Below are 1153433 nucleotides of genomic sequence, written 5' to 3' on the forward strand. Positions count from 1 at the left end.
GACTTCCATAGTGGCTTTACCAGTTCACATTCCCACCAACAGTGGGTTAGTGTCCCTTTTTCACCGCATCTTCTCCAGCATCTATTGTTGGTAGATTTCTGAATGTGAGCCATTCTAACCGGGGTGAGGTGAAACCTCATTGTGGTTTTGATTTGCATTTCCCTGATCACTAGTGATCCTGAACATTTTTTCATAACACTGACTTTCAAATAAACAAATCTTTAAAAAATGCAAAGTATGGCTAAAAATTCAATAGATAAGTGAAAAATGGAATTTTCAAAGTATTCGAGTAATTCCTTTGGAGGTTTAAAGGAAAATTTGAAAAACAGAAAACAGAGAATTGGAGCATAGTGTATTTGAGCACTGAAACTATTCTGTATGATGTTATAGCTATAAATGCAAGTCATTATACATTGGTCCAAACCCATAGAATGTATAGCACCATGAGTGAACTCTTAATTAACCTACAGCCTTTTGGGTAATAATGATGCTTCAAGGTGTTTCATCAGTTGTAACAAGTGTATCACTCTGTGTTATGGTGGGTGATTAATAATAGATCATGCATGTATAGGGGCTTAGAGAATATCAGAAATCTCTTGATCACCTATTAAATCTTGCCGTGAACTTAAAGACACCCTAAAAATAAAGTCTATTTAAATAAAAAATAGGGCTAATATAAAACAATAAAATAATAGACCTAAATACAAGCATATCAAGAAATGTATTAAATGTCATTGGGCAATTTACAGGTTCAACTTCAACATGAAAAGAAGATGAAAGTCATCACTCCTGTCATTACAAGTTAAGCTGGACATCCCAAAAATCAATGCTTTTTCTTGGACTCATGAGAGAGTAAGAGTCACAGGGCAAACCACCACCCTGAAGTCTGGAGAGACAAGTGAATCCTAATTCATAGCTGAGATTGTATCACCTGGAACAAAAGGAATGGGAGCTATAAACTGGTAGGAATATTTATATAGAAGTGTTGATGAATTGCAAGGCTAAGTATGGCATACCATGAGAGTAAAAACTTCTTGATGGCCTCAGTCTCTTGGTGACCCAAACATTCATGAGTTTCACCTCCAGGAACACTACAAGATGATCACAAAAAGGTTCCTTCATGGCCTTGGCAAGTGTGGCCGGGGGAAAGTTTATAATTGTGAAATAAGTTCAGAGACTTCTCTAAAACAACTATTCCCAGGAAAAAAGGCTTTGTGAGTCTTAATTCAGAGGAAGCTGACTGCTTTTAATTTAGGTCTAACTTTCTTGCCTCTCTTAAAGTAGAAGAAAAACAGTCAATAAAGGTCATAGCTTCAAGGTAACATGTTGCAGCCATGTAAGAGTATTTAAAAAAAAAAAAAAGAGCTATACTACTGGAAAACAGTCACAAAGGTCACAAGTGTACCAAAAGATTAAAGAGTAAATGTAAAATCCTTCAGAATCTTACCACCATATTAATAGGCTCCAGTATATCAGCTAAAACAGTTGTAAGATATTAACTCTATCTAAAGAGTCTAAGAGAAATTCATAGGGCAGCTTAAAGACAACAGAGTAAATAAGTCCAAAGTCATGAAGAATTTGAAACTTCTGGCATATACAGCTACTGTAACTTTTAAATACAGCCCAAATCCTAACTATATTAATAAAACCTCATACTCAAATTCTGTTATCTCAGTTCCTATTATCCAGTGCATCATGTATGATTTCAAAAACACACATACTACATATCATGCTAAAATATAAGAAGAAACTTAGTCTGAAAAGACAGAGCAAGTATTAGAACCAGATTCAGATAGATTTTGAAATTATCCAACAAGAAATTTAAAATAATTAATATCTTAAGGACTCTAAGAGATAAATTAAATAACATGAAAAAATGGGCAATATAAACAGAAAAAAATGGAAAGTTTAAGAATCCAAGAAATGCTAGAAATAGAAAACATTATAACCAAAATGAAGAATGCCTTTGATGGGTTCATCAGCAGACTGGACATGCACAAAGAAAGAATCAAAGAACTTGAATACACATCAACAGAAATTTCTCAAACTAAAACACAAATAGAGGGAAAAATCTGAAAACAGTGGGACAAATGTTAAAGATGCCACATAGTCATAAGTGAAATATCATAAGACAAAAAAGAGTGATAGAGGGTGGATGGAATGGCAGGAAAGAACACAAGAAATATTTGAAATAACAAGGCCTAAGAATTTTCCAAAATTAATAACAGACATCAAATTAAAGATCCAGGAAGTTCAGAAAACACCAAGCAGGGTAAACACCAACACACACACACACACACCCTACTAGGCTATCATATTCAAACTGCAAAAAACTGAAGTCAAAGAGAAAATTTGTAAAGAGATCAGAAGATAAAATTTCCATCTGCTGCTTCACTCCCCCAAATGCTTACAATAGCCCAGGATAAGCGAGGCTGAAGCAAGAAGTCTAGATCTCAGTCCAGGTCCCCCACATGGGTGGCAGAGACTAAGGACTTAAGCCATCATCTAACACTTCCCACAGTATTCATTAACAGGAAGTTGGAACCAAAAGTGGTGCCAGAACTTGAACCCAGGCATTCCAACACATGATGCAGAATACCCAAGTGGCGACTTCATTGCTGTGCCAAAAACCTGTCCCAAGAAATTCATTTAACTTGCTAATCTTTTGCTGAGGGTGTCTGTATCTATGTTCTCAGGAGAGATTCTCTTCTCAGATTTTCTGGAAGAGATTGTGTAGTATTGGTACTATTTCTTCCTTAATACTTCACAGCTGAAAGCATCTGGACCAGGTACTTTCTATTTCATAATAGAAACTTTCTGTTTCTTGTTAACTAAGTTTTCTTAATGTGAGCCTCTGTTTGGGTGACCAATTTCTCATTGTGGTCTTGCTATATTGTGTCTTTTAAAATATTGGTCAATTTCGGCCAGCGGCGCGGCTCACTAGGCTAATCCTCCGCCTTGCGGTGCTGGCACACCAGGTTCTAGTCCCAGTCGGGGCACCGGATTCTGTCCCGGTTGCCCCTCTTCTAGGCCAGCTCTCTGCTGTGGCCCGGGAGGGCAGTGGAGGATGGCCCAAGTCTTTGGGCCCTGCACCCGCCTGGGAGACCAGGAGAAGCACCTGGCTCCTGCCTTCAGATCAGCATGGTGCGCCGGCCGCAGCTCGCCGGCCACAGTGGCCATTGGAGGGTGAACCAACAGCAAAGGAAGACCTTTCTCTCTGTCTCGCTCTCTCTCTCACTGTCCACTCTGTCAAAAAAATATATATATTGGTCAATTTCATTTGTTATTAAATTTGTGAGTATAGATCCTCTGAGATTTTTTATCCTTTCCTCTACAATTTGTCAGAGAGTTTTTGCTCCTCTACAACATTTAATGGGAGACATGAATTTTCATAAGGGTCCAAGAGCAATACAGCAGTTTACTAGACTTATCTTGCAGGGATCTTGCCATATGTTAAATTCTGTATTATGAGATAATGTTCTCATGTCAAAAAAGCATATAATGACTCCCTCCATGAACTCTCCCAGCACATGACCAGCTAGTTCTTGCTATAATTTGTTTGTAGGATTAGTCTAGTGATCAACAGAGTTGGTGGTAGATCCTGAGGTGAACCAACATTCTTTGGCTGCTTGCCTCATAGTCCCCAAGAAAAGAAGATTCTATATTCCTACAATGAGGACCTGGTGCCATATCTGCAAACCCAGAGAAAACAGGGGAGTCTCTGGGTCAAGCGAATCTCCATAGATCACTTCCTATTAAGTGTTAGCATCTCACTGGTTCCCTGTCAAGGAACCATCATCAGCATGGAAGCCTTAGCTAGGCTGAGAATTTACCTTCTCTGAACTTCTTTTACTTCTAAAGATTAGGTCCTGGGCCTGGTCTTCCTTTCTATCTGTCCTCTACTAGCAGAAAAGTAGATGACGTTGAAGGCTACCTATGAAGACATCTAACTGCTGTACTTCACTTTAAACAGGTGACAGATTGTCTTGAGCCTATAATTCCTAGTTTTTCCAAGTTAATATGGTAATAGCCACTTGACTTCCTATTCCTTGTACTTTAATTATCATCTCTGTTCTGTATTCCAAAGTGATTTATAAATCTGTGCAACATCTCTCATTATATCTCCAAGCGGACATCTCAGCAATTGTACTTCTACTGCATGCCACAACAAACCATCAGCACTGGTGATGAGATAATATCCAGCTGCCATGACGAAAGTGATCCAACTTGGAAACCCGATTCTTAGAGTCAGCTTCCTAGGAACACTTCTGGAAATCGCTGCATTGTGTTGGATTCCCTAGAAGCAAAGCCCAATACAAGGTCTTGCAATACATACAATCTGAGAGAGTACTCTTCAGGAAAGATTCCTATAAAGGGACAGAGTGAAGCAAAATTGGATAAAAGGATAAAGAGTAAAGCAAGCATGTGGTGTCTGGTAAAATCCGGCTATGGCTTACTCCCCAGAGGGAGGCTTAGAAGTGTACCCCACACCACAGGATCGACCCTTACATTAGTCCGTCAGTGACTGAGGATCATCCCCAGAGGCAATGCAACTCCCTAGGAGCAGTGGTTCCCAACAGAAGCTGACAAATCTCTGGAAAAGGTAAGCAGCCACAGACCATGAGCAGCTGACACAGCATCTAGAGGCATGGACGCACTGCCTTGCTAGAAGGGGATCTACTGCAAGTGATGAAAAGAGAGTTTTTCCATACAGAGTGCCAGAAAAACTGGATATCAGGTGACTGAAAAATAATAATCTTGAGCCTTCTTCCTATCATACTAAAACATCAATTCCAAATAAGTCGTATATACATCTATTAAAGGTAACACAATAAAAGTCCATATTCTTAGAGTAGTATAGGATTTATTAAAAATTACACAAAAAATTTAAAAAATGATTCGTGATATGGGTAATTTTTTTTAAAGATTTATTTATTTATTTGAAAGAGTTACACAGAGAGAGAAGAGGCAGAGAGAGAGAGAGAGAGAGAAGTCTTCCATCCACTGGTTTTCTCCCATTGGCCACAATGGCCACAGCTGTGCTGATCTGAAGCCAGGAGCCAGGAGCTTTTACCAGGTCTCCCACACAGGTATTCCTGGAGCTCAAGGACTTGAGCCATCTTCTGCTTTCCCAGGCCATAGCAGAAAGCTGGATTGGAAGTGGAGCAGCTGGGACTCCAACCAGCATCCAAATGGGATGCTGGCACTGCAGGCAGCAGCTTTATTGGCTATGCCACAGTGCCGGCCACCAGGTAATTTTTTTTAAGATGGAAAGATTTTCTTTATTAATGACCCCAACTATATTTCTTTAGATATAGACGTTTTGAACTCACTTAGAGAAAACAAGTTAAGATTGCATTATCCTGCAACATTATCCAGTAATATATTGCAAAGCAGAACAGCTCGGAAAAGAGAATTGAAGGGAAGGGGAATGAGGGAAGGAAGATGAAAGAAAAGGAATTAAGTTGATCTTTTTTTTTTTCTTTTCTATTCTTGGGAACTATGAATCCTTGCAAGCACATTTCATTTCTGCAGATTATTTTCCAAACATGTACAAAATGGAACCAAAACGGAGAATCCGTTAAGAACCTGAAGAGGTGCAGCATTAAAAGCTACGATTATCCAGTAGCAAGTGTTCTAGCTTCAGTCTGTTCCCAAGAGTTAGCTAGTTGAAAACATCTTCCCTGTGACTGTTTTCTTTTATTTATTTATTTGACAAGTAAAGTTACAGACAGTGAGAGAGACAGAGACAGAGAGAGGCCTTCCTTCCGTTGGTTCATTCCCCAGATGGCCACAACGGCAGGAGTTATGCCCATCCAAAACCAGGAACCAGGTGCCTCCTCCCAGTCTCCCATGCGGGTGCAGGGGCCCAAGCACTTGGGCCATCCTCCACACCCCACCCCACCCCCCCGCCCAGGCCACAGCAGAGAGCGGGACTGGAAGAGGAGCAACCGGGACTAGAACCGGCACCCATATGGGATGCCGGCACCGCAAGTGGAAAATTCACGAAGTGAGCCACAGATGCGGCCCCCTGTGACTGTTTTCATTTCTTGTTTCTCAGCATCTGGACATGCATGCTTCAGTACCTTGAGGAAGTCAGCCTTTTTACCCACATACGTGTGTGAATACCGGCCTCAGAGCGCTTAATGTGGTAGTGCAGGTAGTCCTGGAAAGTGTGGATCAGGTTGATGGTGTTATCTCGGGCACTGAGTTGGTGTGCTGTGGTAACAGCATGAAGGTGATATAGCTGATGTCGCCCACAGCAGCTTCTGTGACTTTCGGCTCCAGAGGCGGCTCCCTGTAGCTAATGAGGACCTGGGGGGCTGTGTGACTGGCTCTGTGTCCTTCTTGAACTCCTGCATGAACACCTTTCCAATGACCACATCATTGCCATCCTTAAACATGGTGCTCAAGACTACTGTGCCTATCCTTTTTAGACTCAACACACATGGGCTCTTCATCCCTACCCTGGGTAACTGCCCTGCTCCCTCCTTCTTTCCCTCTTCTTGGAATTGGAAGTATTTCTCAAAGAAGCAAAACAGTTTCTCTTCAACATGCCAGCTGGATGTACAATGGAATCCTTGGCTGCAGGCAGATTTTCAAGGTCATATAGCAAAGAGACATTATATCCTGATTCCGGATTCACCAAGAAATTCCCATACACCCGTTCAATAACTCATCAGCACCATGTGCCTGAAGTTCTTTGTAGAATTTCAAAATACTGACCATCACCTTTGCTTTGTCTCCATTAGGATGTGAAATATGATAGAGACTCCATCAAAATCTACAAATGTTACTCCTACTGCTTCTGGTTAGTTTCCGGGGGCCGCGTTCTGGAACCAGAGAGCGAGTGCCTCCTCGATGATGTTGCTGTTCACCACTTGCAGGATCAAGGCGGCGGCTGGCCCCAGAAGCCTCAACCCACCTGCGGTGCCACAGCCGTCGCTGTCGCTGCCTGCGCAGCCTCACTGCAAGCCTGGTCCCTGCCCAGCCCCCGGCTGCAGGCGGCCACTTCCGCTCTCGAAGTGGGTAAATTTTTTACATTTCGAGACATCATTAAGAGAATGAAAAGGTAAGCACAGAATGGGAGATGATATGTGCAAGGTATAACTCCGGGAAAGGACTCATATCTGGAATACACGATGCATTCCTATAAAGTAATTAAAAACGAAAAGATTTAAGCAATATTTTTGACAATAAACATGTGAAGAGATTTCACAAAGGAGGATATCCTAATGACTAATAAATATATTAAAGGGCTCTCAAGTTCATTAATTATCAGGCAAATCTAAAACCTCTATATATTCATCTGAGTGAGTAAAATTTAAAAGAACAATAATGTAAGTGCTGGCTAGGATGTGGAAGAACTGAAAGCCACATTTCTACTTAGAGAATAAATTACTATGACTGCTTTGGAAAATTGTGTATCCGTATCTATAAAAGGAGAATATTTGCCTACTCAATGCATAGAAATTTTATTCTTAGGTGAAACACTCAATGGAAATATGTATGTGTGCATACAAAGGGGCATGTCAAGAATATTCATAACTATATTATTCAAAACAGCTGGAAACTAAACTAAAATGCCTTTAAAGAGTAAAATAGGTAAGTATATTCATATGATGAAATTCTACATAGTAATTAAAGTTTACAAATTACTACCACATGCAACAATATAAATGAATCTCACAGAAAAAAAATTTTGAACAGTATAATTCCACTTATAGAAGACGTAAATTATTAACTCTAGGGAAGAAATAGAAGATAATGGTTAGGAAAGGCACATGAATATTGTCTGGATGTGCCATGCTTTTTACTGTTTATTTTCTGAAATCCATCATGCTGTACAATGAGGATTTATACCTTTACCTATATGCATTTTATATTTCAACATAGATTATTTTGAAATAAAACATAGTGGAATTGCAGTCAGTAAATTGCTGCTTTCTAGTTTGGCCCAGCAATACAACTTATTTCACATTAATTTTTATATTTCCCAGAAACTCTCTTATGCTTGGTACATAAAGGACACTGAATAAATAGTGGTTCCCTTTTCTCTTCTTCTAAAAAGGATGAGAAAGACTTGAACAAGCTGTAAAAGAAGCATAGCAATACAACTTTTAAAAAAATGTTTCAGGGGGCCAGCGCTGTGGTGTAGCAGGTTAAGTCTCCACCTGCATCACTAGTATCCCACATGGGCCCCAGTTTGTGTCGCTGCTGCTCCTCTTCAGATCCAGCTCCCTGTTGATGGCCTGGGAAAGCAGTAGAAGATGGCCCAAGTGTTTGGGCCCCTATACCTGCGTGGGGGACCCAGAAGAAGCTCCTGGCTTCAGATCAGCCTGGCTCTAGCCTTGCAGCCATTTGGGGAGTGAACCAGCTGACGGAAGCCTCTCTGTAGCTCTACCTCTCAAATAAACAAAATCTTTAAAAAAAAAAGTTTCAGTTCTGATACTACAATCTGTAATTGTTATTACTTGTTGGATAATTGCATTTTACAAAGCCTTTATGTATGCTCTCTCTTCATTCATGTGATGGCAAAAATGAATAAGCCAGGATTAGCACTAGCCTGGAAAGGGATGGAATCTGGAGGCCAGCCATACCACACAAAATTGTTGTAAAGTGGTCTCATGGCTTGGGAGAAAATACTGGAAAAGAACTAAATGCTGTTAACTCGTTTTCATCTCCCAAGTGTGTCCGGAGTAGTCTCTTGTTTCCCTCATCATCTCATGTTTCTCTGCACCCTTCTCTCCATCTCTCCAATGCTGTTCCCTTTTCTTCCTATGAGTTTCCCTCCTCTTTTCCCTTTATTTCCTTTTTTCTTCCATATCCTCTACAATCACTCCATGGAGACAGTGGTGGTGATATTATCCCTAAGGCTGCTTCTGGGGAAGAGTGTCTGTTCTCATCATTTTCTATTTCAGATACTGATTTTAATTTTTTGACTAATTTTTCTCAGCACAAATAGAGTATAGTACGTGACAGAAGTGGCTAACTGTCCACCATCCGTAATGGTGTCTTTAAAAAGTGACTAACCGGCTACAACATTTCCCAGTCTCCCTTGCAGTTAGCTGAGACAAGATACATGAGCTCTAACCTATGATAACCGAGTAGAAATGGTCCATGTCAGGCCAGTTCGTGGGGGAACTTGAAGCATTCATATGCGGAAGTTGCCAAGGTTTCCATCAATTAGGATTCCTAAAGGACTATGGTTGAAAGCTACTGCCCAGATTTCCCCTTGCCCAATAGTAGTATACAGGCAAGAAATAAACTTGTACTTTATTTTAGACATGTAACATATATGTACTCACACACACACACACACACACACACACACCTGGAGGTCTACTTTTTTAAAGCACTTGGCCCACCTTAACTGATATAGAGTGTTTCCATATCTTTAGTAATTGTTTTAAGTCCCAGGCCTGCTGGGTTATAGGCTTTCTGTGAATATGCCTGTACATGGGGTAGACTAATTAATTATTCACCCCAAAAGATGGTCTCCTTTTTCTTACAGGGAACAGAGCTGTTATGTATCATCAGTACTTTGCCTCTGAGTCAAAGAAAAGGCCTGGAAAATGCCAATTAATTCTTGTAGCCCAAATAAAGAATGGATGGTGTATCTTTTCTCTTTAGGTTTATATTAGCATCTTGACTAAGGCTTTCTATCAAGTGGCTTTTCTAACAGAGTTCTCTTTTCTAACAGAGTGCAATAGTTGAAAATGATGATAGGATTCAGCAATATTTCATTCTGAAATGCAATGGTTTCCTGATAACCCCAACTTAAGAATTTTATTTTCTGGTTTGGAAACCAGGACCAGTCTTGTTCTGTGTAAAAAAAAAAAAATCATTTTAAAATAAAAAGGAAGAAATTCTGAATAGCTTGGTGACTGTCCCACTACCTAAGCCTCTTGCTCAGTAAAACAATGCCAAGAAATTCCAGTGGCTTGGTGCACATGCAGCTTGGCCACTGCTTTATATTTTAAAGGTACATGAGGTGCTGTTACGCTGGACCCAACTGGTCCAAACATAACCTTGGAGAACCAGTTTGTGTTGACTTTAACTCCATCCCAGAGACATTTGGAAATCTCTTGAAAACTTAATAATGAATTGTGGGTAGAAATCTGATAAGGTACTTAGGGCAACAGAGTTAATTCCGAATGAATTTATCATAATTAGTTTTGCCACAATAAATGTTAAGGGAATTAGAACGGCTTAGGCCAACCATTTAGAACATCATTGACATAAACCAAAGGACCCAAAGTACAAAATGTTATTGTGAGGCCACACAGATGATAGTGTGCAAAGTGTCACTGATCTCCAAGTGCCTCCATTCGGCATCTGAACAGCCCCACTGTTTACAACCCAGCACTTATAACCACGTGGTAGGGTACATTCCATAGCTCCCTCTGACAGGATAATTCCAATGTGTCATTTCATAAGAATACTGAACTAGACCCTAACTTGGCTAATTCTTGAGCACTCCAAATTCTCAAGAGGTTGCTTCTGATGGGAATCTGGCCCCAAGTGCTCTGAAGTGCTCATGCTTAACCTCTACAACTCGACCCAGGAACTATCTAGCCTGAGTTTCATGTTCAGTCCAGTCGGTCATCCTGGGCTAACAATCGTGAGGGTACATTGGTAAAGAAAAATGGAATTGACCAAAACTCAAGGCTAAAACTTTAGGCTACTGATCATTAGTGAAGGATCTGGTGTGTGATCTTAGGGCCATGATGGCACCAAGACTGTGGGTATTGACAAAGTCCACAGTAAACCCTTCACATACCAGCTCCATTCACACACACGGTCCCCTGAAATGCCGGTAGTACTGATATAAGAATGCCCATTCATAAACTTTAACTGCCTCAAAAACAAAGGCTACAACTCTTTCCTCTAGAAGATTTCTTAGATGAACAAGTAGGAGTTTCACCAGAGAAGCTGAAGTTCCTTTATACAATATTCTAAGTGAAATATGGTTTTCTTATCTTTTCACAAAAATGTTATTATAAACTAGAAAATATGAGTAAGCAAAAAATGTGAATTTGTATTTCTACCATCTATAGAGAACCACTATTAATAATTTTAGGCATGTCCTTTTAGCTCTACATTCTTCAATGCAGAAGCCACTAGCCACAGGAGGTTATAGAGTAGTTGAAATACAGCTAGCCAAATTGAAATGTGCTTAGTGGTACAATATGCATTGGACTTCAGAAAATGTAGAAAAATATGTAATACCTCTCATTAACATACTTTTATCAGTTATATTAAAATAATAATTTTACATTCACTTAGAGTATATTTAAATATATTTATAATTATAATCTCATTGTTTTATTTACTTAAATAAAATATTTACATTTAACTTCCCTTGTTTCCTTTTACTTTTTTAAATGTGACAATTAGAAAATTTTAAATGACCTAAATAGCTTGCATTTAGTATTGTATTTGTATTATTTATTATATTTCTACAGAATAATACTACTCTAGAACTTTTCTTATGCATTTAAGGAAATTTTTCTTATTCATATAACCTCTTTATGAGTGTTATAGTATATGTGCATTTTTGTTACTTCACTTTTCAGGTTTAATAATACTTATATATCAAGATACTGTGTATCAGCAAATACATATTACAACATTATTTTTAATAATCAGATATACAGTTCAGCATTATATTGACAACCTTAGTTTATTCAACCAATGTATTTGTGTTGAACTTTTAGGTTATTTCAATTTGGACATATTTCAAAAAAATACGAAGAATTTCTAAAATCAAAATCACTGTTTCTTCTGTCATATTGTTCCCACTCTTCTTTTTTTTGACAGGCAGAATGGACAGTGAGACAGAGAGAGACAGAGAGAAAGGTCTTCCTTTGCCGTTGGTTCACCCTCCAATGGCCGCCGCTGCAGCCGGCGCACCGCGCTGATCCGATGGCAGGAGCCAGGTGCTTCTCCTGGTCTCCCATGGGGTGCAGGGCCCAAGCACTTGGGCCATTCTCCACTGCCCTCCCTGGCCACAGCAGAGAGCTGGCCTGGAAGAGGGGCAACAGGGACAGAATCTGGCGCCCTGACCGGGACTAGAACCCGGTGTGCCGGCGCCGCCAGGCGGAGGATTAGCCTAGTGAGCCGCGGCACCGGCCTGTTCCCACTCTTCACCTTCAGGATAGAATGATTGTCTAAGAGTCAATGATGATGTTTTCATTTTATATGCATTTAAGTAAAAATTACCAGACAGATTTTTCTAAGGCACATCTGGAATATCTCCAGAAAAGATTTCACTTGTTACAAAACTGATTGTAAAACTAACCCTTATATAAATTAAAATGTATGAGTAAAAAATAGACCTGAGTTCTAATAGACTAATCTAATTAGATGTTTAATCACCCTCAGGTTTCTCAGTTTTTTTCTGAAAACTAATTTATAAAAAACTGCACTGATTTTAAGTAAATAAGTTATGGAAGCTCTCATGGCCTGGTCGTACAGCAAAAGAGAAGGAACTGAGTCTGTCTACAAATCCTATTGGTGACTCTGGTCACTACTGGTTGACTGATAAAGGTGCAAAGATGACCCAAAGATTCCCCAGCAAAAAACTCAGTAGTATTTTAAAACTTTGTAAAATAAAGTTTCTCCTCTGTTATTTAGGAATTTTGTCCTCTCTTCCTCTGTGCTATGAATTGAATGTATCTTCCCAAAATTCAATGTAATGGCTTTAAAAGGTAGGGCCTAAGGAATAGTTAGCTCATAAGGGTGAAGCCTCAAGAACAGGATTAGGACCCATAAAAAAGCCGTGAGAGAGCTTGCTTTCTGTCTCTCTCACTCTGCTCTCCACCATTTGAGAATACGAGAAGATGAACACCATCTCTCAACAGAAAGAAGGCCTTCCCCAAGAACCCCACCATGCTGACTCCCTACCTCGGAGTCCCAGCCTTCAGCACTGTGAGAAAGATGCTTGTTGCCTGGGCAACCAGTCTAAGGTGTTCCGTTACATCAGCCTACACTGACCGAAGCACTCTGTCTCAAGTTCCTCCAAGTTCTCAATGCAAGGCAACATCCCTGTGTATTTCAAAGAAAGATCAATGCTAAAAGGAATAGAGGCAAATGAGAAATTTGGCTTCTAACCAAAAAAAAAAAAAAAGACGATGACGATGATGACTTGACAAAAAAAGTTCTGAGATTTTAATGTGACAGAATGGAATCCTAGAAAGAAAAGCTCAATGTGACACGAAGAGGCAGGAGCAGCCTGAGAGCCAGCATCAAGAAATATTCATCCGCTTCCTACTCGGAGAAAAGCTGCAGAAACACAGAACAACTCTCATCCATAGGCTTTTTCTCCAAGGTCATCAGGTAAGCAACAAGCCAAAGGCCCAACAAGCCTACTTGATCTGTCCCTAAGATAGCAGCCTACTTCCCCATAAGAGTTGTACTATTAGAAGGAAAAGGAAAAGAAAGCTCGTCGTTTCACAATATTTGACAACCTCTGTCTTCTACCCAAAAAAGAGGAAAGAACAATAAAAGTAATCCATCCCAAATAACTGTCCCTGAACTACGGATGGAAGCTACAATAGAATTAATAAACTGGCTTAGAATAAAAAGCACTGTATAAATGCACCTACTGTCTGACCCTACTCAGGGGATCACACTCTACTTCAGTAAAATGCAGAACAGTTTAAGGTTAACCCTAGACATTGGACACTGTTTAACTGTGCTCTGTAAACGTTTTACAAAAGTAAACCACATGTGTTTATTCCAAGCATTTTAAATGTGGGCAGAAATAAAATCCTAAAATCTTCATTGGTACTGCATCCATTTTAAGACAGTAAATAGAAGAGAAGTACCTATAAACACCCCCTCTCTTAAGTATTTCTAGCTTTAAATACAGCATTCTTTGTTTCTATTTTTCACTGCATTTTTTTTGTTGTACCATGTGAAATGTAGGTCAAGTTGTTGGTAAGTGCTGGATAAAATCTGTTTATACTAAAAGTAAATGGTAAAATCCTTCCAGTTGGACATAGTTTAAAAATATTACTCCTGCTGATGTGCTATTCAGGGTATCCCCAATAGATTTAAATGCTGAGAAATTCTTAACATAAAATCTGGATGCTATATTTTAATCACAATTATATAACTCTCCCTTGAGAGAAAATACATAAAATTCACAAGACCTTCTACTCCTGGGGACCAAGCATGAGGAGCACAGTTGAAATCTTATACAGGTGCCTGTGCTTTATGCTCATTAAGTCATGAAAGAACCCACATGTTAGTAGGAACAAGAGGTAGACTATGGACTCAATGTTTGTGTCACTCCAAAGTTTAAGTCCTAATATATAGCATGATGGAATTTGAATGTGAACCCTTTGGGGGATAAATAGATTTAGATGAAATCCTAAGGTTAGAACCCCTATAATGGGATTACTGACCCTATGAAGAGAGAAAGCAACCAAGGATCTCACCCTGTCCATCACGAGGATGCAGCAAGAAGACTTCCATCTGAAAGCCAGAAAGAAAACACACACAAGGAACCAGACCCTGCCAGCACCTTGATCTCAGACTTCTAGCTTCCAGAACCATGAGGGGGGAAAATGCCCATTGTTTATATCACCTATTCTGTGGGAGTTTGTTATAGTGGCCCCAATAGAATAAGACAAGGTGAAATTGCAATACTGAGGACAGGTCAGACATGTAAAAGCTACTGTTGAGCCGGCGCCGTGGCTCAATAGGCTAATCCTCCACCTTGCGGCGCCGGCACACCGGGTTCTAGTCCCGGTTGGGGCGCCGGATTCTGTCCTGGTTGCCCCTCTTCCAGGCCAGCTCTCTGCTATGGCCAGGGAGTGCAGTGGAGGATGGCCCAGGTGCTTGGGCCCTGCACCCCATGGGAGACCAGGAAAAGCACCTGGATCCTGGCTCCTGCCATCGGATCAGCGCGGTGCGCCGGCTGCAGCGGTGGCCATTGGAGGGTGATCCAACGGCAAAGGAAGACCTTTCTCTCTCTGTCTCTCTCTCTCACTGTCCACACTCTGCCTGTCAAAAAAAAAAAAAAAAAAAAAAGCTACTGTTGACTCCAGGTGAAATTTTTCCTAGTTCATATTAGAATCATCAACATACATTGCTTTTCAAGTAGTAATTTTTGAACAGTAGCATACAGGAAAGCCTCAGTGTTGTCACATGGTAGCAGTATAAGAAACCAAAATGAAGTTCCTGGCTCCTGGCTTTGGCTCAGACCAACCCTGGTTGTTGTGACCACTTGGAGAGTGAACCAACAAATTGAAGATCCCCTTCTTTCTCTCTCTCTCTCTCTCTCTCTTTCTCCCTCCCTCCCTCCCTCTATTTCTCACTGTTACTCTTTTTAAAAGATTTATTTATTTGAAAGGTTGAGTTACAGAGAGAGAGAGAGAGAGAGAGAGAGAGAGAGAGAGGTCCTCCATCCTCTGGTTCACTCCTCAGATGGCCCCAATGGCCGGAGCTGCACCAATCTGAAGCCAGGAGCCAGGAGCTTCTTCCCAGTCTCCCACGCAGGTGCAGGGGTCCGAGGACTTGGACCATCTTCTACTGCTTTCCTGGGTCATAGCAGAGAGCTGGATCAGAAGTGGAGCAGCCAGGATTCAAACATGCACACATATGGGATGCTGGCACTGCAGGCGGCAGCTTTACCCACTACGCTATAGCACCGGCCCCCAAATAAATAAATCTTAAAAAAAACTTTTTCCCCAAAATAAGCTTATCTTTTTTTTAAAAGATATATTTATTTATTTATTTGAAAGAGTTACAGAGAGGCAGAGGCAGATCGAGAGAGCGAGAGCAACAGAGAGAGAGGTCTTCTATCTTCTGGTTCACTCCCCAAATGGCCATGACCATGATGGCTGGAGCTGGGCCGATCTGAAGCCAAGAGCTTCTTCCGGGCCTCCCATGTGGGTGCAGGGGCCCAAGGATTTGGGCCATCTTCTACTGCTTTTCCAGGCCACAGCAGAGAACTGGATCAGAAGGGGAGCAGCCGGGACTCAAACCGGCACCCATATGGGATGCTGGCACTGCAGGCGGCAGCTTTACCTGCTATGCCACAGTGCCAGCCCCAAACTTATCTTTTAACTACATTTTTCTAGGAACATTTTTAAATATGCACATGTACACACACACACACCTTCAGTTTGTCTGATACTCTTTTGCTATATTAATCCCAATCATGAGTTTTTATGCAATGTATACGATGTCTAAACAGATAGGAGTGGTTATTTTTGGTGAAGGGGCTGAATTATTTGATTCCCAAGTTTTTCCAATGTACCATCATCACTGTCACAGCTCTTACTTAAACCATTGTTGTCTGTAACTGTAGAATTGTGGAGTGGAATCATCCAGGTGCTGCCACGTGGCAGGACAACATTCAGAGTAACTCTAGACCCTAGGACAGATGCTCTTCTGGCTAAAATCTTCTGGTTTTGGGGCCGGTGCTGTGGCATAGCAAATTAAGCCTCCACCTATAGTGCTGGCATCCATATGGACACCAGTTCAAGTGCCAGATGCTCCACTTCCAGTCCAACTCCCTGCTAATGTGCTGAGGAAAACAGTGCGTGCTCCTACACCCATGTGGGAGACCTGAAAGAAGCTCCTGGCTCCAGATTGGCTCAGTCCAGTCATTGCAACTATTTGGGGAGCGAATCAGTGGATGGAAAATCTCCATCTCTCCCTCTCTCTGCCTATAACTCTGCCTCTCAAATAAATAAAACTTTTTTAAAAAATCATCTAGTTTTAGAGTAACCTTGACCTGAATCAAAAATTACTTCTCTGGCAGTGTTTTTTGGGTGTTCCATAGAGTAAAGAAAGGTATCACCAAAAATAAAAGCTCTATCATGATAAAAACAAACCAATATATAAATCACAATGGAAAAAAATAATAAAACCTACCAAGGAAAAATATGTGATGCCTAGAGTTTTACTAAGTAGGCATGGATCTGAGGTTCGTGGATAGACAAGGTATAGTCTTCAACTGTTCCTAAATAAGCTAATGCTCCCTAATCTCCAGCCATTTGCTTCTAACATGTGCTAAAACCAGCACCACAGTCCTGTAGAGAGCAGAATCTGTATTGGTAAATGACAATAGCTTTCCGTGGGAACTCCGCTAGTCCTGGCTCTAGTCCTGACTCAACCATGGACTTGCTCACCTAAAGTCTTAAATGAAGATGTCGCTTGTGTTTAGAGAATAGGGAGCACAATGCTGAGACTATAATGAAGGAAAGATTAGAAAAAAATAAGTTGCCAGTTGCAGTATTTCCTCCCAGTGCTTGTCTAGGTTATGAGCCAAATAAATTGGAGACCTCTAATTTAAAGGACAGGAAATGAAGAAAGTCTGCCCCTCTTATAAAAATAGAATCACATCCTTCCTGTGCATACTTTAAAAATAAATATTTTACTTGCTTATGGTGATTTAAGTGCCCTTCACTATTTTCCTTTGGAACAACTCTTACCATGGCTGAGCCACCCTCTCACCAGTAAACCTCAGCACTCTGGCTTGCTATGTTTTCTCAGGATTTCAGCATGGGTGGCCTGGGAGCAATGAGTCACTGGATTCAACCTGGTGTTGGATCTACTAGGAGATACCAAGCTGTGTTCCAAGATTGGGGATCCCAATTTGTCAGCTCATAAATGTCATGGGCAAATCCAAGGGGAGGTGCATCAAAGACCTTCCTCCAAAGGGGGTTCATGTTTCTGAAGTTCTCTATTCCCTACCAGTACAATAGTAAAGAAGGGATGCCAAACCCTGAAGGAACATAGCAGGCAGCTGAAGTACAAGAGCATCAGTCTGAGTTCTCTGCTCATCAGCAGTTTTGGAACCACAGAGCACAGCCTCACTGAGTTCTGCATTCCTTGGATAGCTTCTAAGAGCCAAATAGCATGCTAAGTGCTGAGCAGACAAAAATTAAAAGAAAAAATGGTAGGTCCCTATCTTCAATAAGCTCACCATCCAAAAGGTTTTCTCACATTTTTACTTAATCATTCTATAGTTGTAGCTCTTACATGTATGTATATGACCCATTTTAAGGTAATATTTTGATAGGATTTGATGTAAGGGTTGAGGTTCATTTCTTTGCATACAACTATTCAATTCCTCCAGCACCATTTGTTGAAAAGTTCACTCTTTCTTCCACTGGATTATTTAGATATCTTTTCTAAAAATTAATTGACTGCACTGTAGAGTCTATTCCTCGACTTTTCTATCTCATTGATTTATTTATCTTTAGACCAAAACCATACTTCGTAGGTTATTGTGGTTTTATCATCATTCTTAAAATTAGATCACATAAGTCTTCTAATTTTGTTCATCTTTTATTTATTTATTTATTTATTTTTTGACAGGCAGAGTGGACAGTGAGAGAGAGACAGAGAGAAAGGTCTTCCTTTGCCGTTGGTTCACCCTCCAATGGCCGCTGCAGCCAGCACACTGCGCTGATCTGAAGCCAGGAGCCAGGTGTTTCTCCTGGTCTCCCTTATGGGTGCAGGGCCCAAGCACTTGGGCCATCCTCCTCTGCCTTCCTGGGCCACAGCAGAGAGCTGGACTGGAAGAGGAGCAACTGGGACAGAATCCGGCGCCCAGACCGGGACTAGAACCCAGTGTGCTGGCACCGCAGGCAGAGGATTAGCCTAATGAGCTGTGGCGCCGGCCCCAATTTTGTTCATCTTTTTAAAAATTATTTTGATTTGTCTAGATCCTTTGCATTACCACATAAAGTATATAGTCAGCTTGTCAAAAAGAGAGAAAGAAAGGATAGCCTGCTGGTATTTTGACTAGGTTTTGAGTTGACTTTATAAATCGATTTGAGTAGAACTAACAACTATACTGACCATTTTTTACTCATGAACATACAAAATTCCATTTTAGTCACTATACCTGTGTCATCCTTCTAAGTATTTTTTGAGATTTTTTTTAAAGAACAGCATCTCTAACAGACTCTGCTATATAATATACAGTATTGAAGGCATAATTGATGTGTAATAAGTGCCAAAAGTTAATAACACTATCTCAGAAATTGTGCAGACATAAGCTATATGTTATAACAAATAATAGCAAACTTCAGTTACTACATGCAAACTGTGACAGTAGGCTTTTTTTGCTAAAATACCTTCTGATATGTTGTTTGGTCTCTACGTATTTGCTGACCTTGGATTATATAAATAAGATGTCTGGTTTCACTTTTACTTGAAGGATCTGTACCTTCATTCTCAGTCTTTCTATTCCTCAAAAGGTAGGACCTCTGTCCATATATAAACTGTTTGCAAAATTTGATCTGGAATAGCAAGTAATAGTGAAACCCCAAGACTCCACATCTAGATTCTTTCTAATGGAAACAAGAAGATAATGCATCTCCATAGCTGTACTTGAGTATGACACTTGACTAAGATTAATATTCGACAAGCCATATAGCATAGACCCAAACGATCAGAAAAGATGCCCATCATACATAACCAACCAAGAGAACAATGTAGTTGCAATGTAGGTGACTATAAGCTTGGTTCACAGATATAAGGACAACCTTCTCAGTATAACCTGGGGCATTTCATTGGAAGTGGACTGAAATTTAGTGAAACTTCAGTGTGGACAAAGAATGTTCTCAACTGCAGACAACTCCTCCTGCTTCCCAGCATCCTTGGACTACTTTCTCTACAAATCCAGAATGGTTCCATGCTTCTAAAATTTCTCTCCAACAAATCTCAGAATTATAGGCTTTCTGTCCTGAGACGATTCTTAGAAGTCAACTAACACAATCTCCTTGTTTCACAACTGCAAAACTTACCCAGTCATATACCATAGAGTACTGATGCAGAAATTGCAATAGAATTCAAGCTTTTTACCATTCATTACCCTCAGTAGCCACCACAGGGCACAAGCCACCACAGGGCACAATATCATAGAAATTTGTCTGAACATATGAATATGTTTAGGCACTAATTTTTTTAATTTATTTGACAGGTAGAGTTATAGACAGTGAGAGAGAAAGGTCTTCCTTCCATTGGTTCACTCCCCAAATGGCCGCCACAGCCAGCACTGTGCTGATCCGAAGCCAGGAGCCAGGTGATTCCTCCTGATCTCCCATGTGGGTGCAGGGCCCAAGCACTTGGGCCATCCTCCACTGCCTTCCTGGGCCACAGCAGAGAGCTGGACTGGAAGAGGAGCAACCAAGACAAGAACCTGGTGCCCATATGGGATGCCAGTGCCTCAGGTGGAGGATTAACCAAGTGAGCAACAACACCGGCCCTATGTTAAGGCACTAATTATCCCAGGATAGTTCTATTACTTCTTTCTTTATAATTACACAAATCATATATAAAATTTCATATTTTGAAACTTAAAGATTATAGAAGTCTTTACTATGTCCATAGAAAATTCTTATTATGAAAAATGCATAATTTCAGAACATTTTGCACCAAAATAAACTTGCATATTAATTCCATTTGCTTTGAACTTTTCGAGGTACCCTCATATACAAATCTCCCTTGGTCCTACAAAATCCCTCTTTTTTAAAAAAAAAAAAGGTTTATTTATTTATCAGAAAGGCAGATTTACAGAGAGGCAGAGGCAGGGTGGGTGAAGGGGAGGGAGGTCTTCCATCTGCTTGTTTACTCCCTGATTGGCAGCAATGGCTGCAGTTGAGCTGATCTGAAGCCAGGAGATAGGAGCTTCTCCTGGTCTCCCATGTGGGTGCAGGAGCTCAAGGACTCAGGCCATCTTCTACTGCGTTCCCAGGCCATAGCAGAGAGCTGGATCAGAAGAGGAGCAGCTGGGACTTGAACCAGCATCCATATGGGATGCTGGCACATGTGGGCTGTACCCGCTATGCTGCAGCACTGGCCCCACAAAATCCCTCTTGTCTCCCCTGACACACCTTTGTTCTGTGGTGGGTGTGTGCCTTTTTCCCCTTTGCATTTCATGAAAGTAACTTTTTGTACAAGCAAACATTTGGTTTATCCATTCCTGTAAATGACTTGGTATAAAGCACTAGCATTTCAGAAACCAGTGCCAAACATATTATGTTTTTCTTTGGTTTTTAATCATTCGAATTTATTTAATTTTTAAATTTTTATTTATTTACTTATTTGCAAGGCAGCGAGACATAAAGAGACAGACAGCGATCTCATCAACTGGGTCTCTCATGGTCAGGCTGAAGCTAGAAAGTGTGAATTCAACCTGGGTCACCTACATGGTGGCAGGGACTAACTAGTTGAGTCATCACCTGCTGTCTCCCAAGATGCATATTAGCAGGAAGCCAGAATCAGGAATAGAGTGGAATCTGAACTCAGGCACTCCAATATGGATGGGATGCAGGCATCCCAAGTAGCATCTTAAACACCTATCCAATTGCATGTCACATATTGCAATCTTAAAATAGCAAACACTCTAGTGGTTGCTGATGCTTGTTCTCTGGACTTGATAAAATTGTAAATATTTATGGAGTACATGATTCTAACTGCCAGTGGATCCCAATACAATCCCATCAAGGTGGCATGTACCAATGCCATCTCACTAGTCCAAGTGATCAATTTCAGTTCACAATTGATCACACTGATAGGTCTAAGAGTCAAAGGGATCACACAAACAAGACTAGTGTCTGCTAATACTAACTGATAGAATCAAAAAGGGAGAGAACGATCCAACATGGGAAGCGAGATACACAGCAGACTAATAGAATGGCAGATGTCCTAAACAGCACTCTGGCCTCAGAATCAGCCCTTAAGGCATTCGGATCTGGCTGAAGAGCCCATGAGAGTATTTCAGGCAAGGAAAGACCTAAATGGAAGATCTCTGTGAGTGAGATCCCAATGGAAAGAATGGGCCATCAAAGAAGGAGGTACCTTCCTCTGAAGGGAGGAGAGAACTTTGACTATGACCCTGTCAGAATAAGAGCGAAGTCGGCGAACTCAAAAGGCTTCCATAGCCTTGGCAACTCATGACTAGAGCCTAGGGAGATTACTGACGCCATAAACAAGAGTATCAAATTGGTAAGTCAACAACAGGAGTCACTGTGTACTTACTTCTCATGTGGGATCTGTCCTCAGTGTGTTGTCCAATGTGAAGTAATGCTATAACTAGAACTGAAACAGTATTTTACACTTTGTGTTTCTGTGTGGGTACAAACTGATGAAATCTTTACTTAATATATACTGAATTGATCTTCTGTATATAAAGATAATTGAAAATGAATCTTGATGTGAATGGAATGGGAGAGGGAGCGGGAGATGGGAGGGGTGTGAGTGGGAGGTAAATTATGGGGGGGAAAGCCATTGTAATCCATTAACTATACTTTGAAAATTTATATTTACTAAATAAAAAATAAAAAAATAAAAATGAAAAAAATTTATGGAGTACAATATGATGTTTTGCTGTATGTATATATCATGGAATGATTCAATCAAGCTCATATACCCATCATCTCGCATACTTAACATTTATGTGGGGACACCATTTAAACCTAGTAATGTAGAACTTTTAGTTCTATATACACTCAGTATACTATTACACACAATATAGATCACTTAACCTTTAAATATTATTAAAAATTATAATTTTAACTTTTTAATAATTTGGAGGTGATTTTGAAGTAAATGACATTACAATCACCTATCATTAGTGATTCAGTTTGTATGTCTGTTTGTTTTCTTACCATCTTGGACATCTGCCACATAACTGCAGTGTGCCAGGTGGTCAGTTATCCACTCCCCACCGTATCTTCCTCCTAGTATGCTTTCTACAGCATCACAAGGAGAAGGCCCAGAAATACACCCAGAGTCCCTTTTAACCATGGGTCCAGGTTAAATTCTGTCAGTTAAATGAACCCCCACAAGACCGAGAAGGCAATAGAGAAGAAACTAGTATTCTCTGGCAGTTTTGTTATTATTACGTATTTACTTACTTTGAAAGGCAGAGCACAGACAGAAGGAGAGAAAGCCAGGAGCCAGGAGCTCCATCCAGGTCTCCCACGTGGGTGGCAGGGTCCCAAGTACATGAGTCCTCATCTGCTCCCCAGGTGCACATTAACAGAAGTTGGATCAGAAATGGAGCAGGCAGGACTCAGACACTCTAAGACGCAGGCATCCCAAGCAGCAGATGAATCTGCTAGCCAAATGCCTACCCTTCGCCAGCAGTTTTGCAGGCAGGCATGTGGGCAAATGAAGAAGATGGGAGTTTACAGCAGCTACCAAGAAGGCTCCAGAAAACCACCTGCTACCTGGTTTGTAAAACAACCTTATGCAAAGCAAGCATTAATGCAAGACTCTTGGAAAGACAGAAATTCCAGGGCCGGTGCTGTGGCATAACGGGTAAGGCTCGCCACCTGCAGTGCCAGCATCCCATATGGGCACTGGTTCAAGTCCCAGCTGTTCCACTTCCGATACAGCTCTCTGCTATAACCTGGGAAAGCAGTAGAAGATGGCCCAAGTCCCTGGGCCCCCACACCCACATGGGAGACCCAAAAGAAGCTCCTAGCTCCTGGCTTCGGATCGGCACAGCTCCAGCCGTTGCAGCCAATTGAGGAGTGAACCAGTGGATAGAAGACCTCTCTCTCTCTCTCTCTCTCTCTCTCTCTCTCTCTCTCTGTCTCTCCTTCTCTGTGTAACTCTGACTTTCAAATAAATAAATAAATCTTAAAAAAAAAAAAAAAAAAGACAGAGGGCCAGCACCGCGGCTCACTAGGCTAATCCTCCACTTTGCGGCGCCAGCATACCAGGTTCTAGTCCCGGTCGGGGCGCCAGATTCTGTCCCGGTTGCCCCTCTTCCAGGACAGCTCTCTGCTGTGGCCAGGGAGTACAGTGGAGGATGGCCCAAGTGCTTGGGCCCTGCACCCCATGGAAGACCAGGATAAGTACCTGGCTCCTGCCATCGGATCAGCGCGGTGCACAGGCCACAGCATGCCGGCCGCGGCAGCCATTGGAGGGTGAACCAACGGCAAAAGGAAGACCTTTCTCTCTGTCTCTCTCTCTCACTGTCCACTCTGCCTATCAAAAAATTAAAAAAAAAAAAAAAGACAGAAATTCCAACCAGTTCTCCAAACACAGGTTTAATTCTTGAATCAGATAAGGCCATCAGCACCAATGTCTCATAGTCCAACCTACTTCTATATCCTATTTCTATATCCTATTTCAAATTTCTTTACTATTGTTTATTTGGGGTTTTTATTTATTTTTATTTAGATGAAATTTCTTTCATTTGAGTACGGAGAGAGAGAGAGAGGTCCCATCCACAGGCTCACTCCCCAAATGCCCTGAATGGCTGTGACCCGGCTAGGACTGGGACCAAAGCTACACGAGCCAGGAATTCAACCCACGTCTCCCACGTGAATGGCAGGAACCCAACTACTTGAACAATCACTGCAACTGCTATAGTAGAAAGCCAGAATCAGAAGCCAGAGACAGGCATTGAACCCAGGCACTCAGGTGATGGACAGGGCCGTCCTAACTGGCAGTTTAACTACAAGGCCAAATACCTACCTCACTAAGATTAATTTCAATTCAATATCACTTTGGTTAGTTATAAGGCAGCACTGCAAATCCCCTTCAGGTATTTCTTAGGGACATTGCTGCATATATCGTCTCCTATATGAAGGTCCATTTAGAAATGTCTTTCAGAACTAGTTGCCAAGGGAAAGATTTGCACATATAAGAAACTGATAGGTTAATCAATTAACTAATCGCTTTGTTTGCTAGGAAAATTAAAATAAAATTTTCACTCAGTTTTCAGAAATTATGTAGAACACAAAGGCTCTTTTGGGTTCTATCATCCTCGGTTTTTACATTCTATGTGAATTAATATTTTTCCAGGCCTGTATTTTTAAATTTGTTTATATTTAACCATACCTCTCCCAATTTTCAAAAATATAGGTAGCCCAGTCTTGGTCAGAACTCATCACTAAAGAAGTAAACTTGAACAATATTCACTAGTTTATACTCCTATTTATGAAAATCTTTGGGTTCCAAAAACCATGCCAACTCTACCCCAAATCACGTGTTTCTACAAGTCCTCAGTGGGTGTTTCACATGCACTCACGTGCGTCTGTTACCTCATCAGGCACTGGGCACCACAGATATGTACTTCTCCCTTCAAGCAACAGTCTAGATGAGTGTTCAGGTCAGCAGAGCAACTCACCCCTTCATGATCATTCTGGAACCTAAGCTGATGGCTGCTCTGCCACTTTAAACACAGGACTTCCAAAGCTGCCCTGAGTGTCAACATCCCATCCACTAAAGATGGTAAAAAAAAAAGGTGGCTCCATTGCCTGCAGCACCCACATTGCATATGAGCACCAACTCAACTCCCTGCTGCTTCACTTCCAATCCAGCTCCCTGCAAATGCACTTGGGAAAGCAACAGAAGATGGTCCAAGTACTTGGGCCTATGCCACCCATGTAGGAGTCCTGAATGGAGTTCTAGGCCCCTGGCTTCAGCCTGACCCATCACTGGCCATTGTGGCCAATTAGGGAGTGAACCAGCAGGTGGAAGATATCTCTGTATGTGTTCATGCGCGAGTGTGTGCGCACGTGTGTGTGTGTGTGTGTGTGTGTTTGCCTCCCTCCTTCTCTCCTCTCTCCTCCCTCTCTCTCTTTCTCTCCGTAACTCAACCTTTCAGATCAATAAATAAATCTTAAAAGAAAGAAAAAAGGCATAGAAAAACATGCATGGGAGATTTTTACACATCAAACCTAGAGAATTTAGTCACATGACCACACACAATTTCAAGAGAGGTTGGGAAATGGAGTGCGGCCACATAATAGGAAGAAGAGAATTTAGGTAAATAGCTAGTGGTCTTCTCCACAGCATATTTTCTTGTAGTCATTTTGCTGTATTAGTGACATATTCTATTTTGCCACAAATTATTATTATGAGCATTTCCCTGACATCTTCAAACACTGTTTCAAAAGATAAAACATTATTTCATCTCATATATATACCAAAACTCATTTACCTACTCTCTTACTGTTGGATATTTATATTTAGCTTCTTTCCAATTTTTGTGGTTTAATAAAAGAAGTTGAAACACAAATATTATATAATAATATTTGGCAGCTTCTCTAAAGTTTCTTAGGATAGATTCCTACAATTACAGGAACTACGGGGTCAAAGGTTATACACATTTAATGAAGGTGCATTCTTCCCATTTCATGTTGTGAGTAGAGTGGGGCCAGGAGAGTGAGGAGTGAGGTAGGATTGTTTAATCACACTCAGGTAGAATGCAAGAGATTTTCTTCACAATTATCACCCCTCTAGTTGTCAAGATCTCATCAGGATCTAAGAATGTCCCAAGTTCACATAAAATCAGATGGGAACTGGGCCTAGTCTCTCCTAGATAATCGCTGGGAGATAGGCTAAGTACTGTGCCTCCAAGATGCTCACAAATGCCATGTTCGCAGCCTGGGTTATGCCTAACAATCACTAAAATGAAAACCAAATGATCCAGAACACTGGCTTTGCGCCCAAATGATTTCCCAGGTGCTAGCAATTGACATCCTCAATTTAGTGTAAATTAGAGCCAACTCCATCCCTATCTGCAAAAAAATCTCTCCAGGTCTAGTGCCTCTTCACACTGCCATATACATTTTTAAGTATTCAGCAATGTATAGATATTGGCAAGCAGTTTCAAATCCATTATGAAATGCATCGATCTACAAGTAAATAAGTTAGAAAAATTATAGACCATAGAATAGGTCTCAACAAACAATAGCCCACAAGCCAAGCCTGGTCTGCAGTCTTTGTGAATAAAATTTTATTATAACACAGCCACATGGATTCATTTCCACGCTGTCTGTGACTGCTGTCTATTACAGCAGTAGAGTTAATTAGTTGTGATAGAGACATTATGGATGGCCTCCAAACTTTAAATATTTACTATCTAGCCTTTCACAAAAAAGGTTGCTGACCCTCAGTCTAGAATCCACATTGCAACTACTGAACCAGGTACTCAGACATTTCTACCCCTCTGTTGAGCTTGTTCAGCTTTATATAACTTTCTTCCCTTACTAGTGAACTCCTGGATGACATTAGTGCATTGTCAATGCCTCTGGCCTCCTTAACATCAGACCATTTCCCCTACTTGCCATAATTAATTTTTTAAATTAATTTTAAATTCCTTAATTTTGGTCCTCAATTTACGTGCCCATGCTGTTTTAGTCACTGAAATTAATAATGAACTTGCTAAGTGGCATGTTTCTCTCTGGAAACGAAGGACACAAGTATTTCTTAATGTATGGTGAGCAGCACTATTGATATTTCTCTTTCTCTTACTCCTAGTAAATATTATGCTGCGTCTGTGTGGTCACAGTCATTTCCATCACAAAAGACTCTACAAATGCAGGATTACCTCATCCCCATAGAAACAAAGGAGAAAGGGAGTTAGGCTGAAGGGAAAACTAAAGTAAAACCATCTTTAGGGATATCAAAGGGACTTAGAAATAACAAAGTATATTTCTTTCAAATAAATATGCCCTTTTTCAAGAGATTGTTGTGGCAGAGAAAACTATCTACAGAGTCCTAAAAATTGTCATTCAAGGCAAAGGAAAATAGAAAGGATCCTTAAAACTAAAAATCAATTCAAGAGATTCTAAAATTTAAAATATTTAACTAAATCAAACTAAATAACAGCAGAGCAAGCACACAGCTATTTAAAAAGCACATGTAAATTTGCAAGATACTTCTGTCTCCTACTTAAACAGCCAGTTAATCACTGTTTTCCAACTGACGTAACAAGAATGTACTTGCGTGTATTATTTACAAGACCAAATACATGATTAATAAAAAGACGCAGTTTAAAATACCCTCTTTTAATGTTTTTGTTATACAAGTGGACCCAGATTTGTGATTAAAACTCGTCAGAGCAGCATGTGAAAAAGTTCTATGAATCATTAGTGATTTCCTGCCTTGCCCCTTTCCAAAGTAACTCATCCTTTCTCCTAACTGAAAACACATAAAAAGTTGACAACTATAAAAAACCATGTAGAAAAAGGCAACTTGCTTTTTAAAAAAAATTATCTTAATCTCTAATAAAGGTCTTATTACCTAAATGCTCATATGTCACTTAAGTCCTTCCTGGAGGTACAAACGTGATTCATGATCTAACATGGAGATAGTTGTAGAAAGAGCCCCTTCTGTTTAATGAATGTGGAACCTCTTGCGGACTGTGGACGTGCTGCTTTTGTTGGCATGCTGACTTTTTAAAGGTGAAATAGTCCCGGTAGCTTTAACTAAAGATTTGCGTGGGGAGAAAAAGAAGGACAGAAGAGTCTCCAGAGACTTCTTTGACCTACGGTGGCCCTACAGCTTGATTAAAGTCAAGGGTTGCTCAGTGAAAAAACAATTTTCAGATCTTCACATAGTGTTGAAAGACAGATCAATTTGCAAGTCTTCATATTCAGGAGTGCGTCCCAAACTAACATCCAGCTTTTTGGCTTTTTTTTTTTTTTCTTCTACAAACTCTGGGAATTGGATATTGAATTCATTTTCTGCCTCCATCCAGCCCTTTCTCAGCATACCCTTTATAAAGTGTAAACAGTACCGGTTTGGGGCAAAAGTATGAAGACAATGTCAGTCTTTGGCCTCCCTGAGCTTCCCTTTCAATATTTCCTTCTTTAACTTCACTCTTTTCCTCAAGGAATCTAGCACCCCACGCTAGGCCCAAATATGAATTATCTATTGCTGTTTAACAAATTACCCAAAAAGTTGGTAGCATAAAACGATAAGCATTTATTACCTCGCACAGTTTCTGTGGGCCAGGAATTTAGACAAGGCGGTTCTGCCTCAAGATTTCTCTTGTGGTTGAATGCGAGATGTCAGCTGAGATTGCTATCATCTGAAGACTTACTTCCCCGAGGCTGGAGAATCCATCTCCAGTATAGCTCATTTACCCGACTAATTAGCGCTGATTGTGGCCAGGAGGCCTCACTTCACCACAAGAGCTCTCCCTATGACCTCACAACATGGTTTCTCCCAAGTGCTCTGGGAGATCTCCCAGAATGCTATAGGGGAGAAAGGCAGAAGTCTCAATGCCCTTTGTGACTTAGCCTTGGGAGTCACCCTTGAGAGTCATCTCCACAATGCCCTGTTGGTTTCACGGGTAAATTTATTCAACATTGAGTGTGACAAACAGGAAGCCATTATCACAGGGGCTGTCTTGAAGGTTCCCAAAGAGGCCAGGGGTAGGGAATGTCTGGCCTGTGAGCCATATAAGCTCCAAGAAATAATTTGGTCTGGCCCTGCTAAGGCAACTGCAGGTAAGAATGGAAATTCAATAAATCTACAGCAGGTTAATTTTTACGTTGATAATTCTGTATGGCCGGTGAGTGATGTTATAAATATCCGAATGCCCTTTGGCAGAAAAAAGATTCCCTACCCCCACTTAGACCCTAATGACCCCAGGCCTTCCACCTTGTCCGGCCTCCCTTTGTTTTGTCCTCTCTACGTGGTTTTTTCAACCAAAGCAAGTTATCTTATGAGTTTACTCTGCTGGTTCCCTATTCTTTACTGCATGGCTTTGCTGATCTGATAGATTACGTTTTGCTTTTGTGTTCAGAGAATGGTGCAGAGAATGCTGCTATCACACATTCTCCTTCATCAGAAAATTTATGAGCCACAGTTTCAACTGAGCACTGACTGTAGTGGAGACAGCTCAGGTAGGGGAAATGCCATTACTACATACAGGTGAGGGGAGTGCCATTAAGTCCTGGAAACTCTCACCATGTGGGCCTGTACCTGTGTCAACAATTCCCTAGTCTGAGTTTGTAGGGACAATTTGGACAATGGGATGATTCCAGTCACAACATGTTTCTAATCCAGCTCTCTGATCAGTCCCTGTACATGTTTTGTGTATCCTCAGAGCCTAGCAGAGTAAGAATACAATAAACATGAGTTGAATGAAAGAATGGTCCAGACAGACTTGGTTTCTGAATAAACGATATTACTGATGTTGTTTCATAGAAACACAAGTGGTATAGCTTCAAGAAACAAGAGCAGAGGACAGGCAAAAGAAAAAAATATGTTCAAAACACATTGAATCAAAACAACACAGTTACTATTAGAAGAGAACAATTAGAAGTAGAGCTCTCTGAAATTAAAAGAAAGCCAGCAATGGGATGACTTCATTTGAGTTATGTCTTTGAGATGAAAAATAAAAGAATTACAAACAGTAATTACCAGAGAATGACAATAATAATTTCATTTCATAAGCATCTAACTTGGGCCATGTACTTCACTTACATTATCAATACCTCTTTCAACAACCCAACCCTACATTACGGATATGAGGTGCCTTATTCACTAAGGAGAAACAAGAATGAGGCAAATGGCTAAGAGTGAGAGATCTGGAATTCAAACCTAGGTTTGTCTAACTTCAAAGCACAAAATACTTCTCCAACACTACACTAACTGATTAAGTAGCCCTGTGGGGTACCCACAACCTGTATCAGAGTGCCTAGTTCAAGTCCCAGCTTGTGCACTTTCAATCCAGCTTCCTACTAATGAACACCCTGGGAGACAACAGGTGATGATTCAAGTACTTGGGTCCCTGGCACTCATATGTGAGTCCCAGATGGAGTTCTAGGCTCATGGCTTCAGCCTGACCCAACTCTGGCTGTTGAAGAGAGGTAGGAAGTGCACCCAGAGATAGAAGGCCTCTCTACATCTATCTCTCTATTTCTCTGCCTTACAAATGAAAATAAATATTAGGGAACAACAAAAAAAAAAACAGATTGACTGACCTCTTCAGCCCTCTGTCACGTGCCTTGGCTCCTATGTCCAGGCGTTGTCAGACTGGTTCAGGGCCACTGTGGACTTGCCCAATAGGCAGTGTGCCAGAGCCAGAAACTTGCATGGTTCATCCTCGACCATATTGCTTTCTTTCTTTCTTTCTTTCTTTTTTTTTTTTTTTTTTTTTTTTTTTGACAGGCAGAGTGGACCATGAGAGAGAGAGACAGAGACAAAGGTCTTCCTTTTGCCATTGATTCACCCCTCAACGACCGCTGCAGCCGGTGCACTGCAGCCAGTGCATTGCACTGATCCAAAGCCAGGAGCTAGGTGCTTCCTCCTGGTCTCCCTTACAGGTGCAGGGCCCAAGCACTTGGGCCCTCCACTGCACTCCCGGGCCATAGCAGAGAGCTGGCCTGGATGAGGGGCAACCGGGACAGAATCTGGCACCCAGACCAGGACTAGGACCCGGTGTGCTGGCGCCGCAGGTGGAGGATTAGCCTAGTGAGCCGCGGCGCCAGCCTGCTTTCTTGAAAACTAGAAAAAATATGATTGGATTAAAATTCACCTTATTGCTGAAGTCTGTAAACTACAGTGCTGTGTAAAATTTGATTGGAGGAAGGAAGAGAAGGCTGAAATATTTACATTTCTTTTTTTTATCTGAAATATGTCACTACCTGGTGACTGGCTGTGCCACGAGGCCCGCAGCCAGTGAATAAGGTCAGCAGTTACTCTTCCAGAACTGTAGCACACTAAGGCAATAGCCAATATCCAGGTGTGACTATAGCCTGGATTACATTTCTTTAAGAGCAATAAGCTACATTTACTTTTCTCTCCATTCGTGTATAGATATATCCAAAGAGTCGAGCTTTCTGTATACCATCTTTTTTAAAGATTTGTTTATTTATTTGAAAGTCAGAGTAACGGAGAGGTAGAGGCAGAGAGAGAAAGAGGTCTTCCATCCACTGGTTCACTCCCCCAGATGGCTGCAATGGCCGGAGCTGCGCCAATCCAAAGGCGGGATCCAAGAGCTTCTTCCCAGTCTCCCACATGGGTGCAGGGGCCCAAGGACTTGGGCCATCTTCTACTGCCTTCCCAGGCCATAGCAGAGAGCTGGATCAGAAGAGGAGCAGCTGGAACTAGAAATGGCGCCCATATGGGATGTCGGCACTGCAGGCGATGGCTTTACCCGCTATGTCACAGTGCCAGCTCCTTCTGGATACCATTTTTTACATTGCGTAACAACATTCATCTCTATATGACAGGTCTAAGCTGCAATAAAAGATTTTAATGAGAAGTAGAAGAAAAGGAACTATACTCCAGGCTGACATGTGGCTACCAAGCATACAACTCCAAGGGGGAAAAAGATCATCAACCAATATAGATTTAGATTTTAAGAATGCAAGAAACATAATGTACTGAACACTATCATTTGATTACTCAGTGTTGAATAACACTAAAATCCTGAAGAAAGGAAAAGGAGAAAAAAACGAAGAAATCCTCTCCAAGTGGATTACCAATTTGTTTGCAAACTAATCCTCCAAGGCAATGAGGAAGAAAGAGTAGCATTTGATTTCCTAAAATTTCATAACAAACTTTTGAGTGTGTTTCAACTCTCTCCTATGCATGTCATGGAGAACTTGTTTTAAAACTCAAAGTATCTAAACTTTTAGTAACTTCTGCATTTCATCTTTGCCGTGGCATTGTGGAGGATGCAAGAAGACTAAAATTTGCCTCTTTCTTTGACAACAGCAGTTCTCAAATTTGAGCACACATCCAAATCATCTGGAGAGACTGTTAATTAAAATGCAAAGTGCTGTCCCTCCTCTGCCTGACTGAGGAGGTCTAAGTAGAAGCCTAAACAAAGTACAGCGCTAAGGGCTGATGTTGTGGTATGATGGGTAAAGCTTCCACCTGTGGTGCCAGCATCCTAAATGTGCAACTGTTTGAATCCCAGCTGTTCCACTTCAGGTCCCGCGAATGCACCTGGGAAAGCAGCAGAAGATGGCCCATGTGCATGCTTGGGCCCCTGCACGCACATGGGAGACCTAGAAGAAGCTCCTGGCTCCTGGCTCCTGGCTCCTGGCTTGGGATTAAAAGGCACGAGAGTGTAGAGGTTTGCCACAACAGTCAAAATACTACTTGGGACACCCACAACCCATATTCCATATTGGAGTTCCTGGGTTCGAGTCTTGGCTCTGCTCTCTATTCCAAATTCCTGCTAATGCATACCTGGGGAGGTAGCAGGTGATGATTCAAGTAGTTGAATCCCTGCAAGTCACATGGGAGAGCCAGACTGAACACCTGAATAGTGGCTTCAGTCTGACCTAACCCCAGCTGTTGCAGGCATTTGGGGAGTGAACCAGAAGATGGGAGATTTCTTTCTCCTCCTCTCTTTCTGCCTTTTAAAATCAATGCATTTTAAAAATAAACAAAAGACAACAGTGTGCACATTTGACTGGTGCAGCAAGACTAGAAGGAGGAAGCCAGCTAGCTAGTAAACGCCACCATCCGGGCTTCAGGTAATAAAAGCCTGAGAGAAACGAAGGCAATGTAAATCACAGTGGAGAGACCACTGGAAGAGCTGGAGAACTTGATCTCCACCTGACACAGAAGGACAGGGGGAAGTCAAGGTTGACTGAGGTTCTGAACCCTGTGCCTGGGAGGGAAACTGTAACAAAACATTTCACTCTGCTGGACCGTGCCCAACGATTTCTGCTGACAATATAATATCAGAAGGTACTGACTTCCAGGGAGGAATGGGAGAGTCTATTTTGGCAAGTTTCAAACCTTCCCTAATCTTACAGGGTCAGGATTTCAAGGCTGAATCTCATTTGTGTCCAAACCTATTTAAACTCTTTAAGAAGTGATTTCCTGTTTTAGAGAGGAAAAAAAATGTATATTTTAAAAATTATTCAAAGGGCTTAAATACTTCTTAGACATCAAACAACTCAAGAAATAATATTTTGATGATTTAAGTAAAATTAATAAAAAACATATGGATTGAATTTCCTTTCAAATACACATCATGTTTAGAAAGTAAGGGTAAGGCTGCTTCAAAAATGAGTTTTCTCTTTTATCAAACCCAAAATGGCTGAAAACTCTTCAAACATTCAAAATCTAGCCAGACATATCTTACCCTGGTGGCTGTGCTATTGAATATCAGAATCTTTTGGGCTATTTTACCTTTTTAGTCAATGAATCATGACATTGGTTTCCAAAAGACATAATATTTATGGACTGTTTTGACATATATATCTGCAGAATAAAACCATGCAGTTGAATCAGTTGAATGCTCCTATGAGAGCTTCCATACACATCCGTGAGTGCCCATTCTGTCAGTAACCTATGATTATGATCATGGCTTTCACATTTGGCAAGACAGCCTGTTCTGAGTAAATCCTCCTCCCTGAAGAGCCATGGGACAGCTGACTAGCTTGTTAGCTGTGGTTCATTTGCACTACCCCAGCCTATACACATACACACAGCAGCAGCAGCAGCAACAGCAAAATTGCTGGTGTTATGGTGCAGCAGGTTAAGCCACTGCTTGTGACATCTTGTGACTCCCCTATCAGAGTGCTGGTTCAAGTCCTGGCTGCACTATTTCCAGTCCAGCTCCCTGCTAAAGCTCCTGGGAAAGCAATGGAAGATGGTGCCCCTATCACACTCCTGGGAGAACCGAATGGAGTTCCTGGCACCAAGCTTCAGGCTGGCCCCAGCCATTGCAGCCATTTGGGGAGTAAATCACCAGATGAAAGATGTCCTTCTCTCCCTCCCTCCCTCTCTTTGTCTCTCTCTTCCTCTCTGTCACCCTGTCTTTCAAATAAATAAATATACACGTTGTTTTTAATTGCATGGCTTTTGTGTCTTATTACCTTATACTTTCTGATTTGTTCTCCCTTTAGCACAAATTCCATTACATTCATCTTAGACCTTGGCCTTACCCAGATCCTATAACTTACCTTCCCTACTCCTAATCTCCCCTTCCTGATTCTTCTGTTGCACTCCCTCACAGCCCTGATCCTCATCTGCAAAAGTAGATAATGTTGGGTTATTCACAAGATAAACAAATCCATAATTTATCCATACCTGAGGAGAAGGAACCTTATGGGTCACTTAGTTCAGCCCCCTTGTTATCGGCCAAGTGAAGAGAACTCCCATTGGGACACAGCTGGTCAGTAGCCAAGCCAGGCTTAGAGTGCAAGTTTCCTGATTTCCTATCCAATTTTTTCCCATTACACCACACTATTTCTTGGACACCTGCTTTTTACAAGTGACTGCATGACTCCCAAGTGACTGTCCTTTTCTATAAAACAAAAAGGAACCATTTCGCTGACTTATTGTTCATCATTTTGCTCCCAACTTTCTGTAAAACTACTTCAGCAAAAATATTTATGGTCAGCCTTCCTAGAGGATACCATGGGCAAGGAAGATAGCATTGGTCAGAAGAGTACCTCCATGGTGTTTGTATCATGGTTCATGATTTACTATTGCTGACTCAACCAGTGTCTGTAGCCAGGTCTCATCAACACAGTTTAGGGCAGTGGTTCACAAATTGGAGTGATTTTCACTACCCAGAGAATATTTATCAAAATCTGAAGACATTTTTTGTTTCCACAACTGGGGATACTATTGGCAGCCAGTGGGTGGAGCTCAGAGATGCTGCTAAACCTCTTTAATGCATGGAATAACTACCACACCCCCCCATGACAAAGAATTATGTCCCCAAATAGCAAAGAGCCGAGCTTGTAGGTCCTGATGTAGTACATGAGCTGTTGTAGACATCAAACAAGAATTGTAGTATTGTCTTTAGAGTCAAGGGTAGCAGCCAGACCCTTTTGCATTGGAGCACTCTGTGTCACGCTCTGTACCAGGTACTACTGCCAGATTTTCAATCTGATCATCTTTCTGCCTGGATATTAGGAACAGAGAATACTGTAGCCCTGCAAAGTCCTAGACATAAAGAAAGATAGTCTTCAGCAAGATATGTTCCTGGGCATGCTACCTTACAGTCAGATAAAACACTGCACCCATTGGAGAGTATGAAGTGTCTTACCCATTCCTGGGATGAACAACAGCAATTTGGACCTGATAAAGAACTTTCAAAAGATGAATGCTGTGTCGGTGCCGTGAAGCCATCCAAGAATAACTAGACAGGCATCTGTAAAGAATACTTTGCAAAGTGAAAAATGGCCACATGGTTTCTTTTGTTGTTGTTGTTGTTGTTCTGCCAAGTGAAAAGCAAACTATGCTTTAAATATTTCAAGAAAGAAAAAGCTCCCTTTGATACCTCTCATTCCCTTTCACCAAAATGTCATCCTGTGAGGCTGGGTGCTATCCGGGATGTATCAAAAGCCTCTTTTATCAGTGTTATTTCTACTTTGAACACATTCCTTTAATTTAAGTCAGTATGACTGGTTTGTATTAAACTATTGGAAATGTTCTTGGGTTTCAGTCTGATAGTAAATCCATAAAAAAGCAAATGGCTTTTCCATTTCCGGGAAATCTAATTAAATGTTGTGAAAACAAATGTGCTCTGGTGTGGTATAGAATGGAATAATGTTGAAGAATAAATACTGGGTTTCTGTTATTCAGTAAGCTCTTTGAACTCTGGAGAATGTGAGAAAAATACCTTCCCAAGCAAGGGGACTGGAAACACAGAGATAAGAAATGACAAATGCTCCCTCAAAACTACTCCAGATTCTCCACACTCTACAAACCTAAATCAAATTAAGGAAAACCTCCTCTACAGGCTCAGGTAAAAGATCTGTCCAACCGGGGGCCATATTTTGTATCTGAGGGATTTTCTCTCCCCTGTAGGCCCTACCAGAATCCTCAAGTGAGAAAATGTGTGGGGGGTGTGTGTGTCTGGGGCTTTTATCTCCTGCACCCTTCCCCCATCACCACCACTTCACACTCAGTCCAACTTGGTATTGGTGGATCCCGCCACAAGATGGCGGTCATAGTTTATCTTTGTTTTCAGCATCTATTTTTGACAAAATATTTGTGAGGTTCACTGGCGGTGCCATTGGGGTGTCTTTGGAAATGTATATAGTGTTGTAGTGTCCCATCACCTTAGTGCCTTTCTTCCCAACCTACCTATCATCTAAACAAAGCATAGGTACTTGCTATGTAAACACAGCCTCATGGCAAGGTCTCTCCTAACCAGAGTGCTGCTTATACACCCATTCTATAACTGAAATTCAATGCCCATCAGTGACATTTATATTTTTACAGAAAATAATATCCCTGTGCCTTATGGCTCACAATTTACAAGCTATTGCACATGCTATTGTATTTCATGCTTTATCACGTTTCTGACACCCTTCCCCCACCTAGAGGGGCTTTACTGAGTGCACAGAGCTGGAAGGCAGGCATTTTGTGTCTTTCTGTGCTGGCTTGACCAGGAATCCTGGCCACCTCTTATCTGCTTTTTGGCCTATTTCACTAAGATTATGCTTTAAAAGATATATGATTACCTCTCCTGTCAACCTAAATCCCTGGGGAATTCATTCTCAGTAAATTTGAACCTCTCGCCCTGCTTTCCACTTGAAAAAGAAAATTATCAGTGACTTTTGTACAAGTAAGTTGAGTTTTATAGTTTTCCCTAAAGATACCCAAACATCAGCCCTGTTCCTGAACAGAAGTAAGGCAATTACTAGCCTACTAATTCACTCAGGTCTCTATGGTTCTCCTTAAGAAAGTGCGGCACTGGTGTGCTAAATCATGTCCCTGATTCAGCTGGCAAATAGAGATCTCAGATCTCCGACAAATAGAGATCTGGCAAATAGAGACCTCAGGAGTGTGGGCCTCTCCTCCTTGCCTAAGTAACATCCAAGTCACATCCTGTCTAGTCCTTTCTCATAATGCCACTTGGCTCTGCTGTGTCTGTGTGACTCTGTCTGTGTGTGTCTGAGTGTAGCTGCTTGAATGTGCACAGCAGGAGGTCATAGAAGTTGTCAAAGCGTTCTGATCTAGTTGAAGGAGGGCAGCATTGCAATTAAACACTAAAAGGCACTAAGTGTTGAAATACTAAATTACCTGAAAGAATCTTTGTTCGTAGTTCCCTGGTCTTCAGAATTAGTTCCATGAACAGTAATTTCTAACTTAAATTTGTAAAGAACCAAATATACAGATAGAACAGTAAGCTGAAAAACAGCATCATTCAATAAATTGTATTTAACACTGGAGAAATGAAATTTCACGCTCTTTGCAAACTTTCTCCCTCTAAGATGATTGATAAGCAACCCTACAATCCAATATTCTTATGCATGCAATTTGTGTCATGTGACATCTATAACATTTTTACTGCACTTATTTTCTTTGCAAGTCTGCCTTCCCTCTCACCATTCCATGGGTATGAGAGCAGGGACTCGATATTGTACAACTACAAAGTCCCAACACCCAGCACAATGCTGTATAAAGCCATTGGGTGATAAATGCTTGTTGACTGAATTGAACAATTGACTCTGAAGTGCCAGTTCATGTCCTGGCTGCTCCACTTCTGATCCAGCTTTCTGCTATGGCCTGGGAAAGCAGTGGAAGATGGCCCAAGTCCTTGGGTCTCTGTACCGGCTAAATTAAAAAATGAAAGTTTATAGACTGGGCAGTGATATCTTCAAACATAAAACATTTTGAAACTCACTGGGGTGTTCAGTCTCACCACTTACACAGTGGTTAAGATACCAGCATCAGGTATTGGAACACCTGGGTTTGATTCCTGGCTCTGGTTTCTGATTTTAGCAGATGCAGACTCTCAGGAAGTGATGAGGACTAAGTGTTTGGGTTCTTGCCACTCACGTGGGATTGAGATCCACGTCCCAGCTTCAGCCTCCCAGCCCTGGCCACTGTGGGCAGAGAGGGAACCAGAAAATTGGAGAACCTTCTTTCTCTCTCTCTCTCTCTCTCTCTCTCTCAAATAATAAAACTAAACAGATAAATAAAATAGAAACCAAATTTTCTGTGTAGAATACCTTCTGTTGACAGTATGACTGAAAAAAAGATCATTAACTCTCTATATTAAATACAAACCAAAGCAATAGTGAAATATTTTTCCACCATCAGATGACTTTAATAACTATTTAAATATTAAGTCTTGACAAATGGAAACAAGCATGCTCAAATAGTGTAAATTGATTTGACAATATTTACCAAAATCTAAAATGTAAAAATGTGAGATAGGCATTTGGCATGGTGTTACCCACTTGGGATGCCAACGTCACATGGTGCAGTACCTGGTTTCAGTCCCAGCTCCTCTGCTTCTGATCCAGTCTCCTGTTATTGTACATCCTGGCAGGCAGCAGATGATGGCTCAAGTATTTGTGTCCCTGTCACCCACATGTGACACTTAGATTGAGTTTCAGGGTTCTGGTTTTGGCCTGGCCCAGACCAAGACCAAGCTGTTTCAGGCATTTAGAGAGTGAACTAGAAGATGGAAGATCTCTATCTCTCTTTTTTTCTCTCTTAGCCTTTCAAATAAAATTAAAATGTCTGTACAAATATGCAAACCCTTTGATCCACAATTCCTATTTGAGGAATTCACATGGGAGTAAACTCAACATGTGCATAAAAGTAGGAGGTTCAATAAAGCCTAGTTTTCCCACTCCTGGGAATTTATCTCAAGGAAATTAAATCAGCATATGAAAGTTATCTGTGCCCCCATGTTTATTGTAGCTCAAGTCACAATAGCTAAGACAAGGAATTGACCCAAATGCCATCAACTGAAGACTGGATAAAGAAATTATGGAATATGCACACTATGGAATACTACACAGTGGTAAAAAAAATGTAATCTGGTAATTTACAACAAAATGGATGTATATGGAAAACATCATACTTAGTGAAATAAGTCCCAAAGGGACAAATACCACATGTTCTCCTTGACCTGTGATAACTAATAGAGCACCTAAAAGGCAATCTGTAGAAGTGAAATTGATACTTTGAGAAGCAATAACTTGAACAGCCCTTGTCTTGACTGTTGAGGGATAGTTTTTTTTTACATATATACTATTTGTTGAATTATTTACTTAACATACAGTGTGTATAAAGTCAACTGAAAATAGATCTCAGTAAAAAATAAAAGTGGGAATAGAAGGAAGGAAGAAGAGGAGTGAGAGTATGGATGGGAGGGCGGGCACAGTGGGAAGAATCACCACGTTCCTAAAGTTGTAATTACGAAGTGTATGAAGTTTGTAACTGTAAAGCTGTACAGTTCTGTATATATTCCTTTGGACTTACTTCTAAGGATACAGTTTAAAAACTTGCCATGGCACCCCAAATCCCTTTAGGCTGGATGGTAAAAATACCATCTTAGGTGTTAAAGTAATCTAATGGATAGGATTAAGTGTCTGATAATAGTAACAGAATTTAAAATGAGTGGATGCTCTAACATGGGAAGCACAGCAAACTTATAGAATGACAATCACTTTAAATAGCACTCTGACCTCAGAATCAGTCCTTAAGGCATTCTAGTCTGGCTGAAAAGCCCATGAGAGCATTTCATGCATGGAAAGCCAAGACACTGTGGCAAAAAATGCCTTACATGAAGGACCTCTGTGGGTGAGGTCCCAGTGGAAAGAAGTGGTCATCAAAGAAGGAGGTATTTTTCTCTGAAGGGGGAGGGAACTTTGCTTATGGCCTTGTCTAAATACTGACAGAGTTTGTGGATTCAAAAAGCTTTCATAGCTTAGGCAGCTCATGTCAAGAGCCTCGGGTGATCACCAACGTCATACATAAGAGTGTTAATTGTTAAATTAACAACAGGAGTCACTGTGCACTAACTACCCCTGCAAGACTTCTGTCCTCAAAGAGTTGTATTATAATTATGTCTAAGTGCTTACAAAAGATGTGTCATTCTTGGGTGCTTCTTTAAAGTTAATTAAGTTTCTAAAATAAAAAAAAAGAAGTGAAATTAACTTCAAGATGCAATGACTTTGAACAGCCCTTGTCTCGACTGTTGAGGAACAGTTTTTTTTGTTGTAGTTGTTTTATGCAAATTGTTGAACTCTATTTAGTATAGAGTTGTTCTTCTGTGTATAAAGTTAATCAAAATTGGATCTAGGTGGAGAATAGGGATGGGAAAGGGAGGAGGAGGAAGGGTGGGAGAGTGGGTGAAAGGTCAGGTATGGTGGGAAGAATCACTAGATTCCTAAAGTTGTACTTATGAAATGCATGACGTTTGTATTCCTTAAATAAAAGGTTTCTTTGAGGGGAAAATCAATTAAAAATAAAGCATGGTTTGTTATTGAACAAAATGGAGAAAACAAATGTCCATTAATAAAGAAATGGTAAATAAATGAGAATGCATGCATATTATGAATCATTGAGACAGCATTTTTTTAAATGAGGTAGACCTCTCACTCATTTCAAAAAGCTTCTGAGTCTCATTAAGTAGAAGAGCAAGTTGCAAGCTCCCCTTTTCTCTCTTTGGTGTGTGCATGCACACATCCATGTGTATATGTATGTGAAGTAGACTTACTGAAAAGAGCCTCGAACTGGACACAAAGGAAGGGGCATTATAGCAATTCAAACAATGTCAGGCCCAATATGTTATTCTTCTTTGCATTAAAGCATCCCACAAGGATCTGTTTACCAACTGCTTTATCTCCTATCATACTGTAGCCTCTTGCCTACTCAGTGGTTTAGCTGTCTTTCCATTTTGTTTAAAACAAAGTGGATGTATTTACATATGTTATAGTGAAATTCAATTGTCTTTTTTTTCCTTGTCTTTGTCATTTACTTTTCTGTTTTTGTAAATAATTGATTGTGATCCTACTTTCTCCTTAGATTCATTCAGCCCATGACAGTGGCTGGGAACATTCAATATGGCTGAATAAGTGGATGGATAAATGAGCAAACACAGGCCCCCATTTTGTCTTAGCTGCCAGAATCTCCCCAGGTGTTAGCTGAAGGTAGGTTTTACACCTCAGCAAAGAGAATGAGAAGGAGGTCTTTGTATTCTAATAACAAATTATGAAAGACAGAAAATAATTTTAGCATGGGATTGTGTTGGTTACACACCTTCAGTAAAATATTCATTGAATGAATAATAAATCTCTGGTGCAAGAATTGATATGAAGGCAGTATTTAGAGAGGATAGGCCTTTGCTGAACCTTATAAACAATTATTTGAACAGTTCAGGAAGATACATAAGAGAAAGTTGAAAAACTACTAGCAATCCATCACTTTTACTCCCACCTTTCTTATTTTTTTTTTTTACTTAACTAATGTACAAATACATTCTTGTTTTAGATTCAAAACATGGAGTTTTTTTTTTTAATCAACAAAAGCTAAACAGCTCTTACTGCTCCTATTCCCACTCTCTTTCCAGAGGAACCTTCCAGTTGGCTGGGCAGCTTTTCCAACACCCTTTCCCTCTATGCATTTTACAGTTTTGTATGAACACACACTCATATTTTTGTTGTTTTCATTGGCCTGATCTACAAGGGGAAGATGTCCCCAAGGAAATGACTAAGTGGAGATCCCACATCTGAACCTTATTGTTGGAAGATCACTGTTGGGCAACTAGTGTTGTTTAAGTAACTCCTGAAATTCGTATATCTAGGACTCATGCAAAATGAAGGTGAATGTATATATGATTTCCTTCTACCCTGTTGGAAAATTGGTATTGCTACCTTCATCCTTGGCCTTTTGCATGCTTAAAAAAGAGTATTTCATGGTGGATAGAAATATGTAAGTGAAATAGAAATTGAGATTGATTGAGAGGCCTAGAGTTGGCAATAGAGGAAACAAAGAATAAGAGAAATTTGGAAGAAGGGAAATAGGAGCCCAGTTAGGCGACTAGTAACCAGGGGAAAGAAGTAGCAGCTGAGGGTTGATATATAAAACAGTAGGCAGAATATGATGGATATTTAGCAGGTAAGGCAAAGAGGACTTGGTGAAAAATGAGGTAGGGAAAGGATATGTTGAGGTTAAAGCCCAGAGTCCTTGGTGACCAAATGAATGGTGGTGACTTTCACCAAACACAGGGCACTGGTAGAGAAGCACTGGGGCTGGAAGACAGGCATTGGACCTCTTGACAGTCTTCAATATGTCCTAATCGAATGGTCTATAAAATACCCAACTAGAGATGCTAAGTAGGAGCTCATAAGAGCCGTGTAGGCTGGAAATACAAGCACAGGCATCACTGATGTTTAGACATGTGGCTGATGTCAAGTGGAACAGACAGGTGCCAAATAGAAACAGAAATGAGTGGTGGTCAATGACAAAATTACCCAGTTAGAACAGGACCAGATCTGGTAACCACAAAGTCCATGGAGACAAGGCCCAGCTGCCCTCTAGTGGAATTCAAGCCATTTGAACAGCCACAATCAGAAAGACATAGAGCTGATTTTCAGGTTTTTGAGCAGGAGCACTGCAGGCTCACAGAGGAGGAAACATTACCTCGAGGCAGGACACTTACCTCCCTCCAGAAGGCTCTCAATAAAATGAGGTGTCTCTAATAATGGATTTTTTTCAAAATACAGCTAATTATTATTAGTCATTTTGAAATATGCATCCACAATCCCTTTTCTATAATTCAAACTTCTAAAACTTTCCAAAAAAAAAAAAAAACCCACAAAATTCTTTTCTTCCTAAACCCAGTTAATGGGAAAACTTTACTTGATATGAACTCATTTGGAGGCAAAATCTGACCTGAGTTTCCATGACGCTTTTGTATTCTTCATGTATCCCCCTAACTGGGAACACCACACATTTCATTACAAAAACTTGACTGACCAGATGAAGGTGTTATACAATATGATAGATGTAGCTTATTGCATTTTTAAAACTCTAAAGTCTCTTACAAATATCTCAAATCTAACAATGCTAAGTCTCAAATGTATGAGGTTTTCAGCTCAAAAATTGGGCAGATAATCAGCAGCAGAATATACCCTATCATTTTAATTTTTAATCATAAGAATGTTCAAAAAGGGAACGTATCCCTGCATCATGTAAACAAATGAACAACATTCAGACTCCAGTAATCTAAAATTCAACAGTACAGTAATAAGGAAATCTCAGCATACAGCATAAGCAGATTCTAAGCAGAAGCCATTCAATGAACAGCCACTGCCCTGATGTGTGTGTGTGTGTGTTTTATGTGTGTTCGCATGTACACACCTGCATGTACATCATGCCTATGAATCAGGAGACACAGACTGTAGGTGCCTCCACTCTCCCAGAGCTACAAGCAAAGGCAGGGGCTCTCCCTGCTGTGGTGCCTTGAGGAAGCATACAATGCAGTGGACTTAGTAAGACCTGAGATCCTGTATCTAGTTCTCTTCTTCACACATATCTTAAAAAATTGAGATCATAAAATCGAAATGAAGATTCTATATAATATTTTTCCCTTTAAAAAGTACATATAAATAGTAATAAGCATTTTCCACTAAAACCATGCCAAGAACAAAATACTCTGTGCTCTGAAAGGGCCCTCACTACTTATTATGGAAAAAATCTATGATAGTCTCATTCCTTGTGCTCTTCCGATAGTTTCATGGCCCAAGGCCAGAAGCAAGTCAGGACAGAAATAGTGTCAAAAATTTTTATTTTATCTATGTCTTCTAAAAGCAGAAAAAAGTGCAGGATTCTTTCTCACAAAAAGTAATTTTTTAATATAATTTAGAATTAGAGACTTTTATGTGATGTTGATTCATTAATTAACCACATACTTATTGTGCAGTTACTAGGCACTAAGCATTGTCTTCAATAGGATGCAACGCAAAGTCCTCCTAAGTTGTGTGGAGAGTGAAGAAGCCAGATGGCATTACCCCCACCTTACAGCTACAGAAATAAGATTGAGAAGGATCTATATGTCCATATAAAGGAAGTAGGAGCGTATGTTGCCTCCAAGCCCTGTGCTCTAAGTCTGTACCTACTAACCCATGGTGCTCACAGCAATGCACTCCCAAAGGCCAAAGCAGACATCAGAGAAGGCCCAGAAAAGTTGCAAATACGAGCAAATGAGAAAGTCCCAGAACCAGCCAGAACACACACAGCCATGTTCCAGAGTGAAAGGAACAACACGATGGACCCAAACAAAGAAGCCACAGGGGAGGGTTTGGGGGAAGGATTGTGATCCCATAGCCAGACACACCAAATCCAAATCTGGATTATTTTTAAATCCGCTCCTAGGATGGAGAGGGTGGTAATATTCATTTGTGGTGAGTATATTTATTATGATTTTCCTCCAGGGTTTGCCTTAAGATGAACATTTGAGAAGAGTTTTCTACTGAAAAATAGGAAGTAATCCCAAGAACAACACACCTTGATTTTTCACAGAGTCCCTTTTTCCTTGCCAAGAATCTCAGAGCACTTTGGAGGGCACCCGATTTCCAATGAGTAGTAGCTGGATAGGAGGCGCTTCCAGAGCCTCTTGGAATTTCCTGAAGGAAGATAAAGGCTGCGAAGGGGTCATCAAAGGCCAGACACACTGTGTAAAGTCTGTATTCCTGCATATTTTGCAGACAGGTAGGGGAAGAGCTAGAGATGTTACAGTTCTGTAAGCTTTTGGCTCCCAGGGGATTGTGATGGGCCAAAAATTCAGGTAAACAAAATACCAGCTGAAAACTCCTCTACAAGAATGCTTTGGAATATCACACCTGGATTTTGGCTCCATGCCACCACAAACAGAGTATGTGGGCTTACTGGCATTGAAACAAGAATATCCGTGGGAGAAATCAGGGGAGTCGATGGCTTAGGGGCCTGATAATGGGCTATGTTTTGCCTCGTATCTTCTGGCTCATAGTCAGCCCAGGTGGAAAGTGACTAAAAATGGCTACCTCACTGTGGCCTCTGGGCTTGGTCCTTTCTACCTGGTAAACAAGGATCTACCTCCATCAAACAAAAGACCCAAAAGAGAAACTTGGAGCAACTGTCTAACAGATCTGCCAAGAACTCAATGGGCCATAAAAGAAAAGAAAAGAAAATAGTAATAGTAATAGTAATAAACCAAGAGAAAAAAGAAAGAAAAACTGGGGAGGTGGGGGATAGTGGGGGATTAGGCCTCCTTGCCTTAACAGGTGGCTGGGAGCTGGCACAAAAGCTGCTCTTGGGGAAAGCCCGTGTGGGTCTTGAAGAAGGGCTTTTGTAAGGAAGCAGTCAGTCGGGGCCTGAGAAAGCCAGTTACTCAGTTACAACACAGAGGGCAGTCTCAGCCTCATGTCACTCTCAGACAGGAGAGGACACAGTGCTAGCGTTAATTGAATACCTCACCAGTGCATTAATGGTGGACGTCCTCTCATCACGTGTCCATTAACCTGTCCTTCGTTTCCAGCCTCCGGGGCCACAACCCGCTTTTCAGATCAGCATTTCTCAGCCTCCATGCTGTTGCTGTTTTGAACAGGATGATTCTTGGTGGCTGCACTGTGCACTGTTGGACAGCATGCCTGGCCTACCCACTAGATGAGAGTAGCAACCTCCATCTCCCCAGACCTCAGAACAACCCAAAATATCTCCAGAAATTGCCAAATAGCCCTGAGGGACAAAAGCACCCCCAGTTAAGCATCGCTGTCTGAGGAGAGACCAACTGGGATGCTTGAAAGAGCATGAACCCTGAGGCCAGCAGTGGCCTGTGTTTGGTGAAAGTCACCACCATTCATTTGGTCACCCAGGACTCTGGGCTTTAACCTCGACATATCCTTTCCCTACCTGAGGCCAGCAGACCTGGGTGTAGGTCCTAATCTCATCTCCTGTCTTCACAACTTGGGAAGTTATTGGCCACTGAGCCTCAGTGTCCTTGTGTGTGCCCTAGGATTAGAGGAGAAACATCTTGGCACATGGAGGGTATCCAATTTCCAGTGTCCTTCCCTCCTGCTCTCCACAACCGTCTCAGCTTGGAGACCGTTTCACATCATTCTCTATCATTTTATTATTCTCTCTCCCACTCCTACTCTTCATCGAATTCCTGAATTCTTCTCTGATATGTCCTTATGGCATAAACTCTGAATTGAAATCAAAGGAGGTGGGCTTATGCCTCAACTTTGTGCTTACTTGCTACATGAACTTGAACGAGTTATTTAATCTTTTTTTGATTCTCATTAAATCAGTGTCACTATCTTGGTATCCACAAAATTGTATGCTTAGATGCCTGACCTGGCCCACTGTTCTTTGTGAGCCATGGGCCATATGGGATTGCAGACTCATTTTTCTTCACTCAACCAAGTTGGTATCTTACTAAAGTGATTCTCAAGCATGCCTATGCATTAAGACGCTTTGTGAAGAGCTTCAAAACAAAACACAGAGGCTCAAGGCATCACCAGCGAGTGGGAGGTCCAGCGTGGGGCTCAAGCAGCTGTCTTTTTTTTTTTTTAACTTCTTAGCTGATGCTTATACAGGATTGGGATTGAGATCTACAGTCCCAGACTCTCCAATCTTTAGTGCACCTGCTCACCGTCTCTAACTCATGACTAACTCAGCTCCCTCCCACATCCAAAGCAGTGGCCAAATTATTGCTCTACTTGGATTGCTCCTCCAGATTTTCTCAGCCAGTCCATGGTTTTTGTTTTTGTTTTTTGTTTTTTTCCTTTTTCAAAATTAACTCCTCTTAGCAAGCCTTCCCACTTTCCTCTGGTACTAGGATTTGCTCATCCAAGAAAATTCTTAGGACATGTATGATACATTGTACTTAGAAATCAAAATTTATTTTAAAAAAATCAGCAATTATACAGTATTATACTTGGGATAAAAATCTGGAAGAACTTCTTCCAACATCATCACAAATCAGAACATTATTTTTTTTTAACTCTTCACTTTCAAGTACTGTCAAAGACAGTGTCTGAGCCATGTAAGAAGGACCATGTTAGGCTGGCGCCATGGCTCACTAGGTTAAGTCTCTGACATTCTTACTAATCTTACTATAATACTCCTCAATCTAAACTATGCATTGAAATCATGTGGTGTGGCCGGCGCCGTGGCTCACTTGGTTAATCCTCCGCCTGCAGCGCCGGCATCCCATATGATCACTGGGTTCTAGTCCCGGTTGCTCCTCTTCCAGTCCCACTCTCTGCTGTGGCCTGGGAGGCAGTGGAGGATGGCCCAAGTGCTTGGGCCCCTGTACCCACATGGGAGACTAGGAGGAGGCACCTGGCTCCTGGCTTCGGATGGATGTAACTCCTGCCGTTGTGGCCATTGGAAGGAAGACCTCTCTCTCTTTCTCTCTCTCTCACTGTCTGTAACTCTGTCAAATATATATATATATATATATATATATATATGTGTGTGTGTGTGTGTGTGTATATATAAGGACCATGTTATTAAAGTCACCAAAACAAAAATTCTACAGTTCATCTTCACCAATACACCTTGCTCACCATTTGGCTCTAATTATCTTTTAGACTCTTCCAAATATCAAACCCCCCATTAAAGGATGATTTATTATTCTGGACAATATTCAAAAATTGTACCACATGGTCTAAACACAATTTCAAAATGGTTTTGAGCAACAGCAATATTATTAGAATAAGTATGTTAGTTTTCAAAGTTGATTACTTGGGTGGAAACATTCATTTAAATAAACAAATTATGACACATTTGCTTTGTAAAAAGTTCTCACTATGAGTCACAACATCTTAACACTTTTAAGTTTAATTACTATTACCAGTTTGAAAGCTGTTTGATTCGCGCTGAGGTTCTCAATGAGGAGACATTTGGCAATGTCTGGAAACACTCTCATTATTACAACGTGGAGGGTGTGGGGTGCTTCTGACATCAAGAGAGTCCAGGATGTTACCAGTCAACATCCTCCAGCGCACAAGACAGCCTCCCTCACTTTTCCCAAGCAAGAATGGCTCAGCCAAAAATGCAATAGTGCCACTGCGGAAAACACGGCATTAGATGTCTCCATGGTTCTGGGATGCTTTCTTATATATTTTGATCCACCTCTCTGTCTTAAGTTGAAATTTATTCTTCATCATATGTGATATAGGCAACAGGAGAAGTACTATGTAACTCCCTAGGATTTTTCCCCCTGGTGATTGGACATTCCTATTAATCAGGAGTCATTTCCTCAAGAAAGTGTGACTGACAACAGTATGATATTGTGATTGGGGGTGTGGACTCCGGAGCCAGCCTGCCTGGGTAGAAATCTCAGCTCTGTCATTTACTAGCTATATGACTTGGGGCGATTTACTTAGCTTCCTTATACTCTCATTTCTTCATCTGCAAAATGAGAATAAAACTCTCTTCTCATATCATTTTTGTGAAGGTAAAATAAATTTTTAAGTATTTAGTGTCTGGCATGTAAGAGGTGCTCAATAACTTAGCTATCAATATTATATTTATTACTATTATTATTAAGTAAACATCACTGAAAAAATTACAATGCTAAACATTTTCAGAGTGTAAACCAAAGTAAAGTGATTAGCATTGGCAGGGCATTATAGCAATGGCCCTCAGTCTGTGGACATTAGAATCACTCAGTGCAGGGTTAACGTTGTGGTGCCGTGAGTTAAGCTAGCATCCCACATAATTCCAGGCTTCTCCATGTCCCATCTAGCACCTGCTAATGTACCTGGGGGAAAGCAGCAGAAGATGGCCCAAGTGCCTGGGCCCCTGCCACCCTCGCGGAGACCTGGGTGGAGTTCCTTAGCTCCTGGCTTCAGCCTGGCCCAGCCACAGCCATTGCAGCCATTCAGGGAGTGAAGAAGCAGATAGGAGATATCTCTCTCTCTCTCTCTCTCTCTGTCTCTCTTTCTCTCAGTAAACAAGCAGGGGATAGAAGATCTCTCTCTCTATATATATATCTCTCTCTCCCTCCCTCTCTCTGTTATTCTGCCTCTCAAATAAAATAAATAAATCTTTTTAAAAAAGAATCACACAGGGAGTTTTCAAAAACATGAACAAACACCATCCAAGCTACACTTTAGACTAATTACATCAGATTTCCCTGGGAGGGGACCCAGGTATTTCTACTGTCTTCAAACCCACCACATGATTTTTTTTTATATTTGACAGGCAGAGTTAGACAGTGAGAGAGAGACAGAGAGAAAGGTCTTCCTTCCGTTGGTTCACCCCCCAAATGGCCCGCTACAGCCGGCGCGCTGTGCTGATCCGAAGCCAGGAGCCAGGTGCTTCCTCCTGGTCTCCCATGCGCACGCAGGGGCCCAAGCACTTGAGCCATCCTCCACTGCCTTCCAGGGCCACAGCAGAGAGTTGGACCGGAAGAGGAGTAACCGGGACTAGAACCCAGTGCCCATATGGGATGCCGGTGCCACAGGCGGAGGATTAACCAAGTGAGCCATGGCGCCGGCCACACCACATGATTTCAATGCATAGTTTAGATTGAGGAGTATTATAGTAAGATTAGTAAGAATGTCAGATAAGAAGGGGGCATATTAAGAAAAGAAACAAATGCTTGTGAAGGAAGTAAAAGAAGAAGAATCTTTGAATTAATGAATAAGTTTAGATTAAGAAATAAGAATACAAAAGTTCCTACTTTTTTAAAGAATTTACAACCCCTTTACCAATATAATATACAAAGTACCATGGGAACAGGGAGGAAAAGGCCAGGGTCAGCTTGTGGTAGTAGCTTGGACCACTGCCGGGCCAACACCCAATATGGGTGAGAGTTTGAGTCCCAGCTGCTCCACTTGTGATCCATCTCCCTGCTAATGACCCTGGGAAAACAATAGAAGATGACCCACATGTTTGGGCCCCTATACCCACGTGGGAGACCCAGAAGAAGTTCCTGGCTCCTGGCTTTGGCCTGGCCCAGCCCTGGCTGTTGTGGCCATTTGGGGAGTGAACCAGCAAATGGAAGATATCTCTCTGTCTCTCCCTCTCTCTGTAACTCTTTAAAATACATAAATAAATAAATTGTTAGAAAAAAAAAAAAAGGAGCGACAATGCCAAAAATCCCAACAGAAATCTGAATACTATAGACGTGTATGTTGATGTCTTTCTTTTTTTTTTTTTCTTTAATTTTGCCTTCCACTCAAACTTCAAAGCTAACCACTAAAACAAGTGTTTCCACATACTGGAAGAAGTTTTCAGTATGTACATTTGCCTCTCCAAAGGCCTATTAAACAGATCAAATCCTAACTGCAAGAGCAAAGCTACCGCCACTCACTCCGACCCGGCATAAGCCTCAATATCTTGTTTTATTTTTCTTTGTGCATCCTATTATGGACCTGTATAACAATGCAAGACCACCACACAGGGCGGAGAGGAGCTTCAATTGTAACAGCTGTGGTCTCAATGCAGGAACCTCAGCCCACTGTGAAATTCTCCATAGCTCTGGATCACAATTAGAGCAACACCTGTGCAAAACAGGTTTTTTCTGATCCCCTAGAAAGCCCTCTATTTTATGCAAGCCCAAATTGTGTTTGTTGTTCTTAAGCCATTTCTCTGCCTCGGAATTTGGACAATCACTCAACTGCTCCATTTCATCCCTCTAAAGCAATCCAGAGAGTTCATGGGAGATACATCAATGAGTCAGTTCATTCCTGCCTCACCCGACCCTTCCCTATGTGACTCCCTGGGCAAGATAACTTTTACAGGATGAAAAAGAATATCCTTGGTCTCTGCTGCATAAAGGCTTTTTATGAAGTCAAATCTTCCATGGTGTTGATGGCACAGGGGAAAACTGGGTGGGGGAGGATGTGATTCCTCCATTTCTGCAGGACCTAGTCCACGAGTGAAAGAGGCAGAACTGCATGCCCCAAAGGAAATGGTTACCAAATTGAGGCGATCAGTTACGCTAAAAAATTTCTGTGGTTTCTGTTTGAAAAGGGTCAGAAGAAAGTCATTCTTGGACACTACTGAAAACGTGATTAAGACAACTCTTCAGAGGCCCACAATAGGGACAGGAAATGTCAGAATCAAATTTTCAGGCTCAATTATTCATCTAATAAATAAATTTTGAAGATGGGTTTGTCTTATGAAAGTTGAGAAGTACAGTGTTTAGCAATTATGCAAACCCTGAAGACTTGGCTCCTTGAAACCATTTCTGTTGGTCTTGGAATGTTCTCTGCATCCAAGTAGCTGACAAAGTTTTTTATTATTATTATTATTAATAACACAAGACTTTAAGAAAGGTATGAGATCTTTGAGTGAGTAAAGAGACTCTGGCTTAATTCCATTTTTCCAGTCTTACTACGGACCCATGGCTGCTGATTTTCTACTTAAGTTTTGCGCTTGTGTCTTTTCTACTACTAATAATTCATCATTCAATTCAGGATGAATTTGAAATCTGGATATTGAATCTGTTAAGAAGTCTTACAGAAATATTTGCACAAAGGAAAATCAGTTGAAATCTTAGTAGGTGATAATTGTAATAAGTGTCCTCCTGGTATGCCTGGCCCCTGGAGGTGTAGCTACCCAATAGCTCTGTGCTGTTTCACATCCATCGCAATGTATTACAGTATGCATGCATCCTATGGAAACTTATAATCAGGTTTCTTTTGCTCTCATGGTCCTCATTGTTCAATGATCTAACACGATGATATGTGAAGCCTTGAAAAAAACACCTGCCCTCTAGGGGCTTACATTTTTAGTCATTAGAACATGCTGGCAGTAGCTGACAATAAGTGGATTTAAATAAATTGCTTACTACGTGCTTAGTATCGTGCTAGATACCCACAGAGGTTTCAAAGGTATAAAACATGCGTCATCCTCACAGATGACACAATGGAGTTTCAGAGACAAGACAAATGCTTGGGGCTGGCACTGTGGCATAGCGGGTAAAGCCACTGCCTGCAGTGCCAGCATCCCATATGGGCACTGGTTCAAGTCCTGGCTGCTTCACTTCCAATCCAGCTCTCTGCTGTGGCCTGGGAAAGCAGTGGAAGATGGCCCAAGTCCTTGGGCCCCTGTACCTGTGTGGGAGACCTAGAAGAAGATCCTGGCTCCTGGCTTTAGATTGGAGCAGCTCCAGCCATTGGGGCCATCCAGGAATTGAACCAGCAGATGGGAGATCTCTCTCTCTCTCTCTCTCTCTCTCTCTCTCTCTCTCAATATGCCTCTGATTCTCTGTAACTCTACCTTCCAAATAAATAAATAAATATTTATAAAATAAAATAACAAACAAAAGAGAAATGCTAGCAAGGAGATCCACAGAGATCAGAAGGATCAGAGAAAAGTTGAAGAGGAGGTACGCCTTTAGCAAGACTTTGGAGAATTGATAACATTTGGGTGGAAGGAAGGTATTTAAGTAGAAGGCTAAGGTAACCAAAGATATGAAGGCAAAAATGAGTATGGCAGACATGTGGGACTCCAAGGAGATGCCCCCTCTTCAATTTTCTTTTGGTCATATTAGATCTATCTGATGGGCACAAGATCCAAATTGAGAGAATTGTGGTTCATCAGTGTGGACTCCCTACGGAAACAGAAAGACAAGGGAGCCTTTGAGTGAGGGAATATTGATAGTTCAGAGGACTGAAATGTCTGTGTCTGTCTAGAAGGGAAAAAATAGAAGAATCATGATTATAAAACAGTGTATAATGAGCTACCATGGGAACATATAGTCCAGGAGCCAGGAAGATTCCCAGGAAGACATGTCTCCTTTCATTCAGCAAGGTGTTCACACACACACATCCATCACGTGGACCTGGTTAAATTTTATTGCCAATTATACAGAGTGTAAGAGTGAAGAATACTCCAGATGATATCTAAGTTTCTCGATATTCAATCTGGTCCTGTACACTCCCTTCCATATGCTTCCATCATTGTATACTAAGCCCATTCATTGGCATCCACCAAAATCCATTCATGCTTAAGCACTTCTTGAATTCAGTACTTTGGTTATAAATTGGGACATGTCATGCATACAAGTTGCATTTTAGAATACATGACCTTCCATCATTCAGGTAGATCCACCAGCTCTTGTCTCTCCTTTCCTTTTTTCCAAGAACGAACACATTCTTTGCTTGTCCAGCACAAAATAATTCCATCCACATCCTTGAACTCTGATTCTGTACCTCCAAGCACTTATCTGAACAGATCATTCACCATCTATTTGAATTCTAGTGAATGCAATTTTCTCCGTTTTGTTATAGAATAGAATGATGATTACCAGGACTAATGAGAAGTGGAAATGGAAAAATGATAGCTAAAGGGTGTAAAATTGGCACAGTGGGTTAAGCCATTGTCTGCAGTTCCCGCATCCCTTATGAGCATCAGCAGTTCGAGTCTCAGGTCCTCTGCTTCCAATCCAACTCTCTGATAATGGCCTGAGAAGGCAGTGGAAGATAAACCAAATCCTTGGGCCCCTGAACCCATGTGGAAGACCCACAGAAAGCTCCTAGCTTCAGCCTGGCCTAGCACTTGCAATTGCAACCATTTGGGGACTAAACCAGTAGATGGAAGATCCCTCTTTCTGTCTCTCCTCTCTCTCCCTGTGACTCTTTCAAATAAATAAATATTTAAAAATTAAAATAAAGGGTATAAAATTTCAGTTATGTTAGATAAATACATTCTGGAGATCTACTATACAGCACAGACCAACAATTAACAATACTCTATTATATATGTACTTAAAGTTTGCTAAGAGGATAGATCTCATGTTACCTGTTCTTATCAGAATACAACTAATAATAATGATAAAGGGGAGAAACCTTAGGAGGTGATTAAAATGGTTATTGCCTTGGCAGTGGTGATACTTTCACAGTTGTATAATTATATGCAAATCATTGAGCTGTAGACCATAAATTTGTACAGGTGTTCAATCATACGGCAATACAGTGGGTTTTGTAAAAACTCTTCCTGTGTACAGGTGAAAAGGGGAATAAGTGTATCACAGCTTCCAGCATATTCTCCTCACTACACACACACACACACACACTCACGGAAAGGTTTAGGAGATCAGACAAAGCACACTGATGAGTTGCAGTAGTTCCCCTCACACCATTGCTTCTCTTCCCTCCACAGCCCTGACTTACTCTTCTCCTAAGGCCTCAGAGAAAAGCATTCTCTAAAAAGCCTCTCAGAATCCTCTTCTGGCTCTTTCACTTCATTCATTTGAGAGGTTGCTCCTACTCAGACCAACCATGCAAGGTCCACTCTGGCAGCAGAGGTCTCCAAAGATCCTAGAGAGAGGGACTTCTGTGAATCCACCACTACTGTTGGCTTTTTTTTTCTTAAGATTTATTTATTTGTTTATTTGAAAGGAAGAGAGAGGGGCAAGCACTGTGGCACAGTGGGTCAAGCTGCCTCCTGCAGCACCAGAATCCCATATGGGCATCAGATCTAGTCTCAGCTGTTCCATTTCTGAACCAGCTCCCTGCTGGTGTGCCTAGGAAAGCAGGGGAAGATGGTCCAAGTGGTTGGACCCTTGTACCCACATGGGAGGTCCAGAAGAAGCTCCTGGCTCCTGACTTTGTTCTGGACCCTCCCAGGCCATTGCAAGCCATTAAGGGAGTGAACCAGTGGATGGAAGATCTCTCTCTCTCTCTCTCTCTAACTCTGCCTATCAAATAAATAAAAGAAATCTTAAAATATATATAGTGAAAAGCGTAACAAATTTGTTTAAGAAAGAAAGAAGAAAAGAAAGGAGAGAGAGATCTTTAAAATGGCTGCAATAATTGGGCCAAAGCCTGGAGCCTTGAACTCCACTCAGGTCTCTTGTACGGATGGCAGGGGCCCAAGTACTTGGGCCATCCTCCACTGCTTTCCCAGACACATTAGCAGGGAGCTGGATAGGAAGTGGAGCAGACAGGACTCGCACCAGTGCTCATGGATGCCAGCATCACAAATGGTGGCTTAACCCAATGCACCAAATGCTGGCCCCCAGCACTACAGTTAATATGGTCAAAGGCACTAAGATTTGAGAGTCCTAGGAAGTAGGTGGAGCTTCCAGCTCCACCATGTTCCACATTTTCTTCACCTAAGAGTGAGAGACCTCCCTGGATCTCTGAATCCTGTCCAGGGGAGGGATAGTGTAGACACCTTGCCTTTGGCAAGCTGCTCCCTCCAGGCCCTTGCCCACACACGAGAAAGGGTTAGAGTTACAAAGCACCGTTGCTCAAGGTGCTGCAGCAGGTTACCTCTCTACCCATTTTCTCATTTCTTGGCATTGATTTCTAGAAAAGCAAGGGTTTTCCATGCTAGTAGAAGTCTGTCAAAAAACTTTTTCTTCCACTGAAAATCACACTATAAGGTGGTTCTCAACTCAAAGTTGATGAAGCAGGAAGTCTGATGAATGTTCTTCCATCACATACATTGACAGGAGCTACCACCAGTCTTATGTGTGAGGTAGCATATTCCTGGCTTCTTCTGAAACAACTAATATCAAACAACATATTTTCATTCTAAGGCTATCTTGTCTACCTCTAAGCAATTTCCAAAACTTCATTCTAAATTTAAATGGAATTTCCAAAGTCATCATGATTCATGGCAGATCCCACAGACCCCTAATCTCCCTGCTTGATGCACCCTGCAGTTTAAAAGTCATGATGATGCCATACTCTTGGTTCACTTTGCCCCTTGATTTGACAGATACCGGACAGAACACCAAAATTAAATGCAGATGTCAGATGGGAACTCAGGAATCTGTTTGAATTAGGACAATCCCCAATTCTCCAGGACTGTGAAAGGCAGTGCTCTGTGCTTCCTGCCAGTGCACAGGCCTGGCTTCCTTAGGCTTCTGCTCTGCACTCCCACACATCAGTCCAAGAAGGACGCTGAGTCTGCTCACTGACTTCTACAAAAATCTACACACATCCAAACACATTTTGAGTTGAGAACCTTTAGGAAGACTTAGAACTGTTTCACAGGGAAGGATCACACCCCACTTTTCTCCATTTTTCTTCTTTCTCTTTCTCACTCCACCCCCAAACTACCATTCCTTTGCTATCCACAAAACAGTCCTGTGCTCAGTCAGAATCCCTAGCTCAGAGAAGAAAGCCAGTTCAGTATTGAACCTATTCTGTTGGAGATGACTATGGATCAACCAGTTTGGGGTGTCCAGCTACCAACCAAATGTCAACTGAAAAACATTCTCTCTCTCTCTCTCTCTCTCTCTCTCTCTCTCTCTCTCTTTAGATTTATTTACTTAGTTAAGAGGCATAGTTATAGATAGAGAGAGGGAGATACAGAGAGAGAAAGATCTTCCATCCACTGGTTCACTCCCCAAATGCCACAATAGCTAGAGCTCGGCCGATGCAAAGCCAGGAGCCAAAAGTTTCTTCTGGTTCTCCCATGCTAGTGAAGGGGCCCAAGCACTCAGGCCATCTTCGACTGCTTTCTCAGGATATCATCAGGGAGCTACATCAGAAGTGGAGCAGGGGCTGGCGCTCCACTAGAGGGTAAAGCTGCCACCTGCAGTGTGGCATCTCCTGTGGGCACTGGTTCTAGTTCTAGCTGCTCCACTTCTGATCCAGCTCTCTGCTATGGCCTGGGAAAGCAGTGGAAGATAGCCAGATAGTTGGGCCCCTGCACCAGCATCAGGGACCTGGAAGAAGCTCCCAGCTCCTGGCTTCAGATCAGCGCAGCTCTGGCTGTTGCAGCCATTTGGGAAGTGAATCAGCAGATGGAAGACCTCTCTCTCTCTGCCTCTGCCTCTGCTTCTCTGTAACTCTTTCAAAAAATTTCTTTAAATCTTAAAAAAAAAAAAGATGTGGAGTAGCTGAGACTAAAACCAGTGCTCATATGGGATGCCAGTGCCACAGGCAGAATTTTTTTTTTAACAGATAGAGTTAGTCAGTGAGAGAGAGAGACAGAGAGAAAGGTCTTCCTTCCGTTGGTTCACCCCCCAAATGGCCACTACAGCCCAGCGCTGTACCAATCCGAAGCCAGGAGCCAGGTGCTTCTTTCTGGTCTCCCATGCGGGTGCAGGGCCCAAGCACTTGGGCCATCCTCCACTGCCTTCCCGGGCCACAGCAGAGAGCTGGACTGGAAGAGGAGCAACCGGGACTAGAACCTGGCACCCATATGGGATGCCAGCACCGCAGGCGGAGGATTGGCCAAGTGAGCCACGGCGCCGGCCCCAGCACAGACGGATTCTTAATCTACTATGCCACAGTCTCAGCCCCCAAAAAAACATTCTCAATGTCAATGAAGATCAATGCTCTCCTGTTGATTGCACCAATTTCTTGTTCACTTGATTCTTATGCCCCGAGCTTTCTCTATGCATTTTAAATATTGTTCCATTTGTTTTTGTGAATCAGTTCCATGAAGGGAACTTTTATTTCACCCACTATAGTATAAAGTCCCTACAATCAGCCATAGGACTTTTTCTTTATCTTCCTTCTCTAACTTCTGTTATCATCATGTGCTATACACTGTCAGCCAGCACTGTCAACTGTGTGACCTGCTAACTAGGGAAGAGTCCTTGTAATTGGGAATTGCTTCAGGAATTCTGGAGTTAGATATTGTAGAAACATTCGGAAGGGGGATACTGAGGTGACTTGGCTTTGGGGAAGGAAGAAACAAGAGAAAACATGCAAGAAGGGAACAAGAGAGAAAGAATATGGAAGCAGAGAACACGGGACTTTTGAAGAAGAAACAAGGACATATGTCAGGTTAGTCGGGGCAGGCTGAGCCTCTCTACTTGAAACCCATGGGGAAAAGAGTCCTGCTTCAAATATTTTTAGCTGGAATCAGCAGAGCAAAGCATAGGATTGGCAATAGAAGTTGAATTGATTAGGTTGAACTAAATCATGTTGCTAATATGCAACTGTTTTTCACCTATGGAGATAATAATGTCATATGACTCAACCATATCTAACTAACCAGGAAATTCAATTTCACAAGGGTAATGGAAAATAATTGTTGGATATATGACTCTTTTTTTTTTTTGCTTAGCATTTGTAAGTTGAAAATACAAGCAAACACTAAAGTTATTACTTTAAAAAAGACAAAAATCAATTGTTTTCACTTGCCTCTACTTCTTTTATATTTATATGCATGGATTCAAATACATGCTTTACATTAACCGTGTATGTGTGTTCTAACAAGAAATGTACTATATAATTCCTCTAACTCTCCAGCAAGAGGCTATTAGGAGGGCCAGGTAAGGTCTTTTAATTTGCATATATGTATGCTACAATATGTCCAAAGCCCATGAGAGTAGAGTGGAAAAGAGGTCACTTTGATGGGCATTCAGGCAAGGCGAAGGAATAAAATGACAAATGAGATCTGTGTCAAATTTTTTTCTTTGTCTTAAAAAATGAAAATGGAGGTGCAGTGGGGGAAGGGATTTGCTAGAATTAAACATTTAAAAATCAATAGAAGAAATCTGTGATCAAATGGAAACACAATTCTTATCAGATGAAAATATTGCCCATGGATGCATAGACATCATTCTTCAACACAGCACACTAATGAACTGGGATTCTGAGCCAGTGAGTATGAAGAATAATAATACCATAACTATATATATGGCTGGCTTGAGAATTTCTGTTTTGCAATTTTACTTGCTCCAAGAAATGACAAATTGAGGTTTAACAAATACAATAATTTTTGGTCTTTGTTTATTTCTTTTTAAAGGAAAAAGAAAGAACAAAAACTTCACAGTTGGGAATAGAAAATACCTCATGGATATGGGTTTTATTGCAAGCTCTGCGTCTGAGTTAAAGATGTTAATGCTGAATTCGCCCACCAAGATCAAAACTCCTACAAAACTCTTCCAGCTGCAGCATTTATGGCTCCAGGTTTTGTTTCAGAAAGTGAGGAATATGTTCCAGGATTATGATCTTATTTCTCTTTCTTGCCTGTTGTAAGCATAACTGTAGCCTGCACTTTTAATGCTATGGAAATGTTCAGTTGGCATTGTTTTTCCCACAGCCATGGAAACACCTGCTTCCAAATTAATTTATAATCTATTTTACACCTATGGCTGCAAGCCACATTCTAGCTTTTTTTTTTTAAGAATTTTGGTAAAGCATATAAGAACATTTATAATGTCTGCTTCTTCTCCTTTCTGTTCCTCATGACATAATGTTGGATTTTATACATTTCATATTATGTCCAGCTTTTTAAGATGTTAATAATATGTAAAGATATGTGATATGTCAGAATATATGTAGTTTTTTCTGGGTCTTTTAAAGCATATCCCAACACAGATATTTTACACTGCTCACACTTTTCTTGACTCTCATCCCAATTTCTCCTTTTATTTGGCCAGACTAAACCACGCAATAAAATATCTTTTGAGTTACTTTAACAAAGGAAGAAATCTGAGTGTGCCCACAACCTTACTAACTTCAAATATGAGTGATTCACTTCTGTAGAAATATGTATTCCCCGCTTAGCTTTTCTGGTAAGGTAAAGAGAAGAAGTCTTTAATACATCCCAGGTGATGCTGTGGAAGAAGGATTATGAAACTCAGCTTAACTACTGTTTCCTTGACTTGGCTTTACTCTATTTATCAGTTACAAGGGGCACAGTATTTCATAACTGAAACAATATTTAAGCTACATTAAGTATTACACTGAGATGGTATGGGACTGGTACATGTTAATTTTTAAATGTATCTTAACATATTTTTTAAAATATTTTGGGGCAGTAAACATTCCTTTCTCAAAACAAAGAAACAAAACTGAATCAAGTTCCCAAATCAAGGATGAATCATAATTGATGAGCATCAAATTAAAAATTATCACTTTCTTCCTTCCCCTTCTGAAAGGTGGTCTCTGTAGCATAAAGACACAAATATTTTCAGTCCCTAAAAGTTTCATGTGGCACTGTTTTAAGACAAGAAGCTTTTGTTGCCATCAAAGCCATCATTTGTGATTATTTAAATCCTCCTATCAGTTAATGAATAGGACAAAAATGGAGTTGACTAATTTTTTAAATTAGTGTCTATTGTGGCAAAAATGTCCTACATGAAGGACTTTGAGGGGTGAAACCCCAGGGGAAAGAAGTGGTCATCAAAGGAGGTACTTTTCTCTGAAGGGAGGAGAGAACTTCCACTTTGCATGGCCTCGTCTAAATACTGATGGAGTTTGTGAATTCAGAAGGCTTTCATAGCCTAGGCAGCTCATGTCAACAGCCTCGGGTGATCACTGACATCATACATGAGAGTGTTAAGTGTTAAATTAACAAGAGTCACTGTGTACTAACTTCCCATGCAGGACATCTGTCCTCAAAGAGTTGTATTATAATTATGTCTAAGTGTTCCCAAAAGACATATCATTCTTGGGTGCTTCTTTCCACCTGCGGTGCCAGCAACCCATTTGGGCACCAGTTCAAGTCCCTGCTGCTCCTCTTCCAATCCAGCTCTCTGCTATGGCCTGGAAAGCAGTAGAGGATGACCCAAACACTTGAGCCCCTGCACCAGCATGGGGGACCTGGAGGAAGCTCCTTGCTCCTGGCTTCTGATCGGCTCAGCTCTGGCTGTTGTGGCCATTTGGGGAGTGAACCAGTGGATGGAAAACCTTTCTCTCTGTTTCTCCCTCTCAATGTCTGTAACTCTCTCAAATAAATAAATAAAATCTTTCTAAAAAATAGTTATAAAGTTAATTAAGTTTCTAAAAAAAGAAGTGAAATTAACTTCAAGATGCAATGATTTTGAACAGGCCTTGTCCCAACTGTTGAGGAACAGGGTTTTTTTTTGTTTGTTTTGGTTTGCTTTGGGGATTTTTTGCTGTGCAAATTGTTGAACTCTTTACTTAGTATAGAGTTGGTCTTCTGTGTATAAAGTTAATCAAAAATGGAAGAAAAAAATTAATGTCTAAAGGACTTGTAACCAATATTACACAGCAATCCTTTTTTTTCTCATTAAAATTTCAAGCAATAGAATACACATTGATTTTACTAGAGATCATTAGTATTTAAGTTTTTTGCAATGTGAGATATAGGTCTCAATCATTTGAAGTCTCATGGGATTACGTTGTTGTTGATGTTGCATCACTGTTGTTTGTCATGTGGGCCTGCAAGTTCACACAAGAGTGTCAACAGAGGATGTCTTTACAATGCACAGACTTAGACTCATAACCCAATCCCTTTGAGTCCTGAAGCATTGTTGCTTCACTTGTCTACCTTTGCAATCTTTTAAATTAAGAAGGGAAAGATTCTAAGGCAGAAGAAACAAATAACAGGTACATAAGGAGCCTTGACTTTATAGGAAGGGATTAGCAACACTATCTTGTAAAATGATGAGAAGTCATTGCCTAATTGGTAAGCCATGCCCTTCAGAAGACAATATTAGTCACCTATTTATTACTTTTTCTTTCATGTATTATATTTATTTTTCCCGGCTTAAAGAGCCTTCATGCCATGCCACATTGACTAACAGTGATGGATTGGGAGGCTAGATTGTAAAACCTCAAGACTTAACTCTGACTTACAGAGACATACAAGAGTACTTCAAAAGGTTCATGGAAAATGGAATTAAAAGATAAGTTTATTTTGTTGCAAAAAAAAAAAAGATCCATGCCTAGGTTTTTCATAATATGCATCTTCCATTTGAAGATGCTCTCATATTGTAACAGCTTTACAGACCACGGGTAGATGAGTTAGTTGTGAAAATAAACCTTTACACTCTTTCATATGTGTAAGGTACTTACTGTTTGAGTCACTGTCATTCTATTAGCTCATTTTAGTTAGAGAAAATTAAATTTTACTTTGGTTTCCCATTATGGGGGCAACAGAATGGTTCATTGCCTTTTCTGTTGGTATTTTTCTTCCAAATTTTTACAAAAACTCTTAAGACATGACTAGGGGAAGATTAAAACTCTGGTACAGGAAGACACCATTGAGGACTGATACCTTTTGATTATCACCTACAGTGAAACATCTGTGAGAACCAAGTTCTTCTCCTTCCCTGCCATTCTCTCCAAGGAATTCTCCTAAAAACGGGCACACTACAAGGTTGAGTCTTCAGGCTGCTGTCAATCCCTGCTTTTTTAAGGAATCTTGATGGATAAAAGCCTCTATTACCATAATAAGCTGGTGGCTCCCAAGTCCACATTTCCCATCCTAATGATCCATAAGAATTCTTGGCCTAAGCTTACATAATGCCACTAATGTGTTCAAACCTCATCATTTCCTAACAAACAACTCCTTTTCCAAGTCCCCTACCTTAATTATGCATTACTGTAACTCCTTTGCATACATCCAAACTCATTTTCCCCTTCTCTCCATTATTTTTCTTCAAAAAATTAACCACCAGCTAATATACTATGTATTTTATTACAAACCTTGATGATGTCTTGAAAAGATACTACTTGTTCCCCCAAGGCCATTTCCCATCATCTCAATCTTTTTCTACCTTTCTCCTTCTTGTAAGAGGTTAGAAGCCTTCCTTGTTTATATTCTTATTATCTATTTGTCCCTCAGTTGAACATAAGTTCCATGAGGTCAGAGAGTTATCAATGCTTTTGTCCACTGGATGCCAGCACTGAGAACATAGGAGGAACACAAGACGGTGGAAATGCATAAGTGAAAGAACAAAGCCACAGTGCTTTCTAGGACCTCTGGATCACAAATGTTACAATTATATTTCAATCTGGATTTACATCTGCCCTGCACATCTAATCAGTTACAGAGTCCTATGACTTGGCCTTTCAACATTTTGTTTCCACCAAGTCCAAACCCTAAATGCTTCAGACGTAGATTTAAAACAAGTCTCCAGGATCTCTCCATTTCAATTACTTCTTCCAGATGAATCTTTCTAAAGCTCTAGTTTTCATCACTCTACAGATTCTAAAAGCTTCCATACAACTTCTAAAATCCCCATAACCTTGTCTTTGATACATTCTGTCTTTACTGATGCATTCGATCCCAATTACTACTCATCATTCTTCTTTCTCACCCACTTACGTTGAACTTCTGACTAGCCACCTCACATGAAATGTTCTTTCCTACTTCAAGGCTTTTACTGCTAGATACATGTACTCCCTTCCCACAATTTATCCAAATTCTATAAATTTTTTTTGAAATCCAATTCCCTGTGTTCCACTGGGCTCTTTGAAACCGTCACCAAAAACCACAGCCCATACTGATTCCTGCTTGTCTGGCCTCTGGAAATACATATCGTCAGCGTCTCATAATCCATCACTCTGTTAGTCAGAGGTTTCACAGCTTCCCTGGGCTCTCGGGTAAGATGATAACACAAGTAAAGCTGAATCATTCTTATCAGAGGTCTTAAATCAGTGCTGCAATCTACAGAAACCTACATCCAAAACCCCAACATACACTTGAAAGCATCTTGAATTTTTACTGAGATTTTTCAGGTAGTTAGCAAATATCTCAATGTTCCACATTTCCCCTCATTATCTCTGAAGTCTTCCTAACAGTTATTCAATTACCAGTGGGCTCTCTCCTTCTCATTTATATTCTCTACCTGTAAAACTCTAGTCCACGTTGCTTTTCTGTTTCTTTCATTGTCACCTTGCGTATCAACCCTGAATCTTTTATTATTCCAGGAATGGCTCTGCCCTCTGTCTCTTGTATATCGATTTAGACTTTTGAGGTTCTTTCCAATGTTATATACAGATATTAACCAAAACAAAATCCCAGCCCCTACAACTGTTGAAATAAAGAGGCATCATCCTCCTTCAGAAGTAGAAACAGAAGAAAAACCATCAGTGTTTAATAGGCTAACTTATTTTATATTCCTGTCCTACTTTTCCTCCAGTTAAATCTTGGTGGGTTTCTGAAAAGGGTGCACTACTTGTTCTTCCTAGGGCATTTCCATCAGATCCCAACCCCCTCCTGCCTTTCTCCTTTCTCCTCCTCCTTTCTCTGTGATGTTGGGAGACTCATCTTAACAAGCATCATTGTGGGATAGACCAAGCTAGACAATGACCTCTCTAGCCCGAAGCTCCTGCTGCATGCACCCCACAGGCAGTAATCTGTGATTTCCAGACCTCTGACTCCCTCACATGAGTGCCCTGCCTAGGCCAGCCCCTCCCTCCTGATGCTTTGTCCTCCGCCACAAAAAAAGATAATCAAATATCCAAGTGATTTTCTCACAGTTTCATGACTCTGCTGTATCTGTGGGTAAAACAGGCTACAATGTGACCATGGAGCCACCTCGGTGCCACTGAGTACTGCAAAACCCAAACCTGAAGGTGTCTGGCCATGGAAATACTCCACAACAGAGCAGGAGAGGAAGAAAACGGTAGGCCATGCAAGTGGAAGGGCAGTGGTGAATGCAAAGGCTATTTTCACGAGTACACAGAGGACGCCCACAGACATTTTCCATCATAACAGAGGGGCACTTTGGAAGCGCTAAGGTCTGTCAATACAGACAGCATAGGAACAGAACTAGGAACACAGTGATACTGTTCATGTGATTCCTATTTTATTCCTTGGCTCTGCAACTGGGAAAACAAAGTTGCATGGAAAATAAAATAATCACATCCATATCAAAGTGCTCTTGTAATATTTACAGTATGTGGAAAGTATGAACCCTGAGCCAGGCACATAGTAGGAGCATAACTGTTCTCTACCTACTACTCCTCTTCCCAGACACCCCTGCCTTTCCAAGTGAGGGCTCCATATCTTCCAAGAATCTATCCATTAAAAAATATTCATCAGGCACTTACTAGGCATTGGAAATACAGTAGTGAATAGGACAGAAATAACTGTAGCTTACAAGCAAGTTAGGCACAGAGCAGGTGCTTAATAAATATCTGTGCATTGACAAGACCAATCCTAATAGTCTCATCTCCTCCACTGGAATCTGCATGTCCCAGAGTTCTCTAACCAGGATTTGCTATCACAGGAAGCAGTTAATGTTGACTTAATGCTTAAGGATAACCAAGAGATGGAAATAAGAATAAGTATCCTGGGGAAAAATAGAGAGATGAGAGACCTAGAATAAAAATGCATTGCTAAAATGTCCTTCCACATCAATAGGAAGTAAATCTGGTAAATTCTAGGAGGAGTAGTATCAGGATTTACCATATCAACCCATGCCAAAATCCATCATAAATCAAAGTAGGAAAGGTCAAATGAAAATGTTTACTATTGAGATTTATCATCATTGTATGTATATTATTCAAGCAATACAAGTTAATTTTCCACCACAGTTTATAAAAACTTTAAAAGGGTTCAAATTGGGACCAGTGCTGTGGTGTAAGTTGGTAAAGCCTCTGCTTGCAACAACAGTATCCTATGTGGGCACCAGTTGGAGTCCCAGCTTCTCTACTTCCAGTCCAGCTCCCTACTAATGCCCTGGGAAAAGCAATGGCAGATGATCCACGTGATTGGGCCCTTGCTGCCCATATGGGAGACTTAGATGAAGCTCCTGGCTCCTGACTTCAGTGTGGCTCAACCCTGGCCATTGTGGTCTCTAGGGAGTAAACCAACATATGGAAGCTTTCTCTCCCTCCCCCTCTCTCTCCCTCTCTGATTTTCAAGTAAAATAAATCTTTTAGAAAAGAGATCAAAGTATAATTGGGCTCCATTTATACAAAGGAGATTGAACAAGGTGAAGGTTTACGGGACTGGCATTGTGGCGCAGCAGGTAAAGCCACCACCTGCAGTGCTGACATCCCATGTCACAATTTCAAGTTCCTGGCTACTCCACTTCCCACCCAGTTCCCTGATAATGGCCTGGAAGAAGCAGCAGGAGATGGCCCAAGTGCTTGGGCCCTGCTACCCATGTGGACGACCTGAAAGTTCCTGGCTCTTAGCTTCTGGCTTCAGCCTGGCCCAGCCCCAGCTGTTGTGGCCATCTGGGGAGTAAACCAGCAGACAGAACACATTTCCCTGTCTCTCCCTCTCTCTCTGTACCTCCATATGTGTGTGTGCATGTTTGTGTGTGTGTATGTTTGTGTGTATGTATGGCCTTAAATTTTAAAAAAGATCAGCAAATTGCTGTTTCTGTGATTTTCTAATATCTTATGATCCATTTGGCACAAAACAGCCTATACTATAAACCATATATTCTTTGGTCTTATACTCCAACAAAACATTTTTTCATTCAACAAACTTTTATTGACTATTATCATGAACTCTTCTATTTCCTGGAGAGATGATAATGATTAAGCCAAAATATCATGTAACACAGTGTCTACAGCCTAGAGGGGACAAAAAAGAAATACAACAACATGTCAGCAGTGATCAGTGAAAGAACAGTGAATTCTTCCTAGGGAAAGGAGGTGATCAAAATGTCCCAGGAAAAGTGGTTCTTATTAAGTCCTGAAAAATAAATAGGAATTTGTCAGGTAGATGTGAATAGAGGTAAGGAATACCATCCCAGGGGCAGAAATCTGAGGAGAGACAGATTTTGGACACCACACAGAGTAGCTGTGTATATTTGTCCCAAGTGATGAAGTTGCCATCAGTTAATATTTTCAATAATGGACAAGTAAGGATTACCTAACTCATCTCTGTATTTTCTGTAGATCCCATGGCACATAGTATGTGACCAACAAAGATTTCTTCTTTGTTGCACTAAGACTTGACCCTCTGTGAAAGTACTCTGAAGAATTTTTAAGGTGAGAATGACGTAACTAGGTTTGGGTTTTAAGAAGTATTGCTGAACATCTCTGCAGAAGGTGAGCTGGAGGAGAAGAAGCAAGCAAGCAAGGAGATAAGTTTCAAAACAACTACAAGAAATGATGAGACCTGCACCAAGGCATCACTGGAAGTTGGAGAGGATAGAAGAATTTGAAAAATGATTTGGGAACTAGAACTGGTAGTGCCACGTGACTATTAAAGATGAGAGGTGAGGCAAGGAGGGCAGCCTCGAACAGCTCCCAGGTGTCTAATACCCAGGAGAATACTGTGCTTCCAACAATATACGAAATACAAACAAATATGAAACTGTTCACCATAAACACAGTCACATGTATGTATAATAAAAGTTCTGAGCTAAATAGAAGACACATGTTGGAAAGGTTGGGATTGTTTTATAATTCATTTATTCATTCAAAGAATATTTAATGGGTTCCTGTTCTATATCACACATTATATCCAGTGGTGATTGGGGATATAACTGTATGGAAAAATATATAGTCCATACCTTTGTGGAGCTTATGGCTTCGTGTAGAAGGTAGGGTATCAATTATATCATAGGCAGATAGGCGATAAGACTTTAAAAAGCCTTATTAAGAAGATTCTCCTTATCCTGAGAGCAATGGAGGGCTATGGAAGGGTTTTTAAGACCAAATAAGATTTTCACTTAAAAAAGATTACTCTGGCTATTGTGCAGTGGATTATGGTACACTAGAGGATCCAGGCCAGAGGCAATTGAATCTTTTTTTTTTTTTTTCGTTTTTTTTTTTTTTTTTTATTTGACAGGTAGAGTCACAGACAGTGAGAGAGAGACAGAGAGAAAAGTCTTCCTTCCATTGGTTCACTCCCCAAATGGCCACTACAGCCGGCGCTGTGCTGATCCGAAGCCAGGAGCCAGGTGCTTCCTCCTGGTCTCCCATGCAGGTGCAGGCGCCCAAGGACTTGGGCCATCCTCCACTGCCCTCCCGGACCACAGCAGAGAGCTGGATTGGAAGAGGAGCAACCAGGACTAGAACCTGGCACCCATATGGGATGCTGGTACCACAGGTGGAGGATTAATCAAGTGAGCCACAGCGCCTGCCCTGGCAATTGAATCTTAGATTCCAAAGAATGGTGCTCACCAGTATTGGCTATTTTGGTTGTTTATAGCCAGTTTCCATACTTATAGGTCCATGTCTTGTGCCATATAAGACTTTCAATATTTCCTCTATAAACCCACTGCTGAGGCTGATGTTGGTGGTATAGCAGGCTAAGCCAACTATGATGCCAGCATCTAATGCTAGAGTGTAGGTTCAAGTCTCAGCTGCTCCACCTCTGATCCAGCTTCCTGCAGATGCATCTGAGAAAGCAGCAGAAGATGGCCCAATGAGTGGGTCCCTGCCACCCATGTGTGAGACCAGGACAGAATTCCTGGCTCCTGATAGCATCCTGGCCTAGACCTGGTTATTTCAGCTATTTGGGGAATCAACCAGTAGATGGAAGATATCTCTCTCTCTCTCTCTTTCTCTCTCTCTTTTTCTCTCTCTTTCTCTCTCTCTCTCTCTCCCCCACACACACACCTCCCACCCCATCTTCTCTGTCACACTGCCTTTCAAATACATACATCTTTTTTTTATAATCCACTGCTAAGGAGGTGGTGGTGATGGTGATAGAGGGAGGTACATGAAAGAGGTTTCTGGGAGGTAGAACTCATCCCCTTTCGGGAAGCCAACAAGATTTACCCCTGGTTACCAACTGCCTCTGGCTATTGATCCAGGGTGAGTTAAGTGTAGTAAGGATACAGGAGGGCCAGAAAAGAGCCCACCCCCTTGGCAGCAGTAAAAGGCCATGCTGGGAAGTGCCCACCCCCTTTTTTATTTCTATTTCCCCCAGGCACTTGGCCACTTCCATCTCAAGGAACAACACCACTTAGCCTTTTGGTTTATAAATGAAGAAAATTAGGCTTTGAAAGTACATAACATTCCCAGACCAGTTCATCTATTGTAAAACAAATTGTCAGATTCTTGTTTCATTACACAGACAGGCCAAAGATTTGGTCAATGCTGCACGTAACACATGTTGCTCTCTGACCATCGTGATCAAATCCAAGCTGAATGTTTTGTCCAAGTCTGTTGCCTCTCCTTCACTCTGCCTTATGTTCCTTGGGCTATTCACAGTACCCAAAGCAAGTAGAGCAAATGAAACTCACCAATTTGTTGCTTATTGCAACTCAACTCAGATAAAAGTCTCAGCTGATAGGGGGATAATTAAACCTTTGTTCTAAATGAGCTTATAGGATTATCTCCAGCTTTTAGCTCTCCATGCCATTTTTGTCCCCAGGGATCAAATATAATCTTATGTTGGCTAGAAGCAGAACTTGGCAAGCAGGGAGCTAGCAAAGAAAAACTAAGGCAAAAATCAATAACTAGTCAATATATTCTTATGCAGCAGCTGCTTCTTGGAAATCATTGCACTACCTTTTACAGAGAGTATAAGCTGTTGTACCCTCAGGAAGCACACAAGCTTGATTTTAAAAAGGAAGAATAAGAAAGAAAGAAAGAAGAGAGAGAAGCACAATTACTAAGCCATATGCAAACTGCATCAATTGAAGCACAATCAATGACTTTTTTTTTAAGATTTATTTATTTCAGAGCCAAAGTGAAGAGAAATGTATCTTCCACCTGCTGGTTCACTTCTGAAATGGCCGTAATGGATGGGGATGGTCCAGACTGAAGCCAGGAGCCTGGAACTCCATTCTGATCTCCCTCAAGGGTGTCAGGGGCCCAAGCACTTGGGCCATCTTCTGCTGAATTCCCATGGACATTAGCAGGGAGCTGGATCCAAAATGGGGCAACCGGGACTTGATCCTGCACCGATGTGGCATGTAGTGCACAGGCCACTTCTCATCCTGCTGCACCACAACACTGGCCCCACAACCAGTATGTCTTTGAAGGTCCTAAAGGGGAGGTGCAGTTTAGGGAGTGGCCAGAAATATGTCTGGAGCTGTCAGTGTTGGCAAGTTGTAAAAGGGAGACAGCCCAAGATTGAACAAATGAATTGGGACAGCAGAAGATAAAGGATGGGGCTTTTTGGCCTTTGTAGGGGTCTGGGAATTTGGAGAGAGGTTGAGGGTGTTTTGTTTGGTTGGTTGGTTGGTTGGTTGGCTGGCTGGCTGGCTGGTTGGTTAGTTGGCTGGCTGGTTGGTTAGTTGGCTTTCATATATATTTTTATCAGCTTAACTGGAATGTTTGGAAGAGAGGTAAGAAGAAAGGAAAGGCCTACATTTTCCACTCTGGTAGGAATTTCAGTTTTAAGAAACCTTTTTCTACTTCTATGTAAGAGTCCTAATCAATCTTTACTCTTTTTCAACATTCCAAATGCTGTTAGAGGTTCACAAAAGAACCTTGAAATGGAATTTCATGGAAAAAGCTCCTCTGTGTGACACAATTATGAGAACCCCTGGAATACAATATACACGAGTAATCCAGAGTGTTCCTGCAAAATGGAATTCAAAGAGAAATTTATTTTGGTACAAAAATGTTTTTATCCATGCATGTCTTTTCATAGCACACATTTTCCTGAGCTTTTTCGAGAACCCCCTATGCAGGGATTTCAAACGTCTTCGCACCAAAACAAATGAATCTTTAAATTCCATTTTCCATGAATTTTTTGAAGTATTCTCATATATGAGAGATTGTGACTTCAAAGGTGAAATCAATCAGAGATTCACAGGTATAAGATGTTCATTTTCACGTTTTAGTTAGGAGATTCAAAAGGGAAGGAAGAGTAGGCTGCCTCAGAAGTTCTCTGTGCCAAGGATATGTTGATTTCTGGGGGTCTCAGAGAGTAAGGAGACAGGAGAATTCTCATGCAACTCTAACCAACAGAAATTGCTAGTGATGGGAAACCCATTAAGAAGCTAGAAAGTTTTGTTGTCACCAGAAGCAGGATATTGCATAGGGGTTGGCGCTGTGACGTAGTAAGCTAAGCCTCCATCTGCAGGGCGGGCATCCCATAAGGGTGCTGGTTCTAGTCCCAGCTGCTCCTCTTCCTATCCAGCTCTCTGGTATGGCCTGGGAAAGCAGTAGAAGATGGCCCAAGTACTTGGGCCTCTGCACCCACGTGGGAGACCAGGAGGAATCACCTGGCTCCTGGCTTTGGATTAGTGCAGATCCAGTCATTGAGGCCAACTGGGGAGTGAACCATCGGATGGAAGACCTCTCTCTCTCTCTCTCTCTCTGCCTCTCCTCTCTCTGTGTAACACTGAATTTCAGATAAATAAATAAATCTTTAAAAAAAAGAATCACAAATCCAAGAAAATGTAGGCAAGTAAATTGAAAACAAGGCATTGTGGACTACAGGTAATGTGGAAAGTTTTCATACAAAAGTAACGTGAATAATAATAGCTCTAGTCTTGAGCATGTATCATTACAGGTGCTATGCTTGGCACATTTCTATATTATCTAATTAACTTTTTACAACTCTATGACAGAATTATTGTTTTCAGAGCTACCAATAAGTAGGGAAGAGGAGATTCTGAGCCTAGCTTGAGCCTGAAATCCACTCTCTTTCCACTGAAGTCTTAGTTCATGGGAGCTATTGAGGTGCTTAGTACGAACTAATATACAAAAGACAGGAAAGAAAGAAAAGAAGGTGGCCAAGGTGGCCCAGCAGATAAACACAGGCAAGTCTAGATGGAAAGCCAGAAGAAGTAGACGCTGCAAGTGTAACTGCAGGTTTTGAGCATTCATAGTAAAGAGACTAAAACATGGAAGTGACCATGAGAATGGATTGGAAGGCTTTAGGAAGATAAGGAAGAGTGGGAACACAGACAAGAGAGATACTAACACAAAGAGAAGGTGGTGAGTGTCCCAGGGCTGGGTTCCAACATGACAGGCATACTTGGCTTGACAAACCGGAAAGTGCCTGAAAGAAGAAAGCCTGGATGGAGATGAAAGGAAAGAAACAGACACACCCACCTGCTGGAAAACAGAAATGGACCTACAGCAACAGCAGCTGATACCCCGCATTTTCAAACGGGCTGAGCTCTAACACAAAGGAGTGACAGATTGTCAGCAACTGTTTTCAAAAGAAAGCCTATGATCACAAGATCCAGGACATATCTGGATCTACACCACATGTCACTGGGGCCAGCACAAATGAAATGTCTCCACCCCTAGGGGCTCAGTTATGTTACGGGAGTTTATCTCCGAGAATTCTTTGTTTTCCATGCATTCTTGTGGTCTAGCACTGCCATATCCTAAAGAAGGTTTTCATGTCTCTCATTTTCCCAGCGAGTGAAGTTAGTCATAGAACCAATGATCAGAGCAACCCTAACTCTGCCAGGGTCTAGCCCTGGACAGGATCATGAAGAAAGCCAAGCCCCAGTGGGAGATATCCAGCTCCCCTCATCTCTGCCTCCCTCCTTCAGCTCTGCATCCTCTCCCCTCCCTCCTTTTGTGCCTACTTTGTGTTCTTAAGACTTTAACTCTCAGGTAGCTCTCCATGCATCATTTCAGTGATTCTAGAACTTCACTAGGTGTAGTAACCACTCTGGCTTGCCCATCTCTCTGCCCGGAGATTCTGTCCCAACTGGTCTGGGTGGGGGCCCTAAGTCAGTGTTTTTCATAGACCCTCAGGTGTTGCTGATGGAGAGAAGCCACAGATGGAGCAACTGCATTGGGGTGTTTGTTGATGATTAAAGTAATCATTGTTAATGGCAGAGGTTTTAACAAAGACTCTTGACTGGAAGTGTTTAAAGCTAAAGATATTTATCTCCAGTGGCAGGATGTTGGCTAGGGAAAGTCAGAAGATCCTCTCTGGTACTTTCCAATTGATCATGCATGCTAAAAGGAAAAAAAAATGTGCAGTCTTTCTTTGTAGCCAACAGAAACATTTCACGTCATTCCACTGACCTTATAGCCTTAAACACTATCAATATTGTCATTTGAAATCATGATTTTGACATTCCTTTGATCAAAAAGAAAGCTGCTTGCAAAATGTTACAGAATGGGGACCAGTGCTGTGGCACAGCGGGTTAAAGCCCTGGCCTCAAGAGCCAGCATCCCATATGGGCACCAGTTCTAGTCCCAGCTGCTCCTCTTCCGATCCAGCTCTCTGCTGTGGCCTGGGAAAGCAGCAGAAGATGGCCCAAGTGCTTAGGCCCCTGCACCCACATGGGAGACCTGGAGGAAGCTCCTGGCTCCTGGCCTTGGATCAGAGCATAGCTCTGGCCATTGCGGCCATCTGGGGAGTGAACCAGCAGATGGAAGACCTCTTTGTCTCTACCTCTGTCTGTAACTCTGTCTTTCAAATAAATAAATCTTTTTTTAAAAAGTTACAAAATGAAAATAAAATTAGAAATTTTTTTCAAAATAATCATTCGACCTATAAACAACCAGTGTTCAAACCAAACTCTCTAAGGGGCAACTACTCATAAAGTTGGCCCTTGGATCTTCCCTGCCCCAGTCCCTGCAGGTCTCCTGGTGTGAATACCTTTGTCTGCTTTGATGGTTGAGATAAATCCACAGCATCATCTGAATATTTCCCCACGTGTCCATACCAAGTAGGATTGTACAGAAAATAGAACTTATTGTGTAATTTAAAGATGTTGCCATTTTTTTCTGTTGTATTCAGAACCAAACGTCAAAACCACAAACACCTCATAGTAAATAGCCATGTCTCTATTATTCATAGTTTAATTGTTCTACCTTCCCTTTTCCTTTCATTGATTTTATCTTGGCTTATCCTTTTCATCCTTTTTGTACATTTATAACTACCCTCAAAACCCAGTCCTTACTATTTTGAGCAAATATTCGAAAGGGAAAAAGTAATAAAGTACTCAATGTGTATTCTATAAGTCACATTTGACCTTTATTCTCATCACTGCTCCAGAGAAATTCAAGAAACAAGATGAATTGTCATTCAACCTTGATTTTCAGACACATAATTCTAGGACATCCCTCCCCTTGTCTCTCCCCAGAGCGCCTACCCTTGAGCCTAAATGCCAACAAGCTACACTAGAGGGCAGCTTTCTAGATTCCTGACATGTGAAAATTAATTGACTAGTACTACTTCCTATTAGTTATCCTTCCTTCTCCAAAAATATCCCATTAGTTAGGAGAAGAGAGCAACAGAAAGAGTGTCATAATTCTAAAGACTATATTTTCAGTGCTATTTTTCCCTGATACAAGTCCTAAATTTGGAAATTGTTATTTTCCAAGAACCTCTAAAAATCATATTTATGACATATGGATCACTTTTTCCCCTGGAGCAGAATTCATTTTTTCTAAAAGTTATTACTTTATAAAACCAATCATGAAGTGTTTAATCTTTGCATCATGTGCAAACATGTGAATGAAATTAATATTGGAAAGTAAAGCTACAGATTGTCATTTTTAAATAATTTATCTCCAATAATAAACCTGATATTCTAAGAGCTACTCCTTAATTTTTAGAAAAGTTGTATATATTAATGTGTATATTCCTATAATATCCTGAATATAAATTTGACAAATTCAGGGAGTTTGTGTTTTGGTTGGGGTGGGGGGAGCTGGTAGCAGGAGCAAAGGACCGACACTCTGAAATTTCTGTGTTCCTTCTTTAGGCAGATGCCTGAGAATCTGAACACACGTAAATCTTTAAAAGATGCCAAGACTGGGGCAGGCATTTGGTCCATCAGTTAAGACACTTCTTGAGATGTCACATCTCATATTGGAGTCCCTGGCTCGAGTCCCAGTTCCTCCACTTCCATTTCAACTTCCAGTTGATGCACACCCTGGGAGGCAACAGATGCTGGCTCAAGTACTTGGGTCCCTGCCACCTACGTGGGAGACATGGATAGAGTTCCTGGCCCTTGGCTTCAGCCTGGCTCAGCCCAGGCTGTTACTGGCGTCTGGGAGTGAACCAGCATATGGAAGATCTCTGTCTATCTGCCTTTCAAAAAAAAAAATGAAAAGAAATTTTAAAAATTCTACAGGACAAGATTCTTTAACAATTTTTGAATTTGAGAAGGGAAATCCTACATAGCTTCCACCCATTCATAGTATTGCCAAGAAATCTTTAACAGCTCTTTGAATTGGGTCAGGGTTCTTTCATTCATTAAACAGTATTTATTCACTACTTCTTATGTGCCAGAATGGTGTCAAAAAATCAGCAACGCATTAACAAAACAAAAGTGACCTTATCATCTTCAATTGGTTGAGAAACATTTAGGAATGTGATCAAAGTAATTCTCAGACTAGGCAGTCACAGGTTTAGACAACTATGTATTTCAAATATTTTGTCCCCTTGGAGATAACACGAATTTCTTTCTGTTTTCTTGTTTTTCTTTTGTTTTTTTCTATTTTTGATAGCATGAATTTCTATAATGTAACTTAGTCTAGACAATGAAAATATATTAAATCATAACTGAAAAATTCTTGTCTTAAAGCCAGTTGCTCAAGGACAAAACCATCTACCTATCTTTGAAGGTGCTATAAAAAATGAACTGGGATATAGAAATTCTAACATATTTGAAAAGAGCCACACTGTATTATATAATTATTCCTCCTAATTCGCAGACCCTAGTTCAAACAAAATATCAACATTAAAATTATTCATAGATTTCACTAAACTACAATCCAGAAATAATCTTTATTTATGATGCTTTTAGGGCACTTCCATGTTGCTTTATGTCAGGGGTCCCAAGGAGTGGATGTGAGGTCATACACACTTTCATGAGCACCCAATGTGTGAGAAGCAGTGTAGTCCAGTGTTTAAGAGTAGGGGCTGTGGGCCTCATTTCCGGAACTGACTCCCATCTCTGTGCAACCATACCCTCCCTATGCTTCAGTTTTCTCCCCTTCTTATAAAAAGATTTCTGCCGGCGCCGCGGCTCACTAGGCTAATCCTCCGCCTTGCGGCGCCAGCACACCGGGTTCTAGTCCCAGTCAGGGCGCCGGATTCTCGCCCAGTTGCCCCTCTTCCAGGCCAGCTCTCTGCTGTGGCCAGGGAGTGCAGTGGAGGATGGCCCAAGTGCTTGGGCCCTGCACCCCATGGGAGACCAGGATAAGTACCTGGCTCCTGCCATCGGATCAGCGCGGTACGCCAGCCACGGCGGCCATTGGAGGGTGAACCAAAGGCAAAGGAAGACCTTTCTCTCTGTCTCTCTCTCTCTCTCTCACTGTCCACTCTGCCTGTCGGGGAAAAAAAAAAAAAAAAAAAAAAAAAGATTTCTAATAGCCCTACCACATGAAATTATTCTGATAATTAACACTACTACTACAGTGGCAGGCATTTGGCACAATGGTTGAGGTGCTACTTGAAACAGAAGCATCCTGTGTTTCTAGAGTGTCTGGGTTTGAGTCCCAGTTCCTACACTTCCAATCCATCTTCCTGTTAATGTGCACCCTGAAAAGCAGCAGGTGATGATTTAAGTATTTGGGTTCCTGCTACCCACATTGAATTCAAGGCTCCTGGATTCTTCCAGGCCCAGCTCCAGTTGTTGAAGGCATTTGGGAAGTGAACCAGCAGATGACAGATATCTCTCTGTTTCTGTCTCCCTCTGTGTCTCTCTGTCTTTCAGATACATAAAATAAATAGCAATAACACTATTTATTACTACTGTAATAGTAGTAGTAATGCTATTAATACTACTATAACTCTCACAGCAAAAAGGAGCCTGGGGAAATATAATGACTAAAGGTCATGTGGTATTCTGGATGGATTCTGGAACAACAACAACAAAAGTATGGACTTCTGCTAATAATATTATTTCAGTATTAATCATTAACTATAACAAATGTGCCATACTCATTAAAATGTTAATAATTGGTAAAGTGAGTGTAAGATATATGGAATCATAACTTTTCTGTAAACCTCTAAAATAAGGTTATTTTAAAAAGTAAAAATTAGAATTAGAAAAAAATTGTAATAGTGCTTTAATTAAATTTACAAGACTATATGAGCCACAGTAGGCATTCAATAAAATAGTAGTAATAGAATCCAGAAAAAGCATTTAGGCAAAATTGTGAATTTCTATTTCCTTATGGTTTTATGTATTTATGTATAAATACATAAAGCTCAAATAGATATCAAATAAATTTGAGATTCAGAGTTATAGAGAGAGGAGAGTGAGAAGGAGGGAGAAAGAGAGAAAAATGTTCCATCCACTGGTTCACTCCCAAAATGGTTGCAATGGCTGGGACTAGACCAGGCTGAAGCCAGGAGCCTGGAATTACATCTGGGTCTCCCACATGGGTGTCAGGGGCCCAAACACTCAGGTCATCATCTGCCACTTTCCCGGGGGTGTTAGCAAGGGCCTGGATTGGAAGTGGAACAGCCAGGACTTGAACCAGCACTCATATGGGGTGCTGGCCCCTTCCTTATGCTTTCTGTTTTATTTCTATTGCTACTTTTGAGGTTTTATTTTAAAAAAAAAACTTTAACTATAAACAAAACTATTATTTAATTTTCCAGAAACTTATTGTTTCAGCATTATATAGTAAAGGGATTAGTGTGCCAAAGACTGTATTCATTATAGTGATAGTATGTTTGAGGCAGAATTGTATGTGGTGTGATTAGTTAAATAAGCATTCCTGAAATGTCAACAGCACCTGTTTGAGAAGCTATGAATTTATTCCATGAGTTTCCATCTGAACTGTTGTTTTAATTTCTAGGTTATAATTTTTATGAGCATTTTATAGTAACAAGTATAGATCTAGTCATGTTATATGACCTTTCACTGCTTTCTGTTGTCTACAGGATCAAGTCTTCATACATCATGTAAAGACCTGAACGGTTTAACCTTCCTAGATTATCAGTTTCCTGCCCCACAATCCTATGCTCTTCAAACATTTATGTCTTTTCTTGTGCTTTTGTCTGGAATATTTGTATCTCCACTCTTCTAATAAAGTTACTCATCTTTGAGGGTCTGTTCCATTTGGTATAAACATTTCTATTCCTTCAGAAAAAAAATTACTCATTCTTTTATCTTCCCATAGCATTTGTCCACAAAGATTATGAGAGTTACAGTCTTCTGGGGTATATTGAGTATGACTTATTCATCTTCATATTTATTTTTTGAACTGGATTTACTAAATTCGAATGACCCTTTCTTGGGAGCACAATGATTGTGACTAATTAAATGAATCCACACAGAATACCTTCCTGTTCTAAATTCCCCTAAACATTATGTATACCCTCTGCATATAATGTACTATATACATTATATATACTCATGTGGGTTGAGGTTGCTTTGGGATTAGTTCATTACTGTTTCACATCCTCACTCTACCTGAGACTCTCTACCATGTCTTCACTCTCTAATGAGATGAGATAAACATATCTATTTCTGTTTGTGTTTCTTTATGAGTCAAAAACATAGTCATATTGCTACGTATTTATGAGCTTGGGCAACCATCATTCAATATCCAAAGACTTTAACGCTTCCTGTTTAGTCTCTTCAATTTTATCTCTGAAAATTGCCAATACTCAGGGTTCCCTCATCTGACCCAGATCCTGCTGGAATTATGTTTATCATTAAGGAGTAAAGATCCATTTAAAAAGTTGTATACCTTTATAGAGAGATTTGGGTGTCTTCAAAGATAGCTAAAGTTGACCAATAAACATATGCATTATTTCTTTACAAAATTAATATACTTATTACAAAAATTCAAATCATACCCAAAAGTAGAAAGACAAATCCATCTTTTATCCCCTAATATAGCAATTTATTGTATAATAAATGATATCTTCTCATGTTGTATACATTAAATCTCTCACATATATCAAAAATGTACTTTTTCTAACTTTTTACATATAAATTCATATTATAGTAACCACTCCACTTACTAAATGATAGGAATCTTCTTATCTTCATATCTTTTATTTTTATTTTGACCAAACCATATAAATGTATTTAGAAAGAGGAGTTTTGATAAGAAGTAGAACGTTGAATATGAAATATGGTAAAGAAACAAGTGCCCAAATCTCAAATCTGTCTTACAGACATGTTTTTTTCTTCAATGAACCAAGGAGGCCAAGTTCTGTGATGTCAGAAACAATCCTCATAAAGCCCAGAACTTAATTTTTGAACTTAAAATTAATCTTGGCCCACTTTATTTCCACACCTTTGATGCTACTAGTTCAAGGCCCTACATTAGACCAGCTCATACTCCTACACCAGATTCTTAACAAGCAGATATCTTGATGAGAGAAACTCCCTAAGCTCCTAAAATTATGATGAAGCCAGCATGTTAGATTTGATGGCAGACTTTGCTAAAGCTATGAAATCTGCTCTCTACCACCAGTTGAATTTGGTACATCTATTTGTGCAGTGTGCTAGACAAAACCATGCTTCTAAAAGCCAGAATCAGACTATGCCCAGCATCCTCTTAAAAACGAAGCCAGCACAGAAGGCAGTATCATGCGCCGTTGGTGCAATCATTCAGGAACTTCTATATATTCAATGACTTTCCTTCTAAATCCAAAGCACAAGAAAATACACGAGATTCCATGGGACTGTGTCCTAGATGATGCACAACCATTCCCATACAAAACTCTAGCCCAAACCTAGGTTGGTGTGGTCACCTCCACAGAGGAAACTTTCACAAATTCATTGGGCAGAGCCTTAAATGCAAATTCCACTTTCTAGGAAATTTGTTGTTCAGAGATGCATAGGCAGCCTAAAAAACAAAGTGCTTGTCCAAAAACCAGCCTTTCTGGTGGAACTCATCTCCAAGAGGACCAAGATGGGACACTAAGCAGTCAGTGGAAGTAAAGTGTTCAGCATCAGCATCTACTCAAAAGAAGAATGACAGCAGGCTGAACCCTCCCTCACTCCCCCTTGCAGTCTCCCCGGCTTCTGTCATAGGCCACAATAGGCATGAGTGGAAATACAAGAGTGCCAGAAACTAAGATCCAGTCACCCTATTAGCATCTGAGCTCTGCTCTTTGAATCTCTGGCCTTGGGCATGTGCACTAAACCACAGCAGCTGCACCTACCACAAGCCAAAGGGCTTGATGAAAAGCAGAGCCAAGAGGAGGGAAGAGGGAAGAATGTGTAGAAGTTGGACAGTTAGGGAAGTGGCGTGTCCTTTGACTCCTAGGACACTACAGTGGTCAACAGATCAATGCTGCCCACTTCAAACCTGGAGGAGCTTTTTGTTCGGTGAGATTTCATGCAGCCCCAGAGGTGAAGAGACAAAGCCACCAATGTGGCATGCAGCCAGACTACATGTGTGCTCAGATGAGACTGGACTGTGCGTCATTAATCAGGCAGCCTTGGGCCCCACTCACACACACAGATAGTAACGCTGCCAGGGGCAGCCATCATCTAATGCCAAAACCAAAATAAATGCTTCAACCTGAAATATAGACGCAGGCCAAGACAGGTCCCTCCGGAACTTTGAATTCTTTTCATGGCCTAAAGATGACTGATGGTGATGACGCTGCAGTCTGTGGACATATTACTATATCTGCCCTCATTTTTCCAGGACGTGTTTCTGATACCCTTGATTATTCTCAGTCTTTGCAAATGTCATTTTTCCTGAAGTTTCCTCTTCACTTTCTGGGTTGTCTCAGAGATTTCCCGGAGCTCTCTTTCATTTCTGTACATGTAGCATGTAAGCTTTCATTGTTCAGCTACCTGAGCATTTCTCCCTGCCCCAAGCTCCCCCCACCCTGTTTCACCAGACTGTGCTAGTCTATCAAGATGAAAACAACACTGACACTCGGAACAAACTTCTCCTGTCAGATGCATACAGGGGACTCTCTGTTGCACAATCTGCACTTGTCCCTCATGCAATAGAGATTCAGCTCGCAGATACGAGATCCAGACTGTAGATCAGAAGGGAGACTGACTTCTGCCCTTCATTTGGGCCAGAGAATACTTATCTCCTTCTCTTCAACTTCTTCTCAAGTTGCAGTTCGACCTGGGGAGATGTAAATATGTAAGTAAAACCCAGGACCACAGTCACAGGTTATCCCTTTCAAAATGCCAGCACTTTTCAGTTGCCTTATCACAGACTGATTCAGCTCCTCATTCATAAAGGGCCAATAGCAAGAAAGGCTGCTGAGTGTGTGGCAGGACCGCAGGAGCTACCTGCATAGTGGGATCTTTTTGTTTTGACACATTGGTGAGCGGGATGGGGCTGTGGGCAAAGTTTCTAGGTCTCTTTCTTGCAGCCACAGGCTGTCCTTCATTCACAGTACTGCTGAAGAAAACTTTTCTGGGGCAGACATATCCTAGGATTCTCCAGCAATTGTTGTCAGTGTTTAATATTTATCAAACACCTAATACTGGAGCTGGCATTCTACCACATGTAACTTGCATCTTGTTAGAACTTTCTAGGAGGGAAAAATTACTTTAGCTGAAAGCTAAAAGCTGTTTTGCTATGGTAAAGGCAACAAGAATACACATTCCTCAAATATCTCTAATTGCTTCCCATAACACAGTGCAATTTTTTCTACTCCTTCCATTAAGAACAGTCATTAGCATAATATACTCCATGAGTATATCTCTATAGTAATTTTTTTAAACATTCAGCTAAGCCTGCCAGTATCTTGGAGTGAAAACAGAAGTCATCATGTTAAAGCATATTTTAAAGACTTTTTTTTCAGAAAATGTATATTATAATTGGAAATAAATTGACTCGTCTTCAACCTGCACAATCTTAGTCTTTGTCTCGGTTCCCTGCCTTTCTCTTCCCCAGCACCCGAGGTTGGAGCCTCTGATGAGCTCCATCTGTAGAGCCCGAGCCTGTCCCCTCTCCTGAAATAGGAGAAGGCAGCACCAGGGAGTCCTAACTTCACCATTCCTAAAGGGCTCAGGTCACTTTTCCAGACCCGCGGGCCTTTCATCCTTTTCCTATACCTTTATTGACAACCTGACCCCAAAACCGGCCCAAAACTCAGTCTGGTCTACAAGCCAAGAACTCTAAAGCTTGTCTATGTCCTTCCAACCTTCCTTCTCAAAGCAGATCCTACATGTTGTCAGGGAGCATGCAAAGGAACAAGTATTTCTAACGCCCACATCTTCCAGTGCACTGGATCTCTGCTGGTGAGCCACCCGACTGGCCTGGTATTGGCGATCTCCTCCATCATTCCATTAATACAAGGAAAAAGCTTGAACGGTTATCCACTAAAACATGAGCCAGTTATCTCTGGGAGCTAAAGAGACACATAATCTCAATTTTCTCCCTTATTATACTGTATTTTCCAAATGTTCTGCCCTAACCCATGCTACTTTTATACTAAACAAAATGTATGTTGGGTTGTGTTATAACTTTGCCAAGTCATACCATTCCCCTTCTCTTGCGTGTCTGCTTCGGTACATTCTCTCCTCCCTTTTCCAGACCTACGTTTGGTGAAAAAGAGTTTTTGCTGTATAAAGGAAGCCAAAAATCTAAAGACAAAATCCTAAGAGAAAATGCTTTCTAAAAATATTTTTAAATCTTTTGTAAAATAAAAGGGTGAGGTTTTGAATCCATAAAGTGTAGAAAAAATTAGTGATTTAATAATGATACAAGAAATTTAGATGTTCATGGCATCGTAAGAAATAAAAAAAAAAGTGTGTTAAAAATTAAATTAAGGGCCGGCGCCACAGCTCAATAAGCTAATCCTCCACCTAGCAGCACCGGCACCCCAGGTTCTAGTCCCAATCGGGGCGCCAGATTCTGTCCCGGTTGCCCTCGTTCCAGGCCAGCTCTCTGCTATGGCCCGGGAGTGAGTGGAGGATGGCCCAAGTCCTTGGGCCCTGCACCCCATGGGAGACCAGGAGAAGCACCTGGCTCCTGCCTTCAGGTTAGCGCCGTGCGCCAGCCGCAGTGTGCCAGCCGCGGTGGCCATTGGAGGGTGAACCAACGGCAAAAGGAAGACCTTTCTCTCTGTCTCTCTCTCTCACTGTCCACTCTGCCTGTAAAAAAAAAAAAAAAAAAAAAAAAAAAAAAAAAAAATTAAAATAACCTAAAGTTAAAACTGAATTAGAAAATGTAAATCAAAATCACAAAGAAGGGAAGCAGGATGCAGGGAATCATACACTGGACCCAAAGCCAAAGAACCCTCAGCTGTGGAGTCTTCCCCGCCACTCCCATCGCCACCCCCTCTCCCACTGAGCTTTAGTCAAGACAGACTTTTCTGTGTTGATGGGGAGCTACCAAATTGTAACCTCAAGGTTTTGCTCTACTTGGAAAGTGTGTTTCCTTACAAAATAGGGATTTTGTACTACATATTCTATAAGCCATGTTCCTCTATTGTATCCATCCGTAACAGAGTTCACTGTTGTATATTTGATTTCTTTAGTCTGCAATTTACAAGTTGCCGTCATTCATTTCCTCATTGCAAAATCTCTTTATATAACTTTAGTTCTAAGTAGAATTTACTTTTTTTTTTTTTGACAGGCAGAGTTAGTGAGAGAGAGAGAGAGAGAGACAGAGAGAAAGGTCTTCCTTTTGCTGTTGGTTCACCCCCAAATGACTGCTACGGTCAACACTGCGCCGATCCAAAGCCAGGATCCAGGTGCTTCTCCTAGTCTCCCATGCAGGTGCAGGGCCCAAGCACTTGGGCCATCCTCCACTGCACTCCCGGGCCACAGCAGAGAGCTGGCCTGGAAGAGGAGCAACCAGGACAGAATCTGGCGCCCCAACCAGGACTAGAACCCGGTGTGCCAGCACCACAGGTGGAGGATTAGCCTAGTGAGCCACGGCGCCAGTCAGAATTTACTTTCAACAAAGAAAAAAAAGAAAACCACAATGATATGTAACTTTATATGTAATTAATATGGCTATAATCAAAAAGACAGTTTATAACAAGTGTTACTGAGGTTATCAGACATGGAAACACTCATACACTGATGGTATTAGTACAAAATACTATTTGGAAAATAGTTTGAAAGTTTCTCAAAAAGCTAAACAGAATCACCATATGACCTAGCAATTCCACTCTTAGGTACATACGAATATTCATGAAAGTCTTATTCATAATAGCCAAAATGCAGAAACAACACAAATGTCCATCAATGAATGAATAGGTAAGCATGTATGTATAGCCATTTAATGGCATATTATGTGACTATAAAAAGGAATGAAGTGGGCCAGTGCTGTGGCATAGGGGGTGGAGCCGCCGCCTGCAGTGCCAGCATCCCGTATTTGTGCCAGTTCGAGTAGCTGCTCCTCTTCTGGTCCAGCTCTCTGCTAGGGCCTGGGAAAGCAGTAGAAGATGGCTCAGGTCCTTGGGCCCCTGCACCCGTGTGGGAGACCCAGAAGAAGCTCCTGGCTTCTGGCTTTGGATCGGCACAGCTCTGGCCTTTGCAGCCAATTGGGGAGTGAACCAGCGGATGGAAGATCGATCTCTCTCTCTCTCTCTCTCTCTGCCTCTCCTTCTCTCTGTGTAACTCCGATTTTCAAATAAATAAATCAATCTTTTTTAAAAAAAATGAATAAAGTACCAATACACTAGGCAACATGAATGAACTTTGGAGATATGATGCTAAGTAAAAGAAGTTGTTATACAAAACACCACATATTGTATGATTCCATTTATAGGAAATGTCCAGAACAAATAAATCCCTACAGAAAGCAGATTAATGGTTACCACAAGGAAAGAAAGAATGCAAAGTAACAGGAGTACTGGCTTTCTTGCTGGGTGATGAAAGTGTTGTAGAATCAGCTGATCTGGACGGCGCCGTGGCTCAATATGCTAATCCTCCGCCTTGCGGCGCCGGCACACCCGGTTCTAGTCCCGGTCGGGGTGCCAGAATCTGTCCCGGTTGCCCCTCTTCCAGGCCAGCTCTCTGCTGTGGCCCGGGAGTGCAGTGGAGGATGGCCCAAGTCCTTGGGCCCTGCACCCGCATGGGAGATCAGGAAAAGCACCTGGTTCCTGGCTTCGGATCAGCGTGATGCACCGGCCGCAGCGCGCCAGCTGCAGCGGCCATTGGAGGGTGAACCAACGGCAAAAGGAAGACCTTTCTCTCTGTCTCTCTCTCTCTCACTGTCCACTCTGCCTGGCAAAAAAAAAAAAAAAAAAAGAATCAGCTGATGGTGATGGTTGTACAACTCTACGACTATTTTACAGATGGCTAAATTCTACACTTTAGGAGTGAATTTGGTGGCATGTAAACTAGACCTCAATAAAGCTGTGTTTTTAAAAAACTAAACTGGGATATCAGTATAAATTTATGATTTTTAAAATACATTTATTCTAGCTCTGTCCATTAAAATTTCCCAGAAGCAACATGACAAGGAGCATCCCTAGCACCTAGATTATAGCCTTTAATGTCATCACCCAATTAAAAAACAAACAAACAAAAGAGATCCTTGGGAAGTGACTGATTCCACACCTAGGGCAACAAAAAATGTAAGGTCAGTATTGACAATTTGTTCAAGAAATTCTAAGATTATTGGGGTTGTATGAAAAAGATATAGAGGCTCCCTTAATGGGTAGTCCACTGGTCAAAATTATAAGATCGAGGCAATAAAAGAACAATGACTGTAGGTGATGGCAAATCTGTGAATATTCGTGAGTCTGTAGCATGCGTGACTCTTCTGAGGGCCAGTCTTTGAAAAGGGAGTGAGAGAGGAAGCAATAAACAGAAACCATCATTTGTCAGTTTATCAGGGATAGGCCTTCAACCAACACCTTACTATGAAAACATGTAAAGGGGAAAAAAAGAAGCATTTATTCTGCCCCTTAAGTTCCAACCAGGCTTCAGAGTAATCAAAGAGCCCCATCCATAAATACACGTCTATTTGTCAGACGTTTTTCTTTTATATTATACATTCATACTTCTTATATATATTTAAAGTATGAGGGGTCTTCAAGAAATTCACAGAAAATACATATTATGAAAAAGCCACATAGATTTCAAAAAATTTACATCAAAATAAAGTTATCCTTTAATCTGAAACTTACACAAAGTTTTTGAAGTATCTTCACATACACACCCACTGATATTTGATCAGACACTGGAAGGAAGGGAGGGACAAGCCACTTAGGCATTCACAGGAAAAGTCTGTCAAGTAAAAGAGCAACAGGTGCAGGTTTCCGAGGCAGGAGCACTTTTGGAGACCAGTAAGTTCAGAGAAAGGAAGGAAGGAGAAAGCAGATGATGCAGTCAGAGAGGCCGCAGGGGGAAATGCCTCTGAGAATCGCCTAGAGTAATGATCGGTCCAATCTGCAGGAAACTCGGGCCCATTTTCACTCTGCTAGTGTATGCGATTGCCTCCTAGCTACCCCTGATCACCTGCATCTTTTTGCCTGAGGACAGCAAACATGGATGCATGATACACCTCCACTTGGTGCTCAAGGCAGAGATCACTGATGAGCTATACTTTTAGAAACCCTTTATGGGGGCTGGCTCCATGGCTCACTGGGTTAATCCTCTGCCTGCGGCACCAGCATCCCATATGGGCGCCGGGTTCTAGTCCCGGCTGCTCCTCTTCCAGTCCAGCTCTCTGCTGTGGCCCGGGGAAGGCAGTGGAGGATGGCCCCCAAGTGCTTGGGTGCCTGCGCCCACATGGGAGACCAGGGGGAGACACCTGGCTCCTGGCTTCAGATCGGCATAGTTCCGGCCGTGGCGGCCATTTGGGGAGTGAACCAATGGAAAACAAAGACCTTTCTCTCTGTCTCTCTCTCACTATTTGTAACTCTGCCTGTCAAATAAATAAATAAAATCTTAAAAAAAAAGAAACCCTTTATGTTCTCATTTGATAAAATGTACCTATTTCCCACTCCTGGTCTATACTACTAACATGTAAGCCTAATTGAGCCACAAAGTCTATATTGTATAAAAAATATGACACAGCAGTGATCTCATCAATTCTTCAAACCTGTGAACAGAATCTCCCATCCTCTTAGAGCAGATTCCATGAAGTAAAGCCTGAAAGAAAGTTTAACTAAAAGTGTTTATTTATTTATTGTAAAGGCAGAGCAACAGAGAAAGAGGAGAGAAAGAGATAGAAAGTGAGAGAGAAAGAGATCTTCCATCCTCAAACAGCTAAATAGCCAGAACTGGGCCAGGCCAAAGAACTCTATCCTGATCTCCCAGTTAGGTGGCAGGGACCCAGTAACCTGGGCCATGATTAATTGTCTCCCAGCATATTAGCATAAAACTGGATTGCAAGCAGAGCAGCCACAACTCAAACAGGACTCGGATATGGACTGCCCACGTCACAAGCAGTGATTTAAAGCACTACACCACAACTCTGCGGCCCCAGATATAAGCTGTTTACTGGAGCATGTTACTCAACGGCACCTAATGAGGAAAAAAGGGAGAAGGGAAGGTGCCGGGGTGCAGGTTAACCACCACTTAGGATGCCCACATTCCAGACCAGAACGTTTTGCATCAAGTCTCACCTTGGCTTCAGATTCAGAGTCCAGCTTGTGCGCATCCTTAGAGGCAGCAGGTGGTGAGTCAAGTACTTGATTCTCTGCCACCAGGTGGGAGACCCAGAGTTCCTGGCTCCTGAATCCAGCCTAGCCAAATCTCTCTCTCTCTCTCTCTCTCTCTCTCTCTCTGCCTTTCAAATAAATAAAAAGTAAGCTTTATTTAAAAAAAGAAAAAATGAAAGTCAACACAAAATGGCATTACTGAGCTGGCCACTTTCATGATGACGGATTGCACAATCACACAGAGTAACCTGACATTTTTCACAGGAATAAAGAGAAAGCATTTGTCCAGGGTGTTCCATTATTGATGATAGTAGATGAGTTGTTCTGCAGAATGACCCATTTTCTGGATTTACCTGATTATTTCCCTATGATGTAGTTCCTCTACCTTCTAAATTTACCGTAAATGGGAAATTAGAGATGATACCTTGATGAGGTCCAACTTACTCATATTTGGCAAGAATTCTTCATGAGTGAAGCTATTTCTGTGTATTATATACATCAGGGCACACATATAACTCATAGCCCCATTACAGAGACACAAAGATTAGCCACTGCACTTGGATGATGATAGCTTCATCCCTCTAATATATCATTGTGATCTCCCCCTTGAAATAAATAAGTAACCTGATCACTTTGGAACCATGTAAATGTCAATTCCCCATCAATCATTCAAGGAACAGTTTTTATAGCAATTGGTTCTCATTTGTACTCATTAAATACTGTGCATACTCAAAAAGTATTGTTTAATGTGTGAATAAATGCCAGAGATAACTGTGGATGGATTTTTCATTTTCTATTATCTTTTCACTTATCTGATTTGAAAGGCAGACAGACAGAATATACAGAAATCTCCTATCTTCTGGTTCACTCCCCAAATGCCCACAATAGCCAGGGCTGGACCAGACCGAAATCATGAGAAAACTCAACCCAGGTCTCCACGTGGATAGCAGGGACTCAAGAACTTGAGTTATCCCCTGCTGCTTCCCAGGGTACACATTGCAGGAAGCTGGAATGGAGAGCAGAGCTGGATGGACTTCAAACCCAGGCACTCTAATATGCAATGCACACAACTCAAGCTGCCGCTCACCCACTGCACCAAATGCCCACCCCGTCCATTCTCTTTACCTCCGCTGTAGGTGTTGCATCCCAGATGGCCTTTGGAGGCTAAGATTGGTCTATAGAAATCAAAGATTTCCAAACAACTGTGTATCCCAAGATAGTGCTTGGACCCTTTTCATACCATTATCATGTAAATTTTAGATCTTGTGTTGCTGCTCTCCTTTAAAATTAACCCAGAAACTGCTTGGGGAAACATAACCTTTCTTGGGTATCAGTTTACAAAACAACTTCGCATTGTCTTTCATTTGTTTGGTTAATTCATTCCAAAGTGCTTGCTGTTCTTGGTTGTAATTTGTCACATCTAAGTAGATCTTGCTGTTTCTTGGGTCAGAAAGGAAGATGGACCAGTGTTACCTGTGAGACATTTTATCTACAAAAATGTCACTGACCTTTTAGGGCATCAAACGTCTTTTTCATTCCCACAGTATCCCTGAATCCAAGACCCAAAAAGAAACTAGTCCCTCTTCCACTACTCCCTATACCAGGAAATATTACTGCCCACTCACTTATTCAGACTGAAATCCAAGATTCATTAGACCCAAACTTTTACAAAAATTAACATAATCTGTATGACCAACTTCTCCATTCTCCTGAATCTCCACTCTTCTGAAACCTAGTGCTTGGATCATCACTAGACTTCTTTTGCTACTTCAAATGACTCTTTTCTTGCCTCCTGAGCTTCACAAATACTTTATCCCCATTTCCCACCAAGCATCAAAGTCTCCTAACTAACCATTCCTCAAATGTTAAGATCTCAGTTAAATGTCATCAGGAAGATTTTTCCCTTTCTTCATCCTACTGTGTTGTACTTAGTTATTTAAAATCTGCCTTCTCTTTTATCCTAAAATATTCAAGAAAACTACAACTATATTTGTCTTATTTGTTTCCTTATCCCATCAAAGAGTCTAAAGAACATAATAGACTTGCTGTACTTCCATATTTTGTGCAGCCCATCTATAGATTTCATGATTAACAGTAGAAAAAACATCTCTGAAAATATCTTAAGCTGTTCAGAATATAGTAGTAATTATAGAATTGTTCATTTTATTTGTTATTCCCCGAGAAGCCCAAATTGCAATTCCTTCCAAAAAACAAAGCTGTCAAATGCTCCTAATTCAGCCTCCCCCCTCCAAGTTTTATGAAGAAAATGATGATTAATAATACTTACCTGGTAAGGTAGCTAGGAAAAATAAAGTTGACATATTACATATGTCTAGCATGGAAACGGCACTCAATGCATGGTAGCAATTACTAAAGAATAAAATAATAGGTACATATCAGAGTGTGTGTGTGTATGCATGTGTATGTGTGTGTGTGCATGCGTGCTGAACTCTGTCAAAACAATTGTTGTAAAATGATGACACTGGTTAATTTCTTTTTTTAAAGATTTACTTTATTTATTTAAAAGACAGAGTTAGAGAGGTAGAGACAGAGAGGTCTTTCATCCGCTGGTTCACTCCCCAGATGGCTGAAAAGGCTGGAGCTGCGCAGATCCAAAGCCAGGACCAGGAGCTTCTTCCGGGTCCCCCATGTGGGTGCAGGGGCCCAAGGACTTGGGCCATTTTCCACTGCCTTCCCAGGCCATAGCAGAGAGCTGGATCAGGAGAGGAGCAGGGGGCTGGTGCCATGGCTCACTTGGTTAATCCTCCGCCCGTGGTGCCAGCATCCCATATGGGAGCCAGGTTCTAGTCTCGGTTGCTCCTCTTCCAGTCCTCCTGCGAGACCAGGAGGAAGCACCTGGCTCCTGGCTTCAGATCAGTGCAGCCCCGGCCATAGCAGCCATTTGGGGGGTGAACCAACAGAAGAAAGACCTTTCTCTCTGTCTCTCTCTCTCTCACTGTCTAACTCTATCTGTGAAAGAAAGAGAGAAAGAAAGAAAGAGAGAAAGAGAGAAAGAGAGAAAGAGAGAGAGAAAGAGAGAGAGAAAGAGAGAAAGAGAGAGAGAAAGAGAGAGAGAAAGAGAGAAAGAGAGAAAGAGAGAAAGAGAGAGAGAGAGAGAGAGAGAGAAAGAAAGAAAGAGAGAAAGAGAGAAAGAGAGAAAGAGAGAAAGAGAGAAAGAGAGAAAGAGAGAAAGAGAGAAAGAGAGAAAGAGAGAAAGAGAGAAAGAGAGAAAGAAAGAAAGAAAGAAAGAAAGAAAGAAAGAAAGAAAGAAAGAAAGAAAGAAAGAAAGAAAGAAAGAAAAGAGGAGCAGCCGGGACTAGAACTGGTGCCCATATGGGATGCCAGTGCTTCCGGCCAGGGTGTTAACCCACTGCGCTATAGCGCTGGCCCTGACACTGGTTAGTTTTCCTAAGACAGTCTAATATGTGGAGTTATACACCTGGAAGAATATTCTGAGATCTGAAAAGTCCTTGGAAAGCAGTAGACTGGCAGAATAATCATCCCAAGTACAAGTGTTATATTTCAAAGTTAGGAATCTTAATCTGGATCCATAAAACCCTAAAGGATCTGTGCATGGATTTCAAAGTGTCTATGACCTCCTTAAAAATGCATATGGGGCAGGTGTTTGGTGTAGCAGTTGTAACAACAGCAGGGACTCTCACATCTCATATCAGAGTGCCTGGTCAAGTTCTGGCTCTTCCATTTCCAATCCAGTTTCCTGCTTATGTGCATCCTAGGAGTCAGTAATCAATGACTCAAGTACTTGCACCCCTGCCACCTCTGTAAGAGACCAGCATTGATTTCTGGGCTCCTGGCTTTGCCCTAACCCAGCCGTGGCTATTAACAGACATGTGGGAGTAAACCAGAAGATGTAAGATACCTCTATCTCGCCCTCTCTCTCTTTGATTTTTCTTTCTTTCTCTCCCTTTCAAATAAATAAATATTTTAAATGAATGCAAAGCTTTGAGTGGGTGTGCATGTGTTTGTGTCTGTGTACTATTCTGGGGAAATGGTCTATAGCTTTCAATTACTTCTCCGCTGGGCTCTGAGCAAGAAAAAGTTAAGAACTGCTGCCTATTTCTTCAGGAAATCTGGTGCTCTGGCAAAAATGAAAATGTTGACAATGTGATCGCTGTGTCATCTGGCTGGCCAAAGCAATGTTTTCTGTTAAAGCAGAGTAGAAGTCTTGGGGCCAAAATGATCTCAACTAAATGGTTCTTCTACATTATGTTTCCATCTGCCCAGCATGTGAGCCATTAACACATGCTTCCTGTTGATGATTTTCATATCCTTATTTGTAAGGAAATTGCACTGAGACCAGTTCAAAAGAATAATTTATCTAATGTATTAGAAAATAAAATAAATGAACTCTTTATATACACTAATAATTTTATGTTGCTAAAGAGTGACTATTTATGGGAGATAAAGCATACACTGACTAAGATGTCATCTACTAGTTTCCATAATATATATATTTCTATTCTAGTCCAAAAAACAGCAAGTCTCAGCCATGTGTTGAAATAATTTATTTCAACACTTAATGCATCATCTTTCCTGTATTTCCACATGTTGTGTCATAAGCATTTGACCTCAACCCATTGTTAAATATTTAATAGTACTGTTGGATAAACAATACAAAGTATTGTTTACTTTTGAATGTGCCATTTACATGAAAAAACTAAGCCAATACATGCTATAAAAGGTACACATTTAGGTTGTGATACTAACCCTCCTGGAAGACAGAAAATGAAATATAGGGGGAAGCAAACTACAGAGAGGATGAAATGAATCAGGAACAGCAATGACAACTGAACAGATGCCATAACTCTCCAATAAAGAATAAAGGCAGAGAGAAACTGCCACCCAAGGGCTGGCATAATAGAAAATGCATGTTTCCACCTCTCAAAACTTCAGCACAATAATGAATTGATTTGAGTAGGAGTCTATTTATAGGAAAATGATTAAATACTATTCCACAAATCAACCAATAAAGGGTCATTTTTGACTCTCCCTGAGTTTAAACCTCAGCGTGGCAGAGTTGTATTCACTGAAAGGAGCAACTATGGTACAAAAGAAACATGGAAAGAATGCATGCAACAAATTTTGGTGAGTTAACACACCATTCCTGGAAAAAATGCTCTATTTATGTTCTTTTGGATTTATCATATCCACTTAGTCTTAGGGATTATGAGGAAAAATAACAGCCTGTACCAAGGAATCTTTATAACCCATTGAGTTTCTTGGAGATGCTGAACTGAAAACTGTATATAATATCCTACTTCAACATATGTTTTCCAATGACAATGAAAATACAAAATGGATCCACAAGCCATAGTTGATATAAATTAAACTTAAGTAAATGAAAAGATACACCATGTTCACAGTTTTGAAGTCTCAATAGTGTCAACATATCAATTCTCCTCCAAATCGATCTATCCTGATCATAATACCAAGCTTTAACCTTTTTTTTTTTTTTTGAAGCCAATAAAGAGATTCTAAACATTATTTGGAGATGCAGCTAGGATATCCAAAGTGACCTTGAAAAAGAAGAACAAAGTTGTAGGAATTATAACATCTGGTACACTTAACTATAATGTCACAGTGATCTAGATAGTGTGGTACTATCTAGGGTGGCTTAAGATCAACAAATAGATCAACGGAATAGAGCAGACAGCTCAGAAATAGGTCCACACTTATGAGATTATTTAATTTTTCTCTTCATTTTATTTAAAAGGCATGGAGAAAGCAAACAAGAGATTTTCCTATCATTGCTTCACTCGCCAAATGCCTACAACAGTGAGCCAGGAGCTAAGAACTCTATCCAGCTCCCAAATGGCTGGCAGTGACCTAAGTACTTGAGTCATCATCTGCTGCCTCCAAAGATATGCATTGGCAGGAAGCAGGATCATAAACGGAGGAACCTGGACTTGAATCAGGCACTCCAATATAGAATGCAGACATCCAAGAGATGACTTAACCACTGCACCAAATGCCTCCCACTCCCCATTTGATTTTTTACAAAGTTACAAAAGCAAGATACAAAATGGATTTGGAACAAATGTTACTTTGAGTAACAATGACTATGGTAGCCTATTCTGCTACTATAACAAATACCTTGGACTTAGTAGTTTATAAACAGAAATGTCTTGCTCACAGCTAGGAAGTCTAAAACCAAGGCACCTGGTAAGGCAGCTTCTCTGCTTCCAAGGTAGTACCTTGTTATGTCCTCCTTACTGGAAGAAGGGTGACGTGCCAAAGCAGAAGTGCTGGCATTGTGTCACCATAGGTTAAGCCACTCCTTGGGACACCATATGGGAGGTCCTGGAACCAAGACCTTCTTCTGTTTCCCATCCAGCTTTCTACTCATGTGTGCTAGAGATAGCAGATAACAACCCAAGTCCTTGGGTTCCTGCCACCTATACGGGAGATTCAAATGGAGTTCCTGACTCCTACCTCCAGCCTGGCCCAGCTCCAGCATTGTGGGGATTTGGGGAGTGAACCAGTGGATGGAAGATCTCTCTCTCCCTCTTTTTTTCTCTTTCTTTGCCACTCTGCATTTCAAATAAAGAAATGAAGAAAGAAAATAAAGCGGATAAAACTGCTAGGAGCCAGAGTTGTGGCACAGCCCATTAAACTACAGCTTGGAGGGTCCAGCACTGTGATATAGCCAGTAAAGCCACCGTCTGCAGTGTCAGCCTCCCATATAGGCACCGGTTTGAGTCCCATTTGCTCCACTTCTGATCCAGCTCTCTGCTGTGGCCTGGGAGAGCAGGAGAAGCCCCTGCACCCACATGGAAGATCCTGAGGTAGCTCCTGGCTCCTGACTTCGGATCAGCACAGCTCTGGACATTGCAGCCAATTGGGGGTGAAATCAGTGGGTGGGAGATCTCTCTCTCTCTCTCTCTCTCTCTGCCTCTCCTTCTTTCTCTTTGTGTAACTCTTGACTTTCAAATAAATAAATAAATCTTTTAAAAAATAAACCACAACTTGGAACAGTCCCATCCCACATCAAGAATGCCTGGGATATTGAGTTCCTCCTCTACCTTTCAATCCAGCTCCCTATTTTTTAAAAAAGATTTATTTGAAAGGCAGAGTCACAGAGAGGCAGAGGTAGAGAGAAAGAGAGAGAGGTCTTCCATCTGTTGGTTCACTCCCCAGATGGCCACAATGGCCAGAGCTGTGCCAATCCGAAGCCAGGATCCAGGAGCTTCTTCTGGGTCTCTCACATGGGTATAGAGATCTAAGGACTTGGGCCATTTTCTACTGCTTTCCCAGGCCGTAGCAGAGAGTTGAGTGGGAAATGGAACAGCCAGGACTTGAACCGGCACCCATATGGGATGCCTGCACTGCAGATTGAAGCTTTAACCCACTGCACCACATCGCCAGCCCCCCAGCTCCCTATTAAAGGAACAAGCATTCATTCTCTCCTCCCCCCCCCCCGCCCCCTGCTCTCATTAATAAATACGCAATTAGCCGACGCCTTGGCTCACTAGGCTAATCCTCCGCCTTGCGGCGCTGGCACACCGGGTTCTAGTCCCGGTCAGGGTACCGGATTCTGTCCCGGTTGCTCCTCTTCCAGGCCAGCTCTCTGCTATGGCCAGGGAGTGCAGTGGAGGATGGCCCAAGTACTTGGGCCCTGCACCCCATGGGATACCAGGATAAGTACCTGGCTCCTGCCATTGGATCAAGAGCGGTGCGCTGGCCACAGCACGCCAGCCGCAGCGGCCATTGGAGGGTGAACCAACGGCAAAAGAAGACCTTTCTCTCTGTCTCTCTCTCTCACTGTCCACTCTGCCTGTCAAAAATAAATAAATAAATATGCAATTAAAAATGAGAGTGAGAGGCTCTATTGCATAGTAGGTTAATCCTCCACCAGCATCCCATATGGGCACCGGTTTGTGTCCTGGCTGCTCCTCTTCAGATCCAGCTCTCTGCTATGGCCTGGGAAAGCAGTGGAAGATGGCCCAAGAGCTGGGTCCCTGCACCCGCATGGAAGACCCAGAAGAAGCTCCTGGCTCCTGGTTTCAGATTGGCCCAGTTCTGGCCATTGAGGCCATTTGGGAAATGAACTAGCAGATGGAAGAACTTTCTCTCTGTCTCTCCCCCTCACTGTCTGTAACTCTACCTCTCAAATAAATAAAATCTTAAAAAAAAAAAAAGAAACATGATCAAAAGCAACTGTACCAACTAATGATTGCAACAATGAATAGACAAACAGTAAAGAATTAGTTAAGTGTTCAAACCATTGCTACTCTATGGAAAACTAAAATGAGGCAGCAGAAAGCCAAATATACAAAAGTAACAACAGCGCAGCAACCCTCCTTCAAACAGTGAATAATCCAGAAAGGTGGCCTTTACTTTGATTGACACGTTGTTTTGAACATGAAGTGAGGAAACAGAAGAGCAAACAGGGGTTGGCCCCTTCACACTTCCCACGCAGAAGAAAGTGTAAGTGGAACCTGGGTTTAAACGCCAAAGGTCACACTTTGATATTTTCAGTCATACCCAAATATAGGAATCATCTGTATTGGGACCTATGATACTTCAGAACTTTCTATTAATCCAATGTAACTTTCCTATCCTGAGGCATAATTTGACTTGTTTACTAAGGTTTATTTTAATAGCTTAATCAGGTTGAACTTGAATACGCTGACACGGCTGGTTAAGTGAGTATGTACCACATCTTTCAGTTGACTCCTAGACACTCAAAATATTTCTAAAATTGGAAGAGAAAATGAGGCAACAAAAATGTCACACAGAAATAGGTAGTATCAAAAAGAAAACACTATGAGTGCATGACACTACATAATACCAAAGCAACAGTGAAAAGAGAAAATTTCAAATAATCAACTAATTGTTATCTCAGTACCATATTAAAAAACATATTTTGAATGATTTTTTTAAATCAACTGGCAGTTTTAACATATTGAGCAAACACCATTTTTATGTACTCACATTTCTTTTCAATTCTGCCAATACAGAACTAGCAGCCTCCAACCCCCACTCAAATCCTTATTGTATCCTATGAAGTTGCACAACGCCCAAGAGCGTGACGCACTAAGCAACTGTTTTTGTACCTAGAAGGACAAAACCTGATTTTAAAACCCTTTCAGTCTATTTCTCAAATGCTTAATTTCTGCTGTCTAATTAAGATAGACCATTTGCATTTGAACACTTATTTTACAAAACACCTAACTTTAAAAAAGAAAACTTGACTTTTAACATTTTTAAGGCAAAAAGTAAAAGCTGCTTCGTTCATGACTTTCAAATGGTTCATGCATAACCTCAGCCCACTCCCTCCATATTTCTCTTAGGACTGAAATTTAACCAGGTCAGTTCTGGACTTAAACAACAATTCCGTGTGAGTTCAAATAGCTACCTGGGGAGTTAGATTGAATCATTTGCTAAACTCTAATATTTTAAATTTATAAACTTCAGAAGGAAGATAGCTTTTGAAGCTGACAAAAAACAATCAGAGAACAGTAGTCTTTTTGTGTGCTGCCCAGAAACTCAGTTACAAAGTGGTCCTATTGTGTTTCTCATAATTTACATTCACTTTTTTGGCAGACCAGAAAGGAAAAAAATAAGAAGTCAAATTTGGAGGCATACAATAAAAATGAAAAACAGCATTTTTATTTTAAAATGTCCCTTTGACATTTAGATATCTACAACCCCAATATTTAACATTTCCAGGCAAGAAGACAGCACAAGAAGCCACAGCTGTTTCTCTGTGACGTCACTGAACAGGTGTGGTACCATTTCATTCCACAGAAATTGGCTGGATCTCTGGCTGATGCCCACAGGAGGCCCATATGGAACCATTGTAGACACAGGTCTTGTCTCTTTCAAGATGGCCCACGAGGGAAAAAAAAAAAAAAAAGATGACACGGATCCTGGTGCCTGAACTGTGCAGATGGGAGTAGACATTCTCCCAAACAGATCAATACTATCCAAGGTGCAGTTGAAAAACAGGATGAGCTTGTCTCGTTAAACAAACACCAAGCGGCTTATTCACAGGGCAAAAGAAACCCTGCACTCCTGTTTTCCACAGTGTGTTTGCCAGTGACCTCAGCCCTGACCTGCACGCCTTCCCTGTCTGTGGTGGGAAGCAGTCTTGCCTTGGGTCTTCCTCTGGCACTAGAGGACTCCCAAAAAAGTTGGTGTTTCTTTTATAGCGAGAGCTACTGTGTCTGCTTTGGCCTGGCCAAGACAATTACGCGATGCACAAACTGATCAATGTGGTTGATTTAGTTCAATGACTGGTCTTGAGCATTTGACATTGCACAGACAAGAAATGAAACAGATAGCATTTTTACATATCACCCAATCATACTGGAATGATGTGGCTGTATCTTGGATCAAATTAATTTAGAATATTTCTTATGACACCAATCGTTTCTATCTACCAAAACTAAAGTAACTGGATAAACCAAGTACTTTTACTCCAATGACCAGGTAAATATCTTTACGAAGTCCAAAAAAACTGCTTCTATTCCCATTTTCATCTTGCCACCTAGCCCCTCCCCCCTAAAAAAGCAGTATTTGTGTAGACATGTACAATCTTTCTGTAACAACTCTTTATATGTGTATGTATATACGTAAATGGAGAACTAAATCTGATAAGAACACCCAAGTTACATCAGTATCTTCACTGCTTAGGTTTATAATAGATGGGGAAATTATTATGATCTTTAAAGCGATCTTCCCAAAAGTCCTGAAAAATCAGCTGTGAATTAAAATGTGACCTTATATTCCTCTAGGCAGGAAGACTTGATACACAAGTGGACACGTGTAAAATGGAAACGTTTTCTATAGCCGCTGTGTGGAAAGTCTAAGAAAAAGAGCCCAGCTTCCAGGGGTCACTGGCTGATTCAAGATCAATATGTTGATTTAAACGTAGGACAAATATAAAATCCTGTAATGATGCGAGGGTCTTAAAAACGTTTTAGTGGCTCTTGGTAGCAAAGCCACGGAGGCAGGATTCCGTTAACCTGCTTCAAACAAAAGCTGCTTCTCTCGCTGCCACTGACAGACAAATCTGTGCAGAAGGAGGAAAAAGTAACAATACTTGTTAGCGCCTCTCTTTCCTTGAAGTTTTCCCAGGGAGGAAAAGTACAGGAGGGGAGAAGACTAACTCTCCCTGCAGCACAGCAGCGTGCAAGCCCTCTCTCCACCTCTGTGAATAAAGGAGAAATAAATTCAACTTTGGAACTCTGCCATGGAGTGGCGGCTCCTGCAAAGGGGGCAGTTTGCTATTAATTGTTAATGTCGTCTGCCATTAGAGGGCACTAAACAACTCTACATTAATGCGTTGGAGGGAAGCGAGACAAGGAGCCGGGAAAAGAAAGAAGGGAGGGAGACGAGGGAGGGAGGGCATGGGCAGAGTCGGGGAGAGGGAGGGAAAGAGAGGAGAGAGGGACGAGGGGCGGCAGGCGTAGGAGGACCGGGGAGGAAAGGGAGGGGACGGGGCGGGGGGGAGGGGGGGGCGGGACGGACAGACAGACAGACTGGGAAACACAGCCAAACTGAATCTGGGCAGATTAAAAAGGACGTGCAGCTCCAGCGCCGTCTGAAGTGCGCCGAGAGCCAGCCTCCCCCGACCGCCGCGCCCCTCCCTCGCGTGCTCACGACGGTAATTATAAAGCGAGAGGCGGCGGCGGCGGCGGCGGTGGCGGCGGCGGCGGCGGCGGCGGCGGCGGCGGCGAGGTCACCGTTTTTACCAGCCTGCTGCACCGAAAGCGCGCGGTGCAGGTGCGGCGGCCGCGGGGCTTTGTGATTCATGCGCCCACTTTCAAAGGGGGGCTCGGGCCCGTCTGAGAGGCACCCAAACAACTGTCTTCTAATATTAGCACGGCTGTACTTCGGGATCTATTATAGTCTGTCCAGACAGATCCCATTGTAATGGGATCTTTTATTAAAAGATTAGCACTATCTCCTGCAGTTGGTGGAAAAAAATCTGTTATCACTGAGTTATTTGCAGTTGTGGAGGGGGTGGGAGGGGGGTGACGGAAGATGGGGGTGGGAGGGCCTGGGGAGGACTGGGGGAGGGGGGCGAAGGAGGGGCGGGTTTGAAATCCGTAGAACAAATCCCAGTGACCTGCGAATGTCCAAGAATTTTGTCTGCATACTTCGCTGTCTGTTGTCCTACGGGCTGGAGAAGCGAAATGAATAGCAATTTAAAAGGCAGCTTTGGAATAAACAATATAGCCTTTTCCGTGAAGTAATCGCTTTATATAAAAGGAAATATCGCCTCCTCAGTTTCATTCAGCGGTGCCAAAAATGTTATAAATGAGAGACCCGCCAACTTCCAGTGAAGAATGCCAGGCACTGTACTTAATAAACTGAGGCTACAGAAGTTCATTATCGATGTTGCAATCTTTTTTTATTCGCGGGGGGGGGGGGGGAGGGAGAGAGAGAGGAGAGAGAGAGAGAGAGAGAGAGAGAGAGAGAGAGAGAGAGAGAGAGAGAGAGAGAGAGAGAGAGAGAGAATCGAGTCTGGAGCCGAGCTGGAGACGAGAGAGACAGAGACGCACAGGACAGAAACTAGGGGAGTCGCCGAGCGGGGAGGAGGGGGCAGACCGCCTACGTCGGCGCCCCCGCTCGGGGCTCCGACTCCAGACGCCCGGGAAGTGAAAGGGGAGAGAGAAGAAAAGGGACAGGGCGAGACTGCACCGGGGGGGAGGCCGCGTCTGAGGTGTTAAACATTTTTGTTTGCTACTCGTGGAGACCCGGGGCTTGCGTCTCCGCGCTGCTCCGCCAGGGTGGAAGGTGCCGGGGCCGGGGTTCCCAGCGACCCCTCAGGGCCGAGAGCCGCCGCCGCCGCCAAGTCCAGCACGCACAGACCCAGACACAAAACCTCCCGCCGGGTCCCCCGCGCCCAGGCTGTACGGGAGGCTGGCAGGGTCCGACCCCACCCTGAGCGAGCGAGGGCTCTCCAGCAGCCCGCGGCTCTCCCGGCGTCTGCAAAGTCTTTTGCCAGAGCCGAGGAGCGGAGAAGCAGCGGCGCGGAGACCAAGTGCCGGCTTCCCCGCTCGGCCCGCCGCCCGCTCCAGCGCCCCGCGGCGCACACCCGCACACACACACACACACACACATACACATACACACGCACGCACGCACACACGCCACCCCGGGCGCGGCGCGCTGCCCGCAAGCGGCGGCGTGCAGGACATGAAGTGGGTGTTCTTCCCCGCTCCCCACCCCCGAGCGTCGCCCCCACCCCCCGCCCCGGCCGCCTGCCCCCTCCCTCCCGCTCCTACGCAAATAAGAACTCGGCGATTCCCCTCCTGCCGCTTTGATTTCGGGCACCTCCGACAGATAACTGGGAAGGGTTTCCAGAAGGTGGGAAATGTCACCTGATTCACAGTGAACTTTTAAAAGCTCCCCACCCCCAAGGAGCCGCGCACACCCTCGCTCGAGGCCGCCCTCCCACAGCCCCACACACTGGGAGACCGCCCACCGCAAACCGCGGAGACCCCCGTCTAGATTTAAAGCGCGGCTGCGCCCGGCTTCTGACGTCCATTGAATCGCGCGGGCGGCCGGCTGTGAGCGCGGGGCTGCGCCCGGATCTCTGCGCCCTCCGCCGCTCGCCTCCGAGACGCGCGCCGCTCGCACCAGCCGCCCCGCCGCCGCGCCCGCTCCCCGCGCCGCCGCGCTCCTCGCCCCGCGCCTGCCCCCAGGATGGTCCGCGCCAGGCACCAGCCCGGCGGGCTTTGCCTCTTGCTGCTGCTGCTCTGCCAGTTCATGGAGGACCGCAGCGCCCAGGGTAAGCGAGGGGAGGGGGGGATGCGCTGGGCAGGCTGGGCTGAGGGCAGGGGGCTCTACTTTTCCGTGGTCTGTTCGCCCCAACGCTGCTCTTGGAAGATGTTGGACCAAGTTAGCGACTCCGCGATGGAGAGCAGTGGGGAAACACCAAGGCAGTGACACTTTGGGACCGGCAGCGGAGTTGGGAGCTCGGCTCTCCTTTAAAAGGAAAAGGAGCAGGCTGGAGTCTGCCTCAGTATTAGGGTTAGATGCTCCGAGTTCTGGCCGGGATGACTTGAGATGGTATCTCCGGGGTTGGGGACCAGCATCAGTAGTAGCCTGCGGATTTCGGCCGCCCGGTTTGCAGTCTAACCTCTGTGCCTCCCACGTCTTTTGGAGACTTTTTACAATGACCTGGGGCTGCGGAGACACTGAATTTTCTCCGGTGGCTTGGGGGACGTGGTTTCAGAAAGTTTGCCCAAACTTGGAAATGTGGGTGCTGAAAATTTTCGAGGGAAGTAGCTTTCTGCCTAATGGATGCTTCTTCCAAACCCCCTCCCCCAACCCCGCAAAAAAAAAAAAAAAAAAGTCAAATTATTACCCGGGAGTGTTGTGAGTTACTTTACAGGTTTTTTTTTTCCCTCTTCTTTGCTTCATTCCTCGGACTGTTAACTTTTTGTAAAACAGCGAGCAGCCCACAACTGATTTAAATGCTAAGCTGTATCAAGAGTAAATCTCTTAAGTTTGTCTTGTAAAAATAGCTGTTTCTTTCCATTAGTCTTGGGCAGAATTTTTAAAATAATACTAGCAGCCTGTGGTCCAGTTATTGTTAAAGTCTTACTTCCTGACCCAAATCTGGGTGTTAAAAGAGGGGAAGGGGGAGAGATTCCTTGCACAGGTTTCTTCGTGCTAGGTGGGAGCTAGGTGTACGGAGCCGGGACCCGGCAGGACGCTCGCCCCGGGCCGAGGTGCCCTGCCCGCGTGAGCGTGAACGTTTCCAGGGTGTGAGCGACCCCGCCGTCTGCACCGCCCTGCGCCCGGCTGCCCGCGTCCAGGGACGTGGGCGCCAGGGAAAGCAGCCCTCGGAGATTTCGAAAGCTCCCGGTGGCCGCGGGCGTGCTCAGGGGCGGCGGATTGCAAAACGGGCCCGTCGGGCGGGCTGCGCCTCGAGGCCGCGCGGGGCAGCTCCGGATTGCTTTTTTGCTTTCATTTTTCGCAAGTGCCTTTTTGCTTGATCTGTTCCTGCGCGTGCGTGCGTGTGTGTGTGTGTGTGTGTGTGTGTGTCTCCTTCTCCTCTCTCTCCCTCTCCTCTCCCGTTCTCTCACTTTCTTAACCCCTGTCACAAATAATTCCCGTGCCGCCTACATGAAACCAACATGTAAAAACATCCGTCGCATCCTGTTTTTGTCAGGTTCTTTAATCTGCCCTTCGAGTCGCTGCAGGTTATGAAATGGGACGAATAAAAGTAAACAGTCTAGTAAAAGTCAATGCAAGCTGCACGTGTTGTGTCTGGGTCACTGGTTAACTGACATTGATATGGCTGGGGCGCTCTGGCTTCTGCCTCGCCCTGCCTCCCCTTGTCTGCCCCCCACCTCTGGGATCAGGGCTTCCCCCCCTCCTTCCCAACCCCTCCACCCCCTCCTATTTATTTGCCGCGCGTCTCCCCCGCCGCGCGCCCTGCCCTCCCTGCACCACGCTCACCCCCTCCCTACGCCCGCCGTGTCGTCTGTGCTCGCTCGCCCGCCGCCTCCCTCTCCCCGTCCCCCGCCGCTCGCCGGCGCATCCACCTCCCACCCCCGACTCTTCACAGCTGGGAACTGCTGGCTCCGCCAAGCCAAGAACGGCCGCTGCCAGGTCCTGTACAAGACCGAGCTGAGCAAGGAGGAGTGCTGCAGCACGGGCCGCCTGAGCACCTCGTGGACCGAGGAGGACGTGAACGACAACACGCTCTTCAAGTGGATGATCTTCAACGGGGGCGCCCCCAACTGCATCCCCTGTAAAGGTGGGACTCTTCCTCCCCAACCTCAGACCCTCAGCAGAGGGCGTCTTACCCTGGGCTTCCTCACTACCTGCCTTGGGGGGGGGGGGGGGGACTGGAACCAGGAGAGCTGTGTGGGTGGGCTCCTCCTTCCTACGCCCAGCTCTGAGACGCCATTGGGAGCCATTCCTGCCTGTCACAACTCTACGCAAAACAGAGTCCGCGGAGGTCCCCGGACTTCTGAGCCACGTGTGGAGACAGATTTGGGTATGGGGCGCTGCCCCCCTCCAACCCACTAAAAGAGGGCCTGGGGGCTCCTGAGAACAAACTCAGAGCTACAGGATTGCACAAGGCACCAGCACGACCTCCGGGCTGACCTACGGACCGCCCGGCCCTGGTTGTAAGCCCTACCTCTTTCCAATCCATAGAAACGTGTGAGAACGTGGACTGTGGCCCCGGGAAGAAATGCCGGATGAACAAGAAGAACAAACCCCGCTGCGTGTGTGCCCCAGATTGTTCCAATATCACCTGGAAGGGTCCCGTCTGCGGGATGGACGGCAAAACCTACCGCAACGAATGTGCACTCCTCAAGGCCAGGTGCAAAGAGCAGCCGGAACTGGAAGTCCAGTACCAGGGCAAATGTAAAAGTAGGTCCCGCCCTTCCTGAGCAAGCCCTCAGCTCCCCTCCTCGGAGCTCTCTACCTACCGTAGACCCTCTGGAAGCCCCGTAGGGGATAGAGTAGTCCACAGGAAGAGCCTCATAGCGATGCTAGTGATAGCAGGTAAAGGAACTACTTTTGTAACTTGTGAAGACATAGTGAGAGTACTAAAGGGACCGACCTGGAGTCGTAGATTTTCTCTGGAAAACCACAGGACTCCCCAAGTGCCTTTTGAAACTGGATGCTTTAATTCCATAATTGCCTCCGTAACATCAACTGCTCACTCCTTGGGGGCCACAGGTGCCTATTAATGTGTGTTTCTCTCTGTGTTTCAGAGACCTGTCGGGATGTGTTCTGTCCAGGCAGCTCCACGTGTGTGGTGGACCAGACCAATAACGCCTACTGCGTGACCTGTAATCGGATTTGCCCTGAGCCTACCTCCCCGGAACAGTACCTCTGTGGGAACGATGGAGTCACCTACCCCAGCGCCTGCCACCTGAGGAAGGCCACCTGCCTGCTGGGCAGATCCATCGGACTGGCCTATGAGGGAAAGTGTATCAGTAGGTATTCTGAATGCAGGAAGGAAAAGCAGAGAAGGCAGGATCAAAAAGGCTGGCTCTCTGGTGGTAGCCGCTGGGTTGAGCAATAAAGAAGGCTGCGGGCCTCCCCAGGCACATGCTTTCACCAGAGGGCGAAATACTCCCTGCTTTGAGTAAACCCTCATGATCACAGCATTCATTCATTCCTCTCGGAAACTTGTTTTCTGGAAGCACTGACATCTATATTCAAATGCCTGCAAAGTGCAGGAAAAAATGTTCCATCTCAGAAAACTTCAAACTCTCAATTTTACACTTTTTTTTTTAAGTGCCAGACTTGCTGGAAGTGAAAAATAATTACTTAACAGTTCCTGAAATCTGTTGTCAGATTCTAGTAATTGATGGAACTCTTTTTTAAAAGACCCCACTTGTGGGAAATAATCAGACACACTTAATTCAAGGATATTCTGAAATCCTGTTCCCAAAAAAAATTTATTTTCATGCACTACTATTGTATGTTAGAAATGGGCTGGGGAGGGTGGGAGTGTGTGTGTGTGTGCGTGTGGGTGTGTGCACATTTCACTTTTATTATCAAGTATTTTTGTGTAACTTCTTCATTACCCTCCCCCGTAAGTAATAATACAAAAGTGATTTTTTTCTGTTTATTGATGGGATTAGAGAAAGAGAATGGGCAAGTCAGTTTACTCATCACAAACACATTATATCCTAGAAGCAAAGTCCTGTGAAGACATCCAGTGCACTGGTGGAAAAAAATGTTTATGGGATTTCAAAGTTGGCAGAGGCCGGTGTTCCCTCTGTGATGAGCTGTGCCCTGACAGTAAGTCCGACGAGCCTGTCTGCGCCAGTGACAACGCCACTTACGCCAGCGAGTGTGCCATGAAGGAGGCTGCCTGCTCCTCAGGTGTGCTGTTGGAAGTAAAGCACTCCGGATCTTGTAACTGTAAGTGTGGTTTTTAACCTTGCTGCAATTTAAGTCTCTCCCAGGCAAGCCCTGGGGAACGGACACTTAAAAAGCACGCAAACCTCCCCACGTGAGCCTATTTGTATTCCAGTTAGGCAGCTGCTGAATCTCACCAGCAATTCCGTGACCCACAAAAGATTCTCTGCAATGTTTCCTGGCTTTTAGGACTTTTAGGATGGTGATCATCAACAGGATGGCCTCTGAAAACCTATTTCCAGTTGTTTACCCATAATTCTTTTGCTTTAGTAATGTGCTTTGCTCTTTGCCTTATTAACACTTGAATCTAAACTAACTGCTTCAAAAGTTTCAGGTTTTTTTGTTGTTTTTGTTGTTGTTGTTTTTACCAAAGACAGATATCATATCACACATGGGCTGCTGCTTTTTGCAGTTGCCTCTACTAACTCTGATTAAGGACCCAAAGCAGTTATAACTAGAACACAAGAACGCTTTTTATCTAATTTCAGGAATCTGCCCGTAAAACCTGAGCCATTGATTCTTCAGAACTTTCTGCAGTTTTTGACTCCATAGATTATGTTTTTTTTTAATTAAACTTATTGCATAACAGCAGATGCCAAAAACAAAAAATAAAAGCATCTCACTGCAAGTCACTTAAAAACGCAACGCTGTAATATGGCTGTATCAGAGGGCTTTGAAAACATACACTGAGCTGCTTCTGCGCTGTTGTTGTCCATATTTAAACAACAGCTCCCCTGTATTCCCCCATCTAGCCATTTCGGAAGACACCGAGGAAGAGGAGGAAGATGAAGACCAGGACTACAGCTTTCCTATTTCTTCCATTCTAGAGTGGTAAATCTTCCACCAGTGTTCAGTGTTGGCATAGCCTATGAGCAAAAAAAAAAAAAAAAAAGAAAAAAAAAAGAAAGAAAGAAAGAAAAGAAAGAAAAGAAAAAATATATTGTCCATACTGTAAATAAGTGTATGCTTATTTATTTGGGGGGGAAACTATACATTAAAGACCTTTGTCCTAAAGCTCTCTCCCAGGCCACCTTGCTACTCATTGGACATGGAGAGGCGGTCATTTTGAGGTCTACTGGATGAGGCCCATAGTTGAGACTTGTAGACATTTATTTATACTGTGTCATGTTTTTATAATTTATACATACAATGTCTGGTTGACTGTACACCTTGTTTTTGAAGAAATTTATTCGTGAAAGGAAGAGCAGTTGTTATTTATTGTGAGGTCTCTTGCTTGTAAAGTAAAAGCTTTTTTTTTTCCTTGTAAACCATTTAAGTCCATTCCTTACTATTCACTCACTCATCTGTCTCCCTACATTTCACTGTTGTTAGACCCTTTTCCACTTTTAACAAACTTGCATGTCTGTTTCCGTCATGTTTATTTATTGGATTTTCTGCTGCCTGATCTGTACATACATGGTCCCTCGGGTTTTGTTTACAAGGAATCTTGACTGACCAAAAGGCATTATAACTCTGACTCAAATACAAGGTACAGAGGATGTGCATCTTTGCGGAAACTCCTAATTCAGTTCTCTTGTTAGGATGAAGATGTTTGAGAGAAAGGGGATGACAGTCGCTTTAGAATCCTAGTGATGTACTCTTATGATGTTAGAGATCCAAAGAAAAGGAGTGATGTGGGTATCAGGAGACTAAAGGAAGGTGGAGGCTACACATTCAGCTTCTGTTTGGTGTCTCCTTTAAACTAGCTGGCTGTACCTTTTAAATTAGCTCTTTTTCAACCAGTGTGTCACTCAAAGTTATATTGAAGCTTTATCAGTTCAAGTTTCTTGCTTTTCATAATACTTTTTTCTGATGCAATTTTATATTTTCAAACATGGCAAGTTAAATATAAATTCATTTAAATATATAGTTTTGTACTTTTCTACCATGTAAATGTGCAATGTATATAAAAGTTATAATGTGTATTTGTAAATAAATGATGAGTGAAAAAATAAAAAAATTTTAAAAAGCCAATAGCCTCAATTCCTGATGGTGCAAAAGTGGTTGTTTGGGCTTTTGGTAAAATTGTACATGGTAACATTTACTATGGATTACAGTGACTTTGAAAATAAGTGGCAAGGCCAACAGAAGCTTGGAATTTGGAATATAAAGGGATCTGAGGTGCAGTAACTCCTGTGTGGAGTCACACATGCATGTCATGAAACACACTGAGGAACATTCAAGATGTGGACCTCTCCCTGTGTTGAACCAAGCCTAAAGTTTTCTCTTTAAAGCAACCATCTTAGCTTAGTCTTTCTTATTTACAAGCTCACTGCCATCGGCAGGGGTACCCTATAACCTACTTTCCTTATTAAGTAAAGTGCACCTGTGGTGGGTGTGTGGCACAGCTCTTAAGTCACTATTTGGGATACCTACACACTGGATCAGGAGTGCCAGGAGTTCAAGTCTTGACTCTAGTCATTCGAGCTTCCTGCTAATTCTCATCCAGGAAGCAGCAGGAAATGGCTCAAGTATTTGAGTCCCTGCCATCCACATGGTGGATCCTCCTAGCTGTTGTACACATTTGAGAATTGAACCAGCAAATGGGAAATTTCTACCTCTTTGCCTTTCAAACAAGTAAAAAATTGTTTAAATAACGTGAATCTTAGATCTTTGCAAAAGCCACACATCACAAGGAAAAGTAAAAACAGACTGGTAATATTTGACAGGCACATTCTAGAAATCAGAGTATCAACTGCAGAAATAGGCATGACAGTCTTGGAATTCTAAACACTTAGTGAGGTAAGGATGAGAATGGAGATTTTCACAGTGTTATGCATGATTCCTGGGGATTCGATCATGAAATCCATAAGAAAGCATGTCAGTGCTTGGCAGTTTTTGTTAGATACTATCACAGCCATAGGACAGCATTGGGAGTATCAGTGGTCCCGTGATACACTGTAATACATGGGCTACATAAGTAGTTTCTCACCACAAGTTTCCTATTCAGTGTGCTACATAGTCAAAGCCCAAGAATATTAAAAATATCAAATGCCAGCAGTTAGAAAGTCTGAGTAGAGACTATGAAAGGGAAAGAGCAAAGAATTTTCAATGTTACCAAAATTACTTATCAAATAGATTTTTTTTCTTTCAAAGTGTTTTAGTCTTTTTTTTTTTTTTTTTTTTTTTTTTTTTTTTTTTTTGCCAGGCAGAGTTAGACAGTGAGAGAGAGAGACAGAGAGAGTTATAGACAGTGAGATTACTCCATTTCTTTTTCAAGTTTTATTCCCTTGTGAAAACTGTTTCTTAAGAATAATCACCAAAAACTATTATGTTTGCAAATGTTGACTCTCCACTGTGGTCACCAAATGAGAACTTTGGTGGAGGCAGAGGAGTTTTTGGCAGGCAGAGTCTGTATTAATGATTAAGAGTCTAGGGTTTTATTATATACCCTCCCTGGGTTGCCAGAAAAAGAGAAGCAGAAGTGACTAAAACAATCAAGTTGCAATTAACCCCAAGAAGGCTGAGGGTTAGCGGATGAGCCACCCTGGGGAGGGGCTCCCAGGAAAGGAGTCAAGACAGAATTGGTTTCACAGCTCTTCCTGGAATTGATTTGTTACTTGGTCCCAGGATGCTACAGACACTCAAAAGCTGCCATTGGTTATTGGAGTAAAAATGTCAAATTTAGCAGGCACCAATGTGTGTCTTGGCAAGGGGGAGTGACAAAATCAGCAGCTTGCCTTTTAAACAACATCCAGATTATTTATTTAAGATTTTTATTCCATGCTTGTCAGCATCAATCATTCCTCCTAAACACCAAACCGTATCTCATTTTCCTTCTTGGAGTTTTCTGCTTGTCCACTAATCCTGCATTAGGCTAATTAGCAGTAAAACATTTTAAATTAAGTCTCTTAAAAGTATATCAACATTTGGGGCGAATGCTGTGGCACAATAGGTTAATCCTCTGCCTGCGGCGCTGGCATCCCATATGGGTGCCGGTTCTAGTCCACTTCCAATCCCACTCCCTGCTATGCCCTGGGAAAGCAGTAGAAGATGGCCTAACTCCTTGGGCCCCTGCACCTGCATGGGAGACCTGGAAGAAACACATGGCTCCTGGCTTTGGATCGGCACAACTCTAGCTGTTGCAGACATTTGAGGAGTGAACCAGCAGAAAGAAGACCTTTCTCTGTCTCCCTCTCACTGTCTGTAACTCTACCTCTCAAATAAAATAAATAAAATCTTTTTAAAAAAAGTTTATCAACATCATTAGATTATTGTTAGAAATTCAGTGATGACCAAAAAAGTCTAATTTACTTAATAGAAATACTTTCTATTAACTAGTTTTAATTAGTATGACTATATCCTAATCATCATTAGGAATTACACAAATATAAATAATTATAAATCTGATTTTCATCAGCTTGTCCTCAAGTATGATAAAAGTAAAATCTCAAGTATGATAAAAATAAAATATGGCATAATTAAAATAATTCTGAAACAGAACTGCTAGATGCAGTGTATGACTAGACTGGATCCTGTTCCTTAGGAGAAAATGCTATAATAATATTGGGCCAATTCATAATAAAATCATAATACTATCCAAATATAAAGTATTGCATCAAAGACAAATGTACTGAAATTGATTGCTGTGGTTATATAAGAGAATATTCCTAGACTCAAGAAACATTCACTGAAGTATTTAAGAGAAAAAGTCCCAAAATACATGCAATTTATCCTTAAATGGCTTAGGATAGATTTTATCATTTTTTTCCATCCACTCAAATATTCAAATAACAAAATGAAGTCAAAAAAAATCTGAGTACAAGGTTTATGTAAATTTTTGGTACTTTGTTTTTGTAATTTTCCTGTAAGTTTGAAATTATATCCTAAAATCATTATCAAAGAGAAGGGGGATTGGGGCTAGTGTCGTGGCTAAGTGGTTTAAACTACCACCTGTGATGCTAGCATCCTGTATGGGTGCTGGTTCAAGTCCTGCCTGCTCCACTTCAGATCTAGCTCCCTGTTAATGTGCCTGGGAAAGCAGCAAAAGATGGCCCAAATGCTTGGGCCCTTGCCATCCAAGTGGGTAACCTAGATGAAGCTCCTGGCTTCTGGCTTCAGCCTGGCCCAGACCTGGCTATTATGGCCATCAGGAGAGTGAACCAGCAAAAAGAAGAAATTCTCTCTCTCTCTCTCTCTCTCTCCCTCTCCTTCTTTCCCATTGCCTTTCAAACAAATATAAATGAATAAACTTTAAAATAAATAGTATAAGTCTTATTAAATTTTAATACAATTTTCCACAAAAGGACCATAGACCCCTAAGATTGTAATAGGGAAAATTCTATCCAAGTGATCAAAACTTCTAACATAAATTATGTAAGGACTAGATACAAATCATTTAATTAATAAACTTATTTGTTAAGAAACATTTTTTCAAAACCTAATTCCTAAGATTGGCACATTTCTGCTTTTCCCATTCCACTTTCCATTCAGGCACCACACAATTCTTTTTCAGCCAAAAGCCGTCATGTAAATAGACTCCAGGCGTGCCTGCCCTACGTATTCAGCAGACCTGCCCAGACATGCCCAAACCCCAGCTTCTATTTTGCTGGAATCCCCCCTCGAGAACTGGATGGTCCCTAGGGTTTGCCGTCCTGGGACCTCAGATGTCTTGGCTGGTGCTATCAAGATTCCTGTGGCAGAGTCCTTCAGACACTTGAAAACATATTCTCTGGATTAGACCAAATGCAATCCTGGCAGAGCTATAATTTGTCATTTTTCTATTTTAAGAAGGTGGCCATGGAACCAACTGGCAATGTTGGGAGCCAGATATACTCCCACCAAACATCTCTTGCATTCATTCCTGAAGGACTCACCTCTGACTAAAGAGAATGCAAGCTTTTCTCAAGTAGTTGATGGCTTTGCCCCCTTAGAGGCAAAAGCATAAGCCTAGTAAGGATCCCATTGATTCCAGTTTCAAAACAAGATTGTGACAGAATTGTAGCTTTTCCAGTACCAAAATGAATAAATTAAGTAGCAGGATGATTCCATGGGCATGGCACAGCCCATAAGCAGTGATGCAGTTAAAGACAGCTCCTTAAGGTTGCTGTGGGCTCAGAGCTCAATGACAGCAGGAAACAGACGGGTATCCTAAAGAACGAGTGCCCCCAGGAGAAGTTACCAAAATGGATTTACAGCAACTTATTCATTGGACATCTGGAATTAAGACCAAGTCAATACAATTCCCTATAAATAACGCCGTTTAAGGTGCGTGGATGAGTAGCATCAGCATGGCCCAGGGACACATCAGAGCACTACCCCAGAACCAATAAACCAAATCCACAGAGGGTAGGGCTCAAGAGACTGTGTTTCAACAAGCTGCCTCAGTGCTTCTAATTAATTTTAAAGTTGGAGAACTATTGTCTGAGAATCATTTCAAACTCTGAGTGAGTCCCTAATACCCATGCAGGACACCTGTTTCCTCAGCCTTTGCCGGCCAGAAGTCTCATATATAGCTTGGCTCTTTGCTATAGGGAATATGCCTCATGGTGGTAAAGACTCCTGGCCACAGACATCACTGGATATATTTTTCCTAACAGAATATTCTCACCCTTGTTTGCCCCATCTACCAAGAAACTGAAGGCCATTCTTAGCAATCAGACCACTGACATTGCAGAAAATGTTGACATCAATCCAAATAGTTACTGTGAAGTGTCCCAGAGGAACCCTGCAGAGGGACTTCAGTCGTATCAATGTGGAGCTCAGCCTCCTTGCAAAGGAAGAGAAGCATCCCCAGTCTGATAAATGGTAGGGAAGTAGAAGGAATTGGTGACCATTTGCACTGTCAGTCATCATGTGCAGAATATGATCGAGGGGTTATGCTGGGCTTGCACTACAAGATGAGGTCTGCATTTGCTCACTTCCCTATGAACCTTTTTATTCAAGAGAATGGGTCTCTTGTTGAAATCTGAAATTTCTTGGATGAAAAGAACATCCAAAGGGTTAGTTGAGAAAAAATAATCAGTCCTTGAAGACAATGACATTGAACATGTCTCAAATTCAGCAGACAACAACAGTTAAGAACAAAATTTTTGGATGGTATCTATGTCTCTGAAAAAGGAACAGCTCAGCAAGCTGATGCATAAGATCTAAAGGTGTCCAGCTACAGAAATAAGAATTGTAACAAAAATTATAAATCTAATTTATGTTAGTAATGCGAAAGAAATCTACTGACCTACCAGCTTAAAAAAATAATATTCTCATCCTCCACTTTCCAAAGGGAGACTCTCCCAGTGAAACTTTAACTGGGCTGGTAAGAGTTGTGAACTTGCTTCCACCACCCCTGTGTAAAGTGGTTTGTCTGCTAAGAACAGACTAGGATTTTGAAGGAAGGGTGGTGCTATTCCAACCCTGTACTCCCTTACATTGCCCTTTGGCCCAGTTCCCCTCTGTGGCATTACAGCTTCTTGCAGGAGTCCTGCCTCATCTCTTAGGGTAGCACTTCAGCCTTATCCAAGGATGTCACAGCCGCTACACATCTCACCCACCTCTTTCAAGAACAGAAAGGCCTCAGCAACCAACTGCACTAGAAACACTGGCTCCAGACAATTGCAAATGAACTTCAAGAGTCACATCCAACAGCAACATCCCAAGACCCAGGACCTGAAGCAACAGCAAAAAAGCCCCTCTCCATTGTCCTGCCCAGAACTCTAGCCCTCCTGGCCTCAAAGAGTTTCCTACCTCAGTTGCTTCAATGACCTTCCTCCCAAATCTTAGTTCTGTGAATTCCTATTTTTCCATTCCCTCTGGCCAAATCCTAATGGTAAAGCAGTGAAATCCACCAGCTCCACACCTGTACCACTGCTGTTAAAGATGAGATTCCCCAGAAGTACAAGCGGGAGCCCCTACATAAGGATGGAATCTAATCCCAACTGGGCTAACCTCCCAGCAATGTTTCATATACTCAGATGTCTCTCATTCCCATTCCCCTCTCTGACATTTCCAAACCTTTTCATTTCCAAACCTTTTTTTTTTTTTTTTTTACAGGCAGAGTGGACAGTGAGAGAGAGAGAGACAGAGAGAAAGGTCTTCCTTTTGCCGTTGGTTCACCCTCCAATGGCCGCCGTAGCCAGCACGCTGTGGCCGGCGCACTGCGCTGATCCAAAGGCAGGAGCCAGGTGCTTCTCCTGGTCTCCCATGGGGTGCAGGACCCAAGGACTTGGGCCATCCTCCACTGCACTCCCTGGCCACAGCAGAGAGCTGGCCTGGAAGAGGGGCAACCGGGACAGAATCTGGCGCCCCGACCGGGACTAGAACCCGGTGTGCCGGCGCCGCTAGGTGGAGGATTAACCTAGTGAGCCACGGCACCGGCTCCAAACCTTCTTACTCTCCTCAAACAGCAAATCCCCTCTGACTCCACTCACTGTCGGCAGGAGAACCTTAGCTCACCTGCCTACTTAGAAAAGAATTCCCTACCCCAGCATCCTCCATTGCTGTCATGAACCTTTGGTTTGCTCAACTACATGTTACTTCTAAGTTTATTCTGTTAAATCTCAGAGAATCTTATTTTATATCTGGTTTTCCACCACATCTCCTCCCTTCTCCCTTCAGCAGCCTTCCCTCCATCACTTTGAACTTCTAAAGTGGTTTTATTCACATCAACCCATAACTATGCTTCCTAATTTTAAAAATAAGATATAGAAAAATGAAATAATGCACTTAGTACAGTTTGCCTAATTCAGGGTATATGTATATGTCTGCAAGCGTGGGAGTATGCTTCAGCCTTGGTTAGACCTTTAAAAGGAAGCTGTCTCTCTGGACACGGCTCTTGAAGAAGTCACCACTGTGTCTCCATTGCCTCACCTCCTTCTCTTTCCCCAGCCCACTGCAATTTGTTTTTTTCTTGTACTTATTCTTCTAGAGAGTTTTGACAGAGATTGCCAGTGACTTCCAAGCTACCCAGTCCAATGGACACAATGGACACTATTCAGTCCTTATCAAACAGGGCCTCTCCTCCAATTGTATGCTGTTAACCATGCTCTCCTCCTGTCATTCCCCTGACTTTTGTATTCTCACCCCACTCCTGTCTCAGCATTTCTTCTTTAGGAGCTCATGCCCTTCTGATCAGTAAAGAAGGGATCAAACCCTGGCAACCCATGGGTTCTATCTCATTTTTGTTTATCCCACAAACATGTAAAATCATGAGCAAGCTGGCAATATGTAAACCTTAGAAAATGTCATCAAAAACTTAAATTCTATTTTATCTTGAAAAACTGACAACTGGGTATCACTGGGCTTTGGACACCACCCAGGCACAATCACCAATAGCAGAGTGGGGTAAGCCCTCCCTAGCTCACTGCACTTCTCTTTCTCCCATTGTCTTGTGTCTGTTTTGCTTCATTCATCCACATTTTCTGTCTGCCCTTTGTAGGCCAAGATTTCCATTCAGCACTCACTTACTTTTCAATCCACACAGTCTTTTCTGTATTCCTCAGCATTCTAATGCCATTAAGCTTGTAACTGCAATCCACACACTGGTGACTAGGTCTTTGTGACGAACTCTCATCTGTTACTAAGCTTCAGATCACGTTTGCACTTCCATGATCAGGATACTCCACCTCAACCACAGATGCACAGATGTACTACCCTGCCAGAGGAGTGCCCCTCACCCTGCTTACTGCCTCATGCAGATTCCCTACCAACCTACAGCTTACAGCAGTACATCTGATTGGAGATTACATCTCTACAGGGGAAGCTGAGAAACGCTGAGCTACTTCAGTTTTGAGTTGGGAAGGTGAAACTCAGCACAGACAAGAATAAGTTTGTAGAGAAGGTATCTAGTGATCTTGGCAGCCACAGTAAAAGGTAGATACTACCAGATAATCCAAATACAAGACAGCTATAAGGTGGTTAAAGGGGATGGGCATTTGGTTCAGTGGTTAAGATGCAGCATGGGATGCCCTCAAAGCTCCTGGGTTAGAGTCCTATCTCCACCCTCCCAGCTTCATGATGATGTTCATCCTGGGAGGCAGCAACTGATGGCTCATGTAGTTGGGTCCCCATAAACTATTTCAGTTTCTGGCTCCTGAATTTGGCCTGGCCCAGCCCTAGCTCAACCCTGGGTATTGTTGGGAATGAGTCAACAATGGGACATGTCTCTTTTTCTGTCTCATTATCTCTTGATTAATTGTTTAAATTTTATACTGACAGAGAATCAGATTTAAAAAACAAAAAAAAAAAAAGTAGAACTGCAGGTGAATGCAGCCACAGGGAGAGTCTAAAATTCATCAATATCAGCAAAGTTGAAGAGTATTTTCTCAAAAGAGTTCAACAACTGGGAAAAGCCTTTCACAGTCTACCACAAGTCAAATGCTCCAGCCAGCGAGACCCCATTCTGCAAACACTGCATTGTTTCAACAGAGAACAGGGACATCAGGAAAACACAGAAACATTTCCCAAATAACAAACAATAGCAATCAACATTCAGCAGAATGTTTGCAAACAAAAGCTTCCTCCACTCCAGTCTTTAGAGAACCAGTGCAGGTGTTTACAAATATGCCTTTGAGGAGCCCGAATTTAATGTCAAGCAAAGGCTGATGGAAAATTAAGAATTCTCAAACAATAGTAAAGAGCCTTGGATCAGAAAGTCAGATCTAAGTGCTGCTGACATGTGCCAGAGATCTAGTTGGTAAAAGACACATGACCATATCAGGATAAACATTTCCCTTCACCAACACTTAGGGACAGAGAGAATGAATAGATTGTGAGAGTTATTTCGTTTGCCTTATTGAGTATCTGTTCAAAATCTTCTTGAAGTGCTTTACATCTTATGAGCAAAAATGATACCTAAATAAAAACCTGTGTCATTATTTTATTTTATGACAGCAGTTTGGAGTTCAATTTTTAAAAACTTACATTTGACCTCAATATTAAACTAATGTAAAGTTTCAACAATCAAAATGAAAACATAGCCAGGTTTGTATTGAAATGTAATGTCAATACAAAATTGAGAATTTGTCAGAGAAAGGTTATACTTTTAAAAATTGCTTAGAAATCAAGAACATACCATCTACTCGAGATAACACATTAGTGAATGCCAATTCTGATAGTATTGGGGAGAAATGGGGGAACAGGACTGTAAATATGCTCTAGAATTGGTGGTGGTGATGATTCTACAACTCTGCAAATATATAAACATCATTGACTTACGCATTTTAGTTTTTTTGTTTTTTGTTTTTTGTTTTTTTTTTTTTTTGACAGGCAGAGTGGACAGTGAGAGAGAGAGACAGAGAGAGAAAGGTCTTCCTTTGCCGTTGGTTCACCCTCCAATGGCCGCCGCTGCAGCCGGCGCACCGCGCTGATCTGATGGCAGGAGCCAGGATCCAGGTGCTTTTCCTGGTCTCCCATGGGGTGCAGGGCCCAAGCACCTGGGCCATCCTCCACTGCACTCCCTGGCCATAGCAGAGAGCTGGCCTGGAAGAGGGGCAACCGGGACAGAATCCGGCGCCCCAACCGGGACTAGAACCCGGTGTGCCGGCGCCGCAAGGTGGAGGATTAGCCTATTGAGCCACGGCGCCGGCTCGCATTTTAGTTTTAAAAGTTTGTTTATCTTCATTTTATTTGAAAGGCAAGAGAGATAAAGACAGAAACAGACAGCATAAGATCTTTCATCCACATTTTCACTCCTCAAATGCCTACAACATCCAGGGCTGAACTAGGCCAAAGCCTGGAACTCAATCTGAATCTCCCATGTGGGTGTCAGGAAACCAGGTACTTGAGCCATCATCTGCTGCCACCCAGGTGTGCATTAGCAGGAAGCAGGATGAGAAGCAGAGAAGCTGGGATTTGAACACCTGCTTTGATATGTAATGTGGGCATCCCAAGTGGCTTCTTAAACACTTTGTCAAATGCCTGCCCCTGAATAACACAACTTAAATGGATGAAAGGGATAGAATGTGCATTGTGTCTTGATAAGGTATTACTTTAAAAAATTATCCAGATAGTTTAAGTGAAAGAAGTTCATAGTTCCATCTAATTTTAAAATTTTGGTTTTTTATAAAAATCAATTTATAAAAGATACACATTAACATTTTAAATCTACATTTTAACATATTCTAGTTGTGTATACATATTTACTTTAGATTTTGACACCCTTAAATACTAGTTTTATAGTATTAACTATAAACATTAAAATTATAGCTCTCAGGGCTGGCATCATGGGGTAGCAGGTTAAGCCGAAGCCTGCAGCGCTGGCATCCTATATGGGCACAAGGTCAAGTCCCAGTTGATCAACTTCCAACCCACCTCCCTGTTAATGTGCACAGGAAAGCAGCAGAAAGATGGCCCAAGTTCTTGAGCACCTGCACACACTTGGGAGACCCAAAGAAGTTCCTAGCTCTTGGTTTCAGCTTGGCCAAGCCCTACCCATTGCGGCCATTTGGGGAGTGAACCAGCTTTTGGAAGGTTTCTATTTATGTCTCCTTCTCTCTCTGTAACTCTGCCTTTGAAATAAATAAATAAAATTATAGCTCTCAAAAAATTAGTCATTTTTAACTTCAATAAGAAAAAACTAAATCATTTAATAGGCTATGAATGTCACATATATGTCATACTTTATAAGATTTATTTGAAAAACATCAAGAGAGAGATCTTCCACGCACTTCCATGTCACTCTCCGAAGGCCTAGAACAGCCAAGGCTGGACCAGGCTGAAGCTAGGAGCCAGGAACGTCAAGTCTCCCACATCAAGAACCTAGATACTGGCCTGTGCTGCGGCTCACTAGGCTAATCCTCCGCCTTGCGGCGCCGGCACACCGGGTTCTAGCCCCGGTCGGGGCGCCGGATTCTGTCCCGGTTGCCCCTCTTCCAGGCCAGCTTTCTGCTGTGGCTAGGGAGTGCAGTGCAGGATGGCCCAGGGCCCCAGGGGAGACCAGGATAAGTACCTGGGTCCTGCCATCGGATCAGCGCGGTGCGCCAGCTGCGGCGGCCATTGGAGGGTGAACCAACGGCAAAAGGAAGACCTTTCTCTCTGTCTCTCTCACTGTCCACTCTGCCTGTCAAAAAAAAAAAAAAAAAAAAAAGAGAGAACCTAGAACCAAGATACTTGGCCCATCATCTGCTGTCTCCCAGTACATTAGCAAGTAACTGGATGGGAAGTAGAAAAGACAGTACTGAATCCAGCGCTCTAACATGAGATGCAGGTGTCCAAAGTGACAACTTAGCGCACTGCTCCACAACATGCGCCCCATCCCAGTTTTACTACTAAAATAACTGCAGGGGCTGGGGAGGGAGGCACGGGGTAGGCCTGGTATGTGCCAAGGTACAGCATGTTAAGTCACTTAAGACACTCCACATCTCACATCGGAGTGCCTGATTTGAGTACTTGCTGCTCCACACTTGTATCAAGCTTCCTGCTGACATGCCTGGGAGGCTGCACATGATGACGCAAGTATTTGGTTGCTTGCCACCCATATGGGAAATCCAGATGAAGTCCTAACTCTTGGTTTCAGCTCGTGGGCATTGGAGGAGTGAACCAGCAGATGGAAGATCTCTCTCCTTCTCTCCCTCTGTCACATTTCCTTTCAAAGAAATAAATCTCGTTAGTAATTAATAACTGGGGCCAGTGTTGCAGCAGAATGGATTAAGTTGGTGCTTCCAGTACCAGCACCCCATATCTGAGTGCCAATTTATGCTCCTGGTTTCTCTGCTTCCAATCCACCTCCCTGCTAATGTGTGGGGAAGCAAAAGATGGCCAAAGTTCATGTGGGAGACTGTGATGAAGTTCCTGGCTCCCGGCTTTGGCATGACCCAGTTCTGGCTGTTGTGACCATTTGGGGAGTGAACCAGTGGATGGAAGATCTCTGTCTCTCTGTATCACTCTGACTTTCAAATAAATAATCTAAAAAAAAAAAAAAAAAAAACCAAACTGCCCTGAGATGTTGGGAAAAGGAGTCAGAATTCTAAGGAAAAAAAAAAAAAAAAGATTTAAAGTGGGGCCGGAGCTGTGGCACAGTGCATTAAAGCCCTGGCCTGCAGCGCTAGCATTCCATATGGGTGCCAGTTCGAGTCCCAGTTGCTCCATTTCCAATCCAGCTCCCTGCTAATGCACCCGGGCAAGCAGCAGAAGATGGCCCAGGTCCTTGGATCCCTGAACCCGTGTGGGAGACCTGGAAGAAGCTCCTGGCTCCTGGCTTCAGATCAGATCAGCCCAGCTCTGGCTGTTTCGGCCTTTTGGGGAGTGAAGGAGTAGAGGGAACACCTCTCTCTCTGTCGCTACCTCTCTCTGTAACTCTTTCAATTAAATAAAATGAATCTTTAAAAATTATTTGAATTTATTTAAAGATTTAATTTACCAATGTAGACTTTTATTAGCATCACTAAAAAAATGCATGAACTGGGAAAAATGATAGGTTTCCTGGATTTTTTGAACTAAAAACTTCTATTGCCAAATTCATACAAATATCAGGCATTTGGTACAGCAATAAACACAGTGCTTGGGACGACTGCAGCCCCTATTAGAGTGCCTGCGTTCACTTCCTGGCTTTGCTTTGGATTTCAGCTTACCGCTAATGTGCACCCTGGGAAGCCGCAGGTGACTGGGTTCCTGCTACTCACAAGGGAGACCTAGAGTGAGTTCTTAGCTCCTGGCTTCTGGCTGTTGCAGGCATTTAGGGAGTGAACCAGCAGATGAAAGATAGATCAATCTCTCTCTCTCCCTCACACTTTCAAATAAAAATAAATAAATAATAGCCATTGTGCTTTTAAAATTTTGTTGTGAAAATTTTACCAAAGGAAAGAAAGTTTTATTTTTTATTCATTTATTTGAAAGGCAGAGTTACAGAGAGGCAGAGGCAGAGGCAGAAGCAGAGCAAAAAGAGAGAGAGAGAAAGAGAAATAGACGGAGAGAGAGAGAAAGAGAGACAGAGAGAGAGCAGTCTTCCATCCACTGGTTCACTCCCCAGATGGCTGCAACAGCCATAGCTGCACTGATCCAAAGCCAGGAGCTAGGAACTTCTTCTGCAGAGAATCTTCTACTGCTTTCCCAGGCCATAGCAGAGAGCTGGATCAGAAGTGAAGCAGCCAGGACACGAACCAGCACCATTATGGGATGCCAGCACTGCAGGTGGCGGCCTCAACCACCACACCACAGTGTCAGCCCCAGGAAAGGAAGTTTAATCTACTTATATATTAGCACAGTCTTAAGGCGATTCATTATGTTATCATGAATTTTTAATGGTGTGCTGCTAATGTGTGTCATCATAAAAGTTGATTTTTTTCCCATTTGATCATAAAGTGATGCTGGAAAAAGAATTATGAATAGTTTAATCTATAGTAGTATTTTAATTTTACTTGAAGTATAAACTTCATTTTGGGAATGAGAAGTTTGCAACATTTTTTTGCAAATAGAGTTGTATACACTCATTCCACTGAGAGCAAATTATTCCATCTATAAGAAAAATTTTCACACTTAAAAATATGCATTTGTTTCTACTGAGAAACTAAGTAGAAAATTAGACCCTACCACCTGAATGTTAATTTTCTTTAACTAATTAAAAATTAATTTCTCAAATTGCCATTTTTAAATTGTAGCTTTCCTTTTCAGAATGTGAAAGGAGAAAAGAGTTAACAATGTCATTTCTCCTTCAAACACTCTTACCATATTCACCAATTCTATTCAGATTGTTATTTAAAGTTGGATGTACACTTACTTTCTTCAGATTTTAATTTGCTAATTTCTTTGAGGGGAAAAACTTGAGAATTTATGCAAGCACTTTGTTGCCTATCTAGAATATTAATTATATAGCTTGAGATAGGAGATGCAACTTACTATAGCAATGATGCAGATACATATATAATAATCAGGTATTCAAGAACGTCTTTCCTTAAATCCCTATCTCAATTCACATAGGACTCCTATAATTACCCACAGCCAGATGGGGTTTGGACAGGTCAAGGTTACTATCAGTTCACCTGTCAGAAAACAGAGACACACTGCTCCACGTTTGGATCTTCCCCGAGTTTTAATCCACTGTTTAATCCACATCCACTCCCCATTCATTCTCCACCCGGCCTTCTCGTGCTCTGTGCCCTGGAAGGCTGAGCCCTGGAGACTGCATCTCGCATGCCCCTGTAGGAGCTGGTTTCCCTATAGATTTGGACTGGGCACTGAGAAGACAGCAGATGAGCAGAGTGGAGGGATGGGGGGTATTTTTTTCTCCTCCTCTCGTTCAGCACCACCACTCCGGCTGAGCTACCATCCTCCAAGTCTGCCCAGGGGAAGCTTTCTTGAGCTCCAGAAACTCTGTCCTCCTGCTTCCATTCAACCCTTACCAGCCTCCTCCCTAGGGAAGGCAACATCTTGATCCTGGTCTCTAGATACTTCACATCCACTTTTCACTGCAGTACCCCAGTACCCCTGCCCACTGAGTCATCCTATACAGACCTGATTTTTCGAAGGCTCAGTCCTTAATTCATATAGGAAAAGTGACGAGGCAATGCACAGGCAGAAAATGGTCCCTCTTCCACAGTCTGAAATGACTGCTTCTGTTTGATCCACCTCGCTTCACACCGTAACAACACTGCTTTTGCTGACAGTGTTTCTAAATGTTGGATCCTTACCCAACATCAGAAGCTCCACTTCTGATCCAGCTCTCTGCAATGGCCTGGGAAATACTTGAATATGTGCATTTATTCTTTTGTACCTAATTTAGAGTGTACAGTAGTTCCTCAGATGTGAAATAGGCAGCAAAGACAGACAATTTCCACTGAAAACCAGAACAGGATTTCAGGAGGCCTCTCCAGCTGTTACATTAGCACACTCTGATTTTAGGGCTAACGCAAGCTATTCTACCACCTTCTGTTCAGACTTGTGTTCAGAACATGCTACCAATTTGTCTGAAAACATTACTTTTTCCTCTGTGCTTTTGTGACTAGATCCGCTCTAAGCACCCTTTCCTTGCACAACTGAGGAGGAGACTAGACTCGGAACCGGCCACATTTTCTAATGAACAAGGGAAGTTACTCTGTGTATATTATGGGGAGGATAATTATAATGAGATCAGTAATATCATAGTCAGTGTGTGAATTATCAGAAGCTAATAAATTCCATTTGCTAATGCAAACATTGATTGCTTTAAGTGAATAAACATAATTTTGTATAACAAACATTCTAACACATACTGTTTCTTACAGTAAGCATACTTCAGCACACTCTGAAACTAACATGGCCTTAAATTTATGGGGTACAAAGTCAAGCAAAAAAAATCCTATCTTTAGAAGCTTCAGATAGTAGAAATCTTCCTGCTTTTGCTTAGTCAACATTCAGAAGGAATCATCATTATGTTTAAAAGAGATGAAATTTGTGTTGTTTAAAGTATAAGAGCATTGCTCCTCCCCTTACCAGTCATCTGATCATTACATTCTTAAAACCACCAAATATAAGCACTTATTTAAAAGAATCCTTTTAAAAAGCTTTAAATGGAGACTGCATACGCATGGCTATGGAAGTGAAAAGTAACAGAAGAACACCAAGGAGAAAGCACATTTGTCTCCCACCCCTATGCAAGCTCCCCACCCAAGAAGCAATGAATGTTCCACTTCCTATTGAAATGGGAATACTGAAGAAGTATTCAGTGCATAATCAAGCAGGTGCCTGTATTTTTGCTTTGTTTTATTTTGCTTTGCTTTGTTTTGGTAGTATAATAGAAATTCAACTGTGCAATTTGCTTCGTCCATTTTTTGTACCTTATAGACTGCTCAACATCAGTATGGAACTGGTTTTATATTTTAAAGAAGATGCCTAGCTATCCTGCACAAATGTAACATAACTTAGTCTATTTATAAACATTTAGCTTGCTGCAAGTATTTTGATATTACATACAATGGTATCCCAAATATGTGAATTAATATATACCTTTATATATCTACATATATGCACATATTATAATTAATGCCTTGATTATAATTTCTGAATCATAGAATAGATATGGCTTACATTTTTAAAAATGTTTATTTATTCATTATTTTCAACTACTTGAAATGCAGAGTGACACAAAGGGAGGCAGAGACAGAGAGAGAAATCCACCATCTGCTGGTTCATTCTCCAAATGCCAGCAACAGCCAGGACCAAAGCCAAGAGCCAAGAACTCTATCTGGGTTTCTTATATAGGCCACAAGGAGCCAAACACTTGGGCCATTATCCACTGCCTTTCCAGGTGCATTAGCAGGAAGCTGGACTGGAAGTGGAGTAGCCAGTACTTAAACCACCATGCCAATATGGGATGCAGGCATTGCACCACAATGCTGCCCCCAAAAGCATATATTCTAAAATGACCACACAAAGTCTGAAGAATCTTCATAAAATGTACAAGTAAAGAATATGGTAATGCTATAGTAAAAAAATAATAATGTATAAACGTTTCTGTTTCCTATTATTCAAATCAAAGAAGGATTTTTGCAGGATTTTTTATAAAATATATTTTTGGGGAAAGTTTACCAATTTTATAGAATTACTAGTATCATGATATTCATCTATGTATAGAATTACTGGTGCCATGATATTAATTAGAATATCTAGAATTGTGATATCTGAGTCAAAGTACCACAAATGCAGCAGCTTCTAACAGTGCCCATTCATTAGATTAATCTAATCTAATCTGTAGATTAACAGTTCAGGCATAGGGCCAGCACTATAGCATAGGTCAAGCCTCCACCTGTGGTGCCTGCATCCCATATGGGTGCTAGCTCAAGTCCTGGCTGCTCCACCTCTGATCCAGCTCCTTGCTAATGTAGCCTGGGAAAGCAGTGGAAGATGGCCCAAGTGCTTGGGTCTCTGCACTCACATGGCAGACCAAGAAGAAGCTCCTGCCTCCTGCTGTTGTGGCCATTTGGGGAGTGAGCCAGTGGATGGAAGACTTCTCTATCTCTGTAACTCTCTGAAATAAAAGATCTTTCCAAAAAAAAAAAAATAGGCCTTTCTCTAACCTTAAAAAAAAAGAAGTAGTAGTTCAGGTATGACATGGGTGAGTAAGATCAAGCCTCAGGATAGTTCAAGGTTGAAACCAATATGTTAGCCAGTCTGTGTTCTCATCTGGAGCTCAGTGGCCTCTTCCAGTCTCACATGGTTGTTATAGAACCAATTTCTGTGAGGTTGGAGGGCTCAGTTCTCAATTTCCTGGCTGGCTCTCAGCCAGAGGCTGCTCTCTGCTCCCTTTTCACGGCCACATGGCCTCTGTCTTAAGACACAGCAACAGACTCTCAGAGACGATCTATATTTCCAACCTGTAACGTCACCTGTCTCTGCTCCCTAGATGCAGATTAAAGGGAAAACGCTATTACGTCAGGCCCCCTTGAATAATCTCTCAGTTTTAAAAGCAGCAGATTTGGAAACTTTGTGACTTCTGAAAAAAATCTTTTCTTGGGTCAGTGCCATGATGTAGTGGGTAAAGCCACTGCCTGCTGTGCTGGCATCCCATATGGGCGTCAGTTCAAGTCCTGGCAGCTCCACTTCTGATCCAGCTCTCTGCAATGGCCTGGGAAAACAGTAGAAGATGGCCCAAGTCCTTGGGCCCCTGCACCCATGTGGGAGACCTGGAAGAAGCTACTGTCTCCTGGCTTTGGATCAGTGCAGCTCCAGCCATTGAAGCCATTTAGGGAGTGAACCTGCAGATAGAAGACCTCCCTCCCTCCTTCCCTCCCTTCCTCCCTCTCTCCCTCTCTCCCTCCCTTCCTCTCTCTCTCTCTATCCCCTCACCTTCTCTCTGTGTGTAACTCAAATAAATAAATAAATGTTAAAAAAAATAAGAATAAAAAAATCCCTTCACAGCAGCACCTGATTGGGATTTGACTGAACAACTGTGTATGTTGGGAGCCAGAGATCTCAAGGGCTGTTCTGGACTGAATGTTTGTGTCTCTACTTCCACCCCCGAATTCACATGTTGAGACCCTGATCCCTCTATGATGCTATTAAAAGGCGGGGCCTTTGAGAAGTAACAGGTCATGAAGATGAAGCACTCATGAGTGGGATTAGTACCCTTAGATAAAAGACCCCAGAGGGGCCAGCGCTGTGGCATAGTGGGTAAAGCTGCCACCTGCAGTGCCAGCATCCCATTATGGGCTCCAGTTCAAGTCTCAGATCTTTCACTTCTGATCCAGCTCTTTGTTTATGTGCCTGGGAAAGCAGTAGATGGCCCAAGTCCTGGGGTCCCTGTACCCATGTGGGAGATCAGAAAAACACTCCTGGCTCCCCACTTCAGATTGGCCCAGCTCTGATGTTGGGGCCATTTAGGGAGTGAACCAGTGGATGGAAGATATCTTTCTCTTCCTCTCTCTCTTTCTCTCTCTCTCTGCTTCTCTGTACTCTTTCAAATAAATAAATAAATCTTTAAAAAAAAAAAAAAAAGGACCCCATGGAACTTTCTCATCCACTCCCCATCATGTGAGGACACTCTATGAAGCTGGCAGTCTGCAGACCAGAAAAGCACCCTCCCTAGAATCTGAGCATGACCCTGACCTTGGACTTCTAGCTTCCAGAACTATGAGATGTCTGTTGTTTAAGCTGCCAGGTCTGTGTTCTTTTTTTACAGTATCCTAAGCAAACTAAGACAGAAAGCATTTTAGAATTTTTCCCACTATGTATTATTTTAAAGATAAAAATATTTGTTATTTAATATATCACCATAATTTTTCACCAACATTTTCATAATATATCACTTAAACTATATAATCAATTAAAATATATTCTTGGGGATTTTTTTCTCTTTCGCTCTTTACTTAAACTACTCTACTTGTTTTTCAAAGTTCTGGAATTACTTACCCAAACATATCCCTTAGTTGAGAACACATTTTATTCAGAATTTTCTCACAAAGATATAAAAGTACATTTGTTGAGATCCTTTAATGTTTATATTCATGTATTTTAATCAACTTTGGGAAATTTTCAGCCATTATGTCTTTTTTTATTTTTAAAGATTTATTTGAAAGTCAGAGATACACAGAGAGAGAAGGAAAGGCACAGAGAGAGAGAGAGAGGTCTTCCATCTGCTGGTTCACTCCCCAGTTGGCCATAATGGCTGGAGCTGCTGCCATCCAAAGCCAGGAGCCAGGAGCTTCTTCCAGGTCTCCCACACAGGTGCCGGGGCCCAAGGACCTGGGCCATCTTCTACTGCTTTCCAGCAGACAGCCGGATTGGAAGTAGAACAGCTGGGACTCATATGGGATGCCGGCACTGCAGGCGGCAGCTTTACCTGCTATGCCACAGCGCCAGCCCCCAGCTGTTATTTCTTTACACATTTTCTTGCTCTCTTTTCTTCTTGGACCCCACAATTTATATGTTGGTTTGCTTGTTAATCTTCCACAATCTGTTTAGGCTCCGTTTACCTGCTTTCAATTGTTTATCTTTCTATTCCTCAGGCTCCATTGTTTCCATTGTCCTTTCTTCAAGTTCACTGACCCTTCTGTCTTTGAATCGCTCTAGTGCATTTTAAACTTCAGTGACCGCACTTTGCAACTCCAGAATTTCCTTTTGTTTTCTTTTTAGGTTTTCTATCTGCTTGTTAGTATTTCCATTTTATTTGTGCATTGTTTTCTTTGGTTTCTACACCTTTTGCTTTAGTTCTTTGAGCATAGTTAAGTGTTTAAAATATTTGCCCACTATACCAGGCCTTTTCTTGAATATTTTCTTTTTTTTAAACATTTATTTATTTATTTGAAAGTCAGAGTTACACAGAGAGAGGAGAGCCAGAGAGAGAGAGAGAGAGAGGTCTTCCATCCACTGGTTCACTCCCCAATTGGCCACTACAGCCTGGAGCTGCGACGATCTGAAGCCAGGAGCCAGGAGCCAGGAGCTTCTTCTGGGTCTCCCATGCAGGTGCAGGGGCCCAAGGACTTGGGCCATCCTCTATTGCTTTCGCAGATTACAGCAGAGAGCTGGATTAGAAGTGGAGCAGCCGGGTCTCAACCTGGTGCCCATATGGGATACCAGCGCTTCAGGCCAGGGCCTTCATCTGCTGTGCCACAGCGCCGGCCCCCGGAATATTCTCTACTGATTTTTATTCCCCCTTGAATGGCTCATACTTTTCTGTTTCTTTGTATGTTTTGTGATTTTTTTGTAGAAGACTGGATACTTGAATCTACTGACGTAGTTATTTTGGATATCAGGTTTTCTCCTCTCTTCAGGGTTTGTTGGATTTTGTTATTTTTTTAATGATTGATTGCTCTTATTTATTTGAGAGGCAAAGAGACAGAAAAAGACAGGGAAGTGTCCTATCCACTGGTTCACTCCCCGTATACCTGCAACAGCCAAGACTCTGGCACATCAAAGCTAGGAGCCAGGAATTCAGTCTGATTCTCCCACACGGGTGGCAATGCCTCAATTACTCAAGACATCATCTGCTGCTTCCCAAGATGTACAGCCAGCAGGAAACTGGAATCAGGAGTGGAGCTGTGATCCGAACAAAGGCATTCCAATCATGGCCTATGGATGACCTAAGCAGCATCCCAACTGCTATGTCAAACATTTGCTTTTGCTTATCGGATTTTTAGTATTTTAAATGCTTGTTTATTTTCATCTAGTTGGAAGGCAGAGTTACAGACAGAGAGAGAGACAAAGAGATATCTTCCATCCACTAGTTCAATCACCAAAATACCCTTTGTAGCCGGAACTGGGCCAAGCCAAAGCCATGAACTAGGAACTCTGTCTGGGTCTCCAATGTGGGTGACAAGGCCCAAGCACCTGAGGCATCATCTGCTGCCTCCTAGGATGCTAACAGGGAGCTAGATTAGAAGCCGAGTAGCCAAGACCCCAGTTGGCACTCTGACACGGAATGTGGCATACCAGGTGGCATTTTAACCTGCTGCACCAAAACACTTGCCCCTTCGTTAGTTTTTAATTGTTGTGTGTTGTCTGTGTCAAGGACCATCCTGGGGTAATTACTGAAGGTCTCATCAGGCCTCGTCTAAGGTTGTACCTTCAAAAAAAAGTATTTATTTATTTAAAAGGCTGAGTTACAGAGAGAGAGGGAAAGTCAGAGCAAGATAACTTCCATCCACTGATTCACTCTTCAAATGGCTGCAACAGCTTCAGCCAGGCTGAAGCCAGGAGTCAGGAGCTTCATCCAGGTCTCCCACATGGGTTGCAGGGGCCCAAGCACTTGGGCCATCTGCTGCTGCTTTCCCAGGCCAATAGCAGGGAGCTGGATCAGAAGCGGAGCAACCGGGACTAGAACTGGTGCCCATAGGGGATGCCGGCGCTGCACATGGCAGCTTAATCCACTCACAATAGCACCAGCCCCAGCTTGTGTCTTTTCTTGGGCTTGTGCAGCCACTTATAATTTTCCAAACATATGCAATTGCTTTTAAAACAGAAGATTTTATTTATTTGAAAGACAGAGCTACAAAGAGAGGTAGAGACAGAGAGAGAGTTCTTCCATCCGATGGCTCACTCCCAAGATGGCTGCAATGGCCAGAGCTGCGCTGATCCAAAGCCAGGAGCCAGGAGCTTCTTCCAGGTCTCCCACATGGGTGTAGGGGCCCAAGCACTTGGGCCATCTGCTGCTGCTTTCCCAAGCCATAGCAGAGAGCTGGATAGGAAGAGGAGCAGCCAGGACTCGAACTGGGGCCCATATGGAATGCCAGTGCTTCAGGCCAGGGCTTTAACTCGCTGCACCACAGCACCTGGCCCCGTATTGCTTTTGAATGTCCTAGTCTTTAATGTCTTGCTCCCAAAAGTAGGAAAAAAGAGAAAAATGAAGGGAGGCCAAGGGGGTACAGGCTATTTAAATCCCCTAGAAATCACTTTCACTTAAGAGATAGAGTTGCAGCAATAAAGGGAGGTGCAAAACACTGACTGCCAGCAGCATTCAGTGACCAGAGCACAGATCTGGAGGACACGGTACTTTCTGCCCACCGTAGAGCCATCAAACTATGCTCAGGTTGCTATAGGAACATGTTCCTGTCTGCCTGCCTCTGGCTCAGGGTGAGGGCTGGGTAACTGCTGCTATACTAAGAGCTGAAATTAACCCCAATTTATGGTCCAAGCCTCCCCCCTAAAAACTGCAAACTTTCAACAGACTCCAGATTTCCAAAATAGTTACACCAGACAGACTGCCAGTGCAAGTACTGTCTAGAGAGGAGCACAGATTCCTTGTGCTTCCTAACCAACCACCTTCCCAGCCGTTTATTTGGCTGCTTCTTTATTTTTTAAAGATTTTATTCTATATGGAGCATATTTTTTAAAAAAACATTTCAAAGTAATGACTTTTTTGTGCAGAGATTTTATTTTAAAAATTCCTCAAAACATTTACATTTATTGAAATTTCCCTTCTCTAAGCTGATTTTCAGCACACTTCAGATTCCAACGAAGGTTATAGCCCCAGAGTTTTATCTGTACTGTGAAAAAGTTTATAAAACTTGCAATACTTTTTACAAGATACGTATTATCTATTCACTGTATACACATAACATGCTCCCTCAATTTCATCATTGACCTAGTCATAATAACACTCTAGTTCTTCTAGGATATCAAAAAGTCAAAGCTTTTTAAAAACGAATTTCAGATTTTCTCAATAGTTAAAAGTTTATCTGATGTTTCTGAAAATATATGTAGGATGAGATATAAGAAAGGGCATGCACTTTCCCTAAGCCTAATTTTGATGTCTTAAAAAAATACACATTCATTATATAACATTATTTAGGCTGAAAAGAAATGTAAACGAATCTTTAATCCATCAGTCTGCACTATGAACACCTAAGGCACTCAAGAACTTAAGATTTTGTGCTTCCTTTGTTATGAAGCTAAATATTACGAAATATAAAATCTGACCCAAATCTTGACTTCTCCTTAATGTGGAATTTGAAAAAAGAAACTAAATCAATGTTTTATTTGCCATCATTCTAAGGAACAATGCTTGCATCAGCAAACCTCTGGTCACTGGAGATAAGAGTAAGTTCACCTCATTCCTTCTATTATCAATATATTCGTATCTGCTGGGTTCCAAGTTTCCCAGTTTATAAATAATGTCCATGTTGTTGATTATAGCTGACACACCACCCAAAATAGTGTCTGGCCCACAGTGCCTCCTTAATAGATATCTGTGGAATGACTGCATTCAGTCTAACATAACTCATCATTACATAGATTTTTGCATGTAATTCTTCACTCTTATAAATTACCATTTTTCAGGGCCAGCATTCAGTGCCCTTAGAACTGAATTCCTTAAGAAAAGCAAAGAAGTGTTTCTGGTCAAATTATTATTTCAGCACACACACAAATGAAGAGCTTAAAGAGAATTTAGTTAGCGGGGTGTGATGGCAATCAGAGTTGAGTAGGGAATGACAGATTAAAGCACACAGAATACTATATTTCTAGGTACTTTTCCCTGATGAGTCAGCAATCCTACACCATCATACACCACACTGACTTCGCCACAGTTGGAGTGGACAGGCCAGTATGTTTCTTGGCTCAAACACGGTGAAAGCAAAGGCAAAAAAAAAAAAAAAAAAAAAAGTGAGGGAAATGTCTATTTCATCTTTTGGTGAATAGCTTCAGCCCATGATCACTGCATATTGTACAACTGAGGGTGCTCCGAAAGAGCCATGCATGGGAATAATTTTTGAAGTTCAAGGGCTTGACGAATAACCTTGGAACTAGAGAAAAATAAACGGCAAATATCAGAGCCTTTTAGGAGTGGTGATCATTCTGGACTTCACTGTGGCTAGGAAGAAATGACCAAGTTTCCTGACCGGTGGTTGGAAGAACATAAGCCCAGGAATATTTCTCAGCCTCAGGATATTTGAATAAGATGAAATCAAAACTATCAATGCAATATAAAGAGTGTAATCCCATATATAATTATCTATTTGCAGTTAGCACTTCCCTGACTATAATGGCATCCCTGTGCTAACATGTATGACCTCATTAAAACGACTATATTTGGCTACTTTTTAAATTTTAAATTGAACCATTACAAATGACTTAGTTGACTCAATTCAAGCAAAGAGTAGTTTGAAGGACTTAATCTCAAACTCAGCAACTGAGAGCACACTAATCTGCACGCTTAATCATTGCTAGGTTCACTCACAGCAAAAACAATTCTCATAACTTTTGCTATATGAGTTGAAAGGTACCCAGTGTTACTTACAAGTGCAGGAATTACAAATTTCTTTGCTTTTAATGAACTAATTCTGTCCCTGAGTCCCCACTGCCAGTGCTAATTGAAGAAAAATGTAAAGTCTAGTTAAAATTAGCTGTGCTCTCTAGCATAACGTATCTTAACTAATCTGTAATGTTGAGTCTCTCTCAAGCATATTTCTTACTGCTGGAAGGGTCGCTTTTCCCTCTCTCCATTGCCAAGATGATTCCTAAGCAGAGAAGGAGCCCTCGATGTGTTTGTGACAGTGGGAAGGAGCAGAACTTGTGGTGTGTGTGCTCTTCTCTTGATGGTGCTATCCACTACAGTAAACACTAGTCACTAGGCACATATGGCTGTTGAGCACTTGAAATGTGGTTAGACCAAATTAAGATGTGCAGGCAATGTAATATATTCACTGGATTTCCAAGACTCAGTATAAAGATTATTAGTATTTTTATATTGATTACAGGTTGCAGTGAAAATATTTTGCATTATGGGGTTAAATAAAATATGTTAAGGATTTAAAAAATATTTTTTTGCTTTTGCTTTTTAAATGTGACTACTAGACAATTTTAAATTACAGTTATACAGGCCAGTGCTGTGGCATAGCAGGTAAAGCCACTGCCTCCAGTGACGGCATCCCATATGGGTGTCGGTTTGAGTCCCTGTTGCTCCACTTCCGATCCAGCTTTCTGCTATAGCCTGGGAAAGCAGTGGAAGATGGCCCAAGTCCTTGGGCCCCTGCACCCACATGGGAGACCTGGAGGAAGCTCCTGACTCCTGGCTTCAGATCGGTACAGCTCTGGCTGTTGCAGCCAACTGGGGAGTGAACCAGCAGATGACAGACCTCTCTCTCTTTCTGCCTCTCCTCTCTGTATAACTCTGACTTTCAAATAAATAACTAAATCTTTCTTTAAAATGATGCTGTTAATTTTTTAAAAAATTGAAGTTGTAGCTTGCATTGCATTTCTACTAGACAGCACTTCTCTGAGTCTTCTGTCTTCAGTGTAGCTCAGTTTTTTCCTCAGTGGTAGCCACTGGCATCTGCTAAGAAGTGTCTGGGCCTGCAAGGTAACCACTGCAGATGACCACTAGCCCTACCAGGGTTTCCAGTCCCAAGTGTCCCACCCACTCCAGCTCTCACTTAACCACCCGAGCCACTTTGATCTGCTCATCCTTGCAGCCTACCTGCTTCCAGTACACGAAAGTCATAGACTGTGGACAAAATTCCAGGACCATCTATCTGGAATCCTCCCTCTGCATCTGTTCACCTTCCATTCCAAAGCGGTGGGGCTCCAGCAGGGAAGCACAGTGCAAGCCTGGATGTTCTCAGATTCCCCCTCAAGCTCTCTGGGTTTGCCGTCTTCTTGCCACATGCCTGGTTTGCCCAAGGAGCAGAAAAACTCATCAAATCCCTCAGCAGCAGTTCCACGAATGTTGGTCTTCTCTCTGTTTTTGTCTCCCATCTCAATCTCTCAGCCCTTCTCCCATCATATAAAATTTCCCCTTCCTCTTCCTGGCTGATGGGTCATTCCCATCCATCATGTTCTCCATGCCATTTATACTGTGGATTGTGGTGAAAAATCTACAAAATGAGTGCATGAGATCCGGCTGTTAATAGTCAAAGAGAGCTTTTAGAATATTAAGCCACTGAGCTCTACTGGAGAAGGTCATATCATCATTCATATTGGTGATATAATGCTGGATTTTCAGTTATATTTGGACTATAAGTATTTCCTGAAATCTTATGATCCCCTATATAGCAATTGCTTCTATAAAATAATAAACTATTCCATCCTTTATTTTATGCTAAAATTATCTGTTGCTATATAATTTCTGTTTAATTATACATAGTAATTTGTTAAAAGATTTATTTATTTGAAAGGCAGAGCATCAAGGGAAGAGGGAAAGAAAGAGCGAGAGCAGGGGAGAGGGTGGGAGAGGGAGAGAGGGGGGGAGAGAGAGAGAGAGAGAGAGAGGGAAAGAGAGAGAGAGAGAAACATATCTTCTATCTGCTGGTTTGCTCCCCAGAAGACCGCAACAATCAGGGCTGGGCCAGGCCAAAACCAGGACATAGGGAATCTACTAAGTCTCCAACATGGTTGATAGTGGCTTACATACTTGGGCCATCCTTCTTCCACTGCCCTTCCAGGTGCATGGGCAGGAAGTTGGATGGAAAGTGGAGCTTCTAGGACTCTAACCAGAACTTTGGTATGGGATGCCATGGTTGCAAGCAGCAATTTAACCTGCTGCACCACAATGCCAACCTGACACACATATTAATTGAAAAAAACTGAAGCAGTACAAAAAATTCCAAATAAAAAAATAACCAAAATACAAACACCTAATGATAATTGCTACGAACACTTTTGTGAGTATCTTTCCAGATACTATTCCAGGTTCTATGCTGGTAATCAATTTTAAATAAATGTTACCATTCTATAGCTGCTGTTATTCACTGATAGACTCCAGTGGACACATTTTTATATGAATTAATTCCTATATTAACTTTTGTGGCCAAGCAGTTTTCCACAGTAGGGTTCTGTCCTACTTTTTTCATCTACTCCTATGTTAAAGGACTGCAGAGCAGGAGGTAAAATAGAAACAGAATAAATTTTCTGAAATTTATTTAATTTCTTGGCTGTTCAGTTATATTTCTTTGGTAACTAATAAAGTTGAATATATTTTCATATTTATTTGCCAATCATATTTATGTATTCTTCACCTATTCAGATTACTGTTTTCTACTGGTTTAATGCATTTGTTCATGTGTACACTATCAGTATTAAACTTTTGAGAGATAGTGATTTTTTCATCATTTTTTATTTTCCATTCAGCTTGCTTATACTATTCTTGACAATAAGAATGTTTTCAAATGTAACGCAATTTCTTGTGTGTGCCAATTTCTGAACAATAAAATATAAACATGTGGGGCCAGCATTGTGGTGTAATGGGTAAAGCCGCTGTCTGCAGTGCCAGCATCCCATAAGGGCACTGGTTGGAGTCCCAGCTGATATGCCCAGAATTCCACTAAAGTCTCCATCATGGGTGGCAGGAACCCAAGTACTTGTGCCATCTTCCTCTGCACATTAGCAGAAAACTGGATCAGAAGTGGAGCAGCCAGGCTCAAACCCATGTTCATACAGGATGCTGATACTGTAGGCAGTAGTCCCTCTTTACATTTAAACCATTAATTTATTTTAGAGTTTGTGGGGGTTTAAAAGTAAGGATTTAACTTTTCTCTAAACCATGATCCAATTGTAAAAATGTCATTTGATGAATAAGCCATCTCTTGTTTTGAATGCAACTTTACCTCCTGGTAAATGCCCAGATACAAGATGTTTGCCAAAAGTTCATAGAAAATATGTCTTACGGAAAAATACATACATGTATTTCAAAAAGTTTTGCACCAAAATAAATTTGTCTTGATTGCATTCTCCATTAACTTTTTGAAGTATCCTTGTATATTTGGTTCTATTTTTAGATCCACAAGATTTTTCTATAAATCTGCCCTTTTCTGAGCCACTAACATACTTTTTTTTCTATTTTAAAGATTTTATTTATTTATTTCAGAAGTAGAATTAAAGACAGAGTGAGAGAGAGAGAGAGAAGTCTTCTATCTGCTGGTTCACTCCCCAAATGGCCACAGCTGAAGCGAAGTGAAGCCAGGATCTTCTTCCAGGTCTCCCACATGGGTGCAGGGGCCCAAGCACTTGCGCCATCCTCTACTGCCTTCCCATGCCACAGCAGAGAGCTGGATTGGAAGAGGAACAACCAGGACTCGAATTGGCACCCACTTGGGATGCTGGTGCCACAGGGCGAGGATTAAACTACTGTGCCACAGCACTGGCCCCTGACATACTGCTTTTAAAACTGATGGCTTGGGCTGGTGCTGTGGCTCACTCGGCTAATCCTCCGCCTGCGGCCCTGGCACATCAGGTTCTAGTCCCGGTTGGGGTGTCAGTTCTGTCCTGGTTGCTCCTCTTCCAGTCCAGCTCTCTGCTGTGGCCCAGGAGTGCAGTGGAGGATGGCCCAAGTGCTTGGGCCCTGCACTCGTGTGGGAGACCAGGAGGAAGCACCTGGCTCCTGGCTTTGGATTGGTGCAGCGCCGGCCATAGCTGCCATTGTGGGGGTGAACCAACGGAAAAGGAAGACCTTTCTCTCTGGCTCTCTCTCACTGTCTAACTCTGCCTGTCAAAAACAAAAACGAAAACAAAAAACCTGATGGCTTAGCCACACATTTTAATGTATTGTTATGCTGTGGGTTGTCTCCCGCAGAGGTTAAACACACTAGTATTGTGTGGCAATAAGAATAGAATTTATTTAACAGGGAATAAACACCAATTATTAGTGTGTGGGAGGCTACTCCACACAGAGGAATACCCCTGTACCCACATGGGAGACTAGGAGGAGGCACCTGGCTCCTGGCTTCGGATGGATGTAACTCCTGCCGTTGTGGCCACTGGGGAGTGAATCAATGGAAGGAAGACCTCTCTCTCTTTCTCTCTCTCTCACTGTCTGTAACTCTGTCAAATATAAATATATATATATATGTTATATATATATAGAAGGACCATGTTATTAAAGCACCGGTTTCTAGTCCTGGTTGCCCCTCTTCCAGTCCAGCTCTCAGCTGTGGCCCGGGAGTGCAGTGGAGGATGGCCCAAGTGCTTGGGCCCCTGCACCCACATGGGGAGACCAGGAAGAAGCACCTGGCTCCTGGCTTTGGATTGGCGCAGCACCGGCCGTAGTGGCCATTTGGGGAGTGAACCAATGGAAAAAAGACCTTTCTCTCTCTCTCACTGTCTATAACTCTGTCAAGACAAGAAAGAAAGAAAGAAAGAAAGAAAGAAAGAAAGAAAGAAAGAAAGAAAGAAAGAAAGAAAGAAAGAAAGAAAGAGAAAGAAAGAAAGGAAGGAAGGAAGGAAGGAAGGAAGGAAGGAAGGAAGGAAGGAAGGAAGGAAGGAAGGAAGGAAGGAGGACCCAAAGAACAACTTCTTGCAGAGTTTTACATTTAGGATTACTTTGTTCTTAAGAACCATTCTTCTCATGGGCTCCCTCTTAGTCTGTCAGCTTATTCTCCATTCCCTTTGTGTGTGTGTGTGTGTGTGTGTGTGTGTGTGTGTGTATGTGTGTGTGTGTGTTTTGACAGGCAGAGTGGACAAGTGAGAGAGAGAGAAACAGAGAGAAAGGTCTTCCTTTGCAGTTGCTTCACCCTCCAATGGCCGGAGGCTGGTGCGCTGTGGCCGGCGCACAGCGCTGATCCGATGGCAGGAGCCAGGTGCTTCTCCTGGTCTCCCATGGGGGTGCAGGGCCCAAGTACTTGGACCATCCTCCACTGCACTCCCTGGCCACAGCAGAGAGCTGGCCTGGAAGAGGGGCAACCGGGACAGAATCCGGCGCCCCGACCGGGGCTAGAACCCCGTGTGCCGGCGCCGCAAGGCAGAGGATTAGCCTAGTGAGCCGCGGCGCCGGCCTCCATTCCCTTTGAAAGATTCACTTTCTCTTACCACAGAACATAGATCCTTCCTCAGGGTTCTCAGGTTCTTTTTGTACCCTGCACACTATCTAGGAAATTCTCATGTGCATCAGTAATTTAAAATGCTGATGACTTACATGTGTGTGCCTCTAGCCAAGGTCTCCATCTCTACTTCTAAACTCACATAGCCGATTGCCTACTGGATGTTTTTCATTTGCTTGTCTTACAAGCATTTTAAATAATCCTGGCCGGCGCCGCGGCTCAACAGGCTAATCCTCCGCCTTGCGGCGCCGGCACACCGGGTTCTAGTCCCGGTCGGGGCGCCAGATTCTGTCCTGGTTGCCCCTCTTCCAGGCCAGCTCTCTGCTGTGGCCAGGGAGTGCAGTGGAGGATGGCCCAAGTGCTTGGGCCCTGCACCCCATGGGAGACCAGGATAAGCACCTGGCTCCTGCCATCGGATCAGCGTGGTGTGCCCGCCGCGGTGGCCGTTGGAGGGTGAACCAACTGCAAAGGAAGACCTTTCTCTCTGTCTCTCTCTCACTGTCCACTCTGTCTGTCAAAAAAAAGCTAAAAATAATCCTAACTGAATTATTTGTTTTTCCTATAAGCTGCTTCTTCTCTTGCAGTTTCTCTATCTCAGTAGATGGCAGGGTTATACACCTAGCTGTCCATTTTTTATCTCTCTCTCTCTCTCTGTCTCTCTCCAATTACATGTAATCAACTATTAAACCCTATCCTTTCAACTTCAATCATCTTACCAATTTTGCTTCTTCATCCTCACTGTAACTTTTTCAAGCCATGGTATTTTTCTCTTCTAAAATATTGCAACAGTGGCCAGCATTGAGGTGCAGCCAGTTAAGCTGCTGCCTGCAGCACCAGCATCCCATATGAGCACCAGTTAGAGTCCAGCTGCTAATGTACTTGGGAAAGTAATCAAAGATGATCCAAGTCCTTGGGTCCCTGTCACCCATGTGGGAGACCTGGGTGGAGTTACAGCCTGGCCTAGTTTCAGCCTGGCCCAGCGCTGCTCATAGCAGCCTCTTGGGGAGAAAACTAGCAGATGGACAGTCTCTCTCTGTAACTCTCATAAAAATCTTAAAAAAATAAAATATTGCAACAGCCTCCAAACTGTTCCATCTTCATTCTACTTTATTAGTAATCAAATAAAATCTGAAATAATCATGTTTCTAGTGAGAAACACAGATGAAAGAAACAATGAAATAAAATTTTAGCATATTGGATTCCCTTTCTATAACTTACAATACAAGTCACCACACCTGGTGGTATGAAATATTAGAAATTTATTCTTTTATAGAGTCCAAAATCAAGATATTGGCAGTACCATATTCACTCTAGACTTTGGGGATAGTTCAATTCTTACTGGTTTCATCTTCTGGAAAAATTTATCATACCACTCCAAATCACCTTCTTCACATTACCTTCTCCCTTTTATACATGAGATTCTATTTAGGAACCTCTGGAACAACTCAGGATAAACTCTTCTGTCAATATCTTTAACTTAATCACATATTTTGCTATGTTAGGCACCACTCACTGTTTTCCCCTGAAAGGCAATAGTCACAGATTCCAGGAAATGGAATATAGACATATCTTTTGGGGGGCACCTCTATTCAAGTCATTATACTTATCAAATTAGTAAGGCTTTAAATCAAATGAATATTCAGTGTATGCAAGACAACCACAAAGCACACACACACACAGCTGAGAAGGACATAAAGTGGTACAATTCTATTCAATGCAATATGGCAGCAGGAATCAAGACCATTAAAAGCATTCATATTCTTGTCTAATAATCCCTCATGTAGAAATCATAGACATATGTTTCAATATGAACAATCAGAAGATTCCAATTTATATATACATAAAATTTTCATAGCTTTGGAGAAAAGACATGGAAAAATACATCAAAATATCCCTAGTAGTTGCCTTTGCATGATAACATTATGGACACTTTTTATTATAGTTGATGATATTTGCATATTTTATAATGAGCATGCATTGCTTTAATAATCATGTTTTACTTTCAAGTTTAATCATATGAAATGTGAATTGGAGATTGTTCACAAGGAAAAAATAAATGACTAGTCATAGAAGTTCCTCAATTATTTTCCAAAATATTCACAGTCTATATGGCTTTATCTCCAGATCCAAAGCAAGATAAAATCCCGATAAAATAGATGATGAAAGCCAAAGTTCTGGGGGTTCCCAGGATTCAGGCCTCTCTAAAGAAGATTAAAATTAGAGCAAGACAAGCTTCTGTGCTATGATCTACAAGGACCAGCATGTTATGAGGATAAAGCGTTCTTAAGAAGTCATCTTAGGTCAGCACCGCGGCTCAGTAGGCTAATCCTCCACCTTGCGGCGCCAGCACACGGGGTTCTAGTCCCGATCGGGGCGCCGGATTCTGTCCCGGTTGCCCCTCTTCCAGGCCAGCTCTCTGCTGTGGCCAGGGAGTGCAGTGGAGGATGGCCCAAGTCCTTGGGCCCTCCACCCCATGGGAGACCAGGAGAAGCACCTGGCTCCTGCCATCGCATCAGTGCGGTGCGCCGGCCGCAGCGCACCAGCCGCGGCGGCCATTGGAGGGTGAAGCAACTGCAAAGGAAGACCTTTCTCTCTGTTTCTCTCTCTCTCACTGTCCACTCTGCCTGTCAAAAAAAAAAAAAAAAAAAAAAAAAAAAAAAAAAAAAAGGAAGTCATCTTGGTCACATTTTTTTTATTACCTAAAGGCAAGCTGCACTGTAGAGAAACAGGCATTCTAGAAGGAGGAATCCAGTATTTCTGTTGGGTTTTCATGTTCTTAAATATATCAATTATATTTGACAATGTTCTGCAGGTTAAGTGACTGAAGGAGAGAGTCCATGAATTCCCTCTTGGGAACAATTTAAGAAACAAAGGGGAAACTGTGTCTTTGATTCTCTATTAAAATTTGTTACATAAAGCTCAAAATTATTTTATGATTCTATTTAAGCAGATTCCTGTATTAACTTTGCCTTATGATATTAGTAATGAAATAATTGTAAAGCACAAAGCTATCTCTATTAAAACTGCCATGAAAAATATTCAAATTCCTCCCACAAAAAGAAGTTTCCTAATGTGCCAGATACAAGTAGAAGTAATGTGTTTAACCCTCATCATCACCTTAAAAAATCATTAGCTCAACAAGACAAATGCCTTTTATGGAAGGCCAGCATATAAGGTTCGACATAACCTGAAGACACCAATTAGCCTTAAAATATAGTTACAGAGAATTTAGTTAGTGTGTGCTTACTTAGTCATTATTAACTTCGTCTCTTCAATGCATTACTCAATAAAATCACCAAGAAGCAAATATCTTGCAGATCCTGTCTCAGGAAGCCTTAGAAGAACTGATGGCTTTCCCATTCAGGACACACAAAACATCTTAAGGATTAAGACAATTGTGGTCAAAAGACTCTTCTCTTCCATTATGTAAAAAGATCCTCAAAGCCTTTAACCTCAAGAGATTATGCAGAAAATGTGCATACAGTTTCCCTAGAGGAAATTCAGTTTGGGTGACTAACTCCATGAGAAGGTGAAGCACAAAGAAAGGGAAGAGAATAACTGAGGAAGACTTGATTAAAGTTGGACAGTTATGCTGAGAATTGAGATCTAGTCAGGTGCATTTATCATCCTCAGGACTGTAGTTATAGTTCCAAAAGTCATCTTTCCAGGGAAATGACCATGCAATAAACATGGTACTTACATAGAGTACATAGCAAACAATCTATTACTTGATGGACTTGGTAAGGATATTTGGGTGTACTTATAACCTATGAAGGGAATTATTTAAATGGAGATTGGGATTTTAAAATAAATGACAAAAATACATACACATTTCAAATATACATAAGTATGTGAATATATACACTCATAAATGTGTGCAAGGACTGTGTCTTTCCCATTCTTCAATTGAAAAATCAAAAGAAGACAGAGGTAAACCTGAGAAAGCTTAGCTTCAAGAGATTGATGAGAAATTAAGAAAGGCCCTACCTGGGAAAGCAGTGGAAGATGGCCCAAGTCCTTGGAGCCCTGCACTCATGTGGGAGACTGGGAAGAAGCACCTGACTCCTGGCTTTGGATTGGTGCAGCTCCAGCCATTGCAGCTATTGGGGGAGTGAACCAATGGAAAGAAGAACTTTCTCTGTCTTTCCCTCTCACTGTCTGTAACTCTTCCTCTCAAATAAATAATAAATAAATCTTAAAAAGAAAAAAGAAAGGCACTAAGACAATACTTATATACATAGAAAGAAAGTATAAAGTCTAGACAACCATTAAAAATGATTATATAGACATATATTTGTTGGCTCTGACATATTTCTTCTTATTAAAAAGTAATAGAACACCCTGTCTGATGTGTTCCTATTTATGTGAAAGTGTTTATACATGTATAAAATGTTTCTGTTGTTCGTTGAACACCCAATAAGTATTTTGTTAAAAGAACAGGGATCATCTCAAAGTAGTTAAACCTGGAATGAATTTTGCTTCTTCCTTTTCCTTTTCTCTATTGTTTTATTTATTTTTTAAATAAAGATTTTGACAAGTAGGACAAAGATTTGCTTTTTTCAAAAAGGAGAAAACACAAAGAAATAACATCACATTATTTATATAGCATGTGGTTCAGTAATGCAATCGTTTTGAAACAATATTCGTCATTCAATTTGGATTTCACTCAACTTCATTGCACTGTTCCAGGTTCTGTCTTTTTCACAAGCCAAGTTTCAGAGAAGGAAGAATTTAGATAAGGACAAGTCATGATGACAACAGTGCATAAATGAACTCCCAAAAAGTTAGGAAGAAAAAAAGATTCCATATTTCTGTGTTTTAGTTCAAGGTTTTCCCACTTTTCTGCTGAGCACACTCACAGTAAAGAAGATATCCATAAGGTCATTTCAACCTCCAAAGTTCTCTAAAATCTTATGTTTGCTCTAGACAATTATGAAATTTTGCATTGTATTTCTTTTTTAAAAATATCTTATTTATTTATTTGAGAAGTAGAGTTACAGACAGTGAGAGGAAGAGACAGAGAGAAAGGTCTTCCTTCAGCTGTTTTACTCCCCAAATGACTACAATGAACAGAGCTGTGTGGATCCAAAGCCAGGAGCTTCTTAGGGGTCTCCCATGTAAGTGCAGGGGTCCAAGCACCTGGGCCATCTTCTGGTGCTTTCCCAGGCCATAGCAGAGAGCTGGATCAGAAGAGGACTAGAAGTGGTGCCCATATGGGCTGCCGGCACCGCAGGTGGAGGCTTAGCCTACTACGTCACAATGCTGGCCCCAATTGCATTGTATTTCATAATATCTTTTGAATTTCTAATACAAAATAAGGTTTAAAACTACTTAATTTGGAGTAAAACTGATGCTCCTATATAGAGTAAGCTTGACTTTTTTTTTTAATGGCTTTTGAATGCTTGGTAGGCTGAGAGGATTGGGTGCCCATTCCTCTAGAGAAGCAATTGCAGTCTTGCAAATGCAGCGTGTAAGAGCCGCACTGCCAACAGAACCGCTGCTCTTGTGAAATAAGGCTCCAACTTTGCCTAGGGCTGCCCAGCACCTGATGGGAATCACTGAACATGGACGGGAAACACATGATGAGTTAGGCATCGAAGTCATTCGCTTTTATTTACTGTTACTTTAAGAAATAGTGTTCATTTTACCCGTTCTTTTTAACCTACAAGTCCTAAAAATTTAAATAGTTTTTCAAAAATGTAAAACAGTAGGTAAGCAAAACAAAGTCACTAAGTACTCGTTGAGTACTTTGAATTTGACACATCAAAAAAAAAAATATAAAGCTGAGACCAAGTTTTTATTTCAAAGGACTTTATATGTGTGATGATGATCTTCTTGTCATTCTGTCAATATTGACAGCTTCACTGCAGATTTTGTGGTAACATTTAAAACATTAACAGACACTCAGCAGTAAATGAGTAAGCCCCTGATATTCATAAATCACCTACCAAATAAAATTTAATTTTAAAACAAGGTATTTCCCCTTCCTTCTCCAGAACGACAAAACTTAGAGTTTGTCTCTATCCTCCAGAAAATAATATTATCCTTTCCAGTACACTTTTTTTGCTCTTAAGAAACATATTTTCACAATCCTGAAAATTAAACAAAAAGAATAATTTTAATAAAGACGTCGGACATTCAAAATCTATCCATAACTGATCATTCTTCTTATTTCAAAAGGAAAAAGTAATGACCCTGTATATCTCATGAAGAGGGAGGCGAGGAGCAATAAAGATACCAGCTGATGAACATTAAATTAAAACCACGTGGAAACTTGGCAGGAGGCTCTGGAATACAAAAGCAGAATTTAGAAATTACTCTTTCTGAATTTTGGTAACTGAGCAATCAAGAAAAATAAGTTCCATGTCGTTGTAAACCTGTGCAGTTCAAAAACTCTAAAATAATATTGGCTTTTGAAGGAAGGAGAGTACAAGCTAGAGCTGCCAGTTTGGGGCAGGTTTTCAGGGCTAAATGGAACCTTTAATGGCTTCTTTTTTCTTTTGCAATTATTCATTTCTTGGGTTCAGTGAAACGTGTTGAATCCCAAAGAATGATCTTGTTTTTTTTTTTTTCCTAAAAATAATACAGTCCTACAAAATAAAAGAGAAAAAATTTAATCTACTTCTAGCTAAAAGAGCATTTGTAAAAGAACTACAAGTTTTTTTACATTCAAAAGTTACTCAATGTAGTAAATTACTGTATCCTATTTTGGCACCATATTTAAATTGTCGGAGCCTGAAAAAGTAAGTGCCAATGCTTAATTCAAAGAGATATTTATCACATTCTCTAAACTGATGGGAAGAATACACAGACACAATAGGGATTACAAGTCTCTTTGATGAAGTCTCCGTGATTGGAACCTGTTTTTTCCTCTTTCATGGAACAAGAGATAATTGCTCTGAAATAAATATTTCCCTTTTTGAAAAATGATTCAAACAAGAGATAATTGGACAAAATAACGTACTGCGTACATAGTTAAGGTAGAAAATAATAAATAAATACAAACACACACCGAACACTAAGATTACATCTCTGCTTTCTATTTTCAAAAGAGAAAAGGTAATGAGCAGACAGCCACTTGTAATTTACAAGCTGAAGTCTTCCTTTGACAACCCACAGATCAATTAAATCCTCTTCAAATTAGTTTTGATGTGTTAATGTGGGAGTCCCCCACCTCCTGAGGTTTCCAGGCACTGTTACTAGATTTTTACATTGGCTTTCCATTGAATTGTTTCTAGTGTTTTGTTGCATGTTAATACAAGGTCATTTGAAACTATGTAAATACAGGGAACAGTAACTCTAAAGCAGATTATTCTTCAGTTGGCTTTGTTTTTTCACACTGTCTTCTGCCTTAGACTAGCTAATAAAAGCTAGAAAAGACTTGGATCTTGTTGAGCTTTTCTATAGCTGTGTTTGCAATCTTCAGCAAAACTTAGATTATCAAAATGTAGCAGGTGACCACATTCCAATTACCACAACTTGTTCAAAACCACCGATTATTAACCTTAATCTGTCACACACAAACATTTACCTCTAACATAGTAACTAACAGATGAAGAAAGAATATTTTAAATTTATGACTGGGTACTTCTTTTCACATATGATGGAATCCAAAACAATCCCTCAGTTTTATCTGACAGGGAATTACTGTCACGTTTGCCTCCCCAATGCTTCCTGTTGGGGGTGAGCGGTCTATTCTTCAGCATGACAAAGTCTGATTTCTGAATGGCTGGTGGTGTCAAAGGGCCATTCGTATGCTAAGCCTTTTAGTGGCATGGGATAGCTCCATCCTGCTTCCCTCAATTGTTGCAATTGGGCCACGTGACGAACTGATGATTTCAAGGCAAGCTTTGGAATCTTGATGTCTTCCAGAAATTAATATTCCTTCTGGTAAGATAATCTATTGACTCCTCTAGCTCAATTTTTAAATGTATGAAAAGAGGCACAGCCTTAATGAAACTTCTGAACCTTGAGAAAAGAGAAGCCTCTTCAAACAAAATTGCTAGCTTCTCTCATAATTAGGCTTTAAGACTTTAAAAACAAGTTTAATCTGTTGGGAGAACCTGTTGATAGCTTTCATCATGCTCTTCATAAATTTTAAAAATTCTACAAAAAATGGTGAGAATTAGACTGACAGCAATTTTTCAAAACTAAATCAACCATGCAAAAATTTTGAGTACTTTTTTATATAATTAACTCTTTTATCACCCAGTACTAAGTTTTTTTCCTTTCTTGAAATACTATTTTTGTGTTTATTATCCAGCATCCACAGTACATTAGAATAAACACAAAACAATCATTTGAAAACAGATTGGCTGTTTTTTTTATTAGATGAGTATACTGGTTGATTCCTTATGTTTTATAATTATTCACATTTAATCTGAAAATCATTGTTTGTTTAAATAGCACATTCAGCTCCAAAGATTTGAAAGAGAATACATTTTAGGCTGTGATTCCAAAGGAGCAGATTACAAGGCAAAATTGATCAGTTTCTTGGCCTTCAGAAATGAGATCCACATAGAGTGTGTTAATTTGCTTGTGTGTGCATGGGGGTGGGGATATCCCAAGAGTATTAAACCACATACATATTCAAAGGCAGAGAGAAAACAGTTTGCCAAGTCCAGCGCCTAGTGTTTTCTAGATTACTGATATTTATATTAGACTCAAATTTGCTTTTATTTCTAGTTGGTGAACAGCTAAGAGCTGAGCAGGTCTTGCCATTTCTGTGACATAGGACATCAGGGACTGACTGGCTTTTTAGAAAACCTAATCCCACAGCTAGTACACCCACCTTTGCTCCCTTCCAGTTTGGTATAATTATTTGACTGAGTTTCAGCTAATTATGTCAAGGCAGCGAGGTAGATATTAGCCTATGTGTGTAAGGAGGGGCTGAAAAAAATGAGAAGTTTTAAAGAAAATAAATGCATGTGCAATGGAATGAGGAAACAAGTGTTTAAAGCAGAACCCAGCTTCTTGTCGGGCTCTCCTGGCCCAAGATGTTCTTGCTTATCCTTTATCAAAGAGTTCACCGACTTGAGGGAGCGATACAGCAGGTCCAACAAGGTTATAATCACCGGCATGAAGGAGTCGTTTGCTTCTCCAATAGATAAGAACGCTGATGCCCAGTATTGTCCGGAGGGGTTTGTTTAGAGCGATTCCACATCCAAAAATCTCACACCCAGACTTTTCCCAGAAGAGGGAGGAGGGGAGGAGAAACGGGGGCCCATAAGCCTGTCCATAAAAACCCCAGTCTGAATGCAGACAGGGCTCCAAGTCCTTTACTGAGACACCTGCCTGGGCTATCCGATGTAGGGATTTCTATCTCTTCACTTTTTCCAAAACAGTGTGCTAAAATCGCCTGCTCATTCATCAGCCACATTCTTAGTCGATACAAGTTGTGTGTGTGTTGGGGGATCGAATTAGCGGTAACATCTTGGTGCGGGCTGCGCCAACACTGAGTCTGAGGAGGCGATCCCTGTTAGCCATCACAAAGCACACCGAACACTGGAGCAAATGGAAGGGTTTATTGGGAAAAACGCAGCAGACCGGAGGGGTGGGGTGGCGAAGGGAGGAGGAAAAAAGGGGAGACTGTGAGAGAGAGAGAGAGAGAGAGAGAGAGAGGAGAGGAGCTAGTGAGGAGAGAAGAGAGGGGGAGAGGAGAGCAGAGGACAGGAGCCAAGAGAACAGGAGAGAAGAGCCGAGAGCCACGTGTTCAGGAACAGGCCCTTTTAAAACTTTGCCCGAGGGCGGGCAGGGAAGCAGGAGCGGCGAATCCCATTAGGATGGGGGTGGAGCTTGTTGACTACAGCGGTTGGGCCATGTGGCCACCTGGCTTTCAGCAATGGGGGTGGGGGGAGCCAGGGCATAGGATGTAAATCAGGGTGTAGATCGGCCAGAACAATCCCTCTCAGCTATTTTTCCCCTTTCCTGGCATCTCTGATTTCCTTTCAGGACAAGACTCTGGATGCGCATGGCGGGGGGAAATTGGAAAGAGGACTGAACGGCTCAGGCCAAGCGACTCCTCCGTGACACTTGAAAATCTTCCGGGGGAACCCAGCTGCCGATTGCCCGTCGAGGATGCGGAGGCTAAGAGCGAATTCCCCTTTTCCTGTCACTTCTGCCCAAGCGTCTCTCCTCGGTGGAGGGAAGGTGAAACCCTGAAGTCCCGCTTGAGCACGATCCCCTCGGAGCGGCCTTCGGAATGCTGCTGGTCTCTCTCTGTGCCTCCTCTCTACCACTTTGGGGGTTTTCCCAGGCGAGTCTTGGAAACGGGGTCCCCCTGTCCAGCTCGCAGCTCTTGCTGTGGCTTCTGTTAAATGCCTGCCTTGTAGCAGCATGTTCCATTCCGGTTTTTCCTTTTCCTGGATGGGGAGGAATTCATTGTAGACAAGTCGTTTCCACGGCCCACCTTGAGAGGTGGCTAGCTGGGAAGACATGTGTCATCATCTCCCGCTGCCCTAGCACCTCCTCTGATTGTCTGGCGGCTTAAGTGGCGGGGGTGAGTTCTTGCCACCTCTCTAAAATGTGGATGTAAGTGAACAAACTCCAGTGGGCAGCTCATCCGTGGCACATCTCCTCTGGCCCACTGTCACTTTTGACAACTGTTTTGCAGCTGCCTGAACACTTGTTTGTCTCAGAGACAGTCTCAATCAGTTGACTGTTGACCAGGTGTTGTTGGTCTGTTGTGTTTATTGGGGGGAAAAAAACACCCAGGCTCAAAATCAACTTAAAATCTAAAGTGACATCTTTGGTAAATAACAATCTCATGCATAAAAATGCCAGAGTAATGTCTCATGCTAATTTGGTTCAGCTGTAACTGGACACTGGCTTTAAAGGGATTTCTCCCTTTAGGATCCAGGAAGATCACTGCCTTGAGAAATTGCTAAGTAACTTGCCAAACTTGTTTTGTAATTGGATTCAACAGGTCTAGCCAAAATCACAATGCATGGTCAGAGATCCATCTTTATAATCTCTAGGATGTATTTTGCAAAATCATAATTTTTTAGTTTGAAACTATAAAAGAAAGTGTTTCACAACAGCACTGCTTAGTCTCATACTTCCTAAGATCAAATAAACAGCCACTTAATAGACCTCAGTCATGTCACAGTTTTCCAGCTAGAGCCGTTTTATTAAAAAAAGTAATATTCTGTATAAATATAACTTTTTAAAAAGATATATTTATTTATTTAAAAGGCAGAGTTACACAGAGAGTTAGAGGCATAGAGAGAAAGAGAGGTCTTCCATCCACTGGTTCACTCCCCAGACAACAGCAACAGCCAGAGCTATACCGATCTGAAGCCAGGAGCCAGGAGCTTCCTCCAGGCCTCCCACTTGGGTACAGGGGTCCAAGGACTTGGACCATCTTCCACTGCTTTCCCAGGCCACAGCAGAGAGCCGTTTCAGAAGTGGAGCAGCTGAGACTTGAACCAGCACCAGGGTGGAATGCCGGTACCGCAGGCGGCAGCTTTACCTGCTATGCCACAGCGCTGGCCCCTAAATATAACTTTGACCTTAAGAATAGTTCACATAAAGTATGATATACTATCTCAAAATCTTAAGTCATCTGAGTGTAATTGCTAAGTATAAATTGGATAAAGATAAATAAAATAAACGTCTTTAAATGCAAACTCAGGTACTCAGCATCTTATATTCTACAAAAAAAGACAGTTTGGGTTTGTTAACAAGTAGGTTTTCATGAATTGTCCGTATATGACAAAGTGGGCCCCAGAAACTCTTTCCTGGTTCTGATTCTATTAAATTGTTCCAAATTATGGGATGATTTCATGTGCTAACACTTATATTCGAGATTTTTGTTTCCCATTCTGGTAACCAACAAGAGACACAGACTTTGTATTCTACTGAGGTAATCTCTCATTTTCTCTATTGTCTTTCTTAAGTTCTGATTGCTTGGAAAGAGCTGAGTTTTAAGCGTTAAGGTTGTTTTGGATATGTACTTATTTTGAAATATTTGTGTGATCACTTCATAACTGAATACATCTGATCTATAACTGGTTGAATCACCCTGACTAAATGGATGGATATTATTTCACAATGTTGAAGAATCTTTTTGATCACATATGTTAAGCCCTCTTGGCATCTTTGACAGGCTTCATAAAAATCAAAGTTCTAAATTCTTAAGACTTTTATATTTCCAGTTGGGCCCTTGAAATGTCAAAGGAAATATCTCTCATTTTGTAGAGATAATAAGTAATTAGAGTACCTGGGTTATATTAAAGGTATAATTAAGAAGTGAAATGGTGTAGTGGGTTAATCCTCCGCCTGCAGCGCCGGCATCCCATATGGGTGCTGGTTCTAGTCCCAGCTGCTCCTCTTCCAATCCAGCTCTCTGCTATGGCCTAGGGAAGCAGTGGAAGATTGCCCAAGTCTTGGGCCCTGCTACCCATGTGGTAGACCTGGAAGAAGCTCCTGGCTTCAGATCGGCGCAGCTCCAGCCACTTCGGCCAACTGGGAAGTGAACCAGTGGATGGAAGACCTGTCTCTCTCTCTCTCTCTGCCTCTCCTTTTCTCTCTGTGTAATTCTGACTTTCAAATAAATAAATCTTTAAAGAAAAAAAAAGTGAAATGATCCTAAAGTTTAAGTTATGCTAATGTAAAAATCGTTATTCATGTGAATGTTCTAGAAACTAAATAAAATTTTATAAAGTTGTATAAAGTCCAGACAACAGGGCTGTGATTCACTATCTCTTTGTTCCATTACGTATTTAACAGTTATAAGTAATGGGTTGATATGCTGATGTCATGTGCTAATCCTTTTCATCAAGGTTTTTCTGTTTGTCTCACCAACTGAAATAAGAATTTCATGCATCTTAGGGGAATATCTCACATGTTTTTCTGTTGTCATTACTGGCTCTTGATTGCTTGGGAAAACAGAGTTTTAAAGGAGTTAGCATTATCTTCCTTTTTAAAAAACATGTTTGAGTGATTATGGTAACTTTGATTAGATTTGCTCCATAGCTTTGGCTAAAATACTCAGGTTAAATGGATTATTCTTTTTTTTTTTCTCCAGAAACCTTTCATTTCATAAACTTCCTACATTTCATAATTACAACTTTAGGAACATGGTGATTATTCCTGTTATACCCACCCTCCCACCCACTCTCTCATGCCTCTTCCTCCTCCCTCTCCTTTTCCCACTCTTATTTTTTACTAAGATCTATTTTCAATTAATGTTATACACATATGATTAACTATGTTAAGTAAAGAGTTCAATAAATAGTATGAAAAAAAACCTTGTTCCTCAACAGTCAAGACAATGGCTGTTCAAAGTCATTGCTTCACCAAGTGTCAATTTCACTTCTACAAATTGCCTTTTAGGTGCTCTATTAACTGTCACAGATCAGGGAGAATATATGGTATTTGTCCTTTTGCAGTGGCTTATTTCACTAAGTATGACGTTTTCCAGCCTCATCCATTTTGTTACAAACTACTGGATCTCAGTTTTTTGTTTGTTTGTTTGTTTTTACCGTTGTGTAGTGTTCTATGGTGTACATATCCCACAATTTCTTTATCCAGTCTTCAGCTGATGGGCATTTGGGTTGATTCTATGTCTTAGCTATTGTGAATTGAGCTGCAATAAACAAGGGGGTACATACAACTCTTTCATATGCTGATTTCATTTCCCTTGGGTAAATTCCCAGGAGTGGGATGGCTGGGTCACATGGTAGGTCTATATTCAGATTTCTGAGGTATCTCTGTACTGTCTTCCATAGTGGTTCCACCAGTTTACATTAAATGGATTCCTCTTGCAAGGGTCTAAGATCTTACTTTGATAGCTTTTTGAGTTAATTTACATTGTGTAAAATACATTGTTGGGTTGTAAAATGATACCAAATTTATGCTATACTTATATAAAGGTCTGATGTTTTATGTGCCAGAGGAAGTCACTGACTAAAAAGAGGGGAGAAAAAGGCCAAAGAAACAGCCAGGAAATGCCAGGTCAAATATAAATCAAACGGAGGTCCAGTCAAAAGGAAAGGAAATTTCCAAAAGATACTTAGAGATGACTCAAGACAGATTGTGCAGTGGATACTAGATAGTAGAGTTCCGGAAACCCAGAGAAGTTCTTGTATGGGTCACCTAGATATTAGTTCAGCCCAGCAACTCAGGCCCTGTCTCTCTGGCTATGTGATGGACACTTGTGAAGTCCAAGGCTCAAGGAGTATGCCACATGGTAAGCACCAGACAGGTCAGAAAGCCCGGGAAGGCAGGCTAAGCAATCAGTGAGGCCTGACTTCTTGCCTCATTTCTCCTCTATACTCTTCTAGACGGGAAATTGAATCTAATCAGAAGGACCCTTCATGAGGCTATATGGCTTGATCTCCAGATATCGTAAAATGAATAACTAGCCTTTTTTCTGTAATAATGCCTGGTCACATATAGGAGACCAAATAACATAGAAAAAAAGACACAGAGAGAATTTGAACTATGATATTATTTTATGGCCAGATATATTCTGTTCTGGCCACAATAAGTGGGCAGAACTCCCCTTTTCAAACCAAACTAAGGAAGAGATAAAGTTTTATTCATAACTTCAAGATTTAGAGACAGGTTGTGTGGGGTCATCATTATGTTTGATCATACCTACGTCTTTCTAGACGTAGCTCACCTCATATGTACTGTCTTACCTCTTGGGGGTAAAAAAAAAAACTGTCGGAACATGCCTGTGACCATGGATTTCTAGCTCAGGCCACAAAGATTAGGGATGGGACTGAGCACCCCTTTGGCTAACATCCTAAAGGCTGCCTCCATGGTCTAACTTTAACATAGACCAGGAGGAAGACAAGCAAGCTGGGCAGCAGGTACAATGTGAGGATAGGTGGTGGGCCAATTAAAAGCTGCTTTACACAGTGTTCTGCCTTCAAGGAGACCCAACAAGGCCAGTCACCCCCAAATAGCACTTGTTTTCAATGTGGGAAGCCAGTGAATTGGACAAACAGCTGTTGTGACAGAAGCCAGCTTCTGCAGAGCCCTGTCAGCTCTGCCAAGAGCTAGGCCACCAGAAACAGACTGCCCTGGGATCGAAGGACTCTCAGGTTAGAGCTGAAAAAGTCCTTTACTCTGCCCAGCTTCCAAAGTAACCGTCACTTGTGAGGGGACACCTTAGGATCAGTTGCAGGCAGGACCATAAATTTCCTTTCAGAGATACTGCCTATTCTGTACTGATCTATTCAGGCCATCCAGGTAATGAGAATCTAGGGGGTGTCTTTCCTAAGCAGGTTCACACCTCCCTTGTAATGTCTCTTCCAGTACCCAGTGTGAAGAGATAGATAGTTCTGATCTCACATTTACCTGGCCAAGTTTTAAAGCCTACCTGGTTATTATTGAGCTCATCTTGTCAGTTTCTATTTGCCTTTAAATGGATTAACAAACAGGGCATAAGGCAACAGCTAATCTGGACAGTGTGGCCACAAGGTTTATATACAATGATACACCTCTTTGGGCAAGCTCTCATGGAAAAACTTAACCTATTTTTTTGAGGAGGGAAAATAATACCATATTTAGATGATTTGCTCATCTGTTCCCCCAACCGAGACTCCAATTTTGGACATTTGACTAACACAGTTAACTTTCTTTTTTTTTTTTTTTAAGGTTTATTTATTTACTTGAAAGGCAGAGTTACAAAGAGGTAGAGGGAGAGAGAGAGAGAGAGAGAGAGAGAGATGTCCTCCATCTGCTGATTCACTCCCCAAATGGATGCAATGACTGGGGCAGTGCTGATCTTCGGATCAGGAGACAGGAGCCTCCTCTGAGTGTCCCACATGGGTGCAGGGGACCAAGAGTTTGGGCCATCATTTACTCCTTTCCCAGGCCATAGCAGAGAGCTGGATTGGAAGCGGAGCAGCCGGGACTTGAATTGGAGCCCATTTGGGATGCCAGCACAACAGGTAGTGGCTTTACCTGCTATGCCACAGCGCTGGCCCCAACACCCTTAATTTTCTTGTAGAATGGGGCTCCTGGGTATACAAGAAAAAACACAACCGGTCTTTCAGGAAGTGAAGCAATTAGTGCACATCCTCATCCTTGGGGAACAAAGACTGACCCTGGTGAGAATACTAGAGCCCCTGTGCTGGGATTGCTAACCCCAGCCCTTCAGAGCAGGCAGGCAGTTTGATGTGCTGACTGCTGCCCACAGAGGTGTCTTCTTCACCCTTCAAAAATGTTTTGGGCCTAACTAGATAGGTGCAAAAACATGTTTGTACATTCTTGGACAAGGCCAGACAACTTTAGGACCAGGCTGAACAAGACAGACATTTCTAGCCTAATATCTGGTCATGGAAATTCTGGCTTGTGGGGAGCAACTCGGACTAGACTAAGTTACTGGAATTAAGACTTATTCTATGCATCTGCTCTCCCACAATATGGCGCTGGGAGAGGAGGAAACAGCTTCTGCACAGCTGCCTCAGTTCAACCAATAAGCAGCAGGACCTGCTCTTGATTGGAGGAGAGCAGCGTACTCGGCGTGTGGGTAGCAGAGTTGGGATTGGCGGAAGAGGACTATAAAGGAGGAGAGAGACAACATGCACCAGGAACATCTAAGAGGAACATCTATCTGAAGGAACACCTGTGCAGCCCCCGAGAGAGCCGGCTGGCGGTGTGCCGCTCCCCCGCAGAAGTGGGGAAAGTGGCAGGGGGAACCGCCCCTCCACGGAGGTGGAGGGACGGTAGCCAACCCGGGAAGAACCAGCAGCAAACCCGGGGAGGGCCGAGCAGACAAAAGAACAGTGCAGGGTCCTGTGTCGTTCCTCCACGAAGACGGGGAGCGACATAATGGTGCCGTGACTCGGATATGAAGCCTAGGCAGGGTTTAGTGTCGTTCCTCCACGAAGAGGGGGAGCGACACTGGCTATTGCCCTTCATTGGCCCTTTAGCTTTCATACTGTTACTGCTTCACTTTATACCATGAGTCTTTAATGCCCTCATTCATTTTGTCTCCTACAGAGTGGATGCCACCCAACTCCAGATGGTTGTGAGGCAGGACTTCTAGCCTACCCCAGTCCTCAGGATAGCACAAGACAATCTTTTCCAAGGTCACCCTCAAATACCATAGAACAAACAGCAAGAGATGAACACCCATAAAACACTCTGTGCCCATGTATCACCTTGAAGGAGATACAGAAATTGAGATATTCATCCATGTACCCCCATAAGGTTATGGGTTACTTCTCTTGAGGAGGGAACGTTAAGGTAGCTAGGTCAATACTAACCTATGTGTGCTAGAGGGAGCCAATGAAAATAAGAAGTTTTAAAGAAAATAAATGTATGTGCAATAGAATGAGGAAACACATTCTGAATGCAGGGACCAACCTCTTGTCCATCTCTTCTAGCCCAAGGTGTCCTTGCCTGTCTTTTATCTAAAGGAATTCACTAACGTAAGGGAGCGATACAGCAGGTCCAACAAGGTTATAATCACTGGACTGTAGGAGTCATTTGCTCCTCCAATAGATAAGAACCTTGATGCCCAGTATTGTCTGGAGGGGTTTGTTTAGGGGAATTCCAAAACTCACCCACCCAGGCTTTTCCCAGAAGAGGGAGGAAGGAGAGAAGAAACAGGACCCACAGTCCGAAGGCAGACTGGGCTTTCAGTCCTTTACTGAGATGCCCGCATGGTGTATCAGGTGTAGAAATATCTGTCTCTTCCCTTTTTTCTATAAACTACACTAAAATCACCTTCTGCTTGTTCATGGCAGCATACTTTGTCACCAGTAGAACAAGTTCCTGAGGTTCAAATCAGTAGTTACAACTGGGTGCAGTCAATTAATAAGATGTGTTCCACTATCAGGTTTGGCCCATAAAAGTCTCTCATTTGTGATCTTTTATTCCCATTCTCCACATGCCAATCTGGTTCAGGCCATGGTGGCCTGTGATGGAGAGACCTGAGCCACCAGACAGAATGAGCCCTGGCTCCAGAAACACTTTAAAAAAGAGCCACCAGTCAGGAATTGGATTTTATGTGAGTGAGGATTAATAATAAGCATATTAATAATAATAACATTATTATTAATATCATTCTCAATAATAATAAGCATATTATTTTTGAATCATTACACATATTAGAAGTGGTGTATGGCTGAAAACAAGAAATTTCATGGCATTGGTTTAGTGATTGGACATCAAACAATGAAGAAAATGATAATGGAGACTGGGAAGATAGAGAATTATGATATCCAGAAACAAACACACTGCAAAGCTGTTTCAAAAAAAAAAATTGAAGGAAGAGATGGAAACACTGAAACTAGCACTGGTGGAAGAGACAAAAAAAGTTAATAGTGGTTGCTTTTAGCAAGTTTGTCACAAGAGGCCAATATGCTCAGAAAAGAATCGGACAGTTTGCAAACAGAAAAGAAAACAGTTAAAGACAGTCCAGAGATTTGGTTCATCCAGGGATTGAACTGCTCCTAAACCTTAGGAAAGAAGAAAAGAGACAGAAGAGGGGGGAGGGAGGCTTGAGTACAAATGGCCATAAGGTGACTGTGGGTGTTAGTGTACCCAGGATAGTTTACACCTGTTGTTTCAACCAAAATATTAATAGCATGACTACAACTCACTCAGAGGCAAAAATTAAATTACAGGTGTGGCCTTCCTACCTATAGTCAAGGTATCCTAAAGGAAGTTGGCCAGGTAAGAGAAGAGAAAAGGATATTTCAAAGAAGGCCAGGGACTATCACCCCAAAATATGGCAGCCTGATATGTTGATTATTTTAAATGAAAGAGAAATGCTGGAAGAAGCTTTCCTCTGATTTCTCCTTGTCCACTTAAAACTTGGACTTGCCAAGGGAGAAAATAATTACTGCTGGTTCCTTCTTTGAGTTTAAAGACAGAGAGCTGGCATCATGGCTCACTTGGTTAATCCTCTGCCTGTGGTGCTGGCATCCCATATGGGTGCCGGGTTCTAGTCCCAGTTGCTCCTCTTCCAGTCCAATTCTCTGCTCCTCTTCCAGTCCAGCTCTCTGCTGTGGCCCGGGAGTGCAGTGGAGGATGGCCCAAGTGCTTGGGCTCCTGCACCCGCATGGGAGATCAGGAAGAAGCACCTGGCTCCTGGCTTTGGATCAGCACAGCGCCGGCCATAGCAGCCATTTGGAAAGGGAACTAGCAGAAGGAAAACCTTTCTCTCTGTCTGTCTCTCACTGTCTATATCTCTACCTGTCAAATTAAAAAAAAAAAAAAAGTTACAGATAGCGTTAGAGCCAGAGAGAGGTCTTCCATGCGCTAGTTCACTTCCCAGATGACCAAAATGGCCAGAGCAGTGCTGATCCGAAGCAAGGAGCCTAGAGCTTCTTCCAGGTCTCCCATGTGAATGCAGGGGCCCAAGGACTTGGGCCACCTTCACCGATTTTCCAGAGAGAGCCACTGCAGAGAGCTGGATCAGAAATGGAGCAGCCAGATCTCCAATCGGCGCCCATATGGGATGCTGGCGCTGCACACTGAGGCTTTAACCCACTGTGGCACAGCACCGTCCCCCCTTGAGTCTTTTTTTTAACTAAACTCATCACAGGAGGAGAGATTAAATCCTGTCAATATACCTGGACAGACATTTGTCACACACCATTGTTCTCTATTTCAATCGCAAAAGTATCATTTACAAATCATGGTGTGTCCGAGAGACAAACAGACTTAGTCTCAGGCCATTATATGTTCTCCAAACCCATTGATCTCCCCTAGACAAGCACTCACTATTCCCCTGACAGTCCCTGTTCTCTCTTTCTCCAATGCAAAGGAAGTATACAGGCTTCTGAAAAATTTGGGGCTAGTGAGTAATTACACTCCTGTGATTTTCCCCTGTCCTGTGATTTTTTTCCCCTCTTCTGCATGTTAGAACATTTGTAAAGTGTCACCCCCCCTCTTCACGGAGGAACGAAACAGGACCCTGCGCTGTTCTTTTGTCTGCTCGGCCCTTCCCGGGTTTGCTGCTGGTTCTTCCCGGGTTGGCTACCGTCCCTTCCACCTCCGTGGAAGGGCGGTTCCCCCTGCCACTTTCCCCACTTCCGCGGGGGAGCGGCACACCGCCGGCCAGCTCTCTCGGGGGCTGCTCAGGTGTTCCTCAGGTGTTCCTCAGGTGTTCCTGGTGCATGTTGTCTCTCTCCTCCTTTATAGTCCTCTTCCACCAATCCCAACTCTGCTACCCACACGCTGAGTACACTGCTCTCCTCCAATCAGGAGCAGCTCCTACAGTTTATTGGTTGAACTGGAGGCAGCTGTGTAGAAGCTGTTTCCTCCTCTCCCAGCGCCATATTGTGGGAGAGCAGATGCATAGAATAAGTCTTAATTCCAGTAACTTAGTCTAGTCCGAGTTGCTCCCAGTTGCTCCCCACAGTAAAGCTTTTCCATTTAATCTTTGTCAGTTTATTACAGCGAACCTTTAAAGGTGGAGGGAAAATTTCCTTTGCTCCTACAATAGCATAAAACAATTTTTGATTGCTGTGTAACAAGCTACTCTGAACACACTAGTTTAAAAGGCAAAATTCATTTGTCTCCTCATGACTGTGCAACTGGGGAAGAGCTTGGTAGGGATGTCTTGTTTCCATTCCATAAGGAATTAGTTAGGGCCTTGCAGTAGTTGTGTTTACCTGGAATGCTATTTATCATAAGGGTCAAGGAAGCAAATAAATGAGGCCTGAGAACTATGTCTAAGAAGGCCCTTTAAGTGTGGTCACTGATCCATGAACATAACTGAAAAACACATAATTTATAAGTCTTCTACTATTTTGAAGGCATTGAACTTTCAACACAATCACAAGCTGAAACTTGCACACCAGGAGCGAGTGGTAAATATGAGCAGTAACCAAATGCATTTATGTTTTCTTTTTCTTTTCTTTTCCTTTGCTACTGTTTTCTTATTTACTTACCGAGTATACTAGTGGAGGATGCAGGTCAAATAGGTACTTCTCAGCGGTCAGGATCATGGAGAAGGGACTATCCACCAGTAGGAAGAGTTGGGGTCTAATCAAAGTATTATCATACTTCCTGCTGAATAAAACTTCAAAATCGAAAAGACCAAGGATAAGTGGGTGTCTAACTCTTTTCCTTCCCAAATATGAGTATTTATTGCAATTCCACCATTGTAATTTAAGTGAACATGTTGACGGCAATGGGAACATCAAGATTGTCTTTTTAGTTCACGTTGATAGGCTACGAGTTGGCGCACCTACGTGGACAAGTTGTGGATACACTGTCTACATTAAATTGGTTTGTTTTCCTTCCCTAGGAAGCAATTGAGTGCTTCCCATATGTAAGGGGAGAAGAAGAAAAAAAATAAACAGGCACAGAAAGACCAGTGCAGCATGAGCTCACTCATACATGGATTCTGAAGCTCCAGCTCCCTGTTAGTGCACCTGGAAAAGAAGCAAATAATGGCCCAAGTGCTTAGGCCCCTGCCACCCACGTAGGAGACATTCAGATGGAGTTCCAGGCTCCTGTCACTGATCTTTGGGGAGTGAACCAACAGACAGACGGTCTCTCTCTTTTTCTCTGCCTCTTCCTCTCTTTCTGTAGTTCCACCTTTCAAATAAATAAATAAATAAATCTTTTTAAAAATAAAATAAATAAGTGGATCTCATAGAAGTTGAGAGTAGACTGATGGTTACCAGAAACTGGGGAGAGTAGGAAGAAGAGAGGGATGGGGAAAGGCTGATAAATGGATACTAAGTTACAGATAGGAGAGAGAAGCTCTGGTGTTCTGATCAGCAGGAGAGTGATGACGGATAACCTTTATGTACTGTATATTTCTTTTTTTATTTTTTATTTTTGACAGGCAGAGTGGACAGTGAGAGAGAGAGACAGAGAGAAAGGTCTTCCTTTTGCCGTTGGTTCACCCCCCAATGGCTGCTGTGGCCAGCACGCCGATCCGAAGCCAGGAGCCAGGTGCCTCTCCTGGTCTCCCATGCAGGTGCAGGAGCCCAAGCACTTGGGCCATCCTCCACTGCCCTCCCGGGCCACAGCAGAGAGCTGGACTGCAAGAGGAGCAACCGGGACAGAATCCAGCACCCCGACCGGGACTAGAACCCGGTGTGCCGGAGCCGCAGGTGGAGGATTAGCCTATTGAGCTGCGGCACCGGCCCATGTACTGTATATTTCAAATAAGCCAGAGGAAAGGGTTTTGAATGTTTTTGACACAAAGAAAGGATATGAGGAGATAAATGTTTTTACTGATATTTAACCATTGTACAACATATACATGTATTGAAAACCACATGGTATCCCATAAATATGTATAGTTTTTAGGTGTCAATGTTTTAAAAGTGGAGGTGCTGCATCTGGTGCAGCATTAAGACGCTGCTAGGAGGCCTGCATCCTGAATCACAGTGCCCGCATTTGGATCCTCACTCTGGTCCCAGTTCCAGCTTCCTGCAAAAGCACATGCTGGGAGGCAGACGTGATGGCTCAAGGATCTGGGTCTTGGCCACCCACTTAGGAGCCCTGGATGGGGTTCTAGTCTCCTATCTTTGACCTGGTCCAACCCTGGCTATTGTGGGCATTTGGGGAGTGAATAAGAGGATGGAAGATCTCTGTCTGTCTCCCTTAGTCCTTACTACCCCCCTTTTGCTTTGGAAATAAATAAAAAGCAAATAAGGTTTTTTTTGTTTGTTTGTTTGTTTGTTTGTTTTGACAGGCAGAGTGGACAGTGAGAGAGAGAGACAGAGAGAAAGGTCTTCCTTTGCCGTTGGTTCACCCTCCAATGGCCGCCGCGGCCGGTGCGCTGCGGCCGGCGCACTGCGCTGATCCGATAACAGGAGCCAGGTACTTATCCTGTTCTCCCATGGGGTGCAGGGCCCAAGGACTTGGGCCATCCTCCACTGCCTTCCTGGGCCACAGCAGAGAGCTGGCCTGGAAGAGGGGCAACCGGGACAGAATCCGGCGCCCCAACCGGGACTAGAACCTGGTGTGCCGGCGCCGCAAGGCGGAGGATTAGCCTAGTGAGCCGCGGTGCCCGCCAGCAAATAAGTTTTTAAAAAATATTTTTAAAAAATAAAAATTTAAAAATGAATCTGTATTTTGAACGCTGAACAATGGCAGACACAGAGAGTGAGAATATTTAGTTATTAGTATATTGGTTCTGTAACAAAATCATAATAATAAAAAAAAAAAAACAAGCCTAACACAGAATAGCTAAAGAGATCCATCCATGAGAGACAAACAGAGAACAGAGGGGAGGAGGTGGTGGAGGCAGAGCATGAGAATCAGAAACATCAGTCTGGAGGCGGATATTGGGTGCAGCGGTGAAAACACAGTTTGGGATCTCCTGATGAGCAGTGCTGTGAGCAGATGTGATTCAGCTCATCCGTCGTCCTTTTAAGAAATCTTATGTTGAAAAAAATTCTGACTGACTGGAACTTTACAAAAATAGCACAAATAAGGAGATCCAAAGTGGCTGAATAGGTGTACCCACACTAACTTCAGCTGCTCTTGGATAAAAAAAAAAAAAGAACAAAGGAAGTACCATGTTTCCAGAGGTCTGACTGATGGGAATTTTTGGCAAAGAAGTGTAAAAATAATGCATATTCCATGGGACAAGAGGAGAGAAGACAGAAATACCACTGTAGCACAGCCAGCTGCCACCTTGAGCCGCTATCTTACCATGTCAAGGTAGAAAGAAATCACCATGTACCCCATGACTCACAGCTGTGGCAGAGAGGGAATTCCACAGTCAGCTAGTGGTTTTTATTTCAGCCTGGGGAGCTGACTGGGATCTGAGCACCCACAAGGCTTGGAGCAGGGAAGCCACATTTCTTCTCTCCCTTCCCCCCACTTCCAGAGAGCGCCGTGCTACGCAGTGAAAAGTCACGCAGCTCACCTCTGTCCCACTCCTACCAGCATCAGAGCCTGAGCCAGGGCAATATGCAGGGCGAAGGACAGATCCCCTACATTCTACAGCTGCGGGAGTTTTCGGGCATTGGCCCCAGAGCTACACCCGTGCATTCTACGTGAATCAGGGGGATTCACCTTAGCTTCTGGGGGCAAACACCAGAAGCAGTCCATAAAAATATTTGCTGGAAGGTCTGGGTAATGACCCCACTAAACCCTGCAACACCAGGACGGTAACAGTTCTAAATTTCTCATTGCCACTGAAATCTACCCTGTGGACCTAAGGAAAGAACCTACCTGCATTCCACCATGCTGGACTCCTACCCTCCAGAGCAAAATGTCCTGTGTACCTTGTAATCACCCTGTAGGACTGGAGCAAGGTTCAATTCACATTCCCTAGGACTAGGGAATTCCCTGGACTCCTACCCTCCAGAGCAAAATGTCTTGTGTACCTTGTAATCACCGTGTAGCAAGGTTCAATTCACATTCCCTAGGACTAGAACAAGGGCTGTTGGTGTTATAATCCACAGCACCAGTTGGATTCTCCTAGCAGGACCTGAGGAAGTGTCCATCCTCAGCACATAGTCCTAGAGACAGAGCAATTGGTGCTACAAGCCCAAGTACCACTCAGACTTGCCAGTAGAAGAGACAACCATCCTTGTCTCAACACCAAGGACAAGGCTCTGGCTATCACATTTGCCAGGGAGACTAACAGTGAACTCTGTGGACCAAAGATACACACCATAGGAAACCCATACTCATCTCAAAGCCACAGTTCTACACCTATGAACTACTGCTAACTAGTCCACTGTGTCACTTATAGACACAACTGACACTGATTAAGACAAAAGAAATCACTCAAAGACTATAGTCCTGGGCACACCTAGAACCAAAGCCAAAGCAACAAGCCAAGTGATACCCTGCATTCCAGCTAAGCTATAAACTCTTTTTTAATAAAGCCTACTCCATTTAGAAGGGACAATTACACCTGCTGTGCAGATATTAATGTAGGGACACAAGAGACATGAACAAGCAAAGTAGCATGATATCTCTAAAAAACATGACAATCCTCCAGAATTAGATCCTGAACTGAAGGATATCCATGAAATGGCAGATATAGAATTCAAAATAATGATTGTAAGGAAACTCGATGAGATGCAAAAGAATATAGATAGACAGATAAAGAAATGAGGAAATCAATGAGTGATGTGAATGGAAATATTACTAAGGAGATAGAATTCATTAAGAAGAACCAAATAGAAATTTTGGAGATGAAATCCTCAGTCAGTGAAGCAAAAAATATGGTTGAGACCTCTGATAATAGACCATGTGGAGAAAAGAATTTCTGACTTACAGGACAAGACTTTTGAAATAACCCAGACAAAAACAAAAAGAATTAAAAGGAATGAAGAAAGTCTACACAAAATATGGGGAGCCATTAAACAACCAAATATTCATATTGTAGGTATTTCTGAAGGAGAAGAAAAGGAAAAAGGTGTTGAGAACCTGCTCCATGAAAATAGTTGAAAATGTCCCCCATCTTGAAAGAGACGTGAACATCCAGATACAAGAAGCTTAAAGCACAGTAAGCAGACTCATTCAAAACATATCTTCTCCAAGGCATATTGTTGTCAAGTTGTCAAAAGTTACAGGAGAGAATTCTAAAGCCAGCGAGAGAAAAGCATTGAGTTACATATAAAGGAAAGCCAATCAGATTAACATCAGACTTCTCAGCAGAAACCATACAGGCCAGAAGAGAGTAGGATAACATATTCAAGGTCTTAAAAGAAAAAAACTTCCAACCAAGACTATTCTATCCAGTGAAGCTACCCTTTAAAAGTGAAGGAAAAATAAGGCATTTTCCAGATATGCAAAAACAGAGAATTCAGCATCAGCAGACCAGACTTATAAGAAATTCTGAAGGGCATCCTGCATTAGAAGTAACCAAGAAAGCACACGATACCACCAAATTGACAGAGCAAGTATAATCAGTATCCAACCAAGAAAATGGCCAGTCTTAGTTCCTATCTATCAATACTAACATTGAATGTAAATCAATTAAATTCTCCAACCCAAAGACTTAGATTGGCTGAATGGATAACAAACCAAACCCCTTATATGCTGCCTACAAGACACTCAGGTCACAAAGACACACAGACTGAAAGTGAAGGGCTGGAAGAAGGTATTCTAGGCAAATAGAAACAAAACAAAACAAAACAAAACAAACACAGGAGTAGCTGTCCTGATACCAGATAAAATAGACTTTAAATCAAACACTGTAAAAAGAGATAAAGAAGGATATTATAGGGACCAGTGTTGTGGTGTAATGGGTTGAACTGCTGTCTGCAGCACCTACATCCTATATGGGTGCTGGTTGGAGTCCCAGCAGCTCCATTTCCCATCCAGCTCCATGCTAATGCCTGGGAAAGCAGCAGAGAATGGCCCAGATCCTTGGACCCCTGCACCCATGTGGGAGACACAGATGAAATTCCCAGCTCTTGACTTTGGCCTGGCTCAGGCCTGGTAGTTGAGGCCATCTGGGGAGTGAACCAGTTTGAAGGCCTCTACTTTATCTCTCCCTCTCTCTCTCTGTAACTCTGCTTTTTGAATAAATAAAATAAATCTTTAAAAATAAATAAAAATAGGGCATTATATTTTGATAAAAGGTTCAATTCAGCAAGAAGACATAACAATCGTAAATACATATATACACAACACATGAGCATATATATATTTATTTTATATATATATAGCAAATATTAGTAGCAAAGAGAGAGATAGACTCAATACAATAATAATGGGTGACTAACACTCCACTCTCATCAATGGATGGATATCCAGACAGAACATAGGAGTTGAAACATACTATCAAATGAATGAACCTGACAGACATTTACGGACATTTCTCCCAATAGTTACAGAATACACATTCTTCTCATCACACATGGAACAGGATAGAACACATATTAGGCCACTAATCAAGTCTCAGAAGATTAAAAAGATTGAAATCATACTATGTATCTTCTCAGACCATAAAGGACTAAAACCAGAAATCAACAACAAGAACAATACAACATTGATAAATACTTGGAAATGAAACAACATGCTACTAAATGATTAATGAATCATTGAAGAAATTAAAAAGAAAACAAAAAACTTGCTCGAAATAAATGAAAATGAAAACACAACATATGAAACCTGTGGGATACAGCAAAACAGTATTGGAAGCTTATAGTATTAAGTGTTTACATTAAAAAACAGAAATGTCTGAAATTAAAGATCAAATGATGCATCTTGAAGACTTAGAAAAAAAAAAAAAACAAGAAGAAAACAGAACCCCAAATCAGCAGGAGGTGAGAAATAATAAGGATCAGAACATAAATAAGTGAAGTTGAAACTAAAAAAAAAAAAAAAATAGATCACCAAAAAGTTGATTGTTTGAGAAACTAAACAAAATAGATACATCTCTAGCCAGACTAACAAAGAACAAAAAAGAAAAAACTCAAATAGATAAAAATAGAGATAAAAAGGAGATTTTACAACTGATACCACTGTTATACAAAGAATCATAAGCAACTACCATGAAGAACTATATGCTGGGGCCAGTGCTGTGGCATAGCAGGTAAGACCATGGCCTGCAGTGTCAGCATCCCATATGGGCACTGGTTTAAGACTCAGCTTCTCTGCTTCCGATCAGGCTCTCTGCTGTGGCCTAGGAAAGCAGTAGAGGTTGGCCCAAGTCCTTGGGCCCCTGCACCCATGTGGGAGACCTGGAGGAAGCTCCTGGCTCCTGACTTCACATCGGCACAGCTCCAGCCATTGCAGCCAATTGGGGAGTGAACCAGCAGATGGAAGACCTCTCTCTCTCTCTCTCTCTCTCTCTCTGCTTCTCCTTCTCTCTCTGTGTAACTCTGACTTTCAAACAAATAAATAAATCTTTGAAAATAAGGAGAATTATATGTTAATAGACTAGAAAACCTCGAAGAAATGGGTAAATTCCTGGGTACATATAACTTACAAAGATTAAATCAAGGAGCTGTAGACAGCCTAAACAGATCCATAACAGCCAATGAGATTGAAGCAATAATCAAAGTCTTCCATTAAATAAAAGTCCAGGACCTGGTGACTTTACTACTGAATTCTACAAAATATTCAAAGAGGAAGTAACTCCAATACTTTTCAAACTATTTCAAAATATGAACAGGATGGAACTCTACCAAACTTTTTTTTGAGGCCAGCATCACTTCAATACCAAAACCAAAGACATGACACAAAAAGAAAACTATAGTTCTATATCCTTAATGAACATAAATGCAGATTCTCAACAAAATACCAGCAAATCAAATTCAAAACCACATCAATAAGATCAAGAGGATTTATCCCAGAAGTGCAAGGATGGTTTAACATTGTTAATAGCAGTATTGTTCACAATAGCCAAAATTTGGAATCTCTCAAGGTGTCCATCATCAGATGAATAATGAAAATGTGAAGTATATACACAATGAAATATTATTCAGCTATTAAAAAAGCTTTTTTTTTTTTTGCATTTGCAGTGAATTGGATACAACTGGAGGAAATCATGTTGAGTGAAAAAAGTTGGTCCAGAAAGACAAATAGCATAAGTCCTTACATGTGTGAGCAGATGATGGCTCAAGCTGGAACCCCTGCCCACCACCCATGTGAGAGTTCTGGATAGAGTTCTAGGCTCCTGGCTCTAGCTTGTCCCAGCTCTGGCTGTTGCAGGCATTTGAGCAGAGAACCAGTGGAGAGATCTCTTTTTCTCTTTCTCGCTCTCTCTGTCTCGCTTTCATAGATGAAATTAAATTAACATTTTTGAAACATAGATTGGCAGTTCTCATGGAGTGGAAGGACAGTTGGTGATCTATTTTTCTTCCACCTTGTTATCCACTCATCATAGATCTTGAGCTCTTATCTTCATGTATGGATTTTCACATTTATATCCTGGCAGCTTGAAGGCAGAAACAAAAGGCTGGAATAAAAGATACAACTGCTAGGCCCAGTGCTGTGGCACAATGGATTAAGCCACTGTCTATAGCAACTGCATCCCATATGGGTGCCAGTTCAAGTCCCTGTTGCTCTACTTCCAATTCAGCTCCCTGCTAATGTTCCTGGGAAAGCAGCAGAAGATGGTCCAGGTGCTTGGCTCCTGTACCCACTTGGGTGACTCAGGTGAAGCTACAGGCGCCTTGCTTTAGCTTAGCCCAACCCTGGCTATTCCAGCTGTTTGGGGAGGGAACCAGCAAATGGAAGATATTTCTCTTTCTGTCTCTCCTTCTTTCTCTGTATTTATTTCAAATAAAATAAATAAATCTTTTTTTTTTAAAGACACAACTATTACCTCTGTTTTAAGAATATTTCCTTGAAGTCATCACATAATGCTTCTCCTTGTGGTCAGAACTTAGTTACATAGATATTCATAGCAATAAAAAGGCTGAAAAACTGAAGTTTTTATTCTGGATATGAGTAAACAGTAGCAGGGTCTATTACCAAGGAAGTAGGGAGAAAATATATTAGGGTAGGATATTACTCTATTTGTTTGATTTAAAAATACTCATTTTCTCATACTTTTCCTTTATGAAATAAAGATACATAACTTGCAGTGTTTAGCTGCTGCCCTTTTTTCTTTCTTTATAGTTTATGGTTGATGATATGTTCTATTGGAAGAAAGATGGTAGTATTTTGCCAAGACATAGAATACTGAAGGGGAGGAACAGATTTGCTTGGGGCAGGGGCAATGGAAGAAACATCTTTAGATTGGTGTTCTGTGTGTTAGGGCTAAAATTAAACAGTGGAAAATTTTTAGAACTAGAACTCCAAAGTATGATGATGTCAGTGATAGGATTCAGGTAGGAAGTTCCTTAGTTCATAGGGATTTGGATTGTTTTTGTTAAAGACATTTATTTATTTGAAAGGCAGGGTTACAGAGAGACAGAGCCAGAGGTAGAAAGAGAGAGAGAGAGTTTTCCATCCGCTGGTTCACTTCCCAAATGGCCACAATGGCTGGAATTGAGCTGATCCAAAGCCAGGAGCCAGGAACTTCTTCTACGTCTCCCATGTGGGTACAGGGGCCCTAGCACTTGGGCCATCTTCTACTGCTTTCCCAAGCCATAACAGAGAGCTGGATTGGAAGTGGAGCAGCTGGGACTCGAACCGGTGCCCATATGGGATGCTGGCACTGCAGGCAGCAGTTTAACCTGCTATAGCACAGTGCTGGCCCAGTGGTCTTTGTTTTGCAAAAATAATTTCAAGTTGCAGTTTTTCATTCTAGGATAAAATTATTTCATTTGTTGTGAAAGCCTCAGCAGCCCTAATAGATAGCATGATGTATTTTTTTAAGATGACAAGGTATTAATTCAAAGTTTTCAATTAAATTGGCAGTGAAAAATAAGATGTGATTTAAAAAAATTATCTGGTAGCCCATAAATAGTGGTGGAGTTTCGCCAAATCTATAGTGATTGTATGTGAAACTCCTGATAGAAGTATTTGTTGTTGCTGTTGTTTTTAAGATTTTATTTATTTATTTGAGAGGTGGAGTTACAGACACTGAGAAAGAGAGACAGAAAAGTCTTCCTCCTTCTGTTGGATCACTCCCCAAATGGCCGCAATGGCAGGAGCTGCACCAATCTGAATCCAGGAGCTGGGTGCTTCTTTCTGGTCTCCCATGCAGGCGCAGGGGCCCAAGCACTTGGGCCATCTTCTACTGCTTTCCCAGGCCATAGCAGAGAGCTGGATTGGAAGAGGAGCAGCTGGGACTAGAACTGGTGCCCATATGGGATGCTGGTGCCACAGGCAGAGGATTAACCTACTGCACCACAGCACTGGCCCTGAAATACTTGGTTTTAATGTATTTTTTTTTTCAGGATAATTTACTTAAGACTCCTGTGCAAGGGGAAAAATTAAAAACAGACAATTTCGGATCCACTGTAAATTTCACATGCCAGATGAAAGACTAAACTAAATTTTTTTTTGGCCACTATGCATGGGAAAGAATAAAAAATAAAGTCAATTCACATTTTAGTTCTCCTATTTAAATTATAAAATAGTATTTGGAATAGACATCCTATTAAGCTTATTGGTAGAATTTACAATTTGGGTGAAATTGTAAAAAAATAAATGCACATAGCAAATGATATCTGTTCCATTCTCAGATGTATGTACTATATTTGAAATAAGAAGGCAAAAGTGGTTATTAATTTTTTCAATACCGGCCTGGTAAAAGGTAGATTGATGCTATCAGGTCTCTGGTCAGCAGCACCGATTCCCAACACTCACTATTCCACCAAAAGCTTCAGGAAATGAAACCTGATCAAAGGTAAAATTCTGAAAACCAGTAAGATTTACAGACTCACATTAAACATAATAAGCTTTATTATGTTAAAGAACTATATTTAAATAATTGAGTACGTAATATATGACACAATATTAAGTTAGATAAGGTAGCTCTGTTAACTCATTCATTCATTTATTCTACACATCCTTTGGAACCTATTATGTATTAAGCTACTGGAAAAATGATCAGCAAAGAAGGATATGATCCTTCAATTCAGAAAATTTTACTTTCTGGAGAAAGGGTCCATTAAAATGGAAGCCTGGGTGGTGTTGTGAAGGAGAAAGATATGGTCCTAGGGAACTCTACACAAACTTTGACTTGCTCAGATTTCAGAGAAGTATTGTTTGTAACAGCATTGGGAAAAAAATGGTTTTGGCCACAGACAAGTGGCCACATGTTTTAACACATTAAAACATTTATTATCTCCTACTGCAGGAAATCTGGCAGCATGTTAATCAGGGTTCGTTTACAAGTTGGTTGCTGTTGGCTCTGTGAGGTCTTGAAAGCCCTGGACTCTCCCTGTCTCTGTTGCTCCATCCTTTCCCATTGTCTAACTCTGTGTGCTTGTCCCTTCATGCTCTGAGGGTGCCACAAATCGAGGCATTTGTACTCATGGAAGTGCATGCAAAGGCAGGAAGGGACACATTTCTCCTTGTGTGTCTCTTCTGTTCTGAAGCCTTTTTCCCCCCATAGGCGTATTTCAGCTCCCACTGGCCTTGGGCAAGCACATGTGCTACCAGTTGTAAGAGATCACGGAAAGCAAGTATGTGGTTATTTTCATCTCTATATTAGGATCAGGCTCCGTCAGCAAGCAGGTGGTGGTGGGGTGGATCCTGCAAGGTCCTTAGAGTTCTACCACAGGGAGTGACCTGAGGGAAGTGACTCAGAGCTGTGATCTGAAGGGCAAGGGGAGTGATGAGGGAGGAGTAAGGAAAAGCACATCACAAGAGTGAAAGGCTCAGGGGCTGCGCAGCTGGTAGGCATAATGTGAATTAAAACTAGAGCGAGAACGGCACATAGACTGCCCAAAGCCTATCAGACCACATGAAGGTATTTTGTCTTTACCCTGACAGCAACGGTTTGCCATTGTAGGGATTTATAGAGGTGACGGGACATCAATCAGAGGCTAAAATTAATTTCATGACCTAGTAGGGACATTGCAAATGGCTAAGAAAACATGAGAAGAAAATCATGTAATTCACTAATTATTTTAAGCAAGAAGTTAAGCAAGAAGTTTTTTTTTTAATTTATTTTTTTAACGATTTGTTTTTGGAAGACAGTTACAGAGAGAGGTAGAAACAGGCAGAGAGAGGTCTTCCATCTGTTCACTCCCCAAATGGCTGAAATGGCTGGAGCTGAGCCGATCCAGAGCTAGGAGCCAGGAGCTTCCTCTGGGTCTCCCATGTGAGTGCAGGGGCCTAAGGACTTGGGCTGTCCTCTGCTGCTTTCCCAAGCGTATCAGCCGGGAGCTGGATCAGAAGTGGAGCAGCCAAGACTTGAACTGGCGCTCATATGGGATGCTGGCGTTGCAGGCCAAGACCTTAATGCGTTGTGCAATAGCACTGGCCCTGAAATTCTTTATTTGATCAATATTTATTGGGGGAATTTTAACACTTCTTCCTGGAAGCGTGACTGTGAAGAGAAGGAAAAGTTGAAGTCCAAAGCTGAAGGGAGACTGATGTTGTCTACCCAAGTTTCCCCTTTATTTTATAATTCACATTTGTCACAGAAATTTCATAAAATACTGAAATTGAGCAAACATGCTAAGGAGGAAAAATAAAGCAGGGCAGGTGTATGGAAACTGTGGGTCAAAATTACAGAAGGGATGATCAGGAACAGGTAACGTGAGGAGAGATCTGGAAGAGATGAGACTCTCGGAAGCAGAGTATTCCAAACACAGGGAACAGCTCCTAGGCGTGACGGGACATCAACTGCAAAGACCTTCGGATAGAAATGTGCCTTGTGTATTCCAGGAATCTCAAGGAGACCCGTGGGCTGGACTGCAGTGGGTACACAGTAGTAGAGTATAATAATGTCAAGGAGCCTTTGGGTGCCCTACTGTTCTGAGCTTCAGATGTCATCTAAAGGCCTTTGACTCTGCCGAGGCAGGAAGCCCTCGGGTTTTGCACAGAGGAATGGCACAATCTGACTTCTGTTTCGCATCTGACGGCTGTGCAGAAGCTGTTGGGAGACCATTGCAAGCATCCATGTAAGAGGTGGTGGTTTTCTGGGTCAGAGTACTAACAACAGAGGTAGGGAAAACAGTCACATTCTGGACGCATTTTAAAGATTAAAGAGGAAGGTAAAAGAAAGAGAGGAATTAAGAATGACTCCAAGGATATTATGAATACCCAAGTCAGGAATATATTAATAATATGAAATCATTTCTCAAGAACATCTGTTAAAGTCTCTCAAAATTAGCATTCCTCAGAATATCATTTGGGAAATGAGGTTAAGGATACTAAGTGAATTAAAAGCTGCGCCAAACTACTGAGGATCACGTTAGCTAGCACTCCGCTGGCAATAACACAATTGTCTTAGGTTACTATTCTGTTTAGCTCATTAGCTAAAAACTTGACTCAGAAAAATGATCCAAAATGGGAGATAAAATTAAATGTAAAAGGTAAAATTGAAAACTTTTAGAAGAAAACAGGAGAAAATCTTTAGGGCCTAGAGTAGGTGAACAGGTATTTAGATGACACCAAAAATACAATCTATACATTTTAATAAGTGAATAAACTAGACTGTATTAAAATTTTAAAACAATTGTTTCTGTGAAACACCCTGCTGAGAGAAAGAAGAGATATAGGCTGCAGGAGGGAAACATATTTCTGAGCTATATATCTGATAAAACACATCAGGAACAAAGAACTCTTAAGTGGAACTAGAAAACAGGACAAAGACATGAGGCATTCAAGTGAATAGAATATACAAACGGCAAATAAGCACATGAACAGATCGTAAGTCACTGGGCAAATGCACATTAAGGCCATAATGAGGTATCAATACATAGTTTTTTTCTTTATTAAAATTTATTTATTTGAAAAGCAAAGTGAGAGAACTCTTCTATCCACTTTCCAAATGGCTACAACAGCTGGGTCTGCAAAAGTCTGAAGCCAGAAGACAACAACTCCATCTGGGTCTCCCATGTAAGCTGCAGGAATGGAAGCACTTGAGCCATTGTCTTCTGCTTTCCTGGTGCAATAGCAGGGAACTGGATTGGAAAAGGAGTAGCTGTGGCTGGAACTGGCACTTCAATAGAGGAAGTGGGTGTTAAAAGCAGCAGCTTTATTTGCTGTAGCACAGTACCTGCCCACTAAATACTTGTTATTTATGTTATTCTTCTAAAACAAAAATAATGACAATCCCAAACTCTGATAAGGATATGAATAAAATGGATCTCTGTACATTTCTGGTGGAAATATAAAACAATACAGTTATTCTGAGAAATAGTTCAGTAGTTTCTTTTTAAAATTTTTTAAAATTATTTCTTTTTAAAGATTTATTTTATTTGAAAGGCAAAGTTACAGAGAAAAAGAGAGAGAGAGAGAGAGGTCTTCTGTCCCACTGGTTTACTCCCCAAATGGCTGCAACATCTGGGACTGGGCCAGGACAAAGCCAGAGGTAAGGAGTTTCTTTCCAGTCTCCCACCCGGGTGCAGGGACTCAAGCACTTGGGCCATCCTCTGTTGCTTTCCCAGGCACACTAGCAGGGAGCTGGATCAGAAGTGAGGAGCTGGGATTCAAACGGGTGCCCATGTGGACATCCAGCACTGCAGGCGGTAGCTTAATCCACTATGCCACAATGCCAGCCCCCAGATTAATTATTTTTAAATTTTCATTTTATTTTAGAATGAGAGAGATTGGCTGAGATAAAGACAGCTTCCATCTGCTGGTTCACTTCCCAAATTCCACAACGGCCTGGACCAAGCTGAAGCCAGGATCAGAAACTCAATCTGAATATCCCATATGGGTGGCAGGGACCCAAATAGTTGAGCCTCCCAAGGTGTGCATTAGCAGTAAGCTGGACTGGAAGCAGAGTAGCCAAGACTCAAACCCAGTCACTTTGATATGATGTATGAGCACTCCAAGAGGCAACTTAACTGCTATGCCAAATGGCCACCCCAACTAGTTTAAAAACTAAATATACTTGTACCATATGACACAATTACACTTTTACATTTCTTATATCTGAGAAATGAAAATTTATATCCACACAAAAATCTGTAGGTAATTGCTTGTTGCAGTTATTTGTAGCAGTCAAAAATAAGAAATAATAAAAATGTTGGTGAATGATTAAACAAACTGACACATACATACCACAGAATACTACTCTGCAATAAAAAGGAGTGAGCTAATGACAGATGGAACAAGTTGGATAGATCCCTAAGCCATTATATTGAGTCAAAGTAATGAATTTTAAAAGATCAGGGGCCAGCTTGTGGTATAACAGACAGTGGCATTCCATATGGGCGCTGGCATCTCGGAAAGTGGTGGAAGACAGCCCAAGTTGTTGGGCCTCTGCACCTACATGGGAGACCCAGATGAAGTTCCTGGCTTTTGGCTTTGGCCTAGCTCAGCCCTAGCTGATGTGGCCATTTGGAGAGTGAACCAGTGGATGGACGATCTCTGTCTCTCTATATATACCTCTGCCTTTCAAATAAATATATATTTTTAAAAAAACTCAAAAGGTCACATTTGTAAAATGCAAAAATTATAAAATGGAAACACAGCGGTGGTCACGAAGAATTAGAAGGATGGGTTTTACTACAAAGTAGTGGCCCTAGGAGATCTTTGTGGTGATGGTGTATCTCTGTATCTTGATTGTGGTGGTGGTTAAACCAACAATTGACATATTTAATAGGATGACATAGGACTACACAAATACTTTATGTTAACGTCAGTTTACTGGCTTTGATGTGATACTAAAATTAAATAAGAGGTAATCCGGGGCTGGTGCTGTGACGTAGCGGGTAAAGCCACTGCCTGCAGTGCCAGCATCCCATATGGGCGCTGGTTTGAATCCTGGCTGCTCCTTTTCCAATCTAGCTCTATGCTATGGCCTGAAGCAGTGGAAGGTGCCCCAAGTCCTTGGGCCCCTGCACCTGCGTGGGAGACCTGGAAGAAGCTCCTGGCTCCTGATCTGCCCAGCTCCAGCCATTGTGGCCATTTGGGGAGCGAACCAGAGGATGGAAGACCTCTCTCTTTCTCTGCCTCTGCATCTCTGTAACTGCCTTTCAAATAAATAAATAAATAAATCTTTAAAAAACAACAAAAAAAGAGGTAACCTATGGGGGAATCTGGGTGACAGGCACACAACACCTCTCTGTACTATACCTGCAACAGCTGTAAGTCTTTAATTCTCTTTTTTAATAAAGTTTTTAAAAATATACTTTAAAAATTTATTTGGAAGGCAAAGTTACAGAGAGAGGAAAAGAGACAGGTCATCCATCAGCCAGAGGTGAGCCAAGCTGAAGCCAGGAGCCTGGAGCTTCTTCTGGGTCTCCCACATGAGTACAGGGGCCCAAGGATGTGGGCCATCGTCTGCTGTTTTCCCAGGTGCATTAGCAGGCAGCGGCACAGGAAGTGGAGCAGCCAAGACTCAAACTGGTGACCATGTGGGATGCCAGCATCGCAGGTGGAGGCTTAACCTGCTGGGCCACAACGCCAGCCTCTCTGATTGTTTCAAAATAAAAGATTTAAAAGAAAAATCCCTTTGGCCATCTTTCCATTGCTTTTCTTTCTTTCTTTTTTTTTTTTTGACAGGCAGAGTGGACAGTGAGAGAGTGAGACAGAGAGAAAGGTCTTCCTTTTGCCGTTGGTTCACCCTCCAATGGCCGCCGCTGCAGCCGGCGCACCGCGCTGATCCGATGGCAGGAGCCAGGATCCAGGTGCTTTTCCTGGTCTCCCATGGGGTGCAGGGCCCAAGCACCTGGGCCATCCTCCACTGCACTCCCTGGCCATAGCAGAGAGCTGGCCTGGAAGAGGGGCAACCGGGACAGAATCCGGCGCCCCGACCGGGACTAGAACCCGGTGTGCCGGCGCCGCAAGGTGGAGGATTAGCCTATTGAGCCACGGCGCCGGCCCCCATTGCTTTTCTTCCTCCGGTTCATTTGCTCTTTCCTTCATATGTTGAGCTTTCCTTTTGATTTAATAATGAAGAATCAAATCATTCACTACTCTCACGTGAATCCTGTTCATTTAATTAAGATTTTGTTTTCCTGTGCTTAATTTTAAAAGCAGGGACGCTCTAATTCTTTAAAATAAATTTCTTAAGAAACCAAAACCCACAGACTAACCTACTTTTTATTTTATGGGAGCCACAGTTAATCATTCTTTAAGGTCAGTAACCCACAATACAAAATATTACCAACACTTGTCTCAGTGATAATTTTCTTTCTTTCTTTTTTTTTTTTTTTACATAGAGCATTAGGATATATAGTGTATACGGATTACAAGCACATATTCACGATGTACTGCGGAAATAATGGTATGAATATATGGTTTTTCATTTTAAATCTACACTTTGACCCCCAAAAAACCTTTTGCGAGGCCATGTGTCCAGATTTTTGGTTTGGAAAACATGATATCATTGCAACTACAGAACACCAAACTAAAGACAGCCCTGTCCCGAGGGCCTGCAAACAGAATCTGGCAACACTTTGGAAAAGTACTACTTTAGGTTCTCAAAGACCCAAAGAGCCCTCTGGCTCTCACAGTGGGCTCAGCCCCAAATATTCTGAGGTCTTTGAAAAATTATGAGTTGCAGGTGTTTTTCAAGTATTTTCTTCTGCTCTTTTCATTATCATTACCAACAACCAACAAGGATTATACGTTTTGACGGTAATATTTCCACTCAGTGCACTTCTGCATTTCTCTCCCACTCACTTTTTTTTTTTTTAATCTCCTCAGACCATACCTTTTACCTCTTTTCTAAACCATAGTTTTTTTTTTACAAAAGAAAGCAAACTTCCACGGGACTCCGTCAGGTTGCGGTCGCACCGGCTTGAGAACGAAGGAAGTTCGATCCTTGCGGCGATCCGTCCGCCCATCCTGCCGTTTGCCTGCAGCAAGATGGCGGCGGTGTCAATGTCAGTGGCGCTGAGGCCGGCGTTGTTGGGGAGAAGGGCAGCGGCGGTAGTTGCCGTTTCCGTTTCCAAAGTTCCAACCAGGTAATGGAATCGCCAGGCTTCTTTTTTTCGGACTTCTCAAGCCCCTCCATGTTTGTGGGGTCCCTTGGTGGCTGAGTCCCGGGGAGGCGTCCGGGCACACGTCCTCCGCTGACCCTTTCCCTGGGAGAGGGCGGGCGGACTTAGGTTCGCTGGGCGAGTGGGGCCGGGAATGCGAGGAGCGCGAGGAGGGCTGCGGCTCCTTGGAAACTTTTGGCCTGTGGCCGAGGGAGAGGGTCTGTGGGGTGCGGTTCTGTTCGCGGAGCTTGGAGCCGAACCCTAGCCCCCGCAGGAGGGGAGGAGCCTCGCTGATTTTGTCGCCGCTTTCCGCATCCTTTCCGTGTGTCACCTGCCGCCCCCCCCCAAGTCCTCCCTGGAGGATAAGGCTCCCGTCTCCCTTCCACGGCTTTACGTGGTGTTGATTGGGTGTATGAACAGAGAGCTTATTTTATTTATCAGTCCGCTTGGGAGGAAAACTTGTTTGGAATTCAGCGTTAGTAAAATTGTCGGTGCTGTTAGTTTTGGAAGGTAATTTTGAAAAGGCTTGTGGTGATGCCCCGAGGTTTCCCATGACATTTGTTAAAGCGTCACAGAAATTCAGGAATGGGTGTCACTGTTTTTGCTTTGCAGTTTTATGATTTTTTCCCCCTCTCGACTGCTTTACTTCATCCTCTGTTTCCTTAGTTCTCCGAATTTCCCTAAACTTATTACAGTACTAATACTGTACATACCTGCCTACACATATTCACATTGTATCTGAAAAGTATCGCTTTGTTGCTGTTTTCACAGCCTTTAGTGTATAAACGTGAACCGTGCCTTGTATTTGGTGTGTGCTGCCTTCGGTGGAGACTGATGAGAACAGATGGAAAGACTGGATGGAGCTGTGACGCTTGTGGGAGGTTAAACATTGAAAAGAGGGTCTAACTGGATGCTAAGTTAGTGTTAAGTAAATGTAAAGAGGAATAAAGAGAAAGTGTTCATCAGAAAAATTTGGGGAGGTGACTTTTACTAGGTTTTAAGTAGTGGGTGTTGGTTGGGAAAGAAGCGGTGTCCTGGGTAGGGTCAGTGGCTTATGAAAAGGCTTGAAGGCAACAGTAGAGCAATACTTACACAGTGTGGAGTCAGGGGAAAGTAAGAGGGCTAAGGCTGGGGAAAGGTAAATACGTTTGTAATTAAGCATTCTACCTGTGGGGACCTTCAGGAATGGGAAGTGTGTATCTAAGGTGTAAGGCACCACTGGTTAACTCAATGCTGGTTTAACGGTGACCCAGCTTAGTTTGTATCTCCCTGGATATTATTGGGAGTAATTTTGCATTCCCAAATAATAATGTACTTCTAGTAGCTGTAGAACTGAAAACAGGTTTGAAGGGACCACTAACACATGGCTAATAAAACAAGCAGGCGTATGTAAATTTAAGTCTCAGCCATTTTGTCAACAATTATGATGACTGAAGTTAAGAGGATATTACATTTTGGAGACTGGGGATAATTATTACTACATATCCAAACTTGCCTGTGTGTTATAAGAGATTTGAGGAGGCGTTATATATGGCCTTAAGCTGTTGCTTTCTGTGCCCCCATCTGGTATTGGAGAACCAGTTAGAGTCTCCAAGCTGCTCCAGTTCCCATTTAGCTTCTCTGCTAATGCATCATAGGAGGTAGAGAATGATGATGGCTCAAGGATTTGGGTCCCTGACACCCACCTGGCAAATCTGAATGGGGTTCTGGGCTCCTGGCTTCTCCCTGATCCAGCTCTGGTTGTTATCGGTGTTTGGGTAATGAACAGCAAGTGGAAACATGCACACTCTCTGTCAAATAGTTAAAAAAAAAAAAAAACTTAAAAAGATTTGAAAAATATTTGAAAATAAAATTTTGCTTTTATAAGTTTTTTATTTTTTTAAAATTTTATTTATTGGAAAGGGAGAGTGAGAAAGGGAGAGAGAGAAATTTTTCATCTGCTGGTTTAATCCCTAAATGCCCACAATAGCTGGGGCTAGCCCAGGCCAAAGCCACGATCCAGGATCTCTATCTGGGTCTTCCACATGGGTGGCAGAGGACTCAGTTACTTGAGCCATTATCTGCTGCTTCCCAGGCACATTAGCAGAGAGCTGGATCAGAACCTGAGCAGCTGGAACTCAAACTGGAATTCCCACAACACCCAGCCAAGCTCTTTTTTTTTTTTAAATTTTTATTTATACTATGTGATGTTTTAGTACATATAAACATGGTGTAATGACCCATCATGGCAAATATGTTTCTTCAAATTTTATTTATTTAAATTTTTAAAAATTTCTTAATTTTTTATTTTTTCAAATTCTCATAAATATAACCTTAAAACATTTAAAAGCCAAGGAAAACAATTTTTAAGTACAAGTTAACATTCATAAATTTTTCATACACTTTTCTTCTTACCCCAGAAAGGTTATAATCATCTCACTTTGAAGGAATTTATGGTTCTTTTTCCTTTTATGTTATTTGCTTGTCATCCTCAAACATACTTTTTCCATTATGATTTTAGAGTATTGAGGATCTGAAAAGGTTGACTGGAAAGAGAGCCAATTAAAAATTCACTCTAAAATTTATCTTATTGTAATGCTTAGAAATACATTTCCAAATGACAACATTTCAAATCTCTTGACTGAAATATGGGAGGGTGGAATCAGTATAGTAGGTGGTAAGGCGGGGATGAAGGAACAGAAGAAACGGAACATCAGTGGAAGGAAGCAGTTGGTTGCTGCATTAACTTACCTGAATTCAATTGCAGAATATCAGTAAAAAACAAAACAGATATAAAACAAACCAACATTTACACATAAGAGAGGCAAACACTATTTAAATAGCAGAGGTAATTCAGCTGATATACTCGCTGAATTTGTGCTCTTGAATAAGTCTGTTTCCATGGCCTTCTCATTTCCCTGGATTGAATGTGAGAAAAGAGAGCACTGGATAGGTCTTCTACATTTATTCTTAATTTCCTAAGTGATTTTCCAGGGTAAATTTTAACTATTTAGAAATATCTATCAGCCAGATAAATTGGCACTTTATTTCAAAGTAGCAGTGTTTAAGACTCAGGCTATCGGATACAATGTTTTTATTTATTGAGACATTTGTTTATACTTATTTCACCCAGCGTTTTATCATCAAATTTTAGAATAATGCTTCTCAATTTGCACTAGGTCTTGTGTTTATCACAAACATAGTTCTTAAGGTGTTCAGAAGTGTTAATGATTGTGCTGGGAACTAAGAATATGGGACTGCTTACTGAGGTTTTTTTTATAGCCCAATTTCTGGCTTTATTGTGTTGCTGTATTATTATTTTTTTCCAAAACTATGTAAGCCAGTATGAAATTGATTCCCCAGAGACCCCCAGTGAGGAAGTGGTCCTCAGACTGTTGAATTCTGTGTATATTACACCTTGGTGGGAAACAGGCTCAACCCAAATCTGAGAATCATTTAGTACATTTTAAGATAAACAGATTGGCTTCCACTTCAGATAAGCTGGATAAGTGAATTGCTGTCTGAGGAACAGTTACTTCTGCTGTCATTGTAACACATCAAAGACAAGTTATGAAAGCTTGAAATGTTTTGCAGGTGTCTTCTAGTAGATTTATTTTGGTTATTTTTCTCATCAGAAAATACCCATGCTTCATTGGCCATTAGCAGACATCTTTGTTGAATTCTTTGGAAAATTGAATTTTTCAAAAATACAAAAATTAGAATAATGTCTGACACATAGTAAACCTTCTAATTTTATTATTGAGTTAAATAGCCTGAATTTTGTGATAGATCATAAGATACTCATAGTTCCTGTTTCAGGATTACAAATCTTTAACCATTGGCCAAGTGACTTGCTTTGGATATTGAAATGTGAGTGGAAATGTATTTGAAGCCAAACTGAAGCTTTTTTATTAAAAAAAAATAAGATTTATTTCTTTATTTGAAAGTCAGGGTTACACAGAGAGGAGATGCAGAGAAAAGAGAGAGGTCTTAACATCCATTGGTTCACTCCCCAATTGGCCGCCATGGCTGGAGCTGCGCTGATCCGGAGCCAGGAGTTTCTTCCTGGTCTCACATGTGGGTGCAGGGGCCCAAGGACTTGGGCCATCTTCTACTGCTTTCCCAGGCCACAGCAAAGAGCTGAATCGGAAGTGGAGCAGCTGGGTCTTCAAATGGTGCCCACATGGGATGCCGGTGCTTCAGGCCAGGGTGTTAACCGGCTCTGCCACAGCACCAGCCCCCCAAACTGAAACTTTAAGAATTGTCCCATGGCCGGCACTGCGGCTCAATAGGCTAATCCTCCACCTGCAGCACCGGCACCCCGGGTTCTAGTCCCAGTTGGGGCACCTGATTCTGTCCCGGTTGCCCCTCTTCCAGTCTAGCTCTCTGCTGTGGCCCGGGAGTGCAGTGGAGGATGGCCCAAGTGCTTGGGCCCTGCACCCCATGGGAGACCAGGATAAGTACCTGGCTCCTGGCTTCGGATCAGCGCGGTGCGCCGGCCGTGGCGGCCATTGTGGGGGTGAACCAACGGAAAAGGAAGACCTTTCTCTGTGTCTCTCTCACTGTCCACTCTGTCAAAAAAAAAAAAAAAAATTGCCCCATATTTTGCCATGTTCCTTTTTCCTCTAATGCGAAATGGTCAGATCCCAGGTGTGACCTGCTCTTTTAGGCCAGCTCTTGGGATGAAGACAACATGCAACAAAGCAAAAAAGTAATTCTTGTACTTAATATAAAATAACAGTTGAGTGATAAATACCTATTCTTATAATCCAGAAAAATGTTTGGCTTGTTAGTTACCCAAGTATAACAACCTGTACTCTTTTTGCATAGACACAGACACATGCACGCAGGCACACACACAGGCACTTAGTGATGGGGTCATAGGGTTTTAGAGAGCTGGAACAATTTTGTTTATTTTAAATGTTTATCACATAGATGAGTAAATAAATACTTAGAGATGAGTGATTATGAAGAAAAACAGGAAGCCAGGGTCAATATTTCTGTTACTAGCCTCATCAGGGAATGTTAGGCATAAATAAATGTATAATACATAAATATGAGTATGATCTTTTCTAAATGTTTCAGTGGTTTGAATTTAGGAATTTCTTTTCTTTTTATTTAAAAGTTTTTGAAAATGTTTTGGGAAAGGAGAGAGAAACAGGGAGAAAGAGAGTTAAGTCTTGTTGAATTGATCCCTTAATCATTACATAGTGCCCTTCTTTTTCTCTTTTAACAATTTTTGAGTTAAAGTCTATTTTTTCTCTTAGCATGGAATATCTTTTTCCATCCTTTCAGTTTCAGTCTCTGTACATCTTTGTTGGTGAGTTGTGTTTCTTGTAGGCAGCAAATAGTTGGGTTTTGTTTTTCAATCTATTCAGCAAGTCTGTGTCTTTTAACTACAGAGTTGATGACATCTATATTCAAAGTGACTATTGATAAGTAACAACTTTGCCCTGCCTTTTTTCCATAAATATTTCTTACTTTATATTCCCTTTGCACTTTTTTTACTTTTATTTATTTTTTATTTAATAAATGTAAAATTTAGGAATTTCTGTTAACTTGACTTGTGTATTGAAGTTATTTCATAATAGATCTTGAACTCCTATACTTTGATAAATGTCCTGACTCGTCTTTTCTATTCAAATTTTTGAAAACCAGGGAGTAGAAATGAATTAATTAATCTTGGAACACAAGAGCTTTTTTTGTGGGAAGAGTAGCTAACTCTACCTAAAGTTTTTTAAAGATGATAATAAATGAGTCTTTTTTTTTTATTTAATGAGCATAAATTTCCAAAGTACAGCTTATGGATTACAATAGCTTCCTCCCCCCCCCCCCCCGTAACTTCCCTCCCACCCACAATGCTCCCCTCTCCCACTCCCTCTCCCCTTCCCCTTCACATCAAGATTAATTTTCAATTATCTTTATTTACAGAAGATCAATTTAGCATATATTAAGTAAAGATTTCCACATTTTGCTCCCACACAGAAACACAAAGTGTAAAATACTATTTGAGTACTAGTTATAGCATTAATTAAACACCTCAGAGTAATTGTGTATTAATTACAGAGTTCAACCAATAGTTTTAAGTAGAATATAAAATAAAACTTTTGTATTGTTGTGGCTCCCCACCCCGCCAACTTCCCTCCCTCCCGTGGCCCTCCCCTCACCCACTCCCTCTCCCATCCCGCCCTTCATCATGTTTCATTTTCAATTATCTTCATATACTGAAGATCAACTTAGTATATACTAAGCAGGGATTTCAACAGGCTGCACTCACACAACCAAACCAGGTATAGGGTATTGTTCGACTAGTAATGTTGTTTTTGAGTTTCATAAACACATTAAGGACAGAGATCCTACATGGGGAGCATGAACCCAGTGACTCCCGTTGTTGATTTAACAATTGGCACTCTTATTTATGATGTCAGCAATCACCCGAGATTCTTGCTATGAGCTGTCTAGGCTATGGAAGCCCCTTGAGTTCACCAACTCTGAATTTGTTTTAATGAAGAAAGATGGAGTAACTTGGTTCATATGTAATAACCTGCTAGAAGAGGTCTTTTTGGGGTGTCATGAATATAAAATTCAGCCACATCACAGGTTGCTTGTACTGAATACAAACAGTTTCAGATGGGAAAACTTCTAAAATCTATTGCATTCCTTAGTAAAAGTTGAGAATTGGGATTTTTATTTTGGGCATAAATTAGTAATAGCTCATATTTATTTCTAGCTTACAGTTTTTCAACCACTGTGCTGAGGATTTCACTTAGATTGTCTCAGGTGTTCTTACCATCCTTTTCCAGATGAGGAAACAGGTACAGAACTGAAAGTACTTAGCTTTCATTACTAAGAAATAGTCTGATTTAGCAGTCTAAGCCAATTTGTTGATTTCTGCAGTGAGGAATAGTGTGTCTGATAATAGTAAATTGAAACCTCAAGGTTTTTCAGTTTTTTCTTTCTTTTAGCAAGGGTTTTTTTTTTTCCTGAAATTTTTATTACTATAAAAAGAACATATTTTATGCTTTCCATAGGTACAGTTCCAACAAGACAACCATACTTCCCTCACTCCCCTTCTCCCTGCAGTCCCCCCTTCCCTCCTCTCTCTTCAGTTTTTGCAAAACCATAATTTTAATCCACTCTGTATTCACAGGCTTAATTTGCCACTAATCATAATATTCAATAAATAAAAAGTGGGAAGACCACAATTCATAAACAAGGGCTGAAAATGACAATTGTATCCGAAATGACCATTTCATTCCTATACAGTTTTTGGTATTCTATATTAACTGCCACAAATCAGAGAAAACATATGATATTTGTCTTTTTGAAACTAGCTTATTTCACTTAGTGTAATGGTTTCTAGTTGCATCCATTTTGTTGCAAAAGATGGGACTTCATTCTTTTTTATGGTTGAATAGTATTCCATAGTGTATATATAACTGCATTTTTTAAATTCAGTTGTCATTGATGGACATCTGGGTGGATTCCTTATCTTAGCTATTGTGAATTGAGCTGTAGTAAACATGGGAGTACAAGTTTTTTCTTTACTTGAGAGACTATCTGATGGTCTTTACTTTTGCTCCCCTGAACCTGTTTTATGGGGAGTCTAAGGATTTTTTTTTTCTCCAAATTTCATTATTATTTCTGGTGCAGATCTTTTTATAGGTGACTTGATTTTTATCTTTTTTAAAAAAATCCTCTTACATAAAGCCTAATACATGTATTAATGTATGCATTAAATAAGGTATACTGAGAATATTTTTTTTTCTCTTTTAGCGATCATTGGTTTTATTTTGTTGCCTTTAAAAACTACCAAGTGACTACTATGCTTTCTGAGTTCTTGCATCTATTTTGTAATAGGATCGTACATACTTCCTTGACTGGTCTGCTTTTCTTTAGCAGTTTCACTGCATCTTGTCATTTATCATGAGCTTAAATATCAAGTGACTAAATCTATTAGGATTTTATAAAATCTGTAGACTAAATGAAACTCTGGTTGTTGAAGTGTAGATTGTTGGGATTAAAGCCTTGACCTCTTTTAAGGTTGACGGATAATTATATTTAATACATGAGCTCTTGGGGCTGGCGCTGTGGCATGGTGGGTTAAGCCTTCACCTTCATCGCTGGCATCCCATATAGGGGTGCTGGTTCAAGTCCGGGCTACTCGACTTCTGATGCAACTCCCTGCTAATGGCCTGAGAAAGCAATGGAAGGTAGCCCAAGTGTTTGGGCCCCTGCACCCATGTAGGAGACCCAGAAGAAAATCCTGGCTCCCAGTTTAGGATTGGCTCAGCTCTGGCCTCTGTTATCCATTTGGGGAGTGAACCAGCAGTTGGAAGAACTCTGTCTCTGTCTCTCCCTCTCACTGTCTGTAACTCTGGCTTTCAAATAAATAAATAAATAAATATTTTTAAAAAAAATACAGGGCCAGCACTGTGGCATGGCAAGTAAAGCCGCTGCCTACAGTGCCAGCATCCCATATAGGCACTGGTTCGAGTCCTGGTTGCTCCACTTCCAATCGAGCTCTCTTCTATGGCCTGGGAATGCAGTGGCAGTTGGCCGAAGTCCTTGGGCCCCTGCAGCCACGTGGGAGGCCTGGAGGAAGCTCCTGGCTCCTGGCTTCAGATTGGCACAGCTCCGGCTATTGTGGCCATCAGGGGAGTAAACCAGTGGATAGAAGACACTTCTCTCTCTCTCTCTCTGTCTCTCTGTCTCTCTGTAACTCTGCCTTTCAAATAAATAAATCAGAAAAAAAAAAAAAAAAGAATACATGAGGCCAGCACCGTGGCTCACTAGGCTAATCCTCCGCCTGCAGCACCCTGGGTTCTAGTCCCGGTCGGGGCGCTGGATTCGGTCCAGGTTGCTCCTCTTCCAGGCCAGCTCTCTGCTGTGGCCAGGGAGTGCAGTGGAGGATGGCCCAGGTGCTTGGGCCCTGCACCCGCATGGGAGACCAGGAGAAGCACCTGGCTCCTGCCATCGGATCAGTGCAATGCGCCGGCCGCAGCGCGCCGGCCGCAGCGGCCACTGGGCAGTGAACCAATGGAAAAGGAAGACCCTTCTGTCTGTCTCTCTCACTGTCCACTCTGTCAAAAAAAAAAAAAAAAAAAAAGAATACATGAGCTCTTACAACTTTCCTGTTTTAGTTTGCAGAGTGAAAAAATCCTGGAACCTCATTGCACTTGAATTTTGCAATGACCACATTTTTCATAATGGTTTTCATTAAATATTTGAAAATTTTACCAAACTAAGCTTACGTCTTTTGTCCTTTAAGTAACGACATAAAGCAATTCAAAATTCTTATTTCAACTTCTTTTGTCAGTAACATTTTGATAGGTAAATACAATCGTAGATTCTTTAGAACCAGTTTAGTTGCTCAACTGACCTTTTTTCCTTGTCTGGACTCACTAGACTTAATTTTTCATTTTTATGGGATCATTCTCCAGTTCAGTGCTTGCTGTACATCAAAATCACCTATTGTGTGCATAAAAATATTCAAATGCCTTGGTCTCAGTCTATATTGGTTCAGTAAATTTAGGTTGAGGCTTAGCTGTATATGGTGATTCTGGTGGGAAGGTAGGTCTGAAAATTACTTTAAAAAACAATTGCCACATTATATCTTGAAAGATTTCAGAAATCTTCTATTCCTTGGGAGGCATATGGGGGGATTTTCAGAAACAAATAAAAATGCATCTGTGTTTGTATGTTTTCCTAATCTAACTTGAATTTTGTGTGTTTTACCCACACTGTATAGAGGCTTTTTCTTGGAGAAACTGCTTAGAGGCAAAGAAGGCATTTTGGAGAAAGCAGGCCATGTTCCTCCCTCTCTGGAGACTCTTGTTCTTCCTTTTGGAAGGGCTCAGGTTTAATAGAGCACAGCTGTTGAACTCTGCCCTTCAAAGTTTTAAGAAGAAAGTGTTTTATCCTTTAAAATGGAAATGCTTTTTTTAGGGAGGTGGTCTTTGGTTGGATATAGTTCCTCTAAGAAAGTTTCTTGCTTCTCTAGAGTTCCTTTGTTTTAGTGATTTCTTAGAATTGTTTCAAAAGTTGAGCGTACTGTTTCTGAGAATAAAGATCTGGCTGCTTTCTTAGCATATTGTGCTATATCCTTAAAGAAAATTACATGAAGAGTTTATTTCTTTGTGTTTTCTAGGACTCAGAAATATGTTCTTCGCTTTATTCAGCCACTCCATACATAAGTAAATGGTCCTTGAATAGGGCTTACTAGACAAAAGATCCTGTTCTAGATGACCGTTCAGCAAGCCATATGCTTCTCCTAAAAATGTCAGTCTGTCTTGATGAGCTTTAAAGTGAATACAGATGTTTTGGCTGTTTTGAGGACTACCACTCTTTGTATGGAAAGAGCACTTCTTTTTCAAGAGGTTTCATCAGTATGCTTATAGAAATTTATGAAATTTATAACTTTTGTCTTTTAAATCTAATTAAATTAGATTTAATTAGGCATTAATAATTTGAATTGAATATTAAGACAAACAAGATTTTGAGAAATTAAATACATCTCATAATATGGCTTTTGTTAAGATTTTATATTTAGTCAGCCTTTTAAAAACTATGAAACTTAAAGGTGCTTTATGTATTACTTTCATGCATTGAGAAGTGATATTTTGGGAGCAAGAGATAGCTTATTAGATGTTCAGTACCTTCTAACCTCATAGGTTAACTCTAGAAGTTTTAGTTTATAGATTCATATAATGTTTGAGTTGGAAGAAAACTATAGGGTCAGTCTAATCCTTAAATAATCTCTAGAAGTATAGTAAATTTCTGATAACCCTACACAATTCTATATTTTTAGAACTCATTGGTAATGTTTGTCTTTTAAACTATATAGAGCAAGTCTAATCCCCTCCCATGCATTTGTTCATCCTTTTAGAGAACTAAAAACATTTGTCATCATGTACCTCCAAACCTGTGCTCCAGACCGATCATCTCCAATTTGTTTACTCCTTATTTTTATTCCCTGCTCTCCTGAAACCTTATTTAAGGAATACAGACTTAAAGTGTTTCATAAATACAACTTTAGGAATATAGTGATTCTTCCTCTTTATTAATGACCAGATTTTCTGATACTTTAGTACCTCTGAGTATTCCTTAGGATATTTTTCATTTGCCAGGATCTTTTATATATATGAATATATATAATATAGACTATATATTTATATGTGCATATATGTAAATCTGCAGGCTTTACCCGCTATGCCACAGTGCTGGCCCCTTGTATATAAATATTTGATATTATAAAAATAAACATATTTATAATATACAATATATAATATACATTATATAAATATAATGTATAAATATATATTCAATATTATAAATATATATAATTTCTATTTAAATGAGATGAACAGAAAAGATAGTTTAATGACCTGAGATTGAACTAAAGAAAAAGTTGACTTTATGTTGGGTTAAAAAAAATACTAGTTTTTAAACTGTAAAGAGAAATTCACTTTTTTCCTTTTGGTAAATAGTTCTTGAAATTTTAACATATGTATAGATTTGTGTAACCACCATCATAATCAGGTACAGAACAGCTAAAGACTTTATCATCCCTAAAAGACTCCTTTATGTTATCCTTTCCTGACCCCTGTAATCTCTGGCCACAGTTATCTTTTCATTTCTATATAAGTTTTGTAATCTTAGATTATAATATAATTGGAATTATATGGTATACAACTTTTTGAATGTGTCCAAGTTGTATCTATTGATGAATTATTTATCCCTTTTTTCTGCTAAGACATACTCTATGAGAGTGAGAGTGTTCCACAGTTTGTTTATGCATTCTTCTATTGAAGAACATCTGGATTATTTCTAGTTTTTGGAAATTATAAATAGAACTGCTGTAAAAATCTGTGTACAGGATTTTATGTGAATGTGATTTTGTTTTTTCTAGAGTATGTATCTAGAAAGGCAACTCCTGAGTTATAGTTTGGGTAAGGGTATGTTTATAAGAAAGATCAAATCATCCTCCAAAGTGGTTGTATCATTTTCCTTTCCACTAGCAGTGTATCACAGTTAGTTGTTTTGTATCCCTGGTGCATTAGTATTGTGAGTTACCATTCTGACAATGATACTTAATTGCAGATTTTTATTTTATTACAGCCTTATTGAGCTGGATTTCATGTATCATAATATTTACTCATAAAATATACAATTTGATGCCTTCTGGTATATTCACAGTTGTGCAAATTTTAGAAATTTTTCTTCACTCTACAAAGAAACCTCATACTTCTTAATAGTTGCTTCCTGGTTCTGTCTTCACTGTCAGCCCTAGATAACCAGTATACTTTCTGTCTTATACATTTGTTTATTCTGAATATATATACAAATAGAATCAAATAACACTTCTTTTTTAAAGATTTATTTATTTATTTGAAAGGTAGAGTTACAGAGAGGCAGAGAGAGAGAGAGAGAGAGGTCTTCCATCCACTGGTTCACTCCCAAGATGGGGGCAATGGCCCAAACTGCGCTGATCCAGAGCCAGGAGCCTCTTCCAGGACTCCCATGGGAATACAGAGGCCCAAGGACCTGGGCCATCCTCTACTGCTTTCCCAGGCCACAGCAGAGAGCTGGATTAGAAGAGGAGCAGCCAGGACTCAAACTGGTGCCTATTTGGGATGCCGGCACTGCAGGTGGTGGCTTTACCCACTAACACCACAGCGCTGGCCCCAACACATGATTTTTTTTTTTTTAAGATTTTTGAGTTACAGAGAGAGACAGAGAAGCCCTCCATCCACTGGCCCATTCCCCAGATGACCGCAATGGCCGGAGCTGCGCCGATCTGAAGCCAGGAGCCTCCTCTGGGTCTCCCATGTGGGCGCAGGGGCCCAAGGATCTGGGCCATCCTCTACTGCTATCCCAGCCATAGCAGAGAGCTGGATCGGAAGAGGAGCAGCCAGGACTAGAACCCATGTCCATATGGGATGTTGGCGCTTCAAGCCAGGGCTTTAACCCGCTGCGCCACAGCGCAGCTCCCATGTGATATTTTATAATTGACTTTCACATAGCATGTTTTCAAGATTTCTTTAGGTTATGGCATATAACAGTACTTTATTCCTTTTTATTGCTGAGTAATAATTATGCATGAACTTACCACATTTTACTCATCCAGGAGTTAGTTGCTGGATATTTGTTTTTTTTTTTTTTTTTTTTCTTGTGCTTTTTGGCTATTATGAATAACCTGTGAACATTTGTGTACAAGTTTTTCTGTAGCTGTGTTCTCATTATTTTGGATATTTACCTAGGAGTGGGATTGCATGATAATGGGGAAACTGTTCAACCTTTTGAGTAAGTGCCAGACTGTTTTCTGAAGTAGGTACACCATTTTACATTCCCACTAGCAGTGAATGAGGGTATCATTGTGTCACATCTTCTGCAACATTTGTTGCTATCTTTTTTGTTACTGTAGCCATCCTGGTTAGTAGTATATCATAATAATTTTTCTATGTATTTCTATGATGGATAACTTGGGGTTTTACTTATTTTTTTAAAGATTATTTATTTATTTATTTGAGGGGCCAGCGCTGTGGCAGAGTGGGCCAAGCCTCTGCTTGTGCGCCGGTATTCCATATGGGTGCCGGTTCCAGTCCCGGCTGCACTTCTTCCGATCCAGCTCTCTGCTATGACCTGGGAAAGCAGTGGAAGATGGCCCAAAAGCTTGTGCCCCTGCACCTGCATGGGAGACCGGAGGAAGCGCCTCTCTCCTGACTTTGGATTGCCCTAGCTCTGACCATTGCTACCATTTGGGGAGTGAACCATGGGATGGAAGACTTTTCTCTGCCTTTCCCTCTGTCTATGACTCTTCCTCTCAAGGAAGTAAATATATATATTTTTTTTTTTTTGGAAAAAGACTTATTTGAGAGGTAGTGACAGAGAGGAAGACACACACACACACACACACATGCGCACACACATACACAGAAAGAGAGAAAGAGATCTATCTGTTGTTTCATTCCCCAAATGGCTTTCAACAGCCAAGGCTGGGCTAGGCTGAAGCCAGGAACCATGTCTCCCACATGGGTGACAGGAACCCAAGTACTTGGACTGTCTTTTACTATCTACAGACAGCTGGATCAGAAGCTGAGTAGGTGGGACTTGTACTGGCACTGTGATGTGAGATGCCTGTGTCCCAAGTGGCTTAACCTGCTGTGCCACAGTGCTGGCCCTAACTATATTTATTTATTTATTTTCCCCAAAGAAACCTTTTAGTTAAGGAGTACAGATTTCATAATTACTTTAGGAATATAGTGATTCTTTCCGGCATAGCTGCCCTCCAACTATTTTAATATGTATTTTTCTAAATTGCTAATGATGTTGAACTTTTAAGTGTCTGTTCATGTCTTTTCTCCACTTTTTTTTTTTTTTAGAGAGCTAGCATTGTGGCACAGTAGGTTAAGCTACCGCCTGTGACACCAGCATCCCATATGAGAACCTGTTCACTACCACTCCCCCCACCCCCAGCTCTGCTTCCCTGCTAGTTTGGCCATTTGGGGAGTGAACTGGCAGGAGGAGGATCTCTCTCTTGCTCTACCTCTGCCTATGCTTCTCTGTAAACTCTTTCAAATAAATAAATATTTTAAACAATTTCATTTTCTAGTTATGTATTCCTGTGTGTAGGAATATGATTTTAGAATGTTGACTTTGTGTCCAGCAAAACAATGGGCAATTTCCAGAGTTTTTTTGTGATCATCATTTTTTTTCCTGCTTCTTGAGGCCCAGAGCTTCTCTAGCAGAAGTGCTTGCTTCTGATTTCCAGCTGCATTAAGTTCAGACAGGGGACTCTTGAAGGAAAAAATAGGTAAACTCACTGCTCATCACTTCAAATTTTCATTATCTCAGATCTGCTTGTTATTTACTTTTTTTTTTTTGAAAAAGATTTATTTAGTTATTTATTTGAAAGGCAGAGTTACAGTGAGGCAGAGGCAGAAAGAGAAGAGAGAGGTCCTCCATCCTCTGGTTCACTCCTCAGATGGCTCCAATGGCTGGAGCTGTGCCGATCTGAAGCCAAGAACCAGGATCTTCTTCTGGGTCTTCCACGCGGGTGCAGGGGCCAAAGGACTTGCACAGTCTTCAGCTGCTTTCCCAGGCCATAGCAGAGAGCTGTATCGGAAGTGGAGCAGCTGAGAGTAGAACTGGCACCCATGTGGGATGCCAACAGTGCAGGTGGTGGCTCTACCCTCTATGCCACAGTGCTGGCCTGTTGTTATTTACTTTTGATAGCCTTCAAATAGCTGTTCCATGCATATTATCCAGATTCTGTGGTCCTATTCAGTGGAAGTAACAGGGTAGAATGCCCTTACTATGTTTTACCCTGAGGCATAATTGGTTAAATTGAGATGGAATACAAGGTGATGGCAAGAGTCTGAGCTCTTGAAGTGTGGCTGAAAGACAAATGGGCCAAGGAAATGTGACATGGGTGCCAAAGGTGTCTGGTGTAGACTGTCTTGTAACTTGATACTTTGTAACCCGCTTTTCTTGAGGGCTTATACAAGGATTCTAATAATTATGTGTTATTGAACACAGGTACAGAGATAATTGGCTTAAGTATGTTACTTCATTTTATTAAAGTGAGTGACCTCATTTTAGATGATCTCTTTAGAGTTATATTATAATTTGATATATTCCCGTGATTGTAAAATAATTCATGCTCATTGATATATACTTTATTCACCTGTTCTGTAGGACATGACACAAAATCTAGAATTTGAGGTCTTACAATTCACTTAACTATAAATAATCATAGAAGTTCTCCAAGGAAGTGATGATTTCATCCTGTTCCATATTTAAAGAACTAATGATGGGCTTGGTACAGCACTTTGGATGCATTCCCATCTGTTCTTACTATCACTTGTTGGGCCCCCACAAACAAATTGGCGAAGCAGATTGACAGCAAGTCTTTTTCAGGAAGTCTTGAATACTGCAAGAGATAAACTTATATAGTCATTGACTTAATAGCCATGTGTTATAGGCCTTGCAAAACGATCAAGCTTTTCTTCGCTTGATTCAGTGGGTTAAAAGTCCTAGCCTGCAGCTCCATTATCCCTTATGGTTACTGATTGGAGTCCCGGCTGCTGCACTTCCTGATCCAGCTTCCTGCTCATGTGCCGGGGAAAGCAGCAGAAGACTACGCAAGTGCTTGGACCTCCATACCCATGTGGGAGACTCAGAAAAAGCTCATGGCTCTTGGCTTCCACCTGGCTCAGTCCTGGCTGTTGGGGCCATCTGGGGAATGAACCAGTTGATGGAAGATCTCACTGTTTCTGTTTCTCCTCTCTCTATATAACTCTTTCAAAACAAAACAAAACAAAAAAACAGGAAAGTATTCCAACATGTTGTTCCTTGAAGTGTATGTGGATAATAGGATGTTGCTGCAGAACGTGAAGTCAAATGCATGCCAACCTTCCAGTTTTTTAAAAAAGGGCAAAGAGTGAGTTAATTTTTTGGAGCTAAATAAGGAAAAGCTTGAAACCAACGTTAATGAATACTCCTTATCATATTTTCTGAAAATATATCTAGCCATCAGCTGTTTAAAATTTGTAAATTTTTTTTTTACAAAGAAGTGTGGAGTACGGAGGATTATACCCAACTACCACCTGATTATAAGTGACAATAAAATATTCTACTTAAAAGAAAAATAAGACTAATGACAACAGAATATCCCTATACTGTGTGCCATGTTTAGTAGAAGATCTCAGCAGACAAACATCAACCTGTAGTACTTTCTTTGAATTTGAGGATGTAAAAGATAAGACTAATTTCCGCCTGCCTAGATGATCCTTTCCTCTGGGTGAGCCTATGTTTTCTGTTTACCAGTACTGCCTAAAACAATTGAGCATTGACAGAATTTTCTGCAACAGCTGCCATTTAGGCTCTTGCTCTTGTCCCATTCTGCCTGTGACTGTTTACTATGATTACTACTATGGTGGTAGTCTTAGATACATGCTTGATATCTAAACATACTCTTTTAGTGCATAGTTAGCACTGGGCTGGATACACTGTACATCCAAGGTTATTTCACTTTTCCCTTAGTTGAGACTTAAAACATTGTTATTCTATTGTTGATTTTAGTTACTACTGGAAGTGCTCCCTGATTAGGGCTCATGTATTTATTTTTGTCCCAAATTCAAACTTTTGGCTTTCAGTTCAAACTGTTGATGTGGCCAACTTCCTTAGTAATCTCTTACCAGTGCCCTTAACTCTATCTTGGAAAAACAATGCTTTTAAGTGATTTTTCTATTAACTCCTGAGATTAGCCAAGTTATTAGGTATACTCTTATATTTCCCATTCTTGAACTACTTTGTTGGATCCATCATATCAGTCTAGCATGGTTGTTAGGCTTTTTTTTTAGATTTATTTATTTATTTATTTGAAAGAGTTACACAGAGAGGTCTTCTATCCCATGGTTCACTCCCCAATTGGCCACAATGGTTGGAGCTGGCTGATATGAAGCCAGGAGCCTGGAGCTTCTTCCAGGTCTCCCATGCGGGTGCAGGGGCCCAAGGACTTGGCCATCTTCTACTGCTTTTCCAGGTCGTAGCAAAGAGCTGGATTGAAAAAGGAGCAGCTGGGATGCTGGCTCTGCAGGCAGTGGATTTACCCTCTATGCCACAGTGCCAGCCCCCTTCTCTACCTTTTTATGTTGCCTAGATTTCCATCTTGAATTTTGTCTTATATTACTTATAGTATTTTATTCACAAGTATATAAAATAATTTTCTTTTTTAATTAATTTTTTAAGGAATACGAATTTCATATGTACAACTTTAGGAATATAGTTATTCTTCCCACCATACTTGCCCTTCCACTCCCCCTCCTCCTCCTTTTCCCCTCCCCAATACCATTCTCCATTAAAATTCATTTTCAATTAACTTTGTACACAGAAGACCAACTCTATGCTAAGTAAAGATTTTAATAGTTTGTACACACATGCACAGACACACACACACAAACTGAGAACAAGTATCACAGTTAACTCTCATAATACAACTCACTGAGGACAGAGGTCCTCCATGGGGAGTTAGTGCACAGTGACTCCTGTTGTTAATTTAACAATTAACACTCTTATGTATGACATTATTGACCACCAGAGGCTCTTGATATCAGCTGCTTAGGCTATGGAAGCCTTTTGAATCCACAAACTCTGTCAGTATTTAGACAAGGCCATAAGCAAAGTGGAAGTTCTTTCCTCTCTTTAGAGAAAAGTACACCTTCCTTTAATGGCCACTAAAAGAATTTTCTGCAACTGGATTTTTCCAGATTGTGACCTCCCATGCATTCCTCATCCTTATGCTGTCTGTCTTTGGCATCTACTCTTTCACTGAAATATCTTTCGTCAAGGTCACCAGTAACCCTGTTACCAAATAGAATAGGTTCTTCTCAATCCTTATCCTATATGAGCTTTGCAACCCAAAAAGATGACTTTCTTATTCTTGAAAGATTTCTTCTTTTGGCTTCTGTTTTGAATTTCTCTTTCTCGGTTCTTTTTGAATACTCATTGTCTTTTACCCATTTATTGAACTATCAGGATTTCATAGTTTGTTTTATAGCTCTTTACTCTTTAACATGTTTTAAATTATATAATACCTTATATATACCTGAATACATGTAACATATATTAGGAAACATACTAGTAGAATGAATTATTGTGAACCTACCATTAATTTATTTAAAGATTTATTTATTTATTTGAAAGGCAGAGTGACAGAGTGAGACACACGCACACACAGAGTGAATGGATTTCCATCTCCTGGTTCACTCTCTAAGTGTCTGCAACAGCTAGAGCCAGGCCAGGCCAAAACCAGGAGCCAGAAACTCCCAAATGGGTGTCAGGGTCCAAGTACTTGAGCTATCTTTTGCTGCTTTCTTGGGTGTATTAATGGGAGCTGGATCAGAAGTGGAGCAGCCAGAACGCAAAATGATTCTTCAGTATGGCATGTGGGCATTGCAAGCAGTGGCTTAACCCCCTGCCCCACAGTGATGGCCCCACCCACCATCTAATTTAAGAACTAGAGAATTATTAATAACTAATCTCAGTGGTAGGCTGAATAGAGATCCCCCAAATATGTCCATGCTCCAATCCCCATAACCTATTATTGTTACTCTATAAGACCAAAAGGACTTTGCAGGTACGATTAAGTTGATGCTCTTGATGTGGAGAGATTATCCTGGGGGTGCACATTGTAATTATAGTAGCCTCTTTAAGAATAATGCAGGAGGAATTAGAGGGGAAGGAGTGTAGAGTTGGAAACCGATTGGAGTGATATGAGTCAACGAATGCTATCAGTCTCTTAAAAGTTAGCAGAGACAAGGAACAGCTTCTCCCCTGGAACTTCCAAGAACTAGCTCAGCTGATACATTGATATTAGCCTTGTGAGACTTATTGCTGATTTCTCGCAGAAATGTAAGATAATATAATTTTTTGGTCTTAATTCACAACTTGTATCTCATTACCATGACTTCATTTACTGTTTACACTAAAATATGGATTTTTCACTCAACACATATACATGAAAACTGAAAAAAAAAGCTGAACTATTTAAAATTTTAAAATGAAACATTTTAAAATGAAAAATGAATACTCATTATTAGTGATCATTCATTCTTAGTTAACAAAAAAAAAAAAAAAACACACCAAACAACCAAATAAACCAAAACAAAACACTGAAAAACAGTAATTTGTTCTGGTGCTAGAGGACTGGCTTATTTTTTTTTCCAGATTTTTATTTGTTTGAGAGGTAGAGCTACAGACAGAGAGGGAGAGGCAAATTTTGCTTCCACTGGTTCACTCCCCAAATGGCTGCAACAGCCGGAACTGGGTTGACCTGAAGCCAGGAGCTTTTTCCAGGTCTCCCACAAGGGTGCAGGGGCCTAAGTGCTTGGACCATCTTCTACTGCTTTCACAGGCCATACGCAGAGAGCTGGATCAGAGAGAGAGTAGCTGGGACAGGAACCGGTGCCCATATGGAATGCAGTCACCGCAGGCAGAGGCTTAGCTTGCTACACCATGGCACCAGCCCCAGGACTGGCTTAAGAGATAGTATACGGGTCTCTACTGGGGTGACGATGGAAGATTTCCTAAAGTGTGTCCAAGATTAAGTCTTGCTTTTGCAATTCTTGGCTATCTAATCAGTGCCTGACAATGACTTTAAGACCTCTTTTCCATTTAAGAGGCAATTCTGTGTCTTTTTACTGAATTCTAGACACAAGGATCTTACACAGCCATCTGAAATTCAACATTTCTGAAACAATTTAATAATAATTATTTCTTCCACCACTCCAGTCATTTTCCTTCTTAGTTACTATCAGTAACACCTAGCCAATTATTTAAGCCATATAACTATGTACTTCAAGTAGCTGTGGAAACAGTTAAAAGGTAAGTTTATTTTAGTGGCGGTTTCAACATTATTTTCTTTGAGGAGTATTATTTAACCTCATAAGTTTAAATCAAATACTAATCCTGTATAATTTTAGAGCCCCATATTCTTACCTCCATGTTCTCACCTCTTCCTAGTACTTAACTATGCTTCATTGTTAATGACTATTTACTCATGTTTTCCTCTAAACTTAAGTTCTTCCATATTAGGAATTGCTTTTTTTCCCACCTGTTTTCATTGTATAACATAGTTCTCAGCATATGATACTCTAAACATTAGTGGAGTAATTTGATTATGGAATATTGTAGACATTTGAAAGGATTGCTTGCTAGTATCTCCATAATATTGATAGCATATTAGCATTTTGTTTTCTTATAAAATAACAGTGCCATCATTCCATATGGGTGCTGGTTCAAATCCCACCTGCTCTACTTTCAATCAAGCTCCCTGCTAATTTGCCTAGGAAAGCAGCGGAAGATGGCCCAAGTACTTAGGCCCTTGAACCCACCTGGGAGACCTGGAAGAAGCTCCTGGCTCCTAGCTTCCCATCAGCCCAGCTCCAGCTGTCACAGCCATTTGGATAGTGAACCAGAGGATGGAGGATCTCTCTCTCTCTGACTTGTCCTCTCAAAAATTTTAACTATTGTGGAGGGTAATGTCACAGATTACTGAAAAGCAATGACTTTTATAGTTTTGTGATGCTTCTTGCTTATTTTGTACTGTTGAATAATAGCATTGCAGACTTTATCTTAAGGTAATATTTACAAAAATGTGTTAAGTAGAATTCTGTAATAAAGACAGTTTTTATATGATGTAAGTTTCTAATAGAACTCCAATTTTTTTTTGAAAGAATGGAAATATATTGCAAATTTAAATAATTGCCAAGAGGAAAGTAATATTTTTTTCTGGTAAAAGTAACACTGGGGGCTACTTGTGGTGTAGTGGGTAAAGCTGCCACCTGCAATGCTGGCATCCCATGTGGGCGTCAGTTCATGTGCCAACTGCTCTACTTCCAGTCCAGCGTCTTGCTAATGGCCTGGGAAAAGCAGTGGAAAATGGCCCAAGCATTTGGGCCTCTGCCACCCACGTGGGAGATTTGGAGGGAGCTCCTAACTTCTGGCTTTCTCCTGGCCCAGTCCTGACTGTTATAACCATCTGGGGAATGAATCAGAAGATGGAAGATCTCCCCCCCCTTCTCTGCCTCTGCCTCTCTTTTTGTAACTCTGATTTTCAAATAAATATATCTTTGAATAATTATTTTTAAAATAGTAACTCTGATGTTATTATGCTGTAGATTTTGGAATAGAGGGTGTTTGGTATACAGAAGGAATCCACACTTAGGAGAGCGAAAATTATAAATTAGATTATTTAGTTCACATGAAACAAACCCTTTGAAATTTGGTTTGATGTATTCAGTTCTATTTATTTTAAGAATAAAAGCATTCAGGTGCTGGTGTTATGGCAGAGTGGGTAATGCTGCCTCCTGCAATGCCAGCATCCTCTATGGTTGCCAGTTTGCATCCCAGCTGTCCCACTTCCCATTTAGCTCCCTGCTAATGGCCTGGGAAGGCAGCAGAAGATGGCCCAAGACACCCACATGGGAAACCCCAATGATGTTTAGCCCTGGCTGTTGCAGTCATCTGGGGAGTGAGCCAGCAAAGGTGTCTCTCTCACTCTGTAACTCTGACTTTGAAATAAATAAATCCTTAAAAATTTTTTAAAGACAATCAAAAATGGAAACCATTAGAGTTTAAGGTATTTTTGAATATTTGCAGGTATTGTTATCTTTTACCACTCATTTAATTTACAGGAAGAGAATTGGGAAAAGGCAGATTATGAAGCACTGGTGGAAGTAACAGTTGGAAAGATGAGCAATTCATGGCTTTTCTAACAGTTTAAATGACTGGTTATGTGGTACTATATACCTACATTTAGAAATAAATTATGAACATGGTTGCCAAGCAATATGCTAGATGTTTTTTAATTGCCTTTTCAATCCTGGGGTGTTGGGTGCTTAGTGAAAACAAAAGTGTCTGGATGGTATATGCATCATTGTTAAGGAAGCTTTTTTGAAAATCCTGCTGTATGCCACCATACCATGTACTCTCCTATGCACAGTTCTTCCTCCACATATAGAAAAGCACCTCATGTAATTTTGTCTTAAAAATTACCATTAGTAGGCTGGTGCCGTGGCTCACTAGGCTAATCCTCCGCCTTGCGGCGCCGGCACACCGGATTCTAGTCCCGGTCGGGGCGCCGGATTCTGTCCCGGTTACCCCTCTTCCAGGCCAGCTCTCTGCTGTGGCCAGGGAGTGCAGTGGAGGATGGCCCAAGTGCTTGGGCCCTGCACCCCATGGGAGACCAGGATAAGTACCTGGCTCCTGCCATCAGATCAGCGCGCCGGCCGCGGTGGCCATTGGAGGGTGAACCAACGGCAAAGGAAGACCTTTCTCTCTGTCTCTCTCTCTCTCACTGTCCACTCTGCCTATCAAAAAAAAAAAAAAAAATTACCATTAGTGTTCAAACCAATGGCATTGAAAATAGTGTACATGTGTCTGATATCTCCCAATAAACTCTAGAAAGCTAGTTATTGGATCTAGTGTTGTGTGTGTGTGTGGTTTTTTTTTTTTTTTTTTTTTTTTTTTTGGACAGGCAGAGTTAGTGAGAGAGAGACAGAGAGAAAGGTCTTCCTTTTTCCATTGGTACACCCCCAGTGGCCGCTGCAGCCGGCGCACCGTGCTGATCCGAAGCCAGGAGCCAGGTGCTTCTCCCGATCTCCCATGCGGGTGCAGGGCCCAAGCACTTGGGCCATCCTCCACTGCACTCCTGGGCCACAGCAGAGAGCTGGCCTGGAAGAGGGGCAACCGGGACAGAATCCGGCACCCCGACCGGAACTAGAACCCAGTGTGCTAGCGCCACAGGCAGAGGGTTAGCCTAGTGAGCCGCGGCGCCGGCCTGGATCTAGTATTATGCATGACATAATACGTGTTTTCAGTAGATAATTGATCAATTGAGAATTGAACTTAAACTCTTGGGGCTATGTTGTTAAGAATATATGGTTGACAGAGGCTAACTGGGCTTTTAAACAGAAATTATTTTGTAGTTGATAAGAATTCTTAACAGATCTTTCTTTAGAGTGTTTTATTATCTAACTAGTTGCTAAGATGACTAAAATATTTTAAAGTTAAAAACATGCTTGGTGAATTTTTTAAACTTTTTTAAATAAAATGAACAAATTTCATATTTCGTATATACAGATTTAGGAACATAGTGATTTAGATGAATATTTTTTAAACAATGGGATGTTTTTATGAGAAGTCAATGGAAGTACTGGCTTCTTGTCTCATCTTGTTTATTAGATTGATTTTGTGATTAAAATCAGATGGCATATACAATTCTGATAGTGCTTCTTATTAAAATATCATTGATTTAGGCTTTTCATTATTAAAGGAAGTCAGTGGAAATTTTAATTACCATACTCAGGTTTATTAGTCTGTAGTTTTATTGATGGGATTTGGATAAATCTTATGTTTGAGGTTTTCTTAAATGATTTTAAAGCCTATAAACTATAAGTTGAATATCAAGCAGGTTGTTTTTTCATTAAAGTAGCCACTGTGAAGTTTTTTTTGTGTGTGTGTGTGTGTGTGTGTGTGATAATTCATTTGTATTGGGCTTTTTTGGGCATTTATTCACTTATATTTCTTGTTACATTTTTTGATGTTGATAAAATCTGGATTATATTTTTGTATTTTTGTTTTAAAATTTTATTGGAATTATTTTTTGAGATAAAATTAGATTCATGAAGTTAATAGACATATATTATTTGTGAAAATACTATTTTCAAGGGGTGACATTGTTACTTGCAATGCCAAAATCTCATAGTGGAGTACCAGTTCAAGTCCCAGCTGCTCTGTTTCCAATTCAGCTCCCTGCTAATGCACCTTTGAAAGAAGCGGAGGATGGCTCAAGTACTTAGGCCCCCACTGTGCATGTGGGAGATCTGGATGGAATTCTGGTTCCCTGCCTTTGGCTTGGACCAGTTGTGGTCCATGTGGCCATATGGAGAGTGAACCAGGGAATGGAAGATCTCTCTCTGTCTCTTTTCTCTCTCTTGCTCTGGCTGTCAAGTAAATCTTTAAAAAAATTTTTCAAAGTGGCACTGCTCTGATGAGTAGTGGTACTTTTTTTTTTTTTCAGTTTTTCTCTTATTAATAATAACTCATCTCCAGTTACAGGAATTTATTGTTGAGTCTTTGGTTTGTGTCATTTAAAAGTGATTTAATAGGCCATAGGTAGCAGCAATTTACGGTTACTGTTTATAGAAGTGAATTGTTTAGTTATTTTTTATCTGAACTTTTTTAAAGTTAAATCTATGTGTTAGAGTTGACATGAATTTTGTGGTTAAGCTAATAAAAGCTTTTAAAATTTCTAAATGGAATTTAGTTGTTAATTTATCATCTTTAGTTTCTCAGAAATAATGATTGCTTATTTGCTTGGAGAACTGTGCTATTAACATTTACATCTTTAATTTTCTCAATAGCTCTATGAGGCACCATATTGGTTCACTGAAAGTAGTGTTAATAAATTGGCAAGAATGGTCACCAGTGTAGTCAGGCAGTGGTGTTCCTCATGGAGAGGTAGTTCGTAGGCCCTATGATGAGAATTTTGGCTACTAACACTGACTGCATACGACCAGTAGTCTACAGTGGGACGAATCAGGTCAAGCAACAGCATCTTCCACCAAGTTGGAGATCTTAGATCCAAATGGAACTCTATACTTTTATGTGTTACAGGGATGGGGGGTGTCTGCCAAGGCAACTGTAGGTGGGACTTGAAATTATTATAAATCTGTAGCAGGCTAATTTTTAAGCTGATTTTTTTGTATGGCCCGTGAATGATATTATAAATGTCCAAAGGACCTCGGCAGAAAAAAGGTTCCCGGTCCCTGCTCTAAAGTCTAGGCTGCTGAGCTTGGTAAATTGTGAAACTTTGTTCAGTGGTGCCCAGTTTTCTAGCCAACTATATATTCCAGATATTGCTCATTTCATCAAGGAAGCATAATTTCAGTTTTTTAGTGATTGATTTGAAAGGCAGATTTATCCAGAAATTCTTTTATACAAAGTTTGATAATGGTATTTGAAGTCCATGTCCATAAATTGCCACTTGTAGAACATAACTAATTACTCCTAGGATGTAGTTTAAAATTAACTTGTACACATTAGATGGTACTAGTAATACTGAAGACGATGTTTTTCTTCAACAGCCAGCCTAGCTAAACATTTTGGGAGCCTTGACCGCTTACCAAGACTTTATATACATTGTCTCATTTAGGACATAAAGTAAGCAGATGCCCTAAATAAAATATAATCAACATTATTTTTCAGTATAATATTTTTAATATATAATGTCATAGAATTCTGTATTGAAAATAAATTAGCCCACGCCACAGCTCACTAGGCTAATCCTCTGCCTTGCGGCGCCGGCACACCAGATTCTAGTCCCGGTCGGGGCGCCGGATTCTGTCCCGGTTGCCCCTCTTCCAGGCCAGCTCTCTGCTGTGGCCAGGGAGTGCAGTGGAGGATGGCCCAAGTCCTTGGGCCCTGCACCCCATGGGAGACCAGGATAAGTACCTGGCTCCTGCCATCACATCAGCGCGGTGGCCATTGGAGAGTGAACCAATGGCAAAGGAAGACCTTTCTCTCTCTCTCTTTCTCTCACTGTCCACTCTGCCTGTCAAAAAAAAAATTAAATTAAATTAAATCAAATTAAATTAGATTAAATTAAATTAAAAAAAGAAAAAAAAGAAAATAAATTTTATATGAGTTTCCTTCTTATCTCTGTCCCCCACCTATTCATTTACCATTGCTTTCACCTCGTGCCCTCCACCACATCCCCTGCCTGCCCACCCCAGATCTTTGTTGCTAGATTCTCGCTTTTGGAGCTTCTTCATGCATATTTGAAAAATTACTTTATTCTCTATTTTTTACAGATGAAGCATATTAATCATAATTTTCATTTTTAATTTTACAGCATATTTTTAAAATTTTCAGTTAAAAATTATGAGTGCAATGAATCCATAAATGTACCACGTAGAATTAACATTGCTAATATTTTGCTGGATTTATTTTGCTTATTTTACATTTCTTTCTACATAATGATGAGGGAAGTGGGTATACCTGAGCCATGTGAAGCAAATTGTGAATATCATGGTAGTCTGTCCCTAAATACTTGGCAATACTTTAAGGTTATTTACCACCCAATCATAGAGGAATATTAAGGGAAGGAGTGGCAGGATTGAATTTAACTATTTGATTAGATGGATGGAAGGTGCCTTTGAGGAAGAGAAGACTAGAGGCAGGGAGGCCGATTAACTTTTGCATTAATGAAGATCAAATAGAAGATTTGCTAGTACTTCCTGGTTGATTGGATGAAAAAGAAAAGTTCTGGAAAAGAAATATTCATCTTACGTAGAGTTCTTTCTTTTCTGTTACAACTAAATGAGTTGGTTTTGTTATTAGAAGGAAAGAAATGAACATTTGTTTCTGCCTATACCAGACATACTCCGTGCCAATTACTAAACATGTTATTTAATTCTACCACTAATTCTGTGAGGTAGCGATATCTTCATTTTTGCAGATGAGGAAATTGAAGTGCAGAGTTGCAAAGTAACTTGCTCAAGGTCATATTGCTCTTAAATGGCAGATCTGGAATTTTGGTATGGATCTGAGTAACTGAAGTCATTACATGACAGTTTTCCAGTTTGTTTCATGAAGTGAAAAAACTATGAATGTTAGTAAATTTTTTTCTAATTAGTAAATTATTTTTCTAATTTAGTAAATGTATTTTATGTTTTTAATCATGTGATCATTAGTTTTTAAAGAATAGTATGCCCAAGTGTCCCAGATTTGCCAGTGGACAAGACAATTTATCCTTTCAAATTTTTGAAAAATATTTTATTTATTTGAATGGCAGAAATACAGAGAAAGAGCGGTAAAGACAGAGAGAAGTATCCCATCTGCTGGTTCACTTCCAAATGGCTGCATCAGCCAGGGCTGTGTCAGGCCAAAGCCAGGAGCTTCTTCCAGGTCTCCTACTTGGGTTCAAGGGCCCAAGTACTTGGGCCATCTTCCATTGCTTCTTTGAGGCCATTGGCAGAAAGCTGGATCGGAAATGGAGCAGCCTGGACTCAAACCAGCGCCCAATTGGGATGCCGACCTTGCAGGTAGCATCTTTAACTACTATGTACAATGCTGGCGGAAACACTTTATCTTTGAAGCCTAAGTAACACTAACTAGCTTTCTATTTTTGATACAGTGTTATTAGATGGTAATGCTAGTGGGTTCAAATATTGTATCTTAATTTTGGCATATTTTCTGTGACTTTATTTACTTTTTTATTTCAAATATATTTATGATACAAACAAAATCCCTGTGGCTTTATGGCTAATACATTGTAGTTTTAAGCCAAGATTCCTAAACTGATGAAAGAAACAAAAGTTGGAATACTTTAAAGTGAAGAAAAATGTGTAGGGCCAGCACTGTGGCGTAGCAGGTTAAACCACCACCTGCAGTGCTGGCATCCCATATGGGCGATGGTTCGGGACCTGGCTGCTCCACTTCTGATCCAGCTCTCTGCTATGGCCTGGGAAGGCAGTAGAAGATGGCCCAAGTCCTTGGGCCCCTGCACCTATGTGGGAGACCCGGAAGAAGCTCCTGGCTCCAGATTGGCATAGTTCCCACCATTGCAGCCAGCTGGGCAGTGAACCAGCAGGTGAAAGACCTCTCTGTGTCCTTCTCTGCCTCTCCTTCTCTCTCTGTGTAACTCCGACTTTCTAATAAATAAATAAAATCTTAAAAATAAAAGAAAAATGTGTGTCCTTTTTTAAAAAATATTTTTAAAATTAGATGGTGAATGGTCTAAGATGAAACACTACCATCAAAACTGTTGTGCAGCAAGTCTTTTTTTTTTTTAAGATTTTTTTTTTTTATTTGAATCAGGCAGAGTGAAAGAGAAGGAGAGGGGGCAAAAGGGAGTGAGGAGTGAGGGTACAGAGACAGTATATATCTCTGGTTTATAATACATATCTGCTGGTTTACTCCTTAAATGGTCATGCCAGCCAGCTCTGGGCCAGGTTGAAGCTAGGAGCCAGGAACTCCATCCTGGTCTCACGTATGTATGACAGGGGCTTTAGTACTGGGGCCATCTTCCATGACTTCCCAGATTCATTAGTAGGAAGCTGAGTTGGAAGCAGGGCAGCTGGGACCAAAATCAGCAGTCCAGTCTCGGATGCTGGTTTTGCAAAGACTCAAGATACAGCTTTTTAAAAGTCACATCTTGATTCACTTGAAAATAGTAAACTCTTAAGCTATAGCACCCTCAGCTTCAAATGGTCAGTTTAAAACAGACATTGTAGAACTTAAGTTTTCACAGGGCATTCTCTAGAGAAGCCATGAATAGAGAATTGGTCATCCAGATATTATCAGTCAGGGTACTAAAGCCCAAAATACCTAAGGCTTAAAATAGCAAAGATAGATAGATAGATTTATTTATTTATTTATTTATTTATTTATTTATTTTGACAGGCAGAGTGGACAGTGAGAGAGAGAGAGACAGAGAGAAAGGTCTTCCTTTGCCATTGGTTCACCCTCCAATGACCGCCGCGGCCGGCGCACTGCGGCCGGCGCACCGCGCTGATGCGATGGCAGGAGCCAAGTACTTATCCTGGTCTCCCATGGGGTGCAGGGCCCAAGCACTTGGGCCATCCTCCACAGCACTCCCTGGCCACAGCAGAGAGCTAGCCTGGAAGAGGGGCAACCGGGACAGAATCCGGCACCCCGACCGGGACTAGAACCCGGTGTGCCAGCGCCACAAGGTGGAGGATTAGCCTAGTGAGCAAGATTTATTTATTTTTCATACAGCATGTCCCTGTGGAAAAATGAAGAATTCTATTCTATGTCCTCATTTGGGAATTGAGACTAACCACTGTTGTTTACTGTGACATTGACTTTTAGTAGCTACTGTACCTTTTAGTAGATACTGTGTCACTTCTTGTATTTCATTGGCTAAAGTAAGTCACACTGCTCACATCTAACTTCCATGAATTATAATTTTGCCATATGCTTAGGAGACTTGGAATGTTGGTACACAGCCCTGATAACTAGCGTTAAGACCATGAAGGATATATAACATTATGCTTAACTGATTAATAGAATCATTTTTTTTTTTTTTAAAGATGCCAGGTAGCACACTAGATAGTTAACTAAAAAATTTCTAGGGGCCAGCACTCTGGTTTAACCGATTAAGCTGCTACCTACAACGCAGGGATCCCATTTGGATGCCAATTCAACTCCTGGCTGCTCTACTTCCAATCTAGCTCCCTGCTAATGGCCTGGGAAAGCAGTGAAAGATGGCCCAAGTGTTGTGTCCCTGTACTCATGAGGGAGATCCAGAAGAAGCTCCTGGCTGCTGGCTTCGACCTGGCTGTTGCTGCCATTTGGGAAGTGAACCAGCGGATGGAAGATCTGTCTCTCTCTCCCTCTGTAATTCTGCCTTTCAAATAAATAAACTAAATCTTTTTAAAAAAATGACCAGTAGTTATTTAGGAGTCAGCTAGTTCAAAAGATTTTTTCTCTTTTGTGTTTGCTTGTAACATAAACCTATTAGTAAAGAAAGATTCAAAATTATCAACTATTTTTAAGTAAAATATGTTGAATAATGGGCCCACTGTAAGGTCTGAAAAATCATTAGGGTGTTAATTAGTATGACATACAGTAACAAAAAGGATCACATATTTTCTGTTATATAGATTTACACTAAAAGTTTTTTTAAAAGTGTGTAATGGTGGAAAATTTGCTATACAAGGAAGTACAAATGAATGATCTTATTGAAATTCAAAGCTTTAATATAGACTTCTAAAATTTTGTGAGATGAGAGTGATTAATATATACATAGTATTTCTGCATATGTCCATAAAAAGGCAAAGTTATAAATTTTCAGCTTTGAAAAATTTTTGTGTATACATTCCTCTTTGTTGGTGGCATAAACCAGAGTTCAATGATTTCTTCACAAAATATGCTCTTTCCTTTAATGTTTTCAAAGTTGTGGTAAAATATACATAGTACAAAATTTACTATTTTAGTGATTTTAAAGTATAATTCAGTGGCATTAAGTACATTCACATTGTTTTGCAACAGTCACCACCATTCATTTCCAGAATGTTTTCATCTTTCAAAACTGAAACTCTGTACCCATTTAAACAGTAACTCTCTATTTTCCTTTCTTCTCAGGACATGGAGGTGACTATTCTACCTTCTGTCCCTGAGTTTGAGTATGCTAGATAATTCATATAAATAGACTTAACACACTGTTTATTCTTTTGTGATTGGCTTATTTCACTTACCATAATGTCTTCAAGGTTCATCTATGTTCTAGGGTGTATCAGATTCTGATTCCTTTTTAAAGGCTAAATAATGTTCTGTTAACATGTGTACACATTTAGTTTACCATTCATCTGTCAAGTAGGCACTGGTGTTGACTTCATCTTTTGGCTACAATGAATAATGTCATTGTAATCACACATGTGTCTATACCTGTGTCAGCTCCTGAATTCAGTTTGTTTGGATATGTATCAGAGAGTAGAGTTGCTAGATCATATGGAAATTCTATTTTACATACTTTGAGGAACTGTTGCACTGTTTTCCATAGGGGCTACAACAGTTTATATGTCCATCAACAGTGAATAAGGGTTCCAGTTCTCTACATCCTACCAATAGTTGCTTTCTGAATTAAAAAAAATTTTTAGTGACAGTAGCCATCTTTTTTTTTTTTTTTTTTTTGACAGGCAGAGTGGACAGTGAGAGAGAGAGAGAAAGGCCTTCCCTTACCGTTGGTTCACCCTCCAATGGTTGCCGCGGCTGGCGCACCGCGCTGATCCGAAGGCAGGGGCCGGGTGCTTCTCTTGGTCTCCCATGGGGTGCAGGGCCCAAGCACTTGGGCTATCCTCCACTGCACTCCCTAGCCACAGCAGAGAGCTGGCCTGGAAGAGGGGCAACTGGGACAGAATCTGGTGCCCCAACCGAGACTAGAACCTGGTGTGCCGGCGCTGCTAGGCGGAGGATTATCCTAGTGAGCAGCGGCGCCGGCCAACAGTAGCATTCTTAATAGGTATGAAATGGCTTTTCTTTGTATTTACCTAAATTTTTGTCTGAATATATGATTTCAGTACGACTAGATAATACCTTGGAGCATAATTGTTGATCCTATATTAAGACTGTGTTTCATTTTTGTTTAGAAACTGCCAGACTGTCGTTCAGAGTGCCTATACCATTGCATTCCCATTAGCAGTGAATAAGACTTGTTCCTCTCATTGTTACCAGCATTTGTGTAGCCAGTGTTTTAGATTTTAGTCTAATAGGTGTATAGAATAGGTGTCGTCGTTTTAATTTACAATTCTCTAATGACATATGTATAATGTTGAGTACCTTTTTATATGCTGTTTGTCATGTATCTTTTTTTAAGATTTATTTAAGTTTTATTTGAAGGGCAGAGTTACAGAGAGGCAGAGGCAGAGAGAGAGAGACAGAGAGAGAGTTATCCACCCGTTGTTCACTCCCCAGATGGCCGCAATGGGCACAGCTGTGCCAATCTGAAGCCAGGAGCCAGGATCGTCTTCCAGGTCTCCCAAGCGAGTGCAGGGGCCTAAGGATTTTGACCATCTTCCACTGCTTTCCTAGGTCATAGCAGAGAGCTGGATTGGAAGTGGAGCAGCTGGGACTCAAACCAGTGCCCATATGGGATACTGGCACTACAGGTGGTGGCTTAACCCACAAAGCCACAGCGCCGGCCCCCCATATCTTCTTTGGTGGAGTGTCTGTTCAGATGTTTTGCCCACATTTTGAGTTGTTTCTTATTGTTGAATTTTAAGAGTTTGTATATTATGAGTGCATGTTCTTTATCAGATAAGCTTTGCATATATTTTCTCCCAAATTGTGGCTTGTTTTCTCATTCCTGCAACAATGTCTTTCACAGACCAGAAGGTCTTTTAGATTTAATGAAGTTCAGCTTACCCAGTTTTCCTTTATAGATTATGCTTTGATCATTGTATCTAAAATCTCAGTGCCAGGGGCCAGCATTGTGGTGCATCAGGTTAAGCTGTTGCTTGTGACCCTTGCATCTTTTTTTTTTTTTTAATAAAGACTTATTTATTTATTTGAAAGTCAGAGATTATACAGAGAGAGGAGAGGCGGCAGGGGGTAGGGTATCCTTCATCCGCTGGCTCACTCCCAAATTGGCTGCAATGGCCGGAGCTGTGCCAATATGAAGCCAGGAGCCAGGAGCTTCTTCTGGGTCTGCCACCTGGGTGCAGGGGCCGAAGGACTTGGGCCATCCTCCACTGCCTTCCCAGGCCATAGTAGAGAGCTGTATCAGAAGTGGAGCAGCTGGGACCCGAACTGGTGCCCATATGGGATGCTGGAACTGCAGGTGGCGGCCTTACCCACTATACCACAGTGCTGGCCCCCTGGCATCCTTTTTTAAAGTGCTGATTGGAGTTCTGATTGCTCCACTTCTGATCCAGCTCCCTGCTAATGTGACTAAGAAGGCAGCAGATGGTGGCCCAAGTGCTTGGTAGACTTGGTAGACTTGGATTGAGTTCTGGGCTCCTGGCTTTGACCTGGCCCAGGCCCAGCTGTCTGGCCATCTGGGAAGTGATCTGTGGGGAGCAACTCAGACTAGACTAAGTTACTGGAATTAAGACTTATTCTATGCATCTGCTTTCCCACAATATGGCGCTGAGAAGGGAAACAGCTTCTACACAGCTGCCTCCAGTTCAACCAATAAACTGTGGGACCTGCTCCTGATTGGAGGAGAGCAGCGTACTCGGCGTGTGGGTAGCAGAGATGGGATTGGTGGAAGAGGACTACATAGGAGGAGAGAGACGGCATGCACGAGAAACATCTAAGAGGAACATCTAAGAGGAACACCTGTGCAGCCCCCGAGAGAGCCGGCCGGCGGTGTGCCGCTCCCCCGCGGAAGTGGGGAATGTGGCAGGGGGAACCGCCCTTCCACGGAGGTGGAAGGGATGGTAGCCAACCCGGGAAGGACCAGCAGCCAACCCGGGAAGAACCAGCAGCAAACCCGGGGAGGGCCGAGCAGACAGAAGAACAGCGCAGGGTCCTGTGTCGTTCCTCCACGAAGAGGGGGAGCGACATGATCTAGTGCATGCCTGTCTTCCTGTGACTCTGCCTTTTAATAAATAAGTATTTAAAAACAAAATAAAAAAAATCAGTGCAAAACCCAGGTTACCTAGATTTTTTTCTTATATTATCTCCTGTAAGTTTATAAATTTTGCCTCTTACATTGAAGTGTGTGATTCATTTTCAGTTACATTTTTTGAAAAGTATACAGTCACTGCCTAGATTAAATTTTTTTGCATGTGAATTTTTGGTCTTCCAGCATCAGTTATTGAAAAGATTTCTTCATTTTATTGCCTTCATTCCTTTTTCAAAGATAAGCTGACCAAATCTCAGTAGCATACTTCTGGGCTGTTAATTCTGTTTTATTGATCTGTTTGTTCTTTAGCCTGTACCACACTTGAGTACCATAGCCACATCTTGTTGGCTGTTCTATATGAGCTCTGGAATCAACTTACTAATATCTACAAAGTAACTTGCTGGAGTTTGGGGATTGTGTTGAGCCTATAAAGTAAAGTTGGAGAGAGTTGATATCTTAATAATCTTAAGTTTTTCTATCCGTGAATGTGGAACGTGCCTTCATTTAATTAGATGTTCTGTGATTTCCCTCATCAGAGTTTTTGTTTCCTTCCTAGAAGTCCTATACGTATTTTGTTGGAATTACATCTAAATATTTATTTTGGTGCTAATGTAAATAGTACTATGTTTTTAATAGCATATTCAAGTTGTTGACTTTGGTGTATTATCATTGTAATCTACATCCTTGCTATTGTAGTCTCTTATTAGTTTCAAGAGGCAAATTCTACTTCATTGGTTTTCCAAATTTTCTTGTTTATTTTTGTGAAATTTTCATTTCCAGAATCATATACTTCTTATAAAAATTCAGTTCAGATTTATCAGATATGTCAAAGTACAGCAACACAATTCCTTCATGGCATTCCACTCCAGTAATTTTTTGTGGCCGTGTATTTCAATGATTTGACTCACATAATTATGAATTTTTCTTTTTTTGTGTGTGCTGTGATATAATTACTGTCATCATCATTTCTTAGTTATTCCCCTTATTTTTACTTTATATATGTTGATTTTGAAAACCAACCATGATAACATGGGTATATTTCCTTCTCCTTTACATTTTTCCATCATACCCTCTGTATTAGTTAACTTTTTGTTATTACAACAAATACCTAAGGTGAAGGAAGGAGATTTATTTTGGTTCACAGTTAAAGAAGTTCAGAAATCCAAGCCAGGATGGTCCCATCATCCTGGTTTTTATGAGGGTAGAGGCTGGCAAAGGCAGTGAATGTACAGAAGACTGATCATAAGGGAAACCAGACAGCTGAAAGAGGTAAGTATCTTGCTCACACCCACCCAAGTGGTCTCCTTATAGAGCTATCACGATTCCATCATGGAACTTCACCCTTGCACCCTAACCCAGTTCTATCAATTCCTAAAGGCTCTAGCTGCAGACACTGTAATTAGATTAAATTCTTAATCCTTTTTTAAAAAAATGTCATTTAACAAATACAAACTTTATGCATTTAATATATACAAATTTGCAGTGCCAGCATCCCATGGTGATTCTTGCCCTCTACCTCTCGCTTATCCATACTCCCACCTTTCCTCCTCCTCCCTCTCCCTTTTCCATTCTTGTTTTTAACAGAGATCAATTTTGAGTCAATTTTATACTCATAAGATTAACCCTAAACTAAGAGAGTGCACTAGTCTTTCAGCACCATTAATGTAAGACTTTGGGATTTAATAGTCTGTTATGTTGGAAGCCAAATCATATTCAGACTCCAGTTTCATTTTTAACATTCTCCACTACCTTGCCCATATTCTCTTCCTTATAACTCCTCAATTCCATTCCAAAATCTGGAACGTGAGAATAATTACTCTTATCCCTCTTGCATAAATCTTCCCTCAGTGCATTAGGTGACTTTCAAAAGATTAAGTGTGGCTTAATCACTTGAGCCATCACTGCTGCCTTCCAGGTCTTCATTATCAGGAGTGAGAACCAAGCAGTGAACCCAGGCACTATAATATGGTTTGTGGGTTTCTTAACCTACTTCTTAACTGCTAAGCCAAATGATCACTCCTTTAACTTAATTTCTATTCTGTATATTATCCCAAAATGTTAAAAATGGCCCCTTAACCCCTTTTATTTTCTCATTGAAAATTTTTTAAAAGATTTACTTATTTATTTGAAAGAGTTACATAGAGAAGGAGAGGCAGAGAGAGAGAGAGAGAGAGAGAGAGAGAGAGAGAAATCTTTGATCCACTGCTTCCCTCCTCAAATGGCTGCAATGGCCAGGGCAGGGCCAGGCTGAAGCCAGGAACCAGGAGCTTCATCTGGTTTTCCCACATGGGTGACAGGAACCCAAACACTTAACTAGACTGGCTAAAATCCTGGGCACCAACCATTTCAAATATCAGCAAGGATGAGAACAAAAAGTCATGTTTGTTACTGATGGGGTTCCTGATGGTACAGGCACTCTGGAAGACAGTCTTTCAGTTTGTTACAAAGGTAAACATAGTCTTAGCATAGGAGCAGTTGTGCTCCCAGATATTTACCCTTATAAGTTGCAAAGTTATGTGCACACAGAAATAGGTACATCAGTGTTTTTAATAAAGTTAATCCAAATGTCTATCAATAGATAACTGGATAAAGAGAATGTGGTGTGTTGGTAAGTTTTTGAAAGATGTTACTATATCTATTTTTTTTTTTTTTTTTTGACAGGCAGAGTGGACAGAGAGAGAGACAGAGAGAAAGGTCTTCCTTTGCCATTGGTTCACCCTCCAATGGCTGCTGCAGCCGGCGCACTGCGACCGGTATACCGCGCTGATCTGATGGCAGGAGCCAGGTGCTTCTCCTGGTCTCCCATGGGGTGCAGGGCCCAAGCACTTGAGCCATCCTCCACTGCACTCCCTGGCCACAGCAGAGACTGGCCTGGAAGAGGGGCAGCCGGGACAGAATCCGGCGCCCCGACCGGGACTAGAACCCGGTGTGCCGGAGCTGCAAGGCGGAGGATTAGCCTAGTGAGCCGCGGCGCCGGCCTACTATATCTATTTTTAAAGAAAAATGTTATGAGTTGAATTTCTATGGGGGGATTAATAAAACAAGCAGGAGCTCTGCCCAGTTTCACTTATTAGAAGCATTTGTACTATTATCACTAGGAGAAACTTTAGAGCTGTAAGTTCTTTATTTTATAAGTTTACAAGGAAGTGCTGAAACCGGGGTTAGAAATAAGGTCTCTTGATTCCATCACCAGAATATTTTTTTCGTCTTAAAGGGAACTTACACAAAAAAGTAAATATAATAATGACTTGTATATTTTAATAATAGTAATTGATAATAACAGCCCTCAGGAGTTTATTCTGTGGGCTCAGAATTAAGGTTGATACTTGAGTAATCTGGAAACGTAAACAAACCAATCAACAAAACAAATAGGACAGAAATAAAAGCACTCCTGAGACAAACTTTTTCTGGAGTTTACAAAATAAGCACTGAACTGCACATTAAATAAAATTATGATTTCCTTTTTTTAAGATTTATTTATTTGAAAGGCAGAGATGCAGATAGAGAGAGAGAGAATCTTCCATCTGTGGGTTCACTCCTCAAGTGGCTGCCATGGCCTGGGGCTGGGCCAGGCTGAAGGCAGGAGCCAGGAGCTTCTTCTGAGTTTCCCACATGGGTGCTAGGGGCGCAAGTTGAGCCATCTTCTACTGCGTTGTTCTCAGGCCGTTAGCAAGGAGCTCAGGTACTCCATTGTGGGATGCATCAGTGTTAACTGCTAGGCTAAACACTTCCTATAGATTATATATATATATATATATTTTTTTTTTTTTTGACAGGCAGAGTGGACAGTGAGAGAGAGAGAGACAGAGAGAAAGGTCTTCCTTTGCCGTTGGTTCACCCTCCAATGGCCGCCGCGGCCGGCGCGCTGCGGCCGGCGCACCGCGCTGATCCGATGGCAGGAGCCAGGAGCCAGGTGCTTTTCCTGGTCTCCCATGGGGGTGCAGGGCCCAAGCACCTGGGCCATCCTCCACTGCACTCCCTGGCCACAGCAGAGGGCTGGCCTGGAAGAGGGGCAACCGGGACAGAATCCGGCGCCCCGACCGGGACTAGAACCCGGTGTGCCGGCGCCGCTAGGCGGAGGATTAGCCTAGTGAGCCGCGGCGCCGGCCCCTATAGATTATATTTTATAGGTACAATTGATTAACGCTATGTACAAATTGATGCTGGACCTCTGTTGTTACCTTATCTATCTAGAACTGAAAGAAAAATTGATTCTGTTAACAATTACTCAGTTTCAAGGTAGTTACTCAGAACAAGACCTGGTATAACTTACACCAACACAAATTATATATGATTTTTTTTCTGAGGAGTTTTTTCTGAAATAAATTATATGTTTGTCTCTATATCTATATAAAATGTAAATACAATTTTAATAAATGTGACTATATTATGTATATATAATGTGAATATAAAATTCCTATTTATGATCTCTATATTCTAGCCTATCTTAAATGTCTTTCCTAAGAAAAAATTTTAATTGTGATTTTTAACTTTCTGGTAGTTTTATTTAACATTTTTTAAAAATTTGTGTTACCTTTTGCATACACCTTGATAAAAATGAGTTAATTTTCTCTCTGTGTTTTTGTTTATAATAAGTAGTTCACCAGGCCATCAAAGAAGGAGGTACCTTTCTCTGAAGGGAGGAGAGAACTTCCACTTTGATTATGGCCTTGTCTAAATAAGATCGGAGTTGGCGAACTCAAGAGGCTTCCATAGCCTTGGCAGCTCATGACAAGAGTCTTGGGTGATTACTGGCGTCATAAACTAGAGTGTCAGTTGTTAAATCAACAACAGGAGTCACTGTGCACTTACTGCCCATGTAGGATCTCTGTCCTTAATGTGTTGTACTACGTGAATTAACGGTATAACTAGTACTCAAATAGTACTTTATACTTTGTGTGTGTGTGGGTGCAAACTGTTGAAATCTTTACTTAGTATATACTAAATTGATCTTCTGTATATAAAGAGAATTGAAAATGAATCTTGATGTGAATGGGATGAGAAAGGGAATGGGAGATGGGATGGTTGCGGGTGGGAGGGAGGTTATGGGGGGGGAAAAGCTACTATAATCCAAAAGTTGTATTTTGGGAATTTATATTTATTAAATAAAAGTAAAAAAAAATAAATAGTTCACATTGGTTTACAGAACATGTTATATAGCTTTATTCTTAAAATTAAAATTATTAATAAAATTAAATATATTCTTAAATTATATTTTGCTTTGTAAATTTAAAAAATTTACTTGGATTACAACTAACAAACACTAAAATTTTATCATACAACTTGAGATAATTGTTTAAATTAAACTTGCTGTGTATTCAAAATTGTACAGCCCAAAGAACAGAGTTTCATATAATTTGCATGATTTTGAGCCAACAAGTCCCTAATTTAGAGAAACAAGTTCTCATCTTTGTATGTTTTTCTTGTAATATGTGAATTTGGTTGAGTCTTCAAAATTTATTGTGTAATTGGGCTTGATTTCTAGAATAAATAGATTTTAAAAGGTTCTTAATTATACTTCTTTAATATTATGTCAACAACAAAGTGTATTTTAATTTTGTATAAATAAAATAGCTTCCAAGTACACCTGTTTAGTGTCTATGTATTTCTGAATGGAGCATTAACAGTGATAAAGATTATATAATATGTTAAATTTGGAATTCACAGTTTTTTGAAGATATATGTTCATAAAGCAGTGAAGCCCATTGTACAAGGCTTATGAGCAATCTAAGTTATCTGATTAGTGAATAGATTAAAGTGTGCATATAAAGTTTTGCATGTTATTAGGGATTATATTGTATTAAAAATGGACCGAATGCTATATATGAAAATTTAAACCATAATTGGAAATACTAACTTATTTTTGCAGAAGAAATCTACATAAGATAGCTTTAAGCCTGTAAAACTTTAAAATGTTAAAAATGTTATAATCTAGGAAAAAGTATGACATTTATTAGTATATGTGACAATGTATATGTGGAATGAAAAGACTGTTAGCTTTAAGTAATTTGTAGGGGATGAGGGTGGAAAGATTCTGATATCAAAATGCCAGATTCTGTGCCTGTTTTACTTCTAACTTAATATTGTTGTTTTCAACACTGTGAACAGGATACAAGACTAAACTAATAACATAAGTTAAAATAATCATATAAGTAATTCCTGTTTAAACTACTTTAGGTTTGAAATTAGAGTGAAAAAACTTTTTCTTATAATTCCCCCTCCCCACCCTACTTCTGATGCCATCACTTAGGAATCAGCATTCCAGAACAGTTGGTCTGGCTTTGCATGATTCTGCCTGGTCCTGACAAACCAGCCACTGTATACTCATAGAGAGCAATACAGTACTTGTCACTGGTGGCCTTTCTATGACAGAGAGCCTGTAGACTGACATAAAGTGCAGCCTGTTGTGAACTGTCAAGTGAGAGTCTGCCAAAAACCCAGCAGACAGAACTAATTGGGGAGAGAAAGGACTTTTGTGCCCTCTTCTCTTTCTTTCCCTTCTTTCATTTTTTTTTTTAAATAAGACAGATATTGTAAAGTAGCTTGTTTATGTAAGATTTGTCTGCTTCTCTTTTCTTGTTGCATGGATCATTTTTTAACTTCAAATCTTGCACTGCAGGTTGTTTAGCACTTCCACATGGAGGTTGGTGCCGGACCAAACTCGAGAGAAACAACTCATAACAGTGGATGAAAAATTGGTAAGGATTTTCCAATACACACTGCTATGATTCTGCCTTCGGGGTTACTTTTGTACTATAGATATTCAGTATGGTATTTTGGGTTTTTCTAGGAAAGCTACTTGAATTTCTAGACTATGTATACATTTTAAAAAGAAATATTTGTCATAGAAAGATAATTTAAGCATTCTACATAAAGTCATGTACAACTATTAAAAAATAAAAATTATGGAAGGATTCCCTTTTTGTGGCATTAATTAGTATCATTTGGAACACTTTCACTTTTGTAATGAGTGTATCCTTTTTTCTCAGTTACACTCCTATAATAAAGTTGTGATATACTTACCAGTATACTGAGTTTTCCTAGACCTTTTCTATTTTGTTATGTGTATGTATATGTACACACACACATACACACCACCATTTGTATATATGCATGCAATTGAATTACAACTACCAACACCTTAATTTTGGCAGCCATTACTTATAGCATTTTTACTGTGTAGGCTGTTACTTTAGGTGTGATTTGTTATTTATGCTTACCTTGTACAATAACATAAATTTTATGGTGTTTCTAAGACTTCTGTAGAAATGTATAATGGTATAGCATAATTTTCATTTTATATCTGATTTACTGTTAACAATCAAATAAATGGATATGTTTCTTAACTATTCCCCATCTAAATGTTGTACAGTCTATCACTTTGTAAGCATAATCTAAATAATAGGTCCCATTTAAATTTCTTTTTTACTATTAAAGATACAAACAGGTAAGCTGGCTGACAATTTGGAAAATTCATATCTTAGGCCTCAGGCTGGTTGGTTTTATTTTCAAGTTATTTCTTTTCTTTTTCCTTTTTTTTTTTTTTTTAAGATTTATTTTATTTATTTGAAAGGTCAAGTTACAGAGAGGAAGAGACAGGGTGAGAGATGTCTTCCATCTACTGGTTCACTCCCCAAATGGTCACAACAGCTGGGGCTGGGCCAGGAGGCAGGAGCTTCATCCAGTTCTCCCACATGAGTAAAGGGTCCCAAGCACTCGGGTTCTCCACTGCTTTCCCAGGCACATTAAGAAGGAGCTAGATCAGAAATAGTACAGCAGGGACATTAACTGGAGCCCATATGGGATGCTGGTGCTGCACATGGTGGCTTAACCCATTATGCTGGCTCCTCAAGTTATTTCTTAAATGAACCTACTGACATTTCTAGGCTATGTCATCTTACAGCTAAATCATTGCCATAGTTTGCTAATTTATCTCCCTCGGACTCCTTAATCTTTTATGATTCATTTTCTACAAGATAGGCAGAATGGTTGTTTTTTAAAAAAACTTTTATTTACTTGAGAGAAAGAGAGTGAGAGAGAGACACGCACAGAGACAAAAAGAAAGAGCTTCCATCTGCTGGTTCATTCCCCAAATGCTTGCATGTCTGAGGCTGAGCCAGGCTATAGCTGAGAGCCAGTAACTGGAACCTAGTCTAAGACTCCCTCATGGGTGATAGAGACCCTTACCTGCTGTCTTCTAGGTTTCTGGAGCAGAGATTCAAACCCAGGCACTATGAAATGGGATGCATATGTCCCAAGTGACATCTTAACTGCTATACCAGTCTCCTACCTTGAGCATAGTCTTTTTTTTTTCTTTTTCTTTCTTTTTTTTTTTTTTTTTTTTTTTTAAGATTTGTTTATTTGAAAGAGTTACAGAGAGCGGAAGAGACACAGAGAGAGGTCTTCCATCGGTTGGTTCACTCCCCAGATGGCTGCAATGGCTGGAGCTGAGCCGATCCGAAGTCAGGAGCCAGGAGCTTCTTCTGGGTCTCCCACGTGGGTGCAGGGGCTTTATCAGGCCATAGCAGAGAGCTGGATCAGAAGAGGAGCAGCCAGGACTAGAACCGGCACCCCGGGCTCTAACCCACTGCACCACACGCTGGCCCCAGTGAGCATAGTCTTTTCAAAATGCTTGTTTTGTACCTTTTTATGTAAAATTCTTGGGTCTTTCTGTTCCTTTAGAATAAACATTACAATCTTAAGCTGGACTTTTAAAAAGGTCCTTTTTTTCTTTCTAGAAAGATTTAGGCGTTATTATTTGAAAGGCAGAGTGAGAGAGGGAGAGACTGATTCACCCTCCAGATGATCACAATAGCCACGGCTGGTCTAGACTGAAGCCAAAAGCCTGGAATTCCATCTGAATCTCCCATGTGGATCCTGGAACTCTACCTGGGTTCCAGAGGCTGGCACTTGGGCCTTCTGCTTCTTTCTCAGGCAAGTTAGCAGGGAGCTAAATTGGAAGCAGAACAACCAGTGCTCCATCTGGCATTGCAAGTTGTGGCTTAACCTTCATATGTGCCACTTCATCTGCCATAATACCTGGCCTTTGAGAACTTGCATGATTTAGCTGCTGTTTTCCTCTCTAGGTATATCATCTACCACTGTCTTAAATTCTGTGCTACAGCCACACCAAGCCTGCATCAGGGCATTCAGAGTTTGTATTCCTACTACCTGGACCTTTTTACTCTCCTCAAGTCTTCATCCATTTACCATTTCTTTTTTCTAAAGATGTTAATGAAACACCAGTTGCTTAGTTTAGTATAAAAGAAATAAGATCATAGACAGGGGCTGGCGTCATGGCTCACTTGGTTAATCCTCTGCCTGCGGTGCCGGCATCCCATATGGGTGCTGGGTTCTAGTTCCAGTTGCTTCTCTTCCAGTCCAGCTCTCTGCTGTGCCCCAAGTGCTTGGGCCCCTGCACCCACGTGGGAGACCAGGAGGAGGCACCTGGCTCTTGGCTTCGGATCGGTGCAGCGCCAGCCATAGCGGCCATTTGGAGGGTGAACCAATGGAAGGAAGAAGACCTTTCTCTATGTCTCTCTCTCACTGTCTAACTCTGTCAAATAAAAAAAAAATAAGATCATAGTATGTGTGAAAGGAGGAAGATTTTCACATCCCATGTGTTCATTAATTAATGAGAGCACAAATCTCTGTCCCCCCCCCCTTTTTTTTAATATATTTATTTATTTATTTAAAAGAGTTACAGGCAGGGATCTTCTATCCACATTTTCACTCCCCAAGTGGCTGCTACAGCCAGGGCTGGACCAGGCTGTAGCCAGGAGTCAGTAATTCTATCTGGGTCTCTAAGGTGGGTTGCAGGGGCCTAGGTATTTGAGTTATCTTCGGCTGCCTTCCCAGTCACATTAGAGGAAGCTGGATAGGAAGTGGAATAGCTGGGACTTAAATTTGCTGCAGTTGCAATCTGCGGCTTAACTCCTGAGGACACCATCTCTTTTAAGTCCCAAGAGGTTGCCCAAGAGCTTATTTCAATGTTATGGTTTATTTTCTATAAAACTCTCAAATTTTAGAGTTCATTAATAACTCTTCTAAGTTCCTTTCTTTCTGGTTTAAAAAGTTAGTGAATCAGCCAGGAATACATTGTTCTCGGGGCCAACATTGTGGAGTAGTGGGTAAAGCTGCTGCCTGTGATGCTGGCATCCTGTGTGGGCACCAGTTTGTGTCCCAGCTGCTCCACTTACGATCCAGCTCCCTGCTGATGGTTTCAGAAAAGCAGCAGAAGATGGCCCAAGTGCTTAGGCCCCTGCCACCCTGTGGAAGACCTGGAGGAAGCTTCAGGCTCCCAGCTCCTGGCTTCTGCTTGGCTGAGCACTGGCCATTGCAGCCATTTGGGGAATGAAACAGCAGATGGCGGATATCTCTGTCTCTGTCTGGCTCTCTCTCTCTCTGTGTAACTCTTTCAAATAAATAAATCTTAAAGAAAAAATATGTATATGGCTTTCAACAAGGTTCTATTAAGCATACCAGAGAATTATACAGACTGATTTAATTTCATGTTTTTAATTATGTCATAAAATCATTTGTATATTTTTGAATCTTGTAGATTTTGCCCAGGTTTGTTACATTGTTTTTGAAATGTACCAGTCAAAATGTCAATATGATATTCTAACTGAAATCAGTTGAAGTCTTATATGTAGTTATTGATAGTTATTGAAGTAATGTTTAATATGGATAACTGAAACGCATAGTAAATTTTCAAATGTGATTTTAGCCATTCATATAGCTTTGTATTCAATTAAAGTGTTAAATAATCCATTGATAACATAATTCTAATAAAGGTTTCATGTCTTTTTGTTCTTACAACACCCTCTAATGGAGGGCTTGGTAACTAGCATCATGACAAGACCAGTGATTTAAAAGGGCACTTCTAGAAATGCTGAGTAATCGGAGTTCATTTATTTTACATTTTAAACAATAAAAAATTTTATATAAAGTGTGTATCTGTATTATTGATAACATTTTTCAAAATCTGAAGTAAATTCTTCTGAGTATTTTAAATGACAGGGAAACAGAATTTTATGTCACTGTTATATAATGTTTACCGTTTTATTGCCTGGGCGTCTAGTAGGTAACAAAATAAATAAAAGCTGAACTGCTGGAGGGAGATGATGGTTGGGTCACAGTATGTGTGAGTGAAGCCTTCCCCAGCTAGGCTTCTGAGGGTGGTTAGTCTTCTGTCCTTTTTTATTACACTGAACAATTGGTTCTCCAATTTCTCTTTTAAAAATTTCTGGTTAACTGACTCTCATTCCTTTGTGAGGCTGCTCTTTTTTTATTACTGATTAGCTATAATTTTTAGAAAGTTTTACTTATGGAGAGAACAGAAGCTTTGCAACAAATGATGATGAGATAATTATATATTTATATGTAAAAACTCTTCACCCATACCTTGTACTATACACAAAAATTAACTCCCAGATCCTAAATATAAATCCATGATGCTACATTTAAAACTCAAAAATTTTTATTTTCTTTTTTCTAAGATTATTGTAAGAATTTTTTTTGAAGGCCGTCGCTGTGGCTCACTTGGCTAATCTGCCTGCGGTGCCAGCACCCCAGGTTCTAGTCCTGGTTGGGGCGCCAGGTACCAATCCCGGTTGCTCCTCTTACAGTCCAGCTCTCTGCTGTGGCCTGGGAGGGCAGCAGAGGATGGCCCAAGTGCTTGGGTCCCTGCACCCGCATGGGAGACCAGGAGGAAGCACCTGGCTCCTGGCTTCGGATCGGTGCAGCGCCAGCCATAGCGGCCATTTGGGGGGTGAACCAACGAAAGGAAGACCTTTCTCTCTGTCTCTCTCTCACTGTCTATAACTCTCTGTCTCTCTCTCTCTCTCTCACTGTCTAACTCTGCCTGCAAAACAATTTTTTTTTGAAGATTTATTTATTTGAAAGACAGAGTTATAGAGGCACAGAGAGGTCTTCCATTTGCTGGTTCACTGCTTAAATGACTGCAACAGCTCAAACTGGGCCGATTGGAAGCCAGGAGCCAGGAGCTTCTTCCAGGTCTTCCACATGGGTGCAGGGGCCCAAGGACTTGGGGCATTTTCTACTGGTTTCCACGCCATAGCAGAGAGCTGGATCAGAACAGCCAGGATTTAAACCGGCACCCATATGGGATTCCAGCACTGCAGGCCGTGCTTTGGCTTTACCTGCTATGAGAAGCACTGGTCCCCAACATTTTTAATTTCTAGAAGAAAGTGTAAGAGAAAATATTTGTAACTTTAGGTTAGTCTGATGGTTTTTTGAATACACACCAAAGCATGATCCACTTTAAAAATTCTGCTGTTTAAAAGGCAGTGTGGAGAGAATTGAAATACAAGCCACAGTTTAGGAGAAATTATTTGGAAAATACATATCTAAAAAAGGAGTTGTAACTAGAAAATTCAAACAACACTAATAAAAGGAACCAGGCCCAAAAGACTGTATGCTGTATGGTTCCATATATTTGACTTTTTTTTTTTTTTAATATTATTTATTTGAGAGGCAGAGTTAGAGAGGGAGAGACAGAGAGAGAGGTCTTCCTTCTGTTGGTTGACCTCCCAAATGGTCGCAGTGGTTGGAACGGGGCACCAATCCAAGAGCTTCTTCTGGGTCTCCTACATGGGTGCAGGGGCCAAGTATTTGGACCATCTTCCACTGCTTTCCTAGGCTGTTAGCAGGGAGGTGGATCGGAAGCGGAGCAGCCAAGGCTTGAACAGGCACTCATATGGGATGCTGGTGCCGCAGGCAGAGACTTAACCTACTGTATACCACAACATTGGCCCCTTATTTGACTTCCTCCCCTCCCCTCCCTCCTTCCCTCCTTCCCTCCTTCCCTCCTTCCCTCCTTCCCTCCTTCCCTCCTTCCCTCCTTCCCTCCTTCCTTCCTTCCTTCCTTCCTTCTTTTAAGGATTTATTTATTTATTTGAAAGGCAGAGTTACAGAGAGGCAGAGACAAAGAAAGAGGTCTTTGTTCTGCTGGTTCACTCCCCAAATGGTCTCGAGGGCCATAACTGGCCCATCCAGAGCCAGGAACCAGGAGCTTCTTCGTGGTCTCCCACGTGGGTGCAGGGGCCCAAGCACTTGGACCATCATCTTCTACTGGTTTCCCATGCCATAGCTGAGAGTTGGATCGGAAGTAGAGCAGCTGGTCTTTTACTGGTGCCCATATGGGATGCTGGTACTGCAGGTGGCGGCTTTACCTGCTATGCCACAGCAGGGACCCCTTATTTGACTTTCAAATGGACAAAACTCTAGGGGTAGGAAATTGATGAGTGGTTGTCAGCACTGGATGTCTGAGGAGTTATTAACTGTAAAGGGAAGTGAGGAAATTTTGGAGAGTGATATAACTGTTCTTGATTAAGGTAGTGATTCTTCTTTCAAACCCATTTTTGTAAAAGAAAAAAATATAGTACTGTATATTGAAAAGATGAATTTTACTCTTTGTAAATTGTATCTCAATTTAAAAAGTAGGAAAATGCTATTTCTTAATTTGTTCTTCTACTTCCTTTTTTAAATCTACTTCCTTATCACTTCTATTCGTTGGTTCAACATCTGTCCTAATAATACATAGGGCATGCTGTTTTCTACATGACGATCTTCTGTATATTGAGCCGTTTGGTACCATGAATTACTGATTCTTAAAGGGTGTTCTGTAGGGTGCCTAAAACCTTTTCAGGAGGCCACACAGGCAAACTCTTTTTCATAATTATATTGTGTCTTTATTTGCTCTTCTCACTGTGTTGACATTACATTGATAGTGGAAAATAATACTGTTAAAACTATTGGCACCTTTGCACAACAAAGGCAGTAGACTTGATCTTTGCTATCAGTCATTGCATCCTGCATTTCTTCGCAGAGTTTTATAAACTAGTTTCATAATGTCCTGAATGAAGAAAAGCTTAAAAAAATTTTAAATTTATTTTTTAGAGAATGAATTTATTTACTTGAAAGAGACCCTGGGGGAGGTTTGGGGTGGGAGTTGGGGATGGGGAGAGAAAGAAAGAAAATATCTTCATTCTTCAGGTGGACTCAATAGCCAGTCTGGGCCAGGCTAAAGCCAGGAGCCAGAACCCCATTCCTGGTCTTCCACATGGGTGGCAGGGGCCCATCTGCTGCTGCTTTCCCAGGCATATTAGTAGGGAGCTGGATCAGAAGCAGAACAGCTGGGACTCAGCAGGCATTCCAATATGGGATGCTGGCATTGGAAGTGATAGTTTAACCCGCTATGCCACAACAAGGGCACTGAAAGAAGTGAAAACTTTTAAGTCTTTTTATGTTTCATCTAGCAAAACAGAAGTATGTAAAGCCCTTTGGCTCTTTTACTAGACTGCAATGGCTGTCTCCAGGGAAAGCCTTTGTTATAGTTGAGTTATTGCAAACTGAATTGTTTTTACAATTATGGTTATTCAGTCTCCAGTACTTGGCAGACATTTTCTCAGAATTGACTCTGTCACTTCATGGAAGTGTTGCTCATGAAAAACTTCAAGCTTTCAATCAAAATTAGAAATTTTATAGAACCTGATTCTGCCACTGATCTGAACTTGACATTTTCCTAGTTCTTAAAGACTAGTGGACTTTTTGATAATGTTAACAAATGTGATCTTTGAACTTGTGTCATGAGGTATGGTTAACATTTGAAAGATCTGTAGTCCATTACTTTCTATGACAAAAGCATGATGTTATAGAATCATGCATGTGTAAAAATTTTCATTTAAAGTACAAGATACAGTGATAGAATTTAATGAACCAATTGTGAAAATATTAGTTCTAAAGTATTACTCCTTTTTATAATATGAAGGATACCAAAAAAGTTCATGGAATATGAAATGACAAGGTGTTTGTTTTGGTGCACAAAATTTGAAATGAGTATTTTCTAAAAATGTATAGGAAATACATATTACGAAAAATGATGGATGGGGCTGGAGTCATGCTGCACCAGGCTCCTGGCTTCAGTGTGGTCCACTTCAGCTATTACGGCCATTTGGGAAATGAACCAGCAGATAGAAGATTCTCTCTCATTGTGTTTCTCCCTAACTCACCATAGTGCTGCCTTTCATATAAATAAAATAAATATTTAAAAAAGGATAGTTGGATTTCAAAACTTTTTGCACCAAAATAAACTTAATTTGATTTTCCACCAACATTTTAAGTGCCCTCATAAATGTGTGAAGATGACTTTTCTTCATATTTTAAAATCAAAATACCTAGGCACAGCAATTTGAGTGCAAGAACAGGTGTTAGAATTTGGCTGATTTCTACAAAAGACCAAGTTCTTGGAAAATGCACATTATGGAAAAAGTATGCATTGATTTCCAGAAAGTTTTTGCACCAAAATAAATATACCTTTTAATTCCATTGTTTCATGAACCTTTTGAAGTATCCTAGTATTAAGCTAGACATTTAAAGAGATTTTCAAGAATGCAAATGAGTGCCATCCTCAATTTTTTAGTTTTTGCAAACATTAAAATTTTGTTTATATTGATACATAATTGGCTTAAGTATATATTTTAAGATTTCCTCTATTTTAGTTTGTTGTATGATGTATATCTGTAAATATTAACCATATGAACAAAACCTCATTGGAGTCCTAGTAATTTTTAAAGACTGTAAAGAAGTTTTGAGACCAGAAATTTTGTAGATTGTTCTCATAAGCCTTCTTTTTTCTGGGTTAAACATTCCAGCTTGATTTATTTCACATAAGTTCTAGGTAATTAATCATCTTGATTACCTTCCAGTTTGACTGAATCTCTTTAAAATGTTGCCAGGATTTCTCATGATACTACAGATGTGGTCAAGGGAGTGGTGGGGATTATTGCCTCTGTTCTTTTCAATCACAGTGTTTTAGTAAGGCCACTTAAAATTTAGGTTCTCTTCTTATGTGGATTTCATGGAGGGTTAAAACATCAGTTCCTTTTCTGTGCATTATCAAGTTATATTTCTTCCATCTTGAGTTATAAGCTGTGTATTATTTTTATTATTCTCAGACTTACTCAAATAACATGTTACCAAGTGAAGCTTAATTTCTTTTTTATTGTTACATCTTGCAGACAGAAACTAATCTAGAGAGGATAATAAATCAAAGGAATTCTCAAAGTTTTGTGGATGTCTGTAGCATTATAAGTACAAAGAAAAATTTGTTTTCTTCTGTTTGTCAATTGTGTATTGACAATGTGTATCCTGGTTTTTTTTTTTTTTTTTAGGCATAAAATGTAGAAAGGAAAAGTCTGCCTAGCATTTTCTAGAGTAAAGAATCCATTCTCTTATTTTGAAACTGTGTACAATGTTAACATTGTTAGAGAACAAATCTGTAGAGAATAAGATTTTAGTAATTCCTGGATTCTGTTAGTAAATAATTTTAGAATACATGGTAAATTTGTAATCAGTCAACTTTGAGTGTCTTTTTTGTCTGTTATATATAAACTATCTAATCTTTTCATTTACTCTTGGAAAGAGTAAGAATTTGAATATACAAAGAGTAGATGGCAGTGTCCTTAAATGATCCTGTAAATTTATGTTTAAAAACACAATGTTTAAAATAAAGAATTTTCTGTAGGTTGCACCATTTGAATTTCCAAAAACGTGATAATTTCCTACAAATAATAAGGAAAGCTTACACATGGTGGTTTGTTTGGCTCTTGGTTTTTATTGCAGGAGAGACTGTGCCATGGAGGTTGGGTAAAGAATGTTTTTGCCTTTCTGCATTATTAAGAGGGTAACTTTTTTCCCTTTATGCCTCCCCCTGTGCACCAATCTCCTTTCAGTTACTTGAATGCCCACATCCAATGAGCATGTGCATATTGTCTTTTCATATTTATTTTGACTATACAAAAGAGAGATGTTAAATTTGCAATACATTTTAAAGATTTTGAGTATTGTTCCCCTCAAAAACCAGCCAAAACATAAGTTAGACCTACCCAGGTATACTTTTGCTTTTTAACCATTTTTATTACCTCTTTTTTTACATAATAATTCCTTGTTTGTAACAATTGCTTTATAGTAACTATTTACTACTAAAAATATCAGTACTAAAAACAGAAAAATACCCTCATGAAACATAAGAACAGCTTCAAGTTATTAGTAGAGATGATAAAAATTAGCTTTTACCATTTGGACATTACAATAGTTTTGTAAAAATTATTACATGTAAAAATTACAACATTATTATGTTGACTGCTGTCTTTCTTTCATTCTTCATTTATTAAGTACTTAGTGAGTACTCCTGTATACCAGTTACTATTCTTCTATGTTTGTATTGACTTTGAGCTTATTTTGTTTAAAATCTATTAAGCACCACCATTTTTACCTTTTAGAAAGGTTTTATGGTTATTTACACAGGCATCTTCGACTTAAATGCATGTCTGAAAGCAAACTTTTTATTTAGTAATCTGTAAATCTAAAATCTTTTGAGAAGGTATGGAATGGGGAAGGACAGCTATCATTTCAGAGCTTGTTGGAGAAATTATAGTATATAGCTATTGTAAAAAAATTAAGATTTTCAACATGTTATTAGTCTTCTGTTAATACTTTGATTTAAAATTAGGTAATACTGTAAAATAATTAAAATTGGTGTCTGTTGCCTATTTATTGTATTTTACTACTTGACAGTCTTCCAAATAACAATGAACAGCAGTTAAAGCTTTTGTACTTGCTGATACCTGCAGTAAATAATTGCTATTTGATTAATAAGCTCATGGTACTGAGCACATGCTCAGCCATTGGAATTTTAATATTGCAGTTTTAGAACGTCTGTAAGCAGCAACAACTTAATAGTTTTTTTGTCACACTAATAGTTAAAAAATTGTTTTTCATTGCTTGAACTTATAAGAAAATTGACTGTTTTTGCAAACTTTCAAAATAAGACATCATTTACTACATATGTATGTGTTTTATTTTTTCCTTCTAAAAATTTACAGATGAAAACTATAAATCTGCAAACGAATTAAAAATGGCTCATTAAGAAGTGACTTGCATAGAAAGAAACTTTAATTAAGAGCTTATATTTGCTTTGTTTGCTTTTTTTTTAAGGGGTCAGTTTTCTCTTGGGAGATTACTTTCTTTCAGTGTATGACGGTGCTATCTCTGCTAGATTGGGGTTATACAGCCTTCTAGCATCTCAAGTGTCTGTTTTGTCTGGACTTTACTCACGCAGCATTCTTGTGCAAAAATTTCAAGCCTTTAGTCTGGAGCACTGGGTCAAAGGATATGTCCCTTTGAAGGGTAGACAGGAGTTTTTTATGTTTTATTCACTAAGTAGTATTTCATTTTACATCAAAGAATAGTAGCTTTTGAGAACCTACCATGGTGGCAGTTTTTTCGTTAAGACTCACTAAACATGGGTAATGTTTCTTAAAATTTGTCAGTCTACACAAATGCTATATCCTTTTGCTTAGATAAGGTTAAACCATTAACTAACTGTTAGTTTGCCATATATTTTATATTTTGACAGCAAATGTAGTTTTTAATATGTACGTTCCTATGTTAGGTTTGACACTAACCACAAGCTGATGGAAAAAAAAATTGGTGAATAGCCTTTAAGATTGCTTAAAATCCCTAAGGAAGTAGTAATGTCTAGTGATTTTGGAAGTGTAAATTTTATAATGAGGTGATCATTCTTTATTTGGCCTTTTTTAGAACTGGGTATGTGTATATGATACTGACTTTAAAAAATAAAAGTTTAAGTAATGAAAAATTTTAAGACTTGGTAAACTAGAAGGAATTATTTTTGCATTTTTTTCTAGGTTAGTAAATATTTTGAGTCCAAATAGTCATAGTAAACTATATATTATGAAATTGTTAAATTGCATTTCATATTCCTAATACAAGACATATATACTTAAGCATATAGACTAACAGTAAAGCAGTTTGTTTCCACGTTTATGGTTAACAAATGCTCTTAAATTAGAGAAAATTTTTCCACGTAGTTATGTGATCATTTAAAATAGAAATGTTTCTATTCTCATGACGCACTGGTTTTTTTAAATAAAACTTTTGTTAACTTTACCTTTAGCCATGATAATCATTAAAAGAAACCACATTTTATTTCTTATATACAATTGTTTCTAAATAACATTGTATGTGGAATTTTGTTTTCTAAAATATATGTCCAATTCAAATCAATTATTTTACATGTTATATGCTTATTTAGTAAGTATAAAATATTATGAAGTAAATGAATATTAAAAATAATAGTTTTTATGTATAGACCCAAACCTTAAAACTTGAGAATTATCTTTCTATATTGTTTAAGGAATAAAAAAATCTTTCCTCTGTAGTTTTCAGCCATCTCTATTATCTCTGATTCTTCAGCAATTAAAGCAGATTTATTTTCCTCTTTGTTCCTACTTGGAATACTTGAACAATGCTGGGGAATTGAACTGACTGGAATGTTTTATCTTTCAAAAGCTTTAAAGTTCTATGTACCAATTAGCAAAATACAGTAAAGGTTTAAACTGTTAATAGCCACAACATCTTTAATGCATAGACCTGTAGTATGTGGGGCGGTATAACAGTTCTCCATTGTATGTCTCTTTTAAGGAGAGTAACTGTGTCAGTTCTTTTCTTGCTTTACTACCTGCTGTGTATGGAAATTGTGTATAGTACTTGACGCTTTCAAGAATTTAAAATTCTTGCATGTTATTATGTAGGAGCTTTGGCTCTCAATAAGGAAGAATTGATAATATTTGGATTTTTTAAATAAATTTTTGGTCATATTTTAGCAACTATACAATTTATATATGATAATACATTATCATTATATTCTTTAATGAATCTGGAAATAAGTGGTACATTATCTCCTTGTAAATTGCTTGTCTGAGTTTTCCCATTTAACTGAATATAATTATAAACTAATCATTAAATTTATATATTAGAGTATACAGAGATACTTGATGTTTTATACTGTATTCCAATGTAGGTTTTGGGAGTTTTGTTTTGATCCCTTTCATAGTTGAGAGAATTTTGCTTTTAGAGTTAACAGCTTTTTTAATTGGTCAGCTTGCCAGATAATTTCAAAACTTAAGCATTTATTCAAATACCTGCCACAGACTTGTTAAAGCTTTGTGCCCATCATTTCATATTAAGTTCCCAAAGAAGTTAGGGGTGAGAGGAAATAAAGAAATAGTAGCATCTTTTAGTGATTTCCCCCCTGCATATCATCTGCCTTAAGGAACAGAATTATAGCAAAGAAAGGAGAATACAGAACTCAGAATTTGAGACTATTAAACTTTGATTTTAAACTTTGACGACAGAAATGTACCAAAATATTGAGCTGAGGATGCTAATTAAAATCTATCAATTAAAAAGATTTTTTAGTTGGGTAGTTTGAGCTTTAACATCAAAAGAATAAAAACAAAATTTCTGGTTTAATAAGCATTATAATATATTAAATCTTCAAATATGGCTGATACGACTTGGGATATTTCTTGAGGGTTAGTAGTTTCTTTCTTTTTTTTAAAGATTTATTTTATTTATTTGAAAGAATTGCAGAGAGAGGTAGAGCCAGAGCCAGAGAGAGAGAGAGAGAGAGGTCTTCCATGTGCGGGCTCACTTCCCAAATGACTGCAACGACCAGAGCTGAGCTGATCCAAAGCCAGGAGCCAGGAACCTCTTCTGGGTCTTCCATACAGATCTAGGGGCCCACTGACTTGGGCCATCTTGTACTGCTTTCCCAGGCCATAGCAGAGAGCTGGAATGGAAGTGGAGCAGCTGGGACTTGAACCTGTGCCCATATGGGATGTTGGCATTGCAGGTTTGGGCTTTAACCCACTGTGCCACAGCGCTGGCCTCAAGGGGTAGTAGTTTCCAACTAGGACAATCTGTAGTTGTTTATAAAGGTCATTCCAGAGATTTCATACTTTGTTTTTATTTATATATTCATCAATTCATTCATTACACATTTTTGAATACTTACTATATTATCATATTCTAGTCCCTGATGATATAGCAGTGAACTATGGACACTGTTGCCCTTGAAACTTATCTGAGTATTCTCATGTGTTAAGTATACAATCACCTTCATTTGTAAATAATTAAATATGTTTCCTAGATTTATGAATGATGTAGAAAAGATAAAGCTAGGTGATAGGGTAGGGAGAAGCTGAGGACTTAATGGGATAGAGATTATTTAAGAAGGACAGAAAAAGTCACTTTGAGATGGTGTAGTATGTGAACTGAAATCTAATCATGAGAAGAAGCCAAATACTTGAAGATTCTAAGTAAGAGCATTTGAAATGGTCGAAAAAGCTAATGACCAAAAGTGAAAACTAGGTTAAAGTATAAACTAGCTGGCAGCTGGTAGCTGGTAGCTAGTAGCTAGTAGCTGGTAGTAGACAAAGAATAGAAGGAAAACTGTGATACAAAAAGAAAGGGAGAGAATGATATAAAAAAGCATGGACTGATCAGGAAAGAAGGCCATATAGACCCATGATAAGAAGTTTGAATTTTAATTACAGTGGGAAGTTTTTGTAGAGTTTTAAGTAGAAGCATGATTTGATCTGATTTGCTAATCAAAAAAGCTGGAGAATTACATAGCTATTATAATTAAAGGTCCTTTCAGAACAGCTCTAGAGACATAATGATAGTTCATTGCTGTCTTTTTAATGATTATTTATTATTATTTCTTTGAAAGACAGAGAGGGATAGAGACACTTTGTACCAGCTGGTTCACTCCCCATATACCTGCAATAGCCAGGGATGGATCAAGCTGAAGCCAGGATCTAGGAACTAGATACAGAGCTCCCATGTAGATGGTAGGGACCCAAGTACTTGAGCCATAACTTAATGTGTCCCAGGGTGTACAGTAGCAAGATCTGGATCTGAAGTGGGGGTGGGAGTTGACTCCAGGTACTTGATATGGGATGTGAGTGTCCCAGATTGTGGTATGATTGCCGCAATGCCCCCAAGCCTGCCACTCGTTCATTGACATTTATTCAGATGTTCTTTTTTATGTTTGTGAAATAAATTTCATAATTTTCATAGAGTTTTGCACATAATGATACTAGTGATTCAATTCTTAGCAATCATGTTTTAGAGAAGCCCAATTTTTGTCTTTGCATTTTAGATTTTACAATTTGGCAGTTTTTCCTATTAAATAATTTTGTGAAATTGAAATTTCTTTTTGATACAGATCATATTGAAATCTGGAATGATAAACTCATCTCTCCTCATTCCTGACTCCTGTAATACTCCCCCTGCCCAAAATATGGGGAGAAGAAAGTTAATGGAGATTTGTCATAGTGGCAAATGAGGATAAGGAGAAACTGATTGAGCTGCTGTCCATCAGGTAGTTGCTGACATGTCCCAACTGCATTTAAGCTCTGCATCTCTCTTTAGTCAGTGGTACTTATGTGACTTCATTATTATTTTTTTTTAAGATTTATTTATTTATTTGAGAGGTAGAGTCACAGAGAGAGGGAGAGACAGAGAGAAAGGTCTTTCATCCGCTAGCTCACTCCCCAAATGGCCATAATGGCCGCAGCTGGGCCAATCAGGAGCCAGGAGCTTTTTCCTGGTCTCCCATGTGGGTGCAGCGGCCGAAGCCCTAACTTGGGCCATCTTCTGCTTTCCAAGGCCATTGCAGAGAGCTGGATCAGAAGAGGAGCAACCGGGACACAAACCAGCACCGATATGGGATGCCAGCACTACAGGCCGAGGCTTAGCCCACTACGCCACAGTCCCAACCAATGACTTCATTCTTAATTTTGATTCTATTTCTTCTTCCTCGGCTTCTCCTTCTCATCTTCTTTCTCTCTGCTTCTTGAAAATTGCCTCTCTTCACAGTATTTTTATGGTTCTTTTCTTGTGTTTGTTATTCTCTGTCCCTCTTCTGCTGACTAAATAGGTGCCAGTTTTATCTCTCTCTCTGGCTGCTTGTTTTCCCCCTCTTCAGCTATCATTCCTATTTCTCTCTCTCTGCCTTCCTCCTCTTTTTACTTGATTTTGGCTCTCTGATTCTTTGGCTGTCATCATTCTTTTCTTTATAAAAGATTTATTTTTTTATTTATTTCAAAGGCAGAGTTACAGAGAGAAGAGGAGAAGGATGAGGAAGGGTGAGGGGGAGAGAGAGAGACAGACAGACAGACAGACAGACAGAGATATCCTCCATTTTCTGGTTCACTCTCCCCAAATGGCCACAATGGTCCTAGCTAGGCCATGCCAAAGCCAGGAGCCAGGAGCTTCTTCTGGGTCCACATGGGTGAAGGGGCCCAAGCATTTGGGCATCTTCCACTGCTCTCCTAAGCACATCATCAGGGAGTTGGATCAGAAGTGGAGTGTCTGGATCTGGAACTGGTGCCCACATGGGACGCTGGGGTCACAAGCAGAGGCTTAATTGTTACACCAAAGAGCTGGCCCAGTCATTCTTTTCTACTCAAGTGTCTTTTCTATTCCTCTTGTTCTTTGTTTTCTTCTCTTTTCCACACTTCTGCTCCTTTTGTCTTTTTTCCTTTACCTCTTTCTTTCTCCCTGTCTCCCAAAATGGCTAGGAAACTACATCAGAACTAGAAGGGAGAAGCATTGATAACCAAATGTTCTAAGTGCTTTTTTCTTTTATTTTCTTATTTCTCCTATTAAAAATATGAAATTTTTTTGAGATACATAGCCACTGGAAAAACAAATGCCATGATTACTACATTATTTCATTATTTGAAATTTTCACCTTAGAAGCATGAGATAGTGGAAAGATACAAGATTTATTTATAGATTCAGCCTTAGATCTCTAATCCCTTCTCTTAGCTGTACAACCTCAAGCAAGTTACGTAACCTTTGTGAAAGTCCTCAGATTATAAAATGAAAGTAGCTTATCAGTTTAGAGAGTTAGTTGAGATTACCTGTATTAAACGAGAAGAGAACACAGTGTGTTATTTATATTCACCATTTAATAAAAGTTCTTTTCTTCCCTTTTTTTCTTATTTGAAGTTGTCAGAAAAGAGTAATAAACTAGCATTTTAATTGTTATCTTTAACTGTTTGTGAGTTAATTGAGAAGACCGAGTCATATCTGCTATTCGGATACTGAGTTCTAGGGTATCACCTCAGCTACAGTGCTGTTGTATCAGACTTATGCTAATTTGTGCTTATATGTGTATTTGTGGTTGGTACTTGTTTTTGTCATGCAGTTTTCCTTTTGTATTAGCTAAGTCATGTATATAATTCTGTCTCATGTTTTTGACAATTGTATAATTCTTTAATTGTGAGATTCTTTGCTATATGGGCTACTTCCATAAATTTGTGGAAAATGAAATTAAAAGCTAAGTTTATTTTTCATTCAAAAATTTTGAAATCTCTGCGTATAAGAGGTCTTCAAAACATTAATGAAAATTCATATTATGAAAAACATATGCTTTGATTCTAAAGGTATTTTATTGCACCAAAACATTTTGAAATTCTCTTGTGTAACTCTTTCCAGTTAGAAATTCCTCCAGCTATTTACTTTTTAAATTTATTTTCATTTGAGTGGCAGAAAGAGAAACACAGGTAGCTCCCATCTGCTGGTTCACTCCCCAAATGCCCACAGTGGCTCAGGCTGGGCCGTGCTGAAACCAGGAACCTGGAACTCAGTCCTCATCTCCCATATGGGTAGCTACTACTCAAGTACTTCAAGCTATCACCAAATGCCTCCCAGGATATGGATTAGCAGGAAGCTGGAACCCAAAGCAGAGGTGGGACTTGATTCCATACACTCCAGTAGGGGATGCAAGTGTCCCAGGCGGCATCTTTACTGTTGCACCAGATGTCTACCCTTGCTCCAGTTTTCTTATTCTTAGTTTTGTATGGTTTTAGTTTTGCATGGTAGGTATCCTTATTTGTGAGTTGATATTGAAGTTTGACCCTTGAGCATATACTGGAATCTTATTTTTTTTAATCTAGTTTCACAGTATGCTTTTTAATTTGATGTTTAAAACATCTACATGCAGCATATTCATTGATATGGTTAGCTTTAAATTTAGCATCTTGCTGTTTGTTTTCCGTATGTCCCATCTGTTTTCTTTTTCCTTCATTTTTTCAGCAATTCCTTTAAGGGTTACAATGCGCATCCTTAACTTTGCATAGTATATCCTAAACTCATGATATATCACTTTGTATATAACAAAATGATTTAAAACAACACTTAAGGTATCACTCCAGTCCTTTTTGTTAATGTTGACATACATTTTACTTACACACATGTTAAAAACTCTGGTAATTTTTTTTGCTTTAAACAGTTATCTTTTAACGAAATTAATAAGTGTGAAGAAAAATAGTTTATATGTGCTTACAAATTTACCATTTGTCTTGCTCATCTAGATACGTATTTCCACCTGGTATCCCTTTCCTTCAGCTCAAAGAACTTCATTCATCATTTCTTATAGTACAAGTCTGTTGGGACATAATCTTTTAGCTTGTGCCTAGTTGGAAATGCCTTGGTTTTGCTTCTACTTTTGAAAGTTCTTGTCTAAGCTTAGGCCGCCATTACCAAATACCATAGACTGGGTGGCTTGAACAATAGAAACTTATTTATCTTGGTTCTGAAGTCTAAAAGGCCCAAGGTCAAGTGCTTATATGGTAGATTTCTGTTGAGGGCTCTTCTCTAGGCATGTAGAAAGCTGCCTTCTTGCTATGTATGTGTACTTATTCAGCCAGGAAGGAGTTAAAGAAGAGATCAAGCTCCCATCCTCATAATCTCTTTTAATCCTAATTACCTCCCCTATATCCCATTCAAAATACCACCACTTTGGGGGTTAAGATTTCAACATAGAAATTTGGGAAGGACACAAACATTCAGTTTATAACAATACTTTTCATTGGATATAGAATTCTAGGTTGAAGGTTTTTATTTTAGCACTTGTTTAAAATTTTTAAAAGATTTTTTTGAAAGGGAGAGCTAGAGAGAGGTGGGTAGAGATAGATCTTCCATTTGCTGGTTCATTCCCCAAACGGCTGCAATGGCTGCGGCTGGGCCAGGCTGAAGCCAGCAGACAAGAGGTTTGTCTGGGTCTCCCACATGGGTGCAGAGGCTCAAGGACTTGGGCCATCCTCTGCTGCTTTACCAGGTGCATTACCTGGGAGCCAGATCGGAAGTAGAACATATAGGACTTGAACCACTGCCCATATGGGATCCCAGCGTTGCAGATGGCAGCTTTGCCCACTATGCCACAACACTGGCCCCTGTTTTAGTACTTTTAAAGAGGTCATTCCAGTTTTTTCTTTAAATTGTGGTTAAATGTACATAACACAAAAAATTGCCATTTTAACCAGGCATTTTGATGTCCATGCATATGAAAGGAATTTAAAAAGTTCATGGATTTGCATAGAAGTAAACGTTTAATTTTTATGCATGGATTTCAATATTTTGTACAGAAATCAACTCTTTTAATTTTACTGTCCACAAACTTTTTGAAGTACCCTTGTATATATCACATTTTGTTTATCCATTCATCTGCTGATGGACATTTGGGTTGTTTTCTGCCTTTTGGCTATTGTGAATAAAGCTATGAACATGAACATTAATGTCCAAATGTCTGTTTCAGTCCCTGCTTGCAATTTTTTAAAATAGGTATCCCAAAATAGAATTGTTGGGTCATATGGTTATTCTGTGTTTAACTTTTGGAGGTACTGCCATACTGTTTTGCACAGGAGCCATACCATTTTACATTCCCATTGCAATGGACAAAGGTTCCATTTTTTTCCACATTCTTGCCAACGTTTGTTATTTTTCATGTTTTTTATAGCAACATTGTAGGTGTTGTGAAGTATCTCATTGTGGTTTGGATGTTATATATTTTATTTTTAAAATTTTGTTTATTTGAAAGGCAGAGAGAGAGATCTTTTGTCTGTTGGTTTATTCCTCAAATGGTTACAGGAGCCAGAGCTGGACCAGGACAAAGCTAGGTACCTGGAACTCCATCTTGGTTTCCCACATGGCAGACACCCAAGTACTTGGGCTGTCATCCACTGCTTTCCCAGGTTGTTAGCAGGGAAAGTAGAACATCTGGGACTCCAGTCAGCTTTCTGATAAGGGATATAGGCATTGTAGGCAGCAGCTTAACCCAGTGCTTTACAAGGCTGGCCCCTGATTTTATGGTTGTTAGTGTTTTTCTTTTTGTTTTAAGATTTATTTATTTATCTTAAAAGCAGAGCAACAGAGAGAAGAGAGAGAGGCCAAATGAGAGATCTTCCATCTACTGGTTAACTCCCCAAATGACCACAACAGCTAGGACTGGGCCAGGCTGAAGCCAGAAGCCTGGAACTTCATCTAGGTCTCTTACATGGTGGCAGAGCATATTAGCAGGAAGCTGGATCAGAAGCGGAGCAGCCTGGACTCAAACCTGTGCTCCAGTATGGGATGTCAGCATTGCAGGTGTAGCTTAAACTGCTGCCAATATTATGTTCTTGATGATTAGTGCATTAGTTAGATTTTTGTCACTATAGTGAAATACCTAAGAGAAGCTAACTTTATAAGGGGAAAAGTTTATTTAACTCACAACTCTGGATTTTCAAGTCCAGAATCATGTGGCCCCATTGTTTGGCTCCTGATGAGGTCAGCAATGGTAGATCACGAAGTGTTGGCAGAAAAAAGATCATACAGAAGTGAGGAAGCAGAGAGAGTGGTTGGATCCAACTTGGCTTTTTTTTTTTTTTTAATATTTTATTTATTTGAGAGACAGAGTTACAGACAGTGAGAGGGAGACACAGAGAGAAAGGTCTTCCATTCACTGTTTCACTTCCCAAACGGCTGCAACACCGGAGCTGAGCCGATCTGAAGCCAGAAGCCAGGAGCTTCTTCATGGACTCCCACATGGGTGCAGGGGCCCAAGCGTCTGGGCCATCCTACACTGCTTTCCCAGGCCACAGCAGAGAGCTGGATTGGAAGAGCAGCAGCCAGGACTAGAACCGGCACCCACATGGGATGCCGACGCTTCAGGCCAGAGCATTAACCCACTGCGCCACAGTGCTGGCCCCTCCAACTCAGCTTTTAAAACCAATTGTCTCATGCGAATGACCTTACTAGGTTACCCACAATGATTCAATCTTCATAATTAGGTTAGGTTTTTATTCTCTTTGCCACTAACTAACCACGTTGGTTAAAACATCTGTGTGAGTTTGGGAGCCATAGCCAGGAGTCAGGATACCACATTTTTTCAAATGGGTACAGGAGCTCAAGCACTTGGGCCATCCTCCACTGCTTCCCAGGCACATTAGCAGGGAGCTGAATCAGAAGTGGAGCAGCCAGGTCTCAAACCAGCACCCATATGGGATGCTGGTGCTGTAGGCAGTGGCTCAACCTGATGTGCCACAGTGCTGGGTCCATGATTACTGAGTTAGTTAGTTAGTTTCTTTCTTTCTTTCTTTCTTTCTTTCTTTCTTTCTTTCTTTCTTTCTTTCTTTCTTTCTTTCTTTCTTTCTTTCTTTCTTTCTTTCTTTCTTTCTTTTTTTTTTACAGGCAGAGTGGACAGTGAGAGAGAGAGACAGAGAGAAAGGTCTTCCTTTTTCCATTGGTTCACCCCCAAAATGGCTGCTGTGGCTGGCGCACCGCGCTGATCTGAAGCCAGGAGCCAGGTGCTTCTCCTGGTCTCCCATGCTGGTGCAGGGCCCGAGGACTTGGGCCATCCTCCACTGCCTTCCCTGGCCACAGCAGAGAGCTGGACTGGAAGAGGAGCAACTGGGACAGAATCCGGTGCCCCGACCAGGACTAGAACCTGGTGTGCCGGTGCCGCAGGCGGAGGATTAGCCTGTTGAGCTGCGGCGCCGGCCAGATTACTAAATTTCAGAATGCCTCAGTTAAACATACTGGTTTTCACTGAGAGAATATTTGTCATTAATTTGTTTATACAAATTTTCTTTTATTTGAAAGGCAGAGAGAGATCGATCTTTCATCTGTTATGTTAGTTTACTTCCCAAATGTCCACAACAGCTGAGACTGCCCTAGGCTGAAACTAGGACTCTGGAACTTAATCCAGGTTTCCCTGTGGATAGTAGGGACCCAAGCACAACTTCGCTTTCAGTTCTTCATTGTAGAAAACAAAGATTGTTTCAAGTGTTTCCTTATAAAAATGAAAGGAAAATAGAAGTCTTTCAAGAGATATACCTGAATTAAGAAGAAAAAGTGTTTTATACATATTTTTTTAAATGTGGCATTCTGTCACTAAAATGGCTTCTTAGTAGACTTGAGTTACCTATGCCATCCACCAAATCATGTCCTACTGTAATCTTTTTCTCACCTGTCACTATTTGTGGTTGATACCTCTATAACAAAAGGCAGATTTATAAGAGAAAAGCATAACAAATTTATTTAACCAAAGTTCTATGTGACATAAAATCCTTAAGAAATGAAGGCCCAAGGCAGGCATTTTGTGCTATTAAGTTGCCACTTGGGACCACATTCCATATCCAAGTGTCTAGTTTGAGTCCTAGCTTGGGATAACTTGCTGGTATTGCATAGTCAGCAGTTATGTGATGACTCAAGTGTGTTGGTCCTTGCAACCCCTGTGGAAGAGAAGAATGAGTTCTAGCGTCCTGGATTCTGCCTTGCCCAAATGCACCTCTCCTCTCCCTCTCTCACTCTTTCCCTCTGTTCCTCTCCCTGCCTTTCTCTGCCTCTGGCTTTCAAATAAAATGAAAATAAATAAAAATTAAAAAGAAATAAAGAATCAAAGAATCAGGGAAAACTGGGTATTTTTATGCTTAGTGTTGGTGAATAATTTTCATGGTTAGTTTCAATGAAGAATTGACAGTTATGCAGACATATGATTGGGCAAGAGGGTATGACTTAATGGCAGTAAGCCAGGAAGAACTTGGCAAAATGTGTAAAGATTCTTCTTGGCCTTGGGTATATAGGGCAGTGTTCTGGCATGACAGTATTAAGACCACTTTCAAGTGAATGGCTCAGGGAATTTTTTTCTCATCATTCTTTAAGGGAAAGGTGAGAGAAGCTCAGAGTGACTTCTGAGGTGCCATATTTTATATTGTGTGTTCTAAGCCTGATCTTTAAAAACATAAATGCATAAAGTAAAAATCTGAAAATATTAGCAATTCCTATATACTTACAAAGAGATTGCACATTTGTATGATTTCCCTAGTTTTGTTTTGAGGAGTTAATTAGATTTTAGAGGAGTGTTTTGTTTGCATGCATGTTTCTTACTCGTAGCAACTCTTATAAAGGAATATACCAATTGGGTCAATTTTGAGGAGATTTTGTTAATTTTAGTTTGTTTTTACATGTAAAACATCAAATTTGTCCTTTATAGTTTTGTATGGAAGAACACATGCTAAATGAAGCTGGCAATGTGGCACAGCAGGTTAAGCCACCGCTTGCAAGTGCCAGTTTGAGGGGTGACTCAGATGGAGTTCTGGGCTTTTGGCTTTGGCCTAGCCTACTGCAGCTGCTGGGGTAGTGAACCAGCAGTTTGAAGATCTTTTTTCTGTCTCTTCTGCTCTGTCACTCTGCCTTTCAAATAAATAAATCTTAAAAAAATACATACACATTAAATAAAGTTGAGCCAGTTAATATAGACCTGTTTTCTCTTTGCCTTGAGAGCATAAAAGAGACATTGGCCTACCCATACTTTCTTGGTAGCAATATAAAAATTTATTTCTCTTTTGAAAAGTAATTTGATAATACTTCAGGGATCATAGAAGTTCTTATAACCTTTATATTAGTTAATTCTAGTCTTAGTGCTTAACCTTAAAAGAATTGTTACCTAGATCTGCATTGCAAACATAAAAACAATTTGATTTTTTTTTTAAGATTTTATTTACTTATTTGAGAGGTAGAGTTACAGACGGTGAGAGGGAGAGACAGAGAGAAAGTCTTCCTTCTGTTGGTTCACTCCCCAAATGGCTGCCATGGCCAGAGCTACGCTGATCCGAAGCCAGGAGCCAGGTGCTTCCTCCTAGTCTTCCATACGGGTGCAGGGGCCCAAACACTTGGGCCATCCTCCACTGCTTTCCCAGGCCACAGCAGAGAACTGGAATGGAAGAGCAGCAATCAAGACTAGAACTGGCGCCCATATGGGATGCCGGCGCTACAGGCGGAGGATTAACCTAGTGCACCATGGCGCCGACCCCAACAATTTGATTTTTTATTATAAAGCAATAGGCTAAGAAATTGTGGCATATTGACTTAATAAATTATTAAGACCGTTGGCCCTGTGGCACAGTGGGTTAAGCCACTGCCTACAATGCTGGCATCCCATATCCTAGTGCTGGTTTGACTCCCAGCTGCTCCGCTTCTGATCCAGCTACCTGCTAATATGCCAAGAAGGCAGCGGAAAATGCCTGAAGTACTTGGTCCCCTGCCACAAACATGGGAGACTTGGATGGAGTTTCATGCTCCTGATTTCGATCCTGCCCAGACCTGGCTGTTGCAACCACTTGGGAAGTGAACTAGCAGATGGATAATCACTCTTCTCTCTCAGTTGCTCTGCCTTTCAGGTATATACATACTTTTTTTTTTAAGGTTTTTTTTTTTTCTTTTATCAAGACTGAGTAACTAAATGGGAAAAAAGTGATGTTACTTGAAAATAATCATATCTGTTAAATGGATATGTATTTGAATAGTTGGTGATCAGTAGTACAGGTAAGAAAACATTTGGGGCCAGTGTTTGATTCAGCCATTAAATTGCTGCTTGGGACCCCTGCATCCTGTATCAGTGTGCCTGGTTCAAGTCCTGGCTCCATGAATTCTGGTCCAGCTCCCTGCTAATGTACACTGTGGAAGGCAGAAGACCTGGATGGAGTTACAGGCTCTGTCTTTTGGCCTGTCCCAGCTCTAGCTATTGTGGGAATTTAGGGAGTAAACAGCAGATGGAAGGTCACTGTCTCTCTGCCTTTCAAATAAAATGAAAACAAATAGATGAACAAACAGTTGCTGGGTTTGGAGCATATGGATATATATTTTTAATTTTCTCTTTAATATTTTAATAGTACCTTTGTAAAATCATAAATATCTTGAAATAATCATTGCCCACCTCCGTCCTTGGTCAGGTGCTTTCTTATGCCTTTCCACCCTTAAAACCAAATATTTGACCTCATGGCATTCATTACACTTTATTTTGTATCCTGACTTAATCCTTTTAGACAGTGATATGAAGTGGGTTCTGTTGTATGTGCTTTAGAGGAGAAAAGTGACAAAGTTCTTTTTTTAAATATGTATATACTTTTACTTACCTTTCAATGCTTTTATATATATACATATATATATATTTTAAGATTCATTTATTTATTTGAGAGGCAGAGTTAGATTCAGAGAGAGAGGTATTTCACCCGCTGGTTCACTCCTCAGATGGCCACAATGGCTGGAGCTGGGCCAATCTGAAGCCAGGAGCCAGGAGCTTCTTTTGGATCTCCCAGGTGGGTGCAGAGGCCCAAGCACATGGGCCATCTTCCACTGCTTTCCCAGGCCATAAGCAGAGAACTGGATTGGAAGAGGAGCAGCCCAGTGTCCAGTATTTTAATGTCTTGTGCATGCTGAAAAATACATTGAGTAAATGAGAAACAGCCTTTTTGTTGGTGAAATTAAGTATATTGCATACATTATTTAGTCCTCATTACCATAGTAAACAAAGTTTAGATTATGAAACAGGGGAAGTCTATTGATTTGCCCAAAGTTGAGAGTATTTTAACCCATTTTATTTTCTTTTTTCAAGATATTTATTTATTTGAAAGAGTTACTGAGAGAGAGAGGGAAGGACACACACACACATACAGAGAGAGAGAGAGAGAGAGATCTTTCTTTGGCTGGTTCACTGTCAGAAGGACACAACTGCCATTGTTGAGCCAGGAGCTTCATCTGGGTCTCCCACATAAATGGCAGGGGCCCAGACACTTGGACCATCTTCCACTGCTTTTCCTAGGCCATTAGTAGGGAGCTGGATTGTAAGTGGAACAGCCAGGACAGAAACTGAACCAGCATCCATATGGGATGCCAGCCTCATAGGCGGTGGCTTTACTTGCTGTGTCACAGTGCAGGTCCCCCAACCTAGTTTTGACTCAGCCCTTTGTTCTTAGCAGTTGCTCTACTCTGTCCTGCTCAGAATGATCTAGGAGTAAGAAAAACAGTTTCAGGTGGAAAAACCTCTCTCTTAGTTTTTATGATTAGCATCATCCTATGATCTAGTACTGTCTTATCTACAACATTCCATTTAATACTACAATATGATTCCATGATAGCTTTGCCCCATATGCAAAATATAGCAGATGTCTATCCCAGTACTTGCTTCATTACCTGGTTGGGCTCCTTCATTAATTTGTTGCTTTAACAAACAAAAATTGGTTATTATTTTTATTATATCTGAATCCCTGTGGCCAGTAATTTTTTAGATGTGTAAATATCTTTCATAATAAATAAATATGATTATGTTATATGCCAACTCTTTATACTTTTTAAGCTATAAATTTATTTTGTTTAATGTCCAAATTTTTATGAGACCTTTCATGAGTTTATTTTAAGTTATCTGTGGTTTACTTGAAAGGAAGTTTTTATTACAGATCAAAGATTAATTTTCTTTAACGTGTCTCATGAAGTAGAATATAAAAACAATCAAGATTTAGATAGGTCTTAGTTCTAGTTAGCAACTAACAGCCTGCAGAACACATTTTCTGTAAGCATTGTTTTTACTTAGTGTTCCAATTTTGTGCTTTGTTAAAACTATTTAACATTGATCTTTTATAATATAATTTAGTGAACTTGTTACAAAATCTTGGGAAAATTTTTTGCTTTTTCTAGGTGTATTGAGAGATCTACCAAAATTCATCCAGAAGTGCAAAAACCCTTTATTTCTCTTTATGACAAGTGTAAACTGTTAAGGTTAAGTGGGTGGGGCAACCGGAAGTAATTACTAAGGCCAGTGGCATTTTTGTGGTTTAATAAAGGCAGAAGCTAATTATTCAGTTTTTATTTAAGTGAAATGGTGCCAAAAAGGAGGTTCCTGCAGAGCAGCTGCACTTCTTCAGTGTTACCCTAATTTACCAAAGACACAACTGTCACAAACAAAACTTTTAAACTTGATATATAGCCACAAAAGTAAGGAGGCTTTTGTTTGGAGGGCATGCAGAAGAACTCCTTTATACAAATCAACAGGCAGATGACGGACAATGATGAAAATTTGATTCTTTGAAGTCATAATAGTCATTGAAATGTGTGAAATTCTGGTATTGAAAAGAGAGCGGCCAGCAAGACTCTAAATCCTGGGTGGTTGCAAGAAGCTTGCTGGGAGGTTTTTCTGCATTTTGACACCAACTTCCCATTGCTTGTTCCCTGCTTCCTTTGTTAAAAAAAAAAAAAAAAAGTTGAATTCACACAAGATAAATGGGGACAGTTGATAACCGAATCATACAGTTTTTATATAGAAAACTAATATTTTATAATGGAAATTGGTATTTGGGGGAATAAAGTTCATCTACATATACTGGCATGTAATTTTTAAAATTCTTCCATTTAATTAGTTGATTTATTTCACAATTCTATCAAAATTTCAGTTATTCTAAAATTTAAAATTGTAGAAGAGATGATGCTGGAAGAGTAGAACTTTGGAATTATGATCCATTTTTATCAAGGCAAATTTTGATTAGAATGTCCTGTACTCTGAGAATTGTTTGCTTATATTACAGTTTTTTGAAATAGCATATTGTACTCAGGTTATATTTCTGAAATTATTAATATAATGACATTGTTTAATTATAGGAATATAGGACTCATGCTTGACCCAACTGTTAAAAATTCCAAGGTGTCAACATTTGTAAATCTGTGTATATTATCTATAGGGTATTTTGCTTTATTGGAATTTACAGATGATTATTAAGTGCTAAGTCTTGTGGTCCTTTAGGTATCAGCTTGAAAGCTTCTCATATCTGATGTAACTTTTTTATAATCATTGAAAATTTATGAACTATTTATATTTTTTGTAAGTTGAGTCACAGGTAGCTCAGTGAGGACTTAACAAGGGAAAAAAGCATGAAGACACAAGTAGACTTCAAATAGGGCCTCATAGTTCCTTTCAAGTGTTACATTGTTTTAATGGAATCTTGGAGTGGGAGCTTTAGCCCATTGAAATGTCTCTTAAAGAACAGGTTCTTCTGTCACTAGCTGAAGCTGTGTGGATGAAATGATAACAATAGAGTGTCGTGATGCATTTTAAAAGTGTGAGAAATCAGTTTGTCTAGACTGAGAGTGTGCCTACAGGGACTAGGAATTTTAGAGCTTCTGTGCCCTTTAGGTGTCAAGTATGTGAGAGATGCCAAGCCTTTTTATTCTCTTTGGCAACAGCTGCAGTACCTTACATATCTCTTGCAGGCAAAAGTAGTGATTCTGTGTTGGGACAATTTGGGCTCCAAAATACAAACTCGATTGTTTAAATGATAACTTTAAGTTGGGGGAAAATATCAATAAACATTTGGTGTAATTTGAGAAGACAGAAGATAGGTAGGTAGTTCAAAACATTAAGAGCTTATTAGTAACATTTGTAGCCACTCATTTTGCAAATGTTTTCTATCCTAAAATCCATCTGTCCTTTTTCTTTATGTATTGCCCAAATCAAGAAATAATATTTGTTTTTTCAAAGCTTTACTGCTTTGAAAAATATTTTGGCATATAGGCATTGAATGTGGAAGTATATAACTGAAGTCCATTTCCTATATATCATCTTCCTGAGTTAACTAATATTAAGAATGTGTTTTATATAATTAATTTAAAGATGAGTCAAATAACTTATAGCCCTAGTTTTTATTAACTTAGTTCAAAATGTCAGGGTTGCTGTAGAAATTGGAAAAGATGTCCCATCCCATAATTCTGTGTTATACTGTTTGTTTATACCCTACTTCAAATATAGCTAAGAAAATATATTAAACTAAAGATATATAATATTAAATAACAAGCTAATTGACAGGTTGTAAATACTATAGAGAATTCAAGATGGAAGTAAACATTGAGGATTTTTAGGAGCAAATTCACTTCAAGCTCTTATGTAGAGGAATATACTTTAGAAAGTCATTAAATGTAATAACAAGATTTTTTTTTTAGTTGAACATGACAATTAAAAATTATCAACTAGAACTCAATATTCATACCTTTTAAAATTATATACCAATTGTACTCATTTTGTTTTTACTTTATCTTAGATATGAATAAACTTAAATGTAAGCACATATTATGGATATTTTGAAAATTCATGCATAGTTTTTCATAATTCACATTTTTTAGTCATAATTCACATTTTCATGAACTTTTTGAGAACTCCTCATATGTGTGGCTTTCAAATTATTTTTGCACAGACTTGCCTTTATGTCAATTTTCCACAAACTTTTTGAAGTATCCTTGTATTTGTATAAATACTTATATGGATCATTTTGACAGTTTCTCTAGACAAGCTGTGGCAAAGTAAGCCACACCTAATTATTGATGCAGGTGGAAAGGTATTGTGTTAAGCAGAGGATTGGTTGCCAACTGAAATAACTTTAAAGAATTGTTGTTTTAATCTCGTGGGTAGAAAGACTAGTCATATCAGAAATGCACTTAGTATTTTCCTAGTACATATTGCAGCAATAAATATTTATGCTGATTCTTTGGTTCATAGCATTGAGAAACAGTCTTATTAAGTCTTTTGTTATGGTTAAATAAAAATTCACAAAATGGGTTAAATTGTTTAAAATATTTTTAAAAAGATTTTAATTTATGTATTTATTTGGGAGGTAGAGTTAGAGAGAGAGGGAGAGTCAGAGAGAGATGTCTTCCATCTGCTGGTTCACTCCCAAAATGGACACAACAACTTGAGCTGAGCCAATCTGAAGCCAGGAGCTTCTTCTAGGTCTCCCATGTTGGTGCAGGGGTCTCAGCAGTTGGGCCATCTTCTATTACTTTCCCAAGCCATAGCAGAGAGCTGGATCAGAAAAGGAGCAGCCAGGACACAAACCAGAGTCCATATAGGATGCTGGCACAACAGGCAGAGGCTTAGCCTATTACACCACAGCACCAGTCCTTGGGTTAAATTTTCTAAGCTTTAAGTTTGGTATAGTCATTTTCATGTTTTTTTGTTTGTTTTTGTTTTTGTTTTTGTTTTTTTCTCACGTGGTGCAGGGGCCCAAGGACCTGGGCCATCCTCTGCTGTTTTCCCAAGTGCACCAGCAGGGAGCTGGTTTGCAAGTGGAGCAGCTGAGACTTGAACTGGTGCTCATATGGTATGCCGGAGCTGCAGGCAGTGGCTTAATGCGCTATACCACAGCACCGGCCCCCATGCACTTTATTTTTAACCAGTTATTTAAAACTTACTTTAGTAAGTGAACAGTGATTTTACAATGCTTTGGAAGAGTCATATGTTTCACTCTACTATGATTTTATATCAGTGAAGTATTTTACCGTTACTAAATGGAAACTTAAATTCTGAATACTTTACTGTTTTGTATCCTGACTGCCTGTATGTTTTGATAAATATATCTAATTTTGGGACATGATTTTGTTCATTTGCCAATTGAGCTTTTGTTAATTGAACAAGTATAGAACAAGAGTTAAGAAAGTTATTGGATTTTTTTTTAAAGATTTTATTTATGTATTCGAAAGTCAGTTACATAGAGAAGGAGAGGCGGAGAGAGAGACACTGGTTCACTGGCTACAACGGCTGGTGCTGAGTCAGTCCGAAGCCAGGAGCTTCTTCCAGGTGTCCCACATGGGACTTGCTTTCCCAGGCCAAAGCAGAGAGCTGGATTGGAAGTGGAGCAGCCAGGACTTGAACCAGAGCCCATATGGGATGCCGGCACTGCAGGCAGTAGCTCAACCGCTATGCCACAGCGCCGGCCCCAAAAGTTATTTTCATTTCACATTTCTTCAAATATTGTGCAATTTTTTTTTTTGACAAGCAGAGTGGACAGTGAGAGAGAGACAGAAAGAAAGGTCTTCCTTTTTCCATTGGTTCACCCCCCAGTGGCCCCTGCGGCTGATCCGATGGCAGGAGCCAGGTGCTCTTGCTCCTGGTCTCCCATGCTGGTGCAGGGCCCAAGGACTTGGGCCATCCTCCGCTGCACTCCTGGGCCACAGCAGAGAGCTGGCCTGGAAGAGGAGCAACCGGAACAGAATCAAGCACCCTGACCGAGACTAGAACCTGGTGTGCCGGCACCGCAGGCGGAGGATTAGCCTAGTGAGCCACGGTGCCAGCCAATATTGTGCAATTTTTTTGGCTTGCTTTTGCAGAATAGATTTGATATCTTTCTCTCTTCAGTATGTTTCAGCAAAGATAAATTAAAATGCTAATAAATTATGTACGGAAATATTCATGTCTCCCTCAGAAAGGAAGCAGTTTGACACAGTAACTATCGGTAATACTTTGTTCTGCTTAAAATTTACTTATTGTACTACCTTTTAATGTTCCCTTATTATTTCTGCTCTGACTAGTTACACCTGCTAACAAAATAAGATCATATTGACTATAGTTCTTCTAGCAGACTCTGAAGAAATGTTTTGTTAGACAAAAAGGGCTAACATGTTTTATAACCCTTTTCTGTCTCCTTCCCTTCATTTTTTAAATTACCCCTTTCTGGCTATCCCTTTTAATGTCACCTTTCAGTTTCCAAAATAGCAGTTTTGGGAGCAGGCATTTAGCCTAGTGGTTTTGACATGCACACCAGATTACCTGGGTTCTAGTCCCAGCTCTTGCACCTGACTCCAGTTACCTGCCAGTGCAGGCTAGCCAAGGCAGTGGTGATGGCTTGAGCAATCAGGTCTCTGCCATTCGTGTGGTAGACCTCGGTTACATTCCTGTTTCCCAGCTTTTGACCCAAGCCCTGATCCAGCCTCAGCTGTTGCAAGCATTTTGATAGTGAATCAGGGGATGAGAGTCTCACTTTCTTTCTCTTCCTCTCAAATAATAATTATTTAAAAATTTTTTTTATTTGACAGCTAGAATTATAGACAGAGAGAGGGAAAGAGAGAGAAAGGTCTTCCTTCCGTTGGTTCACTCCCCAAATGGCTGCAATGGCCGGCGCTGGGCCAATCTGAAGCCAGGAGCCAGGTGCTTCTTCCTGGTCTCCCATGTGGGTGCAGGGGCCCAAGCACTTGGCCATCCTCCACTGCCCTACAGGCACAGCAGAGAGCTGGACTGGAAAAAGAACAACCGGAACTAGAATCCGGCGTCCATATGGGATGCCGGCACCGCAGGTGGAGGATTAATCAAGTGAGCCACGGTGCCGGCCCCTCAAATAATAATTAAAAAAAAAAAAAAATTGCCGAGGAGCCAGCACTGTGGTATAGCAGGTAAAGCTGCTGCTTGCAGTGCCGGCATCCCATGTGCGTGCCAGTTTGAGTCCCGGCTGCTCCACTTCTGATCCAGCTCTCTGCTATGGACTGGGGAAGCAGTGGAAGATGACCCGAATCATTGAGCCCCTGCACCCATGTGGGAGACTGGAAGAAGCTCCTGGCTCTTGGTTTCAGATCAGGGCAGCTGTGACCGTTGTGGCTATCTGGGGAGTGAACCAGTGGATGGAAGACCTCTCTCTCTCTCTGTTTCTCTCTGCCTCTACTCCTCTCTCTGTGAAACTCTGACTTTCAAATAAATAATCTTTTAAAAAATAGCTGATTGATATGCTAAAATATCATGATAGTAATGAGATAACCAGTTTATAATACTTACCCAATTCATGAACAAACAGGGAACAACAAAGGTACATCAGTGAGTATGTAGCCTGCTTAAAACCTTTGTTCACTTATTTTTCTATAGGATATCACAACTTTAACCGGTGTTCCAGAGGAACATATCAAAACTAGAAAAGTCCGGATTTTTGTTCCTGCTCGAAATAACATGCAGTCTGGAGTAAACAATACAAAGAAATGGAAGATGGAATTTGATACTAGGGAACGATGGGAAAATCCTTTGATGGGCTGGGCATCAACGTGAGTACTTTAGTTTGCCATGAATATTGTTTTCAGCTTTCTTTTGTGTGTTTAGAATTTTCTTTCAAATATATTGATTTCTTTTTAATGTATAGTTTATGACAGTATCAAGAAGTTTGTTGAAAAATAGAACTAAAAATAAGTTTATTTTGGTGCAGATTTTTTGAAATCCATGCATAGAGGGATCTTCAGGAAGTTCATGAGAAACACATTGTGAACAGATTATGCATAAATTTAAAAATTTTTTGCACCAAAATTAACTTGCCTTTAGTTCCATTTTTCATGCACTTTTTTTTTTTTAAAGATGTATTCATTTACTTAAAGGCAGAGTTAGAGGGAGAAACAGAGATCTTCCATCTGCTGGTTCATTCCTCAAATAGCTGCAACTTCCAGGGCTGGGCCAGGTCAAAGCCAAGAGTTCTGGAACTATATCTGTGTCTCATGTGGGTCGTAGGGGCCATGTACTTGAATCATGCTCTGCTGCCTTCCCAAGGCACCAGCTGGGAACTGAATCAAAAGTGGAACAGCCATATGTGATGCTGACATCACAGACAGTGGCCTTACCCATTATGCCACAACACAGGCTTGTCCATGCCCTTTTTGAAGTACCTTCATATTTTTTTAGACTAAGTATCACTACACTCAAAAGGTATTTATTGTATAAACATTAATATTATAAGCACTGTAAACATGATATCCAAACATTGAATAGTAGTATATGATAATAATAGTGTAGCGGTGTTAATAATTTAATGACAATTTAAAACTTATTTTTAAATTAAAATCAAATTTCTTTATAATATAGTTATATAGGACTTAGGTGAGTTTAGGGATTAGCTCATTTAAGGGAGACTTACAAGTTCCTAAGAACTTGTGATTAGAAATATTTTTCACTGCGCTGGAATAAATTCTTGTGGGGCCAGTGAAGTCAGTGACTTACATCTTCATAATGAGATAAGACCCAACTGTTAAATAGCAGGACTGCCTCAATTTAAATAAAAGAAGCTGCTATTAGAGAAAATAGTAGCCAGATGAAATAGAAAACTGTCATTCTTATTTAGATTCATAGGACATTTTAGGTGTCCAGACTCCAGTTGAAGGTAGTTACCAGTTTAAATTTTGTCTTGTTTTTAAAAAGTATGAAATTTATATCATTTCCAACCATCCTACTTTGGGGTTTGTTTTGTTTTTAAAGATATTTGTATTTGAAAGAATTACACAGAGAAAAAGAGACAGCTTCCATCTGCTGGTTCACTCCCCAAATGGCCACAATGGCTAAGGCTCGGCCAGGCCAATGCCAGGAATCAAGAGCTTCTTCTGGATCTCCTACATAGGTACAGGGGCTCAACCGTTTGAGTTTTCCCAGGCGCATTAGCAGGGAGCTGGATCAGAAGTGGAGCAGCCTGGTCTTGAACAAGTACCCATATGGGATGCTGTTGTCACAGGCAGTGGTGGTTTTACCCGTGATGCCACAGCGCTGGCCCTTATCTGGAAGTTTTTTTTAAAAAACGTGCCATGTTGTAATTTAAATATAATTATTTTATTAGCAAAATTATATAGGGTAGGTTTAAATTTTTTTAAAAATTTATTTGAAAGGCTGAGTTCAGAGAGAGAGGGAGAGACAGAGATCCTGCATCTGCTGGTTCACTCTATGAGTGGCTTCAACCAGATCTGGGCTAGACTGAAGCCCAAAGCTTCTTTTGGGTCTCCCATGTGGGTGGCAGGGGCCATCCTCTGCTGCCTTCCCAGGTGCATTAGCAGGGAGCTGGATGAGAAGGGAAGGCAGCCAGGATTTGAACTGGTGCTTATGTGGGATGCATGTGTCGCAGGCAGTAACTTAACTATGTCACAATACCAGACTCCTAAAATGTTTTGATATCCTTTAGGTTTTATGTTTCATGTACCAAATGAAGTCTTTTTATAAATTGCATGCTTCTAGAGATTGAAGGTCTTTATAAGAAAGAACTTTATCCATACTGATGATTAAACTGTTATAACATATGCGTCTGTATCCTTGACTCATTGTAGTAGTGCATTTTCAGGTACTGCAGCAAGTCAGTGTTTGAGTATTTATGCCTTGTATAAATTGTTTCTAGGTAAAACACTTCATAAAAAAATATAAGTTTGGTGTGGAGGTGGAAAAGTAGTACAGTTTCTTCTCATCTATTGCAAGATTCATTGCTGATGAACCTGTATCAAAAAAGAAAATAACATGTACAAATTCATTTAATTTAGGTTTTATGTGACCCAGAGCCTTTGGAAATGACAACCCAAAGAAACAGGGAAACCAGTGTATTTTTATGCTTAGGTTTGATGGAAAGTGGGCATTTGTGCAGAATTGTGATGGGTCAATTTGGGTACGATCTGAGAGGAATAAGTTGGGGAAACTTAGCCAGTCCTGTGGATTTTTCTGTCTATGTTCTTGCATCTTCAAGGATAAGGACACTCCTTTTCTTTACATATAGGACGAGTACCTCTAGAATGAGGATCTTCCTACCTACTTCAAAGGAAAGTCGGAGAATTCTATTATAATCTGCTTCAGGGGAAGGTCAGAGAGGTCTCCCCATTTCTGCTGTTTTCTCAAATGCCAAGGTGCCATATTTGGGGTGGCACATCCTGAATGCCATCAGTAGATTGCTTAAGTAAGTTTCACTTTGCTGTGGCTGCACCAAGGCTCACAGTTATGATTACAGTGTTGTTTAGAAATAGTACAATTAATTTTTGAAATAGTAATTATTTAATACTTTGCTGCTTTAGGAGTAAAACAATAACTTCCTGTTTGGCATGAATATGGCAGTGCTGCTTTGGTTACATATTGATTGAAAATGATTGAAAAAATGATTGAAATAAGTTATATGACATATTTGGAAAAATACATTTTGAACAAAATTTTACCTCCCAAAGCAAAAAAATATATTTTTGAAATGATAGGACTTGTCTATAATGGGTTTGACTGAGGCATTGTTTTAGAATTTTGAGTATTTGCCGGCGCCACGGCTCACTAGGCTAATCCTCCGCCTGTAGCACTGGCACCTCGGGTTCTAGTCCCGGTTAGGGCGCCGGATTCTGTCCTGGTTGCTCCTCTTCCAGTCCAGCTCTCTGCTGTGGCCCGGGAGGGCAGTGGAGGATGGACCCTGCACCTGCATGGGAGACCAGGAGGAAGCACCTGGCCCCTGGCTTCAGATCGGCACAACACGCCGGCCACAACACGCCAGCTGTAGCGGCCACTTGGGGGGTGAACCAACGGAAAAAGGAAGACCTCTCTGTCTCTCTCTCTCTCACTGTCTAACTCTGCCTCTCAAAAAATAAAAATAAAAGAATTTTGAGTATTTAAGAAAACTTATATCTAATATTATATATAATATTAGTTATTACTTGAACATACTGGATTCTGACCTGTTGTAAAATATTTTAAACCATTTGTTGTAATCTTGGAATTATACCCTGAAGGTTTCTTGCAATTAGCTATAAATTTTAACTAAGAAATACACCTGTGTCCCAGATAAGTTAATGACTTCATTTTATTATTATATATCTAATATTAATAGGTGGAATATAGGAAAAATATTTGAAAACTGACTAAATAAGTCTATGTTGATTTGTAATAAAATTTTAATGGGAAAAAGAAAGTTAATAATATGTGAGTTTTTGCTATTGGTGAAAGGAATGACTTTTAGGCACGTTAAAGAGAAATGACTGGAGCCAGCTTTGCAGCATAGTAGGTTAAAGCCTCTGCCTGTAACACCTGCATCCTATAGGGCACCAGTTCGAGTCCTTGACTGCTATACTTCTTCTTCTTCTTCTTTTTTTTTTTTTTTTTTTTAACACAGGCAGAGTGGACAGTGAGAGAGAGAGAGAGAAAGGTCTTCCTTTTGCCGTTGGTTCACCCTCCAATGGCCGCCGCGGCCGGCGCACCGCGCCTATCCAAAGGCAGGAGGCAGGTGCTTCTCCTGGTCTCCCATGGGGTGCAGGGCCCAAGCACTTGGGCTATCCTCCACTGCACTCCCTAGCCACAGCAGAGAGCTGGCCTGGAAGCAGGGCAACCGGGACAGGATCCGGTGCCCCGACTGGGACTAGAACCTGGTGTGCCGGCGCCGCTAGGCGGAGGATTAGCCTTTTGAGCCGCAGCGCCAGCGACTGCTATAGTTCTGATCCAACTCCCTGCTAAAGTGCTTGGGAAAGTAGTGAAGTATGGCCCAAATGCTGGGCCGCCATACCCATGTGGGAGACCCATATGGAGTTCCAGGCTACTGACTGGTCTGACCCAGCCCTTGCTATTGTGGCCATTTGGGGGAATGACTGATAAATACATGATCTCATTCTCTGGACCAGCATTGTGGTGTGATGGGTTAAGCCACTCACCTGCAATGTCAGCATCCCGTGTGGGTGCCCATTTGAGCCTCAGCTGCTCCACTTCGTATCCATCTCCCTGCTAATGTGACTGGGAAAGCAGTGGAAGATGGCCCAAATACTTGGGCCCCTGCACCCACATGGGAAATCTGGAAGAAGCTTTTGGTTCTTGGCTTTGGAGCAGCCCAGCTCTGGCTGTTGTGCCCATTTAAAGAATGAACCAGCAAATGAAAAATCTTTGTCTCTCCCTCCGTAATTCTGTCTTTCAAATAAATAAGTCTTTTGTATAGTCATTTCCCTTTTTTTTTTTTTTTTTAAAAACTATACCTAAAATATATTTGTTTCCAAATCCACAGAATTTCCCTAGTATAGAGGATCTGGGACTTAACTGTATTCATTTGTTCTGTTATACTATCTCTGGCTAGAATCTACAGTGTGGATGGAATGGCTTGGAGGACTTAACAGACACCTCACCATGATGATGTAGGCATGTCAGAGACTTAGATGTATGTAGCATAAGAAACACTACAAATGTAACACCTACAGAGAGAATCTGTGCATGCCTTTGGAGTGGTTTTTTTTTTTTTTTTTTGGTTTGACCAACTTACTATTAATACATAGATAGAAAAGGCTACTTCTTTGTGTAGTAAAAGGAGTGCTAATAGAAAAAGCAAGTTTTCATGATTTTTTTTTATGATTTATTTATTTCAAAGTCAAGTCCCATCTTCTGCTGCTTTCCCATGAAACAGCAGAGAGCTGGATTGGAGGTGGAGCAGCCGGCAATCAAACCAGCACCCGTATGGGATGCCAGGGTGTTAGCCCACTGTGCCACAGCGCTGGCCCCCATGGTGGTTTTTTGCTAGAACTTTAAAAACATAAATGGTCTGCTATACATTTTTAGTGGAAAGAAGGAGGTGTTATCATTGTGAAATGAGCTTTATGACTGTCAACATGGTTTTAAAAAATATATTGAATAAATTATTAGTACCTCCTTAGCATTTTTTTTAAAAGCTTACATTTGTTCACATGTAGGATTTTGGGATAAACATGCTTGATCTTTGTTTTTAAATTTTTTTTTTTTATTTGACAGGTAGAGTTATACACAGAGAGAAAGGTCTTCCTTCCATTGGTTCACTCCCCAAATGGCCTCTACAGCCGGCGCTGCGCCGATCCGAAGCCAGGAGCCAGGTGCTTCTTCCTGGTCTCCCATGCAGGTGCAGGGGCCCAAGTACTTGGGCCATCCTCCACTGCCCTCCCGGGCCATAGCAGAGAGCTGGACTGGAAGAGGGGCAACCAGGAATAGAAACCGGTGCCCATATGGGATGCCAGATCCGCAGGCGGAGGATTTAACCTAGTGAGCCACAGCGCTGGCCCCTGTTTTTAAATTTTACACGAAAGTTGTGATACTTTTGGTTTTATTTTAATGTTTTAGTTGAGAGACAGAGCTTCCATCTGTAGTTCACTCCCCAAATACTGCAGTGGCTGAGGTTAGGCCATGTAATTCAATATGGGATCCAGGCATCCTAACTGCTATCTTAGTCACTAGGCCAAATACCAATTATTGTATTTGGAAGCCGGCAGTTGGTTTGATACCTGGCATTACTTCATGACTCCAGCTTCCTGCTAACGCAAACCCTGAGAGGCCAAGGTGAAAGCTTAAGTAATTAGGTTCCTGGCACCCATACAGGAGACCTGAATTGAGTTCCTGGCTCTCAGTTTCTACCCCAGCCCAGTCCTGGCCATTGTGGGCATTTGGGGAGCATTCTTCATGTTTTTTAAAAATGTGTATTTTCTGGGCCTGCTCTGTGGTGTAGAAGATTAAGCTTCCGCCTGCAGTGACAGCATTCCAGGTTCAAGTCCCTGCTTTTCCACTTCTGATCAAAAGGAATAAACCCTGACTGACTTTGTATCTCCTTTGGTAAAATGTGATGATTTTCTTACTATGCATTTTTCTAATTTGTTAAAATTCTTCTTACTTTGTTTTTTTTGACAGGCAGAGTTAGTGAGAGAGAGCCAGAGAGAAAGGTCTTCCTTTTCTGTTGCTTCACCCCCCAAATGGCCGCTAGGGAGCCAGGTGCTTCCTTCTGCTCTCTCATGCGGGTGCAGGGCCCAAGGACCTGGGCCATCCTCCACTGCCTTCCCGGGCCACAGCACACAGCTGGACTGGAAGAGGAGCAACCGGGACTAGAACCCAGGGTGCCGGCGCCACAGGCGGAGAATTAGCCAAGTGAGCCTTGGCGCCGGCCCTTACTTTATCCAAAATAGCAATTAAAAACTAAAGTTAATTTTGCTTATGATCTTCCTTATACTGTCACTAGTTCCCCTGACTTTTGAAGGGCTTCATTTTTGGAGGCAGATTGTTTTCTCTTTAAATAGTTAATTATTTTTTCTTGCTTTATTTCATTGACTAGAATTTGCGGACTGTTGAATATTAACAGTAATAGCCAATATCCTTATTTCCTTTAATAAGGAAACTAGCTATTTGTCCATTCATTTCTTTGAGTGAGAGACAGACTGAGTTCCTGACTGCTGGATCATTCCTAAATGTCTTCAATGTCAGGGAGTGGATTGGCCCAAAGCCAGGAGCCAGGAACTCAATCCAGGTCTCCCATGGAGGTGGCAGGAACCCAATTACTTGAGCTGTCAACACTGACTCCCAGTGATCTGCATTAGCAGAATGGTCGAGTCAGGAACAGTGGCAGGCTTCGAATCCAGGCACTCCAGTATGGAACTTGTACATTTTTTTTTAAGCTTTATTTATTTAAAAGTCAGAGTTAGAGAAAGAGGGAAAGAAACGCAGAGGGAGCTTCTGTCTGCTGGTTCACTTCCCAGATGCCTACAACTGCCAGGGCTGGGCCAGGCTGAAGCCAGGAGCTGGGCTCTTCTTCCAAGTCTCCCACATGGGTGGCAAGAGCCCAAATACTTGAGCCATCTTCTGCTGCTTTTTCTAGGCCATTAGCAGGGAGCTGGATGGGAAGTGAATTAGCCAGTACATGAACTGGTACCCACGTGGGCTGCTGGCATTGCAGGCTGTGGCCTTACCCAGTATGCTGGCCCTGGAACTTGTACATGTTTAACCACTGGCCCACATGCCTGTCATGTCTTTCCTTCTTTATTAGAATTGTTTCTGGTGTAATAAAATGGACAAAGTTTTTTCCTAATTTTGACTTACCAATGTTTTTTAAAACATTTAAAGGTATTTTTTAAATGCTTTTCCCACATCTGTTTAAGGGTATTTTCTCCTTTAATCTGTGAACATGTAATGAATTTAAATATATCCTTTGATCTAATTAGGTATTTTTGAACGGGGCATGAACTTACACCTTTTAAGTATACTACTTGATTTATTAATATGCATTTAAAATTTCTGTATTTAATCAGTCTGGTATTAGTCTGGGGAGATTTGTTTTGTGTGTGTGTACTTAGGCCATCCGCAACTGCTTTCCCAGGCCATAGCAGAGAGCTGGATTGGAAGAGGAGTAGCCAGGACACGAACCAGCGCCCATATGGGATATGGGCACCTCAGGTGGAGGCTTAGCCTACTAGGCAACAGCACTGGCCCTAGCAACATATGGTGCTAGTGTTTGTAATTGCCTGATGCTCTGACATTCCTTATTTCAGGAATATTTCTATTTTATTATCAAAGAGAGATGGAAACACACTCACATACTTCCATCACTTACTTTTCTTGCTTTCCCTCTCTCTGTCAGTTCATTCCCCAAATGCCTTCAGTGGTGGGGCCAAGCCAGAGCCAGAAGCCCAGAACTCAATTTAAGTCTTCCACATGGGAAGCAGAAACCTAACTACTTGAGTCATCACCGCTGTCTCCTAGGGTCTGCCTTAGCAGGAAGCTGGAATTGGGAACTGAAACCAGGACTCAAACCCAGGTCCAGTGTATCTTTGTTAAGCCATACGCATTTAAAAAATATTTCTGAAGGGATGGCAACAAAACTATTCATTAAAATACTGATTTTAGACTTTTTGTCCTCTATTTTCTTTATAATATATCTCTGTATCTTACCCTATTCTATTTGTAGAAAGTTGAGTTTCTAACCTCTAAATTGTGCCTGTCAAAGTAATAGCATTCAGGGCTACATATAACAACTAATATTACTTATGCTGAAAAAAATAAGCTAAGCCTTAGTTTTATTTATTTTATTTGAAAGGCAGAGTTGCAGAGAGAGAAAGGTCTTCCATCTGCTGAGTCACTCCCCAGATTTCCTCAACGGCTGGAGCTGTGACAATCTGAAGCCAGAAGCTTCTTCTGGGTCTCCCACATGGGTGCAGGGCCCCAAGGACTTGGGCCATCTTCCACTGCTTTCCCAAGCCATAGCAGAGAGCTGGATCAGAAGTGGAACAGCTGGGTCTCGACCTGTATGGGACGCCAGCGCTGCATTATCCGCTATGCCTCCGCATTGGCCCCCTCTATGCTTTTCAAATAAACAAACCAAAAAAGTATTTCTATGTTTTAAAATAGGTATCTTGGGAGTGGAGGGGAGCATTGTGATACAGCAGGGTAAGCCATCCCCTGTGATGATAGCATCCCATACACGTGCATTCCTGGCTGCTCCACTTCCTATTCAGCTCCCTGCTAATGGTCTGGGAAGGTAGAAGATGTCCTGAGTACTTGGACCCCTGCCACTCATGTAGGAGAAGTAGATGGAGTTCCAGGCCTCTGACTTTGGCCTGGTCCAGCCCCAGCCATTGGAGCTATGTGGAAGTAAACCAGCAGATGGAAGATCTCTCTCCTCCTTCTTCTCCCTCCCCGTGTATAACCCTGTATTTTAATTGAAGAAATAAACCTTTTTTTAAAAAAAATCTTAGGTGGAAAAAAATCTAAAAATTAGACTTGGGATATGAACATTTTTACGTGGTTAAGGTGCTCCTTGAAACACCTGCTTCTCAAATTGGAGTGCCTGGATTTGAGGCCCAGCTCGAGTCTCCATTCCAGTTTACTGGTAATGCACATCTTGTGAGGTGGTGAGTAATGGCTTAAGTACTTGGGACCCTGCCACTCACATGGAAAAGTGGATTGAGTTCCTGGCTCTGGGCTCAGCCCTGTATGTTCCAAGTGTTTAGGAAGCAAACCAGTGGATGGAAGATCTTTTCTTCTGTCTCTGTGTCTCTGCCTTGAAAATAAAATGAAAAAAATAAATAAATAAAAAAAATTTTTTAGATCATACTTGAAATAGAGCAAACACTATATTATTTGGCAAGCCAAATATGGCTTTAAAAAAAAAAATGGGGGCCCGCACTGTGGTGCTGCAGGTTAAAGCCCTGGCCTGAAGAGCCAGTATCCCATATGGGCGCCAGTTCAAGTCCTGGCTGCTCCTCTTCTAATCTAGCTCCCTGCTATGGCCTGTCTTAGGCCCCTGCACCCATGTGGGAGACCTGGAAGAAGGTCTTGGCTCCTGGCTTTGGATCGGCTCAGCTCCAGCCATTGTGGTCACCTGGGGAGTGAACCAGCGGATGGAAGACCTCTCTCTCTCTGTCTCTCCCTCTCATTGTCTGTAACTTTACCTCTCAAATAAGTATCTTTTAAAAAAAATCTTTATTGAAATATATCATTCAGAAAAATATACAGATCAGAAGTATACAGGTCCCTAAATTTTTACAACCTGAACCTACCTATGTGACTGATAGTACCAAGACTGAGAAACAGAGAATTTCCAGTACTTCAGAAGTCCCCTTTTGGGGCCAGCATTGTGGTCCAGGGGTTAATCCATCACCTGCAATGCTGGCATCCATTATGGGGGCCAGTTCAAGTCCCAGATGCTCCACCTCTGACTCAATTCCCTGCTAATATATATACCTGGGAAAGTAACAGAAGATGGCCCAAGTGCTTGGGCCACTGCCCCTGACATGAGAAACCCAGATGGAATTCTAGGCTCCTGGCTTCAGCTTGGCTCAGCAATTGGAAGCTCTCTTTTTTCCCCTCTGTCTGCCTTTCAAAGCAATCAATCAATCTTTTTTAAAATAATAATAATAATAATAAAGTACCCATCACATCCCATGTTCCTTTCTAAAAGGTAACCACTATCGTGAGTTGTAATAACATAGATTAGCTTACCTAATTTTCTACTTAAGAGAATCAATCTTTTATGTTCTCTTCTGTGACTAGCTTTTTTGTTTATGTTTGTGAGAATTGTCCACTACTTACTGATGAGCATTTGTATAGCTTTCAGTTGGGATTATTATGTATAATATTAAAGTGAAGAATTTTGTACATACCTTTTGTCTAATTTTGTCACTTCCTATTATACTATTGTGAAACATTTGTCATCAGTTAATCAAAAACAATTTATTTGAAGTGTTAAAAATCTATTAATTCTCTGCTTACTTATGCTTCTCAAGTTGCTGACAGTAGCAATGAGATTACTGTAGAGGGTTGATTTTATGCTGTGTTGGGGTAGGTACATTTCAGCTTTACCCCTAGTCTTATTTCTGGAACATAGTATCAAAAATAAAATGGCATGGTCTTTCTGAGTGTTGCTTAAAAAAAAAAAAAAAAAAAAACACAGATTCAGTCTCCCATGTAGCATAGACTTTCTGAAATCTGTTCACTTCTTTCAGCCTTCACAGTTATAGTGTTAGAGCCTTCCCAGTTCATGTGCAGTTTAAAAGTTCCCCGCTCTTTGTGTTCTTCCTTTTCACTATTATTTCCCCTAAATTTGCAGCTCCTCTGATAGTCCTGCACTCTATCCCCAGACTTCTTGTGCTGAGAAGACTATGCTTTCTTCTTGAGTTCCTCTTGCTGTCTGGGCAAGAAAATACCTTTAGGAGAAAAAAATAAATATAATCCAGTCTGGTTCCTTTTTTTTTTTTTTTTTTTAAAGCATTGAATTCTCTCCTTATTTTCCTGCCTTTAGCTACTTTCTGGTCTTCTTAAAATGTCTTTTTGCCTTTTCCAGAGTTTATAATTATTATTCATGTAATTGTTAGCCTGTTATATCTGATATAAGCAATTCTTTCATTACCTCAGTTGGAACCCAAGTAACTGAGAATTGAGCAAATGAAGTCTAGAAATAAAAGCACAAATTATATTTAGTGGAGATTGAAAGAGAAATTACACATAATTGGAAGAGCATAGGGTATGAAAGTCTTGATGGAAAAGGTGAACCATGAGGGATGGTAGGGATAGACTACCATATGTAGAGATAGTGGGAGAGATTCTAAGTGGAAGGAACAAATTGAATTAATAGGAAAGTACAGGATGCATTTAGAGGAATAGTTAACAATCTGATTTGACCAATTGGTTACTTGGGAAATTACTTAAGGCTAGAGAAGGCCAGGCAATTGGTACAGTGGTTAAGACACTGCTTGGAATTCTCACATCCCATACTGGAATGCCTTGGTTCAAGTTCCACCTCCCCTCCCATGCCATCTTCCTGTTAATGTTCACCCTGAGAGGCAGCAGGTGGTGACTCAAGTAATTGAGTCCCCTCTTCCCATGTGGGAGACCCAGATTGAGTTCCTAACTTCTGGCTTTCACCTGGCCCCACCTTGGCCATTGCAGGCACTTGGGTAGCAGACCAGCAGATTGGAGACCTCTATCTCCCTCTCTTTCCCTTCCCTTTGTTTCTCTACTTTTCAAATAATTAAAAAAAAAAAAAAAAAAAGGCTAGAAACTTTTTGAAGTTTTTGAGTTGAGCAGTGTGTTTAGGAATTGAACTTCAGGAAAATTAATCTGGAAGCTTGGTGAAGAGTGGATTGGAATCAGGAAAGCATGCAGATTAGTGGGGAGGGCATTATAGTAGTTCAGGAAAGAGAGTGTAAACTGGTGGTGGCAATATTCCTAGGAAACAGCTAGAAAATATAGGAGGAGGAGGAGAATGGAAGAATGGGAAGAGTGATTGGAAGAACGGTGGCGTTGGTATCTTTGCAGTTGGAAATCTCTCATATTTAACACCAAAAAAGAAAATATTATAATGACTTTATTTTCTAAACATCTTTTTTACAGGGCCGATCCCTTGTCCAACATGGTTCTAACCTTCAGTGCTAAAGAAGATGCGGTTGCCTTTGCAGAAAAAAATGGTATGTTTGGTGGTCTGTTTTGATTTCAACATCATCAACATATGATTTCATTTTCTTCACTTTAATTAAAGTCATCCAAGGATACAGATTTTCTTTTGCAAGGAAGCTTTCAATAAATCTAATCAAGTGATTGTTAGGCTTCGTTTCATCAGAATGCTCACCTTTCAAAAAAGGCAACATAAAATGGAATGCTTATGTAATATTAAAAAAAACTATTTAATTTGAAAGGCAAGGAATAAAAACTCCCTAACACATTTCTTGCTTATGAATGCCTCTGCGAATTTTTTACATAAGATTATTTAAATTCTAAGCCAAGGTAGTTTATTTCAGTTTTGACACCTCTGTTTATTAAGCTCTGTCTTACTTTGAGCCAAAAATCTAATTCCTATTAGTCCATCTCTTCAGTTTCTTGAAAATTGTTATCATAATCCTCTAAAATTTCCTTTATGCTTACATATCTGCTTTTCTAGATATGGTAGGCCTAATATTAAGCATAATGGTAACTGTATAATTATATTAGTGCATCCTAAGTGTGTATTATGGTCCTTTAAAGTTTGTGGAAAATTGAATTAAAGGAGGCAAGTTTATTTTGGTGCAAAAATTTTTGAAATCTACGCATCTCAACACATTTTTATGAACTTTTTAAAAGATCATTTGTATGCATGGATTTAAATATTTTCAATAATTTACCTTTTATTTCATTTTGCTAAAACTTTATTTTTTAAGATTTATTTATTTATTTATTTATTTGAAGTGCTGAATTACAGACAGGGAGAAGCAGAGAGAGAGATCTTCCATCTGCTGGTTTACTCACTAGATGGCCGCAATGGCCAGGGCTATGCTAGGCTGAAGCCAGGTGAGCTTCTTCCAGGTCTCCCATGTGGGTACAGGGGCCCAAGCACCTGGGCCATCTTCTGCTGCTTGAAAGTAGAGCAGCCAGAACTGGAACCCATGCCCATATAGGACACTGGTGCTACAGGCAGCGGCTTGATCACTACACAATAGCACCAGCCCCCTCACTCATTGGTTTTGGAACAGCCACCTTCCATCATTGGTTTGTGTTGATCTTACTATCAATACAAATGCAAAATGTCATTTTGCATATCATTTGCTACTATTAAGCTAACATAGGGTAGTGAAAAGAGGCTTGAAATCAGACTAGTCTGGATTCTAATCCTTGCTGTATCACTAGGAAGCTATATTACTCTGGATTAATTTCATAATGGACCAAGTGCCCATGTTTCAACTGTGAAGAAACATGTTATGAAGTGGGAATACATGTTACAATGCCCGACACATAATAATCCTTAACTGTTAGTTTTGATATTCATAATCTTGGGGCCTGCGATGTGGCATACTGGGTAAAGCCACCACCTGCAATGCCAGCATCCCCTATGGGCGCTGGTTTGAGTGCCAGCTGCTCCACATCCAGTCCAGCTCCCTGCTGATGCCCCTGAGAAAGCAGAAGATGCCCCAAGTGTTTGAGCCCCTGCACCCACATGGGAGGCCTGGAAGGAGCTCCAGGCTCCTGGCTTCAGCCTGGCCCAGCCCTGGTCATTGCACCTATCTGGGGAGTGAACCAGAAGAAGGCAGATCAAGCTCTCTCTTTCTCTCCCTCTCTGTAAGTCTGCCTTTCAAATAAATAAATAAATAAAAATGAAATTCAGATTCCTACCATCTGGTATTGCTATTGTTATCTCCCTGAGATTTAACTGCATCACTGTATATTTGTACTCAGTTCATTCTATTTGATAAAACATGTTAGAAAATCTCCCAAATTTAACACAGAAGTAGATATTCAAGATCTAGTTGGTCAAAATGAATTTAATTTAACCATCTATTTGAATGATTTGGCTAATGGTTGTTTAAGTACATTGTTATAATGAGGCAGTATAGAAATGCAAAAGATTATTAGTATTATATAACATATTTGACATATAAATGTGAAATCATCATATAGGTTGCTATTTCCCCTCCCCCTCCAATTAGTATATAGCTTATAATTAAAAGTCAGAGGCCAGACTACATGGGTTTGAATCCATGTTGACTATGAGTTTATTAATGTATAAGTTATCTTCAGAAAGTTAATGGAAAATGTGTATTATGAAAAAGCTTTCAGGGCCAGTGCTGTGGTGTAGCAGGTAAAGCCGCTGCCTGCAGTACCAGCATCCCATATGGGCGCCGGTTCGAGTCCCGGCTGCTCCACTTCCAATCCAGCTCTTGACTATGGCCTGGGAAAGCAGTAGAAGATGGCCCAAGTCTTTGGGCCCCTGCACTCATATGGGAGACCTGGAAGAAACTCCTGGCTCCTGGCTTCGGGACGGCCAGCAGCTCCAGCTGTTGGGGCCATTTGGGGAGTGAACCAGAGGATGGAAGACCTCTCTCTCTTTGCTTCTCCTCTTCTCTCTGTGTAACTGTAACTTTCAAGTAAAATAAATAAATCTTAAAAAATTTGAAAATCCAGACATAGCTTTTTCTTTTCTTTTTTTAATGTTTTTAGAGATTTGTTTATTTATTTGAAAGGTAGAGTTACAGAGAGGGAGAGGCGGAGGTGGAGGCAGAGGCAGAGAGAGAAGTCTTCCATCTGCTGTTTCACTCTCCAAGTGGTGGCAACAGCCAGTGCTGGGCCAGACCAAAAGCCAAGAGCCAGGAGCTTTATTTGGATATTCCACATGGTGACAGGGGTCCAAGCAGTTGGTCCATCTTCTACTGCTTTCCTAGACACTTTAGCAAGGAGCTGGATTGGAAGAGGAAGAGCCAGGACTTGAACCAGCACCCATATGGGATGCCAGTGCTTACAGGGGACAGCTCTACCAGCTATACTACAGCTCCAGCCTCTTGAAAAAAATTTTTTGGCATCAAAATAAATCCCTACTAACTTGTTACAACATATCTGAAAAGGATTAGTTTCAGGCACTAAGAAGGATGGTAAGACATTAGTTTAAGAAGAGTTCCTATCAGAGCAGTTTGAATTCTGCTAAAATTGGAGTGAGAACAAACATCAAATTTATGGTAAAGCATGGGTGAAAGAATGGAACAATCATGATGCTTTTCATAATGCTAATAGTGACAGTGCCTCCCCCCATCAGAAGTTTACAAACGGATGACTCATTTTAAGAAAGGATGAGACAATGTGAAGATGAATTTGTGGGGGGAAAAATTCTTTTCATGCTCTAATTGAAAAGGACCAACGATTAACAGCAGAAACAAAATAGTCAACACCACAGACACCTTAATTGGTTCAGTTTACAAAACTATGACTAAAGTAGACAAACTTTTACTGGTTGGTACCAAAACTGTTGTGCTTGGATCAGCTGCAGTCAAGAGCAGAACTTTCAGTGGAAATTTTAAATAAGTGGGATCAAGATGCTGAAGCATTTCTTCCAAGATTTGTAATAAGAAATGAAACACGACTTTACCAGTATGATCCTGAAGACAAAGCACAATCAAAGCAATGGTTATTAGGGAGTGGAAGTGGGCCAGTCAAGAGCAAGGGGTCATAACAACAGTTTTTGGTGGGATGCTGAAGGCATTTTGCTTGTTGACTTTCTGGAGAGGCAAAGAATGATAATATCTGCTCATTAGGAGAGTGTTTTGAGAAAGTTAGCCAAAGCTTTAGTAGAAACATGCCTGTAAAAGCTTCACTAGAGTGTCCTTCTCTACCATGATAATGTTCTTTCTTCTTATAAAACAAGGGGAATTTTGTGAATTTCAGTGCTAACTCTTTAGGCACGCCCTTTACAGGTCTGATTGGGCTCTTTGTTTCCTAATCTTTCAAAATCTTTAAGGGGCACCAATTTTTGTTCAGTTAACAAAGACTGCATTGACGTGGGTAAATTCCCAGGACCCTCAATTCCATAGAATTGAACTAAATGGCCAGTATCACCACTTACAAAAGTGTCTTGAACTTGATGAAGTTTATGCTGAGAAATAGTTTTTATATTTTTTAATTTATTCTTTCTATTTGAAAGGGTGACAGAGAGGGAAATATCTTCCATTCCACTGCTTCACTGCCCAAATGCCCATAAGTGCTAGACCAGGTTAAAAGTCAGGAGCCCTGAATGCCATCCAATCTCCCATGTTAGATAGCAGGGATTTAACCACTTGAGCCATCATCTGCTACCTCTCAGAATCCTATTAGCAGGAAACTGAGTTGGAAACAAGAATAGCTGGGACTTCAACCAAGCACTGCGATACGGGATTCAGCAGTTCTATGGGACATCTTAACCTGCTGTACCACAAGCCCACTTCTCAAACACACACCCTTTTTTAAAAAATTTTTTACTTTAAATTCCATTTTTCCATGAATACCCGGAAGTAACCTATTTCTGATGAGAACTGCTGTGAGGATTACATGAAGTAATAAAAGCAAAATCTGATACACAGTATATAATTTCATATAAATGTAACCCATAATTAGTAATAGACTTCTAGAAATTTTTTGGTAAAAAAGCTTAAGTACAATTCCTTATTAACACTTTCTTGCTAGATTCCAAATTTCTTAGTCGTGTAATTATTCTTAAATCAGTCATAGTCATTAAAATAATATCTAAGGGGCCAGTGCTGTGGCACAGCCGGTTCTAGTCCTGGTGGCTCCTCTGTGGCCTGGGAAAACAGTAGAAGATGACCCAAGCACTTGGACCCTTGCACCCGCATGGGAGACCCAGAAGAAACTCTTGGCTTCTGGCTTCGGATCAGCCCAGCTGCAGCCGTTGCAGCAATTTGGGGAGTGAACCAGCAGATGGAAGACCTTTCTCTCTGTCTCTCCCTCTCACTGTCTGTAACTCTACCTCTCAAATAAATAAAATCTTTTAAAAAAGTATTTTGATTTAAACTAACATTATCAAAATATTAATTTTTTACAACTATAACATAGTTCTCAAAAATAGTTGCTAATGTTTCCCATCTTTTCAGCCTACTGTATTTGATGTCTGACACCTTGAAAATTATTCATTTGATGTCTGTAACAAGTTTAATAACAGGAAATCTAATTGAACTGTTAAGTCCTTGGATAATCTCACTCTAAGTAGTCAGGATTGCATGACTACAGTTGCCATGTGAGTTGCAGGGTGTGAACTAACCACTGCTGTCATTGGAATCTGTTGCCTTTCCAATATCGCTGTCTCCCAGAGAAACAACATTAAGTAACATTATCAAAATATGTAGAAGATATAACTTGAAAAAGCTTAGTGAATAGTAACTTTTAAAACTATAGACTAACAGTGGATCAGGAATTTTAACCTATGATACAGCAGCAACTCTAATTTGATCATTACTTTGTCCTTCAGTACCTAGCACAAAATCTGATGTGTAATGAAGAGTCATTATCTGGTGAAATTAATGACTTTCTAAAATATAATTGTCTACTCAAGAATTTGAAGCCATTCTGATCTACTGATGAAGTCCTCAATGATTATTCCTTTCTTGAATTCACTATGGTACTTGTGTAATCTGTTTATTTAACTTTTAGCTATATAATATTTTAAATAGATCAGTCCTAGTTCTTCTGCTATGGTGGTGGTAGGGAAATTTAAATAAATGCCATTGAAGTGTTGAGAATCAAAGGGTAGGGGATCTTTTCCAAATTTCACAACATTTCCTTCTCTCCCCCTACCCCCACATTCTGATCCCTTCTTGGTTAGTTAAAACTGGTGAAGGACATAGAAATAGACCCACCCTCTCTCTCCATACCTAACATCATTTTGTTGTGACTTGGTGCTTTTGAAGGTTGGGTGAATCAATGTTCGGGAAGTTAAGACCTTAAACAGAAAAAAATGGTGCAGAAGCACTGATATGTAAAGACTGCCAGGTGAAGAGGCCAGTAACTAGTATTCTGACTCCACAGTTGTCTGCCTCACAGAAGAGCTTGAACATGTCATACTTCTCTAAACTTAGTGTTTGAGAAACCTGTGTCTTCATGTTTGAAATCAGAAGTTGGATTAAGTAATACTCAAAAGCTATAGACCTTAGGCATGGATGTTAAACTCATGCAGCAGCTCAGCTATGTCTTTATTTCTTAATGTTTAGCTCAGTATCTACTCATTACATTATCTAGAGAGAAAAATGTATTTTTGTTATATAGATGATTCTGTGTTGATAGTAAAATCAAGCAAAGTTTATGCATTTGTGAGCTTTAAATGTTTGCCTTTCAGTAGTATTTAGAGATAGAAGGTTAAGCTAAAACTGCCACACCAAAAAAGATAATCTGTACACTTAAGTACTATTCTAGAACAATATTAGACTATTCTAAAACAGTATCCTTTCATTTCCTTCTCAGTTTCATTTCCTGTGGGTCAGGTATTTGATAAGTAATTACGATTCCACATAGTATGCCCACATTCCATATGAGAATGCCTGAGTTCAAGGCCCAGCTCTGCTTCTGATTTCAGCTTCCTGGTAATTTGCACCAGGTGATGGCTCAAGCAGTTTGGTCGCTGCCACTCATATGGAAGACCTAGACTGAGCTGGAGCATTTAGGGACTTAACCAGTGGATGGAAGATCTATTTTACTGTTTCTCTCTTGCTCTGACTTTCCTTTCAAATAAATGAAAATTATTAAAGATTTTTTTGTTTGTTTTTTTGACAGGCAGAGTGGACAGTGAGAGAGAGAGAGAAAGGTCTTCCTTTTGCCGTTGGTTCACCCTCCAATGGCCGCCACGGCGCACCGTGCTGATCCGTTGGCAGGAGCCAGGTACTTATCCTGGTCTCCCATGGGGTGCAGGGCCCAAGGACTTGGGCCATCCTCCACTGCACTCCCTGGCCACAGCAGAGAGCTGGCCTGGAAGAAGGGCAACCGGGACAGAATCCGGCGCCCCGACTGGGACTAGAACCCCGTGTGCCGGTGCCACAAGGCGGAGGATTAGCCTAGTGAGCTGCGGCGCCGGCTCAAAGATTTTTAAAAATAAATGTTAACTGAAAGTCATGACCATTACTTCACTGGACATAAAAGATTGTATTAAGCAGAATCAGTAAAATGAGGAATAAGATTTTCAGATTCAGTTTTTTTCTAGCAAACGTTTAATACCTGCAAATTATATTTTGAGACTCATAGACTCTACCTGTGAAACTCCAGGCTAGTTTTCAGAAACTATTTTATCTATGTTACCTTTTCCTGATCCCTTTTCTTTTGCCCCTCTCCCACTCATAGTAGGTCAGTTCTCTCTTCCTTTTAACTTCCACAATAATTATAATTTTATTTATGAGACTCAGGTAACATATATCAATGTCATCATTACAAAAGCTACATTCATAAACACGAAATCATGGGCTATACTATACTAAGTGCTTTTCATTCATTCTCATTTAATCCTCACTACAACTCTATGAAGCAGGAACAGTTCTCCCCATTTTATAGTTCACGGACACTGGTGTTTCGAGGCATCATTAGCTAACAAGGTCACATACTGTAAGGATTTTTTTTTGTTTTTAAGCAGTTTGGTTCTTTCACTTAGATATTGTCCATGATGTCTTTTCAGCTACAGTGGTAGAATTGAGTAGTTGTAAAAACCTAAAAACAATTACCCCTTGGATCTTTACAATTGATGTTAGCTTACCTCTGTTCTAAACCATTATATGTACTACCTCAATAATATGAGACTTTTATAAATCCCCCAAATACCCTTTATTCAAGTATCTCCAGTGCTCTGTAGTTAATAGGCAAACTCCTCAACTGATAATTCAAGGTTCTTCACAATAAAAGGACTGTCACCAAAGTTCTACCTGTATTTGACTAAGCCCCAACTCTTCTTATATACTAAACTTGCTATATAAACTTTCTGCCACCTACCCCTCCTACATATCATTCCCTTTCTCATTTTTGTCCCTACCTGTGAAACTCCAGACTAGCCTTCAGAAACTATGTTCCCTCCTTTCTCAATCCCTGATCTTTTTCCCTTTTTCATTCCCACTGAATGAATTCTTTTTAACTTCCACAATAATTTTGTTCTGTTCTTACAGCTGTTATAGTATGATTATATATAGTATGATGTTATTTATTACACACACATATGAATAAATGTATAAATTTCTGAATAAAATACAAAAAAGGTTACATACATTTTTGTATTTTATTCATTCAGAAATATATTAAATACCCTTTTGGATATCAGCACCTTCTTGCTAGGCTCTGGGGATAGTTAAGTAAGGCATTATTACCACCCTGCTAAAACTATAATACTTTATCTTGCCTACTGTTTATAATCACTTTTCAAGGGAAAACAGCAAATCCCATTTATCTTTATCTCAATGTGGTAAATTTGGGGGCTAGTGCTGTGGTACCACCATCCCATATGGGCACCGTTCAAGTCCCGGCTGTTCCACTTCCAGTCCAGCTCCTTGCTCATGCACCTGGGAAAGCAGCGGAGGATGGTCAAAGTCCCTGGGCCCCTGCATCCCGGTGGAGACCTGGAAGAAGCTCCTGGCTCAGCTCAGCTCTGGCTATTGCGGCCATTTGGGGAATAAACCAGTGGATGAAAGACCTCTCTCTGTCTGTCTGTCTCTCTCTCTGTAACTCTTGAAAATAAATAAAATACTGGTGAATTCGAATAATAAATTTAGTGATGTTGTAAACTATTCAGATTATATTTTAACCTTTTATGTAAATCACTTCTACTTTAACCTTTATGTCACTCACTTTAGAAGAACTGTTAATTCTCTCTAATTAGAAATCTGAAGATGGGGCCAATGTTGTAGCACAGCAAGTTAAGTAACACTTGCAACACTGCCATCCACTTTCAGAGCACTGGTTCAAGTCCCGGCTGCCCTGCTTCTAATCTAGCTCCCTGTCAGTGCACCTGGGAAAGCAGAACAAGATGGCCCAAGTACTTGGCCCCCTGCCACCTATGTGGGAAACCTAATGGAATTTGGGCTCTTGGCTTGTTGCAGCCATTTGGGCATTGAACCAGCAGATGGACGATCCCTCTCTCTCCCTATCTCCCTCCTTGTCACATTGGCTTTCAAGCAAATAAAAATCTTTAAAAAAGATCTGAAGAAAGAAAATCTATAAGAATGACTGGCAATTTTTTTATTAGGGTGAAAAGAATTTTCCTTTCTCCCTTTGAAAGTTTAATAATTGAGTCTGTGAAATAAACAGATTAACAGGAGAAAAGGCATACAAATTTATTAAATACATGCATACATACAAAATAGGAGATGCAAAGGAGGGCAATGTGGTTGAGACGTCTATAGCCTCCAGAGCTACAGAAAGGAATAAGTGCTTTGGGATTTCTGAGGGAAGATGGCAGTAGGCTGTGGGAGGGTGAAGAGAAGAAACACAAGGTGGTTTTACTATGTAGATGAAGACTTAAGTACTAACCCTCCCAAAGAACAGCTGTGTCAGTCTCTGGTTGAGGCCCTTCAACCTTTAGTTTTTTTCCTGTGATACTGAGATCTTGTCTAATAAAACAAGCCCAAGATCAGTCATACATCTCTTAACTGATGGGGCCCAGGTTTCTGGATTCCAAATATAATAATTCCTCTGTGATGCTATGATGTTGGTAGATTTAAGAAATTAATCTTATAGATCTGCACTGTCCAATAGGGTAACCACCAGCCAAACATGGCTATAGCATTTGAAATATACTATAGTGGATTTCAGAGACTTAGTATGAGAAAAACAGTGTATCTCAATTTTTATTCTATGTTAAGACATTATAATCATTTTTGTTTTTTAAAAAAATTCGTTGCTTTATGAGGGCTACTAGAACATTTTAAATGTATAGTTCATGTATTTCTATTGGACAGCATTGATCTAGAGTACTTTTCAATATACAAAATATACATTATATTCATATTCTCAGTATCGACTGATATATACTCTATAGTTGATATGAGAAATAGGAAAAATCTTTACTTGGAAAAGTTAAAATTTTATAATTCTTAAAAATGCAGTTCTGTTCTTCAGTTGCTCTTAGTGTGAATTAAGGATAAGTGGAAACTTTTATAATAGTGAAGTATAGAGAGAGAATCATGAAATCCCAAGTTGATCACTTTTCAGTTACTTAACAAAATAAGGTCTTCTACACGTCTTTTTATATGAAAATGTTCTCATCACCAAGACTAAGAGAGGTTCTTTCTCTTCCTATTGATAATTCCTGTACCTGCTTACCATCCCTCCCACCCTCTATCCCCACCCTTTTTTATGTAGCTCTCTTTTTCACCATGCCTCACTTTCTATGGAAAGCTAGTTCTCTGAAATTGGGAGAGGGAAAGAAGAGAAGGCTGAGTGTCCCCTGTTGCTTCTTTTTTCTCCTGCCCTCCCCCACTCTTCCAACTGTTGTCTCTCTGCTACTCCCCATCCCCCAAGGTACTTACACAGGATGCAAAGAAAATATAAATGTCTGTGTCTTTTGGCTTCAACCCCAGGGCCGCCTCCTATGAACAACTCCCTTTAGGCTCAGCATCTATTCCAGGGGAACTCTTCAAAGATAACCTTTCTTTGCAAAAAGAGGGACCAAATATCTGAAGATTTCTCTGAAATGTAGATGAACTTACTTCAGTCCTTTGTATGCTGCAAAGACCCACCTTTCTCACCCTTGTGGCTTTTGTCTTTCCTTGTGTCATGTGAAGGACAAGGAAGAAGAGAAAGCTGCATCTTGGAGAGAGGAGGTGCAAGACAGCTGTGGAAAATTTGGATGGTAGAAGACTAGGCTCTACTACCATTTACATGCTAATGAAAACCAGAAATGCCCTTTTTTCCCCTTTTGATCTGATTTGAAACTTTGTGACTTTTCTCTGGTATGTCATTTTACCCCCTTGTGTTATTCTCATTGTTGTTAGCTGTAAAAACTCTTTGAAATTCTTAAAATGAAGGGTTTCTTTCATGAATAGGAGGGCAGAGGACACACTGTGAAACTGCTTTCTGTTAACAATGGGTCTGCTGGGAAAGAAAACCCACCTCTGAAGTAATGGAAGGTATAGACAGGGAAGGACACAGTCAGGTGGGTGCCTGGATCCAGGAAAATGGAGAAATTATTGGAGATGTAGCCCAGGATTTAAAATTTGTGAACACAACAGAAAGTCTGGACTTCCACCTAACTTAACCTTTTATAAAGGTCTCAACTCCCATCTATAAATCTCTTAAAAAAATTTTTTTAAACCAAAGAATCATTACTATCACACAGATATAAAACTTAAGAATTTATTTTAATGATATAAGATAATTAAGCAGATATTGTGTGTTCAAAGTATATGTATAAACCAGTACACAAATGTATTTGGAATAAAAGAATGTTGAAATGAATTACACATGGGAGGGAATTAAATCACTACCAGTAGGAAGAAGGTCATCATTTACCTATATCTCAACTATTTACAACTTAAAAAAGTTGCCCTAATAGCTGAAAGACAAGAAATTGAACTAAAACTTAATAACTTGGGAAGGTATGATACAAACAATACATAGTTTTCCTTTGAAGTAATTTTTTTCTCTTCTTTCCCCCTTTTGATAAGGAAATGTCAACAAGATAGTATTAATGATCACAAAATATGATTGGTGTGATATTTGTCCTGAATGTTCACATAAGCAGCAGAAAGTATTAATTTGCCATATAGGCTTGCTTGCTTTCTTATGAGAGAGAGAGCCCACCAGCTTGTTCAGTCTCCAAATCCCCATAATGGCAAGATTTGATCTGGACTGAAGCCAAAGCCCAAATGCAATCCAGATCTCCTATGTGGGTGGCAAGAACCCAACTATTTGAGCTATTACTGCTGCCCCTCAGGGTCTGAATGGTAGGAAGCTGAAGTCATGAGCCAGAGCCAGGTACTGAACCCAGGTACTATGATGTGGGATGCCGTTGTCATAATTGGCATATTAACTTCTAGGCTAAAATCTACCCCAACATAAGCTGGGATTGCTTTTTTTGTGGGGAGGGGGCAGAAGTAGTGATTCCAGCTTTGCTGAAATTTTCACAAAGGAATCTCAGATTGGACTTTAAGTCTCTTAAGCCAAGAATTTGCCATCAGATCTACCAGGGTACCTGTTAATTCCAGGAAATCTCTTTTCAACTTCCCCCAGATATCCTAAGGCTACCTATAAGGCTGGGAACCCTTAGGCTTGGTACCAGGCACTTTTTTTGGAAGGACTTCATGAAGTCAATCTTAGTTCCTTAAAATTGTCTATTCATATTTGAGTAAAAAGGCCTCTCTCAAATATGTCACTCCAGGTAAGACTTTGGTTACATAACCATTGTTTCCAGTTACCTCCTCGTGAAATGGGAGACAGATTGTTATTGAAATATGCAGATAGATATATTACCACAAAATATTTGGGAAGTTTCCAAATTCTGGAATAGTCACATGGTTCAAATGAGCTATCATTTACAAATCCTTTTTGACTCTATGGATATCTTGAAAGTGTTGTGGGAATGTTTCCCAGTTGTTTTATTCCAGGCCTATGAGATGTGAATTCAAAGCAGGGACATAAGTACAAAAATGGGAGCAGGATTTATTTAAAAAGTGATTACACTTTCAGATGATGGTGTGGGCAACCTCATGACAAGAGATGCTTGCCATGAGAGGGGAAGAGGGAGAAGAGAGGGGGGAGGGGGAAGGGGGGGGGAGACAAAGCTGCCCACAAGGAGAGAGAGTATCTGAGTCCAAAAAGAGAGACAGAGTCTGATGTTGTGCCTCTGATGAGACAGAGCAAGATTCCCCTCCTAGTCCAATGGACTCCTTTATGGGGTAGGGGTGGTACCCTAATCGAATATCCCAAGCAGGGTGGAGTTTGGGTAGGGTTCAGTGTACCTGATGCCTTCTGGATAAGTTTTCATGGTGTCTGCATCTGGAGCTCATTTTACTTGTGCTTCGTGTGTCCTCTTGTTGCTGGAGGTGACTTGGGTGCGTTGTAGCAAGGTGAGTATGCTAGATTGGTCTACAAGGGAGTGGAGTTAGAGTGCAAGGCTAGAGACAGGAACTCTGGAAAATCTTCCAGCTCTTTTATTCCCTGACTGCTTGCCTAGCCCCATATCAAAAGGACTCCGTTAAATGTTAAAAAAAAAAAAAAAAAAAAATTGGAATGTTAAAATGTCAGCAGTATTCCAGACATAAAACTATAATCAGCCATCATCCACTTCATTCAGTACTGTATAATTAACTTTTATCCCACTGGATCATAAATTTTACCGCTTCTCTCAACTAAGTCCTAAAAACCCTGATTGAGTACACTGGTATGCCAGTATTGTGGCAAAGTAGGTTAAGCTGTTTCCTGTAGTGCCAGCATCCCATTTGGGCACTTGTTCGAATCCCAGCTTCTCCACTTCCTTTCCCTGCTAATGTACCTAGGAAAGCAGCAGAAGGTGGCCCACGTATTTAGTGGGCCCTGCCACCCTTGTGGGAGACCCAGATAAAGCCCCTGGGTTCAGCCTGGCTCAGCTGTCCCAGCAGATGGAAGCTAGCATTCTTGCTTTCTCTCTCTCCCTGTCTATTTCACTGTAACTCTGCCTTTCAAACAAAACAAATAAATATCTATTTAAAAAAAAAAAAAAAAGCCTATCTCAGAGTATCTTAGATACTCTACAGGGCCTCCAGACCATCTTTCTCTGTTGAAGAGGAGTCATTTTGGCCTGTAACTGATTGCTAAGAGCTTTGAGGGAAGCTTCAGAGTAAAACAAACCAAAACCATAGCTATAGATGATTATAAAAAGGCACCAGAATAACTGTAATTTTCAAAAGTGAAATATGTAAGGGTATGTATAAGAACAGAACTTTGACAGCCCAAAAAATTGTAGACAAAATATACATAATTTTAGACTGTTTTAAAAAAATATAAAAACCATTCATCTAATTTATAAAAATGGATGAACATACTATATAGGTAGAAAGGTGTGATACCTATCATATGGCTCACAACCAGTATTCCTGTAACAAAAGAGACTAGTAAAAGAAAAGCATAGCAGATTTATTTAATCAACATTTTTCATGGGAGCCTTTGGAAATGAAGTCTGAAAGACAGTGAAATCTCTCCAATCTCATGCTTAGGTTCAGCAATATAATTGGACTCCAAGGGTAATAGTAGTAACCTTAGTGATAGTAGACCGAGAAGGGGACCCAACAAGGCCTGTCTGCTTGGGTTCTTCGAACTCCATCTGGCCCTTCTTCCCTCCAGGTGTAACAGGGCAGGACCACTTCTGCACAGCTGGGCAGGGGGTGTCACATGATGTATCAGACAAAATAGGTGAGAGATTTTCTTTATGGTTCGCTTTACACTGAAATGCAGGGAAATATTAGTATTTCAGAGTTTTGGGGCTGGCTTTTGGGTAGAGGGATTTTAATGCCTATGACCTGCCGAGGAATTTGTTTCTATGCTTCTAGGGTAAAAAAAAGAAGGACAAAAAAGGGCTGGAGACCATAAGAAAGATCTTCCTTCTGACCTCCTTTCCTTCTATTTTGAAGTTCCCAGAATGCCAGAGCCCTATACCATAGGGTTTTATTGTCCTGAGCCCCAACTACAGCGTTTACAGAAAAAAAAAAAGTTTTGAGATAGGAATATGCCAAGCATTTATGAAAAATATATAAGAAATACCAAGCAGAGAAATTTAGTAAGTCTGGAATAGGGCCTAAACATCTGTATATTAATAAAACCCAAATAGTGAGATATATTCCCAGTTGGTGTTCACTGACCTCAAAGAGCAATTTAAACTAAAACTGTGACCAAATTAATGTTTAAGAGTATCTGAAAGTACAACTGATAAACCATACTAATTTTTCTATTACCAGGCAAAGCAGTACAGTGAAGGCAATGACAAATCTCTTGCCATTTAGCACATTTTAGAAATATTTATTTTAATAACATTCTATCAAGTGTAACCTTAGGGTAACTAAGAATCTCTTGTGACGTGTTAACTCTTCTTAGCAGCTCATCAATAGAAACGTACCAAAAAACCTAATTATCTTTAGTACTTCTCTCCTAATAAAATGAAAGCATGTGTATCTTTGTAATTTTTTAAAAGCCCTCTGTTGAATCTGAGAGAGAATTTTAGGTGCAAGGATTCTGAAAATTTATTTTGCATTTAGGATTCAGTTTTGGGAAGGCAAAAACAGAAGTTGCTAGGAGATGTGAACGGTTAGAATAGGTATAGAGTCATGAGTGTCTGAGATGATATTTCAAAGTCACTATGAAACATAAAAATAATCATAGAATGTGACATAACTATAAAGAACCTTGGCTTTTGCAAATGACTAGGGACTTAAAGTCAGCAAAAAGCTTATGAGGGTATTCTGACAAACTCCATAGGATCTTTGCATTCTAGGAAGGTTAGACTACAAAAGAATAATCTTTCATATTGTAATTATAGTTGAAGACAGTGAACTATTGAAACAAGCCTATCAAAATTTGCTGATTTCAACATTTCAGTGTTTCAGACTTATTTTTCTTGTATACAGTGTAATCCAAGGCAAATAAAATTTCTTCAAATCTTAAAGATTTATTTGGAAAGCACAATGACAGAGAAGGAGGGAGAGGCAGAGGTCTTCCATCAGCTGGTCAACTCCCCAGTGGCCACAACAGCCAGGGCTGGGCTAGGCCAAAGCCAGGAGCCAAAAACTCCATTCAGATCTCCCACACGAGTGGCAGTGGGCCCACACATTTGGACCATCTTCCTCCCAGGCACATTAGCAGAAAGCTGGGTTAGAAGCAGAGTAGCTGGGACTCTAATTGGCATTGTAAGCAGCAGCTTAATCTGCATACAACACTGGCTCTCTTTCTGCAGATTTTGTGTAACATTCCATATCCATTCTTTTACCATTCTTTCTCATTGTGGCACAGAGTCATTTCCCTGTAGAATATAACTATTGTCCCTTAATAAAAATACATCTTATTACTTGCATGTAAAATTTTGTTATCTCCCAAGGTTATGCTACTGCTATTGTTCCTAGTATAGTTTCATTCATCTGTATTAATTGTATCTTCTAACCAATGTAATTTGATCATTGAGAAACGGATGACTAGAGTATAACAGTTTTCAGTTAACTAGCAGAACTCATAAACACACAGAACAAAACTTTACAGCTGTATACATTCCTTATACTGCAGCTTCTCCAAGTGACAAAAATAAATGCCTTCATTAACAAACCCAAAGGTACAACCTCTTGTAACATGTAACAATAAAAAGCAAAAGTGCATAGTAGTTACAGGGGAGAAAAGATTTCACAGCCATCACTGTATTTATATCTGAGACCCATATAGCAAAAGACAAATTGAAAAGAGAAAAGCACCCAAATAAATTTAAAGAAATGTGACAAGAAAACCTTCAGAAATAGCAAATAGGAAAGCCTGGGTATTTTACACTTAACTTGATGAAGTACATACAAAAATATTTCAGAGGGTTCAAACAAAAATGGGATTAAACTCTGTTGGTACAAGATTTTTCAAATTCATAGTTTTTTCATAATATACATTTTCCATGAACTTCTTAAAGACCCCAGTATGCATAGATTTCAAAAATATTTGAAATTAATAAATTTATTTTTAATTCCATTTTCTGTGAGCTTTTTGAAGTACTCAAAGTTGTACAGAAATGGTTCGACAAAGAGTATGATCAAATGGTACAAACTGGTGGGGACTGAGAACTTAACCAGGTCCAATTGTTCATATTCTCTGTGGCATTCCTTTCTTCTTGGTGCAAGGCACATGCAGGTCTTACAACCTCTTTCAGCAGAACACCAGAGAGTTCTTTTATCACCTACTTGAGCAGTCATAGGCAGGAAAAAGTTGAAGTGGCCTATTCCCGATTCTGCTGTTTCTTCACTGCCAGGGTGTCATGTATTGGGATACTGTGCCTTGAACCCCATCGTAATCAATGGTTTGATAGTCTGTCTTATTCAGAAATCATTTAGGTATCTAATAAATATTTGTTGATATTGTTTGATTTTAAATTATTTAACTGTCTCAGAAATCAATTTCTAAAATAACATACTACAAAACATAATTATTGTGGAAGCCAGAATAATCACTCAATTTAGTTCAACACAGATTTATATTTTTTCATGACTATGACCATTGAAGCAGAAGTAATGCTAACTTATTTTATCAATAAACTTGTATAACATTAGGAAGAACATATCTGAGTAGAATAAAAATCTTGTATGTAACACTGATAAAAATGGCTACTTTCCTCTGACTTATTTAACCAAAATAGTTTACCAAAGATTTACCTATATTTTGTGAACAGGAATTCTTAAAATGTTTTAGTTCATTCCTTTAAAAAATACTTTTTTTGACAGGCTGAGTGAACAGTGGGATAGAGAGAGGTCTTCCTTTTTTCCGTTGGTTCACCCCTCAATGGCCACTGCGGCCAGTGCACCGCGCTGATCCAAAGCCAGGAGCCAGGTGCTTCTTCCTGGTCTCCCATGCAGGTGCAGGGCCCAAGGACCTGGGCCATCCTCCACTGCCTTCCCGGGCCACAGCAGAGAGCTGGACTGGAAGAGGAACAACCGGGACAGAATCTGGTGCCCCGACCAGGACTAGAACCCAGGGCGCTGGTGCCGCAGGCAGAGGATTAGCCTAGTAAGCTGCGGCGCTGGCCTAAAAAAGAATACTTTTTAAAAATATTTATTTACTTGAGAGACAGGGTGAGAGAGAGAGACAGACAGAAATCCTTGATCCACTGGTTTATTCCCCAAATTCCCACGACAGCCAGTGATGGGCTAGGCTGAAGCCAGGAGCCTAGAACTCCATTTGGGTCTCTTACTTGGCCAGCAGGATCCCAAATACATGGGTCCACCTTCTGCTGCCTCTCAGACACTCACATATGGAATGCAGGTGTTTCAAGAAGTGGCCTAACTTGCTGTGCCATTACACTCCCCCCCCGTAATAAAGAATATTTCTTAGTTCTAACATACTGAAAGTATTAAAAGTTAAATTTCCTTATTTTCTGAGAGTATTAGGATTCTTCAATTCATATAATTACTATTTTTCTCTATAAGCTAATCAGAACAGTACTCCTTTAAGAGATATTACAGGCTGGCGCCGAGGCTCAATAGGCTAATCCTCTGCCTGCGGCGCCGGCACACCGGGTTCTAGTCCCAGTCGGGGCACCGGATTCTGTCCCGGTTGCCCCTCTTCCAGTCTAGCTCTCTGCTGTGGTCCGGGAGGGCAGTGGAGGATGGCCCAGGTCCTTGGGCCTTGCACCTGCATGGGAGACCAGGAGAAGCACCTGGCTCCTGGCTATGGATCAGCGTGGTGCGCCGGCCACAGTGCACCAGCCGCAGCGGCCATTGGGGTGTGAACTAATGGAAAAAGGAAGACCTTGCTCTCTGTCTCTTTCTCTCACTGTCCACTCTGCCTGTCCAAAAAAAAAAAAAAAAAAAAAAAAACAGAGAGATATTACAAAATCTAATTTATAAATGCCATCTAGAGGTAGAAAACCATTACCTACACAACACAGAAGTTATAGACATGGTCACACAGAAAGCTTGTAACTTCAATTCTGAAATTTTAACCATGGGTTAATAATAAACAAAGAATTAGGAAATTTACTGGCCCCTACCAAAGAGCTGTTCTCTTCTCAGTGAGTACAAATTCTTAATTGAATTGTGCTAAAAAATAAACAGAAAAGACTAACCAGATTCTGTCTCTTCTCACCAACAGAGAATAGGCCTCTACAAACCATTAATCTGTTTTCAGGGATCATCAAATAGTCATACTGTAAGCCAATTTCAGAAATAAGTAGCAAAATTCAAAATTATAAAAGCAAAGCAAAATTCTCTTGCTGTTTTGAATTCATCTCTTAGAACCAAGGTGCATGGGCTTAAGACATAAGGTACATTGTTTCTTTGGTGGAAAAGCCTGCCTACCTTTGGTGAGTTTATTAGATGTGTTGGTGAGACCTCCAAAACTGGTGAGAGAAAATTTCCAGAAAAAATAGTCATGACTCTAACATAGATATAAAATGAACATATATTGAAAAATTTTACTTATATAACAGAGCCCAGGCATATGTTATAACCAGTTCAGAGGACAAGTTAAGACAACACAAATTTATAGAGTGAAGAAATGTTGAGGCAAATTGCAAACAGACCAAATTGGTTTTTTGAGGGGGAGTAGATTCAATCACTATAAGATATGACAAATTATGTATCTACCAATTATAGCCAATTCTCCTTATAGTATTCATATTCTGTAAAGTCACCACAAACACTAAATCATCAAAATACTGAAATATTGTTCCTCGTGGCAATAATACAATCAGATTCATGAGATTTCTGCAAGCTTTTGGTTATCTTTTCATGAACTGCTCAATATGAACCTACTTTTATAATGTGTTTTTGTTTAAAGACACCTTATTTAATATCTGCTGTTGATTCATCAACATTTAACTTATAGCCAGCAGCACTGTAACTCATGCATGAATAAACTTTACCTAACACATATACTGGCACATCACAACCTTCTTATGCTTATAAACACTAGTCAAAACTTCAGCACTGTGCTTGGGGAGGGGGTGGCGTTTTACACTATGAAATTACAAATAAGAAGCACAAACATGTGGAACTAAGTAGATCAAGAAAAGTATGCTTGTTTACAAGATGAGAGCTCAAACAGAATACAGAGTGTTACCTTGTGTGACCTTAGCTGGGAACATGTGTATTGGTCAACTCAAATTTTTTGCTGTTGTGTATGTGGGTCACAAATGACCACAGAAATACCAAGTATTGATTTTGGGATTACAAATAAATTTTAGTAGGCATATTTACAGATACAAATAATGGGGATTATTTGTACCTATAACACAAAGACCGTTTTTCATACTCTTTCCTTTTAAACTCCAGTCCCTGGGGGCCAGCATTGTGGCACGACAGGTTAAGTTGCACTTAAAATGCTGGCATCTAGTATCAGGGTAACAGTTCAAGTCCCGGCTGAACCATCCTGCCAATGTGCCTGGGAAGTTCTTGGGCCACTGCTACCCATGTTGGGAGACCTGGAATGGAGTTCCTGGCTCTGCCTTGGCCTAGTTCTGGCTCTTGTAAGCTTTCAGAGTGAACTAGTGAATAGAAGATCCACATCTGTCTTTCCCTCTGTCACTATGCCTTTTTTTTTTTTAATGATTTATTTTATTTATTTGAAAGAGTTACACAGAGAGGTAGAGACAGACAGAAAGGTCTTCCACCCGCTGGTTCACTTCCCAAATGGCTGCAACGGTCAGAGCCCCAAGGACTTGGGCCATCTTCCACTGCTTCCCAGGTCACAGCAGAGAGCTGGATCGGAAGAGGAGCAGCCCGGACTAGAACTGGCATCCATATGGGATGCCAGCGCTTCAGGCAAGGGCTTTAACCTGCTGTACCATGCCCCCACTATGCCTTTCAAATAAATAAATCTTTAAATAACAGACCCATTCTTTGACTGTCTTGTGGTTAGGAAAGATGTCACACTTAACTGCAAAGGCTCCTGAGAAGTCCCTGTATAGAACTCTGAAAGCTTTTGTGTCATAGTGGGAATGTTTTACCTGGTATGGCCTAGTGAGAAATTCCTAGTCTGATCTACTAAGGGTTAAATATTAAGTAGGATTATGGGAATCCCTGTATAGCCCAATTCCCACATGAATAACACCAAAATCTCTTGGAGTCATTTTTTCTATTTGTGTGTTTTCTTTTTAAGATTTTTATTTATTTGAAAGGCAGAATTAGAGAGAGAGAGGAAAGGAGAGGGAGGGAGGGAGAGAGGAGTGGGAGGATGGTTGCATCCACTGGTTTACTCCCCAGATGGCCGCAACAACCAAGGCTGAGCCAGGCAGAAAAGCCAGTAGCTTCAGTGGGGTCTCTCACATGGGTTGCAGGGGTGCAAGCACTTGGCGTCTTCCACTGCTTTTTCCAGGCCATTATCAGGGTTTTGGATCGGAAGCAGAGCAGCCAGGACACAAACTGGCGCACATGTGGGATATCAGCATCACAGGTGGCAGCTCTATCTGTTATGCTACCAATACCTGCCCCATGTGTGTTTTTTTCCAGAAAAATGTGTTAACAACCAACTTTCACATTTACTGTTGGAGTACAAAAGCTGGAGTTCACTAGTATTCTGATTCATTCTATGACAAATTCTCCATAGTGTTGTTCTAATTACTGCTTTGGAAATAATATTCTAACAAGTATATTATTTGAAAAGATAAAATTTAAGGAGCTGACCACTGGCTATCACATCAAAGATTTTGTTTTTGGCGGGACTGGGGTGGAGTGGTGCCACAGAAATGTCAGAGCTACAGCAGGTATGTAGAATATTACTAATTGAGTAAATATTTCAGATACTTCATGTTTTAACCTCTGTGCTAGTTTAAAACATGTAATTTTCAGCAAAAGAATTGTGTTGCTGCCATATCTAAAACCCTGTTGTATCTCTTCTGTAATATTTTCTAAAGATCTAAGATTCTTATAAATTGTTTTGAATCTTCCCTCCCTTCTACTCATTAGACACTTGGTAATTTCAAAGTTGAAAGACTTTAAAATTAAAATTTTGAATTTTTCTTTTTTCTTCCTGCTTTTTTAAATTATACAAGATCTTTCAATAAAGTTCATAGAAAATGCACACATAGTTTCATTTTTCATCAAATCTTTGAAGTACCTGCATATATGAGGTTAATACTTCGCGTCCTGCCAGATATAATGTAGGTACATAGTCTGGAGAGAAATTTTGAAATCATGTAAGTACCAGTATACCTCTCTTTAGCCTCCCAGAGCTTTGTTGTTGTGATCCAATGCTAAAGTTTACATTGGCTGCTAGTTATGTCAACTTGTGCCGGATTACGTGGTAGTTCTTTTTCTGTGCAAAGATCACGAAACTCTTTACTTCTGACCTAATGGCAGAGTTTGAGCTTAGGTTATTAGGGGAGAAAGACCTTTCACAGGTTGTGAGTCAAGGTTACTAGAGGTAATACGTTATTTCACAAGCTTATGAAGGGAATGATGAATGCTTCCTTATAATTTTGCATTACTGAACCATAAAAGAGATAGTTCTATACCAAAAAATCAATGTAATTTATTTTTTTCTGTCTCATACACAGAATTTAAGTTAATTGCCATGGTCTATTTTGTTCAGAAGCTAGTATGTTGATTTGTTTTTGCATTTGGAAAGATTACACCAAATATTCATATTACAGGAAATAGAATATCCTATCAACAGTGGAGACATCAACGAAACTGGCATATTTCTGTAAAAGAAATTGGGCATGGGATATTAAAAATCACATTTTAAGTTTACCAGAGCATTTGCCAGAGGCATGTTTCTGATACTAGGGTTTAATGTTCAAAATATTTTTGTGAAAGCATTCCAATGTGTGAAACAGCAGAGAGACTCAGCTTCCCATCATTTAGGTGCTGGTGGTTGGATTTGTGGCTAATCCATGCCATATGGCTATTCTTCTCGGTGGGAAGTGACGGCAGCCCTGGGAGCTGTACCCCATCCCTGGGGCAGCTGCCCTGGACTCAGTTGCTTTGATCTTCTTCTGTTACACAGCTGGGAAGAGCAAAGGCTGGTTTTCAGTATCGTAACAGGACAACATATGGGACCATTGTCTTTGTAGGCTACACCTTCATTTTATATAAGCATTCTTCAGAGAGTGCAAGTGTTTTCACTTCCATGATCTCATTCAGAAGCACAAGTCTAGGTTTTGTTTAAAAAAAAAAAGAAAGAAAGAAAGAAAGAAAGAAAGAAAAGAAAAGAAAGAAGAGAAAACAAAAAACACACTTACCCTAGGGTTGAAAGAGATATTCTTTGAAATTTAAACATTTCATAAGATTTCATTCCTAAATTCCCACATACTATTCCTTACAGGATAAATATATATATATATAACTTTTATTTAAGGAATACAAATTTCCAAAGTACAGCTTATGGATTACAATGGCTCCCCCCACCCCATAACTTCCCTCCCACCCACAACCCTCCCCTTTCCCGCTTCCTCTCCCCTTCCATTCACATCAAGATTCATTTTCAATTCTCTTTATATACAGAAGACCAGTTTAGCATATATTAAGTAAAGATTTCAACAGTTTGCATCCACATAGAAACACAAAGTGAAAAATACTGTTTGAGTACTAGTTATAGCATTAAATCACAATGTACAGCACATTAAGGACAGAGATCCTACATGAGGAGTAAGTGCACAGTGACTCCTGTTGTTGACTTAACAAATTGACACTCTTGTTTATGGCATCAGTAATCACCCTAGGCTCTTGTCTTGAGCTGCCAAGGCTGTGGAAGCCTTTCGAGTTCACCGACTCCCTTACAGGATATACTGCATTCTTTCTTTTGAGAAACAAGTTGCAAATGAGAAATATTTCTCATAGAAAAGATTATAAGTCATGTAACTTGCTCATTGTTCAGTATACACATTTGATGTTTTGCAAGTACTGTTACTCTTACAGATATTTTTCTTTTCTTTTTAGCTAAGGTTTACTGTGCTTGCTCCAGTAAACTTTATGTTCAAGTGTAGTAGAACCAATATATTTGTTCTTCCAGGCACTGTAAGGTAAACACTTTGGAGGTAGATGCTTGGAAATGTGATAAGGCTCTTAGTGGTATCTCTCCAAAAAGCAAAATTCAATTATGATCTGATAACAGCCCTTTGTTGAAAAGTTTTCTTCAGATGAATAGAAAATCCAAAGGGAGACGTATGTAGATTCTGACCTTAGTTTCAGTCTTTCTTTGGGATTTGTCATCAGACTTCCTCACACTCTGTGGTTTTGATCAGAGAAGCAGAGTTGCTTGTTGTTTTTTTGAGAACAAAGTTGTTTTCTACAGAGGAATATGAGGAAAAAACCTTTTTTTTCCCTATATATGATCACAGTCATGGTTGTTTGTGGTAGAGCAGTAATGTAGATGGATCCTACTAGCAAATGCTCGTTTCTTCGATTTGTATTTTGTTTGTTTTTCACAGGGTGCATTGCCTATCCACATACTTCTACTTATTGTTATCTCCATCAACAGCAACTATAATCTAACTCATAATTCCCAGGAGCCAGTTCACTTTCTAGTTATTAGGAGAAAACCAGAACCAAGGTTTTTGTTTTTGTTTTTGTTTTTCATGTGTATACAACTCCAGTCTTCTTACATTGCAATGACCCTGACAACATTTTGAAACTCCATAACCAGAACAGATAATAGATTTATGTCTCAGTTCTGATGTAGTAAAAATAATTCTTCTTTTCCCTGGAGACTGAAAGAAAACCAAGTGAATAGGAGAGTGGTTTTCAGGTGTTGTGTATGCTACTAGTTCCTAAATATTTCCAAGTGCTTTCTCATTTCTTCTGCATTTCCTCTCATAATGTATTTGAGCTGGAGAGTGTGTGTTGAGAGAATGAGGGTGGAAAACATAGGTTCTTATCCATATTTAGCAAACAAGATCATGGAGGTCTTGGGTAACTTGCCAGTGATCATTATAACCAACAGGTTCTAACTAGAAACCATTTCTTTCCTCTGCAGTTGCAGGGGAACATTGGGGAAAGGCCCTGTTTTCCAAGAAGTCCTGAAGTCTCTTCGAAATATTTTCAGAAATGAAAGGAAAAATAAGATCCAAGAGGATATATATTGAAAGTAAATTAGGCTGGCGCCGCGGCTCACTAGGCTAATCCTCCACCTTGCGGCGCCGGCACACCGGGTTCTAGTCCCGGTCAGGGCACCGGATTCTGTCCCGGTTGCCCCTCTTCCAGGCCAGCTCTCTGCTGTGGCCCAGGAGTGCAGTGGAGGATGGCCCAAGTGCTTGGGCCCTGCACCCCATGGGAGACCAGGAGAAGTACCTGACTCCTGCCATCAGATCAGCGCGGTGCACCAGCCGCGGTGGCCATTGTAGGGTGAACCAACGGCAAAGGAAGACCTTTCTCTCTGTCTCTCTTTCTCACTGTCCACTCTGCCTGTCAAAAAAAAAGAAAAAAAAAGTAAATTAGTAGAATAGGTGAAAATTGTAATTCCTAGGTTTTTGTGTGTGTGTGTGTTTTTTTTTTTTTTTTTTTTTTTTTTTTAAGTAAATTCAGTTTCACCTATGAGATGGTTAGGTGCACAGCTTTAAAGTCAACCTGGGCTAAAATCCTGCCTTTGCTACTTATTAGTCTGTGACATTTTCTTGTTTTTTTTTTTTTTTTTAATTTATTTTATTTATGCTTTATTTTTCCTTACAGGTAAATAGAAAATTAAGGTATAATACAGTGCCTCCCTCATGACCCAAGCAACCTATAAACTCAATAAAAATCCATTTAAAGCAGTTAGCATAGGGCCTAATACTACAGCAGGCATGTTCTTGCCTCAGAGCCTTTTCAATTGCCGTTCTCTCTGCCTAGATTCTCTTTTCTAAAATATTCATGTGGCTTCCTTGTGTGTTTACTCACTTATTACCTTCTCAGAAGAGAGGGCTCCCCATCTACCCTACCTGAAATGTTTTTTCTTTAGTACTTATTACTATATGTGTATGTGTGTGTGTGTGTGTGTGTATAGTTTAAATATTTTATGGTTTAGCACCTAATACAAGAATACTATGCATATACTTATTAATTTCTCTTCCTTACTAACTTAAAGAACTTTGGTATTCTTTTCTGTTTCATTCATTGGTCTTCTTCCAATGTCTACAAACAGTCCCTGACACAGAGTAGGCAATCAGTAATGTAGCACCCACATCCCATATGGGCACTAGTTTGAGTCCTACCTGCTCCACTTCTGATCCAGTGCCCTGCTAATGCTCCTGGGAAAGCAAAAGGTGGCCCAAGTGGTTTAGCCCTTGCACCCACATAGGAGACCCAGAAAAAGCTCCTGGCTCCCACCTGCCTTTGTTCTGACCATTGTGGCCATTTAGGGAGTAAACCAGACGATGGAAGATCTCTATATCTCTTCTCTCTTTCTGTAACTGTGCCTTTCAAAAAATATTTTTAAAAAATATCTTATGAAGAAAAATAAAACAACCTAGAAAATAGAAGAATGAATTATACTTTTGGGTAGGGGAGGGTAATTGATTTTATATATTCCCCATATTTTAGAACTGAAAAACAGGACTTAAAGAAGATGTAGACATAAATAAACCTATTATAAACAAAATTTTCAATACCAAAAAGGCTTTGAGGAGAAAATAAATGTTTTCAGAAATTAGGTTCAGCTAGGGGTTCTCAGTTTTCTGTATAAAAATCTTCTGGAATTGATAAAGTACAAATTCCAAGACACACTGCAGACTGTTCTGATCTATTAGGCCTTTAGGTAAGCCTACGAATTTGAACTGTTAGGCAGTACTTCAGTGAGATTCTAATTAATGCAGCTAGCCCTTGAAACAAATGTTGAAAATGTTTTTTGAGTTTAATCAGTAGCCTGACAAAATCCAGGGAGCTAAATCAGACCTATCATGGTCTAGTCCAACTCTGTAATTTATGTATATTTGTATATAATATGTTTTTCTGTATCATTTGAGTTCTAAACTATTGTAAAGGCATCAGCTTGTAGAACAATAGAGATGGGTTATATTATTCAGTGTTCATCGTTGCAAATATTAAAGAAGTGACATCTAAAACTACATAGAGAAATCTGAATTTTTACATGAAATTTTTGCTGAATAATTGAGCAAGGAATACTAAGCAAGGAAAACTTCAATCATGGGTTACACGTTTAATTTGATATATTGTAAGTCATCTTCAGGCAATGTCTTGACACTGGATAAGGGAGCAGATTACTAAGTTTAGATTTCATTTGTGTTGACGTTTCCTCCTGATGATAAATAAACACTGAATTATAAAAGTTAGCCTTTGCTTGCTGTGTTTTTCAGGTATCCTCTTTGGTGCTGTTCTTATGGGTTTGTTTTTGTTTCTCCCCACTAGGATGGAGCTATGATGTGGAGGAGAGGAAAGTTCCGAAGCCCAAGTCCAAGTCTTATGGCGCAAACTTTTCTTGGAACAAAAGAACAAGAGTATCCACAAAATAGGTTGGCACTGACTTTATCTCTGCTCTTGACTGTGAATAAAGTCAGCTGTGCAGTATTTATAGTCCACATATAACACATCTCTTAATCTCCTAATAAATTTGACCTTTAAACTACAAATACATTTTGTGGTGTCTATTTTAAATGTTTTTTGATGTCTCAAAATGAGCATGTCATAATTTCCTATATATAGATGAGATTTGAGGTGATCATACCTCTAGGAAATCTTAGTACTTAACAATCTATTAAAAGGAATGCATGAAATCAGCTGCAACATTGAAATTTTATGCTTGCTTTTTATATCCGTTCCTAAGTTATTAGTGTTTACAAACTATCAACAATCATTATTAAAATCCTGTCTTAAAATTTATTTTGTTCTCTCATAGAGAAGTACACAACAATGTAGTCTGATAAGCCTAATCCCAAATCTCCTTATTATTGAAGTTCTTTTTAATTAGAATTATGTATTTTCTAAACTTCTGTGAGCCCAAAAGAATTGTTTTTATACTAATTTTTGTCCGCAGATCAGTGCTCTTTGATTGTGAGGGGTCCCAGTGAAGATTTTATATTCTTAAAAATTTAAAGCCTCAAAATAAAAACCAGTTCATTGTTGGGGATTTTTAGTGTTCATTCTTGTTTTTAGAAAACATAAGCAGATACATGCTTTTGTTATTTGTTAATAATTTAGTATGAGCTGTCAAGCACATGATCTTGTTAATCTTTCAACAAACTTTTTATACTAACCATCATGAAGCCCTATTCAGGTCAACACTACTGTTTTCCCATTTTGCAAAGACAAAACATAAATCAAAGCTTACCTCTATTAAATAGTCTGCTCAGTATCACATAGGTCCTAAATAACAAAACTGGGACTTGAACTCATCTATGTCTTCCAAGACTACTCTTAATTACTGTAGTTCTGAATAAGTGAGGTTAATTAATCCCAGACTTTTTGTATTGTTAACATTCTTTAGTGACTCAAAAGTTATATACTAGATAGAAACTTTCTCAATTGTATTTATTAAGAACACTAACAGCACATTGATCCAGCTCAATAAGAAAACAGAGTATAAAGTTGTACAATTTTGTTTTGGAGATTATATTTTGAAAAATATCCTATTTCATCCTAACAATCTATTTCTAGGCAAACAGCCTGTGGATATACACAGAGGTAAATGTACAAAGATATTTATTGGAGAATTGTTTCTGATAGGTTGTAAGTTGAAACAATCTAAATGTCCACAGGAAGAACAGAGTTAAATGGGCTTTTATACAGCTGTTTAAAGGAACAAGTGCCAGGTTTTTAGCCTAAGTGGTTAAGACACCAGTGTTTAACCTAGTGGTTAAGACACCTGGGTTTGATGCTCAGCTCTGGCTCGACACTAGCTTCTTGCTAATGCAGACCCTGGGAGGTAGCAGTGATGTTTCAAATGATTGGGTTCCTGCCACCAATGTGGGAAACCTTGATTGCGTTCCCAGTGCCTGGCTTCAGGCCTAGCTGTGAGCACTTGGCATTGTGGAGTGAACAAGAATAAAGTCTCTCTCTCTCTCCCCCTCTTTTTCTCTCCCCCCTCATTCCCCTCTCTCCCAACTTTTAATATACTATTTGAATATACTACTACATAAGTTTTTTAAGATTTATTTGAAAGAGAGAGAGAATGTTTGCCATCTACTCGCTTACTCCCCAAATGGCCGCTGAAACCAAGAGATAGGAGAGTTTTCCAGGTCTCCCACCTGGGTGGCAGGGTCCCAAGGACTTTGATCATCCTCTGCTGCTTCCTCAGGCTCATTAGCAGGGAGCTGGATTGGAAGAGGAGTAGCCAGGACTCAAACCAGTATCCATATGAGATGCTGGCACTGCAGGCAGCAGCTTACCCCTTGTATGCCACAGCACCGGCCTTGATGTATTCTTTTTATAACTATATATAATATAAAATACATGAAGTCAGCTTGCTGAAATTCATCTGTGGGCCATCTTAAGGCTTTACTGGAAAAAAAATTACATTTTAATAACTATCATTTTAATATTTTATGTCAACTGAAAGATAAACTTTGAGAAATGATAAAATATAGCTGTTAAGGAGTTTTAGAGGGGCCAGCGCTGAGGCGTAGCAGGTAAAGCTGCTGCCTACAGTACTGGCATCCTATGTGGGCACCGGTTCGAGTCCCAACTGCTCCACTTCTGATCTAGCTCTTTGCTATGGCCTGGGAAAGTAGTGCAAGTTGGCCCAAGTCTTTGGGCCCCTGCATCCACGTGGGAGACTGGAAGAAGCTCCTGGCTCCTGGCTCTGGACTGGCACGGCTCTGGCCATTGCGGCCAATTGGGGAGTGAGCCAGTGGATGAAAGACCTCTCTCTCTCTCTCTCTGCCTCTCCTCTCTGTAACTCTTTCAAAGAAATAAATAAATCTTAAAAAAAAAAAAAAGTTTTGGAAAATTCACAAATACATGGAAATTAAAACAAAATGCTCCTGAAAAACCATTGAGCCAAAGAGGAAATTAAAAAGGAAATTAAAAATATGTTGACACAAACAAAATGGGATCCCAGCATGCCAAAATGTATGGGTACAGCAAAAGCTATTCTGAACTGAAAGGTTATAGCATTAAATACTTACATCAAAAAGAGATTAAAAAATTTAATGTTACACTTAAAGGGACGAGACAAACAGCCCAAAATTAGTAGAAGAAAGGAAGTAAGGATCACAACAGAAATAAATGAAATGCAGACTAGAAAAACAATAGAGAAGATCAGTGAAACCTAGAAGTTTGGTTTTTTGAAAAGAAACAAATTGACAAAGCTTTCACTAGCCTAAGGGGAAAAAAGAAGACTCAAAATCACAAATCAAAGAGGAAACATTAAACTGATACCACAGAGACAGAGGAATTTTCAGAGACTGCTATGAACAATTATGTACAAATTTGATAACTTAGAAGAAATAAATGCCTAAACACAACCTACAAATACTGAATCATGAAGAGCTAGAGAATCTAAACAGACAATTATGAAAGAGACTGAATAAAAATCTCCTTTAAAGAAAAGCCCACGATCTGATGGCTTCATTGCTGGATTCTACCCACACTTTAAGGAACTGATAGCATTCCCATTCAAATTCTTCCCCAAAAATTGAACAGGAGGGAATACTTCCAAACTCATTTTATGAGACCAGCATTACACTGATGTGAAAATTGCAAGCAAATATCCCTGACCCCTGAGCAGAAGTGGCACCTATCCACCAGGAACTTAAGGCCTCCAGCACACTGGCACAGCTGTATTCCCAGCTGAGGCATGGCTCTGTTCCTTAGGAACCTCAGGCCTCCTGAACCACACAGTGAGCAGCATTCTCTATCCACAGGTGCTCTGAGCCTCCAACACGTCATTGCAGTTTAACCTGGCAGCACCACAGCTGATATGGCACTCAGTACCCAGGTTTCCAAACACTCAACTGACCCATGTATCTATGCTTTCTAGTGCTGAGTAGCAGTGGTGCCTTCCAGGTACCTCAGCGTCTGAATGGCCATATTACCATCACCTGCCTAGAATTAGAGTAGCCCTCTGCAGTCTAAGATGCTAAGGTACTTGACTCTCCAAGGAATGTTCCCTGCTCCTCAGGGCTCAAGCCACAACAGCAGCTTACTATTCCTAGGTTCTTGATGCTGATGCACTGGCCTCACAGAGCTTGGGCTACTGTTTCACCATCCCAGGATCCAGAGCCATGACTACATGACATCTCATAGCTTCTCTGCCCACTGCACCCAACCTGACCTGCCATTGTGCCCTGCTGGTTCCAAGACTTAAATTGCAGCTGTTCCCAAGTCTCCAGAGTACCCCTTCTCCCTGGAGCTTTGCCAGGGCTATGCCCTGTCCCCACAGCCATATCTCAGCCTCTGGAATTGGAGCTTTAGAGAATCAGACACTGGCCTAGTGGGAAAACTGGGTGAATTTGTGACTTGGAGAATAAACCTGCACCTCAAGTGCCTATCAAAATGCTGCAACATCTTGAGTCCAGGAACCCAACTCCACACCTGCTCCAGTGCCACTATGGTTGCCTTTGAGCCATATTAGACCCAACACCAGTTGAGGTCTCCCTCAGCTAAGATTCCCTACTATGTAGAAGACAAAAACATAAGAATCTTTGAGGACCTGCTCTAATAATCTATGCAACCACTGTCACTGCCCCCAAACTCCTGCAATCAATGTTAAATTAATTGCATCCAAAGAAGCAGCCTCGTCTCTGCACCACTGTGCCCACTTGGAACCAGAGCCATTGCACCATGCCCAACTGGTACCTACAAACCCATCTGCAGGTGAAAGTCTTCCACACAGTAGCCACTCTGAAAACTGAACATCTCCAGATACACGGATATGAATGCAGGAACACAAGAAACATGAAAAAGCCAGGAGACACAAAACCACCAAAAGAACAATTCTCTAGAAATTGACAACAAAGAAACTGACTGCTTAAAAAGGAATTCAAAATAATAATCGTAAGGAAACAGAAAATTATACAAATAAACTAATCAGGAAGACAGTTTATGATCTGCATCAAGAAATTTAACAGCATTAAAAAAGTGTTGAGCTCAAGAAAGCAATTAATGAATTGCAATTGAGAACATAAACAGGCTATATCAAGCAGAAGTAAGGATCTGTGATCTTACAGGTTTTGAGTGACTCGGGAAAAAAAAATGAATGGAAAAGTAATGACAGCCTTTGGTACTTATGGGATGCCACTAAGCGAAGGTCTGCATTATTGCGGTTCAAGAAGAGACAGAAAAGATAGAAAAGTACTTAATGAAATCATTGCTGACTTTCCAATTCTTGGGAGAGATGCACATATCCAGATCCATGAAACTCAAAAATCCCCAAATAGTTCCAGCCAAAGAGGTTCTCTCCAAGGCACATTATAATCAAAGTGTCAAAAGTCAAAGGCAGAGAGACTATTAAAAGTAGCAAGAGAGAAGTGTCAAATTGCATACAAAGGAATTACTATTAGACTGACTACCAGTAGATTTCTCAGCTGAAATCTTGGAGGCCAGGAAAGAATATGACGAAATACTCAAACTGCTGAAAGAAAATCCTGTAAGAACAACATACCCAGCAAAGCTGTCATTCAGAAATGGAAATGCTTTAGGGAATTCAAGTGGAAATGAACAGGATGTTCATTATTATCACGATTACATTTGAAGGTATAAAGCTCACTGGTAGAGGTGAATAGTAAAATTGGAATATTCTAGTACTGTTATAATAGTTTGTAAATCATATCTCTAGTGTGAAAGTTAAGTCAGAATGGTCAGGAGCTGGTGTTGTAGCCCAGCGAGTTTGGCCACCACATAGGATGCTGGCTTCTCATACCACAGTACTGGTTTGAGTCCTGACTGCTCTTGTTTCCAGTCAAGTTTCCAACTAATGCACCTGAAAAAGCAGTGGATGACGGTCCAGATAATTGGGCTCTTGCCACCTACATGGGAGACGCAGATAAAGTTCTGGGCTTCTGCCTGGCCCAATCATTTGGGGGAGTAAACAAGAGAATGGAAGGTCTCTTCTCTTTCTCAGTCTCTTCCCTCTCCCAATGTCACTCTACCCTTAAAAAAAAAAAAAAAAAAAAGTCAAAATAGTAGGAAATAACTAGAGGGGCTGGCATATGGGTACCAGTTTGAGACCCACATGTGTCACTTCCAATTCAGCTCCCTCCTAATGTGCCTGGGAGCAGCAGAGAATAGCCCAATTCCTCATGCCCCTGAACCCATTTGGGAGACCTGGATGAAGCTGTCCCAGGTCTGGCTGTGGCAGCCATATGGGGAGTGAACTAGCAGATGAAGGCACTCATGCACTCTCTCTCTCTCTCTCTCTCTCTTTTCAAATTAAAAAATTTTAAAAAAAAGACATACATAGACTGAAAGTGAAGGGATTAAAAAGATACTTCATGCAAATAGTAACCAAAAGAGAATAGAGGTGGCTACACTTACATCTGATGAAATACACTTTAAGTCAGTAACTATCACAAAGGTCATTATTTAATGATAAAGGGGTCAGTTCATCAAGAGAACTACTTTAAATATGTGTGTACCCTTCATTGGAACACCTAAAAATATAAAACAAATATTGATGGGTATAAAAAGAGAAATAGCAACATAATAACAGTAAGACACTTCCGAATCCTTCTTTCAACAATGAATAGTTCAACCAGACAGAAAACTAATAAAGAAATACTGGCCTTGAATTGATATTTGATTAGGACCTAACAGAAATCTACAGAAGTTTCCATCTAATCAACTGCAGAATATGCATTTGTCTCCAGTGCACATGGTTTGTTCTCCAGCATATTTCAGATGGTGGACCACAGAACAAGTAAATCAACATATTAAAATAGTATGTTGTGTCATTTCAGACCACAGTAGTGTGAAGCTAGGAATCACTAAAAGGTTGAATCTTGAAAAATTCATAAATATGTGGAATTAAACAACATCCTCCTGAACAAACAATTGGCCAGAAAAGAAATCAAAAGGTGAATGTTGAAAGTCTTGACACAAACAAGAATAGAACTTAGAAACACTTATGAGGTGCAACAAAAACAGTTCTAAGGGGAAGTTAATAGTATTAAACCCTAAATTAGAAGAAAGGTCTCAAGTACTATACACTACACCTCAAGAAATTAGAAAAACTAAATTCACAGTTAGCAGAAAAACATAAAAAATAGCAAAACATAAAAATCAGAACAGAAGTAGAGGACAAACTACAGAAACAATATGAGTAGAAAGAACTAAAAAATTGAATTGGTTTTTAGAAATTGACAAACCCTTAGCTAGTCTATGAAAAAGAATATTCAAAATAAAAAAATAAAAAATTACAACCATATCAGAAAGAAAAAGATAATAAGGGACTATTATAAACAATTATATGCCAACAAATTGGGTAACCTAGAGGAAATGGGTAAATTCCTATGCAAGACAACCTAATAATACTGAAAAAGAAGAAATATAAAGGCTGAACAAATTAAAAACTGAAGAAGTGATGAAAAACCCCCCAGTGAAGACAAGCCCAGAACCAGATGACTTCATAGCTGAATTCTAGCAGTCACTAAAAGATTTAGTATCAATACTGCCTAAGTTCTTCCAGGTAAAATGAGAAATACATTCAAACATTTTATGAAGCCACCATCACCTTGATACTTAGGCCAGAGACATCACAAGAAAAGCAAACTACAGGCCAATTTCTCTGTTGAGCATTGATGCAGAAATCCTGATGAAATGCTAGCATACTAAATCCAGCAATAATCCAAAAGATTATACATCATGACAAAGCATGCAAGGCCGGTTTGCCACATGCAAGTCAGCCAGTGTTGTACACCACATTAGAAATGAGGAAAACCATGTGGTAACCTCCCTCCATGGACCCAGTGGAAGCATTCAACAAAGTCCAAAATCATTCCTGATTTACTGAAAGCCAACACTTTCAGCAGGTAGAAAAGGAAAATTCTTAACATCCTAAAATCCATTTATATATCTTCCCACTAAGATCCAACATGAGGCAACCATGACCAAAGTATTGTTCAGCATTGTACTGTAAGTCCTGGCAGGAGCAATTGTGAAAGAAAACGCAAAGGCATCTGCATCAGAAAGGAGGAAATAGTATCTCTGCAGATGACATCTCCTGTATGTAAAAATCCTCCAGAGATGCCCCATAAGCCATCGGGATGGGTAAGTAACTAAGTGCAGGATTAAAAGTCAACATGTAAAAATCAGAACCTGCTTTATACTCAGAGGCCTCATTGCAAAAGAAATCAAAGAAAGCAGTCCTATTTATGATAGCACCCAAAAAAGTCAGTTACCTAGGAATTAATTACCTAGGAATCAATTTACAAACCATATTAATATCCAAAATCTATAAACAACTTATATAACTCAGTAACCTAAGAATGGGTCAAACATGTGAAAACATTTTTCCAGATTACACATAAAAGTGGCTAACAGGTGGGGCAGGCATTGTGGTGCAACAGATAATGCTATAGCCTGCAATGCCAGCAGCACATATTGGCACTGATTCATGTCCTGACTTTTCTACTTCTGATCCAGCTCTCTGCTAATGGCCTGGGAAAAGCTGCAGAAGGTGGTTCAAATATTTGGGCTCCTACCACTCAAGTGGGAGACCTGGATGAAGCTCCTGGCTCTTGGTTTTGACCTGGCCCAGCACTAGCTATTGCAGGCCTCTGGGTAGTGAACCAGTGGATGGAAGCTCAGTCTCTCTCTGTGTAACTCTAACTTTCAAAATAAATAAATAAATCTTTATATAAAAAATGGCTCAACTTTATTTATCAAGGAAATAAAAATCAAAACCACTATGAAATTAACAATTCATGCCTATTTGGATGACTGTTGTCAAGGTCAGAAGGTAAATGTTGGTGAGAGTGTTGATAAAAGGGAACTGTTGTCCACTGCTGGTGGGAATGTAGATTGGTGGAGCCATTAAGAAAAACAATATAGAGGTCTCTAAGGAAATTAAAAATAGAACTACCTGGGGCCAGCATTGAGGCGTAGTGGATAAAGCTGCCACCTCCAATGCCATCATCCTATAACACCATGGGTTCATGTCCCAGCTGCTCAACTTCCAATCCAGCTCCCTACTCATGCTTCAGGGAAAGCAGAAGATGGCCCAAGTGTTTGAACCCCTGCAACCCACATGGGAGACCTGGAAGAAGCTCCAGGCTCCTGGCTTCAGCCTGGCCCCAACCCCTGTCATTACATCCATCTGGGGAGTGAACCAGCAGATGGAAGATTTATCTGTCTCTGTCTCTCTCCCCCTTCCTCCCTCCTTCTTTTTCTCACCTTCTCTCCCTCCCTCTTTCTCTGTAACTCTGCCTTTCAAATACATAAATAAATCTAAAAAAAAAAAAAATACTGTGTTACCCAGCAGTCCCTCTTCTAAGCATATATACAGAAGAACATGAAAGAAGTGAAATAACTACCTCATAAATTAATCCGCACACCTATGTTCATTGCAGTACTATTCATAATAGCTAAGATATGGAAACAAGCCAGGGGTTTGTTGACAGACATATGGATAGAAACCTGGTGCATCCACACAATGGAATAATAAACACTAAAAGAGATGGTCATCTTATCATTTCCTTTAATGTGGATGAGGCTGGAGGATATTATGCTCAATGTAATGAACCAGTCATAGAGAGAAAACCATTGCATGATCTCACTTATATTATGGACTCTTAAAAAAAATCAACTCTGTAGATCAAGAACTAGCAATGGTTTCTGAGGATGGGCCAGGCAGAAACGGGGAGATGCGGGTCAGAGGATAGTAAGTGCAGATATGCAGGATGAGCAAGTCTAGAGATGTAACATACAACACGAGGACCCTAACAGAACTGTACCGTGTGTGGTTATTTCTTTAAAAGATTTATTTGTATACTTGTATGGCAGAGTGACAGAGAGGGAAGGAGGGAGGGAAGGAGAGAGGGAGAGAGAGAAGACGCTTCCATTTGTTGGTTTACTCCAGATTAGGCTACTTCCCAGGTGTATTAGCAGGAAGCCAGGTAGGAAGCATGAAGTAGCGGGCAATGAAACCAGGCATTCCCACGTGGAGTGCAGGCATCCCAAGCAGCAGTGTAGTCGGCGGCATCACAGTGCCTGCCCTCTGTATGGGATTCATGCTTAATGAGATTCCAGCTGCTCTTGCAGGGAGTGGGGGAGGGGAGTAGAGGTTAAAGTAGTAAGGTGATGGAAATGTTAATTTGCCTGAATATAATGACCTTTTTACTATCTGTGTACATGGTGATTGCATGTTCTTTGAACATATACTCAGAAGTGAGATAGCTGAATCCTCTGGTAACTTTTCACTAAGTCTCCATACTGTTCTTTACAATGGCCGGACTGATTTCAGTTCCCACCAGCAGTGTACGTGAGTTCTCTTTTCTCCACATCCCCACCAGTTCGTTACTGTTTGTCCTTTTAGTAACAGCAATTCTAAATCATGAGATAACCCCTTTTTTTATATTTCCGTAATGGCTAATGATGTTTAGCATTTTTCTGTTGACTATATGAATTGCTTCTTTTGAGAAGTATCTGTTCTTTTGCCCATTTTTGTTGGGTTATTTAGATTGCTGATACTGAGTTTTTTGAGTTCCTTATATTCTAGATATTAATACTTTGTCATAGGAGTAACTGAACAAGTCTTTCCCCAATTTCTTGGTTTGTTTTTTCACTCATTGTCTCCTGTGCTGTGCAGAGCCTCTTAGTTTGATATAATCCCATTTATCTAGTTTTGTTTGCTGCCTGTGCTCTTGGGATCTTACCCACATACTTTAGTTGTCAATATAAAATGTAGCACTTATTTCTCTTGTTACTCTGATAGAACTAGCTTTGAAGGCAACCTCATGCATTGGCTGAAAAATTGAGAACTGTTGTTTCTTTGTATTATCTGATCCTTATTTAATCAATGCCCAACTATTTAGGGGTTGTTTCTATTTCAGTGCTGCTGATGCAGTGACTTTTATGGTCACTTCTAATGTAATGTATAATTTGATTATTTCTGTATGACTAGCATAAAGGAGACCCCATTTGTTGTAGATTTTGCTTTATGGATATTTTGAGATAAGACATCTAAAAAGAAAGAATAACATGGATGGCTCTCCTTTTTATGATGTCTGTCTTATGCTAAGGCATCCTGTGATATAAATTTTTTAATTTAAAAAATATTTACCAGTGGTCTTCAAAAACTTCTTTGAAATCACATGTGAAAAAACTTTCAAAATAAATAAATAAATCTTTAAAAAAAAAGTGGTGCAGCCAGGACTCAAACTGGTGCTCATACGGGGAGCCAGCTTTGCAGGCTGCACTTTAACTTATTGTACCACAATCTGGAACTGTCTACACACTTTCTGGAGAAATTTCTTATGTAATAATATGTCCTCAAAGAATCACTTCTGAAGATATAACATTAACAATAATTGGACAGTGATCTTGAGTTTGATCGCTGTTATGATGTTACATGACAGATTTCTCCATCATAAAATACTTAATCTAAGGGTTGGCAATGCTTTGAAATCACTCAAACCCTATTTACTAAGATTTCACCTACTTGTTTTAGTGTCCTTTGATCACCAAGTTGCAAAATGGTGCCTTTCTCATACTATCTTTTCTTTTGGATTGTCTAACTGGCACCACTAGTTTCTGTCCTCTTCCTTATTGTGATTATCATTGGCTTTTGGATTCTTCTAAAATTCATATTTGTTACTTCCATTATGTTTAATGTCCGAGATTTGGCCATTGAGAGCTCCTTCAAACTGGCTCTTATGTCTTCATTCATTTATTCATCCATTTCTGAGTACTTGTTTCTGGAACAGTATTTTTTAGGCTTACTTGTCCATTCCCTTCTCAGACCTGGAATCAGTCATGTCTCCAAGGAAATAATACTTACTTTTAGTGAGAAATAATATTTAGAAACCAAGAAGAGCCGGCGCCGTGGCTCACTAGGCTAATCCTCCGCCTTGCGGCGCCGGCACACCGGGCTCTAGTCCCGGTCAGGGCGCCGGATTCTGTCCCGGTTGCCCCTCTTCCAGGCCAGCCCTCTGCTGTGGCCAGGGAGTGCAGTGGAGGATGGCCCAGGTGCTTGGGCCCTGCACCCCATGGGAGACCAGGAAAAAGCACCTGGCTCCTGGCTCCTGCCATCGGATCAGCGCGGTGCGCCGGCCGCGGCGGCCATTGGAGGGTGAACCAACAGCAAAGGAAGACCTTTCTCTCTGTCTCTCTCTCTCACTGTCCACTCTGCCTGTCAAAAAAAAAAAAAAAAAAAAAAAGAAACCAAGAAGAGAGTTCTGTGTGTTCTCACTGCTGCCTTGATCAAACCATGTAGTGGAGACATACAGACAGACAGACAGACTGACTATGTAGTAATGATTTCCAGTTCCAGCCCAGCAGCTCATAATTCCACCTCTCTCCCCTTTTCTCCTCCGTTTCATAGATTAGCACCCTTCTCTCACAATGCGATTCCTGGTTTCTACCATTAATGTATTAACTCATTTATTCTATCCCATAGTACACGCAAGATGGATTTAAATGTTACTACTCTAGAACTACCAGTGAAAAGCTGCAGATAAAATTCAGGTTTTTTTGTAATTCTTTTTGTTCCTAGAAACAAGTTTATAAAGGAGATAAAGTATTGTGTCCCAGATTACTTGAATTAACTAGATACTTGGTTGAGAATATAGTATTGTCAGAATTCATATACAGAGTAACCTAAAAATCAGAATTTCCATTCCTGTAGTCATTTGCACCATGACTGGGATAGTCCTCATGGAGCAAGGCAAAGTGAAGAAATGTTGGAAGAAATCTTACTCAAAATCGACATCTGCAAAAACCAAAGAATAAGATACTTTTTAGTTTTCCATTATTGTGTAAAACAAAACAAAACAAAACAAAATTCTTAACATACCCTATTTGATGAAGCATTTGTTTTCTGGTGTGATTTGGTTTTCTGTTTATAAATCTATGCATGGGAGGATGAGTTCAATTCTAGTTATACTGAATGTAAGATAGCAAAGAGCTATCCAGCTGAAGATGCTTGTGTAGCAGACAATAGGGATTGTGGAACTTAACAACCTGGCTAAGAGCATGGCCTGTATGGCAATAATTAAAGCTATGGCAGTGAACGGGGTAATAAGGACAAGATTAGGAGGAAGAGAGAGGTCAAAAAACAGGCTTTCAGAAACAAATTCCAGTAAATGAAGAGGAAGAGGTGATAAATAAGGAATAGAGGAGACCAGTAAAAGATTTTTTAAAATGAAAAGAACAGCTCAAGGTCTGCACGTCTCTTTATAGATTACTAAGTGCTTTTGGAACTCAAAAAATGATACCCCAAACCATGATGCTTTGGCATGCTGAGTGCTTAGATCTGAAGGATGCTGGAAGGCTCAGAGGCAAGGTACAGCTCACTCTTTCCTACCTTCATTTTCCCTTCAAGGCTTGTCACAGAAACCAGAATTCCTTTCCCTTGACACAGGTCATGGAAAGTAGATCTCTCCCCGAAAACAAGCCATCAAATCTGAAAGGTCAGTCTGACTATCCCCCCCGAAAGTGGGTCATAGACCTTCGGGGACAGGTGTCTACCTACACCTGGAGGAAGGGAATGCTGCAGAGAGGCCAGGAAGAATCTGAATGAACAGCCTTCACTAAGTTCCCTCCGTCGACTGTGGTTAATTCAGACCCTTTTTGTCCAATCATGTTTCTCCACACCTCTCCACTCCTTTCATCAGACTTAGCATAAAATACATAGTTTTCCCTAGTCTTCATTTCTGAAGTTTCCATTGCCACATAAAACTTTGTCAGATGAGGGTGCTATACTTTTCCCTTGTTAATCTATCCTTTGTTAAAAGAATGTCAGCCATGGCCCTTGCAATGGGTAAGGAAACATTTTCCCCTTTTCACCCCCACAGTGTTTAAAATCAAGATTACTGGGATATCAGACATGGAGATTAAGGGGCAAGTGTTGTGGCGAAGGGAGCTAGGCCCCATACAGGACGCGCACATCCCATACTGGAAAACCTACTCTGCTTCCAGTCCAGCTCCCTGCTAATGTGCCTTGGAAGCTGCCGATGATTGCTCAAGTACTTGTGTCTCTGCCAAAATTTGTGGGAGACCTGGATGGAGTTCCTGGCTTCTAGCTTCAGCCTGACGCCACCCCTGCTCTTCTAGCCATTTGGGGAGTGAACCAGTGAATACAGAGTCAATCTCTGTCTCTGTCTTTCTGCGTCTCTCTCTACCTTTCAAATAAATAAATCTTTTAAAAATGCAAATGGAGCACAATCAGATGCTACTTCATGAAAAGAATATAGTTCAACTAGTTAGTATAAGGTTTGTTCAGTCTTCATATTAGTTTCTTACAATACGGAACACCACAAATTCAGTGTTACAACAGTTATTCTATAGTTTAGGAGGTCAGAAGTAAAATAATCATTCACTAGTCAAAATGTGTGACTGAAGGAAATTAAATGTTGTTTAAAGTCGAATAATATCATCAGAATAATTTAAATAATCACCACTTCAGGATGTGTATGATTTTTTTATTTCCTTTACAGTGATAGAATCCATGAATGGTTGCAAGTTAGTCTCTGTGATAGAGATTTTTTTTTTCAGACAGGCAGAGTGGACAGTGAGAGACAGAGAGAAAGATCTTCCTTCCGTTGATTCACCCCCCAAGTGGCCGCTACGGCCGGCGCTCTGCGCTGATCCGAAGCCAGGATCCAAGTGCTTCCTCCTGGTCTCCCATGTGGATGCAGGGCCCAAGGACCTGGGCCATCCTCCACTGCTCCCGGGCCACAGCAGAGAGCTGGACTGAAAGAGGAGCGACCGGGACAGAATCTGGCACCCTGACTGGGACTAGAACTTGGGGTGCCAGCGCCTCAGGCAGAGATTAGCCTAGTGAGCCATGGCGCCAGCCTGTGAGCAATTTGTCTCATATCTTCCCAAATAGATTTTCATGAAATTGTGATACTGACAAAAACATGAGCCAACCCATCTAGAAATGATACTATTTCAAGAGAAGTCTAAAATTTTGAAAACCAAAGATAATCATTCTTGATACCAATCTATAACCTTTAAATAGGGGGAAAATTTTTGAAATTATTCTCAGAAAGGGCTTTCTGTGTGATCCTTGATACTTGCCACAACTAAACGGCGTACTTTAGTTTTGCTTACAGAAGTGCAGTTTACGTAAGGTCACCCAGGACAGTGCTTTGAAGAATTATAAATTACACAAATGCAAGACAGGAAATGACTGAGCCTTATGTAAGAAAGAAGAAAATTGGTAGAATTGAGAAGGGCCATAGCAGACCAAAGAGGACTATTAATTATGTAAGCAATATGGAAGTGCCTGGGGGAATAAACAATGCAATGTCACTCTTACTAACCAGGGGTGTGGAACCTTTTCTTTCTGCCAAGAGCCATTTATATGTTTATAACATCATTCATATGCCATACAAAATTATCAGCTTAAAAATTAGGGGCCAGCACCATGGCGCAGTGGGTTGATCCTCCGCCTGCAGCTCCGGCATCCCATGTGGGCACCGGTTTTAGTCCTCGCTGCTCCTCTTCTGATCCAACTCTCTGTTGTGGCCTGGGAAAGCAGTGGAGGATGGCCCAGGTCCTTGGGCCCCTGCACCCACACGGGAGACCAGGAAGAGGCACCTGGCTCCTGGCTTTGGATCAGCACAGAGCGCCGGCTGTTGCGGCCATTTGGGGAGTGAACCAACAGAAGGAAGACCTTTCTCTCTGTCTCTCCCTCTCACTGTCTGTAACTCTACCTCTCAAATAAATGAATATTTTTTAAAAAAATTAGTCCTCTATAGATTTGAGTCCTGACAAGGCCAGACCAAATGATTCCATGGCTTCAGCCTGGACCAGCCCTGGCCAATGTGGCCATTTGGAAAAGTGAACCAGCAGATGTAAGATTCTCTCTGCCTCTGTCTCTCCTCCTCTCTCTATAGCTCTGCTTTGCAAATAAACAAAAAAAAATTTTTTAATCTAGAAACAGATCAACTTTATAGAGAAATGAGTGTTAACAACAACTGCAAAAGATGAAATTCGATGCATTCCTGACACTGTACACAAGAATAAATTCCAAATGGAAAAAAGAAAGGAAGGGAGGGAGGGCCTAAGTTCTGAAAGAGAATGTGGGTGAATTTTAGTTATAATTCAAGGCTTTTAAACTATGGCCAAAACCCATACATAGTAAAAGAATAAACTGATAAATCTTTGGAATTATAAGAAATCATAGCCAAGTAAAAGCAAATAAAATTGGAAAAATATTTGAAAACATACCTTACAGTTAAAGTGTTAGCCTTTAAAGTGATAGGGATTTTTAAGAGTTGAGTGGAGATGGGGCCGGTGTGTGGCAGAGTAGATTAATCCTCCGCCAGCGGTGCCAGCTTTTCATATGGGCACCGGTTCTAGTCCCGGCTGCTCCTCTTCCAATCCAGCTCTCTGCTGTGGCCTGGGAAAGCAGTAGAAGATGGCCCAAATCCTTGGGCCCCTGCACCCACATGGAAGAGCAGGAAGAAGCACCTGGCTCCTGGTTTCAGATTGACGTAGCTCCAGCAGTTATGGCCATTTGGGGAGTGAACCAATGGGAGGAAGACCTCTCTGTCTTTCCCTCTCACTGTCTGTAACTCTACCTCGCAAATAAATAAATAAAATCTTCAAAACAACAACAAAAAAGGGTTGAGTGGTGAAAGAACAAAAATGCGATAGAAAAATAGACAAAAGTCACAGTTTTTATTTATTCATTTAAAAGAGCTAGAGAGAGAGGAGAGGGATCTTCCATTTGCTGGCTCACTCCCCAGACATCCACAACAGTCAGGGCTGGGCCACATCAAAACCAAGAGCCAGAAGCTTCATCTGGATGAAAGTGGCCCAAACATTTGGGCCATCTTCCACTGCTTTTCCCAAGCCATTAGCAGGGAGCTGGGTCAGAGTGGAGCAACCAGGACTTGAACTGACAGACAGGATGCTGGGCTTCACTGGCTATGCCACAAGACCAGCCCCAAACAATTTATAGGAAGAGACATAAAAATAGACAAACAAAAATAAAGATGTAATTTCAATCACAATATGGGAATGTGCCATTTGAAATTACTCTCAAATGCTATGTTTTGCCCATCTGGTGGGCAAAAAGTCAAAGCTTAGTGATATACTTTGTTTTTGAGGCCTCACAGAAATTGTCATTTTTTTAAAGATTATTTATTTGAGAGAGCGAGAGACAGAGAGACAGACAATGAATACCTTCCATCTGCTGGTTCACTCCCCAGATGGCAATAACAGTCAAGGCTGGGCCAGGCTGAAGCCAGGAGCCAGAATTTTCATATGGATCTCCTTTGTGAGTGCAGGAGCCCAAGAACTTGGGCCATCCTCTGCTGCTATCCCAGGTCCCGTAGCAGAGAACTGGATCAGGAATGGAGCAGTCGGGACTCTAACCAGTGCCCATATGGAATGCCAGCACTGCAGATGGCAGCTTAACCCACCGCGCTACGGTGCCTTCCTGTACATAGTCCTTCCTGTACATTGCCGGTGGACATTCTAAGTGATTCAACCTCTGTAAAGAGGAACTTAGCAGTATCTAGCAAACTGTGTAGATATTTATTCTTTGACCCAGAAGTCATACTTGTAGGAATCTGTTGTGAAGATACAACTCCAACACATATAAAATACAACTACAGAAAAATATAAAAATATATACACAAAGTGATTATTCACAGCATTAAATGTAATTTTAAAATACTGGAACCTATGAAAATATTAAATTGATCAATTGATACAAGTTACAGTTAGATAGAAGGAATAAGTTCTGGTGTTCCATTGCATAGCAGGATGACAATAATTAATATTATACTGGGGCAGGCATTTGGCACAGCAGCTAAGTCACCACTCAGGACACCCACATCCCATGCTGTGGTTCCTGGTTGAAGTCCTGGCCCCTCCAATTTTGTTCCAGCTTCCTGCTAATGAGCAACCTGGAGCACAGCAGTTGATGGCTCAAGTGCTTACATTCCTGCCACCCTGGTGGGAGACCCAGATTGAGTTTCAGGCTCCTGGCTTCAGCCTGCTCCAAGACCTGGCTGCTGTGAGTATTTAGGGAGTAAACCATAGGATAGCAGATCTTTGTCTCTCCTTTTCTACCTTTCAAATAAAATGGAAATAATGATGCATTTTTTTTAAATGTACTGAATTTTCAAAATAAGTTGAAGAGAGTATTTTGAATGTTCTCACCACAAAGAAATGTGGGATGGCATTGTGACATAGCAGGTTAAGCCACTGCCTGCGGTGCCAGCATCCTATATAGGTGCCGGTTCGAGCCCTGGCTGCTCCGCTTCTGATCCAGCTCCTTGTTAATGTGCCTAGGAAAGCAGTGGAGGATGGCATAAGTGCTTTGGCTCCTGTACCCATTTTAAAAAATGTGGTATCACAGCTCCTGGCTTCTGCCTGGCCTGGCTGTGGCCATCGGGGCATGAACCAGTGGATGAAAGCTCTGTCTGTGCTTCTCCCTTAATAACTCTGCCTTTCAAATAATTAAAAAGAAATGATAAATGTATGGCACAGTGGATATGTTAAGTAGTCTGTGTATTAATCAGCTTTCCTTTACTATATGAAAATAAAACTGTTTATCTCACAATTTTGTAGGTTCAAGAGCATTGTGCTGGCATCAGCTCAGGTCTAGTGAGGGTCTTCTCAGTGGTAGGTTGCCCTGTCAGTGGCTGGCAATGGCACTGACATATGCAAATAAATGATCACATCTTGATACAGGAAGCCAGAGAGAGCTGAGTGGGGCCTAACTCGGGCTTTTACAACAACCTTCTCATGAGAGCTACCATGGAGTCCCACATGAACTACTTTAATCCCTTCTGAGTGTGGCAGCCCCAATGTCCTAAGGACCTCCCACTAGGTCCCACCATCTCAACATTGTCACAGCGAGGCCCAAAACTCCAACTCATGGGCCCTTTGGGGATAAACTATGCGAACTGCAGCTCCTTGATTCGATTAGGACAGCATGCATCCATGTGTCAAAATATCAGGCTGTTCCGCATAGACAAGTGCAATTATTAAATGGCAAAAAAATTAAAAATTGGATGAATCAACTAGGGACCATACATACAACTAGGTAGCATGGACTACTTTTCAAAATGAAAGAAAGTTTTGTATAAACTGATATAGATTTCTAATGGATAGATTCTACTACGAAAACAAGTGCAAAGGGGCCACTGTTGTGGCTTAATGAGTTAACCTGCCGTAAGTGAAGCCAGCATCCTATTCTGGAGCACGGGTTTGACTGACAGCTGCTTTGCTTCCAGTCCAACTCCTGGCTAACACCTGGCAACGCAGCAGATTATAGCCCAACTACTTAGACCCCTGTCACCAAAATGGGAGACCTGAACAAAGTTCCTAGCTCCTGGTTTGGCTTGGCCCAGTCCTGCCCCTAATGGCCCTCTGGGGAGTGAGCCAGTGAATGAGAGATCTTTGTTTCAAACTGTCACTCTGCCTTTAAAATAGATAAGTGTTTAAAAGTGAGTTCAAAACTATGTATATAAAATACATAAAAATATAAGGCTACCATAGGTATACATACACATAAGTATATTCAGTATTTACATGAAAGGACTTCAAAATGCTCATGGAAAATAAAATCATGAAGCTTATCTGGTGCAAATTTTTTGAAATTTATGCATTATATTCTCATACTACACATTACTCATGAACTTTTTGAAGATTCATGTTTATGTGTAAATCTCTGATGGTATTTTAGCGTGACAAAGAAGACAAGGCAGAAAACAGTGAAAATCTTTACCTCTAGGGGATGAGAGTGAGTATACCTAGGTATGCTTTGCCATATTTTTGTGATTTGGGGGAGCATGGTGATATTCTACATGTTTAAAAAATCAATAAAGATGAGAGGGAAAAACACATGTCTCAAAATGTACAGCAAAGTGAAACAAGTGCTCCCACGTAGATTTCAAATGAATACCATAACTATATAGCAGAAGAATAGAAGAAAGAACTTATCCTAGTTTTGGAACACAGTATTTGACATTAGAGCCACAGCCTTGGATGGGTCAGGATAGTGAGAATTTCACACAAATCCTTAACTCCTTATTTTGGTGGGGGTGTTATATATAGTGGAGTGGGAAAAAATTGAAACAAGTTTGGATATAAAATGAACAAATGAATAAATGCACAGATATTGTTGGGAGCCAAAGCTTTTCACTGAAGAAGGAACACACCAGGAGTCTCCAAAAGTTTCATAGAAAGTGAGTATCATGAAAAATTGTTCATGGATTTCGAACATTTTTTGCTCCAGAATAAGCTCATTTTTTAATTCTATGGGGAAGGAAAAGAATTTTCTGTAGAATGAATTACCAGTATAAACTCATGATTTCTAAAATATGTATTTGTGTATAGAAATGTGTGTTTGTATTTTTACATGAAGAGTTTTCTAATTTTGTTCACTAGAGAGCAAGAACAAGGCCACCCAAGCATTACTTTGGTCCATCTAGTATAGATTCTTCTTTCTTCCCTGAAATGAATGAGGGCTTCTCAGAATGACCGAGTCCAGGGCCAGGGCCAAGTAAGTGCAAAGCAGGCAGCCAAAGCCAGAATTCACAATTGGGATTACATCAAATTGAGAAGTTTCTGTACTGCAAAAGGAACAGGAAACTGAAGAGGCAACCGACATAATAGGAAAAAATATTTGCAAATTATGCAACTGATAAAAGATTAATAACAGAATCTACAAAGTGATCAAGAAACTCCACAACAACAAACCAACCAACCCACTTAAGAGATGGGCCAAGGACCTCAATAGACATTTTTCAAAAGAGGAAATCCAAATGGCCAACAGATACATGAAAAAATGTTCAAGATCACTAGCCATCAGGGAAATGCAAATCAAAACCACAATGAGGTTTCACCTCACCCCGGTTAGAATGGCTCACATTCAGAAATCTACCAACAACAGATGCTGGTGAGGATGCGGGGAAAAAGGGACACTAACCCACCAATATTGGTGGGAATGCAAACTGGTAAAGCCACTATGGAAGTCAGTCTGGAGATTCCTCAGAAACCTGAATATAGCCCTACCACATGACCCAGCCATCCCACACCTCAGAATTTACCCAAAGGAAATTAAATTGGTAAATAAAAGTTATCTGCACCTTAATGTTTATTGCAGCTCAGTTCACAATAGCTAAGACATGGAATCAACCTAAATGCCCATCAACAGAAGATTGGATAAAAAAATTATGGGATATGTACTCTACAGAATATTATACAGTAGTAAAAAAAAAAATGAAATCCGGTCATTTGCAACAAAATGGAGGAATCTGGAACACATCATGCTGAGTGAAATAAGCCAGTCCCAAAGGGACAAATATTATATGTTCTCCCTGATCTTTGACAACTGAGCACCTAAAAGGAAACATGCAGAAGTGAAACAGATACTATGAGAAACAATGACTTGATCAGCCTTTGTTCTGACTGTCGAGGAAACAACTTACTATTTTATTCTTATTAGTATTTTCTTGTTCTACTTAATACCATTGGTTGAACTCTGTAATTAACACACAATTATTCTTAGGTGTTTAAATTTAACTGAAAATTGATCCCTATTAAAAATAAGAGTGGGAGGGGCTGGCACTGTGACACATGTTAATCCTCTGCCTGTGGCGCTGGCATCCCATATGGGTGCCAGTTCCAGTCCCGGCTGCTCCACTCTTTTTGTTTGTTTGTTTGTTTGTTTGTTTTGGACAGGCAGAGTGGACAATGAGAGAGAGACAGACAGAAAGATCTTCCTTTTCCGTTGGTTCACCCCTGCAATGGCTTCTGAGGCCGGCGCGCTGCGACTGGCGCACCTCACTGATCCGAAGCCAGGAGCCAGGTGCTTCTCCTGGTCTCCCATGCAAGTGCAGGGCCCAAGAACCTGGGCCATCCTCCACTGCACTCCCAGGCCACAGCAGAGAGCTGGACAGGAAGAGGAGCAACTGGGACAGAATCCGGCACCCCAACCAGGACTAGAACCCGGTGGATTAGCCTATTAAGCTGTGCTCCACTTCTGATCCAGCTCTCTGCTATGGCCTGGGAAAGCAGTGGAGGATGCCCTAAGTTCTTGGGCCCCTGCACCCGCACGGGAGACCAGGAGAAAGCACTTGGCTCCTGACTTTGGATTTGCTCAGCTCTGGCCATTGTGGCCATCTGGGGAGTGAGCCAACGGAAGGAAGAACTTTCTCTCTGTCTCTCCCTCTCACTGTAACTCTATCTCTCAAATAAATAAATAAATAAATAAAATCTTAAAAAAAAATAAGAGTGGGAAGAAGAAAGGGGAGGAGACGTACAGTTCAGCACGTACTCACTCGGACTTACCCCTAATGTTAGAGCTAGAAATATGCCATGGGATTCCAAATCCCATTAAGTTGGCATGTACCAATGCCATCTTACTAGTTAAAATGATCAGTTTAAGTTCATAACTAATCATGATAGGATTAAGTGTCAAAGGGATCACATAAACAAGACCAGTGTCTGCTAATGATAACTGATAGAATTAAAAAGGAGAGAACAATCCAACATGAGAAGCAGGAAACACAGCAGACTCATAGAATGGCAAATGCCCTAAACAGCACCCTGGCCTCAGAGTCAGCCCTTAAGGCATTTGGATCTGGCTAAAAAGCCCATGACATTTTCTCAGGCATGGAAAGCCAAGATACTGTGGCAAAAAAATGACCTAAATGAAAGATCTCTGTGAGATCCCAGCGGAAAGAAGGGGCCATCAAAGGAGGTCCCTTTTTCTGAAGAGAGGCGAGAACGTGCACATTGATTATGGCCTTGTCTAAATAAGGTCAGAGTTTGTGAACTCAAGAGGCTTCCATAGCCTTGGCAGCTCATGACAAGAGCCTCAGGTGATTACTGACATCATAAATAAGAGTGTCACTTGTTAAATCATCAACAGAAGTCATATGCACTTACTCCCACATAGGACCTCTGTCCTTAGTGTGTTGTACTATGCAAATTAATGGTAAAACTAAAATTCAAACAGTAGTTTATACTGTGTGTGGGTGCAAACTGTTGAAATCTTTACTTAGTATGTACTAAGTTGATATTATGTATATAAAGATAATTAAAAATGTATCTTAATGAAGAATGAGAAGGGAGAAGAAGTAGGAGATGGGATGGTTTGTGGTTGGGAGGATGGTTATGGGGGGCGGGGGGAAGCGGCTATAATCCAAAAGTTATACTTTCAAAATTTATATGTATTAAATAAAAGTTTAAAAAAATATGTAAAACCAAGTAAGTGCAAAATGAGGTTTGAACATTTTGATACATCAGGAAGAAAACACTACAGAAAATTATGCATAAGAATCCAACTTTCAGAGAATAGTCAAATTTGTACAAAATGAACAGAAAAATTACTATACAGTAATGAATATAAACACTTGTTGGGGGGATAGGAACTCATGAATTTGTACTGATAATATACAGAGATAAAGAATCAGCGTGTCCACCAGATGAAGCTTCTGGCTCCTGATTTCAGCCTGGCCCAGTCCTGGCCATTGCAGCCATCTGGGAAGTGAACCAGCAGATGGAAAATCAACTTTCTCTCTAACTCTTTCAAATAAGTAAATCATTTAAAATATATAATTAAAATCTAACAAAAGGAATGAGGTGTCTGGAGAGGCCTTACAGGCGAATACCAAGCATAGGTGGTGAATCTGTAGAGAAAGCTAATGACAGGCAAGCAGCTGTTTGCAACTGTTACAGACAGGACTGGGCTGGGCAGCAGGACTTCATTCTGAAATGTCTGTGTGAGAGACTTGACAGATCCTCTCCTGAGAGAAACAGGATAAAATCGGACGCATACAGCAATTAATATTTTTAAAATTCTCTGGGAATTCATCAGAGGTAATATGGCAAATTTAAAGGCATTTTCTTAAGAAAATCTGCATCTCAGAAAGAAAAGTGGGAGTCTTTGTCATTGATGCTAGAACTGCTCCCATTTTCCTCTTCCCCACATCACAGACATTCACTGCTCGACAGGTCAGGCAGTCCACCTGTGCCGGCTCCAGGTCTGGGCTGGAGGCTCCACTCCAGGAGAGGCTGGAGCAGATTGAAAGGACCAGTGACTATTTTTTTAAAGGTTTTATTGATATGAGAAGTAGAGTTACAGAAAGAGAAGAGAGACAGAATGCAATCCATCAACTGATTCACTCCCTAAATGGCCACAATGGCCAGAGCTGAGCCAATCCAAAGCCAGGAGCTTCCTCTGGGTCTCCCATGTGGGTGCAGGTGCTCAAGCACTTGGGCCATCTTCCATTGCTTTCCCAGGCCCTAAGCAGAGAGCTGGATGGAAGAGGAGCAGCCAGGACATGAACCGGCACCTATATCAGATGCTAGTGGTTCAGGTGGAGGCTTAGCCCACTGTGGAAGCACAGTGCCAGCCCCCGGACCAGTGACTTTCATCCACTGCCATGGCCACGGCCCCACCAGCTCTGGCTGTGTGCAGTGCTAACTTTACAAAGAGCAGAGTACAGAGAAAACCTACGTCTGGGAACATGGTCTCAAACAAGGGGATGATACCTAAGAAAATAGAATAGGGGTTCTAATCCTGAAATCCCCATAGAAATACAAATACAACCACCTATGGATGAGAATAACCTCATTAGATCCCAAGAGTCCAACTGAGAGGTTCTAGCATCCCTTCAGAGAAAAAAAAAATCCAAACATGGATGCAACGAAGAAGCTAAGAAGATTGGCTTCGCTTTGCATGCATCACTCCTCCCTTACGGTAGCACAGTTCAGTGCCAAGAGAGACCCTTTTGGTCCATGATGTCCTTGTAGGGGGAAATGAGAGTCAAGCAAGTGCCCAGGCTCCCTAGTCCTGTGGGACACTGCCCAGGAGGCCCACTTCTGTCTTGCCCCAAACAGAACACTGAGGGGCTTGACATGGCTGAATAGTCAGGACAGCTATTCTCAGGGAACTGAGGTATGGGCTCTGAGCAAACAGCTCAATAACCACTGCAGGTCCTATCAGTGACTGGTGGGCTCTACTAGGAACCTCAGCCATAAGGCCCTAGGTACATTACTTGTAGACTCCCAAATAACCAACAAATGTGCCCCATGCTCTGTGCATCACCTCCCCTTTCCCTGTGCCTAGTACATGCAATCCTCGGCAGATTGCATTGGGGTACAGGCACGACTGAGTTATATCTCCCATCCAAGTACTAACCAGGCCCGACCCTGCTTAGCTTCCGAGATCAGACGAGATCGGGCGTGTTCAGGGTGGTATGGCTGTAGACATGTTATATCAATGACACTGAGGCAGAGGAAGGTGCAGACCTTAACCACCACCAGGGCACAAGCTATATAAAATATACAGAGGCTTCCAGTAACAAGCCTGGATTTGCAGAGTGAAGAGAAGGCACAGTATCCCAAGATTTCCACAAGATAAATGAAGTAGGTACATCTATATGAAAGTTCTGAGAGACTCCTAAATTCCCTAGTCTGGCTACTTGATGCAGGTATTTCTTTGCTGAAACCAGTCAGTAAAGACCAGAGAAAGGGTAGTATTGCTGTGCAGTGGGTTAAGCCACCATTTTGGATGACTGCATCCAATATCAGAGTTATGGTTAAAGTCCCAGCTACTTATGTTTCCAATCCAGCTTCTTGCTAGGGCACCTAGGAGGGAAGAAAATGATGGCCCAAGTACTTGGGTCCCTGCTGCCCACCTTGGAGATCCAGATGGTGTTTCCAGGCCCCTGGCTTCTGCCTGGCCCAGCCTTGGCTCTTGTGGGCATTTGGGGGAGTGAACCTACAGGTAGAAGATTTCTCTCTCTACCCTCCCCCCACCTTAGTACTCTGCTTTTCAAATAATTTAATTAGTTGTATAAAAAGATTGGAGACAGTGACTGCTCATTCAACTGAGAAGAAAGCAATGCAAATTTTAAAGAACACAAAAAATATTGAGGTAACATGACACTACCAATGGAGCAAAATAAAGCTCCAATAGCTGACCCCAAAGAAATGCATATGTATGCATTGCTTGACAAAAATTCAAAGTTAGGGGCCTGGTGCTGTGGCGTAATGGGTAAAGCTGCTGCCTGAAATGCCGGCATCCCATATAGCACCAGTTCAAGTGCCAGCTGCTCCACTTCGGACCCAGCTCTCTACTTATGGTCCCGGGAAAGCGGAGGAAGATGGCCCAACTCCTTGGACTCCTGCACCCATGTGGGAGACCTGGAAGAAGCTCCAGGCTCCTGGCTTTGGATGAGCTCAGCTCCAGCCACTGCAGGAGTTAACCAATGGATGGAAGACCTCTCTCTGTGTATCTGCCTCTGCCTCTGTAACTCCACCTTTCAAATAAATAAATGAATCTTTTAAAGAAATTCAAAATAATCACCGTAAAGAAGTTCAGTAAGCCTCAAGAAAACAAAGATAGACAACTAATAATATCAGGAAAACTACAATTTATTCAAAAAAGAGATAGAAACCATAAAAGAGATCCGAACAAATTCTAGAACTGAAAAATGCAATGAACTTGGAGAGGGCATCGTGGTGCAATTGGTTAAGCTGCCACTTGGGATTCTCAGGCCCCATATTAGACTTCCTGGAATCAAGTTCTTCTTCTGCTTCTGATCCATCTTCCTGCTAATGTACCTGGGAGGTAGCAAATGATGGTCCAAGCACCTGGGTTCCTGTCACCCAAGTGGGAGACCTAGAAGGAGGTCCTTGCTCCTGGCTTCAGGCTGAACTGGAGCCAGCTGTTGCAAGCATTTTGAAAGTGACCAGCAGATGGAATATCTCTTCTTCTCTGTTTCTTATTACTCTTCCTTTCAAATAAGTAACTAAATACATCATTATGGGAAGATAAAGTCTCTTCCTTTAAAGACTGTAATGAACTAGAAAGTACAATGGAGAATACCAACAACAAACTTGATCAAGCAGAAGTAGTACAAACTCAAAGATCATTTGAAAGTAGTCAGAGAAAAGCAAAGAAAAATAGTGAAGAAAATCCATAGGAGTAGTGAGCACCATCAATCAAACCATTATATGCATTTTGGATTCTTAGAAGGAACAGAGCAAGAAAAGTTTATTTAAAGAAATGATGATCATGAAATTCCCAAATCTGGGGAAGGAAATGAATATTCTGATGCTTAAAGCCCAAAGAACTTTAGAAAGACTGAAGTAAAGACTTCAACCTTTTCACCAAGACACAGTATAAACAAATTGTCAAAACTTAATTAGGGGCCAGCACTGTGACATAGTGGGTCAAGCCACTGCCTGCAGTGCCAGCATCCAACATGGGCACCAGTTCAAGTTCTGGCTGCCACACTTCTGATCCAGCTCTCTGTTATGGCTTGGGAAAGCAACGGAAAATGGTCCAAGTCTTTGGACCCCCACACCCACATGGGAGACCCAGAAGAAGCTCCTGGCTTTGGATCAGTGTAGCTCTGGCCAATGCGGCCATCTGGGGAGTGAACCAGTGGGTAGAAGATCCCCCCCTTTCTGCCTCTGTCTCTCTGTAACTCTGCATTTCAAATAAATAAGAATATAAATCTTAAAAAAAATTTATTTATAGGGGTCAGCATCATAGTGCAACAGATTAAGCCACCAACTCAATACCAGCATCTCACGTGAGCCCTTGTTTGAGTACCAGTTGCAGCCACCTGGGGAGTAAACCAGCAGATGGAAGATCTCTCTCTCTTTCTCCCTCTCTCTCTCTCTGGTTCTTTCTCACTCTCTGTAACTCTGCCTTTCAAATAAATATTAGAAGTCAATGACAGGTACCAGAATTGTGACATAATGGGTTAAGCTGTGGCTTGTGACACTGGCATCCTAAATGGGCACCGGTTCATGTCCCAGCTGCTCTACTTCCAATCCTGCTCCCTGCTAATGGCGTGGGAAAAGCAACAGAAGATGACTCAAGTGTTTGGGTCCCTGCAACCTATGTGGGAGACCTAGATGAAGCTCCTACCACTTGGTTTCTGTCTGGCCCAGACTCAGCCTTTGCTGTTATTTGGTGATTAAGCCAGTGGATAGAAGAGCTCTCTTTCTCTGTGTCTCTCCCTGTAACTTTGAATCCCAAAATAAATACATCCTTTTATAAAAGCCAATGATAAAGACAATCTTGGGAGCAGCAAAAGTGACTTGTCACATGCAAGGGTACCCCTTAGGACTATAAGCAGATTTGTCAATAGAAGCCTTGCAGGTTAGCAGAGTAAAAAATCTGCCAAACAAGAGTACTTCACAGCAAAGCTGAACTGCAGAAATGAACGGGAGAAAAGAGTTTTCCAGATTAAAGTAAGGGAACTCATCGTCACTGAAACTCCCTTAAAAAGGCAGGGCTCTTCAAGGTGAAACAAAGGGACAGAGATTAGCAACATGAAAATATAGAGCTTCCTCATAAAGGTAAGTGTGTAGGCAAATACAGAATATTCTAATAATGTGTGTAATCACTTTTAACTCCAGCATAAAAGTTAAAAGAAAAATATATTAAAAATAATTATACTTATAAAAACTCGTTAGTGGATAGGCAATACAAGAAGATGTAAATTGTGATGTCAAAAGCATAAAATGCAGAAAGAAAGTCAAAGTGTATAGTTTTTATAAGAAATCAAAGTGAAGTTGTCAGCCTAAAATAAATTGTTACAAGTGTATGATGTTTTATGTAAACCTCATGGCAACCACAAAGAAAAAAAAAGTTGAACTAGATGCATAAAACTTGAAAAGAACCAAACCAAACCAAAAGAAGAAAGGAATCGAACCATACCACTACAAAAAAATCCAATCACAAAGCAACACAGAAGAGAGAAAGAAAGGAACTAAGACACTATAAAGCAGTCATGAAACAACTAGTAAAATGGCAATAGTAAGCTATTACCTACCAATAATTACTTCAAATGTACATGGATTAAAGTTTCCAAATGAAAGGCATAACATGGCTGAGTGCATTAAGAAAAATCTCACTTTGGTATTAAAGATACACAGAGACCAAAACTGAAGGGATGGGAAAAGACATTCCATGCAAATAGTAAACAAAAGAGAACAGGTGGCCATACTTCATCAGACACAATAAAGCGTAAGTAAAAAACTGTCACAAGAGGCAAAGAAGGTAATAATTATAATTAAGTTGTCAATTCATCAAGAGAAAATTGCCAATATGTGCACTCAATATTGGGGCAACTGAAAATGTAGGCAGCAGTACAACAGTACAAGGCTAGGGGACTTCAATGCCCTGCTTTCAGCAATGGATAGTTCATCCAGACAGAAAATCCATAAAGGAGCAGACTTGAACAATACTTGGAACCAAATGGACTTAGCAGAATTATTCAGAGCATTCCATTCAACAGCAGGAGAACACACACTCTCCTCAAGCACTCATAAAATATTGACTAGGATAGATCATATATGAGGCCACAAAACAAACCTTAAACTTAAGAAGATTGAAATCATATTGTATTTTCCAACCACAATAATATGAAACTAAAATCAATAGGAAAATTGAAAAGTTTTAAATGTGGAAATTGAACAACACATGCCTAGACAACAAATGGGCCAAAAGGAAATTTTAAAATATGTTGAGACAAAGAGAATGGAAACACAATATACCAAAATTTATGGTATGCAACAATAGCAGTTCTAAGTAGAAAGTAGACTTGATAAATGTGTGTATTTATGCATCAAGAAAAAATTTAAATACACAACATTATTTTATATCACACAAAACTATAAAAAGGACAAATTAAGCTCAAAGTTAGCCAAAGAGGGAAAATAATGAAGACTAGAACAGAAATAAATGAAATATAAGCTAGAAAAAGCAATAGAAAATATTAACAGGAGTTGGTTTTTTGAAAAGATAAACAAAATGGACAAACCCTTAACTAGCCTAAGACGACTCAAATAAAATTATAAATGAAAGGGAAAATATTACAATTGATTCCACAGAAACACAAAGGAACATAATACTATGAATGATTTTATATCAACACACTGAATAAGCTAGATGAAAAGGATACATCCTAGACATATACAATCTCCTAATACTGAATCATGAAAAAACAGTAAACCTGAGGATACATAGAATGATCAGAGAGATTGAATCATCAGTAAAAAACATTGTAACAAGGAAAAGCTCAGGACCAGATGGCTTCATGGGTGAATTCTATCAAACATTCCAGGAATTAATGCTAATCTTTCTCAAATTCTTCCAAGAAAATGAAAAAAGGAAACATTTCCAAACTTATTTTATAAAGCCAGTATTATCCAGATATAAAAGCCAGACAAAGACACTATATGTAAAGAAAATTACATACCAACATGCTTGGATGAACAGAACTGCTAAATCTTCAACAAAACACTAGCAGAACAGATTCAACAGCACATTGGTCATAATTGAGTGGAATTTATTCCTGGGATGCCAGGATGGTTCAACACATGCAAATCTACACATGTAAAATGCTACAGTACTAGAATGTAAGATAAAGATGTGATCATCTCCATAGGTGCAGGGAAAAAACGGTACTTCAAAACATTCAGAATCAATTAAGGACAAAAACTCTCAACAAATTAGACATAGAAGGAACATACGCCTCAACATATTAAAGGCCATATCGTTACCACCATACTCAAAAGTGCTCACAGTTACCACCATACTCAAAAGTGTAAAGCTGAAAGTTTTTCTTTTTGGATCAGGTCAAGGAAGCTCCCCTTTGCGATTTCTATATAATAGAATACTGGAATTTCTTATCAGAGCCACTGGCAAGATTAGGAAATAAACATCATCTAACTCAGAACAGAAGAAGTATAATCATCTTTCTTTGCAGGTGATATGATCTTTATTTGTTTTAAAAAAGAGTTATTTATGTATTTATTTGAAAGGCAGAGTTGCACGCAGGGAGGAGAGGCAGAGAGAGAGAGAAAAAGATCTTCTATCCACTGGTTTACTCCCTAATGGGCTGCAACAGCGGAGCCATGCCGATCCAAAGCCAGGAGCTTCTTCTGGGTCTCCCACATGGGTGCAGAGGCCCAAGGACTTGGGCCATCTTCTACTGCTTTCCCAGGCCATAGCAGAGAGCTGGATTGGAAGCTGAACAGCCAGGACTTGAACTGGAGCCCATATGGGACGCCAGCACTGCAGGTGGCGGCTTTACCTGCTACTCCATAGCACCGGCCCTATAATATGATCTTGCATAAAGAAAACCTTAAGATTCCACCAAAAAGATGTTAGAACTAAAACAAAAAAGTTGCATTTCTATATACTACAGTGAACTGTCCAAGAAAGAAATGAAGAAAACAATCTCCTTTATAATGACATCAAAAAATAAATAAGTCAAAATGCCAAGAAACAAGTTTAACCAAGGAAGTAAAAGATCTGTCTACTTAAAACTATGAGACATTGATAAATTAAAGAAGTCAAAATTAATGGAAAGATATCCCATGCTCATGGATTAGAAGAATTAATATTGTTAAAATGTCCATACTACCCAAAATGCCCTACAGATTCAATGAAGTCCTCATCAAAATTCCAGTGATTTTTTTTCCCCACAGAAATAGGAAAGATAATGATGAAATTCACTTTTAACCACAAAAGACCTCAGATGGCCAAAGTCATCTTGAGCAAGAACAAAACCCATTGTATCATACTTCCTGATTTTAATTTATGTTACAAAGGTATAATAATCAAGCACATAAATAAGCTATTTGCTGGATTTATCATGAAATAGATTTAATGCATGCTTGATATCCTCAAGAAATAAGTTATACAAAGGAAGAAATAAAAATTAATTTCTAGAATAAAATTCAAAATACTATAGGATACATTTTAATAAAGCAAATGAGTACTCACCCAAAATAAATCCACAACCCATATTACTGGCATAAAAATAGACATGTAGACCAATGCAATCAAAGAGAGAACACAGAAATAAAAGCACATGTATACAGGTCAATTAATCTTTGACACAGTTGCCAAGAATACAAATGAATAAATAGTTTCTTAATAAATTGCATCAAAAAAACTGAATATCAACACCCAGAAGAATGAATGTGGACTCTTCAGCATACACAAAAGTAAAGTCAAAATGTATTAGAATTAAACATAAACCTACGACTATGAAAATCCTGGGAGAAAACTGGGAGATAGTTCCTTGACCTCAGTCTTGGCAATGTTTTTTGGATGTAACAGCAAAAGCATGGCAACTCAAGCAAAAATTAACAAAAGGGATGCATCAAGCTAAAAGACTCTATTCATCTAAGGAAGCAATCAACAAAAGAGAAATAAAAAGGCAACCTATGGAATGGGGGAGGATATTTGAAACCTATGTACCTACTAAAGATTATTATTTAAAATATATAAAGAATATCTACAAAATAAAAAACAATAACAAAAAAAAACCAACCTGATTTTAAAACAGTTTTCCAAATAGACAATATTTCCAAATAATTTTTCTGAATAGACAGTTTTCCAAAGAAGATACATAAATGGCTACCAGTTATAAGAAAAAATACTCAAAATCATTAATTAGGTAAAATTAAATTAAAACCACAATGGTATATATTACTTTATACTTGTCTTTTGTTCTCTAAATAGCCATCTTGACAAGTGCTGGCAAAGATGTTGATAAAGAGGAACCCTGGTACACCATTGATGACAACATAAATTGGTACAACGTTTGTTGAAAACAGTGTGGATCTTCTTCCAAAAATGAAAAATAGAATTACCAGGAGACCCAGCAATCCCACTTCTGGCTATTGTTCCAAAGAAATTGAAATCAAGATGTCAGAACTACCTGTGCTCTTTTCCTCATTATTCCATGTAGCAATATCCACAATAACAAAGACATGGAAAGAACCAGTTAACTATCCACTGATGGATAAATGTATAATAAAAATGTAGAATAATATACCCAAAGAATTGTTGTTATGGGGCTGGCACTGTGGCATAGTGGGTAAAGATGCAGCCTGCAGGGCTCACATCCTATATGGGTGCTGGTTCAAGTCCCTACTGCTCCAATTCCAATCCAGCTCTCTGCTATGGCCTGGGAAAGTAGGATACAGCCAAGTCCTTAGGCCCCTGCACCCACATGGGAGACCCAGAGGAAGCTCCTGGCTTCGGATCCGTGCAGCTCCTGCCCTTGTGGCCAACTGGGGAGTGAACCAGCGGATGGAAGACCTCTCTGTGTAACTCTGCCTTTCAAATAAATAAATAAATCTTAAAAAAATTTTTTTGTTGAGCCTTTAAAAGGAAGGAAATAATGCCATTTACTACAATGTGGACGAACCTGAAAGACATTATAGCAAATGAAATAAGCTAGACACAGAAGGACAAATAAATACTATATGATCTCACTAATATGTGGAAGCTGAAATTATCAAACTGATAGAGGCAGAGAGTGAAATGGTTATTGCCAGGGACTGAAGTGAGGGGAAAATGGACAGATGATGGTCAGGGGGTGCACAGTTTCAGTGATACAGGATAAGTATATTCTGAAGATCTACTCTACAGCATAGAGCCTATAGTTAGCAATATCATGTATAAATACACAATACAATACATTATACACTTCAGGTATGCTGAGCGTAGACCTTATGTTACAGGTTCTTGCTACTCACTCCATAAGTAAGAGAAATAATAAAGGGATGGGAAGAGATTCTGGACATGATAAAAATGGGTGTGGCCTTGATTGTGGTGTGTAAGTGTCCTCATCAAGTTATATTATGAAATATATACAGCTTTTTACAGGCCAGTTATTCTTCAGAAAGTTGTTTTTTGAAAACAATAATAAAGATCACCGTAGTAAACAATCAAGGAAGGCTCATAGCACTGTGTTACTAGCAAAGGCAAATGCATGTTACAATTAGAAATTTAAGAGAGGGGTGCAGGAGAGAGCCAGAGAACCTGCTAAGACCACACTCACTCATCACTGGACTCTTGAAAAGATACGCACAAGAGCAAAGCTGCGCCTGAGCACAAGTCCCTGGCTGAACACAGGACAGACTTGTAAGCTTCCTGATCTTTGAAAGTACTCCCCAGGCTACCCACAGAGCATATAGGAAAGAGTGGAAATATTATTGGCTCAGTGAGCTGGGACCAACTGTTACCACTGTGCTGTTTGGATCCAGATGCAAAGCTTAGTAGGGAGGAAGGAAGGCAAGGGAAGGGAAGTAAGAGAGAAAGAAATGCACAGCTAGAAAGATGAGAAAGAAAGAACAGAAAGATCAGGAAAAAAGAAAAGACTGAGCAATGACATCAGAGATTAAACATAACAGGGAAAACACAGTTCACAAAATTAATCCATGAAAGTCCATAAAAAATAAAGAAGAAAAAACCAATAATAACAGTAAGTTCAGGTAGGGGCACAGAAAGAGTAAGAAGTCAAAGGTACTATATTATATAAAATGTCTGGTATTAAAAACAAAAAATAGGTCATGCAAAGAACCGGAAATGTGTACCACATAGTCAAGAGAACAGAACTGGTCAAGTTATTCAGGCCTTTAAGTTCACCAAGACGTTGGAGTCAAGAGACAGACTTCAAAGCAACTACAGTGCACCACATGACAATGTTCCAGTCAATGACAGAGTGCATTTATCATGGCAGTTGGCAGCAACCACATGTATCTTATGTTAACCATGTCTCTGGACTGAATTTTTTCTCTTGCACTTTATTTATTTGTTGTTTTTGAGATTTATTTATTTGAAAGGCAGAGTTACAGAGAGAGATGGATAAGAGAGAGATGAATGAGAGAGAGTGAGTGAGCAAGCTTCCATGCACTGCTTCACTCCACAGATGGCTGCCATAGCCATGCTGGGCCAGACTGAAGCCAGGAGTTTCATCCGGGTCTCCTACACTGGTGGTAGAGACCCAAGCACTTGGGCCATCTTCTGCTGCTTTTCCCAGGCCATTAGGAGGGAGCTGGATGAGAAGCGGAACAGCCGGGAGTAGAACTGGCACCAATATGGAATGTCAGTGTCATGGCTGGTGACTTTACCCACTATGCCAAAACACCAGTTCCTCTTGCACTTGATTTAATTTCATATTGTTTTAATCATCATGGGCCCCTAAAAATACAAACTCCATGGCTGATGTTGCCAGTGATTGGCCTGGAAATGACATTAAGTGATTACGGATTATAAAGATGGAAAATCAATGGTCTTTTGATTGCCAATCAACCATGCTCCATTCTACCATTCTACTTTGTTCTCGAAGAATAAGAACAAAGGAACAGAAGCTGTTAAAGTATCTGCTTCACTGGTGGGTATTTGGCTGCTTAAGTCAATTGGGATGCCTGTGTCCTATATGAGCACATGGTTTGTGTGCCAGGCACTCTATTTCCTATCTATCTTCCTGCTAATGTGTAACTTGGGAGGCTATAAAAGATGGCTCAGGTGTGTGGGTCTCTGCCACTCATGTGGGAAACCTGGATGAAGTTCCAGGATCCTGGCTTTGGCCTGGCACATCCCTGGCTGTTGCGGGCATTTGAAGAGTGAATCAATGGATGGAATATCTACCTTTGTCTGAATCTCTGCTTTTCCAAATAAACTTTTGTTAAAAATGCTGATGCTGCACATAGGAACATCAGGAAAAAAAGGATCTGCTTCAATGAAGGCATCGAGAGTAACAAAATTCAAGAAGGGCCTATATCAGATATGGAGGAGCTTCTAATAACCTGGACTGAAGGTTTTTAGTGGGTAAAGCTGCCACCCGCAGTGCTGGAATCCCATGTGGGCACCGGTTTGAGTCCCAGCTGTACTACTTCCGATCCAACTCTCTGCTATGGCCTGGGAAAGCAGTTGAGGATGGCCCAGGTCCTTGGGCCCCTGCACCCACATGGGAGACCTGGAGGAAGTTCCAGGCTCCTGGCTTCAGATCAGCCCAGCTCTAGCCATTGCAGCCATTTGGGGAGTGAACCAGTCAATGGAAGACCTCTTTTTTCTCTGCCTCTGCAACTCTGCCTTTTGAATAAATAAACCTTTAAAAAGAAAAAGTAGGAAGAACAAGGTCTCCTTTAAAAAACATGCAAGCATGCAGGTTCGTACATTTGGTGTATGTGCTTGGCTGAGGAGCCAATGGAGTAAAGATATCATCTGTAGTATTATGACTGATCGCCTCTGAGTCAGAATCCCACCCAGGCGGAATAATATAGCAGTGCCAAAGGAACCTTGGTTGGCCTTGGATAGCCAGTCCCCTCCCCCCATCCCCGCCAGCAGCCCGCCCCGTGTGTTCGCCTTGGCGGCACATGGAGCGTCCCTCGCTGTGAGTCTGGACCCAGGGTCCAGTGCAGAGAGCCCTTCATCCCAGGAAACGGGGAGCAGCTGGAAAGGGGGCCACCTCGCCCGTCACGCACTGTACATTCCTGGGGAACCTGGCGCTAAACCATTCATAGCGGACCTGCTTCTGGGTTGGGGTTTCATACGCAGCAGAGCACCTCCCCTGCTGCAATCTATTGAAAGTCAGCCCTTGACACAAGAGTTTGTTAAAAAAAATAAAAAAAGAGCGAGCGAGCGAGAGAGAGAGATAAGAATAAAGAAGAAAAGAAAAAGTAAAAAGACATAAAAAATAGAAAAAAATACAAAACAAAAAAAACAGTCATGGAAGAATATTCCTGTCTAAAATCTAATGCTAATGGCTAAAGCAAAATCTGTTTGCAAAACTGAGCAAACATCTGGGCCCAACTATGATGCTGAATTTAATGCTAGCTCTGAGTGGTTTAAATGATTCAGGAATTGTTAGTCATTACACAATGTGAAAGTGAGTGGTGAATCTGCATGTATATAGATGTGTTGTTGGCTGTATCATCAGGATTTGTCTAAGTATATTCTATGGTACTCATACAAGAATGAAATTGCCTAATGGAACATTTCTCAGAATTCATCCTCATCATTAAGTGATGCATAATTCCAAACATGTTTAAAGAATGAATGTAATCCATATTTAATGCATTCAAACAAAGTATTATAACAATGATCAATCAAATAGGACTGTTAATAAAGAGATTCTTTTTTTAAAGAAACAAGTGGAAATGCTAGAGGTGAAAAGTACCATAACTGAAATAGAAAACTTACTTGAAGGCTCACCAGCTGATTTTTACTGGCAGAAGAAAAGGTCAATGAACTTGTAGATAGATCATTAGAAATTGTTGAATCTGAAGAACAGAAATAAAAATAATGGACATGCATGAACAGAGCCTCAGAGATCTTGTGGGATAATATTAAGCCTAAGAGTATAATAGAAGTAACAGAAGGAGAGGAGAAAGGAACTACATTGGTTCATGTGTGCCATACCAAATTACCACAAACTCAGTGGCTTCCAATAACACTAAATGATTTACTTATTACCTGTAGTTTCATTGTTAGAACTGTAATATAGGTCATACTGGGATAAAAATCAAGGTGTTGGAAGAGTTGCATTTGTATCTGAAAGCTCAAAGGGAAATTGTTTCCTTTTGTCTTCTGTCCCCTCCAGAATGCCCCTCCATCTTTTTTTTTTTTTTTTTTTTTTTTGACAGGCAGACTGGACAGTGAGAGAGAGAGAGACAGAGAGAAAGGTCTTCCTTTTGCCATTGGTTCACCCTCCAATGGCCGCTGCGCTGTGGCTGGCACACCATGCTGATCCGATGGCAGGAGCCAGGTGCTTCTCCTGGTCTCCCATGGGGTACAGGGCCCAAGCACTTGGGCCATCCTCCACTGCCCTCCCTGGCCACAGCAGAGAGCTGGCCTGGAAGAGGGGCAACCGGGACAGAATCCGGCACCCCGATCGGGACTAGAACCCGGTGTGCCGGCGTGGCAAGGCGGAGGATTAGCCTAGTGAGCCTCGGCGCCGGCAACTCCCCTCCATCTTCAAAGCCAGCAATGTTTTATCTCTATGGCTATTGTTTTGTAGTCACATTCTTTCTCCAACTCTGACCTCACCCGCCTCACCTGGGAAGAGTTTTTTTTTAAAGACTCATGGTTAGAAAGAGCTCACTAGATAACTCAGGATAACCTCCCCATGTCAAGATATTTTCTTCTGTCAGTCAATTTTTTTTTATTTTTATTTATTTGACAGGTAGAGTTATAGACCATGAGAGAGAGGCAGAGAGAAAGGTCTTCCTTCTGTTGGTTCACTCCCCAAATGGCCGCTACGGCCAGCACCGATCTGAAGCCAGAAGCCAGGTGCTTCTTCCTGGTCTCCCATGGGGATGCAGGGGCCCAAGCACTTGGGCCATCCTCTGCTGCCCTCCTGGGCCACAGCAGAGAGCTGGACTGGAAGAGGAGCCACCAGGACTAGAACCCAGTGCCCATATGGGATGCCGGTGCCATGGGCAAAAGATCAACCAAGTGAGACACAGCGCCAGCCCCCTGTCAGTTAATCTTAATCACATCTGCAAAATACCTTTTTCTGTGTAAGGTATCACAATTGTGGGTTCTGCAAATTAGGACATGAACATAGGGTAAGGGTCATTCTGCCTACTACAAAATCAAGAAAAAAATATTCTACGTAAAAATGATTGACCACTTACCAAATTTGATAGAAAACAGTAACACATCCAACAAGAAGTTCAATAAAGTCTAAATAGGATAAGCACACACACAAAAATTCAATACCTTGACAAAGACAAAAAAGAAACTAAAAGCAACAAGAGAAAAACAACTTATCAGGAAATAGGAAGCATAATAATATTAAAGCTGATTTATTAGGATGGCCGTGTGGCGTAGCAGGTAAAGTCACTTCCTGCAAAGCTGGCATCCCATATGGGTGCCAATCTGAGTTCCAGCTGCTCCACTTCCTAACAGCTCCCTGCTATTGGCCTAGGAAAAATAGCAGAAGATGGCCCAAGTGTTTGGGCTCCTTTGGGAGCTTGGATAAAGCTCCTGGCTCCTGACTTCAGCCTGGTCCAACCATCTGGGGAGTGAATCAGCAGATGGAAGCTCTCTGACTCTCCCTTTCTCTTTTTAACTCTGACTTTCATAATAAATAAATCCTTTCTTTTAAGCCAATTTATTATCAAACAACAGAGGTCAGAATACAGTCGAATGACTCACCCAAGTGCTAAAAGAAAAAATATCCCACGTCCAGCAAAATACCCTTTGAAAAATCAAAACAATGGTACGGTTATATTCAGGTTTCTGAGGAATCTCCAGACAGACTTCCATAGTGGCTTAACCAGTTTGCATTCCCACCAACAGTGGGTTAGTGTCCCTTTTTTTCCCACATCCTCGCCAGCATCTATTGTTGGTAGATTTCTGAATGTGAGCCATTCTAACCGGGGTGAGGTGGAACCATGTTGTGGTTTTGATTTGCATTTCCCTGATGGCTAGTGATCTTGAACATTTTTTCATGTGCCTGTTGGCCATCTGGATTTCCTCTTTTGAAAAATGTCTATTGAGATCCTTGGCCCATCTCTTAAGTGGGTTGTTTGTTTTGATGTTGTGGAGTTTCTTGATTTCTTTGTAGATTCTGGTTATCAACCCTTTATCTGTTGCATAGTTTGCAAATATTTTTTCCCATTCTGTTGGTTGCCTCTTCACTCTCCTGACTGTTTCTTTTGAAGTACAGAAACTTCTCAATTTGATGCAATCCCAAATGTTAATTTTGGTTTTGACTGCCTGTGCTTCTGGGGTATTTTCCAAGAAGTCATTGCTGGTACCTATATCTTGCAGGGTTTTTCCAATGCTCTCTAGTAATTTGATGGTGTCGGGTCATAACTGAGCACCAAAAAGGAAACCTGTTAAAGTGAAATGAACACTATGAGAAACGGTGACTCGATCAGCCCTTGCCCTGACTGTTGATGAACAACTTAATACGTTATCCCTCTTAGTATTTTTTTTGTTTATTTGTTCTACTTAATACTTTTGGTTGAATACTGTAATCAATACACAGGTATTCTCAAGTGTTGAAACTTAACTGAAAAGTGATCGCTGTTAAATATAAGAGTGGGAATAAGAGAGGGACATGTGCAATTCGGGACATGCTCAAGCTGACTTACCTCAAACGGCAGAGTTAGAAACATACTAGGGGATTCCAATTCAATCCCATCAAGGTGGCATGTACCAATGCCATCTCACTAGTCCCAGTGATCAATTTCTGTTCACAATTGATCATAATGATAGGACTAAGAGTCAAAGGGATCACATAAACAAGACTAGTGTCTGCAAATACTAGCTGATAGAATAAAAAAGGGAGAGAACGATCCAACATGGGAAGCGAGAAACACAGCAGACCCATAGAATGGCAGATGTCCTGAACGGCACTCTGGCCTCAGAATCAGCCCTTCAGGCATGTGGATCTGGCTGAAAAGCCCATGAGAGTATTACAGGCATGGAAAGCCAAAACACTCTGGCAAAAAAAAAAAAAAAAAAAAAAAAAACCTACATGAAAGATCTGCACGAGTGAGATCCCAGCGGAAAGAACAGGTCATCAAAGAAGGAGGTACCTTTCTCTGAAGGGAGGTGAGAACTTCCACTTTGACTATGACCTTGTCTAAATATGATAGAGTTGGTGAACTCAAAAGGCTTCCATAGCCTTGGCAACTCATGACAAGAGCCTAGGGTGATTACTGATGCCATAAACAAGAGTATCAATTTGTTAAGTCAACAACAGGAGTCACTGTGCATTTATTCCTCATGTAGGATCTCTGTCCTTAATGTGCTGTACATTGTGATTTAATGCTATAACTAGTACTCAAACAGTATTTTTCACTTTGTGTTTCTATGGGGGTGCAAACTGTTGAAATCTGTACTTAATATATGCTAAACTGATCTTCTGTATATAAAGAGAATTGAAAATGAATCTTGATGTGAATGGAAGGGGGAGGGAGAGGGAAAGGGGAGGGTTGCGGATGGGAGGGAAGTTATGGTGGAGGGGAAGCCATTGTAATCCATAAGTTGTACTTTGGAAATTTATATTCATTAAATAAAAGTTAAAAAAAATAAAAATCAAAACAAAATAAAGTTACCAAATAAGACTGATAGTAATAAATTCTATCAGACACATCTTAAAAGAAATTTTGAAGACCATTCTTCAGGTTGAAAGGAGATAGTAATTTGAATCTACACAAAGAAACAAAAGAGCAGTAGTAATGTTATTTTGAAGGTACTTAAAAATTCAGGAAATTTAAGTATTTATCTACTTCCTTCTTAATCAATATTTTAATTATGAAAAAATTATAGAATTATATTGTTGGGCATCTCTAAAATGCAATACACAAGTATATGACAACAATAGAACAGAGGAAGTTGTAGGGAATAAGGCTATATTGGAAAAGGAAGTGATACCAACTAGTCAATTGAATCCATAGAAATAAATGAGAAGCAGAAATAGAAAAATATGAATGACTTCATAAACATATGCTATCTCCTTTCCTTAGCCTCCTTAAAAGATACTAAACAATATTTATCATGCTGTTTCACTGTATATATAACACAGAAGTAATACATATAAGAATAATAGCACAAGGCGGGTAGGGAAGGAATGAAGCTACTACTTCGGAGCAAAGTTTCTCTATCTTACTAGAATTAAGTCTCTATCAATCAGAAACAGATTTTTTAAAGAATATTTATTTATTTGAAAATCAGAGTTACAGAGAAAGAGATCTTTTAACTGCTGGTTCATCTCCAGATATTGCAACCAACACAGCTGGACCAGGCTGAAGTCAGGAGCGTCATTATGGTCTCCATGTGGTTGCAGAGAAGTTAACACTTGGGGCACCTTCCACTACTTTCCAAGGTGCATTAGCAGGGAGCTGGATTGAAAGCAGAGCAGCTGGGACTTGAACTGGTGCCCACATGGGATGTTCATGTCATGGGCAATGGTTTTACTTGCTACACAGCAGTGCTGGCCCCCAGATTTTGATAACATACATAAGCCCCAAAAGAACTAAAGAAAATGACTCAATATATTTTAAAACTTAAGAAATTAAAAAGTTACATAAGAAAATTATCACATAATCCAAAAGACTGCAATGAAAGAAGATTAGCGAAACAAAAAGACCTAATGCTTATGCCAAAAAAAAAAAAAAAAGAAGACTATTTCAATAATAGCATTAATGTGAATGAGTTATACACTCCAAAGAAAACAGAGACTGAGGTTGGCACTGTGCTGTAGCGAGTTAAGCCACCACCTGCAACACTGGCGTCCCATATGGGCACTGGTTCGAGTCCTGGCCGCTCCACTTCCCAGCCAGCTCCCTGCTAATGAGCCTAGGAAAGCAGTAGTGGATGGCTCAAATCCTTGGGCCCCTGTACCAGTGTGGGAGACCCAGAAGCTCCTGGTTCCTGGCTTTGGTCTGGCTCAGCGCAGGCCGTTGTAGCCATTTGGGGAGTAAACCATCAGATAGAAGATCTCTCTCTCTCTTTCTCTTTCAAAGAAATAGAAGTCTTGAAAAACGACAAGTGATATTCTCATGCTAGAGTAAAAAAAAAAAAAAAAACCAAAAGATCCTATTCTATTGTGTTCCAAGAGATCTACTTTAGAGTCATTAAAATACACACACACACACACACACACAGGTAGAAGTAAAGAAATGTCAAAAGATATCAGGCAAACCAGAGTCATAGGCTCACTGAACTGGCTATATTAATATTGGACAAAGTAACCTTTCAGACTAAAACTTGTTATCAGAGACAAAGAGGGAAATTTTATAAAAGGACCAATTTCTGATGAAGATATAGCAACAACCATATATATCTGTTTGGTAACACATCTCCAAAAGAAGGAACAAGTGACAGAATTCATTGAAAAATAGCAATTCCACAGTAATAGATGGAGATTTTAATAAGCTATTCTTTCAAAAAATCATTTAAAAATATTTGTTTATTTGAAAGGCAGATTGAGAGAGAGAGAATTAAACAGAAAAGAAAGCCCACATCAACCAAGGTTGGGCCAGGCCGAAGCCAGGTGCCAGGAACACCATCTGGTTCTCCTAAGTGGGTGGCAGTAACTCAAGTACTTGGGCCATCATCCTGTGTCTCCCAGGCACATTACCCAGAAAGCTGGATTGAAAGTGGAGTAGCTGGGACTCAAACTGTACTCTGCTCTGGGGTGGGTGATCCAGGTGATGACCTAACCTATGTGCCACATGCCTGCCTCAATAGCCTATGCTTGATCATGGGTAGAACAAATGTATGGAAAATCAGCAAGGATATGAAACACTTAAACAACACTATCAACCAACTAGACCTCAACGACATCTGTAGAACCATCCATCTACCAGAGCAGAACACAAATCCTTCTCAAAGGCACATGGAACATTTTCCAGGAAAGACCATATGCTAGGCCATAAAAACAAACCTCGGTTTAAAAGGATTGAAACCATACAAAGAATTTTCTCTGACCACAATGGAATTAAATTACAAATCAACAACACGAGGAAATTTGGGAAATTCACAAATATGTGGAAATTAAACAACACATGTCTAAATAACCCACAGATCAAAAAGAAATAACAAGGGAAATTAGAAAATACTGAGCTGAGTACAAATACAACCTACCAAATTTATAGGACACAGCTAACACAGTGTTGAGAGGGAAATTTATAGCTACAAATGCTTAATAACAAAGATTTCAGATCAATGAATTTTCTATCTTAAGAAACTAGAAAAATGTGAAAAGGGGTAGCGTACAAATGGACACAAGATTTTTTTTGGGCCAATGGAAAATATTCCAAAACTAGATTGTGGTGATGGTTGCACAACTCAGGAAATGTACTCTAATTGTGCATGTACAGAAACTGAATTATAGGATCTGTTAGAAAAAGATTGGATCATGTAAGATTCATCGATGGACAGTCAATGTGGGAGAAAACTCTGGTAAGTAGAAAGATATTTGCAAGGTCTTAGACTGTCTGCTCACGGGTCGCTTGTTCACTGCAAGGGAGAACAGGAAGTACTGCAGTGAAGAGGCCAGCAGCACCTTGATCGATTTGTCAAAATTAGCATCTCTAGGCAACATCAGATGGACAGCAGATGTGATACCCTCAGGGCACAATATCAAATGAGGAATGTTCTATTAAAGGAGAAAAAGAGTATATTCTTCAAAAGAGTCTATGTAATAAAATGTGAACAAGAGTCTACAGAAATGTTCTAGATTAATGAGGCTAAGGAGACCTAACTACTAATGTAATCATCTCTGACCTTACACTGGGAGAAAATGTTACAAAGCGCATTATTACCTTTTTGATAAAATTGGAATACAGAAAAGAGGTAAAAATACTGTAATCAGGGTGAGAATGACTAACCTTGATCTCCACACTATAACTGTAAAATATTTTTGGGGAATTCACACTGATATATTTAGGAATGAAGGACCATACGTATGTAATTTATCCTCATATGATTTAGAAAAATTTCATCTCCTCTCTATGCACATATATTCACATGTGTGTGCATGCATGTGTGTGGGGGGAGGCAGGAAATCTGAGAGCAAGCACATGATAAATCAAATGAGATAAAATATTAACAGTTGAATTAACGTAATGAGTATATGGTTTTTTTTGCATTACTGTGACTTTTGCGACTTTTCTATAAGTTGTTTTATAAGTCTGAAGTTATTTCCAAATAAAAATTTTTTAATTGAGAAAGCCAAAAAACTGATTTATATGAGTTATATCAATGTTCACATTATAAATTAAAACTAAGAAATATTTATGTTTTATTAAGTCATTTAAAAATAAGCTCATTAGTGGTAATGTAAGGGACATTTTTATGAAATAAGTATACTTTTTAAAAAAAATTTATTTATTTATTTGAAAGAGTTACACAGAGAGAGGAGAGGCAGAGGGAGAGATCTTCCATTTGCTGGTTCACTCCCCAATTGGCCGCAACGGCCGGAGCTGCGCCAATCCGAAGCCAGGAGCTTCTTCCGGGTCTCCCACACGGCTGCAGAGGTCCAAGGACTTGGGCCATCTTCTGCTGCTTTCCCAGGCCAGAGAGCTGGATCAGAAGAGGAGCAGCCAGGACTAGAACCAGCCCCCATATGAGATGCCGGTGCTTTAGGCCAGGGCGTTAACCCACTGCACCACAGCGTCAGCCCCGAAATAAGTATACTTTCAAAATCAAAAATATATTTAGTGAGAAATGTGGTATTGCTTTATTGTTTTTGCAGATCTGTTTGTGAGGCTTAATAAAACACAACAGGATTCACAAATTTGTTTCTGTATCCAGTGTGATCTAATCTGTTTTTGATGGACGTATATAAAAACATCTAGCCTACAGGTATGTAGGTGGAAAAGGAAACGGCTTTTTTTCTTTTTTTTTTTTTAACAGATAACTGTGGGTATTTGTCACATGACAATATTTTAAAGATTAGTTATAACATGGAGTTAGAAACCATATCAGTGGGGGCCGGAGCTGTGGTGTAGCAGGGTAAGCTGCCACCTGCAGTGCTGGCATCCCATATGGGTGCTGGTTCAAGACCCGGATGCTCCACTTCCAATCCAGCTCTCTGCTATGGCCTGGGAAAGCAGTAGAAGATGGCCTAAGTTTTTCCAAGTTTTCTAAGTTTTGACATTTTTTTATGAAATAAAAAAGATAACATTCATTAATAGTAGCACCAGTCTGGTCAACATTTAATAATTGGTAAAAATTTCCTTATATTCACATTTTCAAGTGAAAGCTCAAGGTTTTCATTGGCTAAAATATTATCAGTTGTTTCTTTGAAGTGACAACTCCATTTATTTTTGAGATAAATATCTTCCAAATACTCATCCAAATATAGTTTATTTATTGGATAGTCTTTCAAGTAAAAATAATTTCCATGAAAAAAGCAGCTAGTTCAGCATATATCCACAATTATCACACAAGCACTTTTCCTTGAAACAACAGTTTGTAAGAAATGCACTCCTTGGGGCCGGCACCATGGCTCACTTGGTTAATCCTTCGCCTGCAGCGCCCTCATCCCATATGGGTGCCAGGTTCTAGTCCCAGCTGCTCCTCTTCCAGTCCAGCTCTCTGCTGTGGCCTGGGAAAGCAGTGGATCCCCATGGGAGACCAGGAAGAGGCACCTGGCTCCTGGCTTCGGATCGGCACAGCGCCAGCTGTGGTAGCCATTTGGGGAGTGAACCAACGGAAGGAAGACCTTTCTCTGTCTCTCTCTCTGTCTATAACTCTGTCAAATAAAAAAAAAAAAAAAGAAAGAAAGAAAAAAAGAAATACACTCCTCATTTCATTACACATCATGTTGATATTTAAATAGTTTTATTGTTTCATCAAAAACATCTTTGAGTCAAATTACTGGCATTTTTTTAAATGACTAATGGTGCATTTAGTGCTATGTCTTGATTCATGTTCAACCACCAGCAATCTTCCTCTCCTTTAAAGAATATTTTACTTACAAATAATATGAAAAATATTTTCTCTTGTTAATAGTATGGTTTTGTTTTCATTATGGATTTTTTCACATAATTATGAAAGTAGAGAAAATATTTTAACTCTTCATAGGTTCTATTTTGATTAAACTGGCATTACTATTTTTCCATATTTTCTATCCTATCACTCACGTAAAGAACAGTGTAAACATCACCGAACTTCATCCTTACAAGTATATATCTAGTCCCTATTCAAATTTCTCTACCACCATTACTAAAAATCTTTCTACTGTTGGTTTATTGCTTTTGAACAAATCCAATATGAATTATTTTTCAAATAGACTGTCCTACACTATATTGTCTCCTTCCTTGTTTCTTCATACTTTCTATAAACTAAAAATTCAATCTAAAGAGTCAGTACGATTCAGGTCTAACATGTTTGGCAAGAATATATCACAGTGGTACTGAAATAAAGGCTTGTAAAACAAGGCAAAAACCCATGTTTCTTAAAGGGTTCCATGGTAGTTGTTGGTATGAGTAGGTGTCCACAGCCTTGCTTTTTCTTCTTCAGGAACTGTGCAAGTCAATCTAGAGTTGAAAAGATATGAAAGAATACCATAGCTCTACAGTAACTTGTCAGAACTGGAAACTACCTTCATGATAGAGATCTAAGCTAATTGGTGTACCCAGGGGCATTCAATTGTTTAGAGGAATTTCACCAGAAGATTTTCTTAGTTGTGGTCATTAAGAAAATATATTGTTTTTTCCAATTGTTTTCTTTCATTAGTCCGCCCAAGTATCTTTAAAAAATGATGATTTGGTGATTTTCCATTTCATTAGGAAATATCTTCTAGTGTTGGATACATTGAGGACATCTTGTAGGTAATTAAGCGTTTGTAATTTATTTATAGAGTGTTTTAAAATCATTGGATGACAGATTCTTACCTATACTGTCACTGTGCTTTCCTATGGGTGGATGTGCACAATGTTCTGAATTAATGACCTTGGTGAAAAGAAATGTAAAGACCTAAAACTCACATCACAGTTCCCGCTAGCATCAGCATAATTAAGATTCTATTCATTTTCTCACAGTGAAAATATGCTCACGGCTGATACTTGGCTTACAAATACTTAGCCCAGAGCAATTCTTTTTAAGAAAAATCTAATTAAGTTAGTCAGTAAAAGGGGAGGGGGGGTTAAAAAATGCTGATCTGAAACCACCAAGAGAATTTTTTCCATTTCAGAAGTCTTGTCATATCTCACAGTGGTGCAAAGGTAAGTAAATTCTTTGGATTTGACTACTACAGGAAAGAAAACTCTCATTTCAGTCTCTTCCTATGCAGGCTGAGCGAAATGCTGTGGAGTCAGAAGTCTGAGTGCTGACACACCACCAACAGCAGAGAACTCCACATCATGCAACTCTGTCTCATGAGCAAAGCTGCTTAAAATATTTGGTAAGAACCACCCTCAGTTCTGTGCATAAGGTATGCATGAAGCATAAATGAATTCCATGTTTAGACTTGGATCCCATCCCCAAGATACACCATTATGTATATGTAAATATTCCAAAGACTGCAGAAATCCAAAATCTGCAACACTTCTGGTCCTAAGCATTTTGGGTAGGGAATACTACAGCAGTACCTGTCCACAGTCCCCAGGTGGACTACCGCCCATAGAGCAGTCATAGCGCTTTGCCTGCCTTTTTTATTTGGATAAATTTCCAACACCACAGCAAACCACTTGGATCTAGGTGGCAGCAGTAAAGCTTTAGGGGTTGGTGCTTATAGAAATTCACACAGTTGAAATCTTTACTTAATGTATGCTAAACTGATCTTCTGTATATAAAGAGAAATGAAAATGAATCTTGATGTGAATGGAAAGGGAGAGGGAGTGGGAAAGGGGAGGTTGCGGGTGGGAGGGACGTTATGGGGGGAAGCCATTGTAATCCATAAGCTGTACTTTGGAAATCTATATTCATTAAATAAAAGTTAAAAAAAAGAAAAAAAGAAATTCACACAGTTGCTCCTATGGCGGCTACCAATCATTTCACTTGAAAATTGCATTTTTCTAGGAGAAAAAAGGAGAATTCCATCACATACAGCTCAGGTTGAGAAGAAACACCCTCTCAATGAGACTGAAACGATGCCCAGTGCTTACATGCCGCTGCGTTTAGCTTGCAGCTCTCCCCCAGAGCTCTGGTCTGGAGATGGATTATTCTCCTTTCGCAGAGTTTAGATTCTGAACCAGTGATTTGCTCCAGTGGCCACAGTGAGTCACAGCCCATATAAAACTCTAGGATCAGCAGGAGGGGCAAACCTCTGGTCTGCAATCTTTCAAAGTCACACGCAGAACTTCCTGGGCTGCGGGGAAGAGGAGTGAACAAGTTCATGGAAACCACGTGTCTCCTTTTTCATTCTGGTATTGTTTAATCTGGAGTCGCTTGGAATAGACACATGGTTTAAGGACAAGGCAGGTCCTCTGCGCCTCTGCTTTGCTTCCTTTTTCCTAGTAACCCATAGGGGCTGAAAGCAGTGGCAGAAACACAGCTTACCTTTCAGAAAACAATAATCATCCCCTTTCTGAGAAATGCAACCTGCTTTCCTATACACAACCTTGTCAGTACGTAGGACAACGTGCTCAGTGTTGTGGATGGAGAGGTGCTAGCACCAGAGACAGGCAGAAAAGGGAATTACTTAACACACTAGCTGGGACAAAGTTAGAGGAAAAATGCTACCATGAGAACAGCTTGACAGGGCTTTCTGTCAAACAGTACCATCTTTGAGATTATTTACTTGGATCAAATTCCCCAAACAACAGGCAACAAAAGCAAAACTAAACAAATGGAATTATAGCAAACTCAGAACTTCTGCCCAGCAAAGAAAATGATCAATAGAGTAAGGACACATCGAATAGAATGGGAAAGATACTGGCAAGTTACCTATCCGACAAAGGATTAACATCCAGAGTACATCAGCAACTTAAAAAACAAAGCAACAAAGGCTGGCGTCGTGATGTATCGAGTAAAGCTGGTGCCTGCAGTGCTGACATCCCACATGGGTGTCAGTTCGAGTCCTGGCTACTCCACTCCCAATAAGCTTCCTGTTAATGCACCTGGAAAAGCAGCAGAAGATGGCCCAAGTGCTTGGGCCCCTGCACCCATGTGGGAGACCCATAAGAAGCTCCTGGCTCCTGGCTTCAGATTGGCGCAACTCTGGCTGTTGCAGCCAACTGAGGAGTGAACCATCAGGTGGAAGATCTCCTCTCTCTGTGTAACTCTTTTGAGTAAATAAATAAATGTGAAAGAAGATTATTTCTTTAAAAGCTAGAGCATGAGAGACAGACAGACAGACAGACAGACAGGCAGGCAGGCAGAGAGGCAGATCTTCTATCTGCTAATTCACTCCCCAAATAGCTATACTAGCCAGGGCTACCCCAGGCCAAAGCCAGGAATCCCATCTGTGTCTCCCAATGAGTAGCAGGAGCCCCCAAGCACTTGGGCCATCATTTACTGCCTTCTCAAGTACATGAGGAGGGAGGATGTCAGAAGCAGAGTAGTCAAACCAGCACTCTGATATGGATGCCAGTATCACATGCAGCAGCTTTGACCTGCTGCATCATAAAAAAACCAGCCCCTAGCCTCTCATTTTCTACATATCTTTTCACTGGACCTACTCCCTATATAGCAAGAATAAAACAAGTCAAGTAGCAAGCATTTGGCCTAGTGGTTGAAAAGTCACTTGAGACACCTGCATCCCATACTAGAGTGCCTGAGTTTGGATCCCAGCTCTGCTTCCAACTACAGCTTCCTGTCAATGAACAACCTGAGAGACGCAGATGGTGGCTGAAGTGGTAGGGTCCCCAAGACCTATGTAGGAGACCCAGACTGAGTTCCTATTACAGGAATCTGGGGAGTAAACAGCAGATGGGAAGATACCTCTATCTCTCTCTTTCAAGCAAATAAATATCAATTTTATTTTTTTAAATATTTATTTTGAAAGCCAGAGTTAAAGAGAGAAGAGACAGAGATATCTTCCATCCGCTGGTTCATTCCCCAGAAGGCCACAACAACCAGGGCTGGGCCAGGCCAAAGCCAGGAGCCTCTTCTCGGTCTCCCACGTGAGTAGCAAGGAACTGAACACTTTGGCCATCTTCTGCTGATTTCCCAGGCCACTAGCAGGGATCTGTATCTGAAATGGAACAGCCAGGACACAAACCTGTGCCCATATAGGATGGTGGCATCTCAGCTGGGGGCTTTACCTATTATGTTACACCAGCCCCAACAATTTGAATAAAAACCAAGTCAATACAATTCCTAAGAGAATGTAAACTGATACCTATTGAATACTATGTAACCAGATGGGCTCTGATTGCCTAAAATGTAATAAATTATTTCATCCTCACAGTGATTCTATGATTTGCAGGTTAGAGTGGCACAGGGGTGTTCATTACTTTGTCCCAGGTCACAGATCATTAGCAGCAAGGCAGGGCCCATGAACCTGCACAGCAAAGCCATTTTCCCGACCATAACGCTGTGGCCTAGGTAGCCTGAATTCCTCTTCACAGTGCTTCTCCCCATCCTGCCCCATCCCAAATACTACAAATGTACAACGTACCAAAAGTAAGGGCTTTAGCTAAGATTGAAGGGCTGACATTAGTACTCACTCATTGTCTTTATCCTAAAGTGCCAACATTCAAAAAGCTCTGAAATCCCTAAGGCTTTTGGAGCTTCAGAGAGACCTCATTTGGCTGTGAAACCAAAATTATTTTATATAGTTTTATTTATTATACTGGTATAAATATTCACACATGTCACAGAAATAATTAACATATTTGATTACAGACCCTAGTCAGATCTTGCTGAAACTACTATGTAATATGAGGACAGTATGTACACTATATTTTTAAAAACAGATTTCAAAAGATATTTGGCCCCAGGAGTATCTGAATTGTGGACACGTGGGACATACCTTGTTTTCAATCTCATGATTTAGGAAAGGGAGAGGGTTTAGGTAAGGTCTGGAAAATACATTCAAACACACAAGAAAGCATGTGCAGAAAAATTTTATGAATGTAACTAGCACTGCCACCTACCTAGTTAGTTGCAGAGTGGGAATGAGAGCCCAGAAATTGAAATTCTGTCCCCCAGAGCTCCTGATACACCTCCCAGGCATGGCTTCGTTGGCTTAGGTGAGAATTTGGAGCAGCTGCAATGGACTGACCAGATCATGCCAGAAGCTTAGACCTGTCTAATTCAGAGCTTTCCTTAGGGGCACAATGGAAACAGCAGGTGGTAACTTCACCTAAAATTGTTGCCACATGTTGCCAGTGTGCTCAGAAATTCTATTTTAAGATTCTTTTTTTCCTACCAGTCTAATGCTGCTGAACTCTGCATTTTAGGAAAAATGTATTTATTTGAAAGGTAGAGAGAGAGAGAAAAGGATAAAGAGAGAGAGAGAGAAAAGGAGAGAGTAAAGAGAGAGAGAGAGAGAGAGAGGGAGAGAGAGAGAATCTTCTGAAATCTGTCCACTGCTTCACCAGGCCAAAAGCCAGGAACCAGGAATTCCATCCGATCTCTCACATGGGTAGCAGAGGCCAGAGTGTTTGGGCATCTTCTGCTGCCTTCCTAGGTGCATTAGCAGGGAGCTGGATCAGAAGCAGAGTAGCAGAGGCTCGAAGTGGCACTCTGATTTAGGATGCCAACATCACTAAGTACCGGCTTAACCCACTGCTCCACAACACTAGCCCTAGGAATCTGCATTTTAACCAATAGTCTAGCATTCCAGGATAGGGTCCCCTGACCGTGTTTTCTTTAGAGCACTCATCTCAATCAGAGCCTGCCTTCCAGGGCTGCTCTGTCCCATGACCTCAGGAGCACCCATTCAGGTCATAGCCTCTTTGTGAGCCCTGGAGCTAGGCAGGGTCACAGCCTGTGAAGCACTACTCTGTGCCTCTTTCATCGGCAGACACACTTCCCTTCCCGATCGTCCACTAAGCTGGGTTAGGGCACCAGCAAGGAAGAGCCAGCAAAAGTGAGGAAAGTTCTTTGAGCTCTGATGAACTTCAACAGAATGCTGGAATCAGGATATATAGAAAATAGCTATTTTAATTTCAGCATACTTATGTTTTGTCTTTCACAGTTAAATGTTGTTTTTACTATTTCCAGTGCTTCAGCCTTTGAAAGATCTTAATCTAGCCCCATTGACATCCTTTCAATCTTTCCTTTTGTCAGTCTCCCCTTACTCTTTACCACTTATCTATCAACTTCCTGCACAAACTAACCCTCCCTTCAAACCACACGCCTCCAAAGACAAAAAGCCATCTGGTCAACCACCTCCTGACCAGTGCTGACTATCCAAAACACCCCAGACTGTTCTGGCTTTGCATAATCTAGTCTGCGTTTCCTAGGCTAATAACTGGGCAGAATTTTAGGCCCTGGGCCAGCTAGAGAAACATGTTTAGATTATTAGTTTAGGTAGATTTTTTAAAACACTTTTCAAGTCATACCATGTATTTGCATCATTATTCATGAATATTGACAGAACACCTAATTTCTACTTATACAGGGCTGGAAGACAACATTTATATAAGATTTGTGTTCAAAGCCCTCCTTCCCATCAGAAATTTGCACAGAGCCAAATAAAAGGCTTTTCTACGAGCAAAAGACAGCCACCTCCCAGTTAGAATCAGCTCTATCTTGATTGCCAAATCTTGGCACTGCACTGTGAATTATTTAGAGAGGCAACATGTATACCATGTCAATGGATAAGTCAGCATCCTGGAGAGTATCAACGCTCCACAAAGACACAAAATGTCATCCCTTCTCCACTTGGCTCAGGCCTTGGAGGCCATTAGACATAGCTACTGGCCCTTGAAGCCTGGGACTATGTCATTTGATCTGTCTTGAAAGTTCTGGGCCAAGGAACATCATACAGGTAGTCCCACAAATGAAAAGGAGAATCATGACAGAGCTACTAAAATCCAGCTCACAAGGAGAAATTCAAGAAGCAGCTGAAGGGATCAAAGGATGGGGGCCTGGTGCAAATGAGGAGTGGCAGGAGGCTTAAAATGGATTAAAATTCACCAGGAGCATCCTGAAACAGGGCACCAGGCAGCACAGTGAATGGGGAAAAGCAAGCTCAAGTGTAAGACAATTTCTGCTTAAGGTGGATTCTTCCCATTCCTTACAAGAAAAACATTCCCTCCTTCATGAAAATAACATGTTCTCACCTAGAAGGGCACCTTTGCCAGAACAATCCACGAATTCATGCTGCTGGCACCAACCTTCAAACCACATTCAAATCCTATTCTGGTCTTGGAATTAAGAAATCAGAGCTCCTATTTTCCTGGCTGTATTTAATGAAAAGCAAATCACCCACTTGGGATGGAGTTGGGGGGATGGTTCATTGTTCTTAAGCACACAGATGTTGATCTTGATGAAAAGGATTCTTTAGTGGGAAATTGACAGAATCTAAACAACTGAATTGGGTGAGAAATATATATGTCTATAATTATGTTAGGCCTGCTCTCCATGTCCAAAGTCCAGTTAATCACATAGTTTATGATCAAAATACATGCACTGGAATGCAACTGTTTTCACTGGTACACTGGACTAGCCTTATGTGTAGACAAGTACACCTGCTTGCTTTTATGAGATCTCAAAGTTGTTAAACAATTATCAGTGACTTATTAAGCAATAATTATTATAATATCTACGAATGTTGAAAATGTGAGTTCCAAGTTCTGATGCCTTCAGAATACTTGCTTTGTGAAGGTGGCTCTCCACTTACTTAATTTTAAAAATAGAAAAATAACCAATGCTTCTGAGTACATCTGACTGTATTGCTGTATGTATGATGTATTCTATGGCACATTAAAGTAAATTTCCTGACTCACATGGAGAAAAAGCTGACCGAACTGATCAGTGGGTTTTAGTGTTTATGCAGCTGAATTGTATTTTGCTTATTTAGAGAGACTACGAGGTGCTGTGGCGCAGCGGGTTAACGCCCTGGCCTGCAGTGCCAGCATCCCATATGGGCGCTGGTTTGAGACCCGGCTGCCCCACTTCTGATCCAGCTCTCTGCTGTGGCCTGGGAAAGCAGTGGAGGATGGCCCAAGTCCTTGGGCCCCTGCAACCATGTGGGAGACCCGGAAGAAGCTCCTGGCTCCTGGCTTCGGATCAGCGCAGCTCCGTCCATTGTGGCCAACTGGGGAGTGAACCAGCAGATGGAAGACCCCCCCCCCCGCCTCTCCTCTCTGTGTAACTCTGACTTTCAAATGAATAAATCTTTAGAGAGACTATGAGGGGACTTCAAAAAGTTGGTGGAAAATGAAATTAAGAGATAATTTTTGGTGCAAAAAAGCCTCTGAAATTTGGGCATAGGTTTTTCATAATACACATTTTCAAAAAACTTTTAGAAAACACCTTGCATCATATATGAACTGATCAAATACTTTGTGGTAGAAAGGAAAGGAACTTGTATTAGTCAGGGCTATGTTAACAAAATACCACATTCTAGGTTGCACAACAGAAACGTATTTCCTCACAGTCTGGATGCTGTCTATCTGTGACCATGGTAGCAGTGGGGTTGGTTTCTAGTGAGGCCCTTTTTGGCTTGCAGACAACAGCTTTCCTACTGCTTCCCCAGGTGGCCTTTCTGTGCGTGTGTACTCCTGCTCTTTCTCTTCTTATAAGGACACCTGTCCTGGGGGAGCAGGATCTCACTCTTAGGGCCTCATATAACCTTACCTACATCCTCTTTTTTTTTTTTTAAAGATATATTTATTTATTTGAAAGGCAGTGAAAGACAGATCTTTCATCCACTGGTTCACTCTCCAAGTGGCTACAAGTGACTAGAGCTGGATCAGGCTAAAGCCAGGAGCCCAGAACGTCATCCAGGTCTCCCTCGTGGGTGTCAGGGGTTCAAGCACTAGTGCCATCTTCTGCTGCTTTCCCAGGTGCATTAACAGGAAGGTGGATTGGAAGCACAGGAATCAGGACTCAAACCTGGTGCTCCAAAACAGGAGGCCAGCATCGCAAACAGTGATTTCACCCACTGTGCCACAACACTGGCTCCCTCAACTACCTCTTTTAAAAATTTTTTTAAAAAAGATTTATTTATTTGAGGGGCAGTGTGAGAGAGAGAGACAGACAGACAGACAGACAGAGATGAGACAGAGATCTTCCATCTGCTGGTTCACTCCCCAGATGCCTGCAATGACCAGGGCTGGGGCTGACTGTAGCCAGGAGCTCAAGCATGGGACTTGAACCAGTGCCCACACAGGATGCCTGTGTCATAGCAGCGGCTTTACTCTCTACACCACAGTACCAAAGTGCCAGACCCCCTCAACTTATCTCAGGGCTAGTGGTTTGAGTCCTGGCTGCACCACTTCTGATCCAGCTCCCTACTAATGCACCTGGGAGAGCTGTGGAAGATGGCCCGAGTCCTTGGGCCCCTGCACCCATGTGGGAGACCCAGAGGAAGCTCCCAGCTGTTGGCAACCATTTGAGGAGAACACCAGCAGATGCAAGATCTCTCTCTCTGTATCCCTCTTTAACTCTGACTTCCAAATAAACAAATAAAAAGACCTGATCTCTAGGTGTAGTCACACTGGGAGTTAAGGCCTCAGTATATAAAGCAGTAATCTGATTATTTGGGTCTTAGCATATACACAGAATTAAGGCTATGCTTCATGCTCTGCCTGCTTTGCTTTTGTAAAACTGAAGCTTAGTCTTAATTGTGATGCATGGAAATAGACTAAAGTCAACAAGAAAGAATTATGTCCATTAGTCAGGGAAAAAGAAAAAAGTACTCCTTAGTGGTGAGAGGGCAGAATTCCCACGGCAATGAAACAGCACGTAATTTCTGTCCTCTTGATGCCATAGTAATATTTTTGTGGTCTTTAATTTGCTGCATGTTCTCATCACTGCAGGCTCTATACACAGAAAGTGTTCCTGTTTTCTATTGCCTATGCCCACTGCTAACTTAAGACTGGGTCTCACAAAATGGCTAGCTGTATATTCCTCTCCTATGGCCCAAACACATCCCATATAAATGGCCAAAGTTAGAATGTAATGACATGAAAACACTGCTCAGTGTCTAGTTGACGGGTGGCATGATTCTTAATACATAAAAAGTACTTTCCAAATTATGCTTCCCATAGAAGTTCCCAAGAATTTCTAAGCTGCCTTCTCTGTTGTGGCTAGACATTTATGGGAATAAATGCTCAGAAAAAGGCATAATAAGTTTCCTGAGCTTGCTTCTGCTGTCATCTTCAACCCCACTCATGAAAAGTGTCCGACTAGCCTGAAGAGCTGAGGTGGACTGCACAAAGTGAGACTGAAGGTCAAGTCCATGTTCGCCTCACCAATGGGCTTGTGGTGCTATTAGCCTAGTTATCTTCTCCTAAGGAGTAGGAAACTCTCCCAGTGGCTTTTCCTATCATTATCCCAGCGCTTCTGAAGTTTTCAATCCAAGAAACAAAGGGAACATAGTGGGTAAACATTTTTAATAATAATGGCTAAAAAAATAAGGGTAAAGTAAATAAAGGATAATAAAATATAACAGAGATAAAATTTGGAAAGAATATTGAAGATGCTAAATTTTACACTTGCCAACAAGAGAGGGGGAAAAGAAGCACCAAAGCAGTGAACCTGAGTTCAGGGATCTCCCCCAGCAGACTGCCCTGTGATCACAGCATCCGGTCTTAGGGTGGAGCAAGGACAAGTCAGCAGAGAGAAGAGGAAAAAGCTCCAGTTAATCTAACAAGGCAGGGTCAGGGCACCATCACAACCCCACTGTTGAGGTCATAAGCTCCAGCCTCAGACAGAGCTGGAATTAAATCCCAGCACCTGTCGCTCACCAGCTATATTGCCCTAAACGTGCTGGACTTCTCAGTGCCTCAGCCGCCTTTTTCTGAAACACGGGATGATGGTAGTGTTAAGGAACTCAGTTTTGTGAAGACTGCATGGTGTATGTCCAGTGCTCAGACTAGGGCCCAGGCCACAGGGCTCACTAAACATTAGCTCTTTATTGACATCTCCTTTGAACAATCTAGCCTGTTCATGGATTCAGATATTACAGAAATAATTTGGATAACAGGGACAAGGAAGCAGTGTGACTCAGACCTGCTGAGCTGTTGATACATCTAAGAAAATTACTCCCAGGGGAAGTAGAATAAAGAAATGGAAAACATAAAAGGATATTAAAATAAATGGAAGATAGACCTAATAGACTCGAAATACATGTGACAAGGTTTGCACAAAGGGAGAATATTTCAAAAGAGTATGTTTTAGAATTTTGCAGAATGATTAGAGATTTTCCTTAATTTGGGAAAGCAAAGGTCTTGAGAGGAATAAATACATGTAAATTCACATTTACACCCGTGAAATAACAAAAATTTCCTCGCCAAAGACATGGGTTTCCTACCTAAAAATGGTCATTAAAATAAGATAGAAGAGAAACGAATATATTTTCAAAGTCTGAGAACAATTTTCTGAAAGAACCACTAGTGGATAGATTTCTCCAAGACAGAATTGGAAACAAGAAGAAAGGAGCAGGTAGCAATGATGAACTAATGCATTTATAAATATATATGAATGCTATGACTTGGGTGTGGTTTGTCCAAAGGTTCATGTGTTGGCAGTGTGGTTCTCAGTGTGGCTGTTAGGAGTTGGTGAAGGAGTGGACATTTGATGCAGCTGTTAAGCCACTGCTTGGGACACCTACAACCCATATGCAGTGCCTGGGTTCAAGTTATAGCTCTGCTCCTGATTCTAACGTCCTGCCAATGCATACCCTGGAAGGCAGCAGGTCATGGCCACCCACGTGGGATATCTGAAATGAATTCTGGACGCCTGGTTATTGTGAGCATTTGGAAAAGCAAACTTACTGGATGGAAGATCTCTTTCTCTCTCTGCCTTTCCAATAAATTTAAATGAATTAATGAAATTTTAAGACGAGTTATTTTTTAAAAAAGGGAGCTGGCATTGTGTTGATGTTGCAGGTTAAGTTGCTGCTCGCAATGCTGGCATCCCATACTGCAGTGCTGATTCAAGTCCTGGTTGCTCCACTTCCAATCCAGCTCCCTGCTACTTCACCTGGGAAGGCAGTGGATGATGGCCCAAGTGCTTGGGCACATGTCACCCATGTAGAAAACCAGGATGGAGTTCATAACTCTTGGATTCATCCTGACCCAGCTCTGGCTATTGCCGCCGTTTGAAGAGTGAATCAGCAGATGGATGATCTGTCTCTACCTTTCTCTGTGTTGCTCTGAATTTCAAATAAGTAATTTAAAAAGTGCTGGTAAAATCTTTAAGAAGTGGAGCCTGGTGGAAGGCCTTAGAGCACTAGGGGACATACTGTCAGAAAGGATTAATGTAGTTCTCATGGGATTTTAATTAGTCCCCTGTTTCTATCTCTGGTTTCCCATCTTGCCATATAAATTCTCTTTCCCTTTTGTGGCCCTACCATGCCATCTACCATGATGTGACACAGCCAATGGGTCCTTCACCAAAATCTGGGTTATGCCGTTTGGCACCAACACCAAAGCTCCAGGCCAGCCCCTGCAGATCCAGGGTCTATGCTGGCTACTGTATCAGTCCAATCATAGGTTCCAGGCTGGCCAGCACCAAGGCTCAATAGGCTAATCCTCTGCCTGTGGCGCCGGCACACTGGGTTCTAGTCCCAGTCAGGGCGCCGGATTCTGTCTCGGTTGCTCCTCTTCCAGTCCAGCTCTCTGCTGTGGCCCGGGAGTGTAGTGGAGGATGACCCAGGTCCTTGGGCCCTGCACCCGCATGGGAGACCAGGAGAAGCACCTGGCTCCTGGCTTCAGATCAGCGCAGTGCGCCGGCCACAGCGCGCCGGCCGTAGTGGCCATTGGAGGGTGAACCAATGGCAAAGAAAGACCTTTCTCTCTGTATCTCTCTCTCTCACTGTCCACTCTGCATGTCAAAAAAAAAAAAAAAAAAAAAAAAAAGTTCCAGGCTGATCCCAGTGTCCCCAGAGTTTAATCTTGCTCCAGTAGGCCCAGGATCCAGACCTGCTACAGTACACATCAGTCACTTACATTGTATACTGAGGCTCTAAGACCACCTCTGTAGAATCAGTTCCCAGCCCTGTGCTCAGGCTGGGACGCAGGCTCAAGGCCTACCCTAGTGCCACGCCAGGCCCTGTGGACTAGGGTTTCAGGGTCACCCTCCCAGACATAAGCTTCAGGTCCATCTCCACAGACTTAATCAACAGGTCCATCTCAGTGGATCCAAGCTCATGTTCCTACTCCACAGACCCAGGCACCAAACTCGTGCACCTGGGCCAAACTGCCTCGGGATTCCAGCAGTAAGCCCATTGGCAGGACGTGGCAGACAGCATTTCTAGAATCTCTGGATGGGCTGGCAAAGGGTTTTCCCCAGACAAAAACAGACTGCCAAAACTGAAATTAGTCCCTTATCTTCAAATGCATTGCCACCAGTGCATAGCCAGAAGGAGCAAGATCAACTAGGGAAATAACACCACCCAATAACAATGAAATAAAACACAGCAAAGCAATGTTAGATAAATGTGAACTGCCTGGCAAAGAATTCAAAATAACCATTTTAAAGATGTTTACTGATCTACAAGAGACAATAAATATATAAACAAAATATGAAAAAAAATTATAGTGCTAAAGAACAAAATAACTGAACTGAAAATTTCCATAGAGAACTTCAACAGTAGATGTAATCAAATAGAAGAAAATTGAGCTCAAAGACTAGACATGTGAAATTACCTAGAGGTACTAAAAAGAAAAAGAATGAAGAGAAATGAGGAAAGCTTATGGCATTTATGAGACAGTACCAAAAGAGAAAAGTTTCAAATTATATGAATTAAGAAAGAAAGAAAGAAAAGACTTGAGAGCCTATTTTTAAAAATAGAAAACATAGGATCAGCATTGTTGCACAGCAGGTTAAGCTGCTGCCTGCAGTACGAGCGTCCCATATGGGCCCTGGTTTGAGTCCCAGCTGCATGGCTTCCAATCCAGCTCCCTGCTAATATATCTGGAAAAACAGCAGAGGATGGTCCAAATGGTTGGGCCCCTGCACCCGTGTGGGAGACTCATAGGCCCAGCCCAGCTCTAGCTGTTGCGGCTATTTGAGAAGTGAATTACTGGATTAAAGATCTCTCTCTCTCTCTTCTGTTAAAGTAAATAAATCTTTTAAAAAAATAGAAAACATTCCAAATCTGGAGGAAGATATAAATACCCAGATATTCAGTCACAGGTTTCTAATTAGAGTCAATCCAAGATTATATCAAGACACACTATAATCCAACTCTCAAAAATCAAACAGGATCCTTAGAGAAGCAAGAGAAAGAAAGACATCATATTTAAGAGAATTTCAATAAGGCTACAGGCCAGGAAAACGTGGGATGTTAGTCAGAACAATCCCAATCAAGAACACTCAGTGGAGCTCTTTTTTTCATAAAAGTAGGAGAAGGTAAAGACTTTGCCAGACAAAGAAGACGGGGTTTCCCACCACCACACCTGTATTACAAAAAATGCTGAAGGGAGCTCTTTAAGCTGAAAGAAAGGATACTGATTAGTAACATGAACTTATATGAAAGTATAAAACTAAATGGTAAAAATAAAGCATACCATTAGTGTCAAAGTTAAAAAGTATCAAAAATAACTTCAGCTACACTGTTAAGGGACATAATATAAAAAAGAAGTCATGACATCAAAAACATAAAATGAGAAGGAATGGGATAAAATGTAGAGATTTTTCTTTATAAAGTTAAGTTGTTATCAGTTTAAAACAGCCTTTTAGGAGATAGTTGATGTAAGCCACTTGGTAACCACAAAATAAAAACCTAGAGTAGACACACAGAGAGAAGTAAGGAGTCTACATACAAATCAACAAATGTGAGACACTACTTTAACAGAATAAAGATCAAAACTCATTTGACCACTTCAATGAATGCAGAAAAATCATTTGACAAAATCCAATATCCTTTCATGATTTATAAAAAAAAAAAAACTCTCAACAAATTATATATAGAAAGAATGTACCACAACGCAATAAATGCCATCTATGGCAAACCCACAGCTAAAGTAATACTCAATGTTGAAAAGTTGAAAACATTTCCTCTAAAATTACAAATAGGAAGATAACAATGTTATCTATCATCATTTCTATTCAACATGGTACTAGTCATAACAATTAGGCAAGGAAAAGAAATGAAAGTCATCCAAATTAGAAAGGAAAAAGAATAATCTGTCTTTCTAGATGACATGATCTTACATATAGATAACCCTACAGAACACACACACACACACACAAAATCATGCTAGATCTAGTAAGTTCAGCAAAGTTGCAGGATATAAAAATCATTGTATAAAAATCAGCAGTATTTCTATACACTAACAAGTACCTGAAAAATAAATCAAGAAAAAAATCCCATTTGCAATAGCTATAAGATGTTTAAATAGGAATAAATTTAATCAATGAAATGGAAGTACACTGAAAACTATAAAACATTGCTCAAAGACATTGAAGATGATACAAATAAATGGGAAGCTATCCCACATTGATGGATTGGAAGAATTAACATTAGTAAAATATCAATACTGATCCAAGATGGTTGAATAGGGTATACCTACACTAATTTAAGCTGCTCTGGGACATGAAAAGAACAAAGGAAGGGACTATGTTTCCAGGGATCTGATGAGGGACATTTTCAGTGAAGAAGTGAAACACACACACACACACACACACACACACACAAAGACCCTGTAGGACAAAAGGAGAGAACACACAGACAGCACTATAGCCAGCCGTACACGGTGCAGTCAGCAGCTGGCTGTGAGTTGCCATCTTATTATACCAGTGTAGGGAGAAATAGCCCCAATGCTTGCAGTTTTAGCTGAGAGAATTCACTATCACCCACTGACTTTTACTTCAGCCTGGAGAGCTGGCTGGCAATTGGCAGGCTTGGAGCAGGGAAGCTGACTTGTTTCCTTCCACTCCCTCAGTCCTTCAGAGTGCCATACTTGGCAGTGAAAGTCACCCAGGGCTACTCTGTTCTCCTACCAGCACCATAGTCAGAGTCTGGGCAATGTGTTGGGCAAAGGATAGATCCTCTGCATCCTACAACTGTGGGAGGTTTTGGGGCATTAGCCCCAGAGCTATGCTCACACTATGTGATCAAGAGAGATACACCTTAGCTTCTGGGGGTTAACACCAGAAGCAGCTCATTAAAAAAAAAATTTACTTCCACCCTAGGAGATCTAGGTAATGACCCTGCTATACCCTGCAATACCAGGACTGTGACAATCCATTCTAAAGTTCTCAGTGCCGCTAGAATCCACCCGGTGGGCATAGGGAAGAACCCACCTCCATTCCACCTCTCTGTATAAATACCCTCATGAGTCAAATCTCCTGTATATCTTGTAGTTACCCTGTAGGACTGCAACAAAGTTCAGTTCACATCCAGTAGTCCTAAGACGAGGGCTGTTGGTGTTATAAGTCACAACAGTTGGACTTTCCTAGCAGGACCTGAGGAAGGGTCCATCCATATTACACAGTCCTGGAGCCATAACAATTAGTGCCACAAGCCACAGCATCACTCAGGCTTGCCAGTAGGACAAGGTGGTAGTCACCCCATCCCCTTCGGCACCAAGAACAAGGCCCTTGCTATTACATTTACCTCTCTCTCTCAGAGAGACTGACACTAAACTCTCTGAGGACCAAAGATACAACCCAAGGAAACCCTTATTCATCTCAAAGTCACACTTTTATCCCTACAAAGTGCAGCAGACTAGTCCACTTTGTCAATTATAGACACGGTTGACACGGAGCAAGACAAAACACTGAGCAAGACAGTCAAAGACTACACTCCTGGGCTCACCTAGAAACAAGTCAAAGGAACAAGCCAAGTGATACCCTGCATTCCAGCTAAACCAATTTTTTTTAACAATAAAAGCATAATAAATCCTGTTACAATAAAACCCATAATAAAGAAGGGACAAATAAACCAGATATAGGCAGACTTCAACAGAGAGACATGAAGAGAGTAGCATGACAGCTCCAAAAGAACACAATACTCTTCTAGAATTAGATCCTGAACTGAAGGAAATTTATGAAATGACAGATACAGAATTCAAAATAATGATTTTTAGGATACTCAGCAAGATGCAAGATAATATGGATAGATTAAAGAAATGAGGAAATCAATGAGTGACAAGAATGAAAAGATTACTAAGTAGATAGAACTCATTAAGAAGAAACGAATAGAAATTTGAGATGAAATCTTCAATCAGTAAAATAAAAATTATAATTGAGAGCTTTAACAGCATAATAGACCAAGTGGAAGAAAGAATTTCTCACCTTGAGGATAAGAATTTTGAAATAGCCCAATCAGACAAAAATGAGAAAAAATAATTAAAAAGAATGAAGAAAGTCTATGCAAAATATTAGATACCATTACATGACCATATATTTATTTTATAGGTATTCCTGAAGGAGAGGAAGAAAAAATGCATTGAAAATATGCTAAGTGAACTAATAGCTGAAAAATTCTCAGGTCTTGAAAAAGACATGGACTTCCAGATACAAGAAGCTGAAAGGACCCAAGAAGCTCAACCAAAAAAAGTCTTCTCCAAGGCATATTGTCATCAAATTGTCCAAAGTAAAAGACAAGGAGAGAATTCAACAGATAGTAGGAGAAAAGCATCAAGTTACATATAAAGAAAACCCAATAGGGGCCGGTCCTGTGGCTCAGCGGGTTAACGCCCTGGCCTGAAGTGCCCACATCCCATGTGGGCACCGGTTCTAGTCCTGGCTGCTCCTCTTCCAATCCAGCTCTCTGCTGTGGCCTGGGAAAGCAGTAGAAGATGACCCAAGTCCTTGGGCCCCTGCACCCGCGTGGGAGACCCTGAAGAAGCTCTTGGCTCCTGGCTTCAGATTGGCGCAGCTCTGGCTGTTGTAGCCAATTGGGGAGTAAACTATCCGGTGGAAGACCCCCCACCCCCGCCTCTCCTCTCTCTGTGTAATTCTGACTTTAAAATAAATAAATAAATCTTTTTAAAAAAAATAGAAAAAGGAAAAAAAAAAGAAAAAAGAAAACCCAGTAGATTAACATCAGACTACTCAGTGGAAACCCTGCAGGCCAGAAGAGAGGTGGATGAAATATTCAGTCTTAAAAGACAAAAACTTCCAATAAGAATATTATATCCCAAAAAGTTATCCTTTAAAAATGAAAGAGAAATGAAGTATTTTCCAGATAAGTACAAGCTGAGAGAACTCACCACCACCAGAGCAACCTTACAGGAAATTTGGAAGCGCATTGTGTATTAGAAGTAAACATCATGAAAACAGAGGACACCATCAAATTCACTAACAGAGCAGATAGAATTATTACCCAATCAACAAAATTACAGGCTTAAGTTCTTAGCTATACTATCCTTGAGTGTAAATGGATTAAATTCACCAACCAAGAGACTTAGGTTTGCTGAATGGATAGAACACCATGACTTTACTATATGCTGTCTATAAGAAACTCGCTTCACAAAGCTACACACAGACTGAAAGTGAAGGGTTGGAAAAATATATACCAGGCAAATGAAAACCAAAAGCAAGCAAGTAGGTATAGCTCTCCTGATTTCAGATAAAGCAGATTTTAAATCAAAAACTATAAAAAGAGATAAAGAAGGACATTATATTTTGATGAAGGATATTATATATGCACACAACACAAGACCACCCAGATATATATATATATATAAACAGACTTCAATACAATAATAATGGGTAACTTCAACACCCCACTATCAATGGACAGATCATCCAGACAAAAAAATCATTAAAGATACATCAAAGTTGAAACATATTATCCAGCAGATGGACCCAACAGACATTTATAGGACATTTCACCTGACTGCTATAGAATGCACATTCTTCTCATCAGTACATGGAACATTTTCTAGCATAGACTACACATTAGGCCACAAATAAAATCTCAGATTTTAAAAGATTTTAAAAGACCATCAAGGACTAAAACTAGAAATCAACAACAAGAAGAAAAATAGAACACTCACAAATACTTGGAAATTAAACAACCTTCTACTGAATGTTCAATGGGTCATTGAAAGAACTAAAAAGGAAATAAACTTTAATGAAATGAAAAGAAAAACACAACATGAAAACCTGTGAGATACAGCAAAGCAACATTAATAGGGAAGTCAGTAGCATTAGGTGATTACATTAAAAAGCAATGTCTCAAATAAAGGTCTAATGATGCATCTTGAAAATTTAGAAAAATAAGAACAAACCAAACCCAAAATCAGCAAGAGGAGAGAAATAATAAGGATCAGAACAGAAGTAAATGAAATTGAAACAAACTAAAAAAAGAAAATACAAAAGATCAACAAAAGAAAAAGTTGGTTTTTTGAGAAGATAAATGAAGTAGATAAATCTCTAACCAGAATAACAAAGAAACAAACAAAAAAAAATAAATAAATAAAATTAGAAATGAAAAAGGAGACATTACAATTGACACCACTGAAATACAAAGGATCATAAGAAATTATTTTAGGGGCTAGAACTGTGGTGCAGTAGGTTAAAGCCCTGGCCTGCAGTACCAGCATCTGATATGGGTGCGGGTTTGAGTCCTGGCTACTCCACTTCTGCTCCAACTCCCTACTAATGTGCCTGGGAAAGCAATGCAGGATGGCCCAAGTGCCTGGGCTCCTGCACCCACACAGGAGACCTGGAAGAAGCTCCTGACATCAGATCAGATCAGTTTCAACCGTTGCAGCCATCTGGGGAGTAAAGCAGTGGATGGAAGACCTCTCTATCTTTCAAATAAATTTTAAAAAAGAAACCTTAAAAAAAAAAAAAAAACTACTGTGAAGAACTATATGCTAATAAACTGGAAAACCTCAAAGAAATGGATAAATTCCTGGATTCATAAAACCTACCAAGATTAAAGTAGATAGACAATGGAAAACAGACCCAAAACAAACAATGAGATTGAAGCCGTAATCAAAAGTCTTCCATCAAGGAAAAGTCGGGACCTTATGGCTTTACTACTGAATTCTACAAAACACGCAAAGACAAAGGAACTCCAATACTCTTCAAACTATTCCAAAATATTGAACAGGATGGAATTCTGCCAAACTTTTCATTTCTGCATTACTTTGATACCAAATCCAAAGACACAACAAGAAAAGAAAACTATAGACCTATATCCTTAATAAACATAGATGCAAAGATTGTCAACAAAATACTAGCAAATTGAATACAAAACCACATCTAAAAGCTCATACATCACAATCAAGTGGGATTTATCCCAGAAATGCAAGGATGGTTCAATATTTGCAAATCAATAAACATCATAAATCATGTCAATAGAATGAAGAACAAAAACCTTACGGTCAATGCATAAGATGCAGAGAAAGCATTTGATAAAAATCCTGCAGAAATTAGGTACAGAAGGATAGTCCTCAAAATTGTAAAGGCTATATATCACAAACAGCCAATATCATACCAAATGGGGAAATGCTTTTCCCCTCAGATCTGAAACAAGACAAGGATGTTCACTTTCACCATTCTTATTCATTATAGTACTGGAAGTTTTAGCAAGGGCAGTTATGGAAGAAAAAGAAATGAAGGGCATCAAAATTGGAAAAGAGGAACTCAAATTATCCATGTTTGCAAATGACATGATGTTGTACATGCAAAGGCCTAAATACTCCATCAAAAAACTGTAAGAATTGATAAACCAATTCAGTTAAGTTGCAGGTTACAAAACAAACATATAAAAAACAGTAGCTTTTTTGTATGTTAATGATGAGCTCACAGAAAGAGAAATCAAGAAAGAAAACCCATTCACAAAGATCTCTACAATGAAAACTATCAAACACTGATGAAATTATCCAAGACACACAAAAATGGAAAGATATTCCTTGCTCATGGATTGGAAGAAGCAATATCATTAAAATGTCTCTACTACCTAAAGCAAACCGGATTCAATGCAATCCATATCAAAATACCAATGGCATTCTTTTTGCCTTTTTTTTTAAAGATTAATTTATTTATTTGAAAGGCAGAGTTACAGAGAGGCAGAGGCAGAGAGAAAGTTCATTTATCTGCTGCTTCACTCCCCAGATGGCCACAATATACTACCAAGCTATAGTAATTAAAACAGGTTGGTACCAGCATAAAAACCAATATATAGATCAATGGAAGAGAATAGAGACTCCAGAAATTAATGCACTTATATACTGTCAACTGATTTTTGACAGAAATACTCAGACCATATGGTGGAGTAAGGATACTCTCTTCAACAAACGACACTGACAGAACTGGATGTTTATATGTATAAGAATCAACATAACAGAAGTCAACTCAAGATGGATCAAAGACCTAAATTTAATACCTGAGACTATGAAGTTCCTGGAAGAAAATGTAGTGGAAACACTTCGAGACAATTGGTGTGTGGGATGAGTTTTTGGAGGAGACCCCCAAAGCACAGGCAACAAACGCAAAATTAAACAAACGGGACTGTATCAAACTCTGAAGATTTTGAACCACAAAGGAAATGATCAGTAGAGTGTAGAGACATCCAACAGAATGGGAAAACATATTTGCAAGCCATCTGACAAAGGACTAATATCCTGAATGTATCAGCAACTTAAAAAACTTAACAAAAGAAAACAGCAACAAATCTAGTTGAGAAATGCGCAAAGGATTTCAGTAGACAGTTCTCAAAAGAAGAAATACATATGACCAACAAATATTTGAAAAAGTGTTCAACAAAGGTCACTAGCTATCAGGGAAATGCAAGTCATAACACCTTATCCCTGTCAGAATGGCTAAAGTCCAAAACAGAGAGAGTTACAAATGTTGGTCAGAAGGAAAGAAATGGCCTTCAAAGGAGGTACTTTTCTCTGAAGGGAGGAGAGAACCTCCACTTTGCTTATGTGTCTAAATACTGATGGAGTTTGTGGACTCAAAAGGCTTCCATAGCCTCGGCAGCTCATGACAAGAGCCTCCCTTGGGTGGTCACTGACATCATACAGAAGAATGTTAATTATTAAATTAACAAGAGTCACTGTGCCCTAACTCCTCATGCAGAATCTCTGTCCTCAAAGAATTGTATTATGAGAGTTAACTATAAAACTTGTTCTCAATGTTTGCGTGCGTGTCTATGTGTGTGCAAACTGTTGAAATCTTTACTTAGTATAGAGTTGCTCTTCTGTGTACAAAGTTAATTGAAAATGAATCTTAATGGAGAATGGGACTGGGAAAGAGAGGGAGGAGGAGGGGGGGTAGGAGTGTGGGTGGGAGGGCAGTAATGCTGGGAAAAATAACTATATTCCTAAAATTGTAGTTATGAAATTTGTATTCATTAAATAAAAGGTTTCTTTGGGGTAGAAAATTGAAAAAATAAAAAAAAAAATGCTGGTGAGTATGTGGACACACTGTTGGTGGTAATATAAAATATATATAAATATAAATTAGTGTAGCCACTGTGGAAAACAATGTGGAAATTTCTTTAAAAACTAGAAACAAACTTGCTATATAATACAGCAATCCCACTACTGGGTATATACCCCAAAGACTTGAACACAGTGTATCAAAGAGATACCTGCATCAAAATATTTAATAGCATCACTGTTCACAGTAGCCAAAATTTAGAATCAACTAAGGTATCCATCATCAGATGAATAGATAAATAAAATGTGGTATTCATACACAATGGAATAGTATTCCACTTTGTTTTATACTTTTGTCAAACTAATGGTTAAAAATGTCATACTACTATGGTTTTAATGATCTGTGATTACTTTAAAATTTACTGTATATTGGTGAAATTATCACTTTTCTATTCAATTATTGTTTATGGCCTTTGTTAATATTCCAACTAACCTAGGGTCTTTTTTGCTTTTTACCTGTTAAACTTCTTATTTGGTGAAGTATTAAACCTTTTTGCTGTAATATAATTTTAAAATATGTTATCTCAAACAGTATTTAAAAAAACAGAAAGGGAGGAAGACAGACTTGGAGAGAAAGAGGAGGAGGGAGGGAAGGAGAGAATATCTTATGTTCTTAGAATTTTATCTATAAATCATATTGAATCTGTTAAAAACCAATTAAAACTTAAAATTTTTAAATTTTATAAACAGAACACTGATGATAGAAGAGTGGACATTTTTACTTGACCTCAAAGAAAAAACTTTTAAGACATCACCACTATGTGTGGTGTTTGATGTGTGTTCCATTATCACATTCAAAAGGATTTTTTTTTTTAATCATGAGTGACTGTTAAAAAATAATAAAATATCCATATTACCCAAAGTAATCTACAGATCCAATTCAATCCCTGTCAAAATTCCAATGAAATTTTTTACAGAAGTTGAAAAAAATTTCAAAATTCATATGGAATCAAAAAGAACAAAAAGACCTCAGTTAGCTAACAGTCTTCCAAGTAAACAGTACAAAGCCAGAATTATCACTAATCTGACTTTAGTGTATTCTACAAAGGGATAGTAGTCAAAACAGCAAGGTACCAGCATAAAACAGATAAATGGACCAATGGACAATGGGGATTTCATAAATAAACCCATACATTCACTTTTTTTTTTTTTTTTTTTTGGACAGGCAGAGTGGACAGTGAGGGAGAGAGAGAGAGAGAAAGGTCTTCCTTTGCCATTGGTTCACCCTCCAATGGCCGCTGCGGCCGGCGTGCTGCGGCCGGCACACCGCACTGATCCGATGGCAGGAGCCAGGTACTTAGCCTGGTCTCCCATGGGGTGCAAGTACCTGGGCCATCCTCCACTGCATTCCCTGGCCACAGCAGAGAGCTGGCCTGGAAGAGGGGCAACCGGGACAGAATCCGGCGCCCTGACTGGGACTAGAACCTGGTGTGCCGGTGCTGCAAGGCGGAGGATTAGCCTAGTGAGCTGCGGCGCCGTCCTCATACATTCACATTTGATTTCCACAGAGGCACCCAAGAGCACAGAAAAAGGACAATCTCTTCAACAAATGGTGTTGGAAAAACTGGATATACAGATACAGAAGAATGAAATTAGACCCTAATACTACATATAAAAAATAAACTCAAAAAATCTTAAAGACTTAAATATAAGACCTTAAGTTACACAATTCCTAGAAGAAAACAGAGGAAATATCCCATGACATTGCTTTGGGCAGATCTCTTGGATATGTCCCCAAAATCCAAGTAAAAGAAGCAAAAATACACAGGATTACATCAAACTACAAAGCCATTGCAAAGCAAAGAAACAATTAAGAGAGGAAACAATTTATGGGTTGGGAGAAAATATTTGCCTAACATCAAAAATGTATTTGCCTAAGATCCAAAATATAAGAATCTCAAATGACTCAATAGTAAGAAAACAACCCAGTCAAAAAAGAAAACATACAAATGACATTATTTGAAAAAAAAAAAAAAAAAAGGCTCACCACTGATCATCAGGAAAGGCTGGTCAAAACCACAGTGAGATATTACTTCCTTCCTATTACAATGCCTATTATCATAAATGCAAAACACAACAAATGTCAAGAAGATATGGGGAAATGGGAACCTTTGCAAACACATGGTGGGAATGTTAAGTTAGTACAGTTGTGGCTGGCGCCGCGGCTCACTAGGCTAATCCTCCACCTTGCAGCGCCGGCACACCGGGTTCTAGTCCTGGTCGGGGCACCGGATTCTGTCCCAGTTGCCCCTCTTCCAGGCCAGCTCTCTGCTGTGGCCCAGGGAGTGCAGTGGAGGATGGCCCAAGTGCTTGGGCCCTGCACCCCATGGGAGACCAGGAGAAGCACCTGGCTCCTGCCATCAGATTAGCGCGGTGCGCTGGCCGCAGCGGCCATTGGAGGGTGAACCAACGGCAAAAGGAAGACCTTTCTCTCTGTCTCTCTCTCTCTCACTGTCCACTCTGCCTGTCCAAAAATTAAAAAAAAAATTTTTTTAATTTTAAAAAAAGTTAGTACAGTTGTTATGGAAAAGAGAATTGAAGAGTCCTCAAAAACTTCAAAATAAAATATCACATGATCCAGCAGTCCTGTTACTGAACATATATCCAGAGGAAATGGAATCGGGATTTCATACAGGTATCTGGACTCTAATGTTTATTGGACCATCATTCACAATGGTCAAGATATGGAGTCAACACAATTGTCTGTCAATGGATGAATGGATAAAGAAATTTGTGGTATACATACACTATGAAATAGAATTCATCGTGTAAAAAGGAAATTCTGTCATTTGCAGCAATCTGGCTGAATCTGGATGGCATTAAATGAAGTAAACCAGACACAGAAACACAAATGCCATGTGATCTCACAACTATGTAGAATCAAACTCATAGAACTAGAAGAATGAAGGTTACCAGGGAGTGGGGGTGGACTGCAGTGCAGTTGGAGAGATGTTGGTCAAAGGATATAGTTTCCATCATGCAGAGCAAGTTGAAAAGATCTATTATATTACATGCTGACTATAGGTAACCACAGTGTATTTTCTTGAAATTCACTAAGGCAGTAGATTTAAGTATTCTCATCACAAATATTCATAAGTACATGAGGTAATACATTTGTTAAACAGCTTGATTTAGCCATTCCACAATGTATAGAGATATTCCAAAATGCAAAGTTTTATGCCATAAATATAGTTTTATTTCTCAGCTTAAAAAACTTTTTAAAGTAGCCATACAGAATAAGTTTTCCATCTTAAAGTCAGAGTTGTGTCTGAGCTTGGACCTAGGTAGTGGCAGCAAAAATACCCCAAGAAAGGCAGCACTGTCTGTAAACACAGAGCCCGCTATAGGGCCTCCTTCAGGAAAATGGTGAAGAAATTCAAAGCAGCCAGCACAGGGAGCACCCTCAGGAGAAATCAAGCTGAAGAGCTCTGCGGATCTGGCATGGTGGGTCTTGTGTGAAAACGGTAGCTGGCGGTGCATGGACACATAGCACCGCTTCTGCCCTCACAGTAGTCTGCAGTCAAGAGATTGAAGGAACTCAAAGACTAGCAGAAGGCTGGTCCAAGTGCAGTGGTGTTTACAAAGCCTAGCAGAAGCACTGCTCTTTGAGACTTCAGTAGCCTATGATCACTGGGTTGCTTTACATCACATTTCCTTGGCTTGCTGTCTTAATTAGACGTTATGATTTACAATGAATCAGTATTGCTTTTTAAGAATGAATCATGGAGTGAGAGGACTGACATTGTGGTGTACAGCCGACTATGATGCTGGCATCCTATATGGCTGGCTCCACTTCCAATCCAGCTCCCTGATAGTATGGCTGGGAAAGCAGTAGAAGATGGCCAAAGTGCTTGGGCCCCTGCACCCATGTGGGAGATCTGGAAGAAGCTCCTGGCTTCTGTCTGGCCCAGCCCTGGCCATTGCAGCCATTCTGGGAGTAAACCAGCAGATGGAAGGCCACTGTCTCCCCTCCACCCCAATAGCCTCTGTCTCTGTAACCCTGCCTTTCAAATAAATAAAATAAAAACAAAAACACAAAACATGGAACTTTTAGTCCTAATTTTGTTGGGAAAACATGTAGAAATGAATTATCATAAACCACTATTTTCGGGGCAGAGCCAAGATGGCAGAATAGTGAGGGCATGCACTGATAGTCCGGGAAAAGATAGTTTAATAAAAGTGGAGTTACCATAGTCTCAGGAAAAGGCTCAGTGAAAAAACTGCAGAGGAAACTCTTCCGGATCTAGTGGATGTGACACGGAGGACCTACGGGGGTAGCAAGGTCGCCCACTGCGTGGAAGCCCAGCCACAGAGTCTGCGCACCACAATGCCAAACAACAAATGCAAAAACCGAGGTAACAAGAACAAGGAAGACACTATGATGCCCCCAAATGAAAAAGACACCCCAATTTAAGATTATGAAGATGATGAGATAGAAGAAATGCAAGAAGCAGATCTCAAAAAATTGATAAGAACATTAAGAGCTCAAAAACAAATTCTTGAACTACAGAAATCCTTAATGGACAGGATAGAATATCTCTCTCGCAAAAATGAAATATTAAGGAGGAATCAAAATGAAATGAAACAACTAGTAGAACATGAAACTGTGACAGTGAAGAGAAATCATAATGAAATGAAGAATTCAATAGATCAAATGACAAACACATTAGAGAGCCTTAAGAACAGAATGGGTGAAGCAGAAGAGAGAATATCAGACTTAGAAGACAGAGAACAGGAAAGTATATAGTCAAACCAAAGAAAAGAAGAGGAAATTAGAAATCTAAAAAATATTGTCGGGAATATACAGGATACTATTAAAAAAAAACAACATTTGGGTTCTAGGAGTTCCTAAAAGCATGGAGAGGGAGAAAGGATTAGAAGGCCTTTTTAGTGAGATATTAGCAGAAAATTTCCCAGGTTTGGAGAAGGACAGAGACATCCTAGTACAGGAAGCTCATAGAACCCCTAATAAACATGACCAAAAGAGATCCTCACCACGACATGCTGTAATCAAACTCACCACAGTGAAACATAAAGAAAAGATCCTAAAATGTGAAAGAGAGAAACGTCAGATTACTCTCAGAGGATCTCCAATTAGACTCACAGCGGACTTCTCATCAGAAACCCTACAAGCTAGGAGGGAATGACGAGATATAGCCCAGGTACTAAGAGAGAAAAACTGCCAGCCCAGAATATTCTATCCTGCAAAGCTCTCATTTGTGAATGAAGGTGAAATAAAGACCTTTCATAGCAAACAAAAATTGAAAGAATTTGTTGCCACTCGTCCAGCCCTGCAAAAAATGCTTAAAGATGTGCTACACACAGAAACACAGAAACACAGCCATCAATATGAAAGAAGGTAAAAGAAGAAAACCTACCAGTAAAAGATCATAGGAAGCTCAAAGCATATACTAGAAAATATCTTTGGGAAAATGTGGGGAGCAACTCAGACTAGACTAAATTACTGGAATTAAGACTTATTCTATGCATCTGCTCTCCCACAATATGGCGCTGGGAGAGGAGTAAAACAACTTTTACACAGCTGCCTCCAGTTTGACCAATAATCTGCAGGAGCTGATCCTGCTCCTGATTGGAGGAGAGCAGCGTACTCGGCGTGTGGGTAGCAGAGTTGGGATTGGTGGAAGAGGACTATAAAGGAGGAGAGAGACAACATGCACCAGGAACATCTATCTGAAGGAACACCTGAGCAGCCCCCGAGAGAGCCGGCCGGCGGTATGCCACTCCCCCGCGGAAGTGGGGAAAGTGGCAGGGGGAACCGCCCTTCCACGGAGGTGGAAGGGACAGTAGCCAACCCGGGAAGAACCAGCAGCAAACCCGGGAAGGGCCGAGCAGACGAAAGAACAGCGCAGGGTCCTGTGTCGTTCCTCCACAAAAAGGGGGAGCGACAGGAAAATGGCAGGGCAAAGTCACTACTTATCAATAGTCACACTGGACATTAATGGACTCAATTCTACAGTTAAAAGCACAGACTGGCTCAATAGATTAAGGAACAAAACCCATCTATTTGCTGCCTACAAGAAACACATCTTTCCAATAAAGATGCATGAGACTGAAAGTGAAAGTTTGGAAAAAGATATTCCATGCCAACAGAAATGGAAAAAAAAGCAGGTGTAGCCATATTAATATCAGACAAAATAAACTTTAACACAAAAACTGTTAAGAGAGACAAAGAGGGACACTATATAATGATTAAGGATTCAATTCAACAGGAAGATGTAACTATTATAAATGTATCTGCACCCAATTACAGGGCACCAGTTTATTTAAAAGATTTATTAAGGGACTTAAAGGAGACTTAGATTCCAATACAATAGTATTGGGGGACTTCAATACTCCACTCTCAGAAATAGACAGATCAACAGGACAGAAGATCAACAAGGAAACAGCAGATTTTTAATCGACACTATTGCCCAAATAGATCTAACAGATATCTACAGAACTTTCAATCCTACATTTAAAGATTCTACATTCTTCTCAGCAGTGCATGGAACCATCTCTAGGATTGACCACATACTAGGCCATAAAGCAAGTCTCAGCAAATTCAAAAGAATTAGAATCATACCATTCAGCTTCTCAGACCACAGTGGAATGAAGGTGGAAATTAGCAACGCAGGAATCCCTAGAGCATATGCAAACACATGGAGACTGAACAACACACTCCTGAATGAACATTAGGTTATAGAAGAAATCAAAAGAGAAATCAAAAACTTTATGGAAGTAAATGAGGATAACAACACAACATATCAAAACTTATGGGATACGGCAAAAGCAGTGATAAGAGGAAAGTTTATAGTAATAGGTGCCTACATCAAGAAATTGGAAAGGCACCAAATAAATGAGCTTTCAACGCATCTCAAGGATCTGGAAAAACTGCAGCAAACCAGACCCAAATCTAGTAGGAGAAGAGAAATAATTAAAATCAGAGAAGAAATCAACAGGATTGAATCCAAAAAAAAAAAAAAAAAAAAAAACTGAAAAAAATCAGCCAAGCGAGGAGCTGGTTTTCTGAAAAAATAAACAAAATTGACACCCCATTGGCCCAACTAACTAAAAAAAAGAAGAGAAAAGACCCAAATAAATAAAATCAGAGATGAAAAAAGGAAACTTAACAACAGATACCACAGAAATAAAAAGAATCATCAGAAATTAGTACAAGGGCTTTTATGCCAGCAAACAGGGAAATATATCAGAAATGGATAGATTCCTGAACACATGCAACCTACCTAAATTGAACCAGGAAGACATAGAAAACCTAAATAGACCCATAACTGAGAAAGAAATTGAAACAGTAATAAAGGCCCTCCCAACAAAGAAAAGCCCAGGACCAGATGGATTCAGTGCTGAATTCTACAAGACATTTAAAGAAGAACTAACTCCAATTCTTCTCAAACTATTCAGAACAATCGAAAAAGAGGGAATCTGCCCAAATTCTTTCTATGAAGCCAGCATCACCTTAATTCCTAAGCCAGAGAAAGATGCAGCATTGAAAGAGAATTACAGACCAATATCCCTGATGAACATAGACGCAAAAATCCTCAATAAAATTCTGGCCAATAGAATACAACACATCAGAAAAATCATCCACCCATACCAAGTGGGATTTATCTCTGGAATGCAGGGATGGTTCAATGTTCACAAATCAATCAATGTGATACACCACATTAACAGACTGCAGAAGAAAAACCATATGATTATCTCAATAGATGCAGAGAAAGCATTTGATAGAATTCAACACCGTTTCATGATGAAAACTCTAAGCAAATTGGGTATAGAAGGAACATTCCTCAATATAATCAAAGCAATTTATGAAAAACCCACAGCCAGCATCCTATTGAATGGGGAAAAGTTGGAAGCATTTCCACTGAGATCTGGCACCAGACAGGGATGCCCACTCTCACCACTGCTATTTAACATAGTTCTGGAAGTTTCAGCCAGAGCCATCAGACAAGAAAAAGAAATTAAAGGAATACAAATTGAGAAGGAAAAGTCAAACTATCCCTCTTTGCAGATGATATGATTCTTTACTTAGAGGATCCAAAGAACTCTACTAAGAGACTATTAGAACTCATAGAGGAGTTTGGCAAAGTGGCAGGATATAAAATCAATGCACAAAAATCAACAGCCTTTGTATACACAAGCAATGCCATGGCTGAGAAAGAACTGCTAAGATCAATCCCATTCACAATAGCTACAAAAACAATCAAATACCTTGGAATAAACTTAACCAAGGACATTAAAGATCTCTACGATGAGAATTACAAAATCTTAAAGAAAGAAATAGAAGAGGATACCAAAAAATGGAAAAATCTTCCATGCTCATGGATTGGAAGAATCAACATCATCAAAATGTCTATTCTCCCAAAAGCAATTTATAGATTCAATGCAATCCCAATCAAGATACCAAAGGCATTCTTCTCAGATCTGGAAAAAATGATGCTGAAATTCATATGGAGACACAGGAGACCTCGAATAGCTAAAGCAATCTTGTACAACAAAAACAAAGGTGGAGGCATCACAATACCAGATTTCAGGACATACTACAGGGCAGTTGTAATCAAAACAGCATGGTACTGGTACAGAAACAGATGGATAGACCAATGGAACAGAATTGAAACACCAGAAATAAACCCAAACATCTACAGCCAACTCATATTTGATCAAGGATCCAAAACCAATCCCTGGAGTAAGGACAGTCTATTCAATAAATGGTGCTGGGAAAACTGGATTTCCACGTGCAGAATCATGAAGCAAGACCCCTACCTTACACCTTACACAAAAATCCACTCAACATGGATTAAAGACCTAAATCTACGACCTGACACCATCAAGTTACTAGAGAACATTGGAGAAACCCTTCAAGATATTGGCACAGGCAAAGAGTTTCTGGAAAAGACCCGGGAGGCACAGGCAGTCAAAGCCAAAATTAACTATTGGGATTGCATCAAATTGAGAAGTTTCTGTACTGCAAAAGAAACAGTCAGGAGAGTGAAGAGACAACCAACAGAATGGGAAAAAATATTTGCAAACTATGCAACAGATAAAGGGTTAATAACCAAAATCTACAAAGAGATCAAGAAACTCCACAACAACAAAACAAACAACCCACTTAAGAGATGGGCCAAGGACCTCAATAGACATTTTTCAAAAGAGGAAATCCAAATGGCCAACAGGCACATGAAAAAATGTTCAAGATCACTAGCAATCAGGGAAATGCAAATCAAAACCACAACATGGTTCCACCTCACCCCGGTTAGAATGGCTCACATTCAGAAATCTACCAACAACAGATGCTGGCGAGGATGTGGGGAAAAAGGGACGCTAACCCACTGTTGGTGGGAATGCAAACTGGTCTAGCCACTAGGGAAGTCAGTCTGGAGATTCCTCAGAAACCTGAAGATAACCCTACCATTCAACCCAGCCATCCCACTCCTTGGAATTTACCCAAAGGAAATTAAATTGGGAAACAGAAAAGCTGTCTGCACCTTAATGTTTATTGCAGCTCAATTCATAATAGCTAAGACCTGGAATCAACCCACATGCCCATCAACAGTAGACTGGATAAAGAAATTATGGGATATGTACTCTATAGAATACTATACAGCAGTCAAATCAATGAAATCCGGCCATTTGCAACAAAATCGAGGAATCTGGAAAACATTATGCTGAGTGAAATAAGCCAGTCCCAAAGGGACAAATATCATATGTTCTCCCTGATCGGTGATAACTAACCGAGCACCAAAAAGGAAACCTGTTAAAGTGAAATGAACATTATGAGAAACAGTGACTTGATCAGCCCTGCCCTGACTGTTGATGAACAACTTAATATGTTATCCCTCTTAGTATTTTTTTTGTTTGTTTGTTCTACTTAATGCTATTGGTTGAATTCTGTAATTAATACACAGTTATTCTTAAGTGTTGAAACTTAACTGAAAAGTGATCCCTGTTAAATATAAGAGTGGGAATAAGAGAGGGAAGAGATGTACAATTTGGGACATGTTCAAGCTCACTTGCCCCAAATGGTAGAGTTAGAAACATACCAGGAGATTCCAATTCAATCCCATCAAGGTGGCATGTACCAATGCCATCTCACTAGTCCAAGTGATCAGTTTCAGTTCACAATTGAATTAATGATAGGACTAAGAGCCAAAGGGATCACATAAACAAGACTGCAAATACTAGCTGATAGAATAAAAAAGGGAGAGAACGATCCAACATGGGAAGCAAGATACACAGCAGACTATTAGAATGGCGGATGTCCTAAACAGCACTCTGGCCTCAGAATCAGCCCTTAAGGCTTGTGGATCCAGCTGAAAAGCCCATGAGAGTATTTCAGGCATGGAAAGCCAAGACACTCTGGGGAAAAAAAAAAAATGACCTAAATGAAAGATCTCCGTGAGTGAAACCCCAGTGGAAAGAACAGGTCTTCAAAGAAGAAGATACCTTTCTCTGAAGGGAGGAAATAACTTCCAATTTGACTACGACCTTGTCTAAATATGATCAGAGTTGGTGTACTCAAAAGGCTTCCATAGCCTTGGCAACTCATGACAAGAGCCTAGGTTGATTACTGATGCCATAAAAAAAAGAGTGGAAATTTGTTAAGTCAGCAACAGGAGTCACTGTGCACTTACTCCTCATGTAGGATCTCTGTCCTTAATGTGCTATACATTGTGTTTTAATGCTATAACTAGTACTCAAACAGTATTTTTCACTTTGTGTTTCTATGTGGGTGCAAACTGTTGAAATCTTTACTTAGTATATGCTAAACTGATCTTCTGTATATAAAGAGAATTGAAAAATGAATCTTGATGTGAATGGAAGGGGACAGGGAGCGGGAAAGGGGAGGGTTGCGGATGGGTGGGAAGTTATGGGGGGGGGAGCCATTGTAATCCATAAGTTGTACTTTGGAAATTTATACTCATTAAATAAAAGTTAAAAAAAAAAACACTATTTTCATCAGTGTCTCATGATACGGTAATGGTGTAAGAATATATAAACCTTAAGGTTTGTCTTATAATTCTATTCTTTTTTTAAAAAAAATATTTATTTTATTTATTTGAAAGAGTTACAGAAAGACGTAGAGAGAGAGAGAGAGAGAGAGAGAGGTCTTGCATCCACTGGTTCACTCCCCAGATGGCCACAACAGCCGGGGCTGTGCTGATCTGAAGCCAGGGCCAGGAGCTTCTTCCAGGTCTCCCTCATGGGTACAGGGACCTAAGGGCTTGGGCCATTTTCTACTGCTTCCCCAGGCCATAGCAGTGAGCTGGATCAGAAGAGGAGCAGCTGGGACTAGAAACAGCGCCCATATGGGATGCCAGTGCTTCAGGCCAGGGCTTTAACCCGCTGTGCCACAGCGCTGGCCCCTATAATTCTATTCTTGCCAGTTGGACTCTTTTGAGATATATTGGTACAGATTACAAACTATTGTTTTATAATCAGCTAATGTGCTTTTAGAAGTGTTTCTAGGCCAGTGCCACAGCTCACTAGGCTAATCCTCCGCCTAGCGGTGCCGGCACACCAGGTTCTAGTCCCAGTCAGGGCGCCGGATTCTGTCCCGGTTGCCCCTCTTCCAGGCCAGCTCTCTGCTGTGGCCAGGGAATGCAGTGGAGGATGGCCCAAGTGCTTAGGCCCTGCACCCCATGGGAGACCAGGAGAAGCACCTGGTTCCTGCCTTCGGATCAGCGCGGTGCGCTGGCCGCAGCATGTCAGCCATGGCGGCCATTGGAGGGTGAACCAACAGCAAAAGGAAGACCTTTCTGTCTCTCTCTCTCGCTGTCCACTGCCTGGCAAAAAAAAAAAAAAAAAAAAGTGTTTCTAAAGCTGTAGGATATACTAAATGTTGTGAACTTTTTAAAAACAGAGTACCTCCTTAGGCATAAAAATATCACATTGAGTAATCACAGGTATCACATTGAATAAAAATGCAACTATATTCTGTACCAAAGATGTACACCTAAAATCTTGTGATACCAACAGATTAAAGTCAAAGGATGAAAAAAATATGTGCTAATCAAACACACATTTTAGGAAGAAACCTGAAGTACAAATATTAATATCAAACAAAACATACTCAAGACAAAATGTCCACTACTGGTGTCGCTGGCTAGTACTTACAACATAACACTCTTCTAATTGCTTTATGTCTTAAATGCATGCAACGATCTTATTACTCAGGCATATTATTACCCTTATTTCTCAGATGAGAAGACAGTTTTTTTTTTTTTTTTGTTAAGATTTATTCATTTATTTGAAAGGCAGATTTACAGAGAGAGAGAGAGAGAGAGAGAATCTTCTACCCACAAGTTCACTCCTCAAATGGCCACAACAGGCAGAGCTGGGCTGATCCGAAGCCAGGAACCAGGAGTTTCTTGAAGGTCTCCTGCATGGGTGCAGGGACCTGAGTACGGGCCATCTCCTACTGCTTTCCCAAGCCATAGCAGAGAGCCAGATAGGAAGGGAGCAGCCCATATGGGATGCCGGCACTGCAGGCGGTGGCTTTACACGCTATGCCACAGCGCCGGCCCAGAAACAGTTTCAGAATGTGTAACTCAGGTAATCTGGCTCAAGACTCCATTCTGTTAATCACTACATGAGCAGAGCCATCATTTAATGGAAAAGGAAATTCACCAGAAATCAGACTCTTCTGTCCCTAACACTTAGTCTCAAAATATTCAAAGTATTTTGAAACAGAATATAAGGAATAGCTGACAAATGTGCAATCATGGTGGAAATTTCAAGAGAAATTGATAAATCAAGTGATCCAAAAAATAAATCTTTGAAATATTTGATTACACAGTAAGGAGTTTAAGAATAAACACATGGCCGGCGCCGTGGCTCACTAGGTTAATCCTCCGCCTGTGGTGCCGGCACCCTGGGTTCTAGTCCTGGTTGGGGCGCTGGATTCTGTCCTGGTTGCCCCTCTTCCAGGCCAGCTCTCTGCAGTGGCCAGGGAGTGCAGTGGAGGATGGCCCAAGTGCTTGGGCCCTGCACCTGCATGGGAGACCAGGAGAAGCACCTGGCTCCTGGCTTTGGATCAGTGCAGTGTGCCAGCCGCAGCGGCTATTGTGGGGTGAACCAACGGAAAAGGAAGACCTTTCTCTCTGTCTCTCTCTCTCACTGTCCCCTCTGCCTGTCAAAATAAATAAATAAATAAATAAACACAGAGAGAGAAAGCCTTAACGAAATCTGAGTGGATACAGAAGTAGGTAATACATGGAATTTTGATAAAAGTTGAGTACATACTAGGTCAAAAGTATCATATAATGTATACAGATATCAAATAGCACATAAATATGAACGTGTACACATGTGGTATACATATTATATACAATCTGTTGGAAACAGTTTTTACTCTGACACTACAATAATCAACACAGAAGATGTCTATAACCTCCAAGTGTGGCCTCACCAGCCAGCATGCAGTTAATTTTGCAGTGGTCACCTGCTGGGTATCCTTTAACCCATTCAATTCTGACTTGGTCTTCCTAAAAACAGGTCCTGCTAGGAGACACAGGCCCCAAGACTGAGCCCCCACACACCTCATTTCAGACGCCAATCACAACCCCATGAGGTTTTACCTGTGCTTTTGGCTTCCTGGCTACAAAGCAGGGTTCCCTGTCCCCCTCTTTGGGTTGGATTAGTTTGCCGGAGTGGCTCACAGAACTCGGGGAATGCTCACATTTGCCAGCTTATTACAGATGCTATAACAAAGATACAGATGAGGAGATGCATGAAAAGTGTGGCAGAAGGGACAGGAGCTTCCCATGCCCCCTGAGAAGGCACCGCCCTCCAGGAGCCTACATGAGACCAGTTATCTACAAGTTCCCCCAAACCAGTGCTTTTGAGTTTCTGTGGAATCTTCAACGATTTGTTTAATCGTTGATGGCCAATGGTCATCAGTCGACCTTCATCTTTTCTCCCTTCTCCGGATGTTGGGGACTAGGATTGAAAATCCTGATCCTCCAATCCCAGCTGTGGTTTTCTGGTGAGCAGCCACTTTCCTGAAGCTACCTAAAGGCTGGTCAGATGTCAATGGCATACAAAGACACTCATCGTTTTGAAGATACAAGAGGTGTTTAAGAAATGAGAAAGAAGATAAGTATGTCACAATATCACAAAGTATATTTAATCTGGTCACAAGGCAATACATTTAGAAGTCATTTGCAAAAAATCAAAGTCAACTTCTCCAAAATATTTTTGGGAAGTTTAAAGTAACCATCCTTAAGTAATTGAGGAATCAAAGAAGAAATAACGCTAGAAATGTGAAATCAGAATAACAACAAAAACTCGATTAACACTTATGCGATGCTGCTGATGTCATATTTAAAGAAAACTATAGCCTTAAATATGTATGTATGAGTGTGTGAGTGTGTGAGTGTGTGTGTGTGTGTACTTAAAAGTAAAAATTGACTGGAGCTGGCATTACTGGGCAGTGGGTTAAGCTGCTGCCTGCAAAGCTAGCATCCCATATTTGAGAGCCAGGGATAAACTCTTGCCTCCCTTTCCAATCCAGCTTCCTGCTAACGAGCAGCCTGGGAGGCAGCAGGTGATGGTTCAAGTACTTGGGTATCTAACGTGCCTGGGAAAGCAATGGAAGCTGGCCCAGTGCTTGGGCCCCACCACTCACATGGGAGACCTGGATGGAGTTCTGGGACGCTGGCTTCAGCCTGGCCCAGTCGCAGCTGCTGGGGGCAATTTGGGGAGCGAAGCAGAGGGTAGAATATTTCTCCCTCCTTACTCCACTCCTCTCCCCACAACTGTGTGCCTTTCAAATAAATTAAAAAAAAAAAAAACTTTTTAAAAAGAAATGCATTTCCTGTCCCAAATGCAGTGACTAGTCCCAAGGAAGGCAAGAAAATAGGCAAAAGACAATTGCTGGTGCACTTCTCCTTTAGTGAGGAAATCTCGGAACACCTTGTGGGGTTCCCATTCCAGTCTCTCCTGAGGGAGGAATGTGTGGAAAAAAAGGACAAGTGAATTTTGCCGATTCTAGGGTCATAACTTATGTGAGTCCTGGGAGAAACACCACTTCGCATCTCTGGATAGGCAACGCACCTACACCGTAATAAACAGCTACTGCAAAAGCAAAATTTTAGATATACACAAAGAAGCAAAGTAATCCAGAGGTCAATGTTTTCCAGGAGCAAAGAATTTGAAGATAGACAACTAAACTCCTTGAGGCTATTTGGTTTAGAAAATACATTCCATCAGCTTCTATTTACATAACTGTTTTCAATGAAGGCAAAATATTTCTGGAGCTCTTCACTGGATAACAAAGTGCTCATAGTTAGCTGCTGTTCCATATCATCATTTATTTCATTTGAAAACACCAGTGGCCTCCCCTGGGTGCGTTTCCATCCATTGTAGAGGGAGGAAGTGGAGAGGAGAGATCTGAAGCCACAGGAGTAAGTAAGATAACACACCCTGTGTTATCCCCAGGGCGTGACAAAGATTCGTCCCGCAGGAGACTCCAGGCATCCCACAGCTCCTCTTTCCTTGCTAACTGCTCCCTTGGATGTGCTCACATGATGTCAGGAACAGAAAAGCCAGCCACGACCCCTCACTGGTTACCAAGGGCACAGGAGGCCTTCTTGACCCAGAGCTCCTGTCTGAGGCTGCCACTTCCCATCCGGACGCTCTGACAGCCGCAGCGACACCTGTACCCCTGCATAGCCTCCATTTGGATAAATGGCTTCAATTTCCTCAGCCATAAAGCAGGGACAGCAAATGATTATAATTTATTATATTGTGTGGCTTATTGTGTGGATTAACCAAGAGAAGTACCTTTATTATTACAGTGAGAAAGGCCCTGGCAACCGAGTCTGGCACACAGAACACCTAATACTTGCTGAATGAGTAAGGCTATGTGAATGGATGGATCTTCCACCTACCTCTAGAAAACCCAAAAGTTTCTCCTCTAATTTCCCTGAAGCCCGGGCCACTCTTCTAATTACTAGAGGGCTCAACAGGTAGCTGGACTGTGGATTGCAGTTATTAAATAGTCAAATGTTTACCCCTAGCCTAAAACTGAGCTTCTGCTTGAAGTGCAGATTGTATAATTACAGTCATTTTAAAAAAAGATTTATTTATTTGGAACGCAAAGTAGTAGGTAGAGGGGAAATAAAGGAGGAAAAAGAGGGAGGGAGGGAGGGAGAGAGGTAGAGAGATCTATCTATCTTCTATCTGCTGGTTCACTCCTAAAATGCCTGCAAGAGCCAAGGCTTCGGTCAGGGTAAATCCAAAAGCAGGAGTGCCATCTGGGTCTCCCACATGGTTGGCAGGGATTCAACTACTTGACCCATCACCTGCTGTTTCCTAGGCACATAAGTAGGGAGCTGGATCACAAGTGGGATTGGAACCAGGACTTGAATTGTCACTTTGTATGGGACGTGGGTGTCCCAAGCAGGCATTTAACCCACTGTGCCGCAATGCCTGCCCTCAGCCTGTTTCTCATTGAAATAAAACTTTGTTTCCTTTGTCCCCACTGTTACTCAGAACTTTTCTGAACACCTGTGGAGAAATGTTTAATTCATTTGCATGTCCTAGAAGTCTTTCTCCACTGGGAGGGCTAAGATGAGGGATTTCAACACACTACTCAGCCAGTCTAGGTTTCCTGAGCAAACAAAACTGGGGTTCAGTCCCCTGCCCCCAGCCTCCTGAATAGGATAGTGGCAAACTGGGCCCACCTGCTCGCCATTCCCTGGTCTCTGCAAGGCCATCCTGGTGGAATTCTGAGTAGTTGCTCACTCTTATTCCCTGCCAGACCATGTGTCCCCGGCACCTACTCTGTCTCATCCTGCTTTTTAAAATGTTTTTCTATTTTCATCTGCTTGAAAGGCATAGGGAGGGGGGAGTATCATCTAACTGCTGGTTCACTCCTCGTAATGGTTGACAACAGCAAGGGCCAGGCCAAAGCCAGGAGCCAGGAACTCTCACATGAGTATTGGGGGCCCAAGCACCTGAGCTTCATCTGCTGCCTCCCAGGAAGCATTAGCAGGAAGCCAAGTAGTAAGCAGAGCAGCCGGGACTTGAACCAGCACTGTGACATGGCAGCTTTACCCACTGTGCCACAATGCCCACTCCACTCCATTTGCTACCCTTTTTTTTTTTTTTTTTTGACTTGCTACCCTTTCATAGTCAGACCCATAGCCTCTGCCCTCTGAGCTGAGAGCTGGGCACCAGGTGGGGCTGACATGGGACTCTCAGTATGGTTGGCATGGGGGAATAAGTGGGGTGACAGGGACTTCTTACCCTCTCACTCGCCATCTCCTTTTGCAAACACAGACCACGGCTGACAGACAGGAAAGCAGCTTTTCAGATGGCCCAGGGTAACTCACAAATGCTTCAAGCACACCAGGCTCCGAGAGCAGGTGGGGCCACACACTCCCACCCTGTAAGTCTCCCTCATGCCATAGAACTTGGCGAGCTGATGTTGGGGGTGCCATCAACCCCGCTGTCACCAAATAGGTCCTCCCTTGCTTGTGATTGTTTGTGCTGGCTCCCCGGTCAAAGGTTGGGATGCTGCCTCCGAAGGATCCACCCTAGGTCATTCACCTGGCCAAACTGTGGCTGCAAGATCAGGACAGGGAGTTTCCTGGTTTTTTCTCAAACACAGAAAGTAGGTCATACACTAGATGGCCCACAATAACCAATGTCAGCTGCATTTGTCTCACCATCCTCTGTCTGGTCCTCATTCCCGTCTTCTGAAAACACAATGCCCTCACTACCTACCCCTGTAGATCATTCTGGAAGCTGGGCTCCAAGCTCCTTCTTCAGCCATGGTGCATGGTTCACCATCCCAGGCTCTGTGACATGCCTTCTAGTTTGTTTCCAGAAAGTTTCCTTGTGCCAGCTTTGAAAAGAAAGCAGCTCATCCTGACAAGCCAGGAAGGTAAGCAGCCATCTCTCTGCTTGCCAGTTTCCCTGCTTTGAAGTTTAGCCCGTGCTTACAAACTGTGTGCGATGTCACATCAGCTTCTTCCCTTCCTTGCTCACCCACTCACTGCTTTGGGAAATTCAGGGGCCGCGTCCAGGTTGCCAGAGGCACAGGTTTTCCAGAGGTCATATGTATTTCTTCACATAACCAAGACAAGCCCTCAAAGAACGCATGGATGCATAGGTTTTCTGCATGCTAAAGTGCCCTCAGAAACTGAGAATTAAATTCATCATTGTTACGTGGACTTTGGGGATGGATATTTAGTGCAGCAGTTGAGGCGCCACTTGGAATGCCCATGTTCACATAGCAGAATGCCCAGGTTTGAGTCTTGGTTCTGTTTCTGATTTTAGCTTCTTTCTTTCTTTGTAAAGATTTTATTTGAGGGGCCAGCACTGTGGCGCAGCAGGTTCACGCCCTGGCCTGAAGTGCCGGCATCCCATATGGGCACTGGTTCTAGTCCTGGCTGCTCCACTTTCAACCCAGCTTTCTGCTATGGCGTGGGAAAGCAATAGAAGATGGATCAAGTCCTTGGGCCCCTGCACCCACATGGGAGACCTGGAAGAAACTCCTGGCCCCTGGCTTCGGATCAGTGTAGCTCCGGCTGTTGTGGCCATCTGGGGCGTGAACCATCGGACGGAAGACCTCTCTCTCTCTCTCTCTCTCTCTCTGTATAACTCTGACTTTCAAATAACTAATTAAATCTTTTTTTTAAAAAAGATTTTATTTGAGAGAGCAACAGAGAGAGAGGGAGGGAAATAAATGTCTTCCATCGACTGGTTCACTCCTCAAATGGCTAAACAGTCGGTGCTGGACTGATCCGAAGCCAGAAGCTTCTTCCAGGTCTCCCACATGAGCACAGGGGCCCAAGCACTTGGGCCATCTTCCATTGCTTTTCTAGGCCATAAGCAGAGAGCTGGATGGGAAGAGGAGCAGCCGAGACATGAATCAGTGCCCATATGGAAGGGCAGCGCCACAAGTGGAGGGTTAGCCTACCATGTCACAGTGCCAGCCCCAAGATTCTGCCTTCTTTATAACATGTACCCTGGGAGGCAGTAGGTGACAGTTCAACTAGTTGAGTCCCTGCCACCAAAATGGGAGACCTGGATTGAGTTCTTGGCTCCTTGCTTTAGCCTGACCCAGCCTTGGCTGTTGTGAGCATCTGGGAAGTGAGCCAGTGGATGGAATATCTTTGTTTCTCCCTGCCTTTCAAATAAGTAAAAATAAGTAAATAACTTTTTGAAGAAATCATCCACTGATGGAGAAGATGCTTCTACCTCCCTCCATGATGAGCACCAGCGAAGGCTTTGTGTTCATGCCATGCCCCTGCCAACATTTGTTTCCCAAGCTTGTCTGCTTGTATCTGTGTGCCCGTGCCCTGGCGTGCAGCCAGGCTACCAGCTCTGAAAGGGTAGACGCCCGCTGCATGCAGACTGCTTGTCTCCTGCGTACAGAGGAGGACAGCAGGACACCAGAACAGCTGCTGGAGGGGAGAGGAAGTGGGCAGCTGCAAGCAGGGTGGTCAGAAGAAATGCCGCAAAGCTGCCCCGAGACTCAACACAGCACAAAGCGCCACATCTTCACAGAACAGAGCAGGCAACGCAGCTTGTGATGAGACAGTCAGGAATATGGGATTCCTCTCTGAGCAGAAGGCTGTGTCAGGAAATGAGTCAAAAAACAGAGAGGCTAAGGGAGGTAAGGCCTGGTGTCTGCTGACAGCCGCGTCTGTGAGCACATCAAAGGCCCTCTTCTCTGTGGGCCCCCGTGGGAGGGTCTTCCGGGTATGTCAGCACCCACAGGAGAGGAGCACACGGTTTAGATGCTCTGGCGTTTAAAGGAAAGGCGGCATTTCAAATGCTTCCAGTTCTGTCCAAGTGCTTCCTGGTACATTCACTCTCCTTACACCACAGACAGCATGCAAATACTGGGGGCAAGGTCACAAGGAACATTGGAGCAGATCCCTTGGCATGACTCTGGAGCCCAAGAGCATATGAGGTCAGGCTATTTCATGACTTTTTAACTTCACCTACTTTGCAAAAGGGTTTGAGTATCCTTACAACAGAATTTATGTGCAGGGACCGGTGTTGTGGTACAATGGTTTTTTTTTTTTTTTTAGATTTATTTTATTTATTTCAAAGACAGAGTTACAGAGAGAGGTAGAGACAGAGAGAGAGGTCTTCCATCTGTTGGTTCACTCCCCCAGATGGCTGCAACGGCCAGAGCTGCTCTGATCTGAAATCAGGAACCAGGACCTTCTTCCAGGCCTCCCAAGCGGGTGCAGGGGCCCAAGAACTTGGGCCATTCTCTACTGCTTTCCCAGGCCATAGTCGAGAACTGGATTGGAAGTGGAGCAGCCGGGTCTTGAATCAGCGCCCAAATGAGATGCCGGTGCTTCAGGCCAGGGCGTTAACCCACTGCGCCACAGCGCCAGCCCCCAAGGTGCAGTGGGTTAATTTGCCTCCTATGATGCCAGCATCCCATATAAGCACTGGTTTGAGTCCCAGCTGCTCCACTTCCCAACCAGAAGTCTGTTAATGCACCTGGGAAAAGAACAGAAGAAGGCCCAAGTGCTTGTGCCCCTGCCACCCATGTGGGAGACCCAGATGGATTTCCAGCTTCCTGGTTTCAGACTGAACCAGCTCTGGCCATTGCGTCCATTTGGGGAGTAAACCAGTAGATGGATTATCTGTCTCTTCTCTTTCTCTAACTCTGCCTTTCAAATCAACCAACCAATCAACCTTTTAAGAATAAAGCTCATGGAAAATATGTATTTTCTTCAAAAAAGAATTTAGGTGCAATAAAAATCTAAAACTATAAACAACAGAAAAAGATAAAAGGCAAAGACAAAAAGACCAAATTCAAAGGGAAAAAAAACATACCAAGAAGCACCAGAAAATGAAAAAGAACTGTGGACCCCAAATCCTAGCCTGGGATGCTAGGTGGATCAAATCTAATGGACAGGCTAGCACTGCGGCTCACTAGGCTAATCCTCCGCCTGTGGTGCCGGCACCCCGGGTTCTAGTCCCGGTTGGGGCGCCGGGTTCTGTCCCGGTTGCCCCTCTTCCATGCCAGCTCTCTGCTGTGGCCCGGGAAGGCAGTGGAGGATGGCCCAAGTGCTTGGGCCCTGCACCTGCATGGGAGACCAGGAGAAGCACCTGGCTCCTGGCTCCAGATTGGCGCAGTGCCGGCCACAGCAGCCATTTGGGGAGTGAACGAAAGGAAGGAAGACCTTTCTCTCTCTGTCTCTCTCACTGTCTAACTCTGCCTGTCAAAAAAAAAAAAAAATCTAACAGACAACTCAGCAGGTTATAAACTATGGACCAGGCAAACATTTCCCTGCCACTGAACTGTACCTATTAAGAGGCAGTAAGCAACATCACTGAAGCAGTTCTGCACACACACACACACACACACACACACTATGTAATACGGATATGAAGAGGAAGAAGAGTGATGGCTGCCTCCCCTCCCCTACAGCTTTCCTGGTGTTCTCTATAAGGGGGCTCTTTGAGAGTAGAGAAACACGACGCAGCAACCAAGTTTTCTGGTGATCCACAAAGTCACCCAGCATTGCAGGCTGGGCTCTTGGCCTGTCCACCGCCCAAACTATCTTTTATTAACTTTCAGATGCAATGGAGTCCATTAGTTTGAAAGTTTACCAAGTAAAGCAATGAACTGTAAAACTCTTTAAATGTTCATGCCTTCCCATGCATAAACATTTCATTTTTCACACACTTTTTGAAATGTTGCAAAGAGCCTCCATTGATCCAACTATCCCTCAAGAACACCCCTTGCTCCATCTCGACTGTGGGCAGAAGCCATTTTGCTGACAGTGTAAACCTGAGGCACCTGACAGATCCCTAGACTCACTCGGGTTGTTGATGGGAGGTTTACTGCCGTAGGCCCTGGGCCATGTTCCATGTGCGCACTCAAGAATGCACCTTGCACAGAGGCCCCTGGGCTGGTCAAGGCCTTTTTTCTGGAAGGCCTACCCAGTCTGTTCCACTAAGTCATGTAAGTATATGACAAAATATGCCACTGACAACCTGGCAGAGCCTGAGGGCAGGGCTGGATTTCCAGTGCCCCCAAAACACTTTATTTGAACACATGAGCCTATCAGGAAAGACAGTGCAAAATTAGTCAACGCACACTGGAGACTTATCAGGTATTACCTGACTGGATGTCATTGCACATTTTGTAATTAAACCATAGAAGCCTGGGGTTGGCGCTGTGGTGCAGCAGGTTAAACGTTACCATCCGCAATCCCATATGGGTGCTGGTTCAAGTTCTGGCTGCTCCACTTCTTATCCAGCTCCTACTAATGTACCTGGGAGAGCAGTGGAGGATGTCCCAAGTCCTTGGGCCCCTGCACCCACGTGGGAGACCTGAAGAAGCTCCTGGCTCCTGGCTTTGGGTCAGCCCAGCTCCGGCAGTTGTGGCCATTTGGGAAGCAAGCCAGTGGATGGAAGCTTCTCTCTCTCTTTCCCTTTCTCTCTCCACTCTCCCCTCTGTAATTCTGACTTATAAATAAATAAAATAAAACATAGATGTTCCTCCTGACCATGTTCCCTGTGATTGTAATTGGGAAAATGTGGACGGGGCAGCTGGGCAGTGACACTGACAGTGACATATAAAGTGAGAAGGACCAGTGAAGGACCCAGCTGATTCTAGATTGGGCCCCAGCGGGTCTCTATTCACACACACACAAAAATATATAAACAGGATGGAAGGTGTGATCAAGAAAGAAAGAAAAATAGAACAAGATAGGATGGAGTGAAACAAGGTAAGTTCTTAGAAAAGTCCAAGTTCTTCACTATCATAGCAAGAGTTTTAAACACATGGTGCTGAGGGCAGGCATTGTGGCATAGCCTGTTAAGTGCTGATTGGGATGCCTGCATCTGATGCCACAGTGTCTGAGATCAAGTCCCACCTCTGCTCCCAATTCTAGCTTCGTGCTAATGTACATCCCGGGAGGCAACAAGTGATAGCTCAAATAGCTGGCTTCCTGCCACCCATGTAGGAGACCTTGGAGTTCCAGGCTCCTGATATTGGCCTGGTCAAGCCCCAGTTACCACAGGCATTTAGGGAGTGAACCAGCAGATGGAAGATCTGTCTCTGTCTTGGCATATTTATACCTGGACCTTAATAGGAGATTTAGGACATGGGGTGAGGGGTGGGGGAAGCTCTTCAGTCCACGACAGTAAACTTGTAAAGTGTCCATGTCGTTCCAGTTTCCATCCTTGGAACCTGACATTGTCCACAGAGCCAGTGGCAGGAAGTATGTGACCTAACCAATCCCACACTTAGGGAGCACACACACTGTGATTCCAAGAGCTCCTGGACCTCACCAATCAATGGCCGTCTCCAGATGGGCCTGGGACAAGGGCAGAGACTGTAGAGAAAGTCACTGGTTTCTCCTCCCTGTCTATAGCTGGGAGGCAGTTCTAACAGCACACTGCTTGTAGGTGAGAGCCCGTGTTGGGAGGTCTGCGTATGGCAGGTGTCGAGCCCTTCATCTTCCCCGGGGATAAGAGCCACAGAGTGATTGTTCTCTCCCCCTAACTGGAGGTGGAGCTTGCCCAGTCCTGTCTGTCTGCAACAGTGCCCAGACGTGCTGACCCTATCAGAGGAAGCAAAAGGCAGTGGAGCTGGGGCCAAAAACTAGCTATCTCCCGAGATTCTCATTCAATTCCTTCCCCAGTTACCTATTGAGAAACTTCTGAGTCCAGAGTTTGGCTGGTGCTAAGGGGTGGATGGCAAACAGCACAGTCGGCTGCCCAAGCCACCCAGGCCGGACCAGCCACATGGGCGATTACAATCTCGAGAGCTGGCCCTTTCTAGAGTAACCGATCACACAAAGCCTGTTTGTTAAAATCCTAGACAAAACACCTGCCCTCGGGGGCTTAAGTTCCCTTTGTAGGATTCCTTATCTTTTTCTTAACTGTAATATTAGAGGTTGCCTCATGCTGATGCTAGAAATTTGCATTTCATACAAACCCCTGGGTGCTTTGTATACTCAAAGTGTCAGAACATACACGGGAGTGAGTGTAGCAGTTCCACATGAGCACCCTTTAAAAGTGGGTGTTCATCTAAGTCTTCAGGATCCATCATTCGAATATTGACCAAGGTCGTCATGCTGTCAGGGCCTGACACAGTCACGCTCCCTTTGGGGTGAGTCATCCTTTGAGAAGAGGTTGATACACACAACAGCACGTCTGTTCCCTACAGGTGAGGCGAGACGGACAGCAATCTACCTGTCCAATTAGTGCTTTAATCAGATTGATGGCCTGGTTTGCCAGGACTGATGTGGAGGGTGGCTCTTTGTTTTAATGAAAGTTTTGTCAGGGAGTCCAGGGCCTCTGAGAGAAGCAGCCCTGGCGCTAGTCGTCCAGAGGTCTACTTTATAATCCTTGCAACATGGGAAAAGGCCCGGCCTCGCGGCCAGCAGCCATCTGGGGTAGGGTGGGAGCTGTGGGAAGCGCACACCTACTAATGGGAACAAGATAACCCATCCAGAGAGTGATCTATGCTGCTCACGAATGGTTTTTTGTGACTAAGGCTGAGTGTGTTAAAACTATATGAACTGTGAAAGATTTTAGTGGAGGACGGGCGTTTCGCGTCTTAGCAGGATCCGTCTGTACCTGCTGGCATAAATCACCTCCTGCTGAAGGGGCTGGGCCCACAGCTTTCTCAGACACCTCTCGTTAGGGGAAGGCTCGGGCTCACAGCGAGATCAACACCAACAAGAAAGGCTCTCCAGGGAAAGAGAAAGAGGAAAGACCCTGGCCCCTGCCGCCAGCGCTCCTCTGAGCGCCTCCTTCCAAGGCAGAGCCTGGGCCCTGGAAGCCAGAGGCTCTCCCCCCAAAAATCCTCGGGTCTGTCCTTTTTTCACCACCTCGGCACCCCGCCTCGCAACACACAGGCACGGCCAGGCCCTGGGCCAGAGTAGCTCGTGGAAATCTGGATTCAGCAGGCACGCCTGCAGAGGGGTCCCTCTGGCCATGCCAGGTGCCCTCTTGCCCCAGTCGTCACCTGCTTCCAATGGGATTTAGAGGAAGACTGGCAGGGAAGGAGAGGGACCCATCCAGACCTCGCTCCTCTTTGCCAGCGCCTGGCTTCCGCGCGGCAGGTGGGATATCTCCCGTGGCCAGACTTCCCAGGGAATGCCCGTTTCCTTCATCTGCCGGTGACCCTGAAGCTGGCTTCTCTGGGGGGCCACGGATCTGCCCAAGTGTGTGTGTGGCCCAGCCTCCAGGGAGCGCACCAGCTACACGCCTGGGAGGAGGGAGGACCTGGCCAGCTGCTGCCAGCCTCCACCAGTCTTGTTGGGCAATAGGGCCAGTGAGGATCTGTTTGGGGGACCTGAAAAGATCCCCCTAAATCCGGGGTGACCAACTCAGCAACGCAGAGGTTACTCTCCAGGGCATGGGGGTTGGAGGATGTGGGACGCGGCCGGACACTCCTCTCAGCTTGGCTGATGGAGATGTGACCTGGCACCACTGAAAAGCTTCAAGATTAATGGAGAAAAGGCGAAATCTGACAGCTTTTCTGCTGGTTTCGGTCCTCCTGGGTGGGCCGATTGGTCTTGAATGTCACTAGCTACTTAATCTTGTGTATCTGAAGCAGCCTGGCATGGTTGGGGAGCCCGGCTTGCTCTGGACAGACGTCAATGGGAGAGCAGATAAAAGCAGACTGCATCGATTTTCTCCATTAAGCCTTTCACCAGGCACTTTCTGACTGCAAAATAATTCACAACCATCCTGCAGGGGATGCTCCGGCCACACCCATGGCGTCCTGGCAACTTCCTTGACCAAGCCGCTCCTGTTCTAGACTCTGCCACTTCTTGCTCACCAGTTTCATGTGTGTGTGTGTGTGTGTAAAACTCGTGGCCTTGCTTCCTCTTCCTAAACCATGGGTGCCCACTCAACCTGATGGCTGAGCAAGTAGCTATCTGGAGATACTGAGCTACATGCACAGCGGCGCCCAGGGAGAAGGAGGAAGGAAAGATCCCCTACAGCAACCAACATACCTGCATACGTGCACCAGCCCCCCATAGGGTGCAGCTACTCTATCTAAAACATCAACCCAAGAAAACAGACTTAAAATCAAATGATGCTTTTTACATCTCGCTTTCCCCAACTGAACAACTAAAGTCATTCAGCTCAAGTGCCAAGCACTGATGGAGAAAGAAGAAATGAAATGACAGTGTTTGCAGAGGTCACCAAGGTTAGTTTCTTATACAGAAAAGATAGGAATGTGTTTGTGGTTACTGCAAGTGGTAACCGTGGGTCTGGTCTGGTGTGAGAAGCCTCTGCAATGTCTTCCACATGCCAGATTCTAAACATAATGGTTTATGAGGAACCTGTCATAAACCTAAATAATAGCTCCAATCACAACTGAGTTCCCGTGGATGTATTTCAGATCGTTCGCCCTGACCTTTTCATCGCTCTGATTCTTTAAACCCGTGAGCATGGTTGAGTACATCATCAGGGGATGACTATCCAGGGTCGATGGAAGCCAACAGAGTGGATACTAACTGTCCAGAGCCTGGCATCTGAGAGCAAACGAGACTCCCCACACTTTCAAACACCGGAGAAAGCCACATTCTCCCATGTCTGAACTTTGCCACCTTGCGAGCACACACAGGACGATGCAGAGTGTCTTCCTGCAGCGTGTGATTGGCTGGGGTGAAAGGTCTCTGGGAAGCAGAACATTGGAGTAAACATACACAAACCTCATCATAAAACAGACTAATTCTCCTGTCTGCCTGGGGAAGACAGAAGACATAAACGGAGCCCAACGCCACAGCAAAGTGTCACACGGCTCTTATTATGTCTTTGACATATCACCAGGTAGCAGGCTATTTTTAAGTTACCAGCTTCTCTGCTCTGGCCAAGGAGGTCTGCTTAAAGGAAGCTACAGGAAGCTACTGATAGGTTCCGAAAGGGAAAATGAAGTGGGAAAGGAGTGTGCAGTTTATCAAGCAAGCTCATTTCAGCCATCCTCTCAACTACAAGGTTACACGTGATTTTAGGAGTTTTTCTCTTTTAAAGGCACAACCACCAATAATACCAAAGTGTACGACTGGAGCTGAGTGAAATGACATCGAGACCAAGGTCAGTCCGCATGGCACAGAAGGAGATGCCAGGCCAAGGCTTGCTTCCCTATGCCATACCTGCAGGACGCTGGGGGTTATTGGCCTGGTCAGAGCCTAGAAGGGTACTGGGTACAGCTTGCCTGAGTACCAACGAGCAAAACAGAAGGAAGGAAATCTGTATACCAATGCAGGGAATGGAACGGGAGAGACTGCTCACAGAAAGGGTCATGTTGCCTGGGAACTGACTGTGGGCATTTTTCAGCCTTCTTGCTTGAGATGTTTAAAATAATGCCTCCCTTCTTCCAGGCTAAAAAAAGAAAAACAGATGTGCAGCCATGGACAAGAACCAGGTGAGCTCACGGGACAGGAAACCCAAGTTCCAGACCTAAAGCTGTTGCTGGAGTCTCCAAACCGCAGATTCGAATGTACTTTTTGCATGAAGGGTAGAGGTCAGCACACTCAGGAGCCAGGAGATGCAAACAAACACCACTGAAGTCACTCCATGGCTGGGATTCCTGGCAGACTTCAAGGGGTCCCTTCACAGCTCTGTTTCTGCCACTGTCATTTTATCTTCAATGAGCTCCACAGGTGGCAAATACAAATGTAAATTAAATTATGCTATTTCTCCCAGGACCTCTTGGAGAGAGTGAAGCCAGGACTCTTTAGACAGTGCGATGAATCTGCGATGTGAATATTATAAAGATGGAACTGGGAAGAGATGCATTCAAAATGTTTGCTTGGTTGCCTACAAGGCTCCTAGCTCCTCAATGAGATATAACCTAGCAGATGAACAAATAGGCTCCCCCACCTTCAAATACCTTACCAACTGGCTTGCTTGGTTGCTTTGGGATAGAGGTTCTGAGTTGCCCAGAGTGCCCATTAAAGACAAATCGTGCTGAGAAAGGTGCCAGACACATCCATTGATCCAGCGAATAATTTTTAGCACCTACTGAGTAGCAGAGACTGTACTGGGGATATAGCAGTGTTGACAACAGACATGGTTCTTGTCCTCAGGGATCTTAAAGTCTATCAGGGGACTCACCTGCTGGATTAGGAATGGCATGTATGAAGAGCTGTCAAAGAAGGGGGGTGCAGGATGCAGGGAAGTTTAGCTTGGGAACACTGAGGGACAATGTTGTGATATTCTGGAAGGAACAGAGACGTGGAGGCAGAGACAAGCATAGCACGCACAAGAAACAGAAAGAAGGCAACAACAGCTAGGACATAAAGAGGGAGGGAAGAGTCCTGTAGCACTAAGGAGTCCAGAAGGGTGGGCATAGTTGTGTCACAAGAGACCTGGAGGAGAGTGTCGGAAAGTTTAGTCCCCACTGAGAGAACAGGAGGCCACGGTGGAGTCTACTTCCAGAGGAGAGTGACATGATCAGATTTGGGCATCAAAGACTTGCTGTGACTGATGCGTGAAGAACGCATGCAGCTGAGTCCAAGAGGGCTCCGGGAAGTTATTGCCAAAGTCTCAAAAAGACAACACAGGATGGGACCAAGGCTGTGGCAGCAAGACTGGAGAGAGGTGGGCGTATCCTAATGCCTGCAAAGAAGTTTACAGTGAGGATCTCTCAGGGCACAGAGACAGGGCTTAGGCAAGCAAGAGAGCTGTGTGATGATCACATGCAGTCCTTAGAAGGTGGGTCTTGGCACATCCATCCTGGAGATGGTGCAATGGGGACAGGCAATGGAAGGTGAGGAGGATAAAGAGATGCACTGGATATAACTGCCCCACTTCATTGTTTCCAACACTTATGTTAATCGTTATGCTAAAAGAAATTTAGTTACAGTAGGAAAGGATTTCAGACTTCTTTAAACCAGGAAAATTACTGTCAAATTAGGTACAAAAGATTGGATAAAAATAATCTAGACACATATCGAGTTTCCAGAGAAAATTATGTTTGGATCCACCTTGATGAAGTGGAAGAAGAATTGTAGGTGACGCATTATGGATAGAGCTGAGGCAAGAAAGATTGCTTAGAACCCCAGTCAGAAGATCTGCATGAAATGACTACCCATTTTAGTCTTACCTAAAAATTGCTAACCATTTTGAACATCAGAAATAGTTAAATATTAGCAATTTCATGTTTATGGGAACCTAATATACATACTAAGAACACAGCCTTAGAGGTACAAGTATATCTTTTTGTTATATAATTGCCTCCTTGAGCCAATTTTCTTGCAATTATCTGCTTAGCTGCATCCTAACTACCCGAAACTTCTACCACGACACTGAAGGTGCTGATATGACAAAGCCAACTCCAAGTGCACACTGCTGAGTCTCTGTGATGATGAGGGAAACCAAAGAGGATCACAAACCCAGCCTTTCCAGGAAAGCTGTTTGCTCAGCCACACCCGATTTCACCAGCACTGGTGAGGAGGAATTGGAAATTGCGAGAACCTTCTGCAGATTGTTAATTGCCTGCTGTATAAACATGGTAAACCTTTTAAGTTCACTCTGCAGTATATGCACACAGTTCTTACTTGATGCTCTATTTATTCTCTTTTAATACATTGGCATCTTCTGATGTCCTGAAAGAGTCGCTAGCTATTGTCAGCAATGGCAGTGTGGGCTCCTAGGCGAGCTGTCCCCTTAGAGACACTGCTTTACTGGGGCCCATTTGTCAGAATTACACCTACACAGGGAGGCAGCCCAGCGAGAAGAGTTACTCATCAAAGTGACGTCAGATTTTTAATGACAATTACTTTACACATTTATCCTGAGCTCCACGGATGGAACACAAGGGATGTGAAACACGTGGACGCGGTCACACAAGCGTACTTTCAGCAGGAAGGGATAGTTAGCTTTCAGCAGATTCTCAAAAAATACCTTTCCCTAAAAGGCCAAGAATCCTCTATGTAAGAATCTGCTCCGTGCAAGGACATGAATGAGCCTTGAGTATGTAACGCTAAGTGGAAGCAGCCTCCTGTGTGTCCCTATTCATGTGCAAGTCCACACCCAGGAAATCTATAGAGAGAGAAAGAGGGTTAGTGGTTGCACAGGGCTAGGTTAGGAGTGAAGGGGTAAGGACAGAGGGAGATGAGAGTAAAAGGCACAAGGTTTCTTAAAATTGTGGCATGTTGTTCATATCTATGAATATACTAAAAAGTATAGAGTTGTACAAGTACATGAATTGTATTATATTTGAACTGTATCTCTATAAAGACTTTAAAAAAAGCATTGGTATAGACTTGGAATTTGCCAACATTTTTCCTGTTCTTTATTTTGAGGCATTATTCTTCCAAGGATTATTAAGTGAGCCTCAGAGTCTTCTTTATTTTTTATTTATTTTTATAGGCAGAGTGGACAGTGAGAGAGAGAGACAGAGAGAAAGGTCTTCCTTTTGCCGTTGGTTCACCCTCCAATGGCTGCTGTTGCCGGCACACCTTGCTGATCCGAAGCCAGGAGCCAGGTGCTTATCCTGGTTTCCCATGCGGGTGCAGGGCCCAAGCACTTGGGCCATCCTCCACTGCACTCCCTGGCCACAGCAGAGAGCTGGCCTGGAAGAGGGACAACCGGGACAGAATCCGGCGGCCCGACTGGGACTAGAACCCAGGGTGCCAGCGCCGTAGGCGGAGGATTAGCCTATTGAGGTGCCGCGCCGGCCTCAGTCTTCTGATGCAAGTCCATTTCCCACAAAGCTGCAGCTGATACCCTGTCACAGGATAAAGGGCAAAAAGCCCAGACCACTTGTTAACCTACAACCCATCTTGAACAGACTGATTTTACTGTCCTATTCTGAAATAAACATCATCTATCAGTATAATTGTGAGTAAGGCATTGTATGTGAAGTACCTAGCACAATTCCTGGTGCATATTAGATGCTCAATAAAAGATAGCAAGCTTTTGAATCCTTTGTATATTAGCATTGACTCGGGTTCAAGTGCAGTAATTTTGTTTAACCTTGTTGACACATTCATTCCCAGTATCATTGGGAAGTCCATCTAGCTTCAGGAACAGCTACCACCAGGGATTCAAGTGACTTCTCAGGACACTGCATCCCTCCTCTTCCACTGGCTTCATCCTCAGTCTTGCTTTCTGCATGTGCTGGCCAAGTTGCCAAAGCTCCAGGCTCACATTCCACAGGAGAGCAGCACAGATGGAGGAGTGCAAACCTCTGTCTAGGCAGTGCCTACAGAAGTTCTGGGGAAGACTCTCGTGGGCCCAGCTAACATCCATCTCTGAGCCGGGGAAAAGACTTGAATTATGTTCTATCTGTGAATGGAGGATGGAGCAATTATGTTTTCTATCTGTGAATGGAGGACAGAGCAGTCTCCAAACCAATGTGTTTCCTATCTAGAGACACTTATTCTCTTTCCCAGGCTGTTTTTTCCAGAATGAATGGTGAGGCAAAGAAATGTTAGAGCTTTTCAGTTACTGATCACCTACCCCGCAAGAGGCACTTGTCTCTCTTTCCACATTCCAGGTATTATGTGCACAGTAATCTCCAGACAGAGAGCCTGCTAGATGCCAAGGCTAACGAGAATCCCGCAATCAGTTATACCCATCTCGTAACAGCAGTAATCCCTTCCCGACGGCTTCAACCAGCTGAAGTCTGGAGGAGACAGCTTTGCAAGAAATGTGGATAGAATTATGCGACACGGGTAATTTTACTTATTGAATATTTGCTCCGTTGTGATTGAAGCAAAGACAACAAGAAAGCACAAATGAATGTTTCAGGAAGCCCCTGCAGTGCTAGGCAGGGACTGATGGGAAGAGGCCGGCAGTGGGTCTGCGTTTGCCAATGGCCAGGCCTTGTAGAATAGAACTCTGGTCTAGCTGAGGGTCAGCCCACTGGGGGGCCGACATGGGTGTAAATCAGATGCATGACATGGTTCATCCTTCAGGCCGTTTTGCGGGCTGTTTGGATTTAATTTGTGGGTGTCTTTTCTTTCTTCCCAAAAGCAGACTTCAGATCATAGAGGAAACGCAAGGCTCCAGGATGCACTGCTGAGCTGTGACTCCAATCTGGCTTTGAATCCTTACCTCCCACTTTTTCTTTTACCGACGTCATACCAAATAACTGATGTTTGTTGGTTATGTCCGTCTTTCCCAGTAAGAATATAAGCTCCAGGAGGGCATCTAACTTTGTCTTCTTTACTGCCATATTCCAGGCCCTGTTCCTCAAAGGTACTCAAATATTTGCCGAATGTGTGAATTTAGAATCCATCATTTAGCATTTCTATTTTCACACTTACGTGGTTGATACAGAACAGAGTTTAACACCAGTATCTGAATGTTTTTTCTTCATCTTCTCCCTACTCCATCTGCCCAGAGAAAAGTTTTGTCTTTATGTATAAAACACCTGTACTTAGGTCAGCATACACTCTTCCCTGCTCTAAGTTTAATGCGTAAACTCTGTGGAATAAGTTCTCTACCTTATTCTTATGCTCCTGCTATTAAAAAAAATAAAGGATCTTTTTTTGAATATTCAGGGGAAGTGTCTCCCAACAATGCCTGCTTCTAGAAAATAAGACATACATGTACTTTGGCTGTTACTATTTTCTTCTGTGGACTTCAAAATACTACGTTGAGGGGCCAGTGCCGTGGCTCACTTGGTTAATCCTTCGTCTGCAGCACCGGCATCCCATATGGGCGCTGGGTTCTAGTCCTGGCTGCTCCTCTTCCAGTCCAGCTCTCTGCTGTGGCCTGGGAAGGCAGTGGAGGATGGGCCCCTGCACCTGCATGGGAGACCAGGAGAAGCACCTGGCTCTGGATCGGTGTAGCTCTGGCTGTAACAGCCATTTGGGGGGTGGTGAACCAACAGAGGGAAGACCTTTCTTTCTGTCTCACTGTCTAACTATCTGTCAAATAAATAAATAAAAAATACTACGTTGAAACTCAGAGCTGGAAAAGGACTTCTTTGTCCTCAACTATGTGAAACAGAACAGAACAGAAGTTATCATTGCTGCCCAGGACATGGCAACTTCTCACTGGTTCAGCACAGCTCCCTACAGTATCTCCTTCTGTGACTGACAACCCTTTTTTGGGCCCTCCCTGCATTGTAACACCTCTGTGTGGTGACCAAACTGAGCACTCTTGCTTTCTCTGCAGAGTTTCACACACCTTTGCTTAATGCACGATACACCGATTTCACAGTCCAAATTCAGGCAGGCGATCTCCAACTCGAGGCTCATAATCATGACCCCTACATGGGAAGTCCTTGTATTCAGATCCTGCTGTCTAAAGCCTGTTTCCTGCCTGCTCTTTCTTCAGCTGCTATTTAATAGAGGCTTTCCTGGAAAGGGGAGGCTACTCTCATTCCCTCTGTAACTGGTGAATGATGCTGAAGAGTTTATTTGGAGAAGACATGCAGAGTTAGAAGTCCAAATACAGGTCTGAAAGTGCCAGTGAAATAATTTAAATATAGTAAGATCAATTGGAATGAAAATTTCAGAGAGCAACAGAGAGAAATATTTCTTCCCAAGGAAACCCTGGCATGTAGATGGGCAAGTCAGGCCACCAGGTGATATTGCAGCAGCACTGAAGGTAGGATAGCCACTTCCAGGGAGGGCTCTAGAGAGATTCAGCCCTCTTCCTAGCCGTCCATGCACTTTCCCACTTCCTCCCATATCCCCTGACCCCCGTGTGGGGAACTGGGAGGGCAGGGCTATCATAACCCAGGCTATGGCAGCCACGGGACAGAGGAGGGACATGCAACCAGACCAAGGAGCAATCCCTTGGTTCTCAGTGCTTAAATCCAACCCAAAAGATTCCTAAATTCAAGTTTGGCTTTGTTGACCTCAGACTTTGGGGAAAGGGACAGCTCGGTAGAATATTGAATTGTCTGGTCCCTAGGGAAAACCAGATACATCAGACATTCATGGACCAGTCACCATATAAGGAATTCATGTGACTGCTCTCACTTTGATTCTTTGCACACTTGGCAATCTTCTCATCAGAGTTGGCCTTCTTGTATCTATTGTTTTGGATTTAAACAAAAGACTTGACAGAAACTGGCTGAAATAAAGGATATTATTTTCTCAAAGGAAGAGTTGTCCGAGGTATGGCAGGCCCAGGGTTGGTTAGTTCAGAGGCTCAATATTGTCATCATCAAGCAAAAGATTATTTTAATAATTCTGATCTGCTGTCCTTGGGGAGTTGGCCTCAGTCCTAGTTTGTCTTCCATGGTCAAAAGATGGTGGCAAGAGTCCTAACCAGAACATCCTTACACAACCAGATGTGAGGGCTATAGTGAGACTTACATTTCTTTGTGACCAAGAAAACTTTCTCAGGCCTTTCCTTACTCTTCTCAAAACCTCTTTATTCATCTTATTAGTCATAACTTTTTCCATAGCCTTGTCTAAGCCAGTTGTCAGTAGGGGTAATGCAATCACCACAATTAACTTGGACTAATCAACACTTTTGGTCCTGGGGTGGGCTCAGCTTTCCAAAAGCCTATGGTCATACATGTATGTATCAGACTTCTACTACTAAGAAAAACCTGGGGACAATGGCTATTGCATATGATTAACTATCTGCCATTCCAAGAACATTTCCTGCAAGGAAAGATGCATAAACGGAGAATAACTCTCTGGTCCCCATGGCAGTGGTGTCAATACTTTAAATTGGTATTCTTGCTTGCTTAAAAGTTTGATTTCTCTTCAGAAGCAAAGCAGAGCTCCAAGGAGGAAGAGGTGACATGTTAAACTTCAAACCCCTGATGACTATCAGATCTGCTGTCTTACAGCATGGATGGACAAGTGCCTGGCAATCAAGGGCTGCATGGGGTGGACAAGAGAAATGGGAAAAAAACAAAAAACAAAAAACAAAAAACAACCCTTACCTAGTAAAACATTTGCCAAATTCCTGTTGAGGGCTCTTGATACTCCAGGCACTGTGCCAAGCAGATACCAAGGAGACAGAGCATAGTGTTGCCCCTATTCCCCTAGAAATCTACAACAGCCTCATCACTCTGCTTTGGGGTAGTCTTTCTTATGAGAACCAGACCCAATCAGACTAGGAGCCCAAGACACTTTGGCCTTATGACTGCCCAATCAGTGAGCATGGCTCGTCTTCTCCCAGCTAAGACAGAGGGAACAGGTAATATTATAGCCGAGCATGGCTAGAGAACACATGCAGCATATTTCAATCCCTGGGTTTGTGGCTCTTACCAGTAGACAAAGCCAGCTCTACTTGCCCCATTCTATATGAGTCAGGTCCCAATCCCTGTTCTCTAGCAGAAGATCAATGGCATTTCTTTGGAATAATATCTACGTATATAAGACAGCCTTAAAGTGGGCAAGCAACAAGTTGGGTAAAAGGTGGAAGAGGAAAGAGCAGGGTTCCAAGAGGGAATGAGCAAGGCTGCAAAACAAGAAAGCCCATCCTCAGGAGTGGACAGGCAATGAGAGCTTATACACCGAACCCCTCGTAAGGCAATGGGAATATTAATGAGCTCCAAGCAGCCTCAAGAACACAACCCCTGTAAGCAGTAATGTGGGGGCCGGCGCTGTTGCATAGCAGGTAGAAGCTACCGCCTACAGTGTCGGCATCACAAATGGGGGCTGGTTTGAGTCCTAGCCACTCCACTTCTGATACAGCTCTCTGCTACAGCCTATTAGAGCAGTAGAGGATGGCCCAACTCCTTTGGCCCCTGAACCCTTGTAGGAGACCAAGAAGGTGTTTCAGGCTTCGGATTAACCCAGCTCAGGCCCTTACAGCCATTTGGGGAATGAACCAGCAGATGGAAGGCCTGCCCCCTCACCTTCTCTCTCTGCCTCTGCCTTTCTGTAAAAAATCTTTAAAAAAAAAAAAAAAAAAAAGCAGCAGCAGCAGCAATGTGCTGGCCCAAAGAGCCTTACTTAGTAGGCATTTGGGCCTTGCGGGTGTATTATAGTAAGCAGACAGGGTAGAATTCTGTTATTGTCACCATGGTTAAAAGTAATTTGAATAAACTAGACATACTAAAGGGAAAAATAAAGTGAATTCCCAGAAAAATAACCACATCTATTACTAATGCCCAGTGGGTAAGTTATTTAAGTGATTTACTGCTGCCCATATGGATGCGGATATTTACCCAGGCAATGATAATTAGTAGCATTGTCCAGAGAAATTTACCCCTGGAGATGTAAACAACAGAAATTTACTGGAGCTTCTAGTTGGGTATAAACCACCATTTGACTTCATATTTTTTACTGATAAAGAAAATGAACAGAACACAGATTCTATCACACAAACCAATACTTAATAGCCATCCTTGTGGGAACTACTATTCCCCTCCTAATGCTTATGCAATTAGGATGAGGTTGCTAGCTGGCAGTATATGAACATGTGTGAACTGGAACACTATGTAATGAGACCACCAACCAAAACAAGCTCAAAGACTGAAGCTGAACACTTCGGCTCAAAGAAAATATTATAAACCCAGGAGTCACAGAGGGTGAAAATTCAACACCTGATGACAACTCCAGTAAAGGCAAAGGAGACATTAGCTTCCTTAACATGTCCCAACTTTCCCGCATACAGAACATGGAAACATGTAGTCACATGGTAAAGTGCACATGCCACCACATGAGACATGGGAAACATGATGACAACGATGACATCAGGACCTCGGAATTTTCCAAACTCCTGAGAAAAAAATAGTCTGTTAAGATCCCCTAAGTCTTAGGTGACCAATGTGAAAATGAGGCAAGATGTGAATACACTGTAGGCCCTGAGGGAGGGAGGGGCCACAGGGTAAGCTAATTTTTAGCAAGGTCTTAAAAATGTCTTTTTTAAAATTTAATTATTTAAAAGGCAGAGTTACAGAGAGGCAGAGGCAGATAGAGAGGGAGAGGTCTTCCATCTGCTGGCTCACTCTCTAAATGGCCATAATGGCTGGAGCTGCGCCACTCCGAAGCCAGGAGCCAAGAGCTTCTTCCAGGGCTTCCTCAAGGGTGCAGGGGCCCAAGGATTTGGGCCACCTTCCACTGCTTTCCCAGGCCATAGTGGAGAGCTGGATCGGAAGTGGAGTAGCCAGCACTTGAACCTGGGCCTTATGGGATACTGACACTGCAGGCAGCAGCTTTATCCACTATGCCACAGCACCAGCCCCCAAAATATATCTTGAAAATAGGGTGTTGGCTGTGATGTAAAAAAACTGTAGGCAATGATATTAAGATACAGGCATATAGGATGTGTGAATGAGAAATGTGTGCATGAGGGAAGAAACTCAGCCAGCCTTGCTCACCATTGACTCTTTGGTATTTAGAGCTCTGCCTGACACCTAAAAGGTGCTTAAAAAGTTGGAGCCGGCACTGTGGCATAGTGGGTTAATGCCCTGGCCTGAAGCGTCAGCATCCCATGTGGGTGCCAGTTCTAGTCCCGGCTGTTCCTCTTCCAATCCAGCTCTCTGCTATGGCCTGGGAAAGCAGTAGAAGATGGCCCAAGTGCTTGGGCCCCTGCACCCATGTGGGAGACCTGGAAGAAGCTCCTGGCTCCAGATCGGCACAGCTCCAGCCATTGTGGCCAATTGGTGAGTGAACCAGCTGATAAAAGACCTCTCGCCTCTCTTTCAAGTAAATAAATAAATCTTAAAAAAAAAGTGTCTGAGACCAAGTGAATGCTGAATGCTGACTGATCAGCTGGCCCAACGACCCCTGCATCCCTTCTGCTCTTCTGCAGTGGACTTCCCTCCAACTCTGTCACCCAAGGCCATACGGTCACCCCACCTTTCCCATTCTTTCCTTCGTATTTACTTTCGTCTCATCAATTTATGGGGTTGCTCAGCAAATGTTTTGACTCCAATTGGGAAAACAAGCTCAGAGTGCTATCAATGTCACCTGACCCAGACTCCCAAAACAAGCCTAGCATGGAAGGAAATGTCAACTCAGAGGATTTGGTCTGCTTTTCAGATCACATAAGGCTTCTCCAAACACTTATCTGGAGACCGAATCTGAGCTTCTTCCTGTCTTTCCCGAGCAGCCTTCCTCCCAAGGTGACCCCCGCCCAGTGCCATTCCCACCTACGGTGACTCCAGAACTCTGGAAGACAGCCGCTCCGCATCACCTAAAACCAAAGTGCGTAATTAAAATGGCATTAAAGCCAGGGGTATTGTAACAAGTCACAGCTGAAACCTTGGATCGTCCATTCCCTCCAGCAGCGATGCTCCAACGAGTCAGTTGAGATGCAGATGCTAATCTAGCAGGTCGGGGTGGAGCTTGAGAGCCTTGCAGGTAGCTCCAAAAAGCTTCCGGCTGGAGCTGGTCTCCAACCACACTTCTGTAGCAAGGCCCCGCTTGCCTTGAAATTCCCTTCCACTGGATTAGTGGAGTTAAGAATCAGCTGGGGGTGTTCTAAACACACCAATGCCTAGTCTGCAAGCCCAGGATTCTGACTTAATTGGTTTGGAGTGGACGCAGACATAGGCTATCTCTCTTTCATGTCCCAGAGTATTCTAATTTGCCCCCAGTTGAGAAACACCATGCAAAGTAGCATTCATCCTCAAACTTCTGCTTCTACATGGAGGTTCAGCTGTCCTATGAAGATATTAAATTCCCATTGGTCTGATAGGTTAGCCAACCGCGGTTACTGGGAGGTTAGAGTGTGCACAGGGCCCTTTGGTACCTCAGCTGAGTCTCACGGCCCCACTCTAAGCTCCTCCAAGCGGCTGCAGCCCAGATTTCTGAGCCAGTTCTCTTGGTGACCTCACCTGCTGTCCTTGGCATTGAACCCCCAGAAACCCAACCTGATTACTCTCATGCCTTGGCTCACGTGTCTGGATTTCTCAGCTCCAAAGTGCTTACTATCGAACAAGCCTTTTGCATTCTCTCCTTCCCTGTCTCCAAGGTCTCTTCAGCTCTGACACAACCTTTTCCAGTTTGCTCCCTTCCACCCATGTTTCTTTTCCTGTGAGGCTATTTGTTCCCACCAAGTGAAATCAGGTGGTAGGCAACTAACCTCCCCGAAGTGGGCTCCCAAACTGCCGTCAGCATGGGCCTGGCTGTCCCTACGTCTCCTCTGCTCTTTCATTAGCTCATTTCCCTCCGAGCACTGTACTAGGACAGGGACACACAAGAGCACTCTTTCCTGCCCTGCCCTACCTCCACGTACACAAGTCTTCTCACTTCCCCCACTTCAAGGCTTATGATCCACCTCTTAGCCATTCGTAAGGATATTTCACTGGGCAATGTGGCAAAAGCCATCCCATACCTAACACCACTGAAATCTACTCACTTCCTCTAGCCTTTGGAGCTTTGTTTCCTAGAAACTGTCAAGAATTCATGAGCTTCAGGCTGTGGATAGGTAGTTAAGGAATGGGATCTTAGGATCTGCAGGAAAGGGGTACCCTACTCCCAGGCTCGGAGCCCACCCCTTGTACTTCCCCCAACCACCAAAGCCATTCAGAAGTGGAGAAAGCTAGAGGCCCGCTAGTTGTCCTGTTTGAGACAGCTCTGTGTCGCTCCCCCATTCGCGGAGGAACTACACTAGACCCTGCGCTGTTCTTTTGGCCCGGCTCTTCCCGGGTTAGCTGCCGTTCCCTCATTCGTGGAGGAACGACGCCATCCCGGGTTAGCTGCCGCCCCCCTTCTGCAGAGGAGCGGCACACCGCCGGCCGGCTCTCTCAGGGGTTGCTCAGGGGTTCCTGGTGCAAGGTGTCTCTCTCCTCCTTTATAGTCCTCTTCCACCAATCCATGCTCTGCTACCCACATGCCAAGCACGCTGCTCTCCTCAGCTCCTGCAGCTTATCAGTCAAATTGGCAAGGCAGCTGCGTAAAAGTTGTTTGGTCTCTCTCTCAGCGCCATATTGTGGGAGATCAGATGCAAAGAATTAGTCCTAGTTCCAGTAATTTAGTCTAGTCTCAGTTGCTCCCCACAGCTCTGCCTCTCCCCACCCCAGCCCTCAGAGACCTGGAACTAGAACTCACAGCTTCTTGGTGCCTGTGAAAAGCAGGCGCATGGCCTCCTCTTGGAACAGCTGCATTTTTCTTGGATGTGGAAAGAAGAGAACAGAATGACTTGGCTCAGTGGGGGAAGTTTGCTCTCATCCCTGAAAACTTTTATTTGTCTTTCCTCACTTTGTTGCCCCAAATCTTCCATCCCCCAGCCAGAGTGTTCAAATTCATATGTCTGTATATGCTGAGACAATTCTGAATGAATGAATAGGTAAATACATGCAGTCAAAAGGATGACCACGTTTAAATGCACACCCCGCAGAAAGCCCAATAAATGTTTAGTAAGCATCAGCGTGTGCTAGGACTGGACGCTGAAGATAAAGTGGTGAATAAGATGGTACAGCTCTTGCTGTCTTCCAGCTTCCTGTTCAAGAATAAATTTGCATGATTTCATGTCCCAGAGCCTGTGCACCCGAGGGCAGCATTATCTGGGGTGGAGCTGACCATCAACATGGATCAGCGAACAGCACCAGGCTGACAGTCCCCTGCCTGCCCCTGGGTTCCATGGTCTAGAGTGAAGCCTTGCGTCTGGAGGCAGGGGCTGATGTTGGTAGCAGTTTCCCTCATCCCAGTATAGTTGAAGCAGTATTCAACTAGTAGATCTGTCTTCTCAGCCTGGCTTTGATTGCTCTTAGACGTATGTTCCTAGGGGAGAACTATTAAATATAGATTTATTTCCTCATTTTTTGGTAGAATAAGAGTTTCCTCTTACAGAGCCTCCCTGAGAAAAGGTGCAAGGGGGTACATTTTTTGAGCCTCGTAGTCTGTCTTCATACCAAGGACAAAGCAGTGAATCACAGCATAGAAGACTGGCAGGAAATCGAAACCACAATGAGATATCATCCCACTCCAGTCAGAACGGCCACGACAAAAAGGCACAAGAAAACAAAACAAAAAAGTGGCCAATGCCAGTGAGGATTCAGAGAAAGGGGAATCCTCATACGTGTTGGTGGGAATGTAAATTAGGACAGCCTGTGCGGTCTCTCTAAACTAAACTAAGGGGTGGGCATTGTGGAGCAGTGGATTAAGCTGCTGCTTTGGATGCCCACATCCATAGGATCGGAAGCAGTGCCAGCTGCTCTGCTTCCAATCCAGCTTCCTGCGAATGCATCCTGGGAGGAAACATGATGCCTCAAGTACTTGGTCCCTGCCATCCACATGGAGGATCTGGATGGAGTTGGGGGATCCTGGCTTCAGCCTGGCCTGTCTGGTTGTTGTGGGCATTTAGGAAGTGAACCAGTGGATGGAAGATATGTGTCTCTGTCTCTCTCCCTTTCTGTTTCTCTGCTTTTAAAGGAGATAAATAAACCTTTTAAAAAGATTTATTTTATTTGAAAGACAAAGTTACAGAGAGAGAATGGAAGAGATATTGTTCATCTGTTAACTCACCCTCCAGATGGCCTTGATGACTGGGGCTGGGCCAGGCCAAAGATCTGGAACTGCATCCAGATCTCCTGTGTGGATGGCAGGGGCCCAAGCATTTGGGTCATCCTCTACTGCTTTCTCCGGTGCATTAGCAGGAAGCTGGATTGGAAGTAGAACAGCTGTGACTCAAACTGGCGTTCCTTTGAGACGCTAGCATTGCAGGCAGCGGCTTAACCCACTGAGCCACAATGCTGGCCTCTAAATATAAACACTTTTAAAACAACGAAACCGGGGGGGAGAGGGAGGAGGGGGGAGGAGGGAGACATCTTCCATCTGCTGGTTCACACCCCAAATGGCTGCAGTGGCTAGAGCTGGGCCAGTCCGGAGACAGGAGTCAGCAGCTTCTTCCAGGTCTCCCATGCAGGTGCAGGGGCCCAAGCACTTGGGTCATCTTCTACTGCTTTCCCAGGCCACAGCAGAGAGTGGGATCAGAAGTGGAGCAACCAGGACTTGAACCAACACCCATATGGGATGCCAGCATTGCAGGCAGTGGCCTTACCTGCTACGCCACAGTGCTGGCCCCATCTATTTACTTTTAAATGTCACCTTTTTTTTCTTTTAATTTCAATGAGAGCTTTCCATATAATTTTTAAATAATATCTTATTACAGACAAAATATTGTATCTCTCTGAAAACTAATCATGGCCATTAAACACGTAGAGTTTTCCTCGCTGCCTGGAGTTTTGCTTCCCCTGAGCTGCTTCCTTGTCATGTCCTTGTCGTAGTATCTGTGTTGCATTACAAGGCTTCAAGGATTGTGAAAAGTTACTGCCGACATTTATATCCAGTTATACTTTTACACCAATTATGTAGGTTTTACTCCTTGCTTTGCCATTTTTAATTCTCACTGCCAGTCTTTTATCCTATGACTTAGTTCTTTGTTCTTGAAATTTTAATTTTGATATATCATTTAGTAAGCTGGACTACCTCCTCAATTTTTTAAGATGCAACACATAGGAAGTACATTTCTGGAATCTATCTTAGTTTAGAAACACACCTCCGTTGCTTTAACAGATGAAAACAATGAGGACAATATTCTTGGTTTGTAAATTTTCCCTTCAAAATCTTGTTAACAGAGCGCCATGATTTTTCTGGCATTTACAGCTGCAGACACAAGTTTGAAAACTTGTCTGATTGTGTGCACTTGTGGGCATATCTTTCTGTCTAGATGCACGTAGAGTTATTCACTCATTCTTGTAATTTAAGGTTTTGGTAGGATTTTTATTTTTTTAGAATAAGTTTTGGCTGAACCTAGGGGCCTTTTACATCTGCAGATTCAGGAATGTTTTTTCTTCCTTGAAAAGCTTTCTTTTTCATCACGATTTGGACATCATTTCTGTGCTAAAGACTCCAGTTTCTTTTTCAGGGAATCTGCAGCTCTTAGTTGGTTCTCTGTTTTCTCGGAACAGTCCCTGCCTAACCACCATCTTCTGTTGCATCTTAAAACACTTAACCCCAGTTTTCTTGATTTTCTGGAAGAATTTAAGGTCTTTCCCCATATTACTGATTACTGCTGATTACAACTCTGATGCAATTATTTTAAAAAGATTCGTTCATTTATTTGAAAGGCAGCAGGTCTGGTGTTACAGCATAGCAGGTTAAACTGCTGCCTGTGATGCCAGCATCCCATATGGGCACAAATTCCAGTGCTGGCTGCTCCACTTCCAATCCAGCTCCCAGTTAACACACCTGTGAAAGCAGCAAAAGATGCCAGTACCCACGTGAGAGACCCAGAGTTTTAGGCTCCTGGTTTTGGTCTGGCCCAGGCCTGGCCATTGTAGCCATTTGGGGAATAAAGCAGTGGATGGAAGATCTCTGCTTCTCCCCCCCGCCCCCTCTCTGTAACTCTGCCTTCCAAATAAATAAAATTAAATTAAAAAAAAAAAAAAGAGTTGGTGGTGGGAAGAGAATATCTTCCATCAGCTGGTTTACTCCCCAAGTGGCTACAATGGCTAGGGCTGGGCCAGGCCAAAGCCAGGAGCCTGGAACTCCATCCAGGTCTCCCACATGGGTACAGAGGCCTAAGCATTTGGGCCATTATCTACTGCTTTTCCAGGTGCATTAGTAGGGAGATGGATTGGAAGTGGAGGAACTGGGCCGCAGCACACACACAGGATGCCACCGTCACAGGTGGTAGCATAACCCATTACGCCACAATGACGGCTCCAGTACTTTATTTTTTTTCCTTTTTTTCTTAGAAAATTTTTATTTGATGAATACAAATTTCATAGGTATAGCTTTAGAAATATAGCAGTTCTTCCCCCCATACCTGCCCTCCTACCGCCAAACCATCCCATCTCCTATTCTCTCTCCTATCCCATTCTCCATTAAGATTCATTTTTAATTATCTTTATATACAGAAGATCAACTCTATACTAAGATTTCAACAGTTTGCACCCACAGACACACAAAGTATAAAGTACTGTTTGAAGACTAGTTTAACCGTTAATTCTCATAGTACAACACATTAAGGACAGAGGTCCTACATGAAGAGCAAGTGCACTGTGACTCCTATTATTGATTTAACAATTGACACCCTTATTTATGACATCCGTGATCATCCAAGGCTCTTGTCATGAGCTGCCAAGGCTATGGAAGCCTTTTGAGTCCACAAAATCCATTACGATTTAGACAAGGCCATAATTAAAGTGGAAGTTCTCTCCTCCCTTCAGAGAAAAGTACACCCCTTTTTGAGGGGCCCTTCTTTCCACTGGGGTCTCACTCACAGAGATCCTTCATGTAGATCATTTTTTGCCACACTGTCTTGGCTTTCAATGCCTGCAATGCTCTCCTGGGCTTTTCAACCAGATCTGAATGCCTTAAGGCAGTACTTTCTTATTATTTTCATTTTCTGTCATACCACCTGATATGCTTATTGTATTATGAGCTCTTCATAGCATTCTCATGTATGCTTTTCCTCCCTATTTCATGTAGTACTGAGGATGCTAATTATTTTCTAAAAATTCATTCTTACAATCATTTTTATTACTATGCAGTCCTCTACATCATTGGTTCTACAGGTATCAAAATTGTCAGAGAAAAATGCCCCATGCTGGGAGATAACAACCCAACAGGCTACGGCTGATAAAGGTAGTGTCCAGATCTCTAGCGGTCTGTGGTTCACTGGAGTGCAAGGTCTATGACCATCGGTGACAGAGGGATGTGCACCAGCATACAGCACAGTTCTTGCTCACTCAGTCATGCACTGCATTGGCTCGGCTGGAAAGATGTGGCAAAATGTGCCCTTATTTGCAAGGCCTTAATCACTGACGTGCTGAAAACTCTGATCCTTTGTGAGCATAATGCCAGAGCTTTGGGCCTCAGCCCCTGTGTAAGAGCTGCATGTGAGGCACCAGCACCAGCATTGCTCTCCCACTGTCAGCCTCCAGCAGCGTCCATGGATTAACACACGCCAAGTGGAGAAGGGAGCCCATGTCTGTTAAAGGACAGGCACTCCACACTCAGCAGGCTTCACACTCCTTGTTGTCTATGAACAAAGATGAAAAGGAAAGTGGAGGACAGTGTGTAAGGTCACCCATTTCTTTCTACTGAGGGAGTAGCACTGCCCCATGACACAAGGGGACGCACAGGGAGCTTGTGGGTATACTGGGGGGTTATTTTCTCCTTCAGTCAGATCCAGCAGCTACACTAAAAGTCTCACTCCACTTCCAGTTTTGTTTAATGTTAATCTATTTTCATCTTTATTTGAGCCTGTATGAATATATCTTTCGAATTGGAAACAGAGAGGCAGCATCAACTGCTGCTAACTAAAGAGTCAATCAACAGGAATCAGAACTTTTACCAGGAATGAACTCAAATGAAAGTCGGGGTGCCAGGGAAAGGGAGAAAAAGTGCAGGTAAGGAAATGAACGTCCTGCCAGGTGTGTGCCAGTATCTGAGTACCTGTGGTTCCGGACCATTCCTTTTGCTTGTCTTTCTTTTCATGTGTCACATAGGAGCCATCCCACCCTCTGCTCTGTCCCTTCCCAACCACACTGTGTCTGGAGGGAATTTCATGCCCAGCTCTAGAACCCAGAGCCCTTTGGCGGGATCTATCCTGGCCCTGGGCAGTCGACTTCAATCTGCCTTTCTCAGGTAGATGCCTACACTGCTACTTTCTATGAACTTTCTATGCACACACTTTTCCAATTACCTCCCTTGTCTCTCCTCCACCCCGCCTGGCTTCTTCATGCAGCTGTCATCACTTAGGTATAGACTTCGTGCTTATGTTACTTGTGCCTATCCATTCTATTCATCCGATTTGCACAGTTAGACTGCACGCTCCTTGACCAGAGGGACCCGGTCTTCATTTCCTTTGTAAGTTCTCACAGTCTGATGTGTGCCCACACAGGGAGGCCCCTCAAATTGAGATGACTGCATGTTTCCTTTTGCACATTCACCCCCAACTGTAATCACAGGGATTTTTTCTCCCCTCTGTAGCTGCTGTTTCTTAATCACTTCTCATTTCCTTCCCCATTAACTTCAGTCCTACAAGGTTTTCAACAGAAGTTAGAAAAACTCTCTTCTCCACTTGCATCTACTCCCTGTGACTTTATGCAAGTTATTTAGCTTCAGTGAGCTGTGGACTCTAATATATCTTTGTAAGGGATGGATGGTGGGAACAAGATGGCTTTCCCAAAGGGTTCCTGTTTGCTCCTAATAGTAGTGAGTACACACTGTGCTCCAGGTCTGCCCAGGTTTTGGAGCTCACCATCGGTGATTTTGTTAGTTCTTGTCTTTGGGCAGTAGAGCACATGTTGACTTGAGAGGTCTTCCTGTGTTGACAACATGAGGGCATGGCTATTCAAATGGGAAGCCCTTGTCTGGATACGAGTCAGATGGAACTTTGTTTCCTGGATGTCTGAGAATTCTGGAGGCCAACAGTATCTCTTCTGGGCTTCCTTATTCACAGTTTGGTGTTGGAAATGAACTCCCAAATGAGAGCATGGCTTCCACCTGGGGTTCAAGCTCCCACTTAAATTCCTTGTCTGGAATGAAACTCTCAAATTGGTAATAGCATTGCAGCCCTCGTACAGTCATACAATATTTCCTATGCCTGCCGTTTCGTTCCAAAATATTGTGTACTTAGCCTTTATCCTAGGGTAGCTCGGTGGTGTCATATTCCTTCCAGTAATAGCACTGGCGTTTCCAGCACCTGATTCCAAATGAATCATATATGGTCTTATTTCTGAAATTGACATCAATTGATGTTAGGCCTGGGATTTATGTAATAGCTCAGATGTTTATGAGCACCATCCCAGTATGGCCTCCTCTCAAGCCCTGTGTCCTCTCCAATCAGGGTTGAGTTACAACTGCAGGTCTGGACTGCTGGCTGGAGCCCCATTTCATTTCTAGACATTCAAATCTAAGTCTTAGCACAATGCCTGGTACAAAAGAGGCACTAGGTGAACATTTGTTTAGGAAAAGGAATACATGAGCCCATGAGGAATCTTGCTGGGAAATTACTATGTTCTAATTGCAGGATGAAGTATATGGAGAGACTGACTCCTGACAGCACATGATAAAAAGGCCAGTTCCCTCATTCTCAAGTGTGAGAATGCGAAGGCTGGGATGCAAAGAGGGTTCCAACCTGCTAAGAAGTCCTGTTAACTTGACTCTCCCCTTGCAGTTTCCTTTGGTGCCAGCTCCAATTGGCATTCCTGGACGTTCCCAGCAATAGCATTTCCTAATGGTGGGAATTTGTTGCCCTGGGAACAGCAGCCACTCCTGTAAAATATTGTCTTCTATGTCCCTGAAGATCCTTCATGTAACTTTGTCAGCACCACTCCTACAGAGGCGTCCAAAGCTGAAGAAGTGCTTTTTGAGCAACTTCCATTTGTTGCTACTCCAAGTCCTCTGCTGCCTTGCAGCTCAAAGTGTGGTCCATGGATTGGCAGCACTGGAATCACTTGGGAGCTTGTTAGAAATACAGGATCTTGGACTGCACCCCAGACCTACTGAAACAGAATCTGCATCTTAACAAGATCCCAGGTGTTTCCTATGCACATAAAAGTTAAGAAAGAAACATGTCCCCACTACAATTCTGATTCAATAGGTCTAGGGTGGGGTCCAGAACTCTGCATTTTGGAACAAATTCCCAAGTGATGTTGATGCAGCTGGACCATCCTTTAAGTAGCAAAGCTTTACATTCATCAGGGAAGAGTGTGTAAACCCCCCTCCCACTCACCACCATCACCTGTGGTTGCTCCCAAAGGCAAGGCTCAGATAATTGATGCTCCCTTAGCCTAGGACATGTTCCCCAGTTCCAGCTGCACACCAGCAATCACCTGGCCAGTTTTTGACCTATTGACACACTGGCCCAGCCCCAGAGTGTCTGGTTTGAAGGATGTGCAAAAAGACTGAAGCATTGGAATTGTGTGGCAATTCCTTACGTGATCCTAATGGATGTAGAACTACTGGCCTGAAACAATCCACCATACTCCCTACTCTCCTTCCACCAAATTCTTCGACTCCTCATGCAAGTCTAATCTCTTGTATCTGGAAGAATTTAGGTAGACGCCTAATTCCTTTTCAGTTCCCAATGACTACAAGAACACCTGTGTAAATCAAATTCTAGAACTCCTATGTAGATCTGCAAAGAAACGCTCATAATAACTTGTGGGTGTGGAAGAACGCTTCCCTTTCACAGTCTTCATGAGGCAACTCCAAGAGCAACCCTGATTCTACAGAAAGCCTGCCAAGGCCTACCTGCTTCACAAGTTGAGGGCAACTCCCCAGGAGAAAAATGTAAGCGTCCATTTCTGGTGCTCTTCCAAGTCTCCTCCTCAGCCTTCATGCAGGCCATCTATTTCTTCCCCCTGTCACTTTGTTATCCACTATATCCTCATGGCCTTTTCAGGACCATTTCCACAGGAGCTCCAGGCTCCCTTCCATTCTTGGGGCTCTGCAGGAGTTGAAGGGTGCTATTTCCCTTCTTTCCTGCTCCACGCCCCCCTGTAACTGAGTTGTACACAAAGGACACCCAGAAATGGAGGCTAGAATGTGCACGCCACAGTTAGTAAGTCAGACTGGAGCGCGCTGCCAGCCGGAGGCCCCAGCTACCTCCAGAGACTCCTCACATGGCTCTCCCTGACATTTCCCACATAAACTTCAGGCCTTCTCTCAGCTCACCGGAAGTCCAGTGCCAGGAATCTTCCAAATAGCCAAAGATCATCCTCGAGAGGCTTTTTGGAAGCTGAGAGTGTTGTCTCCTGGCCTCCATCCCCAATTCGCCAGTTAGAGCAGTAGGACAAGAAAAGAGGAAGTCATTTTCCCAGCATGCAAAGAAATGGCGGCAACATGCCTTCTGTGGGGCCAGGATGGGAGACCCCTACCCCACCCCACCAGGGGGCGGCCATCTTGCTTACCATTGCTACAAGGCAGGTGTTGGGCCTGCCAATCCTGATGGAGCCCCGGCGATCCCGCGATGAAACACCAGCCAATCAGGCTTTTGCCACTGTGCTGGGGTTTTCCAAGGGCCAGAACTCCCCTGCGGTCACCGTGAGAGCGCCATCAGTCGCTTGGCTAGCGTGACAGTGGTTTCGGCAGACATGATGCTCTTGGGGAGGGCCCAATGCTGGTTCCCATTTACAGTGGAAATATGGAGTGTTCTGAAAGACGTTTATTTCCCTCGCATTCACTCGCACTCCAGCAGCAGCATTTTGTATGGGCCAATGAGAACCTGAAGTCACTGGAGGCAGAGCCGCTCGGTGTCAAGTCGGTTTCCAGTAACATGATTTAAAGGGGGAGGGAGAGGAGGAGAAAACACAATGAAAACCAAAGGAAGGGGCAGACTTTGAAGAAGTCACAGGAAAGACTGCAGAGCTTAATTCCAGAGGAACAATAGGAGTCCGAGCCGTCTCTGCTTTACTGCCTGGAAATGTGGCTGCGAGAAGTCAGGGGCGGGAGGGAGCCGGCGCCCGCAGCAGGGACAGCTTGGGTTCACCGCGCTGCTGACATTTCGCCAAGACCCAGCTAATTGTTCATGATTGTTTTCTTTTTTTCACATTTACTCATATAAGCTGGGGATGTCTCCCAGGCACCACAGATAGAATTAGAGTCGGGTTTCTGTTTCTCAGGCTTGGGCTCCTCTGGAAGATCAGCAAGAGAATAGAGATCTTTGCTTTTAAAAATATTCAAATGATTTCCTAGAAGCACCTTCAAAGTCAACAGGCATCTGTTTCCTAAGAAATCATTTGCTACAAATGAAGACTAAAAGAAAAGTGGAAAGGCACTGCTGTGAAAGGTGCAGGAAAATAGAGGCGAGGTGGCTCTTCTGTCTAATTAATCACAGAAGGCATTGCCGTCTCCCTGACCAACTACACTTGGAGTCTCCGTTGAAGCTGTTGCTGTTGCAAATGGCTGTAGTAAGGAGAGTGAAACTGCCTGATCCATTGCCGTAAACAGGCCCTGTCTTAGGGCTTGTGTGTTTGTTTTCTTTCCTTTTATCCCTCCAAACAAAAATACTTAAAATTGTAAATGGGGACTTCTCACTGCACAAAGCTTGCATCATCTGCTTAAAAGCTGTGGCAAAATCATCTTCTGGCACAAGTTGTGTAGCCTTAGACAAGTCAGGCCCTGGTGTGCATCTTTCAGCAGAGGGATGGCTCTCAGATTTACCCTCTGGTGCATCCGAGCCAGTTTGCTGAATCATTTTGAACTTGGCACTGGGACCTGGGACCAGGGTGCAGAAAGGTAGAGAGCATGCAAACTGCCTTAAGGATGGGTGCCCATTGCTACCCCATGAAGGAATGCCCCACCTGCAGTGGACAACAACCCCACGCAGTGGACACACTATCGTGCTGGTCCCTGTAAAACCTCTGGGCAATCATCAGCTAATCTCATGGTTCAGCTGTCCAAAACATTATCTCCTTCCTCTTAAAGTGCATTTCCCAAGCTTCCCATTAGTCTCTTCGTTTGTAATGAGTAGATCAAATGTATTTGAGAGGAGATGAAAGGAATTTAAATGAGTTAGATCTCATATACTAACTGGGATTGGCTTTATCTGTGTACCAGGAAACTTAGAAGCCAGAAAGTTGAAAAGACCCTAAAGGTCAATCGATACCACACCGCGGCTGTAGATCCATGGCAGATATGGGAAGCTACACGACATGACATACAACCCATTCTTTTTTTTTTTTTTTTTTTTTTTTTTGACAGGCAGAGTTAGACAGTGAGAGAGAGAGAGAGGAAGAGAAAGGTCTTCCTTTTTCTGTTGGTTCACCCCCCAAGTGGCCGCTATGGCCGGCGCTTTGCGGCTGGTGCGCTGCGCCGATCCGAAGCCAGGAGCCAGGTGCTTCTCCTGGTCTCCCATGGGGTGCAGGGCCCAAGGACTTGGGCCATCCTCCACTGCCTTCCTGGGCCACAGCAGAGAGCTGGACTGGAAGAGGAGCAGAGAACTGGACTGGAAGAGGAGCAACTGGGACAGAATCCGGCGCCCCAACCAGGACTAGAACCCAGGGTGCCGGCGCTGCTGGTGGAGGATTAGCCTAGTGAGCCACGGCACTGGCCACAACCCGTTCTTAACCAGGTCTGATACTGCCCGACTTCACTGAGAATCACTGGAAGCACCGCTGCAAATTAAAAAAAAAAAAAAAAAGTCTCTTGGTTAAGGAGCGGCGCTAAAGCAGAGTGGAATTTTCCATGAACAAAGAAAATAATATTCAAGCTTATATCAAAGTAGAAACAAATTTTTCTATGAATAACATCTGAGTCTGTCACAAGTACCATTCATGTCTGGGTTTATAAATACCTCAATATATTCTGAAACACACATTAATGTCACACACACACACACACACACATACTCAAGGAGGAGGTGGGAAATGGCTTCTTTTCTGGGAATATCATTGGCTTGTCTTCTGAATGCAAGCTATCAGGGGCAGGCATTTGGTACAGCTTATCAGAGTGCCTGGGTTCAAGTCATGACTCCATTCCCAATTACAGTTCCCGCTCACACACAGGTGATGGCTCAAGTACTTGGGTCCCTGACATCCACATGGGAGACCCAGACTGAGTTCCCAGTTCCTGACTTCAGCCTGCTCCGTCCCCAGCTATTGCAGGCATTTGGGGAATGAATCAGCATAAGGGAAGATTTCTATTTGTCTGTCTCCCTCTCTGAGTTAAAAAGATAAACTTTAAAAAAGAATTCAAGTTGTAAGTCTGAAGTCACGTGTTTTAATTTCAAGAATCTAAGGTTGGGTTGGTATGCGACATATGTGTTTCCCTATTGCTCTTTGCTTTTGCTAACTAATGTAATAATATCCTTAGGCTTGAGCCTGATCTATGTCCATTGTTGGGGTTCTGATGAGCAGCTAGGACAGCCTAACCAGACCCATGTGCGTAAGGACCATGCACCTCCTGGGTGAATGAAGGAAACAGAATCAGGAACACTAAGCCTCCATCGGAAAATCTTCGTGGTCAAAAAGGAAGGCTGTTGGGTGATCTACGTTTGTTTCATGGCCCCACTGGGCTCACATCTCATTTCTGGGGAAAATAGGCTGAGAGTAGACCCTGGAAGCGATCTATGTGGTAGACATTTCTTGTTTTTCTGCTTGATGACCACCCTCCTCCTTGTCACAGAATTCAGGCGGGGCTACCAACCACGGTTCTTCATCCCAGGGCTACAGTGATCGGCCCAGGGATTGGCATGTGCCCCCACCATAGTCAACAGGCTTTTCTCTGGGATCTTTCCTGCAAGAGCTCTCTGGATGCTGGGGTTCTGGAGCTTTGAGGACATAGACCCAGGACTGGCAGTCGTGTCTACGTTTTCAGTATCATGGGGACAAGTCTAAGGGAGAAAAATTTCACACAGAGAAAGAAGCAAAGACCAAACATGAAGAGCAAAGCAATGGGCTTCCAAGGCAAGCTTTTCTCCCCATGCTCTTTTCCCAAGTTTGGTTCTATCAATCAATAAATGCTAATCCTTTTGGCTAATTTAGGTTTCTAAATTGAAATTTATTTTTGTCTGCTACTGCATGAAATATTGCACTGTTTGAGAGCTTTTCTATCAGAGGATTCACAAAACCCTCCTTGCATGGGCCTTTGTAAAACCTGTACCTTAGCAACAGATAGAACATACAATTTATCAAACAAATGAGGACACTTCCAAGAATAAAAAGAACACTATGAACAATTGTATCAGGACAACGGGCATAAACTGGAAATTTTTGGCCACTCCAGCAGTGGATCTTGTTTGAACCATGTGTTGTGGTTATGCTCAAAAACAAACAAACAAACAGCAACAAAAATCAGAGTTCCAGGTGGGGAATTGAGAACCAAGTTGGTGGTGGTAGACTAAGTTGGAATGGATTATTCGTGAGTCCAGATAACAATCAAGAAAACTCTTGGTGGCAATTGTGTAAAGTTTGAGGCCCTGTACTATTCTGGTGTTATAAGTATGACTCCATTTGTGCCCTTAGCTGCTGAGAGCCGAGGACATTCAGGTTACAAACCATAAAAACAGAGAACTCGGGCCAGCTCTTCTGGAACAAAGACGGCTCTGTGTGGACTGTGTTCCTTTCTCTGAGAAAGTCTCTCTGATGCCCAGGGTGAGGCCCCAGAAGCCACAATTGTAGGATGTGACATTGGCCCTTTGTCCATAGTTCATTAGGCCAGTATAGACTTTGACCCAAGTGGGACCAATCAAGTTCTCCTCCCAAGAATTGGGACTAGTTAATAGGTAGTTAATCTTCGAGTGGCTGGGAAGATAATATGCTGATCCAGGGGCCTTGGGGCAGCCACATTGTGCTGTGTGACCAGAGAACCAGAGAAAGCTGGTGTGTGGTGAGAGAGAAAAGGAGAAGCAGATGCTCTGAGAGCTTCAGAAACGAAAGACAGAGTTCATTCGTGGGTTACTGACAAGCTTCCCAGGCCTTAGGCTCTCGGGTTGGGCAATATTCCTGCTGTTGGGCTCCACGAAACACCCCTTATCCTTATACCACCCCCCCAACATTTTGCTTAAGCTAGCTCAAATTCATTTCTATATCTTTCATCCAAAAGTGTCTGAACAAATACCAGGAAATATCTTTTTGATGATTTTAGAGCTCACATACTCCCTCAACAGTTTATGGGCCAAACAATTCCCTCTCTGTACCTTACGTTCAAATCCAAATATTGATTTGTTCCTTCTCTAATTGAAGCAGCACATTAAAAGAAAGTACAAAACGAAAAAAAGAAACATGGTCCCCATACTCTGAAGCCACATGGGATCCACATGGACTTAATTAGGGCAAGAGACAAACAGATAAACATTCCGGGGTGCCTCCTTCCCATACAATATTTCATAACAGGGTACCAGCATGTAAAATTGGGATGTCAAGAACAATTTGGCTAACTTGCTCACTCAATTTTTCCTAAGGTAGACAAGTGCTGAAACACAAAGATTTATGAAATTCTAGCTGAAACACAGACAGGGCTGATCCTAGGAAAAATTGAGAAATAAGTGGGATTTGTTAGTGTTTCCCCAACTCTTTCGCTGCTTGTCTCCCATTTCAGCCTCTGCTGCCCCCCTGTTCACTTCTGCCAGAGGGAAGGTGGCTGACAAAACACACTACTGTAAGGTGTTGGTGATATGTGTCCTTCCAATGAGGTGTGTTTGCATTTTTCAAGAGTCTAGAGAGACCAACATGAAACTGACAAAATTATTCTCAAATGTGGCTTGTTTGCTCCATTGCTAACCAGCAGAGGAGCTTCTGTGTCGAATCATCCCCAAAACAACTCTGCTTACATATGAAGCCATCAGCGGCCTTGGTAAGTAAGGTGCATACAAAATCAAGAGACAAAATTCTAAGCACTTTCTATTAGTCAGTCTTACGGGATTCTACCTTTTAGTTCCTTTTTTGAGGCCCACATCCCAGGTCAGAAGCTGAAAATGGAATAAGAATGATCGGGAGGCAAACCATAGGTTGCAGTGGACAAGAATCCCAGAGCGTGTGTGTGTGCACGTTTACTAGAGTTGGCTAATGTGTGTCTGAGTTGGGGCGGTGGAGAGCAAACACACAGCTTGTCAAAAGCGTAGGTTCCTAGGGTGAGCGCTGGGTTCACAGTCGCAGCATGCACTGGATGCCTGCATCCCATTGAATAGTGACTGGATTCAGTCCCAGCCCCACTTCCAATTCCAGCTTCCTGCTCTTGCACACCCCGGGAGACAACAGCTGAAGGCTCGAGTAGTGTGCTCCTGCCACTCGTGTGAGACCTGGATAGGGTTCCAGGCTCCTGACTTTGGCTTGGCTCAGTCCTGGCTGCTGCAAGGGCTTTGGGTGGTAAACCAGTGGTTGGGAAATCTTTGTCCTTCAAATACATTTTAAAAAATTAAAAATAATTTTAAGTTAAAAAGGTACAAGTTCCTAGACTAGAAAACTGTGTCACCTAGAGCCATACGAGAAAAGGGACCCATCCTATAATGTCCTGCAACTCTCAAGCTCCTCTTCTGTAACATGAACAAGATGGGCTCTTCCTGCAAAAGGTCAGAGCTCTCAGGCTGTGAGGGTGGCTAGTAGATTGCTGTTCCTCCTGCGCTGCCAGGTTACCAGCAGGAGTGACTGAGCTACAGTGACTAAGCCATTGCTCCCACAGGGAAGAGAGCCAGATACCTCCCAGCCTTTAACATACACACAAGCATGGGAGCCTGTGCTTAGTCCCAGGAGAGTGCCACTGCCTAGAGAGCAGGGGACCCCCACCCCATGTGGTAGAAAGTACTGGAGAAGCCAGAAAGACCCAGGGGGGATGGAGAGTGACTGAGCTGAGGGTTTGCATTTGCTTGTTGATGACAAGGACCCAGCACAGAATCAGATATTGGACATGAAAGTCTATGTTGTACTTTCAACTGGGACTGGGGAGAAGCCTGCTACTCATTCCTTGCCCAGTGGAATTGACCTTGGAGAAGGGTTATGTCCCACAGCTCCTGGCTGTGGGTTGTTGGTGTGCAAAAGCAGCAGGAATACTGAAAGCAGATCCAGAGGTGAGTGTTTGGCTTAGTGGTGAAGCTGCCAGTTAAGATGCCTGCATCCCATATCAGTGTGACAAGATTCTGCGCCCCAGTCCAGTTCCTGATAATGCGTACCCCTGGGGCCGGCGTGTGATGACTCAAGTCCTTGTGTCCCTGCCAGCCATGTGGAAGAACCAGATGGAGTTCTCAGCTTCTGACTGCAGCCCCGCCCAGCCCTGGCTGCTGGGAACATGTAGGGGAGTGAACCAGCAGATGGAAGAACTTTCTCTCTATTTCTGTTTCTGTCCCTGTCTGTCTGCTTCTTTCTGACTCTGTTTTTCAGGTAAAATAAAATAATAAAAATAAATAAATAAAAAGTAAAGCGAATCTAAGGATGGACCAAAGACTTGAAGTCTATATCCATGGCACTTCAAAAAGTCTCCTAGATGATATAAAATTGTGCAGCCGCTATACAAAACAGTGTGGTTTCCAAAAAGCTAAAAATAAATCAAATTGCCATATCGTCCAGCAATCCTACTTCTAGGTATGTATGCAAAAGAATTGAAAGAACCGCCTTGAATGCAATTCATTACAGCGTTGTTCACAGTAGCCAGGGGAACACCAAGTCTCTGACAGAACGAATGAACCAAATGAGTACACAGACATGCAACTGAATACTATTCAGCCTTCATAAAGAAGGAACTCCTGCTACATGCTACAACATGGATGAAACTTGAACACATATTCCAAGTAAGATTAGCCAGTCACAGAGAAATCAGTACTGCATGATTGTGTTTATACAAGGACTGTAAAGTACTTGGACTCATGGAAATAGGAAGTAGAAGGGTGGTTTCCAGGAGCTCCAGGTGGGGGAGAGGAATGGGCTGTGGCTGCCTGGTGAGGATAGTTTCAGTTTACCAAGGTAAGAAAACTCTAGACATTCGTTGCACAGCAGTATTAAGGCAGTTAACGCTACTGAACCATACATGTAAGAATGTGGTAAGAAGACGGTAAACTATATGTTAGGTGTGTTTTGCCACAGTTAAAACAAAACAGCAAAAACCCAGCCCAGTGATCTATCCGGAGCAAGGAGAGTTTCTGGTTTTGAAGGGGCGGGGCTGAGTGAGCCCACCTGGAAGTGCTTTTCCCCAGTAGAGAGGGTGGAGAGGGTTGCAGGGGTCCACCTGCTGTGGGGAATGGACACGACCAGCAAAACCAGGCTGACGCTGGGGCAGGTTCTGTTTCAGGAGCAGCCCCAGAAGGCGCCCCGTTGCTGGGCCTCCTCCTTCACGAACTGGGAAGTAAACAGAGATGGGAGGCTCCCTGTTCTGGGAAAAAGCTAATCAAATGATCCAATTGCTCCTCATTTGCAACCCCGAGAGAGGTACCAGGAAATGCAGTTTTGGCTGAGAGAAAGATGGCCGTGAATAAGGGAGGCTGTTACAGAAAACCGCTCTTTCCTCCCAGCTCCATCCAGACTATAATCTTTGCATGCTGACCCAGAGTGGGTATCAGCCAGGGCCTTGGAGTTAGACCCAGGCTCAGGGAACCCAGTCATGCAGCCTTGCGCCTCTGCGCTTTGGAAGAGAAACTGTCTTCTATTCCCACCCCGTTATTTAGTGTTTGGGAAAGGACCCAAAAGGAGCGAGGAGGCAGGGACAAGGGAATCACTGCAAAGGTGGCTGTGGCATTAGGAGAACCGCGATGAAGTCTGTAAGTCCAACCCTCACGAACAGATGCTGGACAGATTCCCCGGGGAGGCTCTTGGCTGGGGCCGGAGGGAGGAGTAGGGGCTGCAGAGAGATACGCTTCTCCCTCCTGGGAAGCAGCAGTCCTGTGACCTTGTTTCAATCTTTGGTAATGAACCGTTTCAGAACAACTGAAGTCACTGGAGTCACTGATAATTACATAAATTTTCTCTTTTCACTTAAAACTCTTAAGTCTCCATCCACCAAGGCCCATTTTTAGTAACACACTGAATCCTGCCAACAACCCGGAGCTGATGGTGTCTTTACACTTCTAGGAATTTCCAAGGACATGGGGGGCAGAGGGAGAGTGGGGTTCAGGCTGCCAAGGTGGATGTGGACATGTGCGACCCACGCGAGGGGCTTCTAAAAGGTCCGAAGGTCGGGAAGGTCAAGGGTCAATGTTTCCTAAATTGCAAAGAACGAGTGTTCCCCACCCCCACCCCGGAGTCCTTTGCACTGGTTTTTTCCCCCTCTAACAGCTTGAAAACAAGATCCCCATTTCACCTCCACTACAAGGTGATCTAGTGCCAGGACTGTTTTTAATCACTCTGACCAGTCCCCAGGGCCACATGCATGCAGTATCCAAAAAGGCAAGCATTTGGAACTCTGAACCCCACCCCCCTGAGACAGCAATAGGACTCTGTGATGATATGGTTTATGGAGTCTCATTTTGAAAAATTTGAAGTACTTACAATGAAAGATGCTGTGCAAACATCATTGGATTTGCCCCAATTTCTTTGCTATTGATTGCTTTGGATGGCACTAAGGTTATATCAGAATACAGCCATAAGGGGAAGAGGCTTTTGGACAACCAAAATGTATTTCCCCCACAAAGCGAATCTGCAGTTAACCCTTTGTCCAATGTAAGCAATGAGAGTCTTGCACAGTGTTTCCAAAATACTGAGACAAGTCTAACACAAACACGCTTATGCCCTGAAGTGAGGCTATTACACATTTTGTAGCACCTGCCATTTTTATACCATGATCTCCTATAGCTAAGCCCTACTTTTTGTAGGACACTAGGTCTTAAGGTTCAGACTCTTCCTTCCCTCCCAAGGATAAAGGCCCATCTTGCAGGGCTGGGGCTACTCTTCCTTTAGGGCTCTGTTGTCTTCAGGAAGCCAGCCCAGAGAGAAATGTTGCACCAAGCCTTGTACTGGCTGACCTCACTGTGTGCTTATGACCCAAGACCTCAACCTTTGCAGTCCTAAACTGCCATCTCAAATCCATTAGAGCTGATGGGTGAAGTGAAGCTCATCAAACTACTCAAGGATCAAGACAGTGGTCTTCAGTGGGAACCACATCCCAGACAAGATTGTGCAATTAGACACTGGAGGCCGGCTGACCACAGGTCAACACCTGGCTAGTCTGTTCCAAGGCTCTCCTGAGAAGTCTGCAGAGCTCTCAAAGCCAGTGGGTTATGGCTCAGGCAATGATATCAGATGTAAGGTTGCTCTTTCTGCCACAAATCCATCTGTAGTTAAACAAGATGGGCTAAACTGGGCTAATTACTTGCTCAATTTTGCATAGCCATGGTTAGGGATGCAACAAGAAATCTGCTCTCAGATCTCTGGGGAACATTCGAATCAAAGACTACAGAGATCAAAAGTCCTTAAAAGAGCCATCTGGGAACTTTTGTATGCTGACAAGTTTGCTCTCTCTCTCTCTCTTTGTCTCACACACACACACGATGATAAACAGATACCACAGAATTCTGGGAAAATTCAGTAGCACATTGTAGCCTGATGAAAAGTCACGAGCTCTCTAAGGTATATATCATATATCATTTATAAGGCACTACCTGCACCCATCCCCCAACCACAGTCAGTGATTTTCATGGGAAATGCGTCAGACACTTACCTGACAGTCTAGTGATGTGCTGGGTCACAAAGAATTAAAATCTGTAAGAATTATAAAAATAGCCACCATTTTTTAAATACTCGGAATATATGAATTTTATTTATTTATTTTTTATTTTTATTTTTTGACATGCAGAGTGGATAGTGAGAGAGAGAGACAGAGAGAAAGGTCTTCCTTTTGCCGTTGGTTCACCCTCCAATGGCCGCCACGGCTGGCGCGCTGCAGCCGGCGCACCGCGCTGATCCATAGCCAGGAGCCAGGTGCTTCTCCTGGTCTCCCATGGGGTACAGGGCCCAAGCACTTGGGCCATCCTTCACTCTGGCCACAGCAGAGAGCTGGCCTGGAAGAGGGGCAACCGGGACAGAATCCGGTGCCCTGACCGGGACTAGAATCCAGGGTGCCGGCGACGCTAGGTGGAGGATTAGCCTATTGAGCCGTGGCGCCGGCCAAAACATATGAATTTTCTAAGCAATTGATCTTCATAAAAATTCTGTATCTTTATCTTATAGATAAGAAAACTGATGTTGAGAGAAGTCACTTGTCCCAGGACAGAAAGCTTTTAGGTAGGGCCCATAGGAAAATGGTTTGGCTCAGAGGTTAAGGCACCTCTGCAGACATTGCATCCCCTATTGGAGGGCTGGTTCGAATCCATCCACTGCTTGTGATACTGGCATCCCCTATCAAAGCACCAGTTCAAATCCCACTGCTTTGTTTCTCAGCCAGCTTTCTGTAAATGTACCTGGGAAGGCAGCAGAAGGTAGCCTAAGTACTTGGGCCCTTGCTACCCATGTGAGAGACCCGGCTAGAGTTTGTGGCTCCTGGGTTCAGGCTGGCCCAACCCCAGCCATTGTGGCCATTTGGGGAAGTGAACCAGAGGCTGGAAGATCTCTCTCTGTCAAGAAGTATTTTTGGGAAAGTTACTCTTTATCTTTGAAAGCTTTGCCCATTGGACGTTTTTCCATATTATTTTCAGTAGTAGTGGCGAACTTCTACTCACCCGTGACATCTCAGTCAGACCTGCCTCTTCTTTGTGAAGACCACGCCTGCCTCTCCTAGGCTGATGTGTGTGCCCTTTCCTCAGTATGCCCAGACACGTTATACAGAACTTCAGTGTGGTGTTACTCTTATGCATTTCTTTTTAAAAATCTTTATTTATTTATTGGAGACACAGAGAATGAGAGAGAGACTTCTCATTTCCTGGTTCATTCCTGAAATGCTCTCCAGGTCAGGGACTGGAGCTGGGAGTGGGAAACTCAATCCAAGGCTCTCACGTGAGTGGTAGAGACCCAATCATTTGAGCTATCATCATGGCCTCCCAGGTGCATCAGCAGGAAGCTGAAGTCAGAGCAGAGCTGGGCACCAAACCCTGGGGTTTTGATATGGGATGCAGCTGAAAGTGCTAAGCCAAATATCCACCCACACTAATCGTACTCTAATTATAACTGTTTGTATGCTTGCCTCTTACTGAAAACTCTGAATGTCTTGGTGGCAAGATCCACGGCTCTGTGGCTTATTACCCTGGGACTGACATAGCATTTGCCACAGTTAACACTCAATAAATATTGCTATATGGGTGAACAAGCAGTTCCCATCCCTAAAAAGTATCAATTTTTCAATAGGGACAAAAATACTAGATTGAACCACATGGAATTTTCTCAGTTCCAGTTCAGAAAGAGTTAACTGTGGGCCCTTCTATATATTTCAATCTAATAAGTCTATTATAGTAGGTGTAACTATTCAGAAACATGGTTGGTTTTCAAACAGATATATTAAAATTCACACATCTAATTTGTTGATGTAAAAATTGTGTCATTCTTCTTGAAAAACTCATTTATTTTTGTAGTTCTGGAATATTTACTCCTTTATATTTATTCAAAATTGGCTGGTCTCTGGAAGACCTTTCATTAAAACAAGTATTTATCATAAGATGTTTGGCATGCTTGGAAGATAAGTATCACACAATGGTTAAGAAGGACTTTCTAGGTATTTATCTTAGGCAAGTTTTTTTTTTTTTTAAGATTTATTTATTTATTTGAAAGGTGGAATTACAGAAGGGGAGAGAGGCAGAGGCAGAAAGAGAGACATCTTCCATCCACTGGTTCACTCCACAAATGGCTTTAACAGTAAGGTCTGGGCCAGACAGAAGCCAGGATCCAGGAGCTTCTTCTGGGTTTTCCATGTAGGCGCAGGGGCCCAAGTACCTGGACCATCTTCTGCTGCTTTCCCAGGCACATTAGCAGGGAGCTTGATCAGAAGTGGAGGAGCTGGAACTTGAACCTGTGTGCATATGGGATGCTGGCACCGCAGGTGGCAGCTTTACCTGCTACACCACAGCGCCAGCCCCAAGGAAAGTTTCTTCTCTCCATTCCTTCCTCATCTTCAAAAGCAGGATCAAAACTGTATCCATTTCCTAGAGTTGCCACAGGGATGGAGTGAGTTTACTACATAGTGTTTAGAACAGTGCTCAGTATGGATGAAGAAGAGTGAAATAAACATATACTGGCAAAGCAATAAAGCGCGTGGGGAGCCAGAAATAGAAACTAAATAAGTGGGTATAACCAAGACTGCATTTCTGCATGGATACTTCTCCGACAGATTCTGCAAATCAGTAAATTTCCCCATAGAAAGTGAAGCACATTGAGGGTGAATGAATTTTGCAGTTTTCTGGGTATCCGAAGTCTTGTCATTGACTCCTCCATGTGGTACTGCGGCACGAAGATTCTTGCTGGTGTCCTTTTACAGCTCGATGCACCCTCATTATACAAATCCAAGTCCAGCTGTGGTATTTGCAAACAATCAAACTGGCGTCACCAATCCCCTTCTTCCTTTCTCTCCAAAGTTCCTGTCTTTCAAACAGTTTTAAAATTCCATTACTAAATTTCCTCTTGCCTTTTAAATATATTACACATTGTGTTACGTATTTGTGGTTGAGATAATCACATGGATCCATTTGTTTTAAATTAAATCAGCTTAAGCTATAAAAGTCTCCAAGTGTCCTGGTGAAGGGTTGCTCTGCCTGCAATATGGGCAGAGCCTAAAGCCAAATCGTTAGGAGCTAATTTGTTAGAATCATAATCTACTTGCACCTTTTGAGCACTATCTGTCTAAATTCCTTTGCAGAGATGAAGTTCAACACAACCCAGTAGTGAGGGGTATGTTAAAATTAATGGGACCACTTCTAAATGATAACCAGATCCAGCACCCATTCTTTATGGTCCATGTTGGATACTGTCACACATTGTTCCTAAACCAACCTCAAGTTTGGGGACAATTAAATAAAGAAATTAAGTCCAATGTATTCTCAATTGCAAGTCATGAAATGTAGGGAAAAGAACAAGCCCTCTAGATGTATAGGACAGGAACTAATTATCAGGAACAAAGTAGTAACAGTGGCTTAAATCGCCTTACCCAATATGTCTACTTACATACATAAATAGTATTTTTCATATATATGTGTATATACATATGTATAGACCTATTTTATATACATTTATATAACTTGCTGCAAGATACAGAGCTGTTCAAAAGCTATAATTGAAGATTGATTTCATTTAATTTTGTTTGAGAAGTAGAGTGACAAAGAGAAAGAGGAAGAGGTAGACAGAGTCATTCACAGATTCACTCCCCAACTGCCTGCAATGCCACGGCTGAGCCAGGCTGAAGCAGGGAACTGGGAATTCAGTCTGGGTCTCTGGCCTGGGTGGTAGGGGCCCAAGTATATGAGCCATTAGCTGCTGCCTCCTATGGTGTGCAATAGCAGGAAGCTGGAATGGGGAGCAGGGATTTGAACCCCTGAACCCCACTGTGGGATGTTGATGTTACAAACAGCATCTTAACCCCCCAGGCCAAATGCCTGCCCCCTAAGGTTTAGTTCTTTTTTTTTTTTTTTTTAAGATTTATTTATTTGTCTTGAAAGTCAGAGTTACACAGAGAGAGGAGAGGCAGAGAGAGGGAGAGAGGTCTTCCATTTGATGGTTCACTCCCCAAGTGGCTGCAACAGCCGGAGATGCACTGATCTGGAGGCAGGAGCCAGGAGCTTCTTCCCAGTCTCCCACACAGGTGCAGGGGCCCAAGGACTTGGGCCATCTTGTACTGCTTTCCCAGGCCATAGCAGAGAGCTGGATGGGAAGTAGAGCAGCCGGGTCTTGAACCGGCACCCATATGGGATGCTGGTGCTTCAGGCCAGGGCTTTAACTCACTGTGCCACAGCGCCGGCCCCTAAGGTTTAGTTCTAAAGCATATGCCTCATGTAGTCATTCACATTGCACGATGGGTGGTGTTAAGGTGGTAGGTATGTGGTCACAGCCATACTGCTTGCTGAGCTGTTTTTTTTTTTTTTTTTTCAAAATTACATCTTAAATATCCCATGATGTAATTCAAGTAAAAAGAAAATATATTAATTCAAATATGTGAGATGAAGACAGTCATTTGGCTGAGCTTACTGGTTGAAGAAAGGGAAATGAAAGGCAGACTAGCATGCTATCACCGTCACACAATGAATAGTTAGTGTCTTTATCACCTATAAGTCTACAAAAATATAGAATGCAGCATTATCCACAACACGGAAATTCTCTCCCAGATGAGATCTGAAGCGTCTGTTTTATTTTGCAAATAAAGTCCTGATGAAAACTGAGATTTGTGTCTAAGAAGAGAACTGGAGTTGAAGAAAACATCTGTCTGTTCTCATGGCAGTGTGCTTAGAAGGAAACACATTTGCCCATCACATTTGGTACTGTTTGGAGCCCCTCAGCTCTGTTTGAAGCTTTCCATCTCTCAGGAGCCTCCTCCCTGTCCACACACCCACATCATCACTTTCCAAGGCAGTGGAAGTTCTGTAAGGAAAGCAGAATCTAGGTTGCGGGAAGGAGCGTTACTTAGAAATCCCTGGTTCACCCAGCAGTAACCGAGCTGCTCCATGGTGAGGAAGAAGGGTGGGTGTCACAGTGCTCAGGGGAACCATTAGATGAGGTCCCTAGTATTCAGCAAGTGAGAACCTTGGACTTGGGCTGCTCAAGTCAGGGTCCTCTCTTTTTGAATACTTCCTGTGCCTGGATTTGGTCCAGAAGTGAAATTTTGAAAGTAGATTATGAAAACTAAAAATCAAACTTATGCATAGTAAAAGAATACCAAAAATTAAACTGGGAAAAGTATTTGCAACTTGAACTACAGATAAACATTTTCAAGATCCTCAGCATATTAAAGTTTATAAAAACAGAGGAAAAAATCAATTACTTTATAGATAAATAGGTTAGAGACATTAATAGTTCTTGGCTCTCAGCTATATGAAAAAATGCTAAAGTTCATTCAGAATGAAATAAATGCAGATTAAAAGTAAATGGAACTGCTACTTCTTAACAAATACAGCTACCAGAAGGGTAAAAAAAAATTAGATAAAATATTTTGCTGGGGAAGGTGTACACAAATATTGACTCTTTTTCACAAAATGTAAAACAGTTCAAACCTTATGGAAAGGAATTTGGCAAAATCTAGCAAAGTTCTACGAGTGTTTATTCTTTGATTCATATCTTTTCTTCTATGAATCTATACCATCAATATATGTACAAAAACATGAAAAGACATATTATGAGGATAGTTCAGTTTAGTATGAGTTTAAATAACAAAAGATAGGAAACAATTCAACTAAGAGATTGAATAAACATTGGTACTTCAATTGGTGTGGATGAGAAGACATCAATACATATACATGGGGCCAGCGCTGTGGTGTAGCGGATAAAGCCGCTGCCTGCAGTGCCAACATCCCATAAGGGCGCCGGTTTCAGTTCCGGCTGCTCCACTTCCAAACCAGCTCTCTGCTGTGGCCTGGGAAAGCAGTACAAGATGGCCTAAGTCCTTGGGTCCCGTGTGGGAGACCCAGAAGAAGCTCCTGGCTCCTGGCTTTGGATCGGCACAGCTCCAGCTGTTGTGGCCCATTGGGGAGTGAACCACCAGATAGAAGACCTCTCTCTCTGTCTGTCTGTCTCTCTGCCTCTCCTTCTCTCTGTGTGTAATTCTTTCAAATAAACAAATAAATTTTTAAAAAATACATATGCAAATGCTTACATAGTATAAAATTAAAGACTCCTCAAAAAACAAAATGAAAGTGGAGGGAATACTTCCTGTCTCATCCTATGAGTGTAGCTTTGCCTTGTTATAAAAACCAAAGACATCACAAGAAAGCTACAAATCAATATGTCTTATAAACACAAAAATCCTCAACAGATAATAGCAAACCAAATTGTAACCCATAACCAACTTGGATTTCTCCCAGTAATGCAGGTTGGTCCAAGGTTTAAAAATTAAGTAATGTAATACACTGTATGAATAGAATAAAAAACAAAAACCACATTACCATCTCAATAGACACAGAAGAGCACTTGAGAAAGTGCAATGTTACTTTGAGATAAAAACACTCAATAAAATAGAAATAGAAGGGGATGTTCTCACCCTGATAAGGAACATCCATATCATACTTAATAGTGAAAGATTTCCCTTGAGATCAGGAACAAGATGAGGATGTCTTCCCATATCACAAGATCATACGGGAGATTCTAGCCAGAGGACTTAGGAAAGAAAAAGAAATAAAAGTCACCTAGACTGGAAAAGGAAAAGTAACACTATATCTACTCGCAAATGGTATGATCTTGTACAAAGAAAATCCTAAAGGTTTAGTTAGGAAAAAAAAAAATTAAGGCTAATAAATAATTCCCACAAGGTTGTAGAATACGGACCAGTATACAAAAATGGAAAGATAAAGATAAGCCATGTTTAATGGCTACCTTTATGGGAAGGACAAGACAAGACAAGACAGAGAGAACAGGCATAAAAGCTCTATTTCTTTTTTTTTTTTTTTTTTTTTTTTTGACAGGCAGAGTGGACAGTGAGAGAGACAGAGAGAAAGGTCTTCCTTTTGCTGTTGGTTCAACCTCCAGTGGCCGCCGCGGCTGCCACGCTGAGGCCAGCGCATCACGCTGATCCGAAGCCAGGAGCCAGGTGCTTCTCCTGGTCTCCCATGGGGTGCAGGGCCCAAGCACTTGGGCCATCCTCCACTGCCTTCCCTGGCCACAGCAGAGAGCTGGCCTGGAAGAGGGGCAACCGGGAGAGAATCCGGCGCTCCGACCGGGACTAGAACCCGGTGTGCTGGCGCTGCAAGGCGGAGGATTAGCCTATTGAGCCACGGCGCTGGCTAAAAGCTCTATTTCTATGTTTACACCTTGCATTGTAGATTAGATAGCAGAACAGTAAACTCTGAAAAATATTCTACATATTTGTAAGGACAAATTTAAGCTAAAGCACTGTACTTTCTGACTACATGTCATTATACATTTGTCCAAACTCATAAACTATGTAAAACTAAGAATGAACCTTGATGTCATCTGTGGCTGGTGGTAAAGATGTATCAGTGTAGGTTCATATCCTGTAACAAATGTGCTACTCTGGTGGGGAATATTGGCAATGGAGAGCTTATACATGTGTAGCCAGGGTATTTAGGAAATCTGTATCTTCCTCTGAATTTTGCTGTGAACCTAAATCTGCTGTACAAAATGAAGTATATTTTTAAAATGACAACCCTCTCAAAATTGAAAAGAAATTAAAACAAATGACCCCAACCATGTACCAAATTGGCAGCATATTTGTACACAGAAAAACTATTTCAATGACATTAACATGCAACAATTCAGTGTATATCCTAAGTGAAATGTACCCCAAGTGGGGGAAAAAAAGAGTTTTAAGAGCTGGTGCTGCGGCTCACTAGGCTAATCCTCCGCCTGTGGCGCCGGCACACCGGGTTCTAGTCCCGGTTGGGGTGCCAAATTCTGTCCTGGTTGCTCCTCTTCCAGTCCAGCTCTCTGCTGTGGCCCGGGAAGGCAGTGGAGGATGGCCCAAGTGCTTGGGCCCTGCACCCCATGGGAGACCAGGAGGAAGCACCTGGCTCCTGGCTTTGGATCGGCGCAGTGCGCCGGCCATAGGGGCCATTTAGGGGGTGAACCAACGCAAAGAAGACCTTTCTGTCTGTCTGTCTCTCTCACTGTCTAACTCTGCCTGTCAAAAAAAAAAAAAAAAAAAAAGAGTTTTTAAAAATACTCTGCCTTTAAAATATATATATATATTTAAATCAAATATATATATATTTTTTAAATCTTAAGGTGTTTTCAGTAATCATGTTTTTGGTGGTAGTGCTAGTTTTTAGAGAGTTGTGGGTAAGCTGTGGAATAAAACAAAGGAATCATTGTATTGTGTCATTAAGAACTAGGACTTTGCAATAATAGAAGGATAAATAGGTGACAGTTTCATAAGTTCAGCCTTGGAGTTGAATTTTAATTTGGAGCATGAGTTATTAATTCATAATCCATTTTAACTGTAAGAAATAAAATCTTTCCTGATCTGTGTCCTTTGAAAGGGCCTAAAAGTAATGATGAACCCAATAACAGTACTCCTAGCGCTCAGACTGAGGTCCCTAAATATCACTTCTAATGGAGCAGGGCCAATGCTAAGTCAGCAATAGGAAATGCAAAAAGCTGGCCTGCCACACTTTGTTCTGCGAGAAAGCAGTGCAGTTATCAAATACTACTGGGCTCATTGGTGGGTTGCATTTTGTTCCCACAAAATACAGGGTAAGGTCTAAGCCCTTTAATGCTGTGAATGGGAATGAGAGAAATTTGGACACAGATCCAGAAAGGGAGAGAGCACCTTGTGATGACAAAGGCAGAAACTGCAGGGACACATCTACAAGTCAGGTAAGGCCAAGGAGCGCCAGCAATGCTCAGAAGCTAAGAGCGGCATGAGACAGATTCTCTCTCAGGGCTTCTAGAAGGAACCAGCCTTGCTGACTTCTTGATTTCAGATTTCTCGGCCTCTCAGCTGTGAAGCAGTGCATTTCTGCTGCTTCCCGTCACTCGGTTTGTGCTGATTCGTTACAGGAAACGAACACAGGAATGATGTCAAAGAGACTGGGAAGCTAACTGGAAGGGGCAGTCGCTGGCTGCACACAGAACACTGCGAGCATCGATAATAATAATTCCAACAGAGTGAAATAAACAAACCTATCTTGTTCCAAAGTCACATTTATATTTTAAAAGAAAAACACCTGGGGGTGGGCCTTTGGCCTAAACTGTTGAGACACTGGTTAGGATGACCAGTCCCACATTGGGGTACCTAGTTCCATACCTGGCTCCAGTTTCTGACTCCCCCTTTCTGCTGCTACAGACTCTAGGAGGCGTGGTGATGGCTCAAGTAATTGTGTCCCTGCCTCTCAAATGAATTACCACATTGCTTGAAAAATATGAAAACATTAACTGGACAACTTTGGAGGCTACTAGAGAACCAACTAAAAATTTTGATAACTTGTAAGGGAAAGAATCAAGCATTTATTCTGCCTTTCTTATATGAACAATAATGCTAGATAACCAAAAATGGAGGTGAAGGGAACTTTATGTATGTATTCCAGCTAATATATGATATGCATATCATCATTTTGCAACTTGGAAAATGATGTAATGGATCTAGGCTACAACCACCAATGGCTGTTAATGAAGTGAGCGACAAACAGGTGGCTTGTTATGGAAATATACAACACTGGGATATAGTCTTATGAGGAAAAGTAAATCAAATAACGTAATCAAGACTCTAGATCCAACCACCAATTTACAGAGAGTGCTAGAGATAAATGAAGTTACTAAAAAAATACTGTGGGAATGCAATGAACAAAATGTAGAAAAAATTATACAAGAAAAGTGGTTTATTGCATAAATAAACTGCAAGGAAAAACAAAAACAACACGGTAAGGGAAATCTTAAGAAACGTGAGGGGCGGGCATTGTGATTCGCCAGGTCAAGCTGCCACTTGGGACCCCTTTATCCCACAGCGGAGTGCCAGTTTCAGTTTCAGAAACATGGATTCCCATGGGACCGGCGCTGTGTTGTAGGGGGTAAAGCCGCCACCTGTAGTGCTGGCATCCCATATGGGCTCTGGTTTGAGTCCTGGCTGCTCCACTTCTGATCCAGCTCTCTGCTATGGCCTGGGAGGGCAGTAGAGGATGGCCCTGCACCTGCATGGAAGATCCGGAAGAAGCTCCTGGCTCCTGGCTTCGGATCAGTGCAGCTTTGGACCTTTTGGCCAATTGAGGAGTGAACCAGCAGATGGAAGACCTCTCTCTCTTTCTCCCTCTCTCTGCCTCTCCTTCTCTCTGTAACTCTTGCAAATAAATAAATAAATCTTTAAAAAAACATGAATTCCCATCCAGTTTTCTACTAATATGTTTGGGAAAGAAGTAGTTGGGTCCCTGCTACCAATATTGGAGACCCGGATGGAGTGGCAAGCTCCTGGTTTTGACCAGCCCCAGCCGTTGCAGGCATTTGGGAAGTGAATCAGAGGATGAACGATACCTCTCTCGCTCACTCTCTGTGTCTCTTTCTGTATCACTCTGCCTTTCAAATAAATATTTTAAAAATCAGAAACTTGAAAGACACAAACTGGTTGCAATGAGTGGAACTTACCCCGTATCCTAGCTCTAATAAAGAAACTAAAGAAATACTTATGAGATATCCGGGGAAATTAATTGGATGTAAAAGGAATCAGTGATGCTTTTGAGGAGGGATTATTTATATCTAAAGAAAATGTCTTATATTTCAGTGATAAGTGTAACAATATCTACAGATCAAAAGATATGAGGTAATAGATTTGCTCTAATATAATTCATCAGGATGGTGGGAAGTGGGCAGCATACATGTAGAATTAGATTGGACATGTCTTTATAGTTGGTGAGGTTGGGATGCAGAAGTTAGATGTCTCTCGGGACACCCACCTTTCATATCAGAGTGTTAGCTCTTGCCCAAATTCCAGCTTGCAGCTAATGCATATCCTGGGATGCAGCAGGTGATGACCCAAGTATTTTAGTCCCTGCCACCCACATGGGAGACCTGGGTTGAGTTCTGGTGCCTGGCTTGAGTCCTTCAGTGTGACCCAGCCCTGGCCATTGCAGGCATTCAGAGAGTGAACCAGTGGATGGAAGAGCTCTCTCTCTTGCTTGCGCTCTCTCTCTCCTCTCTCTTTTTGCCTTTCAAATACAAATTAATTAATTTTTTAAAAAGTATTGAAGATAAATACATGATAGCTTATTATACATTTATTTCTACTTCTGAATATTTTAAATATTTTTTCATACTAAAAAGTTAAGGAGGAAAAAGAGCTGGGGCCTCTGGCCACTGAGAATTTGTAATTCAAAAGTTAGAGGAGACAGGCAGAAAAGGCCCCGTGGCGAGGGAAGCCCAGGTGCCCACTTCCTGGCGGTGGCTTTCTCCCGGTGAGTGACAGTGAGAGTCCTGCCCCGGCTCTCAGGACCACTGAGAAGCCTACGTAAAGGCTGAACATGTGTCAGCAATACAAAGTGCTAAGTGTTTACCAATAGTCATCGGTAGGCAGCTGTCTGTATCTTTCTACTGAGTTCAGACTCAGGGCCACATCATTCCTTTGGACCTGTTGCCCTGGCTCTTAGACATCAAATAGATCCAGACCCCTGACTGCCAGGCCCTCAGTCAGATACCCAGACCACCCACCCATTTCCCATGGCAACTTACATTGCAGAAAAATATTTATGGGAAGACACCTGCTCCCAAGGTAAGAAAGATCCAGCATTTGAGCTGGAACCATTTTCTCCCATCTTAGATTTTAGCCCCTCGGCCATGAGCGGAAGGCACGACACGCTGAGGTTGCCTCTCACAGGAGAAGGCACAAATCCCACCCAAGAGCGCCATTTCATCACAGGAGGACCCAAATCTGCAACAGGGACTCCTCGTTACCAGAGTGACACTTTGAAAACAATGACTCACTAACGGAATAAACACTGATGGAGTCAGACATCCTGGCTGTCAAAGCAGCCATTATGATTAACAGGCTCACAACACACGCCTATCAATGGGCCCCTCATTACTGGTGTCTCTGAGGGCTTTCTGGCAGCACTTTTCATTGGCAATTAGTATAATTAGCAATAATCACAATTAAATTTGGGATCCCTAAGGCCCTTCCACGAGATTTCTCGGTCTACACAAGCCTGTAGAGTAGTATCATGTCACGTATGATTATACCCATTTCACAGATAATGAAACAGTTCTGTAGTTTTCTCAACATTCAGCAAGTTAATGAGGAATATGCAGAAGGAAGTCCTAAATGTGCCAGTCCACATGAGGATTTTACTCTCACACAGCATCTGTGAGTTGAACTCAAAGGGTTCCACTGAAATAGAACCCTTTAAATAACAAAGCCATGTTAACGCAAAAAAGAAAACCAGTAAAAGGCATGTTCCTATTTGGGGTCTCTAAGAAATGATTCCAAGCTTCCCTTCAGAGCCTGGGTCTTCATTCTATGAAACTGCTTTTGTTCCCGAGCTAGATGCTGGGAGTTGCTTTCCGGGCTGCTACACACCAAATGGCAAATGTTTCCTTAGTCAGATGCAAAGTTAACTCCAAATGGATCACAGATCTAAATGCTAGAGCTAATACTACAAACTTTCTTCAAGAAAATATAGGAGAAAAAAATCTTTGTGATCTTGGGTCAAAGTTTTCTTAGATAAGTCACCAAAAACATGGGCCAAACAAGAAAATATTGATAGACTGGCCTTTGCCAAGATTTCAAATTTTTGGCCTTCAAGTCATATTGTTAGGGGCCGGTACTGTGGCGTAGTGGGTTAACGCCCTGGCCTGAAGCGCCGGCATTCCATATGGGCATCAGTTCGAGATCCAGCTGCTCCACTTCCCATCCAGCTCTCTGCTATGGCCTGGGAAGGCAGTACAAGGTGGCCCAAGTCCTTGGGGCTCTGCACTTGTGTGGGAGACCTGGAAGAAGCTCCTGGGTCCTGGCTTCAGATCAGCACAGCTCTGGCCGTTGCGGCCAACTGGGGAGTGAACCATCGAATGGAAGACCTCTCTCTCTCTCTGCCTTTCCTCTCTCTGACTTTCAAATAAATAAATAAATATTAAAAAATCATACTGTTAAGGAAATGAAAAGATAAGTCACATATCTGCCATCAATACACACATACATGCAAACAGAGACCCCACAGTACTTCAAAATGTCTGTGGGAAAAATGGAGTTAAGATAGGTTTATTTTGGTGCAAAAATGTTTGAAATCCATGTGTGGTTTTCCATAATACACATTTCCCACAAACTTTCTGAAGGACCCTTGAATGCACAGATTTCAAAATTATTTTGCTCCAAAACAGTAAATCTCCCAATGTTTAAAAACATGGATGGGGCCGGCGCTGTGGTTCACTTGGTTAATCCTCCACCTGTGGCGCCAGCATCCCATATGGGCGCCAGGTTCTAGTCCCGGTTGCTCCTCTTCCAGTCCAGCTCTCTGCTGTGGCCCAAGAGGGCAGCAGAGGATGGCCCAAGTGCTTGGGCGCCTGCACCCGCATAGGAGACCAGGAAGAAGCACCTGGCTCCTGGCTTCAGATCGCCGTAGCTCCGGCCATGGCGGCCATTTGGGGGGATGAACCAATGGAAGGAAGACCTTTCTTTCTGTCTTTCTCACTGTCTAACTCTATCTGTCAAATAAATAAATAAATAGATAATAATAAAACATGGATAAAAGATTTGAACAGACACACCACCCACCAGGACATACTCACAGCAGGTAAGTACACCGAGTGACACTTAGCATTATTTGCCAGAGAGAAAGGCACCTTTGTGTGTATAATCAACTTTTTCTTATGTGTTCATTCCTTGCATCTGGAGTACTCCTTGATGACAGCCTTGGCCTGAGATTCTTTGCCACAATCCTTAATTCCTACACCACTACAACCAACCACTTTATGGGGAATGTCCTTCTTGGTCAATTTTACGGAGATATACCTCTTCCCCTTATTTCTTGTCACCAGCCTTATTTAAGTTGATTGGATGTTCATTACAAAACACCTCCACCAATGTGACATGCACAGGATTGTCCTAGTTGGATGCAAACACACAAAGATGGGTTGGGGCTCGTCTAAGGTTTTGTCAGGTTCACAAAGTCCACACGCTAGGCCAGCAAGGAGGAGAACGGTCTGTAGCACCTCTTGAAAAGCAGGATGAGCACCCACTCTACCTTCAGGGACAAAGTCCTCCTCGGCCATGGCTCTAGGTTATGAGTGATGGCCAAGTCTTGAATGCACCCAGGTCTCTGCCTCCCCACAAGTTGGCCATGGAAGGGAAAGAGAGAGATGCACATTAAACTGTGATGAGCTACCATCATACACCTGTAGAATGACCACAACTAAAAAAGACTGACAATACCAAGTTCTGGTGAAGACGCAGAGCAACTAGAAATCTTGTTGATGCGAATGCAAAAGTGGTATAGTTACTTGGGAATGAAATTAAAGTATCTCTTATAAAGTTAAACATACCTGCACTTTACAGCCAGCAGTCCTACACCAAAGCATTTACTAATGAGAAATGAAAACGTATCCACACAAAGAGATGCATGTGAATGTTATAGGAAAGATACATTCATGTGTGTTCCAAGTCGGCCTTATTTATAATAGCCCCAAACTGGATAAACAAACTGGTTCGTTCACAAAATGGAAACAAATCACTGATGCAAACAGTACATGGATGCATCTCTTGGTGAGAAAGACCAGAAACACAGGGCTATGTACTGTTTGATTCCATGTACGTGGCATTTTGGAAAAGTCAAAGCTCTAAAGACAAAATCAGACTAATGGTTACCAGAAGCTAGAACTAGCAGGAAGAGATTGATTTTAGGGGCACTAGAAACCTTTTTTTTAAAATTTAAAAAAGGAAAGTTTATTTGAAAGGCTGAGAGAACGAGTGAGCGAGCTCCCATCTGCTGATGTACTCTCCAAATGCCCTCATTAGCTATGGCTCAGCCAGGTGGAAACCAGGAACCAGGAACTCTATCCAGGCCCCCACATTGGTGACAGAGACCCAAGTACCTAAGCCAGTCTATGTGCCTCCCAGGAACATTAGCAGGATGCTGGATTGGAAGCAGTGCATCCAGGACTGAAGCCAGCACTCCAAGATAGCATACAGGGATCCCAAGTGGCAGCCCAACCCACAGCAACCCAACCTGCTGTGCCAAAATGCCTGCCCCACAAGGGAGCCACTGAGGTGAAGAGAATGTTCCAGCTCTGGACTGTGGTGGCAGTTGCACCACTTAGGTGTTTGGCAGACTTGGAGAAGGGAATACTTGCAAGAGATTATCAATTTATCTAAATTATTGGTATCAACTTGGTACCAAAAGAATGTTTACTGAACACCCAATTCAGTATCTTTTGCAAGGTGCTGCAGAAAAGTGGATAAATTCAGAAATATTATGCTCTCTGAAGGACTCAGGGGTAGGCCATGGGAGACGTGTGAAATCAACTGCTATGGTCCTGCAAGGGCAACTGCAGGCAAGACTGCACATCTAGCACATGTATAGCAGCCCAGGTTTTAAGTTGATCATTTCCTATGGCCCTAGGCAGAGAAAAAGTCCCCCCTCCTGGAGCTTTAGATGACAAGATTCAGCATTGATAGAACAGTGAGTATGTTCAGTTTCTGGTTTTGCATGAAGGGAGCCTGGAAGTAGTCAATCCTCACAACATATAGAAAGCAAACCAGCTAAAAAAGCAACAGATTCCTCTTGCAAGTCCCCAAGACTGGAAAGACAGAGTCATGGCCTGATGGAGCAGGGACTCACAAGTAGAAATGACCATCAGGAGAGGGTAGCTGAGCAGGAAAACCTGAACCGTGATTGATACATTATTAGAAACTCGGTGAGGTCAAGTCTGAGAGTTGAAACCTCAAGGGGCACTCAGTGCTGTCTCACACTGTTGGGGGATTCACCTCTCGGAGCCGGGCCAGGTTCCCACAGTCAATATCAGGGGAAATCCCGTGCAATTTCAGCAACAGGAAGGGAAAATGAACGATTTTGAAATATGGCCCAGTTCTTAGCAAGGCCTGCCCTCACGAGAAACATTTAATTGGAATCTAACCTGCTGAGGTATTAGCAGACACTAACTGATCTTGGGAAAGGGAGACACCTAGCTCCAACCCACTCTATCACCTCATCCCAACCTGGTGAAAGGGGGGACGACAAGAAAGCTGAGAAACATTGGAACACCGCCCAGGCAAAGGCTCACATGTTAGGACTGGAGCGTGCTCCCCGCTTCCCTACACCTGACCACCACGTTACTAACCGACTCTTTACTGCAGTTCTTCTTATTCAGAATATTATGTCCACCTATTAAGAAAAAATACCAGGGCTGGCACCGTGGTAAGGCTGCCACCTGTGACGCTGGCATACCATATGGACCCTGACTGGATTCCCAGCTGTTCTACTTCCGATCTGCTCCCTGCTAATATGACTGGGAAAGCACTAGAAGATAGCCCAAGTGCTTGGGCCCCTGCACCCACGTGGGAGACCTGGAAGAAGCTCCTGGTTTTGGCCTGGGCAAGTCCTGGCCATTTGGCTATCTGGGGAGTGAACCAGCAGAAGGAAGACTTATCCCTCCCTATAACTTGGCTTCCCTCCCTCTCTCTGTAACTCTGCCTTTCAAATAAATAAAAAGTAAACCTCAAAAAAAAAAAGGAAAAAATTACCAGGTATACCATGAGGCAAAAACAATAGTTTGAAGGGACAGAGCAAGCAAAGGTTAGACAGGGCAGGGATGCTGGAATTATCAGACTGAGAATTTAAAACAACTATAAATAACAGGCTAAGGTTTCCAAAAGGTAAGCACGAATGGATGAGCAATACAGATAGATGAAAATCCTAAGACAGAACAAAAAAAAAAAAAAAAAAGAAAAGAAAAGAAAAGAAAAGAAAAGAAATGCTAGAAATCAAAAAAATCAAAAACACTGTGAAAAAAAATGCCTTACGAATGCCTTGGAGGGGCTGACTAGTAGACTAGGCACAAATCAGGAAGAATCTTAGGCCTGAGGGTATCTCAATAGAAAGCTCCAAAATTGAAAGCAAAAAGAATGAAGATTGCAAAGAACCAGAACAGGGGCTGGTGCTATGGCATAGCGGGTAAAGCTGCCGCCTGCAGTGCTGGCATCCCATATGGGCGCTGGTTTGAGTCCCACTTCTGATCCAGCTCTCTGCTATGGCCTGGGAAAGCAGTAGAAGATGGTCCAAGTCCTTGGGCCCCCTGTACCCACGTGGAAGACCCAGAAGAAGGTCCCGGCTTCTGGCTTCAGATCAGTTCAGCTCCAGCCATTGTGGCCAACTGGGGAGTGAACCAGCAGATGGAAGACCTCTCTCTCTCTCTCTCTCTCTGCCTCTCCTCTCTCTGTGTAACTCTGACTTACAAATAAATAAATCAATCTTTAAAAAAAAACCATAACAGATTATTCAAGGACTTTGGGACAACTACAAAAGATATAAATATATATAATAGAAATATCAGAAGAAGAAAAAGGAGAGGAGGATGTATTTGAAATAATAATGACTGAGAATTTCCCCAAATTAATGTCAGACATCATACTACAGGTTCAGAAAGCTCAGAGAACACCAAGCAGGGTAAATGCCAAAGCATCTGCACCAAGGCATATTATTTTCAAACTACAGAAATCAAAGATGAGAAAAACTCATCTTATCATAGAGGACTAGGCATGAAAATTATACCTGAATTCCCCTCAGAAAACATGCAAGCAGGAGGAGAGTGGCTGAAATATTTAGAGTATTGAGAGAAAGAAAACCACTAATTTAGAATTTTGCAGCCTGTGAAATCGGAAGACCAAGGTACTCTGGCTAAGCTGGCGGAGGCCATATGGACCACTACAGTGACAGATACCATTAGATTCACTATCATCAGGAGGCAATGTTCCGAGTCCAAAATCTGTGGTTCATGGAATCAAGCCGGAAAAGGCAAAAGCTAACGAACTCACCACAAAGCTGGGACACATGTACACTGTTGAGTTTCCTATACCTAATAATAATAATAAAAATTCTCTTCCAAATTAAACAAATGGTAGAAAACAGGGTGGAAGACAAAAATTGGGGAACAGTAAAAGGGCAATAAACAGAAACAGTAAGAAAGATGGCAGATACTAATCCAGTGGCATTAATAATCACTTTGAACATCAGTGGTCTAAATGTGCCAGTTAAAGGACAGAGATTGCACATCTAGATCAAAAAAACAAGACCAAACTGTATGTTGTCTACAAGCAATGCACTTTGAAAATAAAGACACAATAGTTTAAAAGTAAGTGGATGGGGCTGGCGCCGCGGCTCACTAGGCTAACCCTCCGTCTTGCGGCGCCGGCACACCGGGTTCTAGTCCCGGTCGGGGTGCCGGATTCTGTCCCGGTTGCCCCTCTTCCAGGCCAGCTCTCTGCTATGGCCCAGGAGTGCAGTGGAGGATGGCCCAAGTGCTTGGGCCCTGCACCCCATGGGAGACCAGGAGAAGCACCTGGCTCCTGGCTCCTGGCTCCTGGCTCCTGGCTCCTGGCTCCTGCCTTCGGATAGGTGTGGTGCGCTGGCCGCAGCGCGCCGGCCGTGGCAGCCATTGGAGGGCGAACCAACGGCAAAAGGAAGACCTTTCTCTCTCTTTCTGTCCACTCTGCCTGTAAAAAAAAAAAAAAAGTAAGTGGATGGAAAAAAATATACCATGCTAACCCTAGTCAAAGAAAGCATTAGCAGTTATATTAATTTCAGTCAGAGCAAACTTTGAAATGAGTAAAGCGGAGTGGGAATTTGGAACCATGTTTGCAGCATTACTTAGGATTCCCATATCCCATGCAGGAGGGCCTGCTTGGATCCCAGCTACTGTATTTCTAACCCAGTTTCCCGCTTATGTGTACCCCAGGAGGCAGCAGATGATCGCTCAAGTACTTGGGTCCTTTCCACCCATGTGGGAGACCTGGAAGCATCTCCTGGCTCCTAGCTTCATATTGGCGCAGCTCCAGCTGTTGCAGACAACTGGGGAGTGAACCAGCGAATGGAAGATCTCTCTTTCTCTCTCTCCCTCTCTCTCTCTTTCTCTCCCCCCCCCACTCTGCATCTCTCCTTCTCTCTGTGTGTGTAACTCTTTCAAATGAATAAATAAATCTTTAAAAAAAATGAGGATGCTGGGCTAAAGTTCTTTATTGTCTTCCAACACTATATTTGGTAATTCTATGATTTAAGAGAGAGGCAAGAAGTATTGCAAAGTACTGTTACTTAGTTGAAAGAGCTGAGAGTCACACTGCCATATTAGCACATAAAACACAAAATGCAATGGACAGGGACCCTATATCATCTAATAAGCCCAATTATTTTTTGAAGGGAAGCACAAGAATAAAAGTAAGTTTACTAAGTGTCGCCATTACAACTGATTTTCTTCTTCAATCCCTTGGGTCTGTATGAATTTAAATATACCCCAGAGTAGCATTCAAAGACAATAGGTATATCCTAGAAACTGCATGGATGCTTTGCTTAGCTAAATAAAATATTTAAACTGTAATGTCTACAGTAAATCTGGCCAGCGCCGCGGCTCACTAGGCTAATCCTCCGCCTAGCGGCGCTGGCACACCGGGTTCTAGTCCCGGTCGGGGCGCCAGATTCTGTCCCAGTTGCCCCTCTTCCAGGCCAGCTCTCTGCTGTGGCCAGGGAGTGCAGTGGAGGATGGCCCAGGTGCTTGGGCCCTGCACCCCATGGGAGACCAGGAAAAGCACCTGGCTCCTGGCTCCTGGCTCCTGCCATTGGATCAGCGCGGTGCGCCGGCCGCAGCGCGCTGGCCGCGGCGGCCATTGGAGGGTGAACCAACAGCAAAGGAAGACCTTTCTCTCTGTCTCTCTCTCTCTCACTGTTCACTCTGCCTGTCAAATAAATAAATAAATAAATAAAAATAGATAAATGTCTACAGTAAATCTTATAATAAGGCACAATTTGTTTTTAAGAATTAACCTTCCAAGGTCAATTACTTACAGGTTTTAACTTACTGCTAATATTAGAAAAGGGACAAGATAAAGTTTTTAAATAAATTTGCCTTGAGACTACTATCAAATTCTGTGTTGGGGCCTTGTGTCAGTCCCCAGGGGTACCTTCTAAACGTCCAAACTCCTGTGAGCTCATTAATGATCAACCTCATGTACTTTGTACTGAAACAGATGAAAATAATGGTTTCCATTACACTATTACAAATGGCTAGACATATGGAAGATCTATTAGGTGGCAGGAATTGTGTGCTATGGAGTCACTTGTGTGCTGTTTGCTCTCACGGTAATCCTGCAAAGTGAGTATTACTCCAATTTTCCAGACGAGGAAACCAAAGTTTATAGAGTTTCAATGACTTGCCTACATAACGAATACCAGAACGTGTTGTAAACTGAGGCTACTGTGATGTCAAGTCCTGACTCCACCCATTCTGGAGAAGAAGAAATCTCCCCAAATTGTTTTTACTTCCACTCTCTGACAGGCAGATGGAAAGGTAGAGAGACATTTCTCTTCCTTAGATGTTAATTGTCACTCCTGTGCTCCCTGGAAGAGGAGAGCCGTCGTACTCTGAAATATATACATGCAGGACGTACAAGGATGACATTGTGAGGGAAAATGGTGCTTTGCTCTGTGTTTACGATGACAATGCAGCCATTTTCATACATAGAAACAGCTTCCTGCTGTAAGAGAACAACCTTCTCTTACGCTTCCCGTACAGTCGCCCTTAGCATTAGCTTCATTCTGCTGGCTCACGCACAGTGGGTGGGAATGCGAGTCCCAGGCCTCCACTCTGAGTGCTAGTGTGTGCTGGTGATGATACGGTCTCCTTGAGGTAGGAATGCACTGAGAACTCCACAGAAGAAAATAGCTTTTCCTTCTGGCTAGTAGACGAGAAGCGCCGCCCCATCACATCAAAGGTACCCATGTTCATCCGCCTACAGTGAGGCTGTGGCCATCCATCTGCAATGTCACCAACTCGGCAGCCCAGCCAGCCACATCTGGAAAAGTGAAGTGAGCTGCAGAGTTGACACGTGTTAGGGAGAACTCTGAGCACGGCGTATTGACAATAGGCGAGCACGGTGCTCCTCCCTTTAGATGCCTCAAACGTGGGCAGTTATTTGACTGTTTAAGCTTCAAGGCTTAGGTAACTCGAGGAGGAGACTGTCTGTATTATGGCCAACAGCAGCTCTTTAAGAAGCGAGACATGACAGGGCCAGAACAGAAGGTTTGTTAATGAGATCCATCAAAGTGGTGACCAGCCCAGGGCAACCAGGAAGGCATCTGTGAAGGGCCTGGGGTGGGCACACTCGAAGAGGACATAGGCATCTGGGAGCCCTTTACAACACAGTCCACACACCACACAACTCCTCATCTTCTTTCCCAGAGTCTGGCAAGCTTCTGAAGCCTCAAGCTCTCCGAGTGATGGCACCCTTACCATGGACTTAGCAGTGGCTTCTCTAACTACCCTGGATGGTTTCAGTTTCCTATGTCTAAATTCCCAACACGACTTTCACATCAGGAGCTAAGACTTTTTGATTTTATGATTTTTTTGGGGGGGGGGGGGCTGGTCACTCCAAAATACCCCCAATGGCCAGGACTGGGCCAGGGCTGAAGCTGGGAACCAGCAGCTCAAACCAGGTCTCTCACGTGGGTGGCAGGGACTCAGTTACTTGAGCCATCACTGCTGCTTCCTAAGATGTTTGTTAGCAGGAAGCTGGAGTCAGGAGCTGGAGGCAGGTGCACCAATGTGGGAGATGGGCATCGTATAACTGGCATCATAATCACCAGTCCAAATACTCACCCCAGCTTTTGTGGCCTTAGAAGACACTGCACGGCACACCCCTCTTGTTCTAATTTGGCACCTATACAACAGCCTGGTACAAAAACAAAGAAGTAGAAAGACAAACCTGCAGTAGCTCTGCTCTTTCTCTTCTCCACTAAGGGAGAAGATCCTCATTTACCCTAAAGCCTTCTCAAATATTCTTACTCATGGCCATGCATAGATGCTTTCAATTGGAATACTCGTTATTTTAAAAGTATGTTTTCTCTTTGGAGCACACAAGCTCACAGCACCCCCTTCCTGATACAGGCTCACAGGAATGTGAGGAAAGAAAGAGAGGTGTGTGGCCAGGGGAGAGCGAGCGACCAAGTGATTCCTGTGCCTTTCTACAGAAGCCTCTGACTGCAAGGCAGCTCCAGTGTGCATTCAGCTCTTAGATCCTTGCTCCTGGTGGATGAGCGCTCAGATTCTGCCTCAGTCTCTAAGTCTCTCATTCTCCTTGCTGCTGCTCTGTGTTTTCCTTCAGCAAAGAACCATTTAGAACCCTTTACCATGGCCCACCTCAATGCCCACAGGGGTTGGTAAGGCAGAGACTCTTTGTGGAAGGGTGGACTCAATGTAGGGATTATTCACTCCAATTCAATGAAGGGAGGCATGGACCGAAGCCCAATAAGCAAGACCTCTCCTTTTTCACACACAGAATGAGGGAAGATGCTTTTTAGGAAAGCTTCACTTACTCTCTTTTTCTAGGGAACTGTGGGTAAATATAGCTACCCAAAGGACTGATTGGACTTTAAAGCTCAGGACAAGCCCATGTGAGGGGCAGGTGGCAGAACTGGAATTCAAATCTGCATCTCCTAACACAGCTTGCCCATTCTTTGCATTTTCCTGTGTATCCAAAAAGCTGTGTATCCTAAGGCCAAACTGTGGGGGCAGATGGATGAGCTCTGAGCAGCTCCCCTCTGTGTACCTTTTCTTGGATTTAATCTAAAGACGTGATTTTGACTGAAGGAAAAATTTCATAGTAAAAAAAAAAAGGTGGTCTTGTCTATTCTATGTGACCTCCAATTCTAAGAAGATTCTACCAAGATAAAAATCTAGAAAGGCATTCTTAGGTGTGGACTAATATCCTCACTGGAGACCTATTCTGGTCCTATATATTCAAAATGCCTTATTACACCAGAAGGCATCTTCTCACTGGGTCATGGGCTCACGCACGTTCCCAGACACCACCACTCCCTCCCCTGAAGAACTGAGGGAGTTTCTGATGGATGCTATTGATGTAGCAGTCTCCCTAAGAATAGCAGAGCAGTTCCAAGTGTGGGCTCTTCTTAGCCAGCCAGGGCTTGCAGCTGGCTCTACCATTTATGATGTAACCTTGGGCACCTTAAAAACAGTGCAAAACCTAAACCAACCCATTAGGTGAGATAGGAGTGAAGATTGCACTAATATAGCTAGAACACACTGTAGTTGCTCATTAAGTACTTGCTGTTTTTTCTCAGGGGATCCAAGGAGAAGTTCTTTACATCTGGTATTGGCTTCTAAACAGAACAAATGGGCTCAGTCTCATCAGCCAGGTACTCTAAGATCTTGGCTTAGACCAGTAAGTTGTTGTTGCTTTAAATAATGGTGTTTGGGACGGAGCTGTACCCACAGTGCAGTCAACCCAGTGGACTTGGCATATGAGCAACTCACCTCTGGAAAGGAGGAAGCTGGCAAAAGGCCCCTGCTTCCCAAACTTGTGGTAGAGCTGACAATGGGAGCCGGAGCGCTGTTCCACACCATCAGGCAACTGCAGTCCTTGGATCTGTTGTAGTTGGCTCAGCTGAAACCCACACTTGCAATTTTCACACTATCTGTAAACGTTTAATTCGAAAGGCTTTCCTATTTAATATCAAACAAGTGAGAAAAAAATTTCATCAGCTCATTAGTGCAGTGCCAGACTTCCACTGGGGTAGGGCGGCAACTGGAGCTCAGCTGTGCGGAGGCCTCCTTAGAATTTCTCAGATGGCTGAATGGAGAGCCATACATCAGCCTACTGAAACCCCACAGGCCATTTGGTTTAAATATTAAAGTTCCTTTGAGGTTAAGTAAGTATTAGAACCAGAAGGAAGGCAGGTTTACAATCTGTCAGCCTGGGCTCCATATGCAGCAATTGTCACAAATACACTTCTTTTCAGCAAGAGGGGCCACTGCTGGCCCCAAATCTCCCCAACTCCATTTCCCAGTCAGAACTAGACTTTTCCAGTCCCATCAACCTTTGCCCGAGGCAGCTTAACCCACAGTCTAGACCGACCGGCTGTCCAATAGAAAAATAATGGGAGGCACGTGCCATTTTAAATTTTTTAGTGGCCACATTGTAAAAAGAAGTCAAAAGAAACAGGTGAAATGAATTTTCACAATATATTTTACTTAATCCACTATCACCCAAATCCTATCATTTCAGCATGTTATCAACAGGGAAGTTATTAATGAAATAGTTGACATTTCCTCTTGTATGGATTCTGGGCAATCTGGGCTGCATTTCATTCTTACAGCGCACCTCAGCTGGGACCAGCCACCTTCCAAGTGTTCAATAGCTACCGAACTGGGCGGGGCACGTCTAGACTCCAGACTGGATTAATCCCACACATTGCAGCGCATCCTAAAGCTGCAGGCCATCGGTGAAAATGCTCAGCAGAATCTGAGGAGGGCTCTCGGGACTCTAAGAAGAACTGGGGGAGGTCCTGCGAAACAGAACTCTGTCACCGCAGTGCCTGGTGAAGTGCCTTTGTTTGCAATAACTTTTATAAACATCATGGCCTCTCTCCCCTTTGTTTCACAGTTCGGGGACCCAATTTATCTCTGATGGACAAGAGTATTATTTTCTCAGCTGCAAATCATGTTAATTGGGCAGCAGATAGATGGGAATGTGGAGTAAATACCCCTAATACCTTGAATGCTTTTGATGACTTTTCCAGCTCCCTACTGTAGGGAGCGTATTGAAGGGAGAGAACAGCCCCCTCTTGCTGCGAAGCATGACAGCCCCAGCACGCTGAAGGGAGGTGGGGTCGTGAACACATTCCAAAATGAATGCATTGCAAAGTTCGGAGCCCCTGCTCTTTGCTTTTATTTGGTACTCAGATAACTTGGATCATTCGGCTAGAGTAAGTGCAAAAGGAGCAAATTATCAAGAGTCTTCCAGACAAGATAAGGTTTGGAAGTTGCTGCAGCCCAGAGCAGCAGCTGGTTAAAGCACTCAGGTCTTTGCAGGGAAATCATCAGGCCCGTTGCTTTTCCTCCTGTAACACTTTCAGTCTGTACGCTGCCAGGTCTCTGGACGCCTAAGTAACCCTGAGGCAAGATGAGAGCCTGTCTGTCTGTTGTAAAGTGGGAAAAGAGGGATTGTGAAAGCGAGGGGAAGGCGAAGCAGCAATCGCAATCGCAGACCCAATCTTGAGCAGTGTGGTGTTTAGAACAAATAATCTCTGTAAGGTAAAAGCACCAGAAATTGGTTTCCATCAAATGATTTGTCCTGCTACCCATTGGAACATCTTCTAAAACCCAAAAGTGGGTATAGCGTAGTTGGACACGTGTGGGCTTAGAGTAAACAAAACCCTCCTCACTAGAGCCTTCGAATGTTTTTCTTCAGAGTCCTCAGTATGACCCTGCTCCTAGATCTCAGCCCACTTGCAGAGGCCCCTCTGTGTCTCAACAGGGAGGAGGGAGGACAGAGCTCCGTGGCCCTCAGCATCCTGGGGTTGGACTCAGAGCGGTGGCCAGGCACAAGGCTGACACAGGACAGGCTTCAAGTCCTTGGGAAAGTTTTCAAAAAATTTTCTTTATTTCTTCCCCTTCACCACTGGTTACCATCTTCTGCCCTCTGCTGCCCAGGAGCACTGACAAGTCAGAATCATCACCCACTCACAGATTCACTGACATGGAAGACCTAGTTGCATGGCCCAGGAAGGAGCATTTGCAGGATTCCTTAGAGCTCTTTTTGTGCCAATTGTCTGTACACCACACCTCTAGAAAACCCTGTAGGATGGCGGCTGGAGTGATGTTCTTTCAATGTTGATGGTGTGAGATAATATCAGTGTGTACTTTTTTTCTTCTGCACATTCAAAAGGTAGTATTATACTTTTAGAGTTGTGCTCTATATAAAGAAACACACCTTGCATTTTTCTGAACCCCAGAAGACAACAAGATCATCAAAAAGACATTGGGGCTGGTGCTGTGGCGCAGTGGGTAAAGCCACCGCCTGCAGTGCTGGCATCCCAGATGGGCGCTGGTTTGAGTCCCGGCTGCTCTACTTCCGATCCAGGTCCCTGCTAATGTGCCTGGGAAAGCAGTGGAAGATGGAATAAGTCTTTGGGCCCCTGCACCCACGTGGGAGACCCAGAAGAAGTTCCTGGCTCCTGGCTTTGAATTGGCCCAGCTCTGGCGGTTGCAGCCATTTGGGGAGTGAACAAGCAGATGAAAGACCCTCTCTCTCTCTGTCTCTGCCTCTCTGTAACTCTGCCTTTCAAATAAATAAATGATTTTTTTTAAAAAAAAAGACCTATTATTTTGAGTTTCAAAGGCAACTTTAGAGGGCACCTAGACTTCATCCTGGGTGAGGAGGGTACGGTGGCTAATGCCGCCTGCCACACTCTCAGGGCCTCCCTCTAGGCATGGATGGGTGCCTTATCAGGAGTCAGCATCTGTAAGATGGCAGCAGCTCAGGAGTATTCAGTTAAGAGGAGTGGTCCCCATCAGAGAACGACTGGCACATCTTCCCTCCTGGAGTCTATACGTGCCAGAGAGAGGGAATCAGCTAACAGGAAGTAGGCAAAGTAGATCACACACAGCCAAGGCGCACCAGTAGCACCTACGCGAGTGAGTGCAGTAAACAGCAATTTACCCTGCAAAAACTACATGTAGAGAGACTTCAGAAACTTCATGGAAAAGTGCAATTAAATGATAAGCTTATTTTGGTACAAAAAATTTGAAATCCAGGCATTTTTTTCCCACAATATGCATTTTCCATGGACTTTTTGAAGACCTTTCATGTTATAGCAATTACAAGAGCTAACATTTAAGCTAACATTTAAGCATCTGCTAATGTGGCAGACAAAGTGCCAAGTTTTTCACTTATGGTATTTCATTTAATCCATAAAAAATCCCATCGTTATATCATATGAAGTGTTAATAATCCCATTTTACAGATGAGGAAACCAAGCCTTGAGAAGGCTAACAATTTGCTGAAGTTTAGAAGTGTCAGTGCTGGAATTCAAACCCAGTTTATTTGTTTCAGCGCCCCTAGGTATACTGAGAGTGGTACTGACTACATCATTTGCATGATTAAGTGAAAATGAAAGTGTGGGGCCATGTGTTCAAAAAGCAGAGGGAAATGATGTTGACACAAACCTGTTTCCTTTCTTCCAAGGTCCCGATGTTGCCTGGCCATGGTTATTTCTATATTTATTCAATGTGATTCTAAGTCAAGAATATTAGAAGTCAACATTATTAGCATAAATTTTACCATTCCTTTTTATATCGCACAATGCTAGTTTTAAATGCCAATTGTAATTCATATTCAGAATCACTGAAATTATACAATTCTTATTTCATATCTCACACATGCCTTTGTATTTTGCACAAAACTAACTCATCTGTTTTTGCTTCACTTCTTGAAAAATGCAAATTGCACTAACATTCTCTGCCTTGGGCAACTGACGAGTAAGAAAGTACTGAAAAAACCCAGACCTACAGATTGTCCCATCTTCTGCCTCCTACTATTTCATTGTTTTCAGTGGAAGTGGCTGGATAATACAGGCTAGAAACCAATGAGGAAAGGCTATGCTAGGCTTATTTGGTCACCTATATTTCCCAGAATGCTGTTGCTTTGTTTTTGCACTTGGAGCAAATTCAGGTTTGGACAGAAAGCATGGGCTCTGGAGGATGTTGGCATCTCTTTGTACCCAGTCATAGACTCAGTCCTCCTATTTTGTGCTTGATTTGAGTCTTTCTAGACTTCTGCACGTTGTGTGGCATTCTAATGGGACATTGGAAAGGCTATGCGTGAACAGACAAGGGCATCTCTTCTACCTGCATGTAGGCTCCATTGTTCCTTGGCTTCAGGTGCAAACCACAAGTTCAATGATGAAATTATTAAGAATACCAAGATGGTGAAGAACATTAAGCCAAACATAGGGTCCTTCTGAGCACAGAATGCTGTGTGATTGTATACCTGAGAAGCTTAACCTGAATGGGAAGATGACTGATAAGGCAGATCTTGTTGGATGATGTGTAGTACTATTGCATCTTGAGATACACTGTTTTTTTGACCTCAGTAGCTCAATGATGCAGCCCAGAAATGGACTCTTGCTCACCTTAGTTGTTGATGGGTTTATTCTAGTATCTGGGGCAACTTGAGTGTGTTCAATAAAGGTCTTTCTGAATGAGCTGTGGGACTCCTCAGGCCTTTGGAACGCTTTCCTGTGGAAGCAGCACCTGCATAGCCTCCACTCACCTGCCAGCAGCACTATGGGATCTACCCAGGCACCCCTGGGAGAAATCCTATCCTGTCATCACTGTTCAAGACCATGGGGCTCTGCCTTGATAGGCAGGTAATAAAGGCAAAGAGGCTGATTTGCATGTTCTCTCTTCATTATCTCTGCTCTCAGTTTGCCTTCAGTAATATCCTTGTTTTTCTCTTTGACAGAAGTTTTCCCGCTCAATTTTTTGAGTTAACACACTTTAGACTTATCCATTACCTGCAATGACTCTAAAGCTTCCCCCTTCAAACTTCCCCTTTTTCTGGTTGCTTTTCCTAAACAACTGCTTTGATGATGCCACTCTTCTTTAAAACATTCAGTGACTCCCTACTGCCTACCACATTTCAACCCAGTGCCTCATTCTGGCACTCAGGGTCCTCCGTGATCCGACCTAGCCTTATTTTCCTTTGTGGTTTTACTCTTTCTTTTCGGGCAGGACACTAACACATGTGGTCCTTGCCTCCATTCTGACTCCACTACATTTTTGCTTCCTCTCCCTCATTTCACTTTTTATACAATGGACTCACCACAGCAACATACATAATATATATTGCATATCTACCTTGTGGTCAAGATCATGCAATAGGTGGGAGGGAAGTGTTTGAATTGAACAATTTAGTGTGCAATACTAATTAGCATTCACTTTGTCCACTTTTCCAGAAAATGATGACCCAAGTTGTTTTGTTTGTTTATCATCTAGCTAAAATGCAAAAGCAAATTGAAACAAAATTTCATTTTTTACCTATCCAATCAGAATAAAATCATTCAACAGCCCATGTTTGCAAGGTAATAGAGTAATAGAAGCCAGAAGCTATTCACTGGTAGGAGTTCTGAACTGGTTGGCACATCTTATGTCATACAACTGTTTACATATTTTGACTATCATACTGTTCAGATCCTATAATTCTACATGTATTTTTCTAAGGAAATCATCAAGAAATGAGCACAACAGCATTCAAACAGAAATTCAAATATCCACAAATATATAGCCAGTTAAGTATTGGTATTTTTAAGCACTAGGTAGCCATTAAAAATTAGGTTTTAGGAAAAAAAAATCAACAACACAGAAAAATGCTCCTAATATATGAATGAATAATATATGCAGAGTAAGATCCCAGTTTTCCAAAAGCACATAGGAAAGAAATGGAAAAGATTTTTCACAATGTAATGTGACTTCTTCTAGAATTACAATTACTTTTATTTTCTCCTTTATAATCTTTGTATTTTCTCCAATGAGCATAGATTTATTTTATAATCAGTGATGATAAAACTCACCTTTATGCAATTCCAGTCCTATGGAAAAGAATGTATAATGCTTGAAACTCTTGTCTTCAACTTGAAGTTGCGAACCAGTCAGCAATATTCAGGACATTGTCTGTATTAAGTACTGTAGATTCGAAAGGTCAACAGAGACATAGAATTGCCTATGACATGCAAGCTGATGACCCAGGAAGCACCAATGACCTCCAACTAAACAAACACATTTAAGTAGTAAATATTTAGTCCTGCGTACTTTATCAGAGTAAAATTTATCACTTTTTCCTTTCTCTAGCACAGAAGGCCCAATGCCATGCACGTAATATACTTTCTTTCTTTCTTTTTCTTCTTTATTTATTTGACAGGTAGAGTTATAGACAGTGAGGGAGAGAGAGAAAGGTCTTCCTTCTGTTGGTTCACTCCCCAAATGGCCGCTACAGACAGAATTGCGCCGATCCAAAGCCAGGAACCAGGTGCCTCTTCCTGGTCTCCCATACGGATGCAGGGGCCCAAGGACTTGGGCCATCCTCCACTGCCCTCCCGGGCCACAGCAGAGAGCTGGACTGGAAGAGGAGCAGTTGGGACTAGAACCTGGTGCCCATATGGGATGCCGGCGTTGCAGGCAGAGGATTAACGAAGTGAGCCATGGCGCTGGCCCAATATACATTCAATCGATGTTTGTTGAATGACTAAGCAGTTAAATGATGGACGACAGAGGCTTTGGAGGTCACTGGAGGGGGTTGTATTTAGCTGACCTAGAGAGGTCCCATGACCAGGGAGGGATGGGTTTCCGAGAGCGATGTTGCTGCAGCCATTGTAAGTCGTAAATCCTTACCATTTATAACTTCCAACCTACCTCAGCTGCTGCACGGCTTTCTACCTGAGAAATGCAAAAGGAAAATTGCTTCAAACACGTTACAGGAGTCATAATAGTCACCATTTACTGAACATTTCCTAAGTATCAGGTACTCTGAGAAACACTATATATATGTTACTTAATTCTTACGCTAACCCTTAGTAGTGGGTATATGATCTCTACTATGGGTGAGAACAATGAAACACAGACATGTTAGTAATCTGTCTGATGTCATGTGACTAGCAAGGAGTGATGCAAAACTCTAAGCCAGTACTGGTTGACTCCAAAAACCGTGGGATTAGTCACCAACTGCCAAGTTCTTTCTTGGAATCAGGACAGAAACTATCAATGGTGATTAAGATGCCAGATTATGGGCCAGGGTTGTGGCATAGCAGGTAAAAGCTGCTGCCTGCAACGTTGACATCCCATATGGGCACCAGTTGGAGTTCTGGCTCCTCCACTTCCAAACCGTCTTCCTGCTAATGAGCCTGGGAAAGCAGCCGAAGATGGCCCAGGTCTTTGGGCCCCTGCACTCATGTGGGAAACCCAGAATAAGCTCCTGGCTTTTATCTGGCCTCACCCTGGCCATTGCAGCCATTTGTGGAGTGAATCAATGGATGGAAGACTTCTCTTTCTCTCTGCCAGTGCCTCTTCCCCATATTACAAATAAATAAATAAATCTTTTTTAAAAAATGCCAAATTAACAGTCATTTTTTCCTCCTATTTTTTCTTGGTGTTAGCTTCAATTTTAGCTACCCCCGTGAGTGTGCAGTGCTATCTTAGGTAATTTTATTTGCACCTCACTATTAATAAAGTTACTGACCTTTTGATATTTCGTGCCTGCAAGTCCCTTGCTAATTTCCCCATTAAGTTGATTTTTTTTCTTACTGATTTACAAGAGTTCTGAACATATTCTGGCAACAGACCTGGTTTTGCATTGCAAATATCTTCTGTTCTGTGGCTGGCCTTTTTATTCTCTTCTATTTCTATTTTCCTCCTCTCTTTCAAAAACTACTTGGGGAAAATGTCATTTACACATTCAAAAACAGCAAACATGGTAACATTTGTTACCATCATTTGCCTTCAATAGTTTTCACTCACAGCTATTCTTTTAATATTTACTTATTTGAAATTCTGCTTTACAGGGAGAGAGAGAGAGAGAGAGAGAGAAGGAGAGAGAGAGAGAGAAAGAGAGAGAGAGAGAGAGAGAGAGAGAGAGAGAGGTCTTCCATCTACTGGTTCACTCCCTAAATGGCCACAAAGGTCAGAGCCAGGAGCCAGGAGCCTCTCCTGGAGCTCCCAAATTGGTGACAGGGGCCCAAGTACTTAGGCCATCCTCTGCAGCTCTTCCCAGGCCAGGAGCAAGGAGCTAGATCAGAAGCAGAGCAGCTAGGACTCGAACAAATGTCCATTTGGGATGCCAATGACACAGGTGGTTGCTTTACGTGCTATGCCACAATGCTGGCCCCCAATTTTTAAAAATTTATTTATTTAAGAGATTAGATAAGCAGATGGACAGATAGAGTAGTTTTCATCTGCCAGTTCCTTTCCCAAATGCCCACAATGGCCAGCACTGTGGGAGGCTGAAGCTGGGTGCCAGGAACTCAATCCAGGTAGCCCACGTGGGTGGCAGGGACCCAAATACTTGAGCCATCTCATGCTGTTTCCCTTTGTACACATGAGCAGTAAACAGGAATTGGGAGTAGAATTGGGACTCAAACCCAGGTACTTCCATATGGGATGCAGGAGTGCAAAGCACTGGCTTCAGCATTAGGCCAAACAGCAGCTCCTCGTGGCCATTCTTGGATCATCTCTCATCCCCACCCAATCCTGTTTGTGCTACCACCTTCATTACTCTGAAGTAAATTTGAGCTTTCATATTTCATCCATAAATGTCTCAGTATGTGCCACGGATAAGGACTCCTTTAAAAAGTATACAACCACAACTCTACTACCACACTTAAAAGCTACTTGTAATCAAAGACTTACTAATTGACAAATTACTTAATAAATGTTTAAATTTCTCCACTTTTACCTCCTGCATTATAGTAGTTCGAGACACACTCCAAGGAAGGCCCAATCTGTGCAAGTGTTTGATGGTACTCTGAAATCTCTTTTGGTTTATAGGTTTCCTCCCTCTGTTTTCTTTCTATTCAAGAAGCCAATTCACTTGTCCAACTGAATTTACAATAGTCTGGATTTTGATTATTGCATCACCATGTGTCACTTTACACACTCCTCTGTTCCTGTGTCTTCTGCAGATCGTTAGAGGAAGACGATGGATCAGACAGATGCAGGTTCACTTTCTTTGGCAAGAACACTTCCTAGGTGGTATCGACTTCTTTCTTGAAGCAGACAATACCTGATTGCTTCTTTCTTTGTGATGTCAGCAGACATTGAAGGGCGTTTGTCAGATCAATTATTCCATTAGGGGAAGACACCCAGTTATAAACCATTTATTTTAATTAAGCTCTGATTTTATATAACTTCAATGAATTCTATTTTATGTAAAAATTTGGGCAATTTGACAGTTACAAATTGGGGCTTGCACTGTGGCATAGCAGGTAAAGATGCCACCTGCAGTGCCAGCATCCTATATGGGCACTGGTTCAAGTCCAGACTGCTCCACTTCTGATCCAGCTCCCTACTAATGAGCCTGGGAAAGCAGTAGAAGATTGCCCAGGTGATTGGGCACCTGCACCCATGTGGAAGACCCAGAAGAAGCTCCCGGCTTCTGGCTTCGCCATGGCCCAGCCCTGGCCTTTGTGGCCATTTGGGGAGTGACCCAATGGATGGAGATTCTGTCTCTCTCCCTCTCTATACCACCGCCTTTCAAATAAATACATAAATCTTTAAAAGAAAGAAAGAAAACGAAAGGGAGGGAGGGAGGAAAGAAACTAAATGGAAACAGAGGTTTGTGTTTCAGTTAATTTTTGTGAGCTGACCTGGTCTTCCTGGCTAGTACTCAGTGAGGGGGTCTGTGGAAGCATTCTAAGGGGGCACATCTCTCATGGGGTTTGGAGGCATTGAGGGAAGAAGGTACGGACTTGAGGTGTGCAATGAAATGTTGGTACAGATTTTGCAAAACTATTTAAAATTTAAAATGCAGTGACTCCTGCTAAAGGAATAAGTTTACCCAAGTACTATCTTGAAATGCTAACAGGTTTAAAGGGGTCTCTCAAGTTTCCAGTCCTCAATGAGAGAAAAAAACAAAATGGCCCCTTGACCAGTTGAAATTCACTGCTACCTGTTTAGGTAACAAACAAACAAAACAAATCCAGGGAGCTATCAAGCTTACAGGCTACTGCCCCTGTCTGGGGACGTGAATTGTGGCATGCCCCTACACAGCAGCCAGGGGAGAGTAAGTGTCCTCTTGGAGACTCAACATTTAACATTTCAAATATCGATCATTTGTGTGATGATCAGACAGACAGGAGGATGAGACAAAGCTGTTTTAGAGAAAGAGGTAGAGCTCTTTGAACATAGGCATGATGAAAAGCACAGTAGGCAATTGACAGGGTTTGGTTTTGCACTTTAGAAGCACTTTTGTGTGCTAGACACATGCTTTGTTATTATAGCAGTAAAATAGCAGAATAAAAGGTGCTAGCTTTACAGAGTTCTATTTAGAAAGATGCTAAAAAGGAGACAAAGCCTTTTCTATGTAAAGTGTTTAGATTTCTGGTTTCATTAATGGTTTCAAAAGAAACCAAAGAACACTCAGAAACAATTCTAAATTAGGAGGGCTCACACTGAGGGATTAGGGCTGAAATTCTAGAGAAGTCTAGATTTTCAAAACCTAGAGATTCAAACTGCAATTTTAATACAAGATGCACCTCCCCCCCTCCCAATTCTCTAGGTTCAGAGAAATAATCCAACTTAACCAATGTTTCAGGAAATAAAATCCTACAGAGGTAGGATCAATGTCAGGTTTATTGCTGTATACCTTAGCATCTAACACAATGTCTAGTACAAAGTATGTGTTCAACCAAAAATGTGTTGAACGAATGAATTAAAACCCTGAAATTATAAAAAGTCAAAAGCCTTGCTTGCAAAACAAAACCCATACAAAGGACCCTGGCACTTTCAGTCTCTGTACAAGCTGTCATTTCAAAAATCCTGTCACAGCTGCTTCATAAAAGTGTTGGGTTGATACACCCCATGTCGAGAAAGCTGTAAAACAACTGGAGAAGGTCCAGAGCCAAACCTGACTTGCTCCAGATTTCAGAGAATGACAGCCAGACTTACTGTTTGCATTTCTGTCTCTGCCTTTAGGTGAGCAGTTTCCGTTCCAACACAATCTTCCCATTTTTAATTTACTCTGATATTTATATGTCTAATGATTTAATATCATATCACACGAGTCTGGCCTGTGGGGTGCCCCTGACACGCATTTTTCGGATTGACCTTCACATATATTATACATAAACCGGCCAGCAACCCTCTCCACACGAGGCACTCAGGTAGGGATGGTGGTTTCCCTTCTCTCTCCAGAAACAGCCTTCGCCACAGACTGTTTAAAACCAGCTCCCCACCCCCACGTCTTCTGTAAGCTTGTCCAGACATGGGGTCCATCATTAGGCCAGGTCTTCCAGTCATTCCGTTGCTTGCAAAGCAATCATTTATAGGCGTTTGGTGTTTTGTCTGACATCTGTTTGATGCTGGAGCTCCAGCCTTTGTCTCAATGAATCACTTGTCAGGGAAGGTTGTGGCATTCCAGGCTGGATTTCACACCTTCGGGAAGGGTTGCCTGTGATGTAAGTGATCTTAGGCTTTTGGAACAGACCCTCCCCCCCCCCCCCCCGCCCGCCCCCTATCCCAGGAGGAGACAGGGAAATGAGGGAGAGCGGAGAGCGGGGAAGCTGATGCTTATTCAAGGGAGGCTGACTTTGATTTGTCCCCATGGGCTGAGCCAGGCTTTCCTTCCTCTCCGGGGACCACCTCCGTGGGTGGAATGCTGTGGCTAACCAGGCTGAAACATTTGGGTTCCATACTTGGGCAGCATAAGAGGAAGAGACTTCTTCTAAAGAAAGAAGGGAGGAAAGAAAGGAGTCTAGCCTTGCTGGATGGTTTGCAGAAGATGGTGTTTTCTAAGAAAGTGTACCCAATTGGTTCTTAGAGAGAACTGGAGTAGAAGAGGGTGGGGATGGGGACATGAGTTGGACCGGGTTATAAACGTGGCTGAGCCGGGCCAGCTATTCCGTCTAGGGGGTCTCTCTCCTTATCCTCCCGAGTGCCAGTGACCTAAGACACATATGGTGAGTGATGGTGCTTTGAAAACCACCAGGCCCACGTGATGCCCTGGGAAACAGTGAGCATCACTGACGTGCCCATGTGTGATCCAGCCACTCGGGGAGCACAGCACGAAAGGGAAAGCACAGCTTAAGGCGAAGAGTCCTGCAGTGGCCTTTCCAAAACAGGACCTTGCGAACAGGAAGTGCTTCCTGGGGCAGAGCTGGAAGAGCTGACGCGATCATGGAGAAACTGTGACGGGAACATCACGGACGTTTTCCTTCACTCCGTTTTATAAGGAAAGGAGGGTGCGGGGCAAGAAGCACAGCTGGAAAGATCCTTGTCTGCAACTTTTTAACTCTTTGCCTTGGTTTCACAGAAATCCACGCGGGAAAAGGTTGTCACAGCCATTTGACTCCTGAGAATGGGAAGCCAGAATTCCCAGATTTGATGAAACAGTGGGTGGAAGCGAAGTGTCTCATTTATGGTTTTAATTCAAAGAGGATAGGGAAGGGGAGGGGAAACTGATATCCCATCTGAGCCTTCTGAGCCTTCCAGGAGATCCTTTTCATGTTCCCAAATTAGTATGGGGGGTGGGGTGGGTGCCAAGACCTGGGCTCATCAGTCACTTCATGCATTGGAGCTGGAAAACATTTAACCCGGAGATGCAAATCTTTAATCACACTGACTCTGTGGTGACCAAAAGTTGTGAACCCTTGGGAGCCAGGAATTCCCAACACGACGTGCTAATACCATTTCACAGCATGAACTCCAGATCTCCGGGAGCCAGGCTGGGAAAGGAGGAAAGGCAGAGCCTCTGTGGCCTACGGTTTTTGCATAACAAAGTCAGTCTCTTCCCCTCCGAACACACTGAAAATGAAGGATCCCCAAGGGCTACTCCTACTCCCAGCCCCACCACCCCGCACCTACCTTTTCATTTCTGTTTGGGCCACTGGGTCAGGAGGTTAATGAAAACGTACTCTAAACTCATCAAGAAGATGAGCTGGGGTCGGGGGATGAATATTAGATTTCCATTCAAGTCTGAATATGCAATCTGCACATGAAGACAACCTCACCCTCACTGCTTCAAAATTTTCCCGTTCTGCTAGGAGAGGTCTGAGATGGTTAAGAGCCGGGGACTCTTTGGTCAGTAAGCGTCAAGATAAAGTTGCATTTGAGACCAAAGGAGAGCTGTGATTTCCTTTTCTCCTCTCTTCTTCCATCCACCTATCATTTGCTTTTTCTTTCTTTCTCTTTTAAAGAGAATGCTTATCCTTAAGGATAGACCTGGAAATGCAGAGTAATTCCTCTTGAGTCACTGAAAACATATCTACTTATTGCCGAAGGGTATGCTCACCACTGAAGGAAACAGTTCACTGCACCAAACCGTGCCACTCTCAGAAACTTGGTTTATAGCAAGTATTAGACGGTGATCCTTTGAAAGATACTGCTCTATATTAATGTCAGGTCTGTCCACTCATCCTGCTGGCTCCAAAGAAAGTGAGTTGCTGCTGAGGACAAATCAACTGGAAAAAGACACTTTTGGTTTAAGGCTTTCACAATGGCTTCAAAAAGAGATGGGAATTAATCATTTGTTTTGACCCAAGAGCAGCAGAACTTATTTTGAAGACTTAAACAGGCAACACAAATATAAACAGAAATCTGTGTCTCCCAAATGCTGAAGCTGAAAGGAGTCACTCTGAAAACATCCATTCTACTCAGTGTTTATTTTCATTTGGAGATAGTGGAAATCATATACAAATCAGGGACAGTATGGATTCTTCTTCTCTGGCAAATGTCCACATGACTCTGTTAACCTCTAAGTATAGATACAATAGATTTTCTTTTTATTAGAAAGACAGGGCAATATGGCAGTTAATTAGCAACCATTACTGTAAACTACAGTAGATACAAAGTTTTATATAAATTAATTGCCATTATAAAAAAGGCAACTGCTTTAGCTAAGAAGGTACAAAAACTGGTAACTTCCATAAATATAACAAGAAGCTAAGTGAAGAAATACATAACAGACTGTTTTTCCTATATAATATTTGAATATGCAAACTAAGACACCTGTGGCACTTCACTCGAGAAAGTAGGAAGATGACAGCCACTCCCCCCCACTCCCCCCCACCCATCTACCCGCACCCATCCAGGCCCCTGTCCCCATCCCCCACCCCCCACCCCCATCCGTAGATTTCCAAAACATGACAAATTCTAGGGTTACAAGGACAGGATGCCACACGGAAGCAGCAAGCAGGCGAGCTCCGACCTGCTAGACAAAGAAGGAGTCTTATTGACAGTTGTAAAGCATTAGGCGTCAGACAGAAACTTGTCAAAAACAGCTGTTGTTGGGTACTGATTGATAATGTTTTCATTCTGACGGCTGCAGACAATCCTGGGTCTGAGGGGAAGCCCATCCCTGGCGCGCACATGAGAACACACACACACACACACACACACACACACACAGACAACGGGAAGTCCTTTAACAGATGGCTTAGGAGCACTTAGCCACAGTCTCTTAAAAAGACAACATCCTACATTTAATGAACTTGCAGGGGAAGCCAGACCTAATCGTCACTGATTCTGCATGGAAGATGAGCACAACGGGACAAAACAAAATCAGGAATTGTGTCACTGGTCATTGGAATAGAAGTTTTGTTCTGCTCACAGATTATGCAGTGCTAAAAAATACTCAAGGATGCTCAGGATGAAATTATGTGTGAATCACTGTGGATCTGCTTTTGATCCACACTATTAAAAAAAGGCTTAAAGAAGTGTTAGGTGTTTCAAAGGCAATGATTTCATTAAAATCCACTTACAAGATGAAACCACAAAAACTGTATTTCAATGATGTCAAGTATATCTTCTGAAGGATTAAAGGTATGACATCAGCTTGTAATGCGGCATGAGTCTGTGGTAGGTGGGTATCAGTCGATGCAACTGAGAAATTACAAACATGTTTTATTGCTCAGGTGTGGGAGCGGTTGTCTCTGGTTTGGCCACTTGGTATTGTTTGTGGCCACAACTCTACAAATGTGCCCAAAAATATTTCATCTACGAATCTCAGGATCCACAGATGACTCCTGATCTAGAAAAGGTCAAAAGCTCTAAATTTTAGTAAAACTGTACATTTATCTCTAGGTCATTTTACCATTTAAATTAATTGGCAAAAAATGAGTTCCAAAGATTGCATCTGAGACCAGAAAAGACTTATTTGCTGCAGTCCCAGCACATTTTTAAGGGCACATTGAACCCCTGAAAATAGAGGTTAATAATAGAAATACTGATAGACCCTTACTGACTAGACGGAGGCAACAGACTCCATTCAACTACATTAATACTTACTGAATGAGTACACACATGATTCTTTTGGGCCCTTCATCAAATCCACACCGGCCTAAAACCTTCACCAGTATAAGCCATACTTGGTTTGCCCGTTTTAAAAACTGTATTACTTTAAAAATTATTTTCTCTATTTTGATCAAACACTGATTTTTAGAAAAAGATACTTATATCATGTTGAGGCTTGAATTTATGCAGTAAAAAAATACTTCAGGACTTATCAAATGCATTGTGCCTAAATTTGTCTCCAAAAGTAAAAGCATGTCTTTTCTGTTAAGAGAGAAGAGTGAGACTCCAGACGTAATTAAGGACACATCTTGTCCTTTATGTTCTTCAAAGCTAATTTTACTATGGCAGATATTCCTTTGTGATGATTAATGGAAGTTTTTGGTGCTCAGTTTTCTCTTATAGTCCCTGACATCAATATAAAAAAAAAAACCCTAAAAACCAAAATACGATAAAATAAAATAAAAACTTTAAGAGAGCTTAAAAGCGATATGCATATTACATGAAGCCCCAGTCATACAAGACTCCACTCCTTTCCCTGGGAAAGTGAGAGTTGTTGAGTCTCTTACAGGGGTCTGATTTCTGCGAACCATGATTCCATTCATTTTAGCACAGAGGATAGAAGAGACGCTTAGAACAGAAGGAAGAGACATGCGGCGAAGATAATTAGTGGTAAACAGAGAATAAATTCTCTCTCAGTAGTGTGTACTTGACATTAATGCTGATGAGGACGATTCACCTGATTTACAGAATATTCACTTGAAAAGAGAGATGAAAGTCTGAAACAACTAGAGAAAAATAGAGACAGAAGCCATTATAGTCTTGATACCAAAATGAAATTCCAATGAGAAGCTAACGTGATAGGCTCCAGGCCTTTGGGGGACCTCTTTTCTTTGCTGGGTTTCACATTCGTAGAGCCTCGTGGTCTTTGTCTTCTAACAAATTTATCAACTGAGAGAAGCTGTCCTTCAGCGCCTCCACGTCATCCAGCGAGCAGGGCTGCAGAATCCAGCGTTTCCCACGTGCAAGTGGTTCAAGTTCAAAATATTTTTTGATCTTAAAGGAGGAGAAAAAAGAAAAGATAAATATGTTATGAATGATCTGAGAACCTTTCCCAAATGAAAACTCTGAGGGATGAAGCAGGTCGAGGGGATCTCAATGAGGATTTGTGTGAGTTGTGAGGCTGAACACTTCCTGGGACCCTGACCACAGCTGTCCTCATAAGCAGTGGGTTATATGCTGTGACCGGGAGTGTTTTTTCTTGGGCTGAATGACCTGTTCACCCATTGCACCCATGCATTCTTAACAGCATGGGAGGTCTGACACAGTCTGAGAAAGGATGACATGTGTGATGGCACAAGGCAAAACACACAGCAGACACCAAAAAGATCCAATGTAATCAAAAGGAGACTAGCAGAGTACTTTTTGCTCTCACTCTGCTGACTTACTAAATTGGTACCGGGCCGGCGCCGCGGCTCACTAGGCTAATCCTCTGCCTAGCGGCGCCGGCACACCAGGTTCTAGTCCCGGTTGGGGCGCCGGATTCTGTCCCGGTTGCCCCTCTTCCAGGCCAGCTCTCTGCTGTGGCCAGGGAGTGCAGTGGAGGATGGCCCAAGTGCTTGGGCCCTGCACCCCATATGGGAGACCAGGAAAAGCACCTGGCTCCTGGCTCCTGCCATCAGATCAACGCGGTGCGCTGACCGCAGCGCGCCGGCCGCGGCGGCCATTGGAGGGTGAACCAACGGCAAAGGAAGACCTTTCTCTCTGTCTCTCTCTCTCTCACTGTCCACTCTGCCTGTCAAAAAAAAAAAAAAAAAAATTGGTACCAACCTACTGTGTGTATAGGGTCAATTACTCCAAGATTCACATTTTCAACAATCAAGCACATAAACAAAAACTAATCTAACTAATCTCTCTCTTAAATTTCTTTATCTTGGAGACCTGGCAAAGTGTTTGTTAGGAAGAAGAATAGAAACTGAGATGTGGGGAGATGGGGAGAGAGGGAGAGAGAATATGTGTGTGTATAAGTGTGTGTGCATGCATATATGTGCATGTATGAATTTACATAAACTTGCATACATACATAAAGTCTCTCAGCTTTTTTCCTCAAGACCTTACAACAGTTACATGGGGTGGTACATTTGCTATCTTAAAAACCTGTTCAACTAATAATGACTCAAAAGTGACTCCTACTTGCTTGGCCAGGAGTAGCATCCAGTACCACCAACTTGTGACCGTCAATAAATATCAAACTGTTCTGACTTCCAAAAGTTTTGATGATCTTCTCTCAAAAGGTAGGATAAAGTACAATTCATGAAGCTGGTGATCCCCACACACTACATCTTTGTATTTCTCACTCAGAAAGGTTTTCCATAACAAAATACAAGCAGTAGCTATAGCAGAAAAAGGCAGTATTCAAAGATATTCTTGGTCAATAAATTTCATTAAATCCCTTGTGCCATGGAAAATTTCAGTCTTGCTTTACTCAATACTTGACCCAGAAAAGATAAAAGTCTCAACCTTACGCTATTTGCAAATACGGTTTCACATTACCTTTATCATCACAAGCATCAGAATGTTGTTAATAACAAACACCAAACTGTTATTAATATGAATGTATTTTTTTCCATATGAACAAAAGAAATATATAAGAAACATCAACTTCTTAGGTTAATTTATGAACCAGAAATGTGATAATATTTTAGACTTCAAGTATGTCTAAAAAGTCCTCCTTTAGATGTCTGAAAAGTCATAATAAATATTAATTTTAAAAAGAAGCCCATGAGAATTAAAGGACTCTCATTAATTCTGACTCTGAAGAGTAATGAAAATTGCACTTACAGATCAGGAAATGGGTACACAATCACAGAACAATGTTTTTGCCCAAAGTATTTTACAGATCAAGTTGTTAAGCAGATTTCTGCTTACTGAAAACACAAACACCATTCTTTTAGTTTCTTTTCTTTAGCATACTGAAAATAATTTAGGACCACGAGAATCTGAAACGACCTGTGCAGGGACCAACCCTGCCCTAGGGAGGGAGGAACTGCCAGCCAGGCGACCAGGGAGCCGTTGGCCAGCAGGGGGAGAGAAGAGCTGGCAGGAGGCACAGGTAGGGAAGGACAATTACATTCACTGCTGAGGAGTGGGCTGCTCCAAACTGTTTAAAATCCTAGATGTTAGCCTTCTTACTTCTCCCGCAGACCACACCACTGAAGGCTGAAGCTGGGACCACTGTGTTTACGATGCAATCTGCTATAGGGGAACAGTGCGTCCTACCCGATCCAGAAGAGCATGTCATACCCAAGGCCCGAGACAGGAAGGAGTGGTACCCTTCCCACACTGTGTAACTCCAGATGCCAAAAACATAGCATTTCATATATTGCTAATAATTAGGAGGAAGGCTAGTGACAAGAAATAGTATTTAAATTTAAAAAAGACAATTACTTGTATCTAACATAATATTTTTCCAAGTGGTTCATTCAAAATTACAGAGATTCCAGTAACATATTTATGGCCAACCCGAAAACAATGTTAGATTTAAATGATCATGTTAAACTGGTAATTTGGAATATTTTATAATACAGAGCAGACATTTAAAAAAAAAGATTTAGCTGCCCTTACGACATCTGAGAATCCTCATACAGCCTCTCATGTAGGCACTCTGGGACGACAGTCAGGATGTCTAAAGGTAGATATGTTTCAGAAGTTGTTCCTGAATACTGAACACGAGCAGGAAATGGGAGCTGTGATGACAGGGGTGGGTCACCAGAGGAAGGAGTCTAGTGGTGCTGAACTGACGAATACCGCTGGGGAACTTGAGATTTTTGAGACCCCCAACCCAAGTGGACACCTAACCTGGCTTCCAAAGGATTCCACAGCTCTACATGTATAGCGTCAATTTCGGAATAAGTTGCAGCATTCCACTGACACTTAAGTCCAGTGAGAGAGCGACTGCTGCCAGGAACACGGCTTTGCATGAGCTGGAGTTTCACGTTTCTAAGCAGAACGACCGCAGGCGGGAGAGGGCATAATGAAGACATAATGCTCCATTTCAACCTTTTTTTTTTTTTTTTTTTTTAGGGCAACATTTTTATTTTGTGGTCTTAGTCTAATCAGAACTTCAAATTTTACTTCCTTCTGTATTATCACAATAAAAATTACACACAGGCACACTGGCTTTTTCCACCTTTACTTTTTTTTTTGTCCTTGTGATGTATGATTTTTAAAGAATGGTGTTTAAGTGTGACCAACACACGTCACCTGCCTGCATCTGATATTGTTTGTAAAGTTAAAAAACACTGCCTCTGACGCAAGGTTCTTTTTTTTTTTTTATGATGGACGTAAAGCTTGCAAAGATCATTCTCTTATCAAGATCAAAATGCAAAACCTGACTTCTGAGAAAATGAACCTAAGTCTATGGAAGACTTTACCAGCTGCTTAAATGTCATGGTCAACTGGAAACTGCTGGGACAGGGAGCCACTGCTTGTTTCCCAGTGGGTTTTGGCGATGGCACTTGGGGGAATGACATCAGAATCCAGCTGCCTGGCAACCTGTGGTCATTCAGCTATTTTCGGGCGAGTCACAGAGAGTGGGCATGTGTCACAGAGAGTAGCCATGTGTCCACCCTAGAGATGGGGAAACAAAGCCACCCTAAGTAGCCAACCTATTTTAGCTTTGCCATCAGAGCCCTTCTTCACACATGCCTGTGCAGGGTGATTTGCATGATTGCATTCCATTATTCACACATCGGCGCTTCCTGTAAAGTCTTCCTATCACAGAGACGCATGGGCACCACCTCATTACTGCTGATGTCTGCAGCAGCTGTTAAACCTGTGAGACATTACATAGCAGAGGAGACCCAGTCATTGGCCAGGGGGTGTCCTTCATGTTTCCTTGAGTGGTGAAATCATCCAACAGTTCTTTCCTGGTTACGGGCAGAGCGGTGGGGTTGTAACGATGCGCCCTACTGCCCTGTTGTGACCTTGCTTCAGATTCAAAAATTTTACTTTCAATCTGGCCTACCGATTGTAACTAAATTTCTAGAAAGCCTGGAAATACTTTCTGAACCACAAAACCAGATCTTCCCTTTTTAAAAACCTGAAAGGCTCATTTCATTTATAAGACTAACTGGTTTTTCAAATACCTGTTAGTGAACCATATACACAGTGTGTACCCAGAGGTGACCCAGATTTCCTTTAAGCACTTTAGGGAGCAGGGGGATGGAACAGTCCAGAAAGGGTTTACTTAGTGTTTTTATGGGAGACAGAGTTAGGTTCTAAGCTCAAATATTTATAAAAAGAGCTTTGACTCACATGAATGTGTGGCAAGACATTAAAAAGAGAGTCCGGGTGCTTGACAGTTCTTTATTGTACAGGGCTGTGCAAGCCTAATAGAACACAGCACCCGTACTTCTGGGGAGCTCAATGCCTAATAGCACCAACCAATCATTGCTGAAAACTACCCCTTCACCTGCCATATGCAGAACGTCCCCTGGGGTAGTCTTGTCCCTTTGGGGAACTACTGGTCTAGTCTGTGTGAAATGCAGGTACCTCAACCTCTCCAGAAGCTATTAGCTTATTCTTATTCTACATAGTTACCACTGGAGATGAACAGCTGGATGCCTGCTTCACCTATACTTCCTGATTCCCACCTCCACACAACACACAAACACACACGTTGTTCATCCAGGAAAAACTAGTGGATCACAACTGGCCTATCTTCTGTTAGTGGGTGGTTGCACTGGGTTACAGGGAGTCAGAATCCATCTAAGGAACTTTGGAAATTACTCACCTATTTTTACTGATTTTTATTATTGCTGCTAATTAAGAGACAGAGAGAAAGAGCTCCTCTACAATGACTGGGGCTGAGCCAGGCTGAAGCCAAGAGTTAGGAACACATTCCAGGCTACCCACAAACCCAACCACTTGAGCCAGAAGCTGCTGCCTCCCAGGGTCTGCATTAGCAGGAAGATGGAATCGAGGGTCAGAGGCGGGACTCAAATCCAGACACTCTGATACAGGATGCAGGCATCTTAACCACCAGGCCAAATGTCTAACCAGCTTAAGAAATTTCTGTCCTGAAAGTTGGCTTTCTGTAAGTTCATGCACTAAGCCGCCATCTCTTGAATGAGGTTGAGTAAGCAGGCATGGGCATATGCTAATGAGCTAGGTAACTGGCATTTTCTGTACCAACCCATGGGTTTCCACTGATGAGAGAATACTGTGAAACAACAGCCTGACCAGAGCACTATCCTCATCTGCACCCCCTGGCTTATGCTGCACAGTTTAGGAGCTGGCGTTGAGGCACAGTGCATTGGGCTGCCACTGTGATGTCAGCATCTCATAGGGGCACAGGTTCATGTTCTGGATGCTCTACATCCAATCCAACAGCCTGCTAATGGCCTTGGAAAACAGTGGAGCATGGCTCAAGTGTTTGGGTCCCTGCCACCCATGTGGGAAACTCAGATGAAGCTCCTGGCTCCTGGCTTCAGCCTAGCCCAGCCCTGGCCATTATGGCTATTTGGGGAGGGAACCAGTGGATAGAAAATCCGTGTGTGTGTGTGCGTGTGTGTGTGTGTGTGCGTGTGTGTGTGTGTGTGTGTCTCCCTCTCTCTCTCTGTAACTCTGCCTTTCAAATAAATTATATATATATATGTATATAGTGTTATGATTATGTAGAACAGTTCATAAATCATGGAACTCAAAGTGGATATCTTGACAGAGGGCTGGTAGAAGAAACATTAGAAATTAAGGCACATTCTTTTCTCATCTCTGGAAAGGGCATCAGGTCTCATGAAGGGTACTAGGCTGGCATCAACTGACAGTTATAAGTCGGTAGTTGATGCAGATAACTGGTTGAGGACCACAAACAAAGCCCAGAAGGCCAGGAAGGGAGCTGCTGTTGTGGGGTTTGATAGGGAGAAAGGCAAGCTGGAGAAAGGCACAAGTAAACAAACTCAACTACCTCCGAAAACAGTTTTTCACTGGGATCTCTGTTGTGGTTCTGTGGGTTGTCACCATTTGAGATGCCACATTCCAAATCGGAAAGCTAGTTTGAATCCCAGTAACTCTACTTCTCATCCAGCTAATGAATCTGTAAAGGCACTTCTTTGCAGAGTGTATTGTTAAACACTGAACGGCAACATCACTGAGTGTACCCATCTCCTATGTGAATTTGCAAGGGGGCCCTCCAGCTTTGCTGCCTTCATTACAGAAGCTCATAGAGCAGGCTTAGCTTGGTAACCTTCCCCAAAGTCAGAGAGGACTTTGCCCACACCATGGCTCCAGGACGGGTCTGGAGATAAAGTGGCAGGACATCATTAAGATTCTTCAGAGTGCATTCTTGGCAGCTTGTTCAAAGAAAGGTTAGTCTAGAGAGCAGCAGCAGCTGTTCCCCCTTTTCATTGTGCTGCTTGCAGGATTTTGAAATCCTTAGAAAAACACTAAATGTGTCATTAAAGGCAGGAATAAATAATACAAATAAAACCAATATGCCGCAGTTCCAGAGATATTACAACACAGGATGGATATATTTATTTTTTACTGAGTACTAATAAGGACCAGAAAATGACAACTTGATGTTAACCAATATCACAATATTACTTTGGGAGTGCATATTTACTAATGGGTGATTGATTTAAAGAAGACTGTGCATAATATCAAAGTATAGTTTTCATAAGACGACTTCCTCCTCAAGGAAACCAAAGTTAAGTGCAGCCAACTTGACCTTGGAATAATTAAAAACGATACAAATGACTGCAGATTATTTACCTGTGACTGAGCCTTGTCCTTATTATCAGGCTACTTTCTTTCTTTTTTTTTTTTTAACAGAAAGCTTTTATTTAATAAATATAAATTTCATAAGTACAACTTTTGGATTATAGTGGTTCTTCCCCCAATGCCCACCCTCTCTCCCCCTCCCCCATCCCATTCTTCATTAAGATTCATTTTTTAATTATCTTTATATACAGAAGATCAACTCTGTATCAAGTAAAGATTTTAACAGTTTGCACCCACACAGACACAAAGTACAAAGAATTGTTTGAAGACTAGTTTTACTATTAATTCTCATAGTACAACACATTAAGGACAGAGGTCCTACATGGGGAGCAAGTGCACAGTGACTCCTGTTGTTGATTTAATAATTGACACTCTTATTTATGACGTCAGTAATCACCCGAGGCTCTTGTCACGAGCTGCCAAGGCTATGGAAGCCTCTTGAGTCTACAAACTCCAACATTATTTAGACAGGGCCATAATCAAAGTGGAAGTTCTCTCCTCCCTTCAGAGAAAGGTACCTCCTTCTTTGATGGCCCGTTCTTTCCACTGGGATCTCACTCACAGAGATCTTTCATTTAGGTTTTTTTGTTTTTTTTTTTTTTTTTGGCCACAGTGTCTTGGCTTTCCATGCCTGAAATGCTCTCATGGGCTTTTTAGCCAGATCCGAATGCCTTAAGGGCTATCAGGCTACTTTCCGAGTCCGTAACTTCTGACGTGTCATACATTCTGACAATAATTACAGAGAAACCCAGCCTTCCATTGCGCAGGAGAATTTTGCAGGCCCTGGAGTGGCCAAAGGAAATGACCCCATTTGCTTTCTGGGTAGGACCTAGGATCTGAGAAGCACTCCTATTTTGCTTACTCTGCTAACCCAGCTGTACAGCACAAATGACATTGATTTTCTCTTTGGAATGTTCGGGGTGTGTGTGTGTGTGTGTGTGCTTGTTTTACACTCCTAATAGACACCACTGTTAGGCACGGGTGCTTCCTGGCCTCAGGGACCAGTGGGAGATCTCCAGGATTCCCAGATCTGCAACTTCCTACTCCGTGTCTTCTATCTGGCCCTCCATAGCCTGAGCGATTCCTGCCTGCAAGCCTCAGCTCCCACTCCTGCTTCCGACGCATGGCGCCTCCATGCACAGGTGGAAAGGATCAGCCCATAAATGTTCTCTCCTCTTTTAGGACCCAGCTGAAGTCCTCCTAGCACCTCTCTCACATCCGTCAGGAGAAACTTTCAAAATTACAGGAGACCCTAGTCACAGCAGTGACTGTTGGCTACCTCTCCTGCACGCAGGCACCGTACATTCTCTGCGAATAAAGTTCTATTGGAACACAGCATTTTCATTCACTTAAGTTTTTATCTGTGGCTGCTTTCATACCACAGAGAGGAAGTTGAGTGGTTGCCATGGAGGCCTATGTCACACAAAACCTAGGTTATTTACTACCTCACCCTTTACAGAGAAACATCGCCAAACTTGAGCCTGCAGCATTCTGTAGCTTTCTACTCGGTCCGGCAAGAGAGCACTTAGGAGGGGCCTGGGGCGTCAGGCTGTGTGGATTGCAGTCTGACCTTATCCTCCCAGACCCTCTCTTCCCTGGGCTGGCTCCCACTTCACTGGGACAGAAGATTTGGCTTTTCCAACCCAGCGAGGCTCCAGTTACCATTCAGATGTTCTGAATTACATCTACTAGGCAGAAGGGTCATCTCTCAGCAAAGCCCTATTTGATTTCCTGTGTTCAGCCTGGCTGTCTACTGTAGAGACATCCTAAAGGCCCCACGGACTAGCCAGGACACAGCCAGCAACTCCCCTAATGCTAGACCCCATTAGGTACAAGGTCTGTGACCTGTCCATTAGAGGTTTTTGATACTCTTAAGGATGATCTTTAACTCTGCCTTTCTTTTCTTTTTTAAAGATTTATTTACTGGAGCCGGCTCTGTAGCATAATAGACTAAGCCTCGGCCTGTGGCACTGGCATCTCACATGGGAGCCGGTTCATGTCCCAGCTGCTCCTCTTCTGGTCCAGCTCTCTGCTTATGGCCTGGGAAAGCAGTGGAAAATGGCCCGAGTGCTTGGGCTCCCTGCATCGGCATGGGAGACCCAGAAGAGGCTCCTGGCTTTGGATCAGCGCAGCTCAGTTTCGGCCGTTATGGCCATTTGGGAAGTGAATCAGCGGATGGAAGACCTTTTTCCCTGTCTCTTCCTCTCTCTGTCTATAACTCTACCTCTCAAATAAATAAATAACATTTTTTAAAAATTCTTTATTTGAAAGGCAGAATTACAGAGAGAAAAGAGGAGACAGAGAGATCTTCCATACGCTACTTCACTCCCCAAATGGCCACAACAGATGGGGCTGTTCCAGGTTGAAGCTGGGAGCCAACAGCTTCTTCCAGGTCTCCTATGTTGGTGCAGGGGACCAAGTACTGGGCTATCCTCTACTGCTTTCCCAGGCCCATTAACAGGGAGCTGGATCGGAAGTAGAACAGCCAGGATTTGAACTGGTGCCCATATGGGATGCCAATGCAGCATGCCATGGCTTGCTGCAAATGAAATGGGCTATCATTTCATGCAACTTAACATTCTCATCTCAAGTCAACGTGGGTTGGTTTTCAACTAAAATTTTTGGAGACAACTGTTGACAAGTTAAGCCTTTAAAAAAAAAAATAGTTGTAGCAACACAAACCTTACAATCTTCAAAGGTGATTGTTTCCTCCTGGATACAAGTTATCATTTCCGATTCCATATCTCCTCCCAGAAGCAGACATCCTGCCTAAGACTGTGATTTCCTGCATGAGTTGGTTGAACTTCAAGATTGTTTTATTTTGTTTTTTAGAAAATTTTGTTGTATTTAATAGAGGTAGAGCAGGAGTGAGCGAGCTCCCATCCACTGATTTACTGCCCCGAATGCCTGCAATACTGGGACTGGGCCCAATCGAAGCCAGAGCCTGGAACTCAATCAATGGATCTCCCACATGGATGGCAGGGACCCAACTATTTGAGTTACCACTTGCTGCTTCCTAGGGTGTGCATCAGCAGAAGGCTGGAGTTAGAAACACAGCCAGGACTCAAACCCAGGCATTCTGATATGTACGCAGTCATCCCAAGTGACATCTTAACAGTAGCACCATTCACCTGCGCAATTCTTTAGGCCATTTAAAAATGCATCTCGAATCTTAACGAAGAATGGGATAGCAGAGGGAATAGGAGATGGGATGGTTTGCAGGTGGGAGGGTGGCTATGGGGGGAAAAAACCGCTATAATCCAAAAGTTGTACTTTCAACATTTATATTTATTAAATAAAAGTTGTCTAAAAAATTTTAAAAAAAGGAAAGAATAAATTGTGGATGTTATACCTACAAGACATTATATCCTTATTGCATTAATATTTAATAATTTCATGAAATATGTGAGAAGAGTATTAGCTATAGTTAATAGACTAGGAATCTTCTCCTGCCCCTAAAAGATCCAGAGAACTTCTATACACTGAATGAAAATAAAGGAATTCTTGGCTTTAAAAAAAATGCATCTCCATCTGGATGTATAGATATTTCATTTTCTTTTATTGATACATAACTCACATACTGTACATTTCACCTTTTAAGAAAAATTTATGTATTTATTTATTTGAGAGGCAGATTGGCAGAGAGAGAGGCAGACAGAGAGATCTTCTATCCACTGGTTCATTCCCTAAATGCCTGCAACAGCCAGGGTAAAGACAAGCTGAAATTGGGAGACAGGAACTTCACCCTTGTCTCTCAAATGGCTGATAGGAACCCAAGCTCTTGGGTCATCATCCACTGCCTCCCAGGCACACTAGCAGGAAGCTGAATGGGAAGCATGGAGCAGCTAGGACTCAAACTTTTGAAATGGGATGCTGACACGAGTGGTAATATCAACTGCTGGACCACTACCCCCGCCACAAACTCACCCTGTGTACATGTACAACTTAGTTACTGTTTTTAGTACATTTCCAATGTTATGCTACCACCATCACCATCTAATTCCACATCACCCAACAAGCAACTCCTTCACTATTACCAGTCACTCTTCAATTCCTCTTTCCTCCAGAACCTTGGCAAATAGGATTTTACTTTGTCTCTCTCTGTACTTGCCTATTCTGGGCATTTTGGTAATGGACCCATACAATATACAGCAACTTGTGTCTGGCTTCTTTCACTTAGCATCATGTTGCCAAGGTTGATCTATATTGTAGGATGTGTTTCAGTACTTTATTCTTTTTTTGTGATTGAATGATATTCCATTCTAAAAATATATTCTTTTCTGTTTATCCATGCAGCAGTTTATGGAAATTTGGGATTATTTCATTTTTTCGCTATTATGAACTATGCTGCTGGGGCAGGCATTGTGGCATAGCAGGTAAAGCTGAGGTCTGTGATGCTGATGTCCCATATGGGCACCAGTTCGAGACCTGGCTGCTCCATGTCCAATTGAGCCCTCTGCTAATGCGCCTGGGAAAGCATTGGAAGATGGCATAAGTGCTTGGGTCCCTTGCAGGCATCTGGGAGACCGGAAGAAGCTCCTAACTCCTGACTTGGGCCTGACCTAGCCCCAGCTGTTGTGGTCATTTGGGGAGTAAGCCAGTGGATGGAAGATCTCTTTCTCTGATTCTTCCTCTATGTAACTCTAATTTTCAAATAAATAAATAAATCTTTAAAAAACGGAATTAACAATTATGTTACTATGGACCTTCATGTTCAAGTTCTTATGTAAATACATAATTTCATTTCTTTTGGGTCTTATCTAGGAGTGGAATTTCTGGGTTTCAGGTCAACTCCCATTTGTCAGATGTTTTTTACATCTTCTGAGATGACATATTTTTGCTTCTCTAGTTTATTAGTGTAGCTTATTGCACTGATTGATTTTTTAAGATTTATTTATTTGAGAGGTAGAGTTACAGAGAGGAAGACAGAGAGAAAGGTCTTCCATCTGCTGGTTCACTCCCCAAATGGCTGCAACAGCCAGAAGCCAGGAGTTTCTTGTGTGTCTCCCACGTAGGTACAAGGGTCCAAGCACTTGGGCCATCTTCCACTGCTTTCCCAGGCCACAGCAGAGAGCTGGATCGAAAGAGGAGCAGCCAGGACATGAATCAGCACCCATACGGGATGCTGGCACCATAGCAGAGGCTCAGCCCACTATGCAGCAGTGCCAGCCCCACACTGATCGATTTTTATATGCTGGAAACATCCCTGTATTCCTGGGATAAATCCTACTTAGTCATTATAGATATAATCTCTTTTTTAATGTTGATGAATTCATTTGCTAGTATTTGCTGAGGAATTTTTCTAATCGCTAGTCATAAGGGCTATTCGTCTGTAGTTTCCTTTTCTTGTAATGTTTTTGTCTGCTTTTCATATCATGGTTATCCCAGCCTCACTAAGTGAGTTGGGAAATGTCACCTCTTCTGTTTCTGAGATAGTTTGAGAAGGGCTGATGTTAATCCTGATGCTTGGAATACACAGCAACAGAGCAGTGTGGTCCTGGGCTTTTCTTGTGGGGAGTTTCTTACCTACGAATTCAGCGTCTTTACTTGTTATAGATCTAGTCAGATTTTCCTGTTGTTCTTTATTTCAGTAGCATGTGTCCTAGAATTTTTTACATTTAATCTAGGAAATCTAATTTGTTGGCATGCAATATTTTTTCATGGTATCTTTTTATAACTTCTATTTCTATAAGGTTGGTAGTAATGTATACTTTTCCATTCCTAATTTTAGAAATTAGAGTTTCCTTCATTTATACTTTGTTAGTTAAGATTCATCAATTATGTCAACCTTTTCAAAAGAACTATTGGCTTTATTGATTTTCTCTATTGTTCTCTTAATCTCTATTTCATTTATGTCCAGTCTAATTTTTATTATGTTCTCCCAGCTGCTTGCTTAGGGTTTAGTTTGCTTTTCTTTTTTACAGTTTCATAACATTGAGCATTCTATTTAAAAAATTTTGTTTCAAACTACTTTAACTTTGTTGATTATAATAGATGGAGCTCTATTACTTTTCATACTTTTTTTTTAAATTGACAGGGCTACAGCTCTTATCAATATAAAAATAAAATCCAATTGGGTTAGGCATATCTCACATTTTGATTGCTTTTATATTCACAAGAGCTAATAACACATTGCAAATTACAATCAGAATGTTGAACAATCTAGCTTTCAATCAGAGACCAGGACACATAACCTTACAAATCAGGGACAGAAAAATCCTCCTTACTTCTTTGCTCCTTGCATTTATTTAACCAATTCCATATTTTAGAGTCTGTTAACTGTAATACTCAGTTTTTGTTTAAAAAGATTCATTTATTTTGAAAATCAGAGTTACAAAGAGGGAGGGAGAGGGAAGGAGGAAGGGAAGGAAGAGGATGGAGGAGGGGGAGAAAGGTCTTCCATCCACTGGTTCACTCCCCAGATGGCTGCAACAGCCAGCGCTGGGCCAGGCCAGAACCAGGAGCCAGGAGCCAGGAGCTTCATCCGGGTCTCCCATGTGGATGGCATGGTACCCAAACACTTGGACCATCTTCCACTGGTTTTCTCAGGTCATTAGTGGGGAACTGGATTAGAAATGGAGTGGCAGGGATATGAACCGGCACCTATCCGGGATACCAGTGTTGCAGGAGGTGGCTTGACCTGTTACACCACAATGCTGATCCCATAACACCCACTTCTTTTTTTCTGGGGGGGGGGGGGGGGGGACAGGCAGAGTGGACAGTGAGAGAGAGAGACAGAGAGAAAGGTCTTCCTTTGCCGTTGGTTCACCCTCCAATGGCTTGCCGCGCTGCGGCCAGCGCACCACGCTGATCCGAAGGCAGGAGCCAGGTGCTTCTCCTGGTCTCCCATGGGGTACAGGGCCCAAGCACTTGGGCCATCCTCCACTGCACTCCCTGGCCACAGCAGAGAGCTGGCCTGGAAGAGGGGCAACCGGGACAGAATCTGGCGCCCCGACCGGGACTAGAACCCGGTGTGCCTGCGCCGCAAGGCGGAGGATTAGCCTATTGAGCCACGGCGCCAGCCCAACACCCACTTCTAACACCAACTGGGAACACCTGAAGAAGCCTGTGGTTGAAGGGAACAGAACACCTAACTGAAACTGGCCTAAAAAGATGAAGAGGATTTATTTGTTTACAAAACTGAAACATCAGGGCTGGCATTATAGCACAGTGGGTTAAGCTGCTACCTGCAATACTGGTCTCCCATACTGGAACGCCTGTTTTAGTCTTGATTCCTCTGCTTCCGATCCAGCTCCCTGCTAATGCAGCAGAAGATGGTCCAAGTCCTGGGGCCCCTGCCACCCACACAAGAGACATGGATGGAGTTATGGACTCCTGGCTTCAACCTGGCCATCTTTCTCTCACTCTTTCTCCTTCTTTCCTCCCTCCCTCTCTCTCTCCCTCCTTCTCTCTACCCCCTTCACTTTGTCACTTTGCCTTTCAAATATATAAATGAACTTTTTAAAAAGATTTATTTATGTATTTGAAAGTCGCAGTTACACAGAGAGAAAAGGAGAGGCAGAGAGAGAGGTCTTCCATCTGCTGGTTCACGCCCCAGTTGGCCACAATGGCCAGAGCTGTGCAGATCCGAAGCCAGGAGCCAGGAGCTTCCTCCTGGTCTCCCACACGGGTGCAGGGGCCCAAAAACTTGGGCCATCTTCTACTGCTTTCCCAGGCCATAGCAGAGAGCTGGATCCGAAGAGGAGCAGCAGGACTAGAACCAGCGCCCATATGGGATGCCGGCACTTCAGGCCAGGGCTTTAACCCGCTGTGCCACAGCACCAGTCCCTGAATAAATTTTAAAGTAACTTTATTTATTTTATTTGAGAGGCAGACACTGAGTGGAAGAGGAGGAAGCGGAAGAGGAGAGAGAGGAGAGGAAAGGAGGGAGAGAGAAGGAGAGAGAGACTGATCTGTCATCTGTTGGTTCACTACTCAAATGCCAGGAGTGGGTCTGGGCCAGGCTGAGGCCAGGAGCCAGGAATTCAATCTGGGTTCCCATGTAGGTGGCCAAGTACTTGAGCCATTACTTGCTATCTCCCAGGGTGACCATTAGCAGGAAGCTGGAACAACGAGCAGAGCCAGGACTCAAACCCAGGCACTCCAATATGGGATGCAGTGATCCCATGAGGCAACTTAGCCAATAGCAACTTAGCTAACAGCTAAGCCAGATGCCTGCATTGCATTCCAGATGTGGATAATTATTCTCTTTCTCATGGGCATGAGTCCTCAGTTGCTTGAGAGAACAGACAATGAGAATACATCGTTTTACTGCTGTAACACCAGACACAAAGATCATACTCATCTACCTTTAGAAGTTACATTTAGGGCTGGGTGTTTGGTGCAGGGGTTAAGACACTGCTTGGGATGCCTGCATCTCACATTTGAGTGCCTGGTTCAAGTCCCGGCTATGCTGCTTCTGATCCTGCTTCCTATTAAGGTGCACCTTGGGAGACAGCAGTGATGTCTCAAGTACGTGGGTCCACGCCATCCATGTGGGAATCTAGAATGAGTCCTGGGCTCCTGGCTTTGGCCAGGGCCAGAGATGGCTGTTGTGGGGCATTTGGAGAGTGACTAGTGGATGGAAAATCCCTCTCCATCTCTCTTTCTGCTTTCAAATGAGATGAAGATAAATAAATAAAAATTTAAAAATAGATACATTTGAATAGCTGAACTATAACGAAGACTATAATATTTCATCCCATATAAAGTATCAGCAAAAGAAGAAAACTTAATATTGGAGAGAATTTACTACTCTTTCCAGTTAATCAGGGCAAGGTTTCACAAAGGAGGTGGGATTCCAAGAATAGTTCCAAAACTGCAGGTCTAATTGAATTTAAACTCTATTATACATATGCCTACAGGCAGCTGCAACGAACTGTTTTCCAAACAGAAAAGTAAACAACTGATCATGGAAAAGAGAGCCACTCCAGAAATGAAATCTCAAGACCCATAGGACACTCAGCTTTGGAGCTATTCCTTTAATCTGTGTCCAAACCAAGCATCTAATTCTTATCTCGGAGAATGGAAAGCACTGACAGATGCAAAGAGAGAAGCATCAGTACACTTTGCATGCAGGTGCAGGCATCTGACTTTTCAATAACAATCTATAACGTAGGTCATTCATTACAGAGGCAGCCACGCTTCAACAACAGGTCATCTTCATCCCTCCCCTCCTCTCCTCTCCTCTCCCTGCCCGTCCCCTCTCTTCCCCTCCCCTCCTCTTCTCTCCCTTCTTTCTCTAATCAAATCCACTCCATTCTTCACAAGAGCATTCATTTTTGGTATCAAGCACTTTCTGGGTCTCATATTTGATTCTGTATCGTCTATGTTTGGGATACTATCCAGTTATGATTTACATTTATTTCAAGTAAGCAAACAGTACACGAGGGAAGAAAGTTACCCACAAAAAAACTTTGCTGGCAACAGGACAGGATTGTTAAAAAGTCCTACCTCTACGGGTGAGAGTAGCCCAGTACGTACTAGACAGGACAGTGAGTGAGTTAATGAGTGAAAGCCCCAAACTCCTATCAGGACAACCAATTAGCTTGTCTGAAACACAGGCTCGTAAAGCTATCAGTAGCTTATAAAATGGTCTGCTACCCGCGAGTAAAATGTTATTTCAAATGGCTTGCTTAACTAGATGCATTCACCATGAAATTGATTCTTTTAAGTTTTTTCCCCCCATGTAATAGCCGTTAACTGTGCATATTGAAATGGCTGGGCGGGAGGGAGAGTGGGTGGATATCCTGGTATTATAAAGTGCAGGTTGAAGATATGCGCTCTATTTAAAATGAAGTTAAGGGGCACCTGACAAAGGAAAACAACTCACCTATTACCAACAATTGTGTCTGCTTCAGGAACTGAAGTAGATCAGCACAAAGAGAGGATTCCTTCTTTGCCTTGTTAAAGTTTACGTTAGGACTGGGATGTGCTCCAAGGGCATTTCAGTGCTGCGAATCCACATTTGCATGCCTTGTAGAAAGGCCTATTTTCTTACCACAGCCTTGATTCTGCAGAATGGCATGACTGAGAAGCCCTGAGTCGGGTGTTTTCAAATCCAATAAGTGCTTCAGATTGAACATCAGATTCCATTCCCCGACGACTTACTTTATAAAACATTTGAAGTAATTCGATGTTAGCTGACACATGAACAAATTCTTGATCCTGTTTCACATCTTGATTTTTTTCAAAGTCTATTGTATATTTTAAAACACGTCTTTGACTAGGCCCCATATTCAACATCTACTGTTATACAAGGCTCCACGCCACAAATACACTCCAGTCAATTTTCACCTGATCAGGCAACTAAGAAAAAAACGTTTTGATTTTGCTAACTCTTCTCCCTGCTTATTCAAAATTGGTACCCCAAGATACTTCATTTAACTGCTATCAGTTGGCCAACTCAAGGAATTCTCTGGCTCAGCAAAATATTAGGGAGAAAATACATTCAGTCACTGGTTAAAGATTGCTAAAGACACAAAAGTCTTTTTAAAAACAGTTTATATACTCAAGCTTCCTTGGCTTTTGTAACAGACTATATGCCCCCTCCCTCAGTCTTATCACTGCTGGCTATGAGGAAGCAATGGGCAGTAATAGCAATTCAAAATATTCATATATGGAACTCAAATAAACATGTTCCATATCAGCCCTGTGGTACTATGGCAGCACTCTGTCCTAACAACGACAACACTGGGATGTTGGAGCCAATTCAAATTCTTGGGCCTTAACCAGGAGGCAGACAAATATGGCAAGCTGCACGTTGCTCAGCCGCCAATGGAGGGTGCCAATGGCTCCGTCCAGATGCAGAGATATTCAAGGATGTTCCTGTCAGCAGTTTGTCCTCTGGCTACAGCAAAGAGCCACCATGGAAACACTGGGAGGAAAAGGAAAAACAGGAGGGTGTGGAGAGCAGGAGGGGAGAGGGACAGAGAAAGCCAACAGCCACTTCCACAGCATGCGAGAGCAAGGCGAACAGGTAACAAATGGCCCTGTGACAAAGTGCCATGTTGTTAGCCACAGGGAGAGAATCGATTTCCCTGCTGGCAACATAGCCAGGAGCCTGATATCCTGGCAACTGAGAAATATGAGCTTGGAAAGTCGTTTGCAGGCAGTCTGAGGCAAGAAAAGCTACGTGGTAATCCGTCCTGAGGAATTTTAGCCAAAAAAACCCACATAGGACTAGTTGAACTCAGTCTAAAGCCTGTGAAAGACAAGTCTGGAGAACATTACGATCAGATATAAAGAGAACAGCAGAAATGAAGGTTCAAAAAGCCATTGATGGGATTTATCAGAGCAATGTTAGGGGTCTCGTTGCCATTGGACAGGCAGAGGAAACCACTGGTTCTCAGCCAGGGGAGGGGAGCGGTAACTGTACCCCCCAGGTGACACTGGACAACGTCTGGAGATATTGTGGGCTGTCAGAGTTTGGGGGAACCCAGGGAGTCTTGGCTATTGGCATCCAGTAGATAGGGGCCAGGGCTGCTGCTGAACCCCCTACAACCACGCCAGGGCTGGCGTTTCTAACACAGTGAGGTAAGCTGCCGCCTGCGAGGCTGGCCTCCAACATTAGAGCACTGGCTCTGTTCGAGTCCTGGCTGCTCTGCTTCTCCTCCAGCTCCCTGCTAATGCCCCTGGGAAAGCAGTGGAACATGGCCCAAGGACTTGGGCCTGTGCCATGCATATGGGAGAACTAGCTTCAGCCTGTCTCAGGCCCAGCTGTTGGGGCCAACTGGGGGAGTAAACCAGGAGATAGAAGATCTCTCTCTCTCTCTCTCTCTCTACTTCTCTCTGTGTAACTCCGCCTTTCAGATAAATAAATCTTAAAATAAAATTTTAAAAACCTCACCAGTGCCAAAGGGGAGAAAGCTTGCTCGGACGTAAACTTGTCAGACAAAAATCCAGGAACAAAGGCCCTGTTGATTCAATTCATGGTGTGGCAGCACAAACTGTGAGGCCACCTCCCTGGAAGCAGGAAGATCTAGGACCATGAGTCACAGGAGGCAGTGGGCGGGCTGAGGGCTCTGAGCCTCCCACTCTGTCCTCCTTTCTTGTTCAACGTGAACAATCCGCACAGTAGGTCTCTGCGGGGCCCACTCACTACACAAACGGGGCCGCGAAGAGCCACCTTCTCATGGCGCAGACAGTGCCTTGGGCTCCACAACACAGAGAACAGAAGCTCCAGTGCACGTGGCACTTTTGTGGCAATGAAAGGGACCGATAGCCATTGAGGAAGAAAGCCATGACGACAGGTAGAAGTAAATGACGTGGAGACAGAGAGATCAGCAATAACATTGCCAAGTAACTGACCCGGGAGAGGGGCTGAAGTCATGATGTGGGTTAAATCTAAAGAAGGTATCGATTAGGACAAATCTTTAAGACTATTGTATAGGGCTACAATCAAAGCTCTCTTGATCAACCTCCACTGAATCTTCTAGGAATAATGGACATTTCCTTGTCCTGGTACAAGGCAACACTTGATGCTGCTGACACAACGAATGTTTGCAGCAACTAAGTCTTTAGAGAAAGGATGGGGAGGGAAAGGTGCAAATCCCTTTACGAATGTCTTTGACATACGGGTCTGTTTTGAAGCTGAAAATTAGGAAATATGACACAGAACTCTGATTAGAAGCTGCAGACTCAGAGAAAAGGCCTTGGCCCAATATAAAAATATTTGTATTATTTGTATGTTTTATGTTAAATCATTTATGGTCTATATGTAATTTTTAATGACGTTCCACTATAACCGATTCTTGATTAACTGTTCAACTACCGGTTCAGATCAAGCCAAAAAAAGTAGACTTCTAACTGTGTATTTACTGCTGTAAATTTTCAATCACACTTCTCATCATGTCTGAATCAAAAGCCTTCTCAGAGGGGAAGTCATTAACACCCACTTCAGTTTGAAGTTTAGAGTGTTATATAAAAACATGTCCACTGTCAGAATCAATACTCGTGTCTACCACTTCAAATCTTTTTCTGAAAAAGTATACAGTATAAATAAATAGAATTAAAATACTCAAACCCACTCATATACACGGACCCACATCCCTACTTTTCTTTTTGAAAAATGTTTCTTTTGAAATATTCACATCTCTGAAAGTGTTATGGTTGTTAACTGGATCCTTCATTATTAAATGTTGTTTCCTTTAAAATGATTAAACATTATTCTGAATGTATTTGTAAAAAATGTTTAAATAGAATTTATGACCATTTTCTAAACCAAGAGACAGAACAAGAATTCTGAAACATGGCCACCAGGAAAATTTCCCTGGGCTTTTCTTAACCAGTGCCTGGGTTACTATTTTCCACACTCACAGTTCTGCAGGGAGCAGGCCACCTTAGTCCCTGCATAATACCTATTTTACCTTGAAGCTGTTGAATTCCCTTCTACCCTTACCACACCAATTCTTCCACTGATAAAAATAACAAGTCTATAACAGCACTTAAAAACAAAAATCATGGGGTGGGTGTTGTGGTACAAAGGGTTAGGCTGCCACATGCGATGCTCAAATCCAGTATCAGAGTGCCTGCTAAGTCTCCTCTCCACCTCCAATCCAGGTTCCTGCTCGTGAACACCCTGGGAGGCAGCAGAGGATGACTCGAGTACTTGGGTCCCTGTCACCAAGTGGGAGACCCGGTCGGGGTTCCTGGCTGGCTTCAGTCTGGCTCAGTACTGGTTATTGCAGGCATTTGGGAAATAAACTAGCAGATGGAAGATCTCTCTCTTCTCTCTAGCTCTGCCTTTCACATATATAAAAATAAATAAACTTTAAAAAAGAAAGTAAAAATCACATCTGTCTGGTAAATTATAGTTCATGCTAACTATTTTTGCCACGAAAGTAAGTACCAATAATAAATACTATACAATGGTGCATGCAGGTATATGGCATTTAACTCTCCACAAATTTATTTTTACCAGATGAGTTATGTGACATCTTGTCTTCATCACCTTTGGCATCATGGCCCTCATAATTGGGTTTGTACACTTCAGGTTCCTATTCAGGGCTTCTACTCCGTCACCCGGAAAGCAGAAGAGATGCAGTGTTCAAGAAATCAGGTTTTGAGAAACAAACTCTTCCTATCTGATCGCAGCTTCTCATCCAGACACACAACACATGTAACCTGTATGCTACTTAGCGACTTCAGAGCAGCACACGGTTCTCATAAAACAAATGGGAAAGTTGAAATCTCTTGCAGCTGCTGACACACTTGAGGGCTAACCTTTTATATGAAACCACAGATGCCAAGTATGTAGCAGTTACAGGCTGATCTACGTTTGATGCCATCAGGAGAAGCAACCTGATTTGTTAAACAGGTAGAGGGGTCTGGTAGAATCTAAGGGTCAGAAGGCTTGGATCAGCCACAAAAGTACCGTGACCTGAAATGGGGGGATCTGCCTTGCCCTGACATAACCACTGACCCTGTGTGTCGCCAGGGGATGGGACACTTCTAGGCAACCTGGAGAAAGAGAAGGTCATTGAAGAGAGAATGATGTCCAATCCAATGGTGTATGTTCTGAACACGAGGTGGAGAAGGAAGTGAACTGAACTGGCTGTGCTCTTTCTTGTTCTTCTCACTCTCTCACAAGTTAGGTTATTAAGCCAAGAACTTACTTAAAACACAGACAGACATAATTTATTAACTAGCACTTATGGAAGAACTGAAAACAGTTCCCCACTTGAGTAAATTACTCTATCCTTAGAGGCAAGGGTCAACTTGGAACAGCTTGCAAGGCTACCTTAATCGTTTTTATGAAATATTACAAAGTAGACTCTAGTATATAGTTCAGGCTGAAGAAATTCATTTGTGCTGTATCATAGATGTTTCAAAATACCTCTGTAGCTGCACAAAGCATAAAAAGCTCCCTGGAAGATTATGAACCCCTTGCACACCCAATATTCTCCACTCCCTCCTCCCTTGTCCCCCAATCCTTCCCATCTGCCAGCTGGGTTTCATTTTAAGAATTTCACACTGAATATAAAGTGCTATTTTGACCATGTGGCTGCAGAAATGTGAATTTATAGTCTATTCAGCTCTCACGCAAGTGATTGACAGAGAGGGGATTAACCAACTGGATGTGATGAGGCTGTTGCCTCTTCCTTCAGGTGACCTAAGTTTCTAGGCAAGGATGGCCACCCTTGCACTGCTTCATCAAGGCTGGTGAGAATATGAGCTCCTAGCAGGGCACTTACTTTCTACTAAATGGCCACTACAAGGGGTCTTCAGAAAGTTCATGGAAAATGTGTACTACAAAAAAAATCATGTACAGATTTCAATTTTTTTCCCACCAAAATAAACCTTTTTAATTCCATTTTCCATGAACTTCCTGAAATCCTCTCCTATAGCTTGGAACACTATCTTCTATGTCCCTATACCTCCCATGTTCATTTATTTTCCCACCTAAACACCTAGAAAACAGGAATAATAAAGTTGGCTTTCAAGACAACCAGGGTGGCCGGCGCCATGGCTCAATAGGCGAATCCTCCGCCTGTGGCACTGGCACACTGGGTTCTAGTCCCGGTTGGGGCACCGGATTCTGTCCCAGTTGCTCTTCTTCCAGGCCAGCTTTCTGCTGTGGCCCAGGAAGGCAGTGGAGGATGGCCCAAGTGCTTGGGTCCTGCAACCACATGGGAGACTGGGAGGAAGCACCTGGCTCCTGGCTTTGGATCAGCGCGGTGTGCCAGCCACAGCGTGCTGGCCGCAGCTGCCATTGTGGGGTGAACCAATGGCAAAGGAAGACCTTTCTCTCTGTCTCTCTCTCTCACTGTCCACTCTATCAAAAAAAAAAAAAAAGTAAAAAAAGACAACCAGGGCAATGATGTCCCTCTGCTAATACCAGGTTGAAGAGGAAAAATTTTTTCAAAGTGTGTGTGTGTGTATGAGAGAGAGAATGAGAGAGACAGACACAGAGAGAGCGTGTGTGTGTGCCTGTGTGGGCACAGTGTTTGGATTTCTTGGTGGGGAGTAGACTAGAGGAAAGGGGAGTGGAGAACAGGGTTGAAAGGCTGGCTTAGACTTCCTTGAATAGATCTTTCCTCTTTGCACTAGCAATGCCTAACAACTTGCACATGGCAGACTCCGCATATAGTATTTCAGAGACTGCTTGGAAGTTTTGAGCATCTAGAAATGTTTCCATTTGCTACTGCTTAAGTACCATTGCCATTTAAGCTTTTCCACATAAAGCAATCCTGTTTTTTTCAACAGTTCTTCTTTCAGCCTTCTTATCCTCAAGCATAATCATAGGCATGAAAGGGATGTTATAATTACATATTCAGATTTTCTCAATCTGTTTTTGCCCCTTTAGGGTCATGCTGTCTCTGGGATTCTGTACACTGATTAAATACATTGTAAGTAACACTATAAACTAGACAGTCTCCCTGTTTGAGCAAAGTTCAAGCAAAGTAGATTCAAGCACTGATTTTTGAGAAGGGTGCGTAGGATGTGTTTAGATTGGACATTGTGATACTGGAGCCAGCCTCACAATTAATGAGCATATCTAAATTTGTATTATACACCCCAAAGTTGACATCAGATGAAACATTACATCATCAGAAAAATACATGTTTATCACATCCTGTCAAGTTTTGTTCTGTTCAGAACAGGGAAGGGTTTGTTCACAGATGGGGTCTTTAGCCTCTACGTTATTTGGAGAGGGATAACAGTGTTTCCTCTCCTTTCCTTCAGGACAAAACAAATAAGTACAGTATAAAAAATAAATTTAATTAGGAGAAAATTTCTACTGTTTGCCAGCAAAATAAATATGGCTCCATTTAAAAAATCATTAATATCACACATTTAAGTTTTAGACACCTATGAGCAGTCAAAGGCTTCTGAGCACAGAGAAAATAAAAGAAACAACATCAATTTGATGCCACTGGATAGTAACTGGGGAGCAAATGCTAGGGATAAGTTAACTTTTTATTTCTATCAAGAAATTATTGGACTTAAAGAATAAGTGCCAACAGTTTTTGTACTTTAAAATCCTAATAAAATGTGGCAATGGGTTAAGCTATTTCTTGGACACCCTTATCTCATATTACAGTGCTTGGGATTGGGTTCTGTCTCTGCTTCTGATCCAGGTTTCTGTTAATATGCACCCTGGGAGGCAGGAGATGAAAGCTTAAGAGCTGTGTCCCTGCTACTCATGTGCCGCACCTGGATGGAATTCCTCCTTCCTGGCTTTGGCCTGGCCCAGCCTTGAATATTGCAAGCATTTGCGGAGTGTACCAGCCAGGGATGGGCGCTCTCTCTTTCTCTTGCTCTGCCTTTCAAATAAGTAAATATGAATAAATAACATTTGATAAATAAAATGAGGGGTCAACACTGTGGCGTGGTGGGCTAAGCCTCTATCTGCGGTGCTGGCATCCCATATGGGTGCCAGTTTGTGTCCCGGCTGCTCCACTTCTGACCCAGCTCTCTGCTATGGCCTGGGAAAGCAGTGGAAGACGGTGTAAGTGCCTGGGCTCCCTGCACCCACCTTGGAGACCCAGAAGAAACTCCTGGCTCTTGGTTTCAGATCTGCCCAGTTCCAGCCATTTGGGGAGTGAACCAGCAGATGGACAACCTTCCTCTGTCTCTCTCTCTCTCTCTCTGTAATGCTGCCGCTCAAATAAGTAAATGAATAAAATCTTTAAAAGAATAAAAAAAAAATGAAACAGAACCTATGCTCCAGGAAAAATTTTTTAAAAAGAGTAAAAAACACACATATAAACAAAAGAAAGAGCAGAAAGAGAATTTAAGAAGATAAAAATAGGCTGTATGCAGAGACACATACAGGAAGGTAGGGTGGTCACAGTGGAGCTCAATAAACTTTTGTTGTATGAATGTCATGAAAACAATAGCTAACAATACAAAAATTCTCCTCAGATGACAATATCTACACACATGACAAAGAAATAGAACTGCTTTTAAACCAGTAACATTAAAACATTTGGATTTTTATCTTACCTAAGCATTTTTGGGGGCTTTAAATTTTAAGCCAGTAATAATTTCTTGTATTAGAAGAAACTTCTGGAAGGTGAGTGACCATCCAGCCAGGCAAGAACACCGCCAGACTGCAACGATCATGTACAGATTTTTCATCATCAGTGGTACCAGCATTTTAGGAAGTGAAATCTCCTATGTTCTCCTATCAGACCCCATCTCTTAAAGGTCCACTTACCTCCACAGAATGTCTGATGCTATCCTTGAATAAAGCTCAAGTACAGCCTGCTGAAGGCTATAATCATTCTACTCCATGGTATTTTAATACTACAATCTCAGCATTATTTAATGTCACCACAAGAATTTCAGCACTCTATTTACTACAAAAATTCTGTCATGGATCACTCCTTAGATCGCTCAGTGCCTCCTGCAGAAAAAGCCTTTGTTGAATTGTACTAGAGGAGCTTGTATTTTCCCTGTGGAGGACACAGTCTTCCTCTTTTCCAGTAATGAGCAAGAGGCCACAGATCATGAAGTGCTCTTTTTTCTTTCAAAAACTCAGGGTGCTAAACATGCAATCCAACTGGAATGGTGATCTGCTCCATAGGATTGGCCTTATTCTAGTCACCTTTTCTTTGTCCTGGTCTTCTTCAGTTTCAATTTTTTATCATTACTATTTTCATGTGAGTTATTCTAAGTATTTTATAAACAGAAGCAGTAGACTATACAAATAAAGTGATAACCTCTATTTAGAGTTGCATAGTAACATCCATTCAGTTGTACCCTTGTAACGCCATTATTAACCTCACCAGTCTTGAGTCATTCTTAATTATTTTGGGTGTATCTTAAAAGTGCTTGTCAATACAGGGACTGTGGATTCCTTATCAGAATTGTCTCAGTAAAGAAAACTCAGCTGAAGTCGACTGAAGAATGGAGTTTACATAGTACAGAAGGAAGTTCAGTAGAACAAACTCCTTATAGTAATATCCAAAGGATCACTCAATTGTTTTCTTGCACAAAACAAAAGATGCTTAAAATATCATTTTTCAGAATGCTTCCCTCTCTCTCTTTCAGCGGTAGTAGTGTTTTCATAGAGTTTTTTCTTCTTCCTGTTTGGTGGAGTCTTGGAATTCTGACTGTACTGTCCAGCTCTTACCATCTAAACTAGATATCAGATGTTATCTGGCATTAATGTCACATAATCAAACACAACAACACATCAAGATAATCTTTCAGGATAGTGAAAGCGAACCTAAAAACAGCAAAGGGTTGGGGCCAGTGCTGTGGCTCACTTGGTTAATCCTCTGCCTGCAGCACCGGCATCCCATATAGGTGCCGGTTCTAGTCCCGGCTGCTCCTCTTCCAGTCCAGCTCTCTGCTGTGGCCCGGGAAGGCAGTGGAGGATGGCCCAAGTCCTGGGGCCCTGCACCCGTATGGGAGACCAGGAGGAAGCACCTGGCTCCGGGCTTCGGATTGGTGCTGTTCCAGCCATAGCTGCCATTTGGGGGGTGAACCAACGGAAGGAAGACCTTTCTCTCTTTGTCTCTCTCTCTGTCTATAACTCTATCTGTCAAATAAAAAAATAAAAAATAAAAACATCAAAGGGAAGGTGTCTTGAGCCCCAGGACTGTGGTCAAATTCTGTGAGATAAATTAAATCCATCTTTATAACTTTTTCATCTTCCTTTCCAAGAATCTCTTCCAGCAATCTCTTCCAGAAATATATAGACCTCACCATGAGTCAGTTTCTCTTTAGTTAAAAAAAAGTTCCTCACTATACCCCACTGAAGAAGGCACTATTGTCTTTGCCTTTTTATTTTTCATGTTAAATTTTACTCATTTATTTATTTTTATTTAAAAGGTACAGAAAGGAGACTGAGAGAGAGAGAAAGAAAGAGAGAAAGAGAGAGAGAGAGGGGAGAGGGATTTACCTTCTGTATCTTGGCTTACTCCCCAAACGTCCACAACAGCCAAGGCTGGGCCACACCCAAGCCAGGAGTCCAGACTCCCACTTGGCTCTCCCACATAGTTGGGCAGGCACCCAGTAACTCAAACCCTTACTTGCTGCCTCCCAGTGTGTGTTACAGCAGAAGCTGGAATTGGAAGTGAAGCCAGGACTTGAATTCAGGCACTATTACTTTTTTTTCAAAGGTAGAACATCAGCTTTGGAGAGATTAAATTATGTGTCCAAGCTATTGGGGCAGGACATGATACTAGTGGTCACCCTAAGAGACTGTGCATAGTACAACTACTCTGCCTGTCAACATGGTGCCTACTGAGACACTACTAAAAACAAAGACATGGGTCTCAATGAAAGTTCTCCCAGTGACTAATGGCAGGAAATGAATTACAACAGTGGAAAACTTCAGCCACTTGTAATTGAGATGGGATGAGATCTGACTGTGGTGTCTCCTGAAGTACCTTAAAAATTAGCCCACCTAAGCAGCCACTCCTTGAGAACATACAAAGTACTTTCGATCATAGAATCATGTTTAATACCTGTATGTTCTTCACTGCAATCTTTGCATTACCCTCTCCTCCAAAGGGCAGAACTGAGCGTACTGACACATAAACAGGTTGATAACAGCCAGGGTTGATGGGTGGCCTCCCATATATAACACAGACTTTTCAAGAGGTCAAGGATTGGTGACCTATTACGGAATCCTGGGTGATCTGGATTGAGCCTATCCATTCAATCAGCAGACTGTCATCAAAGTACTACTATATGCCAGATAGTCTTCCAGAAATGAATGACGCCACGGCAAACAAAGAAGAAATCCAAACTTCTGGATGCATATGTTGTAGTGAAGAGAGAAGGACAGCAAATGTATTATATCAGTAAAGTACTACATGGTATGTTAACCACTGCTTATACAGGGAAGATGAAGCAAAGAAGCTGAATTGGATATCTACAATACAAACTAGGATGGTCACCTCTCAGTCCTCACAGATTCCCATGTCCCTAACTTGCTAGCCAAACTGGTTTTGGTTACTCCTTAAACCCACCCTCCCCTTCTCATATATGAGCTTTCTCTTCAAGGCATTTCTTTCTCCTGGAAGGCCCTTGGACCTGTATGCATGTGGGTGTTAGTGTAACATAACTATTAATTGGATTAGAGCCTAAACTTCCACGCTCACATGGCTTTTGGGTAGTTTCCTTGACTGCTCTGAGTGTTTCCTAATTTGGAAAATGGCTAAAATAATAATTAATAATTAATACCTACCTCACAGGATTCATTGTGAGGCTCAAGGGAATTAGGATATATAAGGGGCCTACAACAGTCACTAGATCTATTCCATTCCTACTATTATTATTACTAAAACTATGTGTGCTTTGGACCTAACTCAAAGGCCACTTCTCAATCTCTAAACACAATAGCTGAAGGACAGATTTCCCTTCTTCAAGATCCTTTGGACCTGGATGTCATCATTTCTATGGCAGTTATCCTGTATCAGTGCAACTACTCAAACCATCTGGAGAAGAAATGTAGAGAGAGCCCTTCCCATCCATAAAGTCACACCCTTGAGGGAGGGCTTACTCTGAACTTACACTTTTAACCTTCCTTGTCTCCTTTTATTCCCTTCTGTTGAGGCTGTGAAGGAGTTTATTCATACATACCTGAGAATGTGGAGGGCAAGGACACAAGAGAAACTGGAACACACACACACACACACACACAAATTAATAGTTCCATATTTGCTAATTAAATTGAAATCTACCAACGTATTTGATTTCTTCCTCTGAGGAAAGTTTATATGGGGTGCAAAGACGGAAGGACATAGTACTGAGCTCCAAGGATTTACAATCTAAATTGGGTAGAAAGCTTAAGAAAAAATCCTTCTAAACAACTTGAGCCACAACCTTACTTAATCTAAGTCTCAAAGGGCTTCCTGTCTCCCAAGATAGACCATGTCTTAATTTTTACACCTCCGGACTGCTGTTTATAGAGCTAATCCACAATGGAACTTTCCTCCCCTGCTCTATAACTTCCTTTTTTCTGTTTTCCTTGATCTCACAAGTTTTACACGAATATGCTCATCGATCCATCCATCTTCCTGCTCTCCTGCTCAAGTGCAAATTCTCCAGGATGAAGGCAGATCTCATGACTCAGAGAGTTCTGCCCAAAGCAGGCTGTCATTCCTCTTGGCAAATCCCACATCTGGAGCAGGGCCTGGAGGGCAGATGCTCAGCGAGAGTACACCAACGGGAACAGAGTGAGCTGTTAATAAGAAAAGCCAAGGGGATCTCATCCCTTTTCTTCTTGCGTCGCTTCGCCTTGCCTTCCAAGTAGATACGCTGCAGCACAGAACTGACCAAGCACGACTACTGGAGGGAGGAGGCACACACATATTTCTTAAAACAGGATGGGCAGGATTCTCTGAAGCTCTCCTTTATCAGTTTGTTGAGGGCTTTATTATACGCCAGGCACTGTGCAGTAGGATGGAAATACAGTCCTCAAAGAATCTGTAGGCTACTACTGGGTGAAAAAAAAGCAGTAATTCAGATGAGGAGCTGCTTGTGTAGAACAAAGCACCAGGAACACAAAGGAGGGTGTGAGGTGGACCTGCCTGGACAGTCGCTAATCTGTTCAAGGCTCATGACATTCACAAATTATGAGAAAATAATACAAAAAGGACTTTCACACTAAGGTGTCAAGTCTAGCACTTAACAGTTTAAACAATGTCTGCATTATTTTATCTTGCGGTGAATATGTTTTCTGAGTGTTCCTACCTTTGCGACCCAATCAATAAGAGGTGGCTATTGCAGCTGCCTTACTACTCATATTTTCAGATGCGCCAAAAAAAAAAAAAAAAAAAAAAAAAAGGAGGCAGTCAAAGAAGAAATTGAAAATATGCCGCCCCTTCACATTTGCCTTTGTTCTTTTAGAATGATGTTGATCCAAGTACATGCGTCTCACCCAGGGCAACATACATTTTGAACTAAGAGTTCAAAAACATTTTGACTCTGAGTAAGAAAGATAAACTACTTTATTCTCAAGGTGCCTTTTGACTTCCAAGGTGGTTCACCTACTGCTTCCCAACTTGGCTTGTGTTCTAAAGTAGAAAAGCTGAAACTTACTCATGAAACACCCAGACCAGATTTAACTAAGAGATGACCTTAAACACTCAACCTGGCTCTACAGAGGTGAAGAGTCCAAATGTAATATGGAAAGGGAAATGAAAAATTTGGTGTTAGAAAATAAAGTATTAGTTTTTTAGGAAAGTTTGTACTACGAGAGAGTCAGGGGATATATTTCTTAAGGGTTCAGTACTAAGCTGACCCAGCAAATGCAGGGGTAACCTGGAATATTCTAATAGAAAAATAAAAGTACAGAGAATCTCCTGTTTAAAATAATAATAATAAAAAAAAACAACAAAAGGCAGATGACTAATAAAGACTAAACTTCACATCACAAAGAGGCACAAGGCATTAATTTGAGCAAATGAAGACCTAATAGGTCATTTAGGAAACTATTTCAAATACCCTAACATTTGATGTTTTACAACTTGATTTTCCTTGCATATCAAACCAGAAGAAACCCAAAGCTTTGATAATCGGCCCACTGATATTTATATGAAGGAGGTCATTACAGAAGAAAGGCACAAAGCTTCAGTTTGTTCTGGATTCCATATCCTAGGGGAAAGACAACAGCTTTCATTTTCTTCTCCACCCTCCCCCTACTCCCACCCCTTCCTTTCCCCACCCCCTAGCGGAAAGGACCGGTCATTTGTTCTCTGGCCGGCCCTGAAAGTAAGCAGATAAGGGAAAGTGGATATGTGGACTTGCCTGAGAAAAGCCTTTTAGGTCTGATAATAGTAACTGACTTGAGCACTGCAGCTCATTAAGTGTGTCTCTGATATCACTTCAGATACGAAGATTAGTGGAACATACCAACAGATTGAATCATCAAAAAATTCCTTTAGGAATTTGAACATAGAAGACTTGATGAAGAATTACTCCACAGCTCAAGCCTCTATGGGACCCCAGTAGAGATAAGACCAGACACCTTTCAGCCAAGGGCTTCATTTTGGATGCTCAAACTGGGACTGTCCTGCTAACATCATCCGGGTTGATTAGGAGTCTAAATATTCTCCATGGGCACCAGCTAAACCCACAAAATCTTAAGTCTCTGCCTTCAGAGAGTGGACAAATCAAGAACATAAACCCATCCTGGGAGAGGCGAGTCAGGGAACAGATCTCTTTTTTTAAAATGCATCCAGTTTACTTGCTTAAATCCTATTGATCCAGAACATGGCGCTCTTCAAGCCCCTGGCTTGAGAAGAGCAGCTACAATGAAGCTTTTCTGATATTCAGGAGAGGCTGCTGGATCGCTTCCTTGCATTGCCCCTAGAAGGATTGCGCATGGCTCTGATCCCTCATTTATCAAACTCCTTCACCAGAGGAGAGAAGGGGCCCTTTTGCTCCTTATTTTATGAGTCTGGCAGGAGTGAATTGGCAATCAAAACTGAAGCTAAATTCCTCAAAATGCTTTTGGTAAATAGACATAAGACAGCACTGTGCTTACACATATTGCGTATTCTGAGCTATCAATCTGAAACTGAGACTCCAGCGAGACTCTGAACCTCCCATTCTTAGAAATCACATGGCATATGCAATAAGAACATATGGCCATGAGATAGCTGAAGCTTCAATTTGTATCCCAGCCAAGAAAACTAGACACCCAAGTGTATAACTACTAATGAATTAAGGAATGAAGCAGAGAAGTTGCTGAGAGAAGGAAAATATAGAAAAAGGAGTTAAAGAAAGCAGACATTTTAAAGGTATCTGGCAATTGGGTAACATCTAAAAATATTTACATCAACGTGATAATGAGAGTGATTTAGATTTGGGGGAATGGGGAGAGGAGAAACTTTTTAAACTCAGCAGAATTTCAACAATTATCAATGATCATAAAGCTTTCTAAACATGAACAGGATTGCATACTAATAAATATGAAACTGTGAAGTAACAGCAACCTAGGCTACTGGCATTTAGCAAGGGAGACCAGAGTCTAAGTACCTGCAAGAAGGTGAAGTATACAGAACAGATTTTTTTTTTTTTATTTGAGGAGGTGGGAGGTGGGGCTGGGCACTGTGGTACAGCACTTTAAGCTATCACTTAGGATGTCAGCATCCGTATCAGAGTGTCCGGGATGGAGTCCTGCCTCCACTTCCAATCTAGCTTCCTGCTAATGCACACCCCAAGAGGCAGCAGACGCTGGTTCAAGTATCTGGATCACAGCCATCCATGTGGGAGACTCGGAAAGAGGCTGTGGCTTCTGGCTTCAGCTTGCCCCAGCTATGGCTGTTGTGAGCACTTGTGGAGTGAACCAGTGGATAGAAGATCTCCCCTCTCTCTCTCCCTCCCTCCCTCTCTCTCCCTTTCCATAAATAAAAAATAAATGAACACACTTATAAAAAAAACCCACAAAATTGGGAGATGCTGTGTGCTGAAAGTGTCATCCGACATGGTGAACAGTAAACAGCAAAAGCTCGCCTCCCTGCAGCCACTCAGCTTGGAAGGAATCAGGGAGACCACTGAAATGAATGTGAAATGGTCTGTAGAACCCGAAGTATTCACAATAGAAGCCACAAATGTGAGACCAGCTACCCGTTGTAAAATTATCTGTGTTCCCGCCAGAGGTACTCACACTCTACTGGGCTGTGGAATCGCCTAAAACATTGATCCTTCTTATGAAGAGAAGGAAACAAACGAACCTAGTGCATATTATCAACAATAGTGGGAGGGGGGAGAAAGCAACAGGATGTGAAGTGAAAGGAAAGGTTTGTGTAGCAGGCCCGTGTGTGTACTTTGAATAAACAGCTAAGGTTTTGCATTCAAAGACCTGTGGCAGCCACTGGCATGGTCCATCAATCCAATGGCATGGTGAAAGCAATCAGGGTGTGTAGCGAGCAGGTTGGGCTCTGAAAGCCCGATGTTTGGGTCATCCCACTTGTTTCTCATAGCAACCAGTGAAATCTGTGTTAGAGTAGTAGCCTCCGTTTCTCTTTTTTGTCTTGTTCTCCTTGAATTAGATCACTGTCCAATCATTTTGTAATCATGTAATCCTGAACAAATCATTCCTGTCTTTAATCTGCTAATTTTTAGAATAGGGAAACAGCAGCTGTCCTTTAAGGATATTGGGCACAAATACAGTGAAGGTCTTCAGCACAGTAAGCTCCCTAATAGTGACTGTCGCTGTGTAAGTGCAAACCCATGTAAGGGACATTCACAGTTTTAAACTTGAATTTAAACTACAATAATAAAAGCATTCTGCTTTCTCTTTATGGTGGAAAGTAGTACAAATTAACATGAACTAATTTTTGTAGATGATTTCACTGAAGAAAGAAGTGACAAATCAATGCATATAAAACAACAAAAGCAGAACTACTCTGACTAAAGCAAGAGTGGGATCCCCGTGGAGCCGGCGCTGTGGTGTAACGCAAGAGGCTGCCACCTGCAGTGCTGGCATCCCATATGGGCACCAGTTCGAGTCTTGGCTGCTCCACTTCCAATCCAGCTCTCTGCTATGGCCTGGGAAAATAGTAGAAGATGGCCCAAGTCTTTGGGCCCCTGCACCCACGTGGGAGACCCAGAAGAAGCTCCTAGCTTCTGGCTTTGGATAGGGGCAACTCTGGCCGTTGCGGCCAATTGGGGAGTGAACCAATGGATGTTAGACGCCACCCCCCTCTGTAACTCTTTCAAATTAATAAATGAATCTTTTTTTTAAAAGAATGGGGTCTCCAGAACCAGTGTACAGTATTACACTGATTGTCAACACTGCTCTATTCAGAATTCTTTTTTTCTTTTCAAAAAAAAAAAAAAAGTTTGTCAGGTGTAGAATTCAGTTTTATGGACAAATTAGAACTTTGGATTGAAAGTTAACAAATACAATATCCCTTAAAACAAGGTAAATCCAGCCACTTCCTGTTTCACTTAACTTGCATTGTAGCACCATTTGCTTTGCTACTTAATTGTTGATCCTCAGCTGCCAGTCACTATATAATTAAGGAGACGTGATGCGCCTTAATTTGAGGTTTTGGCATGTCTTTCTCCAAATTTTAATTCTCTCTTGCAAGTCTGAAGTCTATCCAGCTTTGTTTAGTTCAATCAACATTTAGTGTCCTCTTGTCTGTGCTTGGTAATGAGCCTTCAAACATGGTTCAGATCTGGTCCCTGCACTAGGACCAGAAGAGGGATCCTAAATTTCATAATAAAAGAATGATTGCTCTATTTGAGTTCATTTGACCATGACTACAATAGCTTTGAGAAATCACTCTGGAAGGTCTCCTAACTTTCTATGTAAATAACACCTAATACAAAGGGAACATTTATGATACTTCAGGAGTATGGTGTGGGCCCTAATCAAGCAGAATGGATACTGGTGGCAGTGCTGGAACATCATTTTAGGGGCTCCCTGCCAAGCCATGAATGACCTCTTTGGTTGTGGGACAGCCCAGGAGGTCCCAGGGAAGTCAGATAAAGAGGAAGACGCTCAGAGGGCTGGGCCAGGATTTCAATACTTTAACAACTGCTACACGCACACAGAACATGTACAGTGATGCTTGCTGAAAGAACGTGGCCTTGATTCAGGGCAGGTGAGGAAAATTGCACTTGTGAACAGCAGCTCCTTAGGAACAGGGCAGTTACTCTGCCATCGCTGTGGGCAAGAGTAGAGCCTGCACCAGACCCACAGGAGAACAAGCACCTGAGAACTGTACTCCCTTGAGGACTCTGACTTCCTTTAGAGCGTTTCACCTAGAGAAGCACGCAACACAAGCTGCTGACAGAATAACCGACACCTATTGAATGTCCAGTGTTTGGGAGCATGTTCTGGGAAACTTATAAAGAAAATACAAACGACCTGAACTAAACTAGCAATTATTTTGATGATTGATGAAAATGGCAACCTTCTGGAGATGGAGAGGAATGTATAAACATGATTACCCTCCCAATGAAGTCTTGTGAAGCAATAGGTAACGTCCAACCTGGTGGGGTCAAACATGGTTTGGAGTGTGTGGAGTGTGAATCCCTCCTTCATTGTTGAAGTTCTGGTCTTTCTCAGCTGCCGGGGGGGGGGGGGGGTCAGACAGAAACCTCAAAACAAACAAACAACCACCTCCCACATCTGAATAAAACTCCTCACGTCTCCCCAAATGAAACACGTTTGTATTGATTGTGAAGACCATAAACCTTTACATCTGCATGAAATATGATGCAGCTGCTCCTGAGAGGCAAGCTGTCCCCACCCTTGCAAAAAGCTACTTGGAAAATGCTCTTTGCATCCTGGAGGTGAATTACACATCCTGAAATTTGTCAAATACACAAAACCTTCCCAAGGAAGGGCGGTTTACTCAAAGGCAGCTCACGTAATAGTGACCTAGACAGAGGCAATCTTTCATTTCTGGAATATTCCTGGGTTTGTCAAACTAAAAATCTCCTAATATCCAAAGAAAACCGAGGTTTACTTTTTAAACAATCTTTTTAAATAAAAAAGCCTGTTTTTCAGAACAAGTAACAGCCAAGAACTAAGAGACATACAAGGGTATTCAAAAGTTAATGGAAAAATTAAATTAAAACCCAAGTTTACTTTTACATAAACCAAATTTTAAATCCAAGCATAGATTTTTTTCATAATACACATCTTCCCTGTACACATTTGCAACTAAAGCTTAAGATTCTATTTGAAAATTACTGAATGAAGATTTTCAATTAGAAGGCAGAGTGCATAAATGAAACGTGGCTACGAGTTCTCTTCCTGGTGTTAGATTATGACTTTCCGGAAAAGGAGGTAATAAAAGTGTCGGGGGAAAGGTATTTGTCTGACTTTGTGTCAGATTTCCTAGGGCCCACGAGCACCTTGAGAAGTAACAGCTGGGAGGAGCAGACTGGGAGCGTTCGCAGCATTTGGAAAGTTGCCATGATGTCTCCTTAGCTTTCTTAAAATGCATTCATTTGGTATTTGTCTTTTACTTTTATTAGCTTAAAACATTTTAGCAGATTGTCACACAAACGACATTATGGGAGATATTCACAATTTTGTTGATTACTCTTCAAGCCTTTCTTAGTGTTACTTTAATTATTCTAAACAGCATTTTGAAACTGTTTAGATGAATTGAAAATAAGATTCACTCCCAAGAACTGATATGGAAAAGATATTCTTAGAGCCGGAATTTTAGAGCCAGAAGGGGACTTACAAATCATGTTCTTCAACCCTCTCGCTTTACAGCTGAGGAGACCAGACTTCAGTGGGTAAAATGACTAAACTCAAGGTCAGCCAGGAAGGCTCAGGGCAGGAGACTAGACCCCTAACATTTGGTCCAATTTGCTTTCTACGAAGGCCCACTGCCTACTGCTTGTCTGGCATTCCCATTCAGAGGCAGTTCACTGTACGAGACCCTACCCTTCTTCCCTAACGCGGGGCAGCAACCAAGTTGTTCTTGGCTCGCAGATCACTTGTTGGGAGGCAGGAGGACCTGCAGGTCTTTCCCAAAAGGACACATGAGTACATGCATCTACTTGCCCTCCCCCTCCTTTGTCTGTATACACTTCTCATTTTCTTTCAATTCATACCAAATTCAATATAATTTGTGAGCTCCAAATACCCAAATCAGTGTTTGTAAGTTTAAGCAGAAGAAGGTCAGGAAACTGTTAGGAGACGTATTAGACATAACCAGGAATTCAAATCCTTCAAAAGACGCTTATTACTACTGAATTCTTCTACTACAATTCAGAAAACGTTCCTTCTTTTCAATATTTCTTTAAAAAAAATGTAACCCTTAACTTACTTGCTCTAAATTGCACCTATTTCAACTTTTTCCTTGAATCTTTTGTTTCTTCTATTGCTAACTTGGGAAATGGTGCAAATCACTTTGCTTTTTTCTTTGGAGAAAAATGATGGCATTGGATATTATAAACATAACACAGTGCTAATTTTGTAAGTTAATACATTAAATGTAGTTTTTATAGCTAAACCAAATCAATATTTATAATATTGGCTTTAAAACTTTTAAATCATGAAAAATTATTTCTAATGCAATCTAACTTAACTTAAATATGTCTAATAAATACATTTTCTGGTTGATATGAGGGTTGGGATCCAGCAAATTTTATACATGTACATACTCATACATTATATATATATAAAAAATAAATCTTTAAAAATAGTACTAATTATTTATTGGAAAGGCAGAGTTACAGAGGCAGAGGCATAGAGAGAGAGTCTTCCATCTGCTGGTTCACTCCCCAAATGGCCACAATGGCTGGAACTGGGCTGATCTGGAAGAAAGAACTTCTTCCAGGTCTCTCACATGGGTGCAGGGACCTACTTCTACTGTTTTCCCAGGCCATAGCAAAGACCTGGATCAGAAGTGGAACAGCCAGGACTTGAACCAGTGCCCATATGGGATGCTGGCACTGCAGGTGGTAGATTTACCTGCTGTGCCACAGCGCAGGTCCCTATAATTATTATTATTAACCTCGATGTCCCTAGTCTTTGTTGTTGCTAATTACAGAATGAAATAAAGACATTCAAAAAACATCTGAATATACAAAGGGGAGCTTCAAAACCTTCATGGAGAAAAATGGAATTAAAAGTTTATTTTGGAGGGTGGATCTTTGACCTAGTAGTTAAGACTGTCATTAAGATGCCTGCATCCCATATTGGAGTTCTTGGGGATTCCATTCATGTCTCTGTCTCCCAGTTCCAGCTTCCTGCCAGTGCATACCCTAAGAGTCTGTAGAAGACAGCTCAAGTAGTTGGAGTCCTGCTACCCATATGGGAGAACTGGAATGAATTCCTGGCTCCTGGCCCTCGTTCCTGTACACTTAAGGTCGTTATTGGCATTTGGGGATGACTCATCATTCTCTCAATCTCTGTCTCTCAAATTAAAAAAAAAAAAAGGTTATTTTGGTGCAAAAACTTCTGAAATCTATACTTACAACACATTTTTAAAAAGTTCATGAACTCTGTAATTAACACACAATTATTCTTAGGTATTTAAATTTAACTGAAAAGTGATCCCTGTTAAATATAAGAGTGGGAATAAGAAAGGGAGGAGATGTACAGTTTGGGACATGCTCAATCAGACTTGCCCCAAATGGTGGAGTAAGAAATGTGCCAGGGGATTCCAATACAATCCCATCAAGGTGGCATGTACCAATGCCATCTCACTAGTCCAAGTGATCAATTTCAGGTCACAATAGATCATAATGATAGGTCTAAGAGTCAAAGGGATCACATAAACAAGACTAGTGTCTGCTAATACTAACTGATAGAATCAAAAAGGGAGAGAACGATCCATCATAGGAAGCAGGATACACAGCAGACTCATAGAATGGCAGATGTCCTAAATAGCACTCTGGCCTCAGAATCAGCCCTTAAGGCATTTGGATCTGGCTGAAGAGCCCATGAGAGTATTTTAGGCATGGAAAGCCAAGACACTCTGCAAAAAACCAAACCAACCAACTAACCAAACAAAAAACACCTAAATGAAAGATCTCTGTGAGTGAAATCCCAGTAGGAAGAATGGGCCATCAAAGAAGGAAGTACCTTTCTCTGAAGGGAGAAGAGAACTTCCACTTTGACTATAACCTTGTCTAAATAAGATCGAAGTCAGCGAACCCAAAAGGCTTCCATAGCCTTGGCAACTCATGACTAGAGCCTAGGGAGATTACTGACGCCATAAACAAGAGTGTCAAATTGTTAAGTCAACAACAGGAGTCACTGTGTACTTACTCCTCATGTAGGATCTCTGTCGCTAATGTGTTTTTCAGTGTGAATTAATGCTATAACTAGTACTGAAACAGTATTTTACACTTTATGTTCTGTGTGGGTGCAAACTGATGAAATCTTTACTTAATATATACTAAATTGATCTTCTGTATATAAAGATAATTGAAAATGAATCTTGATGTGAATGGAATGAGAGAGGGAGCAGGAGATGGGAGGGTTGCGGGTGGGAGGGAAGTTACGGGGGGGGGGGGAAGCCATTGTAATCCATAAACTGTACTTTGGAAATTTATATTTACTAAATAAAAGTTTAAAAAAAATTTAAAAAAGTTCATGGAAGATGCAGGCTATGAAAATACTATGCATGGATTTCAAATTTTTTTTATAGATTTTTTTTTTTATTTTGACAAATAGGGTTAGACAGTGAGAGAAAGAGACAGAGAGAAAGGTCTTCCTTCCGTTGGTTCACACCCAAAATGGCCGTTATGGCTGGAGCTATGCCAATCTGAAGCCAGGAGCCAGGTGCTTCCTCCCGGTTTCCCATGCGGGTGCAGGGCCCATCTTCCACTGCCTTCCCGGACCACAGCTGAGAGCTGGACTGGAAGAGGAGCAACCAGGACTAGAACCCAGTGCCATATGGGATGCTGGCACTGCAGGCGGAGGATTAACCAAGTGAGCCACGGCACCGGCACCTGGATTTCAAATTTTTTACACCAAAATAAATGTATGTCTTAAGTCCATTTTCCCATGAACTTTCTGAAGTAACACCATAATCCAAATATCATTCTGTATTGGGAAAATAGAAACATGCTAGTTGTTCTAACCTAAGGACTTTAATACAGAAGAGTAGTTACAAAGGTGACAGAAATACTAAGAATCCCAACCAAGTTGGTGAAGCGATCTAGAGACTGTCAATAGCAGGAAGCCAGTAATATCAACAGGGGTGGAGGCAAGCGAGGAGATGGTGACTTTATTAGATCACAGAGGCTGGGGCCATCCGGAGGAACTTAGAGCTGCAGCAAGTTCATCTTGTTATGACAACTGGACAACATCCTGTCTGTTTCTCCTTGTCCAGACTCCATCAGAGGCATAGTGGTAAGGTAGCAAGGGCAACGTAATTTGTAGAAGGGAGAGGAATAGACATGCTAGCAAATTAACAATGGCGAGCTTCCTTTGCTTCCTCAAACTGTTCTATACTTATCAAAATAACAGTTCAGCTGAAACCCATCCACTTAATGGAAAATCTCCTGTGGAAATGGAGCATGTCTATTTCATGAGAATTATCCCCCCCCTCCCTGCCCCGGCCATGCTCTTCTCTCTATTTGGTTTCACTAGAAGAAACTATTATGTATAGACATATGTAAGAGGCTTCCAAAGGAAGTTGTTCCACTGGCTAGGAACACCCTGACCCCCAGAGATTCAGCAGAACCAGAACACAGCATCCTCAAAGTCACGACTTCATGTGATGAACTCTTTAGTCACACCTTTGGTTAACCATCATGATCTTACAAAAAAGAAAAAAAAAAAGTATTCCTACCTTCTCAGCCCCCTCATATCTTTCTCCATTTAATTTCCTATTCATTGTAGTAAAATATACACAAACTTTACCATTTCAACTACTGTTTAGGTGTTCAGTTCAATGGCATTTTCATGCAACCAATACTGCCTTCTTGCTTAATCTCTTAACTTGCAGTGAATTCACCAACAGGAACCCAACACAGCAAAAATCGAACCCAACCTTCTTTTTCAATCCTTCTCTGTTGTTACCTTTATTAGATCCCTGTTTGTCAAGAATGAAACCGTGGGGCTGGTGTTGCGCAGCAGTGGGCTAAGCCACTGCCTGCAACACCCGTATCCCATAAGAGCACAGGTTTGAGTCCCAGCTGTTCCACTTGCAATCCAGCTCCCTGTTAATGCCCCTGGGAAAGCAGCAGATGACAGCCCAAATACTCGGACCCCTGCACCCAACTGGGAGACCCAGATGAAGTTCCAGGTTCCTGGCTCTGGCCTAGCCCAGCCCTGGCCATTGTGACCATTTGGGGTATAAACCAGTGGGTGGAAGATTCTCTCTCTCTCCCTCACTCTTGCTCTGCCTTTCAAATAAATAAATAAATCTTTTTTAAAAAAATGAAAAAGAATGAGGCCTTCACATTAACTATATTGGCTGTCTATCCCACTCTTGACTAATTCCATCCTAACCATATCTTGTCCTTGCCAAGTTACAAATGTAGACAGAGACACACATGTACACACACACATAAACATATGTTGCTTCTCCTTTTTCTCTTTCTTTAGCTAAAAACTTTTTTCCATAAGTGGTTATTCATTTGGACCTCTTAACTTTCTGTTTAACCACCTGCCATTGGCCCCAATTTGTCTTCTCTGAAATCACATCTTAAAGAAGACTCTGCATGAAGTTTCCCTAAATCCCATTTAATTTCCATCTCTTTCTTTTTTATTTTCTTTTTTTTTTTTTTTACAGTATTTACTTATTTATTTATCTGAAAGGCAGAGTCAGAGTGGGAGAGACACAAAACCTTCATCTGCTGGTTCACTCACAAAATGGCAACAATAGCCAGGACTGGGGCCAGGCCCAAGCCAGGAGCTAAGAACATCAACTGGGTCTTGTATATGGGTGCAGGGGCCCAAGCACTTGGGCCATCACCTGCTGGTTTCCCAAGCACATTAGCAGGGAGTTGGATCAGAAGCAGAGCAGTCAGGACTTGAAGTGGTACTTCAATATGAGAGCTGCGCATGCGGTGCTACAATGCCAGCCCCATCCTCTTATCACTAGTGCTTTCTATCTCAATCCAGTGCACGCCTGCAAGCACTGAATACACATGAACATGTCTAGGACTGGGTTGTCTTCCCTGAAAAGTGGTACTGACAAGGAGCTTGAGGTCTTGTTAGCTGTGTTTGGAGCTCAAAAAAGTAGGTAACAAATGGAGAATGTAGGACCAGCTAAAGTCATGTGCCATGTGAAGTTTCAGTCAATGATGGACCACATATATAGTGCTGGTCCCAGGAGATTATAATGGAGCAGAAAAGCTCCCCTCAATTTCTGTAGAATCCTGGTAGTGCAATACATGTGTTTATAGTGATGCTGATCAACAAACCTACTATACTGCCCAGTTTATAAAAGTATAACATATGGAATTACTTACATAATACCTGGCAATGATTTATTGGTATCACCATGTGCTATATTTTTTTATCATTGTTTTTGGGTGTACTCCTCCTACTTATCAAAAAAACGCTCACTGTAAAACTGGAGGCCAAGTGTGCCAGCATCAGCAGCCTCATGCTTCTTGCTTTCCTTTATCTCTTAAAGCCACAAGAGGCCACACTGAGTAATTGGTCTGTGCCACATACATTGGCCTTACGCACATGCACCATTCTGTATCTGCACCATTAAGAAATGGCTGCATGATACATTTCTCAGAATGCTATCCCCGTTGTGAAGCAACATATGATTTATACACAAAGGTGAGAACTGAACCTCATCACAAGTCCTAAAATCAATGATTTGAATGATGGCTATGGCAATTCAGGACAGTGAATAGAGAGGAGTGGTCTCCGGAGCCTGTCAACCTGGGTTCAAATTCTGATTTTGATTTTTACTGACTACGTGACATTTGTACTTCTCATCCTGAGGTTCAGTTCCCTCATCTGTAAGACGGTGGTAATAACAGCCTGGACCTTTAAGGCTGCTGTGTGGACCAGGTGAGTGGCTGCAGATAAAGCATGTAGGCCAATGGCTGGCATGCAGGAGACACTGTAGAAATGTTGGCTAACACTGATCTCTGCTCTCAATTCTCAGCAGAGACAGACTGAGAGTCTCTAATGTCACTAGAGCCTTCATAGAGGAAACAGGATTTGAGACGGGGCTTTGACTGTAGTTAAAATTTGCATAGGGGATTCTGAATGCCAGAAAAGTATCTGGAGATGGGGAAAGATTTATGGGTATACCATTTAGACATCACCTGACAGCAATCTATTAGAGTCAGCACTATGGAGTAATTTGTTTTTAATTGCAACTAATTTAAATTGCAAAGTGAAGATAAGCATTTTGATAGAAAATAAGTACCCCTGTTCAGGTTATGCTCTTTCTATAGTGGATCCCTCAGCTTTTCACATCTTTCTTTTAACTTCTAATTCTTCAGCCTCACTATGAAGTGTGAATAAATAAAGGATTAAAACCTAGCAGAATGTTTCAGGTTAAAGAGAGGAAAAGGCTTTGCCACATACTCTTTATAAGTGTAAGACATAAATTTAGACTCAACTTTGAGGACTTTTATAAATAAATAGAGCTGGTTACCCAAATTCTACAAATTATCACTAAGGTTCACTCCTATTTTCCCTGCCTTTGTCTGTGTCCCTTTCTAAGTGTTTGGACTTATTTATGGGCAAAACCTGAAAAAATATCACAAGAACTTTATTATTCCAGGAAGCAGCTTCCTGGTGATTGGTTCGAGAAGATTATCAGTAATGCTTTTGCTCCCAGGAATTTACATCATATAAAACTCACTGCACATTCAGAATGTAATGATTTCCTACCATAAAAACTGTCTATCATCCAATCACCCATATCAGCTTGGATGTCTGCTTTAAGACTGCCAGTTTATATAGGGTCCAAGTACTTATACTTTAGCAAAAGCACTGTGATTTTTTTGTTTCTGAATTTTCTTTCTTCTGAAAACAGAAATACAACAATCTTTAAAGTTTTCATGAAGTTAAAGGGAAACAATTCTCTTAGTTTCACTTACCAGAGTCATTTAACTCTTTGCTTAGCTAAGCATTCGAAAGAATCAATACAAAAAACATGAAGATTGGTTAGATACCAGGAAAGAGGGACAGAGAGAGGAACTGAGAGTAGATATTATTTTCCCTTTAATAGAAATATATTGAAGCTAGCTAGACTGAAATTAAAATGATGGAAAAAGATATTCCGTTAACAGAAACCAAAAAAGAGCTGGTGTAGCCATCCTACTATCAGACAAAATAGACTAACAAAAAAACTGTAAAAACAGACAAAGAAGGACATTATGTAATAATTAAGGGATCAATTCAACAGAAACATGTGACTAAGATAAACATATATGCAACTAATTACAGGGGACCTGGCTATTAAATAGAAATGTTAATGGATCTAAAAGGGCACATACATCCAATAGTAATGGGGAACTTCACCCACTTTCAGCAATGGACAGATCAACCAAATTAGCAAGGAAACAACAGAGGTAACTGACACTATAGACCAAATGGGCCTAATGGATATCTACAGAAATTTCCATCATACAGCTGCAGAATACACATTCTTCTCACCAGTGCATGGAACTTTCTGTAGGACTGACCACATGCTAGGCCATACAGCAAATCTCAGCAAATTCAAAAAAATCGAAATCATGCCATGCATCTTCTCTGATCACAATGGAATGAAGCTGGAAATCAACAACTCAGGAATCCCTAGAGCATATGCAAACACATGGAGACTGAACAGCATGTACCTGGATGAACAGTGGGTCATTGAAAAAAATCAAAAGAGAAATCAAAAAATGTCTGGAAATGAATGAAGACAACAATACAACATATTAAAACTTATGGGATGTAGCAAAAGCAGTGTTAAGAGAAAGGTTTATAGCAAGTGGTGCCCACATCAAGAACTGGAAAGGCACCAAAAAAAATGAGCTATCAGTGCATCTCAAGGGTTTAGGAGGCTGGCACCATGTTGCAGTAGGTTAATCATCCACCTGCGGTGCTGGCATCCCATATGGGCACAGGTTCTAGTTCCAGCTGCTCCTCTCCCAATCCAGCTCTCTGCTGTGGCATGGGAAAGCAGTAGAAGATGGCCCAAGTGCTTGGGCCCCTGAACCCACTTGGGACACCAGGAAGAAGCACCTAGTTCCTGGCTTCGATCAGCACAGCTCCCGCTGTTGCAGCCATTTGGGGAGTGAACCAACAGAAGGAAGACTTTTCTCTCTGTCTCTCCCTCTCACTGTCTGTAACTCTACCTCTCAAATAAATAAATGAAGTATTTTAAAAAAGGATCTATAAAACAGCAAACCAAACCCCAAATTAGCAGAAGAGAAAAAATTAAAATTAGAGAATAAACAAAATTAAAAATACACAGAAAAAATACAAAAGATCAGCAAAATGAAGAGTTGGTTTTAAAAAAAATAAACAAAATTGACACACCACTGGCCCAAAAAAAAAAAAAAGGAGGGAGAAGACTCAAATAGACTCAAATAAAATTAGAGATGAAAAAGGAAAGGTACCAACAGACACCACAGGAAAAAAAAAATCAGAAATTACTACACAGAGCTGTATGGCAACAAATCATGAAACCTTGAGAAAATGAATAGATTCCTAGACACATACTACCTACCTAAATTCAGCCATGAAGAAACAAAAAACCTTAACAGACCAATAACCAAGACAGAAACTGAATCAGTAATACAGACTCTCTCAACAAAGAAAAGCCTAGAACTGGATGGCTTCATTGCTGAATTCTACCAGACATTTAAAGAAAAACTAATTCCAATTCTTCATAAGTTATTCAATTCAAAGGGAAGGAATTCTCCCAAACTCCTTCTATGAAGCCAGTATCACTTTAATTCTTAAACCTGAAAAAGATACAATAGAGAAAGCGAACTACAGACCAATTTCCCTGATGAACACAGATGCAAAAATTCTCAACAAAATACTAGCCAATTGAATCCAACAACACATCAGAAATATCATTCACCCAGACAAAGAGGGGTTTATATCTGTATGTTGGGATGGTTCAATATCCAAAAGTCAATCAATGTGATACATCATCACATTAACAAACCGAGGAACAAAAGCCTTATGATTATCTCAATAGACGCAGAGAAAGCATCTAATAAAGTACAATAGCCTTTCATGATGGAAGCTTTAAGAAAACTGGGTGTAGAAGGAACATTCCTCAACACAATCAAGGCAATTTATGACAAACCCACAGCCAGCATCCTGCTAAATGGGGAAACGTTCCAAACATTCATATTAAGATCCTGAACCAGACAAGGATGCCCACTCTCACCAATGCTATTCAATATAGTCCTGGAAGTGTTAGCTGGAACCAGTAGGCAAAAAGAAAAGAAATCAAACGGATATAAATTGGGAAGGAGGAAGTCAAACTCTCCCTGTTTGCAGATGACATGATTCTATATACAGGGCATCTAAAAGACTCCACTAAGAGGCTGCCTTGCCCTGACAGTGAAGTTATATGAAATACTGGTGGTTGTAATCATTTGAGAAAATCAGAACCTGAATGTATATTTTTAAGTGGGTCAAACAGAAGTCAGGATAATTTGTAAGTACCCTTTACACATTCAAAGACTGCCACCAACAAATGAGCATACTAGAGTGGATATTACATACAGTAGTTATGGTACCAGTTGGAACACGGCATCTCCTGATGGAGTATGGTTTAAGTCCCAGCTCTGTTCCAGATTCCAGCTTCCTAGTGTACATCATGGGAGGCCACAGGTAATGACTCAAGAGCCTGTAACCCAGGTGGGAGATCCAGATGGAGCTTCTTCTGTCTTTTGGCTATGAACTGGCCTAGCCCTGGCTGTTGGGGGCATTTTAGGGAATGAACCAGTAGATCAGAGATCTTTCTCTCTGACTCCCTGCCTTTCAAATAACAAATAAATAAATAAATAAGAATTAAAAATGAGCATACTGAAAACTGTAATACTATCATTTGCCCAATATACATTTATGCTAGCAAATTTTACTAATCCACTGAATCAGAAATAGGTAACAATTTCAAAACCTGCTTTTCTCCTATTGTGTAATATTAATTCCCATTTATTAAACTTAGTTCCTAAAAAGATAATTCTCTTATTTAACAGCATTGTCAAAACAAAGACACTTTGGGAATGGCAGTGCTAAGGAACTTGGTCATTGGTGATATGGTGAAAGGCCTGGTGGACTGCCCATTTTAAATGGAAGGATCACACCATTTGGAGCGGAGGCACACGCTGATCTGACTTCTCAAAGGACTCCAACAAGAAAAGAGTGGCAGAATGCAAGCAGAAGCAAAGGTACCCTGGACCTTCTACGTGTTCCACTGCTGACAGGAAAAAAGCAAAGCTAGGGAGGAACTTGAGAGTAAGGACCCACTTGCTGATAATGTGAAGTGTTCTCTTACTTCACACCCTTTTCTTAGGATAAGCTGACCCAATTCTTATGCTTCTTTTTATATTAAACACTAATGGGGAGCCAAATACTTTACAGGGAGTTTTGGATTAACAACCAATGATATTAAATTCCTGGAGAACCTGGCATAACCAAGATAGATAACATGCATTCCTCAAATTAAAAATAGACATTGCTTCTCCGAAGTAGAAGGGATACATTTATGAGAAAGGAATTAGAAGGTATTGCTTTTGGAATTAGGGATCATTTCAAAGATAAGTCAGCAAAGAACAAACTTGAAGTTGCTCAACCCTCCAGGAAAATATTTTTGGAGGTCAACTAATAGACATGCTGACTATGTAAGACATTCCTATGAACAAGAACCAAAGAAGAAATTTCTGTTTCCTCTAAATTATCCAGTATCATTTTCTGGAAGCTTCTAATATGCAAGTAGTTTCCCTTTAGAAAAAATGTACACCAGTCTAAGGAATTAAGGAATTAAGCCATTCACACATCAGTTTCAATCAATGAAAATCTGTTTGAATTAAGAGCAATTTAATGAAGGGAAAAGACCATGTTACAGATTCCTTGAGGAATTCTGGACACTGAATTGATTTTCTTTCATTTTCTTTAATTCTACCTAAAAAGGATTCATGAGAATAAGTGAGGTTCCCAACAAATGAATAAAAGAAAAGCTGTAAACAAGGAGGGCTTTATACTTTCCATAAATCAATGCTTTTATAAATCTCAAATTATGATTATAAATAATCTTAAGATTAGATTCTGTGATAAGGAATGTATTTCATATTTTTTAGTGTACAAAGAGGAAGAAAAATTAATGACAGCTGTATTCTATTAACAGATTGACATATTTTATAATGAATAATTTAGGGGAAAAGAAATCTCTCAAATTTTATCCTTCCTTCAACTAGGGTTGCTGCTTCTAGCCCAACAGGCTGCACCATGCCAGGGTACCATGCTCCTACCACTTAAAGATGTGCAGAATGCAGTTAGTTTGTTGTTTGCTAAAGCAATTCACTGTCATTTTACACTCTTGGAATAACTAGCTTAAAGTTTAATGAAAGATGAAATAATTTAATTCCATCGAGGTAGATAGTATACCTGGTATAGCCCCTGAAAACCCTTTAGGGAGATTGCTCATTTACTGGTTCTGTTTTTTAAGGATTTATTTATTTGAAAGACTAAGTGACAATGACAGTGACAGTTACAAGTTACAAGGCGGGGGGGGGGGGGGAGGGAGAGAATCATTCATCTATTGGTTCATTTCCCCAAAAGCTTGCAACAGCATGCCTGGGCCAGGCTGAAGCCGAGAGCCAGAAATCTCATCCAGGTCTCCCAGGTGGGTGGCAGAAACCCAAGTACCTGAGGCTATTATTAGCTGCTACTTTCCAAATGTATTAGTAAGAAGCTGGATCAGAAGCGTGTAGTAGCTGGGACTGTATCTGGTATGGAATGTGGCCACCTTAAAGTCACAAGCAGTAGCTTTACCTGCTATACCACAATGCCTGCCCACTCTATTTTTAAGATTTATTTCATTTATTTGAAAGGCAGAATTACAGTGAGAGCATGGAGGGGAGGGGAGGGGAAGGGGAGGGGAGGGGAAAGAAGGGGAGGGGAGAGAGATAGGGATAGGGATAGGGATAGGGATAGGGATAGGGATAGGGAGAAGGAGAGGAGAGGAGGGGAGGGGAGGGGAGGGGAGGGGAGGGGAGGGGAGAGGATGGTTCATCCACTGGTTTACTCCCCAGATGGCTGCAATAACCAGAGCAGCACCAGGCTGAAGCCGGGAGCCGGGAACAACATCTGGGTGTCCCACATGGATATCAGAGGCCCAAGCACTTAGCAGTCCTCCACTGCCTTCCCTGGTGCATTTGTAGGGAGGTGGATGAGAAGTGAAGCAGTGAGCCTTCAACCATCACTCTGATACAGGATGCTTAATCCTCTGTGCTAGGGCACCAGTCCCCATCTTCTTACTTTTAGCTTTGAGAATAATTTCAACACTAGGCAAGTGTGCCCCTACTGGATCTTGCATTAAGGTAAGCCACAGAAATAGACACAACTGTTACGAGTGCCGTATCTATCTCCCTCATCATTGGCACATTTACTTTCTTCCACCTTTGCTACAGGAATAATCCAAAAACTGTATACGTTTTGCTGTACAGTTTGTTACAATTTCCTCGACAGCATAAAAATCCGATGAAAATCCAACAAAATGATATTGACTAAATTGACTCAATTCTAGTATGTAGGTTTTGTTAGTGTTTACCTTTTGTTTTTTTCAGTCATTGTCTCCCAAATAAGCTTGCTGGCTAGGGGATCGGGATTGGGTCCTATATATCTTCTGTATTCTCTGTACACTTGTCATAGTAGCTATTTGATTTTTTAAAAAACTACTTTTGGCTTTGGCAGGACTACTCCAAACCACGTAAAGGCCTACATCTGCCACTGACACATATGGTTATTTTACATGATGCATGACTTCTGGAAGTTAGTCAATACTTTGCTAGATCTTAAATTTAGTTTTGTTGCTTGTATTTACTTGATAAACTAAGTAGGGGCAGACATTACAAAATGAAGAAATAGCTATATTACAAAAAAAATCATAGCCATGAGCAATTCCAAATAAATTTAAGGAAGGAAACTTAATTATAAGGCAGGAAACTTCTGCTTATTAAGAGAAACAAGGATGAAGAATGCAGAAAACATATGCTTTTGGGGAGGAGAGAAGAGAGTAATAGAAAACTGCACTTAAAATACTCTGGGTACAGATTCCCTCAAGAGAATACAAACTAAACGGAACTGAGCAACACCCACCAGTCCTTGGCCCTGCCAACAGCTCCCTCTTTTCAGAAAAGTTTTGCCAATGGCCTTCACCTTTGGCACAAAGATTTGTTACAAAGTGGACCTGCTATTCCCAATCCCAGGCTTTTTGTTTTTTTCTTCCAGCATTTGAATAAATCATTCAAATGCCTTCTGGCTTCCATGGTCTCTATGAAAATATATCCCTAAACTGTACATCATGTGTTGTTTTTCATTTGCTGATTTTAAAGTTTATTCATTTATTTTCATCTACTTGAAAGGTAGATGGAGAACAAGAGTGAGAGAGAAAGTGGTATCTTCCATTTGCTGGTTCATTCCCCACCACGTACCCATAACCACCAGAGATGGGCTAAGCTGAAGTCAGGAGCCTAGAACTCCAACACATCTCCCACATGGGTAGGAGGGGCCCAAGGACTTGGGCCATTAACTGCTGCTTCCCAGAATGCATTTGCAGGAAGCTGGATAGGGAGCAGGAGCAGCTAAGACTTACACTAGCATTCTGATATGGGATGCAGACATCCTAAGCCACCACACCACAATGTTCACCCCAATCCCAGGCTTTCTAATTGATAAATAACTGAGGGAGCATACAATCATTATAAGTAGATTACCATGTGGGTAGAGGAATGAACTTATATCAATGAAGTGGTGCTACAGTAGGGGCAGGTATAGTTGTGCAGTGGGTTGAACTGCTTGGGATGCCTGTATCCCATACTGGAGTACTGGTTTGAGTCCTAGCTGTTCCACTTCAAATCCACCTTGCTGTTAATGCATTTTTGGAGGCAGCAGATAATGACTTAAGAACTTTGGTTTCTGCCACCCACATGGGAGACCTCAATGGAGTTCCTGGCCCCTGGTTTTGGCCTGGCCCAGCCTTGGCTGTTGCAGGCATTTGTGGAGGGAACCAGCAGATGGAAAATCAATCTCTCTCTCCCCGTCTGTCACTCTGCTTTTAAAGTATCTGAGAAATAAATAACCATTCAAAGTCTCTTAAAAAAATACTGAGGCTGGGGTTGTGGCATAGCAAGTAATGCTGCCATCTGTGAAAGTGGCATCCAATATGTGTGCCAGTTTGTGTACTGGCTGCTCCACTTCTGGTCCAGCTCCCTGCTAATGACCTGGGAAAAGCAGTGGAAGTTGGCCCAAGAGTTTGGGTCCCTGCTACCCATGTGGGAGACCCAGGTGAAGAATCCTGGCCCAATGCTGGCCATTGTAGCCATCTGGGGAGTGAATCAGTGAATGAAGATCTCTCTCTGTCTCTCCTTGTAACTTTAACTTTCAAAATTGATAAATAAATCTTCAAGAAAAACAAAACAAACAGCAACAACAAAAAGTACTAGGTGAAATCCAAGATTGGAAACACAAGCCAGGAGAAGGCCAGTGTTTGGGTCTTTATCGTAGACTGCTATGTTGGGGGTATAAGTGATGCTGAGCACAGCATCAATGTGAAGTTAATGAAGGCATTGAGATTTCAGCAAGTGGTTGACAAGAACAAATCCAGCCACAGGAAACTGACACCTGCAAATAGAGGTTAAATGAGAGATCCTTATAGAAGAAGAAGCCCAAGAAATTACACAGAAAAATGTAGAAAAGGAGTGGAGACAAAAGACAATTATCATACCACAGTCAGTTTCTAATCTAGGCCAAGCAAATGCCTATTCTCATCATCACTCTCATGTCCCAATGCCTCCAGATTCACTGAGTGCAACTTGACTTGAGAAGATTTAATATATAAACAGGAAAGCTTAAAGTCACAATATCAGAGAGCTAATGCTATAACTTACAACAAAGAAACAAATCCACAACTTCTATTTACAATAGTACCAAGTGTTTTTGCTCTACTCTTTGTACAATAATTTTAAGGCCAAACCCTAGAGCTGTTGACCAAAACAATAACCCCACCCCTCTTTGCTTCATACTAAGTGTTCCAAAGTTTGAGCATAGTGGGATGGGTGAAAATAGCCTGTGAGGAAAGGGATACAATCAAATTGAGAGGGAAGGAATAGTTCAAATAGCATCACCTCATAGATCTTGACCATAAGGATAGAATTTTTCTTTTATCAGTAAATATTAAGAAAAAATGTATTAGAACAAACATTTTCGAAAACCTTTTCTAGGGGCAGGTGTTATGGTGTAGTAGGTTAAGCCTCTGCCTGTAGCACCAGCAGGCACTGGTTCAAGTCCCAGCTGCTCTAATTCCAATCCAGCTCCCTGCTGATGGTCTGCAAAGCAGTGAAAGATGATCCAAGTCCTTGGGCCCCTGCACCCATGTGGGAGACTTGGAAGAAGCTCCTGGCTCCTGGCTTCAGATTGGCCGAGCTCCAGCCATTGCGACCATTTGGAGAGTGAACCAGTAGATGAAAGATCTTGCTCTCAGTCTCGCCCTCTCTCTGCCTGTAACTCTGTCTCTCAAATAAATAAATAAATAAATCTTTAAAAAAAAAAAAAAGGCTTTTTTTGGGGTCAGTGTTGTAGTGTAGTGGGTAAAGCCACTGCCTGGGATGCTGGTATCCCATATGGGCGCCGGTTAGAGTTCCAGCTGTTCCACTTCCAAACCAGCTCCCTGCTAATGTACCTGGGAAGGCAACGGAGAATGGCCCAAGTGCTTGGGCCTCTGCACCCATGAGGGGGACCTGGACGAAGCTCTGGACTCCTGGCCTTGGCCTAGTATAGCCCTGGTCTTTGGGGTCTTATTCAGTCTCTCCTTCTCTCTGTAACTGCCTTTCAAATAAATACAAATAAGTTTTTCTTTTTTAAAAAGTTCAACTGCTAAAAATAAAAATAGTCCCTTATAATAAGAATATGTACTTTCTTCTAAGTTGCTTACTTGGTACAATTTTAGAAGATGATGCCTGATATATTTTCACAATAACATCTGCAGGATATTTCCAAATTTTTGGCCTAAATATCAATGCCCAAAGGCTAAATCTAAATTTTCAATATTCCCAAAGTTATATAAATGAACGCTGTGTGGGCAGAGTCCTGTAAACTCTAACTGAAAATCAGACTAGATTGGTAAAATACTTTTGCTTTTACTCTGACAATTTTCATGAAAAGGAAATTATTAAGATTTCCCTTAGGGTTCTAAATAAATATTTAAATTACTGTAATTAAAGACTTTCTAATAGATGTTCATAGAGATGTATGCTACAATTAGTAGGTGGATCTAGGTAATCTACGAATAGATTCCCTCTGGAGTATTGTTTAGCTCTTCCTACAAATCTCCATTTGTCTCAACAGCACACAGTGCGATGAGCTGCTTTTATGGTCCCATCATACTTGGAGGTGGAACATCTGCAGATTCTATGAAGATAAATGCAAATTCCTGGATGCTAGTGAAGCTGCCATTAGCTCAAGGCTTTCTCATTGTCATTTCATGAGAAATCCTAAGTATGTAACTGCACACAAACTCAAAAGTATAATTTCTTATTGTTTAACTGAAATTCCTGGGAGGGCAGCAGATAAATGGAGGAAAAATGGAAACGTGGCCACACAGAGCTCTTAAATAAACTGAACAGCTACCCAAAGAGAGGAGATTTAAATAAATGTACACTAAACTCTTACCACTAGACACATCCATCTTTTCCCTATAGTTTGTAAGATCAGTTTCAATAGAAGGCCTTGAAGGATGTTACTGCCCATTCTCCATCTATTAATAGAATAATGTAGTAGTCAAAAGACTTTCAAACCATAAAAGCATCATTCTTTCTAAAGTTTCTGGATGCCTGCCCAAATCACAGTCATATTTTCATATTTGTCAGCTCAAAGAGACTCTTGTATAATAGCAAATAAAAATTAAGTGTTCACACTGGGCTTCAAAGCAGAATTCTTTCAGTGATGATGCATGAAGCACAGTATACATCTTTCTTTAGGAAGGTTTATGGCCTCAAATTCAATATTCAAACCGGGCACATCACAGAGTTACAACATCCTGGGACAATGCCTTCTATGATCCCATTTTCAAAAATCAGGCTCATTATGCAGAAGAGTTCTCACATGGGAGAATCCACGGTCCGTCCACAGAGGTGACAATTTTCAGAGCTGTCCTTAAAGAAGACATGGAAATGAACACATGGGACAGGGATAAAAAGAAAAGAAGGAGACTGGATCACGGCTAAGGCTCCTTTCCCAGTTGGTGGGTACAGAGCGACTTCAGAGTAGAGAATTAAACCCCTCAATACATGAATCTGAAAAAAAAAAACAATGACTCCATAGTACTAGTCCATTGGGCACTACTTGCTTGGCAAATGGACCCACAGCCTAACATCCTTTTGGGACTGCCTCCCCACTCACTGCAGGAGCTGCGCCTCTGTATCTTCTCTCACCCAGGAGCAGTGTCTGCTATTACACAGATATAGGGGGCACATAGGGGACAGATGTCGGTGATAAGTAGTGATTTCATAGGCTTTGAATTATGGACAAGAAAATTAAACAGCAGCAGAATCCCATCGAGCTGCTGGCCTACTAAGGGTGTAACAGTGAGCCTGTCCTCTTGGGAGATGCCAAGCATGCATCATTTTTTCGCTTTAACACGGTTGTTGGACTTACACATTTGTGTGGAAGGCAACCGGAAATATCGAAAACCTCAGTGACTGGGATGGTGCCCAGCGGATAGTGAGCTTTCAATGAGCTGTTGAAAGAAATCCTTTGAAATGCGGTGGAATGTTTTGTGGATTCCTGAGTAAATTTGGGGGTGCTGAGGGCCAGCTGGCAGGGGCAGGAATTTATTCAAGTATGATTTGCATGTTCATAGCCTTATTCCCCCAAAGCAAACAGCAACAATCACCGCAAATCCTACATAATCTCAGATTTATTTGTAATCTCAGAGAAGAAAAAACAAGGGGAAAAAATAAGAAATCATGTATGAAAAATTACACTTTTAGAGTAAGGTATGCATCCAGACCCACTGAAACATTAGAAAAATAAAATAACTTCATGTTAAGCCTCTCTTCTTAGAAATAATGAAGATAAATAAGCAGTTGAGGCAAAAGCTACCATTTACTTCACATTTGCACATTTGTAGTGCTGTGCTTCTTTGTGTATTTATTCTCAACGACTTCATGACTCGGACTCGTTTGCCCATGGCATAGTGGAACAGGCCTCAGAGGGAGGGAAGTTAAACTCTGTCCAAGGTCACATGGCTGGGCAGCGAGAGTGCCGAGGTTCTGTGATTCCTGTGCATAACCACTACACTATTTGTCTGGTTTGAAAAAAATCAGGATTGGGCCAATTGTAGGGAGCTGCACCAGTAAGAGTTTCAATCCTGGCTTTGCCATTTGTTGTCTGTATGATAATCAGCAAACCTCTGACAAATAATACCTAGTTCTCAGGGTTGTTGTGGGGATTATAAACATGTTTACAGTCTCTGATAGCTGCCACTGCTGCTGTTGTTACCATTACTGCTATTACAAGGAAAGCAGAATTTTGAAATTCACTGTACACTGACTACCCAGTTCTTTCTGTTTATCAGTGCATTTCACTTGCAAAAATACCCGAGGACGAGGGCCAGCTGAACAAGGGGAGTTCCTCTTCCTGTGCTGGAGGAAAACTGAGACCAGAGTTCCATTCTCCTGCTTCTTTACCCATTGCTATCCCCCCCCACCCCGCGCTACCTCTCATTTGTTTTATTTTAAAAAGACCAAACTAATCCCAAACATGGCTAATCAGATCCAAACCAAATAAGGAAAGAAACTATCCCTCCTGTGCAGGGAACCATAAAATAGGAATGCAGAAAACACAGGCTTCTGGACAAAAATCAACAGGAAAAACTCAATACTCTGGGTACAAATTACCCCAAGGGAACACAGACCTGATAGAATTGGAAAAAAAAAAAAAAAAAAAAAAAAACCCGAAAAACAAAAAACACCCACTGGTAATGAACCCTGCCAAGAGTTCTCCCTCCCTGGAGGCTCAATGTCAATGTCTTTCACCCCTGGCATGGTGACCAATTACAAAATGAGCCTTCCACTTCTAACCACAGATGTCCGAAATGACAAATGACGTGTCTGAGAGATAAAAGGTTATCAGGCAATAAGTACAACACACACACACACACACACACACAGCCTGACATGGAGCTTTCAAAATGCCTCATTTGGTTTTCAGCAGTTACACTGGTTTTTCTTTTCTAGAATAACTCCTAGGTCAGAAGTTTAAACAATATTTAATACTTCAGAGGAAGCACTGACTCCCTAGATGGAAGTGTAAAATAAATATCAAAAAAAAAAAAAAGCATAACATCAACTGTACACCAAGTCTATGCAATCAGGGGTAGGCTATTAAAAGGGGGGGGGGGGAGCACATGGAGGTGGGTGTGGTTCACTTTAAAGGACATCCCTTGCCCACACAGTGCAACCATAATATCACCACCACTCTGGGATTAAACAATTCCTATAGCCACTCATATCAAGGTCAGATCAATGTTCACATCCATGCTCATGAGAGTGGAAGTAACACCTGGCATTCATTAATAGACACACACATAATGATGGGATGCTGAAATGATTTTTCTCTTGATCTTAAGGCTTGTTAAGTACCCTTAAATAATACAGTTTCAGAATTTAGGAGAGTGTATGACATTTTATTTTGCTTTCATTTATACATCTCTTCCAATCTTTTAAATTCATTAATTTTTAAATTCATTTTGAAAGGCAGAGAGCGAGATACACACAGAGATCTTTCATCCACTGATTCACTCCCCAAATACCCACAACAGCTGGGATAGGGGCAAGCAGAAGCCAGAAGCCAGGAACTCAACCTGGGTTTCCTACGTTGGTTGCAGGGACTCAAGTATGTGAGCCATTACCAGCAGCCTGCCAGGGTGCACATGAACAGGAAGCTAGAATTAAACGCAGACCTCAGACCTGAACCCAGGCTCAGATATGGGATAAGGGAGTCTGGAATAGGGTTCTTATTGTTATAACAAATGTCTACCCATTTATTATTTTTTTCTGTCTTTTTTTAAACTTTTATTTAATGAATATAAATTTCCAAAGTACAGTTTATGGATTACAATGGCTTCCCCCCTCATAACTTCCCTCCCACCCACAACCCTCCCATTTCCCGCTCCCTCTCCCCTTCCATTCACATCAAGATTCATTTTAAGTTTATTATTTTTTAACTTAACAATTGATAGGTATTCCCCCTTCTCCTAGGATAAAATTATACTTAAAGAACAACAACAAGGAAATGAAAAGGCAAATGCTTAGCTCATGTTCCATATAGCAGTGCCTGGGGCAGGGAGCAGAGCAGGGACTTGAACCCAGGTACTTTGACATAGGACGCAGGCGTCCCAAGCACTGGCTTCACCACTGCACCAAACACCTGCCCCAGTAAGCACACTTTAAGCACTATCAACTGATTAGGTTTAGAAAGAGCTTCAAACACATTTGTTAATGTGAATAAAAATGTAGTTCACATTTTTTTCAAGTATCTTCTCCTTTCCTTCCAGTTATGGAACTATTATTTTTTAGTCACTTTTCTTATCAAAGTGTTTGCTCTAGGAGCTAGCATTGTAGTGTAGTGGGTTAGGCCATCGCCACATAGGCGCCGGTTCAAGTCCCAGCTGCTCCACTTCCAATCCCACTCCCGGCTATTGCCTGGGAAAGCAGCAGTAGATGGCCCAAGTCATGGGGCCCCTGCTCTCGCATGGGAAGACCTGGAAGAAGCTCCTGGCTCCTGTCTATGGATCAGCGCAGCTCTGCTGTGGCCAACTGGGGAGTGAACCAGCAGATGGAAGACCTCTCTCTCTCTTTCTCTCACTCTGTCTGCCTCTCCTTCTCTCTCTCTGTCTGCCTCTCCTTCTCTCTCTGTGTAACTCTGACTTTCAAATAAATAAATAAATCTTTAAAAAAAAGTGTTCACTCTTTTCTGTATGTTCTCATAGTCATATTTCACGCTGATAACTCATATTACTGTTGTCATCTTACTGACATTACTGTTCCTTACTTAATGTCATTAAGGTTCTTCTCTGTAGAAGTTTCTGGACTGAGGAAAATATTCAGTCACACATTTCAGTTTTGTAAAAGAGACGTTTAGATACCCTATCACTCACTATTCCAAATATTCTGTATATTTGAAGTCTGTGGGTTGATAATCATAAAAGACTAAAGTATTACATGATTCTAACAAATATGAATAGAAATCTGTGTTTTAGGTGCTACCCAGAAAAAAATTGATTTTCCTTGAAAATAAAAAGGGCATAACTTTAAAAACTAGAACAACCAGTGCTACAGTACTACTTAATTCCCACAGCAATGTAGCAGATTTGTATTTTCTTAATTTGTTGAAGAAAGAATATCATAACCTTGTCCCCCTACTTCTGAGTACTTCAATATAAAAATCAAACTTTGAAAGAAATCAAGAGTAGAAACCAAAGTTCCAAAGATGACTAAGAAAAAGTCAACTACTCTGATGGCAGAGTCATGAAGTAACTGGAGGCAGAGGAAATATTTGAAGCATTTCCCTCAGTATGGCATGCAATTAACAGGAATTCACTTATTATGAAGTTCCTGTAGAACGTTACATGTCCCTAGGTTATGTACAAATTTATTTTCATTTTATTGGAGAGGAGGAGAGAGAGAGGCAGGGAGAAAGGGACCCATCTTCCATCTGCTGGTCCACTCCCCCAGACATCCACAACAGCAACGGCTGGGCCAGGCCAAAGCAGGAGCCCAGACTCCATCCTGGTCTCCTGTCCGAGTGAGAGGGACCACGCACTTGAGCTTTCACCTGCTGCCTCCCAGGGTGTGCATTAACAGGAAGCTGGATTGGTAGTGAAGGAGCTGGGACCTGAAGCAGGTACTCAGAAAAAAGATGCAGCCATTCCTAGTGGCGACTTAAGCCAGTGAGTCAAACGCCTACCCTTCTTTACAATCATTGTAGACATAGAAATTACACGTCATGCTTCAATGTTTAACAGAGAACAATGCACATATGAAAAAGAGAGAAGGAAACATGTAGACTTCACTTATACCCACAAATGCTAGAACATTTATGCTTAAAATGAAAAATATAAAAAGCATTTGTGTGATGTCAATTCTTCTGATCTTCAAATAATTTAAATGTACATTTAACAACAAATAGTTTAATGATCACATCATGCAGCTGACTTAATTCTCAAAATGTCTTTGTACTTTTATTGTTCTTTTAAAGCAAACAATTTAATCAAAAATTGGTGAAGCATTTATAAGAAAAAATTTTATTATATTGCTCATTAAAGCTTACCAATTAATTACAAAGTTTAGTCACTGGAGTTCATTTGAACTGCTAGTGAGAGGAACATTTTATAACTTATTTTCATAATAATGAGTAGATTTGGAAAGAGTTTTTTGTAAAAAATTATTTACTTATTTGAAAGAGTGACAGAAAGAAAGAGGGGGAAGGAGGGCAGGAGGCAAACAGGGCAAAAAGGAGGGAGGGAAAGAGATCTTCCATCTACTGATTCATTCCTCAAATGCCTGCTATAGCCAGGGATGGGCCAGGGCAAAGCCAGGAGCTAGGAACTCCATCTAGGTCTCCCAAGTGGCTGGCAGGGGCTCAAATACTCAGGTCATCACAGCTGCTCCCAGGGTACATGAGTAGGCAGCTGGTAGGAAGCAGAGTGGGGCTCAATTCCAGGTACTCTTGTATGGGATGAGCTATCCAGGTGGTGGCTTAAGTCATTGTGCCACAACACGCACCCTAGATTCCAGAGACTTTTACTTTATAAAATACCAGTGTTTTAGTTCCGTGTTATTTGCTAAGGCAAAGTATTAGCCATTTTTTTCTTTTACTTTCTCCTTCTCCTTTCCCTTTAATTCTATATGATAAACAAAAACAAAAACAAAAAACCCTTGGGGCCGATGCTGTGACATAGTGGGTGAAGCCACAGCCTGCAGCGCCAGCATCCCATATGGGCATCGGTTCGAGTCTCGGCTGATCCACTTCCCATCCAGCTCTCTGCTATGGCCTGGGAAAGCAGTACAAGATGGCCCAAGTATTTGGGCCCCTGCATCCATGTGGGAGACCCAGAAGAAGCTCCTGGCTTTGGATCGGCGCAGCTCCAGCCATTGCGGCCAACTGGGCAGTGAACCAGCAGATGGAAGACCCCTCTCTCTCTCTCTCTCTCTCTGTAACTCTGACTTTCATAAAAATAAATAAATCTTTAAAGAAAACAACTTAAAATATGAACAAATCCAACACTGCATATGCTTTGTCATGACCAAAATCTCTCCCTCTAACATGAACACACACACACACACACACACACACACTACCCAAAATCCTTTAACGACTGAGTATGTATAAAGAAATTACATGGAAAACTTGTTGTCCTCAGAAAAGAACAGAATGGAATCAGTAATAAATAAATTTCCACATGCGAGGAAGATTTTTCTTTGTAGAAGAGGTCGGTAAGTTCATGCAGAAAAAACCCACAGAATGGGCTTGTCATTAGAAAGAAATGAAGCATGAATTATTGGGTTTAAATTGTTTTCTTAAGGAGTCAAAAAAGTTTTTCAAGGGCTTTAGCCAAGTACATGAAGGTAAGTGGTGCCCACTTCTGGTTTTGCCAAAGAACACAATTCTTTTTTTTTTTTTTTTCCAGAAACTTTAAACTTTAGTGGCTTTGGCAAAATGAATATCTAGCACAAGGACCTGTAGAATGTTTGCCAGTCCACGTCGCATCCGAACTGTCAGGCAACGGCAGGAAGATACATGTCCCTGACAAGGCACAGGCTCTTTATCTGGGAGGGTTCCTCTTTGAGTTGTAAGTGGCCTCTCCCATTCTTCCCTTTCCTTATAGAGAACTTGCCTCTCCTCAGGGTGCGCCTTCCCACAGTTTCCAGCATCAGATAAGGAAGTCAGAGAGCCAGGCATCGTCAGACCACTTAAGACCCAATTAAGATAATTGTTATTGCTTAAAAATTTAAAAAAAAATACTTATTTTTATTTACTTAAAGGGCAGAGAGACAAAACAAAAAGGGAAAGATTTTATATCTACTGGTTCACTCCACGAATACCCACTACAGCCAGGGCTGGCTCAGGCTGAAGCCAGGACCGTGGAACTCAATCTGGGTCTTCCAAGTAGGTGACAGGGACCCAAACACTTCAGTCATCATCTGCTGCCTCCCAGGGTGCACATCGGCAGGAAGCCGGATAGGAAGTGGAGGAGTTGAGACTCAAAGCAGGCATTCTGATATGAGAGGTGGGTGTCCCAAGGGGCAATATAAACTGCTGTCCCAAATGCCTGACTCAAGAGAGTTATTGCTTCTAAGTGTGATGAAGAGCCACTAGAGAGTTCTGAGCAGGGGCGTGACATGGTTTTATTTACATATTTAAAACACCTACGTAGCCAGCACTGTGGCTCAATAGGCTAATCCTCTGCCTGCGGCGCGGGCACACCGGGTTCTAGTCCCGGTCGCTCCTCTTCCTGTCCAGCTCTCTGCTGTGGCCCGGGAGTGCAGTGGAGGATGGCCCAAGTGCTTGGGCCCTGCACCCCATGCGAGACCAGGAGAAGCACCTGGCTCCTGCCTTTGGATCAGCGCAGTGCGCCGGCCGCAGTGGCCATTGAGGGGTGAACCAACGGAAAAATGAAGACCTTTCTCTTTGTCTCTCTCTCTCACTGTCCACTCTGCCTATCAAAACAAAAACAAAAACAAAAAACACACCTATGTAAAGAATGTGGAGGGCAGACAAGAGTGGAAGGCGAGAGATCAGGTATGAAGCAGATGCAGAATTCAGGTAGCAAAGACTGGACGAGGGTGGTGACACTGTACATGAAATCAAGTCTATTTTCACGATGAAGGCAACTGGCCTTGCTCATGTGAGTAATGAAAGCAACTGGTGCCAGGGAACTAGGTCAATGGAGAAAAGGGAGACAAAGATGTACTTTTACTGAGTTGGAAAACAGTGGCAAAGGAGGGTTGGATTTGAGTGTAGGTAGGCTTGGGGAAGTCAGAAATCTTTTGGCCTTAAATATAAGATGCCTCAGACATACTAGTGGAGAAGCTGAGGAAACGCAGGAACATTCTGGAGCTTAGCAGAGAGCTTTGGCTGGAGATGTGAAAGTCATCACAAGGTATAGGAGTCATCAGTGTAACTAAAGGAAGATCATGCAGATGTGTATGGGCAGAAGAGGTTCAAGAAATGAGGCCCACAGCTCAACACTCAGATGTCAGGACATGTGTCGGAGAAAGTGCAGCTGGTGAAGAGAGTGGCTGAGGAAAGACAGAAGGACCCACCTTGGATGGTTCAGTGGTCAGGTCATAAGAGAAATAATTGACTGGTGTGGCCTGATGAGGAAAAATAGAAAGGGAGGAACTGGAGGCAATGAAGAGACAGTAAATCCTTTTTCCCAGATTTTACCATAATGGTGTGCTTGTGGAGCCAAACCAAGGAGCTGGTTGGAGTAGGGATGGATAATAAAGGATTATGAATAGGGCTGTATAATAGCTTGTTTGTGTCTTCACTGGAATAATCCACTAGAGAGGAGTAAAAATTGACAATACCAGAAAGAAAATGTAACTTCAGTAGAAAGGAAAAAGGGCACAGTAAGAGTGGATGCAGAAGGCCAGTGGAGTTGGTAATGGGAAGATAAGGGTTCTTTTCTGATGGTTTTTACTTTCTCAGTGAAATAGGGTGTAAGATCATCCCTTGAGGAAGGGGAAATGATGATGGTTTAAGACAAAGGAAAAATGATGCAGTAGCCCCTCCGAATGTGGTTAGGGTCTTCAGGGAACTTGGGACCAAATGAGCCTTGTGGTTATCAATTTAATGGAAATCCATCCAGAAGCATTTTAAATGTTCCCTTCTGCCATGTTCAGTTATTCAGATACAGGTGTGGCGTAAATGGGTTGAAAAGATAGGTAAGTGTTAAAGTTTTAGTGCTTGAAATTGCAGTTTCACAGGGGGTGCAGCCACTTGTCTTGAAGGGGTGCAGAGTGGGTGGTTGAAGCGAAGTCAAAGAGTGGTGACAGAAAGGCACTCAAGGAGTCCAGGGAGCTGCATGATTTGCCTACTTCAGTGCTGGAGTTTCCAGGAATGACAGACTGAGACATAGGAAGAAGAGAGAAGCTAGGTGTTCAAAGCCTTGAGCAAAGAGTGGCAGAATCAACAGGAAGCTGTCGAAACCGTGTCCAGGAGGGTGGCTAATCATTCCAAGAAAAAGGGATTTTTAATTTTTAAAAATTAATTAAAATTAATTAATTGGAAATTATTGAGTTGCTTTTATTTATTTGAAAGACAGAGCGACAGAAGGAGAGTTGGTGAGGGGCAGAGAAATTGAAAGCTTCCATCTGCTGGTTCACTCCCCAAATGCCCACAAAGCCAAGGCTGAGCCGAACCAAAGTCAGGAGCCTGAAACTCTGTCCAGGTCTCACATGGATGGCAGGAATCCAAGTCCTTGAGGAATCACCTGCTGTCCAGGAAACAGAATGGGGACTTGAACCTAGGCACGCTTATAAGGGCATCCCAAGTGGCATTTTCAAGGCTGTGCCAAACACCTGCCCTAGAACTGGGAATTTTAACTGGAAGCAGAGTGCCACGCAGGTGGCAGTAAGGATGCCTACAACCTCAACTCCAGGTACTGCATTGGCATGGGAGATAAAGGGAGTAACATGCAAGCAAAGGATAAAAAGTGAATTAAAATTCTTACAGGAATCAGAGTCTGAGACCTCCACCATAAACACAACCATGCCTGACACACAGCCAAACTCCTAAAAGGTTTGATCAAATACTTGGGTTTTGACTAAAAGGAGTTGCAAAGCATTATCAATTTCACAGTCAAATAACCTAGATATGGGGCTTTAGGAAAAATCCAGAAGGGAGTGGTTAAATTGAGTAAGAGATTTGGAATACATGAGGGAAAGGATGAAATAGACATGACCTAATCCTTGAGTAAGTGGTTCCCACTGCACTCTCAGCTATTTGCTATCCCAGTACCTTATCTCTTTCCTTGATTATTTTTTTGCTTATTGTTTTTCTATCTTCTTTTCTAGAATTTCTATTTCCTGATTCACCAGTCCAAGCACAATTTCTTTTTCTCATCATTGTATTTCTAATAGCCCAGCAAAGTAAGTAGAAAATATAAGGTGATCAAAAGACATGAAATGAACAAGACAGAGGTAAGAAAATATGATTAGAAGTAGTCCAATTAAGTTACATTATCAGTTTTGTTATGAGTTCAATACTTCTATGGAATGGGATTGATACTTTGGAAGGGCAAGAGATAAATAGACAACAGATCCAGGAGCGTGCAATCTTGTGGGCCCAGGGCTAAACAGTATTTGATCAAGCAACACATTTGGAGCAGCCAAGAGGGATGTGGGTCAGTTCCCTCTCCTCCACTCAGCCATTTGATTCATGTTCATCTCATCCCTAAGCTGGCTCTGTTCTGCCCACGGGTCTCCCGTGTGCTCCTGCTCCTGTCCTAGCACATCATAGCTAGGAATCTTCCACACGCCTGACTTCTGCACCACCATCACTTCGCAGATGCAAACGAGTGTGCCACGTGAGTTACGACGTGCACTGACATCAGACCGTTCATCTTTCAGATTATAAACACTTAGAAGCAGGGGTTTGTAGTCTCCTTAATATAATCTTTGGTTAGTTAACTCAGTTTGTTTAGGTCAAGGGTGAGGGTTTAACCACCAAATGAATTATTTAATTTTTCTTTGCTCCATCTCAAACTATCACTTATTCAGGCATTTTCAGCACTCTGAGAGGTGTTTAACAGAGATAGAATAATATGGGGCAGAATTCACATTTGAATAAAAATTTCTGACTTTACTATTGCAAACATCATATGTTAAAATGAACAGCCCTGAAATTCCAAAGCACCTGAAAAATGGGTTGAGAAAACAAAAAGGTTTATATAATCTAAAATTCCCAACTGCAGAAATATGTAAATATATATTTAAACTTGAAATATATGGCCATTCCTATTAAATGTAAAGTCAAATAAATTTATGTTAAAGTAAAATGTGGTCTTCTCCTTCCACTAACCATAAACACAGAAGTTTAGAGCTAGGAAGGACCTTGCAGGCCAGCCTGCTCACGCAGCGGGGGAAGGAGCTACAGCTCAGAGAAGGGTTCCTGAGCTACCAGCACCAAGCAAAGCCGACGCAGGAGCAGGGAAGTGGGAACCCCACCAGCTCTGACCCTCCAACAAGTTAGCATTTATCCTGATTTTCTACTCTTAGCCAGATGGCACTGGGCAACTTCCTCTTTCACACTTCAGTTTCCTCCTATGTGAATGAGCGATCCTATCACTATGGTTTACTGAGAGGCACAGTGATGATTCAAAGTGCTATCAAGGCAGGCACTGTGGCACAGCAGTGTAAGCCACAGCCTGCGACGTTGGTATCTCATATGAGAGTGTCGGTTTGAGTCCCGGGTGCTTCGCTTCTGATCCAGCTGCCTATTAATGCACCTGGGAAGGCAGTGGATGATGGCCCAAATATTTTGGCCTCTGCCACCCATGTTGGAGACCAGGTTGGAGCTCTGGGCTCCTGGCTTCAGCCTGGCCCAGTACCAGCTATTGTGACCATTTGAGAACTGAACCAGCAGATGGAAACTCGCTCTCTCTTTCATACTGTTACTCTTTCAAATGAATAAATACACTCTTTTTATTAAAAAAAAAAAAACTGATACCTAATATAAAGTACCTAAAATCAAACTTCTGGGTTGAAGCCAGCATTATGGCACAGCAGGTAAAGCCTCTGCCTGTCACACCAGCATCTTATTTGCGTACCAGTTCATGTTCTGAATGCTCCACTTCTGATTCCATCCCTGCTGATGGCCTGGGAAAAGCAGCAGAGGATGGTCCAAGTGTTTGGGCCTCTACCACCCACATGGGGGACCTAGATGAAGCTCCTGGTTCCTGGTTTTGGCCTGGCCCAGCCCTAGGTGTTGTGGCTATCTTGGGAGTGAACTGACGAATGGAGGATCTCTTTCTTTCTGTAACTCTTTCAAATACATAAATAACTCTTAAAAAACAAACAAACCATGCAAACAAAAAGAACAACTTCTTGGCTAAAATGACAGAATAATGCAAGATTATGCACTCCTTCCCCTAAACCCTGATGGAATAAACATAAAATCACTATTAAAAAAATTTAAAAAAACCAACCAAGTTAAGGAGAAGATCATACCACAATCTTTAAATATGGTGCCCAGGAGAAGAATCTAAGAAAAAACAAACGATTGCATTGGAGATATGAGAGGAAAAATAGGTGGATAAAGTCCAGAAAACTATCGTTAACAGCATCCTGTTTGGGGAAAGTGGAAGCGAGGTAGCATTTTGGCAGCCTGGGGAGAAGATGGGAGAATCCATACAGAGCAAAAACCCTTCCCTGACATCACAGGATCTCCTCAGACACAGAAAAGCAAATCAAGCATTTTGGGTTTCCATGCCTGGGAGGAAATGAGAAGAAGTAAAGAGAGATGAGTCATAATCTAGCAAAGCTAAGTAATTACAGCCAAACTCTATTATGACACTACACAGAGGAGTCCAGCAAATTTAATCATGTGTATGGGATCTCATCTTTGTGCTGTTAATGAAATTAGGACAAGGGCTGAAACGAAGGAAAGCAAGGGGACATCCAATTGTGTTAAAGCTGAGTTTGCGTTAGCATGAGGTATGCCAGTCTACATTTGGGTTAACTGTCCCTTAAGCAGGAAACAAGGGGTTAGACAAGGAGAAGAAATGGGATTCATTAAGACTGTGTGTGTATATGCACGTGTGTTTTGGGTAGGGGGAGAACAAAGGTGAGAACTCCAGGTAAAGTTCCCTTTTCTCTTTGTGGATTAATGATGCCTTGGTGAAAGTTGTACACAACTTCCCATTTCTTTGTTAGCTGGGAAAGGGGTAAGAAAGGCACAGTTAAGAATGGTCAGAAACACCTGGAGCTGGCCTGCTTGGTTAAAGCCAGAAACAATGAGGCTCGCTATCCCTTCCTTCGATTGGAGGAATAATCTGTAGCCAGAACGGACAAAATCCCCAATCCACACACTCTAAAGAGATCTGGGTGTGGAGATGAAGCACAAACCTCACTGGACGTAGTAAATGAGGAAGAGCAAAGCCCAGATCCTACAAGCAAATGCTTACAGCTCCAGTCCAGGAACTCAACCTCTTCCCCAGGATGCGGATCCCCAGGTCAGTTCTGCAAACTGAATGAAGCTCTTGGACAACACACACTGGTCAAACTAGAGAAGGTAAAATGAAAGACAAGGGTATTTCACCAACACAATAGAGCCAAGAGCTACCTTGATGGAACTATTCATCTTAAACTTCAGTCTAACAAAGAGAAAAGGCCAGAACAGCTATAATAGAACTTCTGGGGCAAAGAAACATCAAGGAAATGGGAAGGAATGGGAAAGAAGCAGAACTCACTTTAGAAAAAAAAAAAAAAAAAAAACACAGCCGGAGCCAGCATTGTGGTGTGGCTGGTAAAGTCGCCATTTGCGATGCCAGCATCCCATATGGGCACCAGTTTCAGTCCCGGCTGCTCCACTTCCCATAAGATCCCTGCTAGCATGCTTGGGAATGTGACAGAAGATAGCCCAAATGCTTGAGTCCTTGCACCCACGTGGGAGACCTGGGAGAAATTCCTGGCTCCTGGCTTTGGTCTGGCTCAGACCTGACCATTGCAGCTATTTGGGGAGTGAACCAGCTGACGGATGCTCTCTCTGTCTCCCTCCCCAGTCTCTTTATGTGTAACTGTGCCTTTCAAATAAATAAAATAAATCTTAAAAAAAGAAAAAAATCAGCATTCTCCAAGTCCCCCACCCAAATCCTGATGAGTGTATCATGGCACAGGAGTAAAGAAAACAGAAATTAAATGAAACATCAACAATGAAACAAGTTAAAAGAATGCGATAAAAGAGAGGCTGCAGAAGGAAACAAGTAATGAACACAACAAGACTATCATATCACTAATAAACAAATGACAAAGAAAAGAGAATAGGCACCATTGAAAAAACTGGTGACATGTCAAAACACCATGGAAGCCTCAGATAACGACAGCGCAATTAAGGCAATTCAGGAGAACAGAAAATGACAGATGAATGTAAGTATTTAGCATACAGCTGAAACTTCATAGCAGGTTCCTTAACAAACATTAATTAATTTTCCCCTCACCTAATTGCAATCATCATTTGGGTAAAAAAAAAGTTTTATGGTTCGTTTTGCTATTGCCCTTGTATGCAGGTACACCAAAAAGTTCGTGGAACATGGAATAAAAAGATATATTTGATTTTGCACAAAAATTCTGTAACCCATGCATACTTTTTTCATAATGCCCATTTTTCCACGAACTTTTTGAAGACTGTGTGTGAGAGATTCAATAACCTGACAGGTTTTGTGAAATCTGTCCTGTTGTTTATTTTCTAGCTTAAAGAGATCTGGTATTTGTGTAACAGTGGCTCTCCCAGAGAGAATACACTCCTTCCATTCAGTGAATATGACAGAGAAGTCTGGAAGCAATCTGGTAATACAAAACTATTGGTTTATACTTTTGGAGCCTTCACCTAATAGATTTCCAAAGCAGCTGTAGTTGTTAAAACAGTGAAGTTACTACTTCCAAGGGGACATATTTTTATTAAGAGAACAATTAGGAGATTTCATTTGTTTTTATATGTTTTAGCTTTTTGCATGTGTGCGCTTTTTGCAAGGTGTGCCCACCTGCTAAAACACATTTGTGGTAGCGTGGAGGAGGTAACGTGCAGATCAGTGCTCACTCATTAGTCCCTCCCCTCAGTCAGAACTCAGTGTGTTCAGAAGCACTGGGTTAAAGGCTTTAAGGAGACAGGCTACTTGGAAAATAAATGTACATGAACTAGAACTACAGCTCAACAACACACATACACAAATAGACACAGACACACACCACAAATCACTATCTTTCTTAAAATATTTTTTAAAAGATTTATTTATTTATCTGAAAGTCAGAGTTACATATAAAGAGAAGGACAGGCAGAGAGAAGGAGAGAGAGAGAGGTCTTCCATCTGCTGGTTCACTCCCCAAATGGCCACATCTACTGGAGCTGCGCTGATCTGAAGCCAGGAGCCAGGAGCTTCCTCTAGGTCTCCCACGCTGGTGCAGGAGCCCAAGGTCTTGGGCCATCTTCTACTGCTTTCCCAGGCCGTAGTGGAGAGCTGGATTGGAAGCGGAGCAGCCAGGACTCAAACCGGTGCCTATATGAGATGCCAGCACCACAGGCGGCAGCTTTACCAGCTATGCCACAGTGCTGGCCTCACATCACTGATCTTTCATAGCCATTCTCCAGATAAGTGGCTCTTAAGTTTTAAAATTTTTCTTTAAGTGTACAATTGCTCTTGCATGCAATTAAGACTCAAGAATTTTTTTTTTTAATTAAAATAATTCTCAGGGCTGGTGCTGTTGGAATACTGGGTAAAGCCGCCACCTGCGGTGTTGGCATCCCATATGGGCACTGGTTCGAGTCCCAGCTGCTCCACTTCCGATCCAGCTCTCTGTTATGGACTGGGAAAGCAGTGGAAGATGCCCCAAGTGCTTGGGCCCCTGCACCCGCGTGGGAGACCCGGAAGAAGCTCCAGGATCCTGGCTTCAGATCAGCCCAGCTCGGGCCGTTGTGGCCATTTGAGAAGTGAAACAGCGGATAGAAGTCCTCTCTCTCTCTCCCTCTCTCTGCCTCTCCATAACTCTGCCTTTCAAATAAATAAATCCTTTAAAAAGTACTTAGCAAAACAAAAGGTAGATGATGTCTATCACACAGAAAGTGCTTGATAAACATCAGTTGGAAGAATAAACCTCAATTGCTGCAATACAATACTTTCATCCCTAGTGGATTTAGCATCACAGCATCTAAGTTTCCAACTACCATCAGTGCCCTCCATTGCATGTTGCTCACAGGCCAGCTGCCAGAAGGAGCACTCAATTCAGCTCCAGAATTCTGTAGGCTAAGGTACTTTGTTCACACATACACCAATGTAATACAAAATAAGCCATTATGTAACTAGAAATGAATAATGAAGAAAACATAGCAATCTCACTTCTATTTTCAAGTGAAAAATAGGAAGCTGCCGACTTAAAAAGTTGTTTCTCAAAATGGATCTTCCTGTGGATTTATAAAACAATCAAGGGGCCAATCTTTCCCTCCCAACTATTAGGAGGTGTAGTTTCTCAGTCATTTAAAATGCTAACGTGGAAGACAGCGTGCACGTGATCAAACACACTTTACTCACACACAGCATTAATGGGCTTGCTCATATTCCAAAGATATGTCTTCCTGAACACTGGTTTGTTTCAGAGTTCTCACTTTTTTGGAGAGCTTGACTTAGTCCAAAAAAGCTATGGCAGGAATACAAAAGTTAACCTCTTAAGTTTTGAAACAGAACAAAAGGCAGCATATATTCCGAAAGGAGATTCTATCATATTAGCTTAAAACACTGATCCATATGCTCTCGATGAAAGGTTTCCCAAGTTTGAAATACTATAAGTAACTCTCTTTCCAAAAGATTGCTGCCTACATGAATTGTGAAGAAACAAAACTTAGGAGTAAAGAACAACAAATGAATAATGAAGAAGGTACATGCCTTCGCTCAAGACCATACAGCAATCAAGCATCTTGTTTAGTCCATGTGCAGATATTCGTTGGCAAATGTTAAAACGACCCAGAAGAAAAGGAGCCATTAATATGAAAAAATAAATGATAATGCAGTACACATGAATGTTATAATTTGATGAATATGTGAAAGAACCACTTAGTAATGAAAGTATAAAGTACTCAAGTATTTAAGGGGAGGCGGCACTCAATACTGAGGAACTGCTTCCACTAAGCCAAGTGGGGATTTCTAACAACAAAAGCATGATGGTGGTCCACCCCGTGCAGCAGCGAGGGTGCAGCATGTGAGAAGAAGGGCCTGAGACAGAGAAGGAATCTAAGCGATTTTCTATTCTGGTGGCTAAGTCACACAATCTGCTCACAGCGTTTTGTTATTTGATTACCATCCAAAGAGATCTTGCCTCCAGTCTAGGGTAAGCATGAGGCAAGATTTCAACTCATGCTCTATCGCTACCAAGTCCAGGCAACAAATTAAAACAGTCCACTACTATGCTGATGGTTGCCATAAAGAGCTCTTCCATCCAATCTCCTATGCCTTTCTGTCTCACAAGCAAAGTTCATGTAAACCAGTAGGTCATAATGAATCCTCAAATGTATTCCCACAGTGATACTTGGAACATTTTCCTTCTGGACTTTATCAAACATAATGTTCTAAGCATTATGAGTGCTCTAAGGTATTCTTGAATAATAACCCACACTGCAGAGTGAAAGTAAGTGGCAATTAAAATCCCAGAGACAGAGGAACACTGAAGACTGGGAAATAACAGCATCTGTTACTGACAATTGCTGGACTGCTGATCTAGCTCGGGGGTCAGCAAACTCTGCAAAGGGCCAATTCCCACCCACTGCCTGTTTTTGTACGGCTTGCAGAAGCTAAGAATGGTTTTCACAGTTGGGGAAAAAAATCAAAATCATCATAGTATTTGGTGACATGTGAAAATTAGATGAAATGTGAATTTCAGTGTTCATCACTAAAGAGTCCCTGGAGCACAGCCATGTCCATTTGTTTACAGACTGTGATACTTTGGTGCAGCACAGTTGAGTAGTTTGAACATTGAGGATGGCCCCGGATCGGACCCTTTACAGAAAAAGTTTGTGGACCTTGAGTTTGATCAGAGCTTCTAATACCATTTGTGGAAAAGTATATATATTTTTTGTGCCTGTTTGTGGATCTATCCTGGATCTGAGCTATGCTTTCGTGGAATACAAAATCACTCACTTGGACACTGCAACAATGAAAAATTGCTTTAAATTTCTTAAATGGTTACTCTAAATGCAGTTATCTCCTTTCATACTGGTACAAATATTCTGAGAACTGACCCCAGTCCACAGACCATATTTTATTTATTTCTAAAATGTATTCAAGAGGTAGAAAGAAAGAGAGACAGAGATAGAGACGAATAGAGACCATTTTCATCTGCAGGTTCACTCCCCAGATGCCTGCAGCAGCCAGGACTAGACTAGGCCAGAGCTAGGAGCCAGGACCTCAATACAGGTTCCCACATGGGTGGCAGGAACCCAGTTACATCAGCCATCACCACTGCCTCCAGGGTCTATACTAGAAGGAGGATACAATCAAGAACTGGAGCTGGGAATCAAATCAAGGTCGCCTGATGTACAACATAGGTATTCTAGCCAGTGTCTTAATCTCTAGACCAAACAGTTGCCTCCAGAGACTGTACTTTTAATGTACTCACTGATGTAGATAACACAAGAATACCTTTATATAACTTTTCGGAAAACCTCACTTTTCCCCTACATATTTTCAATGACATGACCACTGAAAATATCAGTAAATAAATATTCATACATGTGGATTAAAACCAGTTTTTCCATAGGTATTTTTCCTTTGAGTGTTTATTTTTATTTACTTGAAGGGGGTGGGGGGAGACCTTCTATCCACTGGTTTACTCCACAAATCCCTGCAACAGCTACGGCTGCACCAGGATGAAGCCAAGAGCCCAGAACTCAATCTGGATCTCCTACTTGGATCATCACATTTTGCAGGACTTAAAAACGGGCACTCTGATATGGGATGCAGGGATCCAAAGTGGTATCCACTCCTTGCTTTGAGTGGTAAGTTTCGAAATTATACGTGTTGTTTTACCTTTATCAATTGCCACATTATATAGTCTTTTACTATTCTCTTAGGCTTTGGATAAAAGAAGAAATAATTCAAGTTTCATAAACAAAACAATTAGTACAAATATTTTTTGAACATTATGTGCTGTGATGGTGTATGAAAGACACTCCCTGGTTTTAGTTTTGCATGTAAAAAAATCATCTCTATGAAACTTTTCTTTATTGGCTCAAAGTTAGTAGTAGTTTACTTTCGAATTTCAGTCTTCATCTCTCTAGGGAAATGCTTATTTTAATTCTACTGCAATTTTTGTTTAAGAAATGAAAATAATTTCTAAACATTTTTAAACATTAAGAAAGATGAAACTCCATTGTTATGGCAATGGATTTTTTTATTATTAGGTGTCAGATGACAAAACATTCAAAAAAGGAACAGCAGTGGGATTTTATAGTGACAGGAGAAAGGAAAATCTATAAACAGGAACCTAAGGTGTGTTTAAGCATGTGAAAACAGCAAATAATTCCTAAACCTGGCTTATTAGATGGCAAATAGGAAAATGTGTTCTTTATTTGTTGTTACATAAGAATGTTGCTGCTCACCAAGGATATTTCAAGATAGAGGTAATATAAAATTGAGCTTTCACAAATATCCACTTTGCTACATAGCTCCACTGTCACCAAACAGTCTAAAGAGTAAGATATGGTAGATGCTACGGTGCAGCGGGTTAAGCCACTGCTTGGGGTGCTCACGTCCCATAGGGGAGTGCCTGTGATAGTCTCACCTCTGCTTCTGATCTAGCGTCCTGCTGATGTGCCTACCTGGGTTCCTGCCATGCATGTTGGAGACCTGGGTGGAGTTCATGGCTCCTGGCTCTCACCTGGCCCAGCCCCAGCTGTCGGGGTGTTTTGGAGGAGTGAGCTAGCAGAAGATCTTGTTCTTTCCATCTCTCCCTCTATTTATCTGTTATTTTGCCTTTTAAATAAATAAACAAATAAACGCTAAACAACAAAAACTAGCAAGAATCACTAGGTCTGAACAATGACATAGTGTTTACAAATATTTGTATGTATGCTCAACAGACCATTGTATTAAAGAGATGCAGCTGTGCAGTTTAAAAAGAAAATTGCAACTTGATTGGAGCCCTCATTTTGCCAATTACTAGGCTCAAAGATCCAGTGGAAGTTACTTAACTGCTCTGAGCCTCGGTTTCTTAACTGTAAAATAAATGAGGCTCTTCCTACCTCAGAGTAATTAAGCAAGATAATAAAGTGCCTTGGAAATTATAAAGCAGCTATACAAACATAAGAGGTTATTACTATGAAGCAGAAAACAGAGAATCTTATTGTACTCATATATTAGAGGTATTTATAATTTTCTGTAAATAAAATTATTTTATATAGCAAAATAGATTGAGTTGTTTGTACACTTTAACACTGTTTTGTAACATGGTGGCTTGGAGCCGGGAAAATTTTGAGGTAAACCCTCACTACACAAATTATTGCACAACATGTTAACTGAGTGTAGTGTGATCAATACTGTTGATGGTTAGGGTGCTGCAGACGTAAAATAGGAGGACCTTGTAAGTACAGAGAGGGTGGGGGGCAGGTGGGAGCCGTGGGAATGGGTAGGAGCACAGCAAATGACTTTTTCACTCTAAGACTCGAAAGAAGAGGAAGCATTAAGCCAAAGGAATGTGAGAGCAAAGTTATCATCCAACATATTATGGCATTCTGCCAGTGTCACAGGTGGTGGCTTAACCTGCTGCACCACCATGCCAGTGCTGGGGAAGGACTTTGCCATGTTCTGGCCTGATGGCCCTCCCTGGCTCAGCACTGTTCTTGAAGTCTTCATTCGCAGAGTAGGAAGGAGCCTGGTCCATGGCTCTGCCAGAAGTAGAGCAGACCCTAACAGAAAGAACTGTGTTTGTCTGTTCTAAGCTAGCCCGGGACTCTGAAGAACCAAGGTAAGGCGCACCTCAGAGCTCACGCAGGGTACAACATCTCGCAAAGCCAACGAACAATTTGCAACTGCCTGGGACAAGACAATAAGACCGAGCTATGTAACAGAATGCCAAAAGCCTGGGAGAAGGGGAGGAGAGAGTTTCTTTGAGAAAGTAGGGCAGTTATGAGTGTCTTTACATACTGGGGAATTCATAGAGTCATACCCAGGACTCGAGGAGAATGGATGTTCAGAAAAGACCCGATACTTTTTCTGCCATGGACCTTTCTTTCTCTTGACTCCTTAAATTAAAAAACAAAACACTGACAGTACACAGACTAAAGGAACAGAGACCACAGATACCACATAAGACAAGAATGCAGGCCTTACAATATTTTAGAAAAGTCACTAAACAGCTATAGCCAAAAGGATACAACAAAAACAAGTTCTTAGGAGGGAGAAGACTAATAGAGTCACAATATCATGATTTCGAAAATGTAGAATTTTTAACAAAAAATTATACAGCATGCATAGAGAGTAAAGCCCACTTATAGGACACATTGAGACATTCCCTGAGGATGACAGGCATTGTGCTTACTAGGCAAAGACTTTGTAAGTCAGCTGTCCTAAATACACTCGGAAAGCTAAGGGAACGTATGAGCAAAGCACTCAAGGAATCAAAAGGATGGATGAAGAGAGACTATTAGCAAACATTATAAAAGGGAATCAAATTCTGCAGCTGAAAAGTATAATAACTGGAATGGAAATACTCATTAGAGGATTTCAACAGCAGATAAAAGGACCAGAGAACATAAAGAGAAATCAATTAAAATGATGTAGACTGCAATGGGTTTTGTGGCTTGGTGACTTAAGCCATGCTTGGTTTGCCTGCATTCCATAATGGAGTACTTGGGATTCAGTCCCATCTCTTCTTCCAATCCAGCTTCTTGCTAAGGCATACCCTGGGAAAGAACAGAGTGGCTCAAGCACTTGGACCTTTGCCACCCACTTGGGAGAATAAGATGGAGTTCCTAGCTCTTGGCTTTGGTCTGGCCTACCTCTGGCCATTGTGGGCATTTAGGGAGATAATAAGAGGAAGGAGGATCTCTATTTTTGTCACTCTGCCTTTCAAATAAATAAATAAAAATAAAGAAAGTAATACACTTTAAAAAAGATCAGGGGTCCAGTGTTGTAGTGTAGGGAGTTAAATTGCCACTTGGGACACCCTGCATCCCTTATCAGAGTGCCTGGGCTTGAGTTCTGCATCTCTGCTTCCTGATAATGTTGGTCTGAGAACCTGGATTCCTGCCACCCACATGGAAGACCTAGAGGAATTCCCGATTCCTGCCTGCAGCCTGGCAGGCACAAGCAGACAGAAGAGCTCTCTATCTCTCCATCTATCTCTGTCACTTTGCCTTTCAAACAAATAAATACATCATTTGAAAAAAAGGAAAAAGAATGAAGAACAACTTCAGAGACTAAGACATGTGGAGGACACCACACCAGAGTACTAACATACACATCCTGGGAAACCCAGAAGAGACGAGAGAAAGGAAAAGAAAATTGTTTGAAGAAATAATGACTAAAACCTCTGCAAACAGGGCTGGCGCCATGGTTCAGTAGGCTAATCCTCCGCCTTGCGGCGCCGGCACACCAGGTTCTAGTCCAGGTCGGGGCGCCAGATTCTATCCCGATTGCCCCTCTTCCAGGCCAGCTCTCTGCTGTGGCCCGGGAAGGCAGTGGAGGATGGCCCAAGTGCTTGGGCCCTGCACCCCATGGGAGACCAGGAGAAGCACCTGGCTCCTGCCTTCGGATCAGCGTGGTGCGCCGACCGTGGCGGCCATTGGAGGGTGAACCAATGGCAAAAGGAAGACCTTCCTCTCTGTCTCTCTCACTGTCCACTCTGCCTGTCAAAAAAAAAAAAAAAAAAAAAAAAAAAAAAAAAAAAAAAAAACACCTCTCCAAACAGGATAAAATACAGGACACTAGACAGGTAAGAATCTCAATAAACTCCAAGGATTAATACAAAGAGATATATACCAAGATATATAGTAATCAAATTATTTGAAGTCAAGGAATTTCGAGAGAGAGATTTTTAAAAGCAACAAGATGGAAGCAACTCATCATATACAAGAGGTCCTCAATAAGGTCAATGGAAGATTTCTTATCAGAAACCACCCAAAAAGGAGTGAGATGGCATTGTAAAAGTGCTCCAAGACAGTAAAGTGCCAACCAGGAATTCTGTATCTGGTAAAACTGTCCTTCAAAACATTGCAGAAACTAAGATAGTTGCAGACAAAGGTTGAAGAGATTTGCTGCTAGTAGACTTGCCCCACCAGAAAGCTAAAGAGAATCCTTTAGGGGGATATAAAAGAACATTAGATAGTAAGGCAAAGCTATAGCAAAGAGATAAAGAAGGCCATTAAAAAGTAATCAGTAGCTAATATAAAACCCACAATCATTCCATTTTAGACTTTTTATATTTATATCCTTAATGATTCAATCCACAAATGCATAGCACAATGATTTAAATCTATGTTAATAGAAACATAATATATAAATGCAATGTGTGAGAAAAACATAAAGGGAGGGGAGGATAGAATTGTACAGGAACAGAGTTTAGATATACCATTAAGTTGGTTTCAAGTCAAAGTAAATTGTTGTAAGTTTAGGGCATTATGTGTAATTCCCATTGTTACCACTAAGAAAATATCTAAAAAATATACATGAAAGGAAAACAGAAAGGAATAAAAACTGTACACTTCAAAAAATCAACTAAATATAAAAGGTGGCACTACTGGATTAAATGAGGAGCAAAAAATTTACAAGATGCACAGGAACAAGGAACAAAGACACTGAAGTCCTTCTCACCAATAATTACTCTAAATGTAAATGGATCAAACCCTCCAATATAAAGGCAGAGATTGTCGGAAATACTGATTATAAGAAACTCACTCTATATCCAAAGACACACATTGGTTCAAGTGAAGGATAGAAAAAAATTCTGTGCAAATATTAATGAACAAATAATTGGATGGTTATACCAATATCAACCCAAACAGATCTTAAGCCAAAAAGTTTGACAACCAACAAAGAAAAGACATTATTGATAAAAGGGTCAATTCATCAAGAAGAAATAATAATTAAACATGTATACCAAACAACAGAGGTCCAAAACATATGAAGCAAACATTGACAGAAGTAAGGAAGAAATATATATTTCTACAATAATAGCTGGAGACTTTAGCATCTCACTTTCAATAAAGGAAATAACATCTAGACAGAAACTCAATAAACAAAGAATTTGAGCATCATCCTAAACCAGTTAGACATAATAGATACAGAAACACATACATACACATGTACATAACAGTCCAACCAATAATATAATACATATTCTTCTCAAGTGCACATGGCATATTCTCTAGAATAGACCATGTTAGGCCACAAAAGAGTTGGTAAAAGTCATTAGACTTTCAAGTGTTTAAGAAATTATTATTTCTATTTTCAAATAAATGCACTGGCTAGTAAATTTATAACACAAGATATGTAATTAAGATAAATGACTGCTAGGATAATACCTATGCAAACTTATCTGTGAAAAGATGGGGTACAAATCCCCAAATGACACTTCCTATCTATGTGCCAGGCAGTGGAAAGTCAATAGTGAATAAAGCAAACATGAAATCTGTGTCCTCCCAGAAGTCATCTTGTGGTAGGAGAGATGATCAATACATATGCTAAGAAATAAAGACCTTAGTTTCAGGTTCTAATAAGTTCTATGTAGAAGATAGGGCAATCGTGGGAAAGAATACCTCTGAGGCTGGCTCTTGCTAGAGTAAAAACGGGTAATAATCCTCTACCTCTTCCTCTGGCACTAGCTGTGGAGGCATGGTCCTGTCCTGGGGCCTTTATACTTACTGCTCCTGCTACCAAGAATGTCCTGCACTGGCCTGTACTATTCCAGCCTTTGCTTATTCGTCACCCTCTTAGTGAGGCCCTCACTGCTCATCCTTCTCAAAAATTAGAATCTTCCTTCTGCCCATACCTCATTCAACTAGCATTTCCCTTCCCTTTCTCTTTTCTTCTTCTTTAAGATTCATTTATTTTGAGTCAGCATTAAAGAAGAGAAAGGAGAGAAGTGGAGAGGAGAGAAGGGGAGGGGAGCAGAGCAGAGCAAATAGAAATCTTCCATTCACTGGTTGCAGTGCTGGGCCAGGCTGAAGCCAGGACACAGGAACCTCATCTGGGTCTCCCATGAGGGTGGCAGGGGCTGAAACACTTGGACCATTATTTGCTGCTTTTCCCAGACCATTTAGCAGGAATTTGGATGGAAAGTGAAGCAGCCAGGACATGAACCAGTGCCCACATGGGTTGCTGGCATTGTAGGTGTTGGCTTTACCTGCGATGCCACAATGCTGGCCTCTCCCTTTCCTTTCTCTTTGCATAACCCAACCATTGGCATTTGTCACCATCAAACATACGGCTCGTTTTACTTTGTCATCTTCTTTAACACCTCTGTCCACTCCTGCACTGAAGGTTCCTCTACTGCATTGACAAGGACAAGGGTTGGGCTTGTCCTGGTTACTGCAGTATCTCCTGGGTCTAGAGTGGTGCTGGACATGTAGTAGGTACTTGGCAAATATCTGCTGAAAGAATGCATTAGCAGAGCTGCCAAGCAGCCAGATGGATCTATGAGTCTAGGGGTCGAGTGAAAGGGCTTGCAGCGGAGACAAAAGCTTGAAAGTCAAAGGAGGTTAAACTGGATATTATTCTCTCCAACTTAAAGATGTGGAAATTGGTTTTGACAGAGCAAATGAGTACATCTAATGTACACACCATCTCCTCATTATCTCCAAAGCTCAAGTAAACCCAGCTGGTAGAGGAGATAAACATTTTCCTGGCACAAGTTCTAAAGGGAATTTAACATCTGGACATTTGAAAGTAAGAACACTGAAAAACATAATGAAATAATGTATGTTTAACAGTGATTTTCTTATTGTGACCCTTGATGACAGCTCAGGTCAATAGGAAAGTAAATGTACTTCCTTGGAAGATTCTTGCAGTCCAAGCCAGTGAGGCTAGGGCACAGTGGTTCTTGAGCTCCAATCTAATGTAGGGTAGAAGTTAGAAGACTTAACAGAATAGAGGTGGCTTGTCCTCCCTTCTACTCAGTTTTCAGAGGAGCATCCAGTTCAAGGTTGATCTCCCTGGTGGCTATTTTGTGTTGCTCAGTGAAAGGGAACAATATGCTTTGGGCATTAGGTGTCCAAGTTGCAAAACTGATCCTTTATCATAAACATCATTATGTCTGACTTGTTTTCTTGCCATGGGAAGCAGTCACTTCATCTGTTCATAATGATTAGGGCTAAGTGCCTCGTCCAAGTTCACAGGGATAGTGGCAGAGTTGAGGCTTGACCGTGATTCTCCAAACTTGCAGCTCAGGATTATTCCACTGCATTGGCACCTCTGTGCCTTTTACACTTACATATTACAAGAAGTCTGGTATCATTTCCAGAACACTGTGAGTGGGATCCTGGGGCTGTCTTTGAGCACCTATCATTGTATGAATCAGAACAAGCTTGCTGCTGTTAGGGGTCCCTTGTATCTTGTCCTTATACCACAAGGTCCAAGTGTTAGGCTCCAGACATCTGTCCCTTGCACATTCTCCATCTACTGCTAGTCAAGGACTAGGAAATACAAGAGACAAACAGGAAATAAGATAACTGCAACATAATGTTCCAGGCAGGCTTGCAATTTTTTTAAACAGGGCAGAGAAAGTGGGAGGGAAGGAGGAAGAGAGAGAAAGAGAAGAAACAGAAAAAGAGAGATCTTGTACCTGCTGGTTCATTCCTCAGATGCCTACAACAGCTGTGTTGAGCCTGGCCAAAGCCAGGAGCCAGGAACACTATCCGGGTTTCCCACATGGGTAGCAGAGAACCAAGTACTTGGGCCATGATGTGCTGTGTTCCCTGGAGCATAGCATGAAGCTGGATCAGAAGTAAAACTGAAACTTGATCAAGCACTCTGATCTAGGATGCAGGCACCCCAAGCCATGTGGCTAAATCTACTGTGCTACAACATGTGCTCCTTAAAATTTTTTTTTTTAATTATTGTTTGGGATAGAAAAAAGTTTCATAAGGAGAGTTATAGATTTTAAAAATCATGATGTCCACAGGGGTCAAGAGCATGACCTTGAACATGACACATCATTTCTACTGATTTATTATATTTTACAACAACATTTATTAGTTATTGGTGACGCACAAAAGCTTACAAAATAAAAATTTTTTTGCCTAAACTCATCACCCAAATGACTGAAATAAGAATTGATTTTTAAAAAACCATTTATTTATTTATTTGAAAGGAAGAGTGATAGAGAGAGTGAGCCAGAGACAAAGAGACAGAGAGTTCATCTGCTGTTTCATTCTCCAAATGCCTACTACAAGGTAAGAGGGAGAAACTCTCTCCAGGCTCCCCCAAGTACCTGAGTAATCGCCTGCTGCCTGCTAAGCTGGGCATGACCAAAAGCTGGATCAGAAACAGAGTAGCTACAGTCACAGCCAGACACTCTCATATGGAATACAAGTATCCTAAGTGGTGGCAAATGTGGTTTTAGTTTTTAAAAGGAGGGGAATACATGTAGTTTAGGAAATTCCACCAGTAGGGAATGGTGTTATGGCACAGTGGGTTAAGCTGGTGCCTGAAATGCTGGCATCCCATATGAGCACGGGTTTGAGTTGTGGCTGCTCCACTTCCAAGCCAGCTCCCTGCCAATGCACCTAGGAAAGTGGCAGATGATAGCCAAAGAGCTTAGCCCTCTGACAGCCACATGGGAAACCTGGATGAAGTTCCGGGCTCTGGCTTCAGTCTGGACCAGCCCCAGCCTTTGCAGCTATTTTGGGAGTGAACAGTCAGATGGAAGATACCTCTATCTCTCTCTGTAACTCTTCCTTTCAAATAAATAAAAAATAAATAAACATTAAAAAATGTCAACAGTAAAGAAAGGCATGAAATAGATGTCGAAGTCTAATGATCTTCTACCAGCCCAGTTCCATTATGCAAATTAATTACTAATAATTATATTTCTGTGTATATATTTCTGTTATATTTCTGTGTATCCTTCTAGGAGAAAAAATGTACATGTTTGTGTTAATATAATGCATGTATATTTTCAGAAAAACCTACACAAAACAACTCATATTGCTCCGACTTCTACAACTTGCATTTTTTGAGAATTTTATCCTGAGGATCCTTCTATAGCAGCACATAGGAATTAACCATGTTTCTTTTCCAGGTATTGTATGGTGTTCTATTGCACAGAAGTAATGTAACTAATTTAATTAGCTCTGTAACTTGTGGGCATTTGCTTATTACTATTACCAGCAATACTTCAATGAACATCTTGTAGATGGAGCTTGACAAACTTTTGCAAGTATTATCTCCAAGCAAAGTTATTGGGAGTACAAGTACAAGGTCAACAGGAACATGCATGGATAATTTACACAGTTTGTACTCTAGCAAATAGTTGGAGAATCTAACATCCATAATACCTTCAATTAAAAGGTACATGAAATTAAAAGTTACCTTGTTAACATAAACTGTTTTTATGTATTCAAGGGACTCTGTCTTTGTGGCTACTGGGATTTACATGGTAATTACCACTAAGGACAACACAATGTATCCGGAACTCCATGTTACCAAACAACATGAATTCACAGAGAAAACAATTCATACTCATTGCTATAGAACCACCCACAGGAATGATCCTGGGTGTTGGAAGCTAGCCCAGTATGTATAATTGGAACCATTGCAATAGTGTGTAGTATATGTTAGTTTTTGAACAGTAAAGTTCATTTTGAAATCTATCTGAATCAGCTTATTAAAAAACTCAAACTCAAAATATTTCTCCATTTTCTCCAGGCAAGGGTTGATCAGAAATATGAATCAAATGTATATTCCATTTTCCTCAAAAGTAATGAGAAATAATTAACAGAAGTATTCAAGTTAAATGATGTGAAAAGATTTTATCATTTGACTTCAGCTCATTTAAATTAGTTCAAAGGCCTGAAGGATATATGAAGGGTTTAGGTTGAATTTTAAATTATGAAGATAATTGTCCTGTGAATAGCACAAGAGAGGAGACAGTGGAAGGTAGTGATTAAGAGAGAGAATTATCAAAATAAATTAAGAATAACAAGTGAGCACTGTAAAGCTACATCTTAGCTTCTTCTATCTTTGAAAGTTGTATGACTTATACAAATTTCTTAACTCTCTATGCTTAAAATGAGGTAACTCTCATATGCCATAGAGTGACTGCCTGGGCTTCCAAAAAGGTAATGGAAGAAAAACCTTCAGCCTGGTGCCTGGAGTCAACAAAGTACTACGTGCACGTGGACTGCCACTAATCTGCTGCCACTATTACCCCAGGATTGAGTGGAATTGAAAAAATGGAAAAGAATGTTCCTCAGGGTACAGGCAAAAAAGGCTGGGAGAAATTTGACAGCAGACAATTTAATTAGAACATTTATCCCATTCTTCAAATGAAGGACAAGCATGTTATCTCTAAAGAAGCAGATCAGAGGTAAGCTTGTGAGATTTCCATATTATGGCTCTGGTTTTCCAAGACTACTGCAGACTTTGGCATGGTAAAAACACATATTGAAACCCTTCTTTTAAAGGATTCCCTTAGCTTCTTTTAAAACTAAAGAATTGAAATTGGTAAGCTTTGGGTGAAAAAGACCAATGCGCTATTCAAGCTAGCATGGGAAATCATGGGATCTTCTGACAGAAGAGGTAAGGTTTAGCTTCATTTCTTCACCCAATTTTAGGAATTCCATGGACAAGAGCTTCATACAAAATGAAAATTCAAGAAAAGAAAATTAACTCTAAAATGTAAACTTGACTATTTCACATCCTTGGTACTTGAGTGCCATGAGAATTCTGGCAAAAATGGTTAGTTCTGCTCATCAGTCAATTTCCCTTACTTTTCAAGTCTCTAACTATGAAGATTTATGAGATTAGACCTTGCTATTTCTCCCCGCCCCCATTTTATTTTTATTTATTTATTTATTTATTGACAGGCAGAGTGGACAGTGAGAGAGAGAGACAGAGAGGAAGGTCTTCCTTTGCCGTTGGTTCACCCTCCAATGGCCGCCGCGGCCGGCGCGCTGCAGCCGGCGTACCGCGCTGATCCGATGGCAGGAGCCAGGTACTTATCCTGGTCTCCCATGGGGTGCAGGGCCCAAGGACTTGGGCCATCCTCCACTGTACTCCCTGGCCACAGCAGAGAGCTGGCCTGGAAGAGAGGCAACCGGGACAGAATCCGGTGCTCCGACCGGGACTAGAACCCGGTGTGCTAGTGCCGCAAGGCGGAGGATTAGCCTAGCGAGCCGTGGTGCCGGCCCCCCATTTTTTTTTAAAAGAATAATTTATCTGTATTGTGGCCATTCCCCCAAATGGCCACAATGGAAGGAGTCTGGCAGAAGCCAGGAGCCTGGGATTCCATCTGGATCTCCCAAGTGGGTGGCAGGTGCCAAAGCACTTGGGCCATTATCTGTTGCCTTCCTAGGCACATTAGCAGGGAGTTGTCGTGCAATGGAGCAGCAGGGGCTCACACTGGCACTCCAGTAAGGAATGCTGGTATTGCAAGTGGCAGTTTAACTTCTACTTACCATGATGCCAGCCCCAATTTTTCTTTTTATCTTAAAATTGCCGATGAGAGATGGGAACAACATGGGTCACTTAGTATGACAGCTGTCTGAGTTAGAGGGATTTTTCCCCAAGTAGACTGGGTATGGCCACAGAATGCTTCTCAGCCATGTCTTACTCACCTCCCCCTCCTCTTGTTCAGTAGGTGAACTTTTCATCCCTTTTACAGAATATTCCCTTCACAGAAGGTCTTCAGCAACATCAGTTAGTATAATACTCTATTGCAAAGTCATTCTACTTTTTTCTTTTAAGATTTATTTTATTTATTTGAAAGAGTTATAGAGAGAGGTGGAGACAGAGAGAAAGGTCTTCTATCCGCTGCTTCACGCCTCAGATGGCCGCAATGGCTGGAGCTGCGCCAATCTGAAGCCAGGAGCCAGGAGATTCTTCTGGGACTCCTACATGGGTGCAGAGGCCCAAGGACTTGGGCCATCTTCTACTGCTTTCCCAGGCCTTAGCAGAGAGCTGGATCGGAAGAGGAGAAGCTGGGACTTGAACCGGTGCCCATATGGTATGCCGGTGCTTCAGGCCAGGGCTTTAATCCGCTGTGCCACAGCATCTGCCCTCTTTTTCTTTTTTAAAAGTTTAATATATTCTTCCTTGAGAAAGATACTAAAATTTACTTCTACTTTGTTTTTAATATTTACTTAAAACTAACAGGGTCTCTGAGCAAGTAGGGATTGTTACAGTTCTCTAATCTTTCTATTTTTTTTTTTTATTATTTTTTTTGACAGGCAGGGTTAGACAATGAGAGAGAGAGAGACAGAGAGAAAAGTCTTCCTTCCATTGGTTCACCCCCAAATGGCCGCTATGGCCAGTGTGCTGTGCCGATCCGAAGACAGGAGCCAGGTGCTTCTCCTGGTCTCCCGTGTGGGTGCAGGGCCCAAGCACTTGGGCCATCCTCCACTGCCTTCCCGGGCCACAGCAGAGAGCTGGACTGGAAGAGGGGCAACCGGGACAGAATCTGGCACCCCGACTGGGACTAGAACCCAGGGTGCCGGTGCAGCAGCCGTGGCGCCAGCCTCTAATCTTTCTAAAGGAGAAAGCTCTTCCACAACATTCTTGGCCATTAGATACTGAAGTCTGACCTAGCAATCTAGCAAAGCAGAACTTCTCTATGAGGGGTATATTGTCATGGTAAAAAAAAAAAAAAAAAAAAAGGCAAAAAGCATGGGATGAAAATTCAGGATAGCCAGGGTTACAGGTCCATCCCGCTCCTCAAAGTTAGCCACTTATCCCACTTATCCCATTCTGGACTTTGGTTTTCTTATCTATAAAACATGAGAAGTGTTATTTATTAGTCCCTAAGAATGCTTTGAGGGAAGACAGTTTGCAAAGTATTTCATTAAAAACATTTTTACGAGAATCAGAAAGACTTAATTGTTAGGGATCTGCCTTCCCATGCCACCTATTCCCTAGGCCTGGGACACACAACTAAGTTACATATTTCACTCACCGGTTCCTTAACACTGAAAACTGGTCATCATATCTGCCAAAAGTACTTTTTTCATCAGGCCTAGAAGATCCCTTAGAATATATTCTTGTTTGTATACTATTAGTATATGCTTTAGTGTCTTAGCAAGTGATGTGTTGGTTTAATGGACAGCAATTACTTATGGTACTTTAGTGGAACAGAATTATTGGGAAGTTGAAATTTAATATTATTTTGGCAATCTGCAACTGATGGACAAAAGGTAACAATTAATTACTATTTCTATGAGCCAAGGTTTTGCTGTCTGTTGGATTTGAAAACGCTGAGATGGGGACACTGTGTTGAAACACAGTGAAAGCCTTAGAGACCACAGAAGGGAGTTGGGCTCTTGGGCCTTGAATTAAATGGGCCATGCACTGTGCATTTTGGGATTCGGTTTCTGGTTTGTTGGTTTCCTTGTATCCTTCCTCATTTTTGGTCTGCTATTACTCGACAACTGCTGCCAACGGACCTGACTACAGCAACTCATCTTTCTTCTTCCAATTTCCTGCTTCTGATCTACTGTGGGTTTGGCAATCAGATAACCAAACATTTTACAAACTCATCTAAAATTAGAGTAAATGAACTGAGATACCATTTTGTATCTATACAACTGGTTAAAAATATAAAAGATTATTCTTGTAGGTGTAGGGAATATAGACATACTCATATTTTGCTAAGGATCATGTATAAACTGGTATTAACCCTCTGGATAACTGTTGGACAATCTATTTGTAAGGCCTCCAAACAAAGCAAACCCTCAGACTGACAAATATCACATGCAGGAATCGAGGGGTTGGTGTTGTGGAATGGCAGATTAAGCTGTCGTCCTGTATCAGAGTGCCGGTTCAAGTCCCAGCTACTCTATTTCCAATCCAGCTCCATGTTAATGTGTTGGGGAGGAGGTGGATGATGGTTCACGTGCTTGGGCCCCTGACACCCAGGTGAGAAACCCAGGTGGAGACCCTGGCTCTTGGCTTCAGCCTGGCCCAGCCCCAACCATTGTGGCCATTTCAAAAGTGAAACAGTAGATAAAAGATTTCTTTCTTTTTCTCTGTATGCCTTTCAAATACGTTTAAAAAAAAGTTTAAAAAAGAAAATAATGGACAAGAAGAAAAAAGCATATAAATATGGCTCTCTATAATGATGAAAAATTGGAAAGATTCAATATATCCACAATTACAGCACTGGTTATACAAACTTTGCTATAGCCATATAATAAATTTCATGAGAAAATGATATTTCAGGTTTATAATTATCAACAGAAAAGTATGAAATGCTATGTTGGAAGAACATAAATGAGTCTGCATATTATGATCCCACTTGAAGAAATTATTATATACATTTAAATGGAAAAGGCTGCAATATTATAGACAAATATTAGTTAACAGTATATCTTCAGTTTATTAGAATTTCAGATATTTCATTTAAAAATATTCGTTTACCTGTATTTTCAAACTTTTCAAAAATATTAATACTTTAAAGCAGGTTTAGACTTCTAATTAAACATGATGAATTCATCACACAGGTTTTCTTCTCTTTGTAAATATCCCACTAAAATGACACTGAAGACTCAGGAAAGTATTAAATGATAGGGTAGGTCAAATGGGAGGAGCTGAAAGCAGCGATTTCAGGCATGAAGATGGAGGAAAAAATTGGCTGCTTTGAGGAAAGTAAGGGTTTGATGAAACACAGTCACTGGAGGTGGAGGGGAGACAAGGGCATCGGGAATCATGCATGGCATATGGGCTGGCGAGCTGGTGGTGCCATTCACTAACTGAGAAAAAGTCAGTAGAACAACAGGCAAACGTGGGTTCTGTTGTGCAGACCTAACTTTGAGACGCCTGTGGGGTGTCCCCCAGGACACGGGATCCAAGCACTGCCCTTCAGCAGACAGATGGGAGAGCCATCTAGAGTGAGTGGTAGTGGAGGTGAGGGTGGACCTGGGGTCACACTGGGAAACCCGTCCAGGGTCAGGAGCCAGGGCGCGGCAACTTCAGCATGTGAGAAGAGGAGGAGGAAGTGCAACCAGTGCAGGAGACGCACCCCAAGTCACCAGGTAGTAGAACATGGCTGTCAAAGAAGCTACGAAAGAGGACAATAGAGAAGTAGGACTGAACAATAACCAAAACAGGTACAAAAGAGAGAAAAAAAAGGTGAGAGAGAGAGAGAGAGAAACTGGCATGTGTCCACTAAATCTGGAACCAAAGAAAGACACCTGAGAAACCAGTTATGATGCAGGGCTTGGGATGGGGGTGGGATGAGCAGCCAGACTCCTGGGGTAGAGAAGTAAAGAGAAGATGGGGATGAGACTGCTGACGGAGACCATGGTTCCAAGAAGCTTAACCATGACTGGAGAAGGAAGGGATGTGAGTGGCTTCTTGCAGAAATTAATCTGAGGTCAAGGTTTGGGTTTTGTTTCTCTAATGCAGGAAAAAACTGAGCGTGCCAAACAAACTCGTATGTGGCAGGATGTAAAAGGATATTCTATAAAACTAGTCATCTGAATAAATTAATATAGCTTTTAAGTGATCACTTAACATCTTATTCAAAAAACAGTAGTGGAACCTGGCATACCTTATCTTTTACTGTTAATTCTTCTTTTATTTTACAATTACCTATAATTATGCAAGTATACATAAATCTATAATATCAAGTGCATTTTGAACATTTTGGGGGAGGGCAATGACAAACATCCCAAACTCAGAAATGTAAAAGCATCTTCATCGAGGCTGGGTTCATTGAAAACAAACAACATAATTTCATAGGCAAGTCAAATACGTACTTTGACCTTGATAAGCTGGGTGTAATTTCAATGTTAGTAAGAAAGCAGCCAGGACAGCATCCTGGTGATCTGATGGAACCATGGTCTTTCATAGTGGCTTTAGCTCTTGATATTTGACATCTGAACCTGATTCCTTCTGGGTGACCTAAACCCATTTTCTATCTTTTAAAAGACTCACGTGGGGCCAGCACTGTGCCTTAGTAGGCTAAGCCTCTGCCTGCAGTGCTGGCATCACATATAGGCACCAGTTGATGTCCCGGTTGCTCCTCTTCCAATCCAGCTCTCTGGCCTGGGAAAGCAGTGGGAAGAATGCCCAAATGCTTGGACCCTTGCACCCACGTGGGAAACCCGGAAGAAGCTCCTGGTTACAGATCAGCCCAGCTCCGGCTGCTGCAGCCATTTGGGGAGTGAACCAGATGATGGAGGACCTCTCCCTGTGTTACTCTGCCTCTTAAATAAACAAATAAAAGATCTTAAAAAAAAAAAAAAAAAAGACTATGTATGTCCTAGTGTCTGTAGTAACTACTTGTTTACATAACAGGCATGCTTATTCTACCACAGCATATTTTTTAAAAACTGAAATACTTACAAAAGCACTATTAGGTATTCAACAATTTGAATTCCCCAGTTAGAGAGATGGAGCCAGATAGTATCATACTTTTTTTTCTTTTGGTAACTATTCATGGCAGCACTTCAACTCCTTTGCTTTTAATGTGGTGTTCTGTGCAGTTAGTTTTTCTTTCTGTGTCTATCTTAGAAAGATGGATTTTCAAAAATTAAAAACATGTGACAACAGTGATTTCAGCACTTTTTGCCAGAAGCAAAATACAGCGTGAAAAAAAGACAAAGATTAATTAATTGAGGTCCATGCTCTGATGAATCAGACAGAATTATCAAATGGATGAGAGCAGGTCTATTCCTATTTCCAGTCATCCTTTTGCTTAATATTGAAAAAAATTATTTCTATTTTAACTGTAATACTCTTAACAAAATCCAGCAGGAAATATGCAACAAGATAGTAATCTCTAAATTTTGTGAGTTGAAATTTTCCTCAGGTATCCAGATTATCTGGGAACAAGAAAGCTTCAAGAATTTTTATTTGTTTCAATAATAAAAATTGTGAATGTCCCAACTATAGCTATACTGTGAGCTAAAACTTTATTGTTAAAAACAAACCACGTTTATTCAAGAAGCTGTGGTGGTAACACAAGGTGGAACAATTAAAATATGACAAATTAAGATGACAAGAGCATACCTAAATGAAAATGTGGTTTAATGTCACAATGCATGGAGTATCTCTTGGCATTCTTTTAAGGTGGCCACAGGTTGGAAAGAAGTGAGAGACCTGCAAGAGCTAAGTCCAAATTGTGGATGCAGGTCCAAGAAGCATCTAGTTTAGTGTCTTAGTTGTACACAAAGCTTTCAAGAAATTCCCCCAAAATGTTGTCAAACATGGCTGTGAAAATATATGAAATGAGTTTCTAATTTTAGTTTTTTTAAAAAAAAAGCTATTGAAGATAAAAAAAATGTTAAATATAATTTAAAAAATTCTGAGTACTGCAACTAGTGAGTTGTTTTGTGGTTGTTCTGCCAATTACAAGCGGACAAGCAAAAAATTCACACAATCTGAGGGGACTTCACAAAGTTTGTGGAAACACGGAATTACAGATAAGTTTATTATGGTGCCAAAAAACTGAACTCCATCCATATAAGGTCTTCAAAAATTCATGTAAAAACACATTTCATGAAAAAAATAAGCATGGATTTCGAATCTTTTTGCACCATGTTAAACTTATCATTTAATTCTAGTTTTTCATAAACTTTTTAAAGTACCTTTACATAACTCAGCTGGTAGAATGCACTTGAAACCAATTTCACTTTGATTTGAATAATACATTGAACAAAATTCCAAGTTTCTATAGCTTACTTCCGCTCCATCCTTGGTCTCAAACTTTATAGCCCTGTGTGTGTGTGTGTGTGTGTGCACTCCATATTTATTGGCTGATATGTGGTCAGCAATTCCTTAGTGACACACTTGCTCTGTTTCACCTTCTTGCCTTGAACTACTCCTTAGATTTAATTCATGGTGATAGAGGTAACTCAAACCAACAATGATTTTGTATTGACAGGCTGGGGGACAAGTTGACTTTTCTTAATTGAGCCCTGAAAGTCTTCCATCTCACCTTGAGCCATTTACGTATAGCTTGCCAACCATCGAAGTTCTTATAACTAGTTTACACAGATGCCAGACAAAACACAGAGAGGATTAATTGGAATGATCACAAATTCATTCCTTCTGAATAAATTAAAATATACTGGCCAACGTCAAAAGGCATTTAAAACAGAAAAACCTGAATCTAATCAAACAAAACAAGCTTAGTTGTTTTTGATGTTATGGTTTGGAGACATTTCCCTTTATAAATAATAGAAAAATTACCTAGGGAGAAAAAAAAGGGGGGGGGGGAGTTTGATAGCATTAAGAAGGGAGTCTTGCACTGTTAGAACAACGCCTCAGGAGACAAAATCTTCTGTAGCTGCTTTAAAAAAAAATTATTGTTACAAGTGATAAGTGATAAGAGTTAAAAGTCTTAAAGAAAAAAGTGAAGACTCAAACTATTGGCTCAGCTTTTAAATTATAACATTGAACAAATCAAAGTCAAAGTGTAAAAGCCCAGAACAATACTGGGAGATGAGGGCTTTGGTCAGATGTTAGACAGACTATCCAAACAGCTGGAAAAGATGTTGATTCTCCTTGGGAAATTTGTAATGTATTTGACTCATGTTTTCATGGAGCTATGGACTGTCCTAGGGGGTTTGAAAGAGAGAAAACTTGCCAAGAACTTTATCTGGAAAATGATAGTATTTTACCAGTTTTCCAATTAGACAACAAAAGAATTTAAAGAATAATAACAAAAATATTCAGAATCGATAAATGCTACCTCTGCAGCCACAGAGAAGTTACTGAGTAAACTACTCTAATTCATTTAACACACAACTATTTCTTACAAATGAATCTACACATCAACCCAACATGAAGTGATTTACAGGCAAAAGATGGGGGCCTTCCATTCCAAAAGTTGGATGATACCTTAGATTTTGTGTTTGGGCTGCACACACTTTCTCGACAACGTGCTCAATAACAAGTCTCTTTACGCATGCCTTGGCACAACTCAGCTAATAGCTGTGGCTGAGAGGCCAGAAAGGGAATCTTTGGTCATTGCATTCTTGCTGATGTGATGCAATTTTTAGTTCGCAAATCCCTTGCATACACTTTGCTCAATTTCGTAAAGGTTTTTAATTGCTTGCTTATCAACAATTGCAATATTTATATCCCCAAACCAGTGGCAAAGATGGATTGGGATCATCCCTTACACACTCTGAAGTATTTATGGCTAAAACAGCATAACGTCTGGGGTTGAATTAAAAATAATAGAATGTGGAAGACAGAAGTGCATGAGGGTATAGATTAAATAAAGATATCTGTGAGTTGCTGAACAGGGTGATGGGTATTTGATTACACTGTTCTCCTGACTTTTACAAATGCTTCGAATTTTTTCTGGTGAATTTTTTAGAAGTTAGAAGAGATAAGCTGGAATACAAAAAAGATTACCTCTTGGCTCATAAATAAGTGATTTGACAAAGCAGGTCTTTCTCTTACATTTCCCAGGGATCAATCACCTGACCACATGGACAGGTGATATTTTTTTCCCCCGAAAAGTATAGCTCCCTTATTCTGAATCATAAATTCAGTGCCACAATTATTGTGATTATTTTAATTCATCTCCCAGAAGCACAATATAGTAGATAGAGTACAATGAAGTTTGAGTCAGAAAACTCAGGTTCTGAAGTTCCAGCTGCACTGTCAACCACATAACCTTGAACAAGCCATTTTATGCTTGCTTCACAAAGCATTAGACAATCTAATTCCAACAGATGATATTTTCTGTTTGTTTTTTAAAAAACAGTGGAATTTTGTCAATTTCCTATGGATCCAACAATGTAAAATAGCATGGTTATGACCATTTTTTTTTCTTGTAGAGACTTTAGAACCAGGGATCATTGTCCCAGAAATATACTATTATGCAGGTTTAGTAATATCATGGATCAAAGCATTTTCTATGCAGCATAAAATAGGAAGTTGTTTCAACATGCAAATAATAAACAGAGGAGGTCCTTTCCTACAAAATCAGTATTATCCCAGGATTTCAGTATCAATTAAATGTAAGCAACAGAAGCAATATGAAGGCACACGGCTTCCCTTCCAAGCTTTCTCGATTGGAGCCGATTTCTACAACTGTTCCAATCTACCAATTTTCCCTTGTTATTGTCAAGTTTGTAATGGCTTGAAAATACTGGAAGTAAAATGTCTAGAAATATTGTTTTTCACTTTATCACATCCAACTTGTTTGTGAAACTCTCAGACTACCTGAAGAAACAGCTACAGAAAAATCATGAATGCAGCGCATAAACACCATTTGCTGGATGCAAATCACAGTGATAGCTAAGGGGTTCTAATTTGCATGCATAGCTAAAGGCAAGAAAACTAAGTGTAAAGGTTCATGAGACAAATGTGAAAATATAAAATATAAAATGTGAAATTCATATGGTTATAAAATGGCTCTAAAAATTTAATATCAAAAAACCACACATATACCTAAGTTAACTCATGTTAAATAATTGCTCTAGTTTCTTTGAAGGGACACTTAAAAAGGCATAATATGGTGAAATGATACAGTCATTTCTGATATCCATAAATAGTGCTAAGATATTTCCAATGATTTCTCCCTGTTGTATTTGTGGGCAAATGATAATGTCTTAAAATTTTTATGCTGATTTAAAAATTGTATTAAATGGAGCTTCAAATTTTGTGAATAAATCATGGTTACTTTCCCAGTGCCACAATCGAATTGCTCACTTTGTAACAAGCTATACAATTCTAAGGTTGAGCAGTAAACACTTTCAGTCCTCCAAAAAGCATCCTATGGGGATTATTAATGGAAAAGCAGCACAGTTTAAAAGATATGACTGGCAATAAAAGTTCCAAATGCATTCACGGTCCAAATTTTAACAGCAAACAATCTATTCTGATCATTCCAAAGCTACTGAGACACATAGTTCTTAAAAACAACCACAGCCTTGATACTCATAAAGCTACGCAAAGACCTCCTTTTAGGTGTAGGTTAATTTCCTATATATTCAGTTTCTAAATTAACACTATTCATTACTTTTTATGCTATGAGTTGAAGATGAACTCTAGAGCCCTATTTTTAAATAAAAAATGCAAATATATGGAGGGGACTCAATATGTAAAGAATTAATTGTCTCTTCACTTCTCAAAAAGTCTACTGTTTTCCAAAATCAATGAAATGAGTGGGGAAACCAGATTCATAAAGATGATTATACGCCGGCGCCGTGGCTCAATAGGCTAATCCTCCACCTTGCGGCGCCGGCACACCGGGTTCTAGTCCCGGTCGGGGCACCAGATTCTGTCCCGGTTGCCCCTCTTCCAGGCCAGCTCTCTGCTATGGCCAGGGAGTGCAGTGGAGGATGGCCCAGGTGCTTGGGCCCTGCACCCCATGGGAGACCAGGAAAAGCACTTGGATCCTGGCTCCTGCCATTGGATCAGCACGGTGCGCCGGCTGCAGCGGCGGCCATTGGAGGATGAACCAACGGCAAAGGAAGACCTTTCTCTCTCTGTCTCTCTCTCTCACTGTCCACTCTGCCTGTCAAAAATAAAAAAATAAAAATAAAAAAAAGATGATTATATAACTATTTTGGTTTTGATACTGAAGTTAAAAATTTGTAACCCAATGTAACAGCTATTTTAGTCATTTGTCCTGATACACGTAACACTAAAGAAGGAATACTATAAAGCTGTTAAATACCCAGTGACTTACCCCATTGATATGATGAGACTAGTTATTAGGCATTTTTTCAAATTGATTTGTAAAGTCACTTAACATCTCAATGTAAAACTGAGTTAAAAGTATTCATACATTTGAACTCAGCTTTGTTCAAATTCACAATATGTGCACAAATTTCAACAATTTTTGCATCAAAATAAATTTATCATTTAATTACAATTTCCGTGAAGTCTACCAGGGCCACATCAGTAGTCTCAGGTGTACTATCAGCAGTCTTTAACTCACTTGACCATTCTTCCTCTCTCATTCTTCTTCCTCCAGCCTCCACATACTCCTGGGTTTCCTTTTGCTAAACTAGCCAGTTCTTCCCTTTCTCCCTTACCTCTTGGGTTGTGGTCTCCTGGGGGTGAGTCCTGAGGTCTCTCCTGCTCTCCCTCTTCATTTGTTCCATTGGCTCTGTCTACCTGTCATTTCCATTTCCATGTCTAACAGGTAATGCAGCCCCATACTTGGTTTTCCTGAAGTCCCACACCTGCATCTCCTAATGTTTCAAGCAGCTTCATTTTCTAGTTGCTTGTACCCTCCAAAGTGTCCAAATCATCTTGATTCTTCTTTCTCTCAAACCACACATGTAATCTGTAAAGACATTCTGTTGGCTCTCCCATTTTCAAAGTACCTTGATTGCTACTACTCTGGTCTATACTACCATGACTATCCTCAGCACAGATTAGTCCAATAGCCTCCTGACTGGTCTCCCTGCTTCTAGGATTGTTGCCTTGTAATCTATAGAAAGAGCAGATATTTTTTTAAGCACATATGTCTGCTCATGTCACCCCTCTATTCAAGTCCCCCAAAGGCTGGCCATGTAAATGAGAGTATAAACCAAAGCCCTTGTATGTCCTTTACGTAAGGTCTTACGTATGATATAAAAGGCCTTGAGCCTCTCTTCATTTTACAGACTTGACCTGCTCTTAAAATCCCTTGTCCATGCTTACCAGGCATGGGCCTTGCTCTTCAAACACACCATTACTCTTGTACCTCATTATTTGGTAAACGTTCTATCATCTTTCTTAAAGCTTTGCACCAATGTTCTCTCCCGAATGTGGTCTCTCTGGATGACCACCCTACATCAAATTGTACCCCCCACCAACCTCTAAGTCCCTGCCCTCTCAGTCACCCTCCCTTGCCCCAGCCTTCTCCATTTGACTTATTAAAGTATCACCATCTGACCTACTATATGTTTATTTGCTTATAAACTCTGTCTCTGGCAATCAGAATACATGAAGGCAGGACATTTTGTGCACTGTCCACAGAAGTGCATCTTACAGAGTGGCCACTTTAATAAATAATTTTGAATGCATTAATAAATCGATGAACAAATGACACTATTTTTGGCAGAATAAATAGTGGTACAAGCAATCAGGACTTAGTGTACAAGTCACCCTCAATAGTCACTATTGCCCTTAACTCTTCTATCTGCCATCAGCCTGCACAATGTGACTGTGTCCCACCAGACATCTCCCCAGGTAACAGAGGTTCAGGGTTGAGAGATCTTGGAAGAAACTAAAAGTGAGCAGCATAATTAGCACGCCTCTAGCTCCACTCTTAGTAGAACTGGCCTTGTGGTCTAGGAACCTGATTCAACATAAATAACACTGTTGATAAGCTAGACTTTTTTCCTGTAGAAACAAATCACCCACTGACTTGCCAACTGACTGGTAGATTGAGTACAGCCTGCCCTTCTGCAAGGTGCTGTCAATGCACCTGCCTCTCGCCCAGGTTGAGCTCAAGAGAAAAACGAGCAAAGTCAGCTGGCTGCCAAGTGGTTGAAAGAGCCTGGTTGAGATTTCATAGGGTTACTAGGTGATGATTTTTCCACATTAAGTTTGCCCTGTGGTGTAGTATATGAAGCATGCCCCCACCCTTTTGAGGAATTTCTCCCGTATCTTAGTAGACACAAATTATTTTGAAAGGAAACAAAAGTTATCCTGTACTCAATATTTTCTGTTTGCAGACAACGTATCTGCAGCAGAGGTCAAAAGCATGGATGTTGGAGGTAATGGCAGAATTCTTAAAGTCAGGACTTAGCACTTGAGCCCATCCTCTTGTCTAGCCTTATCCTAGCAGAATAAATTAGGGATATGCCATCATTTGCGCATGTGTTGTTCTTGTATAAATTCAAACAGGCCAGGCATTGTGGCACGGCAGGTTAAGCAGCTGCTTGAGATGCTTCCATCTCATGACAGAGTGCTGGCTTCAGTCCCAGCTACTCTGCTTCCCATCCAGCTTCCTGCTAATGCACCTGGGAGGCAGCAGGTGCTGTCCCAAGTACTTGGGTCCCTTACACCCACATGTTAGATCTGAATGGAGTTTCTGGTTCCTTGCTTTGGCCTGGCGAAGCCTTGGCTGTTGCAGGCATTTGAGGAGTGAACTAGTGGATGGGAGATATCTTTTTTTTATTATTATTATTTTTTTGACAGAGTGGATAGTGAGAGAGAGAGAGAGAGAAAGGTCTTCCTTTGCCGTTGGTTCACCCTCCAATGGCTGCCGCGACTGGCGCGCTGCGGCCAGCTCAGCGCGCTGATCCGAAGCCAGGAGCCAGGTGCTTCTCCTGGTCTCCCATGGGATGCAGGGCCCAAGCACTTGGGCCATCCTCCACTGCACTCCCTGGCCACAGCAGAGAGCTGGCCTGGAAGAGGGGCAACCGGGACAGAATCCAGTGCCCCGACCAGGACTAGAACCCGTTGTACCGGCACCGCAGGCGGAAGATTAGCCTAGTGAGCCACGGCGCCGGCTAAAGATATCTTTCTGTCTCTCCCTTTCTCTGTTACTCTGCCTTTCAAATAAATAAATCTTAAAATGCAATCACTCGGGGCCGGCGCTGTGGCTCACTTGGTTAATCCTCCTCCTGTGGCGCCGGCATCCCGTATGGGTGCCGGGTTCTAGTCCTCATTGCTCCTCTTCCAGTCCAGCTCTCTGCTGTGGCCCGGGAGGGCATTGGAGGATGGCCCAGGTGCTTGGGCCCCTGCACCTGCATGGAAGACCAGGAGGAAGCGCCTGGCTCCTGGCTTCGGATCGGCATAGCGCCAGCCGTGGCGGCCATTTGGGTAGTGAACTAACGGAGGGAAGACCTTTCTCTCTGTCTCTCTCTCTCACTGTCTATAATTCTACCTGTCAAGTAAAAAAAAAAAAAAAAATGCAATCACTCAACAAATATTTAGGTAAATAGGCATGTCAGGCATTGTTCTATTAGTTAAAATAATGATCAACAAGGTATGTGCTTATAGAATTTAAATGTTCAACTTTTTAATAAATTTGACGATTTAGCTTCTGCCTTGTTACACACAGAATCTGAGGCAACTATAAATCTAGAATTAAGTGAAATCTGGTTGAACCCTGAGACATTCCTTGGTGATCATTGGGCATGCATCCAAGACCTAGAAGTAAAAAAAGACTGCGACCTCCCTACTGATATGAAGTATTTGTTCTCTTTATGTCTTCCCATTAGAGAGTAATGGGCCCTAAGAAGGTCAATGGCAACAGTGAGAAAAGTCCTCTGGTTAATGCACCTCTGAGTGGTGGGTGAGGCATCAGGGTAGCCCTCGTGAGTTGACTGGACTGGGAGCAGTTGTTGTGTACATCTGATTACAATGAAACCCACGGCCTCTCCCAGACTGAGCACATTGCCTCTTTTGTTCTCAACTCCCGTAATCTCAATCTTTCCTCCTTCCCAGCGTAAGTATTTCCTTTTCTTCCCAGTCTTGTTCCCATATCAATTTATAAAAGCACAAGGAATGAGGTAGGCAGAGATGTTGCCCAAGAGATCCATGAGCAGTTTCCAATGAGCACGTTCACGAAGAGCACCTCCAGCCCCAGCCAGCTGAGACTTGATTTGGTGACTTTCCATGGCTGGAAGGAACACAGTGTCACTAACATGACCGCAGCACTCAAAGATGGCTTGCCTACAAAGGGTTCCCCTTGTCACACTACATCTCTAAAATGTTCTCAAGGCCCTTAGGCTTTAGGGACACCCCAGATCCGTGGTGAGTGTTTGGCACAGCCATGCAGTGTTATAAGCAGCAGCATCCTAGGGACCGTGAAATGCTCCATGTCAAATCCTGTCCCCTCTCTTGGCAATACAGTGACATTATTTAGTGTCAAAAAGATGCTAGGAGCATCTAGGCCCACAGGGTGTGGCAATGCTAAAGTCCTCTTGAGAAAGACTTGAAAGGAAAAGAGTCCATATGACTTCCCTGGGGCATGGCCAAAGCCAGCAGAAACACAACCATCCACAGAGCTTGCAGGTGGGTGGGTGAGTAGAACATGTTGACCTGACCTGCCCAAGAGTGTGGATAGGTCTAGGAACATCAGTACAGCTGTTTGGCCAGAATTCCTGGCTCTGTGTAGGTCATCTGGGTGTGCAGCTATAATAATAAAAAATGCCAAAGGGGAAATTGAGAGGCCATACCTTTCTATCAGAGAAAGCTACTCGTCATCACAGGCACATCACTCCCTTTAGCACTGACAATTTGCATGTCCTAGACTTAGCCTGAATGCCATCAATGTTCTATTCATTAGAATGAAAGAAAGTGACTTCTTGATTCTTTAGTCCATTCACCTTTTAACAAATACTATTTGGACATCTTCCATGTCCCAGGTAATGGTCTACTTATAGGCAGCAGAATGCAAATCAGACATCCTCCATGAATGGAGGGTCTGGTGTGGTGGGGGTGAAAGAAGGGATAGACAGGCACCTGAGTACTGAAATAGCTGGGTAAGTGACAAGTCAAAGACATGCCTGGGCTGAGTGTAGAGTGTCAGGGAAGGGTGTGCAGCATTTGCAAATGCTCCACGAGCTGAGTGATGACAGGACCCATCAAGAAAATGACAACATGGCACTGGTTGTCCCAGGCGGTGAGCCACAGGGGCTGGAAATAAGAGAGATGGGCTATGGCATAGAGGGCCTTCTATGCTGTAGCAAAGACTTTGAACTTTTATACTCAAGGATAAGGGGAGCTACTTAATTGGATTTATTTATTTTTAAAGATTTATTCATTTGAAAGGCAGAGACAGAGATATTGGTGGATTAATTGATCGATTTATCCTCTGGTTCACTCCCCAAGGGGCTGCAACAGTTGAGCCTGGGTTAGACTGAAGTCAGGGGCCTAGAAATCCATCTGGGTTTCTCACTTGGGTGATGGGAGCCCAAGAATTTGGGACATCTTCTGCTGTTTTCCTAGGCCATTAGCAGGATTGGTAGTGGAGCATCTGGGACATGAATCAGGATTCTGGTGTCACAGGTGGTGGCTTTATCTGTGACACCAAAGCACTGGCCCCTACACCATAATGCCTGCCTCTCTGCTGGAGTGTTTACACACAGTGGTGCCTTGATACATCACTGGATTATGGCAAACATTTCATCTGTTCCTTATTTTTTTTTTTTTAAGATTTATTTGAAAGGCAAAGTTAGAAGATTTTTCTTCACTAGTTCACTCCCCAAATGACCACAATGGCCGGGGCTGGGCTAGGCCGAAGCCAGGAGCTTCCTCAATGTCTCCCACATGGATTCAGGGGCTAAGCACTTAGATCAGGTTCCTCTGCTTCCACAGGCACATTAGCAGGGAGCGGGACTGGAAGTGGAACAGCCAGGACTTAAACTGGCACCCATATGGGATGCTGGCGTTATGGGCAGTGGCTTAACCCGCTATGCCACACCACTAGCCTCTGTTCCTTATTTTTACAACAAATACAAATGAATTAACAAGTGACTAACAAAAGAGTTCTGGTATACTTTATCTTCAAATTACAATGTGAATATTGCAAAATTTGAAACACAGGCAAGAAAACTGCCCTACTAATGATGGAATTTTTTCTTTCTAAATTTATCAAAGCAGTCTTTTTGCATTGTGATTTGTTTTTTTGAGAAGTTAAAAGACTGTTGGCAATAACTTCACTTCTAAGGTTAATTCCTATTTAACCTGAAAGTTTTTCCAATCCAATCTGTGTCATGAATACCTGGTCTGAGTTTTTATGAAATATAGATCAATATAACCTCAGAACTTAGTTCCACACATTTTGGCCAAAACAAACTAACCCAAATGATTGCCCCACAGATAGAAGATATCATGTTTTGAAAGATACCAGCACAGAATATAAGTATTTCAAACCCAAGCTCTTTGATGACAAAATTAGAGCAGCAAAGTGTTATCAAGACTCTGGAAATGGGGTCTGAGAACAATGAACTTGAGTCAGGAGAACCAGCGTCCACTGCATGACCTTTGCAAGCGCCCCCACCCCCACCCCAGGACTCCTTGTCTTCCTCTTTTTCATCACACAGTTGTGTAAAGTATTTTATGCTCCTTAGATGAAAGAGACAAAGTGTACCACTTCAGTGGAAAGCCTGAGGCTTCCCATTTAGAATAGGAGGAAGGAGTCACTAGCACACAACCACGCCAGAGACAGACACTTCAGTGGTTTTAGTCCCCAGCTAATACAGAATAAACACAAATCTAAGGGTGGGGGGCACACGGCCCAGCAGTTAAGACACGGGTTAGGATGCTCACTTCCCCCACTGGAGTTCCTTGCTGGAGTTCCAGTGCCGGCTCCTGATGTGAGTGACCCTGGGAGGCAGGCATGAGAGCGCCTCAAGTCAGGTCCCTGCCATGCATTTGGAAGACCTGGATTGATTTCCCAGCTCTGGGCTCCGGCTCCAGCCAGTGACAGCATTTGCAGAGTGAACCAGTGGATGAGAGTTCTCTCTCTGTCTCTCAAATGACAATAAAAAAACAATCAAAACTAAGGTCTGGATCACATGTTGCCAAACACTGCAATGCAAAAAAAGAGGGGCTGAGGACAATGCACAACCACAGTCTTTAAGTGCGATGTTACTTATCATCTGTAGCCTGAGAAAACAGTGCTCAAAGGTTCCTGCTCACTCAGCAATGCCTGCAAGTGACTTTGCATTTCTAATAACCACATGGCATTCACATGTATGTGGAATAGTGGTATCTTTGTGCTGTGACAGCTCCTCAGTCACAGCCTACCACTCCTGACACTAAACTTTAATGCTGTGGCATTCTGAAGTCAATGTTGGAAACATCTCAACTTCACCAAAAACTTTGATTTTACTCTCTGCTCACTAATTCATCCACTGGTCACACTGTTTAGAAGGAAAGTCATAGGCCAGAGGAACATTCAAGTCCATTATTTTAAAAAATTTTATGCCAGAAAAGTCTTCCTACAGAAAGGAACAAAGTACCTTAAGAGGCAACTCGTGTAGAAAGCCACGTAAAACAGTCAAAGAAGGCAGAAGCGCCGCCAGTCAAGGTTAAGATTCCATACTTCTCACAAGGGGGTTATGAATAGTGTGTGTGAAAAACGTATCAACAATCTCCTTCGTAGATAGAGTGGCTTGTTAAACACCAAGCATTACACAAACACTAAGTGGTTCATTTTAGGAATAGAATATTAATTTCCAGCACCACACAGGCATAACTGCAGGAAGATTCTGTCTCTGTTCAGCCAAGCAGTAATTTCACATTACTGTAATGCTATGGCCCTCCTACTAGCTCCCTACTATTAGCTCAGAGTCCAAACCTTCAGAATAGCACACCTAGATGTGGGGGAACCTGCGCTGTCAATGGGTGAGGAAAACAGATGATTCTGTTACAATATCTGCCATTTATTGGTCACTTCCTAGGTGCCATGCCTGTATAGTAAGATGCATAAATACATAATGGTCAAGTCTCACAATGAAACACCTCTTTTCATCTCTATTTTTAGCAAGGGTGCCGAGAGCACAGAGTTGGAGAAAATTCTAGCTGACCTGATTCCAAAACTCCTTTCTTCATGATACTCACACTGTTTCCTATTAAGTGATAGGCACTCAAAACTGGTAGAATTTTCTCCAGCAATAGATAATGATAATTTGTTCAGCATTGGCCTGGCAACTTCATCTCAGCATTACATTTTAAAGTCTTGATTCCAGTTTGTTTCCTCAACTACTGCTTGGAACCTACAATTTGTCCCATTGGATACTACTGATTTCTTGGATGATAAACAAATAATTTCCCAAATTATCCTATGATGCAATTTTCTTTCTCCAATACTCATTTAGCAAAGATACCGAAGAAACTCAAACATGTGCTATGTTATCTCTACCTTCCATCTGCCTGCTTCCTAATGGAAGTTTGGAAAGCAACCTGCAGCCACTCTTCTAAAAACATTTATATGAAAAGCAGAGAGACAGAGAGATCGATCTTCCAGCTGATGATTTACTCCCCAAATGCCTCTAACAGCCAGGGCTGGAGCAGGCTAAAGCCAGGAGTTAGGAATTCAATCCAGGTCTCCCGTGTGGGGAGCAGGAACCTAACTATCACCTGTGGCCTCCTAGCATGCAACTTAGTTAGAAGCTGGAATTGGAACTGTTTCTTGTACCCATTGGTGTCTTTAAACTTTTTGAAGACAGAGGGAAATTTTCCACCCACTGATTCACTCCCCAAATGCCTGCAATACCACGGCTTTGCCAGCCTGAAGCTGGAATACTAAAACTTAATCCAGGTCTCACGTGTGGGTAACAGGGACACAAGTACTTGAGCCATCATTTGTTGCCTGCCTCTCAAGAGTACGCATGAGCAGGAAGGTCTGTTGGATGCTCAAGGCCTGGTGTTAAGCCTAAAGTGTAAGCACTATCCTATCCTACCCAGAACAGAAACACACATTGTTCTCATCAGAAGAGAGTCGTGGTTAAATTAAGAGTTGGATGGAGAGAGACAAGAAATTATCAGGATTTGCTACTCCATATTTTTTTTTATTTGACAGGTAGAGTTAGTGAGAGAGAGAGAGAGAGAGAGAGAGAGAGAGAGAGAGAGAGAAAGGTCTTCCTTCCATTGGTTCACCCCCCAAATGACCGATACAGCTGGTGCTGCGCCGATCTGAAGCCAGGAGCCAGGTGCTTCCTCCTGGTTTCCCATGCGGGTGCAGGGGCCCAAGCACTTGGGCCATCCTCCGCTGCCTTCCCGGGCCACAGCAGAGAGCTGGACTGGAAGAGGAGCAACTGGGACTAGAACCTGGCGCCCATATGGGATGCCGGCGCCACAGGCGGAGGATTAACCCAGTGAGCCACGGCGCCGGCCCTGCTACTCCATATTAACTCAACTCCTCACTTCCCTTGAATTCACTTTTAATCTGAGAGCCAAGTCGTGAGTCATTCAAGAACCTTTTGGATTTATGAGCAAAGCTCAAACAATGGATTAAGTTTAGAGTACTCAATCTCCTTTCCTCAAACAGATGGTCTCCTCCAATGTTTAAGAAAAAGAACCACCACCCAAATCAAGGCTTTCCATTAGCACCCTGACAGGCACAGCTCACGTGCCCTGCACCTGTGCCCAGGAAGAACAGCGGAAGGATGGAGACTACCTAGGGCAGTGGTCTAGACTGAGATGGCCCCCAGCTCCTTCACAAACGACTCAGGTTGAGTCTCAGAAGTCAAGACATCAGGGGCATAACAGCTGGATCCAGCCAAACAAATAAACAAAAACATAATTTTCTACTCCATGTGTTCTTTTTAAAACAGTTTTAAATATGCTAGAGGAAAATGAGATATAAATATTAGTATCATGAGTTATTGTGGCCTTAAAGTTGCTGCCTTTAGGTTTTCTTATCTTTTTATGTAACCCTGCACAACACTAGACATAGAGGAACCTTGAAGACCAGTCCTTGTCCGAGAGTGTGAACAAATGAAAATTCTAGTGCCTGAGTCTTTCCAGGGTGCACATCAGGACTCGGGGCACACCGTCTGCAGGCAACTGATACTCTGTGAGCTGCGGGACATGCGTTCTAGTACAATCCTGGTGAAAAATAGACATTCTTCACTCAGGACTCCGAAGACTGGAAAAACAGTAAGTTGCAGTATCTATAAGGACTTGTGGGAGAAATCACGGGGCGTTTTAGAAGCTTGGCCAGGAGGCAGGACTTGTAGCAGAGGAGAAACTACTTGAGGTTTATGAGCTGGTGGGTTTTGAAAGGGGAATTCTGGAGCAGGGAACGAGGGAAGGGAGGAGGAGAGAATCTGGATTACTCGGGAGGCAGCGGACAGAGAGGAACGCCATGTCTACTTTAGACACTCCAACGTTTCTCCCACTGCTTCATATCCCCAGATTAAGTGCTTGAAGGAGCTGGGCCCATCATTTTACATGCAGAGCACCTAAGGGCTAAGTTTGAGGGACACCGAAGATCCATGAAAGAGGGAAGGCAAGAGCAGGAGCTTCTGAAAAGTTGACCCCAATTTTGAGTACTGGTAAGCATGGCCAAACTTTCACATATGCAGAAGGTAATCACATAACGCCTAAGTAGTCTCTCTAGACACAAAAGTTACAACTGTCCAATTTTAGTTTCTTCTATGAACTGCCAGTTAATGAGTGTATCAGTTGGTTCTTATTCTTTTCAGGATGGTGAATGATACCACATAGATGTTAAGTAGTAGACAAGCTAATGTTTAAGGTAGAGACTTCTGTAACTATTTGGGAATTCAGAATTGTTTATGTAATTTCTAGGTTCTTATCTGAGAAACTGGTAAACCTACTTTGAGTTCTCAGTTGCATGTAAGGACATTAGGTTCTTTTTGCAACAAAATACACTCACTGTTTAATGCTACTTTCCATGAACTGTCATATTTTTAAAATCCATTTTCTTTAAAAATATCTTTAATTGATGAACTCTCTTTGTATCTTAAGGAAGCATGGAGAACTCAACGTTAGACCCGCACTACGGGATTTCCGAAATTCTCCGACTGGGGCTCTGGCCTCCACAGCAGGTGAAGGCAGGCTGCTGGAGTCACCCTCAGCAACTGTACTTACAGACTTCCTTCCTCTTAAAAGAATGCCAGGTGTGCTCTGCCTCACTCCTGCTTCCCAATAACTGCCCCATTTTGACAATTTGCATTTTATTTTGGACCCGGGCAACTATAATTGTAAATTGGTCTACTTTCTTTCATCTGAGGCTAGCAGCAAATCATTTTTAATAGCCTTTAATTCTCCCTTTTAATAAGATATCTGCATTGGGCAGTGACTCAACCATGTACCGCCGTGGGCTAGGGTGGATGAATCACAGAAAATGGATGGAGGAAACCCATTAGGCAATCTCACTCAGCACTCTGCCAGGCTGACAGCTCCCGGCCTTACGACCTCTAGGACCAGTTCACTTCACTCTTTACTGGCCTCCAAGAATAAAGCTGCTAGCCCTTTTGCCATAGCTGCTTCCATAATTTGGAAGCCCATACTCCCAGACTGTATCTTTATCATCAGTGTACCCCTATTTCACCAGAAAGCTTGGGGCTCACCCAGACGATGGGCAAAAAGTTCTCCTTGTCTGTTTGGAGGCAATCACATACTCCAACATTGACCACCTTGGATGTCAAGGGGCAATGGAACTATATTAAAAAAAAAATGGCTTCTTACATTTCTTAACCTTTATTGTAAAAACTAGAAAAACACTCCTATCATGGACTTCATTTTTAAAGGCTGCTGTCTTTTATATGCTTTCCAGTTCTTTGTTCGGTCTAATTCTCTTCTTTCTGCTTTCCTCTGAACTCTTTCCAGCTGTTCCACATCTGGAATTGAGCTGCTCATAACTGAACAAACTATTCTTGGTGTGGTCTCACTTGACGCAGATAAACTCTGGGTCTCATTTTCCCTGCATCTTTCTTATCCTGCTAGCTTCTTCCTTTTCTTTCTTTTTTTTTTCTTTTGCTCTTCTCTGATGTATTTCCTTCTCATTTTGCAAACCACACTTTGGACATTATGTTCTGGGTAGTCGTCATTCAATTCAATGCACTCAAAAATGATGGTAATGATAAAAATCTCTTTTCAGACAGAGTGTTAACAGAGTGATGCTTTTCAGGATTTCCGTTTCCCACTTTTCTACAGTTAACATCTCTCATCAGTCACCACCACCTCCACCTTCATTGTTATGGTCACTGTATTATCTTCTTTGTCATCACTCCATACAGTAACCACTCGTTAATGGGCCTTACTCATTTCCAGCCAAATGCCACCTATTCTACCTACATCTTGGCTATGAGTATTTTCCCGTGTTGATTTATTATTTTAGTTGCTAACGTTAGATTATTCTGTCTTCAATTTACAAATAAAAAACCTTGTCTGCATTTTAAGCCCAACATCTTCCAACACTTATTTCTTCACTGTCACAGTGATTCCTGCTACCATTACAATATTCAGAAGTAGAAAGAACTGAACCTGAAGCTGGGCCACTTCCCTTCATCTTTCTTTATGACCACTTGTCCTGCCAATTTTTCCTCACATATGTAGAAATCCAACTTCATTGATAGCATGACCTCGCTAAGGGACCCTGGTTTTTAAATAGAAGACTTTCTACATCTTTGTAAAACAACAACAACATCAACAACAACTTCCTAACTTCTTGGTGAGAATGGAAAAGAAATGTAGCCAGTTTAATAGTTTAGTCCATCTGATTACACAGAGTGGGCGATGTGCAAGTGTCACCCTGTAATACCAAGGGTGCTCCCAATGCTACAGGAATCCACACCACCAACTGACAATTCCCCTCACTCAGAACAGCAGGGCTTCCTCACATACCCACCCCTACTTCCACCCCACCCCCACCTCCAGTTAGGCTGGGCTCAGATCACCCCCAATCACTCACTTTGGGAAAATACACGTAACATAAAATTTACCATCTTAGCTCCTTGTAAGTATCCAGTTCAGCAGTATGAATCACATTCACAATGTTGTGCAACCATCACCACCATCTATTTCCAGAACTCTTCCTTTTGTAAAAATGAAGCTTTTACCCGTCTCCCTACTCCAACCACCCCCATTCTGCTGGCTCTTTGATTTTGACTGTTCTATGCACCTCCTGGAAGGGGCACCACACAGCGTGTATACACCCCGTCTCTTTATATGACTGGCTCATTTCACTTAGCATAATGTCCTCAGGGTTCATACATGGTGTAGCACGTGTCTGAATGTCCTTCCTTTTTAAGGCTGAATAATATTCCATTGTACAAACATACCACTTTGCTTAGGTATCCATCTACTGATGCGTACTTGGATTGTTTCTGCATTTTTTGTATTGTGAATTATGCTGCTATGAACATGAGTTTACAACAGATCATTTTATTTTCTATTTTCAAACATACACAATAGCAGAGTAACTGATAAAATTGACCCTCATATAGTCAAGATAATCTTCAACATCTCCAAAGTCGAAGACCCTCCAGATTTCAATTCGTCTTCTTCAAAGATTCCGAGACAGTCTTCAGTTCTTGATGTCCGTTTTTAGGAATTTTCCAGTGTGCCTCGGGGATGGCCCCCCACTGTGATGAGTCTTTGGATCTCATCACCACAAATCCTGTGTAACCGCAGAACTAAGAGAACACATGTCCTTGTCCAATTTGCTAGTGTTTTCTTTTTCTTCTCCCATCATTTACAATGCTGCCAGAAGTTCTAAATAAAACAATACAGTGCCTACCTTCTTTCAACCCAACTCTAACACATGCCATTTACCTTGAATGTTTTTGCCCAAGTGGCTGTAATGGCAACTTTCAAATGACTTAAGGCAAGATTTTAGAATAAACAAACAAACAAGATAATGCTAGGGAGAGAATGCCAGCTGACAAAAGTAAGCAAAAAAAATTTGATAATTATTTTGGGAGAGTTCATTTTCTATTTTCTATTTTGACAGTCCTTTGTTATTTTGATTTTCATCAGTACTTCTAAGAGCTAAGAGCTCAGCTGAGAAGATCTCAAATTTTAAGGTGCATGAACATCAATGTCAAAAGTGTGGAAGTCCAGGTCTGACTGCAGAGATGTGAGTGCGCAGTTCTGGGGTGGAGCCTAGGAATCTGCATCTCAATCAAGTACTGCAGAGAGTTCTGATGCAGGTGGCCCGTGACTATGCACTGAGAAACAAACGTCAGATGATCAGGGCTGGCACTGTGGCGTAGCAGGTAAAGCTGCCGCCTGCCGTCCTGGCATCCCATATGGGTGCAGTTTGAGACCTGGCTGTTCCACTTCCAATCCAGCTATTATGGCCTGGGAAAGCAGTAGAAGATGGCCTCAGTCTTTGGGCTCTTGCACCTGTGTGGGAGACATGGAGGAAGCTCCTTGCTCCTGGCTTCGGATGGCCATGGCGACCATTTGGGGAGTAAACTAGCGGAGAGAAGACCTCTCTCTGCCTCTCAAATAAATAAATAAATCTATTTTAAAAAAATCAGAGAATCAGATGAGGAATACCAAGTCCTTAGAAGAATTCTGAAAGGGCCAGCATTGTAAGGTAGCAGGTAAAGCCACAGCTTGTAGTGCCAGCATCCCATATGGGTGCCGGTTCCAGTCCCAGTTGCTCCACTTCTGATCCAGCTCTCTGCTACGGCCTGGGAAAGCAGTACAAGATGGCCCAAGTCCTTGGGCTCCTGTACCAGTGTGGAAGACCCAGAGGAAGCTCCTGTCTCCTGGCTTCAGATCAGCCCAGCTCTAGCTGTTACAGCCATCTGGAGAGTGAATCAGCAGATAGAAGAACTCTCTCTCTCTCTCTCTACTTCTGCTTTTCTGTAACTCTGCCTTTCAAATAAATAAATAAATCTTAAAAAAAAAAAAAAGAATTCTAAAGAGGCAGTTTTTTTTCCTGTGGGGTAATGAGGGAACATGTTCACAGAGACAGAATTTGAACTTTGTCATTTTCATTCAAACACTTAGCCATTGGGGGAAAAATTATTAGGAATCTAGTATGTCTCAAGTTGTGTTTCAGGAACTAGAGCTAATGTGTTAAACAAGCCTGAGAGAACTCCAGGCTAACTGACCCAAGAGTCTACATGGGCAGGATTTCAGGAACAAATAGAGGGGGGCATGGTATCAAGGAATGTCTAGTTTGGGGCGCAGTACTGTGTAGAACACAAAAGAAATCAACATACAGCGCCTCACCCAAGGAACTGCAGCTGGACCTCAGAATCTGTGGTTTATTCACTGGCAGATTCAGCCAACCGTGGATGGAAAATACTTGAAAAAAAAATTGTGCCTGTACTGAAAATATATGGACTTTTTTTCCTCTTGTCTTTATTCTCTAAACACATAGTTTGCATTGTATTGGGTATTATAAGCAATCTAGAGATTATTTAAGGTATACAGGAAGTTGTGTATTACATTATATGCAAACACCATGCCATTTTATATAAAGGACTTGAGCAACCTTGGATTTGGTATCCACAAGGGTCCTGGAACAAATCCTCCAAGTTCACCAAAGGGTAAGTATTTTCAAGAGTTATATGCTGATTTGCTTTGGGTAGACTTGAGCTAGTACCTAAAGTGACACATTAACTGGGAGGTGAAACTGAGACATGAGAACCAATAATAATATATATCACTAACTTTAATTGTGGGTAATAGACTAAAAGAGCCAATGTGTCTGAATTTAGTGTTCAGCTTCCTATAATCAGAAGGGCTCCATGGAGAAGGCAGACCTTAGAGTTCTGGGTGCCAACAGAGACACTGGGCTGTCTTACACTTCTTTTCAGATACATAAGTGCTCTCTTGCTAGCCAGTACAGTACTGATCCCGGGTCAACAGGATTGGCATCTGTCGCTCCCCCTCTTCGTGGAGGAACAACACTAAACCCTGCCTAGGCTTCATATCCGAGTCACGGCACCATTATGTCGCTCCCCCTCTTCGTGGAGGAACGACACAGGACCCTGCGCTGTTCTTTCGTCTGCTCGGCCCTCCCCGGGTTTGCTGCTGGTTCTTCCCGGGTTGGCTACTATCCCTTCCACCTCCGTGGAAGGGCGGTTCCCCCTGGCCACATTCCCCATTTCCGCAGGGGAGCGGCACACCGCCGGCCGGCTCGTCTCGGGGGCTGCACAGGTGTTCCTTCAGATGTTCCCCTTAGATGCTCCTGGTGAATGCCGTCTCTCTCCTCCTTTATAGTCCTCCTCCGCCAATCCTAACTCGGCTGCCCACACGCCGAGCACGCCGCTCTCCTCCAATCAGGAGCAGCTCCTGCAGCTTGTCAAGTTGGTGAGAGGCAGCTGGGTAGAAGCTGTTTACTCCTCTCCCAGCGCCATATTGTGGGAGAGCAGACGCACAGAATAAGTCTTAATTCCAGTAACTCAGTCCAGTCCGGATTGCTCCCCACAGATCCCCCTTTCTTTTTATTTTTGGCGTTGATACGCGCCTGTCTTCGGTGTCCCGCGGCACACACTCTGCTCTACTTGCTAGAGTTGCCACAGGCTCTTACAAGTCCTATCAATCAGGCAAACCGAATCCGGGTCCTCTCTTCGCCATGTTGTGAGGAGGTTTTTAGGCGCTGATGCATGCCTGTGTTCGGTGCCCTGCAGCGCATGCTCTACTCTGCTAGAACTGCCTGCAGGTGCTTACAAAACCTATCAGGCAAACCGAATCCAAGCCTTCTCAGCGCCATATTGTGGGGAGGCTTATTGGTGTTGATTCGTGCCTATCTTCGGTGACCTGCAGCTCATACTCTGGTCGAGCTGCCTGCTGGTGCTTATCGCCCTAATCAGGCAGACCGAATCCAAGCTCTCTCATTGCCATGTTGTGGGGTGACTTATTGGTGTTGATAACGTGCCTGTCTTCGGTGACCTGCGGCGCATAAGCTGCTAGCCGCCCGCAGGTGCTCACCACTTCCCTAATCAGGCAGACCGAATCCAAGCTCTCTCATTGCCATGTTGAGGGGAGGCCTTTCTATTTCTCTATTTCTCTATCTCCGGGCATTCCTATTTCTCCCATTTTACTTCTATCTTCCAGCATTCCCATTTCTCTCACTTTACTTCTAAACTTCTGTTTCTCTTATCCCTGTGGCTTCCTGGTGCCTCGCCCTGCCGGCAGGCTCCGCCCCGAGGCTACTTCTCCGCGGCTTTCCGGCTGAGCCGCTTCAGCCCGCTTTGCGCGCACACTCCGCAGTCTCGCACTTAACCCTTTTGCGTCTGAACCACGGCCTCGCGCCAGCCCCGTTCCCTATCTATTCACGCCCCGTGCTCTCTCTGCACGCGGCGGCTTCCGCGAGTAACACAGCGTAGCTTACGTGTCCGCCACTAGCATTCAATCTAAGTTCCCCGGGCTAGCCTGGCGAATTCAACCCAGCTTACGTCTCCGCCCCACGGTTTGGCTTCCCGTCCTTTGCTCCCCGGGCTAATCAGACGGATCCCAATCTGGCTTACGTTTCAGCTTCTGGTTTCAACTTTTCGCCCCCTATTCCCGGGCTAACTTGAGAATCCCAAAGTGGCTTTCGTGTCCGCCTTGGCCTGCCCCCCACGGCTTCAATTTCCCTAACATTTTTCTCTACCCGGTATGTTTCCCCAAGCTTTCCTCCAACAATATTCCTCCTTCATTTCTCCTGGCCTCTCCCCACAGTCCGTATCCGAGTCTGTTTGTTCTAGCTTTCACTTTCGCTTTCGACCTTAGAGATTTCTCCCAGCTTCCCCCCATAGTCCGTATCTGAGTCTATGCCTAGGCTTTCAATAGCTTCTTCCGGCACCTTTTTCGTCCGGCTTTTCCCTAGGCTGTTTGCTAGTCTCTCTCTCCAATATTTTCCCTAGGCTGTTTGCTAGTCTCTCTCTCCGATATTTTCCCAGTTCTTCCCGTTTCTTCCCTCCTAAGTTTCATATCCGTCCTAAGTTTCCTATCCGAGTCACGGCACCATTATGTCGCTCCCCCTCTTCGTGGAGGAACAACACTAAACCCTGCCTAGGCTTCATATCCGAGTCACGGCACCATTATGTCGCTCCCCCTCTTCGTGGAGGAACGACACAGGACCCTGCGCTGTTCTTTCGTCTGCTCGGCCCTCCCCGGGTTTGCTGCTGGTTCTTCCCGGGTTGGCTACTATCCCTTCCACCTCCGTGGAAGGGCGGTTCCCCCTGGCCACATTCCCCATTTCCGCAGGGGAGCGGCACACCGCCGGCCGGCTCGTCTCGGGGGCTGCACAGGTGTTCCTTCAGATGTTCCCCTTAGATGCTCCTGGTGAATGCCGTCTCTCTCCTCCTTTATAGTCCTCCTCCGCCAATCCTAACTCGGCTGCCCACACGCCGAGCACGCCGCTCTCCTCCAATCAGGAGCAGCTCCTGCAGCTTGTCAAGTTGGTGAGAGGCAGCTGGGTAGAAGCTGTTTACTCCTCTCCCAGCGCCATATTGTGGGAGAGCAGACGCACAGAATAAGTCTTAATTCCAGTAACTCAGTCCAGTCCGGATTGCTCCCCACAGGCATCAGCTAGAAATATCATCATGCTAGAAATGCAGGACATCAGGCCCTATCTCTATCTCCTGAGCCAGAACCTACTTCCATGACATCACCAAATGCTTCACACACACATTCAACCTTGACAAGCACTATGCTTTCCAGGCCCAAGTTGAGACGGGCTACACATAGTAAAAACAGGGCTTGGGGTTCAGCTGAGAGGCCACAGCGGATAATACTGATACTGGTTAAGAAAAGAGAGACAATATGCTTTACCCATAAAAGCAGATGATCTTTCTGAGTTGGAAGAAAAAAAAAAAAAAAAAAAAAACTAGGAAACCTTGGGCCTAACACTTGGGAATCTCTTACTACCAGATTAGACAAGACAAAAAAGAAGTCAGATGTGGTAGGGAACAGGGTGGAGGGGTACAATCCTGGGGGAAGGAGCTGGAGTGGCCCACGGTTCAGTGACAGAGACCGATGGTAGAGACTAAGCATGGGATTCAGGTATGGCTCAAAGGAAGCCTCGTAGTCATCCCAAAGGCAGTGAGAAACCAGCTAGGACACTGAGGTAGGAATCTGATGTAATTTTGAGATATGGTCCAAGATACAAATGTAAAAGGTCAACTTTTCTCTAAAAGGTAGGTTAACAATGCAGCATACTACAGATTACACGTAAAAAAATTGTCATTGAAATGGATGTTGAACTGCTTACAGAACTATGTAGGTAGGATGACAAACTCTTGAGTAAGTCGATCTAGTGTGAAATCATTATATCCCTCTCTTCTCCCCATCAATCAATTCTAGATTCTTCCTTCCATCTAATTTGAGGAAAAGCTATTCACTCACTTTTGTTTTTCAAACTTCATGAGATGTATTTTTTTTTACTTTCTTTTTTATGGTTTAAATATTTATTTAAACAGTGGGTTAAAAGTCCCAGCCTGTAGCACTGGCATCCCATATAGGTGCCGGTTCTAGTCCTGGTTACTCCACTTGGATCCAACTCCCTGCTAATGCCCCTGAGAAAGCAGCAGAGGATGGTCCAAGTCCTTGGGCCCCTACACCCATGTGGGAAACCTGGAGGAAGCTCCCGGCTTCTGACTTCTGATCAGCTTAGCTCTGGCTTTTGCAGCCATTTGGGGAGTGAACCAGTGAATGGAAGACATCTCTCTCTTTCAAATAAATAACAAATTTTTTTTTGACAGGCAGAGTTAGAGAGAGAGAGAGAGAGAGAGAGAGAAAGGTTTTCCTTCCGTTGGTTCACCCCCCAAATGGCCGCCACAGGAGGCGTGCTGCACCGATTTGAAGCCAGGAGCCAGGTGCTTCTCCTGGTCTCCCATGCGAGTGCAGGGCCCAAGCACTTGGGCCATCCTCCACTGCCTTCCTGGGCCACAGCAGAGAGCTGGCCTGGAAGAGGAGCAACCGGGACAGAATCCGGCGCCCCAACCAGGACTAGAACCCAGAGTGCCGGCGCCGTAGGTGGAGGATTAGCCAAGTGAGCCATGGCTCCAGCCAAAATATTTTTTAAAAAAGTTACAGAGAGCAGGACAGAGAGGAAGGGAGTGGGGAGAGAGGGAGAAAGAGCGAGGGAGGGTAAGAGAGAGAGACAGAGAGAGAGACAGAGAGAGACAGAGAATAACGATTCTTCCATCTGCTGGTTCACTACCCCGATGATCACAATGGCCAGTGCTGGGCCAGGCCAAAGCCAGGAGGCTGAAGCTTCTTCCAGGGACCCAAACACTTGGACACTTGGACCATTTTCTGCTGGGTTTCCCAGACCATCAGCAGTGTGCTGGATCAGAAGTGGATGCTGGCATTGCAGGCTGCTGCTTTACAAACTATGCCACGTTGCCAGCCCCTTTCTCACACATTCCTTCCAGAGCCAGTGCTGCTAAGCTTTTAACCTGGCTCCCAGTCCCAGACTTCCTCCACTTGTTTTCTGAGTAGCCATTCACTCATTCTGAGCCTTTTTGAGCACCTTAAAAATCTCTACAGCGGGTGAGAAGGAAAGAAAATAGATTTTCTGGCCAAGGAATCTTTAATGAAGAAAGGAGACTCCTATGAGACAAAAGTCATGTGTCCTTTCATTTAGAAGTGAACTTGAAATCCTTTCAGACATCAGTTAAGTTCAACTATAAAACTGGAGACATTTTAGCTACTACTTCAGGTTCTCAGAAGAATGAAATTAATTTAGTTAAAAGTGCTTGACGCATCATAGCTGCTCAATCGACATATCATCAGGAATGGCGCAGAAAAGAATGGGTTGAGCATGTCATGGTTATTTGGTGGTAACTTAGACATAGCTGTGACTCCAGATTCTCAGTAGTGGGCACATTTTGTGTGCCTACAGTGAGCAGGAGATTCTCCAAAAGACAGCTTTAGGGTATACTGTCTGTTTATCTGGATCTTAATGGTAGACTGTAGGGGGAACATGAAGCCAAAGTCTGTTGAAGAAGAGAAGCTTTACTGGATAAAGAGGAGGGGAGAGACCCTCAATGCCATCTAAAGGTGCCGCTTGACAGGCGAGTCCCCTAGGAATCCAGAGCCACCACCAAAGTGCAATGGTTGGCATCCCGACCTTTGGGAGGAGCAGGGAATTTGTGAAAGGAACCGTGCAACAGCGATAAACATGGAACACTGATCGAGCATGTTCACGGTCATTCAGAGACATCAAGAAATGAACATGAGACAACCTCATACACCTTCGTTGTCTCCATGAGTTTCAGTTTGTTCATCTGCAGGCACGGTGGACGAGCTAACCTTTAAATGGTCCTTCCGGCTTCATCACGATTTGGGGAGGAGAATGGATAATTGCAAAAGAGCACAGCTGATACCATCAGTCAGACCTGGGCTGGACGTCAGTTTCTGCCACCCATCAGGCAAAGTACTGAACTTCCACAGGTCTCGACTTTATCCCTCCTAAAATGAAGAAAATAGAACGACCCTGGTACAGCTATGGAAGGGTAGATCTTTTTTTTTTTTTTTTCAGTTCGTGGAGAGGTGAGCTTTTTTTTTTCTTTCCTTAAGATTTATGTATTTTTTCGAAGACAAAGAGTTACATAGAGGGGGAGATACAGAGACCTTCCATCGGCTGATTCACTCCCCCAATGGCCACAATGGCCGGGACTGATCTAGGCTGGATCAGGAGATTAGAACTCCATCTGGATCTCCTACATGGGTGGCAGGGGCCCAAGTACTTGTGCCATCTTCTGCTGCATTTCCCAGGCATATTAGTGCGAAGCTGGATCAGCAATGGAGCAGCCAGGACTCGATCCAATGCCCACATGGGATGCTGGCACTGCAGGCAGCAGCGTGACCATCTGCACCATCACACCTGCCTAAAGTGGTACATTTGTGGAACAGTGGTTAAGACGCTGCTTCAGACATGCACATCCTTTGACAGAGTGCCAGGGTTTGAGTCCTGCTCTGCTCCAGATTCCAGCTTCCTACGGATGCACATTCCAAGAGACAGCAGGTAATGACACAAGCATCTGTGTCCCTGCCACCCTCATGCAAGACCTGGCTTGAGTTATAAGCTTCTGGCTTCAGCCAGGCCCAGCCAGGCCTAGCTGTTACAGGCATCTGGGGAGTAAAGCAGTGAGTGGAAGATCTCTGTTTGCCAGGTTTCAAATAAAATAAGGTGTACTTTCTCTTATAAAAATATTCACAGAAAATATGTTAGGAAAAATTATGGGAGCAGACATTTAGCCTAGCAGTTCAGAGGACTGGCGTCTCGCAACGGAGGGCCTGGGTTTAAAAACCTGCTCTGGCTCTTGACTCCAGCTTCCTGCTAATGCTGACCCCAGGAAGCAGCAGGGATGTCTCAAGTGATTGGGTTCCTGCCACCCACATGGGAGACCTGGATTCAGTTCCTGGCTCCCAGCTTTGGCCTGGCCCAGATGGAGCTGTTGTGGGCATTTGGGAGAGTGAACCAGCAGATGGGAGCTCTTTTTTTGTGTCTGTCTCTCTTTCTTTGACTCTCAAATGAATATGTAAAAAAATTTTTTTGAAGTGCAAAGGAATAGAAATTTTGAGTTCTGCCCTTTAAAAAAATGCACAGGGATTTCAACTTTTTTTTTTTTTTTGCACCCAAACAAACTTATCTTTTACTTCCATTTTCCAGGAACTTCTAGAAGCACTCTCATATCCCATAACTGACTAAAAGGCAGCTCTTTAGATTTCAAAAGCATTCTTTGCTTTACACACACACAGACACAAAAGATTCTGCCCGTGCCCCTCTTGCAATTGAGTCGATGTTCATTCTGCATGAGACAGACTTGTAGGATATTTGGAGCTGTTTACACACTTACACACTATTTAATATAAAACCCTCCAAAAAGCCTTACTGAGCAGGCGTGCGTGCATGTGTATTTAAAGCTTGATGGTCAGCCGTATGAGGTTTACCAAGATGTGCAAGGTTCGGTTTCCTGTGCTTGAGAAACCCACAATCACTCGTCTCTGTAGGAAGGCAGGGACACACTGCCATACGATAGAAGGCATTATTTTGAGGAGGAGAAATGAGAGATGCCTTCTCCAGCAGTGTGAATTAATTAATGTTTATAAGGAACTTGGAGATGCTTGTACAAAAGGCATTTTGAAGGTAAACATTTTTAAGGGCACTTCATTCTGTAAGGCTGGATTAAGAGGAGGGAAGTAATTAGCATGTTGTGAGGAAAGAAAAGTTTTTCCAGAAGGCACACACAGAGATGTAGCCCACCGAAAAGACAATACTGAAAATCCATTCCAATTATAAAAGATGTGTCTGGGGTAGGTTCTCGGTGTCCATGAGAAGCCAGGTAAAATCTGGAAATACACATTATTCAGCTCATGGAAAGCCGAGGTCTTCAGAATGAACAAGTCTTAAATAAGTTTTTGCAAAAGACCAAATCAACTTAAAGTGCAAACAGCCTTACCAAGACCTAATTTCTTAAACAATTAGCCTCGTTCCCAACAGGATCAAACACAAGCTCCTGAGCTTGCTGCATTCAAAGAGAATCTTGATTTGAGCCGAGTGTGATCTCCAGATGCAACACAAACCTTCTGCCCAGAGCTCCATGGGAAAGCATTTTCTGGAAACAGATGCACCTTGTTTAAAACCAAAGTTTTGTTTCTGAAAAAAATTGGGTACAAATGGAATTTTTAAAAATTGAATCATATTCCAAATGCCCTGGGGAGGCTCAAATCACAGGGAACCCTGTCATGAATGCTTTTGCAAGTGAAGAATTATTTTAGAAATTGAAAAAGCACCTCTGATTTATTTGTTACATTGATTTTTAGGGGGTTTTGTTTTGTAATTATATGCTTGCCTTTTGTGGCTTATTTTGAATAACTTTTCTTAAAAAAACCATTTTCCCTTTTGAGTATTTACTTTTGAAATATTCCCTTTTTCCCCTCAAGTGTAACCTTTAATAGATTCAAGGGCTAATTCTCTTCTGTCTACCCCTGCCCCATGGGAATAAGTCCATTTTTGAAATGGAAACCAATGGGATAATTGAATTTACTGGCATTTATTTTTTGGTCCAATTACATCTATTCTACTTGGTAGGAACACAACTCCTATTAGGTCTACGTGGAAGGAAAGGTATCTGGGGCATGGTGCTCCCATTAAGATGTCTGATTTGAATGGAACCAAAAGACAGAAGGGATGGGGCAGAACCAGGAGTTCATGAGCCTGTGCAGAGTATGCCCGCAGACATATTTGCCTCAACTTCCAGAGACTGAGCAATGTCTCACAGCTGAGCAGAGATTCCAAAACTTTGATTCATGAATCAATTCCTTAGTCATAGTCATTTTTTCATGGTGCCCCTAGGACAAAAGAAATACCTAACCATTCATATACTGAGTAGTTAAGATAAAACAACTGCTAAGTAGCTGTCCTAAGAACTTAGTAACAGATCGAAAACATGGTACCCATAACAATTACTAACTAAAGAATGTGCATACCTATGGCGCACTGCACAACCTCTTAACTCTTGGAATCAGATTGGATACTGCCACTTTCATTTCCTTTTCCACAATAATTGTCATGCAGTACTTGCTTTTTATCATGTTAACCTCTTTGGAATGATATGACATCATCAAAAGGAATGTAGCGCCATCTAATGTTGAAACTGTGAACTACCTCGTGATAGTAGTTCACTGTATCTGACAAACATCAATTATTTCTTTTCTTCTAAAATTTAAAATAACCTCTATGAGTTGACTGTGGGACCCTGGGGTGCCTCGACACACAGTTTGGGAATTACAAATTTAGCAACAAGGAGACCTTTCTTTTGCCCGAATGACTGAACCGTGTCAAGATTTCACTATCTGGGCTTGATGCTGTGGCGCAGCGGGTCAAGACGCCAGCTGCAGCGCTGGCCATATGGGCACCGGTTCGAGTGCTGACTGATCCATTTTCAATCCAGCTCCTTGCTAGCGCACGTGGGAAAGTAGTGGAGGATGGTCCGAGTGCTTGGATCCCTGCACCCACGTGGGAGACCCAGAAGAAGCTCCTGGCTCCTGGGTTCAGTCTGGCCCAGTTCTAGCTGTTGCGGCCATTTGGGGAGTGAACCAGCAGATAGACAGTCAATTTCTCTCTTTAACTCTGCCTTTTGAACAAAATAAAAATAAACCTTAAAAAAAGATTTCAGTATCACACACACACATACACACGTGTGTGCACAGAATTGCTTATTTGGACAACTAAGCCCCAGTGAAAAGTACCACTGTCCCAAATAGGGAGCAATTTTAGAGCTAGTACTTTGATGTCAGTTATCTATCCGAATGCATTTAAAAAGAATATACTTGTAGATTCAGTTTTACGTCCACGAATTTCTATGTGGCAGGTGCTTTGATTTAGTTTACATGGGAGGAAGCGTTACTTTCTCGTGTAACTGAAGTTTTGCTCTGTAATATAAGCTAAGGCCTGCTGTCAGCAACATGACTGCGCCCACCCACCTCCACTGCGAGGGAGAGATGACGTGTGGGGGTGCCATGGCTGAAAGGCATCCGTACACCGCACGACAAGGGTCCAGAATGTGGCCTTTACTTGTGCAAAAGATATTACAAGCCCAAGTTCAAGATGACGTCAAGAAGGAATCTTCTTTTCCACTGCCAGGCACTTCTCTGTAAGCACAAGTTGAGGCTGATGACGGCGGAGGATCCCATTCCTGGTCTTTCTCCCCGAATGCTGACCCTTCTCCTTCCTCTCCACACAGCCTCTGTCTTTCCCTGAGCTGCCAAGAGATACCACAGACTGAGTCATAATGATGTCTCTGCTGTCCTCTCACAATTTCCTTTTCTGCCTTTGAAAACAAACTGCAGCCTTCCATTAAACTATTACCTTGCCCATTGCAGCTTCCGGCGTGTTCACTTGACATTGCTTTTGCCCTGGGGTTCTGCTCTCTCATTAGACTTTTGTCTGTCTAGGCCCTTCCTCTTCTCTCTCTCCTACTTTGCAGAAACCTCCCACACAATGCTAGGTAAGAGCGATTTAACAGAAGGCCCTGGGGTGGCATAATCAGCTATGGTGATTAGAGTCGGGTCTTGGCTGAATCCAGGATTAGCGATGGGTGTCTCCTCAGGACCAGGGCTCTCTGCAGGCCCAGAAGAGCCGAATGAGAGGGAAGACTCCATTAAGTTTTGTTAAAGTGTGGCACTTTTTAATCAGCAAGGATGAAAATGAATGCAGTTCTAATGGTAGCACGCCCATCGTCAAGATGTTTGTGGTTCACGGTGGCAAGGAAGCTCACAGGCCCTAAGCCAACCCGGTGTGGGTAAATGAAATGAGCTGAGCGAGGGAAAACACCACATTGATAAGGAGATCACAATGCAATCAGGGAAGACAGCAGCTCTGAGGGCCTGGACTCCTTTCTTCACCATATTTGTATTTTGTTACTTTTTTAACATTCTGTCATGTAGTATTCCATGTCAGGAATATTTTAGCTCATATAATGACATTTAAGAAAAAAAAATAGCAAAAAACCTAGAAGCCTTTTCCAGTGCCAAACTCATTTAGAAAGTTTAGCTTCTGACTAATGCAATGATGCAATGTAACAATACCAAATTCTTTCATAATATTTAGGGGTAAGTGATTACTTGTGGAAACTGTAATGTTTCCTAACAAACCAAGTGTTTCAGGGACAGACCACCCAAATGTATTATTATATAAAGATGTCAGTTACATAATTACACGAGAAAACAACACATTTTACTTTTTTGTTTTTTAACAACAATTATCCTCTCTGGGGAAGATGGGCTGAATTAGACGCTTAGCAAAGTGCCTCCGAGGGGCTCCAATTATCTTAGACACATTTGAGCAGGAACCTTGATAATGTACATTTAACATGAGGAGAATGAAAATTCCTTTTCTTCTCCCGATCCCCCACTCCGGTCGTGTCTGAAGTGACTGTGCTGAGACCACCAACAGTGAAGACACAACTCCATTTTAAATGGAGACCATATACCACTTGCTGTACTGTAAAACTTTTTTTAAAAATTATTTACAAGACCTTCAACTGATGATATTCACCAATATTAGTCATTTAAATGAAAATGCACACACACATAAACACCTAGCTTTCTTAATGGGCACCGAGCAATTCTTTAAATGTAACTGGGACTGCTTGAAATGTGTGTGTTTACTTGCCTTTAATTCAAATGGTATTTATAAACATCTGTGTACACGAGGGATGAACAATAAAGGGTTTTAAAAATGACTGTACTGCTTATGTATAAAAGACTCAAATACTTGCTTTTAGCATTTGATGCCTCACTACTCGGGATTCTGGCAGACACACGTAATAAGTGTCCAATAGAATTATGCTAGTAACATCCAAACTAGCAGAAGAGCTACAGATTACTCATCTTTGAGAGGAGGTTATCACAGTTTATCAGCAAAGATGGCCAAGGAAGAGGATGTTTTCGCCACGGTACTCAGAGCTTCCCAATGAGAATGCCACAGGCTCTTGAGTTCTTCCTTTGGTGGAGCTGGCCTTGTGGAGCTGGCCTTGTCCGGGCATCCCCGGCCTCGGCCTCCAACATGCTACTAAGGCCCCTCGGCCTCTGTGATGACCCATTTTCACTGATCTCCACAGCAGGAACAGAACTTTCTCCCATTGGAATCCACTAACCCAGTCTCCCAAATCAGAATGACAATAAAGTCCACTAAAGCTTCATTATGTGGTTTAAAAAGGAGGAGGGGGTGGAGTATTTCTAAATAATTGCATGAAATCTTCAAAGATTTCACAGAAAATGCGTGTTATGAGAAAACAATGCATAGATTTCAAAAGTTTTGCATGCCAACTTTATCTCTTATTTCCCAAAGACTTTTTGCAGTCCCCTTCTGTTTGTGTCCTGCGGGCAGGCACATTATCAACGATTCTCTCAAGACCTCTTCACAGGAAGACCGTGACACAGGCATGCCCCATCCACGGAGTCCAGGTTCCGTGGAGAGCGGTGAGCCAAGAATCCAGCTTTCTGACTCTTCCAGTTAACTGCAGCCAGCTCCTAGCTCGGGACGATCGCGGGGACAACTGGAGAATGGTGTCTTCTTGCACTGATGTGGCATCTACACAAGGGACTTCTGACTGGAGAAAACCCAGCGCCACAACAGAATGGATGTGTGTGTGTGTGTGTGTGTGTGTGTGTGTGATCACACCCAACACAGTAACACTCCTGGAGCTTCTGACCGGCAACAAGGACCTCAGCATTGTCGGTCAAAACCCAATTGGCAACAGACGACATAATTGTAGCATCAGAGCACGTGAGAAAGGGAAGCAGCCTTGGTGATCATCTATCTGATCAATAGAATAAATAGGGTTTTGAGTGGTTATGCAGTCTTCAGTCACAGAAACAGGAGGAAGGAGGCTGACAGGGACCACAGGGCAACAGGGAGTGTTTATGGTCCTCACCCCCAACTTAACCATAACAATGCCACTTTAATCTGTTTTTCTAATTATCTTAAGTTTTACTTTATGGGAGGGTGGGGGTTGGAACTGGTGGTGTGGAAATAAATCTCTGCTTAAAAAGACAAAAGGTGAATTTCTAGTCTATTGCCAACCATGCTGAGAGCCTGGTGTGGATCTTGCAAAAATTTTGTGATTAGCAAAAGATGTTTAAAATGCTGAGTCTCATCTCTCACCTTAACTGCTGGCTGGGACCACCTGGGAAAAAGAAACTGTGATTTACCGATGGACGTGCTAGAAGAGGGACAGGAGGCTCGTGCTTCCCTGCTGGTTTTCCCATTAGTGAGCTGCTAAGCCACTTACCCTCCTTGCACCTCAGTTTCCTTGTCTAGAGAATGAGAACTGGGCTCCAAGAAGGCATTCCTGGCTCAAAAACTCTGTGTTCTATGAACAAAACTCTGCAGGCTCTCTGTGAGGGGGGCTGAGCTGCCCTTCTCCCTGCTTTCCCCATCTGTTGAATAACCTCTCTTTTCCAAAGGAGGAAAAGTGTCCAGGGACATCAGCAAAAGACAAGCTTTCATGCAATCTCACCCCAGGATAATGGAATGTTTACAGACAGGCCGGCTGGCCTCAGCCCTTGGTTTCTCTCCTTTTATCTTTCTAATCCTCCTTTCAATCTGTCACCCCTCACATCTCTTTCCTTCCTTCTCAGCTCTCCTCTAGTTAAGGTTAACATACCTTTAAGTGGCTACTGTACACAAGGCACTGTGGTTTAGCACTTGTGTTCCTAAAATCAACTGAACTTGAGAACTGAGGGTAATAAAGCAGCCATTGATTAATCAATTCACTGAGGCACGTCCTGAGCTGCCTGTGTTCAGGCACTGGACTAGACAAAGCAGCTGCAAAATGCAAAGGGCTGATGCCTGCTCATGGTCTCAAAGGAGAGACAAACATGGGTCATGGGTCCAGTACCAAGGAGAATAAGGACCACAGTGTCGAGGAAAGCGAGGAGGTCAGAAACAGCAGAGATGACTGGAAGGAAGGAAGGGACTCCGATGGGAGTAATGTTGGTGCGATGTGGGCACGGGCATGTGAGGAGTCAAGAGAGAGGGGGCAGCACCAGCACTGAGCTGCCACGAGGAAAGCCAGACAGTGGAAGAAACCTCCCAGGGAGAACGGCTCGAGAATGGAGAGAAGGCTATAGGACGCAACCTGGCACATGTCTCCAACTCAGCGGGTAGAGGGGAGAGGAAAACGAAGTGAAGACAGAGAGGTGAAAGGTAGGCAGAGCAGAAGCACGAAATGCCAAAATAAGCCAAGGAAGTGGAGGATTTCGAAAGAAGTGTTCAAAGATAAACATGAGCACAAAAGGGCAGAGAAGGGAGAGGAAGGGTGTCAAAAGATTCACAGTAGGTTGAGAAAGACCTTTGAGAGGATTTTTTTTTTTTTTAATATTTTCATTTGGAAGGCAGAGAAAGAGAGATTGATCTTTTATCTACTGTTTCATATTCCTTGATGCTCACAAAAGCCAGGACTGAGCCAGGTTGAAGCTAGGAGCTCAAAATTCCATCTGGGTCTTCCCACATGGGTAGCAGGGACCCAACTATTGGAGCCATCACCTGCAGCTTTCCAGGGTACACATTAGCAGGACGCTGGAGTGAGAAGGGGAACCAGGAGTTAAACCCAGGCACTCCGATACAGGATGCAGGCTTCCCACGTGCTGTCCTAACCACTGCTCCAGACACCTGCTCTGCGAGACTGGTTTTACTCATATCTACATTGAGTCCATGAGGATCTTCCTCAGAGAAAACTAGCAAGAAAGAGGAATTAGAGACTCAAGGACTACTTCTTCTTCCTTTTAATTTTTTTATTATTATTATTATTTCGCTTTTGAGTTTGGAGGAGTCTTGAACAGATTTTTAGGTCAAGAAAGTAAGAGATATGAGCCAAGGGCAGCACTGGGGTGCAGCATGTTAAGTTTCAGCGATGCCTGTCTGAGTGCCAGCTACTGCTCCTCTGATCCAGCTTCCTGCCTGGGAAAGCAGCAGGGGCGGGCTCAAGCCCCTGCCCACCGACATGGGAGTCCTGGATGAACTCCTAGATCCTGGCTTCAGCCTGGCCCAGCCTTGGCTGTTGCAGCCATTTGGGGAGTGAACCATGAGTGGAAGATCTCTCTCTCTCTCTCTCTCTGTCTCTTCCCCTCTCTGTTGCTCAGCTTTCAAATATATAAATCTTTAAAAGAAAAAGATTAGAAAGGAATCGGCTACACATTATCTCTTCTATATCCTAACAAAAAAACAAAGACCGCCAACTCTAAATCAAGCATCTTCAATCTTTTGAGCAGGATTTTTGGTCACTAGCTCTGTGTGGTGGTGGTCGGGGTGGGGTGGGGTGGGGGGTCCACAGGAATAAAACAGACACTGAGTCTACCTGCAGCAATGCCTGGATACGAGGTTATCACAACGGGGGGACATTCAGGCTGGCCAGTAGGGTTGTGACTAAAAAGGCCAAAAAGCCACCACCAGAAAAGTTGAAACAAAGGGAAAAGGAGAGGCTTATGTGTCTACTGATATAGAAAAAAGAGCCATTAGTAAAAGGGGTCTTCAACAAATTCGTAGAAAATGAATATGAAAAAACTGTGCAGGGATTTCACAAATTTTTTGTACCAAGATAAACTGTCTTTTAACTCCATTTTTCCATGAGCCTCCTTTTTAAAAATTATTTATTTATTTATTTGGAAGAGTTAGAGAGAGGGAGAGACAGAGAGAAAGAGATCTTCCATCCAATGGTTCATTCACTAAATGGCTGCAACACTCGGAGCTGGGTCAGATGGAGGCCAGGAGCTTCAACCGGGTCTCCCATGTGGGTGGCAGGAGCCCAAGCACTTAGTCCATCTTCTGCTGCTCTTCCTAGGCCATTTTAGGAGCTGGGTCAGAAGTCGAGTAGCTGGGACACAAACAGGAGCCCATATGGGCTGCTGCTGTTGTGGGCAGCAGCTTTACCTGCTAAGCCACGACACTGGCCCCTCCATGAACCTTCTGAAGTACTCATATATGAAGACACTTTAGGGGCCAGAGTGGTGGCGCAGTGGGTTAACGCCCTGGCCTGAAGCGCTGGCATCCCATACGGGTGCTGGTTCAAGGCCTGGCTGCTCCACTTCCGATCCAGCTCTCTGCTATGACCTGGGAAAGCAGTAGAGGATGGCCCAAGTCCTTGGGCCCCTGCACCTGTGTGGGAGACTCAGAAGAAGCTCCTGGCTTCAGATCGGCGCAGCTCCGGCCATTGCGGACAGTTGGGGAGTGGACCAGCAGATGGAAGACCTCTCTCTCTCTCTGCCTCTCCTCTCTCTGTGTAACTCTTTCAGATGAATAAATAAATCTTAACAACAACAACAAAAAAAGACACTTTAAGGAAATGGGTTTCAAACATGTACCTCAAGTCCAAGTCTCAACTGCAAATGAAGGGTTGGTGCTAAGTTTCCTCTCAAGGGAGCAAATCAAGGTAGAGGGTTTTAAGTCATACAGATATAGGAGCTCACTCATTCATTTATTTTTTATTTTAAAATTTCTTCTTTAAAATTTATTGTATTTATTTGAAAGGCAGAGAGACAGACAGAGATCTCTCCCATCCATTGGTTCACTCCCCAACAGTCCAGGCTGGGCAATACCAAATCCTGGAAACAGGAACTCAACCAAGGTTTGCCACATGCCAATGCCTTTAGCTATCATTTGCAACTTCCCAGGGTGTGTATTTACAGGAAATTAGAATCAAGAGCACAGCCAAGACAAGAACCCCAAGTGTGGCCTAATTTCTGAGCCAAACCCCCACCCAGGAGTTTATTGCACAATGAATACTGTTTCTCTAAAATATTACTGGGAAGGCCAACCGGAAGTGGTGACAGCAGTAAGCAGAATAGGTAACAGTATTTCCATAATCTATAATACAGTATGTTCAGGCACTCATAGATGAATATATATACAAACCGTGTGTACCAATCCATTTTACATGAACTGATTCCTTTTACTTATTTTACTTCATTTGCTGCTCTTAGCTCTATAAGGGAAGTGCAGTGAGGTTAAATAAAGACCACCACAAGGTCATCTAAGTAATAAGTGGTAAAGCTAAGACTTCAAACAAGTTGCACATAACTCCTGTGTCTACTTTATACTTCAGGTCAGATACCATGCTGGTACTTGGCTACCATCACCATCCAAACCTAATTCAGAAAGCACGAGTTAGTGATGGGCCACCTTTTCTTTCTCCTTAAGCAGGAGGAAAGTTAAGAAATTTTGGGTTGGCGCCGTGATGCACTAGGTTAATCTGCCGCCTGTGGTGCCAGCATCCCATATGGGTGCCGGTTCTAGTCCCGGTTGCTCCTCTTCCAGTCCAACTTTCTGCTGTTGCCTGGGATAGCAGTGGAGGATGGCCAAGTTCTTGGGCCCCTGCACCCACATGGGAGACCCAGAGGAAGCTCCTGGCTCCTGGCTTTGCATCAGCACAGTTCAGGCCGTAGTGGCCATCTGAGGAGTGAACCAACGGAAGGAAGACCTTTCTCTCTGTCTCTCCCTTTCACTGCCTATAACTCTACCTGTCAAATAAATAAATAAAAATCTTAAAAAGAAAGTTAAGACATTTTTAAAAGATTGTATTTATTTATTTATTTCAAGGTAAAGTTACAGAGAGAGAGAGAGAGAGGGGCAGAGAGAGGTCTTCCTTCCATTGGTTCACTTCCCAAATGGCCACAATGGCAGGAACTGCACCGATCCAAAGCCAGGAGATTCTTCCTGGTCTCCCACGTGGGTGCAGGGGCCCAAGGACTTAGGCCATCCTCTACTGCATTCCCAGGCCACAGCAGAGAGCCAGACTGGAAGAAGAGCAGCCAAGACTAGAACTGGCGCCCATATGGAGGATTAACCTACTGTGCCATGGCGCCAGTCCCGACATTATACATTTTTAAAAGTATGCATTCATTATTAAAAAAAAAAGAAGAAGAAAAGAAAAGCCCCCTGAGAATAGTCACCCATATTTCCAAGCTCCAAGATTCTGGATGGCAAAGCCTGCAATTAAAGTCTACCAGACAACCCAGCCTATCTGTAGGTACAAAATAACTACCATATTTCTCCAAGTCTGCTACATCCCCTACGTCTTCACACCCAATTCTCTCTCAGCCCATGTAGGAAATAATCTCCTCCAAATCCAAACCCCTAAAACACGTACTTACCAAAAATTTACCATTTTGAGGTGCAAGAATTTGCATGATTTGTATTCCATCTTGATTTGCATGTATTCATGTTTCTTTATATAAGGCCATTTTTAAAATTAATATGTATTTATTTGAAAGGCAGAGAAAGAGAGAGAGGGAGCAGGGGAGAGAGAGAATCCAATTACTTGAGCCATCACTGCTGCCTCCCAGAATCTGCATAAGCAGGAGGCTGGAGTCAGGAGCCAGAACTGGGTAGAGAACCCAGGTACTCTGATGCGGGATGTGCGGCCCTTGCCTGCCTTTTGAACAGTAGGTTTTTATTTTGCACTAGGCCTTGCAAATTAAGTAATCAACCACACCTGTAACCCTTCAGCCCTTCAAATGTGTTTGCACGCTCGGATATCCCACTCACCATTCTAGCTTCCCTTTTGTTCATTCTTTCTGTTACAGATCCTCATAGATAATGTACTCCTTTTGAGGGGAGAGCCATAGTCTTTTTCATTATTGTATCTCAAGCTTCCTATACCCAAGTGACAAATACAGTGCTGGGGAACACAGAAGGTACTTGTTAAATACTGGTAAACCAATACATCACTCCAATTAAAGAATTCTTAATTATTTCATGACGATCACCATTACCTTTTCTAGGACATAAAATCTGCTTGGTGGGGCTGGTGCCCTGGTGTAGTCAGTTGGGGTCCTAGCTGCTCCACTTCCGATCCAGCTCTCTGCTATGGCCTGGGAAAGCAGAAGATGGCCCAAGTCCTTGGGCCCCTCACCCACGTGGGAGACCTGGAAGAAGTTCCTGGCTTCTGGCTTTAGATCAGCACAGCTCCGGCACTTGCGGCCAACTGGGGAGTGAACCAGCTAATGGAAGACATTTTTCTCTCTCTGCCTCTGCCTCTCTGTAACTCTGCCTTTCAAATAAATAAATAAAAACTTAAAAAAAAAAATTCTGCCTGGTTTCCAGAACACTATAAAATGCTAACATCCTCTTTGTATGGAAGCCTCTTCCTTATTTGTGTGTAGGAAAAAAAATCCCTTCTTATTAATAAAACAACGATCAGTGGCAGGGTATTCAGTTTGTTTGTAAAGGCTTTGTTTCAACTTTTTTGCTCACTCTGAGCATCAAATCATTTTTTGAAGGCTTATTGTGCCAGCATCCTCAGTTCCAGAACATGGCAACTGACTTTTCCTAAAAGTGGACGCAGCTTCATGCAATGCTTAATTTGAGTCCACAGACGGATCAGGGAACATCCCCAAATGCTTATGGGTTAGGGGGAGCACATGCAACTACCAGCCACTAGCGATCCAGAGGCAAATAACCACAGTCAAGTTACCACCTCCAATTCTCAGCACTGTTCCACCTTGTGCTACTGCCAGGTTCCGGTGCTGAATTATTATTATTATTTTAGATTTATTTATTTATTTATTTGAAAGGCAGAGTTACACAGGTGGGGGGTAGGGATCTTCCACCCTTTGGTTCACTCCCCAAATGACTGCAGTAGCTGGGCCTGCATCAGGAGGAAAGCCAGGAGCTTCATCTGGGTTTCTTACATGAGTGCAGGGGCCCCAGCACTTAGGCCATCTTCTGCTGCTTCCCCAGGGGCATTAGCAGGGAGCTGGATCTAAAGTGGAACAGCCGGCCGGCGCCTCGGCTCACTAGGCTAATCCTCCGCCTTGTGGCGCCGGCACACCGGGTTCTTGTCCCGGTCGGGGCGCCGGATTCTGTCCCGGTTGCCCCTCTTCCAGGCCAGCTCTCTGCTGTGGCCAGGGAGTGCAGTGGAGGATGGCCCAAGTCCTTGGGCCCTGCACCCCATGGGAGACCAGGAGAAGCACCTGGCTCCTGCCATCGGATTAGCGTGGTGCGCCAGCCGCAGCACACCGGCCGTGGTGGCCATTGTGGGGGTGAACCAACGGCAAAGGAAGACCTTTCTCTGTGTCTCTCTCTCTCTCTCTCTCACTGTCCACTCTGCCTGTCAAAAAAATAAAAATAAATAAATAAATAAATAAATAAAGTGGAACAGCCAGGACACTAACGAGAGCCCATACGGGATGCCAGCGCCATCACAGGCAGTGGCTTAACCCATTACAGCACAATGCTGGGCCCCTCATGCCGGTCTTTATAAGTATCCTTATAAGGATATACTCTGTTTCTTACAACTCAGGTTCATTACAGATGATATACTCAAGATAAATGCCACAAGGAGCAACAAACCTTCACATAATCCACAAATCCTGTGGATGGAGTCACAGGACACTAAAAAAAATATGGATTAAATTGGTTAAGTATCTCACAAGACTCCAGGTTCAACAGATTTCTTTTTCCCATTTTGGCAAGCATTGAGATAAAGAATTCAGAAATGTGTCCTTGGCTCCTATGAGACGTGGGAGATCCAGGACACACATGGAATAAAATGAAAGCCAATTTAATAATGGTGTCCTTTACCCAGTGAGGAAAGGGGACATCCGTTGTCCTCAAAATACGAATGGAGGGACACAAAACCGAAAGGCCGTGGTTGAGGAGCAAAAGGAAGTGAGCCGGGACAAGCCACGGCACAGGTAATCAGTACTCAGAACAGCGGACAATTCACAAGGTGAACTGGATTTCGGGGAGGTATCCCACGGGCGACAAGAGTCTCAGTTGCAACTTTTTCATTAGCTTAGAAGAAGCTGTTGATGTTTAACATTAGGGGCAATAATCTAAGAAGGACCAAATGTACACTGTGTTGAGATATTTTAGGCAGAGTAATCAAGACATGGAGAGCATACTTTATTCACACTGTGACTAAACCTAGCACACTGCCAAAAAATAGGATTTGGAACAAATTTTGGAATAGAAACTACTCATCTGTTTTGCAAAAAAGAAATCAGAAGCACATCAGCGTAATCAGTAATTTTAAACTTGCCTATTAAGTCAGGACACTGATCGCTAACAGATGCATATATTTGCAAATTTCTTCAACAAAGTTGACAAGCTCTGTATCAACAGGTCTCTTACTGCCCTGGAATCTATGTTTCAGAACTCCTAATTGTGCATGCTCCTAATGATTCTTGTTATCTTTGTTAATTTTCTATTGACCAGTCAGAAAATTAAGTTGTGAAAAAGCCCAAAGAGAGGCTTAACACAGGTCTTGGCAGTTAATAAACTTCTGGACCCAAGGTCAATTGAGCTCAAAGGATTTGCACTAAGCAATCAATGGGAAATGTCCTGCCTTTGGAATGCCAGTCTGGAGAATAAATGCGTAAACACTCTGGGTTTGCACTGTAAGCATCCTGGCAGTGGGCATGGGTTTTAAAACATATTCTGAATGGGCAAAGGGGCTCCCAGACTAACTCAGCTTGCAGGTCATGAATGAACTTCTCTTGGAAGTTACAAATATAATATAGTAGTCCCCCTGATGTATGGAGTATACATCCCAGGAGCCCCAAGTAGATGCCTGAAACTGTGGACAGTACCATGGCTAATTTCTTTTCCATCTAACCAAGCACTTAGCATGCCCTGTGGCTGTATCTTTTGCAGCGTGAGGTACCAGAGCAAAGCTAGTATAACTTTCTCTCTCTTTCTTTACAATTTTATGATTAGAAAATTCATTTTTTACCAGTGATCTTAGCAATCTCATATCTGATCTTTTTTTCTTTCCTCAGGAAGCCTAGAACTTTCACCTACATGAAGTACTGTGCAATTTTCTTTGACATATCCAGATCACCATCATCATCACTCTTGCACATTGGGGCCATTAAGTAGAACAAGGGTTAGGCGCACAAGCATTGTGATATCAAATATCACAACAGTCAATCTTATAAGTCACTGAGATGGCTCAGTGACTAACAGGTGGGTAGCATATATAGCATGGATACACTGAAGAAAGGGATGGTTGACGTCACAGGCAGGATAGAGGGGGACCATGCATGACTTATCCTACCACTCAGAATAGTGTAGAGTTTGCAACTTAGAGACTGTTTACTTTTAGAATTTTCCACTTAATAACTTCAGAACATGAGTGACCATAGGTAAGGACAGAAAATGAAACCTCGGGTGAGGAGAGGCTACTACAGAACTCACCACAGAAGGGAAACATAACGTTCTCAACGGAGAACTTATCTAAAGGTGATGTGAGAATGGAATACTGGAGACGCTGCACATGTAAGTCAATCTCTTCACTTCTAATTCCAGCAGGAACACATTGGCTGGGAACACCACAGCACATAATGCAACCCCTCTCTCTCCATCATCCCACCTCACACTAGCCAGACATTGCTCATAAATGGATTTTTATAAACAGTTGTTATGAAAGGAATACACATATTGGAGCTCCACGAGTATGCTGAAACTCTTTTGTGAGAATTTTGAAAATTCCCTTTGAAATCAAACTGTTGTTTCCCAAACAATGCCTGAGCTATGGAAACAGGAATAAACTGCCAAAGAATTCACCTGTGATGTTTGTTTTCTAAAGTCCAAAGAGATGGGATGTTGGTCAGAAATATATTTTGCCTTTGGCCTGGAACTACAGAAATTCATAAACATTTTCATTGTGCACCACCACCCCCCAACTTAAAAACAGAAAGTAAACAAATAATCTGCAAAAAAAAAAAAAATACATTTCATGAAGTCATTTCATTAAAAATAAGAACCAAAACAAATAATGAAAATTGTTAGAAGCAAAAGTGTCAGTCAATAATTTTCAATAAAAGCATGCATATCTTCTAAACCAAAATTGAAAGGAGGAATATCAAAGTGAGTCTATAAATAGAGATGTGTACAGAAATCTCTTCACAGTTTCTCTCTACCCCATCTCAAAATTTCACTGAAAACACTTTTTGTCATGAAAATCTTCCTTTGTCACTGGCTTCTTTCGTATTTGGAGGGGACCTAACTTTATCTAACTTTACCTTCTCTTGGGCATGTGTTCAGGTCTTCCCAAGCACAGCCACCAATAAGGTAGTTCTACTATTATCACCACATTGTAGGTGAGAAGCTGAGAGAAGTTGAGATTGAATAACTGGCCTAGCAGCTTGGGTGGCAACCTTCCTTCCACTGAGTTAGCACTCTCTGTCTCGTCACAGATTTCCGCATGCTGGCAAACCATTTGGAAGAGTTTAACACTATTATATTTAGAGGACACTCAGTAATGAGACTGGATTGTTAAAATTCTGTAAACAGGGGTGGTGCATTCTGTGTGTGTATAGGATGGGTTACACCTGAAGTTTGTTTCAATTAGTTTATATATAGAATAAAATAAATTCATATTTTATTGAGGGCCTATAATGTGCTGGTCAGTGTATGATATTTCAATCCTGTGAAATAAGTATTCTCTTTCTGGTTTGTAATTCTAATATGTGCTTGTTTTGTAAATAGGTAAGAGAACAAGGCTTAATAAGGCTAAACAAACTATAATGTCATTCAGGAAGTGAGTGGCAGGAGGTAAGACACCCCACCCCAATCATGTTGGCTGGTATCCAATGCCATCTGATCTTCGGTCTCAAGTTCCCAAAGACCCAGAAAGCTACATTGTTCACAGGATCCTGTGTGACCCCAGATTTTCTGCCTAGCACTTCTTATGGTAGGGTGTATAATGATCTTCCTCATATTTTGTCTTACCCCTTTTGTAAGGATACTCCATTGATTGAAGAATACTTCATTCATTGTAGGACTACTTCATTGACCCTGACACTAACAAATATCTTTAAATTTAGAAGCAACTGAATCCAGAAGCTAGTACTATCAATGGTTTTAGAGCATATGAAGGGTCTTCAAAAAGCTCACGGAAACGCATATTAGGAAACAATTATCATGGATCTCAAATATTTCTTGCATTAAAATTCCATTTCTCAATGAACTTTTTGAAGTGATCCTGTATGTCCTCTTTGATAATTATGGCCACAGTGATTTCTGGCCTATCATTGAGGTGACATTTCATAGGTACATCCGGAGATATAAATTGTTAAATAGTTTTACCCTCAGCAGCCATTCCAGAAATACGGAAATAAAAGTACAGCTAAGTATTTCAAACTTCATGACTATGATTCACTATAAGAAATACTTTCATTTTTAAAATATTTTTAAAGGACTTGAGCATTTTTTTTTTTTTTTTTTGGTAAATGTTCATTTATTGTCAGCTACTTAAAAGGCAGGTGGAGAGGGAGAGGGAGAGGGAGAGAAATAGAGATATCCTCCATCTGCTGGTTTGTTCCCCAAATGCTCCCAATAGTCAGGGTTGGGCCAGGCCAAAACCAGGAACCCAGAACTCCATCTGAGGTTTCTATATGGGTGGCAGGCCACCATCTACTATCTCCCTAGATGCATTGGCAGGAAGCTGAATTGGAAGAGTAGCAGCCAGGATTGCAACCAGCACTCTGATATGGGATGCTGGTGTCCCAACGGCAGTTAACCCCTTACACCAAAATGCCTTTTAATACTTTTAATGTTGAGACCCAGTAATATGGATATATGTATGCAAATATGAATGCATAATCAAGAAAAAAACTGTACAAAACAATGTGTTCTCTCACAATAACACGTTTTTATATTTTTCTATTCAATTCAGTTTTTTCTTTCAAACACAAAAATCACAAGTCTTTACATGACTCCCTAATCACATTGCAACCAACAGCTTGAAAAACAGGGATCGAGAACATACTGTTCCAATTTTAATTAATATTTTGTGCAGAATTGAATCAAAAAGTCTTGTTCAGACAAAATGAATAATATTTATTGGTTTCATTCGTCTGGTCTAAATGTGTCTAAAATGAGGCTGTTGTTGCTGTTAGGTGGGGAGTAGACACACTCCCTTTTCACCAAGTGCATCCTGTCGTGCCTTTTGTACCAGGTAAGCGCCTCGCCCACTTGAAAGTTAAAGAAAATGAGCTTTCTACTCCCTCTGAAAACCGCATGTCTAATGGCTGCTTTTGCTTTGCTTGATTTCATTTTGTTCTGAGTCTTAAAATTAGTTTTCTTCATGAAGGGAAACTGAACTTCAGGTCTGCTGTTTCCAATGTACAGTTCTCCCTATTAAAGATATGCACTGACTTGAGCTCTTTTCCAGTTGTAGACACATCTGTAATCCTCTTGCTATTTTTTTTCTTCTGTAAAAAGATTTATGTATTTATTTGAATGGCAGAATAAAAGAGAGAGGGAAAGACAGAGGCAGAGACAAAGAGGGAGAAAGAGACCTTCCATCTGTTGGCTGACTCCGCACATAGCTACAATGGCCAGGACACACAGCCAGGCCGAAGTCAGGATCCTGGAACTCCATCCAGGTCTCACTTGTGAGTAGCAGGGGTCTAAGCGCTGGGGCCATCTTCCACTGCCCTCCCAGAGGCATTAGCAGGGACTTGAATTAGACCTTCTATGGGATGCTGGTGTCACAGTGGGTGGCTTAAACCTCTGTTCCACAATGCTGGGCCCCACTTGGAGTTTATAAAATGAATAACCAATGGTTGGGGCAGGCTCCGTGGTGCAGGTTAATCTTCTGCTTGCAGCGCCGGCATCCCATAAGGGTGCCGGTTCTAGTCCCAGCTACCCCTCTTCCAATCCAGCTCTCTGGTATGGCCTGGGAAAGCAGTGGAAGATGGCCCAAGTGCTTGGGGCCCTGCACCCGCAGAGGAGGCCGGGAGGATGCACCTGGCTCCTGGCTTCGGATCAGCACCGCTCTGGCCGTTGCAGCCATTTAGGTAGTGAACCAACGGAAGGAAGACCTTTCTCTCTGTCTCTCCCTCTCACTGTTTGTAACTCTACCTCTCAAATAAATAAATAAAATCTTTTTTAAAAAAAATGAATAACCAATGGTGTTTTGATAAACCTGGCTAATATCTTTGCTACCTTGGAATGTAAGTGACTGGCCTTCTAGATTTGAATCCATAGATTTTCTTGCAAGATGGGAAGACAACCACATCCCTTATCATAGTGCCTGGGTTTGAGTCTCTGGCCCTACCTCCAAATCTAGCCTCCTACAGCAAGTGATGGCTCAAGTACTTGAGTCCATGACACCCACACAGGAAACCTGGATTGAGTTCTGGGCTTCTGGCTTAAGCCCAGCCTAGTTTAGTACTGGCTACTGCAGGCCATCTGGGGAGTGAACTAGCAGATAGAAGATTTCTCTTTGTCTGCCTTTCAAATAAAATAAATTGAGCATATACCTATATCTGTATCTATATCTATTATTTGTTTATTTGAAAGCATAAGTTACAGAGAGAGACTGAGAGAGAGAGAGAGAGAGAGATCTTCTATTTACTGGTTCACTCCCCAAATGGCTACAACAAGCCAGGAGCCAGGAACTCTCCCACATGGGCCCCAAGCACTTGGGCCATCTTCCACTGCTTTCCCAGGCACATTAACAGGGAGTTGGATCAGAAGTGCAGCACCCAGGACTCAAAACAGTGCACATATGGGATGCCAGAGTCACAGGGGGCAGCTTCACCTGCTGTGTTATAACACTAGCCTCATGATCATAAATAAATATTTATTGACTGCATCTCAGACTTTCATCCTAATATGACATGTGATCCTGGCCTCAGAGAAAATATTTTTTAATAAATTTTACAAGAAAAATAGGAAAAGTTTATTTTTTGGTATGTTATTGGGGTTTTAAAAACATTTTAAGTACAGGGTAATACTTAACTATTTCTCATTTTACATGCTTGATATTCTTTAGTTTTTTTTTTTTTTTAATACATGGTTAGACGTTAGATCAATGGAAAGGGAAATCGAAATTAACATAGGAGAGAAGTATTACCCTATGGGTACACGGACCACTGCTGCCTCTCTCTTTATGCACACTCCTTCTGAGAACACACAGGAGCCCAGAAAAGATGCACAAGTCAGAGTCCTCCGTTACTTAAGAATCTCTTTCCAATCAAAAGCAGTCCACAATACTGCGTCTCTTTCCTGCCGCACCACTGGGAAGAAGCAGGGTAAATTATAGGGCAACACTGGTGTTCGCAGGAGACACAGGGTTAAACCCTGCAGGAGCCTTCATACGCCAGTGAGTCATGGAAAAACTCAGGAGACTGGCTCCTGCTTCGGTTCTGCTGTCTCCAAAGGCAGCTATATTTGATTGTCCTGCAGCTGATGGAGCCGTCTGTGTCAGAGCAGCTACATAACTCCTATAACTCAGAAATGGACTTTCTTTTTTTTTTTTTTTTGCGATGTTGTGAAACTTGCTTAAATGCCAAAAGACCTCTGGGCACATACACAGCATTTTACAACACTTCATGTGACAGTGCAAAGAGACGAATCAGCCCCCGCAACAGGAATGGAGAGAGAGAGCATCTAAGAAGGTGCGTCCTGAAAAGCGTCAGGAGGACCGTGAACCGTGGCCATGATGCGTTTTAACTCCATCCCCGTGGCTACTAATGCACTGCTATGATTAAATGGATTATGAAAATGGTGCGGATGGCTCAGACCTCTGCACCCAAAGCGCTGGGCTATGTCATCCAAAATCTGAAAAGAACAAAACACTCTTCATAACAAAAGTTCCCTCAGACTTTTGACCTCTCTATTTCTGGCATCTCACAAAGCGAGAGCTTGCAGGGGTTGGGGACGTGGCCTCCGATTGCCAACCGGGGCTGTGTCTGTACACTGTCTTGTTTACTCATTTCTTGACCCACGCCAGAGACTGTGCCTTTCGCTCCTGCCGGGGTTCTACCAGATGCGACAAATCACAGGGGTGCAGTTTGCCTGTGACTCTGTCATGTGAACACGGGAAACACTGGAGCCCGTTCCCACTCTCTGAGCTTTGTCTTTTTGTTTTCCACCGTTCCCCCAAATGTGTGTTAACTGCTCCAGAGAATTTGCCCAACAGTTCAGTCTCCTTTTTTTCGCCTGGAGTAAAACCTCCAAGCTTACGCGAACACAACAGAATGCTGTCATCGATGAGAAATAATTTTGCATTTCCTTATGTACCTTGGCATTGGCACGTTAGTATTGTGGCTGATTGGAGGTGGGAGACGCAATTTATTTTAAGAGAAGAGAATCAAATGCTGCAACTTACTCCTCTGTTGGTTATTTTGAGGCTGTGAAAATGATCTGATCATTTCCATTAGCACACCTTGGCAGTAGCATTCATGTTGCATTAGAAATAAAAGTCCTGTCAGACTTTGTGAACCAAAAAGCAAACGGCGCTTCATGCTTTATATACACGCAAACAAAGCTCCACGCCCACTAATCTTCAATGGCTCAGATGAAAGTTTTCTTTGCATTTCCTGTATGCACCACCGTTATTCAATTGCCTGGTCGTGAAGTTGCTGTCAACATTTTAATCACTTGAGGGAAGACAGTAGTGCTGGCCGGAGTGGAGCTACTACTACGTATGAGTGTGTGCACCCCTGTTTTCCTCACCCATCGGCCTGAAATCACACATCATCAGCCTTCTGTAAGAATTATAAACTTCACATTCTAAGATTCACTTCATTCATTCAGGCGTAGGTTTGCCCGGCTTTATTAAAAGGCATATCATTCCACCACTGCAAATTTGCTTTGTTAAGCGATGCCTCATTTCTTTCAGGCTTTGTATTACATTCTCAGGGTAACTCTTTCAGGTCAGAAACAACTACCCTGAGCTCGCAGGCTGCTTCAGGCACTAGTGCTTAAACCCAAAAGGCTGTGGATCCTGCGCGCAAACTGCTTTGTCCTCGTCCTCTAAGAGACGAAGGCAGCAAGCACAGAACTGACTTTCGCTGTACGACAGCAGTGGCTGCGTGATGAACTCCTGCAACTTCCACGTTAAGACACACTTGATGAAAAATGGGTCCGAATTGGAGGCTCGCTAGCAGTCTCGTGTGGCAGCCAGGCTGACCCTCAGTAATCTGCGGGAATGACAGGAGGGGAGACAAGGGTCGACCTCAGAGCTCTGGCCACCCCAGAGGAGAGGTGGGAGAACAAGAAGGGAGCAGAGGGGGGAAGAAAAAAACAAAAGTAAAAAAGGAAGGGGGGAGATTAAGACAGACAGACACACACAGCCCAGAAAAGAGGGAGACGGCTGGCTGTTGTGAAGGGAACTGCACCCACTCAGAAGGCCGATAGGGAGGAAAGGAAAGGCACCTGAAAAGCACCCAAATGCTATCCCACTTGTTTCTGCCTGAAGGACAGAGGCACTGAGATGGAAAGTTAGCTCCTGGAGACTTGTGGCTGACCCGCCATGGGTGCTCATAACAGCACCTCACATTGAAAACCCACATTCTGCTGGCGCCGTGGCTCACTAAGCTAATCCTCCGCCTTGCGGCGCCGGCACACTGGGTTCTAGTCCCGGTCGGGGTGCCGGATTCTGTCCCGGTTGCTCCTCTTCCAGGCCAGCTCTCTGCTGTGGCCAGGGAGTGCAGTGGAGAATGGCCCAAGTACTTGGGCCCTGCACCTCATGGGAGACCAGGATAAGTACCTGGCTCCTGCCATCAGATCAGCATGGTGCGCCGGCCGCGGCAGCCATTGGAGGGTGAACCAACGGCAAAGGAAGACCTTTCTCTCTGTCTCTCTCTCTCACTGTCCACTCTGCCTGTCAAAAAAAAAAAAACAAAAAAACAAAAAAAAAAAACCCATATTATGAGTGTCAAAGCGCTGAGCAGTTCCACACGTAACAAATTAGGCTGCGTGAGCTTCAAAGTCACTGCTGTAAATATACAATGGAGACACAGAAGGCAAAAGACTTGCTGAGTCAGGGAATTAGTGGAAAGAGGCCTAAACCCAGCCCGTATGCCAGAGGCTGGAAATGGCCCGGCTGCCTGGGAAGAGCCTTTGGTTGTGCATAAAAGAGCATCTAGTATCCAATATCTTCATTATTAAAAATTATTTGAAGGCAGAGTTACAGAGAGAGAGAGATCTTCCATCTGTTGCTTCGGGGTTAGGCCAACCCGAAGCCAGGAGCCAGGAGCTTCATCTGGGTTTCCAAAAGGGGTGCAGGGGCCCAAGTATTTGGGCCATTTTCTGCTGCTTTCCCAGGTGCATTAGCAGGGAGCTGGATCAGAAGTGGAGCAGCTGGGACACGAACTGGCATTCATACGAGATGCCGGCTTCACAGGGAGCAGTTTAACCTGCTGGGCCACAGCGCTGGCCCCAAGCATCTAACATCTTAGTAGACAAACCAGATATTGCAAATTTAACGTAGTATTTCTGAAGCACTGTAGGTGAAGCTGCTGCTTGACATGCCTGAATCCCATACTGGAGTACTTGGGCTCAAGCCCATCTCCTGGATTCAGTGCCAACAGTGAGTATTAATCCCAGTTCTGAATCGTTAAAGGCGAGACTTCATTACAGGTTAGCGGTGTGCAGGAGAGTGACAAGGAAGAGTCAAGGAGCTCAAATCAAAGAGAGAAACTTCAGCACGGAACCCACAAAACAAAGTACCCCAACAAGGGGTATGGGCAAGTTATAGAGTCTTCATTCCTGGTGATCTCAATATTTGCGTATCTGAAAGGATGAACAGTATCTTCTCTCACATATCTTCCAGAGCTATTATTTCCACTGAAATATTATGAGTATAAAGGCATTTTGTAATGTATGCATTCCATTTTAGGTAAAGTAGTGGTGCATTTTTATATGAAATGTGGTATTTTGTTACTACCTCTTTATAAATACTACTTTATTCTAGTTTTTTTAATCTGAAAGGGAGAGCCACACACACACATTTGGGGGTGGTAAGAGAGAGAGCGAGTGAGTTTATTCTCTAGTTTATTCTGCAAATACCTGCCAAGAGCCAGGGCTGGGCCAGGCTGAAGCCAGGAACCTGGAACTCCATCCAGGTCTCCCATGTGAGTGTCAGTTACCCAAGCACTTGAGACTTGACCTACTACTTAACAGTATATGCATTGGTAGGAAGCTGGATGCCAAGTAGAGTAGTTGCGACTCTATTGGGCACTCTGATAGGAGATGCTGACATCCTAAATAGCTGCTTTATCCATCTGCTGGACCACAGCACCCATCCCATGGGGAACTTTTTAATAAAGTTTCCTTAACTATTTGACACAGCAGAGTTTCAGATGGTCACATTCAGTTTTCCTCAGTTCTACTAGACTTTTTTTTTTCAAAGATTTATTTATTTATTTATTTATTTGAAAGTCAGAATTACACAGAGAGAGAAGGAAAGGTAGAAGGAGAGAGAGGGGGGTCTTCCATCTGCTGCTTCACTCTGCAACTGGCAACAACAGCTGGAACTGTGCTGATCTGAAGCCAGAAGCCAGGAGTTTCTTCCAGGTCTCCCACATGGATGCGGGGGCCCAAGGACTTGGGCCATCTTCCACTGCTTTCCCAGGCCATAGCAGAGAACTGGATAGGAAGTGGAGCAGCTGGGACTCGAACCGGTGCCCATATGGGATGCCGGCACTGCTGGTGATAGCTTTACCTGCTACACCACAGCACCGGCCCCGAATCTTCAGTTTTATCAGGGATTTACATGCACCAGAATTAAATTTCCCTGCGCTTCCTTAGAAACATTACTCTGCATTCTTTGTCAGGTAGTCTATACAGGGTTTCTTCAGGGAGTTATTCCAGCCTTGGCCCAGCGGTTTAGTTCGGAAACACCCTTCCAGGATCAGGGATCCCGCACAGTCTGTCTTGTGTGGTCCCCAAGCCTGAGAATGACGGCTGCAGGCATCCCAGCGTCAGGGGCCACCCTGAGCCTGGCACTGCCACTGAACTGGGCTGGAAGTCCATGGCCGCTGAGGCCTGCTATAGTACCAGAACACCCGCAGAGCCCCAGGCCACTGCTGTTGGCTGGTGGTGATGGAGACTGTGAAGACTGAAGTAGCTGCAGGTCCCCACCTGGTGCCAGGGCATTGGCCTTGGAATCCGGGGCCAAGGTCTGCCCAGTGCTGGGTTTAACTATGGCAGGCCCAGTGTTGGGGTCTAAGGGAAAGCTCTATGCTCACTTCCCTCCCTGTCTCCATGCTGTGCCCGGGCCTGGGGGAGGGAGGACAAGGTTAACACAGCACTGTTCTCATTGCCTTCCTCAGTGCCTCTTCTCTTATCGCTGTATTATAACCAAGTCTCTAACCTGAGAATTTCCGTGCACGGATGACTGCTAGGCTGGACATTTCTGTGAGGGGATGACTACTGCAGTGTCCCACACCACCAGGTTACTCTACCCTTCTCCCTTGTCGATTAGAGGGCTTGCAGTGTGGGCGGGTGGGAGGGTGGGGTGGGAAACAGCATTATGTTCCTAAATCTGAATATACAAAATACATGAAACTTCTATAACTTCAATAAAAGAAAAAGAAAACAAGGCTTGGTGTGTGTGCGCACAGGCATGTGTGTTCTGGAGGGCTATCTTGCATGCACTGAGTTTCTTCCCAATATTTGTCATTCTGTTCAAGTAATTCTCGCAAAATCCCTGGGAGTAGACACCGAATGTGCGGAAGTTATCAGATACCCGAGATCGCGGGAAGAGTGCAGGCGTGGGGATGGCTGACCTCCTGGCAGAGCCAGCTTCATTCAGGGTTGTACACCTGAACACCCACAGTGGGCCTGGCACCCGCAAGGGCCAGGTCTGGCTTACCATGTCAGCCACTGCTGTGATTCTTACATTTGGAACAAGAACTCCCCTGTTTTCCTGTTGTTCTAGCCCTCCTGCTGCCCAGTCCGTACCCCAAGTCAGTTCATTCTCAGGAAGAGCGGTAAACACCAGTGGGCTTCACATTCCCCCGCAGGCCTCTGGCACGTCCTCTGCTGGCAGCGAAGAGTATCACAGCGCCCCACAGACTCACTCCAGTGCCACCCCGTTACTTTGGACGTTAACCTTTTCATGATGTGCCTGCCCTACAGGACAGTCTTCTCTCTCCTTTGGAGACATCAATTTCTATCTTCAAAAATATCCTTTCAAAATACATTCTCATCTTTTGCACTGACAGCCACAGTGGCCTACTGAACCTCTTTAGAATGACGAGATCAATCGTCCAGTCTCAGGGACCTGCCCCCTAAAAGCCTATAGTCCGGACACTGCACTCACTTGCCATGACGTCAACCCTGGTGCACTGTCTGCTTCTGCCCCATTCTGGCATTTGATTCGATGTGTTTTTGTGTGCCCTGCCCGGTGTAGCCAGCTCTCTGGAGGAACTACCACATTCTACCAACCATGGAATTTGTGCATGGACTTTTCACCAACACATCTGAATTGAGAATCAAGTGAGCCTAGGCAGAGCAGCCCTGGCCAAGTCTTTTTTTTTTTTTTAAATTAACGTCAAATGAACTGAAGTGACATGGGGGGAGGTCCAAATGTGTTCCAGCCTTGGTAGCTTGGTGCTGGTTGGCCGGGCTCTCCTGGTGCAGAGGCACTGGCCCATAGTTGTCTCCCCTGTTGGAGTGAATCCAGCTTTACAGAAGCATCAGGGGCCAGCAGCCAGCAGGCTCTGAGCTAGGACAACCCTAACACTGGGAGCAGCTGCAAGGTCCCCAGCCCACCTCGCCACTCCCACACCACCCAGGAGCATGGTCCCTTGATGGGGCAAGCAGTGCCTTTGTGAAGGAAACCCTCCCAAAGGGGAGTCTGGAAAAATGAGCCAGAAGCAGTAACTGACATCTTTTGAAAACTAGTTTTTAAAAGGTCTTTCCCTTCCCATTCCATCTGTTCTCTAACCCTTCCATTAACCCCCAGAGCCTCTTGTTCTTGCTCCCTTCCCAGAACTTAAGCAAGACACAAAAGACACTCTCACATCCCTCCAAGTCAAGAAACCAGGAATGGACTCGGGTATGTCTGTGGTGAGCCTGGGAAGGGAAATTAATAAACCTCCACATTACCCAGATAGGCAGACACCATACACGATTGAGACGCATAGGAAAAGTCCAAAATGAGAAGCATGGGAAATATTTTTAAATGGGCAGAGTTCAGAAGAGCTGAATTATCTACACAGTCACCCAGCTTGTCATTGTCTGAAGACGCACAAGGCTTTTGTTCATCATTTTAAAGAAATCAGGATTCAAATCCAATGGTATCATTGAGTTTACCTGAAGCAGGAATACTTAAATGTTAAGGCTTTAAAAAAAAATAGCACAAGCACACACATATTTTTCTGTGAGTTTTACTTTCCAGGTTTAGTGGAGTGATTTAGAATTTGTCACCTTTTGTCTTTTTCAGCAGTATGTCATTAAGTCTTTAATTTGGTGTTTCCTGTAGTCTGCGGTAGGATATATGCTATTTTAAATCTCAGGATTGCAGACATAGATGGTGGCTAAAGATCTGTGAACCATAAGTAAATTCTTATAAGGAACATACAAAAAAGATTGTTCTTCAGTCAGACTTAAGCCATTACTTTTTTCTAAAGAAGAAAAGGCACAAGTTAAGAAAAAGGCACCGTCAAAGACCTTCTGCCCAAATGTGCATCTCCATGAAGTTTCCTGCTGAGTGCCTATGAATGCACCCTGATCTGGGAAAAGGATCCAAATAGGATTTCAAACATCCAAAAATTTTAACTCAAACATTTAGGTATTTCACCATGCTGCTAGTCATTCATTCACTGATTTTTTTTGTCTTAGTTTAAAGAGATGCTAAACAAAAGGAGGGAGCTCTACATGTATTTACATTCCAAAACTAAGCTCCCCTCACCATCCCCCAAGTCTGTCATCCCTTCACAGCTAAACAAACCGTAAAGTCTAGCCCTGCGTTGGTGAAGAGAAGCAACAAACACAGCAAGACAGTTTCTCCCTTTTCTTCAACAACACAGAGCGAAATACCCAGAATGATGAAGCTATTCTAGTATCCAACGTTGTTTTCAATCATTTGCACACTTTATGGCAAGTATGAAGCTAAACTGTGGAACAAGGACAGACCCAGACCCTTTACTAGTTTGGGACTATTGTGCTCGCTCCTCTTAGTTTTTGGCCAATGGAAAGCTTCTGGCATCTTCACTACTAAATATGTCTATCAGCTTAATGCATGATAATGGTGAATTTATGATTTTAAGTACAAAACGCCTAACTTCCTGAACAAGATAAATATTTTTATTTTTTATGTTACAATGCCCTTAGTCCTGTTGACAAATAGAAACCTTTTGTCATCCAACAGTGATTTTATTTATGACTGTATCAATGTATGTCAAAGGTGAGTGAACTAAGCGTTGTTCATTAAGTCCACATTTGCTGGGCAAAAGGCTAAAGTAATTAATCTCTGGCTTTCTTTATTTTTAAGAGGCTCTATATTACTATTTTGAAACGCTTTATCTTAGCAAATGACCTTAGAATCTACATAAGCAACTCAAAGTGAGTGCTTAGTAAATTAGCAGAGGAATATACCTGTAAGTCTACCACTTGCTGGGAGGATTTCTTAAGGCCTTCGGTGAACATGATGACGAAGAACGGTCCATGAGTTAGTGAATTCCCTCAACTTGTGAATGTTTTTACAAATTCTCAAATTTCAAATTCAGCTATTCCACATAGTTTGAGTTCCCAAATTTGAAAAAAAGAGATGTCAATATTACAATATGACATTCAACTCGTGTCAACATAGCCTCATAAACACATACAATTGAGTCTGTCAAAAGTCTAGAACAAAAGTAATATTTCTAATTGAGTTGTTATAAATTGAAAAATCAAGCATGAATTTCAGCACTGTCTACCTCCTAGACTTATAATTTCAGTTTTTCACAAAATACCTACAAAAGCATTAAACCCTTTCATCTATAGCACACTTGACAATTATTCTCTTCTTCTCACATCTGAAAAGCAAAAGCAGTTCTCAAATGTGATGTGTGTTCTGAGCTTTGTTAAAACTAGTCTGACAAAAACTAAATATCTGTATATTTAAAAGAAATATAACACCAATATTGAAACATATCTTATCCTTAGTGAATCTTATCCTTAGTGAAAATATTCTTCAGAAATTAAGAGAAATCAGGACCTTCTCAGATAAAGGAAAACAAAGAATTTGTCAAGAGCAGATCTACCATGAAAGAATGTCTTGAAGCAGTCTTTAAATAAACAACAGAAATGATAAAAGAAAGAAAATTAAATATTAGGAAGAAAGAAAAATGGAAAGAGTAAAAAACATGGATAAATATAACAGAGTTTACTTCTTTTGAAATGATTTTGTTTGACGGTTGAAGCAAAATTTCTCACTCTGTCTAATGAGGTTCTCAAATAAGAGAATAAAAAACAAATAGATATTAGACCTTAAAAATACAATAATGAAATTAAAAACTCAATGGGTGGGTTCAACAGCTACTTGAAGAGGTCAGAGGCCAAAGCATTTGAAGACTGAACAACAGGAGTTACCCAACAGAACAGAAAGAAATTAAATTAAAAAAAAAAAGGTATTATTTAAGATAATAATAGTATAAATGAGGAGAGTAAAGGGATGTACAGAAAGATCAATCGGCTTTGATAGATTTTGGATTTACTTTTAATATATAGAACACTAGATACACTTAAAGACCTTACAGATAAACACAAATGAAATCAGAAACAAAGTTAAAGTACTCCCAGGAAGGCAGGGAAGAAACAATACAACAAAGGTAGAGAGAGAGTTAAGAAAAAAAGGAAAAAACTAATATAGAAGATGAAAGCACTATGAATGATGGAAAACAGTGGGTTACTCTAACAGGGTAGCATTGAATCTTGATTACACAGGTCTACATGTGAAAAAAATATTACACAGAACTATATATACATGCTATACAAATGTCAGTTTCCTGCTTTTGATATTTTACTAGACAACATCATAAAATGTAACCATGGAGGAAACTGGGTGAAGGTGTACCTGAAATTGCCTTTAAAACGTCCTGTGATTCTTAATCATTTCAAAATAACAACCAAAGACAAATAGGAAGTAAATCAATGGCAAATACAAAATATCAAGCAAGGTGAAGGTCATGGTTCTTTTGTTGATTTATGAAAAAGAATGAATGCATGATTAGTAAGTACTATAAAGTTGAATTTACCCAGATTATTAATACTTTGAATTATATCAGACTTAGTAAAATGACGATTTTTTTTTTATTTGAGAGCTGGAGTTACAGACAGAGAGAAAAGGTCTTCCTTCTGTTGGTTCACTCCCCAAATGGTTACTACAGCTGGAGCTACACCGATCTGAAGCCAGGAGCCAGGTGCTTCTCCTGATCTCCCATGCAGGTGCAGCAGTCCAAGCACTTGGGCCATCCTCCACTGCCTTCCCGGGCCACAGCAGAGAGCTGGACTGGAAGAGGAGCAACTGGGACTAGAACCTGGTGCCCATATGGGATGCTGGTGCGGCAGGCGGAGGATTAACCAAGTGAGCCACGGCACCGGTCCTGACAAATTTTAAAAATTGTTATGTGCTATAATTTTGCCATTTTAAGGTCATTGTGCCATTAACTCAATGTACATAATTATTATGTCTTCAGAAATAAAATAATGTGTACAACTGGGATCCTAAGAAAGCCTACGCATTATTCTACAAATATGCAAGAACAATATGTTTATACTCATCAACATTTGTAACCCTATTTTCCTATATTTAAATGGCATATGATTGACTAGAGCAGCGAACACCGTATTACTTAATAATCTGGATAAAGAATATGTACTGTCAAGGTAAAAATATACACATAAAAACACATACATATGTACATTTCTAGCTAATGTAAATACTCAGGGAGTAAAGTATAATGTATTAAATTCACAGCTTTTTGAAAAGGTCATATAAGGAGAGGAAACTTTTAATATGCTTTTACTAAATAAAAAAATTTCATGAATGGACTCATTATAAAGTAATACATAAGTGATAAAAGTAGACTATGAAAATATGTGCTTATGCATATATTTATAAACATTTTTAAAGAAATATAAATACCCTCTTTTTTTTTAAACTAATACAGACAATGGAAAGAAGGCTAAGTTCACAGGCTGACTTGATATCTACAAATAAACAAGAGAACATTTTCCTGCCACTAAATGGAAAAGGTCCATGGATGAAACAATCCTTTCTTTGTGAAGCAAACAGAAAGTAAGGAGAGCAATGGAAAACTGAAGTTTATCCTCACCTGAGTTTTCTTATATTTGCTACAGGATATGATTATAGAGAGACAAAGAAAAAAAAGCAAACAACAGTCATATATTAAAAGCATTTACAATGCCAAGAACAGCAAACCTAATACCATGGCTTATGAAGGAGACTCTATAAGGAAACACAGAATTTAATTCAATTTCTTAAAATTAATTGGAACCTTGAACATAAGATGTTAGATGGATAATACAGAACCTAAGGCAAATTTCTAATATCCTTGTATCATGATCACATTTTCATGAACAAGGATTTAAACATTAGAAAATGTCCTGTCCAAAAGATACGAAGTTCTTTTTGAGTGAAAAGCAATGCAAAGTGATAATTACTCTTTGTCCTTTCTCATTTTAGTGAGAAAGATCCTGTTCTTACTGGCAAGTTTGTTTGTTTTTGGTCATTATAAAATCTGATCACACCAGTGAGAACACAATTTCCCAAGGATAAATTGACAAGGAAGAGATTTTGATTATTTTAAGCTACCAGAGCACCATATTTTAAGAGCAATTAATTTCTGTGACTATTTTACTTGCTGCAAACACAAGATTTAGTAAGAATCTTCTTGGCACTTTTCCTTAGAAATATTTATAAAACTTTTCAAATTGTAGTTCTTAGTATTTCTTAACAATCCTCTTTGGCAGAAATATCATCTTCCTATTATATCTCAGCTTCCATCAAGAAGCAGAGGGCTTGAGGAATAAGTTTCAAAAACAAACAAGAAAACCCACATATATTTTCTGTACCAAGGTTACAGCCATTGTTGGAGAGGCAATTAGTTTCCTATGTTGGATTATTTTCTTATAGTTTTTATTAGTAACAAAGTTAATGCTGAATTTTAGACTCATTAACTTGTTTCAACATTGTTTGGCACATAGTAACTACTCAATAAAAAATTGCAGCGTGAATAAACACATATTCAGCATATTCTAGAAAGTAAAGTCTCTTCCAGAGACTGGAAGATCTGGCGATCTGTCATGTAGCAAACTTATGAGTCTGAACATTAAATAGGGGAAAAAAGAAACTTTCTTGGGGCTCGTTAAGTGGCAGACTTCCTAATTAGCTAACAGAAGCTAACTGGGACTGCATGAGACATGAGTAGGGCTAAGGTCATCCATCACAATAAATGTTGCCTCAGCCATGGTTGTCATTTGTTTTTGGAATAGGGTCTGTTCCTTCAGAATAAAGATAAGAGACCAATAAACAAGTCACATTAGGGGAAGGGACTGGGTATCTGAGAGTTGTAGCAAAGAGGTAAACTGAGGTGCCAGAGTTTCTGTCAAGAATCTTCTACAGTTCCTACAGGCAGCTATGTCTAAGCACCAGCTGCAAAGTGTTCTTTTTATAATCTTTATATAATCTTTTTAAGATTATAAACCAGAGGAGGTATTGTGATACAGTAGACTATGTCCCCACTTGGGATGTCTGCATCCCATATCTGAATGCCTGGGTTCCAGTCCTGCCTCGGCTTCCAATCCAGATTCCTGCTAATGCACACCCTGGGAGGCTGCTGAAGGATTAGGGTTCTTGCCACCCAAATGAGAGATCCAAATTGAGATTCTGACTTCAACTGTTGCAGGCACTTGGGGAGAGAACTAGCAATGGAAGATATCTTGCCCTCTCCCCTGCCCTCACCCCCACACAATGCTCTTTCAACTAATAGGGCTTACTGCTGTGATGCTGTGGGTTAAGCCACCACTTGCAACACTGGGATCCCAGATCAGAGCATGAGCTCAAGCATCGAATCCTCCAATTCTGATCCAGCTCCTTGCTAAGGCACCTGGAAAGGCAGTGGAAGCTGACTAAGTACTTGGGACCCTGCCATCATGAGGGAGCCAAATGGAATTCTGGACTTCGGCTGCCTTGGCTGGGGATGTTATAGCACTTGGGGAGTGAATCAGTGGATGGGAAACCTCTCTCTCTCTCTCTAACTCTTTCAAATAAATAATTCTTTTTTTTAAAAAATAAGCATGAGTCAGATCAAAATAGTGAAGCAAATGGTGGGCCATGCTGTTGAGGTTGACAGTTTTCCATAATTGTATAATTGAAAAATTATCTTATCATTTAACTTTTCTAGTGTTCAGTAAATAATAACTTTAGACTTGGTGATATTCATAGACGACTCATAACTTAATTGATTCCCATTTAGCAAATACCATATTCTGCAGTTCAGTTAACAGAGCTGGGGAGCAGAGCCTCAGGGGTTACACCTGAATTTCACTGGGGAAGTTTGAGTAATTCATATAAGGACCCTCGCCATTCACAATGGCCTCCCAAGTGGCTAAGACACGGTATGATGCAAACTGCTTTTCCAAAAATTTCTATAATACTGAGTTTATCGCTTTTTTTTTCTATCTTTGCAGCAAGATATTTAGTACTATTGACCTTCAGCAGGGTCCTATTGTCTATAAATACTATACGGCTCATTGCCTTCATCCAGCTTCCCTTGTTCACAGTGGAAGAGTGATACAAGCCAAAGACACTCAAATGAATTTTTTAAAACACCGCAAACTCACTCATTTGAAATGAACAGTAAGGGAACTGTAACAACAAAATGTACTTGAGTTCATCATAAGTGAGGTCATCTCACATAAATATCTTAGACTTAATGTGTCTTAGGCTGTCTCTGTCTTCCCTAGCTGTGGTTTGTGCAGCTTGTAGTCTTGATTTTTTAAGTTTATGACCTTTTTAATCTTTTTTTTTTAAGATTTATTTTACTTCAAGGTGTAATGACCGGGGGCGGGGGGGTCTTCCATCTGCTGGTTCACTCCCTAGATGGCCACAATGGCCAGAGCTGTGCTGATCCCTAGCCAGGAGCTTCCTCTGGGTCTCCCACATGGTTGTAGGAGCCCAAGGACTTGGGGCATTTTCCATTGCTTTCCCAGGCCATGGCAGAGAGCTGGATCAGAAGTGGGGCAGCCAGGAACAGTATCAGTGCCCATATGGGATGCTGGCACTGCCGGCAGTGGTCCTACCCTCTACTCCACAGCACCAGACCCTCTTGCTTAATCATTTTGATTTTGTGTATGTCAGCTACCACATCCAACCCACCCATCGCAGTGACAGGGGACATATTTACTTACTCCTCTTGTGGATATTCTATATGACCTACTAACCAAATACCATATGCTAGCTCTTTAGGATGAACAATGTGAACAAACTCAACCCCTGTATTCTGGGCTAACCATTCTGAGTACAGAAATATACATTATTAATATGTATATTAAAGTACACTTTACACCAGTATCAACCAGCTGGTAGTAATAAATATTTGTTTTTTTGAGGAGGCAATGAAAATTTACATAAATGATGATGCATTATACCAAGTTCCATAATAGCCTTCAGTCAAAAACAACTGTTGGGGAAGGCATGTGGTATGGTGCTTAAATTGCTGCTTCAGATGCCCATGGTCTATATGGGAGTGCCTGGTTCAAGTCCCAGCTTCACTACCAATCCAGCTTATTGCTAATATGCACCGTGACAGGCAGCAAGTGATAGCTCAAGTGTTTGGGTCCCTGCCATCCACTTAGGAGAGCAGGTGCCTGAGTTCCAGGTGCCTGGCTTAGGCCTGGCCCAGCCCCAGCCCCAGCTGTTATGAGCATTATGGGAAGTAAACTAGCAGATGGAAGATCTATGTTCGCCTATCTCTCTGCCTTTCAAATAAAATGAATGCTAAAGTTTAAAAATTAAATAATTTGCAATCTACTCCACAGATGTATGTATTATACTTTCACAGTCCTTTCCCAATACCAAGCCCCCCTAAATGTTTATCCCAGTGCCTCAAACCTTTTTTCATTAAGTTGAGTCATTTTTCTTTTCCCATTGGAAATTCCTGTCTTCAATTCACGATCAAGAGAGCGGTGAGCCAGGCTGACAATGTATCTATAATTTCTACCTTCCTGACACAGTCTATTTGTTTCTTTAGATTTTATCAACATGTTGAGCTGATTTTTTTTTTCTCATTAAACTTTGTTTTAATGGGCCTCAAAATTCTGTAACAGATTTTTGGCTAAGTTGTTTCCATTAAAAAGTACTGATTTTAGAAGCTAATAACTTAAAACTGCCATGCACAAAAAAACCCAAATGGTCCACAAAACGGACTGCTCTCCTTCTGAAGGTTTCATGATGCATTATCACTGACCAGTCTTTTACCATTAACCTTAAATGGCTAATTGAGTTAAACAGTTCCGCCGATTCCGACTGGGGTGGCAGGTCTTAGGGGTAATACACATTTAGCCTTCCGAGGTTTCTGAGCAGACTTGGCGACCTTGCCAGCCCCAGCAGCCTCCTTGTGCTGTTTGATCACACCCACAGCAAGTGTCTCATATCATGCACAGCAAAACGATCCAGAGGAGAACCCAGAGAAGCTCTCAACACACATGGGCTTGCCAGGAACCATATCAACAACAGCAACATCACCAGATTTCAAGAATTGAAGACCACCTTCGAGCTTCTTCCAGACGTGGAGCTGATTTTAAAATTCCACATTGCCCAGCACTTAAGTGGCACTCAATCCACTGAAGGCAAAGAGCAGGACTGGGTCTTTCTGGATAAACTGAGTGTAGGCAGACAGAACTATTAAGTATTTATGGGGAGGCCAGTGTTTGTGGTGCAGCAGTGACACCAGCATCCCTTAGCAGAATGCCGGTTCAAGTCCACTTCCAGTCCAGCTTCCTGCTAATGCACCTGGGAAGGCTGTGGAAGATGGTTCGAGTTCCCCTGCTTGCTTTGTCTCTCTCTCCTCTTCCTTTCAAATAAATAAATAAACGTTTAAAAAATTGTGGCTGTAAATAACCATCAAACTTCAAAATGTCCATTTTACTTCAATACATTTCTTTTTGGTACAGCCCTTGTCTCTAGTGTTGAGGAACAGTGTTTTTTTCTTCATACTATTTGCTGAATTCTTTACTTAGTGTAGAATTAACCATATGAGTAAAAGTAAACTGAAAGTAAATCTTTGTAAAAAATTCAGAGTGGGAATAGGAGAGAGAGGAGAAGCATGGGAGGGAAGTATCACTATGTTCCTAAATCTGTATATATGAAATACATGAAATTTGTATACCTTAAATAAAATCTAAAAAAAAATTTTTCAGGAAAAAAAGAATTTTTGAGTTGTCCAAAAAATTTAAAAATAATAAATAATTTATGGGATAGAAAGTAGGCTGCATGAAACAGTTGTTTCAAATTATAGTGTTTTTAGTCAGACTGCTCAGAATCAAATCTCAGCTCAGTCTCTTACTTGCTATATAATGTCAAGCATTTTCCTTCAGGAATTTTCTGTTACGTAAGATAGGGATAATAACAGTAACTATTTAATTAGGTTCTCAGAATTAAATGAGAATATGTTTCTTAAGAGATTGGTACAAGGTCTAGACAAATAAATAAATATATTTAGATTTATTCGTTGCTTTGACAGGCAGAAGGTTGGAATGAGAGCAAGAGACAGGCAGAGACAGAGAGCTATCGTCCATCCACCAATTCACTCCCCCAAATGGCCACAAAAGCCATGCATGGGCCAGGTTGAAGCCAGGAGCCTGGAACTCAATCTGGGTCGCCAGTGGGGTTGGCAGGAGCTCAAATGCATTAGCAAGAAGTGGATTCTTATCAACACTCTGATATGGGATGCCAGTGTTATAAGTGGTGGCTTAATCTTCTGTGCCACAACACCAGGCCCAGAAAATATTAATATATAAAAACAGTTACAACCACCACCATCCCACCTAAAGAAACACAGTGAAGATTAGTCACAATCCAGCTCTCAGTTTTCAGTCGCAATTTGCAAGTATTAGAAACCCTCACTCTCCAGAAATATGACCTACCAAGCATATATCTTCAGAAAGTTCATGGAAAAGAGATATTGTAACAACTATGCATGGATTAAAAACTTTTTTTGGGCAGCCCCGCGGCTCACTAGGCTAATCCTCCGCCTGCGGCGCTGGCACTCTGGGTTCTAGTCCCAGTTGCTCCTCTTCCAGGTCAGCTCACTGCTGTGGCCCAGGAAGGAAGTGGGGGATGGCCCAAGTGCTTGGGCCCTGCACCCCATGGGAGACCAGGAGGAGCACCTGGCTCCTGGCTTCAGATTGGTGCAGCACACCGGCTGCAGCGGCCATTTGGGGGGGTGAACCAACGGAAGGAAGACCTTTCTCTCTGTCTCTCTTTCTCACTGTCTAACTCTGCCTGTCAAAAAAAAAAACAAAAAAAAAAACAAAAAACTTTTTTCACCAAAATAAACTTCTCTTTAATTCTATTTTTTCTACAACCTTTAAAAAAATAATTATTTGATTTTATTTGAAAGGCAGAGTGGCAGTGAGAGAGAAAGCAAGAGACAGACAGAGAAACAGAGAGATATTCCATCTGCCAGTCTACTCCCCAAATGACCACAACAGCTGTCTGGGTCTCCCAGCTGGTGGCAGGGGCCCATATACTTGGGCCATCTTCCACTGCCTTCCCAGATACATTAGCAGGGAGCTGGATCAGAAGTGGAGCAGCTGAGACTCCAACCATCTTCTGATACGGGATGCCAGCATCATAAATAGCAGCTTAACCCGCTGCACCGCAACGCCAGCCCCAGCTATCATTTCTTAATGAGAAAGTGCATCAATAAAAACATAGGCAGAACATCAGCTTGGAATAAAGATGAGCATTTCAATGGTATGCCTTTGGCTTTAAAAAAAAAAAAAAAAACTTGAAAACATCAAAAACAAACGGATGTGATAGGGAGGGACTGAGGGACTGACACCTGTGAGAATGGTATCTGAAGCTGGACATACAAAGATCTGAAGGAAGACAGTTCCAGAAAGAATCAGATACATAAGGCAGAAACAAACTTGACTTATACAAAGAATAGAGAGAAAAATGGTGCGATGGGAAAAAAGGCAAAGAAGCTGCAAACACATGACATTAAACTTCATGCTTAGATTTGACTGTAGGGAGGATGCACAGCCTTTAAGTGGGCTGCAGCAAGATTACACCACAAGATCAGAAGAACGATCCTCCGCCCGGGGAAAGGGTGACGAATGCTAAAATAGAAGTAGAATCAGTTCTAATATTTGAAACATACGAAGTGTTTGAAATGCCATGCTAGATAAGAAGAAGACTGGAAAGAAATGATGTAAAAAGATGAGCATGATTCTCATCAACATGCTGAATTTAAGAGGAGGTCACACAGAGGAGCCACATGGAAAACGCTTTGAGTGCTCAGATCTACAGACGTGGCAGCTACCCTGTCCGGATGGTCCACATAAACGTGGCATGATGGAGCAATTCCCCTATCAAGGAGTCCCACATTGGCCCTGGGAACCTAAGACGCTGGTGAGAACACGTGACTGATCCTAATGTTCACAAAGGTTTAAGTTTTACTACTGAGCCATTCATAGCGAGAAGAAGGGTGTTGTGCCACACAAAGAATTTTCCAATAATCGCTATTACTTATTCAAACAGACATTTAAGACTATCTGGACAAAATGAATACCTGTACGCCCCTCTTATGCACCACTTGGGAAAGATAACCCGACGCTCAGGCCATTAAGGTAATGCCATCTGGTTCCTGGAGCCACCAGCTCACGTGTCATCTTGGCCACTCATTCCAAGCAGATGAATGGACTACATTCTTTTTCATCATGGGCAGATTTTGGAAGAGGGCTTAAGAAAACATTCAAGTTTTATCTTGTATAGGGACGTTGTAGATAGAACACACGGCACTTGTGAGAAAAGAGGATTGTCCTAGCCTAGATAACATCAGCCAAGCTCTAGAGGCAGTATCTTAGGGGGAACATACCATGTGACTTGTTGTTTTGTGGAACAGTTCAGTTGAGAAAAAATGTTATTTTATATAAAGTTTATTCAGAGCTGCATCATTGAAAGGCCCTTCGGAATGTGCCCCACTGCTCCATAAAACCAACTCCAAAATATACCACCATTCACTGCAATCGACATTGGCAGAGCTCTCTTTCCATCCAGATTTTGCAAAATGCAAAACCTAAGTGGATTTTTCCACTACAAGACACCACTCACATCTCTCAACACAGGCATTAGGCTTGTAATCCCAATTACAAAGCTTCTTCACATTCTTTTGATAATCAAAATTGTAAATTCTGGGACCAGTGCAGTGATATAGCTGGTGAAGCTGCCACCTGTGGTGCTGGCATACCGTATGGGCATTGGTTCCAGTGCTGGCTGCTCAACTTCCAATCCAGCTTCCCTTCTAATGTGCCTGGGAAAGCAGAGGCAGATGGTCCAAGTCCTTGGGCTGCTACACCCACGTGGGAGACCTGGAAGAAGCTCCTGGGTCCTGGCTTTCATCCATTTGGGGAGTGAACAAATGGATGTGATTTCTCTCTGTCTCTGTCTCTCTCACTCTGCCTTTCAAATACATAAATAAATCTTTTTAAAAATTGCAAATTATTTGCTTAAAAAATTCTATTTTCTGGGTTGTTCAAATAGATTGAATTGAAAATTTTGGTTGACTTTTACTTGCTAGCATTATTTGGATTCAGGTAGTATGTCTGTATACATGTACAAAACACATAGGTTTTTTTTCATGCATGTGAAACTTTGAATTTATACCTGTATCAGATAAAACACTGTATCAAATGGTGCTTGGAAAATGTTTACTTCAACAATTGAAAATAATTTAAAACCTTTTGGATTTTGTGGATATTTTGTTAAGAAAATACTAAAGAAATTGAGACAGAGCTGTTACATAGCAGGTAAAGCCGCCACCTGCAGCATCAGCATCTCATATGGGCTCTGGTTAGAGTCCCAGATGCTCCACTTCCAATCCAGTTCCCTGCTAGTGCACTTGGGAAAGCAGCTGAGGCAGGCCCAAGTGCTTGTGCGCCTGGCTCCTCGCTTTGGATCAGCTCAGCTCCGGCCACTGCAGCCATTTGGAGAGTGAACCAGCAGATGGAAGACCTCTCTCTCTCTCTCTCTCTCTCTCTCTCTCTCTCTCTCTCTCTGTAACTGTCTTTAAGATAAATAAAATAAATCTTTAAAAAACAAAGTTTATTTATTTGAATGTCAGAGCTACAGAGAGAGAGGGAGAAAAAGAGAGATATCTTCCATTTGGTGACTCACTCTCCAGATGGCCATAACAACTGGGGCTGGGCTGAAGCCAGGAGGCTAGAGATTCCTCTGGGTCTCCCACATGGTTAGCAAGGGACCAGGTACCTGGGCCATCTTCTGCTATCTTTCCTAGGCCATCAGCAGGGAGGTGGACTGGATACAGGCTACTGGTGTTGCAGGCGGTAGCTTTACCCCCCACACCACAACCCTGGCCCCAGGATGATTCATTGTTAAATGATAATTTACACAAAGGATTCATCCTATATAAGGAAGAGTATAATTTCTTGTTTTGCAACTTTTATAATTATAATTAAGAAGTAAAACTGAGGGGATTATAAATGTCTTATAAACAACTTCTTATTTACCAGAAATTGGTATATTTTTAGGTCACTGAAAATTCCATGTTTTAAAACTATTTGGGAGGCAGAGAGACACAAAGAGTACACAGTTAAGTGCTCCCACTTGCTGGTTCGCTCTGAAGATGCCTGCGGTGCCCTACGTTGGGCCAGGCTGCAGGAAGGAACTGGGAAACATAATCCCGGTCTTCCTGGACAGCCGTGATCACTGGAGCTGGGCTCTTGGCAGGGACTCAGCTACTCGAACCCTCGCTTCTGCCTCCCAAGGGTCTGCCTGGACATGAAGGTGGATCTGGGACCTGGTGCTGGGACACAAAGTGACGCACTGCGATAGGGGACACGGCAGCTTCACAGCAAGGCCGAGCATCCACCCCAAATTCTAGTATTTTAAATGACATTGAGCCTTCTAAGCCACAAAAGAGAAAAATAAACACAAGATTGAAAATGTTTTATCCCTGATATATAACACACTATTTTTTTTTCAACTCAGTGTTCTCTTCAAGTACCAAACTTGTATTTCTCAAATATTTCAAAGAAATTGATAAACATTTGAAAGTACACATTTATGAAATTGCAAGGATCCTTATACTTTCTATATTTTTTAATGTAAGATACACTGAACTTAGAAATATTTCTCCAAATAAATGTTTACATAGTTTTCTAAGAAAATGAGGATCAATTTAATAAATATTTATATGAATGAAACATTAAAAAGTAATAATTCATTTTTCAGCCACACAAATGAAAGATAATCTCTCCAGGACACTAAAAACCAGACTAAACCAAGATATTTCAAAGATTTTACTATACTTGACCTAGGGCTCTTGGCAACCATTGAGAACCTCAGCACAATTATATTTAGCAACAAGATGCTGAAGTACACTTGAACATTGATGACTACTTAAAATCTTTTGTATTTATTTCCATTGCATTTGTCATAATCTTAAAAATATCATATTTGCAACTCAAGGGGACATCATACTATATAAATAAACTGAAATAAACCTATCATTTATTCCCATTGTTTCTCAGAAGCAATACAAACATTTTAATTTGAAGCTTTCCAAATTTTGCAAACATTATAAGGCCTTTCATCAAGGGATTAAATTATCCACCCTAATCCACAAACTATTACAAATCTAGAAATAATTTTTATACAATAATCCATTTTAATTGTTTAATCAATACCTATAATTTCAAATCCATCACACTTTGGTAGCTAGCTGGATATCTTATATATGTAATTAATTTAATACCCAATAATTTATGAATGATTACAGCACTGGATATTTTAATGAGAGCACATATAAAGTTCTCATTGTGACTGTAATGATATTGCTATAATTCCTAAAGAGTTTTTGCTTATTTATAACTTGCTCAGAGAGATCAGGAAAATTGTATTTTATCCAAATACTATGCAGAGCAATAATGGTGTAATGAAGGCATAAGATTCTCCTAGCATAATCTGATTCTCTGCAGAGCAGATGTAGTTAGTACTTAGCAGTCTAGACTAATTATAAACAGACTTATTTTAAAGTGTATTTCTACCAATACTCTTGTGATGGCAGGCAAATGATTTCCAAATTGACAACTCAAATGTCTCAAGATGATTTTAAGTTTACTTGATTAAAATGATAAACTGTTAAGATGTACGTAAAATACCTAACAGAATTATTCCCAAAACTCGGTTCCACAAGAGTCCATCAAAACTCATGAATAAACCCTCACTTAAGTCATTGAAAAAACCGAAATACATTATAGGCAACTGAATTATTAAATACTAGAGTGAACCAAAATGGAAATTATATAAACAAGACTTCCATTTTTTGCCATCTCACTCCATGAATTTACATGTGAGATGAAGTGCTAAATCAACATTCATACATCTACACTTGTCTTATTTGTAAAAGAGAGAGAGAGAGAGAGAGAGAGCGCGCGAGCCAGAGTATACTCACAAATGGGCAGTGAGAGATGATCATCATCATTGCCACAGAGTCATACCCCATTTCTAAACTATAAATGCATTTGGGAAAAATCAAAGACTTTCATTATAGTCACACAAAACAAGCATTGAACTCTTCCTCTATGCCTAGAGCATGCTCTGAGAGGCAATGAACTTCTTTGTACCCACCATAAAACCCTGAGATTACTAGAGATTGCAAGAGATCAACCTTTAGGTCCCTGGGAGTCCAGAAATCATAAGGGTGGGGAAGAGGGATTACTCACCCAGCCCTCCCTCCACACATGTACTCTTCCACCAATTCCACTCATTCACCCAGGCATCTACCTACCCAACCAAACACACCCAGCATTTATAGGATCCTGCACTATATGGTGGGGACAGGAAGGTAACCTTAGTCTTTAAGATTAGTTTTAATCAGGGGAGAAACACCTGAAAGGTTAGTTGATGAAAATAACGATTGAGAAGAGGAAAGGAACGAAAATTGAAATCACAGTAGGGATGTAAGTAAGGTTGTATACACATTGTAAGACAAGATATTCAGCTTCATGTGTGTTAAGTTTCTGTCACTCATTTACCTCTTAGATGGGAGGTTTCTACTGAACACAATGCAAAAGGATGGGCAGAAAGAAGGACTGCACAATTCTTTGCAATACAAAGAAACTACTACATACAGTTAGGAATGAACAGAAATTTAGTTTGAAAACTATGCTTGTTTTCTAACTTTCGTATTTCAATATTCAGAAGACTAATGTCCACAGGAGAAGACACCACAGAAGACGACAAACTGTACATGCAAAATTGAGAAGTAATGGTTGAAATTATAATCCATTTATTCCAATTCCACCAAGAAGTACAGATGAATTAGGGAGTTTAACTTATTTGACAAACATCACATCTTGCCTTATGTGTATTCTCCCTTGAGTCAAAGACAAGCTCTGACAAAATTCGAATTTTTGTTGTCCCATATTTTCTTATCTTTAAATTTCATCATGCATTAAAGTCCTATTTGGATTTGTCTGGCACCAATGCTACATTATTCCTAGCTAATGGCATCTGGCAGATAGTAATCAGACTTTTAAAGTGACCAGGGGTGTATCAGCAATTCACTGCCCCTCTCTTAATAACACAAAGTTAATATTTAAACAAATGAATTCTAACACACCTAAAGTTCCATTGGGATGGGAAAATCAAATATCAGGTCTAACAAACATAGGAACAATAGGATCATGAGAATAAACCTATAATTTTCAGAGAGAATGTCTACATTATTTATTAGAAAATTATCTTCTTGAAGTTTTCTGGATGAAATACATGCAGCTGAAAGTTTGGATTCTATGTCCATGGTTCCCACAAAGCACAAACAAGGCTTGGGAAGCAGTAATTTAATGAGATTCATCAGCACAGACACAGTAACTGCATCCACAAGGGTTTTAAAATCTTGAGAGCCAAACACAGTTTACAACATATCCAGCGAGTTTCAGGATTATAATGAAGTTTTGGAACTGCTTCAAACTACCTATGGAAGATGGAAAATATCTTTGAAAAAAATTTTGGGTGCCATGAAGGTAACAAGAAAAGAAGGGCAGAGGGAGAATTATGTGTAAATCACACTGGGAAATTGCTCTAAAACTTCTCTAAAATGCACCAGAATCTGACTGTCAAATAGTGATGATAAGCTCTCCCAGAAAGAAGGCTAACAGTAAGGATCTGTGTTTTTACTTTGTAACTCCTATTGTCTAAGCCAGATTCTCCTAAGGACCTCCTTGTGTTCCAATTACTGCATCACTGCCAGCGAGTGTAGAGCAGAGTTGGTCACTCCTTTGCTAAAGTCAGCCAAGAGAATATTCTATTGGAGAAAGTAGCATACGCCTCAAAGGGTTGGAAGCCAAGGGAAAATCTGAGACACACACAAGACAATAATATATAAACCAATTAACTTAGCCTCTGAGGGAAACAATCTTCACTTTCATCAAATTGTGTGTTATCTGGCAATATAAATTGCAAATCTATTTATAGAATAGTCAGGCTAAATCTTTTATTACTAAAACAGAAGTAGTAAGTGTCGCTCCCCCTCTTCGTGGAGGAGCAACACAGGACCCTGCGCTGTTCTTTCGTCTGCTCGGCCCTCCCCGGGTTTGCTGCTGGTCCTTCCCGGGTTGGCTACTATCCCTTCCACCTCCGTGGAAGGGCAGTTCCCCCTGGCCGCATTCCCCACTTCCGCAGGGGAGCGGCACACCGCCGGCCGGTTCTCTCGGGGGCTGCACGGGTTCCCTCAGATGTTCCCCATAGATGTTCCCGGTGCATGCCGTTTCTCTCCTCCTTTATAGTCCTTCTCTGCCAATCCCAACTCGGCTGCCCACACGCCGAGTACGCTGCTCTCCAATCAGGAGCAAGTCCTACAGTTAATTGGTTGAACTGGAGGCAGCTGTGCGGAAGCTGTTTACTTCTCTCCCAGCGCCATATTGTGGGAGAGCAGATGCATAGAATAAGTCCTAATTCGAGTAACTTAGTCTAGTCCGGATTGCTCCCCACAGATCCCCCTTTCTTTTTATTTTTTAGCGTTGATACACGCCTGTCTTCGGTGTCCCGCGGTACACACTCTGCTCTACTTGCTAGAGTTGCCACAGGCTCTTACAAGTCCTATCCATCAGGCAAAACCGAATCCGGGTCCTCTCTTCACCATGTTGTGAGGAGGTTTTTAGGCGCTGATGCGTGCCTGTGTTCGGTGCCCTGCAGCGCATGCTCTGCTCTGCTAGAACTGCCTGCAGGTGTTTACAAAACCTATCAGGCAAACCGAATCCAAGCCTTCTCATTGCCTTTTTGTGGGGAGGCCTTACTGATGTTAATTCGTGCCTGTCTTCGGTGACCTGCGGCTCATACTCTGGTCGAGCTTTGCTGGCGCTTACCGCCTTAAATCAGGCAGACCGAATCCAAGCCTCCTAATTGGCATGTTGAGGGGAGGCCTTATTTTTCTCTATTTCTCTATCTCCGGGCATTTCTATTTCTCCCATTTTACTTCTGTCTGCCAACATTCCTATTTCTCTTTTACTTCTAAACTTCTGTTTCTCTTATCCCCGCAGCTTTCCGGCACCTCGCCCTGCCGGCGGGTTCCCGGCTCTGCGCCGCTTCAGCCCGCGCGCCTCTCTCATCTGCGCAGCTTCCCGGCTTTGCGCGGCTCGGCTTCGCGCGCTCCGCGGTCTCCACGCTTAACCCTTTCGCGTCTGAACCACGGCCTACGCCAGCGTTCCCTATCTATTCACGCCCCGTGCTCTCTCTGCACGCGGCGGCTTCCGCGAGTAACACAGCGTAGCTTGCGTCTCCACCACTAGCATTCAATCTAAGTTCCCCGGGCTAGCCTGGCGAATTCAACCCAGCGTACGTCTCCGCCCCACGATTTGGCTTCCCGTCCTTTGCTCCCCGGGCTAATCAGACGGATCCCAATCTGGCTTACGTCTCAGCTTCTGGTTTCAACTTTTCGCCCCCTATTCCCGGGCTAACTTGAGAACCCCAAAGTGGCTTTCGTTTCCGCCTCGGCCTGCCCCCCGCGGCTTCAATTTCCCTAACATTTTTCTCTACCCGGTATGTTTCCCCAAACTTTCCTCCAACGATATTCCTCCCTCATTTCTCCTGGCCTCTCCCCACAGTCCGCGTCCGAGTCTGTTTGTTCTAGCTTTCACTTTCGCTTTCGACCTTAGAGATTTCTCCCAGCTTCCCCCCGTAGTCCGTATCCGAGTCTATGCCTAGGCTTTCAATAGCTTCTTCCGGCTCCTTTTTCGTCCGGCTTTTCCCTAGGCTGTTTGCTAATCTCTCTCTCCGGTAATTTCCCAGTTCTTCCCGTTTCTTCCCTCCTAAGTTTGCTATCCGTCCTAAGTTTCCTATCCGAGTCAGGTTTTCTATCCGAGCTAGGTTTCCTATCCGAGTCACGGCACCATTATGTCGCTCCCCCTCTTCGTGGAGGAACGACACTAAACCCTGCCTAGGCTTCATATCCGAGTCACGGCACCATTATGTCGCTCCCCCTCTTCGTGGAGGAGCAACACAGGACCCTGCGCTGTTCTTTCGTCTGCTCGGCCCTCCCCGGGTTTGCTGCTGGTCCTTCCCGGGTTGGCTACTATCCCTTCCACCTCCGTGGAAGGGCAGTTCCCCCTGGCCGCATTCCCCACTTCCGCAGGGGAGCGGCACACCGCCGGCCGGTTCTCTCGGGGGCTGCACGGGTTCCCTCAGATGTTCCCCATAGATGTTCCCGGTGCATGCCGTTTCTCTCCTCCTTTATAGTCCTTCTCTGCCAATCCCAACTCGGCTGCCCACACGCCGAGTACGCTGCTCTCCAATCAGGAGCAAGTCCTACAGTTAATTGGTTGAACTGGAGGCAGCTGTGCGGAAGCTGTTTACTTCTCTCCCAGCGCCATATTGTGGGAGAGCAGATGCATAGAATAAGTCCTAATTCGAGTAACTTAGTCTAGTCCGGATTGCTCCCCACAGTAAGGGTCAAAGAATGAAAAATCCTAGGAAACACATTTTTTCCAAAGGCCATTTAATATGATTTTGATACAGATTACTTTCTTGTCAATGATTCTTTTGTCTTTCTTAAACTACATCTGCACAACCAACTAGGTCATCTTTAGAGTCAACTACAACATTGCCTATAAATTTAATTTAACATCATAATATCTATAACTATCATAAACAGGAGGCAGGTGTGACCTTATTGTCACGCTAGAGAGACTGAGCACCGGATGGATGGGTTAATCGACTTGCTCCAGGCTAGATACAAGGTCTGAGTTGACTACAAGCCCCATAGGAGCCACAAGTATGACCTGGCTATTAAAATATTATTACAATCATATGCTCTTTAAGTAGTAGTCATTTCAAAACAGGCAACAGCCCCATTCACTGCACAGTGTACCATTCAATCCTTCTTTGAAGAAATTATTAAAGTTCTGGATAGCATAATATGAACAGTTCCCAGTAGGAACACAGAGCATCCTAAGAGGGCACCAGAGACTCACAGCCTAGAAACTCTAAATAAGAGAATTAGAAATGATTTGCCGGGGCTGGCACTGTGGCACCAGCATCCTATATGGGCACCAGTTTGTGTCCTGGCTGCTCCTCTTCTAATCCAACTCTCTGCCTATGGTCTAGGAAAGCAGCGTTAGATTCCCTAGTGCCCCTGCACCCACATGGGAGAATGAGAAGCAGCTCCTGATCAGCTCAGCTCTGGCTGTTGCGGCCATTTAGGGAGTGAACCAGCAGAGGGAAGACCTTTCTGTCTCTCCCTCTACCTGTGATTCTACCTCTCAAATAAATATTTTTTTAAAAAAATGATTTGCAGAGAGGACAGTCAGAGAACTGAAGAGCTGTATCTAAATATTCAAAGGACTGCCTGGTGAATCCCCCAATCATTGATTGTTCACTAGGAAAGTAAAGGGATGAAGGGTTTCATTATTTTGTTTTAAATGCAGTGAGAGCTACCAGAAGAGAGTGCTATCCTTCCTAATCTAGTCTGCTTCTTACCATGAAACTGTTCTATTCTGCTGTCAGCTTCTTGGTTCAAGAGACTCCTAAATTGGGAAGATAGATGAGAGACTGCACATGCAAGAACCCTGTCTTGGGTTGTTTAATGTGGCTACAACCAAATAATTGAGACTGGGTCATTTATAAGAAAAGAAAGAAATTTATTTCTTACAGTGGCGGAGGGTGGGAGGTCCACCAGACTGGCTTTGGCATGTGATGAGGGCCTCCTTGAGGCATCTCAGCCTGGTGGAGGGTACCACGTGGCAAGACAGAGCACACATGACAGCGCAGGTCTCTCCTCTTCTTACAGGCACTAGTGCCATCAGAGGGGCAACTTCATGACCTCATCCAATCCTAATCACCTCCCAAAGGTCTTATCTCCAAACCCCATTAATATATCAATTTGGCGCTTAAGCATCTCACATATGAACTTTTGGGGGACACATTCAGACCATAGAAATCCCTTATAAACGTTAAGATTCTGTTACCAAGTGTCATAGAATTAGGCAGAGAAGGAGCCAAAATGAGAAGCCAGTTCTAGGCAGATTAGTTCCCCCTTCTTCCTTCAACATCTGTACTCCTGGAATGCTGCATTTCCAGGTCTCCAATTTGTCCATGCTGAACCACTTCACAGAATGTCCAGAACTCTCTAGTAGAGGTGATGCTACAAATTTGCTTTAAAAACGTGACAACTCCTCTTTCTCCCTAGGACAAAGCCCAATCTGTCTTAAAAGACATATTTTGGCCGGCACCGTGGCTCACTAGGCTAATCCTCCGCCTTGCGGCGCCAGCACACGGGGTTCTAGTCCCGGTTGGGGCGCCAGATTCTGTCCCGGTTGCCCCTCTTCCAGGCCAGCTCTCTGCTGTGGCCAGGGAGTGCAGTGGAGGATGGCTCAAGTGCTTGGGCCCTGCACCTGCATGGGAGACCAGGAGAAGCACCTGGCTCCTGCCATTGGATCAGCACGGTGTGCCGGCTGCGGCCATTGGAGGGTGAACCAACGGCAAAGGAAGACCTTTCTCTCTGTCTCTCTCTCTCACTGTCCACTCTGTCTGTCAAACATAAAAAAAAAAAAAAAAAAAAAGACATATTTTGGTCTCCATTTCTGGGTCTACATGGTCTCCGATCACTCTTTCCTAACTTCCCTAACTTTTTCTAACTTTGCTAATTTCCCATGCCTTGGTATTCCACAGCGAGACAACAGGGCTAGTAGCTCTATCTCCAGGCTGTTCTCCCTGTTTCAAAAAGGCAACTTAGTTGCCTCTTTTCCACGTGGAATTCTATAAAAATTTTCATTAAAAAAAAGGGGGGAATTAGTTTAAGAAAAGCCACTGCTCTAGATCCAAGAGAATGTCCTGGTATGTCTGGCAGCACTATTCGCTATATACTTCCACGCCTTCCTGCCTTTAGACAGCATCCTCGTGCCTCTTAGCAAATGCTTGTCTACCCTTTGGGCCTGGAATAAACCAGCAACCTCCTTTGTGAAGGCTTCTTCAGTTCCCTAGCCTGATTCATCTGCTCTTCTCTGCTCCCATTCTACATCCACCTCTTGTCTAGCATTTCATGCCTTGTAAAATAGCTAATATTGGGCAACTGTGTATTTCCCACAGACAATTAGCTTTCCAGGACTAGCGGTATCTTTCTTTATACTTGTATCTCCCACTGTTTTGGAAATAGTAGACTCTCAATAAAGATGTGAGTGAATGGTAATCACTGATTTTCAACCTGTAAGCTCTGACATTCTACGACTTTGCTCAAGATGGAAACGAAGTTTGAACAGCACGTACAGTAATATTTTCTTTCTATTTTTAAGTCATATCATTCATAATCCTTGAATTGGAAATGTGAGTTTGTGATCAAGAAGAGTGGGAAAGGATGGAAGCTTTCTGGAGGAAGTAATCTCTGACACGATGTCAGAAGTCATGGAAACAGTGTCCTAATCACACTGTCAACTCGAAATATCTTTTTCCAAATCTAGCAAATAGATTTCTGTTTGTCTACAGACACTGCACTTCCACCGCAGGGGAAGAGAACATTTACTACCATGGGCTAGGTAGGTACTGAAAGGCACAGGACATGTATCCTTTAATGTAACACAGCACTGCAAATAAGATTGGCCTGTTATTTCCAAGGTGTAAACAGTTACTATGAAGCCTGGAACCATTACAATTATTCAGTGTCTTAATACCAGTAAATTCAGTATTGTCACTTCTACTGCATCTGAACTACTGGCCTATTCACTTATTTGTCCACCCATGGGTTCCATTTATTAATTTGTTCATGAAATTTATTAAGTTCCTAAGATGTGCCTTTAGCATATTAAAGTTTCTTGCAAGTACATGACTTGGATAGATTGAAAATAAGTAATTTCCAATTCCAAGCTACTTTGATTTTGAATTTAGAAGCAGATTATCATTTAAATCAGGACACATTCTGAATTCAAAACAAGATAAAAGTGCTATTTTTAGAGAAATAAACACTGGATCCCAGCTATATTTTATTTTCCTATGACTTTTTAGAAAATATTTATATATTTATTTGCAAAGCAGAGTTAGAGAGGGAAAGAGAGAGAGAGAGAGATTCTCCATCTACTGGTTCCCCTGCTAAATGGCCACAAAGACTGGGGCTGGGTTAGGCCAAAGTCAGGAGGTTGGAACTCCATTTAGGTTTCCTATGTGGATGGCAAGAACCCAGGTACCTGGACCATCTTCTGCTGCCTTCCCAGGGACATTAGCAAGAAGCTAGATTGGAAGTGAGGCATCTGGGACATGAACTGATGCTCATATGGGATGCCAGCAGGAGGAGGCCTAAACCTGCTACACCACAACACCAGCCCCTACATTTTATTTTAGACAATAATGTACTCCAAATAGGAACGTTTCTACTCAGATCATTTTCTCGGACTTTAATTAAATGCAGTATTATTAATGCTTTTAAATACTGGTCTGTGTATCTTGTTGTAAAAATCATTACCATGAAAATTTTAAACTCTACAGATAGTAGCTGATTTCACATACAAAAAAGTTCACAATTTCAAATTTCAATTGCTTTTAATTAGGCATAATTTTATTTTAAAGTAATTTTTAACAAATTTAAGACAATTTTGGATTTAAGATTTCCTTTGTATTTTGTTTGTTTTAAAGTGCACCTCTCTGGCCAAGATTTCACTAAGCCAAATTTCAGACATAGAACACAATTTAGAAGTTTCCTCAATTCAGAGCAATTGCAGCAAACCCAGTTATATCACTCCTTGTTAGCTCAAGGATTTGGCTATACCAAAAATTTCATCATGTTCCTGGAAATGTAACTGATCAAAAATAGGCAAAGCCTGATTCACTATACCTTACCTGCACTGATATTCCCTACCAAACACTGGTATGATAAAGTAGTTACCTGGATATAAAACACAAGCATAGTTTTAATAAGTAGATCATCATTTATGGTAACTATAGTTGGATAACAAAGTGATTGTTTGAAAGGCTAAACAGTGGGGCTGAAGAATAGTGGGAGACCCGGAAGAAGCTCCTGGCTCCTGGCTTCTGATTAGCGCAGTTCTAGCCGTTGCGGCCAATTAGGGAGTGAACCATCAGATGGAAGACCTCTCTTTCTGCCTCTCCTCTCTCTGTGTAACTCAGACTTTCAAATACATGAATAAATCTTAAAAAAAAAAAAAAAAAAAAAAAAAAAAAACTTCATCTAAATGTGTCCAAAATTCTAAACTCCAAAATTCTAAAGATTCTAGTTTTGTGCTCTACCCATTTATTGCAGGTGTTTAAATGTGGTTTCATATCCACTGTATCAGATACTTTCTGTTTAAACAGTATATGATAGTAATTTTATTGTATTGCAAAGGGAGAACTTTTGTAAGAAGGCAACAATTTAAGTTAACCATTTCTTGATATTTCTCATCAAGATAACAAAAGCCAACCCATGGCAAGGAAATGCTCAAAACAAATTTTTTTTTTTTTTAAAAAGCTCTCTTCAATTTCCATAGTTTTCTCTTTCTGTCCTACTCTGTTGAGACTTCCTGCATTTACCTGTGGCTGACTCCTCTCCTCTTTCAAGGATACCCACTAGAATAAGATTCCATCTGTAATAAAAAGAACCACTCAAATTATCTAAATTTTCACATAATTCAGTGTTCCATGGAGACTGAGAATAAACAGATCTGAAAAGAAAGAGTATTCCAAAGTCACATTCTTACTGAGTAGCTCCTACGTAGTCTCATGAAGGAAAGAAAGAAGTAAGTGTGGTTCTTGCCAATGAGGAACACATGACTCAACTTAAAATAGGATAAAGGTGCTTTAAAAATAATTTTAAAATTATTTTTAATTATATATTAAATATATTATAATTTAATTTAATTATATATTTAATTATTATTTAAAAAGGGCAAGACACATAACAGCTTGAAGAAAAAATAGGAAAGATCCAGATATTAGATGATTAATTATCATGCCAATGGTACAGGCAATGCAGTGTTTTAGGATTTGGAGGAAAAAAAGATGCTAGAACAACTACTCAGAAAAGTTATAGGAATGATGACATTGACTTTAAAAAAAATTTTAAAGATTTATTTATTTATTTGAAAGGCTGAGTTACAGACAAAAATGGGGGGGGGGATATTAAGTGAGAAAAACATTCCATTTGCTAGTTCACTCCCCAAGTGGCTACAATGGCTGGGGCTGGGTGAGGCTGAAGCCAGGAGCCTAGAACACCATCCAGGTCTCCACATGGGTGGCAGGGCCCAAGCACTCAGGCCATCACCTGCTGCTTTCCCAGGAGCATTTAGCATGGAGCTAGATGGAAGTCAGGACTCAAACCTGTGCTCCAACATGGGATCGCAAGGGTCACAAGTGGCAGCTTAACCGGCTGGACTACAGTGTAGGCACTGACTTCATTGATTTTAAAGAACGATTACACTCAGTTAAGTGGATGAAGGGCAGAAGGCAAGCTCCATAGCAGTAAATACGTAAGGCCTATTTGTGAATGGTAAATAAGCCAGTCTGGCTGCAAGAGTGCTTGGTTAGGAGAGGAATAGTTGGCACAGACAGCACAGCAGGCTGAAGCCCAAGTATGGAATGCCTGGAGATCTATGTTCAGAAGTCTGAACGTTCTCACTGAGTGCTCCCTGAGCTCCGGGTGTGCACAGTGCATTACACAGACACTGTCATGTTTGCCTCAGGAACCCACAGAACCAGGTACTTGGATCAGGGGGCTCAGTGGGTTGAGAAGACTTACTCATTGGCGAAGGAACCACAATTCAACCTCTGATTCTCTGGCTCACAAAGTTAGGTGCTCATGGCGGTGGGGCACAGCAACTTGTTGAATGAGTGGATGATGTGAAAAATTTAGTATTCTACGAAATATACTGTAGCTAGCTGGTATTAAGGGATTGTATCAAACAGAACTGTCAGGAAGTTGTACTTAAAGGTTCAGAAACGCAAGGGAGCTTGATAGTTCACGTAAGTGGAAGTCACCAGCAGGGTTAGCCTGAACATCAGGGAATCAGTATCTCAGCCATGATCTGCTACGGGCGCTGTATGCTTGACCTTTGCCTTACCCATGGTGGATGTGGTGACTGGACAGGGAGCAGAGAAGGGGGAGAGCAGCTTACCACCACATCTTTGTATAAAATCTCAGGCAAGGATTCAGATTGGCCATTTCTGTGGCAAGGAGGGAGATGAGTGAGAGTAACAGCACAGCTGAATTATAAAAATCTGTGGAGGCAGCAGGACATCACAAGTAAAGGAGAAACTGTTTTCGCAAGACAACGGAAAAGGACTGCTGGAAAGGCTCCAGTTATTCATGGCAGCCAGTAAACACTGAAGGCAAACGAAAGCCCGGAGATAAGATAAATGTCTTCCATGACACAAGCCCGTAGAAATGACATGGATTATACATTTAATTACGTTATCCTAAGTTAATCTATTATCACACAGAGTTTATAATTTTTATTTATATAAGCATTATTTATCATTCTAATGCTAAAACAATTTCCAAATTTCTTCTACATCTTTCTCTAATGGTTTGAGTATCTTGTTGTTAGCAATCACTTTGAAAGAGATGATTTCAGTTTTGTCTCTCATATGCTTTTATAGTATATTACTTTGAAACACAATTACGTTTCATTAAAATTGCATATTTCATCATGTCTGTGTTCTTTTTTTCTCTGAGTCTCCCCTAAAGGGACCATCAGCCTATTACAAGGGTGCGTGTGCAATGGGGAAGAGGAACTGGTCAGGCCCTAGGGGAACTGTTGGATACTGATTCTGAACTGACGTTAATTCCAAAGGACCTAAAACATCACTGTGTTTCAACAGTCAGAACAGGGACTTACAGAGGTGAGGTGGTCAGCGCAGTTTTAGCTCAAGTCAGCCCCACAATGCATCCAGTGGATCTCTGAACCTTACAATTTTTCTAGTTCTAAAGCGCAAAATTGCGACAGACATACTCAACAAATGATAGATTCCCCATATTCTTTTTTTTTTTTTTTTTTTTGACAGGCAGAGTGGACAGTGAGAGAGAGAGACAGAGAGAAAGGTCTTCCTTTGCCGTTGGTTCACCCTCCAATGGCCGCCGCGGCCGGCGCGCTGCGGCCGGCGCACCGTGCTGATCCAATGGCAGGAGCCAGGAGCCAGGTGCTTTTCCTGGTCTCCCATGGGGTGCAGGGCCCAAGCACCTGGGCCATCCTCCACTGCACTCCCTGGCCACAGCAGAGGGCTGGCCTGGAAGAGGAGCAACCGGGACAGAATCCGGCGCCCCGACTGGGACTAGAACCCGGTGTGCCGGCGCCGCTAGGCGGAGGATTAGCCTAGTGAGCCGCGGCGCCGGCCAGATTCCCCATATTCTTGAGAATAGAGACTCTTGTATTCTCTCTGCTATTTTATGTGGTTAAACTTAAATATTTACTCTGTTCAGATCTAGTTCCTTAATTCTATATGTAATATATACTTGAGAGAATACTTAAGATATTTAAATATTTTTTAAATAATATGTTCATAGTTTTGGCATACTGAAGAAAGTGAGTATTCCTTTTTTTTTCTTGAAAGATTTATTTATTCAAAAGTCAGAGTTACAGAGGGAGGGGGAGAGACAGAGCGAAAACTTCCTTCTTCTGTCTGGTTCACTCCCCAGATGGCAGCAATGGACAGCACTGGGCCAGGCCAAAGCCAGGAGCTTCATCTGGGTCTCCCACATGAGTGACAGGGGCCCAAACACTTGGGCCATTTTCCGCTGCCTTTCCCAGGACATAGCAACTAGAAGCTAATTCAATTAGATTCATCAATGGTAGATAAACCATTTGATAAAACACAGATTTTTAAACTTAGTCTGTATTTGTAAATATAAAAGATTTATTTATTTGAAAAGCAGAATGACAGAAAAAGGAAGAGATCTTCCATCTGCTGGTTTACTCCCCAAATGGCCTTAAGAGCCGAGGCTGCTCCAAGCTGAAACCAGGAGCCAGGAACTCCATCAGGGTCTCCCATGGGAATGGTAGGGACTCAAGTAGTTTAACCACCCCCTGCTGCCTCCCTGGCACATCTGCTAGGAGCTGGATCAGAAGTGAAGCAGCCAGGACTCAAACTGGCTCTCTGATGTGGGCACCACGAGTGGCACCTTCACCAGCTGCATCCCCACGCCTGCTTCCTTAGCCCACAATTTATGCTGAACAACTTGCTTCCAGTAAGAATGAGTAGAAAAGTTGAAGCTAAGGCTTATCGGAACAGACCGCATACCGGTGTGCTCCCCCGGACTATTCCGCTCTCCTATGCCCCCACCCCAGCCATGATCAGGGAAGCTGTTCCGTGTGTTAGTTAGCGCTCTTCCTCATCTGGATTGACTTCAACTATGTGACAACAAAGAACTCCAGCACCAAAACAGCAGCAGCTACACAGCCTCCACATGACAGTGTAATTTCTCCTGCCTCCAGGCAGTGTCTAGCACTGAGGTCATAGTCTGTTTACTTCGATCCGGTGCGATCTCACGCTGGGAGGGATTTAACTCTTACGCATACACAGGGGGATGATCTCCCGGCTCTGCTTGGCTCAGAGCGGGAGAGGAAACTGTGCACTGCTTTTTGCGGCTCAATCAGCCCCTGAGCAAAAGCTTCCTTCCAGCTTTCCGAGATGAGAAGGAACACTGCGCTCTCTCAGAAAATGCGCAGCAACACAGTCATCAGAGCCAACACAGAAAATGCGGGGTGGCTGAGGAGTATGGGAAACTAACCTCGGAGGTTTCCCACGTGAGAGAATGTTAGGCTCTCTTTTCTGATGCTTCTGCAGGGGGAAGTCACACTTGAGCAGTTAAAGAGTTTTTGTGAAAGAAAATTTGGCTAAGGATATCACATGTATGTATTTAAAACTATGCTAATTCTCAAAACAGTCTAAGTGACCACAAACCTTTATAAATCGGTGTTCTAGAACCTCTCAGTCAGGAAAACTCAGTAGTCTTGAACATCACCTCCTATCTTAGCCATACTCACCCAGTAATCCCCACGTCTATCAGATTCAACCTCTCGAATATCGCTTTAGCTGTCTCTTCCTCTCCATTCCCCCAAGCCTACCTTCCAGGCCCCCATAATCTCTTCCCTGAGCTTTTACTAGAGTTAAGTCACTTCCTCCTCTGCTTCAGGGCTCTTTCCTAATGTTCACTCTCTAGATGATGAACATAATATCACAACTCAGTTTAAATGGATTCTAGGAATTCCTCTACCCAGAAATTTACGCCTGGCACAACACAGGCATGCAGTAAATATGTGGTTATTCATTGAGTAACTCTCCCCTGTGAAGCGTACATAGAAACATTGAGCATCACTTTTTTTTTTTTGGACAGGCAGAGTTAGACAGTGAGAGAGAGAGATAGAGAGAAAGGTTTGTTCACTCCCCAAATGGCCACTACGGCCAGTGTGCTGCGCTGATCCAAAGCCAGGAGCCAGGTGCTTCCTCCTGGTCTCCCATGCAGGTGCAGGGCCCAAGCACTTGGGCCATCCTCCACTGCACTCCCGGGCCACAGCAGAGAGCTGGACTGGAAGAGGAACAACCGGGACAGAACCAGTGCCCCAACTGGGACTAGAACCTGGGGTCCCGGCGCCACAGGTGGAGGATTAGCCTAGTGAGCTGCAGTGCTGGCCAAGCAAATAAATTTTTTATACCTCCCCATACAGGCAAAAAAGCATTAAATGATGCTAAACATCACTTTACATTAGGATATTGCAAAGTAAAACAAGGAATGCCACTACATACTTATTAAAATGTCTAAAATCCCAAACACAAACAATACCAACTGCTAGCAAGGATGAATGGCAACAGCAATCCACAGTCTTTGATGGTGGCAGTACAGTACGATCACTTTAGAAGACAGTCTGACAGTTTTGAAATGTAGTCTGAACATACAATCCAGCAATCATTCTAGGAACTGATGAAACAACATGTAACAAAAAAAAAAACTAGAAGCCACCAAGATATTTTCCAATAGGAAAATTGATTAAACAAACTATGATATAACCAGCCAATAAAAATAAGAAAGATGAATCTTAAATAGATACTGCTAAGTCAAAGAAGCCAGTGTTGTGGTGCAGCAGGTTAAGCTGCCTGCAGTGCTGGCATTCCACAGTTCAAGCCCTGCCTGCTCCACTTCCAGTCTAGCTCTCTGCTGATGGACCTGGGAAAGCAGCGAAAGAAGGGCCATGGGAAACTTGGATTGAGTTTCAAGCTCTTTGCTTCGCCCTGGTTCCAGCTGTTGTGGTCATCTGGGGACTGAACCAGCAGATGGAAGATCTCTCTCTGTCCCTATCTCTAATTCTGACTTTCCAATAAATAAATGAATAAACAGGAAGTCAGACTAAAAAAGCTATGTACTGCATTTTCCCAATTATATAACATTCTGAAAAAGACAAAAATATGGAGGGAGCAAATATCAGTGATCACCAGGGCTTCAAGATATCAGAACCAAGTAAATAAAGCAACTTTTTTTATGTTGGTGAAACTATTATATGTAACACTGTAAAGGTAGATATGTGACTTTAAGTAAGCATTTATCAAGTCCATAAAACTTTATAACAGCAAGAGTAAATCCTAATGTATGTTAATTAAAAAAAATTATCCAGAAGGTCAAGGGATCCCAGGATGAAATGCAGAGAGTGACAAAAGAATATGAGTGTGTTAGAAATATACGAAACAACCTCACTAAAGTATACTGAAGGACCAGATGCTGACCTAGGCAATTCTGGAAATAAGTGGAGTCTGCAAGAGTAAAGAGAAAAGAAACTGTATGGAAGAATTGTTTCCCATGGGGCATGGATGAACAATTTTGAAACCACTATCCATGCCTATTGGAAACAAACAATTAAGTAAATGGATGGTAGACAGTGGAAGCCAAGTTTCTCACTATTGGAGTGAGAGGTTATAGATAAGCAAGGTAAAAGGCTAGAATGATCCATATGGGGATGAATTAGAGCTGAAGACATCAGCATGAACTCATATTTAATGTAACATAAACACAGAGGATTACATACAAAATATTTATGGATATGTGTATACACAGGGCTTAGTATATATTCATATATATATATATATATATATATATATATATATATTCCCTTGCTTTGTCAGCAGAGAGGGCTTGGAGACAGCAATACCCCAGCAGCCCTGAGTCTACCAAGCACCAGGATCTTGATTCCTTATTCTACACTCCAGTGTAAGGAACTTCAGCTTTTTTAAAACATGGCTGACTCCAGGGCTAGGGCAGAAGGTGAGTAAGGGCACTTTGCAGTGTCACAGACTTAGGAAGTTACAAAAACACAAAAAACTGGGGCCTGTGCTATGGTACAGCAGGTAAAGCTGCCACTTGCAGTACTGGCATCCCCTGTGGGTGCCAATTCGTTTCCCAGCTGCTCCACTTCCAATCCAGCTCTCTGCTATGGCCTGGAAAGCAGTAGAAGATGATCCAAATCCTTGGGCCCCTGCATCCACCTGGGAGACTTGGAAGAAGCACCTGGCTCCTGGCTTTGGATTGGCGCAGCTCCAGCCATGGCAGCCAACTGGGGAGTGAACCAGTGGATGGAAGACCTCTCTCTCTCTCTGCCTTTCTCTCTCTGTGTGTCACTATTTCAAAAAAATAAATAAATCTTTAATTAAAAAAAATACAAAAAACTCCACAAACCCCATTTGAATGAGGGCATGTCAAAGCGATACAGGTGCCAACCAAAACAGTTCCTCATTCCAAAGATGGAGTAATTGAGCAAGAACATAAAAGTACTGGATTACAGTTCAAAAGATAAAATAAGCATCCATGAATGTCTACTGACATAATAACTGAACTACAAATAAAAAAATGATAGAGAAGCCATAGATCTTGTAAAAGAGCTTCAAATAATTTATGCAGATACTCCACCCTTGAGGAAGTACGGCATAACTCTATATCCTTAAGCATGACTTTCTCCCAAAAGTACCATTGAGGCAGGATCGCAGGGAGGAAGGAATAACTTTAGGGTGGAGAAACATGACAGATATTGCCTGAGCCAGGTGAGCAAAGTCAGCTTCAACACCTGGATTAAGTTCCCGTCTTCTGGCTTTGGCCTGGTCCAGCCCATTCCTGGTGACCATTTGGGGAGTTAACCAGGGGATGGAAGATCAATCCCTGCCCACCCTCATCCCCTCCCCACAACGTCTCTTTCTAGTTTCTATTGCTGTACCTCTCAAATACATAAATACATTTTTACCAAAAAGAAAAAGAAATCACTACGCTGAATTGAATGTTGGTTTATCTGTCGGTATTTTGATTTAGTCTTATGTGTACAGCTTAAAAGATACTGTTGAATTCTGTGGCATATGTAAATGGCCTAGGGTTGAGTATGGGCATGTGGTGTGGCAGTAAGCCACTGCTTGAAACGCCCACATCCCCTGTCAGAGTGCCTGGTTTGAATCCTGGCTCCATTCCGATTCTACCCTTCTACTGATCCCTGGGATGGAGCAGATGCTGGCTCAAGTAGCTGGGTCCCTGCCACCCATGTGGGAGACCCAGACTGAGCCCCTGGCTTGGGCCTGGCCCAGTCCTGGTTGCTACAGGCACTTGGTGAATAAACCAGCAGAAAGGAAATCAATCTTTCTCTGTCTCTCTGTCTTTACATTGTCTTTGAGATGCGTCTCAGTAAGTAACATTAAAAAGATTATTACAGGGGGCCGCAGCTGTAGCGCGGTGCGTTGAAACCCTGGTCGGAAGCACCAGCATTCCATATGGGAGCAGATCTAGTCTCAGCTGCTCCACTTCAGTGCAGCTCTCTGCTAGTACGCCTGGGAAAGCAGCAGAGGACGGCACGAGTCCTTGGCCCCCATGCGGGAGACCATTTGGGGAATGAACAGTGGATGGAAGACCTTTCTCTCTCTCTACTTCTCTTTGTAACTCTTTCAAATAAATAAAATAAATCTTAAAAAAATAAGATTATTACAGTATTGTTTATAAAGGCAAAGTCTGGAAACAAATATCCCAGAACAGATAAAAAGCAAACTAATATTTCACACAGTAAACTATTACATAGACATGAAAAATATTAACTACATTCAGCAATGGGGCAAACTTTAGATAAAGAACACTGTGTACAATAAGGTTTCCACCTGATGCAGAGAATCATATGCCAAATGGCCACAACCTACCCCATCAATCTCACTTTTTTTTTTTTTTTGACAGGCAGAGTGGACAGTGAGAGAGAGAGACAGAGAGAAAGGTCTTCCTTTGCCGTTGGTTCACCCTCCAATGGCCGCCGCGGCCGGCGCGCTGCGGCCGGCTCACCGTGCTGATCTGATGGCAGGAGCCAGGAGCCAGGTGCTTTTTCCTGGTCTCCCATGGGGTGCAGGGCCCAAGCACCTGGGCCATCCTCCACTGCACTCCCTGGCCACAGCAGAGGGCTGGCCTGGAAGAGGGGCAACCGGGACAGAATCCGGCGCCCCGACTGGGACTAGAACCCGGTGTGCCGGCGCCGCTAGGCGGAGGATTAGCCTAGTGAGCCGCGGCGCCGGCCGATCTCACTTCTTTATAATCTACATCCCATCTACATCAAACAACTTCTCACTGTTCTCTAAACATTTCATACTCCTTTGTCTTTTTTTTTTTTTTTTAGATCTTTTGATTCACATAGTATACAAGTATATAGATCAATGGCTAGCAGTCTACTGAGAGTTGGGCAACCATCACCATAACCAACTTTGGAATACTTTCATCACACCCCAAAGAACCCCAATACTAGCAGCCAAGCTCCATCTCCTGTTGACCCCCACACTCTCAAGACCCTAGGCAACCACCAATTTACATTCCTTCTCCATGGGCTTTCCTACTGGGACATTTCCTATCAATGGTGACCTTTGTAAATGGCTTCCTTCACGTGGCACAGCGTTTCCCAGGTTCCTCTGTGTTGTGGCAGGTATCAGCACCCTCTTCTTTATTACCAAATAGTATTCCATTGTAAGGACAGACACACTCACCTTGGTGCATCACTTTCTTTTGTCATTAGTGGCATTTTTGACAGCCATTGGGAGCATTTGGGGGAAGGGGAAGGGTCAACCAGTGATGGGAGCATTCTCTCTTAAAAAAATAAAAAAAACCCACACACACAAAATTTATTGTAAGACTGGTCACAATTAAAACTGGTGATGCAGGCTGGCACCGCGGCTCACTAGGCTAATCCTCCGCCTTCCGGCACCAGCACACCGGGTTCTAGTCCCGGTCGCTGGTCCGGGCGCCGGATTCTGTCCCGGTTGCCCCTCTTCCAGGCCAGGGAGTGCAGTGGAGGGTGGCCCAAGTACTTGGGCCCTGCACCCCATGGGAAGACCAGGATAAGTACCTGGCTCCTGCCATCGGATCAGCGCGGTGCACCTGCTGCAGCACGCCGGCCGCAGCAGCCTTTGGAGGGTGAACCAATGGCAAAAAGGAAGACCTTTTTCTCCCTCTCTCACTGTTCACTCTGCCTGTCAGAAAAAAAAAAAAAAAAATGGTGATGCAGGTAATAACACAAAACTATGCCTCTTTTTAAAATAAAGATGTATTTATTTACTTGAAAGTCAGAATGACAGAGAAAGGAAGAGACACGGAGAGATCTTCCACCTACTGGTTCACTCCCCAAATGGCCTCAACAGCCAGGACTAGGCCAGGCTAAAACCAGAAGCCCAACAATCTATCTGGGTTTCCCATGTAGGTGGCAGGGGTCCAAGTATGTGGGGATTCTTCCTAGGCACATTAGCAGGGAGCCAGGCAACTGGTGCTCACGTGGGATGCTAGCATGGCACGCAGCAGCTTAACTGCCATGCCACAATGGCAGCCCCTATACCATTGCTTAAAAAGAATATTCTGTTCCCACCATATGGTTTTCGTTAGAACGCATGTGGTTATTTACTAAGGAGGGGGCTCACCTCCTATCAATGACACATAGCATACTCAAATTGTAGTGACTCCTACACAGAGAGGCTGTACGTCACCGTGAAGCAAAGGATGCTCTCCAAATTCCAAGAACTGGATGCCAGGAGACTATTTAGAATACACCGAAGTTTTAATTCTGTCTCTGTTAATTTACTATTTGCCTTTTATCCTAGGCAAGATCCATTTTCAAAAAGTTCCCTTGTACTTCGTTTTTTTCCACAGAGTTTTTAAGCTTGACTGTTTCACATGAATTATTAAGGAACCATGTATTTATCGAATGCTACCTTAGACTTGGCATCATGCTAAGTGAAGTGGGACCAAAAAAAAAAATGGGACCTTGATCTCCAGGAGCATATGTTCACATGGTGTGAGATAAACAAGGAGGGAGCAGTGAATACATAACATGTGAGAAGGAAATAGGTGCCACAAAAAAGAAAGTAAATAGGAAGGGAGCTGCAGACGGAGTGGGGCCAAGAGCACCAGGAAAGGCATAGAAGGAATAAGGTTCTGTGGGGGCAGGCGTTTGGCGTAGCAGTTAAGCTTGGGACACCTGCATCTCATACTGGATTGCCTGGGTTCAAGTCTTGGCTCTGCTCCCAATTCCAGCTTCACGCTAATGTGCACACTGGGAAGCAAGCAGGTGATGGCTCAAGACCTTGGATCCCTGCCACCCATGTGGGAGACCTGGATGGAGTTCCTAGCTCCAATCTTAAGCTTCCCCCGCCCCGACATTCAAATAAATAAATAAAATTAATAAATGAATATTAAAAAGAAGGTGACAAATGGAAGCCTTCCTAAAGGAAGCAGGAGGGCAAGCCCTCTGGGCAGAGGGCAGGGCAGGCTCATGGGCTTGAGGTGAGCTTACACTCGTCAGGTTCAAGGATCAAGAGCAGCTGGAGCTGAGGGAGTGGCAGGAGGAGCTAGAAGAGGAAGCCAGTTTAGGGACAGACTCTGGAGCACACAGGGCCACTCATCACCAGAGAGTTTGAATGGAGGTGTGACACCATCTAAGTCACACTGTAGACGCCCTTGGCTTAGTGGCAGAGGACAGAGGAGCAGGGGTGGGGGTTCAAGGGGTGTGCAGTCCAGGAGCACGTTAACTCTGTTATCACTGCACGTGAGAAATGGTGCTGGCAGCCCTGGGCCTAGGGAGACAGGACTGGGTTCTGAGCACATTTTGAAGAACAGTTTTAATAACACACTTCTATTTTTCACAACACTTCCCTTTCTTAAATCCCAGGTCAAAAACTACTGCCTCAAAGAAAGGCTTTCTATAACGCCCTGGTCTTCAACCACACATGGAACCCCTTCTGTTTTTCCTTAATCTAAACGTACACTTACTCACTTGCACAGACTAAAGGTCATTGCTATCTCAGCCTAATACAAACACATGGGATATTAAGTTGGTCGAGTGACACAACAACATAGATGCTTCCTAAGAGATGATAGTGAAACAGGCATAAAAGGCTCACACATGTATTCAATGTAAAAGGATTAACCCTGGAGCTGGCACTGTGGTGCAGAGGGCAGAACTGCGCCTATAGCTCCGGCTTCCCACATGGGCATGGGTTCAAGTCCCGGCTGCTCCGATTCTGATCCAGCTCCCTGCTAATGCACCTGGAAAAGCAGCAGAAGATGGTTCAAATGCTTAGGTTCCTTCCTCCATCTGGTGGGAGACCCAGAAGAAGCGCCAGCTCCTGGCTTCATCCTGGGCCAGCTCCAGCCATTGTGGTCCTTTTGGGAATGAACCACCAAATGGAAGATTCCTCTGTCTCTGTCTATGTGTCTCTGTCTCTCTCTGTCCTACAAATAAATAAATATTTATATTAAAAAAAAAAAGACCAATGCTTATCTGATCAGACCTTCCTTTTTGCTACCATCTTCACAGTGAAGTGAGATAATCTTGAGAATGCCAACAGATCAGCCAAAATTGAACTTGTGGGATCTCAGCTGGGTTCTGATTTTGCATTCAATATAATGGGTGGTGTTCAAGTCATAGCTTAAATAGCTGTGTTTAAATAATGGCAAGGGGGCGAGTGCTGGCACCGGTTTGAGTCCTGGCTGCTCAACTTCTGATCTGGAACCCTTCCGGTGCACCAGGGAAAACAGAAGAGGACAGCCCAAGTCCATGGGCCCCTTACCCACATGGGAAACCTGGAAGAAGCTCCTGGCTCCTGGCTTCAGGTCAGCCCAACTGCAGCCATTGTGACCATTTGGGGAGTGAACCAACAGATGGACACCTCTTTCTCTCTCTCTTTCTGTAACTTTGCCTTTCAAATAAATAAATAAATAAATAAATCTAAAAAATGGCGAGAACCGGGGTTGGTGCTGTGGTACAGCAGATTAACACCCTGGCCTGAAGTGCCGGCATCCCATGTGGGCGCCAGTTCAAGTCCCAGCTGCTGTACTTCTGATCCAGCTCTCCGCTATGGCCTGGGAAAGCAGTAGAAGATGGCCCAAGTTCTTGGGCCCCTGCACCCGCATGGGGGACCTGGAAGAAGCTCCTGGCTCCTGTCTTTGGATCAGCACAGTTGCAGCCATTGTGGCTAATTGGGAAGTGAACCATCGGATGGAAGACCTCTCTTTCTGTCTGCCTCTCCTCTCTGTGAACTGCCTTTCAAATAAATAAATAAATCTTTAAAAACAAAATGGCAAGAACCTGCTCATTTTACCACTTGGCTAGAAGACTATGATGCACCAGTATTATAGTATCTACGTAAAAACTCAGAGACATATGCATTGTTTTCCAACATGGAAACTGGGAGAAAGAGCACATAAAGGTCTGGGTAGATATCTACAAATGTTTCAACACTGCTTACATGTACAGAATGATGGCTGCACCCAGAATGGGAAAGCAGAGTGACTGAAGGAGACTTGATTGATGGGAGTGTGCCAATGTACTTTTCAGAATGAATCACTGTTCCACTGTGTTGTCAACTTTTTAAGATTTACTTATTTATATGTAATTTGAAAGTCAAAGTGACAAAGAGAGCAAGAGTGAATGAGTGAGTGATTGAGAGATCTTCTATCCACTGGTTTACTCCCCAAGCAGAATCAACACACAGAGCTAGGCCAGGCCAAAGCCAGGAGCCAGGAACTCCATCCTGGTTTCCCACATGGGTGGCAGGGCACAAGTACCTGAGCCATCAACTGCTGCTTCTCAGGTGCGTTCACAGGCAGCTGACCCTGAAGCAGAGGAGCTGGGACCGGAACTGGCACTCTGATGTGATATACAGGTGTCCTCGGTGGCAGTTTTATCTGCTGCACCACAAAACTCACTGCAGTCAATTAATATTTTAAAAAGGACCGGGTTAGTTCTTTTACTTTCAGCACTACAGAATTAGATAGCACTTAGAAACATGTCGGGGGCCAACACTGGGCAAAGTAGGTTAATCGTCCACCTGTGGCGCTGGCATATGAATAAGGGTGTTGGTTCTAGTCCTGGCTGCTCCTCTTCCTATCCAGCTCTCTGCTGTGGCCTGGGAAAGCAGTAGAAGATGGCCTAAATGCTTGGGCCCCTGCACCCACATGGGAGACCTGGAAGAGCTCTTGGCCACTGGCTTTGGATTGGCCCAGCTCTAGCTGTTGTGACCATTTGGTGAGTGAACCAGTGGATGCAAGACCTTTTTCTCTGTTTCTTTCTCTTTCTCTCTGTAACTCTACCTGTCAAATAAATAAATAAAATCTTAAGAAACGAAAAAAAAAGAAACATATGGGGGAAAGTTTTGTGGAGAATCAGCACTTATATTTCATAACATAAGTCGTCTTTGAAGTAGCTATAACACATTTCTTTCTAAGCTGAGAATTCAGTTCATGAAATGAACCTTGGCTATGTTCATATTTTAGATTTTTAACAATGACGAATATAAATGTTCTTAACAACTAATGTCCTCTAGCACCTACTATGCGATAAGCAAATCTAGCCAGAAGGCAAAGGGTTAACAGGATGGGCTAACAGAGAAAAGAAACTGAACCCAGGAATGAAAATGATGCAGGAAAACAGGAAAGCCAGGTTCCTTACCAAGAAGCCCTGGGAAAGAAACAGCCAGAAGGAAACAAAATGGCCATGGTAGGATACAGATTTTAGCAGGGCTCAAGGTAGAGAAATCCAGGACTTGGATAATCAGTTTCATGAAACAGTTTCTCTGAAGTTGCTGGTTTCCTTCTTTTATGTTTAGATTCTCAGTTATGCAATCAAATTTCCTTAGCTCTCATAGTAATCCTGTCCCAGTCGAATCATTTTACATAACTTCAAAAAGAAATTCTTCATGCAGGAGGCATGGGACGTTAGCAAGCACAAAACCAAGAAGTCCCAAACAGCAACAGCTGATGGTGACGGCTGTGCGAGGCAGGCTCTGGGAGAGTGCATGTGTCACGGGAGTCCAGGGGACTTCTGCCTTGCAGAAGAGTGGGTGGGGAAGATGAGCTGGGGACGGTGTGGCTTGACAGACATTTCCCAGGAAGGATAAGGCTACTGCACTTGGTTTCACTGTGCTGCCAGGGTGTTCTGGGAAGCAGGGAAGAGATTTGGGGAAGCCAACAAAGGTCTCCGCCCCACGCTTCCATGCCTTTTGCCATGCACACACTAGTTCTGCCATCCCTGCTGCCCAGCTGTCAGACACGCAGGGAACAGCCACCTGATTCAGGAAGAGTTAAGGCAAAGCCCCAGGGAGTTGCACCTGTCTCACACAGTGCCCTGGTCAACTCAGAGGGCACAGAAGCACTGAGCGCATTTCCTACTTGGAGTCTAGTGGAGAGAAGCACTGATAGGACAGACTCTGAATTCAATCACACGAACTTGTTTCTTGTTATTAAGTTTCACTCGCAACTGTCTCAACGAGTTAGAATAACTCATTATTTTTTCACCCAAAGGGTTTGCCTGCTACTTCTTGTTTTTATCTCAATTAATTTAGTGTCTGCCGGACTAACACAAATTACCACTTCCATGTCTTGCACTTTTGATTTAAAAATAAAGTTAATTTGGGAGGTGTTTAAAGCTTTATTAATATTTATATGGCCATTAGCGGTGGCTATGTTTCTAACAGGCTTCTTTTTAAAATTAGAAATTCTCCTTCCATTACTGTCTCTGGGCTGCAGCATTCCCATTGTGACCACATTATTTTTTACATTTTGCTTAGGTACAAAGTGGAATTTCACATAGGGTCACAGAAAAAATTCGTTTGGGTTTTCCTTTCATTTATCTTGCCTGTTGTGTTCCGTGAGTCGGACTTATAAATACATGTTTTTCTCCAACTTCCTTCAAAAATTCCAAGGCAAACCTTCCCCCCATGGAAGTGCACAGGTACACCCAGGATTATTCACCATTGGTTCCTGTGTTTCTAACCTGAACCTGGGCTGGGCAAGTGTCAAGAAGTATCACAAGTATTTCAGTATGACAAAGAAATACAGAAAAATCGATCATCCCTCAGAAGGAAGACAGGTTCCAAAGGGCATGGTCTAGACCAAATAACATAGCAACTGCCCTGCCAGTCCCACCCCAGTATATATAATAGTGATTTCAATACAGTAGGGAACTACGGAAATTCCAGCAGGACATGTGACCACCTATGGAAAATAATAGGTCTTGAGTGTGTCCACATTTAACAAAAGAAAATTAAAATTAAATGGATTGTATCTAGAAAAACAAGGATTAAGAAAAGGGCAGCACTGAAGTCATTTTTCAAAGTATAATACCAGTTTCCCTGAATTTCTGCATCCTATGTCTTGCTGGATATGTGACCTCGGTTATGTGACATGATTAGTCTGTGCCTTGATTTCCTTATTTGGGAAATGAGGATGATATTCATACTGTTCCCACTGAGGTTTTGTGAGTACTATGAAGTTCATGGGGGGCAGGTGTTGTGATGCAGCAGGTTAAGCTGCTGCTTGGGATGCCCACATCCCATATCAGAGCGCCTGGTTTGAGTCCTGGCTACTCTGCTTCTGATCCAGCTTCCTGTCAATGCATTTGGGAGGCAGCAGATGATGGCTCTGGCTCTAGTTCTTGAGTCCATACCACCCATGTGGGAGACCTCGATGGAGCTGCTGTTCTTGGTTTTGGCCTGGCCCAGTCCTGGCTGCTGTGGGCATTTGGGAGGGAAGCAGCAGATGGAAAATTCTCTGTCAGTCTCTCTACGCTTTTCTAATAAAATGAACATAAATGCATTTAAAACATTTTTAAAGATAGTACCTTAAGACATTTCTACCAACAAGCATAGACTTAAACAATTTGTAGATGTTAACTGCAAGATATAGAGGTTTAGGGGCCCATGTTGTGGTGAGCAGTTTAAGCCGCTGATTGCAATGCCAGCATCTCATATGAGTGCTAGTTCCAGGCCCAGCTGCTCTGCTTCCAATCTGGCTCCCTGCTAGCGTGCCTGAAAAAGCAGTGGATGTCAGCCCCAGCACGTGGGTCCCTGCCATGCATATCAGAGATTCAGATGGAGTTCCAGGCTTCTGGCTTCATCCTGGCCCAGTCCTGCCTATTGCAGTAATTTGAGGAGTGAACCAGAAAATAGAAGATCTCTCTCTCTCCTTCTGACTCTGCCTTGAAAGAGAAAGAGAAAGAAAGAGAGAGAGAGAGAGAGAGAGAGAGAGAGAGAGAGAGAAAGGGGGGGGAGTTTAAATAGTTTTCTCTCGTGCTACAAAGAAAAAAAGGAAAACCGAGGACAATTACAATTATGTACTCTTTAAGGAGGACATTCCTATCATGTTTAGTAATCATCTGTCGGCCATTAATGCACAGTTAACTTGGCATGTTTCATGAATTGCTCAGAGCTATGCTAGCCGATGGTGGCTACTTGCTGCATCTGGCTATTGTGCATTTAAAATGTGGCAAGTATAGTCTGAAATGTACTGAAAATATAAAACACACAACACATTTTGAAGGCTTAGCATGAGGAACTTAAAATATCTTAATAATTTTTAATACTGATTATTTATAAAAATGACATTTGGAAATACTGAGTTAAAATAAAATGTAATATGAAAGTCAATTTTCCTAGTTGTTTTTGCTTATTTTAGTGTGGTTATTAGGAAATCTAATTACATAGGTGACTCATATTTGTGGTCTGCATTATTTTTGGACAATGCTGACTTAGATCAAGGAGGAAAATGATCCATACTACTATTACTATTATTTTTTGAAAAATCATTTTATTTGAAAGGCAGAGAGATAGAGCAAGAGGTCTTCCATTTACTGGTTCACTCCCCAAATGCCCACGATTGCCAGGGCTGGGGGATGGTGAAGCCAGGAGCCTGGAAACCAGTCCAGGTTTCTTGTGTGGGTGTCAGGAACCCAAGCACTTGAGCCATCATTTGCTGCCTCCCAGGGTGTACTTTTGAAGTGGAGGAACCTGGTCTCAGATTATGTACTCTGACTGGGGATGTGGGTGTCCCAAGTGGCAACTAAGCCACTGAGCCAAATACCTGCTCCTACTATTGCTGCTCTAGCCATCAGTTATTAAATATTTACTCTGCTAGATGTTTTCAATACATTCTTCTTGGCAGCACAGCAGCTCTGATAAGCTATGTTTCCTCTCCTTTTAATGATGGGGAGATGTTTTCAGAGTATATATTGCCCCAAATCACATGGCTAGTCATATTCAGGGCAGGAATGAATTCGTGCTTGTCATATTCCAAAGCCGGGTGCTTTCACTGTCCTGGGGCCACTTGGAGCTCGAGGCCAAAATACAACAAAGCCCCACCATGAGCAAGCAGAACCCAGAGCACCTCCCCACGGGGCATCTTGCAGCAGGCTCGACACTCCAGTCTTATTTTAAAGCACAGGTTTCCATACAATTTACAGACAAATTGAACAAAGTATTATCTCCTACAAACAGAGCCATTCTGAGTCCATTTTAATTTAACTTAAGCCCCCATCTGCCAACAAACAGAAAAAATTCATAGGCAACATAGTACACATTAAAAGGGAAAATTTTTATTTAAAAAAGTATATCCAGGCCGGCGCCGTGGCTCACTAGGCTAATCCTCCACCTTGCGGCACCGGCACACCGGGTTCTAGTCCCGGTCGCTGGTCCGGGCGCCGGATTCTGTCCCGGTTGCCCCTCTTCCAGGCCAGCTCTCTGCTATGGCCCGGGAGTGCAGTGGAGGATGGCCCAGGTGCTTGGGCCCTGCACCCCATGGGAGACCAGGAAAAAGCACCTGGATCCTGGCTCCTGCCATCGGATCAGCGCGGTGCGCCGGCTGCAGCGGCGGCCATTGGAGGGTGATCCAACGGCAAAAGGAAGACCTTTCTCTCTGTCTCTCTCTCTCACTGTCCACTCTGCCTGTCAAAAAAAAAAAAAAAAAAAAAAAAGTATATCCACAAAGTTGTGACTTGCCATGTTATAAGAAAATCAATAGCAGACTAATTCAAAAGTGCTCATTTTGGGGCCTGCATGGTGGCACCTCAGATGCTGGTTCAAGACTGGGCTGCACCACTTCTGATCCAGCTCCCTACTGACGTGCCTAGGAAAGCTATGGAAGATGGCCCTAGTATGTGGGCCCCTGTACCCATGTAGGAAACTCAGAAGCAGCTCCTGGCTTCAGCCTGTCCCAGCCCCAGTTGTGGCAGCCATTTGGGGAGGGGAATAGTAGACAGAAGATCTCTCTTCCTCTTCTCCCCACCCCTATAACTGTGCCTTTCAAATAAATAAATAAATCCTTTTTTTTTCCTTTTAAGATTTTATTTATTTATCTGAGGGGTAAAGAGACAAAGGTCTTCCATCTGCTTGTTCACTTCCCAGATGGCCTCAACAGTCAGAGGTCAGCCAATCAGAAGCTAGGAGCCAGGAGTTTCTTTCAGGCCTCCCATGTGGATGTAGGGACCCAAGGACTTGGGCCATCTTCTGCTGCTTTCCTAGGTCATAGAAGAGAGCTGGATTGGAAGAGGGGCAGCTGGGACACGAACCAGCACCCATATGGGATGCTGGCACCACAGGCAGGGGCTTAGCCTACTACACCATAGTCCTGGCCCCAGTAAATAAATCTTCTGGAGAAGTGCTCTCATTCTGATCCCTAGTTACCAGTAGAAAATGCTTACATACTGATTGGAAAATCAAAACACAGTATTATGCATATACTTATTACCGCTCTATAAAAGGTCCTGTATATCATGAATAAATGTGACCAGAAAATAGCTTTCTATTAGGGTCATTCTCAAATGGAGAGGTAGTGGCAATTTGGTAACAAGGAGAGATAGTTTTGATTGTCACAAATCAGAGGGTACCAATGGCACACCTAGGTTGAGGATGCCTTTATACATTGTATAATACACAAGACATCTCCCAAAGAAAGAATTATCCCGGCTCCAAATGTCAGTTGATGTTGTCAAGATTGAAAAATTCCTGTATTAGTGTCATGGTATTATACGTTTCCTTCTCCTCTATTTTCTAGATTTTTATTAGGTTCATTGTGTTACAATGTAAAAAAATATATAAAACATAGAAAAATTATTACTAAAATCAGAGTAAAAATAGCAATAAATCATAATCACTAACAGAAAGCGATTTTATAGACTGTGGTGTGTGCAGGTGATAAAGGAGCGTCTACAAATATGACAGCAAAATTATTTCTTACATTTACCAGAAATTGTTCTATTAAAAATGTGTCTCAATGACACATGTAAATTACATGTAGATTAAAATTTGGTCATGTTTGCTCAGTCACTACCCACCATATTAAGATGACTGCTTCAACATCTAACAGGAAACTGGCAATTCTTTCACTGTTGGGACAGCATTTGCTAAACATCAAAATATTGTTCTCGCTGCTTTGAGCGAGCAGTGCTTCCTGGGTGTTATTATTACTGAGACTGACAATGGATGCTGCTGTTCACACTGCATTTTAGAAAGAGATAGGGAGGCTTTCTCATGTCTGCATCATTGTGATGAAAAATAGAGGCATAAAAACGGGCTTGTATAAGTTCTATTTAACAGCTACTCATTTTGTGAACAAAGCTGCTTGTACTAACAGATTATCTGATTAAAGATTTCACAAAAGTATGTATGTATATCATGCTTTGCAGGCAGGAAACAGTACATCTGCAAGTTGCTACTACTCTTTTCTCAGCTCATTCAGGTACATCAACAAGGGGATTTTAGAACAAAAATATCTGTAGGAAGTACCTGTTTAAATAGCTTTACTGATGCTATAAAGAAGATCTCATCACCATCCATCAAAGGGTTGTGCTAGTCCTCTGGCCTGAGCACATTCATGAGCTCTCACTTAAAATTCCCAACAGTGAACAAGCCAGTTTTTTTTGTTTTTTTTTTTTTTTTTTTCCCCTCTGAGCACTAACTATAGTCTTTGTAAACTCCAGCAAGTAGCCACTGCCTGGCACACAGTAGGCACTCAAATGTTAGGTGAATGATGGAACACGTGTAATCTCACACCACGGGCCATTCAGGATTGTACTGAAGCTCCTGGCAAGGAGTCTTGTAGGTTTCAGTTTCTTAAGTTTCACTCACAGATTCATTCACTCATCAAAAATTAAAACACACTTCGAAGCTCTTACAGCCTGTCACACATTTCGTCTGTACACCCACAGCTTTCTGTGGTAACTGTTTACAAATCTCTCTCTTGCACCAAAGTGTCGGCATTTCAAGCTCAGAGATTATGTTTGGACACGTTGCTGCCTAATATGATCTCTGATGTACAACTGGAGGATGAAGATGCGACGGCTCAGAGAACTAGCCAGTGGTCAGAGTCGAAAAGTGGGAGGCTGACTCACTCCAAACTACCTTCTTTGCATTTCACCAGACTGTACAGACAACGGGACTGGAGGCAGTGGCAACAATGGAGTAAGAAGTAAAACAAACAAACAAATGAAACAATTATAGATGTTAGGCAAGGCAAGACACCAATCAATGGATTCTAAGATACTGACTATGAGAAACAGCACAATTCAAGAAACTGATATGGACAATTGGCATAGAGTGGAACTGATGGGGTGACTGTTTTGTTAGTGACGGTGACTGGTAATGACCAACCTGTCCCATCCACAGTAGGATTTCAAGAGATATTTCCTGAAACTTATAGAAATATATATAGAAAACCATGACAATCTGAGCCATTCTAGATGAAAGTTTTCCTTCTTTTTTAAAATTGTTACTTGTTTATTTTCATTTTATTTGAAAGGCAGGGAGTATGGGATAGACAGACAGACCCAGAGACAGAAAGAGACAGGTAGAAGGAGATCTTCCAACTGCTGGTTCTCTCCACAAATGCCCTCAACAGCCAGGGCCAGACCAGGCAAGACTCAGTGTGGGACTCTCATGTGTGTGGAAAGGACCCATATAATTGAGCAATCAGCTGCTGTCTTCCAACGTGCACATTTGCAGGAAGCTGGAGCAGAAGAGGCAAAGTTGAGATCTGAAGCAGGAACTCTGTCTGATACAGGACGTGGGCATCCCCCAGCTGGTGACTTAACTGCTCTGTCACATACCTGCCCCTAAAGGAATTTCTTGAGGGGAGAACTTAAATCTTTTGTCTGTTTCTGTATCTCCATGAATTGTTAGAAGAATGAATGACTATGTGAAATGGCCCCTGACCTAAGGACAGACTTCAACAGGTAAGTCAAAGGAGACGAATCCTGCAATAGGCAGCAAAGTGTCAGACTGCAGCATTAACCTCAAGAAAATCGGCAACAGTTTCTGTGGCAACTAACTACAATGATCCAAGGATACAAAATGGGAATATTTATCAAGAGCATGCCATCTCATTGTTACAATACCCTAGACAGGCCCTCATGAATCTAATATGTTAATGTTGGTATTATTAGGATTCCAAATGGCAAAGTAATTAGGGGAATGGGTTCTGGAGATAACTGCCTGGGTTTTTAGCTCAGCTCTGTCACTGTCTAGCTATGTGGCTTTAGGCAAGTTACTATGCTCGTCTGTAAAACAAGGCCAGTGACGGTGTGCATCTCATTGGGCTGTCAGTAGATTAAAGGAAAGCCATACAAAGCAAACGAGTAGCACGGAACACAATATATACATTTAAGAAATGTTTGCTCTTAATACTATAGTTGTTTTTAAAATGCTATATTAACATAAAATTTTGGGGGTCTCTTTAAAATGACATTCTGAAATTATTTAGATGAATCTAGTATTTTGGGACATTTTAATAAGAAATTATGAAGTAAAGGTAAACACATATAGATGGTGGCAATGATGATAGTAGTAACATTCTCCCCCTTTAAACGTAATTATATGATTATGTGTGTGTTTAAAATTGTATCTTTAGATACACCAATGTTTTCAGGGAAAAAAAAGATGAGCAGCATGTAGAAGATATAATTTGAACATCTCAAATTTGCAAAGAACTGCGAGTCATTCACAAAAGATCTCAAACTGACAAGGAATCCTAGGCAGAGTAAATGACAATTACTCATAAGTCTAAACCAGACTTTTTTTTTCCCCTCCAAATGTGGCCTTTTTTGGTTTACAAAGCCAGATCCAAGTCATGGCATTCACGTGGGAAACCTGGAATTCCTCAAGGCCTTCGTGGTTTTCTCACAGTGCACTTTGGTTCAAAACTGCCCACTGAACTGTGTCAGGGAAAGTGGTAGCTGATGAGAAAATAGAATGACACATGAACTACAACAGTAATGAAAGATAGACATCACTCTCCAACCTGCACATGGACAACTGCTTCCGTCTTCCGGTTCCCGAGACATTCGCACTGACACTAGCCAGTATTTTACCACTATTATAACCCTAAGTTTCTGGATATATCTCTTGAAATCCGACCATGGACGGGACAGGTTGGTCACTACCAGTCACAGTCACTAACAAAACAGTCGCCATCAGCGGTTCCACCATCTGTTCTCCAGTCCCCTCCACACATGGGCTTGAACAGATTTTGAACTGGCCAAGGTCACCGCACAGCCAGCCTCCACAGATGGGGCCAGTGTGAAAAACCTAATTGCAGCTGTGGATAAACACAAACAAGGACACACATGGTTGGCAACAGCCCTGTCTAGACATGACGGTGGCACAGTGTCACAGAGTACAGAAAGCAAGGACATGGTTTCAAGGTAACTATCTCTCGGGGACATTACGACATGGAGGAAACGCTATCGTCACGTGCTCTCCAATTCTCCAAGATCTTTGAGTACCGGTTTTAGAGATCAACAGGGAAGTCATGTATATATTTTCTAAAATTTCAAGGGAAAAAAATGCCTTTCTTCAATAAAAAATATATGGTTTGGTACTCGGCACAGCACCATAAACCATGTGAAACTCACAAACATGGCCTACACACAGCACAGAAGATATCTGAGTTAGTGAAAGAAATGAAATGTCCTCTTTCCACATACTTATTTCATCTGTATTAAGATTTCCTTTTCCTGGTTTCTTTTCAAAACAAATTCCTTGCTTGGAAACTTTGTTGGTACATAGACCTTCCGTTCTATACTCCTAAGCAATTCATCAAAATGGAATCACACTGAAGTAGGTATCCTGGATTTTCCCCCTTGAAGCCTATATGGCCCCTGGGGATCTGGACTGTCAATATCTTTTCTAGAAGACACTCACCATGTCTGGTCACTCAGGTTTAGCCAAACTGGATATGCATTGCATTTTGAAAAGCTGTTAAATTTAAAATAAGTTATCAAGTTGGTGCTATTTCAAAAGATTGTTGATAAAAAAGAACATTTAACTGTAACCATACTGAACAGACAGTTGATTATAGAAAGACATGTCAGTGCACATATGGCAGTCGGCTAAATTATGCACATCTGGATTACTTTTGGCAAGAAACATAGCTAAGTGTCTACAGCCAAGTTTAGCAATCTGTCACTAACAATATGTACATTTATTTTAAAATGTCAAGGGCTCAAAGTCATATTTTCTATTTCTTCATAAACTTTCCAGCTCTTCATAAGACAGCAAACAGGTGACAAAACACATTGCCCAAACTGCCAAAGGCTGTATAAATAAGGGGTAATTTTGAACTTCTCACCACATATACAAGAGAACTCAAACTCTGAAACAAATGCATGTGTTGTGGGATGTACTGAAATACAGATTTCAAGTAAGGGTGTTACAATTTTACTCTGGAAGTTAGTTGAAAAGGGCTTTCCTATAAAAATATGGCTGGCCCCTACATGGAGTAGTAAAGAACAGAACACACCGAGTAACGCAAATAGAAATACTCTGATGGCATTTACTTATACAAGGAAAAGACCAGTGTCTCTGTGATTATCTCAGATTAACTTTCCTTTTTCCTATTGCCAATTACTGACATCATTCAAACCCCAAAGAAATGTTTTCCTACTTCTAGTCTCCTTGATTAAAAGAAAAGCCAAGAGACATGAAGGTGGCTCAAACTCGCAGTAACAAGAAATTTTACAATTGAATGTATGAGTATCAGCCAGGTGGGAATGCAGCAGTACCTGTAAGCACAAAACTCATCTTGACTTTCATGCTGCTTGCTAGTGATTTTAACATTCCAGGCTTCTTAACAACTTCAGTGGGAATGCCAAGATAGATCATGGAGACCGGGTGGGGCCCCATCATCCCAGGTGTTGCCTTCCAGTCTCCTTTGTGCTGCCAGCAAAGAAAACCCAGAGTGGAACTGCTTAATTCACACAATGATGTGATGTGTGATACACATTTTGTGTCAGCCTCTTTTGTAGCTCACTAATTTGGCAATTTCACCACTGATCAACATCTTTTTACTATATGCTAGGTCTATATTATAGCATTGTCAAATGGTGTATGTTGGAGGCTGGGGATTCTGTGTCTAAATCACAGAGATTGGTATTCAAACACTAAACCTATTGTTTACAGCCTGAGCCTCAACTACAGAGTGAGGATGGTGGTGGTGGTATACACCCCATGGTGCGGTTGGGAGAACTAAGTGCTTCATACTTAGAAAACATCCAATATTGTTAGTTCTGATCATTATCATTCCTGTTCTCCTCCTTAACATGACAGACTGGGACGAATATAGCTCACAAACTACAGATTGCTGATAAAATGCTGTAAGTCCTAGAGAAAGGATTTGAATGACCAAGAAGAGAAGAATAAATGAGAATTCTAAGAGAAACATACCTTGTTAATTATTTTTATCTGCTTTTGTAAAAAGTTTGACACATAAAGGTCCTGAAATCTATATGAACCTAAATGACTTTCTGTAACTGGATGGATAAAAGACGATTTGCTTTGTTGGTAAGAAAATACACAAGCTGTAGGTTTCTATCACTCATCAATTCAAAGAGATTTCAAATTCAATATTAGTAGAGATAGAAAGTAAAGTAAGTCTATTTCCTTCTTAATTTTGGCCTTCTAAATTTGATGGCACAAGTTAATTATTAAATTATATTTGGTACAAAAACTTCAAGTAAAAGACATACATAAGCAGGCAGAAAAGTAAAAAGAATTTGAAATTAAATGAATCCACTTGTCCAAATTCAGTTTTCAATATTTTATTCTCTTATTCCCTTATTCTCTTATTTCCTAGAAGCAACTTGGGTCCGGCGCTGTGGTATATCATGTTAAGCTGCCAAATGCAATGTTGGCATCCAATATGGGTGCCAGTTCGAGTCCTGGCTGCTCTACTTCTGATCCTGCTAATGTGCCTGAGAAAGCAGCGGAAAAAGGCCTAAGTGCTTGAGCTCCTGCATCCTTGTGGGAGACCCGGATGCATCTCAAGGTTCCTGGCTTCAGCCTGACCCAGCCCTGGCTGTTGCGGCCATCTGGGGAGTAAACCAGTGATGGTAGATCGATCGATCGACTGAACGATCTCTCTCTCTGTCTTCCAAATAAATAAAATAAATCTTAAAATGAAACCAGATGAGCCAACAAAATTCATGGTGTTGAGACCAATGTAGGAATAATCTTTTCTTCTTTTTCTAAGAAATATTTAGCTAAGCTTTGTCATAACAAAAACTAAATAGGGAGAAGTTAAAAGTACTGACAAACTTTGTGCCTATTAATACACAGTCATTCACTTACTGGAGCTTTTCCAACTCTGACCTGCTACTGAACGGAGTGCAAAACAATGCAGTGCTACCTTCTCACACTACGATGTTGAAGGATGTGTGCTACTCAGAGGAAGAAAAGCAATGTGTAGGAATATCATAAAAGTAAAGCAGAAAACACAGCTTCAGAGAAGCAACCTAAGAGGGTCTTACCATGCCCAAGGAGAGAATTCCCCTGCCAGGGTCAGCTGTTAGGGCACTGGTTAAGACGTCATTTGGAATGCCAGCATTCCCACATGGGAGTGCCTGGGTTTGAGTCCTCTACTCTACTTCTGAGCCAACCTCCGGCTAATGCACACCTTGGGAGGCCGTGCTCGAGTGGTTGCGTCCTTGCCACTAACAGGGGAGACTTGGCCCGAGTTCTGGGTTCCAGGTTTTGGACTGGCCAAGTCCTGGCAGGTGTAGGCATCTGAGGAGTGAACCAGTGAATGGAAGATTCCTGTCTCTGTCTTGGTTTCTCTTTCAAATAAAATAAAAAATAAAAATTCATTTAAATAGTTATCCTTTTTTTAAGAAAAGAAAATCACCCTGCTAAACAGTTCACTAAACTTCTCACTGAAGAGACATCGACACAACTACATTTTGACTCTATTAAGTATTCCCTAGAAAAAATGAACTCAGAAGCTGTGTCATAAATGTGAAGAACTCATATCGAAGCAACTTCCCTTCCAAACAACCAGACATCGAGTACTGAAAAGATCTAGAAGAATGTAGTGTTCAATGTCAGATCCTGTATGGAGAAAACTGATGTTCCTATAGGGTTCCCATTATTTAATTAAAATGTATAGGTAAAGTCTGGAATCTTCAAAAAAAAAAAAAAAAAAAACTAACCTAGATAATGGGTCATTGCAGAATCTTTACCACCATTCAGGTCTCCCCCCAAAATAATTTATTTTATTTGAAAGGGGGAAGGGAAAAAGAGAGAGAATTCCTCCATTCATTGGTTCTCTCCCCAAATGTCCACAATGGCTGGGTCTAGGTCTGCTGAAGATGGGAACTGGCAGCTCAATCTAGGTCCCCCACATGAGTGGGAGCTGGGAATTCAGTCTGGGTCTTTCTTATGGGTGGCAGGGCCCCCAGCACTTGGGCCATCACCTGCTGTTGAGTGGTTGTGTATTAACAGGAGGCTAGAATTGGGAGTGGAACTGGGAGTTGAATTCAGGCACGTTGATATGGGAAACAGGAGTACCAATGCGCTGTCTAAACTGCTGTGCTTAGACCAGCCCCCAACACTTGAGTTTTGAATATTAAACCATAATTCAGGAGTGCTCTAGTATTTGGCAAAGATGTGAAATTTTTACTTCAGGACAAGGGTACATAGGTAGAGAGGCTCTATCATAACCTCAGATTTTCAGCTACATTTCTTCAGATATTCTACAATAAATGAATACTTGTGAATATTTTGGTGGATTCTGGAATCTGAGAAACCATTCCTTTCAAAAGATGTAATTAATAAAGCATTATGGGAAAAACACATGACAATGTCTTTCTTGAATCATTCTAATTTCATTACAATGAATCTAAATATTCTAAACTAATTATTTTTTTCAAACAATAGCATTTCCAGTATTTAAAGGAACTGCCCTCCTAAGAGTCTTTTGAATTTAATTTTATTTGTCCATTATTTATAACACCCTCTTAAGGTTAACAGAAACAAAGCAAGCCCTGTGTGTTACTCCTCATGCCTGAACTGCTGGGATTTTTTCATTATTGAGCCCAACTTGCTCCTAAGCATCAATGTCATAATCAACTCAAAATCTTCAGAATAGCTTTTGCTTGGGATATTTATTATGCTTCGTTCAAGAGCTGGTTAAGTGAGAGCAAAGTTTGGAACACATAACAAGTCAAGCAGCAAAGTGACTGTGCTGACATATGTAACTTATGGGCTAACTCCAGGTGAGGACAGAAACTTGAATGGCCACGAGGCAAAGCTTGGAGGGACTTGTTGGCTCAGTTACTTTCTTCAAGGATGAGTGTTACCTTAATCTTCTACCTACATGTATATAAGAAGGCATACTACTGTACTACAAAATAGCTGTTTATTTTAAGATTCATTTATTTGAAAGGCAGAGCTACAGAGCGAGAGGCACAAGACACAGCGAGCTTCTATCTGTTGGTTCACTCTCTGAATGGTGGCAATGGTTGGGCCTGGGTCAGGCCAAAGCCAGGAGCTTCATCTGGGTCTCCCACATTGGGGGCAGGGCCATCTTCTGCTATTTTCCAAGGTATATAAGCAGCAAGCTGGATGGAAGGTGGAGCAGTTGGGACTCAAACTGGCATCCCCTGCACCAAAATGCCAGTAAAATGAAAAATAGTTTTAAAAGTCTTAGTCTATTGTAAATACTCAGCTCTTGCCAATCTGACCACATAAGACACAATTTCCTCCAAAATTGCTGACCTCTGTGACACTAGGAGCTGAAATGACTATTCTCATTAAGAGTAACTGTACACTTCCTAACAAAACAAAGTGCCCTAACGAATGTAAAAAATTAAATCATAAAAAGAACACATATAAGCTGATTCACTATCTTAGAAAAATCGGGCCGGCGCCGCAGCTCACTAGACTAATCCTCCGCCTGCGGCGCCGGCAACTGGGTTCTAGTCCCTGTTGGGGCGCTGGTTCTGTCCCGGTTGCCCCTCTTCCAGGCCAGCTCTCTGCTGTGGCCCGGGAGCGCAGTAGAGGTTGGCCCGGGTGCTTGGGCCCTGTACCCGCATGGGAGACCAGGAGGAAGCACCTTGCTCCTGGCTTCGGATCGGCGCTGTGCGCTGGCCGCAGCAGCCATTTAGGGGGTGAACCAACGGAAAAGGAAGACCTTTCTCTCTCTCTCTCTCTCACTCTCTCTCTCTCTCACTGTCCACTCTGCCAAAAAAAAAATTGGTACCATGAAAATCAACTTAACATAATTTAAAAATTTTATTATAATCAAGTGTTTTCATAAATGTCAACTTTTTAGTAGTATATTTCAATGAAAAGTAAAAAAAGAGGTAAACAATTTTTAAATGAATTTCTATTAATATTTTAATTGAAAAGAGCTCTGTAGTTTACATATTCCATTAAAATGTCAGATTTTTTTAAAAAATAAATGATATTTACAGATAAACCACAAGTAGTATTTTAAAAATTTGTAACATTAAATTATAATTCCCAGATATAAAATGATCAGAATGAACTTGTCTGTTGCTATTCATGTATGCCCTAATCCCTATACTATAGCATTATTTTTAGTTCCTGAAAATAAGTTGGTTTTTTGTCATCTCATCACTTCACTATGATTTCACCAGATAATTATGCATTGAAGTTCATTGCTCAAAGCATCCATTGTTGAGCCAAACCAAAACTACCCAATTCAAGAACTGCAAAATAAAGAACTGAAACAAAACTGGATATAACCATGGATCTTAAAAGAGAAGCAAGCAGTAAGCAAATAAATCTCAATATTAAGTGGTAATATAAAATTCCATTGCTTGAAAATTATCCTTTTTACTTTCAAACTTAATATCAACTTTTTGAAACGTATTGAATAATCTTTCCTCTTATTTTTAAATATAGGAACTGTTAAAAACAAAAGGAATTTTTTAAAACCTCCCTTTGTAGGTGTCCTTTTTAAATGAGTAAGATAGGTAGGTAGGCAGGTAAGTAGATAGGCAGGTAGGCACAAACATGGATGTCTACAGGAAACTGGACAAACAGTATAGGCAGTGATATAAATGTGTTAGAATACCAAAAATGCAAAGTAAAATATGAATTTATGTATATTAATTTAACCTTTTAGGAAACAAGGTTCTGTGAACTCTTTCCTTATTTATTTATTTGAAAGTCTGAGGTAGAGAGAGAGACCCAAGGCCACGAGCTTCATGGGGGTCTTCCACAGGGTTTCAGGTGCACAAGAACTTTGGCCACTTCTCCATTTTTCAGGCCATTAGCAGGGAGCTGGATCAGAAGCAGCAAAGGGGCTAAGCCTCTGCCTGCAATATTGGCATCCTATATGGGTGCCAGATTGTGTCCCAGCTGCTCCTCTTCCAATCCAGCTCTCTGTTGGTGGCCTGGGAAAACAATCCAATATGGCCCAAGTGCCTGGGCTCCTACACCCACATGGGAGACCTGGAGGAAGCTCGGGATTCCAGGCTTTGGATCAGCCCAGCTCCGGCCATCGCGGCCACTTGGTGAGTGAACAAGTGGATGGAAGAAGCCAGGAGCTTCTTCTGGGTCTCCCATGAGGGTGTAGTGGCCTAAGTACTTGGGCTACCTTCCATTGCTTTTCCAGGCTCATTAGCAGGGAGCTGGATTGGGAGTGGAACAGCTGGGACTCTAACCGCTGTCCACATATGATGTTGGCACTGCTTTAACCCGCTGCACCACAGAGCCAGCCCCTATCACTGACTTTTTAAGTAGGCATTTGGATGTGGCTACAAAATCATTTTTGTTTCAATTATGTCCTCACAAACCAAAGGCCGAAAGTTTTATATTTCTGTTTTCTAAACTTCATTTGAAACAATCATGGAAACATTCAAAACCAAGTATTTTGAGTAGCAAATTCAAACAAATATTCATATTTAAAATAGTTTAAAATTCATAAAATACAAATATGACAGGGAAAAAAAACCAAGAAGTTTATTCATCAGAACAAATTTGCAAGAGTCACTACATAACTATTGTCTTTTTTTTCTTTAAAGATGTTTTAAAATAGGTATTTTTTCCTTAAATATCTTTGAAAAGCAGAGAGATCTCACATCCACTGGTTCAGTCCCTAGATGCCTCCAACAGCCAGGGTAGGAGCCAGGAACTCATTCAAGTCTCCCCTGTAGGTGGCAGGAATTAAACTACTTGAATGTATCACCAGTTGCCTCCTAGGGCGCATATTAGCAGGAAACTGGAATGGGAAGCAGAGTTGGTGTTCAAACCCAAGTACTCTGCTATGCGATGCAGGTGTCTCAGGTAGAAACTTAGGTGTTGTGCCCAAGTGCTTGTCCACACCCTTTACATCTCCCATGTCCTATCTGCCTTGTCCTTTTAAGGGTAAAGATGGAACAACTTTCTTTCCATTAATTAAGAGATGGTGACCTGAAAATTTTTAGAATTTCAAGTTTGTAAGATATTTGGGTTCTGGCAAGTCCGAAATATTGGTGCCAGATGGAAGGTTTCTGGTGAGGGCTCTTTCCTGGGGTGCAGACAGCTGCCTCCTTGTGATGTCATCATAGAGAGGAAACAGATCCTGTCTGCTTTCCTCTTCTCGTAGGCCACCAATGCTACTGGGTTGAACCTCACTCCAATGACCTCACTTAACCTTCCCTACCTCCCAAAAAGCTCTATCTCCAGATATAGTCACCTTGGAACTTTGGACTTTACACAAAAATTTGGGGAAGAACCACAAATCAGTCCATAACCTAAGTCAAATATATATATCCTCACGTCACTCATGACAGCATGTTAGTTTTCTTTTGTCTGGTTATTGGTTCTTGTGTGACTTCCATTTAGCCTTAGCTTAAAAATTTTAAACTGAAAAAAAAAAAAAAATTCAGTCTACTTAAATAACTCCTTCTGTGGGTGCTCTATTAATGAGCCGGGGAGCAATTAGTAGAATGGAATTGCATCACAAGTCTATTAAACTTTAGGAAGAATGACCTAAAGCACTTGGAGTCCCTGACGACCATTCCATTTGAAGAGCTGATGTTTTCAAGATGGACACCAAGAATCCCCTTAAAGAATCTCAATTCTACAGGGTTTTTCATGCACTACAGTGAGTGATCCTTGTATTCTAAAATGAAGATTTCTGGGATGGGCATTTGGTGAGCAGTTAGGCTGCCGGTTAAGATGCATGAGTCCCATATTAGAGAGCCTGTGTTTGATACCTCTGGCTCCTACCATCAGCCTTCTGCTAACACGGGCCCTGTGAGGCAATGGGAACGACTCAGATGCCTGTCCCCAAGTTCCTGGCTTCAGCCCCAGCATTTGGGGAGTAAACCAACAGATGGGAGCTCTTCTCTAATAAACATAAATAGATAATGAGTTTTTCTTATTCAACCTGACCCCTGAATACAAATTGACTACCACAGTCTTGGATACCTGTAGAAACAAAAATATACTAGGGTTGGACAGAAAATAGTATGACAATTCTAAAGGATGTAAAGGGTATTTTGATTCTGGTTTTCTACTTACCGTCTGACTTTAGAATTAACTATCACAGTACTCACTGAATTGCTAAGTTTTACTCCTTTGAAAATCACACATACATATACATGTATATATAGACATTCATATTTGGAAGGAAAAATGTCATAAAACTTTAAAATTATCATGACAAAAAAGCGTTTCTTCTGACTCCAGTTGCTGTTCAAGTTGAATATAATCTGTCTTTTCTAGATACACAAAAGCAACACCATCTACTCAATGGCTATCATCTAAGACGGGAAGAAGGAAGCCCTCACACCAACTGGTTAGCCTCCTCTCCAGTGATTTTTTTTTCCTGTTTCTGAGAGTGAATGCTCTTATACCTTTAATGCTGCAAAGAAAGCCGAGGCACCAGCTAACACCAAGGATTTGGGCCATCTTCTACTGCTTTCCCAGGCCACAGATCCAGCAGAGAGCTGGATGGGAAGTGAAGCAGCCAGGTCTCAAACCGGCACCCATATGGGATCTTCCTAGATCTTCCTCAAGTCCAAAATTTAGGAAGGGGAATCATGTGCAGACATCACCTTTTTATTATATGCAAATGAGTCAGAACTTTGCATTGAATAGCATCTTAAAGAAACAGCCCATGCTGGGAAATTGAGCATGTTAGAAGACCTAGATTTTAACTCATTTTGCCATTTCATTCCTGACTCTGCATGAGTGGCTTTTTCTGAAAACATGGTTAAAGTGAAAAGACTGACAAAGGCCTACATACCTTCATATTTTAGAATGGAGATGCAAGGGTGCTTTAAAAACCTTAGTGGAAAATCAAGTTAAAAGGTATGTTTGCTTTGGTACACACTATTTTTGAAATCCATGCAGACTATTTCATAACATGCATTTTATCATGAACTTTTAGAAGACCCCTTGTATCTGAGGGATTCATAAAGAAGGTTACATAAGTAAGTGTGGCATGTCTAAAAGTTTGGATTTTGCACAGTGTATTTCTTTTTCTCAGTAGTTATGTTTGACAATGGAGCTTAATTTATCAAGGAAGAAATAACCATGCTGTCTTTCTACTGTCAAGAGAACAAATCAAGGAATTATATTTCATGAGCAATGCCTTCCAATTAAAATAGAAGAAAGGAAAGAGAAAAGCCATATATTCTGTTGAGTGTTTGTGTAGCAAACACATAGTGCCACTGTGGCTATTTAAACAATTGAGGCTCAGAGAACTAGAGAGAATTCCTAATGCAATTGAAACCAATTCAATGGTACACTTTAATTTTTAAATGTTTTTCTTGAATATTCTATGCTATGGGGATTGAGTGCTCATTTGATTAACTTGTTGCAGGGGTAGTTGTGCAAGAATTCAACATGCTTTTGCTAGACACTGCCCATAAAATGAATCTGAATATATTTAAATGTGATACATATTTCTGCCTCAGGTCAGAAGATTTTCATGAGAAAATGTCTCCAATTGTAGCTAAAATCAAAGGTAAATATCACTTCCTCCTTACTCAGATTCTTTTAGGAACATATTTATTTATTAGTGCTGCACCTATCATTACTAACAATAAGTATGTATAAGTGCTGTTACTATGAATTGTCAAACTTGCAACTCGAATACTTCCTAAAGAGGGCCGGCGCCATGGCTCAATTGGTTAACGCTCCGCATGCGGCGCTGGAATCCCACAGGGGTGCCAGGGGTACTAGTCCCGGTTGCTCCTCTTCCAGTCCAGCTCTCTGCTGTGGCCCAGGAGGGCAGTGGAGGATGGCCCAGGTGCTTGGGCGCCTGCACCCGCATGGGAGACCAGGAGGAAGCACCTGGCTCCTGGCTTTGGATTGGCACAGCGCGCCGGCCGTAGTGGCCATTTGGGGGGTGAACCAACGGAAAAGGAAGACCTTTTTCTCTGTCTCTTTCTCTCTCACTGTCTATAACTCTACCTGTCAAATAATAATAATAATAAAAAACTTCCCAAAGTGATTATAATTAAAATGTATGACTATAATTAGGTATAACCATGCGTTCTGCATAATATCTAATGATTTCTGAGTACTATTTGATAGAGGAGCTTTTCTGTTTCAAAAGGCAACAACTGGGGCAAGCATTTGGTACAGGAATGAAGGCCACAGCTCGGATGCTTGCATCCTACATCAGAGTACTGGAGTTCAAGTCCGGGCTCCGCTTTGGATTCCAGCTGCTGCTAATGCACACTCCCATGTGCGGCAGGTGATAACTCAAGTCCTTTGGTCTCCGCCACCTACCTGGGACACTCGGATTAAGCTCTATGCCCTGGCTTTAGTCTGGCCCAGGTCCAGTCCCAGCCCCAGCTGTGTGGACATGTGGGAAGTGAACTCGAGATTGTCTGCCTGTCTCTGTCTCTCTGACTTCAAACAAGCTGATAATTTTTAAAAAAAAATTTTTTTTGACAGGCAGAGTTAGAGAGAGACAGAGAGAAAGGTCTTCCTTCCATTGATTCACCCCCAAAATGGCCGCCACGGCCGGTGTGCTGTGCCGATCCGAAGCCAGGAGCCAGGTGCTTCTCCTGGTCTCCCATGTGGGTGCAGGGACCCAAGCACTTGGGCCATCCTCCACTGCACTCCAGGGCCACAGCAGAGATCTGGACTGGAAGAGGAGCAACTGGGACAGAATCCGGCGCCACGACCAGGACTAGAACCTGGGGTGCCAGCGCTGCAGGCGGAGGATTAGCCTAGTGAGCCGCGGTGCCGACCGATGATAATTTTTAAAAAGGGCGACAATACTTCAGGAAAGGTTTACTACTGCGGTCAGCTGTTGGTTATTTAATAAAGATTTCATACACACACGCTATAGTATGATGCAGTAGGGAGGTGGCGGTGGGAATGGATCATACAGACAGGGTGACGACCGTGGGATCTCCGTGGGGGTAGTACTCCTCAAACTGCCCGTGTTTATCCCTCAGCCAGGGCGCTATGGGAACCAGGGGCTGATCGCCCAGTCTTCAGGAGGAGTTTTCTCTCCGAGGACACCAGGAAGTCTTCCAGGAGGCCCATTGGAAAGGAGCCAGAAGAGGAGCAAAGGACCAGGCGCACGGCCAGGGACGTCCCTTGAGTGCTCCTGAGCCTTTTTCCTTCGTGGGAGGAGCTGGCACTCAGGCTGTGTGACCAAACCCACTCGGGGCCTGCCACGTCTTTCAGCTTAGGAGCAGATCAGCGCTGCACAGATGGCTGCTGATAGAGTGGCTGGGTGGGGTAAGACTATTCTTGGGCTCAGCTAATCTTAGAGATCTGGAGCGTCCCAGAGGGGTGGAGGAGGATCGTTCCGGGGCCACCACAGCAGTGTTGACTTTCTTCGGAAAAGATCCAGAGGCCGTAACTTAAAGCAGTCTATCTAAATTCACTTATTTTTTTTTTTTTTTAAGGGAAAGAGTGCAATGGAAAAGAACAATCCTTCTGCCCACCCTCTGGCCTCACAGCTGCCCCTCCAGTCTTCCAGACTGAAGACTGTCCCCGCCTTTGGGCAAACCCTGTGTGCACCCACACTGCTCTCCAGAGTCAGATCTGCCTAGGGCATTAGTGCACTGTGAGCTGAGGGGGCAGGGCTGGGGGCTCTCTGGAGGCCAAAGTGCTAATGCTCGGTAATTTTACAAACATGAAGACAACTTGGCCCACCTGCCAAGGGTGTGGCACCGTGTTCTGGCAAAGAGGACTGCAACTGATTTCACTCATCCCAGCGAATTCTTAGGGTGGAATGGGAGTTGAAAAACAGCATCTTGGAAGCTGGTAAAGGGACAAACATGATATGAAAATGATTGGGCAGGAGGGGTCCTATTTATGAATCCTTAGTGAGGCTGTTTTATGGTTCAGATATTATTGCTTTGGCTAACATCCAAGAGTACGTATACAGAGATTTTAATAAAATAACCATGAAATCTGAGAAACTATTACACTGAAATTATAGACGAAATATTTCTGGGATACTACACTTTGGGGAAGGCTAGATCCAATCACTTTGGGTGAACTGAAATGATGCTGCTACCATGTCTGGTCTCTGCAGAAAAGGGAATTGGCACTGCAAGTTAAACTGTTTTAACCCCAGGGATCTCCGGGGTGCTCAGCAAAGTACTGGCAGTCAGAACACGTCACAAAACAACCTTTAGTTTCATTTAATGACATTTAACTGGTCTCGGGATTCAGTTTGAATATTTTATTTATTTGAGAAGAAGGGGGTAGGAGAAACAAAGTCAGAGAGTGGCATTTCCCATCTGCTGGTTCACGCTTCATACAGATGCCACAACAGCCGGGGCTGCACCAGGCCAAGTCTAGGAGCCTGGAACTTCTGATAGCTCAGGGATACAAGTATTTGAGCCATTAACTTCTACCTCCCAGCAGGAAGCTGGAACTGGAAAGAAGGCCAGGACTAGAACACTGGGACTCTGACATGGGAGGTAGGCATCCCGGACAGAAGCTTAACCATTATACCAAACACCTAGTACCCGTCTCATATTCTATTTAGCTTTCCTATAATTCCATTTTTTTACCCATAGACCTTGCTTCCTTATTGTTTGCTATAGTTTAGAGCAATGGTATTCAAAGTATGATTGGAGGAACACATGAGATAAGCACAGAAATGGAGAATAAGATTTTAAGACATTTTTGCAGCAAGCAATTTAATACGGTTGTGACTCATGAGTATGTTATCTGTGGTTTCAACTCATTGAACAAAAAACCCATAATATGGGTTGGCTATGAATTAAGGGGAAAAATGGATCCTTCATTACAAGTAGCTTTATTAGTGTTGGTTTTTAAAACATTTGGCAACTGTGTGTAAAATATTTTAAATTGCCCTTTGGCTATTCAGATGCTAATTGGTATGGAATTTGTTAGGCTAACACTTTTTAAAAAGTATTTATTGATTTTCATATACTTGAGAGGCAGAGAGAGAGACAGATTCCGTCCCCTGTGGTTCACTCCCCAAATGCCTGGGAGAGCCCAGACTCCATCTAGGCCTCCCTTGTGGGTACCAGGGTCTAAGTACTTGAGCCATCATCTGCTGTCTCCCAGGACGCATCAGCAGGAAGCTGAATCAGAAACAGAGGTGGCAGTACTTGAATCAGCACTCCAATATGGGATGAGGGCATCCCAAGTGCTGGCTTAACCTACTGTACTGCAAGCCCCAGGCCAGCAGCTTCTAACAGGTACCCTTAGATACAGAATAATGTTCTTGGCATTTGGAATATTCCAGTTGTGTCTATTGTCTTTGGCAGGTTTTCAGCTAGGTCAACACCAGCAGTGGTGAGCATGGTTTCGAAGAAAGAAAAGGGGACTGAGGGATTTTGGGACAGGCAGACTACAAATAACCACACACAGGCCTGACTGTCCTGAGACTCAGGGTACGACACACAAGTTCTGTCATTTGGACACTTGGGCTAACCTGGCTCCAGTCGAATGAATACTTCGACAGATGATCACTTTGGAAGTTACAAATTCCCCCTTTACTTGCTCATCAGTTCTACAATTCTATAAATGCAAATATCCTACCCACTCACAGGAGCTTTAGGGAGGTGTTTCATGACCTGAAAGAAGTCTTCAAGATGTAGAGGCAATGACAGGGCAATTAAACAAAAATAATTAATGTGTATGTATTTTGTAGAGTTTGCCTGGACATTTATCAGACGTGAATTTCATCAAGCTTTCAGTTGAAGAGATTTTGTAAGTGGTGACTACTAACTCTGATTGTAGTGCATTTTATGATTTCTCTGGACAGCATAGAGGGGAAAGGAGGAATAGGAAACATATTAAGCCTCACTCTATGATCATTAGTTAATCCTAGCAGATACTCTGTGAAATATGCATGCTAACTGGCTGTAACACACTGATCCACTAAGCAGGAGGAAAAAAAATCAGAATGTGTCCAATAAAGATAAGGTATGAAGACTAAAGATGAAAACTCTCAATTTGGCCTTCTTTTTCTGGTCATTATGTTTGCTTTTCACAAACTTAAAAAACCAAGTCCCTGTGGACGGCTGACTTAATGATTTGACAACAATAAAATAAAACAAAAAGCCATAAGATAAGATAGGGATGGGGAATTTATATAACGCATAGGTAACATATTTGATAGCCAAATAATCCTTATGGTTTTAATGACTTTTTAGATCTTTGTTTAAGGCTGAATTAATAGATTCCTTCCATTATAACACTGAGTAGAGGCAGGCATTTGGTGCAGTGGTTAAGTTGTCATTGGGACACTCATATCAGAGTACATAGTTCAAGTTCAGTTATGTCCCTGGGACCCAAGTGGGAGACCTGGATTGAGTTGTAGATTGATGGCTTCTGTCTGAACCATCCTTGGCTGCTGCAGGCATTTGGGGTATGAACCAGCAGATGGAAGATATCTTTCTCTTTGCCATTCAAATATTTAAAAATAAACAAAAATTTAAAGAAGGCAATGTCTTACAACAAAGTTAAGATTTAAAAAGAATAGCATGTGTAGAAATAAGATGTTTATGAAGTCAGGATCAAATTACAGATTCTATCATCTAGTTTCTAACTAAGCCATGACTTTATGCTATGTAGGCAATTTGTAGTCCTAGATCTCCTTAAGAGCGAAAACCAAAAGCATGTGATGGTTGGATTCTTTGAATTCCCCATATTCAGAAAGCAGCACCTCTGGTTTGGACAGCTACAAGGGATGGCAGAGGGACGAGGCCACAACTGCATTTACCACAAATATTCCAGTCTGCTAAAATATAAACATGTGACTTGTTTCCATTGGCATTTACCAGTTTCACAAAGGCAAAATTGGAAGAAGCCATAAACATTACCTTCCTGGTGTACAGACAACAGAAAGGAAACTAATTCAAAAGGAAAATCAGAGGCCTATATTTTGGGTATTTGTTAATGGATTATATAGCCACAGAACCAGAATACATCCTAGGCTCCAACCAATACAACTTTCTTTTAAAGATGCCACAGAAGTAAAGATAAGACACAACAGATCAAGAGAAGAAAGCAACTGGTTCTGTAACTGGGAAATTGTAAGGACAAGGATATTTATCCATAAAGGTAAAAGATTGGGAAGGAAGCTGTACTGAGAAGGTCATAAGGGGTTATCAAAATGGGAGTCAGTATATGTAATTAAAATGGTAGAAGATGGGAAATAAATGGTTGTAAACTAAAAACATGTAAGATTAAATGAACTTGCGGTGCCGGCACACCGGGTTCTAGTCCCGGTCGGGGTGCCGGATTCTGTCCCGGTTGCCCCTCTTCCAGGCCAGCTCTCTGCTGTGGCCAGGGAGTGCAGTGGAGGATGGCCCAAGTGCTTGGGCCCTGCACCCCATGGGAGACCAGGATAAGTACCTGGCTCCTGCCATCGGATCAGCGCGGTATGCCAGCCGTAGCGTGCAAGCCGCGGTGGCCATTGGAGGGTGAATCAACGGCAAAGGAAGGAAGACCTTTCTCTCTGTCTCTCTCACTGTCCACTCTGCCTGTCAAAAAAAAAAAAAAAAAAAAAAAAAAAGATTAAATGAAACAAAACTGGACAAAGTGTGTACATACGGGGCAGACAGTGGGTTAAGCCACTGGTTGGGAAGCCCACATCCCGGTCTATATCCCATACTGGAGTGCCTAGTTAAATCCTGGCTACTCTGCTTCCACTCCAGCTTCCTGCTAGTGTGTGTCCTAGATGTGATGGCTCGGGCACTTGGGTCCCTCCTACCCACACTGTGGACCCAGATGGAGTTCTAGGATCAAGGCTTTGGTACGTAATTTGGTAAAGTAAAATAATGTTATTCTGAGTGCCATAAAAAAAAAAAATGGACATTCTTCTAATTTCATCTCTGCTAACCCCCAGAGGAAGCTGGCTCAGCCCACAGTAGCCCACAACTGAACTCAAAGCCCCAATAATGTAGTAAATGATTACAATCTACCCCTATGGCATCTATTAACTTTTCTTTAATCATGTTTTGTCTCTCTAATTAGACTGTAAGTTAATTAAAGGTAGGGAATTTCTGACATTTCTTCTGTAGCCATCATATCTAATATGATGCAGGGCTGATTAAATATTAGATAATACATTTAATTTATCACATTAATAGGTTACTATTAATAGGGGAAATCTCACAATCCTTTCAATAGTTACAGAAAAAACATTTGATAAACTGGCACTTTTATTAATAAAATCTGCTTTACAACAGAAAAGGACATCTTTTAAGAAAATGCCCTGCATGAGTCACTATATTAAAGGCATTTATCTAAATAAGCAAATGCCTTGCAGCAAACATCATACTTAAAGAAAAAATGCTCAAGGCATTCCTTGTATCGTGGCAAAGTGGGTTAAACTGCTGCTTGTGATGCTGGCGTCCTGTATCAGCTACTCTGCCTCTGCTGATGTGCCTAGGAATTCGGTAAAGGATGGTTCAAAAGCACACAGGCCTCTGCTGCTCCTGAGAAACCAGGATGGAGCTTCTGGCTCCCAGCTTTGGCCTAGTCCAGTCCCAGCCCTACAGCTATTCGGGGCATGAACCAGCAGATGGAAGATCTCTCCCTCCCTCCCTCCCTCCCTCCCTCCCTCCCTCTGTTTCTCCTTCTCTGTCATTCTGCCTTCCAAATAAATAAGTAAATCTTGGTGGGGGGTGGTAGGGAGAGGGTAGACAATGCTTTTACTGTCCAGGAGATCAGAATACTTGTTGTCACCAATCCTATTCAAAATGTCAATGAAGGAAGACAAGAAAAAGTAATAGAAATAAGAAATGAAAAGGAACAAGCTCTCATTTGATGATGAAATCAACAATGATGATGAAACTAATGTTATACATAAAAAACCGTAAAGGTCAGATAATACCATCTATTGACAAGGATATAGACAAAAGGGACTTCTTAGCTGCTGTGGAAAATGGCAGTAGGCAGTAAGGTTGACTAGGCATGTTATCTTGTAATCTGCGCCATCTTAGGTATATATTGTTGAAAGATGGTTGTGTATAGACAGATGATGTGATAATATTCAAAGCAGCAGCAGTTGTAATAACCACACAACATAAACAACTCAAAAGTCCACAGAATGGATGAACTGTGATGTACTCATAGGTCAGAGTCTCCTACACTATGGAGGAAGAAGAAACCAGTCTCAGGGGTGAATGTGGATGGATGCCAAGAAAACAATTATGGACAAAGATAGAAAATTACATATGAATACATCTGGTGTTATTCCTAATTTATAAAGTTCACATCCTGGGATAACTGTTACAATAATCTATTTGGAGACGCATCTATGGGTGGCAGAAGTATGTAATGTAGGAACTAAGCAACAAAAAATTCAAGGCAGTGGTTACTTCTGAGTGGGGAGGTAGCAGGACACATGCAAGGGAGGGGCACAGAGTAGAATAACAAGGCACCAATGGTGTTCTGGTTCTCTCTATTTTAAACATTCACCTCCAAATTTTACTTATTTGAAAGGCACAGAGGGACAAAATTCTTCCATCCTCTGGTTTACTCTCCAAATGCATGCAACAGCCAGGGCTGGGCCAAACCAAAGCTAAGAGCCAGTTACTTAATCTCAGGCTCCTATGTGAGTGGCAGGAACTCAACTACTTGAGCTATTGCCTGCTGCTTCCCAGGGTGCACTGCCAGGAAGCTAGACAGGAAGTGAAGCTGAGACTTAAACCCAGGCACTCTGATATGGCATGCAGGAGTCCCAAGTGGCAACATATCCACTGCCCCAAATCACTACCCTTATTCTTTTTAATGGGTGTAATAAAGACACCAGCATTTAATTTTTGTTTGTTTTTAAATATTAATTTATTCAGAATTACACACAGAGAGAAGGAGAAACAAAGAGAGGGCTCTTCCATCATCTGGATCACTCCCTAAATGGCTGCAAAAGCTTGAGCTGAGCCAATCAGAAGCCAGGAGCTTCTTCTGGATCTCCCACCTGGGTAAAGGGCCCAAGCACTTGGGCCATTGTCTACTGCTTTCCCAGGCCATAGCAGAGAGCTGGATTGGAAGAGGAGCAGCCAGGACATCCCATATGGATGCCAGTGCCACAGACAGAAGTTTAGCCTGCTATGCCACAGTGCTGGCCCCGGCATTTGTTTTAATGCCATTCTTTAAACCATATACGCATCTTCCATATATATCACATTTCTCATATGTTTTGCAGGGAAGAAAGAAGGAACAAAATAAAGGGAAAGGAAGTAGAAAAAAGAAAGGAAAACAACAGAGAAGTTATAAAATCTTTGAAATGCAGAGAAAGGAAGGTCTGCCACAGTATCCTCTTTAGAAGGAATATATCACTGTGTACATTGCTGTAGCAAGACTCATGGGCACCAAAACGACAAGCGGCTGTAACAAGCCAGTCCAATGAGGACTAAAATTAGACTCTTTTCACTAAACTTGATGAAGCACTTGTCACAATACAGATGTTTTATGGCTGAAAGCCTAACTGAAAACACTGGTATTTTCTTATTTGAAAAACACAAGTTTCACCAGATTCAATTTCCTCTAAAATTCTTAAGTACTACGCTGGAAATCAGAGGAATTCACTTTCACATTTCTTCAATTATTTGTTATTATAAAACAAGGATGTGCATAAGACCAGGGGGACAAATGTACTTTTTTCTTCTACACTTTGGAAATCTGCAAGGTACTACTTTTATGTATGACCATCTACCATAAAGAGGTCTAATTCCAAATTGTACTACTGAGAGGAGAAAAAGGCAATTAAAGTGTCAACACTCATGAGATCAGCCAAACAACCTTTTGGCAATGGCTAATATAAATGTTTTCATAACCTATGTTTTGTAAGGTCACTATTCCAATTCCATAATCATACATATCTCTGCTTTTGGAGACTTTCTTAGGTTTTAAAGGGCTGGAGACTGTTTCTCAAACTTGAGGTCAGTAGAGAAATTTTAAGCTTGGAAATCCCCAGTAAATCTAGAGGGCTCTCCCCCTATTTGCATATGCACGAGGGAAGGCGGGACCAGAGAGGATGTGGAGAACAGATCCAGGGACGGCCTGCAGAGCATATGTTCCCGGAACCCAGTTGTGGGCCTTCTCCTGGACCAATAAAACTCCATCTGCTACAGGAGACTAACTGTTCCCCAGGTGGTGCGCCCACCTGTCAACTGACAGTTGGGCTCATGCCACGGAGAATAAGGGCAGACACATTTTGGCACAGGTCTTTGGCGCATTTCTTTAACTTAATGGCTGAGCAACACTTGAGATGAAGAGATGAGGAAACACAGAAAAGAAAAAAAAAAAAATGCCAGGGGCCACACTGGTCCCAGCTAGGGAATCCAGGTCACGCCTAGAAAACAGGCGTCTGACGGGGTATGGCATGGACGGTAGGGAGTGGCAGGGAATGGTGCCAGTTCTGCCGTTCTGGGCTTGCCAGCCCTTGGCAGGGATCCTGAAGAACTAGACATCCCAAGTCAGACACATTTCCTCACATTCCTTTCCCTCCCCTGCCTCGAGCTACTTAGGGACTGCTGAAACTTTTTTTTTTTTTAAATAACAGTAAGATATGAAAGCTATCCATGTTTACCCTACACTGTTTAAGTCTAAATGCATGCAAAAAAGGAGGCTCCTTGTAAAGTTTACTCCAAGTGATGTCCACAACCTTTTCTGGAATTCTTTCAGCATTTGGCTTCCGAATCCTTGGACTATCCTTGTCAATAACTTCAGTGGTGAACATGCTTGCTTCCAAATAGTAAATTTTATTTACCAGGGCTATGTAAGCAGGTGTTCAGTGAATACATATTAAATACAAGAATAGATGGTGAATGATACAAACAGGGTTCTTAGACAAATTCCTAACTAAAGGGTTGATGAGGTATGGAATATACATTTTTTTTTTTCATTTAAAAAACATGTGTTTTGTGGTATGGTTCATATGCCAGAACCCAGAGGAGCCATTCAAGGGAGGAACAGAATCCCAGCTGAGGTACCAGTGACTCTCCAGGTGGTCCTGGATGACAGCTTGTCAACCGCTTTATCTTTGTGTTACTCCTTTCAGAGTGTGCACCCATGCTTCCATGTTTGCTTCTGTCTTCTACTCCTTTGATCAACAAAGCGCCAGGCCTCAGCAAGCTACCCTCTCCCTTATTGGGCTGGGTTCTAGAAAGATTTCTGTTCAGGTCTTACACAAAACCCCAACCTAGTAGATCTTAATATTACCTTAATTTTGTTACATTTCAGCAGGAAATGAATTTTCAAATCTAGGTATTTTGGTCTCATTCTCTTTATTTGAAGAAGAGATAGGGACCAGTGCTGTGGCGTAGCGGGCAAAGCTGCTGCCTGCAGCACCCGCATCCCTTATAGAGGTCGGTTTAAGTCCCAGCAGCTCCACTTCCGATCCTGCTCTCTGCTGTGGCCTGAGAAAGCAGTGGAGGATGGCCCAACTTCTTGGGCCCCTGCACCCACGTGAGAGAGCCAGAAGAAGCCCCTGGCTCCTGGCTTCAGATCAGCGCAGCTCCAGCCGTTGAGGCCAACTGGGGAGTGTACCAGCGGATGGAAGACCGTCTGTCTGTCTCTCTCTGCCTCTCCTTCTCTGTGTAACTCTTTCAGATAACATAAATAATCTTAAAAGAGAGAAAAAGAGAGAGAGAGAGAGAGAGAGAGAGAGAGAGAGATAAGGCTCCCATTTGTTGGTTTACCCATCATTAAATACCTTCAATGGCAAGGAATGTGAGCCAATCTCCCAAATGGGTGGCTGCCCTGTCTGAATTGCTAGGAGATGGGAGCCAGGAGCTGAAGCCAGCAGTCAAAATCAGTTACTCTGACAGGGGAATGTGTGCATCCTAACCAGCATCTTAAGCATTAAATACTCATCCCCAAACCTATGTATATAAAATAGGAAAATAAGATCCAAATTATTTCATTTTATTATATCACTTTTTCCAACACATCATAAATTTTGAAAACAGCATTCTAGATGCTTTCTGTGTATCTATTACAAAGTCTTACTGCTGGGGCCAGCACTGTGGTATGGCAGATAAAGCCACTGCCTGCAGTAATGGCATCCAATACAGGCACTGGTTTGAGTCTGGACTGTTCTACTTGTGACACAGCTCCCTGTTAATGCGCCTGGGGAAGCAGCAGAGGATTGTCCAAGTGCTTGGCTCTTGTACCCTCGTGGGAGACCCAAAAGAAGCTCCTGGCTCCTGGCTTCAGATTGGCCCAGCCCTGGCCATTGCAGCCATTTGGGGAGTGAACCAGTGGGTGGAAGATATCTCTCTTTCTTCCCCTCTCTCTGTGTAACTCTTAGAAAATAAATAAATAAATCTTAAAAAAGTCTTACTGCTTCACAGTTACATCTCATATATATGCATGTGTGTGTATGTGTGTGTGTGTGTGTGTAGGCACATTTACCTACAGACTTATAAAGGACGTATTCATAAAATATGAGTGATGAACAAACACAGGCCATGCTTTCACGTTAAAGATGCAGCCCTTAACTTAAAAAAAAAAAAAAAAAAAAGACATGTAATTAACTTCTTGGTAATCACCGAGAATTGCATCTATTGTTGAATACAGATTTTCCCAGAAGTCTTATCTAGAGAGATCACTCAGTTCTAAGGTGACTTCTCCATAGCTCAACTAAGGTGTCATGGCAAGGAGCCAAATACCAGGTCCATAGTGTTCTCTGAATCCTGATGGAGTCATCCAGAGACCAAGCCAGGCACCCAAACCTGGTCTGACATGAACTGAGAAACCTTGGGTGACACGTGGCCCCAGGGTAAAGATGCGACACAGCTGCTTACTTTCTTGGCATGCGCTTTGGCACATAATCACCAACTCTACCTGACTGCTCCCCTTCCTAAAAGACCTAGGATTTTTAGCAGATGTTTCCATTCCCAACATGCAGAGGCAGGACACATATGTGACCGTTTTCAATACAACTATGCTTCCTATATATATTCTACCCACTCCAAGACTGAGATATCAACTTCTTTAATAGGAAAGTGGTTTCTAGAAAACAAACAAAAATGATTTTGGCCTGCTCTCTTCCCTTAGTGTCATTTGTAAATAACTTGTGTGATTGGTAGAGCTTTAGAATGTATCCTGATGAAAACCAAGAGTTTGCTCTAAAAATCAGATTATCTTAGGTATAACTTATATGGATGAACACACACACACACAGTTTTAGAAGTCTACATTCCCCCATGCAGATGTGTTTTCAATGTGGTCTCAGAGTAAAGGTTCAGTCTGTGGAACAATTAGGAAAACAGATGAAAGGCATTTCAGATGATTACCCCAGAGACACAATAGTTCTCAAAACTTGAGACATGTATGCCACACTGGGCTGGTAGATACATTTTTGACATTTACCACCTGCTTAGCAAATGTCACACCAGTTAATCTTGATATTCTCCAAATTTCTGACTACCTAGAACAGACCATGTCTACTTTTTAATTGTCACATTCTTCCCAATTTATTAAATGCACTTCCATGTCTTAAAGTGTAGGGGGCAGAGGTAGAATCATCCTAATAATTGAATCAAATCTTGTCAGAAATACACAATTATGTTTTATTCTAAAAATATTAAAGATTTTTAATTCACAAATAAAACATGGAAATTGTCAACTCAGATATAGCGTAGCACAAAATATATAATGATGGAGACTACACAAAGGTCACACAGCAGTAACAATAACAAAAAAAGCACATGGGAGCACTAGGGGATGTAATTCAGACACATAATTTAAATAACTAGCACCATTTCTCTTAAACATCCTAATAAAACATTTCAAACATTTTTAGAAATGCTACATTAATAATTTCCTGCCATCACCTAAAGGGCTCATTTCATCCATCTCTATCACCTCACTATAAAGCAAACAGTTTTGAAAAATATCTACTTGGAATGCTGGACAATGAAAGGGATTTACTCCATACTGCCTACTGCTCTATATCCAGCATAGAGGACATGCTTGGCCCATCACTGGAATTGAATTAATTTATCTGAAAAATACTTACTGAGCATCTATGTTTAAGCAGCAGTACCAGGCACTTACGGACACATCATTCATCAAAACAAAGATCCCTACCCCAGTGAATATTTGCTGAGCTACTAGCAGGTAGATCAGCAACATCTTGAACAAGAATGACTATCTCTGGCATAGAGATGTGGTACCACTATATGACCAAAAGAAGGCAAGTGGTATGGAAATCAAGACTCTAAACCTTTCTGGGAGCTAAGAAATATTTTTTAATGCCTTTATCCTTTCGTGGGCCTCTGAGTTTTTATAGGATGAGGGGGAAGATTCTAGCTATCTATTGCCACTTTGAAGTCAAATAAGTTGATTTAAAATCCCAGTCCATGTTTCCTCCATCACTGTTACCTGGGTAGTAGTGGGTATGTATTTAATAAGAAGTACCAAAGAAAGAAGCCATTATCTAATGCAAAGCCTGCCTTTTTAACTCTGTTATGGTTATTTGTGTCCCATTTAAGCATAGGAAGATTTACCTTTACAAACTTATAATCCGCTTTAGAATGGCTAACAATTACCAAAATATGGCGTGTTGTTTTCTATCTCCTTGCCTTTTCTTCACTTGTTTTCTCTGCCCCCTGAGGCCTTGTCTACATCCCCCTTCCCTTCTTGTCTCTTATTTCTTCAATTGATGAATGAACAAACACATGAATGAATGGGGTCTGAGAGCTGCTAGAGGCGGGTTACAGCCAGCAGAGCTAAGAGAGGAAGCTGGGTGTTTATAAAAATGGCTTTAGGTGTCATTAGTTCTCTGAAGCAGTCTTGTGTTATTTCTAAAAACAAAGATGGACAGGACAGTAAGTTAAGCCCAAATCAGCAGGCCTTCTCGCCCAACTACTGGAATACAATAGCCATTCTGTTTTACAAATATATAAAAACATACTTGGCTTAGTTTCTTTAATGGATCACTCTCATTTCAATTGAGCTCATGTGTAAAAAGGGCCTATCTGCAAATTGGCTGCTGGGGCTGTCCAAGTAAACAAGAAAATTCCAAAGAGGAAAAAAACTTGAATCACAACTTCAAAGTAAAAAAGTTAAATTATATTTTAAAAATCAAATTAATAAAATGTTTTTTGTCATATTTTTAAAAATTCAACAAGAGACTATTGTGGTGAATTGAAAGAAGTGTATGCTTTGAAGTCCAAAGATTTGGGTTGAAGACAATAGTCAGGTCTTGCATAATTTATCGCTTCATTACTGTGGGCCTTAGGTTCTTCATTTACAACATAGATAACTTGATAATACTGCACTTACCATAACAGTCAAGGGAATTATCTGATACAACATGAAGCATATTTTCCGCTACACATAATTTAGTCTTTATTCCTTTCAGTTCTTCCTCTGTGTCCCCTAGTCCTTTTTATACTTTTCCAATGCCTTTTACTGGACTATATCTCAATTATCTGCTACGTGTAGGTGACTTGAAGACAGGGACCATCTTATTTGCCTCTAATTCTTTGCACAGTGCTAGGCACAAAGTAAATGCGCAAAAAAAAAAAAAAAAAAAAATAGAACACAAGTTTTTTTAAGTAAATGTTGAAATTTAAAAACCACTCAGGTCTACTTAACATCTGAACCTAGGAAAAGTCCCATTTGCCAGTTTGAAGATAGGCAGGCATATGCACAAACAGGACAGTTTCTGTGGATAAAGTATTCATACTCTAGTTTTTAAGTAAGGCTCAAATTTAGTATATTTTATGTATCCTTATCCTGCTGAACAAGATTCTCCTTAGCACAGGCAAAGCACCTGAATCAGGACTGTAAGTGGAGGCCCATTCATCTTCTGGGCAACTTTGTGCTAAAAGAAAACATTCAGCTTACATATGTTTCATAGCTCCAAGGCAAGAACTAGCCATGGAGCTTGAGATAAAGGTTACATACATGGCCATTAACATTGCTATTTGCTGTGGTTTCCATTTATTTAAGTATTTTTAAAATTTTGTCTACTTAACCAATGAGGACTCTATTTATTTTCATTTGTTTGAAAGGCATAAAGACAGAAGAAATAGACAGAGAAATCTTTCTGCTAATTCAAACCCCCAACCCCACCCAAGCACCTGCAACACCAGGACTGCACCTGCAGTTCTGCAGGTCCAGGGCAGACGACAGGAGCCCTGACCTCAATCTGGGTCTCCAAAATGGTTGGCAAGGACCCAGGAACTTGAGCCATTATCTGCTGTCTCCCAGAGTGCAAGTTAGCAGGAAGTTGGAACCATAAGAGGAGTCAGGATTCAAAAACCAGGGACTCTGAAACAGTATGCAGACATCCCCAATGGTGTCTTAACCATTGTGTCAAATGCCAGCCCCTTGGTTCCCACTTTTATCTCAAATACAAGGTTTTAGATTTTATGTACATACATAGTTACACACACACACCCACACACATGTAATAAAATCAAGAAGCTAGCACTATCAAAACATCTTTAATCCCGTAAAGAGATTTTATTGGTAAGTCTTTCAAAAGTGATAGTCAAATAAAAGCAGCATTGTGATTAATAACCATAAAATCTTGTGTAGTATATGAACTTCAAAGTTTTTTTTGAACATAAATAAAAAACTTTTTAAGTCAAGAGGATCACTTTGTACTTCCTCTGATAATATTTAAGTTGGGCAATTTGCTACAACCTGGATTTTTTTGTTAAGTCATCTACTGTCTTCCACCCCAAAAGGTCTAAACAACAGCACAATATCAAACGCACTGGTTTAAACTGGAGGTGAAGGAAAAGGACTTTCAAATCATCTACTTCAGTTTTACCAGTTATCCTGGTGATGGTATGTCACAGGGAGGGCACGCCAGCAGGTGCACCCAGGTCCACACAAACGCCCCTGTGCAGGGATGTGAACTGAAGTGCTGTCTCCAGTTTGAGCATGCTGAGTTCACAAACACCCTCGCACAGCACTTCCAGTGGAAAGCGCGGGCACATCTCACAGAGGGTCAAGCACAGGGCATAAAAAAGTGCAACAACCTCACTCAGTGTGGCTTCTCTTTCCCATCGGGGCTCACAGTAACACAGGGCAGCCATGACAGGATGCACCAGCAAAAAAATCATTGAGGGTCACGCAATTATTTCATAAAAACAGGGAGGACTGAGGAACCTGTGATGGTGCCCTGCTTGCTGCAATTCAAAGGTGAGTTAAAACCGGCTTGGGGATTAATAGCTTTCAGATCTCTGAAAGCTTTCTAATACCAGGATTTTCAACTTTGCAATTTAAGGACAACCCTGCTGTTGGCCTTTCCTGACCTGTTGTGAAGTAAATCAGGCAAACTAATGTGGGCTAACAAGTCTTTTTCACACTGTTCCATCACCCTGCCTCTCTTTTCTCCCCAGACATCCCTTTCTCCCACTCTCTGTCTCGCCATCCTCGCTCAAAGCGCACAAAATGGCCACTGTAACCCTGCATTACTGCTCATTAGATCACAGGTTAGTCAAGTGGAACTGCCGGGGCTTCCCAAAGGAGAGCTAGACTTCAAAAATCTGTCCATGTCAAATGAAGAAAAAAAACCCTGAGCGTAGGGTCACCCAGATCAATGATCAAAAGAAACTGAGAAAGAAGGGGGGGAGTGCTGGTGGTGAGGGAAGCACACCCTTTTTTTGTTGTTGTTGTTGAAAACACACAGGTCTGATTGATTAGCAGAAGTACAGAGATGGGATGGGTTTTCCACCTCTTGGGCCCTGTTTGCATTTTTAAATGAAGTAATTTGTTTTCATCAGGTCCTGTTGGTTGTTAAACTTTGGACTGTGAAAAGTTCTCAATGAATCCTTAAAATCTCCCCAAAGGAAAACCTGCTATGAGAAATTCCAGTTTTTAGGACTTACATGTTAACAAAAACATTTGAACAGCACACACACACACACACACACACACAAATTTAAAAAACCAAAGTAGTCCAGCCTAAATGCTAGAGAAGACCCTGTTTAAATGTGAAAGTGAGAACAAGTGTGACATAAATTCTAAAATCAGTCCATAACCTCTTGGACCTTCAAAGAGAGGAATTGAGCCTGTCAATCACTTCATGAGACACACAAGTGACAGGCTGCAAAACACTGGCTTCTGGAAAGCCACGGAAGTCTGCAGGTAGGCCCACATGCTGTTCAGTCATGTCGCTCATGTTCATGCTTTTTCAAAAGCTATCGTTCAGTGCTGGCTTTTCCATTATTTTTTCAAGACGACTAATTGAATGTTACTGCAAACTTGATATTTTAGAAATTAAGATAGAATGATAAATCTGGAACATCTTAAAAGAATAAGATTGGCATTAAATTTTCCAAGTGAAAGTTACCAAAAGCTTTGATTTTCCCCATTTCCTTACAACTACAGAGGAATATATTTTATCAGCTGATGATTTTTTTAAGTTGCTGACAATACTCAGTATGTGAATAAAAACAAAATAAACTGATTGCTTATAATTTAATCTAACAAAAATTGTAAGGGTTGTATAAGGTTTTCATTGCTCTTTTGCTTTTCTTTGCATTTTTAAAATTTATTCTTAAAGCACTCTCCAAAGAGTATAAACATATTGTGCCTAAAATGATTCATTTTCCCTATCTCAGTGGTTTGCATTTAATATGCACTCACATGGCACTTTAAACCAGGCACCGTTTAAAGTGCCTTATGGAACATTAACCCATTTAACCCTCTTTACAACCCTATCTGGAGGAGGAAGAAAGTGGCGGAGCCACAGTTAATAGTGATTGGGCACTCTGTGTGCTAAATCCTCATTTAATCACCATCATTCACTCTGAGGTAGCTTCTAAGGCTATCCCTATTTTATAGATGAGGAAACAGATTTAAGTTTTTGCCCAGTATCACTTAGCTGGCAAACAGTATGAAGGATTTAAATCCAGAAGGTCTGGCCTCAGAGTTTTATTGCTTGTCATCTCCAAACCCCAAGTGCCAAGTTAAATATCCGTTCAGTCAAACATGTATATATCCCACGACCCAATAGGTCCAACTGTACATGTGTACACTTGAGTAATGCTTGCATATATACACCAGGAAATCTGTACAAAGATATCAATCAACAGCTTTATTTATAAGCACAAAAATGCAGGAACACTCTAAAGTTTATCAATAAGGAAATGAATAAATAAAATTATGCCAAAGTCATGTCCTGGAACACAGTATATCAGTGAAAACAAGTTAGATTTACATGCACCATTTGGAAAAATCTCAAAAATATAATGAAAAAATCACAATGAAAAAACATAAATCCTTTAAGATACCTCTTTTGCAAATGCTTAAGACACATATCATTATATTATATTATTTAGAGACACACACATAGGTTAAGTGAAAGTGAAAAACTGCATTCTGCAAAAGATCAAAATCAACTTGAAGACAATTTGCTTCTAATGAAGGACAGAGAATATGAAAGGAACAGGGAAGAGAAAGGGAGGAGTTTTTAAAATATCCTTAATCATTTTTTTCCTTTTAAGGAAAGATCTCAAACTACATGGTAAAATGTTAACATTTGCTAAATCTGGCTGTAGGGTGGTAGACCTCGCCTGTTGTACTATTTATTTGTATGTCTGAAATTTTTCAAAATAAAAATAATTAGATCGGGGCAGGCATTTGGCTTAGCAGTTAAGGTGCCAGTTAAAATGCCCACCTCCCATATGAGAGTGTCTGGGTTCAATCTATGGCTGTGCTTCTGACTCTCGCTTCGTGCTGATGCAGACCTAGGGAGACAGCAGTGATGGCTCAAGTAATAGGCCTCCTGACACCCATGTGGATTCAGTTCCTAACTCCCACCAAGCTTTGGCACAAGCCAGAGACCGCAGAGCCCACTCTGTCTCTCTTAACCTCTCAAATAAAAAAACAAAAAAGTTGGGAAGCAATGTATAGTTATTTAGTTGCATATTCATGCAATCACAAATGAACCTTCCTAGTGAGATTAGTGTGCTTGGTTTCTCAAAGCCCCCTCCCATCATTTGACTCGATAAATTGCTTAAACTTCACCAAGTTAGAGATTAAATTATTAAAACTAATTTTAAGATGATCTTAATATCTTACTGTATCTTAGAAGCACCAAATTTAAGACCATTCCATTAATTAATATAGGGTCCATATTTCATTATGTTGTTAGGCAAAATGTATTAAGTTAGTGTTTCTAACCTTTTTGACATTGATAAAGGAGGCTACAGAGCTGGGAATTAAAACTCCACAGGGCACATGAATACAACAGAAAATGACTTTTCAGTATTTTGTACCTTCTGAAAATTGTACCATGTTTTTTCTTTAATAACAGATTATTCATGAAAATAATTGGATGGGTTTTTAAAGATTTTGTAGTATCTGATAGAGATCCCAATGAAATGACATACATTTCCTGTAGAGTATTAGTCACACCATGGTAACTGACAGAGAATGGATTAATTAATCTTAGCTATGATTCTTTACAGACAGACATATTTGTGAACAAACTGGGCTGCAGAAGAGTTGTTTCTCTAAGTTAACCTAGTGAAAGTAAATCTCAGATTACATGCATATCTCTTGCTTTAACATCTTAAAAATGTGACATAACTTTTAACAATATACATTTTTCAGTTCACAATTACCATGGCTGTGGGGAGCAACTGGGAGCAACTCGGACTAGACTAAGTTACTGGAATTAAGACTTATTCTATGCATCTGCTCTCCCACAATATGGCGCTGGGAGAGGAGGAAACAGCTTCTACACAGCTGCCTCCAGTTCAACCAATAAACAGTAGGAGCTGCTCCTGATTGGAGGAGAGCAGCGTGCTCAGCGTGTGGGTAGCAGAGTTGGGATTGGTGGAAGAGGACTATAAAGGAGGAGAGAGACAACATGCACCAGGAACATCTAAAGGGAACACCTGAGCAGCCCCCGAGAGAGCCGGCCGGCGGTGTGCCGCTCCCCCGCGGAAGTGGGGAATGTGGCAGGGGGAACGGCCCTTCCACGGAGGTGGAAGGGACGGTAGCCAACCTGGGAAGAACCAGCAGCAAACCCGGGGAGGGCCGAGCAGACAAAAGAACAGCGCAGGGTCTTGTGTCGTTCCCCCACGAAGAGGGGGAGCGACACATGGCTAAAGAATCGTAAAAACAAAATCTTCAGTAACAGGAATCAAAATTAGAATAAGCAATGAAAGGACTGTATTTTTTTTTCCCATTTTTAAAATGTTTTAACTTTATGAGAGAGACAGAGAGATCCCATCTGCTGATTCACTCCCCACATGCCAAATGCCAAAAATGGCCAGTGCAGGGCCTGGCTAAAGCCATGAGCCAAGAACTCAATCCAAGTCTTCCACTAGGGTAGCAGAAACCCAATCACTTCAGCCATTACTGCTGCCTCCCTGGGCAGCACTTGCCCCCTATAATCTATTATTAAGAGATGAAACTACAAGATCATAGATTTGAAGTAAGCATGTTAGCAAAAGGCAATGTCTAGGACTTCATGTGACATTTATCTGGATACCCCACAATTCCATTCCATGCTTTCTGCACCTACGCTGGTAGAACTAATGTTCTAAATAATTCAAGTCATTGAAAAGTCAGTGATAAGAAAAAATGCAAAGGATGTCCAAACTAAAGCTTAAAGAAACCCATCAAAGTTACTATAAGAATATGGGAAATCAGTAACATTTTGTACTGCCCCAAACATGCAGAAACATACACATTTATAGCAATGCAACTATTTCAACTTTACAATAAATTTGACAAGTACCACTCTGTATGAAATGATTCCAGAACTAAGATCTAAACCTACCTGCATTAAATGAAAGAAAAAACACTTTCTTAAAATTCTGTGTCTTCATGTTTTTGGGAAATTAGAGCATTTGTATGGGCAAAATAATGTGCTTTCACATAGTAACAATAACAGTAATGAAGGTACTATGCAGTTCACAATTATACTTTTATCTCAAAATCTTTTGACCTCTTTTTCAGGATCTGTCTAATGATTATTCACTCTTTCATGCAATATGCTGAAGCATGATGAGAGAATATCTTTCTTTTATAGCACCGTTAACAATTGTAATTCTCCAACCAGCTGTTCTCCAAGGATTCCCCTTGCCAAGCTCTTATTTTTGTTTCACTATTTCTTTGTTCTCCTTGTCTAAACTATACACAAGTTACCCAGATTTTCCACTCTGGTCCCTTTCAATAAAGACTTGTTTTGGCTTGACAAATTATTAGTCATAACCACAGTCTAAAAATAAATAATGTATTATAAATTCTACACGTTAAAATTGTATCATTCTAGGCAACCTCCAAATTGTTTGGCAGTTCATACGTAAAACCTTCTTCACATAAGGTTCAATTGGTTTGCTTCTCACTGAAAACAATCCAGCTAGTCAAAGAAGCTACTTACCCATCTAAACCTTTTAAAACCCCACACCACACAACTGTATTTCAGGTGTGGCAGGAACTAAACTCAAACTATATATTCCATGCTATTAGCACAATTGAACCCAGATACATGTATATGTTAAATTATAAGCCTAAATAAGACTAAATGAAACCCTACTTGACTCTTTCCTATCTCAATCAAGAATACTTGTGGTTTTTTTGGCATTCTTTTCCAAAGATAATATATATATATATATTTACATATATATTATGTAGAAGCTTGGATTTTAGAATTTCTAGTAAAGCAAGTAATTCTCACTTCGCTATTAGATACTGTGATATCAAACACAGCAAAGACTAATAGGCCCAGTCAAGAGAAAACTACCTGGTGGCTTCAAAATGACTCCCATAGCTCCATTAGACTCCAATAGAACACCTTGTTGGTATTCAAAGTCTGTAAGATACGTCCTCTCCAAACCACTAGTTAACTCTTTTCTTTAAATATATGTATCAAAGTGAGTTTGTGCATATTTAAATGGCAGAGTTGTATCCAAATCTGGAATTGTACATAAGATACTACTTAATGAAAGAAAAAGAGTGACAGGCCATACATACCAATAAACCAAAGTGTGGGGTTCTATAAGCACATTTGTTAGGTGCATATTAGTTCATTTCTGTGACAGTGTATGTACACTGGAAGAGTGTCCACTTCTAAGATGCTTCTAACATGCTGAGTACATTGCTTTCACCAAACGCCCAGGTAATTCATAGGCAAAAGAAAAAAAAAAAAAGAAGAAGAAGAAGCAAGAAGAAAAAGCCTTTCGTAAATAGCAGAGTATTCCACTCATCTCACAAGACGAAGGCGAATATCCCGCAGTACATGTTTTCTGTTCTTGGAGGAAGAAGGCCAAAACCAGGTGATTTACATATTTGTGCTAACACAGCAGAGCTTCACTGCCGAAAATGAACTGGTTTTCTTACCTGCTTTTTCCAGGCTTTAAGCTAAGGAGGTCTGCCTCATTAGGAACCTTCTGGTTCCCCAAGACTTTCTGTAGTCTAGCTTTGCTGTGATTACTGGTCAAAACCTTTAATTACAGTATATAGTTTGTGCAGCTGCCTGGAAATTGGTCTCAGGGTCAGTGGCTCTTCCCGTTCCCCTCTGTCCATTCTTTGGAAGCAATATTGCTGAACTGAAGGCATTGTTCCAGCTTTCTGGTGTGCTCTGTCTGCTGCACACTGTGAATAGCTTTGCGGTCACTCCAGCAATTGGTTCTTCAACTGCCTTTAGGTTGTCAATTGTAATTCATTGGCTCCAGGCACCTTTTCTCTTTTCATTCTCTTGAGGTCTTTTATTACTTAATTTGCAATAATATTAGAGAATGTCTTCTTCATACATGTCACTAATGCTTAACTGATTATGAGGCTGGGGGTAATATCTGGCTTTCATACATTTGCTTGTTAAAATGTTTCAATGTTTTCCTTATCTCGATGACTTGGGCCAATCTGGCAGTATCATTTAAGGAATTCTGCTTAATCCTGCAGTCTTCTCTCTAAAGAATAACCTAAAGAATTCTCCTTAAGATATTCTTAAGTTATTTTGACAAATTCCCAAAGATGTCATTTCTCATTTTTATAATAAGAATTAACCTTTCATATTTTCTTCCCATATTATGCTGTATTCTTTCTATTATTTGAAAATTATAATTTTGAGCTCTACCAAATTCAGAAATAGATAATTAAGAAAGAGATAAATGTTTTTCACTAGAAATTACACATATATTTCAGCACCTTTTAAGGAGACCTAGATTTATTCCATAGGCATCTTTTTTAGAGATTATATAAGAAAACATTCAGATTATGGGTTCTGGTACTTCTGCATTACAGAATCAACTGGAAACTTTATTTGCTTATTCATTTATTTAAGAGAAGAATAAACAAATATATTTCTTGATCTATTAAGAAAAAAAAATTTAGTGTAGTATGTCTCAAATCCTCAGTTCTGGATAAAATCCAGCAGATTAACCCCTCTCATTATTCTCAGCCATCTGAGAGCAACCAAAGGTATTTTTAAGCAGACACTATGTAATAATCATAATGATAATAATTATCATAATGATAATAACTAACGCTTATTGTGCTTTTTATCTTCAAAGTACCTTACTGATGTTAACTATGTGTCTATTTTCAAATTAATTTAACTCGACAAATGTTTTATTAACTTCTAAACCATGGAATGTTTAACTGAGTTTTATTTTGCAAATGAAACAAATAATATAAGGGCCAAGGAAATGGCACCATAAACATTTGCCTCAAAATCCTTCATTGCCTTTGTTAAATGGAGACTAATGAAGTGCTAATTTCTACAAAATACAAAATTGGAATATAGATATAAAGAGTGACATTCACCTATAAAATCCCTCAAATACACATTGCTTCAGAAAACCAGAAAGAAGTCAATTAATAATTTTGGAATAAAATCAGTCCCTAAATTTACTAGTTATGATTCTTATAGAATTATGATTTAAATTTGTATATGAAGAAAGTGTTTAAATATAATCATGTTTAAAAATCTTGCTAAGTTTCACTATTGTAATAAATGACATTATGAATTAAAAGGCTAAATTTATTTTTTAGAGCTTCGTCATGTACAGTCTCCCATATATAGATATAAATAATAAAAGGTAGCTTGTGATGTTAGGCAATGAAATAAGCTCCATATAGTTAAAATATGGGCAGTTATTTAAAAATATAAGAATATGATTCAGTCAAAATATCCCTTCATTTTCTCTGAGGAATTTTGAGAAGAGAACAGTAACCAGGAATGCTGTTAAACAAGGTCCTCAAGTGGAAAAACACAAATGTAAGTACATAAAAATATATAAAATCATATATTTGTAAATATGTTAATGAGATTAAAGCTTCTTAAAATTATTATCATGGTTAGAGTGGTGAGGATCCAAGCAGCTGTAGTCTGTGAACAAAGTTCAAAGTTCAAGTTTGGTGTAAAGGAAAGGTAACATTTTCCATTCAAAGATGAACAGAGGTGAGTTGGACTGATTCAAGAGAAAAAGAAATCTGGGTCAATTTGACAGAGTTAAGCCAGTAGGAAATTACATGTGTTAAACTGGTACAGCTACTGTGGAAGACAGTATGAAGATACCTCAGAAAATTTAGACCTACCATATGACCCAGCCATCCCACTCCTGGGTGATCACCCAATAAACGAAATTAGCATATGAAAGAGTTATCTGTACCCCCATGTTTATTGCAGCTCAAATCACAATAGCTAAGGTATGGAATCAACCCAAGTGTCCATCAATTGAAGACTGGATAAAGAAATTGTGGGATATGCACACCATGGAATACAACACAGTAGTAAGAAAACAAATGAAATTTTATCATTTGCAACAAAATGGATGAAACTGGAAAACATCATACTTAATGAAATAAGCCAGTCCCAAAAGGACAAATACCATATGTTCTCCCTGATCTGTGGTAACTAATAGAGAACCTAAAAGGTAATCTATAGAAGTGAAATTGACACTTTGAGATGTGATGACTTTGAACAACCCTTGTCTTGACTGTTGAGGAACAGTTTTTTTTTCTTTCATACTATCTGTTGAACTCTTTTTTTATTATAGAGTTACTCATATGTGTATAAAAGTTCATTGAAAATAGAATGGGAATAGGAGAGAGAGGAGGAAGAGGGGTTGGGAGTGTGGGTGGGAGCCTGGGTATGGGGGAAGAATCACTATGTTCCTAAAGTTGTATTTATGGAATACATGAAGTTTGCATATATTAAATAAACGGTTTCTGAGAAAAAAAATAAAATGGCACACAGATACAAAAAAAAAAAAAAAAGATTGGGACAGGTGCTCTTTCAAACAACATATGTGGAGCACAGAGACACAAACAAGCATACATGGAGCTTACAATCCTAAGGAGTAGGCAGAAAAGCTAATAGGCCATCAACTCTAATACTGTGATTTGCATGAGCTCAGATTATCATGGGAAATCAGGAGGAAAACACTGAACCCAACCATGGGTGGTCAATAAGATTTCTTGATTTGCTGCAGTCTTTATATTTTGGAAGATTTTTCTTTGCTTTTCTATTCTTTTTATAATTATTTGAGAGGCAGAGACAGACAGTTTCCAACCACTGGTTCACTCCCCAAATGCCCACAACAGGCAAGGCTAGACTAGGCCAGGCTGCGACAGAGGAAGTGAACTCAAGCCAAGTCCCCCCCAGCTTGGGTGCCAAGGACCCAGCCACTTGAGATGTGTTATAATCCTGAGGGAAACAGGAATGGTGAGTGTGACTGAGAGAAGAAAACGGAATCCACTTACACAGCATATTAACATGTAAGATCTGGGGGAGTTTCACTTGATTGCAGAAGGAATCAGAAGACTGCACAGCTTTTAATATAGGTATCCTGAAAGATTAGATAGGAAGTTTGCTCTTTCTGGTCTGTGTTGAGAAACAGGGAGGCAGGAAGAGCTCTGGGGGAATGGAAGCTCTTAGAATGCACCGAGAAGCTGCGAAGGCATAGGGGGTGAATAGGACGCTGAGATATCTGGATTTGGAAAGCAGAATAAGAACTGACAGAAGTTTCAAGATTTCCCAGCCTTACATAAAATGAAGCTGTGTATATGACTGAATAAAGGAAAAAAGTGGAAACGAGTGGGGATTTTGTAAGAGAACATAATGAATTCTTTTTTTTTGGACACTTGTTGTCATATTGTGAAATGTATTGTTGTTACTCCACCTACATAAGTTTCTGGATAAAAAGGACCTTTCATATGAGGCACATTTGTTACAAGACACTGTATTAGTTCTTGGTAGACATAGCACATTCTCATCATACTGCCTCACGGATGCAAGAAACGCAGGTATTCAGTGGGAAGATTGGGAAGATGAGGGTGGCTAGATGTAGACTGCATATAAAAAGAAAAAAGTGAATGAATGCATGAGAAACAAAATAGTCTGGCTGTTCTGGTGCTCTCAGCTTAAAAGTTGCTCTTTAAAAAATACTATCAGTCTTTATCACAAATGTATTGTTAGTTCTGCTTTTCTTATAGGTTAGAAAACATTTTAAAGAGATAATGGACTCATTGAGTAGAAAACTGACTTCTAAACTCCTCTCTTTGTTTCCCCAAGATTTAGTGCTAACAGTTTGGAGTACATCTGTAAGGAATGGATGAAAAATAATTTGTATTTCTTATATGATTTTAGAATAAGTATATGTCCCATAAGGGAGTTTTCAAACCGCTCACACCAGAGGTATGCACACTGCTGTATATGAAATCAAATCAGTATTTTAAAACGCTGCCAAGAGGCAGGTCAAGATACTCGAGAAACTTTTAAGATTTAGAGTAGATGACACTTTCCAATGATCATTGTGCAAATATACATTTCTCTCCAAATACAGAAAGTCACAGTAAATTAAGCTCAGGATTTTACATGCTTTAAAAAGTATTTGCCTTTTCTAATAAGAGGTTTGTCACACAAAATGGGAGAAGGTATTGGCCAATTCACAGAGCTACCAAAGAAGAACTGATCTCAACTATAAATAAAACATTGAAGCTAAAGATTATTTAGTGACACACACTGAAGAAATGGAGGCGAGAGTTTACAACGTAGAGATATGCATTTTTAAGTAATTATAACTAAATAGGACCACATTAGCACCCTCTTCCAGAAGACACTGACAGACTAAAATGTGAAAACTAAAACTACTCATGACACATTGAATATCAAATGTATTGTTCAAAAGAATTTGCATACTTATAACCAAAATAAATCACGGTCTAAAAAACCAGCCATGTTTATATCACTACAAATCTGCTTGCAAATACTCTTCTCTCATTCGTATTCCACTCCTTTTCAATACAATCCAAGTTCTACACACATTACCTAACAAACTATTACTGCATGAAAATTGAGAGATTCTGATCAACAAATTTTAACTTTAATGCTCACACTCTAATTTAGAAGCTGATTTTCCTGCTATAGCGGATCAGCCAAGAAACCAAGAGAGTCATTTGACCTTACAATTCCACTTCAAAAAATCTGTTTTGTAGTTTTTCTATTTCTCAGCTAACAGTTGCTTTAACAGAATGTATTCAACAGAAGAGTTAACACAGTGCTTTTGATGCACTATTTCTGAAAATGTCCAAATTAAGGATACAGATAAACATGAAATCAGATAAGAGTGCTGCAAATATGAACTACTTCTTTCATGTTAACAAAATGTGTTATTTTATGACATGGTAATGCTTAACAAAATGAAAATAAATTTTAAAAAGCCAGGAGGTACAAGAATCACAATCAGTGGAGAGGGAAAATAGGATTACATTTATTGGCTTCTCTATCAACTTAACTTCTCATAAAAGCCTCCTGATCTATTAAATAACTTCAGAACTGAAGTATGCTCTCCTGTGGGAGCTGTAAAACAAATTAGATGCAATTACAACTCAATACAAATTAAAAAAAAAAAAAACCTGTTTACCCTTAAGATTTTTTATTTCATAGCTTTTTCAAGTAAGTTAGACCAGAATTTCCTCTAACTTATCAAGTGAGACACTAGACATAATTACAGATTTTTCTAGTATGCTTTCTATAGAGAAAAATAGTTGATAGGAGTGACTTTTGGAAAACTGTGGTAACTACACCTCCCCAAAGTGAATACAACAAACATCTGTTGCAAGAATTGCTTGGCTTTCAGACAGTATAGAAAGGGTGTTCTTTTTCCCAGTGTTTTACTTTTTGGCTCCCCCCCCCTTTTTTTTTTGTAACAAACAGCTTATGTGTTAAAAAATACACGTTTCCACTGTCAATTCTCAAGATAGAAAATCCCAACATTCTGGTAACTTAAATACAGGTCATTACAAAGTATATTACAGAAAGGAGGAAATATGCAATGTACAAGATTGCTTGCTTCTGAAAAGCTAGTAGCAAAACAACCAGGCACATTGCCCTGTCTGCGGGATACACAGTGATTTTAACTATTGTCTTTGTTTCTTAATGCAGTGCTCCACACAAACATGGTGATGCTCATAACAGGAAGACTAAAAATAGAACTCCTGGATAATTTTTATCCTATGTTGGAATGTCAATGATAATTTAGCTTTCTCCTTTGGATGTCATTGGCTTCCCTCTATTTCTGAAGTCAACAATATCCTGAGATCTTCATTAAACAAGTAAATTCTTCAACTTTTACTCCAGTGACAGAATAAATAATTGCAAATTTTTTGTATAATGTATGAAGCATAAAATCTAATAATTTCAACAAGAGAAGGGGATGCATCAATAAATCTTTATCATTCACTGTCTTTTCTTAAAGTCATTCAGTGCTTTTTGGTAACCTGAATGCAACTTCCTGGATCCTGAAAGGATAGAATGATGCCTAAAATTCAAAAGTACTTTGTAGAACAGAACAATATCTTTGGAAATTCTACAAAGTGTACACAATTTAGCAGGTACAAGTGAATAAACTGTTAATAAGCAATAAGGACCCAAGATATGCAAGAAAGAATAAAAAAAGATGATTACTTCTAACTGCATTTCAAGCAACAGGTGACTTTGCTCACTTTCAATCTTCTACTCACTCTTCTACCAATGCTTGGCCCAACCGTTCTGAGGTTATTGTTTGTAAAACACTTAATATTCAGTTCTACAACTCCATCTTTATGTTCACAACAAGGTACTGATTTAATTATTGAAACACTTCTGGGAGTATTTCAAGAAGGCATTTTAACCCACTCTAAAGAGAAGTCTCTTTGACATCAAGAAATGGGAAAAGGGAAGCTTCCCTTTCTTTTCGAGCCAAGCCCAAGTAAACGTGACCATTTCATCATGCATCCACACACTCCAAGGCCATACTGAAATTTGACCCTATATTCCATAATATACATAATATACATTGTACCTGTACAGTAGGTGTTTATACAATCATAGAAAAAATACTTTCAAAATAGTCCTCAAAGTGTAATGCCATTACACGCGAAACTTTTGAGAAAAGTCAACTTAAAGTCAATACTAATAAAAGGTAAAATCAGAGTCACATATGCTCCATAATATACAAATTGAGCATCATTTCCAAACCATGTCTATGATTATATTTACAGCTGCTCATCTCAGTGAAAGAAGAACCACAAAAGGGGGGAAGGGTAGTTACCCTTGTCCTAGTAGAGACAGCTGACACACACAAGACATACACAGAGGACTTTAATTGCTGGAAGATTCCTGTATTGGATGTGACAATCTTTAATGCCTATGGTGAGTCACGACCAAGAGTCACACATCAGGCTTAAATAATACATTTGCCCAATTATTTGAAATCTAAGGAAAACAGATAAACAATTTCTTAAATTTAAAAGCAAAAAAGGAAAAGAAAAACTCTTTTCAGATATTACAAATAACTTGAATAAATTGATTTGAAGTTATAATGGTACTTGTGCCATATTTCTCTATCCAATATTATGTTATATTAACATGTATTATATACTTATTGCCTATTTGTAGTCTGTGATACACACATATGTATTTTGCACAATGGATATCAGAGTAATAATGTACTTTCAGCAAAGTATCTTATAATCATAATCTAACACTCCTAGCTACCCATCAACACATACTATTATTTTCATTTTATAAGCAAGAAATCTCATGTTGAAAGTTAAAAGATTTATCTAAGGTCCCAAGAACAGATCAGAAAGGCACCACAGTTACAATGCTTAAGATCTGAATGCCATTCTGGATTGGTTTCTATTGTTATTTTTTGTTTTACTTAATATTATTTATAAGGTATTTTTCTAACTCTATAAGGAAAAAGGTGTGAAATCTTTAATGCTGGAGGCAACTAAAGACAGACATGGACTGTTGGTTTAATATAAGTCCTTGCCTTCTTTATTATTTTTGTAAAACCTAAATAAAGACTCTCTACATATAGGCTCCTCTTCTTAGTACTTCAAAGCAAATTATCCAAATTAATCCCTCCCACATTATGAAAATAAACTGCATGATTCCTATTTTACAGGAGAGAAGCCAGGCACAGGAACAAAGCTATCTGCCTTGGGTTACACACATGAAGGCAGACCATGCTATGTCCTTGGCTCCTTGACTCTTTTTCAGACTAAAGAGCAATGTCATTCCAATGAATCATCTTATTCCAAAATCAACTGGAAGCACACAATTTTCTGAAGTTACAGGTATAAAGCTTTGATTTCCTGTACTTAGGTTAGAATTCATTATAATTTAAGTTTTAAAAACTGTTCCAGAATTTCATTACTTTAGAACCATAAATCAGTTCAGCTGAGGCTATGCTAATTATTTGTCCAGAATCAGCCTTATGCTTTATTAGGAGGGATACAAACCAAGAAACGAAAGGAGGATGAAGCGCAGGTCCCAACCAGAATGTATTTGGTGGCGTGGAACTTACAAGAGAAGACATCCATTTTCAGTCTGGTTGATTACAGAAAAGGAGCCACTGCTCTAGCCAACAGTGAGCATATGAGAGACACAAGAACCTGCATTTGAGAGCAACTGATGCATGGTAACACACACGACACAGTCCTTGAAAAGTTAGAGGAAAATGAACTAAGTCAGCGAGTTAGAAAACAAATGTTAAATAACCAGGCCATTAGCCTTTCAACACAGATCAGAAAAATACCCAGATACATCCTCTAACTTTTGCTGAACAGGAAATAAATAATCTGTTCTCTTCAAGTAGGGTTAAGTATGTAAAGAAGTCTTCTTAGATTGGTCAAGGTTTTCTGTGTCCTTGAAAACAACATGCTAGAATATCCCTAATTGTATGCATCTTTCCACATTCCCACGTGGCAGCAAAAGTCCAACAAACAAGGTAGACAAAAAGTGACAACAGTAGCTAATGAGACATACCTCTTGTATTGAGCGAGCTGCTGGCTTGTCTTGATGATTGGCCAATATTAAAAATGGTAAAGTGCATAACTGCGGGTGCTGGAGAGCTGAGTGCAGTTCATTTCTGGCAGTTTCTAAGTCATCCTCTGAAGAGGCGCTATCTAATACGAATATTACCCCTTGAGATCCTTGGTAGTAGCGGCTCCAGTATTTCCGGATATTATCAGCCCCTGTCAAAAACAAAACAAATTTCCTTTTTAAAAATAGCTTTAAGCAAATGAAATGTATTCACAACAGTCACCCCCTACTGGCAATTTATGTATTGGTTCAAAATTAAACACTGGAAGTTGGCATGGTGGAACAGCTGGTAAAGCCACAGCCTGTGACACCAGCATCCCACGTGGGTGCCAGTGGAATCCGGGCTGCTCCACTTTTGATCAAGCTCCCTGTTGTGGCCTGGGAAAGCAGCAGAGGACGGCTCAAGGGCTTGGGCCCCTGCACCCATGTGGAAGACCTGGAAGAAGCTCCTGGCTCCCACCTCTGGAACAGTCCAACTCCCAGCTGTTGCAGCCATCTGGGGAGTGAACTAGCAGATGGACAGTTTTCTTTCTCTGTCTCTGCCTTTCTCTCTCTCTCTCTCCTTTTAAATAAATAAATAAATATTTTATTTCCTTTAAATTAAGCACTGAACTCTGTGGTATGGATATCAAGAATTCAGAAAAGGCAGAGATGATTGTGGATGAAAACGAAGGCATCAGAATTGACAGGTAGACGTGGCCTTGAATAAGAATGTAAGAGTTTGAGTCCTTCATGCATTGCGTATCAAAATACGTGAGAGAGAGCAGAATGAAACTCAGTTTAGACTTAAACTCAGAAGAATATTTTTGGACTTCATTTAGTAGTTTTAAATGGACTTCACTCTACACACTGAGTATGAACTTAACTCAGAAAGTAGCGTGACCTAGATGTTTAACAAAGCTTCTTCCCATTCACATTAGCATGGTGATATTTTCTAATAGAGCTGGTGCTGTGGTTCCAATATATCTCCCCAAAATGCATGTGTTGGAAACCTAATCCCCAAATTCATCTTAATGGCACTTGGAGGTGGGGGTCAGAAGAGGTCCTGAATGAGGGGACCCCGTGATGGGATTAATGGCTTTAAAATGAGAAGACACACCCTGGCTTGCACTACTCTCCCACTCTCTTGCCATGTGATGCCTTCCACCACATTATGAGGCAGCAAGAAGACCCCTACAGACGTAACTGCCTGATCTTGGACTTTCCAGCCTCTAGAATTGTAAAAAAAAAAAAAAAAAAAAAAAAAGATTCTTTATAAATTACCTACTTTGTGATATTCTGGGCAGAAAATGGACTAAGACAAATTGCCAGTTGATATGGAAAGCTTTGTTTCATCTGACCTAGAGTTATTAGCACAATTTTATGGTTATGTTGCTAAGATTTGTGAACAACTACACCTTGGCCTTTGCTACATTTGTTTAAATCCCCTGGGTTTGTAACTCATAGGGAGCAATCACACTCACAGCCTCCATGAGACAAGATGTTTCTAGAACAGGCACTATGGTTCTCCTCAGCCAGAACACCTCCTATTCCTCTTTGCATTTCCAACATCTAGCATAGCATAACCCCAAGTACATCCCAGGAATGAGGACATGAAATATATTTTGAAGCAAAAAGGGATTCCAGAAACTGTCCAGTCCCACTCTGAGGAAACCAAGGCTGAAAGAGGTGAAGTGAGTGGTTCTCAACTATGTCTTAGATTGTCACAAAACCGGGACTGGCATCTGAGGTAGTGGATGACCTGCCAGGAGGAATATGTACATTTCCAATTACATCATGATGACTATTTTTATTTAACTCATGGTATTTGTTCATGAATCAAATGAGCAATCATCTTGGGCTATGTATGTGGGGGAGGGGTATTTATGGTATATAATAAAAACTAGATATGAAGGAATTTTACCAATGAACTACATGTGATCAAGTCCTCACCAGTTAATAACTATGTTTTAGTCATTTATTGAACATCTACCTCCTATGTTTGACACACTATGCTAAGTGTTAGGGATATAAACAGTGGTGGCCGTAGTTGGTTTTCAGTAGCTAGCAATAGCCACTTGTGTGTATCTCTTCTCAACTCTGTGATCAGTGATATCATATTGGTGGCTTGAAATCAGCCAGGACGGGAATAGTGTGACCATGGAAATCTGCAAACACTACCTATCTGGGCTTTTCCTCCCCCACAGGGAGCCAACACCTTACTCTGTGGCACTGAGAAGCTCGTGTTTTCTGGGAGAAATAGAAAACTCAAAGGTGGTAATGCAGCATAATCATCACTGTTGCAGAGGCACTCACTAGGTGCTCTGGGAGCAAGACATCAGGCATCTCATCCAACACAGAGCAAATCTTTTCAAACTTTCTTAGCAGTACAAAGGAGCTAACATTTCTTGAGCACCTCCTCTAGTCCAGGCCCAGTGCTAAGCATTTTAAAAAACAATAGCTCATATAATTCATATGAATCCAAGGAAGGGGGTGTTACTGAATCAGGGTTTGAAACTAAATTCAGGTCCTAAAATTTAGGATATTCACCGTGATGCTACATTGAAACAGCAAAGTTTCTAAGGTTGGTAAACTTAAATATGCAAAGGCAATGAGCTATGAGGAGGGTTGGTATATATCAAGGTAGGGTCTGAAACAAAAAACAAAAATAGAGAGGAAATTTAAGCTGAAGATTATTTACTATGGAGGACAAATTGCATAAGTGATGGTGGGACTAAGGAAACAACAGGGGTATTGAGCTGGGAGCAATGTAGGTCAGGTTCCCTAGGAGCACAGCCTGACTCAGATAGCATTTCTTGGGCACCTGATGATCAACAGAGTGCTGTGAGGGAAAGCCAGGGGTCGGGAGGAAAGAAACAAACTAGAATAGTGGAAAAAACTAAGCAAAGATATGGTTTCAGCAATCTAGCCTCAGCTTGCTCCCAGGAGGAACTCTAGAATGTGGGTTAAACCACAGAAGTTGTCCAGTCCAGAGGCAAGGGGGCTGGGCTGCTACACCCCTGTATAGTCATTGGCCATGAGCCACCCCTGGGGAAAAGGAGGGGGTTGGGGCCTGATCTCATAATCTCTCAAACATATTTGGTTGAGGCAATTACTGTCAGCCAAGAGCAGGCCTCTGGAGAAGGGTACAGGTGTGAGTCATTAGCAGCCAATACTTGAAGCAGCTGGGAGATGGATGCACTGGCCCAGTAAAGGAGATCTGGGTAGGATACCAACAGCATCTGCTACAAGCTACATCCAGACACTATCCATATGCTAGAGGCTCATCTATAAGCTTGAGGGACAAAAGTGGAAGCACAGTTACCCAGTGGTAAATATTTAAAGCAACAAAAATATTGTGTGCATATGTATCTGTATGTATGTTGTTGCATTACTAACACACATATGTAGCACACAATTTTCATCTAGTATGCATATATGCAATATATGCTTTATTGTAAATCCCATAGAGTCACCTAATGCTTACAGAATGCTTTCACTGATTTTGTATCCATAGCTAACCAATGGCTGCAACTGAAATAGTGCTGTTCTGACATGAGTGGTAGTTACTGTAAATGTTTTAGATGTATTATCTCACATACCTAAGACAATCTGATAAGGTAGGTACTGTTGTCACTTTATAAGGAAACCAAGATACCAAAAGTTTATATAATCTGCCCAGGTTTACACTCCTAAAAATCATTCAGGTCTAATGTGATTGAAATACTGAGATTGATGACCAGAGGCGATGAGGCTAGAGAAAGGATTCTACTATCACATAAACTAGGAGGGAAAGAGAAATGGAACCAGCTGGTATGAAAGACACTTAAGTACCTATATTTCTATTAGTGCCCGGATGGGAATATGTCCAAGAACATTTCCCAACTAATTAACTCAATGAATAGTTATTAAATACCTATTTCATACAAGCCAATGAGCTAGGGCTTAAAGAGGTATTTAGAAAACTATTATTCCTCTTGCTCAAACCCTCTAATCCTGGAAAGCAACAGTAACTATAATGAGGCCTGTAAATCTATCACAGGAACAAATATGGCCACACATTAGCTGGTGTCCAGGGAATCAGTCATGAAGAGAATATTAGTTGAATACTTTAATGGAACTTGTCCATGGAAAACACTGGAAATCCAACTCATGCGGTCATCTCTTTCAGCGAAAAATTACATTTTCATTTGCCACATTTAGGAGTACACAAGGCACCTGAAAATAGTGAAACAAAATGGCAATAAATCCAATGACAGTATTGGTGGGTGAAACAAACCCATAGAAACATTGAAACTATAAAGAATGTCTCTTACATGATGTACAAATAATATATTATTAATAACATAAAGACTTTTTTTTCTTTGATCTCATGCCACACAGTTTTCTGGGCAATACTGGTATTTCTGACTTTCATTACAAACAGAACTTGGAATTCTAAAGTTCATTTTGATCTCTTGAACAATGGTTCCAGCAGTAGGCTAGAACCAAAGAAACCAGCAAGGAAGTGAAGAGTGGTGTAGAGTTGTTCAGCATGGTTTACTGGGCCACAGTTTAGTCACCAGACTAAAATGAGAAATGGCTGTGTCATGACCCAACTGCCAGATGCCTTGAGGAGGGAGCTGGATTCAGAAGGCTAAGGACACCTGTCGGATGGCCAGCTCCCAACATTCCTAACCTCAAAATCAAATCCAAAAGGAGTAACAAACACAGGGCATGGCATCCAACAGAACTCTGAGGTCATTCTAATTCTAATGACCACAAATTGTGTGCTCTGTCTCATTTTAAACTACAATTGTTTTATAAAATGCTTAAGTGTCAAACTCACACTGGTCTACAATGTGTACATTTAGGTTAGAAACAAAAACAGAAACAAAAGAGTAGTCTTAGCACTAGAGAGGTGTGGCAAAGAGTACTGCCAAACATCCTAATCACCCAAGGATATTTATTACCTTACTACAGTTTTTAAGGAGCCCACAGGAATTGAGAGCTCTTTCTGACAGCAAACAGAATGAGTAGAGGAATGAGGTGTGCAATTGGCACAGCAATCAAAGACACTGCCTGGGATTACCATATCCCATATGGGCTCTGCTTCAAATTCCACCTTCTTGCTAATGCATATCTAGAGTGGCAGTGAGTGATGGCTTTAAGTAGCTGGGTCTCTGCCACCCACTGGAAGACCCACACTGTGTCTTCAGCCTAGCCAACCCCAGGCAGTTGTAGACATTTGGAGAATGTACCGGCAGATAAAAGCTCCCTCTCTCCCTCCCTTCCCTCCCCCCCTTCCCCTCTCCCTCCATTTCAAATAAATAAAAACTTTAGAAAAGTGAGATGATGGAAGCCTGACATGTTCTCCTCGTGTAGGTTCATTTCTGGAGCACACTACGAACGTTAACAACATTCGTTATTCATTAATCCACACATCCAACAGATACGTTCTGAGTCTCCTGGCATCATCCTGGGTGCTGGAGACCTAACAGTGAGCAGATAAAAAACTTCAGTCTTTCTACTGTACATAGTAGAGCCAGCCTATGATTACAGGGTTAAAAATGCCAGGTGTTCATTTTTTCAGCTCCTCTCTTGGAGCAGCAAGATTTGGTTCCCACCACCTAAATTTGCAAAGAGCTTCTTGAAAAGACGTTTCTCTCCACCTCCCTGTTAAAGTTTGTGGATTTCACTGGTGATGCTTTGAACAGCAGTAGCTAAGTAGCAACCTTGAAGGAGACATACCTGCACACTGAGGATGTCAGAACAGGAAGACAGAGCCTGGATCCTTCTGACACTACTGAGCAGCAGAGTCAACCACCACCATTATAAGGACTTCTCAGTGAGCAGAGTAAATGGCTGATTATTCAAGTCAATTTTGAAGCCTATTTTATCATAGACAATCAAAGAGATGCTGAGATCCTTCATGTAAAGTTAAAAGACAATGAATAAGTTTCTTAAGAGTGCTTCTTTGTAAGATGAACCCAATGAATTAAAAAATAGGGATATTCAGGGATCAACAATAAAGAAATACAGCTACTCAAAATTACCCGTATGGAAAAATCTCATCTCTATACCAGGGCTGCCCAACTGAAATTTCTGCCATGATGAAAATATTCTATATCTATGCTTTCCAATATGGTAGCCACTAGCCACAGGTAGCCAGTGAGCACCTGCAATGTGGCTGGTACAATTAAGAAACTGAACTGTCTACTTCATTTAAAGTTAAAATGCCACACATGGCTAGTGGCTACTGTACTGGACAGTATTTTCAGTAACAGATTGTTGACGAGTCACTGCTGGAAACCACTGAGACGGGAGCAGTTGCAGAGGTCTAACATTGTCTCTGAATGGAGGCACACAGAACCTTGCGGGCACAGGAGGGGTTGTCGTTACCCCGTCCAGAGATGGCTTCCCAGGGAGCAGCTGCCACGGGCTTATGCAACAGGCCAACCTGGACGGCTGTCAGCCACCTGTGGCAGCAGAGTCAGGACGACAAGGTCAGATCATCTCCTGTTTCCATCCTCTTACCACAGTCTTAAGAAATTATAAGGGAGTAAGAATAATTTCCCTCTGGAACACTTAATGAGATCAGAGATGCATAAACGGAGCCAATTCGGGAGAACTTGAATTGTAAATGGCCTTCAAATATTGGTGAAGGGTGTAGCCTTGTAACACAGATTACCTCAGCAGCATGACTTGAAGAGGCACAGTTTCCAGCATGGGGAGAAAATGTTTGAAGAGAGGAGGGAGAAATGTAATTATTTATTTATTCATGCAGTTATTTATTTTAATTTTATTTGAAAGAGACACAGAGAGACAGAGGAAACAGATCTTTTATCCAATGGTTCACTCTCCAAACGCCCCCAACATGAGGAGAGCCAGGAGCTGGCAACACAGTCTTGGTCTCCCACAAAAGTGGCAGGGAATCAAGCACTTGAGCCAATGCTTGCTGCCTCCCAGGGTGGGCATCAACAGGAAAGTGGAACTGGAAGCAGAGCTGGGACATGAACCCAGACAAATTAATAACTTTAAACTCTTTGGATCACTTCTGCTACCATAGAACCTCAGTCTTTTGGTTTGACGGTTCTTTTAATTATTTTTAAAACGGTTTTATTTATTTATTTGAGAATTACAGAGAGAGGGAGAGACAGAGAGAAAGGTCTTCCATCCACTGGTTTACTCCCCAAATGGCCACAAGGGCCAGAGCTAAGCCAATCTGAAGCCAGGAGCTTCTTCTGGGTCTCGTATATGGGTACAAGGTCTCAAGCACTTGGTCCATATTCTTCTGCTCTCCCATCCTCACTTTAATCTGTCTTTAAAAAATGAAATACTGGGGCCGGCGCCGTGGCTCAATAGGCTAATCCTCCACCTTGCGGCGCCGGCACACCGGGTTCTAGTCCCGGTCGGGGCGCCGGATTCTGTCCCGGTTGCCCCTCTTCCAGGCCAGCTCTCTGCTATGGCCAGGGAGTGCAGTGGAGGATGGCCCAGGTGCTTGGGCCCTGCACCCCATGGGAGACCAGGAAAAGCACCTGGATCCTGGCTCCTGCCATCGGATCAGCGCGGTGCGCCGGCTGCAGCGGCGGCCATTGGAGGGTGAACCAACGGCAAAGGAAGACCTTTCTCTCTGTCTCTCTCACTGTCCACTCTACCTGTCCAAAAAAAAAAAAAAAAATGAAATACTGGTGTTGACATTGTACGTAACAGGTAAAGCTGCTGCTTGCAAAGCCAACATTCCAGATGGGTACCAGTTCAAGTCCTGGCTGCTAAACTTCTGATCCACCACGCCAATAATGTCCTGGGAGAGTGGTGGAAGATGGCCCAAGTGCTTGGGCCTCTGCTACCTCTGTGGGAGACCCAGAAGTTGTTCCTGGCCTCACATTAGACCAGCCCTGGCCGTTACGACCATCTATGGAGTAAACCAGCAGATGGAAGATGGATCTCTCTCTCCCTCTATAACTCTTTCAAATAAATAAATAAACCTAAATAAATAAATAGAACTACAAAACATTGAAATGTTAAGAATTCAGGAAGGACTAAGTCATAAATATTTAAACTGAAACTTCTATTCAGGCTTCCCTCTACCTTCAAAACACACAGAAAAAATATAGGAAATTCGTCACTTCCTAAATGGTTGATAACAAAGCACAAAAATGTGAAGACTTAAAGTCAAGTTTTCTTTCTTTTTTTTTTTTTTTTTTTTTTTTTTGACAGGCAGAGTGGACAGTGAGAGAGAGAGACAGAGAGAAAGGTCTTCCTTTTTCCATTGGTTCACTCCCTCAATGGCCACTGCGGCCAGCACACTGCACTGATCTGAAGCCAGGAGCCAGGTGCTTCTCCTGGTCTCCCATGGGGTGCAGGGCCCAAGCACTTGGGCCATCCTCCACTGCACTCCCGGGCCACAGCAGAGAGCTGGCCTGGAAGAGGGGCAACCGGGACAGAATCCGGCGCCCCGACCAGGACTAGAACCCTGTGTGCCAGCGCCGCAGGTGGAGAATTAGCCTATTGAGCCGCAGCGCCGGCCAACTTAAAGTCTAGTTTTCTAAAAGGAGGAGTATTGTCCTATTTTGTTTTCCAGAGAAAACAAAATGAAATAAAAAAACTAAAACCACTTTTCTTCAGGTAATCAAAGAGTTTCCAGAGAAATGGGAACTGGTGAGCTCTTGATGATAGCCAAAGCTGGGTCTGCATGCCTGAAGGAGAAGCACCTCTCAGCAGCAAAAACCACTGAACTGAAAGTCTCATCTTCAGACTCCCAGCGAGACCTGCCGTGGACATCCACATGGGAACTCAAGGGTGATTACTATGTAGGCATCGCCTGCCCCAGGACAACTGCCTACCACATCAGACCCAACCTCCTAAGGGGTTTAGAGATAGCAGCTCACTAACCCTTTAGTATTGTATGGATGAAGAGACTGAGACAGAGGAGAGGTATTCTGTCCCACATCCGGCTAGTAAGTGGCAGACGTAGGATCCAAAGACCCTGGCCATTTGTTCCACTACACGGTACTGCTTCCCAGAGAATGAGAGGTGCCACGCGCGAGGGAATAAAGAATGGAGCGTGGTGAGTGTGCCTATTTACAAGGTGTGCCCACATGCTTTAAAGAATGGGAAAGGTACAGGCTGCTGGTTTATGGTCTGATGCCCATGGAAATGGGGGTGATGGGCTGAGCACCAGCAGGACTTCCTTCACCTACCCAAGGAATAGCTTTTAGACCATTTGATCAACTGCTGGCCCAGTAGCAGATCACAAAAAATATAATTCTGTGGAAGTATAAACCAAGACCAAGACTTGGTTTATGTAACAACCATATATTTTAGGGTAGAAGACAGGCAATAACATTATGCAGCACTTCCCAAAGTGTGGTCTTCCAGAACTTTTCCGGAAGCTCAGGAATTCAAAACTACATTCATAATTATACCAGGATTGAGTTGGTATGTTCACTAATGGTGTAAAATCAATGATGAGTAAAACTCTTTGCAATAGCAACAGCATGAACAGCAGTACTAGCACCAAACTAGTAGTCACAATTTTTATTTTATTTTATTTTTGACAGGCAGAGTGGACAGTGAGAGAGACAGACAGAGAGAAAGGTCTTCCTTTGCCGTTGGTTCACCCTCCAATGGCCGCTGTGGCTGGCGCTGTGGCCAGCGCACCGCGCTGATCCGAAGCCAGGAGCCAGGTGCTTCTCCTGGTCTCCCATGGGGTGCAGGGCCCAAGCACTTGGGCCATCCTCCACTGCACTCCTGGGCCACAGCAGAGAGCTGGCCTGGAAGAGGGGCAACTGGGACAGAATCCGGCACCCCAACCGGGACTAGAACCCGGCGTGCCGGTGCCGCAGGCGGAGGATTAGCCTATTGAGCCGCGGTGCCAGCCGACAATTTTTAAAAAGTTCTTATTTATTTATGAGAGGCAGAGACAGAGAATGATTTCTCTTCAGCTGTTTCAGGCCAAAGCCAGCAGCCGGGAACCCAATCCAAGTCTCCCTGGTAGGTGTCAGGAACCCAACTACTTGAGTCATCCCAGTGGACACAGGAGCCAGAGCAGGGTGCCAGACCCTGGTACTGCAACACTGCTTAACTGTTGGGCCAAACACCAGCCACCAGTCTGCAGTAGCAGGAAGCTGGAGTCAGGAGCAGGGGTCAGAATCAAATCCAGGTAATCTGATGAAGAATGAGGGTGTCCCAAGACCTAAGCGAAACACTGGTCCCTTCACTGTATTTTTGACTACCACATACCTACAGGGTAGAAAGCCAGTTTCATCTACAAATTCCCTTAGTAGTGAAAGTTACCAATTGTATTAAATTAGTTCTTCAACACATATTTTTCAAGGAAAACCTAGAACTTTGGAACAACCGTCTTCATCGTGTGAACCTGACAGTTGATCAATGATGACACCAGCAGTGACATTAACAAATATTGGTAAGGCAATTTGTCAACATGTTGAAGATCTGCATAACTCAATGAACCAAGATTTTCCAAATGACCAGTGCATGGATGTTGTTGCAAAACCAAATGGAAGTTAACTAACTGAGCATAAAATGTTATTAATGTTACTTTTAGATTCTGCATGGTAACTGATGTCTACAACTAGCATCTGTTGAAGAATTTTGGTGCAGTATCAAAGACGAAAGTTAACAGTAACCTAACCTAGTTCTAGTCCCGGTCGGGGTGCTAGATTCTGTCCTGGTTGCCCCTCTTCCAGTCCAGCTCTCTGTTGTGGCCCGGGAGTACAGTGGAGGAGGATGGCCCAAGTGCTTGAGCCCTGCAGGAGAAGCACCTGGCTCCTGGCTTCGGATCAGCGCAGTGCGGAGGGTGAACTTTACTAATGGTAAAGGAAGACCTTTCTCTCTCTCTCACTATCCGCTCTGCCTGTCAAAACACACACACACACACACACACACACACAAACAAAAAACAACAACAACAAAAAAACTGAAGGGTTCTGAGACCCTGGAGAGGGTTTAGAACTGCAGATACTCATTGTCTGTAACATGCAAAGGAAACAATCAAGATCTACCAAAATTTAGGCATAAGCCTGGGTTACCTTCCAGCTGGAATAAAATACCTTGAGCTGCCGTTATTCTCACCCTGATAGTTCACATCGAAAGATAGAGAGCTAGAATTGGGACTACAATCTCAAAACAAAGAGGACCATACAGGAACCACACTCATCTCCTGGATCTCATTACATTCTAATTCCAACCAACTAGACACACATTTTCTTGCCTACAAAGATGATTACAATGAGTATAGCCCAGGAACCCAAATTAAACTGCACACTTGCAGGATATAAGGCACAGCCTACCTTTCACAAAACAAGCTGATTATCCTAATTGCCCTCTTTCACCTTGTCCTCCATCAATATGTATTCTAGATGCTTGTGATTCTCAAAGCACTGTTCTACAGCATTGCCTTCAGTGTCAAGTCTAACAATCCTACTTAAGGACTATGCCTACTTTCTGACATCTGGCCACCTCTAGCTCACCCCGCTATATTCTCACTCTGGTTCACATCCTCATCACCTTCTATTTGGCTCACCAGAATGGCCTTCTAACTGGTCTTTCATGGAGACAATTAAATTACAAATATCTCATTGCCTTTCTCTATACACTCCTTTCAATACACACTCCAGAAACACCCCTTCTCTCTCCCTTGGACCAGACCCAAGTCTTTCACCCTTATGCATTTGGTTTTGTCATTTTTGCTGCCTGAGTTCCTACCATGTCAGTTCTCCCCAAAGCTCTTACACATTCAAACCATTCTTCGTTCTTCAAGAGCCAGATCAAATGTCACTTATTCTACCAGGCCCTCCCCGCTCTTTCAGCTGGAAATAATTTCCCTGAAACTTTTGGTCTATTTCTCTTGGTTCTGCTCATAACACTTTCTTCCCTGTAGCACAGGCATCTAAATATGTATTTCATCTTCCTGATGAAACTGAAACCGTATGGGAGTTAATGTGCATTTATGTGTCTACTTCATCTCCAAGCTCTGAATGCATTGGTACCAATTTTGACACATAATGAGAACTTAATATGTTCAATGAGTTAATCTTTTACAAACTATTGATTTCTTTTTTTAAATGCAGAATATATAATTTAAAAAGGAAATCATTTTATGGCATACAAATACCATATCTTTTTAGTTGTTGTTGTCACTTTCTTTGTGTACAGCTATTAGCACTTAAGTTTTATATTTCTACAAAGAAACAACCCAGTTCTGCAAGACATCTCTCATTCAACATGTACTACTATGAATTTCTTGGAGTCGGCTGTTTAGTATGCAGCGTAGGAGTACTTGGGATAGACATCTAACTCCAGCTCCTGACTCCAGCTTCCTGCCGATGCAAGTGGTGGTAATAGTTCAAGTCATCAGGTTGCTACCACTCAAGTAGGGAGACATGGACTGAGTTCTGGGCTTCCAGCTCCAGCCTCAGCTGCTGTGGGTATCTGGGGAGTGAAACAGTGGATGGGAATTCCCTTGTCTTTCCATCTCTGCTTCTCCTTACCTCTCAAATACATCACTAAATAAAAATGTGACAAAATAGTTTCTTAAACACATGCACAATAAAAGTTCACTCTGCTGCTCACTGCCTGGCTTTTCTGAGAGTCCTGTTTTAGTATTTAAAAATGTTTAGCCATTGGGGCTGGCGCTGTGGCACAGTGGGTTAATGCCCTGGCCTGAAGCACTGGCATCCCATATGGGTGCGGGTTCGAGACCTGGCTGCTCCACTTCCTGCCCAGCTCTCTGCTACGGCCCGGGAAAGCAGTAGAAGATGGCCCAAGTCCTTGGGCCCCTGCACCCACGTGGGAGACCTGGAAGAAGCTCCTGGCTCTGGATCGTCACAGCTCCGGCCATTGTGGCCATCTGGGGAGTGAACCATCGGATGGAAGACCTCTCTCTCTCTCTCTCTCTCTGCCTCTCCTCTCTGTGTAACTCTGACTTTCAAATAAATAAGTAAATCTTTAAAAAAGAAAATGTTTAGCCACAAGATAGCATACACCAAGTGCAAAATTAAAAACACGGAGGAGAGCATTCATTATTCTAGGCTCTGAATTTGTGATCCGGTTTCATTCCACCCAGTTTGCGAGTCTTCGCACTGTCCAATGCCCAACAGAATCAGTAGTCATGAAAAACTGAAAGTATAGGAAGAAAAAACTATGGGAACAATTCTGGAGAAAAGTTCCCTTCTGTGGCCAACTCCTAGTAGATCCAAACTCCAATGACTCCACCAGACACAACTTCCATACTTTGGCTTATTTACTAAGTAGCAAATACCCGAGCTATGGACAAGATACACAAAGCAAAGCACTTTTGTTCTAGGAATTCTGGTGGCCAAACTAGAAAAGCTAATATGGGAATAATTTTATTGAAATTGCCATTGACCAAAATAACTGCAAGAGTCAAAAACAGAAACTTTCTGGTTGGTATGGAAGAGATTTTTCACATACACAGGTGAAATAAGATCCTTAATAGGGTGGAAATACTATTGCATTCCAGCACAGCTTGCCATTCCTTCTTCACCAGGTGTGTGCATGTCTGTGTGTGTGTAATCAAAAACTAACTTCCAAACTCTGTGACAAAAGTGATAGAGATACATGAGGTTTGTCTAGATTAAGACAAATTCACAGCCCAAAAAAACCATTTAAAACATCTAATGTCTTATTCTAGAAAGAACAGTCCAAATTTATAAGCTATGATGCTCAAGAATATTTGTCTCTCACTTTAACAGCAGTTTTCCTTCTGTGATTACTCTGACCTCAAAACAAGCTATTACCATATAACCTACTCATGTAATAAAACCTTCAGAGAAATCTTCTTGCTGTACAATATTGGATTCTACTCCTATTTTCTCTTTTATCTTTTAACACTCTTCATGACAATCATGATGGAAAATACTTATCAAAGCTCCTAAAGGCAGAGTTCAGTTTTCCCACCTGAACCATGCCCTTTGTTCCAGTTGCTGTCACCCTACTGATAACAGAAGAACAGCCAGGATCATGTTTAGGTCCAAGTAGAAAATAGTGAATGGTAAAACAATAGTCTAGATTTTAGGGAAGTGAGACTGTTTAATTTAATAATGTATATGAGTCTATATACTATAATTTGAATTATGTAATTAGACAAGTTCATGTACACAAATAAATATAGCTACTCTCAGTTTAGGCATCAGTTTTATTCCAAGACTTTTTGATGCTTTTAATTTTTTTTTCAGAATCAGGTACAGGCCGGCGCCGCGGCTCACTAGGCTAATCCTCCGCCTAGCGGCGCCGGCACCCGGGTTCTAGTCCCAGTCGGGGCGCCAGATTCTGTCCCGGTTGCCCCTCTTCCAGGCCAGCTCTCTGCTGTGGCCAGGGAAGTGCAGTGGAGGATGGCCCAGGTGCTTGGGCCCTGCACCCCATGGGAGACCAGGAAAAGCACCTGGCTCCTGGCTCCTGCCATCGGATCAGCGCGGTGCGCCGGCTGTAGCGCGCCTCCGCGGCGGCCATTGGAGGGTGAACCAACGGCAAAGGAAGACCTTTCTCTCTGTCTCTCTCTCTCTCACTGTCCACTCTGCCTGTCAAAAAAAATAAAAAAAAATAAAAAAAAAAAAAAAAAAAAAAGAATCAGGTACAAGTTTTCCTTGAAAACAAGGCAATGCTTTGGAATTGGGTTTATCCTTGAAAGAGAATATGATACAGTAACTTTAAACAATTTTTCATTTTATTTGAAAGGGTAGAAAGGGGGGAGGGGAAGGGTGAGGGCTTTAGAAAGGGTGGTTCACGTGCCAAATGCCCACAGCAGCAAGGGTTGGGCCAGGCCAAAGGCAGTAGCCAAGAACTCTGGGTCTCCCACTTGAGTAGCAGGGGCCCAAGTACTTGAGCCATCTCCTGCTGTCTCCTGGGGTGTGCATTAGCGGGAAGCTGGAATTGGAAGAGGAGCCAATACTCAAACCCAGGCACATTGGGTTTGTGCCAAATGCCCTCCCAACTCAATGGTAGAGTGAATTTTAAAAATTACTTATTTTCATCTACTTGAAAGGTAGAAATAGAAAAGACAGTGTTGTGGGGAGGTGGGGGGTAAGATCTTCCAACTGCTGTTTCACTTCCCAAATGCCTGCAATAAACCAGAGTTGTTTGGGGCAGGCTGAAGCCAGGAGCCCAGAACTCCGTCCGTGTCTCCTACATGGTGGCAGGACCTAAGCACTTGAGCCATCATTTCCTGTCTCCTAGGATGCACATTAGTGGGAACCTGGATCAGAAGTGGAGCAGCTGGGGCTTAAACTGGATTAAGGGGCACTCAGATAAAGAACGTGTGCATTCCAAGCAGTGGCTTAACCTGCTGCATCACAATGCCCACCTGGTAGAGTACAGCATGGCTTCTGAAGTTAAGGTTCACTGAGTTCAAAGGCTTGCTCTGCCCCGGTCATCTCAGCGATCCTGGATACATCAGCTTGATTATTCCAAGCCAGTTTCTCTTTCAATAAATGGGAGAAAATAATAATACTAAGGTACTTCCAAGGATTGTGAGGATCAAATAATATAATTTATTTGGCCGAGTGCTTAGAATATTAAATGTTATTTGGTTGTTACTGACCCTACTATTATTTGGCTAACATAAGAACTAACTTGAGTTCTAAGGTCTGGAAGTGAAAGTTTACCAGTAGCTGAACGGAACAAGCAAAGGATAAATTTCTTTCACAGTTCCAGAGATAGCCAATGTTATAAACACAAGGCAAGCTTTTATTTGGGATAGACCCTTTCTTCTCTCCCAGTAACTTCTTTCTACATCTTATATCTCCCTCAGCCTCTATTACTTTCTATTGCCCAATTTCTTCTCTCCCCCAAAAACCAAAAAAAAGAACTCCCCTCAGCCCCCACAGATAAAAATGCACATTCCTTCTAAACACACAATTGTCCCCAACTAAATTTTAAAACACAAATGAGATTAACCAAGTTAACATTCAGGTGAAACAAATGAACACAAATTGGTACTGTGCATGCACACTTCTGTACATGGCTTTGAGAGCTGGTGTTGTCTACAAGACTGACAGGTACCTAGAAATACACACACACACACACGCACGCGCTACTATTATTGTGCTTTACAATATTTCCCTCCCTTTTGTAATGAATGCATCAATGACCAAATATCCGTGCCGTTTTTCTAGTGGCTCACAGGGCTGCATTAGTTACAGCACAGGCAATCTGGGTTAAGGCAGAGATTGTTCTGTGTAGACAATTCCTTCTTTTTGTTTGTTTTCCAACAAGGACTGCTTGTAAATAAAATAGAAGTGCAAAACAGGAGAGAAGCAAGCACAAATGAATCGAAGCACATAACGGTCTCTGTGTCAGGTATTCTTGTAACTGTTTCTAACTTGCTTTCTCACAACTTTTTTCATAGCTTTGGTTCAGACATACCCATTTCATCAGGTACCTGCCTCCACAGCAGCACTAATCCACTCAGGTAAAATGTCAAGAGCCCCCTTGGTTGTCATGTTACCACTGTGCCTCCCGGTATCTACGCAGAATCTGGCATAGAGCAGGTAATCAACATTGTTGATTGGGAGCAGGTGTTTAGACTAGCCGTTAGCAGGTCTGCATCCCAAATCAAAGCGCCTGAGTTCAATTTCCAGTTCTGGCTCCTGACTCCTGATTCCCGCTAATGCAAATCCTGAGAGACAGTACTAATAGCTCAAGTTGGGTTCCTGCCACCCACATGGGAGACGTGGACTGCCTGGGTCCCCAGCTCCTAGCTTCAGTCCTGACTTAGTTCCAGCCATTGTGGGCATCTGAAGAGTAAACCAGCAAAGGAGAACTCATTTTCTCTCTCCCTGAATTTCAACTTTTAAATTTTGAAGCATATATTGCATTAATTAATGGGATGGATGAAAGTGTGAAGAGATGGGCTGTTTGTCCATGGATTTGAGTATAAGCAATCTCATTTTCAAAGTCTAAACGAACTCTTCCTTGCCAATCCCTCTCTTCCTTTTATGCTTTCTGTCTGAAAAACTGTCTTTGGAGCTTCTTCTAAAGCAGTCCATTTTCGTCTGTTCTCAGAAGTAAACCTCCCCATTGGGCTTGGAAACTGCCATTATGTAGAGAAAGCTGGGGCCAGGATAACTTCCTTTGGGACAATTCCAAATGAATAGTTTCCGTAGTCGAAGCTGGATGAATGAACTATTAAAATCATATCGCAAGGTGATCAGACTTCCTTTTTTATACAATTACTATATATATTAAAAGAAGATTAGCCCACTACATCACATATATCATTAACCAGATTTCTTCACACTTAATCATATCACAAAATCAGTAATTGCCAACCTTCTGTCTTTGATGCTATGGGATGTATCCTATTATCTCTAGAGGCAAGTGGAACTCTCACAATAAAATTAATTTTAATTAACTTTAAGATATAAGTATGTATGTGTCATGCAGCACTTGGGAACAGAGTGTTGCAGAAAACAGCGTGTCACAGAATAAAAAGATTAGGAGTCAGTACCAGCCAAGGAGAAGACAAATGAGTTTGAAACACTGCCCGAGGTCAAGCACTTCACTTCCAAATACAGTTTCCCATGAAGAACACACTCAGAAGAAAAGAGAGTGCCATTTAAGTGATACTAAATCTAATGTCTCAGTTGTATTTAGATTGGGAAAGTTAAAGAATATATTTGCCTGAGGGCAGAGAACAAACTCATGAGAGGAAACATTCATTAGGTATCCAGTAGGATTCTGTAATGCTGAATTTTCCTAAAATTCTGATATGAGATTAGGATTTATTTCCACAGCTAATAAAGAGACTCCTTTCATGCCCTTCTTAGGATATATACGTGAAAACAGCTACAGACAGATTTGTATAAAAGTCGGTTTGCCATTCTGACATAGGATCAAGATCTATTTAAAAATCATTTTAGAGGCTGGTGTTGTGGTATAGCAGGTAAAGCCACTGCCTTCAATGCTGGCATCCCCATATGGGTGCCAGTTCAAGTCTTGGCTGCTCCACTTCTGATCCAGCTCCCTGCTGATGTGCCTGGGAAAGCAGCAGACGATGGCCCAGTTCGCTGGGTCCCTGGCTTCAGCCTGGCCTAGCCCTGACCACTGTGGCCATTTGGGGAGTGAACCAGCAGATGGAAGATCTCTCTCTCTCCTTCTTTGTATGTATAACACTGCTTTTCAAATAAATTAAAAAAAAAATGTTTTAAATACTTTTACTACATACTTTCTATTATGAATAGTTTCTTTACATACAAATGGCTAAACACATACACATACACACAGAATCACCTGACCTCTCAATTTTCTTCCTTATTTAGAAAAACAACAGTCTTGCTGTAAACACTCAAGAGTCCGAACATTTCCTTACACACGCACACACAGTTTCAGCACAGATCAGCCTATGGTCAAGCATCCTTGTCAATAATCAATCTAAAAACAGCCTTGCTACAGAAAAGAAGGAAGCGTCAAAGACATTCACCCATATTTTCCATTCTCATAATGTCAGAGACATCACTATTTTTTTTTTTTACATCTGCCATATGGAGTTATAGGTACTCAATAACTTTGGTTACCACAAGGAAGAGCATATGTTCATCCCAACATAAATTAACAAATCCTCACAAAAAGGCTACCTAGAGAAAGCTATGTTAAGGAAATTGTGTGCTAGCCGACCTCTGAGGAGACCTCAATGATCCCACCTCTTGGTGTTGACACTTCTGTGCATTCTCTTCCCCTTGAATGTGGGCTGAGCTAGTGCCTTGCTTCCAGCCAACAGAAAACAGCAATGGGATGGGATTTCTTTGATTAGGTTACAGGAAACAGTAACTTCCTCCTGCTCTCAGATTCTCTCCACTGCCCCCTGGATTTCTTGTAAGTTGGTTTTTTGTTTTGTTTTGTTTTGTTTTTTAAAGATTTAGTTATTTATTTAAAAGTCAGAGTTACACGGAGAGAAAAGGAGAGGCAGAGAAAGAGAGGTCTTCCATCCTCTGGTTCACTCCCCAGCTGGATGCAAAGGCTAGAGTTGCACCAATCCAAAGCCAGTAGCCAGGAGCTTCCTCCGGGTCTCCCCATGAGAGCGCAGGGGCCCAAGGACTTGGGCCATCTACTGCTTTCCCAGGCCACAGCAGAGAGCTGGATCAAAAGTGGAGCAGCTGGAACTGGAACCGGCAACCATATAGGATGCCAACACTGCAAAATACCGGCTACGCCAGAGTGCTGGTCCCTTGTAAGCTGTTTTTAAAAATTTGTTTATTTGAAGGGTAGAGTTACAAAGAGAAAAGGAGAGACAGAGGGAGAGAGAGATCTGCCATCCTCTAGTACATTCCCCAAATGGCTGCAGTAACCAGGGCTGGGCCAAGCTGAAGCCAGGAGCTTCTTCCAGGTCTCCCACATGGGTGTCAGGGGGCCCAAGAACTTGGGCCATCTTCCTCTGCTTTCCCAGGCACATTAGCAGGGAGCTGGATTGGAAGTGGAGCAGCTGGGACTCCAATTGCTGTAGATATGGGATGCCAGCTTTGCAAGCAGTGGGCTCATCTACTGCCCCATAACTCCATCCCCTGTTGTGAGCTTTTATGAAGCAAACTTCCACGTTGGAGAGGCACAGACGACAGGGAATTGAGAAGGTATTAGAAAATACCAACAGCTGGCTACACATTGAGGCCCTCAGACTAACAACCCTTCTGGAACTGACATCTGCCCACACAAAGTGAAAACACAGAGATTCTTTTATGGGTGAACAGAAGTTCATTGTAAGGATGTACCACAATCTATTGACCCTTAATCTGCCGACAGACATGTGGTTATTACACCTTTGGGTTACTGCGAATAAAGCTGCTGTATATACTGGTGTTCACGTTTTTGTTTGGACACTTGTTTTCAAATTCTTTTGAGTATATTACCCATGAACAGAATCAGTGGGTCATTTGGTAATTCTTTGTTTAACTTATTGAGGAAACGTGTTAAGTTCCTAAGTTTCTGCTAAATTAGCTAATTAATTCAAAGTTTAAAATGAATCGATGGTTAAAAAAATGTGGACCAATGAGCTAAGGGAGGAAAAACTTAATTTTCCATTGGTCTTACAGGCAACCCATTACTACTCAATAGTATTTACTGCATTCTCAAAATGCTTCTATCGAAGTCAATTTTTTTAAAAAAAATTGCTATGAAGATTTACTGAGTATCATGTGTTATACTACAGGTTCAGGAAAACAAACAAGACACGATCTCTTACCACACAGTGCACAGACTTTCAGTTATAAGTGATTTCCTGATACTGCCCAGAATTCTGTTCATTAGCTTCTACCTTCTCTGTAACACATCCTTGAGAATGCCCTAACTCATATTGCTTCAGCTGCCGTTAAAATCCTGCAAACAATCTGTTCAAATGCTCTCATCTAAGGTTCTCCTGAACACAGGTACTCTTGCCTCTTAATGGCTATCATACATTCCCTTCTACAAGTCCCCCAGGTATTTCAAACTCGTCCCTAAATGAACTCATTCTACCCTTATACTCTTTTCCCACTCAGCCTCCTGGATTGGCTGTCTGGGGACTCAAAGCCATAATTCAAGCTATGAATATTTTTAAGGAATTTATTAATACATTAGTTTCTCAGGGTCACAGCAACTGGATGATAATACTACAACACAATTTCCATCAATTCATATGTTAATGTGGTTATTAATATAAGAGAACAGATTCAGTATAGCCCACACTTTTTTTTTTTTGCATTAGATGTGGTAAACATGTTCAGTAGAGTTAAAAACAGTATTAACACACAATAATCCATTTCACACAAGAAATTAATAACCATGAAATGAAATTTTAAAATTCTAGTATAAATAATGCCAACAGTCATAATATACTTAGAAATAAATTTAGATTGGGAAAGATATACACAATAAAAGTTATAAAACATTAGTGAATGTAATTAAAGAAAATCAAAATAAATCAAAATAAATGCAACAGACAGGATTTAAATGCACACTCATGCAACAGATTGCTAAAAATGTTCTCAGATTGCAATACTACTGAACAAAACAATTTGAAGATTCAATGATTCTTATCACAATCTCAAAGAACATGGGCCTTGTATTGGGAAAATTATCCTAAGGTTTATATTTGTTTTTTTTTTTTTCAAAATCATTTACATTAATATGTAATTCAACATTTAGCTTTTTATTCCATTGGAAAATATTTCTAACTTTTTAAAATTTTACTTAAGCTATACAAGTTTCATGTATTTCATATATGTTGACTGGATAAAGAAATTATGGTATATATAGACCATGGAGTACTACTCAGCTATTGAATTAAATGAAATCCTGTCTTTTGCAACAAGATGGATGAAACTAGAAACGATTATGCTTAGTGAAACAAGCCAGTCCCCAAAAAAGATATCAAATGTTTTCCCTGATCATAGATACAATTCTAAGAATACAGAAACATTATGAATCATCAGGGTCATTCCTAACCCCTTTATCCTTTAATCCTAAGATTCGGCTGGTTCTCCTTGACTGTACTCAGTGCTTACCAAGAAGATTTCTTTGCGTGTTTCAAGTCTGAATCCAAACATCATTTTCCTGTGAGGCTTTTTTTAATTTTATTTTTACAAAATTATTTTCTCTATCATTGTGACTCTAGAGCAAATTGTATATCCCTTCAGCTTAAAGAGTTAAGCCATTTAACACCACCTGTGATTTTAGGTTTCAAGTTCTTCATTACTACCCTGAGGCAACTTTTTTTTTTTCCCACTTAAGTTCCAAGACCAATTCTTCTGGTTATTTTAGGTAACTTCCACAGGAACAAGCATATACTCTTCACTCGGTTCACGAATCAAAAGTTGGCTTTTTTTTAAAAAGATTGATTTATTTATTTGAAAGGCAGAGTTAGAGAGAGAGAGGCAGAGGCAGACACACAGAGAGAAACCTTCTATCAGCTGATTCATTCCCTATATGGTAGCAATGGCCAGGGTTAGGCCAGGTTGAAGCCAGGAGCCAGGAGCTTCTTTTGGGTCTCCCAAGTGGGTACAGGTTCCCAAGTAGTTGGGCCATCTGCTGCTGCTTTCCCAGGCACATTAGCAGGGAGCTAGATGGGAAGTAGGGCAGCAGGGACTGAAACATATGGGATGCTGGGCCACAGTGGCAGCTTTACCTGCTATGTCATAGCACTGGCCCCATGAGCAATGAATTTTAAGTAACTATCACATTTACATTATTATTAACTTAGCTTAAAAATATTTGCTGAGCAGTTTCTTTCTATCAGACCTGGCAAACAGTAGGAGGAACACAGAGGCAAACCAATCAGACATGACTCCTGCCAGACTCAAAAGCTGTTAGTCTAACAGACCATTGAGTGGATAATATCTTCATGATAACTGCCACTCAGACTTCAATCTACGCAAAATATGCAAGTATTTTCCATAAAAGTATATTTACTTTTCTGATCAAGCTGTTATAAAAATTGAAGTTAAATTTCTATTCAATGAACTGTAAATAAAGCAAATTTGATTACCATCACCACTGCAATAAAAACAAACTCCTAATCTCTTCCTTAGGCCTCTCAATGTAGTATGTGACTTCAACAATGGAGTACCACATTTATAGATATGCATCTACTCTCCAGATCACAGCCCCAAACCATCAGCCTTGTCCCCAAATTAACATCCTAAAGCCCCACATGCTTAGCACTCTTAGGAGTCCCTTGGGGCCACACAGAAATCTTGCCTAGAAAAAAAAAAATGTGATCACACTTAGTTTCTTGGCTCTCTCTGCGGAGCATATTAGAAGCAGTAAATCATTAGGTGGGAGACGGAGGAGAAGGAGAATCCACCAGAGACAGGCTCAGGGACAGTAGCAAGAAGAGATAGCTGCAGCAGAGAGTAAATCAGAAATTGAAGAAATTAAAAAATAGAAAGATCAATGACTATTAAAGAAAATAAGGCAAAAAGTAGAGTTTAAAAGCACAGCCATTCAGAGTTCACACGCCATGGAACAGCCACACTTCCCCTTTGACGATATTTTGGGTTTCTGATGTTCATCAAATAAATGATGAATTATACTCCAGATATTTTCATTTATTATGATGGAGAATTTTGAACATACAAATGTAATCAGAAAAGTATGATGAATGCCATCAGCCAGCTCCAGCAACCAGCAATCCTGGCCAATTCAGCTTCATCCCACTGCTTCCCTCACATTATTTTCCAACAAATCTTTGATATTACATAATTTCATCTGTAAATATTTTGATATCTATCTCTAAAAGATAAGGGTTCTTTTTCAAAATAAAAACATAACCAAAGTCCCACAATTGCATCTAAAAGAAATTAAAAGCAAATTGGATTTTTAATCTATTCTCAGAATAAAAGTCTTAAAATACTGAATGAAAATCTATCTTGGGGGCCGGTGCTGGGCTGTCATAGGCTAGGCCTCTGCCTGCAGAGCCAGCATCCCATATGGGTGCCAATTCATGTCCCCTCTGCTCTCTTCGATCCAGCTCTCTGCTTAATGACCTGGGAAAGCAGTGGAAGATGGCCCAAGTGCTTGGGCCCTGCACCCACATGGGAGACCTGCAAGAAGCTTCTACAGCTCAGCTCCAGCCACTGCAGCCAACTGGGGGGTGACCCAGCGGATGGAAGACATTTCTCTGTCTTGCCCTCTCTGCCAGAAACTCTGCCTCTCAAATAAATAAATAAAATCCTTAAAAAAAAAAAAAAAACTATTTTGATTCAATCAGAGTGTACCTGATGTCTCTCTCTTTTTACATTATGAATCTTTCCTACTCCACTGCCTGCCTTTGAGTCTCAAGAAAATAAAGATGATAGCTGGGGGAAAAAAGGATCTACTTTCAGGGGCCACTTTTGTGGCACCGTTGATTAAGCCACTGTTTATGACCCCAGAGTCTCATCTACCTTCCTGCTAATGCATCTGGGAAAGCAATGGGCGGATGGCCCAAGAGCTTAGTACCTGATACCCATGTGGGAGCCCTGGATGGAGTTCCTGGCTCCTAACTGCAGGCTGGCACAGACCTAGATGTTGCAGCTGTTTGTGGAGTGAATCAGAAGAAGGCAAATTCTCTGTATCTCTTTCTGCTGCTCTTTGAAACAAATAACTAAATCTTTTATTTAAAAAAATTTATTTTCATGCTGTTACTTAATTTTTTGGTTAAATATCAAGAAAAAGAAAGTGCTAATGGAAGCCGATTCTTTACTAAGGCAACATCAATGAAGATACAATATCATTAAATTATGACACTTTGGTATTCAAATTTGATAAAGGGAAACTCTTTTACAGACAATCATTCATTGGGGGTGGTTTCTGTTTAGTGTAAAACAACTCTCTTCAGATTAGAAGTTTAACAACTTGGAAGAATGATCAGAAACGAGCTGGCACTGTGGCACAGCAGGGTAAGCTGCCACTTCTGATGCCAGAATCTCACAGCACAGAGCAGGTTTCAGACCTGGTCACTGCACTTCTAAACCAGCTTCCTGCTAACGTGCCTGGCCAGGCAGTGTGTGATGGGTCGACTGCCTGGCCCCATGACACCCATGTGTTAGCTCCAAATGGAGACCTTGGTTCCTGGCTTCAGCCTGGCCCAGCCTCACCTGTGGCAGACATTTAGGAAGTGAACCAACAGATAGACGACCTCTCCCTCTCTCCCTCCCTCTCTTCCTCTCTCTGACTGGGAGACAACTGTAATCTTGAGAATATTTCATATCAAAATACAGGTGCTATAGACTGAGACGCAATTATCCTTCAAAAGAATCATGAAATCTATAGCAAGCAGGGCCAAGCATGTATAACGAGTGATACACACCACAAAAATCTAGAATTTGTCTTTGGTGACTGCAACCTGAGTAAAAAAATTAAAGAACTTGGGATACAGCTAGATGGTCATCTCTTCTTTCGCACAGAAGTCACAGTTCTGAAGGAAAAGCAAATGTACAGAACTCTTGGTACTTGGAACTAGAAACGTCCGTGTTGCATGCATATAGAGAAGAGCCTGCATGTGTGCAGAGCGGAGGGGGCAGTTTGTGGGGGCAGAAATGTCAGAAGAGCTTTACGCTGCATGTGAGGGGAAAATACGTCAAGATAAAATCTGGACCGCAAGTCTGATGGCCTTCCTGACTCAGACATGCCTGGGAAGATTATACATGGGGTCCTCAAAAAGTCCACAGGAAATGCATATAACAAATAAACTATGTATAGATTTCAAAATTTTGTTGCACCAAAATAAACTTATCTTTTAATTCTACTTCCCATGCACTTTCTGAGGTCTCCTTATGGGAGTGCTGAGGTCCCTCCAGCCCTCGAGATATCCAGGGGGCCCGGAGCAGGCTGTACCATCTCTCGTCATCACCTCTAAGAGTAGGCAGTTTGTTTATATGACTATACCAAGAAAATGTTATCATTTGAAATGTGGCTATTCATGTGAAAAACCTTGGGAAGCACTGGTCCAAAGAGCTTAGCCTGACATTCAAGGCTCCTGATCACCAGAACCAACTGATTTTTGCAAGCTTGACTCCTTGCACACTGTTTATATAAACTTTACACCAGCTGAAACGCATTGCTCATATTTTGCCTTATATCCATCACACTTTCCAACTGCCACTGCCTCTGCTTATGCTCTTTTTCTTGGCTAGGAATCTTTCTCTCTGTCTCTGTTTTTAAGTATGATCTATTCTCAAGTCCTGTATTAAACACCACCTGAGTCACCAAACTTTCACTGTCTGTGTACATAACCACTTCCTCCACTAAACAGAGTAATTTATTATCCATAGGTTTTTTTTAAAAAAAGATTGATGACTGATTGATTGATTTATAAGGCAGAGTGAGCGAGAGTGAAAAGCAAGCTAGCTTCATCCACTGGTTCCTTCACAAAATGCCTCAATGGCAAGAGATGAGCCAGACTGAAGCCAGAAGCCCGGAGCTCCATCTGGGTCTCCCATGTGGGTGGCAAGACCCCAAGTACTTGGGCCATCATCTGATGCCTCCTAAGTGTATTAACAGGAAGCTGTAGAGTGCTGGTTTGATTCTTGGCTACTCTGCTTCCAATCCAGCTAATGTATCTGAGAAGGCAGTGGAGGGTGACTCAAGGGCCTAGGTCTCTGCTACCCATGTCAGAGACCAGGATGGAGTTCCTGGCTCCTGGTTTCAGCACAGCCCAGATCTGGCTATTGTGGTCATTTGGGGAGTGAACCAGCAAACAGCATTTATCCTCTGTATCTGTCTCTCTCTATATATCCCTTTAAAATAAATCAATCTTTTCTTTAAAAAAGAAACAAGAACAAAACAGCTCCCAGTTGCTGCTGCTTCACTCTTCAAACATAGGAGACATGAACACAAAAGTTTTTAATTCAGTTGTAAAAAACTAAAATTGTATGTACCATTTTTCACTTAACCAGTTGTCAAAATCTGAATGATTTGCAAGAAGATGCAATAACAAAGATAACAAATTACATTCCTAGCAGCTAAGTATCATGTATGAGCATCAAGATACTTAGTGTTTTAAACCTGAATTTTCTAATATTTAATAAAAATTCAAAAACTCAATAAATTACAGTCCTAGAAGAAAATCATATGAATACGTAAGTATCAGATCTCTACAAAAGCACCCAGAACAACACAGCAACATGGGAGATGCAGGAAGTACCCACCAACGACATAAAAACTGAGAGTTAAATTATTGTCACTAGAAATTATAAAGCCATATTACAGACTAGACCTTTCTCACAAGTCTGAATCAGGAGGAATGACAGATGTACTGAGGAGACTGAATCAACAGAATGAAGGTAGGTTGGCAGTAAAACCCCCGGAGGAGACAAAATGGCAAATGTTGCCAGTGCCCATACTAATATTTTCATGGCCAAATATGTGACTTCGTGATTCTTGGTAGCAAGCATATTGCTATTAACAGTGCCACTGGGGCCGGCGCCATGGCTCACTTGGTTAATCCTCCGCCTGTGGCATCGGCATCCCATGTGGGTGCCGGGTTCTAGTCCCGGTTGCCCCTCTTCCAGTTCAGCTCTCTGCTGTGGCTCAGGAAGGCAGTGGAGGATGGCCCAAGTGCTTGGGCCCCTGCACCGGCATGAGAGACCAGGAGGAAGCACCTGGCTCCTGGCTTCGGATCTGCGCAGTGTGTCAGCTGTAGCGGCCATTTGGGGGGGTGAATCAGCGGAGGGAAGACCTTTCTATCTGTCTCTCTCTCTCACTGTCTAACTTTATCTGTCAAATAAAAATTCAAAAAAACAAAAACAGTGCCACTAACAGAGTCGGGTGCCATTGAACACATGGCAGCTATGTCCTCAGTTCTGACAAATGGATACCTTACTCAGTTGACCATTTTCCTGGAAGAGAAACATGAGAAAATAATGTCCAGTGTAACTGCCTGAATTCAGTTGTGACCATAAAAGTAGAAACAGGGGTAGGGGGTAGGAGGGGTGGGGACACGGAAGTTACAGGTATTGGTTTACAGATTATGATGCCACTTGGAACCACCATCCCTCTCAGAGTGCCTGGGTTCAAGTCCCATCTCTGCTCCTGCTTCCAGCTTTCTGCTAACGTGCACTCTAGGAAGCAGCAGTAATGGCTCAAGTACTCAGGTCATGGCCATCCTCAGCAGATACTGAGTTCTAGGCGCCTGGCTTTGGCTCCAGCCAGGAGCTGTTAGTGAAGCAGCAGCAACCAGGAACTCTGGCTATCATTCAAATAAATAAAAATTAATTTTGGGGAGCCGGCATTGTGGAATAGAAGGTTAAGCCTCCACCTGCAGGGCTGGCATCCCACATGGGCGCTGGTTCAAGTCCTGGTTGCTCCACTTCTGGATCCAGCTCCCTGCTCATGTGCCTGGGCCTCTGCACCCAGGTCGGAGACCCTGATAGTTTGTAGCTCCTGGCTTTGGCCTGGCCCAGCCCTGACTTTTGTGGCTATTTGGGGAGTGAACCAGTGGATGGAAGATTTCTCTCTTTCTCTCTCTCTGGTCTCTTCAACTCTCTGTGTAACTCGACTTTTCAAATAAATAAAATTAATCTTCAAAAAAATATTTTTATAAAAAAAGATATGGTTGATATGTTATCATAGGACACCATAATACAAAAAAAAAAAAAAAAAAGATCATTTACCCTAAACTTTATAAAGGATTTCAAGATAATAGTTGGAAGAAAAGGAGGAACTGGGGAGGAGAAGAACAACCAGCCTAAAGAGGAAGATAGTTAAGTAGGACAAAGGCATCTGAAGTAGGGAAGGGCCAAAAGGTTAAAATGAACTTGGACTTGCAAAACTGTGAAGCACTGGTAAGCAGAAAAACCAGAGAAGGTGCAAAAAGAATGATTTTCAACCTGGGAAGACTTAAGAGGAACCTTGAATTTGGAGACAGGAGACAGTGCCATGAAGCTTTTTTCTCTAAGTTAATTCAAGTCTCCAGATCCAGACAAGATTACATACCCAAAAAGCAGAAACATGCAGATGTCATCACAGAGCTGCTGGAAGCAATGTTATGTAACTAACCATAGAGAATGGGAAACCTACCTGAAGATTGGCGATAGGCAAATATTGCCCCAGATTGTAAAACTGACTTCATCATGAACCACGCTGGTTTCCCTATGCCTAAGTCTACATAATTTTCAGTTCCTTTTCAACTGGCTGACCAGGTAGTACATTTTGGGACGACCACAGAATGAGGTCATCTCAGGAAAACATTTGACAAGCCTCATACTATACCTTGGACAGGAAAGAAACAAGGAAGAAAAGTGAATCAGGTAGCAGTTGTTAGGTAGCATTATAGCTGACCTAACCGCCATCTCCCGCATTCATGGATCTGTGCCAAGATGGAAGGGCTGAGTCTTCTACGATTTGCAACCAGCCTTGGTTCTCACAGCACTTTACACGTAAGTCTATTACAGCAATTATCACACTGCATTAACATGACATAATTGCATGTCTATTATTCCCTGCAGCCTGCGAGCTCCCTGAAGGAATGATTACATTTCCGTCATCTTGTTATCCCAGCACGGAGTATGAGAACAGCACAGGGCAGACGATTTGATACATGTTTATAAATTTTATTTGAGTAAGATCTCTCAAGTATCAAACTAGCATTTACAGATGGCCCAAAGATGAATGAAATGGCTAATACACTGGGTGACAAAATGAAAAAGTCAAAAAGTTCTTGACACACTGCAACAATGGTTCAGTGCTTACATAATGAAATTTAATAGAGATATAAGTAATGTCTGGTACTTGGAATGAAAAAAAAAATCAACTGCAGAGGAGAATGGGAAAGACCTCACTGGCAATATGCTGGGTGTTGTGTTAGCATATCCAATACCCCTCGGTGGGGTGCTGGGACTTGTATTGTTGGCACTGAGAGAAATATACTGCTTGAAAGAGAGATGAACATTGCTGGCCAGATCGCATGTTAAGCCTCGTACTTCTGGACACATATTTTCCATCAGACCACCACAACATCAAACTTCTAGAAAAGGACAACCAGATGGCGATAGACTTAGAGACCATAACATATAAAAAAAATAGATGAAGATATGAAAGATATTTAGATGTGGAAACAATCTTTCATAATATAGATCAGCAAGAATCACATCTCTGAACGAACTACTGTCTAGGGAAGATATGTTATTTCTCAGTATGGCTCCACAAAGATTAACAGCAAGGAAGCAGAAAGTTAGATTTCTGGTGGATTATACAAATTGGAACCACTGAAATTCTCCAAATTTGGTGGATATATATGCTTCTGAAACACTGACTTTCTCTCTAGGAAGTATTCACATGTGGGTCTAGCGCTGTGGTGTAGTGGGTAAAGTCGCTGCCTACAGTGCCAGCATCCCATGTGGACGCAGTCCAGGCTGCTCCACTTTTTTTTTTTTTTTTTTCCGGACAGGCAGAGTTAGACAGTGAGAGAGAGAAAGACAGAGAGAAAGGTCCTCCTTTCCGTTGGTTCATCCACCAAATGGCCGCTACAGCCAGTGCGCTGCGCCAATCCGAAGCCAGGAGCCAGATGCTTCTTCCTGGTCTCCCATGCAGGTGCAGGGACCCAAGCACTTGGGCCATTCTCCACCGCCTTCCCTGGCCACAGCAGAGAGCTGGACTGGAAGAGGAGCCACCGGGACAGAATCTGGCGCCCCAACCGGGATTAGAACTCGGGGTGCTGGTGCCGTAGGCAGAGGATTAGCCTAGTGAGTCGCAGCGCCGTCCTCTGGCTGCTCCACTTTTGATCTAGTTCTCTGTTGTGGCCTGGGAAAGCAGTAGAAGATGGCCCAAATCCTTGGGCCCCTACACACACGTGGAAGACCTGGAAGAAACTCATGGCTCCTGGCTTCGGATAGGCGCAGCTCTAGCCATTGTGGCCTTTTGGGGAGTGAACCAACAGATGAAAGATCTCTCTCTCTCTCTCTCTCTCTTTGCCTCTGCCTCTCTAACTCTGCCTTTCAAATAAATAAATAAAAGAAGAAGAAAGTACTCACATGGGACTGTTCAGCAAGAGCAGATCCATACTTGGTGTAATAGATTCGAATAAGTAACATCTGATTCAATATACAAGGAAACTTTAAGATGTTTGCAGAAAAGTGGAATGTATAGACACCATGTGGGGCCAGTGTTGTGGTGCAGTGGGTTAAACCTCTGCCTGTAACACCCACATCAGCACCTGGGAAAGTAGCAGAAGATGCTCCATGTACTTGGGCCCCTGTCACCCATGTGGGAGTCCTGGACAGAATTCAGGGCTCCTGGCTTCAGCCTGGTCAACCCCAAACATTTTAGCCATTTGAGGAAAGAACTAGCAGATGGAAGGTTGATCTCTCTCCCTCCTCTAAATGCTTTTCAAATAATTTTTTAATTTCAAAATTAATTTTAAATTAAATTCTCTTTTTTAAAAAAATATAATGTGTGCTTTCCATAAACTTCCTGAAGCCTCATCAGAGGGTACTTCAAAAAGTTCATGGAAAACAGAATTAAAAGTCTATGTGAGTACAAAAAAATTGAAATCTACACAATGTGAGTCTTCAAAAAGTTCATGGAAAAGACATATCATGAAAAATTTATGCATGGATTTTCAAAAAAAGGACAAAAATAATCTTACCTTTTAATAATTTTCTAGGAACTTTTTGAAGTACCCTCATGTACAGTTTCATATTATTTAATGAGACGAAGCCTCTGGCAAGTAGAATACCATAGAAGACCACAAAAAACTTACATGATGCACTTCTGGGGGCCGGCTCCGTGCCTCAATAGGCTAATCCTCCGCCTTGCGGCGCCGGCACACCGGGTTCTAGTCCCAGTCGGGGCGCCGGATTCTGTCCCGGTTGCCCCTCTTCCAGGCCAGCTCTCTGCTGTGGCCTGGGAAGGCAGTGGAGGATGGCCCAAGTGCTTGGGCACTGCACCCCATGGGAGACCAGGAGAAAGCACCTGGCTCCTGCCATCGGATCAGCACGGTACGCCGGCTGCGGCCGCGGCAGCCATTGGAGGGTGAACCAACGGCAAAGGAAGACCTTTCTCTCTGTCTCTCTCTCTCACTGTCCACTCTGTCAAAAAATAAATAAATAAATAAAAATAAAAATGATGCATTTCTGAAGGTGATGGCCTATGCAACTCTTCTGACAGTACTTGTGAGGATGATGGTACAGGAGATTCACCCTTATGGCCTGCTCTGGATCCCAGGCAGGGTGTGGAGAATCTGTAAGACGCGTCACATCACATCTTGTTATGAGTCAGAACTCTTTAAGAAGCCAGGAGGCAAGGGGGACCAGGAACTCAGCCTATGATGCAGGTAAGCTAAGGAAGTGCACACAATATGCAAGCAACCAGGAAGAATGAATTTCTCAACTTCATGACCATTTCCTCCCTCTTTTGCAGACTGACTCAGGGACTCACAGACTCATTGTGTACAATTTTCATTGAAAACACTTGGCTCTCTAACGAATGGATGATACATATTTAATATGCCAGTTTTGCAACCATCCTTCAATGGCCAGTGACTTCACAGGAGATCTGCAGATGCATGTTAAAGATGGATTCAAACTATAAGCCCAATGCAAAAGTGAATTAATGTACGACTTCACATCCAGCGAACTATAAGCAAGTTAACTTTACAATGCATCTTGACTAAGTGTAAAATATCATCTGTTTTTGTGACAAACAAGTCTGTGCCATTAATCATACACTTCCAGCTGCAACAATTCACGTACAAATTAAAACCATGAAACAGCATCACAGTGTCAAGATTCACACAAACTGATCTTTTAACAGATTGTGAGGGGAAAAAAAAAAGCAACCCATACATTAAAAGAAGAATCTGGAGAAAATGTTACACAATAAAAACATCTGAAAGAGCTTAAGCACTCAAGGAGATAGAATTCTGGGTTTTGAACTGCATAGGAATTAAATGTTAAACAAAACTCACAGCCTGCTCTTAAACAATGAATACATCATAAAAAATAGTTCTTTTTATAGCCACAGGACTGAGAGTTTAGCTGTTTAAATCTATCCCAGCATACAAATCCATAGTCCTGCCAGGACTGTCCCCTCTGACTTCACTGGGAAGCTGGACAGGAGAATCTGCCTGGGTTTCTTTTAGTTGAGTTCAGTTTGTGTCCAAAACTGGCCCCAAAATCATTTCTTCTTCAGTCACCACACTCCGGCCTGCCAGTTGCACAGCTCCAAATGTTTCCCTTCCAGCTACAGATATTAAAATGTTTTGTTGTTTTAAAAATTTGATTTAGAACTGCAGTAGATAGCTTTTTTTCACCTCTGGCTCCCCCAGGTCAGTGAGCTGCAGCAGTGTGCAACAGGGCAAACAGCTTCTACTGCATATGAAAAACAAGGATGGCGCCAGGCACCCACAAGGTGATCAATTATTCTAGGTTAGCCAAGGAAGGCGCTTTCAGTCCCCGAGGACGTTTCATACGGTAGGCACACGGGTCAACTGGTGTACGCAACCGCCCACCATCCTGTACTTGTCCTGTTATCTCCTCCAACAGTGACCCACCCACCGAACACCCTAGATAAGACTTCCAGGGATGCCAGGCAAGGAGAATGTGTACCTCAGAAATTCTTCCTTTGCTACCCCAGGGCTCGAACCGCATCGCCACAGGCCCCTTACGCTTCAGGGTGTGACTGTGCAAGCCACAATTTTTCCTCAGCCTTTGGTTTATCTCATTTACTTTTAAAAATATTGATTTATTTAAGAGGCAGAGTGACAGATAAGGGGGGAGTGGCAGGGGCCAGGGAAAGATCTACTAGTTTATTTTCCATATGGCCACAATAGCCACGTCTGGGCCAGATCAATGCCAGGGGCCAGGAACTCCATTTGACTCTCCCTCAGGTGGCAGGGTCCTAACTACTTGGGCCATCTTCTGCTGGCTTCCCACTCAAGGTAGCAGGACGCTGGATCAGAAGCAGAGAAGTTGGGATTTGAACCAGCACTTCAATATGGGATGCCAACATCACCAATAGTGGCTTAACCTGCTGTGCCATGACACCAGTCCCTAAATTGATTTTCTTTAAATGGTAGTCCAGCCCTAGCCTACCTGAGAAAAGAACTATAAGAAAAATGTCACAAAACATTGTAATCCTACAGTACACATAAAAATAGCAACAACCACATTGTCAACCAACAGTAGTATTTCAACTTCTCTAATCAAATTTTTAGTTATTTTGAAAGGTAGAGACAGAGAAAAGGACAAATGGACAGAAGGAGATCACGTAACCACTGGTTCACTCCCCAAATGCCTACAACAGCTGGGACTGGGCCGAGCTGAAGACAAGAGCCAAGAACTCAACCTGCCATGTGGGTAACAGGGGTTCAAGTACTTGAGCAACTGCTGCCTCCCAGGGTGCACATTAGCAGGAAGTTAGAATCGGGAGCAGAGCCGGGACTCAAACTCAGGCACTTTAATAAGAGATGTGAGTGTCCCAAGCAGTTTCTGAACCCCTGTGCCAAAGGCTTACCACAGCTTCTCTAATTAACAAACCAAGATGATACTGGGGGAGTTATCATGACACAAGATATAAAGACCTAAGGGGAATAACTCTATCAAACGAAAAAGGAATTATGTGGTCAGTGCATTGTTTTTTAAACTGGAAATCATTTTGTTAAGAAAAGAAAAGAGACCTAAGGGAAAAAAAATAAGAGTTTCATCTCAAAATTGTCTATTCTCCTACCTCCTAGATTTCCTTAAATCATACTCATTCTCTCTTCACAACCTCTTTTCCTCATACATAGCTATAGACAGCTTGTCCCAGATGAGACAAGGAGGAATACTTAAGATTTTAATTCCACGAAAGCCTACAGAAAATCTGCCCCCCCAAATTAAAATTGCATATGACAGTTGGGTATGGCGAGGGTCCAGGGCGAGGTCTTAGGGATTTTTGAACCAGGTAAAATGGACTAGCATTCTTTGGAGACAGGATGTTTTTGTCTTTTTTTTTTTTTTTTTTTTAAGAAAAGGGGATAGAGAAATAAATAGAACACTGCAGTAACTAATACAGAAAGCGATTTTTAGGATCAATGTACACCTTAGAAATCTTGTGGAAAATATGTTGTTAAATAATTTTAAATATACTGGGACTTCAATGTTTAAAGAAAAATCTGGAATGAAATCAAATTAGTAATTCATAGTATTCCAAATCATTTAATAAAACCCACTAATATATAAATATGTACTATTACATATAGACTTTGCTTAAAGCAGAGTACAAGTAAACATATCTTTTCTTTTTAAAGATTTTTTATTTATTTATTTGACAGGTAGAGTTACAGAGAGACAGAGAGAAAGGTCTTCCTTCCATTGGTTCACCCCCCAAAATGGCCGCCACAGCTGGCGCACTGTGCTGATCTGAAGCCAGGAGCCAGGTGCTTCCTCCTGGTCTCCCATGCAGGTGCAGGGCCCAAGCACTTGGGCCATCCTCCAGTGCACTCCCAGGCCACAGCAGAGAGCTGGACTGGAAGAGGAGCAGCTGGGACCAGAACCCGGCGCCCATATGGGATGCCGGCACCACAGGCGGAGGATTAACCAAGTGAGCCATGGTGCCGGGCCGTAAACATCTTTTTTTTTTTTTTTTTTTTTGGACAGGCAGAGTGGACAGTGAGAGAGAGAGAGAGAGAGAGAGAGAAAGGTCTTCCTTTTGCCGCAGCGCGCTGATCCGAAGCCAGGAGCCAGGTGCTTCTCCTGGTCTCCCATGCAGGTGCGGGGCCCAAGTCCCAAGCACTTGGGCCATCCTCCACTGCACTCCCTGGCCACAGCAAAGAGCTGGCCTGGAAGAGGGGCAACCGGGACAGAATCCGGCGCCCCAACCGGGACTAGAACCCTGGGTGCCAGTGCTGCAGGCGAGGATTAGCCTATTGAGCCGTGGCGCTGGCCCGTAAACATATTTTAAAACAAGTTCGCAACAATGTGTTAAATGACAGATGACTAGATTCTATTTACTTTTTTTTTTTTTAAGGTTTACTTATTTATATGACAGGCAGAGTTATAGAGAAAGAAAAGGAGACAGAGAAAGATCTTCCATCTACTGGCTCTCTCCCTAAATGGCAGAATGGCCAGGGCTGTGCCAGGACAAAACCAAGAGCTTCATCTGAGTCTCCCACATGGGTGCAGGGACCCATGGACTTGGGTCATCTTCCGCCACTTTCCCAGGCACATGAGCAGGGAACTGGATGGGAAGTGGGGCAGCGGGACTTGAACCGGTGCCCACATGGGATGCTGGCACTACAAGTGGCGGCTTAACTCGCTGTGCCACAGTGCCAGCCCCTTTATTAACTTTTCATAAGCACAAGGCCCATGCAAAATACGGGTGGTGAAGATACATGTTGGAGACAAAAATCACATTAACTTAAGTCCCAGTGCCACATTAGCAGAGAATTCTTTTTAACACTGAAATAAACTATTTAGGTCCCTTAAATCGGGACAGAATGTCTACTTAAAACTTCACACAGAGGCAGTAAAAACAGGATTTCCAATTATCTACTAAGGGGCAAACCACAATATAACTTTATCTTCAAATGGTTTCTTTTACTAAGTTGTGTCTTAAAGTTTTGGTAGATATGCCCAAGTGCACTCCTCACTTCCTTATGCTACCTTTTAGATTCACATCAAGAACATCAGTTTAGAGAAGGGCAGAAATTACTGGAATGAAGAACATCAAAACAATTATATTATAGTCACTTCCATATTAGGAAGAAAGTCAAAGTACAATGACATCCGTAGTTTCTACTTCCTCCCCGTTTTTTTCCCCACTAACCAGAAGAGACACAAAACTCAAAGGCCCAAAGAAAGAGAAAAGGCATGGGGTGAGATGGTTAATCCCAGAGAAAAGCTGGATGCTATTTTAGTTCCGGGAAGTAACAGGACAAAAGGATAGTTCCACTGCCTACGCCGGACTCTTATGAAGAGGATGATTAATGCCCATTATAAAAGGGTCTAACAGGGACAAGAAGCTGCAAGACTACACAGCATCAGTCTTCAGGGCAAGACTCAAAGTTGGCACTGAACTCCAAAAAGAGAAGGGCGAGAAAATGGATTTGTTTCGTTTTGATTTTTAAACATGAGCCATGGCAAAAGCTGGTAATGGTTAAATATTTAGAAAACAGATTTTTTCAAAGTAGGTCTTTAGCTGTCTATCTGAGATACTAGTTGTTCAACGATTCACCTGATAAAAAGCTTCCCACGTTTAGTGCTGTCCTCTCCGTTCTCACAATATTATTATTCCTGCTAAACCTGTATCAAACCTCTCTTGGGGTAACATCTCTTTTTTAAATGTCTTAAAAATCTGCAGTAAGAGTTAAAAAAAAAAAAAAAACCCAACTTCATGATCCTAACACACAAACTCAGAAAAGGAAAACAAGTCTTTCTGAACTGTCAAAAAGATCTGTATTTACCAATTTAGGGGAGGGGAAGTGAGCTATGCCTCGAATCCGAATTTTCAGGTGCTGCTGCTGGTCACGATTCTCACTCAGGCACAGAGTCAAGTGGTTTCAGGATTTCACGGCCTGAGCACCCGATCAGTCTCTATGTAGACACACATGCAGTAAAAATGACTAGGAAATCTTATTTCTGTTTAGAAATATGCATAAGGACTTTAGGTATCTTTTCTATTTCTATATTTCTGAATTTAAGGTATAACCATTTGGAATCTTTCATTTTTTTCTTTTACATTTATTTGAAAGGCAGAATTGGGGTGGGGGGTGCTGATTCACTCCCCAGATGGCCGCAACAGCCAGAGCTGGGTCGATCTGAGTTTCTTCTGGCTCTCGCACACAGGTGCAGGAGCCCAAGCACTTGGGCCATCCTCTGCTGCTTTCCCAGACCATTAGCAGGGAGCTGGACTGGAAGTAGAACAGCTGGGGCTCAAAACAGCACCCATTTGGGATGCCAGTGCCACAGGTGGTAGTTAACCAGCTACGTCTCAATGCTGGCCCCACCATTTGGGATCTTAACGCATCACTATTCAGATTTTCATTTACTCAAGTAGAGATAACTTGGTGTTACAATATGACAAATGTATGTAGGATAGGCCCACATTTTTAAAACCTAGGGCAGATGTCTCACATAGCAGTTAAGACATCTGCTATGATATCAGATTCCAGCTTCCTGCTAATGAGTGCCCTGGGAAGCAGTAGGTGATGGCGTAAGTAGTTGGGCCCCTGCCACCCACGGGGGAGACTGGAGTTTCTGGCTCCTGGCTCTGAAGTGGCAAAGTGCTGGATATTGTTGACATTTGGGGAGTAAACCAGCAAATGGATGCTCTCTCTCTTTGCCTTTCAAATGAATAAAATAAATGTTTAAAATAAATGCAAAAATTATTCATGTCTGATTACTATTTATCCTAAAGTCCCATGCTAGTCTGGCAATTAGCTCCCAGGATGCTCACCTCAGCATCAAAAAAAAAAGTTTACCATTTTTATCTACTTCAAAGAGAGAGAGAGAAAAAGAGAGATTGTCTATCTGCTGGTTTGCTCCCCAAATGTCCACAATAACCAGAGCTGGACCAGGCACAAACTAGGAACCAGGCACTCCATTGGGGTGTGCAATGTGGGCGACCAGGGGGCCCAAGCACTTGGGATGTCATCTGCTGTCTCACAGGACTGCAGGATGCATCAGCAGGAAGCTGCATCAGAAGCAGAGAAGTTGGAACTCAAAAAGACACTTTGATACAGGATGTGGGTGTGTCAAGAGGTGGCTTAACCCACTGTGCCACAAAACGCACCCCCACTACCTAGGTCCTGGTATAATTTAATGAAATTCAATGTAATAAGTAGGAACGAAATAACTGATCTATGAATCTATTTAGAAAACTTTTAAGATGATTTATTTATTTGAATGAGCTAGAGAGAAGAGAGAGAGAGAGAGAGATTCAGTTTCCTTCTGCTGGTTCACACACATCCCCAATCCCCATTCCCACAACAGATGGACACAGGGGCCAGCACTGAGCCAGGCAGAAGTCAGGAGTCATAAACTTCCGTCCAGTCTCCTACATGGGTACAGGGGCCCAAACACTTGGGCCATTTTCCACTGCTTTTCCAGGCCATTAGCAGAGAGCTAGAATGGAAGTGAAGCAGCCGGGATACAAACTGGCACCCATATGGGATGTGGGAGTCGCTAGTGGCAACTTCACCTGCTGTGCCACAGAAGAAAACTTTTGAAGAAAAATAAAAATTGGAAATAAGACAAAGTTGGCACTGTACCCCTAGCCTCTCAAATATGAACTGTTATAATGTGCTAATCCCATTCCAAGTTCTGGATAGGTTGGCAATTATGATATTGAGATGAAACTGGGTTTTTGTTTTTTTATATCTTTTACACAACCCAAATTTGAAATCTATCACCACCCTCAAGAAAAAGAACATGGTAACTGGTTCCCACTCCATGGAGATCACTTGTGGCAAACTACAAAGAAAGAAAACATATTTGTGTTCTACCTTGCTGGCATATTGTGGAAACAACACTCTTACAGATGAACGTTCCCCCTAACAATCTCCATCAGGCATTTTGCTGAGCCTTGGAAAATGCAAATGAAAAATACCTTACTTTTTGTGCCTAAATAAGGTTTGGTTGGAAAACCAACCAGAGTTGCAATCTGCACATCCTTGCTCTTACAGATCAGCCCAAGGCGGCAGTTTGAAGCTGCAAAGACAACTGAACAACAAAGGTATTTCAAACACAGAAAATGGAGCTTTATACTAATTATTATTCTAATGTGCTTTGGAAGCAGATGCTTGTCGCTCCCCCTCTTCGTGGAGGAACGACACAGGACCCTGCGCTGTTCTTTCGTCTGCTCGGCCCTCCCCGGGTTTGTTGCTGGTTCTTCCCGGGTTGGCTACTATCCCTTCCACCTCCGTGGAAGGGCAGTTCCCCCTGGCCACATTCCCCACTTCCGCAGGGGAGCGGCACACCGCCAGCCGGCTCTACTCGGGGGCTGCACAGGTGTTCCTTCAGCTAGATGTTCCCCATAGATGTTCCTGGTGCATGCCATCTCTCTCCTCCTTTATAGTCCTCCTCCGCCAATCCCAACTCGGCTGCCCACACGCCGAGTACGCTGCTCTCCAATCAGGAGCAAGTCCTACAGTTTATTGGTTGAACTGGAGGCAGCTGGGTAGAAGCTGTTTTCTCCTCTCCCAGCGCCATATTGTAGGAGAGCAGATGCATAGAATAAGTCTTAATTCCAGTAACTTAGTCTAGTCCGAGCTGCTCCCCACAGAGGAGAGCAGATGCATAGAATAAGTCTTAATTCCAGTAACTTAGTCTAGTCCGAGCTGCTCCCCACAGATGCTTTCTGACATCTTTCATCGCCTTGATGTCAACATTGTCTCCCCTCCCTCCTCCATCTCTCTCTCTCTCTCTCTTTTTTTTTTTTTTTTTTATTTTCTTTATTTATTTGAAAGGCAGAGTTACAGAGAGGCTGAAGCAGAAAGAGAGAGAGAAGTCTTCCATGCACTGGTTCACTCCCCAAATGCCAACAACAGCCAGAAATGGACTGATCCAAAGCCAGGAGCCAGGAGCTTCCTCTGGGTCTCTCATGTGTGTGCAGAGGCCCAAGGACTTCGGCCATCTTGCACTGCCTTCCCAGGCCACAGCAGAGAGCTGGATTGGAAGAGGAGCAGCTGGGACTCGAACTGGAACCCATGTGGGATGCCGGCACTGTTGGGAGGGACTTCACCTGCTGGGCCACAAGGCCAGCCCCACAGTAATTTTCATGAGTATAACCACTGATGTTAGGAAGAGAACACCGGATGGTTAGAGTTTTGAGGATCCCCGTGGACTGAACCACAATCTGCTTATTCTGAGAAATCTCTCACTCATTGTATAATGAATCTGTCATGTGTATTTCATTGATTAAGTGAGCACTGCTGTATATGGACAGATCAATCTGTCTTTTTTTATTAGCACTGAGATTTTAAAAATCTGCATATTTAACTGATGGATTTGATAAAAATCTCCATCTTACAGTTTAAGTGCTCACATATCTAATGTTTACAATGCAGCAATATTGCATTATCCAGAAATTGGTATTTTTCTTTCAGAGTCTTTTCCCATTCATGTTCAACTTTTTTTAAGTTATAGATTTTATTCTGGCCTATCTAAAGTAACTTTTCACTGTAAAGCAAGCCAGGAAAGGGGCCAAATGTTTCCTGCACAACATAATCCCCACAATTTTGAACCTGAGATGATTATAAAACTATCTCTTATTTATTTACAATATCATTAATAGCTATTATATGTACTGCATATAATGTGCAAAATGGCATAAGTGACATACAATAACTGCACATATTTAGTGTGTAGTCTCCTAAGTTTTGACATCATCATGCCTTGTGACGCCATCACTACAATCAAGATGATAAGCATGTCCATCACTTCAAAAGCTTTCTTCTGACTCTGCATCTTCCTCTTTCAGATCTACCACTGTGTCTCTTTTGCCATCATCAGGCAACCACTGGCCTTTCTACCATGAAATACTAGTTTGCATTTTCTAAAATTTTATATAAACAGAACATAAATGTATTCCAGTATGAGGACACGGTTTTGTCTGCCTTCTTTGACTCAGCATAATTTTGTTTTTAATTTTTGAAGATGTTTTTGAGGGGCCAGCATTGTGGTATAGTGGGTTAAGGCAGCATATGGGCATCGATTTGAGTCCTAATTGTTCCACTTCTGATCCAGCTCCCTGCTGATGAGCCTGGGAAAGCAGTGGAAAATGGCATGACTGTTTGGCCTGCACCCAACAGGGAGACCCTCAGGAAGCTCCTGGGTTCTGGCTTCAGCCTGACACAGCCTGAACCATTGCAGCCATTTAGGGAGTGAACCAGTGGATGGAAGAGTGGTCTCTCTCTTGTTCTGCCTTTTAAATAATTTGAAGTAAATCTTAAAAAAGTTTTTGAGAGGCAGAGAAACAAGAATATGGGTAGGAAGAGAGAGCTCCCATCCACGGGGGTCCCTCCTAAATCATTTCAGAATGGGTGGGGCTGAACAGAAACCAAAGCCAGGAGCTTAGAACTCAATTTGGGTCTCCACATTGGTGGTAGTAACCCAATTACTTTGAGCCATCACTGCTGCCTCCCAGGGTCCACATGACCAGGCAGTTGGAGGTAGAGCTGAGAATGAATGGAGTACTCTGGTGTGGGACATGGGCATCTTAATCTGCATGTTTAACCAACAGGCTGACCACTCAGCCCAGCATAATTTTTAGAGATTGTTCCATGTCATTGCAAATATCAATAATGAATTCATTTTTATATGCTAAATAGTATTCCACCATATGGATGTACCACAGTTTGTTTCTCCATTCACCAACTGATAAAATTTGGGTTGTTTCTAGTTTTACAGTGTTACAAATGTTACAAACATTTGTGTTTCTTTTTAAATTTTATTACACAGAACAGATTTCATGTATTTCATAGATATAGTTCTAAGAAGATAACCATACTTCCCTTCCTCCCAGATCCCTCAATTCCCCTCCTAAGAGAAGAACATCTTGCTTGGAAAAATGATATGGATTTACATCATTAGAGACAGCCAATCTGTTTTCCAAAGTATTTGTATCATTTATACTTCTATTGATGATATATGAGACTTACAGTTTGACATCCTTGCCAAGAATTGATGTTATCAGGCTCTTTAAAAATAGCATTCAGAAAGGGGTGCTATGGTTTAACTGTATTTACCTAAATACTAGTGATGCTGAGCAACTCCATGTGTGCTTATTTACCACCTCTATATCTTCTTTGACAAAGTATATCTTCAACTCTTTTGTCCATTTAAAAACTGTTATTTTCTTTCTTATTGAATTCTGAGTGCTGTTTATATATTCTAGATACAAGACCTTTATCATGGTTTGTAACCATGTTTTTCTGAGTTAATGACTTTTTATTCTCCTAACAGTAAATTTCAAAGAACAGTATTAGGAAATCCAATTTATCAATTTTTCTTTCATCGATCATGCTTTGGTATCTATCCAAGAAATCTCTGCCTAGTCAATTTCAAAAATATTTTCTCATTTATTTCCTGCTAGGAGTTCTAAAGCTTTAGGTTTTAAATTTACATCTAATATCCATTTTGATTTAATTTTTATGTAGGGTTCAAAGATAAAGTGCCTTGAAATCTTGTTTGATACATCAGTTTTGTCTATTTGCTATTAATTCTAACTTTACTGGTATTTAACCAGAAAACACAGTCATGCATGTAAAATTTTACATAATTTTAAGAGAACATACATCTTTTATTTAAGTATAAAAATACTTAATTATCAATTAGATTAAGCATGTTAACTGGATATTTAAATCCCTCAAATGTATTTTACCTGCTCTATTTCTCTTGATGGAAGGGAGGGGAGAGGAGGGGAAGGGACGAGGAGAGAGGGGGAGGGAGAATTATCTTCTATCTGCTACTTTTCTATCCAAATGCTTAAAATGGCCAGGGCCCAATTATTTGGGCAATCTCCTGGTGCCTCCCAGGATGGGTTAGTAGGAAGCTGGATTGGAAGCAGAGAATCTTTTTTGTTGGTTATTATATTTCTTTCTTGAAGTTTGCTGAAGTTTTCAAATACCCTTTGCTTTCTCTTCTTAAAAAATATTTCCTTTTTTTTTTTTTTAAAGAATGTGATCTATTTTAGATTTTTTTTTTTTTTATTTGAAAGGCAGATTTATAGAGAGGCAGAGAGAGAGAGGGAGAGAAAGAGAGTCTTCCATCTGCTGGTTCATTCCCCAGATGGCCACCACACCTGGAGCTGGGCCGATCCAAAGTGAGGAGCCAGGAGCTTCTTCCAAGATTCCCACGCAGGCACAGGGGCCCAAGGACTTGGGCCATCTTCCACTGCTTTCTCAGGCCATAGCAGAGAGCTAGATTGGAAGAGGAGCAGCCAGGATCCAAACCTGTGCCCATATGGGATGCTGGCACTGCAGGCAGTGGCTTTACCTGCTATGCCACACCACTGGCCCCATATTTCCTTTCTTAAGAAATTTCATGGAGTTGGCATTGCAGTACAGCAAGTTAAGTCACTACCAGCATCCCATATTAGCATTGGTTCCAGTCCTGGCTGCTCTACTTCCAATCCAGCTCCCTGCCGATGAATGGGGAAAGGCAACGGAGGATGACCCAAGTGCCTGGGCCTCTACCACCCATGTGGGAGTCCTAAATGAAGTTCCAGGTTCCTGGTTTTGGCCTGGCCCAGCCCTGGGTGTTGGTGGCCATTTAAGGAATGAACCAAGGATGGAAGATTAATCTCCTTTCTATCTCACTTTCTAATTCTGCCTTTCAAATAAATCTTTTTTTAAAAAAGAAATTTCAATATTTTAAAAAATTCCCAGAGGAAAATGAACACAGATAAAGCAAAAATTGTTTTTGATCCCAGTGAACTCCCACTCTATCTCCTTAAACAGTTTACCACATAAGCTGGTACCCTCAGAACTTTCTTAAAAATGCAACTATGAATATATCATTCTATCTTTATTGTTGTCGTGTGTATCTTTAAGATATGAACTTCAAATTTTTTGTTAATTAAGATCTTTAGGTTAAGAAAAGAACAAAATATCCTTTTACAATTCTTTCTTCTTATTTGACCCTGCAATTTCCCAAGTTGAAATCAGAAATAATGCCTCTGTGTAAGTGTGTGTGTATGTGTGTGTAAGAGAGAGAAAGAGACTGAGATTTTAAAATTAATGTTTTTTTTTTCTTCACAATATGTCTAGGTATGGATCTTTTCTCATTAATTATACATGGCATTCAGAAGCCTCATTAAATCTGAACACTTCTTTTTTTTCATAGGAGGCTCTTTCATTATTACTTCTTTGATAATTGTCTCCTCTCCAGTTTCCTCTTTGTCTGCTTGTAGAGCCTGGAAACTGGAACTTCTGACACAATTCCCTGTGTCTCTTGAATTTTCTCTCACATTTCCCAAGTATTCCTTGTGTGTGGCATTCTGGGGAAATTCCCTAACTCCGTCTTTGGCTTCACTGGTTGCAATGTGAGTTGTGTCGACAGATATTTTTATTTAAAATTTTAAAAATTTCAAAATTCCTTTCTCCAGCTCTCTGAGTGTCGTCTTCCGATGACTCTACTACCTCTAGGCCCTTGACTACTTCTCCCGTGGGTTAGGGATTGTGCGCACTGTGGTGTGTCAGAACCACAGGCTCACCTTTTGTTTGAGACTCTTTGTTCGCCAGCTCTTTTGTTTACCACCGCCTGTTTCCAGTGATTAATGGGGACAGACAAGTGGCTCATCTCCTGTGTGTGTGGGCTTCCTAACCCACCTGGCAGTCAGCACATTATTGAGGCACTGCCCTACCTCTCCGGGTCTAGCACCCACACTCAAGGATTTAGTTTGTGGGTAAACACAGCTGCTATCCACTACTTAACACAAGGAGAAAAGAAAAATAAAGGCAGAGTTCCAAATGTGGGGCTCCAATTAATAACTCTGATGAGCTCTTTGATTAATAATCCTGGTGAATTCTCTTTCTACTTCATACTTCCCTTGTCTGTATCTCCAGTTTTGTCTTGCTTTCTTTTCTTTGTTATAGATTTAAATCTATTTTTGTGATAATTTAACTTGTTATTATTTGTTAGCTTGTTTTCTGATGATTTTTTGTCAGCCCCTGGGATTCTGGCCAGGGAAGAAAAGACATAATTAAAAAAAATCAATTTCCAATTTTCAATCACGTAAGTTGTTTAAATCTAAGTGTTCACATATTAGCAAAAATGCTAATAAACTTTACATAATAAATTCTTCACATTATTACCTCTCACAATGATGTAAGAAGTATCAGTGAATTTCAAAGATAAAATGATAAAGCATCTTCAGTAGTCTTTCCACAATCCGTTAGGGGTCAAGAAATTGAAAGCAACATATTTGTGATGTCTGGAATCAACTCTAATACAGTACTATTGTATTCAGCTTTGGAGCTGTCAGAGAACCAACCCAGGCTGTTTAGCGAGGAACAGTGACAAATACTTCTTCAATAGTTGTCAAGTTCCATCCCAATTACAGGAGTCTCTTAATGTTTAACTGTTTCTCAGATCGTTCATCATCATCATGGTCTACATCACTCTCCCATGAAAATATTCAAAGAAGAGGGCTCAGAGGTGTGTTAACGCTTCTGTGTGTGCCCACACAAGCACACCCATGTGTGACAGGGAGGGACCGTGTCCTCGGGGCCTGGAATGTAGCTGGCATTCATGAAGTATTCACCGAAATGAATTAAAGAACAATAAAATAATGTTGTGCTTCTTAAGGGTCTGGCATTACTCTAACATTTTGGGGCACAATTTGACAAATTTCCCTCCAGGCTGAAACTGTTAATATATTTTATAATAGAGTGAACCCTTAAGATTATGGTATGCTTTACAATGACTCATAATTCTCCCGTCTTATCCCATCTGTGAACCAAACCCACGGCCACCTATGTGAATTTTGTCCCACCTTTCTTTTTTCCCAGATCTCCCTTTTCTCTGTAGTTCCCTCTGTTCTCTCTATACGATCCTAATTGCAACCAGTAATCAATCCTGTGACAGTACGCACCACAGCAGGTTATAACGCTTCTCAAAGTAAACAACACCATGATAGGGACTTGTTTAGTTATTCTTGGTTACTTGTGATTCTATGTATGTACACTGAGCCTCACAAGACACACAAAAAAATTGCTTTGAGAGTTACTGAAATGTCTACTGCACAGTAAGTAAGTAAATACATGAACAATTGAGGAACTCGGGAAGAAATCAAAATAGAGCGAGTAAGACTCTTACAGTCCTCCGCAGTGACTGGACACAGGCTGCATGATTTGTAGGGGTGAAAGTGAAGTAAATCCTATGAATTTTAAGATTAAAAAAAAAAAAGTTGTGCTACACACCAACAGGGGAACAGTTAGCAGCAGCAGCAGCTGCTATAAAAGAAAGCAACCTTGGAAAAAGTTAAGCGCCTTGCCCGATGTCCCATGGCTTATTTTGTTAAAGGAAAATACGGTTCTCTCAACTTCCAGAGCTGTTGCTGCAATATCACACTGAAACCAAATTTATAATGAAAATTAGCTGTTATTATGGCAACCCCTGGGAGAAACAGAAATACTATTCCCTTGTGAGGGATAGAAAGTGAAGCGAAGAACCCAACACACATACTCTACAAGGATGTTTGGTAAAGTTGGAAGATAGGAGACGGCCTGGTTGCCCTTAAAGAGGAAACAGTGACACAGTAGCAGCCTGCAGGGGCACATGAGATCCCTATTTTCAAGGGGATCAAAGGGCCAAAAACCAGTTTCCAGAACATTCTATGTCTATGGTACACTCAGTCTAAGAATAAGTGAACTCCTCAGTGCTATATGAGATGATAACTGGGAAGATAAAATTTTGTAAATTTCCTAGGGCACTCATCCAGAAGGTCAGGTCTACATCAGCCAGTAACAGACTTCTGGGCCCCTAGATTCATGTATTTGGCTCTGCTGCCTGTTTGGCTCAGTTTTCCCTTAGCAAGTGTAAAAAACGCTTGAACACCACCAGCCTGGGATCCAGTTCAACCAATTCAGATAGCTGTGGCCTTTTAACTCATATCCAAGTGACTTGGCTTTATACCAATATCATTTCCCCTAGTAGAGCCTCGGCCTAAGTGAGAGCAAACACAGCTGAGGGAGCCAGGAGTTAACTGGTGTTCCCATTCCCCAAAGGCCTGGTTCTCTTCCTAGATAAGGAAACAATACTATATCAAGAAGTTTCCATCATTCGCTATTACATCCCACACTAGATCCACGACTATAAAAAGAGCATTAGCGGAAATACCACCAACTATTCTTAAAGCAGCTCTCTGGAGGAGCGTTGGGCAATTTAACTTTGCTCCTCCAGCCCAATCCCTTGGGAAATAAATTGAGGTGATTTATGAAAACTTACATTTTGCAGATAAGAAAACAACAAGAAGTTTGAAGGCAGAGAATGGCAGAGTGTCTTGAGGTAATACTTCACTAGCTGAACTGTATTTCTTCTTTATAATTGTGTAATAGATAAAGAATACACATGTCTACGTGTGTGTGGCTGCCCTGGTACTCATTTGAGGACAGGGCACAAGGAACTCCATGTGGACTGGGTCTTACTTGAGCCTTCCTTTTGCACTATTATGTTCCTCTGTGTGACATCATTTGCAGCCACCCATCCCACAGTCGCCTGTGGAAATATCAAAAGGAGTTTTCCAATGGCAGGTTACAAGCAGCCTGTATCAGAAACACCTGTACCTCCACCTGTCCGTCCAAGAAACAGGACAGTAATAACCTCTGCAGGTCCGCTGCCTGTGCTGTTTCTTTTCTGTTATATGGTCTCTACTCCTTCTGTCTTTACAGTGTAGCATGACTATCAGAAAAAGGGATTACATTAAAACCAGAAGCATTTAGCTGGATTTTATTTAAAATGAGAGGTGGCAGTGGGGTTATGGAAGGGATAAGGCTTGTATATATATATACACACACGTGTATATTTAAATGACTGAGAGATCTCACTGATAAAAATTAAACTTCCCTCCAAAGTAGGCTTGTATTAAAGGAGACTGAAGCAAGAAATCTTCATTTTGGTGAGACATGAAATGGAATGGGTACAAAAGGTAGAAATTACAAGAGGCAGCAGTGCCCCCTGGAACATTTGGGAAGAGTTCCTGAAGAAATAAGGAAATGCAAATAACCTGAACACCCTAAGATAACTAGCAGGATATACACGGCCAGCACCTTTCACGATGAAGAGGCGGATTCCTCCAGGCAAACAAAGGGACACGGCAGAGTTCGACATCTGTTTCATATAACAGCTTGGCTGCTGAAGGAAGCAACCTTTTAAAAAAAATGACTTAGCTGACAATCCTCAAAAATCATTCACTCACTATTGCCTGGGCTGAGGCACATGGACACATTTTGCACTTTTCACACTGCCCTTACTGCTTTCTAAAAAAGAATGGATGTGGCTAGTGTTCGCCCAGAGTTGAAGATGCCCACGTACCACATCAGAGTGCTTGGTTTGAATGCCCAACTCTGGCTCCTCACTCCAGCTTCCTATTAATGTGGACTGTGGAAAGTAGCAGTGATGGCTCAAATAATTAAGTTTCTGCTACCCACATTGGAGACCTGGATTGTGTTGCCTGTTCGTGGCTTCAGCCACAGCCCCAGTTCAACTCTGGTTTGCAGGCATTTCAGGGGTAAACCAGTAGATGGGAGCTTTCTCTATTTTGCCTATCTGTCTCCAAACAAACGAACGAACAAAAAACCCCACCAAAAACAGTAGTCTTTTCATTATGCATTATGGGTAAAAAATAAAAGTAAAATGCAAACAACAAGAATCTTCATGAACTTTTCAGTTTTTCTTTGCTTTTCCCAATAACAGCTGGGAAGACAAGAATGCCGAAGAGTATTTTGGGTGTGGATGGTAGCCCATGTGGGGGCTGGAGGACAATTCATACAAGTCATTAGAAAAGCAGAGGAAGAAAACAAATCATTTGACAAAACCGATTATGGTTCCAGAATTTAGTTAGGGAGTATCACAATGTCTCGATCCTTATCAATAAATGTTAAGAAATGAAATTGCCATCTCTGGATTCTATCAATTCACATATTAAATTTCAAAATCAAGAGAAAAACATCCACAAAGGCATAAAAGTCTGTGTGTAGATTTAAGAAAGGGAAATTTCTAAAATACAAAATTACCTAAGCTTTGATGTCCCTGCGTGATGACTGCTTTCAACTCACCCAAATGCCAGATGCTTCCCTTACCTTAGTGATGTGGTTAAAGCACACAAGCCAAATAGAGAAGAAAGCAATTAAGAGGAAATTAAAAAGAGGTTTTTCAGGTGAAATCTGAAAAATAGACAGTAGAGATAAGGTAGAGAGAGACAAAAACACTTCAGATTAATTCCTGTGGAGTGCCAAAACCAGGCTAGATGCTGATGAGGTTCTTTCCAGTTTAAACAGGTAGAACACGTGGGTGGAAAAGGTCACCTCACCTAAAAGGGAGACCGGCATGACCACAAAAGCCAAAGCAAGCAATATGGTATCTGTGTGACTGTGAGAAACTTTGGGAAAAAGACTTCATTGAAAGGTGTCTTCTGGAGGACAGCAGGTGGGAGTGGAGAGTGAGAATACAATTACAGTAAAAGTAAATCTTCAATGATGTTAGCTACAGGCCAGGCAGATTCTAAATACTTGGCCTGCATTAACTAATTTGGCCCAGGATTATAGGAGGTGAGGACCATTATTATTACATTCTACAATGGGCCCAGAGTAGGATGAATTTGCCTACAATCACCCACAGGATGACTGGACTTTGACACAAGTCATTCCCAAGAAGGAAAAGTCTTTGAAAGATTAATCTATCTATCTATCCAGGACCCTGCTAGTTTCCTGAACAACATACAGAAAAATAAAACTAATCAAGAGCAGCCCAAGTTGACAATTAAAACAAAAAGAGAAGGGATTTATAGTAGCTTCAACAAAAACCTCCTGAATAAAAGAACACATAGAAAAACAAAAGTTCATTGAGTAATATCATGGTATATTTTTCACAGGGATCAGGACAAACATCCAACCTTTGCTGGATGGTATTAGAATGCCCCTTCAGGTACAGAAAAAATTGACCTAGAAACCTATGCTAGGCCTCTTACAGGATTAATATTTGGCTTTAATGAAGACAGAGAAGTTAGGACACTTGGGCTCCCTAATGACCGTTACTGTGTGGATGCAGAGTCAGGGCTTGTGTGACACTACCTGGCACCTAATGTATAGAAGCAGAGTATCCCTTAACCAAAATGTTTGGGGCCAGAAGTATTTCAGATTCTGATTGTTTTGCTTGTTTGTTTCTGATTTTGGAATATTTTCATAGATTTTGCCAGTTAAGCATCACTCATCTCAAAATCCAAAATATGAAACTCTTTGAGCTTTATGTGAGAACTCAAAAAGTTTCAGACTCTGGGAGGATTTCAGATTAGGGATGCTCAACTAGTATTCAGTAATAGTAGCTGAATGAATAGATTAGAAACAAAACAGGAAACTGAAATGTTTGTGGAAGATTCTAGATCCTGGGAATGTAGATTCAGAAAGCTGTCTTGTGGAAATAAGAGGGAAGACCAGCTACAGTACTAGGAGTTAAACCATAATGGAGGGCCAGCGCTGTGGTGTAGCGGGTAAAGCCACCGCCTGCAGTGCCAGAATCCCATATGGGCGCTGGTTTGAGACCCAGCTGCCCCACTTCTGACCCAGCTCTCTGCTATGGCCTGGGAAAGTAGTAGAAAATGACCCAAGTCCTTGGGCCCCTGCACCCATGTGGGAAGACCCAGAGGAAGTACCTGGCTCCTGGCTTTGGATCCACGCAGCTCCTGCCTGGGTCCTGGCTTTGGATCCACGCAGCTCCAGCCATTGCGGCCAATTGGGGAGTGAACCAGAAGATGGAAGACCTCTCTCCCTCCCTCTCTGCCTCTCCTTGTCTCTCTGTGTAACTCTTTCAAATAAATAAATAAATCTTTAAAAAAAAAAATAATGGAACCAGTTTGACCTGAGAGATGTCTAAGTAAGACAGAAAATGGATGATAACAGCAGCTTCAATAATTAGAGATTACGTCCTATTAAGTTTTGAGTAGAACACGGTGTTCACATTTTGTCAATACAAGGTTAGTGAAACATTACCAACACATGAAGACTTTACACTGTGGTAAGAGTAATAAAAACAGCATTAGGTAACATGTGGAAGGATTTCTCCTGTGCTAGGCAATGAGTGGACAAAATACTTCCCATAGTGTGGACATTGATGAAGGGCAATGTGTACACTGGTTCCCACCTCTCTGCCAAATAACCCTGGTCAGGTCACTTAACCTGTGTTTTACTGTCTAACATTGTATTATCTGTCAGATAATAATAACATCCACTCTCTAGGAATGAAGTTGTAAAGATTAAGTGAGAACATATAGGGACGTAGGAAAGGGAATAAGTGAAAAATAGGAGAAGAAACTTTGGAGTTTTGATTTCACAGAGATGGGCTGAAGTATGGCAGATAAACCAAGGAGAGCAAGCCAGCCTTAGCACAATGGAAACAGCCTTGGACATCATATCGCCAAGCCTGACTATCTTTGTGTCAGTGTTTACCTTGTATTTAGGCACATGCATTTTCCCTCTTAACTTCACTATTTTCAAAAAATTTATTAATTTATTATATTGGTGTTCATAAACATCTCCATTCTCGCATCACGTGCTTCTTGAAGAAAGCAGCTGTGTCTTCTATCCTATATTCTTAGCTTCTAGGGTCATGTGAGACACACAGTTAAATATGGCAGCATGTCCAGGAAAACACCACATGAAAAGAAAGTGATGCGAATGAGAATTTTAAGAAATGTAAGGTAAGAGATGGGGAAGCACCTTCATAAAACAGGAAACTGAAGAAGACAGAACTGCTTATCCATATCACATATTTAGCATGTATTTTATTTTACATATACCAAAAAACCTATGTGCAAACATCTATCAGTTGTATGCAAAATATGATCGATCAAGATGACAACCAAAGTGACTTTCATTACATTTATCTCCTTTACTCACTGTTATTTCATCCCCTATCATTTATTTATTTATTTATTTATTTTTGACAGGCAGAGTGGACAGTGAGAGAGAGAGAGAGAGACAGAGAGAAAGGTCTTTCTTTACTGCTGGTTCACCCTCCAATGGCCTTCGCGCCACGCTGATCCGAAGCCAGGAGCCAGGTGCTTCTCCTGGTCTCCCATGTGGGTGCAGGGCCCAAGCACCTGGGCCATCCTCCACTGCACTCCCGGGCCACAGCAGAGAGCTGGCCTGGAAGAGGGGCAACCGGGACAGAATCTGGCGCCCCGACTGGGACTAGAACCCAGTGTGCCAGCACAGCAAGGCGGAGGATTAGCCTATTGAGCCACGGGGCTGGCCCCTATCATTTATTCTTACTAGGTAAGGAGCACCAGCTCATGCCTTTTCCAACTGTGAAGAAGTGGGGAATTGAAGGCTAGAAAGGGGAGCAATGGTGAGCTTTGGAGCTCTCTGAAAGAGGCAGAGTCAGGATAGTAGTGGACAGGAACAGGGCCATGCTCCTCTCCTGAACTAGCCCCAGCATAGATAACCTGGGCATCTCCTCACTGGGACTTCAGCACTGTCTGCCTATCTTACCACCATCTTTAGAATTTTCCCAAGTTGAAATCTAATTGAACTCTGATTACCCTGTCTGCCCAGGAATCTTCCACCAGCAAATAAGTAAAGTATTTTCACTTGCTGGCCCTAAAACACTCAATTCTTTTCTATAAGTTCTTGGCCAAGCAACTTCTTTCATACAACTTGAACCTAATTCTCCCTAAATGCCACAAACTTTATATTGGGATGATCCCTTTGGTATGTAGAAACTGTATTTATGTATTTTAAAATTTATTTCATTTATTTCAAAGACAGAATTGGGGGGGGTGGAGAGAGAGAGAGAGAGAATGAGAATGAATCTTCCATCCACTGGTCCATTACCCAAATGGCTGCAATGGTGGAGGTATGTGCTCATCGGAAGACAGGAGCTTCTTCCAGGTCTCCCATGTGGGTGCAGGGCCCCAAGCATTTGGGCCATCTAATGCTACTCTCCCAGGTGTATTATCAGAGATGGATCAGAAATGGAGCAGCCAAGAATAGAACTAACACCCATGAGATGCTGGTGCTGCCGGAAGCAGCTTTACCCACTACACCATAATGGCTTTTATTTATTTAGAGAGAGAGAATGAAAGAAGGAGTGCTCCCCTCCCACTAGTTCACTATAAATCCTTGCGAGAGCCAGAGCTGGACCAGGCCAACACCAGGAGCTTAGTCTCGATCTCCCATATAGGTGGCAGGGACCCAGTTCCTTGAGCCATCACCACTGCCTCACAGGGAGTGCCTTGACAGGAAGCTGGAAACAGGCGTAGAGCTTGGATTCAAACCCAGGAGCTCTGATATTGGATGCAGATATCTGAACTGCTAGGCGAAATACCCACCCCTAGGATATATTTCAAATCCTAGGCAAACTATACAGTCTTTATATATATTATTCTACTTTTTCATGAGTTCTTGAGTGAGATATAACCTAATACCCAACCTCAGAAAATATCTGCATAAATTCATTAGTAAATAAACCAGCAAGTAATCAACTCCCTCTATTGCTTGCTCCTAGACAAGCAACACAGGATACACAATGAAATTCTACTCAAAGTCATCTTTTCCTCCAGAAAGTCTCTCAACGGAAAAGAGTTATTTAAGTTGAGGGAGTAAAGGAATCTAAGCTCAGGCTAGAAATCCATTCTCCAAAACTAATGCATGCCCCCAACTCCGACATTACTAGTCTGAAGCCAGTATCTGTTCCAATGTACCTGTTCCAATCCTCGAGGCCCTGCACTTTACCTACATCTCTCAACCTTATCACAGAAGACATACTAACTAAAATATTACCAACAAACCCTATATTATCTTCTCTAATGTAGTTCCCATTTCAACAATGGTTTTTAAAGAAAATGAAACTTGCTTGGAAACACAGCTTTTCCTACCTTATCGCCCCCACTCTTCTAAACAGGGCTTTCACTGTACTCAGTTTCAGTGGCCCTTCAGTAACAGGGCCAAGGTTATAAGAAACTCCTTGAAGTGCTCACTTTCTCAACTGTCCCAGTACATTCACTCCTTCATCCAACTAAATATCAGACGTATTAAATATCTAATCAACAAATCAGTAATTTCTTACATCTGAAGGATATTAATAAATGTAATGTGCCTATCCTCATAAAACACTAAGTATCAATCATATTTAAAACTAATAGTATACTCAAAGCACACATTTTGATTTTTGTGGATTTGTTGAGTAGATCCTCTAACTTTAAAATATCCATAAACAATTGTATTGTCACTGAGAAGCAGAGTCCCCAGAAACCAAAGAGCAATATTACAGTACTCAAACCTGACAGAACAGTCTTAAAATTTTTTCCCAGAAAAATTATTGTTTTATAAGAATTTTCATGTTTCATGATTTTTTGGAGTCATAATAACAAAATCAAATGTCTTAAAGAAAAATCAGAGTTTGTGATTCAGGGTTGCTTTACACAGTAATGCTTTAAAATCAAAGGTAAAACAGATTGACAGAAGCTAACCTATCCTAGACATATGCTCTGAAAACAGACAATTGAAAAGGTCAACCAATATTTTATTAGATAAAAATAAGAGAGTACCCAACCCTATTAAAATGGCATGAAGTTGGTGTTTCCATTTCATCAAGCAAAAATAGGTCATAGTTAGATGGATTTTAGAGAAGAAGAAAGAAAACTGAAAACAATTCAGGGTAAGGTCAGTATCACAAATTAAAGAGATGGAAGAGAACTTTCTTCTAAGTCATTAAACTTATCGATATTATACCAAACCCCAGAGCACTTACCATTTTGCTGCGCCATTACAGAAATTAGTAGGTTCACTGAATTGACTGATTTCTTTGTTAACCTATTTACATGGGTTAAGACCCTGAATGACATAAAACACAACCAAAAGATGCCAGACAGAGAGTGGAATTGAAAGACTGAGTGATGTATGGTTTGTGGTACAGCCTATCCAATAAAAGTGCCTGACCAGCAAAGAACACATTGGCAAAGATTTACTATCAGGACAAATACATTCTAAAAAATGGAATACAATAAAACCTGCAGTATCCATACCAACTATTCTAAAACACAAGTCTTGGCTCTGCATAATCTTTCAATGATTATATTTAAAATTTTCTATGTTTCATTCAAGAATAAAAATTTTTAACAAGTAAAACCAACATGTAGAGTGTATGGATTGCCAAGAGTAGTGCAGCTCTGTGAGTCATATGAAAGAAAACAAAATTCTGTTTTTTGGAACTTTTCAACTTTTAAAACATCTATAAAGAAAAGGAAATCTTCTTAGGAAACATATGATGAAGATTAAAGGTAGAAATGAATTAGCTACTAGAATTATCATTGTGTTTGAATTACACATAACGCATAAACACCAAATTAGCAAGGCTAAGGCCAGAGAAAGTATTTAAAGTATTTTAAATGTTATACCTCCAAGTTCTTTTACATTCAAGATGGCATTCTGGAATGGCACTGCTTTTATGCTAAAACCTAAAATTAGACAAAAAAAAGGATTAGTGACTTGATTTTTAAGTTAAAATACTTAAGATGCTCAAATTCTTTATATGCAGCCAAAGATTTACTTTTCTTAGCTCACATTTATACCAGAAACACATAATTTCCAAAATAAACCAGTCACTCCGTATTATCTTCCCCATTTTTCAAAGCATAGATGGATACTATAACAAAATAGAAATTCTATCTCTTTTACTGGCTACTCCTCTTCCAGTCCAGCTCTCTGCTATGGCCTGAGAAAGCAGTAGAAGATGGCCCAAGTCCTTGGGCCCCTGCACCCACATGGGAGACCTAGATAAAGCTCAAGGTTCCTGGCTTTGGATCAGCTCAGCTCTGGCTTTTGCAGCCATTTGGAGAGTGAACCAGCAGATAGAAGACTTTTCTCTCTCATCCTCCCTCTCTCTGTAACTCTATCAGATAAATAAATAAAATCTTTAAAGAAGATATTGCCTTATTCTTTTATATGCAATATCACCAAGCAACTTATACCAACTGGAAGTATGGAGAAACCTCAAAAAAATTAAATCTTCAGAGACATTTGTTTCTAATTCCTAAAGTTAATGTCTTTAATTTTTTCTCACATAGAACTCATCAAGCCCACAGATTAAGACTTAACTTATAACCATCTTATAATAGAATTACATGGTATTTATGTTGAATTTTCTTTTAAGGGACACAGTTAATACACCATAAGTACATTTTCCTAAAAAATAAAAAACCACAATTATCCAGTCATGCACAATCACTTTATAATGCATGTAATGAAAGGTCTGTAATACAAAAGTATAGAATATAGTGTTCTATGATTAATGATACACTTAGGACTTCATTATTACCACTCAAGCAATTCAGTTGTAACACAGGTGAGCATGCAGATGGCTATACACATACACACATGTGCAAATATATGCAGTGACTGACTCTGAAAAGATCCACCAGAAACTAGAGATAGTAATGATGCTACAGAAACCCAAGGAACTGGAAGTCTGAAATAGGAGGGAAAATACAAATACTTTTCATGTGGGGCAAGTTATGATTGGTGCTCAGAAAGATGAAACGATATATAAAGTATGATGTGGATACCTAGTTGTGCTCTGCTTTACAAGTAAAGAAATCCACATGTGCCTTTCTAGTCCAGCCTATCTTTTGCACTTCTTTGCTGCATGCTATCCCAAGTATATGGCTTTGAATAATGTATACACCACCCTTCACCTAGGACAGTATTACATAACAGCTGAAGAACTTACTTTGGAGTCAGACAGAAGTAGGTTTGAATTCTAGCTCTCTCATCTGCAAGTTCTGTGACTGTGGGAAACTTATAAGCCTTGGGTTTCCCATCTGTAAAATGCAGACAAGAATGTCTACATCACAGGGCTATTATAAGGATGAGATAAGGTATGTATTATGTTTACCATAGTGCCTGGTACACAATGTGCATACAATATATGACTGCTGGCATTATGTTGCAATCGATGCTTGGATGCTGATAACTTAATCATCAGGTATATAATATGCTCTGCCTGCCTGAATAATGTTACAAACTTGTAAGACAGAAACTCTAGGTGTTCATGTCTTTACCTAAGTACTTAGTTGTAGATGTTAAAGTTACCACTCAGAATGAAAAGTACTTTTGTTGGAGGTGTTAGCCATTGAAATTTGCTGCAAAGAAAGCCAATGTTCATGGGGTTCTCTCAGAATCTTTCCAACCATACCCTTCCCGTGTGGGTTTAAGGCAGACTGACACAGTGAACACTGCATTATGGTTAATGGTGCAAGAAGTCACTGAATCTTAGTAACGTAGCAGGAGGAATGAAGAGGAAGTTCCAGGTAGCAGAAACACTGGCATGTACCTGGGCCTGCAAGAAAGCTTCTCCAGGTGTCTGGCCTCTGGGAGTTTAAGTCAAGTCACTGCCAATCACAATACTCCTGCCGGCACCAAAATTCCCCTACAGGAGACCTGGGTGCTTGAGTGTATCTACCAACTTCACATGGATGCTATATGGATTCAAAGATAGTGATTGTGAAATTCTGAATGAAAAGCCCTCTGCAAATGCTAAATGGTATGTTAGTGATTATAGTCCGGACAGCTCAGGTATGGCTTTTCAAGAAAGGACAGGCTTCCGCTTTGAAAAAAACAGAGCTACCTAGTACACCAGCATTGTTTAATCTGTTTTGATTCTTAAAAACTGACAATATGCAGGAACTTAAAGAGAGTAACATCCTTCCAGAAATTTCCATACCCATATGCAAAATTCAACTTTGAAATTTATTAATCCAACAGGCAGATTATATCACTGTTACTGTATTTAAGGTCTTGCAGTCTTCGCAATAAACTGAATAAAAAATTTTCTCAAACATTTGCCCTTAGCAAAGGAACCCAGCAATGTTATTTATAGGCATATAAACGTTTCTGCAGGATACTCATAAATGTTTTCTCCCCAAACAGAACACACGTGGCTAGATTTATACTGCAAAGGTATATACAGTCTTTGACATTACTGTCTGTATATTATTTCTACAGTATAGCTATAATAATTAATGTTCAGAGGATAGTCTCAATAGCCAACCCAGAATAAAAGGAAATGTACTGTTTATGAAATAGAAACAGTATTTTTCTATTTTAATCATTCTAAACTTTTTCAAGTATTAAACAGTCCTAAAAATTTAAAGCCACACTCTCAGTTCACCAGAAGGGCAACCAAGAAGGGTGCCTCTCAGACTATTTCATTCCTTAATGTTGGGCTGCAGGAGGTCAACCCGGGGTGAGGGCAGGAGAAGTTAACGTAACATTTAGTAGGGTTCAAAAGGCTCAATGATCAAAATAAAGGACTGTGTTGAAGAATAAAAGCCACCATATAGCACGGGCAACATTTGGCTTCAAATTCTGATTTTACCACTTACCTGTTTGAACTAAGCAAGTAATGACAGTAATTTTTAAAGTCTGAGGAAACGTTAATTTAAAAGAAGCTTACTTGGGACAGACATTTGGTGTAGCACTAACGATGCCACTTGGGACACCTGCGTCCCTTACCAGAGTGCCTGGGTTTGAGTCTCACCTCTGATCCCATGTCTGACCCCTTCCTGATGCACACTCTGGGAGGTAACGGCGATGGTTCAAGTACTTAGATTCCTGTCACCCCAGTAGAAGACACAGATTAAGTTCTGGGCTTCTGGCTTCTGCCACAGCCAACCCTGGCCATTGTAGGCATCTCGCTCTCAATGTCACTCTTGCTCTCACTCTGCCTCCCTTCCCACCCACCCATCTTTCAAATGAACAAATACATATTTTGCAAAAGTTTATTTTGGTACAAAATTTCCTTGGAAATCCATGTTATTTTCTAAGTAGCTTTTTTTTTTTTTGGACAGGCAGAGTGGACAGTAAGAGAGACAGATAAAGGTCTTCCTTTTTGCTGTTGGTTCACCCTCTAATGGCTGCCGCGGCCGGCGCAGCAGGAGCCAGGTGCTTCTCCTGGTCTCCCATGGGGTGCAGGGCCCAAGCACTTGGGCCATCCTCCACTGCACTCCTGGACCATAGCAGAGAGCTGGCCTGGAAGGGGGGCTACCGGGACAGAATCCGGTGCCACGACCGGGACTAGAAGCCGGTGTGCCGGCACCGCTAGGTGGAGGATTAGCCTATTGAGCCGCGGCGTCGGCCTTCTAAGTAGCATTTTCAATGAACTTTTGAAGCTGTCACATTATTTTATCAGGGAAGTCTCTGCTGCCCTGGAATGAGGTTGGTTTTTCTGCTTTCTAGCACTCAGTACCCCCACATGATTTTCCCAGTTATTACTACGTTATCAGTTTAGCTACTGGTCTAACACCTGTCTCCTGGTCAGACTGCAAAGAATCATAATGAAGAAGCAATGTATGATGGATCCTGTATACCCGTGTTTGGTACAACAGGAGCTGAATATTATTTAAGGATTTGGGCTCAGGGTTTTAATCTACTACATAACTGAACTCTTACCACAACCCTGATGTCACCCCTCTTGTCCCAAGAAGAAAGTTAAGCCTACAGGGGTCAAGTCCTTTGCCAAAAGTACTAAGTGCTGCAGCCAAAACTTAAACCCAGTTCTCATCACCAAACCTACAGTTTGGCACCTCCTTCACATATTAACTAACAGGTTCAGATCATTCCGTCCAATTTTGAGCCCCAATACCAGAAGCGTTCATTGGCCAAGTACAATTGTGTCTAATTCATGTGCTTTCCTTTTTATACAAACAATTCAATGAAGGAACCCAAATAAATGTTCTTAGGTTCACATGACATTGCTTTTTAACTAATACAGTAATAATAACAACATGGATTTATAAAGTACTTTTTATAGATGTTATTAAGAAAATAAGGAACTTAGGAGGGAAGCAAAAATGTCTGATCAATGGAGCCAGCATCCTCTGAGGGTCCCTCATGCTGATGAGACAAGGCTCTGCCTACAAGTCCTAGCCTCAGTTCTTACATTCACTGCCACATTGCTGTCTTGCCTTGGCCTGGGACTCCTCATCAGCAAAACTGAGTCAACTCTATGGTTTCCTCTAAAATCAAGAGTCCATTATTCATACTAAACAAGAACAAGGAAATAACGGTAACCACTGTGTTGATCATCAATGGCCTCTGGAATTTGGCTGAAGGCCTCATGGGTTGGTCTCCCCAGGCTCCATTCAAATAATTGGATGGCTGGAGCATAAGCTACACAGTCATTTTTTCCTGGCCTATCTAAGCTGCATTAGTAAGACTAAAACCTCCCCTAAGATTTAACCCCACAAATTTTAATAAATATATGACTTAGAAACTCTTTGGGGAAATAATTGTTTGCATAGCCTTTCAGTCTTTGTTTTGCAATCCTTAAATCCAACAAAACCTGTGACAGAGAGATGGATTTGAAGTTGTTCATGTAGAAAAAGTATTCCTGGAATTGTAACAAAATTAGTTTTGGGAGGAAGGTTAGTCTATTTTTATTCATCATGTGGAACACGCATGTTTAACTTGGGCCTACAAACTGAAACCTTTCCCCTCCCCTTGGTCTGCATGCACACACACAGATACATATTTGATGTGTACTTCTGAAATCCCTGGGTCATTCTAAGTGATGAAGGGAAAGACATTCCATAAACCTCGTGGCCTTGACCTAGAACAAGGGCATGATTTATGCCAAGGTAGATTTGTGATGTTTGGATGAAAGTCTAGTAAAGTTCTCCTAAACATGAGTTCAACGTCATAAAAGGAAACAAGCTACTGGAATTTATAAAACAGAATCCTTTAGCAGACACCAACATCTGACTTTCTAACTTATTTCTCTGGGGACTTAATACATATGTAGCTAATATACTAAAGTATTTAAATGTCTTGTTCAAATCTTCACAAAATTTTCCTCTATTTCTTTCAAGTTTCATGATCTTTTTCTAGTATAAATGAATCATATACTACTTGATAATTTTTCAAGGGCAGCAATACAAATCCCTAGAAGATATTTTCAATCTTCTAAAACTCAGCGTTCACTCCTGCTCTAGATTCTTCTCCATACTGCATCAGTATATTATCCTGACTCCATTCCTCTGGTTTATTTTTTTTTAAGTGCATAATTGTGAAAGCTATGGTTTAACAACTACTCTTATCAACATATTCCTTGTGGATATACAGTGAAGGAATTCACTCTGGAGAGAGTTCACTTTGAGAATTCCTAGCCCATGGTGCCATCTAACCCATTTTTCTCCCTCCACCAAGAGGTCTTACCTCTGAAGGATTTCTTGGCCCTTTGAGTTTTGACAATTTAAGAATCTTTTAAAATTTATGTCAAAGGTGACTGATTGCTGAAGTTAAAAATCCAATATGGTTTGAATTCTCCCCCCACCCCCACAGGAAAGGCAGACATTTTTGCTTTGCTAAAAACAGGATGACACACCTTCCTTATAGTATGAATGCATTGTAACAAATCAGCACTCAAGGTAAATTTTCTCCTCAATTGTTAAAAACTCTTACAAAACACAATTCATTTTAATTGGCTTTCTATTGTCAAAACTCTGAGAAATAATGTAAAACAATAAGACTTAACCCACAATCTGTCCACATTAACAAAACATGGTGCGGTTTTACTTGTTCTTTCCAATTTCTATTCAAATGTACATAGTTTTCCATGGTTTAATATAAAAAATATAAATTTAATTTTTCAATTTTCTTGAATAAAAAATTATATACATTTTCCAATCTGTAATCATTACATTTGCAGTACCATAATTTAGCTAACACATTCTTTTGCTGAGGGGCATTTAAATTGCTTTAAATTTTAGTTATTATACAAAATGTTGTAAAGAATTACTTTGTACATTTTTCTATAATTTACTTAAAATAATAACTGCTAGTGGCATGATTATTGGGTGTTTAAATGCTGGTATATAAATAATTGCTTTCTAAGAAAAGGGATAATGTCACCAACAGTAGCAGTAATATTCATATATGCACATATCATTGGCACTACCATCTTACCAGTGGTAGGTTATGAAGAAATGAGTTTTCATAAATTTAAATATAAAACTGAGATTTTCCTATTCATTTTCTAGTAAAGTTGATCTTCTAGCAACGAAGAACCTTTGCCATTTCTCTGTTATTTATTCTATTTATGAATTATCTTTATGGACTTAATTTATCTATTAGATTCTAGATACTATGTGTAAATGTATTGTTGAAGTGGGGTAGTCACAAACTCTAATCCATAATATGTGATGCAAATATTTCTCAGTGATTTTTAAAACATATTTATCTTATTAATTTTAGTTTCCAAATGATTCTAAATTTTTATATAGTTAAGTCTCCTGGTATTTATTCTAAGGAACTGGTCCACACAATTACGTTAGCTGGCAAGTCGAAAATCTGTAGGGTGGGCTGACAGGCTGGAGACCAAGGAAAGAGCCCATGTGCAGTTCAAGTTCAAAGGTCACCTGCTATAGAATTTCCTCCTGTTCTGGAGAAGCCAGTCCTCTGTTCTATTCGGGCCTTAAACTGAGTAAATGAGGCGCAATCATATTATGGAAAAAACTGACATTACTCAAAGTATACAGATTTAATAGTAATCTCCTCTAAAAACACTCTCAGAAACATCCTGACCACATATCTGAGCACCCAAGGCCTTGCAAAGTTACAAAAGAAAAGAAAAAATTAACCTTCATATACTTTCTCAATGGTTTCCAGCAATTTTATTCTAATGAGCTTGGTATTGTTTTGTTCATTTGTCTTGCACTTAGGATTGAGTGAGCTTCTTGATATGTGAATCTAGAGTCTTCTTCAGCTCTGACAATGGTTCAGCGATTACTTCTTCAAATATTTTTTGTGTCCCTTTCCCTATCCCTCACCTTCATGGACTCAAATTACCCTATGTTAGATCACTTAAAAGTTGTCCCACAGCTCACTGAGGTTCTTTGCATTCCCTCCCTCCCTTCTTCCCTCCCCCTCTCTCCCCCTCTCTCTGATAGTCTCTAATACTAATGCTTTTCAATTCATTAAACTTTTTCTTCTGCAATGTCTGAATTTCTATCAATCTCATCTGGTATGAACTTGTATTTTATATCAGAAATTACAGTACTCATCAAGAGAAAATTTATATGGATGCTTGTATGTAGACATATGTACATATGATGCTATCTTCTATGTCTCAGCTTTATGAACGAAAAATCTCTTGGTTCTCTCTCTGTGCAAGCCTCTCATCTCTGGTATTCTGCCCTTTGAACTCTAGTTGCCTTGTTCTCCCTGACTCAGCTCCGTCTGCTCACGCAGTGGGGCCACTGAGCTCTACCCCAGGTCCCTCTGGAAATGTGCCCCAGCTAGGAAACTCGCTCAATGCTCATCTCACTGTTTCTCATCTCTCAGGGGTGGTTATTCTTTGTTGTTTCCTCAAAAAAAAGTTGATTTAAACATTTTATATGTTTTAATCATTTCAAGTGGGAAAACAAACCAGTTCCAGTTATTCCATCTTGAGCAGAATCAGAAGTCCTCATCAATCTGGCACTCACTGCCCTCCCATGAGTACCTTTAGTCTTTCCTTCTCCCATGATGACCGTCCTTACACCTCCCTCCTCCAGTATGCTCACACGAGATCTTCCCTTAGAAAAATAAATTCCCATCATACTGGTTTTTCTGTTTCTGTCAATCATCTTTTTTTTTTTTTTTTGGACAGGCAGAGTGGACAGTGAGAGAGAGACAGAGATAAAGGTCTTCCTTTTGCTGATGGTTCACCCTCCAATGGCCGCCACGGCCAGCGCGCTGCAGCTGATGCATCGCGCCAATCTGAAGCCAGGAGCCAGGTACTTCTCCTGGTCTCCCATGGGGTGCAGGGCCCAAGCACTTGGGCCATCCTCCACTACACTCCCTGGCCACAGCAGAGAGCTGGACTGGAAGAGGGGCAACCAGGACAGAATCCAGCGCACCGACCGGGACTAGAACCCGGTGTGCCGGCGCTGTTAGGATTAGCCTATTGAGCCACGGCGCCGGCCTCTGTCGATAATCTTGAAAGAACAGTCCTAGCTGAGAGGCCAAGGAGTGAAGTGAAGGAGTGAAATGGACTGGCTACATCTCATTCCCTTTGCTTCCTTGCCATTCCCTCATTTCTCAGGTTGGGTTCTATCCCAGAACTCTGTGAAAACTGTTCTACCATTGGTCACTCATGACCCTGTTGTCACTAAACTAGGCGGTCCTTGTCTTGAACTTCAGACTTCCATTCATATCACCTAACTGTGGTTTCTGTGATGCTTTGCCCACATTTCTCTTCTATGTTAATATGGACTAGATGAAATTATATATAGTTGCCGCTTAGCACCTTTCTTCCCTCTCTCCACCTACTATCCCTTAATAAGCTCATCTAAATCCACAACTGAGCTGCCACTCAAATCTGCATCGCTTGCTCTGACATCTCTCTAGTCTGCTTGTCTCTTGGAATTTGGATCACGGCTTGAAGTCCTACCAATATCTCGAAGTTAGCATATCCAAACTTAGACTTAAAACCCTTTATCTTAAAAATGCCTGTCATGCTTTCCCTACATCGTTTATGGAATCCATTCAAAATGCCAAACTAGCAATTTAAATCATTCTTGACTCTTTTCCTTTCGTGTTATCCAGTATGATTATCACATGTACAGCATCAATCATATCTGCTTCTAATTCTCCAGTCCCACAATTATTGCCCCATGGGATCACCTCGCCATATTACACATCGCTGCCCTTGGTTCCCAACATAACCTAAATCTCTGCATTCTGTGCCTCAACCCAATATGACTATTAACTTTTCTCTGAATACACTTATGCTTCCCATCCTTACTCTCCATACTCCACTGCTCTCTGGATTCTACTCATCATATGAGACCCTACTCAAATGTAATCGTCACTATGAACCCTGGTTTGATTCCCCAGATAAGAGAGAATCACTCCTGAGGCCGGAACTGTGGCGCAGTGGGTTAACACCCTGGCCTGAAGCACCAGCATCCCATATGGGCACCGGTTCTAGTCCTGGCTGCTCCTCTTCCGATCCAGCTCTCTGCTACGGCCTGGGATAGCAGCGGAAGACGGCTCAAGTCCTTGGGCCCCTGCACCCATGTGGGAGACCTGGAGGAGGCTCCTGGCTCCTAGCTTCAGATCGGCGCAGCTCTAGCCTTTGTGGCCATCTGGGGAGTGAACCAGTGGATGGAAGACCTCTCTCTCTGTAACTCTTTCAAATAAGTTAAAAAAAAAAAAGAATCACTCCTAAAAAGAATCACTCCTTCCTTCTTTTAACTGTCATATTTATACCTCCAAGTGTGGCACATGTCACATTCTGTCTTAGCATAGGGCCTGGTATTTATTAAATATTCAAGAATTGTAAGCTGTTTTATCACTAGAAAACTTATCTTCCTAACCCAGTGTAAACTTCCTGATGGCTGGGACCTCCAAAGAGCCCTCCAAAAAGGCACTGTGCCAGGATCAGGATAATCACAACTCAATATCTAAAATGTTAGCCAACCTTATATCTAATTCACCAGAAAGTCACCCAGCGCACAATGTTATGGTTGGTGCCAGTAAAAGGGGAACTTACTACTAAGACATCTAATAAAAATAGATAAAATATAGTATAGTTTGCAAATAATAAATTATAAAGCATTACTCACAGAAAAGTTTTTGCATTATAATTCAAAACTCCTCTTCTAGCCAGAGTGCTAAGAAATAACTGATTGGTGAGGGAAAGTTTGTTTTGGGTTCCTCTTTCTACCTAATTTGGGAAGTTATTTGGTTTGAGAAGAATGATTAATCTAATGAAGTTTCTATAAATTCATAGCATATGACTCAAAAGATAGCCACGATTTTACAAACACCTAATAAGTACAGATTCCCATCAGAAACCCTACCACTAAGCTGCAAACAAAGACCTAAACTGGCATCCTACGCCTATCGTTAGGTACCTAATATAGCCATGTCACCAGACTTTGATTCTCAGATGATTTAAAAGCAAAATACAGAGAAAGATCCTTACCTGTCACTGAAGGCCTCTATGAAGCCCCAAGAGGATACTTTACGTAAGGTACTACATAGACCCCATTTGCCATCATTTGCTTATGCATTCAACAAACATCTACCTCTACGCCCAAACCCTGGGCCAGCCTCAGGTATTCAATGCCGAAAAAGCTTCTTTCTGCCCTTGGAAGCTTACAAACCAGAAGAGGGAGAGGGTCATGAAAAGAAAGCAATGCTACAGGCACTAAATGGCAGAAATATGGCCCGCGTAGAGTGGCAGGAGCGGAGAGTCTTCAGATCTGTCTGGTCACAGAGAATGGTGGTGAGGAAGGGCTCCAGGCCAAGCGGTCACACCTGAGCTCTGCTCGTCCTCTGTGGAATCACCACTCAGTAGGAGCCCCTCAACTCTTCCCTCCTCCGTTAATCAAGCTATGTCTCTGTTACCTACGATTCTAGAACCCAAAAAGTTCTCAAAATATGCACTTCTTTGCTAAGTGATTTGGCGGTGAAATCTGCCCCGAACTGATGAAAGGCTCTTGATTATCAATATTTTCCCCACTAGTTAGGAAATCTCGTTAATAATTTCATCATCCGCCTACCACCTGTGCCAGGGACTGAGTCATCCTTGGCTGCCTGTTCTCTCATACTCCAAAGCCAGCTGATCACCAACCCATTTCAACTGTAGCCCTCAAATAGGACCCTACTTGTGCCTTCCTCTCTGACTCCCTCCACTGCCTCAGCTAAGGCACTCGGCCTCAGCACTGTAACTGTCTTCTGACCCTGTGCCTACCTGCGCTCCTCACGGTTCAGCATCCACATGGCCAGCTTGACCCTTCTCAAATGGACACTGGATGGTGTAGTTTTCTTGCTTTGAATTCTCCGACGTTGCAGCACAATCTAGGGAAAGCTAATGCTCCAACTCTTGAGCCTGCTGTAAAACGTTTGCCCAGATCTGATGAGTTTCCTTGAGTTCTATGCAACATACATTGCAGTCCTGCAGAAATATGGCTCCCAAGAGGTGCCACCCTCTTTCACCCCATCTGCCTTCACACAAGCTCTTTCTACTCCAAATATTCCCTGTGTTCTTCCACTCTACTCTCTGATTCCTATTTATCTGCCAAGTTTACTTATCAACTTCCCATCCAATATGGAAAACGAAACCAGGCATCCTTCCCTTCCCCTGTTGCAGGCAATGCTGGTCATGCCCTCTGCTTTGTCCATTTCTGAACGTGAACTTAATGTTTATGGACGAGGTCTTCGAAAATGCTGGAATCAGAGCTTACATCCAGTACGGAGCAGGTGTCCAACAAAGACCCCGCCTGAATGAACAATCCTTCCAACTTCCCCAGACGTCTCACTCCACTCTATCAGCTCTCCTCCCACAGCAGCTCTGGAACTATTCTGTCTTTATCTTCCTTCACTTACAGTCTTCATTCCTGCCTCATCATGAGAAAAGAAAGAGGAGGCAATTGTGGAGTGACAAAGCCCTAGGCGAGGGTTTCCTAATGTGGGCCCTGACAACATTCCGGACTGGATAATTCTTTGTTGTGGAGCTGTCCCGTGCGCTGCAAGTGCATTAGCAGCATTTCTGACCTCTGCCCACTCGAAGCCGGTAGTACCCTCCTCCAGTTGGCACTGCCAAAATGTCTCCAGACATGACCAAATGTCCCCCAGGGACCAGGGAGGGGGGCAGCCCTTGAATGAGGATCACTGCCCTAGACTGACTTGGGAAAGACAAAGATCAACATGTGACAGCTGCTCCGTGGCCTCCTCTACCCTCCAGGTGCGAAGCAATGGAGAGAGGATCCAGGCCACATCAGTGGCGCTGTCAGGGGTGTACATGGCCGACAAGAGTAGGCTGCAGTGACACTGAGAGGAGCTTGGCACTGAGCAGCCCTGAGATGACTTCCTGTTGTCCGAGTTCCAGACTTCAGGATTTGTTTGCATTGGGATGTTCGTGAGCTTGATTTATTCAGGGCCCGTGAGATAACCAGCTAGAGGGATACAGGATACTGTCATGGAAAGTCAAGAACCCTTCTGAGATCTTGTTTTGCAAAAGAGCATACTTAAAATGGAAATAAATACACTGAGTGAAGCATTAAGGTACAAATAACAGAGAAGGGATGGAAGACATCACACCGACAGCACAGGAAACGAGACCGTCTAGGAGATGAGAGAGAGAAAGAGAGAGAGAGAGAGCGAGCGAGCCCTGGCATGGGACCCACCTGTCGTGGACACGACACTCTCGGCGCTTTCACTGCAGAGCTTCGACAGCAGACTGGTCTTGCCGGAACCCGTGAGGCCTATGCAAACCAGGTCATATTCTGGGCGTGCAGGTGGGGGTCCCTTGCAGCACAGTGCTCTAAAACACTGCAAAGAAAGGGGGAAATGGAATTCTTTTAAATAGGGAGACACACCTTAGTAATACATAAATATACATAAATACTAACAAGTCCTTAAATAAATCTATTGTTAGGAGGAAAATGGTAACATTGGAGCAAAGAAATTTGGAGGAAGCCGCATTCACCAAAGGGTCAAAGTTACCATCCTCATTCCTAGACCTCTGTCCACCTCTCGGCCTCACGTCCCACCACGGCAGGTGCATCGGAAGCAGCCTGACTTCAACACACAGCAGTGTGGCCAAAATTGCACAACCTGAATGTCACGGTGAGGAACGTGGACCGAGTCAGTCTGACGAGCACTCTCTCCAGACACCGTCTATTCTCTAAAACACAATGCATCCTGGGTCAGAAGGGGGAAATGCCATCAACCACATTACTGGGACACGAGGTAAGGACTCAGTATAGGGGGCATTTTTATTTTATTTTATTTATTTTGGTTTTTTGACAGGCAGAGTGGACAGTGAGAGAGAGAGACAGAGAGAAAGGTCTTCCTTTGCCATTGGTTCACCCTCCAATAGCCACCGCGGCTGGCGAGCTGCAGCCAGCGCACCGTGCTGATCCGATGGCAGGAGCCAGGTACTTATCCTTGTCTCCCATGGGGTGCAGGGCCCAAGCACTTGGGCCATCCTCCACTGCACTCCCTGGCCACAGCAGAGAGCTGGCCTGGAAGAGGGGCAACCAGGACAGAATCCGGTGCCCCGACCAGGACTAGAACCCAGTGTGCCAGTGCTGCAAGGAGGAAGATTAGCCTAATGAGCCATGGCACCAGCATATTAGTTAACAGTGTTGCATAAGGTAAACTTTTCTGAATTTAGTAACTGCTCTGTGCTCACACGAGGAAAATCATCGTTCTAAGAAAACATCAAGTTAAGTACTAGAGGTGAAGGGTCTTGATGCCTGCCATTAACTGGCTCAGAAAAACGCTCAGGGGCTCGGCACCGTGGCTCGCTTGGTTAATCCTCCACCTAAAGCGCTGGCATCCCATATGAGTGCCGGGTTCTGTCCCGGTTGCCCCTCTTCCAGGCCAGCTCTCTGCTGTGGCCCGGGAAGGCAGTGGAGGATGGTCCGAGTGCTTGGGCCCCTGCACCTGCGTGAGAGACCAGGAGAAGCACCTGGCTCCTGGCTTCCGATCGGTGCAGCGCCGGCCGTAGCGGCCATTTGGGGGTGAACCAACAGAAGGAAGGCTTTTCTCTCTGTCTCTCTCTCTCACTGTCCACTCTGCCTGTCAAATAAATTAAAAAAGAAAAAAAAAAAGACAAACGCTCAGTCTCTACCTCCAGCTCCATCACTATCTGGTAAGCCAAGTGAAAAAGCCAACGCAGGAAAAGGTTCACAACTGGAGAAGTGGAGTGAGCAGTCTACAGGAAAATTCCTTCTTCTAGACTTAGAACCCTTGGATATCATTTCAAAATAAATAAAAAGATGCAAAGAATAATTAGGAACAGTCCCTACACACATCACTGCCTTCTCGGTCTGCTCAATTCCATGCTAGGTCAGATGACCTCAGGGTGCTATGTTCTGTAGTATAGCCTGTGCACTGCACAAACCTGTTTGGTCTGCAAGAGTTAAAAACAGGAGATCTGGGAGACAGGCTATCACTCATGCAGTTTTTGATCTTTCTATTTATCCCATATCCATTTACTAGTGGCCACCTACATGCTGGCTGGTAGAACCTGAAATATCTAGGCCTTGAATGATTCAGGAGACAAAGAAAGAGGGAGAGCAGGAGAGAGTGAGATCTACTCACTTCTGGGCCACCTGGAGATCAGGAGAGAAGAGCCCTAAACAAGACCAAGACTTCTCACTCATCACATAGGAACCCTCACTGGCTGTCAGATGCTCACAACCAAGCGAGATTTCCTCATTTCTCACATGCAGTCCACAAGGCTCACCCAGATGACCCCTGAAATAGCTCTGGCATCCAGGTGCTTCTCTCCAGCCCAGGCAACATCTACACTGTCCCACTGCTGCCAGCACATTCACTCTTGCCCTCCTGTTCTCCACAAGCAGCCAGAGACTGCTTCCTTGGGAAAAGGAAACCTAGTCATACCTGCTTAAACTGCACCAGGACAGCCCCCTGCTCTTGGGCTCAAACCCTTACCCTGGTCTACAAGGCCTGCAGATCCACTGCAGCCCACACCAACAGGCTTTTTTTGACAGGCAGAGTGGACAGTGAGAGAGAGAGACAGAGAGAAAGGTCTTCCTTTGCCGTTGGTTCACCCTCCAATGGCCACTGTGGCTGGTGCACCGCGCTGATCCGAAGGCAGGAGCCAGTTGCTTCCTCCTGGTCTCCCATGCAGGTACAGGGCCCAAGCACTTGGGCCATCCTCCACTGCACTCCCAGGCCACAGCAGACAGCTGGACTGGAAGAAGAACAACCGGGACAGAATCCAGCACCCCGACCAGGACTAGAACCTGGGGTGCCGGCGCCACAGGTGGAGGATTAGCCTAGTGAGCCGCAGCGCCAGCCAGGAATCTACTTTCTCCACAGCGCAGAGCTTCCTTTTGTCCTGAACTCACTTCACCTGACTTTTTAAGAGATTCCATATATGAGATAGACGAGTCTATGATCCATATTCTTCATGGGTTTATTACTCTCCAATCACATTTCCTCACAGCCTCTGAGCCTGAGGAGTCCTAACTGTTTCCGTCTGCCTTCATGTGGCCGGCCCTCCCATGCCTTCATCATGTCTGTCGCTCTTCTTTGACCTTGCCTAGTTCCATTCTGCCTTCTCCGACAAGATTAATGACCACAGCTAAAAACAACATTCTAGATGCCAACACATCACATCCCAGATTCACCTAAAGGCTGGCTGATCTTGTCTGACATTTTGCAACTCTTTCTTGGACATGTTTTGTTTTGTTTGAGAGGCAGAGAGAGAGAAAGAGAGACAGAGAGACACTCCCATGGCTGCTTCACTGCCCACATGCCCACAATGGCTGAAACCAGGAACCAGGAACACAGTCCAAGCCTCCAGCATGCATGGCAGGAACCCAATTACTTGAGCTCTCACTGCTGCCACCCAGGGTCTGCACTGGCAGGAAGTGAAGGATCAGGAGCCTAAGTCGGGGATTGAACCCAGGTTCTCTGATGTGAGGTATGGGCATCCTAACTGCTAGGCTAAACACCTTGCTCCGTGCATGCTTTCTCATTCATGGAAAAACAAGCTTCCCAGACTTAGGATTAGAATGTTTCTCAGAGGCAGCTTTCCATCCGTCTGTCTGTCTCCCCTCAAAGACAGCCTCTGGCTGGTAGTTCACGCTTAGGATAGATCTTCCACGTTCAGCAATGGTGGACAACATTAGTCATGTTGATTCTCTTACTGGTCTGCTTTGGGCTTTGGGGAAGGATGAGGAAAGACCTCTGCCTGCCCTGGACACCCCCATTCCCACCAGGCAGCTTTGCCAGAATTCCTCGGAACTCTGCACCAAAGTGGGACAGGCACAGCTGCCCTGGCCCACACACTTGACTCTCAAGCACAAAATGAAATTACACGTGGATGATTGCCGTTTCACTCTGTTTCAATGATTCCTACACCAACATCATTAATTTGGCCCAAAAGTTCCACAGTTTCATCTTGGTGTTCTTTTTTAACATCCGGCATGTAGAAACGTAGCCAGGCCTGATGACCTGCTAATGCACTCCCAGGTCGCCTGAGACATTCCTGACACCTCAGACGATTTAGCAGTGACTCTGACGCCACCCTCTCTCTCTGTCTCTTCTCTGCAGCGAAGCCCTCTCCCTTCTCATGGCTGCAATCACACAGAATGTCAGGACACCCAACGCGACATCCCTCCCCAGGCCCCCAACTCCTGCTGAAATCCCAGACCCTGTAGTTCCAAGTGTTCTCAAAGAACCCAAACTAAATCTGAATAAAACAAAAACCTCCCCCACAAAACCACTACAGGGGGTGGGGGGATTGGGGGATGCATTTGGGAACATCAAGGCTAGATGAACAGTTATCACAAGAGAGAATCTGAAATAAACCATAGTCTCTGAAATCCTATGTATTTGAACTAAACAGATAACAATAAATAAATAAACCCCACTGCTAACAGGAATTGTATCCGATTTTGAGCCAACAAAATAAAACTTTTAAGAGAACGCTACTTTACATGATGGAAAAATGTGTGCATTTTTTGAGCCAGTTCCTAAAAGCTTTACAGAGTTTGCATTTGCTTTTTGTTTTAAAACTTAATGAAGCTTTGGATCTTATAGTCAATTTACTTAAAATTACTCACTTTGGCCTCTAGACTATACTGTACCAAAGTTCATTGTGCGTGTCTCCTACAGCAGCTCTTGCATTGTTAAGGGTAAGCCCTTTTCACCGGCGTACAATGAGAAACACAATGCTGTCGGCAGCCCTGACAGCAAACTCAGCCTTCATTCCCAGGCCAGACACTAAGGCATTGTGTAACTCTGCTCAAGCCCCATCAACCGATCCCCGCTCCGGTTTCCCGTGATTAACTAGCCACGTTTGAACGCTATCTGCTGCCTCCTTTCTTCAGGAAGATGGGCGGAGGCATGGCTTTAAGGCATTAGGCGCCTAAGGAAAGTGTTCTGTGGGTAAATAACTGTACATCTTGACGTTCCTCTTCCCCCTTAAGGTGACAGCTAGCTGCCTGGGCAAGGGCCTGGTGGCCCAACATAGAGCACAGACTACACCTTCCCAGGCCATCCGCCTACAGCCGCCTCCATGTGCTACAACTCTTCCCAGTTCAACCCAAGACACTAACGACACATGATCACCAACTTTTCCATGCAGCAGGAAAGCCAGAATAGGGCCAGTCTGAATTCTAACTAGAATTGTAACTCTACCCTCTGTGGGAGCAACAGAGGTCATGGTCTCCATTACTTAGACTACTGTAGTTCGTAAGTCTTTTTTTTAATACTGGGCCAGTGACGACTTGCTCCTTCTTTATTTAAAATAAAAAAAAATTTTTTAAATAAAAAACAGTGTACCCAGGATTATGTCAGAACACAGCATGTGTCCTCTACGATGAGCCCACAGGGTCCATCAGTTGTGTACGTGAGCAAACAACATGCCAAGGTCTTGGGGGACAGCAAAGACCGCAATCGGCAGGAATTAACTGAGAGGTAAACTTTGGCCACTCCTATAACTGCATGAAACTGTAACTCAAATACAAATGAGCCGAAAAGCAAAGGCAAAAAATCTTTGGGATATTTGAAGAAGAAAAGGGATCGCATGTATCAGGAATAAAAGCAAACAATAAAGATGGGATCGTGAGGGTAAGTAAAATGAGGACTTGTACTTCTGTCTGGCAGCCTCGCCTCAAGGCAGCAAAATCATCTTAAAAAGTCCCCATGTCTATTGGGGACAGTGCCAGACATTCGGCAGGTCTGGCAGAGCCCTGTACACAGCCGGAGCTTGGTGAATGAGTGCTCAACAAGTCAACGCTGTAATGCACTAATTAAGCATTTAAGTGTACATCTCTTTTTCCCTCTCCATTTCTACCTGAATGAATCTAGCCGGCCTCCACATCACTCACACAGTCTGAGCTGAATGCTTCTGCACCACCCTGGTCCTGTACACTCAGAATGAAAGACCCTGCTGTCTCTTTTCTCTGCGGCCGACTTTTATTCAAAGTTCTGCCTAGGCGGTGCCTCCTCCGAGAATTCTTCATTTCCCTCAGAGACAGAACTAATCCTTCTGCTGCTCCTTGGTCCTGTGCAGACACTTCTAACACTGCAGTTAGCTCTGTGCTACATGTGCTTTCCCCCCCTAACTACTAAGATTTATTAGCTGGTGGAAATACGCATACAACTCCAAGGTCATAGATCCATTCTTGGTCCTATGATTAGTTCAAAAAAGCTTAATTTAACAGTTACCTAGGGTGGCCAGGCACCAAAACACAACAACAGAGTTGGTCTACAAATACATATTTCTAGATAAGAATCTTGCTCAAAATCCTCCCATTCTGGCACTGGCCTATGTACTGCCAGTATTTCCTTACCACCCCGTGTTGCTACATTCCCAGCCTTCTGGGACATGACATTTGTTTCAATTGATGCTCTGTTTTTCATCATGAATACATGATTTTATTCCGAGCATGCCTTCAATCTGATTGAAGCTCTGTAGAGTTGCTGGAAAATGTTCCCCAGCCAGCTTCGGGACTTCCCCACAGGCACACGGCACTGGCCTTGCTCCACTCCATTTCCTCCTGATTTCAATACAGGTCTCAGCAAATACCACAAGGGCTCCTAAGGCAGACAACCAGGTTCTTACCACATAGTCCGGGGGCTGGGGGTGCCTAGCCCAGCACGCGGTAGCTACTCATAGATTTACAAGACATCTGTGAGTTGGCACCTAGAAGGAAGAGGAAAGTCACCCATAGCTGTCAGTGAATCTATTTTTCATGCAGTTTAGCTCTACAAAGAGGCACCTGTACGTTCTGATTCTCACCCATTCTTAAAATAAATTAGAGATGTTTTTAAAAAGGAAGTCAGTTTCTAGGAGTGTCTTCTAGCTCTAAACATGTTCAAAAAATAAAACAAGAAATGCTTAAATATCTAAAGTGATCTGATTTAGAACACTTTCCAAATATATACTATACTAGCCAAATATGCATCTGTCTTTCAAAAATGTAACCCAATACAAAACACAATGTAATACAAAATGTAGTACAAGATTTGTCGGAGCTACCCAGCTCTCTAGGAGACGTGAGAGATGAGTGTTCCAGTAAGTCAAACACGAAACCAAAGGCAGTTAATGTGCTGGAGCACCAGGCAGAAGTGGTATATATGCATTACTTCATTTACACCCCAGAAGAATCCCGTAAGCAAAGTACTACATGAGTCCCATTTTCAGATGCGGACTCAGACAGTTAAGCACCTTGCCTATGTGCAGCAAGATTTAAACCTTGGCAGTCTGGCCCCAGAGCTGTTCTCTGAGCCAGCGGATGGGTCAGCCTCTGGCATCCGAGGGTGCGTCACACACAAGGGACTTCCAAAGCATTCTGTGTGGAGTAGAACACAGATCAAGAAAATGCACCAGGGAGCTTTTAAAGTGGCAGAGCTGGGGTTTGCACAGGGCTGTTCTGAGCTCCAGAGCTCTGCCCCATCCGCAGTCAGAGAGCACAGCATCAGAATCGGGCTGCTTCTGCTGTTTCGAGGGATGAGGGGAGGGGGAGGGCTTTCGGTCAGTTTGCCTGTGTAACTGAACAGAGACAGACACCTGGCACAGGGAGATGGTCCAAGTCTTTGCCTTGTGGCTCTATTTGCACTGTTAGGTTTATGGCTAACGCAGCTTTCATTGCAAGCTAATGGACCCTGTGGCTTTCTCTCTACTCAGAGGGCTTGGGGGACAAGCAGTGTCCTCAGTGCTCCTATATGACTGAATTAGGCTGTAGGGAAGGAAGACATGGGATTGGCTGGACTGGAAGACAAGGGACTACGGAAGGGCTGCTGGCTTCTCTTCTCACTGTGGGCTTCTTTCATTTAACCCTTTTTGTCCTCTGAAAAGGACAAAGCTTGTCTATAGAGTAGCCCATGCTGGCTGTGGAGGTTTCTCATTCCAAGCATGGCAATAAGGGGGAAAAAAAAATCTATTGAAATAGTCCTCAAATTTTCCCCCTCAATATATATATATGCAAATTAGACCACAAGAAAGTAAATAAATAAGCAAACACTAAAAACAGTATGTTAGAAAAGAGGAGAAAAACACTGAATAAAGTGGGTCATGTGCAAATGCACGTGACAGTGATCTGTGACAAGCACATAGTCTTCCACCACTAAGAAGAAAAGCCAGCCTAAGATACACCTTGCTGTCTTGGCGTGACTGGCAGTTCTGGCACACAATGAAGTGAATGTCAGTTCCCAATGGCACCTACAGCACCAGAACCAAGCAGGGCGGCCGAGCATGGACAAGTGTGCTCTTGACCACCACCCACATCCTAGCAGGAGGCTTCCTCACCTCGCAAGAGCAGTCCACGTTGTCAGGGGGAAAATCTTGTTGCTCTTTCAGATCCTAGTGGGAAAAGCACTAAGTTGTTTTTACAGAGGCAGGGTCAACCCTTTCGCCCGTGTGGGCTGCTGGGAGCTCACAGATGAAGGCCGTGGCCCAGTATTGTCCCAGCACTGAGGCTCCTGGCCAATACATCACACTGCCTCAGGACACTAAGTCTGTCTTTGCGTTACCCTTTGTATTTCTCAATCCACATTCCCTTTTGGGGTGAAATACTTCATTATTTCTGCTTTGTTCAGGGCTGTCTCCTGTCTCTGTCCCTATTAACTTGTGGCAACAAAAGAAACAAACAGAAGCAGGGGATTTCATGCTTAGCAGCTACAGACATTGGCCTCACGGCTTTGCAGAGGGGCAGACATCTGAGACTGTGAATGGGAGAGAGTGTCGCTGCACTGAACCAGACCCGGGGCCCACGTGGCTCCCAGTCCCAGTCAATGCATCCTGCATGTCCAGAGGAACCAAAAGTGAAGTTTTAAAAGTTAGAGCAAGTATCTGATAATGAGATTTAAAGAGCTAATTCAAGATTCTCATATTTTCCTAGCTATTCAAAATTTCCTGTCTGCTCACACAGGAAACAGATCAGAGGAATAGGATTTTTATTTTTTTAAACTAAGAAACTCAGAAAGGAAGCAAAGTAGAAATGTGCTGTGTCTTTCTTACTTTTAAAATGTAATTCTTGTAATGGCTACATGGGAAATCTAATTTTAAACTTCATTTTGTTATAATAACAGAATTATCCAATAAAACCAGCCATGAAATGTCCAGGCATGACTGTCTATAAAGAACCAAGCTTTATGGGCCATATTCATCAACATCTCCAAATCAGGGCTTTACCCAGGTCACTTCTGACCATGGTCTATTTTTTTGTTAATGAGCCAAGAAATATAAATCTAGCTAAAGTCAAAGAGCAAAGAATACATTTTATATTCAACTTCTTTTTGATTATTATCTGCATAGAACATTTCTAACAGAAAGTAGGGCACAAATGAAACACCAGAAACTCCTTCTTCTTTATGTTACACACTCGGGAAGAGTGAGGGCAGGAAACATCTCAAAAGGGGGAGGCTCCCGAGGTAGAATTCCAAATGGATTTATGCAGCACCTGCAAATCCCCAGAGAAGATCCCAATGAAGTCGACTCTCTCCACTCTTAGTGATTATGGGTCTGGACACAGGGAGCCTTGTGACCAGAGACAAGAAAACAAACAAGGTAGCTTTTCTTGTCCTTCCTACCAGTGGAAATCCTATTCTGTTCTCTCATCTTTGGGCTCCATAAGGATAGAACTCAGGCCCACATATTCTAGTGGTCTCCTATGTCTGTGGCTCTGTCCAGCTCTGCCTGGATCCTCCCCATGTTTCCCCCTCAGCCCCTAAAGTCCTTGCAGTGGACACCACAGTCCCCTGGGCAACTGTGTTTCCTGTTGTCCTAACTGGGGCCATTACTTCAAGTATTGACTCCAACTCAGTCTCCAAAATATTAAGAATTGTCTTTCTAAAACACCACATAATTTCCATGGCTTAAATGCTTTTCATGGACTGCAGGCAGGTATTGTGGTACACTGGTTAAGACGCCCCTTGGGATGCCTACATCCCATATTGAGTGCCTGGGGTGGAATCCCAGCTCCACTTTCAATCCAACTTCCTGCAGCAGGGGACGGCTCGAGTACCTGAGTCACAGTCACCCACGTGAGAGACCTGGATTGAGCGCCTGGCTCCGGCCTGGTCCAGCCCAGCTCCTGCAGGCACTTTGGGAGTGCACTAGAAGATAAAAGGTTTCTCTCTCCCTCCCCGCCCCTTCAAATAAATAAAACTTTGAATAATAAATACACTCTTTCCATGGCCACCTGTAACTGTCAGGATAAAGTCTAACTTCCTTCTCTGGCAGACGAGGCTTTATATAATAATCTGGCCTTAGCCTTCACTTCTGGTCTCCAATAGTTGTTTTGAAGATTACACAAAGTAGATGTAAAGCACCTAACACAAGGTTGGACACTTCAATCTTAAATGGCAGTAATTCTTGTTAGCATTTTTCCCACTGTATCCACAGCACTCGTTGCTGTCACAGAGGCCTCTGTGTGGTTCTGACTCATGCTCCTTTCGGCTCCGTCAATCAAAGGGGCCCATCCTCTGCCTACACATCATCTTCTGGCTGGCTCCTAGACATCCTGCAAAAATTCAAAACAATGATCATTTCATCTGGGAAGACCCGGTCTGATTTAAATGGCCTTCTGCAGGCTTTCTTAGCATCTTTTCTATTCCACTGTCGCAACACTCATGGTTCTGCCAAGTGAGGTTGGTTTATTGTTCATCTTTCCCCAGAAACTGCAGCACTTGAACAGAGACACTACTTGTACTTCAATGATACAAACTGAGCATCCGACATAGCATCTACCAGTTGGTAGGACATGGTCCCCAATGCATTAAATGTATGACTGGGATTAAGCGTAAGGTCTGATAAGCCTGAAATCAAGCCCTAGATACATCAGGACAAGTTAGCTCACTAAGAACTACTATGCAATCTAGAAAACAAAGATCATCTCACAGGACTGAGATAAAGGGAGAAGTAAATGGGGCACTGTATACCAAGTACTCAAAAATCAACAAGTACTTATCACTATCAAGATGTACACTATGGGGAAGGCACTTGGTCCCATGGTTAAGATGCCACTCGGGATGCCCACATCTCATGTTCAAGTTCCACTTCTGGTTCTGATTCCAGTTTCTTGCTAATGTGCGCCCTGGGAGGCAGCAGGGGATGGCTCAGATACTTCAGTTCCTGCCACCTACTCTGGAGACACAGATTGAGTTCTGAGCTCCTGGTTTCAACCTGGCTTAGTCCTGGATGTTTGAGGGTATTTGTGGAGTGGACCAGTGGATGGAAGATCTATGTCTGTCTCTCTAGAGGCTTTTCAAATAAATAAAAATAATACTTTGAATATTTCTATTATGAGATTTCTCACTTAAAATAGTGTTGCTGTGAAGAGAATTGATTTTTGTGATCACTAATCAAGATTCTTCTTACAACTAAAATTGGATTTATCATTTATTTGGTCAAAGATTTAATACCAATATTAAAACCAAATAATGGTTAATGACATATAGACAGTCATTTTGGTTTGCTATAATAAAAACAATTAAAAGAGATTCTAAATGATGTATACGGAGACTACTACTGGCTTTTTTCTTCCCCTGAGAGGGGAAAACCCGTTAAAAAAAAGCTTTAAACACTGATGGCTGATGTTAACAGATAAATCAATTCCCTTCTAATATGAATCTCTAGGCAGATCCAGACAGAAGCATAACGGGCAAAAATGTCTGTGATCCTTGTGCATCCTCAAATCGCATTGCTCTCTGCGCTGACAAAGACAAATGTGCACTAGGGTTCAGCACTGAAGAGCCAATGCGGCAAGCGAGATGTTATCTCGCCTCACACATCAACACACGTGCCAGACAGATTCTGATTGCAAAGTCTGTTATTGGTGATGAGAGAGGCAGGGAGGGCACAGCTGGATATTTCAGATCCACAGCTGAGCTGGCAGCCGCCGTAGTTCAAGTCATCTTCCCACTTTAAAAGCTGGAATTAATCTGAGAGAGTTATTTAAAGGTGTGTTTCATTAAACAGGCATCTTGCGACTACTGTCAAACTTCGCAAGCAAAAACTGCACACACAGATAAGTAATGGCAGATTTACTTGGGGTCATCAATGAGATATAAACTGATCTCTTTCAGCACCCACAAATCACTTATCAAAATGAAAAAGCAACAAAAGTAGCCCTCGAAAGATTAAACGCAGCATGTGGACTTCATTTATGCTTTTAGAATTTGCTATGTTTTATTCCAGAAAATTTATATAGGCACAAATACCTTCAATTATGTACCCTGAATTTACAACTCACATTATATAGATGGTACAAGTACCATAGAACTGACTGATAAAGATATTACTGGGGCCCATGGGCATGACATATTTAACCAGGGTCTTAAAGTGACATCTGAGACAAGCAACCCTTTCCTTGTTGTTGTTAAATAAAGCACTATCAAAGGAGTTCTCAAATTACCAGGGAAATATGACACTTGAATATTCCAAGTATATTTTTTCTTTTGTGTCAGACAGGGATCTGATTGCAAATCACAGGGAGGTGATCTGTTGCAAGCTTACTGATAATTCACAGAATTGATGAGAATACTGAAGAATCGCAAGAATGCAGATAGCCTAAGGTAAGCATGGTGACCACTTTCAGTGTAGGAAACACCACTTACACTATTTGCCACCCTGCGCCAAACTGCACTGCTGCCTTGAGAAAAACCTCAGACAGCTCCAGCCCAGTGCAGAGGACCACTGAGCTGGACTATCGGACCACCCAAGCCTTGCTTGGTTTCCTACTGGGGCCCTGGCTGCAAGGCAACTGGGAAAAAGTTAGCTGGCCCTAGGTTCAGCAACAGAAGGAAGGAGCCCTGCCTCTATGTTCTCATGGGATTTCTCCCAGAGCAGAGCACTCATTTGCAGGATGGCCAAAAAGAGTATCCAGCATACCTTTTGTGCATTGGACTAACAGACAGCAGACCTTTACATTACAATTTAAAGACATTAAAATAGGCAGAACAGTGTTTCTTCATCTTCCAATTCCACAGACCTCTTCTGCCAGAATATGCCAAAGTCTTGGGAACTGCCACAAAGACTTAGGCTGAACCCAGACAGAGGGCAGGATGAGAGCCAGTAGAGGAAATTCTCGCCCGGACTTTCTTAAGCAGATATGTTTTGCCTTCTGTATCCCACCTGTGCACTGTGATTTAATAGTTCTGTGCTACATGCAGTCCCTTCTTCCTTCCATACTTTTACTAATAAATTTCCCCATGTAAGAAGACGTGGGCTTGCTGTGCAGGTGTAGGAGGCAAATGCCTGACAGCTCTTATGTTCATACTTGCATATTCTTGCTTTCTACTTTAGTATCTTGTAGGAGGAAAATGGGACAGGACAAATTGAAGCTTTGTAGCACCTCGGTTCTGTTAACTAAAAACAAAAACCCAATTGGCAGTCTAGGTTACTGTTTGTCACACGAGCAAACGCCTTAAAGATGTGGAAGTGGTTATTAAAAAAAAACCTCCAGTTTTCACCATTGTTTATCTCAGTGATATATAATCCTTCAAGTCTCCCTTTTCCAATTTGCAAACCATACCACAACTGTGAAGCCAACTGCTACAATGACCAAAAACTACTCATCTGAAACATGCAAAAAAGATAGGGACAGACAGAGAGAAAGAGAAAGCGAGCACACAATCATATCCAGGATTAGCAAAAAAAAAAAAAAAAAAAAAAAAAAAAAAGTAAAAATGAAGCACGCTCCTTGGCTAACAAATTCAGTTTTCCAAAAAGAATAAAATCAGAAAACTTACAGTTAACTATCAGATTAAAGAAAAAACAATGAGGGAATGAGAATGGAAAGGAAAGGATTAGAGAAAAGCGTGTGTGTGTGTGTGTGTGTGTGTGTGTGTGTGTTTTAAAGACATTATGCCTCATTTGCATGGTGAGTCTGTGGAAATAATTTATGATAATCAGTATAAGGAATTATGACACTTGTCTTGAAATGACTCCGCAGTTCCCCACAGTTCTCCCTAAGCAAGACAGGCCATACTCCTGACTCTCACTTCTGTATTAACATCGATTTTATAATTACAATAATATTGGATGCAAAAGTCCTCCAGGGAATGGCTCATGGACAAATCAGAGACAGTGCCTGCCTGAGAGAAAACATCCATCACCAAAGAAGTAGAGAAAACATAGGTTTAAGAGGATCAGAGCTTACATGGGAGCCATATGAGGGGAATAAGACATCACCCCAAAAATGCAATAGTTCTCTGCTATGTAAAAACCCTGAAACCAAGAATTTTAGTCTTCACAAATTCTTCATATATTAAGATTTCATTGTCATATAATCTGGGGCAGGAGGGTAGGGTGGATAATAAAAAATTGCCCTCAGTTTTTCTTTTTTTCTTCTTCCTTTTAGGAAAAACCAAAGCTCCAGGGGAATGTGTGTGGGGTGTGTGTGTGTGTTTTAAGATTTATTTTTATTTATTTGAAAGGCACAATTATAGAGACAGGGAGACAGAGGGAGAGGGGGAGAGGTAATGAGGGGGAGAGGGGGAGAGGAAGGGGGCAAGAGTGAGGGAGTGGGAGAGAGAGATTTAAACAGAGAGAGATCTTCCATCCACTAGCTTACTACCCAAATGGCCAAAAAGCCATTTGGACCAGACCAAATCCAGGAGCCAGGAACTTCTTCCAGGTTTCCCATGTGGGTACAGGGGCCCAAGCACTTCAGCCATCCTCCACTGTTTGCCCAGGTGCATAAGCACAGAGCTGGACTGGAGGTAGAGCAGCCAGGACTTGAACCAGTGCCCACCTGGGATGCCAGCGCACAGGTGGCAGCCTTACCTGCAGTTCCATCCCCAGCCCTCAGCTTTTCCTAACCAATAGGAATTCCTAAGCAAATACAGCACAAAAGTCACAGCTCTCTCTTCAATTCTGTTCATTTTAAATTTCTTACAAATTGCAAATTTATATCCACCCAAACAATGCTAAATCAAGTATCACTTTTATATGCTTCATTTTATGTGTTTTATTGCGTTCATTTCTCATTTCTTCCTTCATTAAAGGAAGTGTGGAGTGAATGAATGGGACAACAAAAGGATGCATATCAAAATACAATTTAATCAAATGGAGGCAAGAAAATATTCTAAGCTACTTTCAACTAAGGTGCAGTTAAGACTGACAATGTGAAGGAAAAGGGATCTCAAAGGGGAGATGACAAGGACAGATCAAAAATTTTCCAATTATTTAGTGCTAACACATGACACAGCATCAGTATCCATTTGAGATTCAGTAGAAATTTGAGGTTGCAGTTCAACCTGAGCACTTGCAATCACACTGACACTAAAAATTCCAATATTTGGGGCCCGTGCTGTGGTGTGGCGGATAAAGCCTCCACCTGCAGTGCCAGCATTCCGTGTGGCTGCTGGTTTGAGTCCTGGCTGCTCTACTTACGATCCAGCTCTCTACTATGGCCTGGGAAAGCAGTAGAAGATGGCCCAAGTCCTTGGGCCCCTGCACCACTGTGGGAAGACCCGGAGGAAGCTCCTGGCTTTGGATCAATGCAGCTCCAGCCATTGCAGCCAGCTGAGGAGTGAGCCAGCAGATGGAAGCTCTCTCTCTCTCTCTATCTCTCCTTCTCTCTTTGTGTAACTCTGACTTTCGAATAGATACGTAAATCTTTAAAAACAATTCCAATATTTATTTTCTAAATCTTTAATCTTCTGAAATCTTAAAGTCCATGGTAGTAAAATAGCAACTGTTACTAAGAATTCATCGCACTTTAAGTATGTGCACTGCTGGCAGGGGTCAGCATCTTGTAACGTGGTTAAGATGCCACTTGGGACACCTACGAACCCTGTGAGTCCCTGGATTTGGGTCTCAGCTCCACTCCTGATTCCAATTTCCTGCTGATGTTTCCTACTCTAGGAGGTAGCAGGTGGTAGCCCTAGTAGTTGGGTCTCTGACACTCATGTGGGAGACCAGATTGAGTTCCTGGCTCCTAGCTTTCGCCTGGCTCAGACCCAGTCATTGCCAACATTTGGGGAGCATACTACAGATGGGAGATCTCTGTTTCTATCCCTCTGCCTTTCAAATAAACAAATAAATGAACCACTGTTCTTATAAAATAAAGTATACTCTTCAACTAAACATTTCCTACCAATTTCATGCTCTTAAACTGCCTGGTTATAAACAGCATACCTTGGGCTCCTGCATCTACGTGGGAGACCTGGAAGAAATTCCTGGCTCCTGGCTTTAGATCAGCACAGCTCCAGCCATTGTGTCCATTTGGGGAGTGAACCAGCAGATGAAAGACCTCTCTGCCTCTGCCTCTCTGAAATTCTGCCTTTCAAATAAATAATTTTTTTAAAAAAAGGACCAGATTCAAAGGACAAAAATCCACAATATATACGCGGGGAGTGTGAATACTGCTTAGGTCATAACCTAGCAAAAATCTACTGTAGGTATTAATAGAGTTTGTTAAAGATATTTTAATATGTGTTTCCCCAACCCATCTCTACCCCAACCCTGAGCTTGGGACTCATCCCCATGGACTTTGTCGATGGATACCTATCCCCTCTGGCTCGGTTACATTCAGCAAAACAGAGATACCAGCAAGAGAACAGAAGTAGACAAAGACGATTCTCCCAGCATCCCTTGAACAAGATTCATGGCTCTTTTCAAGCAAGCCCCTCCACCCAGTCTCCTTGGACTCTGGGTTCCAATACAAGTTTCCTCTCTTTATGCTTTTGGCACAAGGGATGGTTTCCTCACATGTTCTCCACACTTTTGAAAATAGTAGCCCCACTGGTTACCAGTTTGAATATGCCCTCTGTTTCCCCAAGAGCCTTCTTAGTGATGGAAATTAAATGAAGAGAAATCAAGAAAGATGCAGACAGTTTTGGCTTTAACAATTAAGGTGTGGGGTGGGCAGTGGGATAAGAAAGAAACTAGAGTTTGGATTCACATCACCTGAGTTGCCTATTAGTAAACCACCACATAAAAATGTGAGGTACACAGATGGATAATTGAATCTGGGGCTTGAAAAAGAGGTCAGAATTGAAGATGGTTTTTAAACCCATGGAGGAGGTAACCTAGAGAGACTGGACACATAGAGTATGAATCACTTGATGTTCTTCCACAGAAAAGACTATTTTGTTCTGCAAACTAATGTTCAAATTATTAAGGCTAGAAACAAAAACTGGATGCGGTGCTGTGGTATAATGGGTAAAGCCCCCTGTGGCACGGGCATCCTATATGGATGCCAGTTCAAGTCCCGGCTGCTCCACTTCCAGTCCAGCTCCCTGCTAATGCATCTGGGAAAGCAGCAGAGGATGGCCCAAGTGCTTGGGTCGCTGCATCCACGTGGGACACCTGGAAGAAGCTTCTGGTTCCTGGACTAGCCCAGCCCCAGCCATTGTGGCCATTTGGAAAGTGAACCAGTAGATGGAAGTTCTCTGTCTCTCCCCATTCTCCCCACCATAACCCTGCTTTTCAAATAAACAAATCTTTAAAAAAAAAAAAAAAAGACCCATAAAAACTGTTGTCTCTTACCCTTTTATCTTGTAAGTCCCATTATTCTAGTTATAAAACTAGTGAAATGGGGCAGGCTTTGTGGTACTTCAGGTTAAGCTGCTGTTTGGGTTACCCACATCCCACATCTGAGTCCCTGGTTCAAGTCCCAGCTACTGGGTACTTCAAATCCACCTTTATGCTAATGCACCTGGGAGGCAGTGGATGATTACCCAAGTAGTCAAGTCCTCCCACCCATGCGGGAGACCAGGATGGAGTTCCTGGCTCCTGGTTTTTGGGCTGGGCCAGACATGGCTATTGTGGCCATTAGGGACGTGAACCAGTGCATGGAAGGTCTCTATCTCTTACCCTCTCTATTACTCTGCCTTTCAAGTAAATATTTAGAAAATATTAATTTAAGCCACCACCCACCAATGTATCAATAATACGAGCTCCAGTTACTTCATTATTCCTATACGTAATTATATGGGCTACAGATTAAACCCTAATGGATTTATAAAGATAAACAACAACAACAACAACACCTTCTCCACCACATGGAATATAGTTAGAAATCACAAACAGAAAATTGGAAAATTCATAATTTTGTGAAAATAACACACACTCTCCAACAATCAGTGAATCAAAGAAGATATAAGAAGGGAAATTAGAACACACTTTAAGATGAATGAAAATCTAAACACAGAATACCAAAACCTACAATATGCATTAAAAGCTGCACTAAAGGGAAAATTTATAACCATAAACAATTACATTAAAAGGCAAAAAAGATCTCAGGTCAACAACCTAAATTTATAACTTAAGGAGCTAGAGAGGGGAATAAACTAGAAGCCAGAAGATAAAAAGAAATAATAAAGATTAGAACCTATATTAATAAAATACAGAACAGAAAAACAATAGAGAAAATTGGTTCCTTGAAGAGATCAAGAAAAAAAAAAAGACACAAATTACTAAGATCAGAAATCAATGTGGGATACTACATTTTTTTTTGGGGGGGGGGGGACAGGTAGAGTTACAGACAGTGAGAGAGAGAGAGAGAGAAAGGTCTCCTTCTGTTGGTTCACTCCCCAGATGGCCTCCACAGCTGGCACTAGCTACGCTGATTCAAAGCCAGGAGCCAGATGCTTCTTCCTGGTCTCTCATGCGGGTGCAGGGGCCCAAACACTTGGGCCATCCTCCACTGGCTTCCCAGGCCACAGCAGAGAGCCAGACTAGAAGAGGGGCAGCTGGAACTAGAACCCGGCGCCCATGTAAGATGCCAGTGCCGCAGGTGGAGGATTAACCAAGTGAGCCACAGCACTGGCCCCATGGGATACCACTCTTGATTCAACAGAAACAAAAAAGGATTATAACAGAGTATTATGAACATATACTTCAACAAATTGTACAGCTCAGGTGAAATGGACAAATTCTGAGAAAAACAAACCTATCAAGACTAAATCATGAATAGAAAAATCTGAATAGACTTACTACAAGTAAGCACCAACAAGCTGATAAAGAAGGCAAACACAAGGTTTTCAATAGGTCATACCCCAAAGCCATCATCAGTATCTGACTGTGGTGATGAAGAATGGCTGCCCTGGAGAATTTGAAAACATCGATAATTACAGAGCTGGGAAAATTGTTGTAGACTTCAAAGACAGGTTAAATAAGTGTGAAGTGATCTGAGGTACTACTGAAAGATCTAGAAAAATAGTAGAATATTCTTCTCTGATACCATCAGTTTGGTTTCATTGCACTAACAACAGCTGGCATCACGGACCATGAAAAAGCAAGACAAAAGCACACAGAAGGGAAAACAGAAGGGAAAATATTTTTCCTTTTTTTTCTTTTAATAAATTTGCTTTAATCCATTTTCTTTTTTTTTTTTTTTTAATTTATGTGATAGGTAGAGTTTACAGACAGTGAGAGAGACAGAGAGAAAGGTCTTCCTTCAATTGGTTCACTCCCCAAATGGCCACAATGGCCAGAGCTATGCTGATCTGAAGCCAGGAGCCAGGTGCTTCTTCCTGGTCTCCCATATGGACACAGGGGCCCAAGGACTTGGGCCATCCTCCACTGCTATCGCAGGCTACAGCAGAGAGCTGAACTGGAAGAGGAGCAACTGGAGTAGAACCCGGCGCCCATATGGGATGCTGGCGCCGCAGGTGGAGGATTAACCTACTGCACCATAGCACCGGCCCTGGGAAAATCTTTTTCTAAGGATGTAATACATACAAAAAGAAGGTAGAGAGAGAAGGAGGGAAAGAGAGAAATGAATGAATACATAAACCATGGACCTGACAGCCTCACTGGAAAATACTACCAAACATTTAAGAAAGAACTAATATCAATCCTTCTCAAAATTTCCCTTCCCCCACAAGAAAAAAAAAAAAAAAAGAAAGGGAACACTTCTTAACTTCTTCTATGAAGTCAGCATTACAAAATTGAAGAACAATATCTCTATGAACACTAATGCAAAAATACTCAACAATGTATCAGCAAACCAAATTCAGCTGCATACTAAAAGCTGCATACTAGGGACTGCTCTGGGGGACAGCAGGTTAAACCGCAGCCTGCAGAGCTGGCATACCATATGGACACAAGTTCAAGTCCCAGCTGCTCCACTTCTGACCCAGATCCCTGCTAATGTGGTTGTGAAAGTAGCAGAAGATGGTCAAGTTCCTGGGCCCCTGCCACCCACATAGGAGACCCAGAAGAAGCTCCTGTCTCCTGGCTTTGGCCTGACCCAGCCCCAGACAGTGTGGCCATTTGGGCAGTGAAGCAGTAGATCCAAGATTTCTCTCTATACATCAAACTTCGAAATAAATAAATAAACCTTAGTGGGAAAAAAATCATGATCAAGTGAAATTTATTTTTGGAATGCAAGGATGGTTCAACATACAAAAGTTGATCAATTTAATACACCACAGGAACAGAATGTAAAATGGAAAGCACATGATCATCTCAATTGGTGCAGAAAAAGCACCTGACAAAATTCAACATGCTTTCATAATTAAACAAGGAGTAAAGGAGTAAAAGGAAACTGTCTCAACATAACAAAACCATATATACGTATAAAGTGAAGAACATATTTCAAGGTTAAAGATAATGGAAAAGGGCAAGAATGCTCACTTTCCACACCTACATTCAGTATTCAACCGGAAGCTCTACCAGAGCAATTAGGCAAGAAAAATAAAATGGAAAAAACTGGAAAGGAAGAAGTAAAATCCTTTGTTTGCAGATGATCTGATCTCATACAAATAAAACTATTACCTATATACACTGTTAGAGCTAACAAAGGTGCCCCGCAAAGTAGCAGGATACAAAGTCAACACACAAAAATCTGTTGCATATCAATATGCTAATAAGAACTAATCTAAAAAGGAAATTATGAAAACAATTCCATTATAATAGCATGTAAAAGTTTAAAATATATTTAGGAATTAATGTAAAAAACAAAGTAAAAGACTCGTACAATGAAAACTATGAAATATTGTTGAAGGAAACTAATGAAGACATAAATAAATGGAAACACATTACATGTTCTTGGATTGGAAGATAATTTTGTTACCCTATCAATACTACCAAAGCATTCAATAGACTTAATGTAATGCATATCACAAATCCAATGATTTTTTAAATATAAACATGCATCCTAATATTCACATGGAATCTCAAGAGACTATAAATTGACAATTTTGAAAACGAAGAACAATGTTGCAGGGCTCATACTTCTGGACTTCAAAGCAAAGCTAAAATAATCAGTGTAGTAATAGTATCAAGACAGATATATAGGCCAATGGAATAGAAAGTCCAGAAATAAACCCTCATGTATATAGCCAAATGATTTTTGACAATGGTGGCAAGACTTTCAACAGTGCACAAGGACTATCATTACAAAACAGTGGTGAGAAAACTGGATCTCTATGTGTTAAAGAATGAGGGTGAAATTTTATATAAATTACATATAAAATTAAATCAAAATGGAATATCTACATTTATGATCTGAAACTATAGACTTCTAGAAGAATATATGGGGAAAAAGCTTCATAACACTGGATTTGGCATTCAATTCTTAGGACACAAAAAACATGAGATAAAAGAAAAAAATAGGTCAGCGCTGTGACATAGTGGGCACAGCTTCTGCCTGTGGTGCCAGCATCCATATGGGTGCTAGTTCATGTCTTGGCTGCTCCTCCTCTGCTGCTCTGATTTTGACGTAGGAGAGCAGTGGAAGATGGCCCAAAGTGTCTGAGTCCCTGCACATGTGTGGGAAAACTGGAGGAGGCTCCTGGCTCCTGGCTTCGGGTCAGTATAGCTCCAGCCATTGTGGCCATTTGGGAAGTGAACCAGCAACGGAAGACCTTTCTCTCTGTCTCTCCTTCTCTCTGTAACTCTACCTCTCAAATAAATAAATAAAATCCTAAATTTAAAAAAAATGAAGAAAAGGAAACCATTTTATGCATCAAAAGAAAATACCAATGGCATAAAAGGCAATCCACAAAATAGGGGTGGGTATATTGCTTAGCAGACTTGCTTCTGATACCTCAATTTTCTATCAGAGTACATGGATTAGAATCCTGGCTCCATTCCCAATTCCATCTTCCAGCTAATGTGCACAGCAGGTGACAGCTCAAATAGTTGCCTTCTTGCCACCCACATAGGAGACCTGGATTTAAGTCTTAGCTCCTGGCTTTGCCCTAGCCTAGTTCTGGCTGTTGCATGTTTCTGGGCTGTGAACCAGTGGTTGAGAGTGTGTTCTCTCTCTCTCTCTCTCTCTCTGGATCTGTTTGTCAAACAAACAAACAAATCTTTTAAAAAATGAAAAATTACACAAAGACTTAAATAGACATTTGTCCAAAGAAGATACGCAAAGTCCAGTAAGGACATGAAAGATGTTCAGTATGTCCTGTCATGAAGGATATATTCCCTCTCCCTCTCTGTCTGTCTCTCCTTCACTCTCCGTAACTCTGTCTTTCAAATAAATACATCTTTATAGGAAAATAAAAGATAAGAGTCATAGCCATGGATAGTGGTGATGACTTACCACATGAAGAATGCACTTACTACTACTGAACTTCACACTTACAATGGTTAACCCCAAACCTATTCCTCCTAAACCTCCCTCCTCTCAGTAAACAGCAACTCCATCTTTTCAGTGGCTTAGGCCATTTGGTAAATTCTGGAAGAATCCTTGGCACCTCTTTTTCTCTCAAACTATACATCCAATCCATCAGGAAAATGTGCCAACAGTAGCTTAAAAACACACCCAGATTCCAACTACTTCTCACAACTCCTACCCTTACCACTCGGGTCTAAGCCACTACCTTCTGTTATCTTGATTACTGCAGGAGCCTTGCCACTGGGTCTCTGCTTCTACTTTAACCTTCTCCCTTTAGTCTATTTACAACACAGTAGCCAGAGCAGTCCTTTTCAAATACCTCAGATCACATCTCTTTTCAATTCAAAATTCTCCAAAGACTCTCCACTTAATTCAGCATTAAAAAAAAAAAAAAAAATCAAAGCCCTTATGACAGACCATCAGGTCCTATAAAATGGTCTGCTACCTCCATCCCTACCCCATACTTTGTTGAAGGTCAGAAGATGATGCTCTAAAGTGGCACCTTGGTACACTGAGTACCTTGAACTAAAAGGACCCTGGAATGCCGTAGAAGCAGCTTCAGAATCAAGGTCTCTCTCCTGCCCTCCTGTCTCTCATTCTCTCCTTTAACCCCAGAAACCAGAATTCCTTTTCCTCAAGGTGGGTCATAGAAACCACCCTTGCTCTGTTTTCTGTCATGGAGCTGGTGATAAAGAAACTCTCTGACCCACTCTTGCCCAAAAAATGTCCACAAGACCTTCCAGAGAGGTGCTGCCCTATATCCAGGAAGAAGACATGCTATAACACAGAGGCCAAAAAGAATCTGGAAAAGTCTTGCTAGGTTTCTCGACTATTCCTATTGGGTCGTACTCTTTTTGTCCAATCACATTTCTACATGGTTGGACAAGCTTCATCAAACCTAAGCCCTAAAATAGATGTTTTCCCCTGGGTTTTTAGGTCTTTATTCTGAAGGCTTCCATGTCACATAAAACTGTGATTAAATAAGGCCATTATGTGTTTCTCTTGTTAATCTGTCCTTTGTTATTAGGGTATTGGCAGTGATCCTGAGGATGGGTGAGGAAAGGTGGCACACCCTTCCACCCCCACACTACCCATCACAACTTACTTCTGGCAAATCGGGCTCCTTTCAGTTCATGGACCATGCCTGGAGCAATTCTACTTCAGGGCCTTTGCACTTTGCCACTCATCTGGCCCAAAAACTCACTTACTCCACAGGTAAACTTGACTCATTTGTCACTTCTTCTGTTTGGACCTCATATATCACTTTTCAGTGATGTATCACCTTTTCTTATGTTGTTTTTAAAAAAGATTTATTTTATTTATTTGAAAGAGAGGGAGGGGGAGAGAGGGAGAGAGGGAGAGAGGGAGAGAGGGAGAGAGGGAGAGAGGGGGAGAGGGAGAGGGAGAGAGGGAGAGGGAGAGAGGGAGAGGGAGGGGGAGGGGGAGAGGGAGAGGGAGAGGGAGAGGGAGGGAGGGAGGGAGAGAGAGAGAGGGAGAGAGAGGTCTTCCATTCACTGGTTCACTCCCCAAATGGCTGCAACAGCTGGAACTGGGCCATCTGAATCCAGGAGCCAGCAGCTTTTTCTGGGTCTCTAATGTGGGTTGCAGGGGCCCATGTGCTTGGACTATCCTCTGCTGCATTCCCAGGCATATTAGCAGGGAGCTGGATCCCTTAACTGTCCCCCCATATGGGATGCTGGCATGCCAGGCAGTGACTTCACCGGTTATGCCACAATGCCGGCCCCACCTTTTCTGTGAGACTCGTCCTGATTATGCTACTAAAAACCGCAACCCTCCAAGATTTCCTATCCCCTTTACACACTTTACATTCATCAACAGCACGCATTGTCTTCTTACCTACTCATTTGCTCACTCACCTGTTTATAGTCTATCTCTCCTCACTAGAATGTAAGGACAAGAATTATGGCAGTTGTCTGAGGCATCTCCAGCAGCCAGAACATGCCTGGCACAAAGCATACACCCAATAAATATTTTTAAACTTAAAAAAATTTATTAAAGGGTTCCCACAGATCCTTCACAAACAATGAATTTTTCCTGGCCTAGCCTTTTATCAAAGATGGTGGTTGATGGAATTCTATAATCTATCCATACTTTCGTTGAACAGAGGAAAACATACCCTTTAGAACCACATTCTCCTGGATATGGCATCCCTTTGACTTTTTTCTGACTCCTATCACATCTCATCTTCCTCTAGAATTACAGTCATACCAGCATCAAAAAGAGGGAGCCTGGAAAGACTGCAAAGCTCTCCAACCATCACAAGTCTGGTACCAGAAAAGAAACTGACCAGTCTTTTGGGACAAAAGTCAGAAATCATTGTCATGGAACTCAAGAAAAGTGCTTTAAGAGTGAAGAGAATGAAAACGAAATGCATCTGACTAGTGGATTGCTCAGATTACAAAGATAACGGTGTACTTGTGCATATGAAGGATGAGGTGACCTCAGCAAGCACGCTCTTTACGGAGAAGTGGGAACAGAAATCCAGGGCACGTATCCAGGTCTAATGACGCGCTTTTTCATTTGGCATGTTTCACCTACACCATGGATTTCCATTCTATGACTTCAACTACTTTGATGATTTCTAAACCCTGTTTGTGACTTCAGCGTCTCTCTGGACTACACCAGCATCTCTAAACTTCCTGTTGGACATATGTATCTCTATGTCCTTTAGGTAGTTAAACTAACAAAAATTTAAATTCATTATCAATCCCACCACTCACAATAAACTCTTGTTCCTCCTTCTTACTTTTCCCATTTTAGTAAATGGCATCAGAATCCAATCCACCATCCAAAGCTAAAAAGCTCGTAACATCCTCTATATTTCACGTACTCTCTTTCACACAGGTCTCCTGTCTGTGTTGATTCTAGTTCTTAATTATTTCTTCAGTATTCATACCCTAATCTGTTGCTACTCTTTTGCAATAAAGTCTTCAGCATTTTTTGCCACCACTATAACTACTTCAACATTAAGTACTGTACCCAACACATCAGCACTCAATAAATATTTGCTGATTTATTGAAGTAGCTTATATGGCTCTATTTTAAGTTGCTCAATTTATTTATAAAATTATTATTTTTTACCTTAGGAAGCATTATTGAATTAAAAAAAAACAAGTTGAATAATAATATATTATCCAACTTGAAAATAACTACAGATTTCAAAACAGAAAATTTCATTTTATTTCAGTATCACACGGAGACTATGCCAGCAACCTCTATAGAATCCTCATTTCCACACATTACAGTTATTCCAATAGCTTCTAAAATCCCTCTTGTCCACCCAACCTTCTTTGCTATCATATTTCCCCTTCATAACTTACTCTACATTGTCTAAAGACTAACTCTAGTGAAAGAAGTTAAGCATTTCTAAAGGAGACAAAATACATGGGGTAAATTATTAGTTTCTCCTTGTCAAAGGTCCAGACCCAATGAGATGCTCCTTTTGAATAAGAGATAAGTTATTATGGGGAGAATATAGACAAGGAAAAAGATGACGCAAACCTAGGACTCACGCTCCTCTTCTCTCCCTCATTTTTATGAGACTTAGCAACAAAGACTTGACCTTGATAACCTCCAAAGGGCCTTGCCAGAAGAAGACAGAAAAGATCTCAGAAGTATTTTGGCCCCAAAACATTTTTGAATCAAGTTAGAGAAAGTTATGAAACTCACAGTTGTCATACTTGACTTGGGTCCAGAAACACAATTCAAATGAAGCATGTAGTCTAAATGGTTGATGGCTTTCAGCTGGATGTACTTTCCAGTCACCTAAAATGAAAAATCTTTCTCATCTCACACTAATAAAAACCTTTGACCTGGGCAAAAATTATGCAAAGAATCTACCTTTGTGGTAGAGTGAGGAGAAGCAGGAGTCAAAGAAACGGTAGGACAACTTCACAAACTTTTGTACTTTTAAACACCAATATTTGTAGATTAAAAATTGTCTGGAAGGCCAGAACTTGGAAAGAATCTCCTTCAGCAAAGCTGATGCATCCTACACACGAATGAATCATCCTTGATCCAACACAGCCCTCAGGAGAGTTCTACCTTTAGCTGTACAAACTTCCCAAGAAGACCTCGAGTCACACTAGCTGGACTCCCAAAGGGCTGGCCTGCGCAGCACCGAGTTCCACCAGGAGATGGAAACGCTTCGGGCACATCGCTGGGATGCTCAGGACGCTCATTCAGACTCCCCTTATGCAACAGACCATGTCATCTTCATCCCTCGAGGCCCACGTACCTGCTGGTCCCTACGTTAGTCCCATACTAAACTCTGTACTCAGAGTATTTAGCTCTTGTTGCTAGTGGACTACTTACTACCTTACTTTAGATCCAAAATATGTACTGAATGTTTGTCCCCCTCGTTTCATTGATGACTTAACTCCAAACCATTCTTTATTCAACTTTGGGTCATCAAAGTTGATGCTTGGTACACAGTATGTTTGTGAAATGTGTAAATCCATGGATAAAATTAACCATGATTGGTCTCAAGTAAATTGAACAGATCATTAAACTTGGCCCAGAAGCAAAATTAGATTTGATTAATGGAAAATATGAAGGGCTCAGCCTCATTTTTTGAGATAGACTCTCTGACTAACTATATGCTAATCAGTAATTCACTGGAGTGTTTTAAAAAGATCTGAAAAATATATTCTTTGTCTTAGACTTTAAAAAATCTGGTAAGAATAACAGAGATGCTGACAAGTTCATTATAAAATATATTTTTAAAAGAAACAGAAATTCAAATGAGACACATGCATTTACATATGACTGCTCTTTGAGAATAAAAATGAAAACCATTAATTGTCTGAATCTGTGCCTCCTATATATATATATATACACATATATATTCATTCTATTTAAATAAGGGGGGGAATAAAGCTGCTTGAAAGTATTGGAACCTTGAGTCTTGAAGCAGAGCGGTATTTTCCTTATAACAAATTCTACTTTCTTAATCAGAGTACTCATCTCAAACAACCAAGCACTTGTGGTCAACAGATACCTCAGCAACAGTGCTCAAGAGAGTTTCATTGTCAACCAAAAGGAAATTAGAATCTTATACTCAATCAAGAATGACTATATAGAATAAAATTAATCCAATCTTGACTTTTTCATTTTCATTCATTAGAAGTCATGCAAAAAGATAAGAATTGTTAAAGTTTCATTTATTTATCTATTTGAAAGGCAGAAAGAGAGAGCACTTTATCTTCTATCTACTGGTTTACTCCCTAAATGCCCACAACAAATGAGGCTGGGCCAGGTCGAAGCCAGGAGCCCAGAACTCCACCCATGTCTCCCATGAGGATGTCAGGGACCCTCCCAGCGTGCTCATTAGCAGAAGCTAAATCAAAAGTGGAGTGGGGACACGAATCCAGGCACTCTGATATAAGATGCAGGCTGCTTCACCACTGCACCAATTGCCCACCCCATTTTCATTTTTTACTTAAAAAACAGAGAGAACACACATATTCCATTGGCTGGTTCATTCCCAAATGACCACAACAGCCAGGACTGGGCCAGGACAAAGCTAGAAACCTTGAACCCAATCTAAATCTTGCAAATGGGTGACAAGGACTCAAACTCCCTTCAGTCACCAGGTGAGCTGCCTTCGCCAATGACTTCCATTTATTGAGCTCCATCTCATCTCAGTAATGGACAACAAACAGTACAGTCGTTATCAGGATTAAATTAGCTATAATGTAACATGCCTTGGCAAAAGGCCAAGAAATAAGTGCCAATCATTATTTGCATTGTGAAATTATTAAGTTCCTGTCCTTTGTATGCATAGAGCAGAAAACACAAACTTTTAAGTTGTTACCCAAGATTTTGCTATTTACATATTCAATATTTGTTCTTCACTATACTTAAGTATTAAAATGTGAGACAGTGATCAAACAGTCCCAGTGTGATACACTAGGTTCCAAATTATGAAGGGTTTTAGTATATTCACTTGATGTAGGACTAACAGAAATGTCAACATATATTTGCCAGAATTATTTGTTATCAATATAAACTGCCTTTGAATGAGAAATGGAAGGAAAGGAAATCAAAATCGTTAGTCCTACTATGTGTTCATGCATAGGAAATTTATAAAAGGATGAAAACTTAAAGTGCTGAAATATATGCCAGTAAACACACATTGACTCCCAAGCAGCAAAAAGCCCTGTTCTCATGTTTGTGGGAAACAGACACGTTCATTTTCAGCTCTGCATGACTTGTAAGATTTGTTCTTCCTTTAATATTGGTGGTGCTATTTGTTTTTCTGTCTTGTTTTGTATTTTTTACTTAAAACGCATTAGACTGAAGGGTAGTAGCAGAGTCCAAATTGTTTGAACATCTTTCAGCAGCAAGAACAAAAGGTTATAGTTGTCTGAGGCCAAGTCTAATAACCCACCAGGGAGAGGCTGACAGCACTGAGACTATGAAGCAACCACGAAGCTGCTCCCTCCAGCAACTCCACCAGCTACATGTTACATTTTCCCTTACTATTCAGCATAGTGAAGTTTTGGGTCATAGGATACTTTGCATTTTCTCATGATCCAATAGCTTGTTTTTTCTGTTTTGTTTTTAAAGCAGAGTTCACTAAAACACTTGGCAGAGTTTGAGAAAGTATCTCACCAAAATACTGCAAACTAAGCAAGCATGCAGTGCACAACCTAACTTTGTCAAAACTCAAACATATAGAGCAGTCCCCCTTTATCTGTAGGGGATATGTTCCAAGACTCTCACTGGATGCCTGAAATCACAGTACTGAACTCTGCATCTGATCGGTCTTCTCTTACACACATACACCTATGATAAAGGTTAATGTATAAATAAGGCACAGTAAGAGAGTACCAACAATAACTAATAATAAAGTAGCACAAGTATAACAATACACCATAATAAAATAGCCAGCATCACTACTCTTGAGTTTTGGGGCCACTGTTAAGTAAAACAAAGGTTACCTGAACACATCTGATGACTGAAATGGCCACTAAGTTGACCAACAAGCAGGTAGTACATGCAGTGTGAATCCACTAGACAGAGATGACTGACTGGAGGTCAGCACAAGACTCCATCAAGTTAGTAAGAAGAGTACCCAGTTTCAACTTGGATTATTTATTTAAGAGATTTCCAATGTAATACTTTCAGACTGCAGCTGATAGGAGGAAACTGGCAGATAACCCAAACTTCAGAAAGCAACTCTGCATATAAGTGGGGACAACTGCCTACACTTAAAAGAAATCAGTTCCTTAGTCTCTGCCTACTCTAGACTTGAACTTAAATTGAACTGTTCAATTTTAAACCATTATAAATATATTGAAAATTTAAACTTAAAAGCTAGGGAACATAAAACTCCTTTTTCAAACAAATCTTTGGCAGTGAAGTCAAACAGTAACCAGGTCAAAGGTTAAAAAAATCTCAGCAGGCTGGAGATGTGGCGCAGCAAGTTACCATCCTGGTCTGAACCATCCCATATGGACGCTGGTTCTAGTCCCGGCTGCTCCTCTTCCCATCCAGCTCTCTGCTATGGCCTGGAATAGCAGTAGAAGATGGCTCAAGTCCATGGGCCCCTGCACCCATGTGGGAGACCTGGAAGAAGCTCCTGGCTCCTGGCTTCGGATTGGCACAGCTCCAGCCATTGGGGCCATCTGGGGAGTGAACCAGCGGATGGAAGACTTCTCTCTGTCTCGACCCCTTTCTGTAACTCTGTCTTTCCAATAAATAAAATCTTAAAAAAAAAAAAAAAATCTCAGCAAATTTCTGTCCCAAATCTGTAATCCTTATTAAAGGAACAAATGTCAGCTGCTGAAATTATATAGCCTGGGGGTGAGTATTTCACTTTAAGACCCATGTGTTCCCTATCAGAGCTCCTAGGTTTGGAGCCCCAGCTCTGGCTCGTGACAGTGCAGAGCCCGGGAGGCAGTGGTGATGGTTCAGATAATTGGGTTCCTGACTGGACTGCATTTCTGGCTCCTGGCTTTGACCCAACCCAGACCTGGTCATTGTGGACGCTGTGGCAGTAAACCAGCAGATAAGCATTCACTCGCTCGCTCGCTCTATCTCTCAAATTAAAAACAAATTTTTTTAATTAAAAACTAAACATCTAAATACTATTTTTTGAAAAAAAGAAACTATATGGCTTGAGTCCTAAAGGAAAGGTAGTTAAAATTCTCGCAAAATTCATGGGGAAACTTCACTTTGAACACAGATCAGCAGCATAAAGAAGAATGTAGTTGATAACCACACACTAACTTAGAGCATTGCAGTGAGTTCTCTGAAGGATTTTTAAAGCTTATTTTGGTTAATTGGGTTTTTTCCCTTTAATTATAGAGAAAGAAAAGAAACAAGCACAAAACTGAAAAACATCAAGTCTGGGTTTCACCCATTCCCACTCTCCAACTCCTGAACTTGATCTGTGCGCCAGAGAGGGAAGAACAGAAAACACAGCCAGGGTAGGTCATACAGAGCCTGCAGTGGCTCCCCTGTTCAGGTAGCTAATTCCTCTCTAATCTCCTTATACGTTAATGTACCTGGAGCATTTCAACTGGTTTCTATATTTGTTTCACTTAAAAAGACCATGGTGAGAATTTGCTGATAGAGCAACAGGGACTGGAAGTATAAGAGAGAAAGGTGGTGAGATAGGAGTAGTAATCAGGCAATTCATTGTTGACAGAGAGAGAGAGAAGAGAAAGAGAGAGAAAGAGAAACAAAGAGAGAGAGAGAGAGAGAGAGAGAGAGAGAGAAAGCAAGAAAGAACCAAGGCAGCACAAACTCGCCTAGGTGTCTGTTCTGCAGGTAATCAGAAACATCTCGTGAATGCCAAGTAAAGGACTTCACAGGACGGCTCTTTGAACACACCTCTCAGGTCAATGTCACAGAAAGCACCCAAGCGGCAGGGACTGCCCTACTTCATGCTCACACTAGCTCTGAACATAATTAAAACTAATCCTTCTACCTGCCTACATTTCTTACAAGCAATCTGTCTAGTGCAGTACATGAAACAAGTCTGGATGTTTGAGCCAACAAGATTCAATCAGGGCTTCAACATTCGGGGTAGGGGGTGGGAAATGCAAGTCCAAACAGCAGCAGCTCATTCACTTATTTAAAACATTCAGCTATTTTCAAAGGCTTATAAAACACTGAGCATAAAACTGTATCAAAATGACAAGACTGCATCAGATGCATGGCATCCAAATTTGCTTACCTCAAGCTTTGAGAGGCAGCCAAGACATGAGAACTCTAGACAAGGAAGACGCTTATGCCATGACTTGCATTAAGAAACAGGCTGTGGAAACAAGTGTTTACAAACCCAATGGCAGTCCTCAAAACTACACAAGGAAAGGCAGAAAGAAATCCTCTCTCAAAAATGAGTTGATACAATTATAAATCAACTCCCTAATAAAGGGTTATCTGTACTAGGGTTAAGGAGAGGCCACTGCTGCACTGTCTTCATATTCATAGTATTAACTGAGAGAAAACAGAGACATACGTTGATGCAGGTGCCCCAGAAAATTCACTTTACCCTGGCAATAAGCACTTCAACTGTTAATTACAAACTGTTTACACATGTTATGCCTCTCACCATACTCTATCACAGATAGGCGAAAGTTAAAACTCAATAAACCAAACCACAATTACCCTGACTCTACAGTGATTCTTCTATTCTGTTTAAACATTATATACTACAGCAACAAGATTCCTACCTTCCAACCAGTCCCATTTACTTCCATTATTTTCCTGCAGTTCATTTGGATGATCCTGGTATACATAACTCCCACAACCTCCGCAGCCACTTAAACGCCTGAAATTCCATGGCTTCAGTGATTCTCATGAGAATATCTCGGTATCTTTCCATGGTTCCACCCCTAGCTCACATCCATGGTTTATCAAAGACCAAAGCACTCCGTTCCCCAGGGCCTTAGTCTTGATGCTGTAACCAGTCACAGGAGTATCTCTGTCCAGATGCACCTCTTTCAGCGTTTCCTGTCTCCTTCGCTCTGCACCTGACCACTACCTCGCCCATGATATCATCATGCAAGGAGCAAGAGGTTGCCATTTCAGAGTCAAAGATTCGTTGCTCAGCCAACCTATTACCAGGCTTCTGAAGGTTTTCTCAAGTCCATCTGTGCACTTGCGTGTAAAACTCAATTTAAGGATAGCCCTGCCAAGTCAGTTTAGCAAGAACCCCTGATAACCTGACCAAGTGCTTCATTCTCCACCATTTAACAGGTGATATCTGATCACCCTGGCTTGTCTTCTGTAGAATTCTGTTAGGTTGTTATGGGATGGATTGGGCCTAAATTAATTTTCCAGGCTCTTGCCTTTTACTTAGAGAAGAATTCTAAATACAGGCCCAAACACAGCATGCACTGTGATAAACTTTATTTACAAAGTGAGAAAAATATACAGGCTCACTAGGGCTTTATTTCTGGAAAGAAGGCCAAAGAAAGGCAATTATCATACCATGCTCTGCTCATCCTGAGTCCATGAAGAGAAGAGAGTTTCCCATTCTTCCGAGCTTTTTATGAGCTTTAGAAAAAACGGGAGTGTTTACGTGGTACCACCCTCCACGTCCTGGGTAACAGGAAGTACTTCCTGGGGAGAGGGTCTCCTGATTGACAGGTAGGTGAACATGGCAACACAAAGCAAAGGAGGTGTGGCTTTCGGCTCATGAACCTAATCTAACTCCTTGACCAGTCACATATCAAGGTCAGGTTATGCAGAATTCCCCAAACCCCACATGTTTCCTCTTAGTAATTTAACATCCACTGCCTCCCCTACACTATTCCTCAGTGGTAAATTCCAACTTGCTTATGTCAGCCCAATCTTTCTCTCCCACAGCAAGACCACGGTATAAGTGGTTCCTGCATCCATCACAACAGTGCTGAGGGAAGTCTTTGTTTCTTTGCTTTATAAAGTATCATTGAATCATTTTTATTCAATAGGTAACCCAAAATGACAATACATCATCTCCACGATCTCCAACGTTAGTAGCTGCACATTCTTAGGAAACATCAAGCCAGAAATTTAAAAACACATGTGGATGAAAATCAGATGGCAAAAAACTCAGAGCAAGAAGGAATTCCCTCAGAGCCCAAACATGGATACCCACAGAGTACATGGAACACATAAATCAGAAATTCAAGGTTTTAGAGGCCAGCATTGTAGCATAGTGGGTTAAGCAGCTGCCTACATTACCATCCAATATGGGTGCCTGTTCGAGTCCCAGCTGCCCTACTTCCAATCCAGCTCCCTGCTAATGCACCTGGGAAAGCAGCAGAAGATGGTTCAAGTGCTTGGGCCCCTGCACCCATGTGGGAGACTTGGAAGAAGCTCCGGGGCTCCTGCTTTCAGCCTGGTCCAGTCCAAGCTGTTGTGACCATCTAGGGAGTGAACCAGAGGGTGGAAGTTCTCTCTTATCTTCGTATCTCCTCCTGCCCTCTGTAATCTTCCTTGCAAATAAATAAAAATCTTAAAAAATATAAAAGAAATTTAAGGTTTTCAAAGTCGTATGCACCAATGGGGACACACACATCCCATATCAGAGCATCTAGCTTGGAGTTCCAGCTTTGCCAAAGTGTACCCTGGGAGGCAAGAAGTAATGGGTCAAGTACTTAGGTCCTTGCTACCCATGTGAGAGACTTCCACTGAGCTACTGGCTCCTGGCTTCAGCCTGATCCAGTCTTGGCTGCTGTGGGCATTTGGGGAATGAACCAGCAGAAGGGAGACCTCTCTCACTCTCTCCTCTCTTACTTTTTCTTTTCCTCCTCCACTCAAACCCAACCTGTCAAAATAAATAAATAACATTTTTTAAATTAATAAGTCATATGATTAAGTCCTTTCTTTAGCTTGAGTTTAATGACTTCTGTCCCACTTAGGAGTTTAACATTTGGGGCTAGTGCTGAGGCACAGGGGGTAAAGCCGCCACCTGCAGTGCCAGCATCCCATATGGGTGCTGGTTCGCGTCCTGCTTGCTCCACTTCCATTCCAGCTCTCTGCTATGGCCTGAGAAAGCAGTAGAAGGTGGTCCAAGTGCTTGGGCCACTGTACCCATGTGGGAGACCTGCAAGAAGCTCCATGCTCCTGGCTTTAGATAGGTGTAGTTCTGGCCATTGCAGCCAAGTAGGAAGTGAACCAGCAGATGGAAGACCTCTCTCTCTCTCTCTCTCTCTCTTTCTCTCTGCCTCTCCTTCTCTCTGTGTAACTCTGACTTTCAAATAAATAAATAAACCTTTAAAAAGTTTTAACATTTAACTTCTTTACAGGCAGGTGTAACAAGTAAACATCCCCCATACAACCCAAATCAGGAAAACTGTCTATATACTTGTGTGCTTGAGTGGTGTGGCAGGTAGTACAATGGATTCCACCAGAGACAGCCAAGTGTTAATCCCTAGAATTGACTTTGTTACTCAGGAATTACAGTTGCTAATCAGCTGACCTTAAAAAGATTATCCTCGATTCAGCCAGGTGGGCCCGATGCAACCACAAGTCCTCAAGCCCAGCAGAGGGAGGCAGCAGAGTCAGAAGCAGAGATGGCTGCTGTGAGAAAGACTCCCTAGTCAAGGGTGGCTTGGAAGACGACAGGGGTTCAACAGCCAAGGGAAACAGGCAGTGCCAAGACGCTGAAAAAGGCAAGAAAGTGCGTCTCCTGGAGCCTCCAGAAAGGAATCAGCTTGGCCGACACCTTCACTTTAGCTTGATGAGACCCATTTCAGACTTCCAGATGCCAGCACTGTCAAGTGATAAATGTGTGTGGCTTTATGCTAAGTGTGGGCAGTATGGTACAGCAGCAACAGAGAACTAATACCCATGCAAGCGGGATGCTGAGAAGGGAACAATGATTGACCCAGCTCCCTCGGCTCATACGAAAGGCCATGTTAAGTGTCCGGAGGGGAGAGTGTTGTGCTGTTAGTCTTCTCCCTGCTTCTTAACGGTTTCCTAAGGTCTAACATCCAAAAACCTGAAATACATTCTTGCATGAATGAAATCAACAGAAAAGCCTTAACATATTCCTGATTTTCAAAGCAGTAAACCGGAAGTCCTAGAGAAGGAGCAGTTTTCTATTAGAAGGCTAGGCAAGTAAGGTGATAAAATCCCTCATTTTCTGGGGGTTTCAGGAGCTTTCTTATTTTCCATGGACATTCAGCTCTTGTGGGGACACTTTGCCCCAACATCTTTAAAAGAACCCCAGCCTGTTTTCTCCTCACCACCCAGTCCCATCTTATTCACCTGCATTTACAGCAAGTCCCACTGCATGCCACTCCCACCTTAACTCATTCTGTTCCATGTACACAGTCACGTGTCCACATGCTCACACATACACGGGTATAGACCTCACAGAACACAAATTGGCTTTAATATCAAGCAGCAGGGCATTATCTATAATCAACAAATGGAAAATGTTAATATATTTTAAAACCAAGCAGAGCAATATTTAACTTCTCCTGCTCATTTGACCATTGCCTCAACTCTATATCACATCAACAAGAATATATTTTTCCAAAATGCTTCTTAGCATCCCAAGTCCCTTCTCATAGCCATTACATTATCCATTAGAATAGACTCTGGATAACTGACTATTTAATACCACTCAATTTGTCCTCCTAAATCACCAGTTAAACAAAAACAAGCTCTTGTTCTTATTTTTTTGTAAGACTGTGAAAGTATGGCCAGCTATCCAACGATTAACACAAAGCTCTAGTTCTCCTCAGTTGCACTGACTTTAGGAGTCCTGAAGATAATTTTAATCATGACAGTATTTTTGGCCGGCGCTGCGGCTCACTAGGCTAATCCTCCGCCTTGCGGCGCCGGCACACCGGGTTCTAGTCCTGGTCGGGGTGTCGGATTCTGTCCCGGTTGCCCCTCTTCCAGGCCAGCTCTCTGCTGTGGCCAGGGAGTGCAGTGGAGGATGGCCCAAGTCCTTGGGCCCTGCACCCCATGGGAGACCAGGAAAAGTACCTGGCTCCTGCCTTCGGATTAGCGCGGTGCGCCAGCTGCAGCACGCCGGCCACGGCAGCCATTGGAGGGTGAATCAACGGCAAAGGAAGACCTTTCTCTCTGTCTCTGTCCACTCTGCCTGTCCAAAAAAAAAAAAAAAAAATCATGACAGTATTTTTATGCCTGCATAGATCAAGTATTTGCTCAGTGAAGTTTTCTGTGCTCCACAGTGAAACAAGGCAAACCAGAACAACGTAGGGCTTTTCCATTATGAAGAAAAAGTTACCCTTTTAAGATTGAAAGGGGATTTATTTATTCAAAGATTGTAATCTTTCCATGGTGGGGGAGGGTGTTAAGTTATGAAATGAACTGACAGTCCACAAGTGTTGTTTCTCTACTGTCCTTATTAACAAAACCAAGTCCCACCTCTGCTCACTCTCCAGGGTTTCTTGTTCAAGTTGGTATTATAATTCTCTAAAATCCAAAAACCTGGAGCTACTGCATACGCCACTTTGAGGAACAGAGCAGTACAGGATACATGGTAAAGTTATACAGTTCTCATGGTGAGAGAGAAATCACATGTTTGGAAAACCTTCACCAAACCACAAAATTTCCCATTGTGATAATGACATTAGTAACAGCGAGAGTGAAAAGAAAACAAAACTAAAGACTGAACTTTTCCATTCACAGCCACGGACAGTTGATGAAAAACAAGTCACATGCGACCATTCTCCATGCCAGACTCCCTTCTGCTCGCCGTGACTCCCGCAGGAGACTTGCAAGAACTGTGCACTGGCCACGTTTTCCGGAATCAGCCCCTTCGCTCTGCTTTCTCTCTCAACACTTTCTGCTGAGAACCTCGTCTTAACCTGTCATAAACGAGCTAAGGCTTTGGGCAGACATGTGTTGCTGTGAGCCGTGCATCTGTACCTATGTTACCTCAGTATGAATTCCCATTATCTCCGTGGCAATAGACTAACCCCAGACTGTGGCCTTCTTAAAATCCTGACACATTACCCAGTGCCCGTCTTCTTTCTAGAAACTAAAGATAGTAATACTAGTAGGCTGGCACTGTGGTGCAGTGGGTTAAAGCCCTAGCCTGCAACACCGGCATCCCATATGGGCACAGGTTCCAGTCCCTGCTGCTCCACTTCCAATCCAGCTCCCTGATAATATGCCTGGGAAAGCAGCGGAGGATGGCCCAAGTCCTTGTGACCCTGCACCCATGTGAGAGACCTGGAAGAAGCTCCTGGCTTCAGATCAGCTCAGCTCCAGATTGGCTCAGCACTGGCACTTGCAGCCATCTGGGGAGTGAACCAGCAGATGATAGACTTCTCTCTCTCTCTCCCTCTCCCTCTTCCTCTCTCTGTAACTCTGTCTTTAAAATAAATAGTTAAAAAAGGAAACATATCTGGAAAAATAGTTATAATAAAGTTTCCAATAAACCTTTGTATGCTTTTCCCTCTCTCTTTACATTTTAGTACAGTCACATAATAGTTAAAAACTCAAAAGATTTAAAATTTCAAATGTTCCCCTTTGGCACTGTGGATCAAAGACCGTAAGTAAAGCACAGATTTTCAACATTTTGCCTATTTTAGAGCAAATTAAACTCGTCATTAGTAGTTAACATCCAGAATCTAGATATAAGGGCACTTTAAAAGGTTTTTTTTTGGGGGGGGGGCAGGAAGTTAAGAAGACACCCACATCGCACATCAGAGAGCCTGGGCTCAATTTCCAGATTCTGGATCCAGCTTTCTGCTAATTACTGCAGACCCTGGGAGGCAGTGGTAATGGTTCAAGTGACTGGGTTCCTGCCAGCCACACAGAAGACCTGGATTGAGTTCCTGGCTCGCAGTTTCAGCCCAGCCCAGTCCCAGCCACTGTGAATACGTGGGGAGTGAACCTGCAGATAGAAGCGCTTCCTCTCTTGCTCTTGTTCACTTTCTCTCTCTCTCTCTCCCCCCCACACCTCCTCAAATAAATAAAGCCCATGGGAAAATATGTATTATGAAAATAACCATGCATAGCTTTCAAAAATTTTTGCACCAAAATAAACATATCTTTTAAATCCACTTTCCACAAAGTAGAAAGCATTTTGATGCAAAAACAAAAAATTTGAACTGCACCCATAGTTTTTTTCAGAATACATAATCTCCACGGACTTGTGGAAGACCTCCTGGTTTCTTGTAACTTGTGCACGATTTTTCAAGGAAGTACCTGCAGAAGGGCAGAGTCCTTTACTCATAATCATCGTTGCTATTTGCAGGACTTCACAGTGATTATTGCTTTTTTTTTTTTTTTTGACAGGCAGAGTGGACAGTGAGAGAGAGAGAGAGAGAGAGAGAAAGGTCTTCCCTTTGCCGTTGGTTCACCCTCCAATGGCCGCCGCAGCCGGTGCACCGCACTGATCCGATGGCAGGAGCCAGGTACTTATCCTGGTCTCCCATGGGGTGCAGGGCCCAAGCACCTGGGCCATCCTCCACTGCACTCCCGGGCCACAGCAGAGAGCTGGCCTGGAAGAGGGGCAACCGGGACAGAATCCGACACCCCGACCGGGACTAGAACCCGGTGTGCCGGTGCCGCTAGGCGGAGGATTAGTCTAGTGAGCCGCGGCGCCGGCTGATTATTGCTTTTAATCTCCAGGCCTCCCCTGGGAGGGCTATACTTGAATCAGGCCCCTGTGTCTGCAAAGGAAACTGCAGCTCAGAGAGGCCACTTGCCCAAGATTACACAGCTAACATGACCTGGAATTAAATAGAAGCTTAGTCTGCCCTCTACCCCGCCCCCAAATTAACCATTGCACTGTCCTGCCTCTGAGATAAACCAGCTAACTGGCAAGTCTCTGGGAATTCGCTACAGAAAACTAGAGATGTGACAGCCACGTGCCTCTTCTCTTAGGACTCCTGGTCAAATGCACGAGTCAGACAAAGACGGCCTCCAGAAACAGCTATCGCAGATGACTGCTGATCACTATGAACTTGTTTTTTCTCAAATTCATAATTTTCTAGGGTGTGGAGAAGGACAAAATGATTAACTGTTCAATATTTTAAAAATATCTAGTGTAGGGGCTGGCTCTGTGGCTCAGCAGGTTAACGCCCTGGCCTGAAGTGCTGGCATCCCACGTGGGCGCCCGTTCTAGCCCCAGCTGCCCCTCTTCCGATCTGGCTCTCTGCTATGGCCTGGGAAAGCAGTGGAAGATGGCCCAAGTCCTTGGGCCCCTGCACCCGTGTGGGAGACCGAGAAGAAGCTCCTGGCTCCTGGCTTCAGATCGGCGTAGCTCCGGCCGTTGCAGCCATCTGAGGAGTGAACCATTGGATGAAGACCACTCTCTCTCTCTGTGTAACGCTGACTTTCGAATAAATAAATAAATCTTTAAAAATCTTCAGTCTTTAACAGACAGAACTGTTTCCTTGCCTGTTGCCCCTCCTCCGGTTTGGCCCTTCCTCTTCCACCTTCACCGTTTGTATAGTAAAGTGAATTTTTAAAGATAAATTATATTTGAGAAACAAGACAGACACAGAAATCTCACATTTGTTGCTGGTTGACTCACCAAATACCTGCAATGGCGAGGAGTAGATCAGGCCAAAACCACGAGCTGGGAACCTAATCCTGTTCTCCCACACAGGTGGCAGAAACTCAAACGTCTAAGTCACCATCTGCTGCCTCTCGGGGTGTGCGTTAGCAGGAAGCTGGGTCAGATGTTGAGTCAGGACTCAAACCCAGGGACTCCCAAGTAGCAACTTAGCCATTATCAAATCAAGCACTTGACATGATTTATGTATATGATTATATAGTATACATAATTGATTATATTGGTATTATTTATAATTACAAATTATATGTTTATAATTACAAATATTATATAATATTATGATTTATATATATATTTTTTGGTGAATCTAGATGGATATAAAATTAAGAGACATAGAGAAGAAAACCAAAAGAAAACAAACACTGGGAATAAACATCAAATTTTTACTTAAAATTATCTGGCCCAAAGACAAACCTGTTTAATTCTAGCAGTTATATAAGTTATGTACAGTTATGAGACATATGGGTGCAAAAACCTAATTCCAAGCTGGGTGTGATTCATTAATAGTCACAAAGACACTAATAGGAGATGTCACAATTTTTGCTTTATAAATTAAGAACTATTTTGAAATAAAGCTTAAAAAAAAACCCAACTAATTCCAGCACCTCAAACTAGGGCTTCTCGAACTATGCAGCATCTAAAAGATGCCGGGAAGGCCAACTTTCTGGTTGGTACCCTTTACTCAATGACTCAGTGTTTTTTGTTTTTGTTTTTGTTTATTTGTTTATTTGAAAGTCAGAGTTATTGCTAGCCGGCATTGCGGCTCACTAGGCTAATCCTCCGCCTTGCGGCGCCGGCACACCGGGTTCTAGTCCCAGTCGGGGCACCGGATTCTGTCCCAGTTGCCCCTCTTCCAGGCCAGCTCTCTGCTGTGGCCTGGGAGTGCAGTGGAGGATGGCCCAAGTGCTTGGGCCCTGCACCCCATGGGAGACCAGGAAAAGCACCTGGCTCCTGCCATCAGATCAGCGTGGTGTGCCGGCCGCAGCACACCGGCCGCGGCGGCCATTGGAGGGTGAACCAACGGCAAAGGAAGACCTTTCTCTCTCTCTCTCTCTCTCACTGTCCACTCTGCCTGTCAAAAAAAAAAAAAAAAGTCAGAGTTGCACAGAGAGAGATAGAAAGGCAGAGGGAGAAAGAGAGAGGTCTTCCATCACTGGTTCACTCCCCAGTTGGCCACAATGGCTGCAGCTGTGCCAATCAGCTGATCCAAAGCCAGAAGCCAGGTCTCTCACGCGGATGCAGGGGTCTAAGGACTTGGGCCATCTTCTACTGCTTTCCCAGACCATAGCACATCTGGGTCAGAACTGGAGCAGCTAGGACTCAAACCTGCGCCCATATGGGACTCCAGCACTACAGGTAGCGGCTTACCCACTGTGCTATAGTACTGGCCCTGGGAATCAGTGTTAAGAGGTAGGGATTTATGGTGAACAAGGAAGACATGGGCTCTGCCCTCATGGGACTTAGGAGTCTGGCAGAGAATTATCAAAGGGACACACATGCTAAAACTACTGGCAGTGAGAAGTGTTATGGAGGGAAAACATAGGGAGCCTTTAACAACAGTTTTAACAGGTTATTCATCAATTGTACTTCAAAAGGCTTGGGGGGGTAGTTTAATAGTGATAACTCATTCAGATGAAGAGACAGGAGAAGACTCTGGTGGGGGGAGGGGGAGGAGTGTGAAGAAGGGAAGAACAGTTGAGCTTAAAGATGGAAAGGACTGGGGCCACCGTTGGTGCAGCAGGTTAAGCCACAGCTTGTGATGCTGGCATCCCATATCAAGGTCTGTTTGGGTCCCAGCTTCCTGTTAATGTGCCTGGGAAGGCAACAGATGATGGCCCAAGTACTTGGGTCCCTGCTATCCATATGGGAGATCCTAGCTTCTGGTTTTGGCCTGGCCCAGGCCCGGCTATTATGGCCACTTGGGGAGTGAACCAGAGGAAGGAAAAATTGATCTTTCTGCTTTCCAAATAAATAAAATAAATCTTTTTTTTTTTTTTGACAGGCAGAGTGGACAGTGAGAGAGAGAGAGACAGAGAGAAAGGTCTTCCTTTGCCGTTGGTTCACCCTCCAATGGCCGCCGCGGCCGGCGCGCTGCAGCTGGCGCACCGCGCTGATCCGATGGCAGGAGCCAGGAGCCAGGTGCTTTTCCTGGTCTCCCATGGGGTGCAGGGCCCAAGCACCTGGGCCATCCTCCACTGCACTCCCTGGCCATAGCAGAGAGCTGGCCTGGAAGAGGGGCAACCGGGACAGAATCCGGTGCCCCGACTGGGACTAGAACCTGGTGTGCCGGCGCCGCTAGGCGGAGGATTAGCCTAGTGAGCCGCGGCGCCGGCTCTAAAATAAATCTTTTAAAAAAGGTCAGGGCAGCTGCTAGGGTTTGGATATGATTTGCCCTCTTTGCCCCCTACACACTCATCAAAGGTTCCTTGTGCTGGAAACTTGGTCCTCAGTGTGGCAATGTTGAGAAGTAATGGAACTTTTTTTCTTAAGATTTATTTTATTTATTTCAAAGGCAGAGATAGAGAGGGAGAGAAAGAGATCTTCCATCCTCTGGTTCACTCCCTAAATGGCCACAACGGCTGGGCCAGGCCAAAGTCAGGTGCCAGGAGTTTCATTCAAGTCTCACACACTGATGCAGGGCCATCTTCTGCTACCTTCCCAGGCACTTTAGCAGGAAGCTGGATTGGAAATAGAACAGCCAGGACTTGAACTGGCCCCCATATGGGATGTTGGCACTGCAGGTGGCAGGTTTACTGGTTATGCCACAACACCAGCCCCAGAGGTAGTGGAAGTTTAAGAAGTGGGCCCTAATAGGAGGTAACTAGGTCATCATCCTTGGTTGTGATTAATGTCCATCTCATGGAAGTGGGTTAGTTATGGTGGGAATGGATTAATTACTTAAAGAATGTGTTGTTATAAGGTGAGCCTGGCTTTCTCAGCTCATTCTCTCTCTTCCTCTCTCACCATATGATCTCTCTTTCTCCCACATGTGCTCCCGCCATCTGAAGCTATCTGCCACAAGGCCCTTACCAGAAGCCGATGTTGGCACCACACCCTTGGACCTCCAAGACTGTGAGCTAAATAAACTTCTTTTCCTTATGAAGTACTCAGCCCCAGATATTTTGTTAGAATGAAGCAAAACAGACTAAATCAGCAGCCAAACATATAAACACACCAAAACCAACAGACTTCTTACAACCCATGGAGATAGGTTAGAAGAGCCTACATTTAACAATCAGACACAAAATAAGAAGCAGAATGAACGGCCAAACCTTATATGTGAAAAAAATAAGCAATTTTTAAAATATAATAAATTTCCAAAATGCTCAAAGGATAGATATTTGGAACAAGAAGGGTTCTTCTAGTCAAACCAGTACTAAACTTTGTAGATGATGAAAAGGGATATCTGTGCATGAGACACCGCTATCTTATTTCTACTCCCTTTTCTAAAGAACACTTGCTCCTCTAGGAGAGAAACCTCATTCTTCCTACATGGGTACCCTACACCACACGATGAGAAAATACAATACAAAAGAGAATCAAAATCCACTGGGCAAGGCATGTGGTGCACCAGCTTAAACTGCTGATTGGGAAGCCTGTATCCCATATTGGAATCCTGGTTCCTCCACTCTGATCTAGCCTCCCGCTAAAGTGCATGCTGGGAGGCAGCAGATGATGTACCCAGGCCCCTGATACCCACACATGGGAGACCGGGAAGGAGCTGCAGGCTCCTGACAGTGACTTGCCTGGCCCTGACTATTGTAAGCATTTGGTGATTCAACCACCGGATGGTGGTCACCCTGCCTTTCAAATAAAGCAGAAACAAGCAAGTGAATAAATAAATATTTAAAAAACACTGGATAGGGGCCAGCGCCGTGGCTCACTTGGTTAATCCTCCACCTGTGGCGCCGCCATCCCATATGGGCGCCAGGTTCTAGTCCCGGTTGCTCCTCTTGCAGTCCAGCTTTCTGCTGTGGCCCAGGAGGGCAGAGGAGGATGGCCCAAGTGCTTGGGTTCCTGAACCCGCATGGGAGACCGGGAGGAAGTACCTGGCTCCTGGCTTCGGATTGGCACAGCGCCGGCTGTAGCGGCCATTTGGGGGTGAACCAATGGAAGGAAGACCTTTCTCTGTCTCTCTCTCTCTCTAACTCTGTCAAATTAAAAAACAACAACAACAACAACAAAAAACCAACAACAACACTGGATGGGAAACACACAATAGGCGGCACATTCCAAACTCTCCTGGATCCTTTTAGTACACAACTGGATGTGGCCATGTGCATGCACTGAGTAGGAGAATAATACTTTTTTCAAGGTCTAGCTGTTCTTAACATCCTTTCCAAAGCGATGCTCTACTCCTACCCCACCTCCCACCTCCCGACTCCACTTCCCCTCACAACGCTACTGCTTCCTAAAAACATGAAAGGCACAAACATCTCGACACAGACAGAGCACACCTCTGTTCAGCCTTACTCCTGTCCTAGCGTACTGCACACGGCACTTCAGTTCGCAGGCCCCACTGCCTGTTGAGAAGACAATCCATAATCAGGAAGACGAGAAAAGACTTCTGATTAAAGCAGCAAGTTGAATACAATCATTTAGTTCCACTTTCTCCTGAAGCTTCATTGAAATGATTACAAAAGAGAATTTTTTAAAAACACATAAACACCACTGTACCTAGCAGATAGCTATAATAATTTGGAAGTTACAGAGCTTACAAGACTTACAAGAGCTTACAAGATTTACAGGAAGTTCAGGCAAGGGTGGAACCTGAGACCCATTACAAACGGGCACGAAGAAGGGGCTAAAAACAGGAAGACTCTTCACAGAGGACTTGGAGCTCCAGACCCTCTCCTCCTGCGCCCCTTGAGGAAAGACTAGACAGTCCCTGTCTGGAAAGGAGGAGACGGAGGATTCACGGCCAAGGGCATTCAATGACACCTGAGCATGGGGAATGGTGAGATCCCCAGCCCCCTCCCCTCACTCGCCCCACAGCACTGAGGGCCACGCTTATATTTTCCAGGTGGGAGCTTGAAAGACTCTTCAGGGGAGTGAAGTATCTGACCAATCTGAAACAGGGAGACTACAGGCTGGGGCCGGCACTGTGGCCCATCAAGTGAAGTCACAGCCTGTGACTCTAGCATCCCACAGAGCCACACTTCAAGTCCCTGCTGCTCTGTTTCCAATCTACCTCCCTGTTGATCCACCAAGGGAGGCAATGGAAGATGGCCCTAGTGCTTGGGTACCTGCCACCCACATGGGAGCCCCAAATGGAATTCTAGGCTTTGGTCTGGCTCAGCCCCAGCCACTGTGGCCATTTGGGGAATGAACCAGTGAATGGAAGATCTCTTTCTCTATTTCTCACTCACTCTGATTTTCAAATACATAAATAAATCTTAAAAAAAAATAAATAAATAAAAGACTAACGGCACAATCCTTAGGGCCAAATACCCTTGTGGTGATACTCAGAGAAGACAAATGCCTTCAGTGCTCACAGAACTCTGACTTAGCTTTGTAGGATCCACTTTTAAATATGAAGAGACAGACAAGAGTTGCATCTACAGAAAGCCATTAATGTGAAAGATAGAAACCTAACACAAGAAAACAAAAAGCAGGCCGGCGCCACGGCTCACTAGGCTAATCCTCTGCCTTGCGGCGCCGGCACACCGGGTTCTAGTCCCAGTCGGGGCGCCGGATTCTGTCCCAGTTGCCCCTCTTCCAGGCCAGCTCTCTGCTGTGGCCTGGGAGTGCAGTGGAGGATGGCCCAAGTCCTTGGGCCCTGCACCCGCATGGGAGACCAGGAGAAGCACCTGGCTCCTGCCATCGGATCAGCGCGGTGCGCTGGCCACAGCAAGCCGGCCGCGGCGGCCATTGGAGGGTGAATCAACGGCAAAAGGAAGACCTTTATCTCTGTCTCTCTCTCACTGTCCACTATGCCTGTCAAAAATAAATAAATAAATAAATAAAAGAAAAACAAAAAGCAACTAGAAGTAAGCAAAGGTAATGAAAGCCATATATATATACACACACATATATATATATACACACACACACACATATATAGCCCAAAAAGACAAACAAAAGCCTAAAGTTAAACCGCACAGCATCTATGAAAGCGGAACAGCAGGGGGATGCTACAAAACAAAAAGTAGCTCTTAGACTAGAAGGAAAAAAGGAGTAGGGGTGAGCAGAAATGTGAAACTCCATACAAGACTTCAAAGATAAATTTGAGAAAAACTTCCCAGAAAATGGGGCTAAAGGACAAAGAGATGAAAATACACAAGATAAAAGTTATAAAAATTAGAGAATCATTCCGAGAGAGCAAACAGACAAGAGGAAGAAATTCAAGAAAATGTCACAGAACTTAAGGATCTGAGTTTTGAAATCACCAAGCCCTAACACATTGGCTATGAAAGTAGTCACACACCAAAGCACACCATGAAATTTCAGAAGGCTGCCTTTGCCAAACGGGATTAAAGACAAACAAAATCACCACCACCACCACAAAAAAAGCTCATCAGATACAAAGGGTCTGGGATCAAAACAACATCATTTCTCTGGGTGACAACAATTTCGAAGAAGTTTAGAAAGAAATGGTGTAATGGCTTTAAAATTGTGAAGGAAATTATTCCAGCCTAGAATTCTACACCAACTTAACCATCAACTATGATCTGATAAGTAAGGTCTCAAAAAAATGCACCCTGGGGTAAGCTAAGAGAGAGAAAGCCTGGGAAGTTAGGCAGGAGCCTAAAAGGACCTCCCAGCACAATACTCAGGGCACCCAGGGGTAACAGGCACATGGCTGGTCTGGGCAGCAATCAGTCCCAACTGGAGCAGACCAGAGCTGTGGGAGAAATGTCACTGCGAAGATGAATTTGATAGAATTTTATAACACACCTATCCGAAATTTTTAAGATATTTATACAACTTAGGGGAAGAGACTGCAGAAACAATTGATGATGAGGACACAACAAACTAAATAAATGACAAAACAAGACAATAATTGGCTCTTGGGAAAATAGACTAAGAAGGAAAAGTTATTATAATAAAGTGTATGCCACCTATGAATGGCAAGTTTAAAGGCATAAAAATGTAAACACATTGACCATTTTGGCTGGAAGTAGGTAAAGATGTACATTAGGGAACAGAAAAGACATCAGTGTAAAACTGAAAAATCTAGAAGTAGACACACACACATTAACTAGAATGGTGGGGGTATGCATCCTCCCCCCCAAAGCTACACAGCTGAAGATGTAGAAGCCAGAGAGAGAGAGACAGACAGACAGAGACAGAGAGAGAGGGAGAGAGAGAGAGAGAGATGTTAGAGGAAACTGGAAGCAGAAGGAAATGAATCATTTTCTATAAAGAAAATAAAAAATATATGCTCTATAAAATTATTTGATCTTTTAAAAATATGTCCTTCATGTATAAACCTTATAAAAAGATAAACCAAATCAAAAAAGTAAAAGATATGGTATAAAATTCAATATTCACCTATGTATTATGTATGATATTATTATAAAAATATGTATGCCTGTATTTTATAGCACAGGTAAATGCCATTCTTTTTAAATATCTATACTTGGGGGCCAGTGCCACAGCTCACTAGGCTAATCCTCCACCTGCTGCACCGGCACACCAGGTTCTAGTCCCGGTCAGGATGCCAGATTCTGTCCCGGTTGCTCCTCTTCCAGGCCAGCTCTCTGCTGTGGCCCAGGAGTGCAGAGGAGGATGGCCCAAGTCCTTGGGCCCTGCACCCGCATGGGAGACCAGGAGAAGCTCCTGGCTCCTGACTTCGGATCAGTGCGGTGCACCAGCCGCAGCGCGCTGGTCGCAGCAGCCATTGTGGGGTGAACCAATGGCAAAGGAAGACCTTTCTCTGTCTCTCTCTCATTGTCCACTCTGCCTGTCAAGAAAAAAAAAAAAAAAAAAAGAATATCTATACTTGGGTCTTCCTTAGTCAAAAGCATATTTCATGAAAACAAAACCTTTAACTAAGGTCATCTTTAGAATTTAGATAATGGCCAGGTACATTGTAGATAAAGGCTATCTTAAGAATAGTTTGTGGCAGGCGCCATGGCTCACTTGGCTAATCCTCCACCTGTGGGCGCTGGCACCCCGGGTTCTAGTTCCTACTGGGGCGCCGGGTACTAGTGCCGGTTGCTCCTCTTCCAGTCCAGCTCTCTGCTGTGGCCCAGGAGGGCAGAGGAGGATGGCCCAAGTGCTTGGGTCCCTGTACCCGCATGGGAGACCAGGAGGAAGTACCTAGCTCCTGGCTTCGGATTGGCACAGTGCCAGCTGTAGCAGCCATTTGGGGGTGAACCAATGGAAGGAAGAGCTTTCTCTCTGTCTCTCTCTCTCACTGTCTATAACTCTCTCACTGTCTAACTCTGCCTGTCAAAAGAAAGAAAAAATAAGAATAGTTTGCAAAGTCAACATGTTTCTAGGCTTTGAAACTGACATTTTTTTAATCTATTACTTATTCAAAATGCACCTTTCTCTCTTAGAGAAGCAGAACAGCTATCTTTCTTACATCACAATTTTCTTTTCAAAATATAAGGATACATAGTGAGTTAGAAGGCTGTAGACTGTTAATTAGAACATACTTACAGAATAGCTAAAGAGACATTTCTTTGAAAAAGTAAAAAAAAAAAAGAGTAAGTGATAAAATTACAATCATGTGTTCTTTGTGTCTTAATATTTGGCTTGAATGCAATACCAAAATTGTATCCTTTTTGTCATCCAGGTAGGCTGAAAAGGCAAAAAAAAGTCTAACTACAATGAGCAAAAGTCATAAAAATGCCTTTTATTAAGTAGTTCTTACCAAAAACGAAGTGTCTGATATGCAGACTTCAAAATAAACAGTAAGAGCCTGCTACAGAGGCACTTTGTGCTACAAAATTCCCCAGTAAAATTAAAACGTTCTCATGAACTAACAATAATTTCTTAAGGCAAGAGAATTTTGAGTAAAATCAATGTTAGTATTGTCCATTTTTCCTAGAATCGACCCTTTAAAACTAATTTACTTTTAATATTTCCCAGCAAACCTGCACTAAAAGATAGTGGTTTTAAAGGAGCCCGATGTGTTACTTCAACAAAATGATAAATGTATTGTGAGATATACTGTGTTTGATTTGCCATTAAAGAGATCAAATTCATGCACAAATTCCATCCCCAGAAAATTCCTCTGACACTGAAGGGTGCTTGAGCATGCCAAACCCTCTGAGATCCCTGCACCTGGAAAACAAAGGGCCATTCCCACGAAGGCACATGGGTTTTCCAAGACGTTTCGTGTGTTGTTGCTGTTGTCTGAAACAACTGATCCTCAAGTGGTTTCCAGCCACCGTGAAGAATTTTTCCAATTACATACATCTTAGAGCTGAAGAGACTTTAACTACCATGTAGTCCAATCTCTTTTCCTTGCCGATGCAGAACTGTGGCACAGAAAACTTCATTAAGTTGACAAATGACTCATGGTAAATTCAGAGACAGCTAGAACCCAACCTTGTGTTCTTTCTGCAACAATGCTTGACACAATCCACAAAACCAGTACAATTCTTCTCTGGTACTTTTAGCAACCAAAACAAAAACACATAGGTTTGTTAGATAGTTTTTATTTACTTTGGCAGTCACACATAAAAGCAAACTTGCATTGTCTTTATGGTTCAAATGACAGACTGTCCAAAGCTAGCTGTTACTAAGCCAGAAGCACATTTCCAGTGTTTCTCCGGTCTCAGAGTAGTGATATGTTTGGCATGCAGAAAGTATCACACAGTGTCACAGAATGGGTGCTATTGCCAGTGTTCAACCTGGTCCCTCCAGATCACAGAAGGCCACACACATGTCTAGGGGTAGGGGTGGGGTAGACAGTGGCCGTATGGAGCACAACACAAGGAGCGGAAAAGCTGTTACATCGGTTAAGCCTTTGAGATCCCGTAGACCTTACTCATTGACTGAAGGTCCAGGCAGTTTCCCTTAGCTGTGCTCCACAAAGCGACTCCTTGCTCAGTTAGTTATAAGACTAGGATAGCAAAGAACTGATGTTAGTTTTAGGTAGCTCTGGAATGAAACCCTTTTACATTCTCATCTTAATTCTTTTTTTTAAAGGAGAATCAGAAAGTTCAGGAAGGAAATAAATGATAAAGCCTGCACTGAAGAAAACGCTCCATGGCAAGCACACCTACTTAACCAGCAAGGGCGATTCCAGTAGGAAGAGACGCCACGTCACAACTTTGCTCAGGGACCTTGGATACTGGTTGATTCCATTAGGAATGTGTTGACTATAGGTAACAGAAAATTCACTGTCTGGAGCTTTAAACCAGGTGCTACTGCATTCAAAGAGCCCAAGAGGAAATATTTTAGGTTTGTGAGCCATACAGTCTCTGCTGCAATTATTCAACTCTGTCATATTGTGAAGGTGGCCACAATGTGCATCCGGCAAGTGGGCATGGCTACATTCCAATAACACTTCACTTATGAAAATAGGCAACCAGCCATAGATCATAATTTGCCAACCCCTGATTTAAACAAATGGGGTGGGGGGGAGATGGACTCTTCCCCCAAGGTAGTAAGAAGGCTCCTGCAGCTCCAGACGTCACACTCAGGTTCAGCAAAGGAAAAGGCAAAGAGGAAGGGGGAGAGAAAAGGGAGTCAGCCACATTTGTCCCTTTTCATGACAAAGCAGCAGCTCCCCCTAAACCACCTCAAGCAGACTTCTCCATTGCCCATATCATCCTTGGTCAAAGCCCAGGAACACAGCCACACTGAGCTGTAAGTGAAGCTGAGAAACAGGGAGACAAACACAGGCGTGCATGGGGCTCAGACACATCATGATTCATTGCCTAGTGCTAGGCACATTCCTGCCTCGAAACTGGAGTTCTTTTAGCAAGAAGGGATAAATGGCTATTGTAGACAATCAACAAGTGTCTGTCCCAGTGCACTTCATTTTTGAAATTATTTGCTCTGTTCGTACAATCTGCTCAAAGAAAATACAATGTGCTTCCTTAGCTTTGAACAACTTCGTCAAATGGAGATTGAGAAAGATTAAGCACATTTGACAGAGCGAAAAAAAAAAAAAAAAGGCATGAGTGCACCTCCAGCTACACAAAAGCAATAATTTACTGTGGGGAGAAACTAAGTGGGAAACCCAAGTGGCATCCCAGCTTTGTGGGCTTAACCCACAAATTCCACCCTCTCCCTGCCTCTTTTTCTGCAACCAGAAAAGTGCTTGTTAAATTAGATGCTCTCTAAGGTCCTATGAAAGTATTAACATCTTATGATTGTTTTAAATGTGTTGTCTGATCAAGCAAACAGCATAAAGTATACAGCTAAAATTTCCAACTAGGGGCCAGCGTTGTGGTGCGATGGGTTAAGCTGCAGCTTGGGATGCCAGCATCACATAGCAAAGTACAGGTTCAAGTCCCAGTTGCTCCACTTCCAATCCAGCTTCCTGCTAATATGCCAAGAAAGGCAGCAGATGATGGCCCTGGTACTTGGTCCCTGCCACCCATGTGAGAAACCCAGGTGGAGCGCCTGGCTTTGGCCTGGACCAAACCTGGATGTCACAGGCATTTGGGGAGCGAACCAGTAAATAGAATATCGATCTCTCCTATTTCTCTCTCTGTCTCTCCCTCTTTCTCTATCATTCTGCCTTTCAAATAAACAAATAAATCTTTAAAAAAAAATTTCATGGTAAAAAAATGTGAAGGAGTCTCACAGAGTCAACTCTTAAACTAAAGAAGAAAAGGGATTTTACTCAAATAACTTTTCACGGGTTACTAAAAGACTGGCATTCCATTCAACTCCTGCAATTTCCAACAAAACACACGTTTAAGAAGGGTAGTTAACTTTTTAAAAACACTATAAATGTGTCTTGTAAAAATTATACTGTTTCTTACCACAAACTTAAAATAGTTTTCAAGTCCGAAATGGTAACTATGCTAGCAAGTGACTAACTTAGGATGCTCCCCCAGGAACCCTCACCATTTCCACACCCACAAATCAGTGTTACAAAAGGCAAGGTGGGAGAGTAATTAGATGCACTTTTGAGATGCTCCCTCAAATGATCACTCTTTTTTAACAATGGATGGGAAATTAATGCAAGCAAAGATCACTGAGACTCCTTAGGAAATAGATTTTTGAAAAGGAATTGTAGTAAGTAATTCTCTTAACAGTCTGAGTAAAAAAGGGAGAAAAGAACAGAGGCAGAAAGAGAAGAAGCTGCTGTAGCACAATCTGTGTAGCAAACATTTCTCCTTATTTTCTTGGGACTGTTTCTAACTGTATAGCTGTATAACACAGATAATATTCTTTTCTATAAACTGATCATAGTTCATTTAAAAAAAAAAAACACTGCAAACCAAGTGAAATTCTAACACTCAAAGAAATTAACGCAGGAAATCATCTTCATTTAATGCATTTACGTCAATATGTAAAGACCTGAAAATGAGCAAAACTGAAAATCCATTAAGCTTTACCTGACTCGAGCAACAATTACAGTACCTTGGTTACAATGCGTAAAATATACTTTCTCATTAAATTTGGACACGCGCCCGAGAAAGAAGTCTTTTTTAAAAGAGTAAATTGACTGTCTATCCAATGATTGCTGTTAAAGAACAAGCGGAAGGAGGAGAGGAGGGAAGGGCGGGGGAGATGCGGGTGCCACTGCAGGTCAGCACGGAGCCTTCGGTCCCTGCACCACCTCCGAGAACTCCCTGCACCAGCTCCGAGAACGCTGCGCTCCGTGACCCGCAGGGGCAAGCGTAACCCTGCACTAAGACTCCTGCCCTGTAACAGAATAGGCCGCAGCTCAGTCCGGACACACCCAGGGCTTGGCAGGGCGTCCCCAGAGGAGAAGTCCTTCCTTTGAGAAACCTAGAGCCGTTCCCCTCCCCAGGCATAGCCTGTTCCCCCATAGATCGCCTGCCATGGCCGGCTCGGCGTTTGCATCCACTCCCAGGCGTTTCACCATTTGTCAGTTACATCAACACACGATAGAAAAACACGTTCTCAGACATGCCTCAGCATGCCCAGGGTGGGATGCACCCTCGTCGCATCAACTGCTTTGGACCCCCACCCCCCAGCAAAAAAACATATCGCTGGCCCAGTGACTGCAAACAGACAAGCACCAAGGATAACCTGCAGTGCCCCAACACTTCGTGCGGGCATTTCCACCCTCCAGGCTCCCTAATGCCCACGACTGAGAACCGGAGAGGGTCTGGGTCATATTTATTTATTTATTTATTTTAAACCCTCCCGGTCTCTCACTGTCCTCGCGGGGACCCTGTGACTCTTGCCTCGCATAGTAGCTGTGACCCCCACAGTGGAAGGAGGTAGGATCAAAGGCGGCCTGGCCAGACTTGGGAAAACATTTCTACTGAGAATGGACACACTGCCTGTCAAGAGGTGATTCCCCGCGCGTTGGGGCAGCAGATCGTGTTACCCCGGAGTAACGACATGAAAGGGCAAAATCTGGCCAGAGTCACCCACATACATGTTTTTCTTTCCAACGGGGGCAAATGGGACACACCAGCCCCAACCCAGCATCCCTTCTTATCACTTAAGGGGGCTGGGGGCGGGGAGGGTGCCTTTTCCTAATCAATACAGCGCCTAAGCCCAAGCCACTGTTGCATTCCTGTGATATTTTTCTTTTTCATTCAGAAACAGCGCACATTCAAGCAAGACTTTTCCGTCTTCAACTTTTTTTTTTTCTTTTCCTTTTTTTAGACCCGAGCAATCACAAGCTATATTCTGTGGAAGACAAAATAACTTCGGAGGCGTAAATCTTAATGTCAATGACAGGAAGGCTTTGGTGAACCATTACCATAAATCTGACAAACGCTAATTTGATGGGTGGCTGTATGTGTCTGCTGCACGGCCAGTCTAGACAGTCTATTGAGAAATCCTAAAACACAACTGTTTGTTCCCTGTAACACCATCTGGATACGGCAATGCACGCCGACCCAGCGCCTTTCACACATGGATCAAAGCACATGCTAATGCTATCATGAAGTCATACACATAAAAAATTCAATCTGAGAACTCGGAGCAATTTTCCTACGTCTTCAGTGAAGAAACCCCAGACTGAGTGCGACTCCAGCGAAGTGTGTGTGAGGCGGGGAGGAGGGGGGAAAAAAGGAACCGAATATTTAATGAGCTTGGGCTTTTCCACTGGAATGTTAGGCCACCCATTGTATTGGAAAAGGCTCATGTCACACTTCAGTCATGGTACCCGTCAGGGTGCCCCTTTACAAAAATTGATCTGAGCACTTTTGTAAATACCTGTTTCAGCTGGGGGTGGTGTGGGGTGGGGAGGGGGGGGATGCATGACAAGAAGGAATCCAAGGTGTACATCTAACGTTATATTATATTGGGTCTGAGCTGGCAGAAATTTTCAATATTGCACACAATATTAAAAACCTTTCTCGTTAAACTGCGGTGTGGCATTACATCAAAGAATCAAGGGCCTCCTATTGAACTCCTTAAAATATTACAAACATAAGAGCAAGTTTGGCTGCGCATAAAATAGAGACGAAGCCAATTTTTCCCGTCCGCCCTCGTCCTCTAGCTGACTGGAGAGGAACACTGTTCAAGAAATCTCTAGTGCAAGTCAAATAGAAACAGTCTTAACGTCTCCCAAATATTTAACAAGGCACAAACGAATCCTCGTCTCGATGAACTGGCTTTAACAGAAGCTTTGCGGCATATACGCTTCCCCTTCAAAACTTGAGGCCACTCTTTCCAAAGGGATCACTCAACAGCACCACTTCACTTGCAAACCACACAGGCAATGTTTAATCCTCGTCCCAGGGAGCCGAGAAGTGCTTCCTACCCCGGGCGTTTTACTCCGCGGTATATGACTTTAAGTAACTTTCACCCCTGTGCTCTCTGGCTGGCAGAGTACATTGTCGGCTATCAGTATCTGATGGAAGAACGGAACTAAAACTACTTTATGAACTTGTTGTTATTACTGCACAAGTCTCTGTTCTGTAGAAGACACCAAATAGGTTATGTCCCAAATTTTCACTTATTCAGCATATGCTGCAAATTGCCACCAGCAGTTAAAATTGCTTCCTCATGCTGCGTATGCTCATGTGCATACGTGTGTATTCACACATACATAACTGAATAAAACTATGAAAATGCTTTAATCATGCCACTGTTGGGGGGGGGGGGGCTTCAACAGACAACAGCAGAAGCTGTCGGGAATTCCTTACTATAACTAGGTGCCCCAGCTATTAGGCTGTGACTGATGCTGCAGATTTCAAGTTTATATAGTAGCTAGGACGTCTGTAAATTGTGTCCCTACAAGCTAAGCATAACACAGCTACAACAGAACCCTGCTACTCAGAGGCACCCAGATGTGTTGTCTCTTTCTACTCTACCTGCTAAAGCCTTTAAAAGTAAAAAGGAATCAAAGTATTAACATTACATATGAGTTTAAAAATAGCTTGAAGTAAAAAAAAACAAAGCCAGATTGACTATATAACCGGTCATTTCACTACAACAAATATGATTCAGTGAAGAAATGGGACAGCGTAAGATAAAAAGTAAAACCACAGTTTTCTTAAAATTCAATTTATTTTTTTCAAGCTTTTATTTAATGAATGCAAATTTCATAGGTACAACTTTGGGAATATAGTGGTTCAATTCAATTTAAAATGAAAACTTCTCCCACAACTGTTTCATACAACAAAATATACTTATCTTCCCTAAATGGAATATTAGTAATGCAAATACTTTTGTTTCTCTAAAAAAGAAAGGCAAAACTACCAATTTCATCCTGCCACCCCATCTGGAGTCTTGCTTAAAAACATCTTAATACCTTGAGAACTATAACAAGTGCCACTCAACTGTGCAAGTTTGCACTGTAAATGATGGTCATAACTTGTTATTTAATATTCAGCCTAAAGTAAATTATAACATTGTCTGGATCACAAAGAGAAACAGATCAACCTGATTTTCTGTACTGTGTGTTTCCTAAGGGGACAGCAAAATGGCTCAATCCAAGAAGGTACCCACCCTTCCATACCAATAGTGTCATTCCCTGAACTTCCAAGTAAATAAAAACTGTAAAGGTATTAGCTATCATGATCTACAATGTAATGAGCTACCTTAGTAGAACTAAAAAGTACTCTGTTGGCATTATCTACAATAATGATCAGCTGTTACCCTAGTGAGACGTGAGGGGGCAAAAATAATTACAGAGGTAATGAATTACCATACTTGCTAATTATTTTATATGTTTATACAGATTATTTTTACAAATATAATTAAAAATCTCTCTGTCATGCCCCGTGTTAGATTTCAGTAAATTACAACTGATAATCATGTTGCCTGCCAATAATGGCTTTCTTTCAGGCTGTGGCTATAATTCTGTAAGTTTAAAAGGAAAAAAAAATTCACCCAAACATTGCTTAATGTAGCTAATCAAGCATTTTCAAAATAAGACAGGGAATGAAATGTTAGACACTATTTTCAGGGATTAAAAATGTTGTAGTGGAACAGTACTGCCATCTACTGGCAACTATTTCACAGTGCCTGGCTTGCCTGTCCAAGAGGAGGCTCCCATTTATTTGTGTCTGAGCAAAGGAAGCTCTCAGCAAGGAACTACACAGGGAAAGAGAAACAAGTCAGAAAGTTCAGATCGCCTGTGAGTTTACCTCTGACTTTTAAAGAAACAGCATCTTTTCTTTTTCTACTCAATTCCTAGGGGGCACTTTTTGGTTTTGTCTTTGAATTTTTGGAAAGTTAACACATAATACTCCACAGACTGGTATTTCCAGTAATTAATATCCAGCCAGGAAGATGGCTGTGGTTGTTTCTACAGCATGCTCATGCCCCTACAATTCCTTGCAATGCCACAAAGTAGTGCACCCCTTAACCCTTTTGACACAGAATTAGATAGAATCCATCATCCTGCAGAAGCACATCACAAACCTGTATAACCAAACATGGATGCAGTCTTTTATATGTCAATCAAAGTCATCCATATTCCTACCCAGGACTCACCTTATCTGAGGTCATTGTGGATCCAATTCTGGATCCCCACTGTGGCATAAAACCCTGCAGGGAGGGAGTTGGGTGGGGAAGTTACAGTGCACACTACAGCATTCCAGATCTGACAGAACTAAATCAAAACGCACGTGGATCACAGGAGAACGCAATACAGCTCCGCAGGAAGCGCCTTTGCACATCTTGTATAATGCTTACCAAGGAGCTGCTTTATGCAAGTCCTACTGATTTCCCAGCCATTCACAAGTAGATGTCAAGTGGGGAAATCGACAATATGAAGATTCTGTAAGGCAACTTGGACCCTGTGAGGGAGCACCTCAGGGTGACAGCTACTCTTCATCAGTATATGTGAATGCTGCATCCTAAGTGAGCTAAAACACATGTACTGCAATTATGGGCTGTTCCTCTCCACATTTTACAGGAAATCTGCTATTGCTGGTTTTGCAAAAGATGTTAATCTGAAAACAGAGATTACAGACAGAAAACATGTAAATGACAGATTTTTAAAAGGATTGAGTCTCCACGAACATAGCCCTTTTAGGCCACATAATTGAAGACCTCTAAAGAACCACAAAATAAACTGAAAACCCCAGACATAAAGAGATCCACTTATTAATTAAAAGCAGCTCTCTTTCGCTATTAAAATAAGGTTGGCCATGCATACTTTATTGCTGTCACAGCCTCACACGAGGCAGTATTCAAAACACATAAAAGTAAAGCTGAATAGTTCTCTATGTAGGGAATGGAGTTAAGTCATGTCTGCTTGCACAAGACTGTTTCTGCAGCCACATACAGAGGCTCAGAGTGGAAGAGGAAAAAAAGGAATAAAATGAAGCAAATCTCAAAATCAATGCTCCTCTTTGGTAGGGACTGTGAGGTTATACATACTGTGGACAGAGGGAAGTGAACCAGGACAGGCCTAAAACTCTCCCTGTTATAAAAAACTGGAGCCAGAAAACAAGACAATTGCCACAAAAGAAAGAGGCAGGGTACCAAGTACATTACATATTAATTAAATACAATTTATTTGGGGCAGTTTTTCGGTTTTGTTTTTAAAACTATGGCATCTACACCATACTGGTTACCTGTGAAAAAGCCACAAAAAAAGAAAAGAGCTGGGGGCCAGGGGAGAAGCAGAGGACCCAAGTACAACCACTATTTCCAAAGCGGTCTTCACGAATCTCCAAAAATCACATTAGAAGTATTGTAGCCAACAAGTTCACTGCTCATAATAACTGTGCTTTAAAAACTAGGAGTGTCCAGATTGCAAAATCAAAAACTCAACTCAAAAGTCTAAAAATCATCCTTCTAAGGTTAATACTCATTTCAGCAGGAAGTCGATAATGTTAGTACTTACAGGAATAAGCAGCTTTCTCTGCAATGACTGACTGAATGTCAGAGTGTACCAAAATTATTTATGGTCTTTGAAAGATTGAAACAAGGAAATTCCTAAAAGAGATTATAGAAACAAATAAAAAACACTATCACCCTATTTTATGGGGTATTAATAACCATGTAACTGCTTCAGCTGCATGGTAACTGCCATAGAATTATAATACCTAGTCATTCCTGTCTAGTAGATTCCACAGTACTCCAGAAAGTTACCTGTGATTATATACAGACATTTGCAGTTGGTAGATGTGGAAAATAGTTTATCATAAAGGTCAAAGTGACTTAGAAATTGACTCCACAGATGAACATGATTTCTTGATTACTGCACATTCTCCAAATATGTTTGGTTTTGCTGTGGATCAAAGAAGGAAAACAGAGAGAAGCTTCTGAAGGAGACAGACAGCTTTCCAGAAGCAATGTTTCTGCTACCGAACTTGATTTTGCTCGTTCCTCCGGGGAGCATGTCCTCAAAGAAGTTTCTGTTTGACACGTTTCATTACCTTGGAAAATTCTGGCATGGAATTCAGGTATTATTGGTCTTCAGTGTGAACTATTCTTCCTGCTTGATTTTTTGTGTGTAAGATAATAATCAGCACCTTTACACCCATCTCACATTTCAGGGTTCCCTAGGTACGAAGAGAACTTAAAGAACAGAGGTTCGGACACTGCGTGCCAGTTCCACTTTCCCACAAGTTTGTTTACTAGCGAAATGAAGAGTAAATCCCCTCTTTCCGAAACTAGCGATGGCCCCCGGGCAAGAGATAAGAGACAGCACACATCACATAATTTATTATTGTTTGTTTAGTTTTGAAAAGTAACTAATGGGGACCAATAAACCCTGCGGTGTGCCCGCAACACCCCCTTTGCGCTCGGGTCGTGAGAGCCCCAGTGCCAAATGAAGTCCTCGCCCTAAGGTCGCTAGGTTCTGACAGTGAAATCCATAGACATGTTTCTTTTTATGGTTTTCATTCTAAATAAAATTCCAGAATTTAGGGAAGTTAAAAGCACTCCGCCTGCAAACAACAACAACGAAATCCTGACATTTTATTCCTACCCAAAGTCTAATTTCTTTCCCCAAATTGCTGCCCAATAAAAAGGAAAGAGGTTCTACTTTCTATTTTCCATCTCTATCACAGTGTGGACACTTAATGACAATTCTGTACTCACTTTTAATTTTCTTAATTGGTAATGTTAAGACCCAAAATATGCACCTTAAGAGTTGTGGTACATTTTACACAGGTCCGAAGACAAACATTATGGCAATGAAATGATTTTCTGATGACTTTGCTTTAATGAGGGTTTTACACAGGGGCTTTCCTGGGAAGATGTCCAGGCAAATTGTCCACAGCCCAGAATGAAGGGAAAATTCACCTTGATGCAACATAGCTGAAGAGGGATTTGCTGATTCGTCATTTTAAATGAAACACAAATTTCAATTGCAGCCATTAAGAGAGCATTCTTTTGTCCTCTTTCTTAAAGGACTTTTCTTCCCCCTTTTCTGTCTTTCAAATCTTATAATGGAGAAACCACTCAAGAAGCAAGCATGTGTATGTATATAAACACACACACACACACACACACACACACACACACTTATCTTCAAACAAGGGTTAATATGAGTCCATCTGGTTAAAGAGAAAATATATCCAAAACAATCCCACTCATCTCAAGCATGAATTTCTCACAAAGAACTACATGTAAACAAACCACATTTAATAAATAAAATCTCTGTCAAGCTTATAACATGACCAAAAAGGAAAAAAAGTCATGGGGGCCCAGAAAAGTAATTTCTAGGTTTTATGGCCAGAAATACACACATACACATACACACACACACACACACAGCAGTTTTCTGTTTGGAAGCTTGGAACAACTCCGAACAATGAAAAGGCAAGAAAAATCGAAGCAACTTGGGAAATACTCCTCCTGCGCCAAATAAGCATAAACAAAATAAATTCTAAACATAAATTTCTGATACTGAGGATTGGGAAGTCAGAATGAGCCAAGCTGAAGCAAAAACTCAGCTCTGACAGGATAAACAGCAAGTTTGTCTTGAACCCCAATGAACCTCAGGTTTCTACGAGGCACAATCTACTCACTTGAGCTAGGCTTGGAGTAAAAGTAAAACTCTGAGCTGCAACAGACAGCATAATGAAGGAAGCTCCTTGGGATTTGATTCCCAAAAAGTGATACTGATTGTTTCCACTTAAAAGATTTAGGAATAGAGTGTGGCAGCAAAGATGGCACCGACCCTCCCAAAGATCGCCCCCCAAATCCTCCAAGCTGATATTCAGTTTAATAAAAACAAAACAGAACCAAAAAAGACAAAAACTATGTGAGCCACCTATTTGGACACTATGGTGCTTGTTCCCCCAAAAGTCATCACGGCGTTCTAGGAGCTTCTCATCTCAGTTAACACCGACCCTGCTGGTCAGCAATAAATCAAAGCTATGCTTGTCGCACGAGCACGTAAAATCATCACCTTAAATGGTATTGAAGTATTTGCAGTGTTGGAAGGTGGGGAATGGGTGAGGGGGAGCAGGGATCCGTGTTCCTTCTTTGCCATCCTGCCCACTGCTTTTCTCTCTTATCTTCCCAAACTGGAGGCACAGTAGGAAACCTTCCACCTACCTACTCATAAAGGAATAGAACTGGAGGGAGCTAGTGAGAAATGGGAAATCCCTTCCCCAAGCCTTCATTTCCAGCCTTGGCCTAGGTATGATTTATGAGAGAAGAGAGCCAGGCTGGGCCATAAAATTATCACATATCATGTGACCAAAAGACAATGAATGCCATGGGGTATGATACTCTCTGTCGTCTTTTCACGAGAACAGTAAAGTTTCATCTCATTACTTGAAAAAGAAAATTCCTTAATTAAAATTCACAGCATTTAAAAATTATGCATTCAAAACGGGTTTGCTTTATGAAGACCACCTAGGAGGTGTTTATGTTACAATTTCTTATAAAGTTTATAAAGATTAAAGAGCAGAATTAAAATTCTTCAAGAAATTTCAATACTTTAATGGAAGCTTTCTTGTGGCATTTAAGAATCTATACACAGTTGACCAAATATGGAGGAGCTAAATTTTAAAGCAGTCCCAGAGCCTCTTAAACAGGTCACTTTAAGATATAAAAAGGTTGGGACTGGCGCTATTGTACAGCAGGTTAAAGCCCTGGCCTGCAGCGCTGGCATCCCACATGGGTGCCAGTTCGAGTCCCAGGTGCTTTACTTCCAATCCAACTCCTTGCTAATGCATCTGGGAAAACAGAGGAGGATGGCCTAAGTCTTTGGGCCCCTGCACCCACGTGGGAGACCCAGAAGAAGCTCCTGGTTCCTGGCTCTGGATCAGCTCAACTCCAGCCATTATAGCCACTTAGGGAGTGAACTAGCTGATGGAAGACCTCTCTCTCTGTCCTTACCTCTCCCTGTAACTCTTTCAAATAAATAAATCTTATTTTAAAATATAAATATATATATATAAAGGTCTACAGGATGATTGATAAGATGACGTCTAAGCATAGACTTCATTGGACAGATATATATTGGAGCTTTTAACAGATAAACTTTCTAATAGCATTGCCTAGATAGGAAAAGAACAGGTTCCATTTTAAAGTTGCCAAATCCAAGTTTCCAAAAAAGAAAGCCAAATGGCATTTACCTGTGAACTTATTTCAAGTCAATCAAATGGCATAAAAATACATGCAACACAGTCTTCATAAAAATTCACAATCAAATCAGTTTGTAGATCTAAACTGTGAACTTGACACTGGGGAAAATGGACCAAGTGCTAATAATGAGGACAAATAACAGCAATGAGAGCACAGGGAGTAGGGAGGGCTTCGCTGACTTGAGAACTCGAGATGTCTCAGGAGGAAGTTCTAAGAATGCAATAGCATTTGAGCAAGGACTTGAATGCAGGGTGTACTCTGAGCAAAGAGAACAGCATGAAAACAAGAATAAAAATTCAGGGCAGAGTCCAGAAAGAAACATGTCCAGAGCTTAAATTCTATTAGGATAAAGTGTGCTTGTGGCTGTGCAGTGAAGGGATGCAGTGACATTGAGGTCTGAGCAAAGTGAGGTCTCGGCAGAGGAGAGTTAGGAGGAGGAGGAGGGGAGATGTCCAAGCTAGAGGAGAGCCGGGCTGCACCCCAGCAGCAACAGTGACTGCAATGCACTGTGGTGACCTTCCATGACAGAAAGGACTCACCATCTGATTGGATGGCAGTGGGAAGAAACAGGTGGAGATCCATTTGACAGGGGAGATGGTATCACAACTGAGATAAGGCACAGGCGATGGAGCTGAAGGAGGGTAGACCAAAAAGAAGTTTCATTTGGAAGAATACAATCTGGAGGGGTCAGCAGGAGAGACATGGATACAGCCATTGGGTGGAATGAGAGATTATTTACTTGACTGGTTGAATGACTGATTGATTGACTTGTCATCTGCAACCATCCAAAAGAATTTGAAATGGCTCAAATATGTGAATACAGAAAATGATATGGAAGAATTTAAATAGATATAAATCAGCATCTGGGCTCAAGAGTTAGAGATTGGATTGTGAAACTCAAGAGGGACCTTGGGACTGAAATTGAAAACTTGGACATCATCAGTGTAAAAATGATAGTTGTCACCACCCCTTGAGAGTGGGAGTGGTAGGAAGGGGTGGAAGAGGGTTCTCATTTTTTTATTTTATGACAAACTTTTATTGTTTGAATTTTTATCAACACCCACATATGACTTTTTGTGATCCTTTGTGAGGCAAAAAATTTTTTAAGGAAACAAGTGGAGCAAAAAAAAAAAAAAAAAACAAACAAACAAAAAAAAAAAACACTGAAGCCAAGAATAGGAACAGACAATATCACAGATTTACTCCTCAAACATGTACCCTTACACCAGCACTATGTTGCATATGTTGGAAAACCTACAGGTGATTCCAGCCTGAGTCCTGTGTAAATCCAATGGGAAAATCAAAGGTATTAGAATCAATTAGGATTCGAACTCCTCCTCTTCTACTAGTGGTGACATGAATGAATTCTTAAATTCTTTGTTAACTATTTTCCTCTAAAGATGAGACTTAAAGATACATCAAATGGTTTGTGTACAGAGTAGAAAAGTTAACATAGCTAAAATACCTAAAGAGCAACATTTATCACACAATAGGCACCCAATTGAGATTAACTTAATTTTCATCATTTTGTCAAGTTGAGGAAATGGAACATTTAAGAGCCAGGCATTAAGAGAGACTAAAAGAGAGTGATCAGAGGCATCACAGATGGTACCAAGTCATGGAAACCAAGCGAGGAAAACAATCCTTTCATTCATCCATTCAACATAAATAAGGTATGCAGGACCGGATGGCCACGTCACAGCGGTGGACATGCTGAGAAGTAGGTTCATTGGCAGTGGGGAATGAGGTCCTGGCTGACCTGAGAGAATGGCTGCAGTGGAACAGCAGGAAAAGAGCCACTTGGGCAAAGAGTTGAAAAGACAGGTCTCCTGGAAATGTGATACTAAGGAGATGAGCAGCTCTTGTGAGGGTAAGGCTCCGGCAAAGTTAAGTGGTTGACGGGCTGGAGGGAGCAGAGTCCACAGATAGTGAAGATGGGAAGGAGGAGCAGAGTTCACTGTGTAAGGCCCTGATGCAGACCAACAGGCCCCACGGGAGAGGCCCACCTTATACAAGATCAAGGACACATCCCCGAGTCAGGAAGAAAGGGTGAGAAAATAAAAATACACACAAAAGTTGAGGTATACAGGAGAGCTGAAGAAGTTCAACTGGATAATATCTACCTTCTCACTGAGAAAAAAAAAAAAAAAAAGACAAGATTACTAGCAAAGTACAGAAAGCTGGAGGGAACAGGATTCCAGGGTGAAGAAGGATCCAAGACCCAAAGGACTTTCTCAGGGCACTGAGGTTGCAGCAGAGGCAGGTGGCACTCATCAATACTAAGCATTTAGCCAGGGAACAGGACCTCCAGTGATTTCCAGTAGCCTGGCAGAGATGGGGGCAAATGTCAGGGCATGCTCAGAATTGCAGGCAAAGAGTGAGATAAAAATGGCAAGAGAAGCTAAGGAGAGCAATCAGCAAATGGCTAACCTGGCGAGCTGTGAAGGTCAAGGTTTGAGGGACAGGCATCCAAAAGGAGGATGGGACTAACAGATGGAGGAAAAGGGTCTTGTGGGCAATGGCAGCTCAGGGATTTAAGACAAAGAGCTAGCAGGTGTAGAGGAAGTGAGGGAATGAGGAGATGAAAGAGCTGTGATCGCAGGAGAGCTCAGAGTTTGAATTTTTGGAAATGAGGCCATGCTAGGAGCTGAAGCTGGCTGATGAGGAGGGATGGAGGGACTCTCGGGTTCAAGAGGCCGGGCGTCCAGCCTGTCACAGAACTGGAGGCTGAAATGACCTGTGATGATATCAGAAGACCAACTGAGCTGAAGAGGGAGAGCTCCCAAAACAAATCCAAAGCCAAGTCAGCAGGAGGAAAGGAGGATAGTAAAGTTTTCTGAATAGATTACTTTTAAAGACAATTAAAAATAACGTTTCAGGGGTGGGCAGCTGGTGCCACAGTTAAGATACTTCTTGGGATGCCTGAATCCCATATGGAAGCACCTGTTTCTAATCCCAGCTACTCTGCTTCTGGTCCAGCTTCCTGCTAATGTGCACCCTAGGTGGCAACAGGTGATGGCTCAAACAGTTGGGTCCCTGACACTCATGTGAGAGTCCCAGATGGAGTTCCAGGCTCGTTTCTTCAGCCTGGCTGAGGCCTGGCTGTTGCAGGCATTTGGGTAATGAACCAGCAGAAGAAAGATCTGTCTCTCTGCCTTTCAAATAAAACAAAAGTAACATTTCATTAGAATAATGCTTGGCTTTGCCTGTTTTTAGATGGCCTTATATTTTATTAACAAACTAGCATGAATAAAATATTTCTAATTCAAATATAACCTACATCAAGAAAAACTATTCCACCATTCCTATGGCTTCGATGGAAGCAAAAGGTCAAAGCTCTGAACTTTTTCTTCACCTCAACCTATCACCAGCAACATGGCAAAGCCACTCATGAGAATGAAGAAAAGAACACAGGGGCCAAGCTGTCTGAGCTCAGCTTCTCTGCTCCCCCACTAAGGAAGACAGAGGGCTGATGACAGCAGGATCACTCCACAGCTCGCTCCAGCCAAGTTGTGCTAGTATGTCCTCTGCCATCAGCCAGGTAGCACGACTAACACAAGACCCCATACTCAGCACACGGACACACTTCTTTCAAGTCTGTCACTTCCCTTTATCATCACAGCATTCTAGGAGGCTGTATTCCTATAAGCATCCTTAAAAATTAATGTGTACAGAAAGAGACCTCCCATCTTCTGGTTTACTCCCCCAAATACCCAGAACAGCCAGGAGCCTGGAACTCAAGCTGAGTCTCCCATGTGGAGTGGCAGGGACCCAAGCCTGAGCCATCACCTGCCGCCTTGCAGGGTGTGCATTAGCAGGAAGCTGGAATTGGGAACAGAATCAGGAGTCAAATCCGGGCACTCCAATATGGAATACAGGCATCCCATGCAGCATCTCAACTGCGGAGCTTAAATGCTTGTCCCAAGAGCATCCTTCTACCAACAAAAGGGCAGAGGCTTCTGGAGCTCAAAGTCCTGCTGAAAAGCATGGAGTCTGACAGTAGCCAAAGTCTTTCCACTCTAGAATTCAGCTCTTTCTAGTAAGTCAGGCCACCTGAAGCCACTGCAAGGGCCCACGTGGACCAGGACAGCCCCGTGGAATGAAGAGGATGTCGTTATCTCTTCTCAGAAAGAACATAAAAGCTTTTGGGTTCATTTTCAAGGTCACCCAAGGCAGATGAAATGCCAGGCAACAATGAGCACTATCAACAAGTATTCCTTAGATGACCCACGCACTTGGGCCCCTGCCACCCAACAGGGCACCCAGATGAAGCTCCTAGCTCATGGCTTTGGCCTGGCCCAGCTGTGGCCATGACCGTCATCTGAGGAATGAACCAGTCGCTGGAAGATCTGTCTCGCCCTCTCTCTATAACTCTGCCTTTTAAATAATTTTTTTTTACAAAAAATAGTAAGGTGTATAGAAGAAGGTAAAATTGTCTGCAGAATAACACCTTTTCTGGAACGGGACCAGCACCGACAGAAGCAGGAAATAAAGAAGACAGGCTGGGAGAAGCGAACCACACATCCTCTCAAAGCGAGAGAGAGGGAAGACAGAAGTGGGAAGACGCTTGGTGCTCAGATGGCTGCAGACCTGGAGGACCCCAGGAACCTTATGTGAAAATTCCAAGAAATCAAAGACGACAAGAAAGCCAGTTTCTACAGGCATCTGGCCTGGACATACTACGTCTCCTGTCCCTACCTCATACATCTCTGATCCCTGTTAAAAGAGGGGAAGGAAGTAAAAATCAACCCAAAAACAGTCAGCCCAGGGGCCGCTGACCTTGGCAAAGCCTTCTGTGATTGGCCACATGTTCTGACAGCAAAACTCTGAAGAGTTTTGCCAGGCCCATATCACTAACAGAGCCGTGGAATCTGAATTTTAACTAAATCACCAAGTGATTGATCCCTTCAAGAAAGGGAGCAGAATGAGTTGAATATTCAGGATTAGTCCAAACTTAGATAACAGACCCAATCTCCTCTTTCGTGAGTAACAGAAGGATAGGGGGATGGCCAGATGAAGGTGTTGTATAAGGACAAGCACAACAGCAGCTGTCACTTCCCATGAGTGACCTGCACAGTACAGGAGGGAAAAAGTAAATATTTCACCAGGGAATGTGGTTCATCTATCAAACGCAGTCTTTTCTAGCAGAAGGTTTTGGTTCCACGTTAGTTTTCTTTTCTTTCTGAAAATTTATTTATTTATTTGAAAGAGTTGCAGAGAGGGAGGCACAGAGAAAAAGAACAAGGTCCTGTCTCTGCTGGTTCACTTCCCAAGTGGCCACAACCACCAGGGCGGAGCCAGGCTGAAGTCAGGAGCCAGGAATCTTCTCCAGGTCCCTCAGGTAAGCAGCAGGGGCCCAAGCACTTGGGCGGTCTTCCACTGCCTTTCCCAGGCCATCAGCAGGAGCTGCATCGGAAGCGGAGCAGCTGGGTCCCCAACTGGTGTCCATACGGGATGCCAGCACTGCAGGTGATCACCTTACCAGCTCTCCACTGCACCGGCCCCTACCTTCATTTTCTAGAAAACAAATGCCACTTTCCCATTCCTTCTTCTCTCCACGGTCAGGATTCACGGTTCATTTGTTTGGGACACTTGGGTGTCATCTGCCTGCCACCATCCTGGTGCTCCTTTTGACTCTACATGCTCTCGCATCCAGGGTACCTGGGGAGCCACTGGCCTTTATGCACTTAACTATCCCAAGTATTACTTCACATATTTAAAAACACACAGTTTGAGCAAAGTCAGTAGTTTGAATTTCTGTTTCAGGTTCAGATTGCAACTTACTATCAGAAATTAATTAGGCCCCCTAGCTCATGCCCAGTAGACGCTATGACACTAATTAGTCCTCTTAACAGCAAACTCCTTTCTTTGGTGATAATCCCAAACACGATGCCACCGACAAAAGGGAATGGAGAAAGAAAATTTCCACTGAGAAAATTATTGCATCCAGAGGTACTTTATGAACTCAAAATACAATAAATATTATTGAATATCCTATAATTTAAATAAAATAGAATTAGATCCAGCTAAAACTAAAGCCAAAAACCACACTGCAACAGAGAAAGTTCAAAATAAAGAATGAGTGACTAAACAGGAGCTGGAAAACTGAGGAAGTAGAAAGGTAAACATTCCAGCAGCAGGTGACAGAACAGCAGGGGGGCCCAGACAACAGCTGGGGTCCAGACCGCTGGGGCAGGGGCCCTGCCCTGCTGGCTGGTGCTGCTGTCTCTTGGGGCAGCATCGGCTAGTGTGGCAGTGTGTCAAAAAAGCCCCGGGAGCAAGGGCGCAGAGCCTCTGCTGAGGTGACTCTAACTAGAACAGAAAGAAAACAGGAGGGAGGAGCCCTCCTCCCTCTTCAGTCTTGAGTCTCCCTCTAGTGAGCTGCAGTGGCAGAACCAACAGGAACAGCCAGCAAAGGAGCGAGGCAGCCGCATTTACAGGGGCCGGAGAAGAGAGCTTGCTAACTGACAGCCCGGCAGGACATGCATGCCTGGCACCCAGGGCCGTCCGTGTCCCTGAAACACAGGGGCTGGACATCACAACAGTAACGTATGAGGAAGTCAATGACAGAGGACACAAGTTGGCATTCTCACCTCCCCCGTGACAGTTTCTTGATGTTTGTATCAGACTTTACAAGAAACACTGAGAACTATCCAAAGTAGTTCTCATCGTCTTCACAGTCAGTTGCTTGTCTGTTCATCCTTTTCCTCCAACCCAAGTAAATAGCAGTGGGACCTTGACTTAGATGACAGAAAAACGTTCCCTTTCATGAAGCGCTGGAATCAGGAAGACGACGGTGGGGGATGACTGAGCCCATTTTCAGGATTCTAAGAACTCTTCCGTTAAGAGATGTTTCCCTTGTTCCTCAACCTCCTGTAAATGAGTTGTGCATCTTAGAAAGGAGATGTCACGGTACTGTTTCAAAAGCACAAAATAGGCTGGGCATGGTGGCACCATGTTGCTGCTTGGGATCCTGCATCCCTTGTCAGAGAGCCCAAGGACACGTCTCAGCTCTGCTTCTGACCCAACTTCCTGCTGATGTGCTGGGAGGCAGCACATGATGGCTACGGTGCCTGGCTTCTTGTCACGTATGTGGGAGACCCAGATGGCATTCCTGGCTCCTGACTTCCTCCTGGCCTGGCTGTTTCAGCCACTGGAGGAGAAAACAATGGATAGAATTTCTCTCTCTTTCTATCTCTTAGTCTCTCCCTCTCTCTGTTACTCTGCCAATTCAAATAAATAAATCAACCTAAAAAGAAATAAATAAAAGCATGAAACATGCCATACCTAAAAACAATACACTGGGAGAAGCATGCCAAGTCTGTGTGTAAGAAATTTATTTCTATGCATGAATTGGAGGGGTACCTATTAGAAATAAGAGGATCACTCACCCCAGCACCTTGGTTGTCAGTGCACTCGCTCTCGCTCTCTCACATACATACATGCATGCACACACACACACACACACACACACACGCACTTCTTATTCCTCATTGCTCTATGAGTTGTCTCAATTCACTCAACATTCCCTGAGCCGTGGGTAACAGACTTCAACACAGCATTAAGCCTAGACCCCAATATGGCCTTCCCAGAAAACAGACCTTGTGCAGCAGCAAAAGCCTGCTTTGTAAGCTGAAGATGTCAAGTCATAAAAGTATCTCAATGATCGTCTTTCCTCTCGGTCACCTCCTTTTTCCTTCTCTACCAGCTGCATTCGCACCCTGAGAGGATTAGATCCCAATTTGACTGACTGTGCCTGCCCCCTGGTGGCTGGCAAGGTGAAAGACACATCCTAGAAAATCCTTTGGGTTCATGCATTAGAATCAGAGAATCAAGAGAGAAATAAGAAAGAAAGCTCACAAATCAGAATTTGTCCTTTTGGAGAATTATGAATATCTGGTATAGTATTTAATAAAATATAACTTAAAAAATAAAATTTGATTAACAGTTTTAGAGAAAAGACACCAAAATCTCATGGAGATACACTGACCTGGGTCCCTACTCCTACATTATGGGCAATTATTGGGCTAAGTGTCTAGATGCACCAACTGTTGTTCTAGTTTCTTCCACTATGAAAATGCGGGCCGGTGCCTTGGCTCAATAGGCTAATCCTCTGCCTTGCGGCGCCGGCACACCAGGTTCTAGTCCCGGTCGGGGCGCCGGATTCTGTCCCGATTGCCCCTCTTCCAGGCCAGCTCTCTGCTGTGGCCTGGGAGTGCAGTGGAGGATGGTCCAAGTGCTTGGGCCCTGCACCCCATGGGAGACCAGGATAAGCACCTGGCTCCTGCCATCGGATCAGCGCGGTGCGCTGGCCGCAGCACGCCGACCATTGGAGGGTGAACCAATGGCAAAAGGAAGACCTTTCTCTCTGTCTCTCTTTCTCACTGTCCACTCTGCCTGTCAAAAAAAAAAAAAAAAAAAAAAGCATCCCTTTTCCATCTTCTTGTAGCTGTGGGAGATTAGATTTTCTTTACGTAACTATAGCCCAAATAATAATATTACAACAGATTTAATGCAGAAGCTGATATGAAACTAGTATGAAACTAGCTGTCCTCTGTTGAGCCAGACACTAAAGAGATCTACAAAAGTATAAATGAGTCTACTGTTCACCTTCTTTAAGAATTTTTAAAAATTTGAAAATTAAAAAATTTTAATTTATTTACGAGAAAGAGAGAGAGAGAGATCTTTCCATTTGTAGGCCCACTCCCCAAATGAGCCCAACAGCCAGGGCTGGGACAGGCTGAAGGACAGGAGTCCAGAAGTCCATCCTAATCTCCCACATGAGTGCAGGGGCCCAAGCACTCAAGCCATCTTCCACTGCTTTCCCAGGCACATTAGCACGGAGCTGGATCAGAAGCAGAGCAGCTGGGACTTGAATGATGCTGGCATTGCAAGCTGCCACATAACCTCCTCCCCTTTTCAACTTTGGAAACATCTCCCATCTAAAATATATTATCCCTATTAACACACAGCGGGCTTGTTATTGTTTGCTTTAAACAAACTTGAAAATAAGTATTTTTAAGGTGTATTTTGAGCAATAATACATCAAATATCAATAGTTATAACTCAAATAAACAAAAGCTATTTGAGTGCCTTAATTTTTGTAGTGTAAGGGGATTCCTGAGACCAAAACTTTTGGTGGTCTTTTAATGCCACGTCCCTTCTTACCCTGTCCATGAAGCTTCCATAGCCATGCTCCCCACAGGGCTCAATGTTTATGCTCCATCATTGCATTGAATGTCAAGTCCACTATTCAAATAATCATATGGCTGCTTACTAGTAATCAGTTTACTTTTATATGATTGCTTCCTGGTGGCCATGTTTAAAAATTAAGGAATTCCGTGGTTAATACAGCTAGATCCATGAAACTAAAAACAAAATGACAGACTTAAAATCTCTGTCTTATGTCCAAATGAAAAAGAGAAATACACCCTCTAGTGGATATGTAAGCTCACAGAACATAAAAGAAAATTATTTGGATTCCAAGATGGTAGAATATGGAGGGAGCTTACTGCTCTAGTCTAGGGGAAGATAGCTGAAAAAGTGGAGAGAATGCAATCTCAGGAAAGAGTTGGGGAGAAAATGGCAGAGGAAATACCACACAAATTAAAGAGACACTGTGGATCTATGTGGAAGGTATGGACACACACAACTCAGGACCCCAGCAGCCGAGAGCCTCAGCACCAGCTTTGGAGAGTGAGGTGAGATCAGACGGCAGCAGCCCAAGCCAATGGCAATAAAGCTGCGGGAAGAGCCTGGCATCAGTCCAGTTTAGAGCTCTGTGGGGGACAGTGTACCTGCCAACCTGGGGGTGGGGGGAAAGAGGGCACATGTATCTCTCCCCGACCACCTGGTACAGGGGTACTATAACTGAGAGAGGGCGGGTACCATTTTGGACATATGTAACAGCTGCACAGTCTTGTGTCCATGTGCCCAGAAACCAGCTGAGAGGAGATGCCTGAGTCTGGCTGGAAGAATTGACAGGGGGGCTGGGTGCTCGTGACTGTGGGAGCCTCATGTGCTGGGAGGATGCAGGGTGGGGCTGCATCTCTCAGTAGTCACTGTGAGCAGCTTCATATGCCCAGGGCTCCCTGACTGCCTGGTGACAGTCATTGCTGCAGGATCTGTGCTCATAATGAAGATGGCATGAATCCTTCATGTGGTTCTTGTGGCAACACAGATGAATACTGCACCCACTGGGGTAGTGCCTGGGCACTGGTCTCCCAGGAGGAGAGTAGGTGAGCATGAGACTATGCCAACAGAGTTGATCAAACATTCCCCTCTGATTAAAAAGAGAGATTTACCATGCCCATCTTGAGTGTCACCTTAGACACCTCAGTCACCCTGGAGCACTGAACAGAGCTCCAAGGCTACACTCAGCATATGCCTCTGGGTATTCATTGAAAGAACAGACACTCCATTAAGCCACAGAGGCAAAGTCCAAAGTTAAAGCCATCAAAGGTGGGGGGGGGACCCAACACGTATGTCCACAAATGCCTAAAAATAAACACAGAAATTCAAGAAACAAGAATAAGGAAGACAACACGATGCCCCCAAATGAACACAACAACACTTCAATACTAGAATGTGAAGAAGAGATTGAGAAATGCCAGAAACAGAATTCAAATAATTGATCATAGGGTTACTTAGAAGTAATCAGAAGCAAATCCACAAATTAAAGAAATCCATACATGACATGAATGAAAATTTTTCCCATGAAATTGAGATTTGGAAGAGAAACCAAAATGAAATATTGGGAATGAAGAATTCAATAGGTAAAATAAAAATGTGGTGGAAAGCCTTAACAACAAACTTGGTGAGACAGAAGAAAGAATATCTGCGTTAGAAGACTAATCTCTGAAAACTGTATACTCAGACCAAAAAAGAAGAAGGAAGGAGAAGGAGAAAAAGCAGAAGGGAGAAGGGAGAAGAAGAAGGAGAAAAGTAAATTAGAAAACTAAAAAACAGTGTTGAGGATTTACGGGATACTATCAAATGATCCAACACATGGGTCTTAGGAGTTTCTGAAGATGTGGAAAGAGAGAATGGATTATAAGGTCTTCTTAGTGAAATAAGTACAGAAATTTCCCCAATTTGGAGAAAGAAAGGGACATCCAAGTACAAGAAGTACATAGAATGCCTAATAAACATGACCAGAAAAGATTTTCATCATGACACCTTGCAGTCAAACTCTCCACAGTAAAACATTAAAAAAAAAAAAAAAAAAAAAAAAAAAAAGACTCTAAAATGTACACGAGAGAGATGACAAATTACCTTCAGAGGATCTCCAATTAGACTCACAGCTGACTTCTCATCAGAAACCCCAAAGGCTAAAAGAGAATGGTGAGATCTATTCCAAGTCTTAAGAGAAAAAAAACTGTCAACCCAGAATACTGTACCCTGCTGAGCTCTCATTTATGAATGAAGATGAAACAAAGACCTTCCATAACAAACAGAAATAGAAAGAATTTGTCACTACTCATCTAGCCTTACAAAAGATGCTTAAGGATGTGCTACACACACAAACATGGTCATCACTATGAAAGAAGGCAGAAAAACTCCCAGCAAAAGTACAAAGGAAATCCAAAGTAAACAATAGGAACATTTGTTGAAAAATGGCACACCCAAGTCATTACTTATCAATAGTCACCTTGAGTGTAAATGGCTTCAACTCTCACAGTTAAAAGATACAGACTGGCTGAACAGATTAAAAAACAAGATCCATCTATTTTCTGCCTATAAGAAACACATCTCACCAATAAAGATACATGCAAACTGAAAGTAAAACAATGGAAAAAGATATTCCATGCTAAAAGAAACCAAAAACAACCAGACCAAGCTGGTGTGACCGTTCTAATATCAGACAAAGTGGGCTTTAACACAAAAACTGTTAACACAAAGAAAGGTACTATATAATGAATAAGGGATCAACTCAACAAAATGATGTGATTATAATAAACATATATGCACCTAATTACAGGGCACCTGGCTATTTCAAAGAAATGTTATTGGATCTGAAGGGACATATAGCCTGCAATACAATAGTAATGGGAGACTTCAATAACCCTACTTTCAGTAATGGACACATCAACCAGACAGAAAATCAACAAGGAAACAAAAGAGTTAACCAACAGATACAAACCAAATGGACCTAATGCATATCTTGAGAACTTTTCATCCTACAGTTGAAGAATACACATTCTTCTCACCTGTGCATGGAACTTTCTCTAGGAAAGAATACATTCTAGGCCATAAAGTAAGTCTCAGCAAATTAAAAAAAAATTGAAATCATGGCATGCATCTTCTCTGACCACAATGGAACGGAGCTGGACATCAACAACTCAAGAATCTCTTAGAATATAAGCAAACACGTGGAGACTGAACAACATGCTCCTGAAAAAATAGGGTCACAGAAGATATCAAGAGGATTCAAAAAATCTCTGGAAACAAATGAAGATAACAATATAACATATCAAAAACTTTGTGGGGGGGAGGGGACAGCACTGTGGCATAGCAGGTGGAGCCGCTGCCTGCAATGCCAGCATCCCATATGGGTGCTGGTTCTAGTCCCAGTTGCTCCTCTTCCAGTCCAGCTATCTGCTGTGGCCTGGGAGGGCAGTGGAGGATGGCCCAAGTGCTTGGGCCCCTGCACCCACATGGGAGACCAGGAGGAAGCAGAAAGCTGCTGGCTTCAGATCAGCACAGCTTCAGCCATGCAGCCATTTGGGGAGTGAACCAATGGAAGGAAGACCTTTCTTTCTGTCTCTCACTGTCTGTAATTCTATCTGTCAAATAAATAAATAAAATCTTTGAGAAAAAAAAAAGAAAAAATAAATGAAATTGACATACTATTGGCCCAATTAACCAAAAAAAGGAGGGAGAAGACCCAAATCAATAAAATTAGAGATGAAAAAGGAAAGGAAACAAGAGACACCACAGAAATAAAAAGAATCATCAGAAATTACTACAAAGAGCTGTATATGAACAAATCAGGAAACCTAGAAAAAATGGTTAGATTCCTAGACACATACAACCTTCCTAAACTGAGCCATGAAGACACAGAAAACCTACACAGAACAATTAACAAGATGGAAACTGAATCAGCAATAAAGAACCTCCCAACAAATAAAACCCCAGGACCAGATGACTTCACTGCTGAATTTTACCAGACATTTAAAGAAAAACTAACTCCAATTCTTCTCAAGCTATTCAAATCAATTGAAAGGGAGGGAATCCTCCAAAACTCCTTCTATGAAGCCAGCATCACCTTAATTCCTAAACCTGAAAAAGATATAATAAAGAGAACTACAGACCAATTTTGTTGAGGAACATAGATGTAAACATCCTCAACAAAACTCTACCCAATTAAATCCAACAGCACATCAGAAAGATCACTTGTACAGACTGAATGGGATTTATCCCTTGTTTGCAGGGATGGTTCAACATTTGCAAATCAATGTGATACATCACAATCACATCAACAAACTGAAGAACAAAAACCATGATTATCTCAATAGATGTAGAAAACGCATCTGATAAAATACAACATGCTTTCAGGATGAAAATTTTAAGAAAAATGAGCATAGAAGAAACATTCCTCAACATAATCAAGGCAATTTATGACAAACCCAAAGCCAGTATACTATCAAACAAGGAAAAGTTGAAAGCATTCCTACTAAGATCTGGAACCATACAAGGATACCCACTTTCACCATTGCTACTCAATATAGTCCTTGAAATTTTAGCTAGACCCATTAGGCAAGGAAAAAGAAATCCAAGGGATACAAACTGGGAAGGAGGAAGTCAAACTATCCTTATTTGCAGATGATTTGGTTCTATATTTAGGGCATTTAAAATACTCTACTAAGAGACTACTGGAACTCAAAGAAGAGTTTGGTAAAGTGGCAGGATATAAAATCAACACACAAAAATCAATAGCCTTTGTATACACAGACAATGCCATGGCTGAGAAGGAACTTCTAAGATCAATCCCATTCACAATAGCTACAAAAAAAAAAAAAAATTAAATACCTTGGAATAAATTTAACCAAGGATATAAAAATCTATACAATGAGAATTACAAAATATTAAGGAAAAACATAGAAAACACAAAATGGAAAAAAATCTTCCAAGTTCATGGATTAGAAGAATATCATCAAAATGTCAAAACTAGCAACAGCAATTTACAGATTCAATGTGAAACCAAAATACCAAAGTCATTCTTCTCAGATATGGAGAATATGATGCTGAAATTCATAGAGAAACACAGAAGACCCTGAATAACTAAAACAATCATATACAAGAAAAACAAAGCCAGAGGCATCACAATACCAGATTTCAAGACATATCACATGTCAGTTTTAATCAAAACAGCCTGGTACTGGCACAAAAGAAGATGGATAGACCAATGGAACAGAATAGAAACATCAGAAATCAATCTATGCTGGCGCCGTGGCTCAATAGGCTAATCTTCCGCCTTGCGGCGCCAGCACACCAGGTTCTAGTCCCGGTCAGGGCACCGGATTCTGTCCCAGTTGCCCCTCTTCCAGGCCAGCTCTCTGCTGTGGCCCGGGAGTGCAGTGGAGGATGGTCCAAGTCCTTGGGCCCTGCACCCGCATGGGAGACCAGGAGAAGCACCTGGCTTTGGATCAGCGCGATGCGCCGGCCGCGGCAGCCATCAGAGGGTGAACCAACGGCAAAAGGAAGACCTTTCTCTCTGTCTCTCTCTCTCACTGTCCACTTTGTCTGTCAAAAAAAAAAAAAAATCAATCTATGTATCTAAAACATTTTTGACAAAGGAGCTAAAATCAGTCTCTGGAGCAAGGACAGTCTCTTCAACAAATGGTGCTGGGAAAACAGGGTCTCCACATGCAAAAGTATAAAGCAAGACCCCTACATCTTACATAAAAATCCACTCAAAATGGATGAAAGACCTAAATCTATGCCCCAATACCATCCATGTATTAGAAAACATTGGAGAAACCCTGCAAAACTTTGGCATCAGCAAAGACAAGATGCCCAGAGACACAGTCAATCAATGCCAAAATTGACAAATGGGATTATACCAAATTGAGAAGCTTCTGTACTGCAAAATACTCAGCCAAGTGAAGAGACAACTGAAAGAACAGGAGAAATTATTTGCAAACTATGCAACTGATAAAGGACTAGTATCCAGAATACATAAAGAGGTCAAAAAACTCAACAACAACAAAACAAATAACCCAGTTAAGAAATGGACAAAGGACTTAAACAGGTATTTTCAACAGAGGAAATCCAAATGGCCAGCAGACACATGAAAAAATGCTCAGGATCAATACACATCAGGGAAATTCATATAAAATCACAATGAGGTTTCACTCACCACTGTTAGAATGACTTTAATACAGATATCAACAAACAACAAATTCTGGAAAGAACGTAGGGAAAAACATACCCTAATCCACTGTTGGTTTGAATGTAAACTGATACACCCACTGTGGAAGACAGTATGGAGATACCTCAGAAATCTGATTACAGATCTACCATATGACCCAGTCATCCCACTACTGAGAATTTACCCAAGGGAAATGAAATTGCATATAAAATGGTTGTCTGTACCCCTATGTTTATTGCAGCTCAATTCACAATAGCTAAGATATGGAATCTACCCAAATGTCCATCAAGTGAAGACTGGATAAAGAAATTATGGGATATATACACCATGGAATACTACATAGCAGTATAAAAGAAAGGGATTCTGTCATTTGCAACAAAATGGATACAATTATAAAACATTATACTTAGTGAAATAACCCAGTCCCAAAAGGATAAATACCATATGTTCTCACTACTAATAGGGCACCTAAAAGGTCATCTATAAAAGTGAAATTGATACTTTAAGATGCAATGACTTTTTTTTTTTTTTTTTTTTTTTTTTTTTTGGACAGGCAGAGTTAGACAGTGAGAGAGAGAGAGACAGAGAGACAGAAAGAAAGGTCTTCTTCCAGTTGGTTCACCCCCAAATGGTCGCTACGGCCGGTGCACTGTGCTAATCCGAAGCCAGGAGCCAGGTGTTTCCTCCCAGTCTCCCATGCGGGTGCAGGGCCCAAGCACTTGGGCCATCCTCCACTGTCCTCCCAGGCCATAGCAGAGAGCTGGACTGGAAGAGGAGCAACTGGGACAGAATCTGCTCCCCAACTGGGACTAGAACCCAGGGTGCTGGCGCCGCAAGTGGAGGATTAACCAAGTGAGCCATGGTGCCGGCCTTAAGATGCAATGACTTTGAACAGCCCTTGTCTCGACTGTTGAGAAACAGTTTTTTGGGTTTTTTTTTTTTATACTATTTATTGAACTCTTAGCGTAGTAGAGAGTTAATCTTATGTGTATAAAGTTAATTGAAAATAGATCTTAGTGAAAAATAAGAGAATAGGAGAGGGAGGAGGCAGAGGGTGGGAGTACAGGTGGGAGGGAGGGTAGGGAGGGAAAAATCACTATGTTCCTAAACTTGTGTGTATGAAATGCATGAAGTTTGTATACCTTAAATAAAAGGTTTCTGGGTAAAAGTTTTTTTATTTGGATTGTCAGAGTTACAGACTCATCCCCAGAAAATTCAGATAATAAAATATATGAGCATGAGAAAGACATTAACTTTCATTTTTTTTAAAAATAGTTATTTATTTATTTATTTATTTATTTAAAACCCAGCATGATAGGGAGAGCCAGAAACAGAGTCAGCAAGAGAGACAATGAGGTCTTCCATTTGCTGCTTCACCTACCAAATGTCCACAAAACCCAGGTCTGGTCCAAGTAGAAGCCAGAAGCCAGGAACTCCATTCGAGTCTTTCCATGTGGGCAGCATGGACTCAGCTACTTAAGCCAACATCTACTGCCTCCTGGAGTGTGAATTAGCAGCAAACTGAATCAGCAGCACAGCAGAGTAGCCAAGACTTAAACAGGGCACCCTGATAAGGGATACGAACATCCCAAGATGTTCATAAGGCGCTGCAACACAATGTCCACCCCAGGTTTGCTTTTTGGATGGTACATTTTAGAGAGAACTCAGAAAATGTGAAACCAAATCTGGTTTGAATTTAGTCATTATCTAGATGCAAAAGTGAACCCGTGGTCACTTAAAAAAAAAAAAAAAAAAAACTTGTCCTAAATTCTTATGAATTGATCATATATCAGCTATCCAAAATAGTAAGTTTAAAGTCCATTATATTTACTAGATAATTATAACTTAAAATACTTAGAAACATTAACACTGATGGATTAAGTTAGGATTATTATTCATTCCATCTGCAGACACTAAAACTGTGCTTCATTCACACCTGCTCATTCCCAAGACCATCACAAACCCTAAAGAAGGACCTTGGAAGGACGGGAATCAGTACTTTGGGGTATGTCTTTATTCACCTGTGTACACTAATGTCAGTAATTCTGTGTATCATTTTCTAGGGTGACATAAGAAAAAAAGCGAACATATGCTCAAGCTTATGCTGATCCATTAAAAATAATGTAATGACATGGAAAGATGTCTGAAATATACAGTTAAAAAAAAGCAAAATGAAACTACTGAATAATGGGTGGTATAATCTAATTGATGTTTTAAACAATGCACACATGTACACCCATGTTTATGAGTACATGTCTAGTCAAGAATTAACATGTTATTTCTGGGAAGGAAAATACATTAATGGAAAAAAAAAAGAATTGGAGAGAATTTGCAAAAAAAAAAAAAAGACTTATTTATTTGCAAGACAGTTATAGAGAGACAGAGACAGAGAGACATCTCCATCCACTGGTTCACTCCCCATTTGGCTGCAATGGCCAGGAATGGGCCAGGACAAAGCCAGAAGCCAAGAGCTCCATCCGGGTCTCCCATATGGGTGCAGGGGCCCAAGAACTTGGGCCATTTTCCGCTGCTATCCCAGGCACATTAGCAGAGAGCTGGATCAGAAGTGGAGTAACTGGGACTGAAACTGGCACCCAAATGGGATGCCGGCATCGCAGGCAGTGACTGTACCCACTATGTCACAACGCCAACTCCTTGGCCATACTGTTGAGACATCATGAGCTTTTTTTAATTCAAAATAATAAGATACAGAATGTTTTTAATAAGTAACAAGAATAATTCAAAGCATGCATTCCATAAAATGGAAGTTGTCATTTATTCCACTAGGATACTAGGATGGTTTGAAGAACAATAGGAAATGCGACCTTCGTTTTTTAAATCCTGAGTCTGGTATTTGGAAAAGGAATTTTCATGATGTCTGATTCCTCCTGGGAGACACCGGCCAGCGTGGTGTACAAAATCCCCTCTGTCACCCTTAGGAACCCTGGCAGTGACAGTTACTGTTTCCCAGTTGATATTGACCAGATGATTACTATCTTCCCTTTTTATTTATTTTTTTCTGGAAAGTCAGACAGAGAGAGAGAGAGATACACAGTGAGATCTTCTCTCTCATGGTTCACTCCCCAAATGCCTGTAACAGCCAGGGCTGCACCAGGCTAAAGCCAGAGGTCTGGAACTCCATCTGGGTGTCCCATGTTAGCGTGCAGGGATGTCACTTGCTGCTTTGAGTCATGACTTGCTGCTTCCCCGAGTTCACATTAGCAGGAAGCTTGAAGTGGCAACAAGGGAAACCAGGATTCGAACTCAGGAACTCCAATATGGGATAAAAGCATCTATGCCAAATGACTGCCACCACGATCCTTTTTTAACTCTTGAACTGTACAATCTATTAAGTGTGGATATACATCATACTCATGGTGGTATTTCTCAGCCTTGTGTTTAACAAAGCTAGCCTCAGCCACAAAAGCCTGGTGAGAACAGTACTTTAAAGAGAATAATTGGCTTCATTATTCTCAACTGGAGGTGGCAGAGTTGAACTGAACTATAAAAATCAATTACATTACCACCTTAAAACCACCAGGGGGCGCAGGCTCTCAATTCTAATTTGTACAAAAAGAAATGTCCGCTTCAGCCGTTACTTTCATCTGAACTTCACACAATAGTTATCTCCAAGTTAACACCAGAAGCACATAGTGTAGACAGGCACAGAATAAATTTCTGTTCTTAACACTTCTATAACCTCTACCATTCCTTTATAACATGCCAATGCTTCCACCTAATTATATATCATTTACTGGATCTATCCATTAAGTCTTTAATCTGCTTCACTTTGCTAAAATCCTATGCCAGTGCTCAAAGAAATACAACTCCCTATTAGTCAACTAAATTACCTCAGACACACTTAGATGTTGTATTTCTTTGAGCATAGGTAGAGCAAGTTTAAAAAAAATTGGGATAAGAGTGGGCAATGCAAGAACCATGATTCTGTTTTCATTTCTGTCCCAATTTTATGTTCAAGGTAAATGGGGAAACGCTTACTATTTATAAGGCTCCCCTAACTGCTTGCATGGTTCACTGTGACACTAATGTTGGTTCCTCCATGGGGCCGGCACTGAGATAAAGCTAAATGGCCTCTGCTGTACCTTTTCCGGCTGTCACAAGACCCATTCTTACTACTTCTGATGTTACCTCTCAACCTCCTAGTCTGAGATGAAAGGAAAGTCAATCCAGGAGTGTTACCACACTGGCCCACCTTTTTAAAAATATGGAAATAAATCACATGAAATTATACTAAGAATAAAGTCTTACCAATTAAGATGGCAAAATAAGGACACGCAAACAAAAGTGCTCTATATGAAAATGGCCAAAAGGACCAGAACTGCAGGGAAAAAAGCAGAGGATTAAGGATGTGTGTAAGGGAACACATAATTCATCAGAACTAAAATTAAAGATAGAGGTTCAACAAGAAGACCCTGCACCAACCCTGACGGTTGACACAAATTACCTTTCCCAAGAGTGGAATTTGGGACCAGCAAATGCAGGAAACTTTGATATACACCCTCTCCTCCTAGAAAGGGAACAAACTCAGACTGCAGTCAGAGCTGAGCCACTCCTCAGTTTTCTCCAAAGGCTTAAAACACAGTACCCTGATACACATGAGAAACATCCTTGTCCCAGAGAAGCGAGATCCAACATTATTGTAAGCAGCAGTTGGCATTTTTGAGAGGAGTCACAGGCATGTAACACCCGACCTCACCATACAGAAAGATTTCAGGATTTCCTAGAACTGTTTCTCACCAGAGAATGGTAAACCCTGCTGTCTTTCTTAATAACACAGTTTAGTAGCAAGACACATGGCCACTCAGTGGGGAAGGCAGCTTCCAGCCTCGCCTGCAGCCACTTGGCCAAGCGACACGAGTGGAGTGTGAGTGAAAATGATGTGTACTCTTCCGTGTCACTTGCTTATCAGGGAATTACTTGTTTGTCCTCTTTATCTACTCTTGTGAGTTGTTCCCTATTGGAAGAGAAGTACCCAACAATTCTAGAGCACTAGACAAGTATGATGCAAACAGCGTGCCTCCAGCACATGATCAGACAAACAGATCAGCATACACAGGATCAAAGTGGGGAGGGACACAGCGAGGTATATACTGGCACTGATTATGAAGAACTGTCAAAATGGGATGGAAGCACAGATTACTAATAAAGTCTCTCCGTACACTCAAAACGGGGGTGCTTCTTTGCATAATTTGTCTTGAATCTGCCACATCTCTAAAAATCGTTTTTAACACAAAATTGTGACTGTTCCATCCATGATCAATGGTGTACCTCCAACAGTGGGGAACTGCCACTGATGATCCAGTAAAAGGGGCTGGGCAAGCCACAAATCACACGGAAAGAAAAGCAGCTCACTTGAAAATAAATTTCAACTGCACTCGAATTTTAAATGTAAAAATAAAACGAGAACCAGAGGTCATTTAAAATAATAATTGTAAAGTGCATGTGCTTAGGGGTGGGGAAAAACGGTCAAAGGAGGAAAGGAACTATCCAGCCATTCTTTCCACATCACCGACTCCCCCACACCCTTCCTGTCATCATGGTTACCCCACTCTGAGTTCAACAAAGTTGAAAAATAACATGGCAATGGAAAAGAGGGAGCAACGTGGTACCCCCCAGCACAGCCAGCTCCAAGTTCCGAACCTCAAAGTCTTTACCTGAAACCTGACCCTAAAACACACAGCAACGTAACAGAACACAAGAACACTAATGGATCCAGGAACTGTTAGAACCCTGAGCACGCATTGCCTTTCTGCCTTCTAATAGCAGCCTGCAAGGGTCCGTATTCTGGCACAGCAGGTTAAGCTACTGTCTGCCAATGTGGGCATCCCATATGGGTGCCAGTTCAAGTCACAGTCGCTCCACTTTCAATCCAGCTCCCTGCTAATTTGCCTGGGGAAGCTGCGGAAGATGGCCTAAATCCTTGGGCTCATGCAGCCACGTGGGAGATCTGGATGGAGTTCCAGGCTGCTAGCTCTGACTTGGTCCAGCCCGGGGTCATTTCAGCCACTAGGGAAGTGAACCAGCAGACAGAAGATCTCTGTCTGTTTCCCTCTCTCTCTGTAACTCTAGTTTCAGGTAAATAAATCTTAAAAGAAAAGAAAATAAAACCAGCCTGCAATACAAGACCTAAGACTGGTAAACTTGAGTTTCAAAGGATGTCCCACTTTCCCCTCTGACCCCACCAATGACTTTTTACTTTTCTTTTCTTTCTTTTTTTCAGGAACATGGGGGTGCTAAAAGTGGTTATCTCAAAAGCCATCTTAAGTCCAAAATCTTCAGCAGTTCTGACTCAAGAATTTGACCTTGACTGTAGGCCAACTTCATAGACCAACTGTCACTTCAAAGAACAAGAAAAACCTTGAGTAAAGGTTAAGTGAAAAGCGTTTTCCAAAGTACCCTCAAAGCAAACAGATTAGGTTGCTGCAATAAAAAATGCAATCAACACATTTTATGAGCTACAAAGGTATTCCTAGAGATGAACCCTTGACCCAGGATAGGCTTCAGGTCTGATGTTTACAACTGGCAAATGACAGAGATTAAAAACTAGCACATTTTAAAATGCAAGTGTTAGACTCATCTAACCCCCAACACTAATCCTGAGACAAAACACTGGCATTTTACACCCTTACAGGTCGGGGCACTCAGCTATCAACGATTCTTCTAAGAGAAGTCTGTACATGAGAGGACAAATCAGGTCTCAGCTCAGCTCTTCTGACTCCAAGGCCAGAGGTGTTTTGCTTCATCCTGCAAACCCTCTGGTAAGGAAAGGACATCGAGGTCAATTTGTAGCATCAGAGAAAGACACTAACATTAGCGTCACAACAACTCATTACTAGGTAAGAAATTGAGTTATCTTGGGGCACTGGCATTATTAAGGGCATCTTTTTCCCTGAGAATTTCTCTCATATACTATAATCTAGGAACACTAACCTTATTATCCAAGACATAATGACTTAAAAAATGGCACGTGACATACAGTTCCAACATCTCTTCTACAGTAAAATATTGGGATCAGTAGGAAAAAAAAGGTATCTTGTCTACCCCAAATATTAGTGAAACGAAGGTGATATACTGAAGATGTTTGTGCAAAAAGAAACACCAGTTAACAAACAAGAACAACTACAAAAACACTTAGCAGTCCTCAGCTTTCCTGGGTTAGCACAGGGAGTGAGCCTGTGTCCCACGGGAAGACTGCCAGGGGTTCCCTAGTATATATTCTTCTCTGCTTACTAGTAAAGGAACTGTGTACGTAGCCCTGTGGTAAAAATGCCAAGGTTTTGAGCCTTACTTGTAACTAGGTGTGAGCATTCAGGGGTGGGTCACACCTGGCCTGAGGGCCCTTTAATGCCTGGAAAATCATTTGGTCTGGCCTTGCCAAGGCAACTGCGTATGAGACTCGAAATTCAATAAGCCTATAGCAGGTTAATTTTTAAGCTGAAAATTTAGCATGACTGTGGATAAGATTATAAATATCCAAATGACTCTTGGCAAAAAAAAAAAAAAAAAAAAAAAAGGCGGCGGGGGGGGGGGCACTCAAAAAGCCATCTTAGACAATGAGGTTGAAGTGGCGCACTGTCCGTGGTAAAGCAACGAGAGAGGAGGCTGGGACCGGGAAGGTCAGCGGCCACCACACTGGCCCTATTTATTTCCAAATCCATTATAATTTGCTTAAGCTATTGTCCACTGGAGAGCAGAACCTAATTCTGATTGATGTAACAACACAATTCTGCTTTGCAACATTCAAGCATCTCAATTATCTCAAAAGGCATCATTACATTCTCACATTTTTAATTTACGTTATGTTAAAAAACATTCCAACGGGGACATGTCTGAGCATATGTGTACACAGAGTGGTGACACTCATCCGGGTAAAAAGAATTCACAAGTCCCACCACAGTCTACCAAGCATCCCTCATCCATCCTCACCAGCAGTCTACTTTATACCCCTTCTACAAACAACATGCACACACTGTAATGCAAGCATCCACCTGTGAGTTTGTTAACCTCTTGCTCCCTGCATACCAGACCAGGAGACATCAAATCCTTCATGCTGGCATAGCTCTAGGTACAGAGCAGGCAAGTGAGCAAGGGAAAGACTGGCCCTTATCAGTGAGGGCCCAGCTCGTGATCTGAAACTCTCAGTGCACTAGACATGGCACTAAATGAGTTGTCCAACTAGTATTCAGGTAACAAATATACAACCACAGCAACAAAGTTGCCAAACTTATGAATTACTAGCCATGGTAGTACTGTAGCATGATTCTTATTCTAACTTCCAATTCCTTTTAAAATATTTTAATGTATTTGAGAGACAAAGATAGACTAAGAAGTTCCTTTCTACCTGCTGGTTCATTCCCCGAATGTCCATGCCACCCAGCTGCAAACTGAAGCTGGGGAGTGAGAGCTCGGTCCAGGTCTCCCAATAATTTGAGCTGTCACTGCTGACTCCCAGGCTCTGCATTAGCAGCAAGCTGCAGTCAGGAGCCAGAGCCAAGTGTCAAACCCAGGCACTCCGATGTGAGACAGGCATCTGAACCAGTGTCTCAACCATTAGGGCAAACACTTCCCCCTCCAATTCTTAATTATTCTTTAAAAAGAAGCCTGCAGAACAACCAGTACCAGATTACTCTGGGAATCTAAATATAATCCATCCAATATTTGTGTTACTAGAAATAGCATCTATACATGGTTATTCAGAAACATAAGGAAACAAACCACTGTACATAAGAACATTCTTTCTAAAATGTGCTGGAATCACCTTTAATCTTTTATTTCTGATTCAATAGTGAAGATCACTGTACTATTATACTTATCTCATAGGCTGGTTGTTTTTGCCAGATCACATGATTTTTAATGTGCTTCTCAAATAAAGGTCTCTCACTTGGCAAGTTAATCATTATTATTATGCAATTTGCTGCCTTCCTAACAAGGGTACACTACACATAACTCAACTTTTTGTTTTGACTCAAATTCATCAGTGTGGGTCACCTTACAGAAACTAATTATATAATGTTGTGTTGAATTCCTTGTATAATAGAGGCATGTGAAGACAAGCTATGAACCAGTACTTATGGTTAAAAACACATCTTGGAATTGAAATAAACCATACTGTAATAAATTTTGCTCCTCTTTCAGGATTTCAAGCCTTCCCAGAAAGAATCCCGTAATTTCCGGGGCCTCTGGCACTACAACATACATTTGAGGACCAACTACAACAATACTTTTGGCTCTTTTATGACATAAAAGAGTGCCCAGAAGTAAAGGCACAGTGGTAGGGCCAGCTGCAGAGAGAGCTATAGCAAAGATAGACACTGGACTGACTGATCACAGACCAAGCAGGCAGCCCAGCCCCAAGTCCTCACCTGCCCAGAGGAGCAAGGTGGCCGGGTACACCCTGTGAGGGCAGCTCTCGCCCCAACAGCTACCCCCCAACACACCGTGCACACCTGCCCACAAGCTCACACAGGTGACCTAACAGGAGGCGCATCTTTTCTTTGCCCCCTGCCAATCTTTGTTTCCCCCTACCAATCTTTACCTTTGGGTTCAGACACTGTCCTTGGCACTGGTTGGACTCTTCTATTAGTCAAGTCCCTGTCATATTCCTTTTCATAAACTTTCTAGAGCACATGGGTTCTTAAAGTGGAAACCTAATTATGTGATGTCTTGAATTCTATTTTGTTTGTTGTTGGATGGATGTTCTCCCAACTCCTCAAAAAGAAACAATAGGCCCAGTATCAAATACAAGTGCTTATATATGCTCCTTAAAGATAATTTTCCAGCCTGCCTCCTTACATTTCTTTTAGTCACTCCTGCTGACAACTTCAAAAAAAAAAAAAAAAACCCGCTAACTAGTTATGAGAATGAGACAGGACTAGAATTCAAACATGATGAGACAGAGTTGATCAGGGAAATATTTAAGATGTGTAAAACACGGGGGCCAGCATATGGCACAGTGGGTAAAACTGCGGTCTGCAGTCTCAGCATCCCATAGAGGTACTGTTTCGAGGCCTGGCTGCTCCACTTCCAATCCAACTCCTGTTAATACACCTGGGAAAACAGTAGAAGATGGCCCAAGTGCTTGGGTCCCTGCACCCATGACGGAGATCTGGAAGAAGCTCCTGGCTTCAGATAGGCCCAGCTCTGACTGTTGTAGCAATCTGGGGAGTAAACCAGTGAATGGAAGATCTGCCCCCCTCTCTCGTAACTCTGCCTTTCAAATAAATAACATAAATCAAAACAACAACAACACAAAGAAGCTGTGTAGGACTTAGCAACAGACTTAATACAGGTATAATATTCAGGAAGGAGTTAGAGATGGATCATAGGCTCCTTCTTTCCTGATTAGGAAACATAGGAATGTAATTGTACATTTATATTATTTCTTGCCTTGGAAAAACAGTAGGAAATTGAAGCCACCATATGCTCTTGAAAGCACCTGACTTTAACACAATCTGAGCGATCCATCCTGGCACCTAAAGCTTCCTTCAGAACTGATCTTAGGACTACCAGGCTAGGTAATGTGCAGCCACGATGTCAATGTCTACCTCAGGTCCCAATCCCTTGGATATCATTTCCATCAGACCTGGCAAATAGCAGGTCCTGGTCTGCATGACATCTGTGACATGGTATTTAGAAACCTTAAGAAAGCATGCAGTTCCTTAAGGCTGGTGGAAATACCAGCCAGATCCAGTCCCAATCTTTCCTCCAATCTGATGAGAATGTAACGAGCTAGACTCAACTATTTGCTTAGGGATGGGCCAAGGGTAAATGCTAAAGAGGTCCAACTGTTCCAGCCTCCCACCCTCTGCCATGCTCTGAGACATTATGTGGTTCCACCTTGGGGGGACTGCTCTTTGCTCTCTGTCCTGTGCTGCCCTGTGGTGAACACCTGAACTCCAGGTCAAGGGCAGCACCTGTTCAGGCTCAGGGCCCACATCAGCAGGACTTTTAATGGTGACTGAGCCACCTTCCCTCCATCTGCCCTGCCTTTCTCAGGGTGAGTGACAGAGGCAACTCTGTTCGTGTAGTGTGTTGGGCTCAGCAAGTGGGGTGCCATAGCTGCAGTGGGTGTAGGGTGGGGCCATGCCACCTCTGTCCCACTTCATGTTCCTCAAGGTCTTATAGTACAGGAGTAGAGCAGGCAAGGGTGGAAGAAGGAGCCTACCTTTCTCCTCATATCCTGGCATGTCAGAACAAAGTAAGAAGCCATGGGTCATGCAAGGCACAGAACAAATAGCTTCTTGCCCCACCTGTTACACTGAGAGCCACCAACTAACTCCTAGTGCCAACTCCCTACGCGGGATTCTCAGATGCTGCGCTTCTTCGACAGTTGCACACAGGTAACTGCTGTAAATCCCCAGTCTCTGTCATTTGAGTCTTAGCCTTCCTAACTGAACTTCTCACCAACTGATATGTTTCTACAAGTCCAAACTTAGAAAATAAGAAAGCTTTTATTGGTATTGACTTGTCACCAAAGACTCCTTTAAAGTATAAATTCTTTATTGCAGTTCTTTTATCAAGTAATCCATGAACAAGGCTTTGGTCCAAGTACACAAAACTAGGAGAACTGGATTTGAGTTCCAACACCTGGACTCAGGAGTCCCAGCCCTTGAATTAGCTGCATGGCCTTTTGAAGGTTCAGACATGTACACAATGAGGCTATCAAGCTGCAAATAATATTTTCCAGGGAAAAAAAAACTCCTTCCAATTCTAAAATTCTCCAAGTATTCACTGAACTCTGCTATGCATCAGGCCTGAGGCATGGAGGAGAGCACAAAAGAGTTGATATGAAGGCACACACACTCTCACTTGGGAGCTATCAACCAATTAAGCCCTAAATGACATGTATAATGCAAATGAATAAAAAGGCTGAAGGCCAAATTAACAATGATAATAACTACAGCAGTAATCTCAATAAAGTAAGTATTTGAGGGACATATAGAAAAATATTTTTACAACCTTACATTGGGAAATGCCTTCTTTACCATACTTCCCCCCACCCAGACCATATGGCTTAGATGTGGATAAGGCCACTGCCAGCTGTGGACATAGGCATCAGTGCAGGCCTGGCCAATCGTAGCTTCACACATCCTCCATGGTCACAAGGTCTGGCCATCACAGATGGACACGTAACCTAAGCCAGGACACCCACAGCAGATGATACTACAGAAGAGGACTTTCACTGGAACGACTGGGAACAAACGTTTTCTTGGAAGGTTCTTCCAAGAAAAGGCCAGAATGCAAATGCATGGCTTCTGGCAGGCATCTTGCCACCAGGAGGCAAGGTCCTGTCTGATGATGCAGCCAGCACAGCGTAAAGCAGAACTCAAAGAGGGAAAAGTAGTCAGTGCTGAGGAGGCCCCCTGTGCCCCTGAAACCAGAGCTGCCTAAAGCCACGCTCCATGCTTCTCCCCAGGCCAATTTACAGTTGTTGGTTGCAACCAAGAATTCAAAATGAGGACACTCAAAGCATTCCAAACGAAATTAAGACGGCAATTCTAACACATTTTTGATATACTGATTATAGAAATCAAGCTCTGGAGCCGTATCTCTGAGAACTTAAAACTATGACTGCCACCGACAGGTTGCAAAACATCCTACTGGAGACATTGTGGAAAGGAGAAATTTTTATTCACTAAATTATCTGAAGACTCTGTCTCCAAGTATTAACAATAATACCTTGCTGTTACCTGGGGGCGGCGCTGTGGCATAGTGGGTAAAGCCACTGTCTACAGTGCCAGTATCCCATATGGGCGAAAGGTAATGTCCCAGCTGCTCCACTTCTGAGCCAGCTCCCTGCTAATGAGACTGGGAAAGCAGCTGAAGTTGGCCCAAGTCCTTGGGCCCTGGCACCCACATGGGAGACCTGGAAGAAGATCCTGGCTCCTAGTTTCAGATCAGCCCAGCTCTGGCCATTTAGGGAGTGAACCAGCAGATGGAAGATCGCTCACTCTCTCTCGCACACGCTCTAACTCTACCGTTCAAATAAATACATAAATCTTAAAAAAATAAATAATACATTATTGTTACCTTCTCAAGAATAGATAGACTCAGAAGGATTAAAAAACAGATGACAGGCCGTTAGAGATAAAATGACAAATCATTTCTGTAGTGCTATTATTAGTGCCAGGAAACTGTCCTGGTAGTATCTTTTGAGAAAATATACACCAAAGAATTCCTGAAAATATGTTGTATAGCCTAGATTATGGCATGCTGTAAATATATGTAATCTAGGAAAACGCCAAAGCCTGTTATTTGTATAAATATAACATATTCAAGCTGACAAGCTGAAATTATCTACCCTCTGTATTCTCCTTGCACAGACTGCATCGTAAATAAATCCTTGCTAGTCTAGGCACCTACTGAGATCCATGAAAATAGGGGATATTGAAAAGGTTTTTAAAATATTGTGGTACAAATAGAAAAAACACATATCTAGTGATTGATAACCAAGAGTGAAGCTTCTTAAACAGGGAAATTCAAATGACAAGACAGTCAATACAAGGTGCAAGAAGTGGTGATTAATGGCCCTGTGACAAAACCAAAGGCACCAGTGTCATCCAAAGAAGGCAACAATAACTCATGAAGGGGTCTTCTCAATTGTGTGTTTCAAAGGAAGTCAAAACTGAAACATTGTGGGAAGCCTCTTAACATAAAGACTGCCTGACTCTAGTCTGTTTTAATTGGCCTACAACTTCTTGAAATTCATTGTAAATACTGAAGACCAAGAGAGCTCACCCAAAATTTTCTGGGTGACTGCTGCCCCCTTGTCCAAGGTCTGAGAGTGAGAGATGTGGGTCAGATCTTTAAAGGGCTCTAAAGTAGAGATGGTGGAGTACAGGAAGAGATCTGAGCAATGGTTAAAGAGTGGCTCGGCCCAAGTCACTCACTCTTAGACCCTGGACAAGTCAACCTCAGTTTCCATAAAATGACAGAACTGTCAATCGACTGAAATGGAAGTTCCCTTCAGCAATTTAATTGTATCATTATGTAAGAATTCTCCAAAATGTTATCCTTAGAAGGAAAACCTAGATTCACTCATATCCAATAATGTATGAAACAGAAACACCCCTCTAGCTGTACTCTTGTACTATTCATATCAAGAATCAGGATAAGTCTGCACTGTAGGAGCCTGTGTCGTTAGCCATTTCATGAATTTTTTTAAATAAGTTTTCTCACGTCGAATACCCCTAGAGAAATACACACCCAAATGCAACAGTCTCACCGACTCCCAGAAAGAAAGGGTCATTATCTACAAGGAAGTATGCAACAGAGCTACTGAACAAAATAATGTGCTTGATACCACTCCCTAAAATATAGGAAGGAATTTTCTCCTGCCTACACCCAAAGTTTAATAGGAAAAAAAAAAACTGGGACCACAAAATCAAACACAATAAAGGTCAAGCTGAGAAATAATCTAGATTGGCAGCAATACCATTGACTTCCTGCTGTAAATATAGAGGAATATGTTTTTAAATCAGAAACGTAATTTGATCAAAAGGCCACCCTACCAAGCTCGGGAAACTGAGCTCAGGGTGGACCCTGTCTGCCTCCATCTGGCACTGTCCCTCCCTATCACGTTCCCCATTAGTGATTTCCCTAATTCCACACAACTTTGCAACAAAGAAAAAGGCAGCCATAAAAATATCATTCAAAACTTAATCATCAGCATTCATTAAAAACGATAGCACCGCTGATGTTTTTTAAGTTAAAAATGCAATTTTAATAAATGCTATTAATCTCAATTGTCAGTGTACTATAATTCTAAAGTAAAGAAAGAAAACAGCTAATAATGATCCCAAGCAAATTTTCTTAACAGAAGCAGATTCAGTTCAGAGATAGAGCAACAGTCTTATGTCTGTGCACGTTTGGAGCTGTCTTTGAGTACCTTCAATCCTCCCCTGCTATCTTTCTATAAATTTAAATCTAAGATAGCATTTGATCCCTTTATTCAGTCTCTCAAGTGCTAAATGAAATCTTTAAGAATATCATGACAGTCAAAAGGAATGAGTCATTCAAGATGCATAACCAGCAGTCATTGGGCCTTAGCAGCAATCAATGTAAAAGAAGTCTCCAGAACAAGTGTGTGTCATGCCTTGAGTCAAGTCATGCCTTGAGTCTTCCTGAATTGGGCAGAAATCAAACTTAAATGAAAATATTGTTTATACTTCTTCCCTCATATTCGATGAGCAAAGAGACCCTGAGTAATAGAATTCCAAATTTTAAAATCTTTTCCAAGAGTAGTAACAGAAAGCAGAACAGAGGCTAGCGATCTGGACTCAGGTGCCCCTGTTGTGGCTGCCTGCCTGTCTGTGCAGTAACCTCAGGCAAGTACCCGATGGCCCCGAGGCCTGAAGCTCTCAAATCCATCATAATCTAACAATGCCCATCATAATTCTATGATGAGGTCTTCTCTGATAACATTGTTTCCTATTCATGTGGTATTAATAGAGGTCAAACAGATTATCAACAGTGCAGCCCTCTGTCAGTTCTTCATTTTTACATGCACCCAGGGGAAGTATGGTGGATAAATTTCTGAGCCTTAATCTCAGGTCATAACAATGTCCCAGAATCATTAGGTGTGCCCGAGAAAGCTCAGCACTGCTTTGATGGACAACTTGCTGAGCCAAGTCTTATTTTACATTCATTCAAATTTCACCGGTTTACAAAGTCTAGGAAGATCTCAGTTCACTGTCTTGAAACAAGACTGCCTTCCCATAATCCTCCTCTTCTTCTCTGTCAAATTAAAGTATTTCCCTCAATATAAACTTCACCAATAAGGATCTAACACCTTCTTCTTCACCTTCCCTGGGTCCTTTTCACTGATTCACAGTTGTTCTTCCCATCTTCTTCTGACGAACTGGTCTACCATCGTCTTTAAAACGACACTCCTCAATCTCTTGCTATTTAGCCCCAACTTTTTTTTTAAACATTTATTTATTTATTTATAAGGCAAAGTTACAGAGGGGCAGAGGCAGAGAGAGAGAAATCTTCCATCAGCTAGTTCTCTCCCCAAATGGCCACAATGGCCAGAGCTGAGCCAATCCAAAGCCAGGAACCAGGAGATTCTTCTGGGTCTCCCAAGTGGATGCAGGGGCCCAAAGACTTAGGCCATCTTCCACTGCTTTCCCAGGCCATAGCAGAGAGCTGGATTGGAAGTAGAGTAGCCAGGACATTAACCTATACCCATATGTGATGCTGGCACTGCATATGGGATGCTGGTGGTTTTACCCACTACACTATTCAGTGCCAGCCCCTGGCCCCAACTTCTGTCCCAAAGTTTCAGATTCCCATCATCTCAATATGTTGCATGAATCCACATGGATGTTTCATGGCTTTCTCAAAGTTAAGAAGTCCAAAACTAACCTCTCCCAGCCAGGTGCCTCCTCCCAAATTCTGCATCTCAGTCACAGCACCTTACCACCGCCATCCCCATCCGCAAGCCAGAACCAGAGAATCCACCTGACCACTCCAGCTCTTGACTCAATGTAGGCAGTAAACTCCAATTAGTCACCTGTACCTCTTCAACTGGGTTTGAACCATTTCAAAGGTAATCTGTATGATGAAAAAACTATGCAGGATTTCAAAACTTTTTTGATCCAAAATAAACTTACCTCTTCATTCAATTTTCCATGAACTAGAAAGTGGAGTGTCCTGACCAGTGGCTCTGTGATACTAACATGTCACAGGGGGAAGGTGGCATCCCATGTTCCAGGGATGTGGGGATCTTAAACAATGCAAAGGTTGAGAAATGCTAAGTTTGTTAAGATTTATGGCTTCTTTATCACTAGTCAAACTCTGTATAAATGCACATTAGAAAAAAAAACCTACAAGGCAGATAATTCAGATAAAAATAATTTCTGAGGTTTTCATTTTTTTCAAAAATTTCTCCTGTATCTTAAATGTTGCTAAATTCAATTATTTTTTCCCCTGCTAAAGGGACGATGCTGCTGGACAGACATTAAGGTGAAAAGAGTTTCCTATTAAAAGTGACCTGGAAACCAAGGAATTAAAGTGTTTTGTTTTGTTTTCCCCAAGGAAATTTCTTTTTAAAATACATTGTGAAATATGTGTGAGAAAGTAGCTAGGGCTGAATTAAAACTCAATAGCTATTTATATCTGTTTCCTGTTTAGCCTTTTGATAAAGTTTGGTCCTGTGTTTTATAGTCAGTTTTGGATAAGGCTTCCCAGAATAACCTTGATGTGGGGTCTGATGGTAGGGAGGACCCCTGAACTACATCCTGCAATTCACACTCCTTGAAGGCACAACTCTAACTCAAGAATTTCAACACAAACAACAAAACGTCACTGTCCCACTTCCTCTGCAAAGCCCTGTTTTTGAAACTCCAAAACACGAAGTAGGGAAAGAAAGAAAAAACCAAATGACCTGTTTAGAAACAAGGGCATATTGTGAGACAGTATTAAAATAATAGTCCTTTATTATTTTTTTCATTCATCCATAAATTCCTCTTCAAAATGAAGTTATCTGAAAGATGGACTATGTGAGGCTACGGGAGAAACAAACATCACATGAGTTAACACGTTTTTGTGTTCTACCTAATATCAGCAACTAAGCCACAAACTCATGTCTGTCAGGCTAGGCAATCCTCAAGGTGAAAATCTCAAATCACAGAACATAAGAAAAAAAAGTAAAATGAAACGAAACACAACAGAAGAACTTCAATGAAGAGAGAGAGAAAGTCATTGAATGCTTAAGAGAAAAGACCAAGAGGACAGCGCTCTAGAGGATGGAGGACAAAATTTCTGGCTTTGGCAGTGGGCCCTGAAGCCCTGGGGAACACTGGACAAAATGGATGACAATGGACGGAAGACAGAGCTGGTGGTGAGGAGCGAATGTTTACCTCCACGGCTCCACCAGGATTTCTGCTAATACATTATGTACTTACCTGTGTTTTTCCCCCAAAAAATTCTAACATGAAGCCCTTCTCCCTGTGAGATGGTATTTGAAGATGGAGCTTTGGGGAAATAATTAGACATACAGAAGTCATGAGGTTGGGCCCCCCATGATGGGATTAGTGAGCTTGCAAGAAGAAAAGTCAGCAACGTTCTCCCCTAGCCATCTGAGGACACATAAAGAGAAGTCGGCCCTCCATAAGCCAGGAGACAGCCCTCACCACAACCCAACCAGCCTGACATCCTCATCTCCAACTTTTACCCTCTACAACTGTGAGGAATAATTTCTGTTGTTTAAGCCACCCAGTCAGTGGTATGTTATCACGGCAACCTGAGCATATGAATGCACAATATGGTAGGAAAAGATAATTTATGACATCTCCATATCGCCAACTTCAGGAGACTGAGTATTTCACCTATTATCTTACTGGATAGAACTTATGCATATCCACACTTGAAAATTACTATTACTCACTTTTTAAAAAAATTAATTTGAGAGGCATTCACTGGTTTACTCCCTGCAAATGCAAACAATGCTCAGACCAAAGCCAGGAGTTGAGAACTGAGTCCAGGTCTTCTATACAGGTGGCAGGAAACCAGTGACTTCAGGCACCACTACTATCCCCCAGGGTCTGCATTATCAGGAAACTGGAGTCAGGAGCCAGAGCCAGGAATCAAACCCAGGCACTCTGTTGTATGTGGCTTTTGTTTGATTGATTGATTGTTTGTTAACAATCATTTCTCTTTGACTTCTTATTTCACCAGCCAGCCCTTCCCACCTCCTTCATCACTACCTCCTCCACAGTCACTACTGATCTCTGGATCTCCTCTTAGGCTCTCTTCATCCACATTCTCCCTACTTTGAGCTTGTTTGCTTGCTACATTTAACCATGACCTTAAAACTGATACTCCCAAATCTCATCCTCCTGCCCTGACTCCTCCCCTCAAAGCTTCAGACTCTTACAGAAATGGTTCTCGTACACATTCATGTGGACATTTCATAGACACAACACACTGAACACATCCCAGTCCCCTCCCCTCCCTGAACACGCTTTCCTGCCCAGATTCCACTTTGAGTTCATGGCACCTCACTACCACCATCTCAGTCACCAAGCTCACACTGGGGAATCCTGTGTAACACTCACTCTCCTCGCAACACCTTCATCACTTTTACTTCTAAGACATTTCTTGACTCACTCTGTTCTACCCCTGGGAACCATGTCCTAGTACAGATCCTCCCCATTTCACACCAAAACTAAAGAAGGACCCCCTCAAGGTCTTCTTTTCTCCAAACTCAGCCTTGCCCTTAGGCCACCTCTCCCCACACACATATTGATCTGGCCAAAATGCAAAGTGATTCATTGGTTTCACATTCACCCCTGCCCCACCCCAGAACCCTTCAATAGATACTTTCCAAATGATAATATTATCTACATGTATCTAGTGCTTATTGTCACAGACTATTCACAACACTGATATATCTATAGTAAGACTGACAATGATTCTATGATATAGATGTCACTATTAGCCCTGTTATCCCAATGAAGTATGTGAGGCATGGGAGAGTTACGGAACTTTCCAAAGTTACTTAATAACTTGAAAAATCAGCTGTGAGTTGAATGAAGAAAGTCTAATTCCAGAGGTGGTGCTCTTAGGCAAGACACTGTCCCCCTCCTCAGTATGCTGTATGTACTCCTCCAAGCTTAGGCTCTTCTGAGCTTTCTCTGGCCACTTCCTGCCATGCCCATCATGTGACAGACACCAGGTTTCCTCTGGTTCGTGCCACGTGGTGGGCTGTGTGTGTCTTTGCCTATGCTATTCCTCTCGGAAGGAATGAACCCTGCAAGGTCTTTTCCAAGCCAACTCTATCATGCATTTTCATCCCTCAGCTCTATCAAGAGCATCTCCAGGTCACCTTTCCTGAGCCTTGTCAGGCTTTTGTGCCTGTCACCCTCTCCCACCACCACCGCCAAAGCCCCCCAACCCTGCCCATTCTTGTGTCTTGCACTCACTGCACTGTCCTGAATTTATTTGGGTCTGTTGCCCCAGAAACCATCTTTCATCCCTGAGAATTCTGGATGTGTGACTGAGAAATGTTACAAATGAACTTGAAATGACAACTACAGTAGAATGAAACCAGATAATTCTTAGAGGGTAGTTCTTGAGGGGGATGGGGGACCCCTGGTGCCTCTCCTTTTCAGCACTTCATATTGCTGTCAATCTACTTATCCAACCTTTCCTAATAAATGTGCACACCTCATTTCTCAGGAGTTTGACTTGCTCATATGAGAATTCTCCAGAGGCCGCCCTACCTGGTAATCGGCAGTTCCCCACTGCCAATGCTCAAGCAATGTCCACGGATAACCAATCCATAAGCAAACAGTGGGGACATGCAGCTGCTCCAGGCCATCGGCTTCACTGACGTGGCTGCCAAGAACATGTCAAGTCCTAAAAACTGAAACATGCCCTTGTTACTGATTTCTCAGACTCAGCACTCAGAGTCCCACGAGGTGGTCCGGAGCAGCCCTTCATTGCACAGACAAGAAACTGCAACCTGAAGAAGCAATCCTGAGTCTGTAGAACTCTACTGTCGTCAGGCACAGGCAAAATCTTCTCTCCTTGATTGCTGGTCCCTGGAACATTTCAAATGATCACAAATGCAATGTCTAATGAGGGCTCTCCAGAGCCGAGAAAAACCAGCCAAGCTAGAACCAGTTTGGGTTGTTGTTCTGCTTTTTGTTTTTAAGATGTGGGCAAGCAATATGAGATAATGCAGATAAAAAAAAAAAGTTGGGGCCAGTGCTGGCATAATGGGTAAAGCTACTGCCTATAGTGCAACATCCCATATGGGCTCCAGTTTGGGAACCAGCTGCTCCACTTCCAATCCAGCTCCCTGCTAACAGCAGAAGATGGCCCAAGTACTTAGGCCCCCACACCCATGTGGGAGAACTAGAGGAAGCTCCTGGCTCCTGGCTCCCGGCTTCGGTCTGGTCCAAGTCTGGCAGTTATGGCCATTTGAGGGGTGAACCAGCGGATGGAAGATATCTGTCACTCTCTAACTCTGCCTTTCAAATTAAATTAAAAAATTAAATTTTGAAGTGTTGCCAACTAAGGAGAGACAAAATATGAGCTGAATGACACGAGAGATGGTGGAAACTTTGAGTAGGAATAAATGGAAGCTAGTAGAGAAAACTTAAGAAATGGGACTAATTATGAAACTGTTTAAATCCTCCATCTATGAAGAAAAACAAACATGAATTTCACTTAAGTTGTCAACATCATCTTTTGGATGTATAAGACAAGGTTCTCCATCCCATTTCAAGAAAAGTATTAAATGCTTCTTTTTTGGCCAGCGCCACAGTTCAATAGGCTAATCCTCCACCTAGAGGGGCCGGCACACCGGGTTCTAGTCCCGGTCAGGGCGCTGGATTCTGTCCTGGTTGCCCCTCTTGCAGGCCAGCTCTCTGCTGTGGCCCGGGAGTGCAGTGGAGGATGGCCCAAGTCCTTGGGCCCTGCACCCCATGGGAGAAATACCTGGCTCCTGCCTTCAGTTCAGTGTGGTGAGCCAGCCGCAGTGCGCCGGCCGCGGCGGCCATTGGAGGGTGAACCAACGGCAAAAGAAGACCTTTCTTTCTGTCTCTCTCTCTGTCCACTCTGTCAAAAAAAAAAAAAAAAAAAAGCTTCTTTTTCAAAAATGTTGAAAAATCCTTTCAGAATCCTTTCAGGAAACATCAGGATAGTTTCCAATTCTTCCTTTAAATTGACTCTCATTTATTCTTCACTTTTAAGTCAAATTCTCAGTCCATCTTTCCTAGCCATAATTGCTATAAAATTCCCACTGGCCCTGTGAGTTTGAGAAGTAGAAGACAGAGAAAGTGAAGGGGGGAGGAAGATTAGATTAGATTTGATGTCCATATATATTTATATATATATATTATACAAAGTACTTCAAAAGGTTCTTGGGAAATGGAATTAAAAGTTTACGTGGCACCAAAAAAAAAAAAATCAAAATCTGTGCACAGCTTTTTCATAATATACATTTTCCATTAACTTTTGAAGACCCTGCATATCTCCCCTAATTCTCTAAACATCCCCATATAGCTAAGTATGTTATTTTCTCCATTTTACAGAGGAAGTAACTCACCCAGGTCACATAACAAGTTGGGATGAAGAAAGCTTGGAGAATGACCTCTGCTTAAAAATCCATTTTGTTATTTTAATACAAGGGCATTATATGATAATGGGAAGAAAATATAATTATTAGAATAGAAAAATCATTAAGAAATACCAAAAATGATTTGTTTCCTTTCAACTTACAAGTATTCAATATAAAAAAATTAAATTTTCAATGTCAAAAAATTGCCTTGAGAAAAAATTTCAAGAAAAAAATGAGCATACAACTTTGTGTTGACTAGATGAATGGTTCTCTGCCTCCTCCCACACAGCCTAATCTGCTGTGCTACTCGGGGAATCTTTCACTCAGTATCGCCTTCTGTCTAAAACTTTAGTAGTTCTGAATACTCCAGAGAATGAGGTCCAATTCTATAGATTTTGCATACAAATCCTTTACTGAGATGAATGATGCTCATTTCACCCCCCCTCCAAGTGCCTTCTCCAATACCTCCACACTTCCCTACCCCCAGCTCTCCTCCTTGAGAGAAGCTAGACCAACTTCCCTCTCTACTCCTCCTGAACCTAAGTACAAACCTTGGCCATAGCCCCTCAACATCTTCCTTTCTCCCAGTTGATTGGCTGCTTCCTTCTTAACCATGACTTGCCCCAAAACTATAGCTCCCAATACAAATCAGAAATTTTCCCACAGCCTAGTGAAGATCAGACAGTCTAGAAGCAACTTCCAAAGTTAACAGAAGCAAGTAGTCATATCATCCAAAGTACCTTCAAGAAACAGGGCAAGTGTATAATACGTGCTTCTGATCTCATTCAGCATCACAGCTACACTGCTAAAATGACTAACAAGACCCTCTGTCCTCACTACCTACCCCACCCGACTCCCAGTCCTCACCCCTTTGACTTTGCTTCCTCTGGCTTACTCCTCTCCAGCCACACTTGGCCTCTGCTGTTCCCTAACCAATTTTGCTGTCTCAGGACTTTGCAATGCTGTTTCATCTGCGTGGAAAGCCCTTCTTTTATTGTGTGCATGGCTTACTCCCATGTCTTCTTCAGGTCTGAATTTCTAGACCGAATTTCTGACTCCCACCCCATGTGTTCCTTTTCTTGCTACAGCTCATGTCACCATCCAACATTCTTATATTTACTTGTTTATTTGTTGATTATGGGTCTTTCCTTCCAGAAAATCTCCAGGAACACAGGGATTTTTGTCTGACTCATTAGAACAATATCCTGCATATACTAGGTGCTCTACAAATATTTTTTCAAAGGCAAGGATTTTGCCTTGCTCATCTCTGCGTGTCATATACTGATTGGGTATGTGTTGAACTAATGATTGTTCAAAGGAAGCAAGTGATAGAAATAGATGAATTCACACTTCAAGTTAGAATAAGAAGAGAAAAAGGTCAAGCATGGAACACTGGAAAACTGCCAATGTTTAATGAATGAATGATGAAAAAGAAGCCGGTGGAAGAGACAGGAAAACAATCCAATAATTGGAAGGAAAATTGGGAGAGCTGTATGTTGGAAGCTGAAGGAAATCTGATTAGTTACCAGTGTCAAAAAGTGGCAAATCCGGTGGGACTGAAAAGAAGTTGATGTACATAAAATCAGCTGACCAGGGTAGTACAGCCATGACCCAGTTGCATTTGGATAAAAGAAATGGGGGTAGAACTGGCCATGGACTTCTCTTTTAGACAGTCTGTCAATAAAAGGGAGGGGACAGTCAGATAGTCTATGGCAGGGAGACAGAGTAGGGAAGATATTTTTTAGAGAATGGAGTCCATGGAGAAGGAAAGACTCAAGATACAAGAGGAACTGAAGATAACAGAAAACAAAGATCAAGAGGAAACAGGAAGAGCACAGTTGAGCAGCCAGTCTTGGAAAACTGTGGGGAAGGGTGAAAATAGGCAACAATATTCAGAAAAATTTGGAGGAGTAGGAAAATGGAAGGATTCTTATCTCGAGTTTCTGAGGGAAGGAGTTCACAAGGTCATTTCTGAACATAAACAAGGAATGTGGTTGCGGCTGAAATAATTTTTAAAAGACATTTAATAGCTATAGGGGGCAAGGAGGGAGTTGCAAGTCATCTAAGGGGCACACAGGATCCCTACAGTACAGTGGAGGAGCTGCAAGAGCTTGTTAAATCACAGGCCTGCATCAAAGCCAGCCAACAGGGGGACAGTGGCTTCCAGCCAGCCACCTGTGGCAGTGAACCAGACAGAATGGTGGAGATCAGAGAGGGATCTCAAGGGTCCTGTGGAGAACCAGTCCCAGGGAGACCTTCAAAGAGTCTATGGAAAAATGGAATTACAATATAAGCTTAGTCTGGTGCAAGCACTGTTTTGAAATCGTATATATGAGTGAAAGTGGCAGGTGTGGGTGGGACAAATAGAATTAGACAAAAGGGAAGAAACCAGATTTAAAAAAAAAAATCATCATAAAGATGAGAAGCAAGTTTAGTACAAGTAAGAGAGAGAGATGCCTGATTTTGCAGTCTCTGCAGTAGGCAGAACAAGGCCCAGCAGGTTCTAAGGAGAAGACATACAGGCTGCTAAGAAAAGGAGGCCTGAAATCCTGGAGTCTTGTGTGACAGGTGACAGTGGCCAGTGGGAAAAATGCAGGGACCAGGTAGTAGGGAAGAGGCTGAGAAGATTACTGAGAGCTGGCTTGAGCAACAAAGGAATCACGGAAGACGGAAGAGAACCCAGTGGTACCAAAGGCAGATTGAAAGAAGAACCATGTTGGCTACAAATAAACTAGCAAACTCTGTCCACTGGGCACCTGCTCTCAGGACAGACCAGTTCTAGAGGCATCTTTGGGGCATAGTGACGATCACTGGAGCCACAAATACAGTCTACCTAAAACACAACTCACTCTCTGAAACCAAACAAATTATGCAATATGAAATCTACATCCTATCAGCGACAAAGTTAATTTTATTGGAATATATATATATATATAGTGATCTACCCTCAAATGTGTATTCAATCAAATGCTTTATTAAATCAAATCACCCCCTTTTCCTTAAGCATGACTTGAAAAGGCTAAAGAAAGCCTAGTATGGCCAATCTGCAAAGATTGGGAACTGCTTCACTTAAAACCACCTCCCCCAAGTTAGGCAAGAAGGAAGGAGAAGAGAAAAATGATGTAAGGCTTCAATTACTGCCTCACACTTCCAAAGTTCAGAAGTGGCCCCCCCCCCCAAAAAAAAAAAACAAAAAAGCTCTTACACATGCTCAGAACTGAAGTAAAAAATAAACATTAGCAGGCTCCTTGACAGACAGTTAAATATTTTCATTCAATTAGCCCATTTTGTTGAGGATTTTTTGCCACATTCACAATCAAATTAAAGACAGAAGACTTTTTAAAATAATTTAATATCTCCACTGGTCCATAAAAAGGCTGTAATGTGTCATTTTCACTGCAGTACTCAGAGGCAGAAGATCAAAGATGAAACCACTGATAAACTTTACGACTAGAATTCCTATAGCACTCTTTCCTGCATCCTTACTGTGTTTCTAAAGTTTTGTGTTTTTTTGTTGTTGTTTTGGGTTTCTTTTTTTTTTTTTTTTTTTTTTTTGACAGGTAGAGTTATAGACAGTGAGAGAGAGAGAAAGGTCTTCCTTCCGTTGGTTCACCCCACAAATGGCCACCACGGCCGGCGCTGCGCCAATATGAAGCCAGGAATCAGCTGCTTCTTCCTGGTCTCCCATGGGATGCAGGGCCCAAGCACTTGGGCCATCCTCCACTGCACTCCCGGGTACAGCAGAGAGCTGGACCGGAAGAGGGGCAACTGGGACTAGAACCCGGTGCCCATATGGGATACCGGTGCCGCAGGCAGAGGATTAACCAAGTGAGCCACGGCACCGGCCCTCTAAAACTTTTAAATTTTTTGCATGATAGCTTTGACTTTTTTAAAAAATTTACTTTCATTTTATTTGAAAGGCAAGGTGGTGGGGAGAGATCTTCCATCTGTTGATTCACTCTTCAAATGGCCGCAACACCCTAGACATGGGCAGGCTGAAATCAGCAGCCAGTAATAAAATCTGAATGTCCCATGGGGATGGTAAGGCCCCAAGTACCTGAGCCATCACCTGCTACCTCCCAGGGTGAACATTAGCAGGAAGCTGGAATCAGAAGCAGAGGCAGGACTCAAACCCAGGCATTCCTATACCAGACATAACATCCCAAGAAGTCTGTTAACTTTGGAACCCAATGCTCACCCCCAACTTCGGCTCCTAAAGAAGTGTTATCAGGACCATCAAAGGAGCTATTCCTAAATACCTCAGATCTCCAGGGATAAGATTCCAACAGGTAGATTTTAATTCTAAGTTCCTCCATATCTACCATTATTTCCTGCTTAAGAACCCCTGGAGTATAACAAAATAAGTGTAGAGGGGCCGGCGCTGTGGTGTAGCGGGTCAAACTGCCGCCTGGAGTGCAGGCAACCCATATGGGTGCAGGTTCAAGTACCAGCTGTTACACTTCCAATCCGGCTCTCTGCTATGTCCTGGAAAAGCAGTAGAAGATGGCCCAAGTCCTTGGACCCCTGCACCCACGTGGGAGACCCAGAAGAAGCTCCTGGCTTCGGATTGGTGCAGCTCCAGCCATTGTGGCCAACTGGGGAGTGAACCAGCGGATGGAAGACCTCTCTCTCCCTGCCTCTCCTCTCTGTGTGTAACTCTGATTTTCAAGTAAATAAATAAATCTTTAACAAAACAAAACAACCAAGGTAAGCATAGAGTGTCTCCAGATAAGATGACCATGAACTTCAGAGAACACCTGGGGAACATTACAAAACTCCATCACTAGAGGGCCACACCACAAGCCACACCAGAATCCACAGGTGAGAAGGGTGCCGTCAGCCTTTTACCCTGCAGGTGATCCCAATGACCAGTTAACCCTGACAATCACTGCAGCAGTGACTATTTCTACAACTACTTTAAATGCACAGAAATGACTGACTTGTAATTTTCTGTAACTATTTGATTAACAAACAAAAACTAACCATTTACGATCTTCTGAATTTCTCCTTAGTGGAACGAAACAAAGGATACTCTAAAATATCAGCCAGCTGCAGGCTCATGTTCAATGGCTTGGAGTCTGATTCATCAGGGAACCATCAGAGGACGTACTAAGCAGGTGACAATGTGCAAAAAAACTTCTGGATGCACTTGACGTGCAATTTTAAAACGTGTTTCAACATCACCACATCATCACCCCCTGGGAAAGATGTGCTAGCCCAATAGTTCAGGAAAACGTTCAGTTCAAAAGAGACCACCTCATTAAGTTTTGTGTAACCCAAACAGTTCATTTCTTCAAATCCTCAGTTGCAAGATAGCACCAAGGAAGTTCTAACATCCAGGGTTTTAGGTGCTTGTTTTGCTTCTGTTAGAAGGAATACACTTGTTGGTAGGAAGCTAGAAATTAGCCCAAGGACGTAGAGGGGCCTAAGGAAAACAGGGAAATGCAGAAAGTAATGCAACGCAGCAGTCTTCAGCAGCCTCAGAAACATGCCTTGGAAACTGCCCAGTATTTTACACTACAAGGTCCTGCCCATACCCTGATTACAGGTGGTCCCAAGCCCGCCACCCCCCCCCTCCGAAAAGCTGTCCAAGGGAATCTCTTCTATCTGACAGGAGATGGGCTACCCAGCCTGATAACACTGGGTAATAAAACCTTGGGAGGAATCTTACCTATCTCACACCCTGCAAAGAGGGAGTGGGGAAGCCCCAGTCTGTATGCAGACTGTGGCTCAGCTCTCAGCTCTTTCCTGAGCCACTCATCTGGCCTGTCAGGTTTATTCTCTTCACTAAATGGTGTAACCTTGCTTTCCCCAGTCTGGACACTCTCTCAGATTCTGTCTGGAGAAGTGCCCATCTGTTCCAATGGATACCCCACTAAACCTTGATACCTTGCTTCCCACTTTTCTCTGTCTCACGTTTGAAGACAAGAAACTGTCCCACCCATCTCTGGTAACACACTCACTGCTTGGAAGTTCACCTGTTTTCACTCTGAACTTTCTGAAGTTTCACCGAACAATGACACTGTCCACTTAAGAAAGAAGTCACCGGCGCCGCGGCTCACTAGGCTAATCCTCTGCCTTGCGGCACCGGCACACCGGGTTCTAGTCCCGGTCAGGGCACCGGATTCTGTCCCGGTTGCCTCTCTTCCAGGCCAGCTCTCTGCTGTGGCCAGGGAGTGCAGTGGAGGATGGCCCAAGTCCTTGGGCACTGCACCCCATGGGAGACCAGGAGAAGCACCTGGCTCCTGCCATCGGATCAGCGCGGTACGCCGGCCGCAGCGCGCTGGCCACGGTGGCCATTGGAGGGTAAACCAACGGCAAAGGAAGACCTTTCTCTCTGTCTCTCTCTCTCTCACTGTCCACTCTGCCTGTCAAAATAAATAAATAAATAAATAAAAAATAAAATTAAAAAATAAATAAATAAAAATAAAAAAAAGAAAGAAGCCATCCCCTACCAGCATAGCCACCAATAGGCTTTGTGTCACAGGACAAGGATCATCAGTCAGGATTGGTTAAATGACATTGGGTCACCCACTTCTACAGGGCAGCAAGAGTCATGCCCGGGTACCGAGCATGTACCAGCCCAGGGTGAAGAGGGTAAGGAGATCAGGCAGGTTGACTGACAAACTGATAAGAACAAAGTGCCACCAAATAAAAATCTACCCGCATTTAATTCAAACACAGTGGGTTCACTGCCAAGCCACAACAGAAAACTGGAAACAGGTTGATTTTAAAGTAACAGTTAGGGAACAGCATGTGTTTTGTCTAGCAGTTAAGATGCCCATGTCCCACAGCTCACCTGGGTTCAACTCCCAGCTCTGCCAACCCCAGCTTCCCGCTAATGCAGACATTGGAGACAGAAATGATGGCTCAAGTAACAGTTCCTGTCACTCATGTGGGAAACCTAGATCACATTCCAGGCTTCAGCCCTAGCCAAGCCCATTTCAAGAATGAACCAGTGAATAAAATCACCAATTAATCTCTTTTTTTCTTAAACAAAAATTTTAATTACAATTAGTAACATGATTGAGATAAAGGATCAGTTTGTTTAAAAAATTAACATTAGAAATATTTGTATAAGGTTAGAAACCAGTGAGATTATTATTATTTTTCTGAGCTAAAACAGCTTCCCCAAATTTTGGCAATCTTTTACAATCATTGTTTCTTAAGAACTGGGAGCATTACAGATGGGGCTTGGAGGTGATAGAATATAGCCAGAAAAAACAGAGTATCAGACACAACGCTCCCTTCCAAGTAAAAAGTCTCCTGTAGATTAAATTAGGACATTTATGTTCTATGTTCTGAGCAGAGATGTTCCACTACACAAAATGAAATAATGAAGATCCTTTGTTAACTAATAGTGGAGAAGAAATAACCAGGTTGTTTTCATTGCATCAAGTGCTCATGTTTTTCTTAAAAGATTTCTTTATTTGAAAGGCAGAAATACAGAAAAAGAGGGAGAGACAGAGACAGAGAAACAGAGAGATATTCCATCCACTGGTTCATGCCCCAAATGGCCACAATGACCACAGCTGGGCCAAGCCAAAGCCAGAAGCCTGGAACTTCATCTGGTTCTCCAACACTCATGGCAGGGGCCTAAACACTTGGACCATGTTCCACTGCTTTCCCAGGTGCATTGTCAGGGGGCTGGATCAGAACTGAAGCAGCCAGCACTCAAACCAGCTACAGATGGTAGCTGTAATCCTTGGCTCCACGACACCACACCCTGTGCTAACACTTTTTTAACTTTGGGTACTTGCTATGCAGTTTGCCTATACAATTATCTACTATATATGGAATCTGATTTATTACAAGATTTTTCAATTAATTATTTGAACCTTATTTTTGGTCAGCAACAATGCTATAACCTCTGGCATTCTAGCTCTTATAGTCTGTCATCACTGAATTTATTTGAGGGCCAACTACAGCAATCTAAATTTTCTTTTTAGAGAATCTAAATTTTCTTTTATGACTAATCTTAACATATCAGTTACAAAGAGCTTAACAGGAATAAAGGAATAACTTCTTATAGAACAACGGTCCTAAATCACAAGGACCCTCATGATGGCTTTATGAAAATCGTTCCTACAAAATAGGTCTGATGCCCAGCATGCAGCCTACTACCTAGTACACAGTAGGCACTTTGTAAAGTGGGCTGACCTGAAGATGGACACGTGTGCACTGTCCTTATATAAGTTACTTGGACTTGCTTTCTTCATCTAGAAAAGCACAGCCTGCTAGTGATGGGGGTGGGGGTGGGGAGATCAATGTTATCACACAATTGTTTATACAATATCGAACAGGAACTTATTTGAAAGTCTTATTCGTACAGGCTCCTTTTCACATTAGAGCACACTGTGCCCTTTTGTTTTGGACAGTACCAACCCCAAGTTGCTTTTCAGTCTTCCCAGCTCTTCACCGGCCTTCCAAAATCTTCACACAAGCCCTATTGTGGTCTGCATGTGTTTCTATCATGGCTGTTGAGAGATGAGGCCTGGAAATGCGGAACAGAGTAATGCTAACTGTTGGTCATAGTAAAACTAACCATGGGACTGAGAAAAGCTAACCATATTTGGCCAATTATGAACATAACTTTGTAATCTTGTTTTCACTACTCCAAACCTTCAATTCTAGGAATTTATGTTTCCAGGAAAGACTGGCTATTGAAATGGACACATATATAATTACTTTGAGTAATGTTCCAAACTCTACTCCAAATCATGCTTTCTTTTCATTCTTGGATTTGCTCTTTGTATTGATAGCTAAAAAGGAAAGCTAACAAGGAATATTCCAGAAACCAAGAGGAGCATGAAGAGTTTAAAACATAAATCATTCTATAAACATCTGACAGAAAATTCAGTTCACAAGCAGAAAAAAATGCAAATTAATCAGTGACTATTAATTCAATAAAAGATATATAAAATCAGCAAGATATTATGCAGACACTTCAAAAAAGCCATGGAAAAATGGACTTAAAAGAACTATGTTTTGATACAGAAAATTTTTGAAAAATGTAATTTCTTATAATATGCATTTTCCATGAAATTTTTGAGTAAAAAATTATTTGATGAATGTTTACACCAAAATAAATTTATCTTCAATTCCTCTTTCCCTGAATGTTTTGAAAGATCCTTCATTTTATCTTTGACGTTCAAGCTTTGGCTTTGTTTCACTTTCGACCATAAATCTCCAGTTGAGATACAGAAGTTAGAAGAGGGCAGTCGCCCATACTCAGCTGAGGAAGTACAAACTCACCCTCTGCAAGGATGCCGCTAACCACACGGAGCTGGAGGGCACTCAGAACGCTCCGTATCTTTGACTCTACAATTTTACACCAAGGCACTTTCAGGAAATCATCACAGGTGTTTAGATTAGAAATTAAGTTCTGCCTTTCCTAGCCACACCCTCCCTCCAGCACAATCCCATCCCTATCCCATGATAAACAGTCAGTTAACCCAAAACCCAGACCCAGGGAGGTGATCCAGAGGCAGCTTCAGCCCAGCCACACAAGTAGGTCAGCACCGACTTCGGACCTGAGCTGCAAAGACAACCTGGCTCAAAATTCCTCTCATTCAGCTATTTCTACTTGGAAACTAAATCATGCTTGGAGGTTCTGGATCCAGGAGCTATGAGTCAGTGTCAAGGCCAGTGATCATGGGGAATGTGAAGCCAAGTTCAAGACAAACAAGCAGAGATCCACTTGTGTTAGATTCATTTGTGTTCTAATCATCTGTGTCAGATTTATTTGTGATATAATCATACATAACTGGGGTTCTGATCACTTCCAATTCGAGCTTCCTGCTAATATGCACCCTGGACGGCAGCTGCAATGGCCCAACTAAAAATGTTACAGGACAAGGCTGCTCAGGGATTCCTCACACAAGAAAGAATTCAGACATGAGAGAGTAGCAGTCGGTTTTAAAGAAAACAGGTAATGAAAGAAGTACACCTGACACACCAGGCAGGCATCTCAGGGAAGAACTGCATTCAGACTGGAGCTTCGATGGATTTGGGTTAAGGGCCCTCCTCTCCCCTCCCCCCACACCCTGTCTGGGCTATTGCTGGGTGGAGGGCTTCCTGGGCATGGAATTCCTAAAATTCCTCCCACAACTTCATACAGGTCCTAAGAGTCCCCCTCAGGGTAGGGTGTGGAAGCTTCTCCTAGGCGGAGAGGGCTGGGACCAATCCAACCAGCTTATTGAACAATGACAAGACTTGATATGTAAATCATAGTTTGCTTCTCTATTTCTCCCTCCATTCAACCACACAAATGTCCACCCAACAAGGTGACTGAACAAAATGCTGGTCTGCCCCCACGGCTGGCTTCGACATGTTTTTTCCTCATCCAGCCACACAAAATCCCTACTTTTCTTTGGCCCCTCATACATACATCAGCTAACATCTGCATAGCTATCTAACAGCTGGGTCCCTGTCACTCACATGGGACACTTGGATTGAGTTCCTGGCTCCTGTCTTCACCTGGTGCAGCCCAGGCTATTATAAACATTTGGGTAGTGAACTAGCAGATGGAACAGCTCTCTCTCTCTCTCTTAACCTTTCAAATAAATAAATAGAGATATTAATTTCAAAATTAAAAACAAAAGCAAAAAATGCTATTAAGAAATAACTCCAGCTGGCGCTGTGGCTCAATAGGCTAATCCTCTGCCTGCAGCGCCGGCACACCAGGTTCTAGTCCCGGTCGGGGCGCTGGATTCTGTCTTGGTTGCCCCTCTTCCAGGCCAGCCCTCTGCTGCACCAGGAGTGCAGTGGAGGATGGCCCAAGTGCTTGGGCCCTGCACCCTCATGGGAGACCAGAAGAAGCACCTGGCTCCTGGCTTCGGATCAGCACAGTGTGCTGGCCACGGCGGCCATCGGAGGGTGAACCAATGGCAAAGGAAGACCTTTCTCTCTGTCTCTCTCTCTCACTGTCCACTCCGCCTGTCAAAAAAAAAAAATAGAAAGAAAAGAAAAGAGAAGAAAAGAAAGAACTCCAAGTGGGGCCAGCGCTGTGGTATAGCTGGGAAATCTGCCACCTACAGTGCCGGCATCCCTTGTGGGTGCCGGTTCCTGTCCCAGCTTCTCTACTTCTGATCCAGTTCTCTGCTGTAGCCTGGGAAAGCAACTTTGGGCCCCTGCACCTGCGTGGGAGACCCAGAAGAAGCCCCTGGCTCCTACTCAGCCCAACTCCAGCTGTTGCGGCTATTAGAGGAGTGAACTAGCGGATGGAAGATTTCTGCCTCTGCCACTCTGTAACTCTGAAAGAAATGAAATGGAAGAAATGGACAAAAGAAAGAACAAAAGTGAAGTAGGCAGGCATACAAGTTAAAATCCATTAGGCTTGTGAGCTGGAAAACCAGGCTTTCACCACGCCCCTGTGTGACCTCATGCCCCTACCTGGTCACACCTGGGTGCCCACAGCCAATCAGGTTAATTAACCACTCCCCTTTGAGAGTGTCTGGCCTTCTCTTCTGCCCTGGCCTCTTGCCAGGAGGGAGCTGGCTGTAGCCCTGCGCCTCCAGGGCACGTGGCCTTCTGGACACCCACCCTAGGCTTCCTGGCCTAGATGCTCCTCCACGCAGCTGGTTCCTGGTGCTCAGTATGAACCCAGATTTACCTCTCTCTCTTAGATAAAGCTCTCACTCTATGTATCTTTCTCGCTAAATAAAGGCTTAAAATGTACCATGCTGCCTTGTTTATCTGTGCCAGTATTTAGAATTCTTTAAATATCAGGCAAGAACCCTCTTGGGCTTATTAATATTGGGGATTTATTAATAAGCATATGGTGATATCGTATGGCACCCCAAATTCCAGTAGCATATGTGGCACCCTAGATGGCACTTCTGGGGAACTTTAAGGGGCCACATTTCTGTATAGATTTTAGGGGGTCATTCCCAATATTAAAAGAAAGAAAGAACCCAAGCAGGTATCTGGTTGCTCGTCTGGAGAGAAGACTGGTTTCCTCTGGGTAAAACCCACTGCATCCTTCTTAAGCCCACACAAAGAAAGTGCCACCAGCAAAACAGCGAAAGGTGCTTGTTTTCGGGCCACAATTGGTGGTTTCTTCTTTGCTGTTGGTTTCTTTTCAGAGACCTATATAAACACAGGAGCACTGACGGCCAATGTTTGCTGCAATGACACCTTGCATTTGCTTGGTGGACAGCAGCTACAACAGCCCTGCTAACAGGGAACCACCACAGGCTGCCTGAAAAGCATTTGGGAAATCAACGCATCCCCACGTTGCAGGAGGGACACTCACACGGGACATCAGGTTTCATTTTATTCATGTGTCATTTCTTTTTTATCCTTTAGGATTTATTTATTGGAGAGGCAGAGTTACAGAAAGAGAGAGAGAGAGAAAGAGAGAGAGAGAAAGAGATCTTCCACCCATAGTTCCACTCCCCTTATGGCCACAATGGCCAGGGCTAGGCTGGTCTGAAACTAGGAGCCAAGAGCTTCTGAGTCTCCCATGTGGATGCAGAAACCCAAGCACTTGGGCCATCCTCCACTGCTTTCCCAAGCACATTGGCAGGGAGGTGGATCAGAAATGCAGCAGCCAGGACTTGAATAGGCGCCCACAGAGGATGCCAGCTTTGCAGGCGGTAGCTTTACCTGCTGTGCCACAATGCTAACCCCTATTGTGTCATTTCTCTATAGTCCCATTTTCTTTTTTTAAAAGAAGGATCAGAGGCAGCTCAGAATTAGGAGAAAATTAAAGTGTTGGGAGAAGACCAATTACTAATCCTTAAAAGCTACACACTAAGATGAAGTCACCTGCTCCTGGAAGGAAAACCCTGGATCATAAACAGACCTTAAGTTCAAATATCATTCTCACCCTTTCTCTAGAACAGCTCCAGGATACACAAACCCTTTAGGGCACACAAGTCTGTCCAGAACTCTGACAATAAAGTGGAGAAATAAACTCAGTTTCCTCTACTGTCTTGTCTGGGATATGTGGGCACTGCCACCCCTCCATGACAAAGCCATCAGTGAGGGGATACATAGGGCAGCGCATGTGGAAAAGGGAGTGGAGCCCCTGTGCCTGGCTATCCAGGAGCGTCATACCAAAGGAAACTGCACGTGCACAGGTATCTGGATTCTCTCCGAACTTCTTTATGGCTGGCTCCACCAAAAAGGCAGGGAAAGGACAGAGTACTTGTGACATGCCTAGGGGAAGAGACACCAAGGCTTCAATGGACCTCGGTGGAGAGAAAGTGTTAGAGGGGTGGGGAAAGAGAAAGTCAAGGGAAAGACTTCACTTAGCAGGGCCTTATCCTGATCACCTATGAAATGAAAAGAGCTGTGGGAGTTATGAGCCAAGAACTATGAATGAAAACCAAAAGATATACAAGGGTACTTGAAAAAGGTCGTGGGAAATGGAATTAGAAGGTAGGCTGGGGCCGCCATTGTGGCACAGCGGGTTAAGCTGCTGCCTGCTATGGCCAACATCTCATATGAGCACCAATTTGAGTGCCAGACACTTCACTTCCAATCCAGTCCCCTGCTAATGCACCTAAGAAGGCTGCAGAATATGGTCCAAGTGCTTGAGCCCCTGCCAGCCATATGGGAGACCCAGATGGAGTTCCAGGCTCTTGGCTTTGGCATGACCCAGTCCCAGCTGTTGCAGTCATTTGGGAAGTGAACCAATGGATGGAAGAACTCTCTTTCTCGCCCTCTGATCTATAATTCTACCTTTTGAGTAAATAAATGATCCTAAAAAAAAAAAAGTATATTTTGCTGCAAAAAAAAATGTTTGGAATCTATGCACCCAAGTATATCATCATCAGAGGAGCCAGATCCCTAAGGCAGCCCAAGGCCCTCGGAAACAATGGAAAGCCACCCAGATCAGAAGTGGAGAGGAGCGCTCGGGGTGCAGGAGAGCAAGCTCAGATTCTCCCTAAGAGTCAGTGATCAAGCTAAAGCTGTCAAGAAACAGCAAGACCACAGGCCAAAAGCACCCACCCACAGCCCCTGCAGGCCAAGCCGAAGCTGCGAGAAGTATAATGGGAAGGGCATAATTCTATAGGTGATTATTTCAGGCTCCGTAGGGCAAACACACTTTTTGAAACATGAACAACTGTACAAGACCGAAAAAGAGCAGCAAGATTGTTTTTATTCCACACAGCTGTCTCAGCCCTCATTTTCCAGCCAACACACGCTCAGCCCCGCCAAGTTATGCTCTTGGCTCTCAGTTCATGCGTGGGTGGTCTCTGGGTGATTGCACGATCATGCAGAGAAAGCCAAACAGAGTGGCCCTGGGGTCATTCGGAGTGGATCCTGCATTCAACAAGCCTTTAATCCAGGAACCGAGCAGCCTGGCATGTGCCAAGGCAAGACCTAAAATACACACACAATGCACGCAGATGCACACAAACCTAACCTGCGCTCTATTCCTGATCCTTCACGCTACAGGCAGAGACACATAAGTAAACTGAACAACTACAGGTCACCCTGGAATCACTTCTATCCAGCCCTGAGAACGTGATTTTGCGGCAACTCAGTGTTTCTGTTGTATCTTACTGATCCCACACATCTTCTCCGCAGTACTGAAATAGTCCCTGAAATGACTGCAAATCAAAGAATCACATGTGAGAGGGGAATGGAAAAAGAAAACAGTCTAGGATTTTAGCAGGCTTCCATGGTGAACAGGTCATCAGTACCCAGATGCTCAAAAGTCAACCCTGTCCTATAGATTCTGACATCAGGAAGGAAATCACAAACGTTATAGAATGGCCAAGTACTTACTCTGTTTTCTGACCATCAGGGCTATCAGTAGTATAGAAGATTATAACACGTTCTTATAATACCATATCATAATCACAACATGGCCCTATAGTTAGCAAAATACTCTCATTCCCAGTCAGCAACTTCACTGTAACGCAGTCACTCAACAGGAACCAGAATCACAGCAAAGGATGTCGGCTCAGACCTACACACAGAACACCCAAATAATTTCTACCTCTTTTATTGTTACAACCAACTCAGTTAAGGTAGGCACACAAGAACACAGGAAGTGAAAGAACTTACTCAGCTATCTGAAATCATTTCTCTTAATGCACCTAAATTTGTTAGCTTTCAATAATGATACAAACCTTTGCGCAAGGCCTGAGCTCTTGGAAGAAAGCACTAAGACGTTCTTCAGCCTCGCCACTGTGAGATATGGATGTGGTGTGGGCATCTTCAGTGGTGTGCCTGGGAATGTGCACCCCGTTCTCTGCACTCTTCCTCCTATACTCTTCCCACTCCTACCCAGAGCTGTCCTGACTCTGAATACAAAACAAATTTCTCTGTACAAGAAGAAAAGAAGAAAAACCCAGAGGGCTGATGCTGTGGTATAGCAGGTAAAGCCTGCCACTTGCAGTGCTGGCATCCCAAATGGGCGCCAGTTCTAGTCTCAGCTGCTCCTCTTCTGATCCAGCTCTCTGCTATGGCCTTGGAAAGCAGTAGAAGATGGCCCAAGAGCTTGGGACTCTGCACCCACGTGGGAGACCAGAGGAAGTTCCTGGCTGCCAGCTTCAGATCGGCACAGCTCCAGCCGTTGCGGCCATCTGGTGAGTGAACCAGTGGACGAAAGACCTCTCTGTAACTCTGCCTTCCAGTAAATAAATCCTAAGAAAAGAAAAGCCCAGGTAGGTGGGATGAAAGTTATTCCTTCAACTATAATTCCCATAGTACTATCCTTATTGAAGTGCTTCATTATCTCAACTACGGAGATACAAAGGTACAAAGCCACTTTTTTTTTTTCCTTTTTTTTACACTTCCAGATGCATTACTGTGAATTCCAGAACTCTGGCTGTTTTTCCTTAGATGTCTCTATATTGTTCAGAGTCCAGTTTCTCACTTTGTGGTTCTCTAGGAACTAATTAAAGAGTTGAACAAATAGAAAAAGTCCCATACACATTAACCCAACTCAAAAACTACCATGTTCAAAGTAGACGCAAATACCGAGAGAACACAGGGCTCTGGCTAAGTCGATTTACTACTTAGAAATAAAAATTCAACCGACTTCAACCCTACTTGAGGAAAGTATAAAATGCAGAGCATAATTTTCCCATCCTAGATGAGCGGGGTATCCTAAACACCAGCAGACTCCGCTTGTTCTCAAAGGCTCTTACAGTGACTCAAGGGTCATCCTTCTGAACACAGAATCGTAGAACTAGCAGAAAGGTTTGGCATCACAGTCCAGCTCCCTACTTTACATTGAAGATGAAGCAGCTGAAGAAATGTGCCTAAAGTCACACACTGATCACTTTGCACCATATTATCATACTCAACCGCCAATTAATGTCTTTACCAATCCCCCAAACCATCCAATCTCAGAACTTGAAATAAAGCCTTAATAATTAATCTACTCTGTGCTCTCTGAAGAGGCCTAAATGGTTTGAACCAAAGGGAAAAAAAATAAGTCCAACCCCTTAGAAGAACAGGTAGCAGGCCCTACTCTCGCTTGGGATGAGAGATGGACTGCAAATGGAGACCAGTATTCTCAGGTCAAAAGGTAACTCCAAGATGACCTTCCTTATGGACCCAGCAGGAGAATCCTGACCCAACTGGTCATATTTATTTATTTATTTATTTATTTTTTGACAGGCAGAGTGGACAGTGAGAGAGAGAGACAGAGAGAAAGGTCTTCCTTTGCCATTGGTTTACCCTCCAATGGCCGCTGCAGCCGGCGCGCTGCGGCCGGCGCACCGTGCTGATCCGAAGCCAGGAGCCAGGTGCTTCTCCTGGTCTCCCATGGGGTGCAGGGCCCAAGCACTTGGGCCATCCTTCACTGCACTCCCAGACAATAGCAGAGAGCTGGCCTGGAAGAGGGGCAACCAGGACAGAATCCGGCGCCCCGACCGGGATTAGAACCCGGTGTGCCAGCGCCGCAAGGCAGAGGATTAGCCTAGTGAGCCGCGGCACTGGCCAACTGGTCATTAACATCACAGCTTGTTGGAGGATGCCTGGATGATGATATCCCACAGGAGGCAACACTGTCTTCTGCACCAACTGCATCCATTAACAGTCCTCATTTTATTTTTATGTGTCTGACATTTCCAGTTCACAATCCAGTTGAACCATGGGAATTAATCAGGCAGGACTTTAAAGACTACTTATTTAATCAAGAGGCAGAGAGAAAGACACAAAGAGATCGTGCTTGCTGGTTCATTCTTCAAATGGGTTGGACTGGGGCCAAAGCTGAGAGCTGTGAACACAATCCAGATCTCCCACTTTAGGGGCAGGAATCCAATTACTTGAGCCATCACTGCTACCTCCCAGGGTCTGCATTAGCAGGAAGCTGGAGTAGGGAGTCAGAGGCAGGCATTAAACCTAGGCACACCAATATGGGATGCAGGTGTTTAATGGTCAGACCAAATGTCTGCCTTGTAAGTAGAATTTGGTAAGTCATCTCCCCATGCTCAGATCTAGCAAGCTAACTCAGAAAGAATAATCAGAAGGTTCATTAAAGATCAGGATGCCTCTTGCCACTTTACTTGACATAAGGTAGCTATTTGCCACACTGAACTAAACCCATGTTGGGTACAGAAATAGAGAGTAATAATGCAATAGATCCAAAAAACTCAGAAGTCTAAATTTTATTATATTATTACATTTTTAATTATATAGTATATACACTGAAAAATCCTCAGGGAGTATCTGCTCTACTCCTCTTTTTCAAAAAGCAGAAAATGGAGAGTCAAGATCAGTAAGTAAATTATTCCATATTTAACCTCTTACAGAGATTACAGAGCCAGAGCATGGGTGTGCTCGTTCACACTCGCTCGCGCGCTCTCTCTCTCTTTCACACTCACACGACCATTACTTTTAATTTTTTTCTTGGGGCAATAATTTGCTCTTATCATCTAGGAATGAACAGGCAAAAATTCCAGTAAAGCTCTGTTGAATTAGGTACCCCTTAAATTGAGGTTTTACATTCATGTGTTCTGGAGAACAATGCACTAAATTTAAATTAATGGTTTAATTCCATAATGTGCTAAGTTCATGTGGAATGATAATGCTTTCACCTCAAGACCTTTCTTTTTTTTAACTTAAATAAAATATATATTTAAAAAAAAATACACCATGCTCTTTTCTCACAGTTATGATATCAGAATGATTTGATTATAACATGAAATTGTGACATCACAATGGTTGGATTATAATATCATAATCATGAGTGATATGGCAATTGCTCATGACAGTACAATGTTGGGTTTATGATATCACAATGCTTGCTATGGGACCAGAATGCAGAATTACATCACAATTGATTAGTATATCATAATGGTTTTTATGGCATAACACTAGTTTTAATGTGACATCACAATTTTGAATGACAATACAATTGTTGATGGTATAACAATGTTTGATTTGTGAAATCATAATGATGAATTATATCATAAATTTTGATACAATGATTATATATGGCATCACGATTGTGGGGTTATGATTTGGTTATAGTGAATTATATCATGACTGTTTATGACATCACAATGGGTTAGTGCATCACACTGTTGGTAACATCACAATTGATGACATCACAACATTGGATTATAACATTACAATGGTGAATGACATTACAATTATTTTACATCACAATAGTTGGATTATTATATCACAATAGATTATATCACAATGATTGGTTTGTGACAAGACCTTTCTTAAAAAATGATTATATCAATACAAGAACACAGACTTTTGAAATGCATACTCCTGCGTCAGTTAAGGGTCATGTCTCTTCAGGACCTGGTATCTCTATGTCTCTCATCTAAAACAAACAGTTTTGGAAAAAGTTTCACTGTATCTAAAACATTATCTACAACATTGAGTCCTAAATTCAAATGGATAGTCCACGGGCCAGCGCTGTGTCACAGTGGGTTAACACCCTGGCCTGAAGCACCGGCATCCCATATGGGCACCGGTTCAAATCCCAGCTGCTCCCCTTCCAATCCAGCTCTCTGCTATGGCCTTGGAAAGCAGTAGAAGATGGCCCAAGTCCTTGGGCCCCTGCACTCACATAGGAGACCCAGAAGAAGCTCCTGGCTCCTGGCTTTGGATCAGCACAGTTCCGGCCATTGCGGCCAATTGGGGGGTAAACCATCAGATGGAAGACCTCTCTCTCTCTCTCTCTCTCTGCCTCTGATCTCTCTGTGTAATTGACTTCCAAATAAATAAATAAATCTTTAAAAAAAAAAATGGATAGTCCAGACTCACTTCAACAACCTATTTTTCTGAACTCCAAGTCACCATCTAAGCCTTCTGCCTTTTTTTTTTTTTTAAGATTTATTTATTTGAAAGGCAGAGTTACAGAGGAAGAGAGGAAGAGAGAGAGAGAGAGAGACAGAGAGAGAGAGAGAGAGAATGAATCTTCCATCTTTGGAGCCAGTGCCATGGCATAGCGGGTCGAGTCCCAGCATGCCATAAGGGCACCGGTTCAAGTCCAGGCTGCTCCACTTCCCATCCAGCTCCCTGCTATGGCCTGGGAAAGCAGTAGAGGATAGCCCAAGTCCTTGGGCCCCTGCACCCACATGGGAGACCTGGAAGAAGCTCCTAGCTCCTGGCTTCAGATCGGCACAGCTCTGGCCATTGAGGCCAACTGGGGAGTGAACTAGCGGATAGAAGACCAACCAACCAATCTCTCTCTCTCTCTCTCTCTCCCCCTGCCTCTCGTTCTCTCTCTGTGTAACTCTTTCAAATAAATAAAAACATCCATCCTCTGGTTCACTCCCCAAGTGGCTGCAATAGCCAGGCCTAAGCTCAAGCCTGGAACTCCATCTGCGTTTCCCACATGGGAACATGGGCCCAAGCACTTGGGCCATCTTCTGCTGTTTTCCCAGGCACATTAGCAGAGAACTGGATCAGAACTAGAGCAGCCAAGACTCAAAACAGCACTCCTAAACGGGATGCCAGCATGGCAGAGGGTGGCTTAGCCAGCTGTGCCTCAGCTCTGGCCCTCCGGCTTTCTGTTTTCAATGCTGCGTCCCAGACAAGGTTAGACTCACAAGAAGCAGCCCTGACAGTGACTGCACTCAACTCATCAGTTCTCAGAAAAGGAGGCCCAGATTATAAAACACTTTGCACAAGGTCATCCATTTATATAGCGAGGCCTAAATGGGAGCCTGCCATGTGATCTACAGATCTGCCTGCCTTTATGGAATTAATTTTGAGAATCTCAGTGGATCTATTACTGAAAAACTATCTCTTCCCTAAAAAACTGATCTCGAGTTGCCTATTCTAATTCCTGTGTTCGATAACTATGTTCCTAGTACACAGCCTATGTCTGGAAGTTGTAGGCTTTGTTTTTTCTTATTATAGCCATTACTTCTCCAGAATGATCTTTCTTGTTTACCAAGTGGAGTTAAGGGAGCCCTCCTTCTTGTTCTTCATGTGATCTCAAAGTCAGTGTTTCTCACGTTCCAATCTTCAAACATTTTATCAGATTCCTAAACTAGCTTATTTTTTCCTCAACCACACACATACAAATCAGTTTACATTCCTTTCGTATGAAAAGTTTGGACAGGAAATTAAATGATGAAATTCAATGAAATGAACAGGCACTGTAATTCTTTATGCCAGGCACTGGCAACAAAAAGTAGCATTTAGGAACATAATGGGCACAAAGGGAGTCACTGGTCAGAAAAATCTCTGGCTTATCTTCTCACCCAGGTTGGGTTCATTTGGATGAAGTGGGGAAGCAGGATAACAATATAGCAAATTTTCTACTGTGCTGCCAACATGTGGTGGGAAAATGCTAAGGCAGAGATTATAGGACCAGTGGCTTAACATTGTATTTTGGGCTTTTTTCAAACATTGGTCATAAGATGAATGAAGCCATGCATTTACAAAAACTACAAATGCAAATAAAAAAAGAATTCTAATATTATCAGTGGGATTTTGGATAACCAATTAGTAATTAGCATTTTGAACCTCTATCAGAAAAAGCTGTAGTAGAGTGGAAGTTCAAAGATCCCAATTAACTTACTATCATCCCCTCTCTTAACAAGATTAGAATTAAGACACACAGAAGATAATTTTGTTTAAAGGTTTTTCTACTCTCACAGTGCAGACAAAAAACAACCAAAGAATCACATAATTTAAAAAGACAAAGAAAGGAAAAGATTAATATTTTAATTATGAAGTGTGAAATAATAAGAAAGTATATAGATATATACTTGGTAGCCCATTATTTTTTCTTAAATATTTATTTATTTGAGAGACAGAAGCAGAGAGAAAGAATGAGGTCTTCCATCTGATAGTTACTCCCCACATGGCCAAATATGGCGGGATCTGTGCCTACCCGAAGCCAGGAGCCAGGAGCCCTCCGGGGTCATCCATGTGGTACAGGGGCCCAAGAACCTGGGCCATCTTCCACTGGGTAGCCCACTATTATAACCTATGGCTCCATGGAGGAAGGAAACAGGGACTAGAAAAGCCATCTATCTAATGAACCAATGGGGCAATCCTTCCCACTTGGATCACTTCCAAAATTGCGCTCATCCATCCATCTGACAAATACTCAGACAACTTGCTTTGGGTTTAGACAGTGTTCTGAATAACAGGAACAGAGCAGTAAACCAGGCAGATAGACACTCTTCCCATATAAATCTCGATTCTAATTCCGCTTTTAGACTACAAGAATCTATTTTCAATTTGGCACCTCCAACAAATACACCTAATGTCAAGGTCATCATTGATTCCTAAATTTTTCTATGTGTACCCTGTCTCTGTTAAAGCACTGGTTTATGCTGACCACTCACACTCACTGTCAAGTCATGTTAAACTCCAGCCTTTCTCCTCCATGTCTATCAACTCCTTCCATGTATCACATATCACCACCTGACCCCAACCTTCTGCAAATTCTTTACTGGATCTCCACCTTTTCATTCTCTCTGCCATTTGGTTAAAGATGTCATCATCTTTTTTCCAGATGATTGCAAGAGTCTCCTAAGTTAGGGTTTGGGGACTTCTCTGTAAAAGCTGCCCAACAATTCCTCTCCATTTCAGTTGACAGCAACCATACCCTTTCCCCCAAAAGCCTCATGAATTCTTGACTCCTCTTCATTCTTCCCCACATACAATCCGTCAGGAAATTTTATAGACTCAGATTCAAAAATATACCAGTACTGTAACCACTTGTCACCACCTACCATCCTGCTTTAAGCCACATTCATCAATATATTAGTCATAATAGCTTCCTTACTCTCCTTCCAGCTTACTCTTGCTATAGTGCAGTCTATTCTGAACACAGCAACCAAACTGATCTTCTAAAATCAGAGTCAGGGGAACAATAGTTCACTATTCAAAATACTGTGAGGGACCCCCATCTCTTAGAGTAAAAGTCAAAGTCCTTAAAAAAAAAAAGCCTCTCTGAAGGTTGGTATTGTGGCATACTGCCTGCAATGTCAGCATCCCACATGGGTGCTAGTTCGAGTCCCAGCTGCTCCAATGCAGATCCAGCTGCTTGCTGACGTACCTGGGAGTGCAGTAGAAAATGGCCCTTCCACCCACATGGCAGACCCGGAAGAAGCTCCTGGCTTCTGGCTTGGACTTGGCTCAGCATTGGCTGTTGTGGCCATCTGGGGTGTGAACCAGTAGACAGAAGATCTGTATCTTTCCCTCTCCGTAACTCTGCCTTTCGAATAAATAGATACATAGATAGATATAGATAGATAGATCTTTTTGAAAAAGCCTCTCTGTTTCTTTCTAATCTCATCTCCTGTATTCTTCGATTCACTCACCCCACTCTTTAGCTCTAGGTATTGGCCTAGGACAACACAGAAGTGTTCCTGCCTTCAGACCTTTGCGCAGGCTGTTTTCTTCTGCGAGAGACACTCCTCCTTTCATATCTACATGGCTAACTCACTCCTTCAAGGCTTTTCTCAAATTGCACCTCCTCTATGAAGTCAATCTTGAAAACCAAAACATGCAACATTCTCCTACATACTCACAATCCTCCTTATACTGTTAGATTTTTCCCAGCAATTACCATCATCTATTATATGTTTCTTTTAATTTTTTTTATTTTTTATTTATTTATTTATTTTTGACAGGCAGAGTGGACAGTGAGAGAGAGAGAGACAGAGAGAAAGGTCTTCCTTTACCATTGGTTCACCCTCCAATGGCCGCTGAGGCCGGTGCGCCGTGCTGATCCGAAGGCAGGAGCCAGGTGCTTCTCCTGGTCTCCCATGCAGGTGCAGGACCCAAGGACTTGGGCCATCCTCCACTGCACTCCCGGGCCACAGCAGAGAGCTGGCCTGGAAGAGGGGCAACCGGGACAGAATCTGGCGCCCCGACCAGGACTAGAACCCGGTGTGCCAGCGCCGCAGGCAGAGGATTAGCCTAGTGAGCCGCAGCGCCGGCTATTTCATGTTTCTAATATATATCTACATTGACTGTACTTCTCCTAATTAGAATATAAAGTCTACAAAGGAAGAGTTTTTGTGTGTTTTGTGCATGGTTTTATGCTAAGTGCCTGAAACAGCACCTTGTAGATGGTGAGGTGCTCAACAGTGACCCAATGAATGGACTGATCACCCAACTCCTGCGATCTTTCCCTCAGGGTCATCTATCTCAAGGACAGCTCATGACGTCACCTCCCTATCCCACTTTTTTTTTTGTAATACTTAAGTTAGCCTTCCCCTCAAAAAAATTCTAACTTTCTTGCCGGTTCCTTTCAGCATTTTTGCTTTAATACTACTTTTTAATGTTTTTAGTATAATTGTCATTATTTTACAAAACACTCTCCTCCGAGGTAACAACAAAACACAGCAGTTTGGCCTTCTTTGTGGCATTTGGACTCACCTAATTTCCTTTAGAAAGTTACTGACTAAAAAAAATTTTTTTTCACCATGGGCACTGCCAATCTAAAGTCTGGTTAAAGGATGTTGTAGAGTATAGAGAAATTATCTTAAATCATCATGACTGTTAAAGAGCCTGTTACATTTCCAAAGCTTCTGATGGGAATATACAATAAAGTTCATTTGATACTAATTTCAGTGAGTTACATTCAGCCAGCTTTGAGATCAGATAAATCATAAGGATTTTTTTTTTTTTTATTTGAAGGGGACTTCAAATTTTGCACACAAAATCATACTTTATATCAAGCTCTTTTAAACTTCTATAGGAATGTAACTATATTGTAGCTAAGAATTTTTATAATCAAAATTTCTATCAAGAAACATCTACATGTATCACTGTTCTATATATTTAGAAATAGTTGTATTTAAGGGACATACTGCAGACTGATTTTGTTTATTGGTTTTAGAATAACAGCTAACACTTATTAAGCAGGTAGTATGTATCAGGTTCCATATTAATAGTGTTTTACAGCTAATAAACTGATTTAACCTATACCACCACCCACAAGGTCAGCACCATTTCCCAATTTACAGATGAGAAGGCACAAGTTTCAAATATCTAAGTTGCCCAAAGACACAAAACTTCTAAATAAATCCAGTTTTTATTTCAGACTCTTTATACTTGCCCACTCCATGTCAGGCTTTTGCTGTGGGTCACACTTCAAAACAACGAAAAACAAACTTACTTCTTTAACTTCTATTTGCACTGACACATCTCGAACCTAAATACTGTAACTAGTCCCAGGATCACAGCAGCCCAGATTAACAGAAGATTCCCATCCAGCTAACCAGGGCTGGGTTAGGAAAATCCATCTCGCTGGGAGTCTAGAGTTGGAAATGAGAGAGTTGGTCTCTCTGCATGTCTGGACATAATGTTTGACCTTGGGACCAGTTTCTGGCAGCCTTGTAAACAGATCAGCAGTCTGTTAAGAATGAAGACGGAAGCAGATGGGGAGAGAAAAATATAAACGAGAGGCAAAGATCCCAGGGTTTGAACAAAGGCCTCCCAGGTTTGGTTCCAGGTCTTCCTGGGTAAGAGCACGTCCTTGCCCTTGGATTTGACGAGAAATCTGGAAAGTCAATTCCCCATCTGTATTTACAGGCTTAAGTGGACTTTTGCTATTTCAACTGTAAGGTTATTCAATATTTAGGTTTGGGTTCATACGTGGATTGAAAACCACATAACCTTCACTGATCATAAAGCAAACAAAATCAACAAGAATTTGCAATGCTGGCATTTAGAAATATAGTTAACTTAAAGAACAAAGTGGCAAACTATGATAGCCTTAAGACATCATGAAAATCAGGGTTATATATTTAAGAGCTAGAAGATAGAATGAACTTAGAGGAGAACCTTGCAAGATACTAAAAAGCACGCAACAGCAGCAATAGAAACCACCACCAAAAAAGCAAGCTTCTTGCCATCACATGAAAAAATACAAACACAACTGAGTGACAAACATACAGTAACTCGTGCATTTTCAGGCAGACAAAAAGTAATTCCCTTACAACCACAAGGTTGGATTTCCAAAGAAAAAGTAGACAATGATATCCAATCATTTACAAAATTATAATTAGAATAAATGCTTCAAAAAGAGAGTTAATCACTGTATATCTAGTTCTGTAATACTGAAACAAACCTGGACCATCACCTTGAAAGCAAAAAAAAAAAAAAAAAAAAGCACCCTCTCAGATGATCCATTGAAAATTATGCTTCTGATGGTATCAAGGGATTTTTACAGGCCAGTGGTCACCTCCCAGTGTAACACTCATTCACTCACTCATACACCATGTTGGATGGAGATGCACAGGTGTCTCTATGGGCATTCCATGAAGCCGTCCCCACCCCCATCCTACAGGGTGACTAACACATGCGCAAAGTGCACCAAGGGGGAAAAAAAAAAAAGAGACAAAAAGTTGCTCATTGGAATTGAGAGAGAATGCTGTGGCTGACAATGAGGCTGAGCAAGTTTCACAAAGGTTGTGGAGATACCAAGGATTCCTAACCTGCCTTGTTTATGTCGGAGTCTTCTTGACCCTTTTGTATTACATTTATATTTACACTTTGTGTAAACAAAACAAAAAACCCTCAGTGAAGAGTTCCCCACATGTCCTGTAACAAAAAGAATACTCCTGTTCAGCTGTACTTTGATGTACATTGTTCAAGTCCTTGGCTGGGATATAGTGCCTCCCACTGCATGTTCTAAGTCTCATCAATTTCTCACTTTTCCTCTCCCTGGACTACAAAAACCTGATGTTTCTAGTTATTTTTTAATTAACAACTCATGCATCTCTTCTATCAGTATTCCTCAGATTTTTAGACGCCAGAATTATCTACATGTTTATTAAGATAAATCTCTGAGCCCCAACATTGATCCACAGAATCACTCCTTGGTTGGTGATGGATGGAACAACAAAAACTGTGTTTTAAAACAGTGGCCGTGGCCAGTGCTGTGGTGTAGTGGGTAAGGCCACTGCCTGCAGTGCCGGCATCCCATACGGGTGCTGGTTCTAGTCCTGGCTGCTCTTCTTCTGATGCAACTCTCTGCTATGGCCTGAGAAAGCGGTTAGAAGATGGCCCAAGTTCTTGGGGCCCTGCACCCACATGGGAGACCTGGAGGAAGCTCCTGGTTCCTGGCTTCAGATCAGCACAGCTCCAGCTGTTGCAGCCAACTGGGGAGTGAACCAGCGGATGGAAGACCTCTCTCTCTCTGTTCTCTGCCTCTCCTTCTCTCTCTATGTAACTCTGGTTTTCAAATGAATAAATAAATCTTAAAAAAAAAAAAAAACCACAGTGATCATCAAACCTGTTTGTTACAGAACCCTGCAAATAAGCATATGTACATATATGTATATACACACACATATATACTCTTACACATTTTTTAAAAGATTTATTTATTTATTTGAAAATATTTAAAGGCAGAGTTAGGGAATTAAAGAGAGAGAGAGAGAGAATGAATCATCCATCTGCTGGTTCACACTCCAAAAGCTACAATAGCTGGGGCTGGGCCAGGCTGAAGCCAGGAGCCAGGAGATTCATTCAGATCTCCCCTGTGAGTGCAGGGATTCAAATACTTGGGGCATCTTGTGCTGCTTTCCCAGGCACGTTAGCAGAGAGCTGGATCAGAAGTAGAGTAGCCAGGACTTGAATCAGTGCCCATATGGAATGCTGGCATCGCAAGTGGCAGCTTAACCCACCACACTACAAGTCCCATAACCGTAAGTTTTAAGTAACTTAAAAAGTAACTTGTTATGGAGGGCCTAAAATTATTGGTTCACAACTGACCAAAACAAATGTGTAGGTAAATTCATTGTGATACATCTCTCAATGAGATAGATGGATCCAATTTTCTTTATGAAACAGAAGATTATTGCTAAGATGAGATATGGTTCAGCATCAATTTTATCCCTGTTTTTCATATTTTTAAAAAGTAGATATAAGCCAAGAAATTTATTCCCATATACAAGTAGATAAGAAAGGAAGTTTTGCTACTGTGATGTTTTCAATTCTTTTGACTTATCAGTTATATGAAAAAATTGCATCTTTATCATCAAAATTTGTAAAGATCGGCTAACAAAGTATATGTGCTTCATCTTTGTTGAAACAAAGAACTAAAAATGCTTTTTTGGGGCTTTTTTTTATCCTTAGCGGATAAAGCCACTGCCTGCAATGCCAGCATCCCATATGGGCACCAGTTCAACTCCCAGCTGCTCCACTTCCGATCCAGCTCTCTGCTATGGATCTCTGCAGTTGAAGACGGACCAAGTCCTTGGATCCCTGTGACCACAAGGGAGACCTGAAAGAAGCTCCTGGATTCTGGCTGTTGCTTTCATTTGGGGCATGAACCAGCAGATGAGACTTCTTTCTCTCTCTTTTTCTCTCTCCTCTCTCTCTCTCTCTCTCTACCTCTACCTCTGCCTTTCTTTGTTACCTGATCGTATTAATCATTCATTTTCTCAGCAATAACAGTATATTTTGACTTTTTCCTTGTGTGTGTCTGTCTCCTGGAGGGTTTCCCATCTGAGGCCAATGCACTAGGACACAGGATGATAGAGAACAGCACCTCTCTCTTCTGACTGGAAATAGGATGGCTGTGAAAAGAGGTGGCAACAGAGAATCTACACCAATGGACACCGGTTCCCCTGCAGTCCTCCACTGCCCACCTACCTCTCCAAAAGTCTTGTGGAACCCCACAAGTGTGCATATCTCAGCCTCAACACATGGACTGCAGCTCCCTTTACTCTTTCACTCATCCGCTCACGCCACAAGTATTTACTGAGCAACTGTAACATGTCAGGCACTGGAAATACAGCAGTGAACCACAAAACAAGCAACGGACTCCATGTCCTTAAGGACAGGAGCACACAAGCTGTCAGCTCTGTTCTTGTGGCTCCTGGGGCCTGGACAAGGCATTCTGTTGCCCTCACCCCCAATAAACTATACACTCCCTAAGTAACAGATACTTATCTAGACACTTTCTGCATGCCAGAGCCCTGGCTAAACCCAAATACAGAGAATTCAAACTGATTCTCATAGAGCCTCTCACTCAGGTGTGCTTCGTGTAAAATATTATGTCACCATTTAAATATATTTGAATTGTCCAAAGCAAAGACCAAATCATTGCCAGAGTCAATTAAATTATCGGTTATACATATTAATCTACTGGTTCTCCTTAAAATCTGAAACATAATTTTGTTCCCAAACTATAGATGTGAGAAAATCACACCCTAGCTAGTGCCTATATGTAGGATAATTTTTAATCATTGACAAAAAGAAATTACTCTTCCTGTCAAGAGGAAAGTACTGGTCCTGAGAACCAAACACTAAACATTTCAAGAAAATAAAGTCAATCATCCATGAAAAGCAATAACATAAAAATGCACATTTCCCAGGATGGAAATTTCCATCAATCAGATTTACTCTTGGTGAAAAGCAAGAGGCAATATGTTATTTGAGTTGAAAAAGTAGAAGTATTTTAAGTACCAAAGTAAATGACTAAATACTTTTATCAGAAAGGAGCCGCTGCACTCAGACACACAGCTGCAAATTATAATTACTGCAAGAAGCCTCATGAAGGTGCTTTGTGAGTGGAGGAGCCTCATGTGGCTCGTCAGCGTTCTGTCCTCTCCTAGTACTGCTGTGCTTTTTTAAAAATTGGGACAGGTACAGTCAGGAGTTAAGAAATTATGTTATTTCATAAGCAGTTAATGCAAACCATAGAATTTCATCTCCACTAGAAGTGGTGTACTTGCAGTTACAGCAACTATTTCACATATCAGCCTTAAGAGCGCAGGCAGCTAGTGGAGTGAGGGTGGCCATCTGACAGACGCAAGCTGGCTGGACCACATAAAAGCTCAAATCTTAACTCTGCCTTCCAAAGCACAAGAGCCCAACTAAAACTGCCCAGGAGAGAATTACACCAGAATCCAAATGAGAGAAAAATACTTCCCAAGGTTCCCTCCAGCTCAAACACTGTGACTCTAAAAGTATTGCAAAGTTCAGCAAGTCATACAAAGTTTAGGCTGTCACTGAATGAGCCCTCCAAAATCCACTGAGATCGGATTGCCAATGTAACAATATTGGGAAGTGGGGCTTTTGAGGAGTGTTTCAGTCATGGGGCCTCCACGCTCAGGAATGGATTAATGGAGTGGGTAGGTTTACAGAGGGAATACCTTTGTTGTCAAAGTGAAAGGTCTCCGCCCACCCCACATGATGCCTTCCATCATGTCATGATGCAACAGGATGGCTCACGGGATACAGCACCTCAACCTTGGACTTCACAGCCTCCAGAATTGAGAAATAAATTTCCTTTCTTTATAAATTACCTAGTCAGTATTCTCTTATAAAATAGAAAATGACTAACAAAATTTAGACAGTCTCTTATCAAACATCTCACTATACTTCAAAGATATTGGGAAAAATAGATCGTGTAGTGAATGCATAAGGATATAAAAGTTCCAAACAGAATACAGTCCACGAATCTGGGTAAAGCCAGAAAATACTTGCCTCTGACATTTAGGCTAATTATGAACTTAGAAAAACTCAGTAACCAACGGAAAGAAACACTGACATAAATGCACTGAGATACAAAATGTTTAACCTGAATCTAACCATGAAGACATGATTAGACAAATATAAATGAAATACATGCTACAAAATAACTGTCCTGACCACTTCAGAAATGCCAAAGAATAAAAGACATTAAAAAAAATTAGGAGAAACTATTCTAGATTAAATTCAACAAATTCATATTGAACACCTACTATCTGAAAGGCAGTAGATTGTGGTGGCCAAAGCTTCAGAATGCAAAATAATATCAAGTCAAATCCTGGCTCTGAAACCATTTCTACCATGAAAAAGACACGTAACCATGCTGTGTCCAATGCCCTGTCTATAAAATGAGGCTAAAAACACAGAGGGCCCTCAACTTACAGTGGTTCTGATTCACCACGGTTTGATTTATGATTTTCAACTTTACAATGATGCAAAAGCTACACGTTCAGCAGAAACCACACTTCCAACTTTGATCTTTTTCTGGGCTAGTGATTTGGGATTCTCTCTCCATGCTGAACAGCTATTCCCCATCACAAAGATGAATAACCTGCACTTTAGTTTTTTGGTTTTTTTTTGTTTTTTGTTTTGTTTTGTTTTGTTTTGTTTTGTTTTGTTTTGTTTTTTTTTTTTTTTTTACAGGCAGAGTTAGACAGTGAGAGAGAGAGAGACAGAGAGAAAGGTCTTCCTTTTCCATTGGTTCACCCCCTCAAATGGCCTCTATGGCCAGCACGCTGCGCCGATCAGAAGCCAGGAGCCAGGTACTTCTCCTGGTCTCCCATGGGGTGCAGGGCCCAAGCACTTGGGCCATCCTCCACTGTCTTCCCGGGCCACAGCAGAGAGCTGGACTGGAAGAGGAGCAACCGGGACAGAACCACCACCCCGACTGGGACTAGAACATGGTGTGCCAGCGCCACAGGCAGTGGATTAGCCAAGTGAGCCACGGCGCTGGCCTAATAACCTGCACTCCAGTGTGCTGTGTGGCTAAGCTGTAGTGTTCAGTAGCTCTGATGCATTAAATGCATTTTCGACTTAGGATGTTCCTGACTTACTATGGGTTACTGGAATATGGTGCCATTCAAGTGCAAGTGCATCAGTAGCACCTTCTTCAAAAGACTGTACAAAGTGAAATGAATTTGTCTAGAAAAGGCTTTAGCACTTTGACACCAGTGCTCAGTGAAGGCCCGTGGTAATGATGATGGTGTGGAGGTACAGATATTGGGGGAAGGGGAGTACAGAGGAACAGACCAGAACTGCCCTCACTGAGCCTACAGAGAGGTACAAGTTGAGAAAAGAAATAGCCATGCAATTCTAATACACTGCAACACAAGCATTTAGCTGTCAGAAAGGCTCTGGAGGGCCAAGCAGACTGTCAGTTCTTTCCAGGAAAGGCGCTGCCAGGACTCAGGGACTGGCAGGGAGGAGAAGCTACAAGGATGACAGAGGTAAAATTTGAGAACAGACAGGGTGAGGAGGCAGGGGAAGAGCTGAGGAATGAGTCCGGTTCCTGGCTCGTGAGCTAGGCAGGACGTGGTGCCAGTCACTGACGAATGGAGCACAGGCACCAGCAGGTTTAGGAGCAGAAAAGAACGGGTGTCCCGCGGGGCTCACTCAACAGGAAGGGGTGCCCAGGAAGTGTTGTGCCAGAGGCCAAAAGTCTGCAGCACAGACGCCTAGATCTTGGGCACAAGAAGATACATCCTGCTTTCCCCAGAACAAAACACCTAAACCAAACAGAGTTTGCTTGAGCTCCAGTTTAAAAGATGATTATTTTAAAAAGAGCAAACCTGGAAATGCATGCATTTTGCTGCATAAATAAACATTAGCATGGATATTTGTGGTTCTCAACTTATTCACTGAACCTAGAACTTTAAATTCCATTGCCAGAAAGTCAGTGATGTTATTAGCCAGATACTATTAGTCTACTTGAAATCACTATTTTGTTAACTAAAAGAAAGCAGGTAAGCAATTATAAACTTTCATTTCCTGGGCTATAAAATATATATAACCCTGGCCGGCATCGCGGCTCAATAGGCAAATCCTCCACCTGCGGCGCCAGCACACCGGGTTCTAGTCCCGGCTGGGGCACCGGATTCTGTCCCGGTTGCCCCTCTTCCAGGCCAGCTCTCTGCTGTGGCCAGGGAGTGCAGTGGAGGATGGCCCAAGTACTTGGGCCCTGCACCCCATGGGAGACCAGGAAAAGCACCTGGCTCCTGGCTCCTGCCATCGGATCAGCGCAGTGCGCCAGCCGCGGCGGCCATTGGAGGGTGAACCAACGGCAAAGGAAGACCTTTCTCTCTGTCTCTCTCTCTCACTGTCCACTCTGCCTGTCAAAAAATAATAATAAAAAAAAAAGAAGAAGAAGAAGAAGAAGAAGATGTGGGAGTGGTAAGCCACCTGCAGCCCGCCCAGCAGAATGAGCCAAGCAATGGAAAGACAACAAGCCCCCTGGCACCTGAGTCCCCTGCGGACTGCAGAAGCCTGGACTCAGAACTGAGAGCTCATTTGGAGTTCAAGATGACAATGACATTTACCCCGTTTAAGCTATGGTTATTTTGGTCTTTACTGACAGCCTAATCAGCATTTTCATTCTCTTCTGATCTGCTGAAGTCCACCATGGTGAATTTCTTTCATGACGTGCCTCACTTCATCGTGGAACTTCTCACTGCTTCATCATGGCTGAGGGCATCCCAGCATCCTACATAGCTTACACTAGGTACTCACGCTGGAGTCCTGAAGAAGTGCAATAGACAGGTCAACACCACTCCTCTCCACCAGGGCCAAGACACAACTCGCTCTTCAATTTGTTCCTTGAGCTGGTATTTGCTGAGTCCATGTGCAGGCCTTCCAGCCTATCTGACAAATTTTTCACCTTGGTGTTAAACATGAGGATGACCTTCTGAACACAACAAAAGGACTTGGCTCCATTGTTTCAGGTGGGCTTCTTTTTTCCCCCTCCAGAACAGATTGAACTGAGCCCTCCATACTTTCCTCTTTGGTGTCTGGGGTGGACAGAAAAAGGTCCCCACCTACCACTGCTACCCTATTCCCTGGACCCTGTGATATGCTACCTTTCATGACGAAAAAGACTTTGCCGATGTGATTAAGAGCCTCAGATAGGGTGGTGACCCTGGATGATCTCGGCAGGCCGAATGTAACCACAAAGACCTCAGAAAGGAGACAAGTGTTGAGTCAGAGAAGGAGATAGGATGACAGAAGCAAAAGTTGGAGTGATGCCAGCAAGGCCAGGAGCCAGGAATCCAGACAGCCTCCAGGAGCCAGATTCCCCCAGAACTGCTGGAAAGAACACAGCTCGGCCAGCACCTTCATTTCAGCCTAGTGGAACCCACTTCAGACACTGGACAAAAGTGAGTAAATCTGTGTTGTTTTAAGCCAAAGTGTGTGCATGGTAATTTATTATAATAGTCACAGTGTCCCCACATGCAGGGTATATCTTGTACATATTGTCATAATCCAATTGAAACTTAGGGTAGCAATTGTCTAGACTTAAAGAGGTAGACTGAAACAAACTATTAATAATATACATTAATCATAATGCATTTCTATAAGTATTGTTATCACTACCAATAATAATATACAACTGTTCTGCCATTTCGTTGTAAATTTTTTGTTTTCATTTTATTTGAAAGGCAGAGAAAAGAAGAGACATGGATCTTCAATCTGCTGGTTCACTCCTCCAATGCCCACAACAGCCAGAGCTGGGTCAGGACAGAGTCGGAGTCCAGAACTACATCTGGGTCTCTCACTTGAGTGGCAGGGACTCAAGTCGCTGAGCAATTATCTGCTGCTTCCCAGGCTGCACATTAGTAAAAGCTGGATCCCAAGAGGAGGGGACAGGACTCAAACCAGGCATCTGATATGGAATGCAGGGGTCCCAAGCAGCAGCTTAAGCCACTGTGCCCAAGGCCTGCCCCTGCCATTTCACTGTAATCACAAAGATAACTCTGTCTCCCAAACCATCCCCCAAAAGAAGGCATGTACGCTGAATATGAGAAGTATACAGGTACAAGCAGATCTTATCACTAAATAAAAAAGATAATTTCTACCCAGTACTGAGAGAATCTTCATCTCAAGATAAAATGTCATTTTTACTAACTGCTTTTTTTTGAAGGATGAATGCTTTCTCTTCCAGTAAGAGAGCATTTAATAACTTCTACAAGGGCGGGCATTTGACCGAGCATTTAAAAGATACTCGTTAAGATGCCCATATTCCACATAGGAGTCCCTGGGTTCTATTCCTGGGTCTAGCTCTAGATTCAGGCTTTCTGCTAATGTAGACCCTGGGAGGCAGCAGTACCGGCTCAAACAGTAGAGTTCCTGCCACTCCATAGGAGGCCTGGACTGGGGTGTCCTGCTTTGGCCTGTACCTAATCCCATAGACTGTAGGCATTTGGGGAGTGACCCAGTAGAGATGGCAGTGCTTGCTCTCGCCCTCTCTCTCTCAAATAAAGATTTCTGTAAAGGCCAAAGAGAAATTTAAGCAGTTTTTAAAGGTCTTATTATTAACTAAAATCTGTAAGGATGCATGCTACTGTCCTGGTACTATTTTTTTTCTTTAATTAAATTTTTAAATTTATACAAATGGAACAAATTTCATGTATCTCATACATACAGTTTTAAGAGCATGACACTTCCAGCCCCATCCTCCCACAGGCCTTTTCTCTTACTTCCTTGTTTTTCTCTTAATATACTTTTTTTTCTTCGAGAACAAGTTTTATCATTAATTGAAGAAACACCTAAGGAAACAAGCAATGGCAACGGGCCCTTAGGCTTATCTAAAACTTATGAGACATAAGAATATCCTCTACTTAATACACTAAAATGAAGTAAATCTTTGAGAACAAGTTTTACTATTAGCTTTCATAATACAACTCTTTGAGGACAGAGGTCCTGCATGGGAAGTTAGTGTGCAGTGACTCTTGTTGTTAATTTAACAATTAACAGTTATGTATGACATCAGTGATCACCCAAGGCTCCTGACATGAACTGCCTAGGCTATAGAAGCCTTTTCAACCCACAAGTTCCTTCAATATTTAGATAAGGTCATAAGCAAAGTAGAAGTTCTCTCCTCCCTCCAGAGAAAAATATATCCTTCTTTGATGACCACTTCTTTCCACTGGGGTCTCACCCACAGAGGTCCTTCATATAGGATACTTTTTTCCCCCAGTGTCTATGTCCTGGTACTATTTACTTCAAGTCTTGCTCATCATTTGAGTTTTAGTTCATGCAGCTGTTGGAGCATGGCGAAGCAACCAACTAGCTCTATGGCTTCTGTGTGCTTTAAACTGCAGCATCTCTGGAGTGCCGGATTCACTGACCTGGCTGTATTCAACTGGACCTCTCCGCTTTCAGTGTTGGTCAAAGTAGTTCACAAGCCAACAAGATCACTAGGAGCCAAAATATCACCTTGCCCACATTCTGCTTCTAGCCAGCATCAGCTCTGGCTTTCTGATGGTTGCAGTTTCCAACTCAGAGAATCTAGAGGCAAATGCAGGGCCCTTTGAGAGCACTGGGATACTCCAAAGGGAAGTCTAAGCAAAGCATGGAGATGCCTCTCTGGCCCAGAGTTCTTCCACACCTGACCGCAGAAGGTTCACTTCCAGATCACATTCTTGGGCGCAGCCTGTTTCCATTGCCAGAATTTCATAAACTCAAAACACAATTGTGCTATAAACTCTTGGCCTGAATGTACCTCTCCTCCTCCCTCCTGACCAGAACCAAACGAATGGCGTTTAGTGCTCCAAATAATGCAGATCCACATAACAGGACTCCTTTTGTTTCAGAAACTAAATTACTTCTTTATACTCCATTCCCTACACTGTATTCAAAACAATGCACCCTATCTCCTGTGCTACTCACAGGAAGTAGAAGAGTGAGCTCGGAGCAAATGCTTGGTTCTAAACACCATTTTTCCCTTCTGTTTCATTTTGTTCTTAGTTTTCTTGCTATTATAGCTGCACTACCTACAAAGGGTAAGATTTTCTATCTGTACCTAAAGTCTCCTGCATGGAAGATGAGTGGGATTTATCTTCCTCACCTTCCTGAGTGAGGTTTCTACAGAATCACCACCATTGCCTTTAGTCTCTACAGCAAGGGCTGCCTACTGGAAGGGTGGATGGCTCACAAAGAATAACCTTGTCCATGAATAATGATTTTACACCTTTTAATGCTTAAGGTTCAGTATTCATTCACCTGTACACAGCACGTCTGCTTTCATATCTGGCCCGAGTTTTCACTGGGGCCTGTGCTATGTTCCATTCTGAGCATGCTCATTTCAGATCATGGATTCCCCATATACAAAATAAATGCCTTTTTGCTCTTTAATTTTCAAGTGTTATCTACTAGCTGTTATTTGGCAATAATGCTATAAGCATCTAGGAAAAAAAAACTCCACCATCTAACACTGCTTCTTGTCCCACAAGCCAACCCATAATCTTTTCTAATTTCCTCCTCTAGTTTTTGTTTTGCTTAGAACCTAGCATTTATTTTCAACAGGAGCAAACAACTGTTTTTCTGGTTTACATTCTTTTGCTTCAGTTCACAAGATCTTCTTCCTCCCTATGCTAGTCTACTAAGTCTGCTGTGTGAGTCAATGTTCTGTTACTTTAAAATATCTGAGAGGAGCATCTTAGGAAAGAAGGTTTACTTCAGTTTGCAGTTTGGAGGTTCAGAATCTTAAGGTTCAGGCATCTGGTGAGGCCGGAGCATGGTGCAGGAAGATCTCCTGGCCAGCCAGAAAGCAAAGAGAGGACAGGCTAAACTTGGCTTATAAAACCAACCCTCAGGCCAGCTCACTTGGCTAATCCTCCACCTGGCGGCGCCGGCACACCAGGTTCTAGTCCTGGTTGGGGCCCCGGATTCTGTCCTGGTTGCTCCTCTTCCAGGCCAGCTCTCTGCTGTGGCCAGGGAGTGCAGTGGAGGATGGCCCAAGTACTTGGGCCCTGCACCCACATGGGAGACCAGGAGAAGCACCTGGCTCCTGCCTTCGGATCAGCGCAGCGTGCCGGCCGTAGCAGCCATTTGGGGAGTGAACCAACAGAAGGGAAGACCTTTCTCTCTGTCTCTCTCTCTCTCTCACTGTCTAACTCTGCCTGTCAAACAAACAAAAACCCTCTAGCAAGCACTACCTTCTAAAGGCAAGCCCAAAGACCTAGAGACCTCCCACTGTGCTGCTCTCATCATTAGATCAAGTCTCCAATCTTAATCCATCAACCATTAATCCATTAACCATCAACGTAAGACTTTAAGGTTTGCACATTTGCCTGAGTGTGGTGAACTCAATCCTATTCAGACCATAACAACGGCCAACAGAAAATACCGCAGATTGGATGGTTTAAACAACAGAATGTAGTTTCTCACAGTTCTAAACTGGAAGTCTGGGTTCAGGGTACCCACAGGTTCAGGTTCTGGTGAGGGCTCTCTTGCTGGCTTGCAGCCCTGCACCCTCTCACTGTGTCCTCCGTGGCAGATGGGCAGAAGCAAGCCCTCTAGCGTGTCTTCTTCCAAGGGAACTAGTCTCCTCATAAGGGCCCCACCCTCCTGACCTCACCTAAACCTAATTATTTCCCCAAAGCCCCAGGTCCCAGTGGCATCACATTTGGGGTCAGGGTTTCAACATATGAATTTTGAGGGAACACAACTCCAATCATCACATTCACCTTTTAGGGACAATTTTCATTCTGCCTTAAAATGAGTCTATAGACAGAACTTCTTTAGTAATAATTAGCAAAGACTGAACACAGGAAGTCTCAGGCCCAAGCCAAATACCAGGAAGTCATGAATAAATGCACACAATTCCTGATGTCCACAGGCCCAATATTCTCAGGTTCTAAACCTAAGTCCCACAGTGCCGGGGGTGGGGGTGGGGGGTGGGGGGGGTGTCCAATCGAAAAGGAAACAAAGTTGCTAGATGTAGAAAGGAGTTTCATTGGGCCAAGGACTGTCGATCAAAGACAGACATCAAGGGGGAGCCTTTAAACTCCCCTCGAGGCGGCCCCCAGCCCCATTACACAAAGGGGGTTCTTCAGTAAAAGCGCATTGGACGGTCCCCTTAATACCAGGGATCAGACCAAAAATGACCATCACCACAGGAGGAAAAACTTTAAATGTCTCATAGACACTGGGGCAGACCGAACAGTCCTCAGGAGAGAAGAAACACCCCCGCACTGGAGACTTCTCCCCGGTCCCTCTCTGATAGGAGTGGGTGGCCAGACCAAATCCTTCCAGACAGCCAACCCCCTCCCGTGGAAAGACCCGGATGGTAACAGAGGGGAGGTTTGCCCCTTGGTAGCCTAAGGGCTGACCGCCAATCTTCTTGGGCAGGATATCCTGGGAGAAATGGAGGCCTACGTCACTACTGACCATAAGGCCTTTTATGAGGACTTACTTGAGGAGCAAGAATTCCAACCACAGTTTGAGGAGGGAAGGGTGTGCCACCCAAACTATCGAGATGAGGCCTTGAGGAAGGGGGAGCCAAGACCATTCATCCGACTGCACCCCCAATCCTAGAGGCCACTGCTCTCCCAGGGCCCCTTAAAATTAATTGGCTCCCGGGCCCCCCTCCGTATGGGTAGAGCAGTGGCCACTCCCACAACACAAAATCCAACAACTTAACTTACTCATCCAACAGCAACTTCAAGCTGGACACCTTAGGCCCTCCGTTAGCCCCTGGAATTCCCCTGTTTTTGTTATTCAGAAAAACAATGGCAAGTGGTGCTTCCTACATGATTTAAGAAAAATAAATGAGAAAATGATGCCCTTCGGGACCCTCCCAGAGGGGTCTCCCTTAGATCCCTGTCATCCCTAAACAGTACCACACCGTAGTTATTGACATCAAAGATTGTTTTTCCTCCATCCCCTTAAGGCCAGAGGACTCAGAAAATTTGCCTTTTCCGTCCCATCCCTTAATTTTTGTGGCCCCAGTAAGAGCTACGAGTGGACTGTCCTCCCCCAGGGAATGGCCAACAGCCCCGCTATGTGTCAGTACTATATGCCCCAGGTTTTAATGCCTTTAGCTAACCAGGCTAGTTGTTTATCATATGTTTATATGGATGACATTATCCTTGGGGCACCCCAAGTCCAACTGCTTGACCAGTTCCTTAAGCTCTAGCAGGCTATAGATTGTTCCTGCCTGAGGCATTATGACCCCTCCACGCCCCTATTCTTCTGTATCTTCAGTGGAAAATCCCTCATCACGGGCCTTTTGGCTCAAGATGGAGAGCCCATCCACTGGGTTCATCTGTCCGTGGGAGGGGCCCCCCGGATCTATGCCACCCTAGACCACCTCGCTGACTGCATCATAAAGGGTAGGGAACCTGTCCGATTGTCTCTTTGGTCATCAGCCACATACCCTTGTTGTACCATTTCGGTTGACAGATTTCAAGTGGTTACAACGAAACAATACCCGCGTTGCAATTGCTCTAGAAGGCTTCCCGGGGAAGATTGATTGCCACTATGGCCCCTATAAATGGATGAACTCCTTCTCCAAACTTGACTGGATACCACCCAAATTATTTTTGGCTGAGGCTGACCCTTCCTTCCTTCCTTCCTTCCTTCCTTCCTTCCTTCCTTTTTTTTTTTTTGACAGGCAGAGTGGACAGTGAGAGAGAGAGAGAGACAGAGAGAAAGGTCTTCCTTTTTGCCACTGGTTCACCCTCCAATGGCCACCGCGCTGCAGCCGGCGCACTGCGCTGATCCGATGGCAGGAGCCAGGTACTTATCCTGGTCTCCCATGGGGTGCAGGGCCCAAGCACTTGGGCCATCCTCCACTGCACTCCCTGGTCACAGCAGAGAGCTGGCCTGGAAGAGGGGCAACCGGGACAGAATCCGGTGCCCCGACTGGGACTAGAACCCGGTGTGCCGGCGCCGCAAGGCGAAGGATTAGCCTAGTGAGCCACGGCGCCGGCCACCCATCCTTTCACACTGTGTTCACTGACGGGGGAAAAATAGGAGCAGCAATTGCCATCTTTCCGCCCCATATGCAGGGACAAGAAGTGCCAAAAATCGTAGTTCATAATGTTCAAGGGTCAGCCCAATTCAAGGAACTTTATGCCATTGTCCTGGCCTTGAAAACAATACAGGGACCCTTTAACCTGTTTACTGACAGCCTTTATGTGGCCAATCTACTCCCCAACCTCCCTTGGTCACACATTAAACTTGATGATAACCCTATCACTCCTTTAATGATTCAAACCAGAAACTTTCTAAAGTCAAGGACTAAGCCTATATTTTTACAACACCTCCAGGGACATCAACATCTCCCGGGCATTTTGTCTCAAGGTAATGCCATCGCGGATTCATTAGCATCCTCATCCCAGTGCTACCTAACACAAGATGAGGCTATCTCCTTTCACGACCTTATTCATGTCAATTGGAGGGGGTTACAACATCGATACACCCACGTCCCAGTTAAAGAATTAAAGAAAATCATCCGAATTTGTAAGTCCTGCTCACCATTCTTACAGCTACCTCCCTTACAGGGGCCCGGGGTCAACCCTCATGGACTGGCGCCCAACCACCTCTGGCAAACTGATGTCACCCATTTCATTTTTTATGGAAAGCTTAAGTATATTTTTGTAACTGTTGACACCTTTTCTCACGCCTGCTGGGCTACAGCCCACACAGGCGAAAAGGCTAAACACGCTAACAATCATTTATTACAAGGCTTTGCGGTTCTTGGCATTCCTAAACAAATTATAACTGATAATGGACCTTGTTTTACCAGCACCTCATTTGCTACCTTTCTAAAGCATTGGAAAATTAAACATGTCACTGGTATCCCCTATAACCCTATGGGCCAGGCAATCATTGAAAGACAAAACAAAACATTAAAGGACCAACTTTTAAAATAAAAAGGGGGAGCAGCACCCCCTCATGACCAGCTAAAGATGGCATTATGCACTTTAAATATTTTAAATTTTTCAAAAACTGACAACCTCACTCCTTTCCAGCGACACTGGACAACTACTCTTAAGTACTCTACTGTTAAGGTCCGATGGAGAGACCCTCCTCACAGGGGCCTGGAGGGGCCCTGATTCTCTCCTAACGGCAGGCAGAGGCTTTGGATGCGTCTTCCCCCAAAATGAAGACAAGCCCATCTGGGTCCCGGCCAGAGACCTCAAACACCTTCCCCCCACTGACCTTAATGACCCTAACCCAAGAGCCCAGCCTTCTTGAGGCCTTGTCTCTGTCTCTCTCTCTCACAGGAATGATGAGACACCTGTGGCTACCTGTTGCAGGGCGGTCCTCCCAGCCCTGCTATTGGAACTGTCCCCTGGTTGTCGGGGACCTGCGAGAAGTAACCCAATTGCTTAGAGTCTTACAGGAACAGATCTCCTCCCTGGCCTCAGTAGTCCTTCAACAGAAGAGGATTGGATTTACTAATGGCAAAGGAGGGAGGCCTTTGTGTCTTCCTCAAGGAGGAGTGCTGCTTTTTTGTTAACCAATCTGGAGTCATCCAGGATCGATTTAAACAACTCCAAGACAGCCTTGAAAGTCGCCTAATGGACTCTTATAATGGCTGGGGGAGGGATGTGGGGAGGTTGGCTGCCCTACCTCCTGCCGTTGTTTGGTCCAGTCACTGCCATAATTGCGCTTCTGCTCATTGGCCCCTGTGTGGTTAATGCCTTAGGCTCTTTTGTTAGAAAACAGCTTCATTCAATCCATGTCGACCAGCTGGAAGTCAGGTACCAGGCCCTTGTTAGTCAACAGGATACCCCCCTGGGTTACCGGCCAAACCTCTCTGCTCACCCCCTCATCTCCTAAAATAAGGGACTGGTAGCCAGTGATGGGTAAGATCCCCTGGGAATGGTTGACCTAAAACAGGATGGTCAGGCTCTCGACCCTGGCTTCTCCGATGATGGGCAACTTCCGATTCCTGACAGGGGGACAACCTAAGACAGGCACAGTCATCCTCAAAATAAAAGGGGGAGATGCGGGGCGGGGGGTGGGCTCCAATTGAAAAGGAAACAAATTGCTAAGCCTTCGCTGGACAGGAGACTTCCGTATTTGTGAACAGTATGTGTCCTCGGCTGTGATTGGCCCTTGAGGGCGTGCCCGGCTCGTGTCCTGCCTTACCTTTCTGCTGGTTGGTTCGGTTCCCTTGTGCCCTGGACAGCCCCCTTTCTGTGTCTATAAAAGCTCTTCCCCTCCCAATAAAGTTGAGAACCCGGCTGTGCCCTGGGCGTTGACTGATCTCCCGGCTCTGGTGTGGTTCCTTTGCCGCCGACACTCATCACCCCGCTCGGCCCCTGAGCTCCCCAGGCTGGCCCTGAGGAGCTCTATCAGACCTGCTGCACCATGACGAGTAGCACAACAGTACCCTGAATCCATGGGAGATATGTTCCAAGATCCCCAGGGGATGCAGAATACCACACCCAACATCTACTGTGGTTTTTCCCATACTTATATACCTATGGTAAAGTTTAATTGGTAAAGTGGGATGGGCATTTGTCCTGGTGGTTAAGATGCCACTTAATACACATAGATCACATGTCAGAGTGTCTGGGTTCAAATCGTGGCTGCATTCCTAATTCTACCTTCCTGCATTAGCACATCCTGGCAGGCAGCAAGCAATGGCTCAAGTACTTAGGTCCTTGCCACCTGCGTGGGAGACCCAGAATGAGCTCCTAGGTCCTTCTTTGGCCTGGCCCAGTCTCAGCAGTTGTGGGCCTTTGGAAAGTAGACCAGCAGATGGAAGAATTCTCTTGATTGGTCTGTCTGCCTATCTCTGTGCCTTTCAAATAAATGAAAAAAAAAATCAATAAATGAAGCACAGGAAAAGATTAACAACACCATACTATAATACAATTGACATTTTACTATAATAAACTATCAGCACTATTACTCTTTTTTGAAAAGAACTTATTTATTTGAAAGTCAGAGTTACAGAGAGGGAGGGAGAGACAGAGAGATCTTCCATCCACTGGTTCACCCCACAAATGGCCACAATAGCTAGGGGTGGGCCAGACCAAAGCCAGGAGCCAAGAGCTTCTTCTGGGTCTCCCATGCAGGTACAGGGGTCTAAGAACTTAGGCCATCCCCTGCTGCTTTCCCAGGCACATTAGCAGGGAGCTGGATCAGAAGTGGAGCAGCCGGGACTGGAACAGGTGCCCATATGGGATGCCAGCACTGCAGGCAGCAGTTTAACCTGCCAATGCTGCCCGCCCCGCCATGGCTTTCATGTTGAGGCTATATTTCTACCAGGCTGCTGCCAGCCTCTGCCTGAGCATGAGAAACTACTGGAGTCAGGACTTTTCCTGCCCAACAAAGAACTGTAATAGGCAGCTTCGCTCAGGGAAGCCTTGCCTGCGCAGTCAAGACCGTCTCAGAACTGCACCATGTCTCAAGGTCCTCCCCAAACCCACCTCGCCCCCACCTCCATTCTGGACCGTCAGGCCTGCAGCACCATCTGAGGGCTCTCTCCACCTCCTGTTGTTCCCTTCCTTTTCCCCCTCACGGACACTTCCCCAGTTCATCACCTGAATGCCAAATCCTGGCATCTGTTCCTCAGACACTGCAGAAAAACCTATAAAGTGGCGGCACGTAAAATAATAAATGCCATGTTTAGCTCTCCAGTAACCTAACTGGAGTCAAATACTAATCTGAGACAATTAGCAACAATGAAAGATGATAGAAGACGTTTTTTTAAGTGTTTTGAAATTTTAAATGCAAATGAAAGGCAAAACAGAAAGCTGGGTTCAGCTTGACTTAATCGAACACGTGGCTATTGGGCACATGCCACGTGCCACATACATTTTCAAATATACAAAGAACATGTTAGGCAAGGTATTGTGAAAGACAGACTCACAGGAAAGGGACTCCCCATCTGTGCAAACATCTTTTCCTCAGACCCTTTCCATCATTCATTTTAAACAACTTTCTTAAGCGTCTTGCACACACATATGCATGGTGTTCTGTGCAAGGTGGATGAGGACAAAATGACTTCATGTAAATCTTGAGTCCTGACTTAGAAAATAATGTGGTCGGGGATGGCGCTGTGGCATAGCAGGTAAAGCCACTGCCTGCAGTGCCAGCAGCCCAGCTGTTCCACTTCCAAGCCAGCTCTCTGCTCCGGCCTAGGAAAGCAGTAGAAGATGGCCCAAGTCCTTGGGCCCCAGCACCCAAATGGGAGACCCAGAAGAAGTCCCTGGCTCCTGGCTTCGGATTGGCACAGCTCCAGCCGTCGTGGTCACGGCCATTTGGGGAGGGAACCAGCAGATAGATATTCTCTCTCTCTCATTCTCTCTCTCTCCCTCTGCCTCTCTGTAAGTCTTTCAAATAAATAAATCTTTAAAAAAAAAAAAAAAAAAGAAAGAAAAGAATGTGGTCTCTAAAAGTAAACATCACTCTATTGTGTTCAGTCTTAGAATTCTCCTCCCTGGGCCTTCAAACAGAAAATGTCAAGACATTTTATCACGGAATCTTTAAGATTAGGAAAGTCCAGGCTGGCACTACAGCTCACTAGGTTGATCCTCTGCCTGCGGCGCCGGTACCCCAGGTTCTAGTCCCGGTTGGGGCACCAGATTCTGTCCCGGTTGCTCCTCTTCCAGTCCAGCTCTTTGCTGTGGCCTGGGAGTGCAGTGGAGGATGGCCCAAGTGCTTGGGCCCCTTGTAGTCATATGAGAAACCCAGAAGAAGCTCCTGGTTCCTGGCTTCAGCCGTAACAGCCATTAGAGAAGTGAACCAGCAGATGGAAGGTATCTCCCCCCACCCCCACCCCACCTGCCCCTCTCTGTAATTCTACCTTTCAAATAAAATAAATAAATCTAAAAATAAAATAAATCTAAAAAAAAAATTACTTCTGCTAGGAATATTCTGGACATATGTCTTCTTGTAATTACACAACAGTTTCTCTACAGCATCTACCTGGAGGTGAAATTGCACAGTCCCAGGAGAAGTTCATGCTGAAGTTTGCTCTTTGCCAAAGTGGTTGTATTAGCCTATGCTCCCAGCAGCAGTGGAGGACAATTCTTGCCACATGCTCTCCAGCGCTTGGCTCTTCACTTATTTTTCCATGACATTTGGTACCATAAACATACATTGCTTACCGTGTAAATGCCAATTCTACAAACAGCAAATGAGATCTGGATACATTCAGACATTCTCTATAAGATCAAAATAAGAATGAGAGATTACAACCAAATGGTTGCACCAGGGAACTGGCTTCTTTCCCCTTGATCTTATTTTCCTCTTTAAGGAAAACCTACATCTGCCTTATAAGGGAGTAGATGATTTTTCCCCCTTTCATCTGCTTTTTCCAGGATGGTTCAAGTAAGACAGGGATAACTCAGTATGGGGCATACTATTTCGTCATGAGACTATAAAGCAGGTATTTCATCTTCTAATACCATAGCATCATTTAAGGAATTGACTTATTATAATGGTTTAATTTCATTTCTTTTAAATGTTGCTACAATCTTAATGACAAATTGTTTGACTGGTATAAGCTTGGTAAGTACTTATTTCTTTCAATTCAATTCCTATTAGACCATAAATGTCTATAATCCTTAAAATGGACAGGAAACAAACTTACAAATGGAAAATTTTCAGTTATAGCTGATGGGCTGAAATTAAAGAGTAGACTAGGGTCCTTGATCTCAGAAGATCTATGACAAGATTCAATTTACATTCACAACTTCTCAATCCCAAATCAAGTTCAGATTCATAAACTGAATGGCAATTCACAAAATCACGTACACCAAACATGGGTGTTGGTTTCTTACCTTTAACTAGAAACATTTTTAGCACACTAAACTGGTCTATGGTCAAAAGAGCCCTAACTCTACACTGCCTAACATTGTTATGATGAATTATTGAAAATGCTACATATCTCAGCAATCATGGTTTCTACTTGTTGTTCAAGGAAGCAGACATATAGGATCCCCAGATTTCCATGGTAGACAAAGACTTCCAAAGGACTTGGCAACAAGTCCTATCAGACTCACTCCGCAAAAGGTTTCTGCCTCTTCCAACTACATACATGTAAGAAACTAGGGGCCAGACTGTGGCACAGTGGGTTAAGCTGCCACCTGTGGCACCTGCATCTTATACAAGTACCAATTCAAATCCTTGTAGCTCCACTTCTGATCTAGTTCTCTACTAATGTGCCTGGGAAAGCAGCAGAAGATGGCCCAAGATTATGGGTCCCTGCCACCCATGTGGGAGACATGGATAAAGTTCCAGGTTCCTGGCTTCAGCCTGGCTCAGCCCTGGCTGTTGCTGCCATCTGGGGAGTAAAAAAGTAGACAGAAGCTCTCTCTCTCTCTCGCTCTCACTCTCTCTAACTCTGCTTTTCAAATAAATAGATAAATCTTAAAACTGAATTCTGTATGGTGAAAGGAATTTAATAAGCAGAAGACTGGAAAGCCAAAGGCTATCTATATGCCTAGACACTCAAAATTAAAATGACAGCAATGACAAATCAAACTTAAAAGATAAAAATTTGTTGGGCGAAATTCCTAAATTCAATCAACTTTCAAAAAACTTCTACTAAACATTTCACTGGTTCTACTAGTCAAAAGAAATGCCTGATGCTTTAGTATTAGAGATCATTTAATTATCAAGGCACTGTTATAACTGTTAGATTTTTTTTTCTTAAAGATTTATTTATTTACTTGAGAGGCAGAGTTACAGACAGAGAGGAACAGAGAAAGAGGTCTCCCATCTGTCAGTTCACTCCCCAAATGACCACAACAGCCTGAGCTGGACTGATCCGAAGCTTCTTCTAGGTCTCCCATTTGGGTACAGGGGCCCAAGCACCTGGGTCATCTTCCACTGCTTTCCCCAGGCACATTAGCAGGGAGCTGGATCAAAGTAGAGCAGCTGGGAGTTGAACCACAGGTGGAGGCTTTACACCACAGCACTGGCCCTGGATTGCTTTACTTTTAATGAAATATACTTCCAAAGACAGCCTGACTCCAATGGTGTCCTCAGACCTGAAGACTCGGCATGTTCATCACCCCGCCTATCATCCATTCTTGTCATCACTTTTAGAAATTATCTAAGTTGGCCGGCGCCATGGCTCACTAGGCTAGTCCTCCACCTTGCGGCGCCAGCACCCCGGGTTCTAGTTCCGGTCGGGGCGCCAGATTCTGTCCCGGTTGCCCCTCTTCCAGGCCAGCTCTCTGCTGTGGCCAGGGAGTGCAGTGGAGGATGGCCCAAGTGCTTGGGCCCTGCACCCCATGGGAGACCAGGAGAAATACTTGGCTCCTGCCATCGGATCAGCACGGTGCGCCGGCCGCGGCAGCCAGTGGAGGGTGAACCAACGGCAAAGGAAGACCTTTCTCTCTGTCTCTCTCACTGTCCACTCTGCCTGTCAATAAATAAATAAATAAATAAATAAAATAAATTATCTAAGTTGTATAAACCTCTGTAGTCTAACACTGAGTTATTTCACAATGCTCTCAATAAGCTAGAAAAGTTATTTGCCCTAAGTAAAAAATTACTTTCTTTCATGTCACCTGTAATAAAAAAACTATTTCCCAGCCTCCCTTGGAGAAAAGTGTTATCATATGACTAAGTTCTCCAACTTGAGGTGTAAGGGAAGGAGGCTTACAGGGAACAGACTCAAAGAAACCCCTTTTTGTTCTCTGTCCTTTCCTACTACTTTTGCAGCCCATAACTGAGACATAGGGTAGCTCAGGTGACAATCCTGGATTGTGAGGCCACACCAAGAACTCTGGGCACATGCAGTGACCACAAAGATAATTGAGCCCCGAGATGCCACTGATATTGAAGCTGCCATTCCCTCCTCTTCCAGACTTTGTACATGAACTTTAACCTCTTTAAAGACTATTGTGCTAAGGCGGGCTCTGTGGAGCAAGGAGTTAAGCTGCCATTTGCGATGCCCACAACCCAGAGTAGAGGACCTGGTTTAAATCCCCGCTACTCTGCTTCCAAGCCGGCTTTCTGCTAATGTTCACCCAGCAAGGTGGCTATGGTAGCTCAAGAATCTGAGTCCCTGATACCCACATGGGAAATCTGGACTGTACCCTAGTCCTAGCTTCAGCCTGGCCCAGCACCAGGCATTTGGGGAGTGAACCAGACAATTTGAGCTCTTTCTCTCTCTCTCAAATAAAGAAAAAAGAGAAAAGGTGCCCTCCACCCAGGGCCATGAGAGCAACTCTTGTTAAGATCTTTTAAAGAAATAGTTATCCCTTAGGTACCAAATTCCAACTTTCTGCTTCTTCCTTCTCACTTTTCCCAAATATACAAGTGCTGTGATGGAAACTGCCGAAACTATCACCCTGAACACTCTCTTTTTTCCTGACTATCCCTATTATGTCATGTTCACATTAACCCCTAATCCTTACAAATGCGGTCTCACTCTTGGACACCCTACCTCAGACCAAGTGACACATCCAATCGCCCAAATTTCAGATTCATTCTAACAATACTGTTCCCAAGGACAGCCTCTTCCCTCTATCCAGTGGGAGCTGGTTATAAAGAGATATTTTAAAAGCATAACCAAACTTCCTTTGATCATGGCATAGGTACTGGTAATAAATTTAAAGTGATTGCTTCATAGTCTCTCTCTGTACAGATGGTCCATTTGCAACATGTATACCCATGGGACATAAGGCATAGCTTGGAATGGAGAGGTAATTCTTTCCAATTAAGCTCAATCTTAAATAAATGGTGAACAAGTAGCCTCTAAATTGGCATTCACAAATCTACAAGTCATCTAAACTTACCTGTGGAAGAGTCAAACACTATGAAGAAACCTTGAAAAGTTTGTGGAAAACAGAATTAAAAGGTAAGGTTATTTGGGTGCAAAAAATATTTGAAAGCCATGTATATGAAATGTCTTCAAAAACTATAAGGAAAAATGACTATTATGAAAAAACACTGCACAGATTTAAAAATCTTTTGACACCCAAATAATCACCTTTTCATTCCACTGTTCCATGGACCTCCAGAAGTACCCTCCATATTATTTCAAAAACCAATCTCATCTTTTTTGCTGCCTCATCTGAGGAAAATGCAAAAAAGATATGTCAAAAGCAGGTCACACAGATTGGTTAGCATCACTTAAGACAGGTCTAGAGGAAAAAAAGAGGAAAAGACATGTAACACAGAAAAAGAAAATGAACACTCAACTTGAAGAGAGTAGGATTACTTACAGTTGATTGTTGTATTCCCTAAGAAATTTCAAAGGCAAGCATGAAAATAAAGGAGATCAAAAATAAAAAAAAAAAAACACTTCAACAAGACGGCAGAAAATAAATGTAATCTACAGTCCAAAAGAATTTATTTCAAGGTGTAATTTCAGTTCCATCAGACGGTGAAAACACAGCAATTTCCTTTTATAAAGAGAGCTATTTCAAAAAATATAAACTGACAGTCCCAACGTTGACACACTATGCAATCCCTCATCCTGGTACAAAGCAAGATGGTGGCTGTGGCGCCTTATTTTCTCCTCTATGATTCTGCTTGGGATGAAAGTGAATAAAGCCAAGTCAGCTCTACAGAGTCTGGGAGCAGGATGTTAAAACTGGCGAAACAAGGAAGGGAACAGGAGAGCCTTAGCCGGGACCAGCGCATTCCAAACGAGGTTAACAAATGGGTCAGAGGCAAAGACGCAGGATTTGGGAAACTGTGAGTCGCAGACTCACGCAAGGAACAGGGGAGCACCCGGTGCTGTGTGGGTGAACCCCTCTGTGTAAAAGTCACATCCGTCATGCTTTGTCACTCCTCCAGACTGGAAATAAACTCTTGGAGAATGCCACCTACTTCAGAATGGGTCTCTCCTTCTGCTAGTGTTGTCGCTGCAAACATTAACAGTGAATTCTTTAACAGCTCCCTTAGTAGCTTTCAAAGTTATTTTTCCCCAAATGGGAAAAAATTAAAAAAAAAAAAAACCTCATCACAAAATAAAATGAGGTTTTATTTGCCCAGAGTGGGAGAATTTGCACCTCAACACTTCTTTTATAACTTTTTCAGACTAGAAAAAAACAGCGGTGACCACAACTCTGACACAGAATATTCGCATCTAAAGCTAGGCTAGCCAAACGCCCTTGACTCTTAACAAATAATAATAATCTTTATTTAGCACAGTGAAATTCGATTATGAAGATTTGAAAAACCATATAGCAGAAGCAATCCTCAAGAGTATAGTGCACTGGGTTAAGCTACCACCTGCAACACAGGTATCCCATGAGGGTGCTGGTTTGAGTCCTGGCTGCTCCACTTCAGATCCAGCTTCCTGCTAACATGTCTTAGAAGGCAGCAGATGATAGCCCAAGTGCTTGGACCCCTGTCACCCACACAGGAAACCCAACTAGAGTTCCAAGTTTCTGGCTTTGGTCTGGCCCAGCTCAGGCCCTTATATCCATTTGGGGAATTGAACCAGCAGATGGAACATCTCTCTCTCTCTTTATAACTCTGCCTTTCAAATAAACAAACCTTGTGTTTAAAAAAACAACAGCGAGAGGGGAAGAAATCCTCTTCTAATTTACCAGAGTTAAATAATGAGCACCACTGATCTTGGTGGATTTATTCCTTCATTTTTTACCAAGCACTGATGATTTGAAAATTCAGGCCAAAAAAAAAAAAAAAAAAAAAAAGAAAAAGGAAACAAAAATTTGTGCAGCCCTTTAAGGCCACAGGTACTGCTAGGTAAATACTAAGCCTGCGAAGATAACTAAGATCAAACCCTGAAATTGACGATCCTCAAGCCCAGGAGAGAGCCGTCACTTAACGGATCTGTGACTGGCAGCTCACAGTGAGTTCAGCACACTAAGAGGTAGGAAGGCAAAGTAGGAGCACGGAACCCCCTATTCCAGGGGGGTCAGGAAGACTTCCTAGAGGGGCATCTCCTGAATTCAGTCTTCAAGGTTTGGAGTTGGCCAGGCAAAAGGGATGATAAAAGAAAAGGATCATTCCAGATGAAAACAACAACAGAAGTAAGAGCAAGACACATCACACAGGCTATGCAAGCATTCCAGGGCTGCTGGCACACACCCTGAACCCCCTCCTCTTCTTTCCAAATACTCACTTTCAACTCAATACCAGTTATGAAGAACTCGCTTGTCTACACACTACCTAGAACTCATATCCATATGCACAGCTTCCTCAATTGAAGACTTACTGCTAACTCCTTGCAAAAAGCATTTCCATGTGTCAGGGACTAAGCATGTGGGCCACATGCTGGAGCCTACTGTTCCTCCACATCATTTCCCAGGGAAAGGTCCCCGCCAGGAGGTGCAGCTGATCAGACCCACAGGCAGTCTGTTCTCAAACAGCCACCACACTGAGCCAGCAGGACAGGCTGGACTGATCAGATCTCTAAGATCTGAGCTGACAGACACTGACGATGAAGCAGTTAAGCTACGCAAACTGAAGCTCAGAGAACACAAAAAGAAAGCCTCCTAAAATAATTTCATGAAGGCCGGCGCCACGGGTCAATAGGATAATCCTCAGCCTTGCAGCGCCGGCACACGGGGTTCTAGTCCCGGTCGGGGCGCCGGATTTTGTCCCGATTGCCCCTCTTCCAGGCCAGCTCTTTGCTGTGGCCCGGGAGTGCAGTGGAGGATGGCCCAGGTACTTGGGCCCTGCACCCGCATGGAAGACCAGGAGAAGCACCTGGCTCCTGGCTTTGGAACAGCGTGGTGTGCCGGACGCAGCACAACGGCCGCGGCGGCCATTGGAGGGTGAACCAACGGCAAAGGAAGACCTTTATCTCTGTCTCTCTCTCACTGTCCACTCTGCCTGTCAAAGAAAAAAAATTTTTTTTAATAAAAAAAATAATTTCATGGCTATAAAGAATCACGGTAACCTAGATTTAGGAGGAAGCCAAAAGTACAAATAAAAAGAAAAGATAGTCTCTCAGGAGGGAAACACAATCATCTTCTACTCTTTTGTGATCCTGCTGTCTAGAATACCGAAGTGAAGGCAGGAGCTTTGGTAGCAACTTTGGACTATGAGTTTAGTCTAATCAGCTTGGGGCCTTAATTATCTCTGCACTAATTTGCCTAAGAACAAAATTAAACTTTTTTTTTTTTTTTTGACAGGCAGAGTTAGACAGTGAGAGAGAGAGAGAGACAGAGAGAAAGGTCTTCCTTCCATTGGCTCACTCCCCTAATGGCCGCCATGGCTGGTGCTGTACCGATCCGAAGCCAGGAGCCGGGCGCTTCCACCCAGTCTCCTATGCGGGTGCAGGGACCCAACCACTTGGGCCATCCTCCACTGCCCTCCCAGGCCACAGCAGAGAGGGACTAGTACCGGGACTAGTACCTGCCACCCCAACCAGGACTAGAACCCAGGGTGCCGGCACCGCAGGTGGAGGATTAGCCAATTTTGGGCCACGGTGCCAGCCCAAAATTAAACTTTCAAAAGCACTATCGACATGGATGTTTTAAAAAGATTTATTTATTTACCTGAAAGGTAGAGTAACTGACACAGAGAAGGATAGACAGAGAGATCTTCATGAACTGGTTCATCCCCCAAATGGCCACAACAGCTAGGGCTGTGCCAAGCTGAAGCCAGGAGCTAGAAGCTTCTTCTGGGTCTCCCACATGGGTGCAGGGGCCCAGGGATTTGGGCCATCTTCTGCTGCTTTCCCAGGAGCATTAGCAGGGAGCTGGACTGGAAGTGGAGCAGCCAGGACATGAACAGTCACACATATCAGGTGCTGGCACTGTAGGTGGTAGCTTTACTTGCTACACCACAACACCAGCCCCATCATGGATTTTTTTTTAGATTGGACTTTGTGAGTAGGAATATTTATTGAATCATAAAATACATGTAAGCAATACATGCAATAAATCCCAGTCCTAACTGATATTGTGGTTGAGATCATCAAATGAGACACAGCACCCTGAGAAGCAGAACAGCCCCTTAAGACCGTTCAATGGAAGTGTTTGGTGTTCCACGTTAGAGTAGCATCATTACCCCAATCTGGAGATGGAGAAACAAATACCAGTTCCCAGCCTGTGACAGAACCATGATTTGATCTCACGTCTCCTGCACATCAGAGCCAATAGTCTTAACTATCAAGAACTGAACACAAATGAAGTCAGGCAAACTGAGTATACAAGGTTCACAGTATTTTTTTATTTTATGGCTCAACAAATATTCTGACTACCAAAGGCCAATAAAAACAAAATTCCATGTTGATGTAGTATCACTTATCTACCACAATTAACACTTCAGGCAAGTCCCTCTGTACCTCCTGCCCGTGTAAACATAAAAGGCTTTTCCCCGACACCAGGACCAAAGACAGGGCAGATGGGCAATCAGGACCGACTAGAGGCACCAGTTAGGCGTAGTGGCAAATGCCTGCCAAATTCTGATTTGTAAGGAGTGAAACAGCTTTTCTGGAGCATGTAGGATACTGGGAGGCCTGGGTGTATTTTCTAAGGTCAATGTCAGCCAGACCACTGATGCCTCTGAATGTTCATAGTGCCCCAGTTTGCTAAACCTAAGGTGGAGTAGCAAACCTTGAAAGGCTCAAGGATTTTAGATGATCAAGCCAAAGTCTCTAATGTACTTGGCATTCATTCTCTTCACTAATTAAACAAACACATACTTGCGCTGAGCACCTACTTTGTGTCAGTACTGTACCTGCTGGAGACTAAACATGGAGTCTACTCTAGCAGGGACAGCACACAAAAATAAATCAATCAAGTTAGATGGTGACAAGTCCTACAAAGAGATAGCCGGCGCCGTGGCTCAATAGGCTAATCCTCCACCTTGCGGCGCCGGCACACCGGGTTCTAGTCCCGGTTGGGGCGCCGGATTCTGTCCCGGTTGCCCCTCTTCCAGGCCAGCTCTCTGCTGTGGCCAGGGAGTGCAGTGGAGGATGGCCCAGGTGCTTGGGCCCTGCACCCCATGGGAGACCAGGAAAAGCACCTGGCTCCTGGCTCCTGCCAGGATCAGCGCGGTGCGCCGGCTGCAGCGGCGGCCATTGGAGGGTGAACCAACGGCAAAGGAAGACCTTTCTCTCTCTGTCTCTCTCTCACTGTCCACTCTGCCTGTCAAAAAAAAAAAAAAAAAAAAAGTCCTACAAAGAGAAACAATAGGAAGTTCAGGGAGTGAAGGTTTAGGGTATTGTTACATTTGAGTGCACATGTAGCCATTCTAATAGTTACGGACAGTAATAAAAAGGAGGTGCAGATGTAGCCATTCTAACAGTTATAGACAGTAATAAAAAGGAGGTGCCAGAAAGGCTTTCAGCAGCTTTGCTTCCAAAATCCCTGGCACCAACAAACAGTCTTCTACCAGGAAAAGTCACGGCGCCAGCACTCCATTCAGTAGCCCACAAATATGTACTGAGAAGCAGTCTGGGGAGCATTAAGAACACAGCTGTGGGTATCAAGACTTCCTGGAATCAAATCCTGGCCATCCAACTGACTATTGGCAGGACCCTGGGCAAACTGCCTCATGTTCTGCATCCTAATTTGTCATCTATAAATGAGGATAATAGTTCAGGTTGACATCCCTAAACTGAAATCTCAGAAGCTCCAAAAACGGCTTCCGGTTTTGCAGCATCTCAGATTTTGACTTTTCAGATCAGCAATGCTCAACTGGTAAAGTCTAGGCGAATATTCTAAAATCTAAAAAATTTTGAAATCTGAAACACTCCTGGTCCCAAGCATTCTGAATAAAGAGTGCCCAACTTGTAGCATCTATCTCATTGCGCACTATGAGGATTCAGAGAGCTACGAAAGGAAATAGTAAATTCCAGATTCGTGTGTATTTTTTAATTGAGTGTCTTCTGCCTTTCAGGCACACAGAATCCTCCAAGCTTCTGCACAGAGGGGCCTCAGACACTGAAAGGGCCCAGGGGACGCACTCTGCCCTCAGCTTCTGTGGACATCCCGGATTCAGGCCTTCTTCCCTACTCCTGGTACCTCCTCCTGCTCCACCTACGTCATCAGTGTTAATTCTTGTGATCTCTCACTGCAAAGACTGGGATGGGAACTCTGAGATTCCCCAAAGGAGGAAATACCCCAAAGCCAAAGGACTTAGCTCCCAACAATCTCTGCTCAACAGACCCGGCATCTGGATCAAAACAAAACAATATTCATGGGGCCGGTGCTGTGACGCAATGGATTAACACCCCGGCCTGCAGTGTCGGCATCCCATATGGGTGCCGGTTCGAGACACAGCTGCTCCACTTTTGGTCCAGCTCCCTATTATGGCCTGGGAAAGCAGTAGAGAATGGCTCAGGTCCTTGGGCCCCTGCACCCGTGTGGGAGACCCGGAGGAAGCTCCTGGCTTCGGATCGGCACAGCTCCGGCTGTTGCAGCCAATTGGGGAATGAACCATCGGATGGAAGACCTCTTTCTCTCTCTCTCTCTCTGCCTCTCCTCTCTCTGTGTAACTCTTTCAAATAAATAAATAGATCTTTAAAAACAAACAAATAAAAAAAAAAACATTCACCTCTACCCAGACCTCACACATAGGTTGTGCACGAGTTAGTACTATCTAGAGGTTTGCGTCTCCGTTATGTAAAGTTGTATGACTCAATAATCATTCAATATTACTTAATAGTTTTACATTTTATTTATTTATTTATATTTGTATTTGATAGGCAGGCAGACAAATCTCCCATCTGCAGGTTTACACTTCAAATGACCACAACAGTCTGGGCTGGGCCAAGCTGAAATCAGGAGCCTCAAACTCAACCTGGGTCACCTGCTGCCCCCCCAGGATACGCATTAACAGCAAACTAAATGGAGAGCAGACCCAAGACTTGAGCCCAGCCACTCTGATCAAGGATGAGGGCATCCCAAGCAGAGTCCCAAATGCTGTGCCAGATGTCCACACCATACTTAATATTTTATAACCTGATTTTATGCCAGGCATCCAGTGTGCCACACACTGATCACGAGACACAGAAGCAAGCTTTATTTAGAATCAGGTAAGGAAAGCTCTGTTTACTTCATTCTCTAAAATATGGACTCATCCTCAATTTCTCCCCTCCTAGTCCCTGTGGGTATAATTAACACAACTTTTTAGCATTGCCCTTCTGCTCAAACCTTAGAATTTGCTGATTACAATTTATTTCCTTTAACTTATTTTAAGCTCTCCCTTCGGCATGACACCTATACTGTCAAATCTATATTTAAAGTTCTCAAAATACCCAAATGGCCATGTGTTTTACTAACTCAGCACTTCTACATTACCTTACAAAATCACCGTGCTGTCAGAACGAAGCATTGATTACAGCAGCCTGTAGTCCAACGACCATTAGAGGGTCGAAAAAACTCCCTGCTTCATTATTAATTAGACCATCAAGACTCTTCCTGTTGTTTCTCTACTGAGGAAAAGAAAGTGAACTTTAAGGTCAGCTGACTCAGGTTTGAACCCCTCAGCGTTGACCTTAGAAAACCTACCCACTCTGAATGTCAAGAAATGGTCATAAGATGTGAAGACAGTAATACTAACAATTCTCACATCATTGGCTCAAATAAGCAAACAGTAGGTGCTTAGAGAAGGTATTTCTTCAAAGATGTTGACTCCTAAGCCAAGTGCATCACCTGCTGGTAAGCACAGTCTCCCTCGCAGGTGCCTCTGTATTCTTGTCCTAGGGTAATCCATTCCCTACTCAGCAGCCAGAGCAAGTTTGCAACACACATCAGGTCCTCTCACCTTCCACTTAACACGATTTAATAGTTTAAAAACAATCTTAACGAAAGCCAGCTCCATGCCAAAACCACCAGACCCCACAAGTCCTTATCAGGCTGTCCTCTGGGGACTGGTTTCGGGGCCAATTCCTTTGGGCCACTTTCAGCATCTCATAACCCAAACTCTAGGATTTGCATAAAGCCAATCTAGTATCTAATACTTGCTGAAGACAAATAACCCCAATCAGATATACCTGGGGAAACCCTCGGGGTTTTCTGTAAGTCACAAGGCCTTCTGTACTCCACCAACTCAATATGTGGGATCCACCTAGCTTTGTCCCCAGGAGCTCAGCTATTTCACTTTTTTCTTTTTCAAAAGACACTACTCCCTAAATCCTGCAGAGTTCCTCCTTACCCCTCTCCCTAAAGCCTGGCTGCCAAAGTGGCTCAAGCCCTCCCTCCCTCCCTCCCTTGCTGTTCCTGCCTCTGGCTTCTCTGAAGATATGCACACTGGCCCTTCTCATTGCAAGGACTCCTGACTGAGTAGAAGAGCAAGCCTATTGCACTCCCTTGAGCCTCAGTTCCTCACACCCCACTCTCTTCCCATAAGGAGCACGCATCTCTGAGTGTGAAGTTCCAATACACACATCCTTTAAGACGGTGAGTCATGTCTACTAACCATACCTATTAAAATCCAAACATTCAGGGAAGCACACACAATTCAGCTTAAAAGGGTGGCCTTGATTGTCTCACAAGAACCATGATTGGAACCCACATCCTGCATGTCAGAGCCAATACTCTGAACCATCAAGAACAAATGAATGCAAATGAAGTCAGGAGAAGGGGAAAAAATAACATCCCTGAAGGGACTACCATGTGCTGGGTGTTTTCACACTCTGATCCCACTCAGTCCTCAGAACTAGAACAATGTGGCTACTCCTGGGCCTATCAGAAGACAAGACAGGGCTACCAGGGCTTGGACTCCCACCCACGTGTGGCCCCAACCCAGTGCTTTTCACACTCTGCACCCCAGATGAGATTACAAAGGGGCAGCTGGATATTTGAGCCATGTTTCTAAAAGGAAAATTGAGTTTTCATTATTTTAGAGTGAAATGGAGAAAAACACATTCAAATGTCCTGTGTGAAATGCTAACAAAATGGAAGCCACCTATGTATTAACTTGTGCTGCCAGAGATAACAGGGCGGAAGTGGGAGGGTGCCCAAGCCAGTGTTGAGTTCATGTTCAATCAGAAGGCACAAGACTGCACAGGGAATGACTTTACTGTCTCCAGAATTTGCATGTATGATTCTACTGGAATCCTGCTTCCCCTTAATGCCATGTCAACAAGGAAAAACAAAATGCAGAACCAAATAAACCAGAAGATGATTCTTCAGTCCCCAGCTATGTCTAAATTCAGTTTTTGTGTTCACTGCAACAGCTTCACTAACCTCACAGATAATTAACATATAAATATCATCAATATCATCTGAAAATATTCCCCATAATAAAATGCTATGTTTTATAAATCTACATAAAATTAACTACAAAAAATAATTCCATGGCTTAAATGAAAAGAAATCTCTGAAATACACACACACACACACACACACACACATATTGCCGTGTTTTTATCTTAAATAATTCATGGTAAAGTGAAGACAGACTGCTTGATGTTTTAGATCAACTGAGAAATGGGAAAAAGCTAAACAGATCTTGCATCTACTTCAATCCCTCATTCAAAGCATGAAGCCCTTCCTCCTACAATGTACCTAATAGGTGGAGAGAGAGCTCCTGCTGTCATTTCCTACTCAAGGCACATGAACAAGCCTCAAGAGTTCCTTCCATGGTTTTTGACCCTCTCATTGTAGCTCTGCCCTCTGGAGATTCACAGAAGACTTTACACTCTTCAAATCACTAAAGCCACTGATCATATTTTCTCCTCCTCTGTCAATTTTGCTTAATTTCTAATCTATTTATTAGAGAGAGAGAAAAGAGTGTGTGTGCATGTATGTGTCTCAGCCACTGATTCATTCCACCAAATGCTTGTGACAGCTGATGCCAGAGCTGGGAGCTAGGAGCTCAATCTAGGTATCCCATGAGGATGTCAGGAACTCAATTACTTGAGCCATCACCCACTGCCTCCCAAGATCTGTATCAGTAGGAAGCTGGAACCAGGAGCCAGAGGTGGGTATCAAATCCAGGCACTCCAAAATAAGATGCAAACATCTGAACCACTATGCCCAACAAACACCCTGCCTCCCTCTTTAAAAGTAATCTACAAGTATAAAAATCAAAATTTCAATGATGATGATGAAAAATACAGAAGAACATACCGATTAAAGTGTCATTTAGTCAAACAAATGTCCCTGTTAATTTTGAACACCAAGGAAAATATCACCTGAACCCATTCTTAGAAACATAATCATTTGTGACGACTGCTGCTGCTGCTGCTTTAATACCATTCATCGCATAATATAAAAAGCAAACAGGATCAATAATCTCAGAGATGAACTCAAACACTCCGGATTTCGGAAAACAGAATAGAACTTCCTTAGGAGAAATGAGGATAGACTCAAATCATCAAAAAGATTCATATGAATCTTCTTGGGGGTTGATTTTGTGGCACGGGGAGCTAAGTCATGGCTTGGGATGCTCAGATCCCATAACAGTGTCTGGACTTGAGTCCTGGCTCAACTCCGGATTCTAGCTTCGTGTCAGCGTACAACTAGGAGGCAGCAGATGATGGTGCAAGGATTTTGAGTCCATGCCACGTACATGGAAGACCCAGACTGAGTTCTGGACTCCTAGTTTTGTCTTTGCCCAGCCCCCAGCTGTTGCAAGCATTTGGAGAGTGATGAAGCAGATGAAAAATCTATCTATCTCCCTCTCCCTTTCTCCTCGTTCCCCATCAATCTGACCTTAATATAAAAATATAAACTTCTTAAAAATTTGGAGGGGGGACAGCATTGTGACACAGTGAGTTAAGCCACCACCTGTGACACTGGCATCCCATACGCCAATTCCTGCTGCTCTGCTTCTGACCCAGCTTCCTGCTAATGCAAGTGGGAAAGGAGCAAAAGATGGTCAAAATACGTGGGCCCCTGCCAACCCATGTGGGAGACCAGGATGGAGATCCTGGCTCCTAGCTTCTGCCTTGCTGAATGAGACCTAGCTATTGTGGCCATCTGGGAAGTGAACCAGCTGATGAAAGATCTCTCTCTCTCTGTCTCCACTTCTCCTCCTCCTCCTCTCTCTGTCACTTGCCATTCAAATAAATTTTTAAAATCTGTTTTTAAAGATTTATTTATTTATTTGAAAGGCATAGTTACAGAGAGGCAGAGGCAGAGAGAGAGAGAGAAGGTCTGCCATTCACTAATTCACTTCCCAAATGGCCACCATGGCTAGAGCTGAGCCGATCTGAAGCCAGCAGCCAGGAGCTTCTTCTGGGTCTCCCAAGTGGGAGCAGGGGCCCAGGAATTTGAGCCATCTTCTACAGCTTTCTCAGGAGATAGCAGAGAGCTAGATTGGAAGTGGAGCAGCCGGGGTTTGAACCAGCACCCATATGGGATGCCGGAACTGCAGGGGGCGGCTTTACCTACTATGCCACAGTGCTGGCCCCTTAAAATCTTGATTCTTGGGGCCAGCGTTGTCACATAACAGGTTAAACCACTGCCTGCAATGCTGGCATCCCATATGGATGCTGGTTCAAGTCCTGATTGCTCCACTTCTTGATCTAGCTCCCTGTTAATGTACCTGGGAAAGCATTGGAAGATGCCACAAGGGCTTGGGACCCTGCACCCATGAAGCTCCTAGCTCCGGGCTCTAGCTTGGCTCAGCTCTAGCCATTGTGGCCATGTGGGGAGTAAACCAGTAGATGGAAAATCAGTCAATCAATATCTCTCTCTCTCTGTCTCTCTCTGTCTCCCTCCCACCCTCCCTCCCTTTCTTTCTCTCTATAACTCTACCTTTCAAATAAATAAACCTTAAAAAAAAAAAACAAAACACTTGATTCTTCATCTCTAGCCTTTCTTCATAATCACACATTTCTATGTTGGTTTATTCAAGACAACCTGTGTATATAAAGAATTAAAATATGCATCACATCTTGCAGATCTTTCTAATTTCAATTCTTTTGGCAACTCGCTTCATTATACTTGTGTTTTCTTATGTTACAAAGAATCTGGTGCAGAGTTTTAGAATCAGCAACTGAAAATCTATTCTGGACATGGAATTAAAAGAGAAAATTTTTACCAAATCTATTTGATGAAATCATTCCAAGTAATATGAAACTTACATAACTATTCATGATAAAGTGATAAACACTCAGAAGACAAGAAATGGAAAATATTCACTAGTGATGTTTCCAAAGATGACCGACACAGCTGAAAATTCTCTCAAATAAAGCCAAATGTGAGAGAAAAGGAGAAATTCATTAGGGCAGGAATCTGTCTCCTCCACACTCAGGCTGCAGGAAGACAGTAGGCTGCATACAGAGAAGTGAGGAAACGGGACTGGACTCCAGAGTCCCCAAGTCCTCACACCCACAGCCCAAGGCCAGCCCAGGACTTCCTGAGAAAGTGAGAAAAGCAAAGGAAATCCAGGAGCAAACCAATGATTCTTTCTAAATGATCCAGTCTTTTAAATATGCTTCTTGAACTGTGGTGGGATATTACTCAGTCATAAAAAAGCATGAAATCCTGTCTTTCTGAACAAAATGGTTGCAACTGGCAACCATTATGTTTCGTGAAATAAGCCAGTCCCCAAAAGGCAAATACCATATGTTTTCTGATTTGTGATAACGTACTGAGTACAGGCCCTGCACCCGCATGGGAGACCAGGAGGAAGCACCTGGCTCCTGGCTTCAGATCAGCGCAGTGCGCCGGCCATAGCGGCTATTTGCGGGGTGAACCAAGGGAAGGAAGACCTTTCTCGCTAACTCTGTTTTTTTTTTTTTTAAAAAGCACATTTTAAAAAATCAACAAAGCATGGGAAATATCACATTGCAGTAAGAGAAATATGACCAGTAAACAATATAGAAGTATAATACTCTGACATAAAATTATACAAAGGCAAAGAGAACTCTCCTCATCACAAGAGGTTTTCTACAGCTAGCACAGTGCGTTGAAAACAGGACAGCCACATTCAGGAAACATTGACAATGACAAAGAACAGCAACATCATCCACTAAGTCAGGCCAGCGCTCCTTCCACCACCCGGCAAAGCACATGCTACGGGAAGGCTTTCTCAAAAGCAGACACTTGACTTTTAAGCTCTGATTCCAATCAAAGAGGAGCTGAGAGTTGCAGACAATCACAGAATGCTAGAGCAGGCCCTGAGAGAACTCACCCACTTGGTTCAAAGTGAATCATCTCATTTGGCCAAATTTATGTAACAGCTGGAAGCAGAACTTGCCTGAGGAGGGGTGTGGGCCACTGCATGTCATGCCAGGACCTTTCACCCTGTAAACCAGAAAGAGCTGCCACTTAAAACCCCAACAAGCTGCAGTGTCTTTAACCCAGTTACGTGTACTACATTTAATAGGTGGAGGCGGAAGATCCATGAGAGGCTATATTGGAAAAATGAACAGAGTCTTCAGTGACAATAGTGCTGTAAGTCCTGTCCCAGTTCAGTAATAGCTAACACTTTTTTAATACTAGACTCTCTTTAAAAATTATACATATATGAATGCATATGTGTGTGTTTGTGCATACATGCACGTTCTCTGTAAGGTACAATTACTATGCCCAATTTGTACATGGGGAAACTGAGGTGCAAAGGCTGCAGAGCAGGTAAGTGGACAGAGCTAGAACGCAAAGCACGTAGTTCAGCTCCAAAGTCAGTGTCCTTAATTACTGCTCTGTTCAGCCTCTCAGTCCAACCACTGACTCAGCACCTATAGTGTGCACCTGCACTAGGCTCTGGGGATATTAAGAGGCCTGAACCTGGTCCTGATAGGTGACATGTGTTTTGTCCTGTAAGTAGGACAGGAACAAAGGCCTGAGGCAGGGCCATGCTAGCCCTTTACACATCTCTCTGTCAATCACCAGTGGGCACTTCGAGAAGCTAAACTGAAGCTAGATTACAACCCTACCTGCCCCCTTGGCAGGCATCTCTGTGCAGTGTCCAATAGGCACAACTGACTACGGCAGCCCTGCGAGCAGCCCAGGAAGAGCCTCCACTCAGTTTTTGTAGTGAAAGACTGGAGAGAAGGTTTAAATTAGAGTAGGAGGGGGAAAGTGAATTCTCCCACTAAAATTATCTCCATAATACTATGCTTGCCGATCATTTTAATTAGCTAGAAGTCAGGATCACACAAGCTACCCAGCTTTATTAAGAACAAGAGTTGAAAGAAAAACAAACAAAACATCACACAACCCAGTAAATGTGTGTCATTGTTAAGTCACAGTGTGTGACTTCAACACCACACAACCATCAACCCTTCTGTTTCCTCAGTCATCCCTCAATCTCACTCTTCACGGCACCTTCTTCAAGTCTACTCAGTTCAAACCCCGGCCCCACACATTTCACTCTAAAGAGAAGGACCTTGCATTCTACTTCATCAGCACCACCAGCTCATGACTCACGATGGAAAGCCAACCCCCAATCCTCCTGCCCCTGAAGTTTACGCCCTCCTTTTCCCTTTCATGACTTAGTTAAGTCTACAAGCATCATGTTCTCACTTCCCTCTCTTCACTAATGTAACTCCCATCTGACCCCCAACAGTAAGGTCACAGCTAATATGAATCCAGTGGTCATTTGTCAGTCATCATCTTCCACAATCTGTGGGCAATGTTTAGCAAGTTGGCCACTTCCTCTTCCTGGAAACAGTCTCTGTCCTCAGCCTGCTTGACGGCACCCTTTCCAGGCTTTCTTCCAAACTCTCTATTCTCTTTCTCCAAGGCCCCTGTTTAGCTTCCTTTTTCTTTTGGTAATCCTGTAAAAAACTGTATGCCTACTATGTGCTAGCATTGGCTAACACATGGAGATTCCTATCCCACTCTGCATTACCCAAACTTCAGGCCTGACTATGGCTTCAGTCATCATCTACATGGTTAAGAACTAAGTGCAGGCACTAGTCGGAACTCGGTTCGAATTATGGCTCCATCATGTCTTAGCATGACACTCAATTTCTCTAAGCCATAGTTTTCCAATGTGGAAAATGATAAAAACAGGGGCAAGCATTTGGCCTGGTGGTTAAGACACCACTTGGGACACCCACATCCCATATCACAGTGCCGGAGATCAAGTCCCAGTTCTGGCCCCAATTCCAGTTTCCTGCTAATGCCCACCTTGGGAGGCAGCAGTGCTGGCTCAAGTAGTTGGGTCCCTGATACCTATATGCAAGACCTGAATGGGGTTCTTGCCTCCCAACATTAGCCTGGCCCAGTCCCAGCTGTTGCAGGCATTTGAGGAGTGAATCAGTGGATGGGAGCTCACTCTGTCTCATTGCCTCTCAAATTTTTTTAGATAAGTAAAATGATAATAAATGAATTTAAGAAAAATATTTAGCTTTGTGCCTCTTACATAATGATATTAATAATACAGTATAGTATACTGCAAGTAATAATGAACATTAGGCATTATTTTAACTACATGTCCAAATCTCATTCTGAGTTTCAATGTACTTACTTGAAATCTCAATTTGTATTGTTGAATAAACAGCCCAAACTGAGGCACTCTGCAATCAAACTCTCCGCCTTCCATCACAACCTGGTATTCCTTCAATTATGGCATATCACGGTACCTGACCCCATTAACCAACTCAAGGAGGTAGTGTTAAAATATGCCCATAAAGTCTTCAACCTTCCTCCTACCAACAGAGGTCTCTGTCCTGCCCCTGAACCTGAGCATGCCTTTGTGACTGGCTTGATGATGCTGCACCACTGCTGAGGACAGGTTAGAAAAGGCCATGTAGCTTCTATCAGTTTCTCTTGGTACATTTGCTCAGTGAGCCTCCAGCCTCAATAGAAGTCCAGCTATCCTGAGGCCACCACATTGGAAGACCACACAAAGGGAGGTCCCAGTATTCCATTATATTTGTCCAGCTCCCAGCTGTTACAATACTCCTAGCTCAAATGTCAGACATGTGTATGAAGAAGCTTTGAGATGACCCAGTCACCATCTGAGTTTAACTTCGGAAGGGAACCTGAGCAAGAACTGCCTAGTCAAACCAAGTAAAATCTTAGATTCATAAGTAAAACAAATTACTGTCATTATTTGAAACCACTGTTTTGAGATGGTTTATTACTCACGAATAGATGACCACAACAATGTTCAAACCAAACACTTGAATTACCCCATCCCCAACCCACCCTAAGATCTCTTCTCTCATCTTCCATATCTAATTACAAAATTCTGGCAATTCTTACGCATGACTTGAATGCATGTACTCTTCTGTGGCTCTCCTGCCCCTACCTGGTTGTGAATATCACCATCTCATTCCCAGATTGGAGCAACATTCTCTTGACTAGTCTTGCCACAGTTGGCCTTCCACACTGAAGCCAGATCTGACCATGTCACTGCAGGCAAACCTTGAAAGGTTCCATAAAGTGGCATTCACTGTGCTCTGCCGCTTCATGTCCAGACACTGCTCCAAACCCTGCCCCAGCCACACAAAGCTCCTGCAGTTCTGTGAAGTCATGGGGTTACACAGCTGCTTTCTCTGCCCGGCCTTGGCTCTGTCACTGGGCCAACTCTATTCTACTTCACTGTTAGACACAAAACCACTCCTCTGGGCTCTCAGGTTAACGTCCCCTTTCATGTGCTCCCTTAGTAACCTTTATTTCCCTCCTGATAAACAGTGCTATCCAAAGGAGTGTCTTTAGGACAAGTCAATGCTTTTTTCACTTGTACATCCCCAGTGCCCAGGACAGCAGCAGGACATAAAAGTCTGATAAAAATATTAGGGAAGTTGAACAAATGAATGAAAAGTTATGTAAAGGTAACACAAAAGTCACTTGCTGAGAAAGAAAAGAGAAATAGTTCAGGAAGTACATGACTAAGAAAGATTTTGGGATTATCTAACTAATCTCATCCTTTCAAAGATGAAAAAACTGAGGTCAATGACAGTGATGGCTTGCCCAAGCTCACACACTTGGTAGCAAAGCCAGGAACAGAATTGGGTCAGTTGATTCCCATGGTACTTCTTAAGCATGTCACAGTTTTCAAAGAAACCAAACAATTGAATAGCATACCATCAGAATTTCAGAATATAGCCAAACAATTTATCTAAATCAAAATAAGAAAAATTGTCTTAAATTCTTCTTTTACTATATTGTTCTCAGATCTGAATGTTTACAAGTAGCACTGGGAAAATTCAAATTTCTTTGGAGTAGACACACCCATCTGACAGACTAAATAAAATGGCTGACAATATAAAGGACTGGTGAGGATATGGAATAACTACAAGTCTCTTACATGAATGGTGGACATCCAATTGGTACAATTTGTGAAAATATTTGGCAGTATGCAGTAAAACTAAATATACATACACCCTATGACCCTGAAATTCCACCCTTGGTATACATCCAACAGAAATCAATGTTTATTTTCACCAAAATGTCTGTAGCCGTGTGATTTCAAATATCCACAAACTGGGAACCATCTAAAATGCCCACCAACAATAGAACAGATCAACTGGTAATGACATATTCATACAATGGACTTTTTTTTTGACAGGCAGAGTAGACAGTGAGAGAGAGAGAGAGAAAGGTCTTCCTTTGCCATTGGTTCACCCTCCAATGGCCACCGCCGCTGGCGCGCTGCAGCCGGCGCACTGCGCTGATCCGAAGGCAGGAGCCAGGTGCTTCTCCTGGTCTTCCATGCGGGTGCAGGGCCCAAGCACTTGGGCCATCCTCCACTGCACTCCCTGGCCACAGCAGAGAGCTGGCCTGGAAGAGGGGCAACCGGGACAGAATCCGGCACCCCTAGAATCCGGCACCCCTACCGGGACTAGAACCCGGTGTGCTGGCGCTGCAAGGTGGAGGATTAGCCTAGTGAGCCATGGCGCTGGCCACAATGGACTATTAAATTGCAATAAGAACAACAAAAAAAGAACAAACTACTTTTTCATGCAACAAAATGGATGAATCCCAAAGGTGAGCTGAATGAAAAGAAATCAAACACAACAGAAAACAGACAGCTCAAAGCCAGACAAAATAAATCTATGCTGGTACTGCCTGAGAAGAGACACAAAGACTTCTGAAGTATTGGGAAGGTGCCACATCCCTTCTGGGGGTAGTTACAACGTTCAAGTATACATACATACATCCAGCTGCAACTTTAAGACTTATGTGACTCACTGTATGGAAAATTACCTCTTTTTTTTTTTTTTAAGCATTTCTTAGGATAAATAAGAATTTTAATTAGAAAAGGAAAAATAATGATGGCCAGAGCTTTGTATAACACCTTACATTCTTGGCATATACTATACACATCATCTCATCTAATGTTTAAAAAAAATCTCAACATTTCTTTATAAATAAGATTCTGAGATCATTTACTAGTCATAGTAACATTTTAAAAATCAGAATCAACTCACAGAAGCAGCAGAAGCTCTTCTGGGAAGTTTTTCAATTCAAGCCACAATTATGAAAACCTAAAGAGTGAAAATTAACTTGGGGAGCTAACCTCTGGAAATTAATATGATTAGTTACATCTGATGACATTCAAAGTTTATAACATTTAAATTTAGTTACAAGTTATGCTCATTTTAAAGAATTTATAAATTAACAAAACATTTTCTAACTATAAAAATCTGAATTAGAATAGGAAAAAAGGAGAGAATAAATATTAAAACGAGACTAAAAATTAACCTTCTCATAGGGACTAGGAGGAAGCTTACTATTTAAGTATGGATAACAGACCAAAATGTTGGCCTGTTGCAGAACAAACCAAAAATGCATGTCTTGTTCCAGGTCATGGACAACTTCTTGATTCCCAGTTCTAACAATTGACAAGAAATATAATGTGTTCTCAAATAATGTCTAAATTATTCTACAAAAATTGTAGACGGTGGGGGGAAAAAAACCCTAAAGGAAAAAAACACAAAATCAAGGATACACAGAGAAAGAGAAAAACAGAGACTCTACAACTGCCCCCTTCTGTTGATGCCCGGATATTGAATCATATGGGCCATCAATCAGTATAGAAATTCTACAATTTTCTTCCCCCCCAATAATACACTATATACTTTATAGTTTATTTATTTTTATTAATGATCTGATGCTACCTGCATTTTGCAAATGAGGAAACTCTAGCTGAAGAAGATTTGTCATGGATCAAGTTTCCAGTATTTGGAGGCTTAGAAATAAATCAATTCTAAATACATACAGATATACACACTTGAGGACTGATACATGATTATCATCTTTTTATTCTGCCTGGTAATAATATCTTTAGACAAGGCCGGCATTGTGGCTGCTCCGCTTCCGATCTAGCTCCCTGCTAACAGCCTGGGGAAAGCAGCAGAAGATGGCCCAAGTGCTTGGGCCCCTGAACCCAAGTGGGAGACCAGTATCAAGCTCCTGGCTTCTGCCTTCAGCCTAGCTGGCCATTGCAGCCATCTGGGCAGTGAACCAGTTGATGGAAGATCTCTCTCTGTAACTCTTTCAAATAAATAAATAATCTTAGAGAGAGAGAGAGAACTATTCACTATCACTTAGAATAGAGAGGATATTCTAATATCCACAAAAAGAAATAGATGCACTCAATTTTTAAATATCTGTAAATTAAATTTTTGATTGCTTACTAACATTCTCTTGATTTTTCCATTTTGTCATGGACTGAGATCTGAAAAACACTTATATCCCAAAGCTAGCAGGTTGGGGTTTTGCCTCCCTTGGAGCCCTTCTATGTGCTACTCTGGCTGGAGGTCTTTGACTAATAAATTTTGCTTTTATAACTCTCCGCTTATCTACTTGGAAATAATTCTTCCATGTGAGATAAAGAACTGAGGTAATAATATTTTCTCCGCTGCCATCTCACCTGTAACATTTTGGTGTCCTGACTTGGATCCCGCTAGAGTCCAACTCCAGCCAGAGTCGAATCATCCTGCCAGACTGACCCTGGAAGTTTAACCTGCTTGTTAAGATTCCTTTTCTCCAGACTTGAAACAGTGAAGTTCTAGATGGCTATGCACACGAAACCTCCGATGAAAGCAGTTTCTGCAAGTTGGCGCTACATTCTCCACCTCCTGCTACTTCACCCCTGCTCAGCTTGAAGAAGCCAGAGAGGTCATTGTCCCACATCCCCCAACGGAAGTTAAGGTCCATTCCTCTGGGGAACGGAATGTGGGGAGTCAGATGGGTGGGCAGTCAGGACTTCCGGTGGAGATGGAGGACGCAAAATGCTTGCTTTGCCCAGAGGTTGTCTTTAGCAAGGTCAAAAGTATCTGCCTGCCCACTTCCTGGAAGCGTCCAATCTTATTAGAATTTAAAGGGGGTGAGCTCCTTCTGAGCTCCCAGTTTAGTGTAAAACAAATTAGGTATCCCACCCTTGGATGGCTCTTTTTGTTTTATCTTGAGCAAGCAAGGCAGGACAAAAGATTGCAAATCAGGTCTTTAGATGGGTTTTGTCTCTGCCTTGTAACTGAATGCCAAGTTTTTTTCTTCTCCAAAATTGAACTTAAAAACTCCAGTACCACTGGACTCTTTGGGTTTTGCCTCAGTGCCACTCTGGCTGGAAGTCTCTGACTCTAATATTGTTTCTATATCTCACAAAAAAAAAAAAAAAACAGGTGAAAGGAACAGGACTTCAGCCTCTGGTGTTTGTTTGTTTGTTTTCTGTTTTAGATGTATTTATTTGAAAGGCAGAATTACAGAGAGAGGGAGAGGGAGAGAGGGAGAAAGGGAGGGAGAGAGAGAGAAAGGGAAGGAGATATCCTCCATCTGCTGGTTCACTCCCCAAATGGCCACAACCACCAGGCCTGTGCCAGGCCAAAGTCAAGAACCTGGAGCTCCATCCAGGTCTCCCACATGTGTGACAGAGGCCCAAGGACATGGGCCATCCTCTGCTGCTTTCCCAGGAGCATCAACAGGGAGCTGGATCCAAAGTAGCATGCCGGCACTGAAGGTGGTCGCTTAACCCATTATGCCACAGCACTGGCCCCCAGTTGTATTTAAAAAAAAAAAAAAAAAAAAAAAAAAAAAAAAAAAACTTTTACGGGCCAGCGCTGTGGCGCAGCGGGTTAAAGCCCTGGCCTGAAGCACCAGCATCCCATATGGACACCGATTCTAGTCCCAGCTGCTCCTCTTCCAATCCAGCTCTCTGCTATGGCCTGGGAAGGCAGTAGAAGATGACCCAAGTCCTTGGGCTCCTGCACAATGTGGGAGACCTGGAAGAAGCTCCTGGCTCCCGGCTTCAGAGCAGTACAACTCTGGGGAGTGAACCAGCAGATGAAGACCTCTCTCTATCTCTACCTCTCTCTGTTACTCTTTCAAAAAAAAAAAAAAAAAAAAAAAAACAGAGTTGGGTCAAAGCTGATACTGGAAACTCACTTCAGGTCTCTGACTTGGGTGGCAGGATTCCAGTCACTTGAGCCATCACTGCTATCTCCCAAGGTCTGCATTAGCAGGAAGCTGGAACCAGAAAGCAGAGCTAGAAGTTGAACTCACTTAGGTGTGGAACATAGACTTCTGTTTTTTGCTTTTTTAAAAAAGATTTATTTATTTATTTGAAAGTCAGACTTTCAGAGAGAGGGGGAGACAAAGATCTTCCATCCACTGGTTTACTACTCCCCAAATGGCTGCAACAGTCAGGGCTAGGCCAGGCGGAAGCCAGGAGCCAGGAGCTTCTTCCAAGTCTCCCATGTGCATGCAGGAGCCCAAGCACTTGAGCTATCCTCCACTGCCCTCCCAGGCACATTAGCAGGGAGCTGGATTGGACCTCGAATCAGTGCCCATACAGGTGGCAGCTTTACCCACTGTGCCACAGCCATGGCCCCATAGGCTTCTTAACCAAGTAGGCCAAAGCACATCTCAAGTTCCGCTCTTTTTCTTCTCTATCACAGCAATAAAAATGAGTTCAGGTTAAGACTGCAAACATGTCACCAGCACTCCTCACCACTGAGGCAGCTGTGATTACTCATTTCTTCCTGATCCTTGGTTTCCTCGCTACTACACGTCTTAGTGGGTTATGGAAACGCCTAACCAAAAGGCCTCCGAAGCATTTCGCACAGAACCCTGCACAGTGAATCCTCAGTAAGCACTCATCAGCATCACTATCACCACCCTCATTATGAGATAGCTTTATCCCAACAACCAGTGGCTGACTACATCCAAATACCATTCTAAACGGATCGCAAACATCAGCTGATTTAATCAATGTCAAGCCTCTTGCAATGTTGAGTGCCTTTAAAACCTGGCAATTCTAGTTCTAGAACCTCATCATACAGCAAGAACACCCCCCAAAGGCCTAGGAGTATTAAACATAACTGCCTTAAGAGATTCATTGTGTACATGAGCATGATAAAACTGCACAATAAAGGAGCCTGCTTAAATGTGACCCAGTTTCCCAAACTTACTAGGCACTGGAACTCTGTACCACAGAACTAATTACTCCTCCTTACAGTACACTCTCACAAAAATCCCCAAGTGTTTATGAAATGTGCATTGCAGTACTATTTATAACAACCAAATTGGAGCAAATATAAAATGTACAAGGAAAAGATATTTAATCAATTGTAGTTTATCAGAATAATACAGAAAACTCATGCTTTAGAAATTAAAACTATTGGGGGCCAGCGCTGTGGCATAGTGGGTAAAGCCACCACCTGCCATGTCAGCATCCCATATGGGCGATGGTTTGAGTCCTAGCTGACCCACTTTTTTTTTTTTTTAAGATTTATTTATTTGAAAATCAAAGTTACACAGAGAGAGGAGAGGCAGAGAGAGAGGTCTTCCATCTGATGGTTCACTACCCAATTGGCTGCAATGGCTGGAGCTGCACCAATCCGAAGCCGGGAATCAGGAGCTTCTTCCGGGTCTCCCACGTGGGTGCAGGGGCCAAAAGACGTAGGCCATCCTCTATTGCCTTCCAGGCCACAGCAGAGAGCAGGATCAGAAGCGGAGCAGCCGGGCCTCGAACCGGTGCCCACATGAGATGTTGGCGCTTCAGGCCAGGCATTAACCCACTGTGCAACAGCGCCAGCTCCTGACCCACTTCTGACCCAGTTCTCTGCTATGGCCTGGAAAAGCAGTGGAAAATGGCCCAAGTGCTTGGGCCCCTGCACCCGTGCAGGAGACCTGGAAGAAGCTCCTGGCTCCTGGCTTCAGATTGGCTCAGCTCCAACCACTGTGGCCATTTGAAGACTGAACCAGTCAGTGGATGGAAGACACCCCCCCCACCTCTCTGTAATTCTGCCTTTCAAATAAATGAATAAATCTTAAAAAAGGAAAGTGAAATTATTAAAGTTCTAATTATGATTTAATTACCAAGTAATTTGAAATTATTAAAACTTAAAAGTCATTAGGTACAAAATTATGTATGAAACAATATCTTCACTTTCAAGGGGCCAGTGATGCACCCTGGCTGGTAAAGCGGCTACCTGCAGTGCCAGCATCTCATATACACACCAGTTTGAGTCCTGGCTGCTCCACTTCTGATCTAGCTCTCTGCTATGGCCTAGGAAAGCAGTGGAAGATGGCCCAAGTCCTTGGGCCCCTGCACCCACCCACCTGGGAGACCAGAGGAAGCTCCTGGCTTTGGTCTGGCCCAGACCCAACTGCTGCAGCCATTTGGGGAGTGAACCAGTGAATGGAAGATTCATTCTCATTCTCATTCTCTCTCTCTCTGCCTCTACCTCTCCTTCTCTGTAACTCTGACTTTCAAATAAATAAATCTAAAAAAAAAAAATAAAAAAAAAAAAACACACAAATCTGAATAAGTGAAAAAAATGCCCAAAAGTCTGTTACATTGTTTCCTGTAGTTGCCTGTGACGGCTTGCAATAATTCATACTTAGAAAATCAAACTCTGAAAGAAAGAACTGGACGTCATGTTCGCTCCTGACTCCATGTCCAGATGAATTAGGAACAGGCACAAACTTGCTGCGCCCCCTTCATCGGCCCTGGACTAGCTCCAGACATCAAGCACCCCCTCCCCACCTGTGAGAGGCCACAGAAGCAGCTATCCTGGGAAAAAACAAATCCCTCCCAGGAAGACATGGACACAACTACTAGGGGATGAGCCCTCAACCCAGAGAGGCAGTGCAGAGGTCAGAGCAGGTCTCAGTACAGACAAAGCCGGTGAATGAGACTGTCCTGCAAATGCAGCTGCCCCAGTGGTTAGTGCCTGTCAAATCCAGGTAGGTGTTGGGGCTGAGAGGCGAGACAGGAGCATGACAGTTTATGCAAAGCAGTGGGTAAATGATGAGGGCAAAACTGGTATGCAAACTCCCGCCTCAAGGCACAAACCCACGCAGCTTCCCCAGTGGGATCTGTGCCGTCGCCAAGTTCCCAGAGTCGGGGAGGGCTCTCCCTGGTACCCAGGTGACCACAGCAGTCAAGTGACCCCTCAAGTTCCAGGACTGCATTTACGTTTCATGCAGCCCCTCGCCTCATTCTCTCAACTATCAATTATATTAGGTGAGCAGGACTAAAACATGCTCATAAGCACGGGCTTGGAATCAGACGGGCTAGGTTCAGACCTCAGCCCCGACCCTCCATGGGTTACCTGATCCTTGCCAGTACTCAACTTTCCAGGGCCCCAAGTTTCCTCTTTCCTAAGTTGAAGTCAGAAAGAGTTGGTTAACAAGACTGTTGGAAGGATTAAATCAGACCCAAGTAAAACTCTCAGCACTGCATTTGGTAGACAGTCTCGAATTTAACAAGTACCAGACTAGATTCTGGTGGTGAAACGGTGACCTTCAGGGAACCAGCACTGACCAGGCCATGGACTCCAAGGTCAGCCATGTCTTATCTTCAGCACCAGCAATCACAACCAACTATATAAATTGTGGGGATCCATGCAATATGAACACGCAAAGCCTCTTCTTCACAAATTAAGAGTTTCAAGATGGTGAGGAAAGAGCATTAGTGGCCGGCGCCGCGGCTCACTAGGCTAATCCTCCACCTTGCGGCACCGGCACAATGGGTTCTAGTCCCGGTCAGGGCGCTGGATTCTGTCCCGGTTGCCCCTCTTCCAGGCCAGCTCTCTGCTGTGGCCAGGGAGTGCAGTGGAGGATGGCCCAAGTGCTTGGGCCCTGCACCCCATGGGAGACCAGGATAAGTACCTGGCTCCTGCCATCGGATCAGCGCGGTGTGCCGGTCACAGCGCGCCAGCCGTGGTGGCCATTGGAGGGTGAACCAACGGCAAAGGAAGACCTTTCTCTCTGTCTCTCTCTCTCACTGTCCACTCTGACTGTAAAAAAAAAAAAAAGGAAAAGAAAAGAAAAGAAAAAGAAAAAGAAAAAGAAAGAGCATTAGACTGGCCGGTGCCGTGGCTCACTTGGCTAATCCTCCACCTGCGGCACCAGCACCCGGGGTTCTAGTCCCAGTTGGGGAGCGGATTCTGTCCTGGTTGCTCCTCTTCCAGTCCAGCTCTCTGCTGTGGCCCGGGAGTGCAGTGGAGGATGGCCCAAGTGCTTGGGCCCTGTACCCGCATGGGAGACCAGGAGGAAACACCTGGCTCCTGGCTTCGGATTGGCGCAGTGCGCTGGACGTAGCGGTCATTTGTGGGGTGAACCAACGGAAAGGAAGACCTCTCTCTCTGTCACTCTCTCTCCCACTGTCTAACTCTGCCTGTCAAAAAAAAAAAAAGAAAAAAAAAGAAAGAAAAGAAAAAGAGCATTAGACCAGGTGTGGAGCTGATCTGAGTATTGCTGAAAGCCAAGTGTTCCTGGGCACTCTGCAATGAGGGTCAGCCAGAACTAAGCTTCCAGGTTCATGTGAACACCTGAAGCATGCCGGGAGATGCTGGGGCAGAGCATCAAAATGGAAGGAGACAGCAGGCTCCAACTAAAGCCAGTCAAGTCAGTTTGTGAGAAGTAGCATGGGAAATTCCCATTTCTTTTTAGCTACAATGCAGTTATCAGACTGTCTGTAAAAATCTTTCCTTCCCTCCAGTCTACTGCAAAACAAATCCTTTATACTCAGTGTCATCGGGACTTTGCCCAGATGTAATGCAGAAGCAAAGGGTTGTTTGTGGTCTCGTGTCCTGGGCAACACTCGATAAAGAAGCACAGCAGACTTAAAATACAAATAGAACCTGAGACTCCGCAACCTCTTCAAAAGGTCCTGGGGCTTGGGACAGGCAGGAATATGCCCCTGAACATGACACCAGGGGCTGCAGCATGAGGCTGCCCGGAAATCTACTTGTGGTTCCTTGATGGAACACAGGATGTGAAAGCCACCTCAGGGACCAAAGCATTGGCATGGGTGCTGGGTGCTGGGGGCTGGACAGGGGTGGTTCTGCAGACAACACAGTGCTCTTGCCAACAAGCCTCACCTGTAATGGCCATGGGCAGAGCCAAGTCCTTGGGGAAGACAGAGCACTGGGGCCAGCGCTGTGTGTAGTAGGTTAAGCATCAGGCATACCATACGGACACCAGCTCGAGTCCCAGCTGCTCCACTTCCAATCCAGCTCCCTGCCAATGACCTGGGAAAACAGTAGAAGATGGCCCAAGTGCTTGAGCCGCTGATCCACAGAGGAGACCTGGAGGAAGCTCCTGGCTCCTGGCTCAATTCCAGCTGTTGAAGCCATTTGGGGAATGAACCAGCAGATGGAAGACCTCTGTCCCTCCCTCCCTAACTCTGCCTCTCAAGTAAGTAAATCTTTAAAAAAAATAAAATAAAATAAAAGCAGAAAGGAGCATTGGCCATGTGTCTCATAGCACCTGCTTTAATGTGCTGGTGGCCATGGAGCACTTTTCTGTACCCACTCACTTAAGCAGCAGCACAGTCCAGCCATCAGTTGGTATCCATGGTGGACTGGTTCCAGGACCTACCGCAGATACCAACATTCCTGGATGCTCAAGTCTCTTACCAAAAAATAGCATAGTGTTTGCATACATCCTACGCAAACGTTCCTACATACCTTAAATCATCTCTAGGTTGTTTATGATGCCTGATATAATATACATGCTATGTAAATCGCTGTTACACAGCATTGTTTAGGGAACAACAAGAACAGTCTGTACATGTTCAGTACAGACAGTGTTTTTTTACAAATACTTTCTATCCCTGGATGTGAAACCCTTGGACATGGAGGGCTGTATTTATCTGAAACATGCTGTAAAAATTTCAAGTGCATTCCCACAGCTTTATCACCAAGTTGCCCAGCATAAAAAAATGACTTCCAGGTGGAAGGTGGTGCAGAGGGAGTGCCCGGAGGGCCACAACCCCAACGACTTGCTGGTGGTGTGACCTGGGGGAGATTACATAACCTCCCCCCAGTCTCCCTTGAACGCCCCTACAGGTGACATCCTTTACCCCAGCACTGCCCACACAACAAGAAGCATGTGGCTTAACGCATCCTTCCAAATGCAGTGTCCTAGAGGACACTGTTCAAGGTGCCTGTGTGCCTCCTCCTTGGACCAACGCTGTGAGGCTGGAGTGGTGGAATCTCAGATACCAGACCTAGCACCTTTGTAAAACAATTCCTACCTGGTACAATGGATTTTCTGAAAAAGTTCTTGCCAAGTGACTTCCACGAATGATTTATTGTGCTCAGATTTTTAACTTATGAATTATTACTAAAGGAATACTAATAGGACTGCCTAGTCCAGCTGACATTAAGACGAGAAAGTGTCTGGCCTGGGGCAGGTGTTGCGGCACAGTGTGTTAAGCCACTGCCTGCAATGTTGGCATCCCATATGAGTATCAATTTGAGTCCTGGCTGCCCCACTTGCGATCTAGCTCCCTGCTAATGCACCTGGGAAAACAGCAGAAGATGGCCCAAGTCCTTGGATCACTGCACCTACATGAGACCCGGAAGAGAGCTCCTGGCTCTTGGCTTTGGCCTAGCTCAGCCCTGGCCATGTGGCCACTTGGAAAGTGAACCAGCAGATGGAAGATCTCTCTCTCTCTCTCTCTCTCTCTCTGTGTGTGTGTGTGTATCCCTCTGTGACTTTCAAAAAATTAATTAAAAAAAAGTCCAGCTCCAAAGTAACTGAACATCATATAAAATCACAAATGTGACTTCACTCCTCTTTTCAAATGAACCCCTTTCCAACTTATCAGCACCCATGGGCTTTGCTCTCTGTAGCATAACATGAATTTCTATTCTTGGCTTGTTGAATAGAATATTTTTATCCTGTGAATGGTGATACATTTGTGACGATCCATCCATTTCTCTCATTGGATCTTCTCCTGAAGACACAATTTTTTTTTTAACTTTTATTTAATGAATATAAATTTCCAAAGTACAGCTTATGGATTACAATGGCTTCCCCCCCTCCCATAACTTCCCTCCCACCTGCAACCCTCCCCTTTCCCACTCCCTCTCCCCTTCCATTCACATCAAGATTCATTTTCAATTCTCTTTATATACAGAAGATCAGTTTAGCATATATTAAGTAAAGATTTCAACAGATTGCACCCACATAGAAACACAAAGTAAAAAATACTGTTTGAGTACTAGTTATAGCATTAAATCACAATGTACAGCACATTAAGGACAGAGATCCTACATGAGGAATAAGTGCACAGTAACTCCTGTTTTTGACTTAACAAACTGACACTCTTGTTTATGGCATCAGTAATCACCCTAGGCTCTTGTCATGAGTTGCCAAGGCTATGGAAGCCTTTTGAGTTCGCCAACTCTGATCATATTTAGACACTTCCACCTTGTTCTCTCCTCCCTTCAGAGAAAGGTACCTCCTTCTTTGAAGACCTGTTCTTTCCACTGGGATCTCACTCAGAGATCTTTCATTTAGGTGTTTTGGTTTTTTTGTTGTTGTTGTTTTTTTTTTTTTTTTTTTTTTTTTTTTTTTTTTGCCAGAGAAGACACAAATTTTTGTAATGGCAGATACAACTGATGCCCAAGAAACTAGACTGGTGAACTTGACCTATACAAAAAAGAAATCATATTAAATCCCAAACAGAATGTACAAATGCAAGGAGTGCTGAAAATTAACATATAAGATTAATCAAGCATTTTTTAAAAAAAGATATATTTGTTTATTTGAAAGTCAGAGTTAAGAGAGAGAGAGAGAGATCATCTATCCACTAGTTCAGGCCCCAAATGCAAGAAACAGCCAGGAATAGGCCAGGCCAAGTCAAATGCCAGAAACTCCATCCAGTTGGTCTTCCTCCTAGGTAGCAGGATTCCAACCACCTGGGCCATCATCTGCTGCCTCCCAGGCACAGTAGCAGGAAGTCGAATTGGCAGCATGGAAGTAACCAGGCACTCTGACACGGGATAGTCATTCCCCAGGCGGCAGCTTAGCCCACTGCACTACAACACCAGCCACTAACCAAGCACCTGTCACATTTCCAAGTGTAACCTTACAGCTTAGTTCACAATAAAACAAAAACACACATCAGAGAGAAACACACTAGAAAGCAAAGGAGCACCTCAGAAGTTGCCTCCTGCCCTCTATGCCTCACTCAATCTGCCCTGCCACAGGCTCCCCTATTGCCCCACACCTTTCAGTCCTGAGGCCAAGGGGTGGGGGTGCCATGGTGGAGGGCTTATGACTCTCAAGGCTATGCACCAAACACTGGATCCATAAATATCTGTTGGTTGAATTAATGAAAAGATCAGAATATAGTTTTATTTTTATAGGAACTAAATAATTCTCAAGAAGTCTTCTGGCTTCTGCTTGGTGATTACCACTCCCAATCTTTCCATTTCTTGAGAAGAGTTTGAAAAAGCAGTCTAGCACTTACCATTAAGCAATAACACTCATTGCACAGGAGGTATAAGAATAATATCAGCAACATAATTGCAATGCAATAACATTATATATTTGAAAAGCAATGTGCTATTTATAAGTCACTCTCCTTCTATTATGGTAGAGACCATCCTTATCATACAAAATATAACCAATCCTATTGCTGTTGTTTTGATGGCACAAGGGGGTGGGGGTGGGTGCAACAGAGTCAAGACAAAAAGAACATTTGGAGTTGAAAGGAATCCTGAAATTGATCTTGTCAAACCTCCCAGAAAAACCTGCTAGATGTATTTTTCTTTCATTCTAACTTGACTACCTTCTCCTTCCTTATTCAAAAAGCTTTGCACATGGTCTTGCTACTCCTAGCTGTCAGCAGAGTAGTAAGATGCTGGTACTGCCTGCAGGGACAACAGCCAAATCCTTTCCCATAGACCTGACAAGTGAGAACAGGGCCTTCAAAGCCATGGTGAGGAGGGGGAGCCTCCTAGGAAGATCCTGCTTATCAACTGGAAAACAGACAGTTTACCTTTAAATTGCAACCCCAGCTAAACAAATTATACTCGATAATCTTTAAAGTTAAGAGGGAAGGATACATTCTGCATTCCCCAGAACAAAACACCTAATCCAAACAGATTTTATCTTGTCTCAGTTTAGAGGCTGGTAAGACAAGGAGAATTGACACTCCAGTCTCATATTCCTGTGATTACACAGATACTGGGCCCTAACTCCGTGCCAGGACTCAGGTGAGCCACCACACCAGGTGATGTACAGAATTAGTTCTGACCAACAAATTACCGCTATTCCCCTGTATTGAAATCAATAAAAGCCCTGTCTTAAATATCAGGGACTATCCTTGACCCTCACCAGCTATAACCTCTAATTGAGAACATTTCTTAAAAAAAAAAAACAGCAACAGCTAAGATCGGAGAACTGCTGCTTCGGCTTTACCATCTTAATCGGATTGAAAGCCGTTACAAATAGCACCTCTACCTTCCTCTTTCTCTTCCTTTCCTCTCCCCTCCAAATAATAAAGGTTAGGTGGTGACATCCAGTCCAAAGAACAATGACAACAGACACACGCAGCGTGTGCTCGCTCTCTTCCACATTCCAAAAGCAAACCCCAATTTTAAAAAAAGAAGGCACACACAATTATTCCCATCAAGTGCCTGGGAAGAGAGCTTATTCTAGTCTACTATGCAAAATCAGGACTCAAACTTGGAATAAGAGGAATTTTTTCTCCCCAGCAAGGTAAGTAAAAGAATTTGGGGATGGAGTCATTTAAAAAATAAGATCCTGGACACAAGAAATTGTGGTTTTTTTTTTTTTTCAGAAGCAGTTTTTAATAAACACCATATAAAGCATATGCAAACAAGTCGATCTGCAAGACAGGGAAAAATGAGGGCCGTGTGGCACATTTCTTCTAAAAGCTGACATGCAGCACCTGAACGGAAGCACCACGGTGGGAGGGCGTTGTTTGTGTTTTTTTTCTTCAGTCCAGTTTCATGCTGAAAGATTTTCTTAATCTTTTCACAGGGAATATCTGGGAAATACACTCATAAGGATTGAACTGGTTTAAAAAATTTTTTTCTCACTTCCAAAGAGTTCTATGAAATTATCTCACTGCACTTGTCTTTACAAGCATGGTTAAAGCAACAAAACAATTTATATATATATATATATATATATATAGCAAAGCAAAACTAGAATGTATGTGGATGGGTGGCAGGTAAAACAAAAAGGTGAGGTCAAATGTGGGGCCCATGATGTTGACACAAACAGTAAATTGGCATGGAAACTGATCTGTTTTTGGGTCACCATTGAGCCCACATTCATGCACCCATTTAAACGGTAACCGACCGGTTTTCAACATTGCTTTCACTGAGAGCTTCCTTGGGTTTGGCACCTCAGAGACAGCTGCGTGATAACAATTTGAAAATTTAAAACACATTCGGTAAAACAAAGACAATAACAAAATGACCAGAACCACCTGAGTGCCTTCTTTAGGCACAACTCACTCAGGAATCCAACACTAGCCTTGGGTGGTAGCCAGGCGATGCTTACCCTCTCCCGTTTGCTAATAACCCCCGACCACACTTCAGCTTGAATGTGGGCAGACTGCACGACACAACCGCACACTACACTTTTTAAGACAGGCTACACATTCATCCGTCGTGCAACGTAATAAGTCATCTCTCGGACGCACCAGGCAGCTCAACCCAAGAGCGCCTTGCATTGGAAAGCACGCTGCCAACAAGACAGTCCCCTCACCTGCTTCAGCAGGGAGTAAGCAGAATCCCTGGAAGGCCAGGAGAGAGGAAGTCGCTGCCATCCACATAGCAGCGACAGCACAGAACTTGAACTTGAATGTTGGACGGCGCTCCATTCGCAGGGCGGCACACGAGCTGCCAGGGGCAGCCTCCCTCCTCAAGTGCACGTAGCACAGGGCAGGCGTTTTCTGCAAGCGCAAAACGCGCAGATAATACTGCAAAAACCAGCCCTGCCCAGCGGCTCTCGGCCTCCGCAAAGCTTTCAGCCTAATTCCTAGAAGGCACCGGCCCATCCCGGCCAGGGCCCACCTGCAGCCGTAAGCCAGGTGCCCGCGTCCAGCCGGTGGACAGCGGGGCCAGCTGTCCCTCGCCGCCGGCTTCCGCCCCGCACCGCAAACGCCGCCACGGCGCGGGGCCGAGCACAGCCCGCGCCGGGGAAGAGCCTCGGCACCACGGAAACAGGCGGCGATGGGGAAATCAAGATTTCTGGAACACAACGCGGGGCTTGCATAATTCCACACGCGCGCACTCCCACAAGTCAGTTTTCCGAGCAGCCCCAGCCCCTGAGCTGCCGCTTTTCGCCCCCACGTCAACCTCCCAGCTCGAGCCCGGCCTAAACAAAGTGCAGCCGGGACCCGATCCGCGCGCAGGACGCCGGCCCGACGGCGGTGCAGGCTCGCCCCGGCGCGGGCCGGGAACGTGCCTGCAGAACCCCGCCGCCTCCCGGGTCAGCGCTCTCCCAGTCTAATAGCAACCAAATGAGCGGGGCTGCCAGGCACTTAGAGAGCCATTCTCGGTTATGGCTCTTTAATAGCACCTGGAGTTGTGCTCCGGGGAGAGCGGAAAACTCCTGCTTCCCCGGAAAAGCAAGTCCTCGGCGGGCAGCGCACGGGGAAGCCAGGGAGCCTCCATCGCCGGCACGGGACGCCCCGCAGCCCGGCCCGCATCTCGCCGCGCGACCCCCGCGCAGCCGCCGAGCTGACCCGGGCCTCACCGTCACCTGTCAGCTCCCGCACCCTGCCACCCCCCACCCCGAGAGCCCAGGGCACGCCTTCAAGAGCCGGCAGCGGGAGGAAGAACCCCCGAGGCATCCCAGCCCAGAGAAAGAAAGCAAAAAGGCAGTTCCTCCCGGCGGCGGCCGGCGGGGCCAGCCGAGGTCCCAGAGGCGACACACCACCCCATTGCCCGCACCTACCAGATAATCCATGTACAGAAACGCCTCAGTTATCCGGAGATCAGACATCCGGCAGCCTAAAGCATCCGGAACGGCTCCGAACCCGGAAAAAAAAAAAAAAGGCAGCGTCTCTAGCTGCGAGCGAGCAGCTCCTGAAAAAGCCAGCAACAGCGAAAATAACCGAGAGCAGCCGAGGAGCCGAACCTAACACAAGGGGCGCGGCGATTGGGCGGGCGGGCGGGCGGGCCGAAGGGAAGGAGCGCGCTCATTGGCTGCCGCGCCTATAAAAGGCAGGCCCCTACAGGCGGCCGCGGAGAAGCGCGGGAGAGAGCAGGGCGCAGGTTCCTGTGTGCCCGGCTGAGGGGCGGGAGCGGGGGCGGGCGGCGCAGGCGGAAGAGGGAACTGGGGGAACGGAAAATCGACGGCTGCCGCGGCTGCCTGCGTTCTGTGGGCTGCCGTGGCCTCCGGGTTGGGGACAACGGAGCGGAGCGCGGTGCTCCAGGGCCCTCGGCGTCCCCGCGCAGCCTCCGGTAGGAAGCGAGGTCTGTGAGGAGGGAGGCGTGGTAGCCCGAGGGCGCTCTCCCAGCGGCTCCGCGGCCTTGAGGCGGCACCACCTGGACGGGACGTGTGTGGAAGGGCGCTCTGAACCGGCTGGCTTGTGGGCGGCTGTGGGGAGCGCAGACCGCCCGCACCTCGTCCTGTGAACCCGCTCAGGTGGGCAGTTCCCGGCGCGGCATTCCTGAGGGGACACACAAGCCCCGCCTGCAGCCTGCGGACACTCGGGGCCGTCCCCGGGAGAATCACTTTTCTCCACGGGAAAGGAGAAAGCGAGTTGGAGGAGTTGCTGGAGTCAGTTGTATTTCTCCCCGCAGGAGAGGGGACAGTACCGGCTGATCGGCGCGTTGCACGCGTTGGAGTGCAGTGTCCCTGAGCGCAGATCCAAGGTCCCTGAACAGGATGAGTGAGAGTGAGCCGCGCTCCGAAAAGGCCCGAGTAGTGCTAACAATGTCGTTTTAAAAAGTGGAAATCTCTCTGAGCAGGTAGACTTGAGATCTGTGCGTTTCCTCGTTGTTAACTTGGAAACTAGCATTGAGATTTCAGTATTGCATCAAACTGAAGGTGGGTAAGGAGACTGGAGGCTCCTTTCTTGAAGATTCGGTCTGTGAGTGCCATGCTCAATCAAGACAAGAAGGAGGCAAAAATAAGCCCGCCTTTTTTTTTTTTTTTTTTTTTTTGAATTACTTTTTAACAAGTTTAGTATAGTTCACAGATACAACTCTAAGAGTATAATGATATTCCTATCTTCCCTCCCTCCCCAAGTCCTCCGTTCTTTGCAGTTGGGGATAGAAGGAAGAAGACAGCTAGATTTTTTTTTAAGATTTTATTTATTTCAGAGGTAGAGCTACAGACAGAGGGAGGAAACAGAGGTCTTCTTTCCGCTGGTTCACTCCTCAGTTGGCTGCAACAGCCAGGGCTGCACTGATCCAAAGCCAGGATCCACGTGCTTCTTCCTAGTCTCCCACAGGGGTGCAGGGGCCCAAGCACTTAGGCCATCTTGTACTGCTTTCCCAGGCCATAGCAGAGAGCTGGATTGGAAGAGGAGCATCCAGGACTAGAACCGGCACCCATATGGGATGCTGGGGCCACAGGCAGAGGATTAACCTACTGTACCACGGGGTAGGCCCCAAAGCTAGATTTAAAAAAAAAAAAAATTTAAAAGTGTGCATACCCTTGGTTCAGTTTTTCTGGTTTTGTTTCCCACTGTGTTCCTGAACTCAGGTGATTGAAGCCCTGCCGCCAGCCTTAGATAGCTTGGAGGATGAGCGGCCTGCTGTCAACTTTATTAGTTTCGGATTGCCTGCGAGCATATCTCAAGGGTAAAACTTTAACTGCAATCTTTCTGAAGTGACTGCCGGACTATAAACATGTTTCATGGGTTGGATTTTTATTTTACCCCTAACCTGACCGTACCCTTTTTGGTATCCTCAAGGAACAAATTTCTGCATAGTACATAGTGCATTTATCAAAGGCAGCCAGCACAGTTCTGTTAGAGATAACTGTGGAATTCATCCTCCGTATGTATACAACCTGAAGGGCCCACACTCCCTCAGAGGGAGCTCCAGGTGGGTGAGCCGGGTGACTGGGGGCATGCTATCTAATCTCTCTCAGCCTGCTTCCTCGGCTACAAAGTGAGAATTCCTACTACCAGAGGGTATTTTTGAAGTAGCTAAAGGACTATGAGTATATCCACTTGCAGAAGACTTGACTGCTGATCCAAGTTAGAGATGAGGATGCGTGTGTAAGTAATAAGAAATTACACTTCTGAAGGAATTCCCATGAGTTTTTGCCTATTAAGGGACTATTGCATCTCCATTGTATTAAGCCATTAGATCCAAGTTTTACTTTTCTTGGAATTCTGTTAATTCAAACACATGTTGGTTTAAAAGAGATTTTGACATGGATTCTGGAAGTGATGGACTTCCACAGACCTTCTCTCTCACACAGTTGGTTGGAAGTAGTTGTAGAAGTTGAAGGCCTCCCCAGCCAGTAAAGTAATTCCAACAGTCAAGAAACCAGTTTTGTTTTGCTTTGCTTTTCTCTGTGAATAAACATATTGCAACTAAGGTAAAGGGCTTGAGATAGCAAAGACACTATTTCGGCCCATTGTCCTGCTGACAACTGATGTCTCAACTGTAGATGTTCTGTGCAGGGAAAAATAGCTATTCAGGCTTCTGTGTTTGCTTTAAAAGCCAAACTTAGGGAATAGTGGTTCTGAACAGAAGAGTATTAGGCTATAAATATGATTAAAACTGCCTCTAAGAATCAATAATTGGAGGCTAGCGTTGTGGCACAGTGGCTGAAGCTGCTGTCTATGAGACTGGCATCCCCCATGAGCGTCGGCTCAAGTCTTAGCTACTCCACTTTTGATCCAGCATCCCTGTTAATGCACCTGGGAAAGCAGCAGAAGATGGCCCAAGTGTTTTGGCCCCTGCCACCCACATGGGAGATCTGGATGGAGTTCCAGAATCCTGGCTTTGCTCTGGCCCAATCCTGGTTGTTGAAGCCATTTGGGGAGTGAACCAGTAGTAGATGGGAGATCTGTGTCCCTCTCTCTGTAGCTCTGCCTTTCAAATAAATAAATCTTTAAAGACAAGAAGAGAAAAGAAATTAGTAAATGGGCCCAAAGCAAGGAGTTGAATTTTTTCAAGGAAAGTTCCCAAAAGCTGCACTATGGTATTCTTATTCCCCACCATTGCACTTTCATTAAGAGAGCCATCAAGGATGACATTGTATTCAATGTAATATATTTTGAAAATCACATACTGCCATGCTAAAAAAAAAAAAAAAACAAAAAAAAAAAAACTTTGCAGCTTCAGATTCCATATGGAGCACATTTTTCCTATTAGGTATTAATGTCCAAGGACATTAATGTGTCCACCCCCAAACAGAGTAAAGAGCTAACTTGCTACCTCAATAGTGTCCTCCCATAAGCAGGCAACACACTACCCATGCATGCAGCTGCAGTCATAACTGATAGGGTTGCTAGCAATGGCAGTAGTCACTTCAACGTGTGCTCTTAAAATGATAGTATAGAGAAGTTGGAAGGAATTTACTCAACCTACCTTCCTATATGCCATGTAGTAGACCACAGTCTTGAATAAGACATCTCATTAATCTAGTCCTGTCCTAACTGTCAATAAAAATAATGACCCTCTTCCAGACACATCAGAAAGCACATATAAACACTTGAGGCAGTGGCATTACTGCACCAGTTTGGAGGAAAGAGGTCATTGCTGTTGCTTGTCAAAAGCAAGTTTCAATTTCTTTGACAGTCTTTACTCTACCATTCCATAATGTGACTTCTGGCTAACCAAATTTGGAGGAAAATCTTTTGTTGAAAGGTATCTCTTTCAGGGCCAGCACTGTGGCCAGGAGCCAGGAGCTTCTTCTCAATTGCCCACGTGGGTGCAGGGGCCCAAGTATTTGGGCCATCTTCCACTGCTTTCCCAGGAGATAGCAGAGAGCCAGATTGGAAGAAGAGCAGCCAAGACTCAAACCGGCGCTCATTTAGAATGCCAGCCCACTATACCACAGTGCCGGCCCTTCCATTTACTCTTGTTGCTGTATATTTGATACATAATAACAGGGAAGAATAGCATCTTTGCTAGTTTTGTATCATGCACATAAACTTTATATTAACAAACTACAATAACATGAAACCTTATATATGTTTAATAGCTATATATAGCTGTATTATATAAATGTACTGTTAACAAATCCTCAATTAGATACCACTATTGGGACTATTGCAGTGAGTAAATTGCTTATAAAACTGTATCATTCTCTGAAGAATATAAAAATATGAACACCTCCGCTGTTCATCTTTGTATGAGTTTCTTGTCTTCTCCCCTCTCCTTCCAACTCCCACTCCAAAGTGGAGCTCATTTTGCCTCATTCTAGCCTTGATTGAATGTATTATTTCTTTTTTTTTTTTTTAAAGATTTATTGGTTTGAAAGTCAAAGTTACAGAGAGAGAGGAGAGGCAGAGAGAGAGAGAGGTCTTCCATCCGATGGTTCACTCCCCAAATGACTGCAACAGCCGGAGCTGCACTGATCCAAAACCAGGAGCTATGAGCTGCTTCCGGGTCTCCCACGTGGGTGCAGGGGCCCAAGGATTTGGGCTATCTTCTACTGCTTTACCAGGCCATAGCAGAGAGGTGGATAGGAAGTGGAGCAGCCGAGTCTCGAACCGGCGCCCATTTTGGCGCTTCAGGCCAGTGCGTTAACCCGCTGCGCAACAGTGCTGGCCCCCAAATGTATTATTTCTTATTAGCTACAAGATACTATCTTTCATTAGAATAACTCTTAAATATGGACACTCCTTTTTTAAAAGTGGAGATGCCCACACCTTGAATTCTGCAGAGGTCATCAGGCACTTTGCTCACTTTCCACCTCCATTAACTCCTGTGATCTTAAAATTCTCTTCAAGTCCTGCCCCCTCCCTGCTTGTCCAAGTGGCTGCCTTGGCCGCATCTCTGATTTACTCCTGGAAGGAACCCTGAGCCACTTTGCTTCACACCCTCTCCCCAACCCCACTTCCAACCCTGGACAACCACTGAGCTGGAAGGATGCTTCAAAAGCTTCACTGAAAATGCAATCAAAAGATGAATTTAGGAGCAAAAAATGTGAAAAAACATGCATTTTTTAATATACTATGCATTTTGCATGAACTTGTGGCAGTCCCCTGGTGTTTTTTGTCTCTGCAGATTTCCCTGTTTTGTACCTCCATATGGGTGGAATAATGCAGTATGTGGTCTTTTGGGATTGCCTTTCTCCACTTGACTTCATATTTTTTAAAGATTTTATTATTTATTTGACAGGTAGAGTTACAGACAGTGAGAGGGAGAGACAGAGAGGTCTTCCATCCATTGGTTCCTCCCCAGATGGCCTCAATGTCCAGAAGTACGCGGATCCGAAGCCAGGAGCCAGGAGCTTCTTCCAGGTCTCCCACTCTGGTGCAGGGGCCCAAGCACTTGGGCCATCTTCTACTGCCTTCCCAGGCCACAGCAGAGAGCTGGTTTGGAAGAGGAGCAACTGGGACTCGAACCAGCGCCCATATGGGATGCTGGCGCTGCAGGCGGAGGACTAACCTGCATCACGGTGCCAGCCCCACCTTCATATTTTTAAGGCTTTTTCTTTAATTTGACAGGTAGAGTTAGAGACTGTGAGAGAGAGAGAGAGAGAGAGAAAGGTCTTCTGTTGGTTCACTCCCCAAATGGCCGCTACGGCCAGTGCTGCACTGATCCGAAGCCAGGAGCCAGGTGCTTCCTCCTGGTCTCCCGTGTGGGTTCAGGGGACCAAGCACTTGGGCCATCCTCCACTGCCCTCCCGGGCCACAGCAGAGAGCTGGACTGGAAGAGAAGCAACCAGGACTAGAACCCGGCACCCATATGGGATGTCGGCGACGCAGGTGGAGGATTAATCAAGTGAGCCACGGCGCCAGCCCCAAGGCTTATTCTTGTAACATTCATCAATACTGTATTCCTTTATGTGGCCAAGTTAAGATTCCATTGTGTGGATATACCACACTGTGTTTTTCCATTCATCTGCTGGTGGATATTTGTTGTTTCACCTTTCATCCATCATGAATAATGCTTTTCTTCTATTAATACTTTTGGTCTCCATTTCTTTTTATCATGACAGGTTTGACTGCTTCCCCAGGCCCATTCCCTCTCATATCTTTTACTTCCTTGCCCATTTCCAAACTTTCTATTTCATGGTAATGTTTGCTAGATCGATGGTTTGAATATCAAAGCCATTTCCTTACTACAACATCATTTATTCCACAAACTAAGAAGAACTTTAAAAAATTAGTGGAAAAATGGAATTAAAAGGTAGTTTGTTCTGATGCAAAATACAGAAATCTATGCACAGTTTTTTCATAATATGCATTTTCCATGAACTTTTTAAAGATCCCTTATACAGCTTAGTTTCTAGAGAATAAAAACATTAAAAAATACTAACTAGTAATAATGCTCTACATTATTTAAGAGATGTCCTAACAGCAAACAGGGAAGCATACCCTACATTAGGTCTCCAGACTGTGTAGCAGCACTGTCCAGTCAAACTTTCAAGAATGATGGAATATCTTTCATTAGCACTGCCAATGTGGGAGCCACTAGCTGCATAAGGGTATTGAGTACTTGAAATGAGGCTAGTTGTTCCCTGTTCGGCAATGAAGGTATGAAGTTAAATATGACATTAGGGGCCAACACTGTGGCATAGTGGGTAAAACCACTGCCTGCAGCCCAGGGACTTGGGCCTTCTGCTGCTGCTTTCCCAGGGGCATTAGTGGGAAGCTGGATAGGAAGTGAAGCAGCCGGGACTTGAGCTGGACCCATATGGGATACCTGTGTCACAGGCAATGGCTTAACCCACTGTGCCCCAATGCTGGCCCCAAGCTTATGAACTTTCAGAAGTAGTAGTTGTGTCCACTTCTTTGTGTTCCTCCACCAAGCTAGGTCACCACCCCATGGCAGATCAAAGTGAAAGTTTATTCCTGAGGTTAAACTGGGGAAGGCTTGAACTCAGGAACACCAGATAAAACTTAAAGGCAAAGAGTGGAACTAGTACAGCTAGAAGAAAGCTAAGGAAATCGCCCCCCCCCCCAAAAAAAGATAAATGTAATGAAGTTGAGGGGCCAATTCCAGTCCCCACTGCTCCACTTCCAATCCAGCTCCCTGCTAATACATCTGGAAAAGCAGCAGAAGTTGGCCCAAGTGCTTTGGCCCCTGCACCCAAGTGGGAGACCTGGAATAAGCTCCTGGCTCCCAGCTTGGGATGGGCTCAGCTCCGGCCATTGCGGCCATTTGGAGAGTGAACCAGTGGATGGAAGACCTCTCTGTAACTTTGCCTTGCAAATAAATAAATCAATCTTTTTAAAATTAAATAATTTTTTAAAAAGTTGAGCAAAGAAAATCAAAATTATCAATCTAGTGGTCTAATACTCAGATATTTAAAAAAAACGAAATGGGAAGAAACAAAAATTACAGCAAACATTCAAGAACTGAAAACTATGTTTTTCTAGGCTGAAAAGACCTGCAAGTGCCCAGAACAATTAATGAATGGAAAATAAGAACCATTACTGTGAAAGAAACAGCTACTGAAAAACTTATGTGGAAGTACCATGCCAGATAGGACCAACATCTAAACATTCCAGAAACAAAACATTCTGACCTACAACTATTCCAGATTAGAGAAAAAGAGAGAGCACTCTCCAGGTTATCTTAAAAGACTATAATATCCTTGGTATCCAAACCTGATAAGGGACACTGAGAAATTATATCTCAGTCTCACAAACATGGATGAAAAAATATTGCAAAACTCAGTAAAGTGCAAAGAAAAAAAATTACTCTGGCTAAAAGCTGTGCTTAACCCAGGAATGTCAGGTATTCTTGACATTAGGAAACCAGCAAACTCTCCACATTCACAAGCTAAGAAAGGAAAATCAGAATCATCTCAATATATACAAAAAAGCATTAGAAAAACTCAGTCACCATTGATATCATTTTGCCAGGACTGCCATAACAAAATACCACAGACTGAGTGGAGGAAGCAATAGAATTTGTTTCTCCATAGTGTTGGAGACCAGAAGTTGGAGATGAAGATGGCCACGTGCTAGCTTTCCCTGCCCCTGGAAGCCTTTTTCCTTGGCTTGCAGATGGCAGTCTTCTCACTGTATCCTTACATGGTCTTTTCTCTGTGCTTGTGGACCTCTGCTGTCTCACTGTGTTTGCAGATTTCCTCTTTAATTACTATGATTATTCGTTGGAGAGGCAGAAAGAGAGAAGAGAGAGCAAGCAAACAAGCCAGCTCCCATCTGCTGGTTCACTCCTGAAATGCCCACAACCACTAGAGTGGGCCACAGCTGAAGCCAGGAGCCAGGAACTCCATCCAGGTCTCCCATGTGGGTGGCAGGGATACGATCACTTGAACCATTGCTGCTGCCTCCTAAGATCTGCATTGGCAGGATGCTCAATTCAGGAGCTGGCGTTAGGCATCAAATCCAGGCACTCTGTTATGGGACTTGAACTGGCACCCATATGGGATACCTGTGTCACAAGCAATGGCTTAACCCACTGTGCCCCAATGCTGGCCCCAAGCTTATGAACTTTCAGAAGTAGTAGTTGTGTCCACTTCTTTGTGTTCCTCCACCAAGCTAGGTTACCACCCCATGGCAGATCAAAGTGAAAGTTTATTCCTGAGGTTAAACTGGGGAAGGCTTGAACTCAGGAACACCAGATAAAACTTAAAGGCAAAGAGTGGACCTAGTACAGCTAGAAGAAAGCTGAGAAAATTACCCAAAAAAGGTAAATATAAAGAAGTTGATGTCCTAATCACTAGGCTCAATGCCCATCTTCAAGTTTCCTCATTGTGGATTAGGGCCCATCCCATCCCGGTGGCCTCATTTTTTTTTTAACAGGCAGAGTGGACAGTGAGAGAGAGAGACAGAGAGAAAGGTCTTCCATTGCCGTTGATTCACCCTCCAATGGCCACTGCGGCCAGTGCACTGCGGCCGGCACACCTCGCTGATTCGAAGGCAGGAGCCAGGTGCTTCTCCTGGTCTCCCATAGGGTGCAGGGCCCAAGCACTTGGGCCATCCTCCACTGCACTCCCTGGCCACAGCAGAGAGCTGGCCTGGAAGAGGGGCAACCGGGACAGAATCCGGCGCCCCAACCGGGACTAGAACCCGGTGTGCCGGCGCCGCTAGGTGGAGGATTAGCCTAGTGAGCCGTGGCGCCGGCCTAAAAAAAAACAACTTTTAAAGTAGAAACTTTAAAAGCACTCAGAGTAAGTCTAACCAATGTAAGATTTCAGAGAAATTAAAGAACTGCAGAGATAGTTCTCCCAACCTTACTGAGAGATTCAAGATAATAACATTCAAATTCACAGAGCACCTTTTAAAGAAACATTCCTGAAAGACCCTTAGATTGAGGAGAATATCATCTTTTTTGTGAGTGAAGGACCTGTCTTGTACATAATTCTGTTGGCAACATTCCTGCTGTTTTGTGTATTGTGATTAGTAGTATGGACACAATAGCCTGTCTGGGTTTTGAACCTTGGCTCTGTCTCTACTTTTGTGACTTCAGGCATTTTACTTAGCTTCTCTTGTAACTTATGTACTCTACTTTATTGATGAATAAACCCATATCTACATCACTGCACTATTAAGATGAATAGTTTGAAACAAACAAACAAAAGTTATGCACTTAGCACGGTGCCTGGCACACAGTGAGCGTTATGTAAGTGTTGGAATCTGCTGCTGTTTTTGTTCTCTCTCGCATGAGTCTGAGTTCTTTGAAGGAAAGAAACAGTGTCTCACTGGGTCATGCAGCTTCAGAGCCTGCCATGGTAATACTCAAATGTTGGCTGCACAGTTACATAACATCGAAGTTGGTAGTCACGGCTGGGGATAATCCTCATATCCCAAAGGGTGTCATATTTAAAGAGACCCTGATTCAACAGCCTGAAGTCTTTGAAAAGAATTCGTTCTTGACTTGTGTCTTGAAGGTTAAATGCACAGAATATGATCCATAGCAACACTTGTGAAAACACCCTTTGAAGGATCCACCTCTCAGCCTTAGCTGTTTAGGAGCTTTTGTTCAAACAAATGCTGGAGGTGCTCCCCATGTACCATTATCATGGTTTTCCAGGTTTGGAGAAGTCAGTGGACCAGACTCCTCGGTTCATGGCCCCCTGTAATATCACTGAGCTCCTCTCTGGATAAATCTATTCCCTTTATCCTAAATACTTCCATTTCCTTTCTCCATTAAGAAATCCTTCTGTGGTCAGTACTGGGTGTAGTGGATTAAGGTGCTGTCTGCAGTGCTGCCATCCCATGTGGATGCTAGTTCAAGTCCCAGCTGCTCCACTTCCAATCCAGCTCTCTGCTGTGGCCTGGGAAAGCAGTAGAAGATGGCCCAAGTCCTTGGGCCCCTGCACTCAAGTGGGAGACCCGGATGAAGCTCCTGGCTCCCAGCCTCATTTGGCTCAGCCCTAGCCATTGTGGACATTTTGGGAGTGAACCAGTGGAAAGACGGTCTCTCTGTACTCTCTCTTCTTTCTGTGTAATTTTGACTTTCAAATAAAATAAATAAATCTTAAAAAAGAAAAAAAATTCTTCCAAAGCAGCTAACATGTACCTCAAGTGTTGCAACTTGTCAACATTATCCCCGATGTCCTGGCTGAACAAAAATCCTTAAATTTGATATAATTCGCTCCACTGACTTTGGATCTTACCTTTGGTGCCTCTGAAGTTTAAAATTCTTTCCCAGGGCCAGTGCTGTGGCGCTGGGGAACGCCGCCACCTACGAAGTCAGCATTTTATGTGGGTGCCAGTTCAAGTCCCAGGTGCTCCACTTCCAATCTAACTTCCTGCTAATGGCCTGGGAGAAGCAGGAGAAGATGGCCCAAGTGCTTATGTCCCTGCCACCCACATAGAAGACCCAGATGAAGCTCTTGGCTTCGACCTGGCTCAGCCCTGGCTGTTGCAGCCACTTGGGGAGTGAACCAGCAGATGGAAGATCTCTTTCTCTCTGCAACTCCGACTTTCAAATAAGAACTAAAGAAATCTTTAGAAATAATAATAAAAAGTTTCCTCCTGCCACAAAATTCGAGACTCCTCTATAAACATCAGCAAGATTCACAGCATTCCCTTTTGTTTAGAGTTCTGTATCTATGGGGAGTTCATCCATTCTTTTCCCCACTGATAAGTACACACCTTAATCCACATCAAATGCCTTGTGTACAGGACTCTGCCTCTGAGTGCTCCTCTGTTTCACTGATTTATTTATTCTGTGCCAAGGTAGAACATATATCTCTGACTTCTCTCTTCTATCCCTCACCACATATCCTTTTATGTATGTTGGCTTTATTCCCTCTATTGCAACAAGGAATTTTAGAGGTGAAGGGCAGTAGCATTGGGCTTGTTCATTCAGTGTTCTCTTTGGCAGGCTGAGGGGGACAATGAATTCCCCACCTGGTAAATGGGATCCTTGCTAAATGCCTCTCTGCTCAGTAGGAGCATCCGTGGCCCATGAGGAAAAGAAAGAAAGGAGAAAACCCTTTTGGCTTAATTTTCTTTCAAGATAAGTTATTTTAAAGTTAAATATTCTGGAAGTAGTTTTTTTAATGACTTTTTAAATCTGAGATCATCTCTTCTTAGAAGGAGGAAAAGACATCGAGAAGAAAACTTGTATAAAATTAATATTAATTTTTAAAATTTATTTGACAGAGTTATAGACTGTGAGAGAGAGAGAGAGACAGAGAGAAAGGTCTTCCTTCCGTTGGTTCACTGCCCAAATGGCCGCCAAGGCTGGCACTGCGCTGATCTGAAGCCAGGAGCCAGGTGCCTCCTCCTGGTCTCCCTTGTGAGTGCAGGGGCCCAAGCACTTGGGCCATCCTCCACTGCCCTCCCAGGCCACAGCAGATAGCTGGACTGGAAGAGGAGCAACTGGGACTAGAACCCGATGCCCATATGGGATGCCGGCGCCACAGGCGGAGGATTAACCAAGTGAGCCACGGCGCTGGCCCCTAATTATTAATTTAATAGTCAATTAATAGGTTTCTTAGAAACTGGAGGATTCATGAGACAGACTTTTCCGGAGCCTCCCCCCCCACTCCTTGGCATGACCATGAGGGCGGTGCCTACACATCATGTTTAACGCCATGCCATGCCATGCCAATGGAGTCCTTGAGATGCTTTGTCTCTGCGAGAATTTCCTGCAAATAGGAATTTATGTTACTGTGATGTTTTCACACACTGGGGTGGTGTCAAATGCTCTAAGCACATGAGATTTGGAGGAGACGGTACTGTGCACTCCCTGCCAAAGATCATCAATGAGTCACTCCTCATAAACAGTCAGTGGATACCTCACAGTGCCACACTAATTTGAGTGTGTTCTGGGACATACTTATTCCGTCATGGCCTCTTTTTATTTCTTCTGTGTGTGTATGTACTGGCATACATTATGGCTGGCTGATGGTATCCATATGGTAGTACTGAACCTACTAGAATGAACACAGAAAGAATGTCTATGATATATGTTATATGATGTCTTTTCTGCTAGCCAAGCCATCTCCGAGGACATGCTTCAGAGAACAGAGGCCACCTGAAATTGGTAGAAGTCATTTTGACCTAAAGGAAACCACATTGCAGCCCAGGAGAGGATGCTTTGGCAGAAGACCGAAGTTTTAATCCCAGGTGCTTTGTTAGCTACATGATTTTTTTTTTTTTTTTGGACAGGCAGAGTTAGACAGTGAGAGAGAGAGAGAGACAGAGAGAATGGTCTTCCTTCCATTGGTTCACCCCCCCATATGGCTGCTATGCCCGGCACGCTGCGCCCATCCAAAGCCAGGAGCCAGGTGCTTCTCCTGGTCTCCCATGGGGTGCAGGGCCCAAGCACTTGGGCCATCCTCCACTGCCTTCCTGGGCCACAGCAGAGAGCTTGCCTGGAAGAGGGCCAACCTCTTCCAGACTAGAACCGGGGTGCCAGCGCTGCAGGCGGAGGATTAGCCAAGTGAGCCGTGGCGCCGGCCAGCTACATGATCTTGAGACGAATACTTAACCTCTGAGATTCACTTTCCTCATCTTTACAATGGAGATAACATATAGGTGATTGCCTCAGAGATGTTGTGAATACTAAATACAAGTACACGGAACACTTAAGTGCTGACTATATGCCTCTCTGTATTAAATGCATTGTTGAGGACACTGTGTTTTCATAAAAAATGCCTTTGACTTGGTCTAGAGAAGTGGAAGACTGCTGCTTCCATTACTGACTGTAAAGCACCTCAAGAAAATCTGGCAGGTTTGGAGGTACAGCATCATCTTTTATGATTAAGTGGGGGCTTATGTTGTGGAGAAGCAGGTTAAGATGCTGCCTGAAGGGCTGACATCCCATATGGGCACAGTTCAAGTCCTGGCTGCTCCACTTCCGATCCAGCTCCCTGTTAATGCACCTGGGAAAGCAGCAGAAGATGGCCCGGGTGCATGGGCCCCCCACTCATGGGGGAGACCCGGAAGAAGCTCCTGGCTCCTAGCCCTGGCCATTGCAACCATTTGGGGAGTTGAACCAGCAGATGGAAGATCTCTGTCTCTCAATCTCTGCCCCCCCCCTTTCTGTAATTCTGCCTTTCAAATAATAAAATAAGTCTTAAAAAAATCCCACAAATGTTCATGAACTGAAATAAACACAGAAGAGTAAACTGAAGAGTAATAAAGAAATGACTGTTATTGATTCTTCTTGGGCTTTTTCCAGTGTGACCCAAAATAAAATCAAAAGAAGTCATAAACTGGACAGTCCGGGAATGGTAGGCTGGCTTTGTGTGCTACTAAGCTCCACGCTGTGCCATGTGTGTGAAATCAGTCTTATGCATTGGGAGGAGACCCCCTGATGAATGATTAACCATTGCACTTCACTGGCCCCCAAGTTTTAGCATATATTTAAAAGAAAAAGAAGAAAAATAACAAATGTTGCTGAGTCCAAAATAGTACAGAATCTTTTCTTTTTTAAAGATTTATTTATTATTTATTTGTAAGGCAGAGTTACAGAGAAGCAGAGAGCAAGAGAGAGGTCTTCCATCCTCTGGTTCACTCCCCACATGGCCACAATGTCCAGAGCTGAGCCAATCTGAAACCAGGTGCCAGGAGCTTCTTGCAGGTCTCCCACGTTGGTGCAGGAGCCCAAGCACTTGGGCCATCTTCTACTGCTTTTCCAGGCCATAACAGAGAGCTGGATAAGAAGTGGAGCAGCTGGGACTCAAACTGGTATCCATATGGGATGCCAGCACTGCAGGTGGTGGCTTTATCCGCTAAGCCACGGTGCCAGCCCCTTCTAGTACAGAATCTTAACCACTAGTGATAATAAGTGAAAACACAGTTTAAACTCTTGGAAAAAAAATCCTATCCCAGACATGGTAGTCTTCAAGAAGAATGAAGGCTCAGATTGCTCAATCCTGGCCTAGCAGGATTAACAGTTTTGCAATTTTTTAATCACAAAAAAATACTTTAAAAAGTTAACTATTTACGATAAGGGAAGAAAATTATAGTAATATTGAGATCACATGCAGTTCTTATTCAAACTTAAGAAATCCAGTATTGCATTGTTCCCCTCAGCCTCCGCCTTCTGAGAAGTAATCAGGAGTCCTGAGATGCTTGGTAATCATGACGCCACGGTGGGGGAGGCGGTGGGCCTCTTTGCTCAAACCTCCTGGAAAAGGCTGCAATTACTGAGATTAGAGGAACACCAGTCACCCTTATTAGTGGTATTGTTCATAGGGCATTCCACACCACTGAGCCCATAGCAAAATATTCAGTTCTCAGGATATCAAAAATGATTTGATGTAGGGGCCAGCATAGTGGTGTAGGGGTAAAACCACTGTCTATGATGCTGGCATCCTATATGGACAGCAGTTCATGTCCTTGATGTTCCGCTTCAGATCCAGCTCCCTGCTAAAGGCCTAGGAAAAACAGCAGAGGATGGCCCAAGTGCTTGGGCCCCTGCACCCAAGTGGGAGTCCTGGAAGAAGCCCCTGGCTCCTGGCTTTGGATCAGCCCAGCCTCAGTCATTGCGGCCGTGTAGGAAGTGAACCAGTGGAAGGAAAATCTCTCTCTCTCTCTCTCTGTAACTCTCTCAATTAAATAAATAAATCTTTAAAAAAAAAAAAAAAAGAAAAGAAGAAGAGGAAAGAAAATGATTTGACACACCACAACCCTGGAACCTACAGATTACTCCTAAAATGTACTGAGGATTATGTGAGTCCAAGAAGCACATTTAACAACACAGCCTATTTTCATGTAGGAAAGCCCCTTGTGGAAAACAAAAGCTCCTGTGCTGAATCCACAGTAATCTAACTGTGACTTTCAGGTCTGTTCATTTATATTTTGAAGGGTGGGGTAGTGGTAAAATAGTGGACCACATTAAGATACTTGAGTGGGGCAGGCGCTATGGCATAGAGGGTGAAGCTAACGCCTGCAGTGCCAGCATCCCATATGGGCGCTGGTTTGGGTCCCAGCTGCTCCATTTCCAATCCAGATCTCCTCTGTGGCCTGGAAAAGCAGTAGAAGATGGCCCAAGGCCTTGGGCCCCTGCACCCTTGTAGGAGACCCAGAAGACGGCTCTTGGCTTCGAATCAGCTCAGCTCCAGCTGTTGCGGCCAATTAGGAAGTGAACCAGCAGGTGGAAGACCTCTCTCTCTCTCTTTCTGCCTCTCCTTCTCTCTGTGTAACTCTGACTTTCAAATAAATAAATCTGTTTTTTTTTAAAGACACCTGAGTCTCCTCAAGTCTTTTCCTTTAGGTCACCATTTGTATTACTCAAACTTCCACTTATTTTGTGTAGAATGCAGTATAGAGTGACAATAAATCAAACTTTGAAATTCATTGTTTGAAATTCTAAACAGAAATGGACACTACTGGGCTATAGGACAGAAAGGGAGGAAATGTTTTGTGTCATATCAAAGTGATAAGCTAAGTTTTCCAAAAGGCTAAAAGATCTTTGTATCAAGGAGAGAAGCAAGGACAAGCAGGACTTGTGGAAATGTGCAAGTTGACACTGAGTGGTGTCCCAGCCTTCACAGCATCAAGGATATGACTCTTGAGAAAGAAACAGAAGTCTTCACCGATGAACAAGATCCTGCTTTTGTAAGGGACGACTCAGGCTGCGGTACATTTTTAGTAAATTAACAGATGTTTTTGATAAATCTGTATTCAGAAGGATTCATCACGTTCATTGTGCCTGAGTGCAAAATTAAGCAAGTTAAATCAGTCCAAGGAAAAAATAAGCTGTGTAGGCAATTTGGCAGATGACCAAAAGCTGGAGTAATTCCTAGGGTGGGGGGTGGGGGGCAGGCACACTGCTTATACCACCTGAATATACTTCTGCTCAGAAAAAGACTGTGGAAAGAATCACAGGTGTGAAGCTTGATGTAAATTTATGACAATTTGCAATTCTATAATCCCATGCCTCATCAAATAGACGCATTTAACTTGATGCATACATTTGCGTCAGATTCGTAGCATCAACTAATTGGGAGAAGATGAGAGTTAAATACTAGTCTGTGTAATTGCTGCTCTAATGTGCAATGGACTCACCAAAAAAAAAAAAAAAAAAAAAAAAAACAGTCCCCTGTTCCTGAGAGGATGCAGCATAACTTGGTAATGAACAGTGTGGATTCTGCAGACAAGTTCCATGTGAGTTCAAGCTCACATTCCCTTTTTTATTAGCTGGGTGCTTTGGGGTCAGTTATTTAACTTCTCCATGCTTTGATTTCCTCACCTGCAAAATACTGATAAGAGAATGCACTTCAACAGAATTGTTTGGATTGAATTAGTTAATATTTGAAAAGTTGTAGAGGACATAGAATGGTGTCTGGCACATAGTAAGCACTCAAAGTAACTTTTTCCACCCATAATTGCTAAGGATTACTTGGATCATAGCAGAAGGGCAACTAAGAACTAAATTGTGCAATAAAAATAAATTACTTATGTTGCCTAAAATCCCAAACCCTGGAAAAGAGATAATTCATAGAAAAACCCAAAGACAAAGGACTTGGTTTAAAGAAGAGGTAGGACATTGCAAGTGATGGGAAAAGGCAGGATTGAGCATGGCTTTTGAAGAAAACAGCCTAACTAGAGTGGCTAAGTCAGACTGTGTGAACAGCCTGTCCAGATAAAATGAAGCTGGTTGACAGGAGCTTGAATGCCAAGGTTGAAGAGGTCAGGCTCTGAAAGGAAGCCATGATAGTTTGCTCCGGGAATGTTCTAGAAATAGTAATTGGCAGGGCCGGCGCTGTGGCACAGTGGGTTAAAGCCCTGGCATCCCATATGGGCACCGGTTCGAGTTCCAGCTACTCCTCTTATGATCCAGCTCTCTACTACGGCCTGGGATAGCAGCTGAAGATGGCCCAGGTCCTTGGGCCCCTGTACCCACATGGGAGACCCAGAAGAAGCTCCTGGCTCCTGCCTTTGGATCGGCGCAGCTCTAGCCTGTTGTGGCCATCTGGGGAGTGAATCAGCGGATGGAAGACCTCTCTCTCTCTCTCTCTCTGCCTCTCTGTAACTCTGACTTTCAAATAAATAAAATAAATCTAGTATTGACTCCTAGAAAATGTGGTAGCATGTAGGGGAAGAGTCTGGAATCTGATAGCTCCTTTAAAAGGTCGTTCCAAGAATGCATAGGTAAACCAGGGTGATGAGGATGAGTATAGAGGAAGAAGGAAAAAAACAAGAGGTCTTGAGTGATGAGTGTGAGGAACAGAGGAGAGGGAAGGTAAAGATCTTCAGGATGCCTTCATGGCTGAGGTTCTATCTCGATGAAAGAGGCAAGAGCCGGTGCATGGTAGACACTTGAAGAAGATGGAGAGAGTTTAGGAGCTGGCCTTGCCCTTTGTATCTAAATCCTCATTTATGAAACTGAGAATAAGAAAGGAGGGTCAAGACTTCTGAATATTATTATAAGAAAATTTCCTGGGCATTGGAACTCTGCTCACTACAGCTGTTGGTAATTAGAACCACCTGAAGGATTAGCTGCTCACGAAGGCTAACACTAAGAGCAAGAGCCAGGTCTGAGCCCTGGGGAGCAAAGGGCAAAACAGAAAGCTCGGAAGCCATTTAATATCATCCCCTTCTAGTGTGTGGGCTTTGCAGCATATTTTACCTTAATCAATGAGTTGAGTATCATGTTACATCCTGTTATTTGCTATTTCACAAGAGGTACGTATTTAGAGATTATTTCGAAGTGCTGCCTAGCCTTCTCAGTTTCGGAAGAGTCATGATAGAGTAGAAAAAGCCAGAACAAAGCAACCAGCTTAACTGTTCTGGGGTCCTGTTTCTTTAAACAGTGAGGTTTGGACTATGTTATTCATGTGGGATTTTCAACAGCTAGTGTTTCTTGCCTCGGGGATACTCTGGAAGGATGCTTAGGATTGATCCTACAATTGGACTGCTCCAGCTAGATGCTGGCAAAAATATCATTTACCCTTCTGCGTTCTCCCTCTGATTCCCACAGCACAGTAGGAATGGCTGTAGGTCACTTGTTCTCATTGAGTCTTCCATACCCCTGTTTCCTGAAGGCAGCTGTCAGTCTCAGCTTGCCTTCCTCCCCATTTCCTTTCTCTGCCCCGTCCTCCTACCTGCCTCACCCAGGCTCCCTTGCCAGTGAGAAACATCAGCCAGAGTCAAAGAGAGATGAGCTGAAGAGAAGGTGGGGTGTGCGCTCCTAGTGGCCTCATCCTCTGTGTCACAGTGTGACCATGGCTGCGTCCCTCCATATCTACGTCTCTTATCGGTGGCCCACTTCCATGGTTCTAGTTCTCGGTGGACTTTGGTAATGTTGGTCCTGTCCTTTGTCCCTTCAGGCATGGAGGTGGTAATGGCTTCTTAGAGCTTCACCATCGCTTGTTGAGTGCCCTCCTCTGCCCACACCATTGTAAACAGTCCCTCCACTAACCTCTTGCAAACTTCAGTTGGATGGCTTTCTCTTTCCCACAAAAACCCATTCTTTAAAACATATAGGCTAATGAAACCAAGCTGATACAATCAGACATTCCAGATGAACACGTAATTTCATGAAGCTTTGCTTCATAGGGGCACATTTTCTCCTCAAGGGTTTTGGTGTGTAACTTTATGCTTGAACCTTGTGTTTATAAGGAAATCTTTTAAGTGTATTAGATACCATGAAATAACTTTGTTTTCAAAGGAGAGCCATGAAGTCAAATTCACTTTAATTTCAAGGACTTACAGACTTGAATAAGTATTTCAAACACTCCTAAACAGGCTACAAGCAAATAAATGAGGACTTATTTATGGGCCTAAGACCTTGAGAACTGGTGCAATCTGCAAGGCTGTTGTCTCTGTACCCAGTATTGACTGGGCATGGAAGTCAGCGAGACAGCAGGTGGGATGCAAAAGATAAACTTCAACTTCTGCCAACAAGCTGGAACCTATAGGGATAAACTGGAATCCACATCTGTCTCCCATCATCTCCATCTCTGATGCTGTGGGTGACTTGCAGAAGTTGGCACCCTTCACCATAGATTCACATATGCCTTTGGCCCAGGATTTGAAGAGGCAGAAGGAACTCTGATGGTAGCTGGAAGAACTGTGGGCCCACGTGCTGCCTCACGCAGACAAGGTGAGCCGCTTCCCAGCACACTGTGTACAAGCTGCTTGGCACCCCACACTGACTTTCAGAGTGTAAAACAATGTGGTTGCAGCTCGGGTTCTGCTCTCTAAACCTTCCTCAAATTGCTCTTGCGGCCAGTGCTAATTAGAAGCATACAGGCATGGGTATTCTAGAAAATGTGGTTCCAGTACAAGAAATTGGACAAAGCCACTCAGTCCATCTTTGTCTCCTTGTTAGCCATACATACCTCTTTATCCAGACTTCTCTTCTAGATAAGGCCATGGTAAAGTCATGTTTCCACATAACATGCCACAATTGTCCCTTACCACACCCTGCAAAGACATCCTAACACTTCCCCACAAATAAGACAAATCTGTTTGCCCATCTTCGTGTGACATTCCTCTTTATCTGAGTCATATTCCCTGTTGATATCCGATAACTTGTGCTGAGATATAAAATTAGTTATTATTATGTTAGATGCTGAAAGAATGGGAGAAAAAATACTATATATTAATACATATAGGTAAAAATGAGGTAGAGATATTTAACTGTTGTAGTCCTTGTTTCTGTAGACAATTACGTGGTCTTTTTTCTTCCACTATTCCATGTTCTCTCTACCTTCAACAAACATTTAATCTTGTCATGGATCTTCAGTTAGTACAACAGCCCCTTGAAGTGTCTGAGCCAGTAAGGGCCCCACCAGTACTGGGTTTTGTAAGTTTCTGTTAATGTTCATCTCAGGCTATGTTTGTTACTTTCCTTGGGCTGCCAAATGCATTATCACAAAGTGGGTGGCAAGAACAAGAAAAATGTATTCTCTCAATGTTCAGGAGGATAGAACTCTGAAATAAAAGTGTCAGCAAGCTTGGTGCTTTCTTGGGGGCTCACAGGGAGAATCTGTGCCACACCTCTCTTCTTGCTTTTGGTGGATGCTGGCACTTGTTGGCATGCTGTGGCTTGTGGCAACACAGCTCCAGTCTGCCTCCATCAGCAGATGGCCATCTTCCCACTGTTTCTCTCCATCTCTTTTCTTCTTACAATTAAAATTTAAAAATTTTATTTCTTTTATTTGAAAGGCATACACACACACACACACACATACATACAGAGAGAGAGAGAAAGTTAGTTCTCCCATCCACTTGTTTACTCCCTAAATGCCTGCAACAGTCAGAGCTGGGCCGCACCATAGCTGGGAGCCAGAAACTCAGTCCAGGGACCCAACTACTTGAGTCAACACCTTCTGTCTCCCATGATGTGCGTCAGCAAGAAGCTGAGTCGGAAGTGGAGGAACTGGGACTTGAACCCAGGCACTCCAGTATGGCGTTTGTGCATTCCCAAGTTATGTGTTTAAAAAAAAGGGGGGCTCATTAATTTATTTCAAAGTCAGAGTTACAGAGACAGAGAGAGGCACAGACAGAGTAAGAAATCTTCCATCTTCTGGTTCACTTCCCAGGTGGCCACAACTGCTGGGGTTGGGCCAGAGTGAAGCCAGGTGCCAGGAGCTTCTTCTGGGTCTCCCATGTGAGTGACAGGGGCCCAAGCACTTGGGCCATCTTTTGCTGCTTTTCTCAGGTGCATCAGCAGGGCCCTGGATGGGAAGTGGAGCAGTGGGGACACAAACTGGCACCCATAGAGGATGCTGGAAGTGGCTTTACCCACTAGGCCACAATGCCAGATGCTCCCAAATGGTGTCTTAACCGCTGTGCTGAAAACCCGCCCTCCTCTTCTTGTAAGGTCACCAGTCATGTTGGATTTGGGTCCACTCTAATTGAGCATGACCTCATTGTAACTTGATTGCATCAGCAAAGACACTATGTTCATACATGGTGATATTCAAAGACAGTAGGGGTTTGAACTTCAATATATATCTTTTAAGGAGAAACAAGCCAATCCATAATGACATGGAATATGTAAATGTGCCACAGGGAGACTACACCTAAACTTGATAGGATCAATCATGCAAACTGGTGTAGGTTAATTTCCTTTTTGACTGTTGATTAACTGGCATTTGGAATACAAAGTGGTCAGGTTGCAATCTCAACTGCTAATTTTATGAAATTTTCTGTATCTCTTTGTAGAATCATTCATCCCTTGGAAATTCTGAACTTTAGATCAGCAAAGCCTAAAGTTACAGGGCAAGAGGCAGGTGTGTACCTAGCAGTGAAGACACTGGGTAAGGTGCCCATGTTCCATATCAGAACTCCAGGGTTTGATACACAGCACCAGCTCCTGACTCCAGCTTCCTGCAGATGCAGACCCTGAGAGGCAGCAGGTGACAGCTCAAGTACTTGGATCCTTTGTCCCTATGTGGGAGACCTGTATCACATGCAGCCTTCCAACTCTGGCCAGGTTCAGTCCTGGCTGTGGTGGGCATTTGTGGAGTAAACCAGTACATGGGAATGCTCGCTCGTTCACTCTCTCTCTCTCGTAAATAAATAAACTCATGCATAAGTCACTTTGGATAACCAAAGTAATAAGAAGAGCCATTCCTGTCCCCAACACTGCTATGGGAGGGAGCCATAACAATCTGGCTTCAACTGTATACTGCACTATAGAGGCTTTTACCTGTCCCTACAAGGTGTTACCATGTAGCTGGTGTCATAACTAGAGCTTCAAAGACCATTCCATCATTTTTTCAGGCTACCTGCTCTAGTGTGATAAAATCAATAAATTCCAAAGCCTGAACTCATTTACATATGTTAGTTGCTGCAAAATGAGCTTCTTGGTCAGAGCAAAGCATTTCCTAAATTCACAGGCAGTAGTTTTGACAGAGCCATCGTAGAAAAGGAAGGCAAATCCCTACCCAGGGTGGGTATCTATTCCAGTGGGAACAAAGTGTAGACACTTTTATGATGGAATTGGGCCCACATAATTGATTTGCCACCAGCTGGCTCATCCCCATGCCTGCCACCAGGGAACAGAGCCAGATCAGAAGAGTTCACTCTTACTCTTTGCCGTTGGGAGACTGGGCCCTTGGCAGCAACCGAGGCAAGATCAGCATTGGTGAGAGGAAGTCCATGTTGTGAGCCCCACATAAATTTGACCCCTGATCTAGTTCAGAGCTCACTGGGAAAGAGACAGGATGGCTGGGGGGCAAAGCTTACTGACCCACAAAACAGGTCAAATTGTACACCTAATGATGACAATCCTCTCCTTCTAAGCTTACACGCGAGGGGCAGTCACAGTCCCGGGGAATGCCACCAGCTAGTCACATCCACGCGGCCCAGACTGCTCTGTCGGCAATTTTCCAAACATATCCCTTTTCTGTCACTGTCTGTGTGCCTACATATTAGCCACTGCCCATGGTCAGTGCAGACCTCTAGCTGTCTAGCCTTCCAGATGGAACCAGCAGTCCACATGCACTGCTCAAAGCCCTGCCCCCTGGGAGGAAGATTTTCTTTAAATTTCTCTCCTTCAGAGCAACAGGGTCAGTTGCAATGACACAGTCATCTGCTTAAGGAAGGTGATGGCCAATCGTGCAGAATTTTCTAAGCCCATGAGACTTTAGATGCTGGTGAAGAGGGATGAGGCTCTGCCACAGCCACGGCATCTGGGCACTTGATCACATGGCCTTACTGGTGCCTTTAGCCCCACTGATGAGTGCGGAGCTCTACCTTGTGCTAGGGGTGTGGGTTATCTGGGGAATGCCAGGAATCTGTAGGTTTGAATCCCTAAGGTTACCATTTCCAGCTGCCTATGCTCCTGGAATGGGGAGGAACAGGTCAACTATTCCTCAGCCATCAGGCTCTCCTACCCCTGACCCTCCTTGCCTCAATCACTGAGACCTAGTGGGAGAATCTCTCACCCAGCCTTTGTCAATGTGAAGGCACTGGGGCGAGGGGCTCCAGTGTTCTCATTCTGTAACTGTACAGATTCCAACAAGCTCTGCCCCCTCTCTCAGTCCCAGGGTATCTTGGAGCCACGTCACAAGTGAAATCCATAAAGTCTTGGTTTGCTCCTTCAGACATTACAACACTGTCCCTGCCCTTTCCAGTGTACCGCCTGTCAAATCAGCTTTTCCTCTTGCAGTCTTGCTGCTGCAGATTATATCCTATTTTGACATGGGTCCAACCAGTTGCTGGAAGTATTGGTAGAATGGACGGAGAAGGGAAATTCATTCTATTTCCATTGAAGGGAAGTGCATGCTGTTTTCCCTTATCAACACAGAAGCTTGCACGGAGTTTGGTGAGACTCACTGCTGAAGGATCATTTGGTCTTGAGGAGGTAAAGACAAAGCAGGGCTGGGATCTCCACTGTTTTCTAGTAGAATTATCTGTCTGCCTTACGATGCCCAAATGCAGGGCCCTGGGTTGGCCAGGTGTGGAGTTGGAGCATGAGGCCGTTGAGGCAGGTCTGCAGGAGAGAAGCCCAGTGAGGAGCTACTGGCAGGGCTTGCCCCAGAGTCTGTGAGCTGCAGGAGAGTTGTCATCACATGCTTCTTGGATCCTGAAGTCTTCTGATCCAATCTCTGGTTTCCTTAGATCTGCAAAGTTAGTCCTATTTGCATTACACAAATTCCTGCAATAGCAAGACAATTTATTCCCTGGGAAACCTGTCCACTGCAGTATCTGGACTTGGACTTCAGGAGGTATTCTGTGTTTCTGGAATAAATGATTGGCACTCTACTGCAGAGCTGTGGCTCCATCACCTAGGAAGAGCCTCTACACAAAGGAGGATGGGTAATCCGAGCAGAGAACACAGACGTGATGGCCAACTCTGGTTGTGAGTTTCAATCTAAAAAGAATTTGGAGCATTTTGCTATCTTCTAGATTGTCTGCCATCAACATATATTCCTGTTGTAACTTCTTCAGGAAGATCGAACTTCATCCAAGGATAGGGTTATGTCACAATCAACTTCTTGTCATCCAGCACTGGAGTCTATTTATCTTGAGGAAGAACAGAGAAATTTCTCCTTGGTCACTGCCCCTTGCATCTCCTTTGTGTTCTATTTCTCCCCAGATGTCTTGACTAGGGAATAGCACACCCAGTTTATTCTGCCATAAGAGGAATTCTTCCACATTTAATTCCAGCTCCTGTCATAAGTTTTAGAACCAAGGCAATTTTAAAAGCAGACCAACCTACATAATACAATCCTAGGAAAAACAGATATGTTTTATTTATTAAGTTCACTCACTTTGGTTAAACATGTTGGCCACCATTTCCATGCTAACCTTTTCTACCAAAAATAACAAAAATACTTGAGCTGCATGAGGGTACTTAAAATATTTATGGGAAATGATTTTTTTTTTTTGACAGGCAGAGTGGACAGTGAGAGAGAGAGAGACAGAGAGAAAGGTCTTCCTTTTGCCGTTGGTTCACCCTCCAATGGCCACCGTGGCCGGCATGCTGTGGCCGGCGCACCGCGCTGATCCGATGGCAGGAGCCAGGTGCTTCTCCTGGTCTCCCATGGGGTGCAGGGCCCAAGCACCTGGGCCATCCTCCACTGCACTCCCTGGCCACAGCAGAGAGCTGGCCTGGAAGAGGGGCAACCGGGACAGAATCTGGCGCCCTGACCAGGACTAGAACCCGGTGTGCCAGCGCCACAAGGTGGAGGATTAGCCTAGTGAGCTGCGGCGCCGGCCGGGAAATGATATTTTAAAGTGTTTGTTCTGAGGGACCAGTGGCATTGTGGGTAAAGCAGCCACCTGCAGTGCTGGTATCCTTAATGCAGCTTCTCCACTTCTGATCCAGCTCCCTGCTAATGTGCCTGGGAAAGCAATGGAAGATGGCTCAAGTGATTGGGACCTCACACCCACATGAGAGACCAGAAAGAAGCTCCTGGCTCCCGGCTTTGGACCAGCCCAGCATTGGCTGCTGTGGCCATTTGGAGAGTGAACCAACAGATGGAAAATCTGTCTCTCTCTCTCTCTCTCTCTCTCTTTTACTTAACAGGTAGAGTTAGACAGTGAGAGAAAGAGAGAGAGACAAAGAGAAAGGTCTTCCTTCCGTTGGTTCACTCCCCAAATGGCCACTATGCCTGCGCTGCACTGATCAGTGCGCTGCACTGATCCAAAGCCAGGAGCCAGGTCCTTCCTCCTGGTCTCCCATGTGGGTGCAGGGGCCCAAGTACCTGGGCCATCCTCCACTGCCTTTCTGGGCCACAGCAGAGAGCTGGACTGGAAGATGAGCCACCAGGACCAGAACCCGGCACCCATATGGGATGCCGGTACCGCAGGCGGAGGATTAACCAAGTGAGCCACAGCGCCAGCCTCCCTCCCCTCTCCTCTCTCCCCTCTCCCTCTCCCCTCTCCCCTCTCCCTCTCTATAACTCTGTCTTTCAAATAAATAAATCTAAATAAAGTTTACTTTGGTGCAAAAATATTGAAATCCATGTGTTTGAAGGGTCTTCAAAACATTCATGAAAAATATATATTATGAAAAACTATGCATGGATTTCAAAAATTTTTTGCATCAAAGTAAAATTTATCATTTAATTCCATTTTCTGTTAACTTTTGGAAGTATTCTCATAATGACAGGACCTACAGAAAAACCGCAGGGACTGAAATTGTCACAACAAAACTTTTAAAGACAGAACTAGCTTAAGGGTATATTAATTCTATTTATAAAGCTTATGGAAAAATTTTTCCTGCATATGTGTGATAGTAAAACTAAATGTAACTATGGAAAAATGACTGATTTTAAAAATAGCAAAATATTTGAGAGCTCAGCTTAGAGTCATCAGAGGTAGAAGGGCTAAAGCTTATAGGCTTCTGTTTTTAATTTGTTCGAACAGCAGCCTAGTACTTGGCTGGAGCACGTATCCAGCTGTCTCATCAGGCTGATTAACTTTTCAGTCACCTCCCACCCCTAGATACCCCGAAGGTGCTGGGGCTTTGGGTCAAGTCGGTGCTCCAAGTCATGATGAGCCTGAAAATGGAAGAGACTCGCCACCCTCCTACACCCAGGAAAACCTAGCACTTCTGACAGTGTCTTCTCAAAGTGAAGTTGAAAGTCCTATGAGTTGTGCTAATAAAAAAGAAACTCCCACCCCTGCCACAAGAACATCGTGAGTGTAATAATACATCCACTGCCCAGACTGTGGACGGGTGGGCGGGCTCTACTGTGAAGCCCTAAAATGGAAAAACCATCATAAATCACATAGAATGACCACAGTGTTCAAGGTTCTTTCTAGGTGACGGAGCCACAGTTCTGCAGTAGAGGGCCAATCATTTATTCCAGAAACACAGAATACCTCCCGAAGTCCAAGTCCTGATACTGTTGTGCACAGGCTTCCCAGGGAATAAATTGTCTTGCTAACTGAAATAAGATTATGTACTTTCAGTCTCAAAGAATGAAAAAATGAAGAGGAAGCCTAAGATGAGAAGGCAAGTGACGATAGAGAATTTGGGGGAGAAAACAGAACAGATCAGAGTAGTCATGGGGCATTATGAAATTGGGACCTAATTCAGCAAACATTTTTTTTTCTTTTTTATGTCTTTTTTTTTTTTTTTTTTTTTTTTTTTCCGGACAGGCAGAGTTAGACAATGAGAAAGAGAGAGACAGAGAGAAAGGTCTTCCTTCCAATGGTTCACCCCCAAAATGGCTGCTATGGCTGGTGCGCTGTGGCCGGTGCGTCACGCCAATCTGAAGCCAGGAGCCAGGTGCTTCCTCCTGGTCTCCCATGGGGTGCAGGGCCCAAGCACCTGGGCCATCCTCCACTGCACTCCCTGGCCACAGCAGAGAGCTGGCCTGGAAGAGGGGCAACCAGGACAGAATCCGGCGCCCCGACCGGGACTAGAACCCGGGGTGCAGGCGCCGCAAGGCGGAGGATTAGCCAATTGAGCCGCAGCACTGGCCTTATCTTCATTTTTAAAAATTATTTGTTTTCATTTTATTTGAAAGACAATGAGAGAGAGAGAGAGAGAGAGAGAGAGAGAGAGAGAGAGAGAGAGGAGAGAGTTGCTCCCTCTGCTGGTTCATTCCCCACATGCCCACAACCAGAAGCCCAGAAGTGGGTCTTCCCACATGGTTGGTAGGGATCGAATACCGCAGCCATCACCTGATGCTTCCCAGGGTGCACAGCAGCAGGAAGCTGGAATCAGAAGCTGAGACAGGACTCAAACCCCGGTACTCTGCTATGGGGTGCTGGTGTCCCCAGGGGTGTCCTAACCACTGTGCAAAATCGCCACCCCTTCATCACTTATTTAACACTTTCTGATGCATGCCCTCTGAGTACTCAGGGGTGAATTAAACACAGATCCTGGTTTAGTTTTGTTGGGTATTCAGTCAAATACCACTGGAATGTAAATTCCAGTGTCATGTGTGTCATGATAACAGGCACAAATAAGGCTTTTCCAGGCATAGAACTTCAGTCCAAGAAGAAATCCTTTCTTTAGCTCTGAGAAATACCTTCATTTAATCTCCTCTTTTTACAGATAAGCAAACAAAGTTCCTCACATATCCAACTTATTCTGTGAAGTTTGGGACTGAGCTGGACTTTGGACCCTTGTCTGGACTTTGCAGAACTGGTAATCCAGACAGAAAGAAGAGTCAGGGCGAAAGGTAGGGCTAATCCTGGGTCAGTCAAGCTAGCCCCTTGCTTTGTCGTCTGTTCTGATGGATGGATGCCCCTGCGGACCCATTAAATATTCTGTCACCCTGGACAAAGGCACATCTAATTTTCTGCTCAACTAAATCTGTATAGCAGGAGAGAGAGTTTTTAATAATAAAGTACCGAGAGGCAATTAATCTATTAGCACTGAAACAATACTTGGTGAAGCACAACTCCTTCTCAGAAACCACAAATGGAGAATGAACGTATGAGAAAGCACTGTGTGGTATGCGCAGGAGACATGAAAATGGGTCATGAATCAAGTGAGCCCCAAACTATGATTCTGTTTATAAAGAGCTGTATTAGGTGAAATATCCATGGGTGGTACAATGACAAAGAAGGACAAAGGATGTTTTACTTTATGGTAATCAAGCCTTTGCCCCTGGGAAGAGGAGGGAATTGGGAAGTGTAAGTGGGCTTCTGAGTGTGGCAATCTTCTATCTCTGAAACACTGGCAATGTCACGCGTATTCACTTTACAACTCGTCATTACGCTCTGCATCCATTGTTTACACTTTTCCTTAGGTTACAGCTGTAAAAGTTAATGCTAAAGAAGACTGAAGCTTGATTTCTATGAAGGTACTTCAAAACACTCACAGAGCAGTAGAATTAAAAGATAAATTTATTTTAGTTCATCCAATTTTTAAAATTCATGTAGTTTTTTCCATAATGCACAAGTCCTGTCAGCTTTTTGAAGACCCATTGTATTCTGAAGGCTTGGAAAGTAATATGGACAGACCTCCAGGCTCCACTCATGTGTAGAGAACAAAGAGGCTTCAGAACAAACGCACTACAATGGCTTTAAATCAGAGCATGGAAATTATCTATTAAAATTGCTATTGTTGGCCGGCACTGCGGCTCAATAAGCTAATCCTCCACCTGTAGTGCCAGCACCCCGGGTTCTAGTCCCGGTCAGGGTGCCGGATTCTGTCCTGGTAGCTCTTCTTCCAGTCCAGCTCTCTGCTGTGGCCTGGGAAGGCAGTTGAGGATGGCCCAGGTCCTTGGGCCCTGCACATACATGGGAGACCAGGGGAAGCACCTGGCTCCTGACTTTGGATCAGCGCGGTGCACTGGTCGCAGCGCTCCGGCCACAGCGGCCATTGAGGGGTGAACCAATGGAAAAGGAAGACCTTTCTCTCTGTCTCTCTCTCTCACTGTCCACTCTGCCTGTCAAAAAATTACTATTGTAAGAGCAATGCTTGCCTCTCTCTTACTTGCACACACAGTGGTCATTGTCAAGAGCATTATTGTTTATCATGAAGGCAAAGGAGATATCCAACACTGCATTTGTAACATTCCTGGGGGATATGGCCAATCTGATTTCTTAGCAAAACACACAATAAGGACTTGGGGTTGAGAAAGGTAAAAACAAGAATGAATCATTGATTTTTTTTGCTATTGTAATAATTTTAAAATGTATAATTCAGTGGCATTAAGTACATGTACCCACAATGTGGTATAACCACTACCACTATCCATTTCCCGAAGAATCATTGATTTTTAAAGAGTAAAATTAGGACACAGGATCTCAAGTCTGATGTCCTTTTCTGCATGGCTCATATCAGCAGAGAAATTTTGGTAAGCTGGGTGCACAGGAAGGAAGACTGATGCTGAGGGTCATTTTTCCTAAGACCCACTTGCCACAGCTGGGAAAGTCTAACTCCCACCTGCTGAACACAGTGAATGGCAAGGTAAGAACACCAGACACTCTACAGCCAGCCTTTCTCCTGTGCTGTTGGTGGTGGCTTGGTAGGCTGGTCACAAGGAGGGCAGCCCACAGCCAGAGAAAAGGAACTGCTGCACGTTGTAGAGGTTCTGGAGTTCCCATGCTGCAGCAGTCTTGGTTCTGGTTGGATGTATACAACTATCCTCTTGCAGTATAATTCCCCAAATCGGTATAAATTGGGGTCTAGGAGAGACCTTAGGAATGATCTATTATTTTATACTATCCTATTATAGAATCAGAAGTGGCCAGGAAGTCATCCCAGGTGCTGTAGCAGAGGGAGTGAGGTTCTCCTCAATCTGGGTTTTCTGCCAGGGACCCGTGCTTCCCACAGGCTGCTACACACATTTTACAGGTAAAATGGGGGAGAGAATTTGGCTCAGTGGTTAAGATACTGTTTGCGAGGCCCACATCCCATACTGGACTTTCTGGGTTTGAGTCCCAGTTCTGCTCCCATTTCCAGCTTCCTGCTAATATGAACCATCTGAGGCAGCAGGTGATGGCTCAGCTTGGTGGGTCCCTGTCACCCACAAGGGAGACCTGGATTGAGTCCTTTGTTCCCAACTCACACCTGGTCCAGCCCTAGCTGTTGCAGACATTTGGGGAGTAAACCAGCCAATAGGAGATCTCTCTCTCTCTCTGTGTTTCAAATCAATAGAAGTGAATAAAAAATTAAAGTGAATAAAGTCTTAAACATTTTTTCTTTTACTTTGTTTTGAATAACCAAACACTCCTGGGCATAGCAAAAGCAGGGCTAGAGATTTCTAATCTGGTAGGTTTTTTCCTTTCCTCTTTAATTTTGCCACTTTAACATTATAACAATCACACAGGACATAGTAACTTATAGTGTAAAATGATCAAACCCAGATGTTGATGACAGACTGATCTCTGAAAGCACAGTATTTTCATACTTGGGAAAGATTTTCATATGTGAAAGATACTAATTTTATAATCTGTAGAAGGGTTTGGTAAAGCACTTGAGTTGCCACTTGCATGCCTATATCCCATACCATAGTTCCTGATGTGAGTCCTGGCTTCTCAAAGCACGGTCCTGTTTCTGAGCAAGCTTCCTGCCCATAGGCACCCCGCAGGCAACAGATGATGGCTCAAGTACTTTTGTTCCTGCCACCCACATGGGAGATTAGATTGATTTCTGGCCTCCTGGCTTTGTCCTGGCCCAGCCCTGGCTGTTGCAGGTATTTGAGGGGTGAACTAGCAGATGGAAGATTCCTTTCCATCGATCTCTCTGGCTTTTGAATATAAAATGAAAATTAATTTAAAAATTTACCCAAAAGACTTAAACACATTGTATCAAGGGGGTACCTGTACCACGACCATGCTTACAACAGCACTGTTCACAACAGCCAAATCATCCAAGATGAATGGATAAAGAAAATTTGACATATATACACAATGCGATATCTTTCAGCTATGAAAAAGAATGAAATTCTATCATTTACAGCAAAATGGACACAACTGGAGGACATCACATGGAGTGAAATGAACTGGACCCAGAAAGACAACTGCTGCATGTTCTCCTGGATACACAAGAACTAAAATTAAAAAAAATAAATAAATAAAAAAAGAAAAAAAAAGAAATGCCTATGTATATCAGTATTGTAGTAAATATAGTTTTGTAAAACTTTGTTTTAAAAAATAATAAATTTAAACATTCTTTAAAATAAAAAAGCTTTTAAAAATAATTATAATCTGATCAAGATTTATATAAGCAGAGCTGTATTATGACTTTAATGATCATTAGCTAGACATTTTTACCTTTGTGGGTCCCTTTTCCCATAAAATTATTAAAAAATTATGTCTTACCACTGCACTGGAGTAAAGATGAATATAATCCAAATTGGATTATTATTATTATTTTTTTATATATTTGACAGGCAGAGTGGACAGTGAGAGAGAGACAGAGATAAAGGGCTTCCTTTGCCGTTGGTTCACCTTCCAATGGCCGCCGTGGCCGGTGCACCGCGCTGATCTGAAGCCAGGAGCCAGGTGCTTCTCCTGGTCTCCCATGGGGTGCAGGGCCCAAGGACCTGGGCCATCCTCCACTGCACTCCCTGGCCACAGCAGAGAGCTGGCCTGGAAGAGGGGCAACTGGGACAGAATCCGGTGCCCCAACCGGGACTAGAACCCGGTGTGCTGGCGCCGCAAGGCGGGGGATTAGTCTATTGAGCCACGGCGCCAGCCAAAATTGGATTATTATTATACCTTTATTTTTTGTCCTCTAATTTGAAGATAAATTAAAATAAAAATAATTTGCCTAAGCTCCCCCAGTACCGCAGACCCACTGTAGGCACCGTGCTTGCCACACTTCGTGGAGGAACAGCTCTTCCTGCTTTGCGGGAACTTTAGCTTGGCTGGATTATATTAATTTGGTTATCAGGATACTTCTGGTCATAAGTAACAAAATAAAACTTGAGCTAACTTAAACAATAAAAGGAAAGTAAAAGCTCATGTAGTTGGAAAATTCAGTCCGAAGCTTGGCTGGTTTGGGCTGTCCAAGAACTGCCCTGGTGAAACTCCTATCCTACAGCTGAAGGCGAGTGACAGGCCATGTCACCGACAGCTCCACATGTCTTCCCTGTCTACCTTCACATTGGCCATTGCTGGCGGCCTTTAGGAAAGATTTTTCTCCCCCTTAGATGTGCAGGTTCCCACTCTTTCCATCCTGCACTGGGAAATCCATGAGCTTCTGTGGTTGTCCTGAAGCCAGGAGGGGCTGCCTGGACAACACTTGGAAGATGGTAGAGCAGAAAGACCTAATTCTGGGTTCTTGATGACATTGCTGATCTACTCAACCAGTTATGCACCTACTTATCTCTGAATTATCATAATAGACTCTAATTTATTGCGATTTTGAGTTGGGTGTTCTGTTACCTGAAGCTTGTTACAGATAATGAGAAAACAAATGTGTGCACCAGAAAATCGCATGTGCCATGAGCACAGTAAATATTCTGGGATTGCTTCAAGTTGTATAATTACAGAAGCAATCCTAAGGGATACTTGAGACCGTGATAGAAACAGGTATGCAAAGGTCTCGGAGGCAGATGCTGTAGACAGAGCGAAGAGTAAGTCTAAAAGCCCTGAAGTGGTGATTGTTAGGTAAGTTTGAAGAATAGGAAGAAAAAGCCATTGATCAGAAGGCAGTAAGCGAGGGAGAGGGCACACAGTGTGACATCCTGGAAGCGCAGAGGCCACTTTGCTTTATTTTATTTTATTCTTAATTATTTGAAAGTGAGAGAGGGAGATAGAAAGAGCAAGAGTGAGCACTCATCTACTGATTCATTCCTCAAATACCCACAGCAGTCAGGGCTGGACCGGGTCAAAGCGAGGATCCCCAAGCTTAATCTGGGTCTCCCTTGTAGGTGGCAGAGACCCAACAACTTGAGCCGTCATCTGCTGCCTCCCAGTCTCAAACTCAAGAGCAGAGCCAGGACTCAAACCCAGGCACATGGCTATGGGAAGCAAGCATCTCAGACGGCCTCTAGACAGACTGCCTTGACACACGGAATGACTTCAGGCCTAAGAGAGTCGTTGGAGGGGCAGAGTTTAAGACAGTGACGTGGTAAGACATCTCTACGTGAGCTGCTGCTGGTGTGCATGTTGAATGCAGTGGCAGCGTCGGCTCATCTCTTTTGTGCCCATCGTGCTCCGGCTCCCAAGCTCCTGCTTTTCGGAGAACTGTGCTCCCCACCCACAGGGCGACCACAGAAGCAGCTGTGTTTCATAAAAGAACCCTGTCTCTCTCACTCTAGCTGACAGGACCAGAGATGGCTACTTGATCTAAGCTGAATCAGAGGCCCCTTTTGTGTGAACTTTTGGAATTGAAGTGAGGGAGTGAAGTTGGCACCTTAGAGGAGGCCAGGTATAAGGTGCAAACCTTGGCTGATGCAGTTGTATCTTTGTCACATGGAGAAAAAATCTGGTTGTCTATCCTGAAAAGCCTAAATAAGGGAAAAAAACATAGCTAGTGACATTCAACCCCCAGGTTCCGGTAGGCTACTCAACTATTGCAAATTTGGTCCGGCAGCCTGGTATACACATTTCTACTAAGAAGCCGATTTCCCTGTCTTCTGCCAACTTTATCAACAGCTCTTGTTCTTCCTCAACTTTCAGTATCGCACTCACAGCCTGAAACTTTCAAGACCTGGATTGGATTCTGCTCCCCACCCTCCCCACCCCCACCAAACTCTTAGACCACTGTAGAAGTTTCATCCCGCACAACTGCTCTTTGTCTCTCTGTCACTGAAATCTAAGTTGAGAGCTGGGTACATAGTAGGTGTTTAAAAGACTCTTTTTTAAAAATTTTTTAAAATTGCTTATTTAGTAAATATAAATTTTCAAAGTACAGTTAATGGATTACAATGGCTACCCTCCCCATAATTTCCCTCCCATTCACACCCCTCCCATCTCCCGCTCCCTCTCCCATTCCATTCACATCAAGATTCATTTTCAATTATCTTTATATACAGAAGACTCTTGAATGAATAAACAGTTGTTACGAATATGGAGAAATGTATACAAAATATTGACACATAAGAAATATATATAAGGATTCCTTTCTTGCTAGTATTTTTATAATTCACAGAATAAACCCAGAACCCGAGAACAATATGATATGCTGCATATTTCATTTGAGCAGGATCAGCTGTGTGGATGGAAGGAGGGGTGATGTGTAAAATTGCCAATTTGATCAACGAGTCAGAGCAGATGTCCAATCAGAACAGAAGCTGGTAGGACTGACGCTGTGGCGTAGCAGGTGAAGTCACTGCCTGCAGTGCCAGCATCCCATATGGATGCCGGTTCGAGTCCCGGCTGCTCCACTTCCTATCCGGCTCTCTGCTACAGCCTGGGAAAGCAGTAGAAGCTGGCCCAAGCCCTTGGGCCCCTGCACCCATGTGGGAAGCCCAGAAGAAGCTCCTGGCTTTGGATCAGCATAGCTCCGGCCATGGTGGCCATTTGGGGAGTGAACCAGCAGATAGAAGACTTCTCCCTCCCTCTCTCTCTCTCTCTTTCTCTTTCTGCTCTTAAAAAAAAAAAAAAAAAGGACAAAAGGACAGAAGCTGGCTGGCAGACAGCATTCACGCATAGTAGGTGACTGTCAGCTCTGGATGGAGCTCTCTGAATGAATCCCCGGAAATCCTGGGGGCTTCTTACTGGGAGAGTCCATCAGTCTTCTCTCCAAAACTTAGTGTAAATTCATTCATGAACTATACATATATGAATTAAATTGAATAACCTCAGGTTGGAAAGTACTTTCCAATGATATTTTTAGCTATCAACCAAGCAGTTGCATTGATGTTGTTTGTACTGAACTAATAAGGTTTCACGAAATATGGAACCAATAAATACAATATTTCCAGTAATATAAATAATAATAAAATCTAAGAATACACTTAAGTTTTTTTAAAAGATTTATTTATTTATTTATTTGAGAGGCAGAGTTATAGATAGAGAGAAGGAGAGACAGAGAGAGAGGTCTTCCAACCACTGGTTCACTCCCCAAATGGCCGCAACAGCCAGGGCTGGGCCAGGCTGAAACCAGGAGCCAGGAGCTTCTTTCAGGTCTCCCACGCAGAAGCAGGGGCCCAAGTACTTGGGTCATCTCCTGCTGCTTTCCCAGGCCATCTGCAGGGAGCCGGATCAGAAGGGGAGCAGCTGGGACTCAAACTGGTGCTCAGACAGGATGCCAGCACTGCAGGCAGAAGCTTAATCTGCTTCACAGCACCGACCCCCATGAAGGTGTTTTAAGCACATTAAAATTACGTACTTTTGCTGAGAATCATAAAAGCATTTGAATATGTGGGAAGAGCATGTGCATTTCAGGAATTCTCCAATACTGTAAGGTGCCAAGTCTCTCTAGGTTGTTTTATACACCTCTGCTTATAAGTGAAAGAATAAAGTTCTAGATAAAATGACAAAGGTACTTTTTCTAAAAATTTTATTACATATGACATACATACAAAAATACATATATCTTAATTGTGTAACTGAATTTTTCAATTTTTTAAAGTAAGCTAAAATTCTAATTTTTATCTGAAATAAAAATGGAGAGAAATACTTAATAAAATTTCAGTGATAAGAAACTTTATAGCCTTGGAACTAATACTATACTGTAGAAATCATTGTAAAATAATAGCAAACCAAAAATATTTTACATATATGTATATAATCTAACAAACAATGTCATATTTCAAATTCAGGAGTTGATAGATTTTTTTTAAACTTGGAAATCAAAAAAATTTTTTTTTCTATTTGAAAGGCAGAGTTGCAGAGAAGGGACTGGGGAGAGATGAGAGAGAGGGATATCTTCATTCCACTGGTTCATTTCCCAGATGGCTGCAGTGGCCAAGCTGTGCCATGCTGAAGCCAGGAGCCTGCAGCTTCTTCCAGGTCTCCCACATGGGTGCAGGGCCCAAGCATTTGGGCCATGTTCTGCTGCTTTCCCAGGCACATTAACAGAGAGCTGGGACTTCAACCCTGCCTAATATGGGATGCCAGCGATGTAGGTAGTGGCTTAACCTGCTACATCACAATGCCATCCACAAAAAATTTTTAAAAATTTATTTATTTTCCCTCTCTCTCTTGTTTGTTTGAGAGGAAGAGAAAGAGAGAGAGCCAGGGAAAGAGATCTTCCATGCCCTGGTTTGCTTCCCAAATGGCTCTAACAGCTGGAGATGGATCAAGTCAAATCCAGGAGCCCAGAATTCAATCTGAGTCTTCCATGTGGATGGCAGGGACCCAACTGCTTGATCCATCATGTATTGCTTCCCAGGGAAGTATTAACAAGAAGCTGGAGCTGGAAAAAGAGTTGGGACTGGAACCCAGCACTCTGACATGGGATGTGGGTACCCCAAGTAGTGTCTTAGCCAAATGACTCCTCTACTAGGTTTTGAAAAATGGTGTTAGGAGGCCGGCATTGTGGCATAGTGGGTTAAAGCCTGGACCTGCAGTGCTGGCATCCATATGGGAGCCAGTTTGAGTCCTGGCTGCTCCACTTCAGATCCAGCTCCCTGCTAATGTGCCAGGGAAAGCAGCAGAGGATGGCCCAAGTACCTTGGGCTCCTGCACCCATGTGGAAGACCCGGAAGAAGCTCCTGGCTTCAGATGGTTCAGCTCTGCCCATTGTGGCCATTTCGGGAGTGAACTATCAGATGGAAGACCTCTCTCTGTGTGTCTCTACCTCTCTCTGTGACTATTTCAAATAAATAAAATACTTTTTTTAAAAAAGAAAAATGGTGTTAGGGTGTCAGTGTGTGCTATAGTTTGTATATGGTTTAATTGTGTCTTTCTGGAGGTTCATGTGTTAAAGGCTTGGTCTGTAAGACTGCACTATGGGGAGGTGATAGAACCTTTGAGAAGTGGAGCCTCGTGAGTGATCCTTAGTTGGTGGGAGCATGTTCTCAGGAAGCAGTTTGCATGCAAGCCCATGATTTCTTGAGAGAGGGTTGTTATAAAATGAACACGTGTGGCCCCTTCCTACCTCTCTTAGCTCCTGGTTTGTGATGTGATCCATCCTCCCCAACGTTATTCTACCATCTGTAACTCACCATGGGGCCTTCACGGGGGCCTGTGCTATGCTGTTTGGACTTTGACTTTCAATACTATGAGCCACATGAATCTCTTATTCATAAGTAGCCTGTGTTGGGTATTTTATTCTAAAGACAAATCGTTGATTAATAAAATAACCAACTGAATTTAAATCCAAATGGATTGAAAAGTAAATAGAAACAAATGAAACCAGAAAATAACTGGAATAATGGATAGTTTAAACTCAGGATGAAGAGGCATGACATCAAAAATAGAATTCATAATGGAGAGGATCAATAGGTTTGTCTATAGACATTCACTACTTCTATATGGCAAATCTCATAAAATTAAAAGGCAAATGGCAAGTTAGGAGAAAGTGTTTGCTATCTTGAGGATGTCCAAGCTGGAGTCTTTGATAGGGATGAAGTACATCCTACTGATTTTGTGTGTGTGGATTCTGGAGGCAGATGGCTTGGATTTGAACAAGAAATGTCTCAGTCCAGCTGTCACAGATGGGTGTTCTGAGGACTGTTGGTTGTAAGGAAGATTCTTATACAAGTGATTTATTGAGGACATCCTCTTCATCGGAACCTGGAGGAGTGAGGGGAGCAGGATAGGATGGGATGAAGCTAGTCAAAAGTGAGGTTGTTTGTTAGAGAGAAAAACTTTTATTTAGTGAATATAAATTTCCAAAGTACAGCTTATTGGATTACAATGGCTTTTTTCCCCCATAACTTCCCTCCTACCTGCAACCCTCCCCTCTCCCTCTCCCCTTCCATTCACATCAAGATTCATTTTCAATTCTCTTTATATACAGAAGATCAATTTAGCATATATTAAGTAAAGATTTCAACAGTTTGCACTCACACAGAAACACAAAGTGAAAAATACTGCTTGAGTACTAGTTATAGCATTAAATCACAATGTACAGCACATTAAGGACAGAGATCCTACATGAGGAGTAAGTGCACAGTGACTCCTGTTGTTGACTTAACAATTTGACACTCTTGTTTATGGCGTCAGTAATCATCCCAGGCTCTTGTCATGAGTTGCCAAGACTATGGAGGCCTTTTGAGTTCACCGACTCTGATCATATTTAGACAAGGTCATAGTCAAAGTGGAAGTTCTCTCCTCCCTTCAGAGAAAGGTACCTTCTTCTTTGAGGACCTGTTCTTTCCACTGGGATCTCACTCACAGAGATCTTTTGTTTAGGTCCTCTTTTTTTTTTTTTTTTGCTAGAGTGTCTTGGGTTTCCATGCCTGAAATACTCTCATGGGCTTTTCAGCTGGATCCAAATGATTTAAGGGCTGATTCTGAGGCCAGAGTGCTGCTTAGGACATCTGCCATTCTATGAGTCTGCTGTGTATCCCGCTTCCCACGTGGGATCGTTCTCTCCCTTTTTTATTCTATCAGTTAGTATTAGCAGGTACTAGACTTGTTTATGTGCTCCCTTTGACTCTTAGTCTTATCATTATGATCAATTGTGAACAGCAATTGATCACTTGGACTAGTGAGATGGCATTGGTACATGCCACCTTGATGGGATTGTATTGGAATCCCCTGGCACGTTTCTAACTCTACCATTTGGGGCAAGTCCAATTGAGCATGTCCCAAATTGTATATATATAGAAAAACCTTACACACGATGACCTTAGTGAGTTTATTAGAGCAAAGAATGATTTATGAATCCTACAGCATTCAGATTCAGGGAGCTTGACAGAGCTCTACCCAGCAATGTGGACAGAGTATAGCAGAAAAAAGAAAGTGAGGGATCGAAAGAGCTTGACTGGTAGCTCGGCATCCACCTTTTACTGGGCACGGTCCAGCCAGCTGGCAGCCCACGAGTGGCTGAATCTCAGCGGCTGTGATTGCTGGACTCAGCGATTTGTTATAAAATGTACGCTTACGTTAGGATGCAGTTTGTTTACAGACTAAATTAGCTTGCGCTTCTCTAAGTAGGGACTGAAGATGTGGAGTCAGCTTTGGCTAAATTTATTTTAATGTAACAAGCTGAAGTCTGACCTCAGCCTGACTCTATGAAAAGATCTGAGACAAACAACGTATCACAGAGTCATCTTGGCTTTTGCATGCTCTATGTCCTCCACAGTCAGTTATTGACGGTAGGCTATGCTGGTGTATGAGACAAGCTGCCTTTGAGGATGCTTTTCCAGAGAAACTTGGAAGCGTGAGTTATAGCCACCAACAGTCATAGCAGCTGGAGGATGGAAGCAGTGGACAGACAGCGGGCTGGCAGGGCCGTACCATCATCATCTTCTGTAATACAGCATCACCCTGATTAGGTTGTTTTTAACTCACGGGAGCTTTTGTTTCTTCATTTATAAAGTGACAAATCATATAGATGCTACAGGGTCATTAGGGAGAGGACACGAAATGGTTTCTGTTGCAAACCTGGCCTAAGAAAAGCATTTAAATGTTAGCATTTAGGGAATTTTACAAGTTTGAACACTCACTGATACCAAATTAGGAAAATCACAAATACTGACTAAGCCCAATGATCTAAAATATTCAAGTATTTTTTCTTTCACTGTAACTTTAGACAGGTAAACTTAAAGTGAGTTGTCATTTATTTCCCATGAAAGAGACAAAACAAAAGAGAACCCCCAAGGTTGGCAAGGTGTCCATGAGGGAACAGCGCAGACTCTCCTACATTCTTGTTAAGGAGGTAAACAGTTTTCTGGAGGGCATTCTGGAGGGGCCGGCGCTGTGGCTCAATAGGCTAACCCTCCACCTTGCGGCGCTGGCACACCAGGTTCTAGTCCCGGTCGGGGCGCCGGATTCTGTCCCGGTTGCCTCTCTTCCAGGCCAGCTCTCTGCTGTGGCCTGGGAGTGCAGTGGAGGATGGCCCAGGTCCTTGGGCCCTGCACCCCATGGGAGACCAGGAGAAGCACCTGGCTCCTGGCTTTGGATCAGCACGATGCGCCAGCCACAGCAGCCATTGGAGGGTGAACCAACAGCAAAAGGAAGACCTTTCTCTCTGTCTCTCTCTCACTGTCCACTCTGCCTGTCAAAAAAAAAAAAAAATCTATCTGAAGCTTTCAAAACATGCAGGCCTTCTAAATTTTGCTCTTTTGTTTTCAATAAATTATCTACAGACAATTTGAAACTGTGTAGTATTACTTGAGTATTGGAAAATTGGCATTAGCCTGTTGAGCAAATAAAAACAAATGAGATAATGATGACAAAGTCATTACTGTAAACAATACGGTGTAAAAATATATTTTTTGTGATTTTTTTTGTTATTGGTTCTGCCAAGCATAAATTTGTAAATAAATACTTTGGGCATATTTAAAGAAGGAATTTCCTTCTACAGACCAATCTGACTCAAGCAAACAGATTTCCTTAACCTATAAACACAAATCACTTCAAGCCACCAGTGTGTATCTTGACCGAAGAAACAGATGGAAGGCCTTTTGGATAACAAGAGTGGTAGATGAGGGAAGGGTTTTTGAAAATGGATTGATATTCAAGGAATTATTTCTTGCATGTACTAATCTTCTATCTTTAGGCTCATTTCACATTTGGCATGTTTACCATCAGTCAGAATCCTGACAGCAAAGAGACTGCACAGGCCTGCAGGGTAACTGAGGAGGGTTTGATGAAGGGACAGGGCACCAGGAAGAGGGCAGGTATCAGGAAAAGCAGAGCACCAGAGTTAGCAACCTCAGAGAGTGATTGCCAGTCCTGGATTGAAGGAGCAAGAGGAGGGAGGGCCATTGAGAGAAGCAAGGGTTTAATGGAGCAAAGTGGCTTTCTCAGTCATGCAGGGCAGCTGTCCTGCATGTGTCAGCTCAGCACCTCAAGCAGCTCCAGGCCTAGGGCATGTCCTCACAAACACAAGCTGGAGGAGAGCACGCAGAATCATGCACCTGCTCTTCAATGCTGCCAGTGAGAAGCGATGCCTCCCTTCTGCTCACATTTCATCGGCCGCGTTGGTCACAGCTTTGCCCAACAACAAGGAGATAGGAAAGGCAATCCTCCCATCCACTGAAAAGCAAAGGATCACTAGAAAAGCTGGCGAGACACCAGGCAGACAGTAACCGACATCCTTTTTTCTGCATTCCTTTGAATGAGAAGTAAACTCTTAATGGACCTTAAGACATACTCTAGAACTGTGTACAATAGTTATCAGCTACATGTGGGTATTAAGCTTGAAATATGGCTAACATGAGAGGAATGGTTAAACATAAAACATACCTCCCATTTTGAAGACTCAGTATGAAAAAAGGACATAAATGAGTTTATTAATGAGTCTTTTGTATTACATGTTGAAATGACAATATTTGTAATATGCTGCATTAAATAAAAATTATTAAAATTAATTTTACAGGACCAATGTTGTGGCACAGTGGGCTAAGCCATGGCCTGCAATACTAGCATCCATATGGTGCTGGATTGAGTCCTGGCTGCTTCACTTCCAATCCAGTGCCCTGCTAATGCACCTGGGAAAGTAGCTTAGGCCCTGCCACCTAAGTGGGAGACCTGAATGAAGCTCCTGGCTCCTGGGTTTGGCCTGGCCCAACCCTGGCCATTGTGATCATTTTGGGAGTGAATCAGCAGAAGAAACACCTCTCTCTCTCTCTCTCCCCCTTTCTGTAACTCTGCCTTTTAAATAAATAAATTTTTAAAAAATTCATTTTACCTACTCTTAGTTTGTAAAGATTTGGTTTTGGGACCATCTCTAATGACCTGTGTGGCTCGAGTTAGTTTGCATTGTATTGCATTGAACAGTCCTCCCCAGGGAGTACCCTGGGTTCCTAAGACTGTTCTTCATAAGAAGAGACAAAGATTGACCAACCACTGGAATTCTCCATAGAATGAATCTTTACTTCAATTGACCCTAGAACAAGTAGCTACATTTTTTTTTCACTTATTTTGGTGTCTAATTTAGATCGCTTTATAAAAGTTCAGGATTAAGGCTTCCCCCTGCCCCCCGCCTCTTCTCCCTAAAGACAAATCTGTGGAAGTTGTTGCCAAGTGCCTGAGAGGTGGCTGAGGCTGGGTTTGAGTCTGTGATAGTGAGCAACACCAGCCGTGGGGAAAGTGAGCTGTCTGTGGAACAGAAAGAGAGTGAGGCCCAGCTGGGGCCTGCCAGGGACATCTACTCCTGCCTGTCACTGTGCGCGACCCACAAGACCTTGAAAGGTCATAGATTTCCTTCACATTCATCTCCCAAATCCTGTGCGATCTCTGTCTTTGGCCATCCCAGAACTATGTTGCCAAGAGGGTTCTGAGAAATGGACTTCTCAGCCTTGGATAGGAGCGCTCGGACCAGGCTGACAACACGGACAGGGTGCCACTGCTGCCTCCAGTGAGCCTCTCTCAGTGACTGTGGGCTCCAGTGTTGGCCTCCACTGCTGCCCTGGAGTCTAGGGGTGGCAATGGCTTTGCTGCCCCTACCCTTGGGTGGATGCCATCTCCCTTGGGGTTCCCTAAGGGCCTGCCCAGGCCTCTTGATTTGAGTGTGCCACCTGTGTTCTGCTGTGACCCCCGACTGCACGTGCTGCCCTGGCGATGGGAAGCTCCCTCAAAACAGATATGCTAGCATCTTGGCCAATAACCAGAGAGACAGAGAGTAACATTTTGAAAGAAAATAAAAAAAAGCATTTGCTCAAGTGTCAGAAAGTAAAGTAGCTTTTCATATCTTGCTGCCTGATGTGAGAGCTGACAGCTGGTCCTACACTATTTACAGGGAGGACAAACCAACTGTAATATGACAAAGATGAAAAAAGGAAGTTATCACATTATACACTGGTTGCATCAAAAGTATATTGGCTGTATCAGTTATATGTTATAGTTCATTCTTTGGCAAAGAAATATCAATATTCCAACCATATGTGAAATTAGCATTCATCACTTCTTGGTCTTTCAAATTGTACCTCATGTTTCTTTCAGATGGGAAGCTGAAAACTTCCTGTTTCCCTTCCTGTACAATGTGGGAGTTAGAGTTAATTTAGACTTAGATCTCAAATTCCATAGTGCACTGACATTCTATGAAGCCATGCTGTTCTAGTCAAGTCTGTGGATTATGTTCATGAGGTAAAAATGCACAGTTTTCTCAAGTACTGGTATAAGTACTGTGAAATAAATTTCATCCTCCCATTGAACTAAGAAAATCAGAGACAAGTATTTTTTTTAAAGATATGTTTACTTCAGTGGTCCGGCGTCGTGGCTCACTTGGTTAATCCTCCGCCTGCGGTGCCAGCATCCCATATGGGCGCCGGATTCTGTCCTGGTAGCCCCTCTTCCAGTCCAGCTCTCTGCTGCAGCCAAGGAAGGCAGTGGAGGATGACCAAGTGCTTGGGCGCCTGCACCCGCATGGCAGACCAGGAGGAAGCACCTGGCTGCTGGCTTTGGATTGGTGCAGTGCCGGCTGTAGCAGCCATTTGGGGGGTGAACCAATGGAAGGAAGAGCTTTCTCTGTCTCTCTCCCTCACTCTGTCAAACAAATTTTAAAAAAATTAAAGATTTATTTATTTCGTTGAAAGTCAGTTACACAGAGAGAGGAGAGGCAGAGAGAGAGAGAGAGAGAGAGAGAGAGAGAGAAAGTCTTCCATCCAGTGGTTCACTCCCCAGATGGTTGCAATGGCCGGAGCTGCGCTGATCTGAAGCCCGGAGCCAGGAGCCTCCTCCGGGTCCCCCACACGGGTGCAGGAGCCCAAGGACTTGGGCCATCTTCTACTGCTTTCCTAGGCCACAGCAGAGAGCTGGATTGGAAGTGGAGCAGCCGGGTCTCGAACCGCGCTCATATGGGATGCTGGCGCTGAAGGCCAGGGCATTAACCCACTGCACCACAGCACCAGCCCCACAAGCACTTTTACAAATGCCTTTGAAAGCATTATGTGAATGTGTGCAGTATATATTTTTTTAATTACTTATTTGAAAGGCAGATTTACAGAAATAGAGGGAGAGAGAAACAGAGAGAGAGAGAGAGAGAGAGAGAGAGAGAGAGATTGATTCCATCCACTGGTTCACTTCCCAAAATGGCTGTAATGTCCAGAGCTGGGTCAGACAGAAGCCAGGAGCCAGGAGCTTCATCCAGGTCTCCCATATGGGTGCAGGGGCCCAAGCACTTGGATCATCTTCCACTACTTTCCCAGGCACATTAGCAGGCAGCGGGGTCAGAAGTGGTGGCTTACTTTTTATGGAAATAACACAGTGAGACACTTAAGTATTTTTTTTTTTTTGACAGGCAGAGTGAACAGTGAGAGAGAGAGAGACTTGAGTATTTTTTTTTCCAGATGTGCTTTTCAAGATACACTACAGGGTACACATGCACACAGTCATAAAATTCTGTCATTGGAATACAATGTGGTTCACCATCTATGGAGATGCCATTGAGTATATTACTCAGCCTGTGAATATTTTAAGTGTTGAAATAAAAATAAGAAATGTGAGAGAAAAAAAAGTGGAGCAGCTAGGACTAGAACCAGTGCCCATATGGGATGCTGGCATTGCAGGTCGTAGTCTAACCTGCTGTGCCACAACACTGGCCCATCAATTCTATTCTTTACCAACTTGCCTTGCACAAGTTACATAATGTGTTCTTATTATAAAATCACACGTGGAGTACCCTAAATTTCTACCCAAAAGAATCCAAAAGTAAGGTATTATCAAATGCTAATTTTGGTGCTGCTAAAGGGGAACACCCAGATCTAAGAAATGAAGAGGCTGGAACAATGCACTGTGTGTGTGTGTGTGTGTGTGTGTGTGTAGAGCTTACAGTACCATGTTCTCTAAAGTGCTCCCTAACCCTTTGTCTCCCCCCTCCATGAAGCCACTCCTTCAACAGAAGCACTTGACTGCTAGGCAGGCAACATGTTGTGAGTGCTTCGTAGAACTGAGAAACCCAAGCGCAAGATTTAGAATGAGAGCCACCTGGCAGCTGTGCGCCCTGGGACCCTGGCCAGCGAGGCCTTGGGACAGCAGAGCTCGCAAGCTACGAAGAGCTCTGCCCTGGGCTCTGCCAATGGGCTTTGTACTGGGAGCTTCCAGCTGCAGAGTCACAGGAGACTTGCTCTTTGAATGAGGAGCAGACCAAACCACGGAGGAGTGTCTGTGCTCCCCAAATGTCAAACCTGGATCAAGGACACAGAGCCACATCCCAGTGGAGAGCCTCAGGAACAGACTGAGGTTTAGAGGGATTAGCCTAATATATTTACTTTCAGAACAAAAGGAGATGTTTTTCAAAAAAAAAAATTGCTAAAAAAAAAAAAGCTATCTAATTCTTGTCTTCTGGCTCGGAGGGATCCGAAGTCCATCAACTCACTCCGGCTTCTCTGCTTGGACTGAGGTCAACAGTTAGCCAGGGAGTCTTAATGATTAATCAGCACAAACACAGCCCTGGAGCAAGGAAGGGACTTTATTTTCATTTTATAGACGAGGAAACTGATGCTGTGAGAGGTCTTACATCTGTTTGGAGTCAGACTTTTTTTTTTTTTTTAGTGCAGATTGAGAATGAATTTTGGGGTTTCTGATCCCTGTTACATTCTTTCTCTCTAAGCCCCCCTGCACATGGCCGGACCATGAGGGGCCTCCTCTGACTTACCACATGGCAGTGGCATTTGGGGACTCTCTCTGTGCCTCGGTTTCCTCTTCCATAAAAAGGCCAGAATTTCTGCCTACACTCTCTTGTAAGGTTGTTGGAGCTCAAACGTGATCACGGACATGACATGATGGCTCAGTGGATTTAATGTGATGTATTTTCTTCCCACCTCCTTCTGATTTCTACTGGCAATCTGCCGAGCTGTAGAGAATAAATCATGGTTGAACCACAACAGTCATGGAGGTCCCTTGGCCTTTGTTATTTTTAACTTAAAATTTTTTAAAAAATACATTTATTTTTCAGTTATTTGAAAAACAGAGAGATGCAGAGAGACAGACACACAGAGGGAGCTCCCATCTGCCAATTCCCTCACCTAATGTCTGAAACCGTCAGGGCTGGGCCAGGCAAAGTCAGGGGCCAGGAACTAAACCTGGGTCCCCCACACAGGAGGGGATCCTCCCGCCTCCCATTGTGTGCTTTAGCAGGAAGTTGGAATGGGGAGCAGAGCTGGGACTTGAACCCAGTGTCTCCAGCGTGGAATGTGGCGCTCCCAACTGGTGTCCCGACCGGTGTGCCAAAGCTCACATCACCGATGCCATTTTGCCAGCAATTGGACTGCAGATTATAACGTGTGATCCAGAACTGCTCAGTCAGATCTACACAAAAGCCTGGGATGGGGTTTGGAAAACTGTAGGGACGTCCTGTTCTACCCACAGAAGGCACAGGTGGTAACGTGAGGAAAAGTTCAGGCATCAGCAAAAGATGCAGTGAAATAGGAGCTGTGGTGGGGGAAGCAAGCAGGCATCAGGTGCAAAACTCATTCACTTACTTGGCAAATACTGGCCGCGCTATCACCATATGGCAGGTGTAGCAATACTGGGACAGCAGAGAACCAAACAGCAACCTGCTGCGCCCCGTGGAGATTACATTCTAGCAGGAGGACACAAAGAAGAATGCCAAGTCCAATATGTGGTATCTTGGCGGGAAGTATGACATAAAGAAGCAGAAGTGGGGATGTGACTTGACTGAGATTATTACAGAGAGGGTGATGAAGGAGGCCCTGCCAGAGAAGGCAGCTTTTGAATAAAGCCTGAAGGAGGTGAGGGAGGGAGCTGGGGTGGAGTTGCAGTTAGAGCAGCTGCGCCGCTGGGCAGGCCTGTGTGGCTGGAGCAGAGTGAGGAGTAGGAAGTGTGGCTGGTGGTATTGGCAGCCAGGTTAGTTGTGTGGCCCCTGAAGCTTCGACTTTGAGTCACAACTTGACAGTCCACTGTAAGGTTTTAGCAGAGGCATTGATCTTTATTCTAACAGGACTATTCTAGCAGCTTTGTGCAAGGGGGCTGAAGAGGCATGAAGGCAGAAATGAACCATGTGTGCAGATATTTAATAACACAAATGAGAGTTGTTGGTAGCTTCGGCCTGAGTGGTCGCTTGGAAATGCAAAGAGTGGTCTGGAATCTGGATGTACCTAAAAGGCAGGCTCGGCAGAACCCATTACAGAAAAGAGGGGGGCCGGCGCCGCGGCTCACTAGGCTAATCCTCCGCCTAGCGGCACCGGCACACCAGGTTCTAGTCCCGGTCGAGGCGCCGGATTCTGTCCCGGTTGCCCCTCTTCCAGGCCAGCTCTCTGCTGTGGCCAGGGAGTGCAGTGGAGGATGGCCCAAGTCCTTGGGCACTGCACCCCATGGGAGACCAGGAAAAGCACCTGGCTCCTGGCTCCTGCCATCGGACCAGCGCGGTGCGCCGGCCGCAGTGCGCCGGCCGCAGCGCGCCGGCTGTGGCGGCCATTGGAGGGTGAACCAACGGCAAAAAGGAAGACCTTTCTCTCTGTCTCTCTCTCTCACTGTCCACTCTGCCTGTCAAAAAATAAATAAATAAATAAAAATAAATAAAAAAAAAAGAAAAGAGGGGAGTTTGAGGGAGTTGAGGATGACCCCAGGGGTTCTCATTTGAGCACTGATGATGGAATTGTCAGTCACTGAGGGAAGTATTTTGAGAAGAGCAAGTTTTGGTACAATGACAGGAAGTTGCTTTTCATCTTGTTTGAGATGCAAATAAAGTGGACATGTCAAGTGTGGAGCTGGATGGTGAGTCTGATGAATCAGGCATTAATTACACGGAGGAAGCACCATAAATGAGTCACAGAGAAGCATCCGGCTCACTGCATGAAAAGTGAGTCAACTTCTTCAAACCTGTTTCTTCACCCTTGAACCTGCAGTTATCGCCTGTGTTGTGAACGTTGTGAAGAATGATAAAGGGCTTAGCACAGTGCTTTGAGCAACAAACAGCAAGTATTTTCAATCATCATTGCAGAGGCCACTGTTGTGGCGTAGTGGGTAAAGCTGCCACCTGCAGTGCTGGCATCGCATATAGGTGCTGGTTCAGGTCTCAGCTGTTCCACTTCCCATCAAGCTCTTTGCCAATGTGCCTGGGAAAAGCAGTGGAGGATGGCTCAGGTGTTTGGGTCCCTGTCACCCATGTGGGAGACCTGGATGAGCTCCTGGCTCCTGGCTTCAGCCTGGCCTAGCCTTGTTCATTTCAGCCACTTGGGGAGTGAACCAGAAGATGGAAGGTCTGTCTCTGTCTCTCCCTCTCTACCTATAACTCTGCCTTTCAAATGATAGATAGATAGATTGATCACTTACTATTCCTACATTTTTCTTCTTAAATGAAATCTACAAGGAATTACACCATTGAACCTACCATTTAGTTTCCTTGTCCTAAGAATGAAAGAATATCTGAATATTTTTGATGGGTGTGGTGACTTACAATTTCTTATAGTGATTCCATAGACCTGGGGTAAAGATTTAACTTTCTTCTATTTCTTGGTTGAGGAAACAGACTCATAAGTAATGTGACTTTTCCAAGGTCAAATAGCTAGTGGCATCTTTGAAGATACATTTCCCCATTAAATTTAGGCTAATAAACATATACATGTTTATGGAAAGTCCCAAATATATTTACCCAGACCTGTTCCCTAAAAAAGTGGACATTTCCACTGCATGTTAGCAAGTTATTTTTGGGAAGAGGTTCTCAAATGCAGTTGTCAGAAAACCTAAGTCTAGAGTAAGGAAGTGGCACTTTTAATACTAACCAGTGCAGCAAGTAGGGATATTTCCTAATGAATGACACTGACCACTGGGTTTATTCCTATAAGATCCACTTGACAAGCTCTATGGTGATTATCTGACAGTGCCACTCTGGTTGATACAGAGTGAGAATAATAAAGTTCCTATTAAGTTGCTTATGTTAACCAACCAAATGTTACAATCTGTGATCTGATCCTTTGGTACAGGGAGCCCAGTCCTGAGAGAAACTGAATATAAGGACAATGTTACTGCAACTCTTGGATTTCAGTTTAATCCTGAGATCCAGAGGTCTCCTGGAGACCTACATGGTCTTTAACTGTCACACAGTAGGAGGCGGTTGTTGAACCGTGACAGCTAAATTGTGACTGTTGTGATGAGATCCATACACAGGCCTTTACACTTAGGCTAAATTATACAGCAAGCAGAGAATGTGGTATTTTCTTTCTCTTTCCCTCCCATCCCTCACTTCCTGTTCCCATCTCTGCATCTTCTACAAATAGGCTTTACAAAGTGACCTTGATTCTGATATTTAAACCTTCTATCCATTATTAATGAAATGAAAGAGACAACAGCAACATGGAAGCAAGGAGAGTTACAGGCCTTCCCGGAGCATTTGTCCAGGTCCACAAGAAACAGTGGAACCCCCCCAAACTGAGCAGGCACAAAGGACATGAGCCTGCAGTTCACAGAAACAACACACAGCTAGAAGCCATGCAGAAAATGTTCAGACTCACGAGTCACCACAGCGATTCCAATCCAAAGAAACGGAGTCATCTGAGAATGATACTAGCAAACCAGTCAAGGTTTTAAAAATCGATAGTGGGGCCGGCACCGTGGCTCAATAGGCTAACCCTCCACCTTGCGGCGCTGGCACACTGGGTTCTAGTCCTGGTCGGGGCGCCGGATTCTGTCCTGGTTGCCCCTCTTCCAGGCCAGCTCTCTGCTATGGCCCCGGAGTGCAGTGGAGGATGGCCCAAGTGCTTGGGCCCTGCACCCGCATGGGAGACCAGGATAAGCACCTGGCTCCTGGCTTCGGATCAGTGCACTGTGCGCCGGCCGTGTTGGCCATTGGAGGGTGAACCAAAGGCAAAAGGAAGACTGTCGCTCCCCGTCTTCGTGGAGGAACGACACAGGACCCTGCGCTGTTCTTTCGTCTGCTCGGCCCTCCCCGGGTTTGCTGCTGGTTCTTCCCGGGTTGGCTACCGTCCCTCCACCTCCGTGGAAGGGCGGTTCCCCCTGCCACATTCCCCACTTCCGCGGGGGAGCGGCACACCGCCGGCCGGCTCTCTCGAGGGCTGCACAGGTGTTCCCCTTAGATGTTCCAGGTGCATGTTGTCTCTCTCCTCCTTTATAGTCCTCTTCCGCCAATCCCAACTCTGCTGCCCACACGCCGAGTACGCTGCTCTCCGCCAATCAGGAGCAGGTCCCACGGTTTATTGGTTGAACTGGAGGCAGCTGTGTAGAAGCTGTTTCTCCCTTCTCAGCGCCATATTGTGGGAGAGCAGATGCATAGAATAAGTCTTAATTCCAGTAACTTAGTCCAGTCCGAGTTGCTCCCAGTTGCTCCCCACAGAAGACCTTTCTCTCTGTCTCTCTTTCTCTCTCACTGTCCACTCTGCCTGTCAAAAAAAAAAAAAAAAAAAAAAAAAAAAAGGCCGGCGCCGTGGCTCACTAGGCTAATCCTCCGCCTAGCGGCGCTGGCACACTGGGTTCTAGTCCCAGTCAGGGTGCCGGATTCTGTCCCGGTTGCCCCTCTTCCAGGCCAGCTCTCTGCTGTGGCCAGGGAGTGCAGTGGAGGAGGGCCCAGGTGCTTGGGCCCTGCACCCCATGGGAGACCAGGAAAAGCACCTGGCTCCTGGCTCCTGCCACCGGATCAGCGCGGTGCGCCGGCCGCAGCGCGCCGGCCGTGGCGGCCATTGGAGGGTGAACCAACGGCAAAGGAAGACCTTTCTCTCTGTCTCTCTCTCTCACTGTCCACTCTGCCTGTCAAAAAAAAAAAAAAAAAAAAAGATCGATAGTGTTCAGTGCTATTGTGTGTGGTGAAATCAGGATTTCATAGGCTGGCAGTGGTAGTGGCAGTATAAATGGCATAGTGTTCAGGGATGAAATATGACGACGTGCATCAGTAGCCCTCACGTTCAGATCCCAAAGTTCTATTTTGTTTCCATTTCTGATTACTTCTATGAATGTCATATACTTAAGGGAAAAGATGTTCATTTAAAGTGATTATAAAGAAAAATTTAAAAACAGCTATCAGTTCATGTTTATGTTTAGCCATATAATATATTCTATATCATCATGGTGTACTTAAGAAAAACTTACAATGCAGCAATTAGGAACAATTGACTAGAGGCAAGTTATAGGACTTAAACAAGATCATCTGAGCTATACAGAATTTACATCCCTAGAAAACATACATTTTACTGTATTTTTGAAGCTGGTGTTTAAGCAACTTCTGTGTGTTTGCATATGCTAGATCCTGCACTGAATATTTTACAAATATCCTCGTGTAAACATTGACCATAGGATGGGATTTTATATATATATATATACACACACATATATATTTATTATGAATGTGGTTTTTTTAAGATTTTATTTATTTATTTGATAGGTAGAGTTACAGACAGTGAGAGGGAAAGACAGACAGAAAGGTCTTCCTTCCATTGGTTCACTCTCCAAATGGCCTCAACAGCTGGAGCTGCACTGATCCGAAGCCAGGAGCCAGGTGTTTCTTCCTGGTCTCCCATGTGGGTGCAGAAGCCCAAGGACTTGGGCCATCTTCTACTGCTTTCCCAAGCCACAGCAGAGAGCTGGACTGGAAGAGGAGCAATCGGGACTAGAACCGGCACCCACATGGGATGCCAGCACCACAGGCGGAAGATTAACCTAGTGCGCCACGGCACCAACCCATGAATGTGTTTATTTTCTAGCATGGATTGCTACAATTTTGAACAGCTTTATTATGGCATGCTTTATATAGCATAGATTTCATCCGTTTCAGGTGTACAGTTCAGTGATTTCTAGTAACTTAACCAAGTGGTGCAATCATCACCATAGTACAGTTATAGACAGCGGTATCCCCCAGTAAAATTCCTCACATTCATTTACAATCAGTCTTATTTCTACATTTTTCCATGAGTACGCATGGTCACTTTATAAATTTTCCCTGTATATGCAGATGTTTTTAATGTCCTAGTCTAGTGTCTAGCTCCCAAGGGGGTGGGGGCGGGGAAGAAAACACAAAGGGAGGGTAAAATGGGCATTGGCCCTTTAAGTCCCCTGGAAGATGGAGAGGGAAGAATTTGTAACAATGCTAGGGGAGGTAGAACAACAGTAGCCACACCTCCATCTCTTTGTATGACTGTCTCTGGTTAGAACATCAATAAGATCACAGCCCAAATCTCATTTGGATGGCAGGCTTCCTCTTGCCCATCCTGACTCTTACCAGTTTTGTGCAAATGCTCCAAGAACATGGGATAAATGCTCTGGGCACAGCCGCACAGCGTGGGGCTGCTGGTGGTGGGTGACGGGGAAGTTGCTATTTTGCTAAGAGCTGAAATTGATCATATTAAGGACATTTTATGCTCTGAGCCTTTCCCTGGAAGTCTGAAGCCTTCAGTAGACTCCAGAATTTCTGCATATGTTGTGTCGGAAGATTCTGCTTATGCAATTAGTATAGATGGCAAGACAGATTTCTGGTGCTTCCTACCCTGCCATCGACACAGAATCCTCTCTTTTTGTATGTTTTATGTCACAAAAGATGTACACTTTAAATTTGAAAACTTGTATCAGTGGGATATGGTAACCAGACTCCAAGACGGCCCCACCTCCCAATATTCATGCTCTCAAATAGTCTTCAGCTGCATCCTATCAAACTGGTCTTGTGTGAGCCATGAGTACGCCAAAGTGAAGTCACTGCTGAGACCAGGGGGTAACAGACATTGCAGCTTCTGTCTTGGTCTCTCTCTCAATCTATCCTTCTTGGATCACTGGGTCTGAGGAAGCCATCAAGAGCAGCCTTGTGGTGAGGCTTCTGTGGGGAAAAATGGGAGCCTCTGGCCAACAGTCGTGCAAGCAAGCTCTGGGAGGCTCCATCAGCCCCAGCTGCCACCTTCACCACACCTCACTGGGGACCCGTGTCACAACCAACAGCTTCACCGCTCAAGAACTGTGTTGGATAGTAAATGTCTGTAGATTTAAGCGACTCTATTTTGGGGTAATATGTTATATATTCATATCAACAGGCAATGAATGCTTGGGGAGAAAACTGTGGGGAGCAACTCGGACTGGACTAAGTTACTGGAATTAAGACTTATTCTATGCATCTGCTCTCCCACAATATGGCGCTGAGAAGGGAGAAACAGCTTCTACACAGCTGCCTCCAGTTCAACCAATAAACTGTAGGACCTGCTCCTGATTGGAGGAGAGCAGCGTACTCGGCATGTGGGCAGCTGAGTTGGGATTGGCGGAAGAGGACTATAAAGGAGGAGAGAGACAACATGCACCAGGAACATCTAAGGGGAACACCTGAGGGAACACCTGTGCAGCCCCCGAGAGAGCCGGCCGGCGGTGTGCCGCTCCCCCGCGGAAGTGGGGAATGTGGCAGGGGGAACCGCCCTTCCACGGAGGTGGAAGGGACGGTAGCCAACCCGGGAAGAACCAGCAGCAAACCCGGGGAGGGCCGAGCAGACGAAAGAACAGCGCAGGGTCCTGTGTCGTTCCTCCACGAAGAGGGGGAGCGACAAAAACAACCCATAATTGCACAGCCCAGAATTCACTGTTAACATTTTACTGTGTAATCTTTTTTCTGCTTTATAGATAGCTTAAAATATGAACATGGAAGCTTTGGAAAACAGTATAATGACTCCTCAAAAACCAAACAGAATGACTGCATGATCCAACAATTCCACTTCTATGTAGGTGCCCTAAAGAATTAAAAGCAGGGACTCAAAGAGATGTTTGCACACCATGTTCATAGCAACATTGTCCACAATTGCCAAAAGGCTCACACAATCTAACTGTCCACAAATGGGTGATTGGATAAACAGAATGCAGAATTAGAATAGTAGTTCTTAAAAGACAATGCAATTCGGGCCGGCGCCGTGGCTCAATAGGCTAATCCTCCACCTTGCGGCGCCGGCACACCGGGTTCTAGTCCCGGTCGGGGCGCCGGATTCTGTCCCGGTTGCCCCTCTTCCAGGCCAGCTCTCTGCTATGGCCAGGGAGTGCAGTGGAGGATGGCCCAGGTGCTTGGGCCCTGCACCCCATGGGAGACCAGGAAAAAAGCACCTGGATCCTGGCTCCTGCCATCGGATCAGCACGGTGCGCCGGCTGCAGCGGTGGCCATTGGAGGGTGAACCAACGGCAAAAGGAAGACCTTTCTCTCTGTCTCTCTCTCACTGTCCACTCTGCCTGTTAAAAAAAAAAAAAAAAAAAAAAAAAAGACAATGCAATTCTGAAACATGCTACATCATGGAATAACCTTGCCGAAATTATGCTAAATTAAATAATCCAGACACAAAAGAATGATTATTGTATGATTCTACTTATATGAGGTACTTAGAATACCAAATGTATCTATGTAAGCGTTAGTATGTATGTATAATAGATATATATATATAATATATGAAAATAGAGCATAGTAGTAGTTACTGGGGGCTGAGAAGAGAGGTTAAAGGGACTTTAAATTTTTTTTTTAATTTCTTTTTCATTTTTGAAAGGGAGGGAGAGAGATCTTTCATCTACTGTTTCACTCCCCAAATGCCCATAACAGTCAGAGCTGGCCCAGGCTGAAACCAGGAGCCCAGAACTCTATCTGGGCCTCTCACATGGGTGAACTCAAGTGCTTGTGCCATCACTGCTGCCTCCAAGGGTACAACATTTGCAGGAAGCTGGATGGGGAAGCAGAGAGCCAGAACTCAAACCATGCACTCACATCTGGGATGCAGACATTTCAACTGACGTCTTAACCACTGTTCCAAATGGGTGCAGAATTTCAGTTTGGGATGAGGAAAAAACTCTGGAGATGGATACTGGCGATGGTTGTGTAATCATGTGAAGGGACCCAAGTGCATCACTGAATTGCACACTTCAAATGACTAACATGGTACATCTTGTGCGTATGCTACCACAATAAAAATACGCGACTGGCATTCTGTTAATGTATAACCTAGCTGTCGATCAGCATCATGTCCAGCCTTCCCTGTCGGGTAGATGCACACCGTTCTTAGTGTCTAGAGAGTAATGCGTTGGAAGGGCTGCATGAAGTTATGGAACTCAGAGTAACAGACCCGTCCTCTTCTCAACCAGGCCCCACGTGGACTGCTCTCTCTGTCACTCTTTCCTTCTGTCTCACTCAGGATCTTCACTGAAGAATTTCTCTCTATGAAAAACCATGCTTTTCATAAGAAACAGACTTGAGTAGGATATGAGAAGACCCTGAAAGTCTTCTTCCTGCAGGTGTCTCCTTTCTTACCTGTGCCTGCATCCATGATCTAGCAGGCAGTCTGGTTCAGAAGCCCAGGGACAACAAAAAGCATGAAATAACTCTCTGTGGAGCTGGGCTGGTTCTTCAGTCTTCCTTTTACTGCAATTGAAGCTTTGCTTTCTTATCCACACTAGCCAATTTCCCTTCTTGATTTGCTTTCCCCCTTCCCTGGCTAACTGAGATGCTTTCATTCCTTTGTCCCAATTATTTGGGGGCTTTTCTTGCCAATAAAGTGCCACTACGTGCCATTCAGAAGCTTGAGCTATTTGCAGGCTCACTATGAGCACAGTCTTCCTGCTGAGGTGCGATTTGTGGGTTGGAAGTGCAGAACACTGATGGAGCCTTGAGAACCTGCTGGTGGTTGTCAGGGTTCTGCTGGATGAAAGATGTGTCCTGGACTCCCCGTGCACTCTGTTCATGGGTCTAGAGCAGAGGGACTCCAGGACTGCCTTTTGAAGGCTGCTCCGTGAGTAGAGAAGATGTGTGTCTAAGATTTCATTTTCTGGTTTACTGGTGCGCTCAACAGGTGAGGTTGATCCTGTGTTTGGGGCTGAGTCCCATGGAAAGATGTGTCAAAGCAGAGTCCTCCTAGGGTGGAATAATGTTTCTTTTTCATCACATCTTGTTTTGCAGACTCAGAAACCTGATTTTTTTAAAGATTTATTTTATTTATTTATTTGAAAGACAGAGTTACAGAGAGAGGTACAGAGAGAGAGAGAGAGAGAGAGAGAGAGGTCTTCCATCTGCTGGTTCACTCCCCAGATGGCCTCAACGGCCAGAGCTGCGCTGATCTGAAGCCAGGAGCCAGGAGCTTCTTCCAGTCTCCCACGTAGGTGCAGGGGCCCAAGGACTTGGGCCATCTTCTACTGCTTTCCCAGCCCATAGCAGAGAGCTGGATTGGAAGTGGAGCAGCCGGGACTAGAACTGGCGCCCACATGGGATGCTGGTGCTTCAGGCCAGGGCTTTAACCCACTATGCCACAGCGCTGGTCCCAGAAACCTGATTTTATCAGAGGTAGATAACATGGTTTGTTCATTCATCAAATGTCTATCAGTCTGATCTGGGAAAAAAATATATATATGGCAGCCTTAGAATTTCTCACTGAAAAGTACCTATCAGGTAGGCCAAGTAACCAAATCTCCTCCTCAATAGGGAATGGATTGTGTGTTTTTCCTTTTAAGATTTTGAGTGTTGGAGTCCAACCTGCGAAGGAATAAGCTTATGATCTTGAAGAAGGTACTTGAATTTCAATTTCATTCCCCATAAAATGGAAAGAAGTAATATGGAAAGACTGTGAGGAATATGTGCAGTATAGTACATAAACCATCTAGCACAGTTATAAGTTCTATTCTAAGGAAGCTCTTCATCCTCCTCCTATCAGGAGTTTATAATCAAGTCATGAAGACCCAGGCCATCCACCTCGACAGGAATGCACTTGACCAGCTGCTCAGAGTGCTCAAGTCCACCTAGGCCTAGTGCACTGTTGTCTGGATAAGACTGGCATTAAGTCCAGTGAATGTGTGGGGCATTTATTGTGCCAGATACTGAACAGGAAAAAAGGACAAAGTCACAGTTCTGCAGAAATACATCCAAGAGGATTAAAGTCTTATCAAAGGCTTGTGCTCCCCAGTGTGTGCATCCTGGGCCTCTGGCAGCCTGGTAGGAAGTGACTGCATATTCATAGACTCCTTGTCCAAGGAAAAAAATCTCTTGCATAGATGTGCAAGCCTTTATTTTTTCATAATATGAGGGATTTTCAAAAATTTTAAGTAAATATATATTATAAAAAAGTATTCATGGATGCTGGAAATATTTTACACCAAAATAAATTTATGTTTTAGTTCTACTTTCCAAGAACTTTTTGAAGTGTTCTTGTATATCATAGTTTAAGGAATAAGGAATAAAACTGAGGGGCCGGCACTGTGGCACAGCCGGTTAAGCTGCCACCTGCAGCCCTGACATCCCACATGGGTGCTGGTTCAAGTACCAGCTGTTCCACTTGCCATCCAGCTACCTGCTAATTTGCCTGCGAAAGGATGGCCCAAGTGCTTGGGCCCCTGTACCCACGTGGGAGACCCAGAAGCAGCTCCTGGCTCCTGGCTTTGGGTTGGCCTATCCCTGGCCAGTGAGTCCATTTGGGGAGAGAACCAGCAGATGGAAAACCTCTTTCTTTCTCTGTTTCTCCCTCTCTCTAACTATGCAACTGAAGTAGAAGTTTTGTTGCAGATAATTAAAATACAGGAGAGGATCTGAAGTTTATTGATAAAAACTGTGGACTGAGGGGATGGGCATTTGGCACAGCAGTTAAGTTGCTACTTGGGATGCTTGCATCCATGTTGGAGTGCCTGATTCCAGTTTTGATCCAGTTCCCTGCTAATGTGTACTGTGGGAGGCAGCAGATGATGGCTCAAGTACTTGGGTCTCTGTCATCCATATTAGGGACTCAAGTTCAGGGCTCCTGACTTTGGCTATTGGGAACATTTGAAGAGTAAACTAGTAAGTGAAGAGCTCTCTCACCCTCTCTCTCTATCTCTCTCTCTCTCTCTTTCTGTGTGTGTGTGTGTTTATGCGTGTCTACCTTGCAAACAAAAATAAAAATAAATGTATAAAAATGTTAAAGCAAACAAAACCATGAGCTTTTTTGTTAGTGAAGCTTGGGAACATCGGTCATCCTTCTGTGATACATTTGGAGGTGCCATGGCTTTTTTTTTAAAGATTTTATTTTATTTATTTGAAAGCCAGAGTTACATAGAGAGCAAAGGAGAGGCAGAGACAGAGGGAGGTCTTCTATCCGCTGGTTCACTCCCCAGATGGCCACAATGGCTGGAGCTGCGCCGATCTGAAGCCAGGAGCCAGGAGCTTCTTCCAAGTCTCCCACGTGGGTGCAGGCGCCCAAGCACTTGGGTCATCTTCTATTGCTTTCCCAGCCCATAGCAGAGAGCTGGATCGGAAGTGGAGCAGCCGGGACTAGAACTGGCACCCATATGGGATGCCGGTGCTGTAGGCCAGGGCTTTAACTCACTGCACCACAGTGCCGGCCCCAAGATGCCACGACTTTTAAGACAAAGACTCATATTTCATAGCAGCTTGCCTTATGGAATCTTGAAACAGTTGAGCTTCTCAGTCAGCTGCCTCCCATCCTCAGGGTAGGCTGTGGGCCTGCCTGAATGACTTCCCCTATTCAGACCTGTTCTTCTTTTCTTTTTGGTATAAATACAATTTTTGGCACATGTACTTCTTCCCACTGTTCCTACCCTCCAACCCACACTCTCACCCTTCTTCCTCCTCCCACTCCATTCCCATTCTTATTTTTTTACTAAGACTTATTTTCAATTAACTTTGTAACACATATGATTAATTCTCTCTCTCTTTTTTTTTTGACAGGCAGAGTGGACAGTGAGAGAGAGAGACAGAGAGAAAGGTCTTCCTTTTACCGTTGGTTCACCCTCCAATGGCCACTGCGGCCCGCGCACCGTGCCTATCCGAAGCCAGGAGCCAGGTGCTTCTCCTGGTCTCCCATGGGGTGCAGGGCCCAAGCACTTGGGCCATCCTCCACTGCACTCCCGGGCCACAGCAGAGAGCTGACCTGGAAGAGGGGCAACCGGGACAGAATCCGGCGCCCTTACCGGGACTAGAACACATATGATTAATTCTATACTAAGTAAGGAGTTCAACAAATTGTATTAAAAAACCTGTTCCTCAACAGTTGAGAGAAGGGCTGTCAAAGTCACTGCATTTCAAAGCATCAATTTTACTTCTTTATATTACCTTTTAGGTGCTCTGTAAGTTGTCACAGATCAGAGAGAACATATAGTATTTGACCTTTTGGGACTGGCTTTCACTAAGTATGATGTTTTCCAGTTACATCCATTTTGTTGTAAATGACAGGATTTCATTTTTTTTTACCACTGTGTAGAATTCCATGGTGTACATATTCCATAATTTCTTTATCCAGTCTTCATTTGATTGGCATTTGGGTTGATTCCATGTCTTAGCTATTGTGAATTTGAGCTGCAATAAACATGGGGATACAGATAACTCTTTCATATGCTGATTCATTTCCCTTGGATAAATTCCCAGGAGTGGATGGCTGGGTCATATGGTAGGGCTATATTCAGATTTCTGAGGTATCTCCATATGTCTTCCACTGTGGCTATACCAGTTTACATTCCCACTAACAGTGGATTAGGGTGCCTTTTTCCACACATCCTTATCAGCATTTACTATTTGTTGATTTCTGTATGAAAGCCATTCTAACTGGGGTGAGGTGAAACCTCATTGTGGTTTTGATGTGCATTTCCCTGATGGTTAGTGATCCTGAACATTTTTTCATGTGTCTGTTGGACATTTGGATTTTCTCTTTTGAAAAATGCCTTTTTAGGTCCTTGTCCCATTTCTTAACTGGGTTGTTTGTGTTGTTGTTGATTTTCTTGATCTCTTTGTATATTCTGATTATTAATCCTGGATCAATTGCATAGTTTGCAAATAATTCCTCCCATTTTGTCAGTTGCATCTTCACTTTGCTGAGTGTTCTTTTGCAGTGCAGAAGCTTCTCAGCTTGATGTAATCACACTGTCAATTTCGGCGTTGACTGCCTGTGCCTCTGGGCAGACTTGTTCTTGTGAGCTTGGCTATGGTATCTCTTGCTGACTGATCTGTGCCTTGGAAATGGCATTTCTCCTGGGGCCTGTACTCCTGTATGTATGGACAGTGAAGCAAATTGTATGGCTTGCAGAAATGTTTTGATTCACAGGTTTAGTGTCCTTACATTTGAGTTCATTGCATTTAAGCTGTGCCAATGTTTCCTAGGTGCCACACAACAGCATCACTTCATTTTCTATCTGAACTCCTGAAAGCATTTGAGTTCACTATGTTAGCTTTCTGGTGATTAAAGTCTTCCAAGTCTAGCTGAATCCTAGCTTTCTAGGCCCACTAGAAGCTAAATTCCAACCCTATTAACAGCCTTGAAAATTGATATTCCCTAAGGAATGTCCCAAGGTCTCTGTGCCTTGCCAGCTCTGTTCTTTTGGGTAGAATTCCTCCCCTGCCCTCATTTTCACCTGGCTAATTTCCATTCTTCCTCTAAATCTTAACTTAAACATCACTCTGTGAAACTTTCCTCACTAAGTCTACCCTTTTTTCTCTCTGGACTTAGTCAAGTCTCCCTCTTAGTTTTTTTTTTTTTTTTAATCTTAAAAAATACATTTGTTTTCAATTTATCTGAAAAGCAGAGAGACAAAAGAGGGCTTCCATCTGCTGATTCACTGCTCAAATACCTGCGATAACCAGGGTTGGGCCAGGTAGAAGTCAGGAGTCCAGAACTCAATCTGGGTTCCCTACGTGGGTGGCAGGGACTCCAGTACTTGAACCATCATCTATTGCCCCTCAGGATGCACATTAGCAAGAAGCTGAAGTGAAAATGGAGTAACTGGGGCTTGAATCAGGCACTTTGACAATGGGATGTGATCATCCCTAGTGGCAATTAAAGCTCCTGCCCCAAGCCCCACCCCCACATTTCCCTGCTAGTAACTCATTGCCTGACCTCCAACCATCATGCATCTGCTGAGAAACAAACAGGCCAGCAGCCATCTTGAATGTTCCTTACAAGCAATAACCATGTTGTCTCTGCTCTTTTCTCACTGTTGGCTCCATGGTGGCATTGACTCCTTTCTCGAACATCTATTATGTATAAAGTCTCAAAAGGTAACAGGTGGTGAGTATCCTTATCTCAGTCCAGGCTGGAGGCAGGAGGCGGTGTACAGAGACTGCTCTAGATGTAATCGTGTGTTTCTTGGGGCGCTTAACCTGCTTCATGGCAGCCCTTTGTCACTGCCAGCTGGGATGCTGCTGAGGCTAGTCCCCACACCAGGGCCCCTGCCATCCTCTCCTGGGAGAAGAGGACGAAGCATACAATCTGCCTTTTTGGTCTTTCCTTGATATCAAAGGACGGGTAGGAGCAGGTCTGACTGCTGGCATGGATGCTGGAATCGTAGTGAAGTTTCTGGATCTCCTTCGTAGCAAATACTCCCTGTGTCTGTCTTTCTGCCAAACCATCCTTGCCCAGGTGCATATAACCACTCGGCTGGGTGGTCACCTCTGTGATTTTAAGTTCCTGAAGAGTGAACATATGTGAATTTTGTTGCTTCAGGAAATCCAGTTATTCTCCTAGTTCTAAAATAAAATCTGGCGGATGTTTGTTAGAGACTAGGCACTTAACTCTTCAAAGGAAGGAAGGCAGATTAAATGTTATTTATATACCTGTAACTGGGACAGGCAGACATTTAGGCTTTGGGATAAGCAATGGTCTGGGGAATTTTGAGGGAGAGACAATCAAGGAAAATTGCAACCCTTTGGGCTCAAACAGAAGCATCAATTAGAGAAGAAAGTTGAAATGGACAGACTGTCTATTATCTAATGCAAGACTGATGGGCTTCCTAAGTGGTTTAGGCTAGAACAAGCTCACCTTGGGAGAGTGTTCTGTGCTCCACAAGCAACACTTAAGACATATTGGGCATAATCAGATATGGAGTCATTGAAGGAAGTTTCTTTCTTTTCCTCCTGATCAAAACTCTCTGTTAAGAGTTTAAAAATTCAAGAGTGGCATAGGGAGAGTCCCTGAAAAGAAAGGCCACTGGATTCTTTCTCTCCATGATGATCTAAAATATTTTCTCTATTAAAATAAAATCATCTGCAAAGTTAAGACTTTGACCTGCTTAGAGTCTTGTTGTATTAGGATATCTGAGCATAATACCCTGTAAGAGTATGTGTACAGACCCCTTTTCAGTTCCTACTCTGTATATTTTATCCTCTATTTCAGAATTAGAAAAAGGAAATCCAGCCCTGAGGGCTCCATTCCTGGCATGTTTATGATCCAGGCATATTGAGAGTGTAAAATAGACTTAAGAGACAGCACGCTTTCCAGCCCAGGACAGGAAATCTCAGTGGTTGCTAAGGCAACAGCAGACTTGCGGCTCCCAGGCTGCCTGCCTGAGGAGTGTCTTGGAGCCCCAGCCTCCTGTGCTGTCACTCACTGTCAGACCACGTCAGACCAAGCACAAAGGCCTTGGTAGTGGACTCAGTTAGCTTCCTGAAAGCATGAGACCATCTCTGAATTTTCATTAAAGTAGGTGGGGACCCTCAAGACAAAGCAGACACGTGATACCTGCTGATTTCAATGTTTCTGTCCACTCTGTGCTGGAAGCTTGATCCCCAGTGCGACAGTGAAATTCTGCCCTCATGAATGGATTGAAGCTGCTATAGAATGGACTTGTAGGAGTGGGTTTCCCATTCTGCTCTTTGCTGCGTGAGGACCCAGTGTTCCTCTCCTCTAAAGGATGCAGCCACCAGGCACCAAGCTGGGGCCAGAGACTGAACCTGCCAGTGCCTTGATCTTGGACTTCTCAACCTTCAGAACTGTGAGGAATGGAGTTCTGTTCTTCATAAATTACCAATCTGTGGTCTTCTATTATAGTGGCAAAAAGTGGGCTAAGACAGTACCTTTTAAAGATACATAATAGAGGCCGGCGCCGCGGCTCACTAGGCTAATCCTCCGCCTTGCAGTGCCGGCACACCAGGTTCTAGTCCCGGTCGGGGCGCCGGATTCTGTCCCGGTTGCCCCTCTTCCAGGCCAGCTCTCTGCTGTGGCCCGGGAGTGCAGTGGAGGATGGCCCAAGTGCTTGGGCCCTGCACCCCATGGGAGACCAGGATAAGCACCTGGCTCCTGCCTTCGGATAGGCACGGTGTGCCGGCCGCAGTGCGCTGGCCGCGGCAGCCATTGAAGGGTGAACCAACGGCAAAGGAAGACCTTTCTCTCTGTCTCTCTCTCTCACTGTCCACTCTGCCTGTCAAAAAAAAAAAAAAAAAAAAAAAGATACATAATTGAATAGACTACAGTGGTAGATAACACTATAATACATTCGTCAAAAGCCATATCAGTGCCTACCAGCGGGAGTGCACCCAAGTGTTAAGTATGGACTCTGGGTGATTATGACGTGTCAGTGTAGGTTCATCAACTGTAACCGTGCCGTTTGTGGGCTTTTGATAGTGGGGAAGGAAGTGACTGCACACATTGAGTATATGGAACCTCTGGACTTTCTGCTGTTTTGCTGTGAACATAAAACTGCACTACAAAATAAAGTCTGCTAGAGGTTGGCATTTGGCACAGCAGTTAAGACGCTACCTGGGACACCTGGATCCCACGTCACAGTGCCTAGGTTCAGGTCTCTGCTTTGCTTCCCATCCAGCTTCCTGCCAGTGTGCATCCTGTGAGGGAGCAGGTGATGGCTCAAGAACCTGGGTCATTGTCATACACATGAGAGACTCAGATGGAGCTCTGGACTAGTGGCTTTGGCCTGGCCCAGTCCCAGCTGTTGTGGGCAGTTGGGGAGTGAACCAGCAGATGGAAGCTCGCTCTCTCTCTCTCTGCCTTTCAAATAGATAAAAATAAATAAATAAACCTTTAAAAAAGCAAATCCATTAAAAACCGGAACTCCTTGGGGATGGAAGGAGATGGGGTAAATCCAAAGGGCTCAACCTGGGAAAGTTGCAAATCTGTCTGAGACACAAAAAGCAAAGAAAGGAGTGAGTCTGAAAAACTCAAAGGACACTGTGATGCTTTGCCCAGGCTGGGCTGGCACCACAGGGATGGACTGTATTTCTTGTTTATGTTTGTGGATGAAGTGTAGAAACATGCTGAGATTTGCAAATGTTCGGAATGAGAGAACACGGCCTTAAGAAAGGTGATGCCTTATATAATGGTGTAATTAATGCAGATATCTATCCATCTCAGCCTCCTGCCTTGAGCCAGGAAACCTCACTCCCCCATGTCTATCCAGGACCCAGACACTAGGGAATATTGTGTAACCATGAGAGGACTGCCTGCAGCTACTGCTGTTTTGTTTTGTGCCTCTCCCTTTCTTTCTTAGTTTCTGGTAATCATTTTTCTTGCAACTACTACCGCTGCCCTTGCAAAACACAGGAAAGAGAGGAGGCGTGCACTGCTAGAGAGAATAAGATGTAAGGGTCAGTGTGAGGCTGAGGGGGTCTCCCCAACAAGGAGTCTAGGGAAATCTTGGGTTAGGAGTGCACACACCCACAGCCACACTTCACCCCGAGATGGGGTCCTTTTTCCCAACTGGAGGGGTCAGTCCATTACAGTGTCTCCAGTCGTGACCTTGACAAGTCAAGCATGATCTTTTATGTAGTAGGCACACGCTGAAAACACAGCAGAACAATTGAGATGCTCTGTTCTACAGTTAGCCTGCCAGGGCTGGACGTTCAAGTCTACCACTCACCAGGTGTGGGACCTTCAGCGAATCACTTAACTTCTTGGTCCTTGGAGTCCTCATCTGTAAATTGAGGATAATAACAGCACTTAATTCAGTGTGAAATGTTGTGAAAAGTGATGCAATTCACGTAAAATGCTCAGAACTGGGTCTAGCATGCTGCAATGACTGAAAAGGGTGTAATGTTGTACTTACGGTCTTTCTGGATTTCTCTTGTTTAAACTTAGGCATGGCTGTCTCAGGGCTTGATGTAATGCACTTGGGAATGTGAAACATTGCACCACATGACAAGGAACAATGTATTCACAAGGAACAGTGGTATTAGGTTTCAATTTCATAACACAACTGAGAAAACAAAGTTAATAAATGTTTATGTTTTTCTAGATGGCTGCAGTGACAAAAATACAACCAACATAACAGATCTGAATTCCTCTAACAGTAACATCTGTTCATGAAATTCATTTCACGGCATGTTTATTATTCAAGTAGTCAAGGAGTTGTGGATGATAAAAATCTGTCCTATAATTTTAAAAAGACAATGGTGATATAATTCCTATTGTACTGAGAATGGGAAAATGTACTTCAGCTTGGTTCTCATAGTCCATCTTGTTCCTGGTCCCTAAGGAGAAGTAGACTGTCCACTCCCAAGTCCCTTTATGTTTTCCTTGATCCAAGGTTGTGCCTGGACTTGCTCATGAATTGATTTTGAGCCTGATGGACCAGTCACTGGGAAACTGTAAGTCCTTCCTTCTGTTCTTTCCCTCTCCCCAAATTTGCTTTCCTTGCTAATCAAGGCCCTTGGGATCCCTTGGGATCATTATCTATCAGTCTGAGGGTGGAGGTGGAGTGGGGGTACATTTGAGCCTCTATATTTGCCTAGGAAGTTATGCTTTTATTGTGTTATTAGGTGCTTTATAGATGTATGTGTGGAACTATTCTTGCTGTAAAGATATATGCTTATACCAACCATTGTAGAATAACAGCTTAATATGCTTCTGTATTTACTTAGTGACTAAATATATAGCAAACCCAGTTTTTAGCTAAGAACAAGATGGTCTTCAGCCATGCTTTCAATAAACACTTTAGAAAACATACATGGAAATACTACTGTTATAGCAATGTCCAAGATAATTTTTATGATGGAGGAAATTCATGTATCTGTGCTGTCCAGTATGGTATCCAGTAGCCACATATGTGGATATTCAGCACTTTAAAAGTAAGACTGAGAGAGCAGGCTTTGGTCTAGCAGTTAAAACACTGGTTAGGGTGCTTGCATCCCACCTGGGAATATCTTGGTTTGATACCCAGCTCCAACTCCTGACTTTTTCTTCCTGCTATTCAGACTCTGGAAGGCAGTAGTGATGACTCAAGTAATTGGGTCCCACCACCCACATGGTTCCTGCCACCTATGTGGGAGACCTGGATTGAGTTCTTGGCTCCAAGCTCCCACCTCCCTGGTGATTGTAGGCATTTATGGGAGGGAACCAGCACTTGTGAGCTCTCAGTCTCTCTGTCCCTCAAATAAATAAATAAATAATAAAAAGAAAAGTTTGAGGAACTCAAATTTAAATTTTATGTATTCTAATAAATTTATACAGCCATATGTAGCTGAAGACTACAATACTGGGGATAGTGTAAGTTTAGAAAACAATTAGAAGTTACTTAAACTCACTAAGTCTCATTTTCACTAAAGGTTTGAATCAGACAAGGGTTCTTTCAACATTGGCTACACCATAAAATTACTAAAGGAGAGTTGAAAAATACTGATTGGGTCTCCTATCTCAATATTTTTAGTTGGTCTGACTGTGAAATCTAGGTACTCGAATTTTTAAAAAAGACCTTCAGGTAATTCTAAAGTAAGCCTTGCTTGGAAACCATCTCTGAACTCAATTATCTTTACGTTTCCTTCCAGTTCTACATTTAGCTGAAAATTATGCAAAGTCTAGAATTCTCTCAGATGAATAGGATACTTGTTATGTTGTAACTGGAAACCATATATGGATTTAGGGTTTTTACAAAAGCTGTCTACCATAAAAATATATCTGAAACTTAATTACTTGAAAACGATAGCCTGGGCTGATTTGATATACTTCTCTTTGGAGTCTCTTCTGGCTGTTACAGACCATGGATTTAAGCTACAGACCAGGAAGAGGCTATGTGTATATACTTGTTTTGGGACTGACTGCAGTCTTCTGTCAGGGTTTGGCCATCAGCCCATAAACCTGCATGGGGTGACCTCACTGGGTAATCCAAGCTGCAAGTTTATGGAGCTCTCACTGGGAGGTATCTGGGCAAATCATTGGGAGCACCACACAACAACTGCTGAGTTTGTATCTTCCCTAGGATTAGAAAAATAAAGTTTTTGGCCAAGGCATTCTCTCCCAAAGCTACCATAGAAATGGTTCCAGGAAGTGTCAGGAAAGTTGTTCCCAGGACTTTTAAGGACTCAAACAAATCCACATGTCTTCTCGCTAATAAATAAATGGCCCCAGTAGTGAGTGAAATAGGTACAAGTACTCAGATTTTTCTTTTTAAACTACTTGTTTTAAAAGTTAGTTTGACTCAGGGGCAAGTGTTGTGGCATAGCAAGTAAACCACTGCTTCCAGTGCCAACATCCCATACAGGTACTGGTTTGAGTCCTAGCTGCTCCACTTCCAATCCATCTCCCTGATCATGGCCTGGAAAAAGCAGTGGAAGATGGCCCAAGTACTTGGGCCCCTGCCACCCGAGTGAAACACCCAGATGAAGCTCCTGGATCCTGGATTCGGCCTGGCCTCCCCTAGGCCATTGTAGCCATCTGGTGGGTGAACCAACACATGAAAGATCTCTTCTGTCTCTCCCTATCTCTAAGTCTGACTTAAATAAATAAGTAAATATTTTAAAGAAACTAGTTTGACTCATAATACTTTTTTTCATGGACCTTAACTAAGTGATACAATATTTCTATGGGCGGACAAAAGACTAAATGTAGTCAAAGTGTTAGAGATAAACAAGATGTTGGGAAGAATCACTTCATAGGATCACTTTGCTTACCATCACTTTAAAATAAGAGAGCAGACAACGGGCCAGATGGACAGAACAGAATTCAAAACAACAAACCGGCTGGCGCTGTGGCTCAATAGGCTAATCCTCCACCTGCGGTGATGGCACACCGGGTTCTAGTCCCGGTCCGGGGCACTGGATTCTGTCCCAGTTGCCCATCTTCCAGTCCAGCTCTCTGCTGTGGCCCGGGAGTGCAGTGGAGGATGGCCCAAGTGCTTGGGCCCTGCACCCCATGGGAGACCAGGATAAGCACCTGGCTCCTGCCTTTGGATCAGCACGGTGCGCTGGCTGCAGCAGCCATTGGAGGGTGAACCAACGGTAAAGGAAGACCTTTCTCTCTGTCTCTCTCTCTCACTCACTGTCCACTCTGCCTGTCAAAAAAAAACATGTATTTTTATTTATTCAACATGATGATTGTGTGAATATGTGGTATTATGTATCAGTTGCGGGGCGGGGGGGAGGCACTGCTGGAGAATCTCACTGGAAAATGCTTATCCATGCACAAAAAATAAAATAAAATTGGATCCCTACCTCACACCAAACATAAATCAATTTCAGGAAGATTAAAGATATAAATGTGAAAAGTAAAACTCTTAGACAAATTATAGGATATAAATTATTCTTCACCTGTTAGGTTATAGAGATAAAAAGCACTAATGGAAAAGACTGAAATTTGCCTACACAAATTTTAAGACTTTTGTACATTCATAGAGCCAAAATAAAATTAAGAAAAATACCTACTGGGAAATGAGTCAGGTGAAAGCAGCTGGACTCAGCATTCATTGAGTTTTCTTTTTAAAGAATCTGCTTCAGATGATTTAGTAATTTCTATCATTGTGTGCAGGACATTAAAAATGCCCAGGACACTTGTCAAGAAATGATATAATGAACAAAGGAAAACAAATCAGCTCCTGATTTATTTGGGCCTTTGAGGCCCTCACTTTGGCCAAATAACCTTCCACCTGTTTGTTCACACTACAAATTTAGGTTTCATGTTACATAGGAAATTATACCCACTGAAGTTACAAATTGAGATTAGGCTGGTGCTGTGGCATAGCATGTAAAGGTGCCACCTGCAGTGCCAGCATCCCATATGGGTGCCAGTTCCAGTCTTGGCTACTCCACTTCTTCTTCTTCTTCTTTTTAAGATTTATTTATTTATTTGAAAGTCAGAGTTACACAGAGCGAGAAGGAGAGGCAGAGTGAGAGAGAGAGAGGTCTTTCATCCTCTGGTTCACTCCCCAAGTAGCCACAATGGCTGGAGCTGCACTGATCCGAAGCCAGGAGCCAGGAGTCTCCTTTGGGTCTCCCACTTGGGTGCAGGGGCCCAAGGGCTTGGGCCATCTTCTACTGCTTTTCCAGGCCACAGCAGAGAGCTGGATTGGAAGTGGAGCAACCAGGACTTGAACCAGTGTCAATATGGGATGCCTGCACAGCAGGAGGTGGCTTTACCTGAGGAGCCACAGTGGCAGCCCCTGCTCCACTTCCCATCCAGCTCTCTGCTATGGCCTGGGAAAGCAGCAGAAGATGGCCCAAGTGCTTGGGTCCTTGCACCCGTGTAGGAGACCTGGAAGAAACTCCTGGCTCCTGGCTTTGGATCAGCACAGCTCTGGCCTTTGCAGCCATCTGGGGAGTGAATCAGTAGATGGAAGACCTCTCTTTTTCTCTCTCTCTCTGCCTATCCTTTCTCTGCTTAAGTCTGACTTTCAAATAAATAAATACATCTTAAAAATGAGATTAAAAATTAGCACAGAATCTTGCTGCAAAATTTCACAAATCATGGGTGTGTGTTTGATCAGTGTTTCAAGAGTGGCAGTATCAAGAATTTATTAAATGGAATTTTTGTTGAGTGTCTCTCTTTGATCTTTATTGAATGTCTACTCCTTTCCAGATGACAATGGGAGATAAACAAGTGATGCAGAGTCTTGAAAGAATTTGAAAAATAGTATGTGGTTTTAATAAGGAATATTATCCAGTTATAAAAAAGAATGAAATTCTGTCATTTGCATCAGAATGATTGCAGCTGAAGAGGTAAGTGGGACACAGAAAAACAAACACTGCATGTTGTCTCTTACATGTGAGAGCTAAAATTAAAAAGCAATCAAAAAAACAAAAAAGAAACAAATTTGCTGCAAATACAGTGATTGGTCAAAAATTTGTTAAATTTTTGTTAAACAAATTGCTAAGAATGATATACTACTTTAGTTTTAATGATCTATGACTTTATTTATTTTACACACAGAGAGAGAAAATAAGAGAGAGAGGGAGAGAGAGAGAGAGAGAGAGAGAGATCGATCTTCTATCCACTGGTTCACTCCCCAAATGGCTGCTATGGAGAGCTGAGGCAGACCACGCAGGGGCCCAAGTACTTGGGCCATCTTTCATTAATTTCCCAGGCACATTAGCAGGGAACTGGATAAGTAGTGGAGCAGCCAGGACTTGAACCGTTGCCCATAGGGGAGGGCGGCGCTGCAGGCAGTAGCTATACCTGCTATGCCACAATGCTGGCCCCTGATCTGTGACTATTGTAAAATTTACTGTATATGAGTGAAATTCACATCTTTTCACTTGAGCATTGTGTGTAACCCTTGCTTATATTCCCGCTGAACGCTGGTCTTTTTACTTTTTATTTTTTGAACTCTTTATTTAGTGGAGCATTAATCTTTGGCTATAATGGAAATTAAAAATCTGTCAACTCAAAAAGTTTTTTAAAAATAAGAAATGAGGTCAATTGTATATCAGGGGCCTTACCCACACTAGTATGTCCTTCTAGTTCTCTCTTTGTAACTGGTTTCCTGGTAATCTCCCCTCGACAGGGAGTTTGCTTCAGAGGATATCCCCCAACACAGTAACCCAGCCATCAGACTACTTTGCTCCAGTTCTGTGGGCGTTTCATCTCTTAGATCCAATGCCCATTTCTACAGTAAGGACTTTGCTATCCATCTTTGACTATTCCAAGAGAAAATTGTTATAGTTCCTTTGTATCTATCTTTTTTTGTATCTATCTGGTAGTGGATAATGTTGGTTTTGGGGAGAAATTGTGTGTAGGGAGACTCTCTTTATATATTGCAGGAAATGCCGTGTCATACATCTCCACTAGACTAAGACATAATGAAGCTGTCAGTCAGGCACCTAAATATTTTTGTGGACTGACAGTTGTTTTTCCAAGATCATGACCAGCTTGGTAAAATGCGAACAAAACAATGCATGATAGTCTTTCAAGTTACATAAGACCTGCATTCCTGAACATTTCAGTAAATATTAAAGCCACGTAGAAATGCTTTCTTTTTAATGTTAAAAAAAAAACAAACTAAGCCCTTTGACTAGATAATTATAGATAAATTTTTCAGCAACGTGTGAGTGTTTCTAGCGCATGAAGTTTCTGTGGGGTCATTCTCTGCTGTGTGATACCATCCCTTCCACAACAGGCAAACTAGCACCCCTGGCTCTTGGCTCGTGATCAGACTCCCTGGAGAGTGACAGCCGTCCTCTCCGTACACCTTGAGAACCTTTGTTCTAGAATACAGACGGGTTTTACCTTCCATTTTCTCAAACCAGGCCTTCAGCTAGCAGCCAAAATGGAAAACATCTGAAACTCATTTAACACAAATTTCCCTGGCTGACAACTTTATCTCTTTCTTCTGGGGATAATTTACCTCCTGTAGGAATAAATGCCTCATCAAAGGGAGAAAATTGTGGAGTTCTAATATTTCATAGTCATTTCAATGACAGGCATCTTTCCAACTTTCCATTTGCCCTTTGTCATTTAGTGTACCTACAAGGTGTGAGGTATGATGGCCGGAAGGAGGTGTTTTGCACCTGGAATCCAGGAATAATAGGGCAGGCCTGACCACCAGGATGGCAGCAGGAATTCATCGACTTCTAGGAGGATGGCCGTGAAACTTAAAGCTAAATCACCAGGGCTGGATCCAAGAGAACAAAACGAAACTGTACTTAAATAGGTGTCCATTCAGGGCCCCAGCACACTCACGTAAGGACAATTCAAGGCGGCTCTAACATGGGGATTGTTTACAGGGTGTGGCCAGGGTGAGGGAGACCACAAATGCAGTGCAGGACTCTGAGGACTGTCCCTGGGCACTAAGGGACAGGGGAAGGAGGAGTTCCTGAACCCTGGCAGGACAAGGTCATGGAGAGCAGTGCCCTTGGTGGGAGCAGGCAGTCCGTAGTGACCCTACAGGAAGGGAGTTGGGGAAATTCCCCTCCGCATCGCTCACTGCTGAGAGGACGAACCCAGTGTGAACCCAGAGAGTAAGGGCTCCGGTTGATGTAGTTTATGGGGGTCCTCCCCATGCAGTGAGAAGGCGGGGAAGGTGAAGCGTGGGCCTGGAGGGAAGCAGGCAGAGATTTGGGGTGTTGGATTGTCTCTGACTTCCTCCAGGGAACTTTCAGAATGCCAGCACACTGTAAATTGGCAGTGAACATATTTACCTATCCCTAAGCTGCATGGATGTAAGACCAACTTGATGATTTGAATAATGTACATAGTGTAGAACTAATTTTGACAAATGGAAATGGAGCACATTGTGCTTAAGACCACAGGTCCCTGAGACAAGAACTGAAGTTAGGAAAGAATTGCAGGAAATTACTGTTTAGTCTCAGGCTACAGCCTGGTTCCCACCGATGTGCTGGGGAGGAATGGCTGCAGGCATTGAGGTCATACCTGGGTTTGAGAATGTGCATGGCTTGTGGAATGTAACCTTGGCCAAACCTTGGTCATTCTGTCTAAGGAAGGAGAAAGGTTAATAAAACCTCTCAAATGAAGAGACGAGATGCCCCGAAAGCGCCAGGGCACCCTAGGTGCTTTGCAAATGTTAGAACAATTGCTCCCCAGGTGTGGTTCTCAGACCACCTGAAGAGGCTTTACCTGGGAACCTGTAAAGCAATCAGCCTCCAAAGGAGAAGGCCGTCTCTGGTCTGTGTTGAACACGGGACACCTGTAAGTGTTTTCTGAGCTCCTAGCGCCTGAGTACCCTGGAGAAACCAGAGGTGCCTCCATTTCCTCTCCTCCCATGTGTGTGGAAGAACACTCAGTCCTCTCTGCACTTCTCCTTTTGATTAAGCACGCTTCTCTCCACTACCTCAGGTTTCTCCGAGCTACAGGAAAGGGGCCTGTGGTTTTGCCATCTATATTTTCAGCTGTTCTCAGAGAAAGCAAGAAGTATTCCTGTCCTTTGTGTAACTGGGTGAGCAAGTCTAATTCTGAGGTCAGGAGTTAAAGCTCACAGTGGCTTCATATCTCAGCCGCTGCCTCCAAACTAGCTTCTGGCAATAATGAGCTTAATAATTTGATCGGTTTACGTCTTGCTTTGCGTCTACTTTTCACCTGCTTCTGGGAAGGACAGAAAAAGAAATGTCCTTTTTAATTATAATACTCTGTGATAGGCTCCAAAAATAATGCCAATAACTCCAATTTTATGTATTCACGACTTCCCACTTTGTGCCAGAGTTGGTCAGTGTGACCAATACCATCTGGGAGAAGTAATGATATGTCACTCCTGAGAAAGGGCTATAAAAGACACGGTGGTTTCCGTTCTCTCTCTTTCTCATAGATTTCTAACTCTGGGGGCCGTCAGTTGCCATGTAATGAGCAGTCCTGTGGAGAGGTGTACATGAACACAGCCATGTGAGCAAGACTGAAAATGGAAGCTTTAGCCCCAGTCAAGCATCTGAAGAATGTAGCCCTGGCTGGTGGCTTAGCAACCATGAAAGACCTTGAACGTGAACAACTCAGTTGGGAGGTTTCTGGATTCCTGGTCCTCAGAAACTGTAAAATAATAAAAGTGGTTTTAAGGTCCTAAGATTCAGGATAATTTTTTATACTGTAATAGGTAACAAAAAGGTGTTAGTACCTGGAAGTGGTTTGCTACCCTAATAAATACCTACATTGTAGGCTTTGAAATGAAACAGTGGAGATAGCTGGAAAGAAGGGAAACAGCATGACAGCAATAGCCCCCATAACCTTAACAGTCTCTTAGTAGAAATTTAGATTTTGATCAGGCTGCTGCTGGTTGGGTCTAAAGGAAAGTGAGAAAAATCTTGTTGAAAACACAAAGGACAAGGAGTCCTTATTATACAGAAGCATAAAGGTTAAGAGTGGTGTTGTCTTCAGTGTTGCAGAAGGTGGAAAATGTACCTAATGAGCTGGGTGGTCTAGCTAAGGAGATTTCCAGCCAGCGTGTTGAAGGTGCCACCTGATTCTAGCTACTTACAATAAAATGCAAGAGGAGAGAGATAAGTTAAGGGGAGAACTGTTAAAAAAGAAGGAGATGGAAATGGCTAGTTGTAAAGTTTCCCAATTTTGACAGATGCAAACAATATTAAAATTAAGAAATGGTTTAAGGGCAACGGTCAAATCTAGGGCACCATCATGGAAACATGATCTAAAGAAAAAGCTGAATGGCCAGCGCCGCAGCTCACTAGGCTAATCCTCCACCTTGCGGCGCGGCACACCGGGTTCTAGTCCCGGTCCGGGGTGCCGGATTCTTCCCCGGTTGCCCCTCTTCCAGGCCAGCTCTCTGCTGTGGCCAGGGAGTGCAGTGGAGGATGGCCCAAGTGCTTGGGCCCTGCACTCCCTGGGAGACCAGGAGAAACACCTGGCTCCTGGCTTCGGATCAGCGCGATGCACCGGCCGCAACGCGCCAGCCGCAGCGGCCATTGGAGGGTGAACCAACGGCAAAAGGAAGACCTTTCTCTCTGTCTCTCTCACTGTCCACTCTGCGGGTCAAAAAAAAAAAAAAAAAAAAGCGCTGAGGGTGCGACTATAAAATCTATTATGCCCTCAGAAAAACCAAAAGTGGTGCTGCAGAGTGCCAGTTTAGTGATACAAAAGCCTTCGAGAGTTTTAAAGGCTGTGACCACACAGATCCTCACAAACAGGGTTCCTAAGAAGCTTAAGGGGCTTGCCCTTCAGCAGACTCACTTACTGAAGAAAGATTATCCCAAACAGATTTGTGGGTGCATCCTTTTACCTAATAAAATGGACTCAAGAAAATTTATGGGAGATTCATAAAATTATTAAAAGGATTATTTCAACATAAACATTGTTTAGTGGCAGAATGGCAGAGACAGTTCAAAATGAGAAGTGCCTTTATACCCCACTCACCCCCATTCTACTTTAGGTTGGGTAACTTTTTCAGACACATACACAGTAACACTAACTTTCATGAGAAAGAAAGGATAACTCACAAAGTGTAAACAAGACCCATGGAAGATAATTCCTGTGTAGGAAAAGGACTGAATCCTAAGACAATTCCAACAGTTGCCTGCCTGGGTTTCAGAGCTGCTATGGAAGACTCCTGTGTGCCTCCTATTTTCCCCCTTTGAAATAAAAGTGCACACAGTTTTGAGCCTTTTCTTGTACCATCATTTTGTGGAGTGTATGTGAGACCTCTTTAGTTCACTGGGTTTTAGATTGACAGGAAGTCTACTAAAGAAATTATACCCAAGGATGTCATGTGCAGCGCCACCTGATTTAAATGACAAGACTCTGGACTTTGAACTGAAGCTGTAATGGAATCAGAATTTTAGAAGTGTTGGGACAGAGTGAATTAGTACATTCTACATGTGGGAGCCACACTTCATTGAGCCCTAGAAGGGAGACTGATTGAGCTCAAGCTAGCACCTGGTATTCACACTCATGTGCATCCTCTCCCATGCTATACCAAATTCATCTGTGGGACAAATAGACTATGGCAGAAAGGATAGCATGTCACCTCCAAAGCTAGGTTATAGAAGACATCATGACTTCCATCTCTCATTCTTCACTGTAAGGGAAGCCAACTGCTCTGTACTGAGACTCTCAAGTGATAAGGAGCTGAGGCCGGTAAACAAACACATGAATAAGCTTGGGAGCAGATTCTTCAGCCCCAGCCAAGCCTTCCGAAGACTTCAGTCCCAGGTGACGGAGTCAGAATCATCCAACCAAGCCACTCCTGAATTCTTGACTCTAGAGAAACTGTGCAAGATAACAAACGTTCTAAGCTCTTAAATTTGGGGGTAATTTTTATGCAACCATAGATAATTAAACATACCTCTAGTGCATTCATTATATTTCCACTGTATACCATAAGACCTCACAAACAGAACAATTTTAAACTTTGCCTGGTTAAATGGTTAATGCCTACATTTCCAGAGCATGTCCTTCATACATAAAGGAGCAAAGGTTCTTTCCTCTCCTTCAATAAATCTTTTGATTCTATTGGAAGTAAAAATGTAAGCCTGGCAGTATTCCTAATGGGTGCCCTTTGGACTTTTCCTTTATTTTAGGCAACACTAAATAGAAAAAAATCAGCTTGATATTTTTCTTTAATGTAATTTAGAAGCAACTGGGGTTAAGCTTTTCATAAAACACTTCAACTGGGTTAGCTTTAGTTTTAGGAATATGAATATTCTTAGAATTCATCCAAATATTTAAACAATAATATCTGACTCAATCCCCTTCACTGTTTTTTGAAAGAAGGTTGTAGTAAGTTCATGGTAATTTTTTAAGTTTTGGTTTTTGGGAAGGTGTCTTGAAAACACCCAGGTGGCTCTAAACGTTCAGAATAGGAAGTGCCACTCTATTTCTGTTTGCCTGAGTTTCATCAATTTTTCTAAGCTATTGTGTGAATTTTGACATTCCATTTTGACACTTTATTCTTGTCAAGGATGGGGATGAAAAGCCAATAGGTTTTTAATAACTCCAACTCTAACATATGCTCCATTCTCCTTCCATAAAGCACACACTCATAGTAAGTGTTTATAATTCGTCATCACCTCCTCCATTCACAACTGACTTTTACCCTCAAGTCGTCACACTTTCCATATTCTTTTTTCTACTTAGATCTAGTTAAAAATCAACCGGACAACTGTTTTTCTTCTCCTGTTTTGGAAAGTAGCCTGCGCCTGTGTTTTTAGAGCCTTCCTTTCTAAAACACGTACGAGCTTGTTCTCAGACTACTTGCAAGCAAGACACTCTGCGGATGCAAGTCTGGAAGCTCCTGGAAGAAACAAATGGAGATCTGTCTGCTCTGTTAGTGCATTCCATGGGTATGCTGCAGTGTCTGGGAAGACAGCTCTGTGTAGGCAACAGGCACTTGTACGTGGACAACATAGATGGCACTGAAGGTCACTTCTATTAACATTAGATGTCTAGATGGGGGTGGGTGCTTGTGTTATGGTGCACTGTATTAAGCTGCCAGCTACATTGCCAGCATCCCATATCAGAGCACTGGTTTGAGTCTGGCTGCTCTTCTTCTGACCCAGCTCCCTGCTAATGTGCCTGGGAAAGTTATGCAAGACAGCCCAAACACTTGGGCCCTCGCCTCCTATGTGTGTGATCCCAATGGAGTACCAGGCTCCTGGTTTCAGCCTGGCCCAGCCCTGGTTGTTGATGCTATCTGGGGAGGGAGTGAGCTAGCAGATGGAAGACCTCTCTCCACCTCCTTCCCCCACCCCCCTCACTCTGCTTTTCAAATAAATAAATATTTAAAAAGAATAACTGTCTGGAAGACCAGCTGCACTTAGAAAAATATGAACAGAGACGCAGGTTGATTAAAGTCTATATAACCCTAAAGACATCTTAGCTGATGGTTCTTCCATTTTCATGGGAAACAAAAGTCCCTAATGGACAAATTTCCACAGGATATAACCTTGCAATTCTTTCGCAAGAGACTTAGATATTCTTTAGATCAGGAAACATGATGAAACATCAGCATGTGATACCCAGGCGTAAGTTCTTTCTGTTTCTTCCTACTTGAGTCTCATTCCCTTTATTTTATTTCTCCTTTATTCACTTGCTTTTCTGTTTCTCCTTTTCTTCTTCCTAACATCACTGTGAAAAGGACTCTTCATGGGCACTGGTGCTGGGTGTAGACTAGGGATGCCCAGGCTCAGGCATGGCTGAGTGGGACTGCACAGGGCAGGAAGCAGGCTGGCTGGGTCTAGGCAACCAGGGAGGAAGTTCAGGGTAGGAATGTGAGGACTCTCACAGGGATGCCCCAAGGCTTCTTTCCCAGAGTTTGCCCTTGAGCCCGTGAAAACTGATGACACCACAATGAAATCACTCAGTCAGACCCAGACAAAACTGGAGCCTCGGCTTTATGGAGGGGGGCTCAGGCCTGCCTGTGTCGGGGAAGTACTTTCTCAACAACTTTCTCTCACTCCTCTCTCTCTCTCTCTCTTTCTTATTTACTTATATATTTCTGTCTTTCTCTCTCTTTCTGATTTACTTATGTATCTGAAAGGAAGGATTGGAGGGTGGAGAGAGAGAGATCAATCTTCCATCTACCACTTCACTTCCCAGATTCCCTAGATGGCCACAAATACTGGAGCCATGTGGGTGGCAGGGACTCAAATACCTGGGACATCATCTGCTACCTCCCCAGGCTCACTAGCAGGAAGTGGAGCAGCCAGGACTTGAACTGGCACCATAAGGTACACTGGCATCACAGGCAGTGTGGGGAGCAATCCGGACTGGACTAAGACTTATTCTATGCATCTGCTCTCCCACAATATGGCGCTGGGAGAGAAGAAAACAGCTTCTACCCAGCTGCCTCCAGTTCAGTCAATAAACTGTAGGACTTGCTCCTGATTGGTGGAGAGCAGCGTACTCGGCGTGTGGGCAGCCGAGTTGGGATTGGCAGAGGAGGACTATAAAGGAGGAGAGAGACAACATGCACCAGGAACATCTAAGGGGAACATCTGTGCAGCCCCCAGAGAGCCGGCCGGCGGTGTGCCGCTCCCCTGCGGAAGTGGGGAATGTGGCCAGGGGGAACTGCCCTTCCACGGAGGTGGAAGGGATAGTAGCCAACCCGGGAAGAACCAGCAGCAAACCCGGGGAGGGCCGAGCAGACGAAAGAACAGCGCAGGGTTTAGTGTCGTTACTCCACGAAGAGGGGGAGCGACAGGCAGCAGCTTAACCCACTGTGCCACAATGCCAGACCCTCAACAGTTTTCTAAAGGTCCAAGAGACATTTTTTGTTAACCTGTACACACCTCATGCATTTCACACCTCCCATGTACACACAGATTTCTATAACAAAGCTTATGTTTTCACACTGTAACAGTTCAGACAAGATGCTCTCCATAGAACACTTGCCCAGCCAAGTCACCTCTGCCAGGGCATGGTCACCAGCTCCTACCTGGGGTCTCCAAGACCAATGAACTATGCATCCAAGTAGCTTATGTACATTTCTCCCTTTTCTGTATTTGAAAACTTCTCCTTGCCTCCTCCTCCTTGAATGCAACTGAGGTTTACTAAGGCATGAGTACTCCTATTGCAATGCTCTGTCATTCCCAAATAAACGTCATTATTCTTTGGAAATTCTCTCTGGTTGCTTTGGAGGTTGACAAGACTTAGGAGAGCTCCCATGAGAAGAGACCCAGTTCAATCCTGTGTTTTTAAACTGTCACTTAGTCTGAGTGAATGTGCACAGGACAGCCATGCTGGATAGGCACTAAAGGGTCCCTAGCACTTCTGACCAGGTTCCTTTTGTATCTGTCTTCCCTGGCAGGAGGACCTGCTATTGGTAAGAGGCCCCTTGGAACTCACTTTGACCAGGCTTCTAAAGCCAGAAGCAATGAGAATGCACTGGGATAATGGGACCAACACTGAGGCCTTGGTCCCTGGACTCTGATAGAGGAGCTCCTGTGAGAAGAGAGACCAAGCACTAGAGGCCTGGAAAACTTTCCAACATAGCAGTCATTAACCCACTCTGCTGTTTCCAGAAGCCATGAGTCAAGCTAACAATCGGGCTCATGTCTCAGGGTGTGGCTCTGTTTGGGGTTTCACCTACAGACCAGAGGCGGGAACAAGGAAAGACTGGTTGTGGTTTGGCAGAGAACAGAGCATAGGATAAATCATTGAGCGTTCATGGCAGAATATCTGCAGGCGGGTAGGCCTGGTGACTTCTGCGCTCCCTGGTGCAGCATCAGCAGACAACTGAAGCTTGTCCGTGAATAATAATAGTTTCTCTTTATCCAGTCCTTTCTGTGTGCTCCATGATGTATGAGGTGCTTTATATATGCAACCTTAGCAATTCTTTCAGATAAGTCGTATTCTCATTTGTCAAATTAAAAAACAAAGCCAAATAGTTTGGAGAAGTTTAATGGTCTGTTCAATATCAGGTTTCTAGTAAGTGGTCAAAATTCCAACTTTGGTATAATTTTTGCTGTGACATCATATATATTCCCGAAAAACATTGCAGTTGGCAATAAAGTGAGCTGAAAATAATAGGAATTGTGGGAGAAAGGGGGTTGAGATAGAAAACTTTATGATTAGGAACTGAAATATCCAGAGCCAATCTTGATCAGATTTGCCCCTAGCTACACAGTTCTGCCTTTAGCCTCACATCCTGGAGCTAGGGCTTCTTGTAGGTCTTTGGGACATTCACGGTCAATGAAGAACATGTGCATCAACATTAGAAATATGAATCAGGGTTTAGTAGAGGGGGCTGCAGTTTTAAAACACCTTCATCTGCACTCACAGCTTCACCAGATAGTCCAATACAATGGAGAACCTAGTGGCTGGTTGAATGGCTTCAAGAGTCACTACTTCATTAGGGACATTTAAATCAGTTTTCCTGCAAAGTCCTCATATAGTTCTCAGGCTTTCTCCCTAAACCTAAGAAAGTGTTTCCTGATCACTTCTATCGTTGTGTTAGCAAAAGCCACACATTTCACCAACACAACCTTTGCATTACAGTCTTCATTCCCAGTTTGCCTGTTACTCATGAGATACTGTGTGTTGCTTCCAAGAAATGAGTGGTGCTTCACATTGTGTCCTAAATGCTGCTTCTTATGTGTCCTAAAAAGGTTTCACTGGTCTTGGAGTTCAGACTAACTTGGGCTAATTTCTAATCAGAACTATTTGCTCCCTAGATGATCACCATATCATGATCACTGACAAAATTAACAGTGATTTCCTGACTTCATCTTATACCCAGCCCTTGTAAAAATCTTAGTGATAGTCTCAAATACTTTTTTTTTATAGCTGGTTTGTTCAACTCAGGATCCAAATAAGGTAATACATTTAACTGTTATATTTGCTACATCTTTTATTCTATACCCTTCTGCCCCCCCCCTTTTAAATATAATTGATTTGCTGGATAAACCAGTCCTTTATACTGTAGGGTGTTCTACAGTCTGAATTTGGCTGATTACTTTCTCACACTGAAGTGTAAGTAGTACTTCTGGCCCCCACATTTCCTAAAGACAGCTTGTTAGAGTCCAAAGCTCGATGCAGATTCTGGTTTGATGTTATTAGTAAGAATCCTTCCTGAGGAGAGTGTTACAGTTCCTGTAGCATCATGTCCTGAAGTGCAATGTCAAGGCTTATCTCCTTTTAGTGATGCTAGGTTTGATCATGTATCAGTAGACAGCAGTTCAATCCCTCCTTGAAAATGATTTCTCAACCATTGGCCATGTCCTAGATCCATTATCTCTCTCACAATGAATGGGGGTGATTTTCAAACTCTGTCATTCCTTCTGCCTTGGTTAGCTGCAGTTCTTCCTGAAGAACTCACTCTTACCAAACCTTTGGATAAAATGAAAGACAGCCTGTTCAGAGACAATAACACCACAATTCATCCATTTTGAAAGAGTTAAGAGCTGGCGCCATGGCTCAATAGGCTAATCCTCCGCCTGTGGCGCCGGCACCCTGGGTTCTAGTCCCAGTCGGTGCGCCGGATTCTGTCCCGGTTGCCCTTCTTCCAGGCCAGCTCTCTGCTATGGCCCAGGAGTGCAGTGGAGGATGGCCCAAGTCCTTGGGCCCTGCACCCCATAGGAGACCAGGAGAAGCACCTGGCTCCTGGCTTCAGATCAGCATGACGCGCTGGCCGCGGCGGCCATTGGAGGGTGAACCAATGGCAAAAGGAAGACCTTTCTTTCTGTCTCTCTCTCTCACTGTCCACTCTACCTGTCAAAAATAAAAAAAAAAAAATTAAAAAAAAAAGAAAGAGTTAAGAACTGCTGCTGAGGGGACCCAGATGGTGCCCAATGAGTTGTTCCCTTAGCATCATTATGAAAGGTTGCATTTTTGTGTATTTTTATTTTAAACACTGATGTTATTCCATTTAGCTCAAACTGCCTGAACTTTGCCACTAGGAGCCTTTTCAGTTCAGCTCCTATGCACTACTGGCACGACCTTTTTAGACTTTGATTACTTCCTTGCTTTCTGGCACAAAAGCACGTCTGACTCATTTTGTGAATGTAGACCTAAAAATCAACTGTTTCTGAGAAAAAGCTTCTTTTAGCAGATAATTGTATTTAAAGATCACAGTGTGGGCATTAATGGGGATTTTACTCTTGAACAGCACTAGATGCAACCAGACATACATTTTTCCTGATGATATTTAGATTTTCTAGCTATGTACTAATGGTTATGAAGCTTTTTCAATTTTAATTTATTAAAGAACAATTATCATTAGAAATCTGTAATAGTATTCTTGACACCTTCTTCCCTTTGGACAAATTTTTTTCTACTTCTTTGATAACATAAGTCTTTTGGGGAATATAACTATCCAGTGTAGCCAAACTAATAGAGAAGTAAACTGATAGCAAATTATAGGAAACTACTCCAGATATTTCACAACTATGAAGTTGCAGATTCAAAAGTCATGCTTCAAAATTTGTTTTTGTTTTTGAAGAGGAACATATTTAAAAGAGTAAACATTTTTTCATTTTTTGGTTGGGACATTAATATATTTTCCATTTTGTACATCATCTTAGCTTTATGGTTATTAACTGCTTTGTGTCTCTCCTGGGCTCAGAAATCTGTTTGTTTTATTTGAGGTAGTCATCTGCAATCCATCAAATTAACATATGAAAAGAGATCCAACTTTATTAGTAAGCAAATGACATGCAAATTAAAACAAGAGCATTATTATCACAACAAATTTGAAAAGACTTTAAAAATTATATTCTGTTCCAAGGAGTTTTAAATGACAGCCTTACTTGTTCTGCCTGTCCTTCTATCATGTTGCTAAGTTCTGTTTCTTTTCTACTCAAGGTGCCTTCTATTTCCTCTCTCCTATAATGGAGGAAGATATCTTGTCCCTCCAACCCTCACTTCTGACCTGCCAGGGTAGGGCAGACACAAGGAAGCTCTGCACAGAATTCAGCATCTCTCTCTCTCTCTCTCTCTCTCTCTCTCTGTTAAAGGATCAGATAGTAAATATCTGGGACTAGGCAACAAAATTGAGATATTATATAGGTAATCACAAAACCATTTAAAATAGAACTCTGAAAAAGAATGTAAAAACTATTTTTACTTTGCAAGGCCTGTACCAAAACATGTGGCAGATCAGACTTGGCCCATGGGCTACAGTTTGTCAACTTCTGCTTGGATTCTTCCACAAGAAAAAGACCCACTGCCCAGCGGAAAGAAATACTGTGTACCAGGCTTGAGCAGTTCGTTTCATTGTGGACCACCTTACCCTGCAGGAAGGTCTTGCTATTCCCCAGGCAACTGCCAGTCAACAACCAAGAGAGGTGGTCTCCCAGTAACATCCAGCAAGGCAAAGCCACCTGAGTCCTACAGCTGCAAGAAACTCAACTCCGATAAAAACTTGAATGAGATAACTAGGGGATTCTTCCCTGTAGATTCTAACAATATTCCAGCTTGATGTGGGCTTGGTGAGATCCTAACCAGAGATCAACTGAACTCACCCAGACTTTTCACCTACAAGACTATCAGACGTAAGTGGGTCTGGGCTAATTTGTTAGACAGCAACAGAAAATGAATACACTGGGAACTGCAGTTTGCAGAAAAGCCCCTATAATAATGAGCAATAATGACAAGAATGGATCTGAGAACATATTAGCCAACAACCAGACCATATCACAATTATTCATTTGGACCTCCATTAGCCTAGATGCTTTTGGTATATATGAGCCATGCTAGGTTTTTTCAATGACCCTAAAGATTTAATCAACAACTGAGGTAGGTGGAGCTGGCCTTAGGCCTTGCTGTTAAATTGCCACTTAGCATGCCTGCATCCCATATCAGAGTGCCTTGGTTTGGGTACCGGCTCTAGCTCCAGGCCTTATTCCAGCTTCCTGCTAATGTGCACGCTGGGAGGCAGCAGATGATGACTCAAGTAGTTGGGTCCCTGCTACCCACGTGGGAGGCCTAGATTGAGTTCTGAGCCCCTGGCTTTGGCCTGGCCCAGCCCTGGCTTTTACAGATATTTGAAGAGTGAACCAAAGTGTAGGAGATCCCTCTGTGTCTCTTAAATAAGTAAGTAAAGAAATAAATAAAATGAATGAGGGGGGCTTTGTCTGCAATGATCACAAGGACATGAGGAATTTCAGACAATCATTGTAAGTCTCATAGGAGAAGGATTCTATTAAGACAAGTAGCCACATCAGTCTTTTCTTTCTGAATGGCTCCCTGTCTTGGCTTGAGTGTTTATAATCAAGGAACAGCTATGGAGAGGCAGAGCAGGGCCCAGTCCCACAAGAATGAAGTTAGAAGGTAAGAAGCCTGGCTAGCAATGGGTATTCTAACAGGAGGCTCCCACAGTTGCTGCTACAGGGAGCAAATGGGGAGTGATTGAGATAGGCAAAGGAATGCATTAAGCATAACAAGAGACCCGACACCAAACGATTGCTTATTAAAAAATCCAAACAGAACCCCAAAGTCTCACCACACAGCTTTTTAATATCCATTATTTCTTCCAGACAGAAGCACTTAAGGGAACAAAATAGCTTATTTCAGTCTACACACTGAGAAAATGGTATAACAGTAGAGCACAGCGTCAAGGGTCTAATGATCAAAGCTTTGTGAAACTAAGAGCTAACAGAGAAGAGATGATAGCCCTTTAGAACACATTCAGAGTGCTCCTATGAGATGTGCAATCTAATTGTGGTGTGATTAGCAGCTTCAGATAATGGTTTTTGTTTCTATCATTTGTGCTGCCTGAGATCTGTGTCTATTAGTGCTGGCACCATGTGAATGGAGCTGGCCAGGACGCATCTGCAGCAAAACTCAAAGGTAAGAAGAGGCAGACAAAACTCAACATACTAGGGGTCAGAAAGGGGTGCTTTCAATTTCTTTGATAACCAATTCAAGGTTAATTATATAAAACTCTGAAACCTTAGTAATGAAATCCAGCCTCATTTGTATTAATAACATTACATCAATTACCTAATTTCAGAATGAGGGATTAGAGGGGAAAATTGGGGCCTATCTAGCTTTTACTATAGCAACTGCAGTCAGGAAAACTGAATAGCTCCTGTTTTTATTTTCTTTAAATATTATTTTTTAAAGGACTCTTGACATTTCTTCTTTTTTTAAAAAAAGACTTATTTATTTATTTTAAAGTCAGGGCTACAGAGAGAGAGAGAGGGAGAAACAGAGAGAGAGAAATAGATCTTCCATCAGCTGGGTTATTCACCAAATGGTTGTAAAGGCCAGGGCTGGGCCAAGCTGAGCCAGGAGCCAGGAGCCAGGAGCTTCTTCCGAGTCTCCCACATGGGTGGCAGAGGCCGAAGCATTTGGGCCATCTTCTGCTGCTTTTCCAGGCCATTAGCAGGGAGCTAGATTAGAAATGGAGCAGCTAGGTCTCGAACTGGTACTCATATGAGATGTCGGCGTGGCAGGTGGTAGTTTTATCTGCTACGCCACAGCGCCAGCCCCATCCCTTGTTTTTAAAAGAAAGTTCTTATATACAGAAGAACACTGGCTAACAAGGGTGGAAGTAATGATAGAAATAGAAAATAAGAAGTTTGAAAGACAATGAAATAATTGATGTAGGCAAGGATCAATAATGGATACTAAAACTGTTAGGTGAACAGAGAGCCAGATATTCACTTGGTGCCAGAGTGTAACTCCATAGAGGATTTGCCAATATGAAATGAGGCAGTGATGGGAGCTGTTAGCACGTGTTCATGTGATAATTACTTACTCCCTGACTGTCCCACTATGAATGATGCTGTGTGACTCCTGACATGATGCTTTGTAAATTATGTGGGATTATCTGTATTTAGGTCAAAAATGTTTAAAAGGGAAGTTGGATCAAAAGGATTGATAGGCGCAAGGTAAAGGAAATACAAGCAGAGAAAAAAAATTATGTGTTGCTATGAGGAAGCAGCTGGACATATTCAAAAGCTAGGACTTTTATAAGACAACTGATGTGGTCTCATGAAAGTCAATGGTACTACTATCCCCATCCCCTCCACCACCACCCACCACCAGCCAAATAAAACTAATAAAACAAAACAAAACAAAAAGTCAGTGGCAAGAAAAAAAGGAAGTATTGTTATGTTAGACTAAAGGGCAGAGGCAAATCCAACACATGATCCTTCACTTTAAAAATGTTCATTTACTTAAAATTTAAAAGATAGAGAGGCAGATAGAAAGACAGATCTCCCATCCACTGGTTCACTCCCCAAATGCCTGCATGAGCTAAGGCTCAGCCAAACTGAAGGCAGCAACTGGGAACTCAATACAGTTCTTCCATGTGGGTGGCAGATACCCAAGTACTCAAACCATCCCCTGCTGCCTCCCAGGATGCACATTAGTAGAAAGCTAGAATCAGGAGCAGAGCCAGGACTAGAACCCAGGCACTCCAATATGTGATGCAAGCATCCCAATGATGCCTTAACCACTAAGCCAAATGCCCACCTCTGCATTTTGTTTATTTAAAACCAATTTGGCCTAGAAGTTAAGATGCTGGTTATGATGCTTGTGTCATGACTGTTTGCGTTTAAAACCCAGTTCCAGTTTCTGACTCCAGTTTCCTGTTAATGTAGACCCTAAGAGGCAGCAGTATTGGCTCAAGTGATTGGGTTCCTGCCACCGTGGGAGACCTGTAATGAATTCCTGCTCTTGGCTTTTGTGGGGAGCAACTCGGACTAGACTAAGTTACTGGAATTAAGACTTATTCTATGCATCTGCTCTCCCACAATATGGCGCTGGGAGAGGAGAAAACAGCTTCTACGCAGCTGCCTCTTGCCAACTTGAGTGATGACCTCCAGGAGCTGATCCTGCTCCTGATTGGAGGAGAGCAGCGTACTCGGCGTGTGGGCAGCCGAGTTGGGATTGGCGGAAGAGGACTATAAGGGAGGAGAGAGACAGCATGCACCAGGAACATCTAAAGGGAACATCTATCTGAGGGAACACCTGTGCAGCCCCCGAGAGAGCCGGCCGGCGGTGTGCCGCTCCCCCGCGGAAGTGGGGAATGTGGCAGGGGGAACCGCCCTTCCACGGAGGTGGAAGGGACGGTAGCCAACCCGGGAAGGGACGGCAGCCAACCCGGGAAGAACCAGCAGCAAACCCGGGGAGGGCTGAGCAGACGAAAGAACAGCGCAGGGTCCTGTGTCGTTCCTCCATGAAGAGGGGGAGCGACAGCTTTGGCACCAACCATGGGGCTGTTGAGAACATTAGGGTAGTGAACCAGTAGATGGGAGCTCCCTCTCTCTCTGTGTGTCTCTGTACCTCTCAAACAAACAAAATGAACAAACTAAAAAAAAATACTTAGGGCTAATATTGAATATTTGACTATGGATGATTCAAATATCAAGCAGGGTCATTGCAAGAAGCAGAGGGCAAACTCAAAAGAACTTAATCACGGAGCATTTAATGAAGAGATTGTTGGGAGGTATGGGCAGGGCTAAGGGAACCAACAGGGGATTCTGAAGCACCCAAGGCTTACCAGGGAAACCATTGCCAGACACTCTTAGACTTGAAGGCGGAAGCCGGGTGGTGTGTGTGGGGTGGGGGGCTGTTACGAGAGCTCAGGCACAACTGGAGCTGTTGAACAGGGCGCTGCTTAGCAGGAGATGAAACTTGTGGTAAAAAGAAGCCAATATGAAACCAGTAACCTAGCAGGGAGACGCAAAGGAAAAGTGTCCTAGCCTCTTTCCCACTCTAATTGCTTTCTGGTCCTCTTCAAGGTGCTCCATGACTGTGGTGCCTCCTATTGGCAGATCCCCGTTGGGAGCCTGGGTGTGGCAGTCTGCAGAAGGCAGTCACCTTCTTAGAGTTCAGGACAGAACAGAGAATGGGAGATAATGCATCTGGAGGTGGGAAGCAGAGGAAGAAGAAAGCACAGCTGGTGATTAGAGTAGATTAGAGTTCATGTTAACTGCCAGCTGTGATACGAGGGTTGTGGTTATATCAGAGAATGTCTTTAGCTTTCTTGTCTTTAGAATGCATATTGAAGTACTAAGGGATGAAATGTCATAATGTCTCATTCATTCTGAAATGCTTCAGCAAGATAGATAAATACATGAAGAAATATGAAAATAACCTTCTAGAAGTTTCTTTGTTGCTACCAGCTTTATGCATGGAGGTTCCCACTGTGTATGAAGAAAGCGTCCTTGACCCCTTCTCCTAAACCTAATACTTGGCACATAGTAGATGCCAAAATAGATGGATAGAATTAGGGTCCATATAACTCTTTCTCAGAGATAACTATATTTCCTAGCTGCTCTATGTACACCTCTGTGATAAATTTTTCACATTGTTATATATTTTTCAGAGCAAGGAAAATTATCAGGGACAAAGAGAGACATAAAGTGTTGATAAAAGGTTGAATAGTCAACGAAGACATAGGCATCCGTAGGGTACAAGTACCTAATAACACAGCATCAAACTAAGTGGAGCAAACACCATAGAACTCCAAGGAGGAACAGGCAAATCCACTGTTAGAGTTGGATACTTCGGCACTACTTTACCAAAAATGGAAAGATCCAGCAAGCAGAAAATCAGCCAACAGTACCATCAATCAACTGGCTCTAACTGACATCTATAGACTGCTCCACCCAACAACAGCAGAGTACACATTTCCCTCTCAGGCACATGTAGCTTTCAGCAAAGTAGACCACATTCTGGGCTATAAAAAGTTCCTTGACAAATTTAAAAGAATGGAAATCACACAATGTCTGCTCTCAGATCACTCTACAATTTCAAAAAAAAAAATCAATAGTAGAAAAATATCTGGAAAACCCCCAAATATTTGGAGAATAAACAAAATACTTCTAAATAGCACATGGATCAGAAAACAAACCTCAAAGGCCAGCCTTGTGGCTCAGCAGGTTAAGCATCCACTTGCCATATCACTGTGTCAGTTTGAGTACCTGCTGCTCCACTTCCGATTCAACTCTCCGCTCATGCACCTGGGAAGCAGCAGATGATGGCTCAAATACATGCGTCCCTGCCACCCATGTGGGACAACTTCCTGGAGTTCCAGAGTCCTGGATTTGGCCTGGCCCAGCCCTGGCTGTTGTGGCCATTTGCAAAATGAACCAGTGGATTGCAGATTCTCTTCCTCTCCATCTCCAGCCCTGCCCCACTGTCTGTCTTTCAAACAAGTTAATAAACAAATCTTTCTTAAAAATCTCAAGAGAATTCTAAAAATGGTTTGAACTAAATGAAAATGAAAATACAGGCTGTCAAAATTTGTGGGATGCAATGAAAGCAGTGCTTAGAGGAAAATCCACAGCATCAAATGCATAAATTTGAAAAGAAAAAAGATCTATAATCACCTATGCTTTCATTACAGAAAATTTTAAAAGACCAAATTAAATCCTGAGTAAATAGTATAAAATAAATAATAAAAATAAACCAATAAATGGAAAACAAGAAATCAGTGAGGAAAATCCATAAAAATCTAAAGTTAGTTCTTTGAAAATATCCAAAAAATGAATGTTTTGGGGCTGGCACTGTGACGTAATAGGTTAACCCTCTGCCTGTAGTGCCAGTATCCATATGGGTACCAATTCAAGTCCTGGCTGCTCCACTTCTGATCCAGCTCTCTGCTATGGCCTGGAAGAGCAGCAGAGGATGGCCCAAGTGCTTGGGCCCCTGCCACCCAAACGGGAGACCCAGAGGAAGCTCCTGGTTCCTGGCCTCAGATCAGCCCAGCTCCAACTGTTGTGGCCAACTGGGGAGTGAACCAGCAGATGGAAGACATTTCTCTCTGTCTCTCCCTTTCTCTGTCTATAACTCTAAATAAATAAATAAAATATTTTTTTAAAAAAATGAAAAAGTTTCTAGCCAGGCTGTCAAGAAAATAGAAAGACAAAAATTTCTAATATCATGAAAAGAAGGAGAGACATCACTACAAAGGTCATGGGCATTAAAAGAATAATAAATGAATATTATGAACATTGTTCTATTTTGTCTCTCCTATTAGCAGGGGCCGAGAGGAAGAATTTTGACTTACTCATTCTTGGGCATCTAGTGTATACCTTACAATGTCCCATGGTGTATGTTGAGATTTGATTCTGTTACAGAAGAAATGTAAGAGGTGAACAGATTCAAAGAACAGAAAGACAGAAACAGAAGTTATATCAGGTTGAGTGGTAGAACCTGGTCAAAGGGTCAAAGACGACCATGAGAAGGAGAAGTGAATGTCAAGGGCAGAGTTTTAGAGGTAGCGCGGATGAAGGATAAAGCTTAGTTAAGTGGCTGACCCACAGTGAGGTTTAGGCCACATTCAGTGAGAGGTCTCATAAGAGCAGCAGAGCCTTGTCTAGAGAGCCCTGGGATGGCGCTAAAGAAGCAGCAGCCAGCTGGTGCTCAGACACCTAGACAGGCTCACGGCAGAGAAGGTGGACAAGCCTGAGTCCAGGGATCAAAACGAGGCAGCAGAAAGAGCAGAGTGTGGAGTCCAAACAGGGAGGCTGGCAATAAGATCTGCAATTCTCTACCGACAGATTTGAGTGGACACGTCAACTCTGAATTAATATAAATGAACATTTCGGGAAATTCAAGTTAGTGATTCACTCTGATCTCATGTCAGATGGCTTCACTGGACAAGCACTTGTGTGATAATTATATGCACACAGAATAAGGACTAAGGATTACTGAGCACTTAACATGTGCTGGCCACTCCTTTTATGCACACTGTATATAAAGCATTTAAACTCACACGAACTACACCACACAGGTAGGCACTGTTATTGGCCATGTGCTACAGATGAGAAAAATGAGAAGTAAGAATTCACTGGTCCAAGAAGGATTTCCCATAGGTTGACCTTTCAGAAAAAGGAGCTGCTTACTGCAAAGTTCCATGGAAACCGACCAGAGCAAATTGTCATCTACCCTTGGCCATATCCAAAAGCGAAGCCTGCCAGTAAGTGGTTGAACTGAGATTTGAACTCAGTCAGAGTTCTTTTCTTGCCAAGGAGGGGCTTAGGCTTCCCCAAGGGTGAAGGTTGGGGTGATGGATCCTGCCACTGGCTTGTCCTCCAGATAGAACAGCTAGTGCTAACCTCAACCACCAGCAGTGAGCTGGAAGGACAAGGCTGGATATCAAGTCCTACTGCAATATATGGCTATTGTATATCAGCCTCTGATAACATCAGGGAAGGCCTGAGCTTTCTAAATCATGGAGCTTAAAAGGTCTCTCTCCCGAAGTCTGATACGCAGGTCAACCAGATTGCTACGTGCTGTCTTAGATTAGGTGCATACCCGCACACCTATTTGTTTTCCTATCTCCTACAGTGTTTCCCAGTGAATGCGGCTCCAGGAGGTTGGCAACTTGCCCTTATTTGCTCTGCAAACTAAGGCACAGAGAAGAACTTACCAAGGTCACAAAGCAGCACAGTTAGTGGTTGAACTAAGATTCGAACTCAGTCTCATTCTAGACCCTACCATCTCTTGTGTATGAGCTCATAGGCATTTGTGTCTTAAGTCTCCGCATTTCCCTGTGATGCATAGCACAGACTTGCACATACATTGTTATTAGATATTGGAATGAATGTAACAGTAATGCTAAATAACAAGGGTAGTCCTGAAGTCATTGGAAATCTTTCATAAAGACAGCCCAGCAAATTTCTTACAAATGGGTTACAAATGCATTGCATTTAATTGTTAAAGTGCTTTGAAGTTAAGTTAAACTCAAATTGATAAATATTTACTGCATCTGTCAGTTAAATGAACAGCTGGTAAACAACCAATGCTGTTTTCCCATCAAGAGGAAATGATACTTTAAGGAATACAGGACCTAAGGGTATACGGTCAGTGTTAAATCAAAGTTAACAGACTCTTTTAAGAGTTTTTAGAGATGAGGCAAGAGATAAAGATGGATATGGAGTGTTTGGCTCAAGGCTCTTACAAATTGGTCCGTAAGTGTACTTAGGATAAAGGATAGGATTTGGAGAGAGGAAAAGAAGAGAAAGAATTGCCTGCAGGTAAAAATAAAAAGCACAGATAAAGTCATATGAGTTTGTGGGCCGGCACTGTGGTGCAGTAGGTTAAGCCACTGCCTGCAATGTTCACAACCCATATGGGATCAGCTGCCCTGCTTCTGCTCCAGCCTCCTGCTGGTGAACTTGGGAAGGCAATGGAAGATGGCCCAAGTGCTTGGGTCCCTGCACGCATGTGGGAGACACAGACTGAGGTCCAGGCTCCTGGCTTTGGCCTGGCCATTGCAGCCATGTGGAGAGTGAACCAGCAGATGGAAGATCTTTCTCTCTCTGCTCTGTCTCTCCCTCTCTCTCTCTGTAACTCTGCCTTTCATTTAAATACATAAATCTTAAAATAAAAGAAAAAAGAAAAAGAAAAAGAAATACAAGTGTGGGAGTAGGGAAAATCATATCCAAGAGTCTGAAGACATAAAGATAATATCTATACTTAAAAGACAGTCTAGGTGGCACTGCAGCTCAATAGGCTAATCCTCCACCTGTGGCGCCGGCACACGGGGTTCTAGTCCCGGTCAGGGCACTGGATTCTGTCCTGGTTGCTCCTCTTCCAGTCCAGCTCTCTGCCGTGGCCCAGGAGTGCAGTGGAGGATGGTCCAAGTGCTTGGCCCCTGCACCCATATGAGCATAGGAGACAAGGAAAAGCACCTGGCTCCTGGCTTTGGATCAGTGCAGCGCGCCAGTCGCACCAGCCATTGGAGGGTGAACCAACGGTAAAGGAAGACCTTTCTCCCTGTCTCTCTCTCTCTCACTGTCCACTCTGCCTGTCAAAAAAAAAAAAAAAAAAAAAGACAGTCTAAACATACAGGAAAAAAAATATAATTTTAAATCCAGTACCAGGAATAAAGAAAACAATCCAATTGGAAGGAAAGAAACAGTGCCCCCTGGAACATAACAATAGACTATACACTCATCCCTCAGTATCCATGGGGGATTGGTTCCAGATATCAAAATCTGAGGATACTCGAGTGCCTGATATGGAATAGCACAGCGTTTGCACATCATCTGTGAACATCCCTCCTTATACTTTAAGTCATCTCTAAATTACTTGTACTATCTGACACAATGAAAATGCTTTCTGAATAGCTGTCATACCATCTGGACTAGGGGACAATGACAAGAAACAAAAGTGTGTGTCTGTTCAGTCCTGGGTTGACTCCATGAGATGCATCAGTGGGTATGGAGGGCTGACTGAAGCATGAAGGGTACCTCCTTGTCTGTCCCACCAGGGGTGAAGAGAGGGGGAAGGACATGTACCACACTCTGAAAGTGGCTTATTCTGAAATTGCTAAACACAGGGAGCAAATGAAGCAAACAGAACCGGGGAGAGAGCTCAAGAAGGCTTCAACTCAACCTGTGATGTCTTCCAGTTTCTTCCAAATACTCAAATCTGAAGCAATTATCCGTATCTCCTTATTAAGCTTTAAAACAATGACCCAGAATGCATGTTATTTTCTAATTTGCTATCGTATAATAAAATATTGGAAATGCCATGAAAGTAAATGGAGTCTGAATCTCAGGGTGCCATTTAATGTCGTCCACCTTTTGGCAGAAAACCCTATCCATGAAACCAGGGCGGCAACTAGATACCAGGGTATGAGCTCACCACGCCTCTGATGTGCACCTTCTTACTCCTACTCCTAATGGTTCAGAAAACAGTAAGAAAAATGCTACTACAGTCTAGCTCTGTATGGGAAAAAAGTCTGGGATTTTTTTTCTCCCTGTAAGGTGTCTATAGTGCCCTCTAGCGGCAGCTCTGCAGAACTCTAATGCCAAGCTCACTTTTGCATTTCCTCAAGGTTAACTTAGTATATATTTTCCAACATATTAATAAAACATAAACTTGACCTTGATTTTACCTTTAAGCATTATAAATATTTGTATTTTAATTTTATTTTTCACTCATATCTTTATTTTTAGGTAGGTTAAATCTGTTAAATTTGGGTAGCTAAAATGTCATCAATATAATATTTTATAAATTTTGGGCTTTGTGGAAAGTGCTTGGAGACTTGTCAATGCCCTCACTTCAATATGTTTGAATCTCAGGGAAAACACCAAAATAATCTGAGATGGTTCTGATGAAATTTCTCCTGTTTATCAGCATTGTGGTGGTTCTTTGCCTGATGGTGTTTTGGGTTTTGGTTTTTTATTTGAAGGCAGAGAGAGAGAGAGAGAGAGAGAGAACAGAGATAGAGAGAGCAAGAGTGCTTCCATCTGCTTGCTCACTCTCCAAATGCCTACAATAATGAGGGTGAGACCAAGTTGAAGCTGAGAACCAGGAACTCGATCTGGGTCTCCCATATGGGTATCAGGGATCCAACCACTTGAGCTGTCACCTGTTGCCTTCCGAGGTCTACATCAGCAGGAAGCTGGAATTAGAAGCCTGAACTGGGTATTGATCCCAGGGACTCCAGTATGGGACATGGATGTCTTAACCGGTAGGCCAAACCCGTGCCCTTGGCTAGTGATTTTTTGACTGGCAACCTCGACAATGACCAGGAATCAGGTTGCCACAGCCACTCTCAGTCTACGTCATCTTCAGATAGGTTGTGCTTTTCCTTGAATGCTTTCCTGAAGACTCTGAAGCCAGCTGTGGGCCACAGTTTATGTCTTCAACTAATGGCTGTCTCACAATCCCATGGATACTCTAGGAACCTCAAGAAAAGAGGAATTTGCTTATTATAGATACTGCTGATGAAATCTGGGGGAGAGCAATTCTTCAGCTTGGATAAGAGGCAAAGCCTCAGGATAGCAAATAATAAAGGCATCCTTGTTGCTCCCATGTAAATAATCAAGCAAACCTATACAGCTTTTCTTACTAGTCAATATACCACCAATTTATGCTGGGTATTAATAATCGGATTAAGATTTATGGTAAAAAATGCTATTAATATGGTCTCTGGTTCTTTTTTATAAGTGGTTTATTATACAATCTCTTGGTTCCCCTTTTAAGATAAAGGAGTCGGAAAGAGGAATTCAGTCTTTGAATTGTCACCACCTCTGCTCTCCTTAAGTAGTGGCCAGGAGTTGCCAGGATGGCTAAGGAGAAAGTTGTGGGACATTGAAGCACAAAAGCAATGGGTGCAGCTTGGGTTTCAGAAACAAGATCCAGAACACTGACGGTGAGTCACGCTCCTCTTTCTCATCTGCTGCAATGGGAAGAAAGGAATAATCCCAATTTTGCACTTAGTTCTGAAAAAACAATGTTACTCTGAAGAAGTGAAGAAGTGTTTACCCCAATAATAATAAATACTTTAAAATAAATTACATTTTCATCTATACAAATGTCCATGATTCATTGCTTATTCCTTTTAGCTTTTTTTTTTTTTTTTTTTTTTTTTTTTTTTTTTTTTTTTTGCCATTTCAAAAGAGAAGAACTGGAGATGACATAGTTTTGAGTTTGTCCCATATATCTCACTGCATACTTCTGGCCATATCACAGTACTAAATATTTTCCCATGCTTTCTGTGAGTTCTGCATACTTAACTCTTCACAAGTGATTTCGATGGCTTGTTTAATCGTCCATATTGCGTACTAGACTAAACCGTGGTAAATATATTTTGCCCAGATCCAAAACAATGGCATGATATCCAAGACTATATGGCCTTTTAATGGGTGGGTTTTGCTTTTCCTGGCTCACTGTTGGCCCTTATGGCCACTCCCACCCTGTATGAGATTAAAGGACCAAGCCTGGAAGCACCAGGCAGCTGACATATGTGCTTCATGGAAACTTTTAAAAATAAAACTAGGGTGTGAGCTTAAAATGCACAACACAGAAGTGATTTTCACAGGGTAAGAGCTGGGTTGAAATGATGAGGGCTCTTCCAAAAGATTTTGAACCCACCCTTACCATATGAGAATTTGTTTTGCTTGAACATTTTAAAGTTATATTCTCCTTTAGTTTATTTCTAAAATTTTCCATGAAATGCAGTGCCAGCTGCCTGGCATTTCCCTCTATTATCACAGCACTTCTGGGCACAGCTTTCTAATCTGATATGGGGTGGGTGGGGATGTGGGGGATGAGAAATTACCTCTGCTGTGTAGCTCAGTAGTGCAGGGATTGCACCTAGGACTCCAACCTTTCTATTGCAGTTTCTTATCTACAAGCAAGATATTTAAACTCTCTGCACCTTGGTCATAATACTTATAGGGTCATAGTGAAGACTAAATAAAAGCAAATAAAGAGTGTCATTTATGGCTAGCACATACTAAACATTCAGGAGTTGGCTAGGAGGGGGGTGGCACAGCAGGATGGGCTGTTGCTTGTGGTGTCAGCAACCCATATGGGCACAGGTTCAAGTCCCGGCTGCTCCACTTCCCGTCCAGCTCCCTGTTGATAGCCTGGGAGGGCAGCAGATGATGGCTCAAGTGCTTGGGTCCCTGCACTCAAATGGGAGACCTGGATGAAGCTCCTGTCTTTGGCCTGGCTGTTGCGACCATTTGGGGAGTGAACCAGCAGATGAAGGTTCTCTGTCTGCCTTTCCTCCTCTCTCTGTACTCTGCCTATCAAACAAATCTTAAAAAAAAGAAAGAAGAAGGAAGGAAGGAAGGAAGGAAGGAAGGAAGGAAGGAAGGAAGGAAAGAAGGAGGGAGGGAGGGAGGGAAGGAAGGAAAAGAAAATAAACTGGCTAGACAATGTCATATAGAAAAACATACATAAAGAAGTCAGCTAGGAGGCAGGCAATTGATGTGACAGTTAAGGCATCACTTGAGATGCTTGTGTCTCATGTTGGAGTGCTGGGTTTGAGTTCCAACTCAGTTCCTGATTCCAGCTTCCTACTAATGCGCACCCTGGGAAGCAGCAGGTGATGACTCAAGTAGTTGGGTTCCCGCCACTCATATATGAGACCTGGGCTGAGTTCCCACTCCTGGCTTCAGTCTGTCCCAGTCCCAGGCCTTGCAGGTATTATTTAGAGAGTGAACTGGCAGATGGGAAATCTATCTATCTATCTATCTATCTATCTATCTATCCATCCATCCATCCATTACTCGTCTATCATCGTCTTTCAACTAATTTTCTAAAGAAGTTAGTTACTATAATTACCACAATGTTATTTTTAGCTATGCAGAAGAGCTGTCCTCTCACAGAGCTCCAACAGAAACACAAGTGTACCTGCAACAAGTTTTTGGAGGGCTGGCATTGTAGGGCCATGTGTTAAGCCACAGGTTGTGACACTAGTATCCTATATTGGAGCACCCATTTGAGTCCTGGCTACTCCACTTCCAATCCAGCTTCCTGCTAATGTGCCTGGGAAGGCAGTGCATGATGGCCCAAATACTTGGGCCCCTGCACCCACATGGGTGACCTGGAAGAAGCCCCAACCCCATCACCACCACTGTGTAGCCAGGGCTGCATCAGGAAAGAGGTGGTGTGTTCAAATTAGGGCAATTCAAAGAGGATTCATTTACAAATGAACAAACATAAAGGCATGAGTAGAACATAGGGAAAGCACAAGGACTGGGGCAGAAACACGGGGCCAGCAGCAACAGAGCTGGTACCATGCCTTGACTACAAGACAGGGGAAAAGAAGGGGCCTGGGAGGAGGGAGTTCTTCCACCCCTCTTCCAAGACCCCTTAAGAGAAGCAAGGATCTTTGTTGAGGTACACAGCCAACCAGGGGTGACCTGGCAGAGGGGGAGCCAGAAAATAAACACCCCAGGCACTCTCTGCCACCCCCCACCCCAATCTCTTTCCAGCACCTCCCATTGACAGAACCCAGAAGGAAGCCATACAACCTGGAGGCCTGAAGATGTAAGCTCCATTGACGAGGAGTGGGGATGCAGGAGCAAAGAGGAGTTTGGCATACTCAGGACCCTTGAAGCTCACAAAGAAGAACAAATCAGAGACGTCGAGTTTTAGAAACTTATTTAAAATTCTGCAAGCAGCTCATGTATTGGCCCCACCTGGTCTTCATGCCCACTGAGGTTTTATCTGTTGAGTCATTCTGGGCAGCTTTAAACATTAAATTGAAAATTTCCCTACTCATTTTCCCAGCAATGCATTTTCATGGTTTACATGACAGGAAGTGAAGATGTGGTAAGGCCATCTTGAGTTGCTGTCACCACATGTATGTTTATAATCTCCACAGTATGCCCTGGGCTCATCATCCACAGAATTCCGCATGTTCTGGGTTGACAGATTGCAACAAGATGGCTGATTTGCTATCACAGAGAGCTTCCCCTTCTCAGTGCTACTGGAAACAACTTCTTGGAGTCTTTGAAAGAGAAACAAAATGTGTTCTTCCTTCCCACTGGGAAGAAACTTTCTGAACATGTGAGTAAGGGACAATTCCATTGCTGTGCTTTTGGTTGTCTCACGGTTGGCCTCATAGCCTCAAATTACATGAGTAACTTGCATGGAAAAAATATGTTTCTCAGTGGGGGAAGAGAGTGGTGGGGCAGAGCATACTCTTCTTCACTTCCCTGTTTCCTGGCCCAACCTCAGGGACTAGGTCTGATTGCTGTATTTAGGGGTGTTAAGCAGCAGTTGAAAGAGTTATTGAGCCTCCAGGGTTCAACGTAGTACCTTCTCCACATTCCAGGACCCCACGTGACCCTCTAAAGAGCTAGAGAGACGTTTTCTCTATTTCTGTGTTGTGCCATGTGTCGTGCCTGGGGCAAATGAAGCTGGAAGCCCCACGACCCCTTCCACATGTGGAGGGCTTGGCAGCTTAGGGAACCCAGGAATGCTTGGCAGTTGGAGAGGGGCACAGGCTTCTAACAGGAAGAGCGGAGGACAACATCGGGGGGCTACCTGCCCACTAGCCTGCTGTGTCTCCAAGGTTGTCCCTGGGAGAGCCCAGTGCGTATGTGGTTCACTCAAGACTCCAGTGCTGATGAGCCAGCAAAGTGGTAATCAAGACAATCCTGGCAGCGTAGGGTAGAGGCTTACAGGCAGGAGGCCTGAGCTGGTTGCATCACAATTGGAGAACCTGCAGGTCTTCAGCAAACTTTGCTAAACACAACTCAGAAAATCTTGTTTCTCTTTCCTGCCGCCTATTCTTTTCTTTCAGTGCTCTCCAAATATAGAATGGAGCACCAAAGAAAGCAACCTCCAGCAAGCTGAGTTAATGGTCTCCTAGCGATTGCCTCGCCTCTAAGTCTAAGCTAAAAGCAGCGGGTGTCATACAGAAATGTGAACGTGCTATGTTGAATCAGCTCATTTGTGTGGGTTTGGGTAGGCGTACTGAGCCTTTTTCCCTGAGCTCCAAGTTTTAGGCAGTACTTATAATTATGGTGATTAGTAGTAGAAAGAGGTTATTAACCAACTTGATCTATTTTACTGCCTCTTTACCTAATAGCAATTAAAGTGGGAGAAAATATTCACCATACTTCTCTTTAGTGGCCTAGGGAATATATTAAACAAAGCGCGCTCTCTCTCTCTCTCTCTCTCTCTTCCCCCTCTCTCCCCTTTCTCTTAAAGATTTATTTATTTATTTGCAAGTCAGAGTTACAGAGAGAGAGGGAGAGACAAAGAGAAAGAGATCTTCCATCTGCTGGTTTACTCCCCAAGTGGCCACAACAGTCAGGCCTGAACCAGGTGGAAGGCAGGAGCGGAGAGCTTCAGCTGGGTCTCTCGTGCAGGTGGCAGGGTCCCAAGTACTTGGGCCATCCTCCACTGATTTTCCCAGGTCATTAGCAAGGAGCTGCATTGGAAGTGCAGCATCTGGGACCCAAACCGGCACCCAAATGGGATGCCGGCAAAAGCAAGTGGCGCCTTAACCCACAATGCCACCCCTTTCTTTTTGTTTCTTAGCACGAAGTTTTAGAGCCAGCTTTTGATCAGAATTTTGATCCAAGTAAAGCCTAGATAACTTACTCCAATGTACTGGATGGCGTTTTTTCTTTTAGTGTTTCAAGAAAGATCACTAGTTTCCCAGGAAGATTTAAATGGTGGTAACCCGTGGTATAAATAATGTTACACAGGTTTGATTGTTGGCTTGTCAGAGACTTTAATATGCTGTGCATGTGGTCTGGTTTCCATGATGGGAACAAGTGACAGGCGCCTATGGACAGTGCATCTTGCAGAAGGCTGGTGCTCTGGGGCGTGGTTGCAGAAGTGCCATGCTAGTATCTAACAAACATGGGTTAGAACCACCTAGATCCTGCTTCAAGGGAGGACTCGTGGTCCAGCTGCCGGGAATGTGAGAGCAGAATGTTTACCGCTGTGCACCTGTTCAGAATCTGCCTCAGCTGCAGAGCACCACCTTGCCCTTCTGTGAGCAGCCTGTGTGGTGGCTGGGTCAGTGTCTACAGAGCCCCTGCCTCTTGCCCAGCTCCGATAGTAAATGCTTACTCCAGAGCTCCCCAGCAAACTGCCTGAGGCTGTCAAGCCTATGCCACACCTCTCCTTCCCCATCCTTCCATAAGAATCAAAGCCCAACAAACAACCTGAACCCCGCACTTGGTCCCAGCATCTGCTTACATAAAACCCAACCTGGACCACAACTTAGATTAAAATATGAGGGGTACTGTACTTTATTATCTAATCTAATGAAGGAGCTGAAAGTAATGTTTACTTTAATATATTTTAAGTTCTAATATTGCAAAATGCAATATTATTATAAAATACTTTTTGACTCAAAATGGCTTCATTATTATACACCTAAGAATATAGGGGCTGGCACTGTGGCGTAGCAGGTAAAGCCACTGCCTGCAGTGCTGACATCTCATATGAGTACCAGTTTAAGTCCTGGCTACTCCACTTCCGACCCAGCACCCTGCTAATGTGCCTGGGAAGCAGTGGAAGATTGCCCAAGTCCTTGGGCCACTGGCCCAATGTGGAGACCCAGAAGAAGCTCCTGGCTCCTGGCTTCTGATCAGCGCAGCTCCAGCTGTTGCAGCCAACTGGGGAGTGAACCATTGTCCGATAGAAGACCTCTCTCTCTCTCTCTCCCACTCCCTCTCCCTCTTCTTCTCCCTCTCCTCTCTCTGTGTAACTCTGATTTTCAAATAAATAAATAAATCTTTAAAAAAGGAATATATAGTAAAATACAACTGTTAATTTTGTTAACTGAATTTTAAAAATATTATCTAATGGAAAGTCTGTCAACTATTTGACCAAAATCACATGTATTGAACTAAAGGAAGTTTAATTTGAAGAAGTTCAGTCTTAGAAATACTTAGGGATGTGAAGAAAAATTCTAGACAGTTTCAAAACATCTTACTACATTAAGTGCTGCTGACCCAGGCGCTTCTAATCCTCTTACACTACGCAGCTATACAGAGGAAGCAGATCACCAATCTGGCCAGTACTTGGATTAGAAATGAAACAATACAGGGCAGAAAATGAGTTGAAAGGACAGAAGTTGAATTAAAAGGGAATAAAGGGAAGATACCCATTGCTAAGACAACTCTAACCCAGTTCAAAGAACAGAAGGACAATCAAAACATGCAGAGCTCCCTTGTCTAGAAAATAGAGAACAGAGGGATGTTGAGCCAGGCCATCCCTCCTGGGTCCCACCTGGAGATAGAGTTAGCCAGGACAGCTTGGAGAGCCAATAGAGGGGCTTGAGAAGGTGGAAGGGACATACCACATGCTAGCAGACACCCACAGGGTTGGGAGATCCGTGTGTGTTTTACAGGCAGAGTGGACAGTGAGAGAGAGAGACAAAGAGAAAGGTCTTCCTTTTGCCGTTGGTTCACCCTCCAATGGCCGCCGCAGCCGGCGCGCTGCGGCCAGCGCACCGCGCTGATCCGATGGCAGGAGCCAGGTGCTTCTCCTGGTCTCCCATGGGGTGCAGGGCCCAAGGACTTGGGCCATCCTCCACTGCACTCCCTGGCCACAGCAGAGAGCTGACCTGGAAGAGGGGACAGAATCCGGCGCCCCAACCGGGACTAGAACCCGGTGTGCTGGTGCCGCAAGGTGGAGGATTAGCCTAGTGAGCCGCGGTGTTGGCCGCCATGTGTGTTTAATTCAAGTGTTGCCAATATAGCTCAGCTGAATTATCCACCACTGTCCCTCCTCTCCAATCAAGTAGAGCAGATATCACATATGCATATAGAAAGCCATTGGGTCTTTTTTTTTTTTAAAGATTTATTCATTTTACTTGAAAGTCAGAAATACACAGAGAGAGGAGAGGGGGAGAGAGAGAGAGAGAGAGGTCTTCCATCCACTCGTTCACTCCCCAATTGGCTGCAGTGGCTGGAGCCGTGCTGATCCGAAGCCAGGAGCCAGGAGCTTCTTCCAGGTCTCCCATGCGGGAGCAAGGGCCCAAGGACTTGGGCCATCTTCCACTGCTATCCCAGGCCATAGCAGAGAGCTGTATAGGAAGTGGAGCAGCCGGGGCTAGAATCGGCGCCCATATGGGATGCCGGCACTGCAGGCGGCGGTTTTACCCACTGCGCCACAGCGCTGAGCCCCCGGCATTGGGTCTTTCAATAACATGACAGTGCTGAGGAGAAACAGCATGGAAATTACCATTTTGTTAATTTTATTTTTCCAACAGTACCTTTAATCATACCATCTGTTTTGATGAGTTTGTTGCATTTTTACAGTGTGTGTTGTGATAGGCAAGGATTAACTCATTTAATCAAGTATTCAAGGGGTTTGGCGTCAAAGATACTCGCTCTTCCATCACATCTGAACCTTTCCCTAAAGGGTTTGTTGTCTCTATCCTAAAAAGAAAGACAAGTTACGATGTTAGAGTCAAATATTCAAATACATGGGCTCAAACAGGGAATCCAAGGCCCGGGACAGAACATCCTTCAGTGTTGGAATAATTGGAATGATCCTGGCTGGAAGAACCTGACCTTGCCACCACAGGACTGTTGTTCTCTTCCAGTGTGTGTCCTACATTGAACTTGACAATTCTTAAATCAAACCTGATTTTTGAGGCCAATTCTTTCCGGGCAGTATAATCTGGAAACAGTTTTCTTAAACAGAATTTTGTTTTCTCTGCTGACTGGCTTTTACAGAGGTGAGGTGTATTATTAGTTTTGGTTCTCCGTGTGACTGGGATGCATTCCACTGGTGTCCTTCCTCTCAGAGCATGTGAAAGTCTCCTCTGTGAAGGCAAGTGTGTGGCCTCGTGGTTAGATGCTGGTTGAGATGTCTGCATCCAAAGTGCCCAAGTTCAAGTCCCAGCTCTGCTACTGATGCAAGCTTCCTATTAATGCACACCCTGGGAGGCAGCACGCGATGGCTCAGGTAACTGGGTCCCTGCCACACACACGGGAAACCCGGATTGAGTTTCTGGCTTCTGTCTGGGTTCTGGCTTCAGCCTGGCCCAGCCCAGCGTCTGTCACTGTAGGCATCCGGAATGTGATGGAAACTTTCAGATAATAAACAAGTTCATTGATTAATTAATCCCTCTATGGAGTCTGCATAAAATATCTCTTTAATTTTCTTGAGACAAAAATGACTAAAAATATACTTTTGGCATTCAATAACAGAAATGGAGGAAGAGTTCTTTCTAGTATTACATGAAGAATAATTTCTAAAAAGATTTTTTATTACAGCAAGTTTTGTGAGTAGATAGAAGGAGCAGTGATGACATAAAACTAATATTCCAAATCCTATAGCTATCAATTCATATGTACAAGTTACTTCAACACATGGCAGTTGAACACAATAAGCACTTATTATTCTAATTTCCGTGGGTCAGAGCTTCAGCAGTGGTTTCATGGGGTGGCTCTGTCAGCTTCTCTCGTGGGGTTGAAGTTCAGACACTGCCTGTCAAGGGCTGCAGACATCTGGAGACCAGCTTGGGGCTGGAGGATCCCCTTGCAGGACTGCTCATCACCATGGCTTTGGTTGTTGTTGGACAGAGGCCTCTCTGGGGGACGCTTGAGTGTTGTCATGGTGCTGTCTGGATCCTCGTTGTGAATAATGTGAGAGAACACACGCATCTAGTTTACTAGTCTTAGATGTGACACATCATCATTTCTCTGATGTGTCTGTGGGTTCTGGGGTCAGCTTTATTCAGGATGAGAGGGGACTACACAAGGTCAGGAACCCTAGGAGGTAGGGCAACCGGGCCACCACAGAATGCCCTTTGGTTGCCAGTGATCCATCTCTGTGCCACATACAAAATACCCTGACCTGCTCCTCTCTGGACCCCACAGGCTGTCCCATTACAGCACCCACTTGACATTCGAACCCTGTTCTCTGAATCAAGCACAGGCAGGGAGGAGACTCTGGCAGTGGTTCCCGAGGTGCTCCTTGAGTACAGATCTTGTAGAGCTGTGAATTAAAGCAACAAGTCACTCACTGCCTCCCACATCCTGTGAGTGTGCAATGGTGGGTACAGCACAGAAGTCTGCACTATAAACGTGTCTCTTCAAGATCACCCAGTCCATGGAGGAGACGGTGTGGCTGCCATCACATAACAAGGACCCCCTTTCCTTCTGTTTCAAGACCAATTTCCTCACTTCCCTTAATGCCCTCGCTGGCAGTGACCTTGAATGCTATGAGGCTCCTATCCATCTGTTCAAGGCGTGCTATGCTTTCCCTAACACCTTCTTCAAAATCCCTCCAGCTTTCATTCATTTCCTCATTCCCAAGCCACTCTCACACTTGAGGTTTTTGTTAGGGGGTACCCTGTTGTAGTGACCCAGAGTATACGTATCAGCTATTCTCTTGCTGCATAGGAAATCATCCCCAAAGTTAGCTATTTGAAATGATAATCAATACTAGCCCACAGGGTTTCTGTGGATCTGAACTCTAGTAGTGGCTGGGGTGGGCAGGACTTGGGGTCTCTTGCGAAGTTGCAGTCAAGATGTTACCCAGCGCAACAGTCAGCTGAAGGCTCGACTGGAGACGGGAGTCCTGCTTTCCAGATAATTCACTGACTTGTGCTTGTTGGTAGCAGAAGACGTCGGCTCTCCACAGGCTCCCCACAGAAAGGTGTGGGGCTCCTCAGGGTGAGGGTCTGAAGAGAATGAGTAACAGTGAAAACCTCAGTGTCTCTTGTGACTTAGCTTCAGAAGCCACACATCATCATGTCTGCACTATCTTCTGGTTGCATGGTCAGCTGCATTCAATGTGGCAGAGTATGACCAAGAGCGTGAACACAGGAAGTGGATCCTTGGGTGCCATCGTGGTGGCTCACGACTACACTAATCAAAGGAAATTGAGATGGATTCAAACAGAGCTGAAGGAGGCGGGCTGTGGTGGTGCAACTGTGGGCTCCTGGTTGTCAAGCAGAAGAGGATAGGGGACTGGCGCTGTGGTGTAGTGGGTAAAGCCACCGCCTGCAGTGCCTGCGTCCCATATGGACACTGGTTCAAGACCTGGCTGCTCCACTTCCGATCCAGCTCTCCGCTATGGCCTGGGAAAGCAGTAGAAGATGGCCCAAGTCCTTGGGCCCCTGCATCCACGTGGGAGACCTAGAGGAAGCTCCTGGCTCCTGGCTTTGGATCAGTGCAGCTCCGGCCATTGTGGCCATCTGGGGAATGAACCAGTGGATGAAAGCCCTCTCTCTCTCTGTGTCTCTCTCTCTGTCTCTGTCTCTCTCCTTCTCTCTCTGTGAAAATCTGACTTTCAAATAAATAAATAAATCTTTAAAAAAAAAAAAAAAAGAGGATAAATGTGGAGATGTCTATGGAGAGCTCAGGTTCCAGACAACTCCCACATACACTTCTCAGGAGGATTCTGGATGAAAAGCTTGGAACTGGGCCTTTTTAGGAAATACAAAGATATATTTAAAAAATCTGAAATCTATACATATAAGAGGTCTTCAAAAGTTCATGTAGAGAATGATGCTGGATTTCAAAACATTTTTGCAGCAAAATAAACTCACCTTCTCATTCCATTTTTCCACAAACTTTTTGAAGTATTTTTCTATGTTCTTCGTTATTCCTGCTGATGTTGTGGATCGTCTCCATTCTTCCTTGCTAGACCATGGCTTTAGTGCGTGTGTGACTCTTCTTCCTCCTTTTAAACTGCACCTAGTTTTCAAAACGCCCCATTCTTTAAAAAAGTGGCATGTTTTCTTATTTTCCCACTGCTGCAGAAACTGGTTGAAAGACTTCTCTACTATCTGGATGCTACCTTTCTGTACCAAAAAGCAACACTGTCCAAGTGAAGTGAACTTCATTCTCATCTTTTCCATTAATTGTCTCCCTCACTAATCTGATCTTTTTTTTAAAAAATATTTATTTATTTGAAAGAGAAGCAGAGAGAGAGAGAGAGAGAGCGAGATCTTCCATTTGCTGGTTCATTCCCCAAATGGCCACAACGACCAGGGCCAGGCCAGGACAAAGCCAACAATAGCCAGGAGCTTCTTCCAGGTCTCCCACGTGGGTGCAGGGGCCCAAGCACTTGGGCCATCTTCTACTGTCTTCCCAGGTGGACCGGCAGGGAGCTGGAGTGAAAGTAGAGCAGTCATGCTCCATCTGGTGCCCACATGGGATGCTGGTGCTAGAGGTGGCAGCTTAACCCACTATGCCACAGCACCATGCCTAATCTGAGCTTTTTAAAGAGATTAATCTTTCGGGGCAAGCATTTGATTCAGTGGTAAGATGTTGCTTAGGACGACTGCCTCCAATATCAGAGTGCCTGGTTCAAGTCTGAACTCTGCTTCTCACCCAGCTTCCTGCTATTATGCGCATAATGGCACAAGTACTTGGGTCCCTGCCACCAGTGTGAAAGACCTGGATTGAATTTCTGGCTCCCATCTTTGGCCTGTCCCAGCACTAGCTGTTGTATACATTTGGATGGGAACTCACCCCCCTCTCTCTGAGTGAAGGGAAAACAAATTCAAATTTTAAAAAGCAAGATGATTTTTTCATCTTTGTATCACCGAGGCTTTTCCCAGACCTGGTATATAGTATGTCCTCAATAAATGTATAACGTTATAATATATTTGAATATTGAGAATCACCAAACATATGTATTCCCTCTATCCCTTCTGCTGCCTACACACAGAACCAGTGAAACAATTCCTTAAAATAGCTTATTTTTAATGACCTCAAAGTTACACCTTTATACTCATTCTTTTCTTTTTTTCTCTTTGGTTATCTTTATTAGTGGCTAATGCCCTTCTTTCCCATACTATAAGAAGATTACTTCAATTAGTGTTAACCGTCTCCTTCCTCGTGCCCCTTCCCCCACTCTCTTGTGGGAATTTTCTTGGTGTTTTTCCATCCCTTTCAGATTTAATGGTGTAGATGGTAGGTGAATTGGGGTTGCAGATTGGTGGAGTTATATAACGGGCACACTTAGGATGATGGTTTTGTGGCCTTACTGCTCCCACCCTTTTTTAAAGAAGGTGTCAAAGATCTATGAGATCTTAGATTTTAGTTGCTGTTTGCCTTCAAGTGGTAGAGATGAGCTGGCCAAGCAGTCTCCTCCAGAATTTCCAGCAAGTCCAGGAAGATAGCACAGGACTTCAAGGGCCCCAAGAGCCTTCTGCCCCAAGATATGCCCCCAGTAGCTTGTGTTGGTGTCTGAAGTCTCTGTATTTGGGAGTATTCTCTCAGGTTGTAGGCTCATTGGGATCTTGAGCCCTAAATAAATTCCTCAAACTTGTTTGCCTCTAGGCACAGATGCTTCTTGACTTATGATGGGATATCATCTGGATAAACCTATTGTAAGTTGGAAATATCACATGTTGAAAATGCATCGAATACACTCAGCCTCTCAAATATGGTAGCTTCACCACACAGCATGCTGGACTATCTGTGGCTTTCCCTTTTGATCCCAGGGATGATGGGAGCTCTGGCTCACTGTCCAGTGTCCCCAGAGAGTCATGTACCATGTATGGGCAATACAGGAAAGTATCTAAATCCAAAACTGGAAATACGGTTTCTACTGAATGTGCATGGCTTTCACACTATCATTAAGCTGGAAAATCATAAGTCAGGGGCCTAGTGTATTTGCTTTATTACAGCCAACAGAAACCTACTCAGAATAGCTTTAGAAATACACAGAATTGTATCCAAATGATGCAAGTGTTATTTCCCAAGACAAGGACAGATAATGGCTTGGAAACTGATTCTTGGAAATTTTTGTTTGTTTCTGAGAATTCCTAATTCTGAGGCAACTATTCTCTCTGAGGCTGTGTGATCCCTTGCTTCTGCTATTCCTAGCTGGGAGTAGCCCTTGGCCCTCTCATGGCAGGAAATGGTCACTTCGACTCCATGAACCCCTCAACTGAAGGATTGACAAGGACCTAACGTCTCAGAGACCCAGTTCCAAATCCCCTAGGGAACTGGATTGCCTCAGTTCTGGTTAGGAGTCCACTCACCTGGCTTGGGGAGCAGGCTCCCACCCAAGCCACAGTGCCATGGGAGCAGGCTTTCAGAGCAGGTGACATGCAAAGCAGATCTTCCAAGTCTGTGGGGAAACAGCAGAAACAATGAGACTCTCCCCCTTCAATATCCCAGGAGCAAATACCTTTCCCCACATTAACTCCTTGTGTCTGACTAACTACGGGGTCCTCAGATAAAAAATGTGTATTTGAAGCCCCTGCCCCCTTGCCAACCTTCAGTGCTGGAGACTGAGACCGCCCTGGATGGTACTGCAAAATAGACAGAGAGGTCATTGGCTGGGAAACAGCTGCACAAGGAAGAAAACAATGTTTTAGAGAACACTTCTGGCCAGCTGTTTGTAATCAATGTAATAGCCACATGGAGTTTTTTTTCTCTATTTCATTTTTGCTTTTGACCCGACAGGGACTTTATGTATTAGTTCATTTCCTTGTGCTGTCTTCCAGCTGAGAACTGAAGTTCAGCTTGGTCAGGTGATGCACCTGGGGTTACAAAGCCCATTAACATCCCCGACTTCTATCTCCACCCCTGATTCTGTTGGTTCTGCCCTCTATCCCTCCCCCACTCTCTCCAACTCTACATTTCTTCCATCTGATAACCTTATCTGATCTTGCAGTTAAAGTATGCTGTGGAAAAAATAACTCAGAAACCCCGAGAACCCTTTGTGAACAAGCTGTGGTAAGGATTTCCTTGGAATTTCCCTTCAGCTTCTCAAGCTTGGTAGCTCAGCATTAGAAAGTCATGTTAATACCACTGAAGGGCTTAGAAACAAACTGTGGAAAAAGAATAAAAATCATGTGATAGTAGTTGATAAAGACAGCTCTAATGTGATAGGGAAGTGTGTACATTCCTCCCCAGGATCTGGCTTGATCTGAACCTTTTCTGTGCAGAATTCACAGCTCATTAAGTTAGCCAGTAACATCTAGCATCAACCAAGGCCATGATTAATGTTTAAAGAAACTTGGGCAATGCTAAATGCTACTGTTTTATTTAGTTGATTATTTTTAATTTTTGTTCTATTTGAAAGGCTGAATGACAGAAACAGAATCTTCCATCTGACTGTTCACTCCCCAAAAACCCACAATAACTAAGGCTAGACAAAGCCAAAGCCAGGATCCAAGAACTCAATCCAAGTCTCTCACATGGGCGGTGGAGACACAACTACTTGGGCCATCACATGCTGCCTCCCAGAGTGTGCACTAGCAGGAACTGGAATTGGAAATAGAACTGGGACTTGCACACAGATACTGAGACAAGGGATATGGGGGACCAAGAGGTGTTGTAGCTACCGGGTCAAGTGCCTATCCTCCTATTATTATTTTTTTTTAAAGTCACAACTGTGTTGAAATGGGTCAGTCTTGGGGCTGGTGTGTGGCAAGCAGGTAAAGCCACCACCTGCAATGCTGGCATCCTATATGGGCACCAGTTCTACTCCTGGCTGTTCCATTTCCAATCCAGTTCCCTGCTTATGTGCCTGGGAAAGCAGTGGAAGATGGTCCAAATTTTGGGGTCCTACAACCACGTGGGAGAACCAAAAGCTCCTGGCTCCTGGCTTTGGCCTGGCCCAGCCGCAGCCATTGCGGCTGTCTGGGGAGTGAGCCAGCAGATGGAAGACCCCTCTATCTCTGTATAACTCTTTCAAATAAATAAAATAAATCATTTTAAAACAGAAAAAGAAAAGAAGAAATGAGTGTCTTTTCTCCAAAGAGCTTTTACCCCCTGGGTAGATTACAAATAATAATAATAGTTGATGTTAACAGATACTGTATGCCAGATTCCCTAATCCTAAAAGTAACCCAACAGGTAGACATATTTTTCCCATTTTAGTGAGAGCAGACCTCTCTCTCACTCTCTTCCTATCTCTATATCTCTCTCTAGCTCTTTCAAATAAATAGATGAATCTTTTCCTAAAAATTAAGTCAAAAGCCAAGAGGTCTAAGAACTGTTTGTTCAGGATTTCAGTCACTGTTACTCATGAACCAGCCTTCATCTGGAAATTCCAGTCTCTCCCACCAGAGGGCAGTTATCACATCTGAAAAAGGAATTGGCTGCTGGATTCACTTCATTCCTCCACATTTCCACATTGTTTTACAGCTCTGTACAGACTCTGAGAAATTACTATGTCATTGCTTCCCCCCTCCCCAGCAACTTAAAGAAGTCTATGATGACTTAGAAATCATTTCCCAAGATGGGAGTGTTAAACTGGGCCAACAACAAACGCTTGTATTGCTCCTACTTTGGGAGTAGAAACCCAGAGTGAAACACTGAATGACAGAGTCCAAAAGCATCCTTTTGGGGCTGTCACTGTGGCGTAGTCGGTTAAGCCTCTACCTGCCATGTCAGCATCCATATAAGCACCGGTTCCAGTCCCAACTGTTCCACTTCCTACCCAGCTCCCTGATGATGCACCTGGGAAAGTAGCAGAAGATGACTGCTGTCACCTTCATGGGAGACCCAGATGGAATTCCAGACTCCTGGCTTCAGCCTGGCCCAGCTCTGACCATTGCAGCTATTTGGGGGATGAACCAGCAAATGGAACATCCATCCCTCTCTCTCTCTCCCTCTGTCTCTGACTCTTCCTTTCAAATAAAAACGTTGTTTCTTTCCTAAAAAAAAAATAAGCGTCCAAACTTCATCTACTACTTTTTTCCCAACAAAACCTTTTATTTAATGAATGTAAATTTCATAAATACAACTTTAGGAACATAGTTATTCTTTCCACCATACCCACCCTCCCACCCCCACTCCCACCCCACACCCCCACTCCCACCCCACCACCTCCTCCCTCTCCCCTTCCCAGTCCCATTCTCCATTAAGATTCATTTTCAATTAACTTCTTTCTTTCTTTCTTTCTTTCTTTCTTTCTTTCTTTCTTTCTTTCTTTCTTTCTTTCTTTCTTTCTTTCTCTCTCTCTCTCTCTCTCTCTCTCTCTCTCTTTCTTTCTTTCTTTCTTTCTTTCTTTCTTTCTTTCTTTCTTTCTTTCTTTCTTTCTTTCTTTCTTTCTTTCTTTCTTTCTTTCTTTCTTTCTTTCTTTCTTTTTGACAGGCCGAGTGGACAGTGAGAGAGAGAGAGACAGAGAGAAAAGTCTTCCTTTGCCCTTGGTTCACCCCCCAATGGCCGCCGTGGCTGGCGCGCTGCAGCCTGCACACCGCGTTGATCCGAAGCCAGGAGCCAGGTGCTTCTCCTGGTCTCCCATGCGGGTGCAGGGCCCAAGGACTTGGGCCATCCTCCACTGCACTCTTGGGCCACAGCAGAGAGCTGGCCTGGGAGAGGAGCAACCGGGACAGAATCCGACACCCTGACTGGGACTAGAATCCTGGGTGCCGGCACTGCAGGCAGAGGATTAGCCTATTGAGCCTCGGCGCCGGCCAATTTTCAATTATCTTTGTACACAGAAGACCAACTCTATACTAAAAGATTTCAACAATTTACACACACACACAAACTGTTTGATAACAAGTTTTACAGTTAACTCTCATAATACAACTCATTAAGGATGAAGGTCCTACATGGGAAGTTAGTGCACAATGACTCCTGTTAATTTAACAATTAACAGTCTTATTTATGATGTCAGTGACCACCTGGGACTCTTGATATGAGCTGCCTAGGCTATGGAAGCCTTTTGAATCCACAATCTCCTTTGCCCATTTCTTAACTGGGCTGTTTGTTTTGTTGTTGTTGAGTTCCTTGATCTCTTTGTATATTCTGAATATTATTCCTTTATCAGTTGCATAGTTTGCAAATAATTTCTCCCATTCTGTCAGTTGCCTCTTCACTTTCCCAAGTGTTTCTTTTGCAGTACAGAAACGTCTCAATGTGATGTAATCCCATTTGTTAATTTTGGCTTTGATTGCTGGTGCCCCTGGTGTCTTTCCCAAGAACTCTTTGCCTATGCCAATGTCTTGCAGGGTTTCCTCAATGTTCTCTAATAATTTGATGGTGTCAGATCATAGATTTATATCTTTAATACATTTTGAGTGGATTTTTGTGTAAGGTGTAGGGGTCTTGCTTTATGCTTCTGTTTAGATTTTCTATCTTTCATGGCTCAGTTTAGGTAGGTTGCATGTGTCCAGGAATCTATCCTTTTCTTCTAAGTTTCCTGGTTTGTTGGCATACAGCTCTTTGTAATAATTTCTGATAATTCTTTTTATTTCTATGTCTGGTGTCTGCTGTTACATTTCCTTTGTCATCTCTAATTTTATTAACTTGGATATTCTCTCTCTTTTTTGGTTAGTTGGGCCAATAGTTTGTCAATTTTTTTTTTTTCAAAAAACCAGCTCTTCATTTTGCTGATCTTTTGTATTTTTGTTTCAATTTTGTTGATTTCTTCTCTAATTTTAATGATTTCTTTTCTCCTATTAGTTTTGGGTTTGGTTTGCTGTTGTTTTTTATGTCCCAGAGATGCACTGATAGCTCATTTGTTTGGTGCCTTTCCAATTTTTTGATGTAGGCACCAATTGCTATACTTTCCTCTTAACACTGCTTTTGCTGTATCCCATTAGTTTTGATATGTTGTATTGTCATCCTCATTTGTTTCCAGAAATTTTTTGATTTCTCTTTTGATTTCTTCTATGACCCACTGTTCATTCAGGAGCACGTTGTTCAGTCTCCATGTTTTTGCATATGTTCTAGAGGTTCCTGAGTTGCTGATTTCCAGATTCATTCCATTGTGGTCCAAGAAGATGCATGGTATGGTTTCAATTTTTTTTTAATTTGCTGATACTTGCTTTATGGCTTAGCATGTAGTCAATCCTAGAGAAGGTTCCATGCACTGGAGAGAAGAATGTATATTCTGCAACTGTAGGATGAAAAATTCTGCAGATATCTGTTAGATCCATTTGGTCTATAGTGTTGATTAACTCTGCTGTTTCCTTGCTGATTTTCTGTCTAACTGATCTGTCCATTGCTTAAAAGTGGGGTATTTGAGTCCCCCATTACTATTGTATTGGGGTCTATGTTTCCCTTTATATCCCTTAAAATTTCTTTTAAATAGCCAGGTGCCCTGCAATTAGGTGCATATTCATTTATAATAGTGGCATGTTCCTGTGGATTTGATCCCTTAATCATTACATAGTGCCCTTCTTTGTCTCTTTTAACAGTTTTTGTGTTAAAGTCTATTTTGTCTGATATTAGGATGTCTATCCCAGCTCTTTTTTGGTTTCTGTTAGAATGGAATATCTTTTTCCATCCTTTCACATTTGTCTGTGTGAATCTTTGTTTGTGAGATGTGGTTCTTGTAGGCAGTTTTTGTTTATTAATCTAATCTGTGTCTTTTAACTGGAGAGTTGAGGCCATTTACATTCAAGGTGACTATTGATAAGTAATGACTTTGCCCTACTATTTTTCCATAAATAAATATATATACTTTGGATTTCCTTTGTACTTTTACTGGGAGGTTTTCTTCCTTTCTTTTATAGTGATGACCATGTTTCTGTGTTTCTGTGCAGCACATCCTTAAGCACCTTCTGCAGGGCTGCACGGATGGTGACAAATTTCTTTCAATTTCTGTTTTTTAGGGAAAGTCTTAATTTTACCTTCATTCACAAATGAGAGCTTTGTGGAGTGTAGTATTCTGGGCTGACAGTTTTTTTCTCTTAAGACTTGGAATATATCTCACCATTCTCTCTTAGCCTTGTAGGGTTTCTGATGAAAAGTCTGCTGTGAGTCTAATTGGAGATCCTCTGAGAGTAATCTGGTGTTTCTCTCTTACACATTTTAGAATCTTTTCTTTATGTTTTACTGTGGAGAGTTTGATTTCAATGTGTCATGGTGAAATCTTTCCTGGTCATGTCTATCAGGAGTTCTATATGCTTTCTGTACTTGATGTCCCTTTTTTTTTCCCTTCAAATTGGGGAAATTTTCTGTTATTATTCCACTGCAAAGGTCTTCTAATCCCTTCTTTCCACAGCTTCAGGAACTCATAGAACCCATATGTTGGGTCATTTGATAGTATCCTGTGGATTACCAACAGCATTTTTTAGTCTTCTAATTTTTTCTTATTGTTTTTGGTCTGACTGACCATGCTTTGCCTTCTAAGTCAGATGTTCTTTCTTCTGCTTCACCAGTTCTGTTGTTAAGGCTTTCTACTGCATCTTTTATTTATTCTATAGAATTCTTCATTTCCAAGATTTCATTTTGATTTCTCTTTAAGATCTCAAGTTTGGGGCCAGTGCTGTGGCACTGCAGGATAAAGCCCTGGCCTGAGGCTCTGGCATTCCATATGGGCACCGGTTCTAGTCCCAGCTGCTCCTCTTCTGATCCAGCTCTCTGCTATGGCCTAGGAAAACAGTGGAAGATGGCTCAAGTCCTTGGGCCCCTGCACCCACGTGGGAGACCTGGAAGAAGCTCCTGGCTCCTGGCTTCCGATCAGCGCAGCTCCGGCCATTGCAGCTGTCTGGAGAGTGAACCATTGGATGGAAGACCTCTCTCTCTGTCTGTGCCTCTCTCTGTGGCTCTTTCAAATAAATTTTTAAAAATCTTAAAAAAAAATCTCAAGTTCGTGGGAGAAATTCTCTTTCATGTCATGTACTGATTTCAGTAGTTGATGCATTTGCTTCTGATTTCATCTATGTAATCTTTTTTTTTTAATTTTTTTTATTTTTTGACAGGCAGAGTGGACAGTGAGAGAGAGAGAGAGAGACAGAGAGAAAGGTCTTCCTTTGCTGTTGGTTCACCCTCCAATGGTCGCCGCGGCCGGCGCGCTGTGGCTAGCGCACAGCGCTGATCCGATGGCAGGAGCCAGGTACTTATCCTGGTCTCCCATGGGGTGCAGGGCCCAAGCGCTTGGGCCATCCTCCACTGCATTCCCTGGCCACAGCAGAGAGCTGGACTGGAAGAGGGGCAACTGGGACAGAATCTGGCACCCCGACTGGGACTAGAACCCGGTGTGCCAGCGCCGCAAGGCGGAGGATTAGCCTAGTGAGCCGCGGCGCCAGTCTTATCTATGTAATCTTATGATCAACTTTTTGAATTCCATTTCTGGCATTTCTTCAATCTCATCTTCTTCACAATCTAGTGCTGAAGTGTTGTGTTCTTTGGGGGTGTCATATTGTCTTCCTTATTAATGTTTCTTGAATTGGTGCATTTGTTATTTGGCATTTGTGGAGATACTTGTTGGTTTCTCTCTCTCTCTCTCTCTCTCTCTCTCTCTCACTGTGGCAGCTTTTATCTTTGTACTATACCCCTGTGGATTAGTGGAGTGTCTGCTTTCAGTGAATATCTAGAGGCATGGAATGGGTGTGGTCAAGGAGTTCTGTTCAGTTCTCCAGGTTGAAGGGCATGTCTAAGGTAACACATCCAGGTTTGGTGTGGTAAATCTCTTCCCTTTTTTTTAATCAGAGGGGAAGTTTATTCTACTCAGCTGAACTCCTCTCCTCAAAGGAGACCAGTGCCTGAGAGCTAGCCCCAGTGGGTATAATATTCATCTGCTCTGCCACAAGGACCACACAAAGGATCTGTGTAGTCCTCAGTGTCAGCTCAGATTCCCCAGAAATGTCCTTCGCCAGGTCACCAGAAAGCCCTGAACATGTGGAGTCTCCCACAGTGACTGCCTGAAATCCCAGCCACACCATGAGCCCTCCCACAGAGCCTCAGTTTTTTCACAGTCCTGGCACACAAACCCCCCACAGTCACAAGCACCCAGCTCCCTGTTAATTCTCCCCACCAGAGTCGGGACTCTCTACTTGGCTGGTTGCTGGGCACAGACACGAACTGGCACAGCTGTTACATGTGTCCAAAATGGCACCCGCTCTATCAGCTTGTTACAGGACACTGTTGCAGGGTGATTGAGGAGAGAGAAACGTGCCCCTCCTTTTTTTTTTCCTCCTCTAGTTTGGCAGGTACACTATCCGCTATGGGGCTCCAAGCTGGGTTCCCTCTAGGCTCTTCCTGCAGCTTTAGCACCAGTGGCTTGGGCTGCTGCAGTCTGGTTTCACCTCACTCTCCAACGCTGGTGTGGAAGCTCTCGACTGCTGGGGTCCTGAGTTGTGGGTGTCCACACCCTCCACTTAGGTCCACTGTGTCCCTCTAATTTTTGTAGTGTTTCCTCTGCTGTTTTCTCCCTAATCCTTCCCTGAGACTGCACTCTCTCCACTTTTTTAAAACTATCTTCTTCTAGACTAGAGCACCAAGCTCCTTCTCTATTCTGCCATTTTGGAAACCCCGGCCCATCCAATACTTTATTATTTATTCCATTTACATTCCATCTGGGTTTTAGGAACTTGCATTTCTCTAGAAAATTAGTTTTGTATATTGAATTTTTTCATGAGGAGTCTAAAGTTAGCTGAGAAAAAGAATTGATGGATTTGATAAACAACAAGTAAGTTATTTCAAATAAGTATTTCAAGTATCTTATCTGCTTCTGATTTGGAGAGATTTTCAGAAAGAATTCTATTTATTGGTCACTTAGCATACTGCCTTATATAGAAAATGCTGTTTGGTTAGAATTAAATTCATTCTTCCCAATTTTACTGGGAGGTATGTTCAATTGTCATCTGCATTTTAGAAGTGAAGATAATAAAACAAACACAAGTGAAGGGACATCTTAAAGGGTACACGTAACCTTAGTCCATGTTCATAACCACCAAGAAGTAGTACATCTATCAGAGATGAGATGAGCCAAAGCACAGAGGTTTGGCAGATGTAAGAGGAGGGAGAATTATGCCTAGAAAATCAATGTCGGGATAAGGAGACTGAGGCAGTGTGACTGTGGAGGCTTTGTGGTTGTTCTTGGTAGCACTATAGCCTCCATTGCTTAGTCAGAGGCGACATTGCTTGAGGATGGCTGTAGACAACTATTCCCTGAGGCAGATGGCATTTCTGGCAAGGCCCTAGGGAGCTGATGCAAGCCCAAAGTCACACTGCCTAGCAGGAGGTTAGCATGATGAATGATTTTATCTGTCGACAGGTAAAGGATACCAAGAGAGTTGGCTAAACATTTCTGGGTGTGTCTGGGAAGATGTTTCCAGAAGAAATTAACAGTTGCACCAGCAGACTGAGGAAAAATACTGCCCACCACCATGTGGATAGGAATCATCCAGTTCATTGAGAGCCAGGATAGAACAAAAAAAGTGAGCAAAACTGGAACAAGAGTGAATTCACTCCCTCTTTTTTTTTTTTTTTAACTAGGACATTTATGTTTTCCTGCCCATGGAGATTGGAGCTTCTGGTTCCTGAGCATTCATACTCCTCAGAGTGGGAATGATTTGTGCCATTGGCTTCCAGGGTTCTCAGACCTTCAGACCTGGATTGAATTCCATCACTGGCATCCCTAGTTCTTTAGCTTGTGGGTGGCAGGTTATGAGATTTCTGGGCTTTCACAATCACCAGAGCCAATTACTATAATGAGTCACCTATTATCTATCACTTTGTATATCTTACTGGTTCTATGTCTCTGAAGAACCCTAATTAATATCCTGGCTAGCAGGTGGAAGGTATAGAAACTAGGATCCCTAGGATTCATCTCTGGGGAAAGAATAGCCGGACTGTAGAAGGGACACCATGGCAGCCACCACTGGTGAAGGCTCACAGCAGGATTTAGGGGCCTTCAGTGGGACCACAGACTTGGAAGGGAGATATCAAAGAGAGGAGAACATATTGGCCAGTGTTCAGCTTTATAAATTGTGCCAACTCCAAGGGTAGGAAGAAGTCCAATTTGGAATCTGGTTGGAGACCTGAGAGGCAAGGCAGATTCTTGGCTGTTGCAGCCAGGCAACAGGGACAGGAAGTTCACCGTCATTTCAGTTTCCTGTAGTATCGAGCCAATGCTGTTGGTGAGTTGTTTGCCTTCATTAAAATCAACTTCATAGCAGAAGCAAGGTTGAGCCTGAATACAGGCACACGGGTGAACTCAGTAGTTGGGACTCTAGGCAGGCAGAGTGACCACAGTGGAGCTCCTTCCGGGGTCTAACTCCTGGTTCCTGACATTTTCGTCTCTGAACTGTGTCCTGTGAATGTGACTCCAGCAAGATGACACTCTTTGCAGGGCTGGTATTGACGTGTAGTGAGTAAAGCTGCTGCCTGTGACACTGGCACCCTATAGGGACGCCAGCTCATGTCCCAGCTCCTCCACTTCCGATCCAGCTCCCCAATGGCCTGGGAAAGCAGCAGGCGATGGCTCAAGTACTTGGGCTCCTGCTACCCATGTAATCTTTTTTTTTTTTTTTTTTTTTTTTTTTTAAGAAATACTTAAAGCAGGGCTGGCGCCGTGGCTCAATAGGCTAATCCTCCACCTTGCGGCGCCGGCACACCAGGTTCTAGTCCCGGTCGGGGCGCCGGATTCTGTCCCAGTTGCCCCTCTTCCAGGCCAGCTGTCTGCTGTGGCCCCAGAGTGCAGTGGAGGATGGCCCAAGTGCTTGGGCCCTGCACCCCATGGGAGACCAGGATAAGTACCTGGCTCCTGCCATTGGATCAGCACGGTGCGCCGGCCGCGGCGGCCATTGGAGGGTGAACCAATGGCAAAGGAAGACCTTTCTCTCTGTCCCCCTCTCTCTCTCACTGTCCACTCTGCCTATCAAAAAAAAAAAAAAAAAAAAAAAAAGAAAGAAAGAAAGAAATACTTAAAACAGAATGCTAGCCATCCAATTTGTGTACTTCATCAATCAAACATGGTCCATCAGAACCTCTCTCTCTCTTTTTAAGATTTTTTTTTATTTATTTGAAAGGCGGAGTTACAGAGAGGGTGACAAATCTGTGCACTGGTTCATTCCCTAAACAGACACAATGACAGAGTCTGGGCCAGGCTAAAACCAGGATCCTGGAACTCTGCCCTGGTCTCCCATGAGGGTGGCAAGAGGCCAACTACTTGAGCCATCTTCTGGTGCTTTCCTAGGCACACTAGCAGGGAAATGGATCAGAAGTGGAGTTGCCAGGACATAAACTGGTGCTCATATGATGATGGTGCTCTATGCTGTACCACAATGCCAGCCCACCCATATGAGTCTCTTGCTAACCAGTTCTCTCCTCTCCAGTAGACTAATAGTTGATTTTCCTAAAGACATATTGTTAAAACCAAACAAATCTTCCAGAACTTAAGTCAACCCTTACTTAGAATGTCTTCATTGCTTGACATTGAACTTGCAGAAATATGCAATATTTACCCCTCAGCAAACTACAATTTTTTTTAAAGATTTATTTATTTGAAAGTCAGAGTTACCCAGAGAGAAGGAGAGGCAGAGAGAGAGAGAGAGGTCTTCCATCTGCTGCTTCACTCCCCAGATGGCCACAACGGCCAGAGCAACGCCAATCTGAATCCAGGAGCCAGGAGCTTCTTCCGTGTCTCCCATGTGGGTGCAGGGGCACAAGGACTTGGGCCATCTTCTACTGCTTTCCCAAGCCACAGCAGAGAGCTGGATAGGAAGTGGAATATCTGGGACTCAAACCAGCACCCTGTGGGGAGCAACCCGGACTAGACTAAGTTACTGGAATTAAGACTTATTCTATGCATCTGCTCTCCCACAATATGGCACTGGGAGAGGAGTAAAAACAACTTTTACACAGCTGCCTCCAGTTCAACCAGTAACCTGCAGGAGCTGATCCCGCTCCTGATTGGAGGAGAGCAGCGTACTCGGCGTGTGGGTAGCATAGTTGGGATTGGTGGAAGAGGGCTATAAAGGAGGAGAGAGACAACATGCACCAGGAACATCTATCTGAAGGAACATCTGAGCAGCCCCCGAGAGAGCCGGCCGGCGGTGTGCCGCTCCCCAGCGGAAGTGGGGAAAGTGGCAGGGGGAGCCGCCCTTCCACGGAGGTGGAAGGGTTGGTAGCCAACCCGGGAAGAACCAGCAGCAAACCTGGGGAGGGCTGAGCGGACAAAAGAACAGCGCAGGGTCCTGTGTCGTTCCTCCGCGAAGAGGGGGAGCGACACACCCATATGGGATGCTGGCACTGCAGGCAGTGGCTTTACCTACTAAGCCACGGCGCAGGCCCTGCAAACTACAACTTAACTCCTGGCCCTACCTTGCCCCTGACCCTCTCCTTAGTGAATCTGAAGCCATTCTCACTGCTCAATCTCCACAAGTAGCCCCATCTTCCTTCACCTTGGTAGCATTTGACAAAAGCCGAGCTGCTTGCTCCCACTGCACTGCTTCCTTCCTAAACTGCTCAGTGTCTGCCTTAGCCACGGAAGACAATGAGCTAAAACCATCAGTCTCTCTGCGAAAGTGTGATTCAGTCACAAAGACAGTAAACTACCTTGCCTGATAATGTAAAAAGTATTTTTCGCACTCTAAAGTGTGACCCATTTTCAGATCATGGATTCGATTTAGTGCAATACAAGGATCACATCTGTGAAGCTAAGACAATCAGAGGCTATCCGAGTGTAGCCATGTAGCGAATCTGAGACGTGCCAGGAGATGTGCATGGGTGTTCACTGGGCTGTGACAGTCATGTGGTGCAAAACAGGCACTGAGTTGGATTTTCATGAAATTAAATCCTCTATTCTGGATTCTAAACTGTAATTTGGGGGAAAAAAGACATCAATAGGCTTTTTGATTAGGAAGAGATAAAAAGTAATGTGTACCATCAAGCAAGAATTCTGCTACCAACCTTAAGCAAATGGTGAGAATTCAGACAACCTTAAAAATGTTACTTTGTCTGGACAAAAATGATGATTAAGGCTTTTCCTGATCTGGCCCCTGCTTACTGCTCTAGCCTCATTTCAGGCCCCTCGCCCCGACTCTGCAGTATTCTCTGTGGCCACATTATGTTTCTTTTGCTTCCTCCAATCACAGTGCTCTCTTCTGCCTGCAGGATCTTGAACGTGCAGTTGGGAATGCAGGACACTCAAATATCCTCCCTCCCTTCCCCTGCCCAGAGCTTCACGTAGCCACCACCCCCTCATCCTGCTTACCAGGCTGAGACATGCTTCTGTCTAGGTTTCCTTCTGAGATTCCAAGCCTGGTTGCTATAGGAAATTCCCAAAATGAGCCATGGTACCGTTTGGGTCTGATGAGCCATGAAGGATGCAGACTGCATAGTGTTTCTCATCTTTTTTTTTTTTATTATTATTCCATCAGACCTCTTCTTCCAACAGTCTTTCTAGACAGTTTAAGCCAATTTCTCCTCCACCTTCCCCATGAATTTTTAATAGCATACCTATAATTCTAATATTTTTAAAGTATTTATTTATTTATTTATACTTTTTTGAAAGGTGGAGTGATGGACACAGAGAGACAGAGAGAGACCGAGAGATTCTTCCATCTACTGATATGCTCCCCAAATGCCCGCAACAGTCAGGGTTGGGTCAGGGCAGAGTCAGGAGCAGGAACTCGGTCTGGGTCTCCCACTTGGGTAGCAGGACCCACGTACTTAAGCCATCACATGCTGCCTCCCAGGGTGCACATTAGCAGGAAGCAGGGTTAGAATCAGAGTGGGGACTCAAACCCAGGCATTTAGATATGGGAAGTGGGCATTCCAAACAGCATATTAACTGCTGCACCAAAGAGGCCCCTAATTCCAAGATTTTATGTAATCTTAGATTGTATCAAATTTTTCTTCCCTTAGAAGTAGGTTTTGAAGGTAATACTCCCCTCATTTAGAAGGCATGCAGAAGAACAAGAAAAAACCCCTTTTGCACATTCGAGGGTTAAGATAAATAATCATTCTCATTCTTTCCTGCTGATAGAGTCCCTCAGTTATGAGCCAGAGAGCATTAATATCTCAGAGAGTACATGTTTTTCCCTAGAGGGCCACCAACCTGTAAAGTGGAGTTCAAAAAGCCAAGTGTGGGGGGGCTGGCGTGTGGTGTAGTGGGTGAAGCTCCTCTCTGTGACAGGATCTCATATCACAGTACCAGTTCAAGTCCTGGAATACTATGATTACTGCCAGGAAACTGTCTGCTTCCAATCCAGCTCCTTGTTAATATACCTGGGAAGGCAGCAGAAGATGGCTCAAGTGCTTGGACCCTGCCATCCACTTGGGAGACTTGGATGGATTTCTAGGCTCCTGGCCTTGAGCTGCCCAAGCCTCAGCCATAAGCAGCCATTTGGGGAGTGAAGCAGTGGATGAAAGATCTCTCTGTTTCTTCCTCTCTGTCACTCTACCTTTCAAAAGAGGAAGACAAGAAACCTGAGTGTGTCCAGCATTCATAGAGCATTTTCTAAGTATACGTCAGCATGTAAATAGAGATGTTTCTTAGAGTAATTATGGCAGATTTGTGTCCCTTTCTTTTTTAAATTTTTACTTATTAGTTTTCATTTTATTTGAAAAGCAGACAGAGACAGATGGAGATTTTACATTTGCTATTTTACTCCTCAGAAGCCTGCAACAGCCAAGGTTGGGCCAGGTTGAAGTGAGGAACCAGAGATTCAATCTGGGTTTCCCATGCGGGTGGCACCACAAGTCCTTGAGCCATCACCTCTGCCTCCCAAGGTGCACATTAGCAGGGAACTGGAATTGGAAGCAAAGCTGGAGGCACTCCAGTATGGGATGTGGGCATGACCACTGTGTCAAACATCAACCCCCCCCCCCTTTTCTTATTTTAACTTTTTCATAGACATTTTTCTTTCATTCTTGGTAAATGCATACAATTTAATGAAAAGATATTTCTGAGTGTATCTGATCTAGAAAATACTAACCTCCACGGACAGGAAGCTTTCCATATCTTAAAACTTATTGCAAACAAAAAGTACAACATTGTATACAGTGAAAATTGTCCTATGTAATTTAACTTTTTAAAAAAAAAACATTTATTTATTTTATTTGAAAGGCAGAGTTACACAGAGCCAGAAGCAGAGAAAGTGAGAGTGAGAGTGACAGTGGGAGAGAGAGAGAGAGAGAGAGAGAGAGAGAGAGAGAGAGAGGTCTTCCATCCACTGGTTCATTCTCTAAATGGCCACAACAGCTGGAGCTGCACCTATCTGAAGCCAGGAGCCTGGAGCTTCCTCCAGGTCTCCCACGGGGGTTCAGGGCCCCAAGGATTTGGGCCACCTTCCATTGCTTTCCCAGGCCATAGCATAGAGCTGGATCAGAAGTGCAGCAGCTGGGACTTGAACCAGTGCCCATAAGGGATGCCAGCACCACAGGTGGTGGCTTTACCAGCTACACCACAATAATTTAGTTTTATCAATTCAATAGGAGAGATGTGATTAGATTAGTCCCCAGTTTTGTTGGTTTGCTTTTTGGACTTTAACATGAACTAGTTCAAAGATTTGACTTTTTTTTTCTCTCCCAGGTGACTCTACTTACATGACTAAGATTCCCTATTCTCTGATCCCAGGCTCATCTCACTTACTCATCTGATCTTAATTCTGATGCATCAAATGTAAATAAACTCAGATGATGTGACTCAGATGCTCCTTAAGCCCAAAAGACCAAAAGATAAAAGGAAATGTACAGGACTGAGGACTGAGAGTTTGTGGGATGTTTGAGACTTGAATTTATGTGTGTCTTAATTATCCAGTTGTAGCTAGATTCTCTTCCTAGCTTTGCAGCTAGAGGAGGGTGAACGCAGTACTGGCCCATGTTAACAGATGTTAACATGCTTCTCTCTGCACTGTTCTAGGAAGTCCTGTTTCTTTAGATCATTGTAGGTCCCAAAGGGAAAGCACTCTCCAAAGACAGTTTTTCAATTACTCTTTCTGATTCCTACTCTCTTTTTTGCTTGAAGTCAGCAAGGCAGACACATTTGCCAAGGAGAGCTGAGAATGGAAGCACAGCCCTTGCCCGGGCAGCTTGTGCAGGCTGCCTTCTAAATGCAACTGGGAAACATGATCTATAAATAGGCATTCATTGTCAGCGTGTGAGAAAAGACAAGAGTGCGTGCGTGGTCTGATTCCGGCCTAATTAAGTGGCTAGGAACGCAGAGCTGCCTGGACAGGGATCCAGTCAGTAGGCGGCTACAAGGCTTGGCCACTGGCTCAGGCAGACCGAAGGCAAAACAGACTGAAAAGGAAGCTGTCTTTTTGCCTCGGTTATGGCAAAAATCATTTTGAGGCACCTCATAGAGACTCCAGTGCGGTACCAGGAGGAGTTTGAAGCTCGAGGGCTGGAGGACTGCAGGCTGGATCATGCTTTGTATGCACTGCCGGGACCAAGCATCGTGGACCTCAGAAAAGCCAGGGCAGCACAGTGCCCGGCCGCGGACTCAGCACCGGCAGAGCTGCCGCCCCAAGGAGGCAAATCCCGCTTTCAGATCCTGCTGGATGTGGTCCAGTTCCTCCCCGAAGACATCATCATCCAGACCTTCGAGGGCTGGCTGCTGGTTAAGGCTCAGCACGGAACCAGAATGGATGAGCACGGTTTTATCTCCAGGAGCTTCACCCGGCAGTACAAACTGCCAGATGGCGTTGAAACCAAAGATTTGTCCGCCATCCTCTGCCATGATGGGATTTTGGTGGTGGAACTGAAGGATCCAGCAGGGACCAAGTGAAGCCTTCGGTTCCGGTTCATGTGACATGAACAGATTCCAGTCCAGCCAGTGGTACCATGGGAGGTGCTTGTATGGCCCACGTTTGCAGTGGCTTACTAGGATTTTTATGAAGATTAAAAAATAATTACACAGTTCCTGGTATGTTGAAGTTGTCTTTCTTATTCTTACTAGGAAAGGGAAATGGTTAGATGTGCTTGTGTGGCTCAGACCGATGCTGTCCTCACAATGGAAACGCTGAAAATTTAGGCGACTGTAGTTTGATACTAGAGAGACACTGGAATCGCTTATTCTAATACAATGTCAGAGAGGCTGTGTTTGCAATAATTGGTGGCTATGGAGCTGTACTCATTGGAAGAAATTACCCATTTTGTGAAAACCTTTTTGATTGCTAAAAAAAGTAGCAGAGTGATTCCCTTCACCTGATAAGCCTTTCTTTTCAGTGTAATCTCATGAGAGAGTGAGTGGAGCTTTGTAAAAAAAAAAAAAAAAAAAAAAAAGCCTGAAAGTTAAGATTCAGTGTTCAGTGCTTGGAAACTGGTTCCAAAATCTGTTTATGAATCAATTATTACTGCCTTCAACTTCAGTTGGAATTTCAGATACTCATCTTATTTTTCAAAAGTTCTTTTTTTTCTGTGCTAAATTAAATCCTATCTGAAGCATTTAAAAATAGCGTCTGTCCTTTGGCTATTTATGAAATATCAATATGATAGTAATTAACCCATCCTCTTAGAGATTAATACTAAGTTTAGGAAACAACTTTAAATGGCTCAATTGCTGTATATAGTGAATTTCAATCTTTGCTATTTAGATGCTACTTGAGAGTTTTGATTCAGAAGATGGCAAAATGTAATGCATCTGCTATCTCTGCTTAATCCTTAGCTTTAAATAGCCCAGTAACCAGGGGAAGTTGCGACACCTGAGCTTACACAGAGCCCTGCAGTTACACAGCTGTCTGACGATTGGTGCTCAAATTCTCCCAGTTACTGCTGCTTTGGCTCACAGGGTTGAGACGTTGGGGGAGGTCAAGAATTTGCTTTAGGAATACTGCCGACAGCAGCTGGGCTGTGACATTCCAAAGCTCTGCTATCTCATTCTGTACATACTAAATATTTCTTCAGAGGAAGTAGCTACTTTCCTTTTACCATGCACCCAATGTGAGCTGACAACGTGCCCAAGACAAGGCTAAGAATAGAAGAGGAACAGGGGGTGTGGAAGGCCCCGGAGTCAATGCAGATTGCTGACAGTATCACTGTGCTCCCCTGCGGTGCCTCACTTGTAGTTCAAGTCAAAACGTGAAAGACATGAAGAATTCTCCAAGGGCTTTGGAAAACAAATATCATCTGAGATGGATGCTTTCTTAGCATCTAGTTAAACTGAAAGGATTTTGAAGCTATATATAAATTTATTTATTCAAGGTTAGTGCCTATACAGTGAGGTCTGTGCATCCAACTCTAAGTACAAAATTTTGTTTGAGAAGGTAAATAAACAGAGCAGCTTTACAGCCTAACAAAGCTAATAGGTAGTCAGTGGGAGTCCAGATCTAATATAACAACCAAGAAACCATATATCCCACATTAGATTGTTATTCTTCCCATCAAAAGAGTGAAACAGATCAGCATTGTAAGAAACAAACAAAGCCAGCGCCGTGGCTCACTAGGCTAATCCTCTGCCTTGTGGCGCCGGCACACCGGTTCTAGTCCCGGTCGGGGAGCCGGATTCTGTCCCGGTTGCCCCTCTTCCAGGCCAGCTCTCTGCTGTGGCCAGGGAGTGCAGTGGAGGATGGCCCAAGTGCTTGGGCCCTGCACCCCATGGGAGACCAGGAAAAGCACCTGGCTCCTGCCATCGGATCAGCGCGGTGCACCGGCCGCAGCGCGCCGGCCTCGGCGGCCATTGGAGGGTGAACCAACGGCAAAGGAAGACCTTTCTCTCTGTCTCTCTCTCTCACTGTCCACTCTGCCTGTCAAAAAATAAAAAATAAAAATAAAAATAAAAAAATAAAAAAAACATTAACTGATTTGTGTTGGCTGTTTGCTCTCCCAACACAGTTTATGTACACTGAGTTTATCATTTAGCCATTCCTTTTCACCCTTTGTCCCAATGGGAAACATATTCACAGATTGGAATAGTTCAAATAAGGCTTCTCTGTAAAGAGACTAATTGCAAAGGAGGAGGCAGGGAGTAGAAGAGCCACAAAGCAAAGTGCACTAGACTGAGGGTGGTCCTGTGGGGCTTTCCTGTCCCCAAAGTCTCAAGGGAGGAGAGAGGAAGGAGTTCTCAGAAACTGAAATACTAGGGGCTGTGGCATAGCAGATTAAGGAACCTGCAGTTCATGGCTGCTCCCTACTGATATGCTTGGGAAGGCACCAGAAGACAGCCCAAATGTATCCACGTGGGAGACCTGGAAGAAGCTCCTGATTCCTGGCTTCGGTTTGGCTTCTCAGCTCCAGCTGCTGTGGCCATCTGGGGAGTGAACTAGAAGATGGAAATTCTCTGTCTCTGTCTCTCTCTCTGTAACTCTGCCTTCCAAATAAAATAAATAAATCTTAGAAAGAAGGAAATCGAAACGCCAGAGAGAGGAAAGTCAGATAGAGCAAACTATCAGCCGTGACTTTCATCTGAGGGACACAACCAGCCAAGATGACTCTCTCAGGGAGACAGCCAGGAGAACAATTACCCCTTCCAGTCTCCTGGGGGGAGGTTAGCCCCTTGACAAGATCCCAACAGCAACCCCAGGGTCCTGTTGACAGACTTCAACAGCTTCCCAGGGCAGAATGCAGGCAGAGGAAAGCAGACGGTGACTCCTGGGAGCCAGGGGAAAATAGCCAGCACCCCAATAAAATTCCTGTGGGCACACTGTTCTCTTACACCAAACCCCTTACAAAATTTACTTATTTACTTGTAGGGCAGAGTAATGGGGAGGCGTGGCAGGGGGCGGGGTGGAGAAATCTTCCATCTACTGGTTCACTCCCTAAATGGCTACAACGGCCAGAGCTGGCTGATCCGAAGCCAGGAGCTTCTTCTAGGCCTCCCACGTGAGTACAGGGGCCCAAGTACTTGGGTCATTCCCTGCAGCCTTTCCAGGCACATTAGCAGGGAGCTGAATCAGAAGTGGAGCAGCCAACACCCACATGGGAGGCAGGCACTATGCCACAATGCTGGCCCCTAAACAAAACCTTTTGAAAGAACATTTTGGGGAGTAAATCAGCAGGCAGATCTCTCTGTCTCTCCCTTTCTCTCTGTAACTCCTTCAAATAAATAAATAAACCTTTAAAAATATATATAACATTTTAAGAGCCTGAAACAAGAATTGAAGAGCTGATAACTTTATTTGGGAAATGCTAGTCCAGGATGGTATAGGTGAGAAAATAAAGGACCTGAGGCAAGAAGCCAATAGGCGGCACTGGGGTGTGACATGTTACCATGCTGAGCCCTGTGTCCCTGTGGGCTGTGAAGCGACTCAGCGGGGACAGTGACTCAGCACATGGAACTGCTCCCTGGAGAAGTCCTCTTCTGGAAGAAATTAAATCTTGGAGTGGCCCACAGGGGACTGAAGAAGGCTCTGCTCTCATGTGCCCAGCTCTATCCAATTTCCCATTCCTCCGGTTCTGCTCACAGGGAATAGACTCGGCTGCACTTCTGGCTTGTGTCATCCAACCATGTGCTGGTTGCTCTGGAAACCACACCCACACGGTGTGACATTTCATCCGTGCTGGGGGCTGAGGGATGACACAGCAAGGTTAGGGCTTGGGGTAGGGAGAAGAAGCCCAGGGCTGCAACATAGACTCCTGCCTTAAGATGCTTGGCACAGGTGCTGGCAAAGGTGGCAGCAGTGTGGTCTGGGAGGCAGGCAATACCTTTAAGACGGCAGCCGGGGATGGGGTGGGGGGAGAGGGGAGAGGGGGCGTGGTGTTTGCATCCAACATAACCTCAAACCTAGAACTGCAGAAAGGGACTGTCAGGCAAATCAGACTGTCTTACGGCATCTATTGCCACTGTACCATACATTGTGTTCAAATTTTAAGGACCCAATATCACCGTATATATTGATTTAATTTTTAATCTATTTTGGTACAAGGTCATTCCTCTTAAACTTCTCCAGAATTTTCCTTTTCCTGTAAACTGTGGACCAAAGGTTTTATTTATTTACTTACTTACACCTTTGTTTATTATATAAAGCTGTCTGTTTCTGACGGGGGCAGATCAAAGATGTTTTATGGTCTTGCTTCAGAACTGGATACTTTTGTGGGCCTTAATGGGGTAGGCAAGAGACTCTGGGTATAAGGAACGAAAATGGCCAGGATCAAGGATTTGGATAATTTTTTTTTTCTGCTGATTCCTCTAAGCCTTTTCTGGAGGCACAGCCTCTTGGCCCTGGAATGGACTGTGTCAGTGGGCATGGTTGCCACTGTGGTTGGGTGAAGGGGACAACAGCATCACATCCTGAGGCCTTATGTACGAAATATGTAATGGGATTATGACAGTCTATGAGGTAAGCATTCTTCATTTCTTATTTTTAAAGATTTGTTTATTTTGAAAGTCAGAGTTACAGAGAGAGAGAGAGAGAGAGAGAGAGAGAGAGAGAAATATCTTCCATTCACTGGGTCACTCCCCAGATGGCCACAATGGCCAGAGCTGGGCCAGGCCAAAGCCAGGAGCTTTATCCAAGTCTCCCTTGTGGGCGGCAGGGGCCCAAGCACTTGAGCTGTCCTCCACTGCTGCTCCCCCCTGGCCCCACCACCAAACATATTAGCAGGTAGCTGGACAGGAAGTGGAGCAGCTGGGACTCAAACTGGTGCCCATATGGGATGTCAGTGTCATACGTGGCAGCTTTACCCGCTATGCCACAACATTAGCTCCAGCAGTAATTAACAGCAACAACAAAAATCAGTTGAGAGGTCTTGTGTTGGTTCATACTATGTGATTGTCTGAAAACTGCAGTTCATGGCCCTTAGCATATCAAAAAGTTGTTTTGGAAAACATGAATGGCAGGGGCTGGTACTGTGGCCTAGTGGGTAAAGCCACTGCCTGCAGTGCCAGTATTCCATATAGCTGCTGGTTCAAGTCCGGCTGCTCCACTTCTGCTATGGCCTGGGAAAGCAGCAGAAGATGGTCCAAGTCCTCCCCATGTGGGAGACCATCAAGAAGTTCTTGGCTCCTGGCTTTGGATCGGTGCAGCTCCAGCTGTTGTGGCCATTTTGGGAGTGAACCAGCAGATGGAAGACCTCTCTCTCTCTCTCTCTCTCTCTCACTCTCTCTCTCTCTCTCTGCCTCTGTCTCTCTATACTTCTGCCATTTAAATAAATCTAAAAAAAAAAAGAAAAGAAAACATGAATGGCACACAACCTCAGCTGAAAATACCCCTATTTGTTCCTCATGCTGATCAAAAATCTCATTTTCACTAATTCTTCAGAGGCTTCTCAAATAATTGATTAGGTGATGGAGGAGGAGGAGGAGGAGGAGGAGGAGGAGGAGGAGGAGGAGGAGGAGGAGGAGGAGGAGGAGGAGGAGGAGAAGGAGGTCCGGCACCGTGGCGCAGTAGGTTAATCCACCACCTGCGGCACCAGCATCCATATGGGCGCTGGTTCTAGTCTTGGCTGCTCCACTTCCGATCCAGCTCTGCTATGGCCTGGGAAAGCAGTAGAAGATGGCCCAAGTCCTTGGGCCCCTGCACCCACGTGGGAGACCTGGAAGAAGCACCTGGCTCCTGGCTTTGGATCCGTGCAGCTCTGGCCGTTGCGGCCATTTGGGGAGTGAATCAACGGAAGGAAGACCTTTCTCTCTGTCTCTCCCTCTCACTGTCTGTAACTCTACCTTTCAAATAAATAAATAAAATCTTAAAAAAAAAATGTATTCCAGGACAAGTGTTGTAGCGCAATGAATTAAGCTGTCACTTGGAACACCAGAATCTTCATATCACAGTTTCAGTTTGAGTCCTAGCTGCTCTGTTTCTGATTCAGCATCCTGCTAATAATAATGTACTTGGGAAGCCAGCAGAAGATGGTCCAAGTGCTTGGGCCCCAGCCACCCATGTGCGAGACCCAGATGGAGTTCCTGGCTCCTGGCTTCAGCCTGGTCTAGCCCTGGCTGTTGAGGCCATTTGGGGAGTGACCTGGTTAATGGAGGATCTGTCTACCTGTCTGTCTCTCTCCCTCCATCTTTCCCTCCCTCCCTCCTTCCCCTGCCTCTGCCACGTTGCCTTTCAAATAAATTAATCAACTTTTAAAAAGAGGAAAATTCCAAGTAAATTAAAAATGCAAACAAAAAAGTCACAAATTCTCGCTGTGCTGGTTAGTGTCCATTCTCACAATCTGTGGCCATCCTGATTTGTGGCCATCTCTGCCCAGTTCTGTGACCCAGGCAGCTGCCTTGTGACTTCAGGTTGGTGGAAGAGCAGAGGATGGAGGGACAGAAACGGTGGGGTGTGTCTTCTCCGACTCTTGCCACTTCAGGTCCACAGGGGCTACTTCCTGTCCTCTGTCCCCTGGATCCACCCCACATTAGGCCAGCAGTTCCATTCCCATCCCCTTGTTCTTCAGGCTCTATTAGTGGTCTCCGGGTAACTCAACATTTTTGTTCAGCCGTTAGCCCCCTCCACATCTCTATAAATAATCACTTTACTATATTATGTTTTCTTTTTCTTTCTTTCTTTTTTTTTTTTTTTTTTTTTTTACAGGCAGAGTGGACAGTGAGAGAGAGGGACAGAGAGAAAGGTCTTCCTTTGCCATTGGCCCACCCTCCAATGGCTACCGCGGCCGGCGCACTGCGGCTGGCGCACCGTGCTGATCTGATGGCAGGAGCCAGGTACTTCTCCTGGTCTCCCATGGGGTGCAGGGCCCAAGCACTTGGGCCATCCTCCACTGCACTCCCGGGCCACAGCAGAGAGCTGGCCTGGAAGAGGGGCAACCGGGACAGAGTCCGGTGCCCCGACCAGGACTAGAACCGAGTGCCGGCGCCGCAAGGTGGAGGATTAGCCTAGTGAGCCGCAGTGCCGGCCATTTTTTCTCAGTTTTTCAAACAGAAAAAGCAGTTTAATAGCACACATACATTCACAGAACTTTAAACAAGATGTAGTATAAAATATTTTTAAAAAAATAGAGTGAGAGAAAGGAAATCTGTCATTGCTGCCTTCCCAAGCCCTGGTGGATTAAACAGCTGACAGAACTGCCCAGGAAACAGTAAACACACCATGAGGTGCACCGGCACTGCTGGTGAGTAAGAAATCACCATACACACCACGCTCGCTGCTCGGCGTGCCCAGCCACCTGGACCCTTCTCCTGCCTCCTAGGAGACCAACCAGGACACTCATCCTCCAATTCTCCAACTTACTCCTTCATCAACAGATCACTTCTTAGAATTTTCATTTTTTTTGAAGTTTAAGAATTATTTTTGGGAAAGGCTCTGTGGCATAGTGGGTAAAGCCGCTGCCTGCATATGGGTGCGGTTCAAGCTCTGGCTGCTCTACTTCCCATCCAGCTTTTTTTTTTTTTTTTTTTTTTTTTTGACAGGCAGAGATAGACAGTGAGAGAGAGAGAGAAACAGAAAGGTCTTCCTTCTCCGTTGGTTCACCCCCCAAATGGCCGCTAAGGCAGATGTGTTGCGGCCCACACGCTGCGCCAATCCGAAGGCAGGAGCCAGGCGCTTCCTCCTGGTCTCCCATGGGGTGCAGGGCCCAAGCACTTGGGCCATCCTTCACTGCCTTCCTGGGCCACAGCAGAGAGCTGGACTGGAAGAGGAGCATCCAGGACAGAATCCGGCGCCCCGACCGGGACTAGAACCCGGGGTGCTGGCACCAGCCCCCATCCAGCTTTCTGCTATGGCCTGGGAAAGCAGTAGAAGACGGCCCAAGTTCTTGGGCCCCTGCTGGCATGGAAGACCCAGAAGAAGCTCTTGGCTCCTGGCTTTGGAGTGGCACAGCTCCAGCTGTTGCATCCATTTGGGGAGTGAACCAGCAGATGGAATCAATCTCTCTCTCTCTCTTTCTCTCTCTCTCTCTCTCTCTCTGCCTCTGCCTTTCAAATAAATTTTTTTTTAAAAAGAAAATAATTATTCATGGTTTAAAGACTCCACACAAAATTACTAGCCAGTCTCTAGCAACTCTGGTTTGTTTTGATAAAAATAAACCCACAAATGCAGCAACTGAGCCTGCATGACAACCTGCTGTTTTCTGTCTTCTACATCTAGGGAGATATCTGTGACAGCCAAAGCACTTGCCCTTTACAACAAAAACAAAATGCCAACCTTCCAAAGGGTGATGAAGGCATCCCTGCCATCAGGAGATAAGACAGAAAATGTACAAAGGCTGCCACTTTGCTGCTACATAGATGCATTTTGTACATGGAAAGTCTCTTCACTTAACTGGATATCACTAAGAGAATTCTATTTTCAGACACAAGAAAAGCAGTTTAGGAAGGCAAACAGTTACAAGCAAAAGCATAAACAAGAATATTTTTAAATGTCAAAATGATTATATCGTTGGGTTTTTATTTCTATTTTTGTTCATTATAAAGATATAAAAACAAATAATCAGGAGAGAAACTATAAGTTTTAAGCATCCTACAATGTAATATTTAATAAAAGACCATCACAGTGCCTTGAAATAAAGTCATGGATGTAGATACATAAAATGTCACCAATTCACTGGAAAGCAAGTGGGTTGTATTTTTTTTTTTTTTTTGACAAGTCCTATCTATATTGAGTCATGGCAAAGTAATCAGAAATTTTAGGACCAACAATCCCCCAAAAAACTATGACTCCACAGATCATACAGAATGTTATAAAATGCAATAGGCTTTGTTTTTCTTTTTGTAGAAGTCTTTTCAGCGCATTGCAAATTATTTTCTAATTTGAACTATAGATGCTGCCATGGACTCAATTTAAGCTCAGAATTTATTCATGGAGGAAAAGTCAAATGAGCTGTCTTGGCTGAATGGCAGATGAGGAAAGCCAATCTGCTTTGCTGTCCTCCCTGGTGGGTGGGACTAAATGGGGACTGCCACCAGCACTTCCTGCTGTGATGTGGCATGGGGCTGCTGTGTTCCCCCATGCACTGCCAGGTGCAGGCCATCCTCCGGAAACACTCTGCTCTTCTAAAGGGTGGAATTTCTCTTCTCTTACCTCTCCAAGCTCACTATCCTCAAATTTTGATTTCTCTGCTTATGTGTTCTTCAGTGAACACTACTTACCCCACAGTTGTACTAACTGAAAATACCATTCAGGTGGTCTTTTATATGACAAAGGAGATTAAATTGTACCCCCTCCTTAATGGTAAATGGAAAGGCAAGAGGAGAAACAAAACACTGGAGATAGGACAATTAAATTATTGCCAATAACACTTTAACTAAACTCTATGATACTTACACACTTTAGTAACTGTAGGAATTAAGAAAATTACAGATGTCCCAAGGAGCTAAATTGAGGCCAAGACAGTAATTTTCCAGTAGATAATAACATCACTCTCTTTGAATGATAAGGAAAAACTACTTTTTCTACAGTTATTTTTAACTGATGTATTCCTGTTCTCTTCTTCAAATGTTATACAATTCTATGTTTTATATATTACACCAAGAAAGATGTACTATTCCTTCTAGAAGTGGAATTCTGAAAGAAAAGAAATAACCACATGTAGAAGAATATAAAATTTTTTCATTTTTTCCTATTCACTGTACATCAAAGTAGTTCTTGTGCTTCTACTTATATTTTATTCTTTGTAGGATTATTCCAAGATATTTTAATTAGCTCTCTATACATACAAGGTTTCATTTGACCAAGGTTCTGTCAGCTCTTATTTTGATTTTTCTTCTTATATTTTCCTATTCTCTGAATTCCTTCATTTTACCTAGTCTTATTTTCTATGGAGCTACTTTTCATTCCTTCATTTTCTCTGGCATTTACTCTCTCCCACCACATCCCATCCCCAGTTTTTTGGTCTAGAGGTTTAGTCGCTATATTACTTCCTGGCCATATGGTCTAGACATCTGTTTTAGGCTGACTTACTATCCCTATACTAAAACCCCTCAGTCCTTGCACAACTGGGTTGGCTGATCATGCTATTTAATAAGTAACCTGGAGAACTAGTATACTGACATGACAGTAGAAGGGAGGAGTAAATGGCAACAGTACAGTAATATTCTACCATGTAGCTATATTGTTGCATTTTAATTAGCAATTGTTGGAAGAGAATCCAGATGCAATTAAAGCAAATATAGGACATGGCCAATGATTAGCAAGATTCCAATCATGTGAGGGACCGGAAAAACAGAAGACAGACTTGGTCATTAGAGTCATAAGCTTTATGTAAAGCTCATGTGTAACCTGAACTACTGCATGTTTCCCCTCTCCAGGAGAAAACAGGATACATTTTGTACCTAGGAGTTCAGTTTGAGTAGAAAATCATTGTTCTGACAATGTCTAGTCCAAAGTAACTGTCAAAACAGGAAGAGGCTTGGGGCTGGTGCTGTGGTGCAGTGAGTTAATGCCCTGGCCTGAAGCACCAGCATCCCATATGGGCACCGGTTCGGGACTTGCCTGCTCCACTTCCGATCCAGCTCTCTGCTATGGCCTGAGAAAGCAGTGGAAGATGGCCCAAGTCTTTGGGCCCCTGTACCCACGTGGGAGATCCAGAAGAAGCTCCTGGCTCCTGACTTCAGATTGGCGCAGCTCCAGCCACTGCGGTCAATTGGGTAGTGAATCATTAAATGGAAGACCTCTCTCTCTTTGCCTCTCCTCTCTCTGTGTAACTCTGACTTTCAAATAAAAATAAAAAAAAATCTTAAAAAAAAAAAACAGGAAGGGGCTTTGAAGAGGTAACAGCATGGCTCTTTTGCACCTGGGAAACATTGCCAAAGCTGAGTAGCCACACCAGTTTGAATTACAGGACTGGGAAATTCCCAAGGGGGAGCTGAGTGAGCGTTCTATCAGGGGCTCCCTCAAGTCTTTGGGTGTCTCTCGTACTCTTACCCAGAGCTGGAAAGAGAAGTAAAGTAGTATAACCCCCAGCCAAAACCACTACCCCATTTTACCCCATTTCATTCTACCACTAAGAAGCCATGCCACTCTAATCTTCCAATTGTCTTCCAGTGCGCCAATACCGCTGGGAAAGGGTGATGTGACAATACTACACAACTCATCTCTGCTCGATATTAACTGATGACCTCAGGTATTAATTTATTTTTAGGAGCCACATGAAGAATGGATCAGTTATTCCTTCTCCTGGGAGAAAGAATCCTATCTACAGTGACCTTCTGACCAATTAACTAAAAGCCCTCTGACTACATGAGAAATTCTCTCAAAATTCTTCCATCCTAGTGGAAAGCTTGTATCTGTGAGATGATTATCAGCTGAAGGGAGAAAAATTCAAGACACTTGAGTAGCTATGTAGTACGTCAGACTAAACCATTCTTCTTGCCTTCATTTGGCAAACTGCTTGTTGAGCATCTACCATGTTCTGAGCACCCTGTTTGGTACTGTAGGTAAAGTTGAGAACAATGAAATTCTTGACCCCAAGGTACTTATGCTGTAGTTTTTAGGGTAGTATGTACGTACAAAAGGAAGATGATAATAAGGATTACAGGTGCTGTTGTATAATCATGTTCAAGTTATAAGGCAGGTACAAAGAAGAGTATGGTCCCCTCTACCTGGGCCAGGGAAAGGTGCCTATAGTCTCATTAGTGATCTGACCCACTAGCTTTGGAGTGTAAGGTCTGTGACTGCGACTGTTTTAATCATCATTATATCTGCTTTGCACACAATAGATGCTCAAGGAATCAATTTTTAAAAGAGCAAAAGCTGATTTGCCACAGAGCATGGTGGATGTGAAGCGATGCAAGTGGTTTACCCATGAGTCAAAGTCCTGTGTGATTGTGACCTTGACTCCCTCACCAGCCTTGAGTCCCAAGAACTGCTCTTCTTCAGTCAGACAGAAGTGCTTGGGTTTTATCCTGCAGGCAGTGGGGCCAAAAGGCAAAGAAGAGTTTTAAGGAAGGCTGGGACACGACCAACTTTGCATTTTAGAGAGATAACTCTGGCTGCCATGTGCTGGATGGGTGAAAGAGAGGTGATTCTGGAGTTGGGAAGCTCATTTAGAGCAAGAGTGGTTCAGTGGGAGGGCAAAGCACTGCAGGCCACTTAGATCAGAATCTCTGGAGATGGAATCCAGGCATCCCCAGTCTCTAAGTCTTCCCAGGTGATTCCAGTGAAAAACCAAGGCTTGGAAGCACTCACAGAAGACAGCTGTGGAATGAAAGGGAGGCACAGACCCAAAGCTGTTGGAGGTAGAACAGGCCTAGCACACAGGGTAGGGGCAAGCAAGAAAGAAGAGGAACAAGTTACTGGTTGGGGGTCATTGAAATTGGCGGGTAGGGTGACCCAGCTTTCTGATTTGCCAGGGACTGTCATAGTTTTAATATCGACAACACCTTATCCCGAGACTTCGGGTCATGCTAAAGGGAGAATTGTGGTACAGAACAAGGCTGGGGGAAAGATGATTAATATTAAACATGGTAACAGCTGCTATGTGTTGGTGACTAACAGCAACCTAAAGCTCACACCTGAGGATCAAATAAGTTAACCATCCCCCTGCACAACTCAAAATTCCTAGAGCCATAGCTGTGAGGACTGGCAGGGCTTGCTAAGAGAAACCAGGAAGCAGAACCAGCCCCACTACCTTCCAAAATGACGTCAAAGGGAGAAGGCAGTTGCCATTTGCAGAAACACAGCACTCACAGAGAGCCATTTATTCCCCTGAACAAAGGCAGCAGTGGGTCTGGGTAGCCTCCCATCCTCAAAGCCAAAAGAGGGGGCTGCTAGGAGAAGGACTCAGGTTTATGGGTAGCTGATAGACCAATTCCTGTCTGGACAGTTATGGGGCACAAATCTCATTGTGTAGCCCCCTTCGAGTCAACTTGGGGGCTTGAAGAGGAGAATGAGTCTGCTTCCTGAAGAACTCCCCCAGCACTTAGCATTGCTGTTTGGGACCACATCCCTCTTCAAGTGACACTCTATATTTCATTGTCCACACTTAGCACAAGGACAATACTCCCTTCCACACCCCTCCTCCCTGGCCATTCCCAGAAGAGATGTGTTGGAAGGACAGGTATATGGGCATCAGACCACACTCCTAATCAGACCACTCCCTTTTTCTGGTGGACAGGTAAGGAGAAAGTCATAAATTGTATAAGAAACTAAAGCTTTAAAAAAATCACTCAATTTTGAAGAGCGGAAACCATTGTTCCAACAGTGAGCAGTGATTATTTTTTCTTTATTGATTTAGAAAAATTATTTATTTGTTTGAGAGGCAAAGAAGAGAGAGTGCCCACTCAATAACCATTCTAAAAACTAAATGGGGCTGAAAACATTAAGGAAACCCACTTTCCATGGAAAACAAGTTTCCGACACAGCGGTTATTGCCACGGTGAGAGTCACCCTAGCAGAGACCCAGGTCATGAGACTGGGGTCGGTGCTGCGCTGTAGCAAGTAAGGCTACAAGTATAGGCATCCTATATGGGTGTCAGTTCAAGTCCAGGCTGCTTGACTTCCGATACAGCTCTCTGCTATGGCCTGGGAAAGCAGTGGAGGATGGCCCAAGTCCTTGGGGCCATGCATCTGTGTGGGAAGAGCTAGAGGAAGCTCCTGGCTCCTGGCTTCAGATTGGCGCAGCTTTGGCCATTGCGGCCAATTGGGGAGTGAACCAGCGGATAGAAGACCTCTCTCTCTCTGTCTCTCCTTCTCTCTCTGTATAACTCTGACTTTCAAATAAATAAATAAACCTTTAAATTAAAAAAAGACCCTTCCATCAAAGAAAAGCCCAGAACCAGATGGCTTCACTGCTGAATTCTACCAGACATTTAAAGAACTAACTCGGCCGGCGCCGCAGCTCACTAGGATAATCCTCTGCCTGTGGTGCCAGCACCCCGGGTTCTAGTCTCAGTTGGGGCGCCAGATTCTGTCCCAGTTGCTCCTCTTCCAGGCCAGGTCTCTGCTGTGGCCCAGGAGTGCAGTGGAGGATGGCCCAGGTGCTTGGGCCCTGCACCCGTGTGGGAGACCAGGAGAAGCACCTGGCTCCTGGATTTGGATCAGCACCAGCCGTAGTGGCCACTGGGGGGTGAACCAATGGAAAAAGGAAGACCTTTCTATCTCTATCTCACTGTCCACTCTGCCTGTCAAAAAAAAAAAAAAAAAAAAAAGAGAAGAACTAACTCCAATTCTTCTCAAGCTATTCAAAACAATTGAAAGGGAAGGAATTCCCCCGAATTCTTTTCATGAAGCCAGAATCACTTTAATTCCTAAATCTGAAAGAGTCAACAGAGAAAGAAAACTATAGACCAATTTTCTTGATGAACATGGATGAAAAAATCCTCAACAAAATACTAGCCAATTGAATCCAACAACACAGCAGAAACCCAGACCAAGTGGGGATTATCCCTGGTATGCATAGATGGTTCAACATTTGCAAATCAATCAATGTGATATCACATTAACAAATTGAAGAACAAAACCATATGATTATCTCAACAGATGCAGAGAAAGCATTTGATAAAAATATAATATCCTTTCATGATAAAACTCTAAGCAAATTGGGTAGAGAAGGAACATTCCTCAACACAATCAAGGCAAGTTAAGACAAAGCCAGGGCCAGCATCCTATTGAATGGGGAAAAATTGGAAGCATTCCCACTGAGATACGGTACCAGACAAGGATGCCCACTCTCACCACAACTATTCAATATAGTCCTGGAAGTTTTAGCCAGAGCCATTAGGCAAGAAAAAGAAATCAAAGGGATACAAATTGGGAAGGAGGAAGTCAAACTTCCCACAGATGACATGATTCTATGTATAGGGGATCCAAAAGACTCCACTAAGAGACCGTTGGAATTCATAAAAGAGTTTGGTAAAGTGGCAGGATATAAAGTCAACACAAAAATCAACAGCTTTTGCATATACAGACAATGCCACAACATCAATAGCCAACTTATCTTTGACAAAGGAGCTAAAATCAATCCCTGGAGCTAAGACAGTCTCTTCAACAAATGGTGCTGGGAAGACTGGATCTCCACATGCAAGTGGAGTATGAAGCAAGACCCCTACCTTACACCTTACACAAAAATCCACTTAAAATAGGTTAAAGACCTAAATCTATGACCCAATACCATCAAATTATTAGAGAACATTGGGGAAACCCTTCAAGACATTGGCATAGGCAAAGAGTTCTTGGAAAAGACTCCAGAGACACAGGGAGTCAAAGCCAAAATTGACAATGGGATTACATCAAATTGAGAAGCTTCTATACTGAGAAAGAAGCATTCAGTAAAATCAAGAGGCAGGCAACAGAATGGGAGAAATTATTTGCAGACTATGCAACTGATAAAGGATTAATTACCACAATACATAATGAGATTAAGAAACTTAACTATAACAAAACAAGCAACCCAGTTAAGAAATGGGCAAAGGATTTAAACAGTTGTTTTTCAAAAGAGGACATTCAGATGGCAAACAGACACATGAAAAAAAAAATGCTCAGGATCATTAGCTATTAGGGGAAATGCAAATCAAAACCACAATGAGGTTTCTCCTCACCCCAGTTAGAATGGCTTTCATACAGAAATCGACAAACAACAAATGCTGGCGTTGATGTGAGGAAAAAGGTACCCTAATGCACTGTTGGTGGAAATGTAAATTGGTAAAGCCACTATGGAAGGCAGTATGGAGCTATATACGAAATCTGAATATAGACCTGCCATATGACCCAGACATCCCACTCCTGGGAATTTACTCCAGGGAAATGAAATAAGCATATGAAAAAGTTAATTGTACCCCATGTTTATTGTAGCTGAATTCACAATAGCTAAGATATGGAATCAACCCAAATGCCTGTCAACTGAAGAGTAGATAAAGAAATTATGGGATATATGCACCATGGAATACTACACAGTGGTAAAAACAACAACAACAAAAAATGAAATCTGGTCATTTGCAACTAAATGGATGAAGCTGGAAAACGTCATACCTAGTGAAATAAGGCAGTCCCAAAGGGGCAAATACCATATGTTCTCCCTGACCTGTGTTAACTAATAGAGCACCTAAAAGGTAATCTATAGAAGTGAAATTGACAGTTTGAGAAGCAATGACTTTGAAGAGCCCTTGTCTCAACTGTTGAAGAACAGTTTTTTTTTCATACTATTTGTTCTTTACTTAACATAGCATTAATCATATGTGTATAAAGTTAATTGAAAATAGATCTTAGTAAACAATAAGAATGGGAATAGAAGAGATAGGAGGAAGGAGTGGGAGAGTAGGTGGGAGGGCAGGTACAGTGGGAAGATTCACTATGCTCCTCAAGTTGTCATTATGAAATATATGACGATTGTATTTCTTAAATAAAAGGTTTCTGGGGGGGAAACAATTTCTATATTCCTTTTTTTGCAGGGAATTTTATTTACTGACTGTTTATATTCTTAGTCACTTCTCTCCACAGTTAACCACAGTAGCCCAAGCCCCTTTGCCTTGTCACATTTTTCTTCTTTCTTTCTTTCTTTCTTTCTTTCTTTCTTTCTTTCTTTGACAGGCAGAGTGGACAGTGAGAGAGAGAGAGACAGAGAGAAAGGTCTTCCTTTGCCATTGGTTCACCCTCCAATGGCTGCTGCAGCCAGCGCGCTGTGGCCGGCCGAAGACAGGAGCCAGGTGCTTCTCCTGGTCTCCCATGGGGTGCAGGGCCCAAGCACTTGGCCATCCTCCACTGCACTCCCGGGGCACAGCAGAGAGCTGGACAGGAAGAGGAGTGACCGGGACAGAACCTGGTGCCCTGACCGGCACTAGAACCTGATGTGCTGGCGCCGCAGGCAGAGGATTAGCCTATTGAGCCGCGGTGCCGGCCCCTCCCTGTCACATTTTCAAAATTACTCTTTGTCTAAGTTAAGTGTTCAATCCTATCATTTTGTTTTCATTTTCTTATGAAAATTCATATGCCACTATTAAAATTTTTTAAAAATATTTATTTATTTGAAAGGCAGAGAGAGTGTACTTTGTAAATTTATGTTCATTAAATAAAATAAAATATATATATATATATATAAAGAAAGGCAGAGAGAGACAGTGAGAGAGAGAGAGAGAGAGAAAGAGAGACAGAAACAGAGACAGAGAGAGAGAGATCTTTACTCCCCAAATGGCCGCAACAGCTAGGCTAAAGCCAGGAGTCTGGAACTCCATTCTGGCTTCCTACGTGAGTGGCAGAGACCTAAGTACTTGGGCCATGTTCCACCACCTTTCAAGATGCATAGCAAGGGCCGTCACCGCGGCTCACTAGGCTAATCCTCTGCCTTGTGGCGCCGGCACACCAGGTTCTAGTCCTGGTCAGGCACTGGATTCTGTCCTGGTTGCCCCTCTTCCAGGTCAGCTCTCTGCTGTGGCCAGGGAGTGCAGTGGAGGATGGCCCAAGTGCTTGGGCCCTGCACCCCATGGGAGACCAGGAGAAGCACCTGGCTCCTGCCATTGGATCAGCGCAGTGCGCCAGCTGCAGCACGCCGGCCGCGGCAGCCATTGGAGGGTGAACCAATGGCAAAGGAAGACCTTTCTCTCTGTCTCTCTCTCTCTCTCTGTCCACTCTGCCTGTCAAAAAAAAAAAAAAAAGATGCATAGCAAGGAGTTGGGTCAGATGCAGAGAAGTCAGGAGTAGAACTGGGCTCTGATATGGGATGCCAGGATTTTAAGCAGAGACTTAACTCACTGTGCCGTAACACTGGCCCCACCATGTAAAATTTGAATGAAATAGATTTGTTCTCTTTTCTCTGTTGATATGCCTTATGCCAGTGTAATTCTCAGGTCCAGCTGAAAAATCTTTAAAGGGCAGAGGTGAAATTTTGTTCCCCTTTCTATGCTTACTATAATTGAATTTAAAAATCAATAGAGAGTTCCCAGCAATAACTGAGCTAGTTTGTATTCTAACCTTATCAGAATGAAAACCTTGACTCATCCACTAGGACTTGAATCTGGCTTCTGTCAATCACAGCTACTATTGTCTTGAATACAGGAGAATAAATCTAAGGCACAGGAGAGAGGCCTGACACCTTGGAAAGCTAGTTATTGAAATAAATCATAATTAGTTCTGCCCCACATGCATGTAGGAATTTACCACTTGTACCAAGTAGAACTGCTCTGAATGACGGACTGATGACAGATTTTAAAATTATATGCTACTGCTTTCTGAGAGGCTTTTCAGTTAGTGGAATTAAGTAGCACATTTATCGTCAACATAAAGCACACACTGTCCTTGACTTAACACTGGTTCCACTAAGGATTTTTCAGCCTTACGATGGAACAAAGAAATAACCATTCACATTTTATATTCAACATTTTATTGTAAAAAAAAGGCTTTGTGTTTGACAATTTTGCCCGACTCTAGGCTAACCTAAGTGTTTTAAACATGTGTAAGGTAGGCTGAGCTCAGCTCTGATGGTCAGTAGGTTAGATGTGTTAAATACATTTTCTGAGTTAGCATATTTTCAATTTATGATGAGCTTACTGGGATGTAACCCTATCGAAAGTGAAGAAACATCTGTAGTAATTTTAATGATAACAAGCACATTTAGGGAACAGTAGCTGCCCCAAGATCTCAAGAGGAAACAGGCAAATTAAAATACCTGCCCCCAGTCAAAGATGTTTCTAGATTGAAAGTGCTTGATGTTTCATTCACTTGAAATGGCAAAGAAAAAGTGTGGAGTGGGTGGCGCTGTGGCGTAGTAGGCTAAGCCTCTGCCTGTGGCACTGGTTCAAGTCCAGGCTGCTCCTCTTCCAATCCAGCTCTGCTGTGGCCTGGGAAAGCAGTGGAAGATGACCCAAATACTTGGGCCCCTGCACCCACATGGGAGACCTGGAAGAAGCTCCTGGCTCCTGGCTTTCTATTGGCCTAGCTCTAGTCATTGCAGCCTTTGGGGAATGAGCCAGTGGATCAAAGACCTTTCTCTCTCTCTCCCTCTCTCTCTGTAACTCTACCTCTCAAATAAATAAGTAATACAAAAAAGAAGAAGCAGAAGAAGAAAGAAAAAAAAAGTGTGGAATACAAAAAGTTTCTATGTGCTTCCACCCCAGATTTTTCTGTTTTTATTTCTATGTTCTCACATTCTACAGATTTAATAAAGAAACGGTTTGAAAGACAAAAGATAAAACACAGCTATAATTCTTGATCCTGTATAAGAAACAACTCTCACTGATATATAAGTGCTCATTATTCATTCACATCCTTTAAGATTAAGGTTTAGTAGTTTTATTTTGGGATAGGATGTGTTTCATGCAGGACAAATCTGGATGCTTTTTCTACATGTAATTGGTATAGTCAATACTGAAATTTTATTTTTCATCCCCTCAAGACAATAATCACATAAGCAGCTTATTAGCCTGCACTAGACCTGGAAACACAAGAACGTTATAATGAGTAATTCTAAGCTCGTTATGATCTCAGCAAACAGGTTCATGTGGGGAGCAATCCGGACTGGACTAAGTTACTGGAATTAAGACTTATTCTATGCATCTGCTCTCCCACAATATGGCGCTGGGAGAGAAGTAAACAGCTTCCGCACAGCTGCCTCCAGTTCAACCAATAAACTGTAGGACTTGCTCCTGATTGGAGAGCAGCGTACTCGGCGTGTGGGCAGCCGAGTTGGGATTGGCGGAGGAGGACTATAAAGGAGGAGAGAGACGGCATGCACGGGGAACATCTATGGGGAACATCTAAGGGAACCCGTGCAGCCCCCGAGAGAACCGGCCGGCGGTGTGCCGCTCCCCTGCGGAAGTGGGGAAAGCGGCCAGGGGGAACCGCCCTTCCACGGAGGTGGAAGGGATAGTAGCCAACCCGGGAAGAACCAGCAGCAAACCCGGGGAGGGCCGAGCAGACGAAAGAACAGCGCAGGGTCCTGTGTTGCTCCTCCACGAAGAGGGGGAGCGACAGTTCAGATTCAGAATCAGAATAATATTAGAACTAATATTATTAATAGTGATGGCGAACCTGATCAATTTCAATGGAGTCATAAGATCATGGAATAAATTTAATGTGCATCACTGCCCCAAACAGCCACATTTGTGGAAAGATGAAAAGTCATTATAGCACCATTTTATACCAGAAATCACACTGTCCAAACCTACGGCTGCTACATGTGAAAACAGCCCCTTTCCCAGAGATGAAAACTCACATCTTGATCACCCCAGAAAGGGTGGCTGGTGAAGGTCCAAGGCAGGAAAAACACTTTATTAAATAAACTGTCTTGTTACATCTGGCCCCTTAGATGGTCCCACTAATTACATTCAAGTGAAAAGGATGAGGGCAAATGAGTCTTAGGGGAATTTAGAACAAAGACTCTAGTACATCTAGATAGCTCTCTTGCTGGAATCTGCTTAGCTGTAATTTCCATTTAGGGTTGTTACTATTTTTTGCAACACTCTCCTTTTTGTTGCTATTATTTATCTAACACCTTTGTATTTTTTTAAAGATTTATTTATTTGAAAGGCAGAGTCGTAGAAAGAGGGACACACACACACGCACACACACATAAAGAGGGGAGTAGGGAGAAAGAGAGAGAGAGAGAGACCATTCAACGTATGGTTCATTCCCCACATGGCTGCAACAGCCAGGGCTGGGCCAGGCTGAAGCCAGAAGCCTGGAACTCCGTGCGGGTCTCCATCGGGTGCAGGGGCCCAAGCACTTGGGCCATCTTCTGCTGCCTTCCTAGGCGCATTACCACGGAGCTGGATGGGAAGTGGAGCAGCCAAGACATGGTGCCCAGATGAGATGCTGGCATTGCAGGCAGCAGCTTAACCTGCTACACCACAACACCAGTCCCACCTTTTACTCCTTTTAACCTCCCATCATCAAGGTAAACTATCCAGTGTCCTATGTAGGGCACCAAACTCCACTTGACCTTGTCTCAGGTCAGGAAATCAACTAAAAACATCATGGTCATGTCTCTTTTTACTCACTGGTCCTGATCTGGGTTCACAGCCTGAATTAAGTCTTTGCTGTGCAACTGTGTGATGCTAGGAAGTTATCTGACTTTCCCGAGCCTCCATTTCCTCATCTGTAAAGCAAGGGTAACGCTGAAGAATTCCAAGGTAATGAATGTAATGCACCTGGTACAGCATCCAGCCCATAACAGTCACCATCAAATAAAGCAGATCAATGGGCTTGATTACCAATTTGTTTCTACTTTAGATAATTTCATGATAAGACAGAATGTAATAACCTTCCTTGCCTCACCTCTCCCTGATAAACACATAAGAAACAAAGCAGAATATTTAGACTTGGCTTTCACAAATAAAAGACTAGTGTCCCCTAGTGGTAAGCAGACAAAAATGCCTAAAGGCCACTGATTTTTTTTTTTTCCTTAACTTCCTCCAGAGGAATCGGAATTAAGTTGATCACAGAAATGCAAGCCAAAGCTCTGGGATCAAATATAAATTTAACCTTTATGTCATCTTGCAAAACAATGAAATAAAGTAAAATTCCATGTCCTAGTATAAGCCATTGAAGCCTAATCACACAAGCAACAAAAGAATTAAGGCCAGAAATTGTTTGTGTCAATCAGATGTGAGCCACTTTAATTCCTTTTTGCTCAAATGGTTAGGTATTACATTTCACCAGTAACTAAATTTGAATTAACAGATTTCTTTCTAAGTTTATACAGTAGGGAATAATTGATTGTTTCAAAGGATTTTTTTTTTTTATAGTTTAGTGAAAAGGAAACATGCTTTTCACTACATTTAATGACTCTCATTAGTTATTACTTCCTGTAACTGGACATTAAAAGAGCTCATCCCCATCCAGTTTCTGAACCCTCATAGTTCCCATTGTTAACTAACACTAATGCCCTTGGTATTCAATCAGAGCGTAGAAGATGGTGGTAAAAGCATAAACTCTGAACCCAGACTGGCCTAGAGTTGTTCCAAGGACAGATTAAGCTAATATATGGACAGTGATTATAAGAGAGTCTGAGGCCGGCGCCGCGGCTCACTAGGCTAATCCTCCGCCTGCGGCGCCGGCACCCCGGGTTCTAGTCCCGGTCAGGGCGCCGGATTCTGTCCCGGTTGCCACTCTTCCAGGCCAGCTCTCTGCTGTGGCCAGGGAGTGCAGTGGAGGATGGCCAAGTGCTTGGGCCCTGCACCCCATGGGAGACCAGGATAAACACCTGGCTCCTGTCTTCGGATCAGCGTGGTGCGCCGGCCTTAGCACGCCGGCTGCAGCAGCCATTGGAGGGTGAACCAACAGCAAAGGAAGACCTTTCTCTCTGTCTCTCTCTCTCTCACTGTCCACTCTGCCTGTCAAAAAAAAAAAAAAAAAGAGAGAGAGAGAGTCTGGAATTATTATTGAGCCACTGTTAAGTCACAATAACCTTGTAGGTATTACACAAAATGCATTGGAAGCTTAAGATCTGGGCTGTGCCTCCAAAGTGTGTATAGTTCACATGGGAAGATCTTGCTGGAGGAACGTGCCTTCACCTTGGAGGAATTTTCCTGAACATTCTCTAGCTTCTCATGTCCCTCTTGTTCTCCCAGAACAACTGTGGTGACTTACTTGGAGTGGGATGACTTTGGGTGTCATCTGACAAGAAAAGACACATTTTCCAATCCGAGATGATTTGGCTCAGTGTGCAGATATCCTACAACTTAGCTCTGTCAAGAATAAGAGCAGCCAGTGTCAGAGGCAGTTCAGTTCCTGGCTCCGACTCCTGTGAGCTGCTACCTTCAAGAAGGGTCCTGCCCCATGCCCACCCCATGTGTCTCTCGGCCCCTGCTCAGCCCCAGCCTGCATCTTCCAACTTCTGACAAGGATTAGTCTATCTTCTTTGCCCCTTGTGGCTTCTTGGAACTCTGAAACCCTCAAATTCCTTTGAAAAAATTCATCAATCCATGGAGACCTGTCATTTTATGCATCTGCCAGCCATCTGATCATCCCACAGGCAGTGTGGTGGACACACAAAAATAGTGACTCCCAATGAGTCATACCCTTGTACAATCCCCAAATGCAGGCAGAATCTGTGACTTGCTCCTAACCAAAATAATATGGCAAAAAGGTGATGGGTGTCACTGCCTTGATCATGTTTTGCTATGTAAGACTTTGTATTAGCAGACTGCAGAGGGAGATGTCCTCACTGGCTCTGAAGCTGCAAGATGCCAGAGCCATGTGGCAAGGAACTGTGGGCAGCTTGTAGGAGCTGACAGCAGCCCCAAGCAATAGGCTTCAAGAAACAGGGAATACATTCTGCTAACAGTGTGAAAGAGCTTGGGAGTAGAATTTTCCCCACTCAAGTTCCAGATAAGGACACAGCTCAGCTAAGACCTTCGTGCAACCTTGTCAGATCCTGAGCAGAGGATCCAGCTAAGCTATGCCTGGGCTCCTAGTCCACTGTGAGATATTACATATGTGTGTGTGCATAAGCAGCTAAGTTTGAAGTAAAATGTTGCACAGCAATAGAAAAGCCCTTTTGAGAGGCCTGACAGTAAAAAGAAAGTAGGAAAGGGTAGCAGATTTTTTTCAAAGATCTTTAATAAAGGAGAACTGAACGTGATGTCCAGCCCCTATATGTGTATAATTCTTCTTGTACAAATACCATGCTCATGATTTAAGATATTTATATCAGCCAGTTCCCACCAGGAAACCAAAAGCCATTATGATTGCTTGGAATAGGAGGGTGGAACAGACATGATGGGTGATGCTCATACAGGTGATGAGAGTGGACAAAAAGCCAGAGGATAGTGAGGCATGCTGGAGAGGGGCAGCAGCAGGAAGCCACCTCTACCCTAGGTCCAGAGGGTCAACAGTTAGACTCCAGAGCCAGTTTCACCTTCAGAGGCCGAAAACTGTGCGCCTAGAAGGGGAAAACTGGACAACGAGGGGCTACAGTTGCGGTGGGAGCACTCTCTGAGTAGGAGTGGGAAGATGATCTGATAGTAAAATGGTACCATCTTCCTAAGCCCAGTGGGGCTTACTAAAAATCAGGTGACCAAATGGCCCAATCACAAGCATCAGCTCCACCCCCACCCTAACGGGATTCGCTGCTCCCACGTCCTTACCTCTGCAAAGCTGTAAAAGACCTGTTCTCCCAACACAGGCTGCTGTTCTCTCTGCACGGGGAGGCAGCCTGTCGGGTTTCCCCCACCTGACAATAAACCTTCTCCCTTATTCCGGTGTTGTGTTCTGTGGTGACCTTTCATACTCTGCCTCTTCCCTTCCTCGCCCTCTCTGATTTCCTACCAGAACCTCCCAATGTCCAAGGCCAAATGGATGCTAATTAACAGGGTGGAGGGAACACTGGAAAGGCAGCAGAGAGTGGTCAGGCCCTGTTGTAGGCTGAAGTGTGACTGCAAATTCACACGGGAATGCCCTATCCCCTGGTAGCTTCTAATCTATGTTGGAAATAAGGTGCATGAACTGAGTGTTTATGTTCCCCCAATTCATGCTGAAACCTAACCCCCAGTGTGATGGAACTGTGAGGTGGAGCCTTTTGGGGGGAGTGACAAGGTTGTGAGGGTGAGCCCTCATGGATGGTCTGAGTGCCCTTATAAAAGAGTCCTGAGAGTGGCTTTGCTTTTTCCACTGTGTCAGGACACAGGGAAGGTACCCTTTAGGCACTGGGAAGTGGGCTTTTGCCTGACACTAAATTTTCCAATGCCATGATCATGGACTTCCCAGCCTGCAGAATATGAGAAAAATGTTTCTGTTGGCTTATAAGCTACCCAGCTTTTCATATATTTTAATTTTGTTCATTTTTATCTACTTAAAAGATAGAATGACATGTTGTGGGAGAGGGTGTTGGGGAGAGAGAGGTCTTCCATCCACTGGTTCACTCCCCAAATGTCTACAACAGCCAGAGCTGTTCCTGGCTAAAGCCAGGAACCCAGAACTCCATACCAGTCTATTAAATGAGTGGTGGGGGCCCAAGTACTTGAACCATCATCTACTGTCTCCAATGCACATCAGCAGGAAGCTGGATTGAAAGCAGTGCATGGCAACTCAAAAACAAACAAACAAACAAACAAAAAAAATAAGCCTCTGATATGGTATGTGGGAGTCCCAAGCAGTGCTTAACCTGCTGAGCCTGCCTTAGTGTTTTGTTTTGTTTTGTTTTTTTTGACAGGCAGAGTTAGACGGTGAGAGAAAGAGACAGAGAGAAAGATCTTCCTTCCGTTGGTTCACCCCCCAAATGGCTGCCATGGCCAGCGTGTTGCAACTGGCCCACTGTGCCAATCCGAAGCTGGGAGCCAAGTGCTTCCTCCTGGTCTCCCATGCAGGTGCAGGGCCCAAGCACTTGGGCCATCCTCCGCTGGACTCCCGGGCCACAGCAGAGAGCTGGCCTGGAAGAGGAGCAACCTGGACAGAATCCAACGCCTCAACTGGGACTAGAACCCAGGGTGCCAGTGCCCCAGGCGGAGGATTAGCCAAGTGAGCCGTGGCGCTGGCTTGTTTTCTTTTCTTTTCTTTTTTTTTTCTTTTATTTATTTATTTATTTATTTATTTATTTATTTATTTTTTGACAGGCAGAGTGGACAGTGAGAGAGAGAGAGAGACAGAGAGAAAGGTCTTCCTTTGCCGTTGGTTCACCCTCCAATGGCCGCTGCGGCCAGCGCACTGCGGCCGGTGCACCGCGCTGATCCAAAGACAGGAGCCAGGTGCCTCTCCCGGTCTCCATGTGGGTGCCTTGGGCCATCCTCCACTGCACTCCTGGGCCACAGCAGAGAGCTGGCCTGGAAGAAGGGCAACCGGGACTAGAACCCGGGGTGCCAGCGCCGCAGGCGGAGGATTAGCCTAATGAGCCGTGGCGCCGGTGTTTTGTTTTCTTTATAGCAGCATAAACAGAGTAAGATAGAAGGCCTTTAAATGGGTGATTAAGAAAAATGAGTGTTCTTTTTTAAATTTTTTTATTGTGGGCCTTAATCCAATTATAGAAGAAGAGGAAATCTGGAGCCTGGGGCACATGGAAGAAGGACCATGTGGGGACAGAGGGAAGCCATCTGTAAGTCTAGGAGAGCGGCCAGAGGACATGAAGCTGCTGAGACTTTGTGGTGCCCTGCTAGCCTTCAGAACAGGGAGAAAACGAATTTCTGTTGTTTGTGCCATTTAGGTTGTGGTGTTTTTGATAAGGCAGCCTGAGCCCTGTGACACAGAGCAGAGCAGGGGAGTTGCCTGAGGAACCTATGGACAAACATATCCCAGACAGACCTGCAGAGTGCTAGGATGATGTTTGGGTCTTCTGGTCTGGAGGAGCTCAGCTGAAGAGTGAGAGTAGGCTTCTCTGCAGTCCTGACACCTGCCTTCTCCCACCAGACACCAGTTAGATGAATCGGAACTATCCCCGAAGAGTCAGGGTGTCCAATGGTGGCTCTCGTGTGGTTGGTGGTACAATGTCAAAAGGCAAGGAGAGGAGCCCTGAGTCCCAGCCTCAGTGTGAGGAGTCGATGCTTTAATAGGCAGTCTGGAAATTGAGGATGGAAAATGTTCCCCTCTAAGTTATCCTTAGCAAGGTCAGAAGTGCCTGCCTGCCCACTCCTTGGGAGCTTCCAATCTTATGAGAACAGCAAAGGAGTGGTGACTCCACCCTTCTGAACTCCCAGTTTACTGTAAACCAAATTAGGGGCCGGCGCCGTGGCTCAACAGGCTAATCCTCCGCCTGTGGTGCCGGCACACCGGGTTCTAGTCCCAGTCGGGGCGCCAGATTCTGTCCCGGTTGCCCCTCTTCCAGGCCAGCTCTCTGCTATGGCCCAGGAGTGCAGTGGAGGATGGCCCAAGTGCTTGGGCCCTGCATCCCATGGCAGACCAGGAGAAGCACCTGGCTCCTGCCTTCAGATCAGCACGGTGCGCCTGCCACAGCGCGCTGGCCGCGCCGGCCATTGGAGGGTGAACCAATGGCAAAGGAAGACCTTTCTCTCTGTCTCTCTTTTTCACTGTCCACTCTGTCTGTCAAAAACAAACAAAAACAAAAACAAAACAAAACAAAAAAAAACCAAATTAGGTATCCCACCCTTGTGATTGCAAATCAGTTCTTTTGATAGGTTTTTGTACCCGCCTTGTAACTGAATGCCAATCTGATTGTCAAGTTTTTTTTTTTTTTCTCCAAAATTATGCTTAAAAACCCCAGTGCCACAGACCCCTTTGGGTTTTTCCTCACCTGGAAGCACCATCCATTGCTACCTTGGCTGGAGGTCTCTGACTCTAATAAATCTCACTTTTAAATCTCTCTGCTTGTCCACTTTGAAATTCTTCCATGTGAGACAAAGAACTGAGGTAATACTATTCTCCTGGCTGCAGTTTCACCCACAACACCAGCCCCAGACCTAGCTCCAGCCTTTGGAGGCTGTGAGAGGGGTTCTCTGTCCTGAATTGGGGAGTTGAATGGGACAGAAGCTGTGAGAATGGGAGGTAAGGAGTTGGGGTAGAGGCAAAGACCTCTATCTTGTTTGTTCCATATACTTTCATCTTCTTTCAGTTTTTTTGTTTGTTTGTTTTTGGTAAGTGTAAAAACAGTCCTAGAAATCCCTACATGTTTCCCTTATGTTGAGGAGACTGGTGGGTTGGGGTGAGTAGATTTCTATCCAACTTTGTGCCATAGCTTTTGAGAGGCAGTAGAGCCTAAAGAAGTGGTAGTGGCCGGGGTGACATGAGAGAAGTCCAAGAGGAAAATGAAACCTAGAACAGAAGCTCCAGGTGCAAGGAAGTCACTTCTAGCTGACTAAGTAACCTTAACTATGTATATAACTTATTATTGGCCTGACCATGTAACTCTATAGTAGCCTAGGCTTATAATAGCCAGTAGCCATTGAGCACTGTCTAATGCTATCTACTATTATATGCACTTTGCCAGTCTTAATTTAACCCTAATAACAACCCTATGAAGCACATACATATTGCATATGTGGAAACTGAGACAAGCAGAGTCTCCAGAGAATACTCATTTAACCACCATAGGGGAATCTGAGTACCTAGGAAGAAGAGATATGTAGAAAAAGAAGGTTCCTGAAAAGGTGAAATGAAATGAGAGGGAGATTGCAGAAGAAGGTGGGGAGACCTGGAAAGGAGAGGACAGGTGGCTGGTTACATGAGCGTTCATGCTGTAGCCAGGATCACACCACCAAGCCTGAACATCTCTGCAGGGGAATGAAGAACCCTGCTGTTTTATAGTCTGCACCTAACAATCCCATGTCTGGATTCCTACGGATCTGTTTCTGACCTATATTTCCGGATTCTGTTGGAAGTTCAATTTTCCACCTGAAGACTCGGTAACTGAGTCTGCTGAAATGAACTGACAATCAGATTAACAGGAGAAAAGACTTGCACGTTTATTGCACATGTGCAAGGGAATCAGACAAAATATGAAACTCAAAGGCCAGATGGTTGGGGCTTAAATATCCTCTTCATGGGTGGTGGTGGGGGGAGGGTTTCTGAAGGCAATTTTAAAGGGGGAGTGAATTATTTGCAGTGGAGAGAATGTGGCCACAGAACAGACAATGGCCTGGGATAAAGGCCTATGTGCTCTGGTAATGGTATTTGATTTTCAGTCTGTTTCTCTATGACATGAGCTTAATCTTCTTTGGTTGGTAAAATTCCAGTAAGAAGATTTGAAGACAATTGTATTCTTCTTGGGAAGTCTAGACTTCAGGTAGAAAAGGTAACTTTAGGGAAAGCCCTTCCCTGCATATTTTCAGCTACATTAGTATCATTGAGGGATGGTGCTATATTCGAAAAGTAACTTATAGAAATATGTCAAAGCCTAGAATTATGTAATAATCCTCTAGAGAAAGGCTCTTGATTGCTTTTGGGGGTTGCTAGCAATCTGGGATCAGCTTGATTCAAGATTAATGCTAGACATTTTCTAAACTACCAGAAGTTGATAAACCAAGCCTTGTACGAGACAGTGTATATCCCATTTACCTTTTTTTCTGTGGTTGCGGGAGACCTTTGGGGTCTCAGGCAAAATAAGAGGATTATTTACCGTGAGGAAGGCATTAGAAATGCAGTGAGAAAGGAACTGACAGATGCTGCACATGCTACAAGAGTTGGCTGTGCATTTCCTCTCTTAGATCCATGCTTTCTCTGCTAACATCCATTATAGTGGTTCTGTGTTTTTGCCTGAAACAAGTGACTTGGTGAAAGGTTACAGTAGGGAGCACATTCAATGAATTGGAGAGAGAAGTACAGAAATAGTTGCATTTATATTTAAGGCTGAGTTTTTAGGAAGACCCCAAGTAACCTAACCTCACTCAGTATAGTTGAGAGGCCAAATTAGTAATAAGAATGCCACATGCTGCTTGTTGCAACATCTTCTCACATCATGGATAAGCAATGAGGATAGAGGAAGGAGGTTAGAGGGATCTGCTCAGCATAAAAGAGCCTGAGCCAAGGGGTTCCTTGACCTTGTTTTCCCAGCCCTACCTATCTCAAAGCTGATCAGGGGGCTTGAAGCAGCTGTCAAGTGCAAACTGAACACTGTGACTCAGCACTGGCAGATACGGGGATGGTCGGGACCTGGAACTTGATTTAACCTTATTTGTAAGCTAGTAATCATCTGTTACTGTTTTCCTGAAGGCTGTAAGAAGACACCTGACTCTGATACAAAGGATTTTTGTGCTGTGTTAAAGAAAGCAGCATGACCATTAAGCCTGCCTTCCCTCTACCTCCAAGTCCCATAAGCATATCACACAGGGGCCCAGGGAGACGGCTACACCTGCAGTGAGTTACATTACGGGAGGAAACAAAGTGGCTTCCCCTTTGGCCCCAGAGAAGATGTCACCTCATTCCTCAAGGTGATCTTTGCAAACACAAATGGTCTAGGAAAATAGTTATGAGGATCTTGTTTCCTTGTTGGGGCTCAGAACGTGATGCCACCAAACATGGCACCTTGCTAACTGAGAAAACCACAGAAGCAAGGTCACTCTGACCTTCCCCCACCATTTGTGAGGGTTGGCTATAAAGGCATACTTTGACATTCCTTGCCTAAGTAGAGGTCCTATGACCTTCATCCCAGGAGGATCCTTCCATACCCCCAGAGGAAAAGAATGTTGCATAGAGAGGCCCTGCTGGGTTATGACCAGCTTATTACCGTGAGGTCACACACCTTTGGTCCATCACATTTCTACATGACTACCTATTCTTCCTTGAACTGAAGGATAAAAATACACATTTTCTCCTTAGGTTTTTGGGTCTTCATTGCTGAAGGCTCCTGAGTCATATAAAATTTTCTTAAGTAAATCTGTTTGATTTCCATTAATTGGTCTCTTGTCACAGGGAGGCCATCCCTGACCTTTGCAACAGATGAGGTAAAGGTGTGGTTTTTTTTCTCCCTTAGAACAGCATAGCCAGCCAGCTCCACGGCTCAATAGGCTAATCCTCCGCCTTGTGGCGCTGGCACACCGGGTTCTAGTCCCGGTCGGGGCTCCGGATTCTGTCCCAGTTGCCCCTCTTCCAGGCCAGCTCTCTGCTGTGGCCAGGGAGTGCAGTGGAGGATGGCCCAAGTGCTTGGGCCCTGCACCCACATGGGAGACCAGGAGAAGCACCTGGCTCCTGCCTTTGGATCAGCGTGGTGTGCTGTGGCCGGCCATTGGAGGGTAAACCAACAGCAAAAGGAAGACCTTTCTCTCTGTCTCTCTCTCTCACTGTCCACTCTGCCTGTCAAAAAAAAAAAAAAAAAAAAAAAAAAAAAAAAAAAAAAAGAACAGCATAGCCAGTAAGACTATACAGGGACACTCAGGCTCATAGCTAATTACCTTTCCCAACAGAGAGAGACAGAGTAGGTGGATGGCTTAGGATGTGCATAATCTTTAAAAATTATTATTTTCTGTGTGTATTCTCTAAATGTGAACAAGCTTGATCAAAACCCCAATGGTTAGGACTCTGCAACTTGTGTGATGCTGGCATGTCTATATCTGGCCTACTTCCTTCAACTATTTTCTCCTGTCATTTGGCACTTGATTTTAACCAGCTGTGCTTGTTTTTCCTTACGTTCTTTGACAAGCACGTCTTGTTTTGAAAGCAGCATGGGCAGTAGAATGATGGTTGATTTGGGCATTAAAAAAGCTGGATCCATGTCCAAGCTCTACCATTTGCTAAATAAGAGACTAATAATCTCATCAGGCAATTCAGATGGCATCTTGGTCTGTGTTGTGTTGCTAAAAAATAATACCATGGACTAATTGATAAAGAAATTAATTTTTGGGGCCGGTGCTGTGGCATAGTGGATAAAGCCTCCACCTACAACCCATACGGCTGCTGATTTGAGACCTGGCTGCTCCACTTCCAATCCATCTCCCCGCTAATGGCCCGGGAAAGCAGAGGAAGATGGCCCAAGTGCTTGGGCCCCTGCACCCATGTGGGAGACCCAGAAGAAGCTCCTGGCTCCTGGCTTTGCAACAGTCCAGATCCAGCCATTGTGGCCATTTGGGGAGTGAGCCAACAGAAAGAATATCTCTGTCTCTGCCTCTCTGTAACTCTGCCTTTCAAATAAATATATAAATCTTTAAAATAAAGAAATTAATTTCTTATAGTTTTGGAAGCCAAGAGGACTAAGAGCATGGTGACAGCCTCTAGTGAGGACTTTCTTGCTATGCATAACATTGCATGGCAAGAGGGCCAGGCTAGCATAGAACACTCTTCCTCTTGTTATAAAGTCACTGATACCATCCTGAGGCCGCACCATCGTGATTCTGTCTAGACCAAAGTCCCTATCTCCAAATACTATCAACATGTGAGTTACATTTCTTTTTTTTTAATTTTTATTTAATGAGCATAAATTTCCAAAGTACAGCTTAAGGACCACAATAGCCTCCTCCCCCCCGTATCTTCCCTTCCACCCACAGCACTCCCCTCTCCCACTCCCTCTCCCCTTTCCCTTCACATCATGATTAATTTTCAATTATCTTTATATACAGAAGATCAATTTAGCGTATGTTAAGTAAAGATTTCCACATTTTGCTCCCACACAGAAACACAAAGTGTAAAATACTATTTGAGTACTAGTTATAGCATTAATTAAACACTTAAGAGTAATTGTGTATTAATTACAGAGTTCAACCAATAGTTTTAAGTAGAATATAAAATGCATCTTTTGTATTGTTGTGGCTTCCCCCCCGACCTCCCTCCCTCCTGTGGCCCTCCCCTCACCCACTCCCTCTCCCATCCCGCCCTTCATCACGTTTCATTTTCAATTACCTTCATATATTGAAGATCAACTTAGTATATACTAAGCAGGGATTTCAACAGGTTGCACTCACACAACCGAACCAGGTATAGGGTATTGTTCGACTAGTAGTGTTGTTTTTGAGTTTCATAGTTAAACATATTAAGGACAGAGATCCTGTGTGGGGAGCATGAACCCAGTGACTCCCGTTGTTGATTTAACAATTGGCACTCTTATTTATGATGTCAGCAATCACCCGAGACTCTTGCTATGAGCTGTCTAGGCTATGGAAGCCCCTTGAGTTCATCAACTCTGAATTTGTTTAGTCAAGGCCATATCACAGTGGAGGTTCCTTCCTCCCTTCAGAGAAAGGCGCCTCTCTCCTTGATGGCCTGATCCTTCTGCTGGGGTGTTGTTCACCAGGATCCTTCATTTAGATTGTTTTTTTGCCACCGTGTCATGGCTTTCCACGCCTGCGAGACTCTCATGGACCTTTTAGTCAGATCCGAATGTCCCAAGGGTTGATTCTGAGGCAGGAGTGCTGTTTTGGGCATTTGCCATTCTATGAGTCTGCTGTGTGTTCTGCTTCCCCCGCAGGATCATTCTCTCCCTTTTGGTTCTATCTTTCATTATTTGCTTACACTGGTCTTATTTGTGTAATCTCTTTGCCACTTACCCTATCTTTTTGATCAGTTGTGTATTTATATTTGTCACTTTACCAAGTGTGCTGGCATTGGTACCTGCCTCCTTGGTAAGGTTGAGTTGAAATCCCCTGGCACATTTCCAGTTCCACCATTGGAGGTAGGTCTGAGTGAGTATGTGCCATCCTATATATCTCCTCCCTCTCATTCCCACTCCCATGTTCCACAGAGATCAATTTTCTGTTAATTTTTAAACGCTTAAGAATGGTTGTGCATTGATTGCAGAGTTCAACCAGTGGTCTTGTGTAGAGCAAATCGAGCAACAACAACAACAACAAAAATACTAAAGGAACAAAATAGTAAGTTGTTCCTCAATGGTCTAGCCAAGGGATGCTCATGCCATTGTCTCTCATAGTGTCCATTTCACTTCAATGGGTATCATTTTAGGTGCTCGTTTAGTTGCCATCGATCAGGGAGAACATGTGATATTTATCCCTTTTGGACTGGCTTATTTCACTCAGCATGATGTTTTCCAGCTTCCTCCATTTTGTTGTAAATGCCCGGATTTCATTGTTTTTTACTGCTGTATAGTGTTCCATAGAGTACATATCCCATAGTTTCTTTATCCAGTCATCCGTTGATGGACATTTGTCGCTCCCCCTCTTCGTGGAGGAACGACACAGGACCCTGCGCTGTTCTTTTGTCTGCTCGGCCCTCCCCGGGTTTGCTGCTGGTTCTTCCCAGGTTGGCTACCGTCCCTCCACCTCCATGGAGGGGCGGGCCCCCTGCCACTTTCCCCACTTCCGCAGGGGAGTGGCACACCGCCGGCCAGCTCTCTCGGGGGCTGCTCAGATGTTCCTCAGGTGTTCCCCTTAGATGTTCCTGGTGCATGTTGTCTCTCTCCTCCTTTATAGTCCTCATCCACCAATCCCAACTCGGCTGCCCACACACCGAGTACGCTGCTCTCCTCCAATCAGGAGCAGGATCAGCTCCTGGAGGTCATCACTCAAGTTGGCAAGAGGCAGCTGCGTAGAAGCTGTTTTCTCCTCTCCCACCGCCATATTGTGGGAGAGCAGATGCATAGAATAAGTCTTAATTCCAGTAACTTAGTCTAGTCCGAGTTGCTCCCCACAGATCCCCCTTTCTTTTTATTTTTGGCGTTGATACGCGCCTGTCTTCAGTGCCCCGCAGCACGCACTCTGCTCTGCTTGCTAGAGTTGCCCACAGGTGCTTACAAGCCCTATCAATCAGGCAAACCGAATCCGGGTCCTCTCTTTGCCATGTTGTGAGGAGGTTTTTAGGCGCTGATGCGTGCCTGTGTTCGGTGCCCTGCAGCGCATGCTCAGCTCTGCTAGAACTGCCTGCAGGTGCTTACAAGCCCTATCAGGCAAACCGAATCCAAGCCTTCTCATTGCCGTATTGTGGGGAGACTTATTGGTGTTGATTCGTGCCTATCTTCGGTGACCTGCAGCTCATACTCTGGTCGAGCTGCCTGCTGGTGCTTATCGCCTTACTAATCAGGCAGACCGAATCCAAGCCTTCTCATTGCAGTATTGTGGGGAGACTTATTGATGTTAATTCGTGCCTGTCTTCGGTGACCTGCGGCCGCCCACAGGTGCTTATCGTCTTACTAATCAGGCAGACCGAATCCAAGCTCTCTCATTGCCGTGTTGTGGGGAGGCCTTATTTTTCTCTATTTCTCTACCTCCGGGCATTCCTATTTCTCCCATTTTACTTCTATCTGCCAGCATTCCTATTTCTCTCATTTTACTTCTAAACTTCTGTTTCTCTTATCCCTGAGGCTTCCCGGCACCCGCCCCGAGGCGAGGCTGCTTCTCGGCGCCTCGCCGCCCCGCGGCGGCTTCCCGGCTTTGCGCCGCTTCAGCCCGCGCTTCTCTCATCTGCGCGGCTTCCCGGCGCCCGCCCTGCGGTGGGCTCCCAGCTCTGCGTGGCTCGGCTTCGCGTGCTCCGCGGTCTCCACGCCCTTCGTGCCCGCACCACGGCCTTCGCGCCAGCCCCGCGTTCCCTATCTATTCACGCCCCGTGCTCTCTCTGCACGCGGAGGCTTCCGCGAATCACACAGCGTAGCTCACGTTTCCGCCACTGGTATTCAATCTAAGTTCCCCGGGCTAACCTGGCGAATTCAACCTGGCTCACATCCGCGCCCTTCGGTTTGGTTTCCCGTCTTTTGCTCCCCAGGCTAATCTGAGGGATTCCAACCTGGCCCATGTTTCCACCTCTGGTTTAACTTTTCGCCTTTTGCTCCCCGGGCTGACTTAAAGAATTCCAAGCTGGCTTACGTCTCCGCCTTGGCCTGCCCCCGCAGCTTCAATTTCCCTAACATCTTTCTCCACCCGGTATGTTTCCCTAAGTCTTCTTCCAACAATATTCCTCCCTCATTTCTCCTGGCTTCTCCCCACAGTCCGTATCCAAGTCTGTTCTAGCTTTCACTTTCGCTTTCGACCTTAGAGATTTCTCCCAGCTTCCCCCCGTAGTCCATATCCGAGTCTATGCCTAGGCTTTCGATAGCTTCTTCCGGCACCTTTTTCGTCCGGCTTTCCCCTAGGCTCTTTGCTAGTCTCTCTCTCCGGTATTTTCCCACTTCTTCCCGTTTCTTCCCTCCTAGGTTTCCTATCCGAGTCACGGCACCATTATGTCGCTCCCCCTCTTCGTGGAGGAACGACACAGGACCCTGCGCTGTTCTTTTGTCTGCTCGGCCCTCCCCGGGTTTGCTGCTGGTTCTTCCCAGGTTGGCTACCGTCCCTCCACCTCCATGGAGGGGCGGGCCCCCTGCCACTTTCCCCACTTCCGCAGGGGAGTGGCACACCGCCGGCCAGCTCTCTCGGGGGCTGCTCAGATGTTCCTCAGGTGTTCCCCTTAGATGTTCCTGGTGCATGTTGTCTCTCTCCTCCTTTATAGTCCTCATCCACCAATCCCAACTCGGCTGCCCACACACCGAGTACGCTGCTCTCCTCCAATCAGGAGCAGGATCAGCTCCTGGAGGTCATCACTCAAGTTGGCAAGAGGCAGCTGTGCGGAAGCTGTTTACTTCTCTCCCAGCGCCATATTGTGGGAGAGCAGATGCATAGAATAAGTCTTAATTCCAGTAACTCAGTCTAGTCCGAGTTGCTCCCCACAGACATTTAGGTTGATTCCATGTCTTAGCTATTGTGAATTGAGCTGCAACAAATATTGAGGTGCAAATGGCTCTTTTTTTCTCCCCTTTAATTCCATTTGGGTAAATTCCAAGAAGTGGGATGGCTGGGTCCTGTGGTAGTGCTATATTCAGGTTTCTGAGGACTCTCCAAACTGTCTTCCGTAGTGGCTTTACCAGTTTGCATTCCCACCAACAGTGGATTAGTGTCCCTTTTTCCCCACATCCTCGCCAGCATCTGTTGTTGGTTGATTTCTGCATGTAAGCCAATCTAACCGGAGTGAGGTGGTATCTCATTGTGGTTTTGATCTGCATTTCCCTGATGGCTAGGGATCCTGAGCATTTTTTCATGTGTCTGTTGGCCATTTGGATTTCCTCTTTTGATAAATGTCTGTTAAGGTCCTTGGCCCATTTTTTTATTGGGTTGTTTGTTTTGATTCTGTGGTGTTTTTTGATCATTGTGTAGATTCTAGTTGTTAATCCTTTATCTGTTGTGTGGTTTGCGAATAACGTCTCCCATTCTGTTGGTTGCCTCTTCGCTTTCCTGACTGTTTCCTTTGCTGTTAAGAAACTCTTCAATTTGAGGTAATCCCATTTGCTTATATTATCTTTGATTACCCGTGCCTGTGGGGTCTTCTCCAGGAATTCTTCACCTATTCCGATATCTTGAAGGGTTTCCCCTATGCTCTCAATTAGTTTCATGGTGTCGTGGCGCATCTCTAGTTCTTTGATCCATGTTGAGTGGATTTTTGTATAAGGTGTAAGGTAGGGGTCTTGCTTCATACTGCGACATGTGGACATCCAGTTTTCCCAGCACCATTTGTTGAAGAGGCTGTCCTTGTTCCAGGGGTTGGTTTTAGGTCCTTTGTCAAATATGAGTTGGTTATAGATGTTTGGATTGATCTCCGGTGTTTCTATTCTGTTCCATTGGTCTATCCATCTGTTTTTGTACCAGTACCAGGCTGTTTTGATTATAACTGCCCTGTAGTATGCCTTGAAGCCTGGAATTGTGATGCCTCAGGCCTTGTTTTTATTATTAAGGATTGCTTTGGCTATTCTGGGTCTCCTGTTTCTCCATATGAATTTCAGCATCATTTTTTCTAGGTCTTTGAAGAATGACTTTGGTATTTTGATTGGTATTGCATTGAACTTGTAAATTGCTTTTGGGAGAATGGACATTTTGATGATATTGATTCTTCCAATCCATGAGCATGGCAGGTTTTTCCATTTTTTTGTGTCGTCTTCTATTTCTTTCTTTAGTGTTTTATAATTTTCATCATAGAGGTCTTTGACCTCCTTGGTTAAATTTATTCCAAGGTACTTTATTGTTTTTGTGGCTATCGTGAATGGGATTGATCTTAGTAGTTCTTCCTCGGCCCTGGCATTGTCTGTGTATACAAAGGCTGTTGATTTCTGAGCGTTGATTTTGTATCCTGCTACTTTACCAAACTCTTCTATGAGTTCCAGTAGTCTCTTATAGGAGTTTATTGGGTCCGCTATATATAGTATCATGTCATCTGCAAACAGGGATAGTTTAACTTCCTCCTTTCCCATTTGTATCCCTTTAATTTCTTTTTCTTGCCTGATGGCTCTGGCTAACACTTCTAGGACTATATTGAATAGCAATGGTGAGAGTGGGCATCCCTGTCTGGTGCCAGTTTTCAATGGAAATGCCTCCAACTTTTCCCCATTCAATATGATGCTGGCCTTTGGTTTATCATAGACTGCCTTAATTGTGTTGAGGAATGTTCCTTCTAACCCCAATTTGCTTAGGGTTTTCATCATGAAAGGGTGTTGTATTTTGTCAAATGTTTTCTCTGCATCTATTGAGATAACCATATGATTTTTGTTTCTCAATTTATTAATGTGATGTATTACATTGATTGACTTTCGAATATTGTACCATCCCTGCATACCAGGGATAAATCCCACTTGGTCCGGGTGAATGATCTTTCTGATGTGTAGTTGGATTTGGTTTGCCAGAATTTTATTGAGTATTTTTGCATCTATGTTCATCAGGGAGATAGGTCTGTAGTTTTCTTTCTCTGTTGTGTCTTTTCTGGGCTTAGGAATTAAGGTGATATTGGCTTCGTAGAAGGAATTTGGGAGGATTCCCTCTCTTTCAATCTTTTGGAATAATTTGAGAAGAACTGGGGTTAGTTGTTCTCTAAATGTCTGGTAAAATTCGGCAGTGAAGCCATCCAGTCCTGGGTTCTTCTTTTTTGGTAGTGCGTTTATTACTGATTCAATTTCTTCCATGGTTATGGGTCTGTTTAGATTTTCTATATCTTCACGGCTCAGTTTAGGAATGCTGTATTTGTCCAGGAATCTATCCATTTCTTCCAGGTTCCCCAATTTGTTAGCATACATCTCTTTGTAGTAGTTTCTGATGATTCTTTTTATTTCTATTGTGTCTGTTGTTACACTTCCATTACTATCTTTGATTTTACAGATTTGGGTCTTCTCTCTCCTTTTTTTGGTTAGTTGGGCCAATGGTGTGTCAATTTTGTTTATTTTTTCAAAGAAGCAGCTCCTGGTTTTGTTGATCTTTTGTATTTTTTTTTTTTTTTTGGTTTCAATTCTGTTTATTTCTTCTCTGATCTTTAGTATTTCTTTCCTCCTTTTCGATTTGGGCTTGATTTGCTGCTGTTTTTCTAGATCCTTGAGGTACATGGAAAGTTCATTTGTTTGGTTCCTTTCCAGCTTCTTGATGTAGGCACTAATTGCTATAAACGTTCCTCTTAGCACTGCTTTTGCTGTGTCCCACAGGTTTTGATAGGTTGTGTTATCATTTTCATTTGTTTCTAGAAATCTTTTGATTTCTCTTTTAATTTCTTCGATGACCCACTGTTCATTTAGGATCATGTTGTCCATTCTCCATATATTTGCATATGGTGTAGAGATTCTTGGGTTGTTGATTTCAAGTTTCACTGCTCTATGGTCTGAGAAGCTGCATGGTATAGTTTCAATTTTTTTGAATTTGTTGAGGCTCCCTTTATGGCCTAGTATATGGTCAGTCCTAGAGAATGTTCCATGTACTGGGGAGAAATACGTGAACTCTGTGTCTGTGGGGTGGAAGGTTCTGAAGATATCTATTAGGTCTATTTGGTCTATGGCGTCAATTAGCTCAGTTGTTTCCTTGTTGAATTTCTGTCTGGTTGATCTGTCCATTGGTGAGAGTGGGGTGTTGAAGTCCCCTGTAACTATTGTATTTGAGTCTATATCTCCCTTTAAATCCTTTAGTAATTCTTTCGGGTAGCCAGGCGCCCTGTAATTAGGTGCATATACATTTATAATAGTAATATCTTCCTGTTGGATAGATCCTTTAATCATTATATAGTGCCCTTCTCTGTCTCTTTTAATAGTTTTTATGTTAAAGTCTATTTTGTCTGATATTAGAATGGCCACACCAGCTCTTTTTTGATTTCCATTAGCTTGGAGTATCTTTTTCCATCCTTTCACTTTCAGTCTGCGTGCATCTTTGCTGATGAGGTGTGTCTCCTGAAGGCAGCATATAGATGGATTCTCTTTTTTGATCCAATCAGCTAGTCTATGTCTCTTTGTTGTGGAATTAAGACCATTCACATTCAATGTGATTACTGTTAAGTACTGTCTTTTCCCCTTCATGTTTCCTGAAACAAGCTGTTTATGTATTTTGAACTTTGTTTGTGGGTTACTCTACATTCGCTTTTTTTTGCAGTGAACTTCTTGTTTTTGTATTTCTGTGTGCAGCACGTCTTTAAGCAAGTGTTGTAGGGTAGGATGCATGGATACAAATTCTTTCAGTTTCTGTTTGTCGTGGAAGATCTTTATTTCCCCTTCATTCATAAATGATAGCTTTGCAGGATATAGTATTCTAGGTTGGCATTGTTTGTCTTTTAAAACTTGAAATATATCATGCTATTGTCTCCTTGCCTGTAGTGTTTGCGATGAGAAGTCTGGGGTGAGTCTGATTGACTTACCCCTGAATGTGATTTGTCGCTTTTCTCTGGCACATTTTAGGATTTGTTCTTTGTGTGTCACTGAACTGAGTGTTGCCACAATGTGTCGTGGTGAATTTCTCTTCTGGTCTACTCTGTTTGGAGTCCTGGCTATCTGTTGTATTTGTGTGTTGTTATCCAGCTGCCTTTGTTTAAAGTTTTCTGATATTATTTTGTTGAAGACGCCTTCTAATCCATTCTCTCTTTCCACCCCCTCAGGGACTCCTATTATCCGAACATTACACCGCTTGATTGAATCTTGTAGGTCTCCGACCATATTTTTTAATTTTTTAATTTTTTAATTTCTTCTTCCTGCGATTGAACTGACTGTATTATTTCTGGAAGTTTGTCTTCGAATTCTGATATTCGGTCTTCTATTTCATCTGTTCGATTTCCGAGGGATTCCACAGTGTTTTTTATATGGTCAATTGAGTTTTTCAGTTCTAGTATCTCATTCTGGCTTCTCTTTAGGATCTCTAATCCCTGGGCTTGTTTTTCATTCAGCTCTTGACACTGTTTCTCATTATTTCTAAGTATTCTGATTATTAATTTTCTGAATTCTTTTTCTGGTATGTTTTCAACTTCTTCTTCTTCTGCCTCTGTTATGGTTGGTTTAGCCTGCTCCATTGGCAAATTTATATGTTCTTCTATACTTTTTTGGTTTTTTGTTTTGTTTTTTGGCATTCCACCTGGGTGATTTTTCAGGTTGATTTCCCTCTACTATAGGCTGCTGTGAGTCTCTACCAATATCCAGTGTAATCAGGCTGCTCTACACAGCCCGCAGGTAAACAGACACGATGGCTGCTCTCTGCCCACTGCAGCTCTGGATCCTGCGCTTTTTCCTCACTGGCAGGCGCTATTCAGTTTTTTTTTTTTCTTGTAATTTGAGTAGTCGGGTGTCAGGGCTTTGAGCTGCCCTCCCTCGAGCAAGAAGTGTCCTGTTGCTCTGCTCCACCTTTGGGCTCCGCCTCCGAAGGTTAGTATGGAGGCAAAGACAGTTCTCCTTTAAGCCCAAATGTAAACAGACAAAATGGCTGCTTCCTGCCCGCTGGAGCTCGGGGGAGGCGCCAAGAGATACTGGCTTACTCAGTCTCTCAATTAGTACCCCTGAATCGTGCACTCTTTCCGCAGGCGCCACTCACTCTGTTCCATTTTCTATTTCCTCCCCCACTCAGTCGTGCGTGTCTCAGTGTCCGTCCCAGGGTGTGTTGGGGGAGGGGCAACGGCAGCTGTGCCACAGTGCTGGGCGAGCGCCCTGTCTCACCTTGATTTCCAGCGCTGGTGCGTACACACTCCTGTTGGTGTCCTGAGTCTCAGCCGTCCGCGTCCTCCTCGCGTGTCTACCCTATCTCCCCAGTTTCAGGAAGGGCTTTTAGATCCTTAGAAACTACAAATTCTCACCCCTCTTTGAACCTTCCCTTAGTGGACCTTCGCTGTGCTCCCTCCCTCTCTATTCCGCCATCTTCCCGTGAGTTACATTTCTAATCCATGAGATTTCGGGGATCTATTCCAACCACAGCAGGTGGCAAAGCTGGGATAACACAGTATCTTTCACTTTTCCCCTCATAGGAGTATAGTAGTGAAGGCATGTACCTCAAGAGTGGTGAAAATCAAATTCCTCCCTTCCTCCAAACTCTCTCCACCAGTATTCTCTGTCTCACTCAAGGACACCTTTCTGAAGCAGATAGCCTTCTCCCTAATGCATCTGATGGAGACAGTGTTGGACCCCAGTAATTCCTCAATTTGTAGTTTCTCTGTAAAGATTAACTTACTAAATTAAGGGAGTGACATGAGGGTAAGGTCAGAGCCAACACTATGAATCACAAAGACTTGGATTTGTGTCATGAACATCTCCAAGGCAGTCCCTATTCTGAGAGCTTCACAGGCATTCACAGGCCTGGATCAAACAAAGTGATACAAAGTCCACCCATAGTCCTAGACAGATGGAGCCCCCTCCTTTGCCATTACAAAATCAACACGCTGGCCCTATCACTGACCAACTCAAGGAAGGCCACTTGGACCAACAGGCCCACCCATGAGCTGATCACCCGCTGTTCAAACCCCACTTTCGAAGATTCACCAGCCTTAATCCTGCTAGGAGTTTGGGAAATGAGAAAGAGCTGCCTGACTTCTTGCTCCGTGCCTTGCAATAAGCTCCTGCTCTCTCCCACTACCCCCATGTCAATGACTGCCCTGCTGTGCACCAGGTGAGGGGACCCCATTTGGGGATTTCTATAGCAATTACTACAACCAGTTTTGGGGGTGTTCCATGACACATCCATCCATCTAGACCCTCCCACTCAACTCATTCAGGGCCTCCTTCGTGAGTCATCAAGGCTTGCCAGCTCTGTCCTTTAAGTATTGTCCTTCCCACGCTCTTGTCCCTGTCTCTGATAATGTTCATGATGTTTCACCTAGAGTCATTCGGTGGTCTCCTAAGGACGCGTTCAGCCTCAGGCCTGCCACTCTTCCACAGATCTGTCATACTGCTTATGCCAGAGCTTTGCATTTCCCTCATTTCAGTGGCCTCATCCTAATGCAGGCCAACTTCCTTACAGCCATTTCTGCCTTAATTCTTCTACATTTTACCTGTGTCATTTTACACATTGCAACATTACTTGTATTTTGTGTATTGCAGCACCTACCATGGGGTATTACATTTTAATATCTTTGCTATTCTTCTTACCTAGAATATTAATCTTCTCTTTGACTAAGTTCTACTCCTTTAAATAAAAAAATTATTTTCATTTTATTTGAATGAGAGATGGAGAGAAAGAGAGGGAGATCTTCCATCCACTGGTTCACTTCCCAAATGCCTGCAACACCCAGGGCTGGGCCAGGCTGAAGCCAGGAACCCAGAATTAAATCCGGGTCTCCTACATGGGTGGTAGGGAACCACATATCTGAGCCTCCCATAATGACCATTATCAGGAAGCTGGATCAGAAACAGAGGAACCAGGACTCAAATCAGGCACTCCAATATCGAATACGAGTGTTTCAACTTAATCACTGTGGGGAGCAAACCGGACTAGACTGAGTTACTGGAATTAAGACTTATTCTATGCATCTGCTCTCCCACAATATGGCGCTGGGAGAGAAGTAAACAGCTTCCGCACAGCTGCCTCCAGTTCAACTAATAAACTGTAGGACTTGCTCCTGATTGGAGGAGAGCAGCGTGCTCGGCGTGTGGGCAGCCGAGTTAGGATTGGCGGAGGAGGACTATAAAGGAGGAGAGAGACGGCATGCACCAGGAACATCTAAGGGGAACATCTAGCTGAAGGAACACCTGTGCAGCCCCCGAGAGAGCCGGCCGGCGGTGTGCCGCTCCCCTGCGGAAGTGGGGAATGTGGCCAGGGGGAACTGCCCTTCCACGGAGGTGGAAGGGATAATAGCCAACCCGGGAAGAACCAGCAGCAAACCCGGGGAGGGCCGAGCAGACGAAAGAACAGCGCAGGGTCCTGTGTCGTTCCTCCACGAAGAGGGGGAGCGACAAATCACTGCAACTTAATCACTGCACCAAATGCCTACTCCAATGTCCTTCTTGAAAAACTCAGGTCAAGCTGATGTAGGAGCTAACGAGGAGGAGCTGAGGACTGCACTGCCCAAAATGTACCCACTTCCGGGTTGAGCCAACACGGTTCAGGCTTGGCACACCTACTCCCCATCATGCACCTGATCATGCACCAGATACCATCCCACTTCCTAGATTATGATGCACAGTCTGAAACCACACATGCATCAAATGCCCATGAAACCCCTAGAGATCACCACTTGTACTGCAGATCCACCCTAAACTCCACCTTCCTTGAATATTCAATTAAGCTGTGTCTCGGAAACCACCCCTATTCTATAAAAGGACAACCCCAAGTTTTGTAAGTGGCAATACTCATCTTCTTCTGAAGTTGCTTGCAAACTAGGTGTGTACTTTTCTTTTTCTTTAAATAAACCTTACTTTCCTGTTTCCTTTATGTCTCCTTGAATTGATTCATATGTGGAGGCAAGAACCTAGGAACAAGTCTGGCCAGGGCAGGGCAGGGTCTCCCTCTTTCCCCTGCCACATACTGACATGGCAATATTTTTACAATATTTCATTTTTGTTTTACAATATTTCATTAATTAAAAAAGTAAATTCTTGTGGTACAGTAAGTTAAACTGCCACTTGGATTGCCTGCACCTCGTACTGGGATGCTGCCTTGCTTCCTATCCAGTTTCCTGCTAATGCACACTTTGGGAGGCAGCAGGTGATGGTTCAAGTATTTGGGTCCCTGCCACCCACATGGGAGATGCAGATGGAGTTTCAGGCTCCTGGCTTTTGCCTGACCCGCCCTGGCTGTTATGGGCTTTTGGCAGTGAACCAGTAGATGGAAGACTGATCTATTTCTCTCCCCCTCTCTCCCTTTCTCTTTCTGTCCCTTTACCTTTCAAATAAGTAAAAATAAATAAATTGAAGAAATAAGACCCAGTTTTCTTTTTTTTAAGCAATTGTAGAATAATATGTATAAAATGCACCTTTTGTGTAAAGAAGGGGAGATCCATTTATTTGTGTAAAGAAGCTCTTGAATGGGACAAGAAGCTATGAAGGTTCTTGGTTTTAGACAGGGATGGTGGCAGGGGCTCTAAGCAGAGAGTGAGCAGTGTTGATATTGAACTGCTCCTGTATCAGGTCAGACTGTGACTGAGATGCGTACTGGGAACTATTGCTTTGTCGTTTGCAATAAATACTTACTTTCTACCTCCCTGATGTTAGTGATTGGCTTACAGTGTGCCAGGTAAGTGGACCCAGTTTTGGGGGTGGGGGTTCTATAACAATTCCTTCAACCAGTTTTGGGATTGTTCTATGGCAAGACTGCCCCCTTTATTGGGCTTCCCTCTGAGACCCTGGACTCTAACACCTCTTACACTTCCCCACTCTTTTCCTGCAAGTTCGCTCATCTGTTGCTTGAACAATGGACCTAATCATATATATGAATATATATATGATTATATATGGCTGTTTCTTCCTTAGGAAGAACAAAATAGAATGGGGTAGGGGTGCGCTACCCTGCTTCCTGCTCCCGCCAGTTGAAACCTGTCTCACCAGTGTCTGCATACTAGCACCCACCCACCTAAACCATAAAAACTTTCCCCAGACCTCTGATTAGGGAGATTTGAACTTACTCATAACTCCTTATGTGGCCACCTCACAATAACCTTTCTCTCCACAAAACAATGTGGCTTTGGTATTTAGCCTTATGGTGCATGTGTGCAGACTGGATTCATCTTGGTTCAGTAACAGTATGAGATCAAGACTTTCCATTGTATGCTACTGTATGTTGTTGGGTTTCAAATCATGTGAACTTAATAGTTAACAGTCTTAAAGAAAAATAAGAGGCAGAACCTTCAGGCAGTGCCTCTGCCCTTTGTGTCTCCTCTCCACAAGAAGTGCAGTGCCCTGGCCAGGATCAAAGGTTTGGCATCAGGAAGACCTAGATTTAAAGTTTTAAAAATATTTGTTTTTATGGGGAGCGAACCAGCAGACAGAAAATCTCTCCTTCTCTCCCTGTCTTTTCCCATCTCTCTGTAACCCTGCCTTTCAAGTAAATAAATGAAGCTCAAAATTTTTTATTTTAATTATTGGAAAGATAGAGTGAAAGAATGGGTCGCAGGGATGCCAGTACTTGAGTCCTCACCTGATGCCTCCTAGGGTACACATTGGTAGGAAGCTGGAATTGGAAACATAGCCAGGACCAAACCCAGGCACTCTGACATGAGATGCAGTCATCCTAAGTGCCCACCTTTAGACCTGGGTTTCTTCTATGTTTCCATCTACTTGCTTTTTGACCTTAGGGAATTACATATCTTCTTGACATGGGGCCTCAAGTAGGCAGGGAAGTTAAATAAGGAATAAATTTCTGTCTCTAGCCCTGCACCTATACTCCACCCCCTTACATGCCAATCCAGCATACCCACTTTCCTATGATGCACCTGAGTCTCCTTCAAGATCAGGAAGAAGATACCATGCTGAAAACGTGTAAGTTGAGCTCCAACGTGGAGACACTGCACCAAACCCCACCCAAGCTCCATTCTGTATATTCAGTTAGGGCACCAGCCCTTACCCCACCAAGGGGACCACTGGACAAGGGACTGTCCCCCACCTTTTTTTTTTTTTTTTTTTTTGCCTTCTCTGGTGCTCTCTCCTCGTGGGTGGCTCTCTTTTTCTCAGCCCCTCTCATGGGAATTGCTCTCCTTTTGGGGTTGCTCAGACTGATGCCTGATGTTTGCTCTTTTTAAAAAAAGATTTATTTTTATTTATTTATTTGAAAAGCTGCATTAGAGAGAGAGAGAGAGAGAGAGAGAGAGAGAGAGAGAGAGAGAGACTTTCATCTGCTGGTCCACTCCCCTAATGGCCTTAATGGCCAGGCCTGGGCCAGGTTGGAGCCAGGAGCCTGTAAATTCATCCAGGCCTGCTGGGTAGGTGCAGGGGGCCAGCAGTTGGGCCACCTGTAGATGCTTTCCCCAGGTGCATTAGCAGGGAGTTGGATGGGAAGCGGTCTTTTCCTCCCCCTGGCTAGACCCCCATGAGACTCAGCTGAAGGCTGAATGAAGGGAGTTCTGTGCCCTAGCTGGCCCTCTCCATGGGCTCCACACCAGGCAGTCCCTCTAACATTTGTACTTAGGTAACTTCAGATCCAAACCCACAGAGGTTGACGGCTCACTCTTGGGTTCTGTACTGTGGAAGCCCGGATTTCAATACATACCACAGATAGACAATGCCAAGAGGATTTTTTTTTTTTCCAGATTCACTTTAAAGGAAACATTCCACTTTAGCTGGAAGGGACTTGTGCCTCATTTCCTTCTAGCAGCAATGTGGCTTCACATTCAGGCTGAGTCTACTGAGGGTTCTTTGGGGGTTCAGGTAAGCCCTATCCTGAGAGTTCTTCTTTGACATCTATCTGCAGCCAGTTCAAACGCCCCTTCCTGGACATAGAAAAGGCAAAGTGTCGAGTGCTGCTTCCTCTCCTGATCTTCAGGCATCTACGGGCTACCTAGGACAAAACTGTTCTTTTTTAAAAAATATTTTAGGTCTAGGATTTCACTGGCCTCTGGATACTGAATGTTAGTTTCTTTAGAGACATGGATGTGGGTGAGGCAGGGAGCCAGTGAGAGATAAGGAGCTGAGGATGGCCAACACCCAAGCAATGTGCACCGCCCAGATCCCGTCATCTTCCATGTAGATACAGCATGGCTGAAGTCTCGGCACACCCATAATTATCATGCAGCTACACCTTGCTTTCCATCTGGCACCAGATACCATGACACCTTCCTGGAGACCACCGCATATGCTGCAGCCCCACCCCAAATCCTGTCCCCTTTGGATCTTCAATCTGGCCCTGTCCCTAGCACCACCCTTAGATAGGGCCAGCTCCCTCCCTTGGGGTTGCCTGCACTCATGGCTGAGTGTGTACTGTCCCTTTTTCAATGAATCTTGCTCTTCTGTTGACCTCCATCTATGGCTCCCCATTGTATTCTTACACGAATGAAGACAGGAACCTGAGCTAAGTCTGGCTGGGAGTCTCTCTGAGCCCGGTTAGGGCTCTCAGAGCCCACAACATAGTCTGAGGATCCCCAGCCCACAATGACATAAACTCACTTTCTACAGAGATAGGAATTTACAGTGGTCCTTTATGTGTCTGTTTCATATGTTAAAATAATTCTGTACTACACATCGGGTAACCTGTGACACCAGGATACCATAATGGCTCTGCTTTGAGTTCTGGCTGCTCCACTTCCAATCCAGCTCCCTGCTGATGGCCTGTGAAAAGCAGCAGAAGATGGCCCACATATTTGGGTCCCTGGCACCCACATGGGAGACCCAGAAGAAGCTCCTGGCTCCCTGCATCAGCCTGGCCAGCACTGGCCATTGCAGCCATCTGGGGAGTGAACCAGCAGATGGAAGATCTCTCTGTCTCTTTCTCTGTAACCCTGACTTTCAAACAAATAAATACATTTTTAAAAAGAGAATACATTCACAATAAGATTTTCTAAAAAGGAAAGCTGCTCATGTTCACTTACAATGTTTTATTTACCTACATTTTAATCTTTTTATCTGATACACATGCAGCGTCTCCAATTGTGTGTGTGTGTGTTCATGTGTGTAATACCCCATATTCTTCTTTAGGTGTATTTTTGAGTCAGTTTGGAAGGCTGTGGCAATGACATTTTGTGGATATGCAGATTTTTATGTGGGACTTGTTGGCATCAGTGCCATCTGTGCCACCAAAATACCATCTGATCCACTCCTCTGCTGTCCCTCTAACTTCTATAGTCTCATTCTCTTTGTTTGGTCAGTGTGCCTGAAATGAGATGGGCAAGTCACCTTACACACAGCAGAACTTGTCTCTAAAGGAAGGGGCTCACCCACAGCTTCTCCTTGGAAAAATTCATGATCTCATCTTGACTGAAGTGGGCGTTCAAGATGCTGCCACACCTATGGCCTGACCTGGAAAATCTGTAGACATTTCCAGGACCAGGATAGTGTGTGCCACTCTGCACAGCCACTCAGCCTTCCAAAATGAATGGCACACACTGGAGCCCGTCAGGGAAAACCTCATTGTTGGATACCTGTAGTATAGGACATGTGGTGTTTTCAAACTCAGGATTTTTCCATTACAAATCAGGGTTTCTGACTTCTTGGAAATATCAAGCCATATTGGCAATACAGGGCTCCTCTTCCTGCATGTCATCAGGGGACAAGGGCTGAGTTCCAGCATCCCCTTGAGACGGGGTTGGCTCTCAGCTCACTTAAGGCAACTCCCTTACACTCTCTTCCCCTCCACCAGGAGCTAATCTTTCCCATTGCAATAGAAGTTCTGCTGGTACTCCACTCATGTCAGTGAGATTACTGGGTTGACAGGAAGTTTTGTCCTGACAACATCTGTTTTATAAATGGCATTACTTTTCTAGAATGCTGTGTTAGGTTCTTAGCATGTTAAATATTCTACTATGTATATATTCATTTCTGAGTCCTCTTAGAGACAGGTTACACTTAATAGTTGCCTTAGAGGTAGTGTACTACAGTGTGAGAACCAAGCTTCAGTCAATTTTCATTTAGGTTTTGTTGGGTTGTTGATTCCTTTCAGTTTGCTTCTTGATTGGTTTCTCTGAACTTTACTTTGCCCTGCAGTTTCTGCCATCGAGGCAAAGGTGGGTGCAGTGGAGTTGATAAAACACAGGTCTCCTTAGACTCTATGGCACTGGCTGCCCCTTCAGGGAGAGCAGGAGGGGCACTAAGAGAACCAAGTTCTGCTCCTGGAACAAGGGGGTGCTTCTTTTTCTTTTTTCTCTTCTCTTCCTGACTTCCCACATCCTAATTTTAAAAATAATTGCTTTCTTTCTTGAACTAAAGGATAAGAACAAAAGATTATTTTGATTTCTGTTATCCAGGAACTGGATAAAACTCATTGTATTTATTCCCATAGTCCATTTTTCTCCAAAATTAGGTCAATGTTCACATCTGTTCACATGTTCAGGTTCCAGCATTAAATACTGGACACCTTCTGTTCCTGCTTAAAGGATGGCCACAGAGAGCACAGGCTATGAATGAAAGGTCTTCCTGGTCTTAGTAACCATCACATCAAACTCCTGTGTCGCTCCCCCTCTTCGTGGAGGAACGACACAGGACCCTGCGCTGTTCTTTCGTCTGCTCGGCCCTCCCCGGGTTTGCTGCTGGTTCTTCCCGGGTTGGCTACTGTCCCTTCCACCTCCATGGAAGGGCAGTTCCCCCGGCCACATTCCCCACTTCTGCAGGGGAGCGGCACACCGCCGGCCGGCTCTCTCGGGGGCTGCACAGGTGTTCCCCTTAGATGTTCCCCTTAGATGTTCCTGGTACATGCCGTCTCTCTCCTCCTTTATAGTCCTCCTCCGCCAATCCTAACTCGGCTGCCCACATGCCGAGTACGCTGCTCTCCTCCAATCAGGAGCAAGTCCTACAGTTTATTGGCTGAACTGGAGGCAGCTGTGTAGAAGCTGTTTTCTTCTCTCCCAGCGCCATATTGTGGGAGAGCAGATGCATAGAATAAGTCTTAATTCCAGTAACTCAGTCCAGTCCGGGTTGCTCCCCACAGATCCCCCTTTCTTTTTATTTTTTGGCGTTGATACGCACCTGTCTTCGGTGTCCCACGGCACACACTCTGCTCTGCTTGCTAGAGTTGCCACAGGTTCTTACAAGTCCTATCAATCAGGCAAACCGAATCCAAGCCCTCTCATTGCCATATTGTGGGGAGGCCTATTAGTGTTGGCTCGTGCCTATCTTCGGTGACCTGCAGCTCATACTCTAGTCGAGCTGCCTGCTGGTGCTTACCGCCTTACTAATCAGGCAGACCGAATCCAAGCTCTCTCATTGCTGTGTTGTGGGGAGGCCTTATTGATGTTAATTCGTGCCTGTCTTCGGTGACCTGCGGCGCGTAAGCTGCTAGCTGCCCGCAGGTGCTCATCACCTCACTAATCAGGCAGACCGAATCCAAGCCTTCTCATTGCAGTATTGTGGGGAGGCCTTTCTATTTCTCTATTTCTCTATCTCCGGGCATTCCTATTTCTCCCATTTTACTTCTGTCTGCCAACATTCCTATTTCTCTCATTTTACTTCTAAACTTCTGTTTCTCTTATCCCTGAGGCTTCCCGGCGCCCGCCCTGAGGCTGCTTCTCGGCAGCTCGCCCCGCGGCAGCTTCACGGCTCTGCGCGGCTTCCTGGCGCCTTGCCCCGCCAGCGGGCTCCCGGCTCTGCGCGGCTCGGCTTCGCGCGCACACTCCGCGGTCTCCACACCCCTTCGCGTCCGAACCACGGCCTCGTGCCAGCCCCGCGTTCCCTATCTATTCACGCCCCGTGCTCTCTCTGCACGCAGCGGCTTCCGCGAGTCACACAGCCCCAGCTCACATTTCCGCCACTACCGGTATTCAGTCCAAGTTCCCCGGACTAACCTGGCGAATTTCAACCTGGCGGCCCACGTCTCTGCCTCTGGTTCCAGATCTTCGCCTCTTGCTCCCCGGGGTGACTTGAAGAATTCCAAGGTGGCTTATGTCTCCGCCTCGGCCTGCACTCGCGGCTTCATCCTCCCTAACATTTTTCTCTACCCGGTATGTTTCCTTAAGTTTTCTTCCAACAATATTCCTCTCATTTCTCCTGGCTTCTCCCCACAGTCCGTATCCGAGTCCAAGCCTCCTCCAGGTTTCACTTTCGCTTTCAGTCTCCTAGCTTCCCCGCCATAGTCCGCATCCGAGTCTATGAAAGCTTTCACTTTCGCTTTCAATCCTAACTTCTTTCCCACAGTCCATATCCGAGTCTCTGCCTAGGCTTTCAATAGCTTCTTCCGGCACCTAGGCTCTTTGCTAGTCTCTCTCTCCGGTATTTTCCTGCTTCTTCCCTCCTAGGTTTCCTATCCGTCCTAGGTTTCCTATCCGAGTCACGGCACCATTATGTCGCTCCCCCTCTTCGTGGAGGAACGACACAGGACCCTGCGCTGTTCTTTCGTCTGCTCGGCCCTCCCCGGGTTTGCTGCTGGTTCTTCCCGGGTTGGCTACTGTCCCTTCCACCTCCATGGAAGGGCAGTTCCCCCTGGCCACATTCCCCACTTCCGCAGGGGAGCGGCACACCGCCGGCCGGCTCTCTCGGGGGCTGCACAGGTGTTCCCCTTAGATGTTCCTGGTACATGCCGTCTCTCTCCTCCTTTATAGTCCTCCTCCGCCAATCCTAACTCGGCTGCCCACATGCCGAGTACGCTGCTCTCCTCCAATCAGGAGCAAGTCCTACAGTTTATTGGCTGAACTGGAGGCAGCTGTGTAGAAGCTGTTTTCTTCTCTCCCAGCGCCATATTGTGGGAGAGCAGATGCATAGAATAAGTCTTAATTCCAGTAACTCAGTCCAGTCCGGGTTGCTCCCCACACTCCTGGAATGTGCATCTGAAATTTGTGAAAATGAAGCAGTCATATGGCTGGCAGGGAGCAGTGACTTGCTGCGTCCTACTGCATATCACTAACCTGGGGAAAGCTCAAACCTGAAAATTTGAAATATGGTTTCTAACGAATGCCTATCACTTTGGGACCATTAGAACATTTAAAAAATGGTTGAGCCTTCATAAGCTGGAGACCTTTTTATAGCCAGGCATTCGCAATAATCTATTATAGTAAAAAATACAACCTAAACTGAGGTGGTAGCATAAGGGATAGAGAAAGAGGTTACAATGAGGATACAGTTGGGAGATGAAGGATTAGAAGGAGTCAAGGGTGGCGCTGATGTATCCCACCTAGGTGCCAGTTCAAATTGTGGCTGCTCGACTTCTGATCCAGCTCCCTGCTAATGCGTCTGGGAAAGCAACAGAAGATGGCCCAAGTCCTTGGGCCTCCCGCACGCACACGGGAGAGCTATAAGAAGTTCCTGGCTCTTGGCTTCATTCTGGCCCAGTTCTGGCTGTTGCAGCTGTCGCTCCCCCTCTTCGTGGAGGAACGACACAGGACCCTGCACTGTTCTTTTGTCTGCTCGGCCCTTCCTGGGTTTGCTGCTGGTTCTTCCTGGGTTGGCTACCGACCCTTCCACCTCCGTGGAAGGGCAGTTCCCCCTGCCACTTTCCCCACTTCCGTGGGGGAGCGGCACACCGCCGGCCGGCTCTCTCGGGGGCTGCTCAGGTGTTCCTTCAGATAGATGTTCCTGGTGTATGTTGTCTCTCTCCTCCTTTATAGTCCTCTTCTACCAATCCCAACTCTGCTACCCACACGCCGAGTACGCTGCTCTCCTCCAATCAGGAGCAGGTCCTACAGTTTATTGGTTGAACTGGAGGCAGCTGTGTAGAAGCTGTTTACTCCTCTCCCAGCGCCATATTGTGGGAGAGCAGATGCATAGAATAAGTCTTAATTTCAGTAACTTAGTCTAGTCTGAGTTGCTCCCCACAGCAGCCATTTAGGGAATGAACCAGAGGATGGAAGATGTCTGTCTGCCTCTCTCTTTCTCTTTATAACCCTGCCTTTCAAATAAATAAGTAAATATTAAAACAAAAACAAGAACAAAAACCCATAACCTACTGACCATTACAGCTTGGCAACCCTGCACCATAATGTGTCAGTTGTTCACCCTCACGAGTGTGGGGCTGGCTGAGAGATGTCTCTGCTACTCGTGCATGGCATTCCAAGAGAGCAGGGGACCACACAGCACCAGCCTAGGGGAAGATCCAAATTAAAATTTTGAAGTATGGTCTCTACTGAATGCATACTATTTTGCACCATCACAAAGTTGAAAAGTTATAGGTGGAAGCATCCCAAGTTGAGGGCTGTCTCTCTTTTAAATGTTGATCAAAGCAAACATTGGGCTTTGGTTTGACAATTTGTGACTTGTAGCACAAAATGCTGACTTAAAGCACACGCAAACATGAATAAATTGACGATGGAAGAAAAACTGTCCTTGATTGAAAGTGGGACAGTTCAAGAACAAATGGGGAAATGTATCTACAAGAACACACTCATCAGTCAACAGCTGAGTTAATTTAGCAAAGCATGCTTGAGGAAAGAGAAAAATTTATGGAGGTAGCTGTCAGGTAATGAATATTGAATCAGGCCTTTGATTTGATTTTGGAGCAGAAACAAACTATGTATAAAAGAGGCACAGTCATGAGAAATGGGATTTCCACAGCAGTGAATGGTTATTAGGTACCTGTACATTCTTAGCTATAAATACCACCACAGAAAAAACTAACATCATAGAATCCAAATATGAACATTTACCCAACACCTCAAGAATTCTCCCCAAGTATGAACTGCACAATTTAGGGAACTGATTTTAATTAAGAATTGGGGTATGTTTTTAATTACATAAATATTACCTTTTCACATTGAGCACTGTAAAACACCACAAAAATTTATTCATTAAGACCTAAAATACCCTATGAAGGCATTATTTTTCTTTCTCTTTTGAATGAGAAACTAAGGCTTGGAAAGTTTCATTCATTCATGCATGCATTTGACAAATATTCACTCAATTTATTACGTTGGGAGGATGTAGTAGTGAACAAAGTAGACAAAAATCCGTGTCCTCATGGAGTTCAAACTCCAGGTATAATCAAGTGGAGGCAGGGACACTGTCAGTGGCCTTCTTTTCCTTGAATTTCCTCGAATCTCTCTTAAATCTCAGCTATAAAGTTTCTAGTAAGTGACCAGTGCTCTTTAACATGAAGAGTAGTTTTGGGGAAACCTGTAAGTCTGTGGATGGACATTTTTCAGGACAGCGGGGTAGCCACAAGGTCCTCACCTGCTTTATGATTTCAACAGATCACTGTCTGTGTTTGGGTGTCCTGCTCTGTGACAGTGGAGATGACAATAGCTGCTCTATGTATGGAGGAGCTGCTGGAAAAATGCAGCAGGAAATAATACAGTTAGGTTGAGATTCACAAGTATTTGCATGTGAAATGCCTGATCCATCACATGAATAGTAGATATATAGTATAACATAGGAAGTATATAAGTAGTAAAATACAAATATAGATGTTCCTCAGTATCCATGGGGGATTAGTGCTCCAGTCCACACTCAAATTCCTTATTATAAAGATGGTACAGAACTTGCCTATAACCTATACACATATTTCCATATACTTTAAATCATCTCTAGATTACTCATTTTACTTAATATAATGCTATGTAAGGAGTTAAATTTTTTTAAGATTTATTTTATTTGAAAGGCAGAGATACAGAGACAGGAGAGACAGAGAGACCTACCATCTACTAGTTCACTCCCCAAATGGCTGCAATGGTTAGGCCTGGGCCAGGTGAAAAGCAGGAGCTTGGAACTCCATCTGGGTCTCCCATGTGAGTGGCAAGGGCCCAAACACTGGAACCATCTTTTGCGTCTTTCCCAGGTGCATTAGCAGAGAGCTGGATCAGAAGTAGAGCAAATGGGACTCCAACCAATGCTCATAGGGGATGCCAGCTTTGCAGGCTGTGGCTTAACTTGCTGCGCCACCAATACCAGCTCCCATAAAACTTTTTTTAGGGGCTGGTGCTGTGATGTAGCGAGTAAAGCCACCACCTGCAGTGCCAGCATCCCATATGGTCACTGGTTCGAGTCCTGGCTGCTCCACTTCTGATCCAGCTCTCTGCTATGGCCTGGAAAAGCAGTCCTTGGGCCCCTGCACCCATGTGGGAGACCTGGAAGAAGCTCCTGGCTTTGGATTGGCCAAACTCTGGCCATTGTGGCCTTTTGGGGATTGAACAAGCAGATGGAAGACTTCTCTTTCTCTCTGCCCCTGACTCTGTAACTCTTTCAATAAATAAATAAATCTTTAAAAAAACTTTTTAAAAATTAAGATTTAAAAGCTTATATAAAGGGCCGGCGCCGTAGCTCACTTGGGTAATCCTCCGCCTGTGGTGCTGGCATCCCATATGGGTGCCGGGTTCTAGTCCCAGCTGCCCCTCTTCCAGTCCAGCTCTCTGCTGTGGCCAGGGAGTGCAGTGGAGGATGGCCCAGGTGCTTGGGCACCTGCACCCCATGGGAGACCAGGAAGAAGCACTTGGCTCCTGGCTTCAGATCGGCGCAGTGCCGGCCGTGGCGGCCATTTGGGAGGTAAACCAACGGAAGGAAGACCTTTCTGTCTGTCTCTCTCTATCTCTACTGTCAAACTCTATCTGTCAAATAAAAATTAAAAAAAAAAAAAGGTGCCAAATGAGGCATTTATATGTATAAAAAAAGCTTATATAAAGGCAGAGAGAGAGAGAGAGAGAAAGACCTCCCTACTACTGCTTCCCTCCCCAAATGCCTGTTATAGTCAGAGCTGGGCCAGTTCCCAAGCCAGGAGCCAGGAACTCAATCCAGGTTTCCTACACGCATAGTGGTGACCCAACTACTTGACCGTGCCGCCTCCTAGGGTGTGCATTAGTGGGAACCTGGAATCAGGAGCAGAACCAGGACTCGAACCCATGCACTCTGATATAGGGTGTAGGCATCTCAAGTGAGGAGTTTATCATGGTGGCAAAAGCCCATCCCAAAAGGTGTTATACCACATTGGGTAGGGCACATTGCCTAGAAGAAGGTCTGCAGAGGTTTAGTACAGGTGCAATTTTTCTCTGGCAATATTTTCCATCCCTGGTTGCTGGAATGCAGGATGTGGATCCCACAGATTCAGAGGGTTATAGAGTGTTATTTGAAAACAAATAGTGACCCACGTAGCCATGATGTAATTTCCAACACTCTCTGGAACTCGGGAGTGGGGTCCTGGTGGTTGACTTAGCTTTCAGGTTGCTGACTGAAGGGAGGGTTATTGAGTCGTCCTCAGAAGCGCGCAGTGTCTTACAGCAGGCAGTGAGAGGGACCAGGGCAACAGTCCCAGACACTGGAAAAGCTACTAAGGAGAGCCGACATCATCTAGGGAGGAAACCCTCGGAATGCTGTCATTCATTCACTGGACGACTGCTTATGCTTGTCTGCATGTCTGTTTTGTTCGATGCTGTATCTTCAGGACGAAGGGCCCTGAGGAGGGTCCATTCTAACGGAGGCAGACCTGATGAATGTATAGATGGATGTTTATGTTAGGTAGTAAGTGTCACAAAGAAAAGTGAGATGAGGGACAGAGGTGTGGGAGGTGGAGATCCTATTGGGATAATTAACGCCAGCTGCCTCAACAACAAAAACACCCTGCTGTAACAGTGCCTTAGCCCAGCAAAAGATTTTTCTCTTACAAAGTGACTCAGGACCCCAGGCTCCTCTATCTTACTTTCAGATTCTCCAAGGCAGAGAAGAAAGGAGGGATGGAGGAGCCGCTCTGCCTATCAGTCAGGAAAGGAGTAGCGCGGTGGGTGTCCCTGGAAGTGTGTTCCAAGCAGAGAAAACAGCAAAGGCAGAAAGCACCGTGCAGGAATGTGCTAGGCTTGTTCCAGAAATCGTAAAGAAACCACTGTGGCTTCTGGCAGTGTCAGAGACAGCTGGAAAGACAGCCAAGGATCAGGCCACCTAGGGCCTCTCAGGCCAAGGATAGGAAGTGAGAAAATGCAGTTGTTTGAAGCCATGGAGTGTGAAGATCCTTCTTGACAAAAAGCACAGTAGAATAGGCATCCTTGAGGGTTATGACAACTGTGTGAACTGCATTATGAATAATATACTCCATTTTCTAGAGGAATGTTGAAATTTCTCCAACATCACTGTATCTATTTCTCTGGGCAAAGGCTTATAAGTTTTTAATACTTGAGTGCATTTTCCACATAGGGGTAGGGTTTTTTCCTCTCACCTGGGGAGGAGGGTAAAGCCAAGTACATGGACAACTTGTCTTGAAGTCTGAGAAACACAAAGGCCTTCTTGCTTTGACCCCTGCAAAGCTGCACACCTGCAGGTCCTGATGCACCTGTGCTACAAACACCCTAACCATTGCTTCTACAAAGCAGCTCAACCAGTCTGTCAAATCATCACCTTCCACACTGGAATTTCACACCTGAAGTAAGCCTGAAGTTACTGTAATTAACTCTTTCATCTAAAAAGCAACTACCAAAATGCATAGCAGGGGTAAAACTACACGTGTTTAAATATTCTGGGTTAGCTTCTCCTGGGTCCATCAGAGAAACAAATCGTATTCTCCGTGTTTGGTCAATGTTGACTTCAAGTTTCTGACCACAGAGAATGCTGGCACTGAAATTCAGTGACTTCTGTTGCTTACTGTGAAAATAATCATAACCCAGAGTTTTCCGCTAAAAATGTGGTAATTCAGAATTGCTTGCTGAATTGAATTAAGGTTTTTCATTAGGATAAACACTGTGAGCAATTCTGGCATAGTGGGTCTGTGGTTTTGTGCAGGCTGCTGAGTATACCCTAAACCTTTTTAATCATGCTATTCTCTTCTGGCCTGTTTCCCAGATTTGCTTGAAAAGGGTCAGAGGACAGGCTGAAATTAATGATATATGAATGCAGAACCCCAATTAGAGGTGTCTTCAAAGGAATAATTAGGCTAGATTTCCTAAGAGGGGATTATGAGAAGAAAAGGCTTTGGGCAAATTATACACTAAAGGAGAGGAGGATAGGGAACAAGGCAACTACAGGAGCTGGGGCTGATTAATATTTCAGGAAGTGATTTTTGATCTGCCTATCTTAAAAATCATGTGAAGATATGGAGACTTAGAGATGACTGGAGACGGATGGACCCTGGCCTCAGGCTAGGAGTGGGGGTGTGACCCATGGGACCCTTTCCAATTCATTCTCCCTGCAATTGCAACTCTGTCAGCCGCCTTCTCTCTAGGAAAGAAGTCGGGGATTTTTGTTTTCCCAAATAACAACGACAGCAGCAAGAGCAGGAGCAAACCCTTGAGCTGCACTCACCACGCCCGGTGTGTGCCGTATACTGGTTCATGTCCTCATCGCTAGGGCACTGGTGCAGTGGTTAAGTCACCACTTGGGACATTTGTGTCCTGTATCGTACTGTCTGGTTCAAGTCCCCACTACACTGCTTTGGCCCCAGCATTCCTGCAATGCTCCCTCTGGGAGGCAGTTCAAGTACTTGGGTTTCTGCCACCCACAAGGGAAACCTGGATAAAGTTCCAGGCTGCCAGCTTCTTCAGCCTGTCCCAGCCCTGGCTGTTGAGGACATTTGAGAAGTGAACCAGTGGATGCAACAGCTAAGTCTCTGTGCCTTTCATATAAAATAAAAACAAAAACCCAACAAAAGACATCCAGCCCCATAACAATTTACATATATGTATATGTGTGTGAATATATATATTCATGTAATATATACATATGTAATACATATATATATATATTACATTACTAGGGGATTCTCACAAGGACCCTGGGAGGTAGGTACAAAATAAACGACTTGCTCAAGGTCACTAACTAGCGTCAGAACAGGTACTGGAACCCTGCAGCCCCACCTGAAGGCTAAGCTCTCATTCCCTGCAGGACACTCATCCTAGGAGGGCACAGGGACACATACAAAATGCCAGCTTCCCGTGCACTTACTTTTTTGCACATTCTAGCTCCTCCCTCCGGCTCTTGTCAATCTCCTGCCTTCTTGGCCAACAAGCTCCAGCGAGCAGAAGAGGTCAGGGAGCGTCAAGAGCCCTCAGCCCAGGCCACCTTTCTCCTTGCAGCAGTCGCGGATATTCGTTGCAAAATTCTTCTTTATACGCGTGGCTCGCGCTGTTCCAGCAGCATTCCCTCAGTGCTCACAGAGGGAAGGTTTATGAAGCGTACTTTCTAGGAAACGTTTTTAGCTTAAAAGCCTTTAAAAAAAAAAAAAGTCTCCGCTAATTCACCCCAATTAGAAACCTCCTCCTGAGGCGGGGCTGCCACCCCGGCGCGCCACTTCGCAGCAGCAGCCACCAGGGGGTAGTGGCCGCCGCGGATCTGGGACCCGGAAGGAGCGCGCGGCGGCTCGGCCATCGCTTGCTCTCGCCTGGCACGCGGCTCTCGGCCGTGGATTAGCGCAGCTGGGGACGTGGGAGGCCGCGGGCCCCGCCCCCGGCCGGCGGCGGCCCAGAGCGGCAGTCGGGACTGCGAGCGGCGCGGAGGGCGCGACCGGCTGGCCGTGGCGGCGGGGTGCGCGCTGCCTTCCGAGCTCCAGTCCGCGCGCGAGGGGGCTAGGGCGCGGGCGCGGGCGGCACCGCGGGGCCCCGTCGGACGGGCCAGGGCGAGAGGGCGCCGGTCTCGCGACCGCCCGCCCGGGGCGCCGGGACCATGGCGCTGCGCGCCCGGGCGCTGTATGACTTTCGGTCGGAGAACCCGGGCGAGATCTCGCTGAGGGAGCACGAGGTGCTGAGCCTGTGCAGCGAACAGGACATCGAGGGCTGGCTCGAGGGGGTCAACAGCCGCGGCGACCGGGGTCTCTTCCCGGCCTCATACGTGCAGGTGATCCGCGCCCCCGAGCCCGGCCCGGCGGGCGACGGCGGCCCGGGCGCCCCGGCCCGCTACGCCAACGTCCCGCCGGGCGGCTTCGAGCCCCTGCCCGCCGCGCCGCCCGCCTCCTTCAAGCCGCCGGCCGACGCCTTCCAGCCGCTGCTGCAGCCGCAGCAGGCGCCGCCGCCGAGCACCTTCCAGCCGCCGGGCGCGGGCTTCCCGTACGGCGGGGGCGCCCTGCAGCCGTCGCCCCAGCAGCCGCTGTACGGCGGCGGCTACCAGGCCAGCCAGGGCAGCGACGACGACTGGGACGACGAGTGGGACGACAGCTCCACGGTGGCCGACGAGCCGGGCGCGCTGGGCAGCGGCGCCTACCCGGACCTCGACGGCTCGTCGTCGGCGGGCGGCGGCGCGGCGGGCCGCTACCGCCTGTCCACGCGCTCCGACCTCTCGCTGGGCGCGCGCGGGGGCCCGGCGCCCGCCCAGCACCACGCGTCCGGGGCCAAGAGCTCGGCCACGGTGAGCCGCAACCTCAACCGCTTCTCCACCTTCGTCAAGTCGGGCGGGGAGGCCTTCGTGCTGGGTGAGGCGTCGGGCTTCGTGAAAGACGGCGACAAGCTGTGCGTGGTGCTGGGGCCCTACGGCCCCGAGTGGCAGGAGAACCCCTACCCGTTCCAGTGTACCATCGACGACCCCACCAAGCAGACCAAGTTCAAGGGCATGAAGAGCTACATCTCCTACAAGCTGGTGCCCACGCACACGCAGGTGCCGGTGCACCGGCGCTACAAGCACTTCGACTGGCTGTATGCTCGCCTGGCCGAGAAGTTCCCGGTCATCTCGGTGCCGCACCTGCCCGAGAAGCAGGCCACGGGCCGCTTCGAGGAGGACTTCATCTCCAAGCGCAGGAAGGGCCTGATCTGGTGGATGAACCACATGGCCAGCCACCCGGTGCTGGCGCAGTGCGACGTCTTCCAGCACTTCCTGACGTGCCCGAGCAGCACGGACGAGAAGGCCTGGAAGCAGGGCAAGCGGAAGGCGGAGAAGGACGAGATGGTGGGCGCCAACTTCTTCCTGACGCTGAGCACGCCGCCCGCCGCCGCGCTGGACCTGCAGGAGGTGGAGAGCAAGATCGACGGCTTCAAGTGCTTCACCAAGAAGATGGACGACAGCGCGCTGCAGCTCAACCACACGGCCAACGAGTTCGCGCGCAAGCAGGTGACGGGCTTCAAGAAGGAGTACCAGAAGGTGGGCCAGTCCTTCCGCGGCCTCAGCCAGGCCTTCGAGCTGGACCAGCAGGCCTTCTCGGCGGGCCTCAACCAGGCCATCGCCTTCACCGGAGATGCCTACGACGCCATCGGCGAACTCTTCGCCGAGCAGCCCAGGCAGGACCTGGACCCCGTCATGGACCTGTTAGCGCTCTATCAGGGGCACCTGGCCAACTTCCCGGACATCATCCACGTTCAGAAAGGTAAAGGCTGGCGCCTGGAGAGCGGATGACGCGGAGTGCGGGGGTTCAGGCCGCGAGGGGTGACGTGGACAGGGCACCAAGGTGGGTTTCAGGCCCATTGTGCAGGTGTGGGAGGGGGGGCGGAGCAGGGACGAGGATGGCTAGGGACTTTTCCCTGGAGTGTGCGACAGGTAGCTGTTTCCTTCCGGCATCCTCCAGGCCGGGAGCGGGCACTTGCCCCAGGAGAGTCCTAGTGTTTTTACGACAGTGCTGTCATTGTAGAGTTCGGATCCTTGGATAAGGAGCTGCAGTCTTGAGGCTAGGGTAGAAGGAACAGGAAACCCAGGCCTTGTTAGGCATGCGTTTGAACCCCGCGGTGTCACTCAGCTGTGGGTATCAGAGGGCCAGGGAGGAGTGGGAAGAAAGGGTGCCTGCGAGGTAAGTAAATCGGACTCTCCCCCTGCACCCAGCTCAGGCAGGGCCTGCTGCCCCAGAGGAACTGGGATGGCCTCTCTGCTCTGGGACAGCTTACGGGACTTCTTGTGTAGACTTCTTGTTTGCAAACCTGGTCGAAGGAATAAGGGGCTCACGCTGATTTCAGGAGAAGCTTGGTCGCTTTGAGTCGGCAGTCTGTTAGCCAGCTGAAATTAAGAACACGATGAAAATAGCGTGGGCATTCTACGGAGAACACATGGAGTATTGTGTCTGGGAGCGAGCAGTGCTGCTGGCATCCCAGGGTTTGTCTCGTTACTGTTAGTTGTCAGCGTGCCCCACTTTAGTTAAATAAGCGCCGGCATTTGCAGATTATTATTATTTTTAATAGAGTAAATGATAGCCGTAATGCCTGTCCTGACTGCACTCTGACTTGATGGCTTGATTGAGAGGGGATGGGGAGCTGCTGGAGTTTGAGAGGCCTGGGGAGGGTGGGAAGAGGCAGCCGTCTAGCCCGGCTTGCACGGGAAGCCGGGCCACACAGGTCTGCCCTTTGGTGCTGAGGCGCCCTTCCAGGTGGGCCGGGTGCTTGGTGAGCAGCCCTGACCCTCGCACGTGTCTTTTCTGTGTGTTCCTCCGCATGTGAGGCCGTCAGACTTCTGGAAACAGTCTTGCTTCTGCTTCCTTCCTCTGTTTCTCCTCTCCTCCGGTTCCAAGTCTGCGACCGGCCCTCTGACTGTCACTGTGGGAGGGGGCAGGGGAATTCAGATGCTTTGCCCTAAGTCTGTGGTTGCTGCTAAAATACAACAAGCTGGGTATCTGCCTTAGCAATTTTAGTAGCCAATAGAAATTTCATGCAGTTTGTAATTGGTTAATGCAGTCCAAAATTGAATTAGCTGTTTGAACAATTAGCTTTTTGAATTAACTTTTTGCTGTTGGCATTTATTGAACCTGCATCTGGGTGTTTCTTTTCCCTTTTTTTTTTTTTTTTGCATAAATTGTTGTGAATCCTTGGCTTTTTGGCTGATGCTGGTGGAACTGACTTTTTGAGCTATTTAATGCAGAATCTTAACACTTAAGTTCCATTGTATTACATTATGCTGGGCTCTCGCTGGCCCACTTCTTACACATTCCTGTGACTTTATGCAAATAGTTGAAGCTGGGCAGAAGCAAGAGATCTGCAGCTGGAGGTAGGGATTCCTGCACCAGGTTGGCATCACACAGCTTTTGTCAAGTACCCTGCTGTTTACTGTTAAACCATCTGTTTGGTTTTTTAGTTTTTAATCCCAGAACTAGAATTGTCTCTTACTCCTCGGGATTTGAAAACCCTCCATCCTTAAAGCAGTCTCCTGTTATGTGATTTAGACAGGTTCAAGGGTACCAAACACAGTCCCTGGGAACCTCGGAAAGAGCACCAGTGGATACTCAGTGTCGTTTGTTTCTGTCGTCGCCTGGGTGTGTGATGTCCAGGGAGCCAGTGTCCCCAGATGACGTGTCCTTAGCCCGTGCTGCCATTTAAAGCTATAGTGTGCAATACATAAGGCTGAAAGCATTTGCTTACACCCAGTGTTTATGGGGAGGCTGGTGGCGGCGGCGAGTATCTGAAGCCAGGCTAAAGCTTCCTGAGCGTGTGGTGAGCAGCTCAGCTCTTGCCCCCATCACTGCGCAGTTGCCGAGGAATGGGTCTTTAGTCTGGGCACTCAGGGATTTTGCTTACTGGATCTCAAGGCATAATCATGTCAAAGGTGTCACTATGGCTTGTGAAAAGGGAGCACCAAGCAGGACAGGTCAGAAACCTTTAGCAGCATAGTTTCTGTTCTAAGCACTTGGCTTACAGTTTATATTTCAACTTTGGAAGAAATTCTAAAACATCAGAAAAGTATTTTATCTCCAGAATTTTACTTGTTCAAAGTGAGAGAAAAATAGTTTTACTACTTCCACATTTTACGTTTGTAATCACCTGTAAGGAGGTCCACATTGAAAAGAGGTAGGCTGTGATTCAAAGGTGCCTTTTAATTACTAAAGCAGTTAAGGAGGAGCGTTTATGAGACCTGTTGTTAAATTCCTAGGGGAAAGGAAGCACCGTTAAGCTCCTCCGAGCATTGTTCTTACCTGGAAGATGCTGTGTCTGTGATCCATGTGTGGCTGTTCAATGTTAAAATCAAGTAGAAGGGAAAAAGCAGTTTTTCAGTCACCATAGCCCCATTTCCCGTGCTTGACAGCTGGTGGGACACGTTTTGGACAGCAGCCTGGCTCTTCCATCCTACGGGGATCTGTGATAGAAAGACTGGCTCTGGTTTAACAATTAACTCTGTAGTAAGTCTCTCCTCCAGCCAATTGGTTATCTTTTAATGACCTTTCCTGTAGTTTTCTTTTTAATGAAAACTGGGCGGGGAGGCAGGTCCTGTCAGGCACTCAGGCTGTGGGTGACCTTTGGGTGCTGTGTGTACACCCCCTGCCTGCAGCCTATGTTCTTGTCCCATTCAGGAACCACTGGGCCCCTGGGTGTGCATGCATGCCTGAGGCCCTCCTGGTAAGAACCCAGCTTGGTGCAGGGTGAGGACCGAAAACCAAGACACCATGCATGTGGTAGGTCAGCATTTTCCTAACCGTATTCAACTCGTAATGGTTTTGGTGTGAGTGCTTTCTACAGGAGTGAAGAAAGCCATGTGTCTGCTTCTGCGCAAAGCGAATTGTGGCTCGTCAACGGATGAGGTCTTAGACCAACAACCCCACTTCCGTTACGGAGTCCAGTGGCGGGAGAAGGCAGTTCCAAGTAGTCTACAGTGCATTCTGTAGGAATCAGAGCTTGTTTTGGTTTTCTGCTTTGACGGAACACAGGAGTCCCTTAAATTCTTTGTTCCTAGGCAGCTTATTGATCCCTTAGGTAGCATTCCCAGGGCTGTCAACGCCATGTCGTCCTGGGGTCTTGACTGTTTTCTCGAAATGGTAGCATCTTCTGCCTCTGTGCTATGCCTGCCTGTAGCACGCCCTGGAAGTGCTGTTGGTGGTAGGTTCGGAGAGGCACACAGAGCATGTAGTTCATCATCAGGTTCTTGGCATATTCAGCCTTGTTTCCAAAGATATCATTAACCTGCAAGACTGACTAAAGCTAACCCTGATCAGGCAAGTTGCCATGATTTAAAAGGTTTACATCGACACCTGGTGACCTGTTGTGAGAGGGAAATACTGTACAGAGTTAGTTTATGAGAAGCAAGGGTTTCATGAACAGGGACGAGATGGCCAGAGGGAGTCTCATAAAGTGAAATGTCTTTACTCCAAAGTAAAGGTATAAAGCCGAGTTAGATCGCTTTGTTGGTAAAATCTAGTTTGAGCCCTGTGAAGGGGACCAAGGTAAATAGATAGGCAGTCCAGTTTTCTTTGTTCTAAATGGAATATGCAGTCTGCTGTGCTGCTCTCCAGGTGTTCCCGAGGAACCCTCTTTTCAGCAGCAAAGTGGCAGGGCTCCCCATCTTGCTAGGTAGAATTTTACCATTGTGCGCCCTAGAGTTCCCTGCAGGGCAAGGTAAGAGGGCTGCAAGGAGACCTTCCCTATCTCTGCCCCATTCTCCTGGGGCTAAAAATAGCCCTGAGAGGGCGGTGCCAGGAATAAGGGTGAAAAGATCTAAGAAGTTGGGCTCTTTACAAACTCATCTTTATTTCAAAACCTCTGGGCTAAAATTCCTCCCTTTTGTTTTAGCTCATCTTGAGCCCCGTTCGTTCTCCTGGCCCCTTCCACGCCCAGCTGTTTTGGTAAAGAGACTTCAATTCTAGCCTTAACCTTTGGCCCAGTTTGTATTTTCTTGGTGAAAATGAGGCAACCCTTAGAACTCTGGAAACAGATGAGTCAGTTCCTGGGTTAAAATGTCAGTGTTACCAGCCAAGGGCAGCCGTGGTCATGAAGCCAGGTGGGGCGCTGCTCTCTGCACCCGGCCCATGGCGTCTCAGTGTGTTTTGAGTGGAGACTCACCGGGAAGCCCAGTTACACAGCAGAACTAAAAGGACGCTGAGGACGGCGCTCCCACCCCAGTCCTCCCAGGAGCTCCTGGAGCCCGTGGTGCCCTTGGCCTTTGCTCTTTGCCTGGATACATCATCTGGTCTGGTCATCTTAAGGCTTCCAAGTGTGGTGGCAGAAGTCCCAACACCTGAGAAGTTCTGTGGCTCGCTCACAGATGTGCCACCTCCCTTAAACTGTTTTTAATTCGGGTTGAATGAAAATCAGTTGTGGCATTGTTCCTGTTTTTAAATCAAAGTCTAATATCAAGTTAGCTTGAATATGCCATCTATTGAGAAAACTCCCTGCTGTCATTGACTAAATGATCACAAACTACACTGCTGCCTTAACTCTGCTTGATGCAGTTAAATGCAGGAGACAGCCCAGTCTGGAGTCTGCCTCCACCGCCTGTGCCTGTGGGATGGATGGAGGGGACTCTGCTGGATCCTCAGTTCTAGGATTGGTGATAGACACAGGTCAACCAGCTGGGGCAGTTCACTGTGCCAGGCTGCTGAGAGTGTGCGGCCAGCCCACTGCTGGAGAGAGCGCCCACGTGCGCAGAGACAGGACAGGCCCAGGCTGTGAGGGAGCTGACTTAGCCAGGCCAAGAGGTCATGCGTCAGGGCAGCCTGTCTCCAGCAGCGTGGGGTCTGGTGGGCCAGGGCAAGGGTGTTGGGAAGCTTGGGACAGGAATTTTTACCTCTGAGCCATAGTTCTGTTGTTGGTGAAGGGCAAGCACTTCCTTCCACGGTCGTTGTGAGGATCAGATGTCCTGGTTCATAGAAGCTTCTCTCTAAATGTTTAATTTTGAAAAGTGCTTTGGAAAGGAGAGGTACTGTCCTTTCAGGCACAGTTCCACTAGTCTTTTCATCCCTTCCCACAACCTATTACCACCAGAATTGCAGGCAGAAATACCAGAGTCCCAGGGAGGCATCAGCATAGCAATTAAATGCTGTGTTTTAGTCACTTGCCCTGTAGGGCACACGGAAGCAATGGTTAACAGAGGGACAGATTGCACTTTATTGGAGTCCAGTTTGTTGTTCACATTAAAGAGTTTACGTAAATTATCTGCTGCCGGTCTCGCCCCACCTCCTAATCAGTTGGGTCCCAGCACAAATCATTCCCGCATTTCTGAGCCCCAGCTTCTTCATCTATAAATATGAAGTTCATGGTTTCCTGAGTACCATTTTCTTGGTTCTTTTTTTTTTTTTTTTTTTTTTTTTTTTACTTTTTAATAGCATCATTTCCACATTGGAAATAAAATACTCTTAAGTATGCAGTAAACATTTATACATGGTCTCAGGCTGCTTTCAATGGTGTTTTGTCTGCTTATGTGTGTCTGTAAGCTGGGAGCCTGAAAATCCTTTATCACCTGATGTGAGAGAGCAGTTGTGACTGTTTAGTTCAGATCAGCAAACATGCACCTGGCGCTTACCCTGCCAGGTGTGTTGAGTGCGCTGGTGATTAACACCTGGCCTCCTGCCCCTTGGTGAGGGTCCCCAGGTGTTCTGTAGCTGCAGTGTGGTGGGGCAGCTGAACAGCCTCTCCCTGACCTGAGCGAGGGATGTTATTAATACAGATGATTGAGGTTGGCACTGCTTGCAATGTTGGCATCCCATATAGGCACTGGTTGCACTGGCTGCTCCACTTCCGATCTGGCTGCCTGCTCATGTGCCTGGTGGGAAAGCAGCAGAGGATGGCCCAAATGCTTGGGCCCCTGCACCCACGTGGGAGACTTGGAAGAAGCTCCTGGCTCCTGACTTTGAACTGGCCCAGCTCCAGCTGTTGCAGCCATTTGGGGAGTGAACCAATAGATGGAAGATCTGTCTCTCCCTTCCCCGCCAACTCCACCTTTCAAATAACATAAACATCTTTAAAGAGAAAAATAAAAGTACAGATGTTGTTTACTTTTCCTACCAGCTGATCAGACCTCATTTTGAGCTCTAAATCCTATCTCCTTTCCCAAAGTAACAGCGATCTGATGTTGCTCATGTGTATCTATACAGCTTGGTTACTCTTCAGTAGGAAGGAGCTGTAGCCTGCCTGTGGTTTCTGCTCCTTTTCTTAGAACTTTTGCTCTCTCTCTGCGATTTGACTTTTCTGCTGAAGAAATCTTGTGTGTTATTCAGAGGGAGACAGTAGTGAAAGAGGGAAGCTAAAGCCATTTGAACTCATTCCTAGGACTCCCTAAGGGATAAGCTTTGTTTCCAAGCCATCAGAGTGCAGGCACTATTATAGACGCCATGGTTGGCACCAGAGGCCACAGCAAAGATCACTACCCTCTGGAGCTTACCTTCTAGCAGGGTGGAAGCACCCAGCGGAAACCAAACAGCAGTTCAGTTACATCGAGTATAGGAGGATGATGCATGTCCAGAAAAACAATGGAAGTGGAGCAGGGAAGGAGGGCATGGGAGGCAGGATGACATTTGGAACAGTGTGAGCCAAGTGGGTTTCATGGAGAAGGTCTGACCTGTAGGAAATGAGGAGTTGGCCAAGCAGGGGGTGGTGTGTGTGTGTGTGTGTGTGTGTGTGTGGTGGATGGAGATCCTTTGAGGCAGAGGGTCCTGCTGGAGCAAAGGCCCTGGGGTGGCAGCTTTGAGCCACAGCAAGGAGGCCAGGTGGTTGGAGAAGAGGAGGTCCGGGAAGGTTGGATTTGTAAGGTCTTGCAGGTCTCTGGCAGGACTTGCAATAAAAGCTCAAATGAGAGGGAAGTCACTGCTGGGCTTTGAGCCAAGGGACCAAATCCAGCTGGACTTTCTAATGGCCTTAGCTTAGTCGTGTTGACAACAGAATGGGGTGGAAGCTGGAGCAGGGAACCAGTAGGAGACAACTCCAGGAATCCAGGTGAGAGCTGATGATAGTGGCATGGATCAGGATGGACACAAAGGAGATGGAAGGGAGTGGCCCACTCTGGAGGTATGGTAATACAGAATTAGCAGGTTTTCCCGAAGGAGCAGGTGCGGTGTGTGAGAGAAAGAGGAGTCATCCAGGGTGATGCCGCAGCCTTTGGCCTGACCAATAATAAGTATGGTTGTAACAGGGACAGAGGTGTGGGATGGGCAGTCAGGACTCGAGTCTAATCCTTTTATTGTAAGTAGGATGGCTCCTGCATTTTGCCGTACACTCCCAACCCTACATGAGCACACACAAGCCCAGGATTGGAACTCTTCCTTTGTGTGAGCCACTTGGAGCTTCGCCATTTTCTGGGTAATTGTCTCATGCAATACTTGGTGTCGGTTTGTGTGGGTCCTGTTTTGTGTCCCAAAATGATATAGTTGCACTGTTCTGTACATGAATAGCAAATACTTGATGGATGCTTGTTTAATTAATGAAGTAGATGCTGAATAACCACCTTCTTGGTTGATTTTGAAGTACTTCTGTGGTTTCTAGAATGTTACTGTTTTCCTGTCTGGATGATAGCAGAGTTTAAAAGAGAACAGCAAATAAAGATAGGATCTGGATATATCTTATGGATGAAATCAGTAATTAACAAGTAAAAGTTAAGTGTCTATGAAATGACATTCTGAGATTCAATGGGGGAAGGACTCTGAAAATGCTTTATGTGTGAGAGCAGTAATATCCACTGTGTGATTTCACCTTGTATTGGTTCTTGGTGTCGAAACTTGTATCCGTGCACACACTTTTTCCCCCACTTTTGGTAAGCGTTTGTACTGTTGCTGGGGTTCCTTTTGCTTAATTCAGAGCATGAAATCCAGAGAGAGTGCATTCACCTGGTTTGACTTGGATACAGGGGGCTCTGCGCTTACGTATAGGGCAGCGGGCACCTGCCCTCAGAAGGCACAGTTCCGTAAGGGTGCACAGGAGTGTGGAGGATGGAGAGAGTTGTGTGTTGGAGGCCTGGGGGGAGGGCATCTGGTGTTGCCCTTGGATAGATGGATAGGTGGTCACATTGGGTTTTGGGAGGAACATAAATGGAAGTTGACCTCCTGGTCTTGGACATGCTTTAGGAAGGTATGAGAAGCACATGATAAGCTGGTACTCAGTGCCCAGGCCAGTGAGGGTGACTGACCATTGAGTAGCTGGCACCACGCAGTGTGACACACACGGTCGTGGACATGTGCCATATTGGGGGATAGGATGGAACAGGGCATAATTAACCATGGGGATGGAAAGGAAGGTCAGGGTGGCTTCTTCCAGTCTCAGCCCAAGGAGGGTTTTGCAAACAAGGGGAGTTTGCCAAATTGGCTGAGCCAGGGCATTGCAGGCCAAGGGAACTGTGTTTGCAGAGGTCAGGGGCTCAGTCCTGGCTGGTCGCAGAACCAGTGGTAGAGTGGTGACAGGCTGTGAGGCGGTCTGCGCCGAGAATCTGTTGAATCAGAACTCAGGGTCATGCTGCCTGGACATTAGTGTTTTTCAAAAAGCGCCCTGCTGTGCTGTTTGTGCTGCTGGGTGTAGAGCCACTGTTGGAGGTGACAGAAGATCACACAGGTTGTTGTTATGGTCAGGTCTTCAGATGGACAGGTCCTGGGGGCAGGGGTAAAGGGTGGCTTCAGGTGAAGTGAAATGGGGATTTTTTTTCTCTTGTGCTGATTCAGGCAAGACTTGAAAAGTCCTAAATAGAGATGGTGTCTGTGCTGGTAGGGGAGAGAGACAGAAGGGTGTAAAATGACCTTCAGACCAGGGATGGCGGAACACCAACGCGCTTGGAGGTGGCTTGCACACTACAGCCTGGGCGTCAAATCCATCCAGGCTGTTCGTTGCCACACTGGAGCTAAGGATGGTTTTTATAATTCTAACTCTAAATGATTCCATTATTAATGGTTATATAAGTACCTGCATAACGACCCTGATTTTGCTTTTTGACCTGAAAAATCTAAAATATTGGGGCTGCCTGCAATGCTGGCATCCCATATGAGCCCTCATTCGAATCAGGGATGCTTTACTTTCTATCTAGCTCCCTGCTCATGTGCCTGGGACAGGAGCAGAAGATGGCCCAACTACCTGGACCCCTGCCACCCATGTGGGAGACTCAAATGGGGTTCTAGGCTCCTAGCTTCAACCTGGTCATCCCTGGCTTTCGCAGCCATCTGGAGAGTGAAGCAGTAGATGGAAGATCTCTCTTTCTCTCTGTCCTCCCTCCCCCCTTTTCCCTCCCCTCCCTCTCTGTAACTCTGCCTTTCAAATAAATCTTTTTTGAAAAAATTTGAAAACTTTAATTATTATCATCTGGCCCTTAAAATGTGTGTTGACCCTTGTGCTGGAGAGGTAGGATAGGGGAATAGGCAGGTTAGGGGAGTGGATGTGTGAGGGGAATAGTAATTGTTACTGTCGGTTGAGTACTTACTGTGTGACAGGTAGTGTTGGGCTGAACAGCTACATTATGTCCTAATTCTGGGCCTGAGCATGAAGGAAGGGTGGTTGTTGGATGGGCAAGGGCCAGGGAGGTTTGCGCTCCTGCCAGCTTGGCACTCTGATGTCTTTCAGCCCCTGCTTGCTCAGGTGCTCTGTGGCGCAGCCGTCTTGTGTGAGATTCATACCTGTGTTAGTACTGTATGGTGTTAGTTCCCAGTGTTTTTAAGCATGATTAGCTGTTGTATTATTTTCTAGGGCTGATAGGACAAATGATCGCAGACCAGGTGATTCTGAACCATAGAAACTTACTCTTTAGGTTCAGAGAGCTGGAAGTGTGACAAGTGGGTGTTAGCAGGAACGTCTCCCTGCACGGGCTCTAGAGAGACCACTCCCTTGCCTCTCCTGGCTGCTGCTGGTTGCTGGCATTTCTTGATGTTCTTTGGTCTGTCAGTGTATCACACCAACCTCCACCTCCCTCTGTTTCCTTTGTCTCTTGGCAGTCTCCCTGCTGTTCTGTCTCTGTGTTTTCTCTCTCTTTTAAACTTTTATTTCTTTTTATTGAGAGGCAGAGACAGTTCCTGTGTGTTGGTCTACTCCCCCAAATGCCCGCAATGGCCAGGGCTGGGCCAGGTGGAAGCCAGGGACTCTGTTCTGGTGGAAGGGACTCGTGTACTTGAGCCATCATGGCTGCCTCTCAGGGCACGCATTAACAGGCAGCTGGACTGGAGGAAGAGCCAGCACCGATACACAGGCACTCGAGATGGGATACAGGCATTCTCGAGCAGGGTTCCAGTGCCCGCCCCCAGGACCATTTTTCACTCCTAGAAAGAGGTGTTATCCCCATTTGGTGACTGAAAACTGAGGCTCGGGAAGGTTGTGATTTCTAGGATCACACAGCTAAGGAGGAGAGTCAGAATTGTAGCTCCTTTTGTGCTGTCACTTGGACTGGTGCCCCTTACACGACTATAAGTAGCGTGCATGCTAGGGGTGAAAATTGAGTTTTGGAGCCAGCATTGTGGCGTAGAGGGTAAAGCCTCCACCTGCAATACCAACATCCCATATGGGCAGCCATTTGAGACTGGGCTGTTCCACTTCCAATCCAGCTCCCTGTTAATGTGCTTGGGAAAGCAGTGGAAGTTGACCCAAGTGCTTGGGCCTCTGCACGGGCATGGGAAACCTGGAAAAATCTCCTGACTCCTGGCTTTGGCCTGGCCCAGTCCCAGCTATGGTGGCCATTTGGGGAGTGAACCCCCCGGCCATGGTAGCCATCTAGGGAGTGAAACAGCAGATGGAAGATTTCTCTGTATCAAAACGTTTTGTTTTCTAGGCAGTCACCAGCTATTAAAGGCTTTGAACTAAAGAGTGGTATCTTAATGTTAGAATAGCTAATATATTTTGAGGATTCACTATGTGCAGGCATGGTGCTGCGTGTTTTGTATTCATTACATCTTTTTAAACCTTATGGGGGCTAAATACTTGCAGGCTCTCGGAAGTCCTTCCTGTTAGATGTGTACAGAGATAAAGAGGCTGTTAGCAGGTGCTTTTGAGACTGCTGCTAGATGGGGTGGAGCCCGACGTGGTGAGGGGCTGGCTCTCCCAAGGAGTAGCGTGTTGCCTTTAAGTGTATTGCTTAGGTGATAGGAAGCAGTGACGCCCATCATAGAAATAGGCAGGCTAGGAAGAGTAGGATCAGAGGAAAAGAGAAGGCATGGAGCTGAAGGGAATCTTAGAAAATGCCTGTTGTCTAGGCCTTTATTGTGCTCAGTTATTTGTGATTTTCACAAAAGCCACCTGTTGTGTATCGCAAACCATCTTTAAATTCCAGTAGGTGCCGGCATGGGTAATTGCTAAGCTTTCATGTTTTATGACTCATATTTCATACTATTTTAAAACTGACTGTGTTTCCAGGTGTTTTGTTTTTTTGTTGGTTATTTTTATGATCTCATACAAGGAAGTCCACATGTGGCCAGAGAATGCCACGCAGGGAAGCGGGAACACCACAGACTGAGAGCTGTTCTTGGGGTTAGCGCAGCCAAGGTAGGAAATGCCCACAGAGCTTAGTGGTCCTCAAGTGCTATGAGGGGCCACTCGTGGTAGCCACAGTGGGCACCACGGATGAAGCAGTACTGCTGCCCAGCTAATCCCAACATGGCTTATGTAGCAGTCTGGACCAGCGGGGCTTATATTTCACCTAAAAACCAGACATTTGGGAAAAAATTTTTTTTTAAGATCTATATATTTTATTTGAAAGGCAGAGTTACAGAGAGGCAGAGAGAGAGCGCGTGAGAGAGGTCTTCCATCCACTTGTTCACTCCCCCAGATGGCTGCAATGGCCAGAGCTGCACTGATCCAAAGCCCGGAACTTCTTCTGGGTCTCCCATGCGGGTACAGGGGTCCAACGACTTGGGCCATGTTCTACTGCTTTCCCAGGCCATAGCAGAGAGCTGGATCGGAAGTGGAGCAGCTGGGACTCAAACCAGCATCCATTTGGGATGCCAGCACTACAGGCAGCAGCTTTACCTGCTACACCACAGTGCCGGCCCCAGAAAAAATTCTTGAAAGCATGAAATGCATTACCTATGGCTCTATCAGGTGCCTTCCCTCAGCCTAGGATCCTGGGAGGGTCCTGGGCTCAGGGCCACAGGACTATTGCTGACCTTATAGAGGGACATGTCTGTGTAACAGCTTCAGTTTAGATTTCTCTCAACTTCTCTCCTTCGTCTTCCTAGAAAAATAGAAACCAACATTTCGCCTTAATTAAAGAAAGTTGCCAACCATCCCTCTTCTCTCTAGGACCTTTGTGGTATATCAAAGGTGCCCTGAAGTGTTGGCAGCGTGCATACATCTGAGTGTCTCGTCCTGATTCGTGTGTGCAGACCGATAATCCACACTCACGCACCAGGCCACGAGAGAATCAGGGACTGAGGCATTCTCCGCCATGGTCCTCAGCCATCAGCTGCATTCTCTGAATGTCACACCGTTCTACGGATTTTATCTTACAAAATCAGTAATGTGCTTTAAGTTTTATTGTGTGTTCATCATCATGTATGTTATTTCTACCTCATTAACATTGCTGATATAAAGTCTTTCAGAAAAGTAATAGTATGTGCTTTTCTTTTCTTAGTCTCAGCTTTTAAAGTCGTCTTCTGTATTTGCTAGGCAAATCAACATTTTCACCCTTGTAACCAGACTGCTGAATTACACACTGTCCTTACAGAAGCCTCTTGAAATGCTCACCCTAGTAATTTTATCACATAGTTAATATTCATTGTAGGCTGAAACACAGGAACGCTTATACATACACATATATGTAAAATTTCCTACCAAGCCATGGCTTGTTTTACCAAATGAGCCACAGGAGACACCATTATGTGAATCCCCTCTTCATTTTTGGGGCAAGGTGCACTCTGTGGATATGTGTGCCTGGCGAGCATGTTTTCAGACAGATGCACTCAGTGAGTGTTTTCATTCGTATTGAATGTCAGTCTGTCCTTACATATGAAGTGACTGCTGATTGAAGCTCTCAGGGCTACTTAATTGGGATGTAATAAGGCTTTTACTTCGGACAAATTAGTTACAACTTCAGGTCCAAACCAAGCTTAGAGGCCTGAATTCTCATTTAATTTGTTTGAATGACAGAGAAAGCATGCACACTCCTGTCCAGTGGTTTACTCCCCAATTCCTGCAGTGACTAAGACTGGGCCAGGGCTGAAGCCACGGCACAGGGGCACAGGAACTCAATCCAGGTTTCCCATGCCAGTGCAGCAACCGAACTGTCTGATCCAACACGGTGGCTTCCCGGGGTCTACCTCCAAGACGCTGGAGCCAGATACCCAACCCAGGCACTCCAGTGTGGCACGTGGGTCTCTTACCAGCTAGGCTAAATGCCCACCACAAGACCTGAATTTTTTAAAATAATAAGCTAGTTTTCTTTTTTGTAAGTTATGATCCTTGTCTTGACCCTCTGCCCTCCTTGGTACAATGGTTCAGAAGTGCTCTGTTACTTGTTACATTCCCGAATCAAGACCGAGTTTTCAGTTAATTTGCTTTGATAGTTCTTGGCTTTAGGGACCTTGAGCGCTCCAAAAAGTTGCTTTCGCTGCCTTGAGGTCAGGATGAGTGTTTGCTCAGAGTGTATCAGTCTGCTCCAGTCTGCATGCGGGTGGTGTGATCTGCGGAGGGAATGAAGCCTCTCAGAGCCGGAGTGGTCTGTGTGCTGCAGGCTTCCGCGAGGGCGGCTGCTCTGGTGCGCTGGGCTGCGCTGCGCTGCGCTCCGGGCCGAGGCTGAGCCTTGGGGCTTTGAGGCCCGCACTGGCAGGGCAGCCTCTGTCAGGCTGCGTACGAGGGCACTGCCTGCGATGGGCAGGCCTAGGGTCACGGGAAGGCTGGATACCGCTAGTCAGATGATTTCATTTCTCTAGCCTTCACTTTGCACCCCGAACAACAGGGGCCGTGACTGCCCATCCTCCAGGGTGAAAAGAGGAATTGAGAGCCGCCCAGCGCAGAGTGCGGTCTGGTGGCCGTGTCTGGCACATGGTGGCCTTTGCCGGTTAGAAGAATCTAAAAAGGAGCAGAGACAGGAAGGGTAGGCGAGTGGGTGGAGGCCGAAGGGAGGAACGGGGAAGGATGAGGGTGTGGACAGTGATGGGAAGATAAGAAATGCACCAGATCTCCGATTAGCATTTTCTTTCTACATTTTACTTGTCTCAGGGAATGAAGAAAAACAGGCCGAGTCCAGTGGTGAGCAGCTTCTGCTTGACTGGCCAGCTCCTGTTCGTCTCCCACTCAGCCACTTTGGTTTCCTGGGGAAAGGCCATCTAGTCTGTGTTTTTGGCACATTCGTGATTCCAAAATAATAATAATAATATGTATTATATAATATTACAATAATTAGTATTATTATTATGCATTTTCTGGAGAAAATGTAGGCCTTGGATGCCTGTCCTTTAGTGCTGGGCCTTCTGAATAATTGGTGTGGGGGCAGCACGTGCTGAGAGTCGGAGATTTAGCCGAGTTAAGGTGCACCAATTGCAGTGGCTGGAAGCCCTTCGGGGCCGAGGAGGTGGCAGGGAGAGGGGGACCTGGGAGGCAGCCAGACAGCTCCTTCAGAGGAGCCTGGGTTGGCCCGGGTAGAAGGAGCTGAACAGCACGAATGGGTTTTCCCCTGCCTCATTTCGCTGGGTCAGAAGTTTCCAGGAAAGTGAGCCGCGGAGGAAGGCAGTGCGCATGCGCATGCTGGAGTCCAGCGCTTAGCCTGCGGGGTGCACCCAGGCAAAGAGGACGCCGGGTCTGTTCTCCTCCGGTCAGAGAGGACAGGGTGCCAGCAAGATGCGGCTCCGGTTTAATGACACGCCCTGTAAATACTGGGATGCTTTTGAGCATGGTGCTGACTTCCTGGATGCTGATTCGTTGCTATGAGGGCTCTCAGGTTCTGAGCTCATAAGGTAATTTTATTAGTGAACCTTGTTTGGTTTGGTTTGGTTTTGTATTCATTGCAAACATGAGTAATGTAATCCCTCTAAAATTGAGTACATGTGTATTTTATAATACAAGAGCAGTGATTGTTTATTGCTTTGCTTTGTCCAACCTGAGCATGTTTGGAAACTTTGTAAGTCACAAAGAAAACAGGTGGGAGAGAAGTGGTGGTGCATTTAGGACCTCGGATGTATGTGGAGCTGGGTTTGGGGATGGGAAAGGGGCAGAGTGCCTCTTTTGGGCCTGGGCAACTGCAGGAAGTGTGGGATCGAGCCCTGTTTTGAGTTTTGCATGTGTACAGTCAGTCGGAGATTTTATAGTGAACAGGTCCTGAAGCAAAGCAAAAATACTGGTTTAGTTTTCCTTTTACTTCTCAAAATATGGAGAAAAGGATCCTCTCTTTGGTAGACAGTGACAGAGTTGAGTCCTCATCACGTCTTTTTTTTTTTTTTAATGATTTTAATTTTTAAAAGGATTTATTCTATTTATTTGAAAGGCAGAGTTAGAGATCTATTCACAGGTTCACTTCTGAGAAAGGGGGAGAGAGAGAGAGAGAGAGAGATCTTCTGTCCATCCACTGGTTCGCTTCCCAAATGGCTGCAATGGCCAGGGCTGGACCATGCTTAAGCTGGGAGCTTCTTCTGGATCTCCCACGGGGGATGGCCCAGGCATTTGGGCCATCTTCCACTGCTTTCCCAAGCACATTAGCAGGGAGCTGGATTGGAAGTGGGACTGCCGGGACTCGAACCAGTGCCCATATGGGATGCTGGCACTGCAGGCGTCAGCTTAACCCGCAGTACCACAGCGCTAGCCCCATCACCAGACTTAATACACTGACTTCCAGTTTTTGCCCATGAGGTGGGAAGAGGGTCTCCTGCCTGAGGATGCCAATGGAAGGATTCAGATTGGCACCCAGGAGGTGTGGTAGGGTCAGGAATTAGCATTTGGGCAATTCATTGTACCAAAATCTCATCTAGGGTCCTTTCAGCTTAAAAAAGTAAATAAAATGTGGGAGTCCACTCAGCTCTGCTTGTCCTATAGGGAGTCCTGCAGGGTGGACTGATGGGGCAGCCTGGAGGCCCTGTTCCTCCTTCAGGGATACAGTCTCAGCCGTTAGTAGTTCCTGAGTGAACTTGACATGCTGGGGAGAAATCCTCATGATTCATCAAACTAGCTAGATAGTGAATTGTGTTCTCACCTGCGCCTCATCTTTGTGGAATAGACTTGGAGCAGGGGCTTCATCCACGTCCCTCTTTGTGTCTTTGCCCTGGTTCCCTGGGGATGAAGCGACTGAAATGTGTCTAAGGACACCCTCCTGGGTGACTTTTGTCTGGCTGGGGACCCAGTGAACCATGTGGTTAAACTCTGTGACCTCACTTTCAGTAAGACTGACTTCTGCCCTTTAGACGTACCTGAGGAGTTCATTTTCAGCTGTGTGACTTGGGGAAGGAGTACAGCTCCATGTGTCAGCTGCTTGTGAGCAGTGTTTTCCCCAGAACCAGACAGTTGCTACTTGAAATTTTTTTAAAGATTTATTTATTTATTTGAAAGTCAGAATTACAGAGGAGAGCCAGGGGGATGAGGGGGTGAGAGAGAGCGAGAGAGAGAGCGTCCATCCACTGATTCACTCCCCCAATGGCCACAATGGCTGGAGCTGGCCAAGCTGAAGCCAGAAGCCAAGAGCTTCTGGGTTTCCCATGTGGATGCAGGGGTCAAGTACTTGGGCCATCTTCTGTCACTTTTCTAGGCCCATTAGCTGGGAGCTGGATCAGAAGTGGAGCAGCCAAGACTTGCACCATTGCCCATATGGGATGCCTACACTGCAGGAAGAGGCTTATTCTATGTCACAGCGCCAGTCCCTTTGTTTTATTTTTTAAGGATATATTCACTCTGCTCTGTGTTGTCAACCCCTTCTTATTTAATCTCAGGATTTAATACTTGCCTGCATCATCTTTCTGTAATAAAAATGTCATGCCCATGTTGTTCCAGGTACAACTCATATCCGTCTCAGCCCAAGAAAGTTCTATAGCTATAGACTCACATCCCCACATTCTCTGATGGCTCCTTTTATTTATTTATTTGTTAAAATTGGTGCCCCCACCTGAGTGTTATGTGCTATTTTGTTTATTCTAACAGTGATGCTTTTGCCTCAGACTTCATTGTTTAATTGTTCTCCCTATTCTCTTATTTCCCTTTTCCATTTGAAAAGCAATGTGGTGGCAGTGAAGCTTATGAGGGGCTGGGGGCCTGCTGGGAGGCGGGGTTCTCCTGAATTAGCTGCTTAAAAAAGTACAGCGTTTGAAATCCTTGCCTGTTTTTTGTATTGATTCCATGATAAAAATGTGTGGTCTTGTTCATTGGATTCTGGGCACCATTTTTAGCCTTTATTTCCACTCCTCTGGGGTTTGGTAAAAAATGCAGTAGGGCTGAGAGAATGCTTCGCAGAGATGCGGTGCTTTGTTACAGCTCTGCAGCTGGCTGTGTTGTGCCTCTGCCGTGATTCCTTAAGCAGCTCCAGATTAATTTTTCAGCCATCCTGCAGGCAGCAAGCCTGTGCTGAGCTACCTCTGCCCTAGCAGTTTCTTCTGCAGCCTCACAGTCCTCCCCTGCTGGTCTTCACTAGGATCTCGCTCTTGCTTTTCTCTTGATATTTAAAATTTAATTTTTTAAAAAAATGCATATTTATTTTGTTTGAAAGGCAGAGAGACAGAGACAGATCTTCCACCCGCTGGTTCATTTTACAAATGCCTGCAACAGCTGGGGCTGGGCCAGGCCAAAGCCAGGAGTTCATGTGAGTGCCAGTGACCCAACAACTTGAGCCAATACTGCTGCCTCCCAGGGTGTGCATTAGCAGGAAGCAGGAATCAGAAGCAGAGTTGGGACTTGAGCCCAGGCACTCTGATAACGATATGGGCATCCCAAGTGGCACTTTAGTTGCTGTGCTTTAAAAATTCTAAATATGATAAGATATGAAGTCTAGAAATGTGTACAGAATTCCCAGTTGAGAATTGTCAGGTCAACTGTGAGGACAGAGCTATTTGTAAGAAAACCCAAATTCTAGTTGTAATAATAATAATATTTTACATCTAAGCAATGCCTGCAATGTTTCTATTGGAAAAATATGTTCCCATATTTCCTCTTGTATGAACTGAGGTTTAGGGGCCCCGTGAGGAGAGGGAGGATGGGGGAAGCTTCCCGGGAAGCCTGGAGAGGGGTTTTACATACTCACCATGTCTTCTGACTCAGGGCAAATGAAAGTTGGGGACCTTGCAAGGAAGGTGCAGGCACAGGTGCATGGGGGGTAGAAGGGAGTATGGGAGGCCACGGAGGCTGGGAGAGGAGGCAGCAGCTGGCCTCCAGCACCCTGCTCTCACCAGGCCCACTCTTGCCTGTTCAGCCACTGATTCCTTTTATAAATATTTGTAGTATTTGCTTTGAAGTCATTGGCGCATTTGGACCCCACCTGGGCATCTCACTTGCAGGCTTCAAGGTCACGTCCTTGATGTCCTTGTATAAATGGCAGCCCCTGCCTATTGTGAAGTTGCAGTGAGGGTTGGAAACCATCTAGGCAAAGTGCCTGCCATGTATTATTACTCCATGGACTGCTCTTCCGTTCTTTCTGCCTGTATGACCCAGGCGCTCTGAGTATTTTCTGCTGTGATGCCAGTCACCTGTTACCTGGGGTACCTCCAATCAAAATCAGGTGAAAAATTAGTCAAATCTTGTTTTTTTGTTTGTTTCAGTTTCCTGTTCTTGTCGCCATTTTTAACCACGGATTTCAGAATTTCCAGTTTCAGTCTCATGTTTTGAGATTTATTTATTTTTTTTGTCCTTTAGTTCTGCCACTTTCTTGGGTCGTCTTGACTTTTTGGGTCATTTTGACTTTTATTTCTGTGAGTAAAATGTGAAACTTGCACAAATAGAATGAAGGTAAATGTGTTAGAAGAGGTTTTTCTTCTCCTTGCTGGGGAGAGGTCTTGCTCTTTTTGATTGGATCCACAAGCAGGCGGCCTTCAGTCTAGAACCCAATCCGTGTCTCTGGCAGGTGACAGGGACCCAAGCATATGCTGTCACCTGCTGCCTCCCAGGGTGTGTGTTAGCAGGAAATGGAATCAGAAGTGGAGCCGGGACCTGAACCAGGCACTCCAGTATGGGATGTGGGGATCGCAAGTGGTTGCTTGGCTGCTGAGCCACCGGGTCACCCCTCCGATATCCTGAAGGAGATTTGAGGAAATGCAGAAACAGGACATCTCCCTTTCATCTTTAGGTAAAACTGAGCGTCGCTGAAGCAAAGCTTTCTTGCTCCTTCCTCCTCCACACTGGCTGCCTTGCTTTCCTGTGGAGTGGGTGTTCCCAGGCTGCCCTCCTGGGTGTCCTGTTTCTTTCTGCCCACTCATCTTTTAGTCTGATTTAGTAAGAGTGGGCGCTACATGGAGTTGGGAAGTTTGCATTCCTACGCTGGCTGTGTTCATGTGATCGAAGCTTCCCAGTAACCCATGACTAATCCATTTCCTACCCTAAACACCCTCAGCCTTCTGTGTCCTCAAATGACCATGCTTCTGCGAGAGGCCACCCTCAAGCAGCCCGGCCAGGACGACTGGTGCCCACCCCCAGATGAAAGGCTAGCCCTCTTCTAGTGCCATTCTAAGTCATCATGAGGACAGATTTCAAACCCACTGATCCTTGTGGCCCCTGGGGAAGAAGTGGCGAATTCTTCCTGCTGCAGGCTCTGGGTGTGGGTGTCCTGACAGAAGATGGGGTCAGAACCAGGCGCGTGTGCCGAGCTCTCTGTCTGCATCACCAGGCCCTCTGGGTCCCGAGCACCACAGCTCCGCATTTAGTCTGGAGGAACAACACATGGGCCTTTTGCCGGCCTGGAGAAGCCTGGAGAAGTACAGCCTCTAATTGGAGGCTGGTGATGTATGCCAGGCACCCTCCATGACCCTGACATAGTTTCCAAAACATAACCTGAGTCACTACTCACATGTTTCAGAGGCTGGCTCTTGAGGAGCCTGATACAGTAATCGCTCAGTGGGACTTGCTGAGGAAGTGGGTTTGGATCCTTCATGGGGTTTTGAAAACATTTTTAGTTAAAGGATTTATTTTCATTATGTTTGAAAGGCAGAGGGAGATCGTCCATCTGCCTGTTCACTCCCCAAATGTCTGCAACATCCAAGGCAGGGCCAGTCTGAAGCCAGGAGCTTGGTCTCCCATGTGGGTGGCAGGGACCCAAGTACTTGAGCCATTACTTGCTGCCTCCCAGGGTGTACATTAGCAGGAAGCTGGATCACCAAGACTGGAACCTGGTACTCCAGTATGAGATGTGGGAGTCCCAAGTGGGGACTTAACCACTGTGCCATATGCCTGTGGATATTTTATATCTAACTCTCTTCAGTATATGTGAATGTGATGATGGCCTCACAGCTTTTAGTTTGTCTTTTTAAAGATAATTCCTTGCAGCTTATTGTCTGAGTAAGAGCATCTATACTTGGAAGAGATGAGAAATACTACAGATACTTGGTCAATATGGCAATATTGATACCAGTATAGATACTTGGTCAATGTGGTGTTTTCAGAAGCCGTGAGATTCCGTCCTTTTTTTTTTTTTTTTTTAAATGAATTATGTACAGTCGTCACTTTAAATTCCAAAGGACTTTAAAGCAGTTCAGGTGAGTATTTACAACTCAGGATTCTGTTTAATGTGTAGCGGTGCCATTGGGATATGTGTGTATGTTTGAATTTGTTATTGTTTTTAACTGCAGGAGCTCTTACCAAAGTGAAGGAGAGTAGGCGCCACGTGGAGGAGGGGAAGATGGAAGTCCAGAAGGCCGACGGGATCCAGGACCGCTGTAACACTATTTCTTTTGCCACTTTGGCTGAAATCCACCACTTCCATCAAATTCGAGTAAGAGACTTTAAATCACAGATGCAGCATTTCTTACAACAGCAAATAATATTTTTCCAAAAAGTGACCCAGAAGTTGGAAGAAGCTCTTCACAAATATGATAGTGTTTAATGACTGGACATTGGATTGTGGACTTCTTTTTTTTTTCCAGTTCAAGGATAATTCTTCAGCAGAATAAAAACTGCTATCAAAGAGCTATTGCCAACTATCAGTGGTGGTACAAGGATGGTTTTGTGTTCAACTGAAACCCAGCTGAATATATAATTATGTAGGAAAGAAACAGTTAATATGGTTATATAATAGGAACAGTACCACGCATTGTAACTAAATTATACTATGTATGCCTACACTACCATTGTAACTTTTGGAATAATGATTATACTATTTGCCTTATTGCTTTTTCAAGTATGGGTATTTTAGTGCATACTTTGTAGACCTCAAAACCCATGAAGGGTCTCAAAGAAGCTGGCTGGATCCAAGCCTGCTGCGGATGCCTTTTTACTCTCATAGATTGGGATTACCTAAATTCAACCTATTCTCTGTTTACAAACTCCAACTAGAGCAGCTATGCGACTTTGTGCCTTTAGACTCTTGGTTTTTCTTTTCTCCCCCCAAACCTCCCCTTTTTAAGTAAGCCACATCGTCTCTGATTGAAAGAGTGAAAGACCAGTGCATACAATGACAAACTGATGATAACCTCATGTTGGCGGTGGGGTTGGGATGGGAGGATCAGCTGTCATCAATTTGCACAGCAAGCGTTATCTCCTGCTAAGATGCTGGTGAGTGCTGAGGAGGGAGACTTGAAGTTCATCTTTGGGTGCGAAATCCATTAGGGAAGACACGGTGCCACCTGCCACCATCTTCCCGTAGACGCGACAGTAGCATAGCCTCTTCACACAGGTGTCCTGAGAACTTGGCGTGAAGATTTCAGCAGACTTGTTTTGCGACAGGCAGAGGAGGAGTCTGATCAATCAGAGGATGCAAGTACAGGATCAGTGACAACACACACTCGGTTTCAGTTCTTGGATGGGTTTGGTTTTTCTTTTTTTTTCTCTTTTTTTAGATTGAAGATTTAATACTCAGTTTTCTTTTTTTAATGGATCTACACTGTTAACTGATTGAGACTCCACTGTGATTCACTTGTTTACTTAATCAAAAACTTTCAGGGATGTCTGTAAATTTCAGTGTTATATGTGATGCAAAGTGGTGTTGGTTGATCTAAGGAGGGACCAGAAATAATTTCTACTATTCCAGATGCTGAAGGAAAAAAAATAATGATTTATAATGTGTTTTAAATAGTATTCCTAAGCCCCCACCCCGCAGGACTTTTACCCTTAAAAATTATTTTAAATATATTCTTTTACTGTTTCAAGGGAAATATAAATGGCTGATAAATACCAAAAAGATTCAAAAGCAGCTTAAGTTAAAAAGCACAAAGAGATTGCTGGCTTGACGTACCAGAATCTCAATTTTTTTTTTTATAGTTGCTGAGCTTAATAATGTGATTCTTGAGTTTACAGATTTCAGAACTGTCACTGAAAGGTTCAAGTATGTACTGTTTCTATAAAGTTGATCTTCCGCTGCCTCAGAAACTCCTGGGTACTGAAATGGTGACCCAGAAGTAAAGGGGTTAGCCTGAGCTGTTGGTGAGTGGTGATGAGACCGGAAGGGGTTCCATCTGCGGGTAGTCACGACAGGGAAAGGTTACTGGAACAATTACTCAACAGCACATTTGCTCTTTTGAAAAAGGAATCTCATGGGTTGGATTTTTCAGATCAAATTATTGTAATCTTGAGCATTGGTCAAAATTTTGTACCTTAGCTTACTGAGAGCCAGATTTCACATCACGTGGCTATGTCTTTACTACAGATACGTGCAACTGTCACCAAATATGTCGTTCTCTAAAATAATGTTTTTCATCTGTTGCAAAAGATAGTTCTATAAACAAAACTGATACATAAAAATATTAATTTTATTGCAGAAATTTGGAGGTTATAATTATAGCATTTAATCTAAGTTTGAGTCTGTACGGGACAAGTAAGCACTATACTTTTCCAATGATTTGAAAGTCACTTTTATATGCCTTGTTCTTTTGATGGCAGTTTGATTTTTTTTTTCTCTTCTCTCTTTTTTTTTTTCCTTTTTTTAGTAAAATCAGTAAATTTGTGCAATGGTAGCATGGAAGTTATTTGAGGTGTCCTGTATGTGCTTTAGCCAGGGTGGACATAGCTTAAGTTTGAAAAACATAAAAATGAAAGTACAAGGAAGTAAACAGTCACACTGCCTACTTCTAAGAGAATGGAGTTTCTTCATAACTACTTGCCGTTACAATGCCACTGATTCACAAGGGGTTAAATTAATTCTGCTGGGTAGGACACCAGAATTATTAGTGTTCATTTTCATCTAAGATCTTTACCCTCTAACGTTCTTGGTCCTATTGAAACATTTCAGTATATAAAAATACTGCAATGTTAATACCCAAGAGAAAAGCCATTATCATGTGAGTGCTGGTCAGGGTGATCAGTGTGGGACAGATTTTTTTTTTAAATAAAGTATCATACCCTTCATGCCATAATTTGTCTTTATTTCTGTACTTTGTGATTCTGGTGTGCAATGTGTTTGTAACGTGAGAGTGCACTGTACCTGAGCCTGCTTTGGGTATTTTAATGACAGATGGAGTTGATGATGTGCTGTAGCTGTAATGCAGTGAGCCTGGTTCTATAGCCAGCCACTGTAGTCCATTACGCTTGCAGGTTGTTGTAGCTGAAGGTACAATTCACACCTAGCATGAGGGAACATGAAACTTAAAGCCAGTGCACATAGACTCAAATATCACAGGAATCTGGATTTTCTGGATCTTCGCTGATGGTTGTCTCACATTTACTCCTAATAACACAGCAGAGTTTTAAATGGAGAATTTCCATTGTCTTACATTGTGCTGCTGTTCTCATAATTAGAGACTTGAAAAATGTTCTGATCTGTCAAGTTTGCAAAGCTTTTGTGTAAACCTCTAAATGTCATTCATTAGTCATTGTGTTGGCCATTTTTCCCCATCTATGTCTTCCTTTTTTCAGAATGAAACACCATGTCTGATACCTTTAAATCCGTATGCATTATCTAGTTTTCTCATTTTCCCACTTTTTCTTGGGCTAACAGAATAAGTAAAACAGGGTATTATTTATTTATTGGCTAGAAATGTTGGATATTGTTTTTATTTTCTTCAGAATGTTATGATTAGCACAGATCAGCTGTGTATGTCTTTTAAAAAAATAAACAAAGGTTGCTTTATTTCTAGGCTGCAATGGGATATTATAATTTTTTCTCCATTCGTCAAGGAGGCATTTATTTAATGTGAGACTGACACACAAAAGAAGAGCAAGTTCTCTGTCTTCAGCTCCCATCTCTAGTGGCCATGTAAATAGTTCCTTTGAAACACATTGAAGCTGTATAGCTATTTTGATAAATTTAAAACCATGAGTGTGTTAAGTGGTCCCTGTGGAATCTCTGCTTGAGTTAGGTGCATCAGTAATTCAGCATAGAGCAGTCACCTGTGAGGTGTTTTGCCATAAGTTACCATGAGCCCAATCCCAGTGCATCGTAGGTACTTGAGTAAAGTTCTCCACACATTCTGTTTGTTGCCAGAATCGGGCCAGCCTTGACCTTGCATAAGCCTAACTGTGACCTGGTGCATTCCACAAGGGGCCAAAGCATCATCTGGAATCCAGCTTGCACCTTGGTTGGGTGATGTCCCCTGATACTTGATCCTTACACCCTTTTATCTCCTGGTGGTCTGGCTTTCGTGGCCCCTTCCAGTATCTCTCAATAGCCCAAGCCGTTGTTCAGTTCACAGATCTGCTTGGATCAGTGTGGATGCTTGTTCCAAGCTGCACGGATCATTCATGGTCTGGGAAGACTATGAAAAGGAGATGTTCTCTTAGAGTGTGCACGGAAAGAAAGGAGCGGTTGCTGCCTCTCTAACATGAGCTTTACCTGATAACCCTCACAACAAGCTAGGAGAAGTATTTCATGTCCAGCTTAAATATAAAGTTTTCATTTTATTTGAAAGACAAAGATACAGACATCTTCCTTACACTGGTTCACTTCCCAAATGCTCCCTGCAGCCATAGCTGGGCCAGGCTGAAGCCAGGAGCCTGCACCTCCATCTAGCTCTCTTGGATGGCGCCCACGCACTTGAACCATCATCTGCTGCCTCCCCGCATGTGTGTTAGCAGGAAGCTGGATCCGAAGCAGAAGGACTCAAACCTAGGCACTCTGGTATGAGATGCTGCCATTCCAAGCAACGATTCAGCAAGCTGTGCCACACACGTGTCCAGTGTCCAGTTTATAGAAAAGTTAAAATTGGATCTAATACCTTTTACCCAAGTTCACACAAATTGAGTGATGATGCTGAGATCCAACTTGAGATGTGGCTTAAGTCTGTTCTTTTTAAACTGGATTATACTGGATGCCATCTCCCTGCTTTTCAGAACTCGCCTGACCACAGTCCACTGCTGGACTGATAGGGATCCTGTCGTTCTCTGTGCACTGGGGGCACACAGCTGCAAAGGGAGCCTCTCAGAATCTCTTTGCACCCATTGTTGCTGGGAAGCAGGAGAGCCACTGCTGAGCCCAGCAGCTTTGTCTCTTAGCAGGAAGAGCTGGTGACAGGCTGCTGGAGACCGGGCTGCCTGCCAGCTGGGACCTTCTGGTGCTGTTCCACTCCCATCTCCATGTATGTGTAAGTACATTTCAGTTGCCACATGAAGACTCTTGGCAGGGCTGACATACTCACATAGCATCCTATGTGAGTACTGGTTCGAGTCTAGGCTGTTCCAATTCTGATCCAGCTCCCTGCTCATGTGCCTGGGAAACAGGCAGAAGATGGCCTGAATCCTTGGGCCCCCTGCCACCCACATGGGAGACCCAGAGAGAGTTCTGGGTTCTGATTTCCATCTGATCCAGACCCAGCCCTAGCCACAACCATTTGGTAAATGAACCAGTGGGTGGAAGATCTCTCTCTCTCTCTCCATTCTGCCTTTCAGATTTTAAAAAATAATAAGAGCCTTGACAGAACCACAGGTTTAATTTCTGGTGACCAAAGTCAGGACTAGCAGTATCCATTTCTTCCTGGTCTCAGATAGGAGCAATAGGGAATTCCCAAGTGGTAAGCTCTGGTGAATCTGAGAAGTGATGCTAGGGTAGGATAGAGAAAAACACTGCTGTGCTAGGTCTCCAGGGTCAGAAACTGAGGCACTCAGTAGTAGAAAGCAGGCCTGGTCACCCCGGTCCCGGGCCTCTGATGTGTAGGGATAGTTAATAAAGGATGGGTTCATGGCTATGGCCTTTCCAGGCATCTCAACGTCTTCCCGCTCATCCTTGATCCCAGGATATCCCAATCCCATTACTCCTGTAGCAGAGATGGAGCTCCTCAAACTGCCATGTTAGCCAGCCTGCCTTAAAGGGTAGTCCAGCCTCACTGGATAGACTGGACCCGAAGTGTTCCAAGGGTGAGGCCAGTTGTCTGTATGAAGCCACCTTCAAGGGGCTCAAACAGTCAAGATATGTGTCGTGTTGTTGCTGTGTGTCCCATCGGTCCACCCTGGAAATGATCTCCAAAATGGCCAGGTGCGTTGGACCTTATTTTTCTAGTGGTGTAAGATTTCAGTCTTTGGACAGAATGCGGCGTTGCTGGACTTGTGCAAGCTGACGGCAGTGAGAAAGGCAATGCTTTGCAACCAGAGACCTGGTCCCAGCCCACTGTCTGCACTCTATGAACTCAGGCAGTTCACCTGTTGCTGAGCCTCAGTTTCCTCAGTCGTATGGTAGGCCTACTTAGATTTTATTGGATTGTTGAGGGTGTTCGCTTACCTACCATGTAAAGTCATTAACTTTTGCAATACGCCCTGTACATAACACACTTGGGAATTGTTAATAATTCCAGAACTAGGTACTTAAGGTATGATAGCCATATTCCCAACCATTGTGTGACCCTGGGCTATTCATTTCACTTTCCCCTTCACAGACATTCGAAAATTCAAGGTTTGTGAGAATCGAATAGCAGAGGAAAATCTCTGAGCTCAAGGCATGACAAAAGCAGGGACACCATGAAGACCCTCAGTGACTGAGAAAAGGTGCAATGAAGGATTTAAGTCACAGGAACCTCCTTGTCTGTTGTGCTATGGAAATTAAGGAATCCACACTTGGGTTCCAGGTAGGCAGGGCTTCCTGGAGCAAACCACATTCCAGCTCCCAGCCCCTGCTGTTCTGCCCAATTTTCTGCTGTCCACTGGAGTGGACAGGGGCTCCACTCTCCAGCGATAGCCCCCTGTCACTGAGAGGCCTCCTTGGTCCTCAAGGCCTGAGGGGTCTTGGAACAGTCCGTGGAAAATGCAGGTGGTGGCTGGAGGACTCAGTTACTAGGTTTTGTGTCTTATTTCATCACGAGGAGTAAGGCTTTGGGCAGTGTATCAGTGAGCAGAGAGGATGGGGGTCTGGAGGCCCAGCCAGGGACAGCGTCTCTTCACAAAGGTTCCGAAGGCCTAAGGTTTACAAGCTATGTCTTAAGAGACACAGTGTTGGGATGGCTGGGATGCTACTTCATCCTCAGACTATCTGTGGGGAGCAAGCCCTTTCTCTCTGGCAATGGATTTGCTGACAAAAGGATGGCCTCTAACTGATGCGGGGCACTTACAGCCTCCTGAGCAGCTGTCAGCAAATGCAAAAAAAAAAAAAAAAAATTCTGGGGCCTTTATGTGTCAACTGGAAAGCTTGCATTGACTTTGTCTTCTACAAATAACTGGCTTTGTCTAAAGGATTTCAATAAAATACCATAACAAAAAAGTTTGGAAATCTATGCATAATTTTTCCATCCTTTGTGTTTCCTGTGAATTTTTTGAAGATCCTTTTTATGTTCAGGAAGTTGGTGCATAGCTCCAGCCAGGAGTGTCTGATAGGACAGCTCAGGATTTGGCTTTGATTCACCTAACAGATATTGTGTTTTTTGTGTGTTCTTTCACATCTTTTTTTTTTTTTTTTTTTTTTTTTTTACCAGGCAGAGTGGACAGTGAGAGAGACAGAGAGAAAGGTCTTCCTTTTGCCGTTGGTTCACCCTCCAATGGCCGCCGCGGCCGGCATGCTTCGCTGGCGCACCGCGCTGATCCGAAGGCAGGAGCCAGGTGCTTCTCCTGGTCTCCCATGGGGTGCAGGGCCATCCTCCACTGCACTCCTGGGCCACAGCAGAGAGCTGGCCTGGAAGAGAGGCAACTGGGACAGAATCTGGCGCCCTTACCAGGACTAGAACCCGGTGTGCCGGCGCTGCTAGGCGGAGGATTAGCCTGTTGAGCCGCGGTGCCGGCCTCTTTCACATCTTAAAATTATGTGCTTGAGGCCTGGGACAAAGGGGCAGCCTGCTCCGGGCTCTGGCCTGCCCGGGAGGGTGGATGAGAGTCCATGCAACTAGGAAGCTGGAGTTCATGCCTGTGGGTGGTCTTCGGAGCGGCCAGGCCTGAATCAAATATCAGTGAAGGCCAAATTTGTGATTAGATGATTCATTCATTCCCCTGTCGCCCAAACTCAGAGTTTTAGAAAATACAACTTTTGGTGTTTGACTCAAAATGGTTCCCTTGAGGCGAAACTTGCCTTTAATAAAAAAAAAAAAATCAGAGTGCAGTTTAGTGTTTAACAAGTTAGATTTGGCTTCAGTGGATCCATGGGTGCCCCGAGTCTACATCTGAAATTACTTCGATAGCTCTTGGCCTTTGTGAGTTCTGTTGTCAGCCAAATGGAGCAAGGTGCTAACTGCATACCCATTACAAGGCTATAACCCCATGAGTGTGAAGTCCTTAAGTCTGTGTTCTCTGCGGGAACCAAGGCACTTTGAGAAAAAGTAATTTCAGAGAAAAGGAACTGCTTGACAAATGGTGATGTTTGATGGCTCCAATTCTAGAAGCCATGTGAAGAAAACTTGACCTTTTAGGTGCTCCTGTTGACAAGTGGCCTCATAAATTTCATAGGGTTGAGAAATATAGATACTGGTCATTGAAAAGCAAGGTGAGAAAGCTCCCTATATGCCAATAGAGAATTTTCCCAAGGAAAAGAAAAGAGGGAGGCAGAATGATATTTCGTATGCTACTCTTTGAAGAAAACTACATATGTTATACATGTGTGGATTACTTAGGAAAGTAAAT

At 42.7% G+C, this 1153433-nt stretch overlaps 5 protein-coding genes, 1 long non-coding RNA gene, 1 other non-coding gene and 2 pseudogenes across 29 annotated transcripts in view; 5 read left to right on the forward strand and 4 right to left on the reverse strand.

The window, feature by feature from the left end:
* Window positions 1–5945: 5945 nt before the first annotated feature.
* On the reverse strand, window positions 5946–7144 carry LOC138845195 (actin-related protein 2/3 complex subunit 2 pseudogene; annotated as a pseudogene).
* A 24223-nt stretch (window positions 7145–31367) lies between these two features.
* Window positions 31368–31496, reverse strand: LOC127492881 (small nucleolar RNA SNORA3/SNORA45 family). Its single transcript, XR_007922710.3, has one exon. It is a non-coding gene; the product is annotated as a small nucleolar RNA SNORA3/SNORA45 family (small nucleolar RNA).
* A 69188-nt stretch (window positions 31497–100684) lies between these two features.
* FST (follistatin) lies at window positions 100685–107241 on the forward strand. 4 transcript variants are annotated; one of them, XM_051853473.3, is made up of 6 exons: window positions 100685–101158; window positions 102947–103138; window positions 103543–103761; window positions 104109–104333; window positions 105040–105270; window positions 105756–107241. In XM_051853473.3, coding segments are annotated over exons 1-6 (954 nt in total). In that variant the 5' UTR covers window positions 100685–101073; the 3' UTR covers window positions 105758–107241. The 4 variants fall into 4 exon arrangements, with proteins under 4 accessions (XP_051709433.1, XP_051709431.1, XP_069913002.1 ...); XM_051853471.3 differs by having other exon boundaries at window positions 106020–107241; XM_070056901.2 differs by having other exon boundaries at window positions 105043–105270.
* A 67832-nt stretch (window positions 107242–175073) lies between these two features.
* Window positions 175074–288067, forward strand: NDUFS4 (NADH:ubiquinone oxidoreductase subunit S4). Its single transcript, XM_008262198.4, has 5 exons — window positions 175074–175195; window positions 215467–215545; window positions 248518–248690; window positions 261001–261074; window positions 287847–288067. The coding sequence occupies exons 1-5, from the start codon at window positions 175098–175100 to the stop codon at window positions 287948–287950; spliced, it is 528 nt and encodes a 175-aa protein (XP_008260420.3). The 5' UTR covers window positions 175074–175097; the 3' UTR covers window positions 287951–288067.
* A 140759-nt stretch (window positions 288068–428826) lies between these two features.
* LOC149122389 (small ribosomal subunit protein eS12 pseudogene) lies at window positions 428827–429222 on the reverse strand (annotated as a pseudogene).
* Window positions 429223–452356: 23134 nt separating this feature from the next.
* On the reverse strand, window positions 452357–938464 carry ARL15 (ARF like GTPase 15). Of its 11 annotated transcripts, none has more exons than XM_051853777.3 (5): window positions 938261–938458; window positions 783102–783197; window positions 757029–757173; window positions 688716–688924; window positions 452997–455058 (listed from the first exon to the last, which is right to left on the reverse strand). In XM_051853777.3, exons 1-5 carry the CDS (start codon window positions 938306–938308, stop codon window positions 454906–454908), a joined length of 651 nt encoding a protein of 216 aa, XP_051709737.1. In that variant the 5' UTR covers window positions 938309–938458; the 3' UTR covers window positions 452997–454905. The 11 variants fall into 11 exon arrangements, with proteins under 11 accessions (XP_089168905.1, XP_051709737.1, XP_008260424.1 ...); XM_008262202.5 differs by lacking the exon at window positions 783102–783197 and adding an exon at window positions 744252–744311 and having other exon boundaries at window positions 938261–938446; XM_089312774.1 differs by lacking the exon at window positions 938261–938458 and adding an exon at window positions 744252–744311 and having other exon boundaries at window positions 783102–783164.
* On the forward strand, window positions 613821–622705 carry LOC149122390 (uncharacterized). Its single transcript, XR_016220182.1, has 2 exons — window positions 613821–617383; window positions 617420–622705. It is a non-coding gene; the product is annotated as an uncharacterized LOC149122390 (long non-coding RNA).
* Window positions 938465–1061919: 123455 nt separating the features above from the next.
* HSPB3 (heat shock protein family B (small) member 3) lies at window positions 1061920–1063071 on the forward strand. The gene has a single exon (XM_002714030.6). The coding sequence runs from the start codon at window positions 1062482–1062484 to the stop codon at window positions 1062935–1062937; it is 456 nt and encodes a 151-aa protein (XP_002714076.1). The 5' UTR covers window positions 1061920–1062481; the 3' UTR covers window positions 1062938–1063071.
* A 59236-nt stretch (window positions 1063072–1122307) lies between these two features.
* SNX18 (sorting nexin 18) overlaps window positions 1122308–1153433 on the forward strand; it is a 294655-nt gene continuing 263529 nt past the window's right edge. For 5 of the 10 annotated variants that reach the window (XR_016220187.1, XR_016220185.1, XR_016220186.1 and 2 more), the window contains exon 1: window positions 1122321–1124149. Coding sequence is in view for 2 of the 10 variants with exons in the window: in XM_070056707.2 (XP_069912808.1) it covers window positions 1122523–1124149 (1627 nt within the window). In the remaining 8 variants the exon portion in view is untranslated. Of the gene's footprint in view, window positions 1124231–1144972; window positions 1145012–1145104; window positions 1147823–1153433 lie in introns of those variants that run through there. The other 5 variants (XR_016220188.1, XR_016220190.1, XR_016220189.1 and 2 more) reach the window with 4 other exon arrangements.

Source organism: Oryctolagus cuniculus, chromosome 14 (assembly GCF_051225735.1).
Source record: "Oryctolagus cuniculus isolate XC-2025 breed Fujian yellow rabbit chromosome 14, ASM5122573v1, whole genome shotgun sequence".
NCBI classification, from domain to species: domain Eukaryota; kingdom Metazoa; phylum Chordata; class Mammalia; order Lagomorpha; family Leporidae; genus Oryctolagus; species Oryctolagus cuniculus.

Excerpts from the sequence above, each read along its gene's own strand:
- ARL15 (XM_089312773.1), bottom strand. The coding sequence starts at position 938,308 with ATGTCTGATCTCCGGATAACTGAGGCGTTTCTGTACATGGATTATCTG. Across the intron at positions 783,198-938,260 it reads TTCTGTACATGGATTATCTG|GTGACTGGAAAGTACATCCA; the intron begins GTAGGTGCGGGC and ends TTTTCATTTTAG. Across the intron at positions 592,989-688,715 it reads CAGCTCGCTCAATACAAGAG|ATTACTGAGGGTCAGCCTGG; the intron begins GTATGTCTCATT and ends TCATTCCCGCAG.
- HSPB3 (XM_002714030.6), top strand. The coding sequence starts at position 1,062,482 with ATGGCAAAAATCATTTTGAGGCACCTCATAGAGACTCCAGTGCGGTAC.
- NDUFS4 (XM_008262198.4), top strand. The coding sequence starts at position 175,098 with ATGGCGGCGGTGTCAATGTCAGTGGCGCTGAGGCCGGCGTTGTTGGGG. Across the intron at positions 175,196-215,466 it reads GTTTCCAAAGTTCCAACCAG|GTTGTTTAGCACTTCCACAT; the intron begins GTAATGGAATCG and ends CTTGCACTGCAG. Across the intron at positions 261,075-287,846 it reads TGCCTTTGCAGAAAAAAATG|GATGGAGCTATGATGTGGAG; the intron begins GTATGTTTGGTG and ends TCTCCCCACTAG.
- FST (XM_051853471.3), top strand. The coding sequence starts at position 101,074 with ATGGTCCGCGCCAGGCACCAGCCCGGCGGGCTTTGCCTCTTGCTGCTG. Across the intron at positions 103,762-104,108 it reads GTACCAGGGCAAATGTAAAA|AGACCTGTCGGGATGTGTTC; the intron begins GTAGGTCCCGCC and ends TCTGTGTTTCAG. Across the intron at positions 105,271-106,019 it reads GCACTCCGGATCTTGTAACT|CCATTTCGGAAGACACCGAG; the intron begins GTAAGTGTGGTT and ends TCCCCCATCTAG.